The sequence below is a fragment of the Aythya fuligula genome, chromosome 7 (genome assembly GCF_009819795.1).
Source record: "Aythya fuligula isolate bAytFul2 chromosome 7, bAytFul2.pri, whole genome shotgun sequence".
Taxonomy (NCBI): domain Eukaryota; kingdom Metazoa; phylum Chordata; class Aves; order Anseriformes; family Anatidae; genus Aythya; species Aythya fuligula.
In genome coordinates, this window is record NC_045565.1 from 29,251,515 (window position 1) to 30,373,560 (window position 1,122,046).

At 37.6% G+C, this 1,122,046-nt stretch overlaps 7 protein-coding genes and 1 long non-coding RNA gene across 21 annotated transcripts; 5 read left to right on the top strand and 3 right to left on the bottom strand.

The window, feature by feature from the left end:
• Positions 1 to 1,224: 1,224 nt before the first annotated feature.
• On the bottom strand, positions 1,225 to 137,619 carry ABLIM1 (actin binding LIM protein 1). 10 transcript variants are annotated; one of them, XM_032190793.1, is made up of 23 exons: positions 137,491 to 137,619; positions 105,099 to 105,233; positions 92,998 to 93,181; positions 92,534 to 92,643; positions 78,437 to 78,563; positions 77,175 to 77,268; positions 57,552 to 57,639; positions 52,901 to 52,959; positions 42,521 to 42,598; positions 39,956 to 40,111; positions 35,389 to 35,424; positions 33,967 to 34,096; positions 23,681 to 23,785; positions 21,580 to 21,627; positions 19,129 to 19,275; positions 16,840 to 16,931; positions 16,621 to 16,708; positions 15,102 to 15,163; positions 14,700 to 14,760; positions 13,963 to 13,970; positions 12,635 to 12,709; positions 9,570 to 9,650; positions 1,225 to 8,271 (listed from the first exon to the last, which is right to left on the bottom strand). In XM_032190793.1, exons 1-23 carry the CDS (start codon positions 137,579 to 137,581, stop codon positions 8,158 to 8,160), a joined length of 2,169 nt encoding a protein of 722 aa, XP_032046684.1. In that variant the 5' UTR covers positions 137,582 to 137,619; the 3' UTR covers positions 1,225 to 8,157. The 10 variants fall into 10 exon arrangements, with proteins under 10 accessions (XP_032046684.1, XP_032046688.1, XP_032046683.1 ...); XM_032190797.1 differs by lacking the exon at positions 137,491 to 137,619 and adding an exon at positions 119,316 to 119,632; XM_032190792.1 differs by lacking the exon at positions 137,491 to 137,619 and having other exon boundaries at positions 19,129 to 19,269.
• Positions 137,620 to 197,930: 60,311 nt separating this feature from the next.
• On the bottom strand, positions 197,931 to 201,552 carry LOC116491161. Its single transcript, XR_004253462.1, has 4 exons — positions 201,452 to 201,552; positions 201,200 to 201,325; positions 200,657 to 200,797; positions 197,931 to 200,089 (listed from the first exon to the last, which is right to left on the bottom strand). It is a non-coding gene; the product is annotated as an uncharacterized LOC116491161 (long non-coding RNA).
• A 45-nt stretch (positions 201,553 to 201,597) lies between these two features.
• On the top strand, positions 201,598 to 233,746 carry FAM160B1 (family with sequence similarity 160 member B1). 2 transcript variants are annotated; one of them, XM_032190919.1, is made up of 18 exons: positions 201,598 to 201,823; positions 208,877 to 208,955; positions 210,800 to 210,969; positions 213,183 to 213,287; positions 213,518 to 213,640; positions 216,159 to 216,197; positions 217,868 to 218,161; positions 219,184 to 219,380; positions 220,595 to 220,709; positions 220,815 to 220,891; positions 220,991 to 221,183; positions 222,444 to 222,613; positions 223,494 to 223,637; positions 225,205 to 225,295; positions 227,031 to 227,174; positions 231,567 to 231,707; positions 232,879 to 232,982; positions 233,074 to 233,746. In XM_032190919.1, exons 1-18 carry the CDS (start codon positions 201,779 to 201,781, stop codon positions 233,177 to 233,179), a joined length of 2,337 nt encoding a protein of 778 aa, XP_032046810.1. In that variant the 5' UTR covers positions 201,598 to 201,778; the 3' UTR covers positions 233,180 to 233,746. The 2 variants fall into 2 exon arrangements, with proteins under 2 accessions (XP_032046810.1, XP_032046809.1); XM_032190918.1 differs by lacking the exon at positions 216,159 to 216,197 and having other exon boundaries at positions 201,616 to 201,823.
• A 28,073-nt stretch (positions 233,747 to 261,819) lies between these two features.
• On the top strand, positions 261,820 to 291,689 carry TRUB1 (TruB pseudouridine synthase family member 1). The gene is made up of 8 exons (XM_032191232.1): positions 261,820 to 261,967; positions 262,830 to 262,925; positions 266,908 to 266,963; positions 281,695 to 281,776; positions 287,095 to 287,167; positions 288,428 to 288,567; positions 289,705 to 289,761; positions 291,146 to 291,689. Exons 1-8 carry the CDS (start codon positions 261,820 to 261,822, stop codon positions 291,358 to 291,360), a joined length of 867 nt encoding a protein of 288 aa, XP_032047123.1. The 3' UTR covers positions 291,361 to 291,689.
• A 57,090-nt stretch (positions 291,690 to 348,779) lies between these two features.
• On the top strand, positions 348,780 to 840,173 carry ATRNL1 (attractin like 1). 4 transcript variants are annotated; one of them, XM_032190850.1, is made up of 29 exons: positions 348,781 to 349,513; positions 390,371 to 390,454; positions 392,538 to 392,651; positions 394,746 to 394,874; positions 398,411 to 398,619; positions 408,212 to 408,386; positions 409,157 to 409,244; positions 421,123 to 421,378; positions 428,938 to 429,121; positions 431,605 to 431,759; positions 443,423 to 443,507; positions 445,414 to 445,622; positions 447,985 to 448,103; positions 456,522 to 456,654; positions 457,967 to 458,148; positions 470,428 to 470,641; positions 473,059 to 473,247; positions 477,581 to 477,799; positions 482,531 to 482,668; positions 502,675 to 502,768; positions 530,739 to 530,791; positions 552,920 to 553,014; positions 553,658 to 553,736; positions 554,743 to 554,900; positions 599,810 to 599,871; positions 619,312 to 619,390; positions 710,557 to 710,664; positions 784,291 to 784,405; positions 836,877 to 840,173. In XM_032190850.1, exons 1-29 carry the CDS (start codon positions 349,212 to 349,214, stop codon positions 836,999 to 837,001), a joined length of 4,152 nt encoding a protein of 1,383 aa, XP_032046741.1. In that variant the 5' UTR covers positions 348,781 to 349,211; the 3' UTR covers positions 837,002 to 840,173. The 4 variants fall into 4 exon arrangements, with proteins under 4 accessions (XP_032046744.1, XP_032046745.1, XP_032046741.1 ...); XM_032190853.1 differs by lacking the exons at positions 784,291 to 784,405; positions 836,877 to 840,173 and adding an exon at positions 743,490 to 745,390 and having other exon boundaries at positions 348,780 to 349,513; XM_032190852.1 differs by lacking the exon at positions 710,557 to 710,664.
• A 51,899-nt stretch (positions 840,174 to 892,072) lies between these two features.
• On the bottom strand, positions 892,073 to 1,034,649 carry GFRA1 (GDNF family receptor alpha 1). The gene is made up of 9 exons (XM_032190739.1): positions 1,034,211 to 1,034,649; positions 1,032,842 to 1,033,144; positions 1,031,475 to 1,031,558; positions 946,300 to 946,639; positions 930,030 to 930,139; positions 924,620 to 924,754; positions 921,666 to 921,844; positions 898,794 to 898,850; positions 892,073 to 896,693 (listed from the first exon to the last, which is right to left on the bottom strand). The coding sequence occupies exons 1-9, from the start codon at positions 1,034,248 to 1,034,250 to the stop codon at positions 896,532 to 896,534; spliced, it is 1,410 nt and encodes a 469-aa protein (XP_032046630.1). The 5' UTR covers positions 1,034,251 to 1,034,649; the 3' UTR covers positions 892,073 to 896,531.
• A 23,713-nt stretch (positions 1,034,650 to 1,058,362) lies between these two features.
• Positions 1,058,363 to 1,075,318, top strand: CCDC172 (coiled-coil domain containing 172). Its single transcript, XM_032191233.1, has 8 exons — positions 1,058,363 to 1,058,441; positions 1,058,650 to 1,058,735; positions 1,062,353 to 1,062,469; positions 1,063,950 to 1,064,115; positions 1,066,142 to 1,066,243; positions 1,067,197 to 1,067,299; positions 1,074,577 to 1,074,664; positions 1,075,238 to 1,075,318. The coding sequence occupies exons 1-8, from the start codon at positions 1,058,363 to 1,058,365 to the stop codon at positions 1,075,316 to 1,075,318; spliced, it is 822 nt and encodes a 273-aa protein (XP_032047124.1).
• Positions 1,075,319 to 1,097,417: 22,099 nt separating this feature from the next.
• Positions 1,097,418 to 1,110,581, top strand: LOC116491458 (pancreatic lipase-related protein 2-like). Its single transcript, XM_032191432.1, has 12 exons — positions 1,097,418 to 1,097,466; positions 1,099,002 to 1,099,156; positions 1,100,667 to 1,100,792; positions 1,102,164 to 1,102,298; positions 1,102,764 to 1,102,872; positions 1,104,002 to 1,104,121; positions 1,104,203 to 1,104,325; positions 1,106,779 to 1,106,894; positions 1,108,389 to 1,108,518; positions 1,109,647 to 1,109,758; positions 1,110,231 to 1,110,395; positions 1,110,518 to 1,110,581. The coding sequence occupies exons 1-12, from the start codon at positions 1,097,418 to 1,097,420 to the stop codon at positions 1,110,579 to 1,110,581; spliced, it is 1,404 nt and encodes a 467-aa protein (XP_032047323.1).
• Positions 1,110,582 to 1,122,046: the final 11,465 nt, after the last annotated feature.

Genomic DNA, 1,122,046 nt, shown 5'->3' on the forward strand with positions numbered 1-1,122,046 from the left:
GTGAGACAGGGAACGTATTACCTGCAGGGCACAAATCCTGGTGCTGCAGGGGCTGTCTGTAGGCTCAAGGATGCTGTGCAGGACAAAGTTCTTCACTCAGAGGGTGGTGAGGCCCTGGCACAGGATGCCCAGAGAACCTGTGGCTGCTCCATCCCTGGAAGTGTTCAAGCCCAGGCTGGATGGGGCTTTGGGCAACCTGGTGTGGTGGGAGGTGTCCTTGCCCATGGCAGGGGTAGGAGTTAATGATCTTTAAGGCCCCTTCCAACCCAAGCCATTCTGTGATTCTGTGACGTGTGCTGTACCATTCCTGCCCTTGAACAGAGAGCTGCAGCTCAGATGATCAATGGCCTGAAGCAGGATCCTTTCACACCCCCTCTGAACTTTTTTTTTAAGATTGATCTCCAGTGGCTTTACTTCAAAGACTAACATACCCCCTCCCCTCCCCCCCTTAACATTAAGCCTCAAAGCCAGTCTTAATGAGGCCCCAGTACAACTACAGGAGGCTCGAATTAATTCAGTGACGTTCAGGAGGCCATCTATTTACAGCACAGTGCATGCACAGCACCCTTTCCAGGGGCTACCTACACGCCAAGTCCCTCGACATTTCTTTCTTCTTAGGCAATGATGGGAATTGCTACAGGTCCCTCTGGGGTGCGGTGTGTCCAGCCCTGCTGCTGCTGTGGTCTGCTGGAAACCTGGGCGTTCAGCACACACGGACAATTTGCAGCCCTATCTCCTAGATCAGCATCTTCCACATCTTCTGCACCCAGACCAAGGCTGGGGAGAGTTAAACTCCAGGTAGTTGGGCAAACATTCAATTTAAAATACTAAGACACAGAAATATCCTGTCAGGGATGAAGTTTTTAGCTAAACTCACAAGAACAGAGAAAGGAAATTATTTAGATCATGAAGCCAATGCAGCAGGGTGACCTAGCTGACCTTGCTGATATCTTGGGTCCTTTTAAACCACAAACTAACCGCACAAAATGAAGACTCCTATGTGGTTTGTATAAGTAGATATTTTACTGACAAGAAACCTTTTGTCCTTCCTCAAGTCTGCTGAGAATTCTACTGAAGCCAGGCACTTTTTTCATCTGTCTTGGTCTGGTCAATGATGTCTCGCCTCTCTCTGCGCATCTTGTTCTGTAAGAAGACTTTGATACAACTCTGCAAGATGAAAAAAAAGCAACCAAACAAATAAATGAGGCTACATGAATCCAGCGATTAAGAATAAAGCTCCAAACTTTATTCATTGAGTTAAGTACAACAGTGATGCAGATTACAGTGGCACAGGAGTGCAGTATGTGCTGTTTGCAGTATGACAGTGGAAACACTAATTGTACAGAACAGCAACCCAGCTCAACTTTTCATTATGCATACAAGCAGACTTACTGTACAGACAATACATTGATTCACTTTTACAGAGAGACTCAAGAGCTGTCTCACAGGTGAATGGGAAACACAGGGACACCTCCCCGAAACGCTGGTTTGTAATGTGTGGAGGGAGGAGAAAAGAAAAATAAAATAATAAAAATCCTATTGCCAAAATCTACCGACTTAAAAGGAAAATATACCTTTGAAAAACTAGTTTCAGTTTCCAAAGCTTAAAAAAAATGTCCCCAGCTGTAAGGCCCCCTCTCGCAGGAAGAGCTGTCAGCAATGACCAGGTGGCACTGCTGGGACAGGACAGATCCAGCAGGGACACACAGAGCTGGCTGCTGCGGGCGTGCAGACCAGCCAGGCACTTTCCTGGTCCTGCCAGATGAGAAGGAACCCGCTCCCAAGCGTGTGGATGTCAGTGAGAGGCCCCACTGGTGTCAGTGGTTTTGCATCTGGGGGTAGTGCTTTCTGCAGGGTGTCCAGTGGGACCTGTCAGCGCCCAAGGGAGCCAGACTCAGCCTGGTAAGGCACCGCTGGGATTCGTGCAGCTGCTTCTGCAAGCCTTTAATACCTCATCTCCTAATGCCTAGGAGCAAGGTGGCCTCAGCTTTGCAAGTCCTAGGAGCAACACCCGTATTAACTGTAGTGATTTCTGGCCAAGCAGTTAGCTGCTTGCCTTCAGTCATCTCTTTTTGCCTCAAAAGAAAGACCACAGCACACATGGAATTATTACCTCTTCATATGGACAAGCATTTTTTTAGGAAATCATTAGCAGAAATCTTTTTCCCTGTTAAAAGCCCTTTGGGCAACAGATAATTTATTTTGCATACAGGCAAACAACATTAATGGCCAATTACACTCCCACTTCCTGTACTGATGCTCACATTAAAATTAATAACACTTACTCCCTCCACGTCAAATGCCAGCATCACACAACTCCTGCCAGCAGAATCGTCTGACTAAAAGTTCAGTATCTTTTTTTTAGTGATAGATTTTTTGTCCTGCCCTTTACTAAGCACTAAATAGGTGTGTGGGAGAAATCAGAAGGCAACACTCACCAGCCAGAGCAGTCCTGCAACCTGCAGTAATGAGGGTGTTCCTACACTAGATGAGAAATTTCTACCATCACAGCGTGCAGTCACTCTCTCCAGCTCTTCGTTACATAGCAATGGGGTAAAAACATACCACATATTGTCGGGATCACTTCCTCCATATGTCTACCCTGAAGAATATGGACTCCAGAAGACGTGTGGGCAGGGCCAAAATGTTTGGCAAAGACCTGGACCGTGACCTGAATGTGAAAGGGGGCTGCGGGATCAAGCCCTAAGTGTCTCTGCTATGGAAAACTGATTGGCATTTCAGGACAGATCAGTTGATTTTATTGCTTCCTGTACATGCTTTATTCATCATCATTGAGTGTTTTTTAGCACCACAGGTAACTTCCAGGATGCAGACCTCCTCCTCTACAAGTAAATTCAGAAGGAAAGCAATGAAATGTGGAGTGGAAAAAAGGCTTATTTCCACTGAGTCGGTATCTACAAGGCTATGGCCCAAATGGGTCAGGATCTCCTAACTACTGCTAAGTCAGGAACAGCCAAAAGAAGTCACTCCATGCTGAGTTTGGAGGATGTTCTTATATTCTTACTGTTCTGGGGATCCATTTTTTCCATCACTTGTAGCTTCAGAACATTAACTTTGGCATAGATGTTCATAAACTACAGCTGCTCCAAACTTGATTTCCCCAAAGTTTGAAAGAGGTAGCACAAGCTGGCATGCATTTTCTTATAAATTTGCTAAATATCACACTTGCAAACCCTGGAGAAAGCAAGCTTATGCCAGCTGTCCTCCTTCCCAGAACTTAACACTTCTCCATCCGTTGACATTACCTGACATAGCAGAAACACCCCAGGAGGAGCAATGACTTACAGAAAGGGACTCTACTTCAAAATTTGTCTAACTTCAGAGTAACACTTTCACAAAAGAGACCCCTAGCAACCTCCCCTGAAGAGCAGGGTGTCTGAACCATATGGCTGAGAAAGGATTTCCAGATTGCAACAGGGGAAGGGCAGGGAGCACTGCAGTGCTGGCCCCACAGAGACTTGGAACCATTCAGCTTGGTAAGACGAGTTGACCACTTTCTTGACTTTTATTTCTATGAAAGCATTACTGGAGCCACTGAGCTATCTTGTCCCACATGCAGTGGTAAGAAACTTACTGTTTTCCTAGTCTAACCTTTCACAGCACACTGCAGCTATGTGCACAAACCATACTGAATGAAAGGCTACTAATCAAACTGGAAAAAAAAAAGAATATGTTTCTGAGACTCACACCACTAAAACCTGTGTTAAATGACACCAGCATGAAATGGTAACAAACGATTAAAAAAAAAAAAAAGTATGAAATTCTGAGAGCAAGCTTCACAAGAACTTACTCTTCCAGCTGTACAGAAAGTTTGTCAAGTTCGGGATAGGACACTGGCAGAGTTGAGATGCTACACTCAGCTTCCAAAATGAGGCTACAATAGATCAATCACTTCACTGAGAAAGAGCAGACAGTTTAGTAATTTCCAAACCTATTTTTCAAGTTGGCTTCATTTTACTACCTTCAGGGAAGATATTTATCATATTTATTTCACCACACTTATTTCCACTTCTGACTGTCAGCAGGCTGGAGCTTACACCAAGTGAAGGCGAGGGCATCCAGGGTACGGGCAGCTGTTTCCACTGTACTGCAGAGCAGCTCTCCTCTTGGTCATGATGGAAATTATCAGACTGGGATCTGGAGAAGCCACAAAACCCAGCAGGTTAAATCTCTGGATTCCCAATTAATCTGCTGCATAAGGTCTTACTCTTCCATTTAAGCACTGCCAGGAACAGGCACTGCAAATGTTCACATATGCTTGAGAATGCCTTTTAGATGATAACCACACGTGGCTAACCTTGCACTTCCACAAAGTGGGACAGTGACACTTGCTAGATCTCAGAAGCAGGTACCCAGGAGCCCTGCAGATACAAGCACATATGCAAGTGACGTCCTTCATAATTACTGCTGTCTTTTCAACACAATGCAGAGTTTGGAAATTCCAGGTTAACTGCTCATAGAGCATCTCAACTCCATAAGGGCAGCTTGTGCTTCATGTGCCTGTGTTTTTGACAACCTGCACGTGTCTATGATCCTGTTCTGCACACCTGTATGGCTGTTTTGCAATTCCACCCCACGTGCCTGTTTTGACAGGTCTTTGCTCTTACATCATTCTTAAAGCAGAAAGGGGAAAAAAATGAGACAAAAGCAATCAGGTTTCAGTCCTTTTGGCAGTGACGTTGTTGACAGCACTGAGTTTGATGGGGCTTCATCAGAAGCTCAAATGCTTTGCACGAGACAGAAGAACTTGAGCATGTACTTAAGGCATATTCTTTCACACACTTAAGTATTTACTGAATAATTTAGAGTCTTATTACAAAGCTTTGACTCTCTGTTACATTACAATATTCAAATTTATTGGCCACAAGGGACTATTGAGAGGGGAATTACAAAGAACTGCCCAACAGCACAGAGCTGCCCAACAAACAATATGCTACTGGATCGATACTAGGAAAATGATTCACTGCTTACACAGAAAACTCTCCCTGGAGCTGTCTTTCCATTTTTATGAGGTGGGAAGACCAGATGAAAGAAAATATTGCAGTGACAATTGCTAACAGCCCACTGCAGAAACCACCCACCCATCCCACGGCCGGCTGCGGCCTGCTCTTTGGGGCCATGGGATTTTGGGGTGGTTCTGCTTCTGGATGGGTGGGATATTAAGAGGAATTAACCCTTCACATCCTTAATCAGAAATAAAGCAGTAGTAAGTCCAGTGTAGAGAGCAGTGAACTGACTGACAATGCTCCACACTAGAACAGGCCCAAAAATCCAGTTAGAAATTGTGTCTGCTGCATCTGAGCTGGCTTCTCCTCATTCCTTCCCAAGGTGCAATTGCAGATTTAAATTCTCAGTTGATGAGGCAGACACAAATTATCTTGTCATTCTCAAAGGCTGAGGAAGTGTGTTGTTGTTTTTTTTGTTGTTGTTTTTTGTTTTTGAGGGGAGGGAGAAGAGAGAATAGAAGACAAGACAACCTGGCGTAACCATCTGTGAACTGACTGGGTGGTATATTTACATACCTTGTGAGCAGTTCAATAGTAATCTAAAGATGGGGACAGAAAAATGCAGACTGGCAGCTCACGTCCCTGAGAGCAGACTTTATACCAAAAAGGTTTGTTGTCAAGGTGACTTGGGCTAAAAGACTCGTAATGCCTGCTGCATCTGCCACAGGGCATCACCCATGTGGGCTGACAAATTGTGGAGAATTTAGTACTTTAAATAATTAAAACCCAAATATTCATCTCAGAGTTAAGCCACACCTTCGCAGGCATCATACACTGAATTTCTGAGACTAGTGTTCACGAAATGCGTGACTGTGAGACACTGCTGTCCTTTCACTGCATGGCTATGGTTTCAGCTGCCACTCAGAAATGCATCTCAACCTGCCAGTGCCCTCCCTGGCATTCCTATTTGCTTCCCAGCGTTCTTCTAAAACCATTTCAGATGCTTGTTCTGAAAAATGAAGTAAAACATGTTGAACTGAGCCTTGCTGCAATCTCAGTGAGGTCCAGAGAGCTACCTTGCAGCTAACTGCGTGTCATGGTATTTACCAAGGGCTTGTGTTCAGCAGGGACTACGAGGCCAGCTCTGCACAGGAGCACGTTCTCCAGTTTGTCCCTTGGGCTCACCCTTCCCTTAGCCCTAGAGCATGGAGCAGGTGCTGACCCCTTGCATCTGCCTCTCAATCACTGAATCTTCAGCTCAGGTTGGATCAAAGGAACCGCGGTGATCTGCTATAACAGGACTTCCTAAACCAGCACAGAAGAGGCAGGGTTTGGGCTGTCCCGCACGTTTCATGGTGAAATGCCGTGTGGTGAGACACAGAAGTCAGCACAGTGATATCGAATCTCACAACTATGTGGGACTGTTTCCCCTTCCTGACTTCCAGACTTTTAACACCAATGTCTCATAACAGAAAATACAAAGGTTCTGATGTCTCCAGTGCCAAAAGTTTCTGCATTAGAAATGAAACCTTGATATTCTTTGACAGACACAGAACCTGAACGTCCCTCTCCAATACCAGGAGATGGGCTCATTAGTGCAGTATGCATTGGCAGTTAAGCACCAAGGAAGAAAAAAGCTGACCTTGCAGCCACAATGCATGTATTCAATTACTTTGGTGCTCATGTCCATCTCTTAAGGACCTGCCCAGAAGCAGTTAAGGTATATATAGGCAGTTTTGTTATTTTTATTTTTTTTTCCAAGCTGCAGCATAGTGGAAGAAGACTGAAAGCAAGAGGAGTTCAATGCAGCTCAGAAACCATCTTGCATGATTTCTCTGTCTCCACAAACCAAGTCAGGCACAAAGGGAAATAAATATAACCAAGGCTGGAGCTCTGAAGCTTCAAGAGGGAAAAAAAAAAAAAAAAAAAAGCCTGTGCCCTCTTTTCCAAGCACAAGTGAAAAACTACACTAACTAAAAAGAGAGTGCTTGGCCCCATGCACTGTGCCATATTGACAACAGCAACTGCAATTTAATCAAAAAGCCTCTATTGGCAGAGCATGGTACCACCTTGGTGGTACCTTTTAGTTCGTGAACATTCCTCCCCCAAGAGGGATGAAACTGTGTGTTGGCTTGCAGAGAACCGTCTTCCCTGCTTATGTAAAATCCTACAGCTCCACAGCAATCTGAGGGGCTGTACTAGTAATGACTAGCAGGGAGTCTGTCCCGAAATCTCTGGGTGTGAACCAGGGCACACTTAAAAAAAGCATTTTCTCACTCTATCACTCCCACCCTCATCCACCCATCTCCTGGACTAAATTACAAGAAAACTGACTCTTCTCCATCATTCCCATTACTTGAGTGATCTTAAATTATTTGACTGGTTAAGCCCCAGCCTTATTAATTCAAGCAGAAAGTGTGGAAGAGGGAAGACTGGCAACAGACACAGCAATTCACTTCCTACATATCCTAGCAAATATATACAGGTACAAGGAGCCCGCTTTCCAAGAATTCAACTGGGATGCACTGCAAAGGAGCAGAGTGCCCACCTTTGCAGACTGTATCACACAAAGATGTCATTTCAAAAGACTGCCAACTAAGAAACAGTTGTGTGAAAGACAACGTGACCATATGGGCGTGTTACAAAGGGCTTCTCCTTCACTACAGAGTATCTATCTATCTTTCTCTCCATATATATACACATATATACACATACATACACACAGATGGATAGATATAAATACATGTGCGCACACACGCAAACACACTTACATATATATATATTTTTATATATATATATATATATATATTTCTTTTCCAGTTCTTGGAGTGGTTACAACTACTTTAGTCTACAAGGCGTCCTAAGGGCACTTCCTGGCTCTAGCAATAAAGTCCATCATGTTATGGAGAGAAGTAAAGGGAGTATCACTGAGGGAGAAGAACAGTTTCCTATCTTGTATGAGACCATGTAAAAGGTCAACACCTCTGAAAATCATCTTTGTTGTTTCTGAGCTCAGATATTTCCTTCCCTATGTTCCAGGAGGGCAAGTGTTCGTCTTCAATTGCTGTGTGCAGAGGTGCCACTATGCGATTTTCATTTTTTGGTGGGTAGGTAGTCGCTGCCAAATAGTTTGGACTGTATGATACAATATCCTATGTACCATTTTTAAGTTGGTTTCTTTAAAGGGAGATTAAAAGAGTTTTGCTTTTTTCTTCATGTCGTTGCGTCTCCAGAGAGGTAACTTGTCAAACTCCTGTATCGTCATGCCAAATATTTCTTGAAAAACTTCAGGTGCTAAGTGACGCTTTAAAAAAAGAAAGAAAAAAAAAAAAAGGAGAGAACAGGCAATGGTCAGTCAGTCAAAGCCAAAGAAGTGCAGTAGGAGATAGGAGTGCCTTAAGGATTTCATGTCACTCTAAGAGCCACTGCAGCATCTAGTGATTGAAGTTTGATGAACTAACAATCCCTTGCCAATGTCCAAGTCCTTATGAACCTGCATTCTCAATGCACCAATAAAATTTTGACATTTGTTACCTCTGAGAGGTCTACAAAGGAGATCAGGCCAACTATTTCAGTTGCTGAATAAGCAAGACAGGAAAAGATTTTGTCTGCAGTCATACACCAAGTAGTGACAGATCTTAGAACAGAAAAAAGTTCTTGCATGCCCTTGTTGTGGACTTTAGGTAGTCATCCCCACCCACACGCTGAAGTTTAAACAGACACTGAGTTTCAGGAGAGTTTTGCAGAAGGGCTGCAGGTGGGACATGCAAGTTTTGAAAAGCAAGAAGCCAGCCTAACCTTCCACCACATTTCTCTGCAGCAAATGAAACATATTTTGGTGCTGTCCTGTGCATTAGTTACTTCTCTTGTTCAGCTGCTCTAGAGTGCACTAGACAGGGGAAGTCCCTCCCTGCAGCACTAATGTAACGTCACCTTAAATTTTGATTAGCGATCACATTATCTACTTGTCTAAAAATGTACATAAACAGGCACATACATGAATTTTTGTGGCTGCTTTCATTCATCTCCACAAGATTAATTAACTACAAGTTACTTAAACATTGCCAGGCAAGGAATTCCACTGAACTAATCTTACTAATCCACAAACTGGTTGACCACTTCTATTTGTTAGTAGAGATTTAAATCCTCACATTTTTGCATATTGGCCAGTCTAACTGTCAGGACTTACTGACGAATTGGAGCAAGTCAGACTCTGGATCCTCAAGGATGGCTGGTACTGACTCTTAGCTAGGATGTGATCCAAGCCTACACAAAGCATTGCTCCATTCTAGCGTGGGTTCTGTGACTACAAAACGCGTAACCAGTGTTGGCCTTTTTACCAATTTGTAAGTATGAAAACAATTGCTTGAGAAACTAAGGTGGTTGTGAACTGCTCTGTCCAGGAACAAGGAGACACAGGCATTGCTGGTCAGAGATGTGGGACTCCTGTTGCATCCTCCCTGTCCAACTGCTTCTTCCCTGCTTAGTGCTGAAAAATCTTTCCAGTCTAACAAGGACCCACACATCAGTGTTAGAGCTTTCAAGTGTGCAACAATAAACAACTTCAGCAGGAAAGAGCATTTAGGAACTTGCTTCTCTTACCTCCAGCCTGGTTCTGTCTACATCTTTTAGTATTTTATTTCGCCCTCTGTTGGTCACCATGAGCATTTCATATGGAAAAATCTGTTAACAACGTATAAAAAGGGGAAAAAGAGATGTATTTACATTCAAAAACAGAAAGAACACAACGTGTCTTATTTTCATAACCACACATGATTTTTTTTTTTTCTTTTTCAACGGAAATTGCAGCATTTCATTTTTAAAGATGCATGAAAGGCCAGTCGGGATAGAGCAAGAACTTGTTTAATATCAACGTCAAATTGCCTCCTACTATAGAGGCAATCTGTACTTGTCCACACCAATGATTTTTATGGTGCATCAGCTCAGCTGGCTTTCATAACACAAAATCCTCTCTAGTCAATATACTTTCTCATCTAGCAACATATAATTTTTAGAGTTTATTAAGGTAAGTATATTTGGCACTCCTTGGTCTGGCTGATGGTTACCAAAGTGTGGACAGCTCTAAGGAAACAGTTAGAGGACTTTTAAAAGATGAACCACATGAGAGTGCATCTGAAAAAGCAGCACTCTGAATAAGCAAGACATTCATTAGTGGGGGCCACTGCAATCAACAAAATTCATCATGATTTTCTTTGCCTATTTGGATAGTTAAAGAAATGAACAAGTGCCCTCTGTGCTTGCTGTCTGTGCCACACATGCATGGATTAAAGGAGATGCTTTTGTAGACATACTTATCTAACACACCTTCATCTCCTTCAGAAGAGTGTGTCCAGCACATCTCCCATTACATTTCTCCTGATTTCCCTTTGCATTGCAAAGAATATCCAGAACTCACACACAGCAGTTGCTGCCCAGTAATTCCTGAATGCATGGATTATTCATTTTTTCTTTTACATGTGTAGGTTCTTTGTTTAAAGTAAAAATGTTTACTGTCAGTGGGTCTCAAATCAGTTTGACCCAACAGAAACTACATTCCTTAGAAAGGATTTCAGAAAACCATGTGCCTTAAAATCAGTTTCTGGAATCATCTCATTTCAGTTTTTCATGTACACTTCCACGTACATTTGGAATGACATTGGAGAGCTCATGTTCTGCCTGACAGAGCCTCCCTATAGCCCTTCTCATTGTGTATCGCTGTAAGGATAACAGCATTCCCAATGAGGTCCTCATCCAATCCCCACTGAAACCAGTGAAGTTCTTCCACATACTTCAGTGGGAATTGGCTTTTACTGCTATTTTTACTGCTGGTCTTGTTCGACTGATTCAGATACATGCTCCCTGAGTGAAACCACCAAAACTCTCTTAGGAGAAGCAGCTGTGCTATCATTAAACACCATTAATTCAATTATTTTAACAGAAAAAAATTCAACCAAATCAGCTCTTGTGCAGTATTAAGCAATTAAGTTCATTCCATTGTAAACAATTATCCCAATGAACTTTGCAGAAATATAATAAATAAGATTCAGGCATTGATGAACACACCACTGAGTTTATTGTAAGTAATAATAATCTAAGTAAAGTGTGCTTACATACCAATTGTAAGATATGACTCTTATGAGATTCTGACATTGTCACAAATGTACAATTAGACTATACTTTGAATTACATTGCTTATGTTTGATACTGGAAATGATTACCAGATACACCATGAAAGGAAACTAAAACATAACTCTTCTAAATGTTTAAACAGACAGAATTTAAGTCAAGGTCTAAGGTTGTAAGTACATTTTATATTTAGGAATTCACAACAAGGTATGTTTCAATCCAGGGTGTCAGGATGCACAAATTCTGTCCTTTCCAGTGAATCACTTGGTAAGATTTGGTCTTTCTAAAGTTTACTGATTTTCACTTCCCAGGAGTTTCATGCTGACTTTGAGTTGGCTTTTTTTTTTTTTTTTCACCCCATCAAGCTTAAATTAGCATTGAATCATTGACATGAATACAATTGCTGTCAATTAGCTCCAGGTCTGGCATAACCTTCTCGAATGTCAACAGAAAGTGACCTATTATCTCACAAAAATTCCCACAAATTTTATCGCTAGTAATATGACAGAATTTGTTACCCAAAACAACTTTCCAAATAATTGGGTGCATCAAGAGAAGTGGTGGCTGTAAGAATTGCTATTGCACTGAAAGAGAAATTATTTGGAATAAAAAGCAGTATCTCAGAAGTTGGGGATGTCCCCAGGGTCTTATTTATATAATATATAAAAACACTCGTTAATGTACATTGCACTAGGGTCTCAGCTTATAAAGCTAAAGTTATTGCCTTGTACAATTTGTCTGGAGGTCACTTGGAAGCACAAGTAGTAATCTGGTTTGCAAAAAGAGTTCCTCACTTAACTGCATAAATGCTGATCCTTGTAACTTTGGCAAAATCATGATTTCTCAGAAGGTTCACCAGCAACAGAGAAAGTTGCAAGACTTAAAACACAGCCCTGGTTGAAGCCTCTCCATTGTTTATGTTCATTTTTGATTCAGACATCTCTAGACATAGTAGCAAAAGCACTTTAATTTATAACTTAACTCACATTCAGTTGATATTGCCTTTTTTCCCAACAAAAAATAAATTTATTATATAGGGAATTCAACACTATTCAAGGTGTCAGGCTAATGGTGCTGACAGCTAAAGATAGATCCCAAAAGACACATAGATATCTAGCTTCCAATTCCAAACTGAGATCCATGTCTTTTATTAAACCAAGGCAGCCTCAACCACATGTGAGCCACAGTATTGTGTCACTTTTCAAACTTAACAGATCTGAGACTTTGCAGTCAAGTTTGGCTACTATTTTGGCTACTGACAGCTTGACAGTGAACTAGCTTTTGAGCGCTTTCAGTAGCTTCATTTTGTCTCTGGAAAAGCCTCCTTTATCCAAAAAGGGCACTTTGGCTGCCCTCAGCCTGAGTACTAACACCTAAAACAGGCAAAGTCCAGAACAAAGGGAGAGGTTTAGCACATAAGGAGAAGGGACTGAGGTGAGGCAAAGAAAAACAAGAGGACTAAGACATTTCCCATATTTTATCTGCATTTCACAGTCAAATCTTCATTGCCCTGAAGGAAAGTGAATAACATCTGCACTTGCCTTTGGCTCCAACATGTTAGGCATAGATACTCCTCTGTCCATTCTCATTCCAGGGACATGACCATCCGGAAGGGACTGCATCAGATACAGGTATACATCAGACACGTAGGTTACACACACAGAGGGTAAAGGCACTCAAGCAGCGGTGAAAACAAAGGTGAATTTGCACTGAGACTTCCTTTAAGTCTTAATGCTGATTCTTACCACACAGGACATTGCTACAGCTACCATTTATCACTCTTCTGAGGCATCCTTCCACCCTCTCTGCCACCACATTTTCTGTCACTAAGGCTGGTGATAGCTGCCCACTAAAAACAGCCCAGCCCAGGTGGACCTGGGTCTCTGAAAGAATGGTAGGCCCTTCCCAGTCCCAATGATCAGTTAAGGCTCTTTGGAACAAATACGCAGGAGCATTAATTTAGATCCCACCCAACAGCATATATAAGCACTCTTACACTTCTGGACTGTCCTTTCTGTCATTTACTGTATCATCCAAGGTATTTTTTTTTGTCTCTACAACGGGAAATTTTGACTATGAACACAAGTGGGGAGAGGGTTCTGGTAAAAGGGTGCTATTTTGACACAGGTACTGTTCCTAATAAAATTACATTTTGAGCATAATACACAGAGAACTCTCTTCTCTTCCCATAATCTTATTTTCTTTCTAATCATTGTGGTTTTGATACAGTAGTAAAAATATATATCCAATTATTAATTAATTGTCACTTCTTAAATTGTCACTTCATATTATGATTGTGCTGAGGAGCCAGCCAGACAAACTTCTGGAAAAAAATCCTGCAGATAGGATTTGGGGTAAAAGGGCTGATTCCTGTAAGTACATATCTTATTAGTTCATCTGTGACAGCAGCACTGCAGAAAGCTATTGATCATCCATCTTGTCTGGAGAGTAAATTTCAGGGAAAAAATAAGGATTTCAAGGCTCTTGGTATGGAAGAAAATTGCCTCCAGAAGAGAATTTCTGTCTCTGGGGCTGATACTAGAGAGGCTGGAAATAAATCTGCCCTCAGCCATCCAAAGAGAGCTACTGCAGATAACTTGTACTTCAACAGACAATGGGTTTAACAGAACAAGTCACAGAACTGGTCAGAGCCTTCTTAACCCAGTTCTGGGGAGGTACAAGGAGGAACCTGAGGTTGTGCCTGTTTTTTATTGATAAGACTCTACATTGGTGATTATGCTTAAACATGCATGTAAATCAAAGCTAATGTCTTAAGAACCCCTTTCCTGTAGCAGAAATTCAGACTTCAACAAGAAAGTAGATTCTTTTAATTCCGTTGTCAGTTGATTGATGAGAATCCATACTCTACCTGGAAATCTGAAAAGCAAGAGAGAAATTTCATCTGCTGTAGAGTGTGGAAGAGGAGGAATCAGTCACAATTTACCAGATAATCCTAGTGTCTTGTGATCTGCCTGATCTTTTCAAAATCCCACCTGATGCAGAAAACCTCCCTACTTTTGAAGAATGAAGAATAAAACACTCCAAACAGTGGGATCCTCAGTCAGTAAAATCAAGTCACTTTGGAAATATTGAGACACACAGAACCATAATCAGGTTCTCAGCCCCAAGCTCAAACTGTTTCAAAACATTGTCTCATAAAGTTCCATAACTTTCATAAATACTACATCTATCTTAAAGTCTCAACGAATATCATGAGTAGCAACTGGGATTAGAAGCTATTATCCTCCTTACTTCACTGCAGCACACTCTGACTGTGCAGTGGATGACAATTTTCAGAACAGAACACGGTAGCAGAACTCAGTACAAATTCCAATTAATTACAGATTACCTGCTTTCCATGTATACCAGTGCTAAAGCAGTCTCTTGGCATAAAAAGGGGCAGATCTACATAGCAGATTTAGCAAAATAAACCCAAAACTTTTAACTCTAACTCTGCAAGTACATGCTAACTGTCAAGTTTACCAGAGAAATGTACGCAGCAAATACAATGCTACCACATCTACAATGTAAAATAGCAGAAATGATCAAAGATCATAATACATTCCCTGTAATGAAGTGGCATGTAAAAAGGCCCCTGAGTCTTACCTCTAACACCACCACTCACATCCCCGTAACTGTTGTACTGACCAAAATCTGTAGACACCGGCTGTAACAGGAAAAGAGGGACATGCACATAAATTCCCAGTTCATGACCTCACCAGTGGGGTGGAGTATGGGGAGTAACAAATTGTTTAAAGCCTATTGTTCCTCAATTTTCATAAGCTTTCTTGCATTTTTAACACTGAAGTTTGTTGGGAGGGAAATTAGATTTTGACTTCAGATGTTCTATAAGAACATCTTTAAGAACACTATAAGAACGTCTTGTAAGATGTTCTTAAGATGTTTCATAAGAAAGCTTGATCAAACTGAAAATCCACTACATTTAATAGGAAAATACCACAGATTATTAAAGCCACCTTTTGCTTCTCAGAATCACCACCTCCTTACCCTGTGAAGTCCATTTTTTCCATAGCCAGGAAGAGAAGAGGTTTTGGAGGCTGAAGCATGGGCTGTCAAAGGAGGAAGAAAAAAATCATTTTACTGAAAAAAATCCCATGAAAACTCAAAACCATGAACATTTGAGAAATCCACTAGCAGAAAAAAACACAGAAGCACTGAATGTATACATAACCAGCTGAGATATACTGACTTTAAGAAGGTAACATCTCAGCCCCAAACTCATCACAACCTTCCATACATTCAGTAAGTTAGACGTAGCATTATCATGTCATGGTGCCAGGCTCAAAATCAAAGTGGTCTCCACTGAGCTGAATGTAATGCTCAAGGATTAGAGAAGAGAGTAAAATAAATTTTTAGACCTTAGATGAAATATTGACATGTATCTTTAATAATTTCTTTAGTTAATGCAGCCCTTTCAGACAAGATTCTTCATATAAGAATGATTTTTTTTTTTTTTAATGTTATTTTTATCACAGAAGGACAGGGGCATGGAACTTGAAGCATTCTTGTTGCCAGCAATAAGCAGCTTTGGGAGAAGTACCATCGACTCCACAAAAAGCAACTAATGACTGCATCGATTATCACTGTGAAGAGAGATGAACACATCTCCAATAAAGTAGTCCTCCAACCTGTGCTATCATTAATAAAAAAATCATAAGCTCTGAAGGGACCAAGTAGACTCTGGACCTGTAAACATTAAAAGTATTGAGGGAGAACTACAGACTTTCTCTCCTAAACCATAAGTAGATGCAACACACGTATACAACAGGGAGCACTAAGAAATCTTAGTTTGCTTGGCAGCAGTCATTTTGTCCCTTCTTGGCTTGAAGTCTAGTTGTTGTGCTACAACAACCTATGGATGAAGAGTGAAATAAAACCCCAATAGCTCATCTCTGGACATCTGTGGTAGCCACTAATGTATATCAAAGTGTGCAAAAAGGCCAAAAGCTGATGTTTATTTCTTTTTTTTTTTTTCTCTGCAACACAATACACCCAATCAAATGTCAGCCACTGCTGAAATACTACCTGTGTTTAGAACATGCAGCTCCACTAGTAAATGTTGCTGACTTTCTGTCCCTGAGGAGAGACTAAAAGGTGATTGCAACCACCAATTTAAGTAAAATGTGTTATTGTAATTTAATACATGTAAGCCAGTTATCAGCATGTGTGTGAGGTAACAGTTACTGAAGCTCATTCCTTAACTATTTTAGGAAATTTCTCTCCCCAGAATAGCCTCAGAATTCTCAGGCTTGCATTTCTTCTAGTTTTAAAAAAAATAATAGTCAAAAGAACACAACAACAACAAAAAACACGAACAATCTCCCCACCCCCCACCCAACTGCCTTCAACAAAACTAGCTAATGTATTAGCCCACTCTTTTCATGGGAGAACACCACATATCAAGCAGTCTTCCAGTGGTCTCTCTTCTGGGAAACCACTGAATATGTGCCTTTGGGGTGTTCATTATTCACTGTTCATTGGTAGCTTCAATGCCTATGTGAATTACCTGGAGAATCGTAACGACTGGCAGAAAGGGATGACCTCTCCTTTTCCATCTCTTCTTTCAGTATCAATTGTCCAAGACCAGAGTTAAGCTAAAAATGGCAATTAAAAAAATAAATGAATGAAATAAAGCTAGTTGAGGTACAAAAAATTGCTTATGGAAAGAAAAGGAGCATTTTTTGTATGGTGTTCAGAAACAGTATGAAGACAAGGTTATAATAACCTTCATGAGCTGCTCCTCTTGCAGTTGCCGGCGTCTCTGTAGCTCCTCATCATCTTCCTCTCTTCCACTTGACCTGCGTCTCATGTCAGCTCCTGCTTCCATAAAACCACAGTACAGAGAGCTTTGTGTATCCATTCTACTGCAGCTTGAAATTTCAGTGCTAGTTCAATGTATTCATCATTTTGATTTACTGAATAAACAAAGCAATGTTTTCTTGCAGACTCAAGTTATTCAAAATTTGCCCTTCATAAAACTCACTCAGATAGCCTGTCCTATGGCTAACAGTTTCTCATAAAATTAACAAGAAGTTAAACTACACATGGGCTCCCAGCCAAGCAACGGTCCTGAATAAAAAACTGAAGAATTAAAGTAATAAGGAAAGGAGCTCAGATTTCTAGTTCTGGAAACATGGGGTTTAGTGTACCTGCAAGTGTACCAGCAGTTAAAAAAAAGTCTGATTTACATTTATACTTATCTAGACTCAGAAAAGTGAATTTCACATAACATTTCAAGTGGAAAATTAAATTTCATAAATCTCCTGAATAAACTCTCATAGTTGGAATGACTATAACATAATTTCTAGTATAAAATAAAGTAAATTAATTAATCCTTTGGATAAAGCTAAAACGAATTTAGACTGCTTCTACACAGGTTTTCCGCATTTTAGTTTCTTGATTTTTATTGGTTAATCTTTATCGTCTTGAATAGTCATAAAAAATGGTCTAATTTCCAGTTTGGATGCTAGGACACTAAAATGAATACACAGAGTACAACACTTCTGTATGCATTTAGCCAACTGTATTTTATTCTGCACAGACTATTTCCTCATACAGCTATTCACCAATACAGACTCAGTGTTTTATTTGAACGAAGACTCCATTTTGCTACTAAAGTCTCTGAAGGTTTACATCAATTGAATGTTTCGTACAGCACTACTAAATTGATGCTAACATAGAGACAAAAAGTTATCAAAAAATTATATCTTTGTATTCAATTTATTTATTATTTTGTTTGGTGTCTCAGACTTTTGCAAGACTTCAGTACAATAGCTGCATGACTTATTTTTTGACTGCTGAGCTCAGTCTAGCTCTGTAACTAAAATACCACACTCAGAAAATCAGGTAACAAGCCTAAAAAACTAGGGCTTGTGAGTTTGTTTTTCAGTGCTTAATGTCTTTTTATTTCTGAATAAAATACATCCATGAGCACATTTTTATCTGTATAAACAGTCATGTTTAGTTTCTCGGATGTAACAAAGTCACTTGAGAGTCAATGTACGAAGCAGTTTTACTGGAAAAACTGTAATTAAAGTTATCATCCACAGCCAGGAGAGTGAGCCGAGAGCCAAAATTTCCAACAAAGCCTCTCCCTCTGACACACAGCATAATAATGCTGTAGTTATGACAAGCACCATCAGGAGAGGTTCAATGTAGATGTTAGCACTGTGACTGTAATGCTGTAAAGTTACAATCCTATATAAAGGACATTTTCAAACAATTGCCACTGCATATGCAGCCCCTTTGACTGGTAATCAAGCTCTCCCACATTATGTCACCTCTCACAGCAGTTCTATGAAAATCCCGTTGTGAGAATAACCGTACCTTCCTTCTCAGAAAGGAGGTTATGAGATAGGCAAGACCTTCACTGTTTCTGACTTGACTTCATAAATCAGCCAGGCTAGATAACTTTTGTACTGTGTTACATGAGGGTCAACAAAATCAAATGAAAAAAATACATTAAAAAAAAGTTTAAAAATGATCATGTGCATGATTTAAAGAAAAGTGAATAAGGTGCCTGCAACGTGACAACAAAGAAGAAAAATACACAGTCTATAGAAACAGTAAATCTGAAAAAAATAGGACTGTTTTAGTCTATTAATTGCTCCACTGCGGTGCTTGCACGGAAACAGTCATGTGGTTGGAAGCAATGACACTTTGTGTGGAATATTTGCCATTAGCTTAGGGCAAAAGCTTAAATAGACAATAACTGAAAGAAGTCAGGCTTGTGTGATACATCATACTGTTATTATGTTACTGTATGGGAATTCACATCAGTTGTCTACAGTTTGTATCTGTGTGATCAGTTCAAATGTCCTTTTGCAAGGACACTCCTCCTTACTCACTCCTATTCAACAGCTATAAATACCCAGACATCTGGAGGTCTCACCAGAAGAACTCCAGTTTGTGGAGAACACCTGGATTGGAAACAACCCTCCCTACCTGTTTTTGCACCTACTTTACTTATCAGTACCTCTTAGTCTACATCACTTACATTATTTCTTTAGCATACCTATGGCTGCAAGGGAGGGAGGACCTGGCCAGTGGTCCGTCTCAATCTTTGGTATCTCGTTGGGTGCTGGTGCGTGAGCTGCTGGGAACTTGGAGGACTTGATGATATCCTCGGAGGACTTGCTCTGTGCTGCCAAAGCAGCTGCATCTAGATGGCAATCAGGGAACTTAGCTATGTAGTTATCTTTATCAATATAAATCTCTTCCATATTTTGGCAAAATTTTATACTTTACAAGAAGGCCATTTTCAAAACTATGCATTTTCATGTTTTGCCTTTCTAATTGTAACTGGAAGCAACATAATGATTTCCTCTTGCCAACAGATTGGAATCAAGTCTTCTCATCCCGCATCCCTACCCCCAAATAACCCCAAGTCAGCTTGGGATTTCAATAGGGTTTCAGAGCGTTAGAATGATAGGCAAGAGTGAGAAAATTTAAGCCAACAGTATTTGCCAATATCTCCTAAGGACAGCTGATTAATAATGAAGATGAAACCAGATTTATGCACTGGTTTGTCTTCCCTCTAGGGTAAGAAAACAAGTAGTTGAGAAAGACAGCATTAATTTTAATTGTACTGATGCTAATTATTTCCTATGTTTCTGTGACAAGCTGCAAAACAAACATAAAAAAAATCTGAAACAAATATGTTTATTTAACCACTGTATCCTTTCTGCTGCATGTACTTGCTTATTAGCATGCAGTAGCAGTAAAAAGAGATGCAAATTTATTTATTAACTACTAAACTCCATTTAGATCAACTTGGCAGGGAAAGGCACTTGCAAAGAAATGAACCTCACCATTAACATATCTTAGCAGTGGCACATGCATTTAAGATTCCGGCCTAAGCCAAAGTCACTTAAAAGCATGTGAGGATGTGCATTATGGATTTCACTTCTTGATGTTAAATGTATATATACATATATATATATATACACACATATATATACATACATATATATATATATAAAATCAATAGGATTTAGTTTGCATTTAAAACATTCTTAACTACCTCTTATCCATGAACTGTTAGTCCAAATCACCTTTCTCTTATATGAAGCTAATATATCAGAAGAAATAATTCTGGATTTTTTCCCCCCTTTTTCTTTTTAAAGGGAAAGATATCTGTTATAAAAATGAAGCACGTTGTTACTCACCCAACCCACTCAGAGTAGTTTAGGAAAATCAGTATTAGATATCATTGGGAATTCTTAAAATTTTATGATTGGGAAACTAAGCATAATTACAGGTATGGAGAAATCTGGTCAGAGTTTACAAAAGCATGACTTCAAACAGTACTTACGTATTAGAATTGGTGATGTCAGTGGTTAAACATTCACATGTTAATGGGAGATGAGGAGATACATTAAAACCATAAAAATAAACAAAAGTAATGTTAAGACTTCTAAAATGAGCACATGATTTGAAAACTTAAAAAAGAAAGAGGAAAGAAACCTGATGTAAAACTTCAGCAGTTTACAATGCTCATTCCTGGCTACAGAATGGATTTCCTGGGCTTTCTTAATCATCTCAGCTCAACAGCTCTCAGCCAACTGTTCATCTGAACCCTGTAGTACTGCTGATTTGCTACTTAAATAAGTTTCATTGGGCAAAGGGTCTGCAAAGGGATGCAGAGTCTTTAAAAAGTAGAGTCATCTGTCTTTCACCACATCACATAGAAATCTCCTATTTAAAGTTTTCTGTTCACTGCAGAAGGGAATAGAAAACACATTCAAGGTCTCTCACTCTGCAATGTTACCGAACAGCAAGGCAGTTGGCTTCTGCCATCACTGTTATTGCAGACTTGCTAAAAAAAACATCTACTCTGAAAAGATAAGAGTACTAATGCTGTTGTCCAATTCAAAATCCAAACACTGGAACAGCAAATACACTGCACTACCAGAGCTGTTTCCTAGGGCTTGAGAATCAAATGAGTACTGTCAATGACAAGTTGCCTATATTATTTTCAGTATTTAAAGATTCCTGTTTGAAGCCACAGTACATTTGGAGTTCCAGTCTGATAGTAACATCCCCATCACTGCTGTTGAAATAAATTGTACTTTGTCTGTTTAAAATAAACATAATCCATGAAGTTCCTGTCAGAAAACAGACTGTTGTTAATACATTTTTCCACCACCAAAACCTGTATTCTGAAAATATGAAATTAAAGAAGTAAAATACAGAAAGCCATCGCAACATTATAAAGACAGCAAAATCCCAGTTAATGGCAATTTTGCCATTAATATCAATGTAGCCAAGATTTAAGCCATATGATCCAAATGAAACAACATGCGTTAAAACATAATCACTCAGCAGGACATGCAATAAAAGCTGTTTCAGGCTTGGACTACTGATTTTTTTATGCTTGCAGCATAAACACTGAATACTTCTCACTATCCTGCATGCATTTCAATTGACAATTGAGATCTGAAACAAAAAGAGAAAGATCATTTACCATGTTGTTTGTAGATTGGAGGTTTTCTGTAAATGTTGACACCTTGATCTGTGAAATTGAGAAAGAGAAAAATGTTGATACGAGAACTACTTCAGTTATAGTTGAAGTTAACCCCAACACTAAAACAGCAGACAGACCAAATCAAGGATGTAGCACAAGAAAAAGCCAGTATTACACAGAATCAGATTATTTGAAGAAAAGAAAACATAAGAACAAGTGACAAGTCAAAGACATGTGGTATGAAGTCCTTTGGAGCTGATTCTGTAACATGTGGATGCATCCAAATCATGACCAATTTACTTCAAATATTCAGAAGATTATCAGTGTCACAGACATTAGGAAATGCAAACAAGCAAGAGAGTTCCATGGTGAAGATACAAGCTATTTGGGGAAACTACCCCAAATAACTTCTTGTGGAAAATTGTGCTTCTGTCATAACAGCTCAATTTTCTTTCCAGCTGACTGGCTGGATTGAGAAGAGGATAATGCAGCAAGCCTACAATTCACTTTAAAACCCAGAGAACAAAATAGCTGCCTCACACACTCTTTTGAACAGTCAACAGCTAGATTTCACTGAGTCAGTGCTAAGGGATACACTGCTAATCCTCAAACCACAAGGATAGACTTTTTAAAATATATATTTATTTTTTATTTAAGGACCACCACATTGCACATTGCAATGTAAATCAGGAAAAAGCACTTCCTGGAACCCTAATGGAGTAAATCTACTGCATGTCTAAAGATAAAATATTGTTGCAAACAGTGATCCAAGACAGAAACTACATTGTTCTAAAGTACCCACCCACCTCAAACCAACACTTCATGTATTACAAATACAAGATCCCATTAAAGTGCTACAAATACACAGATCCCATTAAAGTGTTACAGGAGACAACCTCTGGCATTAAGGAAAACCAAGTAGAAATCTACCAAAATTAAGGTAAAACTTACTCTACGGAACCCTTCCTTGGCTAAGTAGGCCAATTCCTTGCACACAAAGACACTGCGGTATTTCATTCGTGTTCATGATCTGTTAGGGCTACTTGAACAGCAAATGGGTATAGCTATTAAAGGGCAGTCACGCAGTACTTTTGTGCAAGCCTGAGCTAGAAAGTCGTAAGGGGGCTGTGAAAACGGCTCCTGGGGGGCTGCTCTGTGCCAGGTGAGCAGGACAGCTCTCCCACCACACTGGGGACTGTTTACTTGGCTGGGTAAGTCATGCAAAGGCACTTTAACTTGCACAAGTAAAAGCAGCCAGGTTAGGTTAGGCAGTAAAAACAGCCCACCTGGGCCATGCCAGGTCATACTGTCTGAAAGGAAGCTCACATCAGTGGTTCATCTGCCTGGTCTGAGGCCAGGCAGCCCAGCAGTAGCCTCTGCAGTGCAAAGGGACACTAGATGGAAGGGGACCTGAAGAATAACTGGATATAAGGCTGTCAGCTAGCACTGATGCAGTCAGACAGCGTGTGTCCACAATCCTAGGGACACACATCCTTTCCTATCAAACTGCAAGACAGGTGATCTCAGAGGCTGCAGCTCACATCTAAACAGATATTGCCCTTTATGGAGAGTGCATCCTGATGCACATGTCCTTGCAGATCTGCAGGGCTCTGTGAGGACACCATGCCACTGCACAAAGTAAGCGAAATATCATCATTTGGCTAAAATAAAATAATAATAAAAAAGGAACAATAAACTGGTTCAAGACTGAACCAAGTCCCAACCATGACTATACATATAATGGCTCACTGGTCACTGGGAACCGCAACCAACTCCTCCAAACTTAGCAGAATGATGCTGGTGCAACTGAAAGATCAAGCACTACATAGCTTACATCCAGCTCACGGGCCACTAACAGACCCTGAAAAACATAGTATTCTAACAGTGAAACACCTGACCAACAGAAGAGAGAAAAAACACCAGAAACCCCCCGTTTCTGAAGGCACTGCTCCTCCCAGGAAGCCGAGGAGCAGGCAGTCCCAAACCCTGCGTGTGCACACCATGGCAAACAGCGTGAAACAATGGAGACAAGACAGGAGTTACAAAGGCTACATTCTACACTGTGACAGGACACCGAGACACATACAGTGCCAGCTCCTACCTGGAACATGGAAATGTTTAGGGGCCTGAGCGTAAGTTGGAGTGAGAGGGCGGCTGTCTGGCCGATAGGGGACAGGGGAGTTCCGACCGCTGGACGGCTCATTGCCTCCAATGAAAGAATGGAGAAAACAAAATGAGAAGAGGGAGAGCAACAAACAAAATAAGATAAAATAAATTAAAAAAAGCAAGCCCAATCAAACCCAAACAAAATTGGTGGAATCAAAACCTCCAGGGAGAAATGTTTGAACCAAAAATATAAACACAAACAATAACAAGGTCTGGTAGCCCTGGTGACTTTTTTTTTCCTCATTTTCCTGCAGAAACAAAGATTTGTGTTGAGGCTGGAGTTGAGGTTTTAGCAGCTCACACTCATTCTGACGGCATGCAGGCAGGAGCTGTGTGCTGGCAGCTGGTGATTAGATGGGCGATGTGGAGAAGAAGAATGGAAGGTTACTTGGCAATGGTTTAACATGGCTATTGACATTTGGAGTTAAAAGTTGCAGGCACAGAGCACAGTAATTGATACGCAAACCCAAAATGAAACCAACTCCCAAGCAGGGAGAAGCAGATGCTGGCAGTTACTACAGTTCCCTAAACCAGAAGCGCAGAGAAGCTAGAGATGGAAAATAGCCGTTAGGTCACTTGGCCAATATCAAAATGCATACCTGTTCCTTACACACTCTTTCATTGGTTTATTCTTCCAATAGGAAGTTTTTGATATGGCAAAATAATTTGTAGAGCAATGCAGCCCACCTGATGGCTGAGCCCTCATCACTGGTGCCACCCCAGGTCTCTGTCAATGCCATGTCTGGCTCCAGTGACAATACTTCATGACTGCTGATTTAGCAAACCTGAATCTATTGTCTAAAAACTTAAGTTCCATTTGTATGGTTATTCTTACTAGGACTATATCTTTGCCTCCTAACAACCCATCAGCCCTGAAAACTCCCCCAGTCAGCGTGAGGGCTGCTGCAGAAATAAAGTTTGGTTCCTAAACCCCAAGACTTAACAGGCAGATTTCCCAACACACAGCTGTGTGTATTCCATAAAAGAACATTGCTGCCTTTTGCTTTGTGCCTTTCTTCACAGTAATGCAAACTCATACAAGCAAAAACTGTCCACCTGAGTGCTCAGTTTATATGGGTGTGTAAAAGGTAGGGGAGCATCAAACCTCTTAAAATTTTCAGGTATGCACCAGGGATTAAAAAAAACTAGCAAAGTTGATTAATAAAGCAAGAAAAACAAAACAAAACACCACCACAAAAATAAACTAGTAGACAAGTACAAGGAAGCTATAAAACATCAAAAAAATAAATAAATAAAAAATAAAAATGCAGGCCTTCTTTCAGCTGCAGGTTTCCTATGCTCCATTAGACTACCCAAAACCTCAGACCAAGCACTCTTCTTATTTATACATTGGGGGTGGGAAGTTTTCTTTTACACCATTCCTCTTTAATTTGAGTAGTCATCTACCAATCTAAAAGGCACCAGAAATGAAAAAAAAAAACACTCTTAACACAGTTAGAGTTGTGTCTCTGTGAAACACAGTTGGGTCTCACCTAGACCCAACAAAGTATGCTCACATACTTAAGGAATGCTGGCTAATCTCCTAGCTGGTACACAGATAACTTTTTTAGAGAAAACTGGTGATGTTGTGTCATGCACATAGTACAAGGCACACAGTTAGCATGGTATCCTCCTGCACATGTTGCTTTGCAGATGTCTCTGTTGCCTGGTATTTCCCGGGGTTCCTGCACGGTCCATCTCTTTCTAATGACTGCTACTAGTACTGATATATGACTCTCCTTTACAGTTTCTAGGATTGCAGTCTCATTAACTCCAACCCCTGCAGGAGGGAATGGTACATCTATTTAGACTCTCATTAGATCATCCCTGGTGAGCCCACTTTCATAACAAGGCTTAAATGCTTCAGATGCAGCTATAAAATCACCCACCATTTATGAAAGCAGAATTTTGTGTTAAAGTTCATGCTTAGGAACCTGCGTTTGCAGAGAACCAAGAACATAATTATTTTTATTTGCTTGTCATTCTTAAAAATCACTACAGGTTAATAAATACAACATTCTCTGATGCCTTCTCAGAAATTAAAATTAAAACCATCAAAAACTGAAATGTTTTGTTTCTAAAAGACCCAATCTTTTTCTTTTTTTTTTTCTTATACTGCAACAAATCTGCAAAAACAATGTGGAATTGTTATAAGACTTCATCCATATACCCATTTTTCAGTAAATAGAAATAAATTATTTTCAACTTTGCCCAGAAGAACTGTATAGGCTTCTGTCCTGAGCAGCTTTAAGGTACCATCTACAGTGGGTCTTAGGAACAGAAAACCTTAGGAACTTCATGTTAGAGTTGCTTGGAAAATTTTAATGTTTTGGTAGGAAAATGGCACTGTTGGAGTCTAAAATGATTTCTAGAATAACACAGGCTTGGTAGGCATTTGCTGAACACTAGATAGTGCCTGAGGGACTAGGAAAGGCTAGCAGTTCTGGGTCCCTGACCCTAGCACTGATCTTAACACATATAGGAGATCAGAGAAAATGCATAAAAGGGTTTTGAAGTGAACACAAATGACTAGCCATGCTTTGGTCAGTTTTTCAGTATAACGACACTTTTCTTATGACTTCAAGCATATGAAGTGTCCTGCTGGGTTTGGTGCTGAGGGAAAAAAACAGTTCCAAATTCAAAGAAAATTAGTGTTCAAGTGAAAATGATGCACCACAGAAACATGCTTATAATGAAATGGAAACACAAACAAACAAACAAAAAAAACTCAGCAGCACTCCATGAAATCTTTTAGAGGCTAACTGTACTGAAATTTCCAAGAACAGAGTCCTCAGACAGAGCACCCTAGGCTATTAAGAAATCTTAACTAACTTCAACTACCTAAAATGTAAAATGGCTCAGGGGGTGCTTCTTGAAAGGAAATGGAGAATCAATGCTCTGGACAATACTGCTTCAGAAAATGAGTTTTCTTTAGTGACAGACTACGTAAATTGGAAGAAGCCTGTGTATCTTCAGTATCGATGTCTTTAGAGTGGGCATATGCAGACAGGAGAGCAGAGCTAACCTGCCTGTACTTACCTCCCAGTGCCTCGAGGCCAGCCTGCTAGCAGCTTTACGTAAAAGTAGGGGCTGAGCCCACTGCACTGGGGTTCCTTGCTGTGCCTACACCCAAAAGCCTGTCATCATATCTCAGAATAAGCTGTAACTGGTTTTGACTCCACAAAGCAATGAGAGCACTCCAGTTTGCCAATCCTGTGGGAAAATCTAATTCCTGCTCCCCTGGCATGAAGCTTAATGTGTGTGTGTGTGTAGATGGGGGATGTTAAAAAAAAAAAAAAAAAAAAAAAAAAAGAGTAATTTTAACAGATATCAGTCACTTGAGCACAGCAGTCACTGGGCCCACCGTGTGATTCACAAGCTAAATTCACAGAATCAGACTAAAAAAAATCAGTATGCAACCAACACTGAGCTTTCTGTCAACCTGCAGTTTAGTTGCTTTACTTCCGAACAGACAAAAAACCACCTCAACAGAACCTAAGCCCTAAGTCCTTTTCATGTTTCGTCCAGCTGCCATTCATCAGCTTATCCAAATGTGTAGTCCATGTTTCCCAAACAAGTCTGAAAGTTATGAAGCAGCCAAATCATAACTGTTTTCCAGAGCAGAACTTTCAGCTACATCCTCAAAACCCTGGAAATTTATCACATGCACAGAGTATTTGATTTCAGAGACCCGTCTTGGGGCAGGAAAGGAGGAACCTGTGAAAAACAAGGCCCAGATTCACTAGGGAGGTCTGTAGATTCATTATGGGAAGGTCTGGGAGTAGAGGAAACCTCCCCCCTTAACTTGGTGCTCTTTTCAGACAGAAATCTTATGGGGGCTTTGCAATCTTCTTGAATGCCTCTGAAAAATTCTAGGCATGTAAGATGAAATCCTGGGTCTCAATGAAAGTTTTGTCTCTGATTTCAGTAGGGTCAGGGTTTCTTTCATTCATGGACTTGTTTTGATTCTTTCATAGCGAAGACAGTACTTTATTGAGACAAGCCCAAATTCAATGGAGAGACCAAATGAGTTTAAATGAAGTCTGAGTTGATGAATATTATACCCTCTTTCAGCCTGTTCAACGTGTAAATTACATCAACAAACTCTAACTAAGATCTCCTTAGGCATATTTAGCCCCCTCAATTCTTAAAGGCCTTAAAATCTGGCCTTGTCTCCAAGGCATGAGTATTACACTGATTTAAACATAATGCTGTATGTAAACACGCAAAGCGGTGTAAATGTCAACTTTTTTGGCTTAATGATACAAAATAGCACAGGTGTATGTGTCAACTGTCAACTTCATTATCATTATGCTGTTTGGAAATTACGCCCCTTTACTATAGTAGTTTTGGCTTGACCCATATTCTCTGACTCCTAAAAAAAATCAACACAAAACAAAACACTACAGCTTTATGAAATATTTCCAGCAAATTTACACCAATTCTACCTTCCTGCTCAAAGTACAAGTGGCTTCGAAAAAGGCCAAGTACAAAGATGTATGATACCTATTTGTTAAATCATTGTAAACATATCTATCACATCTAATTAACTCCAAACAGTGCTCCAGTTCTCATCTCAGATGTATTCACAGGGGTGACTCCCTAGTAGAAAAAGAGGTGTTACTCTCAAGGGTAAAATAAGGCAGTTCTTTAAACTCTGAAAACTGACGGTTATGATATCCAAGGCAAACCACCACAGACAAGATTATTAGGGAGTTGCATTAGGTGCAGCCAGTACCAGACCAATCTCTCTTTTCTGCTAGAGGCTATGTGGACACTTCGTATACAAGGAGAACAAACGCAGAACCATGTGGGAAACCCAGCTGAACCCACCAGTGGGTAATGATAGCTGTATTAGAACATGGAGTAGTGAAGAGGACACATAATACAGTGCAACTGGACTTTACTCAACACTACCTGAATGATTAAAAAAATTACCACACCAAATCCCCTAATTAAATTCAGAGCAAGCTATACTGTCTCCTATGAAAACATGTTCTCCTACATGTTGTGACAGGCACAGGGCTTATTTAACGAAAACATTCTCTCTCCCTATAATATTGTATACATATAGTACATACACACATATATACACCATGTGGGTTTTCTGAGTGCATCTGGTTACAAACTATCTTCCATCATAATCTGTTCAAAGGACAAGCCAGAGCTTGCTCTGACTTCAGGAACATGACAAACATTTGTTCATCTAAAGTTTGGGTTTTGTCAGTGCTCCACTGATCACTTAACATACTGGAAAAATTACGAAGGTCTTCAGGCCTGTTGACTTTTTGTACCTCTCAATGTTTTGTAGCAATGAGAAGACAAAGATATTCCAATACCTGCTTATCTTCAACTTAAACAAATGAGAGAAATCATGATTTTTGCCTAATTTCAGTGTACCATAGGACCTTACTGTATCTTTACCTGCTATATAGGAGAAAGTACTGTTACAACACATTTCTATTACACAGGTAAATATCACTATCAAATTGTTCCATCTGATAGTACTAATAAATTAACAGCATTAACTTTTTCACTATGAGATTTGCAATAATTTGATGATCCTTCTCTGAAACTTCTGCAGCTTTTCTTATGTCACTCATCCTGCTGTGAATCTACCAGTTCCCTGTAGGTCTTGTAACATCTCTACATTGCTCTTCTAGCTGGAGCATCTCCTTCTTCTGTCCTATCCAATCTAACATCCACCAGAACAGCCAAGTTCTCTTCATGGTTACTCCTTTTTCCAGCAGGTATGGATGGACATCACTCAGAAGCACAGCATACAGTTGGCTGCACTGCTCACTGAAAAAGCTGTTGCTCGTGTGCTTTATTGGCTGCTATTCTCACAGTCTGCATGTCATCAGGAAGCTCTGCCTGCAATTTTACTACATGCTTTAGTTCAGATCACTGATAAAAACATCCCAAGTTACTTCATCTATGTATGTTTTTATAGAAGTCTGAGTTTGGCTCAATGCTCTGGTGGAGCTCAGCTTGCAGTGGTGAACTGAAGCCCAAGAGCGTACTTTTTGTTTTACTGAGCGGCCCCCTTCCTCCACAGAGAAGAAAAAAAAATGGAAATGAAAATCATGGGGACATTCCCACCACACTAACCTGTGCACCAAACTGAAGTGCTCTAGGTCACCTTAAGAAGGAGGTTTTTTTTCCTCAACCGGCAATTAAGAGATTACTCTTCCAATTGAGCCATGTGAATTACAAACTGTGAGCACCTGCTGCTTGCCCCCTCTCAAACGCACCACATCCTCAGACGGTGCACATGTCACAGTGATATGAGCCACAGCTTTGGGAGCCTTGCTTAGTTACCACATGTGAACCCTGTACAGGCCTAAGACCTTTACGTAAAATTTTCAGAAAATGGTAGATTCTTACAATGTTCTATGTACATCTACTTTGTAAGAACCATACTCACCCCCTTGTCTATAGCACTTACAATTCCAATTAGTCTTCTGCACCAATAGCTGCGATACAGGGCTAATCTACACATGAATATCTTTGAAACATGAAAACAACAGGCATGGTTTTTCAATAGTTCTTCTGATTTATCTACTGAAGAAGCTATTTTCTCAACAGAAAAAGAATGAAAATGCCAGTTGAAAGAGTGTAGGTAGTAACTTGGGTTAACAGCAAAAAAAAAAAAAAATGTTGAAATTGCAAGGGTTATGGATTAACTGCATGCTGAAATAAGCTGTGTATCTATTTTTAAGGGTCCCAATCTTTTAAGTTTGAAGTGAGGTGTGGTTTTTTGTTCTTGTAGTGACATATTAGGAAAGTTGAAGTGCATATTAACAAAAATCACCTAAGGACAAGCTAAACTAAAATTAGTAATGGTGCTCTGAATGTTTCAGGAGAGATAACATTGAGATCTATTAGCATTTATTGAAAGCGCATGGCAACAACTGCCTTGCAACTGTTTTTAACTCCAATTTCTGATTATCTGTGTTAATCAATGGTGCCAGAATAGAGTCTGTGCTCAACATATGTAATTGCCTCTTCTTGAGCTTTTGTAGGTGATATAAGCTATGACTGTCTCCCCCAACATAAAGAAACAGCACAGCCAGAGAATGCTCAAATAGAAATAAAAGTAAAACCACATCCAGAGAAAGCAAGAAACTAAAAGCTTGTTGAGCTGAATGAGCTCCTTGAAGGGACACACAGAAAAAACTCTGCCCTCAAATCAAATAAAAAAAAAAATTACAGGTTAAAAAATGAGAAATGACCAAATCCTCAGTTAGCGTAAATCCTTGCAACTCTACTGACTTCAGCAGAGTTTGCTGATTCTCACTAGTTGAGGAGAGGCCTAGGGATTTTATTTTGTTGGGCACTAGTTATTGCCAATACGATTAATAATGATTTATTTCCTTATTGACACTGATCTTGATATAACTTGTGGTGTGTTTTTTTTTTTTTTCCTCATATTTTTTGGGTCACCTTGGTCTCATTCAGGCAGGATTTGTAGTTAATTTTTAAATATGCATTTTAAGAACATGAAAATAATTTCATATGCTAGTTGCTGTAGGGGTTGTTACATATTACTTTAGGAAGAGGCTAAGTTAGGCACGTATAGGCTCTAAGCAGTAGATGATAATGCTTCCCTCTGTATTTCTAACAGGGAAATTGCTTGATGACTTGTCAACTAGGGCCCTTAGAAATGACATATTTCCTCTAAGAAAGGACATTATGTCTATTCTACCAGAGTTTAAAGTGTAACGGCACATTTCAAGGCATGCTCAGCTACGCAGCCAATGATAACCTTACGAAGATGCACCTCATTAGCTTTGACAGAATGCTAATAAATCTCCAGCCCGGAGGGTACTCCTTGGAGAGGCCTGGCTCCTTACCTTTGACATGGGGGATGAAGTGGTGTCGGAAGGGGGAGTTGGGGCGGGAGTCATGGTGTGCGGAGCTGAGACTGCTAGTGCGCAGGTATGACAACCGCTGCACACCAGTAGAGAGCAGCTCTGCGGCAGCAGGGAATCGGGGGGCAGAACAAAATGAAAACAAAGAAAAATAATAAGAGAAAGGCAGGGAAGGAGGCTTCAAAGGAAGAAAAAAAAGGCATTAAACAATTAGGATTCTGAAAAGGAGGAAGGAAAAAAAAAAAGGTTAAAAGACGTACCAAAGGGTTCATAAACATTAGACAAAGTTACAGCAAGTAGTTGAAGAGAGGCTCAGATTTGAACTGCATTACTAATTCAGCGTAATATTTACTTGCTTAATGAGCTTCTTATCTATGCCTTGTTACCAGAAAATAGCCTGCTGCCATCATGCAAACATCACAAACATTGACGCTCAATTAGTTAAGAGAGCAGCTGTTTTGAAAAGTGCCTGACCAACTCCACATCAGTCAAGAGGCATGCAAGCTGCCCTCTATTGTTTTAAAGCATTCCAAAAATGCTGCCAACGTCAGCTAGGGCATTATGGAAAAGGCTGCAAACTTTTTCAAAACTTGTAGCACTCAAATTTTGAAGAACCTGATGCTGACAACGTCAACACAGTGCTTCACTTCTCTCTCAAGGGCTCGCTGGAAGCCAAAGAGGAGTTACCTGGGGCCACTGCATTTATTCAGACAGAAGTTATTCTTGCAAATAACATGATTACAAGAAGTGATATTAGGAAAATAATGTTAAATATACACATGCTATTATTTGATATGAATAATGCTGGAGGAAAATTATAAATTAACAATCACCCCAAAGCAGGGTAGCAAAGATCAATTCTACAGAATTCTACAGATTTCTGTCTGTGTCATATGAGAAACAAAAACAGGTTAGCCAAAGATGAGATCATCTGAACAGAGATAAGCTTGAACAAATATCTTCTCGGAAAATCCCTCGGGCTGTGAACTTTTGAAGATTTTACATCTGGACCCAAATTCTGGCTTGAGCCCATCCGCCCATCAAAGAGTTACACAAACAGAGCCTACTTCTGAGGAGCATCCTTGACTGAACACAGACAAAAAAAATCAATCACAATAAGGTCTGGAATAAGTCTTGGATTTGTTGATGCCCCTGATACAACCAATACAAATAGAGAAATCCCCTTGAAATTGCCAGAATCAAGAGACAGAAGTTTGCAGCTTTTTCATGCTTTATAAGTCTCTTTCAGTTTTCATTATAATGTCATCTTAAAACACAGTCATGTTGTCAGCGCTAACTATAAGATACAATTTGCTTCTGTCCCACCTCCCTTGGGCCCATTAAATAAGGCATTCACTGACAGACACAATTAGCTGCTTTCAGCCCACCCTTACTAGGAAATGGCTCCAGCACTCAAGTTCCACAGTGGTGGCTCTACAATAAATCTTTAATTTTAAAATTGCAGCTGCTATTGTGGATGGGCCTTTGGCATGCTAAGTGTTCGTCTGCAATCACCAAGGAAGATGGAACTGCACGATTGTATCACTTATTTTAAAAATGGGTCACAAAGATTTAATTCATTACCATAAAGAATAAATCAATCTTGAAAAGTATTCAATGAATTACATTTACAGATACATTTTCATGCAATTTGGGTGTGGATGAACACTTAATTTTCATGTATTGCTTTCATATTACACAACCAGTAATTTGAATGCTCTTGGAACCTGAATGACTGTACGTTCTCTGTATTATACATAGAACTTGTGCATCATTTCTAAATCAATAATAAAAGTTGTGGTTTTTTTTTTTTTTTTTTTTTTTTTTTTTTTTTTTTTTTTTTTAAATGTCCCCTAGCAATTGTCCATGGTTTCAATTAAAAAAAAAATCTATCTTGCAAACTATGAGTATGTATAAAAACTAACAATTCAGAATATGCTGGATTATTTATTTTATATAAATGTTTTTTTAGGAGAGAGGAATCCTACATTTGTGACTTCTCTATAGTCAAGCCATAACTTTTGTTTCTAAGATGTGATACTTTTCACAAATTCCTGAATGAAGGTTGTGTTTCATTGCTGGAAATTGTTGCTCACTTCTACAAATATACACACATTTACAAAATAATTAATCAGAAATAAAATCAGAAGATCAGTATTCATGACACTCATCAATCTAGGGCAAAAGACTGCATCAATCATGAACAAAAAACACAGGGAGAAGAGAAGATATTAAAATATGAAGCTATTTTTCAAATGACTGCTAAGAGAAACAAATGCTTCTCTGTGCCACTCAGTGACATAATAAACACTACTTTTGTACATCCTTCTAACGCAGTTGCCCTTACCAGGTCTGTGGAAATGCTGAGGGGAACGTGACATGGTGGGTGTGTAGCTGTGACGACTGTACACTGGAGAATTAATGGAGCCCTGACTGGTAGACCTGTGAATCATGCGGTCCCGAACATCTTGATAACCCTGCAGAATAGAAGCAATTAAAAAGAATTCACTAGTAAATATAAATGCATGTTACACATTTCTTTTAGCAATGCTCAACTTTTGTGGATCTGCAGATATCAACAGAAGCTACTGAAACAATATTCCCTAAGCTTTCAACCCATTTCATTATCACTGATTGCTAATCTGTTCAAAGACTCTGATCCATTTTTATAGTCAGTGTCAGAGTTCAGTCTTGGAAGGTTCTAACTGCACCTGTCATTTAGGGTAACTTTTATTAAATGTTATGTAATCCTAGATTTCCCCACGTTCCTCCGATTCCATAAGGTCAGTTGCCTGTTCAGAGGATGCCTGTGCTGCAGCACATGGCAGAAGATACTCCTGAGCCAGCCTTCAATTAGCTAAGGTGGAGACCAACAAGAGTTCAAAAGAGGCAGCTCAGAGCTCTGTGGCTTAATTTACCATGTGTCTCAGCTAGCTACAAACAGGGTTTTTAGTACTCAAATTAGATCTGACACCCCCACCCAACCATCTGAAAACATGAAGCCTTCTTCTACAGCAAAACTCAGTTTTCTGTTTCCTGGAAAACAAAACAAACCAGAACAAGCCAAAACAAACCCAGAGCCGACAAAACAAAAAACACACACAAAGCAAAGCAAAACAGGACGAAAAGGGATGAGAGCAATTTGAATGCACAAAGAATTACATCAAATTTTATAGTCCCATTTTTTTTTGTTGTTGTTTTTAACCACGTAGCAATCACCATGACTTTTATGTGGCAAACAAACAATACTCTCCACCCCCAAAATGAAAATGCTTATGCAATAGCATCTATAGGAACCTGACAAATAACTTTACAAATATTTAATGTTACCATAGTGTTCAAAACAGCCCCCAGGGAAAACCAAACCAAACCATAGTTATGTTTCCTTCAAGGCAAAACTACAAATGTTTTAGTAGCAGCCATGTCTTCTTATTTAAATGCTTAGAGCAGCATTTTAGCTCATGTCAATCATCCATCTCCAGAGATCCTGCCTGTGGCAACCAGAAGGATCAATGTACAAGTGACCTCTGGTGGACAAGTGGCTCTGCTTTATAGACAACAATTGGGTAGCGGCACGAGCTTCATTTCTCATACAATCTGTCAATGAAAGAGTAATGTTTTCTTTTTAGAGTTAATTTTCCTTAAAATTCAATATTCAGAAAACATTTCTACGTAGCAGAAAGAGATCAGATGGGTAACAAAATCTACACCTGCATTTGCTGAAGTGAGCAATTGTAATCATAGTAAGATTATGTTCCACCAAACTTACTTCTGCAGAAGGGGTAGGTGATAACGTCCTTGGAGACTGCAAAGATACAAAAATAAAAATAAAAATAAGGTTACAGAATCATCACTGCATGTTTTGGGCTAGAAAATGGCAACCCAGACATTGCTGCAGATACACGGATATACAGCAGTATGAAGTGGCAAGGTAGACATTACTGAGGCCATCATAACACTGTAACTTGCTTTTTCCACATTGCTCAGGAACTGGTCCATAAATCATTGAAGCAATTAAAGTCTCTGGGAGAATCTTTATAAGTGTGATTAATTCAGTCAAATATCATGAAACAACATCTCTCAACCATCTAATCATTGTGGTAGTTAAAGCATATCTGTAGAGATCAGAATCAGAAAGGGTTATTAATTTAATAAGCATACCTGTTATGAAGAAATCTTTAAAGTGGAAATCCAAAGTAAATAACCTTAACTCAAAGCTTTGCATGGCGTCAGAAATAGAGAATGACTTCCAGGATGAAGCATGCTGTTCCTCCAACATGCACAGTCTGGCAAAAATCTCCTTTTCCTCAAGGCCTTACATTTCACAGCCAATGCAAAGCAGCACGTAGTTGTCATCAACATTTCTTTGATATGATCTCTCCCTAAGTTAACTTTGTATTCATCCATCTTTATGCAAGGAGCACAGACAGGAATTACAGCATGTATATTGAAAGAAGTATGCAAAAGCCAGTGGTAAGAAATATGCACAATAGTTATGAAGAGTTTCTATTATGTAGATAGGGAAACTGAGGCAAGACATACCTTTAGAAATGAAGCATAAGATCATGCATAAATTGGTGGTATAAACAGGAATAAAGGCCACGTATGATTACCAGTTATGTGTCTTTTATCACAAGACAATTTGAAACTGGAAGATCAGGATTTAAAATATTTATTCTTTTATGCATTAAGTTTCCATATTACTTAATTGCCATAGCAAACGTGGCAAGAGTTTATGCTTTTAAATATGACCACAGTTGTTATAGGATGACACAGCCGTTAAGACAATGTCTCAGCACCAAAACTGCTGATTCTGGTTTAATTATTACAATAATTCACAACAATATTTAGTGTAAAATGTATGCTCAATTTCAGGTAATAACCAGAAATTCACCTCTACATTTTGCAGTGTGAGACCATTAACTCTCACAGAGCTGTTAATACTGGTGATTATTGCAAATAACCAAATTTCCATAATCTGTTGAGGTTGCCTACTTGCTCAGGCAATGTAAATGGTTGTCACAGGAATTTAAGACTGGGAAGGCAACCCAGAAAGTGACTTGCTGATTCCATGACCAACATTTCAGGTATTTCCACTCATCACTATCTAACATCACCTCATTGCTTTTTGGGAAATGGAACCACCCTCTGCAGCCAACTCATTGTTTCATCACGCATAGGTGAACTGCTGTATTTTAAATTCTGAGTCATGTTTCTTCAGGGCTTATGAAGTCTTTTAAAATCTGTTCTGTTGCACAAGTCTTTACACTAGTCAGTTCAAAATACGCTCTGCAGTAGACTGTGAAGACAAAGTTCCAGAATAGTAAGCCAGTGGAAACACAAAATTATATCTTCCAGATTTTAAAAACAACATCAACAAACTTTGGTAGAGCTGTAGTGAACAAATTTACAGCAAAACTCCCCACAGCAGGCTCAGTCTTCTGTCACTTTGAGATCTACAGGGCTGCTCTGATGCCTGCAGTCATGTAGATCACTGATTTTTGGGAAATTCTGGCGTGCAACATTTTGGCCATCTTTACAGGTGTAATTTTACAATGCAACTTCCAGCACTTTGTTCTGATCTCATTTTAATTTCCTTTTTAATGAACTACCAGGTATGATGCCTGCTCCATTTTGAAGCATCTATCACATTAGAAAAAAACAGTTTTCTCATTTTACAGCAGTTTATTTACTGAAAGCTGCTACATAGAGTCATTGCTCTCAGCTGACAGAAAACTAAAACCAGAGAACACGCAGGGTAACATTGCTTCTCTCAATATTTATGCAGCACAAGTCAGAGATGATGAAAGATTTGATTCCTGTGTGAATCAGGTTGCTGCTAGCATGGCAGAAGTTAAAGGCCTGAAGAACCTGAGCAACTTTGACTTTCTAGAAATTTTATCATTGCATTAAGGGTCAGTCTCAGTAGCAATAAATAAATAAATAAATAAATAAAAGTACTGATTTCAGGCAACCATCTTCAGACAGCCACAGAGCACTAGCAGGCTCATTTCTCATCTGTTTTGTCTGAGAAACTAAACCTCCTCTTCACGGCCTTCTTGCTGCTGGAGGATCTGTAACTCAAGCATCCAGTATCTTTAACTAAAATATCCAGTTCCCGCTAGATGGTGCTATGTGAAAGCGTTTTTCGTCACAGGTTTATAGAAAAAAACAAAATTGTGATTTAACTGAACACCACAGATTATCGGTGAGAAACTTTTCAATGCATTTCCCTTCCATTGCAATGAAGAATAATGTCTCATGCTGTTTCTTCACACTTTCTGTAGCTGAAGTATACAATTTTCTTGTAGTTTATTCCCTGTAATTTAAGGATTATCTCCACTACTGGGTTACTTTTGGTTGCTCTTAGACACCTGCCTTGTATAACATACGCACATCTTTCTTACCTGAGTTTGATTTTTTTATATATATATTTCTTTTAATTTATGTAAAGAGCATCTCTAGGGTGCAAGCTTAAGGTCAGGCTCACCTTTTATTTAACTCCATCACATGTAAACACTTTACAAAAATAATGCAGGCTAAATTACTCAGTCTGTAAATCCCTGCCATGACTAAATGTGTCACCTCCTTTGCTTTTTAAGGATGATGGTAACTGATATTTGAAGATTAAGTGTCACTCATATACACCAACACAAACACAAAGTAAGAGATCACTCCACCCCTGATGGGCTTATGCTTTCATAAGGGAAAGGGAAGGGAGGAGAAACAGGCACAGAGAGGCGAGGTGAATTGCCCAAGGTCACAGTAGTCACCAGTAGCATTGGGTAGAAAACCCAGATCTATTGAAAAGATGGTGAGAACCACTTTGTATCGGGAACAAATTTCTGTAGTCACAAGAAATTAATTGGATTTAATGCTGGTGATAACACAGGGTAAGAAAACCCCAAAGGCTTTTGCTTATTCCCGGAACAAGCATAATGGCAGACATATGCCTTTATCAGTGAGCAGCATCCCCTTAAGGATTAACAAAACTGGGCGAAATCAGTTCTTCTTCTGTGACTAACGAGAGATTTGTGTTTGTAGATGGTTCTGTGGAATGGCTCAGATCTGTTGGAACTGGTCAGAGATCACCAATGCATCTCACAAGAGTTATGAATCATACGTCAGCTGGATTCGCTGCCAGCCTGAATCTGAGGGCAGAAATTCTGTAATATTCTGACCTATTAATCACCTATGGTATTCCTGAGATAACAGTCTCCTGAATTTCCTCATGTTAACTTATAATATAGCTCATAATTTAAGATAAGCCCTATGAAATATCAACAAACAAAGTACAAAAGCAGAGAAAACCAATCTATTCGTGAGAAGAATGCTTTGCTAAGAGAGATCATCTTAGTCACTTCATACCATCTGTGCCTGAATGCTCTACTGTACTTCCTTTTTCCTCAGCATATCTTCATACTTAATTCAGTTACTGTCAGCTAAATTCACTGAGATTGCGAAGAAGTTTATTTCCACACCCATTAGATTTGCATTCTGGAAACCAGGTTTACAGTCAACTGGTAATACCAGACAAAACCTGCTTCATGATCTGCATTTAAACCGTGTTAACAGTGGTGGCAGCTATAGAAGTTCAGCTGAGAAAACTGAGGGACCATACAACCTGAAAGATACCTTTAAATACAAAATTAATAAAATAAATGAGACGATTGTTTCTCTTGTTGCAGGATAAAAGAATCTACTAAATGTCAGGAGTTTACAATGTGAGGCAGCTATTTCCATACTGCAACTAACCTGCTTTTCCAGGTGGAAGAGCACTTCATCCTGACCTATTTCAAATTTTATCCTGTATGTATGTCTGGCAAAGTGCTCTGGAAATATATTTCCCTTTGGCATGCAAGAGTGAAAGCATTCTGCTGCTCATAATCCTGTTACTGCCACAGAACATTATGGTATTCCTCATATTCTCTTGTGAGCACTGGTGCTCTACAGCAGCGTGCCTGGTACAGAGCACAACACCAAGCTGGCTTTTGCCTTGTGGTCTGGATTTTGCTGTACCCAAAAGCTAGAATATGCATGTGAATTATGAGCAGAGACACACACAAACAGCCTGCAACCTGCTCCCTGTTCCTCTGTCAGCAGCTAGTGTTAATGCAGGCAAGAAGTGGACCTGTGTGTTTAACTGTGCAGCTTCCCCACATAACACATCATCATCACTGTCCCCGTTAAGCCCAGATCAAACACAAAAAGCACTTTGAACAGCAGCAGCAACAATTCTAAAGAGTGTCAATTAGAAATTATTTCAAAAGAGGATAGAAGCGTAGCAGGCTTTGAGTAAAGCTTATAGCAGAATTGGTTGCTTGTTGGTTCATTACCTCTCCAAGACTCTGTCTCTCCTGTCTGTCCTCGTAGGCGGAAGTGTAGAATGGCTCATAAGTAATTAGGTCTGGACGTTCAATGTCATAAATGGCCTTGACTTTGGGAATGGCTGCTAAATCCTTGTAATCAAGGATCTCATTGTCTACTTTTGCCTGAAGGTCAAAGACAGAACATAAATTAACTTACACAAATGCACTGGTAATTTCTATTTTACACAATTTATGATTTTGTGTATTTGTTATCACACTGTTGCTATGGAAAACCCTTTTTGGCACTCTACACACAAAGTGGCTGCTTCTGTTTCTTCTCCAAGTGGGCCTCCCACTAAAAGCACGCAGTGTTTTCTGAGCTTAGGAAAGAAAGAACATTGCATATACAGATGTCATACAAAAGTTGCTTATCAACAGCACTGAGCTGGAAACTTCAGCTCCATAAAAGACTCATTTTGTGGCCTAAGGCAAGTCATTTCACCTCTGCTCTTATTTTCCCATCTGTAAAATGTGCGATAATATCAATTTAGATTGCAGATCACAGAGATTGTGAGAGGATTCCATGCAGGAGACCACAGACAGAACGCCAACCTATAAATCTGCACACAAGAGGAAATACAACTCATTACAAGGAAATAAAAAGGCAAGCAGGACTAGTTGTCAGGACTAGGCATCAAGCTCCCAACCGAAATTATTATATTGCATTCATCACTTAACCTATGCACAAACTTCTAACTAAAGCATTTTTTGCTTACTAACAGGATACTATGTAGTACTAACACTGACTATTTTGTCACTATATCTGGGAGGAGATCTTGACTAGTTGGAAACTGGGAGTAGGAAATAATTTCTAAAAAGACAGTTGTACCCATCAGAAGGAGCTAGAAAGAGGTCTTACGTATTGTTTAGGGAGCTAATATCTTCTCTTAATTAAGAGAAGACTTGTTTAAAAAAAAGATCATCATACATTCTTAACTACATTACTGAAGTAAACTTGATTTTTAAAGCTAATAGGGAATATTCAATTTGCTTTTCACCTTTTCTACTAGGTATTTTAGTTATTCATAGTAGGCTGCACATGAAAACAAGGCTGATCTGTTTCTACTCACATTCAGTTCTGTTCTGCTTGAGTACTAGCACATAATGTCTTCAGATTTAAGTGAATTTACCTTCCTGAGCTTTTCTAACAACCACTGGTCTTGGTGAGTCTTAAATAATGCCATAAATTAGATACAATACAAAATAACTTCTTATTGAGAAGCACGGCTTGAAATAGTTAGGAAATCCACTTTCTAAAAACAGCCTCAAATCTGCTCAGTTTTCACTCACCAGGTATAATGAAGTACCATAAACCAATTTAACCCTAGGTAAATAGGTAATTATACTAATGTGTAATGTTTTTACCACAGTTTGTTAATGAGCTGCAAATAGGTCTGGATATTTTTAATCCCACGTAAATTACTATAGATACTTTCATGTACTCCAGATGTTGCCCTATAGACTACGTTGTTCAGCAGTAGGTGAAGCTTCATGAACTTATCCAGGTGATGTTACCAGAAAGGATGGCAGTTCTCTGGGACATGCTTTGTGGTTTGACAGCTGCAGCGTGAACACTTCTGACATACTAGCTGTTTTTAGGTTGTTGCTGAAATGCACTGAAGAACTAGCACTTATCTCAAGCTTAGGACTGGAGATCTGTAATTTTGGTAATTTTTCTGCGTTATAATACATGTAACAAATCTGTATGCCTTACATTTTCACCTATATAATCTTAAGGTTATCTACAAAATGAGTGATTCAGTATTAAGTGCAGGTAACAGAAAAGAAAGTCTGCCCTCTGTGTCTGCTGCTTCTTCCAAACATAACCTTTGTCTTTGATCCCCTCATAATGGACTCTCTCACTAACTTGCCTTCCTGTCATTTTCTTCCTTAGCTGTTATCTTCCAGTTCTCCCTTGGAGAGTTGTGCAGGTTGTCTGAAGCATGTTTTACATCAGGACAAAGGCTATACGGACTCTTAAATGCATGCAAGTTCTTGGAAGTGTAGGTTATATGCATTGAAATACAGCAAGTCTGAGAAGGCTGAGCTGTTCTGTTATTCATCCATGCACAGCTGATTTCATACTCTGCCTCCTTAGATCCGAACTACTAGATGACTTCTTCTGACCCTGGAAACTCCTCTGCCAAGAAAAAAAGGGCACTGACAATACTTAAGTATTGTGGTAAATACTAAAATTGGTATTAGAAGAGGAGAAAAAAAAAAAATCCTTTGAAAATATTGAGCAAACTTTCTGTGAATATATTTCCAACTGCAGTTTGTAAGATCTGGTCAGGCAGCTGACCTGCCTGCCTTCTGTCCATCTTCACATCACCAAGTGGCTTCAGGAGATTTACTGAATCTTTATGTGGCCTGGAAAAAGCCTGTTGTGATATAAACTATCCCTGTAATGGTGCTGAGAATTTTAACAATTTAATCACTGAAATGAAGGCATTAGCATCAGTATAGATATGATTTATTTGAGCATGAAGTATTTCGTATTCAAGCAGCTCATTCATCAGGAGAAATACTTACATAGATAGTGTGGCCTGGTGAGCCAGGTATACTGGAACCTGGTCTGGAATAAATACTTTCTGATGATGTTCTTGTAGGCTGAAAAACAAACAGGAACTTTTCAGAGGCAACGGAAGCAATTAACATTGGTAACTTTGGTTTTAAGTGAAGAAATCTGCACACATCTTGAAATTAACTGCATTTTTGGGAAAAAAAAAAAAAAAAAAAGTCAAGACAAATGCAAGCATTCTGGCATATTTCAATCTTATGAGGCAGGTGTGGGCTTTTTTTTTTTTTTTCAGGGGAAGGAGTGTTGTGAGAGAGGAATGAGGTTTTCTAAATCATACAGTGTAAAATACCGACAACAATAATGAAGAAAACCAAACGACACCTGCCAGAGACACTGCAACGAGCCATATAACATACAGTTCAGGATAGTCCTGCTGGTCACTTTATCAAAATGTTAGTTCACAAACAGCTGGAGATTATAAGCAGCCATTGGTTCAGCAGCCAAAATTGTTGAGAGAAGCACAGCACACGTCATTGCTTTCCAGATGTTCAGTCACTGGATTTCCATTATGAATATGAAATTGAATTCAGCCCTTCTCAGTAGAAAGACCAGAAATCTTTGGCTTGGAGCTGTTCCCTGCATCTGCAACACAACTTAGATGCAACCTGAAAGCTAAACTGTTGGTTGAAATTTCATGATTCCCCAACACTGCAAAACTGATGTTTAGTGACAATGTCCTGCAAACCAAAATTCAGGAGAACAGCTGCACCCCTGCAGAGTGAGTGCTGTCACACATCTAGCAAGTATCTAGCAAGTATCTAACACTACACTAGTACTGAACAGACACTGATTCCCTACGGGAAGTTTTGTGAGAGGAGACAAAATAACTTGGCATTGAGATGTGGGGATCCTGAAAACCTGACAAATTTGAAAACCATTTATTTAATCGAAAGTCACTCAGGTTATTGGGGCAATAACTTAAATATAGCATACATGCAGCAGACAAAGGTAATCAGAGATCCCACTTCCACTTGAGAAGCCATTTTTGTTCCTTAATTGACTGTGAAGAACTAACTCCAATCATAAAGTAATGCATCAGCAGATGACTCTGAGAACACTAGTGCAGTAGGTTATTTCAAAGTCACCAGAAATTAAGCCTTCTTAAGCAGTCCTTATCTCTTGTCTGTTTGTGAAAATGTACTAAGGGAACTTCCAGTCACATACCGATGAGAAACAAGGCTAAACAGCTTGGTTCACTGATTTTTCTTAGGAAATATTTGGAGTGAGCAAGGCTACTGGACATTTCTCATCCTTGAAACACTCTCAGACTCTTTCTACCTTTAATTTCATAGCCAGAAAAGCTACTGGAACCATCCTTATAAGAGTGCTGAAGACTAGTCGGCGATCATACAGCAGGAGTTCTCTGACTGCCTCTGTGGAAATGAAATCACCATATGCAGGGAGGGTCAAAGGAATAAAGGGCTTTGAACACATTCCACCAAAAAACGTGAAGATCCAGATCAAACAGAGCAGATGTGGCTATGGAATGACATGGTCACCAATCCCCTTAGGAATACATCTGAGAATGCCTTCTCAGCCAGACCTCTCCATGTTCCTCTCTTTTTCCCTCTGTAGCTGCAAATTCCTATATCCCAAAAGGGAGCACAGAAATTTCTCAGCTGTCTCTTAGTTCCTTCCATGATGAAATCGAAGGAAAAACAAAACAAAACAGTCCCCCCCACACACACACACACTTGTTTGACGGAAACGTTACAAGACTAAAGCTGGCTATTGCTGAGAAACACTTCATCCCCTTTTCATTTCGCCACTTCACGCCACTGAGTGAAGACACATGTAACGTGCTGCTGCAGTTGCTATGGAAAACCACTGTTTTCATTACAACACAGGGAACACCATTAAGCAATTGAGGTACTGTTAGGGGCGTCTCTGTTACCTTTCACTTTTGGCAGACATGCTTTAAGAGTTTTGTCTGATTAATTTTCCCTCTTGCAGGAAAACAAGCATGAGAGCCAGTTACGACTTCTTCTAAACTGGCGCGTCTTCTGGGTTGCTTTTCCCTCTGGTTCTTTGTAATCTCTTTAGAAAATCAGATTTTTTCAGCCCTTGCTTCAACTCTAAGTCCCACCTCTTAGTGTAACTGCTAAAATCTTCTTCAGCAAAGAAAAATTCCCTTGTGCTTATCACTTCAGTGAGTTTATTGAATACAGTCAGATACCCTAAGATGACAATTTCAGCAATGCCCTGCTAACAATTCTCTTATCTGCTATTAATTCAGGAGTACAGGAGCAGTTGTCAGATGGACTGGCAAGCCATAGCACCTGTTCTTCATTTCCTCTCCGTGCTTCTGCTCCAAGTTCCTCATTACTATCCCATTAACATGGCCATGAGCCAGATATGACACTCTCTAAAACCAGTTTTTTATTTTCTGTGACAGTTCCTGTGTACTCCAATTTGACGTGGAGTGTCTCAGGAATTCCACGTTCCCCAGGCAGGATACCACCCTACCTGAGCACACATGGGTTATCTGCTGAGCAGCTGAATGCAAGCAGACCTTCTACTCTGCGCTTCCTCCATCAGCTCCCAGTCCTGTATCTTGACTGATTTTACAACATACCCTTGAACTGAGTGCATGGAAGAGGACTTCTGCATCTACTTTCACTCTTGCTGCCTCACTTTGCCCTACTTGTTTTGAATTACACAGGCTGTTTCCATTGCAGATGGCTATTCTCTGTAGACTCTGCTGTTTCCCATATGGTCTGGAATCCTTCACAGATTTGCACCTTCCCCTAAAGACAACTGCTCTGCATTTAAGAACATTTCTGCTCTTTGCCTTAAGAAACCTACACTGAAGATCCCTTCATATAAACTGTTCGTCTTGGGTAGTTTTAGGCTATTAGACAACTATAGCAACCTAGAGGCCTATAATAACTCCTGACTGAAAAACTGTGACTGGGTATGGCTTCTATTACATTGTACATTATGTTTTCATTACCAGTTGAGAAACCCTGCCTCTGTAGTACTACTTTACTACTTAAACAGGTGGCAAGAGAAACAATCGATGATGAATTCTCTTCTGATGTAACCGGTGTAAATCCCATCCTAGAGAAGAGCTGGATCAGAGCACAAGTTAAAACTGGACCAGTGGCAAACCCTGACCTTCACTGGAGATATCACATGAGCATTTTTGAACACATACAGATAAGGAAATGAGAGGAAACCTCCTTTAATATGAATGCATTCCTCTAGTGGTATTTCATTCCATCACAACAAACCTGTGACACTTGTTCTATACTCCCAGCAACAAAGTTAAGCTGTCTTACTTCTGCAAACGGGTCTGGAATATTCTATGCATAACCATGCTTGTTCTTTAAGGATTCAAATAGAGCTTTTCATAATGCCACTTTTTTCAGAGAAATTTAAATCAAATCTTCGTTAAGAACTACAACTATTTTTTTCTCGTGGCATGGTCATTCTCCACATTTTTTGACTGTAGAAAAGGTGTTTCTTTTTTCTTTCCTCCTCCACCCAAATAGACATAACACTGGTAAATATATTAATATGGGATGTCTGTACCACATATAGGAAGTTTGTGAATGCATATGAAAAAAACAAACAATAGAAGCTCATACATATCATTAAAACAGGTCAGGGAGAGAACCAAATCACAAAGTAGCTGAAATATATGTAAGACTTTTCCGTATTTCCCACTTTATCACAGACATTTTTATGTTTTTGATCTTCATTTCATGCATTTGTCCTCAACGCAAAAGTTCTTTACCAACTTCATTTGCCGACTGGCAGAGGTAATACCAACTGTCATGCTCTTGATGCTCATCCTGTTAGGTTCATTGTGAATTTTAATGCTCAGTTATCATACTACCCATGCATATGCCCCAAGTTAATTAACCCATTATTTTATTATTAGATTACAAAGCTTAACATGTTCATCTGCATTTACCCCAGCTTGTCATGTCATCATGCATGGCACATCATCTAAATACATAACTTCTTTTAAGAAAAACATCCACACTAGAGCCATTCACATCATCCAGATACTGCTGTAATGTGGTGGCTGTGGCTTTTTGAAGTGCAGATGTTCAAAAACATGCTCTACAGTAACTTACAAGTGCAGGCAACCAGATCAAAACTGATCCCAAGAACATCTGGCCAAACAGATGCACTATTGTTTAACAAAGGCATCGTCAGCGTTGTTTACAGTACCTGCCTTAGTTTTTTGATAGAGTTCATTATGCAAGGCGGTGATAATAGCTGCAGAAGAATGAATATGTTTTCACTTAATAACATTGAACATGACAGTTTAAGCAAATTCTCTAAACCTCAGAAGCTACTGTAAGTGAAGCGTATTTATAAATAAGCTAAAAAGAAGATTAGGGTGTAATTTATTCTACTCAGCAGCCACAACTTTGCAATAGCAAAGAATTTGGCAGACCCAGTACAATACTTGCTACTGTGAGTACCTGCTTCAGCAACTGCAAGGCTTTACAGAGGATAGAATTTTTTTTAGGTCTTGGAACTAGGGTTCACTGGAAACAGGTTTCCCATGGATTTCAGTAATTTTCAGTGGCAGTGTACAAGACCAATAACGCACCTTAGTGCTACAGCATTCATTGTGCCTGTCTGCCAGTTGAACTGTGCCCTTCTCTTTACAAGTGTGTTACCTTCAAATGCACGCAGTACTTCAGTATTTCTCTTTCTTAAAAATCTACAGTATATGTGCATCAGGACAAAGCTAGTGAAAAGGTTTAGTTCAAAGTCACACAGACACATATTAATAGGTTACAACATTTTTTTCTCCCTTTTCTAGACAAAAAGGCCAGAAAGGAGAAGGAATTTTCAGCACAGTCATTGCAGGCACGCTGCTACCATATGTAAGATCTTTTACAAGACTACTCATGCAAATGTAGTCTTCACCAACAGTAGAGCTGAGTGGAAAGCAGAAAAAAAAATGAAGTGGAAAGTCCAGAACGTACTGAATTCAACGGTCAAGTTCTTACAGAATTCACAATATTTGGTTTACTTCATCAAAAATTCTTGAATAACTTTTTTTTTTTTTTTTGCTGGTAGGTAGCAAGCATCGTTTTAAGAACACTACAGTCACCTTTTAACTTAAGAAATTTCCCCCTACAATTTAGTTATTCCAACTTGCTGGGTTCCTTCTTATATTTAGCAAACATTTAACCCCAGTAAACATGGGTCTCAGTCCACAGACAGCTGCCCATGGCAAATGATTAGCAATTACTTCAGAGGTGATTTATATTTCTTTTATGTTCCTTTATACTGTTTTGCTTTCTTTCTTGCACTGCCCTTGACATCTAGCTCCTAGTGAAATGCCTAACTTCTAACTTCCACTGATTTCAGTGGAAGCTCCAGTACTCAAGTCTGGCAGCTCAGTACTTTTGTTGGGATGTCGTAGATGGTGGTGTTGAAGCCTGATGTGTGATCATTGCATCAAAGTGGCATTTAAAGTGCTCGGAGTAAAGTTCTGTTTGAATCACACACCAAGGATTGTGTTCTCCAAATTATGTACACCATCCAAACAGCTTTCAGCAGGGTTATCGTGATGAAGAGCTGCAGTAGGCATGCACCTTCTGTCTTGCCTGTAATCTGCCACCATATTAGCAACAAAACACACACACAAAATGGAACTCATAGGCAGCAGGTTCATCTGAGGCTCAAAACATCTTCTAACATCAGTACCAAAGTTTGTTCATAGATCTAAGAGACTGTCAGGTATTTCTGCTTCTGGCTAAGCTTTTGTGACCCGTTTCCCACTAGCTGTTCGGTACTCAGCTGAGTCACAATGTCTCAGACCTCTGAAGTCAGTATCCAGGGACCTACAGGATCTCTGAAGCATGCACCTCCATCAACAGGTGCATACTTCAGAGAAACAAGAAACATCAACAAGACTGAACCACCATGGTCTGGAAAAAGCTGCAGATATTATTTACAAAACAAGCACGCTCTGGCTTACTATGTGCAAAAGGCGTTTGCATCAAGCGTGCTCTGGTAAAGTTAAAAACTATAATTTTCATGTAGATTAAAGACTTTGGCCTGTCTTTACAGCAACAGCAGTGATAGCATCTTTGTGTCTACTCTGCAGAAGAGCACTTAAAGCCAAAGTCTGCCTTGAATTACACTTTGTATAATTAGCCTGTAAATCCAAGCAGTATTAAACACTGACTAAACTTACCCAAGAGGATATTATCTGACCCTAAGCTACTTGTATCCTATACAGTCTGCAAAGCAACAACAAGAACATACCTTGATTTTGGCACGGACCACTCCTATTTTTCTGTGCATGTTTTTCTAATAGACTGGATAGGATTCATTTTTCAATCCTAAGGCTCCTGGGTTTCAACATTGGAAACTCAGACTCCTGCATGCTAAACTGACTGCAAGAAGCCATTACACTGGCCTAAAAGATGAGTGAAACAGTCCCCCAGATTGCTTTCCTTACTCTCCAATATCAGATCCCATAAAGCCTAAAAGTGCAGAGACAATGTCCTCCTTAGGAGCAGTAATAACATAACTTTGTAGCTTTATTTTCTTGATATATATTCTGTAGATAAGAGAGAGCAACATTCAAGAGGGGTTAATACATTGCAACATCCAAGTGAACTACGTGAAGTCCTTTGCAGGACAAAGGGCACAGGCCTGGCAGTGACTGCTATTGAATCCCAGCGCTGTGTTCAGCCACGTAACGCTGCCCTGCAGACTGCATCTAACACAAATATCCTGCCCTGGCTGATGATACAACTGTGCAATGAGAGATGTGAAGGCTGTGTGAGCAGACAGTGAAAGTCCAGTGGCAGGGAATCTATCAGCCTGTCTGCCTACTGCTAGCCTGTACTAAGTCCTTATCAGCACATTTTTACTTCATCATTGGGTGAAAGCTATACAACCAGACAGCAGATACAACCAACAAAGAAGCAATGCTCTGAATGAGAAATGGAAGTAGGTGGTGGTCTCAGGTGCACACCAAACTCAAGTAAGTCTGAAAGCAGAAGAATCAAGGAGGGACAGCCTCCTAACGCCAACATGGATGTGCTGCTGATTATGGAGAGGCCAAACGCTCTGGGGCACTGCTCAGGACATGCCCAAACCCAGCATTTTGTAAATATTTTCTCAACTGAAGTTTTCATCTGTATTTGGTTAATAATTATAAAAACAAAAATGATATAACTGATAGCATTTTTCCCTCTAAAAAACATAAACCATTGTTCATGGAAACCTGACTTCTTCCCTTCAGAGTCAGACACTTTTTTACCATTTTCATTTGCTTCATATTTGCACTCTTAATTTTTTCCTTCAGAAGAAAAACTTTCAATGGCACTGGAAGAAAAATACTGCAACCCCCAAAAGCTCAAATTAATCTAAAAAAAAATAAATTAAGCATTTCATTAAAAAAAATGAAAATGTGAGAATTAACAAACACTGGACTACATGATGCAAAATACAGAATCAGTGCCCAGGGTGGCAAGTGATAGCAGGAAAGCTATGTGGCAGAAGTAGTAGCAAGCACAGCAAATGACAATAACCAAGAATCTTCTCAGTAAAGAAGATTGTTATCAACACTGAAAACACAACAGCAAACCTCTGCAGAGCGTGGTCTGCGCAGAACCAGACTCTTTGGATAAAAGAACTCAGATGAGGAATGCTGTCATGAAACAGAAAAGGGAAAAAGAAGAGTGAAAAGGAAAATAGTTTCCCCAGCCCGTAAGATTTATGTTACTTATTGGTTCCTGTAGAATCACAAACCACCAGACAGTTGTTAAAAACAAAATAAACAACAACAACAAAAATAAGCAATTTATACTCTTGTTACATACACAGGACTGCTTTACTGTGTTTTGTCTTTACAATCCTCTACAAATAAAAACAGGAGGAAGACCTTAACCATTTTCATGAGCTCCAACTGAAATACCAAGCAGCTAAAGTGCTGATTAGTTTATATCACAATTCAGAACTTGCTGAATACTTCTGAAGTGACTTCCACGATAAAAGGGCATTTTGTTTTGTTTTGCTCTACTGGGAAAGGAAACTCAGCAGAGAGGCCATGTCACTAACTTTTTGCAGAACCACCAATAAATCCAGGCCCGACCCTGCAAGTGGTTTTATCTCATATTTGGCAACTCACAAACCAGATTCTGATTCTCTTATCAGGTTGAAGTCTATGCAACCAAGAAATCGACAGTGAATCAGACCACAGTTCATAATTTAGTGGTGACATGTTCAAATAGCACATAGTTCTGTCAGTTGTTTAATATGTTTCTGTACCTACCTTTTTGCTACTGCCTTCATTTGAGTCTGCTGAATGAAACATGTGGCAAAGTCATCTAAACGAACTCAAGTGAGCAAGTGAACTCAAACTGATTTTAAAATAAGGTGTCTGGTATTTGCAGAATGCATACAGACTATCTGTGATGTAAAGCTGAAGCTAAAAATCCTCTCTCTCTCCAGCTATCTTCAGTATATTGCATTTCCTGATACCCTTTTAAGACATCTGAAACCTCTGCATGGAAGATCTCCAGGAATAAGGTGGCCTTGGATAGCTTTGCCATAACATTTCTCATGTTCCCTTAATAAGCATTCTCTCACTTCATTTGTCTTAAATTTCCTGCAAGCACTCACTTATGCAAAGTCTTGCAGGTGGATGAATTTATTTACTTCATTCACTTCAATTAAAATCAGCTGAAGAGGAAGAAGATTCACATGCTTGAATGTGTAATGGAAAAAAGGAGAAGATACTTGAAGAGGACTTTACAATTTCCATGGGGAATGGAAATAAACCAACAGAGTTATAAGGCCAGCTTGGAGAAGGTTCATAAGGGCAGCAGTGTAGTCAGGAATGCTTTGATAAGGCTTTTGGGTCCAAGTGAAAGGGACGTATTGTACCCCAGCCATTCACTGCTAAGCATAAGCATTCTGACACTTAAGCAGGTCCAAAGCCCTGTCTTACATTCAAATTGTTAAATGAGGAAGAAAATCCAGAGCAGCATAAAAAGTACTGCAGTAATTAGTTAACATTAATAAGGGAGCAATCTAATTCTTTGGAGTTCTCTCTTTACCTTCTAATTACTGAGCGCTGGCATAAACAATCTGTCTGCTCCTTGGGTGATGCAACAGCCCCACGCCTACTCTGGAGGTAATTCTGTCTCTTACGTGGTAAAGTTACAGCTGGTTTACGCTATGATAAGAGGGTCACTGAGAACAACATTTATGCAAGTGACATAATGCTACATGCTGGAAACCAAAGGCCAGGACAGACTTCTGAGAACAGCCAGGGAGCTTACTGACTTCCTAAGTTTCCAAGGCGGCATCAGGCCCACCTCCTTGCAGCTGAGAGGACTGAGTACAAAATCCAGAGAACTTTATGAAGGAAGTTTCACAAGCATATTAAATACCTGGTCATCTATGGCCAATTCTCCTTCTGTATTATCAGTACAGCCCACACAGATGTGAACTCTGCTCAAGAAAAAGTTATCAGTATGATACCTACATTCATAGTAAATTTGCAGAACAGCGCATCTAAATAAATTCTGAAGGCCTGGGTTTCCTGTGAATGACCCACACATAGAACAAAACCCACAGGATAACCTCCATGCCAGTGCCTCTCATTTTCCTTGTCTGGTAGACCTTTTATTCACATGAAGTCTCTAATATTTATATTCAGAAAAATTAACCAAGTTCAAAGAAACTACTGAGACATCAAAGACAGTAAATTGTCCAGGAGGCAAATTAGTGAATATAGGCTTAACATTAAAATTACATGCAAAAATCCAGGCTATAATGTTTATCAGTGCAATGTTATTCCCATCAATTTGATTAATCCAGAAACCATGTAGGGATATGTTGAAGTGACCCCAAGGATAGCTGCAACTCTTCTTGGCATTCCAATTAGGATCCTTTTAGTCTGGGGTTTATTTGTATGAAGAGTCCATCTGAGCTAAATGCTGTAAATAACTGCACAGAATGGGATAACTATTGAGAGAAATTACACAGATGTGCAAAAATACTAAGATACCCTGTAGTACTTGCTCTGTTCACATTTTCCTCTTAAAAATCTCTCCCCAAAAATAATTGATATGATTACCTGTCTTAAAGACAATGTCACATCTGTATGTCAGTAAATGATTCTATCTTTATATCAGTACACTGAAACAGATACGTGAAGATGCCTAAAAATCACACCAGTACCTCTGAAGTGCTGTCACAGTTATTCTGCCAGCATGGTGACAGCTATGCAATAAGTAAAGAAGTAAACATGGACAATCAACTCTTTCAAATACAACGTCCAGTTACTGTGTGTGCAAAACATCCAGCGAGTTATTGCCACAAGTTCAGCTTACCCTTAGCTTCTCTTCGGTCTTAGTGGATTGCTTACAGTCGGGATGCCAGACAGTGGAACCTTTGGGAGGTGTAAAAAGAAGAAAAATCCTTACTCAGATTAAAACAGATGATTCCTGGTCATGAAAACTTAGTCATGAAAACAGAACCCCTTCACTGCGTCAGACTGTGAAAGAGGAACACAAGTGAAACAAACCAAACCCTCAGCCCACCTACAGCAGGCCCTTGTGGAAGCTGTCAAAGCACTTAGCACACATTCTTAATTAAGTCAAACACCCCATAAGCAGCAAGAAATGCAGCCAGCACCAGCTGGAGGAACTGAAAAACTAAGGGTTCTTCTGGGGAGGATGGAGGGTAAGGGCCATAGTGACCTGATCTGCTCTTCCCTTACGTACCCCACCATGCATACAAAGGAAGTTCTGGTTACAAGCCCACCAATACCAGCAAGGTCTGATGACTTCCTTGAGCAGTCGGTGCCGTGCTCAGTTATTGTGAAATATTACTGAAATATTGCAAAATAGCACCTCTTCCCTGCAACTATGCAAAATGCAACAGGAAAAGCATATATGGAGCAAAATTAGAAAAAAATCATAACAGCAGTCAGTGCTGTATCGTGCCCTGCACCAAGCTGGAGAAGTCAGTATGACTATTGGCATGAAGCAGTACGTGAAGGAGCCTCTCTCAAGATCCAAGTGTACTGTACTTGTCACTGGCACACACATCGCTTCTGCTCCTTGCTCTGTGAGGTCAGTGGTATGTGTTGTATTGGATTTCTGCATGGCACGTTCCAGCCTCACATCCTTTAAAAAAAAATCAAGGTCTCCACTGTCTGTGTTCCAAAACATGGGATTTTCTCTTACATTGTGAAAATGTAAATATCCGTCCGTGCTCACGGGCTGAGCAGTGCTCAGGGCAAGGGGCACTTCCATTCCACTTCAGTGCTCAGGAACAGAGCACGAACTGTGGTCACTGCTGGGAAGCTGCTGGCAGGTTTTAGCCAAACTGAAATGGAGCAGAAGCTAATGCTGATTTGTAACACTGACTGCAGCTGCAGTCAAATTTAAACTTCAGTCCAGCCACTGCAAAGCCAATACTGAGCCTTGTCTGCCTGCAGGAGGGAGCTTCACCTTCACTCCGTCCACACAGAAACCAAACAAAGGGCAGTCCAGGTCTCCTGCTGGTGAATATTAGCCCAAGTGCAGCCAGAGGACACCCCACCCTCAGAGCCACTGAGAGGTACGGGTCAGGGGCCCTGGACACTTTATTCTAACAAGCCCTTACATGGCTCAGTACAGAAGTGAAGAGCAACAGGAATGATTTCACTTCCCAGCAGCACACAGCATAATCATCATCAGAAGACTGCAGGGAACACTGTGATTCTGGATCAGGGCCTGAGACGTTTGGCTTCGAGTCTAAGACAAGGAAGAAGAAACTGCATTTGGCAGGCGGGGACGATCAGATAACAGGGAGAAGCGCACCGAGAGCCTTCTCTGTAAACAAACAGCAGCTTCCGAGCCAGGACCCCACAGCGCCAGCAAGATCAGGAGAGAAGCATGGCCTGTGCATTTGCTTAGGAGATCAGGCAGATCCCAGCCCTCAGGAGGAAGAGAGTTCGTGCCATAAAGCTGATGAGTTAAGACTCAGAAGGCTTCAGAATTTGCAAGTTCAGTTACAAGCTTCCTGCATGACCCTAAGAAAAATGTTCTCTGCTCCTCTGTACCTCAGTTTCTTTTCTATTAAACCGTTCCTATCATCAAAGGAAAAGCTATTGCTGCATTTTCAGGCAGCGTTTAGCACAAACTAGCCCAATTTTAGGAACACCCACCCCAGGAGAATGCTGGAGCTGCTGAAGGGGAATGAGAAATGCAAGAAGGTTTGGATATAATTTTCACGGTGGAACTTAGTTACCAGTTGTGAGCTTTCTTTCACAAAAAATGGTAAGAAGTTTTAAAAATATGAAATTGTAAAACCCAAATCAGGTAAAGCTGGCACAAGAAGTAAAATGCAAATACTTTTTCATGACCCTGAACTATAACTTGTAGATTTGATTCACCCAAATGTGTCTCACTATTTTGAAATGTATGGAACTGTGTAAATTCTCAAGCTGCATTGCCCTTCCTTTCCCTAACAGAAGCAGTTCAGCAAATTGTGGCTAATCCCACTCCTAATGTAAGTTTGCTCACTTGGCAAACATCAACCAACACATTCATTTATTCAGCTTCTTGCTTTGCGTGTACCCCTGATTCAGAATACAGTGCTCTAAAAAGCAGCAGCTCAATTACACAGTGAATAAGGCTGAAAGTCTGTGTGAGAATCAAGAGCAGCAGCCCTCTGAATGCTAAGCAACATCCTAGCTCAGCAACAGCCCTCTGGGATGATCCCTATAATAAAATACTACTAAGGAAGTCCACGGGAAAGAGAAAGTTTCTGATGCTACTTCCTTGTCATTTCCCTGTGAGGGAGCAGGGTGAAGTCAGAGTGCTTCTGCTAGCACTACCTAAACCATCCTTAACATAGGAAGCCCCAGAATGGTGGGTCTGGTTTTGTGTTTTCTTTTTGCAGATTTGCTTTTGCACATTCCTATTGCAAGTGACTAACAGAAACCTACCAGGCTCCTCTACTTATACAAAGCGGTACCAACACAGTTTTCATGTCTAGTAGAGAGAACAACTAGAGATGAGAAGGAAGCTTCCTATTTTCATATATTTCATTGGTAAGGTAATATTGGTTCTGGCTGGTTTTTATTTCAGAGAAATGCTCTGAAGGATAATATTCTGCACCCTAGGGGGAACAATTTGGATGGAGTCAGGATATCCATTTCAGCTGAGAGCTCTGCAGAGGAAAGGCTTTCAGGTCACCTTAAAGCCTTAAAAGCATGCTGAATTCAGCAAGGAAAGCTTTGTCAGGACAGTCTGGAGTACACTCAGCAATAGCATTACTTGGTCAGAAAACAGACTTATACAATAAAGCAGTGCAACTTGGGCTGCTGCTCCTCCACTGAAGCACAGTGTGCATGGGGGACATCAATTCACCATCATGGGACAGGAGATACAGAAGTGTGTGTAGCTAAGAAGAGAATGACAGCAGGTCAAGGAGCCAGGTATCTCTTCCCGTCTCATATCACCTAAACTTTGCCTGGACAAAAATCTAGCCTTGTTTAAGTACTTCCTGCCTTACTGGGATCAGCACAAGTTTATACTGCAGCCTGCACATGAACTTCCATTCTGTGCTCAACTGGTGCAAACTGCATCAGTTCATCCCTTGCTGCTATTAAAGTAATTTCTGAATTAGTCTGCTCACCTTGAACTCTGCCTGTCCTTTATCATACTATCATGTGAAGAAACTAAGATTACCACTTGTAAGATGCTGTAACTGCTGCTTTCAAATTAGGCTTTCCAGTTTGCCATCAGAAAGCAGTAGTTCCTACCCAGCCCTCTTTCAGCCTCTCCTTGCTCTGGCAATGAAGTGCCGCTACACAACTGTGTATCTAATTCTGTGCACAGCTGGAATAAGATGATGCCTTACAAGGCCAGTGAGATTAGAAAAATGGACTGCAAGGGAGGACAAACTGTAAAATAACACAAATTAGCTTCAAAGGAATTCCTTAACAATGTTATCTTGTTTTGGAATTCCTCCAGAAGGAATCTGTCTCCATTTTTTCATGAGATAGCTGCCATCACACTTTCATCATTTCTTTCCTACACTTTTACAGGCCTTTCAGGTGCATCAAGTGAGTTTTCTAACATAACTACAATACACAAAATCCCGATCCGCAGTTACCTTTTCACTTTGATTTCTAGATGTACAAATGCATATTAGATGTCTTTCTACCAATATTAATTAATACTACAGCAAGTCAGAAAAAATAATTGTAGCTTAACAGCTAATGTGCTACCTTCTGGGAAAGTCAACAGAATACAGTTCAAGGATGTTTTTCAATCAAAGAAAGAAGCACATTCTGTTTTACATGAAAAGATTAAGGGAAAAAAAAAATGCTTTGCACCTGGAAGTGAGTACAAGACCGCTAATAATAAAAAGGAAATGGAAATGAATATGTGAGAAAGAAGTGACTTCAGAAAGAGACAAATAAATATAAATGGGACTAAAGGAGACATGTGACCAGATGAACGGGAAATAGGCAAGGCAAGCAAATATAATTAGGAAGCAGAGGAGACAATCTAATGATGCGCATGGGGGATGAGATCTACGTGATTCAAAACAAGCTCACTGCAGTGTCTGGAAGGCTTTTCATTGCGTTTTACAGTTTGAAGAGTGGTCCGGAATAACAGAATTCAGGGGAAAATTACGTGAAATCCTCTCACATTGTCTGATAGCTCATCCACCAGTCTGTACACTAAGCTATCTGTGAGAAGCCAAATTCAGACGCAGCCTAATAATTTTTACCCTTGTTACACAGCTTTTGAAAATACAATCTGGCTCAACTCAGGTATAGAGTCACTGCAAAGCCATCATCATGGCCATTTACTACAGTGAAAGAGTTCAGTAAAAATGTTTGAGGGCACCGTAAAGAAGAAAGGATGGCTGCTGTCCACCATGTCCACACTGCACAGGGATAGCTAATAAAGTGCTGAGGTCTGTAACAGAAAAATTACCAAGCCTGACTTTCTGGTTTTAGAACAGAGACGTCCTTACCTTGCAGGTACATTTCTTCTCCTTCCGTGAACATTTGGTTGCACCTGCTGCATCGTGCACAGCTTGGATGATAATGCTTGTCACCGGCCTAAACAAGAAAGAGAGATGAGGGATCAATGCACTGTAAACATTGCTCACAATTACACTGCTCTGTGAGCACTCAATCTGCTAACAGACCACTCTCATTTTTCCTCTAGTTTGCCTGTTATAATATGGCTCTGATGATATGACAGCAGCTATGGGAACGTAAGACCTGCCATTCTGGCTCAGCGCAAAGGTCCAGCATCCTGTCCTCAACAGAGGCCAGCAGTGACTACCCAGGGTAAAAAGCTACAGGAACAAGACAAGATAGAACAGCCTTTCCTCTTCACACCTTCCCATTCAAGTCATCAGTGGTTTAAATACTTCCTGGTGAAAGGCTATGTTCCAGTCTCTCTATTCTCTGTGATTTTGCCTGACAGCTTTTTGAATCCCCACTTACCAAAGCAATGAATGTTACACTGCAGCTAGACATTTGTGCAAACCTGCTGCCTCCTCCTTTTGCAGACAGCACATATTTTCTCAATTGCTCCGCTGTTATGGATGAATTTAGACAATAAATGACAGTTTTCAACCTGCCATTTCATTCCTTGGCTGCCTTCCCAACACTGCTGATATGGGCAACTTCTGGGACCATTAACCTAAAGCACAAATGCCTGACTTCAGAAGCTAGATGGGTGCAGGCAGCTTGAGCTGCCTGAACTATTGACCTAAAGATTCTAAATACTCTAGATCCTGTAACCCAAATCCACCGAGTCACTTAAATACACATCTCTTCAATACAGTGATATTCATAAAAGACTTGGCTGATCAGATTTCAGGCCTATAAGGACAGGAAAAATCAAGGCACAGACACGATTGTGATTTCTCCTTGGGAGAAACTAAGCATGCAAAGCTCACATCAGGCTTTTTGAAAAAAAAAAAAAAAAAAAAAAAAAAAAAGAATCCTAAAACAAGCAAGTAGTGACAATTAATGGATTCTAAAAGGCTTTATAAATGTATCCGATTTCCTAACATGTTAACTTCAAATGCTTTTCACAAAATATTCCCTATCAACTGAAATGTTACGTGCACAACACCAGTCTGCAGCATAGCGCTGCAAATACTGAATGGGCTTCCAAGGTAGATCTCACATTCAGACAGCTCAGCACTCATCAGCAGGAGCCTGTATCCTTCTCTGCACTTTCTGCTGTGCAAAATCAATATTGTGCATACAAAGGAACAGGAATTTTATCTGTATTTGGTAAAAAAATAATCCCAACTTTTGAGCACTCCTCAAATTCTTCAGCAGAGTGAGGGCCCAAAGAGCTGCTTGTAACAAGCAATTTCAGGCATTTTTCATTTAAAGATGATGCCAAGCCCATGTCCTGGAAACTGCTCCCAGTTAATGAGATATAAAAAATTCCTAACAAGACTGAATCACTGCCGGAAAGCATCTTCTCCAAACAGGAAGACAATGATTACAAAAATACATATGAACTCATAGAAGAGGAATCTTTTCTGGGCTCGCCTGTCTCATCCAACTGCAGAACATCTCTGCTGCATAAGAGAGCTCAGATTTTCAGTAGGCACATGAATGTTTTTTCTGAAATAAATTCATAGCTTCTCAAAAGGTATTCAGTACGGTAGCTAAGAAGCTATCTAGTCTGAATTGGGAAAAGTACAGGGCCTGTTATGTTATTATGAATTAACCCCTGACATATCCCATCTGAGATGGGGCCATGTCTCGTAAGATGTTATCCAAATTCCCAGACACAAAAGACTGAAACAACACTGTGGTCAAAAGTTTTTGTAATTTCAGTTAACTGCCAAAAAGTCTGTACATTGATATTGTCAGATTAATCAGGCTTTACAAAGAAATAATTCCCTTCCAAGAATGCCAATAGTAAACTACGGCAATGGAGTTTTAATGGATCCAGCAGAAATATCTATAACGTGAAAGCACCGTGCTCTGTGGACAATAGAAATCATGTATTCACATCCGAACAGTTTCAGCATCTGTTCTTCCAAGCTTTGATGTACGTGTGTTTTAGGAACAGAATGACAGATGACCCCGATGTATTACTCAAACATTGCATTGCACGGTCCTAGGCAAAAACTGCTGAAATCTTTGGTTTTTGGGTAGTTTTTCTGGCACTAGCCCAGGATTCTGATTTTTGTGTTCCTTATTTTGCAGTCAAATTATAATAACTTGGGTCAGTAATTTCTACTAGCTCCATTCACCATTTGTCCTAAACGGGTGTGTATCTGGTCTAATCTCGCTAATATTGGCGAGTCTTTCACTTGCCGTGATAATCTGAGAAACATGCCATTTGTTTTTCTCCTCATCACAAATATTTTCTTAAGGACACCTGGTACATCTGTCAGTTGATTATGACTTCTATAAGCAGCCTACACATTTAAGAAAGTCGGATTATTTACAGGAAAAACAAATCCAGGATTCATCACAACATTGTGTGTAAACCTGTGGCCACTCTGAAGCTTCCCACTCCCTGGAAAAAACCTCCAATATGCTACTGCCAATGTAATTTAAACAATGTACACATATCTCTAAAACAGCCAAAACGTTTATCAGATCTTTCCCTAAGGCTGTAACAACTGGCCAAATGTTAGCCCAGAGTGAGCAGTGATGAAGGAACACCACGCCCCTGCTAACACAAGCTTGCTAAGTGGAAGTGCTAACCCCTCCTGCACTGGCTGGTTTTGCTGGAGTTTTATATCACAGCAGCTGCAGCTGTTGCTGAATGCTTCACATCCAGTTTCATCCATTTTCTGCCTCAGCAGTGTTTCTATGACTCTGGAGCAGAACTCTGTCTTCAGTGGGTATCCACTAGGAACCAATCTGCAGCTCAGCTAACCCAAGGCTAATCTTGCTAAGCCTGACTTGCCATCATCATCTGAGAAAGCGGGTTGCTAAAAATCAGTCATTACAACGTATTAGGAGAAACTTCAGGATCTACAGGGAACGAAATATTCACACTTTTCAGATATCTGTTTTCTTCCTAGCTTTCAGGCTACTAAACCCACATTCAGCACAATCGGTGTGAAGTTTCCTGTAACCACACACTGCCATACTGGGGGCTGTTAAGGCTTACATCCCAGTCCTGCTGGCAATACCAAGCACCATTACTCAGTGCACGTTTGCCCTGAAGGTTCTTCAGCCGAAGTGTACGAGGGTTAAAGGCACTTGCCTTCCCACTATGCCTCACTCTCCTTACCCCTTCCCAAGTTCACTTCATGTCCAGAAATCCCTTACAGTTGATTTGCTACTCAAAAACTTCTCAGCTGGCATCTTGCACCCTGCTGACAGCAACAAATCACTTCTTGCTCAAAAAAATAGCTATTCAGTCTTTGGGGACTTAAAGCCAAAACTGTACCATTTCTCATAGGTGTCTGGGAAAGGCAACTGTGGGTTGCACAAAAAAATAAATTTAAACACAAATGACTCCAACCCAGAAAATAGAAATACAGCTGCATGCGTGCCCCAGAAGCCAGCCTCAGTCCCTGCTTTGGGCACACCCAGCCCTAATCCTAGGACCACAGTACTTCAAAAGCCAAGGACTGCACTTTTAGATTCTATCTCCTCCCTCATGCTGTCCCCCCAGCTCCCACAAGACCAACTTTTATTTTCTCAGTGCTTGTAGAGCTCCAGTCTGATTAAATAAATGTTTTCCTCTTTGGTGAACGTGAGAGCTTAAGATTTCCTATTACTCATGCCTTCAGTCCTGTTCTTTCCAGCACAACGGTGAACAAGAGCCAGAAGGGACAATAACAAGAATCCCACCAGGAGTGCTCACATGCCAGTGGGTCTGGTGGAGGAAGAACTAATTACCAACAGACATTTTCTGTTGGCCAAAAGACACAATTAAGTGCATTTTTGCTGTGTTACATTTGCACAGCTGCACTCACTCTTCATTCAAAGATATCCTAGCAATCACCTGACAAGCAGCTATTAAACACATAGAAAGCTCAATTTTCCTAATACAACCTAAATGCAAAAAAAAAAAAAAAAAAAAAAAGGATGTAGTTTTGTAGTTTTAAGAGTGCTTTTAAAAGGTGTTTTTTTTTTTGTTTGTTTTGTTTTTTAATGAAGAGCTATCAATCACAGCTCTTTGATTGACAAATCTAATCAAATATTTACTCCTACCATGACTCTAAGGAGGTTGACCTGATTTCTCAGATCTCTTAAGGACTAAGGAGCAGCATAAAGAATAACTCAGACTCATCTTTAAACCCCTTAAGGAATGTCATGAATTGTAAAACAGGAACTGTAGCAGTAGCCTACCATTTTCCAGAGAAGCTTTATTTTAATTACTGGCAGAGGTCACAGAATCTTTCACCCTGTTTGATGTTCAGGATAATATCAAATGCCATTGTTTCCTTCTCTGCAGGCTTCTGTGATCTCACAGGCGGGTGGAACAGCACAAACACTATGAAGACCAAAATTTGCTTTTAATAACATCCTGGCCTAAACTGTCCACTCATTTTTCCCAGGGTCTTATCTGTTCAGCAAGTCACTACAAACTTCTGTGCTGAGATACAACAATAAAAGTGCAGCTCCTCTGCTTCCAAAGGACGTCTGAATCTCCCATAACTTTACCTGTTACTACCAAAGGAAGGAAAATGTAATACAATTTAAATTTTGTAAACTATCTAGCTTGATAAATCCGTGTTTGATGTGCATCTTTAAAACGAGGACCTCCTGATGTTGTTTGGAGTACTAATGTCACCACCCCCTCTGGAGAGGAGCAGCTCCCAGCAGAGCCCTGCCCTGCGCCCGGAGCAGCGGGAAGCAGAGCTCACACCAGCAGTTCCCAGGCTGCGAGAAGCACGTGAGGGGGAAAGTGGGAAATGGAGCATGAGGCCGTGACTCTAAATCTGAATGACAACCTGCATGCAAGGGACGTGGAATAATCCCAGAGCCTTCCATTGACTGCTGTGCTGTCTTGGGCAAGCCCAGACTGCAGCTGCTAGGAACACTTGCACTGTTCTTCCATGCCTGCTTTCTGAGTTATACAACATACTTCCCAGTATCCCAGCAGTGACTACCAGTGTCATGCTATTGCATTCCTTAACAGATGGACTGTATCAAACTTTTGGAACTTATTACTGTTAATTCCATCAGCATACAGTATTATTATACTCATTAGTGGCTGCTAATAGCAATGCAAATTATTAGCTGCTTAGAATATCATTTTTCCTTATAGAAAAGATGTGAGTAATGCTTCAGGCTACATCTCCAGTGTTGCAATTGGTCTGCTAGCATGAAGAATCAGCCCTCCTGGGAGCTGAACATCAACCAGACTTACTGTGCAGTAGGGCCCTAGCAGCCACCTGTGACTGCACTGTCAGCTCTGCCTCAAGTTCTCATTTCCCTGCAACACCCAGTGATGAGCGAGTTGCACACAAAGGCAAAACATGCTAAACCATAGATTCCTTATGGCAGCCACTCATCCTGTCTTCACGGAGCAAATGCACCTATCATTACACACTGTACCACAGCTAAGAACTTACATTCTCCACACAGTTAAAAGCAGGAGGTTGTTACTTCAAAGATCATTCCACTCAACTAAGACATGCACCCACAGAAGCCTCAAGAGGCCAGGTAGAGTATTCTGGTCTGTACAGAGAAGCAAAGCAATAGCAGACCCACCTTTATTGCTGACTGCCAGGATTTCTAACGTCATATCCGTTAGAATCCTATTTATGCACAGAGAAATCTAATCCCAGTGACTGACCATGTAGTTAATCAGAGAGAATTCAGAGAAAATATATGTAGTAGATTGTATTAAGGTATGTGTATGTCCTGCAAAGTAAGACTAACCATTGAATGCGTGCAACATTTGCTCCATGTTCTGTCTTGTTGTGAATAGATATGTAAATTGATGGTATTCTACCCAGTCTCAGACATCTCACTACTCCATGCAATTTATAAGTCTTCTTTCATTATTATCTGGACTTTCATTATTATCTGGACTGACTGGATCTAGGATCTAGAAGGATGCTAAGGATACTAAGGATACTAAGAAGGATGTCATTCACATCAGAGATGTAGGAGTTAAAATAATGACTAGTGTTACTATGGCTGAGGAAAGTAATCCAAGATGCATGTTTTCTGTTCAGAAATAAAAGATCAGGGAAAAGTCCAGGTTCATAAACAGCAATTCTCACATTGATTCATTGAGAGTCAATACAAATCTGTGAATTCACTGTCTTTGTGACAGATATTACTGGTATACTTAAGTAGAAACTACTTTCTCAGTCAGCAGAACGGCAACTGACTTCAACCTGCTGACATTTAGCTAGAAATTTCAATAACAAAGCTCTTTCATATCTTAAAAACCAAAAACAAACAACAACAACAAAAAAAAAAAACCTCTCCCCAAAACAAACAAACAAACAAAAACCTGCATCTGACAGATATTTTATAGATCAGAAGGCACTGCACCTGACACCTGGCAACAAATATTAGACCTCATCCTAATGTGAACAGGTTATTTGCAATTCTGAAAATTAGCAATTACTTCCATTCGGATCATGATTTAATTGTGTAGACAGATAAAGAACAACACTGTATTTTAAAGGAACATATACCTAGATCTTAAAGTAACCCTGAAAAGATAAATCCTGGAATTTTAAAGACAGCCTACTGAATGTCCTAAATTGTGTACTGTAAAAGACAAGCAAGAAAATAACCATGCTCCGTACTCTTTTATATAGAAAAAGCATAAGAATTGAGATAATTAAAAAGGTAATATAAAAGGTAATGTTAGATACTGTTTGTTTGACAAGAATTTTTTTTTTTTCCAAGTGTTTGTCATGAGTCTACTTTTACAAATTAAAAGACTTGAATAAATTGAATTCAAGAGTCTTAAAAAAAAAAAAAAAAACAACAAACAACAACAAAAACTATAGCTAGGCAGTTGTCTGACAGATGGATGTGTTAGCAGGGGGGAGACAAACACCTCAGAGATGACTTCCTTCTGCCCACAGCATGAGGTACCTCTGCTACTGGCCCAAACAATATAATAAGAACAAATATAAAAACCTTTCCTTGTAAATTTGCCGATGACTCAAAACAATGTTTGTTTAAGCTACCTAAAATCTAACAAGTACATTTTAATATCCTAATGCAGAATGGCTGCAAATCAAACAAGCAGGGCCCTGGGAGACTGAGCGCCATGTTGTAGGCCACAGCCACTGAGGGAGGCACTTGGAGGTCATCATTAGTAACCTCCTGAAAGAGCTCGCAGAGTACCTAAAATAGCTGGTTCTTCTGATCATTTGGTGCGTGCAAAGAACATAAAGGGATAGCAGAAGCAAGGTTTTGCTTCTGACTATATACTGCAGTCGCTATTATAATACCGACAAGTGGACACATGGATTTGCAGAGTAATTCAGTGGAGAGCCACCAACCAACGTGAGCCTTAGGCTGTGAAATTGAAGGACTTGGAGCCAAATCATTACTGAGAGAGAGGCTTCAAAGATGACTGGAGCACAATGGAACAGTAATTAAAAGCAAAGAAGAAAAATAGGAAAGAGAATGAGCTTTTCAATCCCACCAAAACAAACAAACAAACAAAAACAACTGTGACATCAACAAGCTAAAGTTAGACAAATTTAACCACAAAATAAGATGAGGTTTCTACAGTAGAGGTAACTTAAACAGCAAAAGGGAAAATCTGTGACTTCACAATCATTCTGCAGCCTTCATGACAAGACAGGATAATTTCACAAAGGATAACCTTATATTTTTATTATTTTATCATTATCATCATTATTTTTAGGGAAAAGCTCTATGATTTTGAAAAGAGAAGGTCAGACAAGACACTTTTAGCAGTTCCTCTAACCTTAAAATCCATTCCAATGGATATAGACGGAGGTATTTACCCATGCACCAAGGCCAGGCCTGGTCTGGTGGGAGGTGTCCTTGCCCATCTCAGGGAGTTGGAGTTAGTTGTTTTTAAAGCCCCTTCCAACTCAAACCATTCTGTGATTCTAAACTGCTCCTAGGGAGCACAGGACAGAATAATTAGAGTCAGAGCCTGAAAAATTTACTCCTCGAGCTGTCTTGGCAAAGCAGCAAAATTCCTGGTATAGCAGGAACTTTGCTGCTGGAAGTGAGCTTTTGTTGATGCGGTTTGCGGCTCAGGGAGACAGCCCAAGCACAACGCCAGGAGCAGATCGGGACGAGCTGTGCCGCATCAGCACCAGAGCTGCTACTGCCATGATTGCACCAGGGGCTCTGCAGAACAGGCACAGCTGAGATAGCTCAGTGCAGGGCTCAGCAAAACTCCTGCTAGCCTGCTCAGCAGGCAAGCGTCTTCCTATCAATGAAGGATGTGAGAGTCTGGGGCATTAAGCAACTCACCTTGGATCAAAAGTAATTCTTGCAGCAGATCCAAGCAGAGAACTCAAATTCTTAGACTCCCAGTCCGGCAGCGCCTCTGAGTAGCACACCACCAGATCCAATAGCTGATTTCCTACCTAATTAATATAAAATTGTCTTTCCAGTTTTCTGTCAGAAGGCTGTTTGTGGAACCGTGTAACCTCTGGCATGCAATGTAGCAATGCCTGGTCTCCACTCCAATGTCTGCATTCAGTTCAGAGGGAGTGTCCCAAGAACAACAGAGAAAGAAGAGTTGGGAAGGCCAAAGGAGTGGGAAAAGAGATTAAGCATGAGATCACACAGTACCTCACCAGAAAATAACAAGAGGACATAAAAGAAAAGTAGCCAATAAGAAATAAAGTAGAAATAAAGCACTCAATATATGCTTATTTGTACCTGGTAGATCCCCACGTTATTCTAATAGGAAAATATGCCAGGAGTGAACTGAGTAGAGTATTTTCTTTTCCTTTTGGTGACTGCTATCTGCTCTTGTAGCAAACTCACCCTAGTAGTCACTGTTGTTCCAGCTACTCTTGTCCTATAATGCTTTAAGAAGTATAAAAAGTATTCTGTCCTTGATTAACTGCAATGCTACCTGCTACCTTTAGAAAATTCTTCCAGTAAGAGGTCACAATAAGCAACAGATGACCATCTATCAAAGGGACAGATATTCTTCAAATGTTTTCCTTCCCAAACACATCACTCTTAACTCCAGAGTCTCTAACACATAATTACATGTATGAGACTGAATTTGACTACAGCAAGGCATTTCTGAGGAATCCTTGCTTTGCGATTCTGGCCAAAATGCCATCAAATTAACCGAGTGAATAAGTTAATGCACAGAAATAGTTGTCACTTTTTCAAATAGAGTAACTTAGAATCTAAGTGCCAGACCACCAACAGGTACTTGTTTTAAAAGCAGAGCCTTTTATTTTTGTCAGAAGTCCATTTTATATTGTTTGTCAGTCTTCTCGTACAGATGATTTCTAATTACAGATGCAAAACTATGCAAGCATACTTCTGAATCCTAGCTGGCATGAACATCACATCAGAGTATGTTTCTCAGAGCCAAGACACAGCCATTTTACTTGCTACATTGTTTTCTTCAGTTCCACATAAAATCAAGGTTTCTAGTTACCGCAGGAAAATGACTCCAGCAAAATAACCATGATAGAACATATTACTGTGGTGATGAACAGAAAAGAGATAAATGAACCTAAAGTAGAAAGGGATACCTAACATCACTTGCTGCCATCAAAGTTTCAATTGAATACAGCATCTCTGTGACTGTTGCCTCAATAGCACAGTACTTCAAGGGTGCTGCTGAGGAATCTGCTTGAAGTTTTACTGCCTCAGTTCTTATTCTCCTCGTTCCTATGAAAACAACATTTTCCAGCCAAGATGCAACTACTTCACAGAATTCAAAGCAAAAACATCCATCTGTATGCATAACAAATCTCTCTCCAAGTTGTACATGTGCAAGGCAAATTCTTAACACACTAACTCATACTCAAGTGATTCTTGGTGCTCATTTCAGAGACCTTTGTGAACTACAGAACATCCCAAGCCAGTTTCACAGACAGTTTGAATGCCAGCATGTGTGTTGCTGGTGGTGCACAGGTGCACCTCTTGCTGTGTGCTGTTTTTCCCTCTTCCAAAGAAAATGGCTTGTAATAAATGTCAAACAAACCAGATATCTATCTCAAGGACAATTACACCTATATGACCTTCTAATGTAGCATGAGCATGCAATTAAAACCTACCTACTTTATGCTCCAGATGGTCATTTTAAACATTTAGTTACCTGCAAAATACTCAGGTAATCATATTTCTTCATCTTTAAAGGACCCAGTTCAGTAAAGAGACACTTGGGTGTTAATTGTGAGGACATCAAACTCCCAAGATTCCAAACTTTGTCAGGGAAAGCACCCTAACAAAGCAGAGAGAAGAGAAGACTGAGTCCTCACACAGAGAATATTAAGCACAATACCTGTTTTGGAACCTGTTACAAACGTGTGACATCTATAGACTTGCCTCAACAGGCTCTTCTCCACTTCTCAAGTTTCAAACTGGTTTCTGCTGCATTCTTCCCAACAATTACTTTTTACTGGGGACAGGTGTAAGTCCCACCCTGCCCTTCTACAAATGAGGAGCAAACCCTCCACTTATAGAACTTAAAAATGAAAGATCACAATCTTACAAAAAATATTCCACCACTTAATCCATTTTCATTGTGATCTCAGTCAAGGAAAATCAAAAACTAAACTGGCTGAAATAATGTCATGATGTCACAGGTTACCTCACATTCCCCTATCATTACATCCCAATTGAAAGTGAGACCATGACAGTGGTTTCAGTGTAGTACTTTGGTGGAGGGATCATCGTAATTTTATACGTCTTTTGTGGCTGATTGTGGTGCAAACATTTAAAAGATGCAAAAATAAATAAATAAATATATACATGCAAAAGTTTAAAAGATGAAAAGAAGAAACAAGAGCAACTATAAAATGAAAACCCAATATTATGTTTTCCCTAAAACAGATTGTGCCAAGAAAAGAACACATGTTCTACAGTGACAACCATGCCAAGTAGAGTTCTTAACACAGGTACATAACAAGAAAAATAAAGTAGTCCAGGTAATTTACCATTCCACTGAAAAAATATATGTATGTTATGTGCATCTCTGTTACAGTAAAAAACTACCTGTTTTAAGTACCTGTTGTGTGTTACTGGAATACTTGCAATAGTTATATACCACACAGGCATACTTGGTGGCAGTGATCTTTATACTAATATAAATGCCTCTACTGAAATGTCATTCTAAAGTATTTTTTATCAGCCTGCTAAAGTTTATCGCTAATACTTAGTGCAAGAAACACTCTACAGAATATTTAATTAAAACAAACAGGAAAAAGCTAAAGACGCTGTGCTAGGAAACATAAATCCTCATCAGCAAGACTGTACACAAGAAAGCAATTTATACAGATAAGCCATTATTTTATAAGCACCTGCAAGACTTCACAAGTCCCTTTGTGGCAATAAGGAAGCTTTAATTGGTTATTTTTTCAAATTACTTGTTATGACTTGCTCTCCTTATTCACCATCCTGTACATCTTCTTAACATTCCTCCCTTTTCTATTGATGTTCAAATTGACTAAGGGATGGTTTCAAAACCACTGCAGAGAAGTTAATGCCTTGTGATGATGCTGCCATAGCAACTGAACTCGTGTTAGGGCTCTGTCAACTCCAGCTAATTGCTTTTACTATATGTCAAGCCTCTTCTAAATACAGATTTCCCTCTTGCCAAGTTCGATCTTTTGAGTTTAAAAAAGCAAAGTCACCAAAACCTTGATAGAAAGATTTTTACATGAAGTCTTTCTTTTTTTTTTTTTTTCTGAAGTTTATTATTATATTTTATTGGATTATTTTTTTTCTGGAAGTATATTAATTCTATATTTTTTGACCCTGTGCATGGTGCTGTGTTCTGTGCAATTACACATGCATATTTTTATCAGGGAAGGATAGTTTGAGTCAAGTCTGTGCTGCTACTCAGCTACATAGACAAGCTGGCTGAAACATTTACTAATATGCCTGAGTTGTTATACTTTTCATTTCCCCATTTCTACACAAACAAACCCCACATTAAAAACAATACAAAACCCAACAATGTTTGACATTAACTAATAAAACACATTTCCGAGCTCAAAGACAGAGAGACTGGAAAAAAGTTCTAACTTTATTGCTATGCATTGATTCTCCAGAAGTGATCACAAGATGTAACATACTATACTAAGAAGTATTTGAGATAAAGAAGTCTATTGTTCCTCCGTGCATCTGCAATCAGCTGCAATCAGAAACAGCCAAGCTCTGTCCTGTTCTCATCTATTTCTGGCAGTTTAAAAATGTTAGCTACACTCTCCAACTAAGACATGGGATTACACATACCCCTTTAAAAAATCCTGCCGGAGCAGTAATAATAGTACAGATATCCGATTCTGATATTACTGACAAGCTATTCAGTCACATCACAAAGCTGTATCCCCTCCCCGAAAAGAAAACTACTCCCCTTCTAGTTCAGATCTGGTTTCACAGGAAGACATTTACCTTCTGGTAAGAATTCCTCAGTATAACTCCATCCGTGCTCGGCTGGTGGGCAGAATCCCTTCACCTTCTTGCAGACCAGGAGCAAGGCGCCCCTGAGTGCACCCAGCCCTCAGCCTCCCTCCTCCTTCTCCTTCTCCTCCTCCTCGTCTTCTGCTCTTGCTCTCCCGCCCGCCAAGCCTGCACGCTGAACACACGCTGTCACTGACTCGACCAGCTTGCTCTGAGAAAAGGAAACGGGGAAGATCCTGGCCCAGGCAGGGGCAGGGCCACTTCTCATCCATCACTCGAGTCACTGCTCCATGTTGAACATTTTTTCCCTCAGGGACAGGTGTCCACCGAGTATGAAACCAGCACTCTCTGGCTCTTGAAGTTATTAAATTTTACTTGCACGGCTTCTGAAGAATTTACACAGCCTCCTGGGTGTCAGTCTAGTTTTGTCAGAAGCACTTAGTTATGCTGAGCTTGTATTCTGCTCTGATTCAGGCGAGGGCAGGAAGAGCACAGGGGCCGCTTCTCTCACGGGCACAAATATCCTGTGTACTGCCAGCACACTGTGGGTGAGGCCATGCCCCACACACATCCTGTGAGCCTTTGATGAATGCACAGTGTGCCCCATAAAACAACCCTATTTGATCTCTTCACAGGTAAATACCACAATCGAAAGAAACCCTGTGGTCTGCTGTATGTACCTGTCTGGCTGCAAGGGCAAACACAAGGCAAACGATCACAGCAACGTGCTTCTGCTGTTTTCTTACCACTTACCTTGGTTGGTTAGGCAGCACGTTCGTGTTTTCCGATTTATTAGAACAGCAGTAAAATTAAACACAAAGCAAATCACAGAACTAACAAGGCGTGCACTAAAAGCTACCGCTTCTCATGTGTTATGTAGCCTTCTGCTGCTGCATTTTTCTGCTGTGTGAGGATGACAGTGCTGGCTGGGAGATGCTGGTTGAGAGCAGCTGAGTTATCTCCCAACTCTATAAAATGTCCAAACCAGTGTGGTGAAAACAGAGTGGTAATATGTCCTTCAGCAATTTTCCTTAACACACCACCAAAACCAAACCCTTTTGCATACATCACATCATCAGTCTTCGCTTAAACTACTTCCTTTATAAAAGTGCTAAACATTTTAAATCATCTTGACCTTTACTACTGGTACAGGCTGCATCATCTGAATCTGGTAAGTGACATGTTTTGTGATACTTCTAGGATAATCACTATGAAAACAACCCCATGAAATATTTCATTCAGCAGAAGAATATGTTTGCCTTTCATTTAACACTTCTGAATGGAAGTAAAATATATCTATGTTTGTTTTAAGAGATTCTCTACACAGTTCTTTGATCTAGAAGATGTACTGGTGTAAGAACACAGGACCAGGTGTATGAATACCCTGCAGTACCTAAACTACATCCTGGACTGCAGAGAAAGGTGATGATTTCATGTGAGCTTCTAAATCTAGCCCTGAAATCAACACTTGAATAAACTCACAGGCTACTCTGGATCACATTCTTTGCTGGGTAAATGCAGAGATACAGTTTCCTTATACAACCATGGCAGCTCTCTCTCTCTAATTATTACTGTTATTTACTTCCAAATTCTGAAGTCAAGATGTGAAGGAGATAATTAGTATCTGAGTTAGGTGCAGCAAAGATAAAACGTCTTAAAATTCTGGCACATTAAAATACAGCAACTAGAAGTATTAAGTTTCCTTCATATGAAATGCAACCTCTTAAGTATACTCACCCTCTTTAAAATAAGGGGAAGCTCAGCATAAATTACTATATCAGAACTGCTTAGAACTTGACCTTGCAGGCTGAAGTCAAAGGAGGCTTCTGGTTTCCTGGCATTTTTCTTTCCGGGTCCATCTGTTAAAATGGCATTATGCCACTGCTTACAAGGTGGCATGCGAGTTTCAGCAGTGCTCAGGAAACAAACACAGGGCAGCCAGCAGCCCACCAGAACAGGAACTCAAGCTATGCACAGCCAGGAGAAATCACACAATGCCCTTTTATTTGATAATGAATAGTAAGCAAGTAGCATTAAAAAAATAAAAAATTAAACGGGTAGAGTAGCCAGATGGTTGAGGGATTTGACAGTGGATATAATAGATATATACATCTTCAGATCACGAGATCAAATCAGTAATAGAAAATAAAAGTGAAAATCTCAGCACCTGAATTTTTTATTCCCAGGCTTTCTGTCTAATTTCATGCACGTTATTTGTCTGTTTCTGTCTTGGTATCTTCTTTCTACAGAACTAAAAGAATACTACTTAGGAGTTTTGTAAAACACTTTAGATAAGCACAGATAGAATGCATGGGCATAGGCACAATCCCCCATTCTCTGAAGTCAATGGAAAGCTTCTCAGTGCTTTAACATATTTTGAATCAAGTCCTACAGGAATAATTACATTGTGCATGATAAACACGAGGCAAAAATGATTTAAGCCAGCATCTTTCAAATAGCTAAATATGTGCTGAAGTTTACTCAGATTTGTGGAGTTACACATGTCTACAGAGAGATCTGTAGGATTAAGACCAGATGGACATCTTTCCATAGGCAAGCCTTGAAGCTATGAAGACAACAACTTAGACTTTCCACTGTGTGAAAGTCCTTACTCTCATTATGGCATTACTGCCTGAGAAGAAAAGTTTTTCACTGAAGTTAAGAGGAAATGAGTAATTTGCCATAAATAAAAGTTCCTTTCTCCTGGAGAAACCCAAGGAAGAACACTGATCTCTGTTGTCTTGACAACAGTATCATCAAATACTCAAGTATTAAAGTATCCTGCACGCTCAAGAAAGTTGCGGTATCTATTTCATGTTAGATACTTATCACATTCATTGTGCTGGCGTGCAGACTTATCTATCATCTGTGACTATTTATCACAGAAAGCTATGGGCAAAATAACATGAGAAATACCTGAGCTGACTTAAATGCACATGGCATTTTTTTCTATTTTTACGGCTATTCAAAGTTGTCAGATCTATGGTATAGAAAAAAAAGAGATTCTTCCATGAGATGTGGATATTAACAAAATATATGCTGTTTTTTTTTTTTTTTTTTTTTTTTTTTTTTTTAAGTAATGCATTTCAAAACTGAGCAAATAAATCATCTCTACAGAATGCTGGTGAAGTTCTATTTTCTTAAGGCTTGAATCTTAAAAAGTTTGAGCTCAAACCTTGGCTTTTCTGACAAAGTTTGCTGTATGTGCCTACAGGGCATAGCACAGCTGCCTTCTGAGATGAAGACTCTTGGGCCAACATTGGCTTCAGCTGTGGTTGTCTCTCTTGCTGACTGCTCAATGTAGAAGACTAAGGCCTGATTTTTCAGAGGTGCAAAGCAACAACGAGGGATAAAAATGAGCAGGAGCTGAGATGCTGCAAAGCATCTTAAATTTTCTATTTAAAAAAAAATAAACTCTTACTGGAAAAACAGGTATCACCTGCCTCCACAAACAAAGCACAGATTCACACTTTCATTTCGCTTCAGTTTTCCTGCTTTTCTATACTTTCCATCTAGTAAAGTAATGAGAATGATCAAAAAATAAATGAGTCCTACAACAACAGCATTCTGTTGATTTCTTCTGATCCATTAGAGGGAAGTGTTTGCATACCACGTGCCACATACTTCCCCTCTAATATCTTCACATCATTGCTTTGGATGAATATTATGAAATAATATATAGTGGTCCTGACATAACAAATATTTTATTGTTGGATTAAATGAAAGACCTGGATCAGATTAATATTTCTAATTAATACAAGTAAAATACAAAGCTAGGTAGCAGTTGAGCTGCACAGTAATGCCATAATCTCCACCTCCAATAACATTGCTACTTCACACTGATAACATGGTTTCATTCCCAAGAGAGGTGGCAGGACAAGAGACAACGCATATGATATTAATTGACAAAAATGCCCAACTTTGCCAAAGAAACACTGCTTAAGAAAACAAGGAGGGAAAACAGTAATCTGTCTGTGAGAATCCCGAGCTTCATCTAAATTAAAACTTCAGGTGTACTGAAAGGTTGTGGGTGATTTTCTGTACAGGCTAATGAGGTTGTTACTTGTCCTGCCTCAAAAGCATCTGCAGCCCTCCATGAACTGCAGCATCCTGTTCTGTGAATTATCTTCCGTGACCCTCTGGCTACTTCCAATCTCTCATCTCCTTTGTTACCAGAGGATTTATGTCATGCTTTGGCCCCATCCTTTAAACTACTTTTCCTGCTCAAAGGAGACTTGTGCTGACACATAATTTTCTCATCTTATGTTTCCACTTACTAGTGCCTTTAGTCTAATTTAGAGACATTAGTACTGCTCCTTTAGAACTGTGCATCTCTGACAGCATACAAGATTTCTAGGAGGAGACAAGAAACTAACGCATGCTTCTACTAAACTCCTTGTATTATTGAATATTAGCTGTATCTTCTAAGCATCTTTTCAAGTGCCGCCCAATGACAGAAAATGCTTGTATGTCTCTCTAGCACCTGCGTTCCCCGCTGATGCGTGAAGAACTCAATTCATGGACTATCCAGGCTACTAAGATGTACTGTAAATCAGTCAAAGCAATGTCTGAGTCTCCCTGACCATAAAATACTGTGCTTTTTGGTGAAAGACTCTAAGGACTTGTCCACTCTACACCTATCACATAGCAGTGAGCTTCAAATGCCATTTAAAACAAATCAGGAAAGAGCTGTGTTACAAGTAATTCAATTTCTACATGCTTTATTTTTTGGTCTTGGTTAGATATTGAGAACTATTGCTGCCCTCTACTGTATTATTAAGGGTTGTGCCTCTGATAATCAATGAGATCCATGAATATGCAAGCAAAAATTCTAGTTTTACCCATAATTTCACATGCATAATATTTCCATAAAATCATTCAAAAGGTCTGTTTCTATTTCATGAGCATATTTGGATCCTGCTGGGGCTAGGTCACATGAGGAATCTTTATCTATTTTCTCTGACTTTGACCCTTACATGAGGTTGGACACCTGCTCCATTACTTTTATTTCAGCAATATGTTGTCTCTTCTTCTGATAATAAATGCCCATAAGAAGAGAAAGAACTACAAGGCAAGAAACCAACCTTGACACCAAAATGACTGCAACAAGGTTCTGTCTGGGACACGAAGACTCTGATAAACCAAACTTTAGCTTAGATTGTGATAGAGAGCTGAACTCTAGTTGAGTTGAACTCATTTTCTCCTGGCCTCAGCTGATTCAGCTCTGAAAGGGTATAGCTCTAGATCCTCTCAGAAACCTAATTTTATTTCTCACTGATACTAGAAAGAGCAACATGAATGCAACCTTTCTATATTCACATCCACTACACAGAAGGCTCCAAACAGAAATAGCTCATTTCTTCCCAGCTCTCCGCAGACTCAAAGAACCTCCTCTTTTATTATTTTCATCTCCATGCCTCTGAATAGATCACATTGCTTTCAGCAATAGATTGCACAGGTTTGAGCACCTATCATGTGCTGTGTAATAGAGTAACAGCAGAAATAGCATCTAAAGTCATTTTTGAATATTTTATGCTTCCCAGTCTCACAAATCCAATTACTTCTCTCCAACTATGCTGAGTACTCTCCAACAGAGAGTACTAAACTGAAAAACTCATCAGTAGATGTGAACAGATAGGCAGATGGTAGTAGACCTCTAGATAAAAGCCAGAGACACAGCCTTTCTAACTCAAGGGAAAAGTCAGACTGTTCTCACTGATTATCTTTGTGGCACTCCAAAAGAATTAGAAACACACTGCAAAGGAGGCAGACTAAGATCACAGCTAACTGGAAAAGTGTACTTCCTCTCAGTAGAAGCAGTGACAGGTACAGCAGCTGTCTACATGCTTTCTGAGTCTCAGTTGGTGGCTACTGTCCTGGCTAATATTCGAATATTGAACTACAGAGACCTCCAGAGCTAGAAAATCGAGCTGTTTCCACTTTACATCAAATATGAAACTTATCAGATGAGGGCTGACACAGTCCTATACCAGCAGTAGATGGAACACAAAGAAGAGAACTTATAATACACATTTAACTAGCAAATTCCATCTGTTTTTATTTTGGTAATACTTTCAGGTTTATTTCTTGGACTCATTAAAATAATACATCTGGTTTCCTCTCCAAAAAATATGCCTGTAACTGAAATTCTTCCTGGCTTTCCCATTTCTTCCACTTTATTATATAAAGGGAATTTTGTGTTGGTTCCCCCGTTTTTGCTCCAGGAAGGTTGAGTATTAAACATAACTAAATCTGGAGCCAAGCCACACAGCCCGTTCTGGGCCTAAGCTCAAAGGTCAGGTTATTTCCATTGAACATAGAATCCTATATGGAAGGGAGGCAACAGGTTTGTTCCTCATATTTCAATGGTAACAGGACAAGGAAGGTCATCTGCATTTTTACCCACTGAACATTTCTGTGATGACACAAAGGGATGCATGCATAATTCAAGAATCCCATCTCACAGGGGACTAGTCACAGCCATGGGAGACAGTACTGACAACAAAAGATATGCAACTGTAAAATGATTTGGCCAGAGAGGCAAAGAGAACACAGAGGATTCCAACTAAAAGTAAACAAAAGACTGTTCAGACATTTTCTGTTTGTGCCTTCTTGTTTCTAACATATTATTTCCAGTACATTTCTCCCTCGCCTTGTCAGCATCATTCATATCATCTGGCCTTATTTGAGAAGAAAAATCTCAGGTACACAACCCCCCTTCATGACTATATATCTCAGAATACTCACAGTTGTCAAAGGTAATGATTCCAGTACTCAAATTACCTCTATAAATATATCAAATCTGACACAGAATAAGAAATGCAACAGACTTTGCACATCACCACTAAAAAAGAAACATAGAAATCATAAATCCATAGAAACTAGTGTAATTAATTCTCTATCACATACTTTCCCTGATTGCTCCAAAGGTAAAACACTTGAAAATATTTCTGAAAATTAGCACCTTTGCTCTAAAATCAGCAGTAAAATTTTCCCATGAGAATTTTTTATTTTTTTGCAGCTCCTTGAGAACATAATGGGATGTGGCCCAATTCTTAAACTCCATCTTACAAAGCACGTACCTCTAGGACTTTCCCAGTAATGAACTGGTGACATGCTTCACACTTGACTCCAAAAAGAACCTGATAGTCCTTTTCACAATAAGGAGCACCATCTCTGAAAAAGAAAATCCACAAAATATAAACCACCTTTTAATAAATGGGTTACAGCATGACTTACATTCTTCCCTTGTTTTCACTCTGGAACTCCAATGAACAGCAATCGGCAAATGGGAGAGAAACCAAGAGATGTATTTTGCAGTAGAAGAAAAAAAAATAAAAAATCATATTCTCATAATTCTATAATTATTCCTTTAAATTTCCATAAAGGAAAGGTACCCAACCTTGAAACACTGAAGCAAACCTCATTCTTAAAAACAGACTCTAGAACTACAGGTGGTACAATTCTAGAGAAATTATTGGAACTCTGTCCATGGTGATGAGTGGAGATCATTCAACAAAGAAATCTTCCGTAGTGTGTGAAGAGCGTAACCAGTTGCTTTTAAGTGTAAGGTCATGGATGTTTTTGATATGAACAATGTACATCCATCGTACAAATGGAAGCACCAATCAGAACTTAATATTATTTCTCAGGCGCTAGCATTGACCTTCTTTTAAGAAATTACAGAATTTATTTCATTTAATTGATTTATAATATTATACATCCCACTGTACTTACTGATGGGTTTGTGAAACATACTTTATTTCCCTACATTTTCTCCTCATTATATACTTGAAGAGGAGAACAAGGACTGTATCTTAATTCCCTCTGTTTTATAATTACAACACTTTTCCCCCTTCACTTCCTCTGCCCCTCCTTATGTTCAATACTCTCTTCATTAGTTTCTCATTTGGAGTTGAGAAACACTGACAGGTCAATCACATCATGTTTAGTCTATTCTGTAGCAAAGGCAAATAACGGACAGGTTCCTATTTTTTTCCTCAATATCAATGTTGGAAAACAAAATGGCACAAAGCCATATCAAAGCTGTATCTAACACAGAAAACATATAGGAATTCACTCAAACCCTTGTGGGAGCATTGAGATACAACCTCTTCTGTACTGGTATTAAGTAGGGACTGCTATCATTAAACATCACATTGCAGTTGCTCTGTCCAGTTTACCTCCCTTCCCCAGCTCAGCTCTCACTGACAGCAAAGAATTTTGGCATATGCTGAGAGGTGATAGAAATTGGATACCAAAAGGTGAACTTTGCTGCCAGCTCTTCCCTTCTGGCAACAAGAACTCACACCAAGAGTGCAGGAGAGTTGCAAAGGCTACTTACTTGCTGATGTATTCCCCAGTTAGGACCTTCCCACAGGCCTTACACTTAAAGCATCCCAGGTGCCACTGCTTATCCAGAGCTAGCAATGCTTGTCCATTCTTTATGTCTCTTCCACAGCCAGCACAATCTGCAAATAAGCAAACAAATGCATTGCTGTCAGTTACCCGGTTCATTGATGCTCATTAACCACCCAACAATCGCTAGACTTGGTAATCAAAGAGGAAAATTACACAGCTATGCAGAGACACATCTTCCTTTCCTCAGAGACTTACAGATCCTCCATGAAGATACAGTCTTCTTTACTACAGACATATTCAGCAGAGGACAGAAATCTCTATCCAGTTTTTCACACTTTGTGATTCAAAGATTGCTAGGTAAGCTTTGTACAAACTTAAGATTTTGTTGGGAAGCAGCTATGAACCATCATCCAGAAAAGTACCAGCCTTCCAAAGGAATCAGTATTTTTCTCATTTTGCTTTTTACAAGATCTGGAGTGCCAAAGTGAAGCAAAGAAAGGAGGCCTGGGCGAGTGCCACCAGGATGCTGCAGTCTCCCATTGGGTGGCAGCAAAGCCCAGGACGTCCACCCAGCCACGGGCGGTGGCACATCCCAGCCCAGGAAGAGAGGAGAGAGCATTTTTAGCAAGGGCCTGAGGCAAGGGTGACAGCAGTGTGACAGCACTAAATGCTATATGACGGGACATATTGTGTTCCACCTGCAGGTGTGGAAAACAGCAGCTTTGCTGGGCTCTAATAGGCACAAGCACTCTCACTTGGGGATTTTGGTACTACCCAGTAGCCCACGCTCAATTTTTGCTGTGATTCAGAAAGACAATTTGATGGCAGACAGCAAACCTGAAGCCTGGAGCCACCGAATGCCCTCTGTCCCAGAAGATGCCACAACATCTCACGTCACATCAGAAATCTTGGGCTCAGCCCTGAGCTCCCATTCCTCTCCATTCAGATATAAGATATTCAAGAGATTTCCTGGCATGGGGCAGTTCAGTGCATGGGGAGATTTGACGAGACTGATGTGGGACACAGCAGGGAACCACTGGTGCTGTGTTGGAGCATCGAGAGAAAGGACAGCCTGGCAGAGCAGCGAGACAGAAAGGGAATGCCCATCAACTGGGACATGCTGGAAGCCAGTGACAACCCAGAACAAAGGTTTTTCTGTATTTTATTATCCCAACACTCTTTTTGTGTTCTTTTCATGAATGTAACATCCTCTCCATGTGTCTGAAACATCAACAAACAGCCTCAAACCAAGACCAGTGCCAGCTGACTGAACAGGTACAGCCCTGACACCATCATCTCCTCACAGTTTTACAGCCCAGGTAACACCACACCCTGCAAAAGGGCGACTCCAGATTTATTATCACAACTGACAATAAAAGGAGTGCCTCCTTTTGACACCCAAGGGCCTGACTTTTGTTTGCTGGATAATGGGCGAGGACAGCCCCAAATAGACGCTGTGCATTCCTGCTAACCAGGTCACTATTTGCAGCAGGCCTCTCTATCAGCATTCTTCATGCTCACAACTCCCTCAAGAGAACAGGCCCAAGCACCACACTATCTTGTAATAAAATGCAAGTCACAGACCAATGATGCAGCTTGGTCTTGAAAAGCAACCCTGAGATGTCCTAATCCCAGGGCTTTGCTCTAAAGGACAAAAGTTACAAATTGAAATTATGAAATGACAAGTACTGACAGCACGTAATGGATCCCTCTGCTCTTCTGTGCCATTTCAAGGCTTCATGCCACTCCACAATGACAGCAAGGGCTGGAACAGGTCACTGAGAGAGGCACTGGAGTTTACGAAATGGGACTGAGGGGGAGACAAGTGAACATCTGTCAGGATGCCATTGGTACATGGATCTTCCCTTTGGTTTGGAGAGGATACTACATTATATCAGGTTCCTTCCAACCTGAAGCCATGCAATACACCTACCAACTGTAACAAGAAATGAGATCTTTCCTCCCACCTCAGTGGGTGCTGAGCTGCAGCTTTAATCAGCACCCATTTCTCAGCTTCCTAGCACTCCTGCTTCTCCCTGCTGTGCCAGCTTCCACATTCCTGACCTGCGGTCCTGCCAAGCCATGACACATTCCCTGTTGCAATAATCCCTCCAAAAATCTGCTGTATTTTCCATGCTTTTGGCAGCTTTATCCAGGCAAGTTTTGTGAAGCTGAAATTTTGCAGATACGGAACCAAGAAAGAGATTTTTTAAAGCACCTTGTTGCACTTCAACTGAATTTCTGAAGCCGAGTCAGAATAGAAGAACTGCCTTATGTAAAAGGGCCCACCCAGTCCACAGTCTTTGTCTTTCCTGGTGCAAAAAGCAGTTACGTGGAGGAAATAGGGATCCATGAAGCATGCCCACCTGTGTACTTGCTTCCTGTAAGTCAAAGGTGGCGGTGTTGGACATGCATTTATTATTCTATAGCAACTATGACATTCACTCACTCTTTGTGTGTTCCTTAAAGAGTAAATGAATATCAATCATTATTTCCAGTCACAGGCATACTGAACATCTAATATCAAAGCAAGCTAATAGCCCAAGTACTGTCTTACTAGGCTGAGATGGCTTTTAACTAAACCTGATTTTAATTCTAGCAAAACAGTTGTGTATATGCATGAGAAGCTAGCAATTATCATTATTTCCTAAAATAGAGAGTAAATAAGGCTGGACTAGGCTAAGAAAAGATCATTTATTCATCCAAATTCTACAAATAAAAGCCATTTATGACCGCAGGCATGCATGAAGCATATTAAAGCATTTGGCTGAATGTCATCAACAGACAGCATATGCAGGCAGGATCTCAGTATCACACTAAGCACAGGCTGCATCAGCGTAAGCCATAACCATCTCGTGCTGCAAAGAAAAGGGCAGTGAGATAAGACTAGTGGTTCACAACCACATGCCAGGCCAAACTTGTACTCAAAAATCTGAAAACTCTCTCCCAGAATTTTGTGTAATGGTTCCCACAGCAGTTCTCCCTCTGGCTTCACACCTGGGTCAAACAGATGGTGTCCCTTTGACCTTGAGCTCTCTTGTGCTCTCTTTTTGTCAGATAACCCACATTCCTCCCCACTCACATCCATTTCACAGCTGGGCCGGCATAACGCAGAGAAGTGCAGTGTGAATGCACGAGTGAGCAGTACAGCTCCTGCATACACTTAGAACATAAAGAAAAGCCTACCACAAAATCAGTATGTGGAATTACATTTGAGCTGAAGGAAGACTTGAGGTGAGACAGTCCATGGCACTAATTCTCCTAAGAAATGTGAAGTAACACACATGCTGATGTGTATTGTGGCTGCCTGTGACACCAATAGCTGCAATTCCCCACCTTGTAGCCTCCACCAGCTCAGACGTGGTACAGAAGAAGTGAATTTGCCCTCTCTCAGCAGTAGCTGACAGCATCATTTTTAGCAAGTCCTTGCATGGTTCTCTGCCAGAGATGGTTTAACATAACCTGTTGTGGTTTTCCTGTTCCCTGACTAGGCCTGCACAATCTGAAGATACATCCTAACATATTTAAGTTACAGCTCTGGAAAAAAAATCACTCAGAAGGCTGTCATATTTGATGTGTCTGAACACAAAAGCAAATGACAAGAAGGACAAAAGGGCTGTAGCTGAACGTTGAGTCAGCCACCCCAAAAGCATGGAAAAGTGGGGGGACAGGGCAATGGGAAGTGGCATGACACTGTAATACTGTGCATGATGAAGACCTCCACCCCCCAGTCACCTTAAGCTGCCTCATTAGAAGATGCAGGCCAGGGTGCGCTGCCTTCCATGGCATCTTGCTCGTGAAGATGCAAAGAGAAAACACATTTCCCTTTTTAGCATCTGCATCACCCCAGCCATCCAGGAGTGAAAAATCCTGCACAGCAACCCATTCGTCACTGCCTAAATTAAGCGGTGGATTTTCTTCCTTTGCCTCCCTCCCCTGCTCTCAGCCAATAGCAGGGAGCTCACCCCTGCTGGATCCCTGCACAAGCAGGGGGCTCGGAGCTGACACAGATGCATTAACCCTAACAACACTGCCTAGGGCCTTGCCCACTCCCATTTGTATTGCTTTGAAAATTGACTGGCAATTGTACCTTTCTCTCACATTCTCCACTTGCTGCATAGAACATATCAGAGGAAAGTCGTCTCTACCTGCTTTTGTCCTAAAGAACATCTTTGTGCAAAATCACGTGCAGGATGAGTTGATGTGAGCAAGCCAACTTTGTTCTGTGCAGGGGGCTGAACAGAGCTAACAGTATTCTGGCTTAACGATGCATAATTAAGCCACCAAAAAGTTCTCGTCAATCCTGATAGCCATTGGTAGCACGTGTCTAGATAAAGCCTGAAGCTGCTGAACTTCTACAAATCACAGGAGTGAGACTCTGTTACGGTTCCTATAAAGTACAATACATCAGTTGTACGGAGACAACACCAGCAGCATTCAAACCTGCAACAGGTAAAACAGGGAATCTAGTATCTATTTATGTCTATGTAAAGATATTTGTTTGAAAACAAACTTTCATTCAACATGCACAGAAATATACTGCCAAACACAACTGGACAAAGGGAGCAAGCTACAATGGACAGTGGCTTGGAAGTGGAAAAAAAAAAAAAAAAAAAAAAGTAAAGAGGCAAATATTATCACTGGAGTCAAAGTAAAGAAATCTCTAACTGTAAATAATTCTTAGCCACCTTGAAAAAAGACACTTGCATCCCAGTAATTCTTCTGTGGAAATCAGGAGATTGAGCAAGTTATCCTTTCTCACAGAGTTAGGGGACCAGAGAAGTTTCTCTCAGTTACCCTTTAACCACAAAGATCAGGCAATGCTTTTTAAAGCCCTGTTTTAAAATTAAAACTTTCAATGATATCACACAGGCTTTTCTAGCTCATCAAGATACTTCTGTGAAAGCTAAAAATACAAACTCACTTTGTCTGTTTACAGTATATTAAATGCTTTCAAAGTTTAAGCCACAATCATTTGATTGTTATGGCAGTAATGAGTTCTGAAGTCAAGAGAAGGCCATACAATACTGGAAATTTTTCCAGAATTGAGATCCATGTATGTTACTCAATTTTGCAATGAAATCTGTTGCCAGACCCTTCCTCTTTGCCAATGTAAAGATGGACAAAATGTGTTATTGCCCTTTTGCTAAAGGCAAAACAAACTCATTCCAACATCCTTGTACTCCTGAATAACCTAACAATGAGAGGCTGGGCTCACACAATGAAGGGAACAAAATTTCCCATGGGAAGCGGAACATAGCTTTGACCATTTATCATAAATGGCAAGTTGGAAAAAATGATATTTTCAAAATAAATATTTAAAGAAAATAAAAGGCTTTATGTGATTAAATATGGAAAGAAATTACACTGGCATAGAATGGCATTATTTGCTTGCAGCACAAGTCCCTGTTAACCACCTATGAGTGCCTAACATTGACTTGCCTGTTTAAGAACTTGACTAATATACATGGAAATATAAACTAAACCCACTTATATGAAGATCACTGTGTGATTATCTTGATATATAATTACTGGAAACAACACTTTCACCATTTGATGTAATTTAAGGTAATTCAAAAGGATGAAAGCTTGTCCCTAACTTTAGTCTGTTAATATGGCATTGTTATATTATTAGATTTTTTCTTCTTCTCCTCTTTATTGATGTGAGCATTTGTGTTAGTTGTCTACGCAAGAACAGGAAACCATTTCGCTTCCTTTCTTATATTGCTACACCTCCTTCTCTACAGAGGACGAACCAATTGGCCTTTACCCCCTTACTCCTGGAAAGTGTTCCTGCAAGCAACATACCACCAAGTTGGCCTTTCTCCATGATATCAGCCACCTTTTCAACCCAATCTTTCCTACACGTCTGAACAGAAAACCAAAGTGTGATGAAAATAGCTTGTAGCATCTCTGTCTCTTTCTTCCTCCACCTGTCTTAGAGAGGAATTTGTAATTGTCCTGTAAAAGAAAGGTGACAGTACTTTTTTTTTTTTATTTTTTTATTTTTACACTTAGCAGCCCCAGTGTCCCAGTTGTAAAACTACTCTGAGGATAAATCTCAGCCAGATACAGATCAGCAGTGGCTATCTGAAGCTAGTCTAACCCGTTATTTCCTTTACCACACATTCAGGACTTGGATAATTACAGCTGAATTTAAATTCACAGCTCTAACTCACAGTATGCCAAGGGAGTTGCTCAGTTTGCAAATAAGCTGCAGTGCTTAAAGCCCAGCTCATGGACAGTACATGCTGTGTCTCTTCATTTGAAGACTATTTTGGGTAATTTTCCATTGTTACTCTTGGAAAACAATTAAAACTGTACTATCTCCAATATGGAAACTTTTAGGAAGGTTTTTATGTCCTGGTAACCCATGGCAAACTGAGCTCTAAATAACAACAGTCAGTGACCTCTGATTCCTGACCTATTACCTGGTAGCCTCTCTGAATATGGCAATTCCCAAATACTCGTGTCTGGGGATTTCCTCCTATAGTTGTATTTTCCGAACTAGTGATGCCTCCCAATGCAACACCCATTTACTGAGCAATTCCTTGCATTTCTCCCAGAACTCTCTTTGGAATTATATTTGATTAGTGTTGGTAAAGACTTGTGAGATGGATTTATTTTTTTTCCAAATTTGAGATGGGGTTACACATACATAAATAGTAGCAGATCTGTAATGGTCCATTCACAATTGTTCTTGCCCAATTTATACACAATACCAAAGAATGCAAAGGAAATAGGCAAAATGGACTGAAAACATATTCCTGAAAAAAAAAAAAAAAAGAAAAAAAAAAGGTTACATTTGTGAACCAACATTTTCTGATGGAGAATTACTAAGTCAGAAACTTACTGCCCTGCCACCACTATATTCTCAATGCAGTTGCTGTTCTGTTTCTCATCACCCAAAAAGTTAGCTTCTAACAATGCTTTATACACCTCCAGGGAAGGAGCAAAGTTGATTTATAAAGCAGCAGTGAAAATACAAACCCTCATAAAATAAGAATTAGATGAGCAAATGGAGGTTTCTTATGCAATTTAGCCACTGGTACAAAACATAAGTGACAACTAAAATTAACCTAAGAAAACAATTCAAATTATGGAAATGTCTCAAAAATTGCAAACACTCCGCAAAAGAATAAAACTTTTTGGAGTAATCACAGAAATTGGCCATCACAGTCACTGAAAGGATTTAACAAGGGAAGAACTGAGTATTCTTCTGCCATAAACCAATGGCTTTTGGCAGACAGGAATTGTACTTGAGGTTTGCATCACTTTTTTCTACCCTTTCATGAATGTTGATTTGCTTATTTTAGTCTTCAAAAAAGGGCAGGATAGGGCAAATTTTAGACCCATAGTATTCTCAATGTATTAAAAAGCCAGTAGCCCTGCAAGATTATTAAAAACCAATTTAAATTAAGATAGGGGAAATTTAATACTCATATTTAAAAATCAAGGATGTTATTAAAAATCCAAATTGTACACTTTAAATCACTTTTACACATTTAAAGTTAAAAAATCCAAACAGGATTTGAAAACACAAAGGAAACTTGCTCTCTTTTTCATATCTATAAACAAAATCAGGTATGATAAGGTCCATCACTTTTAAAACCCTTACAGACATAGTTATACAAAGTAAGTAGCTTTATAAAGCTACCTTTGACAAATCAGGAGATACAAAATTAAAATACATTTTAATGTATTAACATTCCGCATGTGTCCAGCAGATTTCAGGTAGTTTCTGAAATGAAAAAAAAAATAATCCACAATGCTATTTTTATGCCTTGTAATTATTTCCATGCAAATGGATCTAGATGTAAGTCATGAGCAAAAATAGTCATTATGTAAAAATACAGATGTCAAAAAATTTGACTAATTTATACAGAACTATACTAGTTTAAGTAAATGTGTACACATACGGAGTGCTTAGTAGTTACCCTCTTCTTTAGGAGAATAATTAAAAGTATAAGTGCAAAACAAGGTTCCAATCAATTCTTTTAATCAAGGTTTCCTGGGTTCTTAGTTAAGCTATGATTAAAATCAGTGATTTAAATCACAGTGTTTGAAATCAATCCACAATGATATCTGTAGTGTTTTGATTCTATGATAAATCAAAAGTTACGTGACTACATGGACCCTTCTGTCAAGTCCCAAATACCCTCAGCTCAATCTCCAGTACACAGGCTTGAATGCCACAGAGATAAGTGAGTGCTTCTCTACCTTTAGCAGGTAAGCCAGGAATTATGAAATGAGAATTCTGTGTGCTACAGCATACTCACAAAATATCAATTCCTTAAGAATCAAAACTATATACAAGATTTTTACAAACCCGTTTTAAAATGCAAGTTGAAAAACAAAATTATTGAGTTGCACTAGGGAACCAAATTGTTCCCCAGTGCTCTCTCTGACTGCCGTGTATGCGTACTGGGAGCGTGCATCCCTTGAGACAAAACTGGGCTCTGCGTCCTCCACTAAGGCCTATCTACATCTGTGCCAAGCAGTTGGACAACTCCTCCATATATTATGCAGCTTTGACACACAACACGGAATTGTAAGATATTTCCTAAGAATGAGCTCAAAAATCATGCGCTGGATGTTGCTTAATACCCTTTTAAGCCCAAAATCATTGCAGATAGCTTGCTTCCAAATAGCCAGCCAAGTCTTCCCCTTCAGATTTTGTGTCCTCCCTGCAGACTTGCAGGAGTATTGTGACTGCTCGGGAAAGAAGACTAAAGAACAAAATAATGAAAAATCAGTCAAATGTGGATAAGCAGTTACAAAGGCTAGGTGCAGGCCTTTCACAACAAATATGATTAAAAAAAAAAAAAAAAAAAAAAAAAACACAACCAAACATCTATTTTATTTATGCAGCTAACTTCTAACAGAGAAGTTTGTGATGCCTATAAATTTGCTCAGGCATATTTCTGATGCTTTTTTTTTTTAAAAAAAACAAGCTCTTTCCCCACACTTTTTTAGGCAGTGAGACAAAAGATGATTCCCATTTATTCCTGATCACCTTTTTCTTCAACAGATCAAGCACCCCAGCTCTGCCCTACTTTAGCTTTGCCACAAGCCCTGCTGGAAGTTTCAGATATTTACTGGGAGCTTTACTGTATCTTATTTGAAGAGATAAGGCTATTGAATCATTAACAAAGATATCTTTCTCCCACAAGTTCATTAAGCATTAAGCTTATTATTTATATCACAATGGAGCTAAGAGCCCCAGTTGTGAGCCAGGATGTGGCTCTGTTGGGCTCCGTACAGATAGGCATGAAAGCATTTGTCCCAGAGAATCCTGGGTCATCCTTTGAACCAGAACAAAATGTGCAAAGCGGGCAAGGACAAACATACAAAACAGCATTGTGAAAGCTCCACGTGGAAGCTGGCTGGCCAGGGAACAGCTGCACCGAAGCTTATTCATGCACTGTATGACTGGCCATTTTGGAAACTCTGGTCCAACATTGGCTCTGTACTTCAATGCTCTTAGCTCACAACAGAGACCGCTCCAAAGAAAGGAGTGTCAAGGTATCTTCTTTGTGCTGCTTTCCAAACAGTATCACTGCATATCTCAGCATGTATTGGACACAAGTTATCTATTACACTGAAGAAAAGTAAACTATGGGACTCCATCATTTTGAAAGATGATGCATTTTTCCCAATGAAAGCCCTTGCTCAGTGATGGTACTGCTTCAGTCTTTTGTGGATAAGGAGGTTTTGTCATACCCATCTAGGGAGCCTACTTCTCATTTGAAATGCAATTTCTTAATCAGTTAATATACATCACTAAAATGTTCCAGCCTTTCAGCAAAAAGATAATCAGCAATAACTAAAACTTCCTTACCAGTAACCAGACAAGGAGCCAACACAGAAAGGAAGAGGAAGTAATGTAATATTCTTATTAGTGATGTGCTTTATCATGGAAATTCTGAAGGGTAATGCCTAAGGGGAAAATCTCTGTCCAAGGAAAAGGGCAATCTCTTAAACTGTGCTCAAAGCCACGTAGCCTCCTCTGAATTTCAGAGATGAGCATGGAAGCAGACTGCTGGTTCAAGCTGTGCCAAGGCAGACTGCTGGCACCACCTCCCCTGCCTGCCCCGAGCACGGGGATGTCTCTGTGGCTGCTCTGCTCTCAGGTATTCTTTTAACTACTGTCTAGAAATTTATAAATAAAAACCAAGGTCTAAATAAACTATGAATTTGTATTTGGAAATGCCCACATCAATTCATTCACCAGCTGCCCTAGTGAGAATTCAGTGATTAAATGCCCAATGGAGAAGCATTAAAGAGGGTACGCCTGGTAATTTCTCGAATCTACTTGCCTCTGCATAAATAAGTAACAATAAATTATGTACATAAAGTTTGAATTTGGCTTTGGCTCTTTTTTTGCTCTAAATTACAGCATGAAATTAGAAAAACATACATTTTGCAGAATTTTAAAGGTGGTCTTCAAAACAGTCCATTGAATATGTGATCCAAAATACTGAGGGAGTCTGACTTGAGGCTGTCATATATGGACCAGAGATTCATTCTGTTAATTAACATCTATATTGTAAGGGGGAGGTGGAGGGAGAAGAAGAGGAAGCAGAGCACCCATCACCACCAAACAGACCACAGACAAGCTGTAGCCTCCCCTGTAATTACAGATAACAGATGCCTGTACAACTGCTTCTCTACATGTTGAACTACATGAACCATAACAAACAGGTGTGTAAGCATGTAGCTAGAGTACAAAGGAAAATAGGAAGAGCTTAAGACAGTACAAACCAGGCAATCATGATGCTGTGTAACAGCTTGGACACTGTTTAAAACACAAATACTAATTGACCAGATACACTACTTACATTATGCCGTTACTAAGACCCAAACAAAATAACTTTATGACTTTGGCAGAAGCTTGAAGACCATGAACCATCCAAGCCATCAACATTACACTTCTAGTCTTTCACAACCCAGTTCAGCATCATCTCTGCTCTCAGATTTGATTTTTAAATACCAGGCTCTTGCCCCCTGCACCTGTGTTGCTCTGCACAGATCCTCGTCACTTTGCTTTATAGAGCATGTCTCATTTGTCATGCTGTCACATGAAATAAAGCCAGAAGAAAAAAAGACCACCAACCATTTCATTTGTCTGCAAGGCTACATACAGGTATTTGGCCTTAAATTTCCTGCTGACTTCAAGGAAAATCCCAAAGCTAATGAACTCTGTTCATCCACCAGTGTCTAACGAACACAGATGACTAAATTATGAATTAAAACATCTGTATACTTAAAAAGACTGTCTTAGAAAAAAAAAAAAAAAAAAAAGGAATAAAAAAGGAGTCACTGATATGTTCTTTAAGAAAAAAGCTATAATTATTCCAAGTAATGTATGTGGAGCAAAATATATATATATTAATATAAACACAGTAAAGAAGTACCACAGACCCAACTAGTCTTAAAGAAAAAAGGAAAATGAACTTTTCAGTATTTTTCCTTCTGATTGCCATGGGTGCGCACTATAAGAGTGTAATAATATTCAGGCTCATGATATTCAAGATCTTAACCCCTGTATTTAGAGGCATTTGATTCTCCTTGAAAGCATCCAAGAAAAGCTATCAACAAACCTTTCATTTATGTGAAATAACAGACATCAGAAAACTGTGTGTCAACATTAATGCAGACATTCCAGTGGATACAAAGCTTCCTTTTTTACATTACATAAACCAACCAAACCTGATACACTTTCAGTCTATGGAATTTCCTCACCTCCAACTTTCTTTGTTTTAAGGAAAACTGCCTCCAGTAATCTACGTGAAAGTGATCAGGCAAAACAGAACACAATATAGGCTGGAAAATAGATGCACAGTATGAATGAGATTCTTTTCTAGAAGAACTTATGTTTAAAAAAAAATCTTTTCAAAGAAGGGTGAAGTATTAGAAAAGATTGATGTGTCTCATTGAGCCAGCAGGAGAGAAGTGGAAGCAATCTGGAACAGCTTACACTAATTAAAATTTACTCTTCAGTGCCAGCAAGAAAGGCGTCTCAGTATCTAAGTCAACTTTTGTGTGAAGCTAAAGCAGCAGCTGGCATATCTCTGAACACACTCTATTAGGAGGATGCTTCATTCGTATTCTTTTAATTGAAGTTGTCTGTACTTATGAGCATATACTGGTCCTGCTTTCATTTGTCAGTTTTGGAGAGTTTTGCTCTAAAATGACCAGAACCTCTACACTGTATCTCCCACGACTATTTTCTACAACTATCTGTCCACAACAGATGATACACAGTGGCAGGTACTTGCACATCTCTACCTAGTGCACACTAAATTGGTAAGAGCAGGAGCTCTCTTGTTCTGTGCACAGGTAAGTTTGCCCAGCAGGACCCAATTTTGATTTAAAAAACAAAATCTCAGCACAAGTGAGAGTCAAAATTATGTATTACCATCCCTTCTACCTATGGTTTCAGTTTGGAACCCAAACAGACAATTCTAGCAGAGACTATGGCTATCAAGAAGTGACTCCCCAGCTCTGTCACTTGTCATCAGTGATACAATTCCTATAAATACTGTTTGCTAGGTAGCATTTTGGCACCTGGAGTCTCATCATGAGGAAGGGGCCCCAGTGCTGGACAAGCACACCCCTCTTGGAGAACCAGGTCTTACTGTGATCCAGATACTCCTCTCACTGAACACCACTAGTTTGGGAACCAATGCTATGACAGAGAAAAAGAACGTCAGTGCCGTCCACATCGCTAGGTCCTCCAAGTCCTTGCTGGTTATCACTCCTAGATATCAGAAATTCAAACAAGTATGATTTCCACATGATTCCTTTAACTCAGAATGATTCTCTGGGTGCCTGCAGGTCTGCATACAACTTTATGTTAGTTTATAATTCTTCTAAATATTTTTAGAGTTTCCTTAACTCTTCATTAACCAATTAGGCCTGGGCTTTTTCAGCTCCAAAGCCACAGTTAGAGTGGAATATTATGGCTTAACAGACAGAAAGGCATGACACCAAAACATGCCTTTCTTTTCTCATTTTCCTAAGTGTCTGAGTACATGCTCTCAGTCAAATCAGAACCTGAGATTCTCTTCACTCATCTGCTGAGCATAAACCTTATCCAACTATGCCTTTACATTGCCCTTCATAATCCCAGGATCTCAAAGCCAAGTACCAGTAGAAAATACAGAAAGCCTCCCTCAACAAAACCAAAATTGCTGGTAAACTACCTAGTATCACAAAAAAAAATCTGCAGTCATTTTGAATTATAAAACTATGCTGGGTAAATCATTACAAATTAACCTCCTAAGTGCAATCCAGAAGTCAGAGAAAGAATCAGAAATTCCAAAAGATTTAATGGTTAAGTTACCACAGGCAAAGCTGAATACTTCCTGTGAGTCAGTAATTTACAAATTCTCTTATAAGCATTAAAACTCAACAGCAAACCAAGTTAATTTCCCTTTGAAACTTTCTTCACCCTCTCTTTCCCCTTAACTTGATTTCTCTCTCTCTCTCTTTTTTTTTTTTTTTAAATAATAACGGTTTCTTAAGAACCATTCCTGAAAACGGTTCCTGATCACAAATCCATTTCAGTATCAATCTATCAGAGGCATAAACCTGGTGATACCCCACTTTAAGGGATAATTTAATTAAATTGAAGTGTTAAAGAGTGGAAGAAAATTAATTTGCTCTAACATTGTCCTTTTCTGAATACTTCAGCTTGTGCAACTATACATGGAAAAACTGGAATCTCTGAACTCTGAAACCCCTGATTGCATCAAGAGGACACTTTTACAGTGTCTATAAAAGAAAATGAGCCCTTCAAAATATCCAATTTCTGGGTAAAAGTCATTTGTTCATACAGAAATAACTAAGTGTAAATGTCTCTTCCAACCTGTAGTACCAGATAATTTAAAAAAAAAAAAAAAAAAAAAAAAAGAGGAAAGAAAAGAAGGAAAAAAAGGATGGCTTCCAGAGACAGTCTACACTTCTAAAAGGAGGAGAAAAAAATTAAATCAATAAGATTGAATTGAGACAGTTTCAATCAAATGCTGATGAGCTCAGAAAGTGAAAGGATTCAGAAAGAAGATGGAATACTTACTGCTGGAGGCAGACAATTCTTTGGGGCTGGAGGACATTGGCTGAGCACACAACTGACAGAGACAATCCCTTCCATTAAAGGTAACTCGATCACCTGGTGGAAATGGGCGCCTGGAGAGTTAAAAAGAAAAATCTATTTTAGCAAAGGTTACACCAGAAATTCTGTTCTGTTCCCCATGCCTTAAGTTTGCTGCCTTCCACCAGTGCAATTAATATTTTACAGAAACTCAGGCCAAAGAGTTTCTGCAATGTGGCCTTGGCAAAGCCAGGCACTGGAAGAAATCCAATCCACAGATGCAAGCAGAGCAGAGGTTAGACTTGCCTTGTATTTTGGTTTCAAAATGTTATACAACATACTTTATCTAAAGAGAAGAACATCTTGAGACTTGTGTCTCATGGTGATGCCTTTCTCCCTGTTTTTCTGGTACTGGGTTCAGGCCATACTAGTTGAAAGCGATGACTTACTTGCAAACAGTACAGGCAAAGCAGGTTGGATGGTAAGTTTTTCCCAGAGCTGTCACTACTTCTCCTTCAACGAACTCCCCACAGCCATTGCAGCGGGTACCATACATGCGCTGGTAATCCAAAGTACAAAGGTATTCCCCATTCTTAATGAAAAAGCCTCCTTGTGCCAAGTCACAGCCACACACTGGAAGAAAAAAACAAAAAAACACACATACAGATTGGAAAAATATACCTACAAAGGATGTTAGCAATACTCTATGATGCCTACAAATGAGAGGACCCTGGTGGTCTTGCTTCCTTCTGTTAGATTCTTGCCTTTTCCTACTGTCACTGCAGGTCTTGACTTCACAGAAAATGACTGGCATTCTCTGGCTACAAGAGACTTTGTAATAAAGAGTTAAAAAATGGAATTTAGGACTGACTGGTATGCTATGAAACATAAAATATGACATAGTGAAAGATACTACCTCCCAAGTAACTGCTTTTATAAATTTTTCGAGTCACTCAGAACTCCTTCTGTTGCTGTTTCTTTAAAAGCTGGAGTTATTTAGAACGCGTACCACATTAAAAAGAAAAACGTCTCATAACAAAAACTTTGGGCTCATGTCCCCCACTTATTGCCTGTTGCACTGTGTTTGTCTTTCTGATCTCATTCTGAGATGATCACTTAAACTGAAAAGCTCATTCTCTGAGCAGCTGAATCTTAAACAACTGCCACTGACTGGGGAAAGCAAAATCCTCAAACCAACTCTACTGAATTACAGGGGATGCATGTTTTTTAACCTAGGAAAGACACTGGAGGCAGCTGAAATACTTTTTTTAAATTATGTTAGACAAGTGGCAGATGTGGACATGTTCTTCGGGGAAATTGCTAAACAGGGCCTACCTTTTAAGATAGGTTTTGCATTGTGTTTACTCCTGGTTATCACCAAATTACAGATTCACTAGGAACAGGATGCTCATGACTTTTTGTTTTCATGACAATACGTGTGTGAAGAACTTGCTCACTTCAGCACATCTTTGGCACACCACTGGACCTTGTGGGAGTTTGCCTCAAATCACCTGAAGCTTTTGCAGGAATGCTTCTAACACAGGAAGGAAGAGGTTAAGCCTCTGCCCAACATCAAGCAAATCACCTATTTCCCTGCAACAACGCCAAGCAGGCTTTGCAGATGGAGGCAGTTTTACTGTGGCAGTATCAGGCTGCAGCTGAATTTATGCTCCTTGCTGAAAGGCAAGGCTGTCTTACGTCTTCATTCAGGGTCAGCACACTGCTATCTCACTAACCCTGCCAAAATCTCTGTGTGGGGCCACACTGTAATCTGTGAATGAACCTATTTGTTTGGAGCTAGCTTGGAGAACAGTTTTTTCATGCTATGTAGTCTTTCAGATTAACCTAACGTTTTAGAGAGAAGATCATAGCAATATTGATTCTGACAGCAACAACAACATAAAAGACCACAACTACACAGCAAGGAAGTAACGGGTGCAGTCACTTGCTTAGTTCCTCGTGGAATACAGTGCTGTAGAAATCAAGATAAATCAGACGGTCATGAAAAAATAATACATCTGACAGAAAAATTCTATGCAGTACCTGGACTAGTGGGGATTTCCCCAGAGGCATTCATTGATTTTAGGCCACGAAAGCAGTCAGGAAAAATTCTTTCTTGTAAGGGCATATGGAAGAGACTTAGGAAGGAATAAGGTAAGACTGCATTATCTTCTTTTTGCCTGGAAATCAGACAACCTTTTTGACCCCAAGTCATGAACAGGGTGATACTACCCACTCTGTGGCCTGGTCTGCAAAGCCACAGCACAGCATAAACTGGGATTTTCATCTGTTTTCCCAGCTGAAACTATTCCAGGGCTGTTCAACCCTGGAACCTGCCCACAGATCTCTAATTCACTTGCCCAAGGAAGATAGAGTTTGTACCAACACAATCCTGCTTTCACTTCAGGTATAGGAGACGAGCAGAAGATACGATTTCATAAATACAACAGATTTTACTATTTTATACACTATCACACATTTTTCCCCTCAGGCATGTGCTTTCTTATAAGAAGCTTTCATGTTGCTGCTTCTTTTTGAACCAATGACTATTTCAGGAATGTTGTGTGGTTTTGATTAACTCCTCCATTCCCCAGATAACGCTGAGCTGTCCCACCTTCACTGCATCAATACTTTTTGCATTGCTTTAAAAAGTACATCTGAAATGTTCAGGGTAAACCATCAGTATTTAGTTACACACAAATACTGTGAGAAGGCTGCAGTAAAGATGGCCAAGCATTAAAAATCTAGCCACATCTCCACTATCTATAATTTATGATACGTGCAGCCAAACCATATGACAGCATAGTGGATCTTGAATATGGCAAATGGGAATAAAGAGTGTTAACCATCTGTATTTTGCACAAAGTCATTTCCCAAGAACTGTTATTGCCTTTGAGTGGCTAATCTGCATTGGTTGTGTGTTGGTCTTTTACACACTGTATTCCCTGTACTTCATGGATTAAATAACACTGCATTTGAATATGAAATTGTAGCTACATAAAATGCTAGTTGTGTACTACTTTTCTGGGAAAAATAAGTGTATTTATTAAAGGGTGAGAGACCAGTCGATGATTTCTGTGAGCTGGCAGTTTTTCACTATTAAATGCTTATTCACCAGGAACCTGTTTTGCTGTAAGAAAATATTCATAGTGCTACGTTGGCATTTTTGGTCAACTTAAGAGGCAGAAAGCAATCTATCCCCAGACAGCCAACTCCTAGGAAGGGAAGGTGACACAAGAGATAGGAGACTGAATTTTACAATTCTTCTTTAGTTTGGACTGAACCAAGGACTTGAACCTGAATCTAAAATACAAAAGTAGCACCGAAAATACTAGACTGTTTACTTCATGTGTTTTGTTTTTTTTTTTTGTTTGTTTGTTTGTTTTTTTGAAGTCCTCTTTATAGACCTCTGTGGGAAAGCATAAATATGAGCTGCTAGATAACTTCTTAAAAGGACATGCATATGGCAGCTCCCAGGCATTTTTAAATGTTATTGTAACAATAATTAATAGAATACTAATAAAGATCACATGCTAAAATGCAAGTTAGAATTTAAGAAGCATCAGTACTAGCATTCTTCCAGTTTCCCATTTCTGCATAGACCAGTGTTAATATTTATATGCAAACAAATACCATTTCACGGTGGCATTAAACCCACAAGCAGCTAATACTCAATTATCAGTGACTGAGGAGAGTGACAAAGAGATACGGTTAAAGCTCTATTATAATGCTCCAAAAAATGTTCTAAACTGGTTTTCAGGTACACCTCCAGAGAAAAAAAAAAAAAAAAAAAAAAAAAAACAACAAAAAAAAACACTTTTTAATTCTTGCATTTTTTTTCTCCTGATTTCCATTTTGTTTCAAATACTCTCTCCAAGTTAACATTACAACATTATGTAACCATATCAGGCAGAAAACAATGTGATCTCCACACCACTGGTAAGGTAAGACCTTAGACTTACCTTGTTTTGGGGGCTACCAAGACTTTTTCCACTGGACATCCAGAAGCAAAGCATAAGCATATTTACAATAGGTTTGCTCTGCTTTAATGCCTAGATGTTGTTAGGGATTAATTCAGTATTCAGACTGCCAGATCCTGTGGTTACGTTGCATGGACTGGAGTACTGGTATGGAATGCCCCATACTGGATGCTTCAGAAGGTGCTAAATGTCACGAGGAGTTATGGAGTGCTCATGTGTCTACATGCAAGTTTCTTCCTAACCTCCTTTAGTTTGTATTTTGGCTTGTAGCTTTAAAGCCCAAGTCTACATATATTTTGGCCTCAAGCTGAAGGCAGTCTCACTACTGCCTCAGAAGCCTTATATTTAACTTTCTGGCTCTTCACTGTGGCTCCCAATTCTACCACTGAGTCACTTTCTGAAGAACTCACTTAGTCATCACGGCTGGTATAATAAGGTAGGATGATGAAGTAACTTTCCGTGCAACCTGTGTTCTTCTGACAATCCATCTTCACTGCATCCTACAAAGGGCTGTGGCAGATGCATCATTGTTTGCAAAAACCTCTACAAACTTTGAATCAAAGAGTTCATACTCTCAATTATTAAGCTTCATCCTTTTTGCTTGGGGGAAAAAAGGATGAAAATGGGGGATAAAATTATTTGGAGAGTGTTACAAAGGCAGGTAATGACTGTTCTAAACAAGATGTTCCCCCAATTACCCTTTTCCTTACAAAATCACCTTTCCAGTCAATCTCTTATTGTTTTTGCCAGTCACTGAGAGCAAGTTAAATTCTCTCTTACTGGCAAGTCATGAATGCAGACACAAGGAGAACTGTTTAGTATGTGAACCACCAGCAGATTCATCATCTTTGGCTTCTTCACAGCAGGAAGCACAAACCAATCTGCAAGAATTAAAGACAAGTTCTGGCAACCCCACATTACGATGGATTTTCACAGCCAATTTAGCACATGGGTTCCTATCACTAATCAGCTTTAAGCTACACGGACCAAACAAGGGTCACCCAGACTGTTAACATCCATTGGTTGGAAAAATGCTGTTCCAACAGGCTGCTTTCACTTGGAGTCAGAGATGGAATCAGAAGAGATAAACATGATAGAATCCACACTTGGTGTACAACTTTGTATACAAAGAAGGGACTTTAACAGCTTTTTTCTTCTTGCAACTGTGCAGAAGTAATGTTTCTGACCACAAATCCCCTCAAGCTTAAAAACATTGCATTAACACGCATATTTACAACCACTGTAAAAATACCACAGAAAAGATGAACTGATTGTCATAGACTTTCTTTTAAATGAACACAATCTACCCAGCATTGTTCATGCCACATACAGTAGAGGCAACGAAGCGAAACCCACTGAGTTCAATATATAAGTACAATAAATCCCAGTGGTGTGATGTAGGCAATAATTGTGATACAAGTATCATGTCATAAAACAACAAAAAATAAATCCACAGTGATGACAGTTAATAGGAAACATAAAAGTATTTTCCTTTTTTTTTTTTTTTTTTTCCTGTGCTGAAGGGAAAACACTTCAAGAGAATTAATTAGTGTAGCCAGTAATGATTATTAAATCCTGCTTGAAAAGGTGAAAAAGAAGAAGTGTTTTGTAAGCATCCACCACATGGAAATATTCTACCACCAACAGTTCTCCATGAGAAAAACATTTCCCCAAGACCCTTCCTGTTTGATATGATGATGGAAGGAATTCCTTTTTGCATGACCAGAGCCTCCCTTCTGAAACAGAAGATGAAGACACAGGGGGGCGTTTCTACTCCCTGACATATTACAAAAACAGACACACACACACACACAAAAAAAAAAAAAAAAAAAAAAAAAAAAAAAAATCAGCATCAACAACTTATCTTCAACAGCTCCTGGACAACACCAGACTTAGTTTCTGTTTTCTGTGTACCAAAGGCTCTCATATTCCAGTGATATGATCCTGCCTCTCTTGTGAAAGGAATGAGTTGGAATGCCCTTGTGCTGCTGCTGTACAGGTTGCTCTTTCTTTCTTCAGCTATAATGGAGCCTCTCCTTTGCATTTGTGGATCACAGGACTGGAGCCTGCCTCAGTGCTGCAGTCAGCTCTCAAAGCCTCAGAGCTGCAAGTGCAAGCCCAGGCTATTAAGACAAAATATAGTTGCTCAAGAGCAATCCAATTGCCTGTGATCTCCAAGGAACAGGATCATTCCTAAGCTGAATCACTTCCAAGCTTTAAGAGAGCTGATGAAAATGAGAAGATCAGAGTTGTTCAAAGTGAACAGAAGCATGATTTGATCCTAGCATTATGTAGGATTTTCATAGTTATTGTCAGAGACAGTTAAAAAAAGCAGGCCTTTTGTAAAATAACTCCACATAGATTTTAAGTGAAAATTGTTTAAAAATTGAAGAAACAAAACCACAAGAGCAGACTCCATGAGCTCAATTTGCAGAAATGAATGCTATTCATTAAGAATAGTCTAATGATCTGCTTTGTCATCGTGCATTAGATAAGGTGCAAATTCAATTTCCTGTTCTGTTTTTTCTTTCTTGCATTTCTAATCTTCATAGAATAATGATACTGTTCTCAAGCAGGTAAAGATTCATATAATCTCTATTTCTTAAGGCATAATGGATTTTGTGTTTAAAGGCATAAAGGAATTTGACAGTATCAGTTTATGTTTATCATTTATATCTAAACAAATACACAAAACTATGTTTCAGGGTAGGGGGTGTTTTTTTGTGATTTGTTTTTATTGTTGTTGTTGTTTGTTTGTTCATTTGTTTGTTTTGCCTAAGAGCTTAAAAAAACCTATATTGATAAAAACAAGGTTCATGTTCTTGTTATAGTTTCAAGTTTCCACATTTCAAATGAATGAAGTATTTCTCTACCTTTGTTTCATTCCTCTTATCAGCACTTTTCTTGATGGCATAACCTTCAGTTTCACGAGCCATTTAAGGAATGAATATACGTCAAAGTACACATCAACAGAAGATGAGATTGGTACGTCTCAGCAGCCATGTTTAGGCACTACCATTACAGAAAGATACCCAGGCACTATTAAGAACCTGCACACAGCATTTTGCAAAAGCTGTAAAGGATAACTTGATAACATGATAACTTTTTGTCACACTCCTGCTGCTGGAGATTTTCTTTGCCATACACTGATGTCAGACACGTTTTGAGTGGAGCTATTCAGAACTGTGTCCAGTTCTCCCAGTGGTTCTGGAATCTCTTCTCTTTTCAACAGAGTGATTTTAGAAACAACCCTGGGAAGTCAGAAGAGCTTTACCTATACATAACAAATACAGGTGAACTGCTTCATTAGCAGTTCACCACCTTGGCTGAAAGAAAGAAAGGTTGAGCAGCTAAAACACTTCCTGAGCAAAAGATGGAAATGCATTTCTCCCCTTCTCCCCTAACTAGGTCTGGGACAAGCATTCACTAGCCTCCAGCCGTGCCTTTCACCTGTTTCCCTGAAAAACCTTGACGCTCTGGTTTGAATGTCCTGCCTATACAACTACTTAGTGCCAACTGTCTTTATGACACAAATATTTCCCAGTGGGGTACCTTGAAACATCTAAGCATCTAATGCAAGCATTCATTGAGCAGAAACCACTGAGCTCTGAGTTTTAATTTAATCAACTTCCCAATCAAAGCTGTGGCACTGCCTAAGTGCAAATAAGTCAGCATTCTTTGGTTTTCTGCTTAACACTGAAAATACAAGCACCAATCCCACACAGGAGAAACTTTCCTGTCTGAGCCTGACGTGCACGTATTTCAGTCTTTCTGGCACTCTAACAGGCAATAGCTAGCACTCAAGCTCAACAGCAAGTAAACAACCACCATATATGTGACAATGTGACAGCTTTCCAAGTAAGATATCACTATTTTGTGCACCAGGATGGAAACAACAGCAAGAATCATTCAGCCATTTAAAACACCTTTCACATTAGACTAAGCACTAGGTGGAGATCAAAGTCATGTGTGGGCCTGTGGGAAATGAACCTTGAAGAAAATGCAGTCAGTGGAAAAATGTCAAAGTTTAGCCTTAGATTGCCTGGCTCTACCTATTTGGATGAGAGATTTCTAAAAAAATGAGCAAAACAAGGATGTAAGAATGTAAAAAATCCGTAAAGTTATGAAGAAGCCAGGCAAATGAACTTGGTAATCCTTGTGGGACCCTTTCAACTCAGGATATTCTTATTCAATGTATCCTTTGCAGAATCAGGATATGATTCTGCAAAGGATACATTGACAACAAACCCAAGTGACTTTCCCCATTCTCTTAAGGATGCTACGTGCCACTCACCAAGCACCTGTAAAGCATCCTGCTGGCCTCCTGTCTTCAAAGGGATCCAGTCGCTTATTAAAATCTGACATGGCATCTGTCAGATTTCATAAACATCAGCGAAGAAGTGCAATTAGTTTCATTTCCTGTCAAATGTTTGGTCACTGAAGGGGACCAAAGGGACCTCGGGCCCAACTAAACTGACATTAACATTTCTTGCCCCCCTTCCATGGGACTTTCTACCGTGGATAAATGACGCAGAGTTGCTGCAGCTGTTTGAGATAACAAGTCAGGTCCAAAAAGTCATGACCATCCAAACCAGGATGTTATAAACTTTCTGTTCTCTTTGTATACTGCCACAAAAGCATTTCCAGTTCATATTTCCCAGTGCTTTCTATTTTAATGCCCTTTTGTTTAAACGAAAGCTGAGGCACTCAGGTTTTAGGAAAAAAATTAAAATACAAAACCTGAGAATGACTTAATGAGGTTGAAGGCTGTTTCTGTAAGTAAGCTGAAGAGAGGAGTTCACAAGCAGGCAAGCAGAACCACAGTGTCTGCAGAGTTTTTTATATAAAGGCGTCTCTGGTTCAGTGATTCATAGCTTTGAGGGACCTTGTGCAATTTCCTGATGCTCAGGAAGGAGCACTTTGTATCCATCAGCCACGTTACCTGGTCCGCTGCTCAGTCCCTGAGCAGCATTTGTGGAAATGCAGATATCTCTGCACACAGCGCACTGGCTATCTGCTACAAGCGGATCCTCATGTTTAGACTTGCCACGCACTGACACTGACCTATTAATAGTTCCCACTGCCCCGCAGTCACATTGCAGCCTCCTCCTGCCTCCACCGAAGGAATCTGATGACAGATCAAAGGTCAAAGAACTAATGATTTAAACCACATTCCAGGCTGTTGATACAGTGTCTGCTTACGTGACCCTAACTGCTTCCCTGTCCTTCAAGGGAGGAATATCCAGTTCAAAGTCAAAGATTACAGAGCATCCCAAAATCTAAATTTAGGAGCCCTCCCCCGTTAAACTCTTTGAACTACAGATGACAGAGCCTTGTAAAAGTCATCCCATAGACAAAACAGATGCGTGCCTGGAACCTGAACATGCCACAAAGGATGCTGCAAGTGCGTTTTGATGTAGACTTTCCTAAACAACCCGCAAAAACATCTAACTCAAAAGAAGAGAGTTAGCACGTTTGTTCTGTAATTAAGAAACCATTTTTACACTAATTTCTAGCAATGTTTTAACAGAAGCTACAAGTTGCTTCTCCATGGGAGACCTGGGCTTGCAGAATGCTTCCTGAATGCCAAGACTTGGCTTTGTCTCATAATTAGCAGGAGTACTAGCTGGTAATTGCTGTTTGATATCTGACACTGCCATTGCACATAGAACGTTCAAACGCAGTGAAACATTTCCACCTGGCACAGCCCAGTCAAATTGTGGACATTTATGACATTTAGTAGGAACTAGAAAACTTGAGGACACTACCCATATCCACGCAGCAGGATTACTCATTTATAAGGTGGCTGTCTTTTTTTCTTTTTTTTTTTTTCTTTTTATTATTGTTTAGACTACTAAATGGAAGCTTGTTTTCCAATTTATATTCAACATCAAGAATAGGGACACTGTCCACTATCTGAATGCCCCTAATAATACATTACCTGGTTAAGGGAACACAGCCTGTCTCTCTACATGAGCCAAAAATCAAGCATTGTAAACTTTTACCTTGTTACTAGCAAATCTTAAAGCTGGTTTTATTATTTTGGCTGTATTGAAACTAGCATTTCCCTCTAACCCAAAAGATGAATCACAGGCTTATTATTAAGTCTCATTATAGCAATTTTTCTAGCCTCAGAGTTTCCTCTCTTGGTACTTGCAGTAGGGTAAAATGAACCATAATCTACTGCCAATGACAAAAAAAAAATATCAGTTCATATCAGATGACAACTTAAACTGATACTAAAATCTCTGCTAGTGCACAACGTAATTTATGCCCTGATCCCACACACATTTACATAAGTAACAGACACTGCAGTGTATAGTCTTAGTTTTCCAAATAAGTTACTGACATGCATTGAAGTTTACAATAATTTTTTTTTTTTACTTCTTTACATGCCAATAATTCATTCTTGATCTTGTTCATGCTTATTAAAGACAAAAAGTAATAAAAATGAGGTCTCTAGCACAGTCTCCTCTCCCTCCAACCTTCACCTCTCAGCCTCCCTCCTTTCCACCTGCTGCTTCCATTGCCAGGTTACCATTAACACTTTGGTTAGAGAGCAGTGTGCTCTTGGTAACATATAAACTAAAACCTGTTTATTATAATTGGAGGCTAATGCACAAGGCAAAACAGAATCCAATTAAGCCTCTATTTGTAACACAGAATGGTAATTCCTTAGCAAGATGAGTGACTTTGTTATAACACTGCAAAATGCAACTGCTCTGCATCCTGCTGCTAGAGTTACACTCCTAAATGTTTCTTACCATCCCCTGTCCATCATGCCCTTGTTAACTCCAGCTCCAAGTCAGCTGCTGGCTGCCTGAGATTCCTTGCCTATCAGGAGTCCTGAGGAGCTCGCCTTCTGGGGCACAAGGCACACCATTTTCAGCTCTGTTCCTTTATCAGCTCTTATGCAGAGCTACAAATAGAAGCAGCCAGCCTTGCTAGGCAGATAGGACAAAGTGGTATGCATTTGGTTCTCAGTGGGCATGGAATCACTGCTAGCTACGCCTTATCTTGGGGGCATGTAAACACACTGATTGGTAGAGGTTTTCCTTGCCGCCTTTGTCAAGGAGCAGTTTTACTGTCTCTTTTTACCAAGACTGATTCCAGAGATGGACACAGCACCAGACTACTGGGCATGAGAACCGCCTGATCACGTTACGGGACATGGAGCATGTCCTGGGCTGGCCAGCGCAGCACAGAGGTTTAAGCCCCTGTTTCCTGCAGTGCAGCACCCAACGCTGGCACACATGGCGAGCAGTCACAGTATGCCTACGTGCCTCTGACACAACCTAGGAAGCAGGATTACAATCACATCAAACCCACTTAACAGCAGGCTGTAAACAGCGTTGTGAGCATGGACAGCAATGACAAAAAGGAATCCCATATACAGCAGACTAAAAATGGTCACACTGAAACCCTGCTACAGTACAACTACTGGGACAGCTTTATGAGGAAATGTTTTTGTTTGTTTGTTTGTTTGTTTTGTTTCCTCATCTTCACTAGACTATCAGAATAAGTCTAGAAGTAAAAGCCTAAACATTTTCAGCAGGTGTCTGTCTGTTCAGTCATACGAGCTTGTTCAAGGCTTTCACACTGTAAATGTATGAGCTGAAATCTCAAGAGCAAATATTGCTATGCACAAAGAAGAAAGACAACTAAACTGCCTATAGATGCAGCTGATGCATTCTGCTCTCAGTATGAGTTGTTGTTTCCTCTGGCTTAACAGCAAACTGCCTAAAGTGAGAGGGTCTAACTTTACCTTCTGTAGTGGAGCCACGTTAAATTAAAAACCCATTAGACTAAGAGGAAAAATGCTTACTCTAACATCTGTGTCCCACTTGTATGAACCATATGGTCAGCCAATATGCAATATGAGTAAATTACTATACAGTTTAAACAAAAAAAAAATGTATTCACTTAAATATGAGAAGTCAACAACAAACAAGCTCTGAAGCTCAGGTAAAAACAGAACTTGGAACTACCTCCTCCATATGCCACTTTTTTTCCTTCTAAGTGAAAGACACAAACACAAAAAAGACAACACTCGCTGGCAAACCCAACTAATAAGGCATAGACTGAATGAGAGTTAGTGGGAGCCTTAGAGGTAGTAGGAGACCAAAATGAAAATCAAGGCCACAAAAAAAAAAAAAAAAAAAAGTGGACCCTGGAAAAAGAAGTAGAGGCCTAGCAGTACTGAGAGACCAGGAAAAAAAAATGGAGACAGAATTAGTGGGGGGCCAAAATCAAGTATGAGAACATTTTGAGTCTCCTAGCAGTGCTAAGTTTATCCCCCCTCCTCATGAATCAAATATCCAATATAATCTTTTCAATTACACTGTTTGCACATTGAATTTGTTCTGTGTGGCGTTGATCACCTTGCTGCTTGTATGTGGGTGATTCAGCCCTTTTACTATCCATTCATTACCTTCCCCACCCACAAATCCTTGACATATTGAGCAAGAGGAATATCCTGCAGATTGCAGGAAGCTTTATGTCTCATAACTGCTTCAAGGTATATTTTCATAAACTGACTCATTTCTAACAGGTGATCATCAAGGTCTTACCTTTGCAGGTGAAGCATTTGATGTGAAAGTGTCTGGCCTGAACACGGAGTACTTCACCTTTACATGGCTCTCCACATTTATGGCAGTGGATGACTGGCTTTTCCGATGGGTGGTGAGGCTCTTGAGGATGGGCCACTGTAAAACAAACAAATATGATTTAAACCTAAAGAATTTCTGCTATACATAAATCTGTATTCCCAGTAACTTCTCATCACAAGTTCATCCCATCACATTTCACACTCATCAAAAAAGTCACAACCATTTAAAAAAATATAGTCTTTTCATAAAACAGTAGTTTAAGCCACCCTTATCCACTACCTCTTTCCAATGAGTCTGCCATGGACATGTGAAGACGAGGAAAAATTCCCTCCGCAGTTTTGACACCACAAAATGTTTCAGAGTCCATAAGCTTTTCTTTCCAAGAACATGAACACATGTAATTCATTCAACAAACACACAAGGCAGGAAGAACTGGACTATTTTAATACAAAAATAAAGAATACAATCCAAGAAAAAGAAGGAAAGGAAAGCAATTCCAAGTCATGTTTTGGGAAAAAAAAGATGAATGAGGTGGCTTGACTTTGCGTGCAAATGGCTATAATAAAACTGCAGCCCTCTCAACTTTGCTCTAGTACATACAGGGAAAGCACTTCTATAGAGAATAGAAGCCAAGTTTATTTGTTTCCTGCAGAAACAACTATCTCATGCAAATTAGAGATATTATGAGTAGACAGAAATGCCCAAAGCATATGCAATAGTCAGGGTGACAAAATTCCAGGTACTGGGAAATCAGCAATCCCACAGCCCTTAGCAGAGCTTGGGCAGGAACAGGAAAGGTTTGTGTCAGCTTTGTTGTATATTTCATTGCGGTAATAAAAGTTTTATTGCTTCACATTTGGCTTCTGTAAAGCAATGTTTAACTTTTTCTTCAGATGTGCCTTGTGTCAGCCCGGGGCTCCAACAGCAATGCGCGGGTGTAAGGTAGAACAAAAATGTGTCTCAGCTGGACTGTGTGAAGTGGAAAGTGTTACCCAGAATGTTCCCAAACAAAACTCTGTTCCCTCAAATCCTCCTCCTAAATCCCATTTTAGCAGCAGTAAGCTGTCCTAATGCTGCTCCCAAAGTACTGATACTTATCATTGATACTTATCAGAACATTGCCAAGATAATGTGCATCTCTTCACCCCATCTCTCTCTTCCTGCCATTCCTGCCCTGCTTTTCTTGGACTGACTGCTGATAGACCCATATAATTTTCACTGTCGCTGGCAATCGTATTGATTATTTTAGCTCAGCATTTTCTGGAGCTCTCTTTTCCTTTCCTGATCAGCTCCTGACATCTCCCCAACCAGGATAATGCTTTTTTTCCAGGTTAGTGCTTATGCAGCAAGAGAACACATACCTTGCCCATATTTGCTGTACCAGTTTCCTCTCCTTTCTCAATGAAAAAGAAACTATGGTTTCTTTCTCTATGAAAGAAACCTATCACTTCATCAAGTTCTTGTACATTACTGTCCTTTATAAATGCCTTTGTTAAGAAATATATTGCTGTAACTGTATGAGATATAGTAAGTACAAGATCAATAATAAAAAAATGACTTAAGGAGAGCAACAGCATGCAGAATAGAGAATAACACATATTTCAAGCAATAATTTCTGCTGTAATTTCAGCCAAGCTAAGATGGCAGCTGCTGTTTTGTTTTCTCCCCAGTCTCCTAAAAGCCTTCAAAGCAAATGGCTGAATTCCTCTACTCAAATACCAAGTTGTGAATACCTCCTCTTCTGGTAGCCTCACTTCAATTATTTCCCTCGATTCAGTCCAGAATCAGAGTGCAGTTGGCAATGCCGACCAATGTTTTAATTAGCAGTTCCATCTAAATAAGATCCCAGTAAATGCCTTGCCTTGAGTGAACCTCATCTAATAGGCTGCAATACAAAACTATTTCTGGAACAGAAGTTATTATTCTTCCAAACAAGACTATTAACGATTAACTTGTAACCAAGGAAACACACAGTTTATGCAATATGAGGAAAAAAAAAAAAAAAAACACCAAAAAACAGAGAGAGACAAGCAGGGGGCTAGCAAAGGAAATTATTATGAGGAAAATTCCCTTTCTGATCCAGACAGCCCAAGGTGGGCCTGGAGCCAACTGAAGAAAAGGTATCAGAGCAGTTTTTTTAAAGTTGCTCAAAGGAGGATCTGAACTGAGGATTTGGGCAAGTGGTATCTAGGACTTGCATGGTGCAGATTGAAATCTGTACCTGCAATGTTCTGCTCACAGACTTGTGTGGAGGATACCCTAGCACACCCTGCGTGCCAGCACTCAGACCTTCTGGTATTGATCTGAAAGACAAGTTTTTGCTCTTTATTGGGAGTAAGTAAATGTGTTCAAGACTGGTCTGACGATGCAACTTCAAGTTCTGCCTTTACAGCCCTTTAATGAATACAAATGCTGTTAGTTGCTATTTCCAGACCGATCTCTTTAGTGAAGCTAATTATGTCACTTGTCTTACTGGCCTCAAATTGGAAATGTAGGTCAAGATTTGAGTAATTGACTTGTTCTCTTGCAAGGAATTGCTTGCAAGCTTTTTTTCTCTGGGCATATGCAACACACAGAAGGCAGAGTCAACCCTTTATAGGCATCAGCAAGGGAACAGTGCTTACATGTATGAGTGAGACCAGCATCAGAACAGGGAGTTAAAGAAAGACTAATACCTTTACAAGCAATTTATTTCAAGTGTTCCTGACTGAAGTCCAACCAGCTTACTGGCCATATAAATAGTGAGCTGCTTTGGGTCTGAAAACCCAGAGCTAGAAATTAAGAGAGGTGATGGGAGCTCAGGATTCTTCAGCTTGGATTATGGTGGCAGGCCAGACCATCCAAATCTGAAGCAAGTCACAGTCTGCCGCTCAGAAGTCTTAATTACCTTAGTGAATACTTATGTATAAACAGATGAAAATCAATTTTATCTAGAAGGAAACAAGTATTTTCTTTCCATTTACAGTAGCTAGGAGCAAACCTGCGTGATCTGGTTTAGCACACTATGCAGTTTTCTCAGGTTACTCTAAAATTGATTTTGTTCCAATTTAAAAGAACAAAAACTAATAATTTTGAAGGCAAAATGCTCCCAGAGCAACACATTCTTGGCTCAGTACAGCAGCTCACAGTTGTCTTTGTATCATAAGCTGCATACTTTTCTGCAGGGTGTGGAAATGTAAGTCAGGTATTTACCAGCTCTAGCATACTGGTGTGCACTGGTACTTGTCTACATACAAGCCTTGTCAGATGAATTCAAGATGCAATTTTTTTTTTGTCTCTTTAGCCCAACCAGCATAGCATGGCACAGGGATCTGTTAATGCAAGATTAAACACTATGCACTTGACTACCTTACATCAGGAACGTGTAGAAGCCTACTAATAGAAGGGATCATTTTAAACATCTGTTTTTCTGTAAAAAATACAAAAATACCCGAGCTACTAATACATTTTTGTTTTTATTTTTAAAACTGGCCCTAGCTGAACTACTGCAATGTCCACAACTGAACAAACCCCAAGGGGTGCTGGAAGCAGACATACACGTCAAATGGGTGTGAACATTTCTTTTAATATTTCATTTTGTTTTTATTCCTTCAGCACTTTTCAGGAATAACTCTAAAAGCTACAATTCATATAGAAGTCTAAGCTGTAACACTCTAATTTTGCACAGACTAATCACACGAGATCACCAATAAGACTTTCCCTACATTTCAAGTTGCTTTATAGCAATTTTCACTTGCAATGCTGCTGTATCCTGCTTGGACTTTTTATTTTTACCTTTACTGATGAAAAAAAAAAAAAATCTCTGGGCAGAGATGTACACAGAACTCTTCAAGATGAGCTAGGCCGAGACTTCTACTCCTGCTTACAGGACCAGTTTAAATGAATAATTAATAGATAATTAATGCTTTCTTCAGCTCACTTGGGTTTCCAATAAGACAGATCAATGGACTATTAAACATTCCATTTACCCAAAGTAACAAGTATGGACAACTGCAAAGTCTGAACTACTTTTTCTTTTTAATCAAAGAAAGAGAAAAACAACAAAACCTCATTTTTCTGAGGAATAGTCTGTCACTAATCTTGCTTTGTGCTAATCTCACTCCACAGACATATCAGCATAATTTGTGTCATTCTTTACATCCCCTTGTGAATCATGCCATGTTGATTTCATTGCATTTAGCAACTTCACTACATTGATGTAAATTCAATTTCACCAGCCTGGGAGTGCTCGTTTCTGCATTTTACCAAAACATCTCCAAATAATCACAGATTTCCAAAGAAAAAAGCAACAATTAAAAAAAGGAGAACAAAACTTTAACAACCCCATGTTCATGACAAGCCTGAAGTAGTTTCTGAACAAAATTAAGGAATTAATTTGCTGTGCAAAGTTTAAATCTGCCCTGTCAGTGCTGCTTTATGTAGAGCAGATCATTGTGCGAAGGTTTAATAGCAATTACACATCTTGCTGCCTCAGCCAGAAAAAGAACCTCAGCACCGAGTCCTTCTGAAATGGAAATTACAGGTATTACCTGAAGAGTAACAATTGTTGAATTAAAGAAAACAAGAAAAAAAAATACTGCAGCCTCCCTTCCTGATGATTCTCTCCCTGAGCTTGACCTGAGCACAGAGCTGTTGGGAAACCAGACGAGCTAAGTGACTCTGAGCTGCAGATTGTCCTGGCAAGACTCCACGGCTCTGCTGCAAGCCACAAAATACTTCGGCTTTTTATTGGAAGTCAGAAAGAAGCTTCTGGGAAACGCCTTGCTATGAGCATGCTGCAAAGCAGAGGTTACAGCAAAATATGCTGGCTTCAATTCTGCTCTTAATTGAAGTAAAAAGCAGCTTCGTCTAAATTTAAACATGAGGAGGATATAGGCTAGTGCTGTCTAAAAGGTCCATTTTTTAGTTTTCATATTTGCATGCCTACCTTTGCAGATAAACGTGGGGTTACGCTCAGTCATTCTGACCGTGTTGTAGCAGCTGGGACTCTTCACTTCCTGCTAGGATATACAATTTTTATGATTTCTATCTCCGCAGCCTCTGGAGGATTTTTGCACACTGAGAACATCCTGCACCCAGAGCAGCGCAGGTGAGGGGACCTTCAGGATTTCACAGCTGTGCCCTTCACATCTTACGGGTGGCTTAATACAGACAGCAAGCTCAGAAATGCAAACTGTGGCAAAAGCTGCTCTGGGATGAAAGGCACCAGAGAAACATGCTCAAGGGGCAGGCCTGCCCCATCACTGCCCTGTGCTCTCATAGTGAAGACAGAAGGCCAGCACAGAGGAGCCTTGAGGTGCTACTGAGATACCTGTTAAAAAGAAGGGTGACAAATACAGCGTCGTTTTGCTTCTCTGCAGATCCAAGTCTTGAATCTCATGTCTGAGAACCCCATCGGCTGAGGAGACCAAATAATGACCAAGACTGAAATCAACCCCCAGCTGCCAGGAGCAGACAGAGCAGGCTCTGTGGTCGCTACCTGCAGGCATGGGACAGGGATCATGGGGAACTGTGGGACACCCTGGCAGGAGACATTCCCTGCAGAGACAGCAGCGAGCTGCGTGCCTACACACGTAGGAAAATGCCTAAGGCAAAATCCTAGACTGCAGCTTGCTTATGCTGTTGCCATTCAAGCTGTACCTGGAGAATCACATTTTAAAACTCGCTTCCTGGAAATTTGTCTTAAAGCTTTTCTAACAGTCTACATATAACCAGAGAAGCCATCTTTAAAGGGGGAAAAATCTTAAGCTCCTATTTGCTATATTTTTTAGATGCTTTCTGGCATTTTTCACAGAAGTATTGTTATTTTGTTATTCCAATTAGCCTGCTACTGAAAACAGAGAAGACCTAAGAACAACTGACACTTTACCTCTGTATCCTATCAAGTTATCACCATAACATTTGCTTCCTCAGCCTCAGCTTTTCAGCTAGAATAAACAAAATACACCAAAGGTATCTATCCTCAAAATAGCATCTCATGGCCAGCCATGGGCTGGATTACAACACATTAATAAACAGATGACTCTCTCTTCACCCCCTGTGCCCCTCAGCTTGGCAGGTAACTACTAAAGCTTTTTCACAACACACTATGAAGAAAATAAGACATCAAATCGCAGCACTTATCCAGCCTAGAAATAGGTTGCATTGCTATCTTCAGAGATCCTTTAAAAGCAAAAATAAGTTATAATGGCATTAATGAGTGGAACTAGTTAACTAGGATGAGAGGCTGGGAGAGTTCACAAGAACAGTTGAGAAAACATTCTAAGGAAAAATATCAAACTCGTAATTTACATGAAAATAGCATGTGAAGATCTTCTTACCAGAAGCCATTTTTAAAAAGACAAAACATACCATTAAAAAAAAAAAAAGTTGGTATTTAGGTACTTCCCTAAATATTCATAAGTATGCAAACTGCATAGGTAGAGCTGATGCCACCCAAAGAATGAAATAGAAGGTTTACAGACAAATGCCAAGTAATGATCTAAAACATTAACAACTGCAATTTGGAATCAAAGAGAGAAGAGTCCACTGTTATTTAAATACAAAAAATTGAAAGTTCATGCCACAAACATGCATACGTATAAAAACTGTGGAAGTATCACTGATGCTGTTCTCTATACAAAAGCATCAGAGCCTGTCTACACTAAGCCAGGTACATGTAGCATTGCCTTCATTTGCTGGCCAACACCAAATTTCACCTCCTCTGTCCACACGTGCTTGCCTTGCTCACTTGCCACAAGTTCCTAACAGTGAACACAGAGCATGTTTTTTAGCATTGCCTATACTGCAGAGACAAAAAGACTTGACAAAATTATTCTGCTTGTATTTGTTACATTATAGCATATATGACAACCTGTGTTTAAGAAAAAATAATCCTTTCTCAGAGGAGTTAATGAACAGCTTGTTATTTATGATCAAGTGCTGTTTTAAGTTCAAACAAGAAAAAGCAGTAGGCAGTTTTAAGCCTATTTTCAGTAATGAAAAAGCACTAAACTTACAATGAAGAATGCAGCAAGCTAAGACTTGCTGTGAAACACGATGTTGAAACAAATGTTGACTAAGCTAAGCCAGTCTTTGAATTAAAAATTACATTATTCAACATGATTGTTAACAGATGGGTTACTGCATAGGTAGTTAGCAAACCAGTGATTTTAGTCTGCCATATTTCTATATTAGTAGAGTAATTTTTCACAAAAATAGATTTAGATACAAATTGGGTGATAAAAAGATAGGGAATTCAGACTGCCTAATCTAATATTCTGAGAATACCTTTATTTTTTATCTTCCTCACTTCAGCAAAAAGTTCTCTGCATTTGCTCAACCAACTTACTAAAGGACAGAATTTCAAGATAATCTATTCACCCTTCAAATCTCCTTACCAAAGGGATGGAGGATCACAGTTAGCATATGTTTCTCACATCTAACATCTGCAAGTCCGTAACACAGCAACTGTATCTGCCTGGAAAGTAGTAAGATTATTTTGTTCTGTATATGCCTTCAACACATTGTACACAAAAAGATCAAGATATCTCAGAAGTGTCTTTTTTTTTTTTTTTCTCCTCTAGCATAGGATGGGGGTAATTGGAAATTCAAGAGCTCCTCAGAGTACTCTGAGCAACTATTTCATACACATCATTTGACGTCTGAACCAAAATTTTACTCAAAACAATTAATAAACAGAAGTGTCAAATCATTCACTGCAAGTCCTCAAAGATCCTCAAGGCTGCACAAAGCAAATTGCTGAAGATAGCAGAAAAAGTAATGGCTTTTTCCAAACAGCACAGAAATTCCATCTTACTGATGAACAGCATTGACCTGTAACAGCACTCAAACATCAAACAGGCCTCTGAGCTAGCTTAGCGCAATCCACTTATGGATTTTAGGGGACCCCTGCATCGGGACCTGCCGTTACTGCAGTCTGATGTGTGAATGAAAAATGGGGAAAAGCCTGCACAGAAATAGGGCTGTCACAAAGACCTTTCAAAACAGAATCTATAATAAAATGTCCCTCAGTTACCACCAAAAGTCTTCCCATCACGAGTTTCCTTTGAGGCCCTTTGCAGAGACCTGTGCTCAGCCATCGTTCCTCTAGCTAGCACTTGAGGTGGTGGGTAGCAAACAGGTTCTCAAATCTATCAATGCTGCTTCAAAGTGTATTCAGAGAAAAACAAACACACACTTCTTAGAATAACCTAAACATTTATTGACTCTTGTTTGATGTAGCAGTAATAAAAGATAACCCTCATTGTTCTGCAAGGCTGTGTTTCTACTTGAATCACTTCTTTAATGTAGTATCATTTTAAGATCCTAAACTAACACCAAGTTCCACAATTCTGCCATGCAGATTATATTAACATCTGTGACATCAACCTGGTGCTAACAGTGCTGGGAATTAGGGAATAAATTAGTGAGCTACCCTGGTGACACTGTTTACAGAACCATGCCTATTAGGCTTTTGTACAGTAGAAATCCAACAACATTTTCACTTCTGAACAGGCATTACTTTGTCTGACCCTTATGCTAGCGCTTGCTCCTCGCTTTGCAGCTTTGAGGAGATTCCTCTGCTTTCCAGCTTCTGTTTTCCTGTCAATATGTAATTTAAAACAGCAAATAACATATGTCCCCGAGCTATACAAGGCATATATCATTTCTGGGTGTATAGTACTTTATGATTAGCCCATATGAAAGCTAGCATTATTTCTCTCACTGTCACCTCCTACACAACAGTGCAGCTAACTTATACCACAAAAATCATTGCCATTAATGAAATATATGACTTTGCTGCAAATGGAGTCCAACTTTGAGACAACACTGAAGCACTTACTTGGCTTTAAATCCCAGTGATTCAATTAGACTCACAGAGATACTCTGCTGAACAGAATAAGCTTAAGACAAAGCCTAAGTGTTCTTCTCAGACAGATCCCCAGTGAGCCCGAAAGCTATCCAGGCTCGGCGAAGGCAAGGATTAATCATCCTTTTGGGGATACTGACTGTTCTCTAGGTGGAAACCCATGTTTGTTACAAATAATCCTTTTTTAAATTAGTTATGGATTGCCCCCAGAAACAACAAAATCCTGTTCTCTTGTTTCTCCCACACAAAGGATACACCACGTTTTGATTAGTGGAACTTGGTCTTTTTCCCCACTGTGCATTCATTTGACACAAAAAGGACCAATTCTGCGATGGTGGCAGGCCCAGTTATCACCCTATCCCAACCTACAAGGACTGTCCTATCACATGAGGACACTCATGGGGAGGCCCACAGGCTGTGGTCAAGCCCTGGTGGAGTGCCAGGGTACGACCAAAGGGACGCCCAAAGGCCAGGAGCTGAGCGCGCTGATCAGCTCTGGGCACTCTTGCCTCACCAAAGGCACTGAGTGGGGCCTGGGGCCAGGAGGCCAGGAAGGGGGAAGGAGAGAAGCCAGGGTGTGTTTGTCTAAGTATGAGTTTGTTTGCTCTTATTTTTCAACAGCAGAATCGGAAGTTTGTTAATTGGCGACAAATTAAATTGATCAAAACCCCCCACCAACTCAAAACAATTTTGTGGGCTTGGGGCTCTCCCTTTATCTCTTCTGGAAGGAGGAATAGCTTAACTGCCTCCATCACTACCTGAACCATGAACTCTCTGGTCTCAGAGTTAATGAATAAAGCCACGAGGCCCTCCCCTCCACCAGCATCAATGGCAGAAGTTCTCCCGCTTAATAGCTGCCACCAGATCTTCGGGGACTGCCTGCTGCAGGCAGCTGGGATGCGAGGAATGCATGGAATGGTGCTGCGGCCATGGGGCCTGGTGGGACTGCATGGCCTGGCTCGGGACTTGAATGCTCATGCCCCGGTGTGAACTAAGTGCTATTAAAAAATACGCAAAAAGTGCAGCAAACACGCAGTGCCTGAACTGGCATCTCTTTGGTTATTTTTGTTTCTCTCAGTTTCTCTGGCGCTGCACACCAGAGCTGCAACTTGAAATCAAGTATTAGAAATAAATTTGGAAAGAGAAAATAGAGAACAAGCAACACCATAAGTTTGCCAATAAAAACATAGTTCTTTTACAATCATTTTGTCCTAAAAAGCAATAAGATGTTTATAAGATATTTCACATACCACTGGATTTTTGTTTCAAGTGGTAGTAGTTGAAATCCAAGACTAATATTTCTTTGTGATAGCTGTGAAAAGTAAAAGAAACTCTCTGCTCCAAAGGCCCCTAATACAAATAATCAAGGCAGACAAGAGGAATGTTCTTATCCTTATTTTACAGATCAACTAACAAAGCGGGAGATCAAGTTACTTCCCCCAGGGTCACCTTAAGAGTCTAACACAGAACGGTTCTGTAGTTTAGTACCTTAACCACACAAGTATCTTTTTTTTAATTCCTAATGCCACATGTATTTATAAAATGCCTTTTTTGTGGCTTGTACAAAAGTCAGCACATTGACTTCATCAAAACAAAACCCCAAATGCCGAGCCCCAAAAGCAAACTGTCAGGCACAAGTAAATTTAACAAAGTCAACCAAAGCAAAGAGAAAAGGAAACTCCCCAATCTTCCCCCAACGAAGTGTGAATGCATAATTTTGTCAAGTGATTCAACAGCAACAAACCTGGAGACTTCCCCAGGTCACCTGGGGATAAAAGTTCCCAAGCCGTGAGTTATATCAAGACTGTTTATCATGAACATCCACAACACAGAGAAAGTGTCAGAATCCAGATCCCACTGTTCAACGTTTTATTCCTTCACACTGGCAATAAATGGTGAGACTGCAAATAAGCAGAGCACTGGTGAGAGAGTTCCACACCAAGAACACCTTGACATTAACACACGGGTAACATTTTTTATGCTCTTCAAGTCCAGCCCCAGCTAAAGCAGGCCCATTTACTTCAAGGTAAAAGGGCAGAACAAAAGCTGCTCTGGAGACTCGCAGCATTTGGGGATGTGGGAATGGAAAAGGAGGCAAGACTGGAGCCACCACAAGCACAAAAACATCTTCTTGATCTTAAGGGTTATCAGCATCATGCTTTATCAACAGTATGAAAAAAACAACACAGGACTAAATCTCTCTGCAAGGCTTAACTATACCAGAAGCCAAATTATCCAGGAAATGCTAACGTTTTGCTGAACGGTGTTTTCTGTCTTGTTTACTTGGAAAACCATTATCAACTGAATATCCACAGAGGCATCTGTGAGAACATGGAAACACAATGGGGCTTACTGCAGCTTGGCACCCAGCAGGTGCCAGCACCAAAGGTGCAAGAGAAGCAGTGTGTGAAGAACACAAATCATGAAATCTCTGCACCTGCTTCCCAGCCCTAAAAGTCTTCAGCCCTTCCTCTTTTCTCCTCTTATCCTTCCAAGCACAGAGAAGCCTGGCACAAATAGCTACTACTCCACTTCCATGGGTTTGGCCATGTACAACCCAGTCCAAGAACTCATCAGACAAAGGGCCGATTCCCACCACATTGTCACAGACTGGCAGATGAATGCCAGGCCATCAGCAGTAGGTCAGAAATCAAGGACCAGGGCTAAACCCTCAGTTGTGGTGAACTAATGGAGGGAAAAATGAAGCTCTAACAATGTACGTTATCCAGCAATGTGGCTTGCAGGCTCAAAATTCAGACAACCACCTCAACACAGAAAAACTGAGACTGAAGCTATTAGTATAGGCTTTGTAGAAGACAGCTATTAACAAGAAACACAGAACACATATGTAAACTTTCTGCTGCAGGATATATAGGTAGCAAGTCATCTTTAGACACAACACCGTGACAATAATTTTATCTGAGTAACTAGGTAATAAGGGCTCATAATTGGAAAGAGACAGGTACACAACGAGAGACACAAAAACATGGAATCAGTCAAACACAATTTAGGAAGAGCCATTTGGTGTCAGCAGAGAACACCCTGGCCTCAGGATTTTATTTTGTTTGTACATGAATTGACCAGGCAGACACTGAAATCACTCCACAATCTGAACATAATGAAGCATGCTAATTTGCTAAAAACTGTTACTAATCATTTTGCACTTCGGTGAATTGGAATCACATTTTTTCTAGTGGAAACCAGCCTCTCCTGCGCTTAGTTAACATGTTTACCAACTGGCACCAGGCTGAAGGCATTTTCATCTTGTTAAAAACAATTCTGGCAGTGGCTGGGAGGGAGGGGACCAGCTGTACTATACAGGCCTGAAACAAAGCCTGAAATTCTGGGGAAAGCAGAATAAAGTGCAAGGAGAGAACACAGAAAATAAACAAAACAAAAAGGTGACCTACAAACTTCTGTTGGAGAAATTATTTGAAAAGAGTAAGGCAGAAAAGATTAAAGAAAAAAAATACTGAACAGTATTATCCTTTCTCATTCTGCAGCCATGATGTATGAAACATTAGTAAAGGCATCACAAAGTTAAAGGCAGCATTTAGCTCTTTTGTCTATTATCTGTGTGAACAGATGCCAAATTTTATATCCAACATCAATATTAATAGCTATTGTAAATAATTCATCACACTTGGTAGGCAGGGGAAAAGGAAGCAATTTAAATACAAGTCCTTTTCCTATTTTCAGCTGTTTATTGTCAACTTTTCCCATTATTCTAGCAAATCATCTCCCTTGCTTTTTTGGTTTTTAATGAAAATTATTGGCTTGTTTTAACTTCCTTACAGGTTAGTAACAACTTTCATGCTGCAAATTCATGAAAAAATTACTCTGCAAATTTCATGCAGAGTGCTCCTAAGGTACAGCCCCACGCAGCATGGGAAGCCCAACCAACTGCGCATCAGCTGGGTGGGGAGCAGAAACGTAGCAAAGGATGAAAACTGCACTGCCAAAACTGCTACACATATTTAACATGCATTTCAAGAAAATCCACAGCCTAAGTTCAAAATGCATCTTAGAAAACAAGCGACAATTATAAGCTGAATGACAATATGCTTTTCTGTAAAGATGGGAGGCAAATGATACAGGATTCCTGAAACTTACAGCTGCAAGGATTTGGGATGAAACTGCTTCTTAAACCATCCCTGGTATGGCTTACCGATACTGGTAGCAGGTCAACAGTTCACAGCCAGGACATTATAAAAATGATCCTGTAAATCTTAAGTAATGGGTCTCAAATTAGCTAAATATCCCATACTATTTATGCTGGACCAGTACATTTCATCAACAAAAGTTATCAGGAGATAGTTTAGGGCCACAAATCTCTGCAAGTATCAGATACACTAGAGCACACTATTGAGAGTTCGTCCTGCTCACTCCAGCGTAAATCCCAATGAGAGTAAATTCACTCAATTTGTTTCATTTATAGCATTAAATCACTGTGTGGGTGTTCAGAGTTGAAAAACTATTCACTCTCGCTCAACACGACTGCTTTTTATTTCTGCTTACCTGGTTTGAATTTATCCTACATTAGCTTTTACAGAGCCCTCTGGAAAGTAAAGAGAACAGATCTTCCTCCTCAAAATACAGGGACTAAAGTCTGTATCTGTGGTAATGTAATGCTCCAAAACCACATCCATCCCACTGCTCAAATACAATTCAAACGTAGTTTGCATCTTTATAATGCAATAAATGATGCAGAGTGCTACTACTGTGAAGAAAGACTCCACAACCATTCCTGAATTCTTTGACTAGTAAATCCTTCAGCAGGAGGCTTAACACGTTACTTATAGGCAATTGAAATGCATCTCATTTACTGCTGCAAAATTCCAACATTATACAGAACTCCCATATAAGCCACTTCTTCATTAAAAGGAAAAACGTGACCTTGTCAAGTCCAGGCTTGCTGGATGTGTTTATCTTAAGTAAGCTACTGCTTTGGTGGTCAAAGCTCCCTGAACTGTAGCTAACACAGGTTAAAAAATAAAAAATAAAAAATAAAAAAATCAACAGCAAACTTGAATTAAATCATGAATTTAATCAAACTTGAAGTAAAATTGGAAACAACAGCTACATGCACACTCAGAAGGAACTCAGCTGAGCAAACACCTTATGTTAGGTGTGCTCAAGATGCTGTCCTTACTAAAACAGGTACAAATATCATCAAAGCAATCCACTGCATGCAGCTTTTGGCACATCACATCTACAGAAAGGCAAAAAGCAGCTGTCAATGAAGACACACTTAATTTTAAATGTGAAAGTTTAGACCTCAGGTAATTAGGTCTTTTCAGTTCCAGTTTACCAATAAACATAATTACCTTTTTCTTTCACCATGGCAAACAAATTTTCTTCGTAGTGGAAGCAGCAAGAATTAGCTGAAGGAATTTAAACACAATCTCTTTTCCAGCAGTGTTTGGCTGAAGTGGAATAAATAAAAAATAATAATAATAATAATAAAAAGGCAGCTTATTCCAGGCAGTTATCTTCCTCAGCCAGATCTCCCACAAAATCTGATAAAGTCCTATTGTTCGTCGTGTCTCTTTTCTTCTTGTGCCTTTTCTTGCACTGTGGTCTCTTCCTCTGGCTCGTACCCTGCGTGCAGACTCTGCCCCTTGTGCCGAAGCACCCAGCTACAGCTGCTGCTGCGTAACAAATGCCGAATTCCCTGGCCCCGGCTCCCAGTCACTGACACCACCTTGCATTCCTCTGCCCTCACAGACAGAGCTGGCAACGCAGTCTGCTCCTGAATGACTGGCAAAAGACTGCGAGTGGGAAGATGTGGGAGAAAAGAGGAGCAATGTTCAAACACACACGACACTGGGTATTTATGAGTTCCTTATTTTATTTACTCAAACTGAGCCAGGATGAGATGGGGAAACACAAGATGAACACATACAAATGCTGAGGAAGGCTGCAGCACGGTGTCTTTTCTCTGCTGAGCACTCTTTATCCACCCCTGGTTTTGCTTTAAAACTGTTACCGAACATCAGACACAGCCTCTCTGGTCATCTGACCACAGTACAGAACAGAGCAGCATGTATAATCTCTGCAAACTTGGAATGCTGACTCTATTCAATGCCTGAAATAACAATAAAAATAATAAAAATCAGATCTGCAGCCACTCAGTAGGCAGCTGGGTTTAGAAGCACAGCCAGGGAGTGCCCCAGACAGAATTCACAGCGTGAGTCAGGTAGGCAATGCACTCAGATACCCAGGGCTGGGAGCTCCATCCCTCTTACACAATTCTGTTTGAAATGCTGGCCACAGGCTGTCAGGGAACAGAGCAGCAAGAGAGCCGCAAAAAAAGAAAGAAAGAAAAAAAAAAACACAAAGCCTTTACAATATTGCCAGGTCTCAATGTCTTACAGCAAGATTCAGAATGTTTCTGTTTTCTTTTAGAAGATACCACCTCAGAGTCAGGTGAGAATCAAAGCCTGACTTTCATAAGCACAATTTTATTCCCAGTTATGGAAAAAAGCTTAGAAATAGGATTATTCAAAACCCTGAATGCTCATTAAAATAATTTAATGTGGTGTTTTCAATCCATATATATACTGCCAGTATCAAGTAGCAATACTCCCGTATTTATAGGCTACTTTTTCCTTGTTTATAAATAACTTTATTCCTCATTGTAGCCAGCTACCAGTGATTTTGCCAATACAAACCTACCCCATCATGCCTTTGACTGGGCAGTAAATTTTAGTATCTGTGTTTTAGAGGTGGAGAAACTGACAAAGGAAAATGAACTGACTTGCCAAGGACAGAGGTGACCTCAGCAGAAGAGAGCTGGACTGAATACAAAGCTATTCTGGGCTAGAGGCTGGGCAGATTCACTGGGCTTCAGCTTCACCGGCCTCAGCTCAGTGCCGTACCTGAGCTAGGTTACATGACGGAGGTGCAATTATGTTCATGAGGCAGCCTACAGCAAGCTCTGTGTTCAGCCCAGAGCCAGAGGCACCTCTGTATTTTAGGCACTGGAGCTCACACCTCCACAAGGGAATCCCTTCTCAGTGCCACTATATGTAGGGAGGGAAAAATTAATATAAGGAAACAAACTGTAGGCATCAGCCAGACAGAGCACCAGATGGCTGATGCATGCTGGAAAATCAGAGCATACATCCATCATTAAAAATATTTGCAGTAAATAAATTCTCAGTGTTTTGCATAAATGCCACCCAGAAGAACAGAAAGAAATGAAATAAACCAGTCCACTTCACCCAAAATATCTCTTATTCAGTGACATTCTTTAATAAATAACTATATAAATTAGGAAGAGAGACTGACAGAGATTCAGGCATGTGCATGGAAAAAAAAAAAATCTCTAGCAAACCTGGCTGGCTTTCTATTGTTAGCAGCCTGATGTGTAAGAGCAGCGCAGCCCCGGCAGTCTGACATTCTTGCTTCTGTGACTCAGTGTGCTGCTATTAATAGCAGCTCAGCCCCAGCCCCACCAACCTGGGGCGCAGCACGCTGTGTCACGCCGCTGACACCCTGGAGACGCTCAGGTTGTAACTCAGCCTGGCTGTGTTCTTTCCCAAGCCGTATTTTGTAAACAGTTCGGGGCCAGCAGCCTGCAAGGGGCACGGCTGACCTTCATTCATAACTGTTGGATCTGATGTGCGAGCAGCCCGTGCTCTGCACGCATGGGTACCGTTAACTCTTTCCTTCTGACACCCTGCAAAGGCGTGCGATGATTATCGTTCTTTTTTTTTTTGTTCCAGCAGCTGCTGACACAGAAGCTGACTGCTGGTATCTGAACTTTCTGTTCTCTGAGTTCATTACATCCATTTTTCACATATGCTAGAGATTAGCACTGCCATATCTCATCTCGCCCGCGGCTGAATGGAAGCCTTTCCTCGCATGTCTCAACCATAGAAAGCTGCAGGGTTAGACTGCAGCATGCACACAGAAATAAATTTGAAAATACAGACTGCAGTGTATTAGACTGGGGATTTTAGGAGTCAAATGTAATTTACTCCAGCATAAGAAGACATAGAGATCAGCTGTTGGTATTGTAAATAAAATCTTTTTAAACTGGGGTCATTTTTTGTTTTAATCTCATTGTTTCAAGCCTCAAGACAAAAATTTACCTTGCTGTATAATTCAGAATCTACTCATATATGCTAAACTGGGAGGAAAGACAAATAGTTAGCAAGTCTAGAAAGAAAACCTTGGTACTTATTGCTTGGTACTTATTCAGGGGTGCATATTCTAAAAGAAAGAAAAAATTCCTTTGCATAACCTTTTGTACTGTACAACTTTAATAGCGAGTCTCACTTGAACACAACCAGGATGTAAGATTCCCAAAGAGCACACTATAACTACACAGCGTAATTATGTTACTGTTACTTCAGGGTGAAAAATACCCTGTGCAGCCAGCAAAAGGCATGGGAGTCATGCAGAGACCACGAAGGTAAAGAGTTAACCAGCTTGGTTTGCTTTTTCTTGTACGGCGATAATGTTGAAAAATCCATGTTAAGATACTAAGCAGTTTAGCCATAACTTAAGATTTGTTATTCTCATTTTAAAAGTTGGCTTTCAGATTTTTATCTTGCTCTCATTCTTCACAGATGAGACCACGGATTGTGAGTATCAGTACATAGTTTATATAAAACTCTTTAAAGACTGACTGAAATTTCTTGTTCATCTAATAGTGATGGAAACTGCCTGCTAGAAAACACAAGGGGAAAGGGGAGAAGTTGTACTAATAAATAACATCCAAGAAAATATCCTCTATTTAATGTCCTTTTGCTTCCAGCAAAAAGCCTAGCACAAACAGTTTTGACAAGAAAGCCTGCCACAAGCTTCCACAGCTTAGCTGCTGCACAACCTCAGTCAGTTTTAAGAGTCACCACTTCTGTAAAGTGTTGATCAGGGAATTTTGCAAAATGCTGATTTCTCCAAGAAGGAAATCCCCCTCCCTCATGCTCTTAAGGAAAAGGAGGCCTGCTCTGGTTGTTATCCTAACTTAACCATGCCTGTTCTGAAGAAAAACTAATGATGTCAACAGGGGATTTGTTGCAACTCTGCAGTGGTCCCAGTGCCCTGATGCTGAAGCACACGGTTTTCAGTTTCAGCATTCTCCAGCTGTACAGTTAAGTATTTCCTGGCTTCTGCTCCTCTTGAACGTACCCCAGTCCAGCAGTCTATTCCTCTGATGTGTTGTCCTCAGCCACTTGGACAACTGACACATTTTCCATCCTTTGAAAACAGCATAAGCAGTGATGCTTATTATGGACTCGAGCACAAAAGACGACAGACAACTGACTCATGCAAAGCTGATGATTTCAGTTTTTTTTCAGACATGCCACTGGGCAGAACTCAGCCTGTACCTGAAAAAGCTGTCTCCTACACCATGGGTCTGAATAGCTGGGTGTTCGCTCCCAGGTGCTTGACTGCTCTTGCATGCATTGCTCTTTTACCTCTCCAGGTTCTTACAGTACCGTCAGCCAACCTACCTATCTTCTGAAGCCAGCAGGTGAGTTGCAGAAGTCTCTTCATGGCAGTTATTCATTCTGTAGCCTTTCCATACTCCCCACACAGTGTTGCCTCCATGAGTTCACACAGCAGCCCGTGCAATGACCTTAGGCTGCCAGCCTCTCCTCACCCATCTCCTCGGCAGGATGCTGAAGAGCTTTGAAGGCCCCACAGAATGACATCCCCTCGGGGCACCCTAACACAACTTTACAGAGTGGAGGGGAGCACTCACTAGAGAGGAATGTGCTTCCTAAGGACATATTGCAGTCCTGTGACCCTACATGCTAGGATAATCACAGTAGCCTTACTCTTATCAGACTGATCTGCAGGCGAATAATGCACGATGGCCTTGGTCCTATTTGTGAGTTTTCTTCTATGCTGTGCTTTCCTCTGCCACTTATGTCGTGCTACTTTGACTACAAGCACCCTGTAATACTGCTCTTTATAGTATCATGCAATCATTCTTTTGCAGAAAATGAAATTATGAAATTAAAATTTACCAAATGCATCATCTGATTCAGCAAAATACATAGTGTAGTTTATTCTGATCTGCCAGGATGTGAGGGCTTACTGCTTTTTAAATAGAAACATTTCATATTCTTAAAAGCCAGATTCCTCAGGAATGAACTGACAGATTTTGATCTATTAAGTAGTCTGGTTTTCTTAAAACAGAATTTGATTTTATGAGGTACTTCCAAGCAAGATTTTCTTAGCGGGTTGTTATTCTGCATAACAGTAATAGCAGCCTACAAAAAATACAGATAAAACAGTAAAATGGTAATGCTTAATTTACTGCAAAACAAAACAAGCAAACAGGGATGCTCATCTTCACTCTAAATGTTCAGAAACCTCTAACACACAAGCTTATGTAAAAAGCACCTGAAACCTCCAGGTCATCTTATCTTTAGAAACAGATAAGAAAAGATGGTTACATTACACTTCTTTGGAGTGGCTCCAAAAATATACAAAGCTCACTGTTGGGTAATCTTCTCACTGTAGGTACATATAAACATTTACCTCTGAACAGCAATTACATTATTGATATAACAAGCAGCCTCCAAACTGCTTATGTTACTGTTAATCCTTAGAAAGGAGATCATGCTTTATGAACACCTGTGTGAACTTATCCTCTACGCACAAATTTGACACTCAACTGAGATACATTACGTAAAAATGCCTAGTGACAGTGGTTTACACTCGGTATTTTTATTATAAACTTACCTTACAAAATCATTGCATTTCAACTACTACAAACTGAATTAGCCTAGCCAATTCACAATCACAACCAGTAGTGCTGCAGATAAAAATACGCACATGCTGTCAGTAACCATTTGACGATTACTGACAAACACTGCATATAACTTGCATGAAGGCAGGAATCCCTGACAGGGAAGAGTATATACAAGTGTCATGCTTTACTGTACATGCCTAAGGTTAAGGAGATTTGATATTGATAATCCACTTCAGAATTGGATTAACTACACAGAATAACCTCTACAGCCTGTCTTGGGAGTTTGGGGCTCAGTGAAACCAGCAAGAAGGCAATAAAGACTCTCTAGTCTAAAGAATTTCTCCACAAGAGGCCTATGAAACAACAGATTGAAGCAGCTTTCCACCAATCAGTTAATTTGCAGAGCAAAGCAGCAAGTTCTTTGTTTTGCAATCGCGAGAGATGTGACAGAGCATCTCACTGAGCACCTTTGGTGCACCTTTGTATCTTTGTTTTGGTGCACCTTTGTATCTTTGAGGCATGCACCTTTGGTGCATGCCTCAAAGATACAACACACAGCAACGCAGCCAACAGTGCAAGTCCATAGTCCCTGAGGATGAGGCAACTCATCACAGACACTGGATATACACCACCCTTACATTTCAACTGGATTAATTGTTTTTTACTGTGCCAGATGACAAATTTCTTCTGTTCTGATTTCACATAAACTATAAATAGGACTCTAAAAAAGGCATCTGATCTGTCCTGCAAATATACTTCACTCCCAACGGTTATTTCCCAGTCCTGTGTCCTTTCAAATGAACCACAGAGGCCCTCAAAGGAAAGATAAAAATATGCTTTCTGAACAGATGCAACTTGGCTACATAGTGTAATATTAATATATTCAAACAAACTTTTACAATGAACAGATCTTTCATCGCCTTGCTCCAGCTTCTGGCACTTCTCCACTAGTGGCTCTCCATTTTATCTCCTAGCTAGGGAAGTCACTTGCTTCAGTTACGCAGAAACTTACAGATTCGAAACTTTCCTTCGAATTATTTGTTGCCATTTCAACAGTATTTAGGAGACACAGATCAAACTGATATTCAAAATAGAGTAGGCAAAATTGATTCCAATATCTGCACCGACTGGAATTTTTAAACAGAACTACAAAAGCTATTTTGATTTTGCTGCTGTGTAAGAAGGTCTGCTCGCTGTTAGTTTACATCAAACTGGATGGCTCATGGCCTCCACTCCAAAGGAGAGTCACATATTTTGAAGGAGAGCTTGCCATCTTAAAAAACAGTATTTAATCTCATATATACAAACAGTATTTAATCTCCCAAGTACTGATGAATACTGATAAGCTAATTGTTTTTATATTTTTGCAATTTCTATGATCTACATTGACAACTGCACAGACAGTTTCGTATCTAATTCACGCACAGCAGCAAACCAGCGACAAACATTCCCTGGTACTGCAGTGCTTCTGTGATACTCTACCATAAAGACTTGCTCCCTAAAGGAAAATAATTGAAAATAAAATTGAAAAGCAGGATGATGCAAAACCTATAATCACAAGCTCCCATTCTAACATTGTCTTCTGATTTCCCTCTCAGCTTTACCTTGTCTGCATGCAGGATTGTGAATACATTTGAGACTAACAGGACCTTTACTATGTATAAGCAACATGCTCAGTATGGCAGGGCCCTCATCCATGGAAAACACTGGGGTGAAGAACACTCCTGCTGCTTCCCTCCTGCCCTTGTTGTTCCATTACCCGTTTCCCCTTTCACTGAAAAAAGCCCACAGAGGTCTACCAAACATCTACTGTTGTCCCAAACTAAAGATACTTCCAAGGTCCCGGTGTACAACAGCCTGCTCAGTGATACCCCCACCTCTGCACATAATGGAGGAGAAGGAACCAACAGCAGGTGGCATTCATCCTCTTCTCAGCCAGGGACATACGGAGTGGACAAGGCCAAGCTTCTCTCTCCTCTTCTACTCCCTCCACGCCCCAATGTCAAAAATCAAAGGGAACGAAGACAGCCATCTCCGATTCTCCTCTCTCGGCTCTGCAGTCTTTCCCACTATTCCTTTTGGAAAAGGAGCTCAGACCCTGACTCTCAGAGGAAAAGAAGCAGCACTTCCTACACCTCTCTTCCCCATCCCAGTGCCACCAGCATTGTATCCACCAGCAAAGCTGGCCTGGGTCACTGGCACAAGGCTGTGGCAGCCCCAAGCCCCTTGGAGCAGGGCAGTGGGCAGCTCGCCCGCCTCAGGTAGGCCTCAGCAGCCATCCTGTTTCTGCCCTGCCAAGGAAGGGAACTGCACTTCTCCCTCAGCTGTTTGGTTAATATAATGAGATTATACAACTGCAAGGGACGGACACGGGAGAGGAAGTTTTGATCAGATATGGAACAAAAGCAGGGCTCCCTGTAAACAGTGGGAGATGTGTGGCCACAACGTGCTCCTTCCCACCACAGCTGCCTGCACCCATCAGTGTAATGGAGTTACAGAGCAAAAGAGATCCCTACTTAAATTTCCCTCAATAATCTTTACACTAATATTACCTTTTTTTTTTTTTTTTTTTTTTTTTATAGTGACACAGGAAGCAAAAACCCCAAATTTTTCATTATTTCTTTCTACTCAAAGCTATTTAGCTAATTTTTCTGGCTAGTATCTAGTAACAGTAGGAACTGCGATTTTGTTGTTATTTATTGGATAACAGATAACAAAGAATGTAGACAGAGAGCAGCAAGCCCTAGAGAGGTGAATGCAGTTGCCCTAAACCATGCTGCATTAATGCAGATTAATGCTAAACCACCAATGTACCACTAAGCAAATTAAGTTAGGTTGATCTTGGACACTGGCAGTGACTTGGCCCACAGCAAATGGAAAGCTGAAACTGGGAGCCAAGGGTTAAGAAGACATTAAATGTTCAAATACTTTAAATAAAAATGGCACAGCAATTAAATAGGAGTAGATACAGCATATAGACAGAGGACAAAGAACTTGTTTTAATTAATTACCTTTTATTTTTTTTATTTTTTTTTATTTTTTTAAATGAAGCTAACTGTGCACGTTTACATAACCAAAGACTTCTAGGGCCTGTCACAGGGAGTTTTGCCTATACTTCTTACTCCAACATGAAACCAGTACTCAGGTATTTTCACAAGCAAATTTATCCCTAGTAGGATAAGTACTGTAGCAACTGCCTCAGGTAAACTTAGCCTGCTGCTGCCCCTCACTGTGACTCTGGGAGTACCACAGGTGACAACATCTGCCCGCGTTTAGCAGATGAGCGATGAAAAGCAACCCCATGCTGGTAAAGCTGATGAACTAAGCAACCATATTTTCAACACCTGCAACCATTGCAGGATTAAAAGCCAGTAACACTATTACTGTGGCAAAGGGCAGAGTAGGAAGCAGCTTCTGTAATGGGAGTGAGCAAGAGAGTACTTTCACCTGTGAATGCTGTGCACAAGCCTTTGCTATTTAACATCAGGCATTGTGCAGCGAGGACAAAAGCAAGATTCTCACTCAGTGATGGCAACTGTTAGAATGGCTCTGCCACTGCAGACGCCCAGGGGACAGCAGCTTAGCTGTGCTTGGCTGAGCTTCACCAGACACACCTGATCCTTCACGCCTACCCCCAGCTGTGCACTGGTAGCACAAGGGGTTTACAACCAACTTCCAGAGGTGCTGAAAAACACCTGGAAGAGAGATGCTGCTCCCAGGACGAGAGCCCAACCTTGATGGCATGCTTGGTCCATGAAGAACACTGCAATATGCCTATGAATCTCTACTATAACACTGCAAAGCTATCCGCAGAAAAACAGGGATTCAAGGAGGAAGAAACACAGCTTCCCACAAACCTGAATTGAATCAAGACACTAGGACCATATGGTTCTTAAAAACAACAAAGAGAAAAAAAAAACATATCAGTGCACTCAGCCAGGTCCTTAACTGACAGTGATCTGTAATCACAGAAACAGACTCAGAAGAGACTCAAGAGATTACATAGCCATGTGCTAGGTAGGCTCAAGCACCTTGATCCTTTGTGACACTCATAAAAATCTGCAAACCGTTTGCACAACATGCTTTGGCACTGTTCCTCCACTTCTCTGCCTTTGCATCCAGAAAGTTAGTTATACAGTTATGCAAAGTAGGTCTTCTCTGCTGCAAACGCAGCTAATCTCACTCAGTACAACGCAGAACATCTCCATTTGACAACCCTTTCCATACATGAAGATTGACTAAATCCCTCACTTATCTCCACTCTTCTAGATTGAGCCAACCTAATTCTATTAATCTTTCCATGTAAGTCTTCTTACCTAAATTTATTATTCTCACTGCCTTCTACTAGTTTTCCTCCAGTTTATCTGTATCTTTCCCAAAATAAGATGTTCAAACACAGGCAGTGTCCAGCAGTGGCCTCTTCTGTAGCAGAACAGAGAGCAATTATCTCCCTTGCTGTACACATCTGCTAACACATCCCAGAATAATAGATTTTTTTTGTCAGTAGTATCATTTAGTTGATTTATATTGTGATAAGTATAGTTATCCTCCATACGCTTTTCTGTAGTAGTGTTAGTTATTTTCCATATTTTACCTATGCAAGTCCAACACCTTAGACTTGTATTCACTGAAGATCAACTGCATGACTTCAAACCACCTAGCTGACTTCCCAGGACCATTCTGAATTCAGATATTCTGCAGGAGAAGGACACAATGCTCATAAACTTGGATTACCACAGAAACTTTTAAGGCATGCTCTATATTCCATCACGTAAGTCAGTTTTATAAACCAGGGAGCTTTTATAAACAGGGAGCGAAGCCAGGAGAGGTTATTCACTTGAAGGAATCTATCCAAAAAGCTATGAAAAAGCAGAACCACCTTATCTGAGGCACACAACCTGTCTGTACAGCACATCTCAGCATCTAAAGAAAGGGTACCAGCTACATTGCCAACAGAACCTGGATTTTTCTCTCTCTAATCACTGCTTGCCACTCTCAACATTGCTTAGCTTTGGACACCTTACAAGCTCATCCAGCAGCATTAAAATCCTATGGCTATAGGTACGCACACTGTGGGGAGCTTCTATGAGCACCATCAGCACATTACAAATGGACCTTTTCTCCAGACCCTCATTTTTCACAGGATCTAATGCTTTATAAAATTTTCCTCCATCTGTCCAACCACTGAGCTGTCTTCATGCGCTCTGGACTTCCCCCATGTCCTTTTCATCCTCTCAAATTCCTTCTGTCTTCCTTGCCATCTAACTGGTCCAACACAAGCAGCCATTCTCACAAGCTCTGCTTTGAATTAAGACTGTTACATAAACAGGTACTGAACTCATGCAGGAGGTCGGTTAGATAATGTGGTACGTATCTCCTTTCCCTCAGGTGTACACCACCGCTGCATCAAACAGCATTCAGGTTGGAGGAAGAGAGGAGGCCTGCACAGGGAATCACATCCATGTGACAGATGACAGAATCTCAGGCAAGAAGGAATATCACACAGCTCCGAGCCAATTTTCTCTTTCAGATTCCTCTTCTCTTTTGCAACGAGCTGTCAACTTTTGCTAGTCCTTAATATCAAACATTTTTCCACAGCCTCCTTTGTATGGGAGTCTGGCCTCCAGAGACAACTAGCCATGTGCTTTAACAGGCTGGGCTAACACAGGTTTGGTGGCAGCAAACCACCCAGTTGGCAATTCCTTCCGTGGGAAGCAGTCCCTTACCACCTTCCCTGGAATCGGGAGTGAAGGCTGCTCAGCAGGCTTTACGAGCCAAATGAAGCCAAGAATCCCCATCCTGCAGTCACCTTGCAGTGATTCAAAATGTCTTTTGAAGTCTTTTTCTTTTTCTTCTAAAAAAAAAAAATAATCTTCAATTTTTAGAATACAGTTAACTGTCTACATCACACCGCTCTCTAACATGAGATGAGATGCTCCAACCTTCCCCTTGGGAAGCCAATGGACTTTCATGCTGAGAGCTAAGTAAAAGCATGGCACAGATTAAATCCCTGAGACTCCAAAGACCCACTTCCTGGATACTAAATAGCTCTGCACTTGTTGAGAAGATTCCTGGCCCTCCAAAAACCTACGAACAGGGCATTTCCAGAAGGCTATAATTCCACTCATGAGCAGCAAAAAAAAACATGAGATGAATCTCCAAATGTCTTGGATGGGGAAATTTATAATCTCTGTTTGTAAAGCCAAATACAGACAACAACCTGTCTTTCAGGAGCGTACATAAGCTGCTAAATCTTGTAGTACTTGAGGCACCATAATCCCCAAGCAGGCACATGGCCTAAGGGATGGACACATGCATTTTCTATCTTAAACTCACTTACAGCTTCTACCAACAGGCCTTTTTCAGAAACCACGTCACTACTTTTCTTCTAAAGAGCTGGAATTCTGACTCCAGTTACAGTACCACAATTTAAGCAGAGCTAAGACACCTTTCAGCTTTTCAGCTGGCGTTATCCACCCAACTGGAAACCAGGACCAGAACACCCATCCTACTGAATACCAGCACCCAAATTGCAGGATGATAAAATAATGCTAATCATTTGTTTAATGATTATTAAGGAACTGCTTATTATTAGTGCTTAATAATTCTTTGTGATTGCTGATAACTGAGTGAAGAACTGCATAAATGCAAATTTCTAGACAGATTCAAGTCCCATGCGAATCAGAATAAAATTGCAAAAAGGTGGCTGCCAGTCTGCTACAAATGCAAAACATTTCTTTGGAGTCCCACATGGATTGATCATATAGCCAGTCATTGTTCATTCAGTTTTCTACTTTAAATTGTGCTTTATACAAATGCAGAAAATATCCGTCAAAGTTCTCTCTAGAATACCAGAGGGAAATGCAGGGGTGGCAAGGCAGAATTATACCTGCTTTTTCAGGGTCACAGCCATATTACAATATTTACCGCACGTTCTAGCATTATCTTAGTTAGAATTTTAGTTTTAACAGAATTGGTCACTCAGAAGCAGTAACTACACACACACACAAAAAAAAAATAAATATATATATTATTTTTTTTTGCTATATTACTATTGCACTGTGAAGTTCATTGAGTACAGAGCTAACTAGCTAAAAAACTGCTTTCACAGAACAGAAAATTATCTGGCACTGATGAAATATCAAACCCGAAAGCAAATATTGAAAAAATACCCACCTACCATATACAGTAACTCAATATTAACACTTTTAGGATCTAAATAGAGTGACAAGTATGTAGTAGTTCTCTTGATCTGTTAAGGACAGGCAGAATTTCAGCACATAAGAAGTCTGGGGTATCAAAACCAAGGTCCATAACACAAGTCATAGAAGAGAAATTTTGTATTTGTCTGCAAGCTTCAGATTAACAATTTTATAGCCAGTTTCATAGATCAGCATTTCCAGAAAAAAAAAATAAATAAATTTTTTTTTAGTTCTTGATGGACTGTAACAAATGAGTTAAGCTCATGAATTCAAAACATAATGCCTCCTCCCGCTTTGCCACAATGAATAGTTCCATCAAGGAATAAACCAGTGTTCAATATCAATGAAATAGATAAATAAATAAATAAAAATTAAGGACTACTGAGAGGAACAGACAGCATTTTTATGACTCTGTACATACATCCACATTACGCTGCATCTTGAATACTGTGTGTAGTTCTATGCCCCATGTTTTCAACTGTTATAATAGAACTAGAAAAATAAAGGGGAAGAAGGATAATAAAATGCATGGATAGGCTCCTGCACAAAGAGCATCTAAATAAATTATGACTATTTGTCCTGGAAAATAGATACCTGGATAAGAGATACAGAGGTCTAAAACTCACAAGTGACAAGGTGAACAGGGAAAGACTTCTAATAATCTTTTCCAATTCAAAAATTAGGCAGCTCCAAATGAATCTATTCAGCAATAGGTTTTAAAACAAAACCAAATATAGTTCCATAAAACCCTTCGGAAAGCTGTGGAACACACCACCACAGGATGCTGTGGTTTTGCAAGGTATTTTTATCGCTTGAGTACCTCTGCAAATTAAAGCTTTCTTTTTTTTTCCCAAAACGATCAGAGAGAGAGAGATGCACTTACATCCACCTTTTGACTATTCAGATTCATTATTTTTTTTTAAATTCTTGTTCCCTCCTCACTAAAAATATTTCTGTACACCTGCTGTCATAAAGCATCTTGCTGTTACACAAAATAATAAGCTAGCTGTATTCAGTCTATACGGTGAACAAAAACCCCATATCTGATGCCAGCCCTCACTTACCCAGATCCTCGGGATCGTCAAATAACTGCTCACATAAGTAGTAGTCATCTGGATTCAAGTAGGGCAGTTGCTTCAGTATGCTCTGCTTCGGAATGAGATACAAGACCTCTGCAATATCCCCATCCTCAATAATGGACATTCTTTTGACTGAATTTCTGAATTTCACCTTTTCCAGCACCAATTCTTTACTGTTACTTGATCCACACAGCTTCCCAAAGCTGTTTAAGATGGGGAAGGACGGCATTTCTATGCCGAAGGAGCTACAGAAAGTAACCTGTAGTGCGTGTACTCTGTCTACTACTGCCCTTACCGATCCTTCTCTTTTTCTCTTATCCAGCAAAGGAGATTAAGGAAGATATATTTTTAGTGATCATCTTCAAGAGATTATGACAGTATGCTTGATCAGGTGACTACCATCTAAAACTATTGCAATCAATTGCAACTCATTCCAGAGAATGCAAAAAGCTGCAGCAAAACCATAAAGAGTATTTGAAAATCAGATTAATATTCAGGACAAGAGAAAGAATTTATCCGAGGTATGTAAGAGGATTAGTTTGAAAACAAAACAAAAAAAAATTTGCTCTGTTAGAAATCTTATTATGGAGGAATCATCATCGTAAGCTACAAATGCACATCTGTGCATTTAATCTACCAAGCCTCTGTTCCATGCCAGGCCTGTGCGTGTGCCACGGAGAACAGGTTAGAGTAAAGCATGCTTGCCCTCCTCCTTCAGGAATATACAAAGGCTGGCTAACTTTACTTCGTAAGTAGATTTCCTTGGAGAAATCCTTTCTGCAGCTTTCACTGCCTATTACAAACAAAAGCACTTAAGCTTACCCCTAACTACTGAAGACTGGTTAGCTGGGGCTCTCTTCCTCTCCCCTTTCCTGTCTGGCCGACAGGAGAAGCTTTGCAGACACGGTGCCAACTCCTCCTGCTTCGCTTACAAGAAGTATTTACATTAATCCAATTCCAGTGACTTGCTAATCTAATCATCTAATGAATATTTCTCCCTGGGTAAAGGCAGAGTTAATCATCAACTGGGCACTGGAAAGTCACAGGAAATCCCAAAGCAAAATAGAAAAAAGAACTGGAACAGCATTCATAGTCTGAAACGGGGAGTTACAGGTAGACCCCAAGACAAGTCCCCTGCTCAGAGACAACCTCAGCTCCTTCTCCCACCAAACTCCCTGAGACAACAGCAGTGTTCAGCCCAGGCCTTCAGCTCCCCTTAACACTCAGAAGCTGTATATAGCTGCAAAATGGCCTGGTGCAATAAGCACACTGCTTCTAGTATGGCTTTTGCTAAATTATAAGGTGAAATAAAAACATTAAAACAATAAGCTTACTGAGCATGGCGAGAAATTGTCGTTTAACTCTTCTCTCAAAACCCAAACAGTTCAAGTACTATCTGATGGGGACAGGCTTTGAAGAGAAGACTCCTTTATTTACCGTTTTAAAGAGAACATGCCATGTCACAAACCCAGCCTTTGATCATCTATTATTACAGTTTTCCTTTCCTGTGAGGTCATTTGCTTTTTATTTTTACATAGCAGGACTTTTATGTTATCTTGAAAACAAGCCCGAAATCACAGCTCCCTTTAAGCAGCCATTCCCTGGGGTTTTACAACCAACCATGGACAGAGCCAGCACAAATCAACATCGCTGCACTCCTTTTTATGGGGTCATACTAATGTGTATTTGAGGAGGACGGGGCTCAATAAATACAGCAATTAGAGTTCTGTCTTACAGTATCTCCCATCAGATCAGAGATCTCAGCAAACACTATTTTCAAGTATTACCCCCAGGAAATGAAGCTTGTCAGCTGTTTTGCAGTCTCTCCCAGATTTCACAATTTACTGGCCTGCACACCACGGGCCAGTCAGGGGAAAAGGCAGATCTCCCGAAATAACAACAGCTTCCATCGCTCAAGCTGAAGGTGGATCGCCGCTCTGTGCTCATGCAGCGGGATGACTCAGAGGAGACGGCTGGGCACTCTCTAACATGTGCATCTCTCAGCTCAGATATCGGTTATTGCTGAATAATCTCAGAAAGATGTAGACAGGCCACAGAAATCCAACAACAGTGGTGCCCATTACCCAGCTTCACCAACACTTCCAGGTGGGCTCCGCCCTTCAGGTAGATGAGCCAAGAGCACACACGTCAACTCAGCTGCCCAAGTCAATCCTCACAAGGTGAGCTCCGCAGTGAGCTCTCCAGCTTCCCAGCTGTATGTCCCTACACAGGCGTTACACCTGCTAATGCATGATGTACTGGTACAATCTGCTGTGTAGTGGTGATCAGAAGAAACTGCAGTCTTTTTTTTCTCTCACATAATCACATGACATAAAAGCTATACGAAGCCTCCTCTGACTCCTTTAACCACTTGAGATTGGTCCCTGCATGTTTACCTCTTACATGGCTACAGAAGAGCTGCAAGCAGGGTACACAGGGCAGGGGCAGGATGAAGGCAGAAGAGGCTGAATCCTCTGTTCCTGCACTTGGTAGCATGACTTCTGCAGGCAGAGCAACTCCAGGGTCAGCTTCAGAGGCAGAGAGACCAGTGTTCTTTTTCTGTAGCATCTCCACCCCAGAAGCAGTCAGCCTGTGCCTACTGTAGAAGTCTCCAGTGCTAGTTTGAACAGGGAGTCACAACCTTGTCTCCTTCTGATGCTGAGACTCAAAGGATTAGCAGAAAGGCCATGAGTACAGTTCAGTAAGCATTTTGTGACCTTAGTGTGTCACCATAGAAACACCCAGCTTCTTAATTTTTGCGAATTAAGATTACCTTTCTCCGAGGGGCTACTCTAACAATACCCCTTTCCAGCCATAGCTATTGGTGTCTGTGACTGATGACTGCAAATCTCAAAGACCACACAGTAGCTGCTGCTGCTAATGCAAAGCAATATGATTTTTTGACAGTGTTTTTTACACACAGGGTATACCTTTAAGAACCTCCACGCTGCTAATACATAATAAAAGGGGACAACAAGTAGAAATGAGCAAAACAAGCCTAAGAAGTATCAGAGTGGCTTCCTGAGAGCTGGCTCAGAGGGTCAGGTCCCCGTGCCCCAAGTCTGAGAAAACCTCCTGCACCACCCCTGTAACTCAGCATTATTGGTAACAGGCTTAGCTTCAGACAGAATCAAAAAGACAGTGCCAATCTCCTACCACTGGAGGGGTTAAGCACTCGATTAGATGGAGGAGATTGATTTCTAATACCCTTGCTGAAGAGAAACAAAAGAGGCAGGAAGCACAAGGGCACAACCCCATCCGTATGTTTCTTGAAACCTGTTCTCAGGAACCCAACCCAGAAACAGCACTGAGGAAATTTCCTCAGCATCTGCCAAGTATCAAAATGTTTTTCAACCACTGCCAATCTGAAGCCGTGCCTCCTCTGAGCGTTCAGCGCTGGGGGCTCGAGTCTGCCCAGGCATTACAGAGCACAGCTGCAGGTGCAGCCGCTTTTCAGACTGATGGAGTTCACCAGGGACTGAATACGAGACAGAAGTTAGGCAAACTAGTTACTTTAAATGTCTGATCTCACTACTAGATAAATATTCTAATTATAGCATTTCCATCCATCTCAAGGCCATTTCCTATTCAATCCTGTCTGAATTTCCCGAACAAGCAGTCCCAGATTATATAAATAAACATATAACTAAGTATGTCTCATGTACAACTAGGAATAGATCACTCTACTAACGCTACTCAAACAGAACAACAAAATTTGACTGCAATCAATAAATAAATTCCACAACAGAGTAGCAGGCATCTGCTATGTTATTTTGCTGAATAACAGCAAAAAGTAGACAACAGCTGTAATTGCTTCTGTCAACAGACTTAAACTTCCTGCAGATACATTTCAGTGTGACGTTATTCTTGTTTTTGAAAATAGTCAATCATCCTAAATTCAGAAAAACCTACCTCCAAAGGAAAACAAACAAACAGACAAAACAAAAACAAATTTTCCTTTTCCCTCCTCATGCCACTTCAGAGTGTAACACATTTATCATGTAGGTAGATAGCCCCAACTATTGTTTCGTCCAGCTGACCAAGACAACAGGATTATCTTCTCTGCCATCAGAATTCTCATACAGACAGAGAATAAAAGAAAGAAAGTAAAAGAAAAAAAAAAAAAGAAAGAAAGAAAAGAAAAAGAGAAAGAAAAAAGCCTTCACACAGATGAAAAATGAGCAAGGACTACATCCATTTATACCAAGAAATATAATTATCCAAGCAATTAAAAAAAAAAAAAAAAAGAAAGCTAAAACAGCAAGAGAGAGCAAAAAAAGTCATTCTAAAATTCAAGTTCCCACAAATAGGGAATCAAAAGCTTACTAATTACTGTAAAATGACTCCATGCACGCAGCTTTTCACTTCTGACACACACCATTTACTTACTGAAGACTGCAGGGTGACATACAAAACACTCAGCTACTTACTGCAATCTTGATGAAAGAGTTCATTGATATAATGGAGAGCAAAAAATCCACATGCACATCTTTAGTTTCTTTACCTAAATGTCCAAAACAGGCAGTCATCTTCTGGGCATACTGACACAAGCCATTCTCGCTGTAGGACTCCTCACCGAGGATCTGTTCACTCATTGCTTCCGAAGGAGCTGCCTTTCTCGACAAAGTCAAGCAACTACTGCTTGCTTGAGACTGATAAGACTACAGAGCTTCCTCCAGTTTATCTCCATTAATAATTCAGGCCCTATATACAATTTGCTGAGCTCTAAAAACCAGCAGCGCAGAGCTACTTTGTGGCTTTTGAAGTAATCATGTCCTTAAAAAGTATCTCAGGTTATTATAGTCCAATAGTTTACAGCCATTATTTTAATTTGGAACAAAATCCATGCTCTTGCTGCACAGTGGAAAATATTGTTGGGATTGTGTTCTGGTCAGTAAGACACATAAAACATCTCCCCAGCTCAGACCCAGAAACAGAATTACCCCCGGTACTGACACACTCCAGCAAGCAGACATGGACACTGTTGTAAGAGCATTTTTCGTGTCACGCACCCCCTCCTCAATGCTATATATTTTCTAGGGACTAAATATGATAAAAAGAGCCCAGGTATTAGCACCACCTCATTTTCTGGCACTTTCTAGCACCATGTATTGCAAAAGAAGTAAGGCACCATGGTCAGGAGCAGCAGGGCACTTTGCCAGCTCAGCCGCCAAAGCACGAAGCCAGTCTAACCTTACCGCTACCTTTGCTTGCCTGACATGAGCAAGCAAAGGAGAAACCAAAAAGCAATCCACCACGTAAATTTGTAAAGAACAAGTTCACGATCCTTGTTGTTTCCACCAGCAAGTATGGGGAAGCGGGTTCAACTCAACAGTAAAGCAAATGGTCAAAACCTGGTAAGAAAATCAAACCGAACTGACTCAGCAGTCCCCTGGGCCCACTGCAGTGGCAGGCCTCACGTACCTGTCTCTGCTTTGCTCTTCAGACACCACAGCACAGTAAAATGAGACTAACTAGAAGAGAAAGAGCATGAAAACATATACTACAGATCACCTAATTAATGATACTGACTGAGCTAAATATTTGCAGAATGGCTTTTGCTATTCCCTCTGTACTCAGGCGATGATTACAAGTGAAGAACAGGTGGGCCTCCAACAACTCTGCTCCTTGTACCTCACACTTGTCTCCTCTCTGTTACAGACTCTTCACCAAGATCACATCCACTCATGAAAACATATTTCGAAGAGATCATATAATGACTGCTGATGTTCATATTAAGCACTGCTACTACTTTACTTAATAAGACAGTTTAAAAAGAGATCTGTGCTAGCATATCTGGATGCAAATTTTACAACTGATCAAAAAGCCTAGTTACTCAATATTACTACAGCAATTTCCTGTCTATAAAAGCATAAAGAACTGAGAAGCATTGCTATTTTTCACTGTGGTACAGGCTATGAAGAATCCATACAAATATAACTTTTAAAGTCCATAGGTCCCTACCAAGTTAATTCCTTGGTTTCAACTGAAAGAGTCAAATAAGCTACGCCACCATCTACAACAGAAGGAACATAACAATCACAGGGACGCAGGGCAGCTCCATACTGGCAAAAAGAGCAGAGTAGCTGACTGAAAAGAGCTCTCTCAGGTTAAAGTGACATCAAAGATAAAATGATTTGTATTATAACTCAACTGAGCAACCCAGTTAAGCCCTAGTCTCCCATAGAGGCTTATCAAGCTGCTAATTCAGGATTTGATCTTCACCATTATTTAATGAAATAATTTGGCAAGTTTTATCCCAAACACCTGGTTTTGTTGTACACACACATGCAAAATACAGTACCAAAGAACTGTTATGAAGTCTATGAATGTCTTTGTCACAAGAGAGAAGCAAGTCTGAGGACTGAATAGGATGAAGCTATGGTTGTACCATCTTCCACTGCACCAAACATGGACTTCTTGAAAGCCCATCTGAGGATCTCTGAGATGTTGCACTGCAAACTGGATCGCAGGTCTATGTAGTAACAGCAAAACTTGCATGCACAAAGTATTTTGTTTAACTGAGAAATAAGAAAGCAATGTAATTTACTGATTTATTTTTGGTATTCATTGCAAAACAAATATAAAGTGTTGCTTTGCCCTGTATTTCTTCTGTGCAATTTGCAAGCACAAAAAAAAAAGTATAAAAGAAAACACTACTACAGTTCTGCCTCGGACTTAACTAAGACCACATGGTGACAATTTCCTTTCCCAACTGATGACATTTGCAAAATCTTTCAGCTGAATTAAAGCATTGTGCTCAGCTTCCTGTTATCAACTATGTATGATAACTTTCATGGCACATGAGCCTTAAATAACAAAAGAACAGCTTTGCAGTGCATTGTAAAGCTGGACAGGCAGCATAACAAGCTCTTGGGAAAGCTTTCCCCTTTGCTGTACATTCAGAAACTGAATCTGACTCACTTCCCTAAACTCCAGAGTCCATCAAGTTTATCCACCAGTGAAGCAATGCATGTTAAGATAACACACACAAAAATATCAAAACAATATGCTTGAGATTAAATCCAATCACTCTCTTTCTTGGACAACAAAGGAGAGCGACAACAGCCATTCTCTATCGTGCAATTAGATGGGCTGAAATAGTACACACACAAAAAATCAATCACCAAATGAAATATTTACATGATGTTAAGGGCAAAAATAACATCAGTTATCAAAGCACTGTCTACTACCTATGGCAGCTTTAAAACATCCCTTTCAAGTATCAGGTATCGGTCACTGTCAGGGATTGGATACACGTCCACTGGAAATGAAACAATGGTTCAAATCAATTTCTTAACTACCTGATTTCTACATTGGATGATCCATTTTCATTAAGAACACTGCAAATAAATAAACATAATTTGTTCTTAAAAAGCATCTCTAAGCTTATCTAAAAGTAAGAAAGAAATCTCTTTGTAAAACTTCCTAATTCACTAATTTAAAGCAAACTACCTAGTCTTTCTACATTGCAGTTCTAGGTAAAAACAAAACAAAAAATACAAAACTTTCCTTGTAATTCATCAATTCACCACTTAAAACACTTTAGAAGTCCACTAAAAGGTTTGTCAAACATTTTTTCCACCTTCTGCAAAAAGCTAGTGCTTGTGGGGTTACCACTTTCATTACAAAAATGATATCTCCTCCTAGGTTCAAATCTAATGCAGAAGCAGGCAACTAAATTCCCAATCTGTGATACAAAATCACTGGCACGCTGCTTGCTAGAGGAGTGCACTGATAATCGGTTTAAGACCAAAAGCATTGTTCAACCAAAAGCTATTTACCTTACTTTATCAATTCAAATGTGCATTTCAGACTAGTCATGGGGAAAAAAAATAATCCTTGACTATTTTCAGACATAAAATGTCAGTGTGTGCATTAATGGATCAGTCTATTGTATTATTTCAAGATGAGGTGGCTCAGCATTATATTTCCTGGCAGCACAATTAAAGAGTAATCTATTGATCTATAATGCCAAGAACACTGCAACATATATTCGTATAGAAAAAGCTATACTTTTTACTTAAAGGTGGAAGAAAACAACAGCTGTAATTGCTGACAACTGATGCCATTTTGTAGGCAGGATATGGTCAGAGGTATATGAAATACAAATATAAAAACTACTGCACCCTCAAGACTCTGTATAATTGAACAACTGACTCAGCAACACAATTCAAGTGCTTGCCTATCTGCAACCTTATAAATAATCCCTCAGCTTTCCTGGGGCCATGCAGTACGCTTGAAGTTAAAGAGACGCCTAAGCCACTCTAGGGAATAATTAGCAAAAAGGATCATCCTGGCAGAAGCTGGCACACCTTCAGATGTTTAACAGGAATTATTTTTTTTCTAGTTCTCAACAGTGTTAGGTATTTTTTATTTAAACAGATACTTGAGATGCAAATAAGCAGTGTGGAAAAACAAAAATTTTTGATTTTCTTCTGCTTACTTGTGGTCATTACTTTGTAACAGTTCAGCCTGTAGTAGCCTGTAAAGAACCACAATCAAAATAAATAAAAAAAGTAAAGCTTTATTATATTAGCTAGAGGCCCCAAGAGCTAGAGATGGTTCATTAAAATAGCACCCCATTGTGTTTCATATTCATTTTGCTTTTTCAGACAACCACAAAGGTAGCATCAAATGAGCCAAGACATGCAAGAAAAATAGAAATCTGTTAATCAGACATTTTTTCTTCACTTTGCCTTTCTTGAACTTTGACAATTTTTCCAGCTGAGAGGAGAAACTCTGTAACACTCTCTTCACAATGTAGACTTCATAGTAACTGAGACAGAAATAAATTGGGAAGGAAAGAGATCAAAGTTGAAAGCTTGGTTTTCTTTCAGTCCTCGTATTTATTTCTTGTACCTTTTTAAGGTGTGATGTGCTATAAGCATGACATCAAAGAAAGCAGCACTCCTCTTGTTATGTACTAAAATAAACTGGATATTATTGTAGTGTCTCTTCTGACAAGTCACGCGATTACAAGAAGATACACAGCAACTTCACTCAAATGCTGAACAGAGAAACTATATTAGAAGAAAAAGTCCTCTAGGTCACTGTAAAACCTCCTGAATATCTTAGCTGAAAATTTCCTTTTCTCTCCCAACGGTGGATCTTCTATTGCAGATGCAGAACCAGCACATGTGATGGCACAAAGCATGAAGCATTTCTGTCCCTGCATCGAACCCTCGGGCTCCCCAGCACCACGGCCGTTCTCAGAGCCTAACTGCAGGGTAACTGCAGTCCTCCTGCCTTCAGCTCCAGCGAAGCACTAGAAGAGACTCCATCTTCCTGCTAGAAGGCCTAATTTAGGTACCTAACTGAAGCTGGTAAAATTTTTCGTAACATCTGTCAAAAACAAAACTAAGAATAGAGGGCTACCTTTCAATACCGTGGAAAGAATGGCACTGATGGAGGATGCCAGAAATGACATCAGATCCGTTCATCTACTGCCAACATTTCTGCTAAAAGCAGCTTTAAATATGCTGTGTTGGCTAATCTTTGCTTTGTAATTAAATAAATCCTACAGCACCACTGAACCCTTCCTCTCATGGTCAGCACTATCGTCTGGTTGACGAATCAGCTGTGCACACACGCACAAGTGATCAAGAGCCCCGTTAAAACCTAAGACATGTCAGTTAAGCAAAATGATGCTCTGCCAGCCACTCGCTTCTCACAGGGACTGTGTTCTGCACCACTACAGACAAAACACCCTGATGGGGCTGACAAAAGGCTTGGGATTTAGTTCAATTCAATCATGACATGAAATGACGTGTAACATAAAATGTAACTACTCATATTTGGCAAACTGTGCCACTCAGCACAGAACAGGCCTTGTTATATTTGCCTGACATGTACAATGTGGTACAGCTCTTCCCATTAAATGCTACGAGAGTTATTCAAAGATAGTACTGCATCAGGAGTCTTGATCCTGTAGTGGAAGTGCAGGGCATTTGACATCTAGCCAGCCTAAAATTTTGGAATAGGAGATAGGAAAGAAGGTCTTACGATATTGGGAAAACCATACTAGTGGTAGTATGAACTACAGGAATTGTGAATGAGTCAGTTGGAACAGCTACAAAGACTCTGAGATCACGGTGTTGATAAATTGATTGATATTTACCATACTATATTCACAACAATAATTTAGAGCAGTGTTTCTTCAGCAGTAAGTTCTTGACTTTATCCTGCCATTCCTTGACCATAAGCTGTCTACTGAGGGCATTTGTTTTTGCTAGTCAAGGTCGTGTATGTCTTGGGCTACTAGAAGAATGTCACTGTTCCAGCAGATGACATTTAACCAAATGTTTGTGGCTTTTTTGTTGTTGTTCATTTGTTTTTTAAAATAAACTTAAACTAAAACACAATTTAATGTCAAGATGTCCCTTCCCATCTTTGGGAACAACCTGTTGCTGCATTCTTAGTCGTCATCACAGATTTTCTGTCCTTCCTGGTACTTACAATATGCGAAACACTGCATCAAGACAGTTACTCCATGATGGGAGGTTCAATTCTTCAGTTCATGCAGAGTGCAACCAACTATACAAGGGCATAGTAATTTTTTTCTGTTTGTTTTGGTGGGTGTTTTTGTTTTGTTTTAAGTGTAGACACTCCCTTAGTGTATCACGCAGATTAATTAATGTTGATATTATCACTCTGAAACTTGTTTAATGCACAGATTTAACACTGACACAGATCTATGACAAAAAAATCCATTTTCCACATACCAACTCTTCAAGTTCAGCTTCATCATTCCTTCTGGTATTTAAAGTCTACATATTCAATCATTTGGTAGGAGTTTTGCCCTGGTATCTTTTAGGAATAGTTCTGCAACTGAGAATAACAAGAAAACAACAACAACTAAAGAAAGCGGGCATGCCAGCCAACCTGCCAGGCTGTGCTAATGAAAACTGATTGATGAACTACTTCTAGCAGCACTGAGCAATATTTTCAGATGAATCAGTTAAAACAGGTGCTGACCACCATAGGATTTAGCAATAGAGACCTTATGCTATAAACATATGTTTATAACATATGTTTTCTGACTGAAACTAGTTGGCACCTTCCAGTTATTTCCTTTTTAACTATGAATGAATTACAAGATAAACCATTATTTTGTAGTGGTTTTCTTTTATATTGTTTGTGTGTTGTTTTTTTTCCCTCCACATTTATGCTTTCTTTGGAATCCAAACCTTCCCAGTACTTTTCCTAGATTCAGTTAATTGATTATGAAGAAGTCATAAATTTCAGTTCTCCAGCTGCTTGCTGGAGAATCAGGTCAGGCCTTGCAAATAAAGAGAGACATCTGACAAAGAATTGGTGGGTCAGCTTTCTAGAATGGGAAAGCTAGCACATGAAACTGATTAAAAACGGGTAAAACAAAACAGTGTCTTCATTACTCATTTTACTGAAATGACAAACACATATCTCAAAAACTGTCTCTCTGTTTATAAGATCTCAAAAGGGCTAGACTCCCAGCTTCCTCCTAATGCTAGAGAAGAGAAAGTACAAATTCCTAGAGTATGAAAGAGAAGCCATCAATTCTTCCCTCCTGTGCTTTATCAGTGCAGCAGTCAGAAGTTTATCTGCTAGGACCTCAACAGTGAGAACAAATTTCCAAACCCACACAAGAGGTCGTCTGCACCAGTCAAAGCAGGCAGAGATATAAGCAAGACTTCCCCTACTCTCTGTGTATCTGTTCAGGAAGGGCAGAAGCAGATATTCAGTCTAACCTCACTAGAATGAATCCCCACCGGATTTGGACAGATGCTCTTTTCATCAGCACATTCATGTAATGATATGGCAGTTTCCCACATCATAGCAACACAGAAATAGCTGATTTTAAACTTGCACTTCTGTGAAGATTAATTTATGTTCTTGCAATCAGCCAAAACAGAATTTAAAAATAAAATAGTAAAGAAATAAGGAGGGGAAAAAATTAATTTTGCACACCTCATTCACCACACACTGGGAGATGCAACAGAAATAGAACTGTTCTATCTAGTCCCACATTAGGTGAAGTGTTTGGCCTACAAGGAATAATTAGCAAAGGAATTTGTTTTGTTGTTGCTGTTATAAACAGGTAGATTTTTTTTTGAAGGTAAAGTGATACTTTTCATAAAGAGATATATAGAGTTCTCTAATATGCATGCCTGTACATTTTTTAAGCTCCATAAAGATAGATGATGTCTGTGTAAGACATTATTTTTAAGTGACAAATGTTGGATTACGCAATGCAAAAAGAAAATATGATTTTACTTTTGCCAGCTGTAACCCCTGAAGTCAAATGGGGTCCTGGGAGGTTTGTTTTATCTGTGCAAGCAACTACTTAGAGAGAGTAAGCAACTACCCACACTTGGGTTACTAAGAAAGCTAAATGTCTTTTTATAAGCATGCGTCTTCCCTTGTGTTTTTTAAGATTGTGGTATATATAAAAAAAAGAAATGCTTGATAAATTAATTAAGATTTGCAGGCCACTTGCATGCGCATCAGTCATGTTGTATCACTCGCTGGTACCTTACCTCCAAAACTGGTGAATGGTCTTTTGGTGTTCGGAAGCAAAGTGCTTCCAGAGCCTCCTTGCAGGCTGCTACACGTTGGCAGTCAGTGCTGCTCAGTCATACCTGCAGCACCTTGTAACAAGGAAAAAGCAGGGCTTGGCAGCAGCAGCTGCCCAACATCCTGCTGCCTGCCTTCTGTGCAAAAGCAAACAGGAGTGACAGACAGTTGCGGGACAGCCAAGAACTCGTAGGTGTGCTTAGTCAGTAAGTCACAGATTGTACAGCAATGTTTCCTCAGGACAAATTCCAAAGAAAGCTGCCTTCAATCGCACAGATCAAGTTATCAGCTTTTCATTCAAAGCATTAATTAACAATACTTGGAACTTTTATGCCACCTTCCATCACAAAAAAGAACTAAAATCTCTTTATACAGAATTTACCCCTCAGCAATAGCGTGCTGTCATCATCTTCACCTATAAAACAGAAGAACCACGAAAACAGAGCAGGGAAGAGCTTCCCACAAGCACACAGTCAGAGGTGGACAACGAGGCTGTTTAATTCCACCTGGTTGTGCTCCACTCCTCACATTGCAAAATTCACTTCAGAGGAGAAGCACATGGATGCACACACTCACTGCTCAGCCATGTAGCAAAGTCCATGGACTTTGTTACATAAAATACACCAAACTGGGAAAGGGTTTAACTGCTTAATCAGTAAAAGCGAAACTAAAGAAATTGCTCTACTAGCAAACATGCAATATTCAGTCCAACAGAACTTCTTCAGACCGTTTTCCCTCTGTAAACCCAACACCCAATGTCCTGTGCATGTTTTAACCTATGTAATTTATCAGTAGAGCTATAGCCCAGGACAAACCTTTGCCGTTTTCAGAGCTCGGATGTATTTCTAGTTCCATTCGTGTTCTCAAGCAGTAACGTTTCTGGACCTCAGAAGCTACAGCCTTCCAGAGCAGAGATGTAAAGCCAGAGAAAACGGCAGAGATCCTTCAGAGGTAGCTCACTTTATGGCTTTACTCCCAATATTTCCTGGGTTAGGAGTACTAAAGGGAGTGGCCCTAGCAAAATAGGTGTGTCTATGTTCCCAGTTTAAAGGAAGAGTGAGTATTTTCCTCTAGATATTCCATTCATCATCAGGACCATGGTATATTGCCCTTCAAACAGTGATATGTTCCAATGTATCAAGCACCTCAAAGCAACTGATACCACTGACAACTTTTCTTTTCCCTAGCCTGCTTCAAAGGCTGACTGCAAGCAGACTTAATTTTGTCCTACAACTGCTGTACTTCTGTTTTACTCTGTGCCTCATCTCCACTCCACTGCTCTTCTTTTTTGGATATATCGCACCTAAACAAAAGAATAAGAGCCCGTGTAAGCCAGGGATCAAAGAAACACAGTTTTATCACTTTCCGTACACACTTAGAGCAGGGAAAGCCAAAGTCCCATGCATCTTCCTCAGGTTCCCAGAACATCCCACTCGGACAGAGGCAATTAGGCTGGCTACAAGTGTAAACTTCCAGGCACTTCCTTCTACGCAGTTGCACAAGAGACAAACTGTTCCACGAGCAGCTGAATTAATGAATCTTCTGGTCTGACAGATTTGTGTTCAACATCCTCAATACCCACCAGGTCTACATTACCTCCACGTAACATCCTCTTGGCAACAAGATTCCCAGAAAAGCTTTCAGTTCCTTTCCACTTGTCTGCTTTCCAAGTTCCTCTCCATGTCCTTTAGACCATCCAGCAAAGCCTAAGGCTGTCTTCCTTAACTGCTTCAATACCTTCAATTTCCACCTGTACCACCTGAACTGCACACTCGCTTCTCTTGCTCTCTTCTTTTCCCTGGGCCCCAACAACTGGTTAGTACCTTTCAGTTCTATTCCCTGAAAGAATAGAAGAAGGAATCACATTTTTCCCCTAAAGTTTCACTTTTAATAACCCCCCAAAAAGGGCACATTTTCTCTTGTCTGAACTCTTATGTAAAGATGTCAGAAACATACAAGATCTGCTGGGTTCCTGGGTAAGAACTCCTACATCCAAATTTTGGCCAACTACTTTTCATTCCCAGCTTCAAATAGTAAATCCTGAATTTCCTGAACTCTTGACTTCATTTTCCCCACACTGAACTGTCATCTTCTCAGCCAGCTCGTTAAAATTACACTCATCCAGACGCTCAGACAGCTGTAAATGCAGGCCCGGAACCTGGCCTCCCTTCCTTTAGTCGCAGGCTGCTGTTCTCCTCCTTCACCTTTATGCTTTTTATTTGCTGCCAAATTACGTGTAGTACAGGACAGGGCGTTCACTCCGCTTGGACTTCAACGTGCCTGACAGAAAGTGATTAGCTCAACAGAAATGCTGCTTTCTCTCCACCCCCATCCTCCTTTCTAATAATCAAGGCACTCTGCGCTTTAATTACCTTCACTGACACTCTTATGTGGTAGGCAAATACAATTAGGCCTGTTCTACAGACAAAAAGAATTAGAGCACTGCATTCCCAGGAAGCGTTGACCATTAGCACTTATTTTTGTTGATTCTTCTCCTAGATACAACTGTGGAGTGTGTACGTCTCAGACACAATTGCAAAGAGGCACGCTCTGGGTCTCCGGCCTCATTCAGAGGCAAGTTCCTGGAGTAGGGCGCTGTGACTTCGGCAGCTAACCACATCTTGATCTTTTTTGCTCAGGTGAAGAGATGAAAGGAGAAGTTGAGAATGATGCAATAGACATCTACGTATTGTACAACTCACCGTGCTCACACCAGCTCTATATTAGTAGCCATAGTACTGGACACTATACTGAAGTATTAACTTTTCTGAGTGGCTGTGTATGTACATATGCACCCCTCTATAATACGGGTTGATTATACATCGACTTACATCTATGTTAAATTAACTGACCATTTCTGGTAATTTAGTGAGAAGTGATCAATTCTCATGCACTTTACCAGTCCCCAGCCTCATCTCAGCAATCTCTGTTCACTTCTCTTATGCTGAGGCTCTAGCCTCCAGAAACCCTGGGGGATTTGAAATCCATGGGTGTGCTGCCATGAACACTGTGTGTTGTTCCCATAAAAAAAAAAAAAAACAACATTCAAATCTCACCAAGTGACAAGACTCTGAAATACTGCAGTCTGTTATGCTCAGCAGAGAGGTGTTTTTGTTGGCTATTAAAGCTCAGCAGAGACTCGTTAGCTATTAGATCTACAGCAATCTCAATGGATTTAGCTTACTTCATCCTATGCAGTTCTCAGGCCTGTTGTAATTCCTGCATTGTCTGAGCATAACCAGCCCCGTGGTGCAAGGGCCTTGCAGAATTTACACTGGTGCCAGCAGCACAGAGAAGCAACAACATCCTCGGTGACGCCAGCACACAGACTAACAATCTGATGGCTCTTAAACTGAAGAGTGTGTTTGTGAAGCTTGCATTTACATTTAATACAACTTTTCTCTGCTCTGGACTTCATGTAATCCAAACAGAAGCTCCCAGAGCCACAAACTGCCAACTATCAGGGAACGCCTTAATCAGGGACTTTATCGGCCACTTCAGACAGCCACAGATTCACGAAGCAGCAAATTCCTGTTGTGTCTGCTGGGAGACACAGCAGGCATCTCAGCCTCTCCTTCAAGTTTCCAAAGCATTTCTTCCTAGACAACATTAGACCATAATAGCTCAGCCTGGTCCCTGGAAGATCTTATCCTTGTTGAGATATTATTTCCCTTCTACAGATTAAGAAAACACTTAAGCAATCTGCCCAGGACCACAAAACTCTATGCTCAGCTTTGTGAGTCTGTACCAGGAATCCCAATCCTAGGCATTCAACCTCGTGTTTGGAGAAAATTATTAAGGAAGAAAGAAAAAAAGGGAGGAGGGGGAGCAGGAACAGGGACAGGGCTGAGGTTTTTAAGGATGAGTATGCTCTTATCATGAGGAAATTAACTTACCCTGTTCCTTCATAGCTTTTCTCCTTGTTTCTTCTCACTCCCAGCCCCACATAACAGAATATGCATGCACACAGCTCCTGCGATGATGCAGCCTTTCACTGGAGCTGGTTCGTAAGGGCCAGCAGCAGAACCAGCAGCTCACAGGATGGAAATCACCAGCAGACTCTTCCTCGTTACTTCAGCCAACAACTTCCCTCACCTCCCAGTTTAGGCTGAGGCTCCTGATCGCTAGTTACTCTCCTTCTCATTTACTGCTTTGAGTGGTGACTATTCCAGATTTTTTTCTCCATCCAGTGAAATTATTGCATCACCAGCAATGTCTCTGTCTCCCAGCAGAAACTAATTTACAGTAACTTCCTTAATGCTTGTGCGTAGCAATTATTTTCAAGTGTAACTGCTTGGAACAAGCGTTATGCCATGCTCTCTGTGCTCCAGAATAATGAAACTTTATAGACATACAAAGCGAAGCCAGGCAAACACTCCTTCCCTGTGCATTGCTAATTGCATCCTAATTATAACGTTTTACATGTATTTACGCACCTTTCATCCTGCTGCATCCCAGGGCATTTTACAAAATGTCACACGGTTTTAAAAGCAGGCCTATATTAAGGCAGAACTCCTAGCGCCCAGACAGCCCCAGAGCCCAGCACAGCAGCCCACATAGCATGTGTTATGAGGGATGTTTGGGCCAAAGGCACAACACTGAACCCCTTCAGTTAGATAAAGACCTGCCCTCCCCCTTCAGACATCATTTGAAATTCTTGCATATCCATTCCATTTGATGATCTCTAGGTTTTAAAAACATTAATTAACTTGTACAGTATTCTAATTAGCTAAGGCATAAATGAAGATATAAAACCTGCAATGCCTCTGCTAGCAGTCAAGAGCAACTGCTTAAGGGAAAAACCATATGAGCCAGGGCAAATACTGAGAGAGCGCTCTAGATTCTCTCTCATGTTGCGGCAAGAGGTGGTTAGGCTGGGGACTGCCTCCAGAGCAGTGTTTGCCAGCAATCAAGGCACCCATTCTCTCTAAATTCTTCTAATTCCTCCCGGAACACCTCTCTCCTCCTTTTCACTGCTCTACACCCCGAAGTGGTGAGCTCCATCTTGCACTCCGAAGAGGAATGAAGAAGCACTTCCCCAACAGCTCTTAGCTTTTAAGCTTATCACTTACTAATTCAATGAGGCTGAGGCCAAAAGTCTCAAAAGTCTTTGGGGGGAAATAAATAAACAAATTGAAGAATCATTCTCTACATGCTTTCTCTGCCCATAGATTTTAGAAATTTTTATCCTCTTTCAACACCACTCGGTTTTACAGGTAAACAAGCACAGAAGCCTTTTTTTTTTTTTTTTTTTTTTCTTGTTTCCTACAAGACCTTACACCTGCATGAATACAAGCTGTTTATATGTGTCTAATTTTAAGTATTGTGTTTAAAATTTCCACCCATATAGACAAGTCACTTTCTGAGTTCACGCGCTGAGGTAGTGACAGCCCTGATGAAAGAGCCCAGGTGTCCTTGTCCTTACAGTCATTACTAGAAGGCAAGAAGAGGGAGTAAATTGATTCTCTGATTCTAAATTGCATGCTCCCCAACATACACAGGCAGGAAGCACTATGCTGAGTCAGCACTATTGGGATTTCAGCGTATGCTTGCAAGAAATGTGAGTGTATCACTTGTGATACACTGAGCTTTAAATAGCTTCTCAGACTAAAATGGCAGTCTCCCATTACACTTCAAATAAAGATTTACTGAACAATTTTGTCTTTTTTTATGCTAAGCATTTGCTGAGCTACAACAATGTGCAACCTCCCTCTGTGCTTTTCCACCCCGAATTGTAGCTTGGGAACTTGCTGATACTGATTGCGTTCCCCTGACTTGGCTCTTAACGCAGGCGCCAAGCAATGGATCACAAAGGGATAGCATGAAGATAAAATGTTTGGCAAACACTTGACTGTCATATGCTTTCTGTTGCCAAGAAACAAAAGAGGACCTATTAAAATCATCTCATTAATGAACTTTTCTATGTTCCTGTTTTTATTGGCATCTTGTTCATTAAGCAAATGCTTTTTCTTTCAGAGCGAAAATGTATTAGCAGAAGGAGTGACTTTTATTCCCACCAGAGGCTGGCATTTACCAAATCTTCACAATAAATAACTTTGAGTGAGATCCTCAGCTGGTTATGGTTGCTCTTGCTCTGTTTTTTACTTACAAATAACCTTTTTTTTTCTTTTTTTTTTTTCTTTTTTTTTTTTAATTTTGACACAATTTGGTTGCAATTGTGATCTGCTTGCTGAACAACTCTCAAGGAAAAGAAAAATATTTCACTCTGTCAGTGACAAGAACACTTACATCCTTGCTTTTCTCAAGAAAAACACAACCCTCAAAGTCAGCTAATACCCAAACGAAAAGCCTGGTTGAAGAAATAATTCATAATGAGTAACAGCTGTAAAGATACAAAATCAGATTTCCAAAAGCAAAAAAGTGACAGGCAGGCATCAGTTGTGCTGATGTTCTCCTTCAACCCAAACACACGTGGCTTTATCTGTGTCAGGAGTTTTAATATAATACACCAAGGCTGACTGTCAGCACAGAAATTCCTCAGTGTGAGGCATGATGTAAGGGAGTGAACCAGATTCAGCATCACAGGACCCTGAGAGCACACCTGTCCTCGGCATCAGGCTTCACACATCGCCTGGCGTGAATCTTTAAAACAGAAGTTTAATTTACCAGTCTCTGTGATACACTTCCCAGTGTATCAAGTTCAGCGGTCAGCAATTACAGGCTGTAACATCACACAACTCTTCACCTAACCTGACCAAGTTCCAACCTAAAAAATAAACATCTACAAGTCCCACGGGAAGCCAGGTGTCAGGATTCAGTTCCTTCTGTCTCCTATACTAAATTTGTTAACAGGATGTTTATGAACTTTTTTTCCTGTGACAGCTTCATCCATCAATTAAAACAGCTCCTTTTCCTTCACTATTGCCACGTACTCCTGGATGCGTGCCCTGACAGGTACATGTTCTCTCAGCATCTGTTCTGTTAGGCTCCACCAACACACACCAGTTTAGAAAAGCTGGGGTTTACCCACCCACCATCAGCCTGCCATCCAACAAGGGGTGAGCATTCTCGACAGTCATTCCCCCAATGGTTAATTCCTAATGGGCAGCAAAAGTCCTTAGTCCCCAACTACACAAATATCACTTACTTACTAAAACTTAATTTTAACCTGTTTCTATGATTTGCCCCAACTCCTACAACATGCTAATCCCTACTTGGCACTGAATATGCCACCCAAATTTGCCATCAGTACACTTGGTTAGCAGACACCTATGTTTTCCATCTGTATGACCCATAATCTCTTCCACCTTAATCAGTAATTTCTCAAAAACAAATATTGAAGTTTACAAATGTGTCCATATTTCATCTGTCATGTTTTACATGAGTATGTGAAAAAAGACTCCTCCTCAGACACTCTTGCAGCAGGCTGCTGAGCTGGCTCAAATCAGGTCAAAGGAATTCTGTACCCCAGAGATAAAAATCAGCAACAATGGTTAAGTTCTGTCATTAAGACTGCTCAAATGAGTTTTCAGTTCAGCTGACCTGCTCTACATTTTCAGAATAACCAGAGCATTGTTTCGGGGGTTAATGAGAAGTTCAGCCATTCGTACTTCAGTAACACTGAGACACCACTGGAGGTAGCAACATTCCTGCATCAATTCAAACCTGATCAGGTGGGATAGCCACCAGATGGGGGCAAATTAAAATATAAAGAGAAAGGAACGCCTAAGTCTAACTTTGCATGCCACAGATCAGGGGCAAAGCCAGAGCAAGAAGCTAGGTGTTACACCACTCCAGGCAGGACCCCACAAGACAGCTTTTCAGTTCTGTTTTCATGTGCAAGTACTGACACAGCCAATAGGAGTAGTAAAAATGACAACACATGAGCAATTTTATACAACTGAAAAATCAGCTGTCTCTCTCTTTTTGTTAACTGTTGCTTAGACCAATCACCAGTATCTGAGGACCAAGGCTCCAAAATTTGCTAGAAAGGGAAAACCTGAAGCAGTTAATGGCTTTTACAGCACTTCGTGTGCTTTAAGTATAAAGCACAGTTGATAAGGAAAAATACTGGGAGAATTCAAATGATGCCTTATAGCTCTTTTTTGCTTCAAGGCAATTTTTATCACAGCCTACTGAATTATATTAAAAATCCTTTCATTAAAATTTTATTACCACTGACAATACTAAGTATGAGATGTGACTTCAGACCAAGAAAATTTTCTTACCACAGTGATTAAAGCAAGGTAATTCGGAAACCTAAGTAAGAGGGGTTTTTGTTTGTTTGTTTGTTTTTTAACTTCTGTTTTCAACACCTGTCTAGTCAATAGCCACACAGCGAATTTCAGGATGTCAAGCACTAGTGAATCTGAATAAATAAGGTTTTGTTGTTGTTTTTTTGTTATGTTAAGCAGGGAAAACTGAAAGTGGTAGCATAACAGACCTCAGGATTATATGCACTCTGTTTATCTAACAAATGAGCAGTAAAAAAAAAAAAAAAAAAAAAAAAAAAGTTCAATAGAGAAATACAGGATTAAAATTTACAAAAATTGTTAGGTCAAAAGAGAGGAAGATAGGGAGATTTATTCTTCTTTTAACTCACATTCCCATGCTTTTATACCTGAGAGTTGCATTTAGAAGTAGGGCAATGACATTTGCTTCTAGTTATTTCAAATGCATCGGGGCTGCCTTGCAGAATCAGCGGTTCTGTTATTTATTTATTATCTGTGGTTCAAGGGCAGAAGCCAAGAACCAGGCTCAGCGCTAGCTGCCACCCCTAACCGGTAGCTCAGCATTGCTGCTTCTATCACTCAGCACCCCATGCACAGGGAGCAAGTCCTTTCTTCTTTCTGCCCCAAATTTTCTGCTAAGGTAAGTGAACTCTGTCCAGGACTTGTATGTGGGACAAGAGACCAAAAATACAGAAACTCCTATTGGCCAACATTCAGCAGGTCATTTGAAAAGGTTTAAAAGGAAGAGCCCTTTCAAGCAAGAGCAATGAATGCACAGGGGATGGAGAAGGAGATCCCTGGTTGTGTGAATTCTGGAACTCCTACAGGGTCAGCTGCTATCTGATGGCTGGCACCTCTACAAGCAGGAGGTGTGTGTAGAACTGAGTACTGTGATGCTGTTCCAGAGGAAGCTCTCAGTGCTGAACAGAGGGGAGCCATCACTCCCCTTGATCTGAAAGCTACATTCTTGAAAATCTTGTAAATTTTATTCCACTGCAGAGTGAGCTCTCAGTGTCACAAGCAGGCTTGTCTGGGCACAGTGCTGACTCTCATTTTACCTGTCCATCAGGTCCCACTAGTCCTTCTCTGCTCGTGGATGCTCCCAGCCTGCCTGGTTCTTTCATCCGACGTGCCAGACTCCATTTGTCCTTGCAGAACACCCCAAGTCCCCCACTGGCCCATCCTTCCAGGTGGCTCATGTGATTCTGAGTGGGAACCCTGCTCTCCCTCCAGCTACTGGCCGCTCTCCCAGTTCGATGCCACCCGTGAACTTTCTAACAGGGCATTCTGCCCCTCCATTTGGGTCACTGAGGAAGATGTTGAACAGCAGTAACTCCAGTATCAACCCCCGAGGTACCCTGCTTGGGACAGGCTGCTAGATGCTCCTTCAGCCTAATGATCTAGCCAGTTCTCCAAAAATCTAGCCTACCCAGTGAGTCCACGACCCCCAGTCTGACTGCAGATAGTCTCTAGCAGACGTTGTGTCGGCTTGAAGAACAGCAAGCACACTCAGTGCAAAGCTGCACCACTACTACACACCAAAGCCTGGACAAAATGGGTTGAAGGATGACCACCCCGAGTGAAACTTGGCAGATAGCACTACAAAGAGCTGTTGTGCCATTTCAGAAGCCAAAGATGTTCATAGGCACGCATCCCATATGGAAACAGACAACACTTTGGTCACCACCTGCGAATTCCTCCCTTTCACCTGTATTACTCGCAACAGCTTTCTCTTCTGTCCATTTTCTTCCTATTACATTCACAGAAGGGAAACTAGCAAGGCATTTTAACACCTCATTCTCTTCTTATTAATTAACCTGCCCTCCTGCAATGAACAGAAAGCAGCTAAGATGTGGTCTGTTTCTTCTATTTAAAGAACGAGCTGTCATAGTTACCCATCCATCTCAGATCAACCAGAAAATAATTCCACACCCTTCAGCATCTGAGAGCACATGGAACAATTTAATGGGCAAAAATTAATGCAAGCCAGTGAGATTTAGCTGGCATTTGACTGAACACTTAGTCAGCAGTCTGTGCACACTGATGACACCTACACACTTATTCTACTAATTTCTATCATGAGTTTCACATTTGTTCCATGACAAATTAAGAGTTTATTAAAAAAAAAAAAAAAAAAAAAAAAGAAAAGAGCCAACAAATTGTTTGGCCTTTTAGCAGGCTGTTTATGTACGCTAAAGGGAATCAAAAGCCTAGCTCAAGGTCAACTGCGTTGCCAAAGAAGGCGGTTCAAAACAAATTCCACCCAGAGTGTGTCTCTGATCCCAGATTTGTAAGGCTGGATAGCGCATACCTTACAGACACCTACACTGGAAACACAAATCCTTTGTTCCATCCTCTGTGAGCGTTTGTCCATTTCGCAGAGACACCTTTACAGGGATCACATATTCTTGGAAGCTCAGTTTCCAGATAGCTTTATTGTTGTGTCACTAATTTTTCCAGCTCAGAACTATTTCCAGCTATAGACTAAATGCTATTTTTAATCTTAAATTCTGTCTCATTGCTAGGCTTAAATTCATTGTGTACTTCAAGATTCGTTTTGGATTCTTCTCATACTTTTGCAATGCCAAGAAAATTCTACCAATGATCTCTAGATTAAATTCACAATGATCGTTCTTTTATCAATCTAAAATACTAAAATAATAATAAAGCATGGTGTTACCCATCAATTTTTTAAAAATTCTTAAATGCTGTATCGAGTTTAGACTTCAAATTCAAAACAAATCAGTTTCTGTCAAAAGATTTTAGACTTGATTCATCTCATCTCCCTGCTACCTATACCCTATTCCCAGAGGCACCAGAGTACTTCTAACAACTGTCTTCTAAAATCTCTAGCTGGCCTGACCGTGCCAATCCTTCCCTCACCTCCGAGTCATCTGTCTCAGCAGACTTGGTCATACCCTTTCACTATTACCGCCAATTAATTTGCAAAGCTGTCGTTTCAGGACCTCTGCAACAAGAGTCCCATTTTCCAAAAGTCAGTTTCAGCAAATCCAAGCGTACAAAGCAGCTTCCAAACTAAACAAATGAGCTGGGCCATCATAGCCATGCCTATTGTTCTTCAATTATAACCACATGAAAAAAATAAAAACAAAAATCTAATCCTGGGAATAATTAATGACACCTATGTCCTGATATGCGTATTACTCACACAGTCAGAAATCAAAGCATTGCTCTTCTGTGCCAATAGCACTCCTTCTGCATAAAACCACATTAAAAACAGAGAAAAACTAAGAGCTTTTCTATCTCGTGGAGGCAGCTTAAGAAATAAAAAAAACTTGCTAGCTTATAGTATAGCTAAAGCAGATGAAAAATCCTGGCTCCTCTAAAGGCACTGCTTCCTACTCAAATTCACTCCTTTCCAACAAAACACAAACACACACAAATCTAAAGGAATTCGCATAAATTTCAATGTACATTGTGAGTAAAGCTATCATAAGGCAATCTGACAGGAGGTGGGTTAGAAATACCTTGGAAATATTTAACGGCTCCAGTGCCTTGGAGAGGTGACAAACCCGTCGCTGCTAGCACTAAATAATACAAATGCTTATTTAAAAGTTGGTGAAATACATGTTCCAGACCTGCCTGTAGTGACAACTCTTGTTTACGGCTCAGGAAAAACAAATTTCTATTTAAGGAAAAACTATTCTTGGAGAAAACTGTTCCAAATCTTTCCTTAAAGGCATTCCCACGTAAACTTTATTCCCTGTGTAAGCCCCATTAGGCATGGGAGAGGTAAGGGCCCTGCAAGCTCACAGCCTCTGAAGCAAGGCTGGACAAACAAGCTGACGTTGTTGCCAGCCCAAGTGACCACCAAGTTATGTCCTTGGTTGCCCCACCAAAGGGCCAGGAATATATCCCTGTGCTCTGAGATGACAGTATTTATTCCAGAAGCGAGGGCCAACGCCTCCACCCTCGAAATATGTGAGATAAGGTTTGGCTGTCCCCAGAATAGCACGAGCATCACCTACACAGGCGCTGGGAGCACGCTAGGAGGCATCCAGCAGCCTGGATGGAGCACGGCTGGCAGCAGCAGCTGCTGACAGGCTGCCAGCACCCGGCCCGAACTGCAGCAACAAAAACAACTTCATTAGCGGGCAGCCACGGTCTGCGCTGACTTCAGCTCCTGGATGATTTCCACACACAGCCCGCTGCCTGTCTTTAGCCCAGTGTAGCTACAGCTTCACAAGCAAGGCTTTAAGGTAGCAGAGTGTTTTCTGACTGGGTAGTGTCCATCACAGTGGGGACCGGCTCTTCGGTTGTGGTCCCAGTGCAGCATCTCATTACTGCCATATGCCTCAGCAGCACTACCGTGGAAACAACCGATTCTGTAGCAAGGGACTGCAGCTCTTGGGAAGTCAATGCACTTGGCATTTGAGGGGCTAGATGATAAAAAATCATCATCATAATAATATAATAAAACCCTCTGCATATCCCTTAGAATTACTCCATAAAAGTGGAGGCCTTTTCTGAGCAGCTCTGAGTATGAAAGGGATCTCCTGGGCTGCTGAATTAGTGCCTGGGACCAGCACAATCCTTTAATATAGTAGCATAAGAGAGGACCTGAACCAGAAGAGAAGCTCAAACAGAGACGGTTTCTTGAGCAGCAGAGGAAGGCGTCTGTCAGAACACTCTCAAGCACAATTTTTCCATGTGGCAGAGTGGCACAGGCACAGCAGCAGTGCCATCCAGCTGGAATCACAGCTCAGAGCAGTCCCCATGCACCCAGTCTTTCCTCTGGTCTCCCAGCCTTCCTGAATGTACAAGCGGGATTCAGCTTTTTCAAAACACATTTGTCTGAGTCACCAGTGAGAACAGCAGCCACCAAAGTTGCAGGCTGGGACTAACTGGCGGGACGTGGCACACAGGAAGCCTTCAGGGCACGGAGCCAGGCCAGGAGCCATGTTCCCTGGGGAGCCTGCCATTCCTCACTCCCAGCAGCTGGACCCCTGCAGAAATTCTGGCTGAAACGCTGGAAAACGTGTCTAAAGACTCACTCGCTCAGCTGTGGGTGAAGGTGTCATACATCAGAGCCAGGGGAAAGCAAATGGAAATTACGAGCAGGAGGTAGGTAAAAAGCATCCTGCTCAGCAGGAGCCCTTAGTCCCTGGTGCGGGCTTGAGGCAATAGCTGTGCACGGAGGAGACCTGGGCACGGGGGACATGGCAAGGTGGTGTGACACAGGGCTGCCTGCAGCCCACTGGGACACTGCCGTGTTGCTCTGTTATAATTACTTGTTATGGCACAGGCAGATTTACTTTGGAGAGCTTGCAGTCTTCAAAGACGGACTATAATGGGTTTTCTGCCTGCAGACATTTCAGAAAATTAATTCAAATTAACTTCTGAAATGAATTACATAAAGTACTTTAAAGCTTTTTGTGGACACTCTTGTTCATAACTAAGAGTGACCTTAATTTCAGTTAGCTCATTACAAGAATAAATTAAGATCAATCAGAGCACCTTCCAGTCTGAATTCGCATCCTTGTTTAATCTGGAGGAATCATTCCTATGTCCCTCCATTGGACTGTGTCAGCTGCCACAGAAGGCTGGAGAGCAAACAGAAACAAACACCCCTGCATCATCTTCCTGGTGATGGCAGTGTGAGACACCTGTAACTCAAGGTGCTCTTCCACAAGGCCATTACTTCTTTGTTTCTGATACCCAAGTAACCAAAGCAGGGGGATTTTTTAGCATTTTCCTTGAATACCTGGCAGAAAAAGCCTCGTGTACTCTGGAAGAGCAACCCCAGTAACAGCGGGGTGCAGCCTTTCCCCCACCTTGAGTTCCCTCAACAAGAAGTTGGGTTCCAGCTGAAGGTCAGTGAGGGACAACCAGCAGGGGGTGGCAGCAGTGACAGGTCCCTGCCATCCTGTCACAGACCGCAGGAACAGCACACGATGCCCCTGTCAGGCTCTGCTCCAAAGACGATGGCAGCTGAACGCCACAGATGATGCCAGCTGTCACTTGAGCTGTACTTGACAGCCTTCAGCTTCTCCTCAACCACAGACTTTACGCAGAGACTACAGAAAGAACAGCAAAGGAACCAAAACCGCCTGAATTTTACAGAAGTCTTCTGAGCTGGATGTAGGCCAAAGGTTCAGGCAGAAGTCACTGAACACCGAGACTTTCCTTACAACCAGGGTTGGCTGCTGACTCACTTGGGGACAGGAATAACCTGTTCTGATAGATTTATTGCTCTTACCATTTCCCACTAAGCCTTTAACGAAGTTTTTATGACCCATTTCCTTCAAACAACACCCTTGCAGCAGTCGACAATGCAAGGAAGTTACACTTGCGGAGAGGAACAAAGTCAAGCAGGCACAGGGGAGGCAACACAAGCCGAGTAGCAACTCCCTCTGCTTGCCAAAGCATCTTCCCGATATTTTCCACAAAAAGCTGAAGGCAGCACTCCCTGCTTTGTCCAACACCACATCTTCCCAAGGATTACAACTTTTAAGTCACCTTCCACTCTCGTACAGCGTTCCTAAAAGACCAGCATTAGCCAGACAAGCTTTTTGCCTGTAGCTAACTGGGAGAGCAGCTTTCTTGTTCGTGCCAAGCTGGCGCAGGGTGAGAGTTAAGCTGTGTTTATGCCCTACATATCTGCAAAGCAGCGAGCTCTGGAGAAGTCGAGCAGCATTCCACTGATCAGACCGGCGTGATACCGACTTCCTAGAGAAAACCAACACAGCGGTCACACATAACTGAAGGCTTCAGCAGCTACTTTGAAATTCAGATGAGTACAAACCTTTGCAGCTCCAGAGACCGAGCTGTACACTCAAGGGAACTTGAAATGGTATAAACGCAGGAGAATTTGTCCTTATGCTGTCACCTATTTAAATGGCTATGGGATTGCAAGTGTGCCTGCATGCCTGAGTGCACGCTTATTTAGGCATGACAGGGTGATGGTGATTCTCTCTCTAGCATTATTTCACTACGCCTCATTGTGGAAGTGTCTGTACTATCACTACATAGCTCTGAGGGGAAAGAGTGGCGCACAAAAGAGCATGAAGAAGGGTAACTAACAGCCTGCAGTGGCACCCAGGATGTCTGAGGTTAAGCCTTACCTTCACCACAGACTTTCTGAGGAATCTTGGACACATCACTTCTCTCTCACGTGTTAAAATGAATGTACAAGAGAAAACAAAGGTTGTTTATACTTGTCGTAGGTCTAACAGTGATACTGGCAAAAACCTGTAAATCCTGAAGAGTGCTTTGGCTTCTTTAAATTGTATGTTTCCTGCAAGCTCTTATGTAACCCTCACCCAGAAGAGGGAGTAGGAACAGACCAAACTTTGTGCTGCATTACAGAACGTGTGCCAGCTATCCCCACTGTGCTCTACATTACATAGGTAGCACCACTTGTCCCAGAGGTTCCAGGGAACTTTACAGCCCTTACTGGACTATGAAGCAGGCTGATAAAAGCGCTGACAAGCAGAAGTCCCACTGCAGTAAGCAGGTAGGAGTCTCACATTCAGAGAATAACATTTGCAAACTGATGCCAAGCACAGCAGCAGGAGAGTACTGTTTCAGGGTAAATCTATATACCCAGAGCACTGCAGATTGTCTTAAGCCTGAGAATTTCCTGGTATTGAAACTGGAAGGATTACTTTCAGCCATGAACAAGTTTTTCTCTTTGCTACTGAACTGCTCGATGGTCTTTGTTTCACTGCCGTTATTTTGCATAGAGTGAAAAATGGTCAAATCTGAATTCTCAGATACACACAGGTTGCCCTACTCCCTTTAAGACAAAACAGAGATGGAAAGAGGTAAGAGCAAAGGTGACCTGTTACTTAGCTGAGTATTCTGCCTGCATGCATTCAAATACACAGCTTAAAGAAGATATACTCAAGGAAGAGAGCCTTGCGGGGGATGACTTTACCAAAACATCAGGAGACTAACTGGAGTGGGTATTAGCTGTATAATCAAACTATAATGCTTAAGACTAGAAGCTCTCTTTTACGTGGACTGCAACAATTTTATGCCACACTGAGACAAGAAGCGAAAAGTACTATAATCAAGTAACTGGAACCTATCATATCTTTAAGGAGAGCTACTGAGTGATGCATCTAAAAATACATCAAGCAGTTACACACGGATTAGGGAAACAAACTATAACTACCACAGGTGACTTGGATCTGGAATTCATTTTTGTTTCTTGATGATACGGTTTCAGGAGCCTCAGCACAGTCACATTTCACAAGGTATCCAGCAGCACCTTTGCAGGGAGCCCAGCGCTGTGCCGCAATGCCAACTCAGCCCCAACGCAGGCAGATGACCACAGCCCCGCACAAGTGCGGGCAGCCATCCCCTGTCTCCTTTGCCCAAGCTCACTTGAGGATGAGTCAAGCCTGACACTACTTTAAATTACAAACATTGCCTAAGAAGCTGTGTGGTGATGAGAGGCATGATAGCAGAGATCCACAGAGAACAGAAGACAAACATCTTTAAGATTTTTGAAGTATAATTTACCCCCAAAATACCCAACATTGATATCATTACTAGGCCAAACATCTGCCACATTCCTTACTCACAGCAGTTTCTTGGTGAAAGTTAGAAACAAAAAGCCCAAGTAATGTGTCCTGTGGAGTGGAGTGAATTTTATGTCTTCCTTCCCCATCACACGTCTGTTTATTATTCTATTGTATTTCCAGCCTTGTCAATGGGCAGACAAACACTTGTTAAGAGTACTGCTCCCAGACAGGCTGACTGCCTTTGGTACTCTAGTGCTCTGTAGTAACTTTCTGCTCTTGAAAAGATTAAACAAGGAAGGAAAGAAGCAAGCCTGGGGAAATTATTTGTCATGATGAGGCCTCAGGAGGAATGGTAGATTTTATTTTCTCTACTCCGTTGCATCAGTAACTTGCTAATAAGTCTCAAGTTCTAAAAACTATTCTAAGCATTGCTGACATTTGTACTTACACCTTCACAGGCAAAAACAGAAACTGTGTCAGGTGTATCTGCATAAGGAAAACATATGTGATGTTCTTCCTTCTACCTTATTCAGCAAGTCTTCAGGCAAAGCTGGCAAGCAACCCTGCCCACAGGTACAGATTCATCTTAGGATGTTTCTGAGAGACAGTTTCAGCCAAATAGTAAGTGTTTATTCAGAAACAAAAAGAAAAAGAAAAAAGGTTAACAGTTCCAGAAACATAGACCATAATTTTTATTAAAATTAGTAAGTAACCTTTTTCTAAGGTTATTTATTTATTTTTACGGGACAGAGAAGATCCACCTCCACCACTCCATTTCAGTTAAGTCAAAATTCAAGTCAAAAAACGGACAGAAATTTATTTGCATGTAGTGACTTAAACTCTTTAGCAGTACAGCTTTTTCATTGTAAAATGCTTCCTTCCCTACTCCCTTAACAACTTCATAGAGCATTGTCACTGCGGTATCCAACAACTGGGGTGCCCAAATTTGTTCACAGCAGCTTTTAATATTAAAGTCTAAATCCTGCAAAATGCCGTAGAATCTTCAGAGAAAATGCACAGCCACTCATAAATATTCTCTAGACCCCATGCTACATTATTATACGTACATTAGCGCTAGACACTCGAGAGCAGCTCTCTGCTTCACTAGCAATGGATTAAAGCAAGTCTTTTAATTAAAAGCCACCAATTATTTAAATTTTTAAAATGAGAGGGAGAAGTCAGAGTCATCCACAATGGCAAGTCAGTTGTTCTGAAATGACGGGAAGCGATGCTGACAGCTGCCTAATCCCCCTCCCTGTTACAGGCATTCTGGGAACGTGGGGCTACAGCAAGGGAATTGTAACGTCAGAGAGAGAAGTCTCATAAATCTGGCATTAAACCTATACATCTTCACCCATCAGGTGATTTTTCTAGACAAGATAAAATAGCATTAGGCATTACAGACACAAAGCCACATAAGCAATATTCACCTAATTTAACCAGACAGCCAAGGGGCTGGGGAATATTCGTAAGTCTTTCCGGTTTTTCAGTTCCTTAACAGACCCCACCTATTTGCCTGCTTCTCTGATATGAATTGTAAGGTCTCCCCTTGTCTTCTCCCGTGACGTTTTAAAATTTAACTGTATATTAACATTGCTGACTGTTCTGCTTGATTTTTACTCTGCAGTAACACTGTACAGCTATCAAAACAAAAAGACAATTACTAACTCCACAATTTTAACAGCTCTCATGCTTTTGACTTTACAAAACGGAAAAAAATATTGCAGTTACAGTAAAAAAAATACTGGGAGAATATTAAAAGAGATTTATTTATTTATTTTGTCATAAGTTTCCTACAGGTATAGCGTCTACACTGTAAAGAGACCAGGAAAGTTTACACCTGTTTCATTTATGACTTTCATTACTCAGAAGCCAAAAATATAGAAGCGAACATGTGATACGAGGGATTTTTAATAATAAACAAACAAACACAATACAGCCCCATAATAAATGTTTCACCTGTCAGCTAAGCAGGCAGCTACTGTACAATCTGCCTTTCACCAAATCCCTTTTATAATTGGTAAAGGAAATGCTATTAATTTACATGCAGCTGCAAAAATAAAGAAAGAAATCTCATTCTCATTTGAATACAAAATAAAACACAATAGTATGGAAAAAAAAAAAAAGAATCTCAATACCTTAAAAATAGGAACAGATAAGACATTACTGATTATCTAATGTAATATACATGTAGATTATATAACAACTGTTCTGGACATCCAGTTTGGTACTGCAGCTACTTGTAGTTAGGTGTCCTCCACAGTACCAGCACTCATGAAGCTTCTGCTCTGCTGCAAAGTTCAAAATAAAGTGCAATGAAAATAGACACAAACAGAAGATGCAATGTTTATACTTTTTTTCAGTCAAATTAATCCCAGAGAGCATTACAAACTTACCTAATTATTTGAACAATGACCCAAATCTTGCAAATATTTTGCTAGCAGTGTCTGACTAGTCTGTAATACTAGGCCCCTAAGATTCATAAACACTACTTCTAAAAGGTAAGTCTACATTTCCAGGACTGTTTGTTTCACCTGTAGCAACATCAATTCTTTGACATAGGATGCACGCTACTTCATGTGCACAGGTGGGCAACTAAAGGAAAAAAAAAGAAAACACCACCTAAGATTCACACAACAAAATTCCATCGATATTTATCCTCTAGAAGAATATATACCCACTGAAATAGACTCTGTATTTTATTTTTCTAAGCTCACAGTTGGTTTGCACTTGATGGCCTGCAGAAGTTTACAGTCCCTACATGGAAACTCTTAAATGCTACTGAACTGATTGAAGGCATTGAGATGCTGATTTTCATTGAAGTACCTGCTGTTCAGGCAGCACACAACACAAAGGCCAATAGAATTTATTTTCTGAAGTGTATTTTTCTTCTATAAAAAGACACAGAATAATTTAGAGAAAAATATCTAAGGATAAGGAATGTTTTAGAGAAAGGATTAAAAACATGAATGGTTCCATTAGTTTTCATTTATTTTTTTTAATTAAAAAAAAAAAAAGTGTCTTGTCTTCTGTGCTTTCCAGATTAGTTCTGGAATCAGAAGCAGCACTAATGCAGGAAAATGCCTATTCTTCCAGTCTTCCCACAACATCTGTTTCAGTAGCATCTGTTTACTAGCAACTATCCAAAGAGGGCTTGCCAACCTAGGACATCCAAGTTGAAGGTCTCACATGGCTTGGAGTCCACCTTCCCATCTGCACTGAAAAACAGAGACATCGGAGGGGACAAGGAATTTACCAACTAAAAAGATGCACTTCAGATTGTCAGCAGGTGCCAAGCAGCATCCAAACCCTCAGCTGATAAGCTCTAAGCTCCTGTGCATCCCGTTTCCACGCAGTGCCATCATTCTTACAGCTCCTGCACAAAAAGGAACCAGTGGGCAGATGCACCTGCCTGTAGGGTGCTGTACAGCAGCCACTGAGCAGCATCCAGCAACAAGATTCAGGCACTTAGATCATGATGCAAAGCATGTCACACTCCTGTCCACACCACGTCTGTGCTCTGCAAACAGAAGCATCTTTTCCACAGGCAGAAGGTCAGAGCTCAGTGTGCAGCTGGTAACACGATTAATGCTGCTATGGCTTCAGAAGACCCCGAAGGTAAGGTGATTAGCACGCCTGCCATCGTCTGCTTTCACTGCATACAAAAGGCACTTTCTGCCAAGACTTCCACAAAACACACAGTCTACTTCAGTGATTGTAGGGGGTTGACAATGGAGAGGATTATAGGAAGTTTACCAGTGAACTGGGTTCACATTCAGAACACACACGCGTGTTAAGCACATACCACATTTTAAAAGGTGTCATAAGGCAACATTTGTGTAAGAGTGACACTTCCAAAACATATACAGTAATGTGGTCTTGGGGGAAACAATAACAAATTATTTCAAAAGCAATAAATAAGATTTAAATATATGATCTATAGCTTTTGTGGATTTTAAAGTTAGTTCTTACAGTGAAAAGCAAAACCTCAAACTTAAAGAAAATCAAAGGATGTTCAGAATTTTTCAAGCAAAAAATACCACACTGACAGTAATACTCTAGTGACAATTCTTTGGATTTTTGAAAGGACACAGAAAATGTTTCTGCAAATAAACACACTCCTGTGACTGCGTTTCTTGTGATGCAGGCAGTTTTTAGGGTCCCCCGAAGAAAGCTAATACAAAGACTATTGAAGGGAACAAGCTGGGCTGGCACTCTGCAGAAAAGTACTGGCCTGCACAATGGCATCTCAGGGGATTTATTTCAGAAAAGCAGCTTAGGCTTGGACAGTCCCAGAAGCACAGGTGCCATGCCTAGGCTGGTCACCACCTGGGCAACTAAAAATCGATTGCTAGCACATGTTCTTGACTGAAAAAGAAATAAACGCATAACCAAATACAGCTATGGGTCTTTTCCTTACTTTCTTCAGTCCTACAATGCTCTTAGGATGGTGGGTAAGTCTAACTCCCTCACCTTAATCCCAGGACTTCAGAACCAATAATTTCCTCATTTCAGTACAACCAGCCATTTGGATAGTTTCAGTGGCTCGATTTCTTTCTTCATTTCATTAATTTCTTGATTCCAACAAAAGCCTGTTGCCATAAGTTTCAAAGTCTAGTCAAATACTCATTTTTCTCCCACAGGTTTCCGATCATTTGTATTTCACCAAGTGCCCCAATATTTTTGTAATAAGAAAATATATGGTCCTGATCTACCTCTCCTATACCATTTATAATTTCAGCTACTGATAATAAAACAGAAAGGGTAAGAAGAAAGGAACCTAAGAAAATAATCCAATTGCCCCCTTCAGTCCTTATAAGCAGCCTAAGATGAGCAAGTGCTTGAAATATTTTAATCCGAATGTGGAGGATTTAAGTCAAGATAAGTATTTGAGAGAAAAAAATATACACCTAGTTTGTTTTTTTTTCAGCTTCTGCTGTACCTCCTAGCCAATAGTAAACTATTTCTAGTAACAGCTGCTAAGAATTTTGAAGAGTATTTTTAGGATGTAACCAAGCTCAGGGTATTTTTATCTATGATTATACATTGTCTAAGTCAGATGAGCATCAGCTAGGAGGTTTAGCCAGACTGTTCTTGTTATCATACTCTCATGTAACTTGAAACTGCTGCAAAACAAATCTTTATGAAGAGCCATTTAAAAAAGGGTGTAACAAAGCAAAATGAGCAGTCCCATCAATTCCTGGGCAGGGAATATCTTCAGGGGAGTTTCATCTCATTACATTCTGCAATAATAGCAGTAACTCTCCAGTAACTGGAGCTAGGCAGTCCAAAGGGTTCCTAAGTCTCCTAAGTTCCACACAGCACAACACTGTGATTTCAGATGTGCAGGGAAAATACATTTCTTTCACGAGGTTACTTTGTTTTTTCACCAGTGCAGCACAAAATGAGAGTCTGGCTGGTCTGATGAAAAATGTAGAATTCTGCAGCCTGGGGGAGCGGACATGGGGTCGTTTTCCACTTGCTTGTTTCTTTGCTCACCGTTTCCAAATATTAAGCAGTTGAGAAGACAGAATAACATTGCCTCAACCTTTTGATTGTATTGCCAGATTCTGTGAAAGATTAAAGACAATTTTCCAATTATTTTCTCTCATCTTTAGGATTCTGAGAGAGCCTCTCATGGAAATGAAGAGGTAGGAGGTAACTATCTCTGTCAGAAAGACAAGCTGGCTTTGCACTGAGTAGTAAGGGTATCTTTTCCACCTCCACGTTAATTACTGTTCGCTTTGCGCAGTATTATGTAACAGATTGCTGTGAAACCGTCTTGCAGTTTAAGTTCCCCTACCCAAAACAGCGAGGGACCTGCTCCCTTACTGCCACTGCGGTTGCGCACTGGCAGGAAAACAGAACAAAATGGTTGGAGATCTCCAGACTGCACTGCTGAGAGGAATGGAAGAACAAGTTCCTGTTCAGTGGCTGCAAGACAGGGGGAAGAGAGACTGTCGAGAGTGTTTGGACTTAATGAGGGATCCAACAGGATACTGCTTACTTCTCTCCCGTAATGCAGAGCTGAGGGTGCAGAAGCAGAAAGGATGCCAGCAGGCCTCCAGCTTATGGTGCTTTTTTTGTGGTTAGTATAAGTGATTTTAACAGTCCCTCTCACACTATTCTCCACCACAGGCAGTAGAGGAAGGATGCACATAGAGCCAGACAGAATCGGTAATTGTTGTACATCATTAAAATTCTGTGAATTTTTCTCTTCTGCTTGGCGACCAGCAGCTTTTATTACTCCTAAGAATAGTAACAGGAAAAAGGAAATAACAAGGAAAAAATAACCCCACTACAGCAACAGAGATGCAGGTACCTTTATTCCTGCCCCACCTTTTGTTTCAGCATGACATTATCTGGCATGTCAATCCATTTCTGCGCATGAAAGCCCAATTCAAGAGGTAAAGGAGGGGGATATTCAGTGAGTGGAGGAGAATGGATAAGCCACCTCCACAGCCTAGCTGCTGCGCTGGGACCCCACACACAGGGTATGAGTGGCTGACAAACCGCAGGCCACGCTGATCAACTATAGCACATGGTGACTCAGGGTGGAAAAAGGCTGCAAAGCTGCCCTGCTAATAAGCAGCCAGGCTTCACAAGGGCAGAAGAAAGGCAGCTGTTTGACTTTCATTTCCTTTACTCAAGACTCAGTAAGTTTATAGTATAACAGAATGTGCCAAAGCTAACATAATTCACCATACTAAAAAATACACAGATTTTCACCTCCTACTAGCGTAATATATGTACTCCACTTACCAAGATCTACATCCTCCCCAATGATGGGGAAACATGGAAACACTGCAGTTCAGTATGATGGATACCTTTAATAAAAAGCACAGATGAGACAGAGAAAGCAGAGGTCCCTCACACACACATCTGTATGGCTGCCTTGAGGGTGGTTGGTGCAGACAGAAAAGTATGTTGGTGTTTCATTTCAGGTTCACTGCAATTTCCTTACTCTCTCCCCTGGAAGCATGTGCAATTTCACCACTGAGGAAAAGGTTAAGGACACCAGCCTAGCCTGGACAGGCAGACTGGTCGCTCCTGACACTTCAGTGCTCACTGGGAAGAAACAGAGATACTGTAGAAAATGACTGGATGCTGACCCTTTTGCCAAGGGAAATGAAAAGTGATTAAAGGAGCTGGGAGATTAAGTGAAGAGTGTGCCTCTGGCAAAAATATCTGGGATGGGGACTCCTCACTGTGTGACCAAATTGAACTTGTAAGGCCCTATGCAAAGACCTGCAGAGCCTTAAGTTTCACATACCTACTACGCTGTGAAATTAAATCAGCCTGTTCCTGAAGAACTGACTCGTCTGTGGGTGAAACCTGTAATTCCAGAGCCATCGCCTGGAAGGATGAAGGTGCTCCAGGGAGGCCACACAATGCAATCACAACTCTGTGATATCTGAAGCCCAAAAAAGACCAAAGCTTACCTGCTCCAGGGCTAGGCCACTGTTTAAAGTGCTACTGATGCAACTACAAAAGGTGTCAGAAGCCAAATTTCAGGAAGCAATTTCCTTTGGACATGAGAATGTGTAACAGTGGCTAAAAGTCATTTCACCTTTCTCTCATTGAAACCCACTTTATAGCTAGAAAAGCAAAGCTTTGTCTCTCAGGAGTTCTGGGATGGCTAATGGCAATCACATCAGTACCGACAGACAAACCACCAGCAAAGGTGTTCGTTGGCCCCAAGGGGTAAGCTGACTGCACACAACAACAGTATGAAAGCAATGTGATTAAATTCAGTGGAAATACAGCTATAGGACTACAACTATTTAGCTAAGTCCAATTTTAAAAGACGTTTAGATGTTGAACTTAGTGATATGGTTTAGTGGAGGACTTGATAGTGTTAGGTCAGAGGTTGGACTCGATGATCTTGAGGTCTCTTCCAACCTAGACAGTTCTGTGATTCTGCTAAATCAGAGGGATATTGTGAGAATATTCATGAACAAATATCATAGCTGTTGTAAAGAAACAAAAAGGTGATCCCAATGATGGTAAATCTGTCTTTCTGATTTAAATATATAGTCTTTTTGATGAAAATTCATCAAAACCACGCTGTGTTCCAACCCCTTTTTTTCAGGATGACTTTTAGGCGAGGACACGTGGTTCAGCGACAGCATTTAACCCACTGCTACAGTGGGGATGCTGAGTGCAGCCGGAGAAGGGGGAAAATGGCAGGTGATTACGGAACCGAGTACAGGGGCAGAAGGAGAAGCGTGGTACAGGGCACCCTGACCCGGCCCCACAGCGGCGGCCCCACAGCCTCCCGCCTCCCGCCGCCAGGGGGCCCCGCCGCGCCGCCTCAGCCCCTCCAGGCGCCGCCGGTGTCCGCGGCCTCCTCCGGGCCCTCAGCCCGGGGTTTCTCCCATCCGACCCAAACAGCCCGTGCTGGGCCCTGCAGAGAGATCTTACACGGATTCTCTGTGTACCAGACTGTAATGAGCGAAGTTGACGAGGTGTCGGATGTTTATCGACCTCTGTTTCACAATCCTCACAAAAGAGGGAAATGCCGGCACGTACCTCTGGTTAAAAGCACTCCCTGAACAACGACACGTCTCCCCTCATCTAGAGGAAAGGATCCGTGACTCTGCCATGCAAAGTGAATTTTATTAACTTGATTCAGGCTCTGTCACTCATTTATCAACATCTTACATGCACCTATATATACATGTCATGGTTAATCCGTTTGATGAACTGTGTTTATTTGTGCTTTTTTGATGGACTCTGCAATTTGCATGCCAGTTTAGCTCCTTTACAGTAACTTATCAGAGTCAAAATCATTTTAAATAACTGGAAATAGCTTTCTTTATTAATAAATAAATAAATTCAGGTTATAAACTGTTTCTCTGTTTCTGCTGTCCATTTAGATTAGAAAGTCCTCAGGCACTGGTCTTTCATGAAGTGTAAACGCGGCTTGGCTCAATGCCCATCGCCTACCCCAGCCTTGCTGGGCTTCCCACTGCTAATCTAATGCCAGTAATACAAAGCATTTTAGAGCAGGATTCACCTGATCTATCTGTAGTTGTCCAAAAGATAAGCATCTCCTCCATGCCAAATCACGAAAGTCATCTCTACAGTCAACATTAAAAAGTACATATAAAGGGTAATTTATCACCCTGTCTTACATGTTTCAAGACAAATGCTACTTTTTATTCTTTAGCAACTGTTCAGACCAGACACAGTAAATGCTACCTTGTTTATTAGTGTCACTTTCCTCAAGGAAAAAGAGCAGGCCACAGATGAAATGCTTCCCTTAGACAGGTCAAGTCAGCACAACTAGTATTCCAAGAAAATCTCCACGGTTTTAAAAACAGGGAAAAAAAAAATAATTATAACAGACTTACATCATGTTCCCAAAAAGTTTGTTCCTCCTCAAAAATAAAACCTAATGACACTGGCAAAGTGATATTGTTCCTCAGCATTTCTTTTTGTAAAGAATTCTTAAATGCATGAAGCAAACTATTCATATTTCTGATACTAAAAATCAGAATCTTTAAAAGAAAAACATTAATTTTTAATTTCATGACTAGATATATTTGTCCATTCAACAATAGACATTTTCAGACTTCGTTTTTAATGCAGGGGAACACACCACACCATAAAATAGCCTACAGTGAAATGGAAAAACAAACACTTTAAGACAGAAGGCTCAGGAGTAAAAGGAAAAGATTATATGGTCAATGTTTACTACAAACAGGGAAAGAAAGAAAGAAAGAAAGAAACAGAGAAAGTGAAAGAAACAAACAAAAAAAAAAGTGAAAGAAAAAAAAGAAAGTGAAAGAATATAAGAAGGAAAAGAGGAAAAAGGAAAAAAAAAATGAAAGGAAAAATAAGAGAGGAGAGAAGGAAAGGAAAGCAAAGGGAAGAAAGGAATGTGAAAATAAAAACAACTGCAGGAATAAAGACACAATCAGCAGCAACACTTTGGACCAATGGCTCCAAACAGGCTCTGGCAAAGGACCAGCACAGAGGATCCCAGCCACAGGCCCCCAAGGTGCCCTGAGCACCCCAAAGAAAGCAAATCTGTGCAGCAACTGCACGCTGTATCTTCAGCCTCTTCATCTGCTGGGGAAGTTCTCTCACATATCACAGACAAAATCCCTCTGACCCCATAAACTGCAGCCAAGAGCAGGCAGGTTTACTTCAGTCAGAGAACAATTTCACTGCGTGTGACCTAAATTAGATGCAAACAACAACAAAACTAGATGGCACCGAGGAAACCACAGCCTTCATAGATCTGATCTGATTAGCATCAAGGGAGAGACAATGGTTTGGAAATCAGTATTTATTTTTAATACCTTGACCTTGATTATGTCCATCTTAAAACACTGAAATTACGCTTAGTGTTTCCAAGGAAAGGCACGTCTAAAACAATACAGCTGCAAAAAAAAGATTATTCCCATGTTAGCTCTGGATTTCAAAGGGCTTCCAAAATACAACACCAGCTGTCCATGGAATCTTTTTGGAAGCCTGAAGTTGATACAAACCTCCTACAAATCTTACTGGTGTTTGTAACAGCAGATACCAGGCTCTGCTAGCAGCTACCTCAGCACCCTGTGATCATTTTCAGTTCTAATTTGCTGCCACAAAGGCAGGTCACCTGTAGCATGATAAAGTACACCTTGGGGAATATGCCAAGCGAAAGGCACAGCAAGGAAGTTTTCCCTGGTAATATCAGGAGTCCGTCTCAGGTGTGCTCCTAAGGACAGACAATGTAGATCATTGTTTTAGCCACAAGCCTGTCCTGAAAATCACTGGACACAACCCAAATTCTGCAATGCCCTACTAATAAACACAGCCCTTCCCTCCCCATAAAAACGCCATGGAAATCAGTTAATTAATAAGCTAGGAAGAACATAATTACAGATTGTAGGATATCTTTACCAGCATGAACACGTCATCACGTTTATCACTGTTTTCTGTCATCACATACAAAGAACATGTTTTCATTGCAGTTAGTTTAATTGACTAGCTCTAAAATAATGACTTCTCACCTCTGTTGACATTTCTGTTATTTTTGCCTTAGAAAAAGCCAACCTGAGGATCTGTGAGGTACATTACAGAAAGCAGCTTGAGGCTTTTGTCTGCCTTAACAACAAAATAATGGTTTTAGAAAAGCATTACCTCTGCTCCTGAGCAGGTTCAGAATCAGATTTCACAATGAAAAAGAGTGACCCAGTTCAGCAACGTAAATACATTTCATCTCTCTAGCTCCAAAGTTTAGCTGAAATAACGTTCAGATGCTACAGCTTGCACTTCGGACAATAAATCACATTAAATATTCCTTACAAGTAACAGGAACAGATAAAGAGAAGGTCAGATCGTTGTGGGGTGAACTGGCAGAGGTCGCTTAAAAAGCCACATTCCTACAGCTGAGGCTTTGCTCCGGAATCCTACAAGCTATATACTTCAGGTGTTTGCATTGCTTCAAGCAGCACTAAAAAGACCCTGAAAATCCTACAGTGAAATCAACATCACCAGAACAAGCTATTCCCAAAGCCATCTCAGAAATGCTTACTCTACATCTGTCTAAGAAAACCACTCTGGGTACCTCTAATTTAGTCTTAATATGATCTCTCTCCTTCACCTGTGAAACTATAAAAAAGTTATTATTAAATTCAGCCATGAAGTTTTTTGTTTGTTTGTTTTTGTTTTTTAAGAGCTGTACTGAGTAGCCACAAATTGACTGCTTTTGTAGACTTTTGTGTGAAAAAGCACCACCATGCCTTCAAAAACACAATCACAGAACATATGAAAACTGCACAGCAGTATCAGGATCCCACAGCCCTCACACTGTACAAGTTGAAAATGGACTTTTTGTCCTCAAAACCTTTCCGTCTCTCTACAGCTGTTTATAATGGGAGTAAAGAAACATCTTCCCTCCAGTCTGGCCCAGATGATTAATTAACTGATACACCATCATTGCTGCAGCTGCGTTTGCCAAGTTATCATCCTCGGGACCATAATTAACAGAGAGGAACTTCCAGTGGGAATCAGGCTTGAATGACATCGGCGGTAACAATTAAAGCTCCCGACGCTCTCACAGCACTTCAGAGCAGCCTTGTTAGCCTTCCGAACACTCCTCGTTCTCTCAGTCCTGCCAAATGCCTCTGCGAGGCAGCTAAGGCTCCGTATAGTTTTACCGGACTCAGGGATCATCCAGAAACCTCTGGCCTAAGGTTTTGCTTCTAAAATAAGAGTGCTTACATCTACTTTCCCTTTTGCATGTTTCTGTTTCTTTCATGTAAGCAATGGAAGCACAAGAGGGAAGTCCACAACCAAAACAGTGCGTGGGGGGAGAGATTTCTCCCTTCAGCCATCCTTTAGGATTTGTTGTATGTTGTGTAGTTCAAGAAGGCCAGAGATCCCAGTGCTGGCTACATATACTTAACTATACTCTAGTATTGTTTCGGTTTTCTTCTCCCAACATCCACACTCCCAAACTCTTTATAGCTCTTAACCATGTGTCACGCACATGGGGTTTTGTGCCTCGTGGCAGAAAACCCAAACACCAGACGGGAACAATATGTTATCAGAGTGGATTTTTTAATGTTTTTGTTTCACCTAGTGGAGACATTGCCGTTCTCACCCTTGATTAATGTATCAACCCTTTGCACAAGGTTTCCTGATCCCTCTCAGGGCCATCAGCCTACCCAGGGGCAGCAGTTCCTAATGAGGCAACACGGCTCTCTCTCTAAAACAAATGCAAAGAGAGGAGGACATCCTTGATCTTTTATTGCTTAAGTGCTTCTGGTGCAATGATCTACTTGCAGCTGACATTTGAAACTTGAAGCTAAAAAGAATTCCACAGATGGGATTTGAAGGTCATCCAAACACAGCTTTAAACCCGCTCTATTTTGTTCCCTAACGTAGCCTCAGTACAAGCCTCTGGTTGTAAGCTATCCCGTACTTTTTTTCCTCTAAGTTCATCATCTGGTCTATCAATTTATGACTGGGCGGGAAAAAGCAAAAAATGTTCCTAATGTGCATACAGATGTTCCTAATGGTGCTTTCTTTTAAAGCAGTAAAGCTGGAAAACTTGATTTTATCTTTTAACTTACTCTGTTACAAAAAAAAAAAAAAAACTTCTCTCTTTTTCCGTATGATCACACGACACTTAACTAGAAATCAATTCCCACTGTGAAATGCCCTGGTAAATGTCTGTTTCACCTTTTCAGGACAGTGTGCATGTTGGAGATACTGTGACACTCTGCTGACTATCCAGTACATTTAAAAGAACTTGTATATGTAATTCAGAGCTGTTAATTTTTGTACCCATCCACATTTGAGCAAAAAGGCTAACTACAGGTTTGCATAGAGGCTGACTACTACCCCATGCAAAGGATTAGCCCACATCTGCATGACACTTCAATCCTACTTAAGCCTATTCCAAATATCATTAACGTGCTTCTGGCACAAATGAGACAGCACCGCCATGGATTAGGTAACGGGAGACACGCTCAGCATGCTGGGCTAGATGACAGGGAAGGAACAACATAGCATTACTAGGTTATGCTATCATATGTGCTCTCTAGCCCCCTTGGATATAACAGCTTCATCTTATATATACTATCCTATATCACATCCTGCACCTGCCAGCACAGATCATGCTAACTGCTGACACCCAGTGCATGAAAACACAGCGGGGAAAGCCACAGCACTGAGTTGGTCTGTACTCAGCAGTGGAGCATCGCAGAGCTGGGACCGGCCCTGTGTAACATCAGTGGTGACACTTACAGGCACCTACTTCCTAATTGCAGTGTTCCCAGTCTTGTTAAACACACTAACAACAGCTTGCCATAAAGCCCCAGCTATGTTAAACCACAGCCTTGCTCAGGAAGTCACATCTCCAGGCTCACTTGGGAAGGGAACAGAGCCCAGTAATAAACGCTTCTGAAATAACCCCCCAAAATCTAGGGATGCAGGCCATTTTGCCCCAAACTCCAGTCTGAGCAAGAACCACAAGAAAATGCTGCTGGACGAGGCCTTGTGTCCCCTCATTTGTCCCATGTCCCCAGCAGGCAGCTCTGCCCACCACTGCCAATCTTTGTACTCAAAGAAAAAGACAACTCACAGGTGGCAACCGATAGCCATGATGGTGAGAAGCCAGGCTCAAAATGTGTTCTGTGACTGCTGCCTCAAAATATTTTCATTCCACTAGTCACTGATTTTAAGGCATCTGTGATCACCCAGACTGACTTCCAAATATAACATTTAAGAAGGAGCATGGAGCAACTCTCAGGACACGCCTGCTGCTGGATACTTCACAGTGCACTTCTCTCACACGAGCACAAGTGTAAGCGTGTTTTCTCACTGTGTGATTCTTTATGTGGGCTAAGCGATGCTTCAATTTCCATAATTTGCACTTCCTGCCACTACTCTTCTACCAAATCTGAAAATGCTGTAAATAGAGGTGAGGTGATTTTGCAGATCTCAAAGCTTCTCAGGGAAGCTGTGCTGCAGCTCCTCACCCCACAGCACGGCAGCTGGCTTGGCCCTCAGCTCATCCACACAGCAACAGGAGCACTTGTGCCACGTCCAGAACTGCTCTTCTGGACATCAGGAAAGGCAGAAAACCACCGTGGGCAATCGCTTTAAGTATTAAAGAGCTTGGTCACCAAACGAGGGAGCATCGATCTAACAAAGTCTCTCTACTGCAGTGTGCATTAAAATCATTAATCCTCGAAGCTTTGTAAAATGGACAAACACAGCTGTTTGTGAGCAGCTGTCTTCGGCAGGGAAACCAAAGTCCAAGGGGAAAGGAAATCAGTAGGTGTTACACAGAGTGCCTGTTGACAAAATAAAGGCAGCATCTGAAGCTACATACTAAACTCAGAGAAATTAACTTATAGCAGAATAAGGCTATTCTTCTTCTAAATGAGAGCAGACATAGCCACCCTTACCTACCCTAAATATCTATGTAAAGGAAGCCATTACAATCTCTGGTCCTAACAAATCACTCAGGAAGCCAACTGGTAAGTAGAGGGAAAATGTCATGAACACAATAAATATCGTGCCCCACATGGAGATACAATTGGTATCAAAGGATTTAGGTTCATAACTTCAAGGGTCTTCCAAGTCAGCGAACTGGAGATATAGGCCCATCACTGGCTTGGGGAGATACAGAAGTCAGTTATGGGCTGCTAATGTGACCCAGAAAGAAGCTGGACATCACAATTATGGAAAGAGGAAACAACACCAATGTTGTTCATGGAATTGCTGTCAACGCCCTTCGCCCAGAAGGCTGTTGACAGCATCATTTTCAAGGAAGCAGAAATACCATTATATAAGGGAGCTTGCCCACTGAATACAACACCATCCCGTGTACCCAGCACATAATTAAAATCAGTGCAAAACCAGCAGTAAATCTCTCAAGCACTCCTTAAGGCCGTATTCACTCTCTTCTGCATTCAGAGCCATCCCTTCTGGAAAACCTTGGGTAGAGAGATACTGCAACACAGGGCTCAGGGAGATATCTAGGGAATGAGGTACACCCTGCATGCAGTATAAACGTACATATATATATATATATATTTAATAGGCTCTGTAAGCATTTCCTCTGGGCCATTAGCAGGTCCCAGGTGCCCTACAGAGCACTACCCAGAAAGAACTGCTTATAACTCAGAAACAAAGTTGTGGAAATGATATCCTGTTTTCCATTTATTTCTCCATCAATTTATCCCAAGCATCTTTACACCAAGTTCCATCAGAGCTGAGAAAACAAGATGAAATTTCTCAGCGATCTGCCCAACAAATGACCCCTGAAAGGCCCAGTCCAACCCTGTCAGAACTTTGCTCATTCCACTGTGCTTACACTGGCCCCTAGACCCTGCATCGCTCCACTTAACACAGCTAACGTGTGTGACTAGAGCTCAGCTCAGCTCCAGATGGCCAAATGTCAAATAAATTAAAAAACAGCCACTGCCAAATCTCTGCTTAAAAAAAAAATACAGAAGAAATCAAAGAGGGAATGTGAATTCAGCATTAGAAAACATAATGCAACATGCTGACTTTCCTTTTGCAGGTCCCTTTTACAAGATATCTACCTCGTACAAGGTAATGAAAAGATGTAAAGGTAATGAAAACATGCAATAAAGCTCTGCCCCTAGCTACTGAACAGCCTCGCAGCTATCTTCATCCTGCTGACAGCATTTATGTCCTCCAAGACAGAAAGCCACCATGCTCTGGATTAGGAGTAAATCCTCAACACCACTATTGGCACACAAGCTATTCCAAAGAGGTATTAAAAATAAATAACAACAACATCCACATACTGCAGATTCTTTAGAAAAGATTGAAGCATAACTAGAAAGCAAACTATGGCAAAAAATAAAAAAAAAAATGGGGGGGAGGGTACTTGCCTATGGTTCAGCTAAGTCAAAAATCACAATTGGCAGTAGCTGATCAACCACACAAAAACTGAATAAAAGCATAAATGCACGTGTGATTTGTAGAGTTGATGTTTCCAGCAGTTTACCAACATGGCTGCTGGGATGGCAAAAGAAAAACTACTCAGTTCAGAGCAGGGTTTAGACCAGAAGAAGAGAGGAAGAGGAGGAGGAAGGGACAGAAATATCTTGATTAACATACAGAACTGGGGCTCCTTAAGAGTAGGATCACTTTACACAACTTCTCTTCCCTGCACTAACCTACATCTGACATCAGTCATAATGCTTCAGGAACAGCTAAAAGTAATTTTCACACCTTTCTTCTAGAATAACATCTTATCTAGCATGTCCTAGATCAGATAAAGCAGATTGAGGATGAAATACAGATTTTTACCTAGAATATTGTAACCGGTAGAAGGAATCGTTCTCCAAAGATCACAATGCCCACTTTTGCACCTTCTGATCAGGGGAATACTTTCTAAAAATCAACCATATACAATTAACATTTGTTTTAACACTCCAAAGTGTAACTCTATCCTCATTATCAACTAAACTTCTAAAAAACAACATACTGTTGATGCTCCCTGTGCTGCTCTCACACACTAATGAACGTGCAAAAATAACTTTTCTATCAAGAAAGTTTCCAAAATATGAGTTCAGACCAAATACAGGTGGATAAGCCCTTTCATCCCATAGCACAGAACCCTAGAAATTCTAAAATACTAATGGTGAAAGGGACTCAAAAATCTTGTATGCCCCCTCCTCGCTTACAGTAGGATGAACTGTTCCTAAAACATTCCCCTGCTTAATGTCTTCCACTGTGTCAAATGTTACTGAAAAAAAAAATCTGACCAATTCATTTCTCTGACTAGCACAAATCTGGAATTACTCTGCCAGCCTCCACAGTAATTCCAGATTTGCAGAACACAATAGAGTATATAGCTCGTCTTCAAAGAGCTCTGAAGAAAGACTTTTTGTCAATATATTCAAAGTGCAATGCATAAAATAAGCACTGCAGTTTCTAAACAGTCATTCAAGCAAGAAATAGATCAGAAATAAAAGGCATGCTAATTATTTTTGAAGCGCTTAGGAAAGGAAAGATCAAATTGCTGTATCTGTTTCACCTTCTGATACTGCAGAATACTGTGCTCAAGTGTTACCAACAGTATTGTCTGACATTTTCAACACATATGAAACAGGAAAATATCTGAAATGTCCTCATACTTCATCATGGGAGTACCAACGCTGAGAATCAAGAGTAACATGCTTATGGAAACCATAAATATTAGTAGTAACTAATGCTGGACAGAGTCAAAGCTGAATTCAAGTTTTCCAATTGGGAAAACTCTTGCACTGCAGAGATCAAGCAGGGAGGTAGAAAATTAAAATAGATTCTAGAAGCCAAGAACTATATCAGTCCGTGATGTATGTTGTTTCTGGAATACAGGCCGTGGAAAACATCAATGAATTCTTCAGTAAGAATATCTGCACTTGATAGAAATTCTGAGCAGACACACTAGCACACACTTTGAATGCACCAACCACCTCCCACCCTTGTGTCAAGGCATCACTTTCAGTCCTAGAACTTGGATTAATCTCACACTAGCTCTCACACGGCCCTTTGGCCATGCTACTGATGTAACATTGATTACTGGAAATCAAAAAAGTACAATAAGTAAACTGAGCTGTCCTTCTGGAAGGAAGGAAAATATATTTTGACAAAAGCTGTTAAGCTGGGAACTGTTAATAGCATTACTTGTGTTTAGGCAAAACTGCAATTCCTGTGGGCTTCAGCTTCTCTTCCAATTGTACCTTCTGTCATCTCCGTTTCATTTCATTTCATTTTACAAATAGAAAACTGCTTGTTGTGTTTATAAGAACAGCTTTGCCCAGTTCTGGCTGCATCTCTGGGCTCTTTAGACACGCCACAAGTCACAAAGACGTCCTGGGTGGCCTACCAGTCGATGGGAGATTTAACAGGGAGTTAAGACAGGACCTCCGCTGGCATCAAGCTTCCCAGTTACTTTACACGTGCCAACAGATGTTGTTTCCTAATTGCCCTAGGAAATCACTTAATAAATCTGTTTGAAACTTCAACTTGCAGTGCAAAGAAAATGTGGGTAGCGAGGAATTAACTATTTATTCAAGGAAACCAGCAGATTTTACTTTTAAGCAGCACCACGGACGGCGTACCTCAGCAGGAGAGATACGCACTGGCGCTGGGGCTGCTCAGCCCCGCAAAAGATCAGCTCTTTGCTATGCAAACACAAACACGGCACCAAACTTGGGTTTTGATGTTTCCCCTCAGAAGCCACCTGTTTGCACACAGACCCCCTCCAGGCCCTGCTCCTGTGCGGGATGGCAGGAGAGGTCTCGCTTCCGCTGGGTCTGAAAGAAACCTGACTGCTTAAATACAGAAGCCAGCAGAGAGAAGCACTCAGAGGTTTCAGGAAGCTGTGATTTTTTCCTCAGACAATTATAAACCAGTAGTCCTTCTGCTCTCTCCTGAAAAATCACAGAAATATTGTCAGCAGTTCTGAGGAGAGTCACTGCAGAAGGCGCTCGCCTAGGCTGGCTGCTATGCTGCCTGGGGTGTCCAAAAACCAAAGCAAGAAAAACAAGCTTTCTGGCATCAGGGCACTTCCAAGTCCTTCCACCAGAGAGCTATCTGTAACTCTCCAAACATCCTCTGTTCCCACCTCATTCTTATACTCAAGGCCAGTTCTGGGCTGTGCCAGCTGGGCCTCTCCCAGCTCCAAGGAGCATTTCCACGCACACTCTCCCGCCTTGCTCCACTTTACAGATTTCTCTTGCTCACCATTCCCAGGCGCCTTCCACTCCCCTTCCACCCTCTCTGGCTCTCACTCACCATCTCCTTTACCCACTGCTCTCATTCCTTCTCAGCCTGTGGAAGAAAAGTGCAGGCAGCTCATTTAACAGGGGAGAGCAAGGCTCAGGCTGGACCTTGCCTTCCAGAGAAAACTGAGTCACAGCCTGCATTAGCAGACGCTGCTGGACCTCTGCTTCGGGTGGGAGGGTTCAGGTATGGAAACTAAATATGCTGTAAAACCATCCCATGCAACTCTGACAGTCATTCAGCAACAGCAATTGCGTGGATGGGGACACGAATGGATCCCCTCCCCTCTTCCAAGTGGCCTCAGTGAGCACAGGTGCTTTCAGCTTCCTCAGTGGGTGTCACTGCACAGACACAAAAAACACCAGCATGCACAGGAGCACGCTGGCACACACCCAAGGGTGCTTTGCTGGGGCTCCCACTCCCCACCGTTCCCCCCAGCGCTTGCTAGCTTCAGCCGCCCGCCTGCAGATCCCTCCTGCACCAGCCAGCCCCAGCCATGCCCTTTGGCACCACCGCCAACGACCTGCACTAAAAATACCTCCTGAGCATCATAAATAGCAAGATGGTAGAATTCGCAATCCCCCCGGAGGCACACAGTCTCTTTGCTTTTGATAAATACAGAGTGGCAATTATGTACACAGAATAAAGTGCATCTTACTGCACCGGTCTGCTTGGCCTGTTTGCCTTGCAGAAAGGAAAAATGACAACTTCCACTATCTGCTGAAGCTGGCACCAGGGAGCAAGAGAAAAAGGGGGAAATTGCGATTGTGAAAAGCCTCAAAATCTCCCAAACTGAGTTTTAGAACACATTTAAATTATGAGGATGTAGTGTCCAAAAACACAAGACTGGTATCACTTAAGAAAACCTCAGCTGTGCACCAAGCAGTGAGCCACACAGGAGGAAAACCCAAAGCACAAGGGGAAAGCTGCATCTTTAGGGTCATGGTTTATTGGATGATATTGGTGGTTGGGGGATGATCGGAAGGTGATCCCGAAGCTCTTTTCCAACCTTAATGATTCTAGCATCTTGCCCTGCTTCACTGCTGAACCACAATGCATGGCAAAAGGAGCAAATCACAAAGCACAGCACCAGCCAGATGGAAGGAGGAACAATCCCTGGCCCTCTTATGGCACTTCACTCTTGAAACCCCACTACACGAGCCCCACACAGGGAGAACTTCTAAAGTACCAAAGAAACTTTCCAAGTCTGTGAGCTTTGCTGACCCATACAATTCTGGAATATTCAAAAAACTCATTTTATGATGAATAAAAAGTTAGATTTCTTTCCTCCACATTCTCTTGTAAGTTTTAAAATACTAAACCTAGAAGAAATTGCCACTGTCCAGCTGCAACTCTGAAGGAAGGACAACACAAGTGGACTACAAAGTTGTGTAGGAAAATATTTACCATGTCTCAAGCACATAAAGAAATATGGTACCACTGCGGTAATTGAAATATATTCCTAGATATTAGCCATTTATAATTTTTTAAATTTTAAATGATATTCTCAGAAATATGGAAAGCAAGATAACAGCATCTCAATCATGGCACAAGAATTTTATTATAAATCAACCTTTTATTTTGCATAAACATAAAGAGTTAACACCAGAGCCTGCCTCTCTGAAACACTAGACTCCAGCAAATGTGCATGGCACATCTAAGTACACAAAACATTTTTACCATTCATCTCAAATATCAAAACATCTGTCAACAGAAAATAGAAAAAATATTTATAGACATTTTTGGACAGAGATCACTTCAGGTCAAGTCAGAAAGAATCCCTAAGCCGCAATCATCAAATTCTTTTATCAGTTGCTCTGGATTTAGCCAGTGTTACTAAAAGAGAAATAAGACATAGGCTTTTTATAGCAGCTGTCAATTCAAGGATGATCAAAGTTTTATTATTCTTCCTTAGATCAAAGTCCAGCATTTTGGGATTATCTCCAGCTCATAAAGCAGAATAAACAGTCCTGGATAACCACATTATTATATAACAATACTGTCTTCTTGCAGGGAGTTTTATTCCACAGGTTTATAAATGAATTGTCTGATTATCTTTTGTTTTACTATGACGAGAGAAAACCATACAACAGTAGCAAAACCATAAAACAGTAGCAAAGGCTGTAGAAACATTAAATCCTGTCCTGAGTGTCTGCATTTGTAGGGAGATAATATTTACAAGCACGGGTGAGACTAAGATTAAAACACAAAACTGGGCACAACTCCAGTGAAAGCCAATCGGTTTTACAGCTCTGCTCATTTTAAACCCCTCAAGACATGTGCAGGTTTCCTGCTGGGGAACACAGACACTCACCCACACCTCAGCACAGCCTGCTCATGCATGCACACACCCATAGTACTGGAATACAGAAAGTCCTTGGCAAAAAATAGCATACTTTCGTTACTACTTTCATAAATAGGCATAAAATACTACTTCACAGGTAATACTCAGCACAATTCCTTTTGCAATGAAATCTAATTTTAAAGGTGACATGGGTGGTGCTTAGATTTGTGCTAAGGTCACTAAGATGTGTTTTCACTCAAAAAAAAAAAAAAAAAAGTTTTTCCTTCTTTCTGTTTTCATTCTGAGAAAAATGTTAATTTCCACCTTGCCTACTGACCACAAGCCCACCTACATTCCTGCATCTTCAGAAAAACAACAAATCCCAAATCCATCTCTTTTACACCCTAATTCTATCAAGTTCATGCACCTTACATAGCATTTATTGGAGCTTGCTCTCCCACAAATGCTGACTCACAAAACCACAAACCCAGGACAGGGGAGAGAGCCAGGACTTCTCATCTACCACTTGCGCAGGGTCTGAGTTAGAGCTGAAACACCCCTCTCAGGACTGTATTACCTTAACTCTGATACTTTACTGTTAACTAATTTTCAGTTCTTATCTAACCTTGTCTTCTCCCGAAGTTCCTAATGCCAAAACCAAACTGAAACCTTTTATCACTAGTTAAAAGGAAACTGTAATTTGAAAAGTGGTTTTGCTGACTGCTCTGTTGATCAAAGATGCCTCACACAAGCCTGGTGCAATAGAAACAGAATCAGCTCTATAATAACAATAATTAGAGCAGGATCCTTTCATTGAGTGAAATCCCACAGTCCTTTGTACAAGATTTACACTGGAGGAAACTGTAGTTAAAATGAGAGCACATTAAAAATGACTAAGTTAGGGTCCCAGATATAGCAAAGGGAATGACAAGTATTAAAAAGTTACAGAAACTGTTTCAGTTTGGTACTTTGGAATAAAATATGACAATACATGGCCTGTCTGCAGTTCCACAAGCAGCATAAAGCATCTTTATTCGTAAGGAAGCAGTGAACCAAAACTTATGTTATCCTCCAAATGTGCAATGTGATAAGGCCACTCACTTCTCAGGCATATTTCCAGAAGGATCACATCTAAGCACGACAAAGCCACTGATATGGTCAATGAAGAGCACCATTTCTCAGCATGCTCCAAAAAGACCTAAGCACTGGCCCTAGGGCTTCAGGGAGGCAGAACCTCACAGTCTGCTGACCAGCCTGGTCTGGTTTTCCTCCAACCCCCTTAAGTTGAAACTGCAGATATACCACAAGGAGAAAAAAGTACCCTTTGCCCTACCTTTGAGCATGCCGTCTCCTGGATGTTCCTGTTCCATGCTTCCCTCCACAGCACCTCCCAGCCACAGCGGCACAGAGCCTGTGTCTCCCCAGCACCTCCCAGTGACACCAGCAAAGCTCCAGTGTCTCCCCTCTGAAGGCAGAGAGCATCCCAGGGCCACAACACATGCTGGCGTATCATACCTTTTTGGACATCAGCCTTTTTTACCGAGACAAACACAGATCCTCTTTGCACTTCAAAATACAGAGCTTACATGAACATGTTCATCTTCTTCAGATGTGAAGCACACACAATCTTTTCTAGCCATGAGGCAGAAACTGCAAGGCCACATAATTACACCATAGCCACAACCACAACAACCACAACCAACAGCAGAGGAATCGGCACGGGCTGCAGAGCCTGGGCACAGGCAGGAGATCAGCACCGCTCCGAGTGTGAGCCCAGCTCAGACGTGGGCGCAGAAACAGCAGGCGCTGCACTGGATGTGGCCACGGTTTGTGATTCACACGAAACACACTGACTCACCGAAGCACTAATTCTAGCTTACAAATGGGGAAAGGAGAACCTAAGGCTCCTCCGCTATGGGCGTACCTTACTAAAGCCCATCTGGTCCAGCCTTGTTTACAAATTAAGGATTTCCTTACATTACGTATGGGGCTGGTAAACACACTGAATGCAATGCTCAGTAATGTTTACAGGACTGAGACTGTGACTGGGGCTGGATTTTCTAAAAATGAACTTCTTTCTGAAAACATGCAACAATAAGGGCTGAGGATTTAAAAGAAGAGTCTCCGAAGTTTTTTTCTGCTATTACTATATAATACCTAAGAGTTTTCTTTGGGTTGTAACTGAGACCACTTACTTATAAAGACATCATAGCCTAAACAATATGCAATAAAAAAATGAGGGGCTACTTGCTGGTCTCAGAACTTACAGACTGTTTTGCACTGTGTCTGCTTTGCACTATGTTTCCCCCTTTACACTGCAGAACTAAGAAAAACTACATCAAGCACATGAACTAACCACATGTGGTTTCATTTCCAATTACTTACAGATTAGGTTAAAAATAATTCAAAATATTCAATTCAAACCCATTATATTAAAAAGAAGGAAAAAGAATCTCCAAAAGATTATTTTCAGAAACTGCAAAGCACATGAGGTTCCGCTGTTCTTCACTAAAAGCAATTTTGCTGGCTTTTCCATCCATAAGCTGATGTTCATTTTCCTTGTGTGCAATTCCTTTCAAAGCTGTGCATCTAAAATAGATTCTACCTCATTGTCCCAGTTTCCTTTTGTTGTTGCCATTAGTCTATGTAACTTTTTCCATGTATTCAGGACTAATTTTCATTAATCTCAGAAGTTAAACAGCACAGGCTAATCTTTGTTGAGGGGAAAAGAAAGATGGGAAGAAGAGGAGAAGCTTAATAAGGACCAGCTCAAAAGAAATGCTATCCTTTCAGACAGATACCTCATTAAAACGCTCTTCTTCCCCATCAAAACAAAACTTCTACTAGGTCTAAAGATTAGGCTGCAGATAGTGATTGTCATCCACAAAGTATAGCTTACAGCGACATTCCAGGTGCTGATCCTGACCTCTTTAAGCCACTACATTGAGGTTCAAGCCCTGAAATGAGTACCTAGAGAAAAAAAACAACACGTAAGTCATTAGACGAATTTGGAAGAAATAAAGTAAATGTATAGATAGGATTAAATAACGGTATGAAATGGGTACAAAAGGAATTCAGGATGAAAGCTGGGGAGAGAAGCAGCCTTGGCTGCAGGCTGGCAGCCTGCAGAGCAGAGGCCTGGCAGGCAGGACTCCATGCCTCAGGCACCGCTGCAGCGCACCCAGCCCTGCCAAGAGCGCTCCTGCAGGCTCTGGAGCATCGCACCAAGGAACATGCTGGAAATCACTATGACTGGGAGTGTCCACTGCTGCTATAATTAACTGCTCAACACGCTAAACTTCGCTATTTCTGCAATTAAGGAAACGCTCAGCCGGTTTACACCGCCCCGCTCTCCAGGCCTCTCAGGCGGACACGCAGCCGGCAGGTTGCAAAGAGCAGCCAGGATGGTCGGCACGTGCCTGAAAGAAACGCCTGTGACAACAAGCATTAGAACAGAGCAATAGATTTCAACAAGGACACGGCAGGCAACGTTGCCACCTCTTAAAAGGCTGGTGCCTTTAGATGGAGCAATATTGCTGTGCTCATCACAGACCACAATAAATGGCTGATTTGCAGCTCACAGCAGCTAGTTTTTAACCCTGTCAGCATGGACCTCGATCAAAACCACCACTGCCAGCAACAGCAGCCATGGCTACAGCTATTTAAGGAGCATTAGAAGATTAGGGAAAGAAAAATAAAAGGTACTAGTGGAATATATAGGAGCTCAATATTTATTATGTTAATTTCTCACTGACAAACCTGTGAGACATCAACCAAGTGATCTGCACAGTGTGTATGAGGAAAGAAGTTACCAGAGCAAAACGTAATGAGGTGAAGTTTGTCCTCTTCCCATCAAAATCTATTGCCAGCTGGTGTAAGTACAAACTAGTAGTCTGAGAACAGGACCTGGAGGTTGGAATTCCCCTCCTGACCCTGGATCTGAGACTAAGTGCAGAGAAAAACATCACCTCAGTTGCCTCACCTGTAAAACAAGGACAAAACCTCCCTAACACCAGTGTGTCGGTGATGGATCTGTCTGTTTGATCTACATTTGTTGCAAAATCAATTCTGGAAAGACAAGGATTGTAGTATGAAATAAATTCCAAACAACTCTACTACACTGACTGTTGAGTAGGCTAAAAAATGGAAGTACTTTCTCTACAACTCCCACACTTACAGTATCAGAGCGGCACAGCACAACCTGTTAATACTAGACAGCAATAATATTTCTTTAACTCTGGCTTCTGTCAAAACGTAGTGATTTTTGTTATGGCATAAAAAAAGGCAGGAAAGACACCGCTATTGATAAACCTATTTTATGTGCCTTCATTTTGCCTGAATTTGCCTGCTAGACTAAATATAGCTCGTGCTAATTCTTTCAATATTTAGAAACAAATAAACAAACAGCAAAGATATTATTTGTCCACACCAAACACTACCATTTGTGCCTGCTTGCTTCAGTGTAACTGCAGATTACTAAAGTTAAAAATAGCCATTTTCCATTAACTTAGACCTTCATGATAACAAGTAGTTTTGACAGTTTTTAAGCAGTTTGAGATAACATGCACAAGTAGGTCACAGTTATACTTGGCTTTAGAAAAATGTCTTTCATCCAGCGAATTTACAGCTCTTTACAAACAAGCCCTTAGGTAAGCAACAACCTATAAGGCTTACTCCAACACCCAAATTCAGTCATGTATGAACCCTAATAGCAGCTACTTAACAACAGCTGAAAGTATAATATGAAGACCTTTGCAAACTGCACAATAGAAAGCATGACTGACGTCAACGGCAGTGATCCCAACAGGCTGCAGAACAGGTCATGAGAGTGCCCTGGGAAGGGCTCCAACTTGACAGGGACATGGAAAAGGATTTTCAAAGTTCGCTTTAGTTTAGCTCCCAGTTCAATCGCCAGATTTCCAAAATGATTATTCGTTCACGCTTCTGGGAATACTCATCTATGCTACTTCATCTGGCATTTGGTCAGAACATCAGCTAGAGCTGTACTATGAGGAAAGCTGCAAAGGAAGTTTAGAGACCTTATGCTTTGGTAACTGGGAGAGGTGAGGGACATTGCAAAGAACATCAACAACATAGTCTGTAAGGGTTGGTAGAAAATAAAAGAGAATTTCAGAAAATTCATCGTAAAGCACAGGTCAGCCATTAGTCCTCACAACAATCCCCCTGAAAAAAATATCTCCCATTATTTCCATTGTACAAGTAGGGAAGTATAAAACTCTTCACCCAGAGTTCCATTTACAGCAAAATTACATTATTTTGTATTATTTGCTATACTTTATGTATTGATTCACAATCTACTATCAGGCTATACAGTACTTCTGCTTAAATAACAACAAGGAACTAGAGCAGAAGAGTTCAAAGGGATGGTTCAAAACACAGAGGTCCTGATGGATTTCAGGAGTTTCTTCCGTCATCTGTTGCAGTCAGTTCACTAGACCATGCTGCCTCCTGGAGCAAAAGAGACGAATAAAGAGAGCTGCACAAATTGAACACTGATGATATTGTGATGTGTTTTACTATGCCTTGAGTATCTTCTGCAGTTTAGTAATAAAAATGGCACAGGTAAATCTTTTCCTCTTTGGCTATTCTTGGTATGCCTGGTGTACAAACAGCAAGTAGACAGCTCCAGACCTGATGCATTCAGAATGATAATGATCACCTTTTGGACAGCTAACACTACATAAAATATTAACAGTCAACATTCGCTGAACACGCAGACCCTAACGATACCGAGGTTTTAATGAGACTCCTTATGCATGAGGTAATCTGCCAGCATGAAGCAAAGGGTCCTGATCCAACACTCAAACAAAGCCCTGATCCCATAAGGACATATTTCTTATCTGAGCTACATGCTCAGGAGTAACCTCATTAAGATCCATCATGCCGCGTTAAGTGTCTAAAAGTAAGCTCATACATAACATTTTATCAGTAGTAGCGTTTAGAACAGTTGACAATAAAAATGTTCTGTACCGCCTCACACACAAACAGCCTTTGGTCAGCACCAAGCAACTCTACTACGTACTCCTACAGACATGTTTATTTTCCAACTAAGTCCATCTGTTAACATTGAAAAGCAGAAATCGATAGAAATTAATGTCTTAATCTCTTTTACGAATATTATTTGTTGCATCTCTAAACTCCTGTGAGGTCCCTGTCCCTCCAATTAATTGCTCTGAAAAAACCTGGATGGCATGGGAAAGGCTGAGAAAGAATTCCCCCTTCATCTCCAGGCAGCTCTCCAGCAGAACCAAGCAGGCATCAAACATCCGTGCCGTGCTGATAAAATATGAAAGAGGGATGGCGGGGGGAGAAAATGGGAATAGGGCCAGTGGAAATGTTCCCTGGCTACCCTTTCTGTACGTTTCAGGTTTGGTGGAGCAAAACATCTGCAGAGCTGAAATTGCAAGGTATTTCCATCCCTTCCTCAACTCCAGGTAGCCCTGTGAAGACGGCAATCTAACGCATGTCATAAAGCTTTGCTGAGACCAGGGCTTTCCCCCCCAGGTACTAAAGCAGCCTTAGCACAGCACTGATGCTAACACAATTAGCACTCTTCCAGAAATGGATCCTTCAGAGACAGATGCAGACCATGGCTTCCTACAGCAAGAACTCCACAGTGCCACAAGGAATTGCGCTGACCCACCACCATTTATTATTTATACCTGGGATGGGTGCGACGCTGTGGGAACATGGAGCCGGGCACATTGTGCTGACAACCCTACAGCAGTCGCACGCTGCCGTCCATGTGCGCGAGGCTCATTTGGACAGCGGGAGGAATCCAGGCAAACCAAAGCGCTGGTGCACGCCGGGCGGTGTGTAGTGCGTGAAGACGCAGAGAAATAAGGGGATGCACAAGCAGGGCGTATCCCTGCATCCAGGGGCTTGTTCACACGCGATATGTAATTTTCACAAAGTATTTTTTTCAATGCAGAGACAAGCGGGGAGTGGTTTTACTGGTTATTACCGCGCAGATAATTTTCTTTAAGGGGAAAAAAATAAAAATAAAAAAAAATAAAAAAGAGAGAGATGCTTACCGGTATTTCAGCTTTGTTATGACAGCGTTCAGAACATGTTTAACTTTACGCCTCCGGTTCCTCCGAAGGCAGCGCCCCGCGCCCCGCACCTGCAGCCCCGTTCCCAGCCCCAGCGCCCGCAGGGGGGCTCGGCACCCTCGGACCCCCACCCCGGCACCCAGCGCCCCCTCCCCGAGCCCCTTCGCCGCAGGGCTCCTCGGTGGACCCCCCAAACCCCCCGGTCCCCCCTCGCCCCCCGCAGACCCACCTCTGGCGGACATGGCCGGGCCGTGCCGGGCCGTGCCGAGCCGGGCGGGGCCGCGGCGCTCTCCGCGCTGCGTGCGCCTGTGCGGCTCGGCTGGGCTCGGCTCGCCTTGGATCGGATTGGATCGAGTGGGATCGCCTGGGATCGGGCTGCCGAGGGCAGGGCGGCGGCTGCGGGGCGGAGCGGGGCGGGCGCAGCGCTGCGGGCCCGGAGGGGCAGCGGGCGCCCCCCCGGCGGGGACCGGGAGCTCCCCGACACGGCCAACCCGACCTCAGCGCACCGGGAGGCTGCGGGGAAGGGCAGGCGACGGGAACCGCAGGGCTGCGGCCGAATTGAGCCGCGAGAGGTGGCTCCGCTCAGGGTCGGCACGGCCAGCAAGCAGGACCCGGGGTGCTGCGGCAGCCGGCACGGCGGTGGCACGGGGGCTGAGTCACGCTCCTCCTGCTCTGCTGTGCCACACGCAGCGCAGCTGCCTCCCAGCAGCAAGCCCACACGGTTTTCCTACGAAAGAAATGCAGCCGGAGATCCAGGAGAGGTGGCGGTGCTCGCATCCCTGCCCGCGGCTGCGTGGCGCGGTCCCCACCGCAGTGCCGGGGCGCAGCCGGCTGGTGGCTGCTTGGCAGCGCCCTGGTGTGCTCGCCCCGCTGCCAGCCGGGCAGCGATGTGTATATGTGCATGTAAATGTGTGTGTGTACACGTATGTGTGAGGGAGCAGAGCAGCAGCACAAGGGCGAGCACACACATGTCCTCTCATCAGGTGATGTAGGCGCAGACAATGCGCCGGCACAGCTGTTCCTCCCATATCGCGCTCAGCCAGCAATGACCCATGGTCATACACACCTCTGTTTGCCATGCATCGCCCCACTGTCACCCGCAGCTCATGCTCATCAGGTCGTTCTGTCTTCTTGCCCCTTGTTTCTGAATCCTGCGGCACCAATCGCAGGTTCGCCTCTTTCCCAGCTGCTGTAGTTGCTCAGCGAACGTTCACTCAAAAAAAGTTCCCTTCCCCATCTTCTTTTCTGAAATGAGTAATGTTTTCCACTTGGAAACAACTCAGGTTTTCTTTCTTGTACGAAAAGAGCCAAGGTTTTCCTCAGTAATATAACAGCATTTTGTGTTTTTAATTGAGTCATTTCCTATGCACTTCCTTCAACGAGATTCTGACTAGCATTATCAAGGGTTCTCCTGTGTGATGCTTAATAGATGGCTTTAAAAAAAAAAAGGTTCAGGAACATGCAGAAATTAGCTTTTTAATGAAGAATTTCCTTTCTTTATGCTGCTAGGAAGTAAAAGGAGAAAGGCATTTGTACCTTGGCTTTCTATAGAACACAAAGAATTTATTCCACTTAGTGCGCAGCACCTCTAAGGCTGAGCAGTTCAACAGACATGTTGATCAGAGAAAGTTAGAATGGATCAGACACAGAGTCCATTTATTAAAATTAGCCATTTAGTTGGGTTTCCTAAGTAATTGAGGGTGATAGAGTTTCATTTTTCTGTCTGTCCAGCAAATCCCCTTCAAGAACTTCAAGACCTGGATATGGAAAATTTCTATTAAAGCTGACTAAAAGGTAGAACCCAGAAAGAGTTCAACAGCCTTACGAGTTTTGTAGTAATTAGGACTTGCAAAGAGAAATTAAAATGAAGAAAAGCTGCAGTGGGAACTCAAGAGTTATCAGTTCTGGAAGCCATGCCTTCATTAGCCACAAGTACCAGCCAGGCAATCTGCATGTGTGCAGCTGAATCAGCTTCTGCAACTGCTGTCTCCTGTCCTGCCAATATTTAGGGAATGTGGAAGGGAGCTGAAGAGAAAGGAGAGGGTGGGAAAAGGCGGTACAGAGAGGAGGGAAGACCTCAAACAAGATCCAGACAAGATGGGCAAGCCAATCCAAGAGTTTGCTACTGCTGCTTCTGCAAGCTGTTGTCACGTACTCTCCTGTGCACTGTGTTTTTCCTACTCTCCCCAACACATGTGCTCCTGCTCCCCTCATCGGTCTCACCCCTATCAAACCGCTTTAGCTCATTAATCAGCAAGGAATTGCTTCCTTGTGCTGGTGAGTTTTCTGCCAGGAAAAGGAAACAAAAAGATAGACAAAACCAAAAACCTAAGGCTCAGATAAACCCTGGAGCTTACAGAAGACAAGTGCAGAATTGCATGGCCAGCAAGAGGTGAAGAAGAACAGGTGAGCATTAGAGGGAAAAGAGATGGTCTTTTTGAGCAGCAGCAAGCTGTTGAGCTGTTTAGTTGACTGAGCCATTTCCTGACCACTTAAGAAGTCCATTAGGAGCAGTGATTGACATTGCTTTATTTCAGGCACCTACCTGAGGTTTCTGAATTAGCCAGCTGAGAAGCAGGATCCTACCTGCTACTTTTTTGTATTGACTATACAAACAGTTTAAGCTTCTAACTCAAATTAGACAGAAAAACAAACAAACAAACGAACAAACAAACACAAACACACTAATGCCAGTGTTTTTTAAAGGTATTTGGGCTTTGAGATATGCAAACAGGCACCTGGGGATTTTTTAGAGATTTTTTCAAAGTACTTCACCGACCAATTTTAGCAGCCAGGTGTTTCCAAATCCCCTATTGGTATATTCAGATGCTTAAATGCCCTTGAAGAGCTATGTTGTTTAAGGTCACAGACAAAATTATGTCAGAGTAAAGAACAGAACCTGCATCTTTCCAGAAAAGCCCTCTAAATATTGGACTGTATTCTCTGTACAACATACCTTGCTGTCACTTGTGAATATATTCACCTGTGTGAATACATAAAAGATTCTGGTTTTCTATCCATTAAGTAAACAGGTTTTAGACAAACTGAAAACTCTTAAAAGAATGATGATGTCCAGCTAAGTCAGCAAAGGCTAGATTTATACATTTGAATTGTGAAAGCATTAATCACTTTTACTGATATAACCTAGAGTATTGGAGATCTTGGCAGCTAAGAAAAAGCCTCTAAATAAGCCCATTAATAGCTAATCTATATTGCCTTTGCACCAAAATGGCTAAGTACCCTGGAGGAACTTAGGGCACAGGCCAGCATGTGAAATTCATTTCTGAGGATCAGGTTTGGAAAGATCAGCTAAACGTTGACTAGGATTTACTGCAGAAGAATTTCAGTATCACCTGTGTGTGCATCCTTATTGGAAAGATCCCAACAAAGAGCTCGGAGTCAAAAACTTACTCAGCTTTCATCAGGTTCTCACGGGCTCACATATGAGGTATGAACCATGAATAATAGCTATGAATCTTGACTCCTAAATCATTTTTTCTTCTAATTTTGTATTCAGTGTATGCCTACAGGAGATACAGAGACAATTACATAAACTGCCTTTGCTGTTAATTATAAATGAGAGTTTTTAGATATGTGTCAAGCAAGGGTGTTATCTCAGTGTGTGCCCTACTTTGCCCTTTATCCTAAAGAATTTGCTGTGGCCAAACAGGATTAGATTATGCAATCAGAGCTGATTAAATGTGTAAGCATTTTTACATAGAGTATCTTTTACATTATGCTATCAATGTAAACTGTGACAGATACTTCCTTGGCCAAAGTTCACATTAGCGAAGATGAGTAACATAGCAAGAATAGCAAAGAATATTACGAATAAACCAGAATCAAAATTTCTTGGCACTCCTCTACACAAAATTTTAGGAATCTTCAGCACAAATTCACTGATAATTGCAATGACAATGAGCCAGACTCTGAGAAGTGTATACATTCTGCTGTGAACAGCCCGGTTTATGTGGGACAGAAAGTCTGTACCCAAATAAATTCATTATCTAAATCAATGTGAAAGTACATCAGTGAGTAATGTGATAACTGACCATAAGACACACAGGTTTCTTCCTGTGCTCCTGGAATTCAGACATTGCTGATGCTCTCTTGATTCCTGAAATGCTATTTTCTTTATCCTCACTTTCTACTCTGACCACTGTGTAGCAGGGCCCTCTGGCTGAGGAGTATAGAAGCAGACAGGACTCCCTTCAGCACACATCAAGATCATTCCTTAATCAGCTGTTGGACACAATTTGATTTGAGACACACAAAGTACTGACTCTTTTTCAGGAACTGAATGCCTTGTCCCTTGTCAATCTATATCAAGATAGCAACCCCTAGTCTCAAACCTGGCACTGATCAGTCCTACAGCTAAAGCACACACCTGTGTGTAGACACATGCTCTTTGACAAAGTGTCACTGAAATTGTGACGGCTGTTTCACAGGGACTCGGGACACACCTGAGAGAGAACACAGAGCAAAATCAGCCAAAGGCACAGTCTCACTCATCTTAACAGGAGCTTGAATGAATCTCACAGTCTTCCTGAAGAGATTTGGAATAAAAGAAAAACACTTTTCTACTGTTAGCATCGGCCAGTGCACCCTGGTGCATGTATTCTGTATATTTTCTTTCTCTTACCCCTTGATATCTACCAATAAATGTATCTGGTTGACCTGTGAGATATGATCTCAGGCCTAGCTGAGTTTTCTGATGTTACTGTATTCTTTTGGGGTGCTTTTAAACAAACAAACAAACAAGGTTTAATTCAGTCAAGTGTGTGTGTGGGAGGGTGTTCCCCACTTTTGAATCCGTTTGAGTTTCGGGCTGATGGTAATCCTCCGCAGCTCTCACTTGTTTATTCCACAGACAGTGATGCTGATGGACAGAGACGCCAGCAGATGATGGAATTCTCCACCTGAGCACATTGCTGGAGTGAAATCCTGGGTCAGGCTGCCCTCTGCAGGCAGTGATCCAGCAGCAGGATGAATTGCTCTGAAACAGCTCACGGAATTGGTTAATGCTACAGAAGATTTTTATGTCTGACCAGAGAATTTCCACGTATGCTGTAGATGCGGTGGTGAATGTAATAGCAATTGGCTTCCTGTTGCTGGCTGTAACTGCTGGAGAGGCAGAAGGAAATGTAGACAGCACTGGTCTGATGGCAGCAGCCAAGCACCCCAGGTAGAAGTATTAGCTCAGTTGGACACCAACCGCAAATTTCCAGGGGACCCAGAGACTGGAGATAACAGCTTCTGAACACAGAACCAGAGAAACGAAATGGATGGAAATGCTTCTCTTGACACAGGAGCTGCCAGGCAGGAATCAAGTGCTCCGGCAGTGCTCAAGGATCTAATCAGGAGCAGGTTCCTTTATATCAGGCACATTACAGACACAGGTCTGCTTACTTCAGCATTTCACAACTTGAGGACTGAATGTCAAACTAATCCAAACAGCCTGAGGCAAACGAACGTGGATGAGCAACCAAAACATTTCTGAATGACCTTAGGTCTACTACAGACTTCATTTTCTTTGCTTGTTGTCAGTGGTGCCTCCAGCTCAGTTCCTTAAAGGCCTCATCCAAGTGCAGATGCTCATTCCTACAGGGCTAATGACTCAGAAAGAATTACAAACAATCAAGCTGAACGTGCTTGCTCTGGAAATGTAGTTTGGCACAGAGGACAGCTTCTGAGCATGAAATTCTAACTGGAAGTGTTCAGATGAATTTATCTACTCTCACCTACAAATAAAACAACGCAATGGTGATGTGCACAGTCACTCTTGGGAGTTACACAGGAACACTGCAAGAATCCAGCTGGGGTTCTCAGGAAGGGCCTGTCTTTTAACACAGGCCTCTCCCTAAATTCATTGGGGTTTAGTTGATGGAGAAATGCAAAGATCATGTGGGATGTGATGGCTGCAGGGATAAATCAATGTCTGAGTAAACTCAGACTAGTCCTGTAGCTTCAAACATTATTTGAGAACCAAACTGGACAAATGAACTGCTAAAATCCAAGTAAAGGAAAGGAAAGTAGCTAAGCCCAGAAATAATGTTTCTGGTTGGTGTATTAATTCATTCTACAGAGGGTACACAGGGATATTTTTTCTCAAAAAATATACAAAGATTCTCTCTAAACCTTGTTGCTATGTTTCTGACAGAAACGTGCAAAACAGATAAAACCAGGTCACTCGTGCCCTCTGCTACTGGACACAGCTTCCTATCAAGTCATGAAATAAACCCATGGGAGTTACTGGCCATTTCCCTGGCTGTAACAAAATAGGTAAGTGACAAATGTCCAGGGATTTTCTCCATGGATAGCGAACACTAGAGAGCTTTGTGACACAAATAATTGGGTCTTTCTAGATAATTGTTCTATCAATAATGATTTAAAACTAATTATGAAGCCACTAGAGAGTGCCTCACATAATAAATGCTAGACAGTTGCTTCAAAATTAAGACATTTTACAATGCCAACATTTAATATCAAACTCCGTGGAAGATTTCAGTTTTGCCTCAGGACAAAGATATCTGAACTGATACTCCAACAAAAACTTAACTCTTAATTGTAGACTAATGTAAAAGAGAGATCTGTTGAAAGTTTATGAATATGCATAGTAGTGTGCCAGAACTATTTTGCATAGCTCCTATTTACTACCTAGATGAGCTTTTGCATATGATCAAACAGATTATCTTGATAAAATTTTAGGGATTAACAGATTATAACCCTAAATCCAAAGATATAAGTAACAGTGAAATCTTATTATGCATTAGAAAACAAACACATGCAGTCAGAGCTGATCTAAAAACTACTATGAAACCTCTTAGCCAAGCCAGGACTAAGCACCTAAATTGTCCCCTGAAGTACATGCAGATTCTAGTGTCTAGACTTTCCTTTCTGCAAGCACACAGGCAAATGATTGAGAGAGCCAACATATTGCAGCTGGGCCACTCAATTCTTTTTTTTTTTTTTTTTCCCCCCAATATTTTGGGGCAAATTCCACTTTCATTTTGTTTCTATCACATTCAGACTCTTGCAGTCATTACAGTTGCAATACAAAACAAAACTGGAAATTTATTTTTAATCCCTCTGCTCCAGCTTCCAGTACCATATGAACAAGTAAACTCTCGGTCCTGTTAACCTGTAGAATTCAGTGAAATTGGCTAAACTCTAACTGATCACATTTTAGAGCATTTTATCTGGTTTCAGTAATTTATTACATGCTAATGCTTGCAGACACCATATGGCAGAACATTCATACATTTACTTATAGGGGAAAACTCAGATTATAAAGAGGTTTGCAGTGGAATAGAAACTTATTTGAGGAAAACATGATGTGTTTGGAAAATTCATGTCTCATTTCATCAGCAATGTGTACTTCTGACCTCCTTGTGGTCTCCTTTATAACCTGTTATGCAAGCTAGAGCTGTGTTGTATAAACAGTGTAACTGAGGCACAAACATAAGAAATACCCTGCTGGGCATGCATATTTGTCCATCCAGCCCAGTATCCTGTCTTCAACAGCTGCAATGAGGGATGGCGTAAAGAGACTAGCAGATGTGACTGGTAATTGATAAGACAATAGACTAATGACTAGGAGGTTTGTAGCCCATCAGAAGACAAGTGGATGCCTCTACAGGAGAAACAGATGTGCAGAACTGCAACAGGATGTGCAGGCCTGGGAATGTCTGAAATGGGATTTGAAGAAACAGTGCGTGAGCTGATTACATGGTGCTATTAGTGAAGCAGCAAGGAGGGAGGTGTTACATGCATCTTGAAGCATCAACAACCAGAAAATTCATGATGGAAAATGACAATTAATGGGAGCGTGTACAGTACTACATATACAAAACAGATTAAACTTGGAAGAAACATGGTTTGGACTTCAATCCCAGTGCATGCTGTTTGGTATCCAACACACAAAAAAATGCTTGTTTTCTATCATAAAGCCTGATATCAAAAGGGTACAGAGATGATTCAAATTTCTCTTTAGCCTTCCCCAGCAGCAGAGATCATACCAAGCCTCCACCTTTTCATTCTTTATTTCATTCAAGCAGTACATGAAAACACAGATGTCACTCTGGTTATTATAAACACAATAGAATGCAAACATATTCTGCACTGCTCTACCAGTATGTTTTCATTCTGGGCTGCAAAACTTCCAAATCCTGAACCTCTCTGACGCAGAAGTCCAGACTGCAGGAAGTTCTTTTGTAACGTAGACAAATATATCCATTAGAGGCTGCCTGATGCCATCAATCTAAAGGGCACAGAGATTTCCAGATAGAAAGGCTAGCACATTATCTCGCTGTCTCACTCCACTTAAATTGATTTAATCTTGACAATTTCATTAATTTGCAAGAGGGAGAAGTTAGTTCCCAAAAGCTTCATCAATTAAAATAGCCTCACTTCCAAGAAGCGTATTAACTGACATTCAAGCAAAACACTAACCTACTGCATGCGGCACCCACAAAACAAATCCTACTTTAAAAATAAACAAACAACAGCAGAGCTCTACACTTAAGGAGTATTAAAATAGGTAGTAATACTTGTGTTTATTTCAGTGGAAACAGCATCAGGCATAAGCAGGTGAGGTTGTGAGAAAAGCATAAAAAACCCCATCATACTTACAATTTGCAACATATATATGCACCATTGACTGGATTCTGCACTATAAATTGAAGCTCAATATATTAGTAAAGTAAATGCAGGGTTATTTGCAGTGATTCAATTTATGTTTAATAGGCCTTGGGATAATCATGCAATTGTGGTGTTTTCTTTGTTTTCCTTACTGCAAGGCATTTTATATTGAGGAGTCCTAATAAGAAGTCACCTTTACAACCAAAAACTGAATGCCAAGCACACTGAAATGTTTTGTTTAAAGCAAAACAAACAAAAACCCAACCCTGTTTTTATGTACATCTGGCACTCTTAGAATAATAAGAGGCCCTCAAGCATTAAAAAACCATTGCCTCACCATCTGCGAAGAGGTGACTTGTGATTTCATAAATTGTGAACTACACTTAGCAATGCTCTCAGTTATAAAACTGTCAGCTTTTATATCTTCATGATACTTTACTGTTTCTTTATTCATTTTGCTGCCCAGACACACCCAAAAAACATTTTTGCAAAAACAAATGGATTGCAAAGAGCATTTGAAATTACCATGTTCTCTTAGACATCTTAATCAAGCATACGTGCCTTAAATCCACATTTTCTTCACAAACTATGCAGGCTCCAAATAGGGAATCTATAATGAGAGAACAGGAGGGTCCTCATTAACATGGTAAACATCCCCACATATGCGGAAGAACAGCTATACCACTACTCAGTCCACTTTCTGACAACATATTTGCATTCAAACCTACAACTTATCATTTATTTTATTTGCTTTAATGAAAGCAGAGCTTAATCCCGCAATATAAACCACATAAGCAGGGTGGATGTATCCTCTGAACTGTAGTTACAGGATTAAAATGCTAATATATATATATATAATCAAATTAATAATAATATTAGGCGTAATCTGTGTGTATTGCAAAACCATAGCAAATACCACTTAAATGCATCTGAATGCATCTAGCTTTGCCTCCTACAGTATTCTTAAAAAATCTTAAATTTTTTTTTTTATATCGTACAGTATAAAAACCTTCTAAATGCAATACCCATCTAGTTGCTAATTACCTAAACACAGAGAGAGGACAGACGTTTCATCATATGACTACTCACATAGAAAAACTTTCATTTCCTAAGAGTATCTACAGAATATAACTTGACAAGCCCACAATAAGCAAAATTGTTTAAAAAACATAATTACCTTCTAAAATTACACTATGTGATATATATAGGTTTTGAGAAGGAAACAGCTAGCTCTGGTCCTTAGCCACTTCAGCAAAGGTGTCCATGTACAACTGTACAACTGCTATTTATACAGTACTCGGACTGCATCTCTCCGGGCCTGCAAAGTAGTAACAACAATTAGTCCAGCAGAATCATTAGTAAAACTTCATCACACAATCAGTCATAGACAAATTTCACAAATGACACAATATAAAATGCAGCAGTTACATAGTAGCTTTGTGTTGTCTTTTGATTCACCTCTCTTTACTTATTCCTGGCATATGAAAATTGGTGTTCATTAGCCTCCAGCAATTAACGGGAAAGTTTTGCCCCATTTGAATGACAGGTGCCAGCCCTGTCACCTTCCCAACATTTCATTCTGCTCCCCCAGTGCCAAATCAGTGCTGTTCCCCCACTGCCATTTGCCCAGTGCCCAAACACTATGCTGTGAGCTGTAGCTGTTCCCAAACCATCACACTGCCCACCAGCTGCTCCTGTAACCTCTGCCCGTCTACCTTACCTCTGCTTTTCCTGCAGCAAGGGAAAATGGGAAGAGTGGTCTTTTTTCTCAAAGTATTGGGCTTGGAAGTGAAGTAAACCCCCCTTGGTCTTGTTCAAAGGGAGAGGGATGCGTACCATCGGTATTCTGGGGAAAAAAATCAGCAGTGAAACAGGTAAGATACACGGTGCCTTAAGCGCTTTCATATTAGCTCTACAAGCACCCCAGCTGGCTAAGACCACACCGCCAGCCCAGCCCAGCCCAGCCTCTCACCCTCTCTGCCTTTCTCTGCTGCAGCGTATTTCAGGTGCCGGCCCCCAAGCACCCCTGCAACCACCACAACCCAGTGGCAGCTTTTGGGGCCCGCGGGCAGGGAGGGCGGCGGAGCGGGTGGCGGCCCCTGCAGGCGGCGGCGGAGTCGGAGCCCCGGCGGTGTCAGTGCCACGGTGTCGGCGGCCGCCGAGCGAGGAAGGCAGCGAGGAGCCTGGCCCCGTCCCCGCGGCCGGGCCGCCGCATGCAGCCCTCACCCTGGAGCGGCGGCGGCGGATCGAGGAGCTGTCGCGGGCGTCCCGGCAGCGGCTGCTGCAGTCGCGGGACAGGATGTTCTCCAAGTTCACCTCCATCCTGCAGCACGCCGTGGAGGCGGTAAGGCCGCCGGCGAGCCCTGCCACGCAACGCCGGGGATCCGAGCGGGGCCTAGCGGCCGGCTGGGCCGAGACGGGGACGGCCGGGGCGGGGGGACCCGGCTCGGTTCAACCGGGCTCGGTTCAGCCCAGCCCGGCTCAGCCCGGCTCGGCTCCCTCCCTCCTTCCCTGCCGTGGCCCCGCTGCTCCCGGCTCGCCCCTGCCGCAGGGAAGGGAAGCGGAGGCCGAGCTGCCCGGGCACGGCGGGGCAGAGCCGGCCCCTGCCCAAGGCTCGGAGCCCCGGAGGGTTCCCGGGGGGTTCCCGGAGGGTCCCCGGCGGGTCTTTGGGGGGCATCGGGGTGCGTCCTGCCGGGCCCTTGTGTCCCGGTGATAACCAGGCAGGCCCTTGGTTGTAATCGTGTTTTTTAACGGAGCAAAATAAAAGGAGGAAAATTCAGGAAACTCCTCGGGATTGTGTTATTGTTGGTGGTGGTGTCGTGGCCTGTGAACCAGCTCCGGTGCTTTTGTGCTGTGTAGTTGCTCCGGGAAAGCGGCTGCTCGTCGCTGGTGGGTTTATTAACGGGGTAGGACGGGGGAGCAGGGTGAGGTGCCCGGCATTGGGGTGTGCTTGGTTAAACCTCATCGTGGAGCCCAAAATGTCCTGGGCTGGGGAGGAGAGAGTCCCTTGGTGGGGCTGCTGCCGGGGTAGGCCATGTTCGGCTGCCTTTGGCGATCAGCACCGGCTTCTGCAGCGGGCCAAGGTGTCTGCAAGGCTGGGTTTGAAGAGAGGCGTCTTGGGTCAGGTGTCAAACGCTGGAGGTGAAATGCTGCTGGGGCAAACGCAGAAAGTGCCGAAGGGGAATTCAGAGTGGTTGGGGAAAGAAGAGCCGCCATGGGAAATCGTGTCTCGTGTGGGGAGCACCTTTGTGCGTGAATGCATTTTTCATGCTGCAAATACTGCATTAATTGCATTGATTAATAGGGTCTCCATCCTAGTTTGCCCTGTTGGTGGCAGAGGGCAGCTGGAAAGAAAGGTAATGATGAAAGTACGTACTTGAAAACTCTGTACGATCACATAATGGTCACCTTCAACAGACAGTGCTTTCATTGGAAGGCATACAGAAATTAGTGGTTGCCTAACTAAAGAAATCCTGTTATGGTGAGCTGTGCCGCTTTTTGAATAGGAAAGGGTGACTAAGTGAGGCTAGACTGGAGGAAAAGTTATTTTTTCAGGCGTAATGATTCAACTCATCAAAGTTATTCCTAGAAGAATCTTTACATCATTGGTGGTGCACCAAAATAACATCAAAATAAACAAAGAGAACTGCGTTTATATGAGATCCATGCAATACTAGGAAAAATCAGGGAGCTGAATGGAAAAATAGTAGGGACTAGACTGTCTTTTCTAATTTACGGAAGAAAACACACAGGCTGGTAAACGTCACTTTGTGAGTGGCCTCTGTGAAGCAACTTTCTGCGTGTCGTTGCTCAATGGTGTTGTCCCTTTTAGAACTGGATCACCCTGCTCACACCACTGTGGTGGACCTCCTGATAGCAGACACCGTGCTGAATTGTGTTAGTGGGGTTGTGACAGATATCGAGCACCGTGTGTTACGAATGAAAGATGGGACCACAAAAGCAAGAAGACAGTAAGAATGTTTTTTTGCTTTAGTTAGGAAGTTTGACCCAGCAATTCAAACACAGGGCAAAGAAATAGAAACTTTAACCAGTGTTGGAGCTGACTCTGCTTCAGCTCTGAATATCAGCAACAAAACTGTGAACTAAGAAGCTAACAGTCATTCCTCCTGCATATCAGTCACTGCTGCTCTCCTGCCTCACTCAGGGTCTAGAGGCCTACAGTTAGACACATATTTAAGAGTTGAGTAAGAGTTGATTTTTATTAGATAATAATTGTTATCTATCTCTCCACACTATGACAAGGCATTCTGAAGGTTGGCAGTGTAATGTGCATCAAGCATTAACTTTTTGCTTGTTGTGAGTGTTCTGCTCTTTAATTGACTCCCTTTGTGACAGGACTGTTGATGAGGCATAAGTCAGGGAGTGGTTGCTTTTTATTAAGGCTTTTTTATCTCAAAACTTTCAGTCTTTTCTCCCTGAATTGTCCAAGTGTGGGGTAGTTCTTTATTCCTGTTTTTCATCACTGCTGAATCCTAATTGTTGCCACCTTTTATCACATCTCAGTCCTGACACTATCTTAGGTATTTTTCCTTTTTTTGGACTTCTGTGCAGCATCTGGATGAGTAAGCACCATTGTGGTATTGTCCTGACAATAAATTGGGATAGGTGGATTGGTAAGAACGGTGGAGGGCACTGAGGTCTCTGTTCTGCTACCTTTCATCAGGGCAGAATAGAAGTGTTGCTACTTAGTGGGGCTACTATTAATGAATCTGTGACGGTTTCTCTATGCCTTCTCAGCGAGATGTTTTCTTTTTTGCTGTTTATTACTGGTACGCTTCTATCCCCAAAGTATTCCAGGAGTTTTAAATTCTCAGTAAGAAACAAAATACAGTGTAAATAAAGCTGCAAGTTAGGCTTCTTCTTTTTTTTTTTTTTTCCTCTTATCTCGTGTTCTTCACTTTTGTTTCCGTAGAGCAAACAGCTTGTCTGTAAAGGGGTCACTCGGTTTTCAAAGGACTTTTGTTTGTGTTGGATTTGGTCTTTCATGAGATGTTTTGTCTTAATAGTGAACTTGAAAGGATGTGTTTGAGCTCTGTATCTTGAGCAGGAAAACTATGATTTGGGCTGTTTTGAATTTCGCATCTTTCTGTCAAACAACATTGTTTGTTTCACTCTGTTGGTCACTTGCTACAGATTACTCCAAAATCATTAGCTGTCCAGCTACTCAGAACAAAATTTATTCTTCTTTATTCTTCTTGAACCCACTTTATTTGATATAATGAGCTCAAATTACTGATTGTTTTAACATTGTGCTGCTGGTAACAAATTATAATGACAAAAATTAATGCACTTGCAGGCATGTGCAGTCTTAATTTTGAACTTGAAAGCAGCAGCCATTATAAACTCTGGGCTTTCATCAGCTGAGAAAATAAAGTAAACCTTCAAGCGTTAATCTTTTTTTTTTGGACTTTCCCTAAGGGCAAGCATTCAGATTAGTGAGATTGAAGAAAAACATCGAGTGGCTGCTGTACTTTTCCGTGTTTCAGTCAGGGGAGTGTGCATGCACTTGTACGCACTTCCCCTTCGCTTCTGTTTGACCCAGCTTCCGCTTTCCCTTTACCCTCCCATCTGACCAGCCAGAAGCTGCTGCTCTTTTATACACTGTTTGCTTTGCTGGGTGGACTTGTCCAAAAAAATATTGAGGGATATCACCAACTTTGCTTCTTCCCACCCTTTCATTATTGAATTACACTTTTGAAAAGCATACATGCAAATATGGCAATGATTTTTAAATGCCCAAAGGAGTTGCTATTAAAACTGAATATTTATAGGTTTAATTGTTCTTGATTTTATTTTTTTATATATGTATTTTTTTTTTCCTGCCTAGACACTAATTCTGTATAGTTTTGAAAGCTACGTGGAGTTGTGCTTTGGACAGATTTTATAACTGCAAGACTGAAGCTCTGGTCAAAGATCTATAGATCTTCTGGGAGCAGCACTTTCTCTGGAAAGAGTGGGGTTTGATCTTTACTAATGTAGTGTCACCAGAACGATAGGGCAGCGTGTGCTAAGTTTAGCTGCTAAATGAGAACACTCACTCACTCACTCCCAGGAAGCTCGACTGCTGGAGCTGGGGACCAGATGGAACAGCTAATCGCTGTCTGCTCTAATGGGCTGCTTTTTAGTGGTGTTCAGTGAGTTTTGGCGATTTTGATATACCAACACCCACACTGCAGTCTTTAAGAAGTTTCTTCCACAGAGGAGGAGGGCTTTAAATTGAGATTAGGAAAGGAATCAAGAGCTCATAATTAGTGAGGACATCAGTATCTACATCAAAGTGAACTAATATAACTGCAAGAAGGAACTGCACTTTTAAAGTAATTCTTTCAAATTAGACAAATAGTGGTAATCGGAGGCCTTCATAATCAATTTTGTTTTGCTTCAGAAACTGGCATACAAATAAGCATACTTTTAGGATTACTCAGATTAGCAACTGTAACATATTCCATCTCGGCTGGTAGCGAATAATTCCTCCTGGAGCAGAAACTACAACTTCATACTGGAATTACCTGACTTAGTAAGGGTAAAGCATGCCAACCAAGTGTTAGGGAGCTTACAGTTTTGCAGTGCTTCCCAGTGTTGGGCTTTGTCTGTGTGTAAGTTGAGATCTTAGTTTTTGTTGTTACCTTGGTTTTGTGTCTGAATAACTGAGATAAGATTTTTTTTTCTTTTTTTGGCAGTAAAACACTTACCTCAGAATAATATGTAGCATTGCTGGAGTAACATCTCTCTTAAATGTTCCCTGGAGCAGCTGTGCAGAAATAAGCATGTTTATACTAGGTCCATCTTCAGTGGGAAGACCAATTTGGGGGTAGGAGGGTTAAAATACTTTAACCAAACAAGTAAATATTTTTTAAAATTATTTATTTATTGTTAGGGGTTGCTGAGTCAAGTAGCCCAGTGCAGGCGAGGATGCCATAGCTCTGCATCCCTAGGTCCAGTTGGCGGCAAGGTTGATTTCTATATTCCCAACAGGTACGCATACAGACATACACAACGCACGTATAGATGGCTGGCCACACAGACAGACAGTGATGCGAGACTTATGCAAACACAAGCAGTGCAAATGACCTGATCCTGTTCCCTTCCTTGGCTGATCAGAGTGGAAAAAACTCGTTAGTAGCTAATGTATGTGTGTGTGCAAAGGGGGTCCCTCCATTAGCTGGTGCTGCACATGCAGTCTGTGCAGTGGTTGGCGTGTGCACACACACCTTGGTCTGACAAGACTGTGAAATCACCAGATATTTCAATTAAAAAGGGCAGGACCTGTCCCCGAATTACCTCTTCATCTCTGAGAGCAGTCCCTTGAGGCGTTTGTTGGGAGGGAGGGAGGATGTCGGTACCCACAGCTCTCTCTGTGGATAAATTATTGACAGTGTTGAGAAGCGAAATCCTGTTCCTGGCATTGCTCAGAGGCACTACGTTCATCTCAAAACAGATGAGGCTGGAAGAAGTGGAGAGGAAAATCACATCGGTCAAGGATAAATTTTTAATGTTATCTATTGTGTGTTACTTTGATAATAGCATGGTTGGAAAAGCCTGATATTCCTCAAAAGTGGTCTCTGTGCCATTTGTCAGCCTGAGCTGAGTTTTCAGTATAGTTTTGTTACACAAAACAATCATTGCATTGCCTGAAATACACAGCTCCACAGCAAGCGTGACATACGGAGCATGAGACAAAATACCTTGCGCTCAGGCTTCAGTTTGCTCAGTCACTCTTCTGAATTTCAATTACCTAGTAGACTTCACAGTGGAACTAACTAGTTTTGTGCACTCTGAGGTCTCCTCAAGCTAGCTGGTGTGCTGAAGTGCTGCTCTCAGTGCCCAGCCATGGCAATACAGAAGGCTTAATCAGGCCACAGACTATCAGGGAATGGATAAGCAATGTAAGTTTGATCGCCTGGCTGCCATTTGTGAGGACACGTTTCGACACAAGGTACAGGTGTAGATAGTTACCAAGCACCATTACTTTTTTTAAAGTCTTGAATTTCAAAGTCCTGTGTGCAAAGGGCCAGTAACAATTGGCATTTCCCTTCTTTATCAACACGTGGCATGCTGCTCATAGACTCAGCTTCATGTCTTTACCACCATAAATTTAAATGCCGTTAAATTCAAGGAAAAGACTGACACAGCAAACTTAAAAGGCTTTTTCAAAGAGACCAACCCTACACAATGAAGAGTGTACAGCCCTGTGCTTCTGTTTGTCCAGGACCTGAACTAACTTAGCAGTTTTTAGGCCCTAGGAGGAGACATGAGAGGAATTCAGGTTTATTAATCTTAATGCGCTCTCCGTAGCTTCTGGAGTGGAGATGCCCTGAGTTCACATTGCTACTGTCATGTCAAGTTTGTCTATGCAGGATTGTGTATAAAAGAATGACATGGGGATTTGATTCATCCAGAAAAGCATCCAACATAGGATTAGGCCTGCCTCAGTAACAGCAGGTCAGTTTGATCAGTGGGGTTGTATCAGTTTTTACTGTAAGATTCCTGATTTTACCAACTCTGACCATTTTGTGCTCTGGTCACAAATTCACTATTTGCCTCAACTTTTATAAGGCTCTTTGGAGAGCCGAGTGGTGAAGTGGTTGTGGTCATCTCTTTCTCCACACATGGCCTGTGGGGTAAAAAAGTTGTTTGTGCCTGTGGTGTAAGGGGCCCCAGAGGCTGGCCACCAAGCTCTCGCAGTTGGCAAGGAAGGAGCAGTGCTGGTAGCTGACCGAGCACGAGGGAGGCTGCGTTTCATTCTTGCAGCGTGTTATTTATTCCTGCACGCCAGCCACACTCAACGGGCCATCCCAAATGCCTTCAGAAAAAAAAAAAAAAAAGGAACTTTGCATTTCAGAAATGAAATAAATGTGTTTTGCTAAAAGAAAGAGCAACCTGTCAATCTCTAGGGATGGGTCTGATGTGGAAAAAAAAAAAGAAATTTTTTTAGAGGTTATGGCAAATCAGTGTTTTTAAGGGAGCAGAGGGGGGAAAACAGGGCTTATAGAAAGAGATAGATGTCATCAAAAGCAGATGTAAAAGAATGTGATTTTTTTCCTAAAGGATAAAACTCTGATTATCTGATATCTAAACAATTCAAACCCACGTTTCTTGTTGTGCTTTGCTCTATGAGCGATTGCTTTTGTTGTGTCAAGTAGATTGTCTGGTCTTAAAGACATCACTGAGATTGCTGGTGGTGTTCTCATCTAGTCAGTGTGATGTGGGGCTCCTTCCACAAATAATGTATGGAGGAGTCCTTGTTAAAGGTAAAAGCACAGTGTAAAAATTGTAGCATTGGTCTACTGGCAGCTTATTCCCAAAATTCACTTTAATCTCTGAGGAAATAAGTTTACTTATTACTAACTTTTTTTTTCTTTTATTTCCCCCATAGCTTGCACCATCCCTTCCATTACAAGAAGATTTTGTTTACCACTGGAAGGCAATCACCCATTACTACATAGAGACGTCAGGTAAAAGAAAGAAATGCTCTGTTCTGGTCTCTTGGTTGTGAAATCTCAAATTCCTGGTTTCAGTTTTGTTAAAAAGTGAAGATGAAGAAATACTAAAATGAGTCATGTCTTTTACCAAAATATTAACATGAGTAATAATTAATTAAAAAAAAAAAAAGTGTACATTCATCCCCAAAATTGTGTCATGAACAAAAATAGAAGGTCTTGTTTGCTGACTGCCATGTGGAGAAGTGCCCCTTTTCATGTCTGATCCAATTTCTGTCTTGATGTATTCTGTTTGATGTAAACAGACAGCTACAGAGATGTGGTACCTGCTGTTAACCTTTTTATTGTTTTGCATGAAGGATTTTCTTTTTCCTTCCAAGATTTCAACAAAATCCTTTGCCAAAGTAAAATAGGTAGAAAACAATAGAAATATATTTCATCAGAATAGATACCTGTAGAAAATAGTAAAAAATAGATATTCTGATGAAATTTTGGCTATATTTGCTTGTTCTTAATCATTTTCCTGGTTTCCTACAGCAGTTATGCAGCACATATCTTTTCAATTTGTGGTTCTAGTTTAATAGTTTTAAAAGAGAATGTTACCATGCTTACCACAAGTTTATTAATTCTGCATTTTTGTTAGAGTAGCTATTCAATCTGTGTTTCTGTCTGGGACTGGTGATCTTGTTTATATCAATATTTACACTCAAAAGCTGAAACTTGACGCCTTGTTCTACTCATCTTCGGGAACACTATGTGATGTTTCCTAAGGTGGAAATGACAGGGTGGTAGTGGAAAACTGATACCTGTGATTATGTGGAACAGAATAAAATCTGACCTATCCCCCAGACTTTCAAAAGTTGCATAAAAAATATGTTTTCACTCAGTGGATAGATTTCTGCCCTCTTCAGTAGAAGCAGAACTATGCCTAAGAAACTCCAGCAAAATGCTCTACGATAATTAGAGGTTGTGGTAGAGACCAAAATCACTCTGATACGACAGTTTTCCTTGTTGCCATTTGCATGCAAGTGACAGCTATTTTTAGAGCATCACATAAAAAGTAGTAGCTATTTCCCTAGAGGGATATTTGTTCAAGAATACAGCTGAAGAGATTTTTTTTTTAAAAAAAGCAAAATCTCTTCATGTGCAGACATGCTTTACAACGTGTTAATGCCAGCTCCTGCTGCCAGTGACATAAATCCAAAACAGTTTCATGACTTCAGTCATAGATCAGTGTTTAACCCTTTCGTTCAAAAAATTTGAGAGTGCTATCTTAATGCAGAATGTATAAAAGCCAAACCTAAAATCTCATAAACAGCATAGAGTCTGAGTTTGCTTTGTTGTTGTCATTGTTAGAAAAGCCATTTTACTTATCTAGTTGATAAAGGAACTGATCAGCTGTGAATTGATTTAATCTTAGAGGCTGTTTATAGATTTCAGAATATGAGGCAGCTTATTGAGATGGGATGGATGCTAACCAAAAGATTGAGGCTTGAGCCTTTCTGTCATTAAATTTGGCTTCTGGGTGCAAGAATTTTCCTTTCTGACTTGCTTTTCAGGACTCTGCAATTTTGGCTAGTTAGGGAAGGTGTCTTAAAACTGAACATCTAAAACCTCTATCTTTTCAAAATTGGGGCCACTATATATTCACATATATTTTAAAGATATAGATAATCTTTCAGATTATATATGTATATGTATGTGTATATCAACTGTCTGATAGCTTCCTAATGGTTATTTTGTGACTTTTGTATGACCACTTTAAATGAATGGTCTTGTGTTTAAATTTTAAATTTGGAACTGGACTTAATTAAAGACGATACTTTAGTCATTCTTAATTGTATATCTCTTCTATTTAGATGACAAAGCTCCTGTGACTGATACCAACATTCCTTCTCATCTGGATCAGATGTTGGATATTCTAGTTCAAGAAGAAAATGAGAGGGAATCAGGTGAAACGGGGCCGTGTATGGAGTATTTGCTACATCACAAGATTCTGGAGACGCTCTACACATTGGGAAAAGCTGATGTATGTACTTCTCTGCAGAGCAGATTAGATTTTGGACGGGCTCCTAATTGTAATAGGGAAGTAGGTGTTAGTGTGGGACACTGAGGGACAAAGCAATAGCTGTTTGCTTATCTTACCAGCATATCATTAATAATAATCTTAAATAATTGTGATCAAAGTGAGACAAGCAGTGAGGTGCTGAGTAAGCAGAACACTGTGATTTGTTACTCAGCACTCTGGTGCTGACTGTGAGGCTGGAAGTAGGAAGAACTTTTGTTCAGTCTAAAGGTTTTATGGCATCCACAAGACAGTATTATCCCTCTTGCTGCTTAGTAAGTGTTGGGAGATTCTTGGGTGAAAAGTGCTGTATTAAATACAAATTTTATTTTGTTTTTCTTAATATGAGGAAGTACTGCTCATAAAGACTCCATGATAGAAAACATTTACTTAAGCTGATTCCGAGACAGCTTTTACATCTAAGACTTTAATATGAATCCAGCCCAAGGCAGTGTTGTCTGGTTCTTCTCCCATCTGCTTTGTGGCATGTGAAATTAACTTCATGGTCTTCGTGCATTCTCATTGATATCTTTCTTGGCAGATTAATCAACTGAAATAGTTGGGATTGGACGGAACATGATGTGAATTAACTTGGCAGCCTTAATTCTAGAGCTTTTTGTATCATGGTGCAGGTGCAGTTAGAAAAGTATGGTGTGCCCTGTTCTAAGGATAAATGGGGCTCTCCAGGATTTCCTTTTCAGTGAACCTTTTACATGTAGTCAGTAGTTTTTAATCTGCTTGATTTGACACATAGACAATGTTGGGTACTAGCTGTCTGAGCCTAGGACGTTCCTTGCTCTGGAAGGACCAGAGCTCTGCAGTTACTGTTACTGTACCACCTATAATCAGTCAAGGATACCTAATACAGATGTGTTGAAAATACTTGTTGAGAAATATTTTAGTTCTTGTCAAGAAACCAAGATGAAATGGAGACATATGTGAAGCAAGTAATTAGTAGCATGTTTCTAAGAGTTGAGAGGAGTCATTTTCCACTCAGGCAAATACGCCTGTACAAGCAATTCTTGTACAGCCTGTCTTTATACTTCACCACTTGTGCGTTGATACATCTGAAGCAAACACACAGTTTGGTGCTTGCAAGATGTTTCAAAGATCTGTTGCAAAAAAAAAGGTAATATCCATTCACAGCAGTCACTTACACTTATTGTTGTTGTACCCTGATGGTTCAAGTTCTGTCATTCATTGTCGCAGTTCACTTGACAACGGAGTGATAATTAGGGATTAATAATCTGAGGGTAATTACCTTGGCAGGAGAGGCAGGTTAGGCAGTTGTGATTCCTGACTGTTGCCTCCCATGGTCCATTCACTTATTTTTGTTAGTAGAACTGTTGTTAAAGGTGTGCAGTGAACTGGATCTGGGAAATAGCGTGGGGTAAAATTGACCCGTGGAGTAACAGCTTTTATTATATTTTAACATGTTAGGTCACGTTAGGGTTGGGGGGATTTAGCCAGAAGCAGAGGTACGTACAGGACCACATGCCATTAGATCTCATGGAGGTAGGAAAGTATTTTCATGTGATAAATGCATGAGAGACAGTAGAACATGGGCCCGGGTGTTCCATAGGCATTTGCAATTTATATTCTGCTGAATCTCAGGGATAACAACAGCTTTCTCTTGTCCTGGAACGTCTGTGCTTTTATAAACGCTTTATCTGCCTGAGGCTAATGGCTCATTAATTTAAAAAAACAAACATCTACAAAAATTTTTGTTTGTTTGTTTATTTCAGATGCTTATAGTTTTTATTTTTTTTCCAACCTAAATGATTCTATGATTATCTTATATTTGTATGTACTAAAATCACACTAATTTGCTGCATTTTGTGGTACAGTATCCTACAAGGCAGCTGACCTGTAGCCAATTCATTCAGAGTTAATTTCCCTCTGTATTAGGGAATATCTCCTGGAAAGATGGTGGAAGTCTGTATAAAACAATTAATTGAAGGTATGGATAATTTGAAAAAGAAAATGGATAATGAGATGCAACATTTTTTGTTGATCTCTGTTAATAAAAAGTGTGTTAACAGATGATGCGATTTTTAAAAATAGTTTTGGATAAATTATTTCTGTTTAATTATAGCCATTTTGAATAACAAGTTTGTTTCGATGTTTCTCTCCACGTTTGTTACATTTTCTTTAGTGTTCATCTGTTTTTGTTTCAGTGTCCTCCAGGAATGAAACAGCAAGTTTTGGCTTTTTATACAAAACTGCTTGGAAGAATACAACAACCTCTTCTTCCCCACATAAATGTGCATAGGCCAGTGCAGGTACTGTTCAAATTTTTAACTAAACTATACTTTTATATGACAAGTTTTTCTTACTCTGCTGCAGCTAATGGTATATTTTAATTTTTCTATTTTTGAGGCAGTGTAAGAAAAATATTGGTTTTAGTGTATTGCCATTTAGATCCTTGAGCTGCCATCTTTCAACCCGCCTTTCCTAGGTAAAGCAATAACTTCCTTCCTGCCTTAATTGTGTATTTTTCTGTGTGTGACAGAAATTAATCAGGCTGTGTGGTGAAGTTCTGGCAACACCAACAGAAAATGAAGAAATTCAGTTTCTCTGTATAGTATGTGCAAAGCTGAAACAGGATCCATACCTGGTCAACTTTTTCCTTGAGGTGAGTAAATCAAATCTGCATTTTTCTATGTTTATTTTTGAATCACTGTGTCACAGACAAAATCTGATAGAGAACTGGAGATAGCACATTGTGCTTCATAGTTTAGTTTTCATTCACTCTGTGATTTTTTTTTCCCTGCAATATTAAGTATTTTACTTCTAGAGACTTGATACATCTGATAAATTTTACTCACTTTTCATTCGGGGCACACAAATACACCTTCTTGAGGTACTTACCCTTTTAACCTTTAGAGGGCACTCTCCAAGTTAGAAAATCATTTTTTTTTTCAGCCCAGGGAAAGAGTAGGGATTGTAAAGTAGAACATTGTGTGAGTGAGATGTTGGGCTTTCTTGTTATTTTGTCTTCAGCCCGATGAAGACTAAGGGACAGATTGCACAGGGCACTGAAACCTTGCAAAATGCTAAGTTTTCTGTGGGCTCGGGCCCTTATTTGGTAGTGGCGCATATGGTCTAGCTGCAGTGCCAACTCCCAATCTACAATATGGCATTATTTTCTATCTGTAAGAAAGCCAAATATCTTTACTCCCGTCTTGGAACTTACATGTGGCATTGATGAAACCAGAGTGGGAGTACAAAGAATTCCTAGGCTGACTTTCTATTCCCATTTAGAAGGAACATATAAAAGTTTAATTTATAAAAGTCCATTTAGAAATTCTTCCTGTACCCACTTAAGTGTTTCCTATCATGGCACAGTAACTATGAAGTGTGTGATACATAGCTGAAAATATGTAGATCTGTAGTACTTCAGGAATATTTTCCAAGGTTTCCCCAAATAACTATCTGTAATGGTACAGGCTGATAAGCAGCAAAGATATGTTCTTTTCCGCTGAGTATGTGAATACCTCACTTATAAGTCAGTTAGTAAAGAATCCATCTTGAGTTTATTTTTACCTTAATTAAACACTGCCCTGATTGCCATTGTATCCAGTGTGGTTGTAGAAATGATAGAAGTGATATAACGATTGAAGAGTTTGTGTTTAAATATTAGAGGTATTCAGAAGCAAGCTACTAGATATATTATGTGCAGAATGTAGTAGAAGTCCAAACGAGGATAATTTTTAATGTGATTTGGGTAATTGTATAGTCAAAAAGAATAAATACGACCCTCTGAATAAGTCCTATACTCAAATAATAAAGTCAACCCTGAGAGTCCCCATCACAAGAAGCACAAGTATTTCGCAAGACATTCGTTAGTGTTCTTTTTGAATATAGCAAGTTTACAATATTAGAAATCAGACATGGAAAAAGAGATGATTCCAAATTTCAGAGAGATCCTCTAGTTTCACAAAATCCTGGCTATAAAGTTCAGGCAAGCTGAAGGGCATTCCTTGTCAATCCTGTTTCCTTCACAATGTTATTCTAAATGTTGTAGCCTAAGGCAGATATCTTTACAAGTTCTGATAGTTCCTGCCAGGTAAACTGATATTTGGGGTGCAGAATAGTCCCCTGTTAGAACAGAATATTCTGGTTGTTCACATCTGTGCCTCTTAGAGGTGCTATTGTGACTTGATACTGTTTCTGACCTTCAAATTCATGAAAGGGGGAAAGTTACAAAATTTTGTATGGCATTTAACTCTTAAATCTCTAATGCTTTTAAACTGAAATGCAGATACATCTCTCCAAAGCAGTCTGCTTGTCTGTCAGTAAGTTTTGCAATCCTTCTTTGAATTTTCCTGATGAGCTTCCACAGTATTTCATGAACTTAACAGAATGAATATCTACAAACACTGGAATTCCCTTTTATGATTCCATATCAAATATTTTGTTATTGGAAAGCTGTTTATATTTTAGTATGATCTTTCCTATATTACTTAACTGATAAGACTATCTGGCATCATAACTATCTCTTGGAAAAGTTACTTCTGTTGCGGAAATTAGAACTGCGTTCTTCTTATAAAGCCTTTAAAATCCATATGCTAATTTTATTTTGGCTTTACTGTATTCCATTCTTTGAACTGAATTTTCCTCGTTCTTGTGTAGAGAGAAAGAACATATATAGGGATGTTTATCACCTCTGTCTTAATCATTATTTTATGCTATTTCCTTATCCGTTTCCACCTTAGTTGGCCTGTCTCATCTCCTGAGAGGTGTTAACTTGCAACTGATTGTTCCGTGCAAAGGGATACTTGCATCTCCATGTTCAAATGAGACTTTAAACAAGTTCTAATATAGTATGTATTAAAAAGTTGTACATTCATTTTATAAAATGAAAAATAGTTTCACTGTTGACTTCTTTCATTCGTACAAATTGCCAGATTTATATTTTTCAACATAGGCATTTGTATTAGCTATGATATTTGATTTTTCACAGAATTCTTTTTAAATCTCTCTGAACTAGAAAAACAACATGGTATTTATTACCCACCACAGATTTTGAATCTTATGCAAATACAGAACTGTATTTTTATATTGTCTGCTCTTTGCTGATACTGAGTTCACTTGGAGGAGTTCTTTATCTAGAAAACACTGAATATGTTTTATGTAACCTTTCCTATTAGGTCATTCAGGATCCTGTTTTGCACGTTTACAGGAGGCAGGTGAGCAGCTAAGCTGCACAATTGCATGATTAGACAACAGGAAGCTTAAATACATCCATAAGCTCTGCTTGTGTGTTGTTGGATGTACAGACTGCTTTGTGTTACCTGCCTATGTTAAAATAACGAGCTATGAAGAAATTTCCAGGGGCATTTATACTTCTATGTATGTTAGGTCTCATCAATGCCTTGGCTAAAGAGTAAACTACAGCCTTTCAAGTGATAAAAGAGTCCAGGCATGAGATAATAGGTAAGAAAAAATAAATGTTTTACGAAAGCATTATCAAATCTTTGGAAAAAAGTAGCTTTTCTCTTTAACAGCCCTGCTTGAGGCTACTTGAGTAGTGCCAGCAGCAGTGCTTAATCCAAGATGGAAAATGCAGTTCTGGGCTCCTGCTGTGCTTTCTGTGCAAGGGTCATAGTTCTAAACCAGTTATCCCCATGTATTGATAACTTATAAGGATGTCAGGAGGAGTTTAGAAGATCTAGAGTCATTTTTCTACGGTAGTCAAAAATCCTACTTCTGTTACAGCATGCAGTATGGTGCTTTTACCACTGGGTTGCCTCTCCAGGGACAGATATGAGTGTATGGTATCATCCAGAACAAATTCCCCACATAGAATGCACGCCAAGCAAGCAAATGTTCACGACAGTTCTGTTGTTTGCTGCCTGTCCCTGCTGGTTTCTATGCACTAAACACCATTAATGTCATTAATATGGTTAATCTTTTAAATTGTTAATGTTTAAGATACATTTGTAATAATTTAGCCATTATTATAGTGCAGATAAACTGTTTAGATTAATAATCTTGCTACTGCTTTGAAAGACTGACTGTCCTGTGCTGAAGTCTAATTTATGGTTCTACTAAAATATTATTCACCTGTGCTTATGCCAGAAGAACACAGAATTTTTGCCACTGTGTGAGTTTCTTCCTGGTCCCTCAGAGCATAGATTTAAATGCCTCTTTAAGTGTTGGAGACGGATTTATAGAAAGAGAGATGGGTTGCTTTCTTTCATAAGTAGAGGTGCTGTGTAGCATCTGAGAAGGTTCTCTGTGATCTGTTATAGTACCTGGTGCCCAATGCTAACTTAGAGTATCTTCTGTCCATTGAATCTATTGAACTTTTTCTTCAACTCAAGGGTATTCTACTATTGTAAATGTGTGCACTTTTTTTTAAACCTATCTCACTGAAGATAAACTCTCAAGAAGTTTAGAGTGAGTTCCATTTTGTATGACTCTAACTGGAAATAGTATTTCAGACATTAAATGAATTTGAGGCCTTGACCTAGAAAAGGACGTTTTATAGTGTGTGCTAAGGTCAAAAGGTGCCCTTGTGAGGTAAATGAAACACTTCAAATAGGGAGCAAATCAAATGAATGTGTGCCTGCATTGGTGGAAGGAAAAAGATGCTATCTCCTAAAAGGCAGGTTCAACCTTGAAACCATACAGGATTCAACCTTATGGGTCTTAAAACAAATTTAAGCAAATTAAAAAATGTGCTGGATTAAAAAACTCACATATTCTTGCAACCCATTACAATCTACATGGTTACTGTGTCTAGCCTTGTAGAGAACTGCTTCAAATGCAGGTGTACAAATTTCCTTTTTAGTAGATTTGTGATTTAGAATGAACAGCAATTTCAGCTTTGTAATTGCAACCAAATGCTTTGCAGAATAAGTTAAAAGCAATGGCTTCCAAAGAATCAACAAACATAATCACAGAAGACATGCTAAAAGGCCAAGAGTCTTTGGCGACAGACACAGGACAGCCCATTCAGCCTGAAGAAATACCTGGTGCTGCTGGAGCAGAGCAAATGGAGAAGGAAGATGACCTCCCCCACCAGGGAGATGATCTGTCTTTCAGTCTGGATGAACTAAATGTCGCATCATCACCCGAGTCCTCCACTGTCGGTCCAAATCAAGACTATAATTTAGTGAATTCTCTACTAAATCTCACTAAAAGTCCGGTATGTGGGTTTTTTTGTTTGCTTATTTGCTTTTTTGCTTTATGTTTTGTTTGATGTGATAAAATGAAGGATTAGTTTGGATGCAGTGTGGATTAGGCAGAGGGAGTGAACACATGTCTTTACAGCTTGTACTTTATATTTTAAAAGTAAACTGAAGTTTTTTGTGTGTTTTTTTTTTTTTTGTCAAATGCTTATTTACTTTGCAAATTTAGATTTTTCTAAAATAAAAATATTTTAGAAAATGTATATTAAGTTTGTTGATGGTAATGTCAGTTTTGAGCAGTGTCCTATACAAATTGCTCAAACACCAGCTATGTAGGATAATCATTAAGTTAAATATATCACGAGGATTTAAAAAACAAAAACAAACAAACAAATAAACAACTTCTGATTATTTTGAGTTAACCAAACCCATTTTTCTTGCAAAGGCGCTAGACTATGTTTAGGGGTTTGGTTTCTTTTAAAAAAAAAGTTGACATATGTCTTACCCAGTATATCCTGGAATTCATCCTTAGAAGGATTCTTTCTGAAAACGTAGAGTAGGGTTGGATAAGTCTGTAATTGGGCCAGTAGTGATGAGAACAGGAAAGTGTATCATGGATCCCTGAAGGGTTTGAGTTGGAAGGGACCTTTTAAAGCCCAGTTCCAACCTCCCACCATGGGCTGGGACACCTTGCACTTGACCAGCTTGCTCAAAGTCCCGTATCTGTCTATGTAGCTCATTATTGTTAAATCATAGTTCATATTGTCTAATATCTTGGACTTAGTCTGACCTACAGCACTCTCTCTGTCAACCTTAAGGTTGCAGTTGTGTTCTTAGTATTTGACCTGGATTCAACTGAGGTTATTTTGCACCATCCAAATTCACTAGAAATAAATCTCGGTGACTGAAAAAGAAACAAAAAGAAATGGATTCGTTCACTGTGAGGGAATGGAGAGGTATTGTCTGGGAGATGTTTGCTTCTTGATTTCAAGTGAGCTTCGTTCACCCTCTGATTAATTCTTCCATGTCTTTCTGCCAGGATGGCCGGATAGCCGTGAAGGCCTGTGAAGGGCTCATGCTTTTGGTGAGTTTGCCAGAACCAGCAGCTGCCAAGTGCCTGACTCAAAGCACTTCTTTATGTGAACTGTTGACAGACAGGCTGGCCACCCTCTACAAAGCCCTGCCTCAGTCGCTGGATCCCTTAGACATTGAAACAGTGGAGGCAATTAACTGGGGGTAAGAATTTTATCTTTGTATTTAATACCTGTGGTGACTTCACATCCCTCCCTGACACTCGTTTTCTGTAGTTAGATGAGACGTACAGAAACATTTACACCCCCCATGCTCATCTCAAGGGCAGAGTTTAGTTACCCTCTGCAGTATAGAGGTCAGACTTGAGTTGTACAACGTACTGCTTATTTCTGCCACAGGGCCAGGTTTGACTGCTAGTCCATTGCAGAGGTTCCTCAGGGGGTGAGGTTTTCCACTGAATTACATCAGCAATTTATGGTGTTGCAGCTGTAGCATCATGTGTAGATTATTTTCCTGTTCGGGTGTCAAGGATTTAAGAAGCATAGTCATGAACTTTTCACTGTATGCAGTAAGCCCCGTAAGGTGCTGCAGAGGGCAGGAAGAGTGTATCTGACAGCAGGCTGTTGTTGCAAAATTTTTGCAGTAAAAATGAAGAAGGAAAGAGTTACTGCATAACAGCATGAAGCAAAAGATACGTGCCTGTTATCCTAACTGCTTGTTTGTCATATTCTCAATACATTTAAGTGCTCCTTCCCACTCTGCCTTTTTTCTTCTGAATTGATCTTGATCTGCTAGTACACACACAAAACAAAGCTATTTGCAAAAGAATATTTTAGCTTCTGGTGGATGGAGTTTGAAGTTACAAGAAAAAAAAGGCAACAGAATAGTGGAATAAATCATTTTTGGACTGCTTTACCAAAGAACATGGTGCATTTGTTATTCCATGGAGCCTTTAAATTGAGATACATGTTTTTTCTTCTGAAGGATACCATCTAGTTCAGGTATACACTGTGTAGTTTTGGTGGACTTGATTGAGGTTGCTTACAGAGCAGAGATCGTTGCCTTCATTTTATGGTCTCTGACTACAGGAGTTGCAGATGCAGTTTCTGTGGCCTGTGTTTCCTGGGAGAACAGACCAGGTGATCCGTATTGCTTTCTGACTTAAGAAATACTTAACCTCAGTATTTCCACTCAGAGTTCTTCTGCTGGACATACCATATATCCTTTAGCATGCCATTGGAAACCTTTCTATGTAATGATAGCATTTCCAGATTGGTAGAGACAGGCAGAAGAACTGTTCTAATGTTCACTTTGTTGTCAGTAGATCATTAATTATGCTGTTAAGTTCAATGAGAATAGAGCTCAATGTTCTTCAAGTACTCGTAGACTAAATAAGTATTTTTCCATGCATTCTCTAGCTTGGATTCCTATAGCCACAAAGAAGATGCATCTGCTTTTCCAGGGAAAAGAGCGTTGATTTCATTTCTTTCATGGTTTGACTACTGTGATCAACTCATCAAAGAAGCACAAAAGGTTTGAAATGTTTACAGATGATACAAATATATTCAGCAAATAAAGACTTCTAGTTGTTTCTTAGCTTTTGAGTTTGAGGCACACCATCCTGTATTTTTGTTTCAGACTGCTGCTGTTGCTATGGCAAAAGCTGTGCGGGAACGATTTTTCGTTGATGTTATGGAACCCCAGCTGATGCAAACGTGAGTAGCATCCTATAAAACACAGCAGAGCAAAGTCTGAATCAAGCTGAGTTTTCTTTTCAAATCCAGTACATATCTGACATTAATTTTACTGTTCAGCTCAGAGATCGGAATCCTCACATCAACTGCACTATTGCACCGCATTGTTCGTCAAGTAACTTCGGATGTCCTGCTGCAGGAAGTAGTTTATTTTATACTAGGAGAACACAGAGAGCCAGAAACTTCGACAGACATCAACAGACATCCATTGCGACACAGGTTAATTGAACACTGTGATCACATCTCTGATGAGGTGAGAAGTGCTAATCACGTAATAATGTCTGCTGGCCAGTTTTGTCTTGCATAGAACTTCTAGAGATGTCATCGTGAGATTTTTTCATATTTCTGTCAGCTCACTGCTTTTTGCCAAGGAAAACAGTTCTGACTGCCAGCTCTACAAACTCCCTTTAGAAAGTGAAACTCAATCTGTTTTTTCTAGCTAGCACATTGCAGCAATTAATAAAGATTATTTGCTAAATTTGCTTGCCCCGTATGTGTATCAGTTTGGGCTTGCTTATCTGTAAGATTGGGCAAAATCAGTTTCTGTAATTGCATTTTAATTTGTGGTTTGTTATATGTTGCATCACTGTTATTTTCCACATTGTGTAGATTCTGTCATGTTATCACATAAGATATAGTAAAAAAAAAAAAAAAATGTATATTTTTTTAATACAAATTACATGTGGTCAGAGAATATACACAATGACAATGAAAATACGATGTAATAACTTTAAGTACTTCACAGACAGCAAACATCATTAGAATACTTCACTTCAGAAAAATCCTCCCTCAGGACCTGCTTGTTTCATTTTTCCATTCTCCACCCTCTACTTTAAAAAACAAAAACAATAACAAAAAACACCTAACACAAGTTTGATTGAAAGACTGACCTATGCCTTCACATGCCCATTTTTTTCAGTATGCTCACCTGCTCACCTTGTCAAAATTGGTTATCTAGCTTTTGCAAAATGAAGCACTCTAAAGCTGTCTCTAAAAAATGTTTCTTTATTGCTTAAAGTCAGTCTCCTTTTAAAAGCCTGCATATCTTCATGTAAAAATCTTAGTCTGTAATTCTAGCCTCAATATCCCAATATTATTTTGTTTTATTCTGGATATTTGTTACTGTCTTTAAGTCAGTCCTGTTCTGTGTCTCACTTGAACACTGATATCTATCTTCCAGCATGGAACTGATTGTAATACATAGAAAACAAAGTTGTAAGTTCTTTCTGATGTTGTTTGTATCATTATTTTGGCAGGTTTTAGGAGAGTTTTTGTTTTATAGGAATAAATACATGCACATAATAGTTTTCAGATATTTGTAGACTCTCTGTCCGTTTTTTATACCATATAATAATTCAGTGTAATAATTTACTAATTTTTCTTGGGATTTTTGCTTCTTTCCATGATGTAAACAAGTAATTGCGGTGTTCTAAGATATGGAAATTCAGATGTAAGATAAGCAGCATAAGGCAATGGTACATTGTTCATGTAATTTTTGCTTTTTATGTTGCAGATCAGCATAATGACTCTACGAATGTTTGAGCACCTTTTGCAAAAACCCAACGAGCACATTCTTTATAATTTGGTTCTGAGAAATTTAGAAGAAAGGAATTATATAGAATATAAGCCACTGTGTCAAGAAGATAAAGATGTGGTAGAGAATGGACAGATTGCAGGTGCAATGTAAGTTTCTTTTTTAAGGAGAATTTTCACAACAGCTAACTTGAATATTTATTTTTAAAATCAGGGTGTTTTAGTAATCGAAGGACAAGTGAGCACAGATAGCACATTGAGTGCTCTGCGTATTAAGCTGTATCCATAATAAGCATATCGAAAGTGATGCACAAATTATTACATTACCAGTTGTTGGATCAGTAACAGAAAAGCTAAAATTCTCAAAAGCCTCTTTTCTGAATGCTGGGCACTCAAAGATTGTCATTTAGCATTGTACTTACATGTCGACCTAGCTTAAACCCATGCACATATGTACTGTATTCAATGAGATTGTTCCTGAAGTCAGTCACTTAGGTGTCTTGTTTACATTTATGTTCTTTAATCATTTTTTGGTGGAAAAACTTTTCTGGGTCACTTCACATAAAATTCTTTGAAATACCTATGTAACTACTGTAACTTTTTTTTTTTTTTTTTTTAACTGATGGAGAGGAGGAAGGACTAATCGCACCAGCTATTTTAGAAATTATCTAAAATAAGGTGTCTGAGTCATCTAAAATAACCTGGTGATTTCCCAGAGTATATCTCTTGTGAAAAATGTGTCTAAAGGATTTATGTGATGTAATGCAGTGATTTTGTACCAGTCAAAAATGTTGGTTCTGTTATTCAGATCAGCAGGTTATGATTGTTCTTTAAAAGATGAGAAGTTTTGCTGGTTATGTGTAGAGGTTGGCATTTCTGCTTATTAATTTGGTAAAAAGCTGTACATATGGTAGCATTCTGGAAAACATCTTAGTTGTTCAGAGAAGAAAAACAGAAAACATGCCTTTTGATCCAGTTTCCTGCCTTCCATAACATTCTGTGAATGACTTTGTCTAATATAATCTCACAGAGACCTGGAGGAAGATCCTCTATTTACTGATCTGTCTCCAGATAACACATTGTCAGCTCAGGAGTGGCTCAGTGCTTCTCCACCTGTCAGTCCAGAACATCCAAAAAATGATGGGAAGACTGAAGTTCATAAAATTGTAAATAGGTAAGTTGAAATAAACACTTAAAGAAATCTCTGAATGTGTGGGTGTCTGTGCATGCTGTTGCAAACCAAATGTACTCTGTAATGGATGTTATTCTGTGCCAGCTGGTAAAATGAATCCACAGAAGAAAATTATGTGGCATTTTATCAGAAAGCTACTCCTGAAAGATCAGAGCTTTCTATAAGTAAAAATAATTCGGCATAGACCAAAAGACTCAATAAACTACAGCTAACAATCCAGCCAAATACTCACAATTCTGAATGAAAGCCTCATTAGTATAAAACTTTCTTTTCTCCAAAAAAAGTAATTAAAAAAACAAACAAACAAACAAAAAAAAACCTCCACCTTCACGAAATTCCTTAAACACTTACGTAGAAGGAAATAATTGCCAAACCAGAGACACGTCTTGGTTTTCAGGGAACAGAAGGTTATCTCTGTCACCTGCAGCATACCTTTCTGCGTGCTAGACATACTGCAAATAGGATATCATGAAGAGGACAGGTTCTGCTCTAAGCGTCTTAGTGATGGTAATTCTATTAGCAACTAATATTAGGACAAATGCTGTTTGCTCTGTTAATACACTTTAGCAAAGCAGCACTGGTATTTCAATGCTGCCCTATTTGCTTATCCAGAGATAATCAAAGGTGTTAGCCAAAGGCAGCAAACAGCCCAAGGACAGTCAGCACAGATTGGAGCGGCTTCTTGCCTTCTTTCCCCCAGTACTACTATATATAGTTTACAGTGGACAAGGTTTGGAGGAAAGATAAAAAGAACGATCTCCTGAATTCACCCTGTGTAATCTCCATCATTGACTAGAAATGTTTTCAGGATTTGCAGTGTTTTGCAGATTTATTTTTTCAGATAAGATGAACTCCATATGAAAACTCATCTACTACGTATTTCTACATACAAATCTTTGAGGAGCCTTCAGGAGTTCAGTGTGGAGAAAGCTAAACTTTGGGAAAAGGGTCCAAAAGCAGTTTTATTTTGCTGTCCAGAAATTTTAATTGTCTTTTAAAATAAATTTTTAATGAAATTCCCTCTCTGATAAGATTCAGAATTCTCTGATGTTATTTAGGCCAGATATTGGTGAAGTAATAAGCACATAAAGTGTATGCACTACATACCTGGCAAGGGCATTTGTATGCAGATATTCCTGAACTAGATATTAGATATTTATTACCTCAACAAACCGGGAAATAAAACTGCCTGTGCAGTAGGTTAAGAAGAATTTTGACTGTAATTCTCTTTTGGCTCATTTATTCCCCAGTGAATTTTCCATGTGCTCTGGTAAGATGGAGTCTGACCTTTAGCAAACACTTGAGCTGGTTTTGACTATTCCTTTTTATCTCTATTCTGTCTGCTCATTTTCAGAAAGTGCTAGCCTTCCACTGAGGTTTTTGCCTCCGGTGCTAGATAGAACAGTTCTGAAGTGTAAGTCTTTTTACAAGCAATAGTTAGAATGCACAGACAATTCACTATTGTGAACGTTATTGCAGATAATGCAAAAGTATCGATCTGCTGCTCTATGGATTATGGGTATTCATTAACACACTTTTATCTCTGTAGTTTTCTCTGCCTTGTACCTGATGAAGCCAAGTCGTCATACCACGTGGAGGGTACAGGTTATGACACTTACCTCAGAGATGCCCACAGACAAGTAAGTCAGTGAAGTCTTCGTTATTCCTGGAGAATTTGCAGTGATTATGCGGATATACAAATGCTTCTATAAATAGTCCTAATGTATGCATCTTTTAGTAATGGAAGATGGGAAAATTCAATTTTTATTTTCTAATGAAAACTTAGCTTAGGAGATTTTTTTTTGGTGATGAATCCACCTTGTATTACTCTAATGGGAATAATGGATGACATTAAATGCATTAATATTCATATAACAAATACACTGAGAGGAAATCTGAACTGCTGATAGGTTCTTAATTTGCTTTTGCATTTATCTGCATTCTCTTGGAGAATTGCCTGCCAAGCTGTTTGAAAGGACTAAAGGGAAATTAAAATGCTGCATAGGAGTTATGCAATCTGGGACTTCAAAAATAAAGGCTCATCACAGGGAATGCATAGCCTAAGGCGTTCAGGTTTGAAGTAGAGGGTTCTGGTAGGAAGGGAAACCTTTATGATTTACTATTTTGAAATAAATGCAGCTTTTGTTTTTACACATGTAATCTAAAGTCTCCTTGGTCAGAGGACAATCACTATTTATTTGTGGCTTTCTTATTGAAGCCCTGTGAGTCTTCTATTATAGAAACAATTATGCAAAGATGTAACCAAGAGAGCTGTATTTAGTAGGTACTTCAAAAATTCCATGATCTCTGAGTTATGACAGCAGCAATTTAGGGTGAGAAGCTTGGATTTCTGTATTTATTGTATTGTTTTATCTACAGTCTTCTGAAAAGAAAAGGAATAGAAAATAGTGAATAAGAAAATAAAGGTAGACGTAAAATGCCCCCATGTTCTATTCTTGGATGCTAGAAAATACATATCATCTTTGTATTTCTTTCATGCCTTGGGAAAAAGAGTATTCTGGGAGTTATTAGAGAACAGAATTGGTTTCTGTCACTTCCTGACAATGATACGGCTACTCTTAAAATATTTCCCCCCTAAGAATAGCACTGCGTATTGCTGTTATTACAACCAAATAGCTGTTCTGCTACCCTATTTCTATTCCTGGAAGCTTGTACCAGTAGGTAAGCTACATGCACTGAATGATTCCCAAATCTGTTTTGTCTCACTTTTGCTACTGTTTATTCCTGCATTCGTTATTTTCATGTGTATTATTGGTGCTCCTTTCAAGGTACAATTCCTTGAAAGTGAGACAGCAGGCAGCCCGCAGCAAATCAGAGGCACAAGATGATGGGGTGTTAAGGAAGACTGCTGTGGAAGATAGGAAACAGAGAGAGGGAAGAGAAAACCCTGAAGTTCATTTTGTTTCTATCACCTGCACATACCCGTGCCTTCCCTCCCTGGGGAATATGGGAGCAATATGGGTTGGATGTTGGGATAAGCTGCCCATGATGCAGTGACAGGGTGGTAACTTACTGACAAAAGTAATGTGTATGAATGTAATTTCTGCTTTAGAAGAACCTAGATCCAGATGTGTATTGTTAGCTTTGCTTTGTGTTTTGGTGTCTGCCAGTTTTGGGTAGCTCAGTTCTCCATGTATTGTGTTTCTAAAACTACCTTAGTAGCATGAACGTTGAGAAGAAAATGAAGTGCCTGTATAGAAACTGGTTATGTTTATTTTAGAATGGCTGTTCTTTTGGGACTTAGATTTCTCATATAGCTACAGATTGTGCTTTTAAGGCCTAGACACTATTAACAGGAAACAAAATGATTTCCATGGAGGTTTGAATATGTTTTCCTCACTACTTTTTTTCTAGTTCCGTGATTATTGTGTCATCTGCTTACGGTGGGAGTGGCCTGGATCTCCCAGGTCTTTGGAAAAGTGCAATTTAGAAGCGTCATTTTTTGAAGGACACTTCTTGAAAGTCCTCTTTGAAAGAATGGGCAGGATTCTTGATCAGGTAAGAAAAAGCAAGTTATAAATTCAATTTCTAATGCTTTCATCACTACTAAGTGGCTAGTGTCCATCAGGCCTTGTGGATTCCATCATTCAGATGTCTGTTACAGCATCATGTTATTGTGTAAAATCCCAAGTCCGTGTTGCAGGTCTCTGTAGATGGCAGGATGTTACAGTGATTGGTATTCTCTCAACAAAAACAGAACAAAACCTTCATGTACATTAAGCATGTTATATTCTTGGTTAGCCATCTTTCTGTGTACAGAATTATTTCTTGACCATTGTTGTGATTGAAATGTCATTTAAATTGATGAGTAATACAAGAATATCCGTGTGGTAAAGGATGAGTGTAAGATAGTATTCTTAAGTACTCTTTGGGACTAGCATCACTGGTTCTGTTTTCATTTTCTAGCATTTACACTTAGAAAGCATGTACATTAGTCAGTAAATAAAGTTCTTTACATTTCCTTTCTGCCACATTTCTCTGAATTTCAATCTGGAGTCTTGTTTAGGACACAGTTTACACCATTGTGAGATGAGAAGAACTTACTGTATCGCTGGTAACATTCTCCCCATGTTTTTTCACAGTTAGAAAGAAAACTAGGTTGCAGAGAAAATTTCTAGAAGGTATCCTTTTCCATCTGCAATGTAAAGGTGTTTTTCTTTTTTCCTATTTCATTATATTCAAATAATGAAAGTGTAGCTGCCAAGGGCAAACAAGTGAGATATGATCTGACAGGCTCCTTGTCCTGAAAAGGACATGTCAGACTCAGATTAGTATAAAGGAGTTAAAAGAAAGTGATTTTTCCTGCTCTGTGTTTCTTTCTGTATCTAGCCTGTCCACATGACCTCGTCTTTCTGAGGAGAAGCAACATGAAGGCTCAGGGAGATGAAAAGGAGGTCACCCTGTACAAAAATTTCTTGTTTCTCTGTCCTTTCGAAATTCTGGACTTAAGTTAGTCAAGTCAATGCTGCTGTTTTTGATGAGGAAGATACCTTTCCTTCTTGGTAAAAATGAGTGCTGAAAGTCTAGATTACACTCCCTATAACACCAGCTGGAGTTGCTACAGATGCAGCATTGCTAGTTTTTCAGAAGTTTCCACAATTCTGTTCGGTTTTAGATGTGCAGATATCTACAGAATGATTAGTTAGCTGTGGTAGTGCCAGACTTCCTGCTTGTAAACGGGACAAGAGTCATTTGGACATACAAATGCACAGGCAACATGACAGGAAACCAGCAGTTGTTTCTAGGTCAGCTCTGTGAGTGTTTAGAGGAGGAGGATGTTTGAGATTACTGACTTTTATAATTCAGAAGCTGGAAAAGAAAGCCAAATACGTCTGCTGCTGTATTGTGTGTTTTCAGTGTTTTGGTTCCAGTAAACATGTACTGCGCTCTTCCCTAGTTTAAATGAGTACAGATTGGAGTTATAAGGAAACCTGGTTTTCTTTTTTTAGGAAAAACAATCCTTGTGGATATGAAAACCTTGTCTGAGCAATGACACACAAATTATAAAAAGAAACCAAATTACATCCCCCGAGAAACACCTAAGTATCAGATACATATGATTACAGCAAAAATAGCATCTGGCATGGCAGCACAGTGCCCATATTGACATACTACCGGTCGGCATGACACACATTTGAGTTAGTCAAGCAAGGTGTTACAATCTGTGGTGTCAAAAATACTTGACTCCGAATTTAAAATAAACTGCCCAAATCAAACAGCAGGGGTAAATCCATACTATATCGTACCTAAGGCCTGCCTTAAAAAATAAAAGAAAATAATTTAAAATAGAAATTGCTAGGGGTTATTCATGGTGAAACATACAAACAACATGGTGAAACACACAAACAACACTCATGGTGATACGTATAGAAAAACCTGAGTCCGACCAAGGGCAAATTTGACACAATATATGCTGATGTCCAGATAAAGTAAAAAAAAATAATCAGAGAAGCCTGTAGTAAGGCTACGGTACTACTTATGGATTGTGTTCAGTGTCGTTTTTGCTTTGTCTTAGGTAGTTCTTGTGTATTTATCAGTTTTCATCAGTGGATATCAGAAAACTTCACAGAGCTGGTCAGTATCATTCACCTAGCTTCTGACAGAAGACAGCTGAGGCACAGAAGTGAAGTAACTTGTTTCAAGGCTGTTCAGATCTAGTACCTTAATTATTAGACTGTACCTCCTTCCTGCTGTTAATATTACCCATTAAATTTCTATGGAAATAACTGTTTCCTAAGAACTTTCTAAACTCCAAGTTTCACTGGTTTTCTCAAACGAGAGAACATATGGACATAAATAAAAGCTCAGCTTTCCTTAGTGCTCTCAATGAGTTCAAATCACAACAGCAATCTGTCTGAACAATGCAGCACGTGTTACTACTTTGTTTCCTTCTCTTCTTGTGCACACCAGATAAATCTCATGGCTTCAAAGCCTCCTAATGAATTGACTGACTCACACAACTCTAAAGCCCTTCTCCAGTGGTTCAGTTAGACAGACAGTGGAATAGATTTATGGGAGGAATTTGTGTCTCTGTCTGCACAGTAACTTTTCTCTTCCACACTAACTCAAAAGGTAGTAATCCCTGTCACCTATAACATCTCTGGCCCAGAATCTGAAAGCTTCATTCATTTGTTAGAAGATTGGGATGAATCTCTCGCTAGAATATATCAAGTACAGAAATAACTGCCTCTGACTGGGAGAAATAAGTGCCTTCACTTCACAAGAACTGTGAGACAACTCCCTCTGGCATGCCATGGTGACTAGTAACGATCTCAGGATTACGATACCTAAATGTTAGTTGGGTGTCCACATCCAGTCACTGGAAATTTTGTCAGAACAGCCCCTGTAGTCTCGGGAGCTGTTAGACTGAGAAACCAGTAGGTGTCTTTTAAACCTAATGAATCACCATCTCAGCTTCCTTGACTGTAATGCCTGTCAGGTCGACTCAGTTGCCTGAACTGAGGTAACTGTTGCTGTTTTTGTGATGCCCGAGACGTTCCCACAAGCTGGCAGTTACCACACAGATCTTGCAGGATCCACCCTCTGTGGAACTGTCAAGAGACAATCAGGATACTTGGAGCATCTGAGGCAGCATGAGATGTTTATAAGCAATTGTATCAAGTGTCAAATCTCTGTTGAGTAGACTAATGAGAGCTTAGACATGGAGGCACACCTAAATATATCTAAATCTGAAGGTGAAGTCTTCTGAATCTTACTCTGGAAAAGGGAAGAATCTGTTCTCCTATTCTTCAGTAGGATGCTAACTTGAGAGCATCAAGGTGATAATTTGAGCCCATGAGCACACATGGTCTCCTAGGTGTGATTATGCCATGAAGATGTTGCTGCCAACGTGCTTCTGGCAGGCAAAGGGATTGAATGAGGGCCCAGTAATCCATTTCAGGTAGAATCAGGCAGATTAAGTGAAACCATCTGTGCATGGGTAACATCTTCAGACTGGCACAGGCGTGTAACAAGGGAACGTCTGTCCAACTCTTGCCATCATTGTCTGTTCCACCGCTCGATAAAGGGAAGGAAATTCCACTAGTTTAGAAATTTTGGCCTGCATTAAAACATCAGATTGTTTTCCTTGCAACGAGGAAATTGAAGACAAAAAAAAAAGTTATTGGAACATGAAGACGGTGTGATGAAAGTACTCTCTTTTATGGAAATGAGTTTCTTTGTGGGCTGGTAAAAACCTTTAAGCTAGGTACTGTTTTGTTCCTAGAAAACCCTTATGGCTGATCAGCGTCTTGCAGCTTCTGACAGTGTTGCCTCTTCCATGTGGTTGATTTGGGGAAAGGCAGCACAGAAGCAGCTCAGAATTTCATGCCGCATTCCCAGCCCAGGATTGCCTCGTCTCCAGTAGCATGCTGCCACAAGACAACCTGGCTTTTCGCAGTGGTTCTTTCCAGGAAAAAATAAAAGAAGATAAATGCATTATTAGCTTTAAACATGGATTTATCACTGTCAATTTCCTAAGCTCATATAGTTTGCAGTTATCCAGGAGAAGCAGGAAGATGTTGCATCTAGGCAGATGATTAATCTAGGCTGATTCTGTGCTATTTGTTTAGCTAGTGAGCTGAAGAACGGTTTTATAGGAAGAGGACTTCTTATCCTACAATAAACAGGAAGTGTGCAGAAGTGCCCTGTGGTTGTAGCAGTTACATAGATAATGATATCTGATGCCTAACTGTTGTATTCTCTTTAATCCTGCTGTGGGACAGGTTTGGGGCCTGTCTTCTAATCTAGCTTTTAATCTTTACATATTTATAAGCCTCTCTGTGAGGTCGTAGTCGTTGAGTAAACACTTGCTGGATAAAAAGAACTCAATGTGAAAATAACAAAGCACTACATTTTCCTTGTTTGTTTGTTTGTTTGTTTGTTTTGCAGCCCTATGATGTAAATTTACAAGTTACGTCAGTGTTGTCCAAACTCTCCTTGTTTCCCCATCCTCATATACACGAATACCTTTTGGATCCTTACGTGAACCTAGCGTCTGGCTGCAGGTCTCTCTTCTCTGTTATTGTCAGGGTGAGTAAACACATGGTTAATATTTACATATGGCTATAGGGCAGTGATATATTTAGTAACTTCGTAATGAATATTTAAAGCTGGGTACTTTAAGTTGGCAAATGGCTCCTCACTGAAAATAGATACTTAGCTCTTGATTTAAAAATCAGAATTACTGATTTTCTACCCAAAATATAGGAAAATGTATTCTCCAGCGTTTATTCTGATTCTGCATGTCTTCAAAGTTGTTTGTTTAGTTTCATAGCATAGATGTAAAATATCGCTTCTGGCAGTGATGTTGCTTTAAATTGGACTAGGTGACATTGTTGTCACTTGCAGGCAACATCAGGTAATGCAGTAAGAACAGAAAAAGTACAGGTTTGCACCTGGATGGGAAAAAGAGGGCTTTAATCTACACTCCAGCAAAGGACACTTCTGAATACCTGTGCCTGGGTGAATATCTCTGCTCATCCTTTTTTTCTTTTTATTTTTCTGATAAAAGCTGTTTTTTACAGTCCAGCCTGTGACCCTTCTCTGGATTCCGGTCAGCAATGAAGTGCTAGATTTATTGGAAGTCCCTTTCCTTTCCCTCTCTGATTTCATCTCTTCCTGCCAGACCTTCATCCTACAAGTGCTGGCTGGATGCCTGTCACAGCGCAGTCGTCTCAGTCAGAGATCCCTCGGCTACCCCACGCACCAGCTGTTATTAAGCTGGTCAGGAGCCTATTAATGGTGCTTACCCAGTGCTAACAGAGGGCTTAGCTCCCTTTTTCCCAGCAGCCCTCCCCATTTCAAATATAATCTTCACTCTCTCCCTTTGTGCTTTCCCTAAACCCGTGAATTTACTGGTCAATTGCCTGTGTCAACATTTACTAGGATGAATTAATCACTGGTGTAATTAAAATAAATGAGTAATTTAATATATGGCAATAGCTAGGAAGGCTTCAGTGCTCCTGTCCTGTTTTATCTCTTCGCTTTCTTCACTCACACCCTTGGCCCTGCTCATATCTTTAGTGCTTATGACCACTCACCCTTTTTTGGCACAGAGCAGCTGCTCTGCATATTGTTTGGTGAGTCTGTGACGATTTTGAAGTGGCTCTGTGTCCCAGGCACTGAAGGCTGTCATCTGTCCTTGCTGCCAGCCACTCTGCAAAGGTGTGAGTGTGTGTGCTGACGGCGCTGTGCTTTGCAGGTTGTTGGGGACCTCATGGTTAGAATCCAGCGCATCCCAGATTTCACACCCAAACTTCTGCTGGTCAGAAAACGCCTGCTGGGCTTGGAGCCTGAAGGGCCCATGTGAGTAAATTCATTGCATATTTTCTAAAACTCACTGTTTTCGTGCATGCCAGTCCTGATTCTCTGTTGATTTTTATTTTTCTTCTCTCAGCATTGACCACATGACGTTACTAGAGGGTGTGATTGTGCTGGAAGAATTCTGCAAAGAGCTGGCAGCAATTGCATTTGTGAAGTATCATGCCTCGTCTACACCCTAAGCAGCCTTGACGAGTGGCCAGGCTGTAAAATCACCCAGCCTGTTTTAGTCAGAAGGACTACCGACAACACCCAGCTAGAAGAGGTGACACCTCCTGGCAGTGTCTGTTGACATTTGGCAGGACTGGAGGACGGGTTACTTTCACCAGTCGTTGGATTCACCACGTTGCGAGGTAGATGGATGCAAACGGACCTAGAATGTGATTAAAGGCATTTTGGGAGAAACCAATACATAGCATTTCTAGCCACTGTGCAAAGATCTGCAGAAGCTGCATGAAGAACCACAGACATCAGACCTTGGTTATTGTTCTGTTCTAACGACGATGTTCAGGGAGCTAGGTCTTTCATGCTTTGGAGCTCACGTGCTCCAGTTCACTTTTTGTGACCATATTACTTTTAAGTAGCAAATTAATTTTATAACATTTTTATGTCCTAATTCGTTTCTTCTCATGTGAAAAGAAATTACAACTAGAGTTGAAATCAATGTTGTTAGAAATGAAGACAGGTTCAAAAAATCCACTAATTCGTATACAGTGGAATATATTCATGATTTTTTTTTTTTTTTTTTTTTTTTTAGTTTTGTGACTCTTAAAAACAACTCTGAGCTTGATTCCCCAACGGATTACTTCAGGAGATTTATTAGTATAAAACCAATACTAGTGAATTAACCCTGATTCAGGATCACGTCCATAACAAGTATATCAGAAATGTACGTGTTTATAGCACATTTGTCTCTGTCTTTCCAAGTGATTGCTCTTCAGGTCATCTGTGTAACTAGATTTACTTCAGTTTTTTGCATGTGAACTCCAGTTGCTTGGCATTTCACCTTTATAGGGAAATGAATTATAGGTCATTAGTAGTTGTTGCTGAAACAGTATTTCTAATTTCTTTTTTAATTTCTAAATTGATATTTAGCTTGAATTTATTTAACAATCCTCTGTGCCTTGAAAATTGGCAGCATAAATGTTCTGTCATTTTTAGAAACATTTTTATTGTTTATCTAACCCTAGTAGTGGTGCCCAGCAGAAGATTGCCTGATGCCAATTCAGTGAAGTGTTGATGTGTTACGTAGGACCAAAATGTGTACCTGCTTTGCATAGTGCTGGGGTACGGAAGGGTATCTCAGTGAGCCTGTCAGTATGAATGCTGCCAGCCAGGGCAGTCGTTCTCACTGCTTGGACTTTGCTGCTCTTTCTCGACAGTGATGGCAGCGAGCCCTTCAGACAGGGCTTGCAGCTCACTGCCACCCCTGCACCAGCAGGGCCAGGAGGCTGTGCTTTGACCTTCAAGCCACACGCAGTGATTTGGGTGAGAGACCTGTCCTGCACGCTGCACAGGTGCACAGTACCTCTTCCCCTCCTACAGACCTAACAGTATAGGCGGGCAAGGCGCAGTTTAGTTCCTTGTGTTTACATTGTCTTTCTTTGTCTTTCCTAGTATCCTATTTGCACAGCTAATGCCTGTTCTGGATGTGATTGCTTAAATGCAAATATGGGCTCATTTACTCAGTCACTGGAATTGTCCTGGATTTGCGTGACTATACCTAGAATCAGATTCTGCTCTGAATCCATGCCTTTCAGATATTTTTTTTAATATGTTTATGGAATCTGGGTGTTGAGAGGTCATTCAAGTTAGCAGGTTAATTAGAAGTGTCACAGATAACGGGCTAAATTTATTCTTGTCACAACAGTGAAGGTGGTCTTGCTGTAAAGGCTTCCTGTACAGGTTCAGCTGGGGAGGAAGGCTAACAAAGCAGTTCTGGAACCAGGGAAATACTTTGGCAGGTAAAACCAAATTCAGTGGCTCCTTATACTGGGAGGCATCTGTACTGTTTCTTGGATTTATCTGGAAAAAAAAAAAAAAAAAAAAGCAAATGTATTTTACTTCCCAACCTTCCTTTTTTCCCCCTGAATTTAGCCCTGAAGTGTTTTCAGATCAAAGTGGCATAGTAGGATAAAGCTTAAATAATAACACTTTTCTCATTTTTGTTCTTTAGAAATATACCTTGAAAGTAGCAAATAATTTTAGTGATACGTATTGCAGTCAGCCCATATTAGAAGCTTCATTAATGTAACATACTTGACATATAATTTAGAGCATATGTTTATGCAGTGATGTTTAATACATATGTTTGTTATAATTAAGGTCACAATTCAGCAAAACAGTTAAACATAAGGTTAATTTCAGTAGTTTTCCTAAATCACAGTCTCTTGCGTGGATAAAGTAAGCTGTTGAGCACAAATGCTGATGCTTCATTGAATTTGTGTCTTTATTGTTTTTTCTTGAGCTTAATTACTTTTTCTTTAAAAATTATATTTCATTATTTATTTTTTTAAGTGTATGTTCCAGAATACTTCTGATGTCCTAATTTCAGTGGAAACTGGAAGTGATAATACTGCTATGAATGAAAGGGAGAGAAATGCTAAGCAAAACTTGCAAGAGCTTTCCAAGCTATATAATGATTTGTAAAGCCATGCGGGAGATGTCTGATCTTAAATGAAACCATTAACATCACCTCTGGTATTGTTGTTTTTACTGATACCTGAGCTCATTGTGTTGTACGGAATTGTATCAGTCAGTTTCTGGAAGGACTGCTGCAATGTCTGTGGCATTTTAATGCAAAACAGTTTACCAAGCTGCAAACACAATTCCTTAACTCTTGTACATGGGGAAAGAAAAAAAAAAAAAGTAGATATAACTGAATACTCTTAAATTCAGGATAAAATTCTTCAGTCTTCAGCAGCATTGGAGATGTTCTTGCAAACCAAATCTTACTCAGCTGATAAATTGGTAAGACATGGATCCATCTTGGTAAGAAGTGAAGCAATGTTTGAAGTTGCATTAGCCTGAACTGATTTTGTGAGTGCCACCTACAAACCCTTAATTACAATACACGATGACAATGACCTTTATTTTGTATAAGTGATTTAATCTTCCTTAAGAGATGGAACTCATTTAATTTTGTTTTGTGATACTTTCATGCACTTTTTTTTTTAAGAACCTTCTTAGGTTAGAAGTTAGTTCAGGTCCATGTTTTCACCTTTCCAATCTATGCATGTCATTGAGGTGCCCATCTTGTTCCTCTGTTTGTGTTTGTGTATTTATTACCCAGAGATGGACACCTGAGAAAATGTATGGCCTGAAGTTCACAACATATGGAGGTCCTCCACGTCTGTGGAAAATACAAGTGCTTATCACCTTTGAAAATACGGCCACTAGTATTAGATTGAAATGCTTGAGAGGAGTACTAGAATAACTTTTGATTTCAAAAAGCAGATGCAAACTACTTTTTAACCCTTGATGCACGTGTGTAAATAGACACATTTTTATGTTTTTTCCATTTAAAGTATGTATTTGATTTAGACTCTGATATAGCAAATTTTGTAACAAGCCATGTGCTAAGCTCCCGTAGAACAAGTTTGTCCTTAGTTGTCTTCTCATATGACTGTAATATTCCTGGTATTCAGATCTCGTCTGTGTAATGTTCTTACTATGTATTTGTCTGTGCAATATAAAAGCTGTGATTTGACACAGCTTGAGTCTGGTTGTATATCACCTATGTATATATATACATAGATATATATATATATGAGAACCAGAATTCCGAGCTTGCTTACACTATGATTAGTGTAAAGATTGTTGCACGTGATTTTACAGGGCACAAGTAATCATGGAATGGCTTTGTAAATGCATGGTAATTTCTACCTTAACCTGCTGTGTGAATCCACAGGTGACATTTTATTATTACTTACTGTCCCAGTACTAAACCGAAGTGCTAGGTAAAATCTAAGGATTATGTAGCAGACTTAGTGCTACATGAAAAATCCATATCCGTTACGGCGTATCCTGCAGGGTTTTCAAACCGTGATCCTCTGTAGTTTCTGTGCCCTGTAAAATAGTGTAACTATATAAAATAAACGTTCCTTGTTTTGCCTCCTGCCTTGTTTACATTAAACAGAGGATATTCAGTAAAATTTTTCTATTAAACTTTGTGTAGGTCACTTACTGATAGTGTTGCCGAAGTTTCACAGGTGTGGGATTTCTGGTGAGGAATGCTGAAACAGCCAGATGAGCAGACATACAATACTAAATTTTACAAAGGAGGTTGCAAGAAAATCCAACTTTTTGTGCTAAAAAATGCATGCAGGATTAAAAGGGATATTCTCCAAATAAATGAATTTCAATGAAGCCACTGCTTCTATTATTACAGAATCCATAATGGGTTTTGTTAGAAGACCTCAAGACAGAAAACATTGAATCTTCATGGTGTCATATTTTATATCGTGCCTTTCATCTTGAAATCTTTTTTTTTTTTTTTTTTGCAAGTTCATTTTGTTTGTCACTGCAGCATCTTCTGGAATAAACCCATTTCCTGCACTGTGCTGTACTGTGCAGGGCTCAGAGTGAATCAGCGTACTCTTTCCCATGAAAAATGGAAGCAAAGGGAAATGGCCAGGATACAGTCATCCTGAACACAGATTAATGGCTGCTCTTCCTGAGAGCCCTAATATCTTTCAAGACTGCAGCTGGTCAAGACCTTGGTTTTCTATTGCATTTGAGAGCAGAGTGCCTCAGTCACAACAGCAGTTTATTGAATTGGGTACAAATGTCACGTACGTGAGTGAGCATCTTTTCTTCCTTCGGGGCCTTTGAGGAAAGCTTTGTTACATGTTTTTATATATTTTAAAATCGTATTTGTTGGATATCTTTTCTTAGTATCTCATCTAGTTTTGGTGTCCTTCAAGCTTTCATAATCTTTTTAAAAATCTTACTGCTCTGTAAGATTCCCTTCGAGGACTACACTTGGATGTTAAGCTGTTTTTCCTTCTCAATATTTAACAGCTGCAAGTGCTCTTGCATCTTGAACAAGGAGAGAGCAACAGCAAGATGATACACTTGACAGCTTTTTTATAGCTCTCAGCATCTTTCCTCCATCCTCCTGGGTCTCAGAGATTGTCATCTCCCACCCCAAATCATTTACTTGCTGTGCCTGCATGAGGCATTTAGAGATTTAGGGACACTTTGGTTCCTCAAGCAGTGAGGAATTTGAATCAAAATCGCACATTTTATATCTTCTTGTATTTTTCACTTACTTTCGATATCCTTGAAATCACTTTATTATTGAAGCGTGATAATCTTACGGCACTTGCATTCTGATGCAAGTTTGGGGGGCTCCAGATGCTACTGAAAGAAAAACAAAAAAAACAAAAAAAAAACAAAAAAACAAACAAACAAAAAAAAAAAACACTACTATGGGCATGTGGTTTCTCCTTCATATTCGTTAGCTCATTTTACAGATTCTCGGTCAAAGCTCTCAGTGCAGATACAAGTAGCACAGGATCTACCGAATTTGTTAACCTTTAAATATTAACAGAGCTGGTGCTGTCAAAGCCCGAAGGATTTTGCTGGTTTGGTATGTGATCCAATTGGATTAAAGGGTATTAGTGCTTGGAGAAGTGAATCCGTCACAACTTGTATGAGCCCTTTTGGCCTAGACCCGTATGTTCCTGGTGCATCCTTGATCAGCTGATGTTCTGTCTCGAGGATGAGCAAGAGGATTGAGGAGCAATTTAGGAATCAAGTGGAGCATATGGTGGATTAAAGTTTGCAGGTGACTTAAGCTTCTTGGGAATGCCAGAAAAGCAAGAAAGTATGAAAAGCTGAATTTTACAAGTTCAGACTGGTTGCTGGTTTTGCTTTTGGAGTCAGATCGATATTGATAAAAAGATGCAATGCATCTTAGAATTTAGTGTCTCACCAAGTGGAAGGGCTACTTAAATCGCCCTTGCTAAGATGGTACATATTTTCTGAACAACATTTCATTAAATTTCTGCACATTACAATAAGTGCTGCTGGTCATATGGAGTCTGCCATGACAGCACTGTGGCACTGACAACTTTGTCAGTGTTTTGCTACTTTGATGAAGCAGGTACATCGTGCTCCTCTTGCCTTTCTGCTCTCCAGCATCATAATTCAGCAGGGGTTTCTACGGCTTTGCCACTCCGGTAAAATATTTTACATACTGAAAACTATTGGAGCACCCCCAAGGGAGGAGCCCCACTGCAGTGTTAGGCAGTAGGAACATGAAGAAAAACCTAATGAATTCTTAATCACCTTCATTTTCCAAAAAGGACCTTGTTTTATTCAATGTATTCTCTGAAATAACTGGTCTTGAGAAGAGGGAGGGTACCCTCCACAGGGAGCCCTAGATGGCAACTATAAACTCCCAAATGTGTTGCCTTAGGGGCAGCAAAAATGAGACATTTGCATTATGTGTACAGGATCCCCTACCCCAGCTTGGAGAGAGATCTCTGTATTTTCTGATGTCTCCATATGAAATGGAGACGTTTTGGATGAAAATGAGTCATTGTGCTGAGTAATGACAGATAACAAGACTGCAGGAAGTTCTGGGGAAAACGGCAAAAGGTATTAAAGTGCAGCAATTTATTTAAGAGCGAAGGGCAATGGGGGTAACTGCTTTTTGCATAGCGAAATTATGGCTCAGGCTTAGTCGAACACTTCCTCACAATAAAAAGATTTGAAAGCCTTACACATTAGGGCTGAAGGAAATACAGAACCTGATTTATCAGCACGTAATTAATGAGGTAATGTCATGGAGGAAAACTGATACTCCTGATCGATGAGAGCTTCCTGACTGAACGCTGCCAGGCTAGACGTGGAAGGAGCCTGTCACCCGACACGTTTTAAAACCAGGCTGGACAAAACATTGAGTGTTGCAACAGGAAGCCAGGCTGTATCAGTGGTGAGATGAAGTGGGCATGTATCCCTTTCACCTCCTCAGACTCCCAGCTAATTAACGGCTCCTCCGTGATTTTTATTTGTTCCGCTGGGAAGCGGTGCAATGGACTGATCCACTTGAAAGTCTCCTGCAAATGAGGAAAGTTGCTGCAATCTGAGAAGAGCAATTTTCAGCCTTCCAAAATGAGGCTTGCTTACATAAAAACCTCTCTGCAGAAGCTGCACCCATTATGAGCAGCGGGGGGGCACAGCTTGAGGAGCTGGGCCAGGAGCCCCCCATGCTGGGGCACCTCCGAGAGAAGAAACAAATTACCTGTTCTCTGGATCTTCATTATCCTTTCCTCGAGAAAGCCACTTGTACCTCCCTCATCTCTGCATCCACAGGAAGCACCTGTCAAGTTTGTGTTTCTTAATTTGGGTTTATTTTCTCAGTCATGAATTTTTATTTCCTAACATTTTCGGAGATTTCTATTTTTATTATTAGCAGCAAGTCTTTGACACCGTGCATCTTTCCAGACAGTTTTCCTTTAAGCTTCCTGTAAAGGACAGAAATCTTTCTATTGCCTCTTCTGCCTCCCGAGACTCACACTCTCTTGCCTTGTTAATTCCATCCTTTCAGATCCCTGGGAATATTTTCCTTCTTGTCCCTCACCTTGGGAATTGTGCAGTCAGCAGTTTGTTCAGCCCAGCGGGCACGGCGTGTGAAGGACATCGCAGACAAAAGCAGCGCTGCCTCTGTCCGTGCAGCTCCAGCTGCAGGATCCCTTAGGAAAATCCTAGCTGCGTAGCGAGTGTGGCTGGGCAGGTCAGTGAAAACCCAAATGCTGAAATCGGTGGGAATCTGGCATTCAGTAGAAATGATGCAGTCTTCTCTCTCTGCTCAGCAAGCTGATTTAGGCATTTCTGACAGTGCGTTAAGATTTTCTAGAGAAAAATAGGAAGGCAAATTAGCAGAGAAGAAGAAAATGGGCTCGGGAGTTTCTTAATGATGCTTGAAGAAAACTGGATAGCTTGGTCGTATTTAAAGGAAAGACGTGTAAGGAAGTTCCTTCTGTTGATTTAAAGAGCATGCCTGTACATGCCACAAACTGGCAACACCACGGAGACTGCAAACAGCCTGATCCGCTGGGGCTCAGCCCAGCAAGCAATGGTGTGGGACCAAGGAAGTGCCGAGGAGCCAGGGTCCCGTACCTGCAGCCTCGTGAGGGTCCCAGGCAGGGCCCGGCACCTCTGCATCCTTCTGGCTGTTTTTCATCAAGAATTGAGGTCCTGGCTCACGTCAAACATTCATGGAACACAATAATCCTAGTAGTTTAGTATTGGCTTCACCACAGGAGTAAAGCATAAACCAGGGAGAAGAGAAGCATGATTCATTCTGGTTGCTAAACATGTTACTCTTTTGGTGGTGCTTCTTTGTTCAAACAAACCTATCTAACACAAATTCCGAAGGAACAAAAGCCTGAATAATGTGGGATCGAAATTCAGTCCCCCAAACCACCTGGCCTTGCTTACATAGGCAAAAACCTGTCTGCATCTTTAAGATGCTAATTTAAGCCTATGGTAATTGAAGTGTTACCCTCTCATTGCCATTTGCCAGAATGCAGCCAGCGTTGCTCTTGGTAAACAAGACCTCTCATTACCAGCCTGGACTTCAGCTGTTCCTCTGTTCTGAATTTTCACTCAAATTTAGGAAAAGTAATACTAACATGGAGTAAACCATGCAACAAAATGGTATTAGCCTGAGCATGCACTTTCATGCTATGTATTATGTCTGCTTCTCTGGAGCCATGATCTCAGCTTGGGTCATTAAATAAGGAGTTGGGTTAATATCAACCAACAAATCACAATAAGCCTTGATGTTTCTAAGATGGGAAATGTGCAGGAAACTAGATTTATCAGACCCTATTTTTACATTCTACAAGATCAAGAGATAGCATAACCCCTTTTTTTCCCTTTTATAATTAATTCCAAATGTCAATTTGATCTACTAATATCATTCTAATTGCTAAATTTCTAAAATAAGGTTGCCTTTTTGTTTCTAAATATCAACCAGAGAGAATAATGAAAAAACGCATGCCTTGATGCGATTAAACATGATCTGTGCTACCAGTCAGCCTGTCCTGCAGCTTGGAGCACACTCTCTCAGTCTCTCGAGTGAAGTTCTGGCACAGTGAGCTATGGCTGGCTCTGTCTATGGGGAAAGCTCTAACACAAAAGTTTGTCTTTCACTTCTGAGGTGGAAAACAGAAGTTCATTACTTCCAATAGTTTGGGATTGTCATACAGTTGACAGTGATTCACCATTCTCCAAACAACTACAGTTTAATGCTGATGCTTATCCAGTAAACTAATATTTGTTTATTTAATTTTATTTTAGACAAAAGCAAAGGGATAGGAACTGTAAATAATGTGATGCTAATAACTGCAGTGATTGGTGCCATTTAAAGGAACTTTTCATAGTACCTGAGTGCTTGGATTATTTTTTATTCCTATATCACTGTGTTTTGTTCTGCCTTAGTTATTTTTAATCAGTTTGATGTCCATCCACACACTGTGGTGGTGTTGAATACCTGAGCCACTTTGTTGGGTTGGTGTTTTTGAGTGGCACATGGTTTTTACTCCATGTGACAGCTGGATGACTCAGACTGTTAATAGAGGAAGCTGTCATAGAGGAATTGCATATGCCAGGAATGTGCAATCCAGACTTCATTTAACTTTTTAAGTATAAGCTATATAGGTGCAATTCAACTTTTCAGCTCTTTGTGTATTAAACTGTTTGGCAGAGGAGGGCTGACTCTGGCCTCAGTTTTCCACAGAAGCTTTGTGTGGTTAGCAGTTACACCAACAATTATCAGAAGTAAGTAAGGATTTACAGAGCAAGCTGACCCAGATGCCATATAAAGATCTCCAGGCTGAAACTGAAATCAGATGAAGAAAACTCGCACCATCGTGAGCCAAGGTCAGTCTAACTTTGTACCTCATCTCCTACAGCAGCTGAAGATCCCTGTTTATAGCTTCGTACTACTTCAGTACCATTTATTCCAGGGGCTCCCTGAAATTTTATGAGCACAGCCAAGGAGGCACCGATCCCACATGTGGTATTTGATACAGGGTTGTTCGTCATTAAGCCAGGTGAGCAGAAGCCTCCTGATGATGTCGGGCTGATCCCTGGGCCTACAGCCACCTTCCTCAGGCCGTGGGGCTGGGCAGGAGCAGGGTCACAGCTGGATGGGAAGCAAACCAGAAACATCGCAGCAGCACAGCAGAGCAGCCCTGAGGCCCTGTAACATGGCACAGCCCCTGTGGTAACAGGCCACGGGCTTGGTGCTGCATTTCCAAGGCCTCGGGGCTGAGGCCTCTCTGAGCTCCTGCCCTGCCTGCGGCCTTGTTTTAATTTGGGTTAGCTGCAGGGCCAACTGCTCTTCTCAACGGGTGGCCGTGTTTTCCTCTGCTTGCTGTAGCAGTACCACCACGTGCAGCTCTGCACTGTAGCCTTGTGACGGGGTGTGGAGAAATATGGGGCTGGTCGAGTGGCTGAGGCCTCGGGAGCATTAGGGTAGAGGAGAACCCACAGGGAAGAGGTGGGGAGCGGGCTCAGCCCCATGGCTGTGTTATAACTAGGACCTGTAACACAGAAATCATTGCATTTTTTTGTGCCTAGACAAAATTCCATCTGTAATAATCAGATCTGGACTGATAGTGGCTCTTGGAACAGACCTCAAAGATTTCAATTCTACTTAAATTCTTGGCTTTATATATAAGGTGTTTCCTCTTTGGCCATAAAGAAATCTGGGGTCATAACAGTAAAAAATACATTTCAGAACTACAAAGAAAAAAATGAAAGAAAGGAAAAAGAAAAGAAAGGAAAAACAAGTAACAGAATCAAACACAGCAGAAAAAATCCATTCTCTTGCTGCCAGAGGAAAGATTCTGACAAAGCAGGGACAGAGACTCCTGCCTGCCTATGACAAATGTCATCTCTTTTATTGCTGTTCTTGACCCCAATACACACCATGCTGTGGCAAAGCTCCTCGTGGGTTTTTCTTGCATAAGAAGAGTGACATTTGATCTGAAGTCAGTCTGGAACTGAGACTGGGGATGTGCACAAGCCTGCTGGTAAATCTTCGGCGATGTTTAAATGGTGCCAAAGTCCCCGTTTGGAGACTTCAGCTGAGTTCAGCCACATCACGCCCGTTAAAGAAACAGGAAAACACCTGAGTCCTGCCTCTGACCATGCAGTGTCTAACAAAAGCTCTTTTTCTTTGTTTTGAATCCAAACATCTCTGCTGAAGTCAAATCCTACTCTGCGACTGCCTCCAGGTTTAACCAGGATAAAAAATGATCACCCTGACAGTCAGCATGAACAGATTGCAAAAATAGAAACAGAGAATTTCATTCGGATGCTCATCATTATTTAATCCAGCAACCAGTGGACATTAAAATTTCATTTTACCAGCAAGTATTTTTCTTTGGATTGAGTCCCAAATAATTTCATTCTCTGGTTATTTCATTGTTTCAGTGACAACATACCCGCACAGTAATTATTCTCAAGGGGGTCAGCATGCGTGTGGGAAACAGCATTCATCAGTGGGCACCATTCTTAACCATCCATTTTTCTCTTGGTTTCCTGATTCTCTGTTATGAAGCATTTCCAGGGAGCTGATACTCATGTTTTAAACCATTATGTTTCCTACCATTTATAAGCATCTCTGAGCCAGAAATCATTTAGCGGCTGTTGCTGCTGCATCCTTCAGGGACAAAATGTTCTAAAGAGCTAATGTTGCTCTTTCATTAAGAAACCTATTCAGAACCACAGAGAGTGATTTTGACAGTGCAATTGGTAGTTGCTCTAGGGTAGAAGCTTGACAGGAGTCCTATTTTAAGTGAAATGAATGTATACTGTTTATTTAAAGAAACAGAGTCAGCCCTAGATTTTGGTGTGCATATATATGTACATACCTGGGTGCCTCCTGCTTCTCTAGATGGCACGGGATTGTTCTGCTCAATACACGAACAAAATGCGTTAGTATGTCTTAGTGTGGTTAGCTGTGGTTGGAGCAGGAGGAGAAGGACCTCTAGTGACTCAGAGAAGGTGAGGTGAAGGGCATTGAAGTTAAAAACCACACAACAGATTAGCTGCCTGCCAGGCTGAACAAGGGGACAGACTTTTGCCTTACAGTTCTTCCAGTGGCAACGCTGGTTTTTAAAAGTTCCTGTTCATAGCTTGGCATCGTGTTTTGCTCTTGCTGAAAGGTCAATGTATATACACAAGGATATTCCAGGGGTCGTTGTGATGCAGCCCAGGAAGTTCAAGTGGCCAACTTAAGCTCACGCATTGCTGCAGGGAGGTGGAAGCATGAAACAGGGTGGGAACAGGTGGTAGATCTCTCTTGGTTTCACCAAAAAGGAGGGGAAAGGAGGATGGCTGCGTGGTCGGGCAGCAGGGGAAGCCGGAGCCTGCCCCTGGCCCATCACCACTGCATGGGAGCAGTGTCGCCGAAAGCCCCTGCAGAAGGGTGCAGTTACGGCTCATTAATGCAAGATGGCAGAAAAACAAAGCGTTGTTATCGGCGCGTCTCATCTCTGTAAGTGCCACTGCACAGGTAATTGCAGACTTTCAAAATTAGATCTCCTGGCAGTGCTGCTGAACGCATATGCTTGTGTCTTAGCAAAATGTTCTTTGCAAGGCCTTTGGAGATGAAAGACAGGCTGGGCTTGATTGGAAACCAATTATCTGCTGCTGTGGGGACCTTTGAAAACTAACAGGATTTTTATTTCCATTATCCTTTGATCCCCAAAATGAGCAATATAAAGATAAAGAAAAACAGAACAAAAGAACAGATGTATCAAGTAATGAGTACAAAGAGAAAGGGGGAATCTGCCCGTAGGTTACTTGGATAAATAAATAAAAAATCAAATTGCTGTATTAGAACCTCCCGACAAGCTATAAGCATAACTAATGCATCTTTCAGCTCAGTTTGTTTATAACTCACACCAGCACCCAAACACAGAGCTGCAGTATGGATTTACTGTAGATGGCTGCAGGGAGGATTTGTTTTTTGGTCTCACGTGCAGCAGGAATTGCAGCATTACTTGTGCAGTTGATGCTACTTCAGGTGCCATCCCTGCAGCAGCGTGTTGCTGCACCTTTGATCTCTGTATTGCCTGATTTCTTTAGCCTTTCTCCTGATTTGGCTTCATGTTCCAGGAAGAATCCAATGCTGCTGAGTGTGCTTTACAGCCCCAGCTCTGACTTGTCATTTCCTTGCTGCCAGCAGACTGTGGCCAAGGGAAGCAGCTGCAGAGCCATTCACTCCTGTAGCATTTCACCCACTTCTATGCCCCCGTTACTTTAATTTTAGTTTCACTGTCTGGGGTCAGTCCAAAGCAATTAACACGGAGCATCTGAAATCCGATAGGGATTTAAAGCACAGGGCGAGTGGCTGCCACCTGGTGAGAGGAGGAGGAGGAGGGAGGTGGAGGATGAATGAGCTGGACCTTTTCCTCTTTCATCCGGCACACATTAGTGGATCAATGACTGAAATGGATGAGGGTGCTGCTGGAGTGTCACGGCACCGTAATGATGTAGATGCTATTAATGGCTAGAAGCCCCAGCCCGGAAATTATAGTGGAAGAAACAGAAATATATATATATTTCTGAGGGCTCTGAATTGGTGATTTGAGGATCGTAATTTAGAGCTGGCTCTGATAGCTCAGAAAATGTCTACTGTGCACATTTTCAGAAGTTCATTTGTTGGTTAAAAAAGGAATAAAGTCAATAAAGTGTGGGTGGTCATGATTCCCCTTCCATGCCCTCTCTGAGGAACGGCACAACAGTCGGTGACGGTGGCTCTCTTTTAAGTCACGATCTATTTCTTGCTGTTTGCAGTGAGGAAATGCACCTTCAGCCCTCTGGCTCTCTGGATTGAGAGCAGACGTGCAAAATATTGTAGTTTATATGACCTGTGAACTCAGTGTGTTTCGAGATCAAATTCCCATGACACTGAAATCACTGGCAAACCCATGGTTACCTCCAGGCAGCCTGCACCTAGACACAGTGAAAAAGTAGAGCTGACCAAAGCAACCCCAAAGTCCCACAGCAAAGGCACCTTTTCTTGCAAATTTGCTTCAAAGGACAAATTTGCTGACCTCAGCTCCATCTGTCACCTCAGAGAGGCCATACCCTTCGTCTAGCAGCCTGATGGATCTCAGGATCCAAGGGGTCTATTCCTCATCGACTTTCTTTGCCCTTCCTACAGTAATGAGGCAGGTCAGAGGGGAGAGCACGGAGCAGGAGTTCAGCTCCCTCTTCTGAAAATAATGCAAAGGAGCATGCCGTGCTTCTGACCCATTAAAAAGCAAATATACAGAAAGCTGTAAGAAAGAAATCTGTATGGGGAGTGCCAACCCGCTTTCTGCTGTCTGCTCGGAGGCTTTTCAGTGTGTTTCTGTGGCAGGGGCTGCCCTTTCTGCAAACAGGCAAGGGGAAAGCACCCAGCAGGTATGAAACAACTGACCACACCACCCAGAGCTGGTAAGGGGCCCTGAAAAGCCATCCCCACCTACATTTGACAACAGTTGTGGCTGCCAAGGTGAGGGGCACCCAGCCTTTATATGCTCATGTGAGGTTGCTGGGGCGTCTGCTGGTCTCCACTTACAGCCCTGTCTGCCTGCACCATTAACTCTTCATGGCTCTCTTAGTGGAAAATTCAGCACATAAAGAAAATGAAGGGGTTTCTTGAATTTCAGATTCCCAGCTATTTTATTTTATTTTATTTTATTTTATTTTATTTTATTTTATTTTATTCATTTATTTTTTTTTCTTTGTAAATAGCAGAGGCTGGCTGATAAGGCAGCTCTGTGTGGGCCAAGAGGGCAGAACCTGAAGTAAACAGCAGCGGCTGATCAGGCATAAATATTTTAGAAAAATGGGTCAGTGCAAAAGCCTTAGCTGCAGCTACTCATCCTGAGGGTCAGGTTGCAAAAGCCTCCTCCTTGCTCCTGGTGTCTGAAGTCAGATTCAAGCAAGGAATAAATTTCAGGGGTGAGGGAAGTTGGAGAGCGATTTTTTACTCTGCACTGAACCAAACTGAGAACAGGTCTCGTACCTCTGCCTCCTCACCGGGTAACTAAACTCACACAGCCAGTTCATCGTCAGCCAAAGGCTGCGAAACCTGTTCATTGCCGGGCAGTTTTGCAGCTTTTCAGTCAGGGCCAACATATAGCACCTCTTTTACCCTGTTGAGGTGGTTCTTGTGAGCCACGTCCTGCGTGGTTGTGAGGATCAGCGGTGCCTTATAGCAGCAAGTGGCACATCAGCAGCGTGCCCCTCCTCTAACAGACTGGTTCAAAGAGGACGCCTCACTGGGATTTATTGGAAAATACTCGTTGTAGGAAAATCTGTTACATCCTACCCTCCTGATCCAAAGCATGGATTCAGTACCCTGGGGATCGCAGCTGTGCCAGTTCAGGAGGTTCCTCCCCACAGCCCCAGCCCCTCCATTCCCTGAGCAGGCCCAGCTCCTGCTGGAGTCCATCTTGTGTGGTCTGTGGCACTGCAGCACAGCCATGATGCACTGCAGGGCAGACCCTGCTCTGCCGAGATGAGGACATCTTCTGGCATGGGCACAGGCTGTCCAGAGCAGCTGTGGGTGCCCCATCTCCAGAGGTGTTCAAGGCCATGTTGGACAAGGCTCTGGGCAACCTGGTCTGCTGGGTGGTGTCCCTGCCCACGGCAGGGGGTTGGAATTAGATGGTCTTTAAGTTCCTTTCCAACCCAAACCATTCTGTGATGCTTGTCCAGCATAACTTTATCTATTATCTGTGTTTTCTACATGAGAAAAGGAAATGGAGCGAAACCACAAGTTCTGGGTATCTGAGGGCTCCTGTATTCTTTTTGTGCCCTTGGGAGCTCAGACAACCTCTGTGCATCACAGCCCAGAGACAAAAAATCCCCACCGTGTGCCTGAAAGGACAAATGCGGTCACAGTCAGGAGGTTCAGACACATCCCTGAGGGAATGTGAGGCATTTTAGAAGAGCTTGGCAACATGTTTAGCATAAGGCTTCAGAGATAAGGAAACCTCCAGCTGTCTGGCAGACAGGGTGACCACCACTGGCGCCCAGACCCAGTCAGCTGCATGGCCACAGGAGCCTGGTGTCACTGACTGACCGGTGCCTGGAGCCAGCCTGGTAGCCAACACCGCTCCCCCGGCCTGCACAGCTCCGTAACCGATATACACTAAATGCCTATTCTATAAATCTCTCCTTAATTCTTTTTTTTTTTTTCTCTCTGTCTCTCTCTGTAAACTCACCTGGCCGTGTTTATATTCAAGATCCACAAACAAGATAGTTTTAAACTCCTTTGTGGGAGCCGGTTTCATTGCCTGATGCATCTGGAGAAAATATATCCAGAATATGGATTTTCCTTTTCAGACCCACTGTTCAGAGATGAATTATTCATCTTTGTTTGTACACGTTATTTATGAATTTTTAATTAATAGTACAGACAATAGCGAGCAATTATTGTACATTCTTCTGGCCTTTTCCACTCAGCAAGGGAATTGGAAAAAATGAGGTTAGCATATTCAACAAGATTCAGGAAAATTTAACTAGGAGAGTGTTCCTACTGACATTGCACAACTCTTGAGGTTGGTTTCATTTCACATAGAAAATAAGAGTAAATCCAACACGTAGTATTTAAAACTGTAGGGAAAAAAGCACAGAACCCCACAGGTCAGCTGTGAGGATGTGACACAGTTTTAAATTACAAGTGCAAAAGAAGCTGAAATGTAAAAGAAAATCTTGAAATTAGAAAGAAAGAAAATGAAGTCTTGAAGAATTCAAAGTCACTATATTGCAGTTCTCAGAACATCCAATTGCTCTGTAAATATTTCTTAATTAAAGGCAGTTAGATTGACAGCAATATTTAACTGCAATTGCACTGAAACTGAACCACTACCTGCTGCATTAATTCCAGATACCACAGGAGAAGCAAACTGGGAGTAGGTCTGGATTTACATCCTGATCAAGAATTTATGGTGCGGGTCCAAAAGCACCTAGGCAAAGGACAATGCCAATTTATCACAAGGTCATAGAGACCTTTGCCTTGTTGATTCATGTTCTCTGCACCCAGCCTCACAAAAGACCTGTGGGAAGGCCAGCTGTTTAGTCTGAATGTCATGAAGAAGAATGAAGCAAATATGGTGCCCCCTTCAAATTTTAGCTCGCTAGAGAAATCTGGTACTACATCAAATGGGTATTTATCTTGGATGCCAAGGGAAGGGAAAGGCATTTTGGTGCACAGACTAGTGGCTGAGTGGGAAATCTGACATGACTACATAAAATGGACTTATGGTCTGTAGCAAATGAAGGTCTGTCAATCAGACAAAATGTCAAACTCTGCTTAACTAAATGGGCTTGTTTATCACTGTAATTATGTGGCCTTACAATGATAAGGTACTGCATATACATGTCTTACTCTGTGCCAGGAACTGTTCTGCAGAAACCCAGTAAATTTAATTACTAAAGGAGGAAAAAAAAATCCTCTGTTTCATGATCTATCCACCCCTGCAGTGAATACTCAGGGGAAATTCCTACTGAAGCCAAGCAGATGGTTCCCACCTTGTTGTACGCCCAGCTTATTTTCTTTTAAGCTATGAGGTGGTTTACAATGCCATTTTTCTCTGGAGCTGCCTTGCATTTGGCAGACTTCTCCTGAGTGCGTGTGAATTCCCTTTTATTGTATATATGAATGAATCTTTTTTTTTTTTTTTTCTTTTTTCTTTTTCTTTTTTTCCCCGCAAAGAACAAATCCCACTTCAGATTCACATAAATGAGGACATGAATCAGACAAGTATCTAGTCGAAACACTCTTTCACCAAGATGACTCCCATTGACTTCATTACAAGGGAGTCAATAACCAGATTTAATGTCACTGAGCCACATTGTCTCTGGTGTACTTCCAGAAACATCCGTATTGACTTCTTAAAGACTTGTCTATAGACCAGTGTCATGTATTTCTGATTCCGAGCAATCTCTTACTCCTTTTTTGCATGGATATGTAAGTTTGCAACAAACTTAAACAGATGCTAGGCGGAGGAAGGAGCTGCTTGCTTTCTCTGTGCATGCTGGCAGCCTCCATTGGTGCTGGCAGCACGATGAAATACGGTTTGTGATATTCTCCAAAGTAAACTTTGTCCTTGGGTCAGAAGCCAGCTCAAGCCCTCTGCACCGCTCAAGGGACTCCCCCATCGCAGAGGTGTGGTACCAGCTCCTTCCCAGCAGCACAGTAAATCTCTGCTCTTTTCCTCTCATCTCAGAAAAATCCAGGCTAGTGGGGGTCTCAGAAGAAACATCACATGCGTTTTGGAAAACTGATGAGCACTGATGATGTCTCTCAGGAAACTTTCCTTTAAGTCAAATCTTTGTAAAACTAGATGTGCCCAGATTAAAGGATAAACCTAAATTGGCAGGTGCCTGGTCAGGGAATGGTGTATACTTTATCTGATTTGAGACTATGTAGCTCCAAGGAGTTCTTTAAAGAGAGATAAATCATTAATCCCCACAATCAGTTCAGAGCAGCCAGAAAATAAGATAAAGTTCCTGTGTCTTTGTGCCACGTATACCTGCGGGCATCTTCTAACAGATTTCTTTGCAGCTTGCATTCAGCTCTCTGCTTCAGTCAGAGATACAGAGGGAAGCTGTGTTTGAAAGCAAAGAAAATAGCTGAAATCTCTCATGAGATGTAATTTAAAATGGATGTTCTTGGGAAAAAAAAAAAAAAAAAAGTAATATGCAAGCATTACGGCATATTTTTTCTCTGATGTCTGTTAATGGGAACACACAATACCTGGATGACTTAACCTGTGACCATTATTTATTGCAACCCATTTTTTCCCCAGAGTGAACGTCTGAATTCAAACCTTCCATTTATCGCTAAGTGCACTTCTGGGAAGGGTAAAGAGAATGGTGAAGGCTTGGATCCGCAGGCAAGCAGCACATGGCAATCAAGCCCAGCAAGCAGGGAAGTGGCTCTAAGTGTCCTCTCTGCTCCCTGTGCTGGGCTGGCCGTGCAGGCAGGCCTGGGCAGAAATAAAAAGACCCTGCAGCCTGCTTGCTTCCCTGACAGCTTGCTTCAGTCACTCACTTTTAACCGTGGAATAAAGAATCCCCTTGCAGGCTTTGGGGAGAAAAGCTTTCCCCAGGAGCAGCTCCAGCTCGGTGATGTGTGCAATGCAGCAATGTGCCACAGCACCCTGGATGCAGAATTACTGTGAGGATCAAAGCAAGTTTAATCAGCTCAGCATTTCATGACTGTTCACGGCCCCTCCTGCCTGTCTCCTTCACTTTGGATGGCAACGATGCAGGGAAAACCAGTACCAGCTGTGGCCAGCCTTCCCCCAGGCGTTTCACCCTCATCCTTCAATGGGAAGACGGATGGAAATGTGAATCAGGAGCGATCGGGAGATCTTGCCAACTCTACCTGTTGAGGGAAGGGCTTCTGAGGGGCTTCTGTCTGTTCTCAATGCAAGTGTGCTGCATTGCTGCCAGCGTCACCCTGGTGAAGGATTCAAGCAGAACTCTAATTCTCATAGAAAGCACAGTGTTCAGCATTAAAAGAGCTGGACTTACAAGCTAAATATGGATGAATTAAGAGCACAGAATGCTTCTGAAGGGGAAAACAGATCCTCTTTTAGTTGCCTGAGACATTAAGCCCTATTTAAAATAATGAGGAAAAAAGTTTTGCAGGTCTTGTTCATTATAAGTTGCTATTCTAGGCTTCACTCCTCCCCCAGTTGGTATTTCCTGCTCTCCAAAATGCAGGGAGAAGCTCTGGAGTTATTCAGTTGGATGTATCTTCACAGGGAGCCCTTACCCAGTGCTGTGGGAGGACTTGAGTGGGTGGCAGGGGGGACAGGGCTGCCGAGGGGCGAGCAGAGAGGCTGCTGGACCAGAGAGCTGCCTCTGCATGCCCTGGGTTAGGTGGATCTCAGCTCCATAGGGTCCTGCCTTCTTCCCTGCACGCCAGGCAAATCTTCAGGAGCTGGAGCTGCCTGCTGTGGAGCAGCTACAGGAGCTGGTTTGCCACTGCTGAAAAATAACTTCCTAATCTGACTAAGAAATCGCTGCTTTCTTTCAGAGTCCCCCTCTCCCACCTCACCGAGCGGGCAGGTTCCCATGTTGACTTTCGGAGTTGCCGTCACCTGCAGCAGTTCTTCCCAGCTCTTCCCCCTTAAGCTCTTTTGGACAGGGATGACTGTGAGCTCCTTGCAGCTCATTCACCGGGGCTCTCACTTTGGCAGGGTTTCAGGCTGATGCCAGGACAGCCACGGCCATGGGATTATTTTTTTTTAAGCACGTTTAGTTCCTGCCATCTGTTTGTTGGCTCAACTCTACAAAATTTAGATTGTGTTGCCTTCCCAAAGTTGTTTTTTCCCCCTTGGACCGCTGTCAGGATATGCAATCTGTCTCGGTGAGCGTTCCAGTCAGCACTCGAGGTACAATAAAATGCCTTTGACTCTTAAACCTGCTACTTTATTCGTTAACAACACACACTGATAGCGACCATGCATGGCACCTGAAAGGCAATGAGTGCCAAGAGGCTCCAAACCTCTGATGGGCACTTAGTGTATTTTAGGAGTAATGTGGCAGCATTTTATATGCTATTCCCTCACTCTGGCCTTTTAGAGCAGGTCATTTGGTCAAGTTGGTGCTGTTGGTGCCACTTCTCTCCCATCCTGGGGCTGTCCAGGAGGTGCAGGCAGCTGCGCTGCCTCTGGCTTCCTCCTGCTCATCTGCAGGGCAGTTACACCCTGATTCATCTTCCCCATTTATTTTCCCCTTGGATGTTTTGATGAAATCTGTGCTTCTTTTCAGATACAACTTCTAAAAACAGGCCATTCCCAGTGACAGCCGTAGAGGTATGACAGGTATGAAGGTCTGATTTCTCACCTGGTAAACAGATTATGAGCCCACCTACACTTAAGATATAATTTTAGATTCTACTTGATGGCTGGCCTATACCTACATTTATATTACGCCTTTAACCTTACAGGGTTTATTTTCTTTAAAACACTAAAAAATACTACATTGGTAGTATGTTACTGGATGAGACCCATAAGAAAGAGACATATAGTTTATAAAATGAAACCATAAAAACTTAAAAACGTGGGAGAACATCTGGTTAATATCTGTGTTCTCATCTAATTGACAGCTTTAAAAAATACTGTCTTAGCTAGAAAATACAATCACTCCTTTAACAAAACAGATCTTTCCAGTCTTACTTGATTGCAGGGCTCATGTGCTGTATATACAGCTGAAGTCCAACTAAATTATCTTTGCTTTTAGCTGACTGCAGTACTTCTGCAGAGACTGATGATAAATCTGCAACAGATTAAAACTGGATGTTTTCGGTTTCAATAAAAGTTAGTTATTTTTTTAAGTGGGAATAACAACAAAGAGGCACCAATTAGACAACGTAGGATTTAGATAAATTTAAGGTTATGACAGCTCTCTTGCCCTCAGCCAGTAAAATGAATAATTTAGAGCCAAATTTAGGGTCACTCCAGCACTAAAGTATTGCATTATCTAATTTCTGTTGTTGCTCTGAAGTGTAAGCAGCAAGCTTATTAAATATGAATGGAGTAATCAGACAAATTCTATGACTGTGTGCGTGAGCTTCTCATTAATGTTTCACAAAGAAGAACCAAGAAAGACTAAATAGACTGCACTGGATTTAAAAGTAATACATATACTCCAGAAACAAGTAACTTAATGACCTTCCTATGAACTCAAGGACTTAAACCAATAGGGTACTCGAGCAGAGTATCTTTACTGAAGCAGTAACTCAAGTAAATCTCCTTCTGCACATCCCTGGTCACCTCTTGTAGATGATCTCTTGCCAAAATATCATTGCTCTGGTACCATCCACTTAGTGCCCATGTCAACACTACACTTACACACTGCTAGTCCTGCGCACCACCGCTTACCACGTCCTTGTGACAACATGAGATGATTACTGTAAGCTGTAGGGATGGCGTCTTAGTAGGACACAGAGTGTACCTTCAAGCCAAGTTAGCAATTAGGGCATGGTTTCGAGCATCCTTTTCCTCTCACTGACTTCAGCAGATAGCACTCCTGGGATCAGGTTCTTCAGCTGTGTAAGTGAACACTGCTTCAAAGTGAGCTCCTGAGCTAAGAGAAAAAAAATATTTTGGCCTTTTTTTCAGCTTTCCAGGAAGGAGGTTTTCAATGTCTAGCAGAGGAAAACATTCTCTATTTTAGTTTATTTCAGTTTTAACAGTGGAGATTAGATGCAATGTTCCTTTCATCAAACCTGGCCAGATAAAGAAACAGACAAAGAAAGAATGATTAAAAAATATTTAGAAAACCTATAAGAAATGTCAGAAAAATGCCAATACTCAACTCCATTTTCCTTTCTTATTAAAAAAATAAAATAAAATAGGACTTGCATTGTGAACAGGCAAAAGTATAGTCTGAGCTTAGGGATGCTCATTGTCCGTGATCACGACATGAGTTAAAATAATCTGGATAGAGTAGAATATTGATCCAGCTATGTCAAAATATTTATTTGTTCACAGAAGCAAGGTAAATATGCAGTGTCATTTTAATGATTGTAAGCCAGAATCAAAAGCAGAGTGTTCACCATCTTTAGAGTCTCTTTATTTTTAACAGGGTACCCGGCGAATCAGTCTTTTTTCTCTCTGCCATTTTAAGGCTGTCTTTATGAAAATAAAAAGCAGACATTATCAATTTAATCTTACAGGTGGCAATTAGCATCTTTACAGACTCTACAGCCTGAGCAATTAAAAGTTGAATAATTTATGGTAAATGGAAAAATTTCTGTTAACAGTATTATAACGTGCATTAGAACTACACTTCTCTGCCTGGAGCTGCTCGATTATTGATTCTGGAGCTCTCATTAGCGATGCAGTTGGCAGCCCTCACCCATGGACAATGGCTACTTTTGTTTGTTTGCACTTCTGAATTAATTGGAACTAATCCGTGGTTACTTGTGCTTTTCCAGGGTGAGAGCCTGCCAATAAAAGGGGACGGAGGAGGTGTGCTGTTGTACTTCTCATGCCAGCAGGACATCTTCCAGGCAAAACGTGCCAGAATGGCCACTGGCTCCCCCTTCCAGGGCATACAGCGGACACCTCTGGGCTCCAAATTCACTTCTAGGACAATGGATAGCAAACCACAGCTTTGACCTTCTTATCAGAGGCATTTGCTTGGGCTGGTGCGGTACATCAGAGGTGAAGGGAGCTGCTTGCAGTGTTCATTCTTGCTCTTTCCATAAGCACCTGCTGGTGGTAGAGGGCTGGGGACCTGAACTGACCCAGTTGCTCATGCAGAGGAGATGGCTGTGCCACTGCTGCAGCCCAGGCACAACAAATCTGAAGGGCAGAAGTGTTTTGGGAGATAATACACCCCTAGATCGAGGCTTCATAGGCTTCAGCTTGCTTATGTGAAGAAATTACACAATATTTATTTAACTTTGATGCAAGTTTAATGCTAGATGTAGAGTGTGTAGTTTGTTTTTTTTTTTTTTTTTTTTCCTTTTCTGGAGACACAATCTGTTCCCTCAATCAAATGAGGTGAGGAAAGGCAGTCATCTGAGGTGTGGGAACCCAGGTACTGCACACCCGTCACAAACCACGAATCAGTCTGCATGTGTGCTCACGGTGTGAAAATGGGCCACTGAAGGGCTGATTATTATCTCATTTATCTGGACATGAAAATTGTACAAAGCCAGGTGAGAAAACAAGCACAAATTTAACTACTGGTGAAAGCACAAATCTATTTTATTTTCTGTCTCCTCCGATCTTCAAATCAAGATTGAATGTTTTGTCTAGAAAACACACTTCAACTCATATTGCTGAATTTAATGTAGCAGTGGCAGCTTCTCGGATTTCAGTGTCTAACTCTTTTTAACCTTAGGTTCTAAATTTACAGGGGGGCAGCGTGGACTTGAATGGTCCGCATAAACAATCCCTCATGTGCTGCATTCTTCTGTATGAACATCTGGTGAGTCCTTCGTCACTCCTAATTAGGATGCAGATTCTTGGAAAATTAGTTCTTTGACAGCAACTCTAACTAGCAACTGTGCAAATTTAAATGAGAACGGAGAATCCTACTAAGGCTTTTATTCGAAATAAAACCCAAAGATCTACACAATTAATATTTTTCCCCCTCATCATCACTGACTCTTCTGATTCCAGACCATGCTCTGTCATTACACCTGGACATGTACCAGAGATTAAAAGTGACTTCCTGGTCCATAACAGATACGTCTTCACCAACTAAATGCGACAGGCTCTTTAAGGAACAATTTAAATCATTTCTATATCATATTACTCCATAGCTCCAAGGGTGACTTGTGAACAATATGTCAAGAATTTCTGGTCTCTTCTTTAGTTAACTGCCAGGGATGCATTTCACATTAAGAAGGAATAGCTAAAAACATCTGAATTGTGCTATATTCATTTAGGGTAGTGAAGCTGGGGAAGGGTCTGGAACACAAGTCTTATGAGGAGCAGTTGAGGGAACTGGGGTTGTTTAGCCTGGAGAAAAGGAGGCTGAAGAGAGGCCTTATTGCTCTCTACAACGGGCTGAAAGGAGGTTGTAGCGGGGTGGTGGTCGGTCTCTTCTCTCAAGCAACAAATTCTTCACTGAATGTGTTGTGAAGTATTGGAACGGGCTGCCCAGGGAAGCAGTTGAGTCACCATTCCTGGAGGTCTTCAAAAGACGTGTAGATGGAGTGCTTAGGGACATGGTCTGGTGGCGGACTTGGCAGTGCTACGTTAACAGCTGGACCTGATGATCTTGGAGGTCTTTTCCAACCTAAATGATTCTGTGATTCTGTTCAGTCCAACTCAGTTTGACACTACAGATCTGCATTAAATCAGCTATCCTGGTCTTATCTAAGCCATTCTCAATTGAAAATAATCCTTCTAATATCATAGAAGTCAGAATAAAGATGGAAAGAAAACATTCTTAAAAATAAACAGAAACCTAGGTGTAAAACTTTAATTGGTGTAAACCTAGACTACCGATCTTGTTCTGAACAAAATAGAAAAATCTGTTCATGAAATACTTGCAGTTTAGGAACCATCATGGGAACACTGACTAACAAAAATTGCCAAACCTAGTGCTAGTGTATGGCACGGGTAGTTTTATCTTTCCCTTGCATGCAATAATTGATACTCTTTTTTTCAAAACTGCTGCAGTTCAACAAGATGCCGAAGAACCCACTTTTATTGTAAAGATCCACTCACACACAATCAAGTATGTGCTGCCTGCCCATCTGAAAGGGACTGAATGAACTAACAACTTGAAGAGTTATTTATCAGCACCTTATTATCCAACCAGATGGAACAGTTAGAGGAAAAATATTAGATGTACTTCAGGCTTTAACAGTTGCTACTATGGACAAAAATTCCCCTGGCTGACAAAGGGAACAGGTCCCATGACTAGGCCCTAAACTTTCAGACAGCTGCAAGTCTGTTTTCACAGGAAGAACATGAGCCATGACTGACCTCCTTGCAATTATCTGCTCTGATTTGGATGCAGACAATAAAGCTGGAATCATAAAGTGTTTTGCTGAACACAGATAGAGAAATGGCCTTCTGCTGATGAATCTACTTTAAAAGCTGACATCTAGCATCATTTTCTTCCGCATTTTGGTGTGTAAGCATTACTTCAGAAAAAGCTCATCTAAAATCAGACAAGGAAGTAAGCATCTTCCTGGAGAAGGAAGTGTTGCATCTCTGTTCTGCACAAACAAGCAAAGGATTCCTCCTATTCTGCAACAGCACTCATCTGCTGTTTGCACACACTAGAGCTGCTATGATCTTCCACATTATTTCTTCTCTATAAAGCATAATCACCAGATCCTCGAGGCATCACTTTGTGCAGTTCCAGTGACCTGCGTGGAGCATTTGGCCTGTCCCTACCCGACCTACCATGCTTCATGCATAAAGCGACAACGTCCTTTCAACCTTTTACTGAGCCCCTTTATTAAAGTTGCTAATAAAATCAGTAACTCTAATCATGCTTTTGGTTGTTGTGGATCCTGGCTTGGCTAGGAATCGTTGGAGATAAACATCTCATTTCAAATAGGCTACTGAGCAGATGGTAATGACTTTTAATCACTAGCAACACGAGGCAAATCTGAAATAATGCCCTTGAGACGAACAGTTTGGTACATCATTCCCACCATTTCGAATGCTGAATAACCTTGCCCCATGAAGTGAGCCATGTGTGATTTATGTGCTCATATACTTCTAGCTAACTAAATACTGACAGTCATTAATAGTCTTTCACATTTCTTGTTTTGGGCCCTTATCCAATGCCCACTGAAGTCAAAGCAAACTTCTTCTTTCTAAGCCTTCAAAGACTCCATCTGCTGCAGTAACAACGAGTTGGGTTTTAATTGAGGATGCAGAAGTCTGGGAGACCAACAAGAACTTGCTGCTCAGTCCTAAAAATGGGGGTAGGAGGTAGTTTCTTTAGTCAGATGAAACCCCTCTCCTCCAGTGAAAAAAAAAAAAAAAAAAAGGCTTTTTGTAATTTGTGGAAACAGTACCAGGGTGAGACACTGACCTTCAGCTCAAGCCCTACGTCTGTATCAGGGTAATTACAGCAGACAAATCATTTTAGACAATTCTCAGCTTAGGTCAGTCCTTTAAAAGGCAGCATGAGGAGGTGTTGCACAGGCCCCATCCGCTGCTGCAGTGTTGGAAAGATGAGGTTTTCTTTGCCTTAGGGACATCTTTGTGCCAACAGTGGAGCTCTCATTTTTGTGTTACATACTTCCACCCCTTTGCAATGTTTTCAGAACAGCCTGCTGACCTAGTGATAGTGCTGGGCATGGCTGTGACAGGCTTGCATTTCAGTCCTTGGGCAGCAGTCTCCTTGCTTGGAAGCTTGCTACTTCATTTTTGGAGAATTAAAATTTAAATTTATTTCTATTTAAACAGTGCTGTTTAAATAGTTTTGCTTGAGCTTGCTTTCAGAGCAATCTGTGTTAAAGAACTTTTTAGCAGGGCATTTGTGAGAATATTTCACAAATGGTTTTCAAATGGTTAGCTTGCCTAAGCCATATCTGCAAGAGAAACTCCATCACAGTTTACAATACATGGTTTAAGATACCGCTTAAATTTTAACTTCATGTAAATCAGCAGCAATTCTTATGCTGACCTTTTACCCAAGTTTTTTTTTTTTTTCTTTTTTTCTTTCTTTCTTTCCATTTTGTCTTCTGAAGGACTCTGATACCTCTCTTGTACGTCCCACAATGATGGCCACACGTACCGCTCAACCGGGAATTCACCCTCACAGTTTAAGATGACAGCAAATATTTCCACAGCCAGATTACAGCTATGTAAATGAGATCTAAGCAAATAAGGCACATAATTAAAACCTTGAATGATAGTTCCAGAGAGCTGATGTAGGCACCCTACTTTTATTAAGAAGGAATGGTTTGGATTTCACCCTTACTGAACACGTGGGTACTACACTAAACATGATTGTACTGGAGAAAGGAGCTAGTGCTCCTCTTTTTAACTAGACCCCTTCAGTAATATGTGCAAGAAGTGTGTCAGGGAGGCTGTTCAGCACTGCTAGTGGCAGTGGAAGCAGGTACTCATCTCCTGGAAGCAGTGATCGTAGCTTGTATCTGAAGCACTGGGAGCCCAGGAGCTGCTATGGGAGGTGTGAGCAGGCACTGAGGGAGACCCTGTCCCCAGTGAAAGCTGAAAAAGTGCTTAAGAACTCATGGGCCTTGGTCCTGCTCTGTGCAGAGACATCAGGAATACTTGTTTCTCAGGCTCTGGGAAGCACCGGGAACACGCTTAGCCCTTAGCTAAACATGTGTTTATTTCCTCAGTGTCTGTTTGTGGGTTCATCTGCAGGCTCTTACAAACAAATAAATAAAATGAATGAATGAAACATCCAAGTTCCTGGTACCTTCCTCATGTATAGCTTGCTTTAATGCCTTGGGAGTGTTGTCAGAGAAATGAGTCTGTACAAGTCAGGCCTGAAGAGGAAAACCCACGCGCTGTACTTCCCTTGTGATTTAACAAGAGGAGGGAGAGCACCGAGAGAAGCCTGCCTTAGCAATACTTTCTTATATGACACACGTGAAGGCGGGAAGATTAATGGACTGAGCAAGTAGTCAGCAGAATATAATTCTTTTAAGTTGTGCAGGGAAGGTACAGTGACTAACGTTGTGACGGGTGAGGGGGAGGGACAGCAGCTCTCCAAACCCATTTATCAGAAAGCCATGTGTTTTTCTGCCCATACTGTAGGACAGGGTGAGCTGCATGCAACCACAAAATGTAACTTATGTATTTGAGATTAGCAGCTATCGTCCATAAATGTGATATTCCAGGAATCAGGCACCTAGCACTGAGGTGGTTCAAATCTCAAATCCCGCCTTTGAGCTGGGTTGATAGTGCTGGAAGATTTTCTTCTCAGCGCCAAAGGCAGAACTGCAGGGGTCTCACCGCCTTCATTAAAACGCGATACGTTTATGTTCTAATTGACTACCTCCAGCTGTTAGGGAAACCTGATAGCTTTATCTAAAACTTGGGCTGTAATCCTACAAATTATTGTGTATATGCCCAGCTGTAAGCACGGCTCACACAGCCAGGCAGCCGTGCTACCAGCCACCTACAGAGCAACCTGGTTTGGGGGCACCAGTTGGAGACTTTCCCTTATTCTCCCAGTATGCCTTCACTCCTGGTTGAGTTACAGCATATTTTATGAAAGGACTCCTAGTTTTTTTTGATCAAAAGGACGAGCCGGAGCCCGGCCGAACTACGTTTCCCAGCGGCTCCCGGGCGAGGGAGGGCGGGCTCGGAGCATGGCCGGCGGGGAGGCGGGTGGCGGCGGCGTGGCGGCCAGGGCGGCCCAAAAGCTCTTCTCCCTCAGCGGGCTCTTCGCCGTCTACAAGCCCAAGGGACCCACCTCGGCAGCCGTGCTCAACCTGCTGAAGGAGAGGCTGCTGGCAGGTAGGAGCCCGGCCTGCTAACCGAGGGGGGAGGCCCCGTGGGGATGGGGAGGCCCCCATCGGGCCAGAAAACCCCCAAAGGGGTCATTTGGGGGGGCTCGTCCCGAGGCACGGCATGGGGAGGTTGTGGGGTTTGTCCCCGTGCTGCCGCCCCACAGCCGTGGGGCCCGGGCCTGGGGACTGTAGGGGGGTGCTCAGCTCTGTGCCAGGTGCCTCTTGCTGCTAAAATAGCTAAATAAATCGGCAGCCGAGTGGAAACCAAAAAGTGTTTCAAGGAAGCTGGAAGTTCAGTCTGCAGGAACTTTTTTTTGCTGAATACAAATGGAGTCTTGATTGTCCCTTACCAGGGGAAAACAAAAGTTTGATCATTGAGAAAACATGAGGGGGCTGTGGCATGGATTTCCTTCGTAATGGATGTGGGGACTTGAGCATCTAAATTAGGCCTTTATTAGAGAACAGGCTTCTTCTCACTTGGTGAGACCCAAGTGTAGAACTGGCTCACTGAGGCTGATTTGCCTCCATGGTGAGGAGGCAGTGACTGCAGCTCTTGTGTGGGTGACTCCAGGTCACGTCTGATGTGAAAGGCATAACGGAGAGATAATGCAGCGTCCTGGTCAAACTTTGGAAATAATTAAGGAGGCTTAGAACATCAATCATACTCAATGCTAATAAATAAGGAGCAGTGATGTGTACACGATTCCTGGAGTCATCAGCTTCATCAGAAGTAAGGTGGGTTGGGATGTTCAGTACAGCAGTTTCTGCACCACTATTTCATAGTTTAAGTGTTTTTTTTATTCTCCTTTAGCAATCTGGAAATATGTTTTATTTGTCCTGTAATGCCTCCTTTCCATTTCTATTTGCAGAAGCTGGCGTGCAAACAAATGGTAACAAAAGAAAAAGTCAGGTCTTGAAAATTGGACACGGTGGAACTTTGGACAGTGCAGCGACAGGAGTTCTGGGTAATGAAAAGTATAAATACAGTTATACAATGAGCTCGGGAAACATTTTCATGCCTACATGAAATCAGATGTGGAAGAACAATTTGGGATACACGTGGCAAACCTTGTGGCATTGGGGGAAGGACAAGTTACTGGAAAAGAGTGATCCAGGTTAAATTTCCCCTTCATCTACTTCTACATGCATATAATATGTTCCTGAACAAAAGGTTATTTTTTTTCCCAAATCCCTGATATAAGTCATGGGCTATTACATGAATTCATTGCACAACATTCTGTATTTTCTAAATAACCTCAGAAATTTATGGCTCTTTTTTTTAGTTAAGCTAGGGATTTATAGTCATCATAATTTTCTAAAGTATTTGTTCTTAAAATAATGCATTGCTGGGATTTGGAGAGAGCCTTTTGGGCTTGTATACTTGTCAAAGGATAGATGAATAACAGCAATTCAAGTGCTGATTTTTTGAGGCTTAGCACAAAAATAGTTTTCACTTGCTGTCCTATCTTGCTTATTAAAGAAGAATCATCAAGGAGATTTTTGCCTTTTAATTTTGATAGTGATTTATTTATTAAATTCCTTTGTTTTGTTAAGGAAAAGGATATATCAGTTGCTGTTGAAAACTTGGCCGGGGGTATGATAATTGGGCTGGATTAATCCCATATCATATACTGTCACCAATGGTTTTGTTGATACGTAATGTGGAAAACTACAGCTTGCTTTAATCATAGTTTTGTAGCTCACCTTGGCTAGAAGAAATAACAGCGATACTTGGGTATAGAAAATCAACAGTGCAACTATGGGTGTACACGAAATAAATCCATTGAGCTTTGATGTAATGACACTCAGGGAGAGCTGTGCTTCAAAGGAATGTTTTTTGCAGAGATTGGTGCTAACAGAGGCCTGTATATGCTGGTAATCGTTGCTCTCTGTCACCGTGAGCATTTTAAAATGGAACCTTCTTGGGCTAGGAGTTAAGTACCAGCTCTTCCAGTTCTGATTTCCTGTGCTCTGTGGCCACTCACCGGAGAACAGTGTGTGTCTCACTGAAGCCCAGGTTTTCCTTTTGCAGAGATGTTCCCATTGAGCATATTACTGCTCATTGTGGGACATCAACAGCATTGATCCAGAGGCAAAGAAAAATCACTCGACCTTAATTGCTTCTCCTACTGTTCTGTGATATCCAGCAGTCTCTGAAGCCAGCTCATGTGGCATGACAAAAAGTACTTGGGCTTGATGTGCTTGGTAAAGACAGAGAAGTTCATCACCTTAATATGCTACGGATTGATCCAGAAAGGCATGGGATGTTTCATTCCAGTGCCATACAAAACACGCAGAGAAAAATCAGTGGAAGTTAGATTGGAAAGGACAAGACTTGTGAGGAATGGGGAAGGGAATGTGTTGAGATTTCCTGGGGGGTTCAGGTAAGATTATTAGGAGACACAATAGAAACAAGTTACTCAGAAAATGTGTGCTGCTTTTTGGTGGGGGGTGGGAGGGCAGGAAGCTTTATTCCTTGGTGTATGGGAGCATAATAAAGAATTTTCTGAAATCTCTGACTGTCCACTCTCCATCTTTGCTGCTGTTTCACAGATTGTATGTGCTCAATATCTGTAACTTTGTGTATGTGAAGTAGCTGATACAGAGCACTGCTTGGTGTGCAAAGTGTACCGCAACCACCTGGGCAGTGCCTTTCATCAGGAGGCACACTTTCATATTTCTTTTCCTACTCCCTGCAAGTGTAGATGAGGAAGGGCCTTGGAGGCAGAGCTCAGTCATTTATGGCATTAATGAAAGGTGACTTAGGGACCAAGTGGCAAACGATGGCCCTGCACTTATAAGAGTCTGGAGTGACTGCAGTCTCTGGGAGGTGAAGTCTTTTCTGTCCCCATCTGTGGCTTCTGTTGCATTTGGAAGGTGATGAGAGCTGGGACTCAGCTCGTATTTCAGTGAGGTCTCATATATTAGATAGAAGAAGCAAGGAACTCTAACTTAAGTCTTTAGAGTACCTTGTTTTAATATCAGTGTAGGGCTGTGGCTCTCATTGAGTGCTTTTTGCTGTATGATAGCAATTGTTCATCTTTTTCTTGTTTCTGCATGCCAATAATGAGCTGTAGTTCCACAGAGGAAGAAAAGAAGAAAAAGCCACAAAATTAAAAGCTAGTGGTAAAATTTTAGGAGCACTCATTACATCTTTAAGAAAGCGTATGTTATGGAGCTACGTTCAACCTTATGTGAGGAAGATCTGAGAGTAAAATCTTAGGGTTTCCTGGGACACAGGGCTCCCAGTCTAAGCCGTTTATAAAAAGGCAGAGGTAAGTGAGCAGTGGTGGTACTCCTGAAGTTGGCATTATTTAATCCAGTTAGTAACAGGCATTTAAGAAGTGGTTTGGAAGGTGGCAAAATGCAAGTGTGAAATTCAGTTAAACCTTGCTGTGTCTTGTGTAGTCTGGCAAGTTTAGTTTTTCAATAATACACATGCTATGCTAGTTGATGATTAACAAGGAGAATTGTTAGTCTCTTATTCACAAAAGCATTCGATGCCTCTAAAACTACTCTATTGAATCTCTTGACGCTTTAAAGCAAATTTCAGCTCAGCAGTTACATTGAGCTGTCAGTGATGTCATCAAGTTGTAAGAGAAGTGCGTGGTTACAAAGTTTTATCTGTGTGCTTATCTCCTTCTCTCAGCCTTGTTGCAGCTCAGTCTGGTGAATGTGACAGGAACACGCTGAACTGAAGGCACGCAAAAGCACAAGCACAAGGGCATATGTGACTGTAAAAAAAACCCGAGAACCAAGAGGATAAGTTACAGGGAATAAGAATTCTTAAGAGTCTCAGAGTGAGAAGCATTAGAGCACAAATGTGGTTTTTGTTTTTGTTTGTTTTAAGAAGTCCATTAGCTGGCTAGATGCTTTTGTTTCCTGGTTAACACAAAGCTGATTTCTTGCAAGTTCCCTTAACCTTTCCCTTAACTCCTGAAGTTTTATTAAAATCAAGGACATAGCTGTTATGTATTTCATGTACAACTGATGCAAATATTTTGCTTTTAAATTTCAAGAAGGGTGAAGGTGACCTTCTATTACTGCAACAGTAGAACAATTTAAGAATAACTTCTTAATTTCTCATCAGCGCTGTCTTTTTTTTGATGTGACCTCGTGGAGAATTCTGCAATGAATTACAATAAATAGCATGGCGATGCTCTCACAAACGTGTGGTGACAGTGTATCTGGCTCCTCATTGTTTTCTATCTTCCTTCTGTTGTCTTTTGTTTCTTTGGATTGCTGTATGTGGAGAAAATCAATAGGAAAGCTTATCCAAGCACCATATTGTAAAAAGCTTTAAAGCAAAATGTAAAATATTTCTTTTTCCTGTCTGCCTCTTTTATGAAAAGCTGAGTGATTGTCACTTTCTGTAGTTCTTACTTAAGATGGAAAAGACAATAATTTGTACATACACAATAACAGGAGGGTTTGATTATAGAAGATTTTTGGCAGAGGCATTTAGACCTTTTGATTATTTTACTTGCTTGCTGTGACCCTGATAAACTATTTCATTACGCTATCTTGCCTGGATTTCTCTTAGCCAGCATCAACCTTTAAAAGGCCTATTTACTTAGAGTGAAGGCCAGATTCATTATTAGTGAGCCATTGCCTTCATCAAACCAGAGACGGGGTTAATTGCACTGTCTGTTTCTTTGGCGATTAAAAGCTAGATAAATATAGGAGCTGAATTAAAGCATTTTAAGAATTAGGTGAAGCTTATTTCTTTTCTGCTTTAGATGTGTTTTTTTTTTTTTTTTCTTTCACTAGTCCCATGTTATTTGAACATCACAGAGAGATTTTCTCATAAGCACTGACTCTCCTTATATGCTAACTGAGCACGAAAGGCAGTATTTCTGATGAGCATCATATTTAGTAGTGACTGGTGTTGAATAAGGGAATTGCAGAGCTAGTTCTGAAGTGGCACTTCTCTTTCTGTCTTTGCAGTGGTTGGCATTGGAAAGGGAACAAAACTGCTGAAAACTATATTGGCTGGTTCCAAGGTAAGGAATATTAAATGTCGTGTGTTTGTGGTTTTTGCTTGTTTTTTTCTTCCCATGAAGAGCTGCACCAACATACAAATATCCGAAATGTCCATTAGGTTCACTGTAAATGCATACTTCTGTTCCTCTTTGCATTTGGGCAGAAATTTGATGTTGAGGCTCTTATATCTACAATGGTCATTAAAAAACCTTTGTTTGTCTTTGGTCTTTATCAACATTCTGTAGGAAAACAAATTCCTATTCTACAAGAAGATTTCTGTAATATTTCAGTGTTTTCAACAAAGAAAAAAACCTGAAAACATGTAATGCAGATGGCACCATAAGGATGCTTTTGGAATGTAATTGTGTGTGATGGTTCAGTTTCTGTTTGGTTTCCTTGTGTGTAGATAACATAACTACTGGTCACCTTGCAGTAACAGATGGTCTTTGTTTCTTTTCTCCTTTCTTAAATGCAGCAAGACCTTAAGAGGCACCCTTTGGAGTGAAGTATGTTTTGTGTATGGGGTAGTAGCTTTCACTCCAGGTTCTGTCTATTTCAGACAGGTGCTTTGCAAACACCTGGACAGGCACATGTAAGGAGCTAAAGGTAACAAAAGCCTTCTGGCTGCATAAGTTAGACCAGACTGGAGCCTCGACAGGCAGAAATCTTGTTCATTGCTGCTTTTGATCAGTTGCACTACATCTTTGGTGAGTGCACTCCAGACTGGAGGAGTTACTTACACAAAGAGGAGCGTGTACTCCAGGAATAACCTACCAGTGTTGATTCTTTCTTTGCAAGTAAAATCCTGTGTTTTTAGCCATTATTTTTAAATGAGAAGTTTAGGTAAGAATGAAAGATGCAGAAATCAATTAAGCCTACCAGATTTCATCTTGTACTCAGGGAAAGTCAATAGAGAGGGCTCAGCAAATTGATAGCCTTTCTAATGCATTCATTTCTGCTATTTTCCCATTCTCTTCTGGTCTGATCACTTAAGCTGTTTGTAGGTGTTGAAGTGATAAATTGAGGTAAAATTTGATTGATAATCTTCAGTTCAGCTCCAAGGAAAATACTTTGACAGGAGAGAATACAAGCAGGATAAAAAGCTGTAGCTGTAGAGACAGGTACAAACCTTGCTGTGTACTCTGTCAGTCTCTCAACTGACTGAAATGGGCTTGTATTGATATATAGGACCAGATTTCAGTCTCTTATGTTTGAAAACATACAGTGAGCAGCTGGAGCTGGGTTTTCAGTTGAAGTGTAAGGAGTTAGGTGATAAATCCTGTATGTATGTTCTGAACACTTAAGACGTTGCATTTCTTACAAATCACAGGTTTCTATCTCTGAAATCCTAGACATCACATTTCTCTCATTGACTAAGCAAAACTGAATTAAAATTAATCTGGGATTAGAACAGACATTTGAACAGAAAAAAAAAGTGTAATTTTAGTCTTTGCAATTTCAAGCAAAAAAAAATTAGCAATTTAACTAAAACCACCTCCATAGTTTCTTATGCAATTTGACCAGTGCTCACTTGTTAGTGTTTCTTGCAGCTGAGAGGCCAGAACCCAAAAGCATCCAGGAGGAAGCACACTATGAAGCTGAATGCTGCTTTTTTAGCAGCTTCTCTACCCTCGTGTTGTTAAACACTTGATAAAATTTCAAGGCTCTTGTTTAGTTGGCTGTTTAATTACCAGTTCAGCAGTGCCCAGGAGCACTTAAACCTTGAGCTTCCCTATTGAAGCAGCATTACTCTGCATATCTTCATATGGATTCATATAATATTTAAAATATCCCTCCTACTGAGGAGTTTCACCAAAGTTTTTGTATCCTCCTCCCCTCTGGCACAGCTGCCCTAACCTCTGGGAAGTGGAAAGCACAACCCTCCAGTTGTAGAAGTGTTTCCACCCCTCGTTAGGAAATGATTTTTATTTAAAGCATTTCAGCATGGAAGTTCTAACCTTTTACCACATGATATATCCCTTTAAAGAACATTTAAGTTAAACTAAAGCTTTGAGATAATTCAGTTATGTCTTTGTAGTGTGTCGAAAAATATCTTGATTTCAAAACGCCTCAAGCAAGTCAAGAATCTCTTAAGCTGATGCTCAGAGGAAGCAGCTGTGGTGGATGAGGCAGTTCCTACTGTTTTGTCAGAAGAGCTCCTTGGTGACTTGGCCGTCCTGCAGCCAGTAGGGTCATTTACCTGAGTGTTGTACCCAGGAAGCTCAGGAAGGCTTAGAGCTGCTGCTGCGGGACAAGGGAAGGGAACACAGAGGAGAAACGGGCAGTGGGGGCAGTCCAGAAAGCTGCCCCAGCCGAATCCATCAGCTCTCACCTGGCCTTAGACTGGATGGGCTGCGGGCACGTGATTTAATGAGGCAAGTAAAGCTACATCCTTACAGCAGATCTGCTCTTCCACAGGAACTGTTTGGATGCTCTGACATGGCAGAGGGAGCGAGGCAGCTAGCATCTGTGCCAGATGGCCTGACAGTCATAAGCCTTCATTTGGAGCTTGTCTGCCTCTGCTTTCTTATTTTCTGTTTATGCTTTGATAAATTAGGCACGCTGTAACTCAGGGTAGCAAGCTTAAGGAAGTTGAAGGATTTGCTGCAGATACCTGCCTTCTTGGGTTTGGCCACGCATACAGGAAAGGCTCATAATGTAGTGAGAGATGATATAGATAAATACATGACTGTCTAAATACCTTTGAGGTTTTTTTTTTGCATCCCGTGCCATGTATTACAATTTTCTACTCTGATATTTTTACCATTGTGGATGCTAAAGTGCATGCTGAAAGGTGTGATGTTTTTCTTTTATTTTGTTTATTACTATAAAGATTCAGCTGAACTGGCTGAGCTTCACTGGTTAGGATTTACTGTTTCTTTATAGGAATGTATCTTGTAAAGAAATAGTTCAGTCTATCATTGTTGGCAGCAGAGCTATGCTGAGTGGCCAAAACGTATGTTACTGCAGTAAACTCCATATGGTGGCTCTGCCAGAGATTGGACTATTTCTGATTTTTTTTTCTTCTTCCCAAACATTGTGTGAAACTTTCCTGACTCTGTGTGGCAGCTATGAACATTATCACTCAATTTGCAACTTGTACATATTTTACAAGGAGTGTTACTCTTCCTCTGTAAATCATGTTCTCCACTGGTGCTCTGTCGGATTCACCTCCTTATGTAGTAACTCAAAACAAATAAAAATGTGTAGCCAAGGGCAATACCTACTTAGTGTTCCAGATCTCATTGAATTCTTAGTGTTTATCCAGAAATAAAAATATGTCCAAGCTGGCTTAGGTTTTGTTTGTTTGCATTATTTTGTTTCAAATGTTCCAAGTGAGGGGGAGAAGCTGAATCCTTTTGGATCTGGAATGTAAATTCTGAGCATTTAAAACGTGTTCCATAGGAGAATCACTTTCCCATCTTATGTGCTAGGACCTGAACTTGGTCTTGCTTGGACTTTCCCCACTGCATTGTTTTGAGATAAATTGTTTTATTGTGTTTGCAAAATAAAGATAGTTTATTGTTCTACTATTTCTTGTTTCACTGGTAAAGTGAATAGAATTGGGGTGGACCAATTTTTATTATTATGGTAAACGGTTTTTCAAGTGCTCAGTCTTGTGGGTGACTTGTCTCTCTCAAACACAATAATAGAAATGACTTTTTGGGGAGGGCGAAGGGGTTAGAGAATGCTAGTTAGAAGTACATTTTCCCAAATGGTAATGCTATTTTAAAACCTCTCATCTCCTAGAATGTGCTGCTGTAATGTAGAAACAGACTCATTAGAGGAGGGGGGGGGAAAATGTAGCATTAAGTAATGAAATTTTTCATTATTCTAATGCTTTCCATTGGGAGGAGTTGTCTTCCAACACATACAGCATTTATTTTTAGTTAGGATAAAACAGGATAATTTAAACTTTCATGCTTCAATTCCATGCTTAATTTGCATGTTTTTCAGTGAGATAACATCTAGGTTCACCCTGAGTTTTATTTGACTCCTACAAGTGTGAATGAGGCCAGGACTTGGCTATCCATCTAACTGTGATTGGAATCATTGCTACCTGATGAGCAGAAAGCAGAAAGTTTTGTTTTTATCTAAGGATGCAGCTTCGTGTCATGGTCTGTTTATAATCTGAAACCTCAACAACTCAGTGATAGGAGGGGAATTGCTTGAGTGCACTGAGATGTTTGCACAAGCTTGGGCAGGAGCTATTTAAAACAGAAAATGTAATCTCAGAAGTTCTGGCTTCTCCAGAATGAAACACTATCCAAAATAAAATAAAAATCACTGGGTGGAGTAAAACACAAAATCCAAGTCATTGCAAGCACTAGAAAGAGAAAAAGAGATTATGGGCAGAACAAATATACATGAGTTACCTGATATGTGGCAACTTAGATTTATTATAATTGGACTATCTGGAGTTTCTCTGAATCCTGGATGGGAAATGAGTACTAGTCCAGTGATTAGGTCTCAAAACTTGGCATTCACACTTGCATCCTATGGAAGAATTGTTTTCACAGCGCTTCTGAGAATTTCGGAGACAAGTAAGTTGCTTCTTGCAGTGTGATACCTGGTTTAGATTCATATATTGCAGGTTTGTTTCTCTGGAGGGTTGGGACCAGATGCTACAAAACAAAATGTCCATAAAACAGGTTGTTTCTTTACCTCCTGTGATTATCTTACTGTCCTAAAAGATTAGGCTTTAATTTGTATCCCTTAAACTTCTCAAACACAAAGATTGCCAGCTTTCTCTGAGTTCTTTTTCTTTTTGAATTTAGTCCTTAACTTCCATCTTAAGGCAGTGAGTCCAATGAATTAATAATGCGTTAAAAAGAACATCTAGGAGTTCTATAAGGAGCAGAACTAATGAAGCCTTTTCTTGTGACTTCGTTTGTTTACAGCTCGTTAGACACCAAAGCCCCATGTGGACTCGTTGGTATCCGGTAATACAGTGGGGCTCCCTCTGGGGCCTTTTTCTTAGTGGAAGCTAGAACAGATTTGTTTCCTCTATCTACCTATTTTCCTGAGATTTATAAGAACTCAGGATCTCTGAGAACTCTGTTCTTCTGCCAACATTTGTGTGTTTGCACATTAATATGCATACCGTGATGGTATAAGTGCTATATCTTATGAAATCCTTTCTCTTTAAAGAGCCTTTTATTTTCTTTTAAAATGTATTTCTAAAGCAGTTTGTGCTCCAGTTCATATACTTGAATTATGAGTGCAAGAAAATTGATCTGACTTTCCTTTTGAGGGATGCTCTTGGTTGTGTGTGCTCTTATTTTTAATATTAAAAGATTTCTCCACAGTATCACCAGCTGAGCTCTTTGCTTCATCATGCTTTCTTTTGGAGCTGGCAGAGTCAAAACTATTTATTCATACAGTGGATAGTGGTGTGTGTTCTGTTTTCTTTTTCATATTCTGGTATTTTTAACATTCTTTTGGAAGGGTGAGCTTGTGAGTAATGGTAGTTTTTTTTTGTATTTTATTAGATTTATTGGTGTAGTAAGGCAAGGTAGGCATTTGAACCTGCAAGTACTTTCTCAGGTCTAAAACAGAACCATGGGTTCTAAAATTAGATGCAATTTCAAATCTGTTCAGAGTTTAGTGAAGTAGGTATCTTTTAGATCACTTCTGAAAGAAAAAGTTACTGTTGTGACCATGGTACACCAGCGGTTCTGGCCGGGCAGGCAGCGATGACAGGTAAGACCCCAGCACTATTCCATACAGATGGGCTGTTTCATTGCCTCCTTTCATAAAATGGATTAAGAAAACAACTTCTATCCCATGTGAGGTAGCAGGATTCTTTATCAGCCAGGCTTCCAGTCAAGAAGGCTAGGGGGATTGCTATTGCTTGCATGATGAGTCTTCAGATCCTGTCTTGATTCTGTTCACCTGTGTGTATCGGGTTTATGTGGCAAGGCTTTGATAGTGGGGGGCCGCGAGGGTGGCCTCGGTGAGCAGAGCCCTGCAGCTGCCCCCTGTTAGATAAGGGCCAGTTTCAGCCAGCTCCAAAGGGACCCACCGCAGAGCCAAGCCAATAAGCAATGTTGTTTGTGCCTCTGTGAGAGCAGATTTAAGGAAGAGGAAAAAAAACACAAAACAATGCACAACAGCAGCTGGGAGAGTGAGGAGTGAGAAGCAGCCCTGCAGCCCCCAGGTGAGTGCAGCGGGAGGGCAGGAGGTGCTCCAGGCACACAGCAGCAGTCCTCCTGCGGCCTGTGGAGAGGCCCCTGGTGGAGCAGGCTGTCCCCCTGCAGCCCATGGGTCCCACATGGAGCAGATCTCCACGCTGCAGCCCCCCCATGGGTGGAGGAGCCCCCGGTGGAGCAGGTGGATGTGGCCTGGAGGAGGCTGCGGCCCATGGAGAGCCCCCACAGGAGCAGGCCCCGGGCCGGAGCTGCAGCCTGCGGAGAGGAGCCTGCGTGGAGCAGGGAATCTGGGGGGAGCTGCCGCCCATCTGTGGGGGATCCGTGCTGGGGCAGTTTGCTCCTGGGGGATGGACCTTGTGGGATGGAGCCGTGTGGGAGCAGTGCTTGAGGACCTGCTGCCTGTGGGCAGCCCCCGCAAGCTCAGTTTGGGAAGGACGCCATCCTATGGGAGGGACCCCATGGGGAGCAGGGGCAGAGAGGGACCGTGAAGGAGCAGCAGAGACAAAGTGTCAGGGACTGACCGCAGCCCCATTCCCTGTTCACCTGCATTACTCAAAGGAAGGAGGTGGGAGAGGGGGGAAGGTGGTTTTGGTTTCTTTCCTTTGTTTCTCACTGCTCTAGCTTGTTAGCAATAGGCAATAAATTTCACTAATCTCCCAACTCTGAGTCTGTTTTGCCTGTGACGATAATTGGTGAGTGATCTTCCTGTCCTTATCGCAGCCCTTGAGCCCTTTCCATCATATTTTCTCTCCCTTTCCCTTTGAGGAAGGGGAGTGAGAGAGCACTTGTGGCAGAGTTCAGCTGGGTAAAACCAACATGCTGTGGTTTTAGCTGGTGTTCTGCCTCCGCATTGCACTGCTGTCACATCCAGCTATCTATATTTGTTGTGAGGAATCCAAGTAAAACTGGATAGCTTGCTCTTTAGCACTTTCCCTAGGAAATTTTTCATCTGCAACACCTTCTCGTTTTTCACTCCGTGGTTCGTGCCCTTTCGTTCCCACACCTCGTTGTTTGTGGTATGCCATCCACACTGAGCAAGGGTCTGACAGAATTTTGGTTGGTTTTGAGATTGGAGAAGGAACAAAAAAGAGTGCTGTGTGTGACCTGCTCACTTAAGCAAAATGGATTGTAGCTACATAAAATGTCATTGCTTTGCCTCTGTTCAAGCCCAAAGAAATTGCTGTTTCCTTACAAGGAAGGTAGGAGAGGAAAGAAAGAGATAAGGTTATCTCCTAGGGGAAGGAGAGAGCCTGGTATATTATTCATTGTGGAATGTGAGGGGGTTAGTGTGAGGTAACGTTATACTGTGCCATAAATCCAATATCTCTATTGAGCTCGTGTTTTTTTTTTCTGAGCCCAGTGGAGTTATGAATTTTAGTTCCCAGGCTTGTTTTGAAAGGTGTTTTATAGGTTTCCCTTGAGGAATGGGACTGGCAGATCAGCGATGGAGCGATTGTTTTATGAGTGATGTTAACCCACAGGCAGATGGATGTGTTTCAGCCCTTGTAGACGGGCTAGGTGATTCATCCTGACATGTAGTGGTTGCTTAATTTCATCCGTTTAGTTACCATTTTTGTGTGTTCACTAAAGTATTTTACACTCTTGAAATACACAAATAGGACAGAGACTTGCCATTTCTGTTACCTGGTATTTGTTAGGGAGTTGTGCGAACAGATAAGGAACTCGTAGGTGCAAGACATTATCTCTGATACTAAAGCTTGACCTACTTATGTCTGTAGTCCATGACAGCTATATCCAAGCACCACCATGATACTGTTTGCTTTTTGTTTTAACCACTACTGACACCTGAGAATTTCTGCAGGACCAGAGCTTTCTGTTGTCGTACCGTGGCCTCGTACCAGAGACCATCACTGGTTACGTACACTTGCTGTGGCTTTCTGATATGTGAGCATCGCTGTACATTACTGATAATGAACTTCTTGTTCCCTGAATGTCTCAAGATGCTAACTTGAGATCAGTGTCAGTTTAAGAAAGCGTGGTCTTCCTCCTTACTTTGTTACAAGGAAAATGCTTACAAGAAAAGAAAGGCTAGGAGCTGCATGCATTCTGTTGGTTTTGATGTGTTTTGAGATTGTGTAGAAGGTGTTAGCAAAACTTGAAGTGGTGTCTGCGCGCTGAGAGAATGTTAAGCATGCACGGTGTAGGATGCGGGAATCAGGAAGGGCTGAACTGTTAGCTGGATAAAAATGGTCTTAATGTGCCCCCTCCATGTATGCACACTGGTGTCATCTTCAGTCACCCGTTGTTTCGAAACACAGTACATTTGTAACCTGTTTTTTACCCTAAAAAAAAATCATAAAAAGAGGCTGATGTGAATATCTGTTCTTCCCTTACCTACCCAGTATCCCCAAAACACAGTTGTAGAAGAAGCTGTTAGATAGTATATATAGAAGCTTTCCTGCTGCAGTACCATTAATAAGCTGGCTTAACACGCTGTGTATTGCTTGAGTCTCTTTTATGTTAACCCCAGAGGCCTAATCTATTAATAGCTCAGCTTCATGCTCTATTAATATTCACACTTTTTTTTTAAACTGTTGGAAATATCGAGTAGACTGCATCTATTGTGCTCCAGAAGCTCTTTCCTCCACAAATGCGGAATATTTCAGGAGCATGCTGGAATATGCTTGCTTTCATGAGGTCAGTGTGGCCCTCTTTTCTCTTGACCTTTCTATAATTGTGTGTCTCTGTGCTAAACGTACAGGTCTGCCTTGCATTCATTAACTCATTCATTCAAAAAAAAAAACAAAAGCAAAAACCAAGCAAACAAACAAAAACGAAAACCCAAACCAAGGCTGCAAGATGGCAAGATTTTTTTTTTCCTAGTCAAAATCATAGGGGTGACAAAAAAGAAAAGATGTTAACAGGATTAAACTGGCCATTCTGCATGGTTTTCTGTAGTGCTTCTAGTAACGTGGAGATGCTCGTAGCTCTGCATTTTAGAACTTACAGCATCTTAAGCTTAGCAGTGTCTTCAGATTCACTTAAAGGCTTTCAATTTTATCTATGCCTAAAGTCTTCCCACCCCCTGGAGGGACTGTCTTATCTCTGGGCAAAGAATTATGAATTGTCTTTAAACTGTTTCTCGGCTAGGAGATGGAGCTTGGCTTGGTTTATTTTGTCTGCTCTGTGGTGTAGGTGCTAGATGGCAGAATGAGGAAACAGGTGTTTAAAAACAAACACAACAACAAAAACAGGTGCTGAAGACAACATCTAAGGGCCAGCTTGAGGTATTTTGCTGTGTGGTAGGTTCCACGAGCAGCAAGTGTCAGAAAGGTTTGCATAAATAGGCTGTGGTCTACAAGCAGCTGCTTCTGCACATCAGCCTCCATCCCCCCTTTGGCTATTGTGAGTCTGTGTTGCATTTACGAGTGACACAGGGCCATGGTGCCATCTGGGGTGATTTAGTGTTCCTGTTAATGTTGGGATTATTAGTATTATTTTTAATTATTATTTGTGTAGTTTTTCTCCCTCTCCTTCCTCTCCTCTAACACCAGAACTTAAATTTGCTGTTGGCTTTGGTTACTGCCTTGTGGCTTCTCTGAACTGCAGGTAAGGTATCTTTTGTGGGCTCCCCTGCTACAGGTGGTTCAAGTCCTTCGCTTTGAAAGTCCAGTCACCCTGTGCGCTTGAACTTCTTAAACAAGCTGACATAAGAGGTCAGAAAATCCTGTTAGCCCAAGAGTAAAGATCAGATAGTTCTTCAGCAATGACAGTACAATTACAGCATCCAGCAGTAAATAAAATTTAGTGCAGGCGTAGCACAAAGTCAGCTTTTTCTTTTGGGAGAAAAATGAATGTGAGAGGTAAGTTTTTTTGTGTGTGTTAAGAGGACATGTTTGGTGTTTGTTAATTTTGAATTTGCTCCATCATAAAATATGGAGCTCCTCCCTAATCCTGCAGTCTTAATTTTTTCCTCATGCAACCTGCTTTTAAGAGATTAGGGCTCTTTGTTTTTAATATATTAGAATCTACTTAGTGAGAGTGCTTTGTTTCGGAAAATAATTGAAACTATGGCAACCCTCTCTTTTTTTTTTTTCCAGCTTATTTGTCTACCCCGTGTACCCGTCTGTTTGGGTGGATGATTAGCATGCGGGAGGCCATTGGTCACTGCTGATGCTACACAAACAGCAAGCACCAGTTATGTAACGTGTAAATCCGGAGCATCTTAGTCGTGCTTCAGAAATCATCGCATACAAACCGAATGCCAGTGTAAAGCTGAGAGCTGAAGGCTTCTTTGGCTGAAGTTTACAAAAATATAACTGCTTGCACCAGGCATACAGGTCGAATGGATTAGTCATGGGAGCAGTAATTCTAGTCAGTGTTTGCCTGCTGGGTGCTGCCTCCGATTTCTTTCAGGTTCCCTAGACCACTTTTTTTCATCATTATTTATTTATTTTTGTTGATTTTTTTTTTTTTGTGTGTGTTCTCTCAAACTCGTCAGCCCCATGCAGGCACCAGTTTGCATAAATTGACTTTCTATCAGCTGTGGCTTCTCTTCCCTGGCTTTCAGCCTCCTGCACAGGGGCTGGGATCTCTCCTTTCCTTTTACACTTCTGCATTCGGTTGCTGCTGTGATTAGAAAATGGGTCATCCTTGGGTGAACTCTTACGACCTGCCTCTTCCAGGGAGTCTGCTTTGCTGGGAACTTCTTACAGTGGGAACCATCTTAAAATCTTCCTGACAGCTTCTAGTGACCTTATTTCATAACTACGTGTGCTGCTGTCTAGCTCCTCCAAAGCGTTGCGTTTCCATGTTTGAAAAAAGCTTTTAAACATGCTATAATCTAAGATTTCAGCTATCTGGCTTCTTTCCAAACAAACAAACAACCAAAAAAACCCACACCACCCTTTGATACATTAACAATTAAAATCGAGAAGTTCCGTTCCCTGGTCTGTCTGGCACTTGCACTGATAAGTGGGGCAGATGTGCCTGGCAGGCAGCCCAGGGGCTTCAGCCCTGTGCAGCTAATGGCTTGCTCGCTGCAGGAACCCTCAAGCAGGAGAGGATTCCTCCTCCTGCTCCTCCTCCTCCTCCTTTCTCCTCCCAGTGCGCAGTTAAATATGTGCACTGACAAAGTCCTGTAATTTCTCTCTTTTTATGTTTATAGTTTCGTTCCCCTCCCACCCAGTATCAGGATTTCTCTTAAATTGGATTTGAAGTCAAAAAGGCAAATGATGCCTTTTTCTCTTCCTAAAACATGATTGTGAGCATCATGTGTATTGACTGTGAGAATTTTGATTGTGCCTACAGTTGTGACTAAAACAAAATTTCTCTTCCCTTGATCTTTCAGGTGTACTGGAGGGTTTGTAATTTGTTTCTTAAGGGTTCCTGTGGTCCTGTTTTTCTCTGGTCCTGGCTTTTATGGCGTGCCTTCCTGATCACAGGTGTGGTAGCAGCCATATGGCTACCAAAGCACTTCCCATCTTTCTGGTCTTGTTGGGGCTGCTCCCACCATGCATGTCCCTGAGGCTGCAGGACGGTTTCCTCCTTATATCGTAAGGGATGGAGTGCAGTGCTCTGTCAACCTAAAGCACCTCGAGGTCAGCTCCTCACTAGTGTGAATGAAAGAGTTGCTTGTACTTGAGGGCTTCTGATCACTTTGCTGCCTCTTGTTGCAGTTGTCATAACATCAAGACAAATGTTTTCTAGGCAGCAGAGAGATTCGCCAGTGCCTGAATGTTGTCTGAAGGTCTGCATCCCCTCGGGGTCACGCTGTTCTGACAGCTGGGAGGCTGCTTCGGGGCCATGCAGAACATCATCACAAGCTGAAATTAATGCAGGGTGCTTTAAGTTGTGACCGGGAGTGCTTCATTTTAACCTTGAATGTGCTACACTTGCATATCAAAGGGTCCTGTAGGGAAGCTGAGGTGCTGGTTTTGGTCTTTAAATGCTTTGGGTCTTGGTCACTGGAGATAAGCAGGGGGCAGAGGTGTTGGGGCTGGCAGCTGGCAGACCGTTCTCTGACGAGCTGCTCGTACCGGGATGTTCCTGTCATGGTCTGGATCTGCTGGGCTTTTCCTGAGATACCTCCTGCCGTGGTTGTGTGGGTTGCAGTCAGTGTGGCTGTGAGCTGTTGCTGTCTCTGTTCTGCAGTGATTTGTACTTTGAGTACAGGAAGAATATTGCCAGATACGTTTTATAAAACTGGAAGAAAGAAATGATTGCCAACACAGGTGAGGAAAGGTCACCAAACACTTACTAAATGAGTCAGGATCTGTTGGGTGCTTCCCAGGGCAGTGCGAGGTAGAGGCTGAGGAGAGTTAATGCTGAATTTGGACACAAAATAAGAGGCACAACAGATTAAATTGAGACTCTCATCTTCTACAAGCTCTGGGTCCCGGACACTAAACAGGGGAAGTAAATCCTACTACGTGCCCAGTAGGAATTACGCTGTATAATTGTAGGTATCCAAGGGCACTTCAGAGACCGATCTGTAAACCAACTGTAATTCTTGCTGCCCTGTTACAGCCTTCTTGGTGGATTATTGCGGTTCTGTCTCGAGTCTGCTTTTGTGACTCTTTAAAGGTTTCTCTAAGGAATGGCAATTTGTAACCAATTTTTAAGGATTTTCTTTCGGGATGGCTTTTTAAAGATAGCTTTATGTTCTGTTTTTGCAGAAACTAAAGAGGGAGTCGGGTCTAGAGCTCTGGGTTGTGTAGTTCCTCCAGTTTGTGTTTACATATGAACACGTGATATTATCTCTCCCTTGCAGGGAGGTCAAATAAAGCTTGTCATTAGAATGGACAGCCTGAAGCAGCATAGCCAAAAACAGAATTAAGACTAAGAACTGCATTCAAACTGAAGTGTCTGACTTGAAGGGATTTGAAGTTTTCAGTTTTCAAGTTTTACTGAACTGCTAAGACCGTTCATCATGCTGGAATTAAGATCTACTCACGTTTTTTATTAACCTCTAGAAATAACTGCTGAATAGTGTCTCTTTCTAACTGGGCTATTAAAAGTTAAGAACTAGATCATTAAATGTCTCGGAGAGCAAGCAATTTTATGGTCCTAAAAGCAGATGATGTACTGCAAAGTTGATATAAATATTTATTGTGGAGCAGCCTTCATCCATTCCTTCCTGTTCTTTGCTATGTTTCCCAGAAGAAAGTAAACTTAAAAAAATAAAAATAAATTTTTTAATGCCTAATTTTGCAGCATATTACTGCAGGAAAAAAAAAAAAAGTTTGCTTACCACATTAAGGCTATAGCTATTTTTATATTGAAGTTTGCACTCCGCTGCCTTTTGTCCAACTATTTCTGCTGTTCCCATTTCATGGCAGTTGCTTGAAGAAATGCATTCAAGTGGCAGGTTGTCACACAGAGCAAAATCAAGACAGGTCTTAGGAGTCCCTTTCTGTAGACGTGATTTATATTCGTACACTGTTATTACTTGAGCTTGTTTATTCTTTCCAAGTACATGAAAAAGGATGAATTGCATCAAAGAGTAAAATGTGAGTGCTGATGCGTGCTTGGATGCATTCCAGTGAGTTTGGTCAACCAGCTTCAGGCAGGTGCATCTTTTCATGACTGGATTCAAATTTTTATTAACTCGATTGGGAAGAAGTTAATTGAAGCCTTAACAGGGAGTTAGGTGCATGGACCGCCTTGATTGTTCTCTTCTAGGCTATCGAAATGGGGATAGGGCTGAGTGAAATGTAAGGAAGAAGGATAGGCAGTAGTTCAAAGCACGGACCTTCAGGTATGAAAAGATCTCCAAACTTGACCCCAACTCATTGTACAGAGGGAGTCTCTGGTTCATGGGAAGCTTTCTGTCAGCTTCGGCAGGTTCTGCCTTATTCCTGTAGCCTGGCAGAACTTGGGGTGAAAGTGTGGAAAAGGAGGACGCAGGTGAAATGCAACACAGACAAGAGCCGCTGGCCTGGGAACACGCTAATTCCTTCTTGCAAGCTACAAACACACATTCTGGAGAGTTCTTTCGACAAATAACTGTTTAAGGGAAAGCCCTGAGAGGGAAATATCCTGCGATCCCATGACAAGCAGAGATGTCACCCAGTGGCCTCGCACTCCATGTACTAGTCACGATGTCTGCACTGGCTTCCAGATGTTCACAGCTCCTCTAGCTGTAGGCTATTGTGTGTCACTGCGTTTCACGGCTGAGCTGTTGCAATGCTTTGCTTTGGAAGTGGGTGTTTTGCTTTCACAAGTCAAGTTCTTTGTGTTTGTTTTTTTGTTTTGTTTGTTTGTTTTTTAAAATTGTAAAGAAACAGAAAAACTGCATGAAAGGTGCTCTGTGTGCCTTGCTTAAACAGTGGCTTATGACACCCCCCAGGGACTTGGATCTTTAACACTATTTTCTTTATGGTAGTGATGTATTTATAGGAAAAATCAGATTACTTTATTCTTCCTTGGGCTTCTAAAAGTCATAGGCCCATGTAATGCAGGATTTAATTTCTTTTGAGCTCCCTGTCTTATCGTTGTTACTTCGGCTTACTCACAGTTAGTGTTCTTCCAGGTCTCGTTTGGAGTCCTTGTTGTTTTGAAGTCATTTAAAAACCAAAACCAGTCCAAATGAACACAAGAAAAGCTGGCTCACTAAGCTCTCTCTTTTCGTTCCCAGAAGTACACTGCCATTGGACTGCTGGGCAAAGCTACTGATACGTTGGATGCTACAGGAAAAGTAACTGAAGAAAAACCTTATGGTAATCATAAATGAATCAATATGCTTGATGTGATTTGAAGGCATAAACGGTCTCTATCTGAGAAAAGCAGAAAAGATATTTGAGACTGTGTGGATTAAATTTAAACATGAAATCAAACTAAGATTATTTCATCTTCAACTTCAGTGCTCATATAATTCAGTCCAGCTTCATGCAATTCTGCCCAGTGCAAGTGTTCATTTCTGTTGGGGGAAAAAACCAAAGCAGACACTAGACTGGGGGGAGAAAATAGAATTGGGCAGGACTGTGTCGTCTTAAATCTTTAACAGGCTGACAAATGGCATGCTGTGTCCAGTAAAATTTTCATCTTACAGTGTGTAGTCTCATGAATGCTCTTTTAGTAACACTCTTCAAGGCCAGTGGAGGAATAAAGAGCACTTAGATCTTCCCTCCAGGATGTCTGGTTAACTACAGACTGCTCGGTGCAAAATGAGGATGGCATAAACTACCCTCTGCATATATTCACCTACTAAATCTTGCTCTTGCTTGCAGTTTCTGTCCTAATAAAGGAAATGTTCTGACCCGCAGAGCATAGTGTAAGGGTTTAAGGTTTCTGCTTAATCCTGACTGTGCAACTGTGTCGGAGTGGACGTGCCACACTACCTGGGCTGTCTTAGAAACAGCGTGGGGCTAAACAGGGACACACCAAATGCGTTTGCCATGAGTTCTTTCTCAACCTTGGGGGAAAAAAAAGCAATAGGTAACTGGTTGCTTAGCAACTCGTGTAGGTCCCACACTGTTTGTGGTACCTAGTTATAAGCAGATGAAGTAAATTATCTTTTTTTTTTTTTTTTTTAATAGCATGATGAAAAGGTAGCCTGGGTTCCACTCCTTTCTTTTGTAGCCCTTCTTTTTGCATGAGGCAGGCAAGGATGAGTTTCTTGTGCACCTTTAACCCGATGGATCATTGTAAATTGTGTTATTTACTAGGCAGTGCTATTCAGAGATGTTGAATCACTTGCTTCTGCCTCAGGATCTAGTTCTAAGTTTCTCTCTAAGCTTCTAAAAGACAAACTATCCAGGTGGTATTAGAATTGCTAATAGCCAACATTTGCTGATGCTGGTGGACGCTTCCCTAGTCCTTGTATACTTGTCAAAGTGGAGTGCTGTGGGTGCACTGAGTGTTCATTTCAAATAGATGAAATTCCCATAGTCAAATTAGAAAAAATAATTTTCATGAAACTTTATTCTTGCTTTTTAATTGTGTATTGCTTATGGCAGACAGAATTTACAGGGTTTTCATGAGCATTTCTTCCACTGGCAGCTTCTGTTACACTAGCTTCCTACCCCTGCACCACCTCTTCTGTTAGGGTGCTTTAGGTTTTTGTTATGCTGTATGGCAAGTAAGCTTGGGGAACTGATTTGGGTTAAAAATAACCACGTTTTTGAGGTGCTTATCCTTTAAAAACTGAGATCAATCCCACTCATCATGCAGTTTCATGAAGGGAAGTAATGGTATTTCTGGGGCAGTGCAGTACTGGGTAGGGGACAAAGCTTCCTTTTGCTGAAGATGACTGCTGAAAGGAGTTCTCGTCAAATTGGCCTCAGTAACTTTCCATATTGCTGCAAATCAGAGTTGAATTCCTCATAAAGAAGGATGAGAGAATGTGTACCCCTTCTCTTTCTGCATGCTAGCTATGTATTTTATATTTTCTTCCTTCCTCATCTTCCATAAACCCAGTATTTCTGTTCTTATCCAGTGCCTTCTCCAAAGCAGCTTGGCTTTCTGGGTGGCACACCAATTCCTAATCTTAATTGCTGCTCCAGGAACATACACAGCAGGTTTTTCAAACGAATTTCAGCTTTTCTTGACAACTAGAGGGATCCTGGGAGATGGTGAGCATCTGCTAGGGAATACAAATCCTGCAATACCAGCAGAATCCGGGGCTGGGACTTAATGCAGGGAGAGGGCAGTAAAGCAGCCTGCAAGATGTTTAAAACTCCTCTTGAATGACTCCACTGAACCCCAAGGGTAAAGTGCCTGAACAAAGTTTCCTGCTGTAAGAAAGTGTTAGGTTTTAGTCTTCAAGGTGTCTCTGGACAGCACTTTGGAAAGCAAACTGTTGTGAAATAGCCTTGCTCACAACCAAAGGATGTGTTGAAGAGAACTGCTTGGGTTTAACCCCTCCTGAACCTCTGAGAGTTTTTGTTTCTTTCTTAGCAGAGAAAGAACTTGTATTTCTACGTGAGATTTACTTAGGGCATCGTACAGCTCCCAGGCTATTGGATGCTGACTTTGGAAGCACCGAGGATTTAATGTTCCTCTGAAGTTTTCTGAGGATGTTAACGCTTGCAGCCGTTCTGCAACTACTCACAGGAATGTGCGTTCTGAAGCCCACTTCCTCCCAGCTGCTCAGAGACTGCATCCAGACATGGGGCACAGAATTTCTCAGGGTTTTCTAAAAGTTTCTGCTGATTCTGTGAAAATGTGTTTAATAGAGCTACCTGAATAATTTATAAATAAATAAATAAAAGTAGTCCTTGCAGCTTTCTGCTTGTCTGTTACAGACAATTGCTGCCAGACTGAGCTGAGGCCACTTGCTGTAGTTCCCTTGGACTGTCACAGTTAATTATTGTGATCTTGCGGTCTGTTCTGGTATCGCTTGTTAGAAAGCACAGGGCAAGATCACCCTTCAGTGGAGGCTTCTTGAGGCTGTGGCACAGCTGGCGCCTTTTGGTTTGGGAACTTATTTCCCTTCCTTTATGATTGCAGCAGGAAAATTGGTCAACAGTTATCAGTGTTTAGAAGTATAACTGTTGAAAATGTTCATCCTAGAAGCTGAAAACATCATTCTAAATGTTTTAGAAGCCTTCAAGACCAGAAGCTTTGGGTGCTTTGGGGTGCTGGTAGAATTGTAGGGAACGGTCCACTGGAAGAAGCACGGCCTGTGCAGACATCATAGAACCCACCGTCAGTCTAAAGGCTTATGAAGAAATTTAGAAAACAGTCTGAAATAAAGGTATTTCAAATAGTGTGCACACAGAGCAGCTGCACTCATCTTGTTTGAAGCTAGGGCTGTCTTTACTCCTGGGACGGCTCTCCCTGAAAGGGCAGAGAGATGCAGTTTAAGCCCAGCTTCTAGCAAAACTTAGCATTTGCAATTAGGTTACTGAGGAGAGTAGGCTAGTTCTCGGTAGCGAGGGTGATTGGGATCTGTGACAAATAAGTCCTGCAGAAACCTCTCTGGCCCTTGCTCTCAGGGAGCAGAGGATGGGGAGAGAACGTTTTGGAGCAGCTGAAACCATTTAGCCTTTGTGAACGTGTTCATCTTCCCTGCTTGATGGAGGGTTGTGAGCAAATGCTGCTCTGAACTTGCTGCCAAGGCAGGCTGTTAACCTACTAAACCCGAGCCCACAGCCAGGGGAGGGAGACCTGCGGGCACGGGGCCAGAAGGGAGATGGCTCTGCTGGGCAGGACTGGGGGAGCTGAACGGCAGCGAAGGAGCTAGCTCACAGCGTGGGCTGTGTGCTCTGCGGAGACACGAGTCCAGACTGGTGCCTGGGACAAATACACAATTTAGACATAGTGAAAGTGTTTGCTTGGGACTGGATTAATGGGGCATTCTTTTTCGTCGGAGAGCTGGGCGGAAGCTGCACCAGCTTGCTGTAAGGGAGAGTAAGAATCCAGTACAGCCCACTGACACAAAGGCAGTGCACATGGGAAGGAAAAAAAAAAAATGTTTTGAGATTTTCAGAATTTAATACTGACCAGATTGTGCTATGATGCATCGCAGAAGACAAATATGATTTATCCTGTATCTTAGCAAACTCATCTATAAATATTTACTTTGATAACACGCTGCACAGCTTCGTTAATGGCTTAATGCATCATTCCTCACATGGGGATTTTTTTTTTTTCCCCTTAGATATTAAATACTAAATTCTAGCCTGAAACAGCCTGGGTTTTGCAAGAAGGCAGACCAGGATCACAGGCATGGAGCTGAGTCAAGCTAATTTTTCTGTGTAATTTTGATGTGATGCACTGCTAAACTACAGCAATGCTATCAGATTTGCACAGCCATGTAAGAACCTCTTCAGAAGATGACCCAGGCTTACTGTGCAAACAATTTTGTCATTCCTACCCCATGTTCTGCTGCGCATTGTTCATCCTCAGTATCCCTGGCTGACCCGTGTGCCTTGCAACCTTGCAGTTAGTAACGCTTCAGGGCAGCATGTGCTCCTAAGGCTGCAAAATGTGCTTGGCCAAAATGAGGTGCCACATTGCCATCTTCAGAAGTTGCAGTGGAAAGAAAACTCTTCCTTTTTACTTACAGCATGAAGTACAGCTGTTCTGTAAGGGCTGCAAGCACAGGTCTTCTCCAAAACTTAATGAAGGGGCAATAAATAATATAATTTTATTTATGTTCAGGGATGCTGTTGACTTCATGCGACACTAATAACATCATAGAATTATAGAATCACTTAGGTTGGAGAAGACCTCCAAGATCACCAAGTCCAACCATTAGCCTAGTACTGCCAAGTCTACCACTAGAATATAGCTTAGGAGGCACATGACTAGTTACTGAAGGGCATTTTGATTACGGATCTTATGTTTGTACTCTAAACAAATCAGGGATGAACGTCATCCCTGTTGCTAGTATTTCAAAGGACCAGTGCAACCAGCTACTTCAGTTATAGCCTTCTAATAAAAGTGGGGCAGGTTTGCAAGTGTACTCGAGAGTAGATTTCCTAAAGCAGTTACTTTCTTTTCCAGGATTTCTTCAGTAAAATTGCCTTACTTAATATGTAACCATGCCTTTGTGAGCATCTGCAGGTTAGATGTTTGATGGAGGAATTTAGTATGTTGTTCCAGATGTAGTCTTTCTTCAATAGGAAAAAAAAATGCAGTGTTTTTTCACTAGTAACCTGTTGGAATTTTCCCATGAGTACAGTTATGTACTCTTAAGAGTAGTTGTCAATGTTAGATGAGCATTTTATTCTTCTTAGCCCTTTAACACAGATTAGACTAGGACAAGTTTTGTAGTTTTGCCTGGTTTCCAAGAAAAATGAATTTGTAGTCCCGAGGGAGGAAAAGTTGCAAAGCAGAACAGTGTGTGTAGGGACTTGTGCCCTTCTGAAAGCGGCCAGACTGTCTTAATCACCTTGGACTGTTTGTTCCATTCTTCTTGTGATAATTCACACTCCTACCTACATTCTGTTTTTTATCGCTGGCATTTTTCATCCAATCTAAATTCAGACAAGAGGGACCACTTCTTTGTATCTGTTTGCAGAATGTGATCAGTTCCATTGGTGCCACATGAATAACCGATGCTAACATAGTTGTTGTTTTATTTCTACAGACCAGGTAACAAAAAGAGATCTTGAAAATGTGCTGCAGAAGTTCACAGGGGACATCATGCAAGTTCCTCCGCTGTAAGTTCCACAATGTTCAGAACTCTCAGGAGCGGTGTTCAGCAATAAGGACTTGCCAACAGGACTCAATTCTGTTGGAAATAAAAAAAGTCACGTTGTGGCAAGAGGGTAGAAGCAAGGCAGACCTAGGAGTTTAACATTTGGAGCTGCAGGTCATGCTGATTTGAACATCAAGCACAAATGGTGACCTGGAGCCTGTTTTGTTGGTGAATATAAAGCAGAGTAACAGTCCTAAGCAGCTTTTGCAGGGCTTGGATTGTTCTGTCCTGTCTTACAATTAAAAGGGAAAGCCTCAAGGCTTTAATTTTATTTATGGGGTAGGGGTAGGCTTAATGACATCAGCACGGAAGTTCCTTCAACGCCTGTAAATTAGTTTTCTGAAAACTTAGAGTATGAATAAATTGTTAGTGATTTAAGCTTCCATAGCTTAACAAATTTCTTCCAGTCAGGTGAGCCATGGTAACTGGCAATATGCAAGTGCTTAGCTTGTGACAGATGGCTTTTCTGGTGATTTAAGCTAACATGCTTTCCTTTGCATTTGCAATGGATCGGTTACTGTGGTTCCGCTGCGAGCCCTGTAAGGTCAGCCGTTCAGTAGGTGTTCTGTTTGTGTGACCTTTTCAAATTACCCTCCGGTAATTTGAGCAAGATCTTTTTTGATTTTTCTATAGTCGTCTTTTCTTCAGGGCCAGAGTTGGAACTTTGATGAAGTGTCACGGTATCACTGAATTCTTTATTTATTTTCTGTTAAGTTCCATAGTGGAACAAGGCTCTGTAACTTGGCAGTTGCTGTTCAGGAAAATCCCTGGTCTCAGTTGAGTAAAGGTGCAAGGCAGAGTTACAGGCATTGCCCGAGCTATGCCCAGTGCTCACCACACCACAGTACTGAAACAGGGTGTGTCCTGCAGGCTTCTGTGGGGCAGAATGAGAGAAGCTGCTGCAAGTCTTGTACCCTTTGTAGAAACCCTTAGTTTTCATAAACTAGAAATTGAGTGATGAAACACTTTTAAATCCATGCAGCAAGAGTTAATTTGAGGACTGTCTCTTGTTTTCCCGTTTACATAGCTACTGGTGAATGAGATTATTCTGTGTCCAGGAGATTTCAGAAGCACTTGCTAGGTTTTATTTTTTGTACGTGAGCATTTGGAGAGGATTAGAAGGGTAAAATGGATGCTGTTGTACAATATTAACAGGATCTGGAGGATGGGAAGCTTGTTCTGTTACAACAGTGTAACGCATTTTCATGCTCTATCTGATCAGCTATTCTGCTTTGAAGAAGGATGGAGAAAGGCTATCAACTCTGGTGAAGAGAGGAGAAGCAGTTGAAGCAAAGCCAGCTCGGCCAGTAAGAGTGTACAGCCTCTCTCTCCAACAGTTCCAGCCACCACTGTTCACGCTGGGTAAGGGCCAAAGATTATTATATAGAGCGACGCTCCCAGTTTGTTAGTGCTTATTTACACTCAGAATGAGACTAAGATATAGAAATGGGTTTCATTTCCCTCAGCTACTTATTTTAGTGTGAGCCTGCGTGCGCAGACTTTCACTTTGCAGTAAAAGCACCATATTTTGATTTTAAGTTAAGCTGATTATATGTAATCTTCCTGTGAGGGAAAATTCTGAGAGGCTGGCCAGGAGATTACTTGCATCTGTCCATGATTTTGCAGCCTCCAGCTCACTACTCCTTTCTCAGGTCTCCTTACTTCCCCTGACCCATTCCTTTGCCCCAGTGCCCAGACTGCTGGCATCTTAATTCATCAAGGGCCACCATCAGTTACTGTCAGACCTCTTTCTAGGTTGCAGAGACAGGATCCTACCCTTCTGTCATACATGAAAAAGCCTGGGTAGTACATTAAGAAGCACCTTAATAAATAAACCAAAGATACCATTGTAAATATTTGATGCAGGTGAGGTCAGGATAATCTTTTGCATTGAGGAAGTACCTGCTTGACCTGTAGTCCTCTGGTGGACCAGATGTTAGATGATGAGCAGGTATGAACGACAGAACTTGGTGCTGTGTTACTTGGGGCCTTACTTTATGGGTGACTTGCAGCTGATCGCTGGCAGAGGGAGAAGGGAAGGGTTGAGAGAGCAGGGAAAGTTAAAGGTGAATTTTAAAATGTCAGCAGCTTTTATTGCAGCTTCTCATGTGCAGTATCTTAAAAAAAAAACAACAAAACATTGATAGTCAGTTTAGGCTATTCTGGAAATAATTTGGTTTCATCATTAGAAATACAAAACAACCATCTGAAACCTTTAAAATGAATAGAACTGAAGCATTTATTAACATACCATGGCAAGTACTTAATTTCTAGTGAGTTAGTTCCGTTGCCATTGTATTTGCCTTCCCTCCTGTCTTGGCTTAGCAATCTCACCCGCACATATGTTACAGGATGAATAATTGATGTTGCATCCTATAAATATTTTATCACTGGGTTGTTTGCTTAGTGCATTTTTACATTTGTTTGGGAGCATGGTCTCTATGTAAAGTAGATTTCACATTGTGCTGGCAGTTTACCATGTCACTATTAACATTCCAGATGTTGAATGTGGCGGTGGCTTTTATGTCAGGAGCCTGGTCAGCGACATTGGCAAAGGTAGGCATGAAAAAAAAAAAGTGATGGTTTAAGGAATGAAAGTGTCTGCTTATAGAAAAATCTTACCATGTTTTATATCTCTGGCCACCAGACTTCCGTGCTGTTTTGCAGATTGGTACTGCTATCACTTGCTTTTATATACTAGGGTATTTTCCTTGGGAGCATGAGGGAATGAAGGCTAAATAATTGCTGGAGGACCCTGGGGGCTGGGGGCTAAAAATGGAGCAAGGAATAGCACTGAGCAAGAAAATGCAAGGCAAGGTGGGAATTTTTTTTCTCTCCTCCATATGTTAAAGCTAACTCAGATTAAGGGTGAGAAGAGGCAGAAGAAAGACACTGTCTTTTTAAACATTATTCATCACATTTTGAAAACAGATTGCACAGAACATTACCATGCACATAATAAACCCTATCTCCTGGAAAGACTTCTTCGTTTGTGATGATTTTTCTAGTGTTTTCTTTCTCCTTTCCTTTTACTGTGAATGGTGTTGCTTTCCCACAGGGTTATTTGTCTTGTGCCCTATATCTATCAAACTGCATGATGGAGAACAGATAGGCCATTTCAATTTTTTTAAGTGATACATTTGCAGATCAAGAAACCAAGTGATGTGGGAGAGCCCTATGAATTTCAATGTTGTTATTTGTACTTAGGCAAGTCAGAGATTCTCCTTTTGCAGTCTTCTGAGCATACTGGGTTGTGTTCCGTCCTTTAAAGACAAACCAAGATAAAGTCTCTAGCCAGCTGGCTCTTTTTCAGAGTATGAAATGCAGTAAAAATCCTCCTGCATCTGCAAGTATGGACAAGAATATTTTAGTACACCTGTGCACTTTCAAGTCAGTTCCAGTTGCTGACAAACAAAAGGGGTTATCTTTTGTAACCCCTCATTACGTAATTCTGTCCTACTTGTATTTAACCCATCGTAGCATTGGTTTATATTTTGAATTTTTCCTTATCCTAGTTTATATTATCCTGATGAGTGGCACAGGATCAAAATGTTGAAAAACACGGACAAATGCTTTTCCAAAAAGCATGGAAAATAGCACATGGTCTTCTAAGTCACTTGAATGTTCTGTACAGAATGTTCTGCTTTTATTTTATGTCATTATTTCTCTCTCATCATTCTGATTTAAATCTGGAAAACCTCCTGACAACTTCCTGTCAGATTTTGAACTCTTACTGCAGTGGAGATCTACTGAAATCAAAGGAATTCCTCGCCTCAGACTTAAGAAGATGTAAATGAGTGTTGAATCTCCACAAACTGCCTTTTCAAGCTAAGCAGAATAATGTAGAAGGCTACATATAAAAGTACATATAAAAGTACATTGCGAATAGTTAAATTTGACCGTGCACTTCTTCTAAAGTCTCTTTTCTTCTGTACTGTAGAACTCTCTACCTGTGCCAGCATGCAGGAGCTGACCCGAACCAAACACGGGCCATTTACGCTAGAGGAGCATGCACTTCATGAAGACAAATGGACAATTGATGAAATTGCGCGATCCTTAGAGCATTGCATGTCTCTTCTCCCAGGAGAACCATCTCATAAAAAATTTAAGACAGAGCATCCTGAAGAAACTGCTGTGAGCTGTGAAGATAAGTAATAAGTTAGGTCAAGGAAAAGGACTGAATGATTGAGACATTTTAAGATTGGATTGGGATTGTCTTGCCTTTTGTGTAAATTTACAGGTCTGTATTGGGACAAACTGCAGTGCAAGAAAAATGGTTCTTCTGTTTTCTGGGGCTAGAACATTCACTGAAAATATCCAGTGCTTGCTGTTTTCTGATCTGTTTATTTCCCTTGTAACATGCTGTAAATTGGTCTGCCACTGAAGTCAAGTCTTCATAAACTTTTAAAGAACCTATGGGGTGTAATATAACTGTTGTTAATAATTCCTCAATAAAAAAATATATGTCCTTAGGATTTGCTAAATGTGGTCCAAAGAAAAATCTTTTTCTTTTTTCCTCCTTTATAGCTGCTAATCAAACGCTGAAGTACCATGGTGATAAGACTTTGATAGCTTAAAGGGTACAAGAATGTGGAGTGACAATTTGTTTTCTTGCAATCCATTTCAGAAGTGCCCACTTACTGCGGTATCTGCTATGCTGATTGTTCTTTCAGTCAAATGTTCCTCAGAATGCATTAAACCTAGATGCTGATGTTTTAGGCTAGGTTTGCAATAGCAGTGTAAGTAGCTTACAAGTTTAAAGAGTTCGTAAATGTAACTGGTAACTAATGCTATGAAAGATGCAGTCATCATTACAGGTGTGTATATTCTGTTCTGGTATGATGTCCTGATTGGTGATGATCTGTCATTTAAAGTGTAGCTAACAGTTATGTCCTCATTGGGCTTGTAAATTCCAGTTTACTTCTGCTGCGTGTTGCTTGTATTGCGTGAGCTGTCTCCTGTTTATCAGGTGCTGCTGTGCTTCTGGGGTCTGGCTGGTTTGGTGCTGACCAGAAGCTGGGTGGACAACAGTGGGATCCACTACAAAGGATCTTTGCTGAAACCATGTTAGCTCAGTGGGACACTGAGGGCCTGTTCTGCAGTTCGTTTGTTCAACAGAATCTGATTGCACTCATTGTTTCTCAGCACTGCTTCCCTTGGGGTTTCCAAAATGGCTAAAAGACGGGGGTGTTTGAGAGTGCTAAAAAGCACCCTAGTGGTTTCGATCTGTGCAATGGACTATCCTAACAGGACTTCCATATGTGTCCCCAGTCGACAAGTTAGTGGCAGGTCTACTTCCCTCTTGTCATAACGTGGAACAAGAGAAATAATTTAAAGATGTGAGTAAAACCTGAGAGAAAGCCCTGCGTTTGAAAGTGCCACTGAAATGTCATCAAAGAGGAATGGACCGGCTGCTGTTCTGCACTGCTGCTGGACAAGTGGGCGGCTGTGGCTTTGTACCACTCCCACGCCTTCAGTTTGTAGTTCTGGAGTACGGAGACTCGATTCTCTTCCTCTGAGTGACTGAATGCTGTGAAGCCAACAGGCTGTGGTTAGATCTTGTTGGGTGTATCTTTTACAATGACATGAAGATTTGATTTAATGACTCCATGTTAATTGCCTTGCTCCTTTCCATGGTAAGTTATCTTGCTAGCTAATTACTTCTATTGTTGCAAAGAAGTTGCGTTTTATTCCCAGTTAGAATCTCCACACCCTGCATTTTATGTCTTTATCTACACCTTACGTAAAGCAGCGTGCTCTGTGTGCTGGTGTTACGTGAAATGATCAAGTTCCAACTTTGCTTTCAGCTTCAGAAAAGAAATAAATACCCCGAAGTTTCTTATTGCAGGATGCCTTTCCAGACAGCAGTATATTTTATTTGTTTTCTATAAAATAAGAAACTGAAGTATATGCAAGATTAATGAAGCCCTCCCCCTCTTTTTTTTTGGTGGGAGGATAGAGTTTATATTTTACTGTTCAGTAAACAGACAATTTTCTTCTTTTATATATTTTTACAGAAACTTAAGGGAAATGTAGACTGGATGAAGTAACTGTTTTGAGAAATCTTGATTTAGGAGATGGAGGAAAAGTGTGCACTGTAAGAGAGCAGTGGGAGATTTTAGTCTCTTTTAGGAGTACTTTTTGGTACTTTGGATAGGAACAGAGAAGAATGATTATTTTCTAAAGAAATGAAATAAAGCAGAAAACTTCATTTTCCCATGTACTTATGTGGGATGATCAAAGACTTCGACTGAAACACACCTTCTCAATTTATTGTCCATATCCCTGTGTTCTTCTAGGTTGAATAACTTCTCATTTTCTGTATTTATCCTTCTGAACTTTTAAAAATAGCTAGAAGATATTACCCTATTAGCCTCCTTCTTCCATCTACAGGGATTTGTTTCGTTAAAAATTAGTGCAATTGAGAAATTCTTCTACTAACAGGATACATTTGTATGTAGTGATATAAGTGTCCAGCACATTTCAGATCTTAGCAGTTTGTTTAATGCTCACCATGGCTTTCTTGCTATTCCATGTAAGACCTCCCGATTTAGGCTGCAAGTCCTAACGTGTATGGAAAGCATGGAGAGAAAAGGAACACAGTTGTTCAGGAATCTGCATGAGGTGTGTAGACAGTGTTATTAAAGATTGATGGTACTTTCAGTCTACAAATAAAATTTCCCTCATTGCTTTTACTCCTCTGTAGGAAAAGTGGGAGACTTTCACCAGCTGTAGCTCACCTTTTTTTTCCTTTAATGAACTTCTTCATCTCAAATTAATGAACACCTTCTCTCCAGATAAGTTGTACTGCACTTTGAAAGCTATTTCACTTAGAAGTTGAGTATGAAGTATGCTTGGTTGCAGCTGTAAATGGCTGGATAGCATAAAAAATGATGGCAGACATCAGAGAGCTGTCCTTACAGGGTACAGCATAATGAGTGCATAAAGCCATGAACAAATGATGCAGAAAGAGCCTGGTTTGTGACCACAGATAAGTGCCAGCCCTTACCAGTTGAGCTATCTTTTTAAAAATTCAGACAAAAGCCAGCTTCTTCCCAGTGTCTTTGCTACGTGCTCCACCTCGTATGTGCTCTTTCCTAGGAAACCTTGTGCTTTAATGGCTCTCTTCCCTTTAAATCATTAATCCCAATAAGTAGTAACCAGGAAGCCACTGAAAAACACAGGAATATCTTTTTTTGGTATGTTTTAATGAGTTTATAACCAAGTGTCTTGAAACTTTCCAGATCTGGAAGTAAGTATTGTGTTCCCATGGGAACCTAGGGAAATAATCTCTCATTTAACTTCTTTTTTTTCTTACTAATGTGTGTGTCTCTGAGATACCAGACTTCAGAATTGTGATTTATCCGCAGAAAAACTTAAGTTTTTCCAAAAGTAAATCATGGGTCTTGATTACTGACGGTCATATCTCAAAATTAAGGGCTATCTGGAGTGAGAGGAAACATGCACATGCAATTTTTCCTGAGACCAGTAGAAAAGTTAGTACCGAGTTCCCAGCTGAGAGTGGTTTAGATACAAAGGGTAGTTAATAGGAATTTTATGCTCTTCTGGCCATAAAATGCATGTGTCTCCGTGACTTACCACTTAAAATATGCCAGTGACACGGACGTAAAGATCTGTGACATTTTAATGAGCGTTGTTCATGGGGAAAGTCCTGTTAGAAAAACATGTCCTGCGTTCTGACTTGAACGTTGTCCACCCCGAATCTGCACTCGTGATCTCTAGCCCATAGCCGCAGGCTGCCTTTGCCTGGCCCTGCTGCTGCTGCCAGTGCTGGTGCTTGGTCCATGAGATCGACAGGGGCTTCCTAACTTAGCCCTTTCTAATGCCTCTGCCTGGCTGGGTCTCCTTCTTCCTTCTTTAAACCATAGTTTTTCTGTGCATTTCATAATGTGTTTCTGCTGCCAGCACACTGAGCACTTTTGAAATGTCTTTAAGTAAAATCAATAGGTTCTTTTTTTTTTAATATTCATCAAGCCTGAGCCATTAGCGAAATATTCTAGGAGTGCCTTCGTCAATAACTAAACATTTAGCTTCTTACCCTGCAGTTCTGCTTTTGATTTGTATGTTTATTAGGAGAAAATAAAGTCACATAACTTGGAATAACTCCCCAAATTTTGGGGTACCTTATGATTTTCTATTTTCAGTGTAATAAATGATCGCGTTGCTATTCTGAGCGTGAATGGCTCTAAGATGTTAATGGCTGGGGTCATTCTTGGTTTGCTTGGCAGAGCCAAGCAATTGCTTGGCAGCAGCATTCATTTTATTAAAAAGCCCTTAGAGGCACACAGCGAGCGTGCACGTGGACGGGTGAGTGTGTGACAACATGCAGCCAGAGGGAAGCCGCGGAGGCACTGAATGGGTTCAGCCAGCCTGTAGGCGAAGTTGCTGCCCCTATTAAAAACCAGTCATTGTTTCTAATAGCCAGGGGTTTAATTCGCCTCTTTGTGAGACTTGATTAAGTAAATCACCAGTACTTAAGAGCGTGTCAGACAAGCAGGGTTATCTGAATGCTGATGTCTTTACACTGTGTGATGAGACCGCACATCTTTGCTCGCCGTCTCTGAGAGCTGCTAGGCTCCTACAGGTGTCCAGCAGGTATAGCAAGAAGATGGTAAGTGGGGCAGGTGCTTTCAGATAAGAAGTGTTTAGGGAAAACACAGGACTGTGTTGCACTATGGAAACTTTATTTTTTCCAATTCTCTTTTTGAAGAAATGTTAGAGGTGCTGCAGTGCTTCAGAGAAACTGTTAACATGGACGCGAGAGAAACCCCTGAGGATTTTGTTATGGGTGTGAATGTCTTGGACTTGAATTCTCCCTCTTCACCTCTCACTCCAAGAAGTGGGGTCATGTCAAAGGAGCTGCTCTCCCTACCTTTCCCATATCACGTGGCAGTGTGTGTTGTGGATGGTGAAACAATGCTGTGCCCACGCTGGGCTGGAGAAGGGCATGTGTGGTTTGTCCCAGAAGCTGGTAACTGAATGTGAGTGGGAGAAGAAATGAGGCAATAGAACTTGTAGTATAAACACACAAATGTCTCTCTAGCCTACAAAACAGCCTTTCTCTCACCAGATTTATTCATCTTAGGCTACAGCTGTGTGCCTGGCCTTTCTGCTTTGCATGTCATTAACTCATCTGCTGTTTGAGACAGCTTACCCCAAAACTCTTTTGAATTCTTTTCCAGGTACAAGAGAGCATTGAGAAAGAGTGGAGCAAGAAGTAGCTTCTGGGGGGACAAGAAAACTGGTAACAAAGTAGAACTGAAAAGAATGAGGTGTATCTGAGCCATTCCTAGCACTGCCCTTCTCATAAGACACAGTCCTGCATACTTTAGTGCTTTTTCTCTGGGCATAGGATTATTTCTGATATTTCAGAATTAAGTACTTCGAAGTCAGATCTGCAGCTGAGTGCATGCATTAAAAACAAAATACATCATTTCACAGATGTCAGACTACTTTTAGTGGCTTCAGAACATGGTTTTATAGTTTAAAAGGGGGGGGGGGGGTCTAGAAGAGGAATGGCAGGAGGTAAATGCACATTTCAGTTCGTACATTTTGAAACAGATGAGCTCATTTTAGGTAATAATGTAAGGAAATACATTAAGTATTGTAAAGCAGGAAAGGTAAAGAGAGGATGCAATTTTTACTAGACTTTCTGTTTCTTTAAGCACATAAAATAATTAGCTTAAATACATCATTTTGAGGCTTAAGAAGCTTTTATGTAGAACGGCATAATAGAGGCTGTTACTGTATCCTGATGTGAGAAGAAAAAAAAAAGCACCTTTATTTTCATTTCGGTAGTTGAAAAAAGAGTCTTCTACGCCCTTCAAAAGGCAGTACCATTTCACTATTTTTGTTTGTTTTATTTTGAATTGCAATAAATCCTGAGCATAGCTGATTCTATCTTGAGTGGTGTATCAACATCAAGTCACTTGCTTCCGCTAGCTTTCCTAGGGGTCAACAAAACCATTTCATGTTCTGCAGGTACGTAATATGCATTCACGGCGTAAATGGACCATTGTGTACAAACACTAAATTTACATAGAAAATAGGATTAATGCTCTGTAATCTTTGCTATGCAGATTGCTCTTTCAGTAGAATGCTATCCGGAATTCATTAAACCTAGCTGCTGCTGTGCTGTGTTGCTTCGTGTACAGTTTCTTCTTAGTTTTAAACTCTAATTTGACAAAGGGCATTTCTTGGTGATTCGTTCCACCAAACTGCTGCTGCTTATACGCAGAGTGATTACTGACTTTGAGCTTCTGTATGTACTGGCCACGATTTCCTAGCACAGCATTCTGCACCTTTACCAGAGGCTACCCAAGCAGAAGACCAAACATCTCGTGGTGTTGCTCAGCTAACCACCAGCAATGATAGAGTGGACTACAGGACAGCGATATTGCACTGGTGCTCCCTCCAGGCGAGAGCCAGTGGAAAATGGCAGCAAGGTGTATAAGGAAAACAGCTAACTTAAACCATGGCATTATTTCTCTTGACCTCAGGAAGGGACTCCTGCCTTGTTGTAGCAAATTGTGTAAATTATTACTCCCTGAATTAAGGCCGTATGTATTTCATTTTCACCTATTCAGTTCTTTTTCTGAGTAATGCAAACTGATGGATTGAAAAATAATTTTTATAGGGGAAAAAAAAAGAGTAAATGGTGTTGCACATCACTTAGAGTTGTTCTGTGTCTGATGAATATGTAACAGTTCTATTTTCTACTTAAAAACGCAAAAAAAAAGTCAGAATAGAATTAGTGTTATCTTGTAAAATTGTGTTTATCTAGGAGAAGTATTTATTTCTCTAGAGAGTGCTATTAAAATCTGTGCAGAATGGATAAACTCATTTGTTGAGTGTTGGGGATTTGTTTCTAGGGCTAGGAACGAGTAACTTCTGTTGAACTGTACAGTTTCCCTGCACCAGTTTTGTCAGTTCTCTGCTATGTTGCAGATGTTGGTTATTTCTGGAAAGAAGAGCATGTTCATACAGCCTGAGCTGGTCTGTAGCCATCCCTTTTTATCAGTGGAATTAGAGTACACATCCCACTTTCCTCCTCTCCTTTGCTAAAGGAGCTCACTCTATCAGTTCTGCTCTTGGATCGCAAGGCCTGTATTTCGAGCCCTTCCATCACTTCTTGAAATTTCCGCAGTTTTCCATGACTGGTATCCGAACTGGATGTGGTTCAGAGAGCTCCTCTGGCTCTCCCTTCTGGTTCCCTGAGCTTGTTTAGTTTGGAAAAATATAAGAGGGAATGCATGACAGCATCTGTTTAGTTACAGGCACAGACTCTCTGCTTTGTGGATGTTCCCACGTAAGATGAAGCTGGCCCGGGGAGAGGGCATTCCAGGGCTGCCTGTCTCCCGGCGTGCCCTTCTCATCGCCCCGTGTAGGAAATGCACAGCCCTTCTCTCGTCGCTTCAGGAACATGTGTGCATGCTTATTTTTTCTTCAAAGTTGGAAAGCCTTCCCCGAGCCCTTCTGCTCCTCGGTATCATTTATCTCTCCCTGCAACAATCTGCTGCTTTCATAACTGGCCCAAGGCTATGAAGCAAACTCACAGCCTAGGGATGCTGCTGACTGCAGTCCTGAGGAAGGAGAAAATTGGCCAGGAGCAAGCAGCTAATTGTTGAGTGGGAGAAACAACTGGGAGTTCTCGGTAAATCAAGAAAAATGGCTAGTGTCTGAAAACACTGGTGTGGTACAAGGCTGGAAAGAAGTGCTTTGGCTTTCTGAGTTTTTATAGCACTTAGCTGTGTTCTTTCTCAACAGTGTTACAGAAGTGCCAGGAAAGTGGTTATACTGGGACCAGGTCAAGCCCAGTTGCACGTTTTGGGAAGCTCAATCAATAAATTTATTTACTTGATCATTTGTTTAGTTTCTGGCTAAGTATTTGTAAATGTATAGGTAAAGTGCAATAGGTAACCAGCAAAGTTGAAACTCAAGCTTACTCTTGCACTTCTTGCAGTGCACTTACCAAGACCTCAGCTCCACAGGAGGGACCGGGAGTACCCTCAGGGCTCCTTCTGATGGTGCACAGAGTAATTGCTGAGGATGCCGTGGCTGTTTTAAGGAAGAGGGTGACTGGGGGAATGAAATCTTCAGCTTTCAAGGTAGTGTGTTGAATTCTTCAGAGAGGAAAATGTTTTTTCAGTGTTTACTTAAAAATAAGGTCAAGCCAGTAACTCTAATTATACATAAGCCAACCAGCGTGCTTCCTGTTTCATGCTGGAGATTTACTTGACCCAGGGAGAGCAGCTCTTCGAATTAGCCTGATTTCTCCATGTTAGAATCTGTTTTAAATACATTACAATACTATTTCTATGCGAGTCAATCTATCGGCCTCTGATCAACCGAGAGGAGTTACTGAACCTAAAATGTGTGTCATGGTGCATGACTGCAGAGACTCGGTTCTTGCCTCCAAAACGTGTGCTCTGTACCGACTGCAGCAGAAGCATCAGACCTGATGATCTGAAAGGTAAATAAGGGAGCTCAAACCAAGTGCAGCTGTTTTCCTTACTTTGATGAGTATGGAAAGCCTTAACAAGAAAGCGAATAGCAAAGAATGATTTGAAAGAGGAAAAAAATATTTGCCTTTCGAAACCTTTGCTTGGAGAAATAAACCCGTCGGTAATCTCCCAGGGTTAGCAGGGAGCTCTTTCCATAGCGTGGGTTAATGTGGATCGAGAGAGAGCGGAGGCTTTGTAGGCGTGCTGCTGAATACCCTGGTCATTTGGCTCCGTGAACTGCTGATCTGTGGCTCGACTGCCAGCGAAGGCGTTGTTCCCAACTGGGGCCCTGTTGAGTCACAAGTGCTTAATTCGAGTTTCATGTTTCTGTCACGCCGGGGTGGTCAGTGTGCTGGCAGGTCTGTCAAGGTTACAGGCTGATGGAGCAGAGCTTGAAAGCTGCCACGCAGCTGGCTGAGCGTAGGTGATCAAAATTAACTCTGCGGGAAGGATGCATCTTATCAAAGGGCACAAGATGTGCTAGGCATAAGGGTACACACAAAAATGTGTGAGGAGAAGGGAAGATTTATTTTTTTTGCTTTAAAAATCTATCATATTAGAAGCTATCTGGCTTTGGTTGATCAAACCTGCACATCTGCACAATCTGTTGCAGGCTGAAGTCAGAATGAAACGAGAAACTGCAAGCTCACACAAGTTCTCCGGGTCAAAACTGTGATGTTCAATTGAAGAACTGTCAGTGTCATAAGCATGCATCATATACGGGCTCTTCTGAGTATTACTTAATGCTCTGCAGCTCATCTCTTTTCTCATCTGTTTGCCCAGGTACATGTCAGAAAGGGCAAGCCATGGAAATGAAGATATTATTATGCTTTAATTTAAGAAGCAAACTGTGGCCTCAAGACTGTTGACTTCTGGTCACAAGGGTGTCAAGCTTTGCTTTAAAGCACTTGTTGAGGCATTTAGTTCCCTTAGAATAGATTTGGGCATGTGGATGTGGAGCAGCATTGACGTGGGACAGTAGTGTTCCCTCACAGACAATGGCAGTATCCACAGCAGTCAGTAAGTTTTACTTCTCCATGTTTCCCAGTTCAAATAAAATAAGCCAACCAAACAAAACAACAACAAACTAGGTATATCAGAAGGACAGGAAATAAATTCTGGGGTGATGTTTAAGGGTGTGAGGTCCAACAGAAACTAAGCTCGACAGCTCACTTTGTTGAGGCGAGATTTGCAGCAAGCCACTTGGCTTCTGGCTCTTGTCACCAAGCTGAAACATTTCTTGCAATGTAATTTAGGATTCACATACACATGCTAATTGGAAATGTATGCTGTTGTCTTAGGACAGGAGAAGGGACTTTTGTTTGTTCATTTGTTTACAAGTAGTTTAAGATATTCCTGACTAGTTTATAGTTCAGCATTGTGTGCTTAAAAAAAAAAAAAAAAAAAAAAAAAAAAAAAAGAAGAAGAAAAAGTTGAATGTAACTTATAATTGTCTCCCATTTGGTTATATGTAGTTATAAGGAAGGAATGCAGGAAAGTTATCCCATTGGTGTTAGTTGAAAATGAGTTCAAAAAGAAAGTCCAGTGCCCCCAGGGAAGTCTTTCCAGCAGCAGGCGGATCTCTGCGGCTTACTGGTTGGAGTTACCTTAAATCAGCCTATCCTTAGGCTTTGCTGGTTGGAAGTACATGTTATCTGCAATCCTGTTTAACTTAGAACTGTAAAGCGTAATTGAGGATGTTATTTCAAAGCACATTGCTTTCTGAAGCTCCGTTTCTGAGAAGGATTTTGCACTTTAACAAGAATTCTTCTGATGCAGTGAACCCTGCCCTCTGTCTTGTTTTCATTAGACGTAAAGCTTAAATGGAAGGGCTCTGGCATTCTTTAAAATGTTTCAGCTAAATATCCTTTAATATTTCTGTGGTCCAAATGCAGATGAAACTTAGGTCTGTCTTGTATTATTTTCTTTAAAGACAGAATGTATGAAGAAATTATTCCATAAGTCCTCTTGAAGGAGTACAGACATAATAGCTGTTCCTCTGTAATGTGACGTGGATCACACCTCTTCCTTGGGGATATGAGCAGAGTTTGCAAATGCTAAGTAAGGATGTCACCCAGCAAGGTGGTAAGGCGTCAGCAGATTTTCCCTGGGAAGAAATGAGTTGGGAAGTGGCTGGCAGTGACACCAGTCACTGGGGTAAGTCTCCTGTGCTCCGTCCCAGTTATACCACATGCAGCTCACATGATGAGACTTTCTGGTAGAGATCATTCATTTGTTTTTATTTTTTTTTACACTAATATTGGAACATATCTAGCCTGAGGGTTTTTTTTCTTGTCTCTTCATAGGTGCTCAGAAAGTGGAGATGCTGACCTGTCAATTGCACCTGACAGTGCTGTTAGAGAAAGGCTCTTCTTTTCTGCCTTTTCTACTGTATCCTGGCCTAGTTTCCTCACAGCAGCTGCACAGCATGGCACCAGCAGTGCAATTCAAATCTAAATTTATGAATGTCTGTTAAAGTGTGAGTTGCACTCCTATGCACTGCTTGTTCTCAAACATGTTAAAGCAGTTAGAAAATAAAGGAGCTGATGGAAGGAAGGCACAGTAATGTAATAATAGTGGAAAGCACATTTTCCCTTCCAGTCATCTAAGAAAAAATGTGTTAAAAGATTCTGAAAGAGTGCTGAAAGGTTGATGCTACGGTACATGGCTTGGAAATTTCAGAGGGGAAATGTTTGTCCGTGAAGACATTGCCTGCTTCTCAGGAGAGTTGGTGAGTGCAGGTACACCAACAAAACCTAATCACCCCTGTGTTCCTCGTGTGTTTGGATCTGTGGGTGAAACTGTCAGTAACCCGGGATGTAAAAACAATGGAGGACTTCAAGTCATCAAGGGTAAAAGCTTTCTGAGTACTTCTGAAATCCCAGCCATTGACCATCGCAATCCCTTTCCTGCCTGTTCCCATGCAATAGTTACAGCTCACCTGTGCTGAGTGATTCTCACTCACCCTTGCTGCTGTGAATTCTGCAGGAGGGCCCCAGCCCGGAGCACGTTTCCTCACGACCTCTCTCATAGCAGTATTATTTCCCTAACTCAGCACTTTCTGTTTATAATGGCTCACAGCTCTCCAGCTCTCCTTCTCCCTGCTCTATGGTTTCCATGCATGGTTGTTGTTTTTCCCCTCTGGCATTACTTGGCACTATGTTTTGCTTTTTGTTGTTGCTGTAAGGGCCATAACAGCTGGATTTCCGTTTGCCTGTGTCTTTTCACCTTAATGAGCATCACAATCCATAGTTTTTGCTGTTCAGTAGAGATAATTGGCAGGTATTCTCCAGCCTTTTCTTAAATTATGCTGTCCTTAGCTATATCGTTGTTTTAATACTTATTGCTTTTTTTCCCCTTCATAGTAGCCTTCAAAAAGAAAAACAGGGCTTTGGTCATGGTAGGCATTGCACAAAGGGGGAGGGAGAGAGAGAGAGAGAATGAGAATCTGTGTTGAGGAAGCTGGAACTTGACTCCCAAAGGGTCGAAGGATGGGAGGAAAGCTGGGGCCTGGAGTGGTGGAGTTGCACTGGTCGCGATGCCTAGGAAATGTCCCGACACCTGATCATGCTTTGAGCACCATGTGGTGATACACAGCACTCCAGTCCTTGAAGAGTTAAAGTATTAATAATATACGTTGGAGAGGAAAATACATTCTCAGAGATGTCTTGCAGGGTGCAATCATATACAAGGGAAAATGAGAAAATAAAGACAAGGCAACATTTACTTTTCAAAGCAATTTTTTTCCTGTGGTTCTTCATTACTGTCTCAGTATCCATTCTTCACTTTCTGTCTCACATTACCTGTGATTGCTGTGGGGGTCAGAGCCTGCTGTGCACCAGGATCCCAAAGCACTTGATGCTCAGTGATCTCAGACCAAAAGCACGGTCCCTGCTCCACAGAGCTCACAGTATCCTGGCACCACTGGGCAGTAGTCGGGCATCAGAATAGGATGAGCCTTTGGATTAAGTAGGAGTAGGAAAAGCTCAGAGCAGGAAGGACATGGAAAGGGACTGCAGGATTTAGATGGGTACAGGGGGGCTCTTTCTTGAAGATATTACTTACAAAGTGATGTGCAACAGACAGACGTGGCCTTGCTGTCTGTAAGAACAAACGAGAAGGCAACCAGCTGGCAGTCACCAGTGCCTTGCAGGAAGGTGGTGGTGGGCACAGGGAAGAGGGGAGGAACTGGTGGGAAGGGTTTGTGAGTGGGAAATGCTGAACTCTGTTTTAGCTGAGACGGATTGCTGGATGTCTGTGATGCACTACTGGGCTGTGATGTTGCTTGAATAGAGGAGATAGATTTGTCTGTCTAGTTTAGACCTGAGTCATCAGCGGAAAGGATTGAAGTATTGTGCTTTTTGCAGACAGGACTGAGCAGAGATAAAGCATTGAGAAACATAGGGGGCCACGCATAGCACCTCGTGGTGACCCTCTCTTCACTTTTTTTCCCTTCCAGACATGGAGAGAGAGATGAACATCCTCCCAAAAACATACTGAAAGAGCAATTAAAGATTTAAAACAGAGCAAGAAATACTGTTGTCCTCTGACTTCTTCTTGGTTTCTTTCTTGCCAACTTACTTTTTCCAGGGGTTCCTGTTGCCTTCTAAATGCTGTAGCTTCTGAAAGCTTCTTTCCTTTCCTTGTGTCTCTTAGCTGCAGTCTCTCCAGCACCTACCTCTTTCCAGTCTCACTTCCTTCTTTGAATCACTTCCCGAGAGTTTTGTCTGTACCTTTTCCCTACTTGCAGATGGAGGATCACAGGGGGAGCTTTCTTTAAGAGAAAGAAATCTCTGTGGGCAGGTACCTTAACTCTCTGAGCAGCCCAGGAAGCTGAATTTTCATTTGTGAGGTTCCTTAGCCCAACTGATAGAAGGCAGTTTGCCATTTAAGGGTGATACAGAGAGCTGTAGTCTTAAATTTTGAATTAGAGATGTCAGCAGCGGTTACCAGGGAAACTTCTAAAATTACCCTGGCAATGTCTCCTCTCAAATACTACATCAAATCTTCAGGAAACGGCACCAAGTGAACAGGCATAGATTGAGGAAGCATCTCTGTGTCAGAGTCCTGGATGATGCACGTACAAGTGAAATAACCCCCCCTAAAACTTATGGAAGATACAGGGTCTCTAGTTCTGCAATCCTAAATCAGGAAAACAGCATGAGAGAAATAAAAAGTATTGATTCTGTAAAATTCCAGTGAGGCAATTGCTTTAATAGGAATATCCTTGGTAACCTCCATTTTAGGTTTTATGGTTTTGTTTTTAAATACTAAGGAAAGAACTGTTGCTTCCCTCTGGAGCTGCTTCCAACAGCTAATTCACAAAAACTGTAACTCATGGCTAGGAACTAACACGTGAAGAGATGTTTTACTTGCCCACCCCCTAAGCCTCCAAACCAGGTAAGAGTATAGAAATGTATTCATGCATATTTAAATGCATGCTGGTCAGAAAGAAAGAATATTTAGGGTTAGAACAAATTCTAGAAACCTGTAAAACAGTTCCAATTGCGCTGGAATAGGCTTCCTACCTGAACATGGTACCACCTTCTCTGCCTTAGTACGTCTTAGTTATGTGTATTTTGTTATTGTCTTCACTCATACAAGTCTCTGCTATAAAATACGAGCTTTCCTGAGGAGAAATGTGTATTCTACATTATTAACTAAAATAAATGTTTGTATATAAGGCAGCTTTGCATTCAAAATGCATTGCCTGGCCAGGTAAGCCACGTGTATTTATTATCCGGTAACAAACGTTGTTGGTTCAGCCTCTTGATTCAATAACATTTGTGGAAAGTAAATGTAAATTGTAATACATGTTTAAAACATGTCTTTTTGTGTGGCGCTGACTGCACCGTGTTGATGTGCTAACAGGCTAACTTCTGCTTTTGTGGAAGTGCTGTAAGGCCATAATCCAACCCTCTGAGGAAAGTACAGGGGAAGATGCCACAAAAGCATCTACTGCCAGATAATTGGCCACCGCCAGAACCTGGGAATGTGCTGCTGTGGGGAGCTGATTGCTCTGCTGAAATCAAACCGTAAAGAGTGCAGGTAATTAATCACCGTATGATTAATCAAAAGCTCTGGAAGCTACGCATGAAACAAAAAATGCCTTAAGTAGCAAATTCCTCTGGGGTTGTGAGGAGGTTACGCCAGCTGTTGCAGTGAGGGGAGCAGTGGCACGGCTGGTTCAGAGAGGCGGATGCTCGCTCTGACTTACCATACTGAAGTAGGAGCAGACCAACCTCTATTTTAATTTCACTTCCACACAGTTTTGTTCCTTTTGGTTTCAGTATGACAGGAGCATGCATGCAAGCCTAGTCTTGCAAAGTTGGCAGGAGGAAGGCTCTGGAGGTGAGTGGTGGGGTGCAGGGAGTGCAGCCCGTGGCTGTAGGAGCCGATTCCAGGGGTATGAGGTGACCTGGTATTGTTTCTTTGTGCTTCCTATTGTTTCACTTGGAACATTTTTTGTTCTTGAAGCAAGAAGCTGGTGCCCTGAAAACTTAGGCATTTTAAGCCATGTACATGCTGAAGGGGTGTTCCAGTCCTGTTTTCCTGCAGCAGCCAGCCACTAATGATACACCAACTCCCTTCCTGAGGAGCAGAGCTGACACAGATCAACAATTTGAAAAGCTGTGGGGACACTTAATGAGAAATAGAGCAGCTTGTCATTGCTGTGAACTCACCAAAGGCTGCCATGCTGACAGCTGGTGGGGAAGGGGCAGGGCAGCCACCCGTTTTTGGTGACCCAGTTGTATGCAGTGGTTGCTGGATGGGCACAGGCAGAGCTGTCCAGCAGTGTGTGACCTGACCCCATATTTCATGACCTACCACTGCTTTGTGGTGTCTCCTTGCTTAGGTGTGGGGCAAGGGTGGTAAAAGTGAAATGGTCCTTTTCCTTCAAGAAGCAAAGCTGCACTTCAGAGAGAAGCAAAGAATGTTTTTCCCTAGCTCCCAAATAAACCCTGCAGGAGATGTAGGGATGTTCAGTATCACGTGTGTTTTCCTCACACATAAACTATATTTTAGGCAGAGTTATTTGCAGTACTCTGGTGTAGACAATAAACACACAAAGCTATTTTGTGAAAACGTGCAGCTCTTAATTTAAAACTGACTTTTGCTCTTAAACTTCACAAAGATGTGGAGAAGGACAGGAAAAATATGGGTGAGTTTATTATAAGATATTCCTGTTTCTTTCGGGTAATGTTTAATGATCAGTCAGTGACTGAGTTTACATAATGTTAAATATTTATTTTTCCTCTGTAGAGCTGAATGGGGAAATGTGCTCACATTCCTGCCAGATAACTAATTGGGTAACAGTGGATGGTTTGGGTATTTTTGAAGCAGCAGTTTTATCCACGGTGCCTGTCTCATTAAGGATTTTACTGTTTGTATTCCAGAAGTCATGAATTCTCCAGCTGGGGCCGGGGCTTTGAAAAATTATCATTCTGTGTGCTTGAATGGTAACTTTATTACTTCCGAGTTATAAAAAAAAAATGTCATTTTGCATTTTCCTTACACCTTCACAGCACACATTTCTGTTCATTTTTAGTGTTTGCAAAATCATGATTCTGTTGCAGTCGGTGGGTTCCTACCGGTTGGTCTGGCTGCAGGAACAAGGCTGCAAATCTGTGAGATGTGTGTGATTCCTTACTCCTCTGTTTCTTTAACTCCCGTGCTCAGATTTCTGGTGGGAGAGCTTTCTTATCTCTGCTGTTGCTGTGTTTGAGTTACGACCCTTATTCTGCCAGGCACAAATTCGTCTTGGCTCATCTCAAAGGAAATGAAACTCAGGTGGTCATGGGCAGCCCCAGGAATCCTTTTTAACATTTCTTGGACTGTTCTGACCCCAGCTCCAGTCCCTGCTTCCCACCTCACCTGTGCCTGGGATGCTCTGGGGAACACCTCTCATCTTGGCTGTGCTAAATTCTGCCCCATGGTCTCCTCAGCCACAGAGGGCAACAGAATCAGCTTTTGAGGTGGTGCTGTTCTTCAGGGAAGGTGGGGTTAGCCTGTGGTAGCTGATCCTGCCCAAGTTGTATTCAAGGCACTTTTCCCTGTTCTGTCTGCACTTCCCTCTCCAGGGGACCAGGATTCACTTCCAAGCTTCTTCCACCCACATACCCTGAACCATGATGCTGGGAGCTTCGTTTGTTTTGCTGCACTCTGCTTTCTGCACTCTGCTTTATTTTTTATGGGAACAGCTGCCCTCAGTATCTCTCTTTTCTTCTCTCAGCAGAGCTGTGATATCAGCTTAGCCCCAGAGAAAGGGGCTGAGGTTGCATGAGGTGGTGAGAGAAGCTCAGTGAATGGGCTGCATGGGATTCTCCTTCTCCAGAGAGCTCTTTCATCTGTTTATTTTAGGTTCTGTCCCTGCTTCATTGTGAAATACCTTAATTCTTTGTTCAGCTTCCTGGTGAAAAATAATATTCAGATAGCGTACGAGTGCTAAATCTCACACTCGTCTCCAAAGAGGCATGAGATACTGAAATACTGAGCTCTTCAGCAAAGATTTATTAGAACTGAACTGTGCGTTGTTCTGATGTTTTTCCCCTTATTGATGTTATTCCCCTTATAATATATTCTTATGTTCCACTATTTGCTGAACATTGTTGCCTAGCCTAAATACCATGTTAAAATTGAAGCTAATGTTGAACCTTGAAAAGAATTTTCCCTAATGTAATTTTAAATACAGATAAATGCACATGTGCCATGTTTTTGTCATGCTTTTGTGTGTTTGGCTGGTTTATCATAATTGTGTGGATTTTCTTCCTAAAAAATCCTAGTGGATTTTTTTCTTTGTACATTAACAACATTTTTCTGTGAAGCACCCTAAAGAGGCTTCATAGCCAAAATATTTGAAGTCACAAAAGGTCAAAGCTGCTGTTGTAACAGCTCAGTTTGGCGTTACATGAATGAAATCCGCAGTTAGTCATTTCTAAGGTCACGGCATGGCAGATTTACTTATCTATTTGTAGGCCGTGAGCAGTCTATTTAATGACTGCTGCTTTTGCGTGGAAGAAAAAAAAAAAAAAAGAACTCAAGCCGGATCCTTTGCCACTTTCATCCTTAAAACATTTAATATTTATGTTATCAAAGTGAAAACTTCCTTAAGGTAATGACAACTGGAATCATTCAAAATACTCCTGCAAGAGGGGGGCTGTCAAAGTGCCGGTCTGCTTTCAAGTATCGCTTGCTTCCTGCCTGCCCACCTCCCTCCTTCTCTCTTGGTTTAGCTTCCCTTAGCTTTTAACTCCCGTAGAACTCTCTCATGACTCAGTAAGGTTTCTTACAAATTACTTTTTGTGAAACAAAGGTTATTTGTAGGGTGGAGATACGTATATATTTATTTTCTCTGCAGCTGAAGGATTGTTGTTTATCTGAGCTAGAGAAATACCCTGCACTGTGTCAGCCTTAAGAGCAAGAATATTCCCTTATAAGTACTTCGTCTTAGATGTACGGTAGCTTGTGTCTATCTATTTTCATATTTGTTTATGAAATACAGCAGCATAGGAGGCTCAAACATCTAGCTAAACCAAATCATTTGTTGTTGCTTTGATTAATTTCTTAGATCGTATTTGGTGTGGTAAGATGCATATACAGGAAATCCGGCCTCAGTGTATTCTGTTTCAGCATAATCTATTGAATCAATAGTTTCTATAAATAACTTTAAAGCCAAAGTGCGCATTCATGGATCTACTGCTGTTAGGCAGTGTTTTTCCAATACCTGAATTATGAAATGGGTCTCACTTACCATGTTTTTCTGAGTAGATTTACTGATGCTGGTGAAAGGGCTTACAGGAAAGTTGTGAGCTCTTTCTGTGGAGGGTTCTTTTTTTGTCTTCAACTATTCCATAAATTGTCTGAGCTTGAGTAGTCAGTTAGTTTGGGTAGAATCAGGTGAGTTCCTGTTGATTTATGGATCTAAATGTTATCTTTGTGTTCATGGAACTGGCAGATTTATATACACAGGTGCATAGACATAGCTATATGCCTGAAAACGAACCACTGATAGATGAACATAATGATGCATACTGGGGAAAAAAAATATAAAGAAAGCCATAGGAGCCCCTTAACAAAACACTTAAGGGCAGAGAGCAAAACAGTCATCTGCTCTGCCATGGTGTCCTGTTGCAAACAGGGCCAGATTTACGGTAATTAATACAATAACACAGCTGCAAAAGAGCTCAAGGTGCAGTGTGATAATTTTTTCTGTTTGAATGAACAAGAGAAACGATAGCTGTGTTTTAACTTGTGAATACTTTTTTTTTTTTTTTTTTTTTTTTTTAATCAAAACAAGGATTTAAATTCTTAAAGTAGACGGGTATCATTACAAAGGTCATGATAAATTAGAGGGAGAGTCCAACGCATCAAAATGTTCAGCACAACAGGTTCTGGCATGCTTGCACAACCTGGGCAGTAAGTGATATTTCAGCTCCTGCAGTCACACTGCTGATGGACCTCTGTTCTCTTAAGGGTACAACTAAAACCAATGGACAGAGGTAGCATCTTTTTAAGATTTTAGAACAATGGAAATAGAAATAGATGAGATATGAGGCCTGACAACTTGCCAGCTTTCTTCCCTAGATCGGCTTCTAGAGACCTAGTCTCTAGAATTTTATGTAGAAGCAAACCAAACAAAATCAACAAAAACTGAATCTCTCCACTGTTTTTTTTATAGTTAAGAAATGCACATTTAGACAAAAGTGTTCATGAGATGCTCTGACAATTTTCTGCCATAGGTGGGTTGTTCCTATGCAGAAGGCTGGAAGCCTAAGAACAGAATGGGACCCTCTGACTTTAGCGAGGTACTTGTGCTTATTATCTAATGCCTGAAAACTAAGTTGCAATGATTCTACTCTGCAAAGTGAAAATGGAAGGTACACTGTAAAACCTCTGAACTGTGCTATTTCCAGGGAACATGACATCTAATCTGGTCCTACCACCATAGCACCTGTGTCCTAAAGCAAGTACATTTCCTAAATGTAATAGATTTCACCTCTGTTTCCTAGAATATTCTTTAAGATACATGCTGTTTTAAGAAAAAAAATAATCTTGTTCTGCATGGCTTTTGGAAAAGGTAATACATAGAGTAGATTAAATCCACTTTTTCCTCCTTTTCTTTTCTAATGCTTGGTTAAGGCCTATGAAAACCTCTGCACCATTGCTTAATGGGCTTATCTGTTTCTAAAGAGGTCAGAAAGTAATATCTCTTTCCGTTCAAATGTTAGAACTTATTTTTGTGTCCTGTATATATTATCTTAAGGGATAGCACACCTTTTTCATTTGGTTTTCTTGGCTTGTGCTCTTCCTGAAAGCAATGTTCTGTACTCCATATTACTCTGTAATCTTCTTAATTTCATGATTTCACTTACACTGTGAATAGAAACCTTTTTTTTTTTTTTTTTTTTTTTTTTTTTTTTTTTTTTTTTTTTAATTAGTGACTTTGTTATTGCAGGAAGATTTATTTATTTTATTTAACTTCTCTTATACATAGATATCAAACATCCCATCTTTAGCTTGGGGCTAACCCACATAATATGTTTATGAGTCTGCCTCTTATTGAGGACAAAGTTGAGACTTTCATGGAAGAAGCTGCATTTTAGACCTCATACTTACAAGAAAGATTCTTCTGAAAGTGGAAATCAAGTAGCTGAGCAGCAGTGTTTGCCCAACCCAACCTCTCTGAGGAAGTAAGAATTTCCCTGTCCCATTACCCTCATTCAGGAGTTAATTCTCAACTGTAATTTATGGACCCGTAATCTGCTACCTCTCTTCTTATAAGCATAAGAAAGTGTAACAGGCAGAGCTCACAAATGAACAGAAGGAGTGCAGAGGGAATCAGCAACTGTCTCTTGGGAGAAGAAGAAAAGAGATGAAAGGGACTGCGGGAAAGCAAAAGGTAATAATAGCAATGATCCCTAAAAGGACCAGATTTTTAATTTTTGTATTAAATTGTACTGAATGCAAGAAAACAACACTGGAAAAATTCATATAATCTCTATGTATTCATAATTAAGAGAGTATCTCTGAAGATAAGTTTATATTTGTCTCTCACTCCCTGTGTCAATCCTTTCCTAACAAGAGAGCAGCACTTTCTGCTGCTGGCAAATGAGCCTGCAGCATCTTCAGTTCTTTCTGTGGCACATGGATTTGCATCAAAGACAAATCTGACTCATTGGTAGAATAACCTCGCAAGGCTATTTAATAAGAAATATCCATAGTCTTTGCCCCAAGCAGACTTTTTTTTTTTTCTTTAGCCATATTTAAAACAATCAAAAATGTGTCTAAGTTGAGGTGAGAAAACATGAAATTCCAACTTTATTCTAAAACCACTTATTGATAGGCTTTAATTGATACTTTTAGCAAGATGGGAAACCCCTCTTTATTACCTTTATACCAGAAATCAATACAGTTTCAGGAAGTACAATTTTTAATTCTCTGCCTACTGTAGGTAAAAGTGTGTCTGTGGTTTTCTTTTGGATCAGCCATGTAGCTGTTTGAAGTACATGCATTATTCAGTACATTGATACTTAATTTCTTTAGAGGTGCCGTATCTTTTTTGCATGATTATTAAAAAGGAATTATCCCCAAACCTTCATTATACTGAAAAAGCAGAAACAGAGAGATGTTGTACACTGAGGTAACCATACTCTTCCGTGACCCTATCTTCCCCTTTACAAAAGCAAGTTTAAGTTGGTTAGAACTGCCTGTGATTGCTCATCTTCTCTAGTCATTACTTCCTGCATACACATAACAGAAGAAAAGTCTTGTGCCAAAGAAGATTAATGAAAATCTACATTACACTTCATTCAGAGCATCTGCCTGCTTTGGAAGTCATGCACTGGCACACATACTAATTAGAGCAGAACAAAATGTGCCATTTTTTTTTTTTTCTTTTGGGGAGGAAATTGAAAACCAAGAAGCTATTTTCTCCCTAATTTTTTTAAATGGTCACACCAGCTGTGCACATTAAATACCTCATATGCAATGTGCATTAAGACTGCTGCAGGGGTTAAAATAATAATTCTACTTTCTAAGAAGAAGCACACTTTAACAATCATCTTTGAAAGGGGAGAATTCTATTTTTCTACAAGTGAGTAAGTCAAAACAATCACTATGAATATATCTGCACCCTGAAAGGACCCACTGATGCTCTTGCACGTAGTAATATGTACTAGCTGCTGAATAACAGGGAAAACAGATGGTGTATTATGACTAATTTTTACAGTGGGAATAAAACACAGGTAATGATACACCTATTAACAGAGAGCACTGTTGAGGAATTTCCTGAAACTGTGGAATTAAATGTATGGTACTATGTGCTCATCCTAAATTGATTTCTGTGCCTCATTGCTGAGAGAGGAAGGGAGTAAGGCTGATGGGACTGATGAGAAAGTGAAGTTATTAATCCAGTGCAGGTGTTGCTCTGGGACAAACCCTCCCTGTTGCTGTGCAGTCACTCACGGTGCTCTTGAGTCCTCCTCAGAGGCAGGGAGGATTGAAAACCTTGGCCATGTGCATGTCCTGTGTCTCATCTGCAGGGAAGGCAACCTCGTGCCTTCTGGGCAGTGCCCTTGACAGTGGGAAATCCCATTGCTATAGGGTAGGGTAGGATATCTGGGGAAAAACAAAACAAAACTACTGTATTTATGTGTGTACATATATATGTATATATACATATATAAAACTGTAACATAATGGCACTCCCAGACATCCAACTCCATGAGGTGGATGTGCTTGAAAGAAAGAAAACTTTACAGGGCTCTTCATCTAGCGCGCTACATGGCAGAATAACATCCTTCAGTCTGTCAAATTTTTGCCATCAAAAGGCTGTGAAATTCAAAGAAATGTGTTCTTTATATATTATTCAGTGTAGCTTTCCAATTGTGTGCTTTGTAAATAGTATTTCTAAAGGTTTTGAAATGATGAGAAGATGGGCTGGCCAATTTTCATTAGAATGCATTAGAATTTTCGGCAGAACTCAGAATAATACTCCAGTGGTATAGAAAAACAGTGAGTGGCTGAGGAACACAATCACCCACTTTTCCTAAGTGTGTGGCTACAGGAAAAGACCCCTCAATCAGTGAAATGTAGCCTGAGAGACACATCTGAGTACATTAGCTATGTGACTCCCAATTTTGTATGGAAATTGGCTTCCTACACCCTCTCGGTATTAGTGCTTCACTGACAAGCAAAGAATGTGACTGTTTTCAGCTTTTTATCTGATGATGAGTGCTCACTGCTCCCAAACTTGTCACTGCTGTGGTGAGATCGATAGCACCATAAGTGCATAAGTCAGGAGATGTTTAACATAAATTCATTATAATTCCTTATTTTCTCCATTAGGAGTTTTAAAGTAACTCCCTAAGGGTTTGGGTTCCCTTAGGGTTAGCTAGTTTTCATAGATTATTTTTTTTTTTCCAGTAAATTGTGGGAATATTTGCTTAACATTTACTGTCTGGGGAAGTGCAGGGGGTGGAGCAGAGAGTTACTGCTTTTGTCCAATTCTCTTGGTCTTGGGGACCATGAGGAGACATCCCTCATTACCCTTCAGCAAACTGACCAAGAGGATTTTAGGTTGAAGAAATGTAACCGGTTCCACCACAAAAATTCTTCTGTCTATCTTTGGATACAGAAAATAAAACCCTGAGAGCTAGGATTGTGTATCTTACTGAAGTCTGAGAAAAAATTAATATCGATAATTACAAAGAGATTGTACAGGAGAGGAGTAAATGCCAGAAAATGAAAAAAGTAATTGAGGTAGAACAGGTAATAACACTGGCTTGAGAGCAGGTAAATATCCCCTTGCCCTGAGAATGTTTAGGTTGGAGATTAGATTTTTCTTAATGATGAAAAAACAGGTTTGCAAGTGGTTTTGTAATGGGAGTAGCAAGAGCAAATGACCCAACAGATGTTGAAATGGCTAATGATGAATTTACAATGGGAAGATTATGGCATTTCTCTTGCAAGTGCAGCCATCTTAGGCTCAGGGGTCCAAAAGAGCCCTTTCACTCCTAGGTTTCCATTAGCTTTCAGCCTTTGGATTTCAAGCAAACATCAAAAACAAAGGTATGTGCTGGAGGAGGCAGATGCCAAGTTTTGGTATTGTGGTATTTACAGAGTTAAGGTTCTGACACAGACTGTCAGCTGCCCTACAGAAAAAGGAGAAAGAATTTTGACTCTTTTTTTTTTTTTTTCCTTCTTCCCTAGAAGTGCCAATTGAAGAAGCTAAAAGTGATGCTAAGACCATTTCTTACTTCCTACGTTTATTTTTTTGTTTCCTCAGCTGCCATTTCCCTCCATTACAAACGATCTAGCCCCAGAAACCCTGCTGTTAACCAGCACAACGTTCATGCAGGATGAAAATAGATCTAAGAAGAGTGACACGTTCAGGTGTAAGTTCAGTGTTTCTTTTAATAGTGCTCAAGAATCTGAAGAAAGAAGCTCCATTGAAAGGGGCGCCTTAATATCTCTGGCTGCTGTATTGATTGCATGGGCTTGCAGACAACTGTGGCTTCAGGATAAAAAGTAAGATTTTGTTGTGTTTAGAAAGAGGCTCTTTTAGGATTGAGTGAGATGCCTTCCTGGCTCCCCCTGTGTGTTGTCATGAGACGTGATGAAGTGTATGGATACAAGCACGTACACCATCAAGTGGATGAAGTAGCCCCCCTTAGATTCACACACCTTGGGACTGATCCAGAGCAAGAAAATCCTGTTTTGCTCTAACTGCCTCTTTGGACTATGCTCTGTTTTTCAGTGTGCACTATTTATAATAAAAATGAGTAAGGAATCTGTGGAAATGGAACTGACAACCAGCCTTCTTTCAGAATCAGGAAACAGCATCCTATCACAGCAGGTACACCCTTCTGAGAGTGTATCAGGACTTCAAACACCGATATAATCTTCTCTATTGAGCTTTCCCATTGCAGTGGGGAAAGGAATACAAATTCTTTGTAGTTTCAACATTTAAATACCACAAAAATGCCTGATAAGAGGCAAGCAGAGAAACTATTCAGTGGAACTAAGCCTGTCATGGACAGTAGATAATGTTAATAATGCATATTAGGTTGTTCTCTCGTCTCTGCCATCTTTTTATTTTGATGGCTATCAACAAATTCCTACTACTTCATTGTGTCCTACAGTGAATTCCGTGCTAAACTGGTTCAATTTATTGCCTCTGATGTAATAAGATGACTTGCAATGCTGCTGTATTTCAATTTCGAGATTATGAATGTATAAAAAAAAGTATTCCTCTTAATTTTTTTTCCTCCAGTTCCTTCTGGTGCTGGGGATGAGAGCAGACAGATGCTGAGTTAGAGGTGATACAGGACCCATTTCTCAATGAATGTTTTATCTAGCAAACCAAAGAGCCTTAGTGCAACTGAGGTTTGGGCATCACAGGTTACAGAGGGTTGCTCAGGTTGAGCAGTGCCCATGTCTGTGGCCACGCTTTGCCAGATAACACGCTTGATTTCAGAACAGCCCAAATTTGTTGCAACAACTCAGGGACAAGTATGTTGGTTAACAGCTGCTCTGACGTGTCATGCAAAGACAACTTCGAATTAGACAAATCTGAAGAACTTAGGGCTGTAAACCTGCAGGAGGCTGCTTAGGATAACAAGTAAATCCGGATTTAAATGTTTAAACTTTTAAGCATCTGAACTCCAGTGCATAAATTTGAAGCCCTGGAAATGTGTTTGTCAGTTCACATATAAAGTAAGGTAATGCAGTTATACCAGAGCATTTCCTTTGCACTTTCAGTGCAGTATATTACTTCTGTCAAAATCAATTTCTGTGTCTTTTAATGTGTTTGTTTAATTGTCTCAGCTATTGGTGCAAGGTCGTATACAAAAGGTGTCCTCACTCGAAAGGGGTCAGAATGGAAGGTAAGGGCTCTTCTGGTTTCTGCGTAACACTCGAGGAATGCTTAAAAAAGAAAAGCCTGTAGCGTTTAGTAAAATATATGGTTTTAACTTTGTGATAGCAGGAGTACCTCAAGCTTGCTTAGAAAATGCTGAGGGCATATCTGCAGAAGTATTACCATAGATGCATCTTTGTGTTTCATACGTAGGCAGTTGCCACTGGAGACAACTAGCTCTGATAGTGCTCTTCACTGGGAACACAATGTTTGGATGAATCCTTAGTTTGTCTTCTGTCCTCTTGTGCATGCAGTGGGCTTAAATGAGAATGAGCTGATCTGGCTGGGGCTAAGAGCAGCAGCACGATCACAAGAGTAATTCCACTCCAGAAGTTGACATTGCTGTTTAGCTTCAAGTTTGCCCTCAAATTCTCACATTTCTTAGTGAGTGAGTAAAAGAGCAGTGTATGCTTAAATTGTTATCTACTGGGGCTTTTTACCAGGGTGTTTAATGCTGTTGTAAGGCTTGAAACAGAGAGAGGATTTGTCACCCCATAGCGCGGTCAGATAAATGCAAGGACTGAAAAAGCCCAATCCCGTCTGGTCTAATAAAATGCTGCTTTGTCTGGAAGAAGGTGTAAAATCACTTCCTATTTATCCACATGCCTGCTGAGACTAAAATTAACTTAAAGAGGTGCTTAATGGCACCTACTAAGCCATCAGATTAATTAAACGGCCTTATAACATGTACTTTCTGGGAAAGCACATATTCCTTTGTCTGCCGTGAACACTTATTACACTGTTCAAATGATATATAATAATAACTTTCATGCTACTGTTGACTTTCAAATTTATTTTTTATTTTTTGGAAACAACCCCCAGAGTGTTCTTGGCTATACATATATATCTATGGATATGAATGTATATCTTTTCACAAAATTAGAGCTGGCAAAAGAGCTCCTGCCTTCAGACACTGACATCTGAGGAAGCTGGGAAGTGCCCATTACAAATTTCGTCCTAAATTTTGTCTCTTTTTAAGGGACTTGCAGGGATAAAGTAATAGAGGGGGAAAAGGCTGGCTTATGGAGGAAATAATAAAGGGTCTACTTAGAACAATTTAAGCAAGGAGAAAAAGATCTAACCAAATGCAGTGGTAAAATGTGCTTGAAACAATTGATGAAAATTAATACTGATTCTTTGCTTAACATTTCATTTCTTTTGATGTGAAATTCCCTGACAATTTCACAGATACTAAGGAGTGCAATCTATTGATGCAGAGTAGAAAGTGCTGTTCTGCTGGCACACCAGAGGAGCAGAGAACAATAGCTAGGTCTCACAATTCACAGTCCCATATTTACATTAACACTCTCTTTCTTCTTGCCGTAGTGAAATTGGTGCTGTTCTAAATGCATGAGAAAAAATAGATTTGTGGCAGGAAGGGAAATCTCAGCAGGGTATTGTGCCAACATGGATGGACCAGGTAACAGTCTGCATTAGTACAGAAACATTTTCAGGGATCTGGTTCCCCATTCTAAAAGACAGATTTTAAATGGAACCAGCAAACCTCCTTTATGTAAGGATGTTAATTTACTTTCTCTATTTAAATATGTATTTGTGAAATCTCTCTATATATTTGAAAACCTCTTTTTTTTCTTTTATGCTAAAGATAATATTCATGCTTATGTTTTCAGTCTTTTCGTAGTATGAAACCCCTTAGTGCTTCCTTTTAGCCATTTCAGTGATGCTCCTGCCTGTAGATGTGACTGACAGAAGCCTGAGTGGTGCATGTATCTTTTGTCTTTGTGGTCACAGCTCTCCTAGCAACTTTTATCCTTTTTCCTGCTTCCTTGCTTCCTGCAAGTAATCAAAAAGTCATTTTCCTTTATTTTTTTCTTTTTTTCTTTTAAAGCTATTTGCAACTAATGTACTATTTTTGCACTTTATCCTTAAATATACCATAATTTCCTTTGCAAGTGATTTGACAAAAGACTGTAGGACTAGACTCCATACTCCCATCCTCTCAGCCATGCACCAGTAGTGTATTCCTATCAAAGAGCACGACAGTCTCATGCTGTTGGTCTGAATTAAAAAAGGAAGTCCAGGCTACCTTAAGAAATGCAGAATCACAAAGTGAGAAGGACCAGTGCTGTCCATCTGCACGGGCACAATCATTTTCATAAAAAAGATAATTCCCAGTCAGTATCAGGTTACAAAAAGAAAACTTCAGCCAAAACAAGTATGCTCAGATGCTTGCTGGTGCCAACATAAGCAGCCCATTTCAGAAGTGGTGCCATGCCTTCCTAGAGATAACACAGCCGTCCCTACAAATGCTTGGAATTCAGTCCCTGGAGCATGGCTGCAGTCTTCTGGATAAAGGAAACAGCAAGTCTGAAAGGAAAAAAAAAAAAAAAAAAAAAAAAAGAAAGAAAACAGAAGAAATGCCCACTGCTGATGAGAATTACTGAAAGCAAATACCAGGACCTCATGCAGGTGGCATGCTGAATTAGTGACCAGATTTTCATCAAAAGGTTCGGATCATTTTAAAGCGGGATATAGGAACACGTGCTTGGGTTGAAATAACCACTTATAGCTTTGTATTAAACAACTACTCAGCTGCAATTACTCAGCCAGTCCTGCCCACCCTAAACACTTTCCACTTGCTTGGATTCCCAAAAGTGGGGCAACTCACTGAAAAATACATTTTTCTGTTTACGTTTTTTTTTTTTTTTTAAATTACTAACTTTTTAGATATGATGAACGGTTGAATTCATGCTAATTGTCTGTTACACTGTAACTTGCATTTACAGATTCCCACTGCGATACAAAAGCTGAAAGTACTTTTCCTTCAGCTGGTTAATGTATTCAGAGTTTTTTTTAACTATGGCTGGAAGTGATGAAAACATGTCATTTTTTCTGACATGTATTCTCAACCAAGAACTCTTTACTTGTCTTTTGCAAGTACAATAGACTGTCTATAATAATATCTCAGCTCTAGCAGTGGTATTTTTTGAAGCAGATGCTCATGTTAGTCATCAACTCTTGCTCATATTAGTAATCCTTAGATATACCAAGATCTCATTGAAGACACTGAGATTTTTCATGGTATAGGTGCTCTGACATGAATTGGAGCTGCATTATCCAGTCCTTTGTGTTAAGATCTGTGCCCAAGGCAGAAATAAAAGACTCCCCAAGAATGTAGCAAAAGGAAATTGCAAAATTTATCTAAAGCATATTTTGTAGGTAGCATTCATGGTGCATTTGGGAATGACTGCCATATGAACTCCAGCTTCTCTGGGCTTTGACGCAGCCAAAGACATTTGTTCTGGGGCATGAACGTATTTCTTTTTTCCTGAACAGGAAATAGATTCCCGCTCTTGTTTTTGTGTTTGCTTTGTTTAAATGTAAATGGAAAAAACAAACAAACAAACAAAGAACTCAGAAATTATTGTTCACTGATTTAAAAATAACACCATGCCTTATGATTGTATACCTGTTCTTAGGGTTAACTGTAGTATAACTTAGATATTTTTGAAATGATGCCATATTTAGAGCACTATAGTGGCATTGTGGATGAGTAAAATATCAAAAACTATTGAGGTATGGCTATGCACACTAGCATACAAGATACTCAATGTGTAGAATCAAAACAGTTGTAGTGCTAGGTGTCCTTGCCCGTAAGTTTTATAGCCCACACTGTGGTGCTCAGGTGGGTTGTCCCCATGCTTTGCAGATACTGCTGAGTTCCAGGCACCTCGAGAGCTCATTCTGCAGACAGTGCTGAGCAGGGTTTGATGCTGAGCTCCTGCAGCATGACCCTCATCCAAGTCCACAGTGTAACATTTGTATGCCCACTGACAGTGGCCCAGGTATGTGAATGCTGTTTATGAAATGCTTTGAATTGCCTCAGAAAGAAAAGATACTGCTGCAGCAGACACGGCTGTTTTGGAGATCTTTTTCTGGCCCGCGTAGCTTCAGGACAGTTGTCGTGGTTACGGCTGTTAGCTGCTTAGCCTGTGTGTTTTCAATGGTTTGCCTTGCTTGCTGTGACGTACGTGGAAGGGAAGTAGCTTGGTGTCTGTGTGGTAAACTGATTATTTCAGGTATTGTCATTTGATCTTTCTCCTGTGAGCATGGATTTATATATCTACAGAAACAGCAGTGACAAATTATTTTCTAGAAGCGTTCATCTTCTAGCCGAGACCACAGTGAAATCATTCAAGCATTTAAAAATAGTGGTTTTTTTTTTGTTTGTTTGTTGTTTTTTTTTTTTTTTTTACTTTTTAGAAAGTAAGTTGACATAATGGAGAAGGTTCACAGCAGGGCTGCAAAACTGATTTGAGATTTGGAAAATCTACCAGGTATTTAGAGATTTAATTAGTTCACTCTTTTAAAAAAGAAAATAAAAAAGTGATATGATCAGTCTACAAATACTTTTTCTGTCATTTCTGGTGACATGCAGCTTCTTTCTCTCTCCCACAAAAGCATAATAACATCAGCCAGACTACTCTGTGCGTAAAAATAAGAACTATTTTTCTACTCAGATAACTGGCCAAGAAATAGATAGGCAACTGTCTAAAACCCCACAGCAAAAAAACACCTTGAAATCTTTAAATCAAGAGCATTGACTTCCTAGAAGGAGGAACTTAGCTCAACCCAAGCTTCGTCTGGGTTAAATGGAATTCACCACCAAGGGTATCCAAAAGATCAATCTGAAGGCGGAGGTATGATGAGAATGATTCTTTCTGCCCTTGTAATCTGTGCATGTGTATAAGGGAGACAGATAGGTAGTAGAGAACAGAGTTATGTGGAACAGTTCCCATTTTACAGTCTACTAAGGACTTCAGGGCCAAAGTGAATTCCATAATAAAGGCAATTAAAACCTTGCTGGCTATCTTTTCAGGATAGGCTTTTGAATTAATCATGCAAAGATCATTATTAATACCACTCAGGCAAAGCAGAACATGTAAAACGAGCTCTAAACCAGCTCTGACAAAAATGGATGGTGAGCCTCATCTTTCTCCCTTGTTGATTAGAAAGTGTTACTTTTTGTTTGTTAAGCTGTGTAGATGATGATGATGATGATGATTATTATTATTATTATTAATTAGTGGCTACGTTAGAAATACAAGGCCCATTCCTACACATCTAAAAATATTTCTCTGGAGTTTTAGTGTACAAATAGAATTTACTTGAGAATGTATCAATGAAGCTATACCGTTCTTTTAGCTGAAATAAATAAATAAATAAATAGTATCACCAAGTTCATATTTTGTTTACTTCAGAAAAGTAAATAAATACTGAATTGAGATACATGTATGACAAAATTTGTAGTCAGGAAGACAAAGAATAACAATCATTTTTGAAATATGTTGCATAGAATGGGTAGATACAATATGGCTATACTAGTATAGCATTCAATATGACAGATAAAAAAGGAAAACATTTTCACTTTTGTTGTGAAATACAAGTATTGCAATTTTATTTATGGAGTTGCCACACACTATTCCGTACAGTTTATAAAATACTTGATGAAAACCAAAGTTTTAACTATTAAATCTTTAATCTTCTCTTTGCTTGTGCTTCCATTTTTTAAATTTTATATCCTTAGATAGCCCCTTTTCTGCCACCTTTTCTCCATAATTATGCAGCAGGCAATGCCTGAATCTTTGCTCTTAGTGCAGGACCTGCATTAGCAGAGGTTGAGTCTTTTGCAGAGGATGATCCCTCTGCTGTGTCTCCACAAGGAACGTGCTGCCAATTATTTTTAGGGAAGAGGTGACTTACAGTAAACAGATCTCTTTTAATGGTGGCAGACTTAGCTAAGGAGAAATAATAAATCTTATAGAAGGAGGGAGCTGACTGAATTAGTGAAGTACAAATCAATCCTGCCAGGTAGTAAGAAATTTGGTGACAATGTGAAAATCTCCAAACCCTGGAAGGTTTTATCCATCTCCTGAAAAATGCTATTTTGCATTTTTAGAGCATTTCATGTCTTCAAGATACAGAGCAGATGTTTCTTAATTCTCCTAATGGTTCTGTGGAGCAGGTGAGCATTATCTCAGCTTTACAGATGGGTAGAGGAGTGGAAAGAGGTGCAATGATTTGGCTCAGACCACGGTGTGAATCAATGTCAGAACCAGGAATAGGATCAAGAAGCGCCTGGCAGTGCATGCCCATGCTGAAACCACTCAACCGCACTGTACCCGACATAAGAAATGGAAATTAATTTTTAATATTCCTGTTTCTAAAGGAAGATTTTGGATTTTAGAAAAATTAAATATTTATTTCATTATGTATGACTTCATAGGCCTATAATTTATACCAGATAGATTTATTGGCTTTATTTCCCCATGATAATTGTATAGTCCTTGTTGATCTAATGGGCTTGTCATTTTTAGTAATGTACCCATCTGCCCAAAGAAACAGCATCATTTGCCTGTTATGTAGTTAGGAACAGAGCAGAACAGTATACACACAAAAATTACACTTTGGTATTAAAATGAAGGGGTTTTCCTTCTCCCAAATGCACATTAAATATACTAAATTAATTTGCAACTACTTCAGTTTTCTAAGCAAATTTAATCCTCTGATATTTATCAGGCTGGCAGCATTGCAGTCCTCTATTTACTTAAAATATTTAATATTTAAAGTGCTGATATACAGCAGTGACACCAGCAAATTGCAAAGAGTTTACAAACACTAGTCCATCTGTATGTAGCAGGAGAAAGAAAGTACCCACTGGTTCTGAATGGCTGGCCTTTCAGACCAAATTTCAGGGTATCATGTTTGATAGAGAGGATATAAAGGCCTAAGATAACCACAAGTAAAACAGGTTTTTCCCTAGTCCCAGCTTCAGAAACTCATGAATTACTATACAGCTGATAATACGATCCTGAAGCCTCTGCAGCCGTGGCATCACTGTAAAGGTAAGTTGAATTTTCCAGTCTTTTTGTCTAGTTAGCTTCAAAATCAATTTCTTTCCCTGACTTGATTTTTTGTCAAGATGTCCCTTCCCAGAGCCACATGATTCTTAGTCTGCCTGTGCAATAATGCATCTCAGTCTCCTTGCTCAACAAATCTAAGACTCTTAGATTTGGTTCCATGGGTCAGCCTTGGATCCCTCCCATTTCTTCTGGGAGAAAACTGGGTTAAAATGCATCTTCTTTTGTATAAATAGTAAGGAGGAAAAACTGAGAAAACCTGAGAAAAACTGAGAAAACTGTGACATGCACATTGGACATAAAAACCCTAAGAGATATCCTGACAATTTCCACAAATCAACATTGCATTTGCAGATTAAAAAATTTTAAAAAAGAGCATTATTATATGTTTAATTCCTGCACAGTTATGTTCATAATAAATATGGGGAGTCTTAGAGGTGCATTCAGACAGATAGAATAAAGGAGGGCACTGCTGGATATTTTTAAATAAATGTCCTTTAAAGGTTAAGTACAAATGAAAGGGTGTAGCATTTTGTTCAATTACATTACTGGTTTAAAGACAGCATTACTGTTACCATATTAAATAATAACTTAGACAAAAACAAAGATCAAGGCAGGGGGAAACAATGACACTCGAGAACCTGGACCTGTGTGAGTATAGGAATAAAGATGATTCAACAGAAATGTCGAATGGACCAGACTGTGAATGGACAGATTAGTTCTTATCCTGCTTTCAGTGCTGCTTTCTTTTTGGGTCCTGAATCAGAACATCAGTCTGTGTCCATGCTCATCCCCTGTTCTTGCTCTCCAAATTTCTGCTTAGCATTGCAAAGATCAGAACTAGGAGAAAACCAGGTTTGAGACCAGCTCAGGAACCTAAAGGTGCACAAGCCCATGGGACCTGATAAGATGCATTTGCAGGTCCTAGGGGAACTGGTGGATGTCCATCTGTGGCTAAGCCACTGCCCAGCATAGTTAGTGTAGATCAGTAACCATTGGTGTTCCTCGGGGGTCAGTATTGGGACTGGCAATGTTTAACATCTTTGTTGGTGATATGGACAGTGGGATCAAGTGTACCCTCAGCAAGCCTGCTGATGGCACCAAGCTGTGTAGTGCAGTCAACACGCTGGAGGGAAGGGATGCCATCCAGAGGAACCTGGAAAAGCTTGAGAGCCAGGCCTGTGTGAACCTAATGAGATTCAACAAGTGCAATGTCCTGCATCTGGGCCAGGACAATCCCAAGGACAAATACAGGGTGGGCAGAGAATAGGTTGAGAGAAGCCCTGAGGAGAAGGACTCAGGGTTGTTGGTTAATGAGAAGCTCAACATGAGCCAGTCGTGTGCGCCTGCAGCCCAGAAAGTCAACTGTATCCTGGGCTTCATCAAAAAGAGCATGGCCAGCGGGGTGAGGAGGTAATTATCCCTCTCTGCTCTGCTCTCATGAGACCCCACCTAGAGTCCTGCGTTCAGCTCTGGGGCCCCCAGCACAAGAAGGACATGGCCATATTACAGCAGGTCCAGAGGAAGGCCATGAATGTGATCAAAAGGCTGGAGCACCTCTCCTGTGAAGACAGGCTGAGGGAGTTGGGGTTGTTCAGCCTGGAGTAGAGAAGGCTCTGGGGACACCTTACAGCAGCCTGTCAGTACCTAAACGGGGCCTACAGAAAAGCTGGGGAGGGTCTCTTTGTCAGGGGGTGCAGTGATAGGACAAGGAGTAAAGGTTTTAAACTAAAAAAAGGTAGATTTAGATTAGATGTTAGGAAGATAATCTTTACTATGAGGGTGGTGAGGCACTGACACAGACTGCCCGAAGAAGCTGTGGCTGCCTCATCTCTGGAAGTGTTCAAGGCCAGGCTGGATGGGGTTTTGAGCAACCTGGTCTGGTGGGAGGTGTCCCTGCCCATGGCAGGGGGGTGGGAACTGAGTGGTCTTTAAGGTCCATTCCGACCCAAACCATTCTGTGATTCTATCAGGGCCAGAGCTTCTCACCTCTTTCCCTCCCTTCCATGTCCTTTATATCTTCAGGCATCCCATGCCCACTCATGAGAACGAATTTGAGCAGTATGCTACCAGAAAGGGAAGAACTTAAAAGGGAGGCAAGGCATGAGGATTGCTGACAACCACCTGTTAAGAATAACCAGTGTGCAGGCAGATCAGCGACACTATTTAATTTTGCAATAAATGCAACTAACTCTTCACCACAGAGCTTAATGTGGACAAGATTCCTGCTACAGGAGCAAATGGTAAGGTTAAGGTACTTCCCATTTTCTTCAGCTATTAGGGAGAAGAGGGATGACAGAAAAAGCAAAAAGACCAGAGAAAGGTAAGTGTTTATGGTAGTCAATATTTCCTCACTTCTTATGATCCTTATGATCCTTAAGAATCTTATGATTCTTATTTATCTTATAATAGCAATTTTTTTTTTTTCCTCTTTCATACCGTATTTTAAAGACCATCTTACTGTAACTGGTTTGGCAATCACATCATTCTCATTTATAGTGCAGTTTGTTTGACAGTAATTCAGGGGATTGACAGCTGTTTAATTTGTTTTTCCCACCATAAATATTTCTAAGACAAGATATGTCTTCCTAAATAATCTGGTAGATGTTTTGTACTGAATTCTAAAAAGGGTGATATGCAGCAGCATTACTATTTGAAAAATATTGTTTTTTAGTTTTGTATCATTTTCACTTCTAAGATGAGGGTTTTCTTCCTCCTCTGTCAGTTACATCTCAAGCTTTTATCAACATTATTCAAGCACTGTGGAATTACAGTTTATCTATATATAGGCTATTGACTATTTCTCTTCTTACCAAGTATCAAAATACCTATTACCTGCTTGGTAGAAACAATGCCTATACTATTCCTTGTACTATAAACAGGACATTTCAGGAATTCTTTTCAGTTGTTGCTGCTTTTGCATTGTTGACTGTAGTCATTCATTTTCAGGATATCTTCTTTATTTTTATAAAGGAGGAATTTTGGCACTCCCTGTGTTGTTGATAAGCATAATCTCTGTATAAACACACTTTTCCCAACATTTGGCATGATACTGCCTTTCTCAAGTGGGCCAAAACCATCACAATTCGTAGTAATGTAATAGCAAAGGGGTAGTTTGCAATGACCTTCTACAAAACTTGGCCAGAAATCGATGCAAAAAAAGGTCCATGAAACATTCTGTCTGTGGTAGAGCAAGAACCTGTCAGGATGCCTAATGAATCTCTACCTTCCCTGCAATGTCCAAAGGCAGAAAAGAGTGAGAGCGTGGATAACAGCTATCCTAAAAGGCATTTTTCTTTAGGGGAAAAAAAAAAATATACACAGAACAGTCAGTAGATGTTTGCATATTAGTGGAGCTTTGCAGTTTCAGTCTGCTCTTTAGGTGCTCTCAATTGGAAATACTTCATGAGTGCAGTCGCTGTGGAGGTGGGTTGAAGGGCAGGGGAGACGGGTTCGTGGGCAGGAAATCAATAGCGGTGCAATTCCCGGGATGAGGCAGCAGATCCTGCAGCCACTTACAAGTCCATTATTCACATCAGTTCAGGTGTCTACGATTTGCAGGGTACTGCCTGCATTATAAAGGCCATATTCTTCATACCCCCTGTACACCCTCACGCAATGCATTTAATTAAAGTAACAAAGCTACAGAGAAATACTAGTTCCTGATCTTTTTGTAGAGCACCCATGAATTTTTTAACTAGAGGGATATGATACATGATTATAATCTCTTCAAAGCTTAAACGTGCCACCTTCACATGAGAACATTTTGTGTACAAATATTAGAAAGCTTTTCTCTAATCACTGAGTAAACATTCCACTTAGAAATAGTTTCAGCATTCCTCACAATGAATCCAGTCAGCTACATCATTTAAATATGCTGGAGGGGCAGGTAATTGAATAAACAAAAGTATAAATTGCACTTGAGCTACTGAGGAAGGAGAAGCTGAACAGATATGTTTGTGTCTACGCTTGTTATTAAAGGATGAAAGGCTGAAGGAAAACTTTAAATTGATACTGAAAAGACATTAGGCTGCAGAATTCTGATGCAAAAATATTCAGCAGAACAAGAAGCCTCAAATGATAGCTAAAGGCACTAAACCAAAAGATTGAAATGTAAAGTTTATTCACGGTGGAGAGAAAAATATTTATTCCTTGTTTTCTATTCCAAACAGATTTCTTTCCGATGCTGTAATCTCATGCTGCTCTTTATCTCAACCTGTGACTTTACTTATTCCTTCTTCTAAAAATCACTGCAGCTGGTGGTGCATTCACCTAACCTTTCTGCTAGGATGCTGCCAAACAGGGAGCATCTTCCTATGTAATACCTGAACTGGTGAAGTCCCAGTTAAACCACCACCATTTTGAACAAAGAAAATCAAAGCCAACAGAATGAAACTCCAAAGGAGTTTGGAGTGAAACTCCAAGACCAACGTAACACAGCACTGAGCTGTGTACTCACACAACGTACACAGTTGGCTTTAGGCATGCTAAATGAAACATGTTTTACATCTAGATCAGTGTAAGACAAATTCTCCTGGTTATTTTGGCTGAACACAAGAGAAAAGAATCTATCAGATACTGTTCCTGTGGTAAGGATTTCATAAAATGTTGTGGCTGTATGTTGTCACTCCTATTCATTTGGTGTTCAGCATGCAGGTAGTGATTCTCATTGTCATCTTTTTCACTGAACTCTGATGGGATGTTTGGGGTGACGGTTGTGGAGTAGAGGCAGCCACAGTTCTTCTCACCACCTTTCCAGGTCCATTTCAAGTTGTTTCTATCCCATCCTGCAGCTGTTCCCATGTGTTGGAAAATAGAAGCATCATATGAACTCGGGCTTTCTCCTTCCTGGGGATGCCCTAGCCTGTGCTTTTACTTGCAGAAAATTTGTTAATTGTAGACTATCCTTCCCGCACCCCAGTAAAAAATAAAAAAATAGAGAATTTTGTCTTTTGGGGAAGTATAACAGAAGGTAATATTGCAAGAAAAAAGATGCAAGATCAAAATTGGAGGCTCTGAATTTTTGAAATAGCTCTCTTCAAGATGATTATACAAGAATAGAAACAGAAAAATAACACTGTGTGGGCACAGAGCAGAAAGAAATCATGGAATACTATTTTTTATTGTCATGTCTCTGAGAAACTGCCAAGCAGCTTCCTATGATTTATTACATTTATTAGCATTTAGTTATTAAATAGTATTGCAGGTAACACTTACTCATTTTTTTTCCTATACTTTCAATTATCATTTCCAAGTTCAGAGTTTTTGATAATGGGGAAATTCTTATGTCTGTGTGAAAACCTTTTTCCTCATCCTTGGTTTTTTTTTTTTTGTTTTTTTTTTTTTTTTTTTTTTTAATCTAATGCAATACAGCCCACATAGTACGATACTTGGAAGATAGATGTGGGTGTTATTTTTTTAATCAGTCTCTTCTTTTTTTTATATATTAATTCTTTTTTAAGGTGGAAAAGAATACAGCTAGGCAGAAGAGATCATTCTCACTCTTTCTACCACTAGTGGTGAAACAAACCAGCTCTATGTGATTGAGAGAACTGACTTTTACCTTTGATAGGTTATAAATAGCAGGCACTGTAATTGTCTAGCAGTTCTCCTGCACAGAAGAGGTAATTGTGGGAATGAATAAAATATTGGCATTAAAAAAACATTTTGAGTTAAATCTCAAAGTAGCTGATGAAGTATTTCTACAGCAGTCCTGTCAGGTCATGCTCTCTCTCAATAGTATCTTCTTGTACTTGGTTCTGTTTTCTATTTTTTTTTTTTTTTTTTTTTTAAGAAAAGGAAAAAAGATAAACCAAGCAAAAAAAAAAAAAAAAAAAAAAAAGAAAACAAACAAACCCAACAAATCAAAAAAAAAAAAAAAATTAACCCAGGGGTCTGCAGGTCCCACTACCTTCATCCTGTGGCCAGAGCAAGGCAGCCAGCACACGCTGAGGGGGAGGAGGGCTCTGAAGTCTGTCAGCTGTGGGACCACACCAGACCACGTCTGGTTCCTGGGATTTGATCCAGAGGTGTGGTAGAAAGCAGCCAGGAGGTGGGCTGGCTTCTCCAGCCCAAATCTGTGGGGGTGACAGGGATCAAACATGCCCCATGCCTCCCACTGTGTAGCACGATGGGAGGAAAAAGGGAAAGTGGTCTGGGGATTTCTGTGGAGATAGCTGATACCTTTAATGAGGCACTTTTATTTAATTTATTAATATAAAGTGCGGTGTGTCAGGTCCAGTATTTCCGGGACAGATAATTTGAAAATTTACCAGCAATTCACAACTCTGACATGAGCCAAAACATTTCTGTTTGGATTTTAGTTCTCCAGCTAAAGGATGACAGCATGGAAGATTAAAGCTGTTTTTTTTTTTTTTTTTACTTCTCTTTAAGATCTCAGCAAAGTGCAGATTTGAAACACAGAAAGAGATTGACCTTCGTATTAACCTGAATCTCTTTTCCTGTTTCTTCTTGAACATATTTTATTCTCTTTATGCACAGTGGGGCTCTTTTTTTCTCGTGCTAGGCTGCTGAACGAAATGCCAGAAAGATGGAGTGTGCACTTTTACATCAAAGAAATGATGAGACCATAAAAACTCATTTCCCTTGTGACTTCTTAAATTGTTGCTAAGGAATTGAACAAGTCTGTTTGAAACAACGTGTCCCTTTAAATTCTGTTTTCTTATTTGTCTTAAAACACAAAGCCACAGTTTAAAGCAGACTCTGATACAAAGGCCACTGAAGTCAATAAAAAATTCGTAGTTACCGTGGTGAGCTGTGGGTCAGAGTTTTCAAGCATTTTGCTATATAAAACCCAGGATAAGCTATTCTAAAAAGAATTGCCTATCTGCAGGGCAAGGGGAGAGGGGAAAAAAGACCTGGTTTATTGTTTTTATCCAGCTACTTAAAAATGTCCCCTTCACATGGACCAGAATTAAGTCAACTGATTTTTTTTTTTTTTTTTTTCTGAGCAGAATTCATCTGACAAGAACAAGGAAAGTGAATCAGTAGTTGAATTCAGAAATCTAAGTAAGTGAAAATATTGATTTACTTCAGTTTTTCTTATACATAAGGGTGATGTGCAGTAGAAGCACAAACTCCACGATTTGGACTCTGTTGGAGGGAAACCTTCCCTAGCTCTGCTTTGGACAATCACTCTCACTGCTGAGGTGAATGGTTTGTTACTGCTAAAGTCCAATAAGTTGCTAGAAATGGTCTTGATTGGAGAAAAAAGCATTGTAAACCAATTAACTTCTGACTATTAGCAAAGCTCCCACAGGGAGCATTAATTTTTAAAAGTAGACAAAGACTGCGTTATGAGATCTTTGTAACTGTGTGACCATACTGAAATATGGAAAAATGCTACAGTAAAGTCTCAACTGTTGTAGATATTTCTTATGAGTTTCCAAAAAAAGGTTATAAAGGTCCAATTTAGAAAAAGTGTTTAAACATATTATGAATTTTATTTCATCTAAATTGGACACAAGTTAAAGAAATTGCTAAGTTCTTTGCATACTAAGTAGCAAGTATCTGCTTATGGGCCAGGTTCAGATTTCATTGTATTCTTCTTTCCCCTAAATTCAAGCCTTAATAACCTGAATCGTTATGAGGATTTTTGGGTCTAAAATCTAGGAAACACCACTTTGCTCCCAGCCCCAGGTCAGTCTTCATCTATCAGACTCCCATATTGTGTGCACATTCCTTTACAGAGCTCCAGCCTTCTGGGCTTCTTCATTTACAGTTAATTTAAACAGGTAACTTCACAGCTGTTCAGAACAGGGATTTCTTGCCCTTCCCTGTTCAAGAAAAATGCAGAGCTAGAGAAGATACTAAAACCTCTGAGTGCAGGTCCCTATCTCTGATCATGCTCAGAGGTTGAGACTGCAGTTCTTCCTCCTCTCCTCTGCTGTACACAGTTTCTGGTTGCTCCTTTCTGTTTTATGCCTTGAAAGAGACAGTTACTTTTATGTTCCCATGCTGGGATTGCAGAACCATGGAAAAACATTGCTACCAGTAAAATATGTGTAACTGTTTTCAAAATGTTGGTGTGAGCCAAGAGGCACTATCAAAGCCTTTGCAGAGGCATCAAGCCAACTTCTCAGATTACATTGTTTATAATCTCTCTTGGGTTATTTCCCAGTAACTTAGAAAATGTGTGACTGTTTTTGTATCTGAAAGGAGTTTGTCCAGTGCTAAAGCAAGAATATAAGATCTGTACAAAAAAAGGCTATGTGTCACGACAGGCAGTCTTTAGGTTTCTGAATGGTTGTAGCACTTCTTTTATTGAAGATAGTTCAGCCATCTTCTGAATTACACTTTTTTTTTTTTTTTTCTTTCCTTCGTCTTTTTCCCCCTCCCTCTTCTTGCAGCATAGTTCTGAGCCTCATGATCAAGCCAGGCTTTGTTCCACGCTACTGCTTCCAAAACTGCTGACACAGCAGATGTGAAAATACAGGTTCAGAGAATCATGAAGGGATAAATGGGCAAATTTGCTCAATGCTTGGTGTTGCAGAAGTCCTTGTGCTGAACATTTATTCTCCAGTGGTTAGAAGGGACAAGCCCAACTCAGCTGGTACTTTGTTAAACAGAATTTCCTGTAAACTGCACTGAAAGTGGATACGTTATGCTATTCATTAAAGCTCAGTGTTAGGTTCCTGGTTCCAAACCCAATGAAAGCAGGTACCCATATTCAGTGCCCATACCTAACATACTGGCTTGTTAGATACCAGAATCCTGATTCAAGATGGCAGAAACAGAAGAAAATCAGTCTAGAGGAGAAAAAGCTGTCTTGAGAAGATTCAATTTTCATCATTAAACCAGTAGGTTGCATTTTTAATATCTCACCTTGGTATTTTTTCCTCCTCTGTTAGAAAGAAGTTCATAACAAGTTCACACCTTTTAATCTAAGAAAAATGAACAGACCTCCCATTGTTGAAAACCTGCTGTACAAACAGCAGAATTATTCAGACTTGCAGGAATAATTTCATTACAGGGGTTCTTCTGAGATACTTTTTTCATTAGAAAAAATTGTGATTTTCTCCCCATACAACACAAAACCTTTGGCATTTTTATAACGTGTAATAAAATAATCACCACCATTGGGCTTGCTACACATTTTTCATTGTAATCTAATTATGGGAGATGAAGTAGCTCAATGCTTTTTTTTTTTTTTTTTTTTTTTTTTTTTTTTTTCCCTCCAGGCTAAAAGGTGACTTTGAAGAAGAAGGAGAAGATAAACTTTCCACACTGATGATGGATTCTTTTTTCTGCTATTTTGATTAAAAATGAAGCTGAAAATCTTTTAAAGCTTTAAAGGCAGAATTCCTTCAGCAAAAAAAGAATGAGAAGAGCATCAGGTAGCGGTGTGAACTTCTGCATTGTATTGAATATGTGCTACTCTGTGGAAGAACCATTTCTAGAAATAAGTGGCATTTGTCCCCAAAGTCTTGTTAAGCCTAGGTGCTTCACTTTTGACTACCCTCCAAGAAAAATTAAAGTGAATCCTAAATTCAGTGGCCAACTAGATTTTAACTGCTAAAATCAGTGCTGAATCTGAGACAGACATTAGTTCCATGTGCTAATGTGTCACTATGTGTCACCAGGCAGATACGCTAAGACACTGAGATCCCAGGATGAAAATCAGAAGAATGAGCTGCTGTGCTGTCTTTCTGGAAGACAGAACCCCAGTTTTAGTACTTATGCTTCCAGCATGTCATTTAGCTTTTGAAAATAACTTGGAAAAGCCCACTACTACAGTCATATCCTGCTGTGATGCAGCTTGAGGGATTCTCAATGTCTGTACTTGTACTTTGTTGCTCTACCTAATGCATCCCTTTCTTAAAGAGGTCATGTATGCTTCAGAAGAGCTAGGTCTCTGGCAAAGGAACAGAGTTAGAAAATGCCAGAATCTTACTGATCTTAATCTAGATTTGCAAGAACTTGTCTGGAGTATTTTGTGATATTCTCTTATCACCCGAGATAGTTCCAAATGAGCACTAGAACATGCAGTTGTATAGTTTGTGTTTCAGAATTTGTCAAGGAGACCTACAATAAAGGAACAATGTATTCAGCTGAGGGGTGATGCAGAGAACAGTAAGTAATAAAGAGTTCTGTTGAGATCTTTACTACCATTTAGTATTTCACCTGTACTTAGTGTTGTAGTTAACACCAAGACCAGCAGGACTGAGAGTTCAATGCTCACTAAACCAAGAAGCTTACAGAGTCATTAGATACTGAGTACCTTTTAAGAGGTGTGCTTTCAAATACATTTCAAAGTAACATTATATAAAGAAAATAATGCAAACAACAGGAAGAATTGAAAAGCATTTGCATAGAAATGATCACAGTGAGTCATAATGTCTTAATTTGTGCTTATGTTTTAGGATGTTATGATGATTCCAGGACTGATTACCATATTAATTTTATGAAAATAATAGAAATATACTGATTTAGTGCATTGCTCTCTTAAATGAGTCATAAGGAAAGATTTATCTCAGTTATCCAGTGGTAAAAATTATATTACTCCATTTCTTCATCTTTAGTGCATGTGGTAACACAGAAAAATCACTTTGCAAAGTGCTTTATATCAGGGGAATTCCAGTCCACAGTGAAGGAATGCACATTAAAATCATGAAAAATTGTAATTTAACATGATTCACAAAATGAAGTAGTGTTTATGAATGCTAAAGTGTGTTGCACAACTATGTGCTAGTAAATTATGCATACACAAAAGGGAATACGCTTAACATTGGAACTAGAAAAAATCTTTACTATAGTTGGATTTACCACTGTTGGTCAAATACACACACACACATATATGTAAAAGGAAAGGGAAAGTTAAATAATAAACTTTATTTTGCCTTAGAAGCAATTCTCTTTCAGTAAAATGGAACAACTGGGAATGCAGCTTTGGGAGCAGAGATGTAAGAAACAGTTGAGACCAGTCAGAGGTCTAGAAAACATGAACTCTGAAGAACGATTTTATGAACTAGGATCCTTTTAGATTAAAAAAGAGAAGGCAAGGGCTAGGTGACCTCCCTTCCAGCTTTATAGTTCTGTGGTAATAAAAGGCACTGAAAGAGGATCACTGCATCCAAAGACATAATGCTGCCCTTCAGTAAATGAAAATAATTCCTGTATAAATGATGAACTATCACATATCCTGAGGACTTATGTAAAGAACTAAGGGGACATCAAAGGGACATCAGTGTCCTTTTACTCCCAGAATGGACAAGAAAGCTTCTTGCATAGGATGGCAGGATTTTGGTTATATGCAGGAGAGTGGAGGGTTAGTTAAACTGTTGCTCTTGCTAGATTCTACTGTTTTATTATTCTATTTATAAATATTTAGCTAATAGATCAGATGATGTTTGGAACTATATAATATTAAGCAAGTAAATAAGTAACTTTTTTAAAAAAAAAAAAAAAAACAAAACACCTGTGGGTGGTAAATGTGTTTACAAAAAACTTCACAAGGAGTACCTGGCAACCTCAGCAGGTCTTGACAACATAACTTGCTAGTGAGACACTTAATCAATAGTATACACGAGCTATATGCCATATGGTCATATACTTTTCACTAGGATGATAAATGGTATTTTAGCTTATGAAAGTCATCTTTATAAAATTGAAACAATTCTTGCAAGCAATCAAATAAAAGGTGGGGAAAGGTGAACTCATTCAAAACTGGTATAAGCTAACTGGGAAAATCTCTGTTCACTCTTCTCCAAATAGTCTGCGAAAACATTCTTTTTTTTTTTTTTTTTTAATTTATTTTGTTTGTTTGTTTACAGCTGTACAGAAATGCACCTTTTCTTTCTGGGTGCCAGAGGGAGGATTGCATGCGTGATGTTGTGAGAATAGGTAGGCACAGGAGGGAGAAGATTGGGTGCATTACAAAGGCTGTTCAAGGTTTGGAAATTAAAGGTAAGGGAAATGCTGTGACTAGCCATATAGAAAATCAGTGATGGAATGAAGACTAGAATTTCAGCCTCTTGATGTCTTGTGTAGTGTTTCACCTCTGCCATCATTTCTGATAAACCAATCCTGCTTATCTTCAGTTATTTCTTGACTATGCTTGCTACTCTGCCTGTGCACTTCTATCCTGTCCAATGCAGTAGAGAGTGAGCAGTACAGCAGGCTTTAAATAGACGCTTTTTCAGACTATGTTCACATTTTTTTTTTTTATTTAATATAGTAGGAACACTGAACATGTGAAATTGTTAATATTTTCAGTTGATTAGATGAAAGAAATATCCCAAAGGTTACTGGTTCTATTTTAGAGAAATTACAGCAATGCTTTTGGTCTTTTGGACAATTGCTCTGAAGACTTGTATAAATCTGGCACATTTCTTGTAGTTTTTTAATTTCATTCTTGAGATTCTGCTTGGGAAGGAGTAGTTTTAAAAATTCATTATTATTTGATTGCAAGCTGGATGTCAGCCAACTAAATTTTTGAATTTGAAAGAAAATGCAGCATCAGCTTCTCCGGAACTATAATGGAATGAAACCCTCCAAGCACTCATTAAAAGGGCTTCTGACGTCTAGCAAAATTAGATGAGGTGTAAATCACTGAAATACCATATGCGGATTTGAAATGGAATACTTAATTCTGGAGAACCAAAACCTAAGGCTATGGGAAAATTTAACTACACCAGCATAATATTTTGATGATGGAAAGAGTAATACCATTACAAAGGCTTTATGTTTAATTTTAAAAAATGTTTACTGGGGGAATCTCCATTGATATATAAATTGCTATCTGGCATATAGGCAAGTGCTTGAGGAGTAAAACTAAGGCACAATAATAACTTTCCTCCACTGAAGATTTTCTAAGTGATTTACAAATATTATTGGAAAAGTCTGACTGTAAAAGCTTGATAATAATTGTTTCTTCCCTTAGCTTCCTTCTGATGATGTCCCTTGGTACAGCTCATGTCAGAGAAGTTTGCTGTTGCTCCTTTTTGGTCACTCCAGGATGGAGTTGGTTCCATTGTGGGGACAGAAGGGACCCAGGGCTATGAAACAGCTTGCCTTTGATTTTCAACGTATTCAAAATGCAACTGCAAAATGCTATTTTTTTTTTCCCAATAATGTAACAGTAGTAGCAGCAGTAAATATTTCTGCTCCTGTTGTTTCCACTGACCCTTGTTAGGACTGGGGCTTCATTATTCTGGTACCATGCAAATTTCAAAGAAAGAATGCCTGCCCTGAAGTGTTTGTACACTTGGAGAGCAAATAGGCATAATGAAAGTGATGGGGGTGCATTACATGAACAAAAAATAGAGGAGAACTGGTCTCACTTTGTTATATGTGAAGGACTTTTTATTGTTGTATTTAAGGAGTTCAATTTTGATCCCTTTTGACTCTACGTGGAATATGACTTTGTGAGATAATGCAGTTTATCACATGGTTTTCCATTTTTTTAAGTCAGCAGGCTGTGATTCAGTATGGTGTTGCCCTTGTGAAAGCAGGCAAGAATTCATTTCAGATGCAGCAAAAGTGTAACTGCCCCAACATAAAAAACAGTTTAAACAGAAAATCATTTTTATTTTCTTGTTTATACTGCATATAAGAATGGAATACTTCTGTACAGCAACATACTTCATTGTGATGGGATGGATGAACAGAGTTTGATTGCTCAAAGGGAGGGATGTGTTCATCTCTTTCAGCCAGACAAGGTAGGTCTTGGGAATTATATTTTAAGAGGAATGCTGCTGAAGGCAAGGGAGAGATCATGTGAGAAAACCTGCATTTGAGGAAATCTTATGCAGAATTTCAAATTTATTGACTTATGAATAAAGACATTCTCCAGAAAAGGAATGAGCTTTGAAAGACTCGGGATATGCAGTGCTGTGCAGAGAATGAGGAAGAGATTTGGTCCCTTCTCATTGTTCTCTAGAGTGGGGAAGCAGTGCAGTGTGTTGGGATCAAAGGATGCCTGGTAATTTATTTTGTGTCCTTTTCTACAGCTACTTTGATATCCAGCATAAGCTGAAATGAATAACGTTCATTTCTTGAGGAAAATGTGGTGCATTTGAAAACCAGTGTTCAAATGAGCAATAATCCAGTCTGGCTTCCTTTGTGTTATCCAAAGCAGCACCGTCTTCAGCTTGAGATAAGAGTAGGAAGACTGCTTAATTTCAAAGGTTTTCACTTTTATCTTGGACTGGGAAATCTGAATACTTTAATGGGTTTAGGTTTTTAATTTAATTCCAGGTTGCTCATCATTTCACCTTTCAGCTGGTCTATAGAGATAATTCAATCATATTTCCCTTGACAAGCCATCTGAATTACGCGTGTATTTCTCTGCATACATGAAAGTCAGCAACCATAATAGAGATCATGACAGACTCTTCTGCAGTCCCTCTTTCTTTGTCCCTTAATTTTGGGACTGTTCTGGTCTTGCTTCATATTGCAGGTGTCCTCTGACACAGGCACATGAAAGACAGGCCTTGGATGAAGCCGTAATGTTGTACTTCTCCATAGACATCATGCCAGAAGGCCATGAGAAGGCCAGAGAGAAATCATCCAGCATGAAAAGGATCTAATCTGCACAAACAACGTATTTGTGGAGGTTTGGGGTATGGGGGCTCTATTTTTGTGCGGAGCTTAAAGTAATATAATCTGTTCACGTATTTGATCCCCTCTGTAATTGTTTTTTTTTTTTTTAAAGACTTATTTAACTTTTTTTTTCCAGACCTATCCCCTTGCTACCTAGCAACATGTAATCAGATTTTATGACTCAAATATGTGAAAACTGAGGAGGGTGATCAAGAAAGAGGAGGGTGATCACCAAATGGGTTATCAAGAAAGACACAAATAAGAGAGAGTAGTTTCTTAAATATACGTTGGCACTTATGGCCTTGTTCCTTCAAGTCCCAGAGTGTAGTACCTGAGATGTTTATTCTCCTTAATTGTAGACAACAAAAATATGCTGAAAGCATAGTCTAACCCTGCCCTGCAAATGACAAGCTGTCATTCTGCTTGTATAATTTTCTGACATTCTTCAGAGAGATGTGGGCATCTGTTTTTGCCCTCACAGGAAACATCCATATTGTCTGCTATTTATAAAATTGTCATTCATTTTGTATTTGTATTCATATGCAACCTTGGACATCAAATGGACTTTTTATTCAAGGAATTTATGATGCTTTACTGGAGATAGTCCCTCTCAGCTGGGGAAGTATCACCAGGATCTTATTTTTTTTTTTAAAAAAACAGGCTGCTACAGTTATCAGTCACACAACTTAAGAAGTATGCTAATAACGTTTGAGCATATGTGTGTGTGCACATGTACGTTCATGTTGAGACAAACCACCAAAACATAAGGACCATGTAAGACTAATGCAGAGTGATGGGTGATGTAGATAACACAGGATAATTTTGTAAGGCATTAATGCTGGTCATGTTCTTTACATGAGATCTTTGTACTATGCTGTGTTGATAGGACCATGAATACTAACAACAGAATTAAATAATTAAAAAAAAGAGTGCTACTTATTTTCTGTTTCAGTTTGGTTTGGTTTCAAAGTAATCCAGATATAGTAAAATGAAAGTGGTAGGTGAAATGCTGAGGAAATTTTATTTTAAAATCCATTTATACTTTTATTTAAAAATAAAAGTAGACTGGACTGTTAACCAACAGCTTAATGGTATGCAAGAAAAACTCCTCTTTCAAATATAAAAAGTGTTTGTCTTTAATTATCATCAGAAGAGTTTTATAAGCTCTGTTTTCTACGTGACATTTTCCTCTAGGGTGGGTACACTGAAATTCTCCTCATGTAAAAGTGAGGAGGAATTTGTAGAATTTCTTTTAGTCTAGGGTAACTTCCAAGTGCCCTTAACACAACAAGAACATCAAAAACAAACAAACAAAACCCACCAAAGAGCAAAGAAGATAAACGAAGACAGGCCAAATTTGGAAATGATAGAAAAAGAAATGTATTTAAGTTGACAAAAACAGTGAAGGAAGTGAACATGAGTCAGATTGAAACTTAAGTTAAAACTTTATAACTTGTCGTATAGTAGCTCTTCAGTCAGTAAATTATTCAAATAAAGTTTATTACAAATTATTTTTGGCAGTGTAATTAGACATTTGAATTATTTGAACAGATGGAGTTTTGGCCCAAATCATGTTTTTTCTCACTTTGTTTTCTGGTAAATGACACAACAATCTTCTCATAGTCTGGAAAAATGAAGGAATGAGAGAAAATACAGAAGCACAAAACACAGTAAATTTAATTATACAGCTCTGTAAAAAAAGTCTTGTGAAATAAGGGTGCTTCCACAGTGTTTCAATGAGATTTTTTTATCCTTCCTATTCTCAGACTTTCTTTTGGCCTGAAGATATTCATCTTCATGGCACAATACTATTATTTGTAAGTAGTGGTATAACCAATCCAGACTGATACCTATAACTTTGTGGTTCTCCATCGTGATACTGAAAGATATTAACAACTTTTCTTGGCAATGATGAAACCACAGAAGTGCTCCATAAGATTTAATTTAAAATTGTATTTTGTAATCTTGTTTTGAACTTCTTTTTAATATTTAGCGTGGCCATGTACAGCTTTGACAGAAGTAAACTGATACATGGAATTAATTTCAGTGGGCCATATGTGTGCCTTACCTTGTAATGACCATGGACAGTTGAAGTCAATGGGGCTTGGATGAGCACCTGTGACAATGAAACTCCACTGTCTTTGCTTTGAGCTTGTGAAATCATTTTTGGGGGACTGAGATTCAAAAAGCATCAGTAAGAGATGGAGAGATTGGACAGCAAGAAAAGATCAAAACCAAGGGACAAGCTGTTGTAGTGTGGCACAATCCTTGTGGAAAACAGTAGTCTTTTATATATACCCCTACAGAAGTTATTAGTATTTCAAGCACAGATCTGTCCCATTTGAAACGAATGTGAATATTATCGTGGAGCGTGTAACTTGTTCTGTGCTCCAGCGTTTTATTTTTATTTTATTCTGGCCTGTTTGTGTTATTTCATTATACTCATCATTGTATGTGTCCTTATTTCTGCTTTTTATGATTTTCTTTTAGATTTTCAGATAGTTTAAAGAGTTCTTGATGCAATCATGTTAATTTTTTTCTGTACTTCTAATCTTTCTTCCCTGTTAGGATAATTTGCTGTTGTGCCCTTATCTTGTGTATTTCTTCTTTCCTTATCTCTTCTCAGATACTTGCATTTCCCTGAGCTATTTGAAGTCCATTACCCTTATTTTGTTATTTGCAATTTAAACGAAGAGTGGAAGACTTATCATTTTTATGATCTCTTTCACTTGAATTAACTTCCACTTTAAGATTCTCAACCATTTCCTCTGAAAGAATTTGAATTAAATCTAAAATAGCTACATTCTGTGTAATTTCCTCCACTTCATGAAAGAAAAATACAGTAGCTAGCATGTTCAAAGAATTGAATAGGCAGTCTATGTCCTGCCTTACTGCTTTTTCCAGAAGATCCCAGTTGGTTATACTCCCATCTAACCACTAGGTCCTGCCATTTAGGTATTTGTAGTTTCTGCCCTTTGGATGTTTCCAGTAGTTGTTACAATAAAAATGTTTCCTGGTCAGAAAATCTTGGGTTCAAACTCATAATTAAGATAATTTTATCCTTATTCTCTTGGATATTTTAACTGATATTCAACAAGCCTTCTTATCACTTTTCCCTACACTTCAGAAGGAAACATACCCTTTAGAAGCCACAACACCTGGCTTTTCCTGTCTGTTCTTCTAGGTTGTGCTATGCCTTTCTGCATTGGCATTCATTGCTGTTTAGTGAGCCCCATTGCTGTAACATCAGTTTGGTCACACTAATGTGTCAAGACCGTAATGTCTAGGTAGTTACCCCTCACACTGCTGTATCTGTGGTTCTGTGTTTCAGATGTTTGATGGGTCACTTCGTGTTCTCCCTTTGTGTCCACCCTCAAATTGTGCAGCCAGATGTGACCCTGGGCATGGTCTACCATTATTTCAAACTGCAGACATAGAAGGTATTACTTCATATCTTCTGGAAAATTAATATATTAAGCTAATTAAATAACTGCTTCTATGCTTGTCAAAATATTATATTTATACATGAGAATTTTTCTTTCAAATTACTGAAAATAATTTCATTGAATTAATGCAATATGCCATTTAGATTCCCGGCATATAATGCCTGTTTCGACACTAATACTTAGGGAAAAATTTAATCTACTCAGTTCTTTTTTGACATCTCTGTAGAAAACAAGACAAGGATCAATGCATGCATAGCCTCTCATTTTTCCCAATTTTATGTAAATTAAAGGGCAAAAAATGAGCACTATTTTATTCCATTATGCCTACTACAATCACTGGTTCATTTTCCTTGTTACAGCCTACTTGATGCACTTGTTTTTCCTTTTTTTGGAAGTATCACTTTCCCAAGTTTAATCACCCAGATACTCAAGTGTTAGCTGAGTACACAGAGAAGTGTACATATTTTTAGCTACTTAAAAGAGAACTAACTAGAAAATTCACTAGGCTCCAAAAATAGTACTTGAAAATGAAATCTTTTAGCAAAAAAAAAAAAAGATTTCTTTCAGTGTTCAAACAAAAAAAAAAAGAAAAAAAAAAAAAGAAAAATTAAGCATTCTTGTGGTCACTGCAGTAGCTGTTGTTAGATATTTTTAAAAAGAAAAAGTAATAAAGCAACGTGAGTTAATATTGAAATGGAATCACTAAGGTTTGGCAATATCAATCCAGAGGAGCTGAACTGTGATATAAATATGAAGATGAAAAGTTTATTAATCAAAATACTTATTGTAGGGTCGATTTAACAGTTACACAACATTTTGTGAGTTTTTTTGAAAGAGATGGAATTTGTCAGCCTGAAAATATGGGCTGAGAAGTCATGCTTTAGCAGCCTTGGAAGAAATCAGTGTAGTAGGTATGAAACTCTTGGGTAAAGAATAATGTGATGAAGAAAAACTAGAAAGCCATTAATAATAGTAAATGTAGTCTTTCTAAGTCTTGCAAATAAAAAATAGTGGATAAGAGGAAATTGGATCATATGGTTTGTTTTGATTTTCAAAATATTTTAGTAAGGCTTTTTTCCAACATCATTCAGCAAACTAGCCTTATCCAGAAAAACATGGAAAACTGTGCTAAATTCTGAAGGAGGAGTGTAAATCCTGGTAAAGACCTTACATGGTTTCGTTAACCATCAAGCACATTTTTCAGCATTTTGCTGAAACTTAAAGGGAACAAATAAAGAAATAAAGGTAGCAGTAGCACGAATCCTAAAGATAATTTCCTGATTTAGAAAGGAATGAGAGAAAATAACTCAAAGTAAATGCTTTCTCAGCTAGAAAAATTCTAATAGCAGTGTCCCTTTGGGATCATTAAGGGTATTGGATAAATTCAGTATACCTACTAATGATGTGTTAGAAAGGTTGAATTGTGAGATGCAGCTTTGCTGACAAAGAAAAATGCTCTAGCTTAGTCAAGATTAAGCAGGATTGTGAGAAACTCCAGAAGGAATAGCAGTGAAAATGAAATGCAACAGAACAGATATAGAAAAATTCTCAGAAGAAAGGACGCTTGCAATGGAAAATACAAGTGTTTTCCAGATAATTTGTAATATCTTCCAGATAATTTGGAATATATTGCAGGATGTGGAATGCAGTTACACATCTCTCAGTGGAAAGTGTAAACCAGACATCTAAATCTTTTTCTTAAAAAATAAAAACAAACAAACAAAAAAAGAATTGTAGTAAGAGTCAAGATCAATGTCGATGGAGAAGAATAGTATTAAATTATCATGAAATGCCAATTTCTTAACATTTTATTCTTCCTACTCTCAAAACCTTTATATTAATGCATTTTATATCTAGTCTTTTAACACTGTGTAGGTACACAGAGCTTTGTGACCAAACTGTGCATAAAGTCTGGAACACAATAATAAAGATGCCTTGGGTGAGCCAGCAAATTAATTTTGCTTATGAAGTGTAACTTATAAAGTAGTTTCACTGAGCTGATTGAAGGATGGGTATTCACTTGAGAGATAATTGAAGAAATATTCAGAATAAAAGTATTCTTGTGGCTTCATTGCTGGAGGAAAAAAAAAAGTAGGTATTCAAACCTAGTTTCTGTGAGACTTAGTCCTAAAAATGTGAAAGCATGAAAGATGCATATCAATCACAAAGAGCACTGCTTGAAATGATCACTAAGACTGAACTACCAACTGCCTTTTATAGATGTTTGTATTTGACATTAGCTTGAGATTTTGTATGACCTTAAAGTCTTGTCTGTAACTCACTGGTTCTCCTTGAGAACTTATAAAATCCGCAGGAGAGTATCAACCAGTATTCTATCTCATGAGCAGGTCAAACAAGCGTTTGACTTTCCCATATATACTTGTCACAGGACACTGATGGCTTCAGGTGTAATTGCTCCCCTCTGACTGATTCAACTGCTGAACTAATCAATGTATTTACATTAATTTTCTTAAAGTCTGAAACTTCAAAACTGATTCCATGCTTTTTCTTTCTTCCCCATCTGAATTAAAAAATGTAAAGAAGTTCGCTTCTTGTCATTGCTGATAGAATTTAGGTTTTGCCTGGCTTCTCTTTTTTTTTTTTTTTTTTTTTTTTTCTCTGAAGTTTCTTTCATCTTTATACAAACCAGAAGACAAAGTGTAATTTACTCTTGATGCAAATCTGCAGTTTTAACATAACTGTTTAAAAAATTTAATTCCATTTTTTTTTCCCAATGATAAAATTCTGCAAAGGAACAAATATTTCAGTAAAAGTCTGCATATTTTTTTTGTAAAATAGATTTTACACATTAACTTATACATGTGGATGAAAAGATAGAACTGACCCTAATTTGCTTTTCTCTAGATATTTTTGATAAAACAACATAAACATTATTTTCCTCCTTTGTTTGTAAGTTCTTTCTGAGTCTGGTAAGCTTTCTACAGCTTTTTCTGGTTTTGTTGTTTTGCAGTTTGCTTGCCAATACTTATTGAAGATGATGGTAACAAACCTGACTCACTGCTGTAGCAAAATACAAGCATGGGTGATAAGAAAGTTGAGGTTTTCTATGAAGGTTTCATGTTAGATGGGTTCCAATGAGTCTTCTGTGAATTTAATTTCTTTCTAAATTAAAAAAGAGTAGAGAAGAGAAGACACATTTTACCTTACAAAAGTGATGCCTCCCAAGATCTGGCTTATTGGTTAAGACAAATAAGAACAGAAAATTGTAACATGCATTATTCTCTTAGCACTAGAATCTGCTGAGTAGGGATAAATTTCTTTTACCTCATGGAATAGACTGATGGTTTTCATAGTGTCAGAAAGGCTTAGAGTGGCTCAGGTATCAGTATCACTCAGTGAAAAATTAGCATGGGATTTAGGAAAAAAAAAAAAGTCAGATATTGTCCTCCACCCAAGGTGTTATGTGTGTATTTGGAAAGAAAAGGGAAAGTCTGTACCCCCTCTACTTGTAAAGTTTATTAAGAAGCCTGTACACTGCACACCATAAAGCCTGTGCGCTGGCCCGGTACGTTGAACTAAAACAGCTCTTGAAACTTCACGCTGGTGTTATTACCTCTGCTACAGCAACCTACATGCTAATTTTACCAATATGTTACAAGGCAGGGTGACAGATCCAAATACCCCTGGAAGCAGTGCAGAGCTTGGCCCCTTTTACTTACTGAGTCAGATAATGTCTGTCCCAAGGAAAAGGGCATGGAAAACATTTTTTTTTTTTTTCTCGTAGTATCCCTGCAAAGAGGTCAACCACAAAGGTAGTATTTCTTCTCCCTTTTCTATTCAGCCGGTTGTATAGTTCTCAGCATCACTGAAAAAAACACATCTGCACAATATACCCTAAATAAGCATCCTTTTTGAAAGATATTCTCTGCAGCAAGGCCTGATTGGTATCAGCCTGTAGGACAGAGGAAGCTGAACAGGGAAGGGTGCGTGTGTATGTGCGTGTGTAGAGAAGGTAAATGGATTCTGCTGTGTTCTTGTCCTCAGGGTTCTGCAGAAATACTTAAAAAAATGAAGACATCTGTCTCTGAGGGCTTTTTTCCTTTATCCATGCCACCGTGCCTCACAACAGCAAATATACAGATCTTTAAATACACTTAAAACTGTTTTGCTGATGCACACAATTGTCTCAGTATGTCTCAGTATTTTTGAATACTAGTGCTTATGTTTTGATTGTAAAAGCTAACAATATGATGGAAATATTCTTGAAAGGCTTTGTTTGATATCCCTTCTTCATTATTACTCTATTCTGTATTCTCACTATCTGTTTTTATCTAGTGACTTAAAACTTTTGAAGAGTTATTCAGATGCTTTTAAGTTGTTAATTCTATGAGAGATTTTTAGTACGTTAGCCCCTCAGAAGTGTAAATGTTTTCTATGTCAAGAACTGGAGGGATGAAGGGTGTAAAATGTTACACTTCCAAGAAAAGCGGAACTTACAGATATGCATGTAACGATGAAAGGATTGACAGATCTGACTTCTCTCAGCCAGATCTGTTAAACTCATCTGATGTAAAAAAAAAAATGCATCAAATGAGGACAGAAGAGAACCAATATTGGCTTTTGTACATCATTCATTTCCCAAGGTTATGAAATGTCTAATGTATCGATGTGACATACAACAGCCAAAAGGTTTGCATTTCTTCATTTTCATAGCTTGTTACTTTTTAGCCAGGAGATATCTATATAAGGTTTACCCCTTGCTGTTCTAAATCTAGAAACCTTTATAATTGTGTTTAGGCTTTTAGATAGGATTGTTTAAGCAGTAGGAGTACTGTCATACTGTTCTCTGCACCTCTTATAACCATCCTAGTCCATTTCTGATGGCCTGTTTGTGCTTTTGTTCTAAATTCATGGAACAACCATGCCCAATATAGGTTTCCATTTCTCTTGCATTTTCATTTTAGTTTTTACATATTTATAACTGAAGAAGCTTGGCATTTAATGGACAAATGCACACTGATTGTTGTGCTTTTGAAGACCTTTTGCCTGGGCAAGGATTGTTGAGAGCCTAGCTTTGCTTTGAATGTTGATTTTTACAAACTTGGCTGACTTCTGGTAGATCTGAAGCAAAATCTTTATTCAGGCTGAGAAAGAGATGGTGCAGGCTTTAGAACTTTTCTGGTTTGTATAAAGGAATTGAGAAAGTGGAGGAGGAATGTATCTTCCTGCCATGTTAAGCAAGAAAAAATTGTTCCAAGTGTTTCTGAGATTAAAGAGTAGTCTCAAACTGACTTTGTGTCTTGGACTAGAATCTTGTATTAACTGTGTTTCTGGTCTCATAATGTTATTTAACAGAGGACAGTTGTTCAGTAGCCTTAATCACATGTAATATTGCACAATTAGCAGACTGTTCAGCAAAGGCTTCAGTCTCAGCATTTTTTCATCAAATATAAAGCAGCAACACAATTTCCATTTCCTCTCATTGCATGAACTCAACAATTCATTACAAAACACACACAAAGAGATGCTTAATAGCTAAGAAATGTGTCTGATCCAGAACAATGAAATGATCTATCTCAGCTCTGTTAGGAAGACAATGTACAGACTCCTGGACTGAGAGAGGCTGTGGTCCTCCTGACAGCCTTTGGAATGGAACTGGATGAATCGCTTTTCACCTCTGCTTTCCCCACAAGCATTTTCAGGTGTTCCCTTAATTAAGATTGTAAAGTGCACGAGGCAAAGACTGTTTCTCTGTAGAGACTTTGGTTGGACTCTTATGTCACATGAAGTACAAATAGATACTGATGGGTTTTTGTCATGCTCCTTACTGTAGTACTGATGTACATTGATTTTTATTGGAAATTCTGGTGAGGATTGAATGGTATATTTGGAAAAACTGGCCAGTCTGTCAGGCTAAAGCACAGCCAACCAAGCAGTTCCTCTCACTCCAAGGGTGAGAGCTGCAGAATCTGGGGAAGGGTTGGCCTGGAGACAGGTCCAACACAGGCCACTTCAGACCTGCCAGTTTTGAAACACCAGTAGGAGATGAAATTAAATACCTTTCCTTTATCTTCTTGGAATAGAGACATCACGTCATAAATTCTCAATTTCAGTGTTACGAGAAAGTTTCAGAGGCTTTGATTGCTAATGTCTTCTTTATTGCTAGACAGCAAGGCTCATTATTTTCTGATTATAGAAACACATTATAGCAAAGTTGAAAAAAATGGGCGACGTAAGGCACATTTTGCTGAAAAAATGGCAACTTTATTACGATTATTACTTCTGTGCTGCTCTGGTTATAAAGGTGGGAACTTTTGTTCCTGCTCATGGGCTGTAAGTGGAAGGCAACCTCCTGAACTGTGGAATGAGAAGGTGGAGTGACTCGTAGGAAGGCAAGGGCTCCTGAACAAGCCGTGACATCTCTCCTGGTGACGATTTTAAAGAAAACTCCCTGTGAACTTTGCAGGTCTGGGGGCCAGTACTGAGGCAGGTAAGGGGCCGGGGGTGTCCCCTGGGCTCTGTGCCGGCCGGGTGGGGTCAGGTGGTGGGGAGAAGCCCCGAGCTGGGGGCTCCCTTCCCTAAGGGACCCACGGTCCCACCCCAAAACCCAAAGGGGAGCAAAGCTGGAAGGGGGCCGGGGGCCTCAGAGGTCCCGGCGGCTGCCGCCTTTGTGAGGGTGAGCGCAGATGACGGAGTGGGGGGATGAGAGGGGCAAGCCGTCGCCGTGCCATTTCACACAACCCCCCCGTTTTGTGTTTTTGCAGCGTGTGGGGGAGAGGTTTGCGAGGTTTCCAAGCGCAGGTGGCTGTGGCTGGAGCTGCCGGGCTGCCCCTGCCCCGGCTCCGCGCTGAGCCGGCGGTGGTCGCCGTCCCCCTCAAACCACCACCACCACCACCAGACCCCCTCCGAGCCCCCTCTGAGGGCTGGTCGGCGGGGTCCAGCCCCGAGCAGCCCGAGGTTTAGCTCCGAGTTTGCGGCTCCGAGCGGAGATTACAATTAGCCTTTAAAAATGGCTGCTTGGAAGCTGTCAGCCGGGGCCGCTAACTCTCCTCATCCCCTCCCAGCCTCCTGCTTTTCATCCCCACGGGGGTAACGACGGAGACGGAGGGGGTGGGGGAGTCTCGGAGCCCCCTGATCCATCCCCAGCCGCCTCCCCCCCCCCTCGGTGCGGGGCTGCCGTAGCGGCCCCGGGGCCCGGCCGCCCTCGCTGAGTGGCGAGAGGACGGCGGCGGCCCCCGCCTCCCCGCGCTCCTCCTCGCCGCTGCCTGCGTGTGTGCCGCGGGCGGCGGGGCTACAAAGGAGAAGGGGGAGGCCGGGGCTACATGGTGGAGGGTGGCGTGCCTGTGTGTGTGTGTGTCTGTGGGAGAGAAGGGGGGGACGCGTCTGGCGAGGAGAAAGCCCAAGGTCAAGAGGCAGCTCTCCTCCTCCTCCTCCTCCTCCTCCTCCTCCTCCATGGAAGAAGACGATGAGCCGTGAGGAGGAAGGACGAAGAGGAGAAGGGGCGGCGGGCTGAGGGCTGCCGGGCTTCCCCGCGGGAGTGAGGAGCCGGCGCTGAAGGGGGCCGGAGGAGACGGCGGCGGGGTCGGGAGGAGGGGAGGAGAGGAAGGCCAGGAGGAAGCGGGGGGTTTGAATCTCCCTGCCCGGATCGTTTCTCCCTCAGGGGAAGCTCCTGGAGCGGCGCTGCCCCCGCTGCCAGCCCTCCGCGCCTCGGCCCATGGCCCCCGCGGCGAGGATGGAGCCGGGCGGCGCCCTGAGGAGAGCGGGGGCTGCCCCCGCGCCCCCCGGGGCCGGGAGCCCTTTCCCCTCTGCCTGCTGCTGCTGCTTCTCCTCGCTCCTGGATGTGAACAGCTGGCTGCTCTTCTACGCCTTCTTCTACCTGGCCCTCTACGCCCAGGTGTCCCAGTCCAAGTCCTGCGACAAAATCTCCTGCTTCTCGGGTCATTGTGTCAACTCCACCTGCGTCTGCGACCAGGGCTGGGTGGGAGACCAGTGCCAACACTGCCAGGGCAGGTTCAAGTAAGTCTCTGCGTATTACCGGTCTCTTTCCCTCCTTTCAAGACCAGTGCTAGCTCTTTTCTTGCTGTTATCACCTGCCTGTGTATTCCCGTTGTTATCCCCCCCCCCCTCCCCGTGTGTCTGCTGTGATGTTGTTTCTGCCCGTGTGGCAGAAGTTAGGGGTAAAACAGGCCCCTGCACCTCACGCTCCCTCCCTCAAAGGATACAGGACGCAGTCCTGGGGTGGAAAACTGTGCCCGGTGGTGTGAGGCTGGAAATAGGCTGCTCCGTGCCGGGGGAACAGCACGAGGAGCAATCAGCCTGGAGCTGTGTCGCTGCTGTCCCTTCTGGAGGTGTCATGGAAATGACATGGGTACTTCACGGGGCTGCCCAGCGAGCAAAAATTACTGGTGGATGTGAATGACTTTTATCCTTCTGGGAAGTGACAGTCATTTGCTCATTTTAGTCTCGTTCCCTTTGCTCGCAAATGTTTTACCCAAGTTTGGGCACATTCAGGGTGACATAAATATAACTGTTACTGAAATGTACATCACAAGCGATGAGGCTTGCAGGAGATGCGGTGGTATGAATGTAAAGCATCTTGGCCAAGGAGTGAGTGGTTAGTGATGCTGGAGCTACCCTCTCATTCTTAAAAGTGGATGTGATACCGAGTCATTGATCAGCGAGACAAAACCGTACACTGACACTTGCTTTTCCCTATGTAGTTGAAGAGAAGACTTAATTTATAGGGCTGTCACTTACCCCCGCCCCCTTTGGTATCAGGGTGAAGACTGGCAGTGAAAAATGCTGTTGCAGCTAACAGTTTGCTGTTATTTCGCTATATAACCTTGGACAGGACATCTCATTTCATTCCTTTGCAAAACACCACTTAAAAGCAGGAACTCTGTTTATTAAGTATATTGACGTCTACAGCTGGAAACTGTCCTAATATTTAGCTAAAACAGTATATTGGTGAGGCTGTATCTTACAGAATTCAAATTCTGTCTTTGGAAAGTACTTTAACAGGTTAAAGTTGCCTATTTTTTAAAACTTGTTTCTGGGGACTAAAATCAAGCTATGTAACTCGTGTCTTTTAAGTGTTTTATCTGTGTATTTAATCACTCATTTCTAAATAAAGGCAAGGTAAATCAAGTAATATGTTAGCTCGGGAAGTAGCTGGCATGCAGACATGTTAGCTGAAACAACGCACATGCTGCAGAGAGAAGCAATTTACTGATACCGTTTGGTGGGTTTCTCTGTCAGGGAAACTGTAACTGAGTCAAAAAGGAAATAGAAGGCAAATAGATACATCCCATCTGCATGTGAACGTGGTGATGATCTTTTAAAGTTGGTCATCAGCTGCCTGCAAGTATTGAGGACGTGGGGCTGGCCTGTGCCCTGGCACAGCAGGTGAATGCCATATGGATTGCGTGGGGAGGGAGCCCCAGGTGAATCTTCTTTGTGTGTGCTGGGCAGCAGCGGGCAGGCTAGCAGAGCATTTCCGTGCTGTAAAGAGATTACTGGGAGCCTTTATCTCGACACCAAGCACAACAGACTGTAACACTGCAAGGGCTGAAGGAAATTTTCATCTCTTAAGTTTCAAAAGCTTTTTTTTAGCCTATGTTCTGAATGGCTCCTGGAGCCTTTAGTGAGTCCTTAAAGGTATATCCTTGATTACTTGTTAAAACGTTTATGTTTCTTTACATTGTTTGCATTTTCAAGTGAACTTAACAAGCAGAAGAGGCATGGTGGTTGCATTTTCTTAGCTCACTTCTGGTGGAAAGTTAATAATCCATCCCCACCTAGAGGAAGTTCTGCCGGAGTGTTGAAGGGGCACTTCTTCTGCGCTCAGCTAATGCAGGGTTAATCGATGTGCCTTTGGGAGTTTTGGAGAAATCAGAATAGATTTCTCAACTCTTCCGTATTCTTTCATGATTATTTTTAGAAATGCCAGTGATGCTTGCATTCATATTTTTGTCACAGAAACGAGCTTCTTCTGTCACATTGGAAGCCTGTTTTTTGCTGAAGACGCTTTCAATACCAGTATCTTTGATAGCTCATCTTTAATCTTATAAGCAAAATAGACTCTGCCATGAAAAATAAGCGTTCTGAGTTTTAATGCTTTCCAAGCCCCGCGAGCTGGGGATGATATGAAATATGTTAATGCTTGCTGCGATGCGAGCAGCAACTCAGAGTGGCTGTGTTTCCAATCTTGAAAATTCAGAAGGGTGTCGAATGGTTGATGAGCCAAGGCTCCGTGTTTACGGAAGAGTTGGAAAATGAACGTTAGTCTACCTTATGGCCAGACTATTGAAGAGCTTTCTGACTCCTGCAGTTATTGGTAGCCTAATTTATTATCATGGAACTTTCATATATTGTTTCCCTTTGTCTGAGTATCTGGGTGAGTATCTGCTTTATGCTCAAGTAGCCATGGCTGGATTTTTGCAGCTGTAGGACTCTTACTTGACCAGTTATGTAGGATGTGCATCACCTTAGAGCAGTTGCTTCTTTCAGGAAGAATTATTATGAAGAGTGCTTCAGAATAAAAGAAAGATTGAAAAGTATGTTTGGCTATTATAGCTACATTAAGCATCATGTATTGTAGGTATGATGCATACCAATGGTAATAGAACATTGTATATTCTGAATATTTATGGCATTTCATACTTTCAGCAGATTGAAGTTCCTGGATGTGCCTTTATTATGCAAAATTAAAAATGAATTTTTAGTGACCTAAATTGGACAGTGTAAAGCCTGTTTTCTGACACTAGATCAACTGAGGAAAAAAATTTTAAGGGCAAGCTTAAACATAGCAAAATAAATGGGTCTTTATTCTTCTTCATATAAATCAAATGGGGTTATTTTTCCTCTTCTGGGAATGAGTGACTTGCATTAGCAAACATGAGGAACGTTACCGTAAGAGAAATACTCTACCTAGGGGCAGCTTGGGACCATTAATTCTTTTGTGACAGATATGTAGCAGTTTTGCCTTTCCTTTTATTTCTTTTCTAGACTGAGAAATAACAGCATAGTAGAGAGGCATCAAAAATAATTGATCAATCTTAGTAAGCAGGTGTCAAAATTAATTGACAAAACTACAGTAACCTTGCATTTCTCCTGCAGAGCTACTGAGTAAGTAGAATACTTTGCAAATGGATGAAAGAAGGGTGGATGGAGGAAAAATGAGTGAAAAGACTTTCCAGCACTATTTTATTACTATTATGTATCAACTCTTGCATTTATTCCTTATATTGTGAAGTTTGTGGTAACTTGTTGTATATATAATCAGACTAGTGGTGGTGTTCTTGCTGTGTCACATTCACGCCCTCTCAGGAGGGGCTGGACATTGTCTCTGCCTGGTGGTCAATTACTCTCTGGTCAAAAGGGCTGTCTGAATGCAATGCTGCCTTATTTCCTTCTATTTTAAACACTGTTTTCATTGTGTTCTGACTTTTTTTTTTTTTTCTTTGTACCAAAATGAAAAAGGGGAATTTAAATATAAAAAGCAAGAGAAAGGAATTCTGATTGCTTGCTTACTGGAGACAGGTGAAAGACAAGAAAGCCAAAGGGGAGCAGGGCCTTTTTTTTTTTATAGCTAGGAGCCTCAAACAGCTCTGTTCTCAAGATGTTAAGAAAAACACAAGCATAAAAACACAATGTTGAGTTTTCTTTCCACCTGGTCATTTTACTGTAGTGCATTAACATTTTTTTTTTTAAGCAGTAATATTCTTTATAAGTTTTTGTGACTAAACATGTCTGTCCCCAAATACTGTACTCTTAATATTACTTGATTTTTTCCTACATCATTATGAAAGCAAAAATCCTTTCTACAGTACACATGTTCATGTTCTTTGAATTATAAATAAATAGCACCTCAAGGCCTGGATTGGAAAACACTTCTCTCTTTGGATGTGATCATGTTCTAAGGAATATTGAAAGTGATTGTTAGGTTCATACTTGGAAAAACAAACAAACAAAAACACAAAAGAAACAAACAAAAAACCAAACCTGCAGATGGGTTGTTAACAGTTCCACTGTATTAACATTTCTAGTATAGGGCCCATTTATTTAAGATAAACAAACAAAACCATAAAGAAAACAAACAAACAAAAAAAAACAAAACCAAAACCAAACCAAAACAAACAAAAAAAAACAAGTATGTTAATCCCAAGCCACTGTTTGGTAGCTGCTTTCTTCTGAAATGAAATTGCCAGCAGTTGTCAGATCTACCAGAACAGAATTACCATGCTCTGTAATACTTGGCAGCTGCAGCTCTGATGTTGCAGATGCTAATGGCTTTGCATATTGCAGTCAATCCAGACTTCAGATCATACTTTCTGATCTTTCTGTTGCTGTTTTCCCTCCACCACCTTCCTGAGCGAGGTCCAAATTTTTTGGACGCCTGAGTGAGAGATTCTGCTTTGCTAGTGGGCAGTGGTGATGTACTAATGCTTCAGTCTTGCTTTGCTTTGTTTGAAGATTGTGTTTCCCAGACACGTTGAACTTGCCATCTGTGTGTGACTTCTGTGCCTCCATGGACTGCTGTGGGCAGCGCAAGGCGGTGCCCAGCCTCCTGCCTAGGAGAGGATGGGGTTGTTCTGGCCATGGGTGATGTTCACACCCCTCCCTTCCTGCAGAAGGGGTAGTGCCAACCTGTTGCTGGCTGCTCCTCTCTCCCATTTCACCTTTCTACAGAGAATGTGTCAGCTCTTCCCCTTGGTCTGTGAGCCACCTAGCAGCTGCAGTTTAAAAAAGGATAATTGGGAAAGTACGAACACTTCTTTAAAGCAGAAGTGTTTTCTTGTCTGTGAAAACTGCCAGTTATTGGGAACAGCTCCTGTAGATTCTCTTCAGTGGTGAGGTGAGGCAAAACCTCAGAAACTCAGCTGTGCCTCTGCTCTGGAAGTCCCATGTGCTATTGATTAGCAGGCAGCCCAGGTACTTTATGGCCAGCGTGACCTGGAGAATAGCTGAGAGAAAATGGAGAGTTTGGGCCTGAAGCCAGGTCAGGAAGCCCTCTGATGAGGTATGAATTGGTGTCTAGCAGCTACATGTTCAAGTGTTCAATACTATTTCAGACCAAATGAGCTTTAGCCTATCTAATTAAGTTTTATTAAGTTATAATTTTATGTGCAGCACATGCTTTTCTGATCTTGCTACAGTGAAATTGTGAGAAACAAAATGACTGCAGCTGCTGCTTGGAGGGATAGTAAGGAAAATATTTCTATTGTACAGACAGCTCCCTCTCTTCTAGTAAGCTGTATCTGCAGCTGAAACATTTGCTGAAAACTTGGTCTTGAATCCCTTTTCTGAGGGATAGGCTTTTGCTATGGGTACAGGAAGGTATGTAAGTACTATGCTAAGCTAAAGTGATTCATTTTAACAAAAGTAAGAAAATGACCTTTGCATGTTGAGCCCTGGTCATAAATTAGTGAAAAATCCAAGCGTGTTCGTAGTTGCCTCCTGTAATTAGCAGGGCTTTGATGTTCCTGCATGCTTCCTCTGCACTGCCTCAGGGGCATGTGGTGACATTGTGGTAGGCAAAAGTCTGGCAGCAGGGTAACGCAACAGTTTCTTCTGCTCAGGGAACAGTAAATGGCTGGTTACAACATCGTGCCAAACTGCATCTTAACTGCAGGAGGAATAGTAGATCATGAGTTCTGGGGGGAAAAAAAAAAATAAAAAAATCTTTTGTATAGATTTTTCTTCTTTTGTTATTTTCCTAAAGAAATCAAAGTGCATTTTTTAACTCTGTACCATACTACCTTGCCAGTTATTGGCCGGTTTGTCCCTTGCGTTTCCATGCAGGTGTAGAAATTTCTTCCTGTGAATCCCTTTCTTGAGCTGTTGCAGGGTCTGTGTTAGGAGCAGCGCTCCTTCCTTTCTCTCTTTTCCTACTGATCCCTTAAAATGACTTTCTTGTAGTTCAGTGCATGTTTTGCAAAAGGAGACAGGAATTGGGAAGGAGGAAGCTGGGTTAACGCAACATCGCTTCTATGGGCAATAAGGATAATACAACTTAGCACTTCCTAATGTATTCCTAGGCTTTTCTCTCTTACTCAGTGGGCTCTGGAGTGGCTGAGAGTGCAGTTCTGGTTGTGAGGTTTCGGGGGAATTCTTGTGTTGGCAAGCCAGGTAGTCAGGGGTTTGTTTTTGCTGTGTTTGTTCACTGGGGATGCCTGTTCATCGTGGATAAGACCACAACAATTTTCGCTGATGCTATGATGTTAGAAAAGCAGTTTGAACTGTTTCTTGTCTGTATTTTGCTGTATATGTTTATTTTCCATTTTTAATACCCTCTTTTCTATGCATTGGAGTGAGACAGTGTCACCAGAAGGCAAACAATTGTTTCAGGAGTGGGTGTAGGATGGAAAGAGAGCAGTACTCTGCCTTCGTAACACTGTTCTGGGCAGCTCTTTGGCTGTATTTGCAATTGGATTTCAGGAGCTTTTAAAGCCATGGAATAAAAATGGTTCTTCTCCTTACTAGAGATATGTTGCAATTGCATATGTAAAATCATGGGAGGAAGTGAAAAGGAACATTCTCAGCTTTTTTTTTTTTTTTTTTTTTATTGTGGTAAACTTAAATTAACAATGGAAGCTCTTCTTTCTTCCTACAATCCATAATAAAATTGTAGAGCTTACTGCCACAGGATGAGGACAGATGTATAAAGCAGGTATGAGCAAGACTCATTATGACAGAGGTCGTGCTGTTGAAGTTCCAGTATGGAACCTGGTAGTTAGAAAATAGGAGAACCACTGTATTTGTCAATGTGATTTTTCTAATTTCAGCCTTAACTAAACTTTACAAGTATGACATTGAGCATGCCTTTCCTGTTTGGGTGGCTATACAAAAGAGAGTACATGTTTGCTGCTATAAAGTGTGCAGGATGATGTGGAGCTGAAGGCCAGCATCCCATGTCTTGTTTCTATTGACAGTGTGAACTTAATGTAGAGTGGTCTCGTTCCATAAATCTGATTTAATTAAAATCAATTCTGCTTACCTATAAATGCATTCTATGACCTTATGTACACTTCTTCTTTGCTTAACAGAATGTTTATTCTGATAGTTTTATTTATTTATATTGACTTACAAAACAAATGAAGCTTTTAATACCATTCAGTCCACGTGTCCCTACCTTTGAACTTGTTGGTCAGTTACAGTTTTCATGGTGATAGGCACAGGAACAGAAGGCAAAGGCTGTCTTTGTTCATTTGATAACACACGAGCGTCTATTGTCGTATGTAATGATGCAGACTGTACCAGGCAGGTGAGCACCTTTGAGAACATCCCCTTTAATCTTCTTTGCCCAGTCCTAGGTATCTAGTTGTTACAAGGGAAGACCGAGCATATTGATTGATTCAATTACTGAACCTCTGGAGGCAAGGTTCTTATTGCACTTCTAAATTACCTCCTGCATTTTCTCCTTAATTTCTAGAGCTCCTATACAAGATTCCAGTTTCTTCAAAGACAAAACAATTTCCAAGTACAAGAACCTTCACAACTTGAATGGTAAAAGGGTGTCAAATTTTCTTATTCCAGGTGAAGTCCTTGTTTTGATCGAAAACAATTCTGCTGTCTGCAGAACTTGTGCAAGCAAACTGTCCTTAAATTGCAGATTGTAAGCAGAAATAATAAAGTTGTTTAAGAAATGAACTGTATAAAAAAGCTACCATTTTACATTTAGCTGCAGCCACTTCTCCTTGGCTGAATCTTTCTGCTTCTTGTGTAAGCATCAGTCTTCCTGCTGAGTTGAAAAGTACCAGCAAGAACATCTCTGACTGCTGCCCAAGGGAGGCAGCACGATGGGGAAAGGAAACCGTCCCTTCTAGAAATGGTACAGATTTGTATTGCCTTAATTTTATGTGGGACAGTGTCCCCATTAAACTGGCACAACTTCTACTATATGTGGTGAAATCCTGAGTCAGCCTATCAGTTGCAAAATTGCCTTGGTCGTCAGCATGACCTGTATCTAATTCAAGACATGCGCATAATTAATCTTACTGAAGTCAGTGGAATTGTGTGTACGAATTAATACCTTTGAAATGCCTTTTTATAAGCCAACATGTGAACGTCTATGTAATTAAACTATTGGGAATATTATGATTTTATCTTTGTAAAATGTGGTTGCTGTTTTTGTTTAAATTTTTATTTTAGCCGGGATGCTCTGCCAAATATTTCTCCCAATGTGAATTATTCTCTGCATGTATTAAAATTTTAAAATACATCGATAGCTCATATGATAAAGGGATTTTGAATTTATAAGGAATGCGTTTTTATTCAAATCATGTCTTAGAAAGCGGAAGCATAAGCCATACAAGCATACCAAACTTCTCTTAGAAGCCCAGCCATCTGCACTGAGAGGTGTTTTTTGAAGGAACTGTCCTTCTGGAGGAAAAAGAAAAGTTTTCTATTAGGGTGTGTTTTTTGTTGTTGTTTAGTACTTCAAATATTTTAATGTTTTCTCTGGGTTTTTGTAGACAGCACCAGAAACAAGCGCTCTGATTACCTGTTCTGGCAGCTTGCTTTATGTAGGCTGTAGAGTAGTTCTGACTTAATTCCTGTTTGAGCAGAACATATGCTTTAGAAAAGCATCTGATTATGTCTGAAAACACTTCCAGTGATTGAAGGCTCATTATAGACCTCTCAAAACTCTTCCACTGCTTGATATTCTTCACCATTTCCTATAACCAGCAAAACCAAATGCATAATCCCTCTAAATCCAGGAAACCCACCCTAGCTATTCTGTGTTGCGCGTGTGTTGTGCTGGGGATGGAGCTATGGTCTCTTAAAAACATCCCTCCTCCCCTGAGCAATAGGAAACTGCCAATGTGCCAAGTCCATCCCTGCGTGCAAGCCTGCGACTGTCCACAGGTCTGGATTTACCAAGTTACCAAGGGGCTCGTGGATGCTGGAGCCTGGTTTGTCTGCAGGCTGAGTGGTTCAGTGCTCGATCAAGTGATGGTGGGAACAGGGCTGATGATCCTACCAGCCCCAGAGCCTGCTTGCCATTACTAGGGATGTGTGAAATGCTCAGCTGCATTGCACAGACACAAGGGTTGTCTGTAAATAATGTTGTCAATGCCTGTACAAGTTATAGCATTTAATATTTTTAATTTAATGTGGCAAATGTGTAGTCTCACACTGTGTGCCCCTTACTTCCTCTGACCAAACAGGACACAGTGGATATAGTTTTGGATGGCACATTACTGCAGTTCGTGTTGACTTTTTTAAAAACAGTATGAGTAGTTTGTGAGAAGCCAGTCTGTCACACTGCACTAGAAATTAATTTATGTGTATCGAAAAGTGGGCAGAAGAGGTAATGAGATGCTTCAGGAACACCTTGGGATATTCTTCCGCGTATGAACTAAAGTGCTGGTGAAAAAAGCCTTGTTTAAAACACTGCTATGTAGACAATAGGAAAAAAAAGCATTGGAAAACTCGTGCAGTATTGAAGAACATCTCTCTGCCAGTGTCCATGGAGATTCTAAGGAGCTGCACAGCCTGGTCTTGGAAAGCATTCTGTGAAGTTTACATAAGGAGGAGCAAAACATGGTGACAGCTGAAAGCCTGGGCACTCCAGGGAGCTGCAGCAGCTACCAGTCATAGAGGGACAGCGGTGAGCAGCTATCCGAGTGCACATCCTCATGTGAGGAGGCTGAGCTGTTGGAATTTTCCACCTAGCATTTTCAGCTGCCCTATATATTATTAAAAGCCCGCTGAGGGAACGTCAGGGCTGTGCTGATGTTGGAGCCCTGGGTGGTTGCAGTGCCACAGGAGGCACGAGACCTGAGCCCAGTGCTGACTGCTGCTCCGTGTCCCTTCAGCGGGTGCGAGAACTGCCTCTGGCTCCCAAGATTCCTGCAGGCAGAAAAGCCTCAATCTTTTAGACCTCTGGAAAGTAATTTAGCCACCAGCACTGTAGAATATTCTAGGGTAAACGTCTTAATCTAGCTGTTAAATCTACATCATTTTGCAGAAAATAAATGTGTTATAAAATCTCTCCCAAAACGTAGAGCTTAGGTCACTTTTCTGGAAGAAGTGGATTCCAGGATCTGTTCAAACTGGTGTTTCAGTTCGTGTAGCTATGGATGGTAACCTGCTGCTACCCTTGTGTGATGGCAAAATGTCTGGTTTGTGACCCTAATAATGTTTAGAAGCAAACTGACTGTAGAGTATTTCCAAATTTTAAGCAGCATGTGCCAGCAAATCATGATTTGGGTAGGGAATTTTGAAGCCAGGATATTCAGGGATTACCTGGCAACTGGACAAGTACTGAATTACTTAAGGCTTGGATGCAGACACCTAAAACGACACTCAGCATTGAAATTTTCTTAGGGATTTAGTCCGTAATTTCTGTGCTTCATTGTCTCATCTATAAAAAGAAAATAACAGTCCCTGTAAGATTAAATACATGAGGTGATCCATGACTGCAATGATGGGGACAGCTAATGAGCTAGGTACAATTTGAGAGATTTGAGAATGCATTTTTTCCTGGAGTGTGATAAATACTATGGCATGAAGTGCTGCTGTCCAAGTGGTGCCGTGTGTCTGAAATATGTGTAAAATAGCTTTCTCATTAGGTCAGATGGACCTAAACCTAACTTGGAAGCAGCGTGTGTTATTGCAGAATACTTGAAGAGTAAAGTCTTTTCTTATTCAAGAGAATCCTTGGAAAAACAGTTTGTACCTTGTCTGAACTGCTGGTAATATTTTACTGAAGTTGGTAACAGCCCAGAAAGCCTTAACTCCCAACCTTGAATTAAAAGCTAATAGCAAAATATTGTGAAATACAATCATATGCAGTACTACTTAACAGCTATTTTGAAGTTGCTGCTCAGTTTGTGTGCATAAAATGACCTCTATTAAACGTTACATTCCTGTATCAGCATCAAAGAACTATGCATTTCCAATTTGCAGGATGTTTGCATTATGCTATTCCAGGATCATGAGTCTGGATCCACAGTCTTTAATTAAACGTAGATTTTTATTGCAGACATGTACTTTTATGTATAGACATTTGTTTGTTCTCACGTTGTTGAATTTTCAGCTTGCTCCCTTTTTCTTTGAAGGCTAATAATTTGCCTTCAGTGATGAAGTGGGTAACGTTGTCGTGGAACTCCTGGGATGCAGGAGACTGGACTGAAGAACAATCAGAAGTATCACAAAAGGACCAGATCTCAGCTGTATACATTACCAGGTGCTGCAGTGGAATGTGAGCTGCGGAGATCTTGGTCAAAGCCTGTCAGGAGAGCTGGGGCTTGTAAAATTTTCAAATACGCTAGTGAGCTTCAGGGAGACTTTCTATTCAAGGTGTAAGTAAAACGTAAGGCACCATGGAACAAGATGACAAACATCTTGTCATCAAACAACATCAAACATTGATGTTGTTTTTAACTCACTTAGCGAGAGAAGGAAATTAACCAGAAAAAAAAAAATAGCCTGCTAGCCTTGTGGTAGTTCAAAATATGCTCCTGCTTCTAATAGATAGCAGTGGTGAGTTAAACACTGTCAGCTTAATTTTCTCGGTATGTATTTCTGCTCCCAAAACTTGGGAGAACTTTGATACACTCTAACTTCTTATATGAATGAAGATTTGACAATTTCAGCTTTACTACAAAAACTGAAATGCTGAGTAATTCAACTCTAGGGTAATTTACATGTTTAACTGTTCTTTCCTGAATCTATACAGTGTATGAGAGAGAATGTACTTCTTGGAGAGGGAGAAAAGAAGCAAATCTAAAGAAATGCAGAGTAACTCCCATTAATGATATATATATTCATTTGTAAACACAGCTTGGAGAATATACATGATAATCAAATGTGTATATGGTATATGCAAGATATACCAAAGCAGTTTAGAGGAAAAGGGGAATGAACTTGATTTCATAGGAAGAGTCGTAGAAATGCTCTAAGTGAATTGAGCTGCATGCTTCTATAGTTCTCTTGTATCAGTAAATCTGCTGTGTTGGCTTCCAAAGTCAACAGAGGCTCATCCAGAGGATAACTTAAGCCGCTGGACAGGAGCTGGAAGGTGCTCCTGAAAAATGAAGGTACAGGAACAGACAGCTGGTTTTGAAAAAATAAACTTGCACTTGTGAGTGCAGATGTAATAATATTAAGACAGCTGTGTTAGAAATGTTCTCGCAGATGTTTTCTAAAACCTTATGCTGATACAAGTATTAAATCTAGAACATCTAAATTTAGAACTTTGTTTTTATGGGTGTTTTCAATCGTGTAGCACTCTGCAGAATGATATGTGAGCTAGTATAATACAGTTTTTCTAGAGTTTCATTTCTGAATTGCTTATAGTAGTGTATTTTTCAGGGAGTGGGGTGGGGAGCCCAAGCCCTATGTGTATTCAAGGAATTACTTAGTCCCAACATATCTCTGTCTGTCTTTTTTTTTTTCAGCTGTTTGACACATGGGAAACCTGAGGTTGTGTAATTGTTTAAGGTTACCTGATGAACTAGTGACAGAACTGAGATGAAAGCTGGGGAGTTTATATACATATGTATATATATATATATGTATATATATATATATATGTGTGTGTGTGTGTGTATATATATATATACACACATTTATATATATATAAATTTATAAATATATATATATATTATTTTTTTTTTTTGTAATAATTTCCCAGTCCTCATTCTAGGAAAATTGAATTGTTTTCAAATAGGATGGCACTTTGCTGCAGGTACACAATGTGGAGTGCTTTGTTTTCTTGGAGACCTTTACTGTTGAACATTGCCAGATGTAGGAGATGATATGAAGCTTTTCATTCAGGTATAGATCCATAGTCAAGGAGTTTTGTTAACAATATTTTTCAACTGACTGTTCCGAAAGGATACCCGACGCCTTTCTGTGCCTATGCCCAGGCCTCTGTTAGTGCCAGGATAAATGCTGGTGTGGCCTAGAGGTTGGTGAATATAATTGAGAGAATTGGCCTTGAAAGGTGTTGTCCAGTCACATGAGCTAGGATATCAAATCTGGGCTGAATTTCTGGTTGGTCTGTCCTCTTTTTTTTTTTTTTTTTTTTTTTTTTTTTTTGTCTGTGAAGCAAGCCCAGTTTAATGCGTTAATGTAACAGTTCACAAAGCTGTTCATTACCAGGATAATTGCTGAGTTTATTTTCACTTTTATCTGCCTCATTAAGGTGCACTTACTGCTTTTGGGGTTAGTACACACTCAGAAGTCTGTTCAGGAACATAAAAACTCTGCTGTAATGGGCAGTTGAAAGGAAGCAGAATATTCCTTGGAAGTTAGACTGAGGCTTTCCGCTGTTGATTGGCTGCATTGGAAAGCAGCAGTCGGGCTTTGAGAGCAGAACTGGAATATGTTAGATTGCTTCAGAGTGGTGAGGACTTGCAGTGTTGTACTGATTTTTTTTTTTTTTTTTGATAATTTTAAGGTCATACACATTAAAGTTTAAAAAACAAAAGGCAAAAAAAAAGCGCATTTATTTTTAATTGTAGTTAAAGCTCTTGCCTACTAGGGATGGTTCCTTCTTGTAAAGGGTCTAACGCAGTTCTCTCATACATCACTCATTCACAGTCACCATATATATTTTTTTAATTGTCCTGAAAAATTTGACCATTTCAATTCTTATCTACTTCTGAACGCCAAAGCAGATGCAGGGCCAAATTAATCATACTCCTTATTTTTAAATAAAATAATTAAAATTTAGTGTGTTTTTCTGCGATGGAGGAAGCATGGTGCAATGAGTGATATTCTGACTTCTGTTGCAAGTTTCCAGTCTCCATATTTCATTCTTGTCTTTATGCAATTCAGTGGGTATGAAGGTAAATTACTGTGCTCAAGACTGGGAGAATGACAAATCTAACATATGCGAACTTGGCAAGTATGAGCATGGCGGTGCAACATCTTGAGTGAAAGAAATATTCTCTGTTGTGCTCACAGTTAAGCTGTTGCAGGCTTAGACTTTAGTGTATCATATCACTTAGTCTGGTTGGTGCTACTTGAAGGCATACTTCTTTAAATAAAAGAACACTATTTTATGAAGGGAATTCATGACTATCCTATGTTTAAAAAACCCTACAGATTAATGAGGAAAAAAGAAACTTTTTTTTTCCCACCTCCACATTCTTAATTGCACTGGACTTTCTCAGTATGTATTTGAATCTTTCAATTTCTCAGATTATTTTTGTTTTCAATGGACCAGAAGTATCTGGGAGGTTGTCAATCTATAAGACACCATGCTATGCAAGTTCATCTTCAATATATTTTGTATTTATGAAGTATACCTAAATAGTGAGATGGATAGTTGCTTCAATAACCAGAGGGCTTTATTTTCTGTTTGCGCGAGTTTTAAGCTGTTTTTTTTTAAGAACAGCTGATCATCGTTGTTGATTGTTTGGTTTTTGCTTATTGCATTTCTCTTGGTAGGTACACATGCCTTGTAGTTACAAACACCTCCTTGTCCAAAAGGTTTTGTCATTGCTTCTGTAGGAAAGTGGAAAATGGCAATGGAAAATTCTGTTTAAAAATTTGGGTGGAGATGCCTGGGAACCTGCAAACCATGGCTCTGGTGTGAATCATGGAACAGAAGCTAGTAGGTTTGTATGTGAGAAATGGTTGCATGCTCTGGTCAGTAAGTATGAGCATGATGAGTTTGTTTGTGCTTATGCTCAACAATATTAGGCCAGTAATGCTTGAGGCATTTCTGTACTACATGTTGATGGTAACTTGAGGTACAGACTGCATTAACTCTGGCCTGGTTGCTGCTGTGAACCTTTAGGGTTAGATTTTCTTAATGGGTATGGGAGTTCGGGAGGACATTACTGGGGCTTTAGACTACCAGAATGTTTATTTTATTTTTTTGGCTGTTGAATTTTACTCAGTCCAGATTCACTTGAGTAGATCCTTAGTGAGTTGTGTAGGTTGCAAATGTGTGTACCTAGTTTACACACTCAGGTAGGAAACGTAATATTGCATATCCATGTGGATACGCTTGATGTTTGTATATCAGAAACACTGTGTATTTGCTCATCTAATTAGACATGTTGGAGTTCTGAGCTGTTTTCTTTTTGGGGGGTGGTGGGGAAGAGAGACTTTTTCAGGAAGTAGTTTTCTAGAAATTGTGTGTTTAATGAACAAGGTGCCGCCTACTTACAGAAGTATTTGCTTCAGGTGGGTCAATGTGAGAGAGAAATTTTCTCTAAGGAGGTGACTCTATGCAAAATATAGGGGTGTTGTAGGAAAAAGTGAAATGAGAGCATGTCTGCAAATAGGATTTGGGGCTTGTAATTCATTCAGGATGGGAAAGGTTTCTTGGTTTTGGGGTCTGACCAACCTTCATGAAAGTATATGCCATCAGAAGGCATTCCTGGGTGCAGTTGTAGGACTACAGTTTATACCCAGTTTACGGCTTAATAGTTGTGGTATAACAAGGAATAATATGACTGTTCATATTGTACTTGCAGTTTGATTGCTGGCCTGATTCTCAGTTGCTATACTCTTATGATGGTGTAATTAATCTCTTTGGGGTTTGTTTGTCACTTAATTTGAAGGTAAATTTAAGGAAACTCATGTAATGGAATTGAGGTTCAGAGTCTTAAAATTTATTATTTTTTATTTTGTATGTGACAACAATGCATCTTTCACTTTCAGATGTTGAAATGTGTGCTATCCTACAATTTAATTTGTGTACATAAAATGTACTCTTGTACTAATGCATCACCTTGGTACATTATAGAGTGTTGAGTTATTAAATAAAAGGCAGCAAGCACAATAGGTATTCTACAACAAAATGAAGAAAAGGTGAATTTCACAATAAAAGAATGTCAGGATAATAGTAGGGAAGGCTGACATTGACAGTCTGTGTCTGTGATACTCTGTGCAATATGCTTTTCAAGTTTGCATGGCTGGATACAGTCAATCCTTTCTAGAAGGATTTTAAAATCATATAAATAAGAGGCAAGCTGGTGAAATCTTCCTTTCATCTAAAGGACTGTTGAGGGCTGTATTTATCTTCCTGGTAGTTTTAGAACCAAGCTATTAAGGTGTTGACCCATGTTGAGAATACCTTCATTTTATAAACAGTCCTCCAATGTGATTTAATCATGTTGGTGTTGCACACAGAAAGAAAGTTAGTAATTAAAGTCTTTGCTTTTCAGATTGTGATTCCAAATGTTCTTCTAGAATGTGAGATGTCCAAAGGGACACTGTCGGTGTTTTATGTATGTGTGGAAAGGGAAATGCTAGCTCCTGTTCAAGTAGCATTCTCTATCCTCTCCTAAAATATTTTTAGTTTATGCTTGTCAGTAGCTTCTTTAGGAAAACAAGAACAGTTGCTATGATGAGCTCTCTGGGAGCATTACTCTGTGTAGATGCAGAAGAGAAATTAGAATCCTGCCTCTGAACAGAATGGCCCTTGAAAAACAAAACAATAACCAGACCACAGCACCTGACCATTATTTTGGATTCTTTTGAATTTTATACTAAAAAGCACAGAAGGAAAAACACTGAAGATGAATATTACTATTTGGTGCAGGGTTATATGCTGGGAGGCGGGGAGATTTGAAATCTTTCTTCTTATTATTACTTTGTGGCTGGTATGCAATATGAATATTTGATTCTATATCCATTTCTGTTGCTTCCTCAAACTGGGGCAACATTTTTTTCAAGTAGCTTTCCACATAGCTTTCCCTGTTTGTTTGGAGATCTACACAAACTAACAGACTGCTGGTTAGTAGTATATTATAATCAAAGTTTTCAAGGTGGGGCCTGGAATAGTGGGGAGTTGTGGAGGAAATGTTAATCAAATTGATTTTGGAAATCTTTGAAAGAAGTACTTGGGGATCATCCCTCATTATTTATAATGATTTCATTTCTATGAAGAGTGCTTTAAAGGTTTCTTTACTGTCTTTACAATAAAATATATGTCATATTTTCTTTTTGGAGCTGCAAGTCTTGTGCCTCTCTGTGAGCAATGCTGGAGCATGCTCCTTTGGATGCATGCTGACAAGTATGAAACATGGCAAGGAAGGCTGGATTTTCCTGGAGAACGATGGGGAATGTACTGAATGTATGTCAAGTGTATTAAATTTCCAGGTCAAGTTCTAATGCAATTGTAAGTTTGCAAGGAAACAGTTTGCAAAACTTGCTGAAGCTGTCGGTATTTCTAGGTCTTTAACTTGTCATATTTGTCCTCCGTGTGGGTTCTGATGTCCTTTGCTGTTGGTAAAGGAAATATGTCACTGAGGTTAAAATATTATATTATCTGGGCTGTAGTTCTCCAGGATAAGTTTAAGTTCCAGGTCCTTTAACCTTCCATAAGCTGTCAAAAGTTTAAATTATTTTCTGGGCTTTCTTGCTATGAGTGCTTATTATATTTGTGAAGCTTTATGGAACAGCCAAAACTAAAGAAAATATGACAGGTGGTCATCTTGAAAAAGAAATCAGAGGTGTTTACATTTGATAACAACACATTGCTATAGAAATAATCAAATTCAGTTCTAGCATTTTCCTAAATAGAAATATTGGTTGCTATACCTCTCTATATAGCACATTTCTATGTGTGCATATGTAGAGAGATAAATAGATGTATAAATAAAATAAGCTTTTTATATACTCTTCAGGAAAACTTGGGTGCCAGTTGTCTTCATTGCCAAGAATTTTAGAACTTTCTGTTGAACTCTCAGATCTTCTGCACAGAAGATATTCATCTACTGTTGCATGATCTGCAATTTGTATAAGACAACTTCCATGCCAAAATGTGCAGCATTTTAAAGCTTTTTCTTTTCCTTCTGCTGTTTAGGTGCACACAGTTTATAGAGGTCTTCTAGACTTTTTTGGGTGTTTTTCATCACCAGTGCATGGTAATTTCATCAAAATATTGTGTTTTAAGTAATGACTGAACTATCGTAGTAAGTTTGAGATGAAGCTAATGACAAATTATTCAGCAAAATATTTGTTAGTAAAAGAAAGAAGGGAGATTTTTTTTTTTAATTTTTTTTTTAATGGATAATTCTCTGGTTATCATCAAGGTTCTGTTATGTTCAATTTCTGTTTTTTTTTTTTTTCTTTTCTAGATGAATGTGTTCCAGTTGTCTGAAACTGCTAAAAAGTTATTATGTCAAAGCAGGGAATAAGTAGGCAGCTTAGACATACTGAGCAGGGCAGCAGGGAATTGCAAGTTACCAAAAAATGTGATCAACATTGAGAATGAAAATGAACTATTTGTCAGCTTTCAGTGAACATAAATGTTGAGGTTTCTTTATTACCTCTATTGTGGTACAGCTTTCCTAGCACGCTATTGGGCCTGACATTAGGAATCACAACTGGCAATTAATATTTTATTGTTTGTGGGATAAATGAAAATTATTCAGTCCTGTTCATATGTTAATTGATAGTTGTCATCTGTTATTTAAATATAAGCATTTAGAATTGCCAGATGCTTTTGCTTCAACTTGTGAGTTTTTATTTCCAATATGAAACTTTACCATGATGCCTAGTTTCTGAAGTCTTTGAATCTATTTTTTTTTCCCTCTTTAAAGTGCTTTAGCTATCTAATGACTTGCCTGCCTTCTCAACATTCTGGTAAATTGGGATTAATTAAGAAGGTGGGCAAACTGGGATTAATTAAAAAGACTTGTCTGTAGAGCAGCTGGGATTTGTGTGATTTTAAAGGTGAAGGCTTGCATATAAAAGCAAAATAATTCTGCAACTGGTAGATTTCTATATATGAGTGAGTGTATTTTGCATATCTTTATGTGCACATATAAACATACTTGAGTACAGGATTTTCTGGAGTCTGGCAGCACCATTGGTCCAGCACCACTGGCCCTTTGGCTGAAGCTACGCGAGTGCCTTTGCTCAGCTGGGCCACTGCAGGAATCCCTGTGCTCTGGAGTGCAGGTGGGGAGGAGGAGGACGACCTCCATTTCTCTGTGTGCTCATACTCAAAAATAACATCACTGCCACTGTGTTTGAGCTGTGTTTCCTGGTTGCCCAAGGTTTCAGGAAAGTTGGGCAGGTAGATTCACCTGTCGGGAAAGATGTGACATCCAGTTTCGTGCAGCCAAATGTGTCCTGTTCAGAGAGCAATTGGAGAGTTGCTGGGGGGAAGAAGAGGTAGCTGTTACGAATTGTTGTCCTCAGGACTGGACAGCAAGATGAGGGGTTTAGAGTTACAGCGTGGGCTTGAATATTGCTGATGGCCTATTTCAGGTTACACACTGCTCTCTTCTTTCTGTCCAGCCTGGTGTTACTGGCTGGTGGCTGTTGGCATCTCTGCTGCGTGTTCGATCTGTTTTGTTCCTCCCACACCCATGGCAGGATTCCTGCTCCATGTTCCCTCTTCTAGGGGCAAAAGCGTCAGTTGTTTTACAGGGACCCAACAGCTGCGTGAGAACATGGCATTTATTTCTGGCTCTTTAGTCACTGAACTAAAATGAAGACTTTGCTACCTCTAAGTGGCAAACACAATTCTCCATTATTAGTTGTACTCCCATACATTTTACATGCAGAGAGTGTTTTGTATTTAAAAACAAACTACCAAACAAAATCCAACTGAACCCTGCAGAAAAATCTGAGATTTGAGCAGGTATTTTTAAAAGTGTGTTGTAATGACTTTGAATGTGTGATTTAAATAAAATAAACTTTACTAAACTCTTTTTCTTGTGCCATACTTAAACTCTGTGGAGTGAAATGGTAGCACTTGGTAACTAAATACAGCATAACTATATTCAGATGTTCTTCCTGAAACTCACTTCGACTTTGTGAAAGTAGACTGTTAGTTCTGTTTGTTCTTACTATCTACTTGATGCATGTCTCATTCTGTGTGCTCTCTCTCCATTCGCTTTTCCTTTAGTCCTCTTTGTATGCACTGAGTGTCATATTTTTTTCCTTGGACTTCATTACACTACAATAAACAAGCGTCTTCTTACCAGGCTCTTATTTCTTCTAGTTGCTCAAATAGGTTTCTCTGTTCATGTTCCAGTTTAATCTTTCCTATTGTGTTTCCTGTGCTTTAATATTATTAACTGCCTGATCTCTTCTGGAAATCCCACATTGTAGGATCATTTCTCTCTTTTTCTGGCTGTCTGCCATTGGTGGCATGTAGTCATTCTGAAGCTGCTTTAATTCTCTTCTTTCTTCTCCAGTGGGCTAGTTGAAACTAGTTGAAACTGTCGCTTCTAAGTGCGTGATTTTACCGACCATTGCTAAATTTTATCTCCTCTCAGTTTATCAAGAATCAGTATCACCTAGTTCTTTGCATAGGACGTATTTATTTCGAACAGTATGAACAGCTTCATGCCATCAATAAATTTCACTAGCATGCCTATGCCATTATTGGTAAGTCTCTTTTTAAGATCAGTTTTTGTCTGCCTCTACTGTCCTATGTAATTTGCCATACAGGCTGAGCTTTTTGCTTACAGCTGATCTGTTGATCCCATTTTTATTCCTCTCCTTACTTGCATTATGGCTTTCATGTTAACTTGGTCTCCAGGTTTAACTAATTGTACAGCTTATTGGCGTCTTGATATAATGGTAGTCGTTTTCGTTAAAGTTGTTTTATCAAAGATAAAGTGTGTGATGTTAATAAATTCGTGTTGCATTTTATTCTACTTTCCCTTCACATTCATATTTTTAGATTAAACTATGAATATGGAATAATGAGAAGCTAGAGTAATAGCTTCTATTAATTCTGGGCAATTCCTTCCCATTTTGCATTAAATTTAGGTGCAATACTTGCTAGAATGTGACAAATGGCATAATTTAATATATTTAATAGAGTGCCTACTGCATAACTTGCAAGTTAATGTCTTGGATCTTTTGTTTCCCAGTGTTCTGGTGTAGATTCTTATCTCTAGTCTGGTAGGACAATCAGTTACTTGAATTTTGTTACTACTTATGTTGTGATATTCTCCAATTCCATACAGTGATTTCCTGAGCTTTCGCATGATAAACATTCATTTTGTTTTGTGTTATCTTTAATTTCTGTGATTATAATCACACCATCTCAGTTTATCTTTTAAGATGGAATTCAAAGTCTTCCTTACAGTTCTTGCTTTAGATGCGATGATGTCAGCCTCACTTGGAATTTGGGCAGTATTGTAATTTTAGCTTGAACTTCTACCCTATAAGGCAATTTTCCTGTTACCAATAAGGTAAGTAGCATCAGAGTCATCTCCATTGTTCCATGAATTTTAATTAAAATGAAAAACTATTTATGCTGAATACTACCAGAAGTACACACATTCATGGTGCTACCCTGTTTGTTTTAAGTCAGTTACCTTAATTATTAATTAGGTCAATGAAATGAAATTCTTCCTTAGATGCTATGAAGTGAACAAATACAAGCTGTCACTGAGAGAGCAAGTTCTAACTGTCACTAGCAAAGAAATAATATCTATTTATAAAAGGTTTATGATCCCATGGATTGTATTTTGCAAAGTAGTTTGAGAAATTGATTTCTGTGCATGTCTAGTTATTAAAGGTAACAATTTAATCAGTGTATTTGACTAATCAGCTGGAGTGCTAGTGAGTATGTACAGCTGCTCTGTTTTTTAATCCATTATATCCATATGGATACTCAAATTGTTACTGGTACATTATGCACATATATAACATTCTTTCATCTTCTCTATTCTTCTTCCACACACATGAAAAGTAGTCACTGATGGAAAATTTAAATGGAAATATCTAAGAATTAAGGATGATGCATGCTGGCTTAAAAAGTGCTAATTAGTTACACTTGGTACTTAAAAAGTAATTATGCAATTTGCCCAATATGAAAAGCTTTGGTGCCATTATATGCTCCAGTAATGGCTCTATCGTTAAGTACTTACACTAAATCAGACGTAATAGATGTGTATCTGGTTGATATGTTGTCAAAATAAGTATTTTTACTGGGTTTCTGTTGTGGAAGAGAGATTTATAATGAATTATATGATTTTTTTTTCTAAATCCTGGCCTGAGGAACACTAATGTGTTCACAGGGGGAGGTATTAAAGTGTAGGCATTTAAGTCCAATGATCCTGTTTATAAATAACCTCATTTTCATTAACATTAGCTTACCCAAAATATGTGGAAAAAACAGTTGACTAATCTGTCCACACTTTGCTCTTAGATAGTAAACTATATAGTTTTTCAAGTCAGGTTCTTTCGTGTTTATTCGTAAATCATTTAAGATAATGATAATAATAAAAAACCAGTCTGCTCTGTAATCCAAAGAGAATGGAAGATTTTATGTCAGTATATATCTGAAATACAAACTAACTTATCACTTCTTTATGCATCTCTGTTGGTTTATATTTCAATCTCCATTTCATATCAAAAGCAAAATTTTACAGCTTATTACTACAGAAAGAATCTCTACCCGTGCTTGTAAGAAGAAAATAAATCAGCTTTGGAGCATTTTTGAAATTTGCTGTTGATGAGTTTTACATGCTCATTAACTGTGACACTAAGATCAGTGGCTTAAAGGAATTTTAAAGGGAACGGCAACATCTAACAAGAAAAAGTTGGCAGAAATAGCAGATAAGCCCGATACAAAGACTTTTTTTTTTTTTAACTCGTTTCTGAGATTGAATACATTGTGTAGCAATGAGAGCAGTGCAGCTTCCTGGATGATGACTTTTGTGGGTTTGGCTTACTAGAAACGCCATAATGAGTCCTAAGATGTGTTTTAAAGTGGAAAATACCTAAGCAATATGGAGAACTGGGAAGCTGAGCATCCGCTGGGAAACTAACTGAGCCTTGCCATCTTTCTGAATAGAGGGTTATCTGAAAACTTCAGTTTATTCTCATCAAATCTCTGACTTGATAAAGTAACCCTTTGTGATCGGTTTCATAAAATATTAGCAGGAATGTCTGTTCTGAGATGAGAGCGCTAGATTGACCTGCCTCCTTTAATAAGCAGAGGGGCTTCTCCTTCTGCATATTTGGGGGGCCTATTTGCTTTATTATTATGACCTTATTTTCCCCTGCATTAATCCCCACTTACAGTTCCAGTGACATTTAGAGTATGCACACTAGTCTTCTTGAATATTGCCACATTAACTTGGAATTGACACCTCCTGCAAGCCTTGCAGCCTAGTTGTGATCTGTGACATATTCTGAGTGTAAGAACAGCCCCAAACAGGTCATAACTGAAGAGCTTTGTAGCCTTGTTTTATAACTATCCATTTCTTTCCCCGAAGTGACTTTTTTTCATGGTATAAATCTCCATCTGAAATAATGTTTTTCAAACTCCTGTGAAAGCATTGCCCTGAGACATCATTTCAGAAGCATCTGTTTGTACAACAAGATAGTCTACGGAGTGCTAGGGCCCAGCATAAGAACTGTTTTATGTTACTTAATGTGATTGTGTTGTTCCATGTCTGTTACATCCTTTGAGTTGCTTTCCTGAAAGATAAATCTGCTAAGGAAGTGGTGGTGGTTGAAAACCCAAGTGCAGCTTTGTTAATAGCAAGCCAGATTCCAACATGACTTCACCCATGTGGTGGTGGTGGGTAAAGGACACCTGGTTGGTGTCTCTGTTTTGTCTATTGGGAATTTAATTTTGTGCCCTAAAAACAAATAAACAAACAAACAAAAACAAAACCAAACAACACAGCCAACTCAACCAATCTGCTGTTTCAGTGCATTCACACACGTAAGTGTTATTATGGCAAATGCATATTAAGGCACTGTCTGTTCTTTTCATCAAGTTTTACAAATGGCCAATACCTTTGTTAGGCAACTGTTTGTAAAATCCTTGATTTGACATCTTTTCCAAATTTGTCTTTTAACCATCTTTTAACATAACTAACTCCAAAGGTAGTAATTCTGTCTGGCTATTTTGTGTTTAAATTAAGGACGTAGAAGTAATTTCACATCTTTTAGACCAGAGAACCGACTGGTTCAGCCAAATTCACAGAAAAAGAAGGAGGAAAAATCTGCTCTTCCTTCATTTCTGTCAAGTATTCACACTTGTGTGCATTTAAGGGATACAGACTGCTCTGTGCTGCGAGCTGCTCATTCTTCTTTTTGATCTGGAGACTTGAGTCAGTACCTGACTCCAACAAATTAGATTTATCAGTTTCTCCAGTCAAGGTTATCTGGTTTTCTGGAATCTTAAATTTGACACTCACTGACTGGTCATAAATAACTTTTTTTTTTTTTTTTTTTTTTTTTTTTTTTTTAGGCAAAGTTTTCTCTTTTCAAAATGAGAAAAATGGTGCTTGGAACTTTTGCAGATCTACAGCTGGGACTTCTTGATGATAAGCTAAATTATGCCATCCATCCTTTATTAGTCTGACTTCTCAGGATTATGAGTGTTTTACTCCACGGTTCTTATTCCAGTTCTGAATGATCTCTGAAGATTTCTCTGCATTCACCACCCTGATCGATTTCTTTTTTTTCCTTTCTTTTTGTTCTCTGTTGAATCGTGTCTGACAGCTGAGTTGTGGCAATGCTTTAGGATGTTCATATCAGTGCTGAGCATTTAAAAGTCTTTCCAACACTCTAAGATACAGAAGCAGCAGACTTAGAAGTCATGTAAAAACTTTTAAGATCACTGTGTGGAAGAGGACCCAATTCAAGTTTATTCATAAGAGATATGGCTCTGTGTTCTGCTTTTATCCATCACCAGGGGCTGTTTAAAACTTGTGCTCTTTTTATGCAGGCATTTGTGCAAGGTAACCTGTGACCTAACACGTGTAGCCACCCCAAGTTCTAATGGATAGCAGGTGGTGATTCAGAGCTTCCTTATGACTTATTCATAAATCCCAGTAGTCACTTGTGCCAACATATTAAATGCATTACCAAAGGGGGCTCTTTCTGATTTTGAAGCAGGCAGATGTTGTTAACCTCATTTGGGCTGTTGCCTTATCTCGTATACAGAGGAAATGCGCGTATCTTTTATGTGGACTAAGCTGCAGTTTGCTGCTGAGGAAATCCAGGCTCCTACAGGTCCATATGGCTGTGGATAGCATACAAAAAAAGCTGGATAATTGAAGAATATGGGAAATTACTGGTCTGTTCGAACATGTAGTATGTGTTTACATCCTATGAACACTTACATATAAATGCATTTTTCCCTCTGTTATATATTGGCTACTTAGAGGCATAAATCTACTTCTGAAGATCAGTATGTTCTGTTTTAAATATCTTTATTTGCAATTCTGCCGTGTACTTAATTACAAGACATTGGCCTAACCTCCTTCAGTTTTCTCAGTTACCACCTAAACCTAAAGAATCCCTTTTCCACCTTTTGGCATGTGCAGAGTTACTTATGTGTATATAGCACTCTCACTAATAAGTGTGATCTGAGCTGTAGCTCAAAAGCACTAAGAGCCTTCCAACAAGTTTCTGAAGATGAGCTTTGCTAGCTTTGCCCTTAAGAGCCAATGCCATATGCCTGCAAACCTGTGTCAGATGTAACCTGCTCAGGAGTGGCTGTTTCAGTGGTTGAAGTGTGTTTTGTGGTGTAGTTTTGTCCAGAAGAAGCCAGTTCATGTTGCAGGATTGCTCTGCATCCAAGGTGTTTGTGGTGAGAGAGGAGGATAAGATTTACCTCATAAGTGTACTCTTGGTTTGAATTTGAATGCTGATGTAGATGAATGAGTTGCGTGAATTGAACTGCTATTCCTGAACTCAGCTCACAGGTTTCCACTCATTCCAATTCTGAACATATAGAAATTTATTTACAGAATTTTGAGTTTTTTATTTACGCTTGTTTTATTTTAAAAAGCAAATAAGTATGGTGACTTGACTAAATACAATTCTAATGTGGGATTTTATTAGGTGAAGCTGTGTACATTCTGCTATGAATTCTTTTTTGTGTCACTAGTATGTGATCAAAAAAAAATACAATATTTGCATCTCCTTTCTAACAACTAGGAACTCCTGAAGCTTTTTACCAAAATATTTAAGACAAGAACTAGGTCCATTGTTACTCAAATTTCTAGGTCTCTTCAATTTTCAAGATGATATGGGGTATCTATTTAAATTCAAGAACTACTAGTAAATACTTCCATAAGGCTCACTCACCAACTGAAAGCTTTTTAAAGCAGCCTTGTCAGTTTAAATTTCCTAAAATTATAGTATGTAAAATGATATACATGTGCTGTATAATCTTATCCTCAGTAAACGGATTTGCAGCCTAAGAATTTCTGTGAATTGGAACACTTGGATCCTCAGGCTGATTCAAAAAAAAGCATTTTAAAATGTAAAGGGATTAAAAACTTGTATTCCCAGTGACTTTGTAAGCAAAGACTTAACTTATTTTCCAACTAAATGCAAAAGCTGACATTAGGCAGGCAATTCCCACAATCCAGGCTGAAGAAGCTCTCTCGGTCCTGTGTATAGAGATAATTTTTAGACTTGGTGCTTAGAAGCAGCTGTTTTATTAAGCTACTTATCTGGGGGTAGGAAACAATACAAGAACGCATCAGGGTGCCCCCCAGCAGCTCACCCAGCCTGCGACTGGCCTCCTTGACCTTGATGGAGGGGCGAGAGAGAGGGGGATCTGCTGCTTTTGGGGTTGGAAGGTGTAGGGAGGTGAAGCCAAGTGACCTCTGTTCGAGGTGGTGCTTTCGTTGGCCTCTGCTGCTGGGGGAGTTGTGTGCGGGCTGGGCTCCTGGGCTGGGGGAGTGGGATGAAGGTATAGGTGTTGTGAGCAGTGGACAGTGTTGAGAAAATGCACAGAGCAAAAGGAAACTCTACACGAGTATGTGGTCTGTTTTTTAAACAAAACCAAACCCATGAATAATCATTTATTTACTCAATCTACTTTATTGGCCTTGATCTGTGTAGTCACTGAAAGTTCCTGAACTACCACGTTTTGATGAACACTTCTTTTATTTAATTTCTTCCCTTGAAATGTTACTTATTAAAGTAGCTGTATTTTTAAAGCCCAAGTGTTAAACATTTGTTTCATAAAGTGATGAATTAAACATCAGCTTGTTAATTGTGTATTTTGAAATGCCTTAAAATACGTAGTCTTGATTTTCCTCTCCTTGAATGCAGTGATTTTCCTCTGCTTGGAATTTTCTGTGGCTTTATTTATTTGTTTTTCTATTAACTAAGAACACACATCCATAGAACTCAAAACTGCAATACAATAAAACACAATAAAAGCTTGTTTTGAGGATGAGTCGACAAGCCCTCTGGCTCTCTCTAGGCACATAACACTTCAGCTTCCTTACTGAAGAGCCAGGTTGAGTTTGCTTTAGCAGTAACAGGTTCCAGTTTCATCTCATTGGCCTTGGAGAGTTGTGGTCAAGGGTGGCTGAAGCTCAGCTGAATGATTTAAGAGCACCTTCTGGTGAGTAATCAGAGTGAAAAAAGTGCTCATGGTGACTGAGGTGCTTGTTTAGAAATGTGTGCAGGAAAAAGATATGATGTACTTTGTACAGGACAATTTATTTAACGTTTTCTTTTTGGCCTTCCTGTTCAAGAACAGCTTCATCTCTTTTGCTATTTTTACTCATTGCTGGACAGGCGATGATAAGATCTAACCAAAGAGTACCGATACCAAGAACCTTGTGTCAGAAATCAAGGTTCAGCTGTGCTGTGAGGGGATGCAGTGTTTAATCTTGTAGCAGCATTGAATGGTGTTATGTCTGTAGCTTTGCTTCCACTTGCTTTGATTACCAAAGCAACATTTTGGTAAGAACTTGGTTTGGAAACTGAGTCATACAGTGAAAGAAGACTGTGCTGTATTTGGGATTTCAAATAATTTGCAAAATTTAAGGTCAGCTGAAAGTTTAAGGAAAGTTATTATTATTATTTATTTTTTTTTTTTGTGCTGTGACTCGTTGTTAATGTATTAAGTTTGTGTGAATTTATCATTGGAATGATTTTCTTTAAAAGAGAAATTATTTTTGGATTGATAAACATGGAATCAATTTTGCATCTGTATTAGCTGAACAATTGCAACTTCTGAGTCTTGAGTTATTTGAGATGCCAGCATAAAGTGCAAATTTTAGCCCCCAAACTGAGAGGCAAATAAAAGCATTCATCCTATTATTATTCTTATTTTTCTTTGTTAGAGGTTTCTTTTGACCTGGATTCTAGATCATTTTTGAAATAAAATTTGTTTTTGCTAGCTTGCCATATCTGCTCACTTAATTCTGCATGTAGCTAAACTTTCTGGAAAAAAAAATCAAAACAACATTTAAAAAATAATTTTACTCACCTCCTATTAAAATATTAAAAAATGAATTGTTAGAATCCAACTGTGGGTGATGTAGAGGTTGCTGTGTACGTCAGCACAAGGAATGGGGGAGTGGAAAGTTACTCAAGAAACATCCAGGGGAGCAGGTGAAGGTCGCATAGGCAAGAAAGTTGATTCTATTTAAACATGATTGGTTTCAGTTGTCTGTCTTGCTACACTAAAAATCTTTCTTCAGCTAAGAACTTCCTTTCCAGATAGCAGTCTCTTTACACAAACCAGTGCATTTCTGTCTGAATTTGCTGTATGTTGCAGTTGGATTTGAAGCAATTGTTGCTGTTTGATGCATCTTTCAAATGCCTCTTGTTGAAATTCCATCAATGCCAGGAACCTGCTCTGTGCTTTACTGTTAGAGATGACTTGTGCGTGTGGTGACCAGGGCAGTTTAGATTTGTTCTGATGCGTTGCAAGAAACCACTAAATGACAGCTGAAATAGTTAAATGCTGATGGGCTTCGCTGAGGGCATCTTTGTAGGTTGGCGCATTAAACATTTTAAGTATCTCCTTTGAATGAGTCTGTCTCATTCTAGAGAGGACACGGTGTAGTTTGCTGAGAGCTGGGGGAGCCCCTCCATCAGTGTGAGCTGTGGTGGGTTTGCTGCTGGCCTCTCTCCTTTGGTGTGGGATGCATGGAATCGGAGATGGGGCAGAGTCAACTCATGCCTCTCATTATCCCTAACTTCAGCTGCACAGAAACAGTTCTCTGCTCTAGGGCATTTCACTACCGTCACTTCTCTAAGCCTTAGGGTCACTGCTTTTTATTATTATTATTATTTTCCTGACCCTATTGCAGAGCAATAGCTTGCCTTCTTGTTCCTTTTCCTCTTCTTGTTCTCAGCAGCCTAATTTACTGGCTTTGGACTTCAGCATATGGCTTTGTTGATTCCTGATGTTTTTTGGGCACTGTGCCGCACAGCAGAAGCTCCTCTCCGTGGACAGGCATGGTTTGTATTTATCCTGTCACCATGCATAGTGGGCACCTGTTTGTAATCTCTTCTGCTTTGTGCCAGAACTGTGTGAGAAAAGACCATCAGCAGCTTTGAGAGCTTCTCGTAGCAAAGTGAGATCGTCAGCCTGAGAGAGGGGAGCGGGTGCAGCCTGTTACCCCAGGCGTAATGGAAGAACTGCCGCTCGTGTGCAAGAGACTTCCCATCGCCGGTAAGACAAGGCAGACTGGCTGTGTGCTGTGCCTGCTCTGTGTCTTTTCCATTTCATAAGGATGACGTGAACAGGCTCAGCAGAGCTCTGGTCCCACAGGGGAGGTGTCCTGCCTCGTATTGAAAGGCAAGTGGGTCATTCCAGGCAGCGTTCTCCTACCCGGGTTCTGCTTTTGTGGGAGGCTGGGCAGCCGCGGCTGTGTTAATGCATGACAAATCCCCTTACGTCCTCCTGCCTAGCTCCAGGTATGTCTTCTGAGCTGTACTGATCACTGCCTTCCTAAGCTAGGGCACAAAGGGTTTGGAAATCCCAGCAGGATCTCTAATGTTGTTGTTCAGTGAATTGGCAATTTCCTTTTCAAGACAGGATTTGAAGGGACTTGATTTTTCTGTTGTAGGTTATGTGCTTGGCAGAAAGAAACTCTAGAAGAGTATTTTCTGATTCAGTGATCCTGTGGTGAATACACCTACGGAGTGTTATACTGAAGAACTTCAGAGATTTTTTTTTTGGTCATTGTGCTAATATAGTACCTCATTTAAGCCCTAAACCTGGATCAGACTCTGTGTAGGACAACATGTGTGGACCCAGTAGTTTTTTTCCCCCCCCAACAGGGACACACAGACATGGATCAGGTTGTTTTCCAAACATAGAGGCTACCTGTCAGAGATTCCTGATAGTTTTGTGGTGCATACCAGCAGTTTTCCACTTTTTTTTTTTTTTTTTCTTTATTGAAGGGGAAGGAAAAAAAAGGTAATGAGGGAAGAAAAAAAAAATCTTAATGAGTATGGGCTGGTTTTTCTGAAAGAGGGTGTTAGCTCTTAATGGTTCGAGATCTGGGTATCAGCTGTGTGGGAATTTGGGAAGCAATCAGGTAGAATGTGGCAAAAATATGATAGCAACAAAAGAGCTGTCTTAGCAGCTGCACTGCCTGAGGTTTTGTTCGGGAACTGGGAGCCTCTTGTGAAGAACAATGCGTGCTGGTGGGAGGTGGAAGAGGAGAGGCATGGCTGGTGTTCGTGTAAAAAGAAAAAGTTGGAAACCAACTTCATTCAGGTGGGCTTAGTGATGCTATTTGTCTTTTTCCTTCTAGATTATTATTCCTTACACTCTCAGAGAGGGGGAAATCAAAGTTTAATTGTGAAATGCTCCCAAAGCAGTGTGCAGTAATGCAGCTAGCGGGAGCTGGGGCTTGCAGCCTCGTGGAGGTATTCTCCTGCCAGGTGCACCCCGTCCTTGACAGATACATGGTGGGATGGGTTGGTGTTAATTGGCCTAAATGATTGAAAGGAGAAGGCAGCTGCTTCCTGTTGAGAACAGGTGTTTATTAAAAACTTGTCTTACAGAGAAAATGAGAAATTGGGGAGTAGGTGATATGCTGGATTTAGAGCATTCGGTTGGTACCTCAGGAAGCTTAAGTTAAAACCCTGAACTAGGTCACAAAGGAAAATGGGATTGAGAGTGATGTACAGTAGAAAACTGGAGCAGCGCCTTTCCTTTTTGCCAAGTATGTCAATATGCATTGTCTGCGTGCTTTGTTTTGTGTCACACAACTTCGGGTGTTTTATGAAGTTTAATGTTAGAGAAAGTTGGGTATTTCTTATGACACTTGTGTATGGCTCAGTTTATGCATGTGTGTGTATATATATTTATGAAGTACATACAAATATATAGGAATATGTTTGTGGACTTCTGTGCCTTGTATGGTAAATAAAAATAATAAGTACCTTTATCCTTTCTTATTTCTAACATTGTTATTAAGTCAAAACCTGTAGACAGTCTTCCTTTAATGTGGACGCCACTTAGGACTGAAATCTATTCTTGGTAGGAGTGATGAAGTTAAAGACATTGTCAAAAATTATTTCTGTTACTTTGTTAATGTGCTCAACTTTGTCATTTTTAGAAACAGAAGTCTGCTTTGTAGGAAAAAAAAGAGAGAGAGCTCTACCACTTAAAGAAACGTAAACTGTAACATTGACATTTTTAAAGTACTAGGGTTAATGTAAAATAAGATTACCCAGAAGTAACATACTACAAACTGGAATATTCAATAGCTATTCAGGTACATGCCTTTAGGAAATGAAATGATGAAAATATTGCTGCAGTTGGATAAAAGTAAGCAATAGGACCACTTTGGTCTGGCAAACTGGTTGGTTTGTTTGTTTTTCCACTGATAATTTATTTCTTTACTTTTATAGCAAAATGTTACCAAGATAACAGTGCCTGTCTGGACTGGACATTGTAAAACATTAGAGCAATTCGGAGTTCATCTTGCTTTCTGCAGATTCTTTCTTAGTACTTGCTTAGAATAGTAGCTGTCTGGGTACACATGAGAAAACTTTGGGGGCTGCTGTTAATATTGCACTGAATTCAGACTGAGTAGTCTGAATTCAATTCAATTTCAAATACTTCAAACCTTCCTTTTTTTTTTTTTTCCCCTCTGAGAAAATATGTTAAAATGATGTGAAACCAAGGAAGTCTGTGAAATGGGTAGACGGTCTGCCTCTTACTCAAGCAGGATTTTCTTTTTTTTACGGCTTTTTGACTTCTTGGACTCTAGCATTCACTTATAATTAAATTAATCTGCAATACAGATAAATAGGTGATGTTTTACATCAAATGCCAATTTGATGTTCTATCAATTCTTAATTTTCAGCATAGTGGCAGGTGTATTTTTATAGGCAGAATTTTGGATGACATCTGTGAACTAGTCTGGGCATTGCTGTTAGACGTTGTCTGTCTCGTGTGATTTTGTCCAACTATGATACTAAAATAGATGCAGAATATGTGTATTATTCAAGACAGGAGAGATGAAGCTACATTTCTTGAAGTTTTTCCAGGTCAGTGGAGGATATTGTGCTATTTTCGGTATATTTTAAAAGTCATTTAAAAGGATTCAATTTCAGAATTGGGATGAAGAGGACCAGGGCCACCTGGAAAATATTGGCAAGATTCAAGCCGTTAATTGGTGTAGCACCGCTGTAAAAGCATGCGGTTCACTGTTCAACTCTGTAGTTTGACTCAACTGCATTCAATTTCATAGTCTTTCCATTAATGTGTTAGATATAAATCCATCTGCCGAAAACAGTATTTAGTAGTTTGGATTTTTTTTAGCAGGTTGTGGTTAGGTTTTCATTCCCTAGATATAAAATAAAAATCTTTCTGATTTATGGTTAAACCTCCAGAAAATGGCCAACCATATTTCAATAAAATACCTGTTTTTGGGTACCTGTGTTCTGCAGTTAGGTTGTAATCTCTAAGAATCTTCTTGTTCATCTTGTGGATATGGAATAAGGTCCTTTGAAGTCTTACTAAAATAAGAAAAGTATCTATAGTTATCTATATGCTCATCAGGGCATATAACAGCAGCACAACAAAAGATAGAGGTGGTGAGGAGTTTTCCTGAAGATAATCCAGGTAATTTGTTAGAAATCTGTGTGGGATTTTCTTCTCATTGCAGAACGTGAATTTTTTTTTTTAAAAAAAAAAAAAAAAAAAAAAAAAAAGGCTAACAATCCACTGAAGGGCAATAATGCATTTAACGAGAGATTTCTGAGCTCTGGTCTATTTTTCCTTACTGTCTCTCCCAGCAGTCAGCCTCCTCCTAAACTGTTTATCATGCTGGCTGCACTCTGCTACTCTCCCTCATACTATATTAGTGTCTTGGCAGACCAGATTCTGTTAGGCTTTGCTGTCCTTCTCAATTTATTTTTCAGGTTTGAGCCCTCTCAAGAAATTGCTGCTATTCTTGGAGACCTTCCATTGCTCCAAAATCTGGGTTCATGTATGTAGTTATAAAAATAAACAAATACTTGGTAGCAGTGGAGAAAATGATGTTTCTTTGCGTAAATACACAGCAATCAGCATTTGGTTTGTCTGTTAGATAGCTGTGGCTTATTCTTATACATTTTAGAGAATATTTCTGTGTATGTTGAAGACAGAAGTCTCATTCTGACTTTCTCAAGATCTGTACAGTGAAACTAATCTCTCAGGATTTTTTTTATCTGCTCCAATTATAAATCAGGTTGTTGCATGAAAATAGTCCGATCACTTGTGCAGTCAGAGTGATGCTGTGCCAGTTTTTCACCTCATCTCTTGGCCTCTGTTCGTCCACAACTCTGGAATATGTTTTGTCAGAGCAACTTGAAGTAAAGCACTTTGGCATATGTCGTCACTGGAAGCTATCAGGGAAATTGCTCTGCATGCATAAAAAGTAGAAAGCTTTTTCTGTACGTGTGTCAGTGTTCCTCCTTGGACTTCAATATTAGGGTTTTCTTCTACCTCACAGTTCTGTGTGCTTGCTCCTCTGATTCACAACACTGGCATTTGGGGGCTGCCCAGTTTTAACCCCCATGTGAGGTGGCTGAGAGGCTGGCTGTGCTGTGGGCACCTTCCCTGTGCAGGGGCTCGACTTCTCATCTTGTTGGCACTGGCTTTGTGCCCCTGCTTCCGAAGTCACTATGAATGAGAATTCAAAACGTGTGACTAAGCTGAGTAATTGAAAAATAGCTGTTATGGAAAATGGAGGCATTTCTAAGAACTTCACAATAAATGTATGCAAATAGGTTTTCATATTTTCTTCTGGAGTTCATTGATTTTTTTTTTTATTATTACTATTTTTTTTTTTCAAGTAGGGTTTCTCATGGCTTATGGCAGTGTGTCGTGTGGCCAGAAGTGACAAACTTTCAAGTGAATGCTTATACAAGAGAGTCAAAAATAGACTTTTCCCATTGAGAAAATGATTATGGATGAAAATTTCCATGCAACAAGGTCCTGATTGTGCAAGCTGCATCGATCCTGTATAATAGCATCTGAAAAAAATAGCACTGACTGAATTGGAATCAAATTTCTGCACCTCTGTAGGCATAATTTACTTCAGAAAGATGAGCTAGAGCTTCCTCTGGAGGAAGGTAAGCAGTCACAGGGAATAGCAGGTTGCATACACACTGGCATGCAGCAGGGCAGTTCTTGGGCTATTTACACCGAGGCCAAGCAGCAGCAGTAAGTGCAGGAAAGAAACAATTCTTTGTTTCTTTTGTGCTGGCCAGGATATGGCTGGAGTATGGCTGATATTTTGTGCTGCAGTTATGTTGGAGAAGCTCTGGAGGAGGGAAGTCTTGGAAATGTGATGTGAGGAATGCTGGAATAACTTGTTTGAGTCAGGGAAGAGAAGCCTGGGTAGGTGTTCGTAAAAGGTGAGCAGACAGGAGGGGATTAGCTCGCTTTCTTCTGAGCAGGGCATGAAGTAGTCTGTTTAAGTAGAATCGAGAGAAAAATAAATTGGACATTTAGAGACACTTTCTAACAATAAGGATAAGTCAGTACTAAAATAGATCACCTAAGAAGATTGCAGACTCCTGTCACTGGAATTATTAAGAACAGATTAGACAAATAACTGGCAAGAAAGGTTTCAGTGTGCCTGGTCCTGGCCTGGTATAGGGAGTGTTAAAACTCAATGTCAATGCAAGGGTTTGGGGAGAAAAAGTCATGGACCAACTAAGGGAGTAGAAGAAAACTCGCAAGTGCCCTCGTATGGTATTTCCATAGTCATTTTAATTTACATTTAATGTTCCTAAATTGTCTTCATTTTCCCCACTTCATGTGTCTTCCAGATCTTCACGGGACTGTGCCCATTTCTAGCCTCTTTATAGATCCCTTGTAAGGGCTTATGGTCACACCACTGTGATGCCCTATTGTAAATGAGCTGCCAAGGTCTATGTGCCATGGGTATTATGCAGAGGAGGGAAGAGATTCACTTTATTTATTTACATGTTTACATAAGTGAAAATACATTACCTGAGTAAGATGCCTGGTACACTTGCAATTTGAGAGCAATGTCTCCTGTTAATGCAGTTGTCTTTCAGCAGTTCTTGGAATCGCTACAAAAATGGAATATGGAATAGCAGCCATTTTCAGCCACAGTAAATGAGGAAGGAAAACACCTGCTGAAGTTAAGCCTTAATGTTCTGTACCACTCAAAGATGATGTATCACTGCAATCTTTAATAAAAGAAAAAAATAAATTGTCCTTGAAATACCGAATATTCTGTATGGGGGAAAAAAGGCTGATGTGTCATTTTCATTTTGTGTTTCTTAAATTGTTTTGGAGCTTGGTTTTCTTTGAAATAAATTAGAAGGGTTAGAAGGGGGAACTGAAAACTTGAATTAAGTAGTAGGGATGTTTTACAAAAAAGAACTGTTACTTTTGTCAATGAGTGAAGTTGAACCTACTTAAGAACATGTTTTTAATTAGTCGGTATGTGACAAGTTGTGAATGTTCTTACTGCTTCTAAATATACATTTCTCTATTAATGCAGAGCAGTGTGTAACAAGTAGAGGAGTGTGACTGGCATACACAAATGTTATCTTCATGTATTAAATATTTATTCTTCTTGATTAGTCACTGAAGGAAAAATAGAGCTCCGGTATATTCAGTGTCTTCTGTTTTAACATCCATTATGAAAAAATTAGCTGACAGCAAGGTTCTACAGGAAACATAAAAATGCAGGAAAATCAAATGCAAGTTCTTAGGATCTTTGTCAGGTACTAATCAATACTTTTGCCTGGAAAAGTGTTTTTTTTTTTTTTTTTTTAATTTGGATACTTTACAAATTTCGAGTGGGGGGGGGGGGTTAGGGGGAGGGGGGAATCCTTTTATTTCCATAAGTGTGAGTGGCTCCTGCAGGCACCTGGGGCTGTCTCCCATGTAGCAGTGGTTTGCGTGTCTTAGCTGCTAAGGGTTCAGTTCAGGCTTTTGAAAGTTATACGTGTGTCCCTTGCGATGCCTCCATTTATTGTCCACAAAGTAGTTGCTGCTTCCTGTCATGGGTGAGAAATGGCCTCTTGGTCTGTTTGTTTCCTTCTGGTAACATAGTGAGCGCTGATTCTGGCTTGTCCTATAAGGTGGTTCAAAACTTTCCTTCTTTCTTAATTAAATGTTGATGTCTTGAAGTCTCTTTTCTGTTTTTTCCTTCAGCTTGCAACCTGAAAATGCTGCCTCTGTGTCTATGGAGCATTTGCTCTTATAACTTTGAAGCACAGTTGTTATTTAAAACTGAAAAACAATAACAATATTCATAAAAAGATGGAGAAAAGAAATGGAGCAGAGTTTTCTGGCAATAAAGAGAATAGTCCTTGGCTGATACCCTGATACCTGTACTGAGCTGAATCCGTATGCTTGGTATAATAAAGTCTGTATGCTGTCCCTGATACTTGGGTATATCTGAAGTAGGAGTTACAAAGTAATCCAGCACTCCATGAAAGTATTAACAGAAATATGACACTAATGTAGAGATAAGTGAACCATAACTCCTTTTATTTAACAGTGAGTATTTGTAATATTATGAATACGCGTTATAGCTTCTCCCCCAGTAAGCCTGTGTTACAGCTCGGACCTCTGTCTGTCCACCTACCAGCAGCTTTGTAGGTCTCCATGTGCCTGGCACTTTGAAACGTGGTGTCTCGGGGCAGGGCTGTGTGGGAAGATGCATTGTCACTAAATTGGGGTGCTGCAGGCCTGTAAGTGGATCTCTAATATTGCCCCGTTTGATGACTTCTTATTGCTTTTTGTTTCTTCTTTCTCTCTGAGTCTCTGTTCCACTGCTGACAGAAAATACCTGATGACTTCTCAGGTTTAAATCAGCGCTCCTTTCTGGAAAAGATGACAATATCATTCTTTTGCAATAAGATTACAGGAGATGACATGATTGCATTTTTCACACATCTATAAATATTACAGTGAGAAAGGACCATTTTAATAATCTATTCTGACATCTTATGTATTGCAGGCCGTAGATTTCATCTCCTTCTTCCCCTTCATCTCATTCTCCTTCATTTTACTCTAATAATTTCTGAATGAAGTAGAACATACTTTTCTTTTTCCTTTTCTTGAACTGCATTGGTCTTGATTTAAGATCACTGCAGTGGTAAATATAAATGTTACCCATATGAATTGTAATGCAATTATATTCACCATTGCATTGCAGCAGTGCTAATGTTCCAGGGGAATACAGATTTCCCTTTGCATTGCTTTTGAGTGCCCTGTGTTGACTTCAGCCTCTAGCCCTTGAGTTGCTGGTGTGCTTCTGTCTGCTGGATGAAACAAGCTGTGGTGCCACGTGTCTTCTCTGTGGGTTGCTGCTGTTGAGCTTGGTGAGCAAGTAATCCGGGTTTATGAACGCTGGCCTGCCATGTGACATGACAGTCTGCAGCATCAGCTGCTCTCCTGGGAGTGCTGTTTGGAAAGCAGAAGCCTAAGTAGGATAAACATTTTTCTGGCTGTCCCCTTCTTTTGAAGGCCTCTTAGAAATGAGCAGGTGCGTGCAGGCATTGCTCTGGGTTTTCCACTTCTGTGGTGCTCTTGTAGCCCTTCCCTTGCCAGTGACTGGACACCTCTCCCATGTAGCATAGGCAGTTATGGCCGCGAGCACCTGGCTGTATGGGATATTGCCCTCCATTTGGTAAAAAGTTGTGTGAAGGTAATGCTGCTTACCCATTTACTGTTTACAGGATTTGGGAGTTGGTAATGCTTGGAATGAAAAATGATACAGAGAAGTTGTTGGTATATCTCAGGAAACTTAAAGAAAGGGCAAGATAGAGGAGAATTAGTTTATTGGAAATAGAACAGCCCCTTTAGCTCACTGCTTTCCCAGGCCATTACTACAAAACAATGTCATGCTCTTATTTATTCTTTATTTTTAGCGCAGTGCAATAGCTGCTTCAAAGGTTATCTACTCCTCTGAAAAACTATTTATCAAAAAGTATCAGCCCAGGTGAAAAGGGAAATAGTTTGAGCTTTGCTAGTGCCAAAGGACTGATCTAATAAAAACAATTCTTTGTCACCTCTGTTGCATTATAGAGCTACCAGGAAGCCAACAGTCATGCCTGTGAAAGCATACTATTTTATACTACTTTACTGCAGTAAAGCAAATGTTTCGTGGCTTGCTCTGGAAGGAGAGACCATCTGTATCTAAACCATATGACAGTACTAAAATTATTTTGATTGGCATTTTATGCAGTCCTGCCTTTTTTGCCACAAAAATGCATGCACACACTCAAGCATAGGATCTCATCCTGTAATTAGGTTCTACTAAGGGCTAAGCATCGATAACAGTAGCTTGATTTTAACATCTGTGATGCGTGACTTAGTATCAACCTATGACTTGTTGTCTGTGTTCTCCATTGTCCAGGTTACCAGCCCTGCCCCCTCACGCGTTGCTTTGCTTATCCCCTGCCCAGCATTTGTACAGCACTTGCCAGGAACCATCGCTTTTTGGGAGCATTGAACGGCAGCACTCAGACCAGCTCAGTGCATTAGGTTTTACTTGGGGAAACTTTCTCTTGTCTGGAGAACTGCAGCATATCTATTTTTATCCAGTCTGTTCATGTTGCTAGCTGTTTGTCTGCTTCTTTTTGTTCAGAAACATAAAATATTTTACTGATACTGCTTTTATTCCTTGGAAATGTTTCAAAGCACACTTATTTGGACAGCTCCCCTTAGTACAGGGCTTTATCCCATTTCATCAAAAGGAAGTGTGGTGGGGAAAAAAGATTTTCATTGAAACCACCAGTGGCTAGAACAGAGTGGCTCACAGTGTGCCTAGCCAAAGGAGCTGGGTCTTCCAGGGCAGGTAAAGGAGCTCGTTCAAAAACCTAGGAGTTCATGTGTACCCTGTCTTGTAAATTCCTCTTTCTTGCTCCCTTGTTTTTATTTCTTTCTATGTATTTAGGGATTTGTGATTGGAATGATAGACCTGTGTTAATAATTATGCATTTAGAGTTTGATGTGAATGAGTTCAAATGCAAATACGTAATTTTCTCTAGGTATGAAAGGGAATATTTTTGAACTTTTTATGTATAGAGCTTCAAAGATAGTAAGATAGCAGATACTGAATTCCTTTTCAGCTGGACTCCTGGTAAGAAAAATTGGCTGTCACTTGGCCAGTTTGATTAACGTTGCCTCTAAGCGACTTAAGTCCTGTCATTTTGTAAAGAAATAAATCAGTTTATTTGCTGTTATTCAGTGATGCTTGTTCTTCATCATTATCCTTCCACACTGCAGTGAAAGAAATGAGTGTATCTGAGTATGTGTTTGCATCATTGGTCATTGTTGTAATTTTGTAAAGAGCAGGATGGTCAGTTTTCCTGATGATGGAAGGTTGCCAGAGGTGTGCTATGGCCTGAACTACAGAAGATAATTATGAAGGATGCAGAAAATAGGGCAAATAATGAAGCTATAGTGTGCCAAAAATACAAAGCTATTTCAGAAGGCTTTTATGGTAATAGATTATTGAATTTCATCCGCTATTTTAGCAATCTGTTTAGATTAATGTGAGGTAATGTATGTGAAAAGGGTGTGTGTAGGGAGGGGGATCAAAGTTCTGCACACATAGCAAAGAACCTTGAACTCTGTTATCACTCAGAACAGCTAGTTGTGTTTAAAAATGTCAGCACAGTAGTTGTTGAAAGAGCAAATAAAATGTTAGGGTTGGAGTAGAGAAGAAGCGGAAATCATTATTTTACCACTGTACAAATTTATGGTTCCCTTGCATCTTGAGCACAATATGCTGATCTTTGTGTTGATCCTCAGGATATAGGAGAGTAGAAAGATTTATTAAATAAAGGCAGCAGGGATGACCAAAGTTAGTTACCCCATACAAGAAGCAGCAAACTGAACAAGGATTTCTCAGGACAGTGGAGAGAAGGGAGAGAGGCAATGCAATTTGCTGTTTTGGGTGAGACAGAGCATGTGAACAGAGTGCTGTGGTTCACCATCTCTCTGAACACCAGACTAAGGACATCAAATGAAATTGGCAGAAGGTATGTTCAGGTAAAAACAGTTGAGATTGCACAAGAATTAATTCCACATATTAGACGAAGTTCTACATTCCAGATATTTTCAGGAGTTTACATGGGCACGTTCCTAGGAGAAGCATTAACCCCAAACCGGTATGCAGGCACAGCATCTGCCTGAGAACGACCCTGGGCTGTAAGGCATTGCAGGTGGTACGATGCTCTGGGCGGTCCTTGGAGGTATTGAACCCAGGTATTGAAACTCTCTTGCACATCTGCTGTAGACTGCTGTTGGAGGCAGGATGCTGGGCTACGTTGATGTTTTGGGCTGACATTGCATGGCCGCTCATACTGTGCAAAAAAGCAAATAGATGCAAAGTACTCCTTTGAAAAAGTAATCAAACGAATCATCAGAAAAATACCTTTATGTTTGCATAGATCCATTTCAACTGTAGGATTACTTAAATTATATGTAATATCTGCATTACTGGTCAAGAGAAAAGATGTCCTGTGATTGAAGATTAGGGGAAGAAAATGATAGAGAATAATTAGCATTCTACTTTCTATAAGCAAAAATAAAAAATAGTGACAAATACAAAAATAGACTTAACTCTTTCCTCTGCCCACAGTTTTCTTTCCATCCAGAAAGAATCTGTTAGCATCTTGATGATACCTGTTTTGTTTGCTTAAGAAATGCCTCTGCTATATTACAGCATTGTTTTTTTTTTTTTTCTCTTGTAGGTTAACAGAACCTTCTGGATATTTAACAGATGGACCAATAAATTATAAATATAAAACTAAATGTACATGGTTAATTGAAGGATAGTAAGTATTCATTTTCAAAGATTAAATTTTCTGACAGTTTGGTACTGTGTATTTTAGAGATCTAAAGAATGTGAGTTTAAGTTGCATCTGGATATAATGTAAACAGTTTTTTTTTTAGCTTAAATGTTATAAAGATTAAAAAAAAAAAAGGGGGGGGGGATTTTCAGGATTGTTTAGTGCTGGCCAAATTACATTGCCATCCTAATTGCTGGCAAAAGTTACAGTGATATTGGAATTTGGCCAGTGCTGCAGGCTCTCAAAATCTGATGATAAATTTGCAGCCTGTTGGAGTACCTTAATGCAAGTCCCAGAAGTGGTTACAGGATCCTGTGATTTAACTCATTATCTTACTCTTCGGTGATAAATCAGGAATGTCTTCAAGTATAGAATGCTTCCAGTCTACTAATTTTTTGGTTGTATGTTGCTCGGAAGTTAGTTTCCACAAACTGTTTTCTTCTTTATTCCAGTTTTCCTTACGTACTTTGTTTAAAAATCATATTTTGTCCATAGTTCATACAGCTTAGATGTTTCATGTGTCTGCTGCTAATTTTCCAGCTTATGCAGCACAGAAACACAGACATGCACGTAACAAGACACGCACTGGTATGACTAACTGCTAAGTGCACAACTTTGTTAAATTTCAGTGGGAATCTTCTCCCCAGGCTATTGATCGGGATTTCGCTGAAGAATCCATCTAGCTCTGAGTTCCGCTAAGGCTGCAAAAGAAAATTACTTCTATTCTTCATATATCCATGTTGTTGTTATCTCATTACAATTCTCATTAGACTTTTCTTTTTATACAAACTAGCAGACGAATAGCTGTGCTGAACTACAACACACTGAAGTGGAAGTGTGCCTCAGGACTGTATATAAATGCTGCTTTGAAGTTGATCTTAACTCTGTTCCTCCTCTTTGCAGGAGATGGGAGAGTGATTAGCTGGAGGAAACAATATCCTGCACAGTGTGTGGGATAGTAATGCAACCCAGTAACGTGGTGCAAAATGTCAATGCATGAGAAACTCACATACATATAAAATGATCTTCCTTAAAAAATGGACAAAACCAAAGTTCTCTCACTTTGGTTCTCTCAAAGCTCTCTCGTGCTTGTTCTCTCTTTCTCAGAAAGTTTTCCAGTGATGAACTGCACTTGAGGCTGTCAGTAGGAAAGCAGAACATTTACAGTCCCCATCCAGATATCTCCCAAAACCTGGTGAAAACTGACCCCCAAGGTGTGATGGGAAACTGCTAATTCTAGAAAACAAGGGGAGGTGCTACACTGTATCCTGTAATAGCTGCAAGTGGATACTCCAGAAGACACTAAAGACTTAGTTATAAAGACAGTTTTATTGGAAGAGAGTGTTCTTCTTGACTTCTATTTTTATTTTTTTTTCTTTTATTTTAAGTTCCTGTAGGACAGGGTGATGTCAAACTCCCTGAAGGGCCAGTGGAGTTTTGCTGTACATTGCATAAGTGCCACAAAGTTCTGCCTTGAAACAGTAACAAGCATGCGAATACGCGTTTTGAAATGTATTTAGAAATATTTTCATACTTAACTAGTAAAATAAGCCTTGAAATATGAAAAACAAACTATCAACTCTACCCTCTTGCCTTTCATCATTAACATTACTTGGTATTTTAAATTTGTGTATTAAAATTTTTACTTTCAGTCACTGATACAATACTGAAATGAAGGTTTATAGGGAGTTTTCTCTTGAAGGCTCTTTAAACCTGATAGTCCTGACATTGTAAAATAAAAGTAATATAATAAAATGAGATATTATAATGGCTTTAAATTACAGGTTTTGAACACTTGTTAAAAGCCTCATGAACTTAAGTATCCTGTTAACTACAGGGATTATTAGACTTGGCTGGCAGATGTTATTATAAGAGTATTCTAAGATAAAAACGAAATGTTTGCTTGCCCTACGTTTTGCTCTTTAACTCAAATATTTTGTTAGTACTCTGCTTTAATAAAGTCATGCTTTCATGATCAGTTTTGTTTTAAGTTCTGTATTTTATGAGTTGAATACTACTGCAAATAATTTTTTATGCCAATGTTGTTGTTGTTGTTCTTCTTTTCCAGTCCTAATGCAATACTGAGATTGAGGTTTAATCACTTTGCCACAGAATGTAGTTGGGACCATATGTATGTATATGATGGAGATTCAATATATGCACCTTTAATAGCTGTATTTAGGTGAGTGTATTTATTAGCCTTTCAATCCAAATAATCATATAGACATTGTTAGTTTCAGGGGAAAAGTAACATCAGAGGTTTTAATTTCTTGGATAGTTCCCCCCCCCCCTCCCTCCCCCCATTAATATTCTGGGGACATGAATGAAAAGTTATACCTGCAAAAATTGCTGTATAAATTTCCAAATGCTTTGGTTCGGGGATCATAGCATAAATTCCTTGTGTGGTTTGTAATCCATGCAGTGTCAGTATTAAGAGGTAATACTCATAGATATGCAATCAGAAATCTACTCTCCAGCAGACTTCCAATAGTGACTCCTACATTTTAATGTGCATGAAATGTGGCAGTGGCCACTAGTGTCAGTATCTTATTCTATTTAAGGGAGAATTGTAATTTGTGACTCAGGCAGTGTTGCGTTACTTGTAAATTATAAAGAATAGCTACTAAATGACTTCTAAATTTATTTGCGAAGGGAATTTATATGAAGGCTACTCCTAAGTACTATTTTTTTTTTTTTTAGTGCTTCTTTAGATTGCTAAACTTGGCAATATCACCTGAGTTGTTGATGAAATTACCAACTTCTTAAAAGTCCTGGAACTTGCTGTCAACTGAAAGGATGGGATTTCTTTGCTTTTCGTTAGCTGCTAAGAATTGTAACTCTAATAAATCTGTTTTCAAATTAATGCTATCTAGAATCCTTGTAACTCTTTGTAATGAGTAGTTTGTAGTTTAGAAATAAAACCAACAACAGTAGACAGTGAACTTAACTAATACTGGATAGCTACCAGTTATTTGCCTTCCAAATAATGATAAACAGTTGAGGTCAAATATTAGATCCAGGCACAGAATTTCCTATGTGTCTAAGAGACAAAAAGCAGGCCATATCAATTTCAACTTGTTTCCTCCATTCCTGGATTTAAGTGGAATGTTTCAGTTGGTTTGTTCCTACCTTTCCACTAGTATTTTGGGAAGCATTCCAGAAAGGATATTCTAGGCAAGCGGGCTATAGTTCATTAGAGTTTTATTGAAGGTAGCGAAGACTAATATTCCATATTCCGTGCCTGGGCAGTTGAAATGAGGGCAAAGGATCATAATCCTTGGAAATCAGTAAAAGTTTTATCTTTTGAAATACTATTTCTTTTAGCAATGCAATGTAATTTCTGTCCCATATTGTACGCTTCCTCCCCCTGCCCCCATGGGGCAGAAATTGTATTTCATTTTGTTATGAAATATTGATTACGCTGCCAAGCTTTAAGAGACACTAATTGCGTAGATGAAAATGGTTTCTGCAACAAAGCTCATCTCATCTCTCTTCCCTGCCCAGCTATTGCAATCTACATCTTCCCTCCCAGTTCTCAATGTGTGTTATGTGACTGCTTACCCTGCGCTCCTTCTCCTCCTCCCCAAAATTGCACAAAGTTGCAAAGTTGTTAAATGTGTCATTCAGGAGCCAGACTTGTAGCATGAATGGAAGGAAAGAGAAGGTTCCTCTTCCTGTATTCTTCAAAATTTTTTTTTTTTTTTTTTCAGTTTATTGGTTGTTAATGTTTTCTTTAGGATTTCTCTAACTTTTGATTTATGCTCATAATGTGGCACTGTTTTATGCAGGTGACCTCTTTTGTTAATATATATTGCTTATTTTTTCTGTGTTAGTCTTTACTGAAAAAGAGAACGTTTTTCTGAAGTTCTAAAAAATATATATATTTTTTGATTTGAAATAACGTTTTCATGGAAATTAATTGTATTTTCTAGGTTTAAAGTGTTTTTAATAAGATAACCTTTTTCAAAATTAATGTTTTAAAAATTACACTGACTGTACATACGCCCTCAGAATAATCTGATGTGAAATTTTGCATTAGTATGTGGGGGGGGAAGCTCTTTTGTTTTGTTTCCCTGGAAAACGTGGCATGAAATTTCAGAGGCCTGGACAAGTTTTGTACACATTTAAAAAACAAACAAACAAAAAAAAACCACCACCACCAAAACCCTACTGGATTTATAAGTTACCTTGTCTGTATAATTAACAACTGGAATACATAACTTTTTTTCCTAAAGACTGATTTAAAAAAACATTATTTATTATTTTTATTTTCCAGTGGTTTAATAGTCCCTGAAGTGCGTGGGAATGAAACTGTTCCTGAAGTTGTTACTACATCTGGCTATGCACTGCTACACTTTTTTAGTGATGCTGCTTATAATCTAACTGGATTTAACATTTTTTATTCGTAAGTATTTCTTAAAAAGTAATTCCGTTGATAATTAAACTAGCATTCCTTTTAGGAAAATGACAAACCCAGGCAAGTATTTATCTACTTATTTTATTAACTTCATAAGAGTTATGCTTTTTTTTTTTTATTTCTGAAACTAAGGTGCTAGATGTTGTAATGAGTTTTGTTAAGACAGTAGTTAAACCAAAACAAAAAGCAACACAGTGGATCATATTGTTCTCTGAGTGCAGCTCCATGGACACTCTAAGTGTATGTTTGTCCCATGCCATATGGAACTAGAAAGTGTTCCCCTTCCAGTATTTATCCAACACACAAAGTTGTCATATGGAATAGAAGGGAGATTATATCAGCTGTCACATTGATTCCCTTCTCTTTAACTGGAGTCATCTGTTGTTTGATCTTTTTTTTTTTTTTTTTTCCTTGCAGAATGTGCTTTTGTGGATTTTTGACACCTTTACCAAAGTCTTCCATTTATTTCTGTGCCCACCCACAAGGGTTGTATTTCATTCCTTTTCTACCTTTAGGGTACTTTCTATCATCTATTTTGGTCTATCTTGTACCTTCATAATTCATAACTGGACTGTTTTTTTTTTTCTTGATGAAATCTAGTTTAGTATAACTAAGCTTGCTTTCCTGAAGTCTGCTTTTGACTGTCAGCAGCCCTAAAGATGCATCCAACAGACCTGTGCCTCTTCCTTATATGTACCAGCTGTTTTCAATTTCTGTCTTAATCAGAACATGCTTGTGCCACATGACGTGGTGCATCATTACACGGGATGCTTGGTTCATGAGAGGATTGCTTGGTCCTGTTGCTCTTGTGATAGTTCCTATGATTGCAGATATTGTTCCTTTCTTTTAATCCCTTCAGATTCTGAAATACCATTTTAAGGGATGTGATTGCCAGCACTGCACTTCAAATGTGGCAGTACATAAATTTTCGTGTCAGATTCTTTATTCATTTAAAATTGCTGTTTGCTTTTCTGACCATAGCTTTGTTCTCCTTTAAGTAAAGGGTCTTTAAGTTTTCTATGGGAAGATTGTTTCTATAATTTGCAGCCATTTGGCAGCCTTTCACCAGATAATAAAAGTTTGGGAAACCTCTGTAGACATGTGGTATTAGAAATGGCAGTCTAGAAGGCTGGGTATTTTCAATATTTTTCAGTTGACATCAGTAAAATGCAGTCACCTGGCAGACTTCCTAATGTAATTAGATATTTTTTTTTTCAGTTATCCCTGAAGCTTTTATTGCACTTTTGTGTTTGTTTTGAGAGCAAATGGCAGTATGACATGGCATTCTTAAGAAATGAGTTATGTGCTCGGCATTCTTTATGACTTGGTAATATGGTGCATGCTATATGTTATTACATTATTACTTTGTAAGATTTAAAATAAGAGAAAAATCTTCCAGGTTTTTAATTCCATTACCTGTACAGGGGAATATATAATTTATGAAATTTTATGTACTCTGTTCTTTCGTTTCCAATGTTGCAATGAATACTTTTCTTCTTTTTTTTTTTTTTTTTTTTTTTTAAATGAGCCAACATTAACTCTTTTAACTCTTTTTGTGCTGAAAGAAATACCAAGCTGTGATTGCTTGTTATGACTGCATTAAATTTTGTTTGTCATTCTGATCTGCTTTACTCTGCTTCTGTTACCCTCTTTTTTTCCTTAGTTTGGTACCCCAGTCAGCTTTTTTACTTCATCTTGGCAGGCTACTTGTGTTCTTTTATTTGGGGGAAGACAGGAGTGCAGCATCTGTGACTGAAATGCCATGCCAGCTGCAAACAGTTATTCCCAAACAATGTGTTCCAGAACTTTGTGTTCTTGGAGTTAGGCGACCTACTTCCAACTCTGTCTATCCAGTTTTTATTCTTCTCTTTGTGTCCTTAAAGGAGCCTGTAGGAGAGGGGATGCTTTTAAACTGTTCCTATCTCTGTTACTGGAAAGATTTAACTATTCCCCTTCCCACAGAATGCTGTCCCTGTGAAGTCAACAGGAGAGGTTTCTCCAAGCTGTGTTATATTTTTTGTGCCATTAACGGTGTTAATGCAATGTGTAAACTAGGCAAATGTCCTCAGGATGCTTACAATTCAGAAGTGGAATTTTCTTTTTCCCCCTTTTTTTCAGTAGTATGACAGAATCGGTCCTCGGAGGTGGTCTTCAGAAAATGAAAACACATCTCCTGACTGTCTTATTGCAAGTAATTTTGGTTAAAGGCCCACCTTGAACAATTCCTACCTTTCTCAGTTCTTTCTTCCTTCAGTAAGAGCAAGGAATGCTGCAAACGGTGTCCCGCTCTCCCATTTACAGGGAGGAGCCTGTGTTAATGTCGCCAGGGATTTGTAGCAACAGTTTATTCGGAGTTTCAACCTAACCCTTCCCTGTGAGTCATCAAAGGAGATTTCAGATCCTTTCTGGATTTCACGAGGCACTTGCTGCCTGAGATGCATACGCTGTTCATGGAATCTCTTGGACCCACGTACACCAATGTCCTTCATTTCTCTTGTCTCCAAGGAATTGTCTACACTTCTGGAACCAACTAGCATAGTTTAGGAGAGTCCAATTGCCTGTGATCTCAGTGTTTGGTAGGGTGTATCACAGAAATGCTAAATCCCAAAGCCGTCACCAGTTTCTTCCAGCCTAATCTTTCCCATTCTTGCATCTTTGACTCTGGAGTTAACAAGGCAAGCTTAAGGTGGCTCTGTTATTAAGGATGTAGTGCTGCCTTTACATAATTTCAGGATATTAGCCATCTTATACTTTTTCCTTATTCTGTTTTTCCTTTATTTATTTATTTTCCCTTGGATGTTAGACATTATCTTGCCTTATAGCACGGAACAAAGCCAGTCAGAAAAACCCACTAAATATATGTGTGTGATACAGAGTTTGAGACTTAATTCTACTACAGAGATTCTCCTGTTCTGACTTGTCACTAACTCTCTGCAGCAGCAGAGCTCAACTGTACTAAAATTCAAGCAACATTGTGACCACTTGTATTAATAGTTTTGCTCTCAGCAGTTGCCCATTGGATGCCTATTCACCCTTCAAAGCTAATTTGTAAGCCCATTAAGAGTCTACTTTTGGAAAAGTGCTGTTTATTCAATAGGGATTCCAAGATCTTCCTCGAAGTGATATTTGTGAGGGTTACTGCTTGCAGTCACTTGCAGTGTGAATGTTCCTAGAAAGAAGCTTTTGAAGGGACAGACTGAGGAGAGCTTATACTGAAACTTGGAGTAAGTTAGATGCTGATCTGTCCAGGCAGGGTTTGTCCTTCTGCTTAGTGTTAATACATGTTAATGTACAAGAAGTTTGTGATATCAACTGCCTTGCAGACTCTGTATGTAAGCCTGGATGAACTCTTTTTCAGTTCCCTTGCCTGTAAAATTATTAAATTTGTGTTGTATCAGTACTTAGAAAATTTTCGGAAAAAACATGCCTTATCTAACAAATACTGTTGGAACAGTGTCGGATAAGAATCATTCTCATCAACCCTTGGCTTATCATTTCCCTTATTTTACATATTTTTTTTTCAGAATTAATTCTTGTCCTAATAACTGCTCAGACCACGGAAAGTGTACAACCAGTGTGTCCGTTCCAAGCCGGGTATACTGTGAGTGTGACAAGTATTGGAAAGGAGAAGCCTGTGATATTCCGTATTGTAAAGCCAACTGTGGCAGTCCAGATCACGGGTACTGTGATTTGACAGGAGAGAAGCTGTGTGTATGCAATGATAGCTGGCAAGGTAAGGTTTTGTTATTTACAGTCAAATTCACCTTCAAAAAAGAATTGCTTTTACTGCATCCTATTTAGTATGCAAGTTAACATCTTTAAAGAATAAGCATGAATGGGAAAAAATACAGAGGTAAATTGTCATGTCGACTTACAGCTGTCCTTTTCAACAAAAGAAAGGGCTGAGAGCTTTACCTGGTATTTTTTATTTGGAGGTAGTGCAGAAGTATTGGATCAAACCTTTCTTGTGGTGGACATTCATCTTTTTGGATCACAAATTTGAAAAAATAATGGCAGTAAAATTGTGAGCATACTGAGCACTTCTGAAGACTTAAGATCCTCCATTGCCCAGTTTTCTGTTTGCTTAATTTTTCAATTTCTGTATGTATTTGATTCTCTTCCCCACCTTTCTTAATTTCATATCACAGTATTCCATTAATGCTTTATAAAATACATATTCCATGTCTGGTTTTTAATTGTATTTTATTTGTATAGTTTCTCAAGAAGACAAGGTAAGTTGTGTTGTTATGAGTGTGGCTGTGGATAAGTACTGAATGATGGATGCACTGTAAGAATGTGTGCTGTAGTTTTACTCCCAGTAGCCCTACCATACATGATTGTTTCATATTAAAGGTTATGTATTTAAGCTCTTAAATGGTTAATTCACTTATTATAGTTACACTAGACGTTTGTATCATTTACTATTCCTATTAGAAATCTCAGTTGGATTAGCTTGCTGTGTACTGAAATTGGCCTTATGCTTTTAAAAGAAATATTAAAACACAGGTTACTTAGCTGATACGCTGTCTTCCCATTCTTTACATACTCAGCTTTTTTTAATGTTGCTGTTTTTTTTTTTTTACATGTTGAAAGTGCTGTTTTACTCCTATTAGCTGCCACACCCCAAAGAGAACATGAGATTGAATTAATTTATGTCATTAATAATTGATGGAGTTGTTCATTAAAAGATAGTGCATCCACAGAATTCTACTGAAGGAAGTGAGTTAGCAATACAGCCATTGATTAGAACCACCCTAGTGACAGGCATGCTACTGAGTCCTCCAGAATCTCTCTTGACTGTAGTGTATAAAAAATAATCCTGAAATATATATCTGTAAAAGGAAAATGTGTATAGAATTTGCAGTAGGAATAGCACCCTTTTGCTAGTGTGTTGACTTAATGCAGTGTTCTGACTTTCATGTGTAATAGCTTCTTTTCATCTAGAGTTTCTGTACATACTAGCTTCCCATTCTTTCCTACGGCAAGTAGAAATATGGACAAATTGATTTTTTCCTCATGTTTTTATGGAACGCACATCTTTTTAAATTCATTTTTAAAATCGTATTCCAGGCAAACTAGTTTATAATAGATTTTCCTTTAAAAAACAAAACAAACAAACAAACAAAAAAAAACAAACAACTTTCTTGGTGGCCTCTGGGAGAACACTTAGTTGTTAATATTTATGCATTTATGTGTATACAAGCACATACATTACATCTAAATTCTCTTTCTTTACAGTTTCTAAACTGTCAGTATCTTCTACACAGGTTATTTGAAATACTGGAATCATAAATGTTTTTACCTATCCTACTGCTCTTGTGGTCTGCCAAAGTTTTTCTTGCTTTTGGTAGTTCAAATCAATCAGCTAAAGTAGGTTCTTGATTTCTATATTCCTGAAGAGTTTTTTTTTTTTTTCTTCTTCTTGTTTCATATGTTGTTGATTAGAGTGTATTTAGCCCTCTTATAGGAAAAATATTTCATTCAACTGCATTGATTGATATGCACTGTAAATAAAATCCTCATTCAAAAAATGAAAAGGTGTTTCCTATTATACCATACACGGGGTTCTTTTTTACAATAGCGACATCTTGTGGATACTGTGGGAGGAACATCAGCGAAGAATTCAGTTAAAACAAGTACAGGGTCATCTTTCGAGTAGCGTACATGTTTTGAGTAACAAGGTGTTTCTTCATGATATTCACGTGACAGTGCATTTTGTGGAAATTGGGTGTTGTAACTGTAAATATTCACAGTTAAGCACTAGTCGCAAATGTAAGTGATGTCATGACAATAGCTTTTAGGCTTAGAAAGCAAGTAATTAAGAATAATAGTATTTTTATTCTGAACAAAAAGTACAATTGTTATTTCAGCATTTGTAGTTGGTCTCAGAAATATGTAGAGGAAAAAAAAATTAATATTCCTTGAAATCTATTTAATTTAAAACATTAACCTGGGAGAGGACTACCATGAAGGAAAGAAGCTGGAGTTTTTCATGAATACAGCTTCCTTTTATGAGTACTGCTGGTTAATCTGACTTGGTGTGCTGAAGCAGAATGTGCTTCACATTCTGCTTGCTGGTACAGACTTTGGGTGTATCTTGGGCAGAGAAAAAGGTATCTTAAAACTGTTGATCTATTCTATTCGCTAGACACAGACAAGAAAGAAACGGGGACTTGACTGAGACAAAGTTTTTAAGAAGTTGAAAAGATAATTTTTAGTAAGATGTTACTCAGTCTGAGTATACAGCCAGCAAATTATCTTTTTGATACCGGTAACAGTGTCTTGGATTGTTTCAGACTGTAAATGAGCAGAGGAGATGCCAGAATAGTTGATTTCTGTAATGTCATTGACAATTCAGAATGACTGGAAGGAATGCAGACAGTCCTGTACTTTTTAGCACTGTTAAATGGGCTATCTGTGGAAATGCTGAAAATATTAATTACTCTGAAGGTGTCATGTCCCCCCAGACCCTGTTTATAGAAGCATTCTTTGACTTCAAGGAGCTTGACTTAATTCCAAAGGCAGCTCAAAAGTTGTTAGGTTGATAGTGTCAGTGTGTCGCTTTCGAGACCATAATTTGAGGAAAGGAATAATTAAACATATAGTATGTTTAGAATTGTGAAACGGATGAGATGTGAATTTATCAATATAGTTCATACTAAAATAATTTGTAAGAAAACATAGTAAATTTCACCTGAACCTCGGCATTTGATGATAGGAAATTACTGTAAATGGTATACATGGACATGAGGGAACAATAACAGCAGCACAGCTTGTTTATTGGGAAACATCAGTGGGAATGCTAAACAAGTAACTTAAGAGGGAAAGATGTAAATAGTACTTAAAGACTGATCTTGGGACTGATCTTGTTACATAATTTTTATAATCTGGTTATAAGACTGCTAATGGAATCCCTTAATATGAAGGCAGGAGTTTTTAATATGAAGGAGGACCAGAATATCCCTTTTAAAAAAAAAAAAAAAAAAAAAGACGAGGTGGCGGGATGTTGGAGTAATGTGTGGGGTGCAATCACTTCAGTATAAATCCTAAATTCATACGTTTAAGGACTAGGAATACTAAGAATGTGTTTTATCGGCCAGGATTGAAGTGGGGAAGGTGACATGGAAGAAAACTTGCCTGTCTATCAATTAGAATATGAACTAATTCATATACTTAATTTTATATACTCTATATAAACTGTCAAGTGTACTAGTAGGATGTTCAGCCATAATCTACATTTAATCCTAGGAAAATATTAGTACTATACTTCATTTTTATTATTACACTTTTATGAATGCAAATTGCACAGAGGAGAACCATTAGGATGATCAGGGCAATGGAAGATGCAGAATTTGTTTAAATTAGTAAAAAGGCTGGGAGGGAATAAATTGTTGTTTGTAAACATTAGTGGGCTGTACATTATTAAAAGAGAAGCCAGCTTTTTCAGTCAAGTGATATTGCTGACAGATGGGGGGAAAAATGGGTAAGCAGGTTGTCAATACATCTAGCTTGAAAATTAGCAGCAGGCTTTTAACTACTAGAGCTGTGAAGATTTCTAGAACGTGTTAGCAGAAATATTAGAGCTTGGTAGCCCACTGGCAGCATCTGGAGCCTCAAAAGCTACAGACTGACTGGATCAGCTGTGCTATAGGCCCTTCTTCTTTTGGAGACTAAGCACCAAAACTTATTTTTTCAGCTGAATAAAAAAATAAATAAACTCATATGCACAGTCTACTGAGGAGTGCAGTTGTGCTCAGTTATGAAAGACTTGTAAGGCTTTCCTTGCAGTATCTACAGACAGCATTCGGTCTTCCCCTTCTCAGTGCAGGTGTGTAGGGCTTCACTTCTGTCACTTCAGGTTTTGTCAACTGCCTGCTGAAGTGAAATGCTCACCTGTTGGTTGGGTTTTTGCCATATAGCTATTATTCCTTGTTAGTTTGGACATAGATACCAGATGCCTAACTGGGAGAGGTACCTAGAGGGCTGGGCTCCGTTGTGGCTCCCATATCCCAGGTGTCTGTTGCAGGGAGCTGGCTGAGCACAGGTCAAAGCTACAGTGCTGTGAGGCTCTGCACACCCCTGCCTCGTGGCCAGCCAGGTGGCTGGATCTTATTGTATTGTTGCAGACACAGCATTAAAGGGCATCCACTGTAGGCCTGTCTAGGACAGACAACCCAGCATTTCTGGTGGGATGTGCAATTATTTTTTTCCCCCAGTTGCCTTCTCTCACCCGTTCGCAGGCCTGTGGGCATCATGGATACTGTTCTTCAGCTATTCTGATCCATAGGGCAAAGCCCAACCATTTGCTAAAAGATTTTATCTCCTCTGCTTCTTTGGCGCTAGTTTCTGTGGGAGAACATCCCAACAGGTAACAATGAGGGCAGCTCATTTGGCAGCCTGACTGCTGATAGTCTTGGTTCATTTGCCCGGATCAGCAACTCCACTCCTCACACCGTTCATGGATAGTGGTGGATTGGCATTGCTGGAGTCTGTCACCGAAGACCAGTCCCAAATTCTTCTGTCCGTGTTTTTTTTTTTTTTTTTTTTTTTTTTTAAATCTTATATAGCAGGTTTTTATTTATATTATTTTAAATATTTATTTAAAATAATATAAATAAAATTTATCTTTAATTTATTATTATAAATTAAATTTATCTTTGTATAATGACCACCTCAATGATTTCCTGTAAGAAAGATGATTTACTGCTTGGTAAAACTTCCAATATCAAGAGTTGTTAGTGAAAGTAATATTTAGATATGTTTGCTTTTCTAAAAAAAATAAAATTATTTAGAATCATAGAGTATATGGAGTTGGAAGGAAATCACAAGGATTATCAAGTCCCATATTTTTCATGATATCAAATTCATTATAATATGAAGATTTTATTGGATACTTGAGAATAGCAGTATTTTGTTTATGTTTGTAGTGATTGAAAAATTATCTTACAGTAATAATTCACAACTCAAGTCCTCAAACATCAAATACAGAATAAATAACAATAATAAATACTTGATTTGAATACTGTGATTAGATTGTATGAAAAAAGGACCATAACATTTATATTCAAGAGATCAATACTTTTTTTTTTTCCTGTGATCCCAAAGGAGAAGATTAACATTGAAGACGATAGATGATGTTTTCTCATTAGGTGGAAATTGATCTTATGACTTGAACTACTGGAATAGATAGTTACTTTCGCAGTTCACGGAACTCCTCAGTAAATAGAAATTAAATTCCTTCTCTTGTGTTGTGTGGGTAAATCTCTTTTTTTTTTTTTTTTATTTTTATTTTTTAAACCTATAGAATTTTTTCCTACCTTTCAGGGTAACGTAATTGACTTCCAATTCAGTTTTATACAGTTGTTTCCTGTGTTTAAACCTTTTTTTTTTCTTTTGGATTGAGTGGGCAAGAAAGAAATCCAATTTTAAATAAATGGAGAAAAATGGTATTTGCATAGAAAATAGTAAAACATTTATCTGTGTTCTGCAGCTGTACTGCTGCCTGTTCCACAAAAGATGTATATTTAGTGGATGTGATGTTTCTGAAGTGAAAATGTATTTGTGCGGAAATAATGGTGATGTTTCATGGTATACATACTTAAGTATGAAGATCTGTAAATTATATTCCAAAATCCTACAGTTACCTTGCCTTTATAAGACACTAGCCACACAAAAGCATTTGTTCTTTAAATGATGTTTCAATAGAAGTCAGTATTATTATATTGCTTTTTTTTTTTTCCTCTCCTCAACTATATATTCCATTTTTTACACAGATTGATAGAGTTATTTCAGTATGTATGCAGGTTTTACAGCTCTACTGAAGAGGCAGTCCTGGCTGGTCAGTCTTACTTGTGTTGGTATAACCATGTGTATGCATGCAAAGTGAAACAGGTAAGGGATCGCACCCAATTTAAAGGCTCATCTGGCCAAAAAGCAAAGCTAGTTTTAACCTGGATGTTCCCTCACCTGATTCAGTGCAGCCACATGAAAATTGGCACCAGCGGTGATAGAGAGTAAGGAGTTGCGGGAGGCCAAGGGTGGCTTTTCTGGTGGCAATGCCAACTTATGTCACTTCAATAATCATGTGTGTCATGCATAGGGTGTTACGTCCTTTGAAGAAAACATTGGAGGATTTAGTATTTTCAAGCTCCGGAGTTCAGGTTCATCTCCTCAGAATGTGTCCCTCTTCCATGTCAGAGCTGGGAGTGTGGTGTTTCTTCTCCCCATCTCACTCTTCCTGTCATTCGTTGTAGACCTACCAACAATGAAGTACGAGGTTGCAAGGAAGTTATCTGTGATATTTAAATTATTGATCTGGTTATCAGTATTAAGATTTTGGCATTGTTAGAGTAGTATAAAAAGTTTGTCCTCATTTTAATACAGTCACTTTAATCTAAGTATAGTGTAGGCAGGAATAATATTTTGGATTTGCTATGTGAATTTGTGTGCTTTGTCTCCAGAAAAGAAAGCCTTAAATCAATTAGCAGGCGAGTAGCTTGTGTTTGATTTGTGATTTGCCACTAGGGGACACTGTTGACCACTACATTTCTGTGCAAGAATGTTATCTTTTATTGAAAACAGAAATATCTTTTCATTTTACTGGCGGCACAGATTTTATAATTATAAACTGTGCCCTGATCAAAGAATAATTAATCATCTTTTTATTTTTGAGCACTTTTAGATTCAAATTAAGTGTTTCCTGCTGTGATTTACCAAATCAGAATATTGTTGAGGTTACAATTTTTCTACAGTATCAATATTAATGCTTGAGGAATAATATACTGAATTATTCCTACCTTCATTAGACCTCATTCAAATACCATTAATCTTTCTTGGGCAGAAGGTATAATGAGCAATGGGAATTGAGGGTCTCCATCATTTAAGCAACAAAAGGTAATCCGGATACAAGTCAACATCATTTTTCTAGGAAGTACCAGGAAAAGTTGACAAATGTTTAGGTACAGGTGATTTACCTGGTTGTTGTGTATAAGGAGTAATTGTAACAAGTTGCCCCAAAATGATAATGTACACTGGAAAAACGATCTTTTTTTCAATACGGATAATGTTTTAAAATTATGGACTTTATGTCACATGCTTATTTAGTTTTAGTAAACTTCACCGGTTCTCTTCTAAACATTTGCCCAGCTTTTCCTTAACTCTGTGTAAGCCTTTGCATCCAGAGCATCCTTTGTCAGAGCTCCTTGGCAAGAGGGTCTGATGATTATTGCATGAACTACTACCTCCTCCTGTTTGGTTTGAATGTTGCTTCTTCATGCTGCATTTGATGGATCTCTCTACTTACGTTTGAAGGGACTGTAAATTATTCACATCCACCCTCTGTCACTTATTTTATAGACCTTTAGCATTTGCTTCCATTATTTTTTTTTCCAGACAAAAAGACCCAGCTGACTTGGTTGTTCCTTTAAATATCATAGTTACTCTGCTGTAAAAATAGTCTCCAGCTCTAATATATCTTTTATTATTGAGAAGGGCTCACAGATTTCTAAGTGATTTATACATGTACGTTGGGGTAATGGTGTCCTCTGTTCCTACCCTATGATTTGTTTTGTTGACCATTGCTGAGTATTGTGGTATTTTCATTATTGTGTTGGTTTCTTAACCTGAAACTCTGCTACTGAGAAGTGGTGGTTAGCTGAGGCTATTGTCTGTTTAGCTGAGCTAGAACATAGCTTACATAGTTTTACATTAATCTGTATTGAATTTTATGTCTAATTGTTTTGCTCAGTCAGGTAAGAACTTCTGTGGTTCATCAAAGTCTGTTCTTATTTTTTCTACCCTCCATAAATCATCATCATCAGCAAGCTTTCTTCACTACTTTATTTTTGAGCTCATTAATGTGTACATTGTGTAGCAGAGGTACAAGCAGAAATCCTTGTGGAACTCCACTGGAGACCTCTGTCCCTTTAGACGGGTTCCTTTACTCCAGTCTTCTAGCTTACAGCCAGTTATTTAGCCATGCAAAGACCTTCATTCTCTTTCTACAGCAGTCAGATTTCCTTAGAAGTCTTTGAGGAATTTTGTTAAAAGCCTTGTGAAAATCCGTGTCAGTGTATCAAATGAACTAATCTTAAGATGAAAACAAGGTTTTCACTTGTTTCTTTGTTGTTTGTGTGTTTGCTTGCTTATTCTTTAGTATGCTACTGCAGAGTCCTTTAAGAAGGTTATGCCCAGTGTGACTTGAACAGCTTTGATTTTTAGTAATGTGAAGTGAAGGATTTACTCCAGCTAGGCAGGCCAAGAGGGACATAACATTGCTTGCAGTATCAGCATCAAATTACTGAAATCATTTAGCTGTCATACAATATGTCTGCCATCACTGATGATAAAAATTTCAGTTCTGTGATTGATAATGCTCAAGGTAGAACACATTGGTGTCCTAAAAATTCAGTGTTTTCCTAGCTAGAAATAAAGTCAGGCAGTAAAGCTGTAGAGTCACTGACAAGAGGCAAATAGTTCGCATGCTGTTCTTTTTTATTTTTTTTGTAGCAGAATTGTAAATATATTGAGGTTTTAAATAACAAGTCTTTAAAGTTTTTCTAGTTTCTATAGTATAAACCAATGGCAAAGAGATCACAGCATATTAGACAACAAATGGAAAGTATTTCTTGTATATATGTTTTTTAAAATAATGAATCTTTTAAAAATGACACATCTTGATGTTTTTTCTTCATTTAGAAAAAATAATTGTTTAAAATATATTCCAAAATAATATATGGTTATAGGCTTTTGTAGCTTTATAGATAAATTATAAAATTTAAATACTCAAATCAGTCTTTCTGTCAATCAGTTTAGTGTGTATTGTCCTCTTGAAAGACAATGCAAAATGGCATTGGTGAAGGCCAAATTTGTACTCCTGAAACTTTGTATAGTATAAAAGATATTGTAATGTAATCTACTGTAATGTTATTTGCTTTAATATAAATTTATTTTGATTAGTTCAAATGCACTATAGTTTTTCTCCAGAGGTAGCATATTGTTTATACTGTGCTACACCTTTTAAACCTCTGTTGCCTCTAAAAACATGATGTTATGCCTTTCTTTCAATTTGTGACTCATACAGTATGTTTTCTGAGAAGAATGCCGAAATGTATCATTATTTAAGCTAATCTAGCACTTCCAATTTGACTGATGTCTCTTGTTGCCAATTTTTCATTGAGCATCTGTTAAACATAAAAGTGTATACTGTATTTTATCCGAATGAGCAATCCTGACATCTGTAATTAAGCCTTCCCTATTTCTGCTTTATTGGCTTTAACATCTCTCTCTAACAGATTGTACAAATTGCACATTTGTTTACAAAACAGGTCCAGATTGTTCTTTGAATGTCCCTTCCACGGAGTCTTACTGGATTTTACCAAATGTGAAGCCATTCAGCCCTTCTGTGGGCCGGGCTTCCCATAAGGCAGTTCTACACGGAAAATTTATGTGGGTGATTGGCGGATACACTTTCAACTACAGTTCATTCCAAATGGTGTTGAAGTAAGTGATTTCTCTATTATGATATCCCCTCTGATATGGCTTAGGGAAAACAAATATCAACACAAGTACATCTATCCTGCTACTTAATTGAAAGTTTTATACTTTTTTTTTTAAGATTATTTGTTATCTTACTTATTTTCTGCTTAGTTTTCTTATAATTAACATATTATAAATAACATGTTTATCAACATGTCTATTTCTCCTGCTTTTGTCTATCTTCTGTTTTCTTTTGCAACTTTTTGTAATTATCCAAAAGAAATCCCATTTTCTTCTGGTCTTTTTCCTTTTCCACCTGTGCTTTTTTTTTTTTATTTTAAGTGAATGGAAATTAAAATCAACTGTGCATGTGAGAGGCTGCTCACTACTAAGTCTTCGAAGTAATGCAAAAGGTTGTGGCATAGGTAGTTGTGTGTATGTGTTGCTGATAACTGAGCTTAGTAACCTAGTGTTGTAACTTTCAGAAAATGGGACCATAATGAAAATCACTTGACTTACAAGAAACTGTTCATAGGTCCCTGAAAGAGATGTTCATGATTTTTCCACATTGAACATTTAGTACACTATCATGAGTTAGTACACTGGTATAATAATTAAAAATGACTTCGTTACTGCTGCTATAACAGATCACCACATCAGATAAACAGTGACAGATCAAGTGTGCACACTTTGCCAAACAGAAGTTTACTTCAAATAGAAATTTAGTTCAGACATACAAAAGGCCCTATATGCAGGTAGAAAGCATTTACTTTTTTTTTTTTTTTCTCTTCTAGCTACAATTTGGAAAGCAGTATATGGAACGTAGTACCCGTATCCAAAGGGCCACTCCAGAGATATGGACACACTCTTGCTTTGTATCAGGTTTGGACTTCTTAGCCTTCTATTTAATTAATTAGTTTGTGTTTGCTGTTAGCAATCTTAACATGATCCATGGATTTTTGAGGATAATTCAATGTCTAGTCCATAAACACTTTTTGTATTAGTGTCATCTTTAGTACTTAGATCTATAGCATTTTTTTTTTTTTTTTTTTAATTGTGGTGGTTGTGGTGTAAGGGAAAGCAATCTGGGAGCCAAGGTAGAGCAGGCACCATCCCACAGGGGCTGAACCCAGCACACAGAGCGATGGCAGTGTCCTTTGACAGCCCCTGGGATAGAAAGTGATGACCCAGGTCCAGAGACCATTCAGGGAGTCTAGTTGGGAGCAACGGGAGTCATGGCCAGAGACAGGACTGGAAACATGCCTGAGGAGGAGATAAGGAGGTATCCAGGAGACAAGACCAGGTTCAGGTCCATCCATCCAGTCAAGCAGTCAGGGACAGAGGGTCCTTGGCTGAGCCTCAGGTGGTGCTGGTCAGGGCCATGAAGGCCTGTCACACAAGAAATACATCTTTAGTTTGTTTTATGAGACTTAGTACAGAACCAGAGTAGTATTTAATACAAACAAAAGCCACCAAAACCAAACAAACAAGCAAAACCCAATGACAAATTAAATAAAGGTGTAGAGTATCATTACTGTAAATTCAAATAAGTATGTAAAAATATAACCAATAGTTTTGGTTCTACTAAGATCTTGTAGTGTGTATGCTGCTTTATTGAAAGAACTTTAAAAGCCTTGTTTCACTTAATAAATAAATAAATTTTACTGATAGAATATAGACAGAACTGCACATTAAAAAATGTTTTGTTAATCAATTAATTTTTGGCTACTGTTAGTAACATAACCGAAATATGAAGGACCAAAAAATACAGTCAGTGAAAGTAAGTTGAAGTAGTGCATAATTTTGCCGACAAACGTGTTAAATGTGATGGAGAAATGCAGATTTCCTTAATCCCAAATTTTCAGTTGTTTGCCTCAGACAACTTCAGTAGGGAAGAACAAAAAAAAAAAACAGTACACTAAGCCAGACCAGAATGTTCATCTGGTCTGGTAACATGTTCAAATAATGGATAGCAGTGAATTCCTGGAGAAGAATGTCAGGAAAAATGACAAGAACATATAGAAGCTTCTTCAGAACGTTGTCCTGGTCTGCAACAAGGATTTTTCTGAGATTATTATTATGTATACTAATAGTAGCATTTCTATGGAAAGATCAGAACTTTGTCTTTATCTTTTTTCATACTTTCAGACCTTGCCCTTTTATTTATTTATTTATTTATTTTTTGGTCATGGATATCATCCTGTGCCTAAGAATTCTGGGGTTTTGTGTGGAGAAATACCACCTGTTGGGATACTGCTATTTGCTCATTTAATTTTGATTCTTTATATTGTTTCATATTTGTGTTCTGGGTACCACTCATGATTTTCTGTAAGTCTGACATATAGTGACATATACAACTCTCATTTCTTTTTCATATTGAGAGTTTCTTGCCTTCTTAATAAACTAGAGGGAAGTTATTTCATATGTTAGAAAGAATGACATCATTGTTATCTTTTTTTTTTTTTTTTTTTTTTTGAGTTCTGTTACATCCCTTCTGAGATAAAATGGAATCACAGCATTTGTGGTATTGGTACCTCAGAGATTGATGATGTCATAGACAGCAGTCTGTTTTTTTCCCCTCATAATTCTTAAAAATATTTTAGCATTTTGAAAATGAGCTATTGGATTTGTACTGCTATTTTCACAGAACTATCAATTACAATATCATGATCTCATTCCAGTCAACTATAACCTTATCACTACATGTACAGACTTAAAATTGTTTGGTATGCAGCTTGTGATGATTATCTACATGGACTTTTGTATGTCTGTCTGTTTGCCCTTGTATTGCATGTTCAGTATTATGAGGTTTTTCTGCAGTTCTTTGCCCTTGCTTTGCTTTCTTGTTCTAATGCCAGACTGAACAAACAGTTGTTCTCTGTGGGACACCACTGATGACCTCTCCTCACTGTTAAAAGTGACCATTTTTCCCAAGCTTCATTGAGTTACTTACCCTTGAGTGAGCTGTTTTTCCTTTCCCAGGGCAGCTTAGTTTCTTTAAGGCATAAGGAACAATATCAAGCATCTTTTGGAAATTCCAGGTAACTGTATCAACCAGACCTTTTTTTCTTTCAGGAAAATTCAGTCATTTTTAGGATGTGACTTCTGTTTTCAAAAGCTGTTTGAATTTTCCTCAACTTGTCTAACTTATCCATGTGTTCACTAATTCTGTCCTTTCTGCCTGCTGTTCTTCTATCTTGTGGTATTGACACATGTTTAAGGAGGGAATTACACACATGAGACAGTGGTCAGCTGTTTCATTCTTAAATTCCTTCAGAACTGATCCTGATGACCTGTTGCTGATTTTATTTTTTTTCTTTTTTTTTTTTTTTTTTCTTTTTTTTTTTTTATCCTTTTTTATGACCTTCTGTTATTTCTGTTATTTTGTAATTTCTGCTATGGAAATACCTGTAAAGCCTACTGTGAAGACTTCAAATACAAAAATTAATTTTATTGCTGAGGCTGTAACTTCTCAGAATACTCTGTACTGTCTGTTGGCACCACAAATCATCTAGTTGGCTGTACTTCTAATGAGTTTGAAAAACGGTATGGTAGTACTTTATATATAATTTTGCAGGCAACTCATCAAGCTGTTTCTTGGCTTGCCTTATATGTCTCCCCATTTTAATCTCCTGGATTTGAAGCAAATTTTGAAGTACTCTTTCTGACTTCTAAAAGTTCTCTGTTATCCTCTTGTAAAGTTAAGCTTGATTTATTTTGGTGTTTCTAATGGGAAACTGTGTATATTTTTAAATTTTAAATTAAATAAAAAGCATTCATGGGATCTGTGCAGCTGCCCTTAAAATGTCGCCATATTGTCATTAAATATCTTATCCTTTCAGTTTCTTTTTATGAACAGTCTTCCTTTAATATAGCGTTCCTTTAAAATTTAAGTAGAATTTTAGGTGTGGGTGTTTTTTGTTTTTTTTTTTTTTTTTTGCACCCTCTCTCAGCTTGTGTTGCTCTTCCAGAGATGCTGAATCTGTACGTGCCGTGGTTAGTATTGTAGAGCTGTTTTACAGCAGTGATATGACTAGATTCTTCTGTGTGTGCCCCAAAATTGACTCAAAAATTACTTTTCTCTATAGTTCTATGATTCATTACTAATGTATTATCTGTTCTCTGAAAGGTTAACTCTGACTGCTATCTTTGGTTATAACAGTTCTTGTGGAATGTGGACCTTTTAGTTGGGAAACATTCAAGTAATGTATCATTTAGCAGTTCAGAATAAAGGCTTAAAATATCATTTAACCTTTCCTTATATGACAATGCTAATATTTTCTTGAGATGTTCCAGACTGAAGGATAACCAGTAAATATCATAGGATGAGTTGGGTTGGAATAGACCATAAAGACCACCCAATTCCTGACCCCCTGCAATGGGCAGGGACACCTCCTACGAGACCAGGTTGCTCAAAGCCCCATCCAGCCTGGTCTTGAACACTTCCAGGGATGGGGCATCTGTAGTTTCTCTGGACAGCCTGTTTCAGTGCTTCACCACCCTCTGAGAAGAGAATTTTCGCCTAACATCTAATCTAAGTCTCCCCAATTTCATTTTAAAACTGTTACCCTTGTACTATTGCTGCATGCCCATGTAAATAGCCTTGTGATTCAGAGATCTTTCTTTCAGTGAGGAAATGCTACTCATTAACAGTAATGAAGTACCAAACAAGTGTGTAGTTAAGAAGCATTGTTGTTGTCAAAGGCACATTTTCATTAGTAATTAAAATCCACTAATAACGAACACAAACACCACTAGTGTAAAACAAGGAACTACTAATACATTGCTTCTGCTAGCACTTATATCAAATATCAAAAGGCCGAAGGAGCTGATCATGTAAGTTGAAGAAATTTTAAATGAAAAAGCACATCCTTTTTACAATAAGTTGTTAAATTAACTTGAGATTTTTTTTTATTTTATATTTTCCTTTCACATATTTCCTTTTCTCTTGAAAAGCAGAAAAATAATATAGTGTAAAGAGCGATAGGACATTATATAGTACCTAGAGATGGCAGTTTTGAGCTGTGTTTTGAGCTGTGTACTAGTCATTGTGTAACATTTTCTGTTTAGATGAGAGAAAAAAAATATCCACAAAGAAATTAGATTAAGTTTTTGACTTGAGCTCCTGAGATTTCAAAGCCTTGTGCTAGACCAGAGTGAGAGCACAGAGCTAGTATTGCCTGATTGTGGTGCAAGGTAAATTGAAGCTATATAATTGACTCTGTGGAGAATGAAATAAGTTACTGTGCCCATTTCCCTCAGAAAGCTTCTTTAGTTAAAATTGAAGTACTGTACTTCTTTACTCTGAAGAAAAGAGATCAGAAGACTCCCACTGATGTATAGTTATAACAAGTGACTAAGACTTTTTATGCATTTATAGTGGAGAGAGTATAAAAGTGTTCTTGCTTTTAGACCAGCTAAACTGTTAGTGTTGCCTTCAGTGCCTCTTCAGACTGGTTATTGGAAAGGCGTTACCTATCTCTGTTAGCAATTGGTTCTCCCATATCTCAAAGATTGTATATAGTTCCAGGCATCTTGATACTTGAAAAATGTCAACGTACTTTGAAATAAATCATAAAAGAAAAATGATTATGGAGAGACTGGAGGAAATGGCTTGTGAGGTTTTTAAGTAGGTACATACAACTCTTCCAAACTATGACTAGATAGGGTGTTAGGTGGTAAATTAAAAAATGCTAGATCCCTGGAATAATGTATAATGGGCATTGTACAGAGAGTGAGTGTATGGTCACTGTAGAGAATAGTGAACTTCTGGTCACATCACAGAATTTGACCTCATAATTAAACTGTTGTTAGTAGTCCTGTGACAATAGAAGGATGACGGGGCATTGAAATTAGATTCTTTTTAGACTGGAAATAAGAATGAAGCAAACAGGCAGGCTGACGTATTAGTAATTGTAAAGATGTTTCCCAGTATATGAGACAAACTTAATTTGACTCATTTGAAGTCTATGAATGTTACTTCTAATTTTAAAGCTTTATTAAAAAAGGGTAATTGTTTTGATTCATTTTCTAAATTAATTGGTGTAGATGTTGAGTGTATATATACTCTTCTGGTATTTTTACTAGCCTAAACAAAACAAGAGTGAAACCTTTCCTGTCTTAACATAATTAAGACACTCTTTTGTCTATTAGTTCTTTGTACTTTTATATGCCTACTCATGTAGGCTATTGTAGTATAATTTGAAACAGCAGCTCTAGGAATGTAAGAGTCTTTTCTAACTATTCTGTTAATACTCATTAGCCAGTTGTACCACCAAGTTGCACACTCTTATTATTTTATGACTTTCAGTTACATCCTATGCACAGCTTGCTTTCTAATTCCAATTTGTGGACCTCAGAAGTCCTTGAGAACTGGGTAAGATGAGCCATCACATGCTTCTAGTATATAGCCTAGATAAGACCCTATTCAGAGTTCCTCTGAAATAAGTGGACTTACTTATGAAGAGATTGGTTTCTTTATGTAAAACTGCAATATTTTTCATTCCTTTTTCAACATTATACTCTAAGTGGTTTGAAAGTTTAAGTATAAGCATGGTTGCCTTTTATGTCTAGTAGATCTGAAAGTGGAGGCTTAAATAAATATCTAAATAAATAATAATCTTAAATAATAAATAATCTTAATAATCTTAAATGCTTTTCTGTATGTCTGTTACTTATTCATTTTCAACATGTTTTATCTAAATATTCTACAAAAGATCAGACTGACTTCTCTACTAAAATTTTGGCTTATATCTTAGTTTTAGAGCTTGGTTCACATAGTTTTATTTGCAGGCTTTTCTTTGGCCTAGTTTTCTGTACATGTAGGAATGTTCAGGCAAACAAGTGAATTTCAAATTTTGCCTTTTCCAAAAACATGCATTTTTATTTCATATTTATATTTACTTTATATTACTGTCTTGTGTTTTGAATACAGCAGTGGTCCAGGAAAATGTCAGTAGTTTAAGGTATATAGGATATAAATATATATATCATTCAATTAACTGATATTATCATTCAATTAACTGACTTAATTGAATTGTTCTCTGAAGTAATACCTTTAACTATATCCAGCAGCAGTGTGGAAGTATTTTAAAATTGCAACTATGCAAAGAGCTGAAAAGTTTCTGATAGATTGCAAGCACTGAAGTGAAATATCAGGTTGCCTGATAATGTGTACTGACAGAAGTTGTTACTGAATCTTATTGACTACAGGGAGATATGATCAATATTTGAAGCCTGTGGATGTCAACAGCATATATATATATATTTTTTTTTAAGAAGGATCTGTTTCTTTTAGTACTATTATTTGAACTACTTCTTGTAAATATTTATTGTCAAGGAGCTAAGTTCCTGTATTTTAATAAACCTCAGAAATACAGGTTACTTTGTTCAATAAAAAATACATTTTTCTAAGATAAAATTAATATTACAATGTCATGCAAGTTCCTATGAAAACTTCCATATTAATAGTTCCAAATGTCTAAAGTGCTATAGACTTCTATTTTTGACAATTCTCATGAAAGAATTTTTAGTTAACATACCTGATTGCTGGTCACTTTTGCAATTTTTTATCCTTTTAACTCTATTAAAAACAATAATTCATTTGCCTACGTTATGGAAATTCTGTACATTTCTTTGTTCTTATGAAACTTTGTGCAAGTATCTGTGGTTATAGTTAATTTATTATTGATTTATTTATACTCTTAAAAGCAGAAGATTTATATTTGGATTTGGGGCCTTTATTCATTTACAGAAATTAGTGCTTTCATGTAAATACCTGTCTTTCTTCATTAGAATAATCCTAAGGATAAAAGCACATTGGAAGTTTTTATTCTTTTTCAGGCTTGTAAAAGAATTTTGCCTTTTAAATTATACAGCTCAGACTGCTAGGCTGATTGCTATTTGTTTACCAGAAGTGTATAATTTTTTTTTTTTTATTTATTCCCTTGAAACAAACAAGTTATAGTTTTTGGCTGTTCTCTTTGCTTTTATGTGAACAGTTGCCCAGAAACCAGCTGTTGTGGTAGGTAGGTTTCTTCCTGTCATGAATGAGCAAGCTGCCTACCTGCTCATCTTACCTCTTAGAGAGGTTTCTGTAACTCAGGTAAATTTAGTAGTGTAAAGTAATATATCTGAAATGACCAAAGTTAGTTTTTTGAATAAATACCTCCCTGCATTCTTCACTCTGCGATTTAAGATGTTGCTAAGACAGAACCCCAAAATAAAAATGTGTTGGAGACCTTGTGTCGTCTTGATGCTTAGTGCCTGCTGTTTTGTTTTCTGTCTTTGACAGTCTGTCTCTTGGCCCTTGCGCTCCTCCAGGCTGTGGAGTGCAGTTTTTAACATTTTTCATTTGCAACAGATTGTCATTTTTCCTCACTAATTTCATGAGGCTGCCTTGTTTTTAAACCATTACTTATTTTTGTTCACCTCGTTATGCCATCTTATTATGAACAGACGTAGTGTGCTTCATTTGTGTGCTCAAAGGTGAGCAACATTTGTGTCCTTGAAAAATCCATGCTGAAAATCTAGTGCTGTATATCTGTACTGTGCCTGTCAGAAAACCTTGCCTTTAGTGCATACCTAGAATTATTGTTGGTTTATAAGGGGACTCCTTATTTTCTTTTACCATCTTTAGGCTGATGAGGACCATTTGCACTTTGTTTCCTTTGTGTAATATCTTCCTGGACTTTCCAGAAAATGTCCACCTTTGTGTGTCTAGTTTAATACCTTACTATTGCTTTTGTCCTTCATAAATATGTATGTAACATATTTAATTCTGTAGTTCTTCTGTAGTTTTTGGTTCATGTTCAGCTGATCATTGCTAACTTGTGAAGTATTTTTATTATTTTTTTTTATTAGCAGCTCTACGAACTCCTTAATCTTAGAAAGAGCCCTGAGCAAAGCTTAGTTAAATCTGTTTTTGTGGTCGATAAAGCAGTTGTCATGACCTTCTTGTCTTTTTCTCTGTCTAATTCTGTGAATAGTCTCGTGTACAGAATCTGCTGTGTCATGTATAAGGATTGCTCCTCACAGAAGTGTTCTTTTATCTGAACTTTGAATCAGTTAAGTAGAACTGTGAGGAGGACTTTGTCAGCTGTCTGAGTAATCATTTTGAAGTTCACGTGGCTCTTCAGGTCACCTTTTTCTTCCTTTTTGGTGTTGTGTCTTTGCTCAGTCTCAGAAATCTTTTTGAAATGCAGTTATATTTCACTTGCAACTACCTCATTAGCTTCTTTTTTTTTCTGCTGTAATCAGTTGTCTGTATTAAAAAAGAAAAGAGAGAGAAATTAGTTGATTATGCTAGAGATGCTGATTTACCTTAGTTCTATTTGGCAGTATAATGAATGAACTCTGAGCTATCTACATGTAGGTTGATTTTAAGAATAGTATTTGCTTATGCTATTCATGTTTTACTAGCCCACAAATCCCCTATAATACCCCCCCACCCTCCTGTCTGTAAATTTGAAGAACTAAGAAACAAGCTCAATCAGGTCTGTTACTGCTGTTACCACGTTGCTTTCTTGGCCCTTAATTCTACCTAAATGATGCTTTATTCAGCACTCAAGACAGGGATTTTAGATGTCCCTTAGACACAAGAGGAAAGCAGCATTCCTGAACGTAATAGAGCATGTACCTCCCGAAAACATATATGGGCAGGGCAGGTTGGCCTGAAGCTTGAAGTCTGTGTCAAAGACCAAAAACCCAGTTAACGTAGACATGTTATTTCTCTATAAACATGATGGAATTAGGAAAGTACTGTAAAAGCTACTGTACAAAATGCATCTTGATACTGTAATTATAGACAACATCAGTCATTGCTGATGTCAGATGTATTTTTGAGATAAGTCTTTTTGCTGGATAACTCAGTTGTAACACCTTGCTACCTGGATATCTAATCTTACACAGACAAAGTGAGGTTGATAAATACTAATTTTGCTTATGTGATTTGTTATGAACTATAAATTCTACTTAGTGTTGGTCCAGTTTTTCCAGCTGAAGAACCAATTAGGAAGTAGGTTTGCTGCTTACCATTGATGCATTTCATGATGAGTATCTTAGCAAGAAATGAGTCAAATGTTAAGACACTGAGTGTTTTGCCTCAGAAAGGAAAGGGGTGGTGATGTTCTGTGTGTTAATGTCTCTATCATGCTCCAGAAATTTGCAGCTGCCTTGACATTACTCATTCCCGTAGGGTCAGAATGTGTCAAGAAGTTGATGTTTCAGTAGTCTACAGAAAAAAACTTAAGCTTCACTGAAATGGAAATTGCATCCTGATTTTGCTTACCTTCCCACTTGAGAACAATCATCCACTGGAGTTTATTTTCATCTTTACCAGGAAATCTTATCTCTTACCCTCAGTAAGATGACCAGCTAAAGCAACTTTGCATGCTTTTAATGTATATTCTTTTAATGCATCGAGATTTTTAATAGTGGCATAGCTGTAACAATGCACTTATTAAAAGTATCTCTTATTGTGATTTTATGTGTCAGCAGTAAAAATCATGATAGTAGGATGAAGTTATTTGATTACTCTCAGAAATAAATTTTAAAGGGGAAAAGGTGAATCTCTGATCTCAGCTGTCTTGTGATTGGTGCATTCAAGAAAATTAGATGGAAACACTGGGATCTGGACAACAATTTTCAGATTTTTTCACTTTTATTTTTGTAAGCACCTGCCAGTTTCTTTCTGGAGGAACTTAAATCTGGGATCATCTCAGCTGATTTGATTCTTGAGAAATTTGTCATCAGATTTTCGCATTTTGTCTTCCTTTCCACTAGGCTTTTTATGGAATTTCTTCATAGGAGCTTGTAAAAGCAACAGAAGAAATTCCCAGAAAATCCAAGAGGAATATTTTCTTCTCTTGCTGTGGAAATTATACATATATGTATAAATATGTATCTTAGAAATTCTATTTAATATTTTTTTTGACTTTTTAATTTAATCTGTCTTGCTTCTTTGACACCTGTAGACTCCTCCAGTGTTTACATCCCACAAAAACAATTCCTCTGGATGTGTGTGAAGTCAGTGCTTCCTCACAGGTTCTCTGGGTCTTTACCCAAGTTCTTTGAAATATTTTACCTTATACGAAAAAAATGGTTTCAGATATGTACCAAATCCTAAGGTAAATTAATACTGGAGAATGTAAACATCAAAAAGTTCAAAAATCCAAGTCCAGACTAATCTCTAACACGGAGTATCATTGCATAGGAGCAATTTTAACTTCCAAATCAAGAAATGTTTACCTACATCAAATGAAAGAATAGTTTAAAATTGCAGAGATTTTAAGTGCGCTCTTAAAGACAGGTCAGACAGTTTAATTGTTTGTTTACTGACTAATCTCTCTCAGGAGTGAGGAAGTTTTTCATGTGTTCATTGATTCTATGTTGTTTACCATCCACTAGGTATAGAGACAACATCCTAACCACCTCAAGCCTTTGTTTTGCCAGTCTAAATAGAATGTCAATCTACTGATTGTTTATTTTTTAATTGTCTGTCAGTTTTAGTCTTTCTTGATGTGTATGAAGACAGTAACACTTAGTTTACATTTCTGCTTAGATATCATTTTAAAATAAGATATCTGCTTAGATACCATTTTGAAATAAGACTGATTTTTCCCCATGGTTCATTCAAGCTTCTTATATCAAGCAATTTCTTTATCTTCCCGTTCATTTTTTTTTCTTTTTTTCTTTTCCCCCTGCCCCCCCCCCCCCCTCCCAGTAGCTAACTGTACCAAGGCTGCAGTTTTGATTTTTTGTTGTTTTGCTTTTCTTAAGCAAGTAAGATTGAATTTGAGTTAAACCTGAGTATTTGTTATACTGCAGCATGCAGGACGCAACTGCCCAAACACCATGTAGATGAGATGCTGACTGCATATGGACTTGCTATGTCCTAGCAAAGACTAACAGTCGTTCTTAGAACCAGAGGCAGTATTTCAGTGGGATAAACTGTCCTTTTGAGCCAGTCAGTGAAGCCAACAAGCTGAAATTCATTCTGTGACTTATATGCCTTGGTTTGATATTCTAGATGAAATTGGAGATATAGGAGAATCGATTTCAAGTCAATTTTTAAGTAAAGAACTCCTTATTTATCTCAAACAGCAATGCCATCTGTTTTGATATGTGGTTCATGAAGACCATGCTGTTTTGCATCCCTTTAGTACTTAACTAACACTCCCATTGGAATGCGATTTTTAGCAAATGTGCCCAAGGGGATCCTGTACCAGACATGGTCCCTTTTCTTTGGGTTCATTTGTGAATGATTGTGAAGTTTCTGAAGACTTAACTTATGTTGTTATTAAGATAAAATATTCTCCCTTGTGTATATGCCAAATTAAATTCCCATAGATTGAGTGTATGGTAAATCACATTTTAGTTCTGTGAGCTATTCCGTAAGAAAACATTATAAACCCCTTTCTGTTTATTTTATTATTATTATTTTTTTTAATAGCTGCAGTATGAATTAGAGTCATGTAATTAAAGCTTTTCTGCTTGAAGTAATCCAGTTGAGATTCATTTTGGTGTCGTTTTCATGGCTAGGTTTATTCTTCAGTGAAACATTCTTCTTATCACTGTTGATTTAGCTTAAATATTGTTGTCTGGGACTAGTGTCTGATATTGAGCTGTTTAATGTGGTATCAGCTAAATGTGAAGATTTAAATCAGATTGTTCAGTTATGAAGTATTAGGCAGCACACAAGTATGCAGTTCAGATGTTATCTTACTATAAACCATTAACTGCTCTCTCCCAATTTTTACAGGAAGACATCTACATGTATGGAGGCAAAATTGAAACAAATAATGGCAATGTCACTGATGAGCTGTGGATTTTCAACATACACAGTCAAACGTGGAGTATCAGAACTCCTGCAGTACTTGTACATGGCCAACAGTATGCTGTGGAAGGTCATTCAGCACACATAGTAGAGCTGGACAGCAGAGATGTGGTTATGATTATCATTTTTGGATATTCTGCCATATATGGTTATACAAGCATTGTGCAAGAATACTACATCAGTAAGTCACCTTTCAGATATTTTTAAACTTATGTACACTTCCCCTTTTCACAAAGGAAGATATGTATTTGGCAATATGAATAAAATCTCATCTCTTTTCTCACTATGGAGATCACATTTGTTAGACAGCAGCATTCATACATCTTTGGAATACAATAGCTTTGGCTATTTGTTATCTTGTACATGGCTGTGGTACTCTAAAGGGGCTAAAGACTGAAACAAAAAATTCCAAACACTTCATGTTCTGATGGAACTTATTCTTTTTACTTTATGCGTAATGTTTTTACTACATAGTTGAGTAAAAAAGGGTGAATGGAGTGAAAACCAAAGGGCTAAACAGAATAAAATGAAGAGCAGTTATTAAAAGAATTTAGTTAATTTGAAGATTCTTAGATTAATGTTGCTGTAATATATTCATGTGTATTTTCAAAACTTAACTTAGTTTATCCTTATACACTTCAGAGAAAAGCCTATATATACTTGTTTGCGACTAGAAGAAATAAAAGAAAATTAAGACTAATTTTTGTAAATCATCAGGTCTGTCTGGGATTCCCCTTGCACCATAGCAAGCTTTTCTTATGGGTGATCTAAAATGTTAGAATTAAACTAAGATGTTTTATCTTATACATGATACTTCTAAGATATATTTTTTAATAGCATGATCTTGAAAATACACCTTCTTAATGCATCCTTTGGAATATTTATATGCTCACTAATTCAAATAATGTATTTTCAGTCTTTGTTTTCTGTAGAATTGATCTGAGGCTTTTACAGTTATTTAAGCAATGATGGTATACACACACACACAATTTCCAAGTAAATTTTTTATATTAAGACATAATATCTTTCAGATAGTTTCTATTTACTTGCTTGCATTTGTGCATGTGTATATATAGACCCTGTTCGAGCAGACTTATGGGATGGGGAAGTACCTTCAAAACTTAGAGAGTTCTTATGCTTCTTAGAATTAATTGTGATGGTAGTGTTGAACATCTGTAGTGATATTGAAGAAGGCTGAAAGAGAATGGGAATAAAAGGAAGAGTGCAATGAGATGCTTTTTCCCTGTAGAAAAATTTGGTTATGCTCCATGAACCTACTAAAAATCTCTGATCTTAACAATGATGTTCCACAACAGTATTTTAAGGCTTATTAAGTATTAAAGGCCAGCTTTTTTGAAAAAAGTTGTGAAAGGATTTTTTTTTTTTTTTTTAAACTATCAGAGAGGAGACCTTTTCTTGAAGACTTCTTATTTGTTGGTGTTCTTCCTTAACAACAATTTCTAGTTCTCTGCATGCTCATTCAGTTTAGTTTATACTTGAACTTCGGATGATTTGTTTCTCCATATGTTTATTATTTAGTGTGTAGAAGAATTACAAATACTGTTCTTATAGATAGTTTAATAATGGAGGGAAAATAAGGATGAGGAACGTGATTCACTTTGCAATGTAAAAGTTTCTCTGTCTGGGATATTTTATTGCTGTCATTATGGTAGAAATGTACAACTTGTTGAATAAGTTTTAAAATAGCTCTGGTGGAGGATTAGTAAAACAGACCGCAAATACGCATATAGTTAAAACAACAAAGGAGCTCACACACATGCAAAAAACAATCAAGCCAAATTATTGCAGTTTCATTTTACCTCATTGCATCTGTCTCTCTCCTTGTAATGCCCCCAAATGATTTTTGTGGTAAACTTTGCTGAATTCTGTCAGCTGCAGCATTTATCCACAATTGTGCAGTTGTAGGATCGTTTTTAACCGTGAAATTCCAGGTAGTGGTTTGGACTAAGAATGACAAGTTTCTGGGGAATTCAGCAGCTTGGAATCCAAATGTAAAAGGTATGTGAAATGATAAAAGTATTGCTGTGAACTCACCGGAATTGGAAAGAAAACATCTTAGACACCTCTTCTGATGTTACAGAAAGAAAAATTAGAGTCCCTTTTTGTTTTCCTTTCAAAAACACGTTGCATTAACATTTCAAATTGTACTGTTTTATTCTTTCTAAATGTTAGCCATGGCTTTTAGTTCTACTGAGGAGTATTTTTCAAGCTTTTACCAGATGCCTACTGAAAGGAGGCATTGTGCAAAACTTTCCCTTTGATTCATATGAATTGAAACTGCTAGTGTGATCTAGTCTTGTTAATGAACTTTGATAATCTTAATATATGGAACTGTATTGCTAAAGCCATAGTTTACTGTGTTTAGTTACTGTGACCCTGATTTCCATAGGCTTTGAGTCAAGAAACACAAAGAACTTTTTTTAGCTTTTCCTATAGGTATGCGGTTCTATTAACAAGGCATATAAGTTGAATGCATGTGCATAGTCTTAAAATTTCTCTCATGTTTGTCAGATTAGCAAAGAAAGTAATTTCTATCCAAGTTAACTAAGTCTTGTAAAAGTCAGACATGGTTTGCAGCTAGACTTTAACCATGTGAATGCACAGGAATTAATTACTACTCCAAGGGTATGCTGGTTATTGCAGTAACAAAGGAGCTTCCTGTTGTCCTTTTTTGCTATGACTGGAGCTGGGACTTCTGAGGAAACCATAAATCTTGATATGGGAATTATGTGACTGATTTTACTAACTTCAACCATAAAGCTTTTCTGGGTTACTCCCCAGGGAAATTTATTTCTCTTTAGGTTAGCAATACCTCATAAACCTTCTGAGAATTACAGTGTGAGTCTCAAGGTGAATCTCAATGGTGTTTTGTTTTAACCATAGTTTATAAAAGCTCCTTATACGTTAGGAAACCTCTGAATAAACCTTCTGTGATTTTTATTTTATTCTTTAAAAGATAGAAATTTGTTTGGATCAGCAACATATCGCTCCAGTTTTTAGGCTATTTTTTATGACTTCAGAAGTATGTTTTAGGTTGCTTTTGATTTAAAAATATTTATTTGAAGCTAAAAGAAATGGCCCTATGTTGTAATGTGTACTTACTCATTTTTTGTAACTTAGCATGAGCTTCTTAATTACAAGTAAAATTTTATTATTTATTGTCACTGTAATTAAATGAAGATGGAACACTGAGTAGCTTCTTAGAAACATAGTGCTTTTTACTTAATCTGTTCAAAGGTTTTAACATGCTAAGAATGAGTCAGGCCAATGTATCTACCTTAGCTTTGACTTCTACTAGATATATTACTGCAAATAAAACCTTTTTCTAAATGTCTGGTTAGAAACACCTTTAATTATCCTCAAATACTATTTCAATTATTTGTTTTTAAATGTTAAAATGATTATTGATCAAATTTGTGGGTTTTTTTTTTTTTTTGAATGTGACCACCCTAACTAGTTTTATATGAAAAAATAACTAGGAAAAAAAAAAAAAAGGAAAGCATTAAGAAAGAATTAGTTTTTGTTTTTAAGTTCTTTGGATTTGCATTCTTTGATGGAATGGTATTACATCTTTGGGTGTGATTATTTCCTCTTTCCTCTGAGTGAAAGGCTGGAATGGATCATCTTGGCCATCAAAACTGGTGCTTTTTAATGTAAACACTACTTTTTTTTTTTTTTTTTTTTTTTATAATTCCTTATAAAATAGATGAGAATTAATCTTAAACAGTTCGGGTTTTGTTCACAACATCACTGGAAAATTATTTCAGGGCTTAAAATTTTATTCGCTGCATGTCATCTAAATCATAGCCAACCTTTTATCAGTGGCTGGTTTAAGTTCATTTGTTTTCTGGATGATACATCGCTTAATGTAAGCAGCTCATCTCTCTTCCTGGAATATCCTTTGCATAATATTTATAGGTACCAAACCTCGTTTTTTCCAGCCTAATTAAGGCTATATCATCATTTCTATCTCATTCTAATAGTTCATCTCTGCAGCCTTTGCACAAGGAGTTCACCTTTATTGAATGTGAATGATTAGAAAAGCCTGTGGGATATTCTAGGTGCAATTTCACCAATGCCTGGCTAAGTAACTTTAGTCTTGCTTTATTGGAAACACCTCACTTGGTGTGTGGTAAAATGACATTCGTACTGCTACCTTTAGAAATCCATTAATGGCTCATAGACTTTCTCTGATGAAGCAGTGCACCTACTCATTCTTCTCTGTCATCATCAACTGATGAGCTTCAGTTTCAAAGAAGCCCCTGTTACTAATCCTAGTGCTCAATATCTTCAACTTATTGTTGAATTTTGATCTTTTTTTCATTTCTGATAGCCAAGATCATCAATTCATTCTGAATGGCATTCTGCTGCTTTTTTGAATTGATGTCTAATTTTTTTCAACTACCATATTTTAGGTTGTGAGTGCTGTAAAATGAACTAATTCATACTGATCTTTACAAGTCTGGTTAGTAATTGCAGCAATGCGCAATTCCATTCCATTGTGCATTGCTTCTTCTCTGGTGCCCAAGTCACTTTCTGTTATAATGCCGTATTTACTAATTTCCCATTGTGGTATAAGGACGTTACTGAAGTTCAATTATTGAAAGCACCTATGCTTTCTTTTGTAGGTAACTTTTTTTTTTTTTTTTATATATATGGTTTAACCAGTTTTGTACATTTAGATTGTCCATTTTGCCATTATTTTTAACATTTATTTTTTCATTTATTTTTGGGGGGAGAAAAAAAATAATTCTAAACCTTGGCATGTTACTGCGTCCAGGCTAAGGCCCAGATTTCCTCTCTTCTCCTTCTGCTTTCAGCACTACTCCTCCTACTGTCAGCACTAAATTTTGCTGTTCTTTATTCATATGTAACTAAATTTGTTTAAAATGCTTACTTCTAAGTCTCCAGTTTCATTCGCAGTGTTCATCAAAATTTTGGAATGGAGTCATATGTCCAGCTATAGTACATGAAAATTACTGTATTTTTATTTTCATTTCATAAGTTTCCTGGAAATGGTTGTATAAAACTGGACATAAAAGTTTAATTCTTTTTGCAATATTCTTATCACTCTTTTCAGCACATAGATATGGCTATCTGTTTAATGTCTGACAGATTTGAATATCTGAACTGATCTTAATCACTTTTCTGAGCATTGGAAGAGAAACTGTGGTTTGAAAATTCTCCAGATGTTGATGAAGAAATATCATGTTTATAATAAAGATTCAAAGTAAAAATAAAAATTAGAAGCCCTTATTACTGAAGTTATTTTTATGTGATATGGAAAAGTCATAAGTTTTGCACTGTCCATTAGACTTATAAAATGGATATCTGGGTAAATTAACAACACCCTGCATCCCACCCCCCAGCATCTTGTATATCTAAACTATAAATTGAATTGGAGGAGGAATCTTGTCAGTTCTAGGCTAATTAGGATTTTTAGGCTCTTGAGGTTGGAGAATTTTGCACGATCAGTTTAGTCAACCAAGTATTTCCACTGACCCAATGTTTGAAAGAGTGGGATGTCTTTGAGTTTTGCATATGAGGAGAGTTATGAAAGTGCATTTGATGATTGGATGTTTGTGTTTAAAAAGAAAAAGTGAAGATCCATGTTGATGAGTAGTTTAAAAAAATCAGATCATATGCTGCATAGCAATGTCTTTCAATTCAGACAGAATTGTTTAAGAAACTATTTTCTGTACTGAATGGTTCAGTATTCAAGATGCTGAAGAAGCATAAAAGAGATCAAAACTGCTTATCTGCTTTGCAGTTTTTAAAGTGAAAGTTCAGACAGTTCAACTAAATTTTAGAAAGAAGCAGAAACTGTAATACTCGTTTTGACTTACTCCTTTTGACAGAAAGATGCCTCTGGACCTTTCTGAAACTTAGTTATCCATAATGTTTTTTTTAAATATACAGGAAGGAACAGCTATTCATGTTTCTGTGCAAGTCACAGGGAGTATATAGTGTGCAATTTTTCCTATGAAAATGTTATAGGTGTTATGTAAACCAGTCAGATATAAATGCAAAATGTTTTATGTAAATAAACCGATGATGATGTTGATAGTGTGTAGTAGTATTTTTTTCCCTGAAAAGCATATATGCTGATCTTTTGGACCGGAATTTAAATCAAAAAATAAGGAATAAAATTGGTGATAGGAAGGTATATCAGCAGGTTGACTCCTCACCAGCCTCTATATGTAAATTGTATCAAGTAACCATACTTGTTGGAGAGGTAATATGTATGTAAAATGCAATGTTATTGTTATAAATTTGTTGATTGTATTCAGAATTGGAGTTCTTAATAGCTTGATAACATCCAAAATGGAGATTAGAATAAAATACAAGTTACATTGCAGTACATATTAATAATGTAAATGTATGGTATCAGGTATAGCTAATGTATTACACAAGTATCTTCATTTGTACATACACAAAAAAAAAATCAGCACATATCTTCCAGTTCAATCCTTATTTTATAATTTGATATAAGCATTTAGGAATAAAAGTGCTGTCTTGCGTTTCATAGAATTTTATTTTGTTACAGAAAAAATTTAACTTGTTTATAGAGGTGGTGTCAGGAAACTGCTTAATGAAAGTAGAATTGCAACCGTAATAACTGAAAGTTGTGAGTCGTTTCACTGAACAGAAGACTTCGGATAAAAAGGCAATCTTAAACTGCCTACATAATATCAGATAAAAATTGAAAAGGAGTTCAAACTCTCAGATGAAGCAGGATGTATGGTGTTGTGTGCTACACTTGGATAAGTAACTTTATAAAGGCAGCCAATTTAGGCTAAGAATTAGTAAAAGACTGCTCCACTTAGGAAGTCCTTGTCCACATTTTGCGTTCTTCTGGCATAATCTTCAAGAGGATGTAACCAAATTGATTTTTCCATTTTACGTGTATAGAATTGGCTTCCTCTTTATCATATAGTCTTTTGAATAAGCTGGCTTCTCCATGAATACCTATCTCCTGGCTTGCTCTTTGTGTGGCTCCTAACATCATCTGGCAAGGTGTTGGGGGGAAGAAGATTTCAGGACCACAGGCAACAAGAAATTATTCTATCTCTCTACCTTTTTCAGTGCTATAGCAAAATGTTTTCCTTCTGCATTTTAGTCTTCACTTGTAATAGCTTTTGTGAATGGTATTATTTGGTGTTTCAGTCATTTTACAATTCCCTAGTCTGTATCCATGTACACTTAGAGCTACCTTACTTTAAGTGTTTCTGTGATCTCAGAGATCACAGCAGTTCAATTACTGCCAGGCTTTTCCACCTGGTTGTCTCACAACTGAATACAGGTGTTCCTCATACAGCTGTAGTGCTTAATTCTCATGGGCCATCCCTGCTGGGACTAAATTATGGTTAAAACATAATGAATCTTAATTCTTTGTTTCATATTTTCCAAAGGGTGTTTTTTCTCCTGTTTTTGCTTGTGCTTGTACTGAACTGAGCATTTGGGGAGAGTATGAGATACTGCCTGGTACCTGTAACAACCACATTTATCATTTAATTAAGAATAGTTTATAGCAGTCTAATAATAGTATCCAATTGCAAATGTTTTGATACATGGGTGTAAAATTACTTTTTAAAACAGGTCCCTAGTTATTGCTATATTTAGAATTAGAGTGAAAATGATTTTACGTACTTGGAACATCTAGTGTTGTGTTTTAGAAATTGTAAGCCTGAAACCTATTCTTCTGTACATTTTTTCCAGGGTCAAATTCTTGGCTTGTACCAGAAATGAAAGGAGCTATTGTGCAAGGTGGATACGGCCATACTAGTGTCTACGATGAACTGACAAAATCTGTTTATGTCCATGGTGGATACAAAGCATTACCTGGTAACAAATATGGATTGGTTGATGATCTTTACAAATACGAAGTTAATACTAGAACATGGTAAGTCAGACTTATAATAGAGGATACTAAGTTATTTCTTACTCTATAAAAATCCATAAGCATAAAGGAAGCTTCTAGTAAAGTCGCATAGGAGCCTCCGTGTCCTTTGCATGTTGCAGAACAGTACGTTCTCTGCAACAAAATGAAAGAATTGTGGCAACGAATTAGGCTTTGAGCCAGCAGATTAATGGAGCTACACAACAAAGCAATAGTAGGGAGGAAGCTTAGCATATGTTCTAAATATATACATATAAATTAAGAAAAGATTGTCCCATTCTGACATAATCACCATGCAGAAATAGTACATGTGCTGCTACCACATGATATGAATGTACTGCTGATGCACATTCATGTACAAGTTAAGTAAATAAGTGGAGAACTCTAAGAATTATGGTAAGTTATTTTTCACAAAATTATCTGAAGGAAAAGGAAAGAATTCTTTTGATTGAATAGGGAACCTAGTGATTCATGTTCTGGCATTTCTATTTTTTCTCAGTTCCTTGTCCATCAATTTCTTTTAACTTGTGAATGCTCCATATGTATTATATATGCAAGCTGACCTTATTTTTTTGTTATTTCTTTCTTACCTTCAAGATGATTTGAGATCAAGATCTTTTTACTTCAAACATTTTATTCTTGCAATTTAGTGTTTGTCTTGAGCGCTAATGGCTTAACTTAAAGCACGCAAGACTTGCTCCCCGATCAGCCTGTTAGAAATATGTGGGTTTGATTTCACTGAGGGTCTTTATTTTGAATGTCACTAGTTCATGGTAGCTGGAAGCATTACATTTTTTTTGGTTACTTTTATATATTTTTAAATTGCTGGAATTTTAACACTCTCTTACTATATTCTTGGATCAAAGCGATATTGTATCCTGTGAAAGTCTATTCAACAATATAATAATAGTTATTTGAATATTATTATTCAGTATTACTTTAATAACTTATAATGAATGCTTCTATACTTACACTAAGTATAATACAACTTAGTATACTTAAAGAATTTAAGTTGTATTTGTTTCATGAATATTCTTTCATTGGAAGCCCTGCTATGGGACTGAAAACTGGTTGAGAGGATGGGACAAAGACACGATTACATAGGAGCAAAATCTTTGCTTCCTGTAGCAGTGAGCTTATAGTCAATATTCAAGATGTTCACTGAGGCAACTGAGCCTGAATGCATTACTGGTGGGGCAGTGCACAAGGCAAGGATAGTATCACAACTGATTTCAAATGCCTGTATGCCCATCCCAGCCCCCACTTTTTTTTTTTTTTATGCATGCATTTGCTTGTACTCACTGTCTCTTTCTCTCCTCCTCTGCCTGATGTGGCTGAGGTTCATAGTTTGTTCTATGGTCTTGGCAGTCAAATCTGATTGCTTGTTTTATTCAGTGGCACATGGGTTTTCATTTTTCCATATTGATTAGGCATAAGCTTTGTTTCTTAAGATGCGAGGGGGGCACTGTGTTGTTTCCTAGTGTGGGCGCTATTTCTAATACATCATGAAGAAATACAGTGCTTGTAATACCTGTGTTGCTTAGCATTATTTGCATAATGTTGCATTGGTAATGGGGAGCAATGCTGTGCTGGGCTTAGATAATGTCTTGAAACCGTGGAAGCACCTACTTGCTTCTGGGTATTTCTGTTGCCATTGTAACATCATGTGGATAAATGTAACACTTGGCATCAATATGGTTAACCAGAGTTAATGCTTGCAGATACATGCATATGTGCATAAATTAGGAATTCAGTGTAAAGTGTGCTGAGATGCATGATTTGCATAAGGTTGTTATGTGTTGGAGAGTTCTGAAGGTTGCTCTCATCAGCGATGCTTTTATTATAAATTGTGAAAATTGAGTTCGAATTAACAAACTTGATCTATATTACACTTCTGTTGAATCTTGGGGAAAATGTGGCTGTTATAAGTAAGAGCAAACTATGCAAAAATGGAGAGAAGAAATCTATGGAAAAGATCTGTATGTGGTAACAGGGACTGGGGCAGCACAATTAATGTAGAAAACTGAGTAGCTGAAATAACTGTGGGGATTGCTAATATAACCCCTATGGAGAGCAGAGTCCTTAGCTTCCCCCAAGACAGTGTACAAACTCTTCAGGATTTTAGTCGCTAAGACAAGTATTTGTAAACTGTTGCAGGGCTGGACAATCAAGACAGGGCCTAGTATATAGCAATTACTCTAAATTAGGAGGTAGGAGCTATAGAGACAGGGTAAAGCGAAAGACATGCGAAGAAATCTATAGTAAGGTTGTCACTGATTTTAAACGCAAAGCTTTTTTTTTTTTTTAATGAATACTAAATATATTTGTTATGAATTCATAATCTTAAAAACAATGAATATATTTACTGTTTTCATTGTATTATATATTTTTTCCATCTATGAATGTTTCTATCTATAAACTTTCTCAGTGTATGTGTGAAGTTTTATGCATGTTAATATAAGTTACTTTGTTCTTCTATTTTGCAGGACTATTTTGAAAGAGAGTGGTTTTGCAAGGTATCTTCATTCAGCTGTCTTAATCAATGGAGCTATGCTCATTTTTGGTGGGAATACTCATAATGATACTTCCCTGAGTAATGGTGCAAAGTGCTTTTCTGCTGACTTTCTTGCATATGACATAGGTATGTATATGTACTCTATTTTTTGGTCATTTGAATTTTAAACAACAAAATGTCGTTTTCTCAACTCCAGATAGCATGCTTTGTTAATGTCTCAATCACAAACACCTCGAAGTTATTTAAAAATTATACTGTAAAATTAAAGCCAGACTTTTTTTTTTGTTCGTTTCATAACAGTTTTAAGGTTTTGATTTGTGGGACAAAGCACGCTAGCTAAAATTAAGCACGTTAAAAAAATAAAAATTTGGTCATGTTCTCTTATGAATAACAGATATTACTAAATGAATTGTGAAAGTTAATACATTTCACTGTTTTTGAAATGTGTTGAACGAACAGTCTAGTGCTTATAACTACCAAGCATTGGTTTATTTTTCATACCTAACACCAATGTAGTACTAATGAAGGACAATGATGGAACTTTAAGAACATGTTTTCACCCAGGTAATGTTTGAGAAGTTCCTTAAAACGTTTGGAATTGAGGAGAGTTTGGAAAACATTGCTTAGTGCTTATATTGGAGTGCCACGATTGAAAATGAGGGATAGAGAAGCCAAAGTAGGCAGTGGTCCGAAAGGTGAGGCAGTTATCAGGTTGTGGTGGTCAGGAGAGTAGGAAAGCTGGATCTGCCACAAGCTGAAGAGCAATTTGGAAACATAAGAAGTCCGTGCCACAAAGAAGCATGTAGAATGAGAACAAAGCACAATAGGATCAAGAGAAACAGCCTCTTAGGATAGCAATTGTGGTAGGCAGCTGGTTGTAGCTGAATGGAGACAGGTTGGGGCTGATAGCAGAGCTTCATGGATCTTTCTGGATATCTTTCTCTGACAAGTTGCTCTCACCTGCTTCCATCCTCATGCATTTCAGATTAGAATATTAATTAAGCTTCCTACCTTCAAGACTGAAAAAGCATTATTTGATCAGGATGACTGGCTTGTCTGTTTCAGTTGGAACAATACCTCACCCACAATCTTGAATGAGCAGTCTTGCTGAGTGGGAGGAGAGTTACGGGGGCAACTCCCCAGTACAGACTAATGGGATAACTACATTAAGTGAATCAGGGTGATGATAGAATTATAGGATGCTTTTGCATTGCTATGTTAAGGCTGAGCTTTGTTTCCATGGACAGCAGTGCAATGAAAGTAGTTAAGTTACTTGTGATTTCTTAGTTTTATGAGATGCAAGAAGTTCAGTTTTCTGAACTACCAAAACTACTAGTATGCAGTACAAATGTTAGAATACAGGCTTCATTCCCAGTGTCTGAAGGTTCAAAAGTTGAAGTAAAATAATTTCACCCAGGGAACTGAAAATTGGGAAATGTTAGAGCAGTTTGGGAAATACTTGCGCGTGGTCCTGTTGAGAATAACATGTGGGTAGAGATGACATCTTCTGGCAATTGTTTATTGCTTGGCTATAGTTGTAACAAAGGCTAAGACATGGTCCTTTTTATAGGAGTAGTTGATGCCTCTTTATTGGTTTGTGTATCTGTAAGCCATTCTGCATGTGTTCATAAGAATGTTATTTCTTATGTGTACATAAGAAAATAATTGGTAAATTTATCACATGGAACATATGTGCTGATTCCTGATGGTTCACTAAACAAGTGCATAAAGTCTTCTCAGTACAGCTCATTTTTTTTTTTTTTTTAACTGTATCCCTGTATTGCATATTCCATAGTTTCTTGTAGGTATCTGATGGCGTGAGCTATTGATTTCTGCCCCAATTTCAGTTTACATTTTGTTTTATTTTTTAATGAAACCGGGCTCCCCTCATTTTAAAGGATAATATTACTTACTGCTATACATTTATTTATTCAAAGTGGACTTGAGAGTATGAGTCTGGGGATCTGAATTAGTGTGTGTCTTGGACTTTGATACAGCAGGGCATTTTCATTCTACTTTATGAACATGTACTACACTGTTCTTAAGGATCAACAATATATCTGTTTTTCTACTTGATTACAATATTGAATATGGTATTTTTGTTTTCTTACAAGTCTCATTTTCCATGCATTATCAAGCTGGTGAAGTACAAAAGAGATGTAGTAATTACTCTTCAAAAAAAAAAAAAAAAAAAAAAAAAAAAATCCATAAAGATTGAGTTGATACAAGCTTAATCTTCTGTATTATTCATTTGGGCAAATTAAATACACAGACTCATGGTACACATTAGATACAGACATACTTTTTCAGAAAGTAGTGAATATTTATTTTACTAAGAATTAGATAAATATAGAATGTGTATATTTCAGAATTTTCTGTGTATCATGAGCTTTTGAACAATGTTTAGAAGACAAAATATGCTATGTTATCAGTATTACGTTTTCTAGATACCTTGCAAATGATGGAGTGTTGTGCTGCATCTTGTAAAAAATGGGTGCTGTCTGGAAACCAGCTGAATCCTAGAGATAGAGCCTATACTATTTATGTTCAAGTTGGGCTATAGAATACTTTTGATTATATCTCTTATTATATGTGACATTGTTTTATGGATAGTTTGCTTCAGCTTTTTATTATCCATGAAAATGCTTACTGTTTTTCATATTAATGTGAAATAACTATTTGGAGACATTCGTCTCAGTTAAGTTTAGCTGCCTAAAAGGCTCATTTCTAATAACAATTGGTAATCTAGACTCCTGCTGAAGTCAATGCAGGGAGATAAGCATCTCCAGAGAACAATTTGTTTCACCAAGCTTAGGACAGAATGATTTTTTCCATCTCCTCTGGAGCCAGCCATTGTTCTCTAGGTACTGAACTTAGTTTACATGCATAAGCTTTAGACAGCTAAACTTACATGTCATGAGCCAAGAAAGAGCTGAATTAAGTAATTTTAAATGCTTAAGGCATCTGAATATATTTGTTAATGCTAAAGACTCAGACATTTAGAGATGCTATAAAAATCTAAAATGATAAAAAAAAAAAAAAATAATAATCAAGCTGCCCTTATTTTCATAACGTTGCTTCATGTATTTACTTAAATAACAGCAAGAAGACTGTATGATGAGAAGTCTGCAGCATAAAATGGGCTTTAGAAACATGGCCTTTGGTATGCTTTTGTTTTCTTCTCATGTCTTAACTCTGGGCTTGCCACCAAGTTGCTCTGGCAGCTCCATAAAGATCCTGAAATGGTTATCCTCATATTGGTGAGCTTTTTCTCCTGACTGTGCTGTTATTGCCTGCATAATGCTGAAAGAGGAACCATGTCAGTGGGGGACAGGGTTGTCACAGGGCTGTCCTGGAGTCTCTCGTTGACCTGCTCTTTTAGCTGATGTTTTTTACAGCTTTTCTTTATCTGCTGTTCACTGGAGTTACCAGTGTTAGTTACCAGTTAACAGTTCAATACATAAAAAGGAGCTGGAAGCTGAAGGGCATCAACTTGCAAGATTCTGCTTATTACGGATGTAACTTCTGGTGTTGAAACTAGGATGTTAATTCAATTCTTCCATTACAGCATTTTGACGTATACTTGTAGCAATTTTCTCTCTTAAAAAAGCAACTTTATTAGTTATATATGGTATGCAATACTTGTGAAAATCTGTGCTCTGTGACAACTCTTTGGAAGTCAGGGAGTTATATACACGAAGGAATTTGTGTGTTGTCATACATAATAATTACAAGTAAGTTGAGATGTGTGTCTGAAAATCAGCCTGAATAGTTCCTATTAATAGGAGTTTATCTTTCAAAATAATTTGGTTTCCTTGTTCTTCTGTCTTTGTTGTGTAGTTGAGAAACTATGTTAGGAGCTATACCCCCATACAAACCACTTTGTGAAGACCTCTTATCCTTCATGACCAAGGACTACTTGGTGCAAGTTAGGAAAATTTGAGGACGTGCTTTTGCACGCATTTGCATAAATTTGAGTAAAAATAGCATATTTGGATCAGCTACTAAATGGGTTCCAATGTAATCTAAATGAGTTGAAAATGATTATGGATTCTTCTTGCTGTTAGCAGTCTCCTGTTACTCTAGTAATCACAGAAGTACCTCTAAGAGAAAGTAACAGAGCTCTCTGGTATTGTTCCAAGAAATACCTGAAGATACACTGTGAATATTGGGTGATGTTCCATCTTCTGGGCTATACCAACCAGTTTTGGGCCAAGAATTGTGTCTGGCTTGCAGAAAGAATCCTACTTTGCTCTGTTCTCTGTTATGGGCTTGGACTGAGGAGAGAGGTGCTTTATTTCTTCACTTTCATTCTGAGTCTGTGAATCTGGTGTGAAGACTTAAAGTGCCCATCATGTGTTTGACTTGCTTGTGTTGCCCTGTAATTGATGTTACAGTGTTGATGAATGTATTAAATAAATCTGATATCTTTGTGATTATTAGCACTACTGGAGATACTGTCTCTGAATGTATCTCAATTTCTCAAAATTAATGTAGTAGTTGAAATAACATTTTTCCTCAAAAATGTGGAACATGGGGCAATTGGCCAAAATTACTCCTATAAGCAATATGTAAAGGATGGGGATTGGTATTTGGAAAGATGTGACTGTGTGGGTTTTAATAGTCTGAAGGAGAGCTTAATTTTCAGCCGGGGAAGCTGTTGAAAGACTTTTTAAAACTCTTTTTTAAAACTCTTTAAAATAATAATAATAAAAAAAAACTGTGTGTGAAACATGTATATATCTATACACACTCACACGTGTTTGTGTGTGTGTTTATTGAATAACTTGTTTTCAGCTCAACTGTAGATGAAAAATTCCAAAGCTGTGCTGTACTTTTAGGTTAAATTTTTGACGGATTAGTTTGGGATTAACAAGAATTCTCCCCCACCCCCCGTAAATCCACAGATCTAGGAGCTGTCCTCACCATCTCAGTCTCCGAAGCTTAAATCTTCCGTGTTTCTATTCTTATAAAGCTTAGGAAGTCATTTAGACTATATTTTATGAGGTTTTAGTTGCAAAGTTTGAAGATTTTTTTTTTTTATTGACAAATTGTACATATAGAACCAAAATTTTAAACTGATTCTAACCACTGAGATTCATATTATTTAAAGGAAAAAAAAAAAGTTTTGAAAAGTAAGGATATTGATTTTAGTTCCTGGCCAAATTGCAATATTAATAAAGATACTTCTAAATGCCTAAAACACTTGTAGTTTCAGTATATGAAGTATTTGGTCTCTTTTTTGTTTCATGTATGCCAGTTAGTATCATATCTGGATTCTCTAGGAATTTGAGCAGAATGACAATTTCAAAAAAAAAAAAAAAAAAAAAATCTCAAACCCAATCCCAAATCACTGTAATGTGGCAGTTGCTTACATCCCCTCTCCTAGTGGTAGCTGTATTGCATGATTGCTTGTGTCTAGGGGAGAGGGCAGTGAGTGAATGCATTTAAGACAACGTACTCTGCAAGGCTTCTTTTTTAGGTCTTACTGCATTCTGGTTTTCTGCTGATAGTTTATTATTGAGTAAATAACATGAATTCAATAGTTTATGAAAGACAGTGTTGTTTCTAAAATGTAAAGCTTCTTCCTTTTACCTGATGGAAAAAAATATTCAGAATTGATTGACTTTAATGTCACCTGAAATCAAACATTGCTTTTATTTTTGTAATAAAATGAATTATTTATTCATATCTTGCTTGTAAAATAAATTGCTTTTAGCTCTTGTCTTGGTCATCCACAAAACTAGTGAACTTAAATGACTATTAAGTTTTTTTTCTCCTCCATGCAAAAATATGTTTGGACTTTTGTCCCTTCTTCCAAAATTACAAACAGATTATCAATAAGCTACCACAATGAAAATGTAAAACAGTGTCTGTCATAGATTGCTTTATGTGTTCCTGAGTATTAAAGTCATAAATGTAGTTCTGGTGCAGTCTATAGCAGCAATTACCTCTGTCTCACTGTACAATTAGAAAAGCAAAACCATAATAATGTGCTAATTTCTGCCTTTAATAGTGGAACTCTTTTTTTTTTTTTTTTTTTTTTGTTTATTTTGTTAATATTGCTTTGGAGTTACTCTTATACATGTAGACCACACTCCGTTGTGTGTGTTAGATCTATAGTTAAAATTCCGTTCACATTGTTTCAAACATGTCTGCCTGTCTGGTTTGCTGAGGGTAAGGAGTTTATTATCTGAATAAAAAAAAATATATTTATATACATGTATATTGTTCAGTGTGCATGAATTGGAAAATTAGTGTTCTGCTTCTACGTAACTTTCATAGTGATGTAGATGTTTGTTTAGTTGTGATTTAGTTGTCTGGATTTTCTTCCTTCCCTCTCCCCCCCCCCCCCCCAAAAAAAAAAAAAACGGACAGAAATACAGTGCCTTTAAGTGCCTTTACTTTCTAAAGCTAACATTTCTGCTTTTACCAGAGTTTTTCCTGACCTTCCTACCAAAGTTAGTATAACTGTAATGAGGTAAAATAAAATTGGCAAAAAATGTCAGCAAGAAAAAAATATTTGATGATAGAAGATGTACTGCCAACACATGCAATAATCTTGCTTCATTATGCTTCTTCATTCTCCTTAACCTGGATGCTTAAATGTTTCTAAACAGATAAGCACCATTTACCTCTCTGTCTGTTCCTTTGTTTGTGTTTCTAAATAGATTTGTTAGTTAAACAGCAGGTTAAATGGGTGGTTACCAAATGTTATCCTGACATGACCTTTGAAATCTGAACACAAAGAAAAAATGTCCTTCTCCCATAGATATACGTTCTGTATGGTTAGTGATCCTTTATGCAGTTGTTTGAGTACTTTATAGCATTGATAAGACCAATTTCCTGGCTATTGCTGTATTTCAGCTCTTCTGTCATTCAAAAATGATGCTCAATTGCAAGAAGAGGAAGGAATTCTTGCTGCTGTGTACCACTAGGCTGTTGAAGTCATTGAAGTCACATGGCCAATGAATTCTACTTTGAAGATGAGTCCTGTGTTTTCTGGGGAATAATGTCATAATGTCCCTGAGGCTAACAGTGGATACAATACAGCAGCATGAATTTGATTAATCTGATGAAATAATTTTATTTTTGTAATTATTAAGTTCTTTGGCTTTGGAAAGAAACAAACAATATTTTGCAGATTCCTTTGTTTTCTTGCTATGAGAAAATATTTCTGTTCTTAATTTGGTAATAAATACCCAATGGAGTTTTCTAGAAAAAAAAATAATAAAGGAAAACTTTTTCATTAAAGTTGGAAATAGAAAATAGTTAAAATAGTACTAGATAGATTTTGGGAGTCAAAGTTTAGCCCACAGTTTTCATTTCATTTATAACATAACAATGTATTTTCAAATAGTTGCAAAAAATTAAAAATGTGGGTAGTGATATTATTTAATGTGGGTAGAATATTTAACAAATACTTGCACACAGAAATTAAAATTGTTGGCAAGGATCTTAGATGTCCTATTCTCTTAGTTTGATATTATCAAGAGGTCAAGATGCATTATATATTGTTTCCCATATTAAAAATAGGTTTTCATGTGATGCGTAGTGGTGGCTCACCGTAAGTCTACTAAACTGAGTGGTTCTTAGCAATACACGAACACCCAATCTGACATGGGATTCTACATGTCATAAAACTGTACTGCTGAGTTGCACAGGATTGAGCAGAGTTAATGGACTAGCATTTCAAATTATTTAAATACATTAAAATTGAGAAACTATTTGGTAAAGTAAATGTATAGTGTGCAGTTTCTTAAACCTTTTACTACATTTGGAGCTACAGGTAGCGTTATCCCTAAACCTGCCTGCCAGTTCAAAAATACGGGTATAATTCTGGGAATAAAGTATGTAACACTATCCCTTTTTCAGAGACTGCCCCAGCTGCTAGGCTAGAGCAATGCCTATTTCTGACAGTATTCTTTATTCTTTTTTCTTGTTTTTTTTTTTTTTTTTTTTCTCTCTCTTTTTTTTTTTTTTTTTTTTTTTTTTTCCTTTCCTGTTCATTGGAACAGCATTAACTTGGAGTAGTGACGAGTTACCTAGCTTGAAGGGTTAGAGCAGTTTCTTTGGAGATGGAAAGCTGTAGGTTTAAATCCCATTGGGTAGGAAATGAACCTGTTTTTCCTGAATCTTGGGTCATTACTCTAACTGCTATAAAATTATATAAAATAAGTCTTTTTTCTTTTATCATATTTTGGAGGTATGAGCCCTTTCAGTTCTTTAAAAGAAACAGTGTGAGCATCTCGTCAGATTCCAGCTCTGAGTGGGCATGGTGCTGCTGCTCAGTCTTGATTGCAGCACCGGGTAGGGGAGGAACATGAAGATGAGATGCAAATCACCTTTTCTTCTGTTCAGTGCCTGCATTTTCTTCCCTGAGTTCCTATAGTGTTTTCTGCAAAGGGAATATTTTGGTTCTTTGTTCTTCTCTATTGCTTACAAAATTTTGTAGTTTTGGGAGTGAGCTGTCAGGTTTTCCAGGGTTATTCTCATAGACTTTTTGCTCATTAAAAATAATTTAGTAAAAGGTGTCCATAGTACATCTAAGAAATCAGATGATGAAAAAGGTGAGTAGTCACCTCTAAAAACAGCTTGTAGTGTGCTGTTTTCAGATTTCTGTAAATCAGAATTTGAATTGTGGACAGTTAGGTGCTAAACTCGTACAGCTTTCAAAAGCACTTTCATAACTTAATTCAGGCATGAAATATATAGGTGATAGGAATAAGTGTAGGTGTTGAGGCCTGTCACTTTGGAGAGTGCACCCTGCAGCATGCTCTCCAGGGCAAAATTCATCTGAGGTTTTTTCTCTGCCAGCATCAGCTGGGTTGCCTCAAATTTGGTGCATGTCTCTGGTGTTTTATCTTTTATCACATATGCAATTTGGATGAGTGGTGAATCCAGTCTCAGAGCCATTTCTGTATCATCTTGCAAACATTTAATCTACACTAGGGAGGAGTACATATCTTTTTTCTTTACATGTAGAATTTGTTCTTGAAGTTGAAGCTTTACCAACAGGAAGGAAAGTCTTTGTGTTCCTCGTACTTTTCACTGACTACAAATTCTGCTCACCAGTATGGAATAAAAACTATCGTTCCTTTGTCTACTTAATAGCTGTTACTCTTAAAAGCAGTATATGTTTCCATGTGCCATATGTTATACTTGGTTACACCCAGACAAAATGGTAAATAGAATTTATCTCCCACTCACTACCTGCATAGTACTGTAAGAGTACATGATATTTTGCAGAGGAAGGTTATTTTATTCTTTATTCCTTAGAACTTACTATCATTATTAGATTTAATACAACAAAAACTACACTGAGAAGGCTACATTATTGATAAATAATGTTAAAAATCGCACTGTGTTTGCTATTTGTCACTTTCTTCGTGGCACTGTACAGTAAGTCTGGAGACTTAGATACTTTGAAATCTTCAGAAGTTTGAAGATAACTTCAGCATGGATGAATTCTGTTTGATTTTATACCGAAAATAAAAACAAAAACAAAATAAACAAACAAACAAAAAAACAACAACGAAACACCAGTTGGTTAACTATCTGTATTTCACATCAAGCAATCTGTACAGAGAAATTCTGATTAGGAATTTAAAGCTCAACAAATGGATTTCTCTTGTACAATGCTCTGTTCAGTCTTCAGTAGTCACTGAGAAGGCTAGGAGGAGATAAGAGAGAAGGCTATTTGTAACATGCTTACCTCCCCTTTTCCTCTTGTGCTCTGTTGAAAAGACCTGCCAGTTTGACAAATACCATCAGTAAGCTAGGAGTTATTATATCTTCAGCCCTCAAGGATTTCTTATCTGAAAACCAGCCTTTATTATGGTTTTATGGTTTTCTTTCAGTGTTAAATCCGTCTTTTTTCTTAAATAACTTTCTAAGTGCGAGAAGCATTCTATATTTGTGTGTGTTTGTACACATATGAAAAAAATGATGTGCAGTGCTTTTCCTAGATCTGATGAAAATTTAGTGTTTTTTTTAAATGTTTCCTTTACTATCATTGACATACAAGCTCAAACATGCTGCTTCTGTTAACATGCAATGAATTATAGCAGCAAGAACTTGGTTTTATAATATATCAAAGATTATGCTGATCAAATATAACGTTAAAAATCTTTGCTTTTATAAAATGAAAATACATTCCCCAAATAGAAATTGAATACGCAATTGTTGATCGTTTTTATTTTACAGTAAATAATATTGCTCTTAGTATCATTTTTTTTACATAATTCAAACACCATAGAGGTATCAAATGGCAATGTTATGCTGAGATACGAAGAATATACAGTTTTTATATTAGACGTTTTTCCCATCTTCATCTGAACCTTATTATCATAGACAGTTAATTGGTGCCCTAATACCCCTAGTACTGTGATCTCTTCTGTGCATCTCTGCACAGAAAAAACATCTCTGTCATATATGTGCTTACACTGTTATATTTCAGTAGAGCAAATCAAAAGGAAGTTATGAGAGCTGAAGTGTGTTACCATATCATCATATTATAATATCAGCAGTGACAGAAGGTAGAAGTTGAGAAAGGAGAGGGATTCTGGCAGTTGTGGCAGCTATCAGTCCTATAAGATAGTGAACAAAAACTTTCTACACTTTGTTTTTCTTCAAACTATTAAATTCAGAGTCTACCATCTCCTGTTGAAATTATTGCTGTTTGGACCATCTGTATTACTCTGGTAATGATGCGCTTTTAGTTTCTGTTTCCAATTTATAGAAAGATGTAATTGATTTATCTATTGCAGCCACAGTCTCACTCTGGCTTTTATGGGCTCAGGCTGTGATTCCGTGGAAGCTGAAGTCAATTGAGCTGCTTATTACTGCGGTTTTGCCCGTAGCTATGCTCTCCTGCCTCTTCTCATGTGCCAAATCCACCAACCTGCTTCAGCATGGTATTGTAACAGGAAGCTAAACAGACAAAGAGCAGAATGATTTTCTGCTTTAGAAGTGCCAGAACAGCAGCTCCAGCAAGAGGTGAACTGTTCTGACGGTGGCAATGAGAATGCGATCAGTCTAGCCAGAGTGTAACACTGACTGTATAACACTGACCTTACTTATAATTTGTCTCTCTTAGATTTTCTAATATCTGTTGTTGTTTCAAGCTGAGGATGAAGGAGAAGAGGTGTTAAGATTTCTTTTTTAATTAGTATTATTTTAACCTTAAGCAGACTTCCTTGAACTATGTGGTCTCTGATATTCCTTTATTTTTCAGTTGTATTTGTATCTTGTGTAAATTATTCCATTCTAAACAAACAAAAAATAAATGCTGATGAGTGTACAGCGTAACTTATTTAGACACGGTTGTCATTAGAATCATATAGATTAAGTAATTTGGAAATACTAGGTAAAAATCAACCTGTGTGATAATTGCATTAACAGTCTCGAAAGCCTGAGGTTTCCTGGGGGGGGGGAGGAATGACAGAAAAGAAAAACAAGTCCGTCTGATTTTGTAGAAAGCTTAGTTATAAATACTAAAACAAAGCAGAAGCTAATATTATGAAAGATATGAATGATTTTAAATATATCAGAATCAAAAATTGTACTTCAGAGTCGGTGAGACTGATAGGTAATAAAAGTATGTAAGAACTTTGGAAGAAGATAGCCTCCTTTCTCTCATCAGTGCAGGTAAACTCAGCTACATAGGGATTAAAGTTAGTTGATACTTAAAATATGGGAGAATGTCTGATAAAATCAATTTTGCACGTTTTTCTGAAAATGTTGACGTTATTTTGTATAATACCACATGCTTTCATTTCATTTTTCAGCTTGTGACGAATGGAAGATTTTACCAAAACCTAATTTGCACCGAGATGTCAACAGATTTGGTCACACTGCTGTTGTCAGTAATGGGTAAATGAAGCATATTTTAAATTTTCCTGACCATCATTGGGAATGAAAAACTGTCCGCAATTATCTCCATGTGAAGTATGGCTCAATGACATATAACTAGTATAATTTATTTACATGAAAAATAGTGCTTAGCAGTGGCTTTACGTGTCTTAAGTAATCAGTAGCACTAATCAGCAATTCAACATGTTATGGAACCTGTTCAGTGGCATTTTATACCAACTTTATAGTGTACTGAGGTATTCCCCAATATTATGAAGTACAGTGAATTTGAAATTCAGTACCAACTATGACTGTCACTTAAGTGTAATGGGAGAAATATTTTTCTCTTTTGAGCATATTATGAGTCCTTGTTCTTCTATAATCATAAAGTCAAAAACATGTAACTGAAATTTACTTACTGGGGGAAAAGCCAGATTTTGAAGATGCTGATAGTGATCGTCATCAACCACTTGCAGGAAAAGGAGAAGCCTGCCACTATCAGACTATATAAAGTATATTGCTTATACTCCGTAAAATATAGCATACTTTCACGTCATTTGCTATGAGCAGAATTGCTTAATAAATCATTGCATAGAAACAGGAGATGGATCTGGAGTTTGCTGGATTTAGTGCCTGAGCTCTCTGCTTCCCCCACTCCAACCTACAAAGATGAAATTGTAGGACAAATGTCTCTTTTGTGATGGCAAAGTTGTAGAAAACTGTAGTCAGGTTTGCCTTTTTTTTTTTTTTTTTTTTTTTTTTTTTTAAATTTTCACTGGTTGCCAAATGACTTAATGGCTGACAATTGCAATGCTACAGATGACCATCCCAAAATGTGTACTATGGATCATTCTATGTTATTCAGCGTCCTTTTAAGCTTAGTATTTAGATATATATTTAAGGCAATCTACAGATTGTCTACACAGGAATAAAGTCTAGGTCAAAAATAAGTCATAAAAAATAATTCAAATCAGAGTTTAACAGATTTTAACAAAAGTAATAGCAGTAATTTGCAATTCTGTGCATAGCGCTTGAAGTTGATCAGCAGATTACTTCATTAAGAGAAAATTGGAATGAGAAATTTTAGCAAGTGGTAGTTTTTCACACGTTGATCTGTGTTTTAAAACATCTAAGCTATGCCTGATACTTCCAGAAATTTGTTTTTTGAGTGAATAAGAGTCAAGTGAAAATGCTTGTGTTTCTTTTCTAGAACTTAATGTTTTTAGAAGGGTTTTATGTAGAAAATAATGCAATATGAGATGCTCTCTAAAGGTTTATGTTATTGGTAACTATATGATTTATTCTATTTTAAGAGTATACAATACAACAGATATGCAAGTTCTTTCTTAATATCTTTTGAGTCCTTTCTTACCATTAAAGGGGTAGAAAAGAGTAAGGTCTCAAGTCTATTCTGGCTTTGATGTCAGCAGTTACTGTGATGGAAATGGTACTAAAGAATACCAAATATCCATCCAAAAAAATACCAAACATCCACCAAGAAAACCGAATATCCATCTCCTGATTATTATTTGCAGTCTTGGAAATATTGAAGAAAAAATGTTCTTACTTCCTGTAGCTCATTTTATAATGCTCTGTTCTCTTATTATCTAACTCCAAAACTGAGTACTGTTTCCTGCATAGTCATTCTTTCTTACCAGACGTTTGGTATGTGTCACTGTCTAATACATACAGCACAGCCAACATTGAGCAATTTTTTTGTTAATCTAAACTTCTGTGGAGAAATATATAGAAAAACTTATCAATCTTCATAATGGAACCATTGACAGAGTCTTGATTAGAGAGAACTGAAGAATGTTTTTTATAATAATATGTGTTATTTTTTATTACATATCAGGACAGCTAAAGAAAACAAGAAAATTTATTTATAGCTGCTGTAAGTTATATTTACTTGTTTTTTTCCTAATAGGTCAATGTACATATTTGGAGGCTTTTCAAGTGTTCTTTTGAATGACATACTTGTATACAAGCCTCCGAACTGTGAAGCATTCAGAGATGAAGAGCTATGTAAAAATGCTCGTCCAGGGATAAGGTGTCTGTGGAACAAAAAACATTGTGAGTCCTGGGAATCTGGAAATGCCAACAACATCCTCCGAGCAAAATGTCCTAAGAAAACAAGTAAGTGATTTCTAGTCTTACAGTGTCAAATTTGCAGTGCAGTGTAGGAGATAATGGTGGAGTGGGGTGACAAAATAAAAATAGGAAAAAAAAAATGGTGGAAATAGTGGACCAGATTGTTTAGACAGTTCTTCTCCAAGAATACCCAATGCAAGAGATCTAGGGAATAAGTTCTAAAATCATTCCACACCAGGTTATTTGGGGATTTTTAAAGTAGGGGCAGAAAAACACAGCCTTAAGGTCCTAAGGGATACAAAATGTAAGAAGGTTCAAAGAGAAGAATTTACATAAAATTACTTTAGATTGAATTTGGCTTACTGTTTTCGAAGCACTTGAGGGTTGAGCTTTGAGATAACGTCTCAAATTAGTTTTCCTCTTTCTCCACCTTGAATGGAGATATTCCTGGAATGGACACTCACCCACCCACACCTCATGTTGCCCTAATTCCAAGAATTCAGCAGTCAGAGCACAGCTGGCCCCTGCAGGTGATTACAGGCATGTTGCATAGTTATGTCTTTATATACTGGTAACAGGAGGGAAAACATCACTGTTTCAAGTAGATTACATATCAATAGGAATATTTCTGTAGCATAAAATAGCATGGATACAGCTGGAAACAAACTTAAGACAAATAAGCCCTTTGCTATGCTATGTCAAAGTTTGCCTAGTGAATTTCTGTGTGGTGTTGTGATAGCCATATTGTTTGAAACAGCAATTGAGCATTATGAATAACTGTAGCACTTTATTCCTAAGGTTTTGTCATGTCATAAATAACTTCCTGGTGAAAGTGTTGTTCTTAGCTTACATGAACAGAATATGTATCACTGCTACATAAATTTTATCTTCACATCTTTCCTTGCAGCATAGTATAAAATCACCAACCAACCAAATTTTGGCTGTGCACTAAATGCACAAACTGCCATATTAGCCAACTGCCAGTCTACTTGCAGTGCTGGTTAACAAATTATTAGCTCTGCTTTTAGTGCTTCAAGACTTTTTTTTTCTGTTAGCTTTCATTTATTTCTGAACAAGCTATACATTTGCAAACTTGGAAAACGGGTGCGTTACGTATCAAAAAGTTTATCTAGGTAGTTTTCTGAGGAACAGCTTTTGTACTATTTCATAATTCCGTATATTTCCTTATATATAATTATATGTAATTTCCTTATATATAATTATAATTCTTCATATTCCTTATAAAAAGAAGAATCTTAAGAATATTAATTCAGAAGTAATACAGATGAAAGTGGATCTTATTTTCAAAAAAAAAAAAAAAAAAAGAGAAAAGCTGATTAAAGAAACAAAATGAAGTCAGGCTGAACAAAATAAAAAAGGTTGGCCCAACTTCCAAAATGGAAGATGCATACAAGAGACGAGGTACTGAGAATTGCAGTTCTGAAGAAACTTTGTGGACCCTTGCTAAATGGACATCACTGCTTTGATGTTGTCAAATCCTTCAATCCTTGCCGTTTCAGGTGGTAATGTTCTGCCAAAAGCCAACTTTTAATTATATTCTTGGCTCAAGTGTTATCTGTTTGAGAGTATCTTGTGAGAAACTGATGATACTAAAAGATAAGCAGAAATGTCAGTTGATTTGTAAAAGATCAATTCTTGTATAACAAGCCTTCCCTGGCAAGGGAATCTCTTAAACTTACACGATCCCAAGACCTCTGCATAACTGTAGAAGTGTTAAAGACAGTAATCAGTGTAGGAGGTGGTGGGACTTCTCCTGGTTGGGTCATGGTGATTTTGCAATTTTTAACTTCCTTTTAACAGAAGTAAGCATTTCAGTGTTTCAAACTCTTGTAAATAACATACATTTCAGTCCAAATCCTAAAAGTGTTATTTAGTGAATTTAACATGAACCTTTTCCTGCGAGATTTTTTTTTCTGCAGAAAGGATAGAACTCTAAATTTCCAACCGTTATTAGGTTTATAAATTAAGAAGACTTAAATATTTGTGAGTTGCTAATAGCTATCTTAGATTTTTTATTTACAACTTTTACCATTGCCTTCTTGCATAGTGATCTACGTTTATATCAGAAATCCACATCCAAAGAAAAACTTTTTTCTGTATTAAAGGAGTGAACAATCAATAGTTTAAGAAACTTTCTGATAGACTGAATTTATACACTATCCTAAAAGTGCTTACATGCTACAAATCAGTGAGTATTCCTTCAGTTTATCTGAGACTTCTGAACCTTCAAATGTTGTTATTACTGGAGGAATTTTTAAAAGAGAAATAATTAATAGCTACAGTTCAAATAAAGGATATAACAGAAGATACTCTAGGCAAGCGTTTAAAATGTGGTACTATTCTCCTTCAGCATGATGTTTCTTTTTGACTTTCATTTGTATTACAGTTGCTGCAGATGACAGATGTTACCGATACGCAGACTGTGCAAGCTGTACTGCCAATACAAACGGGTGCCAGTGGTGTGACGACAAGAAGTGCATTTCAGCAAACAGTAACTGTAGCATGGTGAGTCTCTGCAAATCTATGATCATGTTATTAATGTTGTAGTTTTTTCCTAGCTAAACCAGAGGCCTGTTACACCAACTGCAAGCAGAATAGTAGATTAATAGTACTTTGTTTTGAACATAATCACAATTGCCTGGCTTTTGCAGTGAAAATCTTGCAGAGGGCAGAGTTGGACTGTAGCAAAGATATCCGTTCCAGGGGGGAAAAAAAAAAAGGGTAATGTTAGCCCTCTGTATATCTCTCAAGACAAATACTATTATCTCCTAATTAATGACCTTTGGAATGTTCTTGACTCATTATTAACCACATACAGTATGCAGGCAGAAAGTCTGGAATCCCATGAAGTGTGGCAGTTGTTTTTATTTTTTTTTCCTATAAAAAAAAACAGGTCAGTCTTTTTAGTCCTGATGTTCAGATCACTGATCATCACACAAATGTTTTTATTTAAGTCACAGAGTTAATTGTCATTTTATTAGAGCATGAGTCTGTGTCAACCCAAGACCAAGCAGTTTGTGATGATTTGATAAGATTGTTCTGATCCTTGTAAATATAAGCAATACACACCTATAGATTTAAATAAATTTATATTTTTCTTTTTTTTTTAACGTTGCTTACCATGCTTTTTACTTTGTTCTCTACCATCTGCTGCATCTCTTGCTTATTCATTTGATTTTTGAGAAGCTTATAATATTTTATTAGCTTGATAAATTTTGTTTCCTATATTTTTTTCTGCTAGTTCCAGACACCACCTGTACTGGAGTTCAAAATCCTTTCTTTAGATGCTTCCATTAGGAAAAGTGGCTTGCTCTCTAATTTGAACCTGATGTAAATAAACCTTTTTCTCCAGACAGACAAATTAAGGCATGAGTTGGATTGACTCTGACACAAAGCTTGCCCATCCAGAGTGAGAACAGCCAACTCCAATCACTGGCATTTGCAGGCAGTCACTACTAATAAAAGCAATGCAGATGTAACTTCATTAGCAGCCATATTATAACTGTCTGCCAGACTGATTTCATATTCCAGGCTCTGATGGTTAGTTTCTTTTGTGATCTACAAGGGCTCTTCCTTCCCTAACACAGCATAATGTGTTAAGTGCCAATTTTCAAGCAATGGCTTTCAACTCTTAAGCAAGGAATAGTTGCTAAGGAGCAGACTGTCTTCATCCCCAAGAAATGTGGAGCATTGGCTGTTTTAGAACAGGTTTCTCAATTCAATATCCCTCTTTGTTAACTGTTCATAACGAAGGTTGTCAGCTTAATTAGCAACTGATGCGTCAATCCTCTCTATATCATTTCTTACCTTTTATCCAGGTTTTGAAGTGGATAGAAAAAGCTGTGAGTGGAGTTGGGATAGTAAAGAATAGGATAGTGAAAATTCATCTAAATGATTTCTGAAAAGAAATTTCAAAATTAGTGTATTGGCTGGGAGGCTATGGAGACGGATTTTTGCAGCTATCAACATAAACCTACCAAAATAGCATCAGCAGAATGGCACCATGTGGAGAAATGGCACAGATCAGGCTGATTAACCATTTTCATAGACTGCTACTTCTGGACTAGGCCCACAATATGAAAATGTTGTGACAGTACTGTGGTGGTACTGTCGAGTAACAAACTGAGGACTCAGGAATACCACAAAGAGATGCTCCCTTTTTGCAGCTGTGCGGAGTCATTGATTTATTGCTTTGATCATAGAACATCCAGATGAGAAAGACAATAACATTTCAGAATCCGTTGTTTTCCCTCCACTGAAACTGGCCAGCATACTGAAGATATGTTGGCAATCAGTTTGGCATTGGCCTGATGGTCATGGATGTTTGCAAAGCAGTGACTGTTCTGGAAGGGCTATAAAATAGGAAAATTTCCCTGAAATAACTCTGCTGTTTGGGCAGATGGACCTCATAAGTAGTACTAATGCACTGATGATGCACACATACCTACCTATGCTCACCATCTGATGTGAGTCAGCACATTAACAGGATGCTCTGTTCCACTACTGTGCAGGCACTACTGTGTGGATCATCAAAGTATAACATAATACTCATATCAAGTGTAATTGTGAGCAGATGCTTTCAGTGCCACGTTGTTCTGGAGGCCTGGCTTGTTTCAGCACTAGCAATCTGGATTCTTTTTTTTTCCCCCAGTAAAAACTCAGCTACAAGAAATACGTGTGCATACTATAATCCTAATTAACCCATCATGCCTCATGAAAATGTTGAGGGGCGAAGGCTTATTCTCTCTTACCCAAGTGGGAAACTTGACTTAAAATATGTGGAATGTGTCAAGATGGTACTGAAATTTGTCTTTGGCTCATGAGTAGATTTGATCAGAATGCTGACTATAGTGCCTTGTCAGTTTTTTTTTTAACCACTAAAGGTATGTATTAGAGATGGTGTCTGTTATAATAAAAATTTTGAAGGTTGTCTTGAGAAATTGAGCCACTGAAATTTCCCAGACTGATTACAGTGGTTTTACATAGTGCTCTGAATTTATTCTGTAGCCATGTGTAATGCTTGTATGCAAAATAAAAAATGGTATTTCATTTTTATCTTTGTTACTGATGAATGCTGAAAATGGCAAGATCACTTACTCTCCCTTGGTTCAAAAATGTGCAAGTACAGATACTGGTTTGCTACAGGGGCTGAAGTGAGTTATAATCTCATTAATACTACATACTCACAGTACAGACTTCATGAAATATGTCACACTAATCTCTGCATAATCTCCTCTTACAAGCTCTTCCATGGACAATTGCATCCAGTGCAACAATGGATTTTTAAACAGGAATATCAGGGCTTCTGAAACCTAATAGAATTGCGCGTATTCCTTGAAGCACAGCATACCAGCCTTTCCTAAAATTATAGGAAATAGCTTTCTCTCTTTGCTTTTTTCTTTATCTTCTCTGTTTCACATTTCATTCTGTTTCCGTCAAAAAAAAAAAAAAAAAAAAGTGTGTCCTGCTTGTGATTTTTGTGGTGATCTGATTTCTGTGGAGTAGATTGTATTGACTTTTACCAGAAGTTCACTGATCGTTGCATTGATCTTGCATTTCAACAACTTTCACTTGTACTGTCTGATATCCTAAGTGTCTTCCTGGTCCTCAGTGATTCTGATGTGTTTTGCCTGTTTTTTGATAGAGGAGGAAGATGATGTAGATCTGTTTAATTTTTTTTATGAAGCTATATTCACTTTACACCTCTGCATATGGAAAACTTTATCTTGCATATACTTAGCAGCGATACTCGCTGATTATGTTCAGAAAACTGAATGTATGCATATTCTATAATGGAAATTTTCTAAAAAAAAAAAAAATAAAAATCCTGTTAATTTTACATTTTTACCTTCAAATCTTTAAAAACAAAACCCAGTTTTTTGGTGGAAAGATCATTTCTTTTTGAGTTGCTGTATCTTCAGAGGGTGTCATGTTACTTGAAGTAGTAACATTGAAGAATAAGCAAACAATTGGTCTACTCCTCAGAGAGGAGCCATCCCATGAAAATAAAATCTTTTTGTAACTTGTGACAAATAAAATGGACAGAGACTGAAAAGTGTTTGCCAGCTGCAACAAGGCAAAGGTTCCTTTACTGAGAAGGAGAGGAGATGGCCTGAATTTTAGAGTAAAAATTTTTTTTCTTTTTCTTATTTTTACTCTTCAGAAATGGAGTAAAGTAATGGATGATAAAGTGGTGGAGACCCTTAATATATTGAGAGTAATCATTTTAAGGGCAGTAATATGACGAGTCAGTGTGGCCATAAAGCCAGTTTATTTTTGCAGTTGTACTTTTCACACACCTGTAGACACACTCAAAAACTGTGAATGCATTCAAGCCTTGAAAGTGCTAGAATCCTTCTTGCTTGCCAGTCTTCTTTAAGCTATGTGCTTGAGAAAGAGGAGGGTGAGCTGGGTTTGGGTAAGTACCATGACACTTTCACTTATGATCAGCTCAAGTGCTGCCAGGCTTATATGCTAAAAATGTTGAAAATACTAAAGTATACATGCAGGGTATCACCAGACAATATGTTAATTTATTTTTCATATTTAAATTATCAAAGAATTTTGAAAGCATGATTTTCCATTCTGTCTTTTTTTTTTTTTTTTTTTTTAACGTTTTCTTCAACCTACTTCATCTCCTCTCTCACCCTGTTCTTTGGAAAACAATGGGAAGTGCTTGCACTAGTTCTGTATCAAAACAAATTAGTTTTGCTTCTTTATATCCTCAACATAACTCTTTCCCTTTTCTGTCTTCACATCAAACTTCATTTCAGATATAAATGCAGTCCTGGAAGGTAGGCTTAAGGAATTAACAAGAAATGGCTTCCTTCTGTCCTTGCTTTTGTTGCACTTCTCTAGAGTGAAAATTGAAGCAGTCACTGCAGATAGGATAGCTGTAGCAATATGCTGCACTGTTTTTCTACTGTGTTGTCTATAATCCTTCAGTTTATAGGAATTTTAACTGCCCACACCAAAAGTTTGGCAGTTAAAGTAACTTATTCCCATATTAGAGAAAATATTTTTGAGGAATTGAAATGCAGCAGCAATGTAATGCCAGTCTTAATGTGAAAAATGTTTTCACTATTGGTTGAAAGTAAATGCTTTCCTTTCAAAACCATACAAGTCTCTGGAAAAAAGGAGTTTCTGTATAAAATTTCATCTCTTATCCTGCAACCTTACATAGTTAAGCTTATTAGAATACCTACCTATTTACTGTAACAAATGGCACACATAAGGCAGGCAGACTAATTTGAAAACAAAAACAATTGGGATGAAGAACACCAGGCAGGAGCACATGTATGTAACACTTATGGTCAGAGTACAGTTAGAGATGCATCTTTTAAGGTAAAGTGCTTGTGCTCCCCTTTTTTGGGGAGAAGGCGATGGGAGGAAGCATAGCTGAGGTACACCTGCATCCAGTCTGCATGGCATTTTTGCTTGTGGCTACAAGGGGGATGTGTTTTTTTTTTTTCTGTAACCGTGCACCTCTACATCCAGTAGCAGTCTCTGAATTTCTCATTTGTTAGTCTCCACTTATTCAATATAATAAAACCTCAGTAGATGTAAGTAACCGAAACACAGACCAAATTGTTATGGTATTTCAAAGTATTTTGTATCTGAGTGTGGCAGTGTAAAATAAATGTTTTGGAACCTACGGAAGAGATGATAAAGAGCATCATGTTGAGGGATGGAGGGTACTATAGGATGCTTCAAAGAGAAGTGTAATTGTTAACTGTTTTTGTTAACTGCATTGTTAACTGTTTTTACACAATAACTTCAAGGCAAGAATCATTTTCTTTTTGCAGTGTTTGCACAGCTTCCAAAAGGATGACATCCTCTTTCAAGGTGGAAGTTCATAGAAGCTACACTAGTACCAATAATAATAAGCACAGCAATCTACCTACATATGAGGAATTTAAAGAACAGCCGAGGGTGTAATATTGTATGAAGTGGTAGAAGGAATTATGAATAGAGCAAAAACATAAACTTAAGACAGGAGCACCCAGTGCTAAAATATGGCAGTAGATTCAGAGAAGTAGTAGCGAATCTAGTTGGTAATTTATAATGAGGCTAGGCAAACTACATAAGATTATATTGTTATCCTGAAAAATCCAGGAAGAGAAAAGAAAGCTACATCATTTAATAGTAATTTCTGAAATTCTAAGGTAAACTACTGCAATATCTTCATTCTAGATATGCAGAAAATCACAGCAGTTCAAAGTCTGCCTATATACCACCATATCAAGATCAGTGCTGAAAAATCTAAGTAAATCAGATGTAAATGGGAAACTTACATATAAAAATTTCCCAATACTTTGGAGTGTAAACATTATAAATATCCTACAGCAATATAGAATTTCAGTAACAGATGGGCTGTCATATTTCAGAATTTCATTGGCTTTGGTAGCTTAAGTTATGGCCTTAATATTGTGTTAATATGAATTACCTATTGGATTCACATCTACATTGAACTAATGAGATTTTCAGACAAGCAATGTTTAAATTGGATTTAAGGGAAATAAGTGCTGGGAATAAGGGAATACAACAGAGAACATTATTACAGAGTAGTCACTAGTACTTTGAATTTTATTTTAAACATTAAATAACCAGCACGCAACAAGCTTCATGATTAGAAAGTAATAGAACAGATATCTTGGTTTAGCTGGAAAATTGTAATCTGTTTATATATAATGTTACTAAAGAATATATATATTTCAAAAGCAATCTGAAGGCTCAAGGATTTTGACAATGCCATAATACGTTAAAAGTGAATGTTAGTTGAGGAATTGTAAATGAGCAGATGGTGCTTACTTGTGCTTCGAAGTGCATTTTAAAACATTGCTCAGGCAGTTCTGTGAATATGCATCATTGACTGAGTGATGAAACTACATGTGGGTTTGTACCAGAGGTTTTGTGTGCCTTACTGTCTGTATGCATTTATGGATCTAGATAGACCTTCTATTACTTTGCAGAATTGGCTTTGTTTTCTTCATGTGGTGTAGATGCCTTCTCCTAGAACACTTTCTCTATTTCTTCTCTTTGCTTCACAGTAGCCTTTCTTATAGATCAGAAAAATGCTCACTGATGGGCATCTCATCCAATAAAGGCACCAAACAAGTCCCTAAACAGCAGTGTTCTTCTTCAGTAATGAAGCCGATCCTCTGTAAGATTGAAAATCTGTGTTAACAGTTGTTTTATTTTAGGAATTAAAAACAAAGCCAAGAAAAGCCCACCTTTTAAAGTTTTAATTTATTTATTTTGATTCCTGGCTGTGGTAGGTTGTTGCCCTATTGACATCATTCCTATACCAGGAGGTGTGTAACTTACTCTCTTATTGCCCCTTTATCTTTTTTTCAGACTATTAGAAAAGAAAGCGAAGAAAATTGTAATGTGAATGATACATATGCTATCTAAGTGCAATACAGTTTTGATAATAAGCATGAATGAATCTCTTGTTGTTAAGGACAAAAAATACTTTTAAAGTATTCTTTTGCTGTTGTTTGGATTTATCACATGGGAGGGACACATCTAGTTAACTGAAATCTGAAAAAAAATAATTGTAATTAAATTGTCAAAATGTATTCCTACTGCAGAAGATATATATGTAACTGCTTATAAGTGTGAATTGACATTTGACAAACGAGTGAATTTATGTAAAACCTCTGGGTACCTGAAAGCCTGAGTTTGTTTTGAATTCTTTAGGATATATTTTGATGTTACTTTAGCTGGGTTGTTTGATGGGTTGTTTAGCTGTGACTTTTACCAAAATAAGTTATTCCAACACAATGGTTCTTTGTTTCTGATGAATTATGCTTCTTTGCTGTTTGACATGTTTATAGTAACTTCTTTTTTTTTTTTTTTTTTTCCTCTTCCCATGAACTAAACCAATTATTGGTGCCCTTGTTTTATTTTAAATACATTTATATGTCTATTAGGGAAATGCATTTTTATTTGAGTTTGCATATTTTGGTGATTATGGGAGTGGAGCATCTCTCACGTGAGTAAAGGCTGAGAGAGCTGAGCCTGTTTAGCCTGGAGAAAAGAAAGGTGAGGGGAAGCCTTGTCTGAAGGGAGGGTGTAAAAAGGACAGAGACAAACTCTTTTCAGTGGTGCCCAGTGCCAGGACAAGAGGCAGCGGGCACCGGTTTTCAGGTGAAGAGGAAAAAAAAATATAATAAAAACAAACAAACAAACAAACACAAACACTACAAGGTAAACATTTCATTTTCTTATATCCTAAAGTACCAAAGGAATAGCGTTACTACTGCTTTTATGTCACCACTTGGCAAAATGGTTTCCTATAAATCCTGTAAATCTTATTTACTAGCTATGCTACATACAGATTTGCAATTCAAACTGTGAAATAACAATAATTTTTGACAAATCACGAAATTGTTTCCTGTGATCACCTGTAGCTACTATTTTAATTTGTTTTGCTTGATAAGATAATGTAGGGTGTCTTCAATCTTCAGTCACTGAGGTGTAGTTATTTTACATGTGCATCTTGCTCCATTTTTTACAATCTCTTTGTTTTGCTTGCTTAACCTGCAGATAACTTGAGCATGAAATAATTTAGTGAGAATATGTCCTTCAGGGACATATTCTATCTAAGAAACAGAGATTTGTTTGAGGTATTTAAGCTCTTCTTGTTCTCTATACAGAGAAGTGGCATTTTCAAAGTGCTGTTTGACCCATGCGGAGTCAGTTATGTAGGACAGCTGGGGTGATTTGTGCTCTAGAGATGCCTTTCTTGCTCTCCACCAACTGACAAGTGAACCTCGGCAAAGAGCTGAAATTAGACCTAGCCTTTAGATGGCTGTGATTTTCTGGGAGGAATCCACCTGCTGTGTATTTCAGTTTTGACTTTTGGTTTGTTGACAATTTGACATATAATATGTTGTTGTGTCTTTTTCGTTTTTGTAGTCAGTTAAAAACTACACCAAATGTCATGTGAGAAATGAACAGATCTGCAATAAACTGACTAGCTGCAAAAGCTGCTCGCTACACCTGAACTGCCAGTGGGACCAGCGGCAGCAGGAGTGCCAGGCCTTACCTGGTAAGGGCTGGGGAGCAGGGATGCTGCTTTTCATAGTGGTCAAAACTGGGTAAATCTTCCCCGTTACTTCCAAAGGGTATTTGGTCAATGGGTAGAGCTAGATTTGTTTTACTCATGCTGTTTCTCCCCTCCTGACTGCACTTGTACAAGGTGAACAAGTGTAATTGCATCATACTGATTAGTATATCTATGCTACCCTTAATCTTGTTAGGGGAAATAATACTAGTGAGTGAATAATGGCAGGTACCTCTGCACAAGCTCTAGCCTGTGGGGATGGCTGAGTGCAGAACTGAATTGCCATACTGAGTCCTTTACTGTTACATATCCACTGGCACTGTTGCTTCTGCTGGCTGGAGCTCTACCATATAAATTATACTTCAATTATACTTCAATTTTGCTGTGCAGGTATGGCCTAAGATCTAGTTTCTTGATTGTCTAATGTTGGTAATGTTGGAAGCAGTGAATATTAAAATGGTAATATAAGATATTCTCGCAAGGTGAATGTTAACGTTCTGAATAATATTTATTTGGTAATTCATATTCATAACTACATATATGCAGTTAGATACTGAAACCTTTCCCATTTGATCTTTATGTCCAGCTGAAGTTAATGAACACCATTTTTTCTCAAAAATTATTCTTTAACTAACTTTAATCAATTTATTATATGCAGCTTTAAACTGCATTTGTGAGCTCTGTATGAAAATTAACTATAAAAACTGTTCTGAATTATTTACTCATATTTTGGTAGTTATGTGTGTTTGAGTAATTCTGAAATATGTTGAAGAGGAAATAATTCCTAAAATATTAACAGAATTTCCTATCATTCTGACTGTGTTTATGTTTAGGATAAAGCAAGATAGGTTATGTTTTTGATCTCTTAATTCTAGGATTTAAATTTGAAATTTAGATTTAAAAAAAACAAACACTGATAGTTGCAGTGCTATTAATTATATAAATCATATATTAATTATATAAATAATGTAATCTTTAATGTGTAGTTGTGTTCAAATCTGAATGCAGAGGAATAGCATAATAACAATATTACACTGGAAATTAGTATATACTTAATAAATATTTCAATAAATTATTAAAAGTTTATTTTCATAAAAATACACCGTTGCTATAATTAAAACACGAAATATTATTTTACTCAATGTTTTAGATTTTCTTTTTTTTTCTATGTGACTTGAAATTGGACACTAAGCATCGGGTTGTATTTTGACCTACTATTTCAACAAGATAAAATTCATACTTAGATTTTCATAAAGTTTTTTTCGTATCAGCTTTAACCATATACTTTTTATACTAGCTCATCTGTGTGGGGAAGGATGGAGTCATATTGGAGATGCCTGCCTCCGCATAAACTCTAGTCGTGAAAGCTATGACAATGCCAAACTGTATTGCTACAATTTAAGTGGGAATCTTGCCTCACTGACAACCTCAAAAGAAGTGGAATTTGTTCTGGATGAGATACAGAAGTATACGCTTCAGGTAACTTGAGTAACTGTAATTGATGTTCATGTGAATTAAATTTGGTATGAGGAATCTGTTTTAAGGATTTGTCCACAGAGACACAGGAAACTGTGTGCCATCATAAGGGCTTGAAGATTGCTAAAGATTGATATCAGTGATGTGTAGGATATTAAAGAAAACTTACATTTAAGCTTAATGGCACAGCAGTTCACAAATGTTTATCCTTACTTGGTTTAACTGTTTCAAGTTGCTGTGTAAAAATGACTTCCAAGAGATTATTTGAGAGAAATGGCTGGAACAGTGGTTTGGGAGATCGTAGCCCTTTTCAACACACTGTGACAGCAAGAATCAAAACGACAATAGTTTTCACTGTAACACAGAAAAAATCCTGGCTTTCATATCAGTGTAAGTAAAACTGTAAAACTTTGTTTTCATGCAAAACACTCATTGAAGTTGTAGCTATGCGAAGACTCTGTCAACCCCCAAGAGAAAATATTGCTTTTAATTGCCCCTGCAGTTATTCTTACTGTATATGAAATGTATTTTCTTCTTTTAAGTTGTAGTCAGAGAGATGTGGACATTACTATTAAAGTTATAGTGCTAAATTTTAAAAAAGAGAAGTAGGATGAACTCATCTGCCTGAAAAGACAGTTATTAAAGTTGCAGATGAAAAATCTCTGGAAGTTAGTGGCAAGTCCTGTCTTCAGGAAATTGTAACTTCATGTTTTAACGCCATTGAAACAGATGTTTCTCCCCAACACATCTAGGAAAGGTATTTAAACAAGCAAACAAACAAAAAAAATAATACCAACAACAGGCACAGCAGAGTTCTCTCCAATATTCTAAGTATGTTGTTCTTAAATCTTATGGTGTTGCAATGATGACAGTCTGTGGCCTAGAGGAGTTCTACAGAACTGTGCAGCATGCTGTGAAGGGCATTTTCTTTGGCCCCACAGAGAACTTAAGGCTTTTGGTGCTGCTTGCATGCAGCTTCCATGCATTGTCTCTGCCCATGGCAGGGGGATTGGAATTAGACAATCTATAAGGTCTCTTCCAACCCAAAGCATTCTGTGATTCTCTGACGATTCTATGTCCAAGGCAGAATTGGCTACCTCTGAAGTGATTGACAGTGGGATGCTACCACTGGCTGCAATGTCTAGTAAGAAGATAGGAGTGGAATGGGGTTTCTTGAAGCCTGTGGGAGTCCCAGACGGTTTTTTCATTTGAATGTTCTCTCACCTCCAGAATGTCTTTCTTTGTTTATTTAACATTATTCATTGCTCTACCAAATGTACATCTACAGGCATGTATGTACATATATGTAGTATGTGTGTATGCATGTGTGCATATGTACACATACATATGTGCATACATCTTGTGTGCATTTGTCAGTATTTATTTATGTATAAAATAGCTCCATTTCATTTCTATTAGAAGTAGATGTACATTAGCTGAAAGCCTGTGGATAAAGCAAATACTTTTGGTGGATGATGAACACCAAATAAATTGCTTTGAATGATATCAGCTTCTATAATTAATAGATCTTATCCCTTATGTAAAAATTCATGGTACCTTGTAGGGGCTTTTTCCCTCATACTAACTGCTTAAATCAGTATGAGACAAAGTATATCTGTTTTCCCTGTCTGGGCCTTAGTTGCCTTGGAATTACATTGATGTAATGTGCTCTGTTGAGGAATGCTGGGGGACTGTCCTCATCTGTTTGCTTACAGGTAGCTTAGAATATAGCAGGGTTTTCATTAACTGTCTCGTTGTACTGGGAGTCTGTAGTGTCAGTGATCAACTACATCAGCTGTTTAGGGAATTGCTCTGATAATTCAAGATTCTGGTTTATTCTGACTTTTCAGGCTCAACACCTTCAGATGCTCAGATTACAGCACCTGTTCACATACTGTTGTCCTGGAAATGCAGTCAGGAGCAGCCTATGAACAGACAGTTCATAGTTCAGACACAGTATATAGTTCAGACAGTATAAAAGAGTGTAGTCACAGACACAGCCACAGTATCAGTGAAAACATCAAAGACCCTGCTAAAGTCATGTCACGTGAAGGGTGCATGTTTCTGTGCCTCTTCGCCTGATACAGACTTCAGACAGCTGAGGACAGGGAGGTACTCAAGATATGTAGCGCCCTGCTCTGGAAAACCCCGGCTTCGTGTGTAACTGGTATGTGGGACCGAGGGGCAGTGATGAGCTGTGCTAGTACGAGTAGCATGTGGGAATGCCCTGCACAGCAGCAATGGAATGGATAAAGAGCTAATTATCTTTCTATAATAATGGTGGGGGAAGGAGGTGGTTAAAAATGTGTACATGCCTCTGGCAAATACAGGAATCTGTCATCAGAATATTCTTGAGGAATATGATCCTTATCAATCTCTTAATTGTTGAACAACAGAGGGGAAGTTGAAGATTAATTATCTGCCCATGGGTGATAAGGTGCAGATTTTTTTTTTTAGTAATTGAATGTTCAAATGCTGATTGCTGTGTTATTTAAACCCACCTACATCATTGATACATGCATCTAAACTAGCTCCAACAAAAGACATCAAATGGACAGGATGTCTTAACGGAATGAGATGCAAGGCAAACAAATCAGGTCATATGAGCAAAGGACATTTTTGAAAGTGTATGTTTTGGTTTCTAGAACATACAACATTTCCTTGATTGCACAGCAACACTATTTTTTAGTAGCTTAGGATTTCACAATCAGGGGAATATTAAAGGAAATTGTGAATAATAATACAACTTATATCAAGCTACTCTGTGATTTGCAAAACTGTTACATTGCAAATGAATTGAGAAACCTACAGAGGAAGTGGCAGTCAAAGATTGCCTTTGTATTATATTAAATCTGAATGCAAGAGTTTAGACGTACGCTGTGAATCAAAATATTCTATATTATCTTTTTCAGTATTCCATTTTGAGGAGACAACTTTATGTTATATACTTAAGTTTCTTTCAGTAAATGTGGGACCTGGACAGAGCATTTTTTTTTTTTCCCTAGAAACATAGGTATTTTTTATTTCCTCATAAAGGAGAGAGAGAAGTAATTCTTTTCTGCCAGAAGATCTCTCTTGACATTGTACTTACTACAACCTTGAAACACGTTCTCTGTCCACTTTTGGATGTTACATAATGTTAAAAATGTAATTGAAATCAAAACAACAAAATCACAAATGGCAGTGATTTGTCTAGTTACTTGTCATGTTGTTCTTCCTCACCCTCTCCCCCCAAGATTCCTACTAAAATACTGCATAGTAGGCCCTCAAATCTAACAGCATGCTAAACTATTGATATGATTGATATTACCTGACTGAGGTAATGTCTTGAGATGTAGCTTTTTTTAGTGCTTTTGGAAGCTTGATATTTTTTTAATGTTTCAGAGCTTAGAACTTCTGCAAGGTGACATCCTGCTGCATGTATCTTTATTTAAGTATGTCCTGAGTCAATGTGGTTATATAAATTTCAAGATACCTCACGTACAGTTTATGCAATTGTAGACAAATATATTCACTTCAGAGGTATATCTCAAGTTAAGCAATCGTGTAGTTATCAGAATCTTTAATGAAATGCTACCATGATTTATGCTGTTTTTCAGTTACATTTAAAGGAAAAATACATATACTTTCAATCGTATCTGTCCAGTTGGATTTATTCTGTGCAAGACAGCCTAAATGTGTTATCAGGTTTGACAGAGCTCTCTGAAATTTTGCTTGATTTCCTTTTGTCTGCCTTTTCCTCTCAAACTGCAATCATGATGATTTAAGGTGTGAGATTTCATTTTAGATGGCTTGTTTCTGTAACAGATGGTGGTGTGGAGTTCACAAATGTAGTCAGGCAGCTGTGAGGTGAGCACCATACCTTAATCTGAAGTATCTATGATGGAGTTTGACTAGTAAGGTTAATATCAGAGGCTTTAAAATCTTTCTCCTGTGTGGAACAAAAGCTTTCAGGATTAGTGAATGAATCAGAGTGACATTTGGAAGTAAGAATATGGATCTATTTTTATCTTTACTTTATTTGATATTCTTGTACTGAGAAAAGAAGAAAAACTTTAGCAGCTGCTGTGTATTTTAAAAACTGTTAAAATATTATCAATAAATACTACAGTCTGGAAGGAATTTTTTATTTATTTATTTATTTTTTTTTTTAGAAACAATGTGGGGCTATGTAGATTGTTTTCTGATAAAAAAGTTTGTGTTCTGTGGTTAGTACTAAATGGTTTAGTACCATTTCTTCATTAGATTTAGAATAATACAAAACATGTTTAGAAAGATTCAGTGGGAGGAGGTTGCCATTGTCTCTACCTTCTGTCAAGATCTTATTGTGTATCAATATTTTCTCTTAATTCCTGTACTAAATTGGAAATCAATAATTGCCTCCTTTCAAAGAATAAGGATAAAGTTAATTCGATACTAAAGAAAGCAACAATATGAAGACTTCTGTAGTGTGAAGTCAAAACACTGTTGAATTTGCAATTATATTCTAAAATAATGACCAACAATTGAATAGGTAATTTGATTTTTTTCATGGGAAATAAATGGAATTAATTGAGAGAATACCAAAGTAAACACAATAGATAGACCGAAGATTCCTGTACTAAAACAAAATAATGCTTGATATTTTTCTTTTATGGTACTTTATTGACCTAGTAAGCAAAATTTCATGAAAGGGAAGATGTGAATTTTTGTGTAAATTAGATAAGAACAACAGCAGCTTAAGATTAATTAATTGTTCCTTCTAGTATCCAAATATATATGTTTTAAATGAGTCTACTCATTTAAAAGTGCAATTAGTTCCTTTGGGAGTTTGCCTACAACTGTGGAATATAAATCCAAAAAAAAAAAAAAAAATCTTGCTAAAGTGCAATAAATTCTGAGAGGGTTTGGTTTCGTTGTAGTAAGCATAAACAAAAATGAGAACAGGTTTAAAAAAAGCATAACATACAAGCTGTTTGTAACTTTTCCTTTACTTCCCTGTTTACAGGGCTAGGTATCCTTCATAAATCAGACTTCAGTGTAGGTTAGAGTTAATTAGTGAGCTTTGCATGGTAGCCTTATTCCTTGTTAGCTCAAAGTATTCTCAGAGGGCTGTATGTTTTTATGGTTTTATTGAACGTTTGCTTGTAGTGAAGCTGACATCTACTTTTTTTTTTTTTTTTTTTTCCTCCTTCTGAAATAGTCTCTTTACTACAATTCCTAGCAGTCCCGCTTTACTGTTGAGTTTGTGGAGATGTAATAAATTCTTTCAGCACTTCTGTATTGGAGTTGTTACACTGACTGTCCATTAGCTCATTCTGGATAAGCTGGCTTCCTGCTTTCATGAAATGGGAGCTCAACTCGCTTTGGATGCCTGAAAATAGAACTTGAATTTCAAAAAAATAAAATAAAAAATACCCCTATAAAGAGGAAAACTCAAGGATTTCTAAGCCAAAGTCCTCTCTAAATAGTAGCTTTAATCTTCTCTGTAGATTGAAATTCAGGAAGTTTGAAGGCTTTTTTCAGTTTGCCAGGTTTAATTATTTTTTTTAACCATCTTCTCAACAACAAAATATGATAGGTGGGAGAATTAAATGTTATGTTCTAATACCTGACTCCTACTACTAATTATAAATGTACATGTATTTAATCATTTGTATCTTTATCTTCTTTAACATGTCATTCACTGGGTAAATATTTACAAAAAAAAACAAATGTGCAGGTGTCTAGCATGGTTAGAATCAACACACAATGAAATAATAGAAACATGTCAATGAGGTAGTAACTGAAAAGGATGGTTTTTCTTCATATGGCTCTTATTCTCAATAAGCAGTTTTTCATTGAGAATGATGCAGAAAAGAAGAGAACGAACTTCAAGCCCTTTTCAAAATACATGGAAGTGTGAGCACTAAGGAAAGACAGTATTTTCAAGGTTTAATTACATGTTTTTAACTCATGGCAATGATTTTTCTAGAGATCAGGGAGTTTAAGTAGTTCTTGAAGAGTTTGTTGAAGTTTTTCAGTAAGATACAGTGACACACACATTAGAAAATAAGTGCTCAGTACGCTTCTGACTTAGAGGACAACTTAATATCCAAAAAGAAAGAACCTTAAATAAAGATGTGGATAAATTTTGGGACGTAGATATCTATCTATCTATATATTTTTGAAAGAAATATATTGTTTGTCAGCAATTGCCATGATTATGAAACAGGAGAATTATAAGCCTCAGTAGTCGTTGGCTATTCAGTAAAGCTAAATTTGCTAACTTCACTCATTAACGTTCAACCCTCAATCAGTTTGTGCTGAGGCAGCAGTAATGCCTGAAATATTTCATGCTTATAAATGATCGTATTCACTGTAGATATCAAACTAACTTAGTCTGACTTAAATTTTGAGTAAACAGTGGAATTAACATGAAGCATCATCTCTGTAGTTAATGTTACAGAATTTTCCATTCTAATGTAGTTCCATAATTCCTACTGTAGAAGAAAATTAAAATGCAATGGTTTAGGAAAAAAAAAAAAACAACAAACAACACATTTCTGAAGTTAGTGGTGACCAGTATTTTATAAATTCCCATGATGGCTAAAAACTTGCCTGATGTTCAACTAAATAGGACTTTAGTACAAGGTGACATGAGACATCCTGTAGGTACGTATTGTATGATTGCAATTTTGCTCCTGTTGAATGAAAATGAAGTCCTGTCCATCAAATTTTCCACTGAGTTTAATAATTCCTAAATCTTTTCCAATTTAGAGCAAAGGTTGATTTCTCACTTAAAAGGTGTTTTGGAAGGTTCTTACCAATGATATAAAAGCATATAAAGTTCTATAAAATGGATAATAATTGACTAGTATATCAAGCCTAATTGCATGTTAAGACTGGTTGTAAGTTTTAAAAACTGCCCCGGAAAGAAATAGATGAAGAGAGAATAGTTTCTAGAGAATGGTTTGAAGTTTTAGATTATGTAGTGGGATAAAGCTATGGAATAAAACTTTCAAGTACTCGAGATATATTTGATTGCATACCCCGGTGCAAGTTTAGTAAGACCTATTACAAACCTTCACAAGTCAGAGTTGATCATCTGCCGTATACTGCATTGCCTTTGTTTCACTGTAAATTTTTTTTACTAAATTATACTTTGAGAATTTCTTGATATTTTTCCTCCCCTCCTTTCTTCCTTTATATTTTATCTTAGAACTTCTGTGGAATGCTGTAATGCCATGTGGGAAAGCTTAGTTGTTGCTGAGGTGGTTTTAATGTGAATTGCTTGTAGTGTATAACCAGGGTTTTCATAGATATATTCGGGAACATGATTTTTTTTTTTTTTTTTTATTCTACAGTGAAGCATTGCAAAGTATTCTTTTTAAAATAAACTTGTTAATTTCACATAAAATCTCCAATGTAATTGAAATAATTTTTGAAAACCTATAAAGAGTAACTATCTGTTTTATATAGTCACAAAACTATTCAAAACTATTTGTTTTGGTGATTTTTTTTTTTTTTTTTTAGTGGATGTATCATGATGTAGATGAAACGCAGCTTTTAGCTCTTTATGATTTTGCAACAAGAGAACAAAAAACTTTAATGCCGATGTCCAAAGTACTGACAAATCGTGGCTTACGGAAGTAATGGTGTTTTAAAGCTAAAAATTTTAGAGACATAAATGGAAGATCATTCCTTGGAAAAATCTGTGAATCTCAAAATTAAGGTTATGAGTCGGAGCAAATGGTTAGGCTATTCGTTGCCTGTGCAAAACAGCTTTTCCATTACTTTTTAATAGCAGTAGTAGCAGGTAATAAGGCTCAAGTGGTAGGGAATTGAGGACCTCAAATAAGTACTATGATAGCTAATGTATGAAAATGTAAAACACTTATTTTAAATGCTTATTTTTTTTTTTTCCAATTACTTAAGGTATTATCTTTTGGTTGATTATAAAATACATTATTAAAGCAAACATGACAATTAACTTCTGCTGGGTAGAAAATAATTTCAACTGAAATCATTTTAGGTTTTATATGCTAAAAAAAAGTTGTAGATATTGCCTGTCTCATTCTTCCATATTCTGAGTGGTAGAGCTGAATATCAATAGAACATGAGCAATAAAGTTTCCTCCTGGCCTTTTTGTAGGCACTGTATCCCTGAAAATTCACTAGCCTTTCTTTGAATGCTTGTGCATATGTGTATATAACATCTGAAAGCACACATCTTTTGCACTACCTCTTTGTGACACTGAAATCTTTATGGATAGCAATACCCACTTCCATCCTGCATGCCCACTAGTGTTTTGTTAATCAAGAGAAGAGAGGGCAGAGTGACCACAGTTTTTATCAAGTGTCTCAGTACTAGCGATATAACAGAGCTTCAGCGCCATTTGTTTGGCTTCTAAATGACTGAAGGCAGACGCACTCCTAAATTGGGCTAGATTGTCCATTCTCTTCTTGAAAACTAGAGCACTGCAGGGCGTACTTTGCTTTAAGGGATTCTTATACCTTATTTGGAGAAAGCAAGCACTCCCTTCCTTTACTGTCTCTGAGGAATGAAGGAAGAGGAATCTCTAATACAGCTTCTAGAAAAATATATCAGCTTTGCTGAAAGTAAATGAATTCTGCTAGGAGGCAAGAGTTGAAATGGATCTTCCTAAGCTCAGACAGAGAAGGTCTCCAGATAATGTTGTGACATGCCTACCAGCGCAACACACTGTGACCACACATTTAGCATTAAAGGGAAATTCTAGCAATGATATGCTTTGGGGGCTTCTATTCACTTCTATCCACAGTGGACTGGCATCTGTGACATACATGAGATTTTGTAATCGTTTGAGAAAGAGACATAGTCACAGTCAAGTCATTTAGAAAAAGGTGGGGTACTTTTTCACTCATTTACGCTCAATTTCTGCCTCCATAGTAAGAAGCTGAGTAGAAGGATGGGATGACCCCAGTGCAGTGTGACAAAAACATCTTGAATAACAACTGTTTCCTGAACTAGGTCATGCCATAGTTTATTGAAGAGGTCTTGCATGTGTATGTGTTCATGTGTGTACATGCTCACATTTGTGTCGGAGCTTCTTCAAATAGAAATGAATTCTGCTCAGTTGTAGGCTCCACTTCAATTCTGAATCAAAACAACTTACTAAGTCACAAATACAGAAAGGAGTGGGTTTCCTGGTTGTGTTTTCTGGACATCTTGAAAATATACATGCTTTAAGGCCTTGAGGAAGAAAGAATGTCTTCAGAACTCTGAGGAGTAATTTTCTTCCCACTTACATGTGGAGTGAAGCTCATCTTATTTTTCCACTGAAGAAGCTAGAATTCTTTAGGAGGAAAATCAAGGTGCATTTGGAACTGATTTCATGTCAGCAACAAGTGAAAAATGGATTTGTACCTTTTTTTTTTTTTTTTTTTTTTTTTTTTTTCTTCCCCAAATATATTTTGAGAGGCTTGGAATGTATAACCTTGTATCAGCGAGTTGTATCACAGTGAACATTCAGTCTGATTTCCCTCCACTCTGTTCCTCTTCAGAAGGATCTTTGGCAAGATATTCAAAGCAAAGGATTTAGTTCCCTACATCCATTTTTCATTACCTGAAACAATCACAGACTTCAAGTTAAGGATGTGTAATTCTCATTATTTCTTAAGTCTGAAGAAGAAACTGAATTGGCATTTGCATTCTGTACCTTTGAAGTCCCTCAGTTGTTTCAAGTACTTCAGGAACTCTGAACTAGTGTTACTGAACCTCTCGTCACTTTGAAAGATAAGGACTAGATATATGCTTTCTTTAAGAAGAAATCAGTTTGTCACAGCACACTGATGATGGCTGCAGGTGATACATGGAAATTCCTGAATTTTCTATTCACTTCTTGCTTTTTTTACCTGTTGGCTTTTGTGCAGCACAGGAGCAGTCACTTTTTTTTTTTTTTTGCTGATAAGTCTTGGTGTTACCAGTATGTAAACTCTATCACCAACAGTCTTCAACTGTAGTCCACCACATCACAACATTAATGCCACATAATGCAATATTTACTTTAAGCATGTCCTTGGAGCACTTTGGTGGCCTACTTCTCAGCTATTTACCATATTTTAATCAGACATTAAAGAATGGTTTGGATAATCTGTTTTTTTTTGGCATCCTAACTATATGCCCAAAGCCACACAGTGAGCCTGCAAGGTTTAACAGTTAAACCTTTAACAAGGTTTGATAGCATGTTAATCAGCTTTCAGGTCTGTATTTAGTTGTGTTACACGAGCAAAGAGCCAAAGATGGTACATATGGAATTTGAAATATCTGACACAATGGCTGTAAGTTGTCCAGATACCGCTGCAGTTAAGAATGATGATGACAGCTGTACGATGACAAACTGATCATTACTTTTATTTGAAGTATTTTGTTTCAGGGGTGCTGCTTTTATCTTCTAAGGCTGTTCTGGCTTTCCTAATCCTCCCTGTGACTTGGTCATCATTTAAGGGTTTCTGAGACACTTCAACTCAAATAGAAAAATTTCCCTCCAAATGTCACTGCTGCCCTGTCAGTTTTCATTATTGGCTTGACATGCTTTTCACCATAACTGGACTATGATCTCTGTTTCCTTTACACTGATACTGGGGCCAAATTATTTGGCAGTGCAATCAAAATTGTCAGCAATATATTGAACGTTCTCTTGGCTAGAATTTCTCAACCCCAAAGTAGGCACTCAGGGCTGTTTCAGGTCCGTTTGTAAGCAGTATATCCTGCCTACTGCATAAGCCATTGACATATTCTGTACAAGCCTGGGTGCATTCTGCAGTGGGATATCTAGAACCATGCATAATATTTAAGGTTTTCTAGTGCATGTGGACCACGTACATCTACAGCAAAGTAGGCAACTAAATAACAAATAAAACAGACGTATTTTCTGTCACTTTCCAGATGTCCAAGTTCTTCTTTCACTGCCTGCATGTTCTTTCTAGTACCTAGAACCTAGGAATTCTCTCAGACACCTGAAAAGTTGGTCATCTCAGATAGCAATGAAGTTGTGAAGCCAATAGGGAAGTGAGGCATGAGAGTAGGAGGTGGAACTTTTTCTGGATGTTCTTGCAGCTCTTTGATAGTCTCCCAGAGTGCATCACTCCTTATGGATTAGAACATTTCTTAGTCATTTATTTAAGTCTGTTCTTGCATCTGTGAATCTGTTGGATGCTGTAGCATTTTTTGTTTGATCATGCTCCCAACCAATAGGACAGAAGAGGGAGAGGACACAGCATAAATTTTTGGGAAGGTGAAGAATACTGACCATATTCCTACTCTTTTTTTATTTTATTTTATTTTTTTTAAAGTAATTACAGTAGTATTTCTGAAGAAAAAATAATGGGAGATGATGGCGGTGATTCCTGATTCACTTGTAAAATAGCACATAAATCTTGAACCAAGACAGGTTACATTTAGGTATACTGTGGTGTTTTGCCTACTTTGGCCTCTAAATTAAAAGGGTTGGGAACGTAATTCACAACACCTCTTCTTTGGTGCTGACATCTGTCCTTTGTCTGGTGTAGACGATTGTGTTGTTTGTCTCTGTGGTATTCAGGTGGTATTCACTTACCACCACATACCTGTCACTACCCTGGTCTCTCTATACCTCTCTATGGTTAAATATATACCTCTTTCTATGGTTAAATTGGAGTTAATTAATGCTGTCTATGAACAGAGATTACATGAGGAAAAGCGTGCTTTCTGTATCCTGAGATTTTCCAGTGATGATATATGTAGATTTATCCTGGAGCAGACAAAGGCCTCTGCTCCTCAAAATTTTCTTTTCTGTAGGTAATGGAATAAATCATATGAAATGATAAAAGAAAGTAGAATTAGCATGATCTGATGTCACTGATCCATCATAATATTTTTTGAGAGTTAATGCTTATTGTAGCATTGTAATAATTACAATATTATTGTAGTAATGTTGGTAGCATAGAAATCAATAGTAAAAGTATATTGTGTATTTACTGGCATTGAAATTGTGGATGTACCACTTTTATCTGACTCTGAACTGCTGGTAGATGCTGACCAGTATCAGCAGCACAGACTTTAAAGGATAGGATATTTATTATTTGTATTCCCCTGAACTTTGATTTCTGTGAAGTGCTCCTAACTTCTGTGTGTTTTATTATCCATATTGGCCTAGCAATTAGTAATCAGTATAGTAGCCACTGGAAAAGAATACAATTTCAATTTTGAGCATTCAATCAGGTTTCTAACTCTTTATCAAACAGTGTTTATCAAATCAGTGTTTAACTAATTATCTTACATTTGTTTCATTCTGCTTCATAGAAAATTTCACCTTGGGTAGGCTTACGCAAGATCAACATCTCCTACTGGGGATGGGATGACATGTCTCCTTTTACAAATACAACTCTGCAATGGCTTCCTGGAGAGCCAAATGACTCTGGCTTCTGTGCATATCTAGAAAGAGCAGAGGTGGCAGGTCTGAAAGCGAATCCATGCACTGCAATGGCAGATGGTCTTGTCTGTGAAAAACCTGTCGGTAAGCAATCTCTTGTACTCAGTTACCGTTACTGTCATGATTAGCAAGCTGTCTGGATTTTCACTTGGCTAAAAGGGATTATTGGGCAATTTGGATTTAAGTAATTACAAAAGAGAATTTTACTTTTTTTTTTTTTTTTTAAATGTGCAACTCTAATGATATTCCTAATTTGCAAATATTTATTTGCAGATTAGCTTACATGGCTTGACACCTGCATGACACCAAAAGTCTTATAAGATGGCATTAAATCAGTAGTAGTCAGTGACAACTGTAACTGTAGCTTGAAGAGTCTGTGATGACGTTCAACAAAGCTGATGCTGCTAAAACAACTTTTCTTCCTGAATCTCCCTGAACATCATTAAACATTTCAATGATCTAAAATACTGAAAAAAGAAACCAACAAACCAAAACCCACAAAATGCTAGGTTCCATCTTTTAGGTTTCTTTGTGTCTAAAGAATGCTGTGGAAGATACTCACTTGTCAGTTCTAGATACTTTGAGAAAGTGAAAAAGGGGATGACTGACATCCTTCACTAAGATGTCCCGCTAGTGTTTGGAAAGCGTTTGGAAAGCTGGGAAGCTTTCTAAGCACATGCCCCTTCTTAGGATCCCCCAGTGTAGAAATTGGTAACCAACAAAGGCAACTAGAGTTGCAGTCACTCAAAGATATCATGAGCAGTCCTGTACAGGAGCCTAGAAGCTCGATTCTGGCACTTTCAATACCTACTGCATATTGCATATGTGCTCACAAGGGGTACTTTTAGGTTCTATAGACTTCAGGATGCTAAAGTGTGCTGCTAGAGTTATAGGAGTTGCTTACTGTCCAGATAGCAACATAAATTACATCTAACGTTTTTTAAGATTTTTTTTTTTAACTTTGCTTTCTCAGGGTTTCTAAAAATCTTCTTATATCTGCTATCCTTCATTTGCTAACAAGAAGTGTGACTCCTGTCTAATCAACCCATGATGTTAGACCCTGAACAATCATGTTATACTTCAAATTAACATTTTTGTGCTCTAATTGTCCCATGTTTCTCTTCATAGCTATGTGGATAAGCACATAAAGCACTTTACATTTCTTATTAACATTTGTTGTTTTTTTTTTTTTTCGTTGTCTGGAAAATAGCTCCATTGTATGTTGATAACAAAACCTATCAATCTGATATTTTAGCTGTGAAATAGTCAGAGTTCTTTACTTGCATAACCAAAGTGTGATTTAACAATTTTTTATTTTCTTATACATAACTCTAAATAGTAATGTAATGGCAAAGTAAACGTTAATGCTACCTCTATTTCCTATTATTTTTTTTCCACAGTGTTAGTTTTGAGTTAATGATTATTTACCAGATGTTTTTCAGGGTAATAAAAGATATTGTCATAATACAAGAGACCTCAAAATATAAAAGATACAATAGGTGGAACAAAAGTGATGTATATATGACGCAGTGTTTTCCAGTTACATCAATGTTATATGCGTCTGTGAATGGTATCTGTTTTTTTATTTGATTTTTGTTCTTGAGATATTTCAGAGACAGTAGAAGCCTAAGTACTTCAACCTTAGGAGAATACTTTTGTAGTTTGTCTGATTTTTGATAGATTTTTTTTTCTTGTTCATTTTAAATTATTATTATTTATAATTAAGAGCAAATCACAGCTTGAATGCATGAATAAGTAGGCCAGAGCCAGTTTTAGTGATTGGGAGTGCTAAAAAAAAAGATGGTGAATGAGTTGAGAACTCATCTTGAAGTCAAAGAAAATGAGTAGAGTATGAAACCAATGATTATGATTATAACTCATTAAACCAAAATTCTTTTGGTTTCAACTGTTTGAATTAACGTACACTACTAACCTAGTGAAAACGTGGTCTCCACTAAAAAAAAAAAAAAAGTACATTGAGTAATGTACTTTTTGCTCCTTTCTCTTTGCATTATAGTTACTTTAATATGTACGCTATAGTGCAAATTTTTAGGAGACAAGTAAGTCATAAGTAGTAATAACAAGAACAATAGACCTAGAAGTCTATAGATTACTGTAATTGTTATAAAAGTTTGATATATATATTTTAAGTTATGTATGTGCAAGTAACTAAACTCACCTTAGCAGGCAATAAAAGTTAAATTTATGATCTTGTTATATAGGTAAGATTGCTATGATCCTTTTAAAATGAATTATTTTAGAGTATGATTTATACTGAGGATTACTTAATAATTTCTATAAGTGTTTATTGTATTTAAATACTTCACCACAAGTTTGGACCAAACTATTTATGACTATTTAAAATCAAAGTCATCTTTCATTTGAAAAAGGATATTTCTAATGAAGCATAATAGTAATAATAAAAAGCACACAAACAAAACAACAACAAACTAAAATTGAATTTATGTTCAAAATTACGTTTTTTTGTGATTGTCTTTCAGTTAGTCCCAACCAGAATGCAAGACCCTGCAAAAAGCCATGCTCCCTGAGAACAACATGTTCCAACTGTACGAGTAATGGTATGGAATGTATGTGGTGCAGCAGTACGAAACGATGCGTTGATTCAAATGCCTATATAATCTCATTCCCCTACGGACAATGTCTAGAATGGCAAACTGCCACGTGCTCCCGTAAGTGCCTAACTGAACACTTGGTTCTCTCTCATATTTAAATGAGACAGTAAATAAGTGTTTATTGTTTTTAGGTGAAAATACTGTGATTTGTTTCTATGACTAGCTTTGGTGTATGAAATGATGGCCATGAGTTAGAACCAAATACTGGTAAAATTAGAGACATAATATCTCCGATTAGATACATCTTAGATACAGCATCTAGGGAGATGAAATGAATTCAGTGTTTCTAAGATTCTGCTATATATTTTGTTAGCAGAGTCAATGAAGTCAATTTTCCTACCATGCAAAGATAAAACAATGTAATAATGATACTAATAGTCTTGAGAATACTGTAACACATCGGCAAAACAAATGGCCTATGTCCTCTGTAAATTCTTCTAATTTGCAATTATTTTATAAACTCTTGCAAATTGTTTGCCCCCTCCATGGAAGTAGAAAGAATAGCAGACTATTAGGCAGATAAAAGGAGGCACAGAAAACTTTTGTCCCATGTGATCAGACTGGGTCAGGTTGCATTAATGTACAAGATTGAGATGTGCTCATTTCATCCTTTTAAAATAAAAGATAAATGTTTCCTTTCTTTGTTACGCAGCAAAGGTATTCCCCAAATGTCCCTTTTGGAAGCACATTTCATCGGAAATCGATCCAATGCCTCTCTAGGAGAAAAAGAAACCTATTCAACATGCCTTTCAGTGCACTATTCAGCTAATGCTATTTTTTTCTGAAGTCTGAACTGGCTGGACCTTGTTAAATTCAGCTCCGTGCAGTTCCAGCATGTATCAGTGCCATAATTCACAGATACTTGAGCAAGCTGCCCGATGCTTTAGATTCTTGTCTCAGTCACGGTCTATTTAGAAAAAATCCTCAGACATCATTCTACAGAAGACCGGTTCTTACAATTTTCACAAATTGCCATCCTTAAAGACTTGGTTAAAATATTTTCCACCTGTAAAGGACTCTAATCCAGTGGGTCTTGAACTTAATATATAGGATTCCTGAAGCTGACCATCAAAGTCTCATTGTTGCTCTTCTTTTTGAGAGTCTTACTAGTGGTTTCTGACATTCTTTCTCTCTCTATGAGAGTCTTTTGATATGATAGTCTCTGGAACATCTTATAACTGGGTATACTGTGGGTATATTGAGATGCTGCTGGACAACAAGAAGCAACATGCTTCAGGGTCATAATTTGATTATGATTTTGTCTAATATATTATTGATACAAAGACAAAAGGTCTTTTATTTCACCTAAGTCCAAGAGGTGAAATTAAGTAAAATAAGGTCCTGCCATGTCTGTAATCCATGGATCCGTGCCTGGGATCCATTGATACATTCTAGTCTTAGGATAGAAGTTTGGTTTAAAAGGGCAATGGTTTAAAATGGGCAATTTTTTCTTTCATTTGAAATCATCCAAGGGTAGTGAAACCTGCAGAGCCTGTACTTCTAACTTAACTGAGACTCCTCTTTCATTCATAGTAATCATGAAATATAGCCAGTGCAATGTTGACCTGTTCTGGTAAAATTTCATGCTGAAATGTAAAATGTAAAATTCAGATATTAATCCAGCTGCTAGTGTCCTGGTTCAGCATGGACAAGAAATAGGGTTTTGTCCTCTAAATCTAGTCATTAGCCATTGTTTGATTGAAAAATAATTAACGGAAACTTATTCTCTTTTCCCATGTATATTTGAAATAATAATACCATAATTATGTAAAGGTTTCACTCTTTAAACAGTCCATTAAGCTTTTTCCTGTCCTAAAAGGACTTAATTTTACAACTTATAAAATTGATAGTGAGTTGTGGCCAAAGATAAGATGACTGAAAATTTGGAGTTAAAATTGACAGATGCTTAGCTTTTTAAAGTAGCATATATTTTAATTACAGTCTGAACTTATAATTCTGTTTCTGTGCTTGTGTGGTATTTGTACATCATGCATATTTTCTTTGTATGGGGAATACAAAAAAAAGTTTTTAATTTAATAGTCATTTTTTTTGTCAGGTCTGTAAGATTTTATATTAAATAAACCAAATGGGATTTGTTGTATGCCGGCTTATCTTTATGAAAGGGAGTTTTGTACTGCACAAATTAAGGAAAAACAAGATTCAGTGTCCATAGGCTGTTTTCTGTCTGTTTGTTTTTCCCCCAGAGTTTAAAGCATTGGAGATTTTGCATTAAACAAGAAAATGACTGTACAAATGAAACATGATTCAGACACCGCTTCAGTCTAGATCATGTAAAAATTAGGTAGCTTTATACTTAATGCTGCTGAGGTAATAAAGTGGATTCCCTTGTCAAGGGGCAGTGTTTCTACTTGAAGAATGGAATTCAACTATATCTTTAAAAATAACCTCCACCCCCCATGGAAAAAAAAAAAGCACACCAAGCAAAAAAAAAAAAAAAAAAAAAAAAAAACCAAAAAAAAAACAGAAAGAAAAATATATGCAGATACAGAAACTGCTTCTGTTGTTCTCTTTTCTTTTGTAAGATTTTATTCTTCTCTTCTATTTCTGTTCATGACTGTTTCTGCACTTAGATTACACCATTCTTTGAATAGACCCTTGACCCTTGAACAGTTTTTTTTAAAAAAACTTAGGTCTGCTGCTTGTTCTTGTAGTTCTGTCATTATTTGGAGTAAAAGTTACTTGATAATTTTTGCAATTTAAATGCTAAACTGGAGCTATGCATTCTTGTATGTACTAGCAGAACTCCATAATTTCAACATCAGTCATTTGGGGAATCCTGAAAATCCATTTAATTTCATTTACAATCAGCTGATAAGAGTACTCACCAGATTTATTGCTTATAAGAAGTAATTATTTTGTAGAATAATCTCATATTAAGAGATTGTTTTGACAGTTTTAGTGGTGATGAGGGCTAGCCTTTTGTAGACCTCAGCTTACTTATTTGTTGGTCCTGAATTTTTTTTTTTTATTATTATTTTTTTTCCCCCAGAGAAATTGACCTGAAACATTCACACACTTACTTTAAGTATATTTCTTATACTTTCTCCTATGGAGTTTCAAAGTCTCTATGGATTCTGTGGCATTGCATATGGTATTTTTTTCATTGTTAAGAGTTTTTTGTTTGAAGAATTTTAAAAAGTTAAAATGCCTCCACAGCATTATTAGGAAGGATCATCAGGAGGACAAGTGAAATCTGTTTTAAAAAGTAAAAATGTCTCCAAGACCCAAACTGGCTTTACCCTTTTCCTAACAGTTGCATAGGAATTGAATTTCTAATGGGAAGAAAAGAATCATAAATAAATGAGTCATCATGCTTTACCTAGTTCATCACATCAGATATTCTAAAGGTTTAACTTATGACAATGTAGCATCCATTTGAGTGTCCAACAACAACACTTTAAAATACTTCATAGATAGTCTTAGATTATTTGTCTTCCTGGTAGGATCTTCCTGAAGTTTTTTTAAATATGATTGTAGTATATAAAGCTTAACCTTTTTAGCTCTAATGCTCTTGAAGATACTAAATTAGTAATTTGTTATTAAAAAGAAATGCCAGTAACTTCAAAATATGAATTTTAATTGGTTCTAAACAGATTTGCTCAAATATGAGGATGACCATTTTTATGAGAAATGTAATTATTCTATTAAAAGGTACAGTATAAAATAATTAGAGATTTGGTTTTAGTATGCAAAAACAAACAACTGATTTACTGTAAAAGACAAGATTCTTAATAACATTGTTTGAACTATATCTTGAATTATGATTTGTATTTTGAATCCTTTTTTAAAACATCTATTGTGCAAGCTTATTTCAGAAGTTCAAGATGAGAAGACCAAGTCATGTTTATTCATCCACAAACAGATATCATCCTAAAACTTTGTGCCCAAATTTTGGGTTGAATTTGAATTACCAGATTTTTTCATTTTTTTTTGCATTGTTGACCGTTTCTTGAGTTTTGGAGTGTTCCTGTTGGAAGAACAGTTTACATGAGTAAAATTAGCAATATGCATTCCATAAAATGTGTTTAAATAATGCAAATGCAAAATAGATATTTAAAATGGGATTTAAAGTTAAATGAAGATGTGTAATATCGCTCGTCTGTATCATTTTGTTTACCCAAAATATTTTTTGGTGGTTCATGGTGTAGTAATGACCTGTAGTGTATTTTGTGATCTTTTAAAGGAAACATGGAGGTAGTCTTAAAAATGTTACTAAAACTTTTGAATTTGTAGCATGATATAGTGATGCAAAGTTAATTCTTCTTTCTAACTGTTGTATAAATCTAGCTTTTTTGTTTTGTTTTTAAGAGCTAAACATAAAACGAACAAACAAAAAACTTGCATTAATATTGTATTCCATCTAACAAAGCTCAAAACTGCTCTGGACTGAGGACCTGTGGGCAGTGTTTGGAACAGCCTGGCTGTGGATGGTGCAATGATCCAAGTAATACTGGAAAAGGGCAATGTTTGGAAGGATCATCAAGAGGACCGATGAAGCTTGTTAGCATGCATTCTAATGAAATGGCACTTGACGCTAGTCTTTGCCCAAAAGAGAAAAACTATGAGTGGTCTTTTATCCAGTGTCCAGGTAAAGTCTGCCGATTTGTTTTTATCTTCCATTTTTAATAATTATTTTTTGGTAGTAGCATTCCTGAGCTTATGATATGAATAAAAGCTTCTTTGCTTAGACACATCAAAGTAATGTCTTTATTTTGAGGAATACAGATAATATGTGCATGGGATAGATGTTTTTCCAAAATATTTCCTAAAGTTTCTTTTCTGTCTATATCTAGTGAACACAAATGTGCTCAGTTTTGTACACATGTATGAAATTTAATACATTTTTTACATAATATTTTAATACATTTGATAGTTTAATCAAAATTGTTATTATTTGTCCTTATTTTGTCCTACACATCTTGAAATCCAGCTGTATTGATTCAGTTTTTGTTCTTCTATCTTCCATATCCATCAAAGGGTTGCAGTTGCAGAGAAATAGGCCAACTGCTGATGGCTGGAGCTTCCTGCATCCCAACCGCTCACACCAAGGTTCAGATGGCTGTGAGAGAGCATTGCGGGGCTGCCAAGTGTCTGAGCTGTGCTTCCAGATTAGTTTACTCCTTAGATGTAAATAGTATGTTAAGACTACAAAAGCAGACATATGTTATAACATTCTAATTTTTGAGCTGATTGGAAAAGTAAGCAAGACATCAGGTGCTTTAAGATGGTGGAAATTGTGCTTTCTGTATGGAAATATCCAGATCCTGAAGGCAGGGTAGCTGCATCAGTGCAGAAGTGGGAATAAATGTCCAGCACACAGTGGAGTTGGACAGACCTCCAGTGTGTTTTTATTTTTAGAATAAATCTTCTAATTTTGACAAAGTGCTATTTTTCCAGCAAGCATTCCTACTGCTGGTAAATATTGAAGCTGGAGCCTTTTTAAGATCAAAACTTTTTTATTCACAGCCAAGGATGCATACAAGTTCCACTTCAGTATAAAAAACAAAATAACCACAACAATGAATCACACACCTAAAACACACACACACCAAAACCAACTATTACTTCTATGAGTTTGTAAGAGGCAAATCCTTCCAAAGGCATAGAATTAAAATTTCCAGCTGATGTGAAATTTCATTTTGATATAGGCTGTCGGTTTTGTTTCCGTTTTCTTACAACATTAACTATAATAGATTTAACAAACATAATTTATTCTTAGCCCAGCAATCTGGAAATGTTCAGTTGATGTACTTGAAATATAATAAAATCGATACTAAATCTGTATAAAATACTGAGCAGTTTGTAGGTTTGGAAAATAAAAATAAATAGGTTATAACATTTACTTTGAAGATAATTCTGCAACATGATGAGCAATTGGCTAAACCATTCATGTTTTTATATAAATGATGTAATGCATGTTTATATATAAATAATATATTTATATGTGTGGGGAAAGTAAGGACATATTATATATGTCCTGTATAAATATTTAATCTCCATGCTTTTTATAGTGTCTCAGGGCAACTATTAGTGTTTAAAACTGGTATTCAGAAGTTCTTTTTTTTTTTTTTTTTTTTTTCCTCTAGAAAAGTAAAGGAAAATGAATAACGTTGGGAGTTTTCATGAGAATAGCAGCTTAGGAAGGACGTGAACTTGTCCAAGTTTTTCTTTAACAACTACAATTCTCCTCTGAAAGCAGTCTCAGTATTGTAAATTGTTTCTTCTTAGTTTGCTAGTTGAAGTATCTTAACACCAGATCCAGATTGTGATGCAGTGTTTTTTTTTTTTTTTTTTTTTTTTTTTTAATGTATTTTCCTATTAGGAAATGTTTTTTAAACTATAATTATCAATGGTTGTCAGCATCACCAACCATTTCAACACAGAGATCATAAACAAATTGGACATGAAATTGCTTATCTCAAGGGAACTGCACTGAATATTCAGCTAAATCACATCTGTATGCATGAAAAACTTACCCTCTTGCTGTCATTGATGTATGTTAAATTACTTAAGCAAAAAATGTGTGTTTAAAAGGTTAACCCTGTAATTTTACAACAGTCGGTTTTGCAACAGTCATTTTGCAGCATCTCATTTATTTATTATTTTACTTTTTAAATACTGTGCCATCAGTGTGATTGCCATCTTGTCTGCATCACAGAAAGTTGTGCAATTCATTTGACTTTTTGCCTTCCTTGATAATATGATAAAGGAAAAAATACAGTATTATTTTTAAAATGGTGTATCATGTAAATTATAAACTGTATTGGTCCTTGTTGTATATAACTTAACGGTATACATTTTCAATTTCATTTAAACTCTGCTCCGTTTTCTTGTGCCTTAAGAAAATGCATGGCTTTCCTGCTCGTATATTATGCTCTTAATATTATGACTTGCAGTAAAATGAAATTCACCGTCAAAAATGTGATTAATAAAGATTACTTTTATATATCCTTTAAATAACACCCAAAAAAATGCATATATACAAAGGTAGTCATTAGAGTAGAAATAAAATAGAAAAAATAGAATTACAAATCAATGTCTGACTACTTAAATATCAGAAGCTGAACATTATCCTGATGTTATTGATACTTTCTTAATTAGGTAATCTTCTTTTACTCTAATTACACTGATTTTATGCAAAGAATATCTGTTCTCTGAGTAAAATAAGGATTTTGCAGTTAACTTTTACTTCTGTGCATCTCTGCTGCTCATCTTCAGGACCTGTTTGCATATGCAAATTTGGGGTAGCATGTAATGATATGATGAACGGATTTTCTTTTGATCACATTACTCACTTTTAATTGATATTGCTCCAGAATCTGATAGACTCTGTCATTATGCATGTAGTATTTGAAGGCAATAAATCAGTTTGTGCAAAAGAGCTGGAAAAACAAACAAAACCCTGGTGTTCATTCTAACCTGAAAAAGTATACTATTATCCCATTTTTTAAATTCATATTCTTAAATACATTGCACAAGGTTCAAGTCAACAAGTTCATAGTTTAAAGGGTTCAAGCCAAAGTTACTGTATGCCTGCGACAGTTACACCAATAATGGGATCCTCTTATCTAAATTATATTACTTTCATCAAGTTTAGATCCCACAAAATGGTATAGATTTGATTTGGAAAACAAACAAACCAAAAAACCAAACAACAACAGACACAACCACAAAAATAATTCCCCCAAACCAAACACAAAACACCACTAACTAACAAGAAACAAGTGTCCTATTTATTTTATTTTAAACTGTGATCAAAGATCACATTTAAAATCTAAAAATCTACATTTAATGTAGAAGACATTAAGAAGACTCATGCAAAATGGAGCTGTTCATGGTATTTTCTTGTAGCTTTTTCTGAGAAAGGTATTAAAGGGTGTAGAAACTATGCCTGGAGGTAAACACCAGAAAATTGTCTAAAAAGCAAGCATTCTTAGGAATAAGAAAGAACAAGAAAAATTGTATTTTGTAAAGAGATTTAGCCCAAACCGTAAAACAAAACAAAAGAAGCAAACAACAACAAAACAAATGCCCACCCCCTTGAAAACAACAAAACCAACTTATTTTCCAGTAGACCAGAAATGTTGGATTTTAGTCTACACGATCTTATAGATACATAAGAAGAGATTCTAAATTTAATTTTAACAATTTCTGAGCCAAGCCTGACAAGGATTGTAAATATATTAAGTTGTAAAATTCTAAACCAGCTCCAAAAACTTATAAGTCATGCTGTGAGAACCACTTTTATTTCTAACCAAGGCACCACTAAATGTGACTTTCAGATTAAAAATCCAAATTACAAAAAAGAGTAAACAGAATGATCATACCTGCCCTCTGCAGAGTCTTACACACCCTTCACCAGTAGGGATTGACAGGCTTGACATAATCTGACACTTGACAAATTGCTGTAATTGACAGATTGCTAATCTGCTGAGCACTGTGAGCTCTGAGGTCCTGCCAGTACAGAGAGGTTGTCTTGGAAAACTCCGCTCCTTCAGCCAAGGCCTGGCAGCAGGATCAATCGTTCTGGCAGAGTTTGCATCATGGTTTGCTGCAGTAGTGATCAGTGTGATCAGTGCTTTCTGAGAGTTTGTGGAGCACTGGACCAAGAGAAAAGATGTGATGTTACAAGATCAGTGATTTCCAGAAAATCACTTTTGACAGAAAGCTTAATTATGTCTTTAGGGTCAGACATAAACTGTGTCAATGGGAGTCCAGTTTCTTCTACTTTCACCAAAGTCAATCTACTAGACTGCCTAGAGACTGCAAATATTCGATGTGTTTCTGATGTCTTAAAAGCCCCTTATTGTACCAAAGCTAATGAGAGGAACAGAACTGTTACAAATAGAATGATCCTTGGTTAATTTTTTTGTGTATCCCCTCTCCTCAGTACATTCATGTGCGAGTTGTGATTTTCTTCTTTGCATTAACATTTCAGGTTCTTCACAAAAGCTTGTGTGTAGGTAGGGGTTTTCATTTGGTCTCAGTTAGTGGCTTACTGCCTCTTAACAGATTTCTTAAGTGGTTAGGCAGCATTTTAAAGCTATGTGGGGTGGATTCAGCCACCCACAATAGACTTTCTCACAACCCTTGAGCTCACAAGTCACCATGTTATCAACTTTTGTGGTCTTCAGTGAATTTGTCTTGTCATAATGCTATTTTGAAGAAACTTTGTGTCAAACTATAAATATTTATATGCTAGTGATCAGTCAGCTTTAAACTCCTCAGAATTACATTCTTTTGCATTTTTGTAATAACACAAGAATGATTTTATTCCAAAGAGCAATCTAGTAATGATTTTTTAAATGTTATATTCTAGCTTGCCAGTGTAATGGCCACAGCACCTGCATCAACAGTAATGTTTGCGATCAATGTAAAAACTTAACAACAGGAAAACAATGTGAAACATGCATGCCAGGATATTATGGGGATCCCACTAATGGAGGACAATGTACAGGTAAGTTGGTTTGCTGGCAGAAAAAAAGAAAAAAAAGAAAGAAAAAACAATTTATGTAATGTGGAATTCACTTTTTCACTTTTCTTTAAAGGTTAAATGTTGGTTTGATACCAGATATGTTGATAAGATAAATTAATAATTTAAAATCCAGGTTTATATTTTTAAAAGAAACTTTGCATTCAGAATCCTCAGTTTGCAGTTCAATTTGCATGCTCTACAAACAAGACAGTAATTTAAAGATGCTCTCTTAGGCAAAAGAGGAACAAGAAACTGTCATGTGGGCAACACCTTAAATTATGGTACTTCAGAGGGGTATCATTTATTTGCATGTAAACAGTCCTCATAAAAATAAGAATGTACAAGTGAAAATCGTTATCTACAGTAATACATGGTAGCATTCATTTAAATCAATGTATGATGTTAATGGAAAAATAATGAATTCAAGAGACCATCAAGTCTTATTCATGCACAGTTTGAACAGCATGGTATACTGGGGATTGTATGTTACTCTAACCTTTTAAATCTATTTGGTTTTAAAATCACAACATTGGAGGATTCTCCTTGAAGTGAAAGAATGAAATCCCATAATCGAGATAATTTTTGTATATTGCTGTTGGGCTGCTTTTTTACTTGCATGGTTGATTTTAAAGTTGACAGTAACTCCTTCACTAATAGCTAAATGGGGGTATGGGAATATTTTTAATATGAAAACCTAATAAGGTAGTTGAGATTTAATCTAGTAGGTAGCTAGACAATTTTCTCCTGTGACTTTTTCTTCTCTGATATTGAAGTTTATTTAACTGGACCTTTATTTCTTAAGGAATATTTATTCATTTAAAGGGTTCACTTGTTCCTCAGCACTTTAACATGCAGTAGTCAATGCATGAAGCTGCACATCTGGTAAACTCAAGCACGGTATTTTAAAAGTGTGTTCAAGGGGATGGAAAGATTAATGTCTATCCCTATTGGCAGTTGCACATTTTGGTGGTGCTTTATGAAGCTTTAAATAATTCTTAATAGTTCTCTTATTTCCTGAAGTTGACAAAATGTTCTTTTGCTGTCTATAGTACCTTTATGGCAAAATGACTTATTACTATAGCTTTTATTCTTCAGGGATACATTAGCTATCTAACCAAATAAGCATTCCATCACCTTTACTGAATTATGTGTAGTGCAATAATGGCTAAAATCAATTTTTAAGACCAGTAAAATCATAAATTTTACAACTTGTTTTTTCAGCCCTAGGTAAGAGTTCATATTTTTATTGGTAGACATGATTTTAACAGGAGTCACTTAGATTAAATTATGCTTTAAAAATAAATATGATAATTATTTTGAGTCTTTAGCTGCATTGGTATTATTTATCAGCATTATATTTTGAAGTATAAAGCCCATAAAACTGTTTAAATCTTTATACCATTTTGATGAATCCTGTCATTATGAACTTAGATGTTCTTCAGTACCATGACTTTTGTCTCTGTGATAGTGGTGCCTAAATTGCAAGCCTGGGATTTCTGCAGAAAAAATATTAGTGATCCATAGGGAGCAATCAAAACAGTTTTACTTGAATTTGAGGATTTTGGAACCAATTGTCTCTTCATACTCTCTTATTCTGCCACTTTTCACTGCTGCTGCCTGCTAAGTTTCTGGTTGGACCTTTCCAACATTTCTTTTCTACTAAGTCTCATCCTTCAACAAAGAAGGGTTGAGACTTCCTGAGCATGTGGTGCATTTTTCCCTATGTGGAGCTACTGAGATATTTCTTTGAGGATCCAGATTGGAAACTTTTAAAAGGAATGACATGATAATGACTATAACTCTTAAAGAACATTGTGATATTATAATATTCTTCATATAAATAACTGCTACAGTTACAAGGGTGTGACTTGGTTATGAATTGAAGAGCAGTTGAGGCTGAGAGAATAGGTTGTACTCAGTGTCTGTAGCTGAGAGATAAAGCGGTGTATGCTGGGAGAAAAACTAAAAAACTTTCACAACATACTTGTGTATGTCAAAATATTTTTCTTCCTGAAATGACAAAAATACTCATGTATTCCGTAAATTCTTCTGTTGTACTGATAGGTAAAATTGGACTTCCCTACTTTGACTATCTAAACTATAGATTTAGAAGGTTTTCAAGAAAAGCTTGCTATTATTTTATAGGGTGGAATAGTCTTTGTTGCTCCTTGCATCTCTTATCTTAAAGGAGTGACAAGGAGATACATAAGAAATTTTTAAGTCCCTGAAAAACATTTTTTCCCCTCAGCTATTCCAGTTCGTTCTTAACCCCTTTTTGTTTATTTTTTCTAGGAAGTCTAGAACATTTAAAAAAAAAAATTTCCTCATGTCCCATTTGAGGTACAATTTCGGAAGCATAAATATTAAAATTCAGTAATACAAAATTAATTGTTAAATATTGATGGATTTTGAAAATAAAACAGCTCTAAACGTAGATGGAACAGATGTTATCTTGCTTTTAGTGATTTGTCTCAGTGTTGTATTTTCTTCAAGCTCTGGTTCTTTTGTACTCTATATCTGGGAAATGTGCAACAGTTTTATATAAATTTTAGAAAAAATAAAGTAAGATGTGTACTACCAACTACAGCATAAAGTAACAGGAGAAAACAGTATGGGAGATTACTTGGAACAAATTTGTGTTGTCTTGACAAAATTATTAGCATTATTTTCAAACTTATTAATCATCTACTTAGTTGACAATGTTAAAAAAAAAAATTACTCTAGCTGCTTATCATCTTGTCATTTTCTTTATGCAAGGTATTTTTCAAATTAGTCTTTAAATGTATGAGATGCCAGGAGAGAATTCTTTACAGTAACATATGGCACACACTGTGAATATATAATACGTTTAATAATAAGATAACTTAAGCTCTTTGCTGTATTGCCATTTTTTCATAAAGTGATAACATCCCAAACAATGTTCAGTTTTCCCATAATTGAACTGCTATTGCTGTTGCTTTTGCAGTAGGAGTAAAGCTGTGAGTACCAGCACATTGGGAACATTGTGTTTTAACTCCCACTGTTCTCTCTCTGATCAGCCTTAAAAACTATGGAGTTTAAAACGTTAAAAAAAGTTTTGTAAAAGCCCCCTATCAGATACTCTGTAAGAGTGAAGTTTTTAAAGCAAGTCTGTAACATTACAGGATTAACTCTTCCTCTTCTGTCATACAGTTGACATTTTTAACATTAAAGGCAACAGCTTCCACCCACATTTGATTTGTAATCATTGTTTGAAAATTTGAACTTAATTGTTTCCAGGAAAAGTTTATATATTTATTTAACCGGATCTCCAGATTATTAGTAAAACTAAGCACACTTCTGGTGAACGTGCACTGGGTGTACATCAAGTCAGTAGTATCCCCTGGAGGCAGGTAAGAGGTCTGGGTGCCTTTTGTGTTCCTCCAGTACCTGGAGTGTGAAGGGCAGAAGAAACGTGAGCTTATCTGCTGTTCTGAAGTGTGTCTCTGAGAGAGCAACTTGTATGTTGTCTGCTTCTTTTGCACATTGTGTAAGTCAGTGCTTCCCACCTATATTTATTTATGCTCATGTTTAGCTATGATTATATGTGTATATATATACATATATATATGTACATGTATATAAACCCTGGATTTTTTCCACATAAACTTAGGCATCTATTCATTAGATATATCACTTTCATTAGACATTAGACATATCACTTTCACTTATCTCAGGAGGTTTAAAAAAGACAAAGATAGGCATCATTAAAAGACTAAGATCTTAGACTCAGTTCCTAGCTTTAACGCACCTTGAGCTAAGTGAACTTGACCCAGACAGTAAAATTGTTTTCTAGATATAATTTCTGTTTACTTTTATTTCTGTTGTTTAAATGAAGTAAAAATAAATCTTATCCGTTACTTGTTGATACCTAAGCTTTATCTGCAGTAACAGAAGGGAAATCAGTGGTGTTCAAATCCTGCTGATCAATGAATATGATTATTCTGCTGAGTAACTGACATCTGTGTTTTATATGTTTGTTTATTTTGAGAGAAGAGTCTGAGGAATGGCAGATGTCTTGACTTCTGGTGTCTATGGAAGTGATAAAGATGTTAAACTCATGGCAACTAATTGAAAATTGTCCCCTTGGTTTTTAGGTTCTACCTAACTGTGAAAGATGGCCAGATTTGCAGATTGCTTTTCCTCTGGCACTGTCTAACAGCAAATAGCACCTGTTCAGCTACAGCAGCCTTTGTAACACTTGCATTTTCTTCATGATAGTCCATGCAAGAACTGCAAATGAAAAACCCAGGGTCATATTTGTCCTGAAAATCAGGGGATTCAGAATTTTACCTCCTTAGTCAGCATATACTGAACCTTCAGTAGTCAGCAGGCTAAACTATGTGCTCCTTGGGGAATTTAGGGGTCAAACTCAAGAATGAATTCCACTCCCAAAGCTGTGAGCCCGATGCCTTAGAACTGAAATCTCATTTTGTAGCCTGCCCTTGAAACTTTCTCAGCCTCTGATATCCATCACTGGTATCGCTCCCAACATCTGTTAACAGTGGTTCTCAACAAGGAACCGTTATATAGACTGTCATTTTGATGAAAATATGTGGGAATTATTATAAACTGAGATAACCAAAGAAACGTAAGATACACAAACTCAATAAAATACATTTTAAAGAAAGAGAATTGATTATTTCATACAACCTCTACAAAATTAGATGCCTGTAGTTGGAACAAAATTACTAAAATAGAGCTAGTTTAACTACTATGCACATATCCTTGTTTATTTCATTTGTGTTAACCTTCTGCTGTGACAACAAATTGGCAACATGTCCTGAAGCATGGTTTTTTTTTTTTTTTTTTTTTTTAATTTAACCTGTGGTTGGTTTTAATAACACAAAAGCTGCTTTCTTAGCTGTTAATTCAAAGACATTCATCCCATTGAGCCTGGCAATCACGTAAAAGTGCTTATTGTAGTCAGGTAAATTAAAATCAAGGTGGAGTTTTGTTATAGGTGGCATGTAGATTATTGCTAAAGGACTTCAAGAAAAATGTAAAAAAAAAAAAAAAAAAATTGTCCATTTTTACAGTGTTTTCTCTCTTGTATCTAAATTTACAAAATGAGGAAGGTGTGGTGTATTCAGCTGCACAAGTCCAGTTAGTATGAGTAGGGGTCTTGTAGTTTGTGACTGAGTTTAAGCTGTCTTCTATCACTGATGTCAACGATGCTTTTCCCAGAGGAAAATACCATACAGAAGTAGTAGAAGATTCATTGTTATTTTCTCTTCAAAATGTTTGTTCCAGTTTCGTAGTGACTCTGTTTGGGCCACAAAGCCTAGAGTTTAGATACTTTTGTCCAGTGTTGTCCATAAAGGTCAGCACCTGTGCTTTTGTAAAACTACTGGGGGGATGAGGAAGGAAACTCCATCAGTATGTAGAGTTTGGTCTATTAGAATTTGTTAGAACTGTGGTTGGGATATTCAGTGTATAACTCCATATCAGAAAAGAGAAAAGTTTGTGAATTCTACTAATGTTGAAGAAAGCTATAAATGTGGTCTTCTATCTTCTACCACAGAATCCTGTTTTCAAAAATCTTCTACTCCAAACTCACATTCAAAGAACTTGGGTCTTATGTAAGGCAGGACTAAGAATGAGGACAAAATGCTCTTAACTTTTATGTTTAGTAAAAACAAATACAGAAAGCATAAATGAACACAATATCCTTGACTAGCCATAAAACCAGCATTTTCTTCTGTATCTTCCTGAAGTAAAATTAGAAGTGAATGTATTTTGATGGGAGATTTTGATGTCTTTGGAACTAGTGGCACAGCAACATGGAATACAGAATTTTTATACATTTTTTTTTCTATTTAGCAATTTTAATGTCTAATGTATAGACAACTACATTTATGGAATTCACTGATGTTTTAAAGATTGTGGCTTTTGGCATTAAATGGTACAAATTGTAGAGGAAACTTTGTACTGGGTGAAATTTTATGTTCTTGAAGCCTTCTTTTCATAGTGACTGGGTCTGTGTATTAAAAATTAATAGCATCTTTGAGTGTAGGCTCTTTGTGTTTATTCATATAAATAACAGATATTCAGTTGATTGGAGGCTTATGATTCAGATGCCTATGTAAATTAAGTCACTATATAAAAAATGTGGGAACCAGTCAAAAAAGAGTATGATTGATAAAGCCAGGCTGAGTTCAGCACTGGAATATGGACCAAGTTTTAAAAAATACCCAGTTCCACTCTTTGTTTTGTACCTTGATTTCTAAGAAGCAGTGGGTCACAAGTTCACAGAAAAAAAAAAAAAAAGTGATAAGCTGGAAATTAAAATTTTTCAGAAAAAGAGAAGCTCACACATGCTGCTAAATTCCAACAGAAATCATGTTCTTGTTTGTCTGATGTAGGCAAAATAAATGAAGGATTGGACAAACAAGAGGGCTGTCAAGAAATACCATTTTACTTTAGGGGTTTTAATTTTAATTTTCTTGAAGTTTTCAGTGGAGATAACGCGATGCCAATTACCTATTTTATACAATACCGTATTGTGGAATAAACACAGTATTAACTTAAATACTGTAATTTGCTTTTTTAGCAAATATACCTACTAAATTTTTAGTAGGTAAAAGGCTTAACTATGAAAGATAATAAAAACAGATCATAGTATAATAAAGCATTCAAAAGAAGCTCAATATTTTGGTTTTTGTAGAGAGACAGAACAAGTACTTTTTTTTTTTTTTTAAAGGCATTTTCCCCAAAAGGTGATTTGAAAATTTGTTCTGTTCATGTAGTGAATACTGTTTATTGATCAGTATTATGCAAGCGAGTCTGAATGCTGAGTGAATAAGATGCCTGTACTTTGTTTTATCTATGAATTTAAATTGAATTAACTCCAAACATATTCCAAATAAGTCCTGCACTACTAAAGCAGAAGAAAATCAGATTGCCATAATAAAAAGTTAGTTGAGGAATTGAGAAATAAACCTCTTTAATAAATTTATTTTCCATTTTTCTTTGGCTGTGCAGCAAAATGTGCTAAGCAAAATTTTCAAAATGCTGTTAGTCATTGAATATACTTACCATTTTCTTTTTGCTTTGTTGTAGATTAGAACTGTATTATAAAGTATGTTTTCTAACATAATTAATGGTAAATTAAAAGCAAAAATTCAGCTAAAAATAGGAAGCTTTTTATAGAATAGATTTGTATTCCGTAACCTACTTATGCTCAAAATAATCCTAGGTTTAAGGACCTGGAGTTACACTTCAAGGAAAATGCCTTCCATCTCTAAACCTTTTATCAAACACTGAAATTCCACTTTTTGTTTGTTTGTTTTCAGCTAATACTCAACTGTTTAAATTTGATTTTCCTTACTAGATCAGGATATGTGTGTTCAGTGGAGTGGTCCAGTTTTAGGAACAGTTTATGATTGCTGTTGGAAAAGTGTGTGCTTGCACAGAACTGCTAGCTGACAGCGTAGTGGGTTGACCCTGGCCAGCAGCTAAGCATCACCCATATCTTAAGTATCTTAAATAGTAATAAAAAGTGTAGTAATAACTTATGCTATATATATCTATTTAAGTAGCAGACATTTTGTTCCTATACAGTAATTTAGCATGAGAATTCAAGCTAATTAATGAAGACTTAGCACTTTTATAGATATCATAGAGTTATGGCAGTTTGATTTACATTACATCACTTTATCTCTGTGTAAATCTGACTGTTTTTCAAATATTAGCAGTAATTCTATTGCTTTCATTGATGAAACCCTATTACTTTCATCAAGTCCTGCGTGCTATTGTGTAGCCTAGTTTCTGGCAATGATGGATGAGTTGCCATGCATTCTTATTTTTGTATTTTTCAGTTTTACCTGGTACAGATTTATTTTCATGGGTAAGGAGCATTCATGAATCGTATTTTGTGTGTGCTCTTTTAGCTGTGTGAAAAACGTAAAGTGTACAGTCACTGGCTTCCAAAAGATGTTCACAGTGGAGCTAGGCAATTTTCAGCTGTCCAGAAATGTAATGATTTTGTTTGTTAGGTCCTGCCTCTTTTGTGTATTTCAGAATGAAATAAATGTGCATCACTTAAGAAGACATGTTTACCTTGTGTTGAAAGAAATTTCAATAGTTCACATAGGTACTGTGTGTAGGCTAAAAAGATGCTAGCATCTGATTAAGCGTTGACAGTTCTAAGTTTAAGATGACATTTTCTGAATTGCCTTTACTTTATACTCAAATAAACATTTGACTACACCCAGAGTCTTGTTCCAAATGTAATAGAAGTAAAGAAATAAGAAAAAATAGGCATTTTATTTGTTTGTCATTTCTCAATCTACCATTCTAGATTTTTCTAGATGCTGAGAAGGTCATGTTACTCTTGTTACTGTAACCACTCGCAGCTTCTGTATTATTCTCATAGTTCTAAATGCAGAGACTGCAGATCTAACTGATTTGCAGTCAGAGTTTCCAGCATCTCTTTATAATCCTTCCGCAGGAAAATCCTTGAAATATGTCTCTTGACAGCTGGCAAGCCTGACAGGTGACATGCAGCGTGGTATTTTCCATACTGCAATTTTACAGCATAAAATAAATAATTTTCTTATTTATTTATTTATTATCTGGTTATACACCTATCAGTAAAAATTAGAGATGCTACATCAATCAGAGGTATGACAGACAATCCCAGTGTAACAGGAAGCCATGGAGTTACTGATTTGAATCCTTAGACCACCAGCAACACGAAAGAAGAGTAAAGAAGTTGTCATTTTGCACTGAAATGGTCATCCCTGTCCGTAAGACACTTGGAAACCTCCTACAGGCTGTTGAGAAAATAGCTTTTAAGGCATCACACAAATAATTTTCCAACTGTTAGAATGAGGATTCTCTTGAAAAAAAATAATTTGTAATGACATTTCTGTTTGATTGCAGTTGATTCTGCCTTCATTTTCTGAGTGGTAAATGCAATACATTACAATGCAAGACCACATTAGTTATTTAAGTGAAGAAAAAACTTCACCCACAGTTGAATGCATTAAAAATCAGTAGTGTTTTGTACCTCCTAATGGCTAATACAGAGAAATGATTTGCTGACTTCTTTACATTTTGTGCCGTTTTTGTCTGATAAATTGTGCAAGACATTTCTCTTCTTTGGGCTTTTATCCTGAATGACCAAATACACACAAATAGTTGCAATCACCAGTTGTTGATTTTAGTTGTTTTTCTCTTTGCATTGGAATAATTTTTTGACATTTAAAGCCACTATGAATAGTTACTGAGTGGTTTAAATTGTTTTGCTTTTTATACTGCCTTATAATAATCTTTGATTTTTTTTTCTGTTATAATTTAGGATGTTATGTATTCTCTTTAGATAGAGGGGAACAAATAGCAGTCTTTTAGCCAAAAACTTCCTTTCATCAAATTTTCAAAATTGGCAATAGAGAAGCAGCTCTCTTTTTCAAGAAAATTTAAAAATAAAATATACTATGCCTTTCATGTCTGAAAAAGTCTGCTTAAACACATCTCATAGAGGACATGCAACAATGAAGATATACAAACTGATCAGTTTGTGGTTTTCCTTAACAAAACTACAACAACAAAATCAAATAAAGCTCTGGTGTTTTAGTTTTTGAAAAATAAAAGTTTGTCTGTCACATCTGAAATTTCTTATTTTTCAGCAATTCTAACTTTATCTTTTGTTTTCTGTGAAAAAACTCTTCAAAAACAAGAAAACAAAAGTAATTCAAGGAATAACATTTTTAACCTAACAGGTGTTTGAAAGAAACATCTCTCTAAATGTTTATGTGCTTGAAGAACTGGTACTACATATCAGATACAGAGTTTAATTTTTGGCCTGAACTAACTAAACTCACAACTGAATCACCTGTAAAATTCAGTGTAAAAGCTATTTATAAATAAATATTTTATTTTAAAAATAAATATTTTAATATTTAAATTATAAATATAAAAATATAAATATTTTAATATTAATATTTTAATAAATATTTTATTTAAAAATGAAATGATTAAGTAGCAAGAATGAAAAGGAAAGTGATATTTAGGAAATACTGTCCATGGATATTATTCCTGAATGATCCCAAGAACAAGCTATAAAAAAATCCGTACTCTCATCCCAAGTATATATTTATTTGGTATTGGCATGAAAGGGTCAAGTACAGCAAAATTCTCATTACTTTCTTAAGATTCTGTTCAGCTCATAATGAGAAAAAAAGATCATGTGTTTCAGTATTAATCTTCTGGGTTCTGTTTTCATTATCTACTTGAATAAAACAAGTTATGGTTTTCGTTGCTGATGACTAAAGACAGCAACATGTCTTGAGGGTTATGAGGGGTATATCAATGATTGCTTGAGAGGTATTTATTACAAACATTAAAAATAAAAAAGCAGTTCAATTTTCAGGATACATGCTTTAAACAGAAGAAATAATGAAATACAGATATTGCAGAGCTATGTTGCTCAAATGTAAAAATGGATTAGGAATAAATGCAAACCTTTACATGGAGAAGCTTTCTATGAGATTTTGTTGGTGTAACCATAATATGTTTTAGTTTCTGGAACAGAAAATCATCCTGTTTCTTGTTTCTCAGATAAAGCATTTAGCACAGTATCCTTTATTTTAATTTTTATTTTATTTATAAATATGTTGCTTTTAGAATATATGTATCAGTTCAAAAAGCTAAGGAAATTTCACTTTTGCTTTTTAATTGTTTAACTGCATTTTTTTTTTTTTTTCAGCAAAAAGAATAATCATTTTACTAGTAATCAAATGATCTTGGTAGGCTTAGGTCACAGTCAGGTGAAACTGGCTGTGTTTTGCTGTGACTGTAAATACCAGGAAAGAAGTTAAAATCACATTCAGGTTTGGGTGAATTGCTCTTTTTGAATGGGAACATGAGCATTCCCATATCCAGTGGGTTATCCTTTCAAAGATATCCCATTGGTATTTGCCCATCAAAGAAGAGCAGGATGCAATGCAACTGAGAGAACAGATTTGTTGCATATTGACAAAATTACCATATTGTAGTGAGCAGCTAATGTTACTAAAATGGCTGCCCACGTGATTGAGAATATTTTCCTTTTCCAGAACAAATTTTTATGCAATATTGATATGGAAAAACAATGATCAATTTTTAATGAATATGGGGAAAAGCTGACCCTGCTTTAGGTGATTGTGCATGTGTATTATATATGTGGTGATGGTGGTTGCAGAATTTGTGCATATCCTACCTATATAATTCTTAAAGCTATGTCTATTCCTTCTATCTTTTCTCTCTGGCAAGTATATAACAACTATACCATAATATTGCATGAATATACATAAATAAGGTTTTTGTTTATTGTGTGCCCTTACTGGTCTATAAAAATAAAATGCTGTGAGGCGAATGAAAGAGAAAACTCAAGATAAGGCATAAAAAATAGAATAAAATTAGTTATATGTGATAATTAGTCTAATATGACTGGCTTATCTTGAAGGTTAATCATGCCACTATGAAATAATAGTTGCGTTTGACCTGTGTGTGCCTTTTGGAGTGTTTACTATTACTTTCTAATAACAGCTTTCTTTCAACACTTACTTTTATTGCTCAGTACTTCACTCAAGTTCTTTAGCTTTATTTTAATGCTACTCAATTAGTAAGATTGCATAAGCATTGCTGAGCACATCTGTTTGGTTTTATAGCATCTATCTTAAAGATTGGATGGATGTGTTATAAAGTAATTATTGAACGCTAACAGGGTATCAGGGGCTTCTAGCTGAATATACACTTCTAGGAAAAAAAAAAAAAAAAAAAAAAAAAAGGATGACCGGGCAGTTTTGTTATGCTAGTAATGTAAAAACAAACAAACAAACAAACAAAAAACAAAAACAAACAAAAAAACTGGCTCAGAAGGGCAGTTCTCATGTCAGTAGACTAATGGATTACATAAGTGAACGTTTACAGTGAAACTGAGTATGACAATGTTGTATCTAGTATGTTTAAACTTGCAATTTCATACTTAGTCTTGCTGCATGAGAAAGCCCGGACATCCTTTTTTGATACACCTTATGCCTTGCACATTAGCAAAATTAACAAAATATACACCTGAATATTTAATAGCATTATCATAGCTTTCCTTTAAAAAAAAAAACTCATAACAACAACAACGAAGCCAGCAAGGTGTCTTAAAGGAATTTTTAGCTACTGGTTTAATAATCTTTGAAGTAAACAAACATATTAAGTTAAAGTACCATTAGTAGTGAGCTCTGTTTCAGAGAGAACTCACTCTTGCAGCTTTATGTTAGAGATGGGGGCTAAGCAATAAATGTTTTTAAACTCAATTGTCTAAAATGCGTACTTCGTGGAAATGGTGATGGGTATTCTTTAGTTGTCAGCATCAGCAAGAATGTCTATATGCTGAGCTAGCAACTCAGAATCAATTGTGCCGTGGATTTATTATTTAATAAATTCTATAAGGTTGCGATGTTACAGCATGGATTTACTCTACTGGATTATATTGTTTTCACAGAGTCTTTCTGTTTAATTAGAATCACCATATTGTACAGAACAGTAGGGTGAACTGCTATTTGCCTAAAACTAGAATAGTACTTGCTGAGGTGGTTTTTAGTGGTTGTTGCTGGTTTTAAAGCTCTAATGTGACTTCTGTTAATATTTAAAAATAAGATGACAAAAATAGGTTACATTTGTATGTTTTAAGCATATTCATAGGTTATGTATCTTCAATATTTAATGATTTCTTAAAATGGTAGCATGGCAGCTAAGTATTTAAAATAATTGCTTAAAGAAAATCATGTATGCATAATCTTAGTTGGAAAGGAGTTGCAGGTTTGTTTTTTTTTTCACTGAGACCTTGATTCGTAATAGTAGCTGTATCATTTGATATGTACTTATTTTAAAGAAAATTTCATATTTTTTGAGTTATACAAGTTCTACACCAAGGTGTTTAATGGTGGAGTAAATAATGATACATCAGATGCTACCAGTAATGTGGAAAAAGTCCTGAAGTTGAGCCCATTTCACTATTTCTGTCCAAAGGAGAAACATGGATGTACAGTAGTGCACAGTTGCACTTTTGCAACAGCCTTACAACACAGTTATACTCATGTGTAGAGTGTAACATTTATGAAAAAGTATCTAACACCTCTGCTCAAGGAGTGTCAACTGGAGCCTTCTCTAGGCTCCTCCTGAGCCTTGTCTTCTCCAGGCTGAATCCCAGTTCTCTTAGCTCTCTTAATAAGAAAGATGCTTCAGCCCCTTTATTGCCTTTGTGGCCCTGTTGCCATCTTCTGGTTTTGTTTCATTCCTATGAAATTATATTCATGGACTCCAGAGCCACTCTATGAAACAAACAAAACCATTATAGCAGGGGGATGATTGGGAGATTTGTTACAAAAGTGCACCCTATAGCTACAGTAAAATAGTTGACAAGGGTGGCGTTAATGGGATGTTAAATCTTGCCAGTGTTGGGGATCATTTCCAGCACCTACAGAGGACTGAATTTCGAAGGTATACCTTGAACATAAAGTTGATGAGAACTCATTCTTAAAACTCACCCCAGAGGCAGTTTATATAATTTTGAATCACGTTTCTATTTCCTGTATTCATGTTTCTTTGTTGTGGTAATGGTGAATAACTCAGTGGCTCCAAGATACTGCATCTAAAATTTAGAGTTATACTTTCAAGAATAATTCTTTAGCTGATATAATTAAAAAACAAACAAACAAAAAAATGATATAATTCATGTAAATTTTCAAAGTTGATTTAAAGAATGTACACACATTTGGGAAGGAATTTGCAACATAAATGAAATCTCCATCAGAATAGAACAATATATTTTGAATTAAATGTTGTGTCCATATTCTGTTCCTCATTTTTTTTTTCTCACATGAAGTATTAGAATAGCCACAATTCTAATTTTGATGCTTTTTTGGGGGGGAAACATAAGCACCAGTAACAAATTTTTCTGAGTTTTCTGGATTATAATTATTTTGGAAGGTGTAAAGTTGATGCTAATATTGCCTAATAGATCGTTCTAAAATCCAGCAGAAGCTGACATTTATTTTGAGTCTCAAGCTTAACCTTATAATTAAAACCTCTTAGCCCTTTGTGAATAATGAAATAGAGAATGACAGATGTACTTCTTTCCCATGAGAGAAGAAAGACACGGTATGCTATCAATCCCTGTTGTAAGCTAGAGGTGTGATTAATTATTTTACTTAAAATATATTACCCAGTCTTAACTCACTGTTATTATTTAAAATCAGTAGTGTATCGGTATGTAGATTTTTACTTTTATTTTAAACGAGCAGAAAATTCTGTATATTTCAGTTTTAACCATTTGCTTCTCAGATATTCATTTCTGGATTCTAAATACTGAATATGACTTGAATTAGGAGGAAATAGGGAATGTGAACAACAGTTAACACCGTTAGAATGTTACCTTATATTAAACTTGCTGTAAAGCTGAAGCAGGATTTCAGGCTATTCTCTGCAATGAATTACTCTCAGGATAGATTTGAGAGAGAATTAAGATCATTGTGACTTTCTGAAAATGTTTGAGTATGCTGATCCTGTGAATGCTGGAATATGTAGGTACAGCAGTAGAGTCTGATGTACCCTGCAGATAGACCCGTCTCTTCTGTAGCATCTTGTTCCATGGTTCACCTACTGGAACACATCAAAAGTTATAATGGCAATGACACAACAAACAGTTTTCTGTGTTGATGGTATGCTTTTCTTCTTTTTTTTTGAGGGTAGGACCAAAATTTGTCTCCCTATATATATATATATATATATATATATATATATATGTATATGTATGTGTATATATATATATATATATATAAAATAAAGAAAAAAAAATCAGTCTTTAGAATGCTTTTTCCGGCTCTGGAATAATAAGTGATGTTATCTTTTTGTTTGTTTCCACTCTCCCAAACATTTTTTAGAGATGCGGTATGAGTTTTCAAATGCTTTAGCATGTGCCTTGCTTTGACTCCCAGTAGACAAGTTTCCATTGGCTTCAGCAAGACCAGACTTAGACCACAGCTAATGGTTTGAAAAACCTTTTTTCTGTTTGTCTTGGTTAGGAAGCAAAAAAAAAAATAAATTCTCAGAACAATTAACTTGGGCTCAATTACTTATAAGATGAGAGTAGTCTAGGAGTTAACCTTTGTATGATTTGTTAACCAGGATTTGCAATGGATAAGATTTTGGGAGGTTTTCTTCTTCCTTTTGGATCCTCATCTAGAAGCACAAAGATTATTTCTGTTTCTATGTAATTTCTACTAACCCAGCAGATCTGTTTGTCTATGTGTGCTTCATGTTCTAATTTTAAGTCAGTGTCCCAAATGAAATATTTCTTCTTAAGAATTTGATATTATTTAAAGCATAATCATGATAGAGAATGAATCAACTGAATGTCACTTGAGAGATGTGGCAAAGCAGATTCACACTGTGCCTAGTCCAGCATCTGTAAGAAATACAATGTTGTAGAACACTAAGACACAAAAATAGGAAATTTTCCTTGACAGTGTCTCAGATATGTTAATTGATGTGGCAGACAGACCCTGAAAATCAAAAGCAATAATGTGATCCTCCCACCACCTAACATTAAGTAGTGGGAGCCTGGGATTTTCAGTCAGAAATCTCTGCTTCTGTGCAATTCTACTCAGACTCTTAAACCTTTTATTAAATATAAATGAAAAAAAGAGGGAAATATTTGAAATGTAAAGTTTTAAGTAAAGCTTTCATTTTAACTCTTATTTCCTTTTCCTTTAGCTTTAGGGATTTCTTACAAAGAAGAATCCTGATAAATATTTCTTTAAATCAATATTAAAGGTAACTGTCCTTTTTAGCAGAAAAAAAGCTACTTGATGCAAGCTTTAGCTGCAGCTGCTGCTGCTGGGATTTAAGCCTCATTCCTTGAAAACAAATGCATGGGGATTGATAGAGGTGGGACCACATAAAAACAGAAAATGTAAATTTCATTTCTTGTGCTGAGTTCTACCAGCTGAGAATGCTTGCCTCATATGCTTTAAAACTGATTCTAAGGTTTGGCGTTTTTCTACTGGCATTAGACTGTGAAAGATATTGCTATAGCTACAGTTTTCACTATTGAGTTACAGTCCTATCAGAAGAGAAATGTTTTCACTTAGAAAGATTAAACAGAGGGGTTAAAAAACAAGAAGCAGAAGGCTTTGAGTTCCACATGCATTTTCACCAATTTCAGACTCTGTACAGCTATGAGCTGAATTGCTTGGCTGTGTGGTCTGGACTTTTCTTAAAAAAACAAATCAAAACAAACAAAAAAAAAACAAACCAAACCAAAACAAAACAAAAACAAAAAACAAAACAAAACAAAACAAAAAAACATTAGTATATTTGTACATTGTAAACTTTTGTCTCACCCAACCAATACACAGATATCTATACAGTACATAATGAAAAATCTTCTTGAGGTAGGAGATGCCTCGTTGAGCTGATTTTCAAGCATCCTTTCCTGATAAAACAGTAACAGGAACACATTCTTGCCTGGATGTTTTCAGTACAGATGTGGAATCATGGGCAAGGATTTACTTAACGACTCAATATGTTTATGTATACCGGTGCTATCATTTTAGATTCTGTAGTTCTTGACCTCAGGATTGCCTTACTTTGAAATCAAATGTTGGCTTAGGTTGCAGTTTACTGATTAGTAGACATGGATCATATTCAAAGTTCATAGTTTCTTTTGTATTATTGGAAAGTAGGCCAGTGGAAAAAACCCGCAGTGTTGCACAAAGATAATGATATCTATTTTTTTTTTTCCACTGAACATAGTGTAATATTGTGTTGCTTGTGCTGTTGTTTGTTTGATAGTATATATTTAGATTTACTTCAGTAACAACAGCTAAGGCTCATATGCATTTTGTTTTCTAAATTAATTCTCACATAGAGGTCCACAGATCAGTAGGAATCCAGTTTTCAATAAGACTTCCAAGCCTGAGATAAATTAAATTATGCATTAAACAGAAATTGTCCATATGACATTTTAAAAATAATGTAAAAGTGATTAACTCATGATGTCCTTTTTAAAGGTATTGTCCAGGGAACAGTTAAATTACTAGGAACTCGATTGATAAAAGTAATTGCTGTTCATCTTGTAATAGAAGAAAATTAGCTGCTGAGCTAATCTGAACTAGGCTTTTAATTGACAAGGAATCCAGAACACAAGGTTCTGAGTCTTCTTACTCCTCCTTTCTTCTCCTTTTCTATCCATACTAATATTAGCACCATATATGCTTCATATACGTGTCATGAGAATGTAGGTGATGTGGAGTGGCTGTGTTAGTGTTCTTGGGGAGAGAGACTGAGCTATGAAAGTACCCTTTATGAACATACCCTCTATTTGTATGTATTATTAATACACAGAAATCAAAATTTAGACATGACTCCATGGGAAAATAGGTCCGTCAGCTATTTATCTTTAATGGTTCTCAAGGATACTCTAGTGGTAGGGACAGAGTGCAGTGACCAAAGCACGATGCACTTTAAAATGGAAGGAGAAATCTGGCTGATTGGAGAGCAGTGTATCTGTTGGACTCCTGTGTGAGCAGGCACATAATACACTAAAGTGCACTATATAGATGCTGGTTTGATTTAGATGTCCATGGGGCTAAGTGGTACTGAAAAGTTTGCTTTATCAGTAATTTTGTGCACTGGGTAGGACGTCATGTCGAAGGAAATTATTTTGTTCTTTCAGAAAGTCTCATATGGCTATATCTGGTACGTTTGCAATATATACTTCCTTTTATGACTTTTTTTTTTTTTTTCATGATAATAACGATGCATAGTATCCAAAGGATTTTGTAATTTAATGTTTAAATACTTTTGCTAAATAAAAGCTACTCTAGTAAAGGAAGTTCCACTCCCACATTTGTGATCTACTTCCTATAAAGTTACAACTATAGAAGTAATAATTAACACTGGTTGGCAATAGCTTCTGTATTTGTCAACATATTGACAGCTTTTGGATTTTTTTTTCTGCAATGCAGCCTTTCAGCTCCTTTAGTTTTTATGCTGTCTCATAATGCTGCTTCACTATTAACAGCAAATAACCAAAAGTAGAATGAGCTGTTAGGAATATATTCCTTTGCTTTTCATTGATAGCATAGCAAAGATTTTACGCAATTAAAATTAACTTTTGAGAACAGGCTGAAAGTGTCTAAATAGTCATTCCATGAAAATGTAGAGAGGAAGACGCAAATGGATTTTGGAAAACATAACTGATTAAAGAGGAGTAAAACTTCAGTGAACATCTGTCGTGAAGGGTCGAAATTGTACTTTGAGTGTACTTTCCTGTGAAGAAGCAGTGAGATGGGTTCAGATAATTTGATACGTCTCATATGCAGGATGTAAGAAGTGTTTTAAAACTCCTGTAATTTTTCTAGATTTACTGCATGTAAATGCAGTAAATCCAGAGGAGGAAAAAGGAGGAAAAGCAGCTCCAGAATGCTTCTCAAAAGGGAAGCCCTGGACAGTTTAAATCTCTAGTACCTCTTTAATAAGAACCCTTCTTTTAGCTACAGCTGGCTATTTAACAAGTTTGGAAAGTTGAACAAATCATACAATTCCTGGCATTGAAAAATTTTGTCAGTGATACCTTATGCATTATTGTGGTTCTAGTCTGGCTTGCCTTTTTTTCCTTTTTATTTTTAGGTTAGGGCAGAGAGATTATAATGTGTGTGGTATGGGATACTGCCACGGAATTATTCATAGTGTATTATCCTTTATCAGTAGAAAAGGAACAGTAAAACTCAATTCCTCAGAAAAAAATAAAAACTAGATTTCAATATTAAGATTAATAAGTGGAAAATAAACTTCTACTATATACAGGTTTCTACTTAGTATTATATCTACTCCCAAGCAGGAGCCCATGTATTAAATCTTTTATCTTAGTTGTAATGAAAACTTAAATGAAAGCATAATATGATCATCAATGTAGGTTCAGGTGCTTTTTATTAAAGAAAGACTTCAGCTGTAGTGTGATTAACAGCAGATCAATATTCCTGTATGAGGTGGGGACTTAATGACATATTTACCAGAGAGAGGTTATTAAGTTTTGTATGGGTGGGTAGAAAAGAGGGACGACTGCCTAAACAAAGTAGTAATTCCTATAAACATAGGAAAGAAAAAAAAAAAAAAAAGAGGAAAAAAAAAAAAGACTTGAGATGGGAATCCATTAGGCAACAAGAGTGGCAGTGGAGAGACCACTGTGGAGAGATTTACTTTAGCCACGGAGTTTAAAAAGAATTACTTGTGTGGAGTAAATGAATGACTTGAATGGAATAAAAGAATGACTTGAGTGGAGTAATGATGTCGATCCCCTCCAGTTCCCTTCCAAGCTTCAGGATTTTATTTTATGTCTTTAAATTCTAGAATACTCTTATTGTGAACCCATAGCTATTGTATTAACTATAGTTAATATACAACGTGTATTGATATAGCATTAACTCAGCCTTTGTTCAAATGGTTTCAAAGCATTCTTTCTGTTCTCTCTTGTCAAAATTAAGAGTTCCAGATACGTTAGACATTTTAGAAAGCATCTGCAATGATACTTTCTGTATGTTTGAAACTAATAGAATCTTGACATTGCTTTTGCCATTGGTCAGGATTTCATCCGAATAGAAAAGATGTGTTAATAACTTTTTATGTTGCTTTCCGTGTTGTCATACTAAAGCATGTTGAAATTTTAGACTGTAATGGCTCTTCTCAAACTGCTGTGCTTTATATTGTCAATAATCTGCGGTGGAGATCACCGCAGAGTTCTTTACAGAAAATAAATTAATGTGCTAGTACAATGTTCTTCAAAGAAGATTTCAATTGAAATAATGACATTTTTAAAAAATACAGCTTGTAGGAAATGTCTTAGGATATAGCATTAATATTCATGAAAAATCCTTTGGTTATAAAGTATAATATAGGTGGATAAATCCTTTTCTCTTTTGATTTTGTAGCTTGCACATGCAGTGGACATGCAAATATTTGTCACATGCAAACAGGAAAATGTTTCTGCACAACCAAGGGAATCAAAGGAGATCAGTGTCAACTGTGAGTACAATTGAATGTAGCCTGAAATTATTGTAAATCATGCCGAGTGTATAGTGTTTTTTTCTTTTTTTCTTTTGTTTTTGATTCTGGATTTTGTGATTTATCCGACAAAGTTTTAGTGATTAATCGAGTCTTTCCTGCATTTCTAACAGAAGTTCAGTATTATTTAGTGTTTTCTTAAAGAGTAACATCACAAATATCAGAAACAGTTTGCATATGCTACAGATTTAAAAAAACAAACAAACAAACAGAACAACAAACTTGTAAAAAGAAGTAGCTGCAGAACTACCTCTCATCATAATCGTCTTTTTTTTTTTTTTTTTTTTTTTCTCCTAACTCGGTGGATTCTAAGTTAAAAATGTCTGCAAAATAGGTAATTATATTCAATATGTTTGTCACATATCTTCATCAGGATCTACAGTAATTAGATTTTTAGCATTTTGGAAATATGTTTAGGTAGACAGTATTTTAGATAATTTTCCACATCATTAAATACAGAACATGGGATTGTATAGACTTGTCATAGAAAGTACAATTTTTTTTTCTGTACTGAAATAGCATATTGCCTTTGTTTAAAAGAGGAGTTTGCAAGCTGAAGAATAACTTTAAGCATAAAAAATAGGAGGACTAAGAACAAGGAACAGCTGAAGTGAAGTAACTTATTAACAATCCCTAACTTTAACTATGAACAGCCTTCTATTTTTTTTTTTTTTTTTCAGTTCCTTCTGTCCTGTACATCCAATAACTATGATTTTTGTACCTTAAAGTTATAAACCTTTTAGGATTACAGTTATTTTAAACAGTATCTGTCCCCCAAATTGTCTCAGCAATTTTGGTTGGAACTGGGGAAAAAGGCTAATAAAGCTATTTCCTCTCCAGCAGGGAGAAGGGTGTATTCTAACTGACACGAGGCATATGAGACACTTTCACTGGATTTGCAGATTCATTCTTGATACACTTAATTAACTGGCTTGCATTCTAGCCTTAACACCTTGCTTGATAGTAGAGTAGAGTCAAGGAACAAAAATACCTGATGCAGAGGCTATGTGTTTATTCACAAGAACAAGCTGTGCTGACAGGTATACTCTTCAGGTCATACCTCTGGGACTTTGTGTCTAGCTAATTGGAGACTCAGGATGAGAAAGGAAACAAAGACAAAAGCTGAAGAGTTACATTTTCTTGAAACTCTGAGTTAAATCTTCACAGATAAGTTACTTTCCCCCCCCCCCCCCCCCCCCCCCTTTTTGTGTCCAAACACTCAATCAGTTCTAGATGTTAATGATTATCAGTGTGCAGCATGGGAATGTTTTTGCCATTTCGCTTGTATACAAGAAATGAAAAAAAAATAATAATCTACTCCTGTATTCATCATAAGACTCAAACAACAGGAAGGAGTTGCTTTGCTCGTAATAATCGTTATTACCATTAAGCCTGAAGAACTTCTTGTAGATGTCTTTGTCTTGTGTCTGTCTAATCTGCAGCTCCTCTGATCTGATTGGAAACTTTTAGTTGAATACGCTTGGTTTCATTGCTCAGATATATTGGTGTACTGTCCTGAGTTTGTCTGCCATAAAATATTCTTATATTACATTTATTAAACAAGAAGAGAGGAGGTGGTTGTGGTGGTGGATTTTCCTGTTTTGGTCAAGAGTTACAGCAATTCCACAATATGGAAAAGAATTTTGAATTTTGACTTTTCCAGAGTAAACTTTAAACTGCAATTTCAGACTGAACGTCTCCAATTTTGTCTCACATAATACATTCTTCTTCCTAGTTTCCTACATAGATCAAATGCTTACCCAGGGTAAGCTGTGCTATTGAAGCTTTGGAATTCCAAATATTTTCTTTTGGATCAAATAAACTCTGTAATGAAGCTGTTTTCATATTGTTTTTGGCTGTGATCAAATTTCAGTTTGTGAGCTTCACATCCATTGGGTTCATAGACAAATATTAGCATAAAAATTGAATTTCTTGGCTTAAATCCTTTCCTAATGCTGTTCTTTTAAAAAAAGAAAAGAAAAGAAAAAATATACAAAAACAAACTAAAAAGACTGTGAGGACTGTATACTTTATGACAGCACATGCAGAAAGAGACCAGCTCCTGTTATAGACACTGAATATATTACAACACTACCTAGGATAGTGTTTCAGTACTATAGAGTAACTGTTAAGACCACTGGATTTCCCCAAGGAAAGCTGGTAACCATAAATTTAGATTTTTAGTACATATCATCAAACAATACGCTTAGGCTTTTTCATTTTACTTGGTTTGAGAAAGTGTGAAACTATTCATATCTGAACGTTTCAGTCAAATGTTATTTTTGAATTATTTCCCTTAGAATATCAAAAGATGAGGAACATAAATAGGCCACTCCTGAACTGCTGAATCTGGTCCTATACTGCTATCTAATTTGTAAACATTGTATGAAGAATGTGAACTTAATCAAATTCATATTATACCTAAAAAAAAATATAAAAACTATTTTCTCTGTGAAAATTATCCTTACATTCAACACCTGTTTTGAAAGCCCCATATTATATTGTCAGAGTACATGCGCTGGTTTTATCTGGAAGGTAAGAATGATTTTAAGTCTGCTCAATGCTTTACTCGTATTCATTACTTTATTATATTCTGCATAAATAATCTGGAAATTGATTCAAGTGAAGTGTGAATACTGTTCTCCATAGCTCTGTATAAAATGCTTTTTCGCCACTCATTAGATAGGCTGTTGTGCAATCTCAGCAGCAAACCTATAACCTTGTGATTTCTAAAATAAGGATTTCTGTGAAAATTTGAAACTCTAGCTGTTCGGTGTGAAAGTTAGATTTATATTCCTGTCAAGAACCCTATTGATTAGAAAGTCTTAGCTGCAGGGCTGTATGTTTTCTCCCTCTTTCCCTCCCTTTGTCTCTTCCTCCCTCCCTCTTCTGTTTTTATAGCTGCACTCATGTGCAGTACTCACCATGCCTTAGGGGCAGAGATTTTGGGAAATCAAGGAGACCCTACAACATGCGTTTTTCTCCAAGTGAGAGCTGCAGCAATCTGTAGAGAAAACAAGTAGTTTCTTGTCTTGGGACTGGCAAACCGTCTGCTCTCAGTGACTGCCTTTTATTATTATTATTATTATTATTATTATTATTATTATTATTATTATTATTATTAGTTAGTATTTCTCCCCTCAACTCTCAACTTAAAAACAGTCTTAATGTTGCTTGTCTTCTTGGAGGCTCTTATATACACATACATATATACGTGTATGTGTGTATATATTACCCATCTCAAAGTTGTCTTAATCTCCGAAATGTGCTGTTGCATACCAAATAGCACAGTGGCATTTTAAATCAAAATTATTGGTCTAAAGCAGTTCATAGGATACACTTAAATTCTGTTTTACAATGTCTCTTTAATGGCATGTGATACATTTTTTTTTTTAAATATAAATATTTAAATTTCCTTTAAGTAGGTAATTTCAGTTGATGAAAAACTGTAGTGTTCTACTAATCAGGAGAATCTAACTTGAATGCTTTGATTATTTAATGTAACTAGATTATAAACCAACATAACATGATATGAAGAAAAAATGGTTTTCTTGATTTGAATAATGAACACACATTAATAACAAGAGGAAAATAATATTGTCTTTAAACATATTTTAAAGTGCAAACTATTACTTTAGAGTAAGTATGTAAATATTATATTTACTTAATTGTCTTCAGTATTTCATTTGGTAACTGTTCGCACTCTTATTGAACTTGGTCTACAGAGGCTTCAAAGTTTTCATAAGTTTGAGTGTATTCCTATGTAGGTTTATATACAGAGAGAAGTTTTCAGGAGTGGGCCTATGGAAGGAATATGCTAAAGGAAAATTTCAAAGTTAAAATTTTGCTATTACATGAGAGGACTTCTACTGGAAGAAAAATATAAACATTGCAGAATGAATTGAGTAGTTGCATCATTCTTTGAGAAGTTTCAGTGTGTCTGGGCTCTCCCTCACAGACAGCTTTCAGCTGTAGATGTGTGTAGCTTTTGTCATCCCTTGTAAACCTGTGTAAATATAGTCAAATTATGAGCTTATGAAACTCTACTGTTACAAATGCTTGGTGGAAATTTTTCACCATAGTGAAATTTCTTTTTTTTTTTTTTTTGAAGCTTAGTGGATTTTTCAAATTCTTCAGTCTTTACTTTAACATTAATTGCACTGTGTTTCAGCCAATTACAGCCATTGCCATAATTCTGGGGAAGGAATCAAACACTTTTATTAAGTACTTTCCACTCTGGCAGTTCGTAGGATGTTGGATCTTTTGCCATTTGATCATATTGCTCTGTTATTTTAAATATATAGGATGGTGTTTGGTATGAGGTTGTTTTCTCCTTGTTCCTGCTGAGTCCCAGCTTTGAGTTTTCCACATAATGGCAAACTTACTGTCCTTTCCATACTTATGTGTATTACTCTATTAGTTATTATGTTTCAAGAAGAATTCCAGCAAAATCTGGCATGTAGATCATAGTGAGTTTAGTGACAGCCTCTGTTCTTATCTAACATTGAAAATTTTATCTTGCTTCTGTAAGAAGCCCTCAGCTAGTTCTTGAACAGCTAGATTATTAGGCTTCTAAGGAGAATAATAAAATAAAACTCCCACTTCAACATTAAATATGTTAAAAACATACTAATTTTCTGCTCTACATGTAGTAACTACTGCCAGATATATTAAGGACTTGAGATGCTTTTTTTTTTTTTTTTTAATTATGTTTCTGGCATCAAATCATTTTTACTTAAATTGTAGCTTTCATTTAAACAATATTTCTAGTATCAAAGCTTCCGAACATGACCTGAATGTACTCTAATGTCTTAAAAACTCAAAAGGCAAATACCAGGAACTAGAAATATTTGAGGTAGTATTTAATCTCAAATTTGAAGAAAAATAAAGCTTGTGCTTTAGAAGGGGCTTTGTGCAGTATTTTTAATGGGTTTTGGCAGTACTGTATGTCACTATCAGCCTTTTTATTGATCTTTCTTACTGCAGTAGGCTCACATCCTGTTCTTCGGCAGAGTCACTGCGCGATGTGTAAAGTTCAGGAAGCTCTCTGGGACCTTTGAGTTGTGAGCCCTGTAGATATGAAACAACACTTTTCGTTAAGAATTGTTACATTGCAAACATTACAATTTATTTGGAAATTTGTCCAACTGTAAAACTGGAGAAGAACTGGAGTTTGAATGCCCTGTATTATTCCTAGTGAACAATATTCTCAGTGAAGAAACAAAGAGGAGCTGGTGGTTAAGGGAGCAGCTGCAGACAGCCAAGAGCTTTGTAGGTTGGTACTTTATTGTGGGTCAGTTGTAAATGTGTTAAATCTGGAGAACACTGCAGTATCGATATTGCAATGTAAAACTAGTTATTTTAGCAAGATGTCTCATGCCAAAAGCTGAATTAAAAATGGTACATGCGATTTGCTTAGATGTTCCATTCTAATGAAATATGTTTTTAATCTTTCTGACTTCAGTATTAATTGTCTGGAAAAATGGGAATGGTTTGGGGGAGAGAGAGTTCTTTGTTCATGGGGATAAAGTCATTTTGCTTATTTGCAAATATTGACTTTAAGCTGGGCTCTTTAATAAGTAAATGATTGTTACACATTTATATACATACATTATATATAAAACGTACATACGTACATATGGCTTTTGTTTTGGCAAGCTTGCCATAGCAGAATCTACTCACTGCTAGGTTTCAGTTGATCTCAAAGTTTTTTGTTTGTTCGTTTTTAATATTCATTATTTCCTCTTCAGTCTACCTCTGAAAAACACAAACTGAAGAGCAAAACAGACTTTCTTTACAACTTTCTAGACATTCTTGGCTGTAAAAAGGGAATGCAGGCAGTGTGTCTCTCTTGTGCCCAAGCAGTTTGTTATTATGCATGCTGGATATAGTATTAATTAAGTGATATCTTTTTTGGTTTCCCATTTGAAAAATATCTGGTGATGGATTTTCTTTCAATGTAAGTGAATCAAAACACTGTTTTCTAAAGTAAATAAATAATAAATAAATGTTTGTCCCGTGCCATGACCATACCACTCAGTGACCGTCATTTAAAGAGTCTGGTTTGCTTTGTGCAGAAATATCAGTGAAATGGGGGAGAAGAGGGGATGCTGCCTAAGTCTTTCAGAGATGACATGCCAGTGAGACACAGTTTGAGTTCTGTTGCTCAGGATGCATCTGGTATAAAACAACCCTTTTTTTTTTTTTTTTTTTTTTTTGAAATGAGAAGTACCAGTAATTTTTACTGTCAAGCATTGCTATAGTTCTGGTTGTCTAAGGATGTAGGCAAGGCAAAGCTTCTACCTATTATTTTTTTTAGAGTAGCGCAGCTGACAAGAATAGACAAGCTTACACGTTCCTTAGGTCTGAAATAGAACTGTAAGGATTTAAAGCTAAACACAAATTAAAGACAATTATTCAGCCTTTAATTAGTTATATATCATTTGGGTCTGGTTTGGGATGAATTTAGGAGTGGGTATGATAATATTTACTGTGCTAGCAGAGAAAGAAACAGTTAGGGATAGCCGGTATCTATGATACCTGGTATCCAGTGAATTTGTGGCCTAGCTTCTGTTCTTGTTTTTAGAAACTGATTGGTAGATGCTGAGGATATTCCCATGATGCTAAAAAGGGGGGGAATGGCTGCATGGCTTGGGTTGCCTTTATATGTTGTGTAGTGCTAATGTTAAAGCAGACTGGCACATATCTGCATAGCACAACACTCGGCCTTGGTCTCAGAAAGAGGCACAAGGTGTTGCTATAACTTTTATTTTTTGTTTTTTGTCTTTTCCCCCCCAGCTGTTGAAAGTGATGCTGGGGCTGTGCTACATTGGATCCGTTAGGTTGTGCAATGAAAGCAATTGCATTTCTCTGGGTATGGGACTAGAACTCCAGTTAAGAGCTCTAGCTAGAAAGGCTAGAAAGGCTAAGGCTTATGAAAAGTAATTTAAACCAAAATCAATATATACAATTATTACGAAGCACCTAGCCCAGTGGGAAAGATGCATGCAGTTATGCCATCTCTTGGCACTGCTTCTTTGAGAGGATGTAAAAGGAGATGACCATTTCTTGTAAAACAGCTGACATAAATCTTTGTTAGGGTTCCAGTAGAAACTTGTGGGAGGTTGCTGATAGTGCAGACCAGCTTCTTTTCAACAATTCATTTCTCCCAACCATTTCTCTCTCATAATCTGAATGAACCAAATGTCCCTTTAGACTATTATTTCTAAATACTTTGGAAATTTCTAAATTTCCAAATACAACTCTGGGATTCCCATAAATCATAAGTGAATAGATCCAGTTTGATTATCATGGTCACTAACTCTGTTAACCATTAATGAAATCATTCTATTCTTTTCATGGTGCTGTAGTTGGACTATAACTATGTCATTGTTCACTGCAGCATTAACAAATCTTGCAGATCATAAATTGTCTTGTATAGGATAGTATGTGAATTACTTTAGTAAACTATATTTTGCTGCTCTGTATTAATGAATATCAGTGCCTCAGTGTAGTCAAACACTGTGTACCTACCTGTTTTACATCTTCAGTATTCACTATACCTGCTGTCAGATTCTAGCTATTTTTCAGACAATAACAGCTGGTCTACCTGATATTTTGAATGTTTCACACCTGCTTGGTGAGTATTCCGACCCAGCCATTCCTGTCCAGAGAAACTGTATGCTGGCTGAAGTCCAGTAAATAGTTTGGATCTGTAACTCCCAGTTGTCAGAAACACACCTCAGCAATTTTACAGACCACTGAGAAACTCTACAGTCTTGTTATCCCTAGGCACCTGACTGTTACCTGTTTGCTCTATAGGTAGCTGTGGCACTCATTCTGTTTTGGGGATTTCTGCTCTATACCCTGGGAATATAACAATTAGGTGGTAAGGTAAAAAGCGTTACCGCACATGTCTCTGTGGATCTGGGCTCTGATCTATCCAGTTTTGATGCTCTTTTTGGTCCGTTGTGTCCTTCTTAAGGAGACAGTGAAGTTGCAGTGTTTTACATGTGTAGTTGTTTCTTTCTGAAGTCTATTAAATCTTTCTCTACATCCTTTATACTATACATTAACTCCTGTAGACTCTAAGAGTTAAAAATCCTAAATCTCAGATGACAATGTTTCATCCTCTTCTTAACACAAAACCTCACTTCAGATTTTAAATGTATTTGGTGCAGGAAAGACAGGAGAGAAACAATGATACAGATTTCCCATAAAGTTGTTTGTGCCTTTCTGCTGCTTTGGTTATAGACTTTGGGGTCACTTTATAGATGGAAAATGAAGTAATTGATGACTTTCCTGGATACTCATCCTGCTGTCATCAGGAAAAATCTTTCTACTGAATTGGCACTGACAAAAACATATTTGGGGGGATCTGTCTTTGAAATTTCTTATATGTAAATAGTAACTGATTAAATTCAACGTATGTCATTTTATATTATCTGCATTGTTATTATTATTGCTGAATACTGCTACCGAAGTCAACTTCCGACAATTAACTATAGAGCAGAATGGAGGAAGGAGATATTACTGTGGAAGGAAAGCATTTAAGGAGTTTTTTTTTTCTTCCAAAGATTTAAGAGTAAACACTCCTAGTAAACTTTATGGAGGGCAAAGCTTTTTCAAGGCAGAAAATAAATGTTACTAGTACAGTTTTTCATGGGCTGCTTATCCAGAACAAATAATTTGATGTATCTAGTTATTTTTGGCTCCGTGAAGCACTGAAGTCAGATTTGATATACATATGTATTTGAAAAATCAATGATATCAGTGATTTTAATATCGTGTTCTTGATAAGGAAATCTTGTCTAATATGTGAGATATAGATCAGCCTTAAAAATGGTTGGTCAAAATTTTTTGCATCATTATTAGCCTTTTGTGATGGAGTTGCATCATTATCAGCCCTTTGTGATGGAGAAGAGAGAGAGTCAGTGTGTTTCCTGACATGCTCCCATCCTTGCTGTTGGTCCTTACCAGCATCTTAGAGAAAGGCTGTTGGTCAGTTTTAGGGAGACGCAAGATGAGGATAAGACAAAAGAGTGGCTTGTAGCAATATTGTTATTGCTTTAATCAAATCCGTATTTTAAAATAATAGGTATTTGGCTGTGTAAAGCCATCATCTTTCAAGTGTTTAGTAAATAAGGGAGGCTCTTTTATTAATTAGCTTGCTATTTAGGGCAAGATTAATCAATCAAAATTGTCAGAACTATGACTGAAAAAAAATCATAATGATAATGGATGGTGACAATTATGACAACAACAAGATAATCAGGAGACAAGGCAGAGTGTCCTTCAGCTTCAAGCCATACACCAAAACATTAACGTTGCAGAGAGTAGTTATACACCAAAAGGGAGCGAAAGACCTTCCAAGAAACCTTCCCCTTCCCTTGATTTGCCAAGAATCCCACTTCTCCATTGCTAGACATGATTGACATGCAGCTTTATCCCAAGATGTCCTGCTGAAGTTGTCTTGCTGCCTGGCACAGGGATTTGGATGGCCCAGCAGCTCCTTGCCCCAGCACAGTGCAGCTGCTTACTTGCAAACTACACCAACATGAGTTTTTTAGTGGCAGATGCTAGTAGGTGACTTTGCTACGTCTAGAAATGCATTAACTGTGTGATTGTTGTACAGCTTCAGTTTTCTCCTGTAGTTTCTACCAAGGATAAAATTAATACTTAACGTTTTCTGTTAGCAGTGCTTACAAATGTTCTGGTAAAACAAAACAAAACAAAACACTAAAAACAACCTAAAAAAACAAACCTTCATGAACTTCCTTCCCCTGAGTCATTCATGATAGTGCTATACTGGGGAGCTATCAAGACTTTAGAGTTATTTTCTAAAGAGAAAGAAGAAGCAATACATTTGCATTAGATGATTAGCAACAAAAATAAGATTTTGATAGCTGAAGGTTAAAGAGTATACAGTGTTAAATTGTAAGAAGTATTTCATTATATAGCATTAGAATTTAAATACTCTGTAACTGAAGTTGCAGTAAAGAGCGAAATAAAGTAAAAATGGCTATGGGCCTCAGATATGTTGAATTTTGGTTCGTATGATATGGTTTGATGACATGGATAGAATTTCTGCTTTTAAAATGAAAATGCTGCTTCTTTTTGACTTTAAAGATAAATCCTTTCAAATAACCTAAGTAAGCAGTTTTTTGACTGGTTAGATGCTTGGTATTTCTGCATATTAATATCCATTATTGTCTGTCTGAGATTAAATGCTTTTGTCTGCCTGAGTTTGAACTTTATTAAAATGTTGGTCTTAACTATGGAATAGCTTTGTAAATAAATATATGAGGAAGTATATGTAGAAATTACTTCAGTGAAGTTGTCTTTGTGTTGGAATTTAACCATCATGACAAGTATTTCTGTACTAAGAGAACATGCCTTATGCATGTTCCTGATCTGATTTTTGTTTTTATGCTGTGCAGAGAATATATTCAATGAACATTTACAATGAAAATAGTTTTTTTCTTTTTTTTTTTCTTTTTTTTTTTTTTTTTTAACAGAACATGAATATCTTTCTGTTTTGAAAGAACTTTGGGTTGAATGATTTGAAACTGATTTTTTATTTGCTGTTCTGGCGTTTTCTGTTGAAAACCTTTTTTTTTTTTTTTTTTAAATGCTAGAGTATTCATTTGGTAGCTTTAAAACTGTTGTGTTGCTGATGTGGAAGATAATCCTGAAAATATCTTACATAATTTTGATCAGAACCGAGTAAGGGAATTACCTTTGTGTGTCTGTTTTCAGGGCTTGTGCTATCCAAGTCAATATATCACAGTGGATATATTTCTATACATAGTTGAAGCATGATTCACATTGAATTACTTTGTAGAATGTAGAAATGTTTAAAGTAGGAAGGAAAATACACCAATGCTAAACAGTGAGCACAAGCAAATAGTTTCTTTTTTGTAACAAAAAATGATTTGCATAAAAGCTTATATTTCAAGAGAAAAAAGTATTCTAAGGTGTTCTGTCATGAACAAACCGACCCATGTTTTCCTTATTTTCAGTGTCCAAGTTTAATCAAAACATTTGATCATTTTTTTTTTAATGAATTGAATGTAAATTAAGTAAACTTGATTCTGTGAATCTTATTTTCTTCTTAATAGATCTACAGTCCTTGTGACTTCTTGCAGCTCTTGAAAACTGTTTCAGTACTCTCAAATATTAACCCTTGAATAAATCATTATCCATTCTGCATTATAGTTCTGGGCTTATAATTTACATCTGATAAGCCATTAGTATGGTAATTAGTAGTTGATACCAGAGTTGTTTAAGTTCACAGAATCACAGAATTTCTAGGTTGGAAGAGACCTCAAGATCATCCAGTCCAACCTCTGACCTAACACTAACAGTCCTCCACTAAACCATATCCCTAAGCTCTACATCTAAACGTCTTTTAAAGACTTCCAGGGATGGTGACTCCACCACTTCCCTGGGCAGCCCATTCCAATGTCTAACAACCCTTTCAGTAAAGAAGTTCTTCCTAACATCTAACCTAAAACTCCCCTGGCGCAACTTAGCTCATTCCTCATCCTGTCACCAGGCACGTGGGAGAATAGACCAACCCCCACCTCGCTACAGCCTCCTTTAATGTACTTATTAAGAGCGATAATATCGCCCCTGAGCCTCCTTTTCTCCAGGCTGAACAAGCCCAGCTCCCTCAGCCGCTCCTCGTAGGACTTGTTCTCCAGATCCCTCACCAGCTTCGTCGCCCTTCTCTGGACTTGCTCGAGCACCTCGATGTCCTTCTTGTAGCGAGGGGCCCAAAATTGAACACAGTACTCGAGGTGCAGCCTCACCAGAGCTGAGTACAGGGGGACAATCACTTCCCTAGCCCTGCTGGTCACACTGCTTCTGATACAAGCCAGGATGCCATTGGCCTTCTTGGCCACCTGAGCACACTGCTGGCTCATATTCAGCCGACTATCCACCATCACTCCCAGGTCCTTCTCTGCCAGGCAGCTTTCCAACCATTCCTCTCCCAGTCTGTAGCTCTGCTTGGGGTTATTGCACCCCAGGTGCAGGACCCGGCACTTGGCCTTGTTGAACTTCATGCAGTTGACCTCAGCCCATCGGTGCAGCCTATCCAGATCCTCCTGCAGAGCCTTCCTACCCTCGAGCAGATCGACACACGCACCTAACTTGGTGTCATCTGCGAACTTACTGAGGGTGCACTCAATGCCCTCATCCAGATCATCAATGAAGATATCTTCATTGATGGCCCCAGTGGCCCCAGCACCGAGCCCTGGGGAACACCACTAGTGACTGGCATCCAACTGGATTTGACTCCATTCACCACAACTCTTTGGGCCCGGCTATCCAGCCAGTTTCTAACCAACTAAGTTGAAATAAACATCTTTTTTTAATCAATTCTTCATTAAGCTAGTAAAAGTATCTAGGTAGCAATGGGAAAAGAAAATACTAGTGCTCAGCTACCTATAAGCTATCAGCAGCATATAGCTAAGTTTGAAATTAAAATAGTGCCTCTTAATGATGGATGATATGGATTGCTTATCACTCAACTTGCCCCAAATACAATGTCCTATTTTTATTTTTGAATCCATTCTCAAAATCTTACAAATAAGTAAAAGATATGAAGCTATATTGCCACAAAACTTTATTGATAAGTTTATCTATCAGCTTTGGCTTCTGATATTTCTTGGTTTTATTCACCGAGAAAGAGGAAGCAAAACTGGTTTTCATACATCAATAAAGAGATGCTAGATAGGGTAATGGTGACACATCTCCTGGTGATGGAAAGATTGCTTTTCTTCTCTATTGGTCTCTAACAGAAATAATACACATCTTCCTACTGCTGTTTTTGTTTTCCCTTTTACTCAATTGTATATCTTTACATATAGATGAAAATTTAGCTGCAATAGTTATTTTCTGGTGGTGAAGTTAAAACATTTTTCTTCAATTTGTTGCCAGTTGTTAGTTTTAAATTGCTTCAGTAGTTGTTGAGTGTGTTAAAAAGAAATTTTCACATAAGGGATTAAAATTATGCATGGATAGAACTAAGAAATATATTTTGGTATTAAGACAGGTGTGAGAAATGTATTTCTTTTCAATTTCTCCCCCCCATCCCCCCATGAATCTACTGATATTTATATAGACTAAGCACATCAATTACACAGTGTTAAATCATGCTTAAAGAGTCCTCATCTTGGGTAGCCTTCCAATTGCAACAAACTTACATTTGTCTATAGTTGCATATGCAGACATCTGTAAGTCATACAGGCTTTCTTATGTATTGCATCTGTTGCACCTCAATTGTACATATGCAGTTGCTGTAGAAGAGGCTGTATTCTCATGCTTCCCTGTGGCCCAAATTGCAGACAGTGCTTGAAAAGCTTTAATGCATTAATGATGGGCTAACTGAAATAACATGATCTTTTCGTTCTGTTATGAAGATGAGTACAGCATGAAACATTTTAAAGAGTAGCTTAGAAAACAGTAGATATTTGAATTGTAATTTAACTCACTGGAAAATTAACATAAAGAAAAAATGGGGGACTATTAAAACTTTGTTGTTTCAGAATGGAAAGGGATTGAAGTACTCTTCTGTAGCTGATTAGTGAAATCTGATGCAATTACCTATGTTGTTCTTCATTGCTGCAGATTTGTCTGTTTAAGAAGAATATTTGTTTCTGTCATGTTTAAAAGTCTGTAGATAGACTAGCTGAGATAATGAATTCAAGTCGACCATGTGTAAGCACATGATTTTATCTTTGCCTTAAAATAAATAGTATTACCAAAAAGTATCTGTAATATTTTGTCTTTTATAATATAACCTATCAAAATATGACACCAAAAGCAAGTTCTCCAAGTATTTTTTGGAAACAATAAATGACAGAGCAACAACAAATAGCATAGGACCAATCCTATCTTTCAGCAGCTGAAAGATAATAATGTCTTAATATTAGAAATGTTCACTTACTCTTTTCATCTTTTGTACTGAAGAATCAACTTTAGAATGTGTAAAATATAAATTAAGCTTCATAACCTTTGCATGCTTTCAGCTTGGTATTATTTGGTGGCTGAGTTGGGGGAGAAAAAAAAAAAGTGGTGTTCTTTATCAAGCTTACTAGATAATGGGGCTGGGAAGCTTGATTACAAAGGCATAAAGCAGTCAAAGAGCCCTGATGATATCCTAAACTTCAACAGTGAAGCCTGAGTGGATTATTAGATTATCACTTCAGAAGGATTGATTTACAGCTCTAGCTCTCCAGCTCCATCTATTATTTTTATATTATGAGAAAAGGAATTTTTTTCCAGGAATTTAAAAAAAGAACAAAGTACCAAAAGTCAAAGTAAATACTTCACCTGGAAAAGCAATTTTAAATAGTGACAAGAGTCTGTTTTAAAATCAAAGCAAATTTATAATCGCATGAAAATCTGACCTTCCACATCCACTGTTACACAGAGTTAGGATAAATTGGGTAATACTAAATTAAAGTAGGAGGCCAAATAGAGAGCAGTGGGATTACCAGACATGTCCGAAGGGGCTCACTGTCCCAGAAGAAAAGTTGTTGGGCTGCTCACAAAGTGTCAAGAACTACAGGGTAAAGGGACAGTTAGAGATGCTGAAAGAGATTTAATAAATCAGATTTCATGAAGAAGGTTTATCCCAAAAAAAATTTGGCTTGGGAGTGATTTCTTATGAGATCCAGAAGGAGATGGCAGCAATTAATAACAGATGCTTCAAAATGACTCTCTAATCCTGTTCTTGTTTAGGTCATTTAATCCTTTCTTGTAGTTTTAGTTTAATCACAGATTTGGGCCATGATCCAGATAAATATTTAAGAACAGAATAAGGCCTTGTTATTCAAATTTAAGTGGGAGTGTTTCCCTGATTTGGTGCGCATCAGCAACCACATGGTTTCCTTGTGCTTTCTCCTGGTCCTGGGACACTGACTGTAAATCATAACATGCAGAATGGCAGCAACATTTTCACAAAAGTGGTTCACAAAGTTCCTCCAAGCCTCTCTTGATATTTTCTTATCCATTCATTTTCCTTCCCTTTATTATTATTTATTGTTTTCTCAAGTAGGTAAACAAAGTTTTCTGAGGAAAGGCAAAGTTGCAGGTGACAAATGATGACTGTAAAAAAAAAAAAAAAAAAAAAAAAAAGTTAAATCTGTCCTTCACATTAAAGGGAAATATCTCCTTTTCTGTATTTATGAATAAAAGAGGCAACAGTACATCTAAACAGCTGAACAACATTACTGCTATTCAGTGACATCCATGCAAAAATAAAATACTTCTGAGATATAGAAGTGGGAATTGTATGAATCAATTCTTTGGGGAGATAATCATTGTTTCTTATTTTATTTTTAGAAAATGAATTTATTGTTGAGTATTAAACATAAGTAAGGATTTTTTTCAACTTTTTTGTTGACATTTATAAAATGTCATTTATAAAATGACATTAATAAAATCAAATGCATATTCCAACCCTGCTTTTAGGGTAGTAAAATTATAACATTTCATTAAATTTTTTCTTAATGCTCCTGTCTTTTTGTTTTTGAATTCCATGTAACCTCTGCTATACAATCAGCTTGTTGCTTTTTGTTCTTGCTTTTTTTGGAAAATAGTTGCTTTTTTTTTTTGTGCAACAGTTACCTAAATGATGTAAGAAATGGTTTAAGGTTTACCCTTTGAAAGTTTTGATTAAAATTTTCTCTGTGCTCAGCTCTATCTGCCTGTTTTTCATCATCTACTCCAAGTGTTTCTTTGCAGTTAAATTTATGCTAACATTGTGGGTCATTCTGAGACTTCCTTAGCTATTGTGCAACAAGGTGTTGATTCCTTTAATTGAAAGATCTGATTCAGTATATAATCTGCACCTGTCCTCACCTTTTATCTTTGACACTTAATTTCTGTAACCTAGGGTTCTCTCTTGTCATTATTATTTTTGTATCATCTGAAACCTTCTGCAACACAGATATCATTTGAAAACTGACCTTAAATTACAGTGAAAATTTGGCAAGGAGTAGGTCTTCTACTGGGAAAAAAAGACTGAAAGAGTGACTAATGTTGGTTTATACACTTTAAAAAAAAAAAAAAAAGTGTTAGAGGTTCAAATTAAATTAGTCCAAATGAATGCAGGCCTAGAAGCAGATAAAAAAAGCATTGAATAGTACTACCCCACTATTAGTCTAATACATTCTATTAACACGCAGTCATAAAACCCACCAAGCAACATATTACACGAGTCTTTTCTGTAAATCCGAGTCATAGCTAGAAGTCACGAAAATTCCATAATGTAATACAAAATTACACTTTCCAGAATCCAAGACTTATTATCTAAATTTCCTTCTACTATGTCTGTAGAACATTTCTTTTTTTAATGGACCGTACCTCTTACTTATCAACTTGAGTGAAAAAAAGTTTTTTGTTTGGAGGAAAATAGTTTTTCAAAATGTCATAGAAACCATGGAGATTGGGAACAATAGCACTTTTTGTTTTTAAAATGAAATATTTCGTTACATTTTTTTTGTATATTTCTTATGAATATTTTATGTGAATTTGACATTTTGTCTTCTGTGTGTGCTTGTTCTTCTTAGTAGTATACTCTTCATCAGAAGATTATTTCAAGTAGTGAATCCAAGATGGCTTACAAAATATTCTGCCATTTTCAAAATGATTTGTTTTTTAGGAGCTTCTCCAAGGCCACTTTTGAAGTAAAATTCTGTAATAAGAGTGTTTTCGTTTACATTTCCTTTAAAAATATCCAGGAGAGGATGGGGGGAGAGTGAGAGAAAGAAGATGGAAGGATTAAAATTGTAGTACAGAAGATGCCTTTTTAAGCTTGTCTCATGATGGTGACTTGAGAATTTTAAAATTTGATCCAACGTTGAAATGTTTGCTATAATACATCAGAATGCTCTGCAAACATTAAATAATCATAGAGTGTATTCTCTGGAATTTTTCCAGTCTGATCTTGCCAAAACAGCATCCCCCTCAGAGTATATTTCTCCACTGCTCTATCAGGTTATTTTTCTCTTCTATTTATGGAAAATGTGATAAATACTTTGTTTCTCTGACGTGATAGACCATTTCAGTCATCAGAATTGTTTCAAGTGATGTTCAAATATTTTGCATTTCTGATTTGTGTGTAATATTGCAAATAATAACATTAAAGGTTAGACTAGATAATCTGAGAGGTCTTTTCCAACTTTAATGATTCTATGATTACTTTTGTATAAACTGGAAACGAACTGAAAACAGGAAGAATATATATGTTTGTATATTTCTGGCAAATATTGTAACTGAAACTTTTTTTTTCCTAGGTACTGATTTTGAGCTTATCTCTCAGGGAAAAAAAAATCTGAATATTTCATAATATTAAAACCATTGGCCATATTATTGGACTGAGGCAGTTTATTATTCTTTGACTTAAGCAAAATGACTTGGGACGAATTTTCATGCTGGCATGCAGAACAAATTTAATTCAAACTGAGATGAAAGGCGGTTAATGTAATTGTAGCCTATTATCCTATGCAGGCTTGAGTTAAGAAGCAAACCCAACAGACAGTCAGAAAATGATGGATAGAAAATAGAAATGCTCAAGGCTGGTGAAATAGAGATTTGTGAAGGGATTAGGCCTTAACTGTTCCCACACAATCTCTGCATCAGTAATATACCAACTCTACTCTATGTTTGGATTACCAAACAGGATTTTTGGATGCCTCTTGGGTTGTATTTATTTGCCTCTGACGTCAAGAAAAGGTCCCTGTTTGAGTAAATTTCAGTACTCTGTAATCCTGATTTTTCCCCCCCTTTAATCTACCGCATTCATCAGTTCCAGGGATGCACTAAAGCATTTTGTTAGAGCAGTTCTCCCTCCCTGCCCCCCTTTTTAATTTCCTATCGTACAGAGGCAAGTGGTTGGTCATATAACTAGTTAATCTTAGATCATAAGAGTGGTATTTTTACTAAGGTATTTATTTAGAACATAATAAATCATAAACAGCTATCAAATTTTTCATCTGTGGAAGTGTTTTGTTTAGCCTGGCCCTATGGAAGTTACATGTTTCAGCTGTCCAGGCTGTTGGCTTAGGACTGTATTATGGCAGTTTAAGTAGGCAGATTTTATTTGTCAACAGCCATTAGAAAGGTACAAAGTTTTGGAATACTTTGAAGCATGTTAATTATAAAAATATTTGGACAGGAAATTTGTGACAAACAGGAAGTAAAGAAAGCACCTTATTTTCTGTACAATACCTGATCGTTCCTACTGAAATATACACATCTCAGGTAATTCTAGCCATAGAATAGCCATTTTTCTTAAACATCTATTGTGGTGTTTGCAAAACATGGGAGATGACTTACTAGTCATAAATCCAACCACAGCTGCTCTCCTATAGCCTCTTTGTGGAGGGACTGAATCTTTGAGATGCAGCCTAGGAGGATAAAATTGCTCTGTGAGAAGTCTCTTTATCTTCTCACTTACTCCCAGCTAGGGTGCAAGAATTTTCTCATCCATTGCAAGTTAGTCACCAGAGCTCTTGTTGTAGCTAACGCTTTTCTTTCTTTCTCATTCTGTCATTGTTTAGGGTGAGATTTTGTGCCCAATTGTTTTGAAAATTGCTTTATTATGTGAATTGCCATTTGGAAAGTAATTTGGATTACTTACAGATCCAAAGACTTTGTTCTTCACTGTACTTGTACAGGAGAAAGCATTGCTGTTCATGGTAGTTCTCTGCAGCCTGCCCATCAAAAAAAAAAAAACAGATTTGAACTATGTTCAAGACTGACAAACAAGGATTCCTGTTATAAAATACTTTGCAGTAACCTGCCATGAGTCTATAATATGATTTTTAGTCAACAGTTCTTTCCTTTTTACAGCTATTTATTTTAACTTTTCTTCTTAAAGGGAAGATAGCATTTTTTAGTAGAGATAAACAAGACTGGAAGTATTGGAAGATATACTGTTTTTGTTGCAACATAGACAATAACATTTATTTCCGCTTATTTGGCACTTCATAAAGGAGTATCAGTGTCATCTCTGCACCAGGAAATTTACAAGATTCTGGACTATAATGGGCTAATGGAGATCAGGGCTCTTCATAGGAAGGGGACCAGAGAAAAGTGAACATGTGTTTTGATCTTCATACTTTCTCCAACCACCAATACTCTTCTGTGTGTTCTATTCTTAATAGATGTTTCTGTATCTCTTGGATTGGTATCTTTTTTTTAATAAAGTCAAATAAAAGATGGTGCAGGGCAGATGGGGTTGATATCTTAGATATTAAAAAGGACTTGGAAGGAAGACAGACGTAGTTATGGTAGAAGAATAGTAGGCATAAGACATGAATTTCATGGACTTTACCATGTATGGAGTGGGGGAGTAAAGGAAAAGTGTCAATAAGATTAATATTAGGCAGGAAAATAATTTGTCAAAACAACATGTGGGATGCACTTATAGATATTGAAATAGTCCGAAGGACAACAATGTGTGGTTTTAAAGGCTAGAAGAACAAGAAGCAGCTAGGAGTTTGGAAACTGCCATACTTGGTTTTAAATGATCATCCTTATGTGGATCACTCACAATGTTTCTGATGTCTCATAATTCGATTTTGTTCAAGGAGGAGATACAAGAAGGAAACAAGTATGATAAGTTAAGTATAATTAATTATGAACATACTTATGGAATAACTTGAATTGAATAATAAATCAGAAACTCCATAGTCACCTAGGAACACTGAAAGTATGATTTGAAAACATCATTTAACAAACCGAGTTTTGGCCTCCTAACAGGAAGAATGATAGCTTCCTAGTTGCACTGTATAATACACATAAATTGTTGTTACAGGTAGAGAAATAACTTGGATAATATCACCATTTTCTAAAATTTGATATAGTATAGAATCATAGAATATTTCAAGTTGGAAGGGGCACACAAGGATCATTGAACCAATTCCTTATATAAAAAGCATTTGGGCATGCATGAGCAGCCACTCTCCACTTGAAATTGGCAATGCTCTTTACTTCTTAATCATCATTATTGTCTTGGGCAGTTTTTGAAAAGTATTAATTGCCATATTGAGATAAATTGTAGGCTTACATGACAAGAAAATGTTCAAAGTTACCTTATATGAAGTGGAAATAGAGAAAGTAACTTGCATCTCTAGATGTCTTCTAGAGATTATAGTGTATATAAAGCATCATCAAGTACATATTTTTTTATTACCCAAAAGAAATCAAAAATCTTTAAAGCAATCTACTGAATGAAGAAGGCATTCAGTACCTCAGCCTTTTCCCTTGTCCTGTGTGACCATTTCTATGTAATCAAACAATCTGTTCCTATACCTGTTTCTTCAAATACAAGGGAATATAGATTCCTGTAGTGCAAAGTGGGTTTGGGACAGACTAAAAAGCCATGGTATCAAAAAGCCATGGGAAATCAAAAGACTTTCACCCATTGAGTAGTTGCAAGTGTAGTCTCTGAGATTAGTCATTGCAGGGGAGAGTAGTTTTAATAGGTAATGCTATAGAATTGCATAGTTTTAATAGTTCAAATTTGTCGACATCTGAAGATGGAAAACCTTGCAAGAGCCTCTTCTCATGTCTTGTTTCAAAAATCTTTTTTTTTCCTTAGCTTTCTTTCCCTTTAGTAATTATTCAAATGTGCATTTGTGAGAGGTGTTTTAGAAAAAAAAAAAAAAACATTTTAGGATGAGAATTTTCTCTTAACTCTTTTAAAATGCAGAAGAAGAAATGTACAAGTTCTCTTGTTCTCTACTTTGAAAGAACATTTTCTGATAGGAGGGAGGTCTGCTCTTCCAAATTCACCCTTTTACATACATAAAAGTTTTTGTGCATTGCTGCCACGTGGACATTTTTAGAGAAGAGTGCCAGTAGCATAAGATAAGGCCATGGACATGAGGTTTTCTGGTTCAGAGTAAGTAGTAACAAATCACTGGCCTTGTGACATCCATTTTGTTTCTAATTCATAAAGGTTAACTAAACTATTATATTTCATCCAGGTAGTTCTAAATGATGACTGTAGTTCACATAATCCCTGTACAGGGGAAGAGATGTAAATACAATCTAGAATTTGTTAGTAAATAATATTTGATCTCATAAACAAATCACTTAATTATGTTAATTACATTTAATTAATTCTTATATGATAAGTTTATCACCTGTTTTAAAGTTTGTTTTCTCCTGTAGTGCAATGCTTTTTATGATTGAAATATTATTACTTCAAGAAATATACAAAAACCTTGTAACACTATTTATTTTTGATCTTCCAGAGAAAATGGATTTGAGTACAATGAAGGAAATTTGGAAGTGGAAAATCTGCTTATGAAGCTAGAATATATATTTTTTTTTTTCTCCTGGTGAGATCAGCCTAGATTAAATATATATATTACTGGCCTAGGCCTTTTTTTCATGATTTATATGAAGAAGAGACAAATTAATCTATAGAAAAAAACATTGTTTCAAGACATCATTATATGCACTTGCAAGAAGAAACAAATAAATCTTTTTCCCATATTATTAAAAAATCCTAACTGGAAACATAAATCCTCTTACCTTTTACCCTTTTAGGTTATCATTATCATAAGAGGTAGATAGATAGTTCTTTATATCTAAAGCACAAAGGTTGCTTATGACTGAAGAATTTTGGCACTGAGAGTAGTGAAAGTGTCCAATTTTTGCATTAGAACCAAAGATATTTTATTGTAATCAAAAAATTGAGGGAACTATTCACATGCTTCTGTATTAATGAAAAACATTTGGACAACATATTGCAATGTGAATACAGGCAAGGACTATACTTAAGGTTAAGTCCCCATAAATGCAAATATATCCCTTTTATAGATTATTAATTTGTGTGTTTCACTACAGCAAATTAAAGATAGGATAAAAATACAGTAATGTTGATTAAACAAGCCTGTTCTCTGAAAATGACAAAGCACATATTAATTTGACGTACCTTTTTCAGTAAATACATCATCAAAATTCAATGATTATATTCAAATCTGAACACTTTAGTGGAAGAATAACACTGCTTCTGAATCTTGTAAATGTATTTGAACTTCCAATACATGAAACAGGTGGTTTTCTGATGTAGCAAAGCTCTGCTGGCTGTTGGATCACTCACATTCACTGACCAAGTCTAACCGTTGCAGACCTAGGAAGTTTCACGGTTGGAAGACGTGGCTATTCCTTGGTGGTTTTGTATAAAAACTATTGAAACCAAGCAGGCCTATCTCAAGATCTGGGAATTTTGTTCTCTTGTAAAAATGTGAATCAGGACTGCAAGTATCATTCGCTCACTGTTCTGGACTGGTTAATATCCCAAGACCAGTATCTGCTGTTGTTGGTGCTTTCATTCAGGGATCACCAATCCTGAGCCGAAAATAGCTAGTTTCTATGGCATTGCTACCAAAGTGCTATGAAGTACAGTCAATGACAGCTAGTGGCTTTAAGTATGTGATTTAAGTACAGTAATATGTAGTAGTATGTTGTAATGTTTCATAGTCTGGCTATGATGCCATATGTCAAAGTATGTGGTTAGAGTAATCTACGTTCAGTTTTACAAACGGTGCAGAACTTTTGGTTATGAGGTGTGCCAAGTAACCAAATTGTTATGTTGAATAGTATTTCACTATACAATAAATAAATAAATAAATAAATAAATATATTTCACAGTGTTATACCATTGTGGCGTTGGGAATATAGAATAAAAACAGATTGTTCTCAACATCAGGAGCTGGGACAAGTACATCAGAAACAGGACTCCTGCATGCAGGACAGTAGGAACAAGACCAGTGGCTAGACAGGTGGCAGAAAGAGAAATAAAAGCTAGAACATGGCAGAACACTAGAGCAGATGATGAACAGTAGTCCTAGAGGACATTGTGGCCCTCTGAAAGCTGGAGCCACTGGTCAGGGCCCTGGAAGAGCTTGCTAGGACCATTAGTCTTTATTTTTCAGCAACTTGTTCCAGTTGCAGTGCTGAGAACCCAGGAAAAATCAGTCCAAGACCTGTCTACGACTAGCTGAAGGTCAGAAATATGATGGCTCTTCCCGGGATTCTGTAGAATTCTGTGTCAATTTTCACTGAGTTATGAGTTATGGGTTGTCATAGTAGAGTTGCCTATATCTAGGCCAAAACAGGATCCAGCAAACCCAGTAGGCCCATCTGACACATTTTTGTCTTCCCTGACAGTTTGCTTTACAAACAAATGCAGCTAGAGACTGCAGTACTCAGGTTGCTCCTTCCATTCCCCCTTTCCTTTTTGCTTCATTTTGAATTGAAAGGAAAGGCTTAGCAATTAGTTGGGGCAGCAGAACTGCAGAAAATCCTACTTTCATGATCAAAGATTAAATGAATTGTTCTAATTGTTATAAGAAGGTTTCCAGATGATCACATCTTCAGTCTAGATCACATCTAGGTTGGTGTGATCTATTGGTAGATCACATCTACCAATATAACATATTATTTATCTAGTACGTAAGGTACTGTAAAGCACTTGATTAAGGAAGATACCAGTAAGCACAATAAAAATAGACGTTATATATTTGCAATTTATTTAGCTTTCTTAAAAAATGTTGATATAGTGTGCAAAATCAAACACATTACTAAGCTTGAACGCAGGATCATTTGTAAATGTATTCTTACAAAAAAACCTTTCATCCGTTAACATAAATTAAAATCTGTGAGTTTTAATGTACACATCTTCTTGGAGACATTTATGGTATTTGAAAAGAATATCAAAAAGTTATGAACAAATGCATAAACAGTTAACTTTGCCAATACATTACCAATTTAATGTTGATTTCTGTTTCAAACTCCCAGGAAGTACTGGGAGTGGAGAAGAAAGGGGTCCAGTTTTGAAAGGATAATTGAGGGAGAGGTTGGAGGATAAGTGTTTATGGCTGGCCATGAGAAGGTCAGTGAGCTCAATGAATACCTTCATACTGGAACAAACCACAGAACTTGTATCTAACCTGGTAGGAGCCTTCCTCCATTTGTCCTTGTAAATGGGAGCTTGTGTCTCTGGAGGCGTGCTAGAGTGGAACTGCTCATTCATTATTACCACTTAAAGCAAATGACCATAGCCCTATGGCACATAAAACAGCCAGCATAACTCCCAGTTCACAGATATGAGGCATATATTATGCTTCAGATACAGTCAAATCTGTAACTATCTATTGGAAAATGTACAAAAATTTCTACAATGAAGGAAGCTTATAAAGAAAAAAATCAGCAAATAGAAAATGTTGTAATTGGAACCGTAATTAGTGACTAATGCAGAGCAATGCATGTGCTTAATGAAGCAGGGTAGGACTTAAAGACAAAGCTAAATTTAGTCAAAACCTACTGTATATACTCACATGAATGATTTTAAATGTATTCCTAAATCTATTAGTTTCATCTTTTTACTGTAGTGAAAACTAAGTGTTTTCATAGTACCTTTTGAATAGTACTCATTTGAATTAAAGCTGACTTCCTTAATTAGCAAGAACTTCACCTCACACTACTGCTAATATATATAATGAACGTGTTTTGCACGAGGGGACAGAGGGAGAGTGTTAGAGAGGTGATGCAAGTATTTTTTTTTTTCTTTTCCCTGTATTTCAAAAAGGAGAGACAACAAATAGCATAATAAAGTACATGTTTTAATAAGATAGAAAAAGAGGGAATACAAATAGTAAATTTACATCCCTTCAGATGCTGAGAACTCCTGGTTCAGGCAGCATTGGATGATCTCTGGATGCATTTTCCTTGGCATGCTGCACAGATCCTGCCCATGGAGAGGTTCCTTCTGCCTCTCATACTGTGTACACCTGCTCATGCTTACGTGCAGGCTCCACAAGACAGTTGACCAGGCATGGCTTGCCTGAGATCACTAACTCCTTAAGTACAGTGACTTTTGCAACACACCCAATACAGAAAGTACAATATATATGATAGTATATCAAAAGACTTCATTGTGGTGTAATTCATTTTTTATTTATGCCTATTTTATCATTTCATCTTGGCTAGCCATTTGCCATTTTGCCCGTAAGATTCTTGAAGGTCACTTCTAAAATTGACAGGAAATTAATAATTATTGGTGTTTAAATATTTGTTTACATTGATTTACATTTACATTACATTAGATTGTTTGAATATATGTTTACATTGCAAAAATGTTGCATACTTAACAATTCTCGTATTAAGCATTCTTTTGTGTGTTTGTTTGAGTAGTGAAACCTGTGGTTGATTTTCATGGATTTTTTGTATTCTCTGGTGGTTGTTTTGTTTTGTTTTCTGTAATGTAAATAGAAAGATTGTGTGATGCTGGAAATCCTTGGGCTTGTCATGTTATTAGAAAGGTTGCTGAGTGGTGAAGGGAAGCTGTATGGAAATAGCTTTATTTTCTATAGACATTTTCAAGAAAAAGGGGAAAAAAAAAAAAAAAAAAAAAGTCCCATTCTGGGAGCAAATTAAGCTTCTTTCAGATCCTGGGACAAGTTAGAACAAGGGAGTGTTGTGGTCAGCAAGTGCTCATAGCAGTGTTTGTTTTTTGGTCCATGATGTTAATGTCCCATGATGGAATATTGCTACAGGTGGTCGGATACTGTTCTTCCATGTAATACATTATGTAGTGATATGATCAGCAAGCAGCAAGCTAAGATTTTTTTTCCCCCTTTTTTCAGACTCTGAATGCACAGTTGATTTATGTGATTTTTTTTGGTATTCTGGTGTAAAAAAACAACCAAACAACCAAAACAACAATACATATTCTGAATACTGGTTGTCTTGTAATATTCTACTTCTGCCTTTGAAGCAACTTGGAGGGGTAAAAAATAAATAACTTCCTTTTATAGTAATCTCTGTCATATCATTATAATTCGTTACATGACACACTGTCTTCTTTGTGTAAGATGGAAAAATCATGCATACAATGAAAGAAAAATATATTCTTTTAAAATCCTCATTAAAAAAGATCTTTTTCCCTTAATTATTTCTTTCAAAATTGCCAATCTAATGATACTTTCAGACAAATATTCAAATATTTTTACAAGGCTAGTCTGTTTAAAGAATTTAGTATTTTGTAATCTTTCAAAAAAGTTCATCAGGCAGACCCCATGCTACTACTTGAGATAGTTCTACCATCTCCTTTGTAAGTACGTGCAAGAGAGATTTCAGCATCAGCCCCTCTTTCCAAATTCTGTAGAAAGGAATGTAGGTTTCTTGTGAACAAGACCACAAGTTTTGTCCTACAATTAAAGCCTATGCCTTTTTGGTTTCTCGGAGTTTAGGGAAAAGGTTTTTTTCTATGCCAAAATAATGGTGGTGAATTTCTGTGTAGCTTACCCTGCAAGGAGACCTCCTCTCTCTCTCACCAATGTGAGAATAGGAATGGGCAAGGACAGAGTCCAGAACATTGTCTTTTTTTCTGATTTTTTTTTGTATGTGTTCTGTTTCATTTTTTAGTGCATTTTTTTTTTACTGTTTATTATTTTCTTTTTGATATTGTAACAAAGATTCAAGGAGGTTCTTGGTCTTTTTTTTTTAAAAAAAACTGTTAGTATGGTAACAAACACCAGTTAGAAAACTGTTGTAGAGAGCAACAGAAAGGCAAATATTATTCTACAGTTTGCAACTGGTTAGCTGATATGACATCTAAGTGAGAAAGTTTTTTAATATTACTCACAAATAACAAAAAAAACCAACAAAAATATCCTTGCAATTCGAGTTTCTCTAAGAGAGCAAAGAAATGAAAAAGTAGTCCAAGCTATTAACTGAGCCAGATTTCCTGTGGGAAAATATTTCTATGAAATTTAATACGCAGTGATAAGTTTTCTCTTTGTTTTATGAACCATTCTGTATATTTAATAGAAAATTATAATCTTGCTGGAGATTTCTGTGAAATAACCAAGAAAGCCAAGAGCAGGGTAATCATTTTGTATTAACGTATGTGGTGTTTTTAGTGAAATGTTATGTAACTCAGTTTGATCACTATGATATTCTGTAGGATATTCTGTGTCTCTGAATACAGCCATGTATCTTTATAAGAAAGATGTTTTTCCATTTCTTTTTATGTATATGTTTTGCAGCAGCACCAACCTGGACACAGTACACTGTGCCTAAATTTCGCCTGGTGCCCTGTGCCTAGTCAATGACAAGAAGCAACTGCCTCTGAAATTCAGAGAGGCTGAGTAGCTGAGACACCTCTGTGCTTATGGTGCTACATACCCAGCTGCAATTTCTGGCCTCAGAAACAATTGCCATGGACTAGTTACAGCCACGTAGCTTAGACCTAGGCTCTCTAGAGCAGTCTGCATAACTTTGGAGCGCATCTAGGTCCTCTGTAGTGCTGTGAAAATATAGTCATTATTTAATGCTTATGGGTATTTTGAAGGAATATTATGAGCATGTGTAGAAGGTGTCATTGTGCAAAGCCTGCTTTGGTAGTGTTTCAGGGCTGCGTATGTTAGAAAGAGATGTATTTGGGAACAGCTTCTGAAGTGAACAATCTCTGACTCAGCTGTCTTCTCGGAGAAAGCCAGTGGAAAGATCAAAACCAGCCAGGGGATGAGCAATCCCCTGAGGCAGTACAGATAATTAGAGATCCCATGCTCAGCATCCCTGCCTGGCTCCCCTTTATTCATTAGTGGAGACATACCACCTGAGCTAAGTCCTACACTAGGCACCCATTTTAAGCATAACTGCAATGCCTTATTCAAGAGCAAAGTCACTCCGGGTTTCTTTTGAAAGGAGAGAGAGGTGGTTCCAGAAAGTAGCACACCCTGATTAAGTGCTATATCAAATACCTTTATTTCCTTGTGCTTGCACTGCTAGTAATCAAAGTCATGATATTTGGAATAAATATTTTAGCTGCATTTGTGTTAAAACTATGCTGTGTTTAATGGGAATGTTTGGTTTTGTCTTTTTCCCCCTGCAGCTGTGACTCTGAAAATAGGTATCTTGGAAATCCGCTTAGGGGAACATGTTACTGTGAGTACTTATATTTTTAATGTTTAGTGCTTAAATGCTGTTTACACATTGTGTGACAATTTCATTACCTCTGAAAAAATAAATATTTTTCTTGGGATTTTTTGAAGTTAGGGCATGTTGATAGTTTGAAATGTAAAATGTCCCACTGGGCTTTTCTGGTTATTACTTTGTCCAAGAGAAAGCAAATTAAAGTATACAGAAAGTTGGATCCTTACTCTTAGGTTAGAAGCAGTGAACAAGCATTATATTTCTGTACATGAACAAAATGAACATATAATTGTGTCATTGTTTAAAAGACAGAATTTGTGATGGGAAAATGCAAATAGGCAAAGCAGAGCATTTCCTGGGGACAATGTGAATGGCTTAGCTGGTATGCCTCCCAGGGACATGATGCACAGCTGCTCTCCAGAGTATCATAAAATGGTAGAGCATGTGTGTTGTCTCCATGTTCTTTTAGTTGTAGAAGAGATGCCTCAGGCAAATTAACTTTTGAAGCATTACATTTCTGATAGTCTTAATGAAAGACCTGAAGGGATGGGAATGCTTATTACCCATGTGCAGAAATCCCTTCGAGAGCTGTACCAATTTTGCTGTGCCAATATCAATGTTAAATAAGTATTTTAATCATCATTAAAAAAATATGTGTTGCTGGAGAACACTGTTTTATCTCTTGTGACTTTTGCACATACTGGCTGAATGTTAGACGACTGGATCAATTTATCTATTATTTCTTAACACCATCTCTACCTCCAACCTAATTTAGCATAAAGATTTATCTCTGAATATATGCATAGCATCCCTTTAGAAAGTTTTCTTTTAGAATCTTTTTAAGGCATCATTTGCCTAATATTTTTTTTTTTAAACTACTACTTCTATCTACCTTAAATGGTTTGCATCTACCAGATCTGTTTTACAGAACAAAATTGAAGTGTACATTATTACAGATGTTGGCATATCCCTAGGCCTTACGCATTCCTCTTGTCAGTTATTTAAAATTTTTGCTTTTTTTAATCACAGACAAGTTCAAGTGTAACACTTCTAACTGGAATTTCATTTTAAAATATTTTATTTCCAATGTAGTGTCTTCATTATTGACAGTTTACATAAAGTAGACCTAATTGAAAATTCTCCTAAAACTGTTTTGAAGATGTTGTTAATAATAATAATAATAATAATAAAAATAATAAAAGTAAATCCACTTGTTGTTTGTCTCCATAATATATTTTTATTACTTCAAACAGAAATTTCAGTATTTATGGGATTAGATATTTGTTTTATAAATTGTATAAATTTGAAGATGGGTAATAAGCACATGAACAGTTTGTACAATGAAGAGAGTGCTATTGAGACTATTTTAGATGTGTGCATCAACATTTGTTTAGTCTTTTAAAAATAAATGCTATTAAATTTAAGAGATGGAAAAGAAATGACAGTAATGAGATTTGTAGACCTCAGGCACCTCCAAGAAAAACCTTATTTTTGCTATCATGTTGCAGGTTGGGTCTATAAATCATATCGGAGACAAATTGTACTATATTCAAGATAGCCTTTCACCTTTAGCTCACTACCATTATTTTTCTTCTGTCAGATTTCAAAATATTTTTAAGATCCTGTTGTTCTGGAATGATAAATCTTCTAATACTTTCAGTTATTTAAAATTTAATGTATAAACTTTTTTCAGGGTTATTTTATCTGGAGGTAAGAAGGAGCCTGAAGTAATTTAAAATAATGGAATTCAGTTTCTTACATTTAGTGGTTAATGCATCATAATGGGAAATAATTTTTTAATTTATGGATAACTGACTGACCTAGGATTTCAGTGACAATTGCTTATTGGCACCATACGTTACCTGCTAAATCATGTATTAAATACATATATGTCATAAAGTGATGCTTTGATTTCATATATGTAGAAGTATTTTAAGGTATGACTTTACCATGGACCATAATTTGTCTAAGAAAATGTTTTGCTTTTGTAGAAGATACTCATTTGGATGATATTTTTCTAAGCTTATTTCACTTCTCTGTAGGAATTTTCTATTTAAATACCTCTACTACCCTTTTTCTTCTCCTTGAAGTGAAGAACATTATTATTTTCTACATTATAGGAATACTTGTTGCTCAGGAGGAAGGAAAATACTGAAGAAAAACAAATTAACAGAAAATAGTGTAATCTTATTAGCAGCATAAATTTATGAGAAATGAAACTTCTAGACAAATTTGTTTCTATCTTTTAGTATCAAGATCAGTGAATGGTACTGAAATAGGAATACAGCTAAGAATTTGCTATAGTGGTTGGGATCTTCAGGAAAGTTTTTAGTCACATGCTTAAGTTTCACAGTCTTCAAAGTGGCTATGTTTTATGTGCTTAAATTTTACTTTACTGACTTGTGAAAATGCTATCCTGAATTGGAATGTTTTTTCTGAGTCCAAACCTTAGAATTCAATCTTGAGTGTATGGCTAACTTTTGTATGTTATGGGATAACCTCAGTTTCTCTTAAAAGCAGGATTGAGAACACTTGTTCCCTTAGAGAGACTTCCTGCAACTTGTGATATTGTGAATACCTACTGCCCTGTACATAATTCAGCTGCTTCCATCTCTTGCTCTCTGCCTACTTTGCCTGGCTCTTGTGTAGTTCTGTCTTCCCTCTTGCCTGTCATTGCTGTCTTCAAGCCTAGGAAGGGGAATGTGACTGGTATTAATCTAGTATTACTGCCAGTAGGCTGTTTAACTTAGTAAGTAAAGTCTGAACTTAATAGTTAGCCAGTTGGATAGCACAGATTGTTTTAATTCCTTTCTTATTTGTTTCTTTCTAATAATGATGTAGGAGAGCAAGCAAAATATTACTGCTGTACATAGATAATGCTGAGATTGTAGAAGTTATCTGGGCACCAATGAGAACAAAGGAAAATTTACAGACAGATCTAGCATTATCAAAAAGAACAAGATTTATGTAGAAATGAGATTTAGATAGCATGTTGAAGCACTGTAGAGGCTTAGTCTAAATACAAATACTAAACAAAAAGAGAAACAGAGCAGCAAAGTCACCAAATCCTATGGCTGACAGGAGCAGCTTATTAAACATCAGATTTCATTCTAATATGGCATTTCAAAATTTGGCAACACTGGACATAAGTAGTTTTCCTACTTTGTTTGAATTATCAAAACTTAATGAAAGTAGAGTAGGACATCCATAACAGGCAGAAGAACCTTCAATGCTTATCCCGACTGTATGAAAATTGCAGTCCATTGCTTCTATTAAAATTAATTTAATTCTTCACGACTTCTCTGCATGACTGAAAAAACACAGCAGAGAAAACAAATGCTCAGAGTATGAGGACGAGAACAAACTTCACCCATAGATACAAGAATTAGAAAAGTGCTGAATGTATAATATAATGTATGAGTAGCTATATGTTTATTCTATTACCACGTTGTCAGTAGTGGCCAAATACGAATGTCTGGGGACATTCACTATACTTTTATTTGCTATACTCCTATAGCGAATGGGCAACCATATAGTGATCTCTACATCCTGCAATTTGCAGCTCAGGAAGTTCATAAGAGGAAGGATTTCCCAGGCCAGGAATATTTGGTATACCATTGTTTAGAAATATCAGAGAAAACCTTATCAAGGATTTCTTATAAATAATAAAAAGGAGAATATAAATACAAAAGAAAGAGTTTCATGAATTTAAAAGTCACAATTCTGTTTTCCTTTGTGAGTATTCTTGTAGGTTGAGAACAGGTCTGCTTCTGTATTGTGCCTCTGTGTTTCTAGGAGGGAGGCTCTGTATCTCCAGGCCTTTCTATTAGAAGCCAATCTTTCTGTGCATGATCACAAGCTGATTCAATCCATATAAATGAATGCTGAGTGGAGGCCAGAGATGGTTGTTCAGCTGACTTATGCATGTACACAAACCATAAATATAATATTTTGTCATGATGGATATGTATTTGTTGTTGTTGTTCTTTGGTATCTGAGCTAGTGTGATGTATAACAGTGACACCTAGATAGCAAAGTGTGCATCCAAATTGGTGGATTAGTTCTTCGCATGTCAGCATTAGAAATATGCTGCTGTCAGAACCAGTGCTTCTGGGTGCAAAGAAACATGCAGCAAAACCAGATGGTTTTAGACTGATTGTGAAGAATTCCTGGGATGAATGCCACTTTCGTGATTTTGACCTGGGTTGTATTCAGACACAATGCTTTAAATCATAAATGGATAAATAATTAAACCAGTGCTCCAGAGAAAATGAGAGTTTAACTACATAATTCATGATATGTTAGATAGACGGTGGATTATAGGCTTGCTAACAATCACTAGTTTTGAAAGGATATTATACTCCTCTTTCAGAAAACCATATTGCTATGGCTGAAAACTTTCCAAAATGTCTTTTATATGTACATTAGTTGGAGTGTCACAGTGCCAATGATACATTTGAAGCAAAAACTACAACTGTTTCTGATACTACCCTGTGCACAGGCATAAAAGCTTACAACAAATCAGTACTGTGAGTGTAAATTGCATTATTCACTGGCATGGTTGTTTGCCTGCATGGTTGTCAGAATTTCCAGATGTTACTTACCACTAGGTGTGCAGAAGCAATTCTTCTCTTCCTTTTGTCCATTCTGCTAAAGTTATCCCCAGGAAGATTGTGAGCAGAAGCATTTTTTGTGGTTCAGGCAGTGCTACACTCCTGGAGCTGAGCTCCCAAGAGTTGCGTATGCCATTGACAATTTCTAGCTAAGATCATTTGAGTAGCCAGCCAAGAAAAAGTAGTTGAAAAATGTACACATATAATAACTTCAGGCTACTACTATCAGCAATGAAAAGTGGGAACTAGTAGCTTCTCCACTTGGTTCTGCAGATGGGTTGCTCTTTTGAAACAGGTAGCAGTGGTGGGTTACAGGGCAGGACACTTCATAGAGTATGAAACTCATACATTCAGCAATATACAAGTGTTGTTGCCTTTCGGTAAAATAACAGTAACCTAACAATTCTGATGAATCTGTTGTTTCATCTCTGGGCTAGGCAGATATTTTGTGATTCTATAACTCTAAACTCAAAGAAAAAGCAGTAGAAACTTGCATTTTGCATTCAGAGCTGCATTATGTATCCAGAGTAATACCATAATGTCTACAGCACTGGAGAGCAGTTTTTAGCTTTTGAGATTAGAACATGACCTTTGAGAAAGAGAATCCAGTAATGAATAGAGGTCAGGAGGGGATGGGTCACTTATGAAGAAAATTTAAAAAAGCAGTGAGCTAAATAATTCACGGATTTCTGTAAAATTAAAACCCATTTATGGATCTCTCTCTCTCTTTTTTTTCTTCTTTTTTTTTTTTTTCCTTCACCTCCCCCCCCCCCCACATCTTCACCAGAATATTTGTCTTTGGAGATTTGTTGGGTTTTAAGCCTTTGAAAAAAGAGCAAGCAGTAATATCTATCCATAGAAGAGTCTGAAAGAATGTAAAAATTTCAACTATTTACCTAACTTCATTGTGTTTTCCTCCACAGCTCTTTCTAATCTTCCTCTCAGCTCTGTGTTTTATGAAATGCCATTTGTGGAAGCCTTCACACAGTAAATCAGCCACCATTGCAAATATTCTGGGTTGAAGCATATAAAAAAGGAAGGTAGTAAGCCCATCTGCAGGAGCCTTAAGGTTCAGTTCTATGGCAGAGCCTTGGCACCACCGAGCTTTCCTTGTCAGCCTAGTGGAAGTGAAGGGAATAAATGGGAAGCCAGAGAAAACATTGTGGAATTCTCACGTGTTTATCACTAAAAAATCCAACGTAATAACTAGCAAGAAAACAATACTAATATATTTTATAAAAATTCTTTGGATACTTTAATTATTACTACTTCATTTTAGTTATATTTTACTTGAAGTACACTGTGGGAAAATATGATCATATGTGTGCTACTAAATATTTTGTAACAATTTTGGGGGGAGCAATCTGAATAATAGATTTAAGGCTTTACTGTGCAATTCCATGCTCTCAGCAATAAAATAATTATAGTTTATAACACTATTCCTTGCTTCCTTGAGGTACATGCAGAAAGGATAGCAATATGCAATTCTCTCGGTATACCAGCAACTTACCAAGATGAAGAATGATACTTTCATATCTGAAATTGGTGAGGAAGCATGAAGTGTGTATTCAGAGAAAGCTCTTAAGATAAAATCTGGTATCTGTGCAGGGAGTTGAGGAAGAAGAAGGGAATTTTGCTTCTGGCTGTAGAACCTTGTAAGGATTCTATTGCAGTCCTGGAGCTGCAGTAGCCCCATTACTGCTGATACCTCAGAGCTTAAAAAAGGGTAAAATAAAGAAAGGTGCTGTTCCTTACCATTATTCGTACTCTTTTATGAAATACAATTTTAATTTTGAATCTTTTAAGTGACATTGTTATGCAAAGTGAGTGGTACCTGAAAAAAAACAAACTCTTGTTTCTTATATCCCTTATATGTCTTCTCATATCCAAAATGTCCATTCATTTAAAATTCATGTCACTTGATAAAAAAAAAAAAAAACGAAGACAAACCTTAATTAGTTTTTGATATCTGGACTTTGGAGTAAAAGTGCTGGTATTCCTTTAGAGGTGTTTGTATTTTTCCTTTCTGACTTTTTGCTTGTTTATTTTTTGTAATACTGCTAACAAGAAAGATGCTTTGATACACAGAACAGATTTTAAAAGTAATTCATTGCAGCATTTTACCTCTAATTACTTTTTAGAAACTTCAGTTTGATAATGTCTCACACCAAAAGGGTAGCATAACACATCCTTATTTTTGCTGTCAATATACATTTCAGGCTCAGTCATTACTATTTGAATATGCTTCTTTTTCTTTATTTTTTTTTCTGACTATAATCAAAGTTCTAATATAGGACAATTTTCAACAGCAGCGATAAATTTATGTTATTTGTAATGTAATTTTAAAATAAGGAGGGGAGGAAACAAAACTGTTGAAAAAAATCTTTTTAAATAATATACCAAATTTTCTATGTGGTCAACCTGCTTTTCCATAATCTGGCACAATGAAGGGGTTGAAAACTAGGTCGTTGTCTTCACAGAAGAGTTGACTGACAGCACAGACATAAGCAGCATCTGAAGAGAATTGTTCTAGGTGGGTGATAGATCTGGAATGACACTTAGTTGCTCTTAGTTTTTGAGTAGCTCTCACAGTCAATGAACACAATTATAAGATGGCTTTATGCTAGAGATACAAATAGGCCTGAGTAGCTGTTGAAACATGTAATGCAAGCTGTCACCAAGAAGACAAAATGGGATTTTTAAGCAGTGTATGTGTATATATGCACATGCATGTACATGCATTCATGAACTTAGAGTATGATATCCTTTATTAAAAATTATAATAATAATAAAAAAAGCCTGAAATAAAACATCTTCTAGAGATGGCCATAAAGCACTAGATGGCAGACTTGCTATACATAGAAAATGATTAAACTCAAGAACATTCCAAGGAGAGTATTTTAGAAGATAAATAGCAAGTAGCACTTTTATTAAAACTGTTAACAGAGATTTTCCATGTATTTAAAAATTATGTTGAAACTTGAAGGGCAGAAACAATAAATTTTAGCTACTGAAAATGTGTATGTTTTAGTTGAATTGATATTACCAGCAGTTAGATTCTTCACTACTGATTTGTAGAATTCACGTTTCCTTTTAGGACAACATTAATTTAAACTGGCTACATATTGCTATTGTAAAACTGTCATGCTTGACTTAAAATAACTAGTTCCACTGATTATACCTAGCACTGATTGACTTTGATACAGAATGAGCCAATTTTTATTATTTATAAATACAGTACCAATAATGTCTATCATTGTCCTTAAGAAGTTCTATTTAAAAATAAATCTTAGTATTTCAAGATTCTTATGGAACATTTTCCTTCAACTCAGATGTTTCTGGGTAATTTGAGAAAAGATTACTCTCAACAAACCTACTGACTGAGAGCATATAAAGAGCAACACAACAGATAAAGAGTCTTTGCCCTGAGCTAGAATAACCACAAAAATTGTTTCCTTCTAGGGAATTAAGCCAATAACCAAACCAAGATACTTAAGCTCCTAATAAAGTATCATGATCTCACCCCAGGCTCTGCATACTCATTTGCCAAATTCTAGGTTGGCTTGTTTTTTTGTTTTTTTTTTTTTTTTTTGGCAGGCTAAAGAAACAGTTTTGTCACCAGTCATCTACAGACTTTACTGTGAATAGGTGAATCTTTTTTTTTAATATATATGTTAAATATATAAATATATATATATGTGTTGGGGATTTTATTTGTTTATCTGTGTCAGAAATCACACTATTATTAAAATAAGGATTATTTTCTTTCTCTGATAGCTTTAATGCAACAGTGCATTTACTAGCTGGCATCTCCTTGCATGTACTATTTATGTGACTTTTGAGAAAGTGGATCATTTTACTGTAGTGATTACTTGTTTTGAAACGCTATTTGTTTAGACTACCTTTAGTCAAATTAAGATGGTCATTACCCTGGATAAGCTATCTTTCTGAGTCCTAAGCAGAAAAGAAAAATAGATAAACAGAAAGGTATGCAAATAAAATTCCAATTTAGACTTTATCACCTAATTGTTTGTTCCGTTGGGTACTATAATATTTTAATCTTTTTATCTTGTAAATATAATAAGTACTATTGCAATTAATTAATATGTAATAGTGTGAAACATTATTATTAATAACAATCTAAATTTTGAAAAGCTTGGTAGGACATCTGTGAGGGAGACTGGCTTGGAGAACTCATTCAGAAGAAATACTTTTCATCGTAAGAGACTCTAGCCCATGAATTAAACAGATTTTTGAATCAAAAGGAAACTGATGCAAAGATCTGCATATACACAATGTTTTACATAGTCTCTGTATTGACCTGGGATTCATAGGGATGCGTATTTTTGAATCCTTACAGTGTGCTGTGTTTGTATTTGTTTTTCCTAAGATGTCCACAAGGATGGGGATTGCCACTGCTCAAACACCTGGGAGGCCCCAAAGGTCTCCAAGCCTGGGAAGCAAATGGAATAGGAAAGGGTCCATCAGTGTTCCTTTAGTTTACCTTCTATCAGTGAAGGGAAAACCTTTTACCTTTGTGATGGGTTTACAGTTGAATTGCCTCCAGTGCTGACTTCCCAGGGAAAAGAGAATTCTTGATCAGAGGGACTTTGAGGTAAGATCTGTAGTAAAATCTTGAAGCAATCGAAATAGGAAGAAAAACAAAAACAAAACCTGACTTCAACAGGAAAAGGGTTTATGGTTTGTAGAAGAATTTCTTTTAGTTCCTTTTGGAGTTCTTTGAAAGATGTGGTAACTTGTCTACGCCAGCTGAGTGTTTTTCACCACTGGCAAATATGAACTGTTCAGGATAGCTAAGTGTCTTTCATTATAACAGGCTGAGCACCTAATGAAACTGTCTTCTTATCACTAGATATATTATTCAGATATCTTGAGTCTTGAACCACCTAATCTTAGCACACATTTGTTTGTAAAAATCAAGAGAATATTCAGTAATGTTTTCTGCTTTAGAATTAGTAGTGTGAAGTCGTTAAAGGGTATATGGGTAAAAGGCTCTGATCATGTAAATAGAGGGTCACTTCTGCTTCAAGACAACAGTAAAACCTTGGATTTTATAAATGTTAAGAAAATTTATATTATGTTAAAATATGGACATTGTCAAGTTTGACTTTCTCAGTTTGACTGACTAACTCAGCTCAATTTCAGCATATTATAAAGTAATCTTTGAGACCTTGTTATTAGTTTATTGTTACTTTTTCTTAGCTTGAATTGTAAATATTGTTTCAAAATATGTACCAGAAATATAACCCATTGACAGCAAAATGTAATTTACTAGACACTTGATATAAATGGTAATACTGACATAAAATGGGAGAGCAAACTGTATGAGGTCAAAATGCAGCAATACACATTAGCAAAATAGATACAATAGCAAACAAGACATTAAGGGAAAGTTGAAAAATGTCTCTGTCAAGGCATATGAAGATACACTGGTAGAAAAGTAGTATGTTCATATATTTGATTTGTCCTTTTGTATTTAATTTTATGAGTAAATGAATATGCTCTACTGCATTACCCCCTTGTAATGAGTATTGTGGCCATTAGAATAATTTTGGAGAAACAACAAGCTGTGAAAAATGTGAACAGAAAAATTTTAAAAGGCCAAAAATAACACTTTTTAATTTTTGTCAATGAAGTGATGATTTCAGAATTCTAGTCTTGAGTAGAAATGGATACCACTTACATAAAGTTTTATGAAAATAAGGCTAGACAGATTTTGAAGTGTTAGAACTTTAGGAATTAGGCCTTAGGAACAGCTAATGAAAGATAAGGTGAAGAGAAGTCATTATTAAAATGAACAGTAGAATAAATAATGGAAAGAAAAAATTCACGTGAGGAAGATGTTGTAAAACTACATCATGCAAATATGTTACTTTGATCGTTTGATCCTGATCATTGTAATGGATTGCTCAGCATGATAGGATCATGTAAGTGATATGCATGATCAGTGGTTTTCAAATAGCAAGAGCAGTCTGTCATAGTATTCATTATAGTTTGATGTTCATTTTTGCATGGTAATCCAGTTCCTAAAAAGTTAGTGTCTGATATCATTGAAAAAAATGGAAATCATTCTGTATTAAGCTACTCGTCTGACAAAACAATAAATGAGAAAGGTTTTATTCCATTGGTTCATTTAGATTAGCAATACTTTCTTTCCCTGGCCAAAAGGGTCATAAATTAATGAAAACACAGCCGTAGCCAGTTCCTGTTTTACAGTTTTACAGAAAAAAAAAATAGCGCTAAGAAAATACAGTATTACTTTTAATGTCTGACAGTTGTTTGAGGTGGAAATTGAGTATTGCAAGTTATTTCAGAAAGGTGTTGGTGAGCCGTGCCTCAGTGGCCAAGGTTCCCTCTCTGAGACAAATAAATCTCCTCTGAAGGCTGCTTTGGGGTTGAGAAAAAACAGCATTTCAGGGTCCATTTTTTCTCCTTCTATCATTTTCATTTGGTTAGCTTAAGCAAATATTTTATTATTTTACGTACTTAATTGCCAGCCCTACAAGCAAAACTTGCATGGAGCGAGGAAAAGAATCTGGGTTTATTTCTTCTTGTTAGCCTGTAGTCTCTAACAAGAGTTGAGGTATTTCTTCCTATGTGTTTTAAAGGGTGTGCAGATTGGATGATTGAGCTATGTAAATTCATTTATAAATGATTGAAATTTTAATATTCCATCAATGTTTTTTGCTGAATTGGCATTCAATTCCTTGCATGAGCCAAAAGCAGTAAGAATTTTATTATTTAAATCAGCAGATTTTACTTTAAGTATACATGATCTTATTTTAAATGAAAAGGTGTTATCTTGCATCTTCTTTTCAAAGTTCTAATGCAAAAATATTTGGCTGTCCATTGTGCAGATGTAGTGCTTTAGCATAGCATTTTTTACAATACAAACACTTCTTGCAATTCATGACATTAAAATACAGGAGGCTGGACACTGAGGTATACTACGTGCATTTCTGTTCAGTATAAACTAGTTTTGCTAACAGTGGTCTGGATTCATTTACTGTAAGGGATTTTAGTCTTCGGAACTAAAACGTTAAAATTGTTTGAGAAACAGCAAAGAATATCAGCAAAGTTGAAACATCTCAACTTCAATTTACATTGTGTGTTTTGTACAAATCATGTAGAGTTGAGCAATGTGGAGTACGTTCTGACATTTGAGACTGTAGATTTAAGGCTTCTTAAGCAAAGTTCAGCTAGATAATGAGAAAAACGGAGAAAAAAAAAATTGAAAATGTTGAGATATTAAAGGTGTACCTACTTATCTGTGTATATTTATAGCCGTTTTGAAAAGTACATGTTCTGTCTCCTTGTAATGCCTGATCAACCAGAGGTTACTTTTTAATTGCTGAGGTCTGTGTTGAATTATTGAAGAGCCAGGATAAAATCTATGCTAATAATCCAACTAGAATATTGTATGAAAATATATACTGAAATTGTATGAAAACTTGGGCATGTACATTTACAAAAGCATGCACAATTCTTTAAATATTTTTTGCATATTTGACATGCCTAAAGTAGTTTTATGGGCATTGATTCATTTTAAAATAAAAGTACCTTTCTTTATTTCTAAAAGGAAAAGAAGTACCTTGTTTATAGGGATTATATAATACACTGAACATATTAAGAGCAAGATTTAAAATAACTGACGAGAAACATCCTTCTTTGGCAATAAAAAAATGAACTTAAAAAATAATTTAATTATGTATTTCCATGGATGTTCCATATCAGTTGCCAGAAGAGCAAATCAGAGATCTTTTCAATATGTGTAAGCTATGTATCTAAAGAAAACATAGAATTAAGTTAGAGAGTATTTATGCAAATATTTTGCAAAGTATTTTTTCACATTAATTATAACATTAATACAAATGCTTTAAAGCATCCAAAGCATCTAGATCACAAAGAAAATTTAAGATAGAAATAAGTTGGAATGTCTTCCATATTTTAATGAGATATATTTTCTTGGTTTTCTTTTTGTACTTTGCTCTCTCCCATTTTTATAACACTCCAAGAATATTGCAAGAATTAAGATATAAAAAAGATTACCCATTGTGACAAACACAAAATATCATTTATGGGGCAGAGCAGTCCTTACTATCAAGTAATATTTATATTTTTGACTAGACATAATACATGTGGCATGAGCTTTAAAATATGCCATAATTAGAGAAATCCTGGACTTTTCTCTAAATCTGTTTTGGTAAAGAACTGTCAGTTGATGCACTTACTTTTCTTTGTTGTTACTTATTTTTCTAATACCTTGTTCATAGTTCTCTAGTTCATTGCTTTTCCAAACTCTGTTGACCATGGTGCTGTGTAGAACTTGTAAAGGGTCTACAGCTCTTTCTAGAACATGCATCAATTGTTGTAATTTTTTCAGTTAAGACTTTGGTGAAGGATCTGTGGAAAAATTGAGATCTGGCTGTGGTCTATGGTTTAAAAAAATTTGAATCATCTTTAAAGTCTATGCTTAAAGAAACAAGGTAATTATAACTGTTCCTCAGCTTTTAGATCTCAGTAAAAAGTCTTCCCTTGCTTACCATAACATTTACATACCTACATAATTACTTCTAAAACAATTACATTTTAAAACCTATGTCCAGACTTAATTAGCCTTCTAGGTCTTTCTAGAGTCAGTAGAGAATCAAGGATTACTGATCCTCCCTGTTGAGAATATCTGTTTTAGAAAAACATCCATTGTCTTCAGAAAGTTTTAGTTAAGGTAGAGTGAGCCTAGACTATTAGCAACATTTAATTGAATAAAATTTTAACACGGGTCAGATTTTTCTGTATCTGGTCCTCTGTTAGGATCAAAATTGACAGCTTACTATTCCTTTCCAAAAACTATTGTAGGAGAAATGATTCGTGTTTAAAATAATATTTAGTTACCCAATTTGTTGGTTATGACAATAGTTCCTATGTCTTTTTGTAAGTGTTTTAGCCTAGTTCATCTTTTTAAAGTGCATTAAAAGAAACACAGATTTGTTGTTGCTGTATGTTTTTTAAAACTTTGAACTTCTGTGAAATTCATTCTCACACGATCTCTGTACATGGAAAGAGGCGTATAAATAGGAATTGCTAGAGGTTTATAAAACTCATGCCACTCTCATTATGTATAGAAAAAATGCAAATTTTGCTATTTCATAGTGAAGACTTCACAGTAAATGACTTTTTGTTTTGTCACAATGGACAAGCAATGTTGGACACCAACATATTTTAATATAACAATGAAAATGAGGCAGTGGATGACTGTTCAATACAGATGATGGAATGAATCAGACAGCTGCTCTGAAAGTTCAAAACAATTATCCTGACTGAAAATAGGTCTGGTGGTAACCCCCCTAACTTTGATGTAATACAAGTGGAACTTATTTTGGTCACAAATGAACTTGATTTATAGCATTTGATAATGGAACTTGGTTTCCAAAGCAACATTTTTGCTGACAAAGATGAATATAAATAGAACTGTTCTCAACAAACTCTCAGTGAAAATAGAGAGCAGTCACTTTGGAAGAGCAGGAGAGAGGCAAACAGTTTGAACAATTAAAAGGTTATACTCTAACTTCTAGAATCACCATGAATAGAGAGATCCCAAAATTGAAAATGTGGGTAGACTGACTGTGATGTTGCAGTCATGGCAGGTGGGGGAGTGTTCAAACTCTAACTTTAAAGGTGGTTTCTAGAAGTAAAAAATAGAACAGCAGTATTTTATGGGGTTTCTATTCATAGTATTAGTGTAATTTGGTCATGCAAAATTATCATGAAGATGTACCAACTCAAGCATGTAATTGCCTGGTTGCCTTCCATTGTAAAGGAAATATTGAAATAATGTTACAGGTGGGAATGTATGGTTGAAATATGATTTCTTAACTGTGATCTTAAAAGTTTTTATTAATATGTACGTAGGTATGAGTAGGCCAGACATTTATTTAGTGAATGAAGAGGTTTCACATATTTTTGTTACCCATCCTTTGCTAGTAAACATTTCGATTTTGTTTCATGGCTACCACTCTTACAGGTGTATCATCTCTCACTGCAAATTTAGTGACTATCTATCCACCATAATTTCAAGTTGTCTATAGGGATTCCCTCTGAACTAAGGTCACTCCGGCAGCGTTTGGTGTCCCATACCATGCTTTTCAGTACACTTTAATTGCGATTATAAGTTATCAAGAAAAAGTATGGAAAATCACTTCAGTCATTGATTAGGAGAAGATCAAATGACCCTCAGCATTTATAGAACATGACTTTTTGTCACAATGGAGAAGCAATGTTGAACTTCAACATTTTAATGTAACAGTGAAAATGAGGCAGTGGATGACAGATAAGGACAATTGAATGAATCAGACAGTTGCATTGAAAGGAACTAGGCTTTGTTATTTGTGGGTCTGGTAGCATACTCTATGGCTGTATGTTATGTACTGCAGGACTTTTGACTTAGAACTTATGCAAAACTTTAATTTTTGGTGTCAAAATACTGAAAATAGAAAGTTACAAGACCCATGAATGTGCTGAGTTGTATATATTTTGCTCCTTTGCTGGGAGCTCAGGTTCATTTTTTCCTCCCTGCTGGCAGAAGTGAACTGGGATGCTTTACTGGAAGGACCTCGGGAAAGGGTCCTCAACTCAAAAGAAAAGCAAATTTCTAGAATTTATTCCACCCTGATTCTTAAAGTTACTTAATAAAATTCCCTTACTGAAATATGATACATAGGCACTGGATGCCAGTAAAGCAGAAGAAATGGCATGATTGTTTTTGATTTGCTTTTTTAGTAAGGCAGTATTATACATTTTTTAATATCATAGCTATATACTCTTTCCCTCCACAATACACAGAGTGGAACTGTTTGTGAGGTAGAAATCAGTGATCATGTAGATGAATGTGTATGTTCCTTTCCTATTCTGTTGCAAAACTTGAGAGAATCACAGTGAATGATGGAAGGAGCTGCAAAATAAGAATGATCATATGTAGTATTATATAATTTGGAATATTATGAAAAATTAAACTCTAAGTGTTTTGGATTGGCAACTCGCAATTGATAATTGTTTTTGTCCTTGGTCTCTTTTGTTTCATTTCCTGCCCAATAAAATGGGACTAATAGTGCCTGCTCATCTCACAGTAATGTTATAACAAATTCATTAACTTTTCTGAAGAACTTTGAAAATGATAGTGATGAATACTATAGACAGCCACATTAGAAATTAATTCGGTCTTTAGAAGAGGGTTTGTGTAGTGTGTAGTAAATGAGGCATGGGTCTAGCACTGAGTACTGAGCATAGAACTAAGTGCTGAATAGCTGCCCATTAGGTGAGCGCTCACCCAAAAATAATTTACAGGCAAACTTGATTGTAGTGGTTCATTTTACAGTCTTGATATTCCTCTTTAACATACCTTTTTGTACATAACTTTATCACTAAGTTACATTACACATATCCATTTTCTTAAAGAATATCATAATTATATATTCTTAAAGTGTTTTAGTGGCACTCAGAAATAGTGAAGTAAAACTTCACTAAAATCTCTAAATGTTTCTGTCCAGCCTTTGTTCTTTTGGAAACAATCTGGCATTTTAGAAAACACAATTTTCTTTTAATATAAAAGCTTGAGTATCAGAATAGGTCTATTCCCTGTTGAAAGTGAGCATAAAACTCCCATATTAAGCCATATTAGCCATGTTGAAAGTTACGGCTGTCAGAAAGAGAACATTGTCTTGAAAATTAACAGCAATATTAGGATTAAACTGTTGCTTTGAAATTTTATTTTCTCATTTAATCAAATGACTTTCTTTGCCTAATTATTGTTGTGTTCTCACATGTGCTCATTAGTGACATTTTGAATTGATTTTAGTAACTTCTTTTGACCATAAAATTGGTAAATTGTTTTGAAAAATTCAAAATAGAGGTAAGAAAAGGCTCAATAACCATAAGACCTTGTTATATTTGACCGTTGATGTCAGGATTGTATTGTGGTCTTAGCTCACAACATTCTTTTTCTATTTCATCTATTTAATCTTCATCTATTCACGGATTTTTTAATACAAAATGAAGGAGTGGGCTTGGGAACAGAAATTAGACTATAGGACTCCCCTCTGCCTGCTGAATGCCTGTGTCATTTGACTTACTCTTACCTCTTTCCATGTGCGTGCACACTGAATCCTTTTTCCCTGGAGGTTTGAGTCCTGCTGCTGCTCCTCCCTTGCCTACACTAAGATGACAGTGGCACACAACCTGCTAGGAAAAATGGGAAGAGCTGGTTTTAATACTACCAACAAGAAGGGAGCATGCAACATGTTGAGATCTTTGAAGAGGAGGCTGTGCTGCAGCAACGTGGTGGCTGAACTCTGCAGTAGCTGAGCTTCATAGCTGAGTACGGGGCTGGCTGCTTGAGAACCTTTGACTCAAGCTTGTAGATTCAAACTACAGCATGTGGTGGTGGGATGTGGGCTCGATGCATTTGTGTAGGAGATTTCTAGGTCCTCAAGAACATTTTCATCAGGAATATTTCCTGAATATTTAGACATTGAAATTCAGGGGAGTTATTGGTTATACCCTAGTATGTGGCTGTTTAAATTCTTTCTGCCTGGTGCTTGAGTCGCCTGTAACTTGTATCAGATTTGACGTGAAGGTCTGGACTGCAGACCAAACATGCAAGGCATTTTACAGTCATTTTACAGCTCGAAGTGGTAGGATTACTTTTGTTATGTGGTAATGTCTCAGTGACTTTCTCTCAACCATTGGTGTGGGGAAACTCTGAACATACATTAAAAAAAAAAAAAAAGCAACAACAATTATTTATTTTTTATTTCAAAAATATTAAGTGGGAAAATGTAATGATGAAGGATGATTGCAAAAAAAAAAAAAAAAAAAAAAGAAAAATAAAGGTTGGATATTAACATTGTACTGAAACAATCTAAAACTAAAATGAAACAGTCTACTGTATAGTATTTCCAAAAGACTGGAGCTCTGTAGAAAAACAGGTCACTGTTAGAAAGCTGATGTGGTTCAGGTAAATTCTTTTTGTTCCCTTTTTAAAAATAAAAGAATGCAACAGTTATTCTGTAATGTCATTAACATTTTTCCATAGTTCTGAGGAGAATCTATGCAGTGGTCAACATAGTTAACTACTTGCTCTCTTTAGAAAATCATTATAGCTAATTAACACTTTGTGAATTAAAAACGTGCTGAGAATTAAATCTAGATTGAAGAAATGTGTCTTGAACAAAGGTGGGATTCATTGTCTAGATTTTTAAAAAATTATTTGTTTAAATCATCAAGTGTAAATCCATATGGAAAAAAATGTGAAAATGAAGATATCCTAAGAAAAACTAATAAATTTAACTTCATTTTTTCTTATGGAAAAATGAAACCACAATCAAAACAAAACAGTGTATCAGTTGTACTTCTGGAGAGTCAAGGATTTTCTTCTATAATTAACTGAAATCATTCTATTAACTTAAATGTTTAAGTTCTGAAACTTAATGGTCATTGATGATATTTTGAATTCTATCTCTTACATAAATGTTGGTTGCATTTGTTTATTTTATTTTCAGTGCTCATCAGATTTTGAAATGACTCGGAACTTTGTATAGATCAGACAGCTGAAAATTATAATATTGCTTTTATCAGGTGTTGCTAATATAGCAGGTGATTGTGTTTACTATTTGTATTCTGCTTTTGTTTTCATCCTGTGCTACAATGTAAATGCAGTGAAATTTCTTAATTTCTGTATAGCTGTGAAAGATTTATTTCCTGATTGAATCAATCTGTTACATGTGAGTGTGTCTTTATAAACAGAAACACTTATGAAAAGTCTCATGTTTATTTAAAGGGTAAAAATACTTATGGTCGGCTTGATCAAAGTTTACAGGACAAAGAAAAATATATGGAGTACAATCTAAGGCTTCTCTAAATTCCTGACATTAAATACGTGGAACTATATGTCAACAATATGTACTGAATGTACTTTACATAGCTATTTAAGTGTGCTATAAACAGCTATTATCCATTTAGCTATTTGTACATTTAACTATTCAGAACAAGTCATACTTATACAATTACATTTCACTTTAAATTTTGTATATATATACAAGATAAGCTGTCTAGACTGAATGGCACTATGAATTGGGAAACATGGTGTGATGTACTGAGTAACTGCTTAGTTTGTTTATGTGCTTTTACACTGCATTAACATAGATTATTTATTGGGGTTTATGTTCAGGATGGAGCTTGACAGCACAAAGGAAAGTTGTTTGTTCTGCCTGTTGTCTGAAGAAGGTGAAACCTGGAGGAGAGGGAGGAATTAGAATAAGATGCAGATGCAATAGGTAGAGGAGTGACTTCTTTACAGTCCCTTTTAATTTCTACTCTCACTTTGAATTTCCTCTTAAATTAGTTCTTCCAATTTTTACTCTAATAAAATCTAGCTTTAGAGCCATACAGGTATGTGGGATGTTCGATTGAAAGAATAGATCCAGGCAAATCTTGCTCAAAGTTTTCACTAACCAGAAGAATCCTTACTATGAAAATAAACCTTTCTCCAAGCTGTGAGGAAAAAGAAACTTCTTCAGCATACTTTTGCAGTCCTCAGAAAGATGTAAAGAAGTCTTTTCATAGTATCATCTCTTTAATTTGCACTGTTGAGTCATGTAACTGCAATAGGCAGTGCTCTTTGTCATGTTCAAGTCTTGTACATTCCAGGTATCTTCCCTGAATTTGAATCATCTGTGAAGAGATACATAGTTCTACTTTGCAAGCATCCACTTTGTGTTCAAGATAGGTTTGATGATTTGTTGCCCTCTACTGCAGGTCTCTGTGAAATAAAAACTTCATAATTTGTGTTCATTAGTACTCAGAAATGTGCTCTTTCTGAATAGTGGAAATCTCTTCCCACTTTATAAGGCTGGCTTGCCATAAGTGAAAGGTGCTGTGGCACCTTTGAAGGTCTGTGTATCTACACTCAGAAGTCTTTTTGAGAATCACAAGTGTTGTCTGTGTAGTATAATGGAGATAACAGCTACTGCATGGGATATATAACCGTCTCTGCTACTTACTAGTAATGGAGTGATTGCTAATTGATAGCTCCATAAAATTTTTTGGGACATGTTGACTGTAAAAGATGCTATGCATAACCAACTCTGTTTTTCATGATTTATTATTTCAATTGTTTTGTGACTAAAAGTAAGTGGTGGTGGTGGTGGGGTGATTACAGATGGTAAAGTTACGGCGATCTCTCTAGTTTAACATCTTTTATCATTGGAAGATATGTTCATAACTCCTTGGCTTTTAGCATGTAAAACAGAGGGGTGTGTTTAGTTGTTGCTTTTAGTTAGCTAATTTGTTTAAAAACAGGAAAAAAAAAATGTTTAAAAACAGGAAAAAAACTTTTTTTTTTTTTTTTTTTTTAAAGATTAAATGACTTAAGTTTTTAAACTCAAGTGCTTCTTTTTTATGGTTGGGTGACAGGAGTCATGTTTCTAATCTTGTTTTTGTCTTATGATGTCTTAAACATATATCACTGCTGGTTTTTGGCTGACATTCTGCATCTCTGAGAGGGCACAATCTAGGCTTAGAGAAAAACCATGGCATTTAAAAATTTGCTCTGTATTGTGAGAAATCAACCATACCATACCATACCATGTCCTGAAGGCCTACTTGCATGTAGTCTTTGTAGTAACCAGAATATCTGTTGAAGTGCATGCTGTGGTGCTAGTCCACAATATATTTACAACAATTTGCAAAGATCTGTACTAAAGCAGTTATTTGTATTTCATGGATCCCAGGCTAACCAAATCACATTTTAACATATTTACAAATTATTGCAGGCCTTTGGCCTTACAAGTCGTAATTATGAAAGGATTTATTAATCCCTTTAATAGGGATCGGTCTCTACTTCCTATCTTTTGTTGTCCTGTTACTGTGTAATAGGTATAATAATAATCTTACTACATAGATATGTCACATTGTTACTAAAAAAGTCACTGAAGCTTTCTTAATTTTATTTACATAGTCATAGAAGTGTAGAGTACTATCAATAAATTATTATTTAAAAAATATATATTCATCTTTCACCTTCATAAGCTTTGAAATACCTAATCAAAACTCATTGTCTAAGGCATCTGTTTGATGATAAAATTTATTTTTATTTGATTAATTGAAATGTGGTGACTGTAATTCCTTTCATTTACTTCTCTTATTTTCTTTCCATACTCTGAAAAAAATAGTTAAAGTTTTCTTCAATTTTTAGGGCAATAAATTGGGCTGCATTCACATTTCATTGATCAGTAAGCTTTTTTCTCCTTCTGTGTCAGACTTCCCATGGGATACAAGAGTGTATGTTTTCAGATGATGTGTTGCAACAGAAAAGGTGATTGTCAGCAGTAAGCACACTATTGAGTCCAACAAAAGGCTGACACTGCTTTTTTCCACTTTTGAATTAATCTGTCACTCTTTGTATTTACTGATTTGGTTTTATGATCACTTTTTTATTATTATTTGTAATGCTCTGCTAGAGTGGTGTTGGTGGCTAGTACAATCTTATCAAGACAGGGATTAAAATAGGGCATCGGAATTATTCACTAGGGTCTAGTATCAAAGATAATTTTGGTCTAATCATATTTTCACAAATAGAAAATACTAATCTGAATCATGTAAATTTACACTTATAAGGCACCTCCTTATTTCCCATAACAGAGGAAAAACTGGAATCTTTTGATCTTTGTAAGGCCATATTGGTCAAAGAATTCTGTTAGATCTGAAGATATCTGGCCCTGTAACAGAGCATTCAAGATCCACCCTATCCACCTCTGCTTCCTGTTGTACAAGGATTATTAAACTGCAACACAATTTATATAATAAATATAATATATTTATATAATAACTCTCTGAGAGCTCTGGTGATTCTTGACTGTCCGATTGCCCTGAACAATGTATTCTGTGATTCTCCATGACCCCTCTATGAATTTCAGCAACAGTAATCCGTGTTGATGGATTCTTTTTCTTGTATTACAGAGGTGCTGGAAACCTGCTTCAGCCTGAAATTTCCAGAAATTTCCTTTACAGTTGTTTCTAGAGTTGTTTCTATGACCCAGCTAAGACTTAATTTAATTCGTCCATCTTCAGGAATACCATGGGATGGCTCAAAATCTCTGTCTTCCAACTGTTTGCAATCATTTTATTCTCATTTCAGGAAGGGTTAAGCATGGCTTGGGTCCTTTCTCCCTTCTGTACTTAAGCCAACCTGAGGTGGTCATTGAGGAGTACCATTGATGTTGAGTGATAGAAATGGAACAGATAGAAATAGCATGGCAGTTTCTTGCCTCTGTTTCTTTAATAGTTTGAAGGAAAAATTTGTAGTACAAATGTCATATGAATATACCTGACTTCTAGATTACCCTGTGCTTTTTAAAATAAAAGTGAACAGTGAATTTCTAAGTGCTTCCATAACATTTTATTAATGTATGCACACTTGAATCTATTTTATTTCTGCATTCTGTTTTGTCCACAGACAGCCTTTTGATTGATTACCAGTTTACCTTCAGCTTATTACAAGAGGATGATCGCCATCACACTGCCATAAACTTTATAGCAAATCCAGAGCAGGTAAGAAAATATGATTAATTTTAGACAAGCTTTGAAGAGTCATGACTGAGATTTCCATTATATTTTATCATAATGAAAAGTCTGTAAAGTGTCTATAAGTATTAGAAATATTTCAAATCTTTTTGGAAACTGAAAATATTCCTGTGCATTTGGTGAGAAAAATTTCTAAATGCTAGATCAATGAGCACAGATCAATTGTAAATGTTTATCAGCTGGTTTATTTTATTATTAGTCCCATGAATGACGAGTTCTAGTATCTTCTTGAGATGAATTATAGAAGCATACCCTTTAGTTAAGGAATGTTTATTAGTAGATGAAAAAGATTGTTTATGAATTGTAATTGAAATGTATTTTTATACCATTTTTTTTATTTAGTTTTGCAAAGACAATTATTTCACTATGTGGTTTGCAATCTGAAAAGATAACTGGTGAAGTTGTATTCTTACTTGTGACCTATTCTTATCAAAGCAAAAGAGACAATTGCCTTTGTCTTGGAAGGCTGTATATTAGAGTGTCTGTTTTAGCTGAAAAATGGTAGATGATTGTATATTTGGTTCTGTGCACCGGATCAAATACATTCAATATATTCAAATACATTCTGATACATTTTGTTAACTTCAATTATCTTGTTTTTTGTATCCAGTCAAATAAAAATTTGGATATATCAATTAATGCATCAAACAACTTCAACCTCAATATTACATGGTCTATTGGCTCTACAGGTAAGGGTGAATTTAGGTATGATGTCTTTTTCCCATATGATTTCATGATCCCTTAAGCTGTTTTAACCCAATTGTCTCTTTGTTGCTGATTTTGATAATAAAACTTTACAAAATGTATTCTTTTGCCATTATCATTATGCCATTATTAATTATATTATTTAAAGCTCAGATGATAATTTGCAATTTGAACAAAGCTTCATTAATATGTTAACTTTCTCTCCTATTCAATTAAAATGACTTTGGTAGAAAAAGCTTGTAGTCTATTTAATTTTTTTAAATGACAGTGTTATGAAATGCTGTGATTTTAATTAAGATAAATTGCTTTCTTAACTACTGTAGAGACTGAGATTTTAATTTCTTTGTTTCAGTGTTCAAGCTAAAAATTTAATTATTAACCTTAACATTGATATCAAACAATAAAGTTCGTCTGTGTGTGCTGATAAAAGGAGCTGCTTATCTATTTTTCTCCAACTTTCAGCCCCATTACTCCTTTTTGTTTTAATAGCAAGGAAGAAAAGCTTTATTTAGATAGTTTCTCTGAATTGGTTCTATTGACTTTCTGAAAATACATCCAAGGAGAAGCATGATGCTTCAATGAAATTGTAATAAAGTAAAAAATAAAAACCTGAAGGTTCAGAGTCTGATGAAGGTTCATCAACTCATAAATTTCTTCTTAGATGTATTTCTGTATTTTATTTCTGTATTGTATTTTAACATACCACAGTTTTCAAATTCTATTTATTCTTTTAATTTAGTCAACAGGAACCTATGAGTTTTTATTGAAATGGAATATAAATTACTGGAATAAACTATATTAGCTGTTTAGCTGACCATAATAACTTTAGAATAAAGTTCATGTAACTTCTATCAATTTTATGTTTCGTTCATGATTTTTTGAAACCAGAGTAAGAGTTTTCATAAATTCTCTGTACGTATATGAAGAGATACCTGTTCTGACGTCCTGTATCAGGACATCATATGTTATTGTTATTGTTTTTTTTTTTAGCTGGAACAATATCTGGAGAAGAGATTCCTGTTGTTTCTAAGGCTAATATTAAGGAATACAGAGACAGCTTTTCTTGTGAAAAATTTAACTTTCGGAGCAACCCAAACATCACTTTCTATGTCTATGTCAGTAATTTTTCATGGCCAATCAAAATACAGGTTAGTACAGTTGTTTTGTGCTTATGGAGATGTAGACATCTTAGCTTTGCGTTGAAGTTAAATTTCACTTGTAAAGCAATTGTACAAATAGTATTATTTGCATAATATTACATAGTATTTTCTTTGTAGAGGAGTTACATTATGATGTTTGTACTTTTGGAGGTTGAGAGGCTTTCTTCTTCCTTTCTCAAATGAGATAGACTTTAGGCTGTCAGTTTTAAGTCTGAAGTTAACATTATTGAACATACATGTAAATTTGTGATATCTTATGCCTTTAAATGTGTACATAAAAAAATATAAATATGTTTGTACACAGAAACTTGTATGTCATCATGTGATGTGATGACGTACAAGTATCTACGTATATACATACCTAGATATTTGTTTGTAATCTTTCACTAATCATTACCTTTATTAGCCTCGTACTACCTTAAAAGGTTTAATGTCTGCATTGCAGTGCATTATTACATACTTTGGGGTTAATGTTAGGTGTATGTGATTGGAATTTATATTCTTCTTTGACTTCATTGGAATCAATTTTTTTAATATTTTCTGGAATGTGTGGCAGACTAAAAAAAAAAAAAAAAAGATACAGTGATGTATTATTTTTTGCTAGAAGTTCCAGAAATATTTTTAATTACCATTTAATTACCATTACTATAGCTGTATTTGTAAATACTGTGTCCCCTGTATCAATCAAGTGCTTTTAATGTTGGATGACCAAGTTTTGGCTATAGCTAGGCTTTTCATAATCAGACATGAAAGATATCTGTGAATATGTTACACGGTGTCCAAAGATAAATTTGCAGAACTTATTCACACTTATATATGTACTAGTTAACATTTATGCATAAAACCCCTGAGGTTAGGGGTATCTTTCCCATCCACCAACCCCACTTTCTAAGGACAAAACAAGTTTGAATGCCAAATTCCTAAACAGACTCATGAAACAATTTAAACTGCAAATGCTTTACACACTCCTTTCATCTATAAGATTGGAAGATACCTTTATCATCATTACAAGACTACCATTATTAAGGTGATGTATTCTTAAGATGTGCAAATCTTTGTCAGATGTTGGCAGATTGCAGCTCCTTCCTGTGCTGTTGCTATTTGCAGCGTAACACGCTAATAGCAGTGTGTTTTAATGATTGATAAAGAGAATCCCTAATCAATGATTCCATTCCTTCTTCTTTTCTTTATGTCAGACTTTTGATTTGCTTCCTTATGTGCCACAGTTGCCTCAGATTTTTTTATATTTATTTTTGAGGAATGTAAAAATTCTTTGGTCTCAGGTGATGGTGCTTGAGTATTATATTCCTTTTCTGCCCTGTTAATTTCTCATTAAAAACTTCTTCCACTTAGAAATGAATTCACTTGAATTTTATGCTGAGGAAAAAGAATGCTAAGTTTCAGCTACAGAAACAAAGTTTCAGGACTGTGATATTATCCTCTCTATTTGGCTTCCTAAATTGACAGGATTGTTATTTATCCTTCAACATTTTCATACTGTGATTTGTTGTTCTACAAGGAAATAAGTGAATTTCATGTTATCCCCATTAATTTATTATTTTTGGTACACTGTCAACAGATAAGGTTTTCAAATGATAAATGGAGTAGGGAACTTTTCAGAGAACACAAATTTAGTTTTCTATGTAAAGTTTATGATTCTCTATATAGTAGATTTTTTAAAAATCTATTGGCCTTCCTAGGATTTAAGATTAAGAGAAGGAAGTAATGGGTTGTTCCTATCCAGAGGCTGTAATTTCTAAGACTAGTACTACATCACCTCACAGTTCTCATACCTATGACCTTTTACATCTACATCTGTAAGCGCATTTCATGTTCACAAAGGTGGTTGCAGTCAGTCTATTGTCATATCAGAGAACATCCATTTAGAGGATGATAATCCTTACATAAATGACGTTACTGTGACAGGGCTCTTTGGGAGGTTCAAGATACTGATGATGAAATAGAGTTTGGTTAGGAATGAGGAACTCTTCTAGATGGTCTCTGAAGAACTTCTAGACCGTTTGAAAATTCATGTTCTTGAATTAGCCACCTTTATGTTTCTGTGGTGATTAGACAGCTAGCCCTGTGTTCCAGTGCAGGGCTTTGGATATCACGGGATGCTGGCCCATTCACAAATGGTCTAAACTCTGAACTGTTTGTGTTGCAGTTCTTTCAATGACTGCAGACATGCTGCATTGGTCATAACATGCTGGTTAAAAGCATAGTGATAATTTATATCAATTCACCACTAAAGGTTTCCTTTAATCCTGTTAGAGTTAAAGAAATCATTGCAGCTTTCAAGAGAGGTATTTTGTTCATATGAATAAGTAAGATAACACAGTAGTTTAGCAGAGGGCTAAAAATTCTCTTCAGCACATCTAACATGATTCATATACAATCTGAGTACCAGTCCCCTGTATCTACTTTATTCCTTAGGATTTGTAAAAAATAGATTATATAAAGAATGAGTTCTTAAGGAAGCAGAAATCATGACCTTAACTTCCCTTGTAATTGATATTTCAAGTTGTGTTCATATGAATTTCACCACTCTTCTTTTATGCCTGCTATGTTGGCACTGGAGTTAAGATTATTTATGTCTTTCACTGGGAAGGTTTGGCTTTGGGTGCTAAAATTACTGCTCTTACCATTGCATTTTCTATAGCAGAAGGAACTGTTTTCCTGTCCAAGTCACCTATACTATCTCCATCTTTGCATTCAGTTCTCTTCATTATTTTTACATGTACAAGAAAGAAAACTGTGTCCCAGCATTCAGTTATTTATTTGGATCAGTGTCTTACAGTTGCTTCTTCAGATACTTTTATTATGTGTTACCTATTCAGCAATTTTTGATTCTTTTTCTAAACTTTAATAAATCCCTGGTGATCCTAACATAAAATATCTTCTTTTGAAATGTGATTTTCTGACTCTGAAAAAAAGCATATGTGAAGGTTGTATCCATGCAGCAACTTCCTGAATTGTGTTGGTGTGAGATAACTCTCAATCAGCAACTACCCAGTGACCCATTTTGGTTTTGTCACTGGTGATCCTAGTGACCTCAGAATCTTCAGCACTAGGTAGTAGTGAATTACTTACCAGTCATAGAAACTACATAGAAACTATGTATGAAGTTCTGTTCTCTTTAAAAAAATATATATTTACTTTGTAAAATTCTGCTCTATGTCCCCATTACTCAGTGTCCCTCTCTTCCATCCATAATGGCTGGGTGCATTCTCAGTAACATTGCTTCTCTGCAACACTCGGGAAAATGCATTTAAATTTCCTGATGCTAAAAGCATTTTATTTAGCTATAAGATCTTTTTGTCCTTGACATCAAAGGAGAAGCAGAAATATGGCAAAGGTGCATAAATGATCATTAGAAAACTGGTGATATAGGACATCTTTGGCTAAGAGCTGTTTCCACAAATAGCACTCTTACCAGGTGCAACATGAACAGTGACCATTTTTTTCTCAGAATTCAGTAGTCGTTCTATACTGGCACACAAATTTTGGATATTTTCCTGTTGAACTATTGGAAGAGTATGCCACATATCTCCATTTCCTGTATTGCAGAAGTGGATTGGAAAATATGGATGACACGTAAGAATAGCTGTTATAGGCTTTCGTGGACTATAACAGTATAAGTAGCTTATGCATCTTTCAGAAGATGTCTGTAAAAAATATCTTTGTTATAAGACAGTTCAAGTGTCCAAATAACGGGACATAATTTTTCATCCAGATTGAACCTCCCTGTGTTTGACAGTCTGAGTTCTGTGAGTAACACATCTTTTACAGTCCCGACCCTTATGGTGTGCCAATGTTTTGTTTCTCTGTTAAATAGGACCCCATCAGAAAATGCAGTCATCTTAAATTGGCTAGATTTGCGAACAGAGTATATGCGGGAAAAAACAAAACAAAACAAAAAACAACCAACCAACAACAACAAAAAAACACACATCATTTTCTTCTGCTTATTTATATATATGTATATAACAATACATATATATATATATATGTATTATTTTGAGAGTAGATGTAATTCAAACTCCAATGGTAATGGAATTTAAAGGCTGTAGCATTTATTTAAAAGAGGTAACTTAGTCATAGCCACCACCCCTAATAATGGTCACGGGTCCCTGAAATAGTCAGTAATCATAAAGCTTGGGCAAAGCTTGGGCTTCTGACAGCTGTGCTAATATTAATAATAACAGTGCGTTCTTCAGTCTCAGGAAACTAATTTTATTGTAAGCAGGTGGTAACATGTTTTTCCTCTTTTTCATCAGTAGTTCCCATATTTGGAAAAGTAACAAGTGTGTGTCAAAACAAGCAAATACCCTTAAAATGCTGTCCTGGCTGTCTGCTTGACATACATGGTCCCGAAGGATAGCATTCCTGCTTCTGGATCAGCTGCTTTCATGCATCTATACTTTTTTTATAACTGATCTCACCTTGTGCCTGAGCAGCAATTTCTGCCAGTTTTAAAGCAGCTTCTGTTGCCTTGGTGCAGGGGATGCCATTGCTATTACAGCTGCTTAATATCCTTCCTACCTGTGCCATCAGAGTGTGTCAGCTGTCAGTTATTAACTTGAGTAGCTCAACAGTGGCTAAGAATAATTCACGCTGTTACTAAGACTTAAGAAAAAAAAAACCACAACTCTATAAAAAGCAGAAGATAATGATAAGTCTTTTTAGTCATTATTTCCTTTCCTCTTTAATGTGTAAATGAAAGATTCACAAGTGCCATAGTTTTTATTTGGGGAGGGGTGAGAGGGGGTGAGCTTAAATTACTAGGTTCAACATCAACAGCAAAGAACTGCCTGGCAAAGTCAGGTTTAGGTTTGCATATAGAGGAAAATATAGCTTGTTCTTCCTTTTTGATCACGGAGTACTTTATCCCTTACATGTTTCTGTAGCATAGAATAATTATTTTTTACAATGAAGTTAGACATGATGTATGTTGAGAATGCCCAAATGTGTTTTAAAGAAGTATTTTAATTAAACAAGCTTACTGCAAGGTTTAGTAGCACATCATTAGGTTCTATTTTTCTGCACTGTTGTTTCTGAGAAAATATCTTTGGCACCTTGTGTTATGCAAGAATATAATAATGAATTATGGTGAAGATTTACATTTATTTGTATGTCGCACAACAAATCATCAAAACTACTTCATGTATAAATTTACAAGGGATTTTCTTTTTTTTAAGAGGAAACCATTATTTTTTTAAGTTTACTGGCTTCTGTTTCAGAATTGATTTTCTTTCACCCTTTAATAGCCTGTCTGTAGCAACTGAAGGAGGGGTTTAATGTAAATCAAGAAGCCTATCTACCTTTGTAATAAAATTTACTGTGTATGTTTTATTTCAATTTTCTTTGTTTTGGAGTTCACTTTGAATATTTATGCATTCATGAGTGATGTAGACTGTTGTAAAACCTCCAATAAGTAAAACTTGTCAAGAACTGCCATCAGAATTTACAACAGTAGCACAACCCTCATTACAAAATCAACAAATTAATATGAGAGCTTTTTGTATTTTAAGTTCTTACCAAATTTTTCAGAGCTTATGATTCTGTAATCTTTGTTTGGAAAATGTGTATGTGTCTACATTTGGCTGTGATTGTACGTTACATCCTCCCATTAGTGACTGCATACCAAAATCTAATCTCTGTGATTTATGGTTAACAATTCCATTTCTAAGTTCATTAATGATTTTCATGGAGGTTGCTGAATAGCTGCTTATAGCTATGTGTGAAGACACTATAAATCTTGAAACACTAAACAGGTATGTTCATGATGAAGTGGATGCATTAGCTTTCAAAATGACTTTGATGTTTTATTACAGTAAATATAAGATTCTTCTTAAAATGAAGTTTTAAAGTAGTATATCGAGAACAAACACCTAGGAAATCCTCCAGACGACCATTTAGATAGGGCTCAGCAAGGAGTATGAAATTCTTTTAGAGAATAGGACGAGAAGGCATCCTTTGGCATTCTTGGACAAGGAAGAGTTTAGACGACTGAGGTATAGTCTAAAATATAAACATATATACGTAGCTTCATTTTTCCATAAGGATGATGATATCGATCACTGTGTAGCATCAGGATTAATTATAACAATAAACACATCTTTATGAAAATTCTCAAGAGAGTTGGATGTTAAAAGGCAAGGAGATTAATATATTCAGGTTAGGGACCACATAATATTCACCCTACAATCTGAAAGAAGTGATGTGAAATTGCAGGGCCAGACGCAAGAGTGTAGAACCACAAGACTAGATAAAAGTTCTTTATCTGAATGTAGAAAATAAGTTATTTGGGTGACAAAGGGTTTAGTAGTACGTAGTGCTTTGGAAGAGATTTGGAAGGAAGATAATGTTATTGTAAATTTTTGTAATATTCTGTCAGGTTTTATATATTGTCTGTCTATAAAGTCCTAGAGAGTCTTGTAGTGGAAAAAGCAGAGAAAAAAGCTAATCTGCTTTTGTGTTAGATCCTTGTAGGTTTATGTAAGCTTCTGACATGTTTGAGTGCAACTGATACTGATGCTTTATAGGCAAACAAAATTTGGGATTGACAATAATTCTGAAAGAGTATTTATAGGATGCTGTCAATGTCAGTGGAAACTCTCATTTAGGAGCCCTACTTAAAGCCATTTAAAAGATTTTTTTTAAAAAAAGTTTTACTATTGGTGTCTCCCCCAAAAATATTTCCCTAGAATATCTGCTTATCAGACTAATAAAACAGAGAAGAGAACAAATAATTATGGATTCCTCTATTAGGAGCTATTATTGTTTTAGTCATGTAGTAAAAGATGCAGAACCAGGGTACAAGGATGTAGATATAAAGAATCAGTTTTCAGTGGCAAATCATATGGCTGTATGGTACATTTGGTACATTTGCACTTCAGTATTCTGCTATCTGATTACCTTTCTGGGCACGACAGACTAGAAACATTTACTTTGTTTTATAGAAAAAAAAGTCTGGAAATTCAGATTTTTATCTCATGTAGGATTGCTTCTTATATCTGATGAAAATATATGAAAATATGTTTTTCATTCTTTCTCAATTCAAATTAAATAGAGTATTTACTCTAGATTTAGGGTTAAAAAACCTGACTCCGTTAACAGAAGAAATTCAAAATTATATTGAAATTGTAATCAGTGGGGCAGCAGTGTGGAGATAGCTATGTCTCTTGGAATTTCCTTTCAATACTAGATTCTAAAACTAAACTTCATTTTGTTTTTAAACACATTAGAGACCATTACTAAAATTTCTGTGTTATGGTTGCATTATTACAGGTATATCTTAAAAGTGTAATTATTGCATTAAATAAAGTAGACAAAAATTACTAACCAAATGGGCACTGTTATGGTAATTATGATTACCATTTTTTTTTTCTCCTGAGTTAATCAAATACAATACCACAAACCTACTGGTTCTTGCCTTTGGAAATTGTACCTCTATAATATCTATAATTTATTTCCCTGCAGTTGCAAGGCCAATTGCATGGACAATAAATCACAAGACTGTGTAACATTCTCCAAAAATGCAATGTAACCAAATCCTATATGGCTTTTTCCAAAATACTTTCCATGAATCCTGAGAATATCTGGATGTATTACTAAAATGAGGAGTTGTTTCCTGATTATTATACCTTTATTTCTTTAACAAATAACAATAGAGCTGCTAATTCTGTTTTCTTAAAATACAACTGAATGAATTTTCTAGCCATATTGTGCCAACTTCTAGACCACTCCAATAAATGTAAACATTAACTTCATAACTTTCCCTGATACATTTCTTTTTTCAATCACCTTAGAAATGGGTTCAACTGTAAATATTTAACATAGTTGGCATAACTGTTACTTCTCAGAAAGCAGAAGCACTGTTAATAGTTTAGCTGATGATTTAGGGAAGCAAAACACCTAATTAAGAGATAATTAGTCCTCAATGATGCATAGTTTTAATTGGTGTATAATTTAAATTTCTGAGATAAGAGCTCCTGTAACTGATGTGCCAATTGTATAGGGTTTTCTTTTCCAGAAACCAAGACACCATCTACTGGTAACTGTTTAACACAATACAGATGTCTAGATATTCTATTTCCTAATAAAAATAGTCTCCCTGTGATTTTTAACAAGTAGATATTGAGATTATTATTATTTTTTTAATTTCCATTTCCCTTATCATACTTAATTAAGTAAATTATAGTTAGAACATTTAAAATGAGATAGAAAATACCGCTTAAAGAAAGATAACTTTTATTCGTTCAAAACATTTGATGAGCTGTAGGAAAAGAAGTAATTCATTCTTCTTGAGATTTTGGAAGGGAACAAACATATCACAGAGTATATAAACTTTTTTTTTTTTCTTTTTTTTTTTTTTTAATATATATAATAAAGAAAAGAAAAACCTTTAAAGATTAAGATTCCACCTGAAGAAAATATCCATGCATTTTTTGAACTGCAGAAACCTGTAAAGGTCATACACAGTGGCTCCCATGCAGTCAGAGTAATTTTAAAGTAAATGTTTGGCTCATAGGGAGTCAGAATGGTAATAGGAAGATGGTAGGGAATAGATATTTTCATCCTATTTATCATGACTGTCATTTCTAGAAACCTTAGTTTCTCTATCTAACCAGGGTTTCATAGATAAATGTGAACAACACGCAGGATTTCTGTATCTTACATTTCTGTTTAAATTTGGATTTGTGCCAAACAGGACCAAATTGCATTTTGTTAATATTTCTTAATAGAATTTCAGTGGCCATAATCAACTTAAAAACTCCAGTGTAAGACGTTTGTGAAGTGGGCTTCTTTGGAACCTCACATCTGGTGAGTAGTGATGGGAATCTTGTGAGTCTCGCCAATATGGTTGTGTCCCTGACACTGTCAGGTACGTTGGGTTTTCTAGTTACAGTAGCTCCTGGGTTTCCTAAGGTTGCAGGAATTTTTCTTGGTCAGGCCACTGAACTCAGCTGCAAGATACCTCAACCTACTGAATCCCGTCCAAAACACAAGCCAAGTTAATATCAAAACTGTTTTACTTAAATGTAAAAAAAAAAAATGTAAATCTTCATCATTGGACTGTTCCTCAGAAGCAGCACATGGCCACTTGTTCCATGACTTGAAGGCTCCAAATCTGACCTCTTGAAAGCTGAACCAATAGAGTTTCTCATGGTCTTTGAGCGAGTGATTTGGGAAACAGTACTTTCCAGCTCTAGCTAAACTTGACAGCAATGACTGGAAACAGCTCTGGGCTTTTGTTTAGGATTTAAGAGCTTAATTCCTATGCTGGCTATGGCCAACTAACTAGAAATTATAGGGGTGCTTACAGATGTGTTTGCAGAGCTGACAGCTCTCCACAAGCAGTGACACTTCAAAAGTTAGGGCAATTTTTCTGGAGGAACGTTCTCAGGAGTGAGCTAAGGCACCATCAGCATCCTTTGCAAGAGGAAGATTCTATCTTAGATTAATCAGATATTCATGCTTAAGAACATTTATTTTGGTAAATCAGTATTTTTGATGGAATTCTAATGCGTAGGAGTTATTGTAGCCACAGATAAAAGGAGTTAATCTTTGTATATGCTACTAAAAGAAAATCCCTCGGAATTTTCTCATATCGATACCTGGGATCTCTTAGGTATTTTGTTGTTGTTGCTGAAGTACTTCCTGTTGACCTCTACCGTTTTAAAATCTATGTATTAATTTTGTACCAATATGGTCAATGTATGAATTCCTATTACGACATAACAAAATCAGAAGTTAGTGAGACTACAAGATTTTCAAATGAGAGCCACCCCACAGTTCCTTGTGGATTAACATTCCTAAGGAACAATCAAATATTAGCACAAAGTTGAACAGAATCACAAACTGTCTTTAGCATTAAGATCAGAAGGTGGATATTGGGGAGGTGCTCTGATCTTTCTCAGATTATAGTGTGAATGCTCATTCCTTTAGACTCAGCAAGACAATGTTAGGTCAGGGATTCTGTTTGCTTTCAGTATGAAATGTTGATTAATTTTCTTTTTAAAATGTTTTAAGGATTTTAAATTGTGTTAATGATGTCATTTTTATAATCTCTCCTGAATTATTTGTTGTTAGGAAGCTATATTTTGAAGAAACAAAACAAAACAAATAAAAAACAAACAAACAACAGACACATCAAACTGCTTGATCTGTATTACACAAACATATTCTATGCCGTCAGAGAGGCTGTATGAACAACTAACTGTTAGGCACAGTTAGCCAGGTAGGTAATTGTTTTAAACAAGAGAGTGGAGAGCTTTAAGGTCATCTGTTCTTTTAAAATCTGGCTATAAGTACATTAATTACTTGTCATTGCTTTTCCATGTAAGCATTTGATTCCATTGCTACCTTGGTGTTGTATCTCATAGATGATAAATCCAGAAGGGGCTGCTATGATAATATAATCTGAAATGAGACATAAACCAAAGCACAGGCTTTCACAAATTAATTGCTGTTTGAATTAGACAATGTATTTCAAAAAAAATATTCAGTCTTGGCTTCAGTATTTCTAGTAATCGGATGTGCACTGGAGTCCTACTAAATAGTTCTGGCTTAATTATTGCACTGTTTAAAAATATATTATTCACTGAAAGTGTATCTTTCCATGTGCTAGTCTTGAAATATAGTTTTCTGCTAGAGAGAAGAGCTTGTGCTGTTGTAAATACTTACAATGTGCTCCATCACTTTTTCTTCAGTCTTTCTCCAGTCTTACTGTCATTCTTGCAGTTTTTCTCCAAACCCTCCAGTATCCCCTGGGAATTACGGATGCCAGACCTGGATATGCAACCTTAGCACTTCCTTTCCTGCTCTATCTTCTTGTGATTCCAGTCCAGCCTTTTTCTGACATTCATTATTTTGTTCTATACAGCCAGGATTGCCATAGGAATTTAATTATCTACCATAACCCCATATGTTTTTCAGTGTCACCACGTCCATAATAGCATCATTGGGATCTTCATTTTTTATTCCACATTTATAGTATCAAAGGCAGATTTTATTTTATTTTTTTTAACCTTCCACTTATCCTCTTGTCCTATTATCTTTGCTCTTCCTTCAATATGCCATATAGAAATTTATTAATAAAGAAGTTGCTTTCTCTCCAGTTACTGACAAAAGCTTTAAGCAACACTAGGGAAAGAAAATGTAAGAATTTCACAGTGCCTTGCAGTAGAAACACATTGGTACAAATGTGAACCTCCATTTGCAATTACATTACACATTAGTTAGTTGAATACATGTCATGTTGAAGTTGTATTATTCGTTTCTTAAAGTGATGATTTTGTCAGAAGGATTAGTACAAACTTTGGATGTATAAACAAGAAAAATATCCAGAAGTTATTTTTGTATTGCTACGTATGTTGTTTGGAATGAGTGAGGAAATGATCTGTATGAGTGAGGAAATGATCTGTGTAGGTATGAATTGGAGAGTTGTGGTAACCCGTGGAAATGGGTGAACTGCTCACTATAGAACACTTGTTTTGAACACATATGTTCTTTAAGTTAAAAAAAAAATATTTTTTAGACCAATATGCTCTACAAATTTTAGTATGTTATTCCTACACCATTACTACTTATCCTACTTGCATCTTATTGTTCCTTCAGTGTTTCATTCTGTTACCCTTCGATGACCATACATTACAAAAAACTGGGGGAAAGTGAATCTTCTGACATTTCTTCTGACTGACTTTCCTTCCTTTTTTTTTTCATTTCATGATGTTCTCATTTTACTTTCTTAGCTTTTCCTTTTATTATTATTCTTTACTGTGACAAGAAAAATACACAAGAGTGGCATTGTTGCAGATTGCAGTCTTGTTAAAATTGCCATATTAACTAGAAGTCCAGGTAGTGAAAAACCATTCAAGCTGTCAGATATTCTCAAATGAGTGAAATAAAAGCTGTTTATATGTATATAGAATCATCATTACTCCTTTGTCTTGTAATGCCATCTTCTTGCAAGCATTGAATTGTTTTCATTTAAGGTAATTTTTATCTTTTATTCCCAGTTGTAGTGTCTGAAAAATTCTCTGCTGTGTACATAGTTTTATAGAAATGTCTGATTTTGCTGATAACATTTTTGTATTAATTACCTCTAACTGAAGGGTTTCACATTATGCTTCTTCATCAAATTAATAGAGATATAGCACAGAACTTACTTGCCATGGGTACAAAATTTCTGAGCCTGAGAAACAAAATAGTTTATGTTGGAAGAACCTCTTAAGGCTTCTGGTCCACCTACCTGCTCAAAGCAGGACCAGTTTCAAAATGAGATCAGAGTGCTCATATCCTTGGCCATTGACATTTTTTCTTTAAAATTCAGCATTTCTCATGTTGCAGTTTGACCATTGCATCTAATTCTCTTTCTGTACATCTCTGAGAAGAGCCTGTCTCTACAACCCACTCATTAGATAGTTGGAGGCAGCAATAAGATTCCTTCTTTGCTCTCTTATTAAGACATTCAAAGTTAATGACTTACTATGTGGTAAACCGTGAGTTCAGTGAATTTACAGCATACATTAAGATCAATCTCAGGAATTCAGTGCATTCTCCTTCTAAGCCCCTCTAAACCCCAAGAATTTAAAAGTAATGAAAATGGCTGTAAATCTTGAGATTATAATTTTAAATGAATTTTGTAGAATATAAGAGCAAGATAGGCTGTATTTAGGCTATAACAGGTATCTATCTACCTGTTTGGTCTTTTGAGTTCCATTATTTAACACTGTGTTCCTGAAGTAGGAAAAAAAATAAAAATGTTTAGGTAACATCTGGGTAGTCCTCTTCTAAGACAGAAGGAGATGTAGCTTTTGCAGACACTAATTCTAATCACCGTCAAAACAAAATGTGTGAATAGTATTTTTTTGAGAGAAATGTAGCATTAAATTTTATCCCATCAGATCTTAATTTTTCCCTTTTGGAGTTGTTGTGCCAATAAGTGTCTACTTTCAAGACTCTAAGTTGCTTATTATGCCTGCAGGGTTGAATTAGTATGTAATGCTGGAAAGTGATGTGATCAGACGTTTCTCTCCAAAGAAGGCCACAGAAATGTGTACATTTTACCATGGAGGGGACTTGATACTACTTTTAGTCGCAAGCCACGTCCACTGTATAGAGCATAATATATGAAGTGCCTTTTCAGTTTAATCTTTTCAACTGGTATCTTGCCTGTGTAGTATAATCATTGTCCTTATTAAACTGTATTCCTCCCCTTCTCCCCCCACCCCTCCCCCCATGATGATCATTTAAGTACATGTTCCTGTATTGAAAATTTAACAGTGCTGGTATGTACACAGTACAGATTGAAAAGAACAAGGATGAAGTACACCTCTTCTGTGGCAGCAAGGATAAAAAACTGGAAATAATGTAAAGCAGCATTTAAACTGAAATAAGAGGATGGAAACATTACAATTTTCTGTTGTTACGGTTGTACTTTGTGGAGTTGTTGGGGAGTTGTTCAGGGAGGAGGTGTTTGCACAGTGTATTAAAATGGTTTAAAAGGAAGTTTTCAGTCCACTTTCTTATTCGGAGTGTATTCTTGCTGTACTCCTCAGCATTAGTGTGATGTATCACTGCATCCATGCCAAAGAGAAGGCAGTCCGTGGGATTCTTTAAAGTGCTTATGTCACCTCTTCAGCGGGAATACAACAAAAGATGTATTTTCTGCCCTGAGTAACAGCACTTGTGGTTAAGTCCCATGTGCATCAGTAAGAACAGATTTTTCCTTAGCTTTTTCTTTAGGCATTAGAAAAGGGTAAAAGTTATTTAATTCATATCATACCTTTACTAACTACTGTCAGCTGATAATACTTTTTCTTATAGAATGATTACACTGATTTTTGCTAAACTAATAATGCTTAATTAATATTCTGTGGGCATTAAGAATGGAACTCAATTTGTTTTGAAAATCCTTTTCAAAGCTGTGTTCATCTGTGGTAAGGCTGGCAGTGGTAAAAAAAAAAAAAAATCAATTGCAGCTGTATTATTTGCAAAGTAATCAATTCACTTCTCTATTCTAACTAGAAAAGACATCCTGAAGAGCTGGAAAAATTACACTAATCTGATGTGCTTTAGTCTTGTCTTTGTTTCATTGTAAAGACAGATACTCATCTTTTCATCCTCTTCCTTTAAATTTTATTTAGAGTTCATATAAATAAGGGCTACTTGAACTCATGAATATAAATCATATTTTTTTTTTTTTCTTCTTATTATTTTTACAGTTTTTTTTCTTATTTGGTCTTTGGCTCTTCTCATTTACTGGGCATGTTTATAGTCATCTTCTGTGTTTATTATCGTGACCTGATGTTGCAAATTATGTATTTAAAGTAAGTGTATACAGGCTGTAACCAGTTACTTTTCAGCATTTGGTTTTCATGCAGAAGAATCTTTATTCTATCCAACGCTTGATTCCATTATTAATAGTTTGTTTTTTTTTAATATATACATATATATATGCATATATATATATATATATCTTTGCTGACTGCTGATGTGTATCTGATGTGTGTATAGTGATTTACAAAAAGTGAAAGGCTACAAGTTTTAAGTGCTGGGCTCCAAGTCTTGCGAATACACATGGTACATCAAGGTACTATTATAGGTCTTCTGACATCTTAGTAATGCTGGCAGGAATCTTCTCCATCAAGGTCATGTTACCTGATACAGGCAAACAAGTTTTCATAAGTTCAGCCATCTGTTTTTAAACATTTTTTATTTTTATTTTTTACTATTTGAACTTAGTGTATTTTCACAAAGTAGCTCCTGTATTTGCAACACAAATGTAGTCATTCAGTTTATGCATATTTGTTATTGTGCACCCATTTGGCTTTGGTAGCTCTTCATTCTTCCTGTTTTTTATGACTTTTAGCGTATTTATACACAACAGTCATATTCCCTACCAACCTTTGATTTGCTTGGCTAAACAAGCTTTATCTTTTGCCTTTTATAAAATTCATTTTCTGTTCCTCCCCCTTCTCCCCCCCCAGCCAACCCAATAGTTCTTCACCTTCAGTTTGAATCAGTCTTTGAATAGAGTGACATTTATTAGTCTGTCAAGACATTGTTTTGCAGATAGAAGATTAAATTGCACTGCACAGTACCAGTGTAATCTTTACAATTCCTGTTGCTCCATTAAGATGCTGTGTTCTGTTTTTGTTGTTGTTTTTTATTTTTTTGTGCTAGGTGGAAAAACTTGAGAAAGTTTCTTTGGTGGTGATTACGGCTGTTGTAGTAGCCAGATGTAAAAATGGACTTTCAATTTTTAAAAAGATAAATAAGAATTTGACATGGAACTGATCTTATTTGAAGTGACACTTTTGACTGATATTCTATTATGATAGAATTTAATCTGTTTAGGCAATCATTGAAAATCAGTGTGTGTAACTGCAAGATGTAGAGTTTTTATGATATTAGTACCTATGTGAATTTACTCCTGAATTTACAAATGTGTAATCCGATTGTTAAATGCAGTTTCACCTCTGAGATGATTTCAAATAGTTTATCATTCACAGTGATTCTACATGATACTATGATATTAAAACATTAGTTTTTGTTCACATCCACTTACACGCTCTCTTCATTAACACGAATACTACATTACTGGGGCTGCATTCAATATTGATGAATTGCTTTATGTCTGAATTTTTATTTTTGGGGAATACCCTCCTACTTGAGTTCTTATCATTTTGAAAACTGATTTTCACAACCTTTAATTGTTAACTTTGCTTAGCCTCAGTAAGTATGGTGAAATCAAGTATATTATGGAGGAAGAATTTTTATTTTGGTATTTTCAATTTAAATTGACAAATATACAAGATACAGTATTGATGATTTACTTTACTGGCAATATGATATCAGGTGTGCTAAGTTTAACTGTGTTTTTGATCAGAAGAAACTTGCTGATAAATGGTACATCAATGCAATAGCCTTCTGGAGTTGTAGAGAGAGAAATTAATTTTTATTAATGATATATTAATAATTTTAAAGGCTTTTAAAACACCATATTCATAAAGCAAGTTCTTATTTCATGCTACGTAATGTTATACTTCTAAAATTCTCTTGCTAAAGTGACACTTGAGCTAATATTGTTCAAAAAATAACTCATGATACAAATGGAACAAAATGAAAATGCATACAAAGACATAAACCTAATGTTTTAAGATAAATGTGTAAACAGTTCTTTTGCTGTACTCAGCTCTTTCTGATTTCAACCTTAGAGTTTAGAAGATGGTAAAAATTGCAAAGAGCTCTGAGAAAAATGACTTGAAAAACTGAAATGATTTCATTTGTTAATCTTGTGAAGGAAAGATTTAAGGGGTGATGCTGCAGCTAGAGATGTCTGAAGAGGAGTGAAGGGAGTTGGAGAAAGAAAGCTAGAAGAAGAAATAGGAGTAAATATCACTAACAGGTATTTGCTAGACATGCTAAAAGACATGGTTTCACAAGGAGTATTTGAAATTTGTGAAATTGGTTTTAAAAACAACTCATATAACCATCTATCTGGATAGTTTTGATTCTTTAAGGAAGCAGATATGTACCATCTGCTGTACTTGCTGTGCTTTAAGGATGTATTTTGAGATAACATTTTCTTTATTTTCAGTATTCCAAGATTTTTTTGTTTGTTTTGATTTGGTTTTGTTTTTCCTTTTTAATGTGTAATATTATTACAACAAAAGTAAAATGACTCCATTGGTGTCATCTAAATAAAGGAATGAAACCATCAGGAGGTACCCTACTAGTTGTTCTTAGGAACTGTAAAGTGAAATCAGTGATGTGGAGGAAAAGTGTTTATAATTGTCTCTGAAGTTAAGGACCACTAATTCACAATTTAAGAAAAACAAAACAAAACAAAACATCTTTGACATATCTAAGCAGTTATTACTAGAAAACATTTGCTGGGCTTTAAAAAACAAAGATTGATTTGATCCATTTTTCAGCTTTGCAAGTTTTTATGAATGTGAAATGAAATCGGTCCATTACCAATTGACCATTACCTTCTTTCACTGCCAGTTCATTGACACTTAGAGCCCTATGCTCACAAGAAGTGATAATACAATTGGTCTAGTGCATAGTCTTTAACCGAATTGACTATTTTGTCCTGCTGCTTAGGGGATGGATAAACAGCTGTACTGCTATAACCTTCTGTTCTGATTTTTTAAAATATATTTTGGTTTAGGAATAGAAAAAAAAAAAAAAAAAGTATGCAAAAATAACATTCAGAAATGGTTATTTAAAAGACATAATAGGTTTTTTTTTTTCTTCTTTTTGATTAATGATGTAATTACAGCCTAAGTTCTGTGAAATATTTTAAGAATTAATCAGTGTTTTATCTCATTTCTGTTTCTGGCTTCATCACGTAAGTAAAATAAATTTTAATATTCAAGATGCTACTACTGGTAGACTGTAACCAAGTGCTATGGGCTTTCAACAACTATTTTTTTTAACCTGAAAAAAAATTATTAAAGAAATTTTTTTTTCTTGATGTCATAAAGTAGATTATTAATATTATTCTTGTAAAGGGTAGTACAGACACAGGCGGATGACTTTTTGTTATTAAGCAGGTTGACTGAAGTTCCTAAAGTGATTCTTTAATCAAGTACGTCATAGAATCACAAAGTGGTATGGGTTGGAAAGGATCTTTAAAGATCGTCTAGTCTAGCCCTACTGCCTCGCAAGAAAGTCTACAGTTCTCACTAGTACATAAAGAAAAGCACATCATTATGCCATAGCTGGGAAGGTTCTGAGCATGATTGTCAGACAATTTAAATGTATCACTTACTTCATGTTTGACATCAATCGTTATTGTAATTAATTTAGGAATTGCACTAAAAATGTCTTTTTATACCTTCCATCTGAAACTGTGTAGAACATTCACATGACCTTTAGAAGATTTCCTGGAACAGTGTCCATTTTATTTTTTAACAGTTTTACTGCCCTTGTGCTTTTATAAGACACCAAACATTCTGGAGAGTCAGCTGTCAAATATCCCACTGCAGTAAGAGATAATTTTTGATTAACTCCTGACCACAGATAACTGTGTCCGTCAGGATATACAGAGACTTAGTTAAACTATTTCTTTTCAGTACAGGTTCCAGAAGTCTGAGAAGATGCTCAGCAAGTGCTTAGTAATCAGATAAGCATAACTTTTATTTACCCTTCTATCCATGAAATAAAATAAATCATACTCCAAAAGTTACAGAATTTCTACTAGGATATTAAGACATGACTCTATGAACTTGATGTAGTTTTCATTACTCAAGCAAAAGGTGGATTTGCCATTTATTTGCAATAATTGGTTCCTCGGAGTTATTTTTTCTCATTTTTGTTCATGTCATACTGAAGCTTAGCTCTTGGTCACTGTGGGTAAATCAGATAAATGTTCTATATGGTTTTACTTCAGTTCTGTGTGTAGTTAAGGGCACACTTTGAGCTAAACTGAGTATGAAAGGTTCAGAGGATTATAGTAAGATTATAGTTAATAATACAGAACAGCTCTAGCTGTGATTGAGAAGCTGCTAGTTAAAGAGTTATTTCCTGTGAGTGAAAGCATTCCTTAGATCTTCATCATGCTTGTGTGTATGCTGAATTCTGTTCCAGAAGATGCACTAGAGGTGTTTCTTATGTCTTGCTCATGAAGGTGATCATCTATCTCTTATTTAAAAAGACTGACCCTGATTTCATTTGTCAAGTGAGTAAAGGAGAAGACTAAATCAATCAAATGTTATTCAGTTAAACCTGTGATAAAAATGTGATACATTTTTCATTATCTCCCTGGTTTTAAGAATTCAGCTGGAAGGAGTTCAATCACCAAATATGATGAGGACTGTTGTGATTTCAAAAAATTATTGACTTATATTAGAAATAAATCTCATTTTAACTATTAAACTATATAATTATGGAATTATGTGTTTAAGGTTAATAAAACTGCAGCTTCAAAGACAATGCTTCAAAGAGAATAAGATATAAAGAGCCTGACGTTTCTACAAAATGTGCCTTTCAAACAAAGCTTCCTTGTCTCCTTTGTTTTTCATGTATGTTGGCAATTTTGCTGCCTGACAGTGCAAATGGTTGCTGTGTCTCATCCTTCTTTCTCCTAGGACAGATGATTTGAAACTCCTATAAAATACACTATGAAGTACCTTCACTGGACACTTTCAAAACTCTTTGAGATCAAGAACATATAATGTTATGAACATATAATATTAAGAACATTATAATATTATGATATGATTATGGGTGGGTAGCAACAGCTTAAATAAATGTAATTTAGAATTTTAAGTCTAGTTAGAGCTGTTCCTTTATTTTTGTTTTATATATTTCATCTATAAAGGCACTTTTTTCAAATGAGTTCCATCCTGCAAAGTGGAAAGAATGATCTATTGGTAGCTCATAGTTGCCAAGGAAATTTGAAAAGTTTAACCACTTCTAATTTTTTGTTAAATTCAGATTTCTGTTATAGTGTGGTCCCAGATTTCTGTACACATTATTTCCTTGAGTGAAACATTCCATTATTCAGAAACAGAAATCAAAGTGGTTTTTTGTTGTTGTTGTTGTTGTTTTGTTTTGTTTTGTTTGTTTCTTTGTTTTTTGGTCACCATTATTTAGTCTTCCAAAGTTAAGGTGTCTTTAATCTTGTGGGAGAATAAAAGTTGGTAGATGTTGAGTTTAAAAATACGCTTTTTAGATTTTGTTTTCCTTTTAATCATCTGTTGTCTTTCAAACACAATATTTATAATCGGTCTGGTTTTAGCTTCATTATACTGCTTGTGTATATCTATTACATATTTACTTTTTCTAATCTTATATATTAAACTCTTCTGAAGAAATCGAGTAGTGTTTGTGTTCATGCTAGCATTTTTTCCCTATTTTTTGATGCCTATGATCTAAACTCATTTTCTAACATCACATCTGTCTTTATCATTTCATGCTGACTGATAAGCATTTTCCTGTTCCCACTGTAGTCTCACCTGCTTTCTATCCATTTTCCTTAAAATATTCACCTTTCACAAAAGGAATAGGGGATAAACGTGAACCTTTAGTAGTACTGTAGGATTAATAAGAATAATTGTAGTGTAGTGTCAGTCCTGAATCAAAATCTCATTCTGCTGAGCTGCGCAAACAGGGGACAAAAGGAAATTACTTCCTCATTCTCAGATTTCTTCCATGCCAGTAATCAAAAATGGTTTTCACCAGCTGCTGTCCTGGGTGGAGGCTGTGTCACATCAGTAGTGTCACTGTTCATGGTTGTAGCACTACATCACTATCAATAGCTGTTTGGCAGTCTCTTTGGGCTTCTGTTGAAATGTCATTGGATTCCTTTGTTGTTTTTTTTTTTTTTTTTTTTTTCAGTTTCTTCCCCTGAACTTTTGAATAGGTATTTTAATCATCCTCTTTAATTTTGTATAGTAACACTTTTATTTATGAAACATGCAATGCAAACCTTTTAATTCAGCTTTAGAAACATTTCTGTATGTATTAAGCTCCTTTGTTGTTGTTGTTGAAAAGTTTAACTCTAGAATTAGTCAGTGGTCTTTTGTTAGCGTAGGGTAGTTTTTTTAATGTCTCTAAGGTACCTTCTTTCCAACACCCTATTATTAACTCAGTATTCATGTGTCAATGAAAACAAATTCTTCCCGTTGTTGGGGCTGTGTTGAATAGCCTGATTATTGCATGTGGATTGTTCACAAATTGCTTTATGTATGAACTCCTTAGTTTTGCTTTGTGATCAGCTAAGCAAGATATATTCTTTTATGAAGGAGTGAGTGTAGTTAATAGAAAAAATAGTATAAGGAATTATTGGTCCTTTTATTCTCTCAGGAAAAAAAGATAGGAAGTATTTGTTCAGTTCGGAAAAGCTAAGCTGTATGAATTATGAACTTTCTAGGACATTTTGAGACACTTTCAGAAGATGCTTTTATTCTGACCTTGTCTGAGACATCACTGCCAGAAAAATTAGGTTCATGTGACATTAAAACTTAGTTTCAGGTTTAAAGCTATTTTTCCTCATTACGCTCACAGCCATAACAATTTGCTGCAAAGTAGCATTGGTTTTCCACAGTAGAAATTCACTGATCCTTCTTTCACCAGAAACAGATTTCATTTAGTCACAAAATAGATTTTAACTACAAGCCTGAAACTGATTTTTCACAAGTACTGCATCAGTATTCATATAAACTTGTTGAAAAATATTCACTTATTTTATTTAATACCTTTCCCTTGTCTGGTCTGTTGTACTCAAAGTAATGTATGTCAGCAGGGAAATAGGTGATTGACGTAAGAAGAAACTAAATTGAGAAGAGAAACTGAAAGGGAGATACAGATATTTAAGGCTGAATATGGCCTGGTGGGTACATATTCCTCATGCCACTTACTTTTCTTTATATGTATGTAAAATATATATAACACTTATGTTTCTTATCATAATTCATTTTTTTCTGAACCAACATTTCCATAAACATGCCAGAGTAATTTAAATACCAGAACTGTATATTGATGCAATCCTACCTATCCTGAGATTGAATTAAAATCTGTTTAGGCTGTTAATTATGGTACACTTAGAAAAAAAAAATCATTTGAGGAAAATTTTAATTGTCCTTTGTTGCTTTATCATGAGCAGAGCTATGTAAATAGTAATTTGGAGTAACCAGTGGATTTTTTTCTGATTTGTAACATACTTTTATGTTATGTGAAAATGGGCTAGGTTTAGCTTTTCATAGCTTAGTTGTTTAGTGTCATTCACCTGCCTTCAAGCATGTAATATGGGGAGAACTAAATGTAATATGGGGAGAAAAAAAAATAATGATTTGGCACATATCAGTATTGCTCTTTGAAGTGTCTTTTCATTGTGCTTTCATCTGGTAGTATTAGAAGATCTCAAAAGCAAAAGATCACAGAACTCTTTAAGGTCACTGTGAATAACTCCCTGAAGATCTCAAAGTTCAAGTGCTGTCCAGAGAGAGGGTTTGTATCACAGGTCTGGCTGGAACAAGAGGCTCTTTCAGTGTCCATGGATTACCAGGAAGCCCCTCTGGCAAGCAGCAAGCCTGGGGAGCCTGCCTGATCATGAGGCTCCCAAAGGGGTTGTTTTAGTGACACGGATCTGAGAAGTTCTATCCTAAAAATCTTTGTTGTCAAACTCTGAATAGTCTCAGCTAAGTGTTTCCTGTCCGTTTTCTCCAAACCATCTTGAGAAAATTGACCATTCAGCAACGAAAATCAGTCACAAATAAAAACTTAAATTCTGAATAAACTAGAAGTTGCATCTTGTAAATAACCAATAGAAATTTGTCATTAATAAAAAATAGCAAAATGGTTATACACCATGATGTTAAACCTATTCAGTGACAATACAGTTGCTATGGCTGGCATCTAAGATGCACATTGTGTTATGCTGGTATATTCAAGCAGATTAAATATGAAAACTCTGGCTTGTGCATCGTTTTTACATATATACATATTGCAACTCAGTGTATGCAAAATTTATGATGAGATTTGGCAAAGAACTGTGATCCAGAAGGTCCTATTGATTTCCTAACATGATCAAAGGTCTCTAAAATCTTTGTTTTCCATTGTATTTCTTTTATTATTGTATTTTCCTTTTCCATTACTTTATTTTCCTTTTCCATTCCATTATCTTCAGCTGCTGAAGATAACACAGTTGTGAGATTTTTTAATTTTTTTTTCCTCATTTCTTTGAGTTCTAAGAAGCAGAAAGGAATGTAAGTTTTTTGGGCCTTATATGATAAGGCCTTCAGACTATAAAGGTAGCAAACATCATCGTAATAGCCAAGCATGAATAGAGTACTAGTGGATGTTACTGCCAGGGGAACGAGAAAACTTTTGCTGTTGATTTCATGGAGCTATGATATTCATCAACAGAAGAATAACTTTTCCCTCTCCATTTCATTCTTTTATGACTACAATGGATCATTATTAAGTGTTTAGTTAACTCTTTAGCTATTTTCTAGCCAAAGGTGGGCATCTGAAGATTGTGAGAATGGTGTTAAGCTGAGGCAGGGGAAGTTTAGGCTTGACATCAGGAAGAGGTTCTTCACCGAGAGGGTGGTTGCACACTGGAACAGGCTCCCCAGGGATGTAGTCACTGCACCAAGCCTATCTGAATTTAAAAAGTGATTGGACTGTGCACTTAGTCACATGGTCTAAACTTTTGGGTAGACCTGTGTGATGCCAGGAGTTGGACTTGATGATCCTTATGGGTCCCTTCCAACTCAGGATATTCTATGATTCTATGATTCTTTTGCAAGCTAATCTTCCAAGAAGGTAGGCTACAAGAATTGGCTAGCAAATTTAGACCACTGATCTATTTTTTTTCCCAAAAAATTCCATTATTTTCTAATCATTTGAATATTTCTTATTCTCTTGTTCCTTTAAACTTTTCTTTTGATGAAAAAGTAAAATAAATTATATTAAGTTAGGTATTTTGGTTAAGTTTGAAAGTGCATTTTATGGCCATGTTATTAAAATCTAAATTTCAAACATTAGTCAAATGCATTTTAAAGAGCTGTAGTCGTAGCTTTAACTTTCACAAGTATAAACATATGTTAGTGCAGCCTCAAAGAATGGAGGACATTTGTAGCTCAGTTTCCTTGCAAAGAATGTTATCTTTTTCCGCATGGTAGAAAAATATGCTGCTGAATTAATTGGCTTGGATTTCAGGTTTAATTTTAGTCACCTTTATATGGTTTCTGATACCTTTCAATTCAGTCTTTGAAAGAACAAAAAATGAACAGATCTACTCTAGCTTAAGCAGCAGTAACTTAAGAAACTTAAGTACTTTATATTCTTATGCAATAGACTGCTAATCAACATTTATATATCAGAGCTAAAATTGAATTAAATTAGATTGAAACTAAATTACTAGGTCTTCAGTAAATTGGATTTGGTAATTTACTATTAAGTCAATCTGCAACTGATGTCATAATTTAGATTTGCTTCTTATGTGAGAATGATGCCAAGAATTATTCTTCCCTTTGCAGTTCCAGTTTGTGGGCATGATGAGGAACGTGCTTTTGCTAATGATCCTGCTTGAAGTGCAAAACTAATAACTGACCAGATGTTAATAATGAATGTTAAAGTCTTTCAGCTGGTCTTTTCTAGAAATTACAAGACAAAGTCCCAAAGTCTTGGGACTCACTGGGTCTCAGGGACAATCAGAGTAAGTAATGTGTTATAGTTTGTTTACATGAAACAGACAAGATATTCAAATTGTAGGAGAAATGTTGCAGATGTCGTATTTAGCTGTATTTATAACTGCTGGTTTTATATGCATTAAAGACTGGCTTTTGAGTTTTAAGTTTTTTCTTTTTTAGCTTCACCTGTTTACAGTTTATCACTAATTCCCTAACTTCTGACAGTTGGCTTACTTGTAGAAGGTGTTAGAAATTATTTTAATAATTGGGATTTGAGGATGCAGTCTATATCGTATCAATGAAATATTTCAAGTTTTTGGACTCTTAGGAAGGGATGGTTAGATGTGATTTCTCACTCTCAGATATACATCAGGAGACTTATTACGTATAAGCATGGCGTACATAAATGCACTCCATTTATGAAATCTCTTACGTATTTAGGGAAATTTCATAATGTGTCATATTGCTGTGAGTTGTTCTTTCCAGCTGGAACAACGGCCTTGGGCATGAAGCCACACAATTGGGCAAAATAATGGCATCATTTTATAGCTTGATAATGACACCATTAGCACAAGGTATTATCATATCACCTTTTTATGGATACTTATATTTCAAACCAAGCTCTATTACAAGACATGTAAGTCCAGCATTTGAACAGACTACAAAAAATAAAAGTGTAATTTATCTTGCAACAAGTTAAATATTGTAACACTTATAGAGCTATTATATTTATTCCGTATAAAACAGTGGTCTTCTCCTTTAGACATCTAATTGAAATATATATAACCCACAAACATTGCACTGAGATGTGAGGTGTTTCTTTACCCACTCACTATGGCATTTACTCTCAAGCAGAGGATGAAAGGTCTTATCTTGGCCAGTCTGATGCAGTTTCAGATTCTGCCAATGCATTAAAGCTGTGGATGCTCTGGAGGTTATACATACCTCAGCTTCAAAGAGTCAGTCTCTGACTGTTATGGAACTCATGTTTTTAACTCTAGCCTAGGTTTCTAAATGTTCAGCTTACCAACTGCATCCTGATCTTTTGACTTAGGCTTTGTCTCTGATAGTACATCTCAAATTGCAATTTAGATGTTGTGGAAGACCTACTCCCCAAGACAATCAGCTTTTTAATGACAAGTAAATCCCTGGAAGTAAATGTCTCTGACAGAGTTTCTGTTCTTTAGTACACCGGTCTTGACTATGGATGAACTACAAGTATTCAACTACAAGTCTGTAGGTGAATAAACACTGGTATCACTGACCCTAAAAATCTGGCTTACTCAATGCTAGAAATTTTTTAATAAGCTCTTAATAAGCATCATAGCTTCTCCTTTCTTTGTACAGAATCAGGTCTGATGGTTCTCATCTTCTGAAGCTGCCAGCAGATATCCTTTCCATAGCATTTCACTCTCATCATCTTCAAGTCACCACCACTCCCTACATTATTTTATTTATTTTTTTTTTCTTATCAGGGGATTCAGAACTTATTTTTTCTCCACTTGAAAGTGTAGAGTAAGTGTATTAGTCTTTATTTTCAGTTGCTTTGAACCACTTCAGTTCAGTTTTTCACATATTACTCTTGATCCCTATTAAGAATAGAGTTTGTTCTTTCTACTGTACTGAATAAAATGTAATTTGGAGTTTTATTTAAAGGCACACACAGATTAACAGTAATTGGTCACCATCCCCAACTGATTATCAGGTTTTAAAAATTCAAGATACAATTTATAATATGACATATAATGAAATGTTCATGAATGTTTATGTTAATAGGGTAAAAATATTATGAAATTGGTAATATCACTTATTTCTTTAGATTACACATTAGTTTGTTGTTGTTGTTGTTTAGGTTTCTTTTTGTTGTTGTATTTTAGTAGTGTATTGTGCCACTTTATTACAAACCTTTTAAGTAACATTTAAGATCATTTGGTAATCTGTTTGAAATTAGCTTTCCAAAACAAATAGATCAATTGTTGCGTATTTTTTTTTTTATATATATTTTTTTGTTTTGGGGGGGCAGTTTGGAGTTTCAAATAATCACAGTTATGATAAACTGTGTTGCAAGCATTAGAGAAAATTATTAATATTTTGGTTTGTTTTGAGAGCTGTAACTTTCTTTTCAGATTAGTCAGAATTTTTACGTTCCAAAAACAACATCTTTAACAGATGTGTCAAATGGAATATTGGTATAATGACTTAGTCAAGGAAACAGATCAAAACATATCAATGTTCAATAAAGGAGGAGTTAACCTGAAATTGCACTTGAGTTCTGGTGTATTTGATTCTTGTCAGGCTCTTAAATTATAGCACAATAAATATTTGGAGACCTTGACAAGTGACTAAAATTTATAGATAGAATTTTAGTAGATAAGAAGCAAATGAAAAATAAGGATAAATTAATTCATTTTAAGGAGAAAGCATCAGAAATTTTATGACAGAGATGATTCACTATTGAGGTATGTTCATCCTCGGCATTGTGTTTTTGTTATACTATAAAGTTAATAAATTACTGCAAAATAAATGAGCAAAGAACAGAAGTTTAAATCAGAGCAACCATTTTTATTTGATATAATTTTGAATGAAAAGATATGCAAAGATTCAGTGGTAATACTTTAATCTTACTACATACATGTATCACTTAAAAATGACAGTTTTAAAACTTTACTGCCTAAGGCTTATTATTGTATATTAGATATTTTTTTTAATTTTTATTTTTTTGAAATGGGAGGTGAATGGATATTTTAAAAATCAGAATCCCAGAAAACTAGGTGGTCTTTAAGGTCCCTTCTGACCCAAGCCATTCTATGATTCTATGATATATATATATATATACAGAGAGAGAGAGAGAGAGAAGTAGAAATACAACACAGTAGAAGAAACTGATTAATGTGGTGGACAGTGATGATTGCACCACAAGTAAATTGCATTGCTTAGAGGTTCTTATTTCTAGTGTTAACTCTAAGCAATAAAACATGGTTCTAGATGATTTGCCTTATAGACAATTCAGTATTAAAGCTTTTCTGAAAAAAAAAAAGACTTTTGTTTTTCAGAAAAACAAAATTCTGTCTGGTGTGAAGATACTTATATTTGTAGTATGTTGATACACCATATACAGATTTCCCTTTGACTTTAATTTAATCATAAATATTCCTTATTGAAAGTAAAATATGTCTATGTAAGTACATTTGAAGACCCTCTGTGGATTATCTCTTCTTTTTCCTGTAGTCATCCCTTCTTATTACTTAATTTGGTCCATTCTCTGTCCTATTTTTTATCCAATCTTTGAACTGACAGAAGACAATTTCAGATACCAGTGATGAAGAAATTAAGACTCCTGCTTTTAGGAAAGATGCTTTTTAGCTAAGGCAGGTACAGTACAAATGTAAACATGAAGGGATTTTTTCCCCTTTGCTGTAATAAAATTTTAAATTTGATTGAATTTAAGAACTTGAAAGCACCAGGGATTAGCTGTGCAGTCAGATGGCTTAAAGTTTCATGGTTGGGAACTGCCAAAGCATTTTAACTTCAACCTTTTTTTTTTTTTGGATTCAAATGTAGTAACTTTATGAAAGTTTATGCTGTCCATAGCCTTATTAATAGATTCTCTGGTACATCCAGTTGTAGTTATTGATATGTGGGCCATTTCAAACCCATGTTTATATGCACATAACATATATCAATCTATATTATTTTACATTAGTGTTCTGTATCAAATTTTGTGGCTATTGAGTTTCTAAATTAAGTGCAAAAAATTTTAATATCTTACTTTGTTTTGCATACCAAGAATCAGGAGATAGAAAGTAGACTTACCACAGAAATTTAATTTCTTGCCTCTTATTTTTATTGTTATCTCAGAATCAAAGAAAGTTTTAAGTTATATAAACCCCTGGAGATTATCTTGTCCAAATGCTCAAGAAGTGTCAGCTAGAATAGGTTGCCCAGGATGAAGTCCAAATGAATTTTGAATGTTTCCAAGGATATAGATAAGATTTCTTTTTATCTTTTATTTATTTATTTATTTATTTATTTTTAAATTAAATTAAATTTATTTCTATATAAGATTTTATTTGGAATACTGGCAAATACAGCTTATGTCTGAGCATGGGTCTTCATGAGTGTTCTGTAGACCTTAGTAAACTAATCATCCTGATAGGATGACTAGTCACTATGGGACATGAGACCTGATCACCCTGTTAGTTCACAACAGTCATTTTCCTATGTCCTGTAAGTTTAAATATTCTATTTTTTCTCCATGCGTAGAATCATTAAGGCTAGAAGAGATCTTCAAGAGCATCTGGTCCAACCATCATTCTACTACCAATATCACCCCACTAAATCATGTCCCTAAGCACCAGGTCCAACCTTTTCCCAAATATCCCCGGTGATCATCAAATCCTTGGGCAACCCATTCCAATGCCTGACTACCCTTTCTGTGAAGAAATGTCTCCTAATTTCTAACCTAAGCCTCACCTGGCACAGCTTGAGGTCTAGTCCTATCACTAGTCCTCTAGTCCTCTAGTCCTATCACTAGTTAGCTGTGAGAAGAGGCTGATCCCCAGCTCCCCACACCTTCCTTTCAGGTAGTTTTAGAGAGCAATAATGTCTCCCCTGAACCTGCTCTTCTCCAGACTAAACAACCCCAGTTCCCTCAGCTGCTCCTCATAGGATTTATGTTCCAGGCCCTTCACCAGATTCGTAACCCTTTAGATCTGTCATCATGTTCACAAAATTCAGGTAAAGAGAATATTCAACATTCAATTTATGCATGCAGTTTTTCCAGATGTTGCAAACGACTGGCAGTCTAATAAGTCCATAATAAAAGAAAAGAAAAAAGGACCAAAAGAGCTCAATTAATTGTCATAAAATGTGATAATTCTTTCAGTTTGTCTGTCTACTAGCAAAAAAAAATAAATTAACTATTCAGGTAGGTTAAAATTAAATGAATAGTATTTTACAAAGACAGCCATTAAGCAGACATTGTTTTACAATGCAATACTTAGACCAATAACGAACAAGCATAGAATTTATTTTTACAAATTAAGCATTACATTGGTGCTTCTGTAATAACACGTTGCAGTAAATATATTTTATATAATCATCATATTTTTACAACATAGTATTAAGTGTTTGTTGTCATACCAGAATCAGAGCATTTTTTTCAGGTATATAATAAAATAAATATAATAAACACAGAGTGGTCAATCTCTTTCTATTAACATCATTTTATTTATTTATTTAATTTATTTTTTGTCTGAGATATCAACAGACATTTGTGACACTTCTCTTATTTTAAGAAACTGCTTTGAAATTGCTAGAAAGCATAGGTGTCTTTGGTAAAATACATGGGAAATGAGTAAATTTGGTGTGGATTAGATAGTATTTGTTGCTTTAAGTTAACACTTTTAATGTGGTTGTCTCTGCACAGCTTTGGAAGAATGGAGAGAAGAATAATTCTCTTGGAAATCTTTTTGGTCTTGTCTCCTGTTACTGACACAGCAGCCTAATAGTCCGTACTAACAACCTGTGAGAAGGGAAATAATCCTGAGTAATCACAGAATTACAGAATGAGGACCAGCTGGAGGTTATCTGACCCCTCCAACCAGAGTCACTAGAGCAGGTTACCCAAGGCTGTGTCTACTCAGATTTTGAATATTTCCAAGGATGAAAAATCAAGCCCAACCTGTTCTAGTCTACTGTCACCCTTGCAGTAAAAATTTTCTTGTGTTTAAATGATATTTCCAGTATTTTAATTTGATCTGGTTTAGGTTCATATTTAAAGAGGCATTTGGAATATGAAATACTTTGTCTTAACATTTTAAAAACTATATTAATAGGAATATATTTTTACTGAAAAAAAAGGCGTTTCATTTTTAATGAAGAAATTTATAGAATACTTCATCTGTGAAAATCTCCTCTAACATTTGAATATGGTCACACTATTTATTTTCATCAACTGTTTCCCAGCAGGGTAAATCAAGATTTCAGTAAACAACATAAATCAGCATTAAGCCCTCTATAAATGCATAAAATAATTTTGAAACAAACTTGCATGTAGAAAGCAATTAAATAGTAGGTCTCAGAAATAATAAATATATTTTTAAAAGAGAGTATTTTCTATAAATGTGCTCATTTCTCATCAAAAAACGTATGTTCTCATTTGGAAAAAGTGTGCGATACAATCGAGTGATCTTGGGAATTTCTGTAACCATTGGGAGAAAAAAAAAAAAAAAAAACCAACACAATACTTTCTCTTTGACTGTAGTCAATGCATTTAGTTGAAGATATCTTAGAGACTGCTTCTGCAGTATTCTTGTCCCAAAAAGGGTACTGAAAATCCTTCCTGAAATACTCTGAGGATATCTATTACACATGGCTGCTGGCGAGAAAGATACCTGTAAAAACCATACTTGAGAAAGTTCGTCCTGCAGGGAGTAAACATTATGATTTTAATCTCAACTTTATTTTTCAGCACCTTGCTCTGCTTGAAGCCAAATAAGTCAGGATTATGTTTTAAAGTACTTGGCTCTTTGGGAATGGTACTGTTATTATTTGTTCCTCCATACCCTGCTCAGTACCACTCTCACAAAAGCCTGCTCAAGTTTATTCAGTAATTGGAGCTTATCAGCTATGGTGATTTTGTAGCAAATTTTTGGTGAAAATTGCTTTTTCTATTTCTAAAGCTTACCAATAAAATATTTCAGGGTTAAAGCAAGAGTTTTTTGTTTGTTTGTTTGTTTTTCTGTGTGTGAGTGTTTGTTTTTAAGCAAGAACTTTTCCCATGTTTTCTCATTTTGGAAAAGTAATCTTTTCCTATAAAAGCTGCAGTAACCAAAAGTGTTTTATATATTTTGAAGCCAGCTCAGTCAATAATAACCTTGTCAAAACTAATGAGAGCAAGCAGAAACCTCAAATTTCCTAGGTTTCTGTAGAAGCCTGGTACCTAAACCTGATATTCTGTCCTGTCCCTCTGAAATTAATGTGAATAATTGGTGCTTTATAAATATATATTTTTTTCCATTTACTTCTGTGATGTCTGATAATGCACACACTTGTGTAGTTGTCTTATCTTCCATCTATTTAAGGCCATCTCTCTTGTATTCTTGTCATAAATCTTGTAGGCACTGAATTTTTAAGACCCTTAGCCTCCTATGCAGTGTGATTAAAATCAGTCTGAGTCCAAAGCTGTTCATGCAGGGCATGCAAAGCTACATCCTCTATCTTTGATCCTTAGGAAAAAAACAACAAAAAAACAACAACAACAAAAATAAAACAGTAAAGGATTTCTTAGAAATTGCTCTATTGTATTTTTTAAACACGTCCGTAGTTAAGAGATAGAAATGATTTTACTGAAGCATGAATTTTACCTAAACTTCAGTTGACTTACTCTTCCAAGTAGGTTTCTTACTCATTGCCTAACTCCCCTGCCATACAGATTTGGAGCAGCATATGAGGTGTTTCAGAATTCCAAAGTATGCATATGTGCAACAGAAACTGAATTCATTATCTCCCTGAATGTTTTCCATGCAGGATCTTTGCCCTGACTCATATACTTGTTTTGTTCAGAAGATGTTATTCGTTATTGTGGAATTGAATTCTTCTCTACAGTTGCCATTTCTTCTAGTCAAATAAAAAGAATTTAGATAGCTGTGTCCTCAAAAGTCGATCTTAATGATTCTCCCTTAAGTTGGTATGAAGTATTCAATATAAGAAAGGAAAAGACACCATCTATGTCTCAACAGAGTTCAGGACAGTATAGTAATTTTGTAAGGCCCTTGTAAAGTATTATCCTTTGCTCTCCGAAAGCATAATGTACTTTAACAGAAAAAAACACTGTTTATTTTCTTGGGTTTTTGTTAAAGCTGTTCAACAACTGAGTAGTTGATAGTCATTTGCACATGTCTAATTAGACAATTACAACTTCTGGAAAACATGTTTGAAAATATTTTAAAAAGTGGGAATAAAAAGTACTCTCAGTGTTACCAACCTTGATTTATTTATTTTTGCTTCTGCTAAATGACTGAGGCCCTTATGAGTTTAAGGGAGTGTGAATGAAGTGCCTTGCAGTTTGTACGTGAAGTGGGGACAGCCCATTCTGAATTGTGCAAGGACCCTTCAAAATCACAGTTCTAGCTAACATATGTCTCGTTCATTACACTCTCATTTTGACATTTCAGTTATGGAGCTTTTGTTACAAACCCCATGGTTTCACAGAAATGACCATTGCCAGTGTATATCAGCATAGTCTATTGTATCATTACCAAAATGTTAGATGGGTGGCAGCTCATCTTCCAGCATGGCTTCTTGAAAAAACTATTTCAGTTTAGCAGGTCCTGTTCTTGTGTTTTACATTTTTCTGAATCTCCTTGAAAGCTCATCCACCTTTCCCCAGCTAATTACTGCAAGTTCTTAAAAAAATATGACATTAAAGGTTCCTGCTTACTAGCACTCTAAAATTCTCTGCATCTTTTCCAAACACTTCGCTGGATCTGACAGCATATCAGTCAAGGATATGATATATGATACATCAGTGGTATATCAGCCTGACTCTACAGAATGTATTAGAAAATTGAGTAAAATCTAAGCTGTCAGTTGTCTCTGCTTTTTTTTCAAATTTATTACAGCTTGCAGTATAATAGGAGTTTCAAGTGAAGGATAAAAATTAAATGAAAGAGTGTAAAATTAACATAACAAAATTGGATCACAATGTGTTCTGTTAATCCTCATCATTTAATTTTCATTTTATCTTGTAAAAGTCTCAGTTGTCACTTTCTGGATTTTGATCACCTCTTCAAGGGAGAACATTAAACTCATTTTCTTCCTTGTGTGTTATATATTTTCTTTCCTAGTAGACTGAGGTTTTTTTAGGTCAGTTAACCTCTTCCACTTTATTTGAAGCCATTCATATTTTTCCTTTAGTAAGAACAGTTATTTTAGCAGCAGGTTTATTAGAATAGTCTTGTCCTTGTATAAATAAGTGGACAGCATCTCTCACGTGAAAGAACAACAATGAAATACTTTTGCTCCCTTGGAATATACATACAAAACAGAAAGCTTAATCATTTTTATTTTTTTATCATATCTTTGTAGGTTGGATATTTGATCTTATATAGGTTAGTATCTGTCCTCTTTTATCTTCACTCTCACATACACGAATGTAATTGACTCTCAGACCCTTCTTTGTGTACCTCAGTTTTTCTGACTATAGATGGAGATCTTCACTACGAAACTGAAGCAGCGATAAAGCTGATGGACATTTTTCTTGTACAGTTTGATGAGGATTTCTATCTTCATTTACCATCATTTCACAATGAAAATTCATTTCACCTGAGTGAGCCACCTTTCTGACATCTTTTGTCCAGTTATAGTCATTCATGAGAGGCAAAGCATTTGATTTTTTTTTTTTTTTTTTTTATCATTCTGTGCTGAAATTCTATCTCTTCTGAAGTCAAAAAGAGGTCAGTAGTACCATCAACAGTGTTACTGTAGTCAGCCTTCACCTTCAGGTGAAATCTTCTAGGTTTATCCTACGTTAGCACTGTTTATGAGATGAACAAAATTATCAATGGAATACAGTTTCCCTTTCTCTTTTCAGAAGTTTAATTGTATCAGATGTCACAATGACTTCTACTCTTGTAGCACTCAAGGAATGAAAGCCTCTTTCATGGCCTTATCAATATGTGAAGAGGGGAACAAGAAGATTCATCAATGAACTTCTCTGCTGAATGGGAATGCTTCTTTTCAGTTGTTTTACACTTTAGAGGGAGGAATCACCAAGCACCATGCAAAAGATCAGAAAATGTAATTTCTATAAAGGTGTATTATATACATAAATCTTCTGAAAGAGAGATACCTTTGGGATATCATAGACTGTAGACTTTGGTGTAATCCATTACCCGTGCTGATATAAACCTTTGATTTGTGGGTTAAAACCTGAGGCTGAGTAACCTCATAAATATGCTAATCCAGAGTAATCAAGAAAAGTGCTATTGCAAATAAAAAAATTGTATTCCATAGTTCCAGCAGCTTTATAGCATGCTCTTCATTTATAACAATAAACTTTGGGAAATTACTCTCTTCATGTTTAAGTAAATGCTTTGCCCTTTTCTTGGCATCTCACCAATGAGTGTTACATATGTTATTTTGAATGACATGATCTTTATGCAAATTTCAGTGCATATTTTGCCTTTTCGAACTATTTGATTTTTAAAATGAACAAAACAGTGCATAAATGTAAAAAGCCAGCTTATGTAGCCCTGTAATTTTTTATTATCATTTTTTTGTTAGGCTGGAAACTAACCAGTGTGTTAACTAGAAGATTGTCTGGCAAAACCAGCTGTACTCAGTATCTAAGCAGAGAAGGGCACAGATTTTTAAAAATACGTTATACTTTTTAGCAGCACATTTTCCCTGTTATATGTATTTCTATAAATACACGTAGACATGAACTGTAAATGGCAACTGTAAATCATACTAAGTTTTATAGTTATTCAAATGGCTCTACGTAGATATGTATATATATATTTATTTATTTTTAGGAAAGGTGAAAAATGTCTTCCATGCAGAAAAGAAAATAGGACATTTTTCATGTTTATAAACTTTAGAATATAAGAATTATTCTTTTCTTTGGGGATACGTTTTCTCTGTGTTAACAGATCCCCATGGAATGCTGTATACATAAACAGTTGTTTCTAAAATCAGTCTTTTCAAGAAATAAATAGTTTCCTTCAGTTAATATTTCAGTTCTGAGATACTGCAATACTAATATTTATTTGGCTTTTATATATATATATATATATATATATTTTTTTTTTTAAGGTAAGACCTCTAATCCATGTCTAATGAAAATTGAGTTACTTAAGAAAATGAAAGAACGAATAATCAGTCAGTTCTGAAATCATATATTTCTTAGTTCATATGAAATATTTGTCAAAAATTATTTTTCTAGTTTCTGTAATAAGTAACTATAATTTTGTATTTGTTGCCTGAAGGACTGAAATCTAAACACTGGTCATTTGAGCAATATACTGTTTTCCATTATATTGTACAAACACTTTTGAGCTTGTCAGACCAATGGTATAATGTAGATGTATCTCGTTGCATGTGAATCAGATTTTTATTTTTTAGTATGAAATCAGGGTCCACTTTTTGGTGAGCTGAAACTTGCACTATCAACTAGTTTATATAAAATAAGGTTACATTTCTATTGTAGGTTTAAAGTGACACTTTGTAGAAATAAGACTGCTATTAACCTCTTTAAAAATAGAAAATAATTCAATACCTGTTCACTATTACTTCCTTCAGCCATTTCAACTTGAGTTTCATTTACTCTTTAAATACACTTGTTGTGGTGCAGTACCACTGGTTAGATTTTTATAGAGTAACAGTAAAAATAAAATCCAATCACTGAAGATGAAAAGCCAGAATCAGTTGCTCTATGACCACTCTTCAGTGCTCCATGCCCCTGAAAAGCTCTTGTTTTCTAATTTGATCTGATTCCTTTTGAATTTTATTTTTGTTTAAGTCTACAACAGTAAGAAAATTACATATTAATAAATAATAAAAGGTCATTTATGCTAAGCCATCTGGATAGCTTTGTAAATTAAACTTATTTGAACAGTATACAGTTTGAGTAGAGGCAAGTACAAAGTTGTTAATTGTCCACAAGTTTAATTCACTATAACATTTTGGCACTTGTGTATCCTTCCACAACATCCATTACCCCTTGCTTAGATCAGAAGAGCAGGACATGTGGATTTAACAGCATTAAGATGACTGCAGCCTTATCCTCAAACGCTTATTTTCTCCTGTAGGCTGTAAGGAGAAGTCAGGGAGTCAGCATAATCATATTTCAAGTACATTGTAATAGACACAGGAACAAAAACCTAAGCATGCCATTTTGTGAGACATTTTGTGTTACACAGAATGTTTCCCCTTTAATTTGCATGCATTTTCCACAGGTTGCCTCTGCTCATTCTGTAAGCATTTCCATTTTTAAAAGGTACCCAATTTCCTTCAGAGTTAACTTCTGTGGATTTTGCAAACTAAGCAAAGTACCAGGCTTTTCTTCTTATGGCATTCTGCATCCACATGTGCTCTATGGTGGAACAGGGCTAAGTGCATGTGATGTTGCAGGATTCTCTGCATCAAGGGTCAGTGAAAAGGTGGTTTGGAGCTGGAGTGGAGGGGAAGTGGCCAAGTGCTAGTCAGGCTTGACAAATGTTTGCTTTAGCTGCCCTAACAGAAACTTATGCTCTGGTTTGCCTAGTTAAGATGACATGGTTTAATGGTTTTTCTAGCTGTGCCTGCTGCACCCTGTCTGATCAGTCAGCAATTCAAGAGCTGAGATCTTTAAGTGCTGACTGGTGTATACTAGAGCATTGTATTCCTTGAATTGCAGAGATGTTTTTAACTCTTCATGTGAGAAAGAGCTCTGAACCTTTCTCTGCACCATAACTGCTGGGAAGTGACATGTTCACCACAGTGAATGTTCTCTGATTCATCAGATGGAATTGTAAAGCTATTTTGTAATTTTGTAAATTTTTTTTTCTACAGTAATTTTGACTCCTTTTTCCGACTTCAGCACTCGGGAAGCTTTTTTTTTTTGTTAAAAAAAAAAAAATCATTTATGTGCATGCTATCAAGTAAAAAAAATTTCCAATAGGCTTTCTGTAGCATCAGTAATTACAGAACAATTACTTAAAAATTAGCTGTACAGTGGTGGTTGGTAGGTATCTTATTGGATATAAGAACCCACAAAGGATTCCAAATTGCTTCATCAACTCTACTCCTAGTCACCATTTAACAGAATAACATTAGAGGAGTGTGCTAGCACCAGCAGATTTAACCTTGCACCACTAATTCAATTTTGACATTGACAAAAATATCATATGGGTCTATATCAACCATATATAAACTTGGAGATTTCCTATATTTATTTTTTTGAATAAATATAATTTACAGTTTTGACTTATTCTAGAGCGATAGCAGTCTGCTAGTTGTTTGAATGGGATTCTCTATTATGGGCAAGAGTTCCTTATGTTTTAGTAATCCATGAGTCATGCTACATCAGATGAGAATGAAGGTATTACTGTACCTAGGTAGTTATTTATTCTCTTTACCTGCAATAGTGGTTATGCTAACAAAGGAAAACATTCTCTAACAGGCCCAACTGTCAGAAGGAGACTTTAACTTATTTAAGTCATAACAAGATGTCAAGAAGTCACAACAAGAAAGCTGAAGAGAGGGAAATCAGATTCTAGCAAGCAACAGGAATGGATTTTCCTTTAATTTAGTCTGATGACTAAAACCATATAATCATGCAGTGCTTCTCTTTGCATTAGAGTTTAGCTTGTAGCATTTTTAAAACTATTATTGGGTTCATTCAACTCTGCCTGAAAGATTCCCTGACTCCATTCATTCAACTTCTATATATAATTTTCCTGCCTGTCCAATTACTCCAGTACAGACTTCTATGACACAGAGTTTCTGAATAAGTTGTCTAGAAACTTTGCTGTTTCACAGTCAGCTTATGAGAAAACTCAGTCTTGCAAAGATTTACGTCTGAAATAACTTTCTGGTGCTGTAGGTACTATAGGTGTCAATTACTTTTTAATTTAATTTTTAAACATGTTGTTTCTCCCTTGTCTATGCCTCTTAATTCTCTTTCAATCTCTCATTGACTTTAATATTCAATATTTCAGTTTCTTAATAATGTCTGTATTAATCATTGTGAAGTTATTTAGCATACTAAATTACACTGTAAATTAGGTAACGGCCCCTCTCCCCCAGTTTTTCTCCTTTACTACTTCAAAGTAAAACTGAGGATTTCTCTGTGTGGTATGCATTTGTGGTATGCATGTGTACATATGCACAAAATTATATATAGCAGTAAAATAGTAGTGTATGCATATTGATTTTAATTGGCAAAGTGTAATGTAGGAAAATAATCAGCTGTAAAAACTTACTTTAAGGATGTTGTTTGTCTCTTTTGAATACAAACGTAGATTATCTTTCAACCTCTCATCATTCTCAATAGTGGAAATAATATCCTGTAATTATTACATTATTTGAGAAAGAAAGGGGTGGGTATCTGGATAATCTAATGTATGCCATCACAAGAGACAGGACTTCAGCATGCAGAACTAATCTCTAGAAGCTGTTTATCAAATTTTGATGTGAAGGCTGTGATTCTGAGTCTGATTTTCTTGAACTCATCTTTCATTCTCTAAGTTATCAATATGAAAGTTTTACTATCACTAATTCTCATCAACTGGGAGGACTGTTTGTCAAAATTGGTCTAAATTATTTTCTGGCATTAACACAGCAGAAAGCAGTAGGATTCTGACAGAAGGCACTTAGCTCCATATTACTTCTCTGATCACTTCATTCCAGCAAGAAGGAATATTATTTATTTTTCTATTTTAGCATTATGCTATTTTGCAGAAATAGCTAATCAGTATTTAGAAAATATAGGAAAAATGTATCTTACCTAACATTACTTAATTCAAAGTCTGACACTAGGTATATAATCTAAACTAAACATAGACTCCCTATGTTGTTAGCAGAGAGAAAGTGCAGCTCCACAAGTTAATTTATCCCACATAATATTAGTCCCACATCTACTTCAGTCACTTGTTTACTTGTAGCCTTCCAACGTCTGCTGACTCTTTTAAACTAGCTTACTAATTTTGACAAGACTTTTAATTTTCACGGCAAAATTCACAGAAATATTTTTTCAAATTTCATTTTGTATTTCTAGGAAAGTCAATATATAGAATGAAAAAATGAAAATGTTTTTGAAAAAATGAAAATCTTTTGCCTCCACATGAAAGTGTTTAATGTTTCTTTAAATTAGACAGAAATAACTTGGATTCATTAGTAGCAAATTTGTCCTTTATCTTGGATTTTTATTTATTTATTTATTTTTTTTACTGAAGTAGAAGATAAAAGATTTTGTGCTTCGCCTGTTGGGAAAAGCACAGGAGAAAAGGACAGTGTTTCCTACCGTTTGCTTTTCACTGGTGCAGGTCACTCTTCATATTCAAAGCCCAATGTGAAAGAGCAATCATTACCATTCTTTTCTCTCTCTAGCCCTCCTACTAGCCTCCCAGTTGTAGTTATATTTAGCAAAATATCCCAGTAACTGATCTTTTCTTACGTGATTACTGATTATTCAGAAATCATGTGTTTCAGTGATGTATTTACTGATATCCAAGAAATCAACAGAGTTTTTTTTTTTCACCCAAATATTATGTAGTAGAGGATGTCTTTAAAAATAGTCTATTTTTGGTCTCTGTAGTCATGTTTCTGCACAATTTATACATAAAGCTCATACAACAAATAGTAAATGTAAAAGCCTATGACATATCTAAAATTTTCAACAACCTGTTCCCAAATTATGACAGTATTTGATCTTTACCATCTTTCCTGATAAAATGTTATGTACAAGAACGTGCTAAACTACATAAATATTTTCCTCAACTTTTACGTTTATTGTCTAGAATTGTCTCAGTCAAAAAAGAATTCCTCAAGAAAATGTAAAAAGGGATGGACAACAAAATGAGTTAATCTTCATGTTCAATCAATATCCATTCCTTCTGCTTCAGAACATACGCAGTATCAGTGTGGGAGTGTGTAATAGTTTTATCCAAGAAGAAATTCAATTACAGTTCTGATGATACTGAAGGAAGTAATAATTCTGTGGGGTTTAAGTATGCATTATCAACACAGTCCAGGCAGTTTAGTTTGGGTTATGTTGTTGTATTATGGTTTCAGGTTTAATAATTTGACCATCTACCAAATTTTACCCCATTTTTATTTTAGTATCTCTTATTTGTTCATTCTACATTTGTTAACAGTGTAAGATGAAACAATTGTATTAGTGGAAGTATTTGGTCACTGTCTGAAAGCCTGCGCAGATAAAATTTACATTAGTGAATAATTTTATGAAATAGGGAATTGATTAAAATTGCTTTTTGTGCACATTATTTGAATATTTGAACAATTTCATGGATTAGGTTCATGTTTACTGCAAATGTTATATTGTATTTAGTGTGCTCTTGTTGTGCTTTATTTTCCATTTCTTTGTCCTTTTGCTTGATTGATTTCTTTAGTATTGATTTCTTTAGCTTCTTTTTCAAACTGAGACACAAAATTCCAAGGCAAGACTTACTGTTTCCATATGAAAGATGTCCCCAAGTTAGACTTTCAAAATTGTCTGATTTTTTGTGATGGAACAGATCTTGACCTATTGTTCTGTAAGAGTACTACTGCTGTATGGCAAAGGTGAATTTGACATGAATCATCTAGAGCAGGGGGGAAAAATGTATTCCTTCAGACATTAACTTTAGAAGATCAGAAAAATCTCTGTGTCCAAAAGTGTAAATTCAGCGTATTCACTGATCAGTAACTGTCATTTATTCAGCATAAAGTGTATTTCCTACATTTTGCATGTCACCAAAACTTTATAAAAATTAAGAAATAACATAGATAATGTTTATCCTTGCAGCACTCTCTGGAATATTCACCCAGTAAAAAATCGAGGGAGAAATACTGATAGAAAAAGCATATCTTATAACAATATTTCTAAAGTTAAAATTGCAAGATGAGTCTTGGAGATAAAAGTTTGCATCTTTTATTAAGCCAGCTGGATAACTGGAAAAGTTAGACAAACTTTCAGACACACAAGTCCTTCGTGTCTGATACAGAAGCATCAGACTTCAAAGCTAAATCCAAGTTGAAAGCAATTGCTTAGAGTTTAATTATAGAGCATTTTTCATAAAACAGTTGCTGCAGTTCTTACTTCTCAGTACTGAACCTCACAACTCCTTCACAAGACGAACCCTGAGACTAGGATACAAAAAGCATTGGCTTTAGAAGTATCAGTTTTAGACATATTATAATTTCCTTGCACATGTTTATCTTTCCATGTTTCTCAGGTTATAAACTGTCTATCCCACTTTTTTTCCCTTATGACTTTCCTATCTTATAAATCCATTGTCCTCTCTTACTTATCGCTTCTACTCCACCCAAGAAAACTATGTCTTATATTTTCTAATATTTAATTAAACTGAGCAATCTTCCCAACCTTTATTTTTCTTTCAGGTCATCTGTACCGCGCAACCAGAAGAGCCCTTGACTCATTTTTATCTTGTGAAAAATATATTGATGCCTATGGCTCTGTCTTATTAACATAGATCCTCATAGCTGGAGCTTCACTGCTATTAGAATATTCCAAACTACCCAGCAAAAATTCATCTTTTCTCCATTTCACATTGTCCATGGTAGTTATTGGACATTTCACTCTTGATGGAGCTCTGTCACTTTTTAAATATTTTTAATCAGAAGGCTTAGGCAATAGAAGACAAACTTCTATTTTTTGTGAACTGGGTGTCGAAATTGGACATCGCATGACCACTGAACCAAAGCCATTTGATTTGTAGCAGGCCTACAGTTTTGTGATTTGCAGCTTAGAAAGCTACTAGCAACCGACTATTAGTTTATCATGTATAATGAATTTGCTGAGATAAAACCATTAAAGGACTTAGAAATATTTTTGTAATTTTCTTTTAGAGATCTAATGCTGGTGAATGAAAGAATTAGCATCTACACCTGAAATTATATTGCAAATAATGTATCATAGTACTTCAAGTTGTCATATTTCCTTTTTTTTTTTTTTTTTTTTTTTTTTTTCAGTATTAGGCTCAGTAAAGGAGAGGTATTATTGTTTTTCTTTCTACAGGGAAACTAGTAATATGCTGGAAATTTTGCATGTTAATTCACAGAGGTCTTTTGGTTTACGTAATTACTTACCACATGGCACTTGGTAATTGTATTCCATAGGAAATGATGGAGTTGATACTCTTCTTGATCTTCATTTAGAAGATAGAGACAATATTTGTGGCATCCATAGGCTTATTAGATATTTTGGTGAGATTGAGGGCTATTTAACTGTGATGTGTTGCAAATTGCCAATGAAAAAGAAAAAAAAAAAAAAGAGATATTCATCTCCAATACCTCTAACTCCAAAGCAGAAAACTGGGATTGAAATAATTTTCCTTGTCTCATCCTCTGTCTATGTAGGCAGAATAAAAAAAAAAAAAAAAGACAATACCATTTGTATATAGATGAAAATCCTATGGAAATAAATCTTTGTAATTATGTTATGGTTCTTTGTGTCAGGCTTAGACTCATGACATTCTTTGCTCCTTCATGATGTACTTGTAATTAAATTATGTATCAGTTTTTTGGTTAATATTCTGTGTTGAAATTAGTCTAAGATGCATGGTACTGTTTCTTCAGAAAATGCTGTAGTTCATCTTTTAAACATGAGCTTACCATCATTCAAAGATAATGTTTGATAAAATTTGAAATTACTTCTGGAACGGAACTTTATATTTTACTGGATTTTGTTTGTTGTTCTAAACTATGTCCTGTACAACCAAACAAGTAAGTTTTACAGACAGAATTTCTCATGTGGGTATGTAAACAAGAACTCGAGCAAAAAACATTACAGTTGCTACTGTTTAAGTAGGTTATTGGACTAAAAGTAGGTGGAATATGTAAAATCATTCTTATTGTGTCTGTATTTTTTTAAAAAAAAAAAAAAAAAAAAAAAAGTGTATCCCGTCTTGAATTTAGGGATATTCAAATCATATTTAATCATTAGTATGCATACAAAAGCATTGAAATGTTGTAAGTATGCTTGGTTCATATTTGCTGTGGGTTGAAAAAGAGAAATGATGGCAGCACAGTCTCTTAGGGAAAAAAAAAAAAAAAAAAAAAAAAAAAAGATGTAATACCGTCCTGATATGAGACTGATCAGATTGCAGTTTTCCATTGCAGGACTTTTCCTTGACAGTAGTTGTTTCTGGAGTAACAGCGTCTTTCAGTGAATGCTGACACCTCAAATGAAAATAATTGCAGTAATGCAAAATATAATTGCTCATTCAGAAAATAGCCTTCTAACAGCGTCACAAAATATGAACTCTGTTGAAACTGACATGCTTTTTTCTCTTGGTATTAGTTCATCTCCTGAAATATGGTACTTGCAGAAAATGTTCTGGAAAAGCCAGCAGTTAACTTGAAAGCTAAATATTATTTGAGGGGATTCTAGCGTACATTTAAAGTACAGATTGAATATAACAAGCTGTTACCAAATATTCTTAAATAATTTTTTCTGCTTTGGATGCACTTTTATATTGGGCCAAGTGAATCTTCATGTCCTTGCTCAGGTTTTATCTTTTCAATAGAAAGTAAAGGTTATGTTGGCATTAAGAGATACTTTACCACTTTTGACCAATTTTATAATTTGTATTCAACTTTTTTCAACTCCCTAATATCTCTCAATTTTAAAGCAGTATTCATCATGACAGTAACCTAAGTTAAAGTTTCTGAGAACATTAAATTTCTACTTATATTGAACAAGTGTAAAGACACTTGTAGATTAGACTGGAATAGCAAATCTGACCATTTTTTTCTCTCCTGCTTTAATCCCACATGGTTGTCAGCTTCTTGTCTTTACACTGGCTCCAAGGCCAGAATTACCTGCAGCAGTACATTGCTAGTAAAGAGAAAGCAGAAATTATGTTTAAGAGACGTGTTTGCATGATGGTGCCCCCATGCTTATTCCTGGTATTCCAGTTTGCATGTTGTTCCTTAGGGTTTAAGTTATCTCACCTATGGTTAGCTGTTTGGCTGTCACAAGACAAAGTAATGCCATTATAATACTAAAGTTTACATTATAGCTTTGTGTTAAAATAATATTTATTGAGTATCATGAGTTATAATTTCAAAAGTTCACAAACTGACTGTGAAAGGTAGTCAAACTAATTTGGAATAATTGCTAGCCATGATCAGATCTTAACTGCACGAAGATTTCTAAAATACAGTTAGATAAACACTTTGTGCAATTCAAAGTAGGAAATTCTGCATAGCATTAGTCTAATAGTTGCACTTTATGAAACACTGAGCAACTCAGGGACTTAGACATATTTGCAGTTATAACTTCAGTATTAAGTGCAGTCCTTAACATTAGTGAAAAGTAATTATAATAACAATTATGGGCTCTATTCCATGTAAGTGTGAGTGTGCGTCTGTGTGTATGCTGTCTTAGAGATAATTATTAAATCTTCATGAAAAATTACAGTAAAGAGTTGAACTAATGCATGTTCTAGTTTGGTTGTAGAAATGTAGCCTGAAGGAACATTTATTACTTTGTCTTTAAAGTAATGTGCTTTGAAAGAGTTTATTATGCACCAGAATTTATCTGTTTTTCTTTGAAAATTAACATTCTTTTTCAAATTATGCAATTAAAATATTTTAAATGTATTAATTTTAGGCACAAAATGATTTTTGTCATTTCCAAAACCATGTTTCAGTGTTGTAATTAAAATGGAAAATGGTGATAGTTAAAACATAGTTGACTATAAAGATGATTTATATTCATATGATATATTAATATTTTGCATGTTGCTTTCATTTTTTATACCAAGCAAGTTTTATATGGATATTGCTATTAAATTTAATTCAGCAGAAAGACTATATTTCATTGTTTGTATGTTGATACAAAGACATGGGAGTTAGTTATGCTCCTCACATTATGGTGAATGCAGGTGTGTGCATACTAGACTGAAATTACACTTGAAGCTGATCATCCGTGAAACCATAAAGCCCCAACCTAAAAAGAACAGTTGGCTCTGAAAATGTTGTAATTTACTTCTATTTTATTTGCAGATTGCCTTCTCACAGCACAATACTATCATGGATCTGGTGCAGTTCTTTGTTACCTTCTTCAGGTAAATTGCTTTTTCTCTTTTCTGACAGAAATCATGCTGATTCTATTCCATCAAAAAAGTACATTGCCCAGCTCCTTAATCTTAAGAAATGTCTGAAAGGAAGTCTTTAAACTCTGTTCAGTAATTTGCACTGTAGAGGATAGAGGCGGTTGCCCTGCAAGTAAAGGCAGCTGTTGGCATCTTTCATATATCAGTGGTACAGTCTTCACACTTACGCATCTGACTGATCTTTATGCAGTATTTCTTATTACACTGATTAAGAGAAGCCAGCTTTACTGAAGTAATTTTTATGATTTACTTAAGTATTTTGTGTGCCTGTATTTTTTAAAGTGTTTTACCAAATTATTAGAAATGCTCATTCTATTCAATGTCTTATTATTTTTTAATAAAGGCCCCTAAATCACTCACTTTCATGGGTCAGAGGTGAATTGTGAAAGGCAGTAAATGGTGGAGGAGATTTAACTGTGGCAGCAGCACAGGAATTGGCTTCCTCTGCAAATGGACAACTATTCTAGGATATCAACAAAACTCCATTGAAAGACTTCTTAAAAGTTCAGCTGTCTTATAAAATGTCACAGACTTTAATATACATGGATTAGTTACAGTGCTTTGAAATCTTGCTATGAATATATTCCTCAATAGCCATGAAGCGTATGTAAAATGCAAACACTGACAGACAACTGTGTTCATCAGACTTTGTGTATTTTGAGAAGTGCCATGCATTTATTTCATAAGTTCACAGAACAACTTTTCCCTCTGCTCTAATCACCATGCTTTGAGGAATGTTTTTTGAGGAATCAGACACAAAATGCTGTGAACAGGCCAACTTTCATGAATTGCTCTCACCTATAAAGGGGCAGAAATGAGCAGGCCCTGAAGTATTCTGCATCCAATATGTGGGCTAATGAGCACTTAAGTGGCTGATGCAAAACCTCCCATTTCTCCTTTTTCACCATAAAGAGACCAGTAACATGCTGGTTGCCTAATGATCAGTCTAGAAGTGTTTTGTTTTGTTTCTGGGAAACAAAGACCCAAAGCAACATCCAAAAAACAAAACAAAACAAAAAATGGTGCTCATGTGAACTTTAAGACAAACTCCTATTGAAGAAAGCAAAATCTGTCCAAGTGTGATAGAACAGGCCTGTGACAAATAGCAGAGGCAGATGACTAAGAGCAGTTTATTTCTTCTCTGCGTCATAATGCTGGCTCAGAAATGGTAAACTATAGGCTGTGTGATGGTAATGTCTTCTGTATAGATATATTGCGGTAGTTTTCCTGGTATGATGTTCTATCTGATATGGTTTATTCTGAGCGAGTGCAAACTCACCATGCTCCTGATGAAAGATCTTGCATTGCCTATGCTATGCGCTAAGGAAACAAAGGCCCATCCAATACCTGTTACTGAAAGAAGGGGTGTCCTAGTTGGCAGCTGTGGTACCACTACCTTTGATGCAGCCCCAGTGTAATTAAAAAGGCTTTAGGCTGGCATTAATTTCAAGAAGATGGGCTTGCAGCCATCTGCAGCATAGCATTAATATCCAGTTGCAGAAATTCTTATATTGGTTTTTTTTTTTTTTTTTTTTTTTTTTTTTTAAAGAAACAGGAAATCCTATTGGTAGTCCATTGCAGCAATACCAGCAAGGACCAAAAAAGTTTGCAATTAATGGCAAGACACCTTCTGAATACCCACATATGTCAAGCTAAGGTTTGATTCTTGGGCTTGATGGTTACGATAAGAAATGGAATGTCTATCAAAATATATTTTAACATCTTGATGTAAGGTTGTATGATACCCCTTGATGTTGAAACATCATTTAGAAACATCTTTAGGTTTTCTTGTGACATTTAGAGTTTCGCAAAACTGAATATCACTTGGCAGCCTGTTTAACCAGGAGTGTCATTCAAAAGTATAAGCAAACTGGTTTAGTAGCAAAAAGTGTGCTTTTAAGAATGGTACTCTGCTTTTAAGAGCTTTTCTTGAATGACTTTGGGCTAAGTTCTGTATTATGGTATAAACAAAATCATTTGTATGTGTATGTAGGAAAAAAAAAATCAGGCTGACTGGTCTGGACAGGCAGCAGCCTCATGATTAGAGTATTCATCTAAGAGAAGGGAGACTGATTTGTGTGCTCTTCTGCCTTATTTTTATCACTGTGTCAGTGCTGTTGCTCCTGGCTTATCAAAACGAGAATAACTGGGGGAAAGGCTTTCTTTGGGTTCACTTCCGTGTGATTAGGTGTGGCTTTAGGTGTCTTCAGATACAGCCACAAAGCCTGGGATGCAGGGGAGTGTTCTGGTGCTTGTAGATGTAGGCAGGATATCTGGTGCTTGTAGATGTAGGCAGGATATCTATGTGCTTAGGAAATCTCATTCTGTGTTTATCGGAAAAAATGTAGAAATAAAAAGAAAAGCACATAATAGAGTCACTATACACAAAGCAGATTTTGGAAGGTAAGGGAAAGGAGGTTGAGTTAGTCTGAATGAACTAAAGGCATACCGGCATAAAATAAGTTAATTACACTGCAGTCCCAGTCAATTAACTCTGCTTAGAAAATTAGTCTGAGCCGACAGCTTGGCTAACTGGCTGTCTCCAATACAAAAGCTTGTACTGTGTTTTTTTGTTGGTGTTTTGTTTATTTGTGTGTGTGTTGAGCACAGAGCTATAGGTGTTAGATCGCCATTTGTATTCTTACCATGGAATTATCATGGAATCACACATAACGTCACAGCAGCACTCCCAGGTAGTAACTACTGCACGCGTAACATCCTTACCAACATCTGAGGTAGAAAATGGTCAGTCAGTGTAAATGATCCAAAGAAGAAACTGTCAGGCTGTTTGTCATTGAACTATTAAATGCAGTGTGTATTTGCAATTGTAGTAGATCTACAGAAAATACTTCCTGCGTTCTTTACAAAGAACCAGACCCTGAAAAATTTAGAAGGAAAAATTTCTAGTTAAAAATTTCCATTACAACTTTCAGTAGATTTTAAATTGGATGTTATTTCCACAGGATCACTAGTCTCAACAAGCTGCAGAATATTTCTAATAGGAAAATGTAGCAATAACTATTTTTTTCCCACTCTAGTGAACAGTTAGTTATACCCAAGAAAACTATTAATATGACCTCTCCAAAGTGGTTTATAGTAGTCAAGGTTTCATCTGAAAATTTTGCTTCAATAGTTTGCAACAGTTTGCAACTCAGCCAAACTATTTGATTTTTTTTTTCATTTTTCTTCCTTCCTTTTTTTAAAAAAAAAAAAACAAAAACAAAAACAACAACAACAACAACAAAAAACCACATCTATATGAGCTGGATAGGAATGTAGTGTGTTAAAACACTGGCAAATTACATTGGTAATAGTTTACATCATGTTTACCAGGATTATTGAAAGAGCAAACAATTGTGTATAAACACAGGTTTAATGTGCTTACTGTCAAAATATGTTTCAACCAGCCTTGAAAATTGTGTCTAGGACCTTCTCCATTTTCCACCCTTCTGAGCACAGGCTATATCCCTTCCCACCCTGGCTGCCCAGCCAAACCAGGAAATAGGTTTGTTTGACAGTCACTGTTCTTTTAAACGATCATTCATGTGTAAAGCTTAAAACTGTTCCTTTATGGTGTGAGTGTTCCAGAGTAAAAGATAAAGTATGCATTTTACCGCTTCATTCAGAAACATGAGAATAAAAAGCATCTCTAGAATTTTCAAGATGTATCAACTATTTAAAAAGTATTATTGTAAGGAAATGTAAGGAATTAGTTTTAGACTATACATAAGAAAACAAAAAAGCTATGGTTAGATCTGTAACTAATGTACAATCTACTATTTTACAGCTTAGAACAAGAAAATGATAGAAATTCAAGTTCTCTTGTAGAAATAAGCAGAATATATTATGGGAACTGTAGTGCCCTGGGCCATGATATTTGGTGGTGTGGTGGTGGTGTGGGGGGGGAGGGGGCATACTATTTAATGTCTTATTTTTTATACTGGATTGTTTTGTTGTACCTACTGGTGAAGTGGTGTAGTGACCTTTTCTTGGAAATCAGAAATGCAATCAGATATCTAAAGGTAGTAACAGATTCCCTACAAGTCTTATTGAGACTGTGGCATCTGTTTTGTGTTTGTCAATTTTTTTTTTTTTTTTTTTTTTTTTTTAGCTTATGCCTTGAAGACTTCTAGCTGCCATACCAGTTTAGAAGTGTGTACCTTTTTTTTTCCACCTGCTTTGAAGCAGTAAAGATCTCATTAGAAAAATTTCACAGGCAGCAAATTTGAATGATCTTTCTTGTTCTTCAAACTAAAGAAATTCAGTCCTCACTATTACAGACAGTTCATTCTGATGTTGTCCTCACCAGTAAACAAGCAATAAGCTAAAGCCTGACTTTTTTCTTCATAAGCTATAATTTAAGGAGTTTTCAGTGTCAGCAAATCTTACATTAAAATATTGTTTTAGTTAAGGAACATTTTAGTCATTTTCCAGTAGTATATTGAGTGTCTTTAATTTCTGAAAACATATTTTTTCTTTAGATCATATTTTATTGTGTATAAAATTTTCAATGATCAATATTTATTAATTTTATTTTATATTATTTGTCTCAGTAAATCCTGAATTGAGAGCTAACACACTCCTGAGTTCTAAAGCTGCTTCTGAATAAAAGTATGGTTAAGAATTTATAACAGTACTTATGCATTTCTTGGAAACTTTTTTTTTTTTTTTTTTTTGTATCAAGAATCTGAAGCACAACTTCGAAGTTCGAAGTGCGAAATGCAATTTTTTCACATAATCCTGAGAGCAAGAATTTGAAACAGATAACAAAATTTAGCTATACGTATTGTTGTGATAGGCAATGAAATGCAACTGCTACAGTCATACTATTTTTGTAAGGTGTGTTTCAAATACAAAATGCCAGCCATTAACTTAGCAGGCTTTTCTCTGAGCATAGATCTTCTCTATGCTCTCAGAATGATTCCTTCCTTTGTCTGTGGTTCAGCTTTTCAGGTGGAGCTGCCAGCTGGTGGATTTTATCACTGGCTGGAATGGTATGCTTTCATTGTATTCATTTGTAATGAGTGGAGTGATATTAGGAAATATGGAAGCAAATTTTTCTTGCTTGCTATTAAGACATTCTATGAAAGAATGGCCACTTAGGATCATGGGGTACACTCTTCTTCACAAACCTTTCTGTGTGCTACAAGTGAGGAAAAAAAAAAAACAATGTTCAAAATATGGCCTGTGTTTATTGCAGGAGGAAGGAATGGGCATTTAGATTATGACAAGGACTAGTATGAGTTACAAGAGGAGATACTGAAGAAACAGATTATCACCCATATCTGTATGACTGTGGGTGCCAAGAACTCAAAGCAGTCCCTTCATTTAGGTTTCATGCAATGAGAGTGGATGGCTGCACTACAGCCAGTTGTGTCAGATCTCCTGAGAGATTGAATACTGAGAGCAAGAATGGGGCATTCTTGGTGTAAATTTGCAACAGGTGAATACCTTCTCTTTACGAGCATCCTTTGGTGAATCTGTGCAGTTTTGTGTTTCGGTTTGGTTTTGTTAAAAGCAAGGATGATAAATTAATGCTGGATTTTAGCATGCTTTGTTTCAGAGATTGCCATAAAATGGACAAAGTGCAGTCTGTATTGATCAGATCATGTCTACGATGGCTAGATTCCCAGGAAATGCAGAAATCTTTTAAATCAAAATTGAAATATCTTCTGGTTACATGCAAATCAAGTTATCATAGCAAAAATGGATTTTACATTTAGGGCTAGAATAAAATTGATTTTTACTTAGTCATGCATTAAACAATTTTCACCTGACTTCGAAGTAAAGAGTTGTTTGACTCCCACTGGGACAAACACGTCTATGCTGCAGTGGGTAATTTCAGTTTTTGTTATTGTTGAAAATATTTGTTCTTGAACTGTAAAATGTAGCTTTAAGTCTTCTGTACTACAAATCACCAGGAAGCTTTGCCATCACAAAGTTATTTGATATATTTATATTTCCTGAGAAGGCAGCCACTTGTTATTAGCCAGCAGGCAAAGGAGATTCCTCAGTACCACTGGACCGGTGGCTCTTCTAAACAACAGATGAGTCACTCAATTCCCTGGAGAATAGAACTGTTTTCCATTATTTTATTCTTGTTTTTCTTCTTTCTTTGTTCATCCTTTTGAGTCATTTGGAAGTGCATTTGAGTGCACTAGAGCCTGAAATATTTTGATTTCAACAAACTGTTCCTCAAAGTACAAAATATTTGCTGAGCTTGAAATCTGGAGGTGGTCTATGAACTTGCTTGATGTATAACAGATTTGATCTTTTCCTTCCTTCAAATACTTGCATTTAAAATTTTCCATTTCTGACTTCACCTATGTGTCAAATACAGTATGGGAGAGCTGTTCAATGTGCCTGGTGAAGTATTTAATCCTAAATGTTGCCCGGTTCATAATATCTAGAAATAATTTCTGTTGTTGCTTAGCCACAGATGGAAGTTGCATAATCAAGAATAGATATGAAATTCTACCTCTTGTGGGTTGTATTTTTTCCTGTGGCTGCATGAGAGAGTAAGTGCTGATCACAGCTGAATTAAGTTTGATGAAGGGTATAAAAGAATCATTATGTACAATGGAGCAGTTATACATAGATGTACAAAATTATTAGATGGGATGCTTCATATATAAAGATCCATATCCCATAAGATATATTCATTTTTTCCCCAGCAATGTGATGCTTGAATGTAGTTGCAAAACCATATCAGCATGCAAATAATCTTTGAGTGACAGTAACAGGATTTGAAAGATTTATTTTTTTGCTAAAAAACAAAACAAAACAAAACAAAATGCTCCCCAAGGAGCATTTTGTCATTTCTTTTGCAAAATCTCATCAGAATTGAAGCAGCCATTATGTAGTTGTGTTCACACCAGAGGTCTCTGAAGGTGACATCTGTAAGATATTTCTCAAAATTTCTGCAGAAAGTATCAAAGTTTTTTTAATTATTTTATTTTTTGAAGATTCAGTTCTATGCAGGCTCTCTTACTCTGAAGCAGTTCTGTAAAGTTTTCCTTTCAGTGATTTTATTTTATTTTATTTTATTTATTTAAAAAAAAAATCCTACATTTTATATTGTATTTTGTCAAATCTGGTTAGTCAGTTGTTTTCTCAGACTAAAGCAATGTTGGAACTCACAGCTATTTGTATTTAGAGTGCTTAATCCTAGTCACTTTTATGAAACTCCATCCACTGCACTTTAACCAAGAAATTAGAACAGGTTTTCATCTCTGATAAATGGACTTGAAATTTTGCTTTTGTCATTTCAATTCAAAAGAGAAGCAATTCTGTCTTTTTTATGATAGGGTACATGTAATCAGTTGCAAAGTCAACTTCAGTAGTTTGTTTCCAGATGTAGATAAAGAAGTGGGGTAAAAGATGTTTAGATGTTGAACTTAGCGATATGGTTTAGTGGAAGACTGTTAGTGTTAGGTCAGAGGTTGGACTTGATGATCTTGAGGTCTCTTCCAACCTAGAAATTCTGTGATTCTGTGAAAGCCGATGAAGAAAAATAATTAAAGAAAAAGGGAAGTAAAATAGTGGAGTTTAGGCAATAATGCTATTGTCCACTACAGCAAATTATAAGGTGCTTTCTCAAGTACTCTACTGGTCTGTCTTAGCAGATGCAGTTGGTATGGCATGCTGTGAAATAAGTGACATCAAAGAAATGAGCTATCTGCTTATGGCAGTAAAGAAATACTGAGGGTCCTTGTATTGAGAGTGCTAGACTGAATGTCATAGTGTGTATTTAATAACCATTAAATATTAAAATTTTAAATATAATTATTTTTGAAAGGAGACTTCTGAATTTGAAAGGAATTTATGCAATCAGCTTTGAAATGTAGTAATGAAAAAAAATACTACAGTAAAATTTCCCTGTACCAAAAAAACATTTGGTATGGAAAATTTTGGTTTGTATCTAAATGGCTTATTTATTTATTTACGGGGATGTGTTACATTTTGTCAGTAAGATGCAATATTATGGAAATTCTGCTGTGGACTCCAAAAGCTTCCCTAAACCATTAGAAGAACATTAGATTTACATTAAGAAGTAGTTAAATAATCTATTTATATGCTAACATCGAAATTTAGTCTGTACATGTGGCATAATTATGTTCTGTATAATAATTGTCTTCCTGTGTGCTTTTAATATTTTTTATGATATTTTAGGAAAACACTCTACAGTTTCACAATGATATTTCTTTTCTTATATGTCTTGAATCTTTTCAGTCAAAATTGTAAATATCACATGCAGGGGCATCAACACTTTTGTATTTTTTTATATAATACAATTACAGAACAATAATGATGAATCTAGAAATCTAAGCATCCTTATTCTGTCTTCAGGAGAACTTTTAATGAGGCTTTTTATAGGGAGAGTTATGACTTCTTAACACTTACAGCTTCGAATATATACCTTTCCTCTTTGGAAAAGGTATTGAAAATAATGAAGGGAAAAGTCCTTTAACAAAGTAATAAACTTTTTGATCGTATTTGAGTCTAGTACCCTAAACAGTGCTGTCATCAAATAGATATGCCTTGGTGGCTCTCTAATTGTATTTTATATTTGTGCAATTTATTATCAAAGTATAAAAGCCAAACTGAAAAAAACAGCACAGAGAGCAAAAAGAACGAGGGGAAATCATTATTTAAAAAAAAAAAAAAAAAAAAAAAAGCTGTTGAAATAATGTGAATCTTTTGATTTGGCAGGCTGCTGAAATGCAGCTTTTGTTGGCAGTTGTTTTTCCCCAAATTCACTAATATGCCATAATTTTAATGAAGGAGACTTTTCTTGATTAACATAAAATTTTAAATAATTTTTATAAATCAGCAAAATCATTGCAAAAGCTGAAGTGAAAGTGCATCTATTTTCAAGCAGAAACAATATATTTAATTTCTAATTCTTTTTGAATGTTTCTGCAGAAAATATTAAATTCTATATGTCATAATGTGTCTGGAAATTTTATGGAAATAATGCTTTTTTTTTTTTTTCCCTTTATATATATATACGTATATATATACATGTACAACAACACTTGTTGGGAGAAATATAGAGTATTTCACCCATGAAGGGCAAAACCATAAGATTATTTGAAATACGAAAGTCTTTTCCATGAGTAAAAGAAACATAATCACACTTTATGGGTGTGATGTTCTATTTATTCTATGGAGATTAATTTCAGTTTATGTTAGATTAAACCTCTTTGATTGTAAATCTTCTTTATTTGCTCCTTCAAAGAGGTGAAAGGAAGAACTGCTGAGAGTTAAAGTTCACATCTAGAGCTTTATTGTGTAATATATTATAGATTCCTTTTAAATGGTTCATTTCTGTTTGATATTGTATTGGCAGAATGAAATTTGGATGTCAGTCTTCCAGAGAGTATCCTGATGTATACTATAGCAATTTTCCTTTTAAAGTTGTATATACAGGCTGTTTGCATAATTGAGCATCCATTCATACTTCACATTAGTAGCTTCTGGTATGGGTCCTGGTATATTAAATATGAAAAGACAGCTTTGTGTGCATGTGTGTGTGTATAAATCATTCATGCATGTAGTAAAATAAACAACATATACATGTGTGCATTTATACATTATATAATGTTAACTATTTAATAATTATTTAATAACCATAGAATATCCTGATTTAGAAAAGACCCAAAAGGGTCATCGAGTCCAACTCCAGCTTGTAGGTTTTAAAAACCTATATTCTTTATAACATTTAGGCATATATACACTATTGGAGGGAAAAAAAGTAAACAAACAAACAAACAAACAAAAAAAACCACTTCATTTTTCATAAATATATTCCCTGTATGGACACATTTCTTTCCTCCTTCCAAAATGAAATTTTGATATTTCATTGCACAGCAAAGACCAATAAAGCAAAGACGAATAAACCTGTTCTTTGTTGGGGCAGTTGTCAGGGAATGGCTTCAAACCATTATAGGAGTTTATGTCTGGAAGATGAGGAATTAAGCTGGTTTTCTGCATTCAATATGAATTAATAAGCAATTGGAAGAAGGATGTGGTAGCTGTTCTTACTAATTAACTAATATTTATTATAGTGGTATTTAATTGATGCTGCTTACTTTAACTAAAATATAAGTTCTATAAAAAGCAGTAGATATTGATATTTTAAGCTCCCTGGTGTCAGCTATGCATTCTGTACTTAAATTGCAGGGCTTTATTAATAGCAATATTGAAGTTTTAGTGTATTATTTAATTTTGTTCTTCCTCCTTCTCAACAAAATAATTTTGGTTACATTTTCAATAGTCTGTTTAAATGCACTTCTCTACAGCTTTTTCACAGTATGCTCTTGACAGTATGTTGCTTCTAAGGCTCATTTCCCTTTCTTTCATGTATTTCTTTTAACTTCTATAGAGCAGTCCAAATGTTTTATGCCACAACAAGATCCAGTGCTTCTAAGGGGACTGGTCAGATCCCTGTGGCATAGGGATACGGCTTTAATTTGTCCATCACATTTATTTTATCTCCTCTGTAATGCTACAGATCTCTGCTTCCAAAGCCAGTCTCAAAATAGAAAGGCTACTCCCATCAAAAATATTTACTATGGCCAATGGAAGTGAGCATCTTTTACTTTGGAAGAAAATCCTTATTACTTCCAAAGCAAGTTGCACTCCACATGCAAAGTAGCTCGAGTGTCTCAGCCTGTGCATTTAATCCTTTGGTCATAATTTGTTTTATGCACAGGCATGCATTGTGGTCCTGTGTGTTCGTGTTTGGGTGAACTAGTCCATGAATACCTATACTGTGCTGCCCCACTCAATATAGGTGATTCATCTGGGTTGAAGTATTTGAGCAGAGGCAGTTCATAGATATTTCTTTATTTTTTGTTGTTGTTTATATTGCTTTTTATCTAAGTCATAAAACAACCACATTCTATAACTCCATTCTTCTCCCGTAATACCTACATAATTTTATTTAATATATATATAAAATATATATTCGCATATATTTCACAAGATATGTTTAATTAATTATTATTATTATTTTTTTTGAGTGGACTCGCAATACTCATAAGTGGTCTAGATGGCTGTGGTGCAAACTTCTGGAGCATTTTAAAAAATGATGTAATTGGGATCATTTAAACTTGTCTAATAATAGTAAGTTCATAATTATGTGACAGTAAGCTTGGATCATACATGTCTTCACTTATTTCTTGGTTGTTGTTTGGCTAGTCACTGAGAATTTCCAGAAAAAGAAAAAAGAGACACAAACCATATCAGAATCCAGCTGCAGCAGATCAATATAATCTCATGGTCACACTCAGGTCAGAGTTCAGGAAACACCTAAAAGCTAGTGCTACCTTTGTGGGGTTGGAATAAATTGTTTGATTTAGGATATCAGAAGCTTGAACATATACCCATATGATTAATGACTGCTCTCAAGAATGGGTTGGGAAATCCCATCTGATGGGCAGACACTGCTAGTAAAAGGAGTTGATTTCTTGAAGGGGATTTACTTTGATTCCTTGTTAAAATACAGCTGCTACAGAGGACATAGGCCAAAAGAAATGATGCTTGGATGAGATAATGCTAAAGGATTTAAAATTCTATGCTCACCTGAGTACTGTTGATTCCAAAATCGCACATCAGGTTTGGAGATTAAAGCACTATCTACCATTATTTTATTTACTCATTTATTTTTTTTTAATTTCTCATGTCTGAACATACTTCCTGTATAGGACAAAGTAATGATGTGGTTACACGATATCTTTAAAACTAGGTTGTGTCTGAGATTATAGTAGTCTTCAAGACAAGTTGCAATATTCCTGAGTTTTCCAGGCACCTTTCTTCTTTAGAGATGATTTCCTCAATTAAAAGGACTGCTCTGATACTAGGTGGGAATCCTCACAGAGGTTTGATGTTTTCTTGGTGTACAGTTGAAATCTGCACTGATGATACTGGATAGGTGGTAGGCTAACAACAAGGAACACTCTACTGAAATGCAGGAATCCAAAATCTTTAAAGCATTCTTTTAGGTTTACTTTTATATTTTATTATTTTTTTAAATACATGTTGAATACTCAAATAAAGAGAAAAGCTTCTACCAGTAAACAACTGAGTTTCTCTACATTCGTATCCCTATTGTATAATCTGTCATCCTTTTCTCACATTAAAATAGGTACATATTAGCGTGTTCTATACCTGCAGAGCTGCTCATGGCAGTTACTTTGCTGTGTGAGCTGCAGAAAGGGTACACAGATTTTCAATCACCATATTTAAGAAGTTTTGCATATATTAGAGAACAGTGATTTCATCTGACTCTCCGTATGTGCAGGTCTTCTTTAAACCATAAACTATGATATTTGCATTATGTCCTTGTATTGTTTGTAAACCTTCATTTAAAACTTTGGTCAGTAATTTTATGAACTGCATCACTGTGCAGATGCTATTCCTGGTAATCAACCATGACACAGTAAAACAAATACAATGTGTGTCTCCTTTATCATGCATCCTTACCAGACATATGGCTCTGCCTGGGAGGACCAGATTAGACAAGGCAATATGTGTTTCCTTTTAACTGTTATTCTGTTTTTATAAGGTTGGTAGTTGTGGACACGTAAGAAGAGAATTTTAGGGGCAACTTAATGTGACTTTCATGAGATGCTTCAGGTAAGATTTACTTATGGAAATATATAGGTTTTCAGGGTTGCATCCAAAAATAGCATTTTAAGCTCTGTCATCTGGATAAGAATTAACCATGTAATTAGTTTCAAGTGAGCATGAAAGGTGTTGCTTAACTTCTGCGAATTCCACCTGAGAAACAAATAAATAAAAACAAATTTACATTTAAATGATTTTTGGTTATTTTTGAAGTTTTAAATACTATCTTAGATCATTTGCGTCATATTCAGACACTTTCACTTCCCAGTTCAGGAAGCAAGAACTGAAGGCTTGTACCCTTTGTATGGCTCTATGATTGGAAGGGTCACGGTTGAATTAAATTTCCCTTGGTTTCTTCTATTTCATGGAGAAACTGCAGCAGAAAAGTTGGTGCTTAGGAGCTATTGCCTTATTAAAACAACAGGGGAGGAAAATTCAAATCAGAATGGGGCATAGATCTAGGCTATAACAGGAAAAAATCCTGTTACATTTAAGTTTGTACAAAAATTAAATGAATGTAGGTGAAGAGGGAATGATTGCTCAGCTATTGGCCGAGCAATTGCAGAAAATGGCATTTGCATGGTACTGCTGGTATTAGTTACTTCTCAAGAGTACCTCTTACAACTAGCAAAAATAAGAGGAGAAATCTCCTAAATCTACTCAAATGGTAATGGTGGCTAATGGTAATATGGTCAGCATATTTCATTGCCTGTGGAAGCCTGATATTTCTTAGACCAGGAAAGAAGGTCTACTGCCTGATGTGTCTTGGCTCCGAAGGGTCAAGATTTCTTTTCATGAGCCCATACACTGTGCCCTACTGTTCACAGGAAGCTGAATATCTTTCTCCATCACCAGCCAAGGTGACTTTCCCTCCCAGTATGCACATTTTAATTTGGAACTATAACACTTCATTCCCAGAATCATTTAGAATTGTTACTTGTTGAAATACTACTTCTAATAGTGCTTATAAAAACTCTGTGAATTCAGAGGAATATAATTAGTCATTAAAAACATCAAAAAGTTTATACTGCTTTCATACATATCAGACCCCTAATACTATGTTTACACTACTTTATGCTTCAGATAATCCTGTTGAAATCTTTGGAGCTGCTTTTCATGTATATTAGTTAACACAAGTAAGGATGGCTGAACCTGGCACATCATAATCATAAACACAATGTTCTTGTCAAGTACAATGAGAGAAATCAACTGCTGTGACAATAATTGCTATTCAAATTCATGGTTTTAGAAAAATAATTGTTCAATTATTTTTATTTTAGAATTGTACTTGCTTTATAACATATCAATTAAAATGTGCTCTATTTGCCAATAAAAAGGCAGTAAATAATATTTCATAAAAACAGCATATGTGATCTCTTAGGAAAATTCTACAATATTAATTTAATAACACAGACTTTGGTCATGCATTTTCCTTGTATTACATTAACAAGTTTTTTTCTTTTTTTTTTTTTTTTCCTGAATGCTATTAATTTTGGTTCATATTTCAAAATATCATAGTATGAAAGAGGAACATAAATATAGTGCAGGGGACACTGCTAAAATTAATGTTGGACTGTGAAATGTACATTTTTTTGCTCTAGTGAGATGGAGGGGCATGAGGGTTCTGTAAGGATATTTAACTGTTGTCTCATCACAGCAAGGTCTAAGTAACTAAGCAACAGCTGTCTTGATAGTCCAACTCCTGTTTTCAAGAGAATACTTAGGAGGACTTACACATAGAAGTGTAAGTGTACATATATAGGCATATAAGTCTCACTAAGTGAGACTTCTATACACCTAAAAGAAAATAATTGTTGTCTGCTTATATATCTGTTAATAAGCAGTGTGGGCAAATAGGAGCTTATCTGTTGAGTGAAACAGTTGGTGCTGAGGACCAAGATTGACACTAAATATGTCTTGTTTTTTTTTTCACATTGGACTAGCTTGAGTTTAGATTTGTGGATGTCAAGTCCATTTGTGTCTAGACTGTGCATTACATATTTTCCAGTATAGCCTGGAAGCATCTTGAGCTCCAAGACTGTTCCACAGTCAATATATAATGCTCCATAGCATGTGGTGACAGTCAGTAAAAAGTTCACTCCAGATCCACACTAAACCATTGTGGTGATCAAAATAGAATCCCACAGAATTTTTAATTTTAATGGATTTAACAGTATTTTAGATTTAAGGTAATGTGTGTGTGTGTGTGTGTTTAATATTTGCTTTTATCCAATATGGAAATATACACTCAGCTGTTATGCAAATTATGGCTTAAATAAGATTTTTTTTTTTTTCACAGATTATTTAATACATTTTTGGACATTTTCATTTTTCTTTTATATATTAAGTAAAAAGAGGATGAGAAAAGAAATAGTGAAGGATGGAACACTTTGTTTTGTTGTTTACTTTCCATTTATAACATAGTTTCTTGAAATATTTATATTTAACTAATGAAATAGTTCCTTTTACATCACTATAAAAGTTAGTAAATTATTTTCCCCTATATTTATTCCAATGATTTGAGTTTGTTTAAAAATGATCTACAGGTTTCATTCTAATTTGCAGATACCAAGCAGCAACACATCCACTAATACCCTTTACAGTCTGTACTGGTGATTAATCTTATTTTTTTGGTCTATCTCCTAATCACACAGAAAAGTATTTCTCAGTTACAGAAAACACTGCCATCTCAGTCCTCAGCTAGGCCTTTGGACTGGGCTAAATATGTCTAAGTATGATGTCTTTTACTTTGTACATTTAACTTTTAATATGTATGTTGTTTAAATGGTTGTGCAGGCAGTAATTATTCCTTGTTATTTTCCTTTTCTGTGTTCTAATAAGTCTCTCCAGGAAGATACTGTGTAGCCTAGACTGTGCTGCTAGACCTATGTTATCCTATGGCCCCTTTCCTCTGTGTCAGACATAAACTACTTATCTTCAGGGCTTCCTCTTCAGTTTGTTCATTCTTTAATTGTTTATTGTCTCCTACTTAACACTGAGATGATAACTCCCAATCACCCTGTAAGCCATGGTGATAGACTGCTCATTTTCAAACTTGCATTTTTAACGTTTCATGTGGTTTGAACAGGCAACTCTGTGAAGCTATGTCATTACCTTCCTGCTGATCATTCCTTTGATCTAGAGACTACAAAATCCTGATAACACTTGGACCGCTATAGTTTTGCATGTCTTACCATAATAATTGTCTTATTGTGTAGATTTACATTCATAAATACATATTCATTCCATCTGTACTGTGGATCAACATTTCATAACCTATCTGCATTGCAAAGGCATCTGTCTATTCTTTTTCAGTATATGTGACATTATGTACAATTATAATACAGAAAACAAATCATAATAATGCCTGAGTTTAATTCAACTTGTTCTGCTTCCAGGCTGTGGAATTACGTACTTACTATGTATTTCCATGCTAGATGAATGAGAGCTTTAGTATTTTCTCCCTGTGGAAACTCATACATGCCGTAAACTAGTCACCTCTTGATCTTTTTAAAAATTGAAATGATTGAGCTTATTAAAGCACTGTCAGTAAAATATTTTCTTAATATTTTAATTTATTGATTGATTGATTACTGTCTCTAGTCTTTCCATGTTGTCAACCTCCTTCAAAAAGCATGGACAAAAGAAGTTCTGTAATCAGAATTTCAATAACAAGTCTCACAGTATCTGTTTTGGCAGCACCAAAATAGTGATAAATTCATCTCCTAAGTGCTGCTCATTACAGTTCACCTGATCATTTTAACCTTTTAAGTTTCAGCATCCCAGCAGCAATTCATGCATTGGATTTATGCACTGACATCCCAGTGTTTTCTGCCTTGTTCTTTATTGCTTTTCTAATCTCTCCTAACATCCTGTTTGCTGTTTCAACTGCTACAAAACATTCAACTGACATATTCAAAGAACTATCTGCAATGACTTAAAGACTATTTTCTTGAGTGGCTAAATTAGACCTATCATTGTGTATGTGTATATAGAAGGGGTTTTATTATTTATTATTATTATTATTTTTTAATTTATTTATTGTGCAGATTGCCTCCAGTTCATTGGCACTGAATTTCATTCTCTTATTTAACTGCCAAGTCATTCAATATTGTGAGATCCTTTGTAGTCAGCTTTAATTTTTATTGCTATTCTATTTCTGTTGCCATTATTTTTTATAAAACAAGACTGTTACCTCCCCACTGCCTAAATATAGCTTAGTTTGACAAAACTTGTTTTCCATATGTCTTCTCTTCATTAACATTAATTTTGATTATTTCTTCTGACTTGTAGTGAGAAAAAAAATAAATGATTATTTGTGTAGAAAACAGAGGAAAAAGTCAAATACTTCACGTTTACTTGCCAGGAAAAGATTGCACACAAGTGAAAACATTGGACATTATCAACCCTGTAATTTCCAAATTATTTATTATTATTTTATGTGTGTTTTTAAAACACTTGTTTCTGATTTTGCAGATAACATAAAAGATGTTTTGACTGATGATAGGAAAGTTAGATGTGTGACCCAGCACCATGGATATACAGATTACAGCAGGAATCTGCATCTGTGGCAGCTAATAGATAAATTGTATGGTATATGGAAGGGAAAACTTTCCTGGGAAAGATCATTTTTAAGCTGTTATTTGTCTAAAAAAAAATTGAAAAGGAGTTGCTGCAAAGGTGGTTTACTCTGCAGGACAGTAGGGTTTCTTTGTTCTACTTTTCCCTGGACACCAAATAAAAATTCATAGTCAACTTGTGATTGCTTTCAAAGAAGACTAGAGAAAGGCAAACAGCCAAAGATAAATTTTAAAAAGTGAAAAAAAGTGAAATCAGAGTGCACAAACTGAAGTAATACATTAAACAAAATGGTGAATATTCTCTGATGATTACTTTCTGTCATAAAATAGTGTGTGCTTCTCAGATATTTTGTCATAAAATCTCTTAAGAGAAACTCTTTTAGTAAGAAATACTGTGTTAGTAAGATGGTGCATCAATTAAAATGTTCTTACTGCATTAGTTCCTGTCAGTGAAGACCCATGTAGAAAGATGATTTACACTGAGTTTCATTAAAGTGTAAGGTTGAAATTTCTCTTCAGAATTCCCTAAGGTTCTTGAACCAGCACTTGCCCTCTCAAGTCTTTTTATTATAGATTGCTAACTCTTCCACAATTTCCTGTTCAAAGGATGATTTTTAGATAGGCTGAACTGTTCTGATCTATTGATCAAAACCAATCAAAATTCCAACTACCTTTGTTTTTCAGAAAATCTGTGCCAAGAACCAATAAAAGCACAACACCATATTTAAGATAGTCCTACTAGGAGAGAGGCAGAATATATCTTCCTTTTCCATAAAAATCCCTAGGTCCCAAAGTGCATTAAAAAACTGCTAAAGGAAATGCTGGTGGTTGACATTGGGTTTTAAGAGGAAAGTCAAACTTTACATTTAGAAATAGATCCTTTAACCATTTTTTCCTTTCAGGTTCAGAATTATCAGCCTTCTTGGAACTAAACAGACAGAATTAAGTCTCTTACATAAAAACAAAAACACACACACAAAAAAACAACCTGTTAATTTTAATTATATAATTGATCATTTTTCGTCCAAATCACTTAATATGTATGGTACTTTCCTCTTTCAAACCTAGCCTTACTCTGACATCCTTTCTCAAGGGTGTTCAAATAAATTGATAAAAATAATTTAGAAGCTAATAATTTACCAGGTAGTGAAAAGAGTTGTAAGTGAAGAATATGTGGATAGAAATCTGTATTGATTTGCATTACCATTTGCATAACCATCACAGAGTCACAGAATTGGAAGGGGTTGGAAGGGACCTTGAAAGATCATCAGGTCCAAACCCCTTGCCAAAGCAGGTTCCTTAGAGCAGGCTGCCCAGGTAGGCATCCAGATGGGCCTTGAATATCTCCAGAGAAGGAGACTCCACAACTTCCCTGGGCAGCTAGTTCCAGTGCTCCATCACCCTCACCATGAAGAAGTTCTTTCGCATGTTGGTGCGGAACTTCCTGTGCTGTCTTGTGGCCAAGGTGAGCTTGTGTTATGGAAACTGAGTTTTGAACATACTTGGAGCAATGGTATTCTTTATTGTGAAATACAGAGCAGTACAGCTGATTCTTGGTTGCTTGCAGACCAAGGAATGATTGCGTGCTTTATTCCATTATCTTAATGGAGACATTATACTACAGTTACCATAAACTGTTTTCTAACAGTCTTAATATCATGGAGAAATATTGAATGACGTGACCTGTTCCTCCTGGAGATGTATTTTAAGGTCATAATTTCAATTCTGTTTACAACATGAAGTAGGGAAATATTGGTATTCTTGTACGGATAAGAACTTACATACCAAGAAAGAACTTTTTATCAATTTTTGCTATATTTCACCCTTTTTCCATCTGGTGATCTTGGAACTTGCAGCGTGAGACTGTTGAGACTGTTATGGGTATGTGGACTGTTGTTGAACGTTATAATGGAGCTTATCCCACACTAATGGAGACAATAGTACTTCATGAAGTTAATTACAGTATCATAGGGGTGCATCCTCTTTTAACTTTGAACCTGGATGGTTGACAGTTTTTTTGTCATCCTGGTATAGTTCAGTTTTCCTCTATTTTTGTATTTTTTTTTTTCCATGCTTAAATGTGTTTTCATTACCTTTGATATCCTAAAAATTTAAGCTCTTTCACAGACAATTGTGTTACAACTACTTTTTTTTAATATATATTTTTTTGTAATTGCAGTTGTTTCTTATCCTTACTGCTGGTAGCTGCTGTCGTTTGGAAAATCAAACAAACCTGTTGGGCTTCGCGACGGAGAGAGGTATTAATAATTTAAGATTATTGTGGTGGCATAACTTTCAGGATGAATTGAGAGCTTTGATGAAGAATCCCACTACCACTCTCCCCTATATACACAATTTAAATATCCCTCAACATTCTACTGACTCCCCCACCCTCACCCCTGGACTTTATATGTTGAAGAAGAAAAAAACGTTGCTTTAAATTACAGAAATTGCTGAACTAGGTTGTAGAAAGCTATTTTATTTTATTTATACTGGAATGAATATACTCTCAGTCTCAAAATGCTACGTTGGTAAGTTGATTGAACACAGGATTGGAGTGCAGTATCTCAAACTTTCCCGGGACGTTATTTGGTGCTGTTACTTTGCTGTGTCATTATAAAAAGTTATTGAAATGTATAGTAGGAGAAAGTTCTCTTTGCAAAGAGTTTATACTTATATTTTTTTGTCATTTTCATCTTTTTTTTTTTTTTTTAATTTCAAAACAAAATTCTAGTTCTATTGACATCAGTAGTTTTGTCATTAAAACCATAGCACAATTAAACCTCTTCAATAAATATTCACACATAAACCATATTATTATTATATTATTATAGTGTGTATAGTTATAGCTGTGTTGGAAAATTTGGCCCAAATATTTGTTCTCATCTGTTTAACAAATGATTAGACTTAGATGAGGTTAAATTTAGGTTATGTATATTGCTACATGTATATGGCAAGATTCAGCTGACATATACTTGTTATAATTCATTTTATTCTCATAAATACAATAGATATTTTTAGACAGATATTTTCCTTTGAAGCTTCTATTCTTGATGATTTTTGGAAAAAATACTTGCTTAGTGGTAGTATAATCCAAAGAAATAAATAAATAAAAGCTGAGTCTTTCTCTAATAAATAAGTTTTTCCTAGTATACTGGCACTATGAATGTTTAAATACCTTTTTTTTATTATTATTATTTTTATTTTTTTTTACTGTAGATCTACAGTGAATTTATATATGCTTTAGTATATATTGCTATAGCAAAAGAGCCAGGTAACTAGCACTTACAATTTTCCTTCACTGAAATTATAGTGCACTAATGCTCAGTCTTAGCTTTAAACTGGTGCTACAAAGAAAGACATATGTTATAGTAATTATTTATTTTTATTTTTTTCAGATTAATAACATAAAGCATGTTCTACGTCTAAGGACAAATGCTCATATATTTATTATTGTTTGCAAAGTGTAGATGAAATTTACCTTAAACTACAATATTCAGTTCAATTTATTAATATTTTATTGGAATTTGTCTCAATACTCAACTCATTAATAGTCCAGTGCAACAGTGTGTTGAGATGGAATGCAGCAATTCTTTGATATAATTTCTCATGTTAATCAGGTTGTGTTATTGACATGTTTAAGAATAAATATGAACATACAAATTTACAGGTTAAGGGTGTCTACTCTTATTTCCATGGTTACTCTTCTAGATGTTTGAAAATTTACATTTTTAATTTATTCTGTAGGCATCATCTTGTAAAGAACACATCGTTGTGAAAATTTTTTAAAAATATTTCCAAGTTTTATTTTCCTGATATTATAAAAAGTATTTCTAAGGCTTTATGAAAATTCATACAAGCTAATAAACACAGTATAGGTGTAAATCGGTTTCTTTGGAAGAGCAAAATAGAAAGAAATACTTTGGAATTGGATTAAAACTCTCAGATGTCCATACTTGAGTGCTGATCTTTATTTTTCCTCAAATATAACCAGACGAACTTGGTTGTCTCTAATTCAGAAATGTTCCTTGTTTGATTTTAAAATGTCTTGAGTATGTATTTCCTCATATTTTAAAGGAGATAAGAAAAGGTGCCTACATATCGGTAGCATTATGTTCATAAATGTTTAAGCAAATGGTCTGTATTTTCAATCCACTGTAGCACATCAGCAGTAGTTCATGTCAGATAATATTTGTTTGATAACTCTCCATATAATGGTTTCCTTTAATCTAGATCAGCAGACGTTTTTGTAGGTAGGATTTCTTCTAAGGCTGTGGAGTGAAGTGTGAATAAATTGTCCGAGTAACACACAAGTAGAAGGCCATCTATTATTGAAAAGAATCCTGAAGTACCTACTACTTTTAAAACTCACTGTTTTCGGCTGATGAGGTTTTCTTCTATTTTAGTCCTTGAAAGACAGGAATATTGATTCTTTAGATGTTTCCTTCAATATGGACACAAACTCCATTGAGACATTAAATATAAAAGAAACGCAAACAAATATGGAAAATGCTGTTAATAGCTATTAATATCTATTAATCAAGAACTCCCCATTTATTGTTCACCTCAGTCTGCTTTCCCCTAGAGAAGTAGAATCTTATTATCCAGTTCTTGTGATCTTTTAGTAGTGAATTTTATCGCGGTTGATGTAAGCAAATATGTTTAAGTTTTGGTAGACTTATATGTTTAGTTGAAAAATTGTGTTGTGTTTTGCCTTCTGGCTTTAATGCTTGACTAAACTTGGTCATTACTGTTTCCAAACTGAATGTAGCATAGCATCAGTCCAATACAAAGCAAGAACAAGTTGTTCCCATTGTGTTGTGGGAATGTCTCAATTTTCTATGAATTTAGAATTTTTATCTCTAATTTCTTTCCTAATTTGTTGCCCATTGAGTGAAGATTTACATTCTGCTGCTCAGAGTACTGACAAAATCTTAGCAGTTCATTTGAATTTAGTCTTTATTACATATGACATTACTATATGTCTATGAAAAAATAAAATAAAATTGTTTCCCAAAGAACTTTAGTAGATGTTTGTTAACACTGAATTTAACTTCCTTTTTCCCACGTCTATTTTTTCTTTCAATTTAATTAGCTGAGATCATTTTTGCATAAGCCATGTACTTGAAGTTTTTTTTTTTTTTTTTCCCATTCATAATAAAATTTTGCTTCTCAGCTTTTTCCTGCTTAAATTGCTGCCTTGTAAGATGTACTTTATCTTTTGAACATCTGAATTTATACTTTAACTCCTGGCTGAGTTTCTGTTCTTCATTCCTGCCTTCTGAAAGAGTAAGAAAGAACAGACAAACTCTCTCTCCCACCTTCTACCATCAAAGTTATTCACCTTGTGCATTGAAAGAAAATGGGAAGTATCATTATTTTATTTCATGGTTCTAAAAAGATCAATGAAACATTGCAGAAGAACATGAACAACCTCCTGCCTGGCATCCCTTGACACATTCCTCTACCCATCCCTCTCATGGATCAGTGATATTTTAAAAATGTTTTTAAGAAAGGACAGTGTTTTTAAGAAGTAGGATAGTGAAATATTGCTCATCTGAGAGAGCTTGATCCTTCGAGGGAATAGCACAAAATTTTATAAGCTGATTTCCCAAGCATTTTTCTTATGGCACTATCTTTCTTGAGAAACAAATCAGAGGAATGGGAACATTCTTATGTACCAAACTTAAGTTCCTACTTATAAAGCAGGATAAAATTTGCAGGCAAGCCTGGAAATTCATGTAGAAGTAGACAGAAGGTGAGAAATATTTGTCAAATAAATTGAAGGAGTCCCTAAGTATTTCAAGTTCAGGAGTAGCAAAGTATTTTTAGAACAGTCTAAACTAATGGCATAAAAAGATCAGATATGTATTCTAGGTTTTAATTGCTCATCCTTCTTTTCTTCCAAAGACTCACAAATCTTTCTAGCAGTACTTTTTTTTTTTTTTTTTTTTTCTGTGAAATTGCACTTGTTAGTTCAGTGGATGAAAAAGTAAGACTTGTCATTTTCTTCCCAAAAGATTTGTTAGACCTCTTGCATTCTATACCCAGGAGCCCATCTGTGAAGTTTCAGTCTGACCCTGTTTTCCTTTAGACATACACACAGACACAGAAAAGTTGTATCACCCAGATTTACCAAATAAGAAAATTGAAGATAATGTTATTTGTTGTCTCTGCATGTTTCATATTTAAAGTGTTTGTTCAGTCTTCTGCTGAGAATTGTTGCAGGAGAATCTGTTTATAGAACATTGTACAGAAAAGCTTGACGGGTTGCCTGCCAGTTTTCATAGTGGCTTTGTCCCTTGAACTACTTTTGACTGAAAGACATCACACTACAGATGAAATTTGAATCCAAAGCAATTTCTCATTATCAGCGTTTTCTTTTTGCTCTCAGAAAAACTACACTGAGTGTAGTTTTACATAGAAAAACACATGTATGAGCTCATTAATAGAGCTCATACATGGGATTGTAAACCTCACATCTTCTATCTGAGGTATTATAGCAAATATTTGTCTTTCATAAGGTAAAGCAGCTGCTGATAAGATACACCATAAACTGTGCATTGAGCCAGATGTTTTAAGGGTTTGTTGTCATTAATCCAGAGACATGCAATCACTGATAAACATACAGATGTCCTCTTTCCGTTCCCTCCTCCCCAACAAACACAAAATATGTTTGTAGGACGTGTCCTATTTGTGTATATTAGATCAGACAATTAGTTAAAATGCAGTTTTATATTTTTTCTTATAAAAATTTTTTTTTTTTTTTTTTTACATATTATTATAATTACACAACAGAAAATTCTTATATATCTTAAAAATAAGACTTGGAATCTTATTTGCTCTTGTAATACACTGTAAGTCTCTTGAGAAATGAGGAAGTAATGCACGATTGCACATTTATGTAAAAATGTTTGAAAGCATGGTATTATATGTGTAAAATGCTTGCCTAACTTTAAAGGTTAATATCATTCCTTTATTAGAATTTTCATATTTATATATAGCATTTCATTATACAGTCAGCTGTGCACCATTTGCCTGTCTGAAAGAATAGCATATACAAGCATAAAAACATGGAATTATACAGAAAACTTGCTTTATACAGTGTGTGGGTGCCACACAACTTATTGCTTCATTTTATTAAATAAGATAATTTTGTTTGTTTGTTTGTTTGTTTTTTAAAAAAAGTCATTTCTAGCCTTAATTTTAATATCAAGGTAGTTTTATTGTCTTGAATATTCAAAGATTCTTAAAAACACACAAATGATGCTGAAATAGAATACTTCTTAATAACAGTAACAATTCATGTAACAGCTCTATGCTCATTTCTATGGTAACCCTAATAAGAACAGGAAAGTTCAGTTATGTCAGTAGTACTAATGAATGCAGACAATATGTGAATTCCAGCTAGAACTGTTTTACTTTATATTGTAAGGTCACTTGCATTTTTAAAGTCTTCCTTTTATTAAGTGCAATAATGGCTTTTGGTGTATTTAATATTGCTTATGAAGTGCAATATGTTTAGCTTAGGAATATTAATACACATAGAACACAGTGTGTTCTTGAACATGAAGCAAAGGAGCAAAAGGAATACTTTGGTTCATCTATATGTTTTAATGTGGGTAAGGGACCACCAAAGATAGGTGGTCCTATAAAGAAAACAAGAAAATATTCTTATATATAATTAAAGTATCCCGATGTGTAATTTTATGCATGCATGTAGGTGTCTACAGGATTATATGCTTTGTGTTTCAAAGGTAACCTCACAGATCACTTTTCTTTTTTGGTAGCTTCTTGTCTGTTGCTTAGCAAATATCTTACACATCTATATGTACTTAGTCATAGGCTGTGAGCAATCCTTCTGAAGTCAAAGAAGCTATTCATAGGACTAAAATCTCAATTTGTTATATTGCTCAAGCTCTTCTGAAATCAATAGAGCTATGACTGTTTATTTCAACTGAGGTTGTAGTTTTACTGAGGACAACTGGGGCATTTATTTTAGGCTGACTTTTTCTGCATTCTTTCCAACCTAAAATTTAGGTTCCTCTCTGAATGAACCTTTCAAGTGATATGCCTCGTTAGCTGGCACTAGCTCTTGCCTCAGGACTCACTCTGCAATCACTTTTGAGAGACACAAAAGCAGCTCATCCCACCCAATTCTTGTAGTGTTCATCTTTACACTGTGATTTAGTTGTGGGAGACTGACTATATAAAGGATCCAGTGAGTCAAATTGCCTTTATTTAGTGAGAGTTAATCTTTAATTTTTTAAAATTGAGGTTGTAATTATAATACTGTCACTTAATAAAAATAAGTGATTATTACCTGATTAATTCCAATAATAGCTCTGCTCAAATCATATTTATTCACTAGATAGAAAAATGTGAAATGGTACTAGTGGCAGACTCACTAATTGGAAAGGCTTATTTTGGGGTGAGCTACACAAAGTTGATCTAACATAGATATCTTAATAAAATGTACAGTTCTAGGAGGCTTTTGTGAACAACTATCATATAAGACTAGGGGCTGAGTTTGAAGGACATCTTAGTTGTTGAAGTTCATGTATCTTCTGCCAAAGACATCCATCCCAGGAAGTAATTGTAGGTGTCTTGTGTCGATTCTGGTTTTGAATTATGGTCTTCGGGATGAATTCACCATGACCTGACTGTAGAGAAGCGACTGGTGTTATTTGGACCCTGCATGGTTATGATGTTCTGTTTCCCTTGTACTTTGAAGGCATGGCACATGAGGGCACAGGTCTGTTGCAATAGTGTTAGAGTGTTATATAGACTGGAGGAAATGAACTATACTAGCAAAATTACCAGTTTGGTCTTGGGGAATCAGCAGATTTGCTCCAAAAAAGAGCTCAAGTGTATTCCAATACACATGCATTCTGGACAACTAATGACCCAGATGTCAGAAGTGCTACACGACTCAACAACAGAAACAACCTTAAATGCTGCAAAGCATAAACTATACGGGTGTTTTAATTATATCTAGGTATGACCAGGAGAAGAAATTGTTGTTATTAATACATAATAACCAATGTTCCTTTTCACGTTTGCATAGTATAGTTAGCCTGAAGGATCCCAAGAGACAATAATCAAAATAAATTAACTTCATTATGTATAATTCCTGGGTGCACGTATAGAAGAAAATTTGGATATAGTTATTAGTGATGACAGCAGTACTTTAACAGTTGAATTGGTATTCACTAGAGTCTATTATCAAAATTCAAATTTCTAAGGATTAGAATAAAATGCTGCTGGAGCATATATTTTTCATTACCTGAAAAATATAGGTATACACTTATATATATATTATAATGGACTATATTAATACCTGCTATCTATCACAGACCTGGTTAAATCTTATCAGTGATGAGTTTATGCTTTCAAGTTAACAGGAAGTAAAAAATTAAAATCATTTAAGAGAAAGAGGGACATGAACAAAATGAAAACAACTGCCTGAGGCAACCAGCCACTTGGCAGAGCCTAAGGAGCTGTTAAGCTGTATGATCTGAGAGGTTTCCATGGGACTAGTTGCAAACATAAGAGCATTAGGAGACTTTTCAGTAAACTACCTGTAAGCAAAAAGCAGCAGACAGTGAGAAAGGCAGTCTGAAGTAAGGTCCTGGGAAGAAGCCAGAGAGCTTCTTTTGAATTTTTGAGAAGAAAAGTCATCTAGAGTTGTTTCCACAGTGTTAAAGGAAATGGGATGGTAAATACATTCTTTGTAAATAAAGAGGATTGCCCCAAAATAGATGACTCATTATTGTCTCCTAACAAAAAAAAAAGAGCAGGTGTTGAATGTTGGCCCAAGGTTGGGAGACCATTCTATACATTTATATTTCCTCTGTGTTTGCAGTATCATGCTTATTTTTTGTCCCTATTAAAACACAAACAAAGCCCTGTAAGAAATGGGTGGATTTAGGAGCAAACAACAAAAACAAAACTTGGAAGAACTCTGTTGTGAAGGGAGAGTGAAAAGGTTTGTAATGGCACTCCAAGGGAAGTACAAATGAAGTTGTAGTTCCTCTTCAACTTTTGTCAGAGTGGGAGCTATTTTGGTGGCACTGATTGAGCATCTTTGGCTCAGGTGACTCACCAAAGATATGGGATGCACGAAGCAAACAGAAGTCAGGATATTTCCTCCAAGAGCAGGGAGGCAACTCAATGTCCAAACCAATGAGAGATGCATAGATCCTATCTCTTTCCCACTGCTACTCCTTTTTATTTAAAGTTCTGTTTATTTACAGTTAAATATTAATCTTTCTAAAAATATATATATTAATTCGTGGTAACAATACTTCTGATTGCTTGTAATGTCTGAAATGTTTGTTAGCTGGTCTGTAGACAGCTGATATCAGTAGTACTGGTGCTCTTTCACAAAGTAAAATCTGCTTAAACAAAATTCCAACTGCTCTCTGTAAATATATCAAATATGTAATTTTTTCAGAGTTTTAGATACATTTCTGTATGTGTGCAATTGAATAGCAGTAAAGAGGGATTAATATTGTGTCTCACTCTATTCCAAAATATTTGCATTTCACTTTAGTCAGCATGGGTAGTACATGCCTTCTAAAATAACTGTATTGTCCTTTGTCTTTCTTACAATTACTACTGATAATATACACAATCCTAATTTCTCTCTTTAGTGTCTTCAGAACATGTTTTTAAGGTTTCTTCTATGTTGATAGCTTCATGTTAAGGTCTGAGCTTTAATATATTTCATTGCAAAGGGATTACAATGATCAATGGAACTGGAAATTTTTTGTTAACTTCACCAGCTTACTTTTTCAGTGCCTGTGCTTTAATCAGAATCTCATCATGGCTGTGAATGTCAATACGGTTGCTATCACAAACTCTATGCTTCTGTGCTTTTTTTTTTTTTTTTTTTTTTTTTTTTTTTTTAAATATGACATTCCTTGGTGTTGTCGCTTTGAACAAACCATTGTGGGCACATGGTGACAAAATCAACATATATATGCATATTTCTTTAGCAACCTCTTAATACAGACACTGGAATCTTAGGCTGAAATGTCTTTAGTACACACCATGAATGTACAATACCATCTACAAAAATGTAGTGTAATTATTCTTTCTCAAGGCTATAATGACATGATGCCTATCCTTCCTGGACCTATAGTTTTTATTGCTCCAGCAGTTCACAAACAATAGTAGAGAGTTAATGTAACCTCATATAAACTAAACTTATTATATTTATTTTCAACAGATAATTAATAATTAACATATAACCTTTGGCTTTCCTTTCATCTTTCAAGTATTGACAAAAGTCACACAAAAACATACTATGTGTGGAAAGAATGCTTTGAAATGCAAAATTTAATTAAAATTAATGTAATGTTATTTTAGGGCAGTTGTATAGTAGCAAAAGTTCTATAGGGAATATGAATATTTGAACGGATCATTATTTTTATCCATGCTGTTCAATTTATGCACAAGTCATTTCGGGAAAATAGAATACAATTTGATTTTTTGGTTGGAATTTATTGGATTGAATGCAATATTACAGGCAGTTAAATTGTAACATCAGTAAATTACTCTAGACTGCTTTACCAATCAATTAAACCACATGTAATTAACAAAAATGAAACCACAATAAACCCTGTGGGTTGAACTTTTTTTTGTCTTTCTGTGCTCCAAATACATTTTGACTCGCAGTTAATTAGATTTATCATATCTAAATAGCTGTAGTTTTAGTCATTTATATTTGTACAGCCACAGTCAGAAATACTCCTGGAGGAGGCAGGCAGAGAGGCATGTCCCACTCAGAATTTTGGGTTTGGAAGACTCTTGTGATTTTTTTTTTACTGGTCTTAGAGATGCCCTTGTGCAGATTGCTTCACTGGCTAGGCCATCAGTTTCCCCATCTGTACAGGTCTTCTTCATATGTTTTTTCTTTACAGACACTGTTGCTATTATTTGGGGAGCCTATTCTGTTTTGCTTTATTCTCCAATAATCCTAATTATGCCTAAGCAATTTATTTAGGCATTGGTCCATTTAGGCAGGAAAAGTAAGTGAACTGGACACTGAATTGACTTCTTAATTGTTGTTTGGGTACATTGCTACTAATCAGAGATACAAACATGTTGTGAAGTAAGTACAGTCTGTTAGTTTAAAGTGTTGTATTTATTACATATTGCATAATATGATAAAATACATTATGAAAATATGAAGCATCTCATGTTTCATATTCAGCTTAACTAAAACCAATCACCCATTTCTTATGGTTTTATGCTTTCTGAGTATAGTAATGATGTACGATAGTGATTATACTTTTTACCTACCACAGTCATTTATGCCCTTGCAAAGTTAAGTCAAAATATTTCCAGAATACAGTGGGAGCACATTACAAAAACGCTCTGCCAAGGTACATGTACAGAAGTATCAGACACACCACATTTTGGCTTAACGGTATCTGTTAGCAATATTCCTGAACTTGTCCTCTTTCCTATTCAGATGGAAAGGAAGTCTGCACTGTTAATGTTGTTAATGACTAAATCAACCATGTGTGAAATGTTCAGGTTTCACCTCTGGTTAGAGCATCCACTATACTGTAAGCTCGTGGAAAACAATGAGCATAAATCATTTCTGTAGAAAGGGAGGAAAATAGAAGCCAGAGAATTATGGACAGTAAATTGCCAGAAACATCCTTGAACAAAACCTGAACTGTTTGTAAGCATCTATAAAGGTGAAAGGAAAAAAAAAAAAAAAAAAAAAAGGCATTTCATCTAAGGTAGGCATTGCTAGGTCCTTTTGAGAGGAGGGGAAAGTATCTCAGGTTTGTACAGTCGGGGATCATAAACAGTTTTACAAGTCTATCACATGATAGCTGTGGAGTGGGTGAAAAATTGGTCAGAAAAGCGTACTTAGATGTCCACTGTCAGTAAAATGAGTCATTAACTACAGGTTAACCTCAGAGATTTGTCCTAGCTCTAGAATTTGTCAGTGTTTTTATTTATGACCCGAGTTAAACAAATAGAGATTATATCAATTAAATTTGTAGATGCTAGAAGGTGGGTCACAAGAGTGTTGTAGGCAGGATTAGTTCAAAATAATCTAAGAATTCATGAGAATATCTGTACCAGTGGATGCAAGCTTTTTTACTTGGTAGAAGCAATCATCTTTATGAGGAACAAGCTGACTGTGCTACAGTTCTTCAGAACTCATCAGTGGCTTAGAAAGAAAGGTTCACAAGCTGAACGTGAGGCAACAGCAACCTGGTTGGAAAAAAAAAAAAAAAAAAAAAAGAAAAAAAATCATATCTCCTGAGTAGTAGTGTGGCCTTGACTTGACCACCAAGTCCAGTTTTGACGTTCCACTTCAAAAATGTTAGAAAGTATTTGGAAAATTCCAAAGGATAGCAATTGTCTGTCTGCTGTAGTTGCACAGTGTAAAAGAACAAGATGGAGAGAAGTGGTAACAACCTTGAAGGTAGGGAATGGAATGATGCATTTGCCATATCTGTCATAGAGAGGACAAGAAGTGAAGTGCCTGTGTTGCAGCAATGAGCATTCAGATGACATGATTTAAAAAAAAAAAAAAAAAAAAAAAGTTGCATTGATAAAGGTAGTGTACCACTGGAATTGATTGTCTTGGAGATTCTGGAAACTCTGTAATTGATAGATTTTAAGAATAAGGTAGGACAGGAAGTAGGACAGGAATTATATGGCAGCTATGTCTTTGGAGAGTGGTTAATGTCTCATAAAGTCTTTTTCAACAATATGTTTTTATGATTAAAAAAAATCACACTGCATATTGAATTCAGGTAAAGGCATTTTTTACATAGTGGTATTTTTATTTAGTGTGCTTACTATTCAGTGATACGAAATTAAAGCAGCATGTAATATCTATGTATATCTATGTATCTATGTAGCACAATCTATGTTCAATTCAAGTAAACTCACGTTTCTGGACTGTTTTTGGATTTTATGTTTTGGTACTCAGCATGACTAATCATCTCACAGGTCCTTGAAAGAGAACAACTATGAAACATTGAAAGTGATGGCAAGTGCTGTAATAATACTTGCACTTCCTCATTAAAGACTATTTTAAAATGTAAATGAATTTGTTGTTTATACTTTCATTGCAAAACTGTGTCTCAAATATTGATAAAGACAAATTACCCACAAGTTCGCTTGTTTTTCCATTTCAAGTGGCAGCTTTATTTCTGATAAATCTCTTATGCATAAATGTGATCTTTGATGTTATTGATGTTGCATACCATGGTTAATACTTTCCAAATTTCAAATACTGGAAAATTAGCATCAGAACTAGCCATGACCCTTACATTTTACACTACTTAAGTTCATATCCATGATGTCCATCTGAGTGACTGATCGAACCACATTGTGATTTTTTTTTTTAACACTTTTACTACTGTTTGTTTAGGTTTCTTGATTTGAGCTGAACTAATTGTTCTAGACCTCACAACCCTTCCATCATGTAATTTTACTGGCATCTGTGTATGAGTGGCAAGCAAAGCAAAGTAAATTATTTGGGATTAAAATTGATTACCCTGTACAGAGCAAAAATTGAGCAAGTTTATTTTTTGTTTCACTGTTTTTGTTTGTTATTGTTTTCACATACATCTTGTAATTATTCTGTTTTTGATTCATCTGAACCAGTTTCACCAATCTTTAAAATACACGTACACATTTTTTACAACAGCACTGCTCAGCACATGTATAGAATTCCTACCAAAGGTAGAGAAATACAGCAACTTTGTGAGCCATTATGCTGGCATTCCTATATCTGTGGCAGATGATCTGTGGCAGATGATTTATCTATCTTGTAGATGGACAATATATTGTATTTCCACTGCTTTCAGAATGGTATCTTGTTTGATAACATGAAGCTAACATAATTTAAGCATATGTTCTTCCTTTATGTAATTATTAATTTACATATAACTTTTGGCTTTAATTATATTATGAATCATTGATACAAATTACATAAAATCATAGGATTTGAGCAAAAATGCTTTGAAATACAAAATCTAATTAAAATGAATATTACATTAATTTAGGACATTTATGCTGTTGAAATATAGTGTTTGGGACATCATCAGTGTTGGAATATGTGATTAGTTTTTCCATGTTGTTTGCGCATGAAAAGTGGTTAATGTTTTAGGCAGAAAATTTGAATCAAGCATGGTGTGATGCAAACTAAATTATTGCTTTATTAAGTTGTGTTAATTTGTTTTAACATTCAAAATGCAAACAAATAGTAAATGAATAAACATTTTTTTTTTATGTCTTACAAGACCATTATTAATTGGAAATAATATTATACCATAGGTGCTATTACCAAACACCTTTTTTGGAAGATGCAAGTATAGATTTATACAGATTTATAGTATAAAGAAATAAAGTGAATTAGTTATATCACTAGCAAAATACAAACCATTCTATGATCTCAGTAGTAAATAGTTTTTTTTTTCTAGTGGTTGATACAGTCAAAAATTTACTTTCAGTATAAAGTTGTCATTCGTCACTATGCCTTACAAAGAGTTTTTATCCCTCTATTTTGTTAGCATCTCACACAGGCCAGTCTGATGCCATAAATTTCAAAAGTTTCCACCATCTTTGGAAGATCTTTCTCTAATCCAAATATTTTACAAGATGCTATTTCTGCTACCATTCTGAGCATTGTCTTTAATTTTTCATTGTATCCCAATTTCTAAGTTCTATAAGTGCCCATTTACTGCTCAGTCCTGCAGTATTCATACAGATATTCAGATATCTAATACAGATATTCATAGTTCATTGAATTTCTCACTCTAAGATTAAGGGAGGTATTGTTGATTTGTTTTGTTTTCAATTCTTTTCCTATTCTTGTTTCTTTCCATGAGCTGCAGTACCTAGCAAAATACTGGCTTTGCTTTTCTCACCATACATGTATGGATAGCCTCAGGCTACCAGTTGTCCTGCAGCACTTTCATTCTATTTTCTCAGCATCCTCCAGGTGAGAAGGTAGTGTAAGTGTTTACAAGATGTTTCTCTGACCAGAAGTTCTGCTTCTTCTAGGCTTATTCCCTCAATAGAAATTGGTCCTTTGTTAGCAGTTTGGGATGCAACTAATTTCAAAAGCAGTATTTACTGGACTGCTACCAACCAGTTGAAATGTTCGGTTGAAACTGTAGTCTATCAAAGATATGTTAGTGGTACTTGTGATAAATCAATTACATTTTATACATTTCACATGAAAAACATTGACTTGGTTCACCCATTGATGCCCATGTGGAACTTTTCCCTGTTTTACTCAGGGCAGTTTTTTTTTTTCTTCCCCCCCCCCCCCCCCCCCCCCCAAAAAAAAAAGAAAAAAAAAAAGAAAAAGAAAAGATTTTCAATCTACAGGTATTCAGGTTTCCAAATTAAGAACTTGCTGTGTGGGATGAGGTAGGCTATATTATGTTGAGCAGAAAGTGTACATCATTCCTTAGTTTGCCATGGCAGAAATCAGTAATAAGCAAATAAGGAATATGCTCATTAATGCTTCTTCTAGTTGTCTAAGGAAATAAACTAAAGTTCTGAATAGATCTTTATTGCTCGAAGGGAAACCCCATAGAAGTTGTTAACATATTTCCTATTGATTTAGTGGTGTTAAAACTTCCCTTTTAAAATTATGTGGGTTATCATAATCTAGATAGTGTTATGCCCAACAATAATATTGTGTATAAACCTTCTAGGCTTTGAAGATTAGGATAGCCAACTGCTGCAATATGGTAAAATGCGCATGGTGGCTTCAAATTGTAGCTGTTTTGTACCTACTTCTGCTATGCTTTTCATCAGGTGGCTGTGATCGCTTTGAAGAATCCCATACAGTTTGTAGTTTGCACCTTTTCCAAAGCTCTAATCTTATCTTAAAGAGGAAAAAAAAAATCTTTTTTTTTTTTTTTTTTTTTCCAGGGCAAAAAGATATTTTTATCATTTTTTATTTACAACTGACTTTGATTTTCACACCTCAAAGTGCCATAAAATTGGCTTTTGATCTTCATACTTTCTTAAAACAATTAATCTAGTAATTAAAGGAACAAAGGGAGAAGGTAAGAAAGTAAATTTGTTTATGAAAAGCAGTGAATCAAATGATAAAGAGGTTTGTTTTTTTTCTTTTTTAGTATGGTTAAATTAGAATAATGTTTTGGGTCAAAACAATTACTCTGTGACACTGCCCTCCATGCTCACATAAAAGTTTGTCAAGTGGTGCTTATGTGCTTTTGATAATAATTAACAATTTTCTGAATTTCTAGAGAGTTTCATTCACATTCTAGCTGTTAGGAATATTTAATACATCTCATTAATGTACTTGTAGAGTTTCTTCTTCAAGACAAGTGTTTGTTGAATCCTAAGTGAAGGTGCCTTTGATGTTGAATGGCTGCCAATTGTGATAACAATGAAGTAACTTGTGCAAATTCAAGTACAATCGTGTCTGACAGCAGGTCATTGTTATGTGTGTGTGAGGTTCTAAAGAGACTATGTAGCTATATACATTTGGACCCAGTGGTTAGATATGGAAAAAATACATGTTCCTGCAGTCGTAGGGAGTTTATAATCATACTTTTATTCAAAGTGGAAAGTCGTTGTTTACGGAGTGGCTTTCAGTTTTGATGTAGTTTTGTAATTAACAGGAACAAAAATAAAGCAGTATTAAGAAAAACAAATTCTGCATTTAATTTCTTTCCATGATACCAGTACCTAATGTCATTCTCCCAGGAGGAAAAAGCTGTGTTGCTGCCTTAATGTTCATGCTTAAAGGTATGCCCTTAATTCTATTACCTTCGTGTGCTTTGCCAGAGCATGCACAATGGCTGGAGAGCACAGGCAAGCTCTTGGAACATTCATGTTCTTCTGAAAGAGAAGCAGCAACCTTGAAGATAAAAAAGGCTGAGGACAGTTGTTCTGAGTTTTGTGTGATTAATCAGTTAGACAATGGAACAGGCGAGATATATCCAGGAACATATACTGTGGTGGTTGTGGTGCTTTGTCAAGTGATGTTTACATCTGTCCCTTATACAAGTTCAGTGTTTAGTGCTTCATGGGAAATGCCTTTGATGGCAAGTTAGGCATGGCTGGGCCTTCTCTGAAGTTTCAGGTAAAGAGTGTTCCAGAAAAAAAAATGCATTGGTATAATCAAATGAAGAGCAATTGGCTCCCTGACAAGGAGCCACAGGTGGTGCCCATCAGGAAAGCCAGCCAGGAGCCCGGGTGACCCCAGCCTGAGCAGGGCCCTCACCCACCTGGCAGCAACCCACAGTGGCTGGGCCCGGTGCAGCAGGGCTGGGTGCTGGAAGTGGGGTCCATCGGTGGCCCCAGCAATGAGCTAGGCCCAGGGGCCACCCAGGGAGACCAGGCAGGCACTGGGATGGAAACAAGGCTAAAACGTGGTCCAAATCCATCCAGCAGGCTGGGACAGGGCCTCGAATGCCCTCAGGATGCTAACACAGCCTGAAAGTCATTGCTAGGATTTTATACCAAAGGAAGAGCGTAAGTTTTCAATTCTTTCTCTATTTCTTTTTTTCTTCAAAAATAACACTAGTTTTCTCTAGAAATCTTTTTTTATTTGTATCATCATGCTATAACAACAGTTCTTTCATGTTTAACTGTAACTGAATTGCACATAGTATTTTGCTATGGAAATATACAAATGCACACTTTATCTGCCCTTTATTCAGAGAGTTTCCAGAAGAAAAAAATAGCTATGGGCAAGCTATTTCATGAGAAGCCTCTCCAAGTAAGTGACAAACTTCTTCAGTTATATTCATTTTCTTCTAGTATTATTCTGACAGAAAACAAGGGGAGAAGTTTTAATAAGCATGTAATTCAACTTGTATCTTTCTTCCATTGTCCTACTGATTTTGATTATATACTTGTTACCTTTGATTTCCCCTGATTTCTTTCCCTCTCACATCACATACACCAGTTTCTCCTTTATGTTGCTCATTGTTATATTTCTTTAGTTCTATTTTGTCGATACTTGAATATGCTCTTATGAAACACATCTCAGCTGTGTTGTGTTTTTGTTTAAATTGGCACTTCTAAAAGGTTAGGCCTCTGCCTTTTGGCTGTTATACTTGAACTCAATTGTCAAAAGGATTTTTCTAGATTGACAGCTCTTTAGAGAAAGCACCGCTTTTGCCTGAGTACACTGTTGGTATATAATAATCATTACAGATTAAACTACCTCTTGAGTGTGAAAATTACCATACAAAAGGCTTAAGAGGACAGAAGGGACAGCACAACTTGGTGTAGCAAAGGACAGAGGATGCTGCAGTGTAGTATTGATGTCTTGTGCTGGGAGGGCACTTGTTCCACTTCCCAGGGCAAATGCAGAAAGGGAAATGGGAAGCTAAGGTCTATGAACCTCTCTAAATGTGTACATTTAGGGCTCTCCTCAGCCACAGCGATCAACCAAAGTGGCGAGTATGGCCACAACAAATGGTATTTCCAAGTATGATTTACGCTACGCAGATTGGCAGGCCATGGATTGGTATCTACTCTAAGCGTGGTCGTGAAAGGGAATACAAATAAGTTCCAGTAGGAAAGGACTTGTACAGTAATATCCATTATGTTATTTTGTAACAGGGATACAAATAACTTAAAAGCATAAGCTATCTAAAAAGGTATCAGATATCAATATAGTGCAAACATCATAAAGTATCGATCAGCGGATCTGTAAAGGATTAAACCTTTAATTCTCCAGAAATCTTTCACTTGCTGGAAACTGTCTGAATTCAGATCCCCAGATGGTTATTTACATTTGACATTTTTGTAATTTAAAAATATCTACAAGCAGCATTTTATTAATGCTTTTAATTTAAAAAGTCATCTCCTCGTTATTGGTATATAAAGCGGAATGTGAAGTAATGCAGGAATTAATAAAGCAAACTAATACATGGCTTAAATAAGAAAAAACAGTTGCAGTCTCTTCACATAAATTTTAGACGCAGCTAGCAAGCTAAGATTATTTCATTTAAGTCAATGCATACTTGTGTATGTGTACTCCACTCTCATTTTGGAGGTGAAGGAGAATATGCAGAAAGCCCTCTTCACATAATTTTTTTGATGTTAAGGATAAATTTATAGTTTGTTACCCATGTATTTTTGCCTATTTATTTGCTTCTGCAGTTTAAGCCACTTGAATATATAAATTTATCTGCCGGTTTGTCTCGGTGACTATCCTACACATAGAAAGATTGCATTTGCAAATATAAGAGGCCAGCTGAGATTGGCAGGAGGCTTGCATTGCTTTCTGCAGTAGCATTCCTCTTTCTGCTAAGGAGCCAAGTGCCTGAAACTTGACTTATATTCTTGAAGTTAGATCGTAGGAATTACCCTGCATTATAGAAAGTGGCATAAGAGTAATGTGATTTAAGTTTCTCACCATAACTGCTTTACTCTGTATCTCTGTATATACAGATGTAGGTATTGTTCTCAATTGTTAAAAATATAAAATAAGCCTTTTGCACCCCCCCTCCCCCCAAAAAAAAAAAAAAGTGTGCTGAGGGACTGTAAAAATATCCATAACCACCCATAAAAATTTTAGCCTGTTCCTCAGTGGTAAGAACTGCCGAAAGAGTTTGGTTTTTGTGGATATTGCCTGCCTATGTTAGGTGACATCGTAAATAGAGGACTACAATATCAATTCTTTTACACGCTTACCCTCAGAGCATTCTCTGTTCCATAAGCTTTTTTGTTTTGTTTTGTTTTTTGAAAAGTGTATTAAGATCTAAAACCGGCTTGTATTCTGAATTTACTGTCAAGGTTGATTCTATTTCACCGCATGTTATATCCAATAAACGTGCAATAACTTAGGAAAGAGTCAGCTCCCTCTTCATATTAGATTTTAACTTTGCTATTTGTTGCTTTAACTTTATTAATACCCTTTTCATTTTTGTGTGTGTTTTTACCATTTTTTAATGAATTTTGGGAGAAGAGATACCAAATACAATTTTGTATCAGAACATCTGTGGCAAATTCTGCCATTGTAGAATAACAATTAAGCTTATCAATGTAATTTAAAAATATATATAAAATTTAGGATGTCCTTTTAAATTACATCTATCCATGACTATAGCCATACACATCCTATCCATTTTATGTATTTGACATGATTACCAGTCTTTATAAAGTGAATTTATTTTGTTGTATGTTATATAAAGAAAAGACAATAATGCGCACTGGTCTTGCTTTAACTTTTTTTGGGGGGGTGTATCTTTGATAGAGAACTTTTATTTGGTCATGCAGAAGTTCAGAATGATTCTACAACGCACCATGGAGCCCCCTCCCCCCCTTATTTTATTTTTAATAATATGGCATCTTTAAAAAAGTCCGAATGATAGTTACCAGTGCAGCCAACACTTTAATACCCGAAGCACTATTTCATGCTATTCTGTATTACTTTCGGCATGTGTTTCTTCTAATTTTAAACATTAGAATGAAATCAATGGATATTTGTTACATATTTCACAACTTTCAGTATTTTTTGTTTTGTTTTGTTTTGTTTTGTTTTGCCTTTTTTCAGGTACTTAACATTTTATGCTTATCACTAACTGACATTTTTGTTTTAGTACAGGGAAAGAGACTTAATCTGTGTCAGATAATATTTTAGGTTGTGTCTTTTAAAAAATGAATAGTTTTAAACAGGTCTTGAAACCTTCAAAGCTTGATATCCCTGAAAACTAAAGACCTGTTTGTCTTTAAAATGAGACATCAAAGGCAGCAAAGATATTCAACCAATGTTCCCTGTGAATTTGCTTTGCAATCAGTGTTCATGTCTGTATACTCAGTTTCTCTTATCAATTGCTCACAACTGAACCAAGTTTGTTTGACATTTTCATAGCAGAGAATTATGTATCATACTTCTGGTCCAAAATTCATTAAAATAAATGTATAATGTCCTGGTGACTTCAGTGAGAGCTGGATTCTGCCCCATTATCTGAACTTATGTCCTTGTCACCTTTGATGTCCTTATCACCTCATCAATACCAGACATTTCACATATTTCACATACAATGCGGTAGTAACAACACTATAAAAACAGAACATTGACATCATTGAAAATGATCACATTATTCATTGTTAGGCAGGACACTAACTCTTACAGTACTCTCTGTACCTTTATTATAGCTGAACAAAGTGTCATCATCTAAGTTTCATAAAATGTATCTTAACAAGCAGTGTGTGTGAATAAGAACAGATCTATCCAACAGATGAGCACTGATATATAAATAACTCTTAAGTTTGGAGCTTGTGAAGATAAGGTTGTGGTTTTCAGGTGATTAGAAAGGCAAAAATGTTGTGTGCCCTTATTACAAAGTTAACAAAGCATTATATTGCCACCTGGCCATCTGCTAGGATATGATGGTTGCTATTTCCAATTAGGTTGCTTTGATTTTTCTCTTCCAAACTTGTGATTCACTTTTTCTATATTACACAAAAGGGCATATTTTCCAATATATTGTAGTTGAAAACTTGCTGATAAATTCTATTTGCTCGTAGCTAAATACACACTTGCACTGTTTGCTCATGGATGGTGACAGTTACATTTTATATGTTATTTGAATTCTTATAGAGGCAGCCACTTTTTTTTTTTTTTTTTTTTTTTTTTTTTTTTTTTTTTCCCCTCAGTGCTAGGTAAAGCAAGCCTATGCAGTTATATTTTTGGGGAATCGAGCTATATTCACTCACAGCCAAGATGCTTTGCCAATTCTTTCACACTCCACTCACACATGTGCGTTCTCACATCTGCATCTCTCCCCAGCTGGCATATGCTGCTGTGGCTGTCTCTGTGTTGCTGTTGTTCTTTTAGTGGCCGTAGTGTATACTCAGCCAACCTTAATTTCACCAGAACAAGTCTGTAATTTATTTTTTATTAGTAGTGTCATGAACAGAAGTAATTGTCTTCTTTCTGTACAACACATTTCATGTGTTTTGAAACAGCACAACTTGTAGTACCTCTTGTTTTTAGAGACATACACAGTATAGAGATTTAAGTCCCCACAGTATGTCAGTTTATCCTAGAATATAATTTTATTGTCTCTGAGAAAAGCTGAGGATTAATATATCACTGTGAATCTATATTCTTGTACTGGGAATATTGCTTTTGCTATTTGCTATGTTTTTTATGATCAAAAACATGCTTTAAATATACAAAAAAAATAAGACTCTAATTATGATTTTACTAAAGATAGACAAAACTCTGGAAGCAAAGCCAGCATTTCCTGTTACTACCCAGAAAGAAGAAATACTGCAAATGGTCTATGCGGGAATTACATTCACTTTGTTAACAAATCTGAGCTCCTTTGTTTTTTGAGGATTACACAAAGTGAACATATGTGGAATATTGCTACCAGCTTGCATTGTTTGATAAATCCAGACAGGCAGAAGAGTGCTGGTGGCAGAAAGTTGAGCACACTGGTGTTTCTTCTGGTTAAAATCTGGAAATTCTACTCCTTTTGAGCAACAAATGCCAGTGAGATTAGGACACACATTGTTGAATGAATGTGTTTCATGTGCTAAATATCAAATGTTAATATTATATGTATTTAGAATTAATTAAAGGTTTCCATTCTATGATTTCCATAGATCATTTGCAGTATGTGCATCTACTAGATACACTAGTAGAGAGATTTCCATTCACAGAGCCAAAAAAATGGTCTTTTTGCACAAAACACCTGATTTATACTGAGAGTCTTTTATGTGCTGGTAGCTTGTTCCAGCTGTCTTGTAGCTTTCTGCAGCACAGTAGCGGTAGGGGTCAGGGTCTGTCAGTTCAGACCTTTGCTGTTCAGCAGACGTGAGCTGGTATCACTGCTCAGGCTGTCAGGGCCAGTATAAACTTCATGGAGTTCCCTGTCACTCTAAATGACCAACTCTGGAATATCACTGATGAGAGGAACTGTGACTACTTCAAGGAATAATATCTAATGTATGACTTCAGAGAATGTTCTCATGAATTTTATGCCTAAGGAAACAGAGATGATCTTTAGTCTCTGTATCCTCCTAAAATTTGTAATCCATTGGCCAATGTCACACATACTGGACAAAAAAGGAGAAATCTTAAAGATAAGTAAGTTCTACAGAAAAATCAGTGGCTGAGTAGAGGACTGAGACCCATCCTAGCACTCTCATTTGAGGGAAGGACTAGACTGACAAAGAGAAAACGAGGAAAATTGATATCCGTATGATTGAAAGAAAGTGGAGTCAGCAGACAAAATCCACAAATCTAAAGGAAACAAGGCTTCAGTAGTTCTGCTGCTTTAATGTCATTTTTGTATTACACTTTTTAACATTTGTCTGAGTAGCAGGATCTTACTTAGACAGTATATTGTGACTCGGTAGAATAAATATTCCTGAAGGGGGAGTGGGCAGGGGGAAGATTTTGGGTTAAAATCTGTCTTACAGTGTACACTGCAATGACTTTCTGCATTTATAGTGTTTTCACTTGGAGTAAGTAGAGGGGACACTGAATGGGATAGAATCATTTCTGTTGTAACTTGGGTACTTTCCATTAGTATAAACAAAGATTCTTAATCTGTTTTTAACGGAAGTACATACTAAAAGCCACATGTCATCGCATCATAATGGAGGCATTACTTTGGGGCTTCAAATGCTGTGAATTGGTTTTAGCTTGCATTTCCTTGGTGGTCTCAGTAGTTGTTTGCTGAAAGGCATTGTCAGCATCAAAGCCTCTACAGAAAGTTTAACTTGCTGCTGTGATTTCCTTGCATATATCAAGGTTCTACGACATCCTCCTGCTTATTCATCTGGGACATCTCTTATCTTTCTGAAAGATCAGAAGGAATTTGCAATTAAATCAAATTGCTGAGTAAACTGGCATACATTTAAGGTGCAACATAAATTCATTGGATTTTCTTACCCAAATACTGTCCTTTTTTTTTTTTTTTTTTTTTTTTTTTTTTTTTTTTTTTTGTGTGTGTGATTTTCACCTGTCCTTTTTTAACAGATTTATATTTTCTATAAAACTATTTTTCAGTATATGGTCTATTGATTTTTTTTCTCCCATAAAACATTATTGTGATGATTCTATGGATTCAGGAACATTCAGCTCAACATTACCCTTGTGAATAAATTCTTGTGAGGAAATGTCCAATATTAACTTAGCTAGCTTTTTATGTCACAAGCAAAATACTATTGGAAAAAGCACAATATTCAAATTCATATTGTCAAATATTTGCTAAAAGAGAATCATAACAACCTTCAACCCAAAAGTAGAGCTGAACATCAAAGTGTGCACATACTCTTGCATTTGTTGTTATCTGACGTCTGATGCTCAGTGTTGCTGACATCTGGAATATTTCTCAATATGTTTGTATAATGTGTTTCTCTCTCTCTTTCTCTCTGTTATTGATCATACTTTCATTTGCCATGCAGACAGATTTTTCTAAATGTTTGGAGCCTCAGATTATTGTCTCTTCCTCTCTCAGTGCAGCAATTTTACATTTGTTAAAATTTTCCTCAACAAACAGTAGAAAAGAGTCAAAAGTTCAAGGGCAGCCTGAAGACAACTACCAAATGGAACTATTGAGGATGGATTCATTTGGATTTAAGGGAGACTGACTTTGTGTTACTGTTCTCTGATCAGATCTTTAAGATAATAGAGAGATATTGGCACAGGTTAACAAAGGTGGGGTAAAGGATAAGGAAGCATGGTTCAGTGCAGTGGGGCTAGACAAAGAAACTGTAGCTATTCAATAAACAAGTCATATCATTCAACTGTGTTGGAATATTGGCCTCCCTGATTCATCGAGGCATCTTCTCATTGACATCCTTGGACAGAGTTTGTCCTGTCTTTCCACTGGGATCGATGCTGTTAGAGACGCCCGTCAAACTCTCTGGTTTTTAATCCAGAAATTGTATATATGTTAAGAAAATTGTCTCTGAAATATTGGTGGAAATTTACATTGTATTAATGTGCTCATTTAATATAGTTGAGATATTAACCTGCTTATCCTAATTATCTGCCTCTTAGCATCCACAGTCAGTATACAGAAGAGCGGTTATAACACTTGGATTAATACAGATTTCTGTTTGCAATTTGTTTGATTCCTGTTAGGAAGTATCCTCTGTTCGAATGAGTAGTATAATTTATTTCATACCTGCAAGTATGCAGAGTAACCCAGTTTAATGAAATTATGGAAGACTTTAGTTTGTTTCACTATGGCTACTTTTAAGTTGCTATGAAAACTTAAGGTAGATTTTGCTTACTCAGCTGCTTACTTTTTTTTGACCCCATTGCTGAAATCTCATGGGCCAGATAATCTACAAAAGCCCAGCAGCATAACTACTGCAGTAATAACACTTACATTCCCCAGATAGATTTTATTTTAAGTTGCGGTGACACACTCTGCTGTTGAATAAATGTTTTTATTTAAAATGTGTAATTTGTACTGAAGTCTTTTATAACAGAATCATTGAATAATCATAAGACAAGGCCCTGAACTAGCAATAGAAAGGTCAAGAGAACGTGGCCAATAATTATGTGATCACGTTGCTACTTCAGGCAGTAGGCTTTCCACGTTGCCAGTGTTTATCAGGCTTTTCTTATGCAATGGACAGAACTGCAGCTGACACAGCGTGTGTGTTAGATCTCTGTCAGGAAGCTTTGATACAGAAATGTATTCCAGTAATGTGACCCATAGCACATAGGGAGTCAAAACAAATGAGTTCAGTTTGACCATTGTTGGGTTGGAAGTGGGGACTGCAGCAGCCTTAAGAACAGATTTGATAGCAAAGACTCTGATTGCTAAATGATTACAATCGTTTACTGCCATAGGCTATAAAAATTAAAAAGGTCTAAGTGCTTTTTTTCAGACAGAGATGCAGAGACTAATTTTACATGAATGCATATCCTAACAAGATTAGCTGGCTTATTCAGGCGTATGAATTGCACTTCTGTTCTTCGTGTTAAACAAGCTTGTACCATCAGAGCCACTCGGAGCTTATCATGGCCTCAATCAGGCCTGTGCTTTCACTCTGTTCCTCTTGCCCATCTCACTATTCTAACACTAGGTCTCTGAGCTTTTTACCTACTTTCACACGGACTTTTGCTATTTGTCCTCAGTTTGAATTCTTGGTTTTCTGTGCTTAGTGTCTTTGATTTCAATGTATGATTTTCTCCTAGCAACTCTCTGTATAATGCAAAATGATGTCATAGTTTGCTAACACTCTGCTGGCTAAAGAATGGCAAATATCCATTTTTAACAGCATTTTCTTTGTTTCAATATGTGTTATATTCTTACAACTTCAGTGGTGCTATTAGGGTAGAGTCCTTTTCTACAGCAGTTACGCAAGCAACAAAGAATTCTTTTCCTGTCAAGGAATTAAAGATTGAACTCATATGTTGGCTAATCTATTGATGGTGAAACATTAAAAATATCTAGATTACTGGTAGTATGAAAAAAATCAATTCTGAAATTTCTTTGTCTTCTAAGATCAAACTCAGTGTACTTCATTATGTTTTTTGAAGCGCTCTGGCTGAGAAGCTGTTAAAATCATTAATACTTTTGTCACTTTAGATGGATCAAAAATTCATACATATCAATATATTTTTAAGGAATCCAAACAGAATTTGATGTTCTCTTTTTTTTCCTGAAGACATTTTATAAGTTTAAGGCTACATTAAATTATTACAATATGCTGATAAAAAGTTCATTGTAGTGATACATGAGTGCTACTGCAGCTAATGATGTATCATAGCTTCCACTGAAAACATTTATTTTCAATTTTTGCAGTTTGTGTCATTTTTAAATTCAGGGCTAGTACCTGACATCTCACATCATCTCAGAGGAAATGGAAAGTTTGTATTTTTAGTATACCTTGAAAAATTCCATTTATTTATTTTTAATAACTTGATTATGTAAAATTCTAAATGAATAAATATATGGGTAACTAGTATTTTCGTAGAACCTCTTTTTTTTTGTCATTGTGTTCTTACCAGCTTGCATGTGCTTATTTTTCAGTATTATCATTGGAATACTTAGCAATAACAGTTAGGAATGTGAAATTTATTATCTAGAAATTAAGCAAGGCTTCACTGAGACAGTTGCTTTATATATATTTTAAGACAGAGTATTCCTTTTTTGAAATGACAGGGACTTTGTCAGGGACAAAGTGATCAGAGTGATCAGAGAAATCTGTTTTTGTCTTAACTATAATGAAGGTGGTGTTTGTCCTTGGACTATGGGAGGGAGATTGGGTAATTTAGAGAATAGGAGACGCTGCAAGCCAAGTTTATGCACAAGATGAAAAGTAAATGCAAGAACATGGCTTAAAGATTTATATTTTTTTCTTCAAAATTCTCTTTATTGTTTTGATTGAGACCCTACAAAGTGCCTTGTTGAAAAGTGTATGTGCACATAAGTGACTTAAGAAACCTCCAAGGGTTTCAGACCTAGCCTGGAATAGCCCACAAAGACATTGCTCCTGCTTGATGCTCTTGATGGTCAAAGCTTGGGACAGTTACAGTGAACGAAGAACAGAGATACCATCTCTTATAGACTTCACGATTGTTTTTCTTTCCATCATATTGTGTACCTGCTTGCTCCCTGCAGCATACTCACCCTCTTAGGATTTTCCAAGAGGGAAAAAAAAAATTTAAAAATATGCTCTGCTTTATTCAGAGCTGGGAGTAAACAAGTTATCATGAAAGCTGGAGATGAGACAGCTGCAGTAAGAGACACATCTTATTAGTTTTGGTGTAGCCCCATGCTGACATGGGTCTACTGATTTGAGACCGAGTTGTTTTCTTTTCATGAAGCTGCACTGTACCATAAGCATATTTTTCAGGATAAAACATATCTCTGAATCTTTTGCCAGGCTTGAGCAAATGTCTTATTACAGCAGTTGAAGAAAATAAGCATTTTGTTGCCTTATGTTGCCTGTTGTGACATGTTTAGATAGTCATCTGAAAGCCAGATTATTTTCAACAAACAAATATGTTAAAAGGGTACAGAAATTTGTAGACACTCTTATGAAAGAAATATTTAATTGTGAAGATGGTCTGCTAAGGGGAGTGGTGTCCAACTTTGTGGAAATAATTTTTGTTTAGCAAGACAATAGCATTTCCTCATTAACTTCTGTAAACATTCCCTTTATGTTTAGTTGTCTATCTGCTTGCTTAGTAACATAAAGGCAATTGCATTCAAAGTTCTGAATAACCAGCTGGCTGCTTTTCAAATGTACAGCCTTTGAAATTGATTCGAAGCTCCTTTGTGCAGTAAAACAAATGTAAATTGTTGATGTACTGATGACACTGCACATACTGCATTTCTGTGAAAGAGCAGAATCAATTATTTTTGCTTCTACAAAATGAATCACCAAGATGTAAACCTAAGCAGGATCTTTTCTAGTTTGAGTAGGAACGTTAGATTAGTCGGTGTTTTTCCAGCAGTGATGTTTATGATTCAGTTTTCTGTGAGCTAGTTCATCTTGTTTCTCATATATGAAATTATTTTAACAATTGAGAGATAGATTTCTAATTCACATAATTAATGTAGAACACATGTTGAAGTGCGTTGTTTTGAGACACATTAGTGGATGAAGAGCTGTCTTGGATTTGGAAGCTGGAAAGTGTATTTGTGCATTCTCAGGTGGCTTGAGTAGAAAGTGTAATTAAGTGCTATTGTGTGTCTATCTAAAACCATGTTATATATTATCCTTACATGTAAAAAAGAGCATGAGTTAGTCAGTAGCTCTTTAAGCTGTTGCACTTCTTATTATTCTCGTTCTGAGGCTATATGCTCTGGTATAACCCAACATTTTTTTCTAGTTTTGACACTACAAGTTACTAATAAGATAGAAAATAAGAGTTAATCTTTTCCTTTGTGACGGATGTTGTTATAGCTTCATCACTGCCTTTTTCCTTCTCAAACCTGAGCAAGGTGATTTTGGTAAGATGTGGTAATTCAAGTTGTGTTAGATGTGGTAATTCAGGTTCTCAAACAGCAGAGCACTGCCTCATTAAGGGTAGCTACCAAAACATTTACCTAAACAGCAGCTAGCTATTTCAGCTCACATCATTTCCATATCGCTGCCCAACAGTGTTGTGAAAAAAACAGTTATTAACTCAAAGATAACAGGTATGTCTGTTTTACTTGGATGAGCTGTGCCCTCAGCTGTTCTTGGGAAATAATCTGTATGGATTACATAGGTGATTTACCTGTCTTCATTTCTAAAGTAAGTCTAAAGTAATCACAAGTGCTCATAAATGCTTATATGTATTACTGGGATATATATATATATATTTTTTTTTTTTTTTTAATTTTTTTTTCCCTGTATGTATCCTTTTTTAGGCTTATCAAGAAGGAGGGAAGGAGGAACACTGAGAAAAGGAAAATGTATTCCTTAAAAAAATAATAATTCAGTGGGCTAGTGAATAGCACCATTCGGTACAGGCATGATATGTTTTTACTAAGAAAGGCTTATTTTAAATTGAAGTCTCCAAAGATAAATATTTGGAAGGTTCAGAAAGCTAAAGATTAAAATAATAATAATAATAATAAATGTTTTGAACATCTTTAGCATAGCTCTACATCCTGCTGCTTCCTGGGCCTGTTTGGGCCTGTTCAGAGCCTTGGGAGGGTACCTGCTGCCAAAGGAGAGGTTAGGGTGTGTGAGGCAATCATTGGTAGGTTTGGTGCCAGACACTGCTCCAGTGGCAGTAAACTTGACTCTCTAAGGATACCTCCAGCTCTCCATCCCAGCGCTGACTCATCCTTCTCCTAGTTTTAAAGGATAGGACAGCAAGAGACTAATTTGGTGTTGACCCCTCATAAGCAGTGACAAAATGTTGTAGTTCTTACCCTGTTCAGACTTGTCATTGAGGTAATGTAGACTATTTCATTTAAATAAACTTGAATCTGTAAAGCTTTTGAACATATAGCAGTATTGTATACGAAATGTGAAACATCACTTTTAAGGTACCTCCAGATGACATAAATTAATACCACCCCTACTGCCTAACATAAATGGTAATAGTATAAATTCCCTCAAAGGTACAGTATAGGAGACAGATCTCAGCTATGCCCGAATCATTGAGCTCTCAGTCAGATCACAGCTGAGCTTGCTTCAACACTAATATTTAGTGCCATATGAAGGAAAGGATTAATCTTTCTCAGTAACTGCAATCCACGGGCTTTATTAGAACTTAAACATGCAATTAAAGTTATGAATATGCTTTGCTGAATTGGGATTGCTTATAATCTTTGTACAGGGAAGAACAATTACAAAAGAGGAGGTGAAACTGTTTTAGTTCTTTCTTTGTTCTTCTTCAGCTGACTGAAAGAATTTGAGAGAACCTCAGAGTCCTGTGCAGCTTCCTGGCTGTTAGGCAGGTGGGTGGACAAGAAAGAATTTCCCAAGTCTAAATTTCTCTCTTTCTGATAGCAAATAGGAGGACATAGAAAAAGGAGGGCCCCTTTGAGAGTACCATGGTTCCTTATGCCTTCTTTCATCTCTCATCATCATTTAATTAAACACATTCCTGTCATCTGCATCCTAAGAAAACATATATGGATCTGAGGAGGCTGGAAGTATTACCTATGTTAATAATCGCTTAAAAAAAAAAAAAAAAATTGAGATCTTGAGCTCACTGGACTAGACCTTACTGTTTCTTTGCAGCACATAGTTGAGAAACAGTTTCTGCTTCAAAGTGTATTTAAGGTCAATGTGGAAAGTAAAAAAGAAAGGTTAGGAGAGAGAAGTTTGTCTAGCATAAGCCTCCTGCTACTTATTTACATACCATATGCTTCCTCATGCACATTCACACAGGATGATTTTATTTGGATAGACAACTGAAACATCAAAAAAGTAACAACAGTGTTTGCACACTGTGAGGCTTCTATTACAGCAGCTTGCCATCCACTGCTAAGTTCACTTCTCAGCTGAGCAGTGTGAATGCAATACAAAGAGACAAAGCTGGCACTTAGTTTTGTTACCACAGTATTGAAAAGCACAATTCATAACTATGCTCAGTTTCCTTCCTTGAAAGCAATTCAACAGCTTCTAGCATCACCTTTTAGCTTAGTGGCCTGCAAAATGCACTTGTGCAAAGACTCTGCTGACTGTCAGTAGTAATTTCTGAACCCAGTCTCCAACCGCAACCTGATTACTTAGTCCAAAAGTGCTCAGTTTCTAACAGATCTTGGGGAAACTGGCAGCTGTGTGAAGGAAGGAGACCCAGATTTAGGAGAACAAAGCCAAGGCTGAGCATTGAGCTATTTTGTAACCTACCCAGGCACACCCTTAGGGGACTTGTTAGCCAAACCATCAGCCTAACTTCAACACTAGCCACAAACAGGCAGAACACGCCTTTTGCCCAGCTGAAGTGGTAGCAAACACAGAAGGTAGGAGAAGGCAGCATCCTGGGAGGTATTTACATTAGAAGTATATACATTAGGAGTATAAAGTGGAGCTGAGGGTTATGTGAGGGGCTTTGTAGGCTGGGCATATAGGCTTGTTGGAAGGCCTGTGGATTTGAGGAAGGCTTGAGAGTGATGAAGAAGGTGTAAGGGATACAAGAGAACTGGCGGGAAAAAAAAAAGAAAAAAAAAAAAGGAAAAAATAAAAAAATTAAAAAAAAAAAATTAAAAAAAAAAAAAAAAGAAAAAATCTATTAAGAGTGTCTTTCTTCTCCCTTGCTTCCATTTATTTCTCTGGGTACAGCCAGCAAAAGGTGCTTTTCTGTCTGTGCCTAGGAATTTACACAGTCGCCTGGTGGAACTTTGTGGTATAGAAATAAAGGCATTTGAATCCAAAAGCCCCCATGCCTTCAGATTTATAGTGTGTATAGCAATGGATAATTTGATAGAGTTTCCATATATGCTTCATACTTCATTGAAATACTTGAAAGCAATGGTCAGTTGATCATAAGAAACTACATGGTTTCTAACAAGGAGGAATGTTAAGAATCTTTGTGAGAGGAAGAACAAAGATGTGTTTAATTATTTTTTGTTGCGTGAAGAAAAACAAACTAGAGGGGTAGAATGAGGTGAAAGGGAAAGGGAAGCTTCTTTAATTATGCAGTAGCATAATTAAACCATTAACAGCTTATGCCAAGGTCTAAATGGATACATGATTAATTTCATTTTCTTGAGGTGGGGCTCAGGCTCAGGCAGAGCTTTTGATATCCATTATAGCTACACAAAGAAGTCCTGCTTTGCAAATGTTTGCCACTCTAAGTTTCAGTGCTGCTTGTCAGCTGAAAATTAAAAATGTGCATGAACCAATAGTTGCTAAATCAGCATCTCTGGGAATTCCTAAACTCATATTTAACTGAACAACTTGAATTTTTTCCTTCTGCATATACATTGATATGTTCTTTTCTTGTATCATGTGGGAAGACTCTGACTAGTACAAAATGGGACTAGCTGTGCTGTGACCCAAATACCTTAAATACAATTTCATAAATTAGGAATCCTTGTTCTGAGTGGAAAAGTGAATAAAACTTAGACCTGTTGTACTGGACATTGAGGTTGTCATCATTGCCAAAAGTGAATACTGTTCACCCAAAATGTTCTGTTTTGTAAGGTAATAGAAATGAGTTGTCTCATTTTGAGTATGTCCCAATATGAAGGGCTGTTAAGTGGACAGAGTAATCAATAAAAAGCAGTGGTGGAGTTGAGAGAACTCCTCTCCTGCCACTGGAGTACTGCTGCCTTCCAAGCCAAAGGAACAGCACTAATAGCTGCTGTTACTGTTTCCAGAGACATAGTTCTGTGCCTATGATAAGAGATGAAAAAAAAAAAAAAAAAAAAAAAAAAAAAAAGTTTAGTAGAGGTTTGGAGCATTCTCAGACTTCAGTTCAACAAAATACGGACAAATATAATCTAGACTTATCATTCTGCAACAAAGCAAAACAAAAAAAAGATTTCTTTGTGTTCCATTGAACCTTATGTGCAAAATACCAGACTGTGTGTGCTCTATCATCTTAGTGAGCACTAAATTCCACGCAGTCAAAATATACACTCTTTGAATGGGTGATGATAATTATGGTTACATCAGCTAGCTTGGACTATATGTCATTAATTGCACACTTGCATTCATAACTCGAAATGTCGGTATGGTTCATAAATATTTCTTATTTCAGACATTACAAAAATGATACTTTCCAGCATGACATAGAAGTTTACAAGCATTTGAGTCAAATGAACTATTATCTAACAATGTATTAAGTTTCATTTTGGAGGAAGTTAGAGTACTTTTGAGACGTTTACATCCATGTAGTAAAATCAGCATACTGAGAAATGCTTTATTCAGTGGTAGTCAATGGTGGTGATTAAGTTTATTATTATTATTATTTCTGTGGGAAGATGAACTTTTTTTTTCTTTTTCATTTGCAATTCTGTGTTAATATAACAGTAGTTGTATAAGTAGAAATTCACTTTATATTGTAAAGAAGTTTTGCAGTTTGTCCTATGTACTTATGTCTCGGTCATGCAGACATACATGTATATGACATTACTAACAAGAACAATTCCATTGTTTTCAAGTACCTCTCTGTAGGTATTTGCTTTCACGTATTAGAACTCATGTGCCCAAGCTGAGCAGAGGCCCCAGGCGAGGTGGGTGGTGTGGCTCTCACCACAGCCTGCTCCTAGCTCACAGGGCTGCCCCGTGCCTTTTACCTTGGGCAGGGGCAGCCAGACTTTGGAGAAGGCAGAAGAGGCTCAGGGTCCTAGCACAAAAGGCTCCTCTACACCACGGCTGGTGCAGCAGGTAGCTTAGTGCAACAGTGTGCTCTCAAAGAACATAAATTTTATGCACAGGTTGCAAAGGTTGTCTGTTAAAGAATGAACCTTGATTAATAAGGCTAGGCATTATGGGCTATAGCTACTTTAGAAGGTAATTCAGCACCCTTAGGTACACTAAGGAAGCAGCTGAGGCTCCGATGTATCCGTTGCATGGAGTTCAAGAGCTTTCACACCAGATTCAGTCTGCTTTCTCCTCCTGAACACTCCCACCCTGTCTGTGGTTCAGATTTCCTAAAGACTATTTATAGCTCAGGAAACTCACAATCATATTGGGACTGTGGAATTTATAGATTTATAGTGCTTTTTTTTTTTTTTTTTTTTCTCCAAAGAGCTTAGTGCACCAAAACTTCACTTCACACCTAACCAAAGACAGAAAATGGGAATGACAGGGTATAAGCTTCAAAACCATATTACTATATTTTAGCAAAATGCTAATGCTGTTTTCTTTATGTTCCCCTCTGTCTTGCCAACTTGTTTCTGTTTAGCTTGTGTAGTCTGCAATGCCTCCTTCCAAGATATTTATTCACAATTAGACCTACAGTAAAAAATCTTGTACTTTCTATCTGTGCCTGTTTTAATTTAGAAATTATTTGGGACATAAACTTTATTTTTCTTTTGTAGTTTTCACCACTGCTGTAATTTTTAATGAAATGGTAATGCTAAAGATCAATATACACTTAGTTCTTTGTAGCAAAAATGGTGTTTCTTTTTTACTCTGCAATGTAACTTTTTACATTAAAAATCATTTTGCTGTGAAAAAAACTATTATAGATGCCAGTAAAATTCTTTTTAATCTTTGCTCTTAGCTATGAACACAAAAAGTCTTTATTTAAAATTTGTTTTATAGAAGGTTTGAGTATGTGCCTCATAAAATTCTTCCAGAGCTGCTATTCTATATGCTTAGTTTCAGATTGCAAAGGATTTTGTCCTGAAGTTATAAACCCTCTAAAATGGGGACATAAAAGTGTATCTAACAGATCATTAACTATAGGGATAGTATCAAGCGTAGCTTTAATGTCATACAGATCTTGCATTTCAGAAAGTTTCAATACACGGAGATGAGAATTTTAAGTGTGGTAGTCAAATATTTCTAACATGGATATAAGCGAGAATTAGACAAAAGAAAAATCTTGTTTTTATTTCCCTTGCTTTGAATGAAATACAACCCCAAAGTGCAAGAAATATACTTTGAAAATTTGCATTGCATCTTTATCAGGTGTAAAAGCTGAAAACTGAAATAAGGAAGGAAATTATCAGAAAAGTACTGTTAAATACTTCTAGGTCTGAACAATTTAAATTAAGATGTAGGGTTTTTGAAAAGCCTCAGAAGAAACGTGAAGACCTGCTGTCTGAGGGAGCACTCAGAAGTAAATGCCAAGAACGCACAATACTAACTGCAGCTTTCAAATGAACCTCAGATCGCCTGTCATCTCTGTCAAACTCCATTTTCTACTGCACTAAGTGAAGAAATGAGGTGGTCACCATAAAAATGCCTCTAATATGGCAGTTTCAAGTGTCATTAAGCTCTGTTCCATCTGCTTAAAGAGAATGTGGTCTTCTAATTACTAAGAGCATTGTTGCAGACCAAGCAGCCAAGCACACAGATTTATCATGTGGAGTCTGTTGACATTCTACTGCTGTTTCTTGTATTATTATGAATTCAGTCAACATGTTTGTAACTTCCTCGCTTAGTGTTTAATCCATCTAAAGAAGATAAATAAGCAATTGAAAATCAGGCTGTTTTAACTGTCTGGTATACACTTTATTGTCTCTTGTGACTCAGTGATTAATGCTCCTTTAGGACCTTTTAAACTGTAACACTCCAAGCACTTTACAGCTGTAGATAGGTATTGTATCATTTTACAGATGAAGGCAGAGAGGTGTGACAGTAAGAAGTGTATATGGTGAGCAAGTTCAGGTAAAGATCTGAGTAGTATGAACCGTGTTCTTGCCTTGTGTGGTCTCTGTACTGCACTTTTTGTGCTTCCTCCTCTCCTTCTCCTCTCTTTTACTGTATTACTCTCTGCTTCTTTTTCACTTAAATCTCTCTCTCTTTGTTCAACTTGATGAACCCTGAAGACTTTTAAAAACTGTGTTAGGAATTTTAAGTTTAGCATTACCAACTTAAGGAAAGGTCTTGGAAAAACTTCACTAGGTATTGATTTTGTCATCTGTCTCACTCCTGTACATTTGATTTACTTGTCTCTCTGTTTTATGATTACTATTTTTTTTTCCATTTAATTTGCCAAGAAAGAAAACCCTCATTTTAAAATGGGAAAAGGAATGAAAGAACAGATGAAATAAAATGGATGCTCAAGAAAACTGAGAGGAAATATTCCTAATAAACATCCCATAAGATATTTTTTTGGACAGAGATCTCAGATGAACCATCCTGCTTTTTTTCTTCTCTTGCATCCAGCTCAAATTTTTAAATAGGTATAAGTAAAAGCACCACATACCCCAAGTAGTATGAAATGCACTGTCAATATATTCTGGTGAGTTGCCTGAAAATATTAAGCTAATAAAACTGAGCCAATTTATTTCAAAGGTGAGCTGTTTTGCCATTCTTGGCAAGATCTGTAAGTCAGATTTAAGTTTGAAGCATTTAGCTTCAACATTTCTGAATAAACAGTGAGCCAAAAATTGAAATGAACATTGTGGAAATGCATCTCTTTTTATACGCATAATAATCGAAGGAACAACTGAAGCAGTCTAATTCAATTTTTTCAAAACATTTCAAAAAATATACAGAAACATATCCCAAAATATTTTTTGTTGTTGAGAAAGTTCTGGGTAAAATAAACTTGAATGAGGCACCAAATATAACATTTTGGCAAAATATATACTATGATATAAATTACAAGAAAACATTGTAGGCAAGATTTAACAATTGATTTTAGACAAATACATACCCCTTCAGTTTATCTTTTTTGTTAGAATATTTAAAAGCAATACATTTAATAATATAATTGAATTAATTGATAACACTAAACATATAATCTGTTCCAAGTGGTGCAAAGATCACTTAAAGCAGCAACATACCCACAATTACCATTACTTCTGAATAATTTGTTTGTATCTACATACATGCACAATTTAAACACACACACACAAAACAGCCTTTTTCGTACTTATTTCTCATTTTGTAGAGCTCAAGGATTTGGTTTCTTCCAGAGTGCTAGTTTATTCCTGGAGTATTTCGTACGTTATGGCATAGTTACATTAAACTCTTGTTTCCTGAATGCAGTTGTAGTTTTATAATCCTTCTTAGAAGGATTGATCTTTATGAAGGAAATTATCTATATTCTGTCATGCAAGAAAAGAAGCTTTTAGAGAATGCTAATTTCAACACACATGTATAGCACATACCTGACTGACTCTAAAAAAAGTTATAATGCATAAGATTTTTGTGGTAGTTTGGCAATAGATTAAGGTATTTCTTTGGGGACTGAAGCAGAAATGTCCTTCTGTTAAGGTATAGAAAAGTAAGTAGCTGTATACTTCAAACCATATATATTGGAATGAAGTACTTGGATTCACAGTACTATATTTGTTGAGTTAAATGCACGCTCATCAAAATAATTAAAGAGGAACTGTAAGCTAAAGTTAGTGCTGGTATGAAGATGCAGTCCTCGTTTGTATACTTCTCATCTCTAACAGGTGCAGCACTAGAATGTAATTTTTTGATTTTTCAAATGAATATTTAATCCCATTACTTTAGAAATACTTACGGCTACAGAGAAAATTCAATTTGCAGAAAGTTTACTCTCTGAATGCTTTTGTGACATTCCAAGCTTGCATATATTCCTTCCATGCAATAATTATGCAAATATTACTGCTACAGCAAATGACCTTTGTCATGAGTTGTTTTATAATGGAGCAAGGTTATTGAACATTATAGATTTTTTAGTTTTTTTTTTTTAGCAGTGGTTTCTATGACAATATTATACATAAAACGCAAAGACTAATTGCTGACAGTAAAAGCCTCTGCAATTGTAACTGATGCTTTTCTGCATTTTAAAATGTCAAAAAATAATATATTTAAAAATATTTAAAATGTGTTAGTATTTCCTGAAATATGGTTGCTATGGATGGCAGTTCATCTTTTCCAGTAAATGTGAGAACTGTGATTGTGTCCAGCTTTTCTTTTCCAGCTGTCACTAGCAGGGTGTCATAATATTTAGAGAGATGCTCTATACCTGTCAGAGTTTGTTACAGTTCAGTGATGCATGATGAAGTGTGAGGGACATAGTCTTCCTACACTACTAACAGTATAAATGCAGTGATGATACTTCACAATAATTCCTTGTTCAAGGTCAGTACAAAGGAACTCGTCTGTAGTGTTTAACAACTCACTTACTAATTGTTGGGTTCCAGAATGCGAGTCCATCTTAATATGTCTGTAATTTTATGTAAATATTCCTGGGTATTTATGAGAAACGCAACAAACTTTTATAACAAGTATAGTTTTTCCCTAGAATTTCTCTTTCGAAATGAACTGATGCAATCATCTGAAATTATTTCTTTATTCAAATCCTTTGAAATTACATACGATAGCATTAAGCTTTTGCTATTTTACCTGAGGATTAGTCCTGCTGGTATTTGAAGATATAACTGAAGGGGTACGTCTGGCTAATACTTTTTCTGGTAATTTTCATTGCACCTTTAAAAGAATTAAAACTTGCTAGCTAAGGGATTAATTTAAGCATGTAAGAATAATATACAACTAGCTTATTAGCCTTATTCTTCTATTTTGCTAAAATATGCAGTTTTAGGTCTTTAATACCTCAGGTGCTCTTGGCTTATTTTGTGAATGCCATTTAAACACATAGTATTTCAAGTCATTCCATTAGGATATTTGCATGTACTACTTTTCCAGTTGCTAATTATCTAATAAAAATACCTACTAATTTACAGATGCTCTGTTGCAGTGCTGTTGTCCTGAAACACTTTTTCTCTTACACTGTTCCCTTATAGAGCTATAAAAGGTATGACTAATTGCATTATTAATGGCTTATTGAGGTGTTTAGATCCTCAGAGAGGTCTCTTTAGTTGTTGTTGTTGCTGTTTTAAATCGAAATAAGTATATACAAATATATAAAGTTTCTATTAAAGATCTGCAAAGTTGAGTAAACTTTTATTTTGAGAAAAAAATGCTGTTCAAGTCATACAGTAGAAAAAATCCCTTATACAATACAGTTTCAGATAAAAAGTAGTTTTGAAAATCTAAGAGAAAATTGTTATGAAAAAAAAGTCTTTAACTCACAATAAGCAGTGTATTTTCTGAGTATACCTCATTGACAAGATATGAAGAAATCATCTCAGTGGGATGTGAATCATAACACAGCAGTACTTCTCCAAGCACTTGGGCAGCATCTCTCTAAATCCTAAACTAGTAAACTAGTAAACTAAATGAACTAGTACAGTACAGACACCATGGTTCTGCTGTGACTCAGGTGGAATGGAACATCTGAGAGGATTTTCTAGTAATGTGCATCCTTCTTGCTTCCAAGTGTGGAACTTGGGAGCAGTGGGAGATGTGAATCTTCCAACATCTTTGTAAATCACCAGCCCTTTGTCTTGCAACATTTTAGAGGAAGATGTTTATTTTATTTTATTTTAATTTTATTTTATTTATTTTTATTTTATTTTTATTTTATTTTATTTTTTAAACTGTACTGAGTATAAAAGTGGAGGAGAATTGGGGCCAGACTGAAACTTGACATATAATATTGTGCATATGCCAGTTTAAGGAATCTACTCGAGACTCATAAAGTCAGGAGTTTGCTTGGTCACATTATTTTCTGGGCACTTACGTGGGACCAGTACTAGAAAATGTGCTCTTACTTGCTGCAGGTTTTGTCTCCTCATATCACTCTCTAACCTCCAGTGCAATGATGTGTAGGCGATTAGGACTTTGACTTCCAACAGTCTCTTCAGAGATCTGAGGGAACAAAAAGTATATATTTCTCATGTGTGTCACAGAAAGAAGCATGAATGTCTGTCGAGGCCTGAAAAGGTAGTAAGATTTACTGATCTGATGTATTATTTCTCTTGGTTGTAATGTAGGTTAGTCTGCCTACACATCAACTGATGTTGACATCAGAAGTTTCTGAATAATTTAGAAGAGTGCTACAGAGCACTCTTATTAGTTTAAGGCATATATTTTGCTGAAGAACTAAATTGATTTGAGCCCTGAAAACTTTGTTCTTATCCTCAACATTTGTCTTGCTTACTGAAAAGCAACCCGATGTCTGTTATGTATTTTGCTGTTTGACATTAAACCAGAAACCCCTAAAGAGCTATATGGGTATGAATTGAAGGTGTGTAATGTTACACCTGAAAGTTGATGTCTTACAGCAAAGCTCGTGATAATTTACAGAATATACCAATAGCATATATGAGGTTAGAAATTCCTTTCACTATAATCTGTTAATATATTTACCATGTTTTCACCTTTCCCTAAAAGTTTATCTAAAATAACTCTGGTTGAATAATTGTAAAGGGATCAACAGAAGAGAGACAATAATTTGTCTGCGATTTGATAAATTGCTTGTACAGAAATTGAAGGTCTCAATGTTGTCAGCAGAATGAAGGTTAAGAGGTGATCTGAACAGAGTTTATTTCCACATGAGGGAGAAAATTACCACTTTTAAACAAGAGTTCTTTGATATAGCAGTGAACGATACAGACAAATATAACTTGTGGAAGGTTTGAGGGCTTCTCTATCACTATATAAATGTATATGGTCGATGCATAAACTACTGGGGCAATTCTTTAAAGTGTGTTACGGATCAAGTCAGCTTGGATCATCATAACAGCTCCTTGGTGGGCCATTGGTTTGATCCTTATGTAGGCATTAGAATGTCACCTTCTCTGGAAACATACATCATTCTGCTTTTATGCACACACCAATCTATTATTGCATTTTCTTCATTTGTGAGATCTGATGCGTCTCATCACAAGGTAGGACAACTGCTGACAGGCCTGTATTACAGTTGTCATGCGATTACTTGTGATAATTGCAGGTGCCAAATAACTACAATTAGTTTGTATCCCCATTTCATGCCTATTAAAATAGTCTTTCATTATGTTTATAGTCAATACAGATAAGTATTTTTCTGTTGTTCTGCCTTATTGTACCACCTTATAACACAATCTCTTTTAAACGTTGACAAACTTCTTCAGTCATATGGCTAAGGAAAATATCAGCAAATAATAGTAGTAGATTGTCATTAGTTTGAGTTGATCTTTCAGTGAGTGAAGTATGCGTTTCCTGCCAGGTTATGTGTGTAACAATTTCATTTTCACTGGTGTAACATAAAACCCTGCCATGCAATGACAGTTATTGAGACCTATATGCCATAAAATGTACTTTAATTTTTTCTCCCTCTGTAGTGTTTAGAAGCGACTTAGACCTCTTGAGCATTTGGAGATTTACACTGAAATTACTGCCACCAAATTGTTTTTTTAAGCATACATTGCAAATCTTTTACAGCATTTATTAGAATCTCTGTCATATGCTGCAATTAACTTGCCATTACTTGCAGCTGCCCTTTCCAGTGAAAAGATTAGAAGATGGGAATTTATAATCAGGAGACCTCAACACAGCTGTCAAAAAAGACTTGGGATCAGTACAAGTAGTCTCAAGGGACAGTTTGAAAGGCAGATTTGAACTGTGAACTTCTGTGTCAGAATTTTGATTGTCAAGGACCCTTCTAGGTCACACAACAAGGATAATGAGTGCTACATACTTAAATGATCTTGGACAAAAGTTTATTATAACTGCACAGAGAAATAGCCCAAATATGTCACAGTAGATTCATGGTTATTACTGAAACAATGCATTAATGTTGGCAGTCACTTGAAATATGGTATGTATATAATAGTTTCATTTAGTATCACTTAAAGGTCTCTACTGCAAAGAGGCATGACCTGTCACTGATGTATGCTGTTATCACAAAATATGAGAGTTATCCCTTTCCTCTGACAAATTTCAGATCACTCATTTGATGTACAAAATTAGAGGAGCATAGAATAACTTATAAAGAAATTAATTCACCACTTTGCTGGGTAGGTCCTATTTGGGAAATTCAGGTGATTATCCCCAACATAAAGAACATCAGAAAATCAGGTATCGTTTTTATTTTAATATAAACAAACAAATCCTTTATTCATATAAATTAATTCAAATAAAGTAGCTTTAAAGCTTATTTTTGTTTTGTTTTGTTAATGTTAATATTTGTTTTGTTTTGTTAATTTGATGGCCAAAGATATGATTCAGTTAAAATAGCATTTTCAGATGTATATGTAGTTTATTCTGAGATTCTTAATTCAGAAAAGAAATGTAGTATACCAAAACAAATACATAATAAGAAAGTGACTGTGTCTGCTATAGAACTGGTACTAACAAAAAGAAATTACTGCTTTCCTGAAAGAAAGCAAAAGTTGTCTTTTCTAGTCTCTGTCTGATGTTACCTTTGGAAAGCATGAGTGTTTATGCTACTGTTGAGCTGTCATGACATGGTTTTCAAACTAATTTACGTGTCATGCCATGCTGGTTGGGAAAATAGTGAATGTCACCAGTTTTCAGTAGGAATATGGAAAATAAGATTAGTGTCTCCATAAAGTACAGCAGATAACTGTCTTACTTTGTCTTTGCAACTGATGCTGGGAAGTCTGTGAGTTTGCATCTTACCATAAACTCCGATAGCATCTGAAGTGACAGCAATGATTTCAACATCTGCAATTTTTAAATCACTGCAATTTTTACATCACAAAAGAAATGAAATAAGGGAAGAGCTCTTGTTAAAACAAACAACAACAACAAAACCACCAAACCACAACTCTTGTTTGCATTTAAAAGAGCAAATCTGAAAGAGTGAATCTTATAACAAAATCTATCAAGTTTGAGATTTTATCTTTCAAATTATTGAGAAGTGTAGCAATATCGATGAGACTACATTGACTGTGTAATTCAGGATGCAAGAAAACAGTGAAAGAAGAGTTTAATAAGGTGGAACTGATTGGGTTGGACATTTGTATACCTCTGTGAGTATTGTTTAATTGTCCATGAGATTGAGTAGTTAAATAAGCAGACTAATATAAACTGAGTAACACAAGAAAGAGAACTAATAAGAGATCACAAAAATAATTTTGTTTCTAATACATAGTTCTTAATTACAGTGTTCTACACTCAACGCTGTATGCTTCAAAGCTTATATTTCATGTCTTTCTCGAAGGAAGCAAAATAAATGTTGTTTACTTATACCAACATTTCAAAGTTCTCCCAGGTACTTACATTATGTGCTTGATTTATAAAACATGCAAGAATTCATGGATTATTTGAATTGCTGGATGACAGTGTAGATACACATGGAAAATGTTAACAGAGAAACGTTTAGGGTGTATTTGTGACCGTAGCTCATGAATACACAATAGCTGATGTGATTAGATGTCCAGATCAAGAATGCATACAATATTCATTTTTCATTCAAGTATGATGGTCTTCATATTTAAATGTACGTTTTCTCTAATCCAGCAGTGGCAGTGGAAAAGGTTATAATCCTGTTTTTAACATTGAGCTGCTCATCACTGCCATCTGCTGAAGGTTAGCATGCTCTCAACTGTCCTTGATTAATTGCAAGAGCTCACTTAAACCATTTCAAATGGCTTGGGCTAGCAAAGATGTAGTGTTTAAATCTTGTAATCTGACCTGGGTATTATAATCTTTGACAAAGAGGGTGACGATTGACTGTGTTGGCTGTTGCCATATCCTGTAAAAGAGTGTGTCTCAGCCTTCAATTTCTCATTATTTGGTTACTCCGTCCAACTCAGTAACTCCTCAAGATGATCCTTGTGAGCAGCTGGTTGCTGTACTGAGGGGAAACTATTCTATTATGATGATGACACCGACTGACCTCACTTACGACAATGAGAACTTTGGCAGCTGTGGGGGGATACAGGGAGATCCTACAAAGATCATATTTATGCAAACTCAGGCTGTGAAAATGCTTAGGTTTGTTTTCTTTCATATGAGAAGATCATAAAGTAACTGAGCTAAAATCTATGATTCTTGTTTTGCTTTCATTTATTTACATCTAAATTAGATGATATAGGAAGGTAGAAGTAAAGATGTTTCATTTATCTTACTTTCAGATGAGCTTTTGTGCTTTCTGTAATCAGGACAGTATTTAAAGTAATTGGCCAAGCGTCTCATACAGCAGTTTTCTCTTGGAAGGTGGGTTTCTGTTTCTCCAAAGCTATATGCTTCAATGAAACCATTGTCTTTAACAATAGCTAAATTAAGACGTCCTTCCTATAAGGCCAAGTTTCAGTTACTGTTTGTTATGGTGTCAAAAGTCAGGGTGATGTAACACCACTTGGCATCACTTGATCATTTTACGCTACCTAAAAATAATTTTATACCAGACTAACGTTTTTTCTTAATATGCTTTGGGTTTTAAAGTGAGGTACTGTTAAATTAAAAAATAGCTAATTTAAACAAAAACAGACTTGAAAGGCAGAGCAGTGCTTTTCATTTAAGCTCTAGGCATTATTTGGGCCATGTATGCTTTTAAGACTAGCTTAACCTAAGGACTGGTTAGAAAATGCTTAGACTTGGTGAAACAGCTTATAGGTTGAGCATGGCTTACTGGGGAGTGAAAGTCCTAAGCTTTAGATTTATACAGTTTTTATTAATTATTACAATATTTGATGATTTGCTTCATCACTTCCAACTACAAAGCTGAATTACATATGCAGATTGTCTCAAAGTACATGTTCTGAGACTTAAAATCCCTCATCCTAAATTTTGTTATCTGCTTTTCCCTCATTTATGACACTGAAATACCTGACCATTCCATTTAACTTAAATAAAATAATCTTGAAATCACCATGGGAATAAGATAAAAATTATTTTTAAAATTTTTTTTGTTTGTTTGTTTCAAATAGCCAAGCAATATAATAAGGCTAGATCATGTAAGTAGAAATGAAACAGCATATTCCTAAACATTTTCATAAATTAAATACATGTAAGACTATGAATTTTTCTTAATATAATTCAGACCACGTTAGGAGCAAACTCTTAGATGGTTGTTGAGAAAGAATAGCTGAGAAGTAGTTCACCATGAGGTATTTATGTGGCAGTTAGTCCTTCATTGGATAGTGAAGAGAAGCAAGCATAAAATATATAATGAACTTCAACTGAAGTATCGCTTGAGCACTAAAAAAGAATAAAAAAATCTTTTAAGGGATGTTTTTTTTTTTTCACTTTTCAACTTTTTAGTGCTATCAGACATTCTCTGTGTTACCCTACCTGTTAGTGTTTATTCTGTCTGTGGCTGAGGGAGGGCAAAATATTCTTCATGCACTGGGATAGTGAGTTGTATGGTGCATTGAATTTACTCTGCAAGAGTGCTCTCTGTATTTTTCTTGGCAACCATTACTAGAGCTGCTTTAAAATACTGCCAGGGCTCTGGAAGGTGCTTGCAACTGATCTTATCTGAGGGAAATGCTGAATGCTACCCAGGTCTTGATTTTCTCCAAGTATTGTGCATTCCAGAAGTGTAAATTTCACTCTGCCTGTGACATGTAGTGTTAATACAAGTCAAGGAAAATCAAAATCTGTTAGTAATAGAATTTTACAGTAAAGTCAACTGGGATATGTCTTAAGATTTCTTTAAGATTATGTATTATTCCCAGTGTACAGATTTGAGAGTCTCTTGGCATATCTATCTAGAAGGAGAAAGTGAGGTGAAGGAGAATAGAAATTACTAATTGTAACAGGCAAATGAAATAGCCACTGCTTTGTTTTATGAATTTCTATCTAAGAGAAAGGAATTTCATGACCTGAAAGAATCATGACACTCTCTACCAATGTTTTACTAAGCACAGGTGATGAAAAGCAGGAGTTTAATACAGACCCATATGTTAAAAGACCTTGACAGTTTCAAAGAACATTATTTCAAAGTCAGGAAGTCCTGAATGTAGGTTGCTCAAGTTCCTGCATAATTCATGTTCTTCTTTATATTTGTGTTAAAATAGACTTTTATTATCTGATTGTAGATTTAGATTTTTTTTTTTTGCATGGAAAAGGCAAAGGTCATAATATTAATATCCCACTTGCCAAATTCCAAGTTTGTCTCCATCCAATGGGTTAGAATAGAAGATCCTCTTTGAATACAGAAAAAAAAAAAAAAAAAAAAAAAAAAGTCTAAATTATCTTAACGTGGGGGGAAATATAAATTTTCAATTCTTAGAAAAAAAAAAATGTATACATTTTTACCTAAATTGTATGAAATCTTGAAAAAAAAAAAAAAAAAAAAAGTCTAATTGCTCTTAACGTGGGGGGAAATATAAATTTTCAATTCTTAGAAAAAAAAAAATGTATACATTTTTACCTAAATTGTATGAAATCTTGAAAAAAAAAAAAAAAAAAAAAATCACTTTGACCAAAGTGTTAATTGTTGCAAATTTTAAACTTAAAGTTTGGTGAAATTTTAAGCAATATAAAACTACTTCTTTGTGAAGAGAAGAATTGAGTGAGCATATGTGGGAGAGACAAAGTTCAGGAAAAATAGCTGGAGACTGTTAACTAAAGCTCAGAATGTATAAGATCATGGTTTTATACATAATACATGAAAAGGGTTGAAAGTTTTTACATTTTACTATATTTAGTTTTAACTTTACTTTTATTTGTAAAAGTAATTTAATAAAAGTACTGGAACTGGCTAAAGTTTTGATTTGCAGATTTACCTATGCCTGCAGTGATTACCCCTATCATATTAATGAACTACACATATTTGCCTCCAAGGTTCGTTAATTTTCCTAGAAAATAAATAAAAATTTATGTCTTTCTGGCTTATGGAACAATTACTGATAATGTGTTATGAGAAAAGATGGCCTCAAATTCTGATACAGACAGATAATGTAAGAAACCTGCATCAAAATACTGTTCTCATATATATAGATTCATACCAGCGTAAGAACACTGAATCCACATTTGTTTGATGTGTGAAAGTGATCAACACCAAGTGTTAGTGTAGAATAAGTGATTTAATACCAGCAAGAGGAGGCAGACAAGCGTATAGCTACTACTCCACTCTTAAAAAAGTTTGGCAAAGTGTGTGATGTGAAGAATAAAGAGTAAATTGAGATCTTAGGGTGGTTTATGGGCTCATGGACTTCTGCTGTTACAGAATGATTTCAGAGGTGCCACAGTGTCCGTGTACCTTTCTTGATGTGAGGGAGTCCATTAGATCTTTAGCCAGAAGGAATAACCATGCCAAATTGCACATTTACAAATCCTGCAGTGGGCTTTCTGGTAATGTGCCTACTACTAATTTTTCTTGCTGAATATTCATTTTTTTCATTTTTTTTTCCAGCCCCATATAGAATAATCTAGTGTCATAAAAGTATCTTTTAAAGGCATTTTTAAGAAGTTTAATTTAAGTATGAACATGCCTTTAGGACTCATAAATAGAAGGGGGCTTAAAGCAAGATATTTTGACATCTCAGAAAGTTGTAACTTCTTCAAGAATGGATGCCAGTCAAGTTAGTGAACTGACAAATCATGTTCTACAGTGCAATCACAGCATCTTCACATGCTAACCCTGAAAGTGATTTATTTCTCTTTCCCCCTTGCTGCTGTTGAAATCTATGGTTATCTTCACTCTGATCTTGCTGGGAAAAGACAAAGCTAGTGGCCACGTGCAAGACTTATTTATGTGTGGTTGTTATGCCAGCTGCTCACTGGATGACTCAATACCCTTTTGTGACCAGTATTTGCCTTATTACATATTAATTCATAAGTGAATCGTGCAATGACTGCCTGCATGTGGCAGAAGAATTAATTCCTTGGTGTCCACAGTATGAGATATGAGTGGAAATTGCTGTGAATAGTTACTTCTCACTGTGTTCATGGTGATTGTCTCAGCATTTGTTCATACAGTGTCTGTGGGTAAGGAACATTTTACTGATGAATGCGGAAATGGAGAACAATAATGCTTCTGACCAGGAGAAGGATCCTGCAGCTTTTTTAAAATAAATAAATAAATAAAGTGGGATACAAGTGAGGGTAACCTCACTTGTAGTCCAAAACTGGACATAATGCTCCAGCTACGGTATTACAAGGCTTATGCTATGGTTCTTGCAAGAGGAAGGCTTTACATTACTTCTCTTAGAGTTTTCCTCATTGTTCACTCTTTGTTCTAAATGTAAAAAGGCATAACAAAATTACACAACATTTAGGAATTGTACCCTAGCCAAAGTGGCTTACATTCATTTGAAACATCAGCTGTCTCAGTAATTAGAATACTTACAGTTAACAGGGACCTGGCCCAAGCTGTTTGTTTTTGGATGATATTTGGTTTAAGCATCTGCCCTTGAGTTAATTTTTTAAATTCCTCAGTATGTTCTGGCTGTGTTCTGCATATTTAATTTCTCTTGAACATTTTTCTAGCATTCATGGTTAAATGACCCTTTCAAATTAAAAAAAAAAAAAAAAAAAAAAAAAAAAAAAAAAAGATATTTTGTGTATGGCTAGAAAAAAAGAAGTGTATTATTTTCCAGTATGAGCAATTCTTATTTATTTGGTTCCACAAAAATTACATTTTTATTTTATGATATTTTAAAACCTTTGGGATATGAATGAAAGAATCTTCATTTTCATCTCACTGACTTTCCAGGGTAAAGAAGCATAGAAGGACTGGGAATTATATGACACCGTAAGCAATAAGTATTAGGGTAGGGTAGTAGACAATTATATAGCTTTTGTTACTGTGGAGTACAATCATTTCAGTTATAGTATTTTGAAAATATATTTTGGGAACAGTTTGATATATTTGCATGCCGTTATCCTGGGAGTTGCTTCACTGATACCTCCATTTGATTTATTACTGAAGAAGTCCTACTTTACAATATTAAAGTTTTTATGAACATTGAAATATTTGTCATTTAAGAGATTTGTCAGGATATCAGTCTCTCAAAATGAAAGAAACATGAAAATATTTGCATTTTTTGTTTTTATTTTTTAGTTTCAGAAATTCAAAAATCAGTATTTGTAATATTATTTAACAAATACAGGAAAAATTCACAGTACCTTTTAGTTTCATTTTGGATCTCCTTTTTTTCTGCAGGGCTAAGAAGGAAAGGAGAAAAATGCTTTAAAAAATAACATTGATGAGTGTTGAGGAACTGTGACAGAAGCAATGGCAGGAAAGAGATAATAGAGATGGGGCAAAATTTGAATACTATTTTTGTCTAAAGACTCAAATTGAAACTGTTTCTATTACAGTATTCACAAAAAGCCCATTAACAATAGAAACAGCTAACTGCTGACATTTGGTTTAATTTTATATTTCTTTCTATATAACTGTTGCGCAGCTTTTTCTGGATGTAAAGGTTAACATTTAGAATGCCACTACTTTATTACTCTGTCTGTTCTCTTTAAAAACATTTGGGTCAAAAATAGATATAAAACATCTCATGTTGTATGATATAATATTATATAACATATTACAAATACATAATTTGTAACAATAATATAGTGCATATATTTGTATCTATGCCTATATATCTGTTATACAAAAGAGGCTGTTTTCTTTTTCCAAGCAAATTATAAGATTATACAGCTATGGATGTTAAGAAAACTAAGAATTTTCTATGCCTCACTTTTCATCCAAAGTACCTCAAAGTATGACACACACACACACACACACAAAAAAAAAAAAAAAAAAAAAAAAAAAGAGGATCATTGTTCCCATTTAACAGCTGGAGAAAATAAGGCTGGGGTTGTTAAATAACATCCTGTGGTTCACAGGTTAAATCTGGGCAGAGCTGGGAGAAGAACACTGCTTCTCTTATTTCCAATGTACTGTCAGCTCTGACAAATGCCAACTTTAGTGTATTCCTGTCATTAGGTCACTGGTAATGACATTTGAAATGTAGATGTTAGATGAAAGTGTGAAAAATGCATAATAGTTGTTTTGTTAGGAAAAAGTTATGCATAAAACCACTTTGTACTTTTTATTGAAACAATTCTTCTATTAAACCATATTTAACAAATTCACATTTTTGATGCGTGATATGCCATAATTGCCATCAACTTTTATTAGCTTTGGCAAATGATCATTGCTGTTCTCTGAATGACTTCACCTAGAGAGATTTTTCCATTTCATGCAACCCAAAAAGCAGTTCATTAGTTCTTATAATAGTACTTGTATTCGATCAACCATATTAAGCAGTGACCTATTAACAGGATGGTTCAAAGGCTTAGAGATACAAGTGTTTGGATTTAGATTGACTTCCACTGTCCTAGAAGTTAAAATCATTCTTTTATAGCTCCTAAAAATCATCTTGGAACAATGAATTTAATTGACCACTGGTTAGTAAGCAAATAGTATGTAGAAAATCTATTTAATTGACTACTCTTAAGCCTAATGGAGTTACTGTCCCTACGCTAATGAATCTGTAGCCATATCATATTTTAGGTCCAGTCATCAAGCTTTGCTTTACTAGTTCACATTCTTCTAACAGAATGGAGTGAATGCTGTGGAATGCTTATGTTAGCATTGTTACAAACTATCATCTTTTTGCTTAAGAAAAAATGAATTAATGTATGTTTTCATTGTATTGGTATCATTGGCAGCCTATACTGCATTCTTTACATAGAGACAACTGCAGGGATAGAAACTGTAGCGTAAATGGACATATTTCTAATACACTCCCAAGAAGTTATACTTCATCTTTTTGATCAAACCAAAAATGAAAATTGGCTTTGTATTTCTGTTTGATGTTTATTTTCCAGAGAGTAAAGAATGGTCTATCTGATAGCCTTTTGATTTACATTGCATAACCACTATAATTATACTGACGAGATATTTTAAATTGTCTAGTTACGTGCAGTGTTTGCTGCTGTGTGGCTGGTTTAGAAGCCCATTGTTTCCTGTTGGGTTTATTTAATTTCAGTAGTGTGATGCAAAATGGTCTCCAGTATTGATGATATATTTTGTCATTCATTGAAGAGCTAGGTGTGCAGTTTTCCCAGGGTGTGAGGAGTGTGATCCTTCTAGGAATGGCGTAGACTCATGACGAACCAGTGATTGAAAGCTTTTGCTATAGAACCTTACTTGCTCCAATATATTTCCTGTTTGCTGTCAAGTTAGGTCATAGTTCTGCCCTCAGTGATTATCATATTTCAAAAGAGTTTTGTTTGATTTTGCTCACAGAGCATTGTGCTTTTGTTTGTATACGTTTTTCTTATCTTTTTAAGATTTAACCAAATGATGCCTTCTTTAGATTTAATCTTAGGAATTCTCTTTCAGTGAAATCTTATGGTTCTCTCTCAGTGTCTTCTTGGTAAGAGTGACAAAAGGTGTCGTTCTGACATTACCCTTTCTTCTATGAGTCAGACGATATAAACTATTATTAGTGAAAATTGTTTTCATAGTTTTTCATACAGAACTTCCCTAAGGGAATATTTTCTTCTCTATTTGATTTCTCTGCATTTTCTTAGCTTTAATTGAAGAGCATAGCTCTTCAAGGTTCAAGCTGCATCTCCTGCGGAGCTATTATGCCTGCTAATGATGGATACTCAAGCTGTTTATTTTGTTTAGGCCAGACACATCTGAAAAACAACCTTTCACTCTGCAAGTCCTTATTTTAGAGTAATCTGTACTGGTTTGTTAAGCTATAGCTTCTAAGAAAATAATATATACTCTCTTTCTGCCCTTGGCAAATGTCTCTGAGAAAGTAAGAATCTTCACGAGGAATCTGCATTGCCTTTCAGAATTTACCCTTTTTCTTCTGAGAAGGGGGTCTCTGTACCTGTTTCACTAGAAGGGCCAGAGAAGTACCAAAACACCTTCCAAAAAGACTGACTGGAAGTCAGAAAAGGCTTTTTCATCTTCTTGTGAAAATATTTCATAAAAACACTAATGTATATTTTGTAAAACCTAGTAAAATTTGCAATGGAAGTGTCATCATTACTTCATCAGAATCAGTGTACTTGTATCCAGTGCATTTGAATTACAGCATCTGTGGAATTCTTGGGGACAACTGGGGGAACAAGCTTGGATTCTTACTATACTCTCACCTGATGGCATTAGAGGATATGACTGTCAGGGCTCCCTCATAGTTCTTTAGAAGTTAACCATTGCAGAACAGTACTCAGGAGACATGAGAACTAAAGACAATGAAAATAATGACCAAATATTTATGGTTATGTTGGCCCATCCTGTGTATTTTTTAATGTAACTTCAGCTTTTTGATGGAAAAACAAACAACAATTTTTTTTTTTTTTTCATAAGCCTGAATATGATACACCTAACTCTCTTTCTACTCTCCCACAGCAAAACAGTGCAACCATCTACCTAAAAAGTTAGGGCCAGAAACTTGGAAAACCAGAGCAGCAATATCTCTCCCATTCACTACCCTTTGCTTGATCTTGAAAGTCAGGCTCATTCAGCTCGTTGCACAGACTGTCACACCATCTGCTTTCCCCTATCTATGTGCAGAGTCACAGTGTCTAAAGCATCCTAACTAGAACTAGAGAGGCACTTCTGCGGCTAGCACAGGGAGGTGATCATGGAAGTCTTTGGAGATCTCTATGCTAAGTAGGGTTTCTGTCAGAGAAATCATAGGTCCACTTTCTGGATCTGTATTCCTTCTCTCATCACAAGTTTGATCTGAGCTGAAAAGTCTGCAGTTGATTTATAGTTTATGATGGTGTTGAGTCCACACCTCCCTCCTTTATATCTTTGAGTTATTACAGTCTGACCTATGTCTTTTCACCTTCCTTTTGTTCCCTAGTAATTTTTTTTTTCTCTCCATCCCTCAGGTAATTGTAAGAACTTCCTTCCTATAACCTTCAAATAGTTTTAGGTCATTCTTTCTCCTCTTTTCACAAATATCTGAGCTTTCTTCCTTCCTTTCAGTACTTTTTGCTGGGGATGGATATTGTCTGGATTCTACTACCTTTCAGCATCTATTACTCATCAGCTTTTGTTAGTTTAGATTCATAGAATAATAGAATCATTTACGTCGGAAAAGACTTTCAAGATTAAGTCTAACTATCAACCTGACCTACCAAGTCCAATCACAAAACCATGTCCCTTAGTGCCAGGTCCACACGTCTTTTAAATACCTCCAGGAATCATGAATCCACCGCTTTCCTGGGCAGCCTGTTCCAATGCTTGACCACACTCTCTGTGAATAAATTCTTCCTGATGTCCAGTGTAAACCTCCCCTGGAGCAACTTGAGACTGTTTCCTCAAGTCTTACCACCTGTCACCTAAGAAAAGAGACTGACACCTACCCTGTTTGTTGTTGTAGAGAGCAGTAAAGTCTCCCCTCAGCCTTCTTTTCTCCAGGCTAAATAGCCCCAATTCCAGTTGCTCCTCGTAACTCTTGTTTTCAAGTCCCTTCACCAGCTTCATTGCTTTTCTCTGCACATCTTTGAGCAACTCATGTCCTTCTTGTGCTAAGGGGCCCAAAAGTGAGCAGAATATTCAAGGTGCAGCCTCACCAGTGCTGCATAGTGTCTCTTATGCTCCACTCCTATAGTTTGGCAGGTAACAAAGGGCCAGCTATTTCTCTGTATTTTTTCTTTCACTTCTACTTTTTGGTCCTTGTGTTGCAATAATTTTGTCATTTTAAAGAAAAAGTAACAGCAGGCTCTAGTAGTAATTTATATCTTTAACAGTGGGTGCAGTGCTGAACTCACATACTAGCTTATCCTATGTTAATTTCTCAGTGTAAGAAGCAACATTACCTTCTATCAGCAATGTATCTGTGATCCTAGTAAAGTTTCCAGGGGTAAGTTACTGACTTCAAGAAAGATAAAAGGACAAAACTGAAATTCATTACTTTAGTATCACCATTAGCATTGCATTTGCACTGTTTGCCCCATTTGGTGCAGTGAACATGTTGTGTTAGGCAAAAGTCAATAGTGGAAATAATAATATATCGGCAACATTTCATCTGGCTCCCCTTGGCATTCGGTGGCATTGAGGAGTCCTGTAGTCCTGTAGTCCTTTTGTTAGTAAAGGATCTTCATAAAGTGGATCTGGTCCACAGATTCCCTAAGGAAGATTTCATCCCCTGTGCCTGCTTATCCAGATGATGTCTGGGACTTTCAGGAGCTTTGTCATTGTCTGGCTCATAACTAAAGGACATGCTATTGGCTATGGTCCAAGGTAATTCATTCAGTTGTTTGACATCCTGTAGACTGGGGATAAGGAGAAGGTGACTCCACCAAATAATGGAAAGCTCTACTCTTACTGGCTGGTTGACAAATTTTGTATTAAGATAAAATAATTAATGTATTTTAATTATAGTCCTTTATAAAAATTCTTTGCTGTGGAATATTTTCCCAGTAATGCTCAACTAAAAGAACAAACCCAGAAAATATACAGATGTAACTGTTAATAATTTATACATACATTTTAAATGCAATTTGGAAGAGGTACAGATATACAAGAAGTACTGAGCTGGTTTGTTTGTTTGCTTGTTTGTTTTTTCCTTTAAACAACTTGGTTATTGCTTGCATTTCAAATAATCTTTTCCCCATCTTGCTGATTTTGGGATAAGAAAGGCATTTGAGACTACCATTACCTATCTTCAAGTTATGTTGTAATCTGTTGATTTCTTTTAGTTGCAACTAACTTAAGATCGTCAGTAAAAGTAGTAAAGATGTTGAAAGATACAAGAAGATGTCTTCCATGAGTTTGTGATGGCCATGTATGTATCTATATAGAAGAGATTTTAATAAATCTTAATATTTGGCATTTCATTTCATAGATCAAGAAGCAAGTAATTCTAGATTTCCATTCTTTTTCTTCTGGAATGGAGAAAACAAATGTAAATGATTTAAAAGCAATTAGTTGCATGCATATTGTCCTGGCAAACCATTCTATTCCTTTCTAGTATGTAAATTTTGAGGCAAGCTTGATTCATCTGGCTCACTGATGTGAAACAGGGGAAAACCATGGCTGCCATTCTAAACTGATGTAGGTTGTTTTCCATTCTAATTTTATTGTTATAGAAAAATAAGACAATTTCAAATGCAGTTTGAGTCAATAACAATGTAATAGCATCCTAAAATGATATTATTATTTATTCATGCTTAGTTAAATATAACTGTAACATGAAATAAATGATTATCTGTTTTGGATATAATTTCATAATAAGGCCTTTGAAGGTCGTTTGAACTACTGCACTAATTAATGTTTTATTTCCAGCCTTCCTTAATTATTCTTGCCAGATGGTCCTTTATTTATGTTATTGCTTGGAGTTTCCAGCTGAGGTTGTTTGATTGTTGAAGAAAAATATGTGATGGCACCATAAGATAACTGTAATTGAATTGTTAGGTATGTTAGAACATTCAAGCCTTCTGTCCCTGCTTTAGCCACATCTGGGAAATAAGTTTGTTAACAAAGTGCTTTGGCACTTCATCGAATACTTGATGTGATATATGAAAATGTTTAGAGCAAACTCAATTAACATAAAAGCCTTTAGAAAAAAGAACTCTGGTAGCTTTTCATTCATTTATGAATTACAAAACCTTCTGGGTAAAATGAAGAAATGGGTAAATTACCAGGTGGTTGGTTTTGTTTTGAGTTTTGTTTGTTAACATCTGACTTAGTTTTCTCATGTCTAGATAATATTACTTTTGTGTTTATAATATGCTATCTTTCCAGTAGGCAAAATAATGTGATAAGAAACTTAGTAATATTCACATTATTTGGATATTCTGTAGCTAGCTTTGGTAAGTAGGATTGGTGGTCTCTGAGAGCTGGCGAAACGCAGCACTGGGAGATACCAGATTTGGTAACAGGAATGTAAAGACAGCATATTCAGAAAAGTGACTGTTTTGTTTTTATCATCATCATCATCTGTATTATGCTGGTAAATAAATAGGCCACTTAGTCTTTGACAGTTCCTTGGTGCCAGGTTGTATATAGCAACACATAAGCAGGCATGTTCTAAAAAATCCAAAATCTAAAAAAGAGGTGGTTTTGTGAAATGGAGATGACATTTCAGCCCTGAGATGTTGAATATATTACAGTGTGTCAGGAGTAGTTGGGAAGAAAGAACTGAGATGTTTGTGTAAGCAACTGGTTAATGCATGAACAAAAAAAGTTACTGATACAAAGCTTAAAACACAGAAGAATAAATAAAAAGTCGCATCTAGAAAGTGAAAAGTGAGATGTATTTTTGTCTAACTGATAGCTGTGTACTGCAAGAGGCAGGTAAAAAGTACTACGAAAAAAATCAACTACAGATTAGAAATAATAAGAAAAAGCTTACAATAACAACGGATAATAAGGCTAGCCTTCTAGAAGATCACTTTTCTCTGTTTTTCTTCTATCTTGATTTTGTTAGCACTATAGAAAAAAATGCTAGGGGAAAAAAAAAAAATATATATATATATATATAATATATATATATTCTGCTGTGGAGAGCAGCTCCCAGTGTTGAAAACATGGATGTGCTATATAAAGTTTTACAGATCTATCACAGCATTTTGAAGTGTTGGTTTTAAAAAAAAAAAAAAAAAAAAAGTTTTCTCATTCTATTGCAGTACATATTTAACAGCTCTACTTATTTCTTTGGTAATTCCTCTTTTGTTTGCCACATGTAGCTTTCCTGAGCAGCCAATAGTCTGGGTACCATGAGAAATACTCTCTCCATCAGCCTGTATTAGACATGTGTGTTCTTGGCTTGTGAGTACTCTGAATGTAAAACTCTCTTCAGATGTTATGGAAGATGGGAAGCAGCTGCTGTCTTTCAGAGCACAAATATAGGGCTTTCAATATACTGAAAGCCCTATCTGCCATGGGCTCCATTGTATGGACTCCATCCTGCTCCATCACACAATACAGATGTATCAAATTAAGGCTCTACCCAATTGGATTTTGCTACTTCCTGTGTAATTCAAGGTCTTTGTGATTTGTTAACTCATTCGGCTTTAAAAACATTATAAATATGCATTATCTGAATTGCTGCTCTGAAAATGGGACCCTGGAGTTGGAGGTAACATCTCTGCCGCAGTGGTGGAACGAGTGAGCACTTCTGTCAGCTGCAGGAGATCTCCCCATTCATATTTAAATCCAGTCCTTGTGCCAGAACAGAAATGCATACTATTCACGTGCTCATCTTCTACAACATTAAGCATGCATGTTTCTGAACCATAGACAAAAGAGAGCAATGAATTTATTTAATTACCTTTTCTAATGTTGACCAGAAACTGCTTTTAGCAACTGGTTGTCTGAATAAGAAAAGTAAGCAAGAATACCAGAGTGGTTTCCCCTTATCTCCTCAGTCATTTTTTAAACTCTTTTCAACTTTTTAGCTTTTTTCTTTTTATCTATTCATCATTTCTCTGCCTTCTACTTTCCTCCACAACACAAACTAAATTCCCCCAGCAATGTTGCCTAATACTTTCTAGCACAGATTTTAGGGACAGTATATGAACAAATATGCTCCTCTTTCTATCTAGTGCTGCAAAATAATAAATCAAGCCCAAAGCACCAAGCTGTATAGCTGCCTTGCCATCAGTGTATTTAATTCTGCAGCTCTGGGGACAGCGTCTTTTTCCAAAGTCTGACAAGAGGCACTGCATTTTGATGTTTCCACACAGTGCAGTGGGCAGGAGGATGGCCAGCTGGGAAGAGACAAATCATGCCAGAAGTGAACCGACCTCTGTCTTCCGTATCTGTATGAATGGGAGGCTGGTCCTGGTCAGTCTCTAACCACAGCAGGACATCCCAGTGTGAGATGCCAGCATGAAATTACTAATTACCATGATTTTTGAGTTCTGGATCTGCTGTTAACTTTATAGTTTAGTAATGTCACCATAGTACTACAGAGGTATGTGCAGAAAGAGGTATTATCTTGCCAATGTGACATTAAATTGTATAAGAGTAATTTAGCTGTCTTGTGTAACACTTATTTTTAATACTCCTGCATTTTAGAGTGATTTATAAAATACCTGTGCAAAGAAAAAAATAATCCCCAAACCAAAGGTTATTTTTTTTTAACCTTATTGGGTAAAAACCTCTAACTTCTTTACATTGCATATGGGTTTTGATGCTGTAGAAGATAAATATTAGTGTTTCTTTTTGCCTATAATGCGAGATGTATCGTCCAAGGTATGACACACTATCCAACCAAAACACCCACTGAGATTTGTAGGTGGTGTTGGGTTACAACTGCTTTTTTCCTGGAGGCTAAAATTGCCTAAATCTGGTCTCTCACTGTGCTGTTTTTTCCCTCATTATATATTTAAGAGGGTCAAATCATTCATCATTCTCAATTACTGAGATATAATTCACTGCATGCAATGTGAACTACAGACCAGATGCCTGCAAAATTCCTGCACTGACCAATAATCTTCAGTCCCAATACACGTTCTGGTTTTAATACAACAGTAACATGTTTGTTTCCTATTGAATTATTTGCAGAAGATACATACCCAATCAAAGCTTAGTCAGACAGGTGGTTATCAGAATGAGACACAATCAGGGAGACACAAAGCAATATAAACATACTGCGATCTGTTCCTTTTAACAGCCTATAAAATGCCAATGATGTTTAAAGAGGAGTAACTTGATTTTATTAAAGGGCAGGATCTGTCAAGTGGGAACTTGCTGGCTGCAAGACATTTTAATGAACGTCTCATAGTGGTCTGGAAGTCCTGCCCTCTAGTACAACTGCAGGTATTATGAAATAACGCTTGATTTTAGAAGTGTTTCAGCTTGCTTGTAGTCTGTTCTACTACTGCTGCATAAAATCATTTATTATCCCTCATGTCATATAATAAATTTATCAGAGCTAAGGTACAGACATCATACTAAAATAAAGTTCTTTTCTTTGAGGAGGGGGGGGTCTAAGCAATTTCTGAGTAAACAATCTAGTCTGGTTTTGTTTTGACTTACTGTGGCATACTAAACCTTCATACATTTTGTGTCAGTTCTTGAATTATGCCAACAAATATAAAATACTAAATGAATTTAAAGTCTGTTATTTTCCGGAGATATTTTTTCAATATCTGTGATTCCTGAGAGATTGCTTATGGTCAGCCCTCACAGGGTTTGGTTCTTTTAAATATGCACCTGAAGCATTGAATTGATTTCTGTCTCAGACAGCTTTAAACCTGATTAGCTTTTGGAAAGCTAATTAAAAAAAAAAAAAAAAAGAGCAGGTCAAAGTGCAATGAAAGGTGGTCTATCAGATAAAAGTGTGCAACATGGAAGCCCATACGGCTAAGTTATCTCAGTATACCAGTGGTTCAGTTTTACCCAGTTTTCTGAGACATAGTGTCAGAACTGATTGGAAAGCTGACAGTGGCCTAAGTTTTTTGGGTAGCCTACAGGATAGTGTAGGAGAAAGTATAAATGGGCTTCTAATTTCAGAAGGTAGCATTAATGATTCAGGAACCAGAATGACAGCATATGAGAAATGCTGGATAGGGGAGAATGAATTGCAAGGGGTTTTGAAATTGAAGGCAAGTAACAGGTATTTGATATGAACAAACAGGGAAGCCAGTGAAAGGATATTTAGCAAGGGATGATGTTAACAAAGTGATGACAAGATTATGATGTCTGCAGAAATACTGTGCATTGATGTTAAGTGGTCCAGAACTGCATTTTCAAGGCTGGTAAGAAGGCTGTGGTAGTTGAGGTACAAGCTGATGACCACATGAGTGTGATTGTGATGTTAACTGCTACAGTTACACTGGGATCTGACTGACATGGCATATACATGGCATCAAATACATGGCATTTGGTTGTGAGCTATCCTCATCATCCATTTTCTGAAGATTTAACGTAATTTCACCTGCTCACCTCTGAATGTGCAGGCTGTTTAGTTTCCTTTCACATTTACTCATGCTGCTTTTGTCTCTTTTATTACCCACCCAGTGAGTTTATGAGAGAGTGGGAAAGCACGTTTCTCTTCAAGGGCTTCTTCTCAAGAACATGAGGAAGAAGTAGATAGGGTGCCTGTGCTTTTTTTTTTTTTTTTTTTTTTTTTTTTTTTTTTTATTCAGGAATTAATGTCACCTGTGAATGTCTGCTTTTTGAAAAAATATGGAGGATTATGGAGTATAGTAAAATTATAAATGCCAAGCGTTGTCTAATGTTCTGACATTTGGCTGATTCTTTGATTCAGTTTTGAAAATAGCATTGTTCATATTTCTTTGAGTATAAGGTCTGCTTTTAGCAACTTATCTGCCAGCAATTTTTTTTATATTCCTGCTTACATTGTTTGTCTATGAAGTCTGTGTACTTTTCGAAAGTATTTCCATGACAGTGTTATGTGAACACTTGGTAATATTAAATGGATGGAACCTCCAAAACCTTTGGCAAAGTATTGGAATACATAGTTTATGTATGGAAAACTGAGATATGGAAAGACTAAAGTTCTCAAAAATGTTTAGGCACTGACTTCCTCTCCTACTGGGCTCATGTTTACATTAAAACATTCATGTCCTGTAGCTACAGATATTGGAGATATGGGAGAAGCAATTGTTATGGAGTATATTGTCTTCAGGGAACTGTCATGGCTAGAGGAGGCAGCAGCTACATTGCAAAACAGGATTATAGTCATGAAAAAATGGAGATATATATATATATAGATGCCTGGGTATAGTGAATTTCAAGCTCATCGTGATGCAAAAGTTATGTTGAAACAAAAGAAAAGACAAATTCTGTATTGACTAATAAGTGATTTGCAAAAGAAAGGCAGTATTTTTCCCTTCTGATTGGTTCATTGTTTCGTTAGTGACTTGTGTTAACTTAAGGCCTGAGCCCTGAGTAACTGAGCCCTGCAGTCCAAGGTCCATTTTTTTTTTTTTTTTTTTAATACTCTGTGACTGTATATCCGATGTCCTTGGAAGAAGAGGGTCACAAATCTGGATCTTGCTGTTCTGAAGCAGTGACCCATCCACTAGTCATAACTGTAATATTTATTCTTGCTAATTATCTGGCCATGCTCCATACTGGGTTACATTATTTTCTTTAAATAGGCATCCTTATTTTCTCTTTGAGACTTAAAGGATAACTTTTGAAGGATTTTTTTTCCATTCCAAAGATTGATTTTTTGCAAGACTTAGATGGAACCTGTCATAAACAAAATATGATGTCACCAGGAAAGGGAGCACACAGTGTAGGCTTCATTGTCATCAGCATGATGATGACCTGGGGCTCTGTGATTTATTTCATTAAGCTGTGTCAGTGGAAGGTCTCTATTGTCTCTGCCTTCACAGAGTATCTGTGAAATTGGATTTGGATGACAATTGGATTTGGCTAATGCTCCAACTAGAAGAAGACACTGCTTGCTTGGAACTTTAGAGTCATGCTGATTTGAAGGGAGTATGACCACAGGTTCAGTTTATTCACTGGAATCCAGTAGGCTTGGTGGACAATAATGTTTTAAGGTGCATCAGGTTAGGTAGGCTACAGTGGGATTTGTAATTTGCCACACTGATCCAAGTTCTTTTGTAGATTATTGCACTGAATGTACATGTATTTGTTGTTCTCGCTAAAGGACAGCGTTCTCAAATGTGGCTGCAAGGGTACTTGCAGCCTTGTGTACTGCCTTCTGTCTGTTCTGCAGGTGAAGGATGTTGTCTGACGTGGAATCTTTGGGCAGCCCCTTGGCTTTCCAGTGATTTTTTTTGTAGAATCATAGGGGCAGCAGTGGCTCCGCTCCTCAAGTCTTCCATGATTTATGTTCTGTTGCCTACACAGATCTGTGTACACTGCTGATCCAGCTGCCTCGATCTGGGCATTAAACATCTTTGTTTTGGCAAGTGAATGTTCTCAGTGGAAGAACAATGGTATTTTAAGACATTAATCATAATCCATCTCGCCTCTCTTGAACATGAAGTTAGTTCTTTCCTCTCACTTTTTAAATAAAAATAAAAGGCTGTACTTTCTTAAGTATTTTGTGTGTATCCCCTGAGGAAAAAAGTTTGTAACTGAAGTGATGGTTGTGGATTTCTTTTTGAATTTTGTTTTTTCCTGAAGCATTGTATTTATCTCATATTTTACTGCAACATTAAAAAAAAAAAAAAAAAAAAAAAGATTTATTTTTTTTTTTTTTTTTTTTTGCTTTTATCCTGGCAGCAGAATAGCTGGGAGGCATCCAGATTTACATTCTGTAGTTCTAGTCAACACTGCTCAGAAAGTGCAGAGCATCCAAAAACTATATAGGTAATGTGTTTTATCACTTGTAGGTATTCTCTAAAGTTAGAGAGATTTCCAACTGGAAATCACAGCCTTTTTTCAGAGCTTATTCTGTTTGAATCAACAAAATATCTCTATATATGCTTCACTAGCACCAGGGTCAAATGTGTTCATACTGTTATGGCCAAATGATTCAGATTAATTTACAATGACAGCAATGAGAGCAAATTACCAGGTGGTATTATGTTGACATATATATGTGTGTATATATATATATATATATTTTTTTTTTTCTCCAGTTAGTTTCTTGTAGTACTATTAGTTTCCATGATCTGCCAGCTGCTGATAGCTGGTTGCCATGATAAAAAAGGACATAGTTATTTTTATTTTATTTTATTTTATTTTATTTTATTTTATTTTATTTTATTTTATTTTATGTACAGATCCCAGTTCAAGACAGGTCAAAGAAGATATTAAACACAGAACATTAAGTTTCAGGTTAGGAATGCATATAACTTAAACATGCATAGAGGAATTCAAGTTCTTTACTGATGAAAAATAATCACTTTAATCACAGTACCTCTAAACCCCAGTTTACATCCATGTATCATGCATACATGTGGCACATAGCAACAACAAAGCAGCAACATAGTAGCTGACCTGTTTATTTTAGCAGCTACCACCTAATTCTTACCTTCTTGGTTTAAAATATGAAGAAACATTTGAAGTAGATATTCAGCAATGCCTTTATTTTGTTGTAGGGTCATAGAGTTTTCAGCTCATAGAATTTGTCAGAAAAGGGGAAGATCTGGTTTTGCTCCAGTCCACACTGTATGTTGGAAGGGATAGGCGCTATAAAGAGTGTAAACAAAACAGAGGTGGAAGCATGGGAAAATAATTGTTTGCTCTCACTGTGATAAAACATTCAGCTTTAAGATATGGAAAATAATGGTGAGAAGATTGGTGAGTGCATTATCACCATGAAATTTAATTTAGTGTAGTCAAATAGTAACTGTTGAGTGAAAACCGACACAGCACAGATTTATCAGGTCAGGCAGCAAAGTACATCACAAATGCTGTCTTGGGAGCTAATGAAATTTTCTTCGTGTATACTTGTATATTGAAATCTTTCATTTTAAGTAACCTAATTTTCTGTACTACTCTTTCTGTTCAGCCACCTTGTTTGAACAATGTCGTTAACGTTTCCCTTTAAATTAGTCAACAATTAGTTTCAGCCAACTAAAAATTTACAAAAGGTTGACTTCATAAAATTATTAAACTTGATTTTGAAGTATGTGTGATTTTTAATGTTTCTTTTAATGTTTAATTTTGTAAATTATCTTGTAAATGTAAAAATATTATTTGATAAAATATCTTGGTAGCACTGCATATGTAACACATCACATAATTTGCTACTTGCTGCTATGGCATATGAGATAATAATATAGTTCCTGAAATACATTTAGTTATATTTGTTTTAATTACAAAAACAATTTTTTTGTCTGTTTTATTCTTATACTCTTTAGTACTGAACACAGTTATCTCAGAGTACCGTCAATACTGCCTTGTCTTATGCCTAAATTAGGCATGACTTCACAGATAATGTACCTACTCTTAACAGTACAATCCTAATTTGCTAAATTAGATGCCTAGAATTCTTATATAACTAATCTGAGAGCTGGTGTGTCTTTTAATGGCCATCTGTAAAGCCCCCATGACATGTGGGGATCAAAGTTTAGCTGTCATTAGAGCTAACCAAAATGAAGTACTAGGCAGATTTTAAACCTATTACTGCCACAACTGATTATCATCCAGTTTTTAACATTAAGAAAACATGAATCACTGTAAAAGTATTTTTTGTTGTTGTTTTGTTTTTGTTTGTTTTCCTTCAATACAATACAAATCATTTATCTAATAAATAGATAGTAAAAAACTTTAACTTGAAATTATTTCTCCCTTGGCATAGCAATCATTAAAATATCTGATCTGATATGTAAGGTTGCTTTTGTCATTAAAATGACTCCCATCTAAATCATGCATTAGAGAAACTTTTCTGCAAGGTTTCCAGATTAATGAACTAGTTGAGAAAATCTCTGGCATCTTGTTTTAGAAACTAGAATATATAATTTTATTTGAACATTATGCAACTAGAAAAATAAAGTATGCAGAAGGGCAAATGGTATGGAATTTTGCCAAACACAATACCTACCACTACAAAAGACAATTTGTACAAAAGGAAATTTATGTCATTTTTTCACAGCCTGATTCTTAATGAAGTCTTATATTTTTTTTCCACCCATCAGTGACGTATGTTTTGTTTTTTTTAGGCAGTGAAGCTAACAGCCTGATGGCTTGTATTACACATTTATCCATGAAAATGAAATTTAACACACACATTGGCCCTATACAAAACACAGCATAAAAAGATGATTCTAAAGTGAAAAAATGCGGAGAGCTATTTTTCTTCTCCATCTTGTATACCAGTACACATGCTGTGTGATAGTTTGTCCTCCTGGTTTAAATTTCTGTTCTGTGCTTGGACAGGAGACTGATCACTGGCACATAATCTAGAAAAACAAACAAACAAACAAAAAAACAGCTCCACTTTTTCAGCTCCACTTTAGCTCTTTTTTCAGCTCTTTTTTTTTTTTTTTTCAGCTCCACTTTACCTAATTGACTCTTAATTGAGGTGACACAGCCGAACTGACAATTCATACATTTGTCCACCATGAATGACCTACTTCTGACCATGCAGTATTCCCTGTTATCTTTGATTTATGAATCTATTGCAAGCTCCTTAAGACAGGACTATTTTTTTTTTGTTCTGTGTCTGCAAAGTGTTGAGGAAATGAAGCTGGGCTTGTAGGTCTTGAAGGTGCTACCCTTAGCCAGGTGCTATCACTTACAGCATAGTGCCTCACCAGGGGAGATTAAGTTTGTTGACTTTTTATATTCAGAATCACAGTCCACCTAGCATGTTTTTATTCATTTGTCCTTTGTTTTTATTCACAAAAAAAGTTTCCAAATGTTTGGGTTGCTAATTAGTCTTCAGTTTATAACAGTTGTCCATAAACACTGCAAAGAAAAACATCTTCTGTAGTCATTGGATCACAAAACCCAATTATTTTGATTAAATTTGTAGTTTTTCAGTGTGATTACATTTAAACACATTTACTTCATTTCTTCATACAACTTCATTTTTTTTCTGCCTTTTCCTCATGTATGATGAGGTATCATGTGTGCTTATTGTATTGTATATGGTTAGGAATATGGTGTGGGTATGAGTATTCACCTGTAAAGATAGCCAGTTATATTTCTTGAAACTGGAAAGTAAAATAAAATAGAATGAAACAATAAAATAGAAAAGGGCTTTGTCTTTTCAAGTTATTTTGCAACTATGATGTGAAATGTGGGTAGGATGCTGGACATGAGTGTTCAATATTGCAAAATGTAGAATGTCCAAAATGCACGTTGAAGTGAATGGAAGTTTCAGACTGTAACTGTAGCAGCAGTATATCTTTGAAAATCAGTTATAGCAAGTGTATACATAGAACTGGTGAATATGTTCATTGTGTATAACCTTGACTAATTCTCATACTTCCACGTAATATAGAGAATTTGATTTTCTGGCTTCTTGTTCACACACCCTTCAACTCCTAAAGAAAAGCAAATCATTGTTTGCAGTTATTCCAGGAAAAAATAACTATAAGTAGTTACTATATGTTAATTTAAGAAAAATAAAGTGAATATTTTGAGAACGGCCTTAAAGTGAGGTGTATTTGATTTTGTGCTTCTTAGCAAGGAAATATTTTGTTCTTGACTAAGAAGTTTGTTACATTTTAAGTGAAAAGAAGGTGGGACAAAATACTTAGGAATAAGTCATTCTTATGTTTGAAAACAAAATACACATTTGCGAATGCAAATGTTTTCAAGGAGTGGCGGTAGACTGGTTTATTTCAGTCTTTCTTCCTGGCACTGTTTGCATAGAACTGTGTCACTGGCAGGCATAACATTTTTGTAGTTCCATGAGCTTGATCTCTTGAAAGCATATGAGCTGGCCCTAGGACACAATACTCATTTGTTTTGCTTGTCTTAACTCTACCAGCTGATCTTACCTGTTATCAGATGATGAACTGAGACAGTAAAATATTTTGGATTTTTGTACAATTGGTGTGTTTATTTCAAAAGAAAGAAACTGGCCCACAATCTCCTTCGACTTCATTCAAGTGAGAAATGGTACTGCATGTGATTCTTAGCAACTGAAGATAATACAGCCTTATTCAGGCTAAGAATGCTTAGCTCATGTAAATGTATGAGTGGAACCAGAAACTGATTGTTTAGTAAGACAAAAGCATACAGAAATCATTACATGACTACACAATGCGTCACAAGCATTTGCGTACATAATATTTTTCATCTTTACTCATGATTGTCAAATACGTATAAAATTGGGTTTTGCTTTCAACAGACTTCTATTTGTTTCTGAAAGAAATATAATAGTCTGCTGCCCCCCTGGTGTGTGGGAGTGCATACTGTACCTGGTTTTCTGGCTTGGTTTCCTTGGTGTGTCAGTAGGTACACGCAGCTGGAGGATATTCCAGATGGGATACAAAAAAAAAATAATCTCATGGTAGAAAGAGACATTAGTAGAGATATATGTTGAAAGGGTTTTTTGTTTGTTTGCTTGTTTGTTTTTTTGTTTTGTTTTGTTTTGTTTTTTTTGCTTTCATTTCTTATTTCCAAGTAAAACCTCAGTGACAGTCAATTCATAAGTACATGGAAAAGTTTCACCAGAGATTATTTCTGGTTTATATCTCCTGACACTGGCTCTTTCTGTCTTATCTGTGTCTCACATTAAGCAGTCCCAAGAATTACTTGTTAGCATGTGCTTTTAGAACTAGTGTCTAAATGGAGACAAGCGTTGGTTTTAACTAGGAGAGCTGAAACAAGTTACAAATCTGCTGCTGAATTTTGCCTGTTGGAATGTTGCATTTTTAAATTGAGTAGTAACTCAATGGATAAATTGAGTAAATTGAGTAATGACTTTTAGAAATATACTACATAGCTTTGTATACAAAAATATCTTTTTTTTTTTTTTTTTTTTTTGGTAGATACTGGCTTCACATTGCTGTCAGTCTTCACATAAAATCATATAAATTTTTGTTAATCTGAGATATAATAGGAGTACAAATGTCACTTTAAGAGTCCTTATGTGAGGGAAGACATTTTATATTTCCTTAAAGCTCATATACTATATTAAAATATAAAAAACTGTCAGGATATTTATTGACCCCAAACTGTTTAGAGTCTGTACATACTAATGAAGAATAGTTGCATACCTTTACAGGGATGTTATTCTTAAAATGAAGTGTGCCGTCCCTCATGATCAGATTTTCATATCGTAATTCAACAGCGAAATCAAAATTAATTGTTCTTCAGCAGAGGTGAAGGGATACATTAAACTAATCTTATCTATAATAAATAAAGTCTGCCATTTGTCATGTTCTGTGTATTATAATGTAGATCCTGTGCACAGTTGTTTCTTTCTTCTTAGGGCTTTATTTAATGCATTTTTCATGAAATCATCAATACTTTAATGTTTTCCTCGAAGTTAGTTGTGATAGTACTATTTATATAGTCCTATAGTTATTTTAGCTCACTAAATAACTCTCCCTCAGGCAAGTAAGATCAAAGTGCTTTGTGTCTTTAGTTATTGCAAGTAACCAGGACAGTTGCTATGTGAATCTGTGCTAAGCAACCATTTATGCTGTTTTGCCTGAAGTAACACTGGACATCTTTTTCTCTCGAGACATGGAGAATTCCCTGATCACTTAAGACGATCTCTAAGCATCATACTTCATAATTATTGGCATCTGCATGCATTCACTCAGTGTCAATATCTGGAGTTAAATATCATGATCTATAGCTCTTTGTGATGGTCTATCTTCCTGAAGTTGTTTGTTCTAATAAACTAACTTTTGGTGGATAAAATGAACAACAAGATTCAGAAGTTAATGAGTCTAAAGGAACATCTGTTAGAAGGACCTTCATTACCATACATTTCCAGGGAAATGAGAACATAAGGCAAGACAGAAGCTGATGAAGAGCCTGTTTGGCTTAAGCAAATGAATAATGTGGCTCAGGACAAAGACTGAGCTTTTCATTCGGGTACTAATAAGCACTGCATTGTTTTTGGCAGTTAACCCCAGATGTTAATCTGCAGTCAGTTGTATTGTTCTGCCCTTTTTTTTTTTTTTTTTTTTTTTTTTCATACCAGTGTAATTTATTCATCCTGGCAGGATCCACTTTTCCCTTTATTTTTCCAAGGTAAAAAAAGTGTTATTTTTTTATCCAATAGGCTTAGAAAATACCTGTCCTTTCGTTTAAAATGTAAAATGGTTACCAGTTCAAAATGAGGTTTCTTAAATCAACTTTTTGCCATGCTGAGGAATCCAATCAATGAGTAAACCGGTGCCTTTTGTATTAAGAAAAGGAAACCTCAAGGTTGTCTGCATAATGTATCTTTTTATTTTTTCCTCTTTTGCTTTATGATCAACTTTGGTAGTTGAAATGCTGCATTTTGTACAAGTGGTTCTAGACACACAAAACAAGCTTTCACACAACATGCACTCTGAGATTAAAAAACAATTGCAACAATGCTTTTCATACAGTGAAACACATTTATTAACCACTCAGGCACAGATTTACTATTTTGCAGCTAGCACTTTTATTCTGACATGGCAAACAGCATATAATGAAATAAAATTATGTCTCTAGACAGATCTGATATTTATAATGAAGAGACAAGAGTCACTCTTGAAAGTCCTTATTGATGCTAGTTCTCCATTATAAAGCTGATTGACTTAAATATCTCTTTATTACCCCAGAGATACTAAGCTTCTGAAAATTGGCCAAGTACTTTTTTCCCAGACTAGACTTTTTATGAGAAGTTTGATAGAACTAATATAAAGAACTTTAGACCTGAGCACTTTGAAGTGAGGTTGTTGCGTATTTTTAAATCAGTCTGATCCTGGGAGAAGTGGGGAGTAATGTACTCCAGAAAGTACAGCTGAAGAGAAAAGATTTGTCCATAGCCTGGACTACATATGTAGACACTTAAAATGTGTCATGTAAAGTTCACAAGATGTTTTTAAGAAAAGCCTGTATATACATGTATGTATATAGACTTTGCATCTTTTGGCTGTAGCCAATTATGTAAGGTGGACATTTGATTGGAAACAGGGGAAAATATGGCAAAGAACTAGGAAGGATGTATAGCAATGCATTTAGCTATCCAAAATCATTCATGTTGTTTAGCAGAAGCCAGAATACTTATAATTTTCTAAGATAAAAATCCTCCTATTTCTTGTGGTATTCTTCACCACCAGTTGCTTCTCCCAGACCTCATGGCTGTCTTGACTTATTTGAATTCTGTCTTTGAACAACTTTCCTCTATCCAGCTCCTGAGTCAAAAAATCCTTTTGATACTGAACAAGCCTATGTGAGCTGTTCCTTTTGTTGCCATTTTGTGAAGTAAAATTGTTCCCTTTTGTTTTGAAGGTGGTCTGGCATATCCTGGCTCAGTGCTTATAATTTCTTTATGACCAACCTGATCCATTTTGTCTCATTTTCAGAATTGGATATGTTACTTGATATTAGAGGCATCAAACTTGTTTTCCAGGTCTGCGCAGAGCAATTAAAATGAGAGGTTTTGCACCAATTATTTCTTAGTATTTCTCTGCTCTGCTGAATAATAGACTCAGATGATATCACCCAATGGTGGCATTATCATAGCGCACGTTCCTTTTCACTTACATATATTAGATTATTAGTTTTTTTATTAGATTATTATTAGATTATTAGATTTAAAAGTAATTTTAAAGATGAATTTTAAAACTTCTATGCGTATGCTGAAAGAATAGTTTCTTTATTATTACAATAATCACATTTTTTTGTTCTAAATTTAATTCTATCTTTCCTGGTTTTTAAAATTTCTATTAATTTTATGATTATTGAAAATAATACAACATATTCCTGTTTTGCACGGTGGAAATTGCTTAATGGGAATATTGACCACATAAGCAACTGATTACCTCTTATGGCTCAGCTTGACAATATATGTTAGTAAGCTTAAAGAAGTATTGGCATTTACCATGAGGGAGCAGAAACATGTCCACAATATTTTCATTTAATAGTGGATTTACTTTTTAAATTCAGAGTCTGTTTCAAAAATATTTTATCAGATTTTAAAATGTTTACAGTCCCGCTAGTTTCAAGGTCTGTGTACTGGTTGTGATTCCAGAGACAGTTATTCATTTAGGAATCTGATTATTGACTTCTAAGAGACTTCGAGTCTACTATTCAAATTAAATAGTGATGAGTACTTCCTTAGCTTACAACAGTTGTAACTGTTTTATGGGAACTATCCAATGCTAAGTTTTAATGTAAAATGAATCTACCTTGTGTTATTGTTTTCAAGAAATGTAGCAGGTCATGATACGCAGCTCGTGACAAAGTATTTTACCTGAATATTTTCTTAGTAATTGAGGAAAATACTGATATATGGATAAATTATTGTGTTTTGAATTTCAAGATGTGCTTTTATGGACAAAGATCTTGGGAGAGATGGGGGGCAAGAGTCAGTATTTCTATTCTTAAATTGTGATCTGATTTGCACCTTAAGGCATTTCCATTTTTTCCAAATCTTTCTGCATACATGTGCGTATACTCTATGTGGAGAATGTATTTTATTAGTTTATACAATTCAAATACCTTCACTTGTGTTTCCTTAGTTTCACAGTGAAAAAAAAAAAATCTTTTAATTTCTTAGTTCTGAACAGGTTTTTCTTAATGTTTTCGATGTTCACTGCAGAAAGGGAAAAGTACAGTAAGCACCACTAGGTTTCAATTTTACCAACTCTGAACCTCCAGTGTGACTGTGGGTCTAGAAACTAGCAATCAAGCCATAATTATCATTACTACTTCTATTTTATTTTGAAGTAAAGATAGCTTTGCAGTTATAGGAAAAAAACATTCTTTTTATGGATATTGGTAGTTTACAGTCTGTTCTTTGTATGTGTTTGTTTTCTTTGTTTGGGTGTATTTTTTTTCCTGCTTCTACCTTTTCTTTTTTTGACAGTGGATCGAAATTCTCTTGTAAATAGACATGGTTCCATTTATGTAGTAATATTTCATGCATTTATACCCAAAGAGGATTTTCTCCTCCTTACTGCCAGTTTATAGCAGTGTTCAGTGTATCTGGTAATTGTGTTCTCTAAATGCAGAATTGTAATGGGAGCTGCATTCTGTTTTTGAATGCCTGAACACCTCATTCAGATTATCTTTCACTCTTCATGGAAAATTAACAAATTATAATATAAACCCTTTGGACCGTAGACCCCCTTTTTCCTTTGTTTTCACAGCAGTTAATACAGAGAAGTCCTGGCTCATGGCTTTTGAGCAATATACTATTTATAAAAAAATAATAATACAATTAACTTCAACTTTAAAGTGAGCAGATTATATGCAGTCAACATCCATGACAAGGGGCTTTGCCTTCATTAACAGAAGAGCTAGGTGAAATGATAGTTACTTTAATTTTATTGGAAGTATTGCATTTCTCTTTCTTTAAATTTGCCTTTACACATTGTCTCCCATAGCCGTTCAAAGCTAATGAAAGAGAACAAATGATTATATACAGTGGAGATCAACAAAAAAATTAGTCATTTGGCTGGCCACAGAATAAAAAATATTGACCTGTTACTGGAGTCCTCATTTGCTTCTTTTTCTGATGACAGCCACTGTATTAGTACTCTAGCTTTTCAAAATAAAGAGACTCTGATAATGTTTTTTATGCTAGCTTTACACATATTTACATGACTATTTTTTTATTTATAAAGGTTTGAATGAGGAAGGCCTTTGTGGATAGTTATTTGTCCTTTATTGTTCTGTTTTCTTCCAAATTTCTCTGTTTTACACAAATTACTCAAGAGAGTCTGCAAATCTTTCCATATAAACACTGATTGCCCCACAAAATGTATGGTATAGGGACACATTGCCCAAGTTACTGCCATTTAAGTTCTTTACACAACAAGATGTGAATGTGAACAAGATGTGAATCAAATGCCAGCATTTCCACCTTCTCTTTAGCTTACTCCTCCTTAATGCAGGGGCCATCACTCACACCTTCCTCATGATAGAGTTCATCCACATTCCCAAAGTGAAGGCAGATAATCTTTTTCTCCAAGTCAGGGTTTTAAAGGAAAAAAAAAAAAAAAAAGGCATAATATATGCCAAAATAAAAAAGCACTCAATTTGATTGTATCACTTTTGCCTAGCACTACTCTATGTAGCAGTCTTTGATAAGCATACATTCACTGTTTTTACTTCTGTGACTAAAAGAGTTGGTGGAAATTAGAAGATTCTTGTTTCTTGCTTGCATATAAAAACAAAGCCGCTTCTCCATCCCTGGAAGCAGAGAGTTCTGATGTAACAACCTTCATTTGTTTTGTTACTGCAGCAGCTTTGGGCTTGCTAAAAATCTGTAGGATAGTGTTAGAAAGTGGGATCATCCTGGTGGATGATCTCCTTTAAGAAATTTGCTGATGGTAGGATACAGAATGGAAAAACTAAGATTCCGAACCACTGGCTCTGATATAATCAGCAGGCAGATCAAAAACTTGAAGAATAAATTGGAGAATAGCAGCAGTATGCTGAGCTGTTATGAAAAGCCACGGACCCCAAATAAATGTTTCACAGGATAATGTCAGAGGCAAGTATCATGTCACGTTTAAGAACACATTCCAGTTGGCTTCTCTGCATCATAAGTAAGGGCTAGATTATAAATTATTATATTTTTTAAAAAATGGTACAGTATAAAAACTGGTGAGTAGATTTTTTTATTCGTCCCATGTATTATATTTGTCTTCTATTGAACACTTCCAGGGAAAAAAGGACTACCTTGTCTTATGTATTTGCATGGGAAGAGAGTTCTGTGCTTGTGCTAGCTGCTGGCTCTTATCTGTAGTAATAAGTTAATACCTGAAATCTTTGTTCTTCAGCTAGATTGCTTTACACCCTTTTTGGCTTCACTTTTTATGTGCTATTTTAATAAGAGATTTCTACCCGTACTACAATATTTATTGTAGTTTTAATTTCTCTCAGCATTCTATTAAAATCCACATAATTTTTGCTCTAAGGCTAAGAAGAATAAATTATCTAAAATGTTATTTTCTTGGGAGAGTTTTTGTTCCATGTGTCTGTATGTCTGTAAGTACCGAGCAATATTTACTGCTGTGGTATGCCCCATGTGTGAGTCCTGGGAAGAGCTTCTTATTCTAGAACTTGTCTGTATATTTGCACTGTATTTATTTGCTATATGAGCAATGTCCACAAGGAGAAAAAGATTATTATGAGTTTCTTTTTTTTTTTTTTTTCCTCACAGTAGGAGAGGAACAGTAGGAGAGAAGAGGATCGGTAAATTTTAGCTTTTCTCTTCTTGCTAGTCCAACTGTTTTTATATTGCCAACTAAATCTCATGTGTTTTTTTGGTTTGTTTGTCTTTCTGAGTGTACTGCTAGCACAGTCCAACAGGTAGTTCCCAAGTAGGTTCAGCCATAGGATGCTATTCTTTCTGTCCCTATTCCTAAAGAGAAGGAAGAGCTGCTGAACCAACCAAATACAGCCCAAATAGCTTTCCAGTCCCCACCCTGCACAGCTCCTTGTTTCTCTTCTGCCTCTGCATTTTGCCCATTAGGGAGGAAGGAAGAGGTGTGAAGGAGTGCAGAGAAGGACATCTCTAATGCCCATTCTTGGCTACCAAAACGTGACAAACTGGAGGAAACAGGGCAAAGAAAGCTTGCCCTGAGCAGGCTGTGCTGCTTCTGAAGGGAAAAGCAAAACTAGAAGAGAGTGGCAGAGAGAAGAGGGGAAGGGAAAGGGCCTCCCAGCAGAAAATTTATTCACATGAAATGTAAGGAGGAAGGGACAGCACAGCTGTCTGAGGGTAAAGCTGGATGGCTCCTGCCCTAACAGAGCTCACTGCCCTGCACCCAGCGCTGCGGAACAGGGCCCTGGCCCCAGCCTCAACTGGGCAAACTTCCCACTTGCATTTATTTTATAAGGGTGATGATCTGAAAGCCTTATCACCCTGTATGAATTCCGTTACATACAATATGAACACATTTTTGAACAGCTACAAGAGGGCTGGACAGCTGAGAAAGAATCTAGTAAACATTTTCCATTCACTTTTTTTATTATTATTATTATTGATTGCATTTGTTTTGCACAAAAGTCATGTGGTTATAACCTCTTTCTTGGTAGCACTCCCCAGTAACGTCATGGTAACACTTCATAATAAGGAAACGGACAGCCTTGTATAAATCATTATGTGTTGGGTTTTCTGGCAACAATAATAAGTGCCTAATTCTTCTATTTCTCTACCTCCCTTGATCTTAAATATTTCTAAGTATTTTAACTGTGTATTTGTTTCTTTTGGACAGTTAATGATTTTTTTTTTTTTTAATTCAGAATGAAATAATCACATAACATACTCAGATATTTTCTGTTTTAATGTTAAAATGGAAATAATAACAAGCCACAAGGAACTATACAACAGAACTGACTTAAATCCCCAAAGTCAACATGATCAGAGACAAGGGTGAAATGTCAGACCTGGCCTAACCCTCTTCATTACGCCTTGTTTTTACAGTGCTCTGACAACAGTGGGTGATCTTAAACATCATAATTGAATAATTATGATTCACGATGTTTTGCCTCAGGGCATACTTTCAGCTTTTCCTGATGTCATAAATAATGTTCCATTTCATTTGGCATTAAGAAACATAGCAGCCAGGCTCTGTATTATGCACTAGCTGTTTCAGAGTTGCAGCACACAACTGCCTCCTGTATCAAGTAAAGAAAAAAAAAAAAAAAAAAAAAAAAAAAAAAAAGGAGGTCTCCAAAAACACTTGTATGAAGGGCAGGAGACTTTTAAGTACCCTATGTGGTTCACATCTGCAAACTTTTGAACTTTTGCTTCAAAGCTTCGTATGTTTTTAACAGAAATGGTGATATGTCCACAAGTAATGACCAGTTGTTTGAGGTGTTTTTGTCAACTTGGCATGCAAGTTGACTTGTTAAAGCTAAAAATTGGATCATTCATTAGAAGCTGTATGTAAACATTAAAAAACAACATTGTGGATTCATCTGTTTATATATACTGTACCATTGCTGATGACTTTTCTTTTAAACAAATAAAAGTACTTTGAAAAATGCAGCTGACACAACAGAATGTATGGCACACAGAAAGATTTTGCATAAAGGTTTCGTTTTTGAAAGGTGAATGTAATTTATGTCCAGGTTAAGTGGCATTAGATCTCCTTTTCACATAGAGTTAACTGTGAGTCCAGCCACTGTTGTTGCTTCATCACAATAATAAATGACGTGCTCAGGGAGTGCTAGATCTCATCACATCACAGCGTGATTCTTCTGCACTGAAGCAAGTTTGCCAGTGGCAGCTGAGGTGACATGAAATGAGTTTGCTTCTGGAGAAGAAGTGCCCCAGGAGACGAAAATATGAGAGCTGCTTGTGTAGCTGAATCACAGCTGCTGATCTGCAGTTTGTATGAAGAAGGGCCAAAACATTGTCTGGAAGTACAAGACTAGCAAAAGATCGTGGATAAAATTCAGTAGTCTATCCTCTTAGCTATGTCTCATTCCAAACAGTTCAGTATTGTTTATTTTATAGCACACGTCATGCTGTGATGTATGTTAGGATTAGAAACATATCTGAATGACTCTGAAATATGAACGGAGCATATAAAATCCTAGGTGTGATGGCAGTGTTCCCTGTGCTAAATGTTTCTTATTGTTTGCTACAGGGGCTAAACAGTGGAGAATATTTTCCTTTTCAAAAAAAAAAAAATCACCTAATCTAAATGTCAACTTTGTATGAGAAGAGAGATATTTTAGGAAAAAATTTCTAATGAGCAAATGGGATGTTGAATTACTTTGTTTTGGGTCAGGTGAGCATTGACTCTGAAATGGTGCAATACCTTCTGAGAGTTGTAATTCCCAGTAGCGTGAAGTGCAGTTCTCTGTTCTCCATGTCCAGCTTCAAACCCGGGTTCCATCCAGGCACAGCCTCTTCCTCAGGTTCAGATGCCACAGTGCTGTACATTGTAGAGCAAACGTGACCAATTACCTCCATCCGAAAGAATTCATTTATATCACACACTAGTTGTCTGGAAAATTGGACTTTGCTACCTAGTGTCATGCACCACATGGAAACGTGTTATGTGGTTTAGCTCTAGCTTTCCTCCATCTCTGCTCTCATTGTGTATTGCTGAGTGGCTAGACACTTTTTCCAGAAGAGGAAACTGTCTTATAGGTATCTTCCCTTGTCTAGCAGGCTGTAGCCAACATAATGCTTCAGCTGACTTTCCAGCTGCATTACAATGCCCTGTTCACTCACCAGTGAAAACCTAATATGTGTTGGCATTTAGTAATAAGTTGTTTGCCTTCATTCCATGTACGCCTTTGACTTACAAAAAAATATCACATTAAACATGTTCAATACTTAACTCAGTGTTTGAAGCAACCTATTTTATACTCTGAGGAAAGAACAAAACAAAACAAAACAAAACAACAACAACAACAACAAAAAACAGATCTGAAAAATTATTAGAAAAAACATCATTTATCGTTAATTGAGCACTAGAAAGAATGGTTATATTTTATTGATAAAATGCAAAATTCCATCTTTCTTCTTACATTGGTGACATAGGAATTAAAGGTCTGAGAAAAATAAACATATTTTTACAGCTTGTACTGAGCATCTTCCTTGTTTCTGCTTTTCATATTTCTAGTGTATATGATCCTGGTTTAGCATATCTTGGGCCTTGTCATTCTGAGTAAAACAAACTCTTACTGTCAGTGTAGTTCACATTATATGTATCAGGTTTCATTTTCTGAAAATTGGGGGGGACATTACTAAAGAAGGGCCTGATCTGTAACTGGTAGTATGCAGGGAATTAAAGAAACAAACAAATGAACAATAAAATGAAATAAATAAAAGACAGTCTTAGCTGCAGTAAACCTTGATTCACTGAGTACAAATGAAGAGAGGACTAAGTAGCTGAAGTGTATTATCTGAATCTCTACTCCTGCATCAGTGAGTTCCAATGATTTTATTTTATTTTTTCCCTAGACTAATTCAGATATAAACATCATTCATTTTCAAGTTGAGCATTAAATCATGCACTCTGTGCTTTTGGAATAAAAAAAGCCATCACTTTTTAAAGTCAAGCTGTATTTTTTAAATCTCTGCTGGATCGTACATATACTTATTTTCAGAAATACTGGGTACTCAACAGGTCAGTGGGACCTATTTTGTTTTCAGCATAGAAAGAGAAACTACATTTTAAGATAATACATTTTAAGGTATATATTAGAAATTTTTGCCTTTCTCAGATAAAAGCATGAGGATTCTGGTACTATCTTACATAATACAGAAAAACAGATATAATCTCAAGTTGTTTTAATTCATATAGTCAGACTGTATCCAAAGTGTTGATATGGTAAATGGAAGATTACATTTATGAGATGTGAGTTGTTTCACTTTCAAAGAAAATAAGTTAATCTGCAACAATTTATTTATTTATATTCATCATTATTATTTAGTTTTGTTGGAGCACCTTTTGCTGCACTTGCATTTAAAAAGTCATGTTTAAAAATCATTGGCATCTTTTGCCTTTAAAGCTGCAGAGAATTAGGTCAAAATTTTCCTTCATCAAAGACAGAAATTCAGAAATGATGTTTGCCCGTAGGATAGGAGTGTATGCATGTTAGTGTAAAGGCCAGTGAAATATAACTGCAAGCAAATCTTTACTGTTGAAATCACAGGATTCATTCATTAAAATTGAAATGGAAGAGAAACAACATGCTGAAAAATTATAAAGCAAGGCAAATATTCTAATACTTTTCCAGTATTATTAGTTTATCTTTTCTAAGAAAGCTGTAGCTTTACCACAAATGGTTTATAGGTACAAGGGTATGCCTACATGAAACTGAATTTGCTAACGCTGTATTTGCCCACCTTTTGTGTTAGAACATTGCCAAAAGTAAGTTAAACAGACGTTTTGGGGTGCTTATATACGTCATAATTCATATTTCAGCTATGTATTCATAGCTTGTTAATGAAATAAACTGTGGGGATAATATAATTCTTTTCATTATGAACAATTATAAGTTTGGGGAAAAAAAAAAAAAAAGGTAATCAATTGCCAAATATAACAATATTGTTTTTAGGACCTCTTTGGAGCTACCTATCCAGGTGTTGTGATTGACCCTCAAAAATGGCCATAAAGGACATTATATAACTACAGTAACCCATGGCTACATTCTTAATCTACTACTGGTGATCCCAATAATCCACTGAGTATGGCTATTCAGTCTTCCTCTGTCTATAATGAAGGAATCTGTCTCTGCTCCAAGATTTTCCTGTTACTCTTTACTGATAGAATATTAATGTTGCCTATAAAAAAGCATAACTGATGCTAGTCTTTAAGACCCATAATCCAATAATGTCAAGCTGCCTGCATTGATTTCTGATCTCTGATTCCAGATTGGGCTTTCAAAATCAGTATTCCACACTGCACTCTTCCTATAGTTGTGGCATAAGGAATAGTTGTACTGTGCAACCAAAGCAAGATTTCCTCATGGTAGAGAAGCTGCTAAAAATCTGTATTATGTGATTCAATATTACCTATGAGCAGAGTACTCAATTCTGAATCTGAATAGTTTGTTTTGAGCACTGAAAAATGCTGGACGCCATTGGAAAAAGAGCTCTTCTTTGCAGGGATCCTGCAAAGTAGACCTTATCCAGAAGATTTTTCTGTAGTACCTTTAATGACTTGTGTACTCCACCTCTATGTCTGTGTGGCAGGGAAGGATCAGAGAATCCTTCCTGATTACACCCCTCCAGTGTTCTTATACAATGCATAATTGTGATCACTCAGCTCACCATCACAAAGAAAAGTCAGATCTCCGCTTCATGGGCAGGAGTGACCTCCTCCTCTGCAGTGCTACCTATCATTTGCCATATTGAAACTGTGAAATCTAATGTGAGTGGTCCTTTCATATATACAAAGATAGAAAGTTTTTTAGTCCCCATTTATCCCCAAGAGAGAATGTAAATGTATCCTGAATTCATGTGTTTGTAAAACACTCCTACTTAAATAACAATATTTAATGTGAGTGAAAATAACATTTTCCATGTTCATAATCAAGCAACCACAACATATACTAGGTTATTACAGCTCCATATAAGAAACAAAACCAAAACACCTTATGTTGGAAAATTTAAGCATTATACTCTAGCATACTTCCCTCAACTCCAAATGAGTTAGGAAAATTAATTAGCCAAATCATGGTTGACATGCTTTGTTTTAGAAACCCCTAGGGTGAGTCCTTGCTTTGCCTGCACTGTGATAAATACAGGTCTATTGAAAAGAACCACTGAGATGTATGGCACCTTTGACTCATAGATCATATCTATGTTTTCTTTTGTCTCCCAATTAAGGATGTTGTTGTTTTTTTTCTTGGTAAATAAATTTCAATTAATGAAATTCCAGCTGTCTCATATATTATAATGGTGTAAACTTGAAAACATTTAGCAGATGCCCATATAAAATCCATTAACACATAGCAGGTTCCCTGGCATTTAAAACCAATATGTCTCCAGCTGGAACAAATAATGGAAAACAAGTCCACGTTCTTGAAAAATTTATGGCGCTTTCTAATGCAGGTAAAAGATTCCGATACAGAAGGTACATTTTTTGGAAGAATAAAAAATGTCCTGTTTTCAGATTTGCAAGAGTAAAGTCAGGAGTATATTTTGTTGTATTCGTTTTTTCTTTATACAGGCCATATAAGATTGCATATTAAAAGAAGGAGCAAACTAAGATTCCAGGTAAAAGATGATACTGTTTCTAAGCTTTACCAGTCTTGAAATCATTCAAGAGTCTTTAAAAATTGGCAGTCAGGAACTCTGATAATTCTCCGTAAGCATTTTAATCTGATACAATTATTAAAACAACTTTAAGACTGCCATTGACATCTTATTAGTAGTTCACTGCTTGAAGTCTTTACTGGTAAAGTCAAGCTTGGGGAGAAAGTACAGGAATGGGAAAGGGAAAGATGACCTTGACTTGCATAAAGCTTGCAATATTTCATTTGGAAAGAAATTGTATTAGAAGAAAGCAGGTACAAGAGAGATGCACATAATGCAGAAACTGTGATGGAAGAGGATGGAAATGCAGTTTTGGAAGTCTGCTCGTTCAGATATAATCATTGCAATTTGGAAATTTTTAATTGCCTATTTTCATCTGTCAATATTTTTTTTTTTTAAAAAAAAGGAGATGAGGGAAATTGGATGCTGTGCAGAAAACAGTCTTTTTGTTCTTTTGGATTCTTTCTTAGTATTTATTGTGGTAGAAACATTAAGGATGGCATTTCATCCTTCTTGTGTGAGTTCTTCCACTATGTAGAGGGCCAGCAAAAGGCCCGTTTTCCATGTGAATCCATCTAGACTGCAATTTAAATGATGCACAGTGCTTATGACATCCATAGAGATGAATTCTTAATATTAAAATATTTTGTAAAGTGATATCTGTGTGAGGTTCTTCAATGCTTTTCTATGTTTTGCTGTGATTTAAGTTACTGCACTGTCAGTGTCTTCAAATAACCATGGCAAATTCAAATTTAAAGTCTGTCAGTTGGAAGGCAAATTCTAACAATTTACTGATAGTGATTTTCCTTTAAAATAGCTAACCTATGTCCTTACCACATACAGTTACAATGGCAATCCAGTAGTGCCTCATCTATTTTAAGGATTTAACTGCAAAGGTAAATCAGTGTGTAATGTTGAGGGATACAGAACAGTGCCTGTGGGAAGGCGGTGACTGCAGTACTGCTAAAAAGATGTTTAGCACATTGCTTCTTTAAATCAGGAAGAGGGTTATCAGATCAAACCAAATGAAGGAAACTAAACGTGGCTGGAGATTTTGACCCAGCTGAAGCTGCTGCTGGAAACGCATATCATTCTTGCAAAGAACTGCTGTGCTTCCCTTTGACAGTGTCATTGCCACAGTCCTGTACTTGGCTGTCCTCTCTGTTGTAAATTAGAATAGATGAAAGCTGTCGAGCCAAGCTAGTGATGGAGGCTAATTTGATGTGATATAATTGATGAACTCTAAATCGTCTCACTTCTCTCTCTTGAAACAGTCTGACTGGAGCTCAAAATGCCAGAGCACTTTGATTTACATTCTCTGTCACTTTTATATTGAATGTCTGTGTGGTACCAGTGAGGTGAACTCCTTTACAGTATTTTTTCTAATCCATAGAGTATTTACACGCAGATTGATGCAACCCCTTCTAGGAATGCTACCAGAAACTCTGATTTCTGTTTTTGCAGCTGCAGTGTGCACAACATTACTATCAAAATAATGAGAATAGCAACTTGACGTTTGGTGCTACAGATGTTGCCAGGATGGTTTCTTGCAATTAGTGTTGTGCATCTTATTCCAGAACTGAATTTTAGATTGAACGATTAGGTTATTTAGTACTCATAAGCCCAAATTTCTTTAATTCTGATGTTTAAATATTTTAGGAGGTTAGACAGGTTTTAGTCCCTTCAATAGCTGTAGCTCACTAGGTTACAGTTCAACTCTTAAAATAATTCTCCATTAAGGTATTGCAAACTTCAGGCTTCCTTATCTCAGCAGTTTCCTTTTACTGATACTTCCCTGTTCCAGATAGTTGAACTCCAAGTAAACTGTCTTGATTTCTTGGTTTCTTTCAAAGGTAAGAGATGGTTAATTGCCCTGCTCTCTTAGTTCTGTAGCCAAAGTGGATCAAAGTGGAGCTTTGTGATCAATTAATTGTTCAAGTACTTTTGAGCAACCACCATTAAAAGGTGCAACATCTCACATCTGCTAAATCTGTTGTCTCAAATGAAAAAAACAGCATGAATGAAGGAGAGCTGCTTTAGTTCACATTATTACTCTGATCAGATAGCAGAACTGCATCTGTTTCAAAGCCGTTCACTCCTCTGCACAAAATGAGTTGGCTATGGCCACATGCCATTCCCACTAGCAGCGTGTGCCAAATTCTTGCTGACCTGAAAGTACTAGGTATGGTGAGCAAATCTGTGAACTTTGGAATATTTTTTTGGACAAGTACACAAATTTCAGATCAGTATCCTAGTTTTACATCAGTTAGCTAAAAGCCTTCTCTCTGAAAATGCCAGATGGATGGGATTTCTTGTGATGATTTTCTGTATGCTCAGAGCAGCCAGACTTCCTGGTCCTGTATGTAACTTCAAAGTATGCTTTTACAAATGATTTGTGATTTGGTTGATGTGAAAAACTGTGGTTTTAGAGCTACTCTTGGATGGGACAGTTGCAATAAAAAGGCTATCATTGCCAGGATGAGTCTCATTTTTTTAATTAAGAGGGAGGCCATTAACCTGGTGCCTACTGCAACTGAAAGTACAAAAAAAAAAAAAAAAAAAAAAAGTACAGCTTTGTCGTGGTTCCGCTCGAGTGGGCAGCCGAGCTCCACCACAGCCGCTCTCTCACTCCCCCTCCTCAAAGAGGAATGGGGAGAAAATATGTGAAAAGGTCTCAAGGATTGAGATAAGGACGAGAAAATCACGCAATAATTATTGTAACGGGCAAAACAGACTCGGCATAAGGAGATAGTAAGATTTATTGCCTACAACTAACAAGCGAGAGAAGTGAGAAAACAAAGGAAAAAAAAACACAAAAGCACCTTCCCCCCCATCCACCCCTTTTCCACCTCCTCCCCCCGAGCGGCGCAGGGGAACAGGGAATGGGGGTTATGGTCAGTCTACAGCACTTCTTCTCTGCCGCTCCTTCTCGGTCACTCTTGTCCCCTGTGCTGTGGGGTCCCACCCACGGGATGCAGTCCTTGATGAACTGATCCGGCGTGGGCTTCCCACAGGCAGCAGCTCTTCCAGAACTGCTCCAGATATGGGTCCGTACCACGGGGTCCATCCCTCAGGAGAAAACTGCTCCAACCTGGCTCCCCTACGGGCAGCAGCTCCTGCCAGGTCACCTGCTCCTGCGTGGGCTCCTCTCCACGGGCTACAGGTCCGGCCCGGAATCTGCTCCAGCAGGGGTCTTCCACAGGCGGCAGCCTCCGTCGGTGCAGGGCCACCTGCTCCACCGTGGTCTCTTCCACGGGCTGCAGCGTGGAACCCTGCTCCACCGTGGTACTCCATGGGCTGCAGGGGGACATCCTGCTTCACCATGGTCCTCACCACAGGCCGCAGGGGACTTCTGCTCCGGCGCCTGGAGCACCTCTCCCCCTCCTTCTACACTGACCTTGGTGCAAGGCTGTTCTCTCACTCCTTTGACTCTCCCGGCTGCTGTGTGGCGCAGCGTTTTTTCCCTGTCTTAAATATGCTCTCACGGAGGCGCAAACAACATCGCTTATTGGCTCGGATCTGGAAAACAATGGGGCCCTTACCAAACATGGGGCAGCTTCTAGATCTTTCTCACAGAAACCACCCCTATAGCCCCCTGCTACCAAAACCTTGCCACGTAAATCCACTACAAGCTTTTGTAAGAATTGTCTAGAAGAGCTTTGCTCCCCCAACAGAGTAGCACAGGCCAAGTGTGGCATGCCCGCTCAGCTTGCGATGGCAAGGCTGTACAGCTCCTTTCACTGAGGATCCATTTACATCTGGTCATTTCTATCCTGATACAGGCAGGGCTACTGGTAAATCCACCTCTTTTTGGTTCCCTTTGTAAGACCGTGAAATTAATGCCTTTTTTATTATTATTATTTTTATTTTTTATTTAGTACTTTAAGAACTAAAGTTGGAAAGCATTTAAAGGCATCAATCAGTCACAGTACGTCACCAGTTTACCTTCCTTAATGGTAATGTCCCCAGTAAGATATAAATTACAGTTATCCCTTTCCAGCCTTCTTGGGTCTCACTTGTCCTAGCTTTAGGCACTGGAATGGGTTCCAGTGGTGGTGGTGGAGTCACTGTTCCTGGGGGTGTTTAAGTAAAGGTTGGACGTGGTACTTAGGGACATGGTTTAGCAGGTAATATTGGTGGTAGGTGGACAATTGGACCAGATGATCTTGGAGGTCATTTCCAAACTTAATGATTCCATGATTCTATGAAATTTATTCGAAAACATTAAGAGCATTGGCTAGTGTGCTGATCTGAGACTGTAAGGGTCTGCTATGAGACTTTAGATTGGACAAGTGAGACTCAGTATAGCATTACTTCTACAAGGCTTTTGACGATGTTTCACGTAACTCTCATAAACAACCTGAAGAAGCGTGTTCAGGCCAAAATTATTGACATTTGGATCTTGATGTAAGCTGTATTCTTAGGATGGCTAGTTGTAAGTTTTCCAGTGTGAAAAGGGAAAGATGTATCGAGTGGGGTTGTGCTGTGATCAGATTCTGGTGTTTAAGTAATGGACCATGGCTATTGCATATGTAGCTGTACATATTGCATATGTATTTGAAGTAAGAGAGTCCACAAAACATTCTGTCTTGCAGGACAAAATTACAACCTGTATAGAAGAAGATGAGAGAATGTGAAATAATTGTCTGGAAAGTTACAATTTCACAATGTTGTAGTTGGTAAATACAAGATTCTGCTCTGAAGAAGCATCTGCAGAAAAAAATGGTGGGGGGAAATGGGCAACAAGCTTGGTAAGAATATTCAGGAAATGAGGTAGAATTATGGATCAGAAGTGAAATGTACGTCTTTGCAAAGATACTGGCATAATACTATCAGCAAAAAGATCTGTAAGGCTGGAGAAATGACCTATGTATGTATGACCTGTGCAAGCTTTGGGGCTCCACTTTCTAATGAGGGTGTCATGCAGTTGGAGAGTGCAGAAGGGAGCACTGAAACTGGAAGCAAACATGGTGAAATAATACTTGTATACCCATGTTTGTTTGAAGTTGAGAAGGCTGAAGGGAAACTTCAAATTTATAAAGAGCTCCTGGAGAGGAGAAAAAAGTAATTTATTTTTTTTTTCCTCAGATTTAGACAGGACAAGAAGCACTTAACTTAAATGTCAGCATGGAGATTTAACTTAAATTTTAGAAAAGACTTTTCTGGCCTGTGGGGCTGTCAGGCACTCTAGAGCCCTGGAATGACTGGGAAACCTCCATCACTGGGGCCTTTCTAAGAAACTTGTGTATCTGCCAGAAAGATCATAATCACTCTGCAACCTGCCTTTGTGTAGAACTAATGCACAGAGGTGAACAAAGTGATCTCATGTGGTACAACTTACACAGTTTCTTTTATTAGACTGTGTTTAATATTTTTAAATCAATCTGAGTTACTGCTATAGGAACAGACTAAAATTTTTTCAGAGTTGGGAATTTAAGTTTGACTTCTGTTGTCTAAAGTAAGTCTAAACTAAAGCAGTTTTTAATGTGACAATAATGGTACCTCATTTTGATACCATTTGATACCATTCATGATACTTCATTTTGAAAGTAGTAGTTTAATAATGTGGATGGGATGCACTGATTTTTTTTTTTTTTTAAATGTAGGGTAGTTTAATTCTGTGTCTATTCTACTTATAAACATGGCACTTTATACATAAGTACTACACTATCACAGTTAATAATTCTTTAGAATACATTTTCAAAAACATTTATTTATGTGACGCATTGTAAATGAAAGAGTTCCAAAGAGTAGTTTGCATAATATGATACTCAAATCTCACTTTCATATTCTGAAATAATTAATTTTAACACATATTTTAATATATTCATTTATAAATAACTGTCCTTGGGCAAATACAGTGGAATGTCTTATGTGGAAACATTTTAACATATATAATTAGTGGCTCTGTTTCTCTTTTTTCTTTGTACACAGAATTAGTTTGCAGAATATTTATTTTTAGAAACTTTCTGTTAATTGAAAATGGATCTTCTAGCTAACAGCAAAATAACAGTTTTCTGAAAGGATTTTCTAAACCCACTTGATTAAGAAAAAGTGCAGTGCTGGGTTAGCAAGGCCTACAAAAAGACTTAAGTCTTGAGGAACATTTATAATGATTATTGTTACAGAGCTATGGAAATGCACAACATGAATTCCTAGTGATCTAAATGAGATAATAGGATTAGGTCTTGTATAGCACTTCTTAAAATTGAAAGTAGTAAATTGTGGTATAGAATTGAATTTAGAGCTTATTATTGATTCTTCACACCAGAAAAATCTTCCTATGCAAAATTAATCCTTAGGGAAAATATCTGAAGGATTGATCAGAACTTCATTGTAACATGAGCTTTCTGTCATAAATTGTCTGCAAATAAGCATAAACCAGTGTGTCATTTCCACTGTAATACCCAGCTTTTTATACTCAGTCATTTAGAGATGGGAATTCTATTCCAGAACTATTCTATTCTATTCCTAAACCTGAAGTCACATCAGATTCACATTTTGCTCTTTGCTTACTAATGTGCAATACATAAAATGTCTGTTCCTTGGATCTAGCAACAAAATGACCTTTTCAGGGCTCATCTTTTTTTCTCATTTTTGATTTGTTCAAGGGAAATTACAGACGACTGGTATTTGGTTTCCAAAAGGGATACATAAAAACTTGACCTTTTGGAACTGTTATTTTTTGGGATGTGTACACTGTATTTTAAGTATGTCTTAGCTGTTGTTTGCTGGACTATGTCTAGTTTAAATAACCCTTCATTTCATTCAGTGCAAAGCTAGGACAAAAAGTATAACTCCTCTCATATTTTTTTTTTCCCATGACAGACTTTGCACACACCTGAAAGCACTTTTTCTTCAGGCAATTTTAGAAGAAAGTGGCATGGAATAGCCTCTGATATCTTAGGATCGTTGTCTCATTGCCTACCTGAACGCTCCCATGTCAGAGCACTTTCCACTTAACAGACTGGGAAATAAGGCACAGGGAAGGCAAGTTACCTGTGTTATTTAGGAAGTTCATGATGGAGAGAGTGAGTGAATTGGATTGTAAGATTGTCACAAGTGTGAAAATTCCTGCTGCTTGCTTCCCTATGGTGGCTTTTGTCCAGCTTCTTAACGTCACCGTATCTCCTGCAATAATGGAATAGTGAGCTTAGTTCTCTTCAAAAGTGACAACATAGTTTAATGACTGGGACACACCATTCCAGTGAAATTGGATGATTTGGAAATTAACCAAGTAGGTTATTCAACACATAAATAAGAAATTCCTCTCCTTTCCAGCTATGTAAATAACTCATTTAATTTAAGAGATTTGTAACACCGATAGTTACAATGAGAAAAGTTACAGAGAAGACAATCTTTGCGCAAATTAAAGCAAATAATCAGAGCTACAATAAATTATGTACAGTTCAGTTTGAAAATGAGAATTTAGGATTTTCAAAGGGAAATAAATTCGGTTTCTAACTAATATATGTGTGGTCCAGACAGATCTGTACCCACTCAAACCCACTTAAGCTACTTCTATTGATTAGATATGGCAATAAAAAAAAAAAAAATCAAGAATATGTATGAATGACTAAATTATATGGCTTAGAGAAAATGTCAATTTTTGCAGGACTGTCCACTTATATATAATTACATATATATTTGTTTTTACCCCTGAAGTTTGTCAAACGCAATGTGGTCATAAATTAGTCAATGCATCTGTCATTGATGTTTTGACATTTTTTTCTCATTCCAAACACTTTTTCTTGAAATGCCATCTAACACAGGGCATTGTTAATGCTTTTGTTTTAGCCTTTTGGTGTTATTCACATCAGCATTTGACAGCACAGAAACAGGAGAGGAGGAGACCAAGCTGTAACTGCAGACAAGTCAGAGATGGGTGATGAATAAGCAGAATGGGAATTTCAGATTTGGCGTTTGGAAAAACTGTGTACCTAAAAAGTTGCCAAGAGAGCATGTAGAATCACTGTTCTTCAAGGTTTTGAATACTCATCTTGGGGAAGAGTCAGTCACGAACTTATATAATGTTGGTAGTAATCTTGTTGGGGGGGAGGGGGAGAGGAAGGAATAAATAAAATCTAAGATGTGAACGAAGGAAACCTAGGCAGAATTGTGTTGTTGCTAAAATAATTTTCACCCTTTCAACTGGTGTATCCTTCCTTATTTCTGAAGTAAGGTACTGGGACTGCCTGCCTCTAAACAGACAAAAGGAAGAATTTCTTGGTCTGGCTGTCAGAAGTCTTCTTAACATTTCAGAAGTGCTTGACCACCCTAGCTGTCAAGCTGTCCCATGAACTTTGACATACACACTGGTCTGTGCATGCTTTACAGTTCACTCTTTAACATACACCTTGCTAACTAATAGACTAAACTAAGGTGCCAATCCACATCAGAAGGATCTTTGAAAAGACTTTTCTATTCATCCTGTTATGGAACTAAAGTGGTCTCATCCTTTATGGCTATCCTAACCTATCAGTCTCTCAAGATTGTCTGTTACTGTCCAACAAAGGAAAAGTACACCTGTCCTAGTTCCTCACATCTCATTCTTTTTCAATTAGGGTTTTTAGAGGTGCATAGAAAAAAGCAGTGCTTGTCAAAAGAACAGTATCCTATTCCTAGAAAGAAAGAGAGAAAGAGAGAAAGGAAGCAATCTTCTAAATAGGAAAGAGAAGCAAAATGTTAACACTACCTAAAATACAAAAGCCTTGAAAAACGTAAGCCTGGGATTACTGAAATGTATTCTGATAATGTTAAATCATTGCAATATGTGCTTTGCATTGTGTTTTATTATACATGAATACATTATTGGCATCAAAATGTTTTGAATGCAAGTCTGAATGTTATCAAACAAAAGAAAACAAACAAACAATAAAATGAAAAAAGAAACATTTCTACGTAATAAGGACTTTTCAACAGATACATTTTCTTATTGTACAAGATCCTATGGAACTTTTTAATTCCCTCCAAACTGCATTTGTCAGAGAAGTGTATCCCCCATGAGATTTTTTTTTTTTTTTTATGATCAGCAGTAAAATCTAATTGTAATACCCAGATATTTCCCTGATATTTACTTCTAAATAGGTCGTTCTGTTCTGTTCTTATTTGACTATCAAAGCAGAACTAAAAAATAAAATAAACTAGTGATAAATATGTCTACATATCCATGGAAAGTCTGGTGAAATGTATGTTTCCATGACAAGGAAATAATTATGCCAAAAATGGTTGTTTCATAAGAACTGTTCTTGAACTATATAGGTTTTGAGTGAGAAATGGGTGAAATAATCTATACTAACATCTTATTGTTCTTCATTGATGACAAATACAATTTTATACTTCAGAAAAATGCTATACATAAATATAAATTAATTTAAAAAATAGTACTTTGAAATTATTGGAAAACAAACAAACACAGAGACACCTATAAAACAAATATCATCAATATTCTTGGGCTTAAAGAGATTTTAAATTATAGTAAGCTTGAAATTAGTTGTCTGGTCAGCCAGACAGAGGCCATTGACTTTCTCAGTTCTGTGCTGAGATATTTAGATTCTGAAGTTCCCATAATTTTAAGTGAATGTTTAGGCATACGCTTCATTCTGAATATTATAAATTAAATTTGTGATTCAGTAGTTAAATATTGTAGTAATCCCAACCTATTTTTTATCTCCAAGTGAAAAATCCCCCTATTCCTGAAGAAGTATGTTGAGATTTTTATTTTTTGGTATGAATTTAAAATGTAGTATTTATATATATATATATATATATGGTAAAACCAGTGTAGTTCCACTTCTGCTCTCCTATATTTATTTATTCTACCTGATCTGTGATGCAATCTATGTGTTTTTTCATTTCTTTGACTGTTGCGAAAAAGGTCAGGAAGAACCTCTTCTCTCTTCTTATAATACCCGTGTTTGGATAAATTCTTGGAGAGTTTCCCTGTTTCCTGACCTATTGGGTGAATTATGGGGTTTTCTGCATACCTGAATGAACTATGTGCAACCAGTGTGTGGCTGGAGCACAGGGTGTCACACCTGAATGCCACCTGTGAGGCAATAACCTAGCTCACAACATTTTCTGGAACAACATTTTCTCACAACAAAACTGGAATTTTGCCTTTTACATAGTCTTGATGCATGAACAGTTGTAAATGGTGGGAGTTAGAGAACCTTCTCTATCTACAAAACTGATTTTAAGCATCATAATATCTTATTGCTTTTCTCCCCATTCCCACTTATTTTTTCTCTTCTGCACCTTGTAGGGAGCTTTAAAATGCTGAACAGAAAGAAGTAGAATTTTTAATAGAACTTTTTTTTTTTTTTGATGTGAAATGCTCAGCTGCCAGCTCAGCAGCACTTCATGGGTAGCTGAAGCTTTTAAAATGTTCATTCTTGTTTACAGAGCTAATTAAGAGTCTTCATGGTACTAATCTTTGTAGTACTATTTGTAAATGACAGAGTATCAAAATTACAGCAACTGCCTTGTGAATGAAAAAGTTTTACTGAATGCATGGCTAGAAGCAAAGGTGAAGAAAACTTCTAGCCTTAAAAAACTGAGAGCGTATCAAATACTCATTCCTTGGTAATCTGTATTGACTAAATCTTTTAAATAATCATTTGTGCACTTGGAGCATAGGTTATTCTGCTCATTTAACTACTTTCCCCAAGCAATTCTATTTGTTTAAAACAATGTTTGGTTTCCTATTAAAATGTAACCATTTGCCAATGGCTCAATGCAATTAAAATACTGTAATGAGTTCCATATGGCAGGACTACTCTAATAACATAGTTTTCTTTAATTTTTGTTGTTTTAGGAAGAAAATGAGTTAGATATAGTAATTTTAGCATGTAGGGACTCAGTATTTTTATACTTTAAATTTTTGTGGTGTTTATCAAGTTGTTGGTAAGACGAGAGCCATAGCAGTTATTTCTGGCTGTAAATCTATGAATATTGTATTGATGCAAATCAGTACTCATGTAAATCAGAAGCCACCAGTTTCAGTTTTAAATGAAGGCTTAAAAACCTATTTTTTATCCATCTGTATATTCAAATTAAGCTTTTAATTATTTAGTGACTATTTTATTTATTGACTATAAACCTCACAGGCAGATCGCAGACATCAATTATCCCCTTGATACAATATACTGAGGGCCCATTTGTGGGGGTACTGACAAATACAGTGCATGTTTTTTTGAAAAATAAAATAAAAACAGGCCTTGGGAATGTACTAGGTATGAGTTAAGAGAATACTGTACAGTTTTGTTTTTAATGGTACAAGTGCTACTTTAGATTTCTGAAGACAGTCTTAAAACACAAGTAAAGGAAAAAATGCACGAGGTATTACAAAGCAAGGTTGTTGCTTTGTAACAAGCCTTAAATCAAGAGTGTTTATTAGTAAGCTGCCGACAAGTATTTGTTTGTGTTCCTTTTATTATATCAAAGGCTTTTATGAACAGTACGTCACAGTGCAAGTGTCATTTACATTCAAATGCCAGTTTCTAATGTTTTATGCTTTCCAGAGAAGTAATAGGGAGAAAACCACGAAGAAAATGAAACTTAGATCTTTTCTAATAAAACATTTTTATAAGTGTTTTGTCTTTTCAAGATGCTGTGACATCCTGTTCAGTTGAAGGAGCACACGACTTTAATTGCACAACTCATTCACTTTAAATATTTAATAATGCTTTTATTAGTTGCACTGAACCAGTGAAGTAAGATCTGTAATATCTAGTGCTGGTCATCATTTTTATTCATCATGGTTTAATAAGCATTATAATTACAGATTGAAGAAGAAATATGAGTTAGCTTTGTGGTTTTGCTTGGGACTTCTGTGCACAGTGGTATGATTGGAAGGGATTGTACAAGCTCTGTGAGCATAACTGATCATATTCAAATATACTGATGCAGGTTTCCCAGTACTGACACATTATTCTTCATATTTAAGTAACTGCAGGAAAGATGCTCCATAAAATTATGAGTCCTGACACTATTAACTCCATCTGGCTTAGTAGTGAAGTATGAAAATTTGAAGGCCAAGTGGGCTTGTTCTTGGCAGGTGTTCTGCTGCATGCTTTATCAGTGGAATTAGACTTCAGCTATTTTTACCAAACATTTCCCATATCTGTTTCCAACTAGCACAAATAGCAAAGTTATTTTGAATGAATAGCCAGTTAGGGGAGCGTTCATTTGGAGACTTCATCAGTGTTCAAGCTGAAAGACTGTTTGTAGACAACATGCGCTCTCCAGGCTCACTCCTCAAGTAAATATAGATGATGATCTTTTAGTATAAATTTCTCCCTTTAATATTAAAAATATGACTATTTGCATGCTATTTGCATTCTAATGTTGTAATGGGAGGTATAGTAGGGCAGCCTAATATCTGGTGCACTTTTTAATGTTTTGTTAAAACATCATTTTTTCCCCATCAGCAACTTATGCGGGAGCGACAGCAGATGGCCAGCCGCCCCTTTGCTTCTGTCGATGTAGCACTGGAAGTAGGAGCTGAGCAAACAGACTTTCTACGAGGGCCATTAGAGGTAGGAACAGTGGTGCTGACAAGGGACCATTGTGATTTGCATATTTATATTGCTAGTCTCATCTGCATCTGCTTCTGAAACCAAGCAGTCTGATTACCTGGAGCTGACAAGTCTCAGCTACATATGTTATGCCATTTTCAAGGTGCATAGTTTTAATAGCATGACATGAGCTGTAACAAAAGCCACTGGAGAATCTATTAGCCTCGGCTGGAGCGACAGCTCACCTGGCACTCCTTTCCTGATGGATATGAGCTGAAGGAATGCAAGACACAAGAGAAAGCAAACCTCATGCTCAGTCCTTTGAGTACAGAGTGCCCCCTAGTTAACATCTATCTTAATTAGCAGATATTACAGCAAACAATTAAAGAAATAAATAAAGCAACTGTGAGTAGCATTTCCATGTTGTTTTATATGTACAGGTTTAAAGAATACAGAGTATACTGCATATTTTCGTTTGTAGATAATGGCTACATTACTGCATTCTTTTATTGTAATTGCAGACCATTGAAAAAGAAATAATAATATGCAAGGCAATGTAATACTGGAATAGTGTAATAATGCATGAAATGAATTCTGGACGTTTCACCCAAAAATAGAAGGAGAATTACAATATGTGGATAATAATGTATATCTAATCTAGGTTGGGCTTTTGGTAGATTGTAATCCTCTATTCCTTTACTTTTATTTATAATACTGTGTTTACAGTTATTACTTTATCTTATTTATGATGGGACCTGAGAATGAGGTGTGATAGCTTTGAAATCTTTCAAGATTGTACTTTTCTTTTCACTGCTGCCAATTCCTCTTAAATTCAAAGCTTCTCTTACTTTTCTCAATAGCCTCTTTGAATGGAAGATTAAATACACTATCAAATCTCTAAGGTTTATGGAGAAGTGAGCAATGTGAAAAACAGATTCCTAGCAGGAAGAAAAAGAATCAGCTCTTGAGTACTTATCAAATTGAGGCTCTCTGTCCTGCTACTGTATAAGAAGCAATCACAATTGTTCTTGCTGACATAGTTTAAATACTTGGAATAGATGGTACATAAAAATGCCATATCTTTTTGGAGATGCCTTGTTATTTTCAGACCAAATTACTAGGACACACACACACCCCTTCACCATATTTCTGTCTCCTTTTATCATGGAACAGAAGACCTCTACAGCCTTCCATACTGAGGACAAAGTACACTGTAGTTAAAAGTTAACTTTTTGGAATGTGTTTTCATTGCTTCTATGATGACATCTGAGAACATTTTCTCTGTTGTCTTTTCAGAGGGAGGCAATGAGTGGGAGCTGAGGCGTCCAAACTCTAATTCTGTACATACTGATTATTTAATTAAACTTTAGAAGTAAACATCACAAGTTAATTGCCACATTTTCTTCTCTAGTGTCTTTTATTTAGCACTAAAGAGGTAGATGCTAAAATATTTTAATTATATTTTACAGTTTTTATTAGCTTTTTCTTCCTAGACTAAGCATTTTCTAGTAATTGCTTAGTATTCAGTAACCATAGGGTTTGTGTGTGTATGTGCGTGTTTTTTTTTTTTTTCTTTTACTAATTAATATATAGTTATACACAGAATGGAGACCATTCAAAGTTTCCTCAGAATTAAAATATATTGTTCTATATCAAAACAAAACATTTTGGATTAAACAAATGTGATTCTGGATATTGATTGTCCTTTTATGTATATTATGTAAGAAAGTGCTATATTGACTTTTTGTTCCAGGTCTTTCCTGAATTTGCAAAAGAAGGACACTAGAAGTTTTAATTGCAATTCTGTTCAGTCTTAGCTCGTTTTTGGACTGAAGATCTTTTTTGGATCACATGATTCTAGGATACAATGCTTAAATAAAGGATAAAGCTATAACTTTTTTTAAATTAAATTAGAATGATAAAATTATTCTAATAATACTGTGATATCTGATGCCCATTGTGATCATTTAAAATTAGAGTTCTTTTGGTAAAAAAAAATGAGCAAGATGCACAAACTCCCTTCTAAACGTTCCACCAGCATTTTGGAGATCTTCATTGACATACTAGGGGTTCCAGTTTGGATGGTGGGGCATTGTGACCCCTAACCTCATGACTTCATTGATGTTGTGTGCTACATACTGTAGATGTTATTGATATACTTTTTATTGACACTGTGTTTCCAATCACATTGTATTGATCCATGTGCCCTTTGAACACAGTGCAATGTCATTGAATTGTTGCATACATTACTGCATCTCCCAACTGCATAGTAAGACTGCTGTTCATTAATGTCATCTGACTTATGTGGTGGTGGTTTTGTACAGCTGGTGTTCTAAATTTATATGGATGGTCTCATGCATGTCAATGCTCATCTACACGGTAATTTTGATTAGCTTTTGTTTTATTATTTGTATTTATTTTTAAATACCTGGAAGAATTATTTTACTATAAAATTTTAGTTTGCGGTAGTGAGGTACTTTTTGTCCAGTGTTTGGAATCTGTATTTTAAAAAGTAAGAATATGGATACTGTATTTACAGTGATTGCCTACTTTAGATACTTATAATACAACTAATAATATTTGGGTCTATTTTACATTATCCACAATTTACAACAAATTAAAATCTTGAGAACTACAGGAGAGTGCAAAATTTTGTTATTTTTGTTGTTTTGAGCTGTCTTTCTACTTTGGTGTCTTTACCAGCCAGTCTGTTTTTCTTAATGTTTTGCCAACAAAATGACAGTATCCTAAAAAAGAAAAATAAAAAATCATATGCATCATATTCCTCCAGTTTCCTGCTGTCTGAATAAGTTTTCAGGCACTGGCAATAGCCTTTGCTCTTCCCAATTTAAATCATATTAATCATCCATCTTTACCTCTTCAGGCTTTCTTTCTGTGCAACTGATTTCACAACATGACATTACCAAGTCTCATCTTGTCATCCATTCTGGCATGTTGGCTATTTATCAGCTCTTAAATATGTTATTGTCAGCTTAAACTTAATAAAGGAAAAATCAAACTTTGTTTTTCCCTTGCTCTCTGTCCCTATTGGTCAGCTGTCCCTACGCATCAGCCACCATCCTGCTAATAATATTGACAGCATAGTACTATCCTAATTCTAAATGTTTGAAGCAATGCATTGCTTCAAAATCCCATTGTAGCTTGATATTTATGATACTAATCTTGTGCCCTATTCTGGAGAAAAAAAAAAAAATACCTATGCCAACCCCAATCTGCATCATAATTTGCTTCCATTATGATGCCAGCAGAGGGGAGGTAGGGAAGTCTGGTGGGCAGTGAGCCTCCAGGTCCCAAGAGGAGAACAGGCAAGGGGAGTAGCTGGTATCCAGGGGCAGGTTAAAGAAAAGAAGAAATTCCTGTGGTTCCACTGGTTGCAGTTTCATGTAGTGAAGGCTCTTTCGGAAGCAGAGAAAGAAAGCATCAAAAGCTCCCTGTTCGGAGTTTGATAATTTTTGTGGTATTTTGTGAGACCACCATATTTTTTTCAGTACTAGATTCATAAAAATTTAAATAGCATTGTAGATCAATAGACATGATACATCTTGCCATGCAGTGCCATCAGTATTAAAATGTTTTATTTATTTATTTATTTTGTTTATTTTTCTCTAGACATGGCTGCTTTTTGATTCATTCTTCATAGATGATGCCTCCTATAAGGCAATATTTTTTTCCCAAAATACAAATCACTTTTGAAAATTCACTTCCACCATTCTGCTGATGGTCATTTCACTTACTTCCATGATAAGAGAAAATATATTTTTTTTTCCTGTCCTGTTTTGCCTAACTTCTGTGTGCTTTTCAGCTATTTCATAGCCCATGCATTTTTTTTTTTGAAATAGAGACACGTTCTTTTTTTTTTTTTATGCCTGTAAGATAAGGTGGGCACAGTTGTAAATTCTGATGTAAGGTCATGCTAAGTCTCTGAACAGCAGCATCTACTGTGCCAAATCTGCTGGTGTACAGACAGATGTATTATTGTCTGCGTAAGAACCAAATGCAGATTTGCTCTTATGCTTATCATACATTTGATATCTATGCAGTCTGAATGGGATTTCTTTTTTCAAATTGATATTCTTTAATAATTATTTCTGCAGAAAAGCATGCAGTAATCGTTACAATTATTTTTCCATCGAGTTACTGCATTCCTTGTAGAATTGTCACAGAAGTTAGATTGTTCCCTACTTCTAACAAGGTAAGATGATCTAAAGAATTTTGAAATTCAAATAAAATCTGTTCTTGTTTCTTTAGTAAGTAGCAAGAAATATTTATGGTACATTAAATATGTCTTGAATTTCAGGCACTGCTGAGAAGTATAAAGCAACAATAATCAATTATTTCTCGTTTATTTGAGTAACAGAAATGGAATTTATGCACCAACACCAGTAGCTATCCTTATGCCAAGAATGGCTATTGGAAATCAGAGTGACTTATTAAAACACATTAAAATCCTGTACTAGAGGTGTGGGGGGTGTAGGTAGCTGAAGTTTATATTAATAAGCTATGTTGCTGTTTTCCCTCACCAATATAGTCTCAGGACTTTTTAGCTTGCTTTTTAAATAAGTCCAGTTAAGTTCTATTCATTTTCTTGTTTAATTTGAATAATTCAATGAGTAATTTCTGAAACTGCAACCTAAGCATTCTTTACTATTTTGTACAAAATGAAACTAGTTGTATGCTTTCTCAGCATTACACTTGCATTATTTTGATGACATAATGCTTAAAATCAAGGAACAGACTCTTCCTAATTCTGTGTTACAGGTCATCAGATTGCCCCCTAATATTCCCAGTTCCTAATTTTAGTCTCAGTAAAAGAGGATAAATTAACTCATATTGTAAGAGAGTAATAATTTATTGAAGACAATGATGAATTTTCCCTAGAGTGGTCATCTTGTTTTCACTGACCATAAATGCAATATATATTTGGCAAGAGGTGCTATCAACTATACTTTCAGATTTGCTTACTTAAAAAGTCATGCTATATACTTTACAAAGTTGTAAGTGTGTCTTATGCAAATTGATTAGGGAACTGAACTCCAGGAACTTTAAAGAACAGATTAAGTATATAAAATATTATTATTTTTGTTTAAAATATGACCAGATCTGTTTATTCTTTGTTGTTATGATGGGATAACTAGACATTAACATGCTCTGTCTTGTGGGAAGAGTAGACATTCTCCTGGATGGGGAAAGATGGTTTTGCTGGCTAATCTATCTATCTTTTTCTATCTTTATGATTAGAGCTTAGGAAGGTTCAGTGTCAGGTATAGATGCAGCTCATGAAATAGTTAAGCTGCAATCATGTAGAACAAATTGCAGATTGTTCTGAATATTTCTAGGGCCTGGGAAAACCATAGGTGGACTCAGTGGAGCAGAAACAGTTTAGAGACATCTACCCTGTTACTTCTTATTAATGCCATTCAGAAACTAAGGGTGTATTGTTTCTTTTGTAATGTAGAAGGCTTTGGATATGCATGTTTTTAGAATTCTCAGTCTCTTTAATTTTCTTTTTCCATTTCTCATTTTCATGGTATGTCTGTAAGCCAAGCTCTGCTTGGCGTTGGAAAGACCTAAGTATCATGTCCAGTTTGTAGCACAGTAACTCAAAGAGGACCAGAGGAGAGAGAATCTGGTTGCGAACAATGTGAGCAATCAGAGACTTAGAAAATATGACTACAAGGAAAAGTCAAGGAAATTGGAGTAGACTATTAAAAGGAGTCAAAATAATAACTTTCAAATATGCAAAAGGTTAGTAGCAATCAGGAGGGCAATAATCTTTTCTTTGTGTGCACTGTAGGCAGCAAAGGTGTAATGGACTTAAATTGTAGTAGAGAAGTCTTAGGATTGATATCAGGAAAAACTGCTCATAATAAAACTGAATCGCTGGAAGCAATTGCCTGGGGAGGTGATGGATTATTATTTTATTTTATTTTTTTTTTAAGTTTTTTAGAACAAGTTGGACAAACATTTCTCAGGAACTACGTACCTAATAGCCACATTAGCTTCTCTCCTTTCAGCTCTGCCTATACTATGATTTGGATTGCCACCTAGCTCTTCCTTCTGCATACTCTGAAAATTTTCCATTTCTGTTGTACACCTTAATTACGTTCATTGCACTATTAGTTTTCTGTAACTGAATGCTTCTGACCCTTTTCACTGTTGTTCTTATCTTCATTAAATCACAACCTCAGCTTTCTTTGAAGATCAGAAACTGTTAAGTCATCTCTGACCCCCAGTCTCTCTATGACTGTTGGTTTGCCTAATGTAATCTCCAATTCATTCTGGAATAGCTTTATTTTTCTCCTTGAAGTTTATATTCATGATATAATTATTTTTTATCTTAACCACTGCATTACCATTTTTATAGCCTTTCAAGATCCATACATCCTAAACTACAAGATCTCAGAGAAATGTAGTCAGGTGATACATCTGACACTGAAAAAAAAGAATCTGTATTGGGTCACATTTCCCGTTTTTGTCTGTATTACTCAAGGATTAGGCTAAATTTGCTGTACAGTGTCTCAAGAACTCCACTACCTTATGCTTCATTTTGACCTTGATCACTCACTGCATTCTGCTATCCCATTGCTTCAGCCCTGTTTATCTCTTTTTTTTTTTTTTTTTTCTTTTTTCCGTCCTAAACTATTGAGTCACTTTATTTTAAATCTACTTTCAAATCTTTCTTTTCTCTTTTGCAAAGCATTGATTCTCCTTGGGTATCCTTCTGTGATAGCATGTATAAGGTATGCTATATCAAATGCAAAAATCACATTCTGTTGTTCTTTCATTCGAGGAAAGCACTAACTTGAAAACAGAATTGTTTTGTCCCTGCAATAATTCCTCCCTTGTAGAATGATGTTTTTCATGAAATAAAAATTTTACTTTTCACACTATTTATTGTGTAATTCAGTGGTCATATATAACATTGTAGCTCTGCCTGATCAAGTATCTTTATATTTGCATACAACTTCGGTAGCTTCTGCTTAAATTTATGTCTAGCAATGTCTGAACGTTCTGTGCCTGTGATTCAGAACAAACACCTCATCTAGTTGCATGCACATAATGGTCACTGCTATGATATTTTTTCTTTGTGTTTTGCCTACTATCTCTGTTCAGTAATAAGTGTATGGATGTCCAATTCCTTGCCTGGAGTCAAGTTAACAAAATTTTAAGATTTATAAGAAATAGTTCCCTCCTTTGGCATATGTGAACTCTAATAGTCTGAGAAATGCTGTCTGGAATAAGCCGAGTCATTTTTTAATACTGACCACAATTATCTTATGTTAATTGTTACAATATACACCAACACCTCAAAACTTGTTGATGTCTTGACAGAATCCTTACATTAAATGATTTTTTAAAAGGAAAATCTAGATTAATTCTGGAATGCATGCAGTCTCTAAACTCACAGAAAACACATTTTTAGTTCCTGAATTCTCGTTTGATTACTTATTTCTGTTGAATCAATTTACCCAAAAGGGTGAACAGACATTGTGAGTATGCCTTAAAAATGATGCACAGGAGATATTTATACTTCCGAGTTAGTCTCCTAATATTTCATGCTAGCAAGAAAGTAAAATGTCTACTTAGCAGCCTATGTGCTCTAGGACCTGTGAATCCAGTTCAGAAAACCTGATTTTGTTCATTTTTAAAAAAAATAAAAATGCATCTTTCCACTTCACAAAATTTATTTTGCACATGTACTGCATAATCAAATGACTATAGAAACTACTTGGATAGAAATATATGATTTGTGTTGAAGAAAATTGCCAACAAATTTTATGCTCAATTGGAACAATTAGCTGGATTTTTGGCTGACTAGCTAAATGTAGGTGTTTCAGCGATATTGGCATGCTGTGAATAGAAATTGTTAAATTGGTGTATTATGTTATGCATAGATGCAAATTGAAAGTATCAAAATACATATTCTGATTGTTTTCAAGCAGAAGTGTTTAGATGTGTCTGTAAATGTTATGAAAAATGACACTGTACGTGTCCTATGTTCATTAATATTAATAAATAAAATCTTGTTTCATAAAGTAGATAGATACAAAATTCAGTGGATGCAGAATAAAATACATATGTTTGTAGCTCTAGGATTGTCTTTTAACAAAGTTTGCTTATGGGAATCTTGCCTTTGGATAGCAAGTCCATGACAATGTAATTTTTCCAGAATTGTGTAAACACCAAAGCATGGAAACAACTATACTCTCAGGATAACTATAGAGCACACAAAATGATTTTTTTTCTTGGTTTCTTTGGCTGGGCCTTTCACCTGGTTTGTACATGCCATTCTCTGACAGGATGCTCTTTGAACATGTTTTCTGAGTATTTCTTTTGGTTTTAGATCAGAAGTTATTTATACACTTTTCTTTAAACTTTCTTTAAAAGGAAAGGAGAAGAGGAACAAATAGATACAGAAGCCATTGTCTTTTATCAAGTATTTCCCATGCTTCCAGGTGTAACTGGCCACTGTAATGTGGTGGCTGATACTTGGCAGCTTGTACTCCTTAGCTTTACCTTGTAGGGTTTACCTGAATGCTGTTTCCTAGCTCTGTAATTGAGTTTCAGTTCATCCAGCTAGCAACAATGCATACTGAAACAACAAAAGTGTCTAATTTTGGTGTCTAACTTTCATTTGCCTGCTTGCTTTGGGCTCGTGAATTTCCAGTTGCACAGGGAAGTTTCAAGAAAAAGGACAGAGCAGGTTCCTCTACATGACACCCTCCTGGATTTAGTAGAGATTGAAGTTCAGCTCTTTTGTTGTCTGGATCATTCTTCATCTGTGCTATTGGAAAAAAGGAAAATGCGAGTCCTACTCTAATCTGCCTATCAACAGAGTGGGGGAAATTTAATGTAGCATACTGCACAGCATTTCTTCTTGTTCCCTAACTTTTCAGTTGAAGAAGCCTGCAGTTTAGACATTATTTTTTCCCTCTGCATATTTTGAGAAGCAGCTTCCATTTTTACACTGATTGTTTAGAAAAGTATTGTAGTAGCTACAGGCAGACTAGATCACTTTGGTGAGAGGAACCCAATAGTGTCAGTTTTAGTAATAATCTCAACATTTCTTATTACATAAAATATCATAATATTCTTAAAACTTGAAAAATTAATAACTTCAATCAGGACTTAGGGCACAATGGTATGATTCTTAAAAGGTTCTGAAGGAGTTGTTTCCTTGTAAAATTTCTGTTGGAAATCAAAGGATTATGAATGGTGTATTGAAGTGTAGTAGATTCTGTAGTAATGTAGAAGTTACAAAGACAGTTAGACTGCAGTGAAATTTGGAATATCAATAAATTTGAATCAGAGCTCTCTCTATAACAGGAGCTCCTTTAAAGAGTAAGCAATATTTGTGATATGTTATTGCTTACAGTTATAAATATAATGTATTATACTAACCTATTAGAGCTTCCTATAGCAAATACCATAAAACATTATTGTTCATTAGCGTGAAGTGTTCATTAGTGTAAAGTTTAACAGATATGTATGAAATTTTCCTTTTTTTTTTTTCATCTTTGGTACATATTCACATTATTGGAATTTTATTTGTTAGAAGTTTTACTTTTCCAGTGCTATTCCTCATCCTACAACCTTGGTGAGATGACCTTTTTCTTATCTTTATTATCCAGCTTTTGGTAAGAAACAGAAAGTTTAAAGGGACACTTGCTGTCAGCTTCTTTTTTCCACTATTTAGGCCTTAGAAAAAAATGTATAAATATTGAACCAGCTGGAGTTAATAAATAAAATTATTCTGTTCTGCAGACACCTTAATGGTTATTAAAAGAAAAGGCACTGGGCTTCTGGAAAGGTAGACGAGCAATGCATTTTATATTGAGATATTTTTTGTATTGTAGGAAACCGAAGGAATCAAATGTTGAACACACTTAAATATTAGTTTATATGTAAAAAAAGAAAAGCATTATTCAGAGACCCACCAAAAAAATTGTGTTTTCCAACACAAAACACATAAATGTAAGACAGTCTTTGTGATCTTCATTACATATAGCAACAGGAGCTGACATGATATTGGCAATGATAACCAGTGAGTTCAATTTTCTCTAGACTTGTGGATGCTGTAAAGTGCCTATTTTTGTTGTTGTTGTTGTTGTTGTTGTTGTTAATATTCTTCATGAAAAAAAAAAAAAAAAACAAAAACACAAAACAAAAGACATATTAAAAGAATCAAAATATATTAGAATATTGTTTTAAACAGAACCAGCCAAGCATAATAAATTGAAAATCCATAAAAAAATATCCAAAACCTACTGTTTCAAACTCCTATGTATCTTCAGTGCTTAATCATGGATTATTATTTGAGCTACATTCTCCCATCATTCGCTAAACTCAGCAATGGTAGAGTTGCATAAGACCATATCCAGCACAATGTGTATCCACTACAGCATATTTAAAAACTAGACTAGTGAAATTGTACACTTTGATATATGTATTGAGGAATAGTGGATTTGTGTGTATAGTCAAATGCAGAATAATTGCAGATGTATAAAAAGTAAAGTTTGAAAAACTCCTATTTTTATCAATTCCCAGTAGAAGTTCCGCCTGGAGAAAAAAATAAATAAATAAATAAAAATCTACCTGGATGTTAATCTGAATATTTACTTTTCTTTTTCTCCAAAATAGTTACAGCATCTATTTCACTCCTAGTAGGAAATTGCTGTGGACAATATCCCTTGGAGTGCAAAATGCCAATGTCATTGCAACCTAGCAACAGTTTATAACCAGTTTGCCAGTCGTTTGCAAAATAAATAGCTAAAGAAGATTTTAAATAAGCTTCTCTAAGCCAGGTGTCTGTCCTGTTTGTGACTTCCTTTCGCTTTTAATTTAAAGAAGCTGTAACAGCTCAAGGTGAGAAAGAAGTAAGAGGAGAACTGGAAGAGGCATATGAACAATATAGGACCTTAAAGGAAAGCAATATTTAATGTATGGCTATACATGAAGATGCAGGCTGCCTTGGAAGTAACACATATATCCATAAAATTGCAGAAGAAACACATACATAAAACTGCACAAAACTGCTTCCAGATCTCCCCTAATGTGACCTCTTCATTAAGTAATGTGTTGCATGGAACCCAAACCATAATTTTCAAAGCTTTGACAGTGGTACAACTTTCATGCGCACTGTATATAGCTATTGATATTCACAACAATAAATGGCATAAAACCTGTGCATTTAGTGTAGGAAATGTTCATTGATTGTTGACATTTATACATGGCAGACAAAATGTAGATCTGATGTTTGCAAGAGTACAATAATCCAATGAGTCCTATCTAGAATGTTAACAAATATATTTAAACTTTAAGAGCAAAAATATAAAATAGTAAATAATAATTACAAATGATAGGGTTTATATATTTTTCCCGATGCCTAAACTATTGCTAGTTCTCAATACACAGTCATTTCAAAGACTAACATTTAATTTTTTAAAATATAATACCAAGAGGTTTTTGAAGCTTTTAGCACCAAGGTTTGGATGGCACTTGTGTTGTATTTACAGTGTGTCTATGCCCACTGTATATGTAGATTCATTCATTCTGTTTACAACACATTGATCCATTTTGACCTTTAATGATAAAGACACTAAAATGTGATCTTCACTGTGTTAGACTATAAGTAGGAGTTTTCATTTGTATTCCAAATTGGTGTTTTATGTAGGTGCTTGTAAATGCTTATTGCCACATTATCTGATTGCTTTCTGTCAGTAAATGGAACATCATTAGTTGCTAATGTCTGTCACATTTGCTCTCTCATCCTATCTCCAAGAAAAGGAGTGTGTAACATCATGCTTTGTTTTATTAAGTGTATACATTTTGCCATATGTTTATGTTAGAAAAGGCAAAGTCAGAGAAATCTGTCTAGGATTTGTGATACATGATAAGGAAGTTTTTGAGTCTGCAGACTTAGTAAGATTTAACTCACATTAATGACATAATCCTCAGGAAGATACATGTATGTTTCCTGTGATACTTGGCATTAGGTTTGTTCCCAAAAGTTCTCTTGTGTAAGAAAAGGAAAACAGGCAACTATTGGCTTGATCACAGACCTTGAGGCAGTGATTTAGATGTGCCATCTTAGCCACTGAGCATTTTGAGGATGAGGTCTGAAACTTTGAACTTACATTTTTCAGAAAGCCAACACAGAAAATAAAGCTTAGGACTGACATTTTTACAGCAATCTCTGCAATAGCCTTTGCTACAGAGGTATACACTATTATTCTGTTTCAGATAGTTTTTCAAAGGGCTTAAAATGTCCAAGCATATCATAGAGCTGAAGTCTCCCTGAGAAGTGGAAAGAAAACAAACAACTCATTATCTTCCAAAATGTGGGGTAGTGACTTCAAATCAATTGGGAAAAGCAAAAAGCATTATACGGAAATGATGCTTAATGAGAGCTGGAATGAATGAGAAAGCCAAAAGCTCTTCAAACAGCGTATAATGCTAATCATTGTTTGGTACACCTTCTGTGTAATTGTAGGGTCTTCAAAATGCTTTCCCACACTCACCTATACCTTTCCTGATTTTAACTCCAACCAGCATTTCTTCATTGCTATGCAGATCTTCTCCAAGTACCATTCTGTTTTAGCATTATGATCACTAAGGTAGTAACACACTGAACACTTGTGACAGATGAGTACAACTATTTTTTATTTGAGTATTTACAGCACTGTAAACCTCATTTTCTATCCAGCTGTTTTGGTGAATTTATGTTAATACGACCAAAGAACTGATCCCTATTCGAAAAGTTCATGTTAAGCTGAAATTCAGTATTTTTCATTATTGAATTTGAATTAGACAATAAACCTAATCTGTAGAAAACAGCATTCATCATGCACAATAGAATCATAGACTAATACAGTTTAGAAAATCATAGGCTAGTTTAGGTTGTAAGAAACTTCTCATCTATCAGTCAGACTGACTGTAGGTCAGTCAACCCCTAGACAAGGTCAAACCACCTTTAATCAGCTTGTTCAGGGCCCTCGCCCATGGTGCGTCTAATATCTCTAAGGATGATGATTCCAAAATCTCTCTAGCCATCATTCAAATGTTTGGCTACCCTCCTTGTGCAAAACTTTTTCCTAATTTCTCATCAGAATCTCCTTTCTTGCAACCTGTTTCTGCTGCCTATTGTCTAATCCCTGTGAGCCTTGGAGAAAAGGCATGTCTGGCGTCAGCAATTAGATCCTACCTCAGCCTTCTCTTAAGAATTAACAAATACTGTCAGCCTTTCCTTCTAAATCCTAGGCCACCTATATCTCATGGGTTTGTTTACAAAGGAAAATTGTGGAAGACTTCTTTGAAAGCCCTGCTAAAGTCAGGTTTGGAACCATCCACCTGTCTTCCACTAAGCTAGTCATATTGCCAAAACCAAACAGGTTTCTGTGGCCAAATTTGTCCTTCTGGCTGTTCCTAATCATCTTTCTGTCTTTCGTGTGCTTAGACATGGTTTCTGGGAAGATTTCTGCCATAGTCTTCCCAGGGACAGGGGGAAGCTAGTTCAGCTGACTGGCCCAAACTTTCCCAGATGTATGTAAAATTTGCCTTTTTACAGGAACATCCCTGATCACCATGACCAAAGATTATTGCATTTTCTCAGTGCCATTGGCCAGCTCCCACAGCATCCTGTCTGATCCTGTGCACTTGACTATATCCAGTTTGTTTAAGTGGTCTACTATGCATACTATGAGTAATACTACACCTCCGCAGACTCTGCCTGTAGGATCATGGATTTGGGAGACCTGAGAGAAGTCCTTATCAGTAAAGACCAATGCAAAGAAGGTGTGGAATACTACAGCTCTTTCTGTCTCCTGAGTCACTAGGTTTCCTGACCCACTGAGCAGCAGGCCTACATTTTCCTCATGCATCCTTTGCTCTTGTTTCTGACAGACTTACAGAAGTCCTTTCTGTTTCCATTCACATCCCTTCATATTTTTTAATTTCAGCTGAGCTTTCACTTTTCTAACTGTTGGAACAATGTCTCTATATGCCTCTCTGTGTATTGTTGAGGTTGTGATGAATCTATATATACTTCCTACTAACTCAACCAGATGGATACCTTTAGCAAAAAATATAAAACTACCTCAGGTTTTCAGACTTTTTTTTTTTTCATGGAAAAAACGTTGGATATAAAGTCTTGAATAAACTAGAGCAACTTCGAGGTTAATGTAATCAAAAAACTGCTGTAAAGGCACTTCCCTCAGTACCAGCATGTAACAGTGGTCGATGTCTTTTTTTCTCCTGATATTTCTTGATGAGGCAAGTTTTTTAGCTTTTTTTTTTTTTTTTTTTTTTTTTTTCTTATTATGCAAGTCTGTGAAGTCCATAATTTTTTCCTGGCCCTTACATTTTAGTACCATTGTATACAATACATCGTGAAGAATGTATTAAAGGATGTGTTTAAATATTGGCAATGTACATGCAGTTACAAAACACAGTTTTGAGTTTGTGGGTCATATATGGTGAGATGAGTTTTTTTTTTTTTTTTTTAAGAGTTTTTTTCGTAAACTACACACAGTTTGCAGGGAACAAACCAGAAAGGGTTAATGAAGATTGAACTACTTGTAGGCCTTTACATATGCTCAGCTTTGACCAGTTAGCCAATTAGAAACAGCACCTGTAAAATAAAAAAAAAAAAAAAATATCCAAATAAATAGCAAATTCGCCACCTTGTGTGAAAAGTCTATAATCATACTGAGAGATGTCATGAAAAGAAAGTGTGAAAAACCATGGCTGGCCACCAAAAGCAGCCTGGAAAGCTGGTGAGTTGTGGGAAGAAAAGTCTCTCTTCTTTCTTGTTTTATGCAAGGTGCTTCAGCAAGATAAAGGTGAAGTTGTTATGCAAGTTGACATAGCAAATGCTATTTTAATTGCTTAAAGAAGTAAAAACAGAAGAAAAAATGGGTTTCAAGTATGCATTACTTGAGAAAGAAGTTTGTCTCTTTTCGTGTGATTCTGTTTGCTTGGTGTTTATTTTTTTTTCTTGGTAACGCATCAGTCAGAGTTTCTTATTTGTGTGTATCAGCTGTTCTTTAAGAGAATCCACTATTAAAAATATTCTTTTATTTGCATTAGTACTTCCTTGCTATTCTCTCCTTTGAAACCTGCCAGGTAGTCTGGGCAGATGTAACTCTTCTACCAAGTACTTTTTTCTTATTCATCTAGCAATAGGCTGGCTGCTCTTAATCATGTCACAGTTTCACTGAAATATACAGTACCTCTTTGTTGAAATAAGTCTGTTTACATGACTAATTAAAAAATCCTTGCCACATCATAAAGGCATAACTTTCTTTCAGTGATTTAGTAACACATCTCAGTGCTAAGTGTCTAGACCATGCATTTTTAGGTTAATATCTTTAATTGATACTTACAGTTTATCCTATTCAGCTGTTTATATCTTATTACTGGCTTTGATTGTCAACCAGTGATAATAGTGACTGAGTGCTCTCAGGTGCTCAATTGGTGAGTCATCCCAAATAGCTTTCTCCTAAGTAAATTACAACACTGTTATATGAACAAAAGTGTTAGTGTGTTTAAAGACTATGCTTTTACATCAGAGATGGTCTGAGCCTTGGTTTAGTAGTATTTTTCTAATCCATCTTCTGACAAGTCTTAGTAATTACTTTACACATGTCTTCATGTAACTAGCCTCTCTTCTTCTTTTTTCAGCTTTTCCAACCGATGAGTTAATGATAATCAATCCCCTGTATTAGCATGTTGCTGTGAATAATATAATGTGGGTCCTAATCTTCCAAACAAACTTATGTGCTTACCTGTCTTTCCAAAACTAGTCTATCTGACCTAACAGTAAATAGGCAGCTGCAGTTCAGCATGTTCATAAACTTTGGCAGGACCAATTTTATAGCCAGTTGCACTGTGGTTGAACTTATAAATAATTACTTGTGATTATTGTAGATGTATCTTGGGAACTACTCTGAAGTTTCTGTAGAGCTGCTATAGGAAGTGGAGAATGGGTTGTATTTGAAAATGAACCGTTATCAGTGCATACAAATAATGAAACCAAAAGTAATTATTTAAGCTACAAATAAAGAAATTGTCCTGTTTACTATATATGGTCTGATGCTATCGATCTACTAATCTACTTTTATAAATGTTTTAATTCTCAATGGATGAGATCATGAATGTATTGAATGCTAGTATGTGTACCCTTTTTCCTTATCTGGAGGCTTCTGTGAAGGCACTGTGTTAATATCTGAGGCACACAGTGAATCTTCTCAAACTTGTATTCAGAAACTCAGTGTCACCGATTTTGCGCAGTCATAAGCAACTTGAAATCAATGTGACACAAGGAAGGATACTCGACTGTCTCATCTCTAATAAATGGCAGTAATTAGCCATATTTAAAGCAAAAGATGTTGTGTAACAGATAAGGAAATTTGTCTTATATACAGTGCCTATTACCACAGATGTCGGCTCAAATGAACTCTTAGCTCCTGTATAAGTTGTTTTATGATGGGATATGTTTTAAAAATGATACTTATAAAGCAAGTTAGATAAAGGCAGAAGAAACTCTTAGAAATTGATGGCATTAGTGAGCAGTCAGCATTAGTATTTACTTTGATAAAGAGTAGAGGGATTCTGATGGAAATTGAAGAAAGCCTGTACGTTCTTGTATCTTCTTCTGCCTGTCCTAATTGCAGAACAAATGTTCAGTTCACCTCTGGTCACTTCTACAGTGATTCAAACAATAACAGCTTTGCCTTTTTTTTTTTTTTTTAAAAAAAAAGTCTATAAATATAATAATTGTTCTCAAGTATCTAAAAATTCTTTAGTGCTAGTTCATATTACTGACCCTATGATATGGTGACCTTGGAAACAAACTGCAGTAGGAATGAGGCTTCCTACATTGGGTGGACGTACAGGTTTTTCCATTTCAAGATAATGGTAATCTGAGGTTCAATAGCAAATAACTGATTAATACCATAATATATTCTTGTTCCAACTTGTAAAACCATTGAATAAGTTGAGTAGCTGGTAAGTACAATTAATTCCATTTACCTGCTATAAATAAAGGGGGAAGTTGTGTGAGGAAAAAGTGATGGAATATGTAAAAGCTGTGACCTAAGTAAGCCAAACCCTGCCCGTTGCCATAAGTAATATTTATAAAATTACTGCAAAGCAGCAGAAGAGGGGAAGACAAAATACCCACCTTTTATGTATAGCATTCCTGCTATATATATGATCTCAAAATGCACGTGATGCAGGTGAGCCAACACTACAGTGTATTCTGGAGGTGGTGGTATTCCAGTGGTAACAAGGCTGTTGAGTAGCTGTGGTTAGTGCTGGAAACATGCACACAAGTTAGGTGTAGTAGCAATGCAGGGTACTGCTACAAAGGGCAACCAGTGTGAGAGAGTGACACAAACAAGCTCATGATGCTTTGCATAGTGTTCTTAAGACGCAATGTAGGCTTTTTCATATGAAAACTTGAGTACTACCCTGTTGGAATTCTGATGAGAAAGTGGAACTCTGTTCTTCTAGAAACTCAAGCTTTTTTTTTTTTTTTTTTTTTTTAAAAAAAAAGTTAATGCATACTTGGCTATATTCAATAGCATCTTCCTGGAAATAGCTAGTGTCATCCCTGTGATTTTTTTTTCCATATATGACTATTTACCAATTATATGATAGGAATTCCCTGCTCACCCCTCCACCTGCCTTGCATAGAATAAAGGGGCAAGAATGTCAATTAGGGATTTCAGAATGATGAAAATAATCTGCACTCCTAATAAGGTTGTTACTGATTCTGAGTAGAAAACCAGGTAACTTTTTTTTTTTTTTTTTTTTTTTAAAATTATCATTTTAAGTCCGTACGCAAAGGGTAATCTGTGAAGTCTCTTTAGATTAAAAGTTCCCTTATAAAAATGGATGTGTGAAAGTTTAGTATTTTCTTCACGAATATATTTAAATAGGTACCGTATTCCAAGATTTATACTGTTAAACTTGCAATAGAGTCTTTAGGTATTTATCCATGTGACTGATTCAGAAAATAGCACAAATATATATGTAACATAGTTGTGAGCACAGATCAAATTTAAAAGGAGTGGTGTGAAAAGAATAAAATCTATTCTTTGTCATGAAGCAAATATTCCTACAGAATGAACAGTGAAGTGTCCTGTTGCTGTTTGCATGTTCAGAGAAAATCAACACTGCTGATGTTGTACTTCATTTCCTTTCCTGTAACATGATGTTGAGTTATTAATGTACTAATGGTGTGGTTTAAAATGTTTTTAAAATGCTGGCGAGACTCCAATGTATCTTAAGTGTCACAATTAATGAAGTGAGGTTCTTCAGTATTATCTAACAGTCATTGTCATAATCTAAGTGGTATTTGTGGAGTATAGAGTCAGGCTTCCTGAAGTGTGAATGTCCTTCTGCTGACTTACAGTCTTAAATTATTTAAAGTAGTAAATTGTATACAATGCAGATGAGGAACCTGTCAGGGAAAGCAAATATTGTAGTAATTCAATATTTCAGTAGCCTTGTAGCTATTTGAAACAGTCTACTAGTAAACAATGTTTATTTTCATGTTTAGGCATAAAAATGTTTCTTATATACCACTAGATATTCATCCCACTTTGCACACAGGAAAACCAAGGAGGGAAAAATTGGAAGCAAGCCCACGTTTTCTTGTTTCCTATCTAGTGTCTTACTTGTAAATAATAGTATTTATATTGGCCCTTTCTATCTTCAATCTAGATGTGGCTTTCAGCATAACAGAAGCCATAAAATATAACCCAATTATTACTACAGCTATTCCTACAAATGCAAGGCTTAACTAGCACTCATCCAGAAATACGATGTCAATTTAAAAATACTGAATGAAGCATTGGGATAAACTTCTCCCAAGAGATCTTGGTGTCATAATCTGTTGCTATAGTACTCCGACTTTTAGATGCTTGATTTTCTTCTGAATCAAGAGCCATGTGTGGAGCAGAGCCAACAGGGAATATTCCGAAGGGACACCTCTTCAAATGTTCCCAAAACAGGATAGAGGAAGCTTGTGTCAAATAAAAATTCACAATTAAACGTGGTCTCTTGGAGCTAAATGTTCATGCTACTGCACTCAAAAACAGAGGTGGTTCTGCTGTTTCTATTTGTTGTAAAGTAACTCAATGCCTCACAGTAAACTAGTGTTACATGCCATCAACCAACAGAGTCAAAGAATAATCTCTGAACTGGACATAAGGCTATGAGCTGGTCTTGTCACTTATTGCCATGGTTATGACAATGTAGAGAAGTGAGTTCATGATCTCAGAGTTGGGGGAAACCTGACCCAGGATCTAGGCTGCTGTTCTGGGAGAAAAAAGGTGTCGGCTTTTCTAATCTCTGCACCATGTGATATCCAAGCCTCTAATACAATAGAACTGTTGCAGTGTGATGTTCGTATATTGCCTTTTGAGGTAGAATCAATCTTGATCTCTCTTGTAATATCTTAAGGATAGCTTAAAAATTCATTCTGGCCTACTTAATCATGAATCTTTAATTTTTCTATAGAAAATGTGAGTAAAGGCATGTTTACTCAGGTGTTCCTGCAGTAAGACAGACAGGGATTTAAGTGCCATTAAAATAATGCAGAGAGGATTTTGGTGGACCAGTATCTTTGGAATAGATATCTAAATTTTACATGTCCTCATTTTGGTCACAGTTGATCCTTTCAGTCTGTATCTGTGTTCTTTGAATGGTTAATACTTTTCAACTTTTTTATGGATCTATTTTAAGTAATGCACCAACTTGTGATAAATTTAAGAGCTACTTAAATTTGTTTTGCCTTTGCCTATTAAAGTGGTCTCAAAATCTTACTTTTTATTGGTACTTGTAGATCTTGATTTAATAGCCTTTTAAAAGGTATTCAATAAAGCTAATTGAGTTCTTCACACTACAAAATATGTTTCCTAAACTACAAATTGTTCTGTAGCTCTCCTCTGAATGTGATATGATTCTGCACCTTTTGTCTTCCTTGTTTGGAAAGTAGGACTGGACCTGAAAAGCGAGCTCTGAAAGTTGGTCTTAAACTGATATGGTTTTGTTTGCTTCATGCTGGTTGAGGATCTGTACAAAAATGAATGGAATCTTACAAATGTTATACAAAAAGCAGCATTGCACTAATCTTTTTTTACTCCTCTGTCTGCACCCAGTATTTGTTTTTCTGTGTAACATCACAATGGGAGCTTGTACTAATCTTTTTACTGAGATTCAGTTAGTTTCCTAGTTCCCCCTAGGATGAATAGCATCCTGTGTCTAGGTAGGACCTTGCATTCAGCTGTTTCATGATGCGTATGTCTTCCTTACAGCTGTCTTACTACATAATGTTTATCAATGGTAAATAACAATTTCTGACAGATCAATGTTATTTATCATCTGAAAGCTTTATTAAAAGGTTTTATTACCATGTAATGATTGAAGTAATGGATCATATAGAATCAAATGCCACTTGTATTTGGATGCCAATAGAAATACTAGATGATACTTCAAATTCAATTAATTATAAGCTGCCTCTATTTTAATTTAATGTAGACTGTTACATGGATCAGTCAATCCTGGTGTTGAATGGAAAGATCAACACACTTTTTTTCAGGTGTGTGGTAATGCCTTGCAAGCTTGAATACTACCTTTGCTGTTCCAATTTAATTCCAGATTCTTGTACTTCTTAGTAAGAGTTTAAGATGTGATACAGACTTCAAATTATGAATTATGGCCACATTTCTTTATGAAAAAGCTCTTTCAAGCAATTTCTCTTTAGAACTGCAGCATTTTTTTGCCAAACTTGCAATGAGATGCTCAAGGGAAAAAAGTGCTTTTTAAAGTCCACTTCACTGTTATTCTGATTCAGACAATGTAATTCTTGAAACTTCTAGCACATTTACTGTAAATATATAAGCTTTTGACTGAGAATTCTTTCTTTCCATGCCCCCTAAAAGGGGAAAAACAAAATGCCATATTTTCCCACTGCCTTTAAGGTATTAAATATGTGCTGACAGGGTTGGGAAAAGCCTGTTGGCATAGGTACATGTGTTGTTAGCTTTGGTAATGAAACTAGAGCTATGAAATCTAGGATTCTAGATTAAGAAGTTCCCATCTCTGATTGTCTTTTCATTTGTCAGTATAACTTTGGATCTCTGTAACTTGTCCTCACTCTACCTACTCTGGAGATCTTATTGGGGGGTGGAAAGGGATGATGACAATGACTTTCTGAGTTTTGTCATCCTAAACTGCTCCTGGAACAGTAAGAGCAAATGTATCTCAAACTCCATTTACATTTATTCATGAAGAGACATATCAGACTTGTTCTCAAGTTTTTTTGTTTTGTTTTTTGACTTCAAGCGCTCTGTTAGCCTCACTTGAAGCTAAAGCTAAAATATTTCCTTACTTATTCAAGATCTTTGTATACTGTCTGATAAATAGCAAGGCTAGTGTTGTGCTGGTTATGTACTGTTATATTTTTAAACTAGGTTGGTCAATAGCAGTGTTCAGCCTGCAGCATTTTCCCAATGGAAGCTCAGTCTGTTAGCTCGAGGATAGGCTTAGTAAATGGATTTCTTTTTACTAACAGAAATGATCCATGGGAGTTCCCATGAGGAGGGGAGTCATGAGGCAAAAGACAGCTTTTCATGCTGTAAAAGAGAACCTAGGAAGTAAGAATCTGACCTGTTTTTGAGGTGGCATTTCAAAGGCTTTGCTGTTGAACTTTTTTCTTTATTAAATCAATTCATGTTATTACAGGAGAGTTGAAAAGCCTTTTTGAAACTTTTTAGCTTATTGTTGCTTGTTTGCAACCATGGCTGATCTTTCTTGAAGTCAGATTACAGGAGAATGTTAATGCAGCAGAAATATAAATATCTGAAATATAAAGTGATCTGTGTCCGCTAATGAATGTACAGTGTGCTAGCACAAGGTATCTCCATTAACAGTGAAACTGTCTGTAAGCTTTATGCACTGTCATATCTGACAGATAAGAGTCCAACTTGGTGAAGTTTCACGGGCACCTATTGTGAGTATGCTGGAACACAACTGGTTTCAATACCTTGTTTGCTAAGTTTTCTTTAAAAATAATAAAAAAAAAAGCTGACAGTATTTTGATATTCAGGAACTTCAAGCTATTACAAGGACTTACCAGTGTGTCCACAAGTGTTATATGTGGTTTGATATATGGTTTGTAGATGTAAAGCTTTAAGCAGATTAATAAACTATTAAATAATCACAATCTTAATTTATTGCTATAATATAACTGCATATCTATATGCAGGGACTCCTAACTGAAGTCATAGTCATTGTAAATCCCCTGGATAAGAATATTCCTGGTTCACAATTGCCATAAAATAAACTAAAAAGACTAGAAACAGGAAGGATAATAAAGGATTAACTAAGGCCCACAACCCCCAAACAGGGTAACTTGGCCTCTTTTTCACTCTGCTTACAAACCAGCAAGCATTTTCTTATTCAGCATCTGGACACCAGCACTGCCCAGATGTGCTAAAAGTATATAAAATGCTTCCAAGTGTGCTCTAATTGCTAGCATGTGTGACCTAAGAGACGCCCCCCTCTCCTCAGCTGAGCCGAGCAACATTGCATCTTTCTCCATGTTCTTGAAAGCTTACAGAGTCAAGCCTAATGCTAGAGCAGTAGGGGAACATTTGCAATTAAATGTGCTGCTGGTGGGAGGAATGGAGGTGTCTGGGTGCTAAATACAGTTGCTAAGTATTCTCAAACTAGTCAATAGCAAAACTGAGTTATAGGCTGCTTAAATTATTTACAGAATTTAAATTTGCAAACTTATTAGCTGGTGCTTTTAACAACAGTCAAGTTATTGAACGTTCAGTGCTAAAATGAGTTATTACAAGTAAGTTAACTGTTTGAAATTAAATTAGGTGATAAACAGTCTATTTTTCTCCTGTAAATTGGCATTCATGACAACCAGTTCTAATATGCACCTGAACCCATTATTCTTGGCACTTCATAAAGTGGCAATTGATAGCAATTTGTATTGACAGACCCTTATTGAACATAATTTCTCAACAGGAACCAGCTAATCAATTAATTAATCATAGTTTTACTTTAGTTTGTTTTTATGTTGCTCTATCATTCAGAAAATTAACTGTTAACATTGTTTTTGATTAATGCAACTTAACCACTTTAGTTTTCATTGGCTGAATTACCAAGCTTAGACTAATGAAATAAGTGTTAAAGCTTTTTGAATTACTAGCAAAATTGAAAATTATATATGCTAATTTGCAAAATACACAACAAATCCTAACTCCATTATACACACCATTGTGCAGTATTTCAGAAAAGATTGTCTTGCATTCCCTCTTGAAGACTGCCTGTAGGAAGATCTAGACCCTTCTGAAAACTTGAGGTACCAGTCATCAAAAATGCTGTGCTGAATATTACTATCAAATTGTCTTTCAAATATATTTAATAAATGTAATAAATCAAATCTATCTAATAAAAATAATAAATGTAATAAAATCTTCCTTCAACTTTGAAAAACTTTTTTTAAATTTTGAAGTTGCAAATGGGTATATCCCTCCTTCTACTAGTTTATTTTGGACAAATGCTTTATGGAGACTCTACTGATTCTAGCAGATCTGTAGAGGATGCCAAGACTTGTTGCGTTGAGTACCCTTTAAGTCAAGAGGGCTTCCTTGTCAAGTGCAAGGGTTTTCTTGTCTGTTTCTCATTGCAGTTAGAGAACCTACACTGTTTTGATTTTTATGTGGATGTAAATTTAATTACAGAACATTCAAATTGTAAGTTCTATTAAAGGTACTTTTGCCACAATAAGTACTTAAGTCCTGGCTCAGTGCCCTATTTTTCCCAACATAAGCACAGCATTCCTCTTACAAATTAGTAGAATGGCCCTGATCACCTGTAGTTCCTGTGTTACCAGTATTTATACAAACAGAAGTAGAATATACAAAATGCAAAGTAATCTGATAATACTGACAAATGTATTCACCAACTCATATGCTTAGGCAAATGTCTTGAAATGCAATTTTAGATTATATTTTTTCCTTTGAAAAATATGCATGTATTTATTTTTTAGCTTAGTTTGATAGAATAAAAGCTGCCAGTTATTCCATGTTTGGGATCTTGTTTGCCAAGTGACAGTTTTAATAGAATAAAGATAAATTAGCATTACATTAATATGTAATATGTTTATCAAGAAATGTTATTACTTTGTAAAGATTCTAAAAGTGTCGATTGAGCTTTTTTCTTTTTTTTCCTTCAAATAGTTTAAGACAAAATACTGAAGGGTATAAGCAAAGCCAATCCCTTTGTGGTGTTACTCCCAGATCCTGCTGTCATAGGTGATCTGTACAGCTATGGACTAAACCAACAATATTAGTATTCTGAAAGAATGACATCTGTTTTCCTAAATGTCTATCTTCCTCACTCTTCCAGGTGGAAATAGTATTTTTTTCTTTTAGATTCCTGAATATTGAAATGCTAGTCTGATTGCCTTTGTTTCTTTTAATAGTTTTTAATAAATTAATATTTTTGAAATCCTGATAGAGATAATTTATTGGGAGTGTGGGCGACCTTCTTTATTTGGTTACTAAATAAGTGATTACAATATAAGTATTTTAATAAACAAATAAGATGATTCTTATTTTGAGTGATTGTTTCAGGGTGGTGTAAAGTACACTGAAGTCATCTAAATGTCTTTTACTTCTGCCACTGAAAACTGGAGAGAAGGCTGTGGCTCTGGCTATATACCTGAATGTGCACTTACTATATACCTGGCTATATACCTTGGTATGATAGCTGTACTGTCTGAGAAAGTCCCACAAACATCTGTTTCTCTGTTACTAGCCTATCTCAAAAACAATCCAGTATTATCTCAAAGTCACACCTTCACTGCTAATTATCAGATGCAGCATGAGAGATGTTGGACATTTCATCAATATAGTTCTGTAATATTGAGATAGAGATTTTTTTTTTTTTTTCCTAGTAAACTGTAGTCTAAATTGCAGTCTCACCTAAGGGGATGGGGGAGGCTTAACACCACTACAAAACTTCTGATGTGTATGCGTACTTATTGTCAGACCTCTTTTAACACGGAAGAACTAGGATGCAATAAATCAGTTTAGATACCAGCGAATTTGATTGGGGTGCTCAATTTTACTATAATAGTCTAATCTAAAACACTCAGCCCTTTTCAGCTCTTCTGTACTCTTCCAAAATTGTTTCTAACAAGAACAATCTTCAAAAATGGGGCATTTGAGGCAAGTTAATGATGCTATAGCTACTCAAGATAACCATTGTCTAGAAGTAGCATTTGCTGCCTAAGCAGAAGGCTGGATTCAGTTAATAGTGGATAGTATCTAAGTTCTCTAGCAGCTTTGACTTGAAAGGAAAGATGTATTGGCCATTAGAACAGCCATACTGTTGGACAAAAACACTGGTTTAAAAAAAGCAGAAAATGCAAACTGGAGTAAAAGCCAACCTAGTTTTAAAGGTCACTACTACCTTTTGCACCAGGCTAAAATCCAGGAATTAGGAATTTACTTCTCCTGGCTTAGAATCAGAAAAATATTTAGTGATATTCTTATCATTGCTTATCCTACTGTTTGCTCAAAGGCAGTCTCACTTACCCCACTGCACTCTCCCTCCCAGTTTTTATGCAATTAAATGCTTGTCTTTAAATTATCAACTCTGGCATTATAGTTCTGTATTGAAATGTGTCTTGCATGACTTAACTTACAGTGAATGTTTGATTTGCCGTATTGATAAATCTAATCAAAGTGTTCAGTGTGATCATTAGCAATTTTCCCGTAATTACGTGAAAAGATAAAATAACATGAGGAAAGGAGACAGTTTCAGGCCTTGAATTTAGTATCTCAAGGGAGGTTTGTGTGTGAAATGGAGCTGCTGAAAACAAGATTTCTCCAGTGAGCTGGAAAGGAAAATGATTTTCCCAGTGCACTTCCATTGTCATCACTCTAATCACTACAATCTTGAACTGAATCTTGTTTTTCTTGTCAGGGAACAGAAACATATCTGAACGTTAAGAGATGGGAATAATGTTTTTAACTCCATTGCCCCCTCCCCTCAAGGAAATAACACATAAGTAACAAACTCACTTTTGGAAAGAGTAGCTCTAACTTCGAAGAAACAAATGTTGGCAACTTAGAACAAGATACTCCCTTCCAGTAGATCACCGAACACGGTTCCAGATCTTCAATGAAAAGGTGCATCCCTGAAATGTTCTTTGGCACAACTTTCTGTATATGTATTCATTTCCAAGTCTTGCCCTTCCTTTGGGGAAGGAAGCAGCACTACCAGAATCTTTCCAAGCCTCTCTTGTGCTGGCAAAGATACATGGGAACTCCATTAGGGACAAGCATTAGAACACTGAGTGCTTTTTACTTCAGAAGCTTTTGGCTTTTGATATTGCATGTATATTTCTAATCAATTAACAAAAATTGAAAGGATTGGATAAAGCACTATGTATTGCATGCAGAATTGACATCACATACCTTATTGTATTACTAGTGTATTTGAAACATCTGTGAAGCTGTAAAACTTGCTTCCACATTGTTCACAAGCAAATCAGTCTGCAAATAAAGCAATTCAGGATACAGGGAATAATCTGGCTAAAAGCAATTTAAGGAATTATTCCACTGCTAACAAAGGTTAAATTTCCTTTTTTTTTTTTTTTTTTTTTTTTTTTTCCTTTTTTTTTTTTTGTCCTTCTTAGTTGTGGTTCAAATAATGACCTACAGATAATGCACAGCTTTATTTGCATTGAGGCATATTACTGGAAGTGACAACTCCACCACACAGAAGAGCTGACACAGAGACCAAACAGATTTGATTGCTTCTCCTAGCCACTTAAAAATAAATAAATGAATAAATAATAGTTGTAGATTGTCTTAAACATGTGTGTGATAAGGAAATCTAGATCTGCTTTGAATTGTACCACTCACTCCTGTTATTAAGCTGTTATTGACCCCCTAGTAAGTGAAACTGTCTCTGATTTTGTGTTCATGAGCAGACGTGTCTGGACAGGTTTACAATGTGTGTGGTTACTTAGTCTGCAATGCCTCCCCTATTCCCATCACTTTATTTAATGATTTTTTTTCTTGGTTTTAAATCAGGAATCAGAATTGGACCCCAGATTTTCAGCTGTTTTAAATGAAGACTAATTTTCTCCCACCAAGATTGCTGTATAAACATGTATTTTTTAACTAAAACACTGTCAGCCTATAGGACTACTTTCTCATTTCTGTTGTGTTGTCTGACCTCTTGTTGACATGCCCATATAATTAATGATGCATAATTACATCTCACTGCTTACAAAATGCTGCGGTGATGTTTTCCTTTATTAATAAGGGCCAATTATCTGTAAATCAAGTCACTTGTCTGAATTTCTCAACATTCAGTCATCACTTCTACTTTTTTTTTAAATCTATTTCATCAAAAGGCAGATTTTTCTCCTTGACCCTCCTTCCCTCCATTGTATGCACACATACAGACAAGTGTCCTCTGTTATCTTCTTTCTTCAGGTAGGCATTCACTAACAAACAGTCATGAGTAGCAGATCAAATCTTCCTATGTAAGCTTTCTCCTATAAAACTGAGACGTAAACTTTACTGCCAGGCTAGATCATTCTTCTAATTAAAATATATGTCACAGATGGGGTGGGGGGGTGTTGGGCTCCAAGTGATACAGTGCCACTAGGACCCAAAGGTTAGAAATAACCTCTGAAGGTCAGGACTTGATCTGCTTTCCTCCCCATGTCAAGCATAGCTCCCTGTGCAAGATGAGAGGCCTTCAGTACCCACCTGTCCCTATATGTAGGTAGAAGCTCTTTTTTTTTTTTTTTTTTTTTTTTTTTTTTTTTTTTTTTGACAATTCTCTTTTGGGTGTCAAGGCTTGACTCCATATGTCTTTACACTAATACACATCAAATCTTTCTGATCAAGACACATTAGTAGAGAGACTGGGTTTTGTTTTTTTATTATTGTAAAGAGGTTTTCTCAAACCATTCTTGATGTAGGATAAGGAAAATGTATTCCTTTCATCATGCAGCTGACTTGTAAACTGTCATGTTCTTAACGGATCTTCTTGAATATAAGTTGGTTTCATTTTCATCCAAATCTTTTTAATAAAGAGTAGATAACTGTAACTCTAATATCATTGATATCATCCTTAACTGTGTACCTGTATAAGATTTGGCAGCCTTCCCCCTTTAAAATCAGCACTTCTCCTAAGTCCTTTTGGTGTTATCTGCATAAAGATAAGGAGCTGAAAACAAACAAACAAACAAACAAACAAAAAAAACACACACCTGCATATGAAGGAAAGCTTGGACTTCAGAAAAGTTGGATGTTATTAGAGATGGATGCTATCTTATAGGTCTTAAAAAAAAAAAAAACAAAAATATTCCATACACTGGGCTTTGTGCAGAGCTCAACATCAAAGCCCTAAAAAAAAAAAAAAAAAAAAAAGTGAAAAAGTTCTGCTGCAGAAAAGTTAGATCTTAATGAAAGTGCTGGAAGGTGCTGACTGATAGTTGCAAGTTTATTGCTGATACCCTAGAAGTAGACTCACAGTCACTGCCAGTCAGTCTTTGACCTGCTCAGATGCTAAGCAGAGTAATGAACACAACTTAACATCCATCCTTGAGATGAAGACAGTAAATTCAGGAGTGGGGTTTAATCTACTGGGTGAATGTGTTATTTTTGTACTTATCAAATAAAACTGACCAATATAACCTGACTACGGGTAAGATCTATGCTCCTATTTCCACAATAGAAAATTAATGCAGAAGAGCTTTTTATGGCTGGTTTGCTTAATTGGACTATTCTAAAATCTTTATCAATCAACAGGCAAGTCTGTACTTCAGCTGTAAGCAGTGAAAAGCCTGAGATAGGTTACCAGGTCTGCTGTAAAATAGTTATAGGCTCTTAAGCTAATGTGTACTGGAAGAGTGTACTGGAAGTCCCTTTAACAAAGAGAGCACTATAGTGTTTAAATTACTTGGTACTTGTTGTGTGGAAGCAGTAGATAGGATTCCTACTATCATCCTGGCTGCAAAATTTGCATGTTTTCCCTCATTACTCTCCCTGCATCTTTCCACCAGAGAGACTGATGCAGCATAGCTCATCTGCTTGTGAGTCATGGTGTGAGTAGAGAGAGCAGTGTCTGGAAGTTCAGTCATACAAACCATGTGAATAATGTCACTTTCCTTTGTGGTATTATGACATCTCGTGAAAAAATAATCAAAGCCTCTTCCTACTGCAGCTCTTAAATAAATATGACAGTAGGCAAATGTCCCACTGCAGAAAATGCTGGAGTCAAAGCAGGGCCCTAGAGCAGGACAATTATTTCAATTATCTGGAATTCATGATGAAAAACAGGAGCAGCTTTCAGGAAATATGCACAAGTCTGGCAATTGCTTGATCAGTTATGACAGTCACTGCTAAATATCACATCCCATTGGGTTTTGCAAGAGGAAAGCTTGGAGCAGGTGGATTATTTTAGTTACCTATGCACCATCACAGGAGCATAGTGTGGCTCTCCGGAGATCAAACGCCACCAACTGCTTGATTAAGTATGACATCACTGGCTAATATCACATGGCCGTAAGTAATCGCAGTAAAGGCAGAAAGAGTGCATACAGCAGATGGATTGTTTCAATTATTTGGGCCCCTTGATGAATAAGAACTTCAACTGTCATCAGCAGATCCTGTGGCAGGCAAGCAATAACTGCATTGCTATGACATCACTTTAAAATCTGTTATGGCTTAAGTATTTCAACAGCTGTAAAGCTTAGATTTGTCTTAGCATTGACTTGACCCATAGCTAGCTTTAGTGCAAAGAACTGAACACTGAGAAAACTGTGAATGCTTCCAAGCACGTCATGGTATTTCAGTTTGTCTTCACCACTGCAGGGGAAACATTGAACCAGCACCAGGCTTGCTCTTGGTACAACTTTTTTTATTTTGTATTTCATTTTTCAGGAGGAGACAGCAGGGGAAAGCTAAGGTCTGCTTTCTGTCAGATGCCAGGACAGAATGCAATAGCTTAGATCTGTTTATTCATAAACTTGGGAAGGCCTGAGCGTCCAGATAATGATCCTTAATTGGATAATATGCTAGGTTGAAAATCTGATAGGCCTGAAATTTTGGAGGGGAAAAAACAACCTAAGAGTCACTAAGAGTCACACTCTCATTATTTTTTTTTTTTTTCTGTCTGCAGCCTGTAGGAAATCCCCCTTAAACTTGTTTTAACATCAAAACAAGTGTAAAATAAAAATTGTTTGCTTTTACAAGAAGGCACATGGCACCTTATATCACTATCCTGTTTCAGCTAAAATTATTTGACTGTAGTGCACAGAAATCTAGCTTTCACCTCCCCCCCACACACCCCCCCAAAAAAAAAAAAAAAAAAAAGCTATAGAATGGAGTACACTGGAGTACACTTCAAAGAATTAATAAACTTTGAAGCCTAGAGGTTTTTACAAACCAAATCCCATCTAAATCTGATAAGCCTTAAAGCCAGATCTGCTCTGGTCAGGCCTCGAAGGCAGAAGAGAGTCAATAAGAAGCTTGTTAGAGCTACATATGTTAGCATATTACAAAAAGTTAATGTTACAGAGGATTTGATTTCTGCCCTCTTAAGTGCCTTTAACTTCACCTCAACACAGAATTGATAGAGAAATATTTTCTCTAAGTAATTAACCCAGTTATGTAAATGTAGCTGGGGGGGGGAGGGGAAGGGAACATGACACAGAGTGGCATCGTTTATGCTGGATAACAAATGACACTTTCTAATCACTTTAATCCTTTCTACTCTTAAAGTGAGACGAAATAGGCCCATAATAGAAGAATCAAGAAGATGATTTAACTGTATTAATTCTAGAAAATATGAGTCAGAAATTAAACGTTTTGTGGAGGCTGAGTAAAGTTAAAGTGAAAACCTTTTCTTTCCCCATCATATCTCTTTCAGACCAATTAAGGAGGGTATTGATTACATTCTGTCTTAGGAGAAAGTAATCCTCATTAGTATCCTTTATCTGACCTGTCCTTTTCCCATTACAGGGGAAACAACTTCTAATTTAAGATCAAGAAATTACTTTTGAGAGGAACAAATATCTCAAACCGATGAGGAAAATTGAGCTTTTTCTCCATTTGCTACTGACCTGAAATCTGCAAAGTACTAAACACTTGTCACTTCTGGTCATTTCTACCCCAAATTGAATAGAAATTACCAAGAAAGCTTTGTCTGGCTTTACTACTTTAGAATGAGTGACACTTTTGTGGCATTCATGTGACTGCTTGAGACTTTTTTTTTTTTTTTTTGCTTTTCTGTAATCTTCTGACCATCTAGTTGGTATTGCTAACTCAGTATAGTTCAGATAGTTCAGCTGTTGTGCGGCCTGCTTTTCCATTCAGATCAGGTTTGTCTGTCCCTGAAGAACTTTGAGTCAGAATGCTAATAGTTCCATTTTTAGCTTAAAAATCATGATACTTTAAAATATTAGGGTTGAATTATACCCTTTCTCATCTGTGATTCACTAAGCTGAGACAGGATTATGTTTCATGCTTTTTCATGTAGCCATCAGACCTTGAAACTTTCTTTGAGAGTTTTTTTTACATATTTCCTTCAGAAGCTGCAGTTTTAGTAATAATAAAAATATTTCAAGTGTTGTAATTAAATAATGATAACTGGCAGCAGTCTTTGCAGAGAAGGTTTTGTGTTGTGTTTTTCTTTTTAAGCAATGCTGAAGATCAGCTTCCCTACAGTTTTGTTTTGCTAGGTTATTAGAATGAGGCAGGATCTGAAGAGCAAGGGAAAAGATATTTGGGCAAATGGAAGAAAGGAATAACTGAATATATAGCTCAGGGAAGATTGGTGTGCGTTAGGTTGGATCTTAGGAAGAACTTCTTTACCGAAAGGGTTGTTAGACATTGGAACAGGCTGCCCAGGGAAGAGTCACCATCCCTGGAAGTCTTTAAAAGATGTTTAGATGTAGAGCTTAGGGATATGGTTTAGTGGGGACTGGTAGTGTTAGGTCAGAGGTTGGACTCGATGATCTTGAGGTCTCTTCCAACCTAGAAATTCTGTGATTCTGTGATTCTGTGAAATGAGCAGAGAAATGTTTGCAAGACTTTATTTAAAGAAATATCAGATGAAGGAATATTTAAGCAAACTAGATGTAGAATACTGATGAACAGAAGGGAGAGTAGGATTGGTATCAAAACCAAGATTAACTTGTGCTTTTTTAGGTAATCACAAACTGCAGTTGTGTGGTTTTTACTTCTTATAAATTGTTCTATAACATTCCTGGGCACTATATATGTCTTACTTCCTCACAGAGGAAACTCTAGCTGTACCTTGTCCAGTAAGGCAATTTGACTGGATACAGGAATCTTCTCATATTCTTGAGTTTTATATTCAAGATATTTTATAGTACTGTAGTATATGCATAGGGTCTTACATAATTTTTAGCACTTTAAAAAACCACTAGCTATTATTATTATTATTATTATTATTATTATTATTATTATTATTATTTTAAACTGTGTGGTCAATGCAGTGAAAAGATTGTATTTGTTTGTATGGCCTTCCAGAAAACCTGTTTTGTCTTGGAAGCCTTATCTAAAATAAAAGACCAAGCCTCAAAACTGTAGAAGTGGTTAAATGTGCTGTGGTTTTAATTGAAACCTCTCTTAAATCATTTACCATTTTACACCTTTGACATAATGCAGGGGTCCTAAAGATAAAGTCATTGAAGGTTGTATTTGAAGGAATGAAGATAGTTTTTATCGGTGTTCTTTTAGGATCGACCACAAGGACCGAATAGTGCTCCCAAAGAAATACATTTGGATGAAGATGACTGAACATGCAGATCCAAAGGCCTTTTAGGATATGGTGAACCTTTGGCCTTGGATGAAGAACATTCTTGGATGAAAGAACTCCAGCTGAAAGACAAAGTCTTTGCCTTGATATTTGCAGAAATATGAAAGATAAAGGAAACAAAGATTTGCAGCTGAATTCTTGCAGGGTGCACTTACAGTGGCTGACATTGGCAAGCAGCCAGCCTGCCTCATTACTGTGGAATGTCACATCCTTGCACCCCTTCCTGTTCTCCTATAGCTCCCCAAAAGGGTCACATTTTTATCTTTTTTCTGCTTTCTAGTTGCAAACTACACTAACAAATTTTAATTGCATAGGTTCTGCATTAAAACTGGCATTCTGCGATTGATGAGCATCACGTGGAGCTAATATGCAGAAAATGCACACTACACTTGGTTCATCAGAATATCATACTGTGCTTGTATCTGCAGCTGAACAGGTAGTTAGATAATACTCTTGTTTTTCTTTAGTGACTTACCCAAGTTTAAAATGTCAAGAGTTCAGTGAGTCAATGAACTGACATTCACAATGTGGTCAGCCTTGACTACCTGGGCATTCAAACAGATTTCGTACTCTAACATATTGAACTATGTTAAGTCGATATGGAGACATCTAGTGACTTTGTAAGTTTCCTTACTAAATATTCAATATACTTGAAATTTGATTATACATTTGACTATTTCACTTTTTGAAGTGTCCTTATTTTCACTTTATTATAAAATGCAGGTCTGCTGGACAGTTTTTGTTTAGATTTTTAGAATATGATTTGGACCACAGATTTTATATAATAGTATTTGCTAAGGTGACCATCAAAGCATGTTTATATACTGACATGACCTGATAACTGACATGATACCTGAAGCTAACTAAAGGATTTTTCCTTAATTTAGATTGTGTCAAAATCAAACAGACAAAATAACCAAAACCCAGAGACTACGAAAGAGAAATGCCATACCAAAGTTTAAAGGGCTTTGTCTCTCCCTGCATCAGTCCCTACAGAAAGAGGCTTAAAGACTTTCACTGGCTTAGAAGTAGGAAAAATTCTATAATTCTTCTGTTTGCACATCAGCTCACATGCTATAGTATCTTTTGTGCCCACTGGCTTGCATAGTAGGTATGCAGAATTTAGGCATCTATGGTATCTCTGCTGAGGGACAGACTTGACTAGTAGCAACTATTATAACAATACAAAAAAAAAAAACATCCTCCAGCAAGGTAGCATAGGTAAGTCTGTCCTTATCAGAGGTGGACGTATTGTCTACTTCTTCCAAATGTTCTCTGCAACTTGTTGAGAAAGTTTTTCTTTAACAGCTACATCTTCATGCGCAGCCAATGCATGTCTAGCTTTACAAGCAGTTCTAGAAAGTGTTTTCAATTGAGACATAGACTTTTCTAAATAGTAGTACAGATACTGTCTCTTAAACCTTAGCTTTTGTCCTGAAGAACGGGGAGACGTTAACCTTTCTTCAATCAGTGATTTTGCTTGCTTGTATTCTCTTCTGGCATCTACCTGTCTATCTTCTGCTCTCTTCTCTGACCTTAACAGGTCATAAATATTGTTCATGACAATTGGAAGTTTTGTTTACTGCAGGGTTTCTGTACTGGGCTGATTAATATAAAATAGTTCATACTGAGATGCATATGCATGTTTGAGTGCAAGTTATTAATATTGCTTGCATCGAGCCTATTGGAATCTGTATATACATAAAGTTATGAATAAAACCAGATAACTAGACACTGGACAGTTAAACTCTGTTGTTTACTACTGAACTTTGATGTACTGATGCTGTTTTGTTATTTCCCTAATAAAGGAACCCTTTATCAATATTTGATATTGAATAGTGTTTGTGACGAAGAGGCTTAGGGTATTGTTCTAAAAGGAGACAAAAATCCAAGAGACATGATTGGCTTCACAAAAGTAATAGATTTCTACAGTAGTCACACCCCAAAACGGGTCAAGTCAGCCATGGGTTAACTTGGAATAACAATTTGACTTAATTTTCACACTCTCCCTTTGCCACCATTAAAACTGATCATCATTGCCAATTTTACATGTTTCTCCCATGTCGGATAATATTCCTGTGTGATTGTGCATCTCTGTAAAGATGTGGCTAAATCTCTTTCTGGGTTAGCAGGGCAGTGTCTGTTGTTACAGAGCCATGTTTCTGTGTGTCTGTTCTTGATACTCTGCAAAAGGTATAAAGCAACCCACTTGTTGGGTATGTTTTCAGTCCATCTTAGGGCTTGGTGTTGGTGCTAGAGCTGCCATACCCTATCAAAAGTCTGTTGCTGCTTCTAAAACATGAACAACAGTCAAGATTAGGCCACAATATGTTTGCTTTTTTTGTTTTCCAGGAATTCCTCTTAACCGATTTTCTCCCCCTCATGTTAACCATCAGTAGCACTGCTGTGTTGGTAAATTTTCATTGTTTGTCAGGTGGAAAAATGCTGTTTATATTCATCTCCTTGGTCACTCGTATGGCTTCCTCTAACTTTGAGAGAAATTCACCATACCTAATATGCTAACTGCTTAATTAAAAACACTATGAATATGTATTCCAAATATAAAGACGCTAGAGGGGTAATTCCTAGTTTTAAAACTGTGTAAAACTTGGCTCATGTGCTTAGAAGTTCTTTACTTCAGTCATCTCTCGGTACATCTTAATGTAGAAAGGACATGGGAAACAACTTCAGTACAGTCCTCTTCTATTTTTTTTTTTATTTTTTTTGTGGGTGGGGTAAGGATTCTTCCTTTGCCTTTGAATATGAACCTCTGTGCCTGACTGAAAACTCTTCTGCCATGGATTTGGAGGTGAAAGAATTCAATTTTTTTATATGAGGCAAGACAAACTTTAGTTTTGTTTAGAATCAGTGAGACAAATCCACATGGGGGCTTTCTTTTAACTTCTGTTTTCTTTGTCAAAGAAGAGCATAGAGGGTGACATATATACTGCACACAGATTAGGTGCTTGATTTTGGGGATTCATTTATCATGGAGACAAAACATAACAAGATCCTGAGGCTGAAAGTCAGAGTTTGATCAGGAAAGATGATGCACATTTTAAAAAGCCAAAGTATTTTATTATTGGAATGCATCATTCAGGGAATATGATAGATTTTCCATTAGTGGAAGTCTTTGATCAAAACTGCTGATCTTTCTAAAAGAAGAGCTGCCTCAAGAGCAAGCAGCTGAACGTGAAGCAAGAAATATTGAATAAGGGGTTTTGTCCTTTTTTATGCAGAATGAGACAGATATGGGTACCATAATACTACAAATAGTAGTGGTTGTAGAAAACAGATTAAACTTTAGCCACAGAAGTGATGCTAAGAGAAAAATATTAATGGAGTGTAAAGTAACTCTACCTCATGCTGCTAGCATCAGAGAATGTGTATGATGCATGCTGTAGTTCAGTTTGTCATAGGTAATCCTGCATCTGCACAGTCTCAGAGATGCCTGTTGAGGCAGATGGGCACTTTCCTGCAGGCAGGAGACTAACAGAAAAAATTTCACAACTATTAGCTTCATAGGTCAGAACTATGGGCAGCTTCAGGAGGAATGATGTTACTGTGTTTTTTAATTAGTTAAAATGTTTATACAGAGAGAGTTAATTTCTAAATCCTTTTTGGCCCAGAAGGTTTAAACCCTAAGTGTCAGGAGAGGGACATAATTACCATGTTATGATATAACCTATATACAAGTATTGTATATTCCTTTCACTGGGCCACGGTAGTTGCCAGTGGTGGTGTAACCTATCCAAATGGTCCCTGGAGCATAGAATCATTAAGGTTGGAAGAGACCTTCAAGATAATCTGGTCCAGCCATACCTTACTACCAATATCACCCACTAAACCCCTAGGCGCCAGGTTCAACCTTTCCGTGGTGCAAATTCCTAGCTTTAGCTGAATTGGGATGAATCTCGCCTGCACTCCTTTTGGACCCTTGACATTCCCATTTGTTTCCATTCCATAGCCTGGCAGTTTGGTGGAGAATGTTCACAGGTCTGGTGTGTGGGACATGCTTCTTGTAAGGTGACAGCTGAGAGCCAAGCCTACAATAGTGGTAACACTGCTCAAAAAAGGCTGTCTCCTAGGCTTCAGTTATATACATGAAGCTTGTTTCCTGCTGTTACTCCTTAGTCACTAGAGAAAGAAAGATGTCTAAATTAGGTGCAGTGGACCATCCTCTGCAGCCTTTGTAGGTACTTAATTTTCCCCATTGATTTCAGAGGGCTTTGAGACCCTCTAAAATGCTCAACTCTCTTCTTCATTCTCCTTTTCCCCTCCCTCAAGCTGCCTTCACCACACCTGTGCCCCAACAACGTGTTTATTGACAAGATTTTCCCTGTGTAGAACTCCCCAGTGAACGAAGCCTGTTACAGCATCATTTTCAGTGCTGGATTACAAACCCACTGTAACATCAGACCCTACATATGTTAGCCAGAACAACTCCCTTTGGCAATTCTAGGGATTTTATTTATTTATCTATTTATTTGTAAATTGGCTAAACTACAGAATTAATTTTGATGTCTTATGTTTTGTTATGAATGGCTTGTTCTGTACTATTATAGTCCTTTCAGCTACAGTATATTATTCCTCAGATTGTTCATTACTGGAGGTGGTTAATAAAATCTTCAGGTACTACAGAGCCCGCTAACCTCAGATAGGCTGTCATCAAGCTGTTGTACTTATGGACACCCCTGTGTCTTCTAGCTACAAGGACACTTTAAGTAAATACATTTATAGTTGTTTTCTACAAATTCAGAAACGGTGCAAAGAGCTTTTTGTGCCTTCCTTTTCATGCCTGGAACCATGAAGTAGTCACCATCTCCCAGATTTTACTAATTTGTTTTTTTTTGTTTGTTTTTCTTTTTTTTTTTTTTTTTTTTTTCTTTTTTTTTGTGGTTGTGCACACACAACTGGACCGGAAAAGCTCTTCAATGCTCAATGCACTATTGTCTTTATGGGAATCTTATGCTTCAGAGACAAACTGCCCTACAGTACAAGAAGTATGAAGCCTGGTATATTATAGGCCTTTCCATTTGTTTTATCCAGTGATTTTGACCTTGTCTAAAGATATTCTTCTTCCAGACAGTGCTCTCTTACACATTGTCTCCTTATTTTCACTTTTGTAGCATTCGTTATTAGATAGGAAATATCAGAAAAGTTATCAGATGATAATTTTGTTTGTAATAAGCATTCTTTAATCTTATATCTCTTTTTCTTACTGAGAATGCTGAATCCTTTTTTTCACCTTCTCCTATATTACTTTATTATGAAAGTCTGTTACTGCAAATATGGTCATATCTGGACTTTTATTGATAAATGTTCATCATTCCTGCTTCTGATAGTTGGAGCCATTATGTTTTTGCTAGCTACTATTGCTACATGATGTGGGAGAAAGGAGAGAGTGAGTAAAAAGAATCTGCAAAGAATAATTTTCCTTTGGGTGCTGAAGAATGGTTTTCTTTCATCATGGTAACAGTTTGAGAACCTCTGAGAGGCAACTTGCTCCTAGGTCCTTGCTGCAGGGAAAGTATGAACTGTATAATGATCTTGACACTGGCACCAAACACAGCAGTTCTGCCAGTTTTGTTGTCCCTTTGTTCTGTTGTCCAACATGCCCGTAGTGTGTCTGAGGCAGCTTTGAACTCATTTCTTTGTGCAGTGAGACCATGCTGCAGTTCTGAAGATAAGTCTGTAATTCTGTCTCTATGTGTTGTGCTTCATAACAGGCCATGCTACCTCCTCATTGTTAGAAATGTCACATTTTGATACTTCCTCCTTTGTATGAACTTTTGTCTTCTGTTGCTTTTCGATAATGCTTCAAAAACACATATGCTTTAGAGCCTAACACCTGTTATTTCATACATCTGCTTTCAAGCAAGAAGGGTAAAATACCATTTTTAAAGGAGCAGAACTATGACTTGAATCTTGTGATCCATTTATTTATTTTAGTACCCAGTGCTATCTGGAAACTTAGCATGAGGCCTTCAGGGGCACTCTGAAGTTAGATATGCAATTCTGGGGAATATTCTACATCCACAGAAATTCTGTCCCATTATCTCCATTGAAGTTTCAACCAAACTTTCAGATATTGCTCTGACAGTTTCAACATTAGTTTTGGAATATTCTGAAGTGCAATGCCAAAGGAAGATGTTATTTTATATTTTAACTCACAAGTATATAGTACTTGCATGGTGAAATTTTCATAGATGTGAATCTCTGAAAACAAGAAGTGAAGTGTTTTTAATGACCACAAATTCACGTTTTCCGGAGAACATCATTTTCAAAGTTCTTTGTTCATATTGGCATCTAAATGTTTTTATGGTCCTAACTTTTCCCCACTTTCATTTCGCCCCCTCTCCCCACCCCCCAGACTTCATTGCCTCCTCATAAGTTATTTATTTTGTAAAAGTATCCATAGGAAGAAAAGAGGGGATAGAAGTGGTAGTCAAGTGATAGGCTTCATTTTGTACCAAGTCATACAATTTAGTTTTCAGATAACAACAACAACAACAAAAAGCCAAACCCAAAATGTAATGCAAGTTGTCAAAAAGCTGACACTCTAAATACCAGAAAATATTAACATCTATTGTCAAGAAAAATAAAAAGTATGAATCACTCCATCTCCATGACACATTTCAAAACTGCTATACACAGCACAAATTATAGTGTGTTTGATGGTATCAGAGATAATAGTACTTGAGAGTTCTTCTCAGAGCACCCAGCGTTCCTACTAAAAGGGTTCAATTGTCTTGGCTTGCAGTATAGAGTTTTAGAGAAAAGATTAAGGTTCTCTGAGGTCATCTTTGCTAAAAATAAAAGCTGATAGAGAATTATTGTTAATAACTTCAGTCAAAGGAAGATGTTTTTCTTTTATTATTATTTTTTTTTATTTTGTGTATTACATTCTTACTGGAAAACAAAAATTATATCCACCTGTAAAATAGTGATTTATTTCCTTAGTGCCTTCCAGTGTATTTCCAATATGCTATCCTCATGTTCACCAGCATGATCCTGTGTTTTAATTCCTTCTATTGTCAAGTTCCTCATAGGCAAATCGGGAACGATTCCTGTGTTCAGCAGTCATGTGGGTCCTAAACAGAGGAGTCAGAAATATGTCAGGAAAGGCTAAAATGCAAAAATCTTGCTTGTCTGAAAAGCTTATGAGGAATTGCCCTCCTTTAGAAAGGCTATCACTTCCAATTTTTTCTTGCATTGCCCTTAGCCAGTGGTTTTCTGTGCTTCAAGGAGATGGACAAAAAACGTCACTGAGAACTGTACAAGATGGTAGTCTTTCTCTGAGTGGCCACTTGTAGGCAGCATCTTGTTTCCTTTCCAGGGAGAACAGTGAGAGACGACAAGTACTTTGTTCAGAGTGGTTCCTCATGGAAATTCTAAAGCAGAACATTATTAATTGGCAACAAAGAAGAAAAAAATGAGCTGTAAAAGCATGTGTGTGGAAATCATAGTTATTTTCAAAGACAAAACTATTCATAAATGAAATAAGTGCAAAATTAGTTTAAATTAAACAGATTTTTTTTCAGATTTTTTTTTTTTTTTGAGGGATTTATTTTATTTAGCTTAGATTCTCTGATTATTTTTGTGGTTGTTTTGTTTTGTTTTGTGTGTGTTTTAAAGGACCCAACTGTAACTTATTTTAATTCATAGACTAATCTTCAGATTTCTATCTAAACAATGCAGTGAAACTTCACCTATACCACAAGAAAAAGTACCGTGATCTAAGTTAGCACTGTAATATAAGTCATGTAATTATTTGATTTGTTATTCATGTATTAAAAAAAAAATTAAAAAAATTTAAAAAATTAAAAAATAAAAGGGTGGGCTGGGGAAAGGAAAAAATAGATGTAAGTTCTGCTTTTAATGCTGAATTCTACCTTAACTGCAGAGGTGTGGCTCCTGCCTACATAATGAAAAGTTTGGTAGAAGGATACCTGGGGAGGGCAGTCACAAATTTCTCGTGGTTACTGAACATAGAAATGGAGCAGATACCAAAATGAAGAAGATGATTTAGAACATATTAGGATGTATTTATTAATATATTAATCTAATTGGAAAGAAAAAAAAACAGTAGGGAGAACCTAGGTACTTATGTATAGATTGCTTGACATATAGTACATCTCTTTGAAGATGAAAAGGTCGTTAAAAAAGTGTTTTCTGAATAGTCATGTGTTGTGTGTCTCTGGGGTTAACTGCAGTGTTAAAAATACAAACAAAAACGTTTTTTTATTATGTTTTCTTTAGGTTGTCTTCATTACAATGTTCCAGTTGCCTCTAGCAACTTTCTTAATTTGCATTAAGAAATGCAAATACTGTGCAACTTGTAATTTGTTCTTTTGACCCTGCACATATAGACCAACTGAAAAGGATGGCAAGTAGCTGATTCTATTTTCTTTTTTGCTTGGCCACCAGGACTGTGTCCCTTAATCTACTCCCTGATGCCTGTACAAAATTCTAGGAGTCAATGCACTGTTAGAGACAGAATTACCGAGTCCAGCTGAGTGTGCAGTTGCTACAGTTCTTAGTGTTGTTTTGTTTGTTTGTTTGTTTGTTTAGAAAATGAGGTCTGATGAGATCTTAGTTTTGTTCAGTAAATTCTCCTTTCTTTCCCCAGTGAAAGAACAGAAGATGAAGCTGGGTTTAGATCCAGTGATGTTAAAAGTGTAAATCACTTTCTTGAAGGTGAAAGGCACATGTGGATATGATGGTGCAATATGGTAGAATAACTTCCCAAGACAAATAACATAAGCACTGCTGTTTGAGATGGGTGAATAATGTTGGTTGAAAATTATGGTTGAAATTTTGGAGTCTGAATCACAGTATTAAAAGAACATAGCAAGTGGCCTGCCCATATGGGTATAATTTCCACCATTTTTCTTTTTTTTTTTTTCACACTGTGAAATTACTTTCAGAGGTCTTATTCAAATTGGCGCTGGCCTCAATGATCCTCAATATTTTATCCATTTGTGTCTCTCTGCGTATTTCTGTCATGAGACAGAGTTTTAGGAAAACGTTGATGACATAAGCAGCATCTTGGATAATATGGCCTGAAAATGAAGCTGCTAAGAAATCTTCAAATCAAATGTGGTTATGTCCAGGAGGAAATCATTTGCATTAAAAATTGTGCTGTAGCTTGCTTCACAGGCTTGGCAGCCCACACTCCCTCTGTTCTGTGTTATCTCGTTAACATTATTATTTGGGAGCCAGAGTCAAACACTTATATTGGGTAACAGTTATGACTACTTGACACAATGTCAGTAAAATGCAATTTTTTTTTTTTTTTATAATTAGAATTTTGACAGGAAAGAGAGGAAGAGGCACAAAATGAGAAATTAGTTATTTCCTGTGCCTCTGTCATTGCCCACATTAAGCTTCACTGGTGCATTTTGCATGATCTCATGGCAGCCTCTTCACAGCAGCCTGTTCTCTGCCAGATTTAAAGACAGAGTGAAAATAAGGGGTGAGATAGAAACATTGCTGCTTGGAAAAATAGACCTTATCAATTTACTAAGTTGCAAGAGGTCTGAGACAGAATACTGTAACTCTGTTTTTGCTGAGAATCTAGGTTTATGAAAATCATAGGAATTTGAGATAAAACTTTCCTAAATAACAGTTAAGTTTTTATTGTCCAAGGGCAGTCAGTTTGAGTAAATTCTAATGAGGTTTAGGGCTATAATAAATTATTTTTCCTGTTTCTGAAACAGAGCTTATTTTCTCACTCAAAAAGAAAGATTTGACCCCTAAGTCTCTTAATATTGAGTTCAGATTTCAGATATTGCTGATCTCTACCTACCAGCAGAAATCTGCCACTGGACCTCCATCTGGGACTTACACTGGTGTGGCTAATGTCTTGCTATTAATGTTGTGCTGTGTCATCTTGGAAGGAGGTGGTCATTAAGAACTGGCATGCCTGCTTATAAGAATAATCAAATAATATTTAAGGCTTTCAGCAAAGCATTTTTAATCAGCAATACTGACAGTCCTGTCTAAATTCTGTTATTTGATTTTTAAAACCAGATTAATTTATCACTCTTTTTCCTCTTGTTGTTTTTCCATATCTTTGTGCCTAATTCCATGTCTTATTTAGGTTATCCACACACCTATTAGTCACCAGTGAAATTAAAGTTCCCACTGGGCTACACACTGTGCAATCATTTAGTAAGAGTCCTTACACAGAGATGTTTCCTTTATAGTTGAACAGAAGTAAGCAAGGAAACAAACACAAAGAGGTGGAGCTACTTGACTAGGGTTGCAGAACAATTAAGAGGCAGAGCAGAGCTTTTTTGCCAAAATTTCTTGAGGTTGACGGAATCAGCTGAGATTTAAGAGTGTGGAGTCTCTCTGCTATAGGAAAAGATCTTCTAAAACTTGCATCAGAGCAAACTACTGACTCATTTTAGGTTTAAAAACAAACACAAGACCCCTCTCCTTTGGTTCTTCTGTTCTACAGTTTTCCTTTTCTTTGAGATTTACATGCTGTTTCCATATATAAAATTTGTCCATCCACATTTAAAGCTACAAAGTGATGGTGATAAGCTTTTAATTCATGTCCTGCATTTCCCAAGATTCACAATAAATAGTAACAACCCTGTGATATTGCTTCCTTTTTATTTTTCTCCTAAGGTCAGTGAAATTTGTATGAACTTTCTGCACTCTTTTGAAAAGTTTATATAGAATTACAAGTAATATTGTAATGCCGTTCTTTGTGTGCTCCTCCTTCAAGTTTGGCACTGACAGAAAAAAACACTTCATTTGTTTGTTTCACAGGAAGTGGAAACTGAATTTTGATAGCTAGTAATTCAGTCAATATTGCATCTTGCTAATGATTTATGGGCTTAAGTGTGTGTTTTGTTCTTTGGGCTAGTGCCGCAATCAATATGTGTGAACTTGTCTCTTCTCTATTTGTATTGTATTATTCAAATTTAAATAATGGGCTGTATATGGCAATCCAAGCAGAATTCAGTAACTCTTCAGTGTTCATCAGTCTCCTTTTCCTAACTCATGTCCATCATTAAATCTGATTCACCATCTTTCTCTGACATTTTTACACTCTGACAGCATGCTATGTTTAGATACAGTCATGGCCTGTTCTGCGGATGACTATAGGAACTTTTTGTCTCGTGTTAACAGATGTGTATGTCTAGATAGTGATTAGATTAATTGGAATAAAGTGAAAGAAATCTAAGCCTGAAAGGTCTGTATCTCATTAGAACTGTGATAAAAGTAGATGCAGGAGGTGAAGCTTGAATTGAAAAGTCTCTGTTAATACTGATCGTGGCCACCAAAAGCACAACATTTCATCTCTCAATTAACAGGAGCCCAAGTTTTGATCTGTCAAGCCCGACTGATTTTCTTTTTAGTCACATTTATTCAGAAAAGCATGCAGGTGGACAAATGTTGAGAAAAAATTCATACTCAAGGTTGCAATGAATATGCACAATTTTTTGCTAGAAATTACCCCTTCATGTATGAATTTCTCATGACATGTATCATGTCACTCTAACTCAAACAAATCTTAATAAAGCATGGATGCAACTATTCGGGTAAAGAACATGGACTTAGGAAAGTAAGGCAATATTCAAATGTCAGTGCTTGCTGAATTCTCAGACCCTTGTTCTTCAATGAAATGTGGAAAAAAAGTAAAGTTGATGTTATGTTTCTTTTTTTTTTTTTTAAAGTAGATTTATGTTTCTTTTAAATAACTAAAAATTGCCATTGTGTGTTAAAAGATTAAACCTCTACTGATTTTTCTACTAATATTTTATTGTTTCTACTAATATTTTTCTGCATTCTTGCAAAGTTTACCTGTAAACTTTATTTGGATGATTACACTAATAGTGGGAAACATGCATGGGAATGAATTAGTTGTTGGTTGAAATTAAGAAATCTGCTCATTTGTAAATATAAGCAGGGTTGGATTTTGATGAAACATCAAACATGGTGACAATTTTGCCATTAAATAGAGGACTATACAGAAGCATTCATAGTTACAATATCACAGGGACTGTCTATGTATCTTTGCTGATGTTCTCCTATTAAACCAGCGCTCTCAGAAGAGTCCCATTGGTTCCAGAAGTTTCTGGAGCCTTTTGTATAGATTTCCCTTTTGCCACAAAGAAACATAAATTTTAAATGGGCCCTACCTGGGTATGAAGTAATTGTTTAGCATCTTTATAAAGAGGAAAAATAAACACATATATATGTATATGTATAATCAGGTGTATGTATATAGTCTGCAGTCTGTGCTTGCATGAGGAATGAAAAAGCGCATATGTTGTAAAAGAATAACAAATGCATGATTATGTCAATTGGTAACTTTTTCTGAATATTGCTAGAACTACTTGTGTGTGCATTGATGGTAGAGCAAAATATATAATGACTGAAAATGGCTATCTACTCCACCACTGCTACTGAGATCTGGAAGTCTCTCTCTGATTTCTGTTATAAAGCTCCATGTTTTTCCCTGTGCACTTTGCATATAGAAGCTGTGGCTTTTTTGTTTTTATGTATTTATTTATATTTTTTTTAACTCAGTGCTTTCAGGTAGAAAGTGAGGCAAATTAGCAGGTATTTGCACTCTAGGTGGAACAAAGAATCTGCACAGCTCTATGGAAACCTCACAAAGACTTCCTGAAACTTTATAGCATCATACTAACATCAGAACAGGATCCAACAGACATAAATGACAGCTCTATAATTTCGCCATCCAACATAATATTCTTGGAACCGTATAAAAACGCAAAATGAATTCTTGCTAACAAATGTACAATGTTACATGTACATGTTATTCTCCTTACCAATGATGATTTTTTCAAGGATTTAAAAGTTGATGGAAAGAGGGTCAAATCACATTTAGTCTTGATGAATGTCATAGGGGGAAGAAAAAAAAAAAAAAAAAAAAAAAGGATGATTAGGATGATTATAAATTGGATGTATATGTTTCAAGTTGTACTCTGAAGCATTTTCTATTTGTTGTCACAGAATTAGTCACGTTAAAGTCACTGGGAAATGAGTAGCAGAGTGATTCTTCTTCCAGAAGTGTATTAAAACTCACTGATATTTCATAATAGTAGCATAAGGAGGAAATAATTGACTGTATCTTGTCACATGGGCATACATTATAATCTAACCAGAAATCAGACATAATCATATTCCTTTATATGAGGTGTTTATAAGCTGTCAGAAATTAAGTCATAGGAGAATAATGCCAGTTCATAAATCAGTAAATGAGATCAGATAAATAAATTGGTGAGAATGTGTAAATGTATGCAGAGTGCTTTTGTTCTCTTTCTTGGCTTGCTCTCTTTTTGCTCTTTTAGGATTGTTCTCCCATTGGCTGAATGTTTAGTGAGAGGAATATATAAAATGTAGGATTTATGAGAGCTTCTGACATTTATGGTATTTTTGATTAACACTTTTATTAGACTTGTCTGAAAAATAATTCATTATTTCAGCTTTTCTTTGTAGTTCTCTAAAAAGCTGCCATGATCATCAAATAGATCAGGGCATGTAATAAAAGCCATACAGCCAGTAGTAGAACATACTGTCATATAACCATTAAGACTGTTCTAGGAGCCAAAATGTTGGAACTAAAAGTATTTTTAATGACTTTAAATTGCTTGAAGTGCTTTCTGAGAGTAGAAGGGTGCTGATTTATTTATCTAGTGTACTTAGCTAAATTAATTTGGATAGAACTACTTTGCTTTTAATCCTCTTACAGTGAAATTTATGTTAATATTTTTAGATGCATCATTTTCTCTGAAGGATGGAGTTATAAGATAGTGGTCGGAGCATTGTCATTAAATAAGAAAACGTGAAAATACTAGCCAAAAAACGACTTCAATCTCATCTGAGCTATAGTCATATTTTTTTTAGAAGTGACCTTGCAAGAAATGCAACATTTTAAAACTATCTTCTCTTTCTCTGTTTAGTTAGTCTTTTAACATGGCAAGAGTCAGTAATGTAAGCGCATCAACAACTATTTAAGTAATTTTTTTCAGTTCAATATGAATTAATTTATTGTTCTGTCTTTGTCTTCTGTTCTTGCATTGAATTCTTTAATTATCCAAGAATCACCAGCTTAGAGGTATGGCCCTCGTCCATAGCCTGACCCTGATGTGAGCCTCCCCTCTGTCCTTGCTATTTGTTACACTTTCACTCCAAAACTGATTTTCATCTGTAGATTGTTATCAGAATTACTAAAAGGAAACATACCTCTTAGTACACTCTGTATTATTCAGAGGGATCTGCATATTGTGGATGTAATTAGCAATTTAAAGGTATCAGTGTTTTTGATTTTACCCTTTTTTTTCTACTGGTTGAAAAAGTAGACTGCTCAGCTGGATTAATCTCCTTGGCACCTATTGTTTGCATTATTCTACAGACTACATTGGTTCTTACAGGAAACATGGTAGCTTAATGTCCTGCTTCTTCCTCGTTCACCAGTACTGTGATAAATCTGTCCTCATCAGTGAGAGCAGCTCCTACCAAGACCTTTTCCTGTCACACCTTGTAGCTTTCCTAGAGCAATTTTGCCTTGTGCTCTTCCTATGAGACTGCTAATCCTTTTTCCTTCATTCTTTCTGAGTACCGTCATTAGCTGGATCTTTGTTGCAATTACTGAATATCCTTCATGAACATCTATCATGAACATCTATCCCTCCAGAGGCAGGTTTACCTGCCTGTGGATATGGGCTTTGCCTTCTACATCTGCTTGTTTTCTTAGGTCTGCTCTAGTGAAACAGAGCAATCCATTGATTTACACACAGATTGAAAGGATATTGTTTGTTTATTTCTGTTGACTCATGATTACAGCTTGCCCACTGCCAAGCTGCAACACATTCTCTTGGCAAAAATGGTTGTATTATGTAGCCCAGCTAGGATATTTGTTCTTAAAGTCTCTGGGCACGGGAGAAACTATGCAAGTCTCAGAAAGTTTAGCTTAAAAAAAATAAAAAATAAAAGTGCTTTTGATGTTGAGTGTCAATTTTATCCTTCCTATTTGATGGTCTAGGAAGTCCAAGCAGAAATATACCCCACATCAATATATACTTACAAATAGTATATAGATAGTATAAATAGAATGGTCTGAGAACAAGAACTTCCCATCATTGTTATTAGTTTATACTTATCAATCTGGTCTAGCTGTTTGGTCTGCCTTATTTTTTCCCTCCTTCAAAATGTTAAAAGTGTGAAAAATATTTAAAGATTTTTTTTTTTTTTTTTTTATAAGAGAAGGAAGAGCTACGTATTTCTTCTGTTAATCATGTAAGAAGATTCTGAACGTTTAATGGGAAAGATAGAAATTAAACTTTTAGAGTTTTTCAGAGAACTTTTAAAAACTCATTTACCGGGAAACCTGGTTTCTTAAAATATCTTCATAATAACCAAACTTCAGTGAAATGGCATTGTGGAAAAGTATGATTTCAACAATCTCATGGAATGTGGTATCTTTCAGTTTCTACATCTTCTGTCCTAGCATTTGCCAGGCCAATAAAAACTTGCAGTTACTATTTCACTCATAATTGAAAATTAGTATGGCAGGCTGTGCTTAATTTTTTTTTTCTTCCAACTTAAATGCCTGCATTATGCAAGCTCTGCCAAAACGGCAGTACCTAGGAACCTGTTTCTCATTGCAGAAAAAGGAGTGATCACAGCACAGCTATGGATATGGATTTCTTTATGCCTTTCTGTGAGTAGGTAGGCAGTCAGAGTCCTGGTTTTCTTCATTGATAAACTTTATTTATTTATGGATCAAGGGAAGAACTAAGAAATAAAAATAAAAAATCACCGGGACAAAAATAATGGTCATTTTTCCTGCAACCAGGCATAGTTTTCCAGAGAAAACAGAGGCAAGAGAGGTGGAGAAATATATACTGCTTACATAAAACTTCACTCACCAACCTGTTAATCTCATATTCTCTAGGAAAATAAAATTTTCCAGAAAAGCCATGTATTTTATTTAACTAAGATATTTCTGGAAAACAAACAAACAAAAACATTTTCTCACCCAAAACCACCCATTTTCAGTCTGAAAAAGAAATGGCAATCTTCAAGCTAAATACAGGTTGTCAGCAATTAGTTTGTTTGACTAATTTAACTAACATAAATGGTTAATTTGGGATAAATTATCCTTGGAAGCAAGAAGACATGCAGGTAAGGAATACATAGTTCAATGTTTTCAGTTGCTTGGGTATGATGATTTCAGCAACCCAGCTCTCTGGGTATGGCTGCACTAATAGTTGCACTGGGAAACCCCGCGCAACAGTGTGCTATGGTGAAGAGATGAGAAGATAACATCAATTCCCAACCCAGGAGCTGAGCAGTTGTTGCACCTGGAATTTTAAAGGGACTGCAGTAGAGGATACTGTGCACTATAACCAATATTTTGTGTCTTTTTTTTTTTTTTTTTTATGAAATCATTTACAGTTGTTCTTACAGGAGAGTACAGTGCCATCAGCACATGGTGTGTCACAGCACAAATTGCAGACAGGGCTATCTTTTAGCCTTTGTACTAAAATTTCAGCACTTTAATTAAAAAGATTTTCAAAAGTATCCTAAGGATATCAGGCCCTGAGTAGCTTTGGCAGGGGAGAAGAGAACTGGGGCTCAGGTGCAGTAAAGCAAATGTGTCTGTAAGGGACAAAACAATTGAAATTAATTTAGGCTAATGGCCTTACTTCCATACTGTCTGTGGTATTTGTTATATTCTTTGCTCATTATAAGAGATGCTCTATAAAAGAAAGCAACCAAAAAGGCCTCAATTGCCGCGTGGTCTTCCATATGCAAGCATAGAAATTTTGTGAAGATTTGCTGATATGGAGCAGGGGGGTTTTTGTTTGTTTCATCTGAGGGGAAGGAAAAAAGGGAACTAAAACTTCTGCTACACCATGAGCAACATAAAATCTGAAAAGTAGCCATTCATTCCTCATTGCTTTGCCTAAACACAAATTAGGTGTCACCAAGTTCATGGAAGAGGTTTTAAACCTCTCTGAGAAAACTTGCTAATAACACACTGCTACTTTTTACTTTACTTTCATATTTAATGGCTCAGATTTTTTTTTTTCTATGTAAGTTAATAGTTAAGCAAATTGTGATGCTAGCCATTATGTGACTTCTGTGCTTTGCTATAAGGATCTTTTACTCCTCTTTTTTTCTTGCTTTAAAAGCAAAGCTTGGTTCAGTCCCGTGTATGTTCCTGCTTGTAAGGTTGGCAGCGTGGACCCAGCTTCTACAGGAGTCAGAGTGCTGAAGCACAGGCTCTTTGGTATTACAGAAATTGGCAGATAGAGGTCCTAATAGCTAGAGACAAGGTTAGAGACAGGATTCTGCTTGCTTGAGGGTTAAATAAAAACAAAACAAACAAACAAACAAACAAAAAAAACAACCAAGATCTAACTGAAGACCAGGAGCCCAAGCTGGCAGCTATTTTGGAATAAAAGTAGTGTGCCGTCTGGGCAGCTTCTATGACTTCAGGGGTAAATGTGTAGGGGCTTGTTTGGCATCTGCATTAAACTTGCTTGCAGGTGATTTTGTGCCTTTTTGTTCCCGTGAGGAAATTTCTCCTTTCTCTGTAAGCAGCTCTCCTTCTCCCTTTTTGAGGTGTAAGCGCAGAAGGCACAGTTCAGCCTCTGACGACAGGTGACAGCAAACATCACTTACCGCTTCACTTTGTACAAACACGGAAAACTCATGTGACAAATATTTTGTTTAAAGTATAAAAAGCACAGAGAAAAGCTAAATATTTACTATCAAATCAGAAACGAATGCCAATCCATCTATAATAAGCAGTTTCCTTTAACCCGTCATAAAATCTTGGGCACTGGGGGCATTTCTTTCCTTCCCATTGCTTTTCATTTAACAGTCTTCTATCCATTAAGCTGTCTGAAGGAAGCAGGCACTCAGTTTCTGTGTAGGATACATAGTGATTGTATGTAGGATATCTTTCAAGTATTCTCTGCAACATACGTGTTCACAGATGAAATTCGTCAGTATATCTTACTTCATCTTGAATTTATAGAACCAGTTCTTTCCAACTTTTAACCTTGCACTTAGTTTTTTATGTATTTAATTCCATTAAGAATTTAAAAGATATTTGAAGTCTTTGTTGAACCTTTTTATTGTCTTCAACTCCAAAAATCACTTTAATGATAACCTGTTCAATTTTTTTTTGGAAAAAGTTCACTATAAAGGAATGGACTTGTTATAACCTGAGTTTATGTGCATTTTTCACAGCATGCTACCTACTCGCTTAACATTCAATACCAACTGCAACTATAAATTATCCTTTAAGATCTACACATATCAGGAACGTTTAAAAGTTTCTTGCATTAGAGCATTTTAAGCTTTACTATTATATATTATCAACTAAATATTATACATTATCAAGGATACCTTCACCTGCACTGTCTTGTTTTAATAATTGTAGGGTAATAATCTGCATATAAGAATAGAGGAGAATTATGTAGCAAGCAGCTTCTACATGACAGTAGCATAACTTATTTTGATGTTTCTGTGTTACATTTCATACAGAAGTCCTTCAAAAGAAACGGTCAAGAGCTGGTATTTTTTTACTCGTAGATTTTGTGAGAAACTCCTTGATTGAAGGTTATGGATTTAAATGCATAAGTTTTGTAGAATGACTGTTGAAGTTGAAACTTCATTTGAGAGACACTGGGCTTTGTTTAACTGTGTATTTTTAGTATCCAGAGTTACTGAACCAGACTTTGCTTAATTAATAACTATAGGATGTGAGGCAGTTACAGTGCTGCTTTTTCTATTAACTTGCAATTTCCTTTAGGAAATGAATAAACTTGGGGAGGGGGATGGTGGGAGGCATGGCTGCTGAGAATAGATGGGGTACCACACTACATTGCCAAATTAATTTCAATGAGTTAACAAACATGGTTTATAAACTGAGTAAGTTTAATTCCATAATTTGTGCAACACATTTTGTAGGAAGAACAAACACAGAAGCTAAATATGGTGTGATATTAGGAAAACCAAGAGATTACATGTATTTCTTAAAGTTCATTAAAATAGCATTCTAATTCTAAATTCCACTTGGTAGTTTATTACTATCAAGTCCATATTTTAATAAGATACTGAGACATTTCAAATATAAGTCAATTTGTTTTTTTCCAGTGTAATCTCCATTGTTTCCATTGAATTTGTATTTTGTCACTGAAAGCAGCAGCTGGAATGCTCTGTCTGTGAACAAGTTCTTAACTGTTGGCCCAGACTTTGAAAAGTCACTTTTGTTTGGAAGTGAAAAAATTTGCCATGCAAGCACAAATTGCTGAAGCCTGTGGTTATTTCAATCACTGAAATCCTGACTGTTAAGATTGTCAACATTGCTTAAAGAATTATTCTCTGAAGAACTGATAGTCTTTATCATACACATCTACAACTACCCTACAAAACTTTGATTTTCTTAAAATGGCTAATAAATGTGTTTACTTACCTTTCATTTTTTTATTTTTTTTTTTTATTTTATAGGGATGTTTAAGGTCAATAAAACTTAAAACTGAACCTTTCTAAACATACTCCACAGGGACAAAGAAGGAAGAAGGATTAAAAAAACAACAACAGCAACAAAAAACTTATTTAATGAATCACCTACTTGTAGTTTTGTCCGTTTTACTCAGTATAGTTATATTCTAAATCTCTATTTCAAATGCTCTGGCTTCAGGAGGCTACAATTTATTTTAAAGGGGTTCTGGAGTATTATATACTCCATAATAGAGATTCTTTTTTAAATTGAAATATCTTGTTTTCAATTATTATCAATTAAGAAGAACACCACTGTAGTAACCATGTTGTGTGTGTGAACACAAACAGATATGGCACAAGCTGCAGAATGAGTCTCAATGTTGTTAAACTTATTTAATGTATGCTTGTAAAGGAATCAGTCTTGCTTTCAGTTGTTATTTGTTAGATATCTATGGACAGTGCCTGTGTTTAGTCTTAGATTTATCATTTATGTGGGTACCTGCTTAAAATATTTGTCTTTTGTATAATTTAGGCAGTCTATAAGCATCTAGTCACTTGCGTACCTGAAATCATTTCTTGTTCTTGTTTAACGTGTGCTAGTGAGTTCATCGGGATGTCTTGTTATTAAGCTCCTTTATTAAAGTCACCTTTTAATTTCCTGAGTTAATTAAAGATTTCTGTTATTTTCACAATCACCTTCATTGTGTGATGGCAAGTATAGTACTCTTTACTCATTTGGCTTCTTGTAATTTATCATGCTGTCAATGGAGTTGTTGAACTATTACTTTGTATTTAAGTATTAGTAATGAGTGACGGAAACAAATGATGTTATAATAGCTAGCATATATTTGTGAATGGTATGAAAGTATTATCTTAAATTCATGCTGAAGATAGGCATGATAGGATGAATAGCAGCATTTCATCCTTTCAGTCTTTGTCATGGGTGCAGTATAATGAAGGTATTAGTTTGGATCCAGTTTTATTTAGTACCAAAAGGTAACTTTAGGGTGTTTTTTTGTTATTGGTAGTGGTGGTGTTGGTGTTTTTATTTTTTCATCTGTTCTGCATCTAAACAAGACTAGTAAAAGTGAACCCCCTCAATTATTTTGGGGCCAAATTTACAATTGGCTAATCACTTGTGGATTTGATATGCACCTGTAGGTACAACTGAATGAGAGGCCAAAATTGACTACCAGTGACAGTTGGCAAGAAAATTTAATTTGAAGTTATTAAAAATCATGATTTCATTATAAAAATTAGAGCTTGAAGATGTGCTGTTAAATAACTATAATAATATAAGTATACAAAACAAACAGGAAAAAGGTGCTAGTTTGTATCCTAGTGTTTAAGCATTCAGATAAGAGTTCCGTTCCCACTCCTTTTGCTGCCCAGTCTAAATCTGGTAAGCATTCTTGGTAATAGTGTCTGTCTTTGTGTTCCGCCACTAGAGTAAAAAGCCAGGCTTTCTCTATATCTATCCTATACCTCTGTGGAAAACAATCTCTTGAAAATAGGTGAGGTTGTGTTTGAGTATCTGTGGTTTATGGGAAATCATGTCTAGGATTTGCACATCTTAGATTCATACATTAGCTCAAAGATAGCTATGCAAAAGGCATGATGCATCCATTTTTAGCATAAAATACATTCTTAAGAAATCAGACACCTGGGTGAGATTTAGATGGGGATGAGATGCTTCAGAATGGCTTGTGGCCCAGATGGGATAAACTCGGTAAATTGATGTTCCTTCCAAGTAAAGCAGCACAGAAACTTGGGCAAGGACATTTTGTAGCTTACACATCGAAATTCTGATGAGGTCTGAGGCATCGGAGAACCGTGGTAGATCATCTCATCCTTTTAGCAGTAGTCTTCCAATTCCCTGTGTAAGTGTCTCAGTTTGTATGCTGTAAATTAGTATCTTGTGTATGCTCTATCCCACTTGGAATGAATGAATTAAATATTCATCAACAATAAATGTCTGACCATCATAAGGTAGTATGGCAGGTACCTAGGCTGTGGGGAAGAAATTCAATTCCTTGTTTTTAAACAAGCAAAGCAGGGACTGTTACCATATTTTCACTTTCCTGGAAGCAGTGCTCATGTAATCATTTGGCCTTGCCTGTATCTTCTCTTTTTATCCATTCTCAAGACAAATAACTTTTGTTTGGATTTTTTTTTTTTTTTGTAATTCCTGTTTTACTAGCTGCAGTACCAGTTTGTAATTATATCCTTGCACATGAATTTAACTGATTGGAAGCCAAGCTGTCTGATTTTTACTGCAATAGGTACCAACGGGAGACTGAATATAGAGGCAGGAAGTCTACATGCAATGAGAAATCACTCTCAGCATTTTGTAATATTAAACCAGATTTACCTAAAAGAATACGATCATGCACTTTCATGCCTTCAAATCTTTCTGAAGAGTTGCCCAAAACAGTGTAATAGGCATGTCTCAAACCTGGAAAATGCTTCATCAAGGGCTTGTTCAAATCATTGATCAGTAAACTAGGTGAAGATAGAAAAACAGGTTCATTTTCTAGGTTCATTAGAAAAATGAACCCCTGAGGTGTTGTCTAAAGTTTATAGAACTGAAAATATTTTTAACCAATCTAAATGCACATTATGTGTTTGCTATTGACTTCTATTCCTTTTGTGAATAACTTTGCTATTATGCTGTTTGATTTAGTTTTTATCATGTAGCTATTTTTCTATTAAAATAACATTAATCAGGCATTTGTCTTCCTTTGCACTCCTGTGAAAATCATATTTCCTGGTTGGGGCTGTGGAGGAAGTGTTTGAAATGCCATTTATTTGTTTGTTTTGAGTTGTCTCAGACCTAGGAATATCATTTTCATAATACAAAACAGAAAGTTACTTTCTGAATTTCTGAGGAAAATAATGTGTGAATCATACGTGATAAATGAAGGCAAGATCTTACCAGACAAATGAAGGCAAGTCACAGGTTTTTTTGTAGGCTGCCATGATGGTAAAATATCAAGTGGTTGAGTAGTCTTCTATTCAGTGTGGTATATCCAGTTCAATCATTTATTTCAATTTGGGAAACTGGAATTATGCGGCAATTAGCTGCATCAGTTCATTCTGTTTTCTCAGTCTCAGACCTGACCACTTTGACAAAATATGAATTGCATGGCTGCAGTTTTTAGAGATAGCTGCCAACTCTTTGATTTTAAATTATTCATAATCAATACTAAAATATACATCCTGAAGATTTACAAACCATATCATATGGAGAAACTCAGATCTATAGATAGCTTATAGGCTTTATGAATCAACATTTAAAAATTTTATTTGTTATTTAATATACTGACAGTAATTTAAAATAATAAAGAAAATACTTAAATGTTGAATATATAATTAGATTCCTATACTTCAATTACATTCCATTAAAACAAGAAAATATTGCTTTTGGAGATAGCGTAATACAGCTTTTTAATATTTGGGATATTTGGATTTTTTTATTTTTTTAAGAAAAAAAGTGCAGTGACCAACCCTAATGATATTTTTATATCATCCTTAATCCTTAATTCTCAATATAAATAAACAAATGAGCATTGCAAGTTTATGTCCTAATCGTTAAATATACCAGTAATTGATGGTGATGGAGATTAATAGGGTCATAGAATGGTTTCCATTGGACATGACCTTACAGACCATACAGTTCCAACCTGCCTGCCATAGGCAGGGACACCTCCCACCAGCCCAGGTTGCTTAAAGCCCCATCCAGCCTGGCCTTGAACGCTTCCATGAGCATCCACAGCTTCTCTGAGATTGACCCGATGCCTGGGGGGGGAGGGAAGGGAGCTAGAAATATATGCTATAAAAATCATTTTTTTTTTTTCTTAAATGCAAATCAGGTAATAAAAACAGTCCTTGATAGATGGAATTATAAACTCAGAAAATTTTACAGTCCAGTTTTCTATTTTTCAGGACCTTGCTATTAAATTGATGAAAGCTAAGGAATTGGTTTTAGATCTGAAGTATACAAAAACTGGTATGAGAGGAAGATTTTCACATTTTCTAAATTACTGCTTTTTCTAAAATGCATAATGTATTTAGTGTGTAATTGGTGATGTCAGTATTATGCCTTCTTCAGCGTCACTTGCATAAGCCCTGACATTCAAGAATAATGTGGCCTTCCTAAAGTGATATTCATTGAATGTTTTCATCTTTTATATGTCTGTGAGCAAGGGTTTGGGAGGACTGCATTACTCATAAGTGAGCAATATGTGAGTTGTATAGATCACACCAAACAACCATCAATAAAAGCTCTGAGGATCACGTTGCCATACATTATGCATATGCCACGTGTTTCACAGGAGAAAAAAAAAAAAAAAAAAAAAAAAACTCTGCTATGGGTTAAGTTCTTGTACTCTTTTATTATGAAGCTAAATTCCTTCATTTGTATCAGTCTAAATTTGATGTTCTGAAGCAGATGCTGTGTATCTCAGTGAAAAGCCATGAATCTTGAAGTTTAGGTTATCCAAACCTTTATATTATAGTTTCTAAAATCATGAGATAGCAGGCCCAAAAGTTTGCACTGATACTAATAAAATACCAAGCATATATACTCTAGCTTTTAGGTGAATTCCAGGTCTTAAGAACATGAAAGTGTCTTGGCACATTTAGATATTTGCAGTCAGACTAGGTCTCCAAAGATTGTTATTTTATTTTTTTTTTCTTTTAAAGTGTGGAACAGGTGAATGGAAATGTGCAATGGATTATATATGATACAACATGGCATTGTATAGCAGAACATAAATCTGTTGGGTGTACATGGTAATTGAAAGGAAAGAAAGAGGTATGTGGCATATCTAAGAATCCTGGTAACAAGTATTTAAATGATTGGATGCATTTCTTTCAAAAGAATCTGGAAAATTGCAAAGAGAAAATGTTATACAATCTGTTTCAATCAATGTGAAATGGATGTGCTATAACAAAACTGGATTTTGAGGGAGATCACTGACTCAGAGAAAAGTAGAACTGCAGAATAAGGAGGATGAAAGTCCTCAGGGCAGATTTCTGATTTATGGCTCTGCTTTCCCCTTTTGTAGCTTTTCTTTTTTTAACCTTGGTGATTAACAAGTTCATTTCATTTCTTTATTTTCTTTTCAACTCCTAATGATCCTTCTCAGCCCCTAATGACTATGTAGCAGGGATCTAATTACATACAAGTGCTGTCCAGAAAACAGTTCTAACAATTAGAGAATTAAAGACCAAGTAAAGTGCTTGAACTATAAGAGTCACAATGATCCCTTGCTGAAATTTTGGTGGAAAGCATAAAATATTATTACCAAAATATCACTAAATAAAAAATGTGAATCCTTTAAAATATGCCAAGTTACATGGATTCTGTTATGTTTTCTGCTCACATGACATGCTATATAAAAGCATTCTGTTCCACATACATATTTCGTGCAGATGGTCCAGTGTTCATAATCATCACACAAAATCTTTGTTGTGAATTAACAGGAATGCAGGTAGCACCTGTAATTTTCAATAGTTATATTTAAGTACCGAACAAAATACGTAAAGATTAAAAAGAAAAAACAGGTATGATGGTAGAAGTGGAATTGCCCCAGAGTAGCCATAATCCCATGATTGAGGGGCACCCTTGATCTGTTCCTGTGTGGTAAAAATGAGTAACGCCTACTGACACACATCAGTAAGTTATCCGCTTGTAAGAACAGAGAAGATGGTTTCCTTTTGTGCTAGAAATTGCTTTTAAGTACGGATAATAACTTAGTCTCTGTATCTTTGTCATGGGTGTGAGTAGCCCATAAGAAAAGAGTTAGAGACTTTGCATCAAGTCTTTGTGAGTGTATTTGGGCCATAACAGCGTACTGGCAATGGGATATATAGGTAAATATACAGTGCATTAAATATACAGTGCTGCACGTTATAATAAAAAAAAAAAAAAAAAGATACTCTCATTGCATCGGCACACTCCAATGAGCGTGCACAAATGAACACTCCAGAAGGTGGTGAGAGACAAGATATATTAAGGAAGTTTGTTACCCTGCTTGAAGCTGTTCAGAAACTCCTGGGGTCACTACAGGGTATAGAAAGTGCTGGAGTATACAGTTAAGTAGAGCAGCTTTGGAAACAATATTACATGCCTTTATTTGTAAAATAAAAAAAAAAAAAAAAAAAAAAAGATTTATCTGAGGAAGTAATTTTATTTATAAAGACTGTTTTACTATTACTTTTATCATAGGAATCTATGATCTTCATTATCCTCACTTATTATAACTATGGAATGAATACATGACTTAGAATTGCTTAAGAACCAGACACTTCTGGTTCTGGGAGCAACAGACACCTGCAATTTTTGATGTTTTCTCATAATAGCAATGTCATTGACTCAATTAGAGAGAATCCAGTGATCTACAGTCTGGATTGTGAGTCACTTGTCTTTTTCCAATTACTTTCTGAATATTGAGAGAAGTCAAATATTTACAGCAGGGCAGAGTGGTAGCAGAAGGCCCTTGCTAGCCTTTGCTGGCTCACAATAAATGGCTGAACCACCACTGAACAATGGTTTGTTTACAGATGGTTAATTAGGGACCTAACTGAATCTTTTAAAAGGACAGATGCAAATTGATTAAAATGTATATCATCTACAAGAGCAGTCATTAATAAGAAACTCCTACAAGAAAAAAAATAGTGATATATCCAATTAACATCTTCAGCTTGCTCAGCAGTTTGCTGAAAATTAGGAAACTCTCTAATGACCAAAACCAGAAAAACTGGAGGAAAATTACAGCCATACAAAGAGGCATTTAATATGGACATGAAAAAATGTTTTAAATATATAATGAAAATGTAAAGCTAAAACTCAATAATATAAAGATCAAATGAATGAAACGTTAATACCCAAATTAAGTTTGTCATTAAGTATATGTTCAGATACTTCTCTTAATGAAGGTTACGCAAAGGTAATTTTTTTCTATTCATCTGTAGATGAATAAAACTATTCATCTACATTTCAAGTTACATTACTTTTGGTAAATTCATAGAAGTTTGAACAAGGACAAAACCAATTGGAATGTGAAGGGCAAAGATTACTTGAGTAAAGAGTGCTAGCTGATAAACAGACAAAAAAAGATAATGTTTGGAATTGCAAATTTCAACACTAGGTGATTCTGCAAAAACAAGGACTTTACAACAGTCAGAACTGGAAGTCATCCAGAAATGTCACAGCAGAACAATCAGAGACAAGGGAACTGGAAAGAGTAGATACTATTCTGGCAATTTATTATCTAAAAGAACTAAAAGACATCTATGAAATCTTTAAAGATATTGATGGCTCTAGAACCTCTTACTGCAACTCATTTCAGTAGAGATTTTGGCAGTTATGTGACATTGCTTTGTCTGAAGAGATTTTTAAGAGGATTTCATTTTTAAGGTTTTTGATAAAATTTTAATTGAACTTTTGTTTTTGCTTTAACGTAGCATTCCAGAGATATAGGACACCTGGAAATAATAAGTATTTGTGTGCGTAGTATGTCTGCATACATGTGTGAATGTAATTATTTTATTTTATATTTTATTTTATTTTATTTACATTGTATGTCCTCTCCACGTGGAACACAGTGAGGAAAAAGAGGAAGAAAAAAATTTAAAAAGAATGTAGAAAAGCTGAGTTTGTACACGTGAAGGGGATGGGTTTGGCTTGCTCTAGGCTCATACTCAAGGTTGCCCTAAATCAACATGGCTGTAAATGGCAACTTGCTTATTTAAACTGGGAAGGAGGAGTCAGTCAAATGTGTTGCTAGCTACCGTAATCCCTTAAGTACCACTATCTATAGGACCCGCGTTAATCCTATGTAGCCCACTTCCTTTTCCCACATTAATCCTATGTAGCTAAAAGCTTGGAAGCTTTTCCTCCATGGAGAAAGCATAAACTACATCACAGACATAGAATCAGTTAAGATGTTCTCAGTGTATTTAAAGATAGCTTAAAAGATAGCATTCAAAAGATAACTTGTATGTTCTCTGAAACTTCAACCTACCTATAGCTACAGCACTTCCCTACAGCACTTTCCTTATTGAGTGTTGATTGGGGCATTTGCCGACCCTTATTTGCATTCTTTGCATTCAGACCCACATGATGACTTCTAAATAGTAACCGTCTTCATAAAACATGCCTGCAGTACTCCTTCTTTGTGATCTGTTTCCAAAACATCTTTTGCCACACCTTCTTCACACCTAAAATGACTTATGGATTATATATTTTTTATTATCTTCATCATACAGGTGCAGACAGCACATCACAATTAAACTTTTTTAACTGACTTCTTAGTTGCGCTTAATACTTGCCTCACTGCGGCAGTATTGTGTGTTAAAATAGATTATCAGTGGCACGCGTATTTCTATACTTCTGTATATTTTCATGGAAATCTAATTCTGATCGTATCACTGCATTTTAAAACAGTTTTGTTTTGCAGTAATGAAAAGGAGGAATCCTTGATGTTACCTGAGTCAGGGCCAAGTTTTAAATTAAATTATAAGCCTTGGATAGAACTGGTATTAGAAGAAAATGTTAATTGGCCCACATCTCAAAGATAGCTGAGAAGTTTCTGAAAGACTGAGCAAAATTGTCCTATTTGAACCTAAACACGGTGTAGAAAGTTGAAGGAAGTTATGAGCACATGACAGTAGATTCAAAATCAAAAAACAGCTTTCGAATTTAAATTATAATAATCAGAATATAAAAAACATAGAATAACCAGAAGTTGATACCAGTTGAATATATCTGTACTTTGAAACATTAATATTAATACCATTTTATCCTTTCTAAGGATTTCTCTGAAACAGCAACACTTCAGAGGACTGTTTACTAATATCAATATTATGCATATATTCTATAATAAAATTTCTTCTAATTTGCTTGGGTAGCCTTAACTACAGTTTTCCTTTCTACATGGTATACAATCAAGCCAGCTTCAACCTGCTGAACTTCTGTTTGAAGTTTGCCCTGTGATCTACAGTCCGGTAGATGGTAGGTATTTAATTGTAGCAAGAATGAGGTGGTTTCAATGCAGGTTGGTCTAACGGGGCTTTACCTGCCCCTTGCCGTGGGCACAGGCTGTAGCATTTCGAAGTCACCTGGCAGTGTTTCTTGTGACCAGCCCTGCACTTGGGGATGCAGTGAGGGATCCAGCACTGCTGGAGTCCCCCTGGCTGTGCTGGAACAAAGATTCATATTTTCACTCTTCTAGTATGGTTAGAAAATAAAGCATTAAGTCTGAGACTGCTGGTTATGATACCATAACTAGCCACTGAAAGATGCTTTTTGAGTGACGCACAAGCTTCACAAAGTCTATGAAGAAGCGTTTAATTGCTAAAGAGGCTGGGGCTGGCATTTAACAACCACTGCTGGTTTTGTGCTGCTGATCTAACCACAGGAATTAGCAGTGGGTTCCTGTTTTTCACTGCTGCTAAACAGGGAAGCACTGATTTGAGTGGCTGCCCACAGAAAGGGGGAAATGAAACAGGCTGGAGTTTAGCGTTGAATGAGTACAGTGTGTGTCATTTTATGGATGACTGGTATTGTGATACAGTATCTTGTAAGACCTGTAGAAATTCTGTCTTGTAGTCACTATTGAAAGCAAATAACCAGAAAGAAAATACGTGCAATTGATAACTTACCGTGGGATGCAGTGTAATGCAGAGCACTGTAGTCACATTGCTAGCTAATAAAGAAGTGTTTGTTTGGAATATTTTACAAAGCTTGGTTTCTATAGTAACAATAATCATGAACACTTTCAACTTCAGAAATAACATCTGCTTGATGACTGATCTCAAATCTCAGCTGTTGTTTAAGTAAATAAGATCCTGCTCCTTCTGCTTATTGTATTAGCCAGTGACATTTGATATGGGGCATTTATTTTCAAGGAAAGAGCACCATAAGATTGGGGAAAGTGTTGTGAAGGGGAGGGAAAAGGGAAGAGGAATTAGAAATAATGATGAAATGCATGACTAGCCTAATAGTAGTCACTACTAAACTAAATCAGAGCTTACATATAGCAAAAAGTAAATCTGTTCTATTCTCTTGACAGAAGTACAGAATGAGCATCAGAATGAGCATTCCTCTGTTTTACTCTTGGCAGCAGGTTAAAACCTATGTACAAAACTAGGGTAAAAGAAACCGTTTGGTTAGAAATGTGTGTATATGTATATATTTATATGTATATGAGATGAAGTACAAATATTCAATTCCATATTGATGGAATGCAAGAATTTGAATCAAACTCCAATCAAGAAAAAAATCTGTGAATTTTCAAGGAAACTCTTTTAAAAAAAGATGGCCAAATTACTGTGAAAATGGTATGTCTTTTGAAAAAAAAATTGCATACAATTTCTGGGAACTCGTGGGCTTTACAACGTAAACTTTCAGGCTAGAACATTACCTTAAACAAAATAACAAGTTTTTCTGTACTTTCATGCATTAAGAATGGAGTCTATAGAATTCAATTGTTTTTGTTGGTGGTGACTCTATAGTAACCTACTGAATAAAATAATAAAAATATAAAGTAATGAGAAGTTCCCTGCTGTGTCATAGGAAACACAAATGGAACAGAAGTACAAGCAGAAAAAAGCTATGGAAACATAATCAAGCTACTCGTTTTCAGTTAGCAGTGCTCAAGAGGCTAAGCATGCTTTGGAATACAGTATTTTCTCAAAAAAAAAAAAAAAAAAAAAAGTGACACTTTCTACATAAGTCAAGTAAGGGAGATTGAGGACATCCAACTTCAGCAAATCCTTTATGCTGAATCCTTTATGCTCTTTGCTGGCTTAGTAAAAATGATGTAGATCTTGTAATATTTTAAAGGAAGATTTTTTTTTCTTATTTTTATAAACTACCTTAAAAAAAAAAATCCATGTTCTCATGTTAGGCCAATATGAGTAATGTGCATAAACAATTTCATTCATGCGAATAATCCTGTTTGTTTTAATGCAACAGCTTCACCAAACACCAATTCTCATGTGTCTAATTATTTGTCAGATTAGATTCTTTAAGGAAAAGTTTACTTTCTTGTTGTTTTTCAATGGAGTTTCTAATATGTTTGTGACCAGTGTAGGTGTTAACAATCTTCATGGGAAGCCATCTTCGAAAATATCATTAAGTGATAATACCTGAGTTTATTTTCTGGATTTTTCAAAGAAACTATTAAGAAAATAATAAAATTGTGTCAGATTTGTAGTTACAATAAATCAACATATTTCTGCTACTATTTGTGTGTTGTACTGATTTAGACAGCTGAGAATTATCTCATAGATATTTGAGATTTTAATTAACTCGTAAGATTCAAGTGTAAAACTATACCCAGTCATGCTTTCAAATTGGTGAATGGGCCCGAGCAGGAGGTCCTCAAGGGAGGAAAGTGAGAGATGCAACTTGCAACACCTTTACAAAGGTCTGGCTGTGCTATCATTATCCTGCCAGCCTGCCCTCTCCCTTTCCACCTCTAGTGATGAACATTAAAATGTGTTCATTAAAAGAAACAGCATTTCAACACATGCTGCTTCTACTATATGTTAGAGCAAAACTACGTTCCCTTTTGCTCCCATCATGTGATTTTTCCTTGGGGACAGACAAGTCTGATTTTTTCTTCTTCCTGCTGCTGGAGCAGCTATTATCTTATGCACAATATCCAACACATGGTCATGTGTCACAAAAACTTCATTGTGCTTACAGATCTTAAACAGTGGGGTAATTTGTTTCAGAATGATGTTCTGGCATTTAAAAAGAACACATTTTATAGGACAATCAAAAGAAATGCTATGTCATGCTTTGAGGCATTCAGTTCATGTCTTCCCTATGTTCTGTAGGCTGTGATCTGTGTATATTGTCATGATAGAAAGTGATAGAAAGTCATTTGTTATTCTGGTGCTATTAGTATTTTTTTTCTTGCATTAAGAATATTGCTAAGTTTGCACTTTAATCCGTTCTGCTGACAGCTAGCTTTCACAATGTGTCTTGATTTAGTTCTTTTTATTATTATTATTATGATTCCAGGTATAAATGTTTTAATTTATCATTCACTAAGCATCCTGCATGTGGCCAGGAGGTTACAAAAGAACCTTAAAAGACATTGCAGAAGAAAAGTTCACTAAGGATGTATTATGGATGGCATATGGTGTACTATATTTTCTTTGCAAGAAATGCAAAATACAGCACAATAATTTGAGGCTACTTGCCTTTTCTAACCTCTCAAGTCTGGTATAGATCTCCTAATTCATAATTAAACCATATTTTTAACGATTCTAGAATGCTGCACAGGCACCTTCTAGTCAGAACTTTTCAATTCTCTCCTAGAGTCATTGTAGCAATGACAGATTGAAATTTTATGATCTACCCCAAGTAAAAGACAGCCCAAGTTTTTCTGCCTAATGTACATATTAGAAATCTGTAGCTGAATCAGTTTGCTTTTGCTCCCAAAGAAACTAACCTGCACCGTGCTTATCCTGAGCTCAGAATTCCCCTGATGCCAGACACCACAGCCACCCTTTTTAGCCTGCAAGTTACGCAGAATTTAAACTGCACCTGATACTTCATCTTTCTCACACTGAAAAGGCAGAAGTGGTTACAGAGGGACCATGTCTTCTTCTTGCAGGCAATCGGTGGTAAAGTAACTCACTGGGATGCACAGCAGCAACAATCTGGTTTTAATTGATCAGCCAAAGTTCTAACAGTGATGGGCTGTCAGTGATTTGTCAGCAGTAAAAATGTAAGTTTTCATAGACGTGAGCCTTTAAGGCTGAATTGTGAAGGAATAATGAAATTTTCCACTTCTTGTTTCTAATCCTTGGAGATCCAACAGATATACCCATCTGGGAAACAAATGCCCATTAGCATCACTTCACTGCACAACACCACTTTGACTTACAGAATTTGAAATGGCAGTAGGAAGAAGTGTTTACAGGAAAGTATCTGAGGATACATGATGCTTGGTATATGCCACAGACATAGGGTCTCAGATGTTTTTCCCAACAGGATCTAGCTAGCTGCTGCCAAGACAAATTTCTTTTCACAAACTGGACACTAGCATTGCCAACCTTTAATCAGACTCAGACAGCTTAATAGGAGAGTGTTCTGGAGGCTCTTGGGGACTCCTCTGGCAGTAATCCAGTACAATTGCTACGCACACCTTCCACTGGAAGTTACATCCAATATTTTGCAGATTAACCTGAAATTGCCCTTATGAGTGGGAAAGATATAACAGTAAAGTAAACCCAAGTTTATTTAACAGTATGAATAGATAGGAAAATGTATACATGAACACACAGAAAAGAAATGAAATACAACATGCCTTACAGCCATCTGATGTTTTGATTTAACTTGTGTTTTGCATTCCATTCAACCAGTTGTGAAAGTCAAGGAAATTGCCGGATGGTTCACATTAGTGTCACAATTCAAGGAAACAAACAAAAACACCTCTAGGCAAATGGATGCAAGCTTTAATAGGAAACCTGGCTTCGAGTTCTTTCTGGAAACCCCATTGAAATGCAAGTGTTCCTTGTAGCTTAGTCTTAATTCACAACTCTCTTGCTAGTGAAGTGCTATCTTAAACAGTATTAGCTTTTGAAATGAAGTCTCTTATTAGGTGAACTGAGACAGAATAACTTTGTTGCAAATAAATATACTTTTTTTTTTTTTTTTTTTTCAAATAAATATGGTTCATGTAATAGAAATACAGCTCTTCTGGGTAAAAACACTTTCAAATTGATACATAAATTCAACATTAGTACATAACCTTTGATAACTGACAACCATTCTAATCAGAAGACTGCAAAAAGAATGCAACCTATTAGTACATATTGGTATAGTTACAACAGAGAGGTAAAACAATAAGCTGAAGGATAACAATGTGTTTTGATCACTGCTACCATAATCACAGCTTGTTAAATTATACTGTGTTCTTTTTATTTCTAATTCCCACTGTTTTTCTTGTGGAAAGTAATACACCAATATGTGTAAGATTTCCATGGCTATTTTGAAATGAGGAAATTAACTGAGATTTATATTCTGCTAAAAGAATGGTGCAAAATTGGTTTGAAAAGATAATTCATTGTAAAAAAAAAAAAAATAGATCTGTAAGAAATGTTGAAATGTTAGTGTAATGATATTGGTCTTATTCCTTTACATTAGCTTGTTGGTCTTAGCTCCATCAGCTGCTATAGAAATTTTCAGAGGATACTAGCTCCTCCTGAAGGTCAAGGAGAGCTGATAGACTCCTCCCAGGAAATCAGTGCTGGCTTGGTGATTTCAAGGATCAAGGCAGTTGCCTCAAGCGTTCTCCAGTATAGGTGGAAGAATTTTAAGATAGTCAAAGCCATGCTTTTCAGCTTTTACTGCTCTAGGTAAAGTGGATATGCACCTTACCTGGGTGAGACCTCATTAACTAGGGTTATAAATCATTAAGAGATCCTCAAGCAAGAGACACTGCAGTGCAGAACCACAAAGCATTGATAACTCTTAGGCTCTGGGCCATTCTTGCAGGTTAAGCTGAGTTAAAGCTTTCCACTCACTAATTGTGAAAGGAACTCTGTGGGATGGATGCAGTGAAAATCTTTAGTGAATACCTATAATTTCAGTAGAACCCTAGGGTCATATGAAGAACTGTCACTTCCTGTGCTGGCCAGAGTTGTGGCTTTGCTGATTGATTCTGTAGCAGTATTTCCTAAAAGGTACATCTGCAAGAGCATAAACAATATTTGGTGAAGGCATTTTTTTTCCTGTTGCAGTCATTAAGTCTCGTTAAGTGTAGTGATAGGACAAGAGGTAACTGTTTTAAACAAAAAGAGGGTAGATTTAGATTAGATATTAGGAAGAAATTCCTTACTATGAGGGCACTTGGAACAAGCTGACCAGAGAAGCTATGGATACTCCATCCCTGGAAGTGTTCAAGGCGAGGCTGGATGGGACTTTGAGCAGCCTGGTCTCGTGGGAGGTGTACTTGCTCATGGCAGGAGGGTAGGAACTGCAATGTCTTTAGAGGTCCCTTCCAACCCAAACTATTCTATGATTACTCCTCACATAAATCTGCGGAGAAAATTGTCAAAAATTTTGGGTAGCTGAGCTCATATTCAGAAGAAGAATTTTAATGACTGTTAGTTCATGCATACCCAACATTTAGAATAGCAATGCAGTATAACACCGATAGTCAAAGAAAACAGAAGTACTGATTACAGTCTCTGTTTCTATCTGAGGCATTGCCTTGTTTCAGGTGTGCCAGGTGCTTCAGGGCAGCAGCAGGAGCTGTTAAAGCAGTAAGATGCTGCTGGAAGGAGTGGACACCATCTTGTTCCTTTCTCATTAATGGTACTGTCCAGTACCATTGGTTTTGCTTCTCTTGGCAAATAAACTTTGGGGAAGTCAGGTGGGGACAGGATGGGGGTTGGCTTCTGGTGAGAGTTGCCTGTCCTCTCCTCTTGGCAGGATAGCTGTGCTAATGACATTTGGAGTTTCTCCAGCAAAATAGCCAAAAAAGCCCCAAACAAATTACATCAATGCAGTTCTACGAACTTGAGGGGATCAATTTTCTTTTCCTCTTCTGCACTGTTCAAAAGTCTGCCTTTACTCCACTGGAGACAGTCAGACCATTCACAGAATTTTGCTCTCCATCTTTAACTATAGCCTGGAGTGTTTTACCTCAAACAAACATTTACTAAATGCAGAACAGGAAAACCAGGAGAACAAGAAGAACATGTTTTTCTGTGAAGAACAGAGCTGCCTCTGACTTCAGCTGTATTTTAAAAGAAAGTGGCCACAAGTGTATTGTAAAGCCTCATTTGATAAATGTGTTTTACCAAACAGCTTCTCAGCTCAAGCTCCACATCTAGGAGAGTTGCAGAAATGCCAATGTATCCTGAGTAGGTGTAAGAGAGATGAGGATGTGCCTGGGCAGGTGAAGGAGAGTTTCCACTGTTGGGAAAATATTAATAGTGAAACTACGATATTTACAGGGTTTTAAGGCTCTTGATTTTGCATGTAGGTACCTAAATTTGGTCAAAATCCAGCCTAAGTATTCAAGTTCTTTTCTGAATTTGAGACTTCCTTATTACAAATAAATCAAGAAAGCCAGAAAATAACCAAAGAATTCAGGAAAAGAACCTGAAGGTAAGAGAAAAGGAAGATGTGCGTACTTGTAACGTAACTGTATGAATTACACCCTTCCTTCTTTTCTACGTTCCTTACCTCTTCAGAAGACATAGTCTTTTGTTTCCTGTTTTCTTTTCTTCCCTCTGAAGTCTTGCACATTGAGGTGCAGAAAAGTGCTTTTTTATGTTCAAGGTCTGGTATTAATCCTGTCATAACAGGATTGCTTATTTGCCAAGCCATCAAGCCTAGTTTATGTGGAATTCACCTGACTAATTCTGCATTAATAATATGATTAAAAACTAAGTTTATATCATCATAATTTATTACTAAAACAAAAAGAATAAGTCAATTTTATTTTTTTTAAAAAAAAGAAGAGATGAAATTTCATTTATAGTCAATTCTTGCAAGCAGTTCTAAAACCATTTTAGTTAGGAAACATTGAAGTGATTAATGCATAGTTGTTTATATTTTAATACTTGATTTATATATCAGATCTGTATTTGTGCACATTGTCAAACTTTATTCTGTTCTTGTCAAAATACTTATTACTGCTGACAGGTGTAACATGCTCACATTAATCCTTAATTCCTTGATTCAATTTTCTAATTGCTTTTTTGGCAAGAGATAGGAGCCATTTAGTTTTACGTGATTTGTCTTATGGTATAATAACACACTTTTAAAAATTGGATGTACCTAACTTAGAATGCTGAACAGAAACACACACACACACAAATCTGAATTTCTACAGCATTTCTGTAAGAAACCACTTCTTGGAATACAGATGGAACTAAAACCCTTTACAATTTTCCCTTTCCCATATTCATAGTTTAGAAAGTATTTTAATTGATAGATGAGAATTAACGTTAAAGTGTTGGTTCATTGCCACCAAAGAGGTTCTAAACTCTTATAGCTGATCTATGAACATCTTCTTGGTCATTGTTACCTTCTCCTGCTCCTCTCACCCTTTCATGCTGCTGCCTTCTGTTGCCCATTCTGCCAGCTAAGAATGGCAGAATACATTGACCATTTTTTTCTTGGGCTGTGTGCTTAAACACAATGCAAGGTTTGATGGAGTTTCCAATACCTAAATTAAAAATAAACCTGTTTTATTACTTCCTTGTCACTACAAAGCAGATGTGATAACTTAATAGTAATAACTGTTTTAATTCAGGTATGGCTGTTTTTATGCCAGTAACAGTAGTACTGTTATCTGTGCTTTGTGGTGAGAGGGGAGGGGTGGGGGAGTGGGGAAGGCCAAAATTTCTTTTTTTTAGAAACAAATCAGGGGCAAGCAAAGAATCTTCCCAAAGCTTATTAATTCCTCACAACCTCACCCAGGCTGCTGGACTTCAGCTAGATTTTCTGAAAAAAATCTGAAGAGTGGAGAAATTTTTCTCTGATAAAAATGGTGAACCTTGGGCAGAATTCTTCTGACACTTAGTTCTCTGACTAAATAATTAAGTAGAAATTTAAATTTTATTCTTATTTACTCTCAGTTTTATTCCCTATTTTCTCCCTTTTTTGTTGTCAACGTCTGCTAACTTAGTTTTTTCTTGTCACTAGCAATAATTATATTAATATATACTCTTTGACCCTTTTATCCTTTTCTGGTTTTCTTCTCCTTCCTTTTCACATTCCCACCTGATGTACCTCTTTCTCTGTCAGTTGTGTGTAAGAAAGGGGATATAAAAGCAAAGTGTTGTTTAATAAGACAAGTATTTGTTTATTCTGCATTCTACTGATAAAGTTTTATTAACTCTGTGATTGTCATTTGTGCTTTTTGGCAAAAGCAGAAGTCACTTTTTTTTTTTTTTTTGGTGTAGGGGAAAAAAAGCTGATAATTCTAGTAAGTAAATCACGGTAGCTAAGTGCTTTGGGCAAACAAACATGTGCCTTATCTCTTCCAAAAAAAATAAAAAAATAAAAATGTGGAAAATGCATGATAAATGGTACATTTCAGAGAACATGTTATGTCACTAGGAAATAACTTTGATTCATGGTTATGTATTTATCTTTAAACAACTGACAAACCTCGGAGAATCTAAATTATTATCATTTGCTCTATGCTTCTCTGGCTTTTTGCTAGCAAATCTAAATGATGTGAGGTACGATTATACGTCTCCTTTTTCAGTCATAATGTTTCATAAAGAATCCGAATTTTTAAGCACAAATAGAAAATTCCTACTGTATGTGATTTTTGGATGAGGTCCTCTGAAAAAAAATATTTATCTGAAAGTTTCCTCCAATTTTGTTTAGAAAAGTATTGATATAAACTTCAAACGGAAATTGACAGGACATGTTAATGAAAGGTTATATACTGCACAGCAATATAAAACATCAGTTTGACATATCATTCAACAATTTTTCATCAAATTAAAAGACATAATGATAAATTTGTTCCTTTCATTGCTATGTCTGTGTATACTGTATTTCAAATTCCAATTTAAAATGAAGATTTCATTTTGTCTGTCTTTTTAAATAAGATAGAACAGAATAGTTCAATTGGAAGGGATCTTCAAAGATGATCTATAGTCCAACTGCCTGACTACTTCAGGGCTAACCAGAAGTTAAAGCATGTTATTGAGGGCATTATACAAATGCCTCTTCAACACTGACAGGCATAAATAGAATCATGTTATTTTATTTGCTTTTGTGAGAGATCAGGAGAGATGACTTAAATGCTCCATTATTTGCACTACTAATACTAATTCTTTTAATAGCAAATGCTCTTTCAGGTTTCAGGGATGCTACAAGGTGAAGTAGGAAGCACAGGGCGACAGTGAGCTATGCTTAACTGGCATGGAGCTGTATCCCTGTCTGGATGGTTGGGAAGAGGGAACTAGGAAAAAGTGCTGGAGTTAATGGCATGTGTTTAGGTCTCGGGGAGGTGGAGGTGCTGCTTGGTGGAGCAGTTTGGAAGCCATCTATTTTGACAATTGAAAGTGCAATATATAGGAGTGAATGAACGCATAGAATAGTAGAAGTTATCAGAGAGGTTTACACTGACTGCTGTCAGGACTGGTATGTTGTATTATATTACCCTATGCCTATGCTTGTCTGATTAGATTTAAACTGCCCAGGGCACAAACTAGCTGCTAATCTGAATGATCCCATCAAGACCTTTTCTATATTAATGCCATGATCAGAAGAATTTTATTTATTGTTTTTTACATTGCCCTTCAGCATAAGTCAAAGAAACCTTAAGAAAATTTTCCCACACCATTTATTTTCCTGTAATCCACTGATACTGCTTTTCTGTGTGTGCAATCAATGCTTTTAATTTTAGTATGGCTCTTTTCACCCACCTTTCTGCATTTCTTTTGGTATAGAGTCATATCACACAGCAATACCTGTCTAGGTGTTTTACTGATCATAGATTGATGTAAGTCAATGGATATACACCAGCTTAGAAAACACAGAATCCATTCTCCTCTTCTATTTCTTTGGCAAACATTTGGCCACTGATTTACAGAAAATTAAATTAAATGCCTCAGATTTAGTTTAATCAGTTTAATAAACATTTCTTATGCTGTTTTTTGAAAGTGACTGTTAGCTAAAATTTCTGGGGTTTTACATTTATAGTGTCATCATTTGGTAAGTTTTTAGTTAATACAGGTTGTCAATCACTGTGTCTCAGCAATTTTAAATTAGATGACACTTCTCACCCAAGTTATTTTAATGCTATCACCTCAAATGAATCTACAAACATGCCTTTCAAATATGACCAGGTAGTAAAATTAAGTATATTTATCTATTGCTCAATTTATTGCAATATTCTCTATTTCCTTATCTCCACTGAGCAGTAATAAATGTTGGTTACTGGGATGTAGAAAAATAGAAAATGATAATTGCTTCACATGATGGAAGCTCCTTTGTTTTCTTTATATCTAGTATTTCACTGTATTTTACTGAGCTAAACTATCATTCTTCTTCATATATTTGAATCAGTTGACATTTTATATATACTTTGCATTTTGCATGTAAATGGAAAGTTTTGTGGCTTTGAATTTTGAATGAAAACATCAAACTGGTATTTTGCTTTGGAACATGACATACATTCTAAAAATTTACAAACAAGAAAGAGAGAAATGCTTACGCTGATTTTGACCTAATGTTTTCAGAAATATCTTTAAGGGTTGACTAAACATTTAAGCTCTTAAAAGTGAAATGCCTGTCTCATAGCGAGCTCAAAATATGGAAACATGTAAATATGAAAACATTGTAAATTGTCATATTAGAAACTTACTCTATTGCTTTGTAGGTTGCTCTGCTTCCTAGCTCCTAGTACCCTCAGTCTTGGTAACTTGAGAACAATATGGCAGCAACCATTCAGTTGACAGCTAACTGCAAATTAAAAGATCTATATAGCTAATAAGAGAGAGATGCTTAATAACAGCACATACCTCCTACCAGCAAAAGTGTTGTTATCATAGTCGTATATGAGACAAAGTAAGATGATAATCATGCAGGCAACATTCACAGGGAGTTTGTAAGTTTATTTAAATTAAAGTAACATTGCACCTGTTTTCGGTGTGTGCAGAACATTCAGAAAGAACCTGCCTCACAGAAATCACTTGCTTACCAAGACAGACAGAAGGAAGTCTTACTGGTCCATCTTAAGTTTCCCAGATCTCTATCTATCTACTCATTTTTTAGTTTTGACATCAGGAAGGCTAGGTAACAGCTGGTTGATGAAGTACATTTCTTTTAGGCTTGGTACTTCTGCTTCTTAGAATATGGGAAATTCTAGTACTCTCAGACCCCACTGTGTGTACCGAAAATATGTTGTGATTTTCTAAGTCTAAGAAGTTGAAACTGCTAGATTTAGTGAGCTATAAAATTAGAAGAATAATTTTGTTGTCTTTATGATCATTTCATTTTTTCTGTTTGATTAGATTTGCAGTGTGGGCTGTTAAAGCCCATTTTTAAGTCAATGAACATGAGTAGGACAATCTGCTTAAATGCAAAGAGCTAATTGGGGAAAAAAATCTTCATGCTGTTACAATGAACCTTAAAATAAAGAAGTACAAGTAGAAAATATAACTGAAATCCCTATAAACCTTTACATAAGTGCCTTCCTTTTACAGGGTGCTCCTAAACCAATTGCTATCGAGCCATGTTCAGGAAACAAAGCAGCTGTCCTCACGGTATTTTTATGTCTGCCCAGAGGATCATCAGGAGTCCCACCCCCGGGTCAGTCAGGTAAGGTTCATGATGGTGAGCATTATCTCTGTCCTCATGCAATGCAGTCTTGGACAACTGAGCAGATGCAAAATAATGGCACAGTCTATGAATGCAAGGGGCTACGCAGTCATGGTGTTTAATGCAGGTCAATGTTTAATGAGGAATTTTCAGCTGGAATTTGATGTGGTATAGCACATAAAAAGCCCAATGATCAAACAAGGCTGATGTGCAATGACATACATCAGCACTTCCTGAAATAATGTTTGTGTACCGAATTTTCGCAGGACAAAACACTTTCATATGCAGCCACTTCTGCAATTTCAGTTCAGCTGCTGTAAATGGAGCTATAAAGGGAATACCAATGCTTATTCTCACTTCAAGTTAGTGTTTAGTGCACTAACTTCTGGTTAAGTTCCTTTTCACCAAGAGAAATTATTCCCAGTGCTGTGCTGACCAAGATTCAATTAAAATATTAACATTTCCCAGAATGCCTGTTGGATGAAACCTGGGATTTTTGACTGAATATGCCTGCTTTATTAGGAAGGTGTTCACATTGGAAATGATCCCAGCTCATTTTAAAGCAGCATTTGGATTACCTGGAAATACTTCTCATGGTAACCTACCTTATCTCATCTATGCTAGATTGTTGTAAAGAACCATTACAGCCATTCTTATAAAATACATTCTAAACAACAGATACATAAATTCATTTTTTTTTTAATCCTTTAAATACTGATATTATAATGATATGATACAAAATGGTCATGATAAGAAAATTTAGACAATGATCTGGCACTACACAGATGAGCAGTTTACTATTTCAGAGTTCACTGGAGTGTTTGCCAAAATGAACACCTTTGTAATGAACAATAAGATACATGATACGAACCCCAAATACTCATAAGCTAGAAAATATGCTTTAGGACTAACTTTTATTTTTAAGAGCCAAAAAGTTAGTTGTTATTTTAACCTTCAAAAATTTATTAAAGAGATAGAAAGTATTGAGTAATGATGATGAGGGCAGACTTGGGTGACTTTTGTTGAAAGTAAGCTCAGCTGAGTGTTCTCTCTTCTCCTTTGGGACAGATAACTATCTCTTGTTTGTTAATTGTTGCTTGCATTTCCCTGAGTCCTGAGATGAGGATTTTGTTCTTAAAATGTCATTTATGGCTTGGAATATCATTTCTGGAAGTGCTATGAAAATGAAAGTGTTACTGATACTTTGACAAATGCATTTCCTGGTGGAAGTATATAAATGTAAGTGCTCTGACAGCAGCAATGAAGGAGGAAGGACGTTTAAAGTATTCCCTCTTCATGTTTTAAGGAAATGAAAAAGAAACAAAGGTGTTTATAATCTTACAACAAGGAAAAACATTATGAAAGGAAATTAAAAGTAATTGTTGAACTGGAGCTTAATATGCTTTTGTCGTTTCCAAACTTACCTATGATGTGCTCTTCTGTAGCAAAATGTGCTTAACTAGTTATATCATAATCAGTTTCTATTTACTATTTATAGTTTTTTTAAGTAATTGCTGTTCTGTGCTGCACATGAGGCATGGAGGGAGTAGGCTTTTCAAACATTAGTTGGGTTCAGCAATGCAACAGATGTGTCATTTTCAAAGATTCTCAACACGTGGAAGAATATACCTCTTCTTAAAGTGCATTATGTCCTCTATTTTCTACTTTGTTCAGGGTCAAAAGCAAATAGGAACATTTGAGGTATGCAACCATGGTGATTCAAGCATTAGATTATATTGCTATAATCATTTTTCTTAAGTGTAATGAATTTTGGTACTCATGGACTGTTTTCACTGTATGTAACCATGCATAGTCTAGGCAGAAGCTATTATGCAAGTTTGTTGGCATACCTGTAGCTCTACTAATTCACTTCATTCCTGTCCTGCAGCACTACCTGCTGCTTCTTTCCTGGGCTTCCTGGGAGCAGATGCTGTGAACTGTGCCAAGTTATTTGAAATGATGTGGAAGTTTTGTGCAGCAGACATATGTTTGCTATGCAGTTGGTTTCCCTTCTGACCTAAGCTAGGTTAAAACAATGATACTTAGGTGGATGGAAGTAGTATGTTCAGTAATTATGTCTTTCCAAGTAATTTTAGATGCTTCTATTGCTTGCATATAATCATTTTCAAGCTCATTGGGATCATTCTAGGATAGAACTGACAGTGTGTCAAACATATTTATTTGAATGATATGTCAACGACACTGATTCTCAGTTCACAGTGTGAGACTGTGTTTCATTTCTTATATGTGTGTGTGTCTGAAATACAAAGAGAGAATGTCTGTATTGTTCTGCATTAGCGTTCCTGATTTTGAAGAAAATGTAATATTTTCCACAAATAACTAATCTACACTCTTCTGAAGTTATTAAAGTTATACCCATACACTTTTAACATTCTAGTTTGCTCAAAAGTGAATTTTGTTTTTTTCCAAGGTTTACGCTAACAAATATTTTCTGGACAATGTCTCACTGAATGTTAAAAATAATAATAATAATAAAAAATCCAATGTAAAGGTTACTGTTTCTGCAGCATATGTTCTATACTTCACCTTTATCAGCAGCTGGAAGAAAACTTGAAACTACAGATGGTGGGCTTTGGCCAAAGGCTGTGCAAGGGAAAAACTTCTCTAGGAGAGACCATATGTCCCAGTGGAGATCTGAGTGTTCTCTACATCCTGCACAAAATGCTCAGATCTTTACAGAAGACTTCTGTATTGTTTAGTTCTAAGTGCTAGTGCTATGAGGATAAAAATCAGTACTGGGTTGATGAAATTAAAATATTTAAGATTAATATGTGATTCAAGATAGGTCTTATAGAGATTGGTCATGTAGATTCAGGTGAAATATTGATAAAATTGAATTTAATGCAAAAAAAGAAACAGTATTCATTCTAAGTCACATTTTTCAAAGATGGAACAATTTGTACAGTTAAACATCCTGAAAATCTGGAAAGTCGATAAATGTTTCCATTGTATGACATTAGGTGTGGTACAGAAGGCCTTATATATTCTGGTAGGTGTACTAGAAGAGGATACTGGTAATCTAACTATATTTATCCAGAGTAGGAACTAGTTTTAAATTAAATTTTGCTTGGATAAAAGCAGAAATTAGAACAAAATTATAAAATAAAACAATAAATGAAAAATATTAAGGAATGTTAACAGTGATAAAACTAAATTTCTCAGTCATGGCTAGACAAATAGAACATAGTTTTCTCATTCTTCAATTGTCTCCTTGGTGGCACTGCACCTGAGCAATCAGACATGATGAAAACTCAGAGGTTCATGAAAATATGGATTCTTTATACAATCCATGTGTATAATAATATGCATACATCTGTGTGTGTGTATAGCGGAAAAATAAACCACTTGTGGGAAGATATACAACACAAATGTCCTGCAGGTTTTATGATAGACTGGAAACTAAAGATCATCTGTTCTTGTTGTAATGTCTGACCCCATGCTTCAAATAGCTTTAACATTTCTTAATATCAAGAGAGATCTAATAATGACAGCAGCTGCAACCAGATCTCTAGAAAGAGCTAAATTATACATCTCAAAGAGTATTGAACAAAAGCTAGAGAAAAATATAGGAGGAACATGAAGATAATATATAAATTACTTAATGTGAAAATTACTTAATAGAAAAATGTGCCCATGGATTAGCAGCAGTGGCAAGACCAAGAATAACTCCTTGAAGGTCTTAATACAACATTGGTGATACATTGGGCAATAGAGAAAGAATAGCCTGGTAGTGTGATAAATTCTGCTAAAAGAACTGTGGTTATGTCATCATTATTATTAAAGACAGCTAAATCCCACACTTTGAGGTATCAAGGTGTTGTAGGAAAAAGTTTATAAAACTCTGTGATAAATGTTTTCAGCATTTTTGAAGGATAGTAAATACTCTAAAGGGAGAAATAAGAATTCTGGAGCACTTCAAAATAATACAGAATCAAGGGATGCAATTTACGAATTATTTACATGTTGATACATTACTTTCACATGGCAAAATGTCCCTAGCAGGTAGAAGTGGTAGAGCACCCAGTAAAGGTATTTGTCCATTAAGACGGTGAGTTGAATGGTCTCTGAATGAACGTTTCTCTCTTTCTATTAAACCACAAAGGACATCCAACTTCTATATGACTAAAAGAGATAAATCTAACTTAATACATGAAAAATAAAACCTTCAAATATAAATCAAGAACTAAATAAATTATAGTCATTATTAGAGCAATTTCAGAGGAAATTTTTGTTCCACTGGTTGTAGAATGTGCATCCTAAAAGACTGCATACAATATTCTATCGTTACAAATATAAATGTTGATAGCAAGTTTTCCTGTTCAGTAGGCCTCTCCAACAGTGCCATCTGAAAGTTACTCTCAGATATATGTGAATCAAAACAGAACTTTATATAATGTTGTCCACACTAACTGGCATTCAATCCTACTTAATCAGCAAGCTACAGTAGGATCACAGAATCAATAAAATTACCATGCCATCTGCCTTCCCTGTACTCACCATCTTAATGAATAACGACTCATTAAGTGTTCTACAAGACAATTAGCTCTGGATGGGGGTTTCAGTAACAAGGCTTTCTTAATACTGTTTAAAATACAAAATTTAATACATATTATAAGAGGCGCATTATTTAAAATATGAAATAAATATTATATTTAATGACATTGCTCAATTTTTCTGAAGCTTTGAAACAAAACTATAGGTTAGTGTTTTCTAAATGTTAAGGAGAAGAATACCCATTCCCATATGTGGAACTTATGTGTGCAGTCTTGAGTGTGTAGTGAAATGGCAGCTGTAGACAAGGGTGAGCAAGTCCCATGAATTTCTACTCGCTAAAACACATACCCTGCTAAATCCCTTTTTATTGCAAAATAACCCAATTTAAAGTCACGTGTAACAAGGAGGAATAAAAAATTTATTGTAGAAAAATGTTAACAGTGTTGATGGAAATGTACCGTAAATAAGACAATGCAGAAGACAATGACTACAACAGAATGTCTTATATATCATTATGTTGAATCTTTTATGGCTTTTTCTCATGTTGAAGGCTATCTAAAGAGTATTTAAGGAAAAAAAAAATGCAAGAACAAATAACAAAAAAGTTAATGTATAAATGGTATCCTACAGTGTAATGTATGGAGTAAATATTAAGGGTTTGTGTGTGCGTATCACGGGTCTAGAATTTTTTATATACTCAAAGGGAAAAGACGAGGAATACAGAAAATGTGTATGAATCTGATTCTGCATTATGAAGAATATCTGTGGGCCTACTGAAAACCTCCTGCCTCACCGCAGCAATAAGGCTGAAGAGAGGAGGGTGAATGTCAGAGCTTCATTTGCTTGCTTTAATCCTTTGTCTTCTGAGACATGCTTATTCTGATACAGTATTTCTCCTCTTTGCAGACGTTTTCTTATTCTCTGAAAAAGTTAAATTTTTATTGGGGGAAAAAAAAAAAAGTCTTGAGGCTTGATCCTGCTTAGAGCAGGGGACCAGTTCATTAATCTTTGTCCTTTGTGTGGACTCTGTTCAGACTGGAAAACAACACTTAAGGGTTCAACAGATGTATGTATGCTGTGATGTCAGGTAGCTAGTAGACAGGGCAAGTAGTGTTGGCAAGGTGTCTCTTTTAGAACAGTGCTTATGCTGGTTATATATTTCATGCTATATAAAGAATGGCATTAACTTCTGGGGGTTTCACCCTGATGGATAGCTAAATTCCACCACAACTGCTTTCACTCCCTTTCCTCAGAGAGAAATAAGGATAATTTAGTTAAAGGGAAAAGTCACACGGAAGCAAAGAGAGAAAAAGTAATTATTAATTATTCTCTACTTCCCATCAATGAGTGGTGGTCGAGTATGTCTTGGGAAGTAGGGCCTCAATACACATAGTGGTTTGGGAGGACAGATGTCTTCATAATCCCTGGAGGTCTTTAAAAGACATTTAGATGTAGAACTTAGTGATATGGTTTAGTGGAGGACTTGTTAGTGTTAGGTCAGAGGTTGGACTCGATGATCTAGAGGTCTCTTCCAACCTAGAAATTCTGTGATTCTGTGTGTGATAATGAGAGACCTCCTTCTCCTTACCCAGCTTTTCTTCTTTTCTTTCTTTCTTTCTTTCTTTCTTTCTTTCTTTCTTTCTTTCTTTCTTTCTTTCTTTCTTTCTTTCTTTCTTTCTTTCTTTCTGTGTGTGGCATCATATGATGTGGAATATCCCTTGGTCATTTTAGGTCGGCTGCCCTGGTGATGTCCCCTCCCCACTTCTTGTCCACCCCCAGCCTACTGGCCTGTGGTGGGGGAACAGGTGGAGAGAGCCTTGGTGCTGTGCCTGCACTGCTCACCAATAGACAAAACATTGATGTGATACCAATGCTGCTCTAGCTACAAGTGCAGAGCACAGCACTGGAGGGGCTGCTGCAGGGAATGCTAATTCCAACCCATCCAGACCTAGCACATAACTACTGAGAGCAGTGTACTGGGTGGGGAAGGAGAAGGAGAGGGGGTGCTCTCATTATGAGAACATCCATCCTCCCAAAAAACTGCTACATGTATTGAGGCTCTGCTTCCTGGGACATGGCTGAACATCACTCATTGATGGGAAATAGACGGTAATTTATTTTCTCTCCCTCTGTGCTTCTATGCAGCCTTTGCTTGTTTGTTTGTTTCCTCTCTTCCTTTTCCCTTTAATTAAATTATCCTTATCTCAACCCGTGAGTTGATTTTTTTTCTTTCCTTTCCAGCATACTTTCTTCTTTCCTGCTTTTTATAAGGAGGGGGAGTGAGAGAGTGGTCGTGGTGGAGTTCAGCTGTGCAGCAAGGTAAAACCACCACATGTACTGCACACAGCATTTTGAAGGCAGATATGGACTAGTAACTACAGACAAAAGAGAAGTCTTCAATGCGCAATGGTTAGAAGAGTTTAACCTAGAAAAGGAATGCAGGGCTCATATAAAAAGTTTTTTCTCTTTTTCTTCACCACTCCTGGGAAGAAAAAATACAAAAGTAGAAACCTGTCTCCAGAAAATACTTTACATCTGCATTATAGGAATGATGCCTTCAAGGTGTGAATCACAGTGTCAGTTTACATAGCTCAGCTTACAGAGGTGCATGCTTGTACTCATTTGAATGTCTTGATATGGAACAGGATTTTGTTAAAAACTTACCTTTACTGTCTAGTCTGAAGATTGAGTTTAGTCTCTCTCTCTCTCTCTAATGTAAGGCATGACTAAAACATTTAGTACAGAAATACATTTTGGAAATTGCATTGAAGGAGTCTCTCTCTTAGCTAACAATATGTTGCTAGTGAAATGCTCAAAAAACAGGAAAAGTTAAAATGTGTGAGAAAATCAAAATAGTCTTTGTAAAAGATGAATGACTACAACTAAAACTATAATTGACATACTAAGCAGTAACTCCAATTTATAGACAAATCAGTTTGTCAAATGGTATGATAGAATAAGTAAATTCTAGAGTTTTTTGTTAACTGGAGATCCTTGGCAAAACAGCTCTTTAAGACCTAGTGGAGACTGAAATAATCTATTTTGAATACTATTTTACTGATGGAGTTGCTTTCTTTTAAATAGTAAGGCCTATTTTGGCATTACTTTTCTGCTTAATTTTGTTCTTCTGCACTTCATCAAATGAGGGAGCAGACTGTGTTTATAGTATTGACACTGTGAAAAGAACACAGTGGTAAGTGGCAGATGGTGCTGATGATTACTTAAAAAATATTTATGGCAATAGCAAAAACAAAATAGAATAGCAAAAACAAAATAGATAATAAGACCCAGTGGCCAACCACCCAGCTTCCCACCCCAGCCCCAAAGCAATTCCCACCCAAACCCAAAGCAATTATTTTTGCATAAAGTCTTCACCTAAAAAGCATTGAGGTTCTTAGCATAGTAAGCTTTGTAAGTGATGAAGAATGAAGTGGGTATTGATTTTGTCTAGTCTTATTTTTAATAATTTTAGGTGGATCTGTTATAAATTACTTTTTACATCATTCTAGCCATAGGACCTTGATTCCTTTTTATTTCTGTAAAATTTACTTGAAAAAGAAAAAAAAAAAAAAAGGATGTAAACAATTTAAAATGAAGAACATACTGCATAATGTTAGCAATGTGTCTTCCACAAATCTTGGCAAATGTTACTTATTGCCAATAAAAGCTGCATGCTATATAGCTATGAAATGAGGAGGGGGAGAGAAGCAAGAGCGGGGAGAACAAACAGAGGAGGTTGAGATGATTGTTTTACAACTTTATCACTGGATTTCCTGGCCTAGAAGAACTCAATAAAATGAGACATTTTAATAAAAAACTGTTAAATACTACCATGAACACTTCTTTGACAACTAGCTATTCATTGTTGAAGCCAAAATGGTCACTGTCCTCCAGAGAAATACATTTTTTTTCCCCTCTTGGGGACTTTTGCACTTTTAATATCTGATGAAGTTCTGAACACTGAAATATAAATCCAGTCATGTACATCTCTTCAATTGTTCATGGTGATGGATGAGCCATTTTCAGGTTGCATCCAGATGGCAATTTGCCAGGTTCCCCTCCTCACTCATTACGAAGACTACAGAGACAATAGTGGATACTCATGGTCTTAAACTTGTAGCTGTCAAAGAATCATCATCCTTCAAACATATCTGCCAGTTGACCATCAGCTGAAACACTCAGGACATTGAACATCTATAGGCCTAGAAGTCAGAAAGTACCCAGTAATACAGACCTTGCCTATTGCAGGGTCTATGTCACATAATCTCTTTTATTGGTTCTGCAAGGTTATTGTTTTCTCTTCTCACCATTCATATTGGAAGACCAGTCTATTGATCGCAACAGCAGTGTTACAGTACTTCTAATCTCCAACTTAAATGTATCTGGAGGTGATGATGGAAGAGATCCTTTATCTCAAATTCCCGTTTTCAACCTGACATCTATCACCCACAATATTTTCACACAGACAACATATATCTTTTCCACCTTCATTTTTGCCAGGCTAAGGCAAATAAGTTCTACTTTAAACATGTTATTCAATCATCTGAACACCTTTATAGCACTGTCCCAGTTTCAGCTTTAGTTCAGTGTTTTGTTTTGTTTTGATTTTACTTTGCATTGCCAGGTTGTACTGAGAGTGCCATGTGAAGTCCCATCTGGCCTTACCCAATGGCACTTACATTTCCTTGCTGTATTCCATTATTCCGTTTAACATTTACTTTTTCTTTCCTTTTTTTTTTTTTAACAACTGTACCCTTTTCCAACTTGTCATTCTGTAGCCAACTTCTTACATCCTTGCCCTTCTTCTCTTTTTCAAACAATGAGCTTCTAGTGTATAAGTTTCTGCTTGTTCCAAAATACAAGTTTGAATATGCACAGTTGAATATGAGTGCATTTATATTGCTTGAATTCTTGAGGTCACGCATCTCTCTCTGTTTTATATTCTATTCCTTTCTGTATTGATGATACATACCAATGTTTTTCATGATTGAATTTCAGCAGCATGCTCCTACTTTTATGGCAAGATTTTTAATGGAAATATTAAACAAGACTGGTCAGAGGATTGATTCTTGTTGCAATGCTATACCTTCACCAGCCTCCTTCTTTGTAACTAGTCTATTTTCTCTCCTTCATGCACTTGTCTGCTCTCCATAATCCCTGTACTATCTATCATTTTTGTGTCCATTGATAATATCCCACACTATAAAATACCTTTCAAAAATCTATATAGAATAATCTTTTGCATGTTCTTATCTAGAAAATCAGTTAACATATTGTAGAAAGCTATCAGGTTGTTCTGGCACAATCTTTGATGAAATGTTGTTGCATCTTGAACCCCCCCCCCCCTCCCACTTTCATTTACCTGACTTTAATTATGCTTTTCTGCCAAGTATCATGTAGCTGAATCTGATCAGTAACGAACAGAATATTTTTTTCCTTTTTGAATCTAGACAATTTTTAGTATGAAATAAATAGCACTTACTTTTCTCAATTTAAATGCCCTGCATTTGTCATGACAGATTACTAAAAATCCCTGTTACCAGCCTTTATTTTTTTTGCATTCTTACAGAACTAGTGTTCTGATTACTCTAATGTCAATGCATAAAGCTTGTGTTGTTTCAATTTCCATACCCTCATTCCATTATCACTGGTATTGTATCTTCTTCGATAAACATTATCTTACTCCTTGAAAACCATCAAATAATGCACTCAGTTCTGGGACAATATCTAGAAAAAAAATTGATCTCTATCTCATTCTTGCTACGTAGTGATTCTTCCTTTTATTTTCCTCCCTCTCTTTTGTTTTATTTATACAGTGAAAACCTTTAGGTATTTGTTTTAATAAACCATTTGTAAGGTTCAACTCAGCTTGATTTTTGGCAATTCTTATTTCACTTCTACATTTTTTTACCTCTAAAACACAGCCTCCTTTGTAGTTTGATCCTTTTTATCTGCTTTCATAGGGTTTCTGCATTCAGAAACTGTGCCTAGCCTCATTCCTTTAGAAGTTCATTGGCTTCTATGTAGCATAGTGGTAATGTATTCATTGGAAGTCATGGAAGAGTCAAGGGTTTTTCCTGATGAATGTATTGCAATTCAACCGGAACTATCTGCTTTTCTCTTGATGTAAAAAGGGGACAGATTTCTAGCAGTGATTTTTCCCTTGGAGAGTCTGGGTGAGATTAATGGAAATAGCCCATTCCCTTGTACTCCCTACATTGTCATATGGCAGCAGAAGCCTTAGGATCCTACAATGGGCTCCATGTGGAAAGGTGGAGAATATTTTGGCCCTTTTTTTCTTGCTGATCGAATTGCATTACCATGATCACTTCTTCTAAACAAACTGGTAGTTTACAGAGCTTGGTCCTATTTTCTTTTTTTAGGCTTTGAAATCCTATACTGGATGTGATCCTGTATTATCTGATATGTTTTTTCTTCTGGGTGCATGGTACCTCTTTTAAAGCCTATTTGTAAAATGAGCAGCATGCCTTATGACTGGGTGAGTGCTATACATAGTGTTAGCATAGGCTCAGTGGTGTCTAATGAGTCTGATCCCAAGTCCAAAAGGGAGAGAAATGGAAAACAGTTTAATCATTCATACTCATTAGAAACAGAAATGCTAATCTGCCTTTAGACACTGAATGGTCAGACAGATTGATTATTTTTATAATGTCTGTCCATCAAAGTACAAAGTGCAAAGTTCTTGCACACTGCATTTAGATAAAAGGTATACATTTTAGCATAATTTTCCAGTGAGATTCATGCCTGTTCAGTGATGTGGGTAGGCCACAGGATTGGCAGGATTTACATAGAGTGAAATTGATAGGATGTTAAGAAAAAAAAATAAAGTAATTCATACATAGGAAGAAGTTAGATCTTCAGTTTGACTGTCCTCTAGGCAGACTCTTAGGTACTCTGCAAGATTAAGCTTTACACAGCTGAAAAACATTGCAGGTTGTATGGTATTTGTCGTTTTTAGTAGAAATCCTAAAAGCAAACAAGCAACAAACAAAAATAACTTTAGCTAGTATGATTTTTTCACACAAACTTCTAGTAATCAGATTATGCTATTCATCAGTGTTTTTTTCTAATGCAAGTGTTAGAACACTCTTGATATGAAGACCCACTGCTTCTTACATAGGAAATACACAGTAATGGGACCTGTCTTGTCTGCATTCAGCCCATATGAATGTGCAGTTTCCCTTTAACTGATGATCTTATTTGGCCGTGGTCCTACCAGAAAAACAAGCAGTTGATTTTAATTGTACTGTTAAATTTTGAGGATCCAACAGATGTCTAGTTGAGTTGCAAAATTAGGTAATGTGAAGAAATCCCTGTAAGTGACAGATTAGATGATAAGTGTCCTTCTTATTGGAAATTGGTGGCCTGCTTTTATATTATGTTATGTTCAGTCAACATACAGTAGGTGAAGCAGATGGTTTACAGTTAAATTAGAACCATAAACCTTTCAAGGCTAAAGTTACATATGATTTAAATCTTTCGGCAGGGGTCCCATCACCTATTTCTCCTTCCTCTAACTTTGAATTCTGTAAAAAAAAAAAGCACCTTTTTATCAACAGAAGACAAATCTGTTCAAATCCACTACTAGAAATAGTTACATTGAGACCTGTCCTGATTCGTAGTCATACCATCATGGAAAGTTTCATTCATCACTGGGACAATGCAATTGCTTATAATCTATCTTCCCACATTTATTTTATCACTCTCTTGGGCTAAAATGCTTCTACTGTCTATTTCTGGTATAAAGCCATCCAAAATTATATAGAGACCAATCAGATTTATCATTCTGTGGCATTTGATGGCATCCATCTGTTTATTTATGAAACCATTAAAGACTTATTGAGTTACTAGACTACAGAGAAAATAAATTGAGTTATCATCTATAGTTAAATTCAGTCCTTGCATCGGCTGTCTTTTCAGCCTGTATGGTGTTTTCTGAAATTACACTGGCTTGCAGACCCAGTCTTCAGGAATACATTTACTTCACAGCCTTTTTATGGCATTTCAAGTGAATTTCTAATGCATGAGCAATTTGTGGTTCAGGAAAATGTTGACAGAAGGATGTCAGGGTTTTCTGTTGTTAGCAGTTTAAAACCATGATAGGGACAGTCCTCTCTTAAAAGTAGCTCTTAAAAGTTTGGAGCTGCCCAATTTCTAGAATAATTTGATTTCTTCAATCAATATTGTGCAACTATTGTAGGAAGCTAGGTTTAAAGCCTATGGTCACAAATAAATTAATATAACTATCATTAAGTAAAACACTTTTAAGATGAAGGATGGAAGAAGAACTACACTCTGTACTCTATATATTCAATTACTGTATTGTAAGTACAAAGGAAAAGGCATAGGGTTTAAAGCTCAAAACTTGCTGTTAAGAAAATTGAATGGAAAACTTGGGAAAATACATCTCAACAGGATACTTTCTGTCTTGTAATAAGAGCGAGTTTGTATGGCATCCTTTCTGGTTGTGAATTAACAGTTCCTTGACTATGAAATCACTAGAAATAACCTTCTGAAAGAGCTAGTTTGGATCTAGCAAAGATGTTAACTCAAACCACCACAGAGAGCTGAAGGTTGGTGTTAAGGAGCTCACATCAGCTGTGGAAGAGAAGTTGCCTGTTAGGACATCTTCTTTTACTGTGACATCTCAACTTCTCTTATTTGCACACCCTGGACAGTTCTGCTTCATAATTCTTGAACTGAAGGCTAAAGGGAGTATAGTTCAGGGATGTCTGTGTGTCAACTCACATCCTGATAAACATAGTACATCCAGGCCAGTATTATCTGTATGAGACTAGGGCTGACCTCTGCATCTCTCTACATTATTCCTTTACTATCTAGGTATAGCACTGTGCCTAGATATACAGGTATTTAATCAGTGCATTCAAATGACTATGTCTTTGCAGAACATGAAGCAATGTCAACAATGTAAATATCACAAAATGCTGATTTTTGGAATAAGTCTGAGCCTAGCAATGCTCTCAGAACTCATATATTCTGGTGCACCATACCTGACAGCAGAACTGCTCAAATATTTCTGCGGAGTGCACCACTATATATCCTGTAGCTCCTGCACTAAATGGGCTTCTCTGATATCAGGGCTATTCCTGTCTGCAGTTACCCTGGTTAAAAATAATAATAATAAATATATATATATATCTAATGTGTTGTATGGTGATTTTTCAGATCTTCCTTATAAAATGGAGCAAAAACAAAGGTCTGTGGTAACACCAATTAGTAGGTAAATACAATGAAAAAAAGACAATGTTTAATAAATTGATTTTCCCCAAAAAATAAAAATAAAAATAAATGCAAGGATCAGTTAAACATATGAAAAATAAAAATAATAATGAATTTAGTGTTTATGTAAATATTATTGTGCTTGACACATAAATCACACACCAAAATGCATGTATTGTTCGTACTGGAGAAGATGATCTAGGAAGTGACTGAAAGATAATTAACGTAGAAAAATGACAGATGAAATAATTTATCCAAAAGGGAGACACTTTCAACTAGTACCTGTACCCTGAACCACTTTTAAAATAATCTCTTTTTATAAACCTAATCTTTCTGAAATTTAGATCTCAAAAATGCTAATATTAAGTGAATTTTCCAAATTGCTAAACATGAAGCATGAATCTGAACAGTAGAAGAAAAAGACCAGTCTTGTCACTTTAAGTCTTTCATTTCAATAAAGTTGTCTTAAGCACTCAAAACATGTTAGGGTGTAAATGAAAGATTGCAAAGGAAATTACAATGGCAAACTATATTTAGGGTTGAGAGTGACTCAACGTGACACAATTATGGAGAGTTTAGAATGACAATGTATCTACTCTTTTCACCCATTCTGTGCTTAATTTCTGCTATTTTTATATATATTTATTACTTGTAATTTAGGATTCAATGATACATGGTCTTGAGTATCTTCTCTTGCGTCTGACTGTAAGTGGGAGTTATCTGTTACCTTGATAAAGGTAAAATCCAGTAGAGCAGTGCGCTTTGATTCTGAATTGGAAAAATTGGTGATCAAAAGGTCACCTCCTTATACTTGCCCTCTGAGAGTGAAATACCAACATGATACCCATAACTGCAGTTCAAGGCTTAAAACTTGTCCCCGTTAGCATCATTCAGTTATCCACATGCATAGCTTCTTCAGGCTGCCTTTCCCTTTATTTCTTTCCCTTCCTGAGTATTTGCAGCTGTCTGCCTCTGTGTCTTACAGCTCAAGTTCAAATTCATACAACAGTGGGTTCAACAGAATTTGCTCTTCACCTACTGTCTAAAGATAAGCACAAAAGTTTTAAATGGCTGATTGTAGTTAATAACCTCCAAAAAGGGAGAAAAGACTTGTTGGGACTTGCATCTATTGGAGCTTGCATGCAAAGTAGGATCTAGTCCTTGCTATATTACTGTTTACCTATGTGTTTGTGGGTGGATGATGCTCCTCCATGCTTTTAAAATGGGAATGCTAAATTGTGAAGATGTTGTGGTAGGAGCAAATTAATTAATATCTGAGAAGTTCTCAGATTAATTGTTGTAAGTGTAATAGAAAAACTTATAAATAATCATTCATAGTATGTTTTAGCACTTAATGTCATCCATTAATTTTCAGATTCTTGCATTGCCTAAGAAGGAAAGTCTGAGTCAATGATGGAATTAAGAATGCTGCTTCAGTATTTCTTGATGAATTTTCAGATCAGTGTCTCAGTATGAAAGATATGCTTTTTTTGTTGTTATTGTTTTTTGTATGTTTATTTGTTTTTCTTCAGGGAAGTGCATATGAATCTATTATTCTTCCTGTAGATAAATGACTCTTGTCAAATATACTCATGCGGGAATCTTTGTCCACAATAGAGAAATACTGATTAGTTATCATCAGGGAAAATAGATATAGAATTTTAGATTGCATATTACAGTTGTGAGTACACAAAGAAGGTTTTTGTAGAGAAATTTTGATTACCTGAAAATGTATCAATGCATAAAAAGCTACACTACAAACTATTAGAGCATAACACATTACATTCAAGAAAAGAGTGCATCTTTTCCTGGGGAAGCAGCAAAGGAAGATCAGCCATAAAGTGCAAATGATCTAAGTATAAATGGGAAATTCAGATGGAACTTTATTTACAATTTCTGGAGACTGAAATTATTAAATTCTGAATACCAACTATTGAAAAAAAAAATCCTTTGAATAAGTTCTATGTGTATTTATATAAGGAGAAGATATTTTTTTCTTTTGTTTAGAAAACTGCAAACCAAGGACGGCAGCATAGAGTGAGCCACATCCTGAGTTTCATCAGAAGCTTGTTTTAGACTAGCATAGGTAGAGTTATGTTTAGCTGTATGGGTTCTGGTAGATTGAAATTAAAATTTATCCTTTAATTAAATTTTTTTATGATTTAGTAGCAGTTTCTCAGAAAAAAAAAATTAGAACAGAGAAAGTTCTAATTTTTGTACATTAAAATCAGTTTTTCACCTAAGAAACATTATCAGCTACCCATCAACTTCAATTCAGAGCAGAATCTGAAGAATGGTGTGAAAATAACATCAATTTTTTTTCTGCTTTTGTAAAGAGCTTGATGATGATGCAAGATAATGCAAGATGAGTGTGACAAATACATCTTTCTACAAATGACCACCCTTTCTTCTTGCAGCTGCTGGAGCTTGAGGTCCCACTTCCCACCACAAAGACACACACAGTTCCACCTTGCTTTGTACTAGAGGAAATCTGGAATGCCATTACAGAACACTCCACAAACTCACTTTATTTTCAGTAGGAGTGATGCCAAGCTCCTTTCAATGTTGATTACAGCATCGTAAAAAAAAAAAAAAAAAAAAAAAAAAAAAAAACTAAGGCTGGAAAGGACTTTTAGAGATGATCATTTAGTCCAATCTCCTCTCTTCAAGGCAGCATCAGCTGCATGTAAACAATTCTTGGCAGATGTTTGTCTAACCTGTACATAAAAACTTACAAAAATGGAATTTCTGCTTCTTGACTGTATATATTTTTTTTTTCATGTACATTGCTGTGCTGTTAGAAATTTGTTCCTAATAGTTAACCTAAATTTCCCCTGCTACATTTTAAGTCCATTGCTCCTTATCATGCCCAAAATGAGCATGGCAAAAAGATTATTTCCTTCCTTCCTCTTCTCTGCAGCCTTTTATATTTTTATGTTTCTCCTCAATCACTTTTCTCTGTATCAAAATAATCCCAGTTCCTCAAAGCTGGTCAAGGTCATGTTTTCTAGGCCTGATTGCTTCGTATTAGTCTTCTGTACTGTGCCTATGCAAAGACAGGTGAAACAGGAGTGTAAAATACAGAGGACTGGTGGGGGAATAGAGTATTTTAAAAGGGAATCTTCATAAAATGATACTCAGCATTGAACAGCTGTTTTGCAAGGACACCAGCTTATCTTTCAGCCTCCTTTCCAGTGCACCCTTTTCACATACACAACTTCCATATTCTTTAAACTTAGGGCTAATATAACTGAAATGATTTGATGAAAGATATGCCTGAACAAAGAGGTACATGATGTGTGGTGCTGTAATTCTGAATTTGGGCAATATGCAGGGTATATAGAGTAACAGGAAAATCAAAGCCGTGGTTGATTGAGATTGTCTGTTTCCCAAATCTCAATTTTACTAAGTGGCTTGACGTTAAAAACAGAAAAGCATACTCTATGCTTCTTCCTAGGTTTGGCTATTTTTAGGATTTCCTGCAGAGATTTTGGCCTCAGGCTTTAATTCCTTCTACCCACAAACATGCCCATCTCTTTCCATACACAGTGGAGTCAATGATTCATGTCTGGTGCAGTCAGCCAGCAGGGTTCAGTTATTTATTCCTGCAGGGTTATGGCACTTTGTAGCAAGGTGCAATGAAAACTGCATTGAATGGAGAGAAGTTTGTCTTAGGAAGCAAGTATGACTTAGTTCTCAGCAAAAGAATTGCATGGAAATTTAAGATCTATGATCTATATTTTGCTTACAAGGATGTGTAATTCATTCACAAGGGAATTTGTAAATTTTTCAGGTAATTCTTAACTGTGGAACAAATATTGTCTCTTAACACTTAGATATAGCAGTGTAATCTGATAATCTATTCTATCAGTAAAGTGCTAAGAAATTCCATAATAAATTTTTACCAGTTATTAGTAGACTAGAGCTCTATTCAAACAATATTTTCCTGATGTTATGCTTCAGTGAGACTTTCTTTGATTTTTTGCCATTGATCAAAAGTACTGACCTGAAAAGAGATTTTGAGAAAGCACCATTCTCCTGCATCTTCTTATCTTAAAATAAGTGATTTTTTTATTCAATGGAAAATGCATGAAATATTCCAGATAGCCAAATGAACAATCAGAGACCACGTCAAGTATAAATATTTACTTATTTAAGGCTCAGTTTTTGCATTAGATTTAGAATTTGTTTTTGCTAACTTTAGCACAAATAATTTTTCTATGCTTAGGGAAGCTACTTTGTACTTTGCTGCTGTGAAAAATTCTTCCTGTCCCTGTGAAAAATGCAAGACATACTGGATTTTATATCCCAAAGCAGACAAATCCCTGTACTGAACCAGTATATGAACTATGTAGTAATCAACAACGATGACTTCAGTCACAACCTATCCCACTATCCCAGTATGGCCCAACTATCAAACAGAAGTTTTCATCAGCCAACAGCTCTTGAGGTCTACTTTATATACTGTGCAAAACTCAGGGGAGACCCAGTACTCTTATATTGGAAAAATTACACTATCAAATCCTTACTCAACAAATCCAAGGAATGCTGAACACCCATTCCCCATTCTCTCATCACTTATTATATCCTTTACAAAATGTATAAACAGGGAGATGCTAGCAAACTTAATCTGGAGTCCCAGTCTAATTTCTATGCAAAACCTATAGCTGCTATTCATCCATCAAACTGGTGACTGATGCAAAGACAACAAATTTCTAGAAGGATCAATCAACATAAATTATTTCAGCCTGTAAACTGTCATGTACAGAACACTCCTGGAAGCACTTGTCTAGCTCTCCACACCCATAAATCTTGCAAACACTTAAAAAGTTGTAATCTGTCCTAAAGTCTTCAGGTATCTGTATTGATCCAGGAAGAACATTTATGGCACCTACTTTACAAAATGTAAACAGGGCACTTGTAAAGGGAGACACTCTTCAAACTAAACTGCTTGAATACTCACTTGTGAATTTACAAGATTATGAAAACATATTATGCAATCACAAGCTTTAGATTGTACCTTGAAAGCAATTTCCCCAGAAATTCCTTTCCTGGTTTTCAAACAACAATTCTGCCTCCCCCATATCTACTGATCTTAGCAGCAGAAATACATTTCTCATGAATCAGCAAGCCCTGCACAGATTCAGATATTGTGATGGCAACAAATGCTACGTGAAAAACTGTTTCATCATATTCTACAGATTCTATTTTTCATATCCTCAAATGTACCAAATACATCTTTTCTATAGATACATATAGGTGCAACTGAAGAACCACCGTGCAACAGAATGTACTAGCAATCTGTTAAAGACAGAAACTTCCAGCTACCAGTAAAAGAATGTATTTGTAGAATAAAATATGTATTTTGTGCAGTATACCAAGGTTAAAGCACAACAATTTTACAACATTCTAGTTCTGAGACCTGAATTATGTTAATACGGGCCTTTCTAAAAAAAAAATAAATAGCTCTCTCATCAAATCAGTGCTTCCACTGAGTGAAAAATACCTGAATGTTACTGAATATTATGAAATTAGTTCCAAAGCTTATCTTCTAAAGATGTTTTATGGGTATCATTTAATATTTTTTTCACCTATTTCAAGTGTTCTGGTAGAAGATGATCTCCCTTCAACCATGTCTCTTATAATTGATTCAGGGAAGGAACACAATTATCACTGGAGAAAAAATATTTTTATTTGCGCATTCACCAATAGTACAAAGATAGCAAAAACGAAAGCTTGGCATGCACACTTAATAAAATAAATAATTATGTTTTAAAAGATGGATTCTAATAAAAATATTTATTTCTGGATGAATAGGGCAACCTGTCTGGACAGACATACATGCTAAAATTCCATATAATGAGAAAAACAATTATCTTTCTCAGTAGTAAGGTATGACCACCTTTACATCCATAGATACTTCTCCAGATCTTTTTCTATGTGAGAAGTTTTACGTTGTATTACCAGTTCTACTGAAATGATTAAGTTTTTTAGATTTTTGAATTAAAAATATATAAATTAATAAATAAATATCCTAAGGATTTTCATAGGACAGTTTAAATGTTGTTGTTCAAATGTAAATGTTCAAATTAACTGGCATATTTATTCTTAGTGTTTGTTCCATTCTTTAACTGCATCCATTTTGCACAGTACCTGTGCTGCTTTCTTTAAAAACCCCACCTTCAAATCAGTAGTTCTAAGCATTCTCCAAAGCATAAGAGAAGAGAATGGAATATTGATTTCTCAAGAAATCATACATTAGAAAGTGAAACAGGTGGGGGGAAGGTGCCTCATTGGCAATGCTTCTTGAAATGCATTCTGATCTTCTTTGCTTTTGGATGCCACTTGTACCACAAATCTACCACTCTTTAATTGGAAAGCTGTTCTGTCAGATCTTGAAAAGGAAATGTTCTTTCTGTTCAAAACATTTTCAGCGTTTCAGGCCAAACAATTTATGTAGAGGAATAGATCTCTGTTTAAAGAAATAGCAGCAGACTGCTCATTATTGCATCTGGAAACTTACTTTAACACATTCTTTGTTTTGAAAGCAAGACTATGAAATATGCACATTTTATGAACTGAATAGTCACAAATTAGAGAGTTGGCTGATTTTGTCTCCATATTATATGTCTTTCTTGTAAACTCAGAGTTGCTGTAATACCATTTTGCCTGTCCCAGACTGGTAAGGTTGACATGGAAAAAAGTGAACCTGATTGAAGTTGCAGGTCTACTTGTAGTTGGGTTCATTCTAGATATAGTTGAAACCAATCTTATTTTCTTTTAGTTGAAAAGAAAAAAAGCGTCCAATCTTATGTACACTGACTCCACACAGAGAGATATACTACAGTTTAATATCCTGGATCTCTTCCTCACTAAATGAGATGGCATTGTTAGACAAGGCTGTAAAATTAAATACCCCATTTGTAAGCTGAAATGCCAACACGGACTCAAATTCGTTACAGTAGACGGCTTGTTTAACAGTGATGTTGCACATGAGTGTAGTAATAAGATAAAAAGTAGTAACATTTATTTTTCAAATTGAGTGTGATCATTTTATTGAGAGAAAAAAAAAAAAAAAAAAGTAATTGGGAAGGGACTTCTGATACTGTCATGTAATTACAAAATATCTTTCAGGATAATGTGTTCTCCTTATGAACAGAACCAGAAGCAGAAATGGGATATAAAGTCAACCTTAACAATACATACTGCTCTTTCATGAGCACCTTTAATTATTCATTGTCTGCATATAGAGTGGTGTGTTGACATCACAACATTAAATATTCTGACTTCTCCCAGACTTTTAGGGCAATTCAAGGTATGATTATTGAAAGTAGCATTCAAGTGATTGAGTAAGTTACGACATATTTCTCAGAAATGACAGGAAAATGATTACTGCCAGAGGAGGTAAATGTTGCTACAAGTAAGCATCCACATACACACATGAAAATTAATTCACTGTGGTTTTGTTTGTTCAACTGGTTATTTTTATAGTTTTAATGGAAAAGAGGAGAATCTTACAATAATATTTGGTATTAGTAAGTTAGTTATTCTTTCCACATGTTCAATTTTCTTGTACACATACCTGCATATGCAGTTTCTGGACGAGAGGAAAGAAAGTATGGCTCTGTAAGTTAAAGGACTTTTTTTTTTTTTTTTTTTTTTTTACATGAGAAGAATAACATATAAGTTACAAAGTTTTAAGTCTTGTTAAGTAAATGCTTTAGAAAAGATTCTATAGCATAGTGCTGTTCCTTCTGTACACATGGCTAAAAATGGCAGACAACCTGCCCTATGTTAGAAATGTTGAGACTTTAAAAGATTTAGTGTGATTTTAAAAGTGTGTGCATGTACATGTGCATAGATTAAAAAATATGATAAAATTTCATTATTCTGAATCATAACACTTGAGAACCCTCTCTTCAGAAAGCTCAAATTTGAAGAAAAGCTCTTGTTTAAAAAAGTCAGTGTGGTTTTCTGACTTTATCAATTGGTCAATATTATCTCTCCATAGAAATCCTACCTTAATGTCATTCAGTGATGTATCACTGTGGTGCATCATTAAATACTGACTCCAAATAAGTGGAAAGAGGTACCTCAGTAGTTCTTTGAACTTTGCTGCTATGAACTAGCTGTGTGAATTACTTCAAATAGTGTAAATAACAGGCTTAACTGACTGACTGTATTTAGTTATGCCTGTATTCATTTAATTCTAATTCCTTAGATACTAAGCAGGAGTTTGTTTTCTAATGCTATTAGGGACTTCAGTGAATATAGGGCATTAGTAACTATACGTAAGGTGGTACTTATCTGCAGCTAGTTATTTGAAGTAACTAACATGTTTATGTGTAAGTGTTTTTCATGTCGATGCCCATTTTATCATGCTTATAAACGTGTTTGTGAAGTGCTTGTGTGGTTATATATGAAATATTTATTGAGAGGAACTTAGGACTATCTGCTAAGTTTCCCAGCACATTGAAATGTAAGATTTTTGCAAAAAAATATGATTACTTTCAAGGCAATTCTAACACTTCTATTGTTTCCAGCAGACTTTTAAATTTGGTTACGAAAAAACAAAGCAAAACAAACTGAACAAAAAAAGCACCATTTCTTTGTTCCCTTAATATAGTCCAGTTTAGTGGAATCATAAACTGCAAAACACCACAGTTTTCTTTCTGTTAGCTGCATTTCACAGGAAAAATTGGCAGCAGGCTGAAATAATAACTGAACTCAAGCAATTTTAAAGATTCAGGTTCACAGTGCTGCCAGAGCAGCTGTAGCACAGGCTGCGCTGTGAAGTATTGGAGCTGCTGGAGCAAAGGGGAGGAAGGAGCAGGCACAGTTGAGGCTTTCCCCTCCCTAGACCTGCCATGGAGCCATGTCATTTTGCCCCATCTGAAGGGTCACAGAAAAGATAATTTTCACCCATGGGGTTACTGTTGACAAGGAATACTTTTGGTCCTGAACATAAAGTTGAAGAGTTGTGTGGGGCAGGTAATAGGTCCAGTAGTGAGTGCTGGAGCTTTGGGGAGAGTATTGCAGTTAAGATAGCAAACTTTTACACTTTTTCCTTTAAAAAAAAAAAAAAAAAAAAAAAAAACAAGCAAACAGCAAAAGCCAGGAAAAAAATATATATATATATATTTATATATATATATATGTTGTTTTTTAAAGGGGATCATTGAGGATGGAAAGCCAAGTTTGTGAAAGTAATAGTTTCCCAGATTTGGCTGTGCAATCACGATTCTGTTTCCTGGGGTGGTATGTTGTGATACAGCCTTCAATAACACAACATTGTTCCATGTTTCTGCAGAACTACAACATCCATTGCATAGGCTGGACATAAGAAAGGTCAAAATCATGTTTGCACAAACAACTGCATTGTTTGTGTTCTTGCTACTGCTGACATATGTTGTAGGATATTCCTGTGAGCGTGGATGCTCTAGGACACATACATACTTATAGGGGGTAGGAGGAGGAGTGCACGCATGCACCTGTAATTGAGGAAATGAGGAGTATTTTTCTTGTAGAACAAAAAGAACTATCAATTTCTCAGAAGAAGGGTGCTGTAGAGACAGCTTAAACATTTTAGTGTTGTAGATGTATGATTTTAAGCCCTGGGTAAAAGTAGACTGAATATATCATAGAGATGATTTGTCTTTGGATGATAGCAGCATCTCTCATAAAGCACTCAATCTATGGAATGATATTAGTTTTGAATGTGGAGAATGCTCTTTTCCAGTAGCTTGAGGTGTACTTATATGAAGCTAGCTGGTGAGTGACATGGTAAATAAAATCCGGGGGAAAAATGATATACAGTTAAAGATGTATTTCAGAGACAGGCAATGCAGCAGCAAAGGCAAACAAAAATAAAGCCCTGCAGTAGATACATGAAAATAAGAAGAAACAAATGTCTTTGTGAACCAATGGTCCCTTAAATATTTTATCTATTACCCCAATTAGACCAGAAAAATCAATTTCGCAGAAAGAAAAAAGAAAAAAAATCTAGTTCATCGCTTACTACATTTTGTGAATTCCTCTCAGTTTCTACATTTATGAAATAAATGTTAGGAACAGAATTGTTTCCTTTGGAAAAAAAATATGATGCATAAATGAATTGTGTGTAGGTCTGTGTTGGTATGGTGTTATTTTACCATCTAGATTGTTTAAACCATGTTTTGTCATATCCTTCTGACACTAATTCTAGTGCAAGAATCCCATTAGTCCCCATAGTGGATCTCCTTTCCTGACAGTAGATTTCTCAGCAAATGAAAAATCATTCAGTTATTTCTCTCTAATTATGTGTGTCTCTAAATACTTAATTATCATTGGGAACAAATTGCATGTTACAAAGACAGTATTATGGAGGACTGTTAATCTGTTAAGTTGCTGCCTTTGAGTTTTGAGCAGTTGCTACAGCTGTTAAAACAGAATTTTTGCCACCTAGACATATCATTATAGCTTTTTTTTTTTTTTTTTTTTAATTCAGAAGCAACCGATAAGAAGCCAGAGTACTGGATTTACCTTCCTTACGTGTTCAGAATGTCATATATACAATATGCCTGTATGACCTTCATAATCTACTCTTTCCCATGCTTTAAACTATTTTGACGTTTTTGGAATGGGAATCTGTGGCAACAGTAAATCTTAAAATATTGAATTTTATTTCATGTTTGTTTAGTCAGTAGCTTGATTTGCATTGTCCACATACATGTGGCAACACAGAATAACACAGTAGATTCATGGAGCTTTCTTGCCAAATACAACCTGCATAGAAATTACATGCTTCTGTGGGTTACTTGATAATTGTGCTTAAAATGCTTAAATGCAATTAATATGTAATCTACACTTTGGTTAGTAAAGAGAAACCACATACTTACGCCATGGTTATTTCAGTATGCACTGCACAGTTGTGGGTTTTTTTGGTCAAAGTAGTGCAGGCTGCTGAGCATCCTCAGTTCCTATTACAGTCTGTTGGTGCTGAGTATCTCTGGACCCTTCTGTGTGAGGTCCCAAATCCCTGAGGATTAAAGAATAATTTAGAGTTGATGCCTGCATGCAAGTAATGCCGCTGCTTGTTATGACATCATCGAATATTCTGAGCTCAAGGATATTTCTGATCACTGGAGGGATAAATTTTATTTATAGTAAAACCTCCTTTTAGGGCAGAACTTTTGGGTATCCTTATATTCTCTTCTATCATGTCAATTCTCCAAACTACAAGATTTCAAAAGATTTTTAAAAAGTCATGTACAAGCAAGAGTGATTTCAATACTAGAGGTAAACCCAGTTGTACACCCATTGTTTACTTGTATTGATCTGTTAATATAAAACCTAGAAAAAAAAAAGTGAACTTGTAATAAGTTGAGTTCAGATCTAATTAGCAGTCATTATGCTGCCACCCATTCTATGTAATCAAGTTGGCAGAATACTGACAATATGAAACAGAGGTGCTTGAAGAAATCTAGGTTAGTGAGACCCATTAATAATCTGATCTCACAGGAATAGAACTAAAATTTATTCCCTATTTTACTTTCATGAAAAAGTTAATTAAACTAATCAGCACTTTAAGAATCACAAGAGAAATCCTGTCCCAAATTCTGCTCATTTGTATACAGGCAGCCTTGAAGATGGGAATAAGTTTATAATCATGCCTCATCCCTTGCCAGAACCTCTAGGCAACTTGTAAGGATAACTGCAAGTGTGAACTCCCCCAGTCATGTCAGTCAGTCCCAATGGACCCGGATTCTACATCCATGGAGTTTGGGAGCTGTTATAGAAATCATCATTTGCAGCATCCAGAGACGCACATGTGGGGTTTTGTGTCTCTGCTCTTCTGAGATCTGCTCACAGTGGCTTCTTAATGTTCCCCCCACACTCTGTAGAGATCTGAGTTGATGACAATGCATATTTCATGTACCATTGTGAGGAGCTAGACAGAAGGACCTTGGGGGTAGTCTTGGAGTCCAGCCTGGCCAGGAGTGGATAGAAAACAAAGCATGAGCTGGTGAGCTAAGCAGCTGAGAAGACAAAATTCCAGCCAAGACCTAGAAGGATGGGAAAAAAAGGTACAGTTTAAAACTATTTTAAAACTGTTAGCTTGAGTTAAAAGCTCCAGACTTTGTGGCTGAAGAGCACTTCTGTTCTTCCATCTCTTCTGTGGATGATGTATGACCCAAGGCATGGTAACACACACCAGAAAGCAGCAATGTTTTGAATCACTGAAGCTGCGAGTGAACATCTCCTTACATCAAGGTTAGCTTCAAAGGATTTGGTTTCTAACTCCTGATTTTTCCGATAAAATAGAAATGTGGAGAATCTGAGGTTGCTTACTTCAGAAGAGCCAAGACACAGGAAGCTGTTCCCAATACCTAAAAAGCATAAAACAATAACTTGACAAGTCTTGTTCTTAGGATACACTAATTAGCTAAAAGCTACAACTGTGAGTTAGATGGAAAAGCAAGCAGAACATAAAGGCCGTTTATCAGTGATGACCAAATGGCCCAGTATTGCTGTGTAATTTAGTTTTGGTGGAATCTGATTCCTCCATGTTGTGGTGTCTGTGAGGCAGTGTCACTCCAGCTGGGCTATTTGGGAGAAGGTTTGTTTGTTTGTATTATTTTAGTGCTGGGAAGCCCTAACCATGGGTCAAGCCTGCACTGTTTTAGGCACTAAATGAACTCAGAACAGAAAGGCACTTCCTCTGCCATAGAGCTTATAATTTAAGTATGAAACAAGAGACAACAGATGGGGCTAGACAGATGGGGGAGCATAAGGAAGCAATGTGACAGTACTGGTCAGCCAAAAAGTGTTCAAAGGAGAGCAGCAGGCCAGCTATGAGTTGAGTGTATCAAAGATGGAATTTGAATGAGATAATTAAGGCAGCTCTGCAAATAGCTACAGGGAACTCCTTCTAAGTTTGAGGCAGCTTGATGGAGAAGTGCTTTGGAAGTAAAGCCAGACACCACATTTTTTAGAGCACAAAACCAGGAAACCAGTCGAAGGCACGCAGACAGTGGCAATATCACTAAAGTTTCAAAATAAGCACTTTTTTTACTTTTTTTACTTTTTTTTACTTTTTTTTTTCTTCCCAGCAGCAACAGTATTCTGGCTAGATAGGAGTGAGCTAAAGCTGCATGTCTCTGCTCTACTTTCTCATAAATGTAGAGCCATCCTCCAAAGAATGGTCTTTCTCGTTCTCATTGAAGGATTTCACCATCATCGTATAATCTAACACCACTTGGCCCTGGACAGTTTGATGAGATTCACTTTTGAAAATATGAAAGCCTCTGTTTGGCCAATGAGGTCACAAACATTTCTGTACTCCCAGAATTCAAAGACTATTGGAACAAAAAAATTAGTTTTGGAAGTTTGTTTTTTTTTTAATCGAAAAATTGGGAAAATAATCACAAGACCATGTTTGATCATGCTGGACATTTGGTAAACAACTTGACAGCAATTTTGTCATATGGTTGCATTAGCTATTATTTTATATGCCAGAGGTATTTGGTAAATTACAATTTCTGTTTACAAATGAGCTTTGGAAAATAGTACATGACATTTTAAAGAGCCATGATCCATATATACAAACTAATAAATGCAAGATAACTGCATACAGCTAGATGGCATTAGCTGAGTTAAAGGAGGCTTTACTCTAACATCTCTCACTTTCATGTTTCTATATCCCATTGCTATATTAATAAAGTTCTCTGTATTTAAAATGGCAATTGCTTGCAAAAGTATATGATAAGCTTTATGTTTGCTTTCAATTGTTGTATGTGGTTTATAGGGAACATAAGAGCACTGAATATCTCTTAACAAAATGAAATCCCTCCATATGGCACCCTTCTCCCATTAAAATGTATAATATGAACCCAAAAAGCATCTTTTAAAATAGTGTTATAGCTGAAATGGGATTTTAGTCTATCTTAATTTGTGAATTGCCTGAAGCAAGAACTGTCTTTAATGCTGTCTGTAGAAGGCTGCTCTCACAGCTGTTCTTAACCAGTTCTATATCAAAATAACCAGGAGCTCTCATATACTTTCTTCCAGAAGTTAGGTTTCTAATCTAATCTAATCTGACTTTCCTTGATAGTCAACCTAAAGAATGAAGTACTTGGAGAGGCCATTTTGTCCTATTCTATTACATGTGCTCAAAATAAAATAGCCTTTTAAATTTCACTCTTCAGGTGGCCCTGTTCCTCTGACGTCTACAGAAGAAGCTTAGATGATTACAGTCTAGTCACCTCAGTCCAAGCTGCTGAAGCTGGATGAGCATAAAAACAACCTTTGAAACTGAGCTGGAATGTCTTTCCTTTCGGACTGTCAAATATAGTACTCTGATGCAGTTAGCAGCCATCTCTTTGCCCAGAAAGTAAGGGAAGAATTTAAGGAGAGCCTGTGCAGCGCCCAGGGTAGAATAGTTTGTATTAGTTAACCTGAATGTTGTAAAGCCAAAAGGATGGTCAGGCTTAGTAGCAACTACTACTTTTAATTGGAAATCAACTTGAGAATCTCTAATGTTTGAGATAATGTAAGAACGATGTCATATATTGATAACCATGTAAATAATTAGCAATATCATATGCTATGACTCCTACATAATGAAGAGCCTTTACTTCAGAGAGCCCTACGCTTTAGCATTGCTGGACTGTTCTTATATCAATCTCTTCATTTCAGTCCTGAGGTTCTCACCTGCCTGCACACTGAGAGCACTCTTCTGTGCCCAAGATCACTGCTGGCACCTTACTGTGGCAGAATCTATTATGTTACAAATGTCTGATCTGTTGAATGTGAATTGGGAACTTGCAAGTGTGTTTCATCAGCTGTAGCATACATAATTCTCAGAGCTGTTTACCAATTGCAGACACATTTGACTGAGCACAGGGGCCATGATTCTGTCTTACCTGCTCCCATCCTTCACCTGTTTTATGACTTTCTCTGTTAAAAGTTGTGGTAGCCCTGATGTTTGAAGGAGTTTTATGGAGTTCTCAGAGCCTGTAAAATAAGCCTTTTTGATAAATCATATTTTTAAAAGTGCTGCTCCAAGTGGTTTGACTTTTTTTTCAAAAATAAGATAAAAGTTTACTTGCTTGGAAGCGATGTCTCTAAGAAGTATGCACTTTATATTTTATTCAGTTTGATAGCTTATGTTATGATACATTTGATGGATCTTGAAAGACACTGTCAGTTTTAAAGATATAGGCAATAAACTTTTGTTAGTGATGAAAATGTGTCCCATAATGATCAGAAGCTTTTGTCTATGCAAAGAGATTATATCAACTTCATGACTATTTTTTTCAAATGTTTTTGTTGTACAGCTTTGACCAGTGTTCCATAATATATTGCAGAAAAGGAACAGGGAAAGAGGAAGAGGTATCTTACCTTGTTTGGAATATAGAGTATATTGAGTAACTAACTAGTACACTCTAAGAAATAAAATAGCAAGGTATTTTGCATGAATATCATTGACAGAGACATGCACACAGAGTAGCTAGAAGCTCCTGAGAAAGATTCAATTTCATGTTTCTAATCACTGCAGTGATTGCAATTGAAGTGGGAGGTAACAAGACTTAAAGGTGAATTGTTAATTGGAAGAAAAAAAAAAAAGGCTCATTTTCTTTAACATCTCTCATCTAGCATGTCCATATTAAGTCTATGAATTAAAACACAATGTGTTCCTTAAAGTAAACAGCAGAGGTAATGTAATTATTTTGGAAATAGGGAAAGTGAATAGTGTTCTTGCAAAGAAGCCTGAAGATAGACACCTAAGTGACTTCAGGTGAGGCTCATTTTGCCACCTGTTGCTTTCATGTTCAGACAGCCATAGAAGTTGCTTGGTTGTAGAAAAGTTGCTTGTATTTCCATGCCAAAACAGAGATTTATTACTTACCTCAAGGAATCCAGGTTTAAATCTAAATCACAGTCTCTCTTCGAGACAGAATGAATGTATAGCAGATCTGGAAATATGAATAGTCTCCTAACTCCTAATCCTGTACTTTTAGTCCCCCGTAGACTCAATATCCAGTGGAAAGGGAAATGAGTGAATGTGAAAAAAAGGGAGGAAAAGGAGCAGACAAGAGTGCAGGTCAGCTCAAGAAACACACCTTAGCACAAGCTCTCAGTAAATGACATATCTTTGAAAAATGCAGCCGTGCAAAAGGACTGTGAATCTATTTTCATTTATTTGCCTGCCACAAGATAGAAGGAAATCTCTTTGATTAAAAGTGTGGTTTTTTTTGTTTGTTTGTTTGTGGTTTTTTTTTGTTTTGTTTTTGTTTTGTTTTGTTGTTGTTTTTTAAGGTGACAACGTGCTGTAACTGTTACTACTGGCTTTCAATTACATTGTGAGAATGTCAGCAATTTCCCTTGATGCTTAAAGAAAGCAAAACAAAACAAAACCTTCAGCTGACTTCTGATATTTGATGAATGATAGAAAAAGTTAAAAACTGAAATAAACAAACAAACAAAACACTTCTCCAGCTGAGGAGCAGGAATTCTGTGAAATGATAATCCTGAAAGAAAACAGTAAAAGACTAACTCCCTTCCACCTCTTCTTGGACATGTGGTATCTTTTCTTGTCATAGTTTGCTCTGAAAATTTCAGAAATAAGCTTATATATATATAAAAATTCAAATACCTGGATAGTACAAGTAATACTAATTAGGACTCGGTGGTTTGCTAGATAGGTCAAGAGAACCAGAACCCCCACTAGCAAAACTGGGATTAACCTGTAGTAGAGACCATCCATTAATACTAGCTGAGGATATGACCCATCATAGTTTTTCTGAAGGCTTAAACATTAGCTTTTGTAATAAAATATGTTGTAGACACTTCCCCCTCCCCCTCATAGTGGAACAAATTTCAAGGATGGTGTGGAAATTCTATGAGCTGAAAATATGAATTAATCATTAGTTCTGTTTAAAATAACAATTTTTTATTTTTTTTTTTTTTAGCTAGAAAAAAGCTGAAATGCAATTACCAGCTGGTAAAGTTTAAACAGATACATCAGTTCTTGGTGTACTTCAAATAGTTTGATTGGTGGATTACAAGGCCAACAAGAAAGTATTGTGCATGTACTAAGGTGCAGTACAAGTGAGAATGTGGCCTAGAGATAAGAGACTACTTAAAATCCTGCCAAGCAATTCCTCTATTTTTGCTCTATTTACACTAACCAATTCAGCAGTCAGAGCACAGAAATATTTTTCTTTGTCTTGTGAAGGAACGATCGCTCTGTAATTTCATAAATGTAATAGTGTGATTTTTACTGAAGTAGGAACCTACTCACTGGTGTTTGCTGAGCTTTCACAAGCAGTGAAAGAGGTTGTTACTGCAGATGTTTCACAGAATAATATGAAGTAGTTGTTTACAGGCATATATTTAAATGGAGAAGAGATTTGAGTGCTTTATAACTGTAAAAATGTTTGCAATTCTGCCAGAGCATTTCTACACGTGCGCTGTCTCTCTAATGTCTCTTTTCACATTCATTCCTTATCAAAAATATCTCCTTTTCCCCTCCTCTTCCTACCAAATGTCATCAGTCATTTGCTATGACTTGACAGTAAACACAATACCAGGTATGAGATATTTGGCTGGGGATATCATTAAAATTACCTTTAAAAGTCACTTTATTAAATAAATTATATAATATTTAATTATTAAATTAAATAAACTGACCCCCAAAGGAAACTTTCAAACCATCCCATCAAAAAGTTTCTGCCATGTAGATAAGAATTATTGCACTTACTCTTTCTTGAGACAGTGGACAATGTACCATGGCAAATTTATGCTCTGTCTCAGTGTGCAGACAAGCAGCATCTCATTTTGGTTTGGAAATGAGCCATCTATGAATTTGTGAGTTTAAGGCAGGCAGTCATGGAAACATCCTTTGTCAAGACTTCTGCTTAGATAATTCCCTGCTAGAAGACTTCTGTTCAGTTGCTCTACAACGGGGGGACCTCAGAGCCCTCAGCAGGCAAACCGCATTTCTGAACAACCAAAGGTTTGTTCTTGTTACCACTGCCCCAGTATTAAGGTTTTTTCTAGGCAGCACATGAAGTTCTGTTTGCATTTAGATATCTCTATTAGCAATATACTGTGGTAGTATACTATTAGACGTAGAGAGATCACCACTTTTCCTCCTCTTTTGTTCCAAAATCATTATGCGGTGATTTATACTTCTAGTTTATTTACATTTTTAAATAAAATGGGTGAAACATTACACATGAAATTATCTTAGTGCTAAAAGCTGAAGTGTTTATAGTTGGTAAACCAAAGTATACTGTGTAATTAAAACAATTATTTCATCAAAAGCTGCTTTTTAAAATTGTTTTGCAATTAGTGCCATTGAAATAGTTCTATTATTTTACATGCATTTAATGTCTGTTTTTGTCTCATTTTTCATAACAGGCAAAACAATTTAACTTCTATAATTATAGTTTAAACAATTAGGGGTATGCATGATCAGATTAAAAGTCTATAATAAACCTTCCCATACTGGTACCAAAGTGCATGAGAATATACTGTGGTAGATAACCCTGTTTAAGGTTAAAAACATATGGATATGCTTACAATATTTTCCTGCTTCAAAGCTATTTTATAACTGTATATTCCCAGAGAGTTGGAAAAAGAGTTTCCAGCTCCTGATTTCACCTTACATTGCTTACTGGTTAGCACAATAGTATTTCATATGCTGCAGTAGTAATGAATTCCTTGTTGTGGGTATGTTTATAATACTGGTTTCCATTCTGTCAGATTTTATAAAAACCTTTATTCCTTGTTGTGCATCTCTGGTCTAGACACTGGCCATGGTATTAGCCTTGGTTTGTGAAAGAGATTTGCAAAGAAGAAAGCTTTTGTGTGCACAGTCCCATCAAGGCTGATGGAAAACTGAAGTGAATGCCTGCTATACTTGAGGGTCTTTCTAAAATTCTAATGTTTGGTTTCCTGAAAGCTGTGTGCAGATCACATCTTTCCATAAATGTCTTTGTGGAAGACAACTGGTTAAAACAGACAAAAGGTTAAAAAAAACACACATATAAGTCATGGATCTACTAGAAATGTTGTTAGCTGCTTCCATAAAAGGACAGACGCTTCCCCTGTTGACTGGAGTCTCTGTAAGGTCCTGACACCTGTGAAAAAGTTGGATGTTTCCACTTGGAATTTTTCTTAAATTGAGAGGAATAAAGTCTAACAGATAGGAAAAACATTCATGTTGGAATCATAGAATCATAGTATGGTTTGGGTCAGAAGGGACCTTAAAGACCATCTTGTTCCAGTTCCACCCCCCACCATGGGCCAGGGATACCTCCCACTAGATCAGGTTGCTCAAAGCCCCATCCAATGTGGCCTCCAACAGTTCCATGTCCTTGTTATGTTGGTGGACTCAGAGCTGAATGCAGTACTCCAGGTGGGGTCTCATGAGAGCAGAGACTCCACATTAGTCTATACCCACTTACTTTCCCCTTTTTGATTTGACAGGAAGTTTTTATTCTTGCAAAACAATTCCCCTCAAAGCTACCTTTTTAAGAGGAGGAAATGGAGTTCATCTGCTAATGGCTCTGAGTGCAGTATTGAGGTTCACTCTATCATATGGCTTCAAAGGAGGGCAAGGAACAATCTATTAGAGACAGGTCTAGACAGTGGAGGACCGTGCACCAAAGTCTGCTGATCCTTTTATGCTGAGGACAGGAAAACAACAAAGAGAAGACCTTGTGCAACCATTGACTGAAAAATTTCAAAATGTAATTAATGGGGATTTGTCATGCAGAAAATGTCTAAACCAATTTAATTGTGACAGCAAGAATCACAAATTTCTACTATATATTACTATATATTCACTGTCTGGTTCCTGTTTGTACACTCCTGGCATTCAGTACAGGTTTTTTTTTGGCAGCAGATCACTGGATAAGGTATCTCTGAGTGGCTGCAGTTCAATTTCTCCCCACCTCTCCCACCTCTATCTCCTTTTTTTTTTTTTTTTTTTTCCTTTTAAATAGGAATTACAACTGATTTTTTATATCTCTTGATTCACATAAGGCTCTATATGTAGTGCCCAAAACGCAAGAAGACCTTTCTGTAGACAATATATATTCTGCTTCCTTTTGATTTGTCTTTTTGTTTATACTTAAATTTTACCCTTTGGGTTTGTTCCTATTAAGGAACAAGGTTCATCAGGCTTAATAGCATCAAGCTTGTAGCACATCAGTAGGAGTATTAGAAAATGTACATGCAGCATGAACACACAACTGAGTTTCTTCAAAGCTTTGGTGAGTGAAGTGCAAGTAGATGGTGATCTGATAATATTAGATGTTTACAGCTTAATTTCAGATGGGATTTATGTTGATAGTTTACAGACTGGCAAACCCAAAACATATAGATAGCTTGATGATTTCAATTTTGGTTTTGTCCTCTAGAGGCCTATTTCATGTTTTTGCTTTCATTTGCTAGAGATAATTTATTTACTAGGCAGTGTAGAAATCCATATTTTCAGATAATTTGTTTCATCTTGACATTATTGAAATATATTTTCAGACTTCTTCAGTTTGTGGTGTTGACAGAAAAAATCATTAGCAAATTATTAGCGAAATATGTTTGGAATAATTATATATATTATTGACTTTTAGCCAGGCACCTTGACTTTCTTTTAATTGTTCCCATATATGTATATTTTTTCCCAGTGCTTTACTGCCATGGTTCTTCTGCTGGTGATCTTCTTCCAAGTCTCTTGGCCTTTCAGAGTTTCTGTTTGATTCAATATTTCTAGAGTTTAAGACATGAATGATTTGGCTTAGCTACTCTGATAATGTGTTTATCAAAGTTTCGTTAGTTTCACATCATTTAGCTTTCCTGAATTTGGGCACAATACCTGGATGATAAATCTTTCTTACTGGAAGAGCAAAGGAGTCCTTTTATCACATGATCGTTCCTTCCTTCGAACTTCCAAAATGTGGTCAAATCATTTACCTGACCCTTTACCTGACCTCTGGCTTGGAGAACCTTTCTGAAGCCACTGCTTTCTTTCAGTATGGCCTACGTTATGGCTCCTAGACAAGTAACTTGATATTTAGCTGTAGGGGCAAAGCATCAACAAGAAAAAAATAATAAAGTTAAATATGCCTCATTTAAAAAACAGATTTTTTAAAGGTACATCATAAATACTTTGTTTAATAGCATTTCCTGGTGACAGCTCTTTTTGCAGATGTTTATGTCTTTTAATGTTTCGCCCTTTAACCTTTATATAGCAGTTTCACAAAATCTGTGCACGCTATTTTAGATATGTTACTAAATTAATCACTCATGTTTCTTTTGTAAAGCTCCTGACAAAGGATAATTCAGCCCACTTTCAATCTTGATTCCTCTTTGGACATGCCTTCCTCCACTTATTTTTTTAATTTGACGTGGTGCCTTCCAGACTCAGATATCAGCTAGGTGCCTAAAGGCCAAGGGGATGAGTTTGAGACCTTTGTCCCCATTACAAAGACCCAATCTATCTTGACCTGATCTCTCTAATTTAACAGTCTGTTCCTACACATGTAATGTGCCTCTCTCAGTCTTTACTTCTTAATGGTCTCTCTCTCTTTCACACTTCCATCTCTGTAATTTCTCTTGTTTTAGAATATTCCCAGTTTGCCCTAAGCTCACACCATTGTGACTTTCTTACCTGAACTATTAGCTTCATCTATCCTAATTCCTTCCTGCTATGCCCATTTGGGATAAAGCATATTCTTCCAGTGTTTTTAAAGCACTGTACACATCAATATATCTGTATATATTCTCACAATTACTTCTTTGCAATTTCAAATAATACTGCGTCTAATTCTCTTATGTTATTCAGTTTCCCCGAGATTCTTATTTCTATTTACCTAGTGCTGTAGAACAATGTGTTGGTCAGAAAGCTTTGTACTATAATTGAGTAACAAATTATTGTTTTTTCTTACATGTTCAGTGAACTGGTTTTGCAGATCTTTCAGCTCAATTCATTATGATCAAATGAAGAAGCATTTGTTTCAATAAGATTTTAATCTCTATGACTATCTTTTGCATCAGTGACTTTTCATTGTTAATTGCTTTCTTGTCCTCCATTAAGGTGTTCTTGTAACTGTTTCATCTAAACTAAGCTCCATTTACATATACAATTTGAAAAGAGCCTTTTCTACTTGTAATATAACTACTGTTGCCGTATTAATCCAGCAGTATGATTTTTTTTGTGGATTTTTCTCCCTTAATGCTGAAAAAAACTGTATAGAATCACTTTTCTAGAATCACATTTTAGAGATGTTCCAATTTCCTCCCAGATACATCATCAGAATACAGTATATAATTTTATTATTTTATAGCATCAATTAAAAACACCAGGACAACTCATCTGTGCTGGATACCTGCAAGTGAATTACCAGTAATATTAATGACTAAAAAGAATACACACTGAATGGAGCACACCCTGAAAATCTCATACACACCCTACTGAAAATGATTTGATTATGCCTTTTGAACCTGTGACTACTTTAAGCCCCATAAATGACATGGGAAACACTGACTTCAAACAACAACTTTAAATATGCCCCCAATTTTACATGTTGGAATAATCAAATCAGTGGGTGAATAGAAGGGGCACTATCCTTTTCAAAAATCAATCAGTTGTGAATTTATTATTTTAACACAGCTGACAGAGAACATACAGAAGGAATTCAGTAATGAAAAGCATTTGGGGGTTTTGACAGGCCTTGGCTGAAATGAAGTCCTTTGAGACCAGCGTTTGGAGGCAGAGGTGAAAGTAGAAATTGGTTTACCTGAAGATCTCTGTATACGGAAACTAAATTTTCAAGGGAGACTGCCTGCCAGTGTCAAGGCTTATCTTTTGACACATTCAGCCAGAAATCTATCAAAATCTGGAAACTTCTTGACTTTTCATTGTAACTTCTGTGTGTGTGATTTTCTACACAAAACTTGTGTAGTTACTGAAAGTTTCTCAGAATTCTTGTGCTAATGTTGTAAGTGGTCAAAACTACAAATAGTTTTTATGTAGGTATTCTATGCTCAAATCTAAGCATAAACTACTTTTAAAATAGCTCATTCTGATATTAACATTGACTATACAAGTAATTGGATTTTGCAACTTATGCATTTATTAGTTTTCACAATAATTTAGTCCATTTCTCTCTGAAAAAAATAAAAAGCAAAAAAAAACCAACTTTGATTAATGAAATATTATTGCTCCTTAGACCTATATGGTATTTACTTAGACAATTTTAAATGTAAAATAGTATTTTTCACTTGTGTTAGAAATGCATGGCCAATGTAGATAGTCATGAGTGAGGTAGATTGTGTTCCTTCTTCTGTCTCATTAATACAGCTCTTCACTAAGGTCTGCTCAATAGCAGCTGTGTAACGGGATGTCAGAAACATAATTTGAAGCCTCCAAACTATACAGTGTAACTGAGAGTTGATAGTGATTTGCAGAACTTTTATTGCCTAGTAAGTTATTGCCTAAGGGAAAAATCTAGCTAAATTTTCATAGTCGGCTCATGGGTTAAGGAGGTCTGAGCATGTTTCTTTGAGCATGTAAGTTTAAGCACAGTGGGAAGTAGTTTATATTGTAAACTTTTTCGTGCATCTCATGTAGTACACCCGAAACAGTGGGACCTTTATCCCTTACTGGGGTTGACAGAAGTTGCAAGAAGATGGCTCAGAAACAGTAATAATAATTGCACAGAAAAAGAATATGAAGACACTTCTGGTTATTTTAGAGTCATTCTATCCATGCATGCTGCTATATGTAACATGCAAAAAAATATATCTTATATAATTTTGTATTTTATTTTTAACTGTATCTTACCTAGTAACTGAAATCTGTGTGATAAAATTGTCTGTGTTCTAGGAATTTTTCCCTGGCACCCAGAGCATGCATAGAATTGCACCATTATAAAATAATTTTTTCTTGTGGTCATGCTCATGTATCTTTGGAAATCAGATTACTATTTATATATTTATTTACACATGCAGTATTTACTGGCTCAAAAACTCAGCCAAGTGTACTTGGGGCACTGGAAGCAGAGCCAAGTCTTGAGGCTCTCAAAGCTGAGTCACACTAGATGGCACAGTGATGCACCATATTCATCCGTAACTGTGCAAACAGAAGATATTACTTGCATTTGAAAGTATTAGCAACAAAGCATGTTAACTCTCATGCTATCACCAGAATGCATTGTGTTAGCTTTTGAATACATAAAATGTAAGAAAAATATTTAAATAAACCATAACCTCCTATCAGAGGTTGGAACTGCAAGAGTGTTCAGCAAGAGCTAAAGATAGACAAAAAGTAAAAGATACAATCTATAGTAAGGAGTAGCAGATGAGTCACATTCAGGACAAATAGATTTTTCATGAAAATGCTGTGACATTTATTTGCAATATTAAAAATTCAAATGCAAGTGTTTAATATGTCTCTTACACATCAGCTCTTTCTGCAGTTCTGGGACTGATGCAGTTTTGCCCTTACTCATTTGGGGATTGCTTTTGCATCCACTTTGATCACATTGTGCTTCTGCAATATTCCCAGCAGTTATCCTAAGAACTCTGATAACTGAATCTTGTTTCATCTGCTGTAGAAAATATAATATCAGGAAGGGAACTCTCAAATAAACTGCAGATGAGGGGAAAAAAAAATAAAAATGCTTACTAGCACCTTTAATGTAAACATTGGTACTTATTAGGATTTTGCCAAACCTCTCAAAAATTGTAGCATGAATATATAGAATTCACAGCCAGTATCAAACTTTTTCTTTTCTACACAATGCAAAGCATTTATCATTCTGGTATCACAAGGGAAACAAAACAATGCCAATTCACAAATAAAACCTCTCATGATTTAATATTGTTGTTTTGTCCCCTGCGATCCTAGAATGATAAATATTGTAACTTCTTTTGTCAGTATCAGAAACACTTTCATATCTGGAATAAAGGCTCATTCATTATATTCATATTGTGTTTTTTTCCCAAATTGTTTTTTCCAAGCCGTTTCAGTATACATTGTACCAGTAATATTATGCCATCTTTCTTGTGGTCATTCCAAAGCTTCACAAATACCTCTGATGCTACCAGTGTCATTTCTATTTATTATCATTTTTCTTCTTATTATTATTATTAATATTCTTTAGGCTTTCAGAGGTCTCACTGTTGCTTGGGACCTTATTACAAGGTGCGATGTACAAACATCTACCTAATCTAACCTAAAGAATTACACATGACATACAACTGACCATGGAGTGTGGTCCTCTGGGCAGCCCACAAACACAGTTTTTAGTCTGTTACCTTTTTCCCCAAAGGACGAGGGAAGGGACAACCCCACAGAGAGGACAACCCTTTTTTCAATGGACTTTCTGTGCTATTTGTGCCTGAGTAGATGCTGTGGGAGGTCAATGCCTATAAAATTTACACAGAACACATTAGTCACCCCAGGTGAAATATCTGAAGTTCCATTCTCATCTCACATAGCCAAATACAATCTGTAATGTTTTTGCCTAGTCTTAAAGTCTTTCAGTAACTCAAAACATATGTTGATTTCAGAATGTTTCTCCAAAAGTTGTTGCCTTTTGCAAGTAATTTCAATACTCTAAATGTAAATGAATTATTTTCAGGGGGATTGCACAACTTTGCAATAAATAAAAGTGCCTTATATTTATAAAAGACCTGTCCTGACGTCAGTGTGATACCAAACAACCTCTCATTGAATGATGGCATTAGGAAACACAGTCATTGCACAAAGCCTAGGCAAATAAGCATATCAGTCTATTAGCATGTATTTGTTAATTTGTGTGTAGCACTTTGAAAATGATAAGCTCAGTATTTTAATGCTATTTTTCTTCCCTGGACACTGCTCTTGTCTTCATATCTGAACCACTAAGGAAAAGATAGTAAAAAATGGTTTTGTTAAAAAAACTCTAAAATAGAACTTGAAAGATCTATTATTTCAAAGAAATCTGAAAAGTCAACTTTGTTTAAGTCAGGGTTTTAATTTTGGGGGCCATATTTCTCCTACCAAGCCTTAGGTCTCTATATGGTTACACACTTATTGCACCAAAGAATTCTTCATGTCTGGATCAGATGGAACTGCTGGTATTCCAGGTAAAAATGCAAAGACTATAACCTGACTTCATCCCAGATGGAGTGCCCAGTTGTCTAAATTCATGAGCATATGCATCTTCAACTGAGCATAGCAGCAATGTACCTCAACCTAAAGTCTGTCTTCCTGTAAGAGCCTCCTAGCCTCCTCTTGAAATCCATCCTGTTGGGTATGGTGAGGTCTGAAACCACACTTCCTCAGCCCCTGCAGACCTTCAGCAGCTTCATGGATGTCTCTCACTGGCACAAATGATAGCTGTATTATTGATAGCTGTATTATATTCCACACAATATATATACACAATATATATACATATATTTATTTATATATTTCCATCCCTTTTGCAGCATGAACAGAGAAAGTAGTTGAACACATAAAAGATGAAAAGTTGCAGAAAAAAATGTGCACTAGTTAGCATACAGTTTTTAAATTCTTGAAAGAAAATATTGTTTTTAAAGCACCTATGGGGCTCGAATAATGAAATAAGGCTGGCTGTATTTAGATTATTAACAATCTTCTCCATCACTCTTAAAGAAATATTTAGATCATAGTTCAAACATGAACAGTTATTTTTATCTCTCTTTGTAAATAGTAGATTTTTCTTGGAAAAGAATTTCTCACTAAAATGAGAAGTCAGAAGGACAAATAATAGAAATGATTGTTAAGATGCAGGCAGTTTTTAAAACCTGCCATACCTCTACCTCCTTACACTATTACAATCCAGAGAGATGAAAGTATGTGGAAGGAAATTAGAAAAATCCGAGTAACTATCAGATGCACAAAGAGAATTCCTGATTATTCAAAGTCTAGTTATAGAAAAACAAGTACTTTGTAAAGGCAGTTAAATAGTGGGGTGACTCACAACTAATGAAACAAGAAGCAAAAGAACAGAAAATGAAGAGATGAAGAGCTGTTTGGAGGGAAGGCAATGAAAAATAGTATAGGGAAAAGCCAGGAATCCTATATATTCCATTGTCCTTATATTGAATGCTTGTCCAGACAAGATAGAACAGACATATCCAACACAAACACTCTTGCATCTGAACACAAACCTTGTAGAAGTTTCAAGAAGCCCCTCTCATCTCTGACCTGTCTGAGAGATAATTAGCATTATAAAATCTCACACATTGCCAAATCCCATTCTCACAACCCTTTTTCCCCTTACCTTTTAAGATAGAAGCAAGGTGTGGTGTGCTATGTACCATTTCAATTCTTTGCACCCAAGGTTGTGGCAAGCTTTTGGAACTAGTCCGAAGCAGGAAACAAGCTTTTCATTATCACTGTCTTTTCTATTCTTTATGAAAATTATTGTTTGCTTATAGTTGCTTCAGAGTCTCAAGTGTATGGTGTCTAATGGTATTGCTTTAAAGTTTTATATTTTATCTTTATAACTTAGGATAATTATTTATAGTTGCAAATTGTAATGTAGCAGTATTATGGGAAACAGAATGCTGGATTGCATTGCAAAGGGAAGAGCAGATTCAGGGTTTATTGCATTATCATATTATAGAAGGCACTTCAGAGGCTACAGAAGAAAGCAACTCAAATTGTAGCACTTCTCAGAAGCTGGGATAGTACAAAGCAGATTTCATTCACAACACACTCTTGTGTCATCATCACTGTATATACAGCCATTAAAGTATAATTGAAATATAGAAGATCAGGAAATGAGAGATGAAGCCAAGTTTTCCACATGTGATCAAAAAGCATATGGGAAAAAATACAGGGCGAAAAGGTCTGCAGTTCAATAGAAAGTAGAAGACAACATAATTTCTGCTTTTAAAAAACAGACGGGAGATTTAGATAAAATGAAGTGAGGGAATTCTAATGTCCTGCTGAAGGTTTATTTCTCCTTCATCACATAGTAAAAAGTTTTTGAAAATACACAAATGAAAAATATCTCTTAATCACATCCTGGAAATACAAACTAGCAGGGCACTTTATACAGTGCTTCACTTTTAGATGAAAATAACATGAAGAACAATGCACAGAATTGCTCTAAATTTTGCCTGTTGTCACAAAGAATGATTCTGGCATTGGAAAGGCCTAACCAGAAAGTCACCCTTGCCACATCATCTTTACCCTGGTTTCATTTCTGCCACTTCTTAGTCCCATGGTAGTCCCATGGTTAGTGATGAGGAAGGGCAGCTGTAGAAACTCTTCAGTACCTGTTTCATTTACATTGACATCTTCTGGGAGCTGACTTTGCTAGGAAACTGGCTTTATGAGAACTTCTGGATTGTTATCTTTCACCCAATTTCTACCTTTTATTTTCAAATCCAGCTAGTTGCAAAAGTCTTGTTCAATAAAAAATGAGTGAGAGACTTTACCTTGTTTGTTGGATAAAGTGGTGGTGTGCAGGAATTTTTCAAATGAAAAAAAAGTTATCATTTTGTAATATTTGTACCATAATATGGTATATATATTTCAAATTTTATAATAGGATTGGTAAATGAGACAATGAGTGCTACTTGTCATCTGTTGGAGTGTGAGTACACATAGAGCTAGGTAACCGTCCCTGTCTCCTGCCAGTTTTCTGTTTTTTTCTCTCCCAGCTAGGAAGGATGCCTAGGGAACATAATATATTTTCAGTGATGCACAATCATAGTATTAGTATCTCACTGTTTCGGGCATTTGCTCTATCTGCATGTGTCATGCAAATAGAGACTGTGCTCTGCTACTATCATTTTACTGATATTTATCTATATTGACTGTTTAGAGCCAATGGTATGTAATAAATTGCAAACAGACTGTTTGAAATGGAATATTTTTCTCCATACATTTTGATAATAACCAGGTCTAAGTGTGTCATTTTGCTTGTTGAAGTTATAATATGGTGCATTCAGTACACTGTAGAAGATTCAGGAAGAATAAATCAGTAGCCATATAGCCTACCTGTATATACTAGAGTCCCCTTCAGAATTATTCATTATTCTCTCTCAGCACTGTGCAGGAATCTGATAGAGCAATTTCTATGATTTATTTATTTATTTATTTATTTATTTATTTGCATTTTTATTGGCTGAGCTTTTTTTTTCAGATTTTACCAAGATTTTCTGCTTACTTCTGAAGCTTCTTTATACTTGGGCATTAATAGGTACCAAACTTAGAAGCAACCTTGTGTTAGAGATGCTAGGGATGTTGTCATGTTAGTAATATTCCAAAATATGTTTCAAAATTTTGGGCACACTTTCTGTCCTGTTGACTTAATTCTATGTTACACTCCCAAGATCGTTTGTTTTGTCACAGTGACTGCTGGCTATGGAGCTGGGGATGTACTGAATGTCTAGTTGTAGAAATCAGCAGAATACTGAAAAACTGGCTTTGTTATTTGGCCAAAACCAAATTATAAGCCAAATAGTGGTTAGAGCAATGATATATTGCAGCAGGATGTTGGCAATGGAAAACAAGTCCAGTACTTTGTCAGCCTTGGAAAGCAAAACTTATGAGAGAATTCATTATGGGAAAAGCACTGCAGATAGCATACCTACTTCTGATTAATCTTTTGAGAGTCCTTTTGAATTTCTGGTGAACTGTAATCATTTGTTTGTATGAATGTATTCATCACTTTCTGGTTTAAATAATTTTTTTGACAGTGGAAAATATAACAGCATCTGCAAAATAAAGGTGCCAGAATGAGAAACAACAACACACAGCATCTTTGAGGATTACAACTCTGATCTTCTTCCTTAAAAGTAAATGATAATGTAAATAGTATTGTATTATCTCTGGTGGGAGTAGAATTGGCCCCTGTTGGGCCCTTGAACCTATTGTCTTTATGGTTGTGTGTTTTGTTTTGGGGAAAGGAGAGGTCTGATATCGGAGCAATAAACTGCACAGCAGAGGAATGGCAGTGAGAGAAATAGAGTGTAAGAGTAGTAAAGCTGCAAATCTAAAAATATTTGTTATCACCCAGATGGAACATTAGGGAGGTATTCACAAAAACTGAATTACACCTGGCGAGGTTAATCACCCCAGATTTCCTCTACAGACATGAAGAGGTCTGCTTTAAATCACCTTCTGCAAGTAAGGCCTCTCTGGAGGGAAGCAAACCCCACTGAATCTCTCTGCCTTGTCTCCATTTGACTATTCCCTGATTGTTCAGTCATGCCTAAAACTTCTCTGTTTTTCGCAGATACTCACATTTACACAGGTTTTCTGATCAGTTAATTGCCTGAAGTGATAGTTCAGCACTGTATTCTCTAGTGTACCCTGTGATACAAATGGTAAATCTTTGTCTCACAGGTGTTCATCCTATTCAGGATGTTTAGTAAGGCTTTAGCTTTCATCACAGTGGTTAAACTGTCCAACTTGCATGAGTGGATTTGGTTTAAAAAGCTTTAAAAATGTAACTGAAACTTACAGATTTTTAGAGTTTTCATACCTTTACCTTTGGCATGCAGGATCCTATTCAAAGGAGATGGCTGAAGGTAGAGACAAAGTAAAATAATGCTGTATGAGTAAACTTGGGTGTACTGGTCTGGAGGAGGCTTTAGCAATCCAAATGTGTCTCATTGCTATGGTGAGGTTCATAAACTAACCCCATCTGTGATACTAACTTCTAAACAAAACCAATTAGAATTTCATTTGTATTTATCCAGGTATAGCTAAAAGCGAGTGAAAATATTGCTTCTTTGGTACTTTAAGTATATCTTTTTCCCTTCTACAGCAATGGGTTTACAAGACCAAATTAGATTCTGGCATGATTAATGCATCTCACCAAATTCTTGCAGAGTAGAAAATTAGTTTATAGTGATTTTCTTGAAAACAAATTAAACCGGTGCACAACATCTCAAGAATAGAGATGTTTTTCATAACATATGGATAAACCATTCAGTGGAAAGAAGATGTAATCAAACTGAAAATTTAGTAGTTTTTTGTGAAAAAAAAAAAAAAAAAATCTGAATGTTTTAAATATTACTGTCTGTTATGGAAACCTGTGTAATTACATGCATTTTAATGCATGATGTGTAAACATGCAGTGGCAGTGCATTAAGGAGTTAATTGGCAGGAAGTTTGCACATGTTCTAAGCAGATTATTCTTTTTAACTGTTTTTAATAGTCATCAGTTAAAACACAACCCCTCTTATTTTCCTAGAAACTAAAAATAACAATTTGTGTAACAGGTGATTTTCCATTCATGTATTTAAATTACAGATTTCTGAAAATGTATCCAATAAAATTTGCTTTTTACCCCTAAAATGTAAATGTATTTTGCTACTGACGTGCCTGTTTGAGATTCTAACTTATATTCTAGAAATGCAAAACAGAGAAAGCCTCATAACATGCAAAATTATTTATGCAGTAATTATTGTTTTTTTCTTAATGTAAAAAATATTATTTACGAAGAAAAATTTCCATTATTTTATATAAAATTAGCCATGTTGAGAAAAGCAATGGAATACTTAAGAGCATTCGCAGATTTATGTAATCACTATTTGTAGTCAAAGGTCCAAGAATTATAAAGGGAATAAAATAATGGTCTAACAACAGATTACTTGTCTGTAACTAGTGCCAAGGTAAAACACCTTAGAGAAAAACATTAAGCAACTTTAATTCTCTTAGCTCTGCTATTCTGTGAGAAGAATATACTTACTGACTAAATTTGATGCCTGCTTTATTAATTTAAATTTAGTACTGATAAGTATTTCAGCTTTAGGAGCTATTACTCAACTGGTCTAAATTTAACTATTCCCCAAGCATATTTTAATATCTACAGTGAGTCAATAAGAGGTTTTGAGACAAACATTTTATTTTCAGACTCAGCAGTCAACTACAATTATTTTTCCCCCCCAGTCTTTGGAGTCAGTCATATTCTTAATATCACTGATAAATCTGTGACAAGCTTTACCAGGAAGTCCCAGAGAATAAGGTCCAAGAAATATATAACTAGTACTCTTTTTTTTTTTTTTTTTAAACCATCACAGCTTAGCTTTCCTTTTCAAATTTAAAGATAGTTTCTGGCAAAATAATGTATCAGAAATCTAAAAAGTATTGGTGGTTCCATTTCCTATTTCCTTTGTAGAAAATGCATGTATTTGACTTCAATGAAAGTCCCTGTTCTATACAGTTGGATTTGCATTACACATCACAACAGGTTATGTTACCCTAAGCTTCATTTACAAACCTACTTTATGTAGTTTATTCTTTATTCCCACAAGATTTTCCATTTCTTTGTGTTCAGTTCTTATTCCACTATTTTCCCTCAACTCTGTTAATGGCACCATTACCCTTGCTGTCCCTCTAGTCTTGCCCAAGCATTCTTGCCCACTATGGTTCCTTTGCTTCCCCACAACCAGACTGATACGATGGCCTTGCTGAATGCTGCTGCTGCTTCAGCCTCTCTAAAACACTATCTTCCCTCTGCATCTGCAAAACCAAAGCCCTTGTTCAGGATCTCTGCATCTTACTTCTGAATAACTGCCACATTCAGCATATGCTATCTTAACCACATTTATTTCAGATCATTTTCTTGACTAGTTGGTTTATCACAAAATTAATTTTTAGTAGCTCCATGGACTTCCTTTTCCTATTGCTTCAAATATCATTATTCATCTTCAAGACCCTTCGTTACTTATTATCTCTTGGGCAGTTCCAAATGAGAGTTCACTTCCCAGCTCGGTTTAGCCATGATCCTGATCTTTCTTTCCCACTTGTTTAGCATATTTCTGCATCCTTCTGCACTGCTTTCGCTGAGCCAGGCGCACAGTACTGATGATGCAGTCCAGCAAACTGCAATAATTTCATATTATTGTATTAAATTAATTATATTAATTTAATTAATACATTAAATTTCATTATATTAATTATAATCTTACGTTCTTTGATTTCAGGAAAGCAGGAGAGAAAAAACAGCTTTAAGCTAACCAACATGAGACTGCACCAGTCCCAACCTACCTCCATGGTGCCTCCAACATCTCACTACATTCCCTTTGTCACTACAGTATTTGCTTGCCCTGCTGAACAGAAAAGACCTACCCCAAAGTGCTTGGATAGCCATGAAAATTGGCGCAGATTACCCTAGCATACATGTGCTCTGACCTTCCGGCTGTCCTTGGGAAGTTAGCATGCCCCTTGCCAATCCCCATCTGCCTGTAGCCAGAGACCAAACAGTGCATGCTGTCTCAGCCACTGGCTGGCTGGATAGTTTAAAGGCACCAGACATTGCACAGACCTGCGTTACAAACTAAACTAGAAATATCTCACACTGAAAAGGAAGGGAAAACTGCCTGACCGTACACAAAAAATCACTAGCAGCCTCTCAGAACACAAATATTTCACACAAATATGTAGGGCCATTTCCTTTTCAAAATGAGAAAAATTGGGAAAGGCTGAACATTTCATAAAAGATCCTTTATTGTATAGTCTGCATTTCCCACAAACTGACAGCAAGCAATTTATAAGTCTATTCTGGGAATACGAGTTTCCTAGCCCCTCATAGATAGCTGTTATTGCTAAATACCAAGGGTATAATGCAAAAGAGCATGACATCTCCTCTCTCCTAGTGTGTGTCTATTTAATTCCACACTATCATTATTTAGTTTATTATTGTTATGGTTTAAGCTCTGTCTCATATTTTACTTATTTAATTAAGTTATATGCATAAGAAAAGAAAACTATACCTCCTGGTCTCCTGGCTGTCTTCCCATCTAGAAAAAACTATCACTGAAAAAGAAATGATGAGGTTACTTGCCCAAAGTAATTTCCTAGTTAGTTTAGTTTTTAAATATATCTTTCTCATAGTAAGAGTAGTGTCAACTTAAAATACATATCCTTGCACCAAACAGGAAGAGAGGCCCATAACAAGATTGTGATTTTGAGGTGCTGTCACCTTGTCCTTAAAAAAAAAAAAAAATAATAATAAATTAAAAAAAAATAATAATAACATTTCAACATGAAAGGTAATGCAGATACTTACTCTTCTTGGCAGTTGCTTAAGACAGCTGTTCTCCATGACTAAGCCTGTGATTTCTGGATATTGTCTAGGCACACCCGCTAGAGCAGGACACTCAGATATACATGCAGGATTGGACCATTTTATGATATTAACTTTGCTCTGTCTTGACATACAGCTCCATGGTACCTCTGGCCATGCATGATGTTGAGTTTCAGATGATTCTTCTTTTCTTATTGAAAGTAGTTATTTAAGTATCAGATCTGTATGTGGTTAGGAGAAGATTTTGTGGATCACTCATTTGAAAACAGAATTCTTCTCTTGGTTCCACCTGATGTGCCTTCTGTCTCCCCACATGACTTGCTCTACAGCATAGGCGTATGAGCATGTAGGACAAACATTCTGTTCTTTTTAGTTATGGAAACTAATCACAAGTTGGTCCATCTGAAAAAAAAAATGGTTAATGAGAAAACAGGAAAAGTATAGGAAGTACCAGACAATCCTGAAAATTTTATCAAACAACTAAACTGAATAAGAATACACCTAGTGGAATGTTGTATAGAAAGTGAAAGAATTGTTTCAGTGGATATTCAGAAACACTTGCCAAGATCTTTTTGAAAGTTCTATTCCTCTGCCATTATAACCACTATAGCTACTGTATATGTTTCCTATAAAGAATAAATGCACACTGTCCTGGATTTTATCCACAAAGGTTATGGTGATCAAATTAAGAAGTAGATAATAAAAGACTGCATTTTTAATGAAGTATTTTTGTATATAAATATGTCATTTATAAACACGCAATGTATGTGCTGTGTATGTATAAAAAAAGGTCTTTATAGACTTGAAATAATGATAACTTACAGACCTCATAAAAATTCTAATTTTATTGATATAAGCATGAACTTGTCTTCACTGTATGTGATGGTCATCTTCCTCAGACACTAGAGACTAATTCTCATGACTTTCTCAATATGTCTTCAAACTGTGTAGATCCACTTGTATGGATATTCATAGACATTGCACCTTATAATATGAAAAGTGTTAAAATAATATATCCTTTGTAATAAAAGGACTAAGTCCACTATTAGTTGAGCATTGTACTGGAACAGATCTTCAAAGAATCAACAAAAAGACGTGATGCAAATAGTGCTGTGTGCTGAAGAATAAAGCTATTAAAGTAATGGTATATGGTTTACACAGGTCTTTTTTTATGCTTTAAGTCTTTCTGTATGGTAGCTGTCATTTTATTTTCATTGCTTAAGGTCACCTTAAGCAATTACAATAATATTGGTTAAAATATCAATTCTAATTGATCTACATGAGCTGTAGTTATTTTACTGCCTTCAGCATTCTGAAATTTCTGATTGTGTGTGGCAATGAAAAAGTGTAGAATGTAATCAAGTGAAGACATCTATCCAATTGTTATCTCCAAATAATACATATTTAAATTGAAAAAAAAAAAAAAAAAAACACACACATAACATTTCCAATTACCTGCCAAACCACGAATCTGGGGTCATTCTTTGTTCCCTTACTTTTAACAAAATAATAGGAAGAACTCGATGTATTTCTCATTAAAATGAACAATAGAGGAGGAGAAAAGGGTTTTAAATATGCAAGCCAGCATGTAGGACTAACTTTTTCAATGTTAGGGTTTTTTCTACTTTGAGAGATAGCGTAGCCTTACATCAGTACAAATGTAGCTGTATACAATCAGAGGAAAAGCATTTAAATATCCCAGCATGGGTATTTCCATTTAAATCTGATTACAGTGAAATAAAACTGTAGCTATTAAAGGTTTAGAAGAACTACAAATACAAGCAGTAAAAGAAGACAGTTAGTAAATGAGGTAGTAAAACATTTCAGCGGGGCAAACAGTTTATAGCACTCAGCCTTCCTGTAGCAGACTGTGCTATTCACTACAGACCCGTGCACTGTTCCCTGAACTGCACTTAAACCTGCAATTAACCTTTCACGCCTAATGAAGCTGTTTTGCTGGAAAATTAAAATATATAGTACTGCCTGTTTTTACAGAGACTGGGAGGAGAGCATCTCAAAATGAATGACTTTTTCCAATGCTTTTGTTCAAATGCAGAATTAAAGTGCTGTTTGTATATAAATCGGGAACGTGCTTTTGAAGGCAATCTCATTTGATGTGCTGTATTTTATTCCTGTACTTATTAATTGTTTTGCATAATTGTATGAAAAATATAAAAAATTCACACACCAGTAATTTTATGATTAGACACTTACTTCCTGAGAATAAACTATTACCATTTAACTTCCATTAGGAAAGACAATAGTTCTGCTAAAGATAACCAAGTTTGTATTGCTTTCTCTGGTATTTTTCTCATTGTGGATGCAATTATGTCTTACAAAAATAAACTTTCCACTTATGTATTTGACTGGGCTCACTTCTTAATGATCTTTCCATATATATACATAAAACAAGCTACAGATTGTTTTAGCTTCGCAGAACTAGGTCAGGTTATTTCTATAACATTTAGTAGAAAAACAAACTAAACTTAAAAATAGGACTGGTTCTGTAGGTAGGCTTGAATTTTGAGAAATTAGACTATTAAAGGTGACCCACTGATTCTGCTTGTGTCATGTTTACTTATTCCACTGTTCCTTTCTGCCACCTTACTTAAGAGTCAGAAGCAAGCAGAAACCATATACTAGTTCAGAAAATACCAGTTTGGTAAGTAGGATGTTTATCTGGCAGTGTTCAGGGAAGGCAGGTAAATGGAATAATTTATGAACAGGGGCAACAGATATAAAGTATTACAGGTTTTACAATTCCAACTTAATGACTATAAAAGTAGTCACATTTGTTGTTTAGATACAAAACCCGTAAAATAAAGGGAAAGTTTGTTGTTTTTCTTTTAATGAATATTTAAGCCACAGCATTTTTATCAATTTTGCTGTTATATTTTGATGCAAATTCTGCTTGCTTGCAGTGTCTGTGTATCAGCTTGACTTGGTAAATGAAATTCCTTTAGACCGCCAGTCTGAAATAATGAATTGTTCTCCCAGTTAATTGTATTGCTTTGATAACAAGGAACTATGCAGGGCTTAGAGAACATAATAAATGAATTTCATCAGATGATTTGTGTGACGTTTGAAAAATGATCTTCTAAGAGTGACCTGATTTTAATGGAACTCTAACAGCATGCCAGCATATCCTGGTATGCAGCATTAGATTTGAAGAAAATAGTTCTTCCTTTTTGTTAATTGTTATGTAAAGTGAGGCTAGCATCATGCATCCAAGCACATTTTAAATTATCTTATAAAAAAATTGAAAGTCTGTTTTTCTAATAATATTCATTCCATTTAGCATACTCTCTAAGCCTAGTTGTTAAAACCAGGATCATGTGTAAGCAAGCATTGTTTTGATTTTATCTTTGAATTTTCTATTACCAGATACAGCTGATAAAGGTGCCTTGAAGATTTCAAAAATTTCATCTATCAAAGTCCAATTTAAAGCATCACTGGCTCATGCCAGGAAATGTATGTGTATGTGAGAAAAAAGACTTAATTAATCTTGGCTCTTACATATCCTGAAATGCAGCAATGATTATTGTACTTAGCATTTTACATTGTAGTGCTATGAATGTTCAAAAAGCTGTATGCACATTAGTTAATTGTTGCAACATTTTTGTGAAGTAAAGAATATAGTGTTACCATTTGCAATTGCATAAATTCTTCAGGATACTTGAGAGACTGTGATGTACTGGGGAGTATGAGAAGCAGCACAATCTTGGCCTATATTATGCGCATATTTAAATGTACTTTTGCAAATATAACTGTTTTATTGTGGCCGTGGTGGAGTATAACACATGAATGATGTGAATAGTCCTAATCCATTTAATTGAAATATCACCTGTGTGAATTAAAAACAAACAAACAAACAAACAAAACTACCATTGATTAAACATTTCAGTAACAATAAAATGATAGTAAATTCTTAAACTACTCATTTCCTAGGCATGCCTGTCTACGCCCTTTGTAATGCTGTGTTAAGTTTATAACAGGTTGTGAAATATTGACAATTTAACCACAGTTTGGAAGAGTTTGTGTGAGTTGACCACATTTAGAATTAATACAGTTCAACATCATCATGTTTCACTGTCTGTTCATAAGTCTATGCATTCTGGAAGTATATTTTCATATGTTTTTATTCATGGTAAATAATAACCTCTCGGGACAGGAAAGCACATATATTGAAAAGGAAAATATTCAGGGGTACAGTTGTGTCCTAACTATGGTCTACATTTTGCCCTTACTTTCTGATATGCTAGCTTCATCTATTTCTAAATGCAGTGCATAAACATTTATTAAGAGAAAATCCATGTCAGATCGCTTCTGGTCCACATAACCAAGAAAATGGTGATAAGGAAAGGTGAAGCTGAGATCACGCAACGAATCCATAGGAAACTTACACAGAACATGGCTCTCCTGATTCCCAGTCTAGTCTACTAACTGCACTTTCTTCCTGTTTCTTCATTGTTAGCAGGTATCATTTCAGAAAGAGAGAACTTGGTTACCTACCTCTAAATTAAAGCTGATCTCTTCTGTGAAAGTATAAAAACTGCATGAAAGGTACCACCACACTGCTTTGGAAGTCTTCTCAGGAAAGCTGGGCATTAAATTCTGTTTTCCCTTTATTTATCTTACAGGTCTTGCAATTGCAAGTGCACTGATAGACATTTCACAACAAAAACCTGCGGATTGTAAAGATAAGAGTTCAGGAGTCAGAAATCGAAAACATCATCTTTCAACACGTCAAGGAACTTGTGTCTGAGATCCAACAACTTCAATTGTATATTCTGTAATGTTTTCTTTTTAAATGGCTTCCATTGAAAGCTATACTACAGCCTCAGTTTTTATGGAGGCAAATCTATGAATGAACATATAAGGTACTGTGCTCTGTTAGTCACACGGCCTACTATACCCCAAAGCAGAACAGACTTATGGTAGGTATATTTGATGAGCTTTAATGAAAAGAGTGGATTCTGATATCAACAATAGATTAAATAAAATACCTAGCATTCTTAATCCTGAACAAATCAGAGCAGGGAAAATCCTTCAGCAGAACTAGGAAAAATGTATGTTGTTTTGTAATGTAGAAGGAAATTGTATAATTGAAAATTAAGCAAATTCCAGGAAACTAAAGGACATTTTTGTATTGCTTAATGTAACAATGAGAATTGTAAAGTTCTTTCCTTGTAATCAGAATTAAGATGTCTTTCAAGTAAGCAGGAACTACAGAGGATCATTTGGATTTTGGTGTTTTTTTACCATTGCCCAAAATAGGTAGGCAACTTTTGAGTTTAGCATAGGTAGAATCTGAGAATACCACAAGTAATATTTAAAGGAAAATTCTATTTAAAAAAAAAAAAAAAAAATTATTTCAAATTTATTTTTTTTTTTAAACTTGCAAAAGGTTCAGAAATGTAATCTGTGTTGCTACAGAGTGATGGTTGGGCTTTCATGTTTCTATTCCTAATACTCTTTTCAGAATTCGGACTGAGATATTTTACAAACAGCTCATGTGAGACTTCCATGCCAGGCAATTCATTAGCAAAATTGATTGAGCATGAGAAAGTTTCTTTTGTGATCAAGTTTGGCATTTTTTCCAAGACAGTCTCCAAGATTGCAAGTCTAACTTGCTGTTACCCTACAATATATCTGCTCCCATTTCAATACCGAAATTTCTAGTATCTACAAATTATTCTGACCTTCAAACAGAAGAAATGAATCCCAGTCAGCACTTTGACCCTTGTTTAACAGTAAAGTATGGTTTTCTGATGGTGTTGATCTCCCAGCTGCAAAATTTCATCTCAGCATCACTATCAAAGCAACCCTGCAAACCAAAAATTAAATAAGTATTTATAAATTCAAGTTGCTTTCAACAGTGGTTCTGAAATTCAACATCCAGTATGGATCCTCACACAATCAGTACTCAGCAACAACATGCAGACAAAAGAGTTTCCTTTTCACTGGACATTAGCCTTTTGGGGGCTAGGTCACCACCACAAATAACCTAGCAAACAGCTTTAATGACCCTCAGGCTTTTTATTTGCTCAAAATTCACAAATATACAAAAAAGTAAGAGTATGCTAGGGGTAGGTAGCAAACGTGTCATGTTCTAATTTATGCATTACACGTTGACAGCATTATAATATGAAAAAAGTAGTTTTGTATGAGCTTGTTGAAAGTGTAGTTTCTCAGCTACAAATTTGCCACCATGCTAGTACAGGAGACTGATACAGAGGTATAAATTCCTCGTGTAATGATAGACTTTTGGTAAATATGAAAGATATAAAAAGATAATTGATGTTTACTACTATATCTGTATTTTTCATGTTCTTTTTATTTCAGGAAAACGATGACATTTTACTGTTTATAGTTGACTACATAGTTACTTGCATGCCATGGTGGTGCAGTAGCAGTAATAAAGCCCTGTTGTGAGTTGTGTTTATTTCGTAATGCCATTCATACCTTGAAGTACTCAGCTAAATTAATTTGGGTGAGGACTAAGTGTAAAAATAACTATAAAAAGGAACGATTGTACAGTGTGTAGTTATATCTTATACAGAAATATTAGGTTGCATCTAACCATGACTGCTCTATTGTTTTGATAAATTATGCACTTATGAATTATGATATAATTATTTCTTATGCTGGCATGATTGCTTCAATATTTTCATATCTTAAAATAAGATTATTATCCTAAAATAATGACATCACAATCTTGTGACTTTTATTGCCTATTCTGACCTCAATCTCTTATATCTTAAAATTTCAAAAACTCCTTCTTAAAGCTCCTATTGGGAACTTTCAATCAGTGCTATTTAATACAGTGAAAAAAAAAAGGTCTTTTTTAAACAACCCTTTCTGTTGGTTTTCAAGTTGATCTGTTCAAATGAATATAAGCCAGTAGAACTGGTTTATAGGATACATACATTTAAGAAAAGGAAAGAACCACTTGTCTGGAATATTGTCCAAGCTCTGTATTATCCTCAACCTAAACATTTTACATAAGAAATATACAGTGTGTGTTTTTTGAGTGTACTGGAAACCCTGTGCACAGAAAGACCATGTATTCTTGTAGAGCAGTTCTGACTGTACTCACAAAGGATTACTTTTCTGTATCTCAACTGGAGTTTTACAATTACTTGAAAAGCAGATATGAATTTAAAAGGGATTAAAATATTTTATTGCAACATTGGAGATGGGCAAATATTTTATTATGTTAACAGTAAAGAATGTTACTTTCTTGTATAAGAAAAGCATGTTTGTTATGGGATCATTCAGCATTTTCATTCACTCTGAGAATGTTTTTTCTTAATGTATCTTTCTTCTCCCAGGGTCCCTAATAATTGCATGCAAATTAGTAAACACATATAATAATAAAATAAATGGAGAGAAATAGTTATATAATGGCCAAACCTAAATACCAGAAGATTGCCAACAGACTTCAAACCAAAGCTTCAGAGTAACTGTTACCACTTTCTATTTTAAAGGTATAAGAATAGTATGATATGTGTGGTAGCAACATTATGTCAGTGATTGGCAAGTCCTAGCTTTTTAATAATGACCTCTGTACATCAGATGAGATGTTTTATCAACTATCATATTATGACTGCTTCATGAGAAAGCCAATTTTGTTAAACCCTGCTTTCCAAGATTAACATTTGAACTCTTTCTTAGAGTCAGAAAATGTTGAATGGCCTGTTTTAACCCTAGTGTGATTTATGTTGGGCAAAAATACATGACTAAATGCTGTTCTGGAAAGTAAGCCCATAGTGAAGTTTTGATTGTCAGGATTCCACCCCCAGCCCTCTCAGCCCATTGATTCTGCTGAGGGAAATTCAGCAGCTATGACTGTTCAAAATTACTGTTCAAAATAGACTGTCCATGGTAGCATGGGCTTATCAGTCTTTCATTTCTTCTCTGTACATGTATATTTATAAAAAGTCCTGAAACTACTTAAATAAAATTTGTGCACATATAAATAACACACTAGAATACTTCCTTCATTCATTACATTCCCTTGAAATGTAATGGAATGTTAATGCACCTATACATAAAATAAATAAATAAGTAAAAGGTTATTTGTATGGTACCCCTATTAAAAATAAATCTAAAAAGCTAAATTCTAGATATATTAATGCATGAAGATACCATTAATTGGGAATATTCAGATTAATCTGATTTAAAAGTTTTCATAGTTGACTTCTCTCTTTAAAATCCCCTCCGATCTTCCCAAGCCAGAATCTTTTGGACAAATTCACATTGAGACTTTGCATTTACTATGTGTAAAATCTGCAGAAATAATTGTTTTCTAAGTAATCTCATGCAGAGAGATGGAATCCCGATGGTAAGAATTTTAGTTTGAGATCACTTTAACTGGCATTCAGTCTTCATGCATAATAACTTTCATAGTATAAATTTAATTATAAAATCATTATGTATCTAATTATATTACCATTAAAAAAAAAAAAGTAAAAGAAAATTCTCTGTTAAAGGTAATTAACAATCTCTCTCTTTTCTAATGCAATGTTGTCCTATCTAGAATTCTTGACATTGCTGAAAAAAAAAATCAATAAAATAGTTTTTCAGTGTTTAAAGTGCAGAGTTAAAGCTGTAATTTACTGATTCTCTTGTCAGGTAGTTTCTAAAGTAAAGTATGAACTACTTAGTGATATTTTACATGCTTCTAATAAATATAGTTCCTCTGATAACAATAGCAAAATTCCCATTGCCTTACAGGTACCCGCAACTTCCCATATTGGCTTCAGCTATGCTTGCTTGTTAAACACAGAGAACAAATCTCTCAAAAGCAGTCTTGCAGAATCTGGGCTTGAATAAATCAGAGCCATATCTTGTTTCATGTTCTCTGTATTTAATGTTATTTCACTTTCAAAATCCATACTTATATTTCTATATTACATGTGTAGCCACATAGCTACAGATATTTCTGATGTTGAAAATCAACATTTGTGTATTTATTTGAAATTCTAGTGGCCCCTTGAAATTCACTGTGAAGTCAAAAGGGGACTATTATTACCCTAGGCTTTAATTTGCCAATATTTCTTCAGTCGTGCTATTTGAAGCTCAGTCATGTTTAGGTAAAAAAAAAATTCTTTGCACCACTTCTGAAATATTCAAAAGTTTCTTCTTCTAAAATAAGAAAGCAAGGTTGTAAATGATGAACAAAGAGAGGGAAAAAAGTCTTTAAAACACACAGGAAGCATTTCTTTATGGAGTTACACAATCAGTTTCACAGCTGATCTAAATCAGAACATTTTCTTGGTTTCCTCTTATTCTCACGTATTGTATCAAATGGTCTGAAGACTTTAACTGAATCAGTGACTCTTTGTGTGTATGCTAGCGGTCATTTTTGCAGAAATGAAGCCTCAAATGTATTTATCCTTATGAGAGATGATACAGAACTTGGTTTAAAGTACTCCATAGGTAATGCTTCATAGGGTTATCAATTTGCTGTTAGTATTTTCAGGGACTCCAAGACTGAGTGTGGCACATGTATTTATTTTTCAGTCTATTTTTCTATAACAGCTTTTCAACGATAAATTAAGGCCAGAGTTATTACAGTAAGCTTATACGAATTTGGAGTTTGAGAAAATTGTTACTTATTTAACAATAACTGTTTACCTTTCTATTTGGGGGATGTTATCACCAAAACATTGCTTAGCTGTTGTGCAATTTTAGCAAAGGCTTTTTTCTGACAGAGTTTTTGTTAGACAAGAAGCAAGAAAAAAATGACATGGAACTCTTCAAGCACACCTCTAGAAGATATTTGACCATCTTATTCTACCGAAGATCTGAGTTTCTTGTTAAACATTACTTTACAGGTATTTGCCAAAAATCATTGTTATTGCACTATTTTTAGTGGTTAACATGAAGAACAAATTATTTTTCCCATGTGATGACTTAAAACTCTTTAAATATATTTGATTATAAAATATACTTAAAAAAAAAAAAAACCACAACCATAGTTATAAAAAAATAATGCTTATTAGGATTATTACCATGGATATTTTTTTGACAGAGCTCTACCCAAATTGTCTGCATCAGAATGCTTTCTCTCAGTAAGGAAATATGTTATTTTTCCTGTAAGTCCTCTCTTCTCTCCTCCCCACAGCACAGAAAGACAAATGGTCAGGTATAAAAATCTTTCTAAACATATTAATGTAGATGATTTTGTTTTTGCTACTAAATAGAACATTGGAATTTAGAAAATAATTTTTCCTGCTTCAGGTTTCCTAACTAAATACTTGGGAATGACAAAATTAACTTTACTAACGACATGGGAATATTGAAGATTAATTAATTAATGTTTAGAGAGTACTTGGTGCTCTTTAGTGCTCTAAAAATAACAGGCAAACAGGCACTATGAGCACTGAGTGTATTTTTGTTATTATGTTATTTAGTATCAGCTTTATTTAATAGTACTAGATGTTATAGTTTTCTACACCCAAACTTGAAGCATAATTAATGTGGAGGAAAACAAAAAACAAAAACATTTTCTGGCTGTTCATACTGTTGAGGTCACTTTCCCTTTGTTGGTAAATTGTTGGTAAATTTGTGCTATTTACTAAACTACTTGGCTTACTATCTTTGGTTATTCAGCTTTCTCAGATGATTGATTTTTACCTTATTCTCCATTTTTCTACTTTAAGTATGTAGTCTTTGTACAACACCTCCTGATTCATTCACAGTTGCCCAGGACATAAGCTCTCAAAGGTGCTCCACTATTTTGATGTTCATTATAGTCTGAAAATGTTAGCGATTGTACCATTTTAACCATGCTGAAGAGCACTGGGCATAATGCATTTCCATGCTTTAATCCCTTATTTATAATAAATGGGCCAGAGATTTTGCACTCTTCATGTTCCATCTTCCTCATTGGAAATAGTGAATGTGCATTTCTAAAAATTTTTTATGAAGTTATAAATCCTCCCAGTGTAGTTGAAAGGCTATGATAGATAAGATTTCTTTAAAATCTTTTAGTTATGTGTATTCATTCTGATCGTAGTCTTATAGTCTTATCAAATATCTCATGAAAATATTTAATATTTGATAGAACCCTCTTCCAGAATCCCCATTGGTGTTGCTGAACTGTTCCTTCTTTGTTAAATTAAAAAAATGTACCTTTTTTGTTAAATTAAAAAAAAAAAAAAAAGTCTTCTGAGAGAGCTTTATAGAATTTAAGAAAGGCACCACACCAGGTTTTACATTCTATTTATGAAAACCACATTCCAATGCTCTGAAACATTTTCAGATCTATGAAACCAATAAAATTACTCTGCACAGTCTTTATTTATCTCCTCCTGTTTTTAATACCTTAATGGCAACCATGGAAACACATGGCATAGAGCTATTCCCAAAGCAATTCTTGAATCTCTTCAGAACTGACTTCCACAAACAGCTCAGGTCCATCCCTCTAACTTTCTTTGTTGAAAATAAAATATTTTAATTGTTCAACAGGTTTTCAAGAAATTTATGCCCTTTCCTCTAAATTCAGATTTTCTTATCAGTGATCTCAGCCATTAATATTCCTTCTCTGCTCCATCCTTTCCACCATGCCTTTCAAATCAGTCTTTGGCTTATTTGGTTGGCATCTTCTTTTGATGCAATCTCATTGTGAATCCAATCCAGGTTCTGAAGACATGCAGTCCTTGCCACATGCTGATCCTGATTCCTTTCCAACTACTGCTGTCTCTGTTCTTAGAATTAGTGCTTTTAGTTTCTTCAGCAGTTCTCTTACCACATCTCCATCATCTTACACTTAGTATCAGCATCACCTGTTCACTTTATATAGATATCTTCAAAAGCTTCAAACCTGTCCTTTCCTGCTACTCATTGATTCCTGAACCTCTCAGACTTTGTAATTTTATTTGTAGCATATGTTCAAATTGACTCTTTGATTGTTCCCATTCCCCCACGTTACATTTTGGATTATTTTGGACTGTATGCCCTCAAAACATTCCATGTCCTCAGATTCCATCCTTTCCTTAGACATCTACTATTTTATCTTTCTCCATTACTTATTCAAGTGTTTCCCAAGCTTCTGAGCTCTTTTGAGAAGAAAAAGCCTTCAAATGCAAGCATTAATAACGTAATCTGACACAGATCAGGATTCAGGAACCTCCTAACGTGAGCAGGTGTGCTAAACCATTGCTACATTTCTATAGTACAGTAGATCTGGGAGTTGTTTTGTGCGGGAGGGACATCTTTTAAGAAAACAAAATATTTTAAGTAAATTAATCAGATAGCTGTATAGATGTTCTCATCTGTTTTTAACTTGACACCATTTTATATGGTTTGCCTTCCACTGTGCCTCTCCCTGTATTGTCAAATGGAAAGCATACAGCTTTATGCTCTCTTCACCACTAAGCCACTGATTTTTAGTGTATTTTATAAATTCATTTTTGAAAGGTGCTTTTAAAATTATGTGTCTCAATGGTAGCTCAAAATTGAAACATTGAGAATTTTTGATTTACCCTGTCTTTACTCAAGGATCTGTTACAACAAGCTGCATTTGTTTTAAAAATTACCAGCCCAGAAGGAGTACTTTGGAACTCTGTTGGCTCTTGTATATAGTCTCTAACTTAAAGAGGATTTTTCTTTACGAGTGGATCAAGTAAAGGAAGAGAGATGTTGCTATTATTGGCACCATTACAGTGAATATGCAGAAATGTAGATTATTTCCTGAAGAATATCAGACTCTAACTTAAGTTACTTTCACACCTTTTGCAAGCTGGGCTCCTAACAGAATTGTTTCTACCTAGGAAAAGCTCTCTCTTATTCACATTGTTGCTGTTCTAACTGAGTAGTCTATCTCTGGATTTTGACATAAATAACCATAAGGGACTTGGACATAATTCAGACATCTGTGTTCAATACTTGAACCTGAAAACCATGCTCAGCTGTGTCAGGCAGCCAGAATTACGGCTCTCTGTGTGGCTTGGTTGCCCCAGGCATATTGGAGCTGGGCAGTTCAGCAGCTAACCCTGATTCAGAAACAAAGTGTTTCACAACAGCCCAAACAGGGGATGTTCAATCTGGCGAGTTATCTTCAAACATAGCACAGCCATGGTGTTTCATAGAGTGAAATGGTGGCAGACCACTTCTGCCACACCTCTCCCATTCCCCCCAGCCTCTGAACAATGAAGTAGCCATGGGGATAGAAAGCCAACATCTCTGCTGAGGTTTCTTAGTTCATCAGGTCATTAATTCCTCTCTGCACAGTAAGGCCATCTTTAGTTATCTAGGAGACGAATGAGCCCTGATGAAATATTCTCGCTTCCAGTTTGGGATAGAAATTAATGGCTATGAAATGAAAAAGGATCAAACAAAGTAAATCCTTGTCCTTCAGATTCCAGAGTACTAAGGCCAGAACATAAGATTTAGGTCAAATCCTTTAATGGATCACCTTTTTGAGATATGTCAGCAGAACTTCATTGGCAGCAGAGGAATGGCACAGATTTATAGGAACTGGGAGCAAGCCCAAAACTTCCTTGTGGTGTGGAAACTCTTTAAAAAAGTATAACAGTGGTGTTTTTTATAATCATTTGGAACATTTTATGAGCACTACATGCACTGTGTAAAATTGCATCAGGAGTTTTGTATGTAAAGATTGTAAGGATACTCCTACATAGGATAATGTATTATGGTGCAGAGCCCTCTGCCTAACTCTAGGTGTGTTACATCTTGGTACCAGAAGGGCATAGCTGCATCAGCACTGTGCTGCGTCACTGCTAATAGCTTACTTCTCTGCAGAGCTAATTAGCTCACTGAGAGAGCACAGGATACTGGCACTGGTACAAGCTAGCTCTTTCCCAAGTAGTTCAGGTAGTTCTGAATAGCATTTAATTTTGCTGTCCAGTGTCTAAATTAGCAACACTTGCTGGATTAGCCTTAGTGACAAAACCATATCAATCCAACAAACCTTCTCCAGGAATACACTTGGTGTTATCAAGTGACATTTTTTTCTGCAGAATTTCTTCTATGAGCTGGCAAAGCAAATGTAAAGATATCCATGTTAGTTAAGTATATTGTGCCCTTAAAAAAGTCAGTTATTCCTTCTTCTCTGAAGGCTAACAGTAACTGTGCTGACCTGTGGAATCTGAATCATAGCCTAAAAAACCCAACTGTTGGAAGAACTCTGTAATAAAGAGCATACCACCAAGGAATAGTATATACTCCTTGGTTTCCTTTTGAGCCAAGTTTCGTGAAAGTTTGCTGCCTTTTGTCTCCTATTCCAAGCTGCACAGTTACTCTCTGTTCCTAGGTAGCTGACATTTTGTTAGGTGCTTCTAAAGCTGAAGTGTTGTACTCAGAAATATTTAAATTTTTATCAATAAAGAACAGCTTTCATTCTTTCGCAGTCAATGTTGGCATATGCAAAGCAAATTGAAAGCTATGATCAACATAATAAAATGAAACGTCTCTCTCTTCTAGTCAGCCATTGCTTTTTTTTTTTTTTTTTTTCACTTTAGATAAACAATCTACAATGTGTTTACTGAAGCTTGTACTGATATCCCTCAACGGTATAGGCAAGTCTACTTTTATTCCAACAGACACGGAGAATAAGCCCACGGTACACAGTGCATGCAAACCCCTTTGAAACCTAAGATTATTTGTTCTCTGACTGTTCTAAGGTAATTAAGGAGCATTGCATGTTTCTCAATTAATGATTCCTCATTCAACTGGGGATCTTTGATGCTAATTTGTTTTAATCAGGACAGAGACTGCTAAAAAACTAAACAATTCAGTGAAGAGGAACTAGGAATTTTTAATCAAGTGGAAAAGATCTAAATGCTGTGAGGGACACATCCATCATAAGTTTTCACTTCTTGTTCATTTAACTTTGTTCTTTCAGGTCTCATAAAACAGTGCGTTAATCAATGCAAGGAAGTTTGTTAAGATAAAGAACATGTGGTATATTTTTCCTCTAGCTGGTGTGAACATTTGTGCAAAAACAAGGAACTCGAAGAGCTATGCTCCTACAAAACATTCACCACAGGTTCTTAGTTATGCACTGTTATAATTTCATGTTTTGTCAAACATAGTATAGGAAGCTGGCATTTTTTTTGTTCTTTCAGAAGAGTCATTGGGGGGGGGGGGGTTGGAATGCTGTTTTTTGAGGATAGAGTACTCTCCATTTAAATGTTATTTTTTTATAAAATATATTGGGCAAAGTGAACTTCTGCATTCCTCTGTGCATGGAATTAGTATTTCAGATGCTGCAGCCCCATGCTACATGAAACAACATGGTTTCCGAGTAGCGCATGTGTATGTCTGATAAAACAATATTTTACTTCTAAGTACATTTATTTATAACATTGAGGCAAAAGCACTTCATGGTTCTGCCTCCCCCAGCTGCTTTACTGCAATAGCCTTCATGTCTTCCATTATGCAAAAACTACCGATGTGCACTTTCTGCTCCCATGGTTTCAACAGCGAGGGTGTGCTCACAAGCCTTGGCTTCAGAGGTCTTCGGCCACCTGAGAGTGCTAAAGCCATGAAGGACATCTAAGTAAAAAACATAAATAGATATTCTTGTATACGCACCTGTTCAATTAAAGGCAAATTGTAGGTGCTAAGGAATTGCCAGATCAGAAGGAGGAGTATTTCATGACTTTGAGGTTTTTTGTGGTAGGAAAAACATTCTCATATTGCAGGTTCTCACATGACCACCAGCATCTTCCCAAGTACTGCTTTGAATGCACGAATTCTGTTTTGGGCAGGTACCTAACTTCTAGTTCTGAATTGCTTCCTTGAGAAGTGCTGTGTACTCTGAACAATGCCAAAATGAGGTAGAGCCAAAAAATCTAATTGGCTTTATGCCCCTTGCCCTTTCTTTAGGACTGTGAACCATTGTGTTTACTTTGTAGTTCAGGAGTCCAAATTGACAGGAAAAAAATGCTGATAAATTCCTAATGACCTAACGTAAGGATGAGTTTCATGTAATGTAGTGGTAGTAAATTCTCAATTTTATATAGTTTTCTCTAAGCAAGCATAAATATGCCAACACTGAAAGAGCAGAAATCTATATGTTAAATGATTTCTGTACAAATGGAAGCACAGCTGTTTAAGAGTTTCTTATAGAATATGGCTTTTTCCCCACTCAAAAGCTGTCCATACACTGATGCTTGAACCTGTTAATTAAAAGATCAACATTTTTTCTTCAGTAAGTACCCTCCTCTTTTACTCTTAGAGATGGCTCTCCCATGTGGAAAAAAAAAAAAATAAAAATAAATAAATAAAAAATGGAGCTGTAATTATGCCCAGCTCAAGGCAATCTAAGGATCTAAAATATCCTGCCAACCAGCGTGTTCTCAATCTGCCTTGTTAGTTCACAAAAATGTGCATGTGCCTTTGCTATAGTCTCAAACCTGATAATGTCACATCATTGGGACAGGAAGCATTCTCTGATCTTATCTGAAGTGACACTTGCAATTTCAAGTTCTAGCTTGATGAGATCACATTGTCAGGGCTCCACGTAAGTGTGATCTTTCCAGATTTGCAATTGTATCTGTTTTGAATGATCTTTACACTGTTCAAGCAAAAACATATGATAATGTATTTTGTCAGATGCAAGTATAACGAAAGGGTGATTTCATGTTTCCACTTTTAGAAAATGTAATTCGTGATTTAACTCTTACCAGTTTCACCCCATATGTCTAATTCTATTGGCACCCAGAAACCCTGGTACCCACAAAATATCAGCATGTCAAGGAAGCTCATCCCCTTCATAAAACAGGTAATAAAAGGTAATAAAGCCTTATTACCTTTAAACCCCTATTAATTCCATGAAGTTCAGGGCTATAAAATAGTGTGCACATGCTAGAGAGTTAAAACATATATTATGCTTTAAGTAAAAATATTTAGGAAAAGTAAAGCATAGTAAAGCTTGTAAAGTTGAAGAATACTTAAATATCTGCATTGTCCTGTTGGCAATAAGAAAGTTTGTAATATTTAACACAAGGAGACTGAAGTTGTTTCAAATGTTGTTACACGTGATTAAAAACAAACAAACAAACAAACACTGCACTGGTAAGGGACGAACAAAGACTTAAGCCCTCAACCTCTGTTTAATATACGTTATTGCAGAGTCCTACATCAATGCAGATGACTAAGACAACAAGTTTTGGATTTAACTCTGATTTAACAATAATAGGATAGCATATTTGTCTGGATTATGACATACACATCAGAGTAACCAGCAAGATTTAACCACACCTTTTTGCCTAATTTAAACTACTTCCTAGCCAAAAAGTGAGAAAAATATTTGGCCATTTATACTGCAGAGAATGGAAGGCAGTAGGAATCTCTAGTATTTGACCTTTCTAAATAATAAGGGGAGATTGGTATTGGAAGGCTAAAGGAGAGGTACCAGAGGACTTTCTTGGCAAGCAGTTTTGAAATCCTTACAAATCTTTGCCTTTTTTCTTTCCAACTGATAAGAATAATATTCCTAAATAGTCACATCCAAGCCAGAGGAAACAAAATTTCCAGTTTATTACAGTTACTCCCATATTGCTATAATAATTGGATCCTTCCTACTACAAGATTAGATAAATGTGCAGTTTTGTTGTATATCAAATAATGATATATGACCCAGATAAATCACTAAAAATTAAACATAAAGTGTTGCATTTGGACTGACTAATCCTAGACAAATTTTATTTCTTTAATAATGAATTCAAGCCCAAAATGCATTGTATTATAAGAGAAGTGACAGTTCTGCCAAAACCCTGCATAACTTGCAAGATGCAGGCTCATGTGAGATTACCATGTACTATGCTGACTAAGAAAAAGAAAGGACAGAATTAGGTTATTGTAATGCTGCCATATATATTGGGCCATTCCTGGGATGAGAAATGCATATGCAAACCTGCCTCTGTGCATCCACATGCTCTCCAAGTTTTGGTTGTATTGTGGGGGCAAAGTAGGCAGATACCTCTATCCACCTAGGCTACCAGAAGTTATTTTTCTGAATATTATGTCTCATTCACTGTAAGACAACTGCTGTGATTTAACCCAGCAGGCAGCTCAGCACCACACAGCTGCTCACTCACTCTCCCCAGGTGGGATGGGGGAAAGAATCAGAAAGGTAGAAGTATGAGAACTCATGGGTTGAGATAAAGACAGTTTACTTCATAAAATGTAAGCTGTGCACCCAGCCCCAAGCAAAGCAAAATGAGGAATTCATTTGCTACTTTCCATTTGCAGGCAGATGTTCGACCAATTCCAGGAAAGCAGGGCTTGTAATGGTTTCTTGGGAAGACAAACACTATCACTCCAAATGTCCCCTGCTTCCTTCTTCTTTACCCCAGCTGCTTTTGCTGAACATGATGTAGTAAGGTATGGGACATCCCTTCAGCTAGCCTGGGCCAGCTTCTCCTGGCTGTGTCCCCTCCCAGCTCCTTGGGCATCCCCAGCCTCCTCGCTGGCAGGGCCGCATGAGGAGCTGGGAAACCCTTGCCTCAGTGCAAGCACTGCTCTGCAACAAGTAAACATCGGTGTGTTACCATTTTCATCAAAAATCTCAAATACAGCATCATGTGAGCCTCTATGAAAAAAAATAAAAAATAACTCTATCCTAGCTGAAAACCACAACAGCTACACAGACTAATACATTTGAAGGAGAAAGCTGTCTTGCATTATTTCTAAGGCATGAGTTGTTTTTTTTTTTTTTTTTCTGTTGCACGTGGTTTTGCATTTATTTCTATGCTAATGTTTAAGTTTTATGACTCAATAGCCTCAAATGTTATTAGGTGGTAACAATAGCTTTCAATCTCTTGCCTGGTCAGCTAGATTTTTTATCTTTTAAAATAGCTTAACCTTTCCCTACCGTTTTATAGTATATGGAGAGCTTATTTCAAACCCCTGTATACTTTGACTGAAAGATGTATTAAATTGATTTCAAAAAGTACTGTGTTTGAAAATCTGCATCTTATGGAGGCATTTGAACTAATCTGTTCTTGGCCTGATGCTAGTTCATCTTTAGCAATGATCTGGAAGAAAATGTGAAATCTCTGCTGGTAAATATTGCAGATGACATAAAAATTAGTGGAGTGGTAAATAATGACAGGACAGATCATTTCTATATTCTGGATTTGCATCATTCCATAAGGTGAGCTCATCTGAACAATATGCACTTTAATACAGCCAAATGCAAAGTCATCTGCGTAGGAACAAAGAGTTCCAATCGCACATACAGAATAGCAAAAAAGTACCCATGAAATACAATGATTCTGATGAAGATTTAGATTTTGTGATAGGTAGTGTCTGAATATGAGCTCCCGGTTCAATATAATGGCTAAGAGAAAAACATTAGCTTTGAATGGGTAAGCAGTGAATGTCAAGCAGGAGGGAGATGAGTTCATGATATGACCGAGATAATTGCTAGCATTCTCTGTCCAGATCGTATTTTCACCCATTAAGAAAAAATCTGAAAAATAGCAAAGGTTCAGAAAGGAACAAAAGAATGATTTGGAGCCTATGGAAGAAAAGAAGTCCAATAACATGCAATTTAAGAAAAGTAATCTACCTAGTAAATCGAATAGTAGGTTAATAGGTGAATTGATACCAGTCTTCAGTATCTACATGAAATAGCTGTTTTATGATTCTGAAGAAATGTGAATACATCACTAAGAAGTGTAACAGTATCCAGTGCATAGAAGCTGGAGCTAAACAAATATGGACTTAGAATAAGGCATACAGTGTTTTAAAACTGAGGCTAATTGATTACTAGAACAATTTACTGAGAATCAGAATGCATTTTCCCACACCGATTATCTTTTTGAAAAATATACTACTGTTTAAATGGAAGTTAATTTAAAATAGATTATCGTAATAATCCCTTTGGTTTTACAATCCATTAAAGAGACATTACAAATCTCCAAATATGACCCAGAATGCAGATTTTTGTTTGAAGATGAGAATGTTTACAAAATGAAAGACCTATAGGAATATGTGTTTGATTCATTTTAAATCTCCAAGAGAAGTGTTTAAAAGAAATAAAAAAAAACCTCCAGTGATAGCTATAACCCAAATATTATGCATCAGAATTAGAAAGGGAAGCCACAAAACCAGTGACAGGAGTTTCTGTTAACTGTTTAAGCTGTCCAAAAATACCAAGGAAAAGAAACAAACTGGGAAGATAGGGAACGAGAAATTAAATACAGTAATAGGATAATTATTGGCATATTGCTTATGATACCTCTTGTTTATTGCACTTCTTAAGTTGCCAACAACCTTCCCCTTTTTTAACACTGAAATGCAGCTAAGATTGTGACATAAAACCATAGGCATTAGACACAAGAATTTTGATGTGACATTTTTGGAAACACTGGTTCGGCCACTCTGTATTTCTGTGGTTTGTCATGTGAAAGAAATGAAGAAAAACATTAGTGAGACATTAGAAAATGTTTGACTCTCTCTGGTAATGCTCTGTAGTAAGCCATGCGAAAGAACTGCTCTCATTGCTGAAGACACGCAAGGTAAAAGATATTAGCATGATAATGACACCAGTAAGGGTCAAAGGATGAAGAAGTAATGAGAACAGACTTGTCAGAAGGATGAATAGGTGTGGTCATTAATTGCAGCTGAAGAGGCAAAAATGTAGATTCTGGCAAGATTTAGAGGACAAGTAGAGGCTGAACATGATGCAATACAGGACAGTGCTACATTTGGATAAGGCTAGAGAGGAAAAGAAACACTCTGCCGGCATGTTTCATTTATTCTTTTTTTACAGGGTAACACCTCATTCTGCTACAGGATGAGCTCAGGTACAGAAAAGGAAAGAGAGATGCCAAAAGGCAGGCTTCTTTTGTCTACCAAGTACGGCTTTCCAAAAACTGTTCACCTCAGTTGATTCGGGGCAGTGTGTCTTTCATAGCAAATGGTAAGCGCAATGACTAAACTAGCTGTGGGGAAAATAAAAATAAAATAAAATAAAATAAAATAAAATAAAATAAAATAAAATAAAATAAAATAAAATAAAATAAAATAAAATAAAATAAAGGTGTTTAAGTAGAGAAATTAATGGAAAATATTTTTCCTGGATTCAAGAATGGTTGAAGCAATGACAGTGTTTGTCATTTCATACCTCTCCTCTTGCCTTAGAACCATCATTACCACTGCTAGGTAACACAAACATATATAAACTATGGGCAAGGATCTCAGCAGGGTACCATCTCAACAGCCCTGACATCCTAGTGAGTGCATATGTTGATTTTATAGTGTTATTTATACACAGTACTCACTCATTTTTCTGGCCGAATTCCTACAGTAAGGTAGAAATGCAGTGAAGATGAGAGGATATGTGTATATATATATTAATGGCAAGGTCTTGAGCAATGATGTAATAGAAATAATAATTCAAATATCTTTGACATTCTGATCAAAGACACCCAATAGCAAAAGGTTCAGTTATTTAGTGTAAGTTCCCACGTTTCAATTAAGATTCAAAGAAATCTTTCCTTCTAGGATAAACAGAAATTAGTTAGTGATATACCTATGAGGAGGAAAAAAAAAAAAACCAACAATCAATTAATTTGACCAACTGATACTGGGAAACTATTTCTTTACAAAAATTAAATGTTTTTTCTTGTTCTGTTTTCCAGGGCCTCGGTTCAACAAAACATTTAAATGTTTGAGGTAACTTATGCTATCCAACAAAATGCAGTTTTGTACTTACCCATATGTCCCATTGACATTAAGCACATACTTAAAGTTAAGCACACAATTAAAGGCTTAGCTGAATTGGAGACTGCACTTTTTATAAAAGAAGTTGGCTGCAAAGAGAAAATGAGTAGGGGTTCATTTCTATTTAGTTGCACTTTGCAGCTAGATCTGTGTTTAAAGATCTAATGTAGAGTCTAGGAAGAAATAGTTAATCCTGATTCCTCTCACAGGAGTCTACATAGAGCCAGCTGCAAAGGAAGACTGAAAAATTAGGACTTGAGGACTACCATATCATGGACCATCTGTTCTAGTCACCCCATTACTGTAGACAACCATGTTGCCTAAACCTTGTTAGCTCTTATTATAGTGGCCCAATAGATCTGGAACTGAGTAATCACTGCCAACTGCCTGCCCAGCTACCTGGGCCATGAACCTGTGTTCACTGGAATTTGGTAAAAGCTGATATTCCCAGAAAAGACGTCCCAGTTAGTGCAAAATCAGGAAAGTAAAACAATATTGCATGCATCCTTTTACACTGTGAAATCTTTAACTTCCATTTTGTGTTGCTCTCTCTATCCTCTTCCTAGAGTTTTTATTTAGACCTGAATTTGATGCAGACCCATCACCACGGTTAGACAATTTAGAGGATTAAGCTGTTGCATTTCTTGTAAAGCATTTGGAAGAGATGGTAATTTTCCTCTCTGAACTGTCACAGGCACTTTTCCCCTAAATTCTCTAAACCGCAGATTTATATCTGAGCACATATATGTGTTATCTTTAGACCTCATGCTGTTCTCATAACCATTTATTACTGTTATTAATTTTTGTCACATGTCACAGTTTGGGTTTCATATCACCTGCAAGTACTTTCTTGTTATAAACAGTGTTACTGATGTATGCTTATCTAATTTGATAAACAAATGGATCCAAGAGAATCTCTGTGTTACAGCTGGATTCAGATAAATAGTCTTTTCAGTGCTGCTGTGAGCACAAGTGACATTTTTGAACCAAAACTTAATAGAAAGCGACTGGAATAGCTGAGTCCTGATTTTTTGTGGAGATAAAATGAAACTTCAGTCTTCAGACAGTCCTATCATTGATTTTGGTCTTTTATCTCCCATAAAAACATCCCCCTCAAAAATCATTTAACTGTGGATTTAGAAAAACAGAAAGCAGATTTTGTCTGTTTTCAAGCTACCCCAGTAATACAGTTATCTGACTTTATTAGGGCATACAGATGCTAGTTGGAGAACAAACCCACTTCTAAGTTTACTTAACCCATTTCTTACCCTGACAGGAAAAAATGTGTTTTGTATATATTTGGCAAGTCACATAGAAATAGTTTGCTGCTGGAACAAAACTGACCAAAAATAATAATTAAAATAGACAGACAGACAGACAGATAGACAGATGGAATAATAAGCAAATAAGCAAATGGAATAATAAGCAGAATTAAGTGTCCTGGCCATCCCACAGTCCGAAATTTGGTGTTCCCAGCAGCTTCATGTTTCATTGTAGTCTTGCTGCTGACCACCTAATTCTGCTCTTCCCTTTATCCTGCCATCCTTCCTCCTCACCTATCAACATTTGCTTGAGCATAATATGTTTTGCAAGCACCAAAGAAGCATTTGATGACCTGTTTCCCATAGGTTGCCAGCACTCATCACGCCCATGGTCCTGGTAAAGGTCAGCACGAATGGCTACAAATGTTTAGAAGAGGCATGGGACCACCTGTAGCTGACACAGAAGAGCCAGGAGAGGAAGTCTGCTAACTCTTGTCAGAAATGCTGCCATGATCTTTCCTCTGTTTACATATATTTAGCTCTGTGGCAGAAATCCTGTCCTTACCGAGGACCCTTGTTTCCATAGAGGTGCTGTATGTTTCCTGGCACACAGATCTGCCTGGCTTGAACCTGCTGTACCTCCAGGACCTGCCTATTGCCATGCCAGCCCATATCACCAGCTTTCCTGTACTGTGGATTTTCTCACTACTTAGTATGCTGTTGATAACCATCAGGCTGTCCAAAATCTGGGGTAAGGCCGTGGGACAAGTCTGGGGCATACAGGCCACAGGCCAAAACTCTCAGAGTGCTGTTGAACAAGAGTGTGTGAAGGCAGAGATCTGAACTGCAAAAATGGGAGCACTACAACAGGTAGCCCTGGCCTTGATGCATGGGCTCATAGGTCTGTTCTGGCATGACGGTATTCACATGGGTAGGCCTTCAACGTACACTTTGCAGGTGCCTGGTTTCAGGAATGTGAGGAGATTCGAACAGTGGAATGAACTTGTGGATGCCTGATCTGGTAACAAGAAAACAGGATAAAAGCTTCACTCTATTTTAAGATGAACACAGGAGGAAAGAAGAGAGGAAACAGAATTTGCTTATGAATGCATAGGAAAGCCTGAAGCAAGTGTGCTGGATGAAGGAGCAGAGAATCTATTTGCATTAGCTCAGCTGTGTGTGGTTATGTTTGTCTAGTAATTGGGCAACTAAAACCTTCGGGAAGTCTTTCCCAAAGAGCAAGTTAAATGAAAGGCAGTAGTTACAGAATGAATATGTGCAGAGACAAGGGGGAGGAGGAGAAAATGGATAAAGGTTGGATGTCGGTGTTCCGTGGGGTGAGGTGGGAAATTGCTGCTCTTCATTTAAATGTGTGATCTCACTATGGAAATTCTTCACTGCTGTTTAGAATAGAATAGAATAGAATAGAATAGAATAGAATAGAATAGAATAGAATAGAATAGAATAGAATAGAATAGAATAGAATAGAATAGAATGCAGTGGGCATGGAATTTTATTGTCTAGTTGCTGAAAAGGAGAAAAGGAGAAAACGGTGACTCTATTGGAAACAATACTAATAAGGAGATAGCTCATGTTCATGCCACAGACTTTCCTTTGGTAAGGTGCTGATCCTCAGAGTTGCCACACTTATACAGTGGCAATTTATACAGTGGACTTCATATGGAAACAGATCAGAGGAGGTCAAGGTTTTCCATGTTGACCTTTGCTCTATGCTATTGCCACTGGTGGTGCCTCGCAGTCTCTCAGTATGGCCCAGTGTTGTACTTCTCACCATCTTCCCAGAGCTGTACTAGGGCCAGCTGGTTGAGTTGGAACATTTGCCTGTTTGCTAAAGGTAAAAATTTGAGAAAGCCAACTATTACTTTTATTTTGATTAAAAAAAAAAAAAATCATTGTACAAACTCATTGTGCATCATGTGCTAATTGTAACAGGCTGGTTTTCTCTGTCTCTGCACGTGCTTCTCTTAGAGTTGCAAACCACTGCTTACTGCTACTCGTTTCGCAGCGCCTAGCAGCTGGTGCTGCAAACAAAGAGGCTTATTGAGCATTTCTTGATGCTGGGCACTGCTCTGGTGGCTGGAGCTAAGAGAGCCACAAGATGATTCAGTGTTTGTTGATCCCCCCCATTGCTCTCTAGTCTCTGTCCTGAGGTTGAACCCCAGCTTTCAGAACTGCAGACCTACCCCATAAAAGGCCCTAGGACAGCTGCTTGTTGTAGCTCTGAACTGTTATGGCACCATGGGCTGAAGCCAGCCTCCAAAATTCACTGATGGAGGATCCCCACATCCCCACAGGGACATGTATGCCCATATTTCTCTCCCTTGTACAGGCAGAGCATGAGGACAAGAAGCAGTGAGAACTGGGAGCACGGCTCCCCCCCCTCCTTGCAGAGCACAGACTGCTCCTGGCCTATCCCTGCCTTTTTGTTTTGTTTTGTTTTCCCCTCATCTAACCCCTAACCAAAATAAATAAATAAATAATACAATAATACTGAAGAGTTCTAAATCCTAGGGGCAAGCCATTCTGTTCAGTGCTTTGTTGCAGCCCATGTTTGCCTAGTGCAGAAAAGCCTGTGTGCAGCGAGTTCAGTGCCTAAGCTGTGTACAGTACATGACAGATCTCAGAGCTGTACAATGCTGAGATCATCTCGGGGATGCGAAAATAACAGCCAGGCAGCAAAAATCTCTGACAGTCAATACATAACACCAAAATTGGAAGAGGGAGAGTGTATGTGGAAGAAAGTCATATGTAAAATATACATATATATTTTAAAGCTAGATATGCAGTTTCCATGACACCCATTTTATCTTATAGTATGTTTCCTTTTATTAAATATGCATAACCAGGCTTGCTCAGGATGTGAAGTCTGGTGTTTGATTTTCTTTACATTGTCACTAGGGAATTACTAATAGGCAAGCAGATTTCTGAAGACATTGAGGGCAGTTTTACCTTCCTGCTACAAAAGATGGCTTAACCCTTAGGAAGCCAGCCAGATATAGGGATGGGACAAAGAATAAAGGGAAGGTAAATTACTGTGTACAGTGTGAAAGGCTCATCTTCCTTAGTAAGGCTCTTTTTTTTTTTTTTTTCCCCCCACTGGATCAGTCTTTTGTTTTATCCAGCTTTTCTACCATCTAGTCTTTCTCTTGTTTTGCTTCTTTTTTCTCAGCTTTGATAGCAAGAAATAGTTATTACTGATAAAATCTTATTACCTTGGGAGGTGCTGGCCATGGCACATGTGAATGAGCAGCTGCATAGGGAACAGGAGTATGAAGCAAGAAAGCCCAGTACTTAGGGTGGGAAGACTTGGGGTTATTTCTATGTTTTTTTTTTTGTTTTGTTTTGTTTTGTTTTGTTTTGTTTTTTTGTATTTTTGAGACATGATATAGAAGAGGAACCTTTAAAAACAGAAAATAACTCATCACTTTTTAGGAAGGCTTTGGAGTGGTGTCTTTCTAAGGTGTTTTTCTTCAGCAAGACTAAGCAATGAGTTACACTGAATGTAACACAGTGTAAAAGAGAAAAAGAAGTGTGAGTGGGGGAAATCTTTTTGTGTAGTTTTCTTAAATTTTAGTGCAGAATTGTTTGTGTTTGCTCACTGATGAGAAGGAGCCGTAGGTTGCAGATTTCTGAGGTTTCCCTTCTGGTTTCCAGTTAGCACCAAAGCAGCAGCTGTGTGGTCTGAGTGGCTCCTGCTCAAGGCACAGTACTCTTAGGAGATCTGACCTCTACTTAACTAACACCACAGATGAGTGGTTATGAAATGCTCTCTTGCCTATACAGAAACTTAGCCCTGGCCTTAGAGAGTAGCTAAAATATCTTGATTCATATGATGGTGGTTCGCATACCTCTGGACAGAAAAATGGTCATGTTGTTCTCTTGTTGTTCTCTTGTTGTTGTTCTCTTGTTGTTTCTTTTTCTTTCTTTCCTTTTTTTTTTTTTTTTTTTTCTCCTTTTAATCTAGATCTCTTCTTTAAACTAATTTCTGTTTTCATGTTCAGGGACAACAACTGGTGCCAAATTCAGAGAGTTTATTAAAAGCTATTGATCCTACACTGTTCTGTGTTCAGGCCCCCACCTGGTCATCTAGTTCAGATTCATACTGCTTTTTACATTATTGCAGCCTTCTGGAATCAGGGAACATATATTTCTCTGTCAGGTTTAATGGTGAGAGCGCTGTCAGTGTCTCACTGATATGCCATTTAGAAGAGAGAAGGGGGAAAATTCAGAATTATTCTATAAACTTCACTTTACTCTTCCCATTAAAAAGGCAGACTATAGGGCAGATGCCCTACAAATGTCATCACTTACATCTGCTTATACTGTGAAGACGTCCACCTGAAACCTCTCACGAAGTTTTAATCCATTAGCCCCCTTTTTGTCAGCCTATTTTGTATTATCTTGGATGCTGTGCTGAGCAGCAAACTATGAAAGCCAAGAAGCAGAGCAAAGGGCAGGTGGCAGAGAGAATGATGCGGAAGGAGGTGACTCATTTGGCATTTCATCCTGATCAGATTACTACATTTAATTTAGACATTGGAATCTGACGTCTTCTGACACTTCTCATGGCAGACAGAGGAAAGGTGGATGGGGGAGAAAATGCTGTGTGAAACTCCGAGACAGCAGGGCAGAAAAAAATTGTTGCCATTCTTTTGTATTTCTACGCTGGTAAATACAAACTATTACTTTCTAGCGCAGGGACAGGGTTGCTTGGATGTGACTAGTAGGCAGGTTATGTGGAGTTCAGCACAGGTCCTGTCTGGCAGAGGGGCCCAGGCCTGGAAATACATCTGCAGAGACTGAGTAAGTCTGTCTTCTGGAAAGATACGGACATGTGGCCCTGGTAACCTTAGTTCCTCCTCTCTTACACAGCAAGTACTGTCCTACCAATACTGATTGCCCAACCAGGCACATGACCGTGTGCCTTAAAGTCTTAAGATCCTAAAAGATACCAACCAGTGTTAGTTCATGGCCTAAATGGGAGTCAGATAATTTTCTTTGATACAGAAATGGATTCTGTGTGGTGAAACCTTGAATTCCTGGTCCCAGAGCCACTGACCAGAGTGCAAAAAGCCCTGAGAGAGAGGTGTGTGTCCCCTTGCTGGTGCCTAGGTCGATGCACACGCCTCAGGGATCTCACTTGTGCACCCTCCTTTTGTCATCACTGCCCTGCTGTCTTACAGCAGGCAGGGAACCACAATTATCACTTGGCATTGTTCCACTTTAGAGAAGTTTATTTATCTGAATCCTTTCCAGTGACGAGGAGTTGCAGCAGGACTGGTGATACTCTGCTGCCAAAGCTCTGTGACGCATGTCAATCAGCACAGCTCACCGTGGCCTGTCCAGTTTGCACCTGGTGTGGACACAGCCCTGACTTACTTTTCACAACACTCTGCCTTGGCCTGAAAGTTTAGTAGTAAGCTGCATTGCTTACAGCATGCAGACACGGTTATACCTCTAGTGTTGGTGACGCACGGGGAACAGTGCCCCCTGCTCTAGAAGGTGCTCTGTGATCTACAGCTGCCAGTGCTGTATGTGATTAGTCAGCCCTATGCTGAACTCTGGAGATTAATGTGTTGCTCTTCTCCCATTATATGCCTTCGCCACAAGGCAGTCTATCTCTTGCATCAGTAATGACCAGCTGCAGAGCCTCGGGGTTTTCTCTAGCTACTTTTAACTGATCTAGCACTTCTTATTTTTTTCCATGCTCTGCCCTTTCCTTGATTTGTAAATTCCCCAATGGCTTTAATCAAGATGTGTTGAGCCTAGCAGCTCTGGCAAGTTTTCTTTTGTTTTAATAAAAGGTGAGTTTGCTCCTCAGGCAGGTTCTGCCAGCTCAATTTCAACCACTGCACATTTGTCCTGAAGGAAGGGGCCTCCCACCTCACAACCATGGGCAATACAATATCCTAGGTGAACTCCTGCAACCTGCCCTTTCCCCTTTGGAAAAAGAAAGGGACCTTTCCCTCTGACTTCATTGAGGTCAGTGTTTTGCCCAGTGCATTCCTCATTCACAGCTTCCTTCAGGCTAGTGGACACAACAGAGCTGGTTGAGCGGCTCGCATTCAGCACAGCCTCGGACACAACATGGCCACTTGGGCTCTCTGGAAATGTTCTTTATGTTAATATTCCAACAATGATAATGTTTGAACCTGCAAAGCCTAAGTTAGGCACCCTTGAGATGTTGCTTTCATCCATTCTCAGTTTCTCCCTTTTTCAGGCATTTGATTAAAGCTGGGTGAAATGTGTCAAGCAAACAGACTCTTTGGAAAATTGCACCTAAAAGGAGAGAGCAAAACTACTCACAATTTTGGTCAATGTAGGCCTGTGGATTTAGTTAGATATATTTTTTTATTGTTATTTCAAACTCTGCTTGAGATATTACCTTTCCAGAAGATCCTAATATTTACAAGCAGACACATTAGTTACAGAACTGGAGGGCAGGTGAGGGGAGTCCCAGATAGCTCATGAAGACTGAGAAGCTGAAGTAATATAGACTTCCACAACTCCTGGCCATCCCTGCAACTAGTACTAGTATTCCCTCTAGGTTCTGTTGTTCCTTCTGTCAAATTTGTTTTAAAAAACATTCTTCAATTTTTATATGTGTTTTTAAAGCTTCCAGATACTAGTAAAGACAGGAAATTCAGAGGTAAGGCTAATGTATAAGAAAAACTTCCAAGATTTAGACACTTGAAGTGTGAAAATTTCTATTAAAAGCATCTCTGCAATGCATCCAGCCCTGTACAACTAGAACTGCAGTGAAAAGAACAAAATGAGTGCAAAACAGGATGGTTTCAGACTGGAGAAATCAAAACAGAAATACTGAATCAAAGTATTACTCTGATGTGAGAAATCATTAAAATGTATAAGGTTCAGTAATTTATTTAGTTCTCCACAATATGAACCAAAATCTGTCATTTTAAAATACTGATTACAGAAAGCAGGTGTAGCTAATTAACAAAGGTAAGAATGGAGGTGCCATCCTCCTCCTCTCATTGACTAGGTCATTGATTAGAGATATTCACCACAAGATGGAGATCCAGATTTACCTTCTATCCCTGCATGATGGATGTAGAAACTACCTCCCCACCTCCCAGGGGAAGTATCTGCTGCATGCTATGCACTCAACCAGTCTCACTTGTGTAAAACACTTCAGCACTCCTAGGAAGAGCAAGGAAGGAAAGGAGAGCATGTGAACCACAGCGTGATGGTTTGGATTTTCAGTCGTGGGACTGCCTTGCAGATCTTTCTCCTATTAACTTATACTTTGACAATGTCAGAGGAGAAACTACCTCACGTCCCAGGAGCAATGTATGAACCCTTGAAGCAAGATAATGCTAGGATGGGTCTGAGTCAGATCCTATGCACGTTTCCCTTCCACTGCACTGCATTTCCAGATATGCACTCCAAGTAAGAAGCCCCAGGTTTCTTGCTGTTCACCACTCCGTAATGTTTGGCAGGTGGGAAGGCAGGGAAATATGGGAACAGCAGTAGTGGTCCATCTTGGCTGAAAAGACAACATGCAAACCCTGGCAGGGCAGGAGATGGTATACAACTTTCTGCTGGGAGGAAGTGGACCTCAGTAAAAATTAATTGAGTGAATCTGCATTAAACTGTTGAGAAGAAGGTAGCAGAGCCATCTATTATCTCTTCTGAGAGTCCTGGCTCTTTTTTTTTTTTTTTTTTTTTCTCCCCTCAGATGTAACCATTAGGAAATTTGACCTGAATTTACAAATAGTTTCTGGACAACAGAAAATGCATTTTTTGGTGACTTTATTATTGACTGAAAAAATATGACTACCCAGCACCGCAGCAATATAAATAGCTTTTATCTCTATTACAAACAGGCTTATTTTATCTGTAAGTGATGTACTTTAAATCTCACATTTCTGTTACAAACAGGTTTGTTTTATCAGTGACTTACTTTAAATCTTGTAGTAGGCTTCTGCCCACCTTAATTTTCTTTATGGCCAAATGCAGCCCAAAGAGAAGTAGGCGCCATGTACTCTGCATTCATAGTCAGGAAAAGAGCAGGCTCAGAAAACTTTCCTTCACAATTCAGACCTCATTCAACAGAACAGAATTAGAGGTAGGTAATGGGGCAATTTCTGAGGCTTTCCAGCCACTGAGGAAAGGATAGCTGTAGGCAACTGGCTAAGTTAGTGAGCCCTGCAAATCAGTCCATATGCAAGTGAGACCTAAGCCACCAAGCAGGGTTCCAACAACTCTGATGCACTCCCTGCATGGACCACCAATTATATAAATGTCATTAGATATCGTGCTTGTTATGCCTGCATAAATAAACCTCCCAGGCCCAGATCAAGAAATTATTGCACTTGGTTTCTGAACAGAACAAAGATTAGTGTGGTGATGAAGCTGCGCACTTAGCATTGAAGACATGAATGTATGAAGTCAATTACAAAAGGAAAGCTCTGTGGTGTGCAAGTAATTGGTACAACTACAGTGGCTCTTCCATGTGGAACGGGTCCTTAGTGTATTGCTGCAGCCTTCCTACACTACTAAAGATAAGTAAATGATTAGAAAAAATAAACACACCTTACAAAACGTGAATGGAACAGGGATGGGGAGCTGGGAGTTAGCAGTGGGGTACATATTAATTATTATTTTGAAAACCTCAACTATGAATTTCTGTACTTTGAGATATATGAGGTTCTTTTAAGTACAGCCAGAACTCAGGGGCTGAGTTGTTAATAGCTGTGGTGATCATTAGTGCCAGGCACCCAGTGAGTGTTAGAAACAAATAAAGTCATAGTTTATGTTCGGAAGTGTTTACAATCTGAGTTGAAATAGGGCACGGTGAGAGGAAATGATGAGCAAACAAAATACAAGAGAAAGGTTGTTAAGTCTGAGTTTTGGTATTGCTCCAGCACTTTGATGAAACTATTTTAAGTGTGCAGGTTGCTGTGGGATTGCTGCATCACTCCTCTCCATCGCTTCTCCATAATGCAGCTTTGCCAAAGATAGTACCCGTGGTTTCTGCTCACAAAATTACAAGGATGTGAAATTCAGGAAATGTCACCTAAACTGTAACAGTATCACACCCTCAAATCTTTGAATTGGCTGATCTAATTTAGTCATTAGGTCATGTCAGGGTATACACAGCCTGTTAGAAAGCACGTCATCTTGAAAGCTGTCATGGGGTTGATTCACACCAAATAACTCTCCTGTCACACACTCTTCCTTGCTTCATATGTCTTGGGTGTGTGACTTCCCTCTCATCAGCCACTGAGGCAAGAGGCCTGTAGGTGAGCGGGTTCTTGAGGGTGCTCTAAATAAAGTCTTCTGGTGGGAATGCCCAGCAGGAGCACCAGCACCAGCTGTGACAGTGCTCTGACAGGTGAGCGATGTGAGCATGCAGCCCTTTGGGAGCCACCACAGTGGCTGTGCCCCTCTCCAGAGCTCTCCAGAGCCTGAGGAGGAGGAGATTGCCAGATTGCCTCCACAGAGCTGAGGGCCTCCTCTGGTGTATCGTTCATGGCCATCCAAATTCACGACAGAGGATTTCACTGGCTAGATGAGGTTTACAGGAAGTCTCGGTGCTAAGCAGAGCAGTGTTTACTTACAGCTATATTCACACAGTGTCAGTAAGTACCACATCCCATGTCTCATCTGTTAAGTGTCTCATTAACATGCCAAATTTAAAATGATTTAAAACCAGAAAAGACTCATGTTAGCTCTTGCTTCAAGTGGCAGAGGAACAACGGAAGTATTTAAATAGTCTTCAGTATCCAGTGTTAAACTCATTTGCAGTAGGACTTGAGTGCTAGGCCTCTTGAACAGCTATTTAGAATGGAAGCAGGGCTAGCATAATACAGACAAGAAATTAAGCAAATATTATACCAGATTCAAATTAATTTTCACAGGAAATCTAGCTGCATAAATCTAGATGCTTGTACAGTGGGTAGTCCATCTGACAAATCATTAGAAGGCTGGAAATAAAGGAAAATGGCCGATGAATAACTAGACATTATGCCTTTTTTTTAGTCATAGTAGATCATTGTTTCATTAAATGATTATTTTTTCTTTTCTACCTACGTCTTTGCTTTTAGGGTTTATAATTCTGTCAATTGTCATAGTCTTGCATGGACTCTGTGCAATCTTTGGCACATCTCATTTCTTAGATTTCATTAATTACCTCTCCTTTCTTTGTTTAGCAGTGGGAGTGGGAAGTTCTGTCCTGTTCCAGACTAGAACGAGGTGCTGGAGCTTGAACACCTGCAGCAACATTTCCCATGTAACACATTGGCTACCTTCCCTGCAGTGGAATATGGTGACCATGGAGGAGCCCCAGGGCTGGTTCCTACCACAGCTAATTACTTCTCTCCAGCAGCAGAAGCAGGGCAGGCTGTGGTCTCCCCTGGCTCACAGGCAGCACAGCAGGATTTGGCCTGCTTTTTGTGTTTCTCCGATGTTTCTGCTTAATACAAAGCACCTTTCCCTAAGCTGGCTTGGTACTGTGGAGGCAAGAATATATTAAGAACAGAAGTGTTAATTCCTTACACAGCACAGAAGTAATGCTCAACTTCTTCCATTTACCGAGGAGCAAAGTTCCTCCTAAGAAATAATGAATAACTGAGAAGCCAAAAATACTATTAGAAGCTATTTGGCAATACACCATGATTTTACTTTGTCTCAAGCCTTCATCTTATGATCGTCTTGATAATGGTATAGAGCACAGGATAAAATAAGGCAAGATGTATAGATCATTTGTTTACAGTTTTATGTCACTGCTTTGCAGAGATGTTCTTGCCAAGGGACCTATGCACCATTTTTCAGGTTCTGTGTCAATCTTCTAAGGAAGATATCTGTTGATCATGCTCAAATTTGTCTAGGGAGTATACCTATCTCAGCAGAGAGAAAATCATTCATTTTTAGATCTGCCAGTCAGAGCAGACATCTGTCCTTACAGTTAGGAAAAATGATAGGATCAGTATCCTGTGACAAGTTATCCCCAAGGAAGGGATGAATCTCATTGTTGACATGATCTGCACAAGAAACAATAGTATGCAATAGCAAAGAATGGGAGAAAGGATCATTTTATTGAAACAAAAAATAAGGTGTTTCATCAGAATGAAGAGAATGGGATTAGCTCTAAAATTTATATTCTGTACTCTCCTTCTTTGCTGGGAGAATTTTGTGCCATCCTCAGATCATCTTTATCATCCCTATACACTGGTGTTGTCAAATCATCCCTCTCCCACTTTTCTTGTAGCTCTAGACACTGTTTTTCTTTCCTCTTCCTCTACCTTCACCATTGCATTCAGCTTCCCACCTGCCTTTTTCCATAGGCTATCCAGGGCACTATGTTTTGAAGCCCTAGTTGCAAGGGAGTGTGATAAAACTGCTAACAGTAGCAAGACAAGCAGCAGCACTTGCTCATAAAGGTCTGGAAAGCTCTTTCACCAAAGCTATTGGGTTGTCATATTTATCATTGTTGGCTTTGAAAGTTTACAGCAATTTGATACAGAGCTATTGATGCAAAACCTTTATTACAGGAGGAAGCTTTGAACTTGAGAAAATATGGGGAAAAGTATAGCTATAATATTTTGGGGAGGATGGGGGAGGGTTGCGTTGCTTTTCTCAACTGACTCAGTTTCAATTTTGACTTTTTTTTCTCCCTATTGGGTCCATTCCCTAGGATGCACCTATAAAACTATAGATTTTAAGGCTCACCAGCTAGGTAGTTATATTTCTAAAAACAAATAATGCATCTTTAAGTGCTCATTAGTACACAAATGATAATGGCGCCTGAAACAGTAAGAGACAGAGACCTTTTCTTCCTTGGGTAAAATACTTCTGCAGGACAGTGCCATTTCCCTGGCTATATTCCATCAGTCTCATCTTCCCTGGCTTGCTGTCATGGCTTGCTAGTCTGGAACAAAGCTCTCAGACATGCTGCAAGAAATAAAAAATCTTAGAGAGACAGAGAGTTAATGGCCACATTCAGAACTATTAACATCAACCAAAGCCAAGTTAAAGGAACATGTGGCAGATATATGCACTGGGCTCCCTTTGTGGCTCTTTGATCCTGTGCAGCTGTAGAACAACTCAGCATAGCAACACCTCCTGTAAAACAGCTCAGTGACTGTGCTAATTGCTAAACTGAGGAAAACCAGCATTAAATAACACGAGGGTGACCACAGTGTTTCCGCCTTCAATCACTCAACAACAGATCAAACACCGAGCCCTGCTGATGAAATGCAGTGAGCAGGAACAGGAGACCTGACACTGTTGCTGTACTTAAAGCCTGATTCTCATCTTATACTCTCAAAGGAAGAGGCCAAGGAAAACTTTAAGGAGTTTTGGGGCCAAATTTTCTGCTCTTACATCAGTGCAGAATAGGTACATATTGCTGGTGAATGTGTTTGGGGGACTGGAAGGAAGCAACTCTCTGCAAAAACATGAATGCACATCAGCCAGCCCTACACTTGGCCTCTCCATCAGTGATGGAGAATCATTGAGGAACCCTGAGATCAGCTCTCCATAGACTGGGAAAAACTTCTGGGCAGGGGGAATTTCTGGGTAATAATTTTGGCCCTGCTAAGAAATCTTCATGCAAACAGACACCTGAAAACATTTTAGCCTGTCTCAGAAATGGATCAGTAGGTACTACATTAGAAAAAAGCAAGCAACCAACCAAAACCTAAGCAGACTGCCTGGCTTGGATATGGACACATTATTCAAAACACAAGGTATTTTTCATTATGAAATGAAGCTGGATTTTACATACAGGAGTAGTATATTACCTGACTTGTTTTTTTTTTTTTTGTGTGTGTGTGTTTTTTTTGTTTGTTTGTTTTTTTCCCCTTGCAATAGGTGGTATGCTATTTACCATTTGCAGACCTGAAGTAGACAGCCTTTTGTAAACTACAGTCATCACAGGTGTTTTCACTGTAAAGGTCCAGGGAATGCAACAAGATGGAGATTAATTTGCAGGTCTTACCTAAAATAGCCCAGTCCGTGTATATTTTAAGCATTCCTTCCAGTGTAAGACAGTGATAAATTAGAAATCTTTGCCCCAGAAAGGCTTGTTAGTAAATCTGATACGCAGTTAGCTGACAACTCTGATGCATGGAGTTTTAAACCTGTTCTTCAGCAGCCCTGCCTTCTGCCCACCTCCCACCCCATTGTTAGAAAGTATATCCATCACATTTTACATGGGATAGCTGACTGCTATCTGGATGGTAGCAGCAACATTTTCTGCATTAGCAACTCTCTACAGATAACGTCTCGAGGATTGAGAGGGGGAGATTAAGTCTGGATAAATGTCCCACGATATTCACATTTAATCATTGTACTTGGAGGCTGCCTAATCAGTCAAAGCAACACCTGCCACTGACATATAGGTGTCATAGAGATACATACTAAACTACAGCAGTAAAACTTGTTCCTTTAAATTCACCTCGAGCCTGTAAGTGGCTCCCAGACAGAACTAATTGTGACCTTAGACATGGAAACTGATGGCTGTAATGAAAGAGTCATGTCACTCAGGAATGACAAACAGTAACTTTGGACATATCTACATGACTGGAGGAGTAGAGGAGGAAGAGGGAAGGAGAGGTTGTCTTCTGAGTATCTTGATCTAACAAATAGTAAACATTTGTGACCCTATTAGTTTCTTGGTTTGGGACAGATTAAAGCTGTTAAGCCCATGTACACAATTACACATGCTTTAACAGAACCACCTTAAAGCCTTTTTCTCCCTACATAAATGCCAGTAGGATGAAAGGGGGGGGAAACCAGCAGGGGCAAAGGAGGGGGGCTTTCTTTGGCAAGACTAACATTTCTCTGTTTCTCTGGGTACAGATTTAAAATCCTTGGCAAAAGGCCGGGGGGTGACTGGGGGTAAGAAAGAGGGATACAGGGAGAAAGGGCTGAAGGAGAGACTGAGGTGGATATCTGAAAATTTCTAGGAGAGGCAAGCAGATATATCACTGATGTGCTGTGAGTAGAGTACACCATAACCAGTTCGGCTAAGGTGAGCTGGCATGTGCTTTCACAGTGAAATTCACCTCCTCCATCACACGGAATATTCTCTGGTTGCTGCCCCATCATTTAACAGCATGGCATTCTGCTTAGGACAGAGCAAGCTGTTCTGTACCTTCAGAGACAGTGAGTACGTGTAGCTATGACTTGAATGTTTTCACTGTAGCATATAATAGAAAGCCTCTCCTCCGTAAGCATTAGCAATGCAATTTCATAACTATCTGTTCAGACAGTGCACAGGAGCTTGAAAAACAACTTGAGACACTTTATTCCCTCTGGGAAATGCCATCCTAGAATATGTTCATCTGACAAATATGCGAAAGGCTGTCCCCTATTGGTGAACCATGAAGAATACCACCCTGTTTTTTTATGTACGTGAGCTGTGCTCCTCCCTGCCTAGAGTGGAACAATCCTTACCCTCTCATCAAACCCAACAGCTGAACAGTACAGAGACATCGTGCTGCCTCTTTTTGCCTTGCAATGTGAATTTGATATTATCTGTACCACCTTTGACAACGCACTTGAAATTAATCAGAGGAGAAATGTCTTATTTGATTATCTTTAACCACGAACATTGATCAGTTGCATGCAATTTTAGCTTCAGAGCTGCGTGTCCAAAGTCCTTTCTAAAAAGGGCAAAACGTTACCCAGAGATACATGGGAGCTTGTATTATCTGAGTCTCTGAGAAGACACACTCGGGGGAAATAACTGTACATCTGGGAAATTAAGACTCATTTACTATGAAACTATCTGTGAGAGATGGTCAGTATCAAAGGAAAGATCCTCAAAACAACAATCCTCTGCCCACTGCATGTTTTTCTTTCAGTTGTCTTAGCTCATCTTGCTTTAAGATTCTTGCATTAATTCCTGACAGACTGGAGACCCCTCAACATCTCCAAGGAGGCCATAGCAGGACCCGCTGCTCCCCAGTATTTCAAGTGGAAGCACCTGGCTTCCCTGCCTGTAGTTCAAATCAATAATTAAATAAAATAAAAAACGCCTGAAATGAGACAGTCCTCTGGCCCTTTTTTCAGCCTTCTCTTCTGCCACAGGTGACTTGCTGGCCCTAGGTACAATAATAACTCAGCACCCTTAAGGCAGATCAGACAGAGGATCCATCAAACAGTCTCAGGTAGAGCCAGGTGGGCTGAGGAGGCCTCTACACCTACACAGTGAGTGAATGGTTTACTCTGGGTATAGCCTGCCCCCCTAGATTGGACTTCCTTCACCAGGCACATTGTTAAATTCTCAGCAAAGGACCAATCATTACTGCAGATCATCAGATCCCCATTAATGGTTGGCACACATTTTGTAAATGCCTGGACTGGAGCTTCAGCCGTAGCTGCCTCTAGAAGTTACCTCACTGGCATGCACCTAGGCTGCTCTGCAAACCGAGTTGGCACTGAGCTGCACTACTGTACCGAACCCAAACAGAAGTCCTCATGAGTACTTTGTGGGATGGCAGTGGAAAACTTCACACTGTTGTTGATTGAATCTTAAATAGTGATCATTGTCAATTGCCAATCCTGGCACTTCTCCCCCTCTTTTGGCAGGGGGAAGGTAAATCTCCCAAATTTGTTCCATCCCATGATGCTCAGATAAGCCAGCCCTTTCTACTGACAAAAATAATTCGACTTAGGAAGAAAAAAAAAAAAAAAAAAAAAAAAAAGAAGAAGAAAGGCAAAGAAGAAAGAGTTGTCACAGAATGTAGCAGGATGGTGGGCTGAAGGCCAAAATACGTGTGCTCTAGTCTCTTTTCTAGGGCTCACTGAAATTTTTAATTCCTCAGCTGTACAGGATCTGTGAACCCAAATAGCACACATGTTTAAGCACTTTCCCTTTTCTCCTAAGAGAGACTTAGGAATCCCTTATTTCCCCTGCCTTCACAATGACAGTGCAGTGAGGCCACTCTGCATGTCCTGACAGGTTTTTGTTGCCTGCCACTCAGATTCACCATTCCTTCATAAGGGATAGGTTCCCTGCCTCTCACCCCTAACCTTCCTGCTTTCTAAACACCTGAAGGGCCTTGGATGGCCTTTGCCAGGGGAATAGCTCAAGCTGTTTTTCAATAGCTTTTTTTTTTTTTTGGAATCCAAGGAGGAATCAATATTTCACCAAAGTGACTGGGTGGGTGGTGGGGGGAGCCTGAATACAAAATTCACTTGTTGATTGGGGTTCTGGGGTGGGAGCAAAGGATGAAAGCTTTGCAGGGAGTGTTTTCAAGCTCTTAAGAGCATGTTTTTCCATGAGCTGTTCTTAAGCATAAAACTGTTGTTAATAATAAGAGCACAGTAGGGTAATATAAATGATACAAAAGGCACTCTTTTATTGCAAAGCTGAACGGTTTGTGGTTTAGTAGATTTTTGTGATAGAAGAGACAAAAGAATAAAAGTTTTTCCTTCTCAAAAGCTACCATGCCTGGTAACATCTTTTGCTAATAAAAAGATCTCAGCCTCCACCCCCTCCTGACATATGTTCTTACCCAATTAAAGTCCTCCTGCAGATCTGTAGATCTATTGACAACTCGTTCCATGTCACTAAGCTTGGTTTGCTGCCCTGCTACAGAAATAACAATGCAGCACCTCTTAAATGGTCTTAGTGTTAATAAGTGGCAGAAGAGATGGAGTTTTGCAGGCTGCCAGACTGCTATCTGGGATATTCATTCAATCGTTTACCTTTCGCTTTGCTTTCCCTTCTATCTTTTTCGGTGTCAGCAGCAAGACTAACATACCAGCAGGGAAAGATTCAGTTCTCTTTTGTATGGTAGGAAATCAATGTTATTTTGTCGGTGGTGGATTTTTTTATTTTTTATTTTTTACTGATTTGCATTAGGTAGGTTGGAGGTGACAGGCTCTGAAATGTACAAGTTTGCCATGAAGGTACATAGAGAGATGCTGTTGTCTAACGTGTACGTGGAGAGGACAAGAAACTGGGGGAAAGAGTAACCAGTGTCCCTTAATCAGTCTGCAAAATCGTGATGGAAAGGAGGCAATGTTTTCCTGTACTAGGAGGCAAATTCTAACTCAAAGAGTGAAACCCTCTGAAAATAGGCCTGTAGATAAGCTATGCAAGCAGCACGGATGCCAACCATCATTTCTGCAGCCCACCAGCTGCTGCAGACTCTCTGTAAGTCTGTGTGCTCTGTTGAAAGTGAGGCAGTGTCCCCCCAGCAGCAATTCAGTCACCTGCTCATACAGGTAAGCATGTGCAATCCAAATAAACCTGATTGACCTTCCTTTTTTAGCAGGAGCAATAGGAGGAGAGGGTGTCACAAGTTCAAAGCTTTGAACAGAGGTTCTCCAGGCATATTTTCCTCCAGTGTTCACTTGGTGAAAATATCTGGGATGAAACTGTGAGGTTTTAAGGAGAGGAACATCCATGACTGTAATGCCGACAAGAGGGCTTTGTAGTCATTTCCCATCTCTTTCACAGACTGTGCAAAATGAGTTGGGTGGGTAATTGGCATGGTTTCAGAGAGGCACTGAGGCATGTAACTCTGCTGGATGAATGGCAAGGCCTTACACCACTTCTGGAGGAGCTGTGCAATGTTTTTTTATTCATATATAAAAGAGAAATGGTAACACTTAGGTGGTGGTGTTTGTTTGTCTGTTGTTTGTTTTTGTTTCTGTATTGCTGTTTTGATCTGCATGCCTCTTGTGGAAAGAGCTTTTTCCAAACACATTCAGAGCTCAGCACAAGGAGGCCCTGCCTTTTTGGCACCACAGTAGTTTTAGGCCTGGCACCACTACACGGCCAGAGGAGACAAAGCAGTCTGTAGTCTGCTCTGAGTTACGGGTGTCTACTACAGAACCCCTTCTCTCTGTGCTTGGCAGCTGGACTCAGTCCTGGTCACACATTTGATTTAATGGCCGGGGGTGGCTCATCAGTGGTTCTATAAAAATGCACGCACGAAGGAAATAGTTGTACCTGGGTGTATGGCTCTAGGCCCACTCACTCTGCAGCATGAGAAAATGCTTCGATTCATTGGTACCTTGGTCTTTGTTTCACCTCTGATTAAAAGCAAACCTTTGTCTCCTACACTGGTTACATTTGTTATCATTAGTTCATTGAGTAGTGCATGTACAGCTGGTTTTAGCCTCCATTTAATATGCAGTTTAAATACTGATGTGTGGAGTGCAGCAGGATAAATAAAGACGTACTTGAGCAAACGCACATTTAGCTATTTATTTTTCTACCAGCAGTTTTAGAGTTTTAGAGACTTTTTTTTTTTTTTTTTTTTTTTTTTTTTTTTTTTTTTTTTTTTTTTCCCAGTAAATCTAATCCGTTCAGTCAGCGGTCTCAAGAGTAAAAGCTTCTACCTCAGCTTGGTGTTGATGCTTGGTCGAGTCTTAAAGCTTCATGGTTTTTTGACACTGCACTGAGTCTGAAGCTTTGATGTCTGAGACTGCTGCCTGCACAGAGTAAATCATATTTTAAAGTTTATCACTAGGAAGAGTATGCTGTTTTTCAGAAATACACACATACATTCACACACAGCATCTTTCCACTTCTTTTTTGCTACCTAGAAGTTTCCTCAGGATTAAATGATTCTTCCACTTACTGCTCCCACACAGATGTTGCCATCTTTAATTCAAAGCTCACAGAGTTTATGGGCTTAGGTAGTTTATACTTGTGCTTAGCAGTGCCAATTGAAGTCCTAAAGAGAAATGAAAATGGTTTTCTCACTCTACTGCTGTAGCCACTGTACTTGGTCCATATTGCCATGCAAAATCTGTTTCTGAAACTCATAGCTCTATAGTGAAGGTCTGAGATAGTTCTTGTGCCTCAGCAGATATGGCTCAAGTGCCAGTGCAGGTTCACTCCTCTCTTTACAGTGTCAGGAAATAATAACAAGCTTCTTCCATGTAAACCAGTAGTGCCCCCAGAGATCATTGGTGGCTTCTGGTGCATAGCTACAAACACAACCAGCTTCTGATGGCCTCATGGGTGGCACAATCCCTGAGAAGCTCCTTTGGCTATGTACTCTCTGTTGCCTTCTGACTGGGCCTAGGGAAATGCATGAGCCACCTCAGTGAACCGTAGGTTGGCAACAGTCATGAAAATCCATGTCTGCCTTTCACAGGCCAATGGAGCACATCAGGGCATGGGATTAGCAGTATTAGCAGGGTCAGGATCTGAATTGTAGCTGTTCAGAGCTTTCCCAAGTGTACAGATGACTGCTGGCAGAAGAAAGCCATGTCTCCATGAGTGAAGCAGCCACTCTTCTGTTACAATCTTTTTCTTTTTTTTTCACAAATGCACCTTATATGAGAAGCATATAGTATAGCATGAACATACATGTATGTCTTTGTGTCAGAGGTAAACTTTTTAAGAAGCTAGCAGCACTTGTGATTGCCTTTGAATATCTTTTGTTTCCCATCCACGCAAGTGAGAGCACAGCAGAGCACAAAGAGATTGTACAAAAAACTAGTGCTGATTTTTTTCAGACAAAATTGTAAACCAAAGAGCAGCATCCTGCACAGTTCAGCACATCCGGCACTGAGGGCTAAATATGTTGTTATGTAGTTTGTTGTCTTTTGCAGAAACACTGGAGAGAAGGTGTCACCAGGGAAAGAGAATATGAAGGAAGAGGGAGTTTCTGGAGAGGGTGCAGTCGAGGCACAACTGTGCCATGCCCGAGTGTCCCTAGAAATGGGAGGCTGTGATGCTGAAGCACACAGCAGAACCGAGAGCAGAACTTTGTTCCCAGCACAAGTAAAACATCTTAGTGTAATAAAAAGTTCAATCTAATCCAACATCACCTGCAGTTATGAAGGATAATGCACAAAATCTGCTGTTCCAGGTGTTAATTGCAGCGTGGCATTTCAGACATACCTAAGAAATGTAATGCCTGTCAGTGGGAGTTATGCTCCTAAATCCCATAAGCACTTTAAAAACTCCTCACTGCTCCCCTCCGCTGTTACAGTTACTAATGCTAATGCCTCCTGAGCTCTTCTGCACCTACTGAGGAATATCTGGGAGTTCTCGGGGCAAGAAACAAAACAGAGGGCTTTTCTTCTTCTTTTAGCACAGCTCTTTCTTTATCAGAATACTTTAAAGTGCTGGGGTACTCTCTTCAGCACCTACCGTCTGCAGTTGTTACCTAGAGGAAAAAATACAAGTGTTCAAGCCTCTTCTCTCTTTGGAGTAGCTGCACAGAGCTGAGATGAGGAGTATATTGAAATACATTGGTAGCATATAAAAGCTCCTCTACCTACTCTATCATCTCAGCATTTTTCCTCCAGCTTCTATTTATCTTCTATGTACAGATTCCCTGAATGAAGAAAATTTGTCAAGAATTCATGTTTCAGGCTGTGGGGCCAGAAAGTAGCTGGGGACAAAGAAAGAAAGAAAGAAAGAAAGGGCAGGTAAAAATGTAATTAATTGTCTGTACACTCCTTTCTCTCAGCCAGCTATATAACTCTTTCCTATGGACGTGTAAATGCCTTGGTAGAAAGGTCAAGATTTTAGCACACTGGGCATGATTCAGACAATCTTTGCTCAATTCCTGCTATTGACTCTTTGTATGACCTGTGGTAGGTCCCTCATTTCTCTCTGTCTTAGATCTCTATCTATCTGTAAAATAAGGATAACTGTATTTCTAGTCTGTTTGGACTGTCAGCTCTTTAAGCCTCGTTGTTAGTTGTCGATGCTAATATCATCTGCAGCTATCAAAGCATAATGACGGGATTGCAAATATTTAAAAACGTACCTTAGCTTCAAAATCTGAAATTAGCTGAAATGTAACAGTTTATCTGATCTCAGCTTTACTTACTGTTGACAATTTATATTCTGTGTTTCAGTTAAAATCCATACTCTTAAGTAGTAAACCCTTCTGTAAAGACCGGGATGTTAGTGATAGTCTTCAGCCATCTTCAGGCCACTGAGGCCAGTGAGATACTTCCTAGGCAACAGGTTCACTTATAATGGCAGCTGTGAGCTGTAGGCACTCTTTAGAAATGTCGTGCTGGCCAGTGTTTACAACAAGGCACTGGACCGAAGAGATCACAGGCTGATCTGGCATTGAATTCCCTCTTGTCCTCAAAGGTACTATGAGAAAGTGTGACAGAAAGTGGTGTGCTATTTAAAATCACAGCAGCAACAGCCACAAAAGGTTTCAATGCCCCCCAAACTAGGTTCTTAATATCGATGGGATATTGATATCTTAACATTCTGTCAAGGTTACTTCATTAGCACCCCTGCTACGACGGATAGGGGCACCTGAGGAGATGTGGGTTTCAGCAGCAAAGGAGCTGGTCTAAGATGCATTCCCCCCAGCCAGCTCCCACCTACTGCCATGCAGTTCATCACCCCTCAGCTGTGTTGATACAACTGTTTATTATTAACAGCTATTTTCAGGCCATTCCTTTCAGGAATCCAGGTTACGGTTCAGCTCCACAAACACCCGTGATGACACAAGCGAGTCACATCGGGCAGGGTCAGGAGGGGAGGCGCAGGGCAAGCAGCTGCGGAGCGGGGACTTGTGAGGCTGGGTGTGCTGCTGAACCAGGACACGGAGCAATGACCCAGGTCTCACCGCATGCAGCCTGGTGTCGTCTTCTTAGCCACATGTGCATGAGTGTATGTGCTTCACTGCAAAGCAGAGTGCAGAACAAATTCCTAAGGCAATCCATGGTATAGTGTTCCTGGGGAGTACATCTGTGCTATCAAATTCAACTGTTCATCTTATGGTGTCCAGGAGTTGGAGGCACTGTTGGAAAACACAAGACGTCTGGACACATATAACACACTACAGCGGAGGAAGGAGTTGTACTCAGACCTGAGAAATCATAAACAGGGGAGTCAAATAGAAAGAGTACAGATTATTATATCAGCATATCAGCTAACTTTTCTTAAAAGTTTTTTTTCCTCTCATCTTATTTTTATATATATATATATATATATATTTGGCAAATGAATGGATATGATGGCACAATTCCCAGCTTGCAAGGCACGTAACCAGTAATTTTAACAGTGATCTTAATAAACATTGTTGAACCTTGTTAGGACCAAGTTAGCAAAACTGACTTCAATTTGCATACTTGTGCTGAAGCTTATGCTAGGAAGGATCACACATTTATCGTCTCCAGATGGTAGATGTTTTGATAGATGAAGACCCATCTTTTTGGGTCAGTTAGTTCTGTATTCATAGGTAAATTGGTTGTGATTTGGGGCTGACTTGACTCTGAATGAATGGCTGAATGATGGAACCTCAGTTTCCACTCAGGACAAGAAGGTGACGACTGAGAGCTATTGAGGCTGCATCTATTGATCAACAGATTGGCCAATGTCAGCAAGCACTTTTTTAATCAGAAAAAAGCCATACCTGGGGATACATGCTATGAAAATTACTGGCAGAGAGAGGAAGCAATTTCACAAGGAGAATATTGCTAAATTTAATCTTCCCAACAGAAATTGTAGAGATAAGCCCATTAGCAACCTTCTGTTTCTGCTTCCATTTGCATTATTTTTCTATTCCTTAGTTGCAAAGTTTAAGAAAACATTTCATCTCTTACAAATTATATAGTTTTATGACTGTTTGTCTATTTACTTCCATTAGTGAGGCTAGAAAGAATTTTCTGTCAGTTGTCATATCATTAAGGCTAGATTTCTAGGCCTGATTTGACTATTGTGAATAGCATCACTTCCAGATTCCGTTTGAAAATGATTAAATCCATGTCTTTCTTGTGGTGAAAAATTGGTGATCTTTCTGACAAACGATGTTCATAACTCCCAGTTGCATTCTTACAGGTGGAAGCTACAGCCTTAAAATGACAGAATCAAAGCCCAAGAGAAGGAAAAGGGAGAGGTATGAAAGAAGAGAGCAGAACAAGCCTGGATTCTCAGAAGTGGCTAATGATACCAGGAGCCTAGGAGAAGATCTGGCTTTCAACTAGCTTTGAATGTCTATTCTCTGAAGATTAGAAGCATTTAAGATGGCTAAAACCTGAGCCAAAATCATCTGCTCTCTGGAATTTGCTCACTGATTCTTCTCTCTTTGGACTGATGACTTATTTGTCCCACAGGTCCTTTATCAATGCATTTCCATAACATGCCTGTACTCCTTTCATCTCGCCTCATTTCCTGAGAGAGCTAAACTATTTGGAATTCTTTTCTTTTTCCAAATTGAGAGTTCAAAGGATGGATTTTTAATTAACTATTCCTGATGAGTGGTTTCATTAAATGAACAGAAGGGAAATTGTTCTAATAACCTTCTGTGTTGCAGAGTGGGATAGTAAATTCATGACCTATGAACAAAAGGGCAGACTCCCACTATATCGAGAACTTCCCAGAAATGTAATATGTTGTTTTCTGTGAATGATGCGGATAATTTGGGCATGCTGCCACACCTCTCCTTTACTGAAATCAAGATGAGGTCCACTAGAAAAGACTGTATCCTCTCTTGCTTACAGTGGGGATTGCCCCAGTCTGGTCACAATGGTCATTCGAATGAGGGCAATTTCTCCATGAAGATCATAGACATACAGACAAAGTATTGGTGCATCTCAAGAATCTGGGAGTCACTAAGAAAATATTTGTACAACAAAGTGTAGTATTTGCATTAGTTATGACTGTTTTGGGTTACCATATATGTTAGTTACAGACCATCCGGTACAGTCCCCACCAAGCTATCTCATGTATTCCTACCCTACACAGATCTGAACTGCACAGATAAACACAGAAGGACTTCTTGAAGTTGTAATGGCATCGACAAGGTCTTGACAAAATATATGTGAGTACACGAAGATTTTCAAATGATGATTAAGACAGAGTCATATTTTATCTACTGTACTTAAAAGGTAAGACTAGCCTAAAAAAGTCTGTGCTGTAAAAAGCTTGGAAGAAAGTACAGTACCTATTCACTGCGTTCACTGGGTTGTGCTCCAGAATGCCTGCACGCTTCTCTGAGAGTCAAACAATGAAGTTCAACAAGGCCAAGTGCAAGATCTTGCATATGGGCTGGGGCAATCCCAAGCACAAACACAGGTTGGGCAAAGAATGGATTGAGATCAGCACTAAGGAGAAGGACCTGGGGGTGTTGGTTGATGAGAAGCTCAACACAAAACAGCAGTGTGCACTTGCAGTGCAGAAAGCCAGCCGTACCCTGGGCTGCACCAAAAGCAGTGTGGCCAGCAGGGCAAGGGAGGGGATTGTCCCCTTCTGCTCTGCTCTCATGGGACCCCATCTGGAGCTCTGTGTTCAGCTCTGTGGCCCCCATCACAAGAAAGATATGGACATATTACAGCAAGTCCAGAGGAGGGCCACAAGGCCTCAGAGGGCTGTAGCACCTCTCCCATGCAGACAGGCTGAGGGAGTTGGGGTTGTTCAGCCTGGAGAAGAGAAGGCTTTGGGGAAGACTTACAGTGGCCTGCCAGTACCTTGAGGGGGCCTGCAGGAAAGCTGGGCAGGGACTCTTTGTCAGGGGGTGTAGTAATTTCTGCCCCAGTGAGAACTTGGGGTACATTGAGGTGGTTTTCTGCATAACCCTGAGGTGTGCTAGCACTTCATGTTAGAGACAGGAGCCTTTCTGCTCCACCCAGGGAGACTCCGAGCCTGCAAATGTGTCTGACAAGCCCTAGAGTTCAGAATGAAGGCATTGACTGAATTCAGTCATCTTCAGGATTAGGCAGTGCAGGGAGAAGATGTTCATCACTTTCTGATGGACTGGCTCTAACTTCAATCTAATCCCTATTTAGACTGTTTGTGCACTTATTTCCTCATCCATAAAATTGATTTAACAGCATTTTCCTGCCTCTCAAGACAGATGGATAAGCATACAAAGGTAGAGTTGTGCCTTAACACTAATGAGATTGTATGAATATTGTAAGTACCATTTAGATTTAAAAGCTATGAATCCTTTTCATTATTTTGCTGAAAATAACTGAATCACTAAGATCACTTTTGAGGGGGTATCCTGGAAGAAATCTTTATATTCTGTGGAGGAAATGGTGGTGTTAGAACCCATCAAATGTAAAGGTTACGTGCATAAATATACATGGGGCAGTCCAGTGCTTTCACCTTTGGGAACCCATTTGTTTTACTCTATTTTATTTTTATCCACAGCAAAAATTGAGTAGGGGCAACTGTACCAGGGAGAGAGATGGTATCTCAGCTCACTGTCTTTGCGCCCTGAACCCTGAATCTGATGGAACAAGCTTTTTAGTCCTTCCTTTCTAAGAGAAACAGGGTTCCAATGAGAGAATAAAAAATTCCCTGTTTCATACATAAGTTACTTATTCCAAATACAACAATTATTATGATGTGTACTTACATACTTTGACTAAGGGCTCTATAAACTGTTATTGTGAAATACATACTCTTGAGCAGAATATTGTTATTGTACAGAAGAAGGCACAAACACAAATTTGAACGGCATATATAAGAGCAGGCTGTACCTGCTAGCCTAGAAGTGCTGAGCAGCTATTCCTCTCATGCCTGCTTTGCCTTTTGCCCCTTTTTCATGTGCATATCCCTTCCTACACTTGTGCCCATTACTGATGCAATAAAATGTTAATTTGTGGTAGGAGCAGGAAATGTTAACTCTAAGCAAGAAAGGAAAATCATGATATAAAATGACTTGAACTTTAAATTGCTACTTGGGGCTTCAGTCCAATGGACTTTATTGCTTATAATTTGAAATAGAACAAAAACTCTTTTTTTCTTGGTTTTCTTTCCCAGGTGTTTGAAGCATAATCTTTTGAAGCATCCTCTGCTGTCTATTACAAAATCAGCCGCAGAGCAGAAACATGTAAGAAAGATGTATGAGGCAAAATGAATAGAGATTGTCATTCTTTCTGGTTTGTCACTTCCTATGGGCTTTCAGAGATTCCCTCGCAGCCATACTGATCGCATGTGATTATAGTGTGTATATTTATGACTGTATGCTTAGTACCAATTTCCAGGCTGAAGACTATGGTTTTGTTGTGTATTATTTATAAAGTTCCTGCTAAGCCTAATGCTTGCTTCATGAGAAATCGCTGGTGAATATTTGAACTGAACATGTCTCATTCCCTTTAACAGCCCACTGTATCAGCTTACTCCCCAAAATAACGCTGAGCCATGACCACTTCACACCAAGGTAAATTTTAACTCTTCCATTACTTTAACAGAAGCTCGACCTTCCTTGTTGACTAACACCTTCCTAACCCACTGTACTGAGTATGCCACCTGCTAAGAGGGTCAGGGTTTCTTGCACAGAGCTGAAAGTTATTTCTTCACTGGCATTTTGCTCTGGAACCTTTGGACTATTCTGTTTTCCAAGTCAGCAATTGGATCATATTTATTTAGGTCTGGCTGTTCAAACATATTGATTTGTAGCCTGTTATTGTTTTCTGTCTTGTATTTATGTTGCTCTAATGGACTGAAAGTGTTTCAAAACTGAAGGAGATTAAAATAAAGAGCTTTTTCTCTGAACAAGCATAGGGAATATCATCTACTTGAAATCTATTTTAAAAAGTGAATTTACAACATATATACTGTTATTTTAAACTTACAGATAGTCTACCATCCACTAGTTGAGTACAAGCCAACAAAAAGAATAGACAGAAGCTGGCTTACAGAGAGGAAACAGTGGGTTTGGCAATACAAACACTCATCAAAAGTGAGGAATGAGTTTTTAAACAAGCTCTGACTTCGCCTTAGCATCACTTGCTTGGTCAAGCAATCTAACCCCTAGCTAGACGTGACCATATGGCCAGTGACTACTTTCTGTTAAAGGACTATCATATTTATGATCTCCTTTTACATACAGATGAAAAGCAGTCCTGTCATCTGTCCACTGGCTCAGAGAGGTGTTTGTGCTACTTCTTTCAAAGGCATGTGTGCCTAGACCTCCCTCACCATTAATACATTGAGTTTCCAAGCCCAATTTTAGTGTTTTGAACCCCCTACTCATCCTCTGCCAATCCTGAGAAATGAATTGAGCCTGCATTTTCCCTAGATAGTAGGGGCTAGGCATATTCAGAGCATGGCTACACAAACATGACTTTAGTCATGCACTTCACCTACTGAGCAAGGAACACACTCTGTTGTGGTAGCAGCACCAGTTGCACTTACTGAGAAGTTTTACTGCCCTTAATGAACGAAGGAAAGGTGCTGATGATCCAATCACCCCCTCATTCTTTAGATGGTTTAATCTTTATACAACAAATTTGATTATAGGAATTACCATATGTTTAAATTAACTGAATGTCCCTCTATGCGTGGCTGGGCTTTCCTGGTAATCCTATACAGTGCGTGTATCTAAGGCACTGTTCAGTTTCTCCTTGCAAATCCCCACAAAGCAATTACTGGCCTTTCTACATATTAAGAAATTGTCAATTTCAGGTGCAATTAAAGTAAAATTGCTTTCAGTAGATACTTGGCTATGATGACTTTTGCTGGTCATAATTCTCCCCACACTTTGTTGTTTCTTCAAATAAAAATTATATTTCTCTTGTGCCCTGGAATCTCAAGCTCATTTTTGACCCAAAGTATCCTCAGAGAGTTATAAAACTTAGATGATATAACTGCACATTACCTAGTAATGAACATTGTGAGAATCAAGCCAGGAAGATGAAGACAAGAGATGTGAATTAATGTTTTAATAATCTCCCTTAGATTAGTACAAGTCACACAGGCAGGGATCCCAGTCGCTGCCGGTGAGTGATACAGCTCCTCCAGTAAGGAAGGATAGTGCTTTATAACTCTCCAAGGACATGGTACTCTAACGTCTGCAAGGACAGATGGTCACTCAGCTACCCATAAAGTTATGACCTTGTCCCAGCAGTGTGGTGCAACAGAGTACTTTGGACTGAACTGCTATTTACGGTGCCACAGCTTTTGCTGAAGACATTAGAAGCTGGTTAGTTTATTTTTTACGTCTATTCAACCCTGTGCTATTCTAGACATTCTTTTCTACTGAGCCAGGGCATTTGCCATTTTGATAATGGAAAGCAAAGACTATAGCATTGTTCAGCTTCTGATAGATGAACTCTAGATTTGAATTGAAATGCAACTGTGAATCATGCCTCTTGATTCTAGGGTGGTATGACAGAATACTTGTAGAAAAATCTGAGTGCACCATGCTGGTATTATCTGTCTCCAGTGCAGAAGTCAGCCAGTGTGAGACATTTTGCACAGCCACATAATGCTAACCTTCCCACATGCACATGTGCACTTAGCTGAGATCAGCTGTGACTGCTCCATGGCTGAACTAACAAGAATAGTGTCTCATTCTTCCATCTGAGAATACAAAGAATCTTCAAAGTCAGTGCAAAGACTGTGCTGACATCTCAAACTGGCAACTTTGAATGCTACTGAAAGATATATTAGAGAAATGGGTTTACCCACCAGAGACCAAAAGGCTGTCCTCTGGCACTGTGCAAGCTGTAGGACTTTCCTGCATTCTTCTTTGAACACAGCTTTTCTCTGGGAAAAACACCTTGTCTGGATTTAAAGATTATGTTCAGTGGCGTAGAACACAGTACAAATCTTTTTTTTACTTGTCCCTATGTTTACTTCCCTTCTCTGCTAAAACTGTGACACTTTTCTATTCTGAATTGGTCTCGATTTAATGCCTATCCATCCAGCCTTGTTAAAGCTTTGTTTATCAGATGGAGAACTTTCTATTTTTTAATTTATCTTCCTTGTTCAGTACTTACAACCAGTGTTCAAGACAATACATGGAATTTTGGGGGTGAGATTGCACTGTTAGACATTGCCTGTTAGTCATGCTTTTCACGGAATCTTAGAATCATGCTTATGGCTCTTCTCAGAACCATCCCCAATTTTTAAGCACCGCTTTGACGAGATTTATTGAAAATGGGCAGTACTGCTCTGGAGATCTTTCAAAAAAGGGCAGACAACTTCCATTCCATACATGGGGGAACCAGTATAGCAACAAACTCTGAAAGAATTTATCTTACTTTTTATAAGGACTCAATTACTGTGAGATGAGAGGAATATCACTGAAATAGCGCTCAGTGAAGCTCGTGTGTTTCTGTTGACTTTATTCCTCCATTTGGGTGGTCCAGGAAATTAGGCATCAGTGCAAAAGGCAGTACATCTGTAGTGGCTTTATCAGATATACCCGTCTTCTCAACAAATTTCCCTGATGTCAGTAAACCAGGAAATTGGGAGTGGGGGGCAGTTAGCTGAGAAACTGTTATCTCTGCAACATCGTTTGTTTTCTTTAGTACACCCTTCTGATATATTCAGTGTTCAGCGCTACCTTCCAGTTAGTCAGCCACTGATAGCCCAGCTCCTGGTTGACGAGTGTTTAAAAAAGTCAGCTAACCAATAAAAACCTCATCCAAGCTCCAAATGAGCATCTGGCATTGGTTGTTTAGATGTGCCTCTGAGTAATGACAAGCTACAGGAAAGCCAAGCCGGTATTCAGACATTACTTTTTGGCAATGGGACTTGCTGTGTTATTTCTCTTCTGTATTAGCTGAAAAGGTCTGGCTTTTGCTTTTTAACCTTGTTGTTTCAATGCCAGAGCGGTAGACTTATAACACAAGTAAAAACAATAGCTCTTAAAAGATGTGATATTTTCTTTCATCTCTTCTTTAGTAAGCAGCCTTGGTAGTGCCATTTCATATAAAGAACTACAAAAGTCACAAGGTTCAGAAATAGAATAATTCCAGAAATGACAAAAAAAAAAAAAAAAAAGACCTGCTTTGTCTTTTTATTGACTATAAATGCAGTGAAAAAAGCCATTCCACATCCTCAGCCATAACTAGTTAATTATTTTCTGTTGTTTTTTTGTAGATGTTTTTGACCAACATTAAGCAAAATGTACATTGTGGAACAAACCATCCATACAGGATATGCCATAATTACTGTTTAGCAATTTCACACTAGCAAAAATTTATTAAAACTTCACGACTCATTAATAGTAAGTGATCATAATCACTTAATAGAAAAGGAAACTGAGCTAATGATAGAAGTGCTGATTAATGTTTTTGACCTTAAGACATGAAGTCAAGTGAAATTAATGTCACTGGGTGTTAAAAGTTGTTTTCAAGTATACATGGTCTGTAATCACACAAGAAACCCCCTGACTACACAATTTTTATGTTCCTCAGCAGAAAAATATTCTATATTGAGTGGCATTTTTAATATTCTCACTGCTACATTTCAAGTAAGCACAAGATTGTCACATTTATTATCAAAACTAGTAAAAGATATGTAATCTAAATATGTACGCTCTCTTCAGAAGGAAATCTCACAGCAGTACTTAATGTGCTAGCAACAAGGACCATTACATGCAGCTATTTATCTCTTTTTTGGTATACAGATTTCCTTTTATGAGATCAGGCTAAAATATTATTCAAGAGTCCAAGACAGTACAGCCAGCTCCCTAATCAGATGTCAGATATTTGGGCATCACCAAACCTGACAGGACAACTGCTTCTGTGGTCAGCTGCGTGCCTGGAAAGCATCTTCCTCAGCCTAACATCTGGCTGCTTCTGGTGCCCACGGGGGCTGTAGCAAGTGGTGGCATTTGAGGAGCCTTGTAAGCAACAAGGTTGGTCAGATCCACGTGGCAGTATGACATCTGTGCAGACATCAAAGTCACGATGTCTGAGGCAACACGTGTACCAAGCTGTAAGTGAAGCCTCCTGCTTCAGGAACAAACATTTATTTACATGTGCTTCATTCTTTTTGTGATATCAGATGCTTCTTTAAACCAGAGTCACCATGCTAAGGCAATTATTCTACAGTGCCATGTACTAAATTTAAGGAGGAAAAAGGTTCTGTAGCCTCTCACAAATTGGTCTAATCCCATCCCACTGCTGAGGTTGAAGGGAGATACTTTAGCCCTGTGTCAAGAAGACAAACATTTTCTAAATGCTAACCCAAGTTGATAGCACTCCAAAACTATATTTTAATAATATTCCTTAGATTATTGCAGGTATGATTCCCATGATGGGAAGAGCAGGAAATAAAGTTTCTCACAAGTTCAAGCAGATTCCTGGCTGAGCGTTAGAGGGCTTTAAGTTCATTTAACATAAATCAAAGTCACCTAGGGAAGGACAATGCCTTTCTAATAATGTCACTCAATACTTAGCCTACCTACACTTGTATTAATAACAAAGCCCTCGGGTAGTGAGCTATGTACAGCCATTGATCTGCTGAAAGCTCAGCACTATGGTATTGACAAATATTGTTTTGCAGACAAATACAAGCTAAACTGTATTTTTAGCCACTGGAATCTGACCTCTGACAAACAGGCAAATATCACTGGTCAGCCAGGTTAATACTGCATTTAAAGCCTTTCCAGTTCAGAAGGAAGCTAGCAGTTATTTGGTGAATGTAGCTTTATTTTTATGCTTGTGTATCTGTGTGTGTGGGGGGGTTCTTTGTGACACACTTAGCCAACTGCCGCTCTTTAAGATGTTTTCATTAATGTCTCCTTTGAAATCAGGAGGTATGTGGCACTCTTGCAAACCCAGAGGTAAATACCATCTGTTTAGCTAACCTCACTGACAGTGTTTGTGGGATATTGTCCTACGTTTCTGAACATATATACAATAGTAATTCAGAAGCCTGAATGCCAGGTCCTTCCAAAACAATTGACTACCAGTCTTTATTTTGTAATGCCACAAAAAACTGTTTTCTGTGGTTTTGTGTGTGTGTTATGTGTTTTTTGTTAACTACTCTGTGAATTATGCTTCCTACCTCAGAGCAACATATTCACTAGCATCACCTTTGAAAAACCAAGTAAGAAAACAACAAGAAGAAAAATAAAACCTTCTGCAGAATTACACTGAAGCAATGTTTCCCGGTTCCTATTTTGGCTTGTTCCTGGCTGTTGCTGTGCAGCTTTATATAATTAATACAGTTTAAAAATTTGGTGATGCAGAATCAGGGGGTGTAATCTGTATTCAAGTCCAAAAAAGACATGCATATCACCAAAATAATTGGGTTTTATTGTTACCAAAAATTGTTTCGGGAAATGATACTCCTGTCTCTGAATGTAAAACAGAATCCAGCATGAGACAGACAATAACCCAGACGGGTTTTGCTGCCAACACACAGAATCTGCACAAGTGTAAGGGCTGGCCGATTGCTTAGGTAGAGTGGTTTGGAGAGCGGCAGGAGCACGCTTGGAAAGTGATGGCTCAAGGATAAATGGTTAGGACCACCTTTTAAAATACATGTCCTAGCCAGCTGAGACCATCCACATGTTTAATGGTACACTGGAACTGCACCTCTAGGAAAGCTAATGGCAAGCTGGCCAGTTTCCTCTCTCTTTGTGTCTATCACACACTCACTTTGATGATGTCAACCTGCTTTATTCAGCTGCTTACCAAGGGGGTCATTCAAAACGCTCTGTGTAACTCAGCCTGTTTAACTGAACTGATTCTATAAATGCCAGTAAAAGCAGATAATGCTACTTACCTGGCCATCACTAGACAACAGCGTGACGTTACAAACATCCCTACCAAAAATCAGCCAAACTTCTGCATGTGATGGGCACTGCTTGTTTAACACCTATCATCCAGGCCAGTGGGGAGGGAATGCCAATTTTATCATGAGGACACTGGTCCTCTCTGTCACACCTGATGCTAGGAGCCATCGTTATTTAATGACAGCGTAATATACACACATGGAAGAAGGGCAGTGTGGCACACTGCCTTCTATTTGTGCACCGTCTAGGCAGGCCCGTGGCACTAACTTACCTAAACCCACAGGGAAATTACCAGAGGGAGGCTGTGTGTGAATAGTAATAATTAAAACAAAAATAAATCAGCCAACCAAAACCTAGAAATAAAACCCACAGACCACTCACACAAAGGAACCCATCTGGTCATGTACCAGATGCTGCTTGGTGGTATTGAATCCAGCTGGGGTCAGCAGTCCCCGGGGAGGCTGCTGCTCAGCGAGCACATCTCGGAGCTGTACCTCCCAGAGGGAGACCTCACTTCTGTCCCTCCCTCCTTGTTCTCTTCCTTCACAGAATGACAGCACAGAGTAAGAGGGAAAGCAGGGGGAGCCTAATGCCACAACCATCCGAGCTGCAAGCAGTGCCAGGACAGCTAACATCTCCCCCGCTTGCTTCACCCCATGCAGCTTCACCCCATCCACAGCTGCCCAAACATGATGGTGAACATGGACAGCAATCTGCTGTGCGAGCTAGGAAAGCATTTTCAGCCTTTGAGACTTGCCTCCCCTCCCAGCACACTCTACATTCCCTAAAATATCCCCCTCCCAGACTCTTTTGTCTTTGAAGCCCTTGCAGCCCTTTTGCTCCCATGTGTGACAACAGGAGCCAGCCCTTAGCTTCTGGCCTGACAGGGTGGAAGGGCTGGGCGGGCGTGGAGGCGTGCTTGCGTGCCAGAGAGCGAGCAAGTATGAATAGGGCCAGCTGGCCACTCTCGTGCCCCATCATTTCCATCTGATATTCCCTGCTCATTGTCATTTTGCAGGCCACATTCACTAGCACAAAAAGACTAGGGAGCAAGCAAATGCACAGATACTTAAAGGGAAAAGCTTTATTTCTTATTTTCTTAGATCATAGTGGACTGTAAAACAACAGGGAACAATGAGCTCAACCTTTAATAAGCTTGTTTTCTTTCCTTTTTTTTTTTTTTTTTTTTTTTTTTGCCAGTCAAGCTTCCTTTCTTTTGTTTAATTCAAAACAGAACAAACAACCAGGAAATTTTTCTCACAAAAACATGCTTTTTTAATAAAAAAGAGAATAATGTTTATTGAGAGGGATTGTTTTCTGGATATGTACAATAGTAATGCAGGAGAATTATGCTAACAGAAAATGCCAAACATCATGACTTGACTTCTGAAGTATGAACGGTCCAAAAAGCAATGTCCTTAGAGCAACGTCTAAGTCAACAGGAACAAGTGAACAGTGTTATTATTTTTATTTTTTTTACAACAAATTACCAGCCATTATGACTGAAGACCTGACACATAATAACCTGCAGTGAGATGTACAGAAATCCATAAGACAACATAGAATTTACACAAGAAGGTAACTATTTGTGTAATAATTTCCTCCAGAAAATGGAAGCATGTTCTAGGCAGATAATTTGGGAAAAAAAATACAGAAAAAGAAAAAAAAAAGGAAAAAAAGAAACAAACAAAAAATGCTAACATTGGATATCCTCAGTTCACAGTGAATGCCAGTCTTCCTGGGTCCAAACGCTACCAGTTTCCCCTACCTGCATCCTTTCTGCCTACCCACAATTAATCCCTTTATTACCCAAAATTACTTATACCCGAACCTTCCTGTGCTATTTCCTCTTCGCTGCAGCTCTTGTCTACATGCACTTTACACAAAAGAAATACAAACTTAGACATATCCTCAAGTGAAAGAAACATACACCTTCCCGGCATGAACAGCATTAATCACAGCTAATCATTTCAGCACTAAGTAATGCCACACAAAACATCATACAAACCCTGTTAATCAAACTCAGTAGCAATAACTCTGGGGGAGGGGAGAAGATGGAGATTAATAATTGCCACCGGTTAAATCTCCTGTGTTGCAGTGCTTTGAAGTGATTTCTTCCACTGCCTAACTTCACGACTTATTTATATTTTCTTACCCAGAAACAGTGAAAGGTATCGGTAAGTGTTAAGAGGTTGGTTTTATCCCTCACTTCTGCTGTGACCTTCCCAGGGAGGACGCAATGTAAAATTCAAGACCATATTTTCCTTCAATTGTTACTCCTATTTTCTTGATAAACTCAGCTCAGCCTGGGTTGTGCACTCCCAACTGCCAGACGCAATCCACTGTGGGGCTCTGTTCCACCTCTATCAATCTTTACAAACAGCCTTCTCAAATCAACTTCACCCAAGGGTTAACGTGCCTGTCCCAACCCAAAGCATGCAGTCATTAACAGTGACCCTGCTTGAGGTGTGGGAAGGCGATGCTGTGCTCCCATCAGCTGTGTTTTCGATAGCATACTCCTGTGAGAATCACCTCAGCTCTTAAAAGGGGAATAGTTTCCATGGGCCAAATCACAATGTCAACAAAAACACAAACTATGATTTGTCTACCTGCCTTCTACCCACCAGGACATATATTTCTATTTCTCAGCAGCGTGTTCCCTGCAGTATCTCCTAAAATGAACAGTGGCTCCAGTAATTTCTGCATCTTCAGGCTTTCTCCTGTTTTTGACAAATGTTACCTTATTTCATATATATCCTTTTCCATAAGCATTATTGGGAGAGGACCATGATGTTTAATTTTATTTTGAAAATTATGCCATAGTTTCAGCAGATTTGCTGGCTTCTGTGCTGGAAGGAGTTTATGTCTCCCTGAGGTCCAGTAAATCTATGAGGTTCAGCTTTTGTACCTTTTAAACTTCCTACCTAAAGACAAATGCAGTGGTCAAAATCAACTTCTTACTCTGTGTGGACCAGCTAAAGAGCTGGAGCTAATGAATGGATTTAGAAGAGGAAGCGGGGCTGGGGATGTATTTCACACATCAATACATCAATATAAGGTATAATATTTTTGCACTTAGAACTGCATGTCCTCTCCTACTGTCAAAGGAGTGTCCAGCAGAAGGAGCCATGAGGAACTCTGCATCTTGGTGCCAACACTAGTGAACTGCTTGACATGAGCCAGCCGACATGGGGAGCAGCACACTGCCACGACACCATGTAACACGACGTATGTTTGTTTACTCATACCATCAATTCTTGGAATGAGTGGCTTGAGGAAGCCTGAAAACAAGCATGGCCTCATTTACTGGAAGGCAATTCCCCCAAACTGCTGTTCAGTTTCATAAGCACTGAAGGTGCTGAACAAGGGCTAGTTGATGCTTTGTAGGATAGAAGTCCACAAGGAACAAAGCCAACTGTAGTATTTTAACAGGAGAAATTTGACGAAAATTGCTTTACATATACAACTTCTAGAAAATTATCCTTCTGAGAGATTAAAAAGTAGTGCAAAAGAATTAGTGTGTGTTGGAATTGCTAAGAGCAGGGGAAAATTGGGTTAGAGGAACCAACCCTTGCTGAAGTGAGATCAGGTTTGGCTGCTGTAATCTAGGCAGCAATTGCCTCTTTGCATGACAGAGCAAAGGTAAAACAGCAGAAACTGCAGCTGCTCTGGTCAAATGTGTTCAGAGAACTTCAGTGATTAGTCTAGATGGCACCAAATTATAATACCACAGTGCATATTGATAAGAAATGCTATGGAGAAATTGTTTGATTCTGTGCTCTTTTAAACTTCAGATAATCTGCAGGCTACATCTTGAATTTCTTGCTCCGTCTTTTATGAATGCTAAAAGAGACAGCTTTTGAGTAGGAGCTACGGGATTTAGCTTCTGATTATTGACCTGACCGCATCTAATATACCTATTAAGTATAACCATCCCCTGAAGGCAAACATACCCAGATGAAGAAAACATGGAACAAAGGTATATGAAAGTGGAGACAATATTGAATTAAAAAATGGGAATTCATCACCCTCCCTGATTTTTTATCTTCAAATGGACACGTTTAAATTTCACAAGGAAACTTCTTATTTTTGAAAAAAAAATACTATTTTGTGACACTATCTATTTGACTGAAATTCCAAGCAGAAAATACATTAAAAATATTTAAATACTTCTGAGAGATTGTGAAAGTTTAAAACTTTTTAAGCCTTATTCAGTATCAAACTAAATTTTAAATTCCATCTGGGGAACAGAAACTTCATGTTTTAGCTTGTACCAGTCAAACTAGCGCTAAACAGATAAAATAGGAACTTGCAATACCCTCCCCCCAAAAACATAGTTCAGCAGAGACATATTCCTGACCACAGTTTGTTTGTTTTTTTTCCCAGAACAGGAGGCTGTAATTATAAAACAAACAAACAAACAAAACCATCGAGGAAAAAAAAAATCTTTTATGAGAAAGTCGATGACTGTAGAATATGGAAAAAATGACCTTCCAAACTGAAAGGAGAAGCTGAAAGAGCCATTAATTGAAATGTCATATGAAGAATGGAGCTGGTAAGAAAAAGCAAATATTTAAAGATGAGAAATATTTAACAAGTCACTGGATTAATTTCTCTGCCAAGTTCATCAGAATCAACTATACTTCTATTTGATGTCATGGACATCAGGTAGAACCTGAATAGCCTTACTGGTATAAAACAGCCTTGGGGGGCCTCTTTAGCTCAGATGAATTTATCCAGAACAGATTTAATGCAGAAGTTCTGTCAGTGAATGTGTGTTTTTCAATGAGGTAGATCCACATCGTTGTTGAAGACAAACAATTGCATTTTATGAAAGAAAGTTATAATTGCTGTACAAATATCTGCTCATTCTTCCATCTTTTACAGCTTGATCTGATGGAGTTTCTTGTCCTAACAGAATCCAGCTCTTCTATTTCAACAAATCCCAGTGCTAAGTATGAGACACTCATGTCACTTGACATACCCAATTTTATGTCCCTTCAGTGAGCTCTTCTGAGTTTTGGTCTTCTTCACTGGTTTCTCACCATCTCCCTTCCATAGAAATATCATCGTGATTAAGCCAAAAAAAAAAAAATTAGGATCATATTGAGATTTCAAGGTGATTCCTTCTCTGTTTTCTTTGTTTCCAGCCTAATTACATAGGCTTAGCAAGTAGTTTACATTTTCATGTTTTCAAACTACCAACAAACTGTAGCATTCCTCAAATTAAAACAGCCTCATTTTTAAAAGTTTGGGTCTTACGGGGATATAACTTCATTAAAAGAAAATGGGCTGGAAATAGGTCTCCAGACAGAGCTACAAATGCTTTAAAATAATTAAGAATTCTTGTTCCTCCCAGTTCTTCCTAATGACGCAGTAGGAATGAAAGAGTTCAATGGGAAGTGGCAGTGCCCCAGTGGCAATGGATAGATGGTTCCTGCAGACTGCTCAGCACCTCTCTCCCCATTCCCCTGAAGACAGCGAGGATAATGACTGACAAGTTGGTGAAACAAGGTCTGTGCTCCTTGTTCCTCACCATACCACCACACAGACACGGGTGCAGGACCACTGCACAGTGGTGGATGTCACTGTCTGCACTGGTCCCCCCACCCTTAATTATGATTATTTCCACTGAAAGGCTCATCTTCGTTGCCTCTTTCATTGAACTAGTTTGTGGAATTAATACCTATGTTAAATACCTTAGAACATTAGCCATATATTTCAGTTCAGAATTATTTTTGTCTTTCTGTGTACTACTTTTAAGGAGGAACATAAGACACGATAATCAGATTATTTAACATGGCAGTGTATACACACTACTAGGAAATAATACTAATGACAATGTCTGTTCTATTATGTTCAATGAAAAAGATGATTTGTAAATGTTTATGGTAGTCCATGATTTAATTTAACTATAACTGAATTGGTTAAATTCACAATTTAAACTGTAGGTCATCTGTATGTACATCCTGTATTTGGACAGTTCCTATATTATTGGTATATTGATAAAATCAATGTGTTAAAATACTACATAATGGCCAGTTCGTTGGCTGAGCACTCAACACATGGCATTTTAGCAGTCAGAAAGGGAAAAAGTGAAACAATTTGCATACTTCAGTTCTGTAGCAAATGACTGCACTGACAAGGTCACCATGCCAAATTGACATCATCCACACCACATCCAATTTCTAAAAATCTTCCAATATTTGCATGGTGATGCCTGTAAAACCTCATTAAGTGTCAGACTCTTAGGGTTTTTTCCCTCTTGCCTGTTTAATAAGCAATTTATTTTTTTAATTAAGAATTCGGTATGCTTTTAATTTATACAGGAAAGAAAGCCTGAGTGCTCTGTGTTGTTTGTGGTAACATGGCTAGCTGTATAAAATGGCATTTCTTCCTCTACTATATCCATAATTGCATTTCCAAAGGTAACCCTCATTGAATCAGATAACTAGCAATTTCTTTTGTAATCAGAAGCTAATTAGGTTGTTGTTTACAGTACAAGTGATCAACAGCTTTTATTCTGGATCACACAGTGTCAAAGCTCTAATAATTTGTATTAAATGTAATAGAGATACCGTAATCAAACCAAATGTATAAAATCTTCAAAAAGGTATGCGCTATACTGGGAGGTTATTAAAATTCCTGATACTGCTTAAAATGTTTAATGTGCTGAATACAAATGATATTTTAAAGAAAGCTTTGTGGATCAAAGATGGATTTAATAATTGTAATGTTTATGAATTTGTTTTGAAAATATTTTAATTGGATAATGTCAGATTTTTGAATTATAACACTATGCTCATTACCATTTCAATAGGTTATACTATCAGTTCCTTTTGACATAAAATAATTTGATTTATTTTTTTAAAATCATGAATCTCATAATCTTTTTTCTGTTGTCACTAGTTTTCAATAATTTGATTAGCTTCCACAAGAAGAGCAACAGGAACCACATGGGCTTTGCTGGTAATGATATGCTATATATTCTTCAAAAGCATCTCTGATGCCTTTGAAAGTAATTTGCAGTTTCTTATCAGCACAGAATTAAAAAGTAATATTGTCTAATTTGTTATGTTCAGTGGCACATGGCATCCTAGAATTCTATCACATACACAGTGCTTTGAAACCTATATTATGTGACCATAATCAAGAGTACATAAGTGAATTTTAGAATTTCTGAAAGTGTTTATTATTAGCTAAGAAAAAGCTCAAAAGATGAACTTGTCAATAGGTTTAATAATCTCATAGTAAGATGTGTACTTTGCATACTCTCAAACTTCATTGCAGTTTATAAAACAGTAATTTGTACCTTATAGTTGTATTGCAAATAACTGATCCAGACATTTCAAAGCAGGCCTGTGCATAATTGTGTGAGTCTCAATGTAAATATGAAAATTCAACATGATGAACTCTTTGCTTGGTCACGTTATCTCCTACTTCCAGGAAAAACAAAATCTGATTACTGTTGATCATTTAGACATAACTGCCTGTAACAGTCACCAAGCCATCACAGTAAGGTATAAGGACAGCCGTAAGGAGAAATGTTGCCTATTTGATGACACTTAAAGCTTTAAAGAATCCCTAAATACCACAGAAAACCATCAGCCAGCAGTGGTTGTCAACGTCACTGAATGAAAACCAAAGTGTTCAAATCTTGCATACCGGCAATATTGGCATCCAAACCATTACAATGTTTAAGGAATAGGTCTTGCAAACAGTTCATCATGCCAGCAATCCCATGGGCTGCAGTAAGAACTACTATGATGAGAAAAGCCTGTCACATGGGTGAGCGTGCATGATGCTGCCTTGTAATTGGATCAACCATCCTTCCGTGTTGGTTTTAGCCATCTCAGAGATGAAACTCAGTTATCGTACCACTGCATCTTTTCCCTCTACAATGTTGTGATAAGAGAAGTAAGGCATGAAGTTCCTGTAACTTTCTGAGCTGACACTATCAGCTATGTATAAACAGATAGTGCTGTTTTAGTAGAGCAAATAAATTGTGTATCTTTTTTTATTAAGAAAAATATAATAACTGGACTATAGTATCACAACAGAAGCAGAGAAGACCAGCAGCTGTATAGCTGAACTCCTGTAGCAAAACTTGTTTCTACTGCTCATCCATGAATTTAAAGAAATATATGTTTATGAAGCTTTCACAATGGCTGCTTCTTGTTAATTTATAGAATCTTCACCCTTGTTAAGGCTAGATGATTATAATTAAAAGATAAATGTACTGTTAGAAAGTTCTATGCCACACTCTATTTTTATGAGAATTTAACTGAAAGACATACATTATACCTGTATGTGAATTATAATGGCTTCTCAGCAGGGAATGCAGAATCACTTACAGTACATAAACATTTAAAGAGGAAAATGCTAATACACTGAAAGAGTTAAACATCAGTAGCAATTTATCAAATGAGGAAGTTTCATAAAGTCCACTCTCTGGGAGAACATTCACCGTTAGACAAAAGCCTGGCATCCTTGATAGTCTGAAGTTCAATCAATTTGAAAACCAAAACTATTCAATGAGATAAATAGGATCTTAAGAAAAACTGCCATCCTCCTTCTTGGGTAAAGGCTAGAATTAACATAATTATTAAAATAATCCAACCAGCTTGCTTTACAGGCAAATTTACACACTGTCTCTTTAAAACACTGCATGCCCAAAAGCCTTTTGGGTTTGGAATGTAGCACTGCACCAAGTATTTCACAAAGCCTCTAAATATCACAAGAAGCTTTTTTAGAGAGAAAAAAAAATTTCCAGCTGACTGAAACTGTTCTAGCAGGAGTGCCTCAGCTTAGCCCCCAGACCTGGAATTCCAGATAAACAACAGAGGACAGGAAACAGATTTTTTTTTTTTTTTTTACACGTCCTTTTGTAATGCAGCTACAAGACGACTGATGAGCTTAGGAACAAACAGAGTGAGAGTGCAATTGTCATCAGAATGAGAGATGTGCTTGCGTAGAAGCTTGTAGGAAGAGCAAATGAATTCTCTGAAGATATGTGACTGGTGGAGACTCCTGCTGTGTTGTCTTTCCCAATAGCATTCTGCAAAACACAACACTTTCCTTGGTCACCATTACACATTTCCATTGCAAAATATTCAAATCTATGTCATGAAATTCATCAGTTCATGTCCCACCCTCCACAGTTACCTATATATCACAGCACAGATTGAAATATCTAAAAAGCATAAAAACAAAAGTGAAATGACAACATTTTAAAGTTAAAGGATAAAAATATCATTTATGTATAGCACCAGCACAGCATGACTCAAAAAAAAAAAAAAAAAAAAAAAAGGAATAACGTAGTAAAAAAAAAAGTGGTTCCATGTGTAAAACTTGCCCTTGTTAAACATGGCCGTTTGCTTTAGCCATCTGTGTTTACGCCAGTTTACTAAAAAAATAAAATAAAATAAATAATAATAATTTAAAAAAAAACACACACAAAAATGCAGGACCCCCAGTGAAACTGCAAGTTCTGCACAGTCAACAGAACAACTTTGATAACAAGTTACTCCTGGAGGCCAATAGATAAAATCTAATCCATGGGATCAGAAAAGATTGAGGCTTCTAGCCTATTAAATTTTTTCTTTCTTAATTTCTCTTCCCCTCATTGTGGCATTATTTACATGCCTTGTATCTTTGCTACCAATAATAAAGCAGTAGGCGTAGGCAAGTATAGATTGCTAGATTAGAGTGAACTATTTAAGTAGGAAGTGTAATGAGTATTTTTAATTGCTTATCATCCTCAGCTAAAAAAAGTAAAAATAAAATGCATGTATAATCACAGAATCGAAACAATTTAGACTGGAAGGCCATTAAGGTCATTAAATCCAATCACTCCAAGTAAAGTTGCTCATACCCTGCCTACTCTGGGTTTGAAAACATTCAGGGATGTAGCTTCCTCAGAGGGATCAAGCCTCCCCCATGCTGAAGAGACAATCAGAAAAGGTACAAGCTAGAACTATGCAGAAGTGCAGGTACCAAGAATGAGTATAGAGCATCAGTTCCCACAGAAACTAATAACTACAAAGACAGGGAGCAACTCTTGGACAGATCTTCATGCCACTTGCCCTCCCTTTGCTATCATCTGATAGGATCCTCACTGTCTGGAAGTCCTTGAGCTACAAACTGTTGGATGTACTAGGAGGCACTGAGGGACTTTTCACAATATGCTTTCTCTCATCTTATATTCAACCCTTATCATCTGTGTTTTGGAAACTGTCACAGGATGTGGGTTAAGGTGGACCAGCAAATCTGATGGCAAGCTACAGTTACATGGGCCTTCTTGTGAAAGGTCTTTAGCCAGCATGCGATGCCAGCACATCCATTAACTTTCCTGCATGCTGTTAACATAGCCTTGGTTCTTCACATGTCATTAAACTTTATTCTAGTATCTACTGGAAATTCTTAACAGAACCTAAAGATTTAGAACCGGGCTACAGAACTGCCATTGTCTGGAAACACTGTAAAACTTGGATCAGCAGAGGAGAACCTAAAATATATGGTCACATCCACTTGGTGGCTTATACTACTACAATTGGTCTTGCTGTATAGTTGGTGTTTCACATTGTAAAAATTAATTTATGTACTTCACTAATTATTAAGCATCCTGAAAGACTCAGTCCAAAGGATATGGACCGACAGACATGGAAACCGAAGTAATGTTCAGGTCTGAAAGGGGCCTTGGAGGTCAGGCTCAGAGTAGTCAAACAGCACTGGAAGGTTATTTCTCTTGGGGCTACCAGTCTGTCTTCTGATGAGAACATCAGTTCAGGCCCAAAATTGTTCGTTTTTTTTTAGTGATAGAATGATGTCCAGCATGTTTCTCTGTATTTATTAAAAGCCTTATAATCTCGTGTTCCTACAGATTATTAACTAATTATACATGCTAGGTACAATGTTAATTACCATGGGATTTGCCTAAACATGTACAGCTATTAAAATACAGTCAGCAGAAGCCATTTTGAGCCCAGTTCTGGATTTCTGAGTATGATCAATCTTTAATACTTTACAGTATCCAAACATAATCATGCAAACAAGAATATACTGTAGGGTAAGCCCATTATAATCTTGGAAGTCGTTGAGAATGTTATATTAGGGGACACACCCGTGGCCATGAAACATACAGGATCTGCACACTTACCTCATTAAGACAGAGCTCTGTATCTACAGATTCATTGGATTTCCGCTTCTTCTGTGCCTACGAACAAATGCAAAATTTATTCCCTGTACATTTACACATAGAGTAGCACAAAACAATTAGATAAAATCACAGGGGTTGTCATACTCCTATGATTTTGACAGTGATTTGCACATGATTAGTGAATACATTTTAAAAATGTAACTTCATGTTTTCCAATTACATTCACACTCTGATTTGAATTTACAACAAAACTTTAAACAGTCAGCTAAGGGTACTCAGTAATTACAATGCTGAGTGCCACCAGCTGCAAAGAACATGTTATGTTCTGTGGCCCCTTAAAAACGATGCTGGATGTTCATGAGAAGAAATTAAATACGACAGTTAAAAAGCACCATAAAAAGCACTGTATAATAACAAAAAATCTACTATATTTTTGTTTTAGGAAAATACACAACCAGCAGTATTTCATCCTTGAGAACGTATGTACTTTCTCTGTGTACTATTGCCAGAACATGAACATAGTTTTAAAATATTGCATGGCTGCTGCAGAGCACGCTACAAACAGAACATTTAATGTCTTTTAATGTATATACCTGAAAGTTAAATTGAGCTGTTTGTTTATATTATGCTCACATATTATTAAATGCATGAAAATTACTGATGATCAAAGCCTAAAAAAAGAATTTATCTTCATCCACGTCTTACAGTGAGCATCCATCCACTATGTGCTCTCCACAGTGACTGAAGCAAGAAACATCTGAGGTGGCAGCATCACACAAAATGAAAGCAATAGCGTGCACTCTGTTTAGCATCACAAGGTGCTTAATATTTCCATTGCTCAAGCAAACACGACTGGGCTGGGAGTTTTCTACTTTTCTATAATAGTAATAGCAATCCCCATGGTGCCGAAGATGTTTTTACTTAATGGTGCTGTGGTTGATTTAAGTACTCCAGTAATCTCAATATCGGTTCTTTCTTTGTATTCTCAGAAACATAAACAGCACTCTTTTACAGGAGCTTCCAGTGTTAAACGTACAATCAAATCTTGTAACAGAAGGCTTGGATTTACACAGCAAGAACTACTGACTGCACTGGGCACGTCTGACACTTCCACCTGGAAGTTTCCATGGGATTACCAATTTATTTGCTGCACAAAATGAAGACCTGAATCTCACTGTGTTGCATGCATTTTATATTTCAGCATCCTACCGGTTTTGGCAGAGCTGGTTTGAATTAAAGATGATGCGAGGAAGTGTTAAGCATTCTATTTTATACCTTACAAAAGTTCAGTTCCACGTATGGCCATTTTATTTTGTGTCTGAGAGCCATTGATGCTGCCTATGGGAAACAGACTATTCTTCAACCTAATTACTGAATTTAGAATCCAAATGGAGGAACTGAACTTCTCATTAAGAAGAACATTTTCATGATACTTTTTTATTTATAAATAAATATATTAGAGACAATTGAAAACAGCTGGGATTTAAACGAGAGCTTAGCTATAGAAAGAACGCATATTGTATATATGTTGGCAGTTTTAAAATATATGATAAAATAATAGCTCAATTAATTAATAAAAACTCTCCATGAAATCTCTCTCTTACATTCCCTTTCTTCTAATTACTACCATTAAAGTGGTTATGGTAAGCATAAATTTAACTATCTAAATGGAAAAAGAAATGCCTTGAAGTAAACTTACTGCAAGAAGCAGCAACACAGTGAAGCCTTCCTGCTGTGTTTGCAGTGGTGGTGGTTTCCACATAAATTAGGAAACTTTCTTTATTGGCAACTGGGTAGATTTCAGCTCTTAACTGACTGGCCCAAGGAAGATGGGCAAAGAAGAGGAAACTGGACTTCAGTCCTGATTTTCTCATATCCTAAACACACACTGCATTGAAACGTAAGACTCCAAAGAAGTCTCAAAGGAGGCATAAGTAGATGTTCAGATCTTAACTGTACAAACTACAAGGACAATAAAAGCTGCCTATTTCCTACTTGGTCCTTTAGTGGTAAATTCTGTTGTCCACAGAAGGGTACCTCTGTTGGAAACATTGTTCTTTGCTGCATAGGCCTGTTCTGGATTTGTGACACTGTGCTAACTACAAGGGTACCCTTGCTAGTTGGTTCCAACACTGAAGTTAAGAGTTTTTGTTCCTTCAGTACTGTGTTCCTCAAACAACAAAGGAGATAAACCACCTTTGTTTTGTTTATATGCAGTAAAATCTTCCTTTGCTTCATTCTGCTAGATAAAGTACAGAAGCTGAAACATATTTACTATTGAGGACACAGTTTTAAGGGTAAAATCAACAGCTAGAAACAAAATCAACATGAGAAAAAAAAAAGAAAAGAAAAAAAAAGGCTTTTCAATCACTTTGATCAATATTCCATAGCTTTAGTTTGGAAGGTAGTACTTCTCTGTATCCATGCATGTACTTAGTATAGTTATTCTAACATCAACAACACTTATACACTAGCAATTTCTATTACAAAGTTCTTCCTTAGAATTGAGAAGTAATTTTAATAGTCAGGCAGGCTTTTCTCCTATCAAAACAGAAAGAACAATATCTTCCATTTAAAAATACAGCAAAAATGTAGCCTTTTTTGGGGGGGAAAGACAGAGGTAAAGAAAAAATATCACTTTGAGGATGAGACGAGACATTATATGCCAAGTTTCAAATTGGAAGAGTACATTTTTACTGTTGAGTTATAAACCTGTAAAAACGGGTTATAATGGAAATGCTGGCATAGGCTGCACTCCTGTAATACAGCAGTGCATCACTAAATCACAAGTAACGGCAAGAAAACCCTATGTGTTGAAGAGTGCTATAGAAAGCATATGTCCTGTAATTACAACCTAAGGGGAAAATTCTTCCTGCCTCTCTACAAAGGGCTCTACATGTAGCAGAGCTGCTGTATTTGTTCTGTGTTGAGAGAATGCCCAATCTGAAGCAAAAAATCAGGAGTTGGATGTTATGCTGATTGCCTTGGTGCAAATATACCCAAATGGGTCGACATGCATTTGAATTATGAAGGATATTCTCAGCCACTGGATATTTACTCTACAACATCTTCCATTATCCTAAAAAATTAAACAATAGAAATGTGTGCCCATCGTGTACAGCTGCAAACTATTCTCACAGGGAGTATCTATGCCATCAACAAATTTGGGAAATGAGAGCTGTTCATTATGCAAGATTCTAAAGATTCACCACCAAACCCCCATCTCGGGTCCCCTGTGTGCCTAACATACGGGCAAAGAGGGTATCTTGAAATGTGCTGGAAACACCTAATTCCACAGGAGTAAAATATCACACACAAATGCCAAGTAAGTCTGTGTTCAATCTTACATTTATTTTTATTTTTTATAAAGCTCTTATTGCTGACAAGAAAATCTACAGGAATTTCATCATTAAACAGAAGACAAGCAGAGTCGGGCTGGTAAAAATAATAATATATGTATATATATATATTATATATACATATACATAAAACTGTGAAAGAAAAGCAACTTAAAGTAACTGGTTAAACATATGGAAAGTGGTATGAATCTCTTCCACTAAGGTAAAATAGCATTTGCTAATGACATATTCAGCTGTGACATACCTCTAACTGTAAAATGAAGTTATGCAAGATGAGCTGACACTCACCCTGGCTTTGCAGGGAACTATAATTCAGTAATGTGGGCTACTCCAACAAATCTGCCCCCATACTGCCAACAATCTTGCACTCACTTAAGCTTTTATATTCAGCAAAAATGAACATCTGCTTTTACAGAGAATCTTATCACTGCTGTAGCACAAGCAACAGATGATATTTAGAGAGAATCATATTCACGTACCTCATGATGAGCTCTGCATGTTACAGAGCTCATCAACACTGTACATTAGTCACACAAGCCTTGTTTTGGCCTTCACAAATTTTAGCTTTTAATACTCAAAGTAAGGTGTTGGACTCAGTCAAAGGTTGGTAAAGAAACTACCTGCATGTCCAGAAAAGAAAACACTCTCTCGCCTAGAAGCAAAATTCTACTTCTCTTTCCTAGAAAGAAGGGGGAATTGGGACCAGGAGGGTAACTAGTTGTTTTCTCAAAGGAATACTACTTATAGAGAGATTTCTTCTCCAGCCTCCATTAAGGGTTTACTTAAAATGGAATCTGTGGGCCTACATGTAACCCTCTAATCCCAATGTCTCCTAAATGAGTTCATTTGTATGTTCTTGCTCAGACTCACCACACTCTAACGTAGTCTTCTCTTGCCCTGCTCCTAAAACCATCATAAGATCTCCCAAACCTAATAACTCTCTTCTTTCCATCCCCCAAATCCCTCTATCTCCATCCTTTGAAGACACTATAGTCCTGGATTTATGCCCCTAAATGATATCTTGCAATTATGAATGCAGTTTCTACAAATCACAGCACTATATGGATAATAAATGCATTAAACATCGTGGCAGTATCTCATCAGGAGTCAGTAGGCACATTATTTATGGCTTGTCATCCAGCAGTATTTTTATATATCCACTATAGCATGCATATCTATGTTACTCACAGCAAGCAAAAGGTCTGACTGGGGACTTCTCCAAATGGAGGTGAGCTTTAATTTGGAGGGAGGGGAGAGAAGGAGAAGCATGTAAAGGGAACTGAATGCACTGGACCTGAATGCAAAGAGGGATGGAGTGAGCATCTGAGCTCAAAAAACAGTCCCTTGCTGTCAGCTACACACTTTGGGCCTTGTGTGCTTTATGGAACTTATTGCTTAGACACTGCAGTGAGAGACAACAGAAGTATCATTATGATAGGTATCTGTTATATGGGCTGTTTTTTCACATAATTTTAATGAATGTGCCTCTGTCCTCTCCTGAGATGCCTGGTTAGTTATGCTCATATTAACGAGGCTTTCTGAAGAAGAGGGACAAACTTCCCAGAATACATCCTTCAAATGTCCACCCTTCTGAAGCAGCTCTAACAAATGAGTGTGCATGTTCTTTTTGTTCTCTTCTTGTGTTGATTAGAGAGATTTACTATGCAACTAAGCTGTTTTTCAAGCAGCAGGACACAAACAATAAGCAGAGAAACATACAGACTGTAAAAATGCAATCAGTTTAACTCTTCTGTGCTTACTAAGTGGCAGGTGCATCTATCACAACTGTCAATAGTATTTTCTTATTAGCACAGCTGTCCTATGCCACACTGGAGTGTAAATTACTTTCAACAAGGAAGACTTACAAGAGTAAACAAAGTGCAGGTCAGAGATGTAGGCCACTAAAATAAGGATCCAATTCAGCATAGAATAATTCTAAATACCATCCCAAACAGCCAGGGTGCAAACATATTTAAGCTTTAGAAACAATCAGCTTTGCACAATCCTACAACAAAGAAGTCAGATCCTTTTTTTTCTGCTTGTTATTCTTTCTTTTTCTTTTGTGAACCAGCTCTAAAGATGCACGCTTGGGATATAAAATTATCAGTGGTCATTCTGCATAAAAGCACCACATTTCTGTCATCCCACTTTGTACAGTGAATAAAATCTTTTCAAAGTAAGCATTACCAAGACACTGCTGGCAATAGTCTCCAAAGCTACATAGATAATACCCAGCACTGTAAGAACAAAATCACAAGTTTTTCAGCTGGGAGACATTAAATAAAACAAACCCATTTTCCCCTTGTGCACAAACATGCACGGGGGAACCAACCACACATACAGAGCTTTACAGGCTGCTATAGTTTATCAGCCACTCTGTTCAGATCCCACCATCTCCAACACTAATCTCCTGTCCCTACAGTTTTGCACCTGTCCTTACAAATACACAACTTGTCCCTGTTTTCCTATGAGAGTCTGCTTTCTCAGGGTTTCCCCCGGCAGCTCTGCCACAGCTGGTCCAGGCAGCGGGATGCCAGCAGCCCTGAGCACTGCTCGATGCCATCAGCCACCCACTGCTCTGCCAGCTCAAGCATTCAGACATCAGGGGCCCGGCCTGACCCCAGCCACAGACAGCTGCTTAATGGGCAACATGGCACAGTGACAGAGCTACCCAGCTCACCTTCAGAGAGCTCTGGCTTTCTTAAGGCAACACTCATTGCATTTACAATCTCCACTTATCCCTCAGCTGCTCTTGCTGATTTTGAGTGCTTTATGAATCTGAGAAACAGCTGATAATGTCCAGTGCAAGTAGAGGAAGACCTTCTTCGTCCAACTTCTTCAATCTTAAAATGATGAGAAAATTTGACTGAGGGAAGAGGGGTAGAAGTAAGCCTCCCAAAAGGAGCAGAAACAAGGTGGGAAAAGAGGAAAGATGACCTGTAGTACGAACTACTTCTTGACCATTTCCAGATCTGTTATGTTAATAAAGATGAGGTCTACCTAAACCCCATACCTCACTGCACATTTATGGCTAGGACAACATGGCATAAAAACTGCCTAGCAGCAATTTCTAAGGTTTTATAAAACACAGATCCTATCAAAAATACCAAACTGATCAAACAGCTTACAAGGACCAGACACAGAGATCTTCAAATATTTATTTCAAGCAATTAGTCTCCCAGTGAGCACAGTACAAAATATGACACCCAGCCAAGTCAACTGAACTGCCTGACTTACCTTTCATGGCAGTACAGTAACTTGTTACAATTTTGTTTTCGTGTTCAGTCATTCATTTCTCTGAGTAAAATGGATTTCTGTAGTCCTAGATTCCTGCTTCCTATTTTTAGGAGATATTATGCAATTTTCCTAATATGATATTTTTATGGATTTGCCTCAAGCAAATGTTTTTGCATTAAGAAGGGCAGAGGAGAAAATAGAATACTAAAAAGCATAGACGGAATAAGTTCCGTTAGGTTAATATCTCAACGGCCTAGGCTACCTCGGCTTCCTTTTTTTTTGTTTTCTCTGTTTAAAAAACTGAACAGCCATGTAATCCAAAAATGAGTTGTTTGAGATTTCATTATTAAAACCCACTTCCCTAGTGATTTACCACAACTATCAGCCCAGTGCCATACGTAGCTGTTAGAGGTAGCATCTGGCTGTTGCGCATCGAACAGCATCTAAAGAACAGAAACATGAACATAAAGTCATTACAATCCCGGTTAAAAGACATCCTCAGCTTTTAATTTTGAACAAAGGTAAGCCGCTGAAGAAGTACAGATCCCACATCGCTTCCCTAGGCTGGAGTGTGTGCCCTTGCGTGTCCAAATATGCAAACAAAGTTGTTCTGTTTGGCAGCAGGTGAAGTGCCTACCTCCCCTATTAGACCAGGCTACGTGGTGCACTGGAGTGTGCTGTAAACACTCCTGAGCAGCTGTCAGCCACGGCTACGAAGGGACTGAAAGCAGCTCAGCCAGAACAGCACAGACCTGCACTGTGCTAATGAGCCTTGAAAGAGGCACCATGCTAATGCAGCCGCCGCGCTGCCTTTCCTACATCTGCGTGTGCCGCGGCAGGCAGGAGGGTGCAGGAGGCTGCACCGGGCTCCTCTGTGCTGGGCAGGATTGTACCAAGCACTGCTCACAGGCACATTACGACTTGAGCAGCTGAGGGGATGGTGCCCAGCCAGGACTCTGCTAGAAAAAGATCAGGAGCCTGGCAAGCCCAAAGGGAGAGAGGGCTCAGTGGGGAAGCCCTGACAGTGCCATACCGTCTGGCCTCGTGAGACATCCAGCCCCAGGCTGTCAGGAGGTGGAAGGAATAAAGAGAAGGAGGTCACACGTTGCCACCAAGCTCCGGCAGCAGGACCAGGGGTGCCATCCTCTGGTTCTGCAGCTGGAAGGAAAGATCAGGCAAGCTTGCCTGAACACCAGCCGGCACGAGGCCTTGAGCACTGAGCATTACATGGAGCGTCCTTTCGTGCTATGCCAACCTGAAGCAACTGATATTATTGCTGGTTTCTTGAGCACTGTGTTCACTCATGAATTTTAAAGGCAAGGGAAGAAGAGAATAACCATGAACATCTGCTTTTGGTTAAGCGACTAAGCATGCTCAAGATTTTTGTCTTTATTAACCATATGTGTGTGTGTGTTGTGAGTGCAGAGAAAACACAGTGCTAAGAAAATGGAGTGGTCAGCCTTAAAAGGGTTTAGAAAACACTTCAGATAACAAGGTATTTGCTGCAATTACAGGGAGGGAAAGCAAAGGCTGCAGATACTGAAGTAACCTTGCACAGAAAGACAGAAAAATTAGCCAGATAGCTGAGGTGCCCATGACATAACTATGCCCTCCCCTCCACAGCTACATGGCTATGCCTGTAACTGAGTGCCATTTAATCATTACATGATTTAGAGATTGTTTTTTTTTCTTTAAAAAAAAAAAAAAAAAGCAATTCACTCCTGAACAGCTGTGATTTGGATTAATTGGTGAATTTTGCATTTTTGGCACTGTTTGCTCTTCAGAAGTGCCACTAAAATAAAAATTTTAAGCATTTTCTCCCTCTTCTTCTAATCCTGTAGCCGAGTTCTGCAGGTGCACAGATGAATCCTCGGAACTTGTGGGGCTGAAATTCTAGTGAACTTGCTGCAGTACTTCCCTCAGTAGCCACATTGTTTTTAACACTGAAAATACCATTCTGATAGTTTTATTACTAGAAAGATTATTTTTAAGGAATGCAATCAGGTTTACCAAGGTGACACTACCACAAAAACAGGCTGCAGCATACCGTGTTTTTGATAGAAACCTATTTCACAAGAATTTAGCAAGAGACACACACATAGCAATGAAAATTTCACCCAAATAGTCTATGTTTTAGCAAAATTCAAAGTCACTATACACAGGATTTTTTTTTTAATGTGAAAAGTAAGACAACTTTAAGCAAAGGTGCTAGCTGTGCATAAAACAATCTGTTCATATTTTCATTATAAATTATATCTTTCTCTCCACTTTTGAACAAAGGTATTCAAATTCTCTGGTAAGTATTCCTGATTAAGAAATTCTGGCATCATAAAAGTGAATTAACATCATACAATTTTAATCATTGCCATTTTATTTTCTGTAATAAGATTAAGTTTCACCAGATTTATGTGATGGCTGAAGAAAAAAAAAATCCAGTTGGTCTTAACACCAGATATCAATTAGCTAAGCTAGACCGTGGTATTTCCTATCAAATTCCTAAACTTTATCAAAAGGCCCTTGCAGTATGGATGTTAAAACTCAATACTTGCAAGAGACTGTGATGTAGCATTCTACCTGTCAATATACACTTCATTCTTCCCTCATTTGAGTGGAGGAGAGAAAAATCAAACCTTCCCTCTAACTATTCGGAATGAAATCCTAACATCATTTCCTCTTAATGGACTACACCATAGCATGCAATACTTTAATGTATTATATGATAGTGGCCTTCCTCATATCCATTATTTGCACAATGCTCTCACACACAACAGTTGCACTGTAGTTAATGAAGCTATTCAAATAAGTAGAGAAACTTTTCTCTAAGCCAACAGAACCATGACCTTATTAGAAAGATGCCTTATTCTTTACTGGCCTGATCCCACAGTACCAACAGGAAATCTCCAGTGGCCAGGCAGCAGCAAGTGAAAGCACAAAGTAACTTCCTAACATCTTCTGCAAGTATGGCCTCAAATTTGAGCTTAGGGAAGTATTAAGAAACATTTTTCCATAAATAAAATGATTTTATAGAAACAAAAAGTATTGAGAATTTCAGATGTTTAATAATTATAGCCATGTTAAAACAATTCTGAGCCTATAATAACCAGATTATGCAAATAATTATCAGATTATGCAAAACTGTATTCACAGGATATGATCCTGTTTTGTTTCAACACAACAAATTATCCACAGAGGAACAGAAGGCTTACATTTATATTTACATTTAATAAGCCAGAAAATATAAATAGAGGAATACTAATAATGCACGTAATGGAGATCAGTGGTATCATTTTGGGTATATTTTGCAAGGTTTCCATAGTAAACAGGAAGAAGCTTTTGAAGATTTATTTTGAGTAGCTTGCCTACTTTTTGAAGTATTATGTTGTGGCAGACTGGATAGTTCAGGAGATTATTAATGGGATATACAGCCTTATATTTCTAGGAAGCTAGTTTAATCTAGCTCAGGTCAATACTAACAACTATTATGTAGTATTTTTGAAATGACAAGGTGGTTCTGGAGCACTTCTCTTAAGAGGACAGGTCCAATGCACAAAAGTGCCACTCATTTGCACCTCACGCAGCACACTCCATCAAAGAGGCTAGGGAATTAATGGGAAGTTGGTTTATAACATTGCAAAGCACTCAGGATGTTTCCCCATGCCCCTCATTTCCCTTTCTGTGAGATAAGCTGCTCTGTTAAAAAGGGACAGTACTCCCGTATCCACAGCTTTTTCTACTTCCACTGTAAACCCTACAAAGGAAAATCATGAAGGTGCCCTATGCTACCACATTTCAACATGCTTTAGTGAGACTCCAGGGAGACATTAGAAGGTTTCACCTAGAAAAACAACTTGAGAGTGCTATCTGTAAAGAATCTTGACAGATGATGTTTGGCAGCAAGTATTTCCCTGAATTTTCAATGGTATTATTAACAGTTCTGGACTGAGAAAACAGCACCCAGTTACTTGTTTGTTTGGTTTTTTTTTTGATCTTCCTATTCATGCACCTAATACTTGCATGCATCAGCTTTGTCTTCCTAGCAAGATTCAGTGTCAATAAACCATCATCAAGCTTCCCTAGAGATAACATTTTAAAAAAATACATCTAGATGTGTGTAGACTACAGCAACACTATGGCTTCTTGCATTACCCTGCCTCTAGGAGTAATAAATACCAGTGTGTGGAAAGTCAGAACCAAGAGCATTATTGAGATAAGGGATGAGTACAATGCAGACTCTGTCTATTGTACATTAATGTACATATAATGAAGACCACATAGGCACACCTGGACTTACACTGTGTATTGAGCTGTCCCAGTGACAAGTGAGTTAAAATATTGAAGAGATGCCATGTTTAGTGGCCAAGATGGAATTAGCCTCTCTAGTATTCGAGAACAGCGTCAAAAAGGGATCTGGGGTATCACTATGCTGTTCAAACTCACTGACAGAATAGGACATAGCATTTCTGATATGCTGTGCATGGATGAACATAATTGCAGTAAAACAGGCTTTGTAGTAACAAAGGGCAGCAGACGATGAATGTGGATTGCAGTGCATACGAGCAGATGCGTCTCACTGGCTCAGAGATTATTTGTAGTTGCAGTTTTGCCAGTTGCTCTCTTTAAATGTTCATGAAACACCAGAGTCTAGTCTCATGTTACACTAGCACGAGCCAGCATGACCTGTATTTCAGGGGCTATCCATGGGATGCTCAGCTTCCAAAGAACAGGGCTCTTCCACAAAGGGGACTTATCAAAGAGTTGTCAGTACTGCTTCTAAATACAACACTGTATCTCAGTCATCAGCCTGAAGGTGAAAAGCCTCTGCTTAATTAATAGTTCGTAAGTATCCTCATTAAGCTCATAAACTGGGTATAGACTGTGTGTGGTTTTTATCTAAACCTTTTCAGTTGTGCTTGTAACAATCGGGATTTCTCATCTGCAAATAACCATGGCTGAATGCTCAGGAATAATCAGGAAATCTTAATTAAAAGTAATAGGGGTTAGGCTGACTCTTGATGAGAGCACGATTCTGCAAATAGTTGCAAGAATATGCCTAACTGATGGAGTTCAAAACACGACAAACGAACAACTTCTGAATTCACATTTGACTTCTGAAATTGTATGCAGGATGCTCCCTGCAGGAACAAATCCCTAAATTTGCCCTCAGAAGTGGGTAAGTACAGTGCATATGCAACTGAAGGGTGGAAAATAGCACACTGACATTGAACATTTATTTCCAATACTCTCCAAGAATTTAATTTAAGAGACCTGCAACTCTTAATTCGGTACCTTTTCTAGAAGAGGGCAAGCCATTGTAAAAAACATACTAAATGAACACTGTTGATCAGAAAAGTTCTGATTAAACAACTTCTACACATGCATACATAGGATTCGTGCAGACATAAATTTCGGAACAAGTTTTCACAGATACTTGTAACTGCTTTGCATTCACCTGTGCACGCTTAGTTTATATACCCATTTACCCAAATCACTGCATGAATCAGATTACTACAGCTGCAGGTAGCTATTTAGGTCCAACCTGGTACACATCTTACCTGCCATGCACATAACAAATTTGACTGCACATATTTCAAATCTGAGCATGAATTCAGTACATCCAAATGTTTATGTGCATGTGGTAATGCATATCTGGCCTTGAAGTAGAGGCAACTTGAGGCTTCTGAAAATGTCAATCTGCCAAAAGAAAAAGTAGTACCGTGTAATGCAGTATTTAGCAAATTACTGCCCTGAATACCTAATTCTGTTTTAAGAAAGACATGAGGGAGGATAATCCTATAATTCGTCAGGATACATGCCGAGCAAATCTATGAAAAAATAACCTGCATTATGCACAACATCTAGTCTGTTTAAAAGATCACAGAAATTGGCTCACAGGAAGAGCTAAGCACAACAGAGGACTTAACCTGAGGTGGGATTATTAGGCCAACTCCACTGATTACAACTACAATTTGGTGTGAAACAGCTAGGCTCTCATTCTCCAAAGTACAGGCTGAAATAAACATTTTGAACTCCCATTGATTTTGAAGACAAGGAACTGAAATGGGTGACAGCATCTTCTGTTCCAGAACTCAATAGCAAGTTGAAAAACATTGTAGAGTAGATGGTTTAAGGGTAACTTAGAGATCTATTATTCAGGTGAGACAGCTGATTAGAAGTCACAGGAATACAAAGTAAGTAGGAGATAAAAGGTGTGATTTATTTCCAGTATCTGATTACAAATCTACAGTGAAGACTATAAGTAAAATGAGCAGACAAGTTAAAAGCAGAATAAAAATGCATTTATTTTTAGATGTTTTGTTACCATTAATATTTTTATTAAGACTATATATTAGCCAATTTGGTTAAAAGGACGTATGTCATTTCCTGTTGTACAAACTTGGTCTGACCACTTGAAAGATTTAGGTATGCTACTGAAAGGGTTCCGAACTACAGTTCTTCAACAGTATACTATTTTTTCAGCTATGCTGCTTTGTCACCAGTGTAATATTTAGGATGATCACTTATATTCTAGTTTCAGTTTGGCTGTTCTATATTTCATTTGTTGTTGGTTACGAGGATGAAACTATTCCTAAAAAATGATCTTTATTATTGCTGATATGTTTTTGTTCAGATCTGCTGCATGATAACTGTGAGCCTTGGTATATTTGTGTGTGTGTGTTTTTGTTGTTTTTTCTGTTTGTTTGTTTTGTGTTTTTTTTTTTTTTTTTAAGAACAGGAGTTTATGGTTTACATATAAAGATCAAAGATTGACATATGTATCTACAAGAAACTAATAATTACAACGAAACCTTAAGGATAATTGCATTGTACACAACTGTGGAGTTGTTCCACTTTTATGTGTGTAAACAAAACCAGAATTCTATTAGGTTATGTGATTGCCTCTATAGACTCAAACTAAAAACTTTATATGCATAAACATTCTTCATATACTTGGGTTTGCTACTGGTAGAGGGAGGCAAAGTACTGTCTTTGATCACAGATAAGGAACCAGGATTGCTTCAGACTTTTTCCTAAACCAAAACACAAACCCCCTCCAACCTCTTCTTGCACACCCACATGGCCTCTGCCACTTGCCCCTTCCTCTTTCCCCACAGTACCTTCCAAGGCAGCCAAGCCAACAATAGCACTCTCCCTATGCTGTATGGCCTCAACATCCCTTCTGCTTGGTCTCCTGCAGCCTTTCTTGTTTTTCCCTGAATCTGTATTTAGTTATTATGTTTTTAGTTATTATTCAGACACAGGGAATAAAGAAAAATTTATAGTGATAAATTTCATACCAGAATGAGTCTATGAGTCAGCTGAGTACCCAAAGATTCAAGGTGGGTCTGCAAGAAAAAAGGACAAAAAAAAAAAAAAAAAAAAAAAAAGGAGGAGGAAAGGACAGATAGGAAAAGGATTGTATAAAGACTAACAAAGACTAACGGTTAACTAGAAGTGAGGTTTCTGAGAAGGAGTAGGTATGCCTGTAAATTGAGACTAATGGGCTGGCAACTAACATCACATAAATAGGCAGGATTGGTCTTGATTATTGTTTCTTGAGAGGGAATTTGCTATTTTCTGAAATAAACAGGGTTTCCAATAACACAGGAAGGTGTTTAAAAAGATTCTTCATGTTTAGAGCTGCTTTCCTTGTATGAGTTTAAGGGAATCTCTCTCTCTAAAAGCAGTGTGATTTTCTTTGATGCTACTACAAGGATGTTTAGAGCTCTAGAAGAAAGGTTACAGGTCTGTGCCAGGGAAAGTAACGTTGCCATGAGACTAAGCGGATGAACAAAGCTGCCACATCCACTTTCACAAATGGCATGGTCTGCAAGATGCTGGAAGTATGCTTAAAGCAACATTTAAGCATAAAGAAACACTATATGATTTAATTCTGGCATAAAAGGAGAGATTACATTAAATGTCTCCAAACCCACTTTCATCCACTGGGTAACATCAGGTCATTTTTTCTGTACTCAAATTCATACATCTTCCTAGAATGTTTTAACTCTATGATATTCTTAATAATGACACAGCTAAAAACAGCAACAAGTCAATTTGAACACCTCAGATTACCAAGTAATAGACAACTAAACACATGCATAAGGCTCTTGAGGTCTGTGTTGTCCTGTGGAGAAATCCATTTTCCTGGTAACTGTTCAGGACCCACCACAATAGGTCAGGGCCTTCAGCATACTACTTCTTTCTTATGTACTTTAAATTATTTTGGACTGAAAATAAAACAGGCAGAGCTATGAGCATAAGCCTGTAAACATTTACTCAGCACTTTGCTATACCAGTAGATGAAATATGATTGACCACTCACCCCAAACAACAGAATAGTTGTGTACACTAGGAGGTAGATAGCTAAGCTATTCAAACAGCCTGTGGATCATTAAGAAGTGAAAAAGTGTCCAGAAGTGTCCACAACAAGCAGATTGCAAGAAGCCAGTGCTGGTGACAGCAAATCAAAGAACGATAGTTCAATGTGAATGGAGTGGTTATCCATAAGGATACTCAAAAATATCAGAGAACAAAGATTTTGGGACAAGATTCCATGGAGGGCAGACCCTCAACCTGCTCCAGGATCTAGAACCATCTCTCCAACCTCTGGGGATCTCAGGCAGCAGTGAAAGAGCAGAGGAAAACCTCACAGCCCTGCACCAGGATTTAATATAACATGTCCTGGTCCCTCTCCAGGCATAAGCCTTCTCCCTCATGGGAGGAAGAGGTTGTGCATACAATTGCTATGCTGGCCTCTGCCCTGATTTCTCATCACCACTGCGCCATATCCCCCACAAGATGGGGGAGGCATATGATTCATAATATTGTATGCATCTGTGGTTAAAGTGCTTTGACATCCAAAATTATTTAGCCTCCATGCTGTCATCTAGTCTTAAACCACCACACTATGAGTCAAAAACATCAATACCTCCTTCAATAAGGAGTTTAAAAAACACATTTCAATTATAGAAGACTCATGAAATTGGCAGCATCTTGAGCAAATCCCTCTGCTTGCCTAGCAAGTAACATTTTTATTTTTTTTTCAAAAATAGCAGAATTGATTAAGATTTTACTTGTTAAAACTTGATTCATTCTGGCAACTATCAAACTGTGTGAATACTTTAGAAAGAAACATCTCTATATCCACAACTGTATTGATTATCTGAGATAGAACCAGTCTTCTACTTTGGTTTTTCTCATTATCTCTGTGTATATACTTTCTGAGGATAACATAGTGCATTAACACAGTTTATAGCAGTAAAATATTTATTGTTTCTAGAGCACTCAAATACACTGCGTGGTTTTCAGAATAAATGAAGTCTATGAGGTGATAGCTTTGCTTAACTGAAGTCAACTGCAATTAGGGTTTCAAGGTCGAGAGTATTTTTTCATTACAAGCCTGCAGAATATCTATAATTTGATGGGATTCTGGTCTGTCAGCAGGACTTCCACAAACTACTGCTGTAAAAATAAGGTTCTAAAGACTTCGAGGATTCCTTTCTTGTTCTCCATTCCATTAAAAACATGGTGGCATGATCGTTTTTGCCTGCAATTGCTTTGAAACATGATTAGCCTGCTGGCATATGCAGAGTTACTTTCACTTGCACATGTACGAATGGAAGCAGAGTCATGGACAAAACCTAATATTTGCTAACTGCAAACAATATGTCTTAAACAAAGCACTTTGTCAAGTTCCATAAATGCACAATATATTATGAACCATACTTCCAAAGACAATATGATTAAACATCTACCATCACAATGCAATGCCCTAGAATTTTTATTAGTAGTAGTTATGCTTTAAAACTAAATTATAATACTGTGCTCTATTTTATGGCTGTTTTTTAGCAGGCTATAGTGAGCTATCTGTTATAGAAGGGAAATGTATGATGGACTAGATATTTGATTGAGAACTAAAGTTGGCTGACGTTAGGAATACCTTTAATATGATGAATAACCATATAAAGTAATAACATGGGCTATGAATAACTTGATTTGGCTTATCTGACGCAAACCAATATTCTGATTCTGGTTTATTCTAGCACTTTGTATTTTTGTGGGTATTCCTATAAGAAGACACTGAGGTGAAATGTAGGAACAACTGTGGCTTAGGGGAACATTGCATATGCTACATCTGCTTTTAGTAGCAACAATTTGCAAAATTCTTTCTGAGGATAAAAACTATAATCTGTCCATAGAAATTTCAATTTCTGTAAAGGTGTGGAGTACATTTTGATAAAATTGTATTTTTGCAAGTCATTAAATTGTTTTTTAGTAACCTCATATTCATTTTCAATTGAACAATTATTAAACTATAAAACAAAATTGCATGACTCCTAAAACTGTAGTCTGGAGTTTTACAGTCTGCTATAAAGAGCTATATTATTATAATACACTAAAGATGCTCAGACTATTAAAACTTTTTTAAAATGAACCATAAAATATTTTAGCATTGATGAAATAATTCTAAAGTACTATGCTCTCCAGCAGTATACATGCCTGATATTTCAGTATAATGAAAAGCATACTAATTAAAAATAATTTAAACTGTAATTCTAATATATAAAAGAAATCATTTTGCTATTGCTATCCTTCAGTAACATAAATTTATTACACCCAACTACCAACATTACAAATGTTTCATTGAGGACTAATGACTAAATATAAGGCCCAGTCTTAAAAAGAGCTCTATATGCCAAAGAGAACGAATGTTAGCTTCAGATGATGTACGTCTGAGTAGCGCTCATGATGGCAACAGAGCTGTGCCGATTACTCTCTACCATTGGAGAGTTTTAGTCTACACTTTACTCCAAAAATTGTGACAGATGCTGAAAGGGGGACCTATGTTCAACTATGAAGCTCAACTGAGGCTGGTAAATGAGAACAATTTTCTACTGACGACTGATGGCTGATGCCTGAGAGCAACACTGACACAAATAGGATACATCTGAGCCTATAGGGTACGATATTTGGCTACATCCTCAAACTGCTCCTCTGATGTTCAAAGGAGAGGCAAAATATTCTCTGCACTTAGAAATTAATCAGCTATATTAATCAGATCTTGAACTTCATCAGGATTTCAACACACCAGAAAATGATACATCTTGTGTGGTCCTGAAATTATTTGGCAAAGACATTGAAGAACTTAAGTGCAGCCTTGCTCCAAGTGGGAGCAGTCTACATGATCAGACCATTAGCACGTACGTATGTACATGTTAATTGCAAAGCAGCCTTCTGCCATTGAGGTACGCTGTTTGTACAGCAATGCAGGAGGACTGCCGACTGCTTCCACACCAACGAACACCCAGACTGCCACACGCCTGAAAAATGAGACCTGACCCTCTCCTGCAGTGACCTGACCTTCGCAGTCCTGTCCAAAAGGTGAAACAACCATGCAGTAAATGAAAACAGTCTCAGGGAACTGTGGTCTCAGAGTACATTTCTGAGGACCCCTGTCTACCATGCTGCTGAAACAAATCAGGATTAATTTTGCTGAAATCGGTATCAATGGATGAAACAGTATCTGTTTTGGTAAAACAGGATTTTGTTTAGTGATATCCAAATTAGAAGGATACAATTAAAGATAAAACTTTGAATTATCCCTAGCTGCCAGATTTTAATCTGAAGAGGTAAAGCACACAAGACTCCTTTAGGTAAAACGGAATTAAGACGAAAGCAAATTAAAGTTGTTGCTTTTTCAGAGGAAAACCTGCCAATAGGTGTTCTGTAAATCACTCATACAAGCAGGCTGACCCCATTATGTCAGCTAATCCTGGAAATATGGGAGGCAAATTTAAATCTTTTCATATGAAACATTTAGTCAATATTCTATTTTTTTTCCCAATTTGTTCTGGCACAGCCATAAGAGTTTTATATTCTTGTCCATCTTTTGCTCCAGACTGGAACTTTCTGTGTAATTGTGATGTCTGGAGGAAGAGGTCCAAGTACAACAACTCCCAAGGGAAAGGTAGGCAGGGCATTTGAAAGGACAGTGCTTGTTTTTCACAAAATGAAAAAGGAACAGAAAGATCACAGATTGTATGGAGGGACTGGGGTAAAGAGGGTGCCAGCCATATGGACTAGATGATAGTAGTGCACAGGGGATAAATAAAGTTCACTTTGTCTTTATTCCAGAGTACAGTCTCAGCAGTGGTACTATTCCCTCATCAACAAAACACCTACATGCTGCCTGTGTTCCCTGTTTATGCTCACCCACCACCCAATTACCAGTCCATGAAGCTCCACACCTGCTGTGTCTTGATCCTCAGAGCACTACAACAAAGCTTTTAACCCTCTCTTAACACCTACACAATGCTTTATAATAATAATTATATTTGACGCACAGGAAGCTACATTACATAATTACAGACAGCATTTCAAACACTGGATTAGCAGACAGAGGGGTGAAGATGTGCAATGCTTAGACCTACAAGCTAAAAGCAAAATTTCCAGTCTCAGTCATGCTAAAGTTCTAGTCTCAGAGAACTATGAGCTCTGTCTCCTGTTTTTGTCCCAAGACTTGCCATAATACATTCTTCTTAAAGTAACAGCTTTATGTGGAATTACAGAAATTGTGGAAGAACAGCATGCAACACAATCCACACTTCTCTAAATACTCCCAAAGCATACAGCAAATACAAAGAATCTACATATTTAAGTATCCGCATTTCTCTTTTCCTTTTTTTTTTTTCCCCACAGAATATTTGAGCTTTTAAATACTATCTCATAAATTTGAAATACAAATTCTGCTGCTGAGAGTACAAAGACATTCACATACTGGACTCAACAGAAAAATATTTGCCTTCAGTCTGAAGGGCCACATATCTCAGTTATATGTGTGTGCTACTCACACGTCATCAAAAGCACGAAAACCTTACATTCCCTCTGAATACTGAGCTAAGGTTACCTAGATCAAGACATTTATAATAAACATGAGGAAACAAAGTATATAGCTTTGGCTAAGGAGTTGATAAATTTCAATGCACAAAAATAGAATGAAATGTCCTTAACCACTTTGATTCCTTTCTTTTTTAGTCACATGCAAAATGTCTTCTAAAATATCATAGCAAATCCAGTATGAAAGTCTTAATTTTTTATTTATCTCTGATGATGCTAATCTAATCTAATCTATCCTTTGAAGTTTATTTTATAATTTTTCATTTCCATGCATCTTTCCTAAATGCAGAAGCAGCATTTTTCTTGAAGAATACATGGAGTGAGTACACTTCCAAACTCATTCTTTTGTCCTTTACACATAATCCAACATGATGGTTCAAGCAGTGATGGTAGAGTGTGAGACTGAAAGCCATAACCGTTTTTTGACTGATATACTAAACACCAGTTACAACCGAGAATGAAAGACAAACAAATATGACAGTTAAGTATAAAAAGTTGGAGTGCAGCTATCAGAAAAAAAGATAGGGATGACAATTGCTTAATAAAATGTGGATGTATAAGCACCACACTGTTGGCATTTGTCTTTTCCCTTTTGTTCACACTATTTTATAACATGGTGCTGAGGAATCTTTGCTAGACATCAAGCACCTCAAAAATATTTGAATCCACATCTATATAGAACTAACCACTATTTATTCTTTGTGTTTAGCAAACTTAGTTAGAAGCCAGGTTTATAGGAGAGTTTATAGCACTCCTGATGAAGGTAAGCATCTTCTTGGCACAGATGGAGTGCCAATTTAATTTAGGGACAGAAGAAATAGCGTAGTACACAAATCCATTCATATTTAAACATTAAATAAGCATACAACAAAAATCAATGTTTCTCTGCATCAATTAGAAATAAGAGAATATCACACTGACACTTAAACTGAAAATTCCTGTAGCAATGCTAATGTGAAATGAAGAACTATTTCTAAATAGCATCACTAAAGCAAAAATTATTTGAAGTCCAAACCTTCAACAGGCATTCAAAATAAATACTGAGTTCAGATAAACAAAGAGTACTGCGTATTTTCTTCAGGCACTCACAACTCCAGATTCCCAAGTACTGTGCTGGAGTACATGGCAGAATGACAAAACCATTACTGTATTCTTGCTTTTCATGCAACCATTGTGAACAAGTCAGAAAAAAATGTAACAAAAATTGCTCCGCTGGTGACACTCTTGGCAGATTGGGTTAATGTTCTGTATTTTACAACCTCAGGAGGTTAGTATTTGTTCATTTCTATGGCAATTTATACTAATCAATCACTTCCTGCTCTTTCCTCCCTTACTGTATTTATTTCTATAGCAATTTGTATTAATCAATCACTTCCTGCTCTTTCTTCCTTTACTGCATTTCTAAATCCACTAGCTAGGATATGCATCCTTGTAGCATCTCAATGATCACCTCCACATCCCCTCTCTGTCACTGTCTTTTTGAACTAAGACTAATGTTTTTTAATTCTACTTTTCACAATATTTAGGCTAGATTGCCTTTTTGAAATTTTCAGCTCAAATGCTAAGTGTATAAAAAAGCCTTTCAGATTGCTTTTGGTAGCACTAGTTCATGTTTTGAAAATACTACAAAGGCATATTTTTCATGGGAGGAGAGCCTTGGAATGAATACACTTCTCCAAGTGTGATATGAATGCCTCCAGTTCTTTTGTAAAATTTGAACTGAGGTTTAAGTCTCACATGCAAAGTGGCACCACACTGTCCAATAAACATAGGTTTCTTTAAAAAAGTGTGGGCTTGTTTTGGCTCTATTCACAAGTTACTATTGAAAAATGCATTGAAATGTAAAAGCTTTGTTCTTCATGGTTCAATTCTGACAGAAGAAAACAGCTAGCACCAGAATGTTGTATTTCACAAGAAAAAAAAAAAAAAAAAAAAGTGTGATTCATGTAACTTCAGTGACCTTTTAATGCCAGCATATCTGTAGTTTTTACAAAACAGCAGATAATTTATTTAAATTAAGCTGTTTTCCCTGGAGAGCTTTACATCTTGTGTCAAGTATATCTAGGGTGTACTTGAAGTCACAGCACACCTTCAAACCAGGGCTGATAAATTCAAGTGGGACATGACCTCAAAATGCCAGAGTAATTGGTGTAAGGGAGGACAGGGAAGAACTTCATTTGTTTTCAGAACAATGGAATGTCTATTCGGGTTTGAGGAACATTTGCAAAGCAAACTGAAACCAATGGGATTTGTGATCACTTGCTACTTCTTCGGTTTAGTAGTTGTCTACTTTGGAAGCATCTGGAAACCTTAGTCTATGTGTAACGTGTATGACTGTACAATCACTGCAGGAAAACGTGATCTCTGCCATAAAACTTTTTAATACAACATGAAGTGAATTAATAATATTTCATCAGGTTCTTGCTTCAGACGCAAGATACTCCAAGTTCCAGGTTTAAAAGATTACATTTCTTTTTAGCATATTTCATTTGGTCAAATGACTACTGCATATGGAAATAAAGTGCCTACAACTATCTTTCTCTCATCAGTAACTTATAAACGTTAACTAATAATGAATGTACAGATATGAAAAATCAAATTAAAACAGAAGGTCCTAAACTCAACACCATCTACAACTAACCTCATATACTTTCTGACTCAGTAATGCCTTGGAAGAATGTTAACCAACATTGCCTGTTACTTCATGATCTTGCCTGCCTAGATTTTGCAGCTCTCTCCTGCCCAAATTCTTAATGCTTTCTAAGGGCTGCATACACTGCCTTCAGCAAGCAATGACCCTCTTTAAAATCCAGAATCAATGACACACCACAAACAGGCTGATTGAAGCACTAAAGGAAATGGCTGCAGCCACTGGCCAAAATCATATCACAGCTTTGAGCTCAGTTCAGGAAAGCACCTGATCCAAAATAGCTTGCATGTGTATCCAGCTCCCTCACCATGTAGCACTCCATATTCTCCACTACCCAGACCTACTCAGACTAAAAAGAAAAAAAAAAATAAAAAATAGCATCCCATGCTAGCTAACATTCAAAGAGCCCCTTGAATTTGGTTTTCTCAGCAGACTAATTTAATCTGACGTGTGTTGGCAGGGTTTGGAGAGTACCACGTTCATATCCAAACCTGTGATAAATTAAATATTATGCCTTGTTTGTCTGAGTGAGGCAAAGAAGGCCATTCTGAAATATGCATGCTTCTTCTTTAAAAAGTGTCCGTTATTTTACAGTATATCTGGTATGTAACTACTAAACAGATACTCTAAATTAGGCAGTATTTATTCATGGAGCATGAAAGTACTCTGCATACATATCCATGATCACCTTTCTTTTATGTACTGCAACAATTACAAAGACTTTCTTACCTGCAGGTTTGCACATGCTGGTGAATCATTGTGAGCCGGTATTTCATTGTTGGTGGTCTCTGAACCTGTGTTTTTAAGTCTGGAAGCTGTCGTAGTTGTGGCTGTGGTGGTCTGTACTGGTAAGATTGGCTGCCACACATTCACATCAGTACCATTGCCGAAGGCCTGAATTGCATTTTCTGTAAAAAGAAATTATAGGCAAATTTCTACTTCTAAACAAATGGCAGAAATTATTTATTTTTTATTATTATTGTTATTATTCCATCAAAACTGTGTATTTATAAATGCTCCATTTTTATTTTGAAAAATGTGTCTTAATTTTGAACATATCAGAAACATGAATCGAGAGGCTGGGTCCGCATAATGATCTGATGTAGCCTATTCTTTATAACATTCCCAGTCATTCTTGACAGAAGCCCTAGGCCTTACTGTAATCATATTTGTTACCAACCAAAAGCCTCAAAAATTTACTTTCAAGATTTAAAAACCAGTTTCAATGTTACATCCTATCTGAAGCAGGTGATGTTATGTAGCAAACTAAAATCAGAGTGGGCAAAATACCAATTTATTTCTACAGCTTGTTGTATTAAAACTAATATGCCCATAATGACAAAATGGTTTAACTAAGACAATCTTTTCCTTTCAGTTTTCCTTACAGTTTTCAATCAAAATCTGCATAATTAGGCGAGGGAAACATGCTTAAACTAAAACTTCAGGATATAAAAGTTAAAAAGCTTATCATGGTTTCATGGGATTAAACAGTGTGTTTATGGCAAGAGTAAATTGGTTGTTTTTTTTTGTAAACAAATAAAAATAAAAACCAGTTTTTAATCAGGTCTTTGGGGATTCAACATGGATTTAGGGATTTCTTATTTCAAATTCTTTATATAAGAAATCAAACAACTTCACTGGGGACTAATATGTGGAAGCTATTAATACTTCTTCTCAGTGGTATTCCTTCCTTTATAAAGTAATTTACATTTAATTCTCATCTGAGAAAGATGCATTTTATTCTAACAGTTCTCAGAACTCCAGCACACACGGAGAAGAATCTATAGTGGGCATCACAATCAGTTAGCTTGATAAAGACAAAGTAGGCAGAGTGGAACGATATTTTTCCTGGCTTTACCTGAGTAAGGCAGTGCATAAAGCAATAGTTTCCACATAGAAAGTATTCCTGATGTCTGAATGGTTTCCTAAATTAACAGTAACTCCTGTTAATTTGTTTCCATTATTGCAAGAAGGATCACAGAAATTCCAGCATTCTATGCCATCGCTCCAGGCACGGAAATGCTACTTATATATCAAGACATTATTATTTATTTTTTTTAATTGAACTTTTCCACTTCTCTGTGAGGGAAAAAAAAAAACATTTTATTAACCAGAAACACCTTTAATTTCTTCATGAAAAAAGAGCTCCCTAACAACTGGGATGACTATAATTTGTCTCACAGTGGCCTCTAATGTCTTTGATTTGTCTTCATTGACATTTTCGTACCGATAGCAAAAAAGGGACATAGGATATTTGTGCCTATGCATCTTAAAAAGAACTGCTAACACTGTAGCAATTAATATTCACAAATTATTAATATCTGATGTATTACAGTATACCTATATAAATTGCAGCACCATTAGGTTTGAAGGTGGTCTTGGGCTGTATTGTTAACTTTTACACAATCACAGATAGAATTATTTTTTTTCGTAAGTGGTCTTGAGTAACTTTAATTCTTCTGATGCTTAATAGTTCAACAAATAGGAACTCAAGTAACTCACTTTTTTGTATGCAAAGCTCCCCATGTCTTCACAAACATGCTGCCAGCTGAGGAGCTACAAATGGAGATTTTCAGACCCTGTCCTAAAATACAGACCCTCACTAGCAGTAATACAAGAATATAGAAGTGGATGTAACAGTCTGGATCATCATGTTCATTCATTATTTTTTGCAAAAAGCAACAATGAATGCTTCTTTTCATAATCTGATGAAAAATGCCTTGTAAAACGAGGAAGAACTTTTTCCCCTCCTGCTGAAAAGCTGTTCTTTTAACTTAAGCCTGATGGTTAAAAAATTTTCAATTCCAAACCTAAATATGTATGGCAAATACCTCTCTTTTTAATCCTGTGTCAACACTGTCCTTTATGTTAACTAATTCTTTTCCCTCCCTGTACTTGCCCCCCTAATGCAATTTCAAAGGACAATCATGTGTGCTTTCAACTTCTGTTCTGCTAGGCTATGGAAGCCAAGTTCTTTTGGTCTCCTCATTTATCTGAAATTAAAACTCTGGTGCACACTCCACATCATCCAATTATGCTGCTGCAGGCAGACAGGAAATTTGAAAAGAGAACCTGCCAAAATCGACTCCACTGAGCCATTCTGAAATTTATAATAGTCCCTAATTTGGGAGTAAGCTTAACTGAAAAGAAATCAATAATTTAACAAAATCTTGAAAATGGGTACCATCCAGCCTTGTGTTAAAACCAGGCATTTGAGATCAAGTAGCCTAAGAAACCTGACGCTTGGCCATAAACTGCAAATACAATCCAATTTATACTTACCTACAGCAAATCCTTCACAAAATACATGTATTTTTTAATATTAAGTTCTTAAATTATACACAAGGCCCTAAGGTGTTGCAATTTTTTGGTACAGATGCTCCCTGAGTGCTAGGGTCCAAACATGATCTGTGATGTAAACGTATTTCTGTATGATACACTTCTGTAATTTGATTTTTATTTTTTTTTCCAATAACATCCTGTGTTTGCAACCTTGGCCATAAACTACAGTATCAGGAATATTTATTTGTTTGAGTTTGTTCAATTCTAGTTCTTCCATCTACACCAGAACCACTTTTACAGTATGCAAAGATATTGGCTTGATGCATCACAACAAATTTAAACAATAAATAAATTTCATGAAACATGCTAAAACTCTTTCAGACATCTAATTCCATACTCACTAAGGCATGTGTTGTCCTGGAAGAAATTCAGAAATTTCTGGCATTCATCTCTATCATTACCGCTGTTGCTGCAGTCACACCATGGGGCAACGCTGAGACTACTAGAGTCTATGTAGTTTGGTGTCATCACTGTGCCTATTAAAAAAAAATAAAGCACTGTACTGTGAGCAACCTCTACACTGAAGTATTATTCCCATACTAAGAAGACGACAAACAACACTTGTTAAGTTATACATTCAGAGTGCAAACCTATGGTAGAGTTTCAGCTTCTAGAGTTCCCAGCTCCCTTTGCCCACCAGTCCTGTGCAACATTTTACACCCTTGGTTGTTTGAGTGTAACCACTTCAGGTAAAACGGCTCACATAGTACAGACATATTCCCTTGTTTCAAAAGGGTTTATACTGCAAGACCACAGAGCTCTATCAGTGGAACTGAGAGGTGAAAAACTATAGCACAGGGAGGGATGGAGTAAGAGAAGTGGGAAACCTCTTAAAAAGCCTCTGCTGCCAAATCAAACATGTGGAGCTGAGTCCTCAGAGTTGCACTCTAAAAATCCTATTTTCTTCCTCACTTGCTCTTTCTTTCATTTTCTGCAAATAACTGGAGCTTCCTCCCGAAGTCTGCAGCCAGCCTGGAAAAACAGTTCTGAAATGCATGAGCAAGGAGAACGTCATCATGCTGCACAGAGTGCTGATACATCCTGGAGGAGTGCTATCCATCCCTATGGTGCTCCTGAGGGCCCTGCCAACAGAGTGGCTTATGGTGAAGGACAAAGCAAAAACATAACCAGCATGCAGGAAAAGACACAACTGATTCTTAGCAGGTAATAAATTATTATTAATGTTGCTGCATCACTGCTTTTCTAGTACAGTGGTTGTTTCCTGAACACTGTCAACATCTTACAGGCTCATTCCAACTCTCTTACAATTCTTAGGTAAATATTCTCACATTTATATGTCAGCTGAAGGCCAGCAATAATCGAATGAGACCAAAGAATGTGTTCTGTGTCCTAGAAGTTATACAGGAACTATTCACCGCTCATCTGGATGAGGTAACTGTTGTGAGATAACATTTATTCAAACCTCTAGTCACACTGAAGGCATCAGCACAGTAGGTCAGAGATCTCAAATTCTCCTAAGGATTGAGAAGTCTGAATCTTTATTGTATGTCTCACCAAACACGAGAAAATTAATTAAAAGGGGCTGCAGTTAGATACTTTTACCAAGCACAGCAGTTTCACGAAACAAGTCCCTCACTTGGCAATCTACAGCTCTAGGACAGGCTTTGTATCATGAGGATACGTGATCATAGCCCCTCAAAACTCCTCAAATGACATCAAAGTAGTCATTAAAAAGACACATTAAATGAAGGAAAATATTAGAGACCCAAAGTGTACATTAGCAGAGGAAATTTGGTCCACAGGTCCAGGGCCAAGAGTCTGTAATACCACATAGGAAACGGCTATCAAATAAATAGGGGTAAAAAAAGTAACATTAGAAATAACATAAATCACAGAATGATGTGAAATAGCCTTCCAGTCACCAGGCAGTGCTGGGAACTAAACAAATCAACATGCAAAATACTTCATACATGATGTGGGAGACCAAGGAAAACAGACATGTAGGGCTGGCCTGAGAAAGGCAGTAATATATGTGAAAACGAATGCAGTGCAACTGCCAAAGTCAGGAAAAGCATCTGTTGTCTTGTTTGGGGATGGTTTTAAATTAGAATGAAATTCTATGTCTTCATCTACTTCCAACTTCTAAGAGATAGCTGTGATAATAATCACTCAAATTCTACATGAGATTAGCACATAAGTAAATAGCACAGTTCAAAATTTATTAAATGGAAGTGGAGAATTTAGTAAAATAGGTAAATATCATTTGCATCATTAAAATGAAAATTTGACAGTAGACAAATAAGAACAGGAACGATGTTAAATTAAACTAAAAAAAGTGAAAATATCTACCAGTTATTTGATGGTTTAGTGCGCTATTTCAACCCTGTGATATGATCTGAAAAGAAGTGAGAGAAAACGAAAAGCAAGACCTTGCAAATGGAAAGAAAACAGTCGGCGTTAAAAAAAAAGGATAAGTAGAAAACACTTCGTGAAGGGTTGAGAAAACAGAATGGTACTGAGGAAGTTTAAAAGGTCACTGAGGAAAGGCCACAAAAAGGTAATAAGGTAATTAAAATGGGTCAAGGCAGGGGCTAAAAGTGTAAGAGATACCAAACTATGATTAAGGTTGACGAATACTGGAACACCAGGACATGGAGTGTGTATATGCAGCACACAAACTGTACATCCAGCAAAAACAGCAGAGTAGCTGAAAGAGCAGCTAGTAGAAAATCAGTCTGTCATTTAAACCTGGGGGCAGATGTGAACCCAAGCGGATTATATGCTTCGTTTCCTGGGGTGTATTTCCTTTTTCTCCCTGCAATGTGTGTGCCTTCCCCTCCTCCTCCCTCCTCTAGCTTGCATCTTGGAAATTCTGCTCAAGGACACTAACAGATCAGAGAAACCACGGTGGTTGGCAGTGAAATAGGACATGCTCAGTTTTGTGTGTTCTCTGAATCAAATAGTTGTGTGATGGTCTCAGTTGTAGGCAGTTAGGTCTCCATATTCTAGGGAAAAGCAGAATTGACCTGAGCACAACACAAATGCTGTTCAAATTAGGGTCAGTTAAGAATTAGGAGATTTATGGTGGGTCCAGGAGAAGGGTGTGTGACTGAAGTTGTTTTGACCCACGTGTGACACAGTAAATGAAAGCCAACAACAGGAATTTGCCCAAGACCAGTGAAGGCAATCAAATGCAGCAAGCAACAACATTTAAGTAATAAGAATGTTAGAAGAACAAGAAGTCCGTTTGCATGTTGGAGGCAGAAAGTATCTTAGCAAATGAGGATTAGAGTACAAACCATTTGGCATTACCAAAGTCTAAAGACTAGGTACTGGATCCAGAAGCAAGCATCAAGTTCTGAAGAAAACAGTTTATTCATACAAACTCCCATGGAATTCCAGGGAATTCTGGGGAAATGAGATGGATTTTACTGAAAAGAGGTGAAAATGTGTCAGAAAATGAATGCTTAACCAGATCCTGAAGTCAGCAGTTGCAGCCATACCAAACTGCTGTGGGAGTACAAACAGGTCCAGATGGCTTAAACTAGGCTGTAAGCAAAGCACTGAATCTCAAGCATGGCGATCACTAGTCTTATTTTACATTTGATCATTTTTATCTTTTTTCTTTACATGCTGTAATTCTTTAAAAGTATTAATTTATCTTTATCACCGTAACAAGGAGCCTAAGATGATTCCCTAAGGTCTTCCACATTTCTGTTAAGATATATGTAGCTTTATAATTACATACATAACACCCTGATGCAAACAGAATCACATCCACTGTATCTTCCACACAGAATACTCATTTTCCTGAACAAACTATGTGGAGGCACAATTTTTGCTACATTTAATGAAATGTCTAAATTATATATATATATATATATATACACACACACATATGAATGAATGATATCTTATCTTAATTAAAACACCTGGACATCCTGGAGCTCTGATGAATGAATGAATCTGTAACAGCTTCTTACCCAGGGCCTCGCTATCTATTCTTCCCGCATTTTGTATATATTAAGTAGACAGTAGAAACATTGTACTTCTGATTTTGATCTCAGCCTCTTACAAATGTGATGGTCTTCATATAATTTACTCCAGTTTTATATCAGCTTGATATCAGAAGCAGGAATTTACTGCTTCAGCAGATGAAAGCTTTGTTTTGGTAATTTTGGTTTCTCAGAATGACTTCCAAGAAGTACAAACTTCTGTAACGCTAATCAGTTCCCATCTTTTTGCATGTATCTAGAGGCTGACAGGAAAGAAGAAAGATGTTTATTTTGCCCTTTGAAAATCAGATCCCCTTTTGATTTCAGCTCCTTAGGGACCCATTCCACATTTCCGATGTCTGACAGTGTTTTGCAGCATGGTCATCCACAGTAACACACACACACACAAAAAACTTACTATGCGAACTGTGTCATCTTTGAACTTAAACTGAAAAATGGATCCAACAAAACTGTCAGCAAGATTCACTAGGTCCAGCAAGAACTTCTTGGCAGCTCTCACCCAGAAGTATCTATTAGTAAGTTACTCTTTGCCAGCAGCTAGACTTCTTAATCTCATTGACTAGATCAGATTTCAGGGCTGTTCAATTCTTTCTTTTAGTCAAATGACATTCTGTCATAACCACTCATATGTTATAGCCTTTGCATACTGTCGTTATCACTTAAGACATAGAACCATGTCCTCCAAAATTATCATGTCTTTTTTAAGCAGTTGGTACTCCATGGACTTACCTCACTTGTTAGATGCTAGAGTATTAAGAATGGTAACAAGTCAGCAAATGTGGCTTTCAGTCATTTATATATATATATATTAAAAAAAAAAAAAAAAACTAAGTTGGAAATATTTGGAAATATTTTATTTCAGATATTATTTCAAAAGATATTTATTTAACAGCAGGATCTGCTTCAGGGACTCAGCTGGGACCTTCACACCCAACAGAAGGGGCTATTACTGCACTGCAGCAGGTGCAGGCTGTAAGCTTAAAAACATCTTATCTGGTGCACTTTTAAAATCTGTTGTTTCAGAGTTCTGACATTCACTTATTGTTTATTGCCCAGCCACGGTATTTCTACAATTCACCTTCCTGAGATAACCTCTCTCTTTCAGGAATCAAATACTGTGGAGGGTGTATGGAATCTGACTTGCATATAGTCACCCTTGTGCCTGTTGGCAGTCAGGAAGGTGACAGCAAGCCAAATGAATTATGTTGGGGAGGGAGAAGAGTTCAGATGATAAATTTGGTCTCAGTTCCAATCCATTGACAGGCACCTAAGAAAACTTAGAGCAGACAGAAGGTGATCGTGGAAAGAACAGCAGCAGCTGCAAGTGAAACAAGGCTGGGTTGGTCTATCAACTCGTTCCTCAAATGTCCAAGCTTTCCCTAAAGACCAAGAAATATTTTACCCCACATTGTGATGACAGCTGCTAAACCAACCAAGTTGCAGCTTTATTTGTTCTTTTTACCTTATTTCATGTCCTGTCCAGAAGTCAACCACCTTATTAAGCTTTACTTTGTAAGCTTAATTATATATGTTTATTTCAAATTCAAACACATTTCTCTCTTTATCCTGTCCTTAATTTCCTTGCAATGTACAAATTTACCTCAGGAATCTCTGTAAAGTTAAACAAGACCAACACACTTAGCTGAGAATTTTGCCTAGGATCATACAGTACAGCGTTCCACTGTTTTTGTTCCACGAGGGTCTTCAAAATATTGTTTGGATGTTGTTGGTTTTTTTAGATCAAGCAAGCCCCAACCCCTCCCTGCATTCTTACCAATAAGCCCCGAGTAAGCGAGGAGGCAGTCAGCATAGTTCTCCTTCAGACAGCTACTAACAGACCGTGACTCAGGCTGGCAGTTTGTGAAAAAATCTGCAAGGCGAGATCTGCAACATGAAAAAAAGGCATATCTTTAAAAATCAAGCCTGCAGGCATTCTTACCTTTTACAGTCTTTTTATTTTTCAACAGCACTTAGTATTTTTAACTTCGATATACATTGGACACATTTCAGTTGATAAGGGTCTCTTTCCAGATTCCATTTCTGAAACCAGAATAAAAAAGTGTAAGAAAACAGCAAAAAGGGACAAAATGACAGGGTCATGCACGCCCTTTGCTAAAAGAAATGCTCTGCATTTTCATGCCAAAAAAAAAAAAGACAAAGAGACATTTTATCATGAGTGGTCATTTTGCCTAGATCTGAACTCTGGAATCTGTTATTCTATAGGAACAGAACACAGTTTCTGCTAGTTTACTCATTATACAAGACTATGTTTTTGCTCCCTGAGCCCTCTTACTCCATGACTTGAGGCAGGACCTGCTTTAGTTTTGCCCTGAATTTCCAGGGAATGGGCTTACCCCTGCTCTGCACTTGCCTGCAGAGCCAACTGGCTGAACTGGGCAGATCCAGATGGCATGATCTACACACTCCCCTGGAGCAATGGTACTGAGAATCTATCTGTTCTTGTAAAATGTGCATTTATCTAAAGTTTACAGCATTGAGCTCAGAAGAAGAATGTGTGCTCTGCATCCAGTTCTGCTACTGAATTTTTATCTCTGCTTGCCTCAGTTACCCCATTTCCAAGAGGGGGAGAGTACTGCTCACCTCTGGAAAAGTGCTTCAATACTAGGGCTAAAGCCCTATCTCAATTAACATTATGACTTTGGAAACCAAGAAGAGAGTTCCTAGCAGCTAGAAGCTGTTCTGTCAATTTGCACTTTAAAAGCCATGTAATGCTCCCATCCAGGTCTGTAAAATTTGAGAGGCATCACTGAGTCAAGGTCCACATCCTGCAGTCTATCTCCTGCCCATCTTAACCTTCTCTCCTTAGCTGTGATTGTGTTTTCAGTTAGACTTGGAAGCCTCTTGGAGCAGTGACTTTTGTTTATTTATGAAGTGTCATTTAGACCTTTGAGTCCATGAGCAAAATGGTTTAACCTCCCTGCATCCCTTTTCCTCCGTGAAAAAGGAATGAAAGTGTTCTCTTGCTTATAACAACTCAGAGTGTTTTTTCAGAATAAGATGTTTAATCTTTGCAAAACCCTTTCAAAATCAGGATGCTGTCATATATGTATTTCCATCTCTGCTCCAGCATTATGTAGATTTGCAATAGAAATGTTCTTTTTTAGTTTTGCAGCAAAACCATAAAAGTTAGCAGAAACAAGTGATTTGCACAGATTTTATTTGTTTGGCATGCTCCAGAGACTAATTATCTTTGTTTGCTTTATTGTTTTTCCTATCTCAGAATGGGAACGGATGTACATCATTAATTGGCATGAAAATAGTGATGGGCAAACTTCAAAAGGTTCACAGGCTTAGTATCAAAAAGCATCCTATAAATAGATTGTACGCAAACCACACCTGAATTTATCTGAGCCATTCTCATGACCTCTTTTTAGTTCCATCCATAACTGTCCCGACAGCAGCGAATTCAGGGTTTCCTTCAAACCACGGTCAACTGCCAGGTTTTCACTCCCTCCTTTCACTTATTTAACCATTTAACCTTGTGATGGACATTTGTACCCAGCTAACCTTTAACAGCTTGAGAAAGTCAAGCTCTCTACATATCCTTCAAGATGTTCTATATGTCTAGATTTCCATAGAATCTCCATTTTACTGGTGTACCTACCAGGGCACAAGCTGAGAAGATACAGATTACAAGGACGGGAAGAGTTAAATAGCACCATGAAGAGAATTTGGGCAAGGAAACCCTATGTCACTGTGGTGACTCGCTCTCTGTCAATAATCCAAAGATCCAGCTTTCTGGGCAACTGGGAACAAAGATCGTTGACAGTTTCTAAGGTTTCTGTAAATCCTACTAATAGCAATCATTTCATCATTCTTAATTGTACAGTTCTGCCTTAGATTATTATTTGCATTGGTCCAGAAATATACACTCCTTTTCTCTGAATGTAAGTACTGATAACTATGGAATAAAACCAACCATTTACTACCCTGTATGCTTGAATAATTTATTTGTTGTAGTAAACACGGAAGGAAACTAAAATTGCTCTGCTGATCCCTTTGCGTACAGCCTGATTTCTATGTTAATTTCTGAAGATCTTTTGTGGTTGCAGAAGGTAATAACCTAATAATGTTGCACATTTACATTTTCATAAGCCAAATATAGTTCAGATAGATCTGGTCCAGGCATTGCTGGACATAGTCATACACATCCCCTCTGAGTCATCCAAACTTCATACTAACAAAGTTCTTACTCCCTTCTGACCTGTCATTCATGTGGATAAACTTCCATGGGTTATAAAGTTAAGACCAGCAAATAAAAACAGAAACAAGTGTCCACCTGCCATAAAATAACTCCACCGTGCTCAGTGAAGACCTGCTCATTGATGATCTAGCCCTGAGTTTCCAACAGAGCGACACCAAGAAAAGTGTCCTCATCAATAATACAAAACGGTGGTACTGCTGCTTGTCTACAGAGAGACAAATTAGCCTAATTGGAAACAGTATAATTTATACTAAATTATTGCATATGATTATTAAGAAGAGTTTGGGTAAAAGAGACAATCCTTTCAGGCATGCTTGATAAGCAATCAGATGATAACAGTCTAAAAAAAAAAAAAAACATATATGCAAATTGTGCTAACTTTGTGCTTCTTCAGCAGGAAACAACTTGAGGTTAGCAACTTGTGGGTAAGTGTCTAACTCAGAGCTGAGCAGTTTGGTATCTACAGGACAAACAGCGCTTGAACCATGTGTGCCCATGGTTTTACATGTGCAATGTACATACGTGTATCTATTTACTAGGTGGCTAGATACAAAACCAGAAACTTTTTATATTGTGCTTAACACTTAGAAGGAGCTAATAATTTCTTTTTCCATGTAAGAATCACAAATCCTTTGTGTTCAGCAGCATTAATGATTCTTTCCTTTGCATAATAAACAAATAAATAAATAAATAAATAAAACTGAAGAGCAGCACCCAGAAATCGTTTTCCTAGGAAGAAAAAAACAAAAAACTTCTCTTTGTAGAGAAACAAACAAACTAACAAACTAACTAAAACACAAACAAAATTAAATGAGTTCTATCTTAGCCCTGGAAAATCTAATCTCCTCAAAGTACATTGCAGACCTTCTGGAAAGCTTACTTTTAAATATTTTGTATAGCACTACCTGAAAAAATAAGAATAATCCTACTGGCAAATTCAAAGAAAATCTGATCAAACAACAAACAGTCTTTCTGTGAAAAAGAGAAAAAAAAAAATCAAGCCTACTGTTCTCTAATGTTTTGTGTTAGCACCAGTAAAATAATTTGTAAAAGTTAAGAATACAAAGAAAACAAAGATAATTTGTTTACCTTATGATACTAGTTCTTCAGATACTCAGCAGGGTAAATCAAAACTCAAAATTTGCTTACAAATAAGGCTTGTTAATAACAGTATTGTGTTTAATCTGCTCATAATTTTTGAGACAATTTAATTTTATATTAGCACAGCTTGTTGCATAGGCAACATTGATTAGGTTTTCACTAAATTTATTTTCAAGGTTTTGTAGAAGTTATTTAATGAAATTATCTTTGTTATTTATCCATACTCCCTCTTTAAAGTTCACCAACTCAACTTCATCACTGGCTGCACAGAAATGCAGGATGCAATATGTGAAGGTATAGTCCAAATAATGAAGTTGCAGATAATTTCTACATCTGCATTTTCAGTTTGGATGCACTGTAAACCACAGTTTACTGGAAATCAACTTTATGAAGCAAATATACCTTTCCAAAAGTTACCCTTATCACTGGGCTATTGGGTGTTGATTTCCCTTACTTCTGTTCTTCTGGCTTTATGAATTTTCAACTGCTTGTAGGCAGGGGCACTAAAGAGAAATCTTCTCTCTTAGGTTTCCCTTTGCCGTGGTGATACTAACCTGAGAAGGACACTAAATATGAATCTTCTGCTGACTGCATTCATGTACACTGCCATGCCCAAGTGAGTGGTTACAACTTCTTACCTTGGTTATGAACACGGGCAGCTAGGGTTGCTGTCCTGTATTCACCTCGGTGACGGTTGGGTGAAGTCTGAACATGCTCACTACCGCCTCTCTTTACATTGCTGCTTGTGTTTAGGCATCTATTTATGGCTCAACAACAGTACCATAAAGGGTTCGTAAATGCCAAAGCTGAGTGACTGGAGTGACTACACTAATTAGTTAAAGCTGCTCTAGCGTCTAGACACCATTTGGCAGATGCAGTGCAGTCACGTAAGGGAAGTGTTGCATCAATATTCAAAAGAGAAAAGAAATATAAATCTGACACTGAGAAATTTCAGACTAAGTCAATGAATATATGTCAGAGTGATAAATGACACCATTATAGGGGGAAAAAAAAAAAAGCCAAAATAGCTGTTCCTCTTTTGTGGGGGTCAAATGTAGCATCTTGCTCCATAGCTACAAATAGCTCCTGTATAGCTGGGGTGGTGCTAAGTCTGTCTGCTGGGATGCAATATGGGCAAGAGGTCTTGATATGTGTCCAAACTAACAGGTTCTTTGGTGGAGGAGCTTTTCATTTTCTCTTTGTTTCATAAACACGCAGTGAGTGGGCAGAAAGAAAACAAGGCAAAAGCTACACAAGAAACTCTCTCAACCAGTGAGCTGAAAAAAACCACGAAGTGGCTCCATCACTAGAGAAATGATCCTCCCTGCACCTAGTAATTTAGAGCCGACCCATCTTTGAAGACTGTTTTTCATTAAAGGCACTAGAAATGTGCAATACTAGTACATGTCAGATCACCTTAGCTGTGGACACACTACTGAGAACCTGTAAGCAACCATGATTTTTTGCCATTTTTGATTCTTTCTTTAAATGGGCATTTTTACATATATTTATTGAACAGGAATTTTAATTTCTTTCAGCAGAAACATGTTGGTTTTTCTTTGGCTGTTGTCCTCCTCAACCAGTGACCGTGTCAGAGCCCTGAGGGGCGTTAGGCCCCTGCTCGCCTCTGGGGCTCCCCCACCTGCCCAGGGCCCCCTCCAGCCCACCACAGCCCTGCCCTGCCTGAGGGCCACACTGAGCAGGGCCACTTGGCCAGTCCCTGTCCCCAAAATGGTGCCTGATGCCTGGGGCTGCCCCTGGCTGTGGCAATGGGTCAAGCCCGGCCTGTGAGCTCCTGGCCTGCTGATCCTGGAGGTCCCCACAGAGCCCCCGGCCTTCGCTGAGCCCTGACACACACCTGAGCATTCATGCCCTTTTTGAAGTAAAAAAAAAAAAGCAATTTTGAGCATTTTTACTTCTTTTTGAGGGGTAAAAAAATGTGAAGATTAAACAGCAGACCACTTGGCTCCCAAAACCTAAATACCAAAAGCAGTTTCTCTCATGTGAGACGATCTAAATCTTTTATAAAAACCATTGCAGAAACCATTATGGCATCTTTGATCCCAAACATCAGCTACTAGCTGGAAGAAGCTGTATTTTATCTGTTTTTGCTTTTGTTTTGTTATTTTAAATGACTTGTAGCCTAAGCCCACGCCAATATTTGATTCCAGATTTGATTTATCTTTAAAAATTGTATTGTTTATCTGGAAGTATGTAAAATACAGACACTCCTCAATTACGTACAGGCAGCCTATTTGGGTTGTGGAGTAACTGGCTACAGAAACAAAGAGCAGAGACCACACAGGATTTATCCCGAGGCCTCTCGGCTTCACGGAGCTGGCTCCAGGCACCACGGCAGCCCACCAAGGCTTCCTGCTCCAGATGAGCACCCGTGCGTCGCCCCAGCAGGCTTCTGCCTTGCTGGCTGACTGCACCATGCTCCCAACCTTGCCTGATGCCACCTGCATTATCCAGGCTTTCTGCTTACAGGACATATAATAACCCAGGTAGCGGAGAGCTAACTACTAGAAAGTCAGTCACATAAAATTAAGAACACTTCCGCCTATGCATATTTATATTTTAAAATCAACAATATAAATGTATTCTTTCTATTTTTCTACTAACTCATTTTTTTTTCTGATTAAAAAGTGCTCTAAAATAAACATACTCCATGCCTGGTTTCTATTATTGTATCTTATGCAATGCATAATAAAATATGTCACATACCATTTGCCTTTAATCCTATTCTTTCCCATTGCTCAGGTTATCTGCAAGGGATCTGTTGGATATTTTTACACAATGTCTGCTACAGAAAACCGTAAGACCTTACCAAAACACTAATCTCATCGTTTACCAGCGTTAGTTAAAGCCTCTAAGTAACTCAAGGTCATGTGTTAGAGTAATTTTATTCTAATGTATTAGGTCTCCTTTGGATTTCAGGAAAACTACTAAGCTCAAATGTGGTCCTAAATAAGTATGATTTATTTGCAATTGGGGAGTGTAAATATTTTTATACTACTGACCTTTTGTGTAGTAAAACCAATTTTGAAAAATATGGTGCAAATCCCGAGCACAAGGTAATGCAATAAAGAATTAGAACAGTGATTTTCTGAGGCAGTGACACAAAACAGAATTTTCTCTTTCTGCTTGCAAAAAAAAAAAATTACCTCAGACCATATTTTAGAGGCCTGTTTGAGAGAACATCTGGAAAGCATTCCTCAGGAAATCAAACCTATATTAAATATGTTTTGTGGGGCTCTGTTTCCTTGCATTGACTTTAAGCATGCATAATGTGTTTCTGTCTTCTCAACTGCAAAGAAAACACTTTTCTGAGCATCTTCTACAAACTGATAGGCTGAACTGTCAATCCATGATTTCTGTCAGGGGATGCTGGTAAGATTTCTGTTTAGTCTATCTGTAACAAAGCTCTCCAATAACATGAACAAATCCACTAGCTACTTTCAGAGTACCAAGAGATTGTACATTTTCATTTTATTTCATTTCCTTTACTCTGTTTAATTTTAAGCTTCTAAATATAAATGACTGTCATGTTTAAAGATGTCCAAGCCTCAGAGTGTCTCTTGATAGCATGTTTCTCAGGAAAGAACTAGTCCATTAGGGATAGAGTTGTTCTCACTTCATTAGCTGGGCAGACAGGAGTGTCTGAATTACAGACTGGAAACCTAAGAAAATCATTGTCACGCTCAAAGAGCAAGCCAAAGAAATTAGTGCCACAGCAAGTCCTTGAGTGTGCCACTGGATGCTTAGGTGTTTATTAACAACTATATCATGAGTGCACGCTGAAAGGATGTGGTTCCAAGTACCTGAGAAAGACATCTATGACAATAATATTCTCTGTAACCACTTGAATAAACTATAACAGAATATTGCTGGTTCAAGCATGAAACGAAATTGGAGTCTGGAGATGGAAAACAATCTAAAGTAAGCATCTATACAAGCATCTCGGTTCTCTGTTTACCAGAGAAGTTCCTGTTGGCAAAAATATGATGCACTGGATCATCAGGTTTCCTAAGGTTATGTAGGGATTCTTTCTGTATTCCAATGTCCCTGCAGGGGCATCCCTGAACAGAATAGCTCTGTGTCCACTCACTCCCTCCCAGTCTTTCCTGACTAAAGGAAAGAAAGGGTGCCCAGTGCATCCTTGCACTTGATTGTGCAGGGCCCGCAGCCAACATAGCTGAAACTCATCCTGAAGCTATGCTAAAAGCTGTTCTGACTTCAGGAGTCAGACAACAAATTTCAAGTCAGAACCACAACAGATAAAAGCAGATTAGAGTCTCTTTTGTTGGGAAGCTTTTTATGTCATGCACAAAACATCCCCATCAAATAGAAAGTCCCCAAGTTCTGGCACTAGCAAACCAGTATAGCATTGATCTTATTCAACATGTTTTACTTGGTTTTAGAAGATACACGGATGTTCCATGCTAAGAAAATCACTGTTTTATAGAACAGGATTGGAAAATAAATCACTTTTACCAGTTAAGGATGACATGGACAGTCTAGGCTTGTTGTTTCTTTTTTTAATCTCCACTGTCAAAAAAACTGAATATGGCCACAGCAGCTAAGAGAGCTGACAGCCTGTGATACATCCAGCTGATTACAGAAGTTCATCTGAAAGACACTGTCCATTTTGAAGAATACTTTGCAGTGCTGCATGATGACCAGTTACTGAGACGTATCTCCAGCATTTCACAAGGCCTAATTAGAAGAGGGAGCATCGTAACTGACAGGACAACCACAGTAGTTTGTGCTTGAATTGGAGCAAGAGAAAATGAACTAAATATTCAAATAATACAGGCAAGATTTAATTTAACAGACGTCTAACTCATAAAGGCTTTATAATATAAAAGCTTATTTTAATGGTTTTTAGTATGTTTTTGAACTGTAAGCACAAATATGTGAATGTAAGGGCATCTATTAATAATCTTTGGCAAGGGTCACATTCATCTCACAGAAAATCTATATTCAGCAGTAAACACATATCAGAAAACTTTCCCTGTGCCACTTGCTTTAAAGCCAGGAGATAATCAAAGCATAGGAAACAACTTCTGTGCTGAGAAGTCTTTTCAGATATTGGTACATTTACATGTGGCTTTCCACTTAACAGCAGTTACTCCAACAGTAGCATGGTAGTGCTTAAAACATAATGAAAGCAATGCAATTTCTATTCAGTAAACATTAAAATGCTAAAATTTGAAAATATGCATGTGGCTGTCACTTATTCTGTTGAGAAACAAAGTTTTATTTTTAGTTCTAGTGCTTACATTATCTTGCAGCTATTTTAATGGATGAACTGCCACCAGAAATATTCTCTCACTAGGGCCTGATGTAGAGTGATATAAATAACCTTTACAAAGTCCAGCATAATGGAATGGCAAAATCAGTTGACATTCTTTTAATTAGCACTGCCTGAAGATTCACCTACACAGAACAGGAATAGCCGAATTCATCCCTGGAATAAATCCACTGAAGTCACTGATCTCAGAGGATGTACACTGGAAATGGACTTGATATAGTATCTCTGTTATACACATAAAACATATCATGGTTTCTTGCCTTTAGTATATATGTGGTTTGAGGTAAATGAGGAAACATTTTGATTTATGAAAGAAAATGCTATTGTGTGATATATATATATATCTCCCTTGACTCAGAAATAGCAGATTAGCCAAATGTGACTGAGAGTATATTAAAAGGGATCAAAAATGTTCTCTTCAACAGATTTAACAGATTAGTGAGTGGAAACTACTCCTGCAAATCAGTGGATGCTGAACTTCTGCTCTCTACAAAAAATCTCTCAATTAACAATTCAACAAATCAGTGGTAACAGTAGTCTTACTGGAACCCCATCCAGCAAAGCAATTAAGAGCTTGCTTAACCGTAAGAACATGAGTAGTTCCAAATTTAGATTCTATTAAAGTTTAATGTCAAATCTAACTTTCCTGGCTTTCAAAAATTTTGACTAAACATGTGTGAAACTGCTTCATTAACAAATGTAGTTTCAGCTGTCCTGTGTGATAAAGGAACAAACAAATGGGTTGAATTCCCGCTGCTGTAACCCCCTTTCTGGCTCATGTTTCTAATCTGCATTTTTTTTTTAATAGTATTATACAGGCAATTTTCATTTCTCACCTAGAGAACAAGCTTTTTCAGATACAATGATGCACAGAGAGGAAGGACCTTGTTTGGATGATGATAATACCCCCAAGATCTCAGAGCTGAAGTTTACTGGTGGCTGTGAGTACTTTAACTCGCTGCATTGTTTTGGCTAACAAGGGACTGACCTGGAAGATCAGGTATCTAAATATGATCCATGAAAGTCTAATAATTTGTATCCAATTCCATTTTATGATTTTTCTAACAATCATAAATATTTTATTCCTTCTTTCACTTTTGCAACTCTGCAGAAAGGTAATAATGGATATTCAGCACCACAGTTAGCTCTTATCCTTAAAAAATACTTAGGAAGGAATAGCAGGACTTCAGCAACATGAGGATACTGCCAAAGCTACACCATGCAAAACATAAAACAGCTGAACCAAAGAGCTCTGACAATGCTTAGCTTCTGTTTTACAGACAATGGGCATAAAAGAATTACACTACCTTTTTATGATTACATTCCTGGGTTTCAAGAATGAGTGGAGGCACTAGCTGGCTGCAGAAATGCTGCTTGGAGAGTTTTAAGCTTGCCTGCCAAAAGACCTCGGTGTGAAGATACTGTCTGGTTACTGCTTCTTCAAGCATAATAAAACCCTGTGCTTGAGGATCTCCTCACTGTTAAAGCACAAAGTGATGTGAAAGTTTGGTGCAGGAATACAGCTGAGCCATTTTTCTAATTACTATATCCTTGCTCGCATCTTTGCTTCTCTCACTGCTCAACAAAATGTCAATCATCCAGCACGTTTTTAATCTTCAAGACCCTTTTAAGCAGAACAGAGAGAGTATAAATGAGGACTGGCCAAGCAGATCTCGGCACTCCAGAACAAAATCTATCTACACTTTAACAGGGACAAAGCACTTGGTTTGCTAGTTGTTCTGATTTTTAGATTCCTTAGGGATTTATGGATATGTTTTAAGGAGGAACTGCTTGATTCCTTCTGAGTTTTGATCAGAGGAGAGAAATTTTAAATGTGTTGGGGGAGGGGAGAGTAATACTATGTTTTACTCTGCTAACGAAAGACATCAATGTAATGAATCATGTAAAGGACTCAAAAGGAAGCAAGTAATTTGATATTGCAGCATTTTCTACTTTATTTTCCCTTGACTTGAAAGGTTTTTGCTTATTTTGCAAAGTCTGCATTTTTTTTTCCAGGCTAGCAATTCCCCCAACACCCCAAACTTCACTACACCATCATGCTCCAAGCATACCAGCTTGTCCCACCTCCCCCCAGACCCCATCATCTGAATTTTTTGAACTGTGATCATTCCTGTCTATCAATTCATTCATTAAAAGATCAGGTTTTCCACTTTTTCCTCCCTTGCTTGGCCCTGTGCAGCCAGGGAACCTCCCCTAGCCAAGCCCAGAGGCCAGGAGCAGAGAGCAGAGAGCCCCTGCAGATAGTCTGAGCCCAGGCTACCCCCGTTACCCTGCAGACATCCTGCATCCAGCGCAGGGTGAGTCAGGCAGCACACAAAGTTTCTCGCCCACTCCCTGACTCTGCCTCCAAACAAAATATAGACAGCCTGCACGTCTCTCGAAATCAAGAGCATCCCTGTTCTAATGTCCTTAACTGCATTATGAAAACTACGTTGCTGTCCTGGTTTTGCATACCCACAGCACAACAGTAATCTCAAGGAGCTGCCAGACAGCTTCAAGTGCCCAACTGATTTAAAAACCCCGGAGGGACACAAATCCAGCTCTGTTGCACAGAACTGTACCCTGCCACTGTGTCCTTCGTGACAACACCCAGTGGGCAGCCACCTAGAGCCTGGCAGAGACCACGCAGTGCAGCCCAGCAGCTGGCCACCAAACTGTAACTGGTATAAGCTACAGGCTCCAGGGGGGAGCATGCACCTATGGTTTCCCTCTCATTTTCTGAATTACAGATGATCACTGGACTGTGGCACGATACTGAGGGAGGAAAAGAGCCACACGCAGGAGAGCCATGAGGAGGGGCTGTAAGAGGCTGTAATGGAGAGGATCCAAATGTGGCAGCGGCAGTGAAAGTCAGGTAATGACTGGGAGATCTGGGAAGAGGAGATGAAAGGGGACTAAGCAAGGGGAAGAGGTGTGAGGATAAAGCAAGGGAGGAAGCAGGAAAAATGAAAGAGGAAGGAATTCTTCTAAGGAATAGAAGAATTGAGGAAAAAGCCCTGTTTCTCCTCCACCTCTTCTCTCTCCCCCACACATCCCTTGAATGCCCTCCTCCCTTGTACTTGCTAACGCTGCAGCTGAAGCCTCCCTCCTAGCACAAGAGGCTGGGTTCCCCCTTTTCTGTAGCAGGACACAGACGGCTGGCTGAACACTTAGAGCATCTCTTCACAAACTTCCTTACAGTCTTTAGCCACCACTCCTCTAGTAAACCTTACCCGTGAGGGTGTGCAGTCTGCATCCCATAAAGTGCCTGTTAAGGAGCAGTGCTCAGGTCCCGTGCAGAGAGGCCACTTGCACAAACAGGTGCTGGCGTGAAGCGCTCACAGACCTGCACACAACTTATGATAAACAAGCACAGATACACTGGCTCCCTTTTCATGGGAAATCATCGTAAGAAATTTCAACAGAATATAAAGAAGGGAAATTAATTTCCTGGCAAGTTTCTTGCATTTGCAGGAAACACAGCAAGCAGCTGAGCTTTTGTTCTAGCTCTCACTGTGAATGAGCTATTTTACGCACTGATAAAAATGTTTGCATATCTTCATGCAAGGTCCATATAACCGTACATGCTTTCACACAGAACTGAATATCTTTCACACAGAGTTGAATGTGTTCTTGCACCAAAATTAAGACTAAACAAGTGACTAGAAACAATTGACAGCAGTATCCCCAAACAATTGTATGAGGGGTAAGAACGTGCCAATGAATGCCAATGAAAGCACATTTATAAAGATTTGTATCTCACACTACAGAGTGCCAAAAATATCTTGCGTTTGAACTACCTGCTTGCTATTTCACCATTTTGAGTGCAGCAATTGTGGAAGACAAGAAACTTGCATTCAATTACTAGATTCTTATTTAAGAAAAAAAATAATCTAAAAAGTCTTAAAAAAAATAATCCTATCTTTTCAGATCTTTACAGCACATGGCTGTATTGATACCGTTCTATTTTTCTGCTCTGTTAATAAGCAATATATCTGCATCATTATCATTCTGCTCAGTGCCTGATGAACACATCCAGAAAACAGAAGTATGCAAATTCAAAACACTAATTATTAACAAGACCAAACTAATGTCTCACACTTTCATTGCTCAATGAAAACAGTATTTTGAAACGCTGTCAAACATGATACTGACAAAAATGAAGCACACTGTCCTGCCTTTACTGCAGAATGATATTTCTAAAGCATGCCAGTCAACTTTCTGAGGTTTAATTTGTGGCTGAAGTAATCAGAAGAGCAGTTCCCTCAGAGGTCTGAGATATTCCAGGACAACTGGTGAAAGTTTTTGACAGTACAATGATCTTCCTTAGAAGTTTTGTTTATGTTCATAATGAAAAAGAATTCTAATGGCTTCTTTTTCTTTTTTTTTTTTTCTTTTTAGTTAGAGTTGACAGGCATGCCTGAGAGCCTCCAATCAGTTTCAGAGTGGCATATGGACTGGGATACAAGGAGAGGCAGCAGAAAAATGATAATGAAAATGAACCATGAACCATTCAATATTCTGATGGAGTTGAAAAACTAGGACTGTTTACATAAGTCAGAGCTTACTTGCATCTCCTGACATTTCTGGTCTCTTTTTCCCTCAATCAAGACTTTATAACTGATCGATGAATGAATAAAAAAGAAAAAAAAATCAAAGTGTCCTGCCATCTCAGTTAGGGGCATCTGCCATTTGGCTGAATTGCTTTTCTGCTCTTAATTCTGTTTAAAAAACAGATTCAGTGACATGTGCATCCAAAACAAAGCTTTTAAAGAACACCCAAAACTGAATGGTTAAATACATACTTGGGCATAGGCCCAAGTGACATTTTATATGGAACAGGGGCAGATTCAAAACTTGCATTTCTGAGCAAGCAGCATTTGGAAAACATTTACTTTCAGAAACCCTTTAAAAACCCTAAGAAACCCTTAGAACTTGTCCCCCTTGTTTTGCCTGGCATTATGAAGAAACTCTATTGGATGTAACGGGCATGCAAATAATAGTTTCTAAATGACAGTTTCACAGAAGTCAGAACATAGTCCTGATTTTTTCTCTCATTTAGATACTAGTTCTGATTTCAAAATGAAATAGAAGTTTTCAAAGTTAGATTTATATGTCTCATGACTACTGCTTTTAATTATTCTAAACATGCCTGGAATTACCACGTAGACTGATATTTATCAATGCCGATATTTTTAATAGCAGGGAGGAGATGTGATCTCTGCTTCTTCTTTCTTCCCTTGCCCAAGTCCCTGTTTTCCTGCAGATCGCAGGGAACAAGCCACACCATCTCCCTCTAAGTGCACAACAACTCAGAGACAAAATGCCTTTCACCACATTATGGATAGACTGGAACAGCTCTGCTGCTATTTTCTCCCCCCGGGACAGGAGAGGGGGAAGGTACTAAACATGCTAGTGATTTAGACAGCCCTGGAGGTATTAGCATCGACATGGGACAGCCATCAGCAACCCGTGGCATTTACTGTACCCCCAGGTGCAGGACCAAGCACTGCATTTTGCTGACCATGCCCCGACCCTGCAGACATCTGCCTGCCCGTTCCCTCTCACCAGCACTGCTCTGCTCCTGGCAGCCAGGACTCACCAAGACATGAAAGAGTCTAAATGATATAATTTGGAGTTTTAAAGAAAAGAAGTCAGGGGAAGAACCCATAAAGAAATTTGTTTTCACCCTAGTGTTGGCTGCAGCCTTGGGCAACAGGAGCAGCCGTATTCCCAAGCTCTGTTCTGCAGTGCTGGAACGGAGAAAGCAGAACACCAGGCCTATGAGGTCAGATTAAACAAAATGCCATTAAAAACTTAGCTGCTGGGACAACATTAGATCAAAGCTGACCAAAGGAAAACACAGTCATAAGAGAAGTAATGGCATTAATTTAACTACGCAATTCCTGAGCACTACAGCCTGGATAAAAGGAAGAAGTTTACCTATAAAACCCTCTCCCTCACTTCCCTGGCACCGTAACACACTGGAATTTTGGCAGAAAGTACACTGAAGATGCTGTAACTTAGCAGAGCCTGTGTTAAGACAATCTAGGTAAGACAGTATATACAAGGAGAAAAGACTAACGCTACAACATGGAAATGGAAAAGGGCTGGTTCTGCCTCCAGAACCAGTGTTCAGCTTTCACAAACTGCAACAGCCATGAAGGTGCTGAATGTAACTCGCTGAACTGCAATGAAAACCCTGCCCTCATTTAAAGCTGCTCTAGTCTGTGGCAGCAGAAAAGTGGCTCCTGACTTCCCCCAGCCATGGAGGGCAGAGCGTTGCTGCCTCCTCAGCCGCCAACGCCTCGGTTACGGGCAAGATGCTATGGCTACAAGTTTAACATCACCAGTGGAGATCTCATATCTGGACTTCAAAGTATTTTACCAGACATATGTATGTACTTGTCAAGGCATATACATGTATATACATATCTTCAGTGTCCTTGACATTTTACAATAGTGTTTATTTCCTTACTTGCATTTCACAGATTTTGTTAATCTACAGGGAATTGACACTTTCAAAATGAGCATGAGTTCTTGGGCTTAACTTCATAAACACGACATTAGCAGAACAGCATTCTTATATACACATACCCAATGCTAAGTAGGAATAAAGCATTTCCTATGGGCAGAGGACGTCCTGTATGGCACCAAATAAGCATCGTGTGACAACCTGCAGGGAACTTAATAAAAGCAGAAGGGCCCAGTTTGTCATGCAAAGCATCGCTCTGTGCTGCCTGGCTGTGCCAAACACACAGAGGGAGGAGACTGGGAATCAGGTCACTGAATCTATGACCCTCCAGTTACATCAGCCCAGCACTTTTGTCAGGGGAGGGGAGATAAAACAATTCCAAACCTAGAACAGCTCTAACAAGACTGTGGGATCCAGTCCACAAATGTGGACTCCTTTTCTTTCCATGAAGCAGAAGTCTGCAGGTAGTCTGTTTATTGCGACTGTATATAAAGTCCACCATGTGGCTTGCATCCACTGTTGTTAGTGCTCACTCGCTATATCGCAATGACAACAAACCCCATTACAAAGAATAATTCTGTTTTCACCTGGTCACTAGTGGGACATAAAATCACTTTGAGACATCTTTTCATAGAGACACCTAATGAAAATTATCCCAACAAAAACGTGCAAAAATTAAGCCTGGGATTAAAAAAATTCTTTCTTAATGTGAGGGAGTAGCTGTCAACAGCTCTGGAGAAGGCACGCACTGTAACCAGATGCAGGCTTTTGTTTTTCTGTTAGGGATGTCAGAGGCTTTCGCTGCTTTCCCTGACTCATCCTACTCCCTAGTGGATATTCTGACCCCCAGTCCTGGCAAATCCAGTAGTACCAAAAAGTTCTCTCTGGAACCTCATTAATCACTCCCCTGCCGTGTGCTATCTTACCTGCAGATGTAATTCTTCTTGCAGGATTCTTGTAAATTCAGGCAGTTTGGTTTCTCCCTGTCCTCATATGAACACACAGGAACAATAGTCTGCCGTCTCCTCTCTGTACAGGCTACGTCTCGACAGGAGCAGAAGAGCATCCCGTAGCTGTGCTTTGGGGGAACTTTGTCAAAAAATAGCCGGAGGGCCTTATGACACTTCCGCTTGTTACAGATTTCATTAGACGTGCTGCTGGTGCAGGGGGTTATGTAAGCAGATCTGAACCTCTTGCAGGTATCATTTAGGTTACAAGCTTTTGCTGCATCCAAGCAATTGTTCCCCTTTGAAAGTACTGGCTCCACTAGAAAAAACAACACAACAGCAGTAAGAAACGTGTCACATTTATATTGTGTTTTGACGTTTGTGTTTATTTCATTCTGTTAATGAGATCCTGATAATATATTTGTTACATACAAAACTTTCAGTGCCAGAAACCGTAACCAGTCCTTATGTTTCTTACGGTAATGGCTTAACAAGTGAACAAGAGCACAGGCATGCGTTACGATCAAAGCGCTGGCAAATAAATGACGACTACACCAGGCAGGCTGTACTTCATCTTCTTTGCAGCTGACATGCAGGATGAAAATTGGGAAAGACTTGGCCACACTTAAATGCTATTAAAATCACTGGTAAATTGGAAGGGATACATTTGGCCCGTTGCACAAGAGCACAGTTAGACCGTGGGCTCCTAATTCTGGTTTTGGAAAGCAGATTCTGTCATATTTTTTTTATTTTCCTTCAACAGTAAAAATGACATTCAGTGTCTACACCAAGAAATAATATTTAAATGTAATTTGTGTACTCTGCAGCATGTGAAAGCCACGTGCCTGTTACTACATTTTTTGAGGTCTAAAACAGCCCACAGAGACAGAAAGGCAAGCAGGTGCAGCCCCACGATTGAGAGGCCTCTGATGCCACCCACAAGCTCTGTGAGCTCCAGGATCAGATTGAGATATTTCTGTAAGACCTAGAAATACAACCTGAACCCTGAAAGTTTTATTGAGTGTACAAGCTTTGTAAATGATGTAGAATTAACAAGTCACTGTGAAAGAAGTACTTTAAAACCAGGCGTCTCACTCCCTTACACACACGCATGCATATGCACACATTACGAGAAGCTATAGGAAAAAAAAAATAAGCTCAGATAAAAGTTAAGACTATAATTACACATTTAATTTTGCAATACATTATCCAGATATTAAAATCCAACATATGCTTTGCTTGAAAATGATGGCAACTGGCATCGGAGTACAAAATTCAATTAAGAACAATTATAAAGTTGCTTTGGATAATGGCAATGCCAACATCACAGATCCAAGAAGATACATTAATTTCCCACTGCTACAGAATTTGCAAGCTGAACAAAAGATATTCTGCAAATATTGAAAACATTGCAGCAACCACTTAGACCTTTTCCCAGAAACTGAGTCCAAGGCCTTTGTACAACACAGTGCCATTCCTCTCCTTTCTCCTACCACCTTGCCCCTTGTTCCCTGACCAGGATGCCAACCAATCTTTTCTCTAATTTTTTTTTTCATGGCAGGGACAGATGATGCTGTTTGGCTGGCATGGCACACCGAGTTACTGCATTTGCTTGAACTGCCTGTGCCTTGCATGCTAGCACACACTTAGCATTGCACAAACATATTACCTGCTACTACCCCATGCATCTTAGATGTTCAGAAACAACCCAATGGATAAGTAAAATGCATTGAATTTGTTTTTCACTCTAGTGATATGCTGTAACTACATTAATATATTTAGCATCTGTGTATTTAATATCCATGCTCTGAATCCTTCCCAAGCCCAGCTTCCTACACAACAAACTGCAAATTTCTGCTTATCTCCACACGCTACAAAATTATAATCATACAACATTTGCCTGTAAATTAACAGCCAGCCATTTCTAGTCAGTTTATGCTAAAGCAGATGCAGAAGAGATGCTATCGAAAATACAAACCTCTCATAAGGTTGTAACACTTTTATAGAAAATGTTGCATTATATGAACGTATATCTATAATCTTAACTATGAACTCTCCAAGTTATTTTCCTGTGATACAGTATATAGAATTATATGTTTGGTACAAATATAATTACTATGTAATCTGTAGGGCATATAATTATGCAATATATGAATAGTACATGCTAATTACTATGTGATTGCAGAGTAATTACATGGTTATTTGTGCCTGCGAGTCAACTGCTGAATTCCACTCTTTAAAACCAGATTCTGTGGAAGAGCTCTGAATGGGGTATAACAATGCAGACAGACATCAACTTACTTTATTATATAGCATTCTTTTAAAAGAAAAAAAAAAAAAATGTACTAAAGCACCTCCTTGCTAACAATCATATATATGTTTTCCATTAAGGATACACAGTTATAGTAAATGTTGACAGAATTAAAAAGCTCTGTGAATGTGAACACCTCAAAAATCAAAAGGCACAGGTTAATGAAGCTTTCTGAAAATAGACCATATGCCAAATTCACTGACAATGCAAACAGCATTGAAAGTTATCTTGAAAAGAAGTTTAATCAGGTGCAAATTGTTCATACTCAATATTTATGCTCATTCATCTTTAACACAACTTCTATCTACCCAAGACTACTGTTCCTTCACATGTGAACTCTGAATGTGTACCTTTTTTTATTTTTGTTTTTGTTTGTTTTGCTGTTGTTGTTTGTTTGCTTGCTTGTTTTTAACTATCCCTGGCTGTAACTTGCCACTTGCCTTTTCTATTTTGATCCATAAGTCTCCAGCTATTGTTCCCATCTTATTTATCATCGCATTATAGAAATTACTTCTACCTCTTGTAACCAAGACTAACATACGGCACATAGGAGATCTGCATCCACTGCACTTGAATTAAATGAGACTGTCTGAACTTCTCGTTAGTGCCAGCTTCCCCCAAGCTTTTAAATCATGTTTTAATGCAAAATTTACAATCCAGAACACACTTTGTGCTTTGTTTTTATTGCAAAAGTACGAAGTAATTATTTCTATGTCCTGTGGTATCTACGAACAGTTAACAACACTGAGAATATTTCTGAGGATTACTTACGCAGCAGTAATACATAAGGTCAGAATTTCACCCAGCTTCTGTTCTGCAAAGCTTAAATTATTAAGACAGGCAGAAGTTTGGCTCTTACTAGGTACTGACTATGTTAAGAGCAAATGGATCTAATCCAGAGCTACTTTTCCTGCCAGCATCTCTCAGGAAAGGTCTGTGTAAGATCTTTTCCCAGTTCCCCCTCTCTTGGGGCACTTGGGTATGGACGGGAGGTGGTCAGACTGGCAGCCTGGGACAAGTGACAATCCCTGCTCACCACCATTTCCCCACCCAGAGCTCCCTCTCTCACAAGTTGCTTTGCCTTGGGCCCACGGTGGAACCCGTGCCAGACCACACAGCTCCCAGCTCCTGCCAAACCACTGCAGCCTCCCAGGTAAGCCACTTGCAGCCCATCTGTAAGCAAAGTCTTGTGCCTGTGTGCAGGGCACGGGTGCCCCCCTGCCCCTGGGGGCACGTCAGAGCAGGTTTACAGGCACTGGGGTGCAGCCTCTTCTCAGAAGTCACTGGCAGCTGCGAGCTGCTTTGTGGCTATGGGCACCAGCCTGCTGCAGTGCCAGGCGGCGTCATGGCACAACAGGATAGAGTGAGGATGCCTAAAAACCTCCTCCTACCTGGCAGTTTGCTGTACAACGAGCCCAGAAACTCTGGGGCAGCAACAACCGGCTGAGAGATACTAACTTACCACGATAAGGATCACCAGCTCCCAGCTCTTCTACTGGGACTGTAACACTTGCCTACAAGGTGAGGTGTTTTTTCTTATCTATTTGACTGATGGGCCTTGTATTATAGTATAAGCTACAACAACTTTATTATTTCTCATCCCCTGAAACCTCCCACCCATGCCCATCATTTGCACAGCTGCAGCAGTTCTGGACTCAAGCCCTCATTGAGGCTTGGATAAAACAGCAGAAAGAAGCCAGCCAAAGTCTTTTAACCAGAGGTATTTCTAAAGTTTTAATAGGGCTTCCACTGCCCTGTCTGATCTTCCTTATGATTCACTCGCTTTCACAGTCACTTCACCTTCATCTTTCATCTTTCTTGCATTTCCATTTCTATTTCATTTCTGCATTTCTACTGAGCCTTTGGCTGTCTCCTCAACTCCTGTTAACTCCATAGTGCACAAGAAGGGATTCTCAGAGGATACTGGGAGCTTATTCCTGCTCCCATTACGTGGAAGCAGTGGAAGGACTATTACTTGTTCTGTAACGTTCATATTAAAAAGCAAAATGGACACAGGTTTCAATTTTCTTACATTACATAAAAAGCAATTTACTGAGGTTGTTATTAAAATTACAATTACTATTTGCAAGTAATCAGTATTAGTAGGCTTTTTGGGGTATTTAATGCACAGAGTGCTATAAAGAGAGAAGTAAAAATTAACATGATGGAAGGCAAAATTGCAAAGTAATAGGGGTGACTGTATGGGTATGGGTCTACTCCAAAGCAGGTACAGAATACTGCATATATAGGAACAAAAACCTGAGTGGGATAAGGAGGAGAACCACAACCCAACTCTAACAGAAGTGCTGCTATGGGGTTCACCAAAGTACTTGTGCTTTTTAAGAACAGAAGACTAAAAAAAAGTGGAAAACACGGGCAATATTGTCATCTGTATCTGAATGCATTCAGTTAAACTACCATTTTCTTGGACAAGGCCTTTCTAATCCCAAACAACATATAAAGAACAAGTCATCTCCCCAAAAAGCATGGGATTGGTATGTTCATGTTATCCTGAGGTTCCACCTGTCTTCTACTCAGCCGCTGCAGAATAGTCAGGCCTGCTTCAAACATTTTCTATAATCATGAAAAATAGGTGCTTATCTTAAAACTAAAGCTAATTATTGCCTGTACTCAAGCTTTTCAGAGTACTTCCAAATACGACAAGGTTCATGAGGAAATTGCAACAGATGGCAGCACTGGGCATGCAGGTGACAAGGATGTAGAGGCAAGAGCATACCCTGGGCTGGAGCAACAAAAGGAACCAAATGAACAGAACTAAACTGAGACTTTTGGTTCTTCAGTCCAAAGCAGAAACATTTTAAATTCTTGGTCAGTCCTCCCCAGTGCAGGGTATGCAAGTCTTTGATATCACAGGCCTTAAATTTCTTTTCTGAAAATACTCATAAATCTACCCGAGCAGATATTCTCCTGTTCGAGTCCTGTAGAGATCATTAACACTAAGATTGCTTATTGAAAACCAAAATACATGATTTGAAAGTGTTCATCATTTGACTAATGTTCTGAACAACAGCTGTGCCTGAAGTCTTTCATCAAAAGATTTGTTTTTATGATTGTCCATTGGTCATGAGCCAGGATCTGGGAGACCTCGCCTTTCTTGACATCTTCCTTATTCAGAACCACTCTTCTTGTTTCCCAGAAGTGATCTCAAACCACCTCACTGTTGGGTGTTCTCAGGAAGGAGCACAGGAAACAGAGCATATTGCAAAACACCAGAGAGCGTGTGATGCTTCAGCCCAAGAATGAGAGCTCTCCCTGAGAGGCATATTGCTGGGTTCTGGCCTGGGCCCAGGAAACAGAGTTATTTCTCTTACAAAAGCAGTGACTGGAAACCAGGACTCCCTCCCTGAAGATGACTGCCTTAATTGCAAGTCTGCAGAGACATGATCCCACTTGTACTTTCTTCATGTAATCCCTTACAAAACAATGTGATCCTTTCTATAACACAATTCCTCCTCTTCTTTCCAGACCAACCTGCTGCCTAGTCCATAGGGTACTCTCCAAGGCTTTGCGAAAACCTGTAGAGAGGAGCACAGAGCACAGACCTCCCGATTCCTCAAGGACTGTTCTGATCATTACCTCAGCGAATAAAGCACCGTAATTTCTTCTGCTAGGTGCCCTCTAACAGAAGGCTTACTTCTTCCAGAGAGGCTCTCTGTTCACAGGAGCAGACGCTGATTGCTGTGTGGACAGATGCACCTGCTGCCTGAAGCTGCAAATCCAAGGACTTCCAACAAATCGCAGTTTCTGTATTTCCTATTGTCTATCTAGACATATATTGTGCAGGAGTTTTGTTGTGGTGGTGGTGTGTGTTGTGTGTTTTTTTGTTTGTTTGTTTGTTTTTATTTTTTAATACAGAATTTCCTCTGAACTTTGTAAGGATTCTGCGCATCTCGCCAGAGATTTTAGATCTGCTCAGAAGCAGGGGCTCCCAACTTTTGTGTGTGTAAATCCATCACTTGTTCTGTTCCTGTATGTTTAATTCTAAGAGGGCCACATGCCCCGTGTGCTGTGTTTTGCTCTGTCCCACTTCACCACTGATCTGGGCTCTCATACTTGGCAGGATTCTCATCTCCATTTGGGTTTAGATCCTGCTACCTTTAGTTGACCAATTGCTGGTGCATTTAGCAGACATAGCAGGTAAAACTGCAAGACAAAACCGCTATGCTGGATGCATGCTGATGAAACAGGGAAGAAACAATGTCTACTTATTTCCTTTTGTACTTTCTATCTTCTCTGGGAAGGAATGGGGAAAGGCCAGGCAGATAACTCCATGGTGGATGAAGTGGAGGTGCTCCAACCTACGGATTATGAAAGAGCAGAGTCCTGTAACCCTGTAATGAACTGATTTAAATTTTTGTTCCGTGAGAGCTGGGAAACCCTACTCCCCATTGTTAATAATATTATGGTCTGCTGCTTAAATTCTTTATGTCTTCACTCACACAAATATCCTGATCACCTTTCATTTCTACTACAAATTTAATGAAAGGTTAAGCCAGGATTCCTAATTGTCCACGTGGTACTGAGGATGTCAGCTTTGCTTTATATTCATGCCAGCAGAGTTAAATCAATTTTATTCACTGGAGTTATTCTGAATTTTCAATAATCTAAGTTACAAGAATTTGGCACTTTAATGACACTTTCACTTGCGTCCAAAGTATCTCACACAGAAAGCAGAAATGTATGAATAAAATCAGAGGCTGCTAAACAAAGAAAAATCCTACTGTTGTAAACTGATCCACTCGCTGGTTCTCACATTACTGCACCAAGGATTTCAGTTCTACCCTAAAGACTTGTAGGGTGTAAAGGTCATTTTAATGTACCTACACTGCACTAGCATTAGGGATGGATTATGCATGACTGGAACCATATGCAGAATATATTTCTTTTCTGGAGGAGAGATCTCCAGTCATTCCATGTACAATTCATGCTCTGTATTGAGTCAGAGGCTGGTTTTGTGATGGGGAAGGCTATCACCACGGTTTCAGCTGAGTTCTTCTAATTAATTTCCCCTTGAAATATTCACAATGGAACTGTTACTGCATATGCTCTCATGTTATTCTGTGCAGTATTTTATTATTAGCCAAACAGTAAGTCAACAGAATTGGGAAGGAACTAGCACACATGGAAATACAGAATAAAACTGTGAAAATATTCAAACCTACACGGTTGCCATGAGAAGTGATTTACTGCATGCAAGTTCTCAAGGCACAGTGAGGGACTGTTTACCAAAGTCATGCCAATTTACAGGGTAACTTTCAGCATTTCTTTTTATTACTGCAGAATTGAATTCACAACTTGTTTCCTCTTTTCCTCAGACTTGATTAATTACTGTGTTAACATAACTACTATTCTCCTGCTTATAATGGGCTCCCTCTAAAGTGCTGCCCCAGCAAAATAAGCCAGGAGAAAGCTTCTAGCTCTTTGCTCTAGCATTGCAATCCTTTCTAATCTCACTATTTTTCAAATTTATGTTCCATTCCAATAAAGCTTGTGTGAATATTATAGCAAATCAGATAATACAAGGTTATGACCCTTGTAATTGATCCTTCAAGGTTCTTTTTGCCTTTTTCCAGTTGACGTGGTAAAAATTACATTTAAATGTGCTTGTTGACACTTGAGAATTCACTTTGTTGGTCATATACACTGTTTCAGAGAGATCACATTACATAATGATGTATTTCTAGTGCTTTATTTCTTCTATACCTAAAACCCCATTAAGCTGTAAGCAAACCTCCCCTGGGGCTGTAAAACTACAAGTACCAAGGGGGCAATGCTCCCCTCTTGTTCAGAGTGAGAGTAGATGGAGAGTATTATGTCAGGATACAGGGTTAAACATTAGCTGCTATTTTAAAATATCTTCAGAAAGTAGCTTTAAATCAAAAGTTAAAACTTTTGTAGAAAAAATACAGATATTAATGAACGCAGACCATGTATGCACGGACTAGAAATCAGTTATCTGTAGCAATGGTTTCTGTATCACATGACCACTGGAATAAAGTGATTAATTGGACTGTCTGAGTAAATGCCATCATTACACTTTTAATTAACCTTTTCAACCTCTTGCACCTTTTAGTTTTGTTATACATTGGATTTTTGCAGTTTTCCAGTTATTACGCTTGACTAAGCTTAAAACAATGATAAGTTCCGTTAGAAAGATAAGAAAAACAATTCAAACAGCCCTTACTGTTCCTAATAAGAAAATACCAATGATACTGTCATCATAAGGGTAGCTATAAATCAGACAGAGGACAGACATTCTGAACTTTGTGGCTACGTTCCCACCTAATTTTTGTTTTGGCAGCACACTGTTATTTAATGGCTCTGGCTACCAGGAAACTAGCTTTTGAAAATTCTTTCTCAACCTAGTTATAATTACTCCATATAAATCATACAATGATCAATTATAATAATCTTAGGTTCATCCATTATTTAAACTTAGCATTTGAATCTACACAGCAGGAGCGCAGGAAATTCCAAAGTCCTCTCTCTGCTCACTAACAACTGCTTTATTCTTGAAGTAATGCCAGTTACAGAAAAGAAGGGGCCAGATATGCTCTTAGCTATGACATCAAAACCTGAAATAACCGCACACTTCAGATGAGGAAAGGTTTTTGGCCCCACATATTATATTTTTTCCAACCACACTAGCTTCCTGTTGCTGAAGATAAAGTCGCCATCAGATTTTGCCTTCTTTACACCACTGCACCAAATCAGAGTTCTTCTACAATTATATACACTGCGAGTACAGTATATTCTTATATAAAGACGGCCTAGATCTTTCATATGTATATGCATGCAGACACATTTATATACTCATGTATATGTAAATAAAATATTTCAATACTATTTGACTTTGTGTTCCATTTCAGAAGAAAGCTACATGCACATTTAATAGTACGTATAAGAAAAAAAATCCAAATGTTTTTCTCTAGTTTAAGGCTGACTCTAGGATATCTGAAATCATTGTGATTGGAAAGTAAGTCTGATGAAAAGGGGAAAGACACTAAAAGGAAATGAACCTTCACAAAGGTCCAAGCCAAGCTTTCAAACATTTTTCAGAAAAAAAAAAAAAATAGAAAAAAAAAACAAAAAAGACTTTAAAACTGGATTTCAGATTAGCAACAGGGAATTTTAGACATATTTCAATAAAATAACTATACATTTTTGACCATATAAAATACTAAGTTCCTGATCATTACTTTCCTGTACCTTGTCCTATTTCAGTTTCACCCATAAAATTTGCTATAAAATGTAAACATAGGGGCTGTTTTGAGGTTTACTGTTTTTACATTTTCCAACACATTTTTTAGTGTTCCAACTACATGCCAAGAATTGCTTTTCCAATAAAGCTGTATATTTGACTTTTGCTTTCTTCATTAAACAATAAAGCTGTTAAAATATGGGAAGTGAACACAAATAAAGCACATACAAAACCACACTATCTCAACATCAAAAGAAAGAGTAGTAGGTAATCCAAAGGGAGAGAAGGCAGAGATGGGAATGTGAATATTGTCTGGCACAACAGGGAAAGTACTGAGAAAGCCTTCAGTTAGAACTATAAATGTACAAAACATGCACAAATACTGATGCTGTCTTAGACATAACCTAGTCGATAGGACCTGAGGGGATGATGCACAAGTGCTGGGAGATCTGGCCAACGTCACCGTGATGCTGACCTACTGCTCATAAGGTCTTGGCAATCACGAGAACTCCCTGATGACTGGAGAAAAGCAAACACCATGAATACTTCTGAGAAGGGCAAGCAGGTGGATACACGGAAAGGTGGGTCAGCTGTAGGGATGACTACGGAGCAAGCCCTCCTTGAAACCATATCCACATGCATGAAGGACAGGAAGGTGACTTAGACCAGTCAGCATGGATTTACCAAAGTCAAACCAGGCTTGAGTGCCTTCGCCACTTCGATGACTGGTTCAGTGGACAGAGGGAGAGCGGTGTGCCTATTTATATTGACACGTCTTTCAATACAATTTCCCACATTATCCTTAAAGCTAAATTGGAAAAATATAATTTGAAAACAAAAACTACATGGTGGGTAGAAATTGGCCCTCCTTTGAGCAAGGTCTGGATGACCTCAAAAGGTCTTTTCCTACCTCAACCATTTGCCTAGTCGGTGATCCAACCTGTTTTTCAGTAACTCTACAGCCCCTCTAGATAGCTACCCAGTACCTACCTGTGTTTTTTTCCTGATATCTAATCTAGCTATCACTTTCTGAAACACAATACCAGTTTCTTTCTTAATTTTACTTCCACCCTCTTAGCATTGGCTTTTTAACTTCTTGAAGACTGTCACTCTCCCATCTCTTCACTCTTAGGCTATTCCTCCTCAATCTATTCATTCTTTGTTCAAAAATCATGTTATTTAGATAACTAAACTTATTCTGCTTTATTCTTAGATTTGGAATAAAACTGAATACTACCGACAAATCCATTCACGAAGTGCTACCATACTAGTTGTACTCAGGAGATAGCTACAGACAGACAAAACCTGTTAATTCAAGAGTTGCTGAAGCGTAACTTACTCCAGCCTCAAGCAATACCAGCGTAGGTAGGAATGGTTTACACGCATTGACTGTCTACTGCAGGAGTATATATTAGCTTATCTACAACAGCAGCTTGCTCCTGATGGCTATAACCTGAAAAAAGAGAGTCAAAGTACATAAAGCCTTAGTAGAAAAATTATCCTGCTTATTCTACAGTATTATTCTTTCAGAAGGAAAATCGAGAGAGGACAGAGGACAGGGGAAGTGATTGTGAATCGAATCTGACAACGGCAGCTGATGGGCTAAATCAGAAAACATTTGAAAGCAGAGTGGGGAAAAGACACTGTCTCTGGCATGCATAACAAGCAAAAAGCTCTACCTTCTCTAAAACTCTCCCACAACTTCTGTCAGGTAGACATATATGTCTCTGTGGTCATGACCAAAGTACTTTAGCACAAGTAAAATATGAGACTAAAATCACAGTGAAAGCAGCAGTAACAGAAACAGGGCAGATGCTCAATTAGTGACAGCAGCAGTAGGGGTGGGACAAAGGTTGCCATCATGGCAGCAGAGAGAGCAATAGAGTCAGCAAAAAGCAAGAGTCACAGCAGCTGTGGGCGCACCGAATCACCCCCCTTTCCCTGCTGCTACTGGAAACCATTTGGGGCAGTTATCTGTCCGATCTACCAAACAATAACAACCTCATCCCGCTAATCCACCACCAGCTGCTCTTCTTTTCTCTATCAGTTGGTCCCAATGCAATCCTCTTGAATACAAATAAATGCACCACAATGGGAAGAGAGCAACCCTGGTAACCCTTGCCTATTCATGGGTTCGCTGTGGATCAGCTTCAGGAAGCTTACGTAAGCTGCAGCCACTGTGCTGCTGCTCACTTCGTCTTAAGACTCATTGCTGGGACTTCAAAAGCCGATGATCAAGGAGAAGTGTGCAGTGAGGCAGGTGCACTTAATGGAACAAAGGAAATAGGATACTTTGGAAATAAGTAACTTAAATGACACTTCCTTACAGATTTAATAATGTTAATGATGGTCACTGTCCTACTGTGTGTGCAGAAGATAAACCAGTACAAAGTGAAGGTAAGGCAGCTGTGCATGATGTATGTCACTTACCTACATGCAACCAGGGGTTTATTAACTTGAAATCACTATGCTATTTAATAAATTAGACCACAGCGTTCCCTTCTGTCTACTCTAGATTCCTTGCCCTTCCATTTATGCCACATATGGTGTGTGACACCCAGCTCCCTTCTGTTTTGACTTTAATGTTCCACTTTTCCTCCCCATCCTCTGCTGAATTCTCCAGCTAAACCACTCTGATTTGCCTTTATAATCTATTACAAATTTCTAATTTCTCTTATTTTTTTCTTTTTTCATACATAAAAGCTTAGTTCTTCCTAGAGGAAAAAAATAAAAGAAAAGCAGGAAATCAAATTATTTCAACTTTAACTCCATAGTACTCATGCCTCTTTTTTTTAGGTGCTGCCCCTATGCCTCAGTTGTCTGTTGCTTATTGTCTTGTCCAAAGCCCACTGAACACAGTGCTTCAACTTCCATTTGCTTCAATAAACTCATGATGAAGGTTCATGAAGTAGCATCATGATGATACTGATATAAGTATCAGCTTGCACTCTCCTTGGCTCCATTCTTAACTCTAAAATACACATGGAATGCATGGGCTTTTATTTAGTGTACATGTTTACAAGTGTGTGAATGGTAATGTACAAAGGAGTAAATAAAAAATAACTGAAAGAGAATAAGTGCTTTACAAAAATTAATTCAATGTTCAAGCACTAAAGTAAAATGAATGTCCTCTGAACTAGTCAGGACTTAGTCTAAGTCAAATGACAACATCATTTACATTTAAATAGTCTATTTGTCTATTTTATTCAGAGTCACTTCATACACACACGTATAGACATGTGCACACTAATGCTGGGACACTTGTGCATTATTGATTTAAATGGATGGTTGTGAAACGCTAATTCACCTGTATTAACAATATTAATTACACTCCTTTCACTGTGGGTGCAGCCAGTACAGTGTTGCTGAGACAGCAATTGTACAGTGTACAATATTTGTACAGCAGTAGAGTCATTCCTCTGGCATATACCACAGCACATTGGTCAATACACAATGTGGTAACAGAGACTACAACTCCCTGAACCTCCTTGCATAAGCACAGCTCTAGTTTATGACAGTTGCTCTGACCTTCTGAGTGTCACTGAAGCCAGGGGTGCAGGATGGGTGAGCTCTGTCTACAGAGCCGTGGTATTGCTAATTTCTCTCTGCAAACATTGATGCTCAACCAGACTGAGCAGAAAACTTCAGCGAATTTCAGTTCCCCATTTTTTGTACTCTTTTTTTCCTTGACCAATGAAATCAATACCACTGAGGAAAATCCTGGCAGATGGTCCAAGTACTGAGAAGCTGTGTCCCTCATAAACAGGCTGAGGGAGATTTTCTTCTCAGTCCTGTTGGGAGAATAACATGGGTCTATGCAGGTATGTTCTTTGTTTCCAAGTGCATTTACGCACATCTTCATCCCCATGAATAACAACAACAACAAAAAAGTTTGCTCATATACCTATAGATTAGTGTCAATACTAGTATTTTTGCTTTTGAATAAAGTTACAAATGCATATATTTGATTAAACAAATAATACCCAAATTAACGCCTGTGGTGTTAGCTAAAGCTGCATCTTGAAGCGATGTGATATTCTAAAATTTTTGTGTGGCCTGAAAGAGATATGAAATAGTAAAGACAAAAATGCTCCAACCCCCAGAGCAAGCACAAAATGCAAAATTGTTGAGGAGACACCAGAATCCCCAAATTCGCTACATGTCAGATAGCACCAAACACATGATGTACACAATGCGCATTTCCCCATCAGCTGCAACTCTTGCAATCCAAGGCCCTCATATAATTTTGATGCTTTCACACATCCAAGTAAGTGCATATCTAACACAATGCTATAGTTTCCTCTGTAATTCAAGAACATAAAATAAAATAAATAAAATAAAATAAAATAAAATAAAATAAAATAAAATAAAATAAAATAAAATAAAATAAAATAAAATAAAATAAAATATTAGGAATGTTACTGAAATCAACACCAAAATGTCAAATAAAATGAATCATGATTAGCTGCTAAAGCTAAAATGACGGAGAAAGGAGAAATACCCACAGTACAACAGTGCACCAATAAATAAATAAGGTACAGAAGTCCCACAGATTTGACATTAGAAGAACAAAACTATCCATCAATGTCTTGGCACAGATCGATCAAACAGAATGCTACTGCCGAAAACCTAATAGTATGATGGTAATAATGTAGCCATAAAACCTCTACTCTGTAATTGACTGCTTCCACTTCAAGCTAACATGTCTAAAAGAGTGACTAATGTTCACCTTAAGATTTCACTTGCATTGAATGACAATCAGCTACACCTCACACAATTCTCTGTAGATTGCTTATGCTGGATAATTGTCGAGGGACATGAGCCAGAGGGGAAATAGTCTACTTAAATAAAGAAATTTATATGAAGAATGGTACAGTAATCTCAAAGGAAAATATATTTTCGCATCTGATTGCAAAATATAATGCAATACTCTACTTCAACCAATACATTTCCTTCTAAAGCAGAAGCATCAGTAGTGACTCCACAAATGGTCACAGTAGGTTTTATATTTCAAATAGGTATTTAAACAAGGTACAAAAAATACCAAAATTGCAGCCTATATTCTTTGAGCACAGAACATGTTTCTGAGAATTTACAGGCAGATTATACGCTTTGGTCAGATTTTCCTCTGGTAGAGAGGGAAATAATGGAATTTCACTGAAAGTCAATAGAGTTAATTAGTGTTATAAAACCAAACAGAGCTATACACTTCAATGACATGATCCGTCTTTATAACTTACTTTTGTGATCTAACAGAGCAGACTATCTTAAAAATAATGTTAGACAACACACAGTTTATTTAGTTTTAATTCAGGATCCTAAAATGAAATTAAGCATATTTTTGTACTTTCCTCAATAAAAGGAAATCGAAAAACTGAAGAATGAGTTTTGGTTTTAATTTTTTGAGGCCAGAATAAGAAATATAAACTTGCTTTGTAAGTTTCACTGCAGAAAAAAATATATTTATAATTAAAATGTTTGGAACTCTCTAATGGACCATGAGTGTAAGTCAGATTGGTCTGTCGCCTTTGATATATACTTAAAGGTAATTGGCTAGTCTTAGTGATGTATTTTTAAAGAGCTACCTATTGATTAATAATGTTTCAGTATTAATATAACCACTTTGTGTGGATCAAGAAACATCAATAGCAGAAACCCATATTTATCCACAAATTAACTAGATATAGATCTGTTGTTTTAAGCCAAATGGGGTGCGTCCACTCAGTATTTTGCAAAAGGAATGAAATAACTGTAAAAGTCAAGATTAAAGCAAAACTTGTTTTTATATTTTAGCGGCATACAATGGATAAAGTTCATGCTTTTATGCTATTGCATAAATAGAAGATTCAAAAGCAAAACTCCCACCTGTGGGAATCTGTGACACAGTAGCTTTGTATTTTGGAGCCCTCTGCGCCAATGCTAGACAAAATGAAATGCATGTAATGTACAACAGAGGTGTGTTTTATTTTTATTTATTTATTTTGTAATCCGGTTAGAATGGATTAAACCAGTAAATGATCTTGTAATCTGATCCATATATCCAGGGCTCTCGCACTCGTACTCATCTCACTGTCACCCAACAGGCTCCATAAGGACACAGAAGTCTGCTGATTTAAAGAGATATTTGAAAATAACACTCTGGCCTACATGTGATGAGTCACTACAAAAATATATCACTGAACATGAAAAACAGTTTGCTGATGAAAGTTCTCTATTTGAGAGTATAAAGTATACTGTACATACATACTGTGTATGTACATGCGTGAGCAAAAAATTAGCATTTTAAGTTCCATATAAAATGGCAGAAAAAAGTGTTGTGCCTTCCTCCTGCTAATATTAATGCAACAAATTTAGGAAAACTCCTTTGTCAAATATTTTACTAAGCAGTTCAAACCTGTATTGTGCAATGAAATCTTAACAAGATCAGAGAAATTCAAAGCTGGAAGAGACTGCAATAGCTATCGAGTTCATCCTCCTGTGGCAAGCCAAACAGAGCCCATCTTTTGCAAAATATTTGTCTCTGTATCCCAGTAGAGGGATGCTACAGCCTCCAAGGTATCAGGTCCAGTGCCTAGTTATTCTTAAAGTTAGACTTCTTTTCCTTAATATCTAACCTAAACATACACTACAATTCAGACCAATTGACAATTACCCTGTCACAGAGGATATTAGACTGCTTTGACATTTGTTCTTAATGAATCCACACTGACCCTCCTTATCACCTTACATCCCCTGGATGCTTTTAAATCAATTTTTTTTTTATACTCTGTTCTATCATCTTTCCACACACTGACTTTGGGAACTGGATTATAATTCCCTGAGCCACTCCTTTTACTGGGTTTATTTTATCGACGGTGTGTATATATATATATACTTATTTATCCATTTGTTTGTTTATTTAATAAGATAGGTACTATGTTAGTTTTTCCCCAGTCCACTGGGACCTTCTTTTTCTTCTCTGAGTTCTCAAATTTAATTATTAATGGTTTAGCGACAGCTTCAGCTTGTTCAAGTACTCTAAAGTGAACTTCATCAAACATTTGGAGCATTTTCAGGCCATCAGAAAAACAAACAAACAAACAAACAAAAAAAAAAAACCTAACATTTCTTGTGTGTTTTTCTTTCTAATTAAGAAACAGTTGAACTTGAAAACAAAAAGAAAATGTAAATCTTTAACATTTTTTTCTGTGCCATGTTATGTGGTAACAAATCATACATTACAGGCCAAGCAGCTTAAAACTACGTGCCTAAATTGCTTGCCAAATTGTGTTGAATACTTGTTAGACAATCTTTAATCAGTAGAGAATAGTATTTATTAAAATTAGCAATCTCTCTTTTCACCTCCAATGCATACAGATCATCAAAGAATAAACAGACAGAGGAAGAGAGGTCTAAGGCATGGGCAATCTTTGGTTGTTTTCTGCCACTCTGGAGAATTAAACAAACTTCCATCTCATCTGAGAAGTTAAGAGAAACTTCTGGTGACTTTGTGAAGCCAGAGTGGTGAAGAAAAGTAGACACATTCTGATAAATTTCTGAAAACAAACTCTGAAATGGAGGAAAATTGGCCAAAATTTTATTACTGTTCTGTTTCGGATGTGATTGAACACACAAGTAGATAGCCTTTCCATGCAAATTAACTAAAACCACCTGTGGCAAGAATGGGACCTTCCAACATGCACTCATCTCAAGAGCTTCGAAGCCCCAGGCTGTGACCAAACTGTCATTCAGAAGAGACCACAAAGCCACCAGATTAGGATTATCTACCCACCACCACCCACTGAACCTCCAGAAGGAATAAAGTAAGGATCTCTTGAATCTCAAAGGCATTAAATTTATTCTCTCTTTGTATTTTCCTGAGCAGGATGCTGGAATCTGTCTTAACCTCTCCTCTGGTCAGCATACGGGCAACCTACTTGAGCTAGGACAAGAGTGACAAAGCTACAGCTACATGTGATACTGCTGAAGAAACAGCAAATCCAAAGGGAGTCTTAGCAACAGGAAACAAGACAGCACAAGTAAAATTACTCACTGCCCACAGTGAAGACAGTAGCTGATCTACAGGTAGTACAGCGAAGATGGTCATGACCTACATGGCTGTGGATCCAGCAAGCCAAGGATTTGTGTGCTTTGCAATTAGTCTAGGAAAGAACTTCTTCACACCACCAGTCCTCAACAAAACCACATGATTTATTATTTAGCCTTACAAATAATGTCTCTTCTTCTCCTTGTTCAGGAAAGTATGTCAAAACCAACTGAACTAGAGTAGCTAAACAGCGTCTCAACTGTCTATGGAAAGTCTTCCTTTACACAACAGAGATATTGTCCTGGATGAAGCATTTTGTTCTTTAATAATTGGTAATTCTTTTAAATGCAAATTAAAGTCTTGGAATAGAGCTACTACATTAGAATGATTCTTCAGAGTTCTCACCTCCTCAGAGTTTGTAAAAGCTTAGAATAAGCTCAATAACAGGGTATCTACTCCACATCATGATTTCATCCATGCCACCCTGATCTCACAGTCTTCTGAAGCAGTAAGAGGAAGAAGGGGAAAGTTAAGTAAGCAAAATACATTACAATCCACAATCTACTGGGGGTTTGCATGTTCTGAAGTTGCAGCTATTGCAGAAAAGAGATAGGGATTGGCTGCTTCAACAGAAACATAACGTTCATAAAATTTCCTTATTTTATTTGTTTCCTAAGTATAATTCTAAGGTGATTTGCCCCCCCCCCCCCTTTTTTTTTTAATTAAATAATCAACTTCGCTAGTTTTCTTCATGCAAATAATTCTGTAATTCTCATTATTGATTGGACTGTTGCTCTAAAAGCTCGGCTCATATGTAGCAGTTGCTACAAATGAAATGCTGCAATGTAAGTTGTGAAGATGCAACATGGCACTATATCAAAAGAAGTTTACCATTTTCCTACTTTCTTTTAGCCAATCTCAAAGGTGCTTTATATTTTGCTATAATCACAATAGCTATAATATTTTTCTATAATGAATAATTCTAAGTCACAATGACCCACCCAAGTCCCCAACAAGTTAAGCAGATGTGTAAGAGGCAATTCAGAAAACAAGCAGTAACACTAAAAAAAAAAGCCATTAAGCATGCAGAGAAAGCTTTTACTAGGGCAAAGAGATAGGTCAAGTTGTGCAAAAAAGGAAATATAAGGAGCAGTTTAATGGCTTTAAATGCATCAGTAATTTTAAAGCATTTTCTTTTTCTTTCTCTCCCTCTCCCTCTCTTTTTTTTTTTATACAAAGTGAAAGGAGGTACTCAGCACCTAAAAGCTGCTATATTTAACTGGACAAATGAGTGACCACTGTTTACTATGACAAAATCCAGAACCTGGGTCCATGACAAAAAATTACTATCTAATAGAAATCAATGGTCTAAAAGGCTTTCATATATTTAAAAATAGTTTTTTTTTCTGAATTTTCATCCAAGATTCCTCGTCATTTTTGAGAAATTGCAGCAAATTAATAAGGATCTCTATCCGTGGTTGAAAATATTTTTGTATAACAATGAAGTCATTACTCTTGTTATTTCTGTAAATTCCATGAGTAAGAAATAGAAGCACCATAAAAATCTTTTTCATAACAGTTGATTAGAAAATATGGCCCGCAGAAAGTCTAGCTCTCATCACACTTTGCACATTAAGAATCCAAATACGTTAACAAAGCTGGGATTTTAACCCCCCACAGCTTTAACACAAAGAAGCACATTAATAAGATACAATTTAGATTTGCATTTTTTAATAAGCAAGGGGATCAAAGAAAATATGAATGCTGAAGGGATGTTAAATCATGTGCAAATTCAAACATCAAGGTATAGTACAGAATGAAGACACATTTGCTCCAAGTAAGAGCAGTACAGTTTTCCAGAAGTTGTGGTGAACAAATTGTTCTTGTGAACTGTTTGCTGCTCTCTGGGGGAGAAGCAGACGCATCCAAGTTGCACCAAATATTTCAGGGACTTGCATAATGCTAATGGTTGATGGCAAATCAGCAGGGATGGTGGAAGACCAGCAATGAAAGGATTAATCTTTTTAATAACCTCGTGCTGTTCTCATTAAAGACTTTGGTCTGTTTCTACAGGAGAATATGAATATCCTGAACTACCATCTATTTTCATTCAGACATCAGGATGTGATAGATCATTAAGGAGGCCACAGCGCTGAAATCTACTGGGAGTAGCCATTAGTACTGGCATACCAACCACAGCGGACTGGTGAAAAAGACTGCTGCTGACCTGCCATTAAAAGAAGCTATGTAAGCGCATCTTCGCATCGCATGAGGCAGCTGTGCTACCTCCCGAATGGCAGAATGCAAACCAGTACCAGCGCTTCTGGTGTTTGTACGTGTTTAGGACAGCTGACAGGTACGTTAAGGGGAATATGGTTGTTGCAAAGGGCACCAAGAAAACAAGGAGGAAATGGCCTTGACAAGCTAATGACAAACGTTCTTTTCTCAAGAACTGTTTTACATTTTTTAAGAATTGGGTTCAGAAGCTAAAGCTGCCTCCAGGCGTGACCAGCATTTATTCATCAGATCACCACAGGCCTCAATGACCTTGGCAGTCTTTCAAGGATCATATTTTCACATGGATGAACTGTTCCTGAACAATTTCTCCAAACAGGATTTCTATCAACGTCAGGCACACTTGTCTTCTCATTTTGCTTCCCTTTCCTTGATTAAACATATTTATAGTGGACATTTAAGAGAGAAAAACAAGTCTTCACTAACATGCAGTTTAATAAAATGAAATCAATCAATCATAGAACTAAAATAGTGTTTGCAGTTATCACACTCTTCACTACTTGCATGCTCTGCCTCTCTGTCTAGCCTGGTGATTTACTATGTGAGTTCATTGGGATAGGGTTTATCTGGTATCCTGTGTTTGCGCGCTGCCTGGCAGAGTAGTACCTCATTCCTAAGTGGCTCTTGAACATTAATGCAAGAAACATGATTCATACATGGATTATCTCCATCATTGTTACAAAGAGCAACGGAAGGTGATGTCTTTTGAAGGAATCACTTTCAACACTTGAGTGTCAGCATGGATTGATGGTGTACACTTACTGGAAACTCCCAGTTCCAGGAGTTTCCCCTGAGTTCCCATGAGTATTGAGGATAACATGCTCAGTGTAATTGCAGTGTACAATAGATAATATTTTTTGCTTGCAATTAGCGTCATAAAAATACAGACCAAATTTTGTTACTTCACTTAAAGATGTCAAATTCTGTCTCATTCTTCATAGCCTTCTCCTGGCTTCAAGACAGGCCAACTCAGAACAGTAAATCTAAACTATTGCTCTTTAAGCATCACAAAGAAGAAATAAGTACGGCATATATTCTTTCTCTCCATAAATAATATATAATAGAAAACTAATAAAGTTGGGAAAACGTCTATTCTAGCACCCATGGAGGAGCCGCTATTCAAACACACATATTGAGTTTTTAAGCAGAATTCAAGATTTAGCTCTTAATTACTGATTCCTGTCTTGCCTCCCACCCACACCACCAGCAGATTAATTGATATCATCCTGCATACACACCTATCTTGCTACAGTGAAGCTTAATGGAGAGGAAATAGGTACAAAAATCTCTTGAGAAGCAGCTGCTATTGGCTGCTGTTAGACAAGGATAGATGGACATCAATTCTGATTCACTGCAGCAGTTTTTCTATTCTTAAATTCCTAACAAATGCATAAATCACAAATGGCTGAACAAAGGCATTTTCTGTATCCAAATGTTATGTTGTGTTGTTCTTTTTTCTTTTGATAGAAAATAAACCTGGACAAGAACATCACCAGAAACTTTGATTCTAAGCAGCTGCCCTAATCTTTGCTAATTTTCAGTAATATATTAAGTCATGTTTTCAGTCCCAGAAATACAGTAACAAATGGATAAATTTGCTGCTTTGAAAGCTATGAAAGAGTTAAATTTCCTGATTCAATAACAATTCATCTAGTGCCCTGTGAAAATTTTAAAGCTTGGCAGCCTGAATGTAAGATGGCACAGGTATCACGTGGCACAGTAATCATGCTGGATGCATACTTGAATTACTGACTGGGACAGATCTATCAAGCTTTATTGAGTCGGTAAAAACAAATGGCTATAAAGATCAACTTTGGTTTATGAATCTGGCCCACATAAAGAAAGAGAGAAATGTTTATTCAAACCAGTTTCCAGCACAATAGCTGAAAGCAAGCAGCAGTCAATAAAGCAAATTGGTGCATGATCTAGTATTATTCAAAATATTTTAAATATATTGTAATATGCACTGTTATCTATGTCATTCAAAAATTCCTTCATTTAGCTGTTGAAACAATATGGTAAGATATTAATGCCAAATCTTCACAAAAGCTTTTTTGGCTCAGCCAAAGGGGAAAAAAACAACAACACAAAATTCTATTTTTCTGTACAGCACTGTCACTAGATATATTGCATGGATACTGAATTGTAAACTAACTAGAATAAAAGAATCACCCTTTTAATGAGGATAATATATCATGACAATGTCAATTTGATTAATGTAATGGGGCCACATTTCAGAAGAAGGAAATTACAGGTCGTTAGGGTGAGTTAAAATTATGTTATGGATTTGAATGATTTTCTTCATTTTGCTAAGAATTTATCAAATATTTTTCTTGGAATATCTTATGTTTTTCTTTAAAATCTCTTACCATTATTCTTGTCTCCAACCATTTTTAACTCAGAAATTAACAAGCATGAGAGGTAAAGCTTTGTTTGATTATACAACATCTGGATTGATTAGAAAAGAAAAAAACTTGTGAATCTACTATGAAAAATAACTTCTTTTTATTAATATAATTATACACACAAGTCCCTGTTTTTAAACATAGATTTTTTACTAACCACACAGTTGGGTAAGTTTTGTGCCTTGAAGATACAAACATAAGATGACAAGCAAGACAAGGCACAAGAGTTTAGAGGATGAAAACGAAGATTTTGGAGGCAGAAGAGGCAGCTTGGGAAAAGCACAATATAAAAGAACAAGATGAAAAGCAAAACGGAAGGATGTGATAACATGAGGAGAGGCGTTTTGGGCAGAATATGTATGTAGGGGAGAGTGAGAGCACTTGAGGCTTAAAGGTAGAGACGGAGCTGGAATGTGATGTGGTAAAAGATACGGAGAAGTTCTAAAGAATGCACAAAGGTTACAAAAACAAAGAAATAACTAGGCTGCCAAAAATGAGTAATTTTGTATGTTTCTACTTAAAGAGTTTAGAAAAATTAACTGGATGCAAAGGAATGAGATTTTCCCTATTACTGAGGTTGACAGAGAGCAGTAATATAAACACTGGGGAAGCATGCATCCACCAGGGGTGCAGCAGATGCCCCAGAAGACAATGATGGATGGAGAAGGAAGGCATCAGTTCTTATACACCTATGTCAAATGTTCTCTTTGGGGGGAGAGAAGGGGGTGTGGAGACCTTGTCATTAGCAAACAGAGGAGCACATAAAGCAGGACTTGGAAATCCATGGCCAGCTCCAGTCATCTCAAGTCAAGGTGTGAAAGAAATGTGTTGTTTAATATCATTTCAGGTCATGTTGGTATAGGAACTAACTGCATGATATCACACACTTGGAAAGCTGCTGCAAAGAGTGGTTGCTTTGCATGCTGCACGCCTTTTTTGCCCCCACACCAGGCATCTCCCAAATGCATTCAGGTTTCACCATGAGGCCATGGGGTTTTGAGATCTTCCCTGGCATTGCTTTGCCCTGCTATCTACAGTTGTTTTAAAGTAAAATTGAATAATCCCTTTCCTTCTGTTACTGGGGAAAAAAAAAAAAAAGACTGATGAAATCCAGAAAGTTGAAAATGAGATTTCATTATGTGTTTTAGCAAAATCTGGTTTCTATTTCACTCAAATCAGGCAAGTCATAGTTCAAATCAACAGATCTAAACATAGCTTTTTAAATTTGACATTTGAGTTATTCTTTTTTTTTAGTCATTACATGTTTCTGTCTCCTACCAGAAGAACACCACAAAAAATATTAATGGATTTATCATTTACCCTCCTAATATTTCAGAGAGATAATACTGTGACTCCAATTTATAGCTATGGAGTAAAGGTACAGAAAAAATATTTATGACGTGGTCAGACCACATGTGAAATTTGTAGTATTAACAAATGAATTTATAGATACCTTGAGCAGGAATCTCAGGTCCTCCAGTAATTTCTTAATCATAACACCATCTTTCCATACAACATTTGGATACACCCTAAGGTTTTAGTTAGAATTGAAAATAAATGGACCTAGGCACAGTGCCAAACAGTGTTAAAGAATGATTCTTTTATGGGTCCCAAAATCCAAATTCTAATTAAGCTTTTAAGGTAACTTTATGCATTGTTAAGGAATCTTTTTCATGCATTTTAGAGAAGAAATCCCAACCACTCTTGAATGATGTCCCAAGTCAATTCGAAATTTATATTTTCATCCAGTTAGTGATTCATCAGTCAAAGCAACGTCCCCAGTCTGACAGACTTTCCAGTAACATTTACAGAGGAAGCCAACATTAATTTTGTTCAAATGCAGACAGTTGAAATGAGCTCTTATACCAGATAAGTCTTTTCTTCTTGAAATGGCCGTGGCAGATTTTCAGGAAGCAAACTTGAAAACATTGATCACTTCACTTGTCTGTAGTAAAACAATGATCCATAAACCATAAACCAATACACAATATTACATTGCGGAACAAAGTCTACTTTAAGACTCATTTGTTTTAAGAGTTATAATTCTAAATGGGATAAGGATCAATGGCCAATGTATAGTTTACAAAATACATACTGCCTTTAACCCATTTAGAATATTTCAAAGCAGTACGGACCACTAGGCATTTAGCCACACATAGATTTATGATATTCTCATGCATACTATTTTTAATTAGGTAATATTTTATTATGTTCACTCTGAAAGCAGAAAGGCATATGTCAGTAACAACTATGCCACTATGAATGACTAATTCTTCTGGGGTAGGACCTTAATTGACTAAGCAGGTAACATATATTTGTCTAAATTGAATCCTAAGCATACTACAAATGTTAGTAGAGGACTAGGTCACTGTCTACATAAATTTGATAAACAAAGTGATATATTTCATTTTAATAATGAAATTAATAATTTGTTTCCATGAAGTATAGATTAAAAAAAGATTAAAGGACACTGAAGAACCCAGATATTGATGAGTTTCAGCTTTGTGCTGCATTGCACAGAAGTCATCTCAGTGGCACGTAATCCCAGGCTTCTGAAGAAACAGAGGAAAGCTGTGTGAATCAAACAGGCTTCCGAGGAGATGACTTCTCCCATAGTGCATTGTAGTGAGGGAACTCAAAGGCAGAAGGAGTGAGGGCAAGTATATCAATAGGCAAAGGTTTACAAAGCCAAAATGTAGCATCTCTAGATGGCAATGTCCTGACAAAAGGCCTGACAGCATCAGGTTTGCTCTGCAGGCTTCTAAGTACCCAGCACCCAGCTGTCTAGAGATGTCATGAACTGAGTGCCTTCTAAGATTAGTACTGGGATGTGTAGCAACACCTGCAAGTACCAGAGAGAAAGAGTACTGAAATCTTGAGCTTTCTGATGTTTTCTACAAACACAAGGAGGTCTGCTAGAGGAGTATTGATGAAATAGGCTCTCAATAGCATAAAGATTCTCAAATTCATCAGCACCTGGGAAAACTATTTCAGTATATTTGCATCCTGCAGCAATTCATAAGAAGTTAATCATAATCTTATTTGTCGATAATCTTCTGTGGGGAAAAAAAAAAAAAAAAAAAAAACAAACCCAAAAAAACCTCCTGTAGCATGCTATTCAATATTCCAGCTTGGCACAGTGTGCTACTTTCCAGCAGTCTTTCAAACAAACCTACTCTGAAAACTAAGGTAAAGCACTTTGTAGCCGAGACATGACATAAGACATTTCCATGATTAAAACTCATGGTTACACAGCTGCCATCTATTTTTTAAGACTTTTCGGCTAAGCCACCCTTAACTTGGAATGAAAAGAGAAAAAGAAACTGCTGGTCAAAAAAAGCACAAGGACATTTAACAGGTTGTGTTCTTATTGTGCATGAACACACAGAGACATGCACATACACATACACGATGTGTACACTGGAATGTGAAACTCAACCTGCTGCTGTATAGTAACATTTTGTAACTAGGATTAATTGCAGTGAGACTTTACATTGTTCAGCTGCGACAGTAAGTAAGCTGATAATGCCGTTCTTCCATTACCTCATGAGAATGCAAGTATCAAAACACGGCAGTCTCTGCTGTAGTATGGAGTGGTACACAGAGAGATCAAGAGACAATGGGAGGGAGAGCGTGAAAAATGGCAGAGGATGTTTTGTACTGAATAAAGAAAAAAGCCACAGCTAATTTCCCAAGGGGTGGGTATATTTTACTGTCACATCTGGAATCCAAATTTAAATATCATTAAGGGATTTGGTTTTCAAAGTAAGGTTATAAATTGAAGTGTTCTGAAATCACTGTGCAATGCTGTTTACATGGCAGAGTGGCTGCAGGTTTTACAGCTGTGTGTTGGATGCTGATAGCCACAAGAATCAGTAACCCCAACGGGATGAACACATGGATGTCCTCCCTGCCAAAAAGGGATGCTCACAAAAGCAGAGCATCCTAACACCAGCCAGAGTCTGAAAGTCTCAGGCACAGCTCTAGAGCTATTAGTACAACAATAGCCTCTTCTGGGCCAAAAAAAAAAAAAAAAAAAAAAAAGTAGTCAAAGTATTTCTTTTAAAGATTCTCATCATGATAACCATGCTCCAGCCAAGTGGGTTGCTGAAAGAGCAGCAAAGGAAAACAGTAGGAATTTTACTGATGTGGTTTTTGAGAAATACTTCACACAGACAAGAAAGTCTTTGTTTTCTGAGGTCTAACAAAATGCAGCACTCAGTTTCCTCAAGAAAAAGTGTAACTCCAAACAAAGTCACTGAAGACATCCCAGGTGAGTGTGAACTCTGAATTAATAAAGGGGCTCAAGATTCATCCCATATTCATCTGTGCATATGTGTACCTCATGTTGAATTTAGAAGCCCCTAAAAACAACAAAAAAAAGTAGCTAACCTCAGTAGTTTTTGGAATATGATTATGAGCAGCATTGGTGAAGTGTTTTGGACTGCTAGTGTAAACATCTTTAGCATTATGGTAAAGATGAAAAGATAGAGAGCGGCAGACAAGGTACAAACAAAGACACTGCATTTTGCCGGCAAATGCATATGTGAATTCTGCATGTGCTACTTTGCTTTGAGCTATGTTAGGTCATGCTGCGTGACACGCATTTGATTTGATATAAGATTTAGAAGGACACACCTATCAAAATATGTTTATAAACTGCCTGCAGAATTAGTCAACTGCATTTTGCCTACATCTGAAGTAGATGTGGGATGTTTATTTGTAGACCCAAAGGCTAACTTCAGTCAAGGAATGCTGCTGGATTCACTTTTTTTGTAGGAAAAAACAACTGGTGTTCATTCTATTGCCACCATATTAATCACTATTTGTTTGGATATGGAACTTGGGAATTAAAGCTATTTCCTTCAGCCTGTTAGAATAATACCGTGCAACATCTTTGCTTAATTATTGTTTTTAAATTACAACACTGCAGAGAAAACATAAGACAAATTAAAAACCAAAATGAATTGGTCTGTTTACATCTGTACACAGAAAACTGGAATGAATGACACTGATTGCCGTTATAAAACAACATTTATGCTTCAGTAAATGAGGTGTTACACTCTACTGGAAGAATATAACCGTGGTATCTCAGAGAGCACTGATTCAAACAGTAGCATAGATAGTTTGCATTTATAGAAACTCATACTTTCATTTCTATCTATCACTGTGTGGATCTGTACAAGACAACTTTTACCTGACACATAGGTGTTTCCAGGGAGAACACCTATGGGCTTTCATCTGCTTATAGACTTCTTCCTTCTTTTACAAAAACAAAGTCAGAAAGAGAATAATCAGATAAATGTGCACACATTGTAAGGAACTATTCCCCCCTTGTGCTATATAAGGGATGTTTAATGTGTGCTCCCATCTTGCTTTGGTGTGTTATTCTAGCCTGGAATTTCTCCCCTGAACCCAAGGACCCACAAACCCATTTCTGTGTGGTACTTGTAAAGTGAGGTGCCACACCTGTCTGTTTTGGAGTTAAAGTTGTCAGGCTGCAATAAGGAAACATGCTCCTCGCATAGCATGTGATGGGTACGGGTAATCTGTCCAATTTTAGCTTAGTTGATACATTAGGTTGTATTTCTGATTCTGTGTTCATCTGCAGACAAAAGACTACATTCTTAAAACATGGCTGAACTGTTCAAGTGAAACAGAGATCGAAACGCTAAGTGAGTCTTCTCCCTGAAAGATTTTACTTATATCAGTGAAAATACAAAAGGCCACTTAATGGAAATATATGCAAGAAATTTTGTTTATTTGGTTCAAACCATACAGACAGGTTAATTAAAAATGCACAAAGGATCTGTGTTTTGTGTATCAAGCCTACGGGTTCTTGGTGCTGTGTTTAAGCCGGTGCATAAAAGACCAATGAAAGGAAAATAGATATGTATCCTCCCCCCCCAAAAAAAAAGTATTTTAAAATAAAAAAAAAATCAATATCCCAGGCAGTAGCAACTATGGAAATTATCATCTGTACATACAAATGAGAGGGTAGTTAGAATAAGAGCTAATGAAATTCTTTTATGCCTTTTGTAGTCTAGACCATTCTGAGACTTCAAACTTCAGCATGCCAGAATGAACTGATGAGGAACTGTATCACAAGAAGCCCCAGGCAAAGAAACATGTGAGAAATATTGCATCCCCCCCACGGACACAGAGGCCACCTTGTTAGGGTTAGGCAGACCAGAGACAGATTCTCACCCTCTCTAAGCCAGAGAACAAGCAGTGCACTTCCAAACACAGGTGAGTTTGGGTAATTCCCCTTTGTGAATCTATTTGAAATGATTTAGGCATACTCAAGTCTGGAGTGAGGGCCATAAGCAGACTATACTGGCCAGATATACTACTGTCCCGACACGGCAACCAGCTCCAACAGAAGCTAGTCATCTCATGTCTTGAACACATCTTTTCCAACGCAATAAAGATTCTTGTTATTAGAAATTCATAGCTACAACCAATTTTCTTTGCTTATGTCCTGAGCCACAGTATGCAGACTCCCAAGAGTGCGACCTTATGGGCTGAAGCAGTAACCAAGTGTGTAGATACTTTGTTTGATGGAGGCCCTGGAACTGAAGCCAATTTTCATACAAGTCAAGAAGAAGAATTCCACAGATTTTATCAGTAAAAGCACTGATGTGTCATCAACTTGTATTTTCTGTTTTCTTGCTGTTCTATAAAAGGTTGATAAATACTTCTATTATTTAATCTAAGTTGGGAAATATTTCTAGCTGGCACACTTGAGGGAAACAGCTCTGTCCTCCAGAGAAGTATAGAAAGATCAACTTTAGCCACGAGAGGACTGCAGTTTTGATCAGAACAATTTGATGCAAGGACCCCTGCACAGACAAATGCCTATCTGACTGCAGCTCAACTGTGAAGCACTAAGGGTTTACACCTCCAGTGGTACACACCCTCAACAAAGGCCACAAAGGTTCTTGCTCGAAACATAAGATCATAAATAATTAATTCTGTTGGAGTAGCAGTGTCTTTCTATATCCCATGTTCCAGAATTCTGCATTCCTGACAGAATAATCTTCAATAATAGACCAGGGTGGAGGAGGGGGCATGTGTGTGTTAAATTCATGTATGAAATACATAGATTTAGAATAATAAAGTATTTGAATTTTGGGGGGATGCAGTAACAGAGGAGAAGCAATGAAAGTAGCAAATGGCACATGTAAATGTATGCTGACTGAATACAGAAGCAGACAATAATGAATAGATAGCAACTTCATTTGTTTAAAAAAGTATTCATACTATATAGGAAGCACTGCCTAAAATACAAAGGATCTAAAAAGATTAAAAGCTGATTTTTTACAGGTATTCAGAATGTTCAATATGTAAATATGATTTCCAAAACACAGATTTTAAAAGTTTGTCAAACATACTGGTTTTACCTCCCCTTTCTTATACATACAGAATTTTACTGTATATTGCACATTTTTAGCATTTCTCCAGACACAGTTAAATTATTAAAAAAACAAACAAGGATATCTGATATTCCAGCAAGTAAGACAAATCTGTAACTACAGGCTGAGCTGAAAGCTTTCTTTGGCAAGAGAGGGATTGCAACCACTAATTCTTTCAGGATGCAAGCTTTTACTAAAATAAAAAGCACATTAAGAGCAAAATGGTATACTGAGTTACCTCATGCTATGCTTCTCAATAAAAGCAATGATATTTCTGGAGATATTCAACAAAACTAACTCATTTTGAGCTGCTGGTAGCTGGGGAGATGTGGCAACTCCTTGAACCACTCTGACCTGAGTACCTAGGTAGGAACTGAAATGCCTACTTTCACGTATGCAAGCTTGACAAACTTGGCCGCTATTTCCCAGCCCTTCTGGTAACAAAGATAACCCTCAAAAGTGAACTTCACATAAAACAAATGCAGATTTGTCCTCTTGAAGCTGCTGGGGTGGAGGTGTTTGACACAAATCAAAACCCCAACCTAAAAAATAACCGACACGACGACACAGCCTCCACCTCACAGCTCCTGTTTACAGCTCTTCTAACACGGAAAAAAAATAAAATTGACAACACTCCTGTCATAACGCGGATGCCATTAAGAACTATGCAGGGTTTCTGCAAAGCTTTCAAAAGTCATGTCATTTCCATGCTGCTGTGAACTGGGAAATGTGGGAACTGGAGCATGGGTTAGCATCGAGTTCACTTTTTTTATGGAAGAAAAATGGGAGCCAGAGGAGTGCTGCAGTGGCTGAGACCCCTCCTTTCTAAATCCAGGGGAAAAAAAAAAAAAAAAAAAAAAAAAAAAAGGAGAGGAGACATGACCTGAACATATACCAGAAGGACTGGATAAAAGGTAGAAATGGGAAGGGAGAGAAACAGCCCAAGGACTACTTGCCTTCCATTCCAGACATAGCTATGCAACTTTGAGAATTTGCAAAATTTGCAGACAGAAGAAAGCAGAAAGACGCAAAAGAGAAGCAGTAAGAGTGCAATTTATCACATATTGACCAGCCACAAGCTTCTGTGAAACCTAGGCTTTAGAATGAGTTCTGAAATGAAAGCTGGTGAGAGTTGCAAGTGAAAAGAAGGAAAATTACATGCCTCTGGGGAGTTGCCAGAAAGTCAAACTTTGGCCTTTGATTTTCCTTCTCAACTGCAAATGCAGCTGTCTGCTGGTAGCCATCTAGAACCAGCTTCAGAGAAAGGTTTCATACGTATCTTTGCCTGCTCTTAGCTGAAAGCTAAGCACTTAATCCAAAACCGTGATGCTCCAGGCCCCTGCACAGCTCCTACACGAGACACAGTGTCTGTAAGCGCTTTATTCTCAACCCTGAAGCGTCCACATTTGAGGTTAGACCTTGGACCTTTGCTCATGCCCCTACTGCCACTCTCTTGTTACTCAGCCGTATTCTGAATTCAGTCCCTGCACTTGTCCATAACCTGACTGTAAATGGGCAGAGCAGCTTTCTGTTTAGCTGATAACCAGGTCCCTCAAGATCCTCACTGGAAATGTTCCTCCCTCTCTCTCAGACCTAAGAAGCTTAAAGCCTACCAGAATTTATTTGAACTTGCTTAATAAACTGGATGCTGCAAAAATTGCAGCCATTTTAACATATGGCCGGGACAGAAAATGAGATAGTGACAATAATCCAATTCAATTATTTTTGTTAAATGCATAAGCAATCCTCGGAGCAGAACTGGAGCTCCGTACTCCACCTCCCAACAGAAGGCTAACCACAAGGTTACAGGCTCATTATCACTCTTACTTCCTCTCCTCTCCTCTTTGTCACAGGGTCTAAGTCTTTTCATGGGCATAGAGCCTAATTAAATTATCAAACCTGACATAATGCAAGTGTCCAAATACATTTAAGCAGTTTCCAACTAGGGGGAAAAAAAAGGAAGGAGGATACTTGAACCTAGCAAAACCACCCTCCCCCTCAGTTCTTGAACTGTATCCATCACAGCACTGCCTCCTGCCTCAACACTTGAGGGCACAGGAAAATCCTGATTAAAAGGACAGGGCCTGGACCAAATCCAAGAGACCAAAACCTCAAGCTTAGTTAGAAAGTACCTACTACTGTGTAGGACCTACTCTCAGTGCTGGGTAGATCTTAAACTAAAATAAAGACGGAACTGTATGCTGTTGTTCAAAACAGAAGTAAGGGCCTTATTTTTAAGTACAAATTGTATCTGACTTTAATAGTATGAATTCTGTCAAGTGGTCCATAGAATAAATTTGCACACAGTTCAACATAACATGTGCACATTAAATAGGATTTGGCATTAAAAGACCCAACATTGAATGGAAATCGAAAATAAATGCCCACATTCTCCCCAGAAGACTATTCACCCCAAGGCCTTAGGCATTAATTTAAGTGAATGAGGAAGCCACTAGGGCAGCTGTCGGTAGCTTATTTGATTTGTGAATAAACAATGGCTTCATTTTAAATGCTATTTACTCCTACTCCATACTAATGTAAAAATCGAAAACACAAAAAAGAACTGACTATTTAAAAACACACATTTCTAAAAAAGCTTTTATACTGCAAAGATCTTCATTTCAACATGGTAGGAAAATAAAATAGTAAGAACTTCTGTTGCATTATTAATTTTTAACTGCTAGTAATGTTAAGAAGCCCCGAGGTTGTATCTTATACTTAATTGATATTGTGCATTTGGCTGTATATTAATGAGAAGTTAGGGTATCATAGGTCATTCCAATAAAATCTTTGGGCTTGTCAGCTTGAATTATGTATCTTTACATCTGCAGAAAACAGTGGCAATATGATAATTACAGTAGTTGATACAGGTTGTTATAACTTGTTAGTACAATCAGGTACATCGTGTCCAAAGTGCAGATGCCAATCCAGTCTGGCACTAATAATCTATCAAAGGGATTATTAATTACAAACAGTTTCTATGCAAGGAGAAGCATTTAGCTGCACAGTGAATTTTCAGATGGGAGCACAGTCATTTTTTCTTGATCAAGATTTAATTACAACACAAAGCTACCATCTCTCTGACACTACAAGATGAAAATGAGGACCTTTGCCCTACGCATCCATATACAAAGTGTTGAACTTTATGTGTACACGTGCCTCTTGGTTTCCAGGTAACTGCATATATAACCTCCTACAAGCATTGAGCTTTCACATGAAACAGCTTCAAATTATTAGGATTCATATTTATATGTAGGTTTTACCCTATACAGAATTCAGAGTTCTGTCTAGAAAGATGCAGTTCTATTGCCTTGCTCTAGCAGAACATACATGCTGAATACTTTTTAGTTTCCATGTAATTTGCAGTCTGAAAGACAATTGAACCCAGCTGCCCCAACCTACATTCAATTTCTATTTCACATACAGACATCTTTGCCCTATGATCGGATTCTTGTTTGACATATAATAGAGGTATGGGATTGTAAGAGAAGATGAGGAATTTACATAAAAGGAAGGGAACTGTTTCAAATAATAAGCAATTTTTTTCAGTTCATGAATGCAAAATCTGACTACAAAGCAAACTGAGTGCACAAGTTAAATACGCCTTTGTGCAACTGGCACTTACAACAGTGGATAACTGAGGATGAAACTGTCCTTGAAAGCACTGCAGTGACAGTCTATGGATAAATTGTTCTTGAACAATTCCTCCAATACACATTAAGCACAAAAAGGCTTGTTTTCAACACACACCACAGAAGTTCGGTCTTCTTAGTTTCCCTGGTAAACAAGAGTATTCAGGATAGGGAAAATAAAAAAAAAAAAAAAAAAAAAAAAGGATAAAACAAGAAAAGAAAACAAAGAAGTCCCACTGAGCAGTTCCCATTCTGATCTCTGTTATTAAGATGTAAACCTGGAAAAAACACACTGAGATCCAAAAGGTGCTTTGAATTTACACTTTGTTTTTAAGATGAGAACCCAGCCTTACATAATCAAATGCATGGGCTCATAAAGCCTGAGCTGACAAATGTATTAGATATGAACATTTTAACTTAATTCACATAAATTCACCCAGGCTATCCTGCACAAAAGAACAGTGTTTAGGGAATGAAGAAAGCATGAAAAAAAACAGACTGCAGGCACTCCTGTCCATGTGCAACGAACCAGTTCAACAGCTCAGGACGTTTCCGTGCCCAAGTCAAGTGTGCACCACGTGCGGAGGGAGGAAACCCAACGCCTCCCACTGTTTGCTGTGCATGGGTATACGAGGTTTCATGGACACACCAGCTCCAGCTGGACTGCCAGATGTCTCAGATCTACGGACATACGGCAGCCTACACAGTAGCATCTGAACTTCTAGGACATACAGGAAACTCAGACTAATGTGCTAAATTCTTGATATCTACACGGGCAAATCTCTGGGTGCAAAAGGGAACGTGTGCAGGAGAATGCAGATGAATGGTGGTAGATGTGGTTTAATGGCCCAAACAATATATAGACTCTGATATTCAGAGAGGAGCCATCATCCCCACTAGTTTTTCTTTCTGAGTTATGAACCAGAGCTCATGAGGTTAGAAAAGGATATACTCCATATATTAAGGGCACAGTAGCCAAAAGTATGCTTTGCTTTCCAAGTGTATTGTTCAGGTGATGCAGTTCCACATTCCCTCCCCCATGCGCTCAAGTTTAACACAGCAGGCATAAAGGAGCTTCCACTGAGCCAGTCAGAGTCAGTGTATTATGTACTATGAATTGTTGCATCTACATGAAAGGATAAAGATAAGAAAAGAACATGGAACAAGTTGCTTGAAAAACTTCTCTTGTCTATGAACTGAGATCCACAATTGAGCCTGGCGCATTAAGTGACGTTTCAGCACATTACCTCTGGCTGCGTGCATGGTCAGGGTTAAAAGCACCAAGCAGGGCAAATTATATCCATCACTGTGGGCTTAACTACACTGAATTACCTCACTGTGTCACAAGTTAGAGACACACAGACAAGAGCCACAGCTCAGATCATGTGTGGATAACTTCTGAACCACAGTTTTCTGTGCCAGGCTTCAGAGAAAGGCAAATCACAGTATGGAGTGACTAGCATGAGTCACCAGAACAATGCTTGTAAAACATCTGTATTTTCAGTTCCTATTTTGGTTCAGAAGTGTTTCAGCAAAAGAATTCTGCTGTGTTCTTGGATTCCCAAAATCAAGCACTGATTCTGTACTTCAGTACCTAAACAGAGCTGCCCTGTTTCTCAGCACCATCAAAGCATCCACTTCCAACCAGTGCTTTTCAAGTTCAACTGTTCTTTCCCACTCTTCAAAAATTATTCATCTTTTTCCTTGCATAAAGAATGCTCAGATTAATAAGACAAGGAAGAAATGCCCTTGTAAAAGAAAAAGGGAGGGACAGACATACAGACACCACACTCGCTTAGGCCTAACAACAGGCCTTTTCATTAATTATCTTCCTAATGATGGGTTCTCAAACAATACTGTGAAATTTCATTCAAAATCCAGCTACTCGCTGGGGAAAGAGTGCATTTTATCTTGCTCCCTCAAGAACTCTGAAGCCATCTTCCTCATATTTATATTCTAATCTTTCTATGCTCACTTGTAAAAGCTGATAATTAGGAAAGCTTCTTTGATGGTCAGAAGCTGCACACTATTTCTGTGTGCATGGTAACAGGATGAATCACTGACTGCACTAATCCTGTAAGAGTGTTAAAGGTCCCATGTGACGGTTACTGTGAATGCTAAACCTGCCCTATATTGTGCTATTTCCCGCTAATCCTAAGAAAATTAATGTTAATTTATCATGAAAAAAGGTTAATTATACATTTACTTCTGATTTAGGCACATTAGACTAGACTCACAAATAATACCTATTTTTTTTTTACTTTTTTTTTTTTTTTTTTCTTTGGGAGGTTTTGTCTTTTAGCATTCATTCGGGGACAATACTCTGAAATCATATCAGGAGGCTGGGGGAAGGGAGGTGTGCAGAGGCAGGACAATGACAAGACCCAATGGTAATTCTAATTAACCTTCTGATTCAGTCTAAAAAATACTTTAGCTTTTGTTCTTAATGCAAAACTTGCAAAGGTATCTGCTTCATCTCTTCTGCTAGCAATTTTCAAGTATATGTTTAATGCCAATTCTGGTTCAGAAAACAGATTCAAGTTATTTAATTACTTTTTCATTGCTTATTAAAGTAATAACTTATAGAATAAATTTTTCTCTTTTATGAAAAACTTTACTGTAATTAAATCACAGCAGTTACTTGATACAGAAGAAAAAACACAACAGCAACCCCCTGTATTTTGAATGATTTATTAATATTAGCAGACTCTAATCCTTAAGTACAATCTTGGCATTTTACCCAGGGTCACGTAATAGCTGTACTACTTACTACAAAAAACAACTTTCAGAGATTGCTCCCTGTTCATCCAGTCAAAGTGGGAGTCTACTGTAACAGGCTGTTTGTAAAGTTGTTCAAACCATCTCCGTCACGGGAAGAGAGAAATTAACAGTAAGGTCTTTTGCTGAACTACAGGTCTTGTATGACTTGGCCACCTGCTCTGGTCAAAACTGCACTGACATGCAATTTCTATGCTGCAGAATGTAAGCACCATACCTTCTATCAAGTACCACAGTTTCCACACTAAGATGCCCAAAAGGCACGCCACAACATTTTTGCCGTGACTGAACCCCAAACTACTTTATGGCTTTCAAAATAAGGGGTTTTAATAGAGAAGTGATTTTTCACAATTTGCTTAAAAGTCACTGGCACACTGGGACTATATCCTAAAGGTTTGTTGTTTTTTTCCCCCAGACTGTCTGATAAGGCTCATTTATGACCAAATTCACACCCAATTTTGGCAGATGCAGCCCCACTAACTACATCACCTGGTGTTTTTCTCTGACTTGCCAATTGTCTTAACTGGTGCAACTACAAGCATTTAAAAGCAGTTGATCTAAGGGCTATTTGCCATACTGCACAGTATGGTAAGTATGGACTCTCTTTACAACCAACTTGCTACTTTCTCAATCAGATCATCATTCACGTTTGGGCTGTTTTCCTTGCCCACAACTTGGGATGAAGAGGAATTGTTATAACAAGGGGTTTAACTCAAGAGGCAGCTTCCCTAAAACCTAAGCGGATACAATGCTTTCCCTAAGCCTCTCCCTTTCAGCTGAAGTGTGTTTCCTAAAATTACCTTTCTGTCCAGTGCTCTACTCTCTTCCTGCCCCACCACACAGCAGCATGTGCTGTATTCCTTAAATGCTGGACAGTTTGTCCAGGGCTGTACATATTTGACAGGAGACAGTACCAGCAGGTCACCCATTGCTTCCAGCCAAAAAGCGACCAGCAAAGACAGTAACGCGCAGCACTAACATTTCTGTTACATAAGTTAAAATGTAATTAACCAGCAATAGAAGTGGTTAAACAGACATTACCTGCCTTGTTTGCTTATGTTCCACTGCTCTCCCGGTAAAGCTTAAGTTCTACTACACCACTGCTTAGAGTTAAATATATACTATTGTAATAGGATGTGCATCTGGCCTAATTCACTTTACTAACATAGCATTTACATTTTTTCTTACCTTTATTTTAGATGTGCCATCGTAAAGTGATGAAAGCCCATTTCAAATTCAGCTGCTTTTCAGAAAAATTATAATGCGCAATTATTAACAGACAAGGTCTATCCTATTTCCTGCATCTTCCAATAGCTTTTTGAAACCATTTATCTGCTTAATATCCTATAATTTTTTTGTTAGAAACATTCTTCAGTGTCTGTAATAGGAACACTGTGCTGAAAATCAATAGTCTGCCTACTTCTGTGCCCGTAATATGTTATGTATCATAATCCTGTTTTATAAGAGTATAAAATGAGCCAAAACAGATTCAATTTCAAGATTCCGAATTCAGACTAATAGGTTTTAATTTAAGAAAATATCTGTCACTGTGAATAGGCAAACAAATGGATTAGATTCTCCGGTTTTATTCCTTAGGCCATAAGTGTTAATCTCTCAGCAGAACCAACATAATACACCACTATAGATTATCAAAAGTGACTACTTGCTGCTGTGAATTATTCATCTGAAAGGTTATGCACCAGTGATAATATAAATTATATTTGAAAAATATTAATATAACATTTTAATAAGCTTTTAAAATGATTTCTTTCCCAGTATTTAAACTAAAAATAATGTTTAGTGTCTCAGAAGGAATTATGGATTTATTGGATGTGTTCAAAAGTCCTGCCATAAGGTATCTAAGACACAGGGGGAACTGATCATCTAAATGCTCTTTCAGATGTACTTGCTCAATAAATTAAAGATAGTACACGTACAGTTCTCTCAAAGGCCTCAAATCAAATTATTCCCATACATACAAAGAGCTGGTGACTGTTTACAATTTATAAAAGACAGGATTTCTTGCCTGTGCTGCCAAAGGAAGGATCTCAAGGAGGAACTTAACACCCAGGACATGCACAGTGTCATTAGCAATGCCAAGCGCAGTGCCCAAACTCAGGCCAATGTCGCAGTGCACCCACACTGCTCACTCCCATCCAAACAACTATCAGAAAAAGAAAAGGTTTTAAGACTTTGAAACCGTAGACAGGTTTTTCCAATATATAGTGATTTAGGAGATCTTTCTCATGGAAAAAATGCTGAAGCGGCCTAATGAAGAATCCTACAGAAGTGAAGTCACTTTTAAAATAAAAAGTCTGAAATTTAAACACGAGAAGTCTATTTACGAAGTGGTTGAATAGTGAAAGGAAAATTCAGAAGTTCTTTATCTACTTGTTGAAACCAACTTTTTTTTTTTTTTTTTTTTCTGCTAGACCAGTTGTGATAATCTGAGCCAAACTAGACCTAAGAAGTGAGTCCTACATATTGGAAAAGATACTTAACTATACCGTAACCAAAGGGCACACTTCTAAGCAGCAAAAATGGGAAGACAGGATCCGGGCGTCCCATAATTAATACAAATGGCTTCTAAACATTAGAAACCAGTATTTTTATTACATGTGTAACCGGGAGGGTCTTCTACTAATAAAATACTTGTTTCATGTTGCCTCTTCAGCTATAGCCCATATGCTTTGTTTGTTTAGCTGGCTCCATAAGCATGCTCTTCTAAATATTCCATTCACAATCCCTTTTCAAAGTTCAAATTGGATAAAGTTTTTATTTGTGTCTTTGATTTGTGGCACATCTATATAACGAGCAGTATTTGCTTCTGCTTCCTGACATAGGTGTCCTCTCCAGGACTTGACAGGTCAGTGTTTCCTTTTTCCTCCTTTTGCTGTCACTGCTCTCCAGCGCAAACCTCAGCCACTCCTCCTCCCGACTTTCTCACCTGCCCTCAGCTGCCAGCACCGTTTCGACACTGATGGATCACCGATCTTCACTTGCATCTCTCATTTCCCCTACGTTGCAGGCTGTCTCACTTCTCTGCCTGCTTCTCAAACACACAATTTTGATGTCAAAGTCAGCCTCTTGAAAATTGAGCTTCTTATCATTTCTTCCAATTCTCACCTCCTTGCCATTACTGTTGACAATACCACTATCTGTCTCAATTCTCTAGATTTCAAATTTCATGGCCCATTCAACTCTTTTCTCCATCACTTTGCCTGTTCAAATTGTCATCAAATCCTATCAGTACTTTTCTGTGATACCTCCAATATCCACCATGTCCTCTCCAATCCTTCCACTAAAATCTTTGTCCAAGACTTGAGCTTTACTTGCACCAGTTACAGCAAAGTCCTGTTTAAGGTCTTCTTCCCTGTGCTCTAATAAATGTAAAATACAGCTACTAAAATAATTCTCTTTCTTGCCTGCATTTACAGTATCACTAGTTACCTATTACTTTCAGTATCAAATACAAGTTCCTGATTCTTACTTCCAAAGTCCTGTACATCTCCACACTTAATTAGTTTTTTTCTACAACTCCCTTCTTTTCTGCTCGTTTCTGCACCCTACAAATTGACTTACTGCTTGTTTATTGTTTTTCTGCCATGCATGCCACCACGATGCTGAACGTACAGTATGTCTTTGTTTCTTCTCTTCCAAAACACAACTCCCTCTCATGCTTATTCAGGTATCTCTCTTCTTAAAATTCTCTGCTTCCTCTCACCTGTAGTTACCAGTGCAACATAACCTTGCCTTTATCTTTAAAAAAGAAGTAAGCATCATAACTGAACTGGTTCTCATTCTGCCCAGAATGCTTTTGCTGCTCCTGCCTCACGTCCTTTTTTTTTTTTTTTTTTTGAAAGTAATACAAGCAAATTATTCTATAAGAGATCATTCTTCAAATATTTTTTTTTTCAATAAAATGGTTTTGCACCCCTCATATTTGAAAGACACTGGTATCTGATAAACTTCTGTAATTCCTTCACAATGTGGAAATAAAAGTGCCTTAGTTAGCATGATAAACATATTTTTGAAGCAATGGTACCAAGTAGACTGAATGAATAGCTCTTGCTAGGATGGAAAAAAAAAAAAAAGTATAAAGTATCTTCATAGCAGGAGAACAGTCAATTACTTAAAAAAGAAAATTATAAGCTAATATTAAAACTGGTAGAAGTTGTTGCAATTTAATAAAATTTCCCTTAAAATACACCTATCTAAAGCTAAATTTCAATTTATTATTAACTATGCTAAAAGCATATTAAATATTCTTAAAAAGCAAGTGCATTTATTACTATCTATTATGTTGAAATAAGCTGAATCACATGCATGTAACCAGTACATTCTTATTCTATGCATTCTAAAAAAAAAGAAGTTAACTCAGGGCAACTTATTGCACAAGCACACCGAGGGAGTACAGGATTTGTTACACTTCATTCCTGTAGCTCACTCAAAGATGGAGTGGAACTGAAAGATCGAGAAAGCTTGTTTTCTTTTTATCAATCCTTGAGTAATGTGAAGTGCAAGAAATTTCCTCACCCAAGTTTTGTAGGACATGGAAAACAGAAATAATCACTCTATTTCATTGTGAATTTCATTGTAAATCAATGCTTACTAACAACTGAAAATCAATCTTTAGAGAATGCCTGAGACAGTAAAACACAAAGCAAGATTTAAATCAGTTATGCAAATGGAGACAACTTTTAAGCCATGATTTAAATCAAGAATAATTAATTAAATTAATCCATTCTAGTCTAATGTAATAACATAGTAATTCATATATATATTCCAAGTAATTCATAAGAGGTTGCACAAAAATTTGACCTGAAGGAAAGCTGAAGTGATTTTATTCCTATTGAACAGACGGACAAACTGAGACAGAGATACCAGTTGGTAAGTCAGTGGCGTGTCTGGAGGTCTGCCGATGACACAGCAACGCCTTCCTTAAGGAACAAGGTTGATGGTCATCAGCTGAGCCCCCTGGAGATTGTGTCTTTTGTCTGCACATTTGGACACTGCTGCTGAGCACACAACTGAGGATGTGACACCTGAAAAAAGGCTACAGGAATGGGCCAACTTCAGTATCGTATCGTCACCACCTTTCAGGTAAACTATTTGAGCATAGATATACAGTAATTCCAGCAAAAAGCTATAGCAACTTCACAGTCTGTCACCCACAAGGCATTTGACATGACCCCTACAGAAGAGACATTATAATGGATTATGTGTCTTTTATATGAAATCACCCTGCAGCAGTAATTGAAAGCGAGATCCACAGAAGATGGTTCAGAATCATCCCATGACCTCTTACAGAAGCTCAGCAGAGGGGAAAGTGACATCCAGTAAAGGAGTGAGAAGAATAACTGAGCCCAGCAGCTCCCCAGGGGACACCAGAGGGGTCTCTAGCTACCCTTCTGACTGCTGTCACACCTTGGTTGGGGGGAAAGAAAGCAAAAAAAACTTTCTGGAAAGGAGCACAATGAGTGTGATTATAATCTACCTTACAAATCCAGCAGTGTTTTCAAACTTCTGATCAGCTCAGGCAATACTGGAAGCCAGTATTTTAAGAGCAGTCCAGTAAGCAAAACATTCTCAAAATTAAGGACATTTCCTCCCAAAAAATCCAATCCCGGGATTTTCCACGATGATAAAAAGATTTAAATATAAATGTCATTACACTGGTCAGAAAGCCCATTTCCACCACAAATGCAAGATAAGTGATAAAACTTAAGGAAGTGCACTGCCCCTTGATTCATTATTTCATAGTCAAAACCCCAAATTTTATTGTTATAAACATTTAATTCAAAGATTTTTCTTGTTATGGAGACTCTATTGGGCAATAAAACAAGAAGAAAAACAGATCCAAACTAAAAGTGCAGTGAAGTGATTATGGTGGTTATGAATCAGCCCTCCATTACTGAGCCACTTTAGCAGCGTGTAATAGATTCTGATTAAGCTCTTTAAGTTGAATTACAATGTACTATCAGAAGACTACTCAATTAATATTTTTCAAGGCCCACAAGCTAATTTGACCAGCATTCACTAATTTTTACCAAGGTCTGATCAGACCTTACCGTAGCCTATTTAGCAGGAAGCAATGAGCCAGCACCAGCTTTACCAGGCCTGCTAATAAAAATTTGAAGCTGTCTTCAAGGCTCTGAGTTCTGCCACTGTGGGTAAGCTTCTCCCCATGTCACAGGTCAGAAATACAGAATTCTGCATGGAGAAGTTGTACGGGCATCATCACATGGTTGTAACAGAGGCAACGCCAGTTAAAGTTTACATGTGATCTGGATCTGGACTGGAGCTTGCTAGATCAGTAGCACTGCACTATCATAAAGCTATTAGATACCACTGTAACCCTCTAGAAATTGAGACAAGAACAATGCAAGCAAGTTTTCAAATCCATTATACAGTGCTTCTAGCAGTAGGAAGTGATAATCACAGCATACCGTTGCTCCTTTAGTACACCATAGATTTTGCAGCACTGCAATCATTCACGTTCCCATCAGAATACAAACACACGTGGTATCGCCTTCTGTTATTCATAAAATATAAGCAGGACTGTACACATTTACTAGAGATGGCAGCTCTGACAAAATGGCACCCCAGCATGAATGTCTCCCTCAGAGACAGTGAGCAGCTGTCTCTCTCCTCCCTCTCATAGGTCTCTCACATTAACTTCTGGGGAGAAAGGTTTCTTTTACAAGACTTTTATCTGAGAAGAAATCTTACTGTAACATTACAGTTTAATTCTAGCTAACCAGCCTCATCCTACAAAGCACTACGAATTCTTAGTGTAGGCATCTAATTAATAAAAGTAAGCACACTTCCTCCTGAATGCTCCAAACAGCTACTTTTGTTACTGAGAACCATGTAGCCAGACTGTCCAAGTTTAGCACTCAAAGAGTTTTTTCCAAATTCCCAGATGTATTTTTGCAGTCTGCAGTGAGGCCACCTGGCACCCAAATCCAAACTTGATTAAAACGTCTGCATGCTGAATGCAATGTGGACACAGCCCATCTAAGCCCAGGGGTCTCTCAGATTAATACGGAAAGCTCTGCATGGTCACATGCCAATCCAGATGAGCCTGATCATAAAATCCCCTTAAGTCTTGTAATAAAAAGGATTCCTCAAGCTGGTTTGCCTATACAGATTACCCTTAAAAGCTGTAATTTCTGAAAACATACTGAGTTTACTTTTCCAGTCTACTCAACTGTCATCCATTTATGAGAATGCTGTAATCATCCTTTATGACTTCTATTAAATAGAGCCTTTTGAGCCAGGTTCTTCAATAGCATGGTTTAACTTCACTGTTAGCTGGTTTTAATCTTGTCTCAGGAAAAAACGAAACAAAACAAAAAGAATAACTTCTAATACTTATCTGTAATTGATAAAATATGTTTCAGCATCTCCTTTGTTTTACAGTGTTTTCTTTCCTGTGCTTTTGTTTCACATGGAGCAATAAGTAGCAGGTGTATTTTCTTACAGCCCATAAATATTTACAGACTGTGAATAACGAATAGCACTGCTTTAAAAAAGTAGTAAAAAAAAAAAAAATCCTTTCTCATATTTATACATACAGCAGACGGAAATTCCCCCTCCAGAGTCCACATGTGGGAGTGAGTGTCTTGGCCCAGTGTCGTGAAACCAAGAGACAAAGGGGCTATGTCCGTATTTTCTCAGTCATCCAATTATTTGTTTATTTCTATATATGTATGCACGTATGTGAGTCCATGACATCATGCACGTTTAATACATTTCCTATACATTCAGGCAGCTGGTCTTTGAATCAAGTTTTGAAATCCCACCAGCATGGAGAAAGTAGGAATTTGGAGCAGGTGAGAAACTTGCACAGGAAATTCCTCAAGTACTACACAGTTATTTCATTATTTTAGAGTTCCATTATAAAGAAATGGAAAGTTTACATATTAAAAACAAAACTTTTAGCATTACTTTAGCAAAAGCTAAGATTTTACAGTCCCCAGATACTTACAACTAAACACTAGCTGAAAAATACCATATCCTAGGTGAACTACACTTTGTGCAGCACTGTATGAAGCTAGCTGTTTCTCGTGGAGGGCTTTCTAAATTTGCAGGAGGAAGCTGAGTAGCACACAAGAGAACAGGCAAACAATGTTTCCTCTGGAGAAATTGTGCAATACATTTTCTGAATGTGCTACCATCAAGTAACGTGAACAGTTGCTCTGAGTACTAGCTGTGAGCTTCCAAATAACCTTCGGAGTTGTCCCAGTACAGTTTGGTGCACTGCAATAACAAAATGTGGCCTTTATATGGGTATAAATAACCTGGTTCACAGAGGAGTAGATTCGGTAAGACAGACTGAAAAACTAGTCTCAGGAAATGCTTTTAAGGGTTATTGTTTGTAAATCTGAATGGATGTACATTCCCCAAACCAGCTCTGGATTGCTCTCTCTCCAGCATGTAGGGTCCTCTAGTTTTTACTTTTTTTTTTTTTTTTTTTTCCTCCCAAGAGCAAAGGTTTTATCTCCATTTACCCAAGTTATCTAACTGTCACTCGGGTTTTGATCTTGTCTAGACTTTGGGTAAGCAGATCATTGCACCACGATCCTTTTTAGTGGGAGAGGACAGCTGAGAGTCACCCACATAATGTAAATGAGGCTAAATCTTACTCTTCTCCCACTGTTTTTATACAGATGAGTAAGTACCCCACCAGTGAATGATAACAGCCCAGCCAAGCATTAAAAATGGATGCACAACTGTTCAGAACTATCCACTTACATCTGTCTTTGAACAAAAAAGGAAACTCACCTGCTCAAATTGGAGTCCATGGGGAGGTCACTAAAACCTGTTTCGCTGTCACAGAGCTGCTAGAAAGTTTAATGGAGCTTAGATTTAAAGATGTCCACTTTTCTGTGTGTGATAACTTAAAAGGAACAGGATCAGCTTCCAAAAGTGAATTAAAAGGAGTTTCATGCAATATGCCTGACCCCACATTACCCTACTAGGTTTGGGGACGTTACACGTCTATACATACAGAAATATTGCCCCTTCTTTGTTGCTCAGTTGAAAGGCAGCAAGAGAAGCAGTGAGGAAGGCTATCCAACAAAGTGAATCTGCACATAAAATGCTTGCCTTGGAGAAAAGAGGAACTGTGTCCTCATGAACAGTTATCTGTAACAGGGTGGACTAGCAAAGACACCCTTGATCTGCAAAGAAAAGGATACTGAAACATTATCACACAAGATTGTTCATCTTGTTTGCAGCCCGTGCTTACAGTGGTTTAATGATTTCCAGCAGTTTAGTTCACTGTGCCCTTCGTGGTGCCCAGTCCCTCTAATAGATAAATAGCTATGAGCTCAGAGGAACCCGTCTGCTAAAAATCACCAGTAAATGGATTGTCACTGACCTTCTAAGCAGGTGTACGTGCAAATGCTCCTTTAAAATTAGGAAAAAAGACCCATATTTTTAAGTTCTAAAATACATAGTTTTAACTGCATGACAACTAAGTATATTAATTGCGTACATAATATACAGAGCATATTAATTGAGCCTACATAGAGTAGGCTGCTTTGCAGATGTGTTACCTCAAAGGCAACCCTTCTTACATGCCTACTGTACAAAAACACATTTGTAATTATAAGTATAAAAATTCCACACTTAAATTTATGATATTTAAAAAATTGTGTATAGACATCTTGAAGTGTCCAACTGTGTTTGTACTCTGAGACAGATGAAATGTGATATGTGATTTTTTTTTCCAAAGAAGAAAATAGCAAGAGAGAGAAAAAGTGTTATTCATATACAGACAGTGACAGTTTCTAATTATTGATGCATCACTAAACAAGGTTTTGCTAACAGCTAAATGAGCTATTGCACTTACAAAATGAGGGCACGTGGCATATCTGATTAGTTTTACTTATATGTCTATGATATTATGTAATTCTAGAAGGTTGATATCTCTTTATCTTTTGGAAAAATGTTCCACTTAAAGGAACAGCTTTATTAAATGCCATATTGTTTTCTACCCAATTATCTTTTGTTTTCAGCATGCAAATGAAAAAATGCTGAGTGTTCATTTTAAGTCCTATAGATCATCTTCATAATTAATTGTGGAGCAAACTTCTGCTTACATTTGTCACATACAGAACACAAAAGAAATTAAATATTCCTGGCAAATTAAGGTACAGTATTCCAAGAAATCTGCTTTTTGCAAACTAATGAAACAATTTTTAACAATTTTTATTACAAGCATCTGTGAGCTCCCACCAGGCAGCAGCAACAGACTTGCTTCTGCTTATATTGCTCAGTTCCAAGCTAATGTCCCTTAAAGCTGTTAGGCTGAAAGCCAACAGAAGATATATCCACAAAGAGACCTGACCCTTCTCCCTGCAACTAATAACATCTCCTGGAAGTTTTAAGTTAATAGTCTATCTGAGAGTCTTATTAGCAAAACTTTGCCTTTCTTCCCCAACTGTATTTGGTGAATTATACTCTTCAGGCGGTAGCAACCATCCACGAACCAAACACACTTTGATGTGAAAGAAACAGACCGAAAGGCAAATTCTCTAACGACAAAACGTTTGAAAAGTCTCATAAATAAAGAAGTCTAAATCTAGAAGTCTTGTTTCCTTTTTGCTTTTACTAAAAACTGCTTGACTTTTCTGCTTCTCAGAAGGTCATCTTCAGAGAATTCGGGTGGCTGTGGATCCTGTTCTCAATTTCTGTGTGCTCCCACTTAAGCTACGTGAAGGAATCTTTCTGTGAGTTATTAGATAGCATCAAGTCTCAGCCACTGGAACATCACAGGTGTGTGTGGGTTGTGTGTTTTTTAAGTTTTGGTGGTGTTGTTTTTATTTTCATTAACTGTATTGCTTTAAGGATTCAGGTAACAGAGGCTGGAGAGTATTGACTCTTACTGAACACCCTTGTTCCTGAGACAATTTGATATTTCCACTACCACAACCACAAAAAATACTGGACCAATTGCCCTGAGTAGCTTTACTAAGTAAACACACTCAGTGGAGATATTTGATTTTACAGAGGATAAATTATGTGTAGCTAAGTCTCTGAGCGCTGGAAGCTGAAGGAGATATAAAACCAAAGAAACCACAAGGGTCAAGATGTCTAAAGCAGAATGCCTAAAATTAGGTTTCCTCATCCATATTTATATACTTAAGCAAATAGTAGCTGGTTCTTCTGGAACATCTTTGACCTATACTTTAAATGAATAGAATTATAAATTGTGGGTTTTCCTGCTGGTTAATAGCCAAATTGTGGAAAAACACTGGCTAACCAGTAACCATTTAATGCATGACTGAAAGTGCCTCTCATAGAGAGAGAATGTGGAAAAAAAAAAAAAAAAAAAAAAAGAAGAAGAAAAAAAAGGAAAGAAAAATGAAAAAGAATAAGAATTCAGTAGCTGAAGGAGCCAAAAACACAGGCTGCCTGAGCCAATGTGATATGACACAATAATTTCAAGGAGTGGATCAATTTCTAACGTAAAGCATTATTTGTAGGTAAGATCTTCTCCCTGAATACTGTCTCAGAGAGGATCTGCAAGAATCAAAAGACACAAGCTCCTTTTAACAAAGGGAGTGATAAAACTACAAACCAGCACAGTCTTCCCTTAAGCCCTTACTTGTGAGGTGCTGCAGTTCAGACTACCTTGCACAGGACAGAGCAAGAAGTGCTGTAAAGAGTTTGGAAACTGTGAGTTTTTGAGTTGTGGAATAACTCCAAACTGCATTTTCATTATGTGAAAATTCATGTGAAGAACTGTCAACAAATCCATCAGCATAGATTTGATATGTATGGGTGTTATGCAAATATCTGTACATCTCTGAGCTACTGCACAGTGTCTACCGATGAAGAAATGCAGACTACATGGGGAGATTTTATGAAGTTAATCCAACAGTTATCTTCCATCTAGTTACACAGAACAGCTGTATGTCACAGTAGAGATTAGCTAAAACATAGACCTTCCGTTGCAAATTTTGTTTGCTGGCTTTTTACGAGTGCAAGTCTTAAGAACTAGGGCATAGAGATCTGAGGCTTTACGACTACCAAACCTGACCACCATCTTATTCATGATTTGATCCTGAATATAATCTAGATTTATGCTTAATTTAAAGGATCATTTATCTTTCAGTTAAAAAAAACAAAACAAAACAAAACAAAACAAAAAAAACTCTTAGCCTGCACTAAAGGAATGGATATATATAAAACAATAAGTGGGAAAGATTTTACAGAAGGCAGAGACATTACTACCTGAGTCCCTGCTCTAGGGGGTATACAAGTGTTTTAAATCAAACCAAACTAATAAAGAGCAAACAGCTTGAATGTAATGAAGCAGAAATTATTCTTGTTAAGATCAAATTCTGATGCTAAATATTCTGAAAGGCACAAGTGGCAATCAGGCACCTGAGTTCCTGAGAGTTTTCAATTTTATCCTTCCATAATAAAACTACGATCACCCAATGAAAAAGGTGATACATTGCTAGTTCATTTTTGCTCATAAGCGTTTAAGAACACAGGTGAAAATGATCTGATAAAACAATGGAAAGATGGAGGGAAAGTTAAGTTTATTCTCTTCCCATACAGTAAAAGGGCAAGTGCCTTGTGCAGAACGGTTTGGCATAAACGAAATAATTTCTGGATAGCTGCCAGTGCTAAGGTTAAAATGCAACATTACAAGGCTTCCATGATGACAGCCTACTGGGAGACATTCATTGAAAATTGCTTTGCCTATCATTTAGTCAGCAAAAAAAAAAAAAAAAAAAGGCTTGCAGTACTAGATATGTTAGAACTATGTTGAGTCTGTGTCTATAAATGATTCAAATTGTAAGCTTATAAAGCCCCCATACAGGTGCAATCAACGTAAAAGCCTAGCATTTGTATTCTATTCTTTTATACAGCAAAGTCCTATATATTTTCACCATATGCTGCTCCAGTAAGTGTGTGTAATTATAAAGAAAGTATGATCTAAGATTTAGATTCAAGTTTCAAAAATTAAATTAAAATGATTTTTTTGACAACAGGCAATAAAGTTTTCACCGGTTACACTGTGAGCGACTAGAAGCCTTACATCTTGCAACATCAAATAAAACAACATGTTTTAACTATACTCTTTTGCTCTGCAGGAAATGACAACTTAGGCGGTGCAAGTACTAAATTGTAGTATTTTAACTGCACTATATATGTCTGCCTTTGAAAGTCCACTAAATACATGAAAGTATTCTACAATAGATTGAAAGAAACAGGAATAAAGAACTAAACTTCACATTTTCAAAGAGGTCCATACAGACTGTCATTTGACTCTCATTTAAATTAATGGGATTCAATCAGCTACTTCCCAGAATATTGCTTCAAAAATGCAGGGCTAAATGGGCAGAAGGGTTTTTTAATATGGTTAACAAATTAATATTCATATTCTACATAGTTTTTTTCTCTACATTATCTGTTACTAACACGAAGAAATTAGAATTCCGATCTGTGTTTTGGAATTGTTAAGTGATTCAAGAAAACGTCAGCATTTGTGGTTTTTCCTTTTAAGGATTAGCGAGTATTTTCAGATGAAACTGGATTTTAAGTGATTCTACCCTGCAATCAATGGGCAAGAGTTTTTGCATACGTCCCTTCAAAGCATGTACATTTTACAGCTTTTTTTTTTTTTTTTTTTTTTTTTTTTATCTTTCTGGATCAATCCTAAAGTAAAAGCACGTATTTTTAAAACATTTTAATAACCCGTTTGTTTACTTTTCCACAACACATACAACACCTTCACATTTGAATCTCATCAACTACTGGAGACTCAAAGCATGTGGGTTTGCTTTTTTTTTTTTTTTTTTTTTTTTTTTTTTTTTTTTAAATAAACTACTTGCATTTTTCCCCAGAAGTTAGTACTTTTCAGGGAGGAAAAAAAAAAGCCAGTCCAACTATGAATGTCTAAATCCACAGAGAAGCCATAGCTCTGCCATTAGCTCCCCTATTTTAAAGGATTGCTCAGAAACTTTCTCTCAGAGACTCGTCTACAGTAAACAGTAAAAAAGTAAGAAGCGTCATTTGGTATAAATAAAGGATTACTTTACGTTAGCTTGATTTATCCTTGTCACAACTGGATAAGGGTCCAGTGCCACTCATATAAAGTCAACAGAAAAGTTATTTACTCTACTACTTTAAACATAAATTAGTCTCTAATCCTTAAAGGAAATTATACTTGTATATATCATAAACATACACAAAGAGAGATGACAAAAATGACTGTCAGATGCTGGACTTGGGTTCAGATCACAGAATCACAGACTGGCAGTGTTCCAGTTTGTGCCCATTGCCCCTTGTCCTGGCACTGGGCACTACTGAATAAAGCAGGCTCGGTCTTTTTTGCACCCTCCCTTACATTGTTAAGATCTCCCCTGAACCTCCTCTTGGTAGCCCTCCATCGGACTCTTCCCAACATGTCCAGGTCTCTCTCGTATTGCGTGGCCCAGGACTGGACGCAGTACTGGTTTTTTGTTTGCTTATTTGTGAGTGTGTAGTTTGTTGCTTTTGTTTTGATAAAAGCTTTATTGTGGTTTCAGATTGGTGGGCACCATTAGGGGAATCTCCTCTGACCAAACATGTAACTCTAGTTTAGCCCTGACTCTGCAATTTTTCCTCCCCCCATGACTTCTCACAGGATTAAAGAGACCTTAATCTTAGCCTAAGGTTCTTCAAAAACACTTCTTCATGCCTTCTGATTAATCCAGATCTGCTCACAAGGGAGTTTCTGCCTGTGCAGTACCACATTCTATAACTTCCATGTACGAAACGGGAGCAGCTGATATTGGTTTTGCACCACTGGTCAGTGATTAAAATCTTGAGTTTTCAGACTTACAAAAAACAAAGGACAGCACTTGGAAGCTTGGTAGAAGTACTGCAGTTTGAAAACAATGCATTTTCCCAGGTCGCTTCGTATTTATGCTGTTACTAGGACCTCACACATAACAAGCTATTTGCAAGCATAAATATGAAAATACATATTCTTATTTCTGTCAAGTATTTCCATCCCTAGTTAGTTTGTAACCAAATTCCCAATCAGTATACCAGAACTAGTCATTTATTCAGTGGCATTTTGTTTGCTTTTACGCAAAGTGATGTTGGTCCTGAATTTGACCTCTCCTATCATTCCAGCGACTGTTGCCCTGTTTTAGTTCCATGAAAAAGCCATGAAAAGAAGAAAAAAAAATTCAAATCTGTGTCACTATCAACAAACCAACTTGAGATGGATAGAGAGATGGAGGCAGAAATGCTACATGATACTGACAAATTAAATCAAAGGGAAAAAAACAACCCATCCATTTTACATAGAAAAGAAAACTCTAAAATTAGGTTTATACAAAGAAACCCCAACTTGACAAGAAGTTAGACAAATCTAGCTATAGTGGGTGACATGCAGCCATGACATTGCAGGTGAAAAGCTTATTTAAAGAGAAGTGGAGAAATCTCCCTTTTTCAATTGAGCATCAAGCAAATTCAAGTGAGAATATCCTCTTGGGCCTTCAAAAGAATTGTTTCTATCACTCTGTGTGGCTGTTAACTACTTTGCATGGATAGCATCACCTCCTTCCACACAGAGGTGTGTATTTCTCATAAGGTATCTTGCAGCCCGGTAACTGATTCAGATAATTCAAATAATAAAAAAAATAAAATAAAATAAAAATATTTTTTAAAAAATTTATATACTTACAACTTCTGAGTTAGTTTGGGTAGGTATTTTTTTAGTTTAAAAGGTAGACTGAGAATGTATAGACTGCGAAGTATATGAAGGAAAGGTCAGTAATGGGCAAAAGAAGGATTGTGGGGTCAGGGAAGTACAAACAGACAGGAAAACAATGACTATCATTCAGCCCCTGGTCCCAGGTTGGAGAATTAACAAATGTAACATCAGGACATTGTTATTATGGGCAATTTATATATATACATAAACAAACTGCTGGGTGAGAGAACCCAATGACACCCCCCTGAGGAAGGAAACTCAGTGCAGAGGCTGGATAGGCTTCCCTCACCATATGTAATGTCACAGGAGGTGGAACAGCTGTGGAGTTATGACATATCTATGCCTGCTATGTAGATGTTGTGCTGGGGCACTGGCCAGTAATTTGTATGCTTGGAGGCTCCCTAACTGCTACTGCCACCCTTCTCAACATCCAGAACACACCCCTGTGAAAACAGCTACCAGGGAAGTTAACAGCTCTCTGCTGCTTCCACCTATCCCATACATCTAATCACTGCAGCTGGGATGTTTCTCATGCTTTCAACACTTGCACTCTAAGGGAAACAGAGATTGGATTTGGTCCAAAGGATGTTATATCTATATGCTTTTAGAAGGATAAAACAGATAACAATTTCACTCTGACCTCTAACGTTATAAAAGCTGTCACTGAAAGATATTAAAAACAGCTACATGTGTGGCAACTGGAAATGAACTCAAAATCCTCTGACTACTGCACAGACTGTGCTTATCGTGTCCTTGCCTGATTTTATGCTGGCTGCTGGGCTGCTGTAATGTACAGAGCCCCTCCAGATGAACACAGGCTTTGCTTATAAAACACACATACACACATGTACAGAAACAAGCAGCCTCGTGATTTAGATTATTATATACCTATGATTACCCTTCAGAAAATAAATCTCTGCATTTATTCCACACTGGTCCAAAGCAGGAGACAAGGCAACAGGAAATGGTGTCAAAATGCAACCATGCTTTCTCAGGGAATGCAAAATGGCATTTCTAACAAATGGAACTCTAAAACTTACGGTCCACTTGCTGCAACATTTAAAAAGCAGTCACAGGGAGTTGGCGAAGGATATGGTTCATGAAAAGATCTCTGTGACAGCGTGGATGGCAGAATTTCTAAGCTGGTAAGACACTGGGCTGTTATTTATTTTCAACAGTAAAACACATACTAACACACAATTAAAAATAAATACTGCACAGGCACCATACCAGTTAAACATAAAAATGGAAAGGAAGGCATTGGAAGGGTAAAAACAGACAACAGAGAAAAGGGAATTCACTTTTGTTTTACAAGGAAAATAAACACCAATAAAATAAAGCATATTGAGTAGAAAAGCTCCCGCTGATCCATCAGGCCTTGTCTCAGTAAGGGCTCCTGCCCCTTGCATGGGGCTCTCAGCACGTGCAGACCTCTCCAGCATGCCAAGCCCTACAAGGCCAGACAAATGCAAGAACGGTGGCCCTGATGGAAGAGATCAGAGATCTGCCAGGATGCAGGAAGAGAACCCAAGAAATCACAGATTTTCTCAGTGCAGGCTAAGAGCTGTAGCTACAGCTGTAAGCAGAATTTCAATGAAACAACAGCAAATATTATCCAACGTCCTGCTCCTCCAGCAGCGCGAAGCCTGAAACAGCCACATGCACCCTTTATAGGACAAGGCAGCAGAAGCTGCTCGGGGGACAGATTTGGACCACCAAGGGTTTCTTTGCAGGACACTCAGGCTCAAGTACAGCAGAGAGCTCTGGACCAGAGGGTACCAGGTGGCACCAGGCTGCCTGATAGCGAGCCGCAGCACAGATGCCAAGTGTCTCTGCGTGCGTCCTGCCTAGTGGCGGCCGGAGAGGCATTTCCAGCAGCCTCACAAACAGCTTGTTCCAGACTGGCCAGAGGGCGAACGCTGCGCTGGTTACAGCAGCTGGGAAGGAGTGTGTGTAGAGGGGAAATAAAAATGGGGAAACATGGAAGGTCTCACCAGCCAAAAGAGATAAGCACACGCGCGCGACACACAAATAATCACTGCAGCTTCATGGCCCCTTGGAAAGCAGCGCGAGCTGTGGTTTCTAGATCTTTCTGTCATATTTGCAATACCCGGTAACGGGAGTAATGAAAAAGATTAATTTTAGAGGATTTCTTAAGTTTGCAATATTAACTGGGGTGAGGAGAACTAAAAAGCCCCCACAAAGGACTACTGTAGGACTTATGCAAATATTTCCATCTGGGTTTAGAATAAAAATCAAAGCCCTGAACCAACCAGCAGACACTGTTTCACGCACCGCTAATGAAGAGAGAATTCAATTCTCCTGTTTGCTGAAATGAATACTGCGCTTGTATCTTGATGTTTTACAAGAATACAGTATGTGTGTCAAAACAAAAGTTTCCCATACGATCAGAGGAATGCTGGCAACTCCCCATAATGATTAAAGGCTAGATCATGGCTTTAGCCTGTGACCTGAGTAAAAGACACAGAGTAGCTGTGCTCCAACCTAATATTCAAAACCCAAACCACAGCCAATGTCAGGTCCAGGTGCCGGTCTGCCTTTGCCACAGCTCCTTCCCTGATGAATGGATAATACACGCCTACAGAGGGGGCTGCATTTTACATGAGCACAGGTCATCCTACATCCCAACACACGTGCTCCAGTACCTGAACCTGCCAGCTGCTCTCCTCAGAGAGAGGTCGGGGCAGAGGCTGAGCTGAATGGAGCCCATACAGCACTTCGGAAGGGTGACAAAGAGACCCGATCCTGTCACTGGGCAGCAACCGATGAGCACAAGCATGTTGCTCATACAGCAGTCTGGAAACAGACAGCAAGGGCAGGAATCGAAAGGGAGGAGGGGGAAATCTGTTGTTTCACACTGGTGATAGAAAAACTGAAAAAAATGGTAGGATGATAGATGACTCATAAAAGCGTTAGACTGCTGCCAAAAGCAGTAGATTTGGCAGCCATGCAAGATACGCTGCCTCGGGAGAGTCACGCTTCAGTCCCTTCCTCCAGCGGGGAGCAAGATGCACGAGCTCTCAACCAAGGCAGCTTCCTTCCTCCCCTCCACGGCTCCCTTGTACTGCCCCGAGTTCTCTCTCCACGGCACAACGGCGATGCCAACAGCGTGTCGATTCCTCCTTGGTCCCAATGCTGATATAACACTTCAAGTAACAACTTGACAGTAAATTAATAAACGTGTTCCTACCCTGCTAAGTTTGAAATGGTTTATAAATTCAATTTTTTTTTCCCCTTGCCATATTAATAAAACCCTGCTTCCCTTCCTACCTCCTTCACTAAAATCTTTTGTCTTAAGTTTTTCATTTGTAGCATGCGGACTTGGGATTATTTTATTTTTTTTCCCAAAAACTGTTCAATATAAATCAGACAGACATTTGGGAAATAAAGGAGATCTGAAAAACGAGACAAGCTGAATTTTTGGAGATGTGCCAAATAAAACTTGAGACAAAATTAAGGCAATAAATACATAACGATTACTCAGGGGAAACTTTTTAGAATGTTTTATCAAAGGTTACCTGCTCCCAATCTTTTCTACTCTAAACCACTATATTGCCAAACCACAATACTGTTCCAGCATTTATCCGTCCATAGTTTAAATACAAGGCTACTAACTGCCTTAGTCACCACAGGCAGGCAACCTCCCCCAAAAAAACATTCCTTTGCCTAAGATGCACAAGTGTCAACTGCAAGAATCACTAACAACATTATTAATCCTTCCTTAACCTACAAAACACATGTAACTGAAGCAGTGCTGTTTCACATCTGCTATTAGATCAGGAGATTCCCTGGAATCTCAGGTTCCGTATCTGCTGAGTCTTTCTCATCGGCTGAAAAATGTGTCTGCTCTATCTGCATATCAACATATTTTTTACTATACTTTTGTAACATGCATTGTTTGGGCTACAAAGGTGTGGAAAAAATAAAAATAAAAAATCCAACAAAAGCGCATTTCCTGCTGGTACTTCAGAATACAATTTTTTTTTTAAGCAAGAGTTTCTTGAAGTAGTGTAAGCAAAGGGTATCCTCATGATACTCTGAAGACAGGTTTTAAGGTAAATATAGGCACCCTAGTGGGTTGGCTCTTTTGAACCCTTCTGTACAGGTCTGGAGGAAAGAGGAACAGACAAGCAGAGGGGCAGGGATAAGAAAAGTTTCATGTAGCAGTCAGATTCTGGGAAGGCACAATCCCGTACGGACTCCCTTGTTGGCCTGATGGCAATTGCACAAAAGGTCATTAACAAAAACCTGTTTGCACGTATGTTTAGGTGGCCTTCTGTAGCCTTCTGACAATGTTGTCTAACAGAAGCTTTCTTACTGGCACCAGGAGCTCCCCTCTGTACTTGGGCTCCTTCTCACACCACCGCTAAAGCAGAAAACCAGGCGCTGGCCCAAGGAGGGCTCCAACTTCAGTGGCTGGAGCTACCTGAGGCTTAGGCACGGCCTTATCTCTCAGCTAAGAGTGAGACAGATACTGCTGTTCAAAAGTGGCGTATGCTCAGCACTTTCAGGCAAAAAAAGCACTGCTATTGCTGTTCTGCAGCCTACAGTCATCTTTTACATGTTAAAAGTTTTGTTGCTTCCACTTGCAGCCAAGGAAAACTGCAACCACCACACCACAGGCCTCGTGCTGGAAAGCTCCGGTGAAGGTGGAGCAGTAGAGCCTGGGCAAACATCTTACCAGCCCAAGTACAACTCTAACAGGACTTCCCTCTGTTCACTTTGTACTAAATGATGTGAGGGAGATGTCAAATACTGCTGACATGAAGAAAAACACTCTTGTTACCCCTCTGGAAGTGAGCCGGGGCTGTAGGTACAGCACCCCGCAATGCTCAGCACTGGAATGCCACCCACAGACCCTGCTGCCCCCATGTGCAGCGTGCTGCCACTGGTGTTTCTGGTGGTTCAGACCTGCCCAACCTGTCACTTCTTTGGAGGTTTCATCTCATCTAAAAGTGCTTCTGTCATTTCACAAGAATTTTTCTTTCTCTGAGAACTCTGGACATTTCAGCTGAATGGAATCCTTTCTAAATCCATTCTGTATTGAGTTTTTCCAGATACTTATCAACCATAGAAATAAGATGGATAGAAGAAATGAAAGTAGCAAGTATATTTATTGAATATTTAAAAAGAGACTGCTAGGTATTTGAGGAAAGTATTTCCTAAGTATTTGATAAAAATGAACCGGTTTCAAACAACCACAAATCATCTAAAAAGTTGTCCATGTCTCAACATCAAAAACATCTTAAAAATACTATTTGTTCTCTGACATAGTTTGATGAATGTGCAGATGCATGTGCAAACATAGCAGTATTCAGGAAACTGGCCCTTTCATTCAGTGGCAAGCTATACCGCTCTTCCTTTGCTTTTTGAATTCTTCTTCTCTCAGAAGCTCAAGATTAATCTGACATACACAAAGTTTGGATTTTGTATGATGCTGCCAAACATCCGGCATACCACTAAACAACATGTCATTCAGAGAACAATTATAAGTTTTCAATTACACTTGCTGAACCTAACACCAGTTTTATTTGGTCTTTTTTCCAACACACTAAAGCAAACACCGAATTGAAATAGTTAGAGCAATAAACCTTATATCACGCCCAGCAACTCTAACTGCCTTGTATCTAAAAACAGAACAATAATATGAACAAAGAATTTCTAGGCCTTCATACAGCAATTCTTAAACCACTGCCTTGCACAGAGTAAAAATTTTAAAACATTTTTAGTACTTTAATGTTCATAATGTTAGTAGCTCCTCCCAATAAGAAAACTCTTCTCCTACAATAATGTGAGGAAATAACCATATAACAATAACTGCTCCAGTCTTTAAAAATGTTACTCAGTTTCTGATTATGAGAAAATTTCATAATACTATGCTTAACAGCACATCATTGTTACTGACTGGCAAATCCTATCAATAGAATGGCAAATTTCACAACGTATGGCAAGCTATTTAGTAATAAACCTAAATTTATTCTTTGCACTTCAATGGTGTTTGCAAATAAAGCACTTAGATTTTATCATTCTAACTGGTTAAGTCTGTCTCGTTTTGCACACAGAAAGATTGTTTCACATTATAAATAGATACTGTGGTAACATGAGAAATTCAGTCTATACTCTTGGTTGTGGTTATTTCTGATTTATAAAATATATTATAACTAAAGCTGTCTAGATGCCTCAAGCCAATTAGAAAGGTTCCCAATAGAAATTCATTCCCACAACAGACACTTCATTAAAAAAATAAAGGCTGCATCCCCTTTTCAGTTTTGTTTGTTCAACCTCAACTAAATCTAACCTCTAATGCAACTTACAGCATGTTGGGTTATAAGAATCACACAGAAAGTCTCTGTAGTAAAAAAAAAAAGATAATATAGCCTCTGGAAATAAATAATAGATAGCTTACAGAGAGTAAGCATCTCCTTTCCCTTACCATATGCCCCCAGTAATCATTAATACCTCCTGATGTTGAAGAGACAGACAGGCAACTGTGTAAATAAGGACTACTAAAGACTGCATTTTCATGACTACAAAAATGAAAAGTGCATTCACTATTTAATTAATTGAATTAACACACCAGCTTCCCAAATCTTTAGGAAAACATCATCATGCCTATAGCTATCCATTCCTGAGTTAGGTATTTCATTTATTAATCTTAAAAGGATGTCAGAAACAGATGTCATGGAGCTGCAATAGCAGCAGACAGACGTTGAGGTCTGCACCACTTGCTTGGTGGATCGGCTCTTCCCACCATAACGTATACCCTTCTTTAAAGGGTCTCTGAAACAAAGCAAATCAGTGAGAAGAGGAGAAAGATGAATCATCCTTCTCTGTGCCTCTTATCCGCAATGTCCTTGGAAAGCGCAGTGAAAAACATTCAGGCCCAATCTGATTTGATAACATGTTTTCTACCCTTTGTGCACAGAGATAGTGACTCCATAAAGCAGAAGGCAATAGAGAATATGACTCATGAATTCTGAATGAGGATTCTGAACCTCCCCTTTGTGGATGGCAAAACTTTCAATGACTCTTACCCCCGAATAATTGGCCTTCTATTACAATCTGCTATTCATATACAGAGTAATGCCATATTACTGCATAATGAGAATTGTATATTGCATCCAGATATCATTTAGGCAAAACTCAGTTTTGCCTTATTTAACAAATGCAATATCCTCAAATGGTGTTGATTGTTCGTTCATAAAATTACAGAGTAATTCAGGTTAGAAGGACTCTCAGGAGGTCTCTATACAAAGTACTACTACAAGCAGGGTCAGCTGTGGCATCAGACCGAGTTGCCCAGGGCTTATCCAGGCACGTTTTGAAACCTCCAGGGGTGGAGAATGCACTTTATGCTGTACATTTTACAAGTAGCCAGCAGGGAGGTAGGCAAATAGGTAACCTGTGCAGCTGGCTTAACAAGCACTCTGTCAGAGGGGAGACAGGAGGTATGCTGGGCATCATAGCTGCCAGCAAGCACCCCTCAAAAAGCAAAAAGATCACCTTTAAAAAGATGACTGTGAGTACAATCACCACTCCATGCTACAAAAGCATATGCCTGTTTTTTAAAAAATATTCTCTTATTTACAAGAATTTGCTAAAACGCTGATTGTGATCAAACAAAAAAAAAAGGAGGTCTATGCAAGAACAGTACAGAGCACATCTTTCTCTCCCTGTAGTCCTTGAAGTGGGCACTGAAATAACTTCAATCCATAAAATTTTGTCCTTTGTTCTCATGCAATATTAATATCAATAGAAGCAATAAATCAGTTAGGATTAATTTGTCCAAAGATCCATCACTATATCAATAAAGCTACTGGTCTCAAAACAAAGAGGACAGTATGAAAGCATGAGCACAACATTTTTGCAAGTTGAATAATGCTTCTGAGAATGTGAAATTTGATGGTCTTGGCAGCAAGTAACTATAGGTCGCTCTATATGTAAGATGAATCCTAGGCTCAGGGACATGGACAAAATATCCATTCCTGGACTCTTTCCCAAAGTCACTGACAATGGTACAGAGGTTGTTCCAGTAATTCTTCCTTTACAAATGTCCAGTGAACCACTGGCAGCTGTAGAAAACATAGTCACAAGATTTGTAAAAATACAATAAAAGAGTTATGGTTTTTTCGTTTTGGTGGTTTTATTGGTGGTTTTTGTTGTTGTTTTTTAATTCCGTTTTCCATCCCAGATATGTTTTGTCTGCTGAAATCTATATGGGTTATTCATATTACTTCTCTCCCATTTTCAAGGATTATAAGATTACAACCATTTCCCTCTTCTGCGAGAAATTTCACCCTCACATCTTCCCATCCTCTATTTCTGTAATTAATCTCCACTCCCACCCAATCTCTATTCATTCCCATACGCATAAGCATAAACAGGAACTTAGAAAACACACAAACATTTTGAACTGCTTTATTTTACAAAACAGATTTACCATAAAAATCTCGGAGGTCATCTACATTTGGGAACAAGCTATCTTGCAATCTAGAGACCAGCTGCAACTCTGAATGAATTACACTTCCTCTGCTACACTGTAATATTAAAAACCCTGCATCTGATGTTCTTTATCCCAGACATGTATCCTCACAGTGCCGCCCAGAAAAGAAAATCCACATGACCTCAAACAGTCTGGTCAAAGAGAAAGTTTCATTACCAAGAGTCGAATAGGCTGGGTAAATGCACATTTGGATACAAAGCTCTCTGTCCTAAGCTACTAGATACAAGAAGCTGGAGCAGCATGGATAAAGTGTCATGCTGGACGGGAGCATAATGCACAACCAGTTCATTTCTGTTTCTGATAAACCTTTTCAGATGAACCACGAGATTTCCTTGACTAGAGAGCATCTCCTTCATCCATTCCGACACACTATCTTCTTCCACAACTATGCAAAGATCAGCCTACCACCCTACAAACATGAGCATGTTAGAGCTTAGGGATATGGTTTAGTGGAGGGCTGTTAGCGTTAGGTTGGAGGTTGGACTCGATGACCTTGAGGTCTCTTCCAACCTAGAAATTCTGTGATTCTGTGATTCTGTGATGTTAAGTCGGACAGAGGAACACCTTCCTCCTCCTCCAGGATGACGTAAACCCAGACTAAGCCTTCCCCTGGCAACTCAATCAGTTCAAGAAGCAGCCTGTTTTGAGCTTTCACAAAAGTCCAGTTCCACATGCTCTTCCGTGGGATCTGTGTAGCTCATACCCTGCCTCGTTTCCTCTGTCATACAATTACTCTCATTCTCCTTTTATCTGTCAGAGTTTAATCACATTTGCCAAGTAAGCAAGCACTAAGCTTTATCTCTGGGTGAATTTCCAATGCTAACAGCACACAACAAAAGAAGAATCCCATTGCTATATTGATTGTCACTGCAGAAAGGCCAAAACCTGATTTTGCATGGATGGGACCCTTCATGTTTAAAGGCTGTACCACAATGAGTGCTTGTATTACTTCTGTGCACAATCTTAGGAAAAAGAGGAGCACATTACTTGAATGTACAAAGTTAAACATTACACGTGTTAAATGTATTTCAAAAGGTTCCCAGAACTTGGTAGCAATTTGATTGCAATATGGAAAATCATCAATAAAGGTAACAAAACAGCATAAGCATCTATCTTTCAAACTAAACCATACTCATTAGGTTACTAATTTAATTAATCCACTTAACCTGACAGTAAATCATAGAATAGAGTGCAGGGATATAAAATCTGTAACTCAAGATAAAAAAGCCCAAACAAACCAATTTTCTTAGAGTAAACACATAGGTATTTCTAAAATAATAGCATAGGAGCATCAGCCTAATGCTTATTTTACACTTGAATACTTTCTAATATCCAGACAGCCTCAGTGGGCAAATTGGTGTAGTTCATAAAACTAATTAAGAAGACAGGATAGAATATCGAAACATTATAAACATTTTAGGCAACTGATAAAGCTTCTTCATCTTTTCTTAATAAGTATGTTCAGCTCGTTTTCCACCCACAAGAACATTCTGAAGAAAGATTACAGAACAGCACACATTTATAAACAAAATAAAATCAAAACACGAACCCCAAAAGACAAGTGCTTTTCCAGTTATTTTTCAAAAATAAGATACAGAAGGAAAGAATGCAACAAGATACAACAGATGAAAGATCACCCTGTTACAGATCATTTACACTGTGACTTTATGGGGTTCCTGCCAGAAATTAGTTGCATTAAATGGAATTCATTGGTAGTGATGTAATTTAGAGATGAGAGATAGGGGCTGTGAACAAGAAGAAGAAATAATTTCTTTCATGTAAGGCCATGGGTGCTTACAATACTTAGCATTAACTCACAGAAAGTGAAGATTATGTTTTATCAACCTTCTGATCCAATTCCTCACTGTTCCTCCTCCCATTAATAAGTAAAATAGGGGGAATGTTGCTGCTAGTCTGAAAAGCAGCAAAACAAGGAGTTTGACTGTGGAGATGGCCAGTTCAGACAGATATGCTGTGAAGCAAAGGGACTTGCACTGTTACACACCACTGCCTGCACCCTGCTTGTGGCAGTTGTTTACAGAGAGACAGGAAGGGGTATGTGTGATACAAATACCTCCTTGTAGATGCAGAGAGGCAGAGGGAGAATGGGGAGGATTGAGAAGCCCTGTATATTTAATACAGCATGCTGCAAAGAACATGTTAAAGAGCTGTTCCTATACACAAACTGCATCCCAGCTTCACTGCTGCTTGCATCATGGGAGAAAAATCTCTTCTTTCCACTGCGTCCTGAAGTGTCTTCCTCTACCCTTCAGAGAAGGACTAAATGCATTTCACAATACCACTCAGGATCTGCCTTTGTGCACAAGCAAAATGCTACTTATTTATATTTCTTTTCATATTTTATTTGGGAGGAAGCACAGAAATTCCAGTATGCCATTCTCTTTATACAAAATAGATACGAATGAAGACAAGATGAAGTAGGATGCCTCAATGGGGATCTATTTAAAAGAAAAAAAAAAATCAGTGCTCCACTTCACCCTTTGACATAACTACTGCTGCAGAAAAGCAGTGACCACACACTTTGCCTATCTTGTGAAGTCCTCATAGTAAACTGTGAAAGATTGCTATATCCATACATTATTACTGAGAATATTGGGGCTATATGAGTTCTTAAGAAGGACACAACGAGTGAATAGCAAAGTCAGGACAAGTCAAAAGTCTCACTCTAAAGTCAACTAGTGGTTCTTGCTATTGCGGAGTATTTGGGAAAACAAACAAACAAACAAACAAAAACCTTAGGGACCTTTCTGTATACATCTAGTCAAAAATCAGACTAATCAGCCTACTTTGTATTTATTTGACTGCCAGTTTGCAAATAAGTATCTGTGATTCTCAATGTTTCCTAAATATTTTTCCTCTGAGGAAGACATCTGGGTTTCATGATAACACTGAAAGTTCTGGACAGAAAAGTGCAATTTCTTTCTCAAGGCCTTTGAGGCTTCTTTTTTTCTGCCTTATGGAAACCAATTATGACAGCATTGTTCTGTATTTGCTCCATTGAATTATCATGTTTTTTAACACAGGTTGCAAAAAAGATTCGCTGTTCTTTCTGTTTTTGGACACCTCCATTATTTTAAGATTAAGAACAATCCTTTACTTACTATTTTATTTGTTTTGATATTTATTCTGTCTCCAAGTACTATGTACGCTAGAAGGTGTTTTCCACCATCTCAATCCAGTGTTGTCAGGGCTCATTTTCTAGATGTTTTGCCATTATCCCTTGCAATTCACAAGTTTCAGAGTATCAGCCCAAGATCACTTCCTATTTTCAATATTTTGCAAAGTAGAAGGCCAGAATGCCATAGTTTTATCCTTTCTTTCTTCAAGTCTTTCAAGTATGATTCTTTACCACAAGAGTTGTAAATACTAGCTCTGCTCTCAAAGAATCATGTAGAAAAGATATCACCCCAGAAAAAAACACATACACTTGCTTTTATTTGAATGAACTGCCTTTCACTACAATGCTTTACAGCTTTGATTTGTTAAGACATTATATAGATATAAATAAAATAACAAAAACAGCTTTGCACTAGTAATGCATTTACACATTTTATGGTAGGCTTTCATTGTTATGGATCATATTAAATTTAGTAGCAAGGTTTTTAAAGGCATACACTGAAGTGCAGTGGTCTTTTTTTCTGTTCATAAACTAAAAGCTACATTCAGAACAGGATATGTTATTAGTGGAAGTATGCAAATACTACAATTTATATCCATTTAGAATTTCTTAAATTCAATTACTTTTTAATTACGATACATTTAATTCAGACATAATGAATTCAAGTACAAATATTTAGGCTGTATTATTAAAATCTCTGGGATATAAAAATATATTAAACTCCCTCCCCCTAGCTGTTAGTGATGACTTATCTGAGTCTAGCAAATCCATATAGATTACTTTTTTTTTTTTTTTTTTTCCAAAGTACTTTGGCAAGGTCACTTCTTCGAGAGTTGAAATGTAAATTACTTATATTACAGCTGTATCCTCAAAAGTTTTCATTTTGTGGATTAGTTCTCCCTGAGCTTTTTCTTGCTCCATCTGTGCTATTTTAAGATTGTGAAGTCTGAAATGTTTGCTTTCGTAAAAAGACATGTTAGGACAGAACAATCAGGAAAATGAGTTTCCTTTAATGTGACAAATGTGGTCAGGTCCTCCCATATCCAGCCTTTCTTCGCCCCTGCCCTACAGAACTTTATATTTATTAAGCAGCTAATCTCCCATTGCTCCCCCATGGCCTCGGCCACTCTAATCTCTCAAGGTCACCGCGTTTTGGCCTGGCCACAAGAGCATTCTCTGCCCGTCTGGTTTTGTGTCACCAACAAATTTGATCATTGTTGAAATTACATCAAAGAAATACCCAACAAAGATGTGAGGCAGCTGCACATCAGACAGAAAGGCAGCAGTTTTTCGTTTCTGTCATGAAAAGAGCTTCTGTAAATGCAGCTATCCAGAGTGGTCAAACACTCCTCGCAAACCAGTACAGAATTCACTAGTAGAACAGATGCAGCTCACCAGCACGGTGTATTGTGCAACTTGTCCACAAAGAGAGACGTGCATTGTGAATAGGATCTCCCCCAAAACAAATACTCCTATGTCTAATTTATGTTGCTGAAAAAGAAACTATGAGTGTTTCATTAAATAACACAACCTACAGTGAGATATCCCCTATGGAAATAAAAACACTTGCAAAAACCCAAACAGATATAAATATGCATTTGTAATATGAGGACCTTATTCTAAGCACCCCGCTCTATGAAATGGATATTCTGCTTTTTCTACAAAATCTGGAGGCCAGAGGAAAATACTTCTCTAGTACAATTGATATGTCCCAAGTCAACAATGGATTCATGTTGCTAAACTTCACTGATTTTTTTCTGACTTTTTCAGAAATGCTCTCTCAGCTGTATTTGCAAATCAGCTGATAATTAACTCACATCTATATATGCCCTATGGAGAACCTGTGAGGTAGTTCAGAGATCCTATATAACATTTACAGCAAGTAAGGTCTGAATTCAAATACGATGTTGATTCATACTAATTGTACATACTGTCTAGCTCCTATTTAGCTTTTATTTCAACTCACATACTATTTTAAAAACAAAGATGGAAGAAAGCCAAGAATCATTGCTATGGTAAACTGGCACTGAAATATTGTATAATCAGATTCTCTAGATCTGAAATGCAATAAAAGCTTAGATGCCAACTCAGCTCCTAGTATCAAATTCTTGCTGGCATGCTTCAGCCCTAGTTATGATCCAGCAAGTTTTACTGGTGTAAAAGGTACTTTCCTGGTGTAAAGATTTTACATTTATATCTCATCTTTCCTTCAGAAAAAGCTTCTTTATTAAGCATTAAATGGAAGAAGCAATTTACACATCACCAATTCCCAAGCATTTTTATCAGGATGCAGGTGATACAGTTAAACTACACAGCACCAGGCCTGGAAATGAAGACTGCTGTACAAAATGGAGGTAGGGGAGTTCAAAATACAGAAAAGGAAGTATCTTAGTTTGGACATGACACCACAGCCTCCAGAAATACAAATTCATGGGAATTTCAGGCATGTTAGCAGAACCTAATTTAAATTTCAACTTTTCTCTGTGGAATGGCAATAAATGAATTCTCTGGCCAACGATACCACAAGATGCAGCTGGCTTCAGTAACACTGTGAGAAGAAGATAACTCAACAGTTTTTAAGGAGATGAGTCTTCTTTTCTCCTGTATACTATCATAGTTTTTCCTGAGCAAGAAAATAGCAAACACAGCAGCAAGTAAACCTGAAGACTGAGAAACTCTTTCATCTGCCAAATGTGCTAATAGCTGGGGCTTCCTCACCTCTTTGTTTCTCGTTTGTAGGTGTTTAGATCCTAGACTGTACTATCTTCCCAAAATTTTGGAAACTGAAGTAATTACTGGTCTCAGTAATAATGACATTAAATTCATAATATGTTCAGTCAAGACCCTTGGGCATTGCAAAAGAATAATCAGAAACCTCCAAACACAAAGAAACACCAAAATGTGTTGGCATTGGAAACAAAACAGAAGAAAAACAAAGAATTAAACAAAACAAAAGGAAAGCAAATTATTCATGTGCCTTTTCATTGTCCCATCTGTTTTCCAATCTATGTCAAAGCAAGACTTTTTGCGGCAACATGCTGTCTAAAATAACGTAGACACTGGTTTCTCTAACTTGACAGCATGGAAAAATGTTGTTAAATCTATTCAAAAGTAAAGTATTAAATACTGCCATTTCATAAACCTTTAAAAACGATCCTTTATTCCTGAAAGCAATATGCATTCCAGTGTCACTGCCCTAGAGACTACAAAGTGCTCAGTTTGTCCCCATCAGTCACATTTGATAGCTTTACATGGCAAGATGTAATACAATGTACTCAACTACACAACAAGCCTGTCAAGAGTTTGAGAAACGGGGGACTTCTCCAAAAGTAGCTATGAGAAAACAAAAAGGAGTAAGAAGTATTTCTATAGTTGTTTGGTTAAAAACAAAGACACAGCTCAGGAAGTGAGTCAACAGAGACCAACTGAGAAGATTTGGTACTTTGAAAGAAGAATGTGAGAGTACTAGAAATCTGATACAGTCTGTACTAGCAATTATACAGAGTAATAAAAATCAAGCACAGCATTGACGAGCTTTATTCAGCTTAACAGGAAAGCAAACTTCCTTTGAAATCACTCAAAATATTTGAAAGCACAAGCATATTGGCCAAAATATATAAATTAAAAGTCAACGAGGGAAAGACATGCGATTGCCAGATGGTACACCTCCGTTCTTATGTTTGGAAAGTTTGACCTCAACCAAACCTGAAGATAACTGAAGACCCTGAAGGTGCTGAGGACTGCAGAATGAGAGGTAGCAGATGGTGCAGCATCGCTGGATGGGCTGTGAACCATGGGGGAAAACACTCACAGCACCTTCTCACCCTGAGCCCTGAGCTCAGGGCTTCATGAACAGCACTTCCCCCATCTGTGGCATGGCTTCTTTCTCAATGAAAAGTTGAGCAAAACTTAAATTTGGAATCATATCCCCCAAGCTAGAAAGCATTTCCTGCAATATACATGCACTGCACATTATTGTTTACAGTGTATATGCTACAGTACACACTCTAACATACACAGCAGTGCTTTAAACAACTCCTAGGCATCACTGCTTCTTCTTTTCAATTAAATCGCTTAGTGGCATAATCATATTGATGATCAACTCCTTTATTAAAACCAAGACTTTCGCATCATAGAATGTGTCTTACGTAGCACAAATATACATTGAATAAAGTAACTCAGGTTCCAGATAACTGCATTAGCACTATTCAAGCTAATTAGCCCCACTGAAAAGATGTACTTTTCCACACAGCCTATGATTCCAATCTGACTTCTTATTACAATTTCAGTTATAGTTGAATAAATAATAAATAGGATGGTATACGCCACTAAAATTTTTTTCCACACAATTTTTTAAAGAGAATTATTTTATTTAGAATCTAAATGGTAATTAACTTTGGAGTACACTCAGCAGTTGTAAAATTCATGCTGCTCTGCATTTGTAGAGGTACAAAAGGTCCCTTGTTTGCAGTACTATGCTGACTGATTCCTATGGTAGAGCTGTTGATTCTCTACATGAGTTTTCTCAGATAACACACGGCCTTTTAAATACTGGTGCACTGGGTATTTATAAAGCGTATACATTCTACAGATAAGCTGGGCAAAGAAAGCTTATTGAACTTTGTAATTTAAATGAAACATTGAAAAATGATCAAAGTTTTATACAACTGTTTTTAAATGATGAAGGCAAGTTTTATAATGACAACCATGACCAGTATCAGAGAGAAATATATTTTAAAAGGTATTTGTTTTGTGTACTGAAAATCTGAGGTACTTAAGAAGTATATTTGTGACAAATATACTTAAATTTGCTTTACCATGTCAAAAATAATAACTGCCTGATAAATATCTGTGACTTTTTGCGATACTGTGGTGAATGGGGCTGCAGTGCAATACCTTGTGGTAGGCAAGCACCTCATCTGTCCAACCTCAGGACCCCACAGGTCTGTGCCCAGCACTGTGTGGCTGCTTGCATGACCTCTAACATTCGGTGCTTCCATGCAAAGTGCATGGAGCAGTCACTCTCTCATTTTCCTCGTGATTCAAATCTCTTCTTAGCAGTGAACTTCTACTGACTGAAGCATCTTGAAGAACTGAAGCAGCCACAGCACAGGAGAGCTAATTTATTTTTGTTTGGGTGCATGCCAGCATAAAGCCAGGCAAGGGCGACTACTAAGCTGCAGTCCTTTCAGAGCCGTGGCATGAAAAGTGCCAACATTATCAATTAAACGAAGTCAGATATACTGCTTTCCCTGTGCATCAGCTCTGGATCTGGCAGCTGTGTAATGCACAAATTCAAGCGGCTTGATCTGTTTGGGAGCCTTTTAACTTTCATAAACTAGATGGCTTTACAAACAGGACAAGATGTTGCTGAGGATCTGGTAATGCAGGAAAATACAGCTGCTATCTGACTGCTGAGCTATAAACTCAGTGTTCCACATTAATAATTCTCCCCATCTGTAGTATGAAGTCTAGGGGAAAAACATAAGGCCACTGATTCTGTTCTGCGCAATGCAGATATCAGTTTTGTGAATGAATTCATACAAAGTCTCAGTACTATCTTTCCTGATATATCAGGGCATGCAGCTTTCACACCATAACTGTTTAAGGCTTGCTTGCTCTCCTGAAATGAATACCAATTTTAAGAGTCAGGTGATGATCACAGCAGCCCTTAGAATATATACAGGACACAGGATAAGCATCACAAACAGGACATCAAAGCACTGCATGAAAGCCCATCTTGCCGCTAAAAGAGCCTTTCAGAATCTTCAGCAGAATGAGATAGGTCAGGAATTACTGAACAGTAACACACATATTACTATCAAATGAACTTTTGACAATATAAGAGAGAGTATGGAACATCCTATGCATTGTAAACAATTACAGGTCTTTAATATCAAGAGCCATCCACACCAAAATTCTCTTCTGCTTGGAAGGCATTTCCCAGGCTCAGGTTGATGTAGGCTCCTTACCAGATTGCTCAAAGCAAAGAAACAGAAGTTGGAATACAAGAATAACTATCAAGAACATGTACTGTTTATTGGAAGAAGTAATTCTAGGATCATCTAGCAGAGGCATCAAACTAGTGCATGGAAGCCCATGAGCTTTTTGTGGCGTAACACCAAAAAGCTTTTAACTTACAATCAAAAATGAAATTTAAAATTGCACTAAAAACATGAAAAATATTCTTTACATATCATAGAGCTTAGAAATAACTTAGAGGGAAGGTAATATCGGTGTGAATATAGCTGTGTGAATAAAGTAGGCACACACACATACGGAGTTCCAGAAGATGCAATTAGAGGTAGACTTGCAATCTAGAACATACAAAGACGGAGCATTGTCGACAGTGGCTATATTCTGCAGCTCAACTGGGAAAGCTTCACTTGATCTAAACAAAAATTTTGCCTAAGGAAGGACTACAAATCAGGACCAGTGAAGCTGATCTTGATCTAATGCTGATGGAAAACAACTAGAGACTTAATGGTAACTGAGGCCTACAGTAAAGAGCCCCTAATAATAGAATGTAAATGGCTGTCCTATGACTGAGAGCAAGAGAAAACACTTGTTTTGGGTTAATTATGAAGCATAGCCTACAATAAATATTTCTCATAATTGAATGTTACAAATATGGGTTCTCCACGTTTAAAAAATAAATAAAAATTGCCACATGAACAGACAAAATAATACAAAACACATTTTGCCACCATATAAGAAGGCAAAAATACGAAGCAAACTTTTACAGAATTTGATCTAACCCTCCTTTTAAGAAAAATAAATCTGAAACTAAAAGAAGTAACTGGAATACTATTGTAGTTAGTACAACATATGTTCTTCACAGAACTATGTGACATGATGAAATACTACATTTTAAAATACGCAAACATCACTTTTCCTGCTCTGTCACACGTCCCTAAGAACTGCCATTGGGCTTGGCAAACGGCTGCTGCAGGGTGACTGCTCCCCATCTACCTTATCTCCCCCGTAACAGATCTCTAAGTTTCCCATTAGTGGCCAATTCACAACTAGTGAAAAGAGCAACAATTAGAAAAACGTTTATGCTTCATTACACATCATCATTTATCACATTAGGATATAACATAGCACTAGAATTTACGGAATTATACCACATTAAAAAGCAAACCTGTCATTTCTTTCTCTCCAACATCAAATACAGGAGTTCATGTCCTTCTCCAGGAGGATGCTGCCAACTGCCCAGTTTTGGTACTTGAAGGAATGGCTGTTCAATACACGGGAAAGTACAGCGACAATGGCCAGAGGATTTTCTGTTTAAATATACTTCTTACTACCTGCAGCCCTCTAATTAGCGGTTTGAGAATTTTTTTAGTTTTACTAAGGTACAAATTGTTACCTTCTTGCCTTGCATTAGCCTGCCTCACTTCAGGTGTTACTTAAAAAAAAATAAAATAAAATAAAAATTCAACTGAATACTCAGCATTTACTTGTCACCAATGAAGAAAAGAAACTGCCAGAAATTCAGGTATTGAAATTCTAAGTACAGCATAAAAATTAATGCCGTATGACAGTCATCACAGGATACATTCTCTAAACAACAAAAGACAAACTTCCTCATGAAGCAAACACAACTTGGTTCTTCTTTGTTTGTTTTATGAAATAAAACAGTGGCATGATTGACAATCTGAAGTGTGATTCATTTTATCAACTCTAATAAATTAAATAGGCTCTGAAAGCTAGAGGTGAGGTTAGGGACTTCTGTTTCCAACAAACTAACACCTTTGAACTCACTTGGCTGTGATGCTACAACTACAGACAGAAGAAATAGCGCAACGAAATGAACTGTGACGGAGCTTGCAATCCAACCGCAACAAATACCGCCTCAAAAATATTTGGCTTTCCCTTTTCTAGATGTCTTTAAAAACATGCTGACCTAAATATCCTGTGGTATAAGGACACCGTACCGCATTACAGGCCGGAAGCTTTGGGTCTTTACAAGCTGCCAGCTGCTGTTCAGCTGTATGAACGGATACGAACACATCCCTTCTCTGCAGTCCTTCCTAAAAAGCACTATGGCAAAAGTCAGTGGTCTTCTCATACCACCTGTAAAGGTTTTGAAAACTCCTACCAGGAAGAAAAATACGCTGTCACAGAATGACCCATCTAAAGTACAGCCAGGAAATTAGGATAAACACTTTTTTCTTTTCAATGGAAAAGAGCTATTTTGGGGGCAAGTTCTGGAAGTTTACAAGAACGAGGCTCCTAGCCTTCCTTTCAGTAAACCTCTTCTTGAATGATTTATGAAAAGAAACTTTTCAGTTGGACAGGCCCGTAATTAGAGATGCATTTGTACCTTAACTCTTCCTTTCATATATGTATTACTCAGATTTTAAGTGCATCAGCAAAGGTGACGTTTGATACTGATAAACCATTAATTTCTATCATATACTGGAAAAGGAATGTTCGAATATAATTTCAAGGCTGTGACAAAAATGAATTGTACAAAAGAGAAAAAGCTACATCCTAAGTGTCCTGACCTCAAAGTGCTTGTGTTTGCCAAATACACGTTAACTCAGCCTTTACATTTAATATGAAAAAAACTAACGTCCTGCCAGCACCTCCTCGCTCAAGCCTTAAAAAGGCTAGGGATAAAACTGTCAGAAAAATGAACTCAGCCACATCTTCTACAAACCACACAGCTTCTCATGCTAGCACCAGATGTGAAGAGAACCAGTCTAGTTTAACAGCTGGGTGTTACAACGGGAACTAGGTAAATAATGCATTTGCCAATAAAAATTATCACGACTCTCCACGACACCTACGCTGGCTGCACCTCCCGCAGCCCCAGCAGCCCGTCCACCCTGCGCGTGAACTCCATCGTGGAAACCAAACCCGAGCTGCTCCACACGGTACAGAAGAAATGTGAACAGCAGGAGGCCCCCAGTGGTAAAAATACCTCAAAGAAACCTTCGCCTCTGCCCTAATATCCGTTATACACTGGTCCTGGCAGCTGGCCAAAACCCTGCTGCTGAACAGCTGCAGGTGGATTTAGAGATGTGTTTTAAGACCTTTGCCACTCTTTAAAAAATAAATAGTCCAAAATAATAAACATCTGAGAAGTTAAGACATTCAAAAAAAACCTTTCTAGCTTTCCTGTTCTGAACTCTACAAAATCATTCCAAATACGCACAGGAATTTCTAGAACTGAACAATACTTCTCTGCTACTCTGCCAAGTCACACAACAAAAAGGTAATACCCCAAATCAGACACTGCACACAACTGAGATCTGAGGAAAATATGATTTGCAAAGTATTACTCTGAAATACCAGTATTTTCTGAGTTTAAACATATTTCAAATATTGTAAATCCTTTTAAATTCTGAAAACTACACAGACGGCTAAGTAATAAACCTTAATTCTCCAAGACATGCTCCTTGAGCCTCTGATCTTGTTCAACACGTAGCGCTCACTCTCAGGAACATTATGAATTGTCACCCTAATCTATCAGTGACACTCTTTGCCACAGAGGAAGTACAGCTTGCTATGGAGATACAGCAGCTATCTGTTATAAGCACTTTACATGTCTCCCATTCTGATAGCTGCAGTGGGAAGTAGCTCTTTTCAACCCAGTCTGGGTCCATGATCATTTATTATACTTCTCATTCTGGCTAAAGACAGAAACTAGTCACTTTACATATTCTACAAGCCTGAACGCCAATTTTTACAGAGCTGTCCTGAGCCCTTCAATTAGCGCACATTAATTTTAAGGGGAGCTAACCGTTTGCTCTATTTTATTCTTTGAGGGACAAAATAGTTCTTCCTGTAGCTTGTAAATTACTTTTCTTCCTCACAGTCTAGACCAGATATGGCACACTGCCTGCATGACAGAAATCCGTGATTTTTTCTGAACATCCTACCAAGAGCAACTTTAGAGAAAACACTGCTATTTATGAAATCGATTTATTTTGCCTCCTGTTAGTATCATAGGTACAGTCACTTATTGATTATCTTTTAGACACGGTTTTGGTTTTACTATGTCTGTGTAGGATTACATAAATATTTAAATCACGAGAATAATTTAAAATAATGAGGAAAAAGCTCTACATACAGTTGCAGTGCTACAAATACAATTTTGTAAGGAACAAAGGAAGAACACTGCTCATTTTCTTAGTTATGCAAAGTATTGATATTTGTAATATTTTTATGCTGACCTTTTCTCTTTAGAGCAGAAACCAAAGTTTGCAACATTTAAATCCTTGACTGAAAGCAACAGGAAGGAGTTAACTCTCATTTTAATAATCTGAGGAATTTGTAAGCTTACCTGCAATTAGCATAGGTGAAAGCTAGCCTCAGACTCTGTAATCACTGCACAGGAATGCCATACCTAAGCCCTAAAGATGACACCTTCACAAGTACAACCATTCTATCTAAAGTGAATAATTTAAAGTAGATAATTAAGAACACTGCAGAGCAGCTGCTCACAGTGGATGTCACTAAGTCTGTTTTCAGAAGTATCTGTACAGTTTAAAAGATGCCTGGAGATACCAACACATTTTGTAATAAGAAATAAATAAATAAAGCTAAGCTGTCACAATTATTCACCATTTATGGCTGTGGTTATGCCATTAATGATGTCCCTAATATATTGACAACCTCACCTTTTAGTCGCTAGTTCAAACACAGTGCAAGAGGGTAATGACCAAAAGTATTTATACTGCATTCATACGGTGAACTACACGGAGTGAGACTGGGGGAAGGGGGCATGTTACAGGACAGATACGTGAGCTACAGAAATCATCACTGTAATTGGCGCCTTTGTTGGCAGCTTCCGCAAGGAAGACAAGGATTGAGTGGGGAGTGAAAAATGAGCTACCTACCTTCTCATTTCTAGGAGTACTAGAGCCCTACTCCAGCAGAGGGTTGTTTTACTCAGCTCTGCCAGACCAGGCATGTTGTAGGGACAAAAACACAATACCATTTCATGGATAACTAAGGCATATGGTAGCATTTTCCTCAAAATTGGTTAATTCTAAACTTATTCTCGTGTATGCACTTTAATCTTCCCACAGCTCTTAGGGAAAGGTGAAGGGCGTGAAGATAAGATATGTTTAGCTATACAACAGAAATGTATTAAAGAGCTAAATGAAGCTTCAAGTCAAATTACTCTCTATGTATTGAATGAAAAAAACAACAACATGGTATGCCTTTCTACCTAAACATTAATGCAGCAATATTAATGCATTCACTTTCTACTCAAACCACAAGAGCCGTGTGGATATCCCTATGTAGTGCAAAAAAAGAAAACAACACCCTGCATCCAACAAATCTCTCACCAATTTATACACAAGATCAAATACGCTAACACACCACATTTCTTTACAAGTCTCCTTTAATTTTCTGTTGTGAAGGTGGGACATTTGGCAATGGGAAGAGACATCTCACGCATCAGCAGCCTTGGGGAATGTTTGCTTAGAAGCACACACACAGTTTGACCTCTCAGAGGATCAAAGCAGTTTACTTCATCAGGTCATAAGTGTTATCAACCACTGCAAGTTTTTGTCTCCCTTTCACTATTTAGGAGACTAAAATTAAGCAAATAGCTTATGAGGGAAATAATTATGGGTTTATGATAAAACTGTAATTCTCGTAACTTTTCATATAAGGCTATAGCAGGCGTTATCTATGCAATCCTTTAAAGAAATCTGACAAGCAAATTTATCAATTTATAAAAGCATTTCAAGTAGTGCAGACACCTTGCTGTCTTCAATCATGTCTCATTTCATGATGGTGCGTGTGGCGAAGACTTGTTTGCCTGTGTCCTAATGGATAACATGAATTACACTCCCATGGCAATACAAAATGAACAATAAAAATGATCATTTACTTTGCCATCAGGTGCAGATCCTGTAGGTGTGAAGGAAAGCAAGTAAAGCTGCAGGGACTGGGCTTTGATTTGGCATTGTATTTAGACATTCTGTAGTTGAGAACTAATTGCGCTTAATCTGCTCAATAAAATTATCTTCGCTGCTATTACTATCCCAGACTTGTGCTATTATATAATCCTAACCTATTTTTTAAACAGACATTTTAATCTGCTGCTTAAGCGTTCATTAATGCAAAGTCACTGCTGTGCAGAATAGATTCCACTCTATTTGCAAGTGGCAAGCCTGGGGAAGTCCGGGTATTTGGACATAATTCCTTAAAACTACCAGCAAAAGGTATCATCTTTCTTGATTTTCTTTATGACCATATTCCATCTGGAAAAGAAGATGACTCCAAGAAATGTGATGTCATTTGTAAATATGATACAGCATTACTCAAATAATTAAATGTGATGTATGTGTTCACACATAACAGCTTTTGGACACGATCTTACTTTCTTGTTTTATTTCTGAATCTGAGTAAATAATCTTCATGCCAACTAACCTAAATGCATGAATTATTTTCCATTTTAAGAATCCTGAGATGCTCAATTATCCGGTACAACTGTCAGCCATCGACTGTACTTAATTGTCTGTGTGTTCCAAGTCCATTGCATGTTTATTTATATCACTTGCACAACACAGTAGATGTTTTATGAGACTAGAATAAGATGGGATATGTCACAGTCTAATGCTTTGTGATATGACAGGAATCGTACCCATTTTTTTTAATCTTAGTTTTTCAAGGAAACATAGGTAAGTTGAGTATCAGTCTCCTCTCTCATCTCCATACCCCTGATGTTCTCAGCAACCTTTTAACCCACAGGACATGCTTGGCCACGTTTGACATAGAACGGGAACTTCTTACAAATGTGATGAAAAAACGCAGGTTTGGATGGAGGAGACTGACTCAAGTGGACCCGCCTGCTGAGGAAAAGGCAGGTATTTCTCCGTCTCCAAAAAGAAGAAGGTGCCAACCCACATGTATTATAGCCACGTGCCTAACATCCAGCCAGCTGCAACACATGCTGCCCCATAGAGACCAGCAAGGTAGGGCAGAATTAAGGACAAGCGAAGTGATGAGGAAGCATCTTGGAAAGAGCACAGCACAGAGACAGAAAATAGGAGCTGTGTCTGTGCAGAGAGCAGGGGGCAGAGAGGAGATTGAGGACTTGAATTTATAGGAAACCGGGCTTTATTAGCTCCATTACTCAGGAACAATTTCTTTTATTAGACCACATTTCAAACTCTTTATATGGAGGGTGAGAACAGCTTGGAGAACGCTAGGAAAAAAAAGCAGAGTTATAGGGCAGCTCTCAAGAAGGAGAGGAGGCGACGCATCAGCAGAGGCACGGGACAGTGGAGGACAGGGAGGCGCCGGAGCACGGAGAAGGGGAGAGCAGAGTGGGGGCAGAGAAGGGCCACCAGGAGAAGCCAGCAGGCAGGAGAGCGTGGAGGAGCCTGTCATAAAAAAGGGAAAGGAAGGAACAGGTTTTGCTGAACTGAGTTTTAATACTGAATTTAGGGTGCAGAATTTAAAAGGAGGGAAGTGGAAGCTTTTAACACTTTTGAACCTCATCAGCTGCATGACAAAACTTTAATGGGAAGATGTATTTTATGGACACCAGACAGTGATAAAATCATATAACCAGTGAATGCAGAAATTCATCTTTATTTATGGGTTCCTACTCAAATTGTTTGATATCTTCAACTCTCTTTACAACCCATCATTTCTGTGAATTTCTATGCAGGAAGAGCTATCTCTATGCCATTAGACTGTGTCATGCATCTCTCATGTTAAATTTTCGGCTGAGTGCAGATTGCACAGGACAATAGCCTGACACAAAAATTGTCATCAAAGCATCACAGTAACTAAAGAACTATCCAGAAAATAACTTAATTGTGTTAATGCCCTAACTACATCAATAGCACTGTTGCATTAGTTTCACCCAATGAAAATGCAATCATGTCAAAATAATACCGAAACACTAATATAAAATAATTACAGAATTGGCTTCATCAACAAAAATAGCCACACTTGCAAAATCAAACCTGTAAACACATTCCTTTCCAAGGTTAAAATAATACAATGTACAGCTTAAAATAAGAAATGTATGATGCTTATCACAAATAAGTTCTGCCTTGCAACTCAGAAATTCGTATTTCTTTTCATCACATACAGGCATTTTACTCTCAGTGTTTTTTAGCATACTGTCAACTCCTGACAGATACCACTGGCTTTTCCAACGCTGCCAAAGCTATCCTTGAGAATCAAACACAAATAGGGCTATAAAAGTAAAGTTCTAAAATATTTTAAAATGTTAAGAGCCAGACTGCAAATCACCTGCCAGGAGCTGCACCTTGCTGTGCCATCAAGAGATGGCGAGCTGCAGGATGCTGCTCTTTTTGGCACTGTTCTCTGCATTTCACGAGGGGATGCGGCTTACTGACAAGCCCCCTGAGGAAGACTGCTATAGACAGATGCCTCACCATCCCTGCTGCACCAGTCCTCCTGGTACCTGCACCACTGCAGCATCCTTGTGCTGCCATAGACCTACGTCAGAGGAAACACAGGCTTTTTCTCTTGCTCTCACCATGTCATGCCTTCAACTGCTAAAGAGACTGCTGCGTCCAACTGCTTATCCCTGCAACACACCAGTTTGAGGATACCTGACAAGAATGTGAACTTCTTGGTGAGTTGTTTTGTCCCCCCCACAGCCCATGACTGCTCCTGCCAGCTCCTTGAAATGGATGCCTCCCTCCCCATGGGTGACCAGACCCTGCTTCCCTCCTCAGGAATGAGCACCCCATCTCTCCAAGTAATTCCACCAATATCGCTGGGATATCAGCAGATACCTGCGCACCTTTGCTCCCACTTCCTAAGAAGTAGTGTGGTACTTATACAAACCATAAGGCTGGCCTATGATTAGAAACAGCAGGATACACAATTTGCTGCTCAAAAGCATGTGCACATCTTCGTTTGATACCTGGTTCACCACACTATAATTGAGGCTTTCCTGCAAAGATACAGACTAAAGGAATGGCAATTCCGCTCTCCAAAGAGGCTACTTGAGACAAAGATGTGCTTCACTGTACGTACTATATGCAAAAAGCAGAATGCCAGGCCATGCTTATTCAACCAGCTATCTCCCATCACTTTCCTTTCAGGCTTCAGGAGAATACTGCTCTCCTTGGAGTTTCCTTCAAGTCTCCTACATAATCTCTCTTGCTCCTAGCATTCAAGGAGATGTTGAATATTCATGCAGAAATACTCTGTGTTGTATCACCAGATGCTTCCTCCTTCCATGGAATGGATTTCATCCCATTCCCATGTTGAAATGGGTTGACAAGCCCTGCCTAGACTACTGGGAAAAGCAACTCTGCATTTGCTCAGAACTGTGCCAAGCTAAAGAGGATAGAAATTTTCTTCTAACAAATCTTCAAAGATATTATAAAAAAGGTTCCAATTATCTCACCAAGGCAAGAAATATGGACTAAGCTGTGAATATTTACGTATTCTTACGTGGTGTTTCAAGGCCTGTTCATGTTCCTGCTGAAGTTAAAGTGTGTATGCACTGCCTTTATAAGATAGTCAATCAGTTACTCCAGCAAGGTACTTAATTCCCCTCTCATAATCAGATCTAGCTTCAAGAAATGCAGAAAACAGGAAATTCAAAGAGCTCCTGCAAGCCAACAGTCACCAAAGTGACACTCTTTTGTGTGAAGTCCAATCTGATTATGGAAATGGCAGAAATGGAAATCAGCAACTAGTATCTATTCAGCCTTGATAACTTGTTATCTGACTGGAAGCCAGCCTAGTTGTCTCTGCAAAGAAAATCTGCAGACAGAAATGTCAAAGAACACAAACATTGTACATGCTCCTATTAGATTTATTTTTGTCAAACTATTTTCATTTTGTTAAATGCAGCTAAAATAGATGCCCGGGTTTGTTTGTTTGTTTCTTGAAACATGCAAAGGGACACAAATTCTCACTGGAGCGTTACTCCAGATTTACAATTGTAACAATCATATTAAGTATCAGTCCAAAAACTATTATTCTGATTAATACATAATATCTGAGAAAGGAAAATATAGCTATGCATCAGACATTCTAGTGTAGGCAAAATTAACAATATGTTTTTACTTTTCTGTTTCAAAAGCCTCAACCGCACGTCAGAAAACCAGAACTAAGCCCAAAAATTACCACAGGAAACAGAATACATTGTAATCAAATAAAAAGATTTTGATGTGTTATGCTTACTTCAGTGGGAACAGAATCAGATTGCAAGACTCCTATTAACTTAATAGGATCTGGTTTATTGTTTATGAAATTGGGTGAATGTGCAAGGTAAGTAACATGAAATATATTTTTTCTGAAATTAAAAAAAAAAATGCAACAATATAAGAGGGAAGAGCTAATAGAAGAGCATTGTAAACAATCAAGAGAAATCAACATATTTAGTAGTTTGCAAATTAAATTGCCCTTGTAGAAATGTGGCACTGCAAATATTCTTACAACAATGTCTAAAGAACATGTTAAATTAGAAAAATACATAGTATTTGAAATACACATAGATTTAGGAACAGACTCAGGATTAGAGGCCTCAGGCTGCAGGAATTGGGGATGTCATACCATATTTACTCATTGCAGAAGCCACTAATTCACATGCCACAAACTCCAAAAGGAAAAAGCAGTGAATCTTTTCACTAGGACAGAGACTGTAACATAAATAATAAATATAAATAAAAATAATAGATGTATATCTGGATTCTATAAAAGAAAAGTGGTTTACTAAGTAGCAGCAGGTTACTCTTACTTAGTAGGGCACAGCTCTTACGTTAGCACAAGAATTGTTATAATGGATGGGGAAATATAGTCAACTCTTGGTTAAAAGAATTTGAGGATTAGGAAGGCCTGGACAATATTAACACACTATGACACGGTGTTTTCTCATTGTGTACCCTGCGCTTTACAGAAGTAGTAGAAAGAGAAAGGATGGGCACAATGAATCCTGAAGAGCTTTAAGCACATGGACAAGGAAGCTCTGTTTCTCTGGATCCTGCAAATCCATTTTGAAATACCCTAGTCTTCCTCCCCTGCCTTTGCTCATAGTAACTTTTCCAAAGGAAACACTTGCAACCCACTCTCTGTGATGCCTGCACCCCAGCCTGGGAAGGATAAAGCAATGGGGAGGACCTGAAGGAAATGTTTTGCATACTGGAGTTCATTCTTTCCCAGCACCCACTTTCTCACTGGTGAACTCCAGTAATACAGGATGCCTACAAGACTTCCAATAGCTCAGATGAGGGGAAACTACTAACCCACTCCTTTCTTCTGAACTACACAGAGATCCTACAGGGAGACCCATCTCCATCTCCATGAAATCCTTAAGTATCCCACAGAAAGACCATACATAAAATTGTCTAATTTAAACACCACCAGCACACACATGGAATGAAAATTCCATCACTGCTGACTTTTTTATAGTCTCAACTTTTTAAATGCAATAAAGGGCCACCTTACTGACAATTATTGTTTTCATTCATACTTCTAGCTTACTCAGTACGCCACTACCTTCATCTGCTGTGCTCCTCACATCACTCCAATGAGGAATTGCACCCTCCTGTAAGAAGCCCCATTTGTTGTGCTGTCTACTGAACTCTCCTTTTAATTAACAAATTTACCATTGTAAGTATAGAGTATACCCTTTTTTAAAAAATTTAAGCTCCCAAATACTATCTGCAATGAGAGATTCAAAGTCTTTGAAGAGCAAACAGCCTCTTACAAGAAAAGCAGAATCAGGAAAATCTCCTTTTTGAAATACAGTCATATGAGCCAGTTTCTCTCTCATTTGTTGCTGACACAACACGCACTTTGCAAAAACAACTTACTATACTAAGCATGTAACCAACCACACACTAAGCATGTAACCAACCACACACTAAGCATGTAACCAACCACAGATTACCAGCAAAACTTCCATGTTTAAGAAACCCTGATTTTTGTTGCATGTTATTTAAGATTATTTTTAACATAGCAGATGTAAAATAAAGAAGAAGTGGTACATAGCTGAAAATTTGGATAATAAACCTGTGATTAACTAGGTAACTTAAAAATGAATCCATATGCATATGTCATCCTAAATATGTTGATCTAAATATTCAGTTCTTTTTAACATTATGTATTTGGTTCACACCACTTCACAGCCATAGCTTAAGGCTTTTTATTTGGCTTTAGTGCTGAAATAAATGAGACATTTCAGAAACATTTATTTTGTAAGTATTTCTACAGATACATGAAGCTAGAGTTTTAATGTAAGATATTTCCTTAATATGCCACATAGATGATCACTACCCTGTATCAGTTGATATTAAAATAGTAAGGTATCTTTCAGTCATGATGGTCAAATAAAATACAAATTCAAGAGGCAAGCCGTTCCCAAAGTAGTAAAAAGCTGTAGATAGCTTTAACAAGTGACAAACTAATTCAAGCGTCTATGCTTACTTTGGTGTGAAACTCAACTCTTAAAATCAAATCAACAGATTTTGCATTTACTGTAGTTGTGATGTAAGTCAATAGCCTTAAAATGTTTTCACCTCTCAGAAGCTGTTAAGGTTTAAGCAAAAATGGTTGTTTAAGCTTTACATCACAGTAAGTAACCCAAATCTGCTACTCTCTGAAACACACACACAGGTCTTCAGTAATTCCAAGGGCTGCCTACTAGCATGGAATTCACAACCTTGAAGCAGAAGCTCCACATCAGACATGGTATTTCTAAAGAAAAATCAGACATATATATGGCAAACCAAAAAATAAGACAGCTCTGTACTGGGAAGAATTACAGTCCTGGATTTCGCAATGTGAAGTGTCAGGACTAACTTCAGAGGAGGAGCTGAATTCTGAACTTAAAGCATAGACAGAAAGGAAGGAAGGTCAAGCTCCTGAATACACAGAACACATTTTCACAAGTAAACCAAACACTGAAATCACATTCCTATTTTAGTCATCATTTTTTACATTACACTTGCCCTGAAAATTTAGTAGAGTCAAATACAAAATGCATGCTTGCTATAGTATCTAGATATATGATACCCTGTGCTTAACTAGCACTATGGTAAGTAATTTTGTGGGTTTAGATTTTTATTTTCTATGTTGTTGGACATTGATTTAAATTTTACATAGAACACTTACCTTTTCTTTATAGTTCTAGATGAATTAAACCACTAGTGCCAGTGCAACGCGGGCCACTTACAAATATAATACAAAGCTTCATTTTAATTGCACAACCACATCATTTGTTCATATTATGTTAATGTGAAATGGAGTGAAACTACAAATTAGTAACAGGGTTAGCAATATATTCCTGAATTTTGTTTTAAGTCAACATATTGATGCTTGAAGGAATAAGAATATGGTGTTCTGTTTAAGTAAAGGATGTAATTTTGAACATCTTGCAGCACAGAATCAGGCCAACTTTAACCTCTTTTTAAAACTGTCCTCCATTTCTTAGACTTAGGTGTGCTCCAAAAGACTTATATAAAACACAAAATAATCCTGTTAGCCAAACATCTCCCCCTGCCCCCATGTACCACAAAAGATGATTACTGTGATTTTCTACACTGTTTCAAAAAACTAATAATAAAAAAAAACAGCAGAAGCAGTAGGCTTGATATATACCAAGTCATACAGTACCATAAAATAACCTAAATGAGAACCATGGGTTAATCCCTGCTTTTAATTGCACCCAGGTAACTTTCATGAGAGTTAACACTGCAGCAACATTTGTAAGAATATATTATCGTATTAGCAGATCAGCAGTTATGACACTACTGCCAATACCGCTTGTACACTTTTTCTATCTTTAAAAAAAAAAATAAAAAAAAATCAGGACATAAAAATCTTACAAAGTTCTGCTGTTTGGGGTATGCAAAGAGTCCTGAAAAGCTTGAAGACTTGGCACCTCTGAAGAATGGTACATGCAGTAGTAACCATGATGATAAGTAAAGTAACTTTTGCTAGTATTTCTCTTAAAGATTGCAATACTTCCAAATAATGCTGCTTTTCCTCTTTATTAAAACGTTTGTTTGTTGTTCCGTGTGAATCTATGCCTCCAATTGTTGTAAGACTGAAACTTCCATCAAAGCAAACAGGAATTTGTGGTGCACCACTAACAGTGAATGTGTCCTAACTAGCCCACCAGCATTCCAAGTGGCAATGGCAGGAAGGACATCACTTGTTGGCAAATATATCATATTTTATTGTCACACTATATAAGTAGAAAAACTTGTTGCAGTTCTAAGATAATTTGTAAATAAATATGCAATCTGAAGTATAATGAAGAGTCAGAGCGTACATAGGGTATTTCCACAGAGATCATAGCACTGCAAAGGTTGGTTGGAATTTGACCCTTGGCAGGCTGACCATAAACTTTAAGAAAACAGCCCAGAACTCCTCTACATTGATTTTGTATTCAGTTGCTTGTTGTTGGTTTTAATAAATAAATAAATGAAAATTCTTCAGAAATTAATCTTTGCTCTCTATTTCTGCAACAGAGTTGCTCACCAAACTCAGATTATCCTTTCAAAGGATGTATGTGATTTGTATCTGAAGCCACATCTTGAAAAGTGACTGAAGGTCTGATTTTCAAAGGCATTAAGACACCTAAAGATGCATTAAGCACTTAGAATTTTTAAAATCGTCTGGGCATCTAACACCTATTTAAATCACTTAGCCCTTCTGAAAATCCCAATGGGCAGTTATCTACATTTTATATGTCTATATGCCTTTGAAAATCTGTACCATTAAATGCTTAACAACCTACATCCCCCTGGCTTTTAATGAGACTTAAGGTCCTAACAAGTGTAAGTACTGCTCAAAATTGGTCAAGCCACTCTCTCTGGCATTTTTTTTTCTCCCTTCTTTTGAAGAGCAACCTACTAATGCTTATCTGTAGCATGTCAGTTAACTACAGCTTTAACACAATCAGACACACACGTTACGCTCTGCATTGTTTTGTTTTATGAAACTAAACAAACAGAAGTCCTGAGTATGTACTGCAGCTTCATAAGACTTCCTGAAATTATGAAAAAGAATATGAATTCTGACCTGTAAACCCCATCAATGCCACAAATTCATTGTTTCAATATGATCCTAAATTAGTGAAACTTAATCTGATAAAAACAAGCAGCGTAATTTAATTATTGAGCAACATAGTCTAATTACTACAAGTAAGTTCTGAAAGATATGCACAAAGTACCAGCAAAAATTAAGAGAAAAACTGGAAAAAGAAAAAAGTTGTAAATTGGCTCCTTAAACAGACAGCAGTTCCAGAAAATATGACAAGCCTTAATTTGAAATTAATAATAAAAACAACCTGTGTGAAACTATGAAGCATTCCCTTATAGAAACATTTGAAAGATTGTCTTCCGTTTCTCTTGAATGTCAATGGGAGGTAACTTGCACTGACCACATTCCCAAAAAGGAAATTAGGAACATGGGGAATCAGATTGCCACCTACAGGAAAATTTAGCATTTATTGTCAAGAATGACTCAAGAAGAATACAAATTGCCATCCTGCCAAGAACTCCTTCAGTTTTACTTATTATTTAAAAACCAGTTAGTATTTTGCTCTGTGCAACTCTATCATGAACTTATTAAATCCAAAAAGTCATTAACATTCTACTTAAGAGGGTTGTGCTCCACAAGCTACGAAAGTTCCATAGCAGCAGCAGATTAAAAGCATGTTTCAGCTAAAGAATTTTAAGTCTGCTTACCTGATACAATTGGTGCTAGCCTGAATATGTCTGATAGTCTGCTGTTAACTGGTTCATAGGGGGAATCTTCAAGCAAGTCATTTCCTAAAGGCAAAAAATATTTTAAATTTTTTTATACAAGAATTCAGGCTAAGATTTTGTGTTTACTTTTACTTTCAAATAAAATTACTCTGTAACTGGAAAAGGTACTCTGCTTTAATCCGCTTGTGTGGCTATTTCTCTATAAACACGTGAAAGAAGCAAGTTGTTTATCCCTGTCACTTGTTCTTTTCTCTCCTTCCTCTGTGAATAAGGTCATAATTTGCAGTAACAGTCTGACATCACCCAGACTGTCCCATCTCAACATGCAAACATGAGAGAAGCTGTAGCAGGGATGTTTCCCATTCGCTCACATTAGCAGCACAGTTCTTATGTAGAGGAGCAGCCCAGGTGGCAGCCAAAAAACTAACATCTTTGGAATAAAACATTCCTAGCAAGATGCTGTTGGAAGGGAAACTTAGTTATGATGCAGAAAATGCTCAAGAGTAATGCAATTTATTATGAAAGTTAGAACACAAATAGATATTGACTCATTAAAATGTTCCAGTTGATGCCTGAATAAATGAACAGAAAGGGATGGCTTCCACAGAAGAATGCAAAAGTAGGTACAGAAAAAAAAGTTTAATGGGGACCACATGGAAATGAAAGACTGCATCTTCAACTCCAGGGCTAGAGAAAAGCAGGGCCAAAAAAAAAATGACAGATCTCTCCCAAGGACCTGACTGTTCTCAACAGACTATGGAAAGTTTGCCAATGGCATCAATGAAAACAGAAGTTGCAAGTCAGTCACTGTCATATCCCTTTTAAGTGGCACTTCCTGGTCTAGGAAGCACAGATCTTTTTTCTGCCTCTGTTTGCCCAGGGATTATTGCTAGAGTATACTGGAAACAAAAACTTTTCCTTAAAACAATGCTCCTCTTCATATTACATTTAACTGTCAGCAAAGAGCTAAGAAATCAGTTTCAGTGTCCTGTGATCTTGTTAGGTGAGTCCTAATTAAGGACTTGAATTATTAGGAAAATGTCTCCAAATGACTGTTTTTGTAGCTTTTGCACTTGCTAATGCCCTTATCGTTTGACTCTGGTTTAGAAAGGTCAGCTGGGTCCCCTGGAGGAAACCCTCATTGTGGATTTCCCAACAACAGGAGACGGAGCAGCAGCTGTTCTTGAGTCGGATGAAAGGTCCTCAGTTTGCAGCTGAAGAGCACAATATGAATTACGAGGTCAGAACCTCAGTTTAGTCTCAGTGGCAGCAGCTAGCTGACGCGAGGGGCTGCGAAATCACACTGCATTAGGGGGAGTGTAATGTTTCTGTGTTTTGCAACATACCCTGTAAGCTCTGGTACATGCTCCAGTAAATGCGCAGGCAGTTTTTCTCCTTCTTCATGCCCCTCTTACAGCGGCAGTTGTACAGAGATTTCTGCTTGAGAGCCTCCATGGCGCTTCTGCATTCGTCCTTCGCCTCCAGGCCTGTCGCCCGGCTGAAGTTGCTCTCTTTGCCAGCTACACACTGCCTCAGTGTCCTGTATTTAGTACTACAGCTCTGCTCCTTCAGACATTGATCGCTGGCTTTCACGCAGTCCAGGCGGTCCCCTCCAGGCAGCCCGCTCACTTCTGCGGACAAAAGTACATCTAGAAAGAGGAAACACAAACCAACAAACTCTCTTTGAGGGATGTGGCCAATCTAACCAGGGCTCCCGGGCAGGCATCCGGGAAGCACAAGGCACCTCCTCGCCGCAGGCGGCACCTTGCAAACCTCAGGGTGGTTTCGGAAACCACCTGGGGCTTTCACAGTCTTAGGCAGATCCACTGAAGTGGGAACACACAGAAAGTGGAGGTTTTGACCCTGCCGGTTGGTTTATGAGAGAACGCGAAATGGAATAAAAACCCAGAGGGGTTAACGTGCCTGACACAACGAGCGTTCATTATTCCTTGGATCCACTTTGGAGAAACAAATAACCTCCCCGCTCCCGTGCTTAACTGAGGGGTTAAACACTCAGCCTCACTTTCCACAACAGCTTTGCTGTAATTTCAATTACATCCACGAACAACCCGCTCGGAGAGATAAGTATCCTCGCTGATTGATATTAGCCTCCTTTTTTTTTGCGTCAGTCACTTTTTAAAGGCTGTACACAGTTTTGCTTATTCTACACATATCTTAAAAGGGGGATTTATGATTCTCCCCCCTTCCATTTCTCTCCACGTATGATGCTTTTGCGGGAGAACAAAGCAAATTGCATTAACTCTCTCCTCTCCATCGTGCCCCCGTCACACTCCCTCAGACACACGGACGGAAAGGCAAACACCTCCTGTGGAAAGGGAGCCAGCCAGGGCTGCAAACCTCTCGCAGTCGGGCAGGTTGCCAGCTCCAGGTGAAGATGTGATCCTTCAGCCGGCTCAGATCACCCTCCTCACCCCCTAAGCAGCCTTATCTTATTAAAATGAAAAGTTTTCCCATAACTTGTGAGAGCCCAATTTAACAGGAGGCTACACAGGCAAGTACCTAAGTGTACAACCTCCTGAAGCCCGAAACGTAGACTGGGCTAAGTGATGTGCAGCAGAGCCATAAAAAACTACTGGAAACTTCACTGTGCTGCCTAAACAATAAGCTGGCAACCATCAGGCATCCGATGCCATAAACCCCATGCCTTGCTTTATGAAGCGATGTACAGAAAGAAATCAGACCCCGGCAACTTACCCACTAAGGGCAACGCGAAGTACAAGAGAGCGAGAAACATCTTGCTGTCTTCGGATGGTTTCCCCAAACGAGCTGCTGTGCCACAACAAAAAGGATCAGAGGGTAGATATTCCAAAACCGCCGAGGTCCAAAGACTCCAAGTTCACATCCATTGAAATCGAGGGAGGTTAAAAAAAAAATAATAATAATAAAAAAAAATAGAAAACCACCTCTCTCCTCTTCACCACTCCCACCCCCGGCGGCGGGAGCAGCGACGCAAAAGCTGAGCGGCTGAGCTTTTTGCCTTTAATTCTTTTTTTTTTTTTTTTTTTTTTTCTCCTTAGGTTTCAGGTCTGAGCAACCTGAAAACACCAGGGCTGACTTAGCGGGGGCGCCGAGAAGTGCACGCCCGGCTGTGGCTGTGTGCGAGTGAGCAGCGGCAGCGGGGCACCGGCGCCGGGCGCCTCCTCGGGTGGGCAGCGCCTCTTCCCGGGGAGGGACCGGGCGTGCACGGGGCGGGGGTGGGGGGGACAACGAGACCCGGGGCGAGCCGCTGACAGCCCCGCCGAAGGCTCCCCAGGGTGCTCGTCCCCTCCCCAAACCCGCAACTTTATTTATTCGCCTGCCGGCGGTGCCACCCCTCGCCTCCTCCGCCGCCGGGGCTGGGGCTTCTTTGGCAGGGGCAGGTGCGGCGCCGCCACCTCCGAGAAACTTTGCCCGAGGAAGCCGGGCGGGCAGGGGGCGACCCGGGTGGGTTTCTGAGGAGAAGCCACCACCGAGCGAGTGAGTTAGGGGCAGGGCGATGCCCGGCTTCCCTCCTGCCCACGCCTCCACAGGGGCCCGGCGGCGGCGACCTCCCCCTGCCGGCCCCGGGGTGGCCGCCGCTCCTTATCCCCTCAGCCCGGCCCCGGGGAGCCCCCCCCGGGGGACATCAGCCCTCAGCCGGCTCCCGGAGGGGGCAGCGCCCCCTCACGTCCCCGCTTCGTGGCAGGTGGCCCTAATGCTGCGCCTGGGGTGGCTTCCCCGCAGCTGCTACCGTGTGGGGCTGCCCCCAAAGCCGAAAATAGCGCCGGTGCCCGGACCTCCTCGCTTTCAAACGCGGAAAATTCGATTCAGGTGTTCTTGGGTTTTGGCTGCAGCCAAATGTTTTCTCCTTGAAAAGGATCAGCCTGCGCTGTACTTGGCAATTTGGCGAGCAAGCTGTTTGGCCCGTTTGACTTGGGGAATGCGCTTCTCCTCGCGACACATGCTGCCCGAAGGAACCTGCCTCTCCTTCTGAGAAGGGAGATGATCAGGCTGGCCACTTTTACAGAGAAAACTGAGTGGCAGATGGAGCTAGACTGTTGTCAGGTACTTCAGAAACACTTCCTTAAAAGCCTAGCATATGCTGGGGTAGACAGAAAATACACCAGGCACAGAACCTTGCTGGGTGGAAGCTCTGTTTTTTTTCTGGTCTTCCACTCCTGCCACTTTCTCTTAACAGGCAGAGCTGTATTTCTATGAAAAACAGACAGATGAACCTGTCCAGAGTACTGATTCTCCCCAAGAAGTCACAGTCCTGATCTCAGGTTGCAACTGACCAAGTCACAACCCTCTGTGTTTTGGTTGTTTAGTATGAGGGGACATATGCTATCCATAGTGGGGGGAAAAAAAAAAAAATCTGTTATCTGCTGCATGTACAAGGATACCATCAAAGAGAAACAGACAATGGCCAGATTTTTGGAGTGTTCAAAGATAACCAGAAGGTGCTAAATTGGTGATGGCACTGTTGATAGAAGTCAGTCTCAGCTTTTGAAGTAGCTGCTATATAAGCAATGCAACAAGCTGGCCTTTCCGAACACTTCAGTGCAAATTGAAGTGAGGTACAGAGATGATTACTTCTTCACTGGTAATTTTAACATCTTTATGGCACGCAAAGTTATACAAGTTATTTGGTAGAGCTTAATGTAGAAGCTATTTGTATGTCTAATAAACAGGTAGGTTAATTCACCTATAATTTAGAGGTGTAAGTCAGGAATAGTTACAACATTCATACCAGAGCAAGGCAAGCAAAAGTAAAACTGAAATCCAGACCACTATTTGCAAAACCATTCATGCATTAATGTTCTGAATACATACATATGTAAACACATACACGCAATATTATTTGGTATATAAAACCAACACACTGCACAGCTCTGCATTAATAGTGACTTTTGCTGTTATAAAACACAGCTTTTGTGGGGTGTTTACTATTACAGTGAAATTGAAATCGTGTTTTAAAAGTGTTAAAAATAAAAATGTTACTGGCAGTTCAGAAATAACAAGACATCTGGAAAAGCATGCATCCAAAATGCTGAAGATTGTCACTAAACACTCCTCTTGCCAGTCTTTGGTTTATCACTGAAAAACTAGCATTCAAAGTTAAAAAAGGTTAAAATTTCTTAATCCAAAAAAGTTTTAAAACACAACTATGTTCTAAAAACAAAATCCAAGGAGAAAGTCCATGCTACATACACTTGCTCAATGTCCAACCACTGCCTTTTTTTTTTTTTTTTTTTTGATCAGGACTAGAGGCATGAGAAAGCTTATTGCATATCATGAGAACAATTGTACCATGGCAGAAATTACTATTTTATTTTTCTTTTGGAGATGGAATTTGTTATGGTTTTTGTCAATTTATGTCCAGTATTCATTAGTCTCCAGATGCCATCCTTTCCATTTATGCCTAAACTAATACTGAGACCCTGACAGCAGTGAGACAACACAAGTACTTTGCTCTCTTTGTAGAAGATCACTGTGGTTTTGGGTAGCTGAACCCACCTTATCACTTGCGTTTTGGACTCCCGTCCCATCAACACTTGAGGTATGCAGCAAATTTCAAGTGCCATTGTATACATATATCTTATGTATACACTCCTGCAAATCATAGCTACAAACCATTTTCAGGGGTTTTGAGAATTTACAAAGGTCCCAGCCTGAAAATACCCCAAACTGGATCACCCACCACTGCAGAACACCAGACCTTCACTGCTCACCTCACCCGCTGCCAGAAGTCACTCCTGCTTCAGTGGTGACTTCACTGAGCTAATTCTAGACAGGTTATAGCAGTAGTACTCAGCCCGATCTGTAAATTCAGTAATTAGCTAGACTTTGTTTATCCTCAGTGGAGGATGTCAACAATAATGTTAATCGATAGCACTAGTTTTATCTGGAGCTTTTATTAATTTTATTTCAAACAATTATCCCCTACAGGCAAGCAAGACAACTGACTCACCAGGGAGCTGAAGTCTGCAGTATGGCCACCCACTATTTCTACATTTAAGATAGCAAGAAGAACAAACAATGAAGTAATTTATTTATGAGCAAGATCCCTTCCCTCATCTTGAGAAAAATCATCAGCTGACATATCTGCCACTTTTTCATTGAAAACCTCTAGCCCACTCTGTGGCTAGAGTCATAAACCCTATGCTCTTTTCATGTTCTTTTCCACTTGCCTTTTACCTCCTCTAGGGTAAAACTAAGTCCATGGGTGCTTTGCTGTTGATTTTGGTCAAACCATGGTCCACCTTACTATTTGTATGTGACAACCACCCAAGCCATGAGGCTCTTCAGTAAAAGTTTTTTTTGTTTGTTTGTTTGTTTAATTTAATTCCTTAATGTGAACATTGTAAAGATATTTAAGCTAGTTTTCTATTCTAATGATTGATTTTTGTTAAAAAGTTCCAGAACAATGAATATAACATAAGAAATATAAGGTACAGCTGCTAGGGACAAACATTTCATTACAAGACAGATGACAACATAATCACTGCTGAATTATTGTTTAAATGCCATTACAATATAAGTAATGTGGAAGACAGAACTAACTTCCTGAGCTACTTACTGCCAGCAATAACTGCTATTTCTTCAGGTCTTACATAATTTTAGACTCTTGGTTCTCTGTTCTACATTAGCTGGTGTTCATTAACTGAAAACTTTTAATAAAGAAAAGGCATGGTAATGAGGAAGGAAGGGTTATTTGCTGTTAGAGATTCTGTGGGGGAAAAAAAAAAAAAAAAAAAAGATTCAAAGCCTGTTTTTTGGGGTTGTTTTTTGTTGCTGTTGTTTTTTGATTTTTTGTTTGTATTTCCAAAGCCAAGAACTATGGGCAGATTGCAGCTTCTTGCCACTTACAGGCTGCACCTAACTGCACTGAATACAGGAACAGCATCACTCCCCATCGCTAGTCAGGGCCATATGGTACTTTAGGCCAGTCATACAAGACGTGTGAAGTCAGAATACTGTTTTTTTCTGTATTCAATCATACTGGATTTCCTTCTGCCTCCTCATTTGCATGTAAATTAAAGGTTGACAGCAAACTCTCAGAAGGGTGTCACACGGAAGAAAAGCTGACTCAAATGCTAGTTGATGTTGTTTTGCAGCTAGTCCCATATGCAAAAGCTGCGGCATTGGAGCACTGCGTTAGGTTGTTCTGGCTGGCTGCAGTTCAGATGACAATGTAATGGTAAGCTGACAAAAAGGTCGAATTAATACATTGACTGGACCACAGCTAGCCAGTTAATTCCCTCCACCACCTCTGCCACAGACCTCCTTTTAAAGACTCAACCCTGCAAGAAAATACTGAAGTTGGAGCCACTGAGCCAGAGGAAAGTTGCGCAGTATTATCTGTGGGCCCAGCGGGTATGTAGAGACACAGTATGCTGAAATAAGAACAGTGCCATAAACTTTACATGTAATTCTTTGGGGAAGGAAAAGGTGAAGCAAAGCTGAAGCTGAATTAATGAGTCAGCTATAGCAGGTGGGGGAGAGCAAGCGACTGATGGGAATAAGGCTGGGTGCCATGAGAGCACAAGCGGTAGTGTTTACACAGGAGGTTTTATTTCATAATGAGAAAGGGAGGGTGGAAAAGTTAGAGAATTACTAGGGACTGGGGGAAGAATCTGCACTGCATCTCTTTTTGTCTTACATATATCTGCTTACCATGAAGTCAAAGCATCTAATGGTGGGAATAAGGCAAAAAGGATTTGCTCAAGGCATTAAAGTTTTCTAAAGGACAGATTAAATAACAGTGCTCCAAAAATCAATTTTGAGGGGCTTATGAAGCCTTGAATGGGCTTTTGCAGCACAAAAGCAAGATTGAGTTTTTACTGAACTTGTCATTTATTTGGGTTTACAGCTTTCAGTAAGTATCAGGAAAAACATAAAACAACAGCAAAGTAAACAATGAGCATTCACACAGTAATCAAATAAAAACCATGTGGAAGTGCAATCCAAATTACTGAGTGACCTAATTCACGCAAAAGGATAAGAAAATAAAGCTCCCAGTTGCACCAGAAAAACATTTAAAAATGGACAAAAACAACACCAACAACAAAAACACCTTTAATCTGAACTGGTAATGAATTCACACAGCTGTTCTTGGCCAGAAAGTTTTCATAATCTCTTGCTTCCCTGTCCTCACCAGAGGTTGTGTTTGTGTAGTGTCAGACCACCCAGAAAAATAAAAATAAAAAATCCTGAGCGAAATCATATCTAATATGTGACCTGGTTTTGACTTCAGTAGAACAGATGCATAAGTACTAAAACACTACAGTGCAATTCAGAGAGCTTGCAGTTAAGAAAGAGGACAAAACGTGCACCTAGCCAAATTCATTTACCCTTAAAAGTTGAAAATATGAACAAAACTGTTGCCAGGCACTTGTGGAGCTCCATACCACATACGAATTGATTTCATTAAACTTTAAATACTGATATACGGGTATAGGCATTGATGTTTGCTTGAACTGGTAAGGAAAAAGTTGTTAGGAGGGACTGATGATAGTTGTATCCCTCGATTTATGTCTTATTGCTTTAAAAGTGGAATAATACAGCCCCCTAGCTGTTCGTAGAGGCAATTCATGCTAAAGTGGGAGAGGTGATTCATGCTTCTACAGCAATGTGCTAAATTCCACAGCACAAGAGAATACAGCAGTCAGCAAAGGAACTTGATGTCAAGAAGTGAAGCAGAAATATAAAAGATGAAAACACAAAAGATTATATGTTAAGTGTTAGTAATTCATGTGCATATAAAGTCTAAAGCAACACAATACAGCTGCTAGCATAGCATCATTTCAAACTTCAGCTTCTAACTCATATGTTGGCAGTTTCAGCCTTTAGCATCCATGGGCACTGGCAGCTACTGTGACTCAAGCAGCATCAACATTTAGATTGTTAGCTTGAGCATACTGGTGACAGCCTTCCTTTTGTCTTCTTAAACTTCTGCAATTACCAGCAATGTGGTTTTCTAGAAACCATGCAGTTCTGAACCATGGGACAGGAAACCCTACCTTATACTATGTAAAATATGTTTGTATTAGTGAACCTCATCATCTCTGGAGAAAAACTAAAGTTCTAGAAAAGTAATTCATTCTAATTAAGTCTAGTGCTGTACAAACATAGCATTCAAGGCATATTCAAAAATATATTGGTGGAAAGCATTTGTATTTCAGAACATTGAGATCAAATGAACAGCACCTGAGAAAAGCCACGTAAAAACGTGAGTGTTGGCATCTTCCATTTGTGTACTGCTTCATTTACATGTAGGCTTCATTTCCAACCTCCTATACTTAATTGAAAGTAATAAAACATCCACATACAAAATAGTGTGCAAAAACTGGTAAAGTTCTCCTTTCAGATGTGCACAGCTCTAGCTAGTGATGAGCATTCAGCTTTCACTGTTCATGCTACACTGGATATGCACACATTTACAGAGCAGAGAATATTAAATCCTAGAGGAAGATTTTGCTTTCACTTACTATACATATCTTATTCTAAATTGTAGGATGAAATCTGCCCTGACTCATGCCCTGTGTAGGGAAGTCAAAAATGATGCACGGAGGTTAAAGTCATTTTAGACTTTGGTGACCAAAGGCAAAATTATCATCTTAGATTTTAAAAACTGTATTTCTTGTACATTTGCTAGACTAGCCCTGATGAGTAAAATCAACTGTTCTCCTGATGGTGAATATCACTGAAATTGTAAATTTATTGGAAGTTTCTGAAAAGGTTAGCGACTCTGTCAGTGTTAATTCCTGCAATCTCTGTTTTCTCTGTCTTCCTCTGAGGTGAGAAATTTAGGGTACAAAAAGTCTCAAGGGATTTGTATTTGAGGTGAAAGGAGATTAAGAAAAAAAAATGGAAGTGGAAGAAACTAGTGTTGTAAATGCCTTAAGGATTTGTCCTACAGAAAAAGCAGAGCTAACTATTCTTAGATATTTGCCATCAACTGCCACATGCAGCGTCTCTACTAAAGGCACTGTGATACTGGGGCGAACTTGGCTGCTTTTTATTTTATAACAATTGCCTGAATAGCTCTGCAAATGCTTCAGTAAAGATAATTGCACACAGAACAATTTGAACTTATACGTTTAGTCATAAAAATTATTCAATAAATACGGGATGAAAAGGCTAAGTATTTCTTGAGTCAGCAACAATGGCTCCTTGTATTTTTATTTGTAATTTTATAGTTCAGGAAGAACCTTATGACTGGCAAATGAGATAATTCCCCTGTAATCCAATTGATGATCAGCTGGAAACACACTGTTGAAAATCAAGACCTGTTTGTTCTATTAAAATACCAGATAATCCTGTTTCTTGGCTCTTTTGCCACTACTTCTGTGAAATCCTGATGACAGCAGAATACCCACAGAGCACTGTACACACCAATGAAGTAAACACATCAGGCTAATCTGAAAGGCAAGTCTGAAAGTTGGAGTCACAACTGATTCTTTTCTGCAAGTATTCATTACATCAACCACAGCTCTTAGCTGTTAAAGAAATTTGGCTGGTTTAATCATGTAATCATGTGATGCACAGATAAATCTACAGGACGGTCTCCAGGTAGATATAGACACTTGCTGGTAACACCAGTAAATAATTAAAAAAAAAAAAAAAAAGAAAGCTTTTATGATGGAATGCCTGCATCGATCCTGCAGCTTTACTAGCAGACATAATTGAGTTGAAAAGCAACGATATCTTCTTTTAAATTATGAAGGTGCACTATTCAAACTTCCTGGATGCTGTCTAAATTCAATCCTTATTCTAATCATTTACGTGTAGATGCATCCTGGATATTCCTAAATAAACCGTACCCTAAGATGTCTGTAAAAGTAACCAAATGTGAACGATACTTGACTTCTCACCCCATCTCACCCCCTCACTGGGAGGGATGCAAAGATTGATTTGCCCTTTGCTTTAGGCAGACACGCTACTGCCTTCTAATCTCAATAATATACTTCACTAGACCAGCAAGAAACAGATCAGACTGAGCTTTCTGTTTTAGCAGAGAAAACTCATTTTCGCTGGGTGGACCAGACTAGACACAAGATTTGAAAAGAAAGCCTTCCCCCACTACTGTATGGTTGCCACAAGAGTCCTTCTCCAGGTGGTTTCCTGACCTGAACAAAGTTTACTCAGTCTCCTAGAGTGCCTTAGGTCTTTGTTTCACTGGCACCTCCAAGGCATGCCTGAACAGATTCAGGCACTCAGAAAGAGCTTCAGCTCTCAAAGGAGCCCTCAGCTGGCCCTTGCTGAGCTCTCCTAGGAACCCTTGTTGGTCCTTGCTTACACTGTCATGCCTTCCTTGCCCTCCACTGGAGAGGCTTCTCCCTCTAGATGGGCTGGATGCAGCAGCCAGGCCAAGGAAAGCAAAAAAAAAAAAAAAAAAAAAAAAAAAAAAAAAAAAAGCAGGTTAAATACACACATACTTTGTATAAAGCATAACTTGGTTTTCATTTAAATTATGTTAGCTCAGGTTTTCCTGTACACTGGTGAATAAGTATTGGTCCACTAAAGGGAAGTGCATAATCAAGACTGCGTTGGTTCTTTTCTTCTGCTAAGCACTTGAAAGGACAATGTCCTGATCCTAAAGAGGAAGAGCATCTAGCATACAAGACTGTCTAATGTCTGGTTGTTTGCTTCTTACAAACCATACCTGAAAACATTTTCTAAAGGGTATTCTTCTGAACACAGCAACGGAGATATATATATATATATATATATATACACACACACACACACACAACTGAACTGTATGATTTATTTTATAGATGGCAGAAAGGCTAGAAAGCTGCATTTCTAAGTAAGGAAAAGAAGAAAGTTTCTTATGCAGTCATTTTTTATAGGAATTTCTGAGTTATTAGTATAAGAAAGCAGAAAAAAACTACAGGGTAATCAGACAAAATGTTAAGATAAAATATAAATATTTACTATAAGTTTGAAGCTGTAAAAAATTACTTGCAGGAAGGCAGTGTGACCCATCCAAGTCTGTGACTTTGTTAATTATCCAGTAGATCATTATTTATAACAAAATAATGCAAACTTTTAAATATGTACAGTAATGGCTTCTTGCCAGAATGAAATGTAATCACGATGTTCCCAGAATAAAAAAAAAAATAAAAAAAAATATGATTAATGGCACAATTTTTGAACACGATTACATTGTAATCTGTGTAACATCAAACTGGAGCTAGACATAGCAACCTGATGGACGCACAGTAGGACTTCATGAAACCCCTGTGCATCACATCTGAGTTTTTTTTCCTTCATCAGAAAAAGGAGGCAAGAAAAAAATAAACAGGACCACAAGTTCCAACAGGATGGCGGCAGCACAACTGGACCTCCAGTAAAGCCTGATGGGGGAGGACCTTCAGGGATGTCAGATGCTGAGCTCATGACCACCTGGCTTAACGCTCTGCTCCTCCAGCTTACTGATAGCCACTGCTCCTATCAGCCAGGAAAGGGGAAGCAGAGAGAATCACGGTCCTAGAACTGGATGTTTGTGGTCTCTGTGGTGGAGTGCGAAAGTCCTCATCCTAAGTGTCAGAAAAAAATTGTAAAGCAAAGGCACCCTCAATTGTTAGCTTGCCAAAAAGTTAGCTGTATCATAATAGTTTTTGGAGGACCTGGAAAACACCAGGAAGAGTACCAAGAAGAAAGGTGTTCATCCCAGCGCAGGAATTTTACTGCATTACCTCAGATTTATTTGAAAATGCATACTTCACATTTTTTGGTGAAATGTGTTAAAATCTTGAGCCTAACTGGTTAAGTGTTGTAATTCACATTCAGGTGGAATGCTGTTATATTTTAATTTAATTCTCACCTTTGGACACTTAAACTTCTTCAAATTTTACTTGTTGAAAATGCTTAGAAGAATTCCATTATCACAAAATAGACTCCATAGATAACCAAAACCCTAGATTTGAACATATATAACAAAAGAGAATAAATTTCATCTTCAAGATGAAGGCACTTGTGTAGATTGAAAAAAGAATTTCAACAGACCTGCCTTTGTCTGCTGGAAATACGACACTAAATTCAGCGTACTTTTTTCTTCTCAAAACACATGGAATTCTTCTGCATTGTTGCTCTTAAAAGCTCATGTTATTGACTTCTTTGCCAATCGTTTGCCCACCAAAAATATATAGAAAATCTTGTTGGTTTTTTTTTTTCTTCATTAATGGTATGTTTTATGATCTCAAAATATTTTAAATAGGAAAAGCTAGTTTAGTGCAACTGTAGTAACTATCTACAGGTTATGTGTAACCACCAAAACAATGCTATTTCCTATGATACTTTGAATTTTCATTTTTTGCAGAGCTTCAATGAAAAAAATCATTATAATTTTGATATTTGTCATATTAACTATTTCTGCAATATAGAAGAAATTCTGTCCTTTCGACAACTGCTCAAACCACTTTTATTCTATTGTAAACAGACTGAATTAAAGTGATGTGCCAAACTTAGTATGTACAAATTGCGCAAATTTCAGAGTTATTGATTTCTGACAGTGCTTACAGGCATTAAGCAATACTTTTTCAGCCATCTGAAATAGCTCACTTCAGCGTGGAGACTACATTGAAGGAAAGCTGAAAATGTTTTGACTGCCTAGTCGATATTCATTTTACTTTAAGATTCAGGACTTAGAAAAAAAATTTTTTTTTTTTTTTTTTTATTTTCTCAATCATCTTTTAGCACACGGCATAAAATGATATTTAATCCCTGTAGGAAAATATTGCCTTTTTTTTTTTTTTTGTCCTCCCACAGGAATAACCACAAGGGCTCTTCCTGCAAGATTTCCATGAAAGAGCAAATGCTCTTTCTGCTAAATTTCTAGGTTATGCGGAATGTAACAGTTGATGAATGTTGACTAAAGTATGTAAAAAAAGATCATCAAGTCCAACCATTAACCTAGCACTGCCAAGTCTACCACTAAGCCATGTCCCTAAGAACCACAATTACACATGCTTTAAATACCTCCAGGGATGGTGACTCAGCTGCTTCCCCGGGCAGCCTTCTCCAAATTCATGCATGGGGGCTGAGCCCACTACCCTGGGATTTAGAGTCCCATGCAATCAGTACCTTGGAAGACAGCTTCCACTCTGATATAATACTATTTCTAAAATAAAGCATTTGGTTGAGTTTACTGTACTGTAAAGCCACTCAAGAATGCTTTTATTTCTGTGATGATTAGAGAAAAGTCAAGCTCCCCTCAATAAAAAAAAAATCTTTAGGATTTTAAGATGAGAAGTAACTTGGCATTGTATTGCAAACCACTTTACCAAGGCAGGGGTACCACATTTCTGTGTGATACTTGCAAGAGATGGGTATCTATGCCTATGCTATGCAAAAATAGCTCTTACGGAGTAAATCTGACACTGGGCTCACCATGCACACACCACAATGTCAATTTATTCCCATGCAGGGACCATTTATTATAGCTGTCCAGATCCCTGGAAACTTATATGAGGCACTGCCAAGACCACTAGATATCCAGAAATCCTGGAGAAACGCCTAACATCCTCAAATCTGATTGAATAGACCAGAAGTTAAATAAATTCAGCCTTGCTCTGGTTTCCAGGAGGGACCTTGAAAGGAGGAGACTAGACATTTAGCTACTTGGGCGATCTGGGATACATGTAGAGCACCTAATAGAACAAGAAGCAAGAAGGTAACTAACTTTCTGCCAACAGACATTGGAGTACGTTTAGCAGAAGGATTTTTTTCCCCTCTCATCAGCAACCTAAAAGCTTCCCAAATCCTGATTTAGGTTTTACTGTGGCACAAAAGTAAAATAAATGTCAGATAACAGTAGCTTAGATAACAATAAAAGGCAGGGAGAAGAGTAGTACGCTATGTAAAATGCTAAAGTGAAAAAAATCTGACAGGATCAGCTGTTATATTTCTGTTGTTCCAACTGAAACTTAAAACAAGTAAACTTAACATGTCTCAGCAGAAACTTTTCAGCTTAAATTTAATCACACAATTTATTAGAAAAAAAAGCTATTTTCAGCTGGACTTATGTACCTAAGACGATAAGAAAAAGTTGGGTTTATTTTATTGCTGTTCCAGATGGTATCCAAAAGGGACCGAGAAGTGTGGGAGTAACCATTCTCCACTTACATGGGGTTTGGATTTAGAAAGTTACATATGTCACGCAACTGCCAACTACTTCTTAAAAGGTTCCATGGCTTGTAACACTGGACTCCACAGAGACAATGATATGAAGAATAAAGAAAAACTAATTCAGTGTTTTTGCAGCTAGCATCCCTAGCAGAAAAGGCGGTTCAAAGGAAATGCAACTTGAGGATTTGTGGAGGGCTGGCAGGTTTAGAGACATTCATTTTCTATATATGATTCAGGCCATCTCTTCACTGAAAGATAATTTATCTAGAGTGTCAAGATAGGACTCAAGAAAAGAGATACAGAGTAGATCTGACCTGACTTACGAATCTGCTATTTTATTTCTCTGACAAGAAATGTAAGGAGAGGGACAGAGTGAGTAGCAGTAGATTACACTGACACTTAGTAATCCGTGCATTAAGAAAGACCTTTGAACTCCAGCTTCCTGGATTGAAGAAGGTAAGCCACATCACAGAACTGATACATCGATACCACTGTACAAGCTATGAGAAATAAACTGCCCAATTTCAGAGTACAATTATTCGGAATTCTAGAAACAGTACAGAGATAAAACGTGTATTTTTTCTCACTAGAGGCAAGAAAAATGTTAGTATGGCTGCTACAAGCACAGATATCAGTAACACACAGTGAATTACCTACTGGATCTTTAACACCATGGTGTTCCTTGTGGCCTCTAGTCAAGGCACCCATATCTATGTAAAAAATGATCTTTAGGAACACACACTGAGTGCAGTACATTTACATCCCATCTAATTTTATCCACTTAATAACAGGTGACTTAGGAGCCTAGTTGCCACAGATTCTTCGTACATTTAAAGAGACAAAGCACTATCACTTCACTTTTCAATTATTTGTTTTCAGCTAGTAGTCAAGAAACCAAATCAGAAGGAAAAAATGCAAGTGTAATTACCTTGAAATGGATTTAATAAAGGCTGAAGAACCTGAATCATTTAGCGGTTGGATAAGGCATCTGTAAACAATTTGGTAGAAAACCTAAGCTAGAAAGCCCTGAGAATCCTGATTGACAAAATATGGTATCATCTAAATATTTTTTTAAATTACTTGAGCTAGAATCATCCATTAAAGGGTGCTTTCTGATGTAAAGTTGCAGGAAGTTCTGAACCAAAAAAACAATCGGCCTTTTCTTTTCAAACCTTACCAATACACATGAAGTGCTCCTGCCTGCCTGTCATAAGTAAGATTTTCTTATTTGGAAGAAACTCTTGGAAGATCTGAAAAAGCAAGCATTAAATCAAGTCTTGCAGCATACTGAAATGATGTCCCATAAAACAATTACATCCCTTTATACTTCAGGAGAATAAGGGACTGAAAAACACTGAAAAAAATAAAAAAGTGAGTCAGAAAAGGACAGTAGAAGTTGCTAAAGTCATAGGATTTCTTGACCAGACACAATTCAGAATTCTGCAAATCAAAATTTTATACCCCATTCCAGACAGTTGATGAGGAAAGTAACCCTAGCCGATATGACTCAGAGAAAAATTACCTCCTGGTCCCAATCAGGTGATCATCTTAACCCTGAATATGTAAGCAAATTAAATCCAATTAACACCTGACATTTTTACCTGCTGCCAATCTCTTACCATTTAAGAAAGGGTGGCTCCCTTCTCCTAGACCATGCACTAAGAAGAAACGTCAAAGTCCTGATGTATGCAGAATAGCAGAAGCCCCAGCACATGGTCGAATTAAAAATATTTCTGCTTATGGACTGTGTAAGAAAAGTACACAAACAAGTTCTCCTTTAAACTTCTCTGGCAATGCCGGTAAGTATCCAAAGCTTTATATCACAAGCTTTGAATTCTGACTCATCATTGCCTCACTGTGTCACACACATCCTTTCATTAATTTATAAATTTCCATCCTGAAGTAGTTCAGTTCCCTGCCTCTGTGACCTTGTCTGGAAAAGAGTTCCAGAGCTTTACACAGATTGCCAAGATCCTTCTTCTAAATTTCCCATTTATTCATAATTGGTTGTATGTATCTGAACTCGAAATGGTGCTATCCTTCAACATAAAAGTCTTCTCATATCACATCTACCCCCACACGTACTCATAAAGATATAACCATATGCCCTTTCAAGCTTTGTTTTGCCAGATAAGCTATTTTCATCTCAGCTGAGAAAATAGGTACTCCTTTCCCCTAACCATCCCACTCTGCACCTGCTGTGAATTAATGTGGGTCATGACAACTGCAAACAATAATCTGAGAGTTGTCTTACCAGTGCCTTGTAAAGCAATGTTAACACCTTATTGTCTTTGCTAAAAATCCTTTGCTTAATGTAACCTAAAGCTGCTTCACAGCCATGATGTAACCATGGCTCCTGGTCACCATTCAACATGCAGCAAACCCCTTCTCTCTACGGTTGCCAGTGGTCATCAAGTCACCAGCTTTTACCAAAAGAACATATTAGTCCCCTAATAGTGCTTTCTTTTTGTGCTGTTAGGTTTCCATTCTGTCAGTCCCTGAAGTCATTTGTTTTTTTCTGCTAGTCATATTCCAACTTCATTACATCTCTTAATGCCATACCCCTTCTAGTTTGATTATTTAAGTCAAACTATTTAAATACTATTTAAGTCAGTCCTAAGACCAGTCCAAAAGGAATTCTACTATCAACTTCATTTCATTTCTGTGTTTCCATTTTTAACATAATCCTCTTTTAATATAACTCTCAGTTCCTCATCCACCTTACAATTTTTGCAGTAATGCCCATCTTCTCCACTTTAAATAAGTGCCCAGCAGGAACAATATAATGCCTTGTTTTGATCAAGGAAGATTAGGTTCACTACATTACTCTTTTCTGGGACAATTATCTTATCAAAGAAAGATATTAAGTTAGTTTGACATGATCTGCCCTTGATAAAACCATGTTGTAGCTTTCCCCACTTGCCATTTACTGCCAGGTCCTTGATAATTTTTTCCTTCAAAATCTATTCTAAGACCTTGCTCGGTGTTGAGGTCAAACTACCAGGTCTGCCTTGTATTTGACCACCTTTTTCCCTTTTCTGAATACAAGGAATAACTATATTATACTTTATCTGTATGAAACTAGCCCTGAATCGAACAGATACACTTAGATCCCTGCAAATCAGCATTTGCATTTACTGATACTTTCCGTGCCCTTAAATCATTATTCTTTAACCCTCTCCATTTCATCCTAGTAAGCAGGCTACGTTTAGCTGCTAGCTCACGTACGGGAACTTCCATTACTCTGTCTTCATTCCCTTTAAGTATCTTTTTATTATTCTTAGGCACTACATTATCCCCACTGAAAAGTGAGACAATGCATTCATTTGCTATTTCAATCATTCCTAGATTGCTGGTAATCTCCATTTCATTTCTGGGATTCTGTGGTTCCTTACTTCTTACTTTTGTGCTCCCTTTTACTAATGTGTCTCAAGAACCATTTTGTACTTGGTTTAATTGCACGAGCCAACTCAGTGAGGTTCTTGGCCATGCTCATAATTCTGTATCACTCTTCAGAAGATCCATTATGAACTAGGAAAGGAGGCAGAGGTTGATACTGAGCACACTGACACTTTGCTATCCCTTATTTCCCTCGGTGCTCCCCAGGAAAGTGCCTTGATGCATAATTAACTAACTTCAACGAGTACGGAATATTGGCCACAGTACAGACAGAATTGACTAAATATTTAGGTATGCTCATGCTAATAAGGTCTCATCATTTTCAGCTTACAGATTTGCAGGCACTCATCAAAGATATTTCTGAATTGCTGGAGTCTGTCTTAAAGAATTCATGGAGGAACTGGGAAGTTCCCAGAGAAATACGACAGGCTAGACTTAGTGTTTGCCTTTACTGCTTGGTATAATTTTACACCGTACAGATTGAGTTTTGAGAGAGGTACTAGGACAGATTGTTAAACAATTAAACTGCAGATACTTGGAAGACAAACAGGCAAATACAAAACACCAGTAAGCCTTGGTTTGTCACAAACAAAGCATGTCACACTATTGTAACTTCCCTCCCTGATACGCCAGCTGGCCAGATGGATGAATCTGCTGCAGTAAATGTGTTGCACCTGAACTTTGATAAAGGATTTTGATATCAACACTGGGTTTTAACGCTTCCTTATATCACATTCTCATAAGTAAACTATTTCCTAAATCCGAATTGTTCAAAAATAGAGGAGCATACTTGGGAAAGAATCATCTCATACCTATTTTCTTCTATCTGTTGCAAACAGGCTAGGTTGTCCTTTGATCTGAGCCAGTGTAATTATGATCATGATCTTCCATGTGGCCTACAGTCCTTGCTATTATTACAGTGCACAGCTGATCAAAAAACTTGCTCTCAGTGAATAGTTTCCAATGACTGACTCTCCGGGGCTTCACAAAAGGGATCACACAGGAGCATGAGCCAGGTGCAGTCCTATTCAGTGTTTTTATTAACATCTCGGAAGATAGAGTAGCGAGCGTGCTAATGAAATGTGTGCAGCTCAGTGTATAGTCTTCAGGAGGGGATGGAGAAGGAGAAGAAAGTGTTTCAGAGGAAAGAAAATTCAGAATACCATGAAAAGTGGGAAGGGTGGTGTGGAATATTCACTACAGGCAAGAGCAACATGATACATTTATTGGCAACGGGTCTAACCCTCGCATGCATTAAGGAATGTCTGCCCAGCAGAAAGGGGACTAACAACACCAGAAATACAGAATATGAGAAAAGAAACAAGACACCAAGAACAAACTGAGGCAGAAGGGGTGGTGGAATCGGGTGCAGTTAGTTGAAAGAAAAAACAGGCCAGGGAGAGCCAGGCAGGACAGCCATCTCGTGGGGCTTCCCACAGGTACTGCCGATGGTACCCTGGCCCCGACTGCACTTGGTCAGCCCCAGCTGAGGAGTTAAAAGGATGATGCCCTGCTATACTTTGCAGCCCTCCATGCTCAACTCTTAAATCACCTACTGAGGGTGGCTTTACTGGATTATTTGTAAAAATAAAATTACAAATATATCAGACTCTTCATCATTAAGTCCTTTGATTAAATAACTTTTTTTCTTCCTTTAAAAAAAAAAAAATTCCCATGCTGGTAGATCTAAAAGCACTCACAAACAGTGATTGTTTCTGAACTGATATTTAGGCTGTTTCCTTCTTTTAGCAATGAGAGATGAGGGTTAAAAATGCATTGTGTATCAACAGAAGCACAATTATGATTTTTGAAAAAATGAAGAGGGAAAGGCCAAAATTTAGGTGAAAACATGTGAAAACCCTGTGTGTTATTCACTCTCTTCTATAACCTTTGCAGACTCAACTATAGGTACCACTTCTCTATTCAAAGAACTGATTTGCTGAAGGCATTAAATATTGTGATTGAATTCTCAAAATAGCAAAAAGGATACTTATTTCAGGGAAGCAACATTCTTTTTCTATCTATTCTAATTCACTTTCCTTCTGTTATTTTCTTTCAATAAGCTTTGAAAAGACAAACCCACAAGAATTATTGACATGCATTTCACATATATGTTTTTATTATTCTGGCTGTGCACTAAGTCCTGGCATACATATGCAAACGTGTGCCTTGAAGCATTTCAAAATTCCAGTATTAAAGACAGATAATCTCCCAGCAGCATCAGTGGGAAGGAATATGGAAGGGATAGAAACATAACCATAGGTGCTTTTTTATATGTCATCTTTAAAAAAAGATGAAATCACAGCATAACATCCCTATCAATAGGCAGTTATTTACTATTGTTAAGTCTTCACTAAATATGTTTTTCTGCCCACAAAGGGCTGAAAATATGGGAAATAGAGGGTACAGTATTACAGAGATTTCTTTTTTAACTTGGATTTACAAAGCAGCTTTTAAAACCTGAAGGTAGCACAGACCTTTTCCACAACATTTTGGAGGAAAGAAGTATTCTGAAAACCATTCAGATTGTTTTGAAGGAGTGAGGACAACAGCTTTTGTCTGAATAAATAATTAGAATTGGGACCCTTCCTACAAAACAGTTTGTCACAGAAAAATACCATATGGCCCAATTTTGCTGAGAGGTTTTAAGAGATCATACAGTTTCAGTAGTTGTGCTAAGTTTTCGGATTCAGAATATATATTTTGGTCAAACTGAGATTCCCATTCCTCAAATAGGATTTTTTTTCCATGGTTTGGGCACTTGCATGGAATTGGAATAGTCTGTACCAGGCCCTTAATGCTGCCCGACTCAGGTCAGTACTATGTATCCATGTCTTCCAAATGTGTAAGGAAACTGCCATATTTATAAACAGGAGCGTGATAGATGGAACCATAAAATTAATATTATGAAAATAATTAGCATAGAGGTCTAGAAGTATAATGGACATCTCCTGGTTTTGCATGGTAATTATTTCCAGCATACAGACAAACTCATTTGGCCTTAATGGATACAACAAAGGTCTAACAGTTATCTAACCTAGCATTAAATACTTCTCCTGTTATGAATAAGGATAATAAAGTGGTTTTGGTCATCTATACTTTTTTTTTTTTTTCCCTACATTTGCAGTATTAAGTAGAAACAAAACTTAAAGAACCAACATAAACATCTTGAAGTCTCCTGAAATAGAAGGAACAAAGAAATAATGACAGCTGCTCTTCTAATAATTTATCAGCATTGTATATGAGTTTCTGAGATCAATGTAAGTGAGAAAAAAAAAAAAAAAGGATTAATTTTACTTTCATGAATTAACTGTAAAATAATTATTTTTCTATGCTTCAGTGTCCATTAAGATTCTTCTCTGTTTAAGGTAAAATTTATGCAACAAAAAGAGATAAACCAATGTCCTGGTGTTTTCTGGTAATAGGAAACATACCATACCAAATCGATTAAACATGAAGGATTTTCAACAGATTGATTACTGTACTTCAGCTCAAGATTACATAACTTGCATGAAAGCCCAAGTCCTCAAAATGTTAGTTTTTTGTTTGTTTGTTTGTTTTTCACACCCCTGTATTCAGAAGATTTAACAGCACCCATCTTCTTATAGGACATTACAACATAATGGATAATTTACTTACAGTTTTGCAAAAAAATCCCCAGTCTCTTTTATACATGGAAGACACAAATAATTAAAAGTATTTTTTTCACTGTTGTAGCTTTCCCTGCGCCTACTCAATGATAAGTAATATTTATGCAAATGGCAGTTTTCCAAAGAAAACAAAATAAGAAAATTTTGTATGACAATGTATAACCAAGGCATTATTTTGTATTGCAGTGCGCACTCCAGATCTGAAAAGTTCTTTCTCCATTACAAAAGTTACTATCATTATGCCAAGCTAAATAAGAGCTCTGATAAATGTTTCAAAATGAGAGCCTAATTTGTCACTTATCCAAATACTACAGAAGAGCAGAGTAAAAAAGTTCCAAGATAATCGTCTGTCAGCAGAACAGACAACTGAACTAGACTCCAAAACACCGCAGAGGAGCAATGTGGATACCTGTGTAACATGTGCTGTGTTATTGCAACCAAAGACAATAGAAAGTTTAGATTTAAAAACACAAAAAAGTAATCTCTGCTTTTGTTACCCAAGGGATCCTCGAAGCTTTTCCAGATGGAATTACACAAACCACAAACTCTTGGATATAAGACTCAAATGGAGATATCACAATGCAAATAGCAGGCTCTCTCCTTGTAAAGAACATCTGTTGTGAAGTTGTTTACATTCCTAACAAAATGGAAGAGAGTTTAGTGAATTCTCCATTGCAACCAGACACATTAGGAGGAGTACAAATTTGCTTCTTAAAGTGGTTTTTAATAAATTATAAATACACGTGACTTCTCCCTAATTCACAATTTTGTCACCTGAAAAAAAAAAAAAAAAAAAAAGAAAACAAACAGAAACTCTGGGCACAGATAGATATGCTGTTTGCATATAGCTTATTAAGGATTTACTTCTATGTTTTCCCATCTTTTTTCTTATATGGATTTTTGTAGTTTCCTCCCTGTTACAAGCAGGAAACAGGGTGTGCATTCATGAGTCCCTTTCTGAGGAGTCCACTAGAAATGGAGAGCTTCCAGCCGGTGGCTTGGTGGTTTGCTCTCACTCTTTCAGAGATAATGACTAGGCTGTGTTTAATCTGCATTCATCAGGGATTTGAGAGGCAATAAATTATAGGTTATTAGTGCACTTTAATATTCTTCTCTGCTGTCCTGCTCCAGGTTTTCAGAAATAGCTGAAGTTTTTATTTCGGTTTTTATTATCATTAGGAACTCATATTTAAGCAGAGATCACTGAGTTCCTGTTCTGCTGCCCCATGCTCCTTGCATCCTGCTGAGCCTGGGAAGGAAGCAGGTGATGGAAGAAGCAAAACAGCTCCAGGCTCCCCTGCCATGCAATGGGTGATCAGTGGGAGGGGGGAACAAAAAAAAAATAAAATGTTTTTTGCATTAAAACCTCTTTACTACATTTTACTATTATTACATATTACATTAAAATGCCTTGCTGTGCTTTAACAATGATGCTTTAAATAGTAGAGCTAAAGCTTTGATTTTAAAAGGCACCTTATCAAATTAATTTCAAATATTGGCTATTTTTATGTTACTTTTGCTAAATAATTACTGGGTTTCTCACTATTAGTGGTCCCCCTCCATCAGCACTGCTGCTCAACACCACGCTCCAAGTGGTTACTGCTCTTTCTTTAATACATAGATATGTAATTTCCAGTAAAGGATAGCTCAGACTTCAGCCCTGAACACAAAATGATAGGTGTGGATTTATGCTACAGAATAACTTATTTTTTCCTTCATGTAGGGTGGAAAAAAAGTTAGGGCATAAATCGGTGGCAAACAGAAAGGTGACCACGATCAAAGAAAAAAACAAAAAAGATGTAGCTTGTGAAGCAGGTTTGTTATAAATACAACAGTTCAAAATCAGAGTCATTTGTATATGGTAAAAGTAATATTGATAATGTTAAAAACATTAAATGATTTGTAACTACTATCATGTCATTTTGAGCTTCCACTATGTATTTTTTTTTTACTCTGAAGACTATATTGTATTATCTATAACCTGCAACTGCTTTACTTTTGCTTCTTTCATCTTTGGCTTTCAGAAAAACCATTTTTGAAATAATCTAAGAATGAGGAATTTAGAAATAAATTACACTGAAATAATTTTATTCTGACTTGAAATTACAAACAAAATCTTTCCTTCTTTCTACACAAACTAGAGAAGAAACTAATAGAAGAAACTTTACTATTAGCACAGCAGACTGATTACAAAGGGCAATTACGAATTTTGAAGTACACTAGAAAGACATGACCTGATTACAGCACAGTGATTAAGATACAGATATAGATTAAGATTAGGACATACTGATATGACCAGAAGAGTAAAATTAAAGTCACCTTTCTAACAGCTAGCAATTTATAAAAGATGTTATACTTTGCAGAAGTGGTAGTCAAGCAAAAGTAATTCACATTTTACTTTTATTTAGAAATATTTAGGGTCGTAACATCTCATCTATTTCCACAAGAGCTAGGTAACTACACACCTTTGAAGTAATGGCCCTTATCCTGATTCTGAAAGCACTTGTACTTTTCACATGCATGGTTTGCTTTCTACGATCCTGAACTGATGAGTTATTTACATGTAAAATCAAGCACATATCTGTAGGAGTCAAAAGCTATCAAGCTTAATTTCAGACTTATCCCACTTTGTATTTTTTTCAGTCTCTGAAGGAATCTTTTACAGAACTGTTAATCATGCTGAATGGTCATTCTCAGACAGTGAGAAGTATAGTTGGAGCCAGACTCTTCTTTCTAGGGTGAGCAGTTCCCTTGCCATAATTAGAGACATTGAAGCACCCTCCAAGAAAAAAACAGTCGTTTCTTTAATAAGTGACACTGAACACTACCCCAGCCTAGAGCAGCTTTTTCAGTTTGAAACACAAAAGCAGTCAAGTCTCAAAAACTTCAAAGAATGCTTTTCATTTTCTTTTCTCCTTGATCCACTGATAGAGCAGTTCATTTTCTTGAATTTTGTAAAATGACTTTTTCACTCATCAGACCTGTGTAACAAATCACTGTCTCAATCACCAAATGTTCCCGCTTGACTCATCCGCTTTTGCTTTGGCCTTTGGGTAGGAAGCTTCACTTCTGAAACATTTTCTAAATTCACTTTTGTGAACTCTTCTCCTTCAGTTGCACTTTGCTCCATTTTAAAAAATAATTGCATTTCCTGCAACATAATGTGCTCGTTTCAGGTTTTTAAATTTCATCAGAACTCACATTTTCTTTCTTACGTAGAGCAATGTCTTCTCTTTAAAAGCACCATTTTATAGCATACTACCAGCTATAACACGATGCTTTTTAAGTAATAAATGCTATAACATAACATTTTTACAGAATTCTCAGTTTCATTCTACAAAATAAGAACAGCTTTTTCACTACCAAGGCATCTGTACTCACATGTATATTGCTTTGCTTTTTGTGGTCAAAGATCTTCTAATTTCTGAACTTTGCTGCTGCAGTCTATTCTGACAGTAGCTCCCCTGAGGAAAACTCTTAAACAAAACAAGATTGTCAATAATCCTAATCTTTCTCAATGTTGAAAAGGCTGGAAGGGTATCGAGCTCCTTTCCTCCAGGCTTTCTCTACCTCAAAGCAAATAGGCCAACTTTGCATAGGTACGCCCTGTAGGGAATGCAGTTAGTTCTTTTCAAGACATAGGAACAAATCTTGCAATAAGAATTATATTTTCAACTAGCTTTTTACATTTGCAGGTATTCCATTACGTAATGTACAAACCAAAAAGCAGCACAATAATCTCATCTGCAAGACTGCTCCAAAAGACTGTACAACAGGTTAGACTCAGATCCTTATGTACAAAGCCCAGCTGGGATAGAAACTCTGTCCTGCCACGTTAACAGTGACGCAGCTGAGTTGAGCCTGATCACGGAAAATTCATTTTGATGTAGTCAGCTTTAACTGTCTTCTTGGGGATTGTATGACAATTGCAGATTTTAGCCTACTTCCCTAACTGCTAAGGTTAGGCATCAATCTTCAAAACACAAATAAATCTGAACAGCTACATTATTAAAAATGGATGATGAACACTCCACAGAAAAAAAAAAAAAAAAAAAAAAAGGAAGGGGGAAGGAAAAAAAAATCAAACCAGCTTTTGAACAACACAAGAACAATATAAATCATTTGGCCCCAGAGAAATAAAGTCAGAGCTGTTTGATCAAAACTCCCCAAACCCTGGGTCAGAATCAACGTTTCACAAATGCACTCAAGTTTGACAAGATTTAGCCAGTCAGATGCCTTTAGAATAGCCAAATATCTCCTATGTCCTGCCCCCTGCTCTGTTGCTTCTGTGCCTGCTTTTTTCCTATTTCCTGCCTGGGCTCCCTCAGCACTTGCTGTGCTCTCCCCGACCCAGCTCTTCACGTTTCCATCTGCCCAGGGTTCACCCTCACCCCCGCACTTTCCACAGCCCCTCCTCACTTCTTCTGCTACGGCTGGGTCCTGTCTTTGGAGGTGACTTCTCTTCGCGGTCTGGAGTTTCTTTCCAGACCCTTGGAGGAGCCATCTCCAGGGAGGCCAAAGCCAGAGGGCAGAGACGAGGCCTGGCAGGGCCTGGGGCTGAGCCGTGAGGGAAGGGCTGTGGCTTGGCTTCCATGTCTTTTAGCAACCAGCCCTCCACAAGGCAGTGAGCCCTGGAGAGCCCTCACACACCTGAAAACTTGCTCACACACACACACCAAAAAAAAAAAAAAAAAGTCAGAAATGAACCTGGATGCTTTGTTCCAACAAATCCAGCTCACAGAGAAGCAGGCGGGGGAAAAGAGGCGCCTCATCCAACAAGGTCAGCCCCGTGGGTAGAGAAGCTGCGCTGACCACGCTAAATGGCCTCTCCATTTTCCAGAGGATCCTAGGAAAAGCAGAGTGCCCCCACCACGCTATTGTGAGGGGAGTGTTGGCAAAAGCTTGGCAGGCAGCCAGCCTGGCTGCTGCTTGCCAGAGGCATGTTTTTATGTAACCACATGTGCTTACGGGTTTTTGTTGTGTTGCAGCTAAATTTGACATAAACCGAAGCCATGAGAAAATTAACCAAATGAAAGAAGAGCTGAGCACGGCAAAAATAACATTAGAAACTAAGGTAAGCAGGCATATTTATAGTACACATTATAATGAAATACATTATGTTTACAAGCATATGATCTATTCTTTTCAGAAATAGATTCATAAACATTTTCAAGGCATATGCTTCACCTAGTGAGTGAGAGATGTCCTGGTTTCAGTTAGAACAGAATTAATTTTCTTCCTAGTAGCTGGTGGAATGCTGTGTTTTGGCTTAGAATGAGAAGAGTGCTGATAACACCCCGATGTTTTCATTGTTGCAGAGCAGTGCTTATACCTAGCCAAGGACACCTCAGACTTTTGCTCTGTCCTGCCAACAGGCAGGCTGGGGGTGCAGTAAGAGCTGGGAGGGGACAGACCCAGGACAGGTGACCCGAACTAGCCAAAGGGGTATTCCATACCATCTGACGTCATGCTAAACAATATATAGGGGTGGCTAGCCGGGGGGAGGGGGCCGGACTGCTCGGGGTTAAGCTGGGCATCGGTCAGCGGGTGGTGAGCAATTGCATTGTGCATCACTTGTTTGTACATATTATTATTAGTAGTACTATTATCATCATTGTATTATTATTATTATTATTATTATTATTATTATTATTATTTTCCTGTCTTATTAAACTGTCTTTATCTCAACTCACGGGCTTCACTTTCCATTTCTCTCCCCCGTCCCAGAGAGGGAGGGGGGAGGGTGAGCGAACGGCTGCGTGGTGTTTAGCTGCCAGCCGGGTTAAACCACGACAGAGAGCATTGAGAAAACTTACAGCATGTGTTTCTGTAGTGATCATTGCCAGAAAATGTATGTATTTCATGAGGGCAAAGGTATGTCTATGGCTTTCCTCTCACAAATGCCAGCCTTCAGACTGACCTCTGGATGTGTTCAGGGACTTTCTCACCTCAAGGCTAGACACATTTCCAGATAATACTTCCAAAATCTGGAATCACTGAAGACAGCAAATGAAGTCATCCCTGCTCCCCGGGAAAAGAGCTGGGCAGGGAGCAGATTAACTGTTGAAGCATGGCGTGAGCAGCCCAGACTGAACACTCTTGGAGGTTGTTACAGCACTTGCTCTTTTACCATATGCATTCATTCAGGGGTCTGGAAACCATTCCTATTTTGTTCCCTGCCACTCCTTAAAGTTGTTATTTATTTCACAGAGAATATATGGAAAAATTCATTGTGTTTACTTCACAGGATCTTGAGTCATATACAAAGGATTCCTGGGTTCACAGTTATACCAGGCCTTAGAGTTTTGCTAGGGACACTGAAGACAGGAAAGTTTCCAAATCTCTTTGGTGCTTTTAAGATTTTATTATGCGTTCCATTTATCCAAATGGAAGACATAGATTTAGATTTAAACTTTCAATTTTGCAGAACTTCTTCACCGTTAATACCTGTCAGTACAAGTGATTTAAAAATCCATTTGCTTGTGCCTGAAAGTGAAGTCTAAATATCATCCTTGTGCTCTTAAGTATCTGCATTGGTGGAATGTGTATGCACGACAAGAAAGCTTATGGAGTCTCCTTTGAAGTTAAAACTGTTGTGTCCTGTCATTTAAATAAACAGCTTCACGAACCTTTGGGAAATTACTTCACCTAGATGCAAAATTAAATGTTTTGGGCATGATTGTCATCTTTCCAAAAACAGGCTCTTTTGTCTTTTTTTGAAGGCTATATCCTATGTATAGTAAATACCAACATTACTGTGATGGGGTCAGGAAAAAAAAAACTGAACAAATATACAAATATTTACTGTTATAAGTTGTAAACCTTGCAAGCAGTTAGTCACATGTTTGCATTTATGCATGCAACAATCTCAGAGCCCAAAATAACTTTTAAATAGTAATTTATTTACTATTTAAATTTATTTAAATTTATCACAGATGGCTGGGTGTTGTTTGTTAGATAAAGTCCTTTGTAGTCTTCCTCCTACATTTATTTATGAACATCACTAGTTTATGTTTATAGTACTAATTTGTTATTGATGCATTGTGATTTACAATCAAGGTTTCTGCGGTAGGTATAGAATGTCCCAGGAGCACAGCTATTATTGTAAATGGCTAATGGGAAAAGCTGAAGAATTATTCCTAATTAAATCTTAAGTGCTTTACCCATCAGGATTAATAATATTCTAACTGGTGTCCACAAAAGTATATTTTACTTGCCTGTTTATTCTGACATTGATTCATTTATATATAGGACGTGATACAGAAAGTAAGTGGAATGGAAAAATGCATTGCAATCAGACCCTATTTTGGTTCAAAGATTATAGAGATATTTAAATTATTTAAAGTAATTTATTTTTCAGTACAGGAATTAAGTTTACATATGTCTAGAATAGTTTACGTAATTCAAATAACATTAAGCATTGCTGTTCAGCTAATGCTGTTCAATTTGTCCCACAACAAATAACTGTGCTTTATAAGCATAGATATCCAAGCATATGCATGCACAAGAGCTTATACCTGAGCAAGCAGATGAGACTGAATTTAAAAGTGTTTTGACAACTATTTCACAGAGACTGCCTGTGGTCAACCAAAGGTTCCCAGGAAATGCTATTTATTTCCCCTGTTCTGTAAAATCAGTTAGCATGTAATTACAACCTGAATTATAGCATTTTGCCTTTCATGGCTGAATGATTTCTTCAAAAAAAATCTATTGCTAATATATAGATTAAGTAGGCATCTTACAGATGGAGAAACTACACTGCAGTTAGTTATGTTCAATAATATAATTACAGTGCTATAAGATCATCTACTCTCTTTGAATTAAGATGCAAAATAAATATTGCTAAGGCAAGCAGCTCCTTGACGCTTATCATGCCAAACATATTAGGGATGAGAAAAAAGTCTGGTCCTTTCCTTTCTGATTGTCTCGTGCTAGTCTTAGGACATTTGATTCCATTATCGTCCTCCTTTTGATAACAGAGGCACTTCATCTGTACCCTCTCCAAATCATCTATATTATTTGTATCTTCTATCAGATAAATTGACATTTAAAATTAATAAAACTATAATTAAAGCTATATGCAAACTAGAAGTATAGGTGGTGGGAGTGGGGAGGACCTTATGACAAAACTGTCTTTAGACTATCAACAGTCTTACCATTATATTTCTTTAGCTAAGAAAAAATAAAAAAAAAAGAGTTTTGTTCCCCCTTCACCTATGCAATACTAGCATTGCAGAGCTGATGACGTATACAGCCATTCAGGTAACTTCCATCAGAACAATGATGTTGGGCCTCTGACCCTCTGATGTTATTTTCTGCTTTGCTATGAGATGCAACAAGATGGAGGACACTGTACTAAGGCTGAGTAAAAGATTCTATGTGATCAATATTCTTCCTATTTTTAACCTGATAAGGTTTTGCCTAACCTGGATAAACTTAAAAAAATATTATTTTAGATAGAAAGGCCAGCACCAAATCTGTTTTTTAAAGAGAGAATTTTTTTCCAAAGCTTAGTGGTATAATGAAAGATTACTGGGGGGGGGGGGGGGGGAAGAGAGCTGCTATGCTTTTTCTAGTCCAGCAGCTACGCCAGCTGTGTTTTAACTGGGCCTAGATCCTTATTTCCAATATGAAAGTATATGAAATAATAAAACAATAACCTTATTTCATAACTTTGTTTTCTCTTGGAAGGTTCAGCATCTGTCTGAAAAAATGTTCTTCTTAGAAATTCTGAAGAAACATGAAGACAGCTTAGAGAAACAGAAAACTGAACTTACTAATCAAAAAAGCATTCTTCATAAAAACTTTGTATGTTTCCAGCTTCAGCATTCAAACAGCTTGTTTGTACTGTATGAGTGTATTCAGCTTTAAATTTGAAAATATGGAAGAATTAATGTTATAAATCTGAATAATCCAATGTTATTATTATTATTTTTGACTCTAGCATACATACAAATGTAAACATGGCTAAATTCCCACTTTGAATTTTAAATTTAGTCCTCGGCTTAATGATCAAAGGTAACGTGTGCTGCCTTTTATCGACAAAGCTGATTTAGCGTTCTTAACTTCAGTTTCTAATTTCTGATATGACTGAATTCCAATTCTGACATATGAACTACTTTGTAAAAGTAGGAAAATCACACCTTAGTTTGGACTTCCTCAACCACAATAAAGCAGATTGAGAAATATCAAAGGAAAATCTGAGGGAGGCCAATAGAATGTTTTAGGAATCACGACATTCCGCACAATCTCTTTGAGGCCACAATCAGCCAAGTCTTAAAAGGCAGCTACTTGCAACATACAGACAGTAATCTTTTTAATTTACTGTCATGCTAACCTGAATATTGTCTTCCTCTTTCTTCATTGTGGATCCTTGAGTCTTTAGATGCTAAGTAAATCCATGCATGAATACTCTTCTCTGCATATGTATTTGTACTTCAAATCAACAGAGCTGAATTTTCAATATTCATTATGAATCAGCATTATCACCACTAAACCCTTAAGCAAATAATCATTTTAATTAAGTAATACTACTTCAGCATCCAAAGTATTCCCTATCTTAAATAGAGAAAAAAGAAAAAGAAAAAGAAATAATATAAATATCATCACAGATATCATAGTAAGATTATTCAGTTAAAAGGCAAAAAAATTACTATCCTCTGAAGAAGCGTGAAATTTATTTAATTGCAATAAGTCAGGTTTGATATATAGATTCTTTCTTTCTTCCTGTACGTAAGGTTATTTCTTTTAATTTAGTCCATTAAGATTTTTTTGAGGAATTTATTATTACCCTTGCCTTTAGATTTTTTCTTTTTCCCCAGAAAATGAAAGTGTCTGCCTATCAATTATAGCTTTCATAGTAGGTATCAATGGTGATGAAGCGAGTCTGCCTTCTGCACAGGAATAGACAACACCTTTAATTAATTTAATAACAATCTAAAAAAGAATAGCCATAGTATGCTACTGACTTTAAACAGAACTTGCTACTAATTTCAATAATGAGTTGAACTCAAAAACAGCTGACACAAGTCTGTAACACAATCTGGTGATTTTAAAAATGTTTTTCTATGAAGAATATAACCTCCACTTTGTCAGGAAAAAAAAAAATACGACAGCAGACAAAATGATAGAGCTGTAGACCATTTCCATGTTCTCATAAGTCAGGAAAATAAATACATAGCGTGTGTAAAGTTTAAGGATAAATGATAAGTAGGTTTCCCTCTGCTTAGCTTAACAAATACTTTATTTTTTTCATCTGAATACTCGGTTTTCCCTTTCGTTTTTTCAGACAGATGCGAAGAGAAAAATGACTGAAGAGGAAGATAATTTTGCTAGGGAAATAACAGAGTTTAACAATGAATATGGACTAACAAGTAATAGAGATCTTCTGATTAAAAAAAGAGCCAAGACTGAAATAAATGATTTAGAGAACGAGGCATCTCTGTTAAAAAATGGTAAGTCCTATATTAAATGATTTCATCTTGGATTACCAGAGAATACAAATCAATAAAATATAGGTGTGCAAAATAATAATTTCAATCACATTCTCCTGCTGTCTGGAACTACCTCTTAGCACTAAAGTGAAAGAGAGTGGTCTGACATACCATGTTACACAAAGATTATTAAAGCCTTTTCTACTCTCCAACCTCTTCAGTCATTTCAAACCATAAGCATAAGGACCAAAATCATAAGGAGAAGCAGATCTGTAAAAGTTGCTCCCAATGTCTAATGTCAGCTAGCACGGAACGGCACTGCCATACATAACATACTATGTTAGGTTTGCAATGATTGTAGTCACCTTTGGTTGAATTTTGTAAATTTTCTTAGTTTCAGAAAATTATGTGCAGAGTTATCTGGTATGACTGGTCTTTTATAGCCAGAGTTTCCCTGAGCTAAAATACAGTATATGAGATTTCCCAGAACAGTGGGTCAGACCAAGAAACAATCCTTCAGCAAGGACACTGGAGTCATCATGGATCACAAGCTAAACACAAGTCAATGACATCAGAATATCGACACCATACTGAGACACAGAAACATAATTCTGACCTCTAAGACATGCAAAACAATCTTCCACTTTATTTAGGGCAGTTAAATTCTTAGCTGGAGTACTGTGTATCTAGTCCTGGATGTTGCATTTCAAGAAAACATGTGGACCTGCTGGAGACAGTCCACATGGGAACAGTGAGAGTGATCAGAGATTTGGAGGATGTAGGGGAAAAAAAGGAAAGAAATTGAACTATTTAAACTATGGAGGAAAAGATTGCTGGAAGATGGGTATCAGTCTTAAAATGTCTAAAGGGTTCTGGAAAAAGGAAAGTGATTCTTGATACCTGTAGTGAACTGAATAAAAAGTAGCAAGCTTAAACAACAGTAAGGAAGCATCTGCTGGCTGTTTGAGAAATTTTTTGAAGAAATAAGAGGAGTGAACAATTGAAACAATCTGCCGTAGGAAATCGTAGATTCTCCATTACCAAATGTCTTTAAAAGCAGGTTTTACAAGCATCTGTCAGAAGTGACAGAGGTATAGCTGATGCTATAGCCTTTAGGGGGAAGAAGGCTCCAGATGACCCCTCAAAGTCTTATCCAGTCTCATGATTCATCAAGTGTCAGCACTTTGTATTCCATGACTTCTGATGTAAAGTTACTGAAATAAAACTGTCTATCAGAGTTTGTATTTGGTTATACTTTCTGTATTTGATAGGTCTCTGATTCTGATCTACAACTGGAGAAAAAAAGAAGTCTGTATTTGGTGGCACCTATTATTTTTAATGATTAATTTATTTGATAGAATTAAATATTCAGACAAATCTGATCAGTCAAATGGTCTCTTGAAGGCTAGATCAGCAGAACATGAAAGATGACTAACCTCCTTCTCTAGGTTCAGCTGCTGTCTCAATTACATCCTTTTTAAATTGCACATTTTGAGATACATCTTGTCTGGCTTTCTGACTGCTGCAGCCCTGAGCATACTATCAGCTAAAAGTGAACAGGATAAAATAACTAATAACAAGCAATTTATTTGAGGACATCTGGTTGGGTGGGGAGGGGAGTGGATGACAGTTAATTCCAGATGCTGTCAACATTCTGGTTCAAGCACCCATAACACTAAACAAAATATGTTGTGGTGTTTTCCTTTTAGTCCTGCTGAAAGGTGTTTATTTATGACCTATTCAATAAGTCATCTTCCTTTATAGCTGAAGTAACTCTAAAGCAAAAGATCTGCAATTATTTTTATGCCCAGTCAACAAAATATGTAAACATCTTAAGAACATTAAAAAACATTTCTTTTCACAATGAGGAATACATTATATAACATATTTCCTGTGAACTGGGTTAGATACAACTGATGTTGGTTGTATTTAAGGTTCTTTTTCAATAGATAAAGATGAGTAGAAGTAGTAAAGAGTATTTAAGTTTATATTATGAAGACTAAAACTGCAATGCATTTTAACTTAAAATATATTTTTTTAATTTTAGAAATGGAGTCAATGGAACATAAAAGTGTTCAGTTAAATGCTCTCCAGCTGCAGAAGAATGAATTAAAGCAGGAATTATTTACTCTCCAAAATGAACTCAAAGGTGCTCTTGATAATCACTTGTTGTGGTAATTATTTCTGTCTTGACAAATGATTCTGAAGAATCCTTTCTGTCAAGTTATTTTTCTCAGCAAAAAGAAGTCATAGAAATAAGACTTTTTATAGTTTATGTTATGTAATACATCATTTTAAAATATGTTTGTAACAAGTATTGTGGATTTCATTAAGATTTATATTGAATGCCACTGATAGTGAGGCATACAGTTTTGCAGAATCATAACCTATAAATATGAAAAAGAAAATTCTACTTTTGCTAGTAAGACAAATACTTAAATGGAGAATTACATGTTTCAAAGTGAACTTAAAAACAACCTAAGTGTTGTTTAAAAGCCATTTACCTGTAATTAAAGAATGTTACTAAAATTCGAATGTTTACGCAACATGGCTTGGACTGATAGAGGACCAAGCCAAAACTGTCTCTGAGTTCTAAACTCAGCTGTTATTTTTTACTGACATTTGTGTATTAAAGGCAATGCATAAAAAAAGAGATCCACACACAAGGCTGGCAAGAAGGTGTCAAATGCACAAGAACCCCAGTAAAAGAAACAACTATTCAAAGAGAACCAGCAAAGGTTCCATTTCATAGGTGATGACAGGCAATAGGAATTATTTTGAAATTTGGGTTAAAAAAAATCTAAAAATGGTTTAATTTCCTTTTTTTGCAAATGTATAAGTAACATGTAACAGTAAATGAGCTAGGAAAGACAGGCTATAAATATGGCCACAGATTGTTTGGGAAAGTGAACAAATTTTTCTAAAAGATTGTAGTGTATATACCGATTACAACAGTAAAATAATACATGTTCATTATTCGGGTGCCTTTATCCTACAGGTTCACAGAAAAAAAAAAAAAAAAAGATAAATTTAGAAAATGCAGACTGTCATTGAATATGCATGATTAATAAAACAATAACGATGTTATAAATGTATGTTTAGACCTTGAGAAATTAATCAAGGAGGCTGAAGGAACAACAAAACATTTAGAAACTGAGAAAGTCCAAGTCACTGAAAAACCTCAGGCCGATCCTGAATGTTTAAGGTAAGAGTCTCATGTTAGTAGATTCTTAAATATAATTTTAGGTCTGTAGTTCCAGTTCCAGTAGTAATGACTATTTTTTGTATATTCCTATACAATTTGTTGGAAATCAGAAGAACCAATTGTGTTTATTACAGAACACAAATTCCCCTTGTTTATTACAGCCTTTCACCCTTACATACATGCTGCAATGATCTAAAAACTGAAAGCATTTGCAAGGAAGTCACAGTCATACTTGGAGGGTGGGCAAAAGCCTGCTCCATGAGTGGTAGGTTTCTTCAGTCTTTGTAAAAATAGTGGTGGTGGTACAGAGAATATTGAGGAACTACCCATCATGCTGTATGTACTGACTGCCCAAATGATGATGGACTGGATGGGCCACAAAAACCTCTTTAGATCAGGCGTGCTTTGCACTGAACTTAATGCAGATTTATTTTCTCTGCTGTCCCTGCCATCAGTTCTAGTTTGACTTCTAATTAAGCTAGTTTACAACAAAATCTTGAAGATTTAAACAAGACAGAAGACCTTGCACAGTCTCCCTTAATAGTCAATATTGCTCCCCAGGAAGCGAGTAGTCATGACTCATTTGTTGTCAGCTTGCTCAAGTGTGACATTCACATTTTCACCATACACAAAAGCATGTAATGGACTTTAACAAAAAAAAAAAAAGAAAAATAAAAAAAAGTTTCAATGCCAAAAGCCCCCCATCACAAAAGTAACTCTTTTTCTAATTTTATAGTGCTCCATGTGAAAGTGCCTAGGGGTGTTTAAAAATATTTAATAGACAATGCAAATTCCTCTTAGAAGAACTGGTCCAAATTATTCTCTAACAGAAAATATTAGGGAAAACAGAACTTCTGTAACATCACTTTTTTCTCCTATACATTTATTTGTTCTTGACTAAAATAAATATAGTATATTTTTCAGAAATTGTTCAATGAAGAAATAAAATTTAGCAGGGAACTCTGGGCGTTTTTCTGAAAGATGATTTGTTAAAGACCAATTTTTTTTTTGCTGAATACCAGTTTCTGAAAGAAAAATGATATATCGGCCCTATTACTGACTCTCTACAACCTCTTACATGGCTCTGAGACATAGCCAAAATTCCCTCAACATAAAAATTAATTAGCTTACAATTCTGCATACAGTAGCAAAAACTTTGCATTCAACATATACATATAGGACAGTGTAAATAATAATAACAGTTGCAATTCTGTTGCAGTTGTAAGATAGGCCATAATAATGCACTACTTTACATTATTCATTCCGCCATAATATATTAGGTTTTGTGATACATGAGGTTGTCAGCTTTCTTCTAAATAATACACTTCCCGTGGATTAGTTTACTGCCATAATGCCACTTAATATTCAAATCGTCATAATTAGTTTTCTGTAACAGGTTTCCTGTGTGTAAGTTACAGAAGTAGCAAGCAGCAATACTTTAAATCCCCAGCTCTGCCACTGATTCACTGTGAGATCCCAGGCAAGTCATTCAAGCCCATACATGTCTGTCTTTTTACCTAGTAAAATTAAATCATAGCTCCATGGAACTACAATTTTTTACCTAGGTTGAAGACAAAACGGGATAAAATATGCTGAATTTTAATAACTAGAAAAACAGCAAGTGTCATTTACAGCTAAATCAAGAAGGATGATGAGATCTTTTACTTCATGAAGTGCCTAATTTTGTGGTCAGGATTAACTTACATTATTTGATAATTGCATGTAGTGCAAAATATAAAGTGCTACTGCTACTGTTACTACTATCATGAAAAGCAAACACTCATTATGGTGTAACTATACTGCAGTTTGTTTATATGTTTGCATTTCAGATACTGGACATAATTTATGGCAGATTTGTCTAAATCCTAATTTATCTTGCTCTGGCCTTTGATCTAATATATTTGTGCTTGATAGAGAAAGAAAGCTTTGAACAAGTTAACTCAGCTGCCAGAAGCAGCAGAGCTACGTCACTGCACTTCTGTCAGCACTAATAGATTCTGCTTTTCTGTTGCTTGCTACGCAGGCAATCCTCATTTATCTACTTCTCTATGTCACAGCACTGTGCTGTTTAGAAGTATCCCATATCCCACACCTTTTTATCCTTGTACACCTCTTACCATTTTTATTTTTTTTTTTAACCTATTAATGACTTCATCTGGGCTATTGAATTAAGAAAATGAAAGGTAATTTAAAGTATGTTACAAATAATACAGTATATATAGCCCTTCTGGGAGGACCTAACTGCCCTACAATACTTACAAGGAGGCCATCAAGAAGACCAGATTTTCTAAAGAAGGTTTTCTTTTAATGAAGGCTTCTCCCCCACACCTTCTGTTTCCCCCAAGTCCTCCTTCCCCCATAGAGAATCTATTGCAGGAATATAGTTTTAGTTTTTACTGAAAATCATATATAGTATACATTATACAGAGAGGAATATTTTGACAGAACACAAGCACCGTGGATCAAAAATTCATACTTTTTCTATAAAGCACAAAATTTGATTCTGTCTTTTTTATGATGTAGGAAGCCACAACATTTTTTAAATGGCAAAAATACCAACGTGTTTAATGCTTCCTTAGAACAAACATGAGAGACAGTCAGCATCAATAACCTGATATATGTAGCTCCCAGGCCACCCTCTAAGTCTGTTATTGGATCACATACCTAGTCCCAGCTTAAAAATCAATATCAAAAGTAGCTGGCAAGGCAAGAATCTTCATTACAATTAAGTATATATCTTAAAGTAAATTGCATTTCACCTGAAGAGTATAGCCAGCTAATTCAAATTAAAGCAATTTATCTTTGATCTGAGAAATATGCCCTATACCATATCTGCAGTTTCATAAAATTTCTCCCAAATCCATCAAAGAATTACAAAAGGTCGTGAGAAGCACACACTGTTAATTCCACCAGCTACTGCTATTGCATTTACAAGGTTGTTCTAATACTAATAAGGCACTGGAAAAAACTAACTAAACTTTGAATGTTGAGTAAAGATATAGTTATGGATAAGGACTAAAGAAAATTTAATTTATTTTGAGTATGTACGTCTCCAAAAATTAGAGAAAAATATATTATGGTTTATTTTCTTTTATTTTTATGAGATATAGCAGTACTAAAAGGCACACTTTAAATTTAAAGACACATTAAAAATTTTGAGTAAGGAAATGACTGATAGAAATAACAGTAATAGGGCTGAAAAAATACATAAGTAAAAAGAGCTGGAAGAAGGTAACTGCAGTCACAGCTGATTTTGTCCAATTTTTAAAATAATAACTATGGAATAGAAATTGATTTTAAGAAAATAGCATGAAGAACTCTAGTCCTTGCAGAATGAAGTAAATAAAAGAGAGAAGGAAAGTAATTATATACAGGAGGAGAAATGTAATTATATATATTAATATATAATATTATATATTAAGTACTTGTACTTAGGACTTCACTACTAGATACCCGGAAGCAAAGGAGCGGGGCCTTAGCATACTATGTTATCAGAAGATAACTATAAACAATGAAAGCAAATATAGCTGTGGAAAAAAAATAAAAGCAAGAGTTATTTCCCACAAAAACCACATGAGTTGTAACATCGCTGACTCAGCATAACTGAGGTCAAGGCAACCTCAGTTGGAATACTGTGTGGCAACTTTATTTGTAATGCTTCATTTGGAATCTCTCCCCTATTTTTCTTTAACATTATTCCATTTATTTTTATTTGCATTACATAGTTCCAGTTGTTACATAGCCTAGTATATGGTTTGCTTTTGTTAGTTTAATCTTCCTGCTAGTATTTATTATTACTATTTCTGCCCCACTGAGCACATACTCCTTTCTTCAATCAATTGATAATACTATGAAATTCATTGACTTCTTCAGCTGTATCAATAGTATTTTCTGTTTAATAGCAAATTGTAGATTCCCAGCAAAATCTTTCACTCACTTTAGAATCATACACATTAATTTAGTCCCAGACCTGAACTGAGACTGAATGGCCCCAATGCATTAGCTCTGCTTTTCCTTGAGACAGTAAACCAGTCTTTTATTCTTTTCTTCAGTTTATTTAAAGTCTTGACAACCTTGATAAATGTTTCTCCTGTCCTTGCTGGTAAAGTTCGGGAAAATCAACATAGATACTCTGGAAGTTAGGGAACTTTCAGTTTTGTGTCATAAATTCTATTCCCTGTATACCAGAATCAAGCAATTCTGCTTATAATACCCTAATGTTTTCCCTCGAACATATGGTTAAAAAATAGAATAATGATCATACACAAGTCAGAGGCAAGAAGAACAAGGAAAAAATATTTTTCTTGTCTCATTGAAACATAAGCAAAAAAGAGTCTGTTCCTTTTGCAACCCCGACAATTACCAGGTTGGATCTGTCTTCCACTTAGACAAAAAAGACCTCTAAAATGCATATTCACAAAACTATTTCTGCTTTGAGACCTCTTTACACAAAAATCATTTTCTTAGAGTGCAAGTTTTGGCTACTAAGTCTTGGTTCAGTAATACGAGCCTGTGGATGACTTTCAGAGGAATCTGTCTGACAATAATATTTTTTTCATCACAGTTCAATTCATAATACCAACAACTATTGATTTCACTATTATTTTTCCAATTTACCTTCTGCATATACAGCTAAAATTCAAGTAGAGTGCATATCAGCCACAAACACCAATGATGTTTAATAGATGTGCTCATTTCAAAGCTGCAAAATCGATCATCTTCAGTGATCTCCATCTTCATCTCTTTGTCAGTTCTAGCATTTGAGAGTAATGTAAAACAGGCCACTGATGGTTGAGTAGTTTTGGGCGAGCTAGCGTCTGAAGAAAAAATCTGATGCTTTTGTCCCACCTACTTGATTTAAATACCAGTAATAAAACATAGCCTTATCTTCAAGAAGGTTTTGCAAACCTCCTTCCACAAACATGGCATTTCCAGCCCACTTAGTCATTAGAGCCCATTCCCTGTGATTCTGCAACTTACTAATACAGCGTCAATCCAGTGTAATGAACTTTTTTTTAAAAGATACCTTTGATTGCCCTCTAGAAGATCAAAGTGCTAAAAATAAGAACAAAGGATGTGGAAGATGAAAAAATAATTTATCTTTTCAGTTTTTGTTGTTGTTGTTTTGTTTTTTAAACAGATTTGCTTTTTATCATAGTTGTAAGGAGAGTATAATTGTCATATTAATCCTTGTTCTGGCAAAAGGCACATCTCTTTCCATTTCCAAAGGTGACAGATAACCTGCCCTACATCTAGACAGTATAGTTCCATGAATAATTGGTTTGCACATTTGATTCGATAGTGAAAAGATGAATATGAGTATCCTGTTTATCTTAAGTGTAAAATAAAAAAGCTAAGTCTGCTTCCAGGTTAAGCATTATTTTGAATAGTTCCATTGTCTCACATTCCTTCTGGTAAAACTTCATCATTTATTCAGTGAGTCAGGCATCTCCAGCGCATTAATTGTGTAGACTGCAGCCTAACAGACAGCCCTTGTTTTGTGAGTATAATATTCCTGGCACATACTTTAATTATCTAGCTTCTAAATAAGAAAGAAGGAAGACCTGAAAGCAAAATCAATTGATTAATGTAAAAATTAAACACCACATTTGAATAAATGACTTCTATCACCACTACCTGATACTATATAAGGAGTTGTCCTTTCGTCACATTTAAAAGTTCTATAAAATATTTTATATAAAATTTAAAAATCCATATCCAAAACTTCACAGAAGCACATCATCGATAGTAATTAATTCACAACCCCAAGACACAAATTAGCAACTGTTATTGGTTATTTTCTCATTGTTTTGTCCTTAGCGTACACCTAAACATGGACGGGTATCATTCTTAGTTGACAAGCTGCAAACAGGCTATGCATCAATGTTCCAACGTGGAATACAATGAGAGAACGTTTTCTCAGAGATTAAAAAAAAAAAAAGTCAGCCTGTTAAAGTAAATTCAGCAAAGCAGGGCTTTTTTTTTTTTTTTTTTTTTTTTCTTTTTGGTGTGTCCGTGTGTGTGTGTGTTTGTCTTAAATTAGGGTTCTAAAATCACAGTAGCGGAGAGCACAGAGAAAAAATGAGGAGGGAAGGCAATGAACTTAACCTGATTTAACCAAGATCAGAAGCTGATCTTAGACCTTGAACTGAGCTTCTCTCAGTGAAAATTTCTCCTGGCCTACAGAGCATTAATCTAAACCAACATAGTCAGTGTTGTGCAAAATTTAGGCCTCTACTTTTAGCAGGACCAATGACTCGAGTATTTCCTGAACACTGATATTCCCTTTGGAATATCTTTTTCTATAAAGGACTTTTTCCCCAAAAAATAAACTATATTTTCTGGTTTTAAAAACACTGGATTTGTGAGCATTGTTTGTAGACAGCGTTAGGTAATCCCCCTGTCTCTTTTCATTCTATGAAAATATTTGGAGAAGAGCTGCAGTGACTCAGTAGCTGCAGCAATTGAGAATAAAAACATTTGGTTTTATTAATTGTTTCCATACTGATAGTAAAATCAGGAGCTATTTGTAAAAACTGCTTTATGCCTGCAAGAGACAGAAGCCATAGGGGCTATCATATAAACTTGAAAGAATGGGGAAAACCCAATCCTCTCTTGAATGGGAATAATCCCTATATTAAAAGTAGTCCTCACTGTAGAGAAGTTAGAGAATTTCTGTCTGAGACTATTGGGAAAGCAGTCAGGAAGGGCTGGAGCAGTGGGGAGAGAACAGCAGCAACAGCCAAGGAGCCTGCGGAGGGGCACGGAGCGAGGGCTGCACGAGAACTGCCCCGTGCGGTCAGGCAGAGGCCCCGTCTAATCCGATACTCTCGCCAGCAGCTCCGAGTGGATGCCCAAGTAAAGTAAGAACAGGACCATATGGTATTTCCCAACTATCAACACTCAAACTCACATGTTTAAATAAGGAAAATGATGACTAATGAGGCTATAAATCTTTTATGGTTTATAACAGCATAGTCTAGAAATCTGTCTAATGAAGCACTGTTAGTCGAGATATACTGTGTAAAAACCCAAACTGACATTTTTCGAGGTTCCTCACGTTGCCACCACAACTGGCAGTGATGGATGAAATCCAGTGATACTGCGTGAGAGTGGCATACTGACTGCCAACTACAAAACTAGCAAACTTAAGTCCTGATCATGCAAATGGATCAATGAGGGTTGTCTCACATAAGTCAACTTGACGACTGGGTCCAAAGCTGAACAACGTAATCCAAACAGCCATTCCCTGATTTATTTTTTGTTTTTGAACATAGGCTTAAGAAAGAATTGGAAAATTACAGAGATGATGATTGGGAAAGTATCTACGAGACTCTTCGAACGGAAATTGAAATTCTGCAAATGGTATGCCATTTTCCCTACATATTTTAAGTGTTTGATAATCTTGGTTCTAAATGTGTAATTTAAGATGATTAACAGTGGTTTTAGATAAGCGGGTTTTTCATACTACGTACACAGCCAAACATCCTTGCATTGCAGGTGCACTCGATTCTCATTTGTTTTACCCTATTATTTCCAAATGTCCAGGAATATCATTTCTCATGGAAAAAAAGAAGCACAGAAAAGAATTTAAAGATACATTTTTAGCACAAGACCTATTTGGGAGACTAGCACTAATCATTAATTTCTTGAAAGCTGCAAAAAGAGTAGGCATTTAGGAGATAATTTAATCTTTAATTCCAGCTGTCAGTTAAATGAAAGATGGGAATATTAGAAATAGGGCTATAATAGCATCCTTTATGGAAGTATTTTGTCCACTCACAAGTTCTTCACAAAAAAAATAAAGTGTGTTTTCCTCTAAGTGTCAATCTTAACTTCAAATTTCTTGATTGTCAGTCTGTGAAATAATACAAAGATAAAAAACATTTTGAAGTCCCATTTTTGGAAATTAAGGGTTTTTAAAGGTTCATTTCAGAGCCCCTGATTGAGCTGCATGAAGATGCAGCTGCTACTGTCATCAGTAGCAGAATATCAGTCATGGAAAATTTGTATTACTGACTGTCATGATGATTTTTAAATTTCTTTTGGAGGAATACAACTTTCTTTTACTTCATCCATTAATTTTATTATGCTTGTCAAACTTCAGAAACAAAACAGCATAATGTTTAAAAGCTTCTCTGTATAGAACACAGTGAACTTATTTGACTGGATTTTCTGTAATTCAATTATTTCTGTTTTCCAGAAGCTATCACAAAAAAAGTCTTCAGACAAGTGAATATGTGGTGTATCATATGAAGTGTCACAGAAGCTAATCTTTGAGAGTTTTACGCAGGCTCTGTCAGCATGCCTTTTGGTGCTGTTTGGTTAAACCACAGTTTGTATCTGCCTTTAATTTACATTAAAATCAAATTTTATTCATTTAAAAGTGTGGGGCTTTTTTTGAGTGTGTTTTATCCTCCCTCAAGTTCAACAGCTATCCATATTTAGTTTCTTCGTTGTTGCCCATGAATGGACAACACAGTCTACTACACGCACAGCCAAGTTCCTATAACACAAGCTTTGTTTTCTATGTACTGTTTTTTAGAATGAACACTTTCCTTTTAAGGTAATGATGCGGTCTCATTTGAGAGGAAGACTAGTGTTATCATCGAGAAATACTTAACGGGACCTGTGGGCTATTTAGGTTATATCTGACAATGCAATCCCATAACAAACTCTCTGAAACAGCTCAACTCTAGTGATACTGGATGATTGTCCAGAATAGTTTACAAACCCACTGATCAGTAGATGCCTCCAGTTATGGTAAACCATAAGTGAATAATCTTCACTAGTTTTTCTACACCAAGAGCCCTCCAAGCTCCATCATTAACAGAACTGCAAGATATATTTTATTAAGAAGGTAGGAATTGATCTTTTTGGAAACTGACCAAGTTCTGCCTGAGATGCAGAAAGGTGTTTTTTCCCCTCTCATGACACAGCTGCAGTTTAAAGACTGGCAAGGTTTGATCTGCAGCATCAGTATCAAAGAGTATTCTGATCCACCGGGTTAACTAGGATAATTCCAAGAGGTTGGAACTATATTTCTTAATAGCCAGTGCTGTCGGAGCAGAATTCTCTATAAATTTTGTCTCTTCCCTAAAGAAGATCCTTGTAGGATGTTATTAATTTTAAACAACTTTAAACAACTAATCCCTTTTCAGAGACATTTCTGATTCCAGAAAACTAGTTGCAAGCTTCAGATGTATGTAGTCATTTATTTGAATAGCTATGAAGGCCTAAATTCTTGATTATTTTAGCAGAATGACAGCATAACTATAGCACAATTTGTATTAACAATTCAAATAGCTAGAACTCTCTGAATTGATAGAACAGCAAAACAAGAATAAAGCTCACCAAAAAAAAAAAAAAAAAAAAAAAAAAGCAGAAATCAATATAAATTTTATTGGGCTAAAGAAATCTCTCAACAACTATAAAAAATATTTAATGCTGGACTAAACCAGCTGTTGCAGGATAAAACAAACTAATTGCTGCAAGTATAAAAATACACTTGTCACCACTGTCTCATGATTAATATAAACTGGGACCAATATAATACTTCTGTCTGAAGAACTCAAAAAAAAAAAAAATTAAGCAAAAAATGTGTTTCATGGATTTTCTTTAAAATTCTTAATCCAGAGGTGATTAATCTTTAAAGTAAACAGTGAAAAATAAGCAAATCTCATCCTATTTAATTAATGTTACAGAACATTGCCAAGTTACTATAAAAATATACACAGTTATTATGAAAAAAAATCGTTATTGCACAGATGACAAAGAATTTTTATTTTTTAGCATACTTACACACCTAGCATTTCACAGCCTCTGAGGCCAGAAGAAGTAGTTGTCCCTTTTTTAATGACAAAATAGAATAAAAAATCAGTGCCATAGAAATATTGAAGCAGTTAGTGAGAAAGAGGAAGAGAGTCACAGAAGAAAAAAAAAAAAGCCATCTTAGATTAAAAAAAGTATAGGAAAATTAGCCATGCTTCTGCTTTGGACCTAGGAACAGTTGTTTTTTAGGGGAAAACAGAAAATCTCCCTCGTGTTTGAAAGGGGCTATGGAAAAAAAATAAGATTAACAAATCTACCTGGTAAGGATTGAGATATGACAAGCATCAAGTCCCCCCATCCTTCACAATGTACAAACTGCAGTTTTATCTCAGGTTTATATGCTGGCACCACACTGATTATTTTTTTTTAATCATCAAACCACAGCTCCCAGCCATGCTTTCTAAAAGGCATTCCCTGCAACAGCCTAATGCAAACAGGTGATTCCCATGGAGAACCCAAGATACACACACACACCAAAAAAAATCTACCAGGAGAATAACTATGCCAGGACATGGGCCTGAGAAGACTTGTGAAATAACTGAACTTGACAAAGAGCTTACTAACCAGGGTCAGAGAGGTCTGAGCACAGAACCCTAACACAGAAGGTCTGTTAAACCCTAAATTCATGTGATTAGCTGTTGGGGGAACTTGACCAGGAAATAGTCTGTCAGCCTTTATGAGTCTGGAGATGGAGCAAAGGCAAGCCAAAGAAACTGGGAAATGCACTAAGCCAAAATGCAAGGGAGAAGTCATGGTCAGAGGCCATGCTGAGGAGCAGAAGACTCAAAAAGCAGGATACCCAACAAGCCAAAACAGAACAGAAACCCCAGTAATTACAGCTTAACTATACCAAAAGCTCCCCATGTTACTCGTAGTTCTCCAGATATGTACCTATTTTTAAAACATGGAACAGCTGCAACTAGGAGGAAAAAAAAAAAAAAAAAAAGGACTAAAAATATTTGGTTTGGTTTTGTGGTTTTTCCCTCCCCCCCCCCCCTTTTTTTTTTGTCTGTTTGTTTTTGTTTTTATTAAAAGGAATTAAGCTGCCACAATATCGGAACACAGAATAAAATTACAGTTAGCTAATGCAACAGTACCCACAGAAATTATTTCTAATTAGTTGACATAAATACAGTGGAATTTGTGGTAATGCCAAATTATTTCTTGTCTTCAATTTATAACATGAAAGAATATGTCACACAAACTAAAAAAGTACAAATGTAGTGACACGCTAAGTCAGTGAGGAAAAATTCATATATTTGGCACAGGGTAAAATGTCATTTAAGGTCACAGGTTCTGCTGACCTAGCTTATGGGGTTTGCAGTCACAGAGGCAATCGACAGCCTCCAGCTTCAGGGCTGGTTGCCTGTGTAGAGTACAACTTGTTTGGTGGTTGACTTGTCTAAAAAATTAGACCCCAAAGGAAGGGAACATTTGTTTTTAAAACTTGTGACTGAATTATATGTATAGATTAAAAATGGACTGAAAAACTGCAAGGCCAACCCCTGCCACGAAGGTGTAGTGGGGAACATCAGACTGCAGGTTTGGGGCGATAGCAGAAGCCCTGGAGTGAAAACTAAATAATATGCATCCAAATTCAAAAAACATCCCATTTTGATGAAAAACACATAGGAGACAACACAGAGGTGTAAAAGACAGTCACAATTCCTGCAAGGAAGAACGGAAAGAGGCTTGTTCATCACATCTCCCTGGTTAAGGATGCTGTGCCTGACCAGCTGTGTTACCTCTCTGTAGCAGATGCTCCTTGTCCTTGGAGAGGAAGAGAAGACATTGCTTTTTGATTTGCCATTCACTGCATCTCTCTGCTGCAGATTCAACCACATGCAGACACTCCACGTGTGAGCCAAGTGGCTTACCAGTCAGTCATCTTTGGTTTCATACCAGTTTGTAACACAAGAAAGGATTTTACCACTGGCTGAGCTGAAATAATGCCCTGAAGCTTCTTCTAAGAGAAAACACCTCCAGATGATTTCCATGAAAAGCTAATGGATTTAGTAGATAAGCTGAATGCCCATTTTCCAAGGCTGACAATGCAATAAACAGCTATTGAGTAAAGAAGACAAGCAAAAGAGTTCCAGTTCTGCGCACTGAAATGAGATGTGATCCTGCAGTAAGTTAACTGGGTAAAGGACTGGACTCAATGTCTAATGATCTATGCCTTGGTTGTCAATAACTTATTTAAGTAGTTGCTCTGCTTCTTTTGAGCTGTTTACTGATGGGAGCTGACATAGCTGACATGCACTGCTGATGTATTTTAGCCATAGCCCAATCTTCCAAATTCCCACCACTCTCAACATGTCTGCTAGGATTTGTCAGCTCCTTATCCAAATGACTTTTGTAATTATTTGGTTGCTCAGTGGGTGAATTTGGGGGGCTGATTTTTATCAAATTTCTAGATGCTTTTTTATATTCTAGGCAACAAGCTAATATTAATAGCTCTGTTTATGAAAGTATCTATAGTCTGTGCTGTAAAATGCTTATATTTAGTAATACCTTCACCTGCAGAAGAACACTTTTCCACTGGCTCACAAGTAAAACTCCTAAAGCACAAATTGTCAAAATCACTCCCTGATCTTTGCAATCCATGCAGGTGACATACATTCTCTGAAGGGCCAAAGTCAAGGCACAGACATTCTTTCATAGTCACCTGCAGTCCCCTGCTGATACATGTGGGTTTTGAAAGCCTTTTCAGCATGGGATTGTCATTAGCAGAAAGCTGGTATTTCATTTATTGTTTGACTAAAGCTGTATCAGAAATTGAACTGCTAAATGACTTGCATTTTCTCAAACACTGGATGTGTTACGTTAAATATATGCCCTCTGCATTTCTTATGAATTCTTATTTCTTAACCAGACTTATGCAGCAATTCTCAGATATTGCCAGCTTTCGCTGCTCCTTTGATTGCTCCCATCAGCACACGTCTGTCAGTCTGGATAGTTGGGAAGCCTAAAGATGTATTTGGAAATGTGAAGTGGGAGCTGATTCCTTTCTTCCTGCTAAATGTTTTCAGTATTTAAACATAACATCTACTTGTTGGAAGAAATTGCTTTCCAGTGATAGGTTTTTAGATGTAAATAATTTATTAAATAGATGAAATGCCAGAAAAGAGTCTTTATAAGCACACACTACATTTCTTGCATTTTACTGAAACAATAATTCCTGTTACTGTGTACTAATAAATTTCCAAGCAGTCTTGATGTCAAGATATATGTGAGATATCACATTTCACTTTATAACAGAGTATTGTTGTAATTTATTTAACTAAATTTATTCAAGCAGGAAGAGAACAAGATCTAGCCAGCAATCAAACTATGGATTGGGATGGTGTTCAATTCATATTCTAAGACACATTTGATATAATTTGTTACTGATTAAGTTCTTTTAAAAAGTCTCCAAACATATAAGTGCCTAAAGATAACTTAGTCGTAAATTAAATAATGAATAGTATATCATGTACAACAAAGAAAATTCATCCTAGCTAGTATCAGATTTGTATGCCCCTTGGATTCTTCATACTGTGGTTCATAAATTCCTTTTAGTCTTGATTAGAAAATATGGATAATCAGGCTATCATTCCACGTGAGAGGATTGTAAAGGGATGTTCCAGTGCCATCTAGTGGCTTTTTCATATTAATAATACATTTTCCCTCTTACGTGACAATTTCCAGTTTATAATTGTAATCAGAGAATACTTCTTTTTACTGACTTGTTTACTTCTTATCTCATCGTTCACGTATAAAGATATTGGACACATTACCTTTAAAATGATTCTATTGGCTTGATGTAAGGACATACTATTTCTGTGCAAACTGGGATAAATATCATGCAGAGTGGGAATATACCAAACTGTATTACATACAAGGAGGAGGAATCATACTGTGAGGCTGAAATCAATAAGCCAGGCAGGCTAAAACACATCTTTTTGGAAAGGACACAGCTTTAGTTTGAGGATTTCGAGAGGGGAGATGCATCAGACCTGTTCTGCTGACTAATTGGCACACTGATCTTTGTATAATTGATAGTTCAAATGTGTCAGTTGATGCTTCTAGCACGTGATTCTTCAGCCTTTTCCTCTGAGATTAAAAAGTCTTTTAATACCTGGTATATTCTCCTTGCGCTACTACTTCTGTGCTGCAATCAAGTTACCTTTCAGACTCTTTTTTGATAAGCTTAACAAATTGCATTCTTCCTGTCCTTCACAGCGAGGCATTTTTCCAGTGCTCAGATAATCTTTGTAGCTTTTTTCATACACCCTCTCCATTTCTTGAGCTGTTAGAAACACTGACACCTGACTTCCAAGCAATATTCTAGTGCTGGCTTCGTCAGTGCTTATATAAACATAAAATTGCCTTCTCACTCCTACATGCTGCTTTCCTGAATAGATTTACAGATTCCTGTTAAGCCTTTTTACCTCAGACGTCACATTTCAAGTTTGTGTTGACTCAGTTCTTCAAGATGATTTATAAGCACTTTTCAAAGTTGCTGTTTTCCAGAACAGTGCTCCCTGCCCTGCCCCAATACTTCTAACCTTGGTTATTTTCAGCTGTGCAGCTCTGCACGTGTATGCATTACAGCATTAGCTAATTGCATGGGTTCTGTTTGCCAGGCTATCCATGTTACTCGGTGTGATGGTCTTGTCACCACCTTTATCTATCCTGCTGTCAGTCTCAGTGTCATCTGCATATTTTATCAGCGGTGAATTATGTTTATGGCCAGTTTATGCATAAAACTGTAGCATCACCTTTGAGCAGTCTTCTTTGGAAGACAGAATTGTAAACAGCCTCACTGGATGATTAATCCTCTCGGGAATTATTTTTCAAAACCATCAGTTTCAGATTTCAGTCATTGATTATAGACTGTATGTGCTAGGGTGCCACTTATTTTAGATGAACAGTAGTATTTTGTGCTAGCTGAATGTCTTCTAGCAGCTAAGGCATATGATATCTATGCAGTATGATTACAGCTGTTCTATCTCAAGGAGCTAAATTAGGTCTATTTTCTATAAAATCATGCTGCTTTGTATTAATTGCATTCCTATCGTTTAATTCTTTAACACTGCAATCCCATGCTCCCTCCCACTCTTCCACCTGGAGCTCAAGTCAGGTTAACTGGCCATTTAGCTAAAAGTCCTTTTCAAATACTGGGGAGCTATTCATAGCTTTCCGGCTTCTGCAATTTCCCCAGCAGTCCCAAGTTAATTTCAGAAGAGGTTGGTGTATGTGAAATGCCTCAGTCAAAGATGTTTCCTTCAAGGATTTTTAGGTGCAAATGATCCAGACATGATCATTTTAAAAAACTAATTCCTAACAGATGTCTAACTTCTCCCTTTCTTAGCAATGAATTCAGTGGAATTTAAACATTTCTTTCTGAGCACAAAACAGAAACAATATATTGACTCTCTGTCCTTTCTGCATTGAGTAGCCAAAGTAGTAATCTACTACTTTGCATTTTAAAAGTTTTATTTGGGAATACTGCCCCCCAAAAAATAAAGAAAATTCACCTGTAAGATATAATTTTTCACTCCTCTAAAGTTCATAAGGTAAATTTACAGCCACACCTGCCCATCATGTAAACGTGACAGTGAAGCCATGTTATAGAACCAGCCAGTGCTGGTTCTATAAGAATAGTTCCTTACTGACACGAAAAAGTATTTAGCTCTTTTAGAATGGGGAACATGTTGCGATTAGTCCATAGAGAGAACAGCTATTAACAGATTTGTAATATTTCTGGGTATGAAGTTAAGTACACATTCTTTATTTTTTGAGCAAGGACAAATATAGGCAGTATTAGAGAAAGTTCTGCAGCACAGTAAGCTAATTACCTGTATATTTTCCTTATTGACACAGCACTTTAGTAATGCTAGGAAGTTAACAGCAATAGTAAATATCAACTTCACAAACTTCTTTTTAAAGGAAATGATGATAATATCCACTTGTGACTGAATTCATTAGTAGAGGCAAAATGAGGGTTATGATATTAAATATTAAAAAAAAACAAACACCAAAGCCTGACTGAAAACAAAACTGCCATTCAACAAAGGTCGCATAAATGATCAGAATGTTTTATGTATATTATTTTGTTTATGAAATGCCTATGTCATTCAAGAAAGCCTACCAGACCTACCTTTAGAAAAGGTCGTTTCTTGATAGAACTAGAATGACTAAAGTAACAGCTACACACTAAGAAACAGCAACATTTGCTGTTTAGTCTGTACTTTTCTTCATTAAGAGCAGCATGCCAATACCCAAGATCTTAGAGATTTACTGTGGTTTTACACCTCACAGCACAAGACAATCTACTGTGTTTTTCCAAATAACACTACAAATATTATTAGGGTGCTGATACAAACCAGCCACTGTTCATTCATATAAACCCACAGCAGGAGTGTAGGTGGGTATTGTTGTGCTAGGGGAATGATTACTATCTCGAAATTACAATGTGCACATGAGAAAAATAGGCAGATAAAGTATGGAAAGCAGTGTGCTATTTACAGAGGGCTTAGAGGTAGAAGAACAACTATATTCTATTTCTTCTGTTAATAGAGAGTTATTACTGTAGTCAATAAGTACATCAGCAAGATTAATCATTCAGAGGAATTCATTAATAATAAAGACATCATATTGTACAATGCTGTTGCATTGAAGCATGAATTGCACTAGGTGGTAGTATGAACATGTGCCTCATTAGGAAATGGTCTAGGATTAACTATAATAGTTGTGATACTCATTATAAAATCTGCAGTGTTTTGTTGTTGTTTGTTTGTTTGTTTGTTTAACCAGAAATACTATACTGAGAAAATATACTGAATACAATAGTAAATGTCAAAAAGCAGAGGGTTTTTTTTTCAGATGTTAGCTTCCCAAAAAGAAAGACAACACAACCTTTTCTCTTATTGAGGTCTTCTATACCATCTATACATCTACAGCTAGATACATAAGATGTATCTTAATGCTTCCTTAATCCTAACAGGCTACATAAACAAGGAGGACACCAAAGCATGAATGGGTTGTAGTCCTTTTTTTCTAGTCCCTTGATACTTTTTTGCTCCTTCAGAAAGACTTTTCCATGCTGACTTTTAACCAGCCCACTTATTTTATGGGTCTTTGCTTTTATGTGTGCTTGCTTCCCTTGCCTGTTCACAGGAGGTTTTCTAGGCATCTTCCAGATGCTCCTGATAAGATTTTTCAAACATGTCCACTAGAGAGAACCAGCTTTAAGCTCAGAAGAGTGCACTAGATTTTGAAAACCTGTAGGACCAAACAGTGGCTCCAGCATTCCTCTCTTGCAGTGGCTCAGTGTCACCACACAACTGCAGCACCTCCTGATGAGGTCCAGACACTACAGAGCAGGACCCTGGATGCTACCATGCATGCATGCAGCAGCCAGAGTGCTGCAACAGAACACAACACCAGGTTGAACTCATAGGAACAGACATAATATAAAAACTATCACCTATAAATTTAGAGCATTTGTCTTCATTTATTTATGGCATCTGGAAGTGAACCAGTGCCTCACAGCACAGACAGATTACATGGCATCACAGAAGAGCTAAAAATCTCCTTTCAGACAAAAGCAGGGAACACAACCACATCATGAATGGGGTAGGAGGACAAGAGATCCTGCAGGGAGGCTACATAGTTACCCAGAGCAGAGCTGAGTGCATCGTAATGATGCTTACACATAAAATGCAGCAGAGTAATGCTTTGCAGGTGATGTGTAGGAAGGAGGCAGGTGATGGGAGCAGGCACCAAGCTCAGGTGCTAGGTCTAGGAGTGGCATAGTAGGAGGAAGGACAATGCAGGAGAGGTGAACAAACAAATCACAGCTGACATTATTGGCTCAGGAGTGACTGGGGCAGTACAAGGAATATAACAAGGCTGCAAAAACAGGTAAGAAAGAGCTATGTTAATTTGCTTCCCTTAGGTCACAAGCTGTAAAGAAAATCATCAATGAAAAAAATGCCTGCAAACTAGCAGCGAAAGCTATTTATGAATATCAGCTGACATCCATCTCTGTGTCACACTCAGACATATAAACCATAACTCTGTCCCCTATGCTAGAAGCAGTGAAAATAAACACTCATCCAATCATTATATACTCTTAATCATTTCATCAAACAAAATAGCACAAATACTAAAAATAAAAAGACTACAGTGAGAAGGATCCTTCTCAAGTTTCCAGGGAAACTACCTTAACCAATAGATTAATGAAAATCCTTTTTACACAGTTGCCTCCAACTATATGTTCAATACAATTCTGTAAACCAAATGATTCATCCTAATGCTTCCCAGAAAATACTCAAGCAAATACAAGAAATCAGACACTTGGAGATCATATTACTCTGGGTCTGATTTATTCCTGTTGAACTGAATGCACAGAGCTTTCAAACCCTTTGAGTATTCCAGTTCCATAAATTGTAATTTTCTACTCAGATAGAAGATACTGGTATATGTCACTTGTATGCATACACTTGTACATGCCACATCAGAAATCTCGAATGTTCTGATGCAGATTTCTATCCTAGACCCTAATAACAACATGCAACAGCCATTTGTGGATATATAACGCATGGCTTTGTGCAAATATTGCTATTTACTTGCCAACCTTCCTAGCTTTTATTTTATTTCTAATGTGGTGCTTCAGAATGCGACCTTTGTTGAATGGCAGTTTTGTTTTCAGTCAGGCTCTGCTTCACTACTAGAGGGGTAGCTTACAGGGAACGACTCTTTCCCTTTCTCTTTTCCTACCCCCTCCCCTTTTCCTTCAAGTTAACATAGAATTTCTTGTTGCAATTTCTTCAAGGAAATAAGGCATTACAATTTTATTATTCAGTCTTGAGAAGAAGGAAAGTATTACTCATCTAATTTAAGGCTTAGTTCCAACTCTCCAAAAAACTCAGCAAGCTCTAACTTTTCATATATTAGAATGCAGGTATAAACCAGAATACATTTCACAGAAGGACTGTCATAAAGCAGTAAATATGAAGTGACAAAAATACCAGGCCAGTTGTCATCTCTGATTCCTTTAAAACCTTCTAAGAGGCGCTGCAGCGTAGTTTTACCTACAGAATCCCATTACCTCCTGACAGCTAATGGGGTGGGCAGCAACGATGGCTGTCAACTGTCTCACACTTTGCTTAGGCAGCAATGACTGCTGTCAACTGTCTCATACTTTGCTTGATTACTCTTGGTCTCTGCTTCCCCCCTCCCTCCTGTTGATTTCAACTGTTCGTTGCATTGGGATCAAGATCTTCCCATCCCACATCTGTGTAGTGCTGGCCTCTAGGTGCTGCTGAGATGCAAGTGTCTGGCAATAGGATGATGGAAATGATACTATAAAATGAAGTTGAAAGGTGAATGCAAAATTACCCTCAGTTTCTTGACACTCTGTATTAACATATGAGACTTCTTCCTCCGCATAAATATGTACAGGTGCTTGTTGATCCTGTCCTGAGTAGATTCTTAAACTGTAATCAAGCTTATTAGCTTCACAGGAAGATCACAACACATTTCAAGATCCAAATGGTCAAGTTCAATTCACAAGAGAGTCTGAGTAATACATCTACTATGCTTTATTATAATTTCTAAACTTTCATTAAGTGTTTCACTATTTCAGACTCCTAGATACTGTTTTGAAATTATATTCTGATAATAAAAAGTACTTGAAAATGATTTTTAAGTAAATATTTTAAAGTATTTTCCCTCTAGGTAGCTAAGAAATTGGTCTGAAAATGCCAGTATTAGTAAAATGATACCTCCATGGCAGTCACAGCATTTCACAGTCTCTGAATCCCAAGGAGTGCCATCAGGTCTTAGATTGTGGAGCTAATGCAGACTCCAGAGCTGAGAATGTCTGGCCTAGCCGCTCTTGCTCTAACTTAGGAGGATGAGATGCAAGTATCTTAACATAGTACTCATGCAGGCCTAGGCATGTTGCACTTTCTCTTCAAGCAAAGGTTCCTAGGAATATCAGTAGTGCAAACTGATAATAATATTACAGTGTATTCCCAGTGTAACCATCTCATACATTTAACTTATCCCTCCTCAAAACATCATCTGGTGAAAGCACCATTTTCAGTCATTAAATGCCCTCTTAGCACAAGAAATTAGGAGTCCCAGTTTGCACCACACTAAAGCAAGGGCATTTTCAAGTCAGCTATTTATATACTAACTATACAATGCAACTGGAAAAGTGATGTTCCTGGTAATTTACTTTCAATTATATTGTTAAAATGTCCGCATATATCAGTCTAATGGGAACTAATAAGATAATAATAAACGCATTGTCTAGAGGCTATGTTATTTTAAGGCAATAATGAAATAGTGATGCTGCTCTGCAATGCAATGAAAGCTGTTTTTTCTTCAGATTTAAAGAACAGGGCCGTCTGTGGTGCACCACACAGTTCCCTTCCCAGCTGACTACGAAGTCTTCCAGTTTCTATCTCAGTACGGGTATGGAGAGTTGGTGTTTGTTTTGTTTTGTTCTCTGTGTGCGTGTGTGTGCGTGTGTGTGTGAAGGCTAATGTGTGATGGGTCTCAACCCCATATACAAGAAGTGCGTTGCCAGAGCATGGACCCCAGCCTGGGAACCAGGACACATTCCTGGGGCTGATAGTATAAATGAATCATCACGTGTAATTAGGGGTCACAGTGTCTTTGCAAATCAAGTGAAACTGTGGGTAAAGATGCTGGTATTTGGATATCAACCCACCTAATTTTGGATGGCTGTGTCAGCTATTCAAGGAGCCCTCCAACAAAATGAGGCCATGATTCTACTCACAAAGGAATCATTGTCTTTGAGACTTATTATCCTTATTTATTAACTCTCTTACAGTATAAAGTGCATCAGTTTGAGCTGTATGAACATCTCCAGCAGAGATTGGCAAATCTTGGGCCTAGTTTTTTTCTGCTCTTTCAGTAACCTAAACCATTCGTCTGCTTGCAGCTCCAACACAATTTTACATTTCTGAAGTCATTCATTGTTAGTTTTTCTTTGTGCATAAGGCACAAGGAATGTTTCATACATGAACAAGGTCAGTTCTGGGAAATGTTTGTTATAACTGAGCACCACACGTGCCATGACATTTTAGTCCATGTGAGCAGTGCTCTTGCACATGTTCCTTGGAGGCCAAGGGCTGGAGCTGCCACCCTGTGGGTGCCAGAGCTCCCTGTAATTTACATAAAGGCAGGAGGGATTGTGTCATTACCGGAGACACACATATAATATTCTCCATCTTTCTACAGATTTGGTAGTTGTCTGAGGACAATTCTCTCCTTCTAAAAATTTTCATGCCAATGATGTTAAAAAGTATGCCCAGTCAATCCCATTTATGTATCACATAGACTCACACAGAATTCAGTAAACATGTTAGGAGGCAGACATGTACACAGTGTGGAAGAAATAATAATTTGAATAATAATTTTAATTATTAAATTTCAGGAGTTTGTTAAGTATTCCTGTGGAACATGAGAAAAGTTTCAGTGACAAAGTCCTACTGGGACAGAGGCTACAGCAGAGAAAATCTGTAAAGGCAAAACCAAGGACTCTTAAAGTGTTATTTCTACTATATTTAAGAGTTCATACCACTGGACATACTTGCAGTTATTATGACAACGAAGTTATACTAAAAAGGCTAAAAAGGCCTTTAGCTTCACTGAATGACAGAACAGTAGAGGTTGGAAGGCAGCCCTGGAGATTACCTGGTCCAGCCCCTACTCACACAGGGCCACCCTACACAAGTTGCCCAGGACTAACAATTCCTTGTTGCCTTCATTTTATGTTCTACATCGCAAATTAAAGACAAAAAAAAAAAAAAAAAAAATTGCTTACTCCACCTGATAAATGTCATACTTTATTGCAGAGAGAAGCTTATTACTTTAAGAAGTCAGAGAATCATCGAATATCCCAACTTGGATCACCCGTAAGGATCATTGAGTCCAACTCACAATGATAAGTGCAAAGTGATAGCATCTAGATGAAGGCCATGGAAAACAATAGCTTTGAAGTGTGTGTTTTCAAGGTTTCAGAGAAACAAAGGAGCTGGTTTTCCTAGAACCCTTGAAACTGCCAGCGATGAGGACTGCATTTGATTTCTTCGCCAAAAGCTTGGCCAGCACTGTCCCTAGGCCTCCTGCAGCCAGGGGTGATGGCACGGGCCTCATGCAGAGCCCTGCCTGGATCAGTGCTGATGCAGGCTCTGACTGCTGCTGGTAGCCACAAGAAATAGGAAAACCTCTGGCTGCCAAACCTGACCTGCCTGCCTGGCAGCTCGTTTTCATCCCAAATGGCTGCTGGAGGCTCCAGGAGCGAGTGCCGGCCTTGGCCTGGATGCGGTCAGATTGCATTCAGCACATCTGCTGTGCTGATGAGTAACAAAGGGCCCGGCACGCTGGCCCTGAAAGTGAACCTGCAGCTTATCCACATAAAGGACTTTGTCCTAGTGTTGGCAGCAGTCCTGATCAGTCTGGCAAAGTCTGCAGTAAACTCCTAAGCTACCATGGCTTGTCCTGCTTGCAGCTTTAGCCTCTTGTGAATGTTGATAATTCCAGTTTTGGCCATTAAACGTTTTATATCAACCTTAACCAGCCAAAAGTGCAGTCTGACTGGTAGCAACAGAAAGCAGATAATTGTTGCTTATCACTAATATAGTAAATAACAATAATCAGGGCCACCTCTTTTGCATACACCACCACTGCACAAATCATGGCTGGCGTGTCCATGGCAGTCCCTGCGTCCTCTCTCCTGGTGAGCCAACAAGGATGTGTACATGAATGGTGCAGAGAATATCTGAGCTGAGCAGTGCCTCCAGGAAGACAGTACCTGCTCTGCACACACGAACGGACTGCCCATTGCACCTCTGACACATCCATAAAGAGGGAGGGGACAACCAAGGACTTACATGTATCTTCTACTGGGATATTTTATCCTTCAGTCACAGCTTTTAAAATGCATTTTATAAAAATGCCTAGATTGCCATTTCTTTTCATAAGGTTTAACTGTCAGATAAGCATAAAACACTCGCAGCTCTATGAAACTTAAGACCTGCCTACTGCAATAATTTCCAAGTGATGTTTCAGCAGCGTGAAGCTCACACATAAACCAGTCCTAAAGGTTTTAACTCTTTAGTTCCTCAAAGTTAGTATTTAGTATCCATCCAGTAATAGATCACTGAAATGCTACTGAAATCTGACTTTTTTTTCCAGACATTTCTGTGCACCTCAAATACAAACTACAAATGTATACACGCTGAAATCAATGCTGAAATGCTGGTTCTGCCCTTGCTCATTGAAATCTATGGCAAGAACTTCAGCTGACTTCAAAAAGAGGGGGTGTTGGGCTCATGTTATGAAATATTCCAGTTAAACTTCTTTAGATCTAATCAGTGGAGTAATGCCTCTATATATTGCATGATGACTGATTGCAGCATTCCACTCCCACATTCCATACACTTAAAATGACTTTGTGCTTTGTGGTCATGCCTTGCAATTCTCATTTGGGATGGCCCTTTTCAACACTGTATTTAAATATACTTCTCTGATCCTCATGGCTGGAGGATTCATCATAATTTTGCAAAAATCTGTGTTTTCTTAACTTCAAAGCCTTAAAGGCTTAACTTCAAAGGCTTAAAGCTGAAAAGGTGATACCCAATGTTTTTTGAAGTCATTTTGAATGCGATACTTATCTAGTTGGCCTATAAAACAAATAGATGCCAGTGCATGATTTACGGGAAGATGCTGGAAATTACTTACTTTTCTTCAGTGTCTTCCCTGTATTGACTAGCCCCTCTTAAATGAGTGTTGATAGATCTTCCTAAAACAGCAGAAGGCATAGGTAATGCGTCTATTAAAAACTGATTTAATCTCATAGCTCTCCAAATTCAAACTTCCTCTCCAAATGAGACACAGAATAGGGACATACACAAACCCATGGTGCAGGATAAAGGATGCCAATAAAAACAATATACATTTTTACTAAATTATTACATGGATTGCCAAAACACAAGTAGTTGAGAACTTAAAGACAGGGACACAAACATAGCAGCACCTTTGCATAAGCCTTCTGTACTTGACTGAAGTTAGAGGAAGTGCAGTAGAACAAAAACATCACTTGCGAAATAGCAACCAAACCCGAATAAACCAGGCCACATACAACATAAAAAGGATGTGAAACCACTTTATAATTATACTAGGTGTTTCTATTTAAAAGAACCTAACGGCTTTTAGAAATTAATATAATTGTATGGCTCTATCATTATTTTTTATACTTGGCGGGTTCTGTTCCAATAATTACATTCGCAATGGTTTGAGAAAAGTGAGATATTAAAAAAGCTGACTAAGATTGAAATGCACAGGCAATCTGGTAAGACACTGGAATACACAGAATGACTGTGTCTTTATTGTTAGTATCTGGTCTTTCAGAAATAAATATATCAGAAGTTTTCATCGGGATACAGAAAATAACTCAGCCACCCTGCAAGTCGATGCTACTTGTTTAACATAAAACTGGACTTCCTTAATTTCAAGCAAATAGCAGTTATAAAAAAGTCACACATTCTTCCTAAAGGCATAGCGTTTCACTAAGTATGCTAGCAGATAGAGACTTGTCCCAATTATCTCATAAAGTGTAGCCTCCTATTTTACTAATTACCATCAACTTTAATTAACACATTTAAACATTCAGAAATATAAAATCAAAGGCATTGATCTATAGTATCTATTCCACCACTTCATGTAAACCTTAAACCGTGTAACTAAATTCATCATGATCAATTTCATGAACAATTCATTTACCACGCCTTCTGTGGGGTTGTCAAAAAGAATTACGCTTTGAATCTTTATTCCATGCTTTTCCGTTAACCTTTGAAATCCATTTTATATGGTATTTGTCTTTTTTTAACATAATTTCTAACTTTCAACAAGTACAAACATAATAATTTCAAGCCAGATGGCTGATGAGAGAAAGAAAGAAATGTCAGTTGATTAGGAAAATGTCCAAAAGATACTCATCTCTTTCACTATTTTTTTCACTACAGGTAATTAATCTACATCTTGAAATTTAAATCAACACATTTCAATGGCCTCATGCCTTAAAACACCTGCTAGAGGAAATACTAAATTTTCTATTTTTATCACCTTATTCAGTTTCTTATTTTGTCCTTTTAAACTCCATGCATTGATCAGAATGTGCATCAAGCACAGGTGTTATAGCACAGAAATTATGAAGAATTGCCTCACTGTTAATTCTATTTGCAACAAATCAAGACATAACTACCAGAATAAATTTATTATGTTTATTAAGACAAAAATTTCAGATCTTTCCAGGTGTAAATCAACCTGTTGAATCCAATCAATGACCTACTATATCTGTTTCAAATGCATAGCCTAGACTCTTACAATCTGCAAGTAACTGCTGTAGACAAGCACAATTACTAATCAACTGGTTATTGGCAATTGCATCATTGTCATGTGAAAATAATAAGACACATGTCCTCAAGCTTGAAATCACTAATGCTTCTTGAATTCTTTCCTCTCCTAAGCTCTTCCAGGGAGAGGGTTATTTTAACAAATTGAAACTCTATGCATATGATTTTTTTTCCAATCTAAATTTGATGTTAGTGAACTTTACCAAAAGAAAGTTACACAGTTCTAGGACTAAAAGCAGATGCTTATCTCTGCTCTCTGACATTGACAGGGTACAGGTCTCAAGCTTTCTAGGAGCTCTAAACTGGCACTTAATTGAATATTGCAGCATGATAGTGGGATGTTTCAGACATTCCCAGATATGCCAGATAAATCCAGGACGGACCAGACTATATAGAACTTTTTCATTTAGGCTGTAAAAGGACAGATGAATCTCAAGGGAATGTTTCCTGCCATATTCTTTGTGAACCTTAATCATTCCTCACCCAGTGTTTCAGGAATGCTGGTGTTGTAGTTAACCCAGTGGAAGGCTAGAAAACTGAGACATACAGACTCATATTGCTGTGAGGAGAGCAAATAGGAACCAATGCTCTTAAATAACTTCATCACTTTATTTTAATTACTGGGGAAAAACTTAGGAACGTTACATTAGGAACAGATCTTATCATAGAATGGCTTGGGTTGGAAGGGACCTTAAAGATCATCTAGTTCCGAGCCCACAATGGAGCATGGCATCTATGATATCTTCAGGCTGATCTCAAGAAAAAAAACCATGAGCTTCCATCAGAGGTACAAATAAGTCACACAACAGAGGTTAGTTTAAATGGTATTAAAATACAAAGCAAGTGCAACTTAACATATGGTGCACTCTCTCTAGCTAAGATGTATTTTATTCTATGAGTGATCCCAATGGGATTAGCATCAATAAAGGTATTAGAAGCTGGATCATAATGAAGCAACAGCAGACATAAAGAATAGTAATCCCCTCAGCAGTATATTACCTATTTCAGCAGCCTGAATACGTATTTCAACAGCCAAGCATACTGGAAAGAATAGAAATATACTTAGTGGTATTTCAGTTTTTATTCAAACATGTTACTTCCTTATAGAAGTTCTTACAAATGATGTACTGGAAAAAAAAAAAAAAAAAAAAAAGTGAAAAAAAAAGAGTGACCTTTACATCACTGTTATCATTAATAATAAAGAATACTCATAAATTATCCCAAACTGAGTTACACACTCCACAGTGTGCAGAAGTAGGTAGGTAAGTCCCTGCCCAGAAAGTTCACCCTCTGGGTTAACACATAACAGGATGACAGGTGGGTGCAACTGCAGTTGAGGAACAAGAAGACAAAAATAGCATAAGCAGCTCTACACAATAATTTACATGAATTATCCCTATTTCCTTTATATACCCCTATATTTCCTTATATATCCCTATATCCTTTTCATTTATTTTCTTTTTTCTTTTTGATAATTTATATGGAGTGCACCTCTTCACAGAATTTTCCCTCTTATGGATGTTTCAACAGAAGGGTGTTTTCATGAGACTACATAAAGCAGGATTTGAGCTGCAGAAAGAAACTTCTTCTACCTGTGGCCACTTTTTCTCTTAAGAAAGCAAAAATTCATGGACAAAACTTCAAAGCAGAAAGAATCCCATACTGGTAATGGAAGACAAAAGAGAGATGTTCACCTACTCTGGCTGAGTGGAACAAGCAGTCATTTCCCACCTCTTCTGAAACATGAGGGGGAAAAAAAAAAAAAAAAGTCAACTTGGAAAAAAGATGGAGGCATAAATGAGGTCTACAAAACAAACAGTATCATGGAGAAGGCAAATACAAATGTCTTGTTAATTTTCTTCCACACTAGTAGCAGGGAGCATGAAATAAAGCTGGCAGTTGCACATCTCAAAACAAGCAAAAGGAGATGTTTCTTCTCAAAGCTGCATGATTACAAAGTGCAACTGCTTGATACAGGATGCTGTGTATGCCAAAGAGGTCTGTGAGTTCAGGGAAAGCTCAGACAAACTTCTATAGGATGAAACAGCAGAACTTTCTGGCTTGCTCCTTCCTACATAGGTCCCAAATAACACTGAAGTAGTTAACCTAGTTACAGTGCTAAGAGTTCTAGAAGCTGGTGTGGAAGTGCTGACAACTGACAATGGTGCTGAGCTTTCCTGGTATTAGTAAACTAGCATGAAAAACCCATTTCATGCTTGTCTGCTGGAGACAAATACAAAGATGCCTTGCTCTCCCAGTAACCTTGTTTTCAACTCTGGCTGTGGTGTCTCACTGACTGCAAAAAGTTCACTAAATATCCATTTCACGTTCCAAGAAAAGCCAAGTTGAGTTCCAACTGATGTTCAGTACTAAATGTTTTATAAGTACAATGATTTATAAGGACTTTACAGTTTACAAATTTGTAGCTAGGATGTGAGACAACGATGCTGCCACCCTGGTTACCCAGGACAATCAAGAGCCCCTAAATCTTGTAAGTGACGTGAAATCTTCACCATCAGACTGCTGTTGAGGTTCATGTTGCAGCAAATGGTTGATGTAGGTTTAGTTCCAGAAAGGCTTCTTAATGTAATGGATAATTCAATTTTCTTGAGCTCCCCAAAGAGCATATGAAACAAAATATTCTACTTATAGGTAAAATCTGTGAATCTGAATAATAATAATTTATTGCATCAACTAATAAATACTGTATCAGCTATTGAATCAGCCTTTCTGAGTTTGTCTATAAATGCTTAGAGACATAAAGACACAAACATCCACTCCCTGAAATTATATCATGGATCCGAGCATACCATACACCATATCATCACAGATCTGAGCACCTGTAGTTATCACTGAATGCAGTTTAGGCCAGGATGACCTAGGGTAACTTGGAAGTAGGTTTTGTGTGTTTAAAAGCATTCCAGTCCTCTTTTCAAAGAAAAGTCAGGTAATTCATCCACTAGCAAAATTATATATGAGAGAACTAGAAAATCAACAAATAACAGATGACAATGACCATTTTTATATACTTTTTTTTTTTTTAACCATTTTTCATCCTTGTCTCTTCTTTTTTTTTTTTTTTTTTGCTTTTTCTCAAGTAACAGATATAAGCAAACATACATGCTAGCTGATCCCTCTACACCTTAGTTGTGTGCTGCTGTTTTAATCAACCATTAAATAGGAATTTGAAAATTTTGCTTAAGACTATAAAATATTTAAGGCAGGGATCAGGTCCAGGAAGGAAGGTTTTGCTTTTTAAAGTTTGGAGTAAGACACAAAAGATGGAGTCAGCCTTCTGCTGCTGTCACTTGGATCCAAACCCAGCACCACATGGAGGTGGGGAGCCAAGGTGATGGTAATAACCCCGTTCGTGGTGCTGAAAGGCTGTGTGTTTGTTCACTGTTTACATCACACTTCCCAGTACTTTTTAGCTTTAAAAAATAATTACCGATGATTGACAATAACATCCTATTTGACACTTTGCATTAAGCAGGTGGAGTCCCGCAACAACTGGTCTGACCTGGTTCCTGTTATCTTAGTTGAAGCACTCCTGACACAGCGAGAGCTCTTTTGGCACCAGCCAGATGCTGCCAGGAGCCCAAACGCTGCACAGCAGTGGCAGGGTGAGCATCCATCCACCCTGTGCCTTTGTGGGGCAGGTGCAGAGCTGTCCTGCTTCACACCAGCCTCTTCAAAGGGCTTCTGTAAGGCTTGCTGCCATCAGCTGAGGTGGACCCAAAGAACACGCTTGAGCCTTGCCAAGGTAAAATGTGAGCTACTGGAGCCAAGGAAATCAGAAACTCAAATCATGATAAGGCAGGGGGTGTTGGGTGAGCGGGGAGATGGAAGCAGGACATGCTTGAACCCGCAGTGATTCCTACAGCAATGAATTCTTGGCTCCTAACGGGATGTTATTGACTTCAGGGGACTGTGGTGGGAGGGGATGCAGGACTTATTGGAGGATTGGAGCCTTAGTTTCCTAAGAAGGAGGTGTCTGATTCTACAGCACATATACCATGCACTTCTTACTTTTCTTCTCTTACCGATGTTATATTCTGCACACCTACTTGATGCAGTGTTCAAAATACAAGTTATAAAGTCAAACTGCATATATTTATGTCACTGACTAATGGTACCGGAATAATTCTTCATCTTTCTCTTAAAGATAAGTTACTAGCAGTAAGACTACACTTCAAATACATTGCCTGCTTTACCTCGAAGTACCTGACTGGTTCCATTTACTCCGAAGCTTACATATCAGCTGGTGATTAGGTGATCAGGCAGATCAGGGCTGATAAGTGTATGTGGCTGATAGTCTTGAAGACTCATTTTGATCTTTGCAGTACAATTTAGAAATACAAATTAAGTTTGTTCCTGGGTTCTTTTAAACATAATCGCTGAATAATAATTCTGTGAATAACTTTTCTGTTAAATGATAAAAGAAATTTTACACTGTAAAAAAAAGTTGTAGCAAATCATTTTAAAAATTCATTTGCTTGTCCATAAATTGCAGCTCTAGAGAGGGAAAAAAAAAATAAATAAAAGCTTCTGTTTGTCAAGGTCAGGAAGACAATGTTTAAGAGATGCTGAGAGGATATACTGTATACTCACAGTATTGCCATGGCAAACAAAAGGAATGCCAAAGGTATTTTCTTGAAACCTTGCTCTCTTTAAGGAAATGTTGGTTCTTTTGGATCCAACTTATTAAATGTCTGAAGTTCTCCTGTGGTCACTATGACTCTTTTAATGGATTAAATTATGGAAATAATGTAAATTGGAAAACCCCAAGTGAATTCCAGATTCTATTTTTAATTAGGTCTGAATTGTGTTTTTATTTGTTTTAGATGTTTGCAGTTTGGATCATTACTCTTTTCCTTCTTGATGCAGCCACAGGTAAGACACACAGTTGATAAAATCTATAAACAGTAAAAGTTGTATGCAACTTACACCACAATAACTTTAACATGCTTTGGAATGCATATAATAGACTTCTTCATTAGGAGTAATGAGTTCTGTCTTGTCTTTGCCATGTTTAACCTACCACTCTTTAATTCTGTAAAGGCTTTTGCAGCTAGCAAACAGAAAAAGAACTAGAAAGGTTTTTTAATATACAAATGGATTCTGAATTTCTTCCAGAACTGTTTTCCCCACCCACCCACAAGAATTTGTAGTAGCTCCAACACTTGTAATGTCACACGTTTTAAACATAATTGCTGAATAGTACACAGTCTAGACACTTACTCTGCACAGCACTGTGCAGAAAATAGTCCTGGTCCAAAACATCTCTTTGCCAATAGGAAAGTATAGTTCAATAGGGATGGATGAATGGGGAGAAAACAAACAGTGAAACAATCCAGAAGCTCCCTGATATCAGGGAGGAAAAAAAAAAAAAGAAGAAGAAGAAGAAAAAACAACACATTGAAAATAACTGAATCACTTGTGGAGTCCTAGATTGCATCTTCACAATCAAATCTTCTCTTTCTCAGAATGTATTTCCAGTATATAACCCACCAGAATTTTGTACAGAGTTACAAATAGAGTAAATCATGGTCTGATGTATTCTGACTGCGTCACTCATTCACGGTAGCAATAGCTTCTCTTTGTTTTCAGCGTCATTTTAATAGCAATAAAAATGGGGGATTTCACAACTGTTATGCTATGATGGTGGATAAGTCTGACATTTAATGGCAACACCCGCATGTCATATCTACATCACAGTTGTATTAAAGTCACAACAGAAATTGGGAAATTCAGGCACAAATCGTACTTCCTTAGTCTGTGCTTTGCTCTGGGCTTCCACTCAGATCTTACTCCATTGCTTCCACTAAATCCTTGATGATTAAAAAAACAAGAGGTGGTTTACATAAGTGATGGAGCAAGCAGTGGTGTATATTTTAATGATTGGGTGTTTTCTGTTGCTGGGTTGTTTTTTGATTTATTTTCTTTTGTTATTTTAACTCCTTCTTTAATTCTTGCACAAGAAGTAACAATTTAGATAATCTGTGGAGCATTAGCACTAAGTTGAAGGGCTTCTCTGAGCTGAAAAGCTGCCAGCAAAAGCTCATCAAATTCAGTTTGATCTCAGGATACAGAAAGGATCAAGTTGGTTTTTTTTTTGTCTTTTTCCAATAGCTATTTTAACAATATGTTTACCAAAACAAATCCTGCTTTCTCCTGAGCTCACCTAACTGAGCTCTAGGCAATGTCTGGAACAGGAATGGATCTTAAGTTTCAAGTCCCTGCTACATGCATAAGGCACAAGAGCACAACTGAGCCCTTAATGAAAGTGGACACGGGTGCCGTGCTCATTTGAAGCAGCCATTTTCCACTTCCCTGCAATAAATACTGTCCTGCCAGCTCTTGTAAAGCGGCAGCAGCCTGGTCTGCTACATTCCCAGAACACTAACATTGTTCTTCATGTGTCCCAGGAAGGGAAGTGTGCTACGAAAGGCTCGGATGCTTTACCGATGATCCCCCTTGGTCTGGGATCCCCGGCAGAGAACTGACAGGCTTGCCCAGCCCTCCAGCAGCTGTGAACACCAATTTCCTCCTTTACACTAGAGACAACACCATGAAATACCAGGTAAGAAACTGGTTTGCTTTAAATATTGATAGTGTGCTACATGGTCAACAGATTATATAGACTGCTGCGTTCCTCCCAGCAGAGGCCCCGATCCATATAACACATGCCATGAGCAGTCCATCCCAGTTTCCTTTCATCTCATTTCTTTTTCCTCATGTCGGTTGTCTGATGGGCCAGGTATAATTGCAACGTCTTACTAACTTGCAGTCTTCTAACACAAGTCATCAAAGACGTTTTTGCATTTATTCTATGTTCTTTTCTACAATAAGCAAATGGCCTCAATTCAGTTTCAGTTTTATCATTACAAAGACAGAGGTAAGACAAGTACAAAAGGAAAGCTCAGTTTTGGATTCTGTGTGTCTCCAGCTGAAAAATATATTTCAGGTACTAATATATTATATGTTATATTATATTACATGAATTTAGGGCACAGTTCCTACATGATTACGGGATCCTTTTAATAATATATAATTGGTCTCAGAGGCTCTGCTCATGTGATGGCCAAACCAAACCCAAAGAGTAGGCAGGTAGTTAAGAGTGAAGATTAGGAGAGAAAGTAACTGTGCACCAGAGAAGGAAAGCAAAATGGGATGAAAAAATAAAGAGAAGCTTAGAAGGGAAAACAAGAGACTAAAGAAAAAAAATGAAGAAGAGAATGACCATCCCTGTGAATTTTAGTTGGACAAAAAGCAAGGGAAAATTAAGTAATTTAATAGGAAAAATGAAAAGGGGCTGCTTTGCTGTTGCTGGCTTATGATACATGAAAAAGATTTCACAGGTGGGATTGTTTGTTTGTTATAAATGGTAGTCACAGAGGAGACATTTAATGATTTCTCCTCTGAGTCACCTCAGACATCTCCGAGTCTGTGAGCTTTCAACCTGAGTCAATTTTTCACTGGAGGTGAGTTGTGCACTAACTAGTGCAAGGCATCCCTTTTAAGCATACCAAGCTGTACCAAAAAATAAGTGCCAGTTTTCAAAGCAATGCATTATTCAGAATTCACTTTTGAAGAAAATAATGCCTTCCCTCTCCATAAACCCCAAAATACCTACAGCATTTGCTGTCAGCCTGGTGGCCTTTGTCATGCTGTCTAGACTATCTTTAAGATAATGTATGAATAAGCTTAGAATGAAAATCTTATCTTAAAGAGAAAAAAGCAAAAAAAAGGATACAGATTCAGAGTCAACTGCATTATACCTTGTAGAAAACACTATTTGTTTTGTATTTTGGTTATAGTTTTTGATAAAATATTTTATTTATATGACATGTTGTACCAGTATATTTCAAAGCTCATATCATTAGTTCAATTAAATAGAAGTTGAATTTGTTGAAGCTATTTACTGATATTCCCCAGCAAGGCAGTTTAGGATCAGGAACAAAACCCATCTCTACGGAGCCCAGAACAGAACTATGCCCAAATTATTGAGATACTCTGCCCCATATCAAACTGTGAATTAGTACAGAGCATTCACATTGTTACTGTTGTTTTGCTTGTTTGTTTCAACACAGAAAATTAATCCTTCAAATCCTTCAACTATCAAAGCTTCAAATTTTCGAGCACACAGGAAAACTCGCTTCATTATTCATGGCCATCTTGGTGGAGCTGACCTTCCCTGGATATCAAACATGTGCAGGGTATGGTGTGATTGTTGTCTGACAGTCATTGTATTTGAAAGTGAAAATATCCACAGACATTCCCCATTAATTGGCTTATGAAACTTACTTCTCTGTTGTTTTTTTTTTTTGTTAATTCTGGGAATATATGAGCAGAAAAATCCTCGGAATCAAGTTCAGTTTCAGAAAACTGCCTGCTTGTTCCAAGCTCTGAGTATAGAGCACTTCAGACTCCTACTTAACAGCTTTTTGCTGCATTCACCTCCACAGTGAAAGCTATAATTGATTGGTTTTTCAATTCCTTGGCAATAATAAAGGAAAAAAGGTCACTTTTCTCACCTCAGCAAAAGTTCAAAATAAACATTTCAGATCGAGTGAGGCATTTGATCTACCAAAACCAAAATGTTTTGTTCAGCAGATTGGTTTCATTTTATTTAGGTACATTGCAAAAATGAAATTGTTTCAAAATGAAAAATCGGAAAGTTCCCTTGCCAAAAGTCTCTAAGTAGAATAGTTTGTTCAAAATACATGGAGTCATGGGCTGAGTATTTCAGGCACATGAACATGAATTTGTGAATCTCATTAGATGATCTGAATGTATAAATTTTGAAGAATGAAGCTTGGACAATAAAAAAGAAGTCATTCTATCCTCTTTTTCTAACTGGGGTAACTAAGACAAGCTGATATTCTAAAACCAGGGACAGCAGCTGGGAAGGAAAACAGAACTGCAAACAGCTGTTAGACACCTTTATGCAGCATTCAAACCTGCCTCCAGTCTGCCTCCTTGTGTTGATTCTGCAGTATTAATTGGAAAGAAAGCACTAAAGATGTATCCTTACCAGTCACATAAACAAAGCAGGTGCATATAGCATCTTTTTGCAATGCCACTTTCTGAATAATGGAATTATGCAAGATCTGAGTTTCTAGGATGATATTAGAAAAATGCACTACTAGAAAGAATCCCGTAAGAGCTGTATAATTTTATTAAAAATAAATAATAAATAAAAATCACTGGCCAAGTCCTGACGATACATCTCCAATTTATCCCCACTCTTCACCCCTTGTGTTCAACACCATTGACAAGAATAACTACTGCATAGAGTACTCCATGGCAGCCTGCTTTCTGGCCTTGCAGACTGGTGTCTACAAGTTACCCCACAACAGGCTTCTGTAAAACAGTGCCCAGAGAAGACATCAGGAGAGCAAAGGGGGAGCCCAAAAGAGTCTTGTGACAGGAGCAGAATGCCAATTCTGCAAGGGTGGGATGCAAAAATCAAAATGCACAGAACTACAATGAGAACCCCCAGCTAGAGCAAAACAAATGATTATTTGCGCTTAACCTGGAAGAGCTGTGCTTCACACTTGTTTCCTTCTTCTTTTCATACCTGACAGTTCATGTTTCATGTTGAAGACGTAAACTGCATTTTGATTGACTGGACAGGTGGCTCCAGTGGCTTGTACACCGAAGCAGTTAACAACGTCCGCATTGTGGGGGCTGAGCTCGTGTACCTTGTGAACCTTCTCGAGGTACAAGTATCCATGGAATGTGAACACCAGCATGTACATGTAGTCTGTATGGTAAAGCCTGTGGTCAGGGTGGCATCATTTGATTTGATGTGATGTAGTCAGAAAATACAGGTGGTCGTGATGGCCTTTTTTCTGGATAAGCCATTCTGGCTGGAGATTAGGAAAATTGGTGAGGAGAAGAGCAGTAGTCAAGGGCCAACATGACTAAAATATCCCTCCATGGGCCTCAGACCCTGCCTCCAGCTACAAGTGGATGGCAGCACAGAGAAGCGGTTCTCCCACAGCCACCCGAAGTCACAATTTCCCTGCAGAGGCTCAGCCGAGCCCGGCATGCCAGCAGCACATGGCCTCCTCCTCCTGCAGGAGCTGGGTGGCGGAGCACCTCCATAGCACCACAGCCACTTTATTCACATCATATTTCCCATTTAGCACCCTTGTTTTTTCCTTTCCATACATCTTTCACAGAAAGACTATGGCTACTCTCCTGCCAACGTTCACTTCATTGGCCATAGCCTTGGAGCACATGCTGCAGGGGAGGCAGGGAGACGGAAACCCGGCATTGGCAGAATAACAGGTACCGAGGCTGTTTCAGCTGCAGAAGCTTTATATTTTAACACAGCTTAGGAGAACCAGAGAGTCACTGCTACCTAACAAACACAACACAGACCACACTGTTGCTTTGCCGTAGTTAATAGCATACAGCCAGCACGACTGCACACAAATGAAGCCATGTCATATCCCATGCCATTTCACATCACCAGTCACAGCCCTGAGAAAGGCTGGACAGCAACAGAAGTATTTAACTGTCCATACTGTGGCTAAATATGTCACTTTGCATAGATCATATTGAGTCCCTGAGAACATGCTACCTATGATTTTTAGCTATATCAAAGAGCAGGAAGAAAATACCGTATTACATCTGGAATAACAGACTTGTAAATAAATATACTAGCAACTCATTATCATATTTGGCTTTAAAAGCCCACTCTAACATGACTTTTCAGCAGTTAAGAAGATTGAAAATCTGAAATGAAAAACTGAGTACCCCTATATTTACTGTGTCACGATGAGACAAATAGCTGTGGGTACCCTCGAAAGGAAGAAAGCTATTAGCCGCATAGCTACGCAGGGAGGCACAATATCATGACACACTCCCACACCACATCTGTTAAAGGCTCAGTATTTTCTGCTTTCCTTTCTCCACCAGTCAGTCCTTCGCTTTGCATAGACATTTCTTTGACTAGAATGTGTGCAATTTGGGGAAAATGGGATCAGAATTTTAGTGCTTTGTCCTTAGAGAGAGCTCAGTGAGCCTGAAGTGGAGGGTGATGTTTTCAAGCAAATTTGCTGTTTAAAATAAATTTTTTGACCTGATAAAGATTCTCATACAAATGTGCATGGTTAGAGTAACATGCCAAAATTTCACATCTTCTACTACTTTAAAAAGAACAAACAAATTACCTCTTCCTATGACAGTATTCCCCAGTAGTAAGTCATCCATCCATCCAATTTTTACTGTGTTGCCTCCAGCCACTGTTCTATTAAAACCTCATTTGTTTGGCCAGCTGTCCTACATCCACAAAATAGATTTTTATATGAGCAGTAAAGGTAGAAATTTAATGACATATTGTGTATACACATCGCATGTGATGACAGTAAATAAGTTATTGTTTACTTAACCAGCCACATCTCCTTTCATTGAGGTTTGGATCCAGCTGGGCCTCTTTTCCAGTATACTCCTAACAAGGTTAGACTGGATCCTTCAGATGCAAAATTTGTTGATGTAATTCACACTCACGCTGGTCATCTCTTCTTTGACTTTGGTAAGTTTTCACACAAGAGCCAACACCTACACACAGGCATATCAGAGAGTGATCAGTCTTCAGTCATTTTACATATTTCAGCTCCTGGGATTCTTCAAACTTGCGGCCACCTGGATTTTTATCCAAATGGTGGGAAGAAAATGCCAGGATGCAAGCAGCTTCGAGTACCTCCCACAGCTCGGGATATCAATGACCTTATGAGAGGTAAGTGTATTGTAAAGAGGTAATGCATCACTATAAGCTGTAGTTTGAAAGGCCAGTTTGCAGGCTAGGCTAAGGTAAAGCCTTTTGAATGTCTATATTACTTAAATATCTCAGATTTGGAGTAGGGAGAGAATGCTCAAAAATGAAAGATTTAAGCTGTTTGTGAAATACCTATAAGTATATGGGTGTTTATACACCCCTGGGTGTTTGTATATAATGTATATATTTATACACCCATGGGTGCTTATAAATAACATACACATGTGTATGTATGCGTATGCATATCAATATACTAATTAATGAACACTCCACGTGGAAACCTCAGTCAAAGCATACAGACTTGTCCACTAGCCTGACCTCTGTGGAAATTCCATGCACAAAGGGCCAGTGAAATTCATTCAAGGATAATCCAAAAATGATTTTATTTATTTATTTATTTATTTTAAATCTGAGCTTCCCTTCTTGCTACAAAGACATCAGTCGCAGAAGTACCGGGGTCAGACATACTCATCCATGCCATTAGCAGCATTAGTGTCTTCAAAGGGAATGACACAAGGTTAAAAATATAGAAGATGATAAAATGACTGCTGGGATAGTATTTCATGTTCTTCAAAGAAAGTTGGGCAGTTAATAAGATTTATCCTGGGATTGAGCACAATGGATGCCCCAAATCCTGCCTTCTGCCTTACCCTACAGAAATAAGAACATATGTTATTCACAGCTAAATGTTTTGAAATCCCTACCACTAGTTAAGTAACTGTTTTTCAAAAATGTTCTGTATCAGAACTGGTTTGAGAACTTAGTAACCCAAGACTGAAAGCTGGCTACACGCAGAATTGTTCAGAACCAAAACACCTTCAAGACTGACAACACAAATGTGTCTCAGTTTTCAGCAAAAATTATGTATTTTCCACAGATATTTCACTAGGCTGCTTGCAATGCTTTGTGGTAAGAAACGAGCCCAGCTTTTCTGAACACAAGCAGATGGAGTGGGTTTTTCATGCAGCTTCTAAAAATAGAGACAGCCTTAACTCCTGCCTCTTGTTTAAACCTTGCTTTGTACTTATCTCTTCTGTTTGATAATATTTACATTTATGTAGCGCTTTTATGAAAAAAAAAAAAAATAAGAAAAAAAAGTGCCTTAGAAATGCTATTTAGTAACTTCTTTCTACAGCTTTTGATGCAGGAAGGAGACTGGTATTATGTTCCCATTGTATAGATGTCAAGTGAATTTGGCACTAGCACAAAGTAAGCCAACTCTAAGAGCTGGGAATTTTAAAGTTAAAAGCACAGACCTTTCTGAATTAGTTTTTAAGACAGAACGATAAAGAAAACATACTCAGGAAGCCTTGATGACCCGGATTGTTTTCAAGAAACGCAGACAAAAATGCTCTTCACTTTGTTTTTTTTTTCCCCCCTACGCAAAGAGCAACGTGTATCAACTGGTCAATATCAACTGGTCTATCTTTAAGATGCATAAATATTGATGTATAACTATAGGTGAAATTCTGACTTCACTGAAAGCTGTGCCAGCTTGCAATTACTTCAGTGCCTCCAAATCATCACCCTATAATCAGGCGAGGTCCCCTGAGCCTGAAGCAGACTGGAGCCTGCTTTTATAGCCTAACGTTGGTGTGTTTGATAAAGGAGAGGCTTTGGATCTCATAAAGACAATGCTTGTAACAAGGGACCTGTAAATATAACACAATTTGCACTTTCTTCTTCCCTGCACTGCCTGCTTAGGAATTTCACTCTGAGTGCAAAATGCACTTGTTTAGAAAAATCCTGACAAAAATCAAGGACACACTGCCAAACATCTTGCTTTTCAGAGCATTTCACAGAATCACCAATGTCAAATGACCGCAGATTTTCTAGAGCTTAAAAACACTGAAAGCCACTGAAGTTAAAATAATTACTACAATTTTCTTTAATTTTGGAAGTGAGTGGAAACTGTGGTTTTACAAAATACCACATTGTGATAATGGTAAGCAAACGAAAACTACTTCATAGTAACTACTATATGCTTTGCAAATGCCACAACTATGAATTATTCCAGTCTTCGAAACATCAAAGGGAAATTTAGCTAACCCCTCCCCTCTTCCCATGCTAAAGTAAAAGCAGTCAGTGGTGCACAGAGCAGGACTGGAGGCTGCTTGAAGGCTGCCAGGTGCATCTCCACCTCTCTGAGCTTTTCTATGGGCAAAGGGACATGCATGGGCAGCACCTCGCTCTTCCCCATCAAAAATATTTTTGTAGTTTCAAATGTGCTTTTTACCACAAAACCAAATAATTTGCACTTTAAACACATTAAATTGTCACTGTTTTTTAATCCAAGACTTCACTCTATGTACAAATGCTTTTGAGGGAAGAAAAAAGACCCACATTTGCTGTTTTGGCATGAACTTTATGGTTAATATATTGCTCTAATCTTTTTTATGTGGGCTTTCTCCTAGCATATAGATCTATTGGATGTGGACATAAAAGAAGCCTCCGGTATTATGCTGAGAGTATTATCACTCCAAATGGATTTCTTGGCTACCAGTGTGAAACATACCGAGATTTTATATCAGTAAGTATCAGGTACATGTTTATGAAGTGGGTAAGGGCCCTGCCCTCCTTCCCTTAATTTCTGGGACCATTTCTGCACTCTAAATGATAGGATAGAGGGTGGCTCTGCAGACCCACTGACTGCCCTCCTCCAGATCACAGCCAGAAAATGGGCAAAATGTGAAAACAGCAAACCCTAAGAAAGATCTAGGAGAAAATGAAGACAGTACATATACACACAGCTGGGTTCACCCTCTGCTTAGGTCAGCAGCAAGGGACACGGTCTGGCTGAAGGATCTCCATTTAAACCAGTGTCTTACAAACCTGGTGGAGCCCATCATCAAGAGGATGGCTGATGGATTCCATAAATGTTTAAACATCTGTATAAGCAATAAGGAGCCACAGTATTTAGAGCAGGGGAGACAAATATTTATACAGCGCGGCCGTGCTCCCACATAAAACAACCCTCAAGTGCCACAAGAAAGAAGGCAGCAGAATGTCCTGGTGTTTCATGCCTGACATAACTAGGAAGCCAGGACTGGATTTGCTTGTATTGACTCACAAAAGGAAGGATTGCAGTACTGCAGTGCTGTGGTTTAACCCAGCAGGAAGCTCAGCACCACACAGCCCTTTGCTCATCCTCCCCATTCAGTGTTTTATCGGGGGGTGTTATCAGCATTGCTCTCATCCCAAGTCCAAACCTCAGCACCATGCCAGCTACTAGGAAGAAAACTAACTATCCCAGGTGAAACCAGGACATGCTGAAAAGTTGTTATTGCCTGTAGTGATTCTGCCACATAACTTGAAAGGCTGATGTAATTCAGGTCTTGAATGAAAACCAGAACCCCATGCAATTTAGTGATGAGGGGGAAATGATGTTGTTAATCAAAGAGTAATAACTGATGATGTTCATTTAGCCTTTCATTCATCTAATGCCCAAACAGCCAAGGATCCACAGATGCCACTTCTTGTAGAACCTCCTCATTATCAAAATTGAACTCTCCAAATATTGCAAAACCTTTTTTTTTTCTCCAACTGAAATTGAATCCCTTCACTGAAAATATACGTTTATCATTTTTTTAATACACAACAAGACCATTCAATATTCAATCTACGTAGATTAATTTCCACATACCAAAGCGATACCCCAAGCTTTATGATTCCCATGCTTAAATATCTTATCTGTATTTTCCAGATCAGGTAGTAAGGTGCAGCATACATTTATGTATTTATTCATGGTCTCTGCAGGAATAAAAGGAATTAGGCCAGATTTTAACCTTTTTTTTTTTTCTTTTTTTTTTCTGTTTTTTTTCACCAGAAGAAATAAGCAGACCGACCATCACAACTCCTTTTGTCACCACTCTTTTAAATACTGAAGATAAGATATGAAACGAGTACCTTTTTGAAAAAGAAAAGAGAGAGAGAGGAAAAGCTGAAATATCCTAATTTATTGTACTTTGAGAATTGAGATTAAAATAGATAACATCTTTTAACAAACACTGTTATTTTCCTCCAGGGAGCATGCTTCCCATGCCAAAAGGAAAGATGCCCGCTGATGGGTCATTATGCCGATATGTTTCCTTATAAAACTGAGAAAGAGCAGCAAAAGGTTTATTTAAACACGGGGGCCCACCCCCCATTTTCTCGTAAGTACTGGTTTGGGGTGATGAATTTAAAGTGGCAACAAAGTCTATATGAATAAATACCTTATACTTCTACAGAAATCTGCTCAAGTAAGAGGTGCTCATGGAATTTTATGTCTGTTAGGAATATGGAATATCAACATTATCTGGGAAAGGTGGAGATAATTATAGAATTGGTGCTGACATGTGACTTAGAAACCCTGCTAAATTTTGTTAAATACATGATGGCTTCAAAAGCTCTGTAAAGCTGAAGGTGGGAGGAATTATATGCTGAAAGTGCAAGATTTCAAGTAAAGCTGCACAGCTGTCATTGACAAAAATCTATAAAACTAGATCATTTTAGGGTATTTTTGCAAAGTTCATCAAGTCATGATGACGGGGAGTAATAAGTATAAGCATAGTTTTAAATGTGATTAATGTAGAAGCAGCCAAAGAACTGGGAAATAAGGAAATTTGTAAATAAAACGTAATCCATTCTGGATGATGAACTGCAAGGGCAATGAATCACATACAGTCTTTGCTAGTACTAGAATATGAAAGAAAAACTAGGTACAAAAATATTTATATCTCATCTTGGAAAAAGCACGAAGCAGAAAAATGAATTTGAGTACAGAGAAATTATTCATTTCTTGAATCTGAATGAGTACATTAATTTCAACACCCACACTGTTGAGTTTACAAAAACCATAGCCTGAAGTGGGTGAAGAGACTATCTTTTTAATAGTCCAAATCAAAGGCAGTACAAATACTTTCCAAACCTGGTTACTTGAAATCAATATGCACTACTCATGAGACATCCCGCCACGCCCAAATTTCTCATAACTGTAACTACAAAATGAAAACTGACGCCAAGCGGAAGAGCAAAGCATGGTGTTGCCCATGGCAGATTAAATACTCTGCATGGCCAGAAGGCCAGCAGAGGTTGGATCTGTGATTTAGACCACTGTCAAGGAAATTAAGATTACCAGAATCACACAGAACTAATGTTTCCCTTAATAACGAGAGCGGCATTTTTTTTTTGCTTATAAGCACATCTGTGCAATTCTCTTCTCTCCCTGAAAGGTATTGAAACATAGGTTTCAACGACTGTAAAGAGATTTATTTCCCTCATATTTCATTTTGTTTTCAAAGGCTGGCGAAAAGAGATATGTGTCAGAGTATCTGCAACAGAAACCATGAAGGGAAATATAGATGTAGCCTTGACTGGTACTAATGGGATCAGGAGAAAATATACAATTGACACGTAAGTATACCATCACTGTTGAAAAAAATGTTATACTGAATTTGTAATGTCTCTTTTCACATGTCTCATCTTGTTCTTTGTGATCTACACTGGTCATAAAAGCAGCTGATACGTGGTCAAAGTTCCCCACGCTACAGGATGTGGTCAAAATGTGCTTGCTGGTCTCTCCTGCTCTGTGCTTTCTTTTCAGACAAAGGTTAGTATAGCAAAGTGGGCAAGAGCTAAGAGCTCTGGGGCCTGACAGTAGGCTACTTCTGGTCTCGGGCATGTCATTTGGAAATCTTTAAGATGACAAAGAGACAAATGATGCACAACTGTGTGATCATTCCCTCCCCTAGGCAATGCGCACCAGCAGGGAAGTTGCATGTTTCTTATGAACCATGCCAGAGTCTGGCATTGCGGCCCACTCAGCCTAGCCTTTTCCGGTAAACGTGGATTAATATTTCATTTATATGCTTTTCTTTTTTGGCAGGGGAACTTTCAAGCCAGGCAATACATACTTGAACTATATTGATACAGAAATTTCTGGGAACATTTCAAAAGTCGAGTTTCTCTGGAAGAAGCACTTAGGTCAGGTACACAGAGGCTGCATGGGAGCTGAAGAAGTCACAGTAATATCTGGGGAAGATGGAAATGTGTGAGTATACAGCCTAACTGTGTTCCATGCTGTGATTCTCAGGGGGAAAAAATATAAAGTAAAATAGAAAAATAAGCCATTGTGCTGAAGATCGTTTTCTTAAACTTTTCTCTTGTTGCCAGGTCTGTGTTCTGTGGCCATGGGTCTGTGCAGCCAAACAAATGGCAAACCCTGATGCCTTGCTAGGGCTGGCAGAAGAATGTCACAGCTGTCCACCCTCGACGAGAGCATGCTTTTTCAGCCAAACTGCTGGCAAGGCTCCTCCAGCAGAAACGGACAATTTTTCCAGCCTACTACAAAAGCTTTATTTCCAAATCAGTACTGTTAGCTTGTATCCAAACAGGGGAGCTACACTTCTGTGAATTCTAGTTACAGCCACAGCTAACGGGCATTTTACCAGCTATAAATGACATGGTTTGGTTGTATTGCAGAGTCAAGAAGGACAATACTAAAATAGGTTAAAAACAAAAAACAACAACCATGGAACAGACAGACAAATCCTTTAACCGTGCCTGCTTACTTCTTCAGGAAAAGGACGCTTTCATGCTTTTCTGGAGCATTTTATTCTATCTGAGGATTCTGACAAATAATTTTAATATAAAAATATTCCGAGTTTTAATGGCATTGACTGACACCTGCTCTTCCCTCCTGAAGAACGTATTTAAACAACATTTTAGCAACACATCCAAAAGACTGTCTAAGAGCTGGGACTGCATACCAAGTTGCGCAATCTGCCCTGAGAAACTCAACCATCAAAGTTCACCTCGTATCAAGCAGGACAGCTTAATGCACAGCAAAATATTTGATTGTTGCCTTTTTCACTGACTTGCTGTGTTCAGCTCTGCTGAACACTGGGTGAGCTGGGACTCTTTCTCTGTACCTGAAATGGGTACCTTCTTTATCAGAATAATGTTGTACTATTGAAGATACTAAATTTTCTGGCAGCCTTTAAAATAATAATTTTCCCTTTACCATTGAAGCTGAATTTTCCACCTGCACCTTGCTTTTCTGACACCAGAAAACCCTGATGACCTCCCATAATTTTAGGGAAAGTATCTTAGAAAAATATTTAGGACTGTGGTTATTTTCCCAGTATAAAGAACTTAATATGCCCCTTTCAGAGACACAAAACTTTTCCCCACAAGAATTCTTATGATCCTTAAATTGGGCCTCAGCTGCCATACTTCCATTATTACAGCATTGCCCCAGAATATTTGGGAGCATTTTGATAGCACTTTTAGCAAAATCAGGCTACCAAGATTGTTTTTATTTCAGTAGAAGCTTACCACAAAATTCCTTTTGGATTTTATTGCTCACTGTGGTCTAAGAAATACAGCAAATTTTTAAACCTAATATGAGGTTTATCATTTGGGCACAGAAGTCCTATGTGGGAATCATGTTGGGCAACTCTGATCTGTCCCATCCTAATAACTAGCTATTCCAGAATACTTCCAATGAGGTTCACCAGAAACACTGTTGATGAGTTACACAAGGATAAACATGAGTGATGAACAGGTGTTATAAATTATGCAGCAATAGTTCTGAGATATCAGAATCCAGTCAGTTCCCATGAAGTTTGCCAGAGGAGATTGATTAGGAGATTTGAGTTGAAGTTCACAAATCTGTCTACTTTCATGGGCTCCCTGCTTTGGTATGTTTACCACCTCCGCCCATATGAGGAATAGGATCCAGAAACCTTCCCAAGGGTGGAATTCATTCTCCAGAGAAGTATAAACCGAACCCCTGGGTACATAGTTGGGAAATAACTATAGTTAGGAATTACACCATCTTGGCCATCTGTCATAAATCAGGCATGGCTCTCTGCCTCAGAGTTGCACAAATTAAGCAAATGGAGGGAGAGGGAAAGGAATACTTACTATTCTTTTCATGCACTCAGGGCCTTAAGCAAAAGAAAAGTAAATATTTTTCTTGGGGACTCAAAAAATGTGTGTAGCAGAGCCAGGAAGTGCATTATCTGATTTAATGACATGAGGAATCAGTGTGAACGTCATGTGGGCCATGGCTTCTCACTATGAAGAAATATCATCCTGTTGAATTAAGGAGTTTATAAAGCACAAACCCTTTCCCTTCTGCCTCCATATTTGGCTGTGCCTTTCTTGCAATTTTGGACATTAATTTGATGTTTTTATGAATCATAAATCATAGTCTTCCTTTCAAAAAAAAGTGAGCTTTCATTTTGTTTAATTTTTAGCTGTTGATTTCAACACCTTTCTGATGAAATATAGCAACTCACATGGGCTGATAACATCTGCTCTAAGCTGATTAGGCCCCTTAAAAATAGGTGTTTTCTCACCCAATCAGTACAGCTAAGAATAAAATATTGTGTTACTTTCTTCTCCATGTCTTGTCCCACTTTGTGTTTATATTATATACTCTTTCTTGAGTTAATTTTCACTCTTTGGTATAGTAAATATCAGCACAGCTAATACATCTATAAACAGAACAGGAAACAGGAGGTTTATTTTTTATGAGCTACAGGTGAAAAAATATTGAAAACAGCTGTGTTGCTGGTTTAGTTTGGGATTTAAGCTTTTTTTTTTTTTTTTTTTTTTTTTTTCCCTCCCATTTCTCTTTGTAACTAAAAATCAAAATTATTACTTGGTACGGAAAATTTGGATTCTATCACTTGTGTTATCGGAACCAGTCCATAAAATGCAAGGGTTTGATATTTCACAAGATACTCTGTCTTTGACAATGACTGGAAGAAGTAATAGCTTCACAACAACATAAGCCAGGTTGTTATAACAACTTAAATTGCATCTTTAAAATGTCATAAGATGTACTTTTTGAAGTCTGGATGTCAAATTGAAAAGTAGACTTCCTTTTAATCAAATGTGCTTTGTTTGTCTAGGATTTCAAAGGACGTATGGTGATATCCATTCAGTCTTATAAATTATTTAAATATTCTGTAATACTGAGAGTGCTTCAGAGTTACAACAGAAATTTCATTTAATTCTCCTTAAGCATTTGTTCACTACAAAAACAATGCCAAGGTAAACTACTAACTAACCATCATAAGGCATTCCACCTCAGTCCCTGCTCTCTCTCAAAACACCCTTTTAGCAAGGGTGTAAGGTCAAACAAACAAACAAACCAACAAACCTCTTAGATCTTTTATAGAATAAAGGAACAGCAATGAAAAGTAGTGCACAATACTAGCTCTCTGCTCCACTTACATCTGCATTTGCCTTATATGTAGCATCAGAAACAAAAATTTTAGCAGAAACAGTATGCTTTTCAAGAAGTGATGAAAACAAAAACCATTTGTATCAGTTCTCTATTAACAGGAATAAAATGTAATCAGAGAATCACTTAGGTCGGGAAAGACTTTAAGATCATCAAGTCCAACCATCCACCTAACACTACAAGTCCAGAGCTAAACCATGTCCCTAAGTACCACATCCACAGATGTTTTAATTGCCTGTGGGAATGGCATCTCCATCACCTCCCTGGGCAGCCTGTTCCAATGCCTAACCACCCTTTCCATCAAGAAATCCTTCCTGATATCCAAAATAAACCTCCCTTGGTGCAACTTGAGATTGTTACCTCGCTTCCTCTTTTGGAAGCACAGCAAAAAGTATGCTTTCCTCTTTCAAAAAAAAAAAACAAAAAACTGCAGTTTTTCAAAAAGTCCCTCATAAATATTTGTGAGCACAGAACAAAAAGTATAATAACAAAAAATAATTAATGCAAACTATTAGGTGGAGACCTCGATGCTTAGTTTACACAGTCATCTCTCTTCCTATTGAATCTTTTTGATTTACTTTTGATCCTATCTATTTTATTTCTCTGACTATTCAGATTTTTTCACGCTATTTTAATACCCTAGAATATGTTGATAAAATCCTTGAAGATGAACTGCAAATTTGCAGGAAATAAACCATCACTTTGTTCAAGAAGTCCTTCTGGTCTTTCATCTTTGTTAGAGAAGAAGCTTGACACATCTCTTACACAGAAAGCCTCCCCAGTGCCTTCATCCTGCCTTTAAGACTCTGCTTTCAGATTACATCATTTTATAGCCCAGTCACTTGCCAGCATATTTACTTATAGAAACACCATGGGAATTTTCTTAAATTTCTCCAGGAATGAAAAATACATCAGGCTTTCTTCCCTCCCTCCACCCCCCCATCCCCCCGATAATCTGCAAGATCTCTGTTTCACTTGCTTTCACATGATTTTATCATCAGTTCTGTTTCTCTCTTCAGGTTTGCTTTTCCCCAAGAAAAGATAAACGACTATATAGAAAAGAATTGATTTTCTTTTTTTTTTTTTCTTCCTGAATTCTCTCTTTGCTTTTAATTTAGGTTACAGTTTTTGTCTTTGGCATACCAGAAATGAGTGAATGATTACAGTGGCACAGTGCCTGATAATTTACATCCTAAGGGGACTTTTTGTTAGATCTGAGATCTGTTTTCCCTTTTTTCAGGTAATGTCTAAACCCACAGTTGTGTTATATCAGTTACTAACCCACCCATAACCTCATACATCCTGGGAGCAAGTTGGTCTTCCCAGATAGCATTCTTGTAGGTTTATCACCTCAGTTCCTTCTCTTGTAAATCCTCATGGATATTTTTATAGTGAAATTACTTTATGTTCACTTCCCTCACACTCCTCCCTCGATGAAAATTAGTGATTTATTTTTTTTTCCCCTACAATAGGCTCCAACTTCCAAATATGTGCCTGATATATAGAGGGTACAATAAAACCATTGGAACAGGATTTTGCTGGGACTTCAGCCCAGTCAGGGTGTTCTGTATAACCCATAGGCTCTAACAGTGACCTTTGGCTTTGTCCTGGAATGGAAGCAAAAAAATGAAGAGCTTGGGGTGTGTTTTCCCAACACTTATTTCAGTTATCCTTCCAAAACCAAAGCTGATTGGGATTGAGGTTGCCACTGGGAGGCTAAACAATTGCTCGCTGACCCATCACAAAGCCTATCTACACAGACAGTCTATGAAACTCATGGATCTCTTTTTTATTAACACAGAATCAGGGACTTGGCAATTTCAGTCTCCGGGCTGCTTCAAGCTATGCTGATTCCAATCACTATGAAGCGGATGTTGATAGCATGCCGAAATTTATTTTTGATGGCATATTTCCAAGATAAAACAGAGCCAGGAATTTGTTCTTTATCTCTAGCTATCAAGGATCTAAAACCTTCCGGAAAGAGCATGCATCATCACCAACCTGCACACAAACAGAGCACACCTAGGTTGGCGCGTTACCGGACAACATACCTCTCCTCCTAGCTACAAGATGGGATCGGCCAAGTGTCTTGCAACACCGGAAGCAGAAGCAATATCTCAAAATACAGGCTGACATTGGGATCAGCCCCCTTTTCATCCCATACATTTCAGATGATAGGAAAACTTGGGATATAATGTGAGAGATGTCCAGAGCCCAAGGTAGCTAACTTTGCTCTAAGCCACAGTTTTGCGTCTGGGCTGTTCAGAGCCATTCTTTCATAGACCATTTGCAAAGATTTGCATTTGCCTATCAGTCTCCAAGGCAAAACCTACAGCTATTCCTTTTTATTTCTGCTTCTTCCTTCAAATAAATTAAATATTTTAGTGTTAGTAGGAAATAGAGCATTCAGAATAAAGGACTTCACCCTATTCTCTTTTAATTCTGCCTATTACTTGGAAAGAAAGCCTGGCTCTCCCTAATCTTTCCACCCACTGTGGTTTTGGTTACTTCCATCACCACTTTTAAAATTTTCCCATTCCTGTCTCCTTACCATGATACTATGCTCCGTAAGTCTTCAGCTCACAAAACCAGCAGTTAACATTATCTCTGCTTGCTTTGGGCAAGGGCAAGGGACTGCTTTGACAGATTCAATGAGCAGGGAGCAAGTTTCATGGAAGGTCATAAATATTTACCATCTCCAAAATATTTATTCTATTACTGCTGTGCAACACTGAAAAGGATACAGTAAGGCAAATTGGTTTTGCTTTTTATTCAATATAAGGTTTGCTCACTTGACCAGAATGAACACATCAGAGTTAGACAATAGAAATATCAAGAAAGTCTTTTATTCATGGCTCCGTCACTCAGGGACTAACAGTAAGATTCTCCAAGAAGGTGAGTGGTTTTTGTCTATGCATATTAGCAATTCTCTAAGGGGATGCAATAACAAAGCTACTGCCAGGTGACCTTCTTTCAAGCTAAGAAATTCATTAACCATCTTCAATCTAAAATTGAAATGAGAGAGAAAAAATAATGCTTTTAGAATTTTATTCACTTATCTTGCTATGAAAGCCTTGGTAATTTATATATCACTGCACTTGAAACACAGTTGCTGAGTTTCCTTTGCAGAACATGATTCTCAGTGAGTGTTTTGATCCTTTTTTTCTTGCTAATGCGAAGGCCACTACCATCAGAATACATTTATGTCCTTGATAATTTTCAAGTTGACATTTATAAAACCATCTGGATGCGTTCAGTTGCATATTGTCAGAGGCAACTGCAGAAGCCAGACTTTTCTTACGATCTGTAAAAACCTACTGTTCCTCTTAAGTCATAAAAACATACCAAGAAAAAGCAGCCATTCCTAAAGCAAGCTAGACCTCGCAAACCCCATAACATAGGCTATAAATTCTTTCAAGTATTGAATCCATCTTGTCATTCTGGGCTACATGAATATTATCTGCACCACTGCATACGCCTCTGAAATACACTGACAGTGAGCTTCTGCGTTGAAAAAGTGTACAGTTCCTCCATATTATCACAGAATCACAGAATCTTATATTAACCAGGCTACAACGTCTCAACATACAGAGCAAATGAAAAAGCAAGCTGAAGAACGCAGTTAGTGAACTTAAATCCTTGCCAAATGCTTTTCTCAGTTATTCGTGCACATTTGTCCAAGGAGGTATTGTATATCTTGCTTCTTATGAGCCTGCATTTCTGCTTCAGTTTGTAGCTGTGGTGCTCTGGGTTGGGGGTGTTCTGCAGCACCACTTTAACACTCACACACAAAATGCAAACTGTGGAAATTACAGCAAAATATTTGAGCATACCCAGCAGTCCTGGTCTTCTAACAAACACTTTAAAGGGGTCTGATTTTCACACAAAGACATTCAGCAATTTTGGAAGATGTTTCATCATGAATAGAGGCACCAGTTTCACTGGCTGCTTTCCATATAACTTACATGCCAATATTCTGACAAACGGGGCACATGGCACTCCTTATCTCTATTCTGCGGCTCCCCAGCCTCACACCTTCCCTGACTTATCCAAAGAGCTGTATCTGTCTGATACTGTTCCCATAAGTGCTGCCTAATTCCTACCTTTCAGTCATTAAGTATAGATTATACAATAGATCTGTAGATTCTTACTAGCTAGATCTGTTCTCTTATCTGAAATTACATACTTCTCTTCAGTCTGAGCAGTAATTAAACATGAGATCCCATCACTGGCCAGCCACTGCTTCCTCCTGATTCCTCTGAGACTTCTTGTTAGTGATTGTCACTGTAGATGGCATTGGTTTGCACCACTTCACCAACAAACAAGAACCAGACCCCAACCCAAACAGTCACACCCACTCCATAGGCTACAAAGAGTGACAGACACTCATGACTTGTATTTTACAATGCATGCTGAGCATGTTACATACTGCTTAGCATATGGAAAAACGCAGCTTAGATGATATTTCTGAATTTATACCTTTTCTCAAACATTGCATGTATCTCAAGACAGGCTTCTTATATGAAACTTAGATTCAACCCAAGTCACTTCCTGCCCCTAGGCAGTTGAATCACTCCATGTATAAGGATGAATGTCGCTCACAGTTGCGTGAACAGGTAACTATGGCAGCACCCATCCTGTAGGTAACAGTGCAGTGACTTGAGGTCTTGCCCAGGAGCTGCTGAAAGAACTGGATTGTGACACACTCTGTGGTCTGAGCTCATTGAGACCCACAACCTGCTGAGAAAAGAACAGAACCTGAGACTTATGTGATGGATGACTTCTCTAGTCACTCAGCCATTACAGAGAAAAAGATACACAACATGATTATCTTCACCCTCTCCTTCTCCTCCTGACATGTCTGAATGAAGGTGGCTTTGGTTACTCAACTGAATGCTGATAGCAACAGTGTCAAGAGCTGCCATTTTTATTCAGAGCACCCTACCCGATGTTAAAGCTTGGTACCAAATTTGTGAATCCCACATGGCCTAGGAGGACATGGCACCTGTGAATTTATTAGCTTTTGCTACTCAAGCTCTGTCCACCCACTACCATTTTGACTAATCTAAGTTGTACAACGATTCTTCCTGCCCTCCCCTTTTTTAAGAAGAAGCTAACTCACTATCTGCTTAAAAAAAAAATATATAATAAAATACGAATAATAACAATAATAGTAATAACGAATAGGCTTGGTTATACAGAAAACACACAAGGGTTTGTTTCACAAGGTACGTACATCAGTCAGACAACAGAGGGTGACACCAAACAGCATAATTAAGCTTCCGCTCTTAAGTGCCCACAGAGGAGGCTCAGTCTGTTGCCTACAGCAGGAGCTTCCAATAACCAGCTAGCTCAGTTAAGCATTTCAATGTCCCATACCATATCCCCTTCAAGGGTTAAAATGGTCTCACCTTGCATTTATTCACACCCACAGCAAAACCCTTAGAGGTAAATTTTTTGTTGATGAACTAAAAGTGACGGGAAAGCTAGAGAGACAAGAAAAGGCAACATCTGTCACATCCAGCCCTAAGAGTGTCATTCTGACAAAGGTCTCGCTCACCCACACCTGGCCTGTAATTAGGCACCGTGTGGGCAGGTCCGCACCCACGGCGGTGGGACTGAGTCCAAGTGAAAAGAGCCGGGAACAGCCAGGGCTTGACAGGAGCCACCTGAGTGGAGTGTACAAAGCAGCAACGCGGTCTGCAGTCAGCGGTAAGTGACTGAGGAATTGGGAGGATTTGGGGGTAACTGTCCTTGCTAATGGATGGCTGGGGCTCCTGCTTAAAAAAGACAGGCTGAACAGTACAACTAGTGGTTCTCCAAGTGATACTGAGGAGACCCTTGGCAGCAGAAACAGGGCTGAAAATTTTTTATTCCAGTAAATCCCAGCAGGAGATGGTCCTATCTGGGACACTGCAGTGTAGCTAGGAAAACTGTGTGGATTCAGTGGGCTAAGGTAATTAGGCAGAGAATATTTCCCTTTGTTTTTAAAGAAAGATCAAATGATGGTATTTCCACATAGAGTCTGGACTCTTTTCTAAGAAAAAATACACAAGAATACAAATAATAGCTAAAAAGAAAAAATAAGAATTATTACGAGCATTCTAAATGTAAAGGGAGAATGGAAGTTAGGAAGAATCAAAGCTATTATATATAAGGATGAGACAAATAGGACGTGTTTTAGAAGAGCACAGCTTATGGAGTAAGTTGTTATCAGCAAGGGTCATTCTGCACCTCAGAAATGGCAAAAGGCCAATAGTGTTGGTCTTAGAGCTGGCTAAAAGTAACAGTAGCCTACCTATGAAGAACAATAGTGAAGTCCTGGAAAGCCAAAAGTGGCCAGATCATGGCTGCAAGTCAGCTGAAGGATACCCAGTTAGCCTGGAGTTGGCACAGCCACCTCCCCAAACTGAATCATAGGTGGGTTTTGTTTGTTTGTTTGTTTGTTTGTTTTAAAATATGATGCTTGTAGTTAGATTAAATAATCATAATTGTATGTTTTACTGTCTGAACACTACTGTAGGGACAAGGTGAGAACCTATTATTTAGGAGGTCAAAGCAGATGGTGTTAAGTATGTCTCTTAATCAGGAAATATTTAATAGGTTTTCTTTGTTATTATCCTGACATTTCTTTTGATTGTACACCATTTCTAAGTGACTGACAGAAGCAACTTGAAAGCCCAAATCTTACTGTAATCTCTAGTGATGAACAAATACATGTATGACTTTGCATATTTACTGCCTTTTATTGGAGTGCTTCCCACATTTAACGCCTCAAGAAAAGAATTTGCAACAGTATTCTGAGTCACTATGGGAGCCTAATGCCCTAGTTCACTGTCTCAGACTCAGTTTAAGAGGTCAGTAGATGCTCACAAAACTCTAATACCCAGACCAGGCAATGTACATGAACCCTGTTTTGCCTTACCTCAACACCTGCGACGTCCAGAACCTTTTTCTTTCTCCAGATCACCTAACATCTTTGCTCCACTACAAGATTGATTTGTCTACTCTTAAATTTCTTGGTTTCAGAGCTATTCATTTAGAGTCAGTTTCCTTCTGGAGAGCTTACCTAAAAGCTGGTGAGCCAGCAGGAAAAGAGACTGGCTAATTGCCCAGATGCTCTTTTACTTATTATTACTTGTTTGTACTGAAGCAGAGCCAAAGTGCCTTCATCTTGAATCTTACTATGGGCAATTTACAACCACATCTGAGGGATGGGGAGGAGACCAAGATGAAATTAAGTCTTCTACCAATTACGCCAATTACGCTGCTCACCTGAATTAGTTCACTATATCACCAGCACTAAGCCCAGACCTGTGCACATTTGATAAGCTGGAGAAATGCTCTTGCTGTGTGTTAGTTACTGAACATGGACTGTGCCTGAAAAAGGTGTTCTGTACATACTTGTACAGAATGGGCTAGACCATCTCTACAAAATATAAGTTCAAAAAATTATAGTGTATTTTCTGGTATTTATATATGGGTAAATACATACATGTTCCCCTTTATGAGGCCTACAGATACTGCTGTAATATTTCTATCCTCAATTTCTTTTATCCATTTGTGGAACTTTACAATGTTTTGGTGTGCAATTAGCAAGTGATACCTAAATGCTGCAGGCTCAAATACAGGCAATAAGTTTTTGGGAGAAGGGGAAATTAACTGGTAACTTACAGTCAAGGATTCTAGGCTAAACTTCAGATGACTTCTCTTTTGTGATGCCTTTACGTTACTAACCAAGCACTACATCAAACTACCAAATAGTATGAAAGGCTAAATTAAAGCAATTGGAAGACAGAAATGTTCTCTTTTCTAAGGACAATGCTGGAGCAGGAAATATAGGAAGTATGGTTGGAAGTAAGGAATAGGAAAGCTGGAAAGAAAGAAATATAAATGGTGAAAAATAGGTTAAATTTTGGGGGACAAAACACATCTTTGCTTTGAGACTTTGTACTCCTAGGTGAAACAGTCCTCTCTTCAGATTTCTCCACATTCCTTCTTTTCCATCTTCACGATTGCCCAAGAAGTCTTTCTCTCAAACTTCTCAATTTTTTCAGTATCCCTCCTGAATTGTGCATACAAGCAGCAACAAAACCTCTGTACTTTTTAAAAAATAATCCCCCTACATGTATTAAATGTATGTTGTATATGTGCATGTGTGCGTGCATATATGTCTCTCTAATCTGTGTATGTGGATAAAGACTAAAAAGTTCTTTAGCAATTCAAAGTTATTAGTAATATATCAGCAAAACCTCAAAGGCTTTTCCAGTTATTGCTTCCTCAAAATGTTAATCTCTATTTAGTAAATATAACATGCAGTGTGACAGCATTTACTCTCCCAAACAATAAAAAGAATCCAAAATTAATTACCTGTGCTTTTTATTCACTAACCCTTTAACCCAGGTGTCAGTACTTTTTGACCAGTGATACCAGTGCTGAATGTT

Coding starts and splice junctions, on each gene's coding strand:
- ATRNL1 (XM_032190850.1), top strand. CDS start 349,212: ATGGCCCCCGCGGCGAGGATGGAGCCGGGCGGCGCCCTGAGGAGAGCG. Junction 421,379..428,937: donor TGTGCAAGAATACTACATCA/GTAAGTCACCTT, acceptor CATTTTTTCCAG/GGTCAAATTCTTGGCTTGTA. Junction 599,872..619,311: donor TTCTTTGTTACCTTCTTCAG/GTAAATTGCTTT, acceptor TTGTAATTGCAG/TTGTTTCTTATCCTTACTGC.
- FAM160B1 (XM_032190919.1), top strand. CDS start 201,779: ATGTTCTCCAAGTTCACCTCCATCCTGCAGCACGCCGTGGAGGCG. Junction 208,956..210,799: donor TTACTACATAGAGACGTCAG/GTAAAAGAAAGA, acceptor TCTTCTATTTAG/ATGACAAAGCTCCTGTGACT. Junction 223,638..225,204: donor GTTCATAAAATTGTAAATAG/GTAAGTTGAAAT, acceptor TTATCTCTGTAG/TTTTCTCTGCCTTGTACCTG.
- CCDC172 (XM_032191233.1), top strand. CDS start 1,058,363: ATGAACCTGGATGCTTTGTTCCAACAAATCCAGCTCACAGAGAAGCAG. Junction 1,062,470..1,063,949: donor GCATTCTTCATAAAAACTTT/GTATGTTTCCAG, acceptor TCGTTTTTTCAG/ACAGATGCGAAGAGAAAAAT. Junction 1,064,116..1,066,141: donor GGCATCTCTGTTAAAAAATG/GTAAGTCCTATA, acceptor TTTTAATTTTAG/AAATGGAGTCAATGGAACAT.
- LOC116491458 (XM_032191432.1), top strand. CDS start 1,097,418: ATGTTTGCAGTTTGGATCATTACTCTTTTCCTTCTTGATGCAGCCACA. Junction 1,102,873..1,104,001: donor CGGCATTGGCAGAATAACAG/GTACCGAGGCTG, acceptor CCTTTCATTGAG/GTTTGGATCCAGCTGGGCCT. Junction 1,106,895..1,108,388: donor CATACCGAGATTTTATATCA/GTAAGTATCAGG, acceptor ATTTTCCTCCAG/GGAGCATGCTTCCCATGCCA.
- GFRA1 (XM_032190739.1), bottom strand. CDS start 1,034,250: ATGTTTCTCGCTCTCTTGTACTTCGCGTTGCCCTTAGTGG. Junction 1,031,559..1,032,841: donor CATGTACCAGAGCTTACAGG/GTATGTTGCAAA, acceptor TTTTGCCTTTAG/GAAATGACTTGCTTGAAGAT. Junction 921,845..924,619: donor CCAGGACAACACATGCCTTA/GTGAGTATGGAA, acceptor TTCTTTTTACAG/AAAATGCAATTCAGGCCTTC.
- TRUB1 (XM_032191232.1), top strand. CDS start 261,820: ATGGCCGGCGGGGAGGCGGGTGGCGGCGGCGTGGCGGCCAGGGCGGCC. Junction 266,964..281,694: donor CTATATTGGCTGGTTCCAAG/GTAAGGAATATT, acceptor TTTCGTTCCCAG/AAGTACACTGCCATTGGACT. Junction 281,777..287,094: donor AACTGAAGAAAAACCTTATG/GTAATCATAAAT, acceptor TTATTTCTACAG/ACCAGGTAACAAAAAGAGAT.
- ABLIM1 (XM_032190793.1), bottom strand. CDS start 137,581: ATGAGTGAACAGATCCTCGGTGAGGAGTCCTACAGCGAGAATGGCTTG. Junction 52,960..57,551: donor AGAAGAAATGTACCTGCAAG/GTAAGGACGTCT, acceptor CACCTCCCAAAG/GTTCCACTGTCTGGCATCCC. Junction 21,628..23,680: donor TAAACATTTCCATGTTCCAG/GTAGGAGCTGGC, acceptor TCAATTTCACAG/ATCAAGGTGTCAACATTTAC.